This window comes from Mobula hypostoma, chromosome 15, assembly GCF_963921235.1.
Source record: "Mobula hypostoma chromosome 15, sMobHyp1.1, whole genome shotgun sequence".
In the NCBI taxonomy this organism is placed as follows: Eukaryota; Metazoa; Chordata; class Chondrichthyes; order Myliobatiformes; family Myliobatidae; genus Mobula; species Mobula hypostoma.
The window spans coordinates 52,824,682-53,978,114 of record NC_086111.1 but is presented as its reverse complement, the minus strand read 5'-3'; the positions used below and the strand labels follow the sequence as shown (position 1 = coordinate 53,978,114).

The 1,153,433-nt window shown below is 40.3% G+C and overlaps 2 protein-coding genes and 1 long non-coding RNA gene across 7 annotated transcripts; 1 reads left to right on the top strand and 2 right to left on the bottom strand.

Moving 5' to 3' along the window:
• Window positions 1–123,630: 123,630 nt before the first annotated feature.
• Window positions 123,631–158,817, bottom strand: wnt5a (wingless-type MMTV integration site family, member 5a). 3 transcript variants are annotated; one of them, XM_063068073.1, is made up of 5 exons: window positions 157,837–158,817; window positions 148,309–148,439; window positions 146,767–147,014; window positions 143,163–143,455; window positions 123,631–125,933 (listed from the first exon to the last, which is right to left on the bottom strand). In XM_063068073.1, exons 1-5 carry the CDS (start codon window positions 157,840–157,842, stop codon window positions 125,475–125,477), a joined length of 1,137 nt encoding a protein of 378 aa, XP_062924143.1. In that variant the 5' UTR covers window positions 157,843–158,817; the 3' UTR covers window positions 123,631–125,474. The 3 variants fall into 3 exon arrangements, with proteins under 3 accessions (XP_062924143.1, XP_062924144.1, XP_062924142.1); XM_063068074.1 differs by having other exon boundaries at window positions 158,356–158,817; XM_063068072.1 differs by lacking the exon at window positions 157,837–158,817 and adding an exon at window positions 155,968–156,107.
• Window positions 158,818–219,759: 60,942 nt separating this feature from the next.
• On the bottom strand, window positions 219,760–1,097,842 carry LOC134356860 (ERC protein 2). 3 transcript variants are annotated; one of them, XM_063068069.1, is made up of 23 exons: window positions 1,097,574–1,097,842; window positions 1,096,482–1,096,563; window positions 1,083,695–1,083,866; window positions 1,076,300–1,077,135; window positions 1,006,461–1,006,484; window positions 1,004,921–1,005,337; window positions 903,845–903,919; window positions 878,826–878,981; window positions 862,705–862,872; window positions 773,170–773,337; window positions 691,039–691,176; window positions 641,880–642,020; window positions 639,495–639,635; window positions 633,582–633,617; window positions 631,912–631,941; window positions 631,397–631,590; window positions 582,598–582,733; window positions 566,086–566,217; window positions 551,874–552,034; window positions 429,645–429,792; window positions 423,843–423,971; window positions 316,044–316,232; window positions 219,760–222,018 (listed from the first exon to the last, which is right to left on the bottom strand). In XM_063068069.1, exons 4-23 carry the CDS (start codon window positions 1,076,978–1,076,980, stop codon window positions 221,881–221,883), a joined length of 3,402 nt encoding a protein of 1,133 aa, XP_062924139.1. In that variant the 5' UTR covers window positions 1,076,981–1,077,135; window positions 1,083,695–1,083,866; window positions 1,096,482–1,096,563; window positions 1,097,574–1,097,842; the 3' UTR covers window positions 219,760–221,880. The 3 variants fall into 3 exon arrangements, with proteins under 3 accessions (XP_062924139.1, XP_062924141.1, XP_062924140.1); XM_063068071.1 differs by lacking the exon at window positions 566,086–566,217; XM_063068070.1 differs by lacking the exons at window positions 631,912–631,941; window positions 633,582–633,617; window positions 1,006,461–1,006,484.
• On the top strand, window positions 786,664–797,591 carry LOC134357102 (uncharacterized). The gene is made up of 3 exons (XR_010020506.1): window positions 786,664–786,993; window positions 794,448–794,513; window positions 797,489–797,591. It is a non-coding gene; the product is annotated as an uncharacterized LOC134357102 (long non-coding RNA).
• Window positions 1,097,843–1,153,433: the final 55,591 nt, after the last annotated feature.

Genomic DNA, 1,153,433 nt, shown 5'->3' with positions numbered 1-1,153,433 from the left:
TGATCTAACACTGCCACATTTCAACTTTTAAATATGACAACTGACCCCTTTTTTAACTATTATATGAAGAACCTCATTGTAGTTATGCCAAAATCATAGCAGATGATGTACGTTCAGGAAAGATGAACATGATCATTCATAACCTGATACTCGTGAGTTTTTCACCTATGGTAAATAATATAGATGACAATGATCAATCACATCATTTTGGCCTTTGCTAAAGTATTTGGTTGTAAACTGAAGTCCATTGACAAGTGGTATAATTACACATTCCGGTTTTTCACATAATGGGAGCCAAGCTAATGTCAAGCGGGCACTTTTGAAGAGTTTAACAGCCTAAACAATTGAGGTAATTCACACATAGCAGGATTCTGACATTAAAGTGCCTGAGGAAATTTCCTTCAGAACGTGTAGCTGTTCATAAGGTTGTAACCCAAATAATGAGGAAATTCTGGGTCTTTGAACCAGGATAATAGTTCTATGAGTTCTCTATATGTCTGTGGTGCTCTTTTATTTTTATGTTAATGCCATGCAGTCGAATGATAAAGATATTATTGACTTCACCATTTTTACTGGTACGAAGCATAGAAAATTCCACCTCTTGGTAATTAGCATAATTTGTGACTTCTTAATGAGGATAACATAATAAAAGTGCATTAGTCCCCTGTACTAGAAACGTGGTTTGGCTACAGAATGAATTCCCTATGCATTTTAATGAGAAACAGGCTCACGGCCTGCTTTGCCCCCTGCTTGCCCAATCAGTGCCATTAGTACTGACGCACCCAACTGCATAATTGGCCCTGCAATGTAATGTCTTTTGAAATAAATTGATAGGGTTCTTTCCTTTGAGGTTGTTAAGGATGTCAAAAATCTGGAAGCTATTCTTCCTTCACCAACAGTCTAGATCATCTGTCTTTGTCACTCAAGCTGCAAGTTTCTCAAATCTCTCCTGTATGCAATCCCCTAGTTTTCCTTCGAATTTGTAGATGGAGAATTCCATTTGTTCAATAATAAACTCCTGCTTTACATGAACAGAACTCTGGGCCAATAGCTTTCAGATCTTTGGAACTTGCCAAGCCGTGAGAATTTTTAAGTCAGGACACTTCAACTTAACACGTTGCTGCCTTAGAAGTCACAGCCTATAAAGCAGCGTTAGTGTTATTGATAACCACAAGTGTTTTTATTTTACCTTAAGAGCCCGGAGCATTTCAGGAATAACTTCAGGAAGCAAATCAACACCTGGAGGTGGATTAATTCCAGGCAAATGATGAAATATTAAATAGGTGGTGATAAACTAACTAACCGAAGACTGTCATCGTAGTCATGCAAGTCCTCTTATTTCATTTTATTGGAGGCATAGATTGGGAGAGATATTCTAATTCTTTATTGTATTTTGTCCAATATGTTTTAGGTTAGAGCGCCAGCATGACCATCAACAGAAACCGTGCTTATATCAAAGACATGGAAGTCCTGGTGTTAAAATATTTGCGAAAAAAGGAGTTGAAAAATGCAGAATTTCCTCAGTTTAAAATGTCATTAAGTAGAAGTAGGAAGTTTATATGCTTCGTAAATTGTTGCTGAAGCAAACAGGGTGTGACTTGTATGAAAATGAGCAGTTATTAGAACTTTAGAAATAATCAGGCAGTCATTTGGAGGCAATCCATATTTTGTGAAAGTTGTTATTACAAATATGATTGTACACATTGCAAGCTGTCTTGTGGATAAATTAAAATATGACTGAATAATGACAGTGATATTTACCTCATCCAAGAGCCATTCAGCCTTAATTTTCTTTGAAAACAATTCATGTATAATTCCTGTCAGTTTGTTGAAATGTCATTTATACGTGTAATCAATTAAATATGGCAGTTTAGCATCAGGCAATCATTATACTATGTCATTCAAGTTCATATACAATTTATTCCTTATGTTGGCCTACAGGAGTTATTGAAATTTTAAAACTGGCAACATCCATGGATTCTTCAACACACATTTTCTCCTTGAGTTGAACTGGCCTCATGGTGAATAAACAAAATTGCCGGCTTTGTTTTTGGGTTTAGTATCCCCACAAGTTGTAGTCATATTGTTTATACAAAAAAAGTACTGCTATGATAATATGACTAGTTCATTCAAAATATGTACACTTACATTTGTGTTACACTGAGCAAAAACATTCACAATAGTTCCCACATCCTACTTAAGAATTTGTTTCTGGGCCTGTGGAAAGGTATGAATTTCTCTTTTATTCTGCATTGTTATCATGTAAAGTGTGCTGTCCCAGCCCAACAATAAAGGTGCGGCAACCTGATACAAGAAAATTTAAACATTTCACAAAACAATGCCTTTGTGAAAAGTTAGCACACCTGATTTATATCTGCGTCACATTGACATCCACCACAAACTCCACAGTTTCTTACACCATTAAGCAGGCGGGATGGGAATGAAAGATCAATTTAATGCAGGCAAATGCAAATCTTATTGCAAGATTTTCCAGCACACACTGCAACACAAATAACATATCAGTAGTTCGGGAAAATATGATTCATGTGCTTGAAATTATTAAATTAAAGTCAAAAACATTAAAATGGTGCATTCAGAAAAAACAAATGTTGCAGTACACATCCTGCAGTGCTCACTGGCATTGAATAATCCAGACCTTTAGCTAGCAATTCCATTCTACCAATATTCTGCCACAACTTCAGTGGGAGTCCAGCAGAAGTGAAAAGAAACAGTGTAAATAGCCATTATCAGCTGCCAATCCCATTGATATGGAGGCTGTGCCATCTTTCGCCAAATTTATAATAAATTGGGAGATACCCAGCTCAGTTTCATTTCCTTGTTTAAGTAGCCAGTGGTCACACATGTGCATGGATAAAGCAAGCCCTCACAGCAGCCCTGTCCTTATTCTATTGGACAACATGATAAAGCAAGTAATATTGTTGTTTACTGAGCTTTCATTCAAAGTTTCCAGACCATAGTCTGGATTCTGCTGACTGGACCCACCCAACCACTCTCACTCCTCCAGATATATTTGGTTCAGATCTGGAAAATTGAATTGGATTGCCAAGAGGACCAGGCAGTGAGCTCCTGACCATCACTAAAACCTCAGGTCACATAGTTGTGATAATAGATAGGTCAGAAAAAGGACTGCCCACGAAACCTATGAGAAAAATTATAGCTACTAGGTAATGTCATGACCCAGGTTGGAAGCTTGTCAGCCTTTTGCATTACTTTAGACTGCCAATGATTTTCTGGAACTGAAAATTTAAGTGCACAATTTAATGGATAAAATTACTTAATATGCTTTCAAATAATTAAAGCACAAATACAATGTATTTTTTCTTATCCTTATCCACTACTTACTAAGTGCTCCCAACGGTTGCATCTCAAATAGACTCTGACAACCAAGTCCATACTGGCCTTCACGTGTGGCTTATCTACTAAGCATGGTGGAGCCATTTCTACTGACAGGAGAAGGAGCAAAGGCAGGTTACTGGTGCCTTAAAAACACTCGCTTCGACAGATGGGGCTCATCAGACATGGTTGGCAGCTCATCGAGGAGAACTAAAGCTCTAATCTCAAACCGCCGCTACCTTACGGGTGTTCCCACTCATGGGGAAGACTTTGGGAGTAAACCCCAAGGAAAAATCCAGAGCTGGAGTCCCTAAGGCAGCCCTAAGTTGAGTTCAACGCTGACTGGCAACTCCTGAAATGCCACTGATGCCAACGGTATTGGTCTCTGCCATTGCTTTGATTTATCAGCTGCGAGGACAGGGTGAGCCTGTGGCACGGGCAACGGCTTGCTCTCCACAGCGTACTGCTCTGGCTTGCGTATCATGTAGACAGCTGGGACACAACATTCACGGTCAGCCCCAACCAGTGGTGGGGTCTCTATCTTATCCTTATCCTTCTTCCTCACAGTTCAGAAGTATCATTGGAACTGAATGAGCTCGTGCCAAGCTTTGTGATACGAGATCTGTGGGCAGCTGGAATCACAGCATGCTGGAGCGTAAAAAGAGGTTTGACATCCACTATCTATCATGTTCTGCACCTGCTGAGAAGCACATGCATTGAACTTGGAGATACTAAGGGGTGAGTACTAACAGCTAATCAAACAATTGCCTACAATCACTAATAAGTTTTAGGTTAAATTAATTTTTATGAAATCTATTTGTCTATAGAATGAAACAATTTAATTTAACATTATGGTTAGTAGTTTGGAATATGAAAAACTATTGTTGACAGCCTACATTTAAAAATATTTGTTTCAAGATAGAACAACCCTGAGCATGTTTGAAAGCTATGCAGAGAGATTCTAGGAGCTGAACTCCTTTCCTTTCTTGGAGGAACAGAGACTTGGGTCAGTTTTAACTTCCAAGCTGCCAGCCAGTAAAACATTCCAGCGGAAGGGAGACTAAAGCTGTTTTGAGGCCTAAGCCTACAGGCACTTAGCGGTTGTCATGATGAAACTCGCCAAATTCGCGACGCCTAACACTGTACTTAATAGCCAGCAGCAAGGTAAGTCCGTGGGAGGGGGGCGGGGGAGGTGGGGGTGCTGGTGGAGGTGGGTGGTGAAGAATTGTAATAATGGAAAAGGTGGGGAGCCCAGGGCAATCGTGCCTGTATTTAATTTGGGAGGCCAGGAGTGAGTCTCAAAAGTAATTTTATACTTTTTTTTCAGGGCCTACTGCTTGAATCATGCAGCTGCTTCAGCAAGCTGTGGTGGGTCCCTTTAGCAGCAGGCATAAGTGGGAGATAAGTCTATCAAGTATGTAGCAATATCATTGCCAACTAGCTAATATTGATCTCAGCAAATTAAAATCACTTTGGTTAAACACGGACCGTTGCCTCCTTTCCTGGCCCAAGATAAACTTAAGGAGTAAGCTGGAACATTAGACAATCAAATTAAAGCAGAAAACTATCCAGATTTTGAAATAATCAGATATTATGCTTTCACGGCAATGACTGATTTATTAAATTGGAATGATTTGCTGTTATAAAGATAACATTGATGGAAGTTTTGCCATGGGAGGCCTGCGTCAGGCATTTTCATGCCTTACAAGGCGCAGATTGGAAGACTGTGGGGGGCGCCACTCCTCTCACAGACACTAGAGCAATGTGTGGTTAAGTGCCTTGCTCAAGGACACAATCATGCTGCCACAGCTCAGGCTCGAACGAGCAACCTTCAGATCACTAGACGAACGCCTTAACCACCTGGCCACATGCCCAACATCTATGGAAAAGAGTAAACAGAGTTTCGGTCTCAATTGTCAACTGTTTACTCTTTTCTGCAGATGCTGCCTGGCCTGCTGAGTTCCTCCAGCATTTTGTGTGTGTTTCTTTGGATTTCCAACATCGGCAGGTTTGCCCATGTTTGTACCATTGTGGGCATTCCCACACCTCAAAGATTTCAGCAGTTTAACAGGCCAGCTCACCTCCACCTTCTCAAGGACAACGAGGTATAAGCAATTAAGTACTGGCTCAAACTATGAAGCCCACATCTCTTAAATGATTAAAATATATCACTATTTAGGTACCCATGTCTCCTCGGTTTCCTCGCTTCCCTCAGAGACCTGGGAGAAAATAACGTGTGTATCAGCAGGTGTAGTGTATTGCTTACATTTATTGCATCATATTAAAGTCAGTGACACTGGCTATGGCCATCCAAACATTCACTGGGCTTCTGAAATACAAGGGGTAAATGTTGGATTTCCACACCCGAAACATTGACTGTTTTTCTTTCCACAGATGCTACATGACCTATTGAGTGTTTCCAGCATTTTGTTTATAGTTCATATTTTCTACATCTGCATTTTTTTAAAAAAATTCAATTTATCAGGCTTCTTCTACTTGTTACGAAGCAAGTCCAGAAGAAGCCTGTGTATCTGAGCATGAATCTCATAATCTGAAAGGGAAGCTTTGTTTTTACAGAGTTCAGCTGAAATCTAGAATGCACTGCGAGAAAAGATGGTGGAATCCACACAGTTGTTACATTTAAGAAAGCAGTCATAGAAACACTTAAATAGACAAGGTATCAAAGGGCTCAGTCCTAATGCAGACAAATAGGGTCTGCTTAGTTGGCCAAAAGGGATGAGGAGTGCCAAAGGGGCCATTTTGGTGCTGTACAACCATATTTCTTTCTGAACCACATGCACATCATTGCTTTCATGTCAGCCTTAGCAATAAAAAAAAAGCTATGAGAGCATTCATACAGGCCACAAATTGAAAACAAAAATTAAGGAATTTAGAGTGTCAAGTAAAAGATGTACCGAAGAAATTGCTGAGTCTAACCCTCTGTCAGTTCAGTTTAGGTAATTTTAGAATTAATTCTGAAAATTCAGATACGTATTGGAGAGCATTAACAGAAAAGAGTGGGGAAATGATTACCCAGATTGAGTATGTTGACAAATTCAGCTTTTACTAGTGAAGCATTAGTGTTTCATAGGCCCTTTTGTGTGTGATGGGGATTTAATGCTTACTTCAGGGTAGCTTGACTGCATCTATGTAAATAAATGAATAATTGAGATTTGGATGCATTTCAGAGTATAAAGATGAAACCAAAAATTTATTGATGATCTTATTGGCTACCTCACATTTAAAAGAGAAGACTGAAAGTAGTTTTCAGATATGGACCATTGATATTTCACCCTCCTGCCAACCATTGCAAGAACTGCAGCTTTACATTCAAATGCAAAGTTTCTCTACTCCACAGATGTCATGTTGTTATCAAATTTTATTTTAATCATTGTTTAATTGCAGTAATGTAGCTGGTTTCCTGAGAAAGCATTTTTGTGAAACATAATGGAATCAGTTCATTTGAAAAGAAGATTTCCTTGAAAATTTGTCCAATGGAACAGTCAGGTTTCATATTAACTAATTTAACTCCACAACAAAACTCTGCTCTCCAGATCATTCACTAAGTCTGCTTACCTTTTAGCCTTCATTAGAACAATGTCCTGTTTTTATAGTTTACATGGTTTTCAAATATCTCCTCAGCGTTGCGCTTTTCTATCACTGCTTTCTCCTCAAGGCCCAGCAGCCTTCCTGATTATCTTCATTCTTCCAATTCTGGACTCCTGCACATCTCCAATCTAATTACTCCAACAGTTTAATTTGCCAAAGCCCGAAATGTCACAGACCAAGAGTAATATTTGCAAAACCAACTCTTCTGACTTGTCATCTATCAAAGATCTTCCCATGCACAAGGCTTGTTGAGGTCTGTCTGCGTGACCAGAATCATTAACACATGGTCCTTTTGCATGCAGAGGCTTGCAAACTTTGTCTGGCAAATTCAGCCTTCCAGACACAAATCAGGTACAAATAAGATTCGAGTAGCAATTGTGAGCAGCATATTACTTACTTCAAGTTTTATGCCAATATTTCACATCTGAGATCTTCAATCTGAATTCTTTTCATCAGTCTTGATGAAAGATAATCATTGTTAAATGTACTCATTTCCTCTCCCCCCGCCCCCCCGATAGACACTGTCTGAAAATCTGAGTATTTCTATCATTTCTATACAGCCTTGTGGCTGCCCATTAAGGGGATGAATCTCCAGGTTGTATACAGTATACTTATTTTGATAATAAATGTACTTTAAGCTTTGAACTTTGCTTTTCTGTTTTTATTTCAGATTTCCATCATTCACCATATTTGGTTTGGCAAATTAATATTAAGTATTCGCTTTTGGGAGCCAGTAATATTATTTTGACAAACTTAATTTTAGGAGAACTCTTTAACTAAATATTCTGATGAAATTTTAGATACATACATTTGAAATATTTTGAAGGGTCAAACAATGAAACTGAATAGGGCCTTGTGTTTCCATTGTCCCTTATATTTTCTTTCTCTCTATTGTAGCACTTGTTTTTTTGAAAATATCTGACCGGTGCTCTTGGGAACACATCTGGAAATTTGCTCGGACATTTGACATCAGTTTGGGTAAGTAATAAAAATTGGTTCGATATTATGTGGTTTCTTTGATATTTTAATGTCATTTTTCAAAACAGCTAGCTGTGCAATTTTTGTAAACAAGCAATTATGTGGTATTTTCACCCCTCTTTTGTTCCTTAAAAGATAACATTGTCTGGGCTTTGTGGTTGTTATGATGGTAAAACACATTACTGCAAAAAACTGATGAAAACTGACATCCAAATATATGCAAATCAAGATAGAAATCATGAAATTACTGCAACACACATCAAAGTTGCTGGTGAACGCAGCAGGCCAGGCAGCATCTGTAGGAAGAGGTGCAGTCGACGTTTCAGGCCGAGACTCTTCGTCAGGACTAACTGAAGGAAGAGTGAGTAAGGGATTTGAAAGTTGGAGGGGGAGGGGGAGATCCAAAATGATAGGAGAAGACAGGAGGGGGAGGGATAGAGCCAAGAGCTGGACAGGTGATAGGCAAAAGGGGATATGAGAGGACAGGGGACAGGAGGTCCGGGAAGAAAGACAAGGTGGGGGACGCAGAGGATGGGCAAGAGGTATATTCAGAGGGACAGAAGGAGAAAAAGGAGAGTGAGAGAAAGAATGTGTGCATAAAAATAAGTAACAGATGGGGTACGAGGGGGAGGTGGGGCCTTAGCGGAAGTTAGAGAAGTCGATGTTCATGCCATCAGGTTGGAGGCTACCCAGACGGAATATAAGGTGTTGTTCCTCCAACCTGAGTGTGGTTTCATCTTTACAGTAGAGGAGGCCGTGGATAGACATGTCAGAATGGGAATGGGATGTGGATGTGGATGTGGAGTTGGATGTGGCATCTCCCCCATTTCACGTACATCTGCTCTCACTCCATCCTCCCGCCACCCCACTAGGAATAGGGTTCCCCTGGTCCTCACCTACCACCCCACCAGCCTCCGGGTCTAACATATTATTCTCCGTAACTTCCGCCACCTCCAACGGGATCCCACCACTAAGCACATCTTTCCCTCCCCCCCTCTCTCTGCATTCCGCAGGGATCGCTCCCTACGCAACTCCCTTGTTCATTCGTCCCCCCCATCCCTCCCCACTGATCTCCCTCCTGGCACTTATCCGTGTAAGCGGAACAAGTGCTACACATGCCCTTACACTTCCTCCCTTACCACCATTCAGGGCCCCAAACAGTCCTTCCAGGTGAGGCAACACTTCACCTGTGAGTCGACTGGGGTGATATACTGCGTCCGGTGCTCCCGATGTGGCCTTTTATATATTGGCGAGACCCGACACAGACTGGGAGACCGCTTTGCTGGACATCTACGCTCTGTCCGCCAGAGAAAGCAGGATCTCCCAGTGGCCACACATTTTAATTCCACATCCCATTCCCATTCTGACATGTCTATCCACGGCCTCCTCTACTGTAAAGATGAAGCCACACTCAGGTTGGAGGAACAACACCTTATATTCCGTCTGGGTAGCCTTCAACCTGATGGCATGAACATCGACTTCTCTAACTTCCGCTAAGGCCCCACCTCCCCCTCGTACCCCATCTGTTACTTATTTTTATGCACACATTCTTTCTCTCACTCTCCTTTTTCTCCCTCTGTCCCTCTGAATATACCTCTTGCCCATCCTCTGGGTTCCCCCCCCTTGTCTTTCTTCCCGGACCTCCTGTCCCATGATCCTCTCGTATCCCCTTTTGCCTATCACCTGTCCAGCTCTTGGCTCTCTCCCCCCCTCCCCCTCCTGTCTTCTCCTATCATTTTGGATCTCCCCCTCCCCCTCCAACTTTCAAATCCCTTACTCACTCTTCCTTCAGTTAGTCCTGACGAAGAGTCTCGGCCTGAAACGTCGACTGCACCTCTTCCTACAGATGCTGCCTGGCCTGCTGCGTTCACCAGCAACTTTGATGTGTGTTGCTCGAATTTCCAGCATCTGCAGAATTCCTGTTGTTCATGAAGTTACTGTTGGTTTTACAATAATTCCAAATGCAATCAACCTAAACTCAGTGATTTGTTGTCCACTTCAATTATTATACATCATTCTTTCTGTAAAACTTTTTGCAATATTAAACCTTGCTTAGCAAGTTGTAATTGGATTTTTAACTGCATGCGAAGATGTAATTACTGGCAAACAGTTCTCCATCCCTAAATATCTTGAAAATCACTTTGGAAAGTCCAGATCACAGATCCCATGTAATCTTTGCGGTCAGATTTATACATGAACAATAGTGAGAGCTGTCTCTTTGTTGCAAACTGGAAATACATTTGCTTTAAAATATTTTTAAGGCATCAAGAGACCCACAATGTACTTTGTGCATAATAAGCTAAAACAAGTAAATTATTCCCACATTCGTGGTGAGTATATTGAGATGTCATATAGAGTAAACACGTTTGTTTCTCTCCTAGTTGACAAAATAAAGCTAACTTCAAACCACAGTACAAAAAAAGTTTAATAAAACTTACAATCAAAGGTGACTGAAAATTTGAACGTATATAGAACTGTACAGTTTTTAGTTATGTATATTATATTTTAAAAATAAATAGATGATTTCAATATATCTGATTACTAGGACTATTTTATTTTAATTTTGTGATGTGTTGTTTGGGTTTCATGGTCCATTGACTTATGTTTATTTTGAATTTACCCAGATTGCCTGATATACTAAACAACTTTTGGAATATTAACAGGCCCCCATCCTTTCACCTCCCTCACCTCAGTATATCTACCCCACCCAAAATGTTTCAACTATCAAGAAAATAAATTCTAAAGTTGATAATAATGAAAATAAAGACTACTTAAACAGGAGCTCCCAATGTTTTTTATGCCATGGACCCCTACGATTAACCGAAGGGACGGTGAATCCCACGTTGGGAACCCCTGATTTAAACAGTGCCTTTCATACCCTTTGATGCAGAAGTATTTTGCGAGCAGTACTGTTGAAATGCAGTCATCACCGTAACAAGGGAATTACAATAGCCAATTTACAAACATGAAGAAATTATATACACAGTAATATAATAAAAACCATATTATCTATTTTTATGCAATTAATTGAGGAACAAGTAATGGCAAGTAAGCCAGGAATAACTCCAAAGCTCTTCAACGAAATAGTACCATTGGGATCCATATCTACCTGAAGGCAGACAAGACTTTGATTTAATATCTCAATGAAAGTAACATGCTTCATTAAAAGAAGCACAATTTCAGTGCTGCACTGAATTACCAGATGAGATTATTGTCCGTAACTGTCTGTCACATCACTTGAACCAAAAAACTACCAAATTTCGAAGCAAGAATGCCACAAAATGAATCGCAGTAAACAATTATTTAACTTTTGACCTGAATTTAAATGAGCTGATAAGTATGAGTCAGAGTATTAAATCTTGAACATTGATGAAGAAATATAAGTATTGCTCCTACAGCACATTTTACTTCACACCTCCCCCCTTGCTTTTCATTATCCCACAGTTTGTACAATGATGTGACAGAAAAAGTGGGAATGTGGGTTTCAAGTTCTCATCGTTTTATGCGCAGTTTTCCAAAGCCACATTATTGTCCATCTTGAAAATCCTTTCACATAGTAGCACCATCCCCTAGTCAATGGAAGCTCACTAAATTCTATGGACTGAATACTGGGATAAGGACTGTATAACCATCAGCTGGTGTCTTAGTAAACTGAGCCTTTAGCTGACGACATTTTTTCTTTGCAATCCCTCCCTGACAAATTCTTCTACTCCTTTGATAGCTTAAAAAAAATCTTCATTGCGCTGGTTGGGATTTTAACATTAATTTCTTGTCCTACATGTAAGAAAGACTTTGTTCCCTCTTCTCAACTGATCCCTGGGAAATTTAGGTTATCACCTCCTCACTGGTCAGCTCACACAGTATAAGGGGTCCAATATACTTTGCACTGACCCCTCAGCTGTTTGCCAGTCATGGTTGGCACAAGTAACTCCTGTCATTACACTGACCTGTGTCAAAAGTGTAGGGAAAATAGCCACTTAGCTGCAGTGGGGGGTGGGGGAGGACCTGAGGAGCAGCAAACCTTCTGCTGAAGGAAGCCATCAGGTTGAGCAGTACAAGTGGGGGGAGCGGAGCTGTCGGCACTTTGAGTCAAAACCCTGCTTCAGGACTGAGTGGAGAGAGAGAGAGATAGCCAGTACAGAGAGGAAAGGCAGAATGATAACTCAGGGGCCAGAGGGTGATTGGTGGAGCGAGGAAGGGTGATAATGATGGGTAGATCAAACCAGATAAGGGAGGAGTAAAGTTGGGGGATGAGTGGATGATAGATGGAGGCAGACAGAAAAAACAGATGGAAATAGGTAAGGGGAGGGAAGAGTAAAGGTGGAGACAGCTAAGATCATGTGTAGATAAAAAAGACCATGAGTATGCATAACAGGACCCCTGTACTCCCAGGATGTGAAGAGAACCTCTCCCTACCACTCAGAATCTATAGGTATTGGCTTATTTCTCAACCATCATTCTACAAGCCACTTTGATTTATTGGGTTGAGAACCTCAGTTAAATTTCTGCATTTAAATGAAGAATAGTTCTCAAAATGGCTATGCTGCACGATACATACACTTGACAAGCTTACTCACTCTGTGGCTCATATTGCCTGCTAGCTATCTATAGGCATCCAATAGCCAGTTGGACATTAAGTGTAGAAAGCTCATCTGCAGATGCAGTGGAGCTCCATTTTTTGCAGTTAATTTCTATAACTGAGTCCTACAAATATTATCACATTTGATGACATCAGTGTTGCTTATTATTATGTTTTGTAACTCCAAAACATAAACAAAATAAGTACATGCGGCCAGGAATAATATCATGGTTTCATTTTTACTTAAAGTGAGGTGTGCACATGGCGGTGTGATGGTGTGCAACATTTATGTACTATTACATATAACCAGTAATTAATTACTTAAACAAAGAAAGCTTAATCAAACAATATATTTACAATATTACTCAAATATTACTAAATATTAAATACACAACACTCCTCTCTGCTTAACTATAAACTCCAACTCAATATAGAATGCATTTCAGATTGGTTGCCATCCATCTGTCTTGAAGGAAAATGGGTGATGATTATCATCTTCACAAGCCTGGGCAGAAGGTGTGGATACTGGAGATGCCCAGACATCAAGATCCCCCTCTCAGTGTAGTCCAAAGGAAAGCTTATGAAGCAATACATTTGGTATCAGCTTGGCTGCAGGAGCTGCCGGAGGGATGTTCAATGACATCCAGCTGCCTTAGGGGCTCCACTCTGGATTTGCTGTCTGGATTTACTTCTGCAGCCTTCGTCTCTCCCGAGGCTGCCCACAAGTTAGTGGGGCTATTTACCCACAGCTGGGTATCTGGTTCACAAGCACCAGGCCGTGTCCACACACCGGTGGGCCTGCGTGCTATGCGTGCAGGGGCCGGACCTCCTCCCTGTTCCCTATAGTTCAGCCTGAGTCCAAAAGGAGTTCAGTTTCCGTGTGTCACCAGCGAGGAGGCACTACATGAGGCTTGCTGTTGGAGAGGCTATGTACCGGCAGGGAGAGACTTACACATTCAGCCCTCCTTTTCGCAAGACTGCTAGCCAGCGGTGGAAGCTGAAAGTGAGAGCGACAAGCACTATCCACTACACTACCGTACCATTTTGACAAAATATATATATATCTATATACGTATGTGTATATATAAAAGTTGAGATGCATTCTTCACTTGTGTTATTCTTGTTCAGCGATAGCATGACCACAGTAAGTGATCCTTGGTTTAAAGAATTCACATTTATCACATTGTGCTCTGAGCCCATAATCTTCTAATCTTTTTAACACTGTCTTGAGGTTTTGGAGATGTACCTTGTCATCCTTACTGGTAGCAATGATGTCATCCAGGTAACACTGAGCACCTGGGTAGCATTACGGTCCCTGGTTCATAGCTTTCTGCCAGAATGCAGGTGCAGATGCTACTCCAAAAATAAGCCAATTATAGCGATAAAGCCCTTTTGAGTGTTCATAGTAACGCTTTGGACTTTTTTCCCCTCACCATTTGTAGGTAGCCCTCAGTTGAGTACACATTGTAGCATTTTCCTTCAGAAAGATTTACAAAATTTATCCTGGGCTGAGGGTTTTAGTCTATATTCAGTACCTGATTGATGGTGACCTTAAAAATCACCACAGATCCTGACAGACCCATTCTTCTTGGCTACAGGGACCACTGGCGTTGCAACCTCAGAAAGAATTTGTTCAGCCTCCATGCAATCTAGCTTACTGCCTACCTTATCACAGACCAAACAGGCTATGCAAAACCTGGATGTGGTATTTTTCCCTTGATATGTTTCAGTTTTTCAATGCCATCCTTAAACACTGCTGTGGTATCATGCAGCAGCTTTCCAAATTCCCTTTCGGTTGACACTTTTGTAGAGGATATGGCATGCAAATCATGGATGGATTTCCAATCAAGTTGCAGTTGTTTCAACGGATCATGACCACACAATGCTGGCCCTCCTGTTGTATTTCACTGTTACAAGTGTCATTCCCACAGGAGTTATATTTTCTCCAGTATAAGTTCTTAGTTGGATATTTGAAAACTTCAGTTCAGTATCTTTGAAATGTCATTCAAACTTATTGTGTGGAATGACCGAAATAGCTGAGCCAGTGTCCAAATCCATTTTAATTAATTTGCCGTTCACTTCTGGTGTAAGCCGTATTGCTTGTCTATTGTTAGTTCCCACATTTTAAATCTCAAGGCTACTCAGTCCTATATCACTCTCATCATTATCAGATTTTTAATCAACAGTGTGCAGTTTACTGCTCTTTCTGAAACTGCAACTTGACTTTATGTCTTTATCTCTTTCTTTATTCCACTTATTGTTGTCCATGCAACACGCTCTTTGTATGTGTCCTACTTTGTGACCTTTCCTGCAAGTTGCATCTTTAAGTCTAAATTGGGCTGGTGTGTGCAAACCGCTGTCATAAGAGTAATACAATTTGTTTAGCCAGGTACAAGTTCTGTTAAGACAATGCAATCTTGTTCATGCTCACTTTCATTCCTGACTGCAACTCTAGTGTGGCTCTGCCTGCTGTTTCCATTGATACAGCAATTTCAACTGCTCTTTTAAATGTAAGTTGTGCTTCAGTTAGGAGCCATTCTTTGAATGCTTTCTTGTAAGATTCCACAAACTAAACAAGCTTTCAGTGCATCATTAAGCCCAGTCCTGAACTGACAATACTCAGACAACTTCTTCAATTCAGCTACATACGCTGAAATGGACTCCCTTTCCTTTTTACAATCAATATTGGTTTTGGTTTTAAATATTCCTGCATTACTTTTGCGATATCAGCAAAGTACATTTTCGCTGGGTTGATTGGAGCAGTTTATGCTTTTAAACCCAATGCACTCAGCAAAACTGGCACAGGTTTCTCATTGGTTATTTAATTAGCTTCAAAATACCGCTCAATTTGCTCAGTATACATAAAACAATTATCCGTTGTGCAACTGAATGTGTCTGTCTTTCCGATGTAGCCAGTCATTTTTCCTTTATTTTCATTTTATTTATTTATGATTATTATCACACAGTACTCACTCTTTATGAACCCGTGAATTCACTGTAATGTTTCATAACTTCAAATCAGAGATGTGATTGAAATAAGAACACGGAGCTGGAAATAATGTCTTAGTTTTGTTTTTACTTTAAGTGGCGTGCGCATGTATGACATGATGGCATGATGTGGCAACATCGTGCCATAATGAACTACTTTTAAAAAATAAAGAAAGGTTAATCAAACAATATATTTACAACATTACTCAAATATTGCTGAAATATTTTTAATAAAAATAACACATTCTTTTTTAATAAATCATAATGATTCAAAGTCAGTAAAAAAGGATTGGGTTTCTGATTACATTATAGTAATCAATAAATCATATTACTTAATTCTTTTCCGTATTACCAAAGAGTATAAGTTTACTTTAACCCTTGTACAATGCAGAGTCAACAAGATGGTTTTCATCATAATTTTAATTGCATTAAAGCAGTTAATTCACTAAGTTAGTGTACACATTGATCACAGGCTTACTTTATTGTTCTACATTAAAAACATATTAATAAACAGTGGTCAAATTTCTTTACAAGATGACTCTTTATTTCTTCTTGTGCATCACATTTGCTGAAGTGAATAAAGACAACGTGACAGTCACCTCCTGAAGCCGATATGAAGTTCAGCCTTTTCAATTGTTACTTTAATCCCAGTTCTAACATTTTTATTTTGAACAATTTTGGCATATGTTGAGTCTTGGAAATATTTAGCATTACTTAGGGCAAGAATTCTTCAGTGCTGAAACCTGGCAATGATCACTAAAAGAAGTTCATCCTTCGGCCTCAGCAGTGTTACTTTGGTGAAATGCAGCATTCTTAACCTTTGAAATGTATCTCTGAGGCCCAGTCTTATCATCCAATGAAGCAGCCAGAATTTTGCTTCAAATGGAGAGCTAAGATGGATGATTTTTTTAAACGTAACATGCTTTAAGAAGCTATAGACTTCTGAAATATTTTCAAATAGATTAAAAGTAAGTAATAAATGTTTTCAATATTTCTTACTTATTTATTTAATATTATTTTGCCCTTTCTTTGTATTTGCATAATTTGTTGTTCGCACATAGGTCGTTTTTCCATCTGTGCATGCAGCTTTTCCTTGATTCCATTGTGCTTCTTTGTATTTACTATGAATGCCCATAAGGAAATGAATCTCAGGGTGACATATAGGTACTTTGATAATAAATTTACTTTGAACTTTGAAAATATGGATTCTGCATCCATATTTTAACTCAGTTTCAAAAAATTTATTTGAAAATTGGGCTGTAGTTTATAAAATATATATAGCTCGAAGAAATGAGGGACATGAGATTGCGTAAAAATAATTGTAATAACTGGGAGCATGGGATTATGTAGTCAAAACCAGAAGACTTCTTGCTTGGATTGGCAATCTTTTATTGTCAGTGGAATGAACACCACATCCTGAGAATGAAACCCAAGCTCCAATGTATGTGCAGTATTTTAATTTCACCACAAACCAGCGGGGTTTATAAGAAGTCTTTTTTTTTAATTTCTGCCAGCATATCCCGTAAAATTCTTTTTCTGGGTAATAAGTTTTATAACATTTGTTTCTTTTAATACCGATTATCTTACAAACTATGTAAGATTTCCATTCATTATCATTTGCTTCTCTTGATTATAGCTCTCAATATTTGCTGAAGTAATAACTTTTAATAAACTTTTCAAACTGTCAAAAGTCATGAGAAAGTAAATTATAAATTAGGTAGGATGAATCATTATAAGGATCTAGAGTTGAAATAATAATGAGTTAACAATTGATTGAGGTACATTTATTTGTACAGGATCAATTGTATCAATAAACTAAAAAATTAATAAATTAAGGTTCTCATCAAGCAACACCTGTACTGTATTAGTCCCATATATTTCTATTCTTTCCTGTCATGCACCTGTCCAAAATCTTTTTAACTATTTGGACGGGTGTATGCCAATTGTACCTGTATCTGCCTCTATTACATCAACTGGCATCTTATTTCATAAACCCACTACTTTCTGATTGGGTTGAGTTTTTCTCCAATCTTGGCAATTTACCCTATCACCATATGAGGAGACATCATCAGTGCGCTTTTTGTATGGTGATGAAACGTTTGCAAGTAAATTGCCAAGATTGGAGAACAACTCAACCCAACCATCAACCATCTGAGCAAGATATTTTCCAACCACTACTTTCTGTGTGAAAAACTTACCCCTCAGATCTACTTCAAATATTTCCCATCGCTTTAAACTAATGTCCTTTATCAAAGACTATCCACTTCATAATTTTATATATCTTTATAAAGTCGCCACTCGGCTTCCTGGACTCCTCTGAGAACAACTGAGCTTAGCCAATTCTTCCTTTTAGCTAAAGCCAAGCGACATAATGGTGAATCTCTTCTGGAGTTGTCTTGCCAAAGGGCGATGGATACTGGGACAACTCTAAGCTTAAACTAATCAATTTGTATTAATTAAGTGTATTAAGGGATGTGGAATGAGGTTGAGCTCCAGAACATTAATTAATGACAAAAGTATTTTAAGTTTATTGCTATTTCTAAGTGGCTGGATTTCCCTTTTTAAGAAGATGTTTTGATGCAGTGTAAATGTTCCCCATATGGACAATGATTTATGCCAGGAGACATTCATTTTACAACCATTTCTTTGATACAAGGAAACTGACTAAGAGCTTAGCAGATTTCAAAGATCTCTCTGGCATGAGGTATTAAAATCCTGGCCCCTCTCCCCTTTTGTGCAATTCCCTTTATGGTGCAGGTATGACGAGACTGGAATTGTCTAGTTCCCAATCTGCTAAGGTGTTAAAGTGAACTTTTAAAAAAGCAATATTTAGACCTAATGCACAAAGGCAATGAAAATAACAAATCCTTTTCGCAACAGATGTTTACTAGTGAATGTACAAATGAGATTGATTGCATGCAATCAGTTGGATGTACTGTATTAATCATCAGACCAAGAATCATCATAATTGGCTAAAGCATATTTAAATTGCACTGACTTATTCTGTTTGAAATTCCATACAATAGCGAAGTGCACCTACTGTTCAAAACACATTGACAACATTTCAACTCATTTATGGGAACACAAACTGGCAGTACGGAGACATGATCCATTGAAGCTGATCTTGGTACATGAAGACCAAGAAGGGACACCACTTTAACTGGGACACCGCAGACAAAACACAAGGTGCAGGCAAACACGAGGCAGGCACGCAAACTTTTAGAAGTATGGTTCTCTTCTGATAACTCCGTAATCAAACATATTGAAATAGACGTCATCTATAAACACCTAAGAATCAAAGAAACATGGGCCAGTATAATTCAAAGGTCAACTGCAGGGATAGCCAATCAGGACTGTTACGTACCCCGTAACTGGGTTGCCAAACCAGCAGAAATGGATCACTCAGTTGGAGTCTGGAGTACTAGAACTAAGAAAGTTTTATTAAAGAAACAAGCAACACAGTAATCGAAAGGATAATAAATGCAACAATTCAACAATGATAACCACACATGTGCACAGAATTAAGATAACAGCATCAATCAAGCTCTATCGTCGTCTAGGGGTAAATGACCAATTTCAAAATGACTCAAAGTTCAGTTCGCAGTAATCGTTGCCATGGCGATGGACAAGGTGGGGGAAGAGAGACAGAGAGAACAACTCATCATTCAGCACAGCTTCACTCACAGACCAGCAAGATGGCTCACAAACAGCTTTTGGGCAGGTCCTTGGTGATGTCACCTGAGGTCACCGACTGTGACCCCTCCTCCAGATGCGGTCGATCCTCTGCAGTGAACCCGGCACCCAGGCAAGGGCGGACACACACCGGGTTCCCGCTGATCGTACCTTTCCACCCTTGTCGTTGTCTGGGACTTCTCACCCACTCGTGAGAAGCGCACCGCTTCCAGGGTCTCGTTACCTCGGGTGGCGTGTGTGTCTGTCTTAGCGAACCTGTCCCTTTTTTATCCCCCTGCTGGGGTATCGCCTGTCCATCACTTCAAACAGTTCAGGGCTCAAAGGGGGGAGCCGCTCCAGACAGCTCTTCCTCCCACATCCCTTCATTACACATCTCCAGACGCTGCTCCATTGTTCCTTATCTCTCCTTCCCCTGAGGGCAGGTGGCAGACCAACTGCTGATGCCACTGATGCTAGCCCAGGCCAGCAAACATCTTAATTTTATGTGTATTCTCGTAACAGGACCAAGCCAAGTGAACAGGAGGGTTATATAAATGTAAACTCAGAGGACGAGGACTTGTTGGTCATCACTCTGAAAGCATATTTTAATCACATTTAGCTCAAAGGAATATACTACAACAAGCAATATATTCAAATGAGCATGTTTGTTAAAGCTAGTAATTCAGGAGCTTCTGGCCATATGGTTGATATCCTTGCCAATGGAATCAAAGGAACCTAGTGTTGGATCAATCCGGTTCTGCAGAAGTGTAAGTAGTGATTTCTGAGAAATTCAGAGCCTCAAATGATGATAGTGTAACTTCATGAAAAAGTCTGGCTTTCATCTGTGGATACCTCATTGCTGACATTATGATCAATACCCAGGAACTTTGAACCATGCTGTAATCAGAACTACCACCAGCCAGAGAAAAGAGCTCACAATTTACAGCCCATTGCTTTCAGTGAACAATTGAATAATATTTCATTAATTAAAAGTGCTAATTTAGCAATTCTAGCTGATCTCTGCTTTCAAAGTTCTCAGGTGTACATACTGATACAAAAGGTCATTGTCAGTCAAGGGAATGATTATCAGTGTAGTAGACGTGACAGAATTCTATAGTCCTTAAATCAGCTCATTTATAAAATCTATTTAGACCACAAGACCATAAGACATAGGAGCAGAATTCGACCACTCAGCCCATCGAGTCTGCTCTGCCAATCCATCATGGCTGATTTATTGACTCTTTCAACCCCGTTCTCCTGCCTTCTCCCCATAACCCTTGATGCCCTGACTAACCAAGAACATATCAACTGCTGCTTTAAATATATACAACGACTTGACCTCCATGCCATCCATGGAAATGAATTCCAAAGATTCACTACCCTCTGACTAATAAAATTCCTTCTCATCTCTGTTCTAAATGGGCGTCCCTCTACATATTCTGAGGCTGTGCCCTCTGGATCTAGATTGACCCACTACAGAAAACATCTTCTCCACATCCACTCAATCTAGGTCTTTCAATATTAGATAAGTTTCAATGAGAGCTTCCCCACCCCCCACCCCTACCATTCTTCTACACTCCTGTGAGTACAGGCCAGAGCCATCAAACGCTCCTCATAAGTTAACCCTTTCATTCCCATTTTCATGAACCTCCTCTGGACCCTCTCCAATGCCAGCACATCATTTCTTAGATAAGGGGCCTGAAACTGCTCACAGATCTCCAAGTGTGGTCTTCCTGCAAGGATAACTAGCACACAATAGCAAAGAGTCCACTGGCCTGTTACAAGAGAGAAGACAATGATGGATGCTGTAGGCAGGTAGAAAGCTCCAACACTGAAAGATGGTGAAGCTGGAAGTATTGCAACAAGGGGCTTGGTCAGTTTTCTCCTTTCTCTTTACGGCTACTGGCAAACTATTGGACCATAGGTTAGCTGATGATCAGTTTCAACCCTCTAAGACACTGAGGGCTTATCCCCTTTCAGTTCCAGGGGTCTGGCTCATCACTAGCAAGCACCACCTCAGAAACGGCAACCTCAAACATTAAGGAGGCTTCTACTGGTTATTCTCAGGAGAGCAGGGGTAAGCCTGTGAGAAAGTTGTGTAAGTGCACATCAATTGATGAGAGGTAACAGTCCGGCAACGCAGAATGTGGTACAAATCTGCAGTTCCAGGTCAAAAACTGTTTGCTGCCTATTTCTAGCTCACTGAGGAGCCGTTGCACAGTGTTTGACAGAGGGAGCAGCCCACTTCCAAACTGTGCAAAACTGTTGCAAGTGATGCCGAAGTAAAATAGGCATCAATAAACCAGGAATTCAGTTCTGTAAATTATGAATGTTATCTCAGCAACTGACCTTCTGATAGAAATGCAGACTGCAGCTGACCATTCTTTGAACTCCGTTAGCTCCAGCTGATAAGAATGTGTCGTACAAAGGTTCCATATAGCTACTGCCCTCCTGCAGTCTGCTGTCTCACAGATAGGTATGATGATTGAAGCTCAGGCCCACTCAAATGCCTTTCGATGATACGGGAGAGATGATTCTGTTCCTCCTCAGTATCACAGCCGCCTGTTCACCTACCAACCCTACAACCACTGCCCAAGTTCAGACCGGCAAGCCAGCAGGGCTTGATAGTAAATCAGGTGTTGTAGTTTTCTTCCTGTCAACCAGAGCACCTGGATATTTATCTTGCAGAAGTTTGAGAAGTGAATATTCAATTTAGTTACTAGGGGATTACAAGGAGAATGTATTACAAAGAGAAGTTCTTCCGGCCTTCTCATACACACATGCTCCTCAGTTAACAGGAAGTTGGGAAGAATAGGCCATTAGCTATTCATGCAACCTTACCAATTAAGTAGAGAAATGAGGTAATACATGGACAATATATTTCTCAGCAAATGCAAAATTCTTTCAGAAGGCACCTCCATCATTAATTGTAATATTATCTGCAAATGGGAGGAAATATTGTTTTTCATTAAGTTAAGGAACATGACCACAAATTCTCCTAGTATGAGTTTCAGATACATTAACAGGTAATGAGTAAACCAGATAAATGTGTGTGTATGTGTGTGTATATATATATATATATATATATATATATATATATATATATATATATATAAGAAAATACTATTTTCTTGGAAAGGAAGAAAATCATTCCTTTGATCTTCAACTTTGATCAAACTAAACATAACAGTTTTGAACAAAATACTACCTAGTATAAATCTGTTCAGATGTTTGCAATTTTCCTTCAGTGCTGCACTACAACTGTGCAGAAAGGAAAGCATTAACAGCACATGCAACATACAGACTTAAAGGTAATTTTTTTAAAGCTCTCCATAAAACCTGGAGAGAGGCAGAATGCTGCCAATATATATTTTGTCACTAAAGGTCATTGAATTTTGCCTTATTTGCTGGTATGCAATCTCAACAGCCTTTGGCTATTCTGAAGTTCATTACAGGTTTTTGAAGCACTATTTCTATTGTTCTAGCACTAACTTGTGCACAGCAAGATCTCAAAACAACAAAGTAACCAGCATGTTAACATGATTTCTGAAGTTGAATGAAGAAACTCATGCTGACCAAAGCAACAGAGAAATTTACTTAAAAGTGTTACATGGAATATTTTAAGATACTGATGGAGCCTAGATGGATTTCTCTAGCTTGGTGTTGTTATAGACTCAACGGACCTTTTGGCCTCCTTTAATGTTGTAAACTTTCTGTCATTTCGAAGTCTGGTCTTCGTCAGGCTCAGTCTCAACTGCCACATCCACAAAGTGAATTTTGGCAAGCTGTGTGATCATATGTTTATAAAAGATTAAGTACATAAGTATAAATATGGTAGCTGATATTATAATATCATAAAGTATAACTCAAATCTGTAGTTTACTCAAGGTAACTGCGCAAAAATAGGAAATAAAGCTACTGATACAGAGGTATGATGGCTGCATTGGGAAAGGAGAAGGAGAAATCAAGAGGTCCATTAAGGTGGACAAATGGAAGAAAGATGGCTGGAGAACTCTACCAGTTAAACAAAGCTAAAAGAAATTGAAGGAAGCAAGTGGGATGATACAAATTCTGTCAAAGAACATGTACTGGTGTCTTTCATCGAGACTGTCTCCTGTGCTGTTGGCAGATGGAGCCGAACTGCACAGTATCAGGAAGGGAATTGGAAAAATGGGCACAGAGCCATGCAAAAATAACATATGTAAGAAATGTACAGGAGGTGTCTTCTATTCTAGTCATAGCTTTTCAGTGAAAGGGAGGCCCCTATGAAAGGGTTAAACATTTTGCAAACTGAAATTCCAGCGTGAAGCTGGGATTAGATGATCATCTGAAACGTGATGGGTTTGACAGGTCTCAAGCTGCTATTTGTAAAGAAACTCTGTAATACAGTGAAGAAAGTCAATGGCTATGGAATGACAGGTCACAGTATTACAGATGATGCAAGTCATATGGCCATAAGTATCAAAATTATAGATTAAGTACACCAATTATCATGGGAACAAAATTTTTGGTTACTTCACTGTTCTGTTTTTCTAAAATGTTACCACATGTCAAATCATATTGTCATATTATAAATACTATATTCAACTTTATCGCCAGTCTCACAAAAAGGGAATGCCATTTAAAAAGTCCATGTCGTCTTGCAAAAAATTATAACTGAATTCAAAGTATAGGTAATGATCGCAGTTCTTTTATCAAACACTTGAACATAAACAATTAAAATCATGCTAAAAATTTTGGTAAACTTGACAGTTGAATTTTCATCCTATGACACTTTTTAAAATATTAAAAATTAATTGATATCAATATAATTTATGTATATGGGAGCATCACTGACAATTAATATACCGCAAACCAAAAAATCATTAAGATAAGGCTGGCTTGCTGAGAAAATATCCAGCCTAACATCTTTTTTAAGCAACAATTTACATTTACATTTTGTCAAAGAGCATTACAGAACAGTTAACAAAAATAATTTTACAGAGTGCCCTTGAGAAAATTCTCTAAAAGGACCACAAACTTGTCGTGGTTTGGAGGCTTGTGTGCCTCAATGACCCTGAGAGTTATATTGGCTGAAGTGCTTTATGCTGTGGCTCTTGGTTGGTCAAAGAGTAGAGGACAGACTAAGGGTGGCCCACCAGTCCTCCAGCTACGGAGTTTCAGCACAGGGCTAACAATCCTGAATGGTAAAACAAATTTTGTTAACAAAATAGTAATGAAGATTTATCAAAGTTCAACCTTATTCCTGAGTCTCCACCCAGAACCTGCATGACTAACCGTGGTGAAAACTGAGAGGAAGCTACCAACACGATGAATGAAGCCCGGAACACTGCCAGAGGTGGAAGACCTTCATTGCTGCCCTAAACGTCAGTGGTGTAACAGACAGTAAGTAAGTAGTATTTGAAGAAATGATAGATAGCCAGCAGTTTGGTCACAGAAGTAAGTGTCAAGAAAGAACAAGAGGTAATGAAGCAGAGGTTTAAGGAAGTGAACTTCAACGGTGGTGCAAATACAGTTAAAGATGTTCCCGGGATCAGAATTGAAAGATCTTGCAAGCTTGTAGGATTGGAAGAAGGTTAAGCAAATAGGATCTCATCTGGAGAGTTTTGGATGAGCTTAGGTTTATGTAGTTTGGTAGATTTTTAGCTAGGAGGGCATTAGAATAAACAAGTCTTGAGAGAACTATTCATGATTGAAGATATTAAGAAAATGTACTGAATCAAGTGGGGAGACATACACAATCTTAAGTGATATAGCAGATGCTTGATGAGAAAACACTATGGCAAGTGGTCTGCTCTTCTCTCAAACAATTGTAAAGGAGAAGAATTGAGTTTGTGACTAGACAGTGGAGATCCTGACAGGGACTGACTGCATTTGCTTCAGGTTGTCCTCTTTTTAATTGGAGAAACTGTCTTCTTCTCCCATTCTAGATTGGGCAAGAATACTACAATCAGAAAGGAAGAGGAAGGTTATACAGAGTTGGGTATCAACAATGCATAAGTGAAAACTAATGATAATATTATGAAGATAAAGTACTTAGGAAGAGACCAAGGATAGATCCTTGTGGAAGCCAGAGACAATAGCAGCCAAAGGGAACCTTTTGGAGATGAATATCTATTAAAGGACACATAGGAATGGAAGCAAAGACAGATCACTTGAATATCAAAAAACAGAGCTAGAGGAGATTATAGTTTGGACTGCAGAAGCAAAGGCTACAGACAAGCTGAGTAAGATAGGAATCACTAATTTACCAGTCCCACATGCCTCTTTTCATTTCCGTATGCATCATTAAAATGTCATCAGAACTAAAGATGTTTTTAAAACTTCTTATAAAATCCTATTTGTTATTTAAACCAATAAAATTATTGTCTGCTAATAAAAGGAAACATTTTTCAAATTTGTGGAAATCCTGTGTAGGTAAACCATGGACCTTTTCAGGAGATGCCATGAAAAGATATTTTGGCTCCTTTCCATCACTAATACTTTTTCTTCATAAAATAACCAATCATATTCAAAAAATGTCAAAATAAATAAAACATCAAACCTTTCCAAGGAAGAACGTTACCAAATTTACATTAAAACAAGTTAGGTTCTGTTGCATCAGGATACTGAGAAACATACTTAACAAAATAAAATATACAGATGATAAGTAGGAACACAAGCCATGGGCAAAACAAGTTACAATGCACGATTCACCCGGTAGTAATTACAAATGCTTATATCTTCCAGTACTTCAAACACACTATTTTCATTAGCTTGTAGCCTCTTGAAGTACAAAGAGTTTAAGGCATAAACCCTAGGCAGATGGTCCTCTTCTGCCAAGGTGACTCTGCAATCCAAGAACTCTTCTTGCTTTCAGTGAATGAACGTGTTTCCTATTTATTCATTTCTATAATGGTAGTTTGGAGAAATCATAATGGCGAATCCGTAAAACCAAAATTGGAACCAAGTGCAGACATAAGGACATTAGGCATAGCTTAGTTCACAATAAAATCAGAAACCTCTTGGTATCTTTCAAGTGATGCAAAACTTATGCCTCTCAAATGTGCAATTCTGATTCATATGTTCAATTACTAGTACATTTTATTTACAGAATTTATCAATTTAATGTAACCTGTTCAAGAGCAATCTTTTTAGGAGTTAGTTGAGATTTGTTCATCATTCCAGTCTGGTTGGAGGCATAATAAACAATGTAATCAAACTCTCTTAATAAAATATGATTGAAATGCAGTATATTAATAAAGTAATTGACAATTACAAAGTTTAGGTTGAAGAAGTTACAGCAGTTAACTTTATGGAATCATAGTATTGCTCAACACTGTCTCGTCAAGATAGTGCCTGCTCATGAAAGGACTATCTCCATACTCATTTCCAAAGCATTATAAGTTATTAAGAACTAATGGATAACAGGCAAGAATAGAGCACGCAGCTCCCTAAACTGGCTGTGCTATTCAATAAAATGTCCCTTGTCCATTTCCCTGCCTTAATGTGGTTTTCTTTGATTCTGTTGGAAATTAAGAACTGAGCAGCTGTAAAACTCTGGAGTAAAGAATTCCAAGGATATACAACAAAAGATTTTCTTTTATTATCGCAGTTCCAAATAACCAAGCCCTTAGCCCAAAGCTAGATATGCCAGTTCCAGACAGTAGTCCAGCCAGGGGAATCAGCTTCTCAGCAACTGTCAGGTCAACATACATTTCAGGAGCTATGAAGCTATGTTATATCACTTCCAAGGCAAATATATGGACACCAATACTCTATGCAATACTCTAGATATGCTTCCATTAAAGTGCTGTATGCATCCAAGGTGTCCTTACTTTCAACTTCATCTCTGCTTGAAAAGAAAGCAACATGTCACCATTCTTAAAATGCCTCTTGCACTTTCATTTTTAGTTCCTAGGTTTTGTGAACGAACCAACTCAGCAATCTTAATCCATAAACCACACTTCATAATTTAAGAAACATTGGCTTGAACTTTGATGAGTGGAACCATTATTCACACTTGTTGCTTGGTTAAGCTAAAATTCTCTTTTGCTTACCTGGTTTGGATTGAAACATCAGAAGAAGTTGGCAGAGAGCTTCCTGGGGCAAAGATGTGAGTCACTGTATCACTTCAATGTAACTGAGTTATGGAGGGAGCCAGAAAAGTACCAAAGTTCTCAGGAAATCCTTTGGAGAATACAAAGTCATGGCCCAAGCTTTGTCATTTGTCAAAGGTGTCAACTTTTGGAGCGATTCTGAATGTCCAGGCTAGTCAGAGATATTTAAAAAGCTATTAAATAATATTCAAAATTGAATCAATTATTAAAATTATTTAAAACAATGTAAGTTGGTTATTCTTACCCATTTTCTTTCACTATTGACATAAATGAGCCTCTAAATCCCCTGTCAGACCAAACTTATCCATAAATTCACAGACAAGTTTCTTAGAAGATGGGGAATCGCATCAAGAATGGATTCATCATCAAACTTTTGGAGAAGTCCATTGCTGAATCATGCCAATAGATTCACCAGACATATTTTTCTTAAATATGCTACTTGCATGTTTGGATGTGTCAAAGTAGTTTTGCAGTTACAGGGGTAAGTTTCATGCAGTTTTTCCACAGACTTGGCAGGCTTTGGTCCATTCTGTTTTTTTCTGTTCTTCCCTCAAAAGTGAATACCTTCAGATTTTCCTACATAATACTCCATCTGCTACCTTTCTGGCTTGTCTCTTTGCAGACTCATTGGTTCTTTCTCATGGTACACTTCTAGTTAAATTTTGCATCATCCCATATACTCTGTCTTTTAATCTGCCAATATAGATTGGAAGTAACTGACATATAAAGAAAGTCAGATCTTTGTGTAGTCCCATCATTAACAAACTATTAAGTCAAAAGTGCAATATTTATCCTTTCACTCTTTTTTGAGTTTTTAGTCAGTTATCTATCCATGCTAATTTATTACTCCCTACATCATAAATCCTTATTTTATGCAGACAGCTGCTTCTGGCCATATGCTATTTTTTTGAAAATCCATACGCTGATCCTCCCTTATTTACCTTGCTTGCTGCCCTCAAAAAAACTTTTGATCAGTTATTCCACTATCGTATCAGAAAATACATTCATGCTTCAAAGAAAAATTTCCTCATATTCCTCACTGTATATTTTTCACCAATGGATTTAAATCTGCATCCTGTGATTCAAACCACACCTACAAAATTAAAACTGTTTAACATGATGTTTTCATATTACACTGAGTATAAACAGTACGTTCTTTTGTGTCCTGGTCAATATTACCTGCTAAATGTGGCACTGCTGTCTATAGGAGCTTGCTCTGTTTAAAATGCCTACATCAATTCCTACATTTTAATAGTGATTGCTTTCATAATATACTTTATTGGTTGTAAAGTGTTTGGAACCACCTGAGGCTGTGTAATTGCAAGCTCTTTCCTCTTCTTTACATACACAAACTGCAAGAGCAACATAGATTATTTCTGACCATTTATTTTTCTGAATTTGCAGGTCACTCCATCCATACTGAATCATCATGCCGAAAGTATCTTCCAGCTTGCCTTACCTTCAGGCACATACTATTGTGTGCAATGATTGATTCAGCCACAAAAAGGTTATGGTCAGAAAAGAAGAACTTAAATCATATCCCAAGGGTATTCATATGTATTTGGTTCACATAATGCATTAGAAGTTAATCTGGTAAAAGAACTGAGTGAAGATTTTTTTTTGAAAAAGATGGTTTTAATGGTGCAATTCTTTTATGGATTGGTTCCAGTGCAGCTGCAGCCCGTATGAGTGCTAATTATTCTATTGTTGTGTGATGTGGTTTCAGGATGTTTATGCTTTGAACATTCTCTTCAAACAAAATTTCAAAGTTCCAGTAATTGTAATATGATGCATTGATATGTCCATGAAAAATGTAAAAAAGAATGAAAATAGCCCATATCTATAGATGTTTTCCCGCTAAGTGTAGAAGACAAGGAATGACTGTTGTCCAGTCACTTTCCTTTTTCAACATTTCAGATTTGCATTCATCCTCATTTTTCGTTTCCTTCAGCTTTAGTTCCCCTTTTCCCTTTGGTTTCACAATGGCTAGCCCTTTCCTTTCTCAGGTTCAAAACCACTCTAAAAACTGCCAAGTCATTTATTTACGCTGTTAGACGTGAGTTCTGAAGCTGGAGATCCAGTCTGCAGTCCTGCTTTACCAGGACCCACAGTAACAATGGAAAGGTACTGAGGGGTTTGAATGTGTTGTAGAACAGAGAGATGGAGTGGTAGAGCACACATGGGAACACTGGAACTAACAGCTACATACAGTATGTCAGGCGTGAACCTGTTATTGAGATGCTTGCAGGCCTAGTTGGTGCAGGGGCTCAAAAATTAAGTTCACTGATACTTAAAAGTTGCCAGTGTGTTTGGCTAAAGGAAGGTTGGATGACACTCCATCTGGTGCCTCTTTGGAGACACTGGTTCAGTCAATGAAGAAGACAAGGGAAATCCTGCAGCCCTGCAGACAACTCCTCATTATTGTTGGAAGGAGATCATGTTGCAGTAGCCTAGCCATCAGGATTTTGCTGCATTGCCAAATGGTATTTAATGATCTCACCAGAGTTACAAAGTAAAAATCTTACTTCAATTACTTCCTACTTGCATACACTGCCTTCCATCACACAATTCACCCTGTCCTACCTCACCCCACTTGCTTTTAATGACATCATCACTTTCACTTCTATGGTCTCGTACTCAAAGCACCAATGCAACTTACCTTCCTTGAACGTCACATCCAGTACAGAGAATGAGGAGGAGCCTGTGTTTGCATTAAAATAATAATAAGGATTTTTTGATGTGATTGCAATTTTTTTAGGGAATGCAAAAGACTGCTGAAGGCTCAAGTACTTCAAAGGTTGAAATGTGGTGGATTTTACAGTTCTGAACCTGTTACTTGCACAGGAAACATATTAAACAGGGTAGGATATTAAGAAATATGGAATGGCAGGTTGCATTGTTATGTATGATGCAAGTCATATGGTTACAAGCATTAAAGTTACATAGTAAATACATCTATAGTACTGATGGGAAGGCAATTCTCGCTTTGTACCCTACTGTGAATCTAAAATGTTACCATATGTTGAATCATGATGTCATACTTTGAATATTGTTCTCAATTCTCATCATCATTGTCCAACACAGAAAATTCCAGGCATGCACTGCTTGATGTTCAGAGTTTGGGCTACAAAATGCAAATCTTCAACTGAGCAAGCAGTGCCACATGTGTGTAGAAGCTAATGTTGGATGGTGGCACAGCACGTTCCAGCATGTTGGATGGCGAGGTCACATACTACCACTGGTGCATAGGACGCTAATGTTGATTTTTAGGTTAGAGGCCACAGTAAGCACTGTTGGACAAGCCACAGGAAATCTGAGATACAGATGAGAAATAGGTGGCAGCTTTTGAAAATTACCACTGCATTTCTTAAGGAAGGTCAGAACTAGTGTCTCCTTCAGCTAGTCCAAGAGAGAGAAGCTATCAATTACTGCCAAGGTGATAACAGCTCTGAATGTGCTTTGGCATATGGTCTGTATGATAATGTAACGCAGCAATAATTTCAGATAAATTACATTTGGCACATCCACCCCAACTATTCACATCATTCCCTTGACACATTTCTAATTAGGTTGAAATATACTTGTTGTCAAGAACTCATTAAGTTGCTTCTTGACATCCTTGAGTTTCTGCCACAAGGAACCTAAATGTGAACAGGTTTTTGGAAAGAAACAGGACTTAATGTTGATCACATTTTGTTTGTTTATTTAGCAAAACAGTGCAAAGTAGGCCCTTCTGGCCCTTCGAGCCACACCGCTCCCGCAATCCCTGACAAACTTGATGAACCCTAACCTAATCACAGGACAATTTCCAATGATAAATTAACCTACCCGGACTGTGGGAAGAATCCAGAAGACCCAGAGAAAACCCACACACTCCATGGAGAGGACGTAGAAAGACTCCTTACAGAACAGCACTGGAAATAAACTCTGAACTCTGGAACACCCCCCCCACCCCGCTGTAATAGTGCTGCGCCAACTGCTGCGTTACCATGGCATCCATCTTGAACAGATATATACATTTTCGGTGATTTTTCCAAAACAAAGGATTGCAAAGAATGAGTCCTGATGTAGGGTCTCAATCTGAAATGATGGCTTTTTATTCCTCTCCATAGATGCTGCCTGACCTGCTGAGTTCCTCCAAAATTTTGTGATTTTTACATGGAGTGTGCTTGCCTAAAGGGTAGCGGAAGTAACTGAACAGTTGCTAGGATCTATGTATATCTCCAAGGAGTAAGGCAACCCAGTAATTCTTTATATTTCTATTGTAACTAAAGATATTTTAAAAAGATGGACTCACAGTTTCATCCTTTAGGAAGTTTATTTATTTTTCTCAAGCCTGCTGAATGCACCCCTCTGCGATCACAGCCCCTGACAGTGATCAACTACAATAGTGTTTGCTACAAACGGTATGAGCCCCCAATGTATTCTGACCCCTGCTGGCTTTGAGGAGAGCAACTATCAAATATACACATTCAGTTTCTATTGCCCTGACCCTTGGTTCAAGAGTGCACATATCTTTCAACGTCAGAATTCATTTTAGGCCATAGCATGTACCACATGGATAGTCCTGCCATCCAGATAATGTGTCCATACACTCTGCTCTGAATTCAGGGTACAGGTGGACATTAATAGTTACATATTTCTTTGAGCTCTTCTCCCACGATATTCTCATAAACTTGATGCAGTACAGGAAACTTATCTGACCAATGTCTGAGCTCTGCTGTATTAACATACTTAGTGTCCCAATGGCCCCTTATCTGTACTTAGCTCTGTACTCTTTCATCAGCAGTCATCTCTGGCACTAGAAGGCAGCTGGGAGCATCTGAACTTCCATGGTATTTCCTGGCTTTGTAAACAATAGTTCGTTCATTTTCACTCCAAGTCTAAGCTCATCTTTGAATTTGTGGAGAAACCATTTGAGACACTGCCTTCATTTCATGGAACAGGGAGATCAAGGGGCTTGTGTTCTGTGTAAATGGTAAAATGATGCCATAAGTGTAATTATGGAAACATTATGCTCCAAGTATGACTGTAAATGCTGTATTCTTTATCTCGATGAGAACGTAGTTTTTTCTCCTGCTTGCTGTCAGTGTTTGGGACATAAACCTTACTGACTTTATGGAAGTATCTTCAGTTCAGTGGGGTAACAGAAAACCAACATTACAGTGTAATGCACCACAAGATAAGACTAGTTCTCTGTCTCTGGAGTAGAGATCTGGCACATCAGCAGCCTATAGTAATTCCATGGAATGCACAAAAGCCTTTTTCTTGATCTTTACTCCACCTCACTTTATATACTCTCTAACAATTGATGCAATGAGGGCATTGAAACATTTGGCAAAAAAACATCAATAATCCCAGATATATATTCAACTTACTTACATCAGCTGGCAAAAAAAACATTAGTAATAATACCTTTTCTTGAACTGAGTACAGTCTATTAGTATCAACATGATGTCCAAAATACAGTACTTCAGTCACCAATAAAATACTTGTGCCTTTTTATATGTAGCACTGTATAATCTTGTCTGATCAACACATATTCTAGATTTCATTGGTGATGATCTCCTGAGGCTCTTTTAAGCAATCGTGCAAGTATACATTGGCCCCACCACGGTTTTCTTAAAGATAGCAGGTCCTGATAAAACACTGAAAGGTAGTCAGCTGTACTTTAACAACGTCTTCTGTGCGTTCAAAGTCAGATTGCTCTTAGTTCTTCAACCATTCCTCTAAATACATACATGACACATATCCACCAGAGTAAACTGTTGCCTCCAGATAAGTCTTCAAATAAGTCCTCTACTCTGGGAATGGGATACTGTTCTAAGGGTCAATTATAGTCTGCTGGAATCTCCACAAATCTTGACAGACATAGTACATCAAATTCCAACACTGGCACTGTATGGTCCACTCAGAGTTCTGAAGAGATTCAATTTTTTTTCTTTCCGAGAAGCCTGTCAATTCCTGCCTCCAGTTTTCATTTCATTGCATTAGAAATTGACCTTGGCTTGAAGAACTACAGAGAAGAATGGAAATTTTGGCTTGGCGCTTCGTCATGTCTTCATCATACCAGACTCATTCATCACAACATGATGAGTGCTCTCCTCTGATCCATAGGAACTTTGTTCAGCCAACAGGTTTGGTTCACATGACATTAGTATTTCACCGTCATTTCTGCAACTCCAACCACTACAGTACTTCCATCTGCACCAGATTTACTGTATCCTTTCAAGTTCAGGTGTGGAGTTTTCTGAACACCCTGATGCATATTCCTTCTGATTCATCAGTTCAACACTGCACCCAGGGTCAAGCTCAAATGTCATTTCTCTGTCATACACTTTCATTAAGGCAGTTAATGGTTCGTCTTTGATAAGTCGGCTCTTTTTTTCATTAAATACGTTGGCACTTCCTCTGTGTAACAGACTTCACTTCTGATCTTTACTTAATGAGAGGCGTAGCAGCAAAAAGTTTCGAGATAATTCCTTTAATTTTTTGTTTTCAATTTGCTTCCACACATATTCCTAAAACTTCTGGCAATATGACCTTTTAAACAACATATGTGATACTTCTCTTGACTAAACCAGATGGCATATGTTTCCTCTATGGCAGTAATAGCAGTTGTTTATTTTTGAAAGTTTATCTTTATTTACTTTAGAACAGTATTTTGCCTCTTCTCCACAGTGCATTTTATTACATTGGAACAACCAGACTCACTTAAAACACAGAACAGGGAACAGTACATCACAGTTCTGTCCCTTCTGCCCATGATGTTATGCCAATCCTTTAACCTTCTCCAACATCAATCTAACCCATCCCTCCCATATAACCCACCATTTTTCTTTCATCTATGTGCCTATCTAAGAGTCTCTTAAATGTCCTTAATGTATCTGCCTCTACCACCACCCACAGCAGTGCATTCTATGCATTTACTATTCTCTCTCTAAAAAAACCTGTAGTGCATTTAATATTTCAGTAACAGTTAACTAATATTGTAAATATGTTGTTTGCTTAAGTATTCTTTGTTGCTTACATAATTCATTACCAGTTATATGTAAAAGTACGTGATTGATATACATCATTACACCACATCGTATATGGGCGCCTCACTAAAGAAAGGAAAGTAAAAACTTAGTAGACATATTTTCCAGCTTCCATGTATTTCTTTCGATTAGTTTCTGGAGTTACAAAAAATAACAGTGGCGATGATGAAATTTTAAAATGAACCAAGATGATTACCTACCTGCTGAAGTATAGAAAGATATTCCAGTAAAGAAAAAGTGCAGCACATTTCTTTTTCAGAAGGGGATGGCACCGTTCAAGGTTAAAAACAAGGCAGAGAAAGGATGAAATCCGTGGGTTCATAAACAGTGAGTACCAGATGATGATAATAATAATAAATGTGAAAAAAGAAATGGCTGGCTACATTGCAAAGTAGAAGTGTTTGATTGCACAACAGATAACTGCATGATGTATACTGAAAGAATTAAGCCATACTTTGAAGCAAATTATACAACCAATGAAAATTGAGTGCTAGAAGTTTAACTGCTCCAACTAAATCAGCCAAAATTAGCCTTGGTAATATTGTGAATATAACACAGGGACATTTAGAACTGAAACGCTTGTTGATTGTATAGTGTTTTAGGTTTCATAGTGGAATCAAAAGGAAATGTACTCCATCTCTGCTTACGTGACTGAATTGAAGAAATTATCTGAGCATTGATATTTCAATGGTGGGGATAATGATGCATTGAGAGATCATCTTGTTTGTGGAATCTTACAAGAAAGCATTCAAAAACAGCTCCTAACTGAAGCATAACTCAGATTTAAAAGAGCAGTTGAAATCGCTGTATCAATGGAAACAGCAGCAAGAGACCCAATTAAGTTCCAATCAGGAATGAAAGTAAGTGTGAACAAAATTGCAATGTCTAAACAGAAACCTGCCTGGTAAAACATAAGACAATAAGATCTAGGAGAAGAATTAGGCCATTTGGCCCATCGAGTTTGCTTTGGCATTTCATAGTGCCTTATAAAGCCTTAATATTACATCCTTGCTTTTACAGTCTAATCTTCACAAAATGAATGCTAACATTGCATTTGTCTTCCTCACCAACAACTCAACCTGCATGAGGACTCCCAATTGGATTTTTCAATCTTCTCTTCATTTAGAACTAGTCTACACTTTTATTTCTTCTACCAAAAGGCATGACCATACACTTCCTGACACTGTATTCGATCTGCCATTTCTTTGCCCATTCCCCTAATCTGTCCAAGTCTTTCTGCAGCCTCCCTGTTTCCTCAACACTACCTGCTCCTCAACTTATCTTCAATCATCCGCAAATCCGCAGCTCCTCCTGTGGAGGGTCAGACACCCTGAGCCAGTAGACTGGTCCTGGACTTATTTTCTATCTGGCATAGTTTTCATTTTGTTGTTTGATTGTTTGTGGTTTTTGTATTGCTATACTTATGCTTTATTCTTGGTTGGTGCGGCTGTAATGAAACCCAATTTCCCTCGAGATCAATAAAGTATATCTATCTAGCTATCTATCTATCTATCTGACCACTAAGCCATGAATTCAAACATCCAAATCATTGACATATAATGTGAAAAGAAGCAGTCCAAACACAGAACCCTGTGGAACACCACTAGTCACCAGCAGCCAACGAGAAATAGCTCCCTTTATTCCCAATCTTTGCCTCCTGCCAGTCAGCCACTGCTTTATCCATGCTAGCATCTTCCCTGTAATACCATGGGCTCTTAATTTGTTAAGCAGCCTCATGTGCAGCACCTTGTCAAAGGCCTTCTGAAAATCCAAGTACACAACATCCACTGATTCTCCTTTGTTTATCCTGCTTGTTATTTCTTCAAAGAATTAGAACAGATTTGTCAGGCAGGGTTTTCCCTTTAAAAAACCATGCTGACTTCGGCCTATTTTATCATGTGCCTCCAAGTACCCTGAAATCACATCCTTAACAATCGACTCCAAAATCTTCCTAACCACAGAGGTCGGACTAACTGGGCCATAATTTCCTTTCTCCTGCCTCTTTCCATTCTTGAAGGATGGAGTGACATTTGCAATTTTCCATTCCTCCAGAACCATGCCAGAATCTGTTGATTCTTGAAAGATCATTGCTATTGCCTCCACAATCTCATCAGCCACCTCTTTCAGAATCCTGGATTCTAGACCATCTGATTCAGGTGACTTATCTATCTTCAGACCTTTCAGTTTCCCAAGCACTTTCTCCCTAGTAATGGCAACTTCAGTCACTTCTACCTCCGAACTCTTGAACTTCCAGCATACTGCTGCTGTCTTCCACAGTGAAGACTGATGCAAAATACTTATTCAGTTCATCTGCCATTTCCTTATCCCCCAGTCCAGCAGTCTGACATCTACTCTCACCTCTCTTTTCTTTTTTATATATCTGAAGAACCCTTTGGTATGGTATCCTCTGTAGTATTATTGGTTAGCTTACGTTCATATTCCATCTTTTCCCTCATTATCACTTTTTAGTTGCCTTCTGTTGGTTTTTCAAAGCTTCCCAATTCTCTACCTTCCCACTAAATGTTGACTTTGACCTCCCTTGTCAATCACAGTTGCGCCTTCCTGCTTTCAGAATATTTCTTCTTCTTTAGGATGTATCTATCCTGTGACTTCTGAATTGCTCCCAAAAATTCCAGCCATTGCTGTTCCGCCATCATCCCTGCTAGTGTCCTCTTCCAATCAACTTTGGCCAGTTCCCCTCTCATGCCTCTGTAATTCCCTTTTTTCCACAGTAATACTGATTCATCTGATTTTAACTTCTCCCTCTCAGATTGCAGGGTGAATTCTATCATAATATGATCACTCTTACCTAATGGTTCCTTTACCTTAAGCTCCTTAATCAATTCCAGTTCATTACACAACACCCAATCCAGAATAGCTGATCCCTTAGTGGGCTCAACCACAAGCTGCTTTAAGAAGACATCCTGTTGGCATTCTACAAATTCCCCCTCTTGGGATCCTGCACCAACCTGATCTTCCCAATCTCCCTGTATATTGAAATCCCCCTTGACTATGGTAACATTACTTTTTTGACATGCCTTCTCTGTCCTATTGTAAATTGTAGCCCACATCTTTGCTTCTGTTCAGAGTCCCGTATATAACTCCCATCAGGGTCTTTTTACCCTTGCAGTTTTTCAGCTCTACCCACAAGGATTCTACACCCTCTGATCGTATGTCAACTCTCTCTAAGGATTTGATAACAATTTTTAACAGCAGGGTCACCCCACCCCCTCGAAATACACATTTTGATACGTGTATCCTGGGATGTTAAGCTCCCAGCTATAATCTTTCAGCCACAACTCAGAGGTGCTTACAATGTCATACCTGCCAATCTCTAACTGTGCAGCTAGTTCATCTACCTTATTCCATATACTGTGTGCATCCAAGCACTTCTATCCTGTATGTTGTCACATGAACAAAGTCATCGGAGAGAAGCACTGGTAGATCTGAAGTAGTCTCTGTATTCGCAAAATGAGACATACCAGGCTTCATATTGAGACCCCTTTCAGAGGAAAAGCCTGCCTGACCCAAAACTACATGTCATTTTATATGATAAAGATCAAGGGACAATTCCATATTTACAATGCTTCCTTTGAACTACACGCCACCCTCATACCTCCCTCTTCACACCCAGACTACAGACACCCAAATATCAAATCTAAATCAGCATCAACTGGTCTTCCAATTAACAGTGGTTCACAGTTCGAGGAACTCATTGCTCAGAGCTGTATTTTAGAATTAATCTACAGTTCATGGTTGAATCTGAATACTGATTGATGGCTGAAATCAGTTGCTGAAGTTACTATGTGCTAACTCCAAAAAACACTCTAACACTATATCCATAGCCATTTTCAATTTTGTCCCCCTTTTACTTTGTAATTCATCCCGTTAACTGCAATTTCACCCTATTTTCAGCCTGTCCTTGCTGGCAGCTTCACTTCATACTGCCTCCATTTGTAAACTAACTGCCCCATCCTTGGCCTCATTACTCTGGCTCCCATCACCCTGCCAAATTAGTTAAAATTCCCCTGAACAGTTTAAGCATTGGATTACAGTTGGGCAGGGGATCACATAGACCAGTCCAAATTGATTGGAAGTTCATCCATCATTTGCATACCACATCCCATGCAACAGGGTCAAGTGAAAGTGAATTAAGAAAGGCACTAGATGATCCCAAAGATGGCATTGAAAAACTCAAACATATCAAGGGTAAAATGGTGTTAAATGAAACTATCACACCCAAGTTTTACAAAGCCCGTTCAGTTCCTTATACCATCCGTGATAAAGTAGCCAGTGAGCTAATTTGCATGGAAGCTGAAGGAATTATTTCCAAGTTTGACTGGGGTCCATGTACAATGCTAGTTGTTCCAGTAAGAAGGTTGGGTCAGTCAAGGTCTGTCGTGATTTTAAGGTCATCATTAAGTAGACCTAAGATAGGGGATATCTTTGCAAACCTTTCTGGAAGGAACCACTTCAGCAAAGTGGACTTAGCTGTGGTCTACCTACAGATGGAGATGGAAGAAGAGTCGAAAGTGTTTCTTATCATAAACAGTCATAAGGGGTTTTAACACTATAATAGGCATATTTTTGGAGTAGCATCTGCACCTGCACTCTGGCAAAAAGCTATATACCAGGTCCTGCAAGGCTGCCCAGGCTCTCAGTGCTCACTGGAAGACTTCATTGTTACAGGTGAGGATGACAAGGAATATTTTCCAAAATCTTAAAACAGATTATAAGATTATGGGCTCAGAGCACGACACCATTAATGTGAATTCTTTAAACCAAACATCACTTACTGTGGTCATGCCATTGATGCACAAAGATTACATAAATCTGCTGAGAAAATTCAATTTACACAGAGATTTGACACAGAGGCTTTGAGTCTAGTTTGGGGTGTAAAGCATTTCAACCAGTACATGTATAGGAGAGAGTTTACCCTCATTACTGATCATTAACCACGAGTGTCCATTTTCAATCCACGGAAAGGTGTTTCACTAACAGCAGCGGCACAAATGCAGAGATGGGCTCTGTTTCCTGGGGGGCACAATTTTCAGATCAAATTCAAGAAGGCGAATAATCATGGAAATGCTGATAGATTGCCCCGTTTTCCATTGGGAAAGGAAATACCTGAAAAAATTATAAAAGAGGACACTCCTCTTGATTTATTCGCCCTAATGTAAATTGAAAATCTCCCTATTATGGCACAGATGATCCAAAGGGAAACTAGAAAAAGACACCACACTGTCTCAGCTGTACATGGCTACCCAAAATGGCTGGATTGCTCAGCAGAAACTCCAGTTCCCCCATTTTTACCAGCTGCAGGATGAACTTACCCTTGATGAGAATTGAGAGTTGTTGTACCGTCCAAGCTGAGGGCTAAAGTGTTGGAGAAGCTGGATGCCAGTCATCTAGGTATGGTCAAAATGACAATGTTGGCCTGTAGGCCTAGGATAGATAAGCAAATTGAGCAATTTGCTAGGCACTTCTCAGGATGCCAACATGTCCAGAAGATGCCAAGCATAACACTCCTCCATCAATGGGAATTGTGGATTTTTGCCAGAACTTCCAGAGGCACAGATTTTTTGGCAGTAGTGGCTGCAGCTATAAAGTGGCCTAAAATGTTCCCAATAGCCTCTGTTAGAGCCTTGCACAATATTGATCTGTTGGAAAGTGTCTTCGCCAAGGACTGGCGTTCCAGAACACTTAGTCAGTGATGTTAGACCACAGTTTATTGCGGAACGGTTTCCTGAAAATGAATGGAAAATGACATAGTACATCTGCACTGTACCACCAGCTACTCATGGCTTGGTGGAAAGGTTTGTCCAGAATCTAAAGAACACACTGCAAGCAATGTCAGCAGAACACACTGCACTGACACTGAATCAGAAGCTCGCCAATTTCCTCTTTGCATATTCCAACGCAGCACACTCCACAACCAACGACTTTTCTTGGATCGTCCCTTGTGCTCAAGCTCAGATCTCCTCAAACGCGATCACAGAAAGAGTGTGCAAGAAAACAACTGCGACAAATTGAGGGGTTCTCCAACAGGATTTGATGTTTCACTGGCGAGGGACTACAGAGGTGAATAAAAGTGAGTAGTTGACAAGATTAAAAACAGAACTGGACCACTCTACTACAAAGTAGAGATTTTGTCTGATGTCATCTGGAGATGATACATTGATCAGTTGAGGAGAACAGAGTCAATTGTTAGAGAAGAAGGGAGTCCAGAGCTGTCAGAACCTAGAAAGTAAATTCCTTTAACCACCACGGAGAAGGCCCCAGAACCTGAGATTAATTTCACAAACACAAGTCTCACTTGCCAAGCAGAGTGACCTCCCCAATCCCCACCCCTTGTCAGAACCTATCATCCTCTACTTTAAATATACCCAATGATTTTTCAGGAAAGCTGTTATCCAACAAGAGTAAGAAATCTTCCGCAGTGATGAAATCTTCAGGCCGAAATGGGAGAATTAAAATTTTACTATGCTGTGGATACCTATATAGTAGTTGTATTGTACGGTATACCGTGAGGTGAGGGCCTTTGTCGGTCAGAACTGACCATGGTTATTGCGTCCTAGCTGTCTAGATACGCAAGCCTGGACAGTACAAATCAGTGAGCAAGCTGTTGCCCATGTAGCAGGCTCCCCTTCTCCACGCATCTGATGAACCCAAAGGTACGGCAGAGACTGATACTGTTTGGCACCAGCAGCATCACAGGAGTTGCCAGTCAGCATTGAACTCAATGTAGGACCGCTTTAGGGACTCCAGCTCTGGATTTTTCCCTCGGGGTTTACTCCCAAAGCCTTCCCCATGAGTGGGTATGGCCACAAGGCAGCGGAGTTTTGAGATCAGTGTTTTACTTCCCCTAGATGAGCTGCCAACCACAGCTGACAAGCCCTGTCTGCCCAAAGCAACTTGTTTTAAGGTGCCAGTAAACCAACATTTGCCTCTTCTCCTGTCAGTAGAAATGGTTCTGCTGTGCTTAGTAGATAAGCCACATGTGAAGGCCAGGAGCTGGATTTGGCTGTTAGAGGCTATTTGAGGCAAACACCATTATATTTATCTTTCCCCTTACTGGTTTCTCACCTGGAACCTACCAGCCTTCTCCTTCCCACCCTCCCCCCACCTTCTTTATAGAGCCTCTGCCCCTTCCCCCTACAGTCCTGACGAAGGGTTTCAGCCCGAAACGTCAACCGATCGTTTTCCACGGATGCTGCCCGACCTGCTGAGTTCCTCCAGCGTGTTGTGAGTGTTGCTTTGACCCCAGCATCTGCAGATTATTTTGTGTTTTCCATTATAGACCAGTTAGCATGACCTCAGTGGTTGGGACGATGTTGGAGTCGATTGTTAAGGATGAGGTTTCTGGGTACTTTGAGGCACATGATAAAGTAGGCCAAAGACAGCATGGCTTCCTTTCAGGGAGAATCTTGCCTGACAAATCTGTTGGGATTCCTTGAGGAAATAACAAGCAGGATGGACAAAAGAGAAACAGCGAATGTTGTATACTTGGATTTTCAGAAGGCCTTTGACAAGGTGCCACATAAGGCTGCTCAACAAGTTAGAAAGACAAGAAAGCATGGACCATGAGTGATATAGACCATGTGCAGGGAGATTCTAATGGCACACACCATTAGAAGCATTTTATAGATAGTGGGAGCTTGTCGCCATTACCACTCCCAGCTATAACAAACTGGACTATATGTATGTATTAAAGAAGACTCTTTCATGTCCAAGTGAAAATAGATCTCTACAAAGTGATCTAAATTAATTGCAAATATAAAACACAAAATAATTGATTGCACAAGTATTCACCCCCTTCAAGTCAGTATTTAGTTGATGTACCTTTGGCAGCAACTACAGCCTTGAGTCTGTGTGGATAGGTCTCTATCAGCTTTGCACATCTGGACACTGCAATTTTTCCCCATTCTTTTTTACAAAACTGCTCAAGCTCTGTCATGGGGATCGTAAGTGAACAGCCATTTTCAAGTCTGGCCACAAATTCTCAATTGGATTGAGGTCTGAACTCTGACTTTGCCACTCCTGGACATTAACTTTGTTGTTTTTAAATCATTCCTGTGTAACTTTGGCTTTATGCTTCAGGGCATTGTCTTGCTGGAAAACAAATCATCAGGTATTCCTCTAGGATTTCCCTGTATTTTGCTGCATTCATTTTACCTTCTACCTTCTCAAGTCTTCTAGGGCTTGCTGCAGTGAAGTGTTCCCACAGCATGATGCAGCCAGCACCATGCTTCAGAGTAGGGATGATGTGTTTTTGATGATGTGCAGTGTTCTTGGTTTGCACCAAACATAGTGTTTAGTCTGATGGCCAAGAAGCTCAATTTTGGTTTTATCAGACCATAGAACCTTCTTCCAGCTGACTTCAGAGTCTCCCACATGCCTTCTGGCAATCTCTAGCTGAGATTTCATGTGAGTTTTTTTTCCAACAGTGGCTTTCTCTTTGCCACTCTCCCATAAAGCTGCGACCGATGAAGCACCCAGACAACAGTTGTTGTATGCGCTGCCTCTTCCATCTCAGTCACTGAAGCTTGTAACTCCTCCAGAGTTGTCACAGGTCTCTTGGTGGCCTCCCTTCTTGCACAGTCGCTCAGTTTTTGAGGACGGCCTGCTCTAGGCAGATTTACAGCTGTGCCATATTCTTTCCATTTCTTGATGACTGACTTAACTGTCCTCCAAGGGATATTCAGTGACTTGGATATTTTCTTGTATCCACCTTCTGACTTGTGCTTTACAGTAACCTTTTTGCAGAGTTGCTTGGCATGTTCTTTTGTCTTCGTGGTGTACTGTCTGGCAGGATACTGACTCACCAGCAGTTGCACATGTCAGATACAGGTGTACTTATCCTACAGTCAATTGAAACACCTTGGCTGCACATGGTGATCTCTAACTAATTATGTGACTTCTAAAACTAATTAGCTGCATCAGAGATGATTTGGTTTGTCATATTAAAAGGGGTGAATACTTATGCAATCAATTATTTTGTGTTTATATTTGTAATTAATTTAGAGCACTTTGTATTTTCTGTTTTCACTTTGACACAGAAGAGTCTTTTCTGTTCATCAGTGTCAAAAAAGCCAAATTAAATTCACTGTGAATTACCGGGTGAACGAGTCGTCTTTGAGTACTGCAACTCTATGTCTTTATTGATGCTTTGCTGCAGGCTTGAGTGCTTGGTGGGGGCGCCGATGCCTTTTTGCAGGTGGAGGGGGTCATTGCTCTGCTGCTGCTTGTGTGTGGGAGGGGGAGCTGGGGGGCGGGCTTTGGGGTTCTAACATTTAATTGTCATTCATTCTTTGCGACACTCCTCTGTCTGCGAAGAAAATGAATTTCAAGATGTATATCGTATACATTTCTCTGACATTAAATGTACCTATTGAAGTTGGGAGAACGCACAACAGTATTCTCCGAGGGGTCAGCAGTGGAAAGGGAGGGCAGCTTCCAGTTCCTTGGCACCAGTATTTCAGAGGATTGGTCCTGAGCCCAACAATTGATACAATCAGAAATAACTTATAAATATCATATAAATATAACTGCAAAGAAAGCACAACAGCAGCTCTGCTTCCTCAGGAGTCTGTGGAGATTTGGCAAGTCATCAAAAGCCTTGGCAAACCTTGGTGGAAAATGTGTTGACTGGCTGCATTATGGCCTGGTATATGAACACCAATGCCTTTGAGTGGAAAATCCAATGAAATGTAGTGGATTCAGTCCAGTACATCATGGGTAAAGCCCTCCCAACCATTGAGTACATCTACATGAAACACTGCCGTACAAAAGCGGCATCCTTCATCAAAGATCCTCACCACCCAGGCCATGCTCTTTTCTTGCTGCTGCCATCAGGTTCAGGACTCAAACCACCAGGTCCAAGAACAGTTACCACCCCTCAACAATCAGGCTCTTGAACAAAAGGGGATAACCACACCCATTCTATTTCTAGTGTTCCCACAACCAACGGTCTCACTTTAAGGTCTCTTTATCTTGTCATTTCATGCTCTTCCATTTCGTGTTATTTCATACACGATATTTATTGGTATTTATTTATAGTTGCATTTGCAGAGTTTGTTGTTCATTGACCCTGTATACAGTTACTATTCTATAGGTTTGAAGAGTATACCCGCAGGGAAAAAAAAATTTCTGGGTTGTATGTGGTGACATGTATACACTCTGATGATAAATTTTACTTTGAACTTGAAAGGCATTCCAGTGGTTGTGCTTCATTTAGGAGTTTCAGGGAGAGCATTCATGACTGGTTGTGTCACAGCCTGGTATGGAACCTAAAACATACAGGATTGCAAGAGGTTGAAAAGGGTTGTAGACTCAGTCAGTTCCACCACAAGCACAAGCCTCCCCACTCTCAAGGACATCTTCAAAAGGTGGTGTCTCAAGAAGATGCATCCATTATTAAGGACCCTTACCATCTGGGATATGCCCTCTTCTTATTACTAACTTCAGTTAGGAGGTACTTGATCCATTAACCCAAGGACCCTTTTTCCCACTTATTTAGTAATGTATTGTAATTTTAAGTCCTTGCTGCCACAAAACCACAAATTTCATGTCACGTTAGTGATAAACCTGAATCTCATCTGATTCTGATTTGCAGTAAAAAAAAATGTCAGCCGGGTTCGGATATGGCCCAAGTGCAGCGTGACAGACACTGAAGCGGGTCGATTGTTCACAAAATTTCGATGTGAACAGTGTTAAAGGAAAAATAAAACAATAAACACTAGGCCAAACAGAGCTGTTAACTAAAAGTCTCAAACAGGATACGAAGCCTACACTGCGGCTGAAAAGAACATCTAAATATTAAACAAATATCGCTTGTCTTCAGAGTCAGTTGACTCAACGGTCCCATTTCTCAGGCAAGGCTGATGCAAACAGGCAGGAAGTGTTGCTGTGCTTTGTCCAAGTTGCGACAGACACGACGATGATAAGTATGGATTTAAATACTAATTAGCTGACACGTGCAAATTCACAAGCGTAATTGCCGTATGTACTGCACTGCCGAATCTGCGGTTGTGACAGGGCCCCCCTCTATAGGTGCAGACCCTGAGGCGCCACAGACCTGTGTGCACTGGAAGTCCCAGATCAGCGACTTGTCCAAGATGTCCTTCGCCGAGATCCAAGTACGTTCTTCTGGGCCATACCCCTCCCAGTCCACAAGGTACTGGACCTTACCATGTAACTGGCCAGATGCCAGGAGGTGCCACACAGTATCGACAAGGGAACCATCTACCAGGTGGGGAGGAGGGGGAGGTGGGGTGACTGGGGCCAGGGGAGAGGTAGTAACTGGCTTGAGCTGGGATACATGGAATACTGGGTGGATCTTCAGTGATGCTTGTAGACACAATCTACAGGACACTTTGTTGACAACCTTTTTCACTACAAATGGTCCCACATAGCGCGGTGCCAATTTCTGGTTCTCAACTTTCAGGGGAAGATCCCTTGATGCCAACCAGACTTCCTCTCCTGGCTTGAATGGTCTTACCTGTTGATGGAGCCGATCAGCGTGGCAGGAATGCTGTTTCTGGGAACACAGCAGATAAGCCCTGGCTCGTCTCCAGGTGCACTGGATCAGCTGTTCAGCAGCAGGAACTCATACATCGATCTCCTGATAAGGGAAGAGCAGAGGCTGGAATCTCTTCTGGTGTTCAAAGGGAGACATACCGGTGGAGGACGACTGGAGGTTATTGTGGGCGATTCCTGCCCAAACCAATTGGGAGCTCCAGGACGTGGGGTTGGAAGAGGCAAGACAGTGCAGGGTTGTCTCCAACTCCTGGTTCATTCCCTCAGTCTGGCCATTAGATTGGAAGCCAGACGAGAGGCTGGCCGTGGCTCCTACAAGACAGCAGAAAGCCTTCAAAAAGCGGGAAGTGAACTGTGGTCCACGATCAGACACCATGTCTTGAGGAAAGCGATGGAGCCTAAACACATGTTGAAACACGAGTGTGGCAGTCTCACAAGCTAATGGAAGCTTGGGGAGGGCAATGAAGTGGGCAGCTTTGGAAAGTTGATCTACAACAACCAAAATGGTGGTGTTTCCATTAGACAGGGGAAGACCAGTGATGAAGACATAGATGGCCACTGTCACGTAACCGGCAACAAAGAATATAGAATTGAGTCAGGTTTTATAAAAACAATCAAACATTTATTAAACTCTGCTCAATATAAAAAAAATAAACAAACAAAAATCTTAACCGCAAGTAAGCTGCTATTCAGCCATTTAACAAACCGCTACTCAGTACTAGTTCTTAAAGCAGTAAACATGAAAACAGTCTTAAAGTGGTAAATTAGAACACAGTTCTTAGAATGGTAAATTCGAAAGTCCAAGATATTTATACAGTCAATTAGGAGAGACTTTCTTGAAGTAAAGCATTCCTCGAAGACACGATGTCACACCAATCCCAGCCAGATCCTGCCTTGTCCGCAGGATTCACGACGACGGAAATAAAATGGTTTAAAGGCACTGACCTTTCCCTCTGGATACTAGATCCTGCACAGCCTTTTCTGCTGCTTTTTAGCAGAGGCTATCTCATGCAGATCACTCTTTCTTGAACGAATTCAATAATGGTCGATCCTTTCAACCGTCGAATGACTCCTTCAGGTTCCCGTCTTCATTCTCCAATACTACTGAAAAGGTACATCAACAAATCTGGCAGCAATTGATTAAACTGCCGGTCCAGCACTTTTGTACCTTACTATAGAACATAAAACTCTGTTTTAAATTGAAACTGCGTCATAAGGCAAACAGCAGCGGAGCGGAGTCTCTGGCTAACGTTCTAACTGGAAAACCAACTGCGTCACCTCAGGGGTCTCCTTTTATACCCGTGGTGAACATGTCATCACGTGACCTCACATCGGCGGGAAAATTACATCATGTGACCTCCGCAAGAGCATTACATCAACCTCATAAGACAGTCACAAGATATCCATGAGGTATGTAACAGCCACCAAAATTGTCTCCTTACAAACTCCTGAGTCAGTTGAATTCCCGGATGTCCAACCAGATGGGAGGAGTGACCCCATTCCAACACATTGGAATGTACCACAGCAGGGACAAACAGCTGGTTGGGATGTCCCCCATCCGGGCCTGGATCTGATTGTTGGGCGGCTTTCACCTCTGCCTCTATTCCCCAGATCACCGGAGCAGTGATACACGAGCAAGGAAGAATGGGATCTGGATCGGCTTTGTCCTCAGATTCATCGAACTACCGGGAGAGAGCATCCGCCTTTGTAGTCTTGCTGCTGGGACAATAAGTGAGGACGAAATTAAACCGTGTGAAGAAGAGAGCCCATCGGGCTTGACAAGAGTTGAATCTCTTAGCATCCTAAATATAGGAGAGGCTCTTGTGATCTGTCCAGAACAAGAATGCAAGCTCTGCCCCCTCCAACCAGTGCCACCATTCTTCCAGGGCCTCCTTGACAGCCAGAAGCTCCCGGTTTTCAACAGCCAGAGTTATGGGACGAGAAAGAAAGGCACGAGGGTGCAGCCGACTATCTGCAGACGAGTGCTGAGAGAAGACAGTTCCAATGCCTACACTGGATGCATCCACCTCGACGATGAATGGCTAAGATGGGTCTGGGTGTTGCAGCAGCGGGGCAGGGGTGAAACGTCACTTTAGCTCTGAAAATATTTGGTCGGCATCGTCCGTCCAATGGAATCCTGCCAAGGTCTTGGTGATTGCATTAAGCGGAGCCACAGAAGAGCCAAAATTCCGCATGAACGGCGATAAAAGTTCGCAAACCCCATGAAGTGCTGCACTTGTTTGACTGTAGATGGTTTGGGCCAATCTGCAACTGCCTGAACTTTACTAGAGTCCATTTGAACACTGGATGGGTAAGTATGTAGCCCAAAAATGACAGCTGGTCTTTATGGAATTCACATTTTTCAAGCTTAGCGTACAGGTTATTTTCAAGAAGGCGTCTGGGTACTCTCCAGACACGCTGGACGTGCTCCTGATGAGAACAGGAATAGACAAGGATGTTATCTAAATACACAAACACAAACTGGTTCAACGTGTCCCTGAGCACATCGTTAACCAAGGCCTGGAATACAGCCCGGGCATTGGCCAGACCAAAAGGCATCACCAGGTATTCATAGTGGCCATTAGAGGTGCTGAAAGCTGTTTTCCACTCATCCCGTTCTCTTATGCGAATCAGACTGTAGGCATTGCGCAGATCAATTTTGGAAAATATGGTTGCTCCTTGGAGACGTTCAAATGCAGACGCCAGCAAGGGAAGAGGGTAGCCGTTCTTCACAGTGATGTTGTTCGGGGCCGATAATCGATGCAGGGACGGAGCTTGCCACCTTTCTTGCTGACAAAAAAGCCCGCTCCTGCCGGCGAGGTTGACGGACAGATAAACCTCATGCTCAATGCCTCCTTGATGTATTCCTCCACGGCCACCATTTCAGGATGAGAGAGGGAGAAAAAGGCAGCCCCAGGGAGGATTAGTGCCAGGTAGGAGGTCTATGGCACAGTTGCATGGCCGGTGTGGGGCAAGTGGTGGCCTTTCTTTTACTGAAAACCTCAGACAGGTCCCAGACAGACAGCTAGAATCCCAGACAGGTCCACACCAATAGCCGACACAGGAGGGGATTCATAGAATGGAGCTTGGGCTGGACCCAGACAGGTATACAGGCATGCCGGTCCCCACTCTTGGAGTGATTTCAGAGACCAATCGATCCATAGGTTTTGTCAGGATAACCAAGGGAGACCAAGTACCAGTGGCAGTTCAGGTGAATTAACTAGATAGAAAAGTATTTCTTCATGATGGTTGCCTTCGAGCACCAGTTGGAAGGGTTGGGTGGAATAGACAATAGACAATAGGTGCAGGAGTAGGCCATTTGGCCCTTTGAGCCAGCACCGCCATTCACTGTGATCATGGCTGATCATCCACAGTCAGTACCCTTTTCCTGCCTTCTCCGCATAACCTTTGATTCCGCTATCTTTAAAGAGCTCTTTAAAAGGCAGATCTGGCCGGTTCCCAGAGGTCGACTGTCCAGTGCCTTGACGTTGATCTTTTCTCTTAATTCCTGAGTTGGAATTCCCCACTTTTGAGCAAGAGAGATGTCCATAAGATTCCCGGCTGCACCAGAGTCAATAAGCGCCCTAAGATCATGGGTCTGAGACCTCCATAACAAGGAAGCTGAGAGCATTTCAGAATTAGGGGAAGCTGACTGAAGAGAGGACCAACCTGTTAGGATTCCCCTCCCTGCTGACAGGTATTCTCTTTTACTGGACGCTAGGAACATGCAAGCCACAGGTGTCGTGGATCACCACAGTAGAGAAAGGAACCTGTTCTCCGGTGCCCCTCTTATTCCTCCTGAGACAAGCATATGCACCCCACTTGCATAAGCTCCTCCGTGTCCGTGGGCTGGGTGCTGGGTGGTGAGGGAGAGGAAAGACGGTGATCCGGTGGCATGTAGTAAGTTTGAAATATTCTTTCCCTGCGCCACTCAGTCACCCGGTCGTCAACTCGAATAGCCAGATTAATCAGGTCATCCAGACTATCCTGCTCATCCCAGACGGTGATCTCATGCCAGACCCGTGTGTTCAGTCCACACTGGAAGGCAGTGATGAGAGATCTCTCATTCCAACCCGTCTCTACTGCAAGGGTACGGAATTTAATTGCATAGGCTTTCACCGTTCCTCTGCCTTGGCGTAGGTCCAAGAGTCGGCAGGCAGCCTCCTGACACCATACTGGTAGACCAAAAACCCTCCTTAACTCCGCCATGAAATGTTGAAACGACTGGGCTGCGGGGTACCCTTGTTCCCGTAAAGCATTTAACAGACTGAGTGGAGGTCCATCAAGAAGATAGACCACGTACGCCAGTTTTCGCGCATCATCACCAAAACGATCAGGCTGGGCTTTGAATGTCAGCTCGCATTGGGTAATAAAATACCTGCAGCCATAGAGATCACCAGAATATCTGTCTGGTTGTGGAATACTCAGTTCCTGTACAGTCGTGGGAGTCGACTTTGGTCCGGGTGTGGGAGCGGGAGCATTAGTAGCAGAGGTTGTTGGGACAGCAGAAAAGGAGGACCTGTGAGATGCTGGGAGTGGGACTGAGGCGGCCTGAAGCTGCTGAATTGCGTTGGCGAGAATGTTAGTGGCTGTTCGCTGGTGCTGGCTGTTCATGGGTGGCAGCCGTGAGTGCGGAAATCGCAGACACCTGAGTCCGATTGTCTGCGGTGAGCTGTTGAACAGTTGCGGCTAGGGATGACACCTGTTCCTTCAAGTGAGACTGGGCTTGTCGGCACGAGGTTATCTGCCACATTGCCTCCGTAACTTCACTGAGAACAGATTCCATTGCTTGTAGCTTGTCTCCTACCTGACCAATGAATCTTACGGCCAAAGTCAGCTGCTCTCTCTCTGCTGGGTCCACCTTTGTTGGTCAAGACTTGCTGTCAACTGGGTTCGGATATGGCCCAAGTGTGGAGTGAGGGACACTGAAGCAGGTCGATAGTTCGCAAAACTTTAATGCAAACTGTGTTAAAGGGAAAATAAAACAATCTAGTCCAAACAGGGCCGTTAACTAAAACTCTCAAACGGGAAACAAACTCTACACTGTGGCTGAAAAGAACATCTAAGTATTAAACAAATACCGTTAGTCTTCAGAGTCAATTAACTCGACAGTCCAACTTCTCAGGCAAAGCCGATGCAAACAGGCAGGAAGTGTTGCTGTGCTCTGTCCAAGTCTTGACAAGCACTACGACGACAAGTATAGAGTTAAATACTATCACGATTAAATAATAATTAGCTGACACGTGCAAATTCACAAGCACAATTGCCACATCTATTGCGCTGCCAAATCCGTGGTTGTGACAAAATGAGATAGTATCTTATGAAATTTCTTCCACAACTGGGTTTGAGAGTCACATGCTAAATTGAACATATTGTTGTGGCAATTTTTGTTAAAGTATTTGTGTATAGAAAGCAGTTATTAGACTTTCCACTCCTCTTTCTGTTTCAGGTTTGAAAAAGCATTTCCTTTTGGTCTTGCAATTGTCTTTAATTGCTCTTATAGTAATCAGAGGAAGAGAACACTGCATGCTTTCATGTCAGCCATCTCTCTAACTGCATTGACTTGCTCATGTAATTCCACAAGACTGTAAAATGTTACCATCACTCTGCAAAAGAGTCAAGTACGAAGCAACACATCCCTTCGTGAAGCATAGTGATACAGTCATACAATCATACAAAATCACTTGTGTCCTAGAATTTATTAAGCCAAGATCTTCCTGCTTCCAGCATGTTGTTACGTTCAAGGTGCTTGAAGAATAAAAAAGGGCCTAAGCAGTATATTGAAGGCTATGGAAACACGATGGATAGAGGTCGAGAGTGAAGACATATAAGGTCTTTACAAATCATAGCCAACTTATCGATTTTAGTTTCTAAACTTGTTTTTCATTTACAGTGTGATCTTAACATTGCTAAGTAACCAAAGCTGAATTTCTCTCAAAGATGGATATCTTTCAACTAAAAGGAAGCTTTTATTAGTATAAGTATTTAGAATATTACATCTATTCGTTTTAAAATACCATTTAAAATTCTAATCATTATGAAAAGCAAGCAATGCGTGCACTGTATTGAAAACTTGCCAAACAAATCAGGAGACTCAAAAACAATTCAACTGATTTTTGCTAAGTAACTATCCCCTCTGGAATTAATTTTGTTTCAGGCAGTTGATTAAGAACGTAAGAAAGAATTTAATGAATGGCAAAAAAAGCACATTTGGAACATGTCTGCTTTTCCAATTGGGCAAATACAATTTGCAATCCTTTGGGTTCTCTAATTAGTTGAATCTCCAGTGGGAGGTAAATTACTACAGGTAAATGCTTGAAGAAAAAATTAATTTTTGTCTTGAGCCAAATCATCGTCGTAGGTCGCATCTGGAATTTCCAGTTGGCAGACAATTTCCCTCCACGCTGCACTGGCATATTGGGAAATCATGTACGTGGCAGGTTACGCAGTTGTTTGCCTTCGTCTTCTGCCGGGTGAGTTTAAAAAGGACACCACCTCTTGCAGTGGATGACCACGACATCTAAGTGCCTTGTCGTGCTTTTAGCGCTCCACCAACACCTGCTGGCCTGCCTTCTTGACCGTTGGACCATTAATCAGTCTCTCCCACTCAGTCTGCCATGGCCAGACTTCACACGCTGGGATAGGCAGATTCCCTACCTCACCGAGGGTCGAAATAGCACTGGAATAAAATTTCCACAATGGCAATTGAGTGTTACCAGATATATTAATGACAACGGTTTTCACCAAATTATACGCAGGGAGGCTGAATACTCCAAAGTGAATTTGTTCATCTCTGTCTACAACTTTCAAGCTTTTTTCATAATCAGATATCTATCGATATATATTGTAAATCCATTAATAATTATAACATTTACTCAGGGCGGGGGGAGTGTTGATGAGGGAAGGGAAAGTTAGGGGTGTGGAGTGGAGGAGGAAATGCCCAGTTCTACAAATATAATACTCCACAAGGGAAGAAAATATCTGATAATCTCGGGCCTCTGCAGAGTTCTGTTAACTCTATATTTATTTCCTCTAACCTGTGATCAGTGTTTGTTAAACACCTTGCCTTCGTTAAGCTTATCCCTGCCTTCTATTTTAAAGATCGTGTCTCCTCTCATTCGATTGTTGTAGGGAAAATCAACACAATTATTCTGGTAAACTGATGGAATTTAGATCCGAATTTAAATGGTAGAGTGTTAACATTTATACACTTATCCCAAGCCGTTTAAAATAAATAGGTCAACATCCCTGCTCAAAAAGCATGGAAAATAATGTCAGATGAATACTTTAAGCACTTATGGGCTAGCATCTTGCACTGTTACTTCAAGGCTGTGTTGCTTGTCCTGCTTCAGTATCTGTTATAGTTATGAAAGTGGCAGGCAAGGACCAATGTCCTGCAAGGACAACTGAAAAGACACCTAAACTGATCACAAATGGGATCATTTTTCAGGTGCCCCTGACAGCAACACAAAGCAATAACTTTATATCTGAACTTGATTTAAGTCTCATAGAGAAAGTGGAATTGAGGCAAGTGGCTTTCTTCAGTGCTTGACAATATAAAATTAGAAGATTTTATTTAAAAAATCTAAGAATTCTTGAAATGTCACTGCTAATGCCTCCACAATTTCTTCAGCTACCTTTTAGAACGCTGGAGTGTAGACAATTTTGGTCCAGATGGCTTATCTACCTTCAGACCTTCCAGTTTCCCCAAGCACTTTCTCCTCTCTTCTGCCCCCTGACATTCTCAAGTTTCTTGCACACTGCTAGTGTCTTCCACAGGGAAGACTGATGCAAAATTCTTATTCAGTTTGTTCACCATTTCTTTGTCCCCCATTACTACATCTCCAGCATCATTTTCCAGCAGTCTTATATCACTTTTGCCACTCTTTTACTTCTTATATACCTGAAAAATATCCTCTTTTACATTATTGCCTAGCTTACCTTCATATTTCATCTTTTCTCTCCATGTTGTTTTTTAAGTTGTTTTCTGTTGGCTTTAAAATCTTCCATCTTCCTATTTTTTTTTTGCTATATTGTATGCTGTCTCTTTTGGTTTTATGCTGAACTTGACTTTGTTTGTTAGCCATGGTTGCCTCATCTTCCCTGTGAATGCTTCTTCTTCTTCCTAATGAATTATTCCCAGAAACTCCAGCCAGTACCGCTCTACATCATTCCGGCTAGTGTACCCTTCCAATTAACTTTGGTCAGCTCCTCTCTCATGCTTCTGTCATTCCCTTTATTCCACTGTCATACCAATACTTCCAATTTTGGTTTCTCCCTTTCAAACTGCAGGGTGAAATCTATCATATGGCCATCACTGTCTCCTAAAGGTTCCTTTACCTTAAGCTCCCCAATCAAACACGGATCATAGCACAGCATCCAATTCAGAATTGGCTTTTCCCTAGTAGTCTCAACCATAAACTGCTCAAAAAATCTATCTCATAGCCATTCTACAAATTTGTGTACTTTAAAATATAACACCTTTAGTCATGTATTCATCACCATTTTGAATTTTGTCTCCATGTTATTTGAAATTACATATTTACCCCTTTCTATACATTTTCTCTTGCTTTTTATTATTGAGACGTCTATAACCACTCTCCTTTCATTTTACTTTATCCATCCTTTTCCAAGCTGTTGAACCTACCCCCCTGCTGTTTAATTTAAAGCCCTATCCATGGTCTTAGTTATGTGACAGAGCCCATCCAAATCCCTCCTTCCCAAATACTGGTGCCATATACCACAAATTCAAACCCACTTCTCCCACACCAACTTTTGAGCCAAGTATTTAGCTCTCTGTTCTTATCAACCCTGTGCCAATTTGCCTATGGCTTAGGTAACGATCCAAGTTCTGTGTTTTGATTTGGTCCCAAGCTGCTCAGATTTCCTCAGTAGAACCTCCTTCTTTGTTCTTCCGATGTCATTGCTACCCATTTGTACCATGACAAGTGGATCCTTCCCCTCCCATTCCAAGTTCCTCCGCAGGCCAGATGAGATGTCTTAAACTCTGGCACCAGTCAGACAACACAGCCTTTGGGACCCTCAATCCTTGCAACAGAAAATTGTGTCTACTTCTGTGATCATACTATCCCCAATTACAACTATATTCTTATTCCCTCCCGACTTCTTAAATGCCTCCCTAACCACAGTCCATGGTTCAATTGTTCATCCTTTCTTCGCCCCCCCCCCCACTCCCATCCTCACAAGGAACAACAAGCTCAGACACTTAGGGCAAGCTTTAGGGCTAAGACTCCTCCAGCACTACCTCTTGGATCCACCTACCTGTCTCCCTCACCTTCACAACATCTTGTCCCTGGCCACAGACTGAATTTGAAGTAGTTAGTCTAACTGGTGTGACTGCCTCCTGAAACACAATGTCCAGGTAATTCTCCCCCCTCCCCCTGATGCAGCACGGTGTTTGAAGGTCATCAGCCTCGAGACTGAGTTCCTCCAGCAGCCAACACTTGCGCAGATGTGGTCACCAGGAACCACGATGTGGTCCACCAGTTCTCACATCATGCAGCTACAACACAACACTTGATCATCCACCCATATTTTACTTATTTTATTTTATTCCTTGTAATTATGTATCTTTTTAGTTAACTATGATATTAAAAAATCCCTTACCTGTGTTTACCTGCTACTCACCTGTTCCTCCTTGCCAAAGACTCAGATCTTAAGCTCCCCACTGGCCCAGAGAATGACTGATCCAAAATCGCCTCCGTCTCTTCTTGCTGAAGCCTCTTGAGCCAAAGCCTCAGTTCCCCTTTCTAACCCTGTCCACTCCAACTATGGCCACTCCCACAATAGCTGGTCTGCTTAAACTTCACTTCCCTTTAACGGCCCAAATAAACTCAAACGCAACTTGCCTCTTTCAACGATTCACACTCTCTTAAAGATCTCACTCACACTACTCCAAAGTAAGTCTTCCCTGTAAGCCTGCTGCCTGAGAGACACTGAAGGCACTGGCAAATCGAAGTACTGTAGAGAAAAGTCTCATTCTAGGCCAGTTTCAGGCCAGGCCTATCAATTAGACTAGCTATACACTCCAAAACAGGAAACACCCAAAGGTTAACTCATGATATTTTGCGTCTCAACTCACAGTTGCCTGCATTTGCCTCCAAACTTCTTTTGTGACCTAATCATTTCAAAGCTTATGTAATCAAAACCAAAATAATATAACTATTATAATCATACCAATGCATAATAAAGAACAAGACATTTCTAGCTTGCATTCAAAAGATGAAATATGTTTTTCTTTTCTTCATTTAGCTGGCAACAACAGTTTGTAAATAGAAAATAATCAGACCCAGATCTTTGTTGCTTGCTACTTCTATCTGTAAGAGAGATCTAAATAGCTTTAGGGTCTCATGATGGAAGCAACATGAAAGAAGCTGGTGTAAGAGAAGGCAGATACTTCTTTATTCAGCCAGAGCCAAAGACCCTGTACAGTTAATGAATTTCAAATATTGTGAAGAAAAGACCACAGATTTCTCTATTCTGGGTTTTGGATAATATTTGAAAATTAGTATGTTTTCATTCAAATATACTCTCCTGTGATTTCACATTATGTTTTCTTTAGAGCTGCTGTGCAAATCATGACAGAAGAGGGATCTTGCACTATTAATAATATGGTCTTATTTTAAATTGATTTGGTGAGCTATAAATGGGTATTTTAAACCAACTGATTCATCTTATCCCTCTCAACTTTTCCTATCAAAATGTCTTTTAAACTTTGTTCTATGCATGTCTTAGATCTGCAAAATGGATTTCTTCCTGGAAGTGTCTGTACTTTTGGACACCCAATCATGGATCATATATGCTATCGCCAATAGCCCAGCAGTCAGGAAAGAAGCAGTGACCATTTTAATTTTGAGGCTGTTTTCATGACATTGACACAAATTTCATTAGGTTAGAAATATCTCTGATGATTTTTCAGCCATGAACTTGTTTGTACTAAATAATGACAGGCACAACAATGGTAAAGACACCAGTAAGCAAAAGAAGACATTTGACCACTATGCTTTTTGATGGCCAGTTTTTCTTTGCATTGAAGTAACAATCGACAATGGTAAATTTAATCCAAACAGTGTGTTGAAAATAGAATAGTACGCATGCACACTCTTTCAACCAAGAAAAATGACTTGGCGAAGGACAGTCACAAAAAATGGATGTAATGCCAATTTTAAGGACAAACAAAAATTATGGTCTTTAACCAGGTCCTGAAGTTTAAAAAAAAGGAGATAAATAGGTAGTGAGAAATCGCTTGCAAATGAGAAAGAGGACAAATCCTTGAATAAATCAAACTCATCTTCATGGCTTGGGAAGCAAAGCTAAATGGAGATACTTATGGAAGAATAGTCAGATGGATGGGAGGGACCAATCAAAAGGCAGTTTATGAAGGTAGATAATAGAAAAAGTTTTAGAGGATGATGTTATTGTCAATCATGTCAAGTGTTACAGAAATGACTTGAAACATAACAGGTGTCCTAATATACCCAGTTTTAGTTATTCCTGCCTTCTACCCTATTATAATCCTTCCCTCCGCTCTCACCCCCTTCCTTCCTACTTTCACTGCATCTTATAATCTTTGTATGTCTATCCTTGCACAGGTCAGATGCAGGGCAATTGACCCAAAACTACCTCTCTGTTTTTCCCGAGGAATTCTGCAGATGCTGGAAATTCAAGCAACACACATCAAAGTTGCTGGTGAACGCAGCAGGCCAGGCGACATCTCTAGGAAGATGTACAGTCGACATTTCGGGCCGAAGTGCTGCCTGGCCCGCTGCATTCACCAGCAACTTTGATGTGTGTTGCCTCTGCTTTTCCCTTCACATTTGCTGTCTGGACTTTATTGCCAGTAATTTAAATTTTATTTCAGCTATTTAGCATCTGCAGCATTTTTGCTTTAACTTACTCACGCACAGAAATCTTTTTAATTATATAAATATGAATAACAGTCATTTACATGAGGGTACATACTTCCAGTGAAAAAGATTGGCTATTATTCGTAACATATTCCAGCATGGGAAAAGGCTCCTCAGCTCAACTTGTCTCTGCCTACCTTCCCTAAGTTGGTCCCATTTGCCTAGCTTTAGGCTGTAGCCCTCTCAACTTTTCCCATCCATGTACTTATCAAAATGTCTTTTGAACTTCATTACTTGTCTTTAACATTGAAAAAAATAAATATAGTTCACTTTAGAGAAATACATCTTAACTAACTCCATATTTCTTCCTTCTGTGCATCACTAGTTACAGTATATTATTGCAATCCTTCTCAGTATTCATGATGTGAACCTGCATCCCAAAGAACAGTCCAACAACTAGCATTGCCTTTAATTTAAGCACCTTATCATTCATCCTTGACAGCAGCAAAGGGAACCACAAAGTATATGCAATGGAGATTTTTCATATCTCTGAAAGAGAAGATGGAGATGAATGTATCTTACTCCAAGCTTAAAATGAAATCCATTAGACGTGATTGCACTCGTTTGATTAACAATGCATTGTATGTAAAAATACCAATTAAGCCCATGGAATATATATTTTCCCCTATTGCACTGTAATGGAGTAGAATAAAGAGTTTTGCCTTCCTTTCCCCTCTTGACTGTTCCCTCTAGCTAACATATTCTGGTTCTATTCTGCTTGCTGGCATCAAGTTATAAGATGTACTGCAGCTTGCAGTTTGGCACCTACAACATCACTAGAAGCATCAATGGCTAATTATAGGGCAAAGATCCATTATATTTATTAAGCACAAATAACTTTTTCCACAAAATCAACAGTAGCCCCTATACTGATGTAAGTGCCATCCCTTTGAAACTTCCCTGTGGCCCATTTATGTATGCTGTTAGATATGTACAGCATTATAAGAGTGCTATGCTCTGGATCTAGCAATTGTACTGAGTGTCTGAATTAATTTCACATTATAAATTCAACTTTATCTGGAAGTTCCACTGTGGTTTCACCCTGACTGTGATCTTCCCACACTTGTCCATTCTGGCTCTTATTTTTTCTTTAGAGTTTCTCCAATGTGGGCATGCTGCCCAATCTGCCCACTTTTTCCATTTGATTATCACTGCCAGATACACTTGTTTTGGCCCTGCTTTCTGGAACTCTCTCACTTATTACAGTGTATCATTTCAGTTCAACTTTTAGTACTTTGATGTAGTCAACATGAAGAACTTTTCAAAACCTCAGCTGGCCATGCCTTTAGTCACCTTTAGCAATTACTCAAGGCAATCTCAGTTTCCATTTCTGACTCTCAATGAGGCTTCCTGGCATATGTCTCCACATTAAAGAATACCATCAAAATGGAATTTTGTGGTCAATCTTGAACCACTGTTGGTAGATATTACACGCCCTGCACTTACTTGATGTCATATAGGGTAAGATTTTTGCTTCTACAGATTTTTCACTTAACCAATAAATAAATCATACTCCGACCATTAAACAATGACCTCTGTGTTAAAATTTGATTTAATATAAATCCTAAATTTTCATGGTTTTAAAGGCTGCATCGTAGATGAAAATTATCATCAAAACCTAAGCATAAAATGAATTAATTTTTAGTTATTTATTCTATATTTCTTCCTGCCCTGTCACCTGTAAAAATGCCATCTCCTGACGCAGACTGGGAGACCACTTCACTGAGCACCTACGCTCTGTCCGCCAGAAAAAGCGGGATCTCCCGGTGGCTACCCATTTTAATTCCACTTCCCATTCCCATTCCCATTCCGACATGTCAGTCCATGGCCTCCTCTACCGCCACAATGAGGCCACACTCAGCTTGGAGGATCAACAACTTATATTCCATCCAGGTAGTCTCCAAACTGATGCATGAACACTGATTTCTTGAACTTCCATAATTGCCTCCCCTCCCCCTTCTCTCCTTCACCATTCCCAATTCCCATTTCCCTCGCTCATCTTATCTCCTCACCTGCCCTTTGGTGCTCCTCCCCCTTCCCTTTCTTCCATGGCATTCTGTCTTCTCCTATGAGATGCCTCCTTCTCCAGCCCTTTATCTCTTTCACCAAACAACTTCCCAGCTCTTCACTTTACCTCCTCCCCGTCTCTCTGTTTCACCTAGCACCTGCCAGGCCTCAGCCTGAATCGTCGACTCTTTACTCTTTTCCATAGATGCTCTCTAGCCTGCTGAGTTCCTCCAGCATCTTGTGTGTGTTGCCTTGGATCTGCAACATCTGCAGATTTTCTCCCCTTTGCGTTATTTATTTATTTATTAAGATTCAGTGTGGAATTGGTCCTTCTGGCCCTTCGAGCCACAACATCCAGCAACCACTGATGAAACCCTAGCCTAATCATGGGACAATTTACAATCACCAATTAACCTACCAACGTAGTGGGAGGAAACTGGAGCACCCGGAAAAATCCACACGGTCACGGGGAGAATGTACAAACTCCTTACAGGCAGTGGTGGGATTCGAACCCAGGTCACTGGTACTTTGTGCTAACCACTATGCTACCATGCCACCTTTTCGGATGTGTTCCCAGGAGCTCGCTGGAGAAAGGAAAGATGCATTCAGTGGCAAGTCATGCTGCAGAGTGAAATAGATCAGAAGATGGTCTGGAAGGGGTTGTCTAAAAAAAAAATCCCTCATTGGGGGTGGAATGAGAAAGATACGTCAATCAATAAAAGCCAAGGAATATTATCTTTTGGGACAATAAAGGACCAACTCAAATGCGTATCTTAAAACATTACTTGGAGAGCAAAAAAAAACCTTTTGATGCAACCTGACATCATGCCAAACCTTAAATCATGGACAGGGCACTTAAGAATTTATTTGCATGTCTCACTTTTCTCTTTTCTCTCCTTATCATCCAAAACTCAGTATTGCCTTACCTGCATGATGATGTTGTTGGTGCCACATGGTAAGTAAAAGACAAAGGGGTAAGTACATGCAATAAATTAAACAAGCTGTTTAAATCACTAGAAACCATGCTGTGGGATATTGAAACTATACACCTCTGTACCCCTGAATTCTCATTTTCTATTATTTTAATACAGATACTAACTGGTTTATTTTCAACAGCTTTTTGAAAGTAAGGGATGAAATAAATATGAGAAAGTAAATGACAAAATATTTTTTGACAAAATATTTTAAATTAACTCATTAAGGTAGGAGTTAATGCTAATTATATATTTTAATAAATAAGATTGTCATGTGTTTATTTCCAATAATTAAGGAATTAGCTAAAGCATGAAAGAATGCCAGACAAAAAGGAAAAAACTAGGTGTGAACATTTACCTCATCTGGAGACTTGCCGACTAACCAGGCAGTAAGGGTTCAAAGCTATACTCCAACCTCCCTGACAGGATATTATTTAAATAGTCAGCTAGTCAGGACCTTCTGCAAGGTGCCAGAAAACATCCATCAAGGCCTTGCAGTAAGCCTGTCAGCCAAGGTTGTAGGCAGAGAGCCAGGCTGTCAAGTTTTGGGCTGGCAGCCAGTCTGTCATGCTCTCAGGCAAGAAGCCAAGCAGGCACTTTGAAGCTTACAGGGTTAGCCAGCTGGTATGTGAGGGTGACCTGTCAGCTCAGAAATAATATACTCTAAAGGTCACACGTTCTGAGACTAATTTAGCAGACACTGTCCTTATAATGATTTGGATAAGAGCATTTAGCATTCATTGCTGCAATTGCACCAGAGTTTCCTTTGATTATATTTTCAATTACATTCGCTTCTCATAGATGCTCAATTGTTCATGTTGTACATTTGAATTCATACAGGATTATTACCTTAGGTAAACAGTGCACAGTATCTTTATAAAGTATGAAAAGAGAACACGCATTTTAATTACACCTCAAATGAATTACTGTGGCCTCTGCCTTACTTTGCCAGATAGCTGAGATAATAGCATGTCATGTCAAAGCTCCTTTGGCTCATTATCAAAGTAGCCTTATTCAAGTACAAGGCAAAAGAGTTCATTTGTAAGTAGATATTATCCAGTGAAATCTTTGGCCTGTTCAAGTTAAATTGTTGGAATACTAATGTCTGAAAGAAACCCAACTCCTTAATTTTAAATAGGGTGTGATCAGAACATTTTCTTATAATGAAAATCAAGAACAGGTTATTATGCAATCCTTAAAGTTCAACATTGAAAAAAATTGACACACGCTGTTAGAAAAATAATAACAAGTTTATAGTGTCTGCTGTTGTTAGTGTCACCAAAAGAATAGCAATTTGAGACAGGAGAGATATGCATAAATTTTTGAATGATTGCCTACACTTAGCTTTTGCTCTCACAGATAATGGTCCTCTCTATCAGCCTCCCAGTCAGTATGATTTGTGCTGCAAATATGAGTTCTCTTGTCCTAATTATTTAAAACAGATAATTCATGTCACAATTTAGGGGTGATTGATGATCACAACATGCTGGTCAACTCTAGGGCTTATAAAAGAAGCAATGAAAACAGGGAGGTTCAATCCTACATGTGATAAATTGCTCTTGGTGCCATTTTTTAAATAATCTTTATTCAAATTCATGCTTTATGTTGTTGTCCCTCTTAATTTCTTTTTCTTTATTTCTCTTTCTCATCTCTGATAATTATTCATTCTCAATCTATAAAAGGCTTTGAAGAAGATCATTGGACCAGATGGCCATGAGCTTCCAGACACAGTAAAACTCTAATTATCAATTGTTCAAAAATCCTAGTGGTTTTGCATCTGACTCACCGGATGCTGATTCCCACGCTCCTTCGAGCACAATGGGGCCGTGGTTCCCACACTCCCTTTAAGTTCACTGAAATCTTGGTTCCTGTGCTTCTTTTAAATTTTTTGGGGCCCTGTGTCCCATGTTCCCTTTGATTTTACAGCACCTCCAATTCCAGTGCTTGCTCCCTTTATGAAACACACCTGATTCTGTTCTCTGTGTTACCTGAAACTTATTGGGTCCACTGGAAAAATGATCATACTACTATAGTTGTAATGTCGAAATAAAAAGCAAATATAAGGTGCATTGAACTATTAATTGGAAAATATATATATAGTATTTCAGAAATTAAGTGGCAAGTGTGCCAGAATAACTGAGTTCCATTGTATCCCAATGGTACTGTGGCATTGTAATTGACATTTCCAGCAACTTGCTACCTAAGTTTGTAAAATAACAAAGATGCAGTAAAAAACCTAATTCATGGCTCTGATTGCAAAATATACAGCCCAGCATCTTTACCAAATGCTGCATTTAGAATAATTACACTGGATAGTATAAATAGCACAGATGCTGATGACTGACAGTGATGTATACAGTACTCCACCCCCCAAGATGAATGAAATTAAGCAAAGATACACAAACATTCAAAACTGACACAATACAACATTAACAAGTTAAGATTCATTTCTTCAGGACAAACATCTCAATATATGTCAATCCTGAATTAATTTTCAGAAAATTTATTGACTTTGCTGTCCTACTTCTGTTCAATCTGTAAACAATAGAACCAATGAAAGGGACTCGCCATACCATTAATCTTGACGGCAAAATCTCAGCTATGTGGTATGGAAGGCTACTATCCTGTCAATGATGACATATTTTGAATGAGACATTGAATCAAAGCTCCAATTATCTTCTCAGGACAATGTAAAGAATTCCATGGCATAATATCAAAGGAGGGCAGGAGAGCTTTCTGTCATTTCCTGCTGCCTCGATAACTGCAGGTGCTGGGGAGAAGGCATACCTACCTACTCTGTCAGTGCTTAGCAACAGCAGTGCACAGCATTTGCCTCCGTTTCTTGCTGCCAAGACCGCCCTGGCAGAGAGAAGAGAAAAGAAGGGCCTTTGAAAAGGGACAGTGGGGAAGACAGACAATTAGAAAAGGAAAAACAGAAACCAGAAGTTAGGGGAAGCAAGAGAGAACTGGGAAAGGGGAAGTAGAGGGTGAGTAATGGAAGAGTATGAAAGAAAAAGGCTAAGGCAGAGAAGAGACTGAGAGGGCAAGAGAGGTGGAGGAAATGGAGAGCACAATGTAGAATGGGTGTAAGGGGTTTTGGAAAGGAGGCAGGGAGAGTTGGTGGAGCTTTGAAAGGAAAACCAGGAATAGGGGTGGAGGACAGCTGCACCATTGGAAGTGGCATCTTTGAACCCAGGTTCATACTTCCCTTTTGATTAGATATTAAAAAATGCGATTTGCTGTTCCAGGAAAAGCTGAAAACTTTTTTTTTGGTGTCCTGATTTATGTTTATTCATTAATCAATCTTCCTCTGAGAAATTATCTGGTCTTTGTCATATTACTACTTGTCGAGTTATGCCATGCACCGGTTATTACATTGATCTACTATCATTCCAGTTTTACTGTGTCTGTCACCAGCTTCGTGTCATCCGCAAACTTGGAGATGCTGCATTTAATTCCCTCATCCAAGTCATTAATATATATTGTAAACAACTGGGGTCCCAGCACTGAGCCTTGCGGTACCCCACTAGTCACCACCTGCCATTCTGAAAAGGTCCCGTTTATTCCCACTTTTTGCTTCCTGTCTGCTAACCAATTCTCCACCCACACCAATACCTTACCCCCAATACCGTGTGCTTTAAGTTTGCACACTAATCTCCTGTGTGGGACCTTGTCAAAAGCCTTTTGAAAATCCAAATATACCACATCCACTGGTTCTCCCCTATCCACTCTACTAGTTACATCCTCAAAAAATTCTATGAGATTCGTCAGACATGATTTTCCTTTCACAAATCCATGCTGACTTTGTCCAATCATTTCACCGCTTTCCAAATGTGCTGTTATCACATCCTTGATAACTGACTCCAGCAGTTTCCCCACCACCGACGTTAGGCTAACCGGCCTATAATTCCCCGGTTTCTCTCTCCCTCCTTTTTTAAAAAGTGGGGTTACATTAGCCACCCTCCAATCCTCAGGAACTAGTCCAGAATCTAACGAGTTTTGAAAAATTATCACTAATGCATCCACTATTTCTTGGGCTACTTCCTTAAGCACTCTGGGATGCAGACCATCTGGCCCTGGGGATTTATCTGCCTTCAATCCCTTCAATTTACCTAACACCACTTCCCTACTAACATGTATTTCGCTCAGTTCCTCCATCTCACTGGACCCTCTGTCCCTTACTATTACAGGTCCACAAATAGAACAGGCCACTCAGAAAGCAGTCAGTACACAGCACCAGTGTGTCATATGATTGAAGCACACATGAATTTCTAGAATGCACTAGAACAGCAGCTGGACATCAAACATACAGTATGGTTCCAAAGGGCCTTGCAACCTCCTGAAATAATGAAAGGCACTTGACAGAAGAAAGTTAAAAGAAACACAGACATATATAGTATTCATCCATCTGCCAGACAACTAGCTGCTTTGAAAATACCAATTATTCTATAAATCAATAGAATTTTGATAGCCTTTAGAATGACCCTGTTCTTCAACTTTAGCTCATTAGAAGCTACTGATCAAACTGCTTACTATATTTATACTGTTGAACTGAAGTACAAAAATGGCAATCTAAATTGAATTTCAGTTTAGCAATCTGATGTTAAGGACCAATTTAGCCTTGAAAGTGCTTCTAGAGAAACCAACTCACTGCCGATATTTCTTAATGAGCATAATATATCTCTAATATGAAAGTCCATAATCATCCATTTACTATTCCAGTCCATAAATTGCTGGTCATAAGTGCCAGAAAAAATGAAAAGTCAACTAGTCTAATTTATACTTCAGATATAAATTTTTAGTTGAAGTATTTTTCTCTTAAATTTTATTTCATGCACATTGTACTGGAATAAAAATATTAGACTTGAAATACCCCCTTGAGCTTTTTAATCACCATGTATTTTTTAATTTCATAGTCATTAGCTCATTTATGATGGCATGGAGTTCTTTGCATTATCCTGGGAAGACAGTCAGGGCTTTGATCTAATGTCTCATTCAAAAGACAGCATCATTGATTGACAGGGTGTACCATGCTATATACAGTAAGTTTGCCAAGACTTGGTTTTCAAAATTAATAATATAGCTAATTTATTTTATTGATTCTTAACATAATTTAAATAGGTATCAGGAACAGATTAATAAATGTGCCAAAAATGTGCAGAGGAAATTTCAGTTACTTGTTGTCAAGGTTTGGAATATTGGTGTGCCAGTGAGATCCTCTTTTCTTGGATTTAGACAAGAAAACAACTAGCACACATTCTCTGTGCAAAGTACGTTTTACAGGTGTTTGGTGAGGACAGAATTAGATGTGAGTGATATCCCCCATGGCGAATTATCCATGACCCTTACAAACTGTCTGGGCATATTTTGTTAAAGTACAAGTAGTGTAATACTTTTGTTAAAGTGTTACGAGGAATGTTAATACAATTTCTCACAAAATGTCACTTTAGAACACGAGTAAATAAAGTACGAAGTATAGTGCTCATGTATCAATATGGCATTAAATGTACCATTCAAGTAACAGTGGCATTTTGCAATGAGTTTAATTAATTAAACATAATTGTCCTAAAAAGAAAACTTAAAACACCAATTTAGCCACTTGATAGAATTTACTTAATATGTAGGTGATTTTTCAATTCTTTTAATACCTCATCCTAGGTTTCTGTTGGGGCAGATATTCCAGACAGCAGCTAACCTTGGAACACTTGCCTGGTGTGGACCCTGGGTGTCACTTGCTGCTGAGTGTCAGGCAAGTCTTCAACAGCGGGGCCCCTACAGTGCTTGCGCCTAGCACGGATAAATCTTCTTGTATTTTGGTGGAGGGATATAGATGGGAACGGTTGAAGCAAAGCCATTCATGAAACAAATGGGAAAACAGAAAGAACACTGTCAAATTCATCAAGTTTTTTGATGTTTCTGAATTTTTTCAGCAATCAGAAAATTTCAGAAATTCAAGAATGAAGCAATGAAAGTATTTTTTTAATTATAAAATGCAAAACTAAAACACTTAAGAACACAAAAACATGAAACATATACATTGGAAATCATTTAAACTGGTTAGAACTTCTCTGGCTCTCTTACAGGCACCCCACTTGCTCATCCTGTTTCAGGTTTAAGCTGTGTACTTCTAGCATAACATCACACACAAAATGCTGGAGGAACTCAGCAGGCCAGGCGGCATCTATGGAAAAGAGCACAATCGGCACTTCGGGCCAAACCCTTTGGCAGGACTCCCGCTACTTCAGCGTAACATGCTGGAGATTTGTTACATCCTCATTCTGGTACTCATGTTATGTTGGACAACAACCCAACATACTGAGTCAACGTGAGGGAACACATCAACACATCCAGTCCCCCAATAAGCACACACGATTGCACTCACACACTGCTCCATGTCACGTGCCTTTGTCAGTCACCAAACAACAATCTCCATCAAACGTGATCCACCTCACCCAATATTCAAGAGCCCTGTTACCCTTCACATACCCATCATTCATCCTTTATCCTCATCTGGCAAATGGTCCGCTGCGCCAGGCACAAAGCACAGACAGATTCTAACTAAAACAACAGGAATTCTGTAGATGCTGGAAATTCAAGCAACACACATCAAAGTTGCTGGTGAACGCAGCAGGCCAGGCAGCACCTCTAGGAAGAGGTACAGTCGACGTTTCAGGCCGAGACCCTTCGTCAGGACTATCTGAAGGAAGAGTTAATAAGAGATTTAAAAGTGGGAGGGGGAGGGGGAGATCCAAAGTGATAGGAGAAGACAGGAGGGGGAGGGATGGAGCCAAAAGCTGGACAGGTGATTGGCAAAGGGGATATGAGAGGATCATGGGACAGGAGCATGTGCATACCTCACTAAAGGCTTTGTCTTTCTCCCCAGGCCTCCTGTCCCATGATCCTCTCATATCCCCTTTGCCAATCACCTCTCCAGCTCTTGGCTCCATCCCTCCCCCTCCTGTCTTCTCCTATCATTTTGGATCTCCTCCTCCTCCTCCACCTCCCCCTCCCCCTTTCAAATCTCTTACTAACTCTTCCTTCAGTTAGTCCTGACGAAGGGTCTCAGCCTGAAACGTCGACTGTACCTCTTCCTAGAGATGCTGCCTGGCCTGCTGCGTTCACCAGCAACTTTGATGTGTGTTGCCAGATTCTAACTAATGTATTTTCTACCTCACTATTATGTTTTTTAAAGATTAAAGTCTGTCACGAGCCTTGTGGCCCATCAGGCCTGTGCTTATGCCAGTTTCCGTGGCATGAAGCGACTGTGAGTACGAGACTCCCCCAAACCCCACCTCCCCCTGGATAGGACGCCAGTGTATCGCGAGGTTAACCCCCAGCATTTTTGGCGGTACCCATTCTCAGCTGGGTAGACTGGAGCATTGTGTGGTTAAGTGCCTTGCTCAAGGACACAACACACCGCCTCGGCCGAGGCTCGAACCCACGACCTTCAGATCGCTAGTCCAACGCCCTAACCACTTGGCCACGAGCCACATATTGTTACGCTTTGTTACTTTAAAACATAAAAATAACTCAATGAAAACATGAAGAGTAACTTCAAGTTTACTTTTAGTGAGGCATGCACATATCACATGGTAGCATGATGACATATGCAATTCACATATTTACTCAAATAACCCATAATGAATTATTTAAACAAAGAGGAAAGCTTATTCAACATATTATATATATACACACAGGAATACTCAAATATTACTGAAATATTAAATACACAGCACTCACAATCACAAGTAGCAAAGCAGATCAACGGCAATAATACTTTGTTCATGAGTTCAGCAGCCTAGTACCCAGAGCATTGCCCATTACTGTAATCTATTACAACACAAAGATCAGAGATGGATGTGCTCCTATTTAATTCCCTTTATCACATTTCATTTAACCCTCATCTCTCAACCTCTCCTGATTTACAGAATGCAGATGGTGCAAACAGACTTTAATTTTGCACCCTGTATCTCCACTGAGCATCACATTATCCTTGTTAGGATATTGAATGCATAGGAGTGAAAGACATTAATGATTGCACTCATCCAGTAAGTGGAGCATGTTCATCAGTGATGTCCGAGGTGCATCCATCTCGACGACTGGAGAATATTTGCTTCTCCTGTCTTGTTGATTGCCAAAAGTCTTAGTAGGGTCCGAAGTTAATTACCATTCAACAACCAGTCTCCAATTTAACTTCATGGTCTCAGAAATTATGTTCCTTGCAATGTAGAAAGCGAAGCTTTGAAAGCAGCAGCTGTGTCATGGCAACATCACACCTTGTGCAAGATCAGAGAAGGTTACATCTAGTCAGGCCACTGGCACTGAAGTTATCACTTTCTAGGCACTTCAGGCAAGACCGAATGGGAACCCTTCGCATAAACATCAGAGGGGTTTCCACTAGCCTACAGGCACACAAGGGTCTTTACTCTTCTCTATCCTGGGACACTTACCTCCTCTACAACAGCTATAAACTAATGGAACAAGTACTCCTGGAATGGTTGGCTTTAAGTATCAAGGCAGGAGTTGCTAAAGGACAAGTAGGCTTTCAAAGCAAACCCAGTGCTGATATCTACTTCTGTAAAACCACAGGACCAGCTGCAACCTTGCACTGCACAATCTTTTGTATTGCAACACTTTAAACAATTGTTAAAAAAAATGAAATCTGCAGTTTGCAAAAAAATTACAATTGGAAGTGAAATCAAATGTGAAAGAGGTCTGCACATGAGGACTTGCATAAAGTAACGTCCTCGTTAGCCACTAAAAACAATCAAATAACTATGAAATCAACGTAAGATATTTCATCTTGAGTCTATTCCATACTTAGGTTATTAAAACCTAGAGATTTTAGAAAATCAATAACAGGTAGCATTCTCTGCATGGTATTTACTGAATCAGTGTGACCTCAACTACATCCTCTACACCACCCAAATTCAATTCCAACCCAAGTCCTAACGGAAAGACTTACAGACTTCTCCAAATAACAAGAGAATGGTAATGACTTTGAATGCCTGAGACAAAAGAACAGGGTACTAATGCTTGAACTGAATATGATGTGCAGTTGGGCTGCCTTACTGTTCTGCTCCACAAACTATTCTCGACACATCTGGAAGTGTAACCAGTTCAGTGAACAGTTGTTGGTTACCAGAGTTACACTGGCACAGATAATTCTGACAGCCAGAAGTAACAAACACATATCCTAGTCAATTAAGTACCAGGAAAGTGGTGGGAAGGGTTAGAGTGGGTGAACAAACAATTTTTTTTCCCACACATCTTAAGTTGACTTTATTCTATTGTTTTCCTGATCCTCAAAGAAATAAGGTTTTTGTAATGTTCTGCAATAAAGCTTTGACAAGGGTGCAGTGACAAAATGACAATAAGCAACAAATTCCATTTGGAGAAGATTGGGAAATTATATTTTTGGTTTCCAAAATGTATACCTTGTTCTTACACTTGTACATTCATATGCTCCTAATCATAGTACAAGAGATACAAGAGATTACAAGATTGACATTATGTCAGCATGACATGTATTTTTCCACCACTTACATTCTATAAGTTCATCCACAGATTCCAGCGTCTCAACATGCAGTAGTGAGAGGACTTCAGTCCAGTGGTGCACCAAACTTCAGTGCATTTCTCAGTTCCTGAAATGAGAATGCGCCTGAAATGTAACATGCATCAACAGCTCTTTGCACTGGAAGATCAACAAGTTTCAGGAAGTGAATCTAACTGACATTGGAGAGGGTTCAGAGAAGATTCACGAGAATGATTCTTGGAATGAAAGGGTTACCGTATGAGGGACGCCTGGCAGCTCTTGGGCTGTATTCCCTGGAGTTCAGGAGAATGAGGGGGGATCTCATAGAAACATTCCGAATATTAAAAGGCCTGAACAGATTAGAAATGGCAAAGTTATTTCCAATGGCAGGGGATTCTAGAAAAAAAGGCACGACTTCAGTATTGAAGGACATCCTTTTAGAACAGAGATGCGGGGAAATTACTTTAGTCAGAGGGTGGTAAATCTGTGGAATTTGTTGCCACGAGCGGCTGTGGAGGCCAAGTCATTGGGTGCATTTAAGGCAGAGATTGACAGGCTCTTGATTAGCCTGGGCATCAAAGGGTATGGGGTGAAAGCAGAGGAGTGGGGATGACTGGAAGAATTGGATCAGCCAATGATTGAATGGCAGAGCAGACTCGATGGGCTGAATGGCCCACTTCTGCTCCTATATCTTATGGTCTTATCACCAAGGAGGTGAGCAGATGGTCACAAACATGGGAAAATCTGCAGAAACAGGAAATTCAGAGCAACACTCATAAAATGCTGGAGGAACTCAGCAGGCTGGGCAGCATCTATGGAAGAGAATACACAGATGACTGTTTGCTCTTTTCCCACAGATGCTGCTTGGCCTGCTGAGTTCCTCCAGCATTTAGTGTGTGCTGATAGATGATGTTTATTTTGCTGTGGATTTTTTGGTACTGTTCATCGAGCATAAGAGTCTCGTTTTATGTAGCTAATCAGGATAAACATCAACAAAGAGTATTGGCTCACTTTACAGACCTTCTTGGCAAATACACATTTCAAAAGGAGATAGATAATGTCTGATCCCCAGCGCATTCTGCATTCAACGGTAACTGGATTCCATTTGTGCATAAAGGATATTACAGTGGAAGTCCTCATCACCATGAAACGGTTCAGATAATAAGACATTCTACTAAGTATTTTTGAAAGTCAGGAAATGGCCCATCGAAATCCACCATCTCATTTTTTCCGAAGGCTCACCACAACATTCTGGACAGAGCTTTGCCTCATTGACTTGTGATCAAGAGTATTTGTCCGCAGAAACTTTTCTATGAAAGATAGTAAACAGCATGGTCCAATTGTATGGAACAATCTGTGTATTGCAACACTAGGGATAGGTAGAACCTCAGCACAAAGTAGCATGACACGTAGCTTGACACAGCCACATACAAAGCTATCCATCAAAATGGAGGGCCACAATGGAGGTACACTGTTCTTACCTTCCACCAGAAGTTTTTAGATTGCTTCTCTGTGGACTTGATCCCTTTTCAGTCTCGAGGTAAAGTGGAAAATTGCTTGGATGACTGGTGCCACACAGAAGCAGGATATGGGGCCACATTAGTGCCACGTGGAAGAGTGCTGTAAGGATTTTCACCTGATGACAGAAGCTCACTGATCAGCCACTTACTGTCTCACTTGATCTGGTCTGGGATTTGCAACATGACCAAACTGCAGAATAACCTTCCCTTCAATGTCAATGGAAGGCAGAGATCAAGGCAAAGAAACTTTTTATTTAAAGTTTCTGTTTATAAAACTCCAGAAGCATGGAAAATAAGGCCTTCATCAGTTCTATGAGTTTCCTCTATTACCCCATAATTACGACTGGCCTCTTCCTCTAAAGTAATCTCCTAGCTCATTCTTAGTTAAGGAAACAAGCAAACAATGAAATGTTGTTCTTCAACTCTATGTCCATTTCTGGTTTGAGTTCAAATGTTTCTGGTGCTATTCTAAATGTCATATTGACTTTTAATCATATAACCACATAATAGCTACATTTCACCAGGCTAGCTTTTGGTTGTACACCCAGGTACTGTTTGTGCCAATGAAAATGTGGGCAAAATAACAGATGACAAAATTTATTGCGTTCCCATCAAGAAAGGCAAAAAAAAGTCAGGACCAAACTCACCCAACTTATAATATGATTATAGCTTCAAACGAAATTTGAAACTAAAATGTGCATAAATCTTTTCGAGTGCTCAAATACTTGGCAGTGCCCGAAATTTCATGTTAAAATTTGTATGACACCAACAGAGTAATAGAGTTACTTTGATACAGTTAATTATTAGCCAGACAACAGGGATACTTCATAAGAGGTTTACCTATGGAACGTGTAAAAAAATGATGGATTATATGAAATTATTAGCAAAAAAGACTTAGTAAGATGGACAACTTGGATACACCTTTTTAAAATAAACTTATCTCCACTTTAAAAAGAAAAGTCTCTCTGATCTGTAGTCTGATACTGCATATTAAAAAGATAATTAATCAAATTTTATTTTTAACTTGGAAAAAATGGCAACTTGCAATTATAGAGCACTTTCTTCTTAAATTAAGCAAGCAGATATACAGAAATGAACTTGCTTTCCATGCTGTAACCATTTTACCACTAGCCATTAAAGTGGTTAGACCTCTGGAGAGGAATGTTTAATGGGCTTGGTCAGGTCACAAAAAAGGCAGTGACAGTGGTGGGGCAGTGGGCAAAACAATATATCCACTAAATGGAGGCATCCCAGTTCATGTCAATCCAGAATTCAGAGACTGCCCTTAGAGAAGTTTAATCTCCAAATAAAAATTATGTTTTTATGAGGTTCAATCTTCTGATTCAGGAGCAGAAATGCTCCCATTCAAGAAAAAGTACAATCCAGCATTGGGAGTAATTTTAACCTACAATGGCTGGTTAAAAAAATAAGAATTAGACCAGCTTCCCTTTTTGTCTAATTTTAGTTTCTGTATCAGTCTTTACTATAAAATGACCCTCAATCTCAAGTATTTTAAAATGGGAGAAATGAACATTAAATAGAACAGATTAAGTCAAAGGACAGGCTTTATAAAGGCTTTTGAGAGTGGGAAATCTTTCAACAAGGCTGAGTGATGTGTCAGTCAACAACAAATACTGTGAATTGATCTGTGCAAGGATACTGATTAACTTCATGTTTTTATTGATGCAGATAACATACATGTAGGAAAAGTAACTCTCCAACATTTTTCGAGTGCCGGCAATTGTGCTGCAAACTTGTAATGGGACTATTGCTTTCATCCTCCCCATGAAACTTGTCATTATCTCCTTTGGTTCCATTTAGGCTTATTGGAAGTTTAATTCCATACAATTATATATTTTAGACAAATCCCAGGAAATGCCATTGAAGAGTGTTGTTAGTTTTCTTGGTGGGGGGAATAGGGGGTTAGTATAATTCTTTCACAGCGCCACCCAGTGGAATTATTATCGGCAGGAATCAGGGCTGAATGCCGTTCATTGGAACTTGTAGATGTATGCTATCACTAGAAGTCAATATTCAGTACAAAAGTTGAATATATTATTAGGTTGCTGGCACATTGTTCTTAAATAATGCCATAACCCTTTGACTAACCCCGTTGGAAATGTACAGTAGGAGACGATTACTGGACCTTAATTATCAAATATTGCAAACAATATTTGATGTGGCTTGATATAGCATCTGTTATTGGAGTAGAATTGTTTGTAGATATTGAGGCGTATTTACTAAAATATTAAATATGGGTTTTGATTTGTATATAAGATGGATACTCTGCTTGTTCTTGACGCTTAAATAACATTGAGAAACTCACTGAGCAACCCGTGACTGTCGTATGCAAAGGCTTTATCTATTCCATCTGAAAGTGGTGCATCAAAAAGATTGTCTTTTAGGATTGCTTGTTAATTTCTTGGTGTGGTTTCTGAGTTTGCAGCTGCTTTTTGACTTCCACTTTTAAAAGTTAGTTGCTTACTTACAGCCTATTACACCGCTGAAGTTTAGGTCAGCAATGAAAGTCGTCCATCTCTGGAGGTGTTCACGGCTTCCTTCATCATTTCAGTAGTTTCCTCTCGGTTTCCACTACTACTATCAGTCACACAAGACCTGGGTAGAGACTCAGGAATATCATCACACTCAGATGTAGAAGGATTCTTCATTGCTGTTTCCATAACAATTTTTGTTTTACCAATTAGGGTTGTTAGCTCTGAGCTGATTCCCCAAACCTGGAGGACTGGTGGACCATTTTTAGTCTGACCTCTACCCTTTGACCTCTTTGGCATAGGTGACCGCACCAAAAGCCAAGGCATTAAGGCCTGATCCAGCCAACATACCTCTCTGGGCCACTGAGGCAAGCAAGCCTCCAAACCACGACAAGGCTGTGGGCCTCTTGGAAGATTAAAAGTTAAGTGGCCTTCAAAATTTACTATGGTGGTTGTTGGTTTCTTTTAGGGGTTAGGGGAAAAGAAAACGGCTAAAGTGACAGGAGGTGGCAGGACCAGGATTTGTCATCATCTGCTGCAGTGGCAGTTTACATCATGAAGTGAGCTCAGCACATGTGCTCATGCCCATAACTTCAAGTTATGGAAGCTTCTTGGACAACAGTTGTGGTAGGAATAGGTATGGTGTTCCTGCTTGCCCAAAGTCTCTCATACCCCTGAAGTTTATATTTATATTATAGAATTAGTTTAGTTTTAAAATACTCTGGTCATGAAATTACTTACATTATACTCTGCAACATTCCCTCTCTCCCTATGGCTCTTCTGGCTGAACAATCTACACATGCCATCACTTTTTCAGATTTTTTTCCCTGGGTTCCCTGCATCATGATATGACCATATCTCAGATTGAGGTTTTAATACAAATGTATTTATTTTTACAACAAAAGCAGGTTTCATAAATGGTGCAACATTTTGACATACGTAAGTGGATCTGAATTATTGTGTTTTTTTATCATATGCACAGCAGGCAATGTGTAAAGAGAATGCAGGGGAAGGCTGAAGAAAAATGATGTTCAGTGTTTCTGCATGGCTGAAATCTATTATCATGGTATAAGGGCTTAAAGCCCTGGCCTACATATGTTAAGTGCCATCAACAACTTCAAATAAACCTGGCTCGAGATAATATTGGATAGAATCTAGAGATTTTTGCCTGTGAGGGCTTGTTGAAAAGCGACTCTTTCAGCACTTTGAAAGGTTAGAGGAGATGGAGCTAAGGTGGCTGGATAGAGGTAGAGCAGGTATCAGTTATGATTTCACTGACTGATGGAACAACTTCCAGAAGCAGAGTGGTGTGCAGTTATTTTGTTCTTTTTACTGCATATGCTTATTGATGGCAAAGTCAGCATTTAATTCTAACGGAGTTACAAGAAACTGGAGCTGCTGAAATCTGGAGTAAAAAAAATTAACCTGTGGAGGAACTCAGTTTCAGGGTCAGCTATATGGGATGAAGATGCTGCATAGTGACTGGCAAGTGTAGAGGAGAGCTAGCCAGTATGCAGAAGTGAGTGGGAGGGGTGTGACAGCTGGTAGGTAGCAGGTTGAACCAGTTCTGATAGAGGATGAGGGGCAGATGAAGCAAGACTGGCAAAGGGAAGTGGAGTTTAGAGACAGAGTGGTAACAGATGAAAACAGATAAGGAAAAAAAAAGTAGGTAAATGGAGCCAAGTAAGGGGAAGGGAACTAGGGGACATTGCCTCAAGATTCAGGGCAGAAGATTTAGGACAGAGATGAGGAGAAACTGTTTTTCCCAGAGAGTGGTGAATCTGTGGAATTCTCTGCCCAGGGAAGCAGTTGAAGTTTCTTCACTAAATATATTTAAGTTACAATTAGATAGGTTTTTACATAGTAAGGGAATTAAGGGTTATGGGGAAAAGGCAGGTAGATGGAGCTGAGTTTACGGACAGATCAGCCATGATCTGATTGAATGGCGGGGCAGGCTCGATGGGCCGGATGGCCTCCTCCTGCTCCTGTTTCTTATGTTCTTATGTTAAGGGAAAGGAGAAGGTAGAGGCTGATAAGAAAGAAGCAGATAAGGGAGGGATGATGAGCATGTAGAACCAGGTCAGAGAGGGAATAGGAAGCCAAGGCGAATAGGTGTGTAGTGTAGGTAATGGGCAGATGAAACCAGGTGGGGTAGGGTGACACATTTAGGTAATAGAGTGGAAATGAGAGGGAAGGCAAAAGGTGAGCATCCACCTACAGTGAACCCAGGTGGACCGGTGAGAGTGGGACAGGAATTCCGGAGGAAGTGTTGTTCTTACTGGTAATCGATCCTGAGATTCACTGCTGCCATCCTTCAGGCGGAAGCAGTTGGGAAAGAAATCCAAGGATTTGGACCCAGTGATAATGAAGGAAAGGTGAGTGGGCGTGAGGATGTTGATAATGGGCAGCTCCGCAATGGTAATGCCATTGGATGGCTGAAATCCTTCATGTTACAAATGACTATTTCCCGGCTTTTTGTGGCACACAATATCAGTCGCCATTTTTCCAAATCCTGCTGCATGCAGGAGTAAACCACTTCCCTTTCTGCAGAGCTCTAAAACTGAATATTGTGCAATCCTTAGCTGGCATCCCCTGTCAGGAATTATGATGGAAAGGAGGTCATTAATGAAGCAGGTTTAGAGAGTAAAGCCTCGGAACTCATTGCATCAGTGTGAGTGATATTGATAACATGATACATTTTGTAAATTAACAGACTAATTGAGTGGGTGGGATTTGAGCTCAAATCCCACCCACCCATTCCATGAATGGAAGTTCAAATCACTTAAGCATCTTGAATAGTAGGGAATAAAGTTCCAAGAGGTCCTAGAAATATTGAGTATGAAAACTAATTCACTGTCACGGTTTGGTTGACTGAAGCCCTCCGGGGAGGAAACCTGCCAGGTCTGCCTCTGCCCAGACCCACCTATAACGACCTACTTTCAAATGTCCCCTGAAGTTCCCCAGCAAGCCAGCCAAACAGACAGTAGTATTACCAAAAAGAGACTGATAACCTGGCACTGACCTATTTTGGCAGAACCATTTCCAGCTCTGTCCACCTAACAAACATCTGTAAACTGGTGTCTAAATGGGACAGGTATAATACTCCCAAATCATACCTTAAAACATGCCAGATTCCTCCATCACAATCTCTCCGCACGTCCCAGTAACAGTGACAGCACCATGTTTTTCTGGTAGAAGGTATTCCTCAAATTCAACTCCAAAACCCACAGTCTCACGGCATCATGACAAAGAAACCTACCATCCTCCACCAGCAGAAGTTATCCATGACATTACCTATGCTGAACAAAACTTGGAAGCTGAACTGAAAATAGCAAAGGCATAGAATCCACAAGATGCACTGCAGTTACTCGCTAAAGCTACTCTTACAACACCTCCTAAATCTATTTAAAAGGTTAAGGGCAACAGCATCACTATCTGCAGCCTGTGATGCAGACAACACACAAGCCCACCTTGGAAATACGTCAAAGTTCCATTACATTTGTTATCAGAGAACATACGTGTCACCACACATTACCATGAGATTCATTTTCTTGTGGGCATTCACAGTAGATACAAAGACATATAACAGAATCAATGAAAAATCACCCACAAATAAAGATGGACAAACAGCAATGTGCAAAAGAAGGCAAACTGTGTAAATAAAAAAAGCCAAATAATGGTGGTGTGGAACCTAAGGCTCTTTCCCAATGGCAGCAGCGAGAAAAGAGCATGGCCTGGGTGGTGGGGGTCCTTGATGATGGATACTGCTTGCTTGTGACAGCACGCCTTATATATGTGCTCAGTGGTGGGGAGAGTTTTTCCCATGATGGACTGGGTTGCATTCACTACTTTTTGTAGGCTTTTTCGTTCATTAGCGGGTGTTCCCATACCAGAGCATGATGCAACCAGTCAGGGTACTCTCCGCTGAGCATCTATAGAAGTCTGTCAATGTTTTAGATGACATGCCAAATCTGCAGACTTCTAAGAAAGTAAAGGCGCTGCTCTGCCTTCTTTGTAATGTCCCTTACATGGGGGTCCCAGGTCAGGCCCTCTGGAATGATAACACCAAAGAACTTAAAGTTACTGATCCTCTCCACCTCTAGTTCCCTGACGAGGACTGGCTCATGGACCCCTGGTTTCCTCTTCCTGTAGTCAGTATCAGCCCATTGCTGACACTGAGTGAGAATCTGTTGCTGTGGCACCATTCAGCCAAATTTTCAATCTCCCTCCTTCCCGTCAATTCGTCACCAACTTTGATTCGGCCAGCAACAAATGGCAGCCATTACTGCTCTCACTGATGCTATTCAGCAGCCTTTTGCCAGGAGAGTCCCAATCCCAGCATCAGGACCTACCATATCCTCTTCTGTAGTGTCCTCAGCAAACTTACATATGCCATTGGAGATATTCGTAGCCTCACAGTCATAAGTTTAAAGTGAGTAGAGCAGGGGGCTAAAACACACAGTCTGGGGGTGTACCTGTGTTAATGGTGATTATAGAGGAGATGCTGTTGCCAGTCCAAACTGATCAGGACCTGCGAGTGAGGAAATTGAGGATCCCATTGCATAAGGGTGTATTAAGGTCTAATTCTTAAAGCTTATTGATTAGTTCGAAGGGGATGATGGTTTTGAATGCAGAGCTGTAGTCAATGAAGAGCATCTTGATATTTGCACCTTTGCTGTCCTGATGTTCCAATGTTGAGGGAAGAGCTAATGAAATGGCATCTGCTGTTAACCTGTTGTGACGGTAGGCAAATTGAAGTAGATCCAAGTCACTCCTCAGTCAGGAGTTGACACGCTTCATGACCAACCTCACAAAGTATTTCATCACAGTAGATATAATGCTACTGTGAAGAAATGCTTTGAGAGGTTATATCACCATTCCTTCATTGTTGTAGATTAACATCCTGGAATTCCCTTCCCTATGTCACTCTTGGAGTACCTTCACTAGATGGCTCACCATCCCACATTAAGGGCAGTTAGGAATGGGCAATAAATGCTGGTTGTGTCACTAAGACCCAACTCATGGACATGAATTTAAAGAGAAAATATTCTCCACAACAACATGTTCCTTAGTGTGAGATATAACTCCAGCCTTTGTCAGGTTTTCCCTAATTATCTACTGACCCATTTTAAAGAGGCTCCTACAGGCCACGCTGAACAAGTTCTGCCTTGATGTCAAGGTCAATCACTGTCACCTCATCTCTGGAATTCAGCTCTTTGGTCCATGTTTGGATCAGGAGTCCAAAGAGGTCTGGAGCTTAGTATTTCCGGTGAAACAGAAGCTGATCACCTGCAGAGTGTTACTGGTTAGTAAGTGCCGCCTGACGACACTATTGGCTACACTTCCCAACATTCCAGAACAGATTTGATTAAGATAGAATGTGAATAAGACATACTCAGCAGATTTCCACATTGTTGTACAATTGCTGAAGGCAAAAGGCATCAATATTTTTTTAATATTTCAATTCTTCTGTACTACAGCTGGCAAACTTTCTGATCCCACAGACCTCATGGTATCCAGAATTTTCAGCTATTTCTTTATATTGGAGTTAAATGAGTGAGCTGAGCACTTGTTTCTATCATAGTGAGAAATCTCAGGAAGAATCATCCACTTGGCATATCTAAATGAATATGTTTGCAAGGATTTCAATGTTGCCTTTAGATCTCATATGGTGGGCCCTGTCCTCATTGAGGCTGGAAGTGTTCTAGGAGCCCCCTCCTCCTCCTGTTAGCTGATTAATTCTCCACTATGTAATAAGAGCAAATTTGTTAAGTGATCATTTGGTTTTGAAATCACTCAACTCTGGCTAAAATGTTCTGTTTTGCTATTTAGTATGGCTATCGTAGTTTTGCCAAGTTACTTCTCTGTTATATCTAGTGCTGCTTCCAACATGCCCTTCTGAAATGAATCACTTTAAGCCCCTCAGATGATGGACAAGGTGTGCACTGGCAGAGTGTGGTGGAACACCTTCCTGCTGCTTCTCGAGGCTGTCCTGCCTCAAGGATGCTCCATTTTGAGCTGCCTCAAGGATGAGCCTACCTCACTTTACATGGTGGCCGTACCATAGAACATAACAGAGAGTGTCATCATTGTGAAGGTAGAGTCTTTACATCACAACAACTGAGTGTTGCCACTGCACAATTGTAGTATATCAGCTGGGGTGCCCTGCCAGTCAGACAGAAGAATTAGAATTAGAATTTAGAATTGAATTTATTTCTTACATCCTTCACATACAAGAGGAGTAAAAATCTTTACGTTAAGTCTCCGCCTAAATGTGCATTGTGCAATTTATAGTAATTTGTAATAAATATTATGTACAACAGGACAGTCAATATAGCTTAGAAATACAATTGTATCAGCGTGAGATAACCAGTCTGATGGCCTGGTGGAAGAAGCTCTCCGGGAGCCTGTTGGTCCTGACTTTTATGCTGCGGTACCGTTTCCCGGATGGTAGCAGCTGGAACAGTTTGTGGTTGGGGTGACTCAGGTCCCCAATGATCTTTCGGGCCCTTTTTACACATCTGTCTCTGTAAATGTTCTGAACAGTGGGAAGTTCACATGTACAGATGCGCTGGGCTGTCCGCACCACTCTCTGCAGAGACCTGCAATTGAGGGAAGTACAGATCCCGTACCAGGCAGTGATGGGAGTCAGTCAGGATGCTCTCAATTGTGCCCTTGTAGAAAGTCCTTAGGATTTGGGGATCCATACCAAACAGGCTGAAGAGCCTGTAATGTGCTGCAGATTTCTATGTTCGATGTTCTTCAACTACCTGAGGTGAAAGAGTCGCTGCTGGGCCTTCTTCATCCCACAGCTGGTACATACAGACCAGGTGAGGTCTTCAGTGATGTGTATGCCGAGGAACTTATAGCTGCTCATCCTCTCAACCCCAGATCCCTTGATATCAACAAGAGTTAGCCTGTCTCCGTTCCTCCTGTAGACCACAACCAGCTCCTTTGTTTTTGCGACATTGAGGGAGAGGATGTTTCTTGACACCGCTGTGTCAGGGTGATGACTTCCTCTCTGTAGGCTGCCTCGTTATTATTTGAGATGAGGCCAATCAATATGGTGTCGTCAACAAATTAATTACAGATTGGAGCTGTGGGTGGCGACACAGTCATGGGTATACGGAGAGTAAAGGGGGGGGCTTAGGACACAGCCTTGAGGGGCACCTATGTTGAGGGTCAGAGGAGTAGAGGTGAGGGAGCCCACTCTTACCACCTGCTGGCAATGCAGATGCACGTGGCAGGGTGAAGGCCGAGGTCTCGGAGCTTCTTTTCGAGCCTGGAAGGAATAATGGTGTTGAATGCTGACCTGTAGTCCAAAAACAGCATTTTCCCATAAGCATCGTAAGGCACTGATATTGTGATGAAGAAATCTGGCAAATTCATTTTGAGGTACACCTCTATGGGTATTTGAGGCTGACCTGTATATGGACTTCCCTCCCAATTTATGGTCCCAAATGCTTCCAAGGAGGCCATTGCAAGGTTTACAGGGGCTGGACCAGCTTTGATGTAAAAACTCACTGATGTCATGTGATCCATCTGATTTTATTTCAATTCTGATTAACCAGAGCATCCTTTGATACAGATAGCTTTTCAGAGATCAGTTACGAGTCAAACACTGCAGTGGATCTGAAGTGATTCACAGGACGTGGTACAAGCAATGGATTTCTTATCCTGTTGGACATATCACCATTGGGTAACTTAAAGTTTACTGTCAGTGAGTTTATTTTTGTCATTGAATTATTAAGTCGAATTTAAATTTCACAGCTACGAGGATCATTGAACTGTTAGCCCAGATCTTCAGTTTTTAAATGCTGCATCACCTTTCCATTGTTCCTCTCTCAGAAGATTTTCTGCTACCCCGCCCTGGACCTCCCTTACCCCACCTCCACCAGCGTTCTCTTCTTCCCTCCTTTCTTGCATTGTGTTCCAATAGGAATTTGTAGGATTCTGTTAAGCACTGACCTAAGGCCAAGTTGTCTCCTGTCTTCCATCCATCACCCCTCCTTCTGCAGAGAAACCATCCCAACATTCCAAAACCTTCATCCATAAAACCCCAATCAGGGTCGCGACTGGAATTTAACAAGTATCTCTAAGAGATATACTGAGTGATCAGATTCACTGAAAGGGTGGTGTGTGAACTTCCTGCACCAGAGATAAGTCATGATTAATACTTTCATAACCTTTATCTAACTAATAATAGTCCAGCTGTACTTACAGGAACTTCTGTAAATAGGAATATAATGCATATGATTATTAATAGAAACAAAATGCCCACATTAGTGTGATAGCTTTCATAAAATCAAAACACGTCAACCTTCTATGACGTAATGTTAAGTTGTTTTAAAAGGCTGTGAGGTAAAACATTGCAGATCATTTACAAGATGAACAGTTAAATAGACTAAGCTATAAAAATTGCACATTTCTATCATTAATTCTGAACTAGGAAATATATCATTGAACATTATCCACCAGTGGAAATTAGGCTTGTTGGTTATTAAATTTCAACGGTAACATTCAACCTTAAGCTGCTCTTCTGGAGCGGGTGTCAAAGGCATCGGCCAGATGATGGCTTCATCTTTATACAGGAGCTTGAAGTCTGACTGCAATTTTAACAATGACCTGAGTGGGGAACTCTTTCCTGCTGGTTAGGGCGAAGTGAGAAGATGCTTAGAAGCAGTCAAGTCCACTTAGGATAATTGTTTTAATTTAATTCATGGAGCTATGTGTAGCAGAAATTTTCTGGACCCACAAGGGAAGTTTGGGTCTCCAGTTGCCAGGACACCTGGAACATCTGTACCACAAGCACCACCAGCACCTTCCAAGCAAAACCAGGATCTTGCTGGCTGACATCCAGCTGAGTTCCTGCAGTAATTTCTGTCGGGTATGTATTAATGAGCTAAAAGCATTGCAGCCTACTTCTGTCATGAGCATCTAAAAATACCAGTGGAATTGCAATATGAAAACAGCAGTTTTCTGCAAACCCTACAGCAGGTAACATTCAACAAGTAGTGCAAGCATCTGATGTACTGAAATCTGTATGAATTGTATCCGAAGGTGAGCCTTTCGTACCTTGGGGCCATAATCAGGAATATAGCCTTAATGTCATCATTGATCATAACACTCCACAATACTCTGAGGTATCAAAGCATATGTGATAGCTCCATTAATTATCCTGAGAACAGATGAAGGGCAACTTTCCTGGCAAGAGAAAATCTGCAGATGCTGGAAATCCGAGCAACACACACAAGATGCTGGAGGAACTCAGCAGGCCTGAGTTTCAGCCCAAAACATCGACTGTGCTTTTTTTCCATAGATGCTGCCTGGCCCGTTGAGTTCCTCCAGCATTTTGTGTGTGTTGCTCAGCTTTCCTGCGTTGTATCCTGATGAAGAAGTTTGCTCTCCAGTTTAGAGCCTACCCAGATTCTCAATCCATTGAGTTCATAATCTTTTTGCCGCTATCCAAGTAACTAAAGTAAGAAGAAAGTACCAAGAATGTGTCAGGCATAGTTGACGCATTTTGTGTCAGAACAAAAAGTTGAATTAAAGCTTGTAGGATGGTTTCTTCCAATAAAGAAAGCATTTATTTTATCTAAATTTTATTCTGTGTCACATAATTACCTTTGTGCCATGCCTTCACTTGAAGTGTATTCAGGGTCATTAGAGAGGGGGATTGTTATCAGTGGTATGAGGAGTCATGAAAGATGCAAGAACTGTACAGGAGTCCATTGACAACAAGCCTTCTGAATACAATGACACAAAGAGGAATTGGGTTTGAAATACATGTTTGTTGCAAATGTCTTACAAATATGAAAAAGATAAAACAATAATACATTTATCATTGAGAAAATGTGCAACTGTGCACCTGTTTTGTGTTTGTGTCTGGTTAGACAGTGGTCGGCTGAAATGAGCAGAGCCCTCATTTTAATATTGAAATGAGTATAGTCCTTATTTTAATATTGGAATGAGCATACTTATTTTAATATCGGAATGAGCAGACACCCAATTTTAATATTGAAATGAGCAGAGTCCTTATTTTAATATCGGAATGAGCAGGCACCCAATTTTAATATTGAAATGAGTAGAGCCCTTATTTGAATATTGAAATGAGCTGTTTGGTCTATTTCTATAACCAGCTAAAGGTGTTCACAGCTTTCATGGCACAAGCCCTGACATTATTTTCAGTGGCACATTTAAGTCCACTGCCCACTATATTGAGCTTTGTCGTATTACTCTAGAGGAACAATGAGTATTTTGAGCATTTTTATATTCACAGTCCTTCTCACCCACTCCATCATTTATTTTCAACCATTTGTAAGCAATTAGAGGGAACTGTGTACATTCACAGTTTTATAACAGTGGTCACCAAGACAGATTCATCATAATTTCAGCTAAAGCTAGTTGATTCTGTGAAAATAATCAGTTACAGAGAGGTGTCAGCAGAATAGAAGGAAATTGGGTCACACTGTGTATCTGAAAAGGTGGGAGTTGCTGGTTGAAAATTGTTACAGTAAAGTGATTTGCACATTTTTTCCTAACGAGCATGGTTTCTTGATGGGATTCCTGGACCACCCAAAGGTTTAAAACATTTGCCACAGTGTTATCTGGAGAAAGTCTGGCATTTAAATTAATAGCATTTAGAAAAAAAAGCTGCTATTTTCACAAATTGTATTGCTTAAGAAAAATATATGGATTCTTAACCCTTAAGCAATTGCTTCCGAAATATAATCTTGGCTTTGGAACGAATTGTAGAGTATACCACAGAATACCAAGTCAACATTCCACTTCAAACTATTCACAGCAGGACATATTTCATAAATTTACAACTACTGACTGTGAAAATTATTCCCCTATGTTCACCCTGGCAGTTCTTACACAGATTATTTTACTGTCAGTACACTTAATGGTTTCCATCTAGTAACGCTAAGAGTACAATATTCATCATGGGCTGGACAGAACACAGAGTGCACATCTTTTCTTTCAAATATTCCTGTAATTCGAGCACCTTTTATGTTCAAACGTGATGTCTGTAAAAGAAAAAAAATAGTTCCCCAAGGTATTTTGTCTGTTGTTGAAAGTGAATCATGCATGTCTCCTCTGTCAACCTGGCAACTGGGAGGTCAATTAATACTCATACAGATTTGGCTTCTAGATAAGCAAATAAATAAATTACGATGCATGTTTCCTAATACAGCAGAACCTATATTCATATAAAATAGATTCACTACATCTTGAACCATTAACATGCACTTTGAATAGTATAAACGTTGATAAATTTTACTTAGAATAAAAGGATGCTGTTATCCTGAATAACATGACCAAAGAAGTTGATTCTGAATAATAATAGCCATTATTTTTACTTTGTTCATAATAATTACATGAACCAGTATACAGCTATAGGCAAACTGAATCACTTTGGTCACTCACACGTGCAATATCTTTGCTTTGAGATTTCTCTTGAGACTTTTGTTACGTTCAGTAGAAATGCACGTCATTTGTTAAGTAATCCTAAAAACATGAAGACTATTTAAAATCTTCACTAAAAAAAAAATTATTGAAATTTTATGTTTAACAGAAATACCTCCTCAGCCTGACTTAGATTTGCAATGATTTGGCAGCCTTGCATTTACCATTGCTGCACCTCCAGGCTTGGCAGTCAAATATAACAATGTTCAAACATGCTGCCTGGTTGCCAGGTGACAGAATGTACCACCAGTTAGTATTTTGTTTAACTCAGTGATTGGCAAGTTTAGGTGATTGGCAAAAGAACCAGAAGTACAAAATGGAAAATCTTTTATACACAATAATTGGTTAAAATTTAGGGCATACTTCCATGTAGGGTAATTTCACTGGTAACCATCAAAATGTAACTAGATGAATTCCTGAAAGTTGAAAAAAAAATTGCAGGGAGATAGGGAAAGCAAAAGGAATTGAATAAACAGATCCTGCATACCCCTTTTATAGGAAGTACCTCCATATTATTCTGTGACTTTAGAATGTGTGTGATCTCCAAAATATTTTGTATTATTGTTATCTTTGTCACTTACAATTTGCCCAGTATAATAGTTGCTTCATAAATATCTAAGAGAATAAAGAGAAAATGATAAGCAAATGCTCTTCAATAAAGTGCATTATATATTCTGTCATGTTCCTGCTGATAAGTTTCTTTTTGTAGAGCTGAACAGTGTCAGTATTGCCTTTACAAACAATACAAAAACGCAAATCTCTCTCTCCCTCCCCCTCCCTCACTCTCTCCCCCCCCCACTTCTTTCTCTCCCCTTCTCTTTCTATCCATCTCTCTTACTATTTCCTAGAACTGTGTCATTGTTGATTGATAACAAGGCCTGTCTCCCTCAATCTGTTCTTCCTGTACACATCTCAAAAGCAGATTAGCTCTGTGGTCAATCCACTTAAAGCTGGGATTAAAAAACTGGAAGTTCTTGGCAGTAGTGAGCAGACCAAGAAGTATTTCTGGAGGATGACAATATACTTCAGTAAAGTTTAGTACAGTTGTTGCAGAAAATTTCTTTGGGCTTAATATTTTCTATAAAGAGTACAACATGAAACAGGTTGAACCAAGCTGTCGGAGGTCCATTTAAATTTTACCTCTAACACATGCGAAAGTCTTAATCTCAGAATCCTATTGTTTCTAATTTCTCTTTATTTCCTTTCCCTATGTATCTAATTTCTCAACCTGCTCTTTGCTTCATTGACAGTTTCTAATTGTTGCCTCAGGGAATTTCATATCTGTATCAAAAAAAAACTTCTTCTGTTCCTGATTTAGATATTTCATCTTGGATCTATGTTCTCCATATTCCACTGTCAGGAACTCATCTGTGTGTTTCATTTGATGGAGAAGCATCATCAAAATGAGGGTTTAGAATCAGATTTAATCACTGGCACATTATATGTCATGAAATTTGTTGTAGTACATTGCAATATGTAATAATGCAAACTATAGATTACAATAAGGAATATATATATATTCCTATTATACCAGTAATATATAGATAGAGAGAATTAAAATAAATAAGTAGTGCAAAAAGAGAGGTAAGAAAAAAGGTGAGGCAGTGTTCATGGATTCAAGGTAAATTGTTATTGTATCCACGTGATAAGAAAATCAAGTGTAGTCTTAAAGGACAAAACAGAAAGGCAGATGGAGAAGAGAAGGGAGATAGGAAAGTGCTAATCTAATTCTTTGAAGTGGTAGCAATAACCCCTATTCTTCCGGCCATTTTCCCAAGTCTCTTTTTGAAACAGGTGCATCAAAGGTCTTCACTTGGTAGTTCTACCCAGAGATCTATGAAGGACAGCAGGTCACTCTTTCCTTCTGTGGGACCAGTATGGTGGACCAGTAAGCAGGAGCCTTTCTGCTGCTAATTCCCACTGATGTAGCCTCTTCGTTCCTGGAACAAGCTGCTTCCAACGGACACCCAGCTTCTATCCACTGCAAGCCTAAGGTTCTCACCTGAGGGCAGAAGTATTACTATAGAGGAAAGATGGAAATATGCACTGAACTCTAATGGCTTATAGCTACCTCCAGTTTGACTGTGGTGTGTACTGTAGCTTTAGTGGCAGAGCCAATTTACAGATTATGCAACTACTCTCAGAATGCAGAGGAGCACTGACCTTGCTCTCATCATTTTCAAAGCAGATAATATCTTACTTTTTATTCAGTAAATAAAGTGATGAATCAAGAATCCCAAATTATTCAAGGGCAGGTCAAGTTGGATGTTTGCTTTGAGGAAAACGCTCATTGCAAAGTGGTTTCAGGAATGTATCCATGCATAAAAGTCTCTGTGAAAGAGAATCAAATGTTAGTCTTACCACACATAGCGCAAGAACACAGCAGTATGAATTATCATCAACTTGGGCCATCTCAGTTCTGTTTATACTGTCAAAGCATTAAGGAATAGCCACAGGGGAATCAGAACTTTATGTATGCAAGAAGAGTGATAATCACGTCTCTCAGTAAAGGGCTAATTCTGGGGCACCAGCCAAGAGCTACAGTCATATCAAATGTAGGCCAGAGAATTGTGGCTTCAAGATTGCACCATTTTATCTGACCTCCAGTTCCTCCACAAGCTACTTCCTTTTTGGGTGCACGGGATCACAGAATTAGTTTGTGTAACTCCTGTCTTCTTGGCTATGCTTCACAAATGGTAGCTACCAGTCTTAAACCATCAGAGCAGCACAGCTGCAATATGAGCCACCAGCACATATTCATATCCAGTTAATGAGTGAAATTTTCAGCAGCTGGAGGTGTTCCAGTCAGCAGAAAGCCGAAAAACTATTTAGCTTATCGTGCTGACTACTAATTGAAGTGACTGAGACCAGCTTCAAGTTTTAATCCTCTGTGCAAACAAAGCAATTCGATTATTTTAAAGAAGTTATTCTTTTATTAATCATGTGGTCAAAAATAAAGTTGTATTTTATTATAAGGCAGCAAAATCAAATATTCATTATCCAACTATTTGAAAGTCACAACAGTTTTGCATTTGCTGTGCTGCCTTCTGACACGCTGAGCCTCTGGTAGCGTACATCCTTCCCACTCATTGGGGCCCAAATTACCACACTCCTTTCCACTCACTTCCCACTCACTGGGGCCCCAATTCCCATATTCCCTTCCCACTCACTGGGACCCCAATTCCCACCCTTCCCACTCACTGGGCCCTCAGTTCCCATACTCACGGGGCCCCAGTTCCCACACTCTCTTCCCACTCACTGGGCCCTAAGTTCCCACACTCATGGGGCCCCAGTTTCCACACTCCCTTCCCACTCACTGGGCCCCAGTTCCCACACTCCCTTCCCACTCATTGGGCCCTAAGTTCCCACACTCATGGGCCCCAGTTCCCACACTCCCTTCCCACTCACTGGGCCCTCAGTTCCCACACTCATGGGGCCCCAGTTTCCACACCCCCTTCCCACTCACTGGGCCCTCAGTTCCCACACTCATGGGGCCCCAGCTTCCACACTCCCTTCCCACTCACTGGGCCCCAGTTCCCACACTCATGGGGCCCCAGTTTCCACACTCCCTTCCCACTCACTGGGCCCCAGTTCCCACACTCCCTTCCCACTCACTGGGCCCTCAGTTCCCACACTCATGGGGCCCCAGCTTCCACACTCCCTTCCCACTCACTGGGCCCTCAGTTCCCACACTCATGGGGCCCCAGCTTCCACACTAACTGGAGTTGCCATTTCCACACTCCCCTCCCAGGTATTAGCGACTCAGTCCCCACATTCCCTTTCCTACACACTAGGGTAACAGTCCCCATGTTCTCTTTTGACTCACCAATCTCCCATTTCGGGTGCCTGCTTCAGACTCACTGCCTTTTCCCTGCTTCCTTTAAGCTTACCATGTTCACTGGAAAAGTTATTGTAATACGAACAAAATAGGTGAATGAAAATTGTGTGGTGATGTTAACAGGGGAGACATCTAGCAGTCTGGAAGTTCTAGTTAGTGGAGCAGTCTGCTTACCACAATTTGTAATGTCCGAACAAGTGGACTGTCTATGGAGCATGGACTTTGGTAGGAAAGAAAGTACAGCTTTATATTTAAAGGATTAAATATATTACTCGAACAAGTAATTATACGAAGCCAGGCATGGCAGGACAGGCAACGTGTGCAGCTGTAAAATGTGAGGGCTGATTAAAATCATTGTAACCCATGGTGAACACATCCGCTGTAAAAGAGTTTGCAGCTGCAGGAACTTCAGCCCAGAGATGAAAGGATGACGTCTGAGATTCAGATACAGCAGACCATCAGCAAAAAGGAACATGATCTAGGCACTTTATTCGAAAATGGCAGTAGCACACCTTAGATCAGGTACACCAGAACTGGTCAGGCAAGAAGCGTGGGAGTGCATGACTATGAGCGAGGCATTAGGAGTGACGCACTCTGAGAGAGGACTCTGAACGTGGCAGTAGAGGAGTAGCCCAACAGCAATGGCATTCTTGCAGCCAATGTGGAAAAGATCAGGAACTTCAGAGAAGATGACCAAACTGACCGTAACACTATGATATGGGGCTCTCTCCTTCTGATCTGCAAAAACAAATACAGTAGTGATAGATGATGGTATGTGTTGGTGCGTGGCCAAGTGGTTACGGCGTCAGTCTAGTGATCTGAAGGTCACTAGTTCGAGCCTCAGCTGAGGCAGCGTGTTATGTCCTTGAGCAAGGCACTTAACCACACATTGCTCTGCGATGACACTGGTGCCAAGCTGTATCGGCCCTAGTGCCCTTCCCTTGGACAACATCGGTGGCGTGGAGAGGGGAGACTTGCAGCATGGGCAATTGCCGGTCTTCCATACAACCTTGCCCAGGCCTGCACCCTGGAAACTTTACAAGGCGCAAATCCATGGTCTCATGAGACTAACGGATGCCTATAGATAGATGATGGTACAGCATGGTTAGGTTTTTATTGCTCTTTGGAACAGTAAGAATGAGCCCCTAAGACTGTGTTCCCTCTCTGGTACTGGGAGGAAGGATATCCTGAGGGATAGAAAGGAAATTGGACTGTGAGGGATGAGATCAAGTTGCCATGGACAAATTAAGAAAAAGGCTGGTACTACTAGGCAACAATTTGTTACCACAGAGGTAACAGTTTTTAATAAATGAAACACATGCAAGTTGACACCAGGTCAACAAAACTTGACCATGTACCTCAAAGATCAGTATAGGAGAGATGGGCTTCAATCCTTGGGGAGCTGATGCCAGTAATGGGAAAAGGAGGGGCTTCATTGGGAAGGAAGCTCGAATCTTGATGAATGAAAGAACTAGGACTGAAAATAAAGCTTCAAATTAATTAGAAGGTAGGGAGGAGAAATTTAGAAAGTTGAAGAAAAGCAAGGCAATATGCAGGATAAAAAAAAATAATTGATATCCAGGATCTGTTCAGAAGGGACAAAATATACAAATATAACAGTATTTTCCTAACTAGGCTCAGAATATGGGAAAAGGTAAAAATCCAAAAGACTATAATTCTGAATATTAACAGTTATCAAAACAACTTGGATGAATTAGTACATAAAAATAATTAAATGTGTACAATCTAATAGCTATTGAAAAGTGACCGAGAATGGTAAATAAATAGTTGGGAAATGTAACTTCTAGGACGGTTAGGCAATAAAATAAAATTGGCAAGCTTGATAATAAAGGTTGAGATAGATGTAATGGATAGAGAGGAACTTCATATGGAAAGTCAAGTATAATTAGTTTGGGTGTTGCCAGAGAACAGCAAGGAGCAGTAGACTTTATTAAACCCAAAGATAATGGTATTAAGTATTTTGGGTACAGTATAAACCAAATAAAATGGGTTATGTAATAATCATGGGGCCTTAAATCTAGATATAGAATTGGCAAATCAAATTATCAGGAGTAATGTGGAGACCAAATTCACACAGATAGTTTGCAGATCATTACATTGAAAAAGCAGCTAAAGAACCAGGTATTTTAGGTCTAATTTTGTACTTTGAGATATAGGCATCCATTAGTCTCATGAGACCATGGATTTGCGCCTTGGAAGGTTTCCAGGGCACGGGCCTGGGCAAGGCTGTATGGAAGACCAGCAGTTGCCCATGCTGCAAGTCTCCCCTCTCCACACCACCGATGTTGTCCAAGGGAAGGACATTAGGACCCTTACAGCTTGGTACCAGTATCCTCGCAGAGCAATGTGTGGTTAAGTGCCTTGCTCAAGGACACACACGCTGCCTCATCCGAGGCTCACAGCAGCGACCTTCAAATCACTAGACGAATGCCTTAACCACTCGGCCACGTGCCAACTTTGAAATAAGGCTAATTAATAATCCCGTAGTTAATGGAAAGTGGGATCATCAAACTGAGATATGTTGCCATATCATTCACAAGCCCAACAACAGATTCCTGAAGCAAACAATCAGTTCCAAACTCCGCCAGGCAGACAGAGGAAAACAGTCAAGGATGTGGTCAGAGTCATGAAGAAATGTACCATCTCCACTAATTCCTATGAATCTCTGGCCTGACTATGAATCGTGCCCGACGCCGGCCCCCTAGACCTGAGTCGACGTAGTAGTAGTAGTTTGGCCAAAGCTGGTCAAATTGGAAATGGTGCATTCAGGATGGAGGTGCGAATGTTGAGGCCATACAATGGGAGCACACAGAGCATAAGCAGCAAGAAGACCACATTGCATGCTCCCTGCCAGCTCAGCCTATGAGGCATCACCTGCCCCATCTGTGGAAAAGTCTATGGTTCTCACATTGGCATCATTAGCCACCCTAGAATTCACAAAAGCAGTGTGGAAACATGCTCTCCAAAGATCATATGATTGATTTTTGGGTAAATGTTGAAAATTATTTTAATAAATTGGAAAGCAGGGTTTTAAATCTGAAAAAAACTATTATTGTGTGAAATGTGTACTGATGATGGTAGATTTGAGAACCACATTACAAAGTATGTAAGTAAACAAACAGTGGCTAACATTGGAGGATTAAATCATGGTTCACAGCTAGAACGTTTCCTTTGAGGTAAAGAGACAACAGGAAAATACAACTCAGTTGTGGAAAATTGTAGTGAAGATGGCATTAGATCAGGGATTACCAACTTTTTTTAATGCCATGCACCAATACCATTAAGCAAGGGGTCCTTGGACCCCAGGTTGAAAACCCCTGCATCAGATCAATGTTTAAGCCCAAGAATTGGGAAAATTTCAAAATTTAGCTTAAAGGAGGCCAAGAATCCAATGAAGAAAGGGGAAGAAACATACAATTAAATTTTTGATAGATATTTGAAACGGAAAAGAAAAAGCAAAAATTAATGTGAGTCCTGAACAGACTGAGACCCAAGAAATCATACTAGACACTAGACACTAGAATACTACAGCACAGTACAGGCCCTTCGGCCCTCAATGTTGTGCCAACCCATATATTCCTTTAAAAAAAAGTACTAAACCCACTGAGGACTAAGAAAATGGCAAGAAACTTAAACAAATATTTTTGTCTCTCATGCTCTGGTAACTTGTATCACAAGGTTTTGTGAAAAAAAAATGGCAATAGAAGCACTCATGGTCATCTTCCAGCATTTCATATATTCTAACATAGTTCCCACAAACTGGAACTTTGCAAATATAAGCCCACTCTTTAAGAAAGGAGAGGAAGAGAAAAAGCAACTATATACTAGATCATATCATATCAGTACTAGGAATAATCAATGAGTTAGGAAATGACAAAAAGCCACTAAGAAAATAACAATGGGACTTAGCAGGAAATCCTCTTTGACAAATCAGTTAAGAGTTTTTTTGAGGTTTCAACTATCAGAATAGATAAGGAGGACTGATGAGGGTGAACTACAGGATGTGTAGTATTTGCACTTTCAGAAAGCCTTTTATGAGATACTAAACAATACTGGAGCAAATGGGATGAAGGTAATATACTGGCTTGGACTGAGGATTGGTTAATGGCTATAAACATCCAAGAGGAATGAAACACTCCACATGTCAGATGGTGGTGACCAACAGGAACCAATTGTTCTCAATTTTTATCAATGCTTTGGTAAGGGAGGAATGTGTAATACATCCAAGTCTGTTGGATAGTAGTGTGAGTTTTGAGGAAGATGTGGAATAAAGGGAATAAAGATAGGCTAAGTGATTGCATCAAGATATCACAAATGGAATTATAATGCTGAAAAGTGTGAGTTTATCCATCTCAGTAGAACAAAATAGAATAGCAGAGTATTTTATAAACTGTGAGAGCTGAACGGTATTGGCATTCTGAGGAACATGGAGCCTTTGTACAGCAATCATTGAAATATGTGATCACAGCAAGCAATTAAGAAGGCAAATAGTACGTTGGTCTTCATTGCAAGAGGACTTGAGTACAAAAGTAAATGCAACATATTATAGTGCCTGGTGAGACCACACCCTTCTGATCTTCCTAAAAGGAGATGAATGTACTTGAAACCAAGGGGAGTGCAACAATGGATCACCAACTAGATTCCTGAGATGGATGGATTGCCCTATGAGAAGCCAATAAGCAGACTGGCCCGGTGAGCTCTAGTATTTAAAGAACGAGAAACAATCTCATTAAAGCACACAATACTCTCACAGGATTCGACAAGGCTGGCTGAATTATACAGAACCAGAATTTATGAGCTCAAAATAAAAGGATGGCCATCAGACAGAAATGAGAAGAGATAGAAAATCATTGGAATTCTTCACCCAAAGAAAGCTGTCACAACTTAGTTGCTCAGTTTATTCAAGACACAGATCTCAGATTTTTGTACATTAAGGGAATCAAGGGTTACGGGACAGGAGAAGGCATGCCAGCACCTGTAACTCATTAGGATTTTGAAGAGATATGGCATGTCACCAAAGACTCGAGCAAATTTCTACCGATGTGCTATGGAGAGCATTCTAACTGGTTGCATCACTGCCTGGTACGGAGGGGCCACTGCACAGGATCAGGAAAAACTTCCGATGGTTGTAGACTCGGCCAGCTCCCATCATGGGCACAATCCTCTCCGCCATTGAGGACATCTTCAAAGAGTGGTGCATCCATCCATCATTAAGGATCCGCACCATCCAGAGCATGTCCCCTTCTCATTACAACCATCAGGGAGGAGGTTCAGGAACCGGAGACTGCACACTTAATGTTTTAGGAACAGTTTCTCCCCCTCCACCATCAGATTTCTGAACAGTACATGAACCCATAAACACAACCACACTACTTACCTTTCTTTTTGCATTACTTATTTACTCTTTATTTATTTCTTTTTGCAACTTAGTTATTTTTTATGTGCTGCTGCTGCAAAGCAACAGATTTCACAATATACGTCAGTGCTAATAAACCTGATTCTGATTCAGATTCTGGTGAAGTTAGCACAGGTAAAAGATCAGCCCTGGTTTTGATGAATGCTGAAGCAATGTGAGGGTTCAAAGGGCCCATTTCTGCTTCTTATTATGTTTTTATGAAGAAGATACTAATAGACTTTGTGAAGGCAGGAGGAGAAATATAGGGTTATTTACTTTGATAGGATGAATGAGAGGTAAAATCATCTAAATGATGTAATTTTAAAAAGAGCGTTGGAAAAGAGAATTCCAAGATGCATATTTGTAGGCTTTTAAGATAGGTGTACAAATTGAGAAGACTGTTCAAAAAGCATTCAAAGTAGAAAAGACAGAGCATAAAAAACAAGGAAGTTAACCAGATCTTCAAAAATCATTGGTTAGGCCTCAGAAGGAGTATTATGTATAATTCTGAACTCTAGATTTTAGAAAAGGATATAGAGGAGAATTGCAAAGCGTTGTCAGTGATGAAATATATTTAAGACCATATGACATAGAGGCAGAATTAGGCCATTTGGCCCATCAAGTTGGCTCCATCACTGATCCTTTTGTCCCCTCCTCAGCCCCATAACCTTTGATGCCATGGCCAAGAACTTATCAATCTCTGCCTTAAATACATCCAATGACCTGGCCTCCACAGCTGCCTGTGGTAGCAAATTCCACAAATTCACCACCCTCTAGTTAAAGAAATTTCTCTGTATCTCTGTTTTAAATGGACAGCCCTCTATCCTGAGGCTGTGCCCTTTTCTCCTAGACTCCCCCACCATGGGAAACATCCTTTCCACATCCACTCTGTCCAGGCCTTTCAACATTTAAAAGGTTTCAATGAGATTCCCCCGCCATCCTTCTAAATTCCAGTGAGTACAGACCCAGAGCCATCAAACGTTCCTCATATGATAACCCTTCCATTCCTTGAATAATCCTTGTGAACCTCCTCTGAACCCTCTCTAATGCCAGCACATTGTTTTTTGGATAACGAGCCCAAAACTGTTCACAATACTCAAGGTGAGGCCTCACCACTGCCTTATAAAGCCTCAGCATCACATCCCTGCTCTTATATTATAGACCTTTTGAAATGAACGCTAACATTGCATTTGCCTTCCTCACCACTGACTCAACCTGTAAGTTAACCTTTAGGGTGTTCCCAAGTCCCTTTGCATCTCAGATTTTTGGATTTTCTCCCCATTTAGAAAATAGTCTGCACATTTATTTCTACTACCAAAGTGCATGACCATGCATTTTCCAACATTGTATTTCATTTGCCACTTTCTTGCCATTCTCCTACTCTAAGTCCTTCTGCATCCCTCCTGTTTCCTCAACACTACCTGCCCCTCCACCACTCTTCGTATTATCTGCAAATTTGGCAACAGAGACATCTACACCATCATCTAAATCATTGATATACAGCATAAAAAGAAGTGATTCCAACACCAACTTCTGTGGAACACCACTAGTCACTGGCAGCCAACCAGAAAAGGATCATTTTAATCCCACTCGCTGCCTCCTATCAATCAGCCAAAGCTCTAATCGTGCTAGTAACTTCCCTGCAATACCATGGGCTCTTAACTTGGTAAACAGCCCCACGTGTGTCAGCTTGTCAAAGTCCTTTTGACAGTTCAAATATACAACATCCAATACATCCTCTTTACCTATACTACATGTAATCTCCTCAAAGAATTCCAACAGATTCATCAAGCAAGATTTTCCCTGAAGGAAACCATAGTGACTTTGTCCTTTCTTCTCATTTGTCACCAAGTACTTCATAACCTCATCCTTAACAAATGACTCCAACATCTTCCCAATCACCTAGGTCAGGCTAACTGGTTTAAAATTTCCTTTCCGCTGCCTTCCTCCTTTCTTAAAGAATGGAGTAACATTTGCAATTTTCCAGTCCTCTGGCACCATGCCAGGGTCCAATGATTTTTAAAAGAGCATTACTAATGCCTCAACAATCTATACCGCTACCTCTTTCAGAACCCTAGGGTGCAGCTCATCTGGTCTGATGGTTTATGCACCTTTAGGTCTTTCAGCTACTAACGAAACTTGAATTGTTCTCCTGCATGCAGAGAAGGGTAAAAGGAGATTTGGTAGAGGTGTCCAAAAACTAGGTGGTTATGACAGAATAAATTAGCAAAAAAAACTATTTTTCATGGCATAGTGGCTAGTAACTAGGGGCATAGATTTGAGGCAAAAGGGACAGAAGAATTCAAGGTAATGTAAGATAAACAATAATATACAGTGAATTGTTGTGATGTAGAATGTCTTACCTGATAAGGGACTGTAAATGGATTTGGTAATAACTTTCCAGAGGGAAGTAGATAAATAGATGAAAAAGAAGAATTTTCAAGACAATAGAAGTAAGGCAGAGGACTAAATTGGAAGCCCATTCTCAGAGCTCACACCAGCATGATCTCTTATCATATGAAATCAGGTTACCTGCTTTATTAAGTTACCTGTTTCTTTCAGCATTTTGAAGAATTCTCTCTCCCTTGTTAATGATTGAAAAAAAAAGTTCAGATATCCAAACTTTTCTCTCATTTAGCCACTTTTGTAATTCTCCAGCGTTCTCAATCAACAGCTGCATAAGTTAAAATAGTGGATTTTCCTCAAGAGAACATGTCATGATTCAAACATTTGGAACTACAGCCTTGAAGGTCTCCATTAAAGTGTGCTCACAGCAATCACCCCTGCACACTTGAACAAAAGACTTATTACACACATCTGCACTGTGATACAAAATGTCAGCACACCCATTTCTCATTCTGCTAATTGAACAAAGGCCTTGTGAAGTTACATTTTTACCTACCATTACAAGGCACAAATAACAAGATTCTCAGAGTTCCAAATCAAAGAATCAGAAATAAAGTAGTTGCAGGCTTTTGAACAACATGCTTGAATTTCATCAGCTTTAGCAATGCTGTTATAGTACAGCTAAGGCAAAAAAAAGTTACCATTTAGGAACAAACGGAGTTACACATTAGCTTCCTGGAGCATTCATTGAATGTTTATTGGTTGAATTTGAGTGAAAAAGCTGTGTAAAATAATGATTGTCTCCAAAATCCTACCATGTATTGGCAACTTCTATACATTAGCCACGTGACTCTTTAATGTACCTTAAAAATAGCAGGTCATTAGGTGTTAGTTTCTGTTAATTTCTACCAAATCATTTCAAGGCATCTTTTGCCCAGAGCAATATCTGGGCCATCATTCACAGTTAGGGACAGCTGTGATGATTTGACATTTGACCATGTCAGCATGCAGATGCATAACTGATGAAAAGGCCTTTCAAGCCTTTTCTGGGTTATACAAGCCCCTTACTCCTGTGCCTTTCACAGAGTCAGTCATAAAAACAGAAAATACTGCACGCACTAGCTCATGCTTCATTTGTGGAGAGATTACAGAGTTAATTTGTTATTTAATCAGAACAGCAGCAGCCGTCTTTTACTTTTGCATCAATCAGGCCGTGGCCGAGCACCACCACTGATTCTGAACTCCATCACACTCAGAATGAATCAAACTATAAAGTACACTTATTTTCAAAGTATGCATAAATTATACAACCTTGAGATTCATCTGCTCACAGGCAGCCACAAAACAAGAAACCCGAAAGAACCCAGTTGTTAAAAAGACCAACACCCAATGCGCAGAGAGAGAAAAAAAAACAATCATGCTAACAGTAAAGCAGGCATCAGTGTTCAGAATGAAACTGAGTCCATAAACCTGAAGCCCGTAACAGCTGGAGTAGACCAGCAGTCTCTGTCTCAGTTCATCACACAGAGGGGCAAATCACCACAAAGCTCGCAAAACACTAAACCAGGAGCAGCCGTACATAGCATGACACAGCCTCAGCCTCAGCAATGAGGAGAGCAGAGTAAAATGTCGTGGAGCAGAACCAGCCTCCAGTCCCGACACCCGGCCCTTTCAGTCCATCCCGCCCGGCGTTCCAATTGTCTAGGCACCAGATCGTCCCCTGCGCTCGGACCCAGGCCCCGCCGCAGCAATACGCTCTGGGCCACTTCCGGGCCTTACTCGACCTTTCCAAATTGGCACCGCACTTAGCTGGATCAGACCTCCTCCCAGTGGGCTCTGACACAACTCCACTTCAACTTTTCTCCACTCTGCTCGCCTCTGACTCCAACTTCTCCTGGGACATGCCTCAACCTTGCTCCGACTCTGTGTTGCACCCGTCTCGACCCTCGGGTTGGCCTTGCCTTCACTCACCTCTTCATTGTTTGCGGTAATCGTTGATCACAATTTTCTATATAAAAAGTGTTATTAATAGAGTATTTAGCCAAATCTCTTGCTTTGAAACCACTGGTAAGCTGTCAATAGGGTTGCCAACTTTCTCACTCCAAAATAAGGGACAAAAGTAGCAGTCAAATACAGGACACTTGTGTTTACCCCGAGAAAGACTACCATGACCATGAAGCCTTGCGCGGGCACCTGTGTGGACATGCATGACCTGCACATACGTGATGTGCACATGTGTGTATGTGTCGATTTTTTTTCTACAAATCAGTTTTGGCTTAATCTTCCCAATTCTGTTAAGTGAAACTACACTGTGCATACATTATTCCTACTTTATATAGGCTGTGTACTTATCATATCTTTCCTGCTTTTACTATATGTGTTATTTTAGGTTTTATATGTTATTTGGTATGATTTGGTAGGTTATTTTTTGGGTCTGGGAACGCTCAAAAATTTTTCCCATATAAATTAATGGTAATTGCTTCTTCATTTTACGCCATTTTGGCAGGAAAGTTTTCATAGGAACGCTCTACCTTAGCGGGGGAAATACAGGACAAGGGCAGTCCTGTATGGGACAAACCAAGTTAGCCCAATATACGGGATGTTCCGGCTAATATGGGACAGTTGGCAACCCTAGCTGTCACCCACCTGCAGTAGCGCCATCTTAAACCAGAATGAGAAATGAAGAAAAAAGTGCATTACATCATAAAGCCAAGCAAACACAACATTCTCCATACACTCACTGTCCATTTGGATATCATCACGTACATCAGTCTAACACAACACGTGCACTATATAACTCCCGCATCAGGTCTTGATCGTAACGACTGTAACTCACCCATCACGTACAAACAGACCCACAAAACTCCTCCTCCATCCAGCATTTCCCAAGCCAGTGTAACTGTTTGCCCGTTCTCCTAACTGCATCGCCACATAGCTGGCTTGCCCCTGAGAGGAACACCTTCAAAGTGTTGTTTAGGACTTTCATAAGCAGTTACATGGCTGCTTTTAGAACACCAGCTATGGCAGGACCTTCTAACAGGTTGCAGATTGCAGAATAGTAACTAGGTAGGCTCTCGTACTAAGAATAAGAAAGGGGGGGGGAGAGGAAAAAGCTTCATTAATAGCCCTCAGAATCCACATACTGCATGCTGAATTCAGTACGGTAAAACTTTGTTTACCGCCCGTTCCTGCTGAGGTCTAGTTATGTGCCATTCAGAGTGGAACCCTACATGAATCAGTGGCGATGATTGCCTCTCCTTCAAAACACAACAAAAATAGGCAGATAGTAAATGGCAGGAAGAATGTGATTATCTCCCTGCAGCCCCTTAGCATTTAGTTCCCCTTTGGCCTGTAGTTTGTGTAATGGTTTTAGTATTGTTAAATAAAACCATGTGTTACAGTTGGAGGCATTAATAACAAAAACTGAAGAATAATTAAAGGAAAGTGATCATGCGCGTTGTGAATACCTAGAATTCGTAGCATGTTGCTTTTTGATAGAGCCTGATTTCTAAATTTATAGCTATTTATCTGTAAAGAAAGTTAAAATGGTCTTGTGTGATGAAGATTCCCTTATCCCAGATTTGTTCAGAGAAGTTGTTAGTGTATGGGTGTATGCTTCCAATCACTTACCTCACTTCCGTCTCAGATCAAAATCAGTACCAACGCAGTGTTAGTGCCTCTGCATTCTTTGATCTTCAACATTATATAATTCTTACTGCATTCTTGTTTCATTATTCTCACGTTTTCTTGATATGCAACTTTACCTGAAGAGCTCCAAATCTCAGTTAAGGCCACAGGTAACCCTGTGCAGTAACAGGTCTTAACATTGACCCTTCTTGATTTAATTAATCAAAATGCAGCCAGGGGACTAAATTGACACAAAATCCATACGAAAGGCTGTGGTTTAGAAACAGACGGTCACACAGCAAAACACATCAATTCGACTATGCACAAAGTACAAATAAACCACACGTTCATTACTGCTACCAAAAAATTTCCTGGGACATCATAGGGCTTTCTTTCTGTTATTGGAACTTCCTTAAGATCCCTCTTTCTGCAGGAGCTATCTATCATTTATGCTTCCAAGTGGTAGCTGAAATTTCACAAATGCCAGCCACTAATCTTTCAGAACCGTTCACTTTGGGAAGCAGAAATTACTTTCACACCAGAGGATTATTTACTGCTATAGAATTTGACGAAGAATCGATAATGGTTTTGGTCAATAAGATAATAGTTAAGCTGTATCTGCATATCAGGACAACCTTAAATAAAATTTGTTGAACTTGTGCAGCTAACAGAAAACTCACTTGAGGCTTAAATGCCAGTCTGAGATCTCTAACATGAGAGGCACATTTGTACTCTTTTTCTGCTTGTGGATGACTAAAAAACTATTTATATTATATTACGCGACATCTGAAGATCTTGGTGTAAAAAGATTTGCTCTCGGCTAGCAAATTCCTTTTTGCAAAATTGGATCCTACCTTATTATTGTGATAAAGCATTAAATCAAAATTATGTTATAAATAATTATACTGTAGGTGGTCTCAAGAATGTTTTTGTGGATTAGTGTAATTTATCACCTGTGGTTCTGCTGTCTCCTGCTGTGTAAAGTTAACCACACATACATATGGGATGTGCACATTATGCACAATTTCCTGCTATTAATTTATTAAAAGAAAACTTCAATCCAAGTCATGTGAAATAATTGTGGTTTCTTTTCATTCATCACTGCTCAACTCAATTACTTCCTCAATTGTAGCGGCATCGGCTGTGTCTCAATGGTAGCACTCTCACCTCTGAGCCAGAAGGTTACCGGTTCAAACAGTAATTCCAGATACTGAAGCAGATTATACAAGCCAACGTTGATATGATGGATTGTCAGAGGAGCAATCTGTCAGATAACACTTTAAACCAAAGCCTTTCCAGTTGAACCTAAAACATCCCATGGAAACACATAAAGAAGGGCAGGTGAGCCGATCCTCGCTTAATGCCTGAGAGAATATCCAATCATTTATTTAATTGCTTTTTGTCAGAACTTTGCTTTAATTGACTTCCACCCCACTGTGGCGCAAGCTCAAGTTCTTCTTGTGGTTGTGAGAAGTACAAGTCGTAGGTTAAAGTTGTTCAGGACTGAACAGGCCCTTCAGCCCAACACGTCTACACAAACTGCCAAGTCCCAATATATACTAATCCCATTTTATTCTTTGCATATTATCCTCAACTCTCCCTCAATTACCACTCACCTGCATGCTGGGGGAAATTCATAACGGCCATTTAACTTGCCATCCCACAGATCTGCTCTGTGGGGGGTAACCCACGAGGTGACAGAGTTTATAAAGTCCATAGAGTCAGTACTGGACTCCAAGTCAAAATTCAAATTGGGTTATTGGAGCTTTAAGGCAGCAGCTGCACCACTGTGTTCCCTTCATCAAGAAAAAAAAATCTGCCAAGATACTTTAAAGACATACCTATTCCCGGAATAACCACAAAGGCAAAATAAGCTGGCCATTAAAACAATCATGGACTCTGGGACTGGGTGCTCCTCACATACAGATGAAACTATTCATTACAGGCTTTTAACACCTTCCTTTGAAGATATATCATTTATTCGGCTACTTAAACAATAAAAAATGATATGAGGGCCGGCTGGTGGTGCAATGACATCGGCGCTGGACCCGGGAGCAGAGGTTCCCGGGTTCGAATCCAGTTGGGGCCACTCCCGAGTTTGCTTTCCATCCATGCTGGGTTGAGTGTCGAGATCGCAACTCAACCTCGTAAAACAAAAAGGGATAAATAATGCAAAAATGTCTGTGTGGGGAGTGGCGCGCCACACAGTCTCTCTCTCTCTTGCTCTGCGCCTTGTAAAAGCCATGAAAAAGACATCATCATGGACGCACGCACACAGGCACATGCCAAAAAAAAAGAAAAAGATATGAAAATAAACTTTTCCTTCCTTAGACGATTTGGCCAAAAATTCTCAAATCAGTAAAATAAGTAGATATAAAATACGTAGTGCCAAAGTAGAAATAAAAACACTAGTGAACTAGTGTTCATGGGTTCGATGTCTATTCAGAAATCAGATGGCAGAGGGGGAGAAACTGTTCCTGAATCACTGAGTGTGTGCCTTCACGTTTCTGTACCTCCTTCCTGACGGTAGCAATGAGAACAAGGCATGACCTGGGTGACAGGGTCCTTAATGATCGATGCCACCTTTTTGAAGCATCACTCCTTGAAGGTGTCCTGGACACTACGGAGGCTAGTGCCCATGATGGAGCTGACTGAGCTTACGACTCTACTGCAGCTTATTTCGATCCTGTGCAGTAGCCCCCCCCCCACCTCCACCCCACTTCCAGACAGTGGTGCAGCCAGTTAGGATGCTCTCCACAGTATATCTGCAGAAATTTGAGAGTGTCTTTGGTGACATAGACACTCAAGCTCCTAATGTTGTACAATTGTTTAGTCAGTCAGTAAGTATGATATAATTTACATTCTGCATCTTACTGTTTTCCAGAGATTCATTGAAAACTGCAATCAGAATGTATTGTAATTATCAGACAAAAAAGATTGAAGAAACGTAACTGTAAATGTGATACACATGTAATTATGCCATACCTGAATTTCCTCGCTTTTTAAGCATATCAATCAGTCTCTGTCCTGATTACAACTTAGTTCACATAATGGCTCCACCCTTAGGCTAAAAAGCTGTACACATGAATTTCCTGCACAAAGGTTCAAATCAGTTGTAAAATTAAGCCCAGAATGTTAGCTGCAGCAGGAAATAACAATTTTTCTGGTGTTTTATTGCTATTTTGAGATTTTTTTTTAATCCTCACTGAGACCAGCATTGTACTTTCCTTGAATAAATTTTCATGGCACCATTAAAAACTGAAAAGTGTCCACAATTACATATTATTAAACATGTTGACCTAATTTGCAGGAATGATAGCTAGACCACTTAAAATTTCAATTTTCACGCTGGAAAAAATTGGTGTGCTTGGCTTTTTTTTCTCAGGCGCTTAATCAGCTTCCTCATATCCACTTACTTATGCACACTTCCATTTTCCATGATGTGTTGAAGAGATTGTCAGGAAATTTGAGTGGAGATAAATATTGACAAGTACAAATGGGCACAAAGTATATTTTATTAAGCCCACAGGGGTTTGGCCACTAATATTTTGTGTATTTTTTGAAAACAAGTTGAGCAAATATTTTGTTCTTAAGATGGATAACTATTGAATAAATGTTTTATAAATCTAATCATAAAAAATGGACAAATAGCTATATTATGCACCACACTCTAAAATATGAGATACAAAATAAATTACATGGTGTGAAATTATTTTTCTGAAGGTCAAAAATTATGCAATAAACAGGCTTGTGAAATGAATGATCTACTCTTCATTCTATATCACAGAAGTAGCAGTATCTAAATGTTCTGCATAGATTTGTAAATGTAAGATACAGGTAGATTTAAATACTGTATTATTAGCTCTCTATGCACCACACACAAGATATTGGAGGAACTCAGCAGGCCAGGCAGCATCTATGGAAAAGAGTAAACAGTTGACGTTTCAGACCAAAACCCTCAGCAGCCCTCTATATTTATATTATCTCTATATTAACTCTATATTTAGTTTTAAAAGTTCAGGGAACTTTTCTGCTGTAAAGATTTCTTCATTAAAACATTCACCAATTACTTATTTTTAACAGATTTTTATGGTTCAACTATTATTAATCAAAAATAACTGCATACTTTAAAAATTAAAATACCATATTGAAAGAAATGAAAACATCCAATACATTTTTACACAAGAAAAATATCACTGGCTTCCAGCAGCTGCTTCTGAAGAAACAATAAGTCATTCCCTTGTGAAAACAGAAATGAAGCACCAATCAACCCAGCATAATAAAGTCTGGCATTTCAATTAAAAAGCACACAAGGTCACAGTTGGGAGCGGAAGCTGCCGTTTGTAACCCTATGCATACAATATCAGTCATTTACTGATCTTAAATTTCTTCCTGCAATAAAAACTCATCCAGTAATATCCCTTGTCTTAATCACCAGGGAGGGGCTTACTTTCTACTTTAAAACACCTCTGAGCCCTTTTTCTCCAAATCTCACTACAGTGAAATCCCGAAACAACATTTTCTAACTCTATCTATAATGTTTAAATGTAGAAAGCCAGAAAATTGTACCACTGTTGTATATCTGAGCATAAGAAATTGCATTTTCTATTCAACCTAAAAGTCACACAGTACATGATCAACAAAGTAATTCTAGTCAGAAATTAACTATTCAAAGAAGCACTGAAAATAGTTTAGTTCCCAGTAATTTTGACATTGGCTTTCATGTCCCTTTATGACCTATTTATGGTTTTCTCCCTTTTCTTATCTGCATATTATCCTTCATGTGCAATTTCTATATGTACACCAATGACATTAGGTCTTCCTCAATGCAACCACAACCTCTCTTTAATCCTTCACTCTCTAAATTGTCAATTGACTTTCCTGATATCCACAATGAATGAGCAAAATTTACTCCTAGTGTTTGGAAGACAAAAGCCCGTATCCTTGACTACAATCACAAGCTCTGTTCCCTAGTCTTTAGCCATTGTTGTGCCTCTAAATGAACCAGATGGTTTACAACCATGGTAACACATCTGATTCCTAGATGGATTTTGGTCTACCTTATAAGTGCTATTGATAGGACCCTCCCCCCCCCAACTCTTTCTTCCTGCCTTGGATCATCTGTTCCTGAAAAGTATAACCATACTCTTGATCCCTCGAGGTTGCTCCAAATTACTTGGCTGAAGTCATTACAGGAAATGCAATTCTGGAGTGGGTGTTGTGTAATGAACTGGATTTGATTAGGGAGCTTAAGGTGAAAGAACCCTCAGGAGGCAGTACTCATAATATGTTAGAATTCATCCTGCAGTTTGAGAGGGAGAAGATAAAGTTAGATGTATCATTATTACAATGGAGTAAAGGGAGTTACAGAGGCATGAGAGATGAGCTTTCCAAAATTGATTGGAAGGGGACACTAGCAGGGATGATGGCAGAACTGCAATAGCTGGAGTTTCTGGGGGCAATTCAGAAGGTGCAGGATAGATATGTCCCAAAGATGAAGACGTATCTAAAGGGAGGATAACACAACACTGGCTGACAAGGAAAGTCAATGGCAGCATAAAAGGAAAAGAGGGGGAATATAATATAGCAAAAATTAGTGGAAAGTTAGAGGATTGGGAAGCTTTTAAAAACAACAACAGAAGGCAACTAAAAAAGCCATAAAGAGAGAAAGATGAAATATGAAAAAAGCTAGCCAATAATATAAAAGAGGATACCAGAATTATTTTCAGATATATTAAGAGTGAAAGAGAAGCAAGAATGGATAACAGCCTGCTGGAAAATAATGCTGGAGAGGTAGTAATGGGAAAAAGAAATGACAGATGAACTTAGTAAGTACTTTGTGTCAGTCTTCACTGTGGAAGACATTAGTAGTATGTCAGAAATTCAAGAATGTCAGAAGGCAGAATGAGTGTAGTTGGTATTACTAAGGTCCTATGTCTTATAGTCTTGATTTTTTAAATTCTCACACTTGGCCCATAAGACAAAGGAGCAACTTACGCCATTCAGCCCATCAAGTCTGCTCTGCCATCCCATCATGCCTGATTTATTATCCCGTTCTCCTGACTTCTCTCCACAACTTTTGATGCGCTGACTCATTAAGAACCATTCGACCCCTGCTTTAAATATAGCCAATGGCATGGCTTCCACAACCATCTGTGGTAATGAATACCACAGATTCATCACTCTCTGGCTAAAGAAATTCCTCATCTCTGTTCTGAACGGAGGTCCCTCTATTCTGAGGCTGTGCCCCCCGGTCCTATACTCCCCCACTATAGGAAACAAGCTCTTCACTTTTACTCTATCTAGGCCTTTCAATTCAATAGATCTTCCCTCATTCATGGCCATGCACTTCCTTACTCTGGATTCCATCTGCACTTCTTTCTCCACTCTCCCAATCTGTCTAAGTCATTCTGTAGACTCCCTGCTTCCTCAACACAAACTGCTCCTCCACCTATCTTTGTAGTGTCCGCAAACTTGGCCACAAAGTCGTTAATTCCATCATCCAAATCATTAAGACATAATGTGAAAAGCAGCCCTAACACCCATTTCTGTAAAACACTACTAATCACCAACAGCTAACCAGAAAAGGTCCCCTTTATTCCCTCTCTCTGCCTCCTGCCAGTCAGCCAATATTCTGTCCATGCTAGTATCTTTCCTGTAATACCATGGGCTTTAATCTTGTTAAATTGCCTCATGTGCAGCTCTTTGTCAAAGCCCTTCTGAAAATCTAAGTAAACAGTATCCACTGACTCTCCTTTATCTATCCTGTTTGTTATTTTCTCAAAGAATTCCAACAGATTTTTCGGGCAAGATTTCCTCTTAAGGAAACCATACTGACTTTGGCCTATTTTATTATGGTCCTTCTACTAATCCTTAATAATGGACTTCACAATATCTTTCTGACCACAGAAGTCAGGCTAATTGGCCCATCATTTCCATTTTTCTACTTCTTTCCCTTCTTAAAGAGTGAAGTCACATTTGCAATTTTCCAGTCCTCCAGAACCATTCCAGAATCTAGTGATCTTGTAAGATCTTCACTAATGCCTCCACAATCTCTTCAGCCACCTCTGTCAAAACTCTGGGTCCAGGTGACTTACCTACCTTCATACCTTTCAGGTTCCCAAGCACCTTCCCCTTAGTAATAGAACTACACTCACTTCTGTTCCGATACTCTTCAATCTCTGGCATACTGCTCGTGTGCTCCACAGTGAAGACTGAAGCAAAATACTTACTAAGTTCATCTGCATTTGTTTGCGCCCCATTACTGCCTCTCTGGTGTCATTTTCCATTGGCCAAGTATTCTCTCTTGCCTCTCGTTTTACTCTTTATGCATCTGAAAAAAAAATTTGGTATCATCTTTTACATTATTGGCTAGCTTCTCTTCATATTTCATCATTTCTCTCCTTATGGCGTTTTCAGTTGCCTTCTGTTGGGATTTAAAAGCTTCCCAATCGTCTAGCATTCCATTAATTTTTGCTGTATTATATGTCCTTTGTTTTCCTTTTATGCTCTCTTTAACTTCCCTTGTTAGCCATGGTTGAGACATCCTCCCTTCAGAATATAGTGGATTCCATAATTGGGCTTTATTAATTAATTGGGATTCTGTAATTAATTGGGCTTCAGTTAATTGGGACAGCTGCATTTGGGACAACTTTTAAAGAACAAAAACGAATTGAGAAAATAGCTGGGATTTCCTTTGTTTATTTGGGACACAATGCCACTTAACTGGGACAGGGGATTGTTGCTGAATAGTTTGTAATGAGTTTCAGTCGCATGCATTTGTGTGGCCGTTGGACGCTACACCATGCTTCGAGCAGTTATTATATAGTGTCAGTTGTGTGTCCTTGTTTTCAAAAAGCAGTGATTTTTGTCACTGATAGTTGGCAAGAAATAAGCAGTAAGACAATTCAGAATTGCTTTGCTCACTGCAGTTTCAAGCATTCAGGCTTGGAGATGCCAAAAACAGCCGGGAGTGAAAACGAAATGATTTCACCACTTCCCCAAGTTAGGAGCTAGAAGAATTTCAATCTGGTGTGGTGCTTGCAGATGAATGACTGAAGAGCAATATGGGTGATGGAGTACAAGCAGAGATGCAGCCAGATGTTATCACGTTTTGTTGACTGTATTGTGTTATTTCGTTTCCATTCAACAAAATGGGGAATGAAATAACACAAATTAACAACAGCTGCAATATATCTTTCCAAGTGCATTAACAATCACAGTGGGCTAGCTGGAGTCTGGGAAGTCTGTCGTGTTTCATCTTTGCACACATTTCTTTCCTCCAATGGTCCACCAATTTTCTCATTTCTGTTTCTTTTTGTCACCAGATATCCTATGACACCAAGATTGATGATAATCTCAGCAGGGGGCATGTAAAGTGCTGGTAACCACACAGATGTGATACTTCACAGTATGTTCTGAGACATCATAAAATCCAATGGTGGATGTCTATTCTCTGACTCAACTAATTCCAGGCAACAGAAACAGACCCTTCACTTGTGAGGTAACCCATTACTTTAATTTCAACGCAGGAAAGCATTGAACAAGCTCAATGTCCTGTATATTTTCACACTGTGAAGCTAACCCTTTATTTTAGAAAAGCGTCTTCATAATTTTTTTCTGTTCCACTATCAACACAGGTAATCTGTTTTCAGTTTATTCATCCTTTTATTTATTTTAATCATGTAGCTTCCGCCAAATAAATGTTCTCCATTATAGCCTTTTCATAGAGCCATAGTCAAAGAGATACACTGCATGGAAATAATGCCCTTGTCCCAATTTGCCCATTCCAACCTAGGTTCACTCCTGAGCTAGTCCCTTCCTCCTCTAAACCTGTCCTATCCTATCCATGTACTCGTCCAAATGTATTTTCAATATTATGACTGTACCAACCTCCACCAATTCCTCTGGCAGTTATTTCCACCTACTCACCACGCTCTCCGTGAAAACCTTGCCTCTCAGAACCCCTGAAATCTTTCATTGTTCGCCTTAGACTCGTGTCCTTCAGTTTATGACTCGCCCACCCTGAGAAAGGGGCTGTAACCATCCATCTTATCTCAGCCTCTCATGATCTTAGAAGCTTCTATAAGTTTAACCTCTCAACCTTCTTGGCTGCAGGGAAAACAATGTCAGACTGGTCAGTCCCTACTTATAGTAATACTCAAGCTTCTCAGTCTTGGCAACATCAATAATAATCTCTTCTGCACCCTCTCAAGCTTCATCACATAATTCCAATAGTATTGCATCCAAAGATGCACACAATCTTCACGACGTGGTCTCACTAACATCTTGTACAGCTGTAACATGATGCTCCAAATCTTGTACTGAATGCCCTGCCCAATGAAGGAAGATACAAAAATCTCTGACAGGAACCCTGCAATTTCTTCCTTTGTTTCTCATAGTATCTGGGGATCTATGGTTCAGTAACACCTGCCCCCTTCTTTCAAAGTGTTGCTATATTTCAGGACATTATTCTTCTCTGCCCATCACTTTAATAGAGAATACGTTAGCTCTCTCTCCCTATTTCACTCTGAAGAACCTCATGATTCCCAGACACGACTTAAAGATAGATTTAAAGATTAGCATTTGTCACACGTACATCAAACCACTGTGAACTGCGTTGCTTACATCAAATCAAGTCAACAAGCATTCTGCTGGGCAGCCCAGAAGTGACAACATGCTCCCATGTTTAGTGCCACAACTCACTAAATCTAACCCGTACATTTTTGGAATGTGGGAGGAAACCGCAGCACCCAGAAGAAACTCACAGGGCTATGCGGAGAGCGAACTCCTTACAGACAGCGCTGGAATTGAACCCTGATCAATTAAAGCTGGCACTGTAAACTACTGTGGTAACCACTAGCCTTTCCTAATCACCTTTTCAAGTTCCTGCCTAATGTCATTAAAATCAACCTTCCCCCAATTTAGGACTTTAACTTGTGGGACTGTCCTAGCTTTTATAAACATAATAAAATAATAGACACTGGTTTCAAGGTGAGCCCTCACTGACATCCAGCCTCCTTTCCAACAAGACACCCAAGAGTAACACACACAAAATGCTGGAGGGATTCAGCAGGCCAGGTGGCCTCTATGGAAAAGAGTAAACAGTCAATGTTTTGGGCCCAGACCCTTCATCAGGACTGGAAAAGAAAGATGAGAATTTAGAGCAAGAAGGTGGGGGGAGGGGAGGGAGAAGTAAAAGGTGATAGGTGAAACTGGGAGAGTGGGAGAAGGTGAAGTAAAGAGCTAGGAAATTGATTGGTGAAAGGGCTGGAGAAGTGGGAATCTGATGGGAGACGACAGAAGACCATGGAAGAAAGGGAAGGGGAGGAGAACCAGAGGGAGGTGATGGGCAGATAGGGAGATAAGGTGAGAGAGGGAAACAGGAATGGGAATGGTGGGGGGGGGAAGGGTGAAATTACCAGAAGTTCCAGAAATCAATGTTCATGCATCAGGTTGGAGGCTACCCAGACAGAATATAACAAGTTGCTCCTCCAACCTGAGTATGGCCTCATCCTGGCTGTAGAGGAGGCCATGGACTGACATCAGAATGGGAATGGGAACGGGTAGCAGAATTGAAATGGGTAGCCTCCAGGAGATCCCGCTTTTTCCTGTGGACCGAGCCAAGGTGCTCAGTGAAGCAGTCTCCCAGTCGACGTCAGGTCTCACTGATATACAAGAGGCCACACCTTAGCTGGAAGGACTGTTTGTGGCCCTGAATGGCAGTGAGAGAGGAGGTGTAGGGGTAGGTGTGGCATTTGTTTCACTTACAAGGATAAGAACGAGAGGGGAGATCAATGGGGAGGGATGAGTGGACAAGGGAGTCACATAGGGAGCAACCCCTGTGGAAAGCGGAAAGTGGGGCGAGGGAAAGATATGCTTGGCGGTGGGATCCTGTTGGAGATAGTGGAAGTTATGAAGAATTCTGTGCTGGATGTGGAGGCTAGTAGCGTGGTAGGTAAGGACAAGAGGAACCGTATCCTTGGTGTGGCTGCAGAAGGATGGGGCGAGGACAGATCTGCACAAAATGGAAGACATGAAGAATTCTGAAGATGCTGGAATTTCAAGCAACACACATAAAAGTTGCTGGTGAACGCAGCAGGCTAGGCAGCATCTCTAGGAAGAGGTACAGTCAACATTTCAGGCCGAGACCCTTCATCAGGACTAACGAAACATCGACTGTACCTCTTCCTAGAGATGCTGCCTGGCCAAAATGGAAGAGATGTGGATTGAAGGTGGAGGAGGGGAAGCCCCTTTCTTTGGAGGAGTCGTCCTCAGTTGTCCTGCAATGAAAAGCCTCATCCTGAGAGCAGATGCAGTGGAGATAGAGGAACTGAGAGAAGGGGATGGCATTTTTACAAGCGACAGCATAGGAAGAGGTATAATCCTGAAATGTGAGAATCAGTGTGTTTATAAAAGATATCAGTAGATAGAGCATCTCCATCTCTGGAGACAGAGAGATTGAGAGAAGTCCAAGAGGGTGAATGATATCCACTCTATGGAAGGGCCATCTGCACATCACTTGAGAAAGCTTTCCTGGACACATTTAACAACTTTTGCCCCATTCAGGCCCCAATTGAGATAAGGAGATAAGCTCATTTTCAGTAAAAGTATTAAGGCAGAGCGTTTCTTTCCTCTTTTATTGCTCTTATTGTGCCCTCACATCCACACCACATATTACATTATCAGTCATCTGACATAAATGTGTCTCTGGTAGGTACAGCATCTAGAAAAGGATGTAATGATCCTTAGACTGTTATTTGGAAAGTCTTTTTTACTATTTTACCCTGCTTTTGAAGTACCTTTCTTAGGTCCTTCCTTACATTTCAATTTGTTACTTTAGCTCTTATAGGAATTGTGATTTTTTTTTTGTTTCTCCTTAATCATCATAGAATCACTTGCACATTTCAGTGAGGTCACAGCACCATTCACATTAGAAAGAGCACATTGATTGTGGAGGTTTTATTGATCCCTCATACTATGGAATTCCCTGAAACTATGTACTTCTGATATCATTTTTTTTAGATAATTTGTAGAAAGCTGGTATCTTTATCCTGGAGTCAAAATGTCTAATACTACAGAAAAGTGAGAGGGAGTAATTTCAAAGGAAATGCTCAAGGCAAGATTTTTACAGAGAGAGTGGTATGTACCTGGGCCACATTGCCGGGAGAGATGGTGGAGGGAAATATAGAAAAGGTGCTTAAAAAGCTGAACAGAAGATAGGCACATAAATATGCAGAAAATGGAAGGGTATGAACATTCTGTAGTTTAATTAAGTGTCTAATTCATTCAGCACAGCATCGTGTCCCTCTGCTACACTGTTCTATAGTTTTTAAACAGAAAATAAATGATTTATGGCTAACATTCCCTATATTCTTCATCAAAATCTAATGTTGAAATGGGGTGGATGTTTCCACAGGCGTTATCTGTTCCAGTCTAATTTTAACATATGGGTAGAGTTAAAGTTTCTCTCTTCAGTCATTCACTGTTGATGGCCTCATAGAAAGTGTTCCCCAGTATATTTTCTGCTTTTAGAAAGAGTGAACATGTACCTGGTTGTTCTTTGAACACAATTTCATTTTTGTCAAAATCAATTAATCAGTTTCCTTTGCAAGAGTACTCCCTCAGATTAAATGAGTCAGTTTATGCATACAATTATGCCATTTAGGAGCTGGCAACGCAAGCATGCTCCAGAAGATTGTGCTCTCAGCCCCCTATTCCCACTTCTGTTTTAAAAATTAAATGAAACTTCTTCTCTTACTCTTTGATAAGGACTCATGACTCTCTAATAAAGGAATAAAGATTGATTTACCTATGTTTAAATGAGTAACCCCTTAATTTATACAGTAACTTGTAACAATGGGCAGTAAAGACTGCCTCATAGCACCAGAGACCCAAGTTCAGTCCTGATATTGTGGGTACTATCTCTGTGGAGTTTCCACATTTCCCCAGCGACCACATGGATTCCTTTTGGATTGTCTTGAATCTTCCAGCTTTCCAAGTATGTGCAGGTTAGTAGGTTACTTGACACTGTTAAGTACCCTCAGGGTCTAGGTTAGTGATAGAATCTAATGAGAATCAGAATCAGGTTTAATTTTTTTTTTAATAAATGCAATCGTGAACAATAGCCAGATCAGAAATACTGATCAAGTCAACTAGTTCCCAAAGAGAACTCTGTTAGGCCAATCAGGTGGTTCACTGCTGTTCAGCGATAGAACACAAAAAAAATCGTATGTACAATTAAGAAATATTTAAAAATAGTAGAAATACTGGAGTCATGACGATCATGATGAAATTTGCTGGAAAGAGACATTTATACACATGCTGTCCTCCATAATTCAAAGAGATTGAAGGATAAGGATATCACCAGCATGCCATGAAATCTGTTAACTTTGTGGCAGCAGTACAATGCAATACATTAAGTATATATGTATATCAAATAGTTAAATTAAATAAGAAGTGCAAAAAGATAAGTAAAAAAGTAGTGAGGTAGTGTTCGTGGTTTCAATGTCCTTTCAGAAATCAGATGGCAGAGGGAAAGAAGCCATTCCTGAGTCGCTGAGTGTGTGCCTTCAGGCTTCTGTACCTCTTTCCTGATGGTAACAGTGAGAAGGGGGCATGTCCTGGGTGTAGGGGGTCCTTAATGAAGGACGTTGCCTTTTTGAAGCGCCACTCCTTGAGGATATCTTGGATACAACAGAGACTAGTAACCATGATGGTGCTGATAACTCTACAACTCCGTGCAGCTTATCCGGTGCAGTAGACACCCCACCACCACCCCATACTAGATGGTGGTGCAGCCTAGCAAAATGCTCTCCATGGCATATCTGTAGAAATTTTCAAGTTGTTCTTTTTTTTTTAAGGTGAAATTCCAAATCTCCTCAAACTTCGAATGAAGTATAGCCACTGTCTTGCCTTCTTTATAGAGTTGTGGGGAGAAATGTAAGATTAATATAACATTGATGGTTCGTACAGACTCACTATATCTTCCCAATACTCTTGGTGACTTTATGACTCTAAGACCTCTGAAGAAATAACCTCTCCACATGCATCCTATCAAGACTCTTCAGAATCTTATGCTTCAGTCAAGTTCTTCTTATGCAAGTCTAACCTTTCCTCATGAAACAAGTCATCCATTCCATATATTAGACTGGTATAACTTTTGTGAACTGCTTCCAGTGAATTAACAACCTTGCTCAGATAAGGAGATGTAGTTTCCCCAGATCTGATTTTACATTCCGTTATAAATGAGACATCACATCAATACTTTTGTAACTAGTTCTCCTACCAATTAATGCCTACATTCTGCTAGTTTCACTAACTTACTGCTACAGATCATGAACATCTTGATTTCTTTGCATCTCAGAGCACCGACCTCTTAACATCTAAATGAGATATTCCTTTTATCACAGGGTGTCACCATTGTTCAAAAACATAATTGCGAACCATATTACCACAGCTGGTCAGGGGCTAGGTACTCTGTAATGAGTGAGTCATTTCCAGACACCCAAAGCCTCTCCATGATCTATGAGGCACAAATCAGGTGTGTGATGGAAACTCTCCTTTTTCTGGGATGAGTACAAAAAGATTGATAACATCTAGGACAAATCAAGTCACTGGATATGAACCTCATCTACTTCCCCTAAGATTCATTCCCTCCAACATAAATACATGGAGGCTGCATCATGCATCATCTGTAAAATACACTGCATTTACTCACCCAGAATGCTCCAAAAGCATCTCTCAGTCTGTGGCCCCTCTCCCAAGAGGAGAAACAGGTAAATGACAACAAGACTAGTTGCTGTTTTCCCTCCAAGATACACAACATAATTACTTGCAAAGATATTGCCATTCCTTCAATTCTGGCCTTTACTCTGGAACCTCATTTTGGGACAATTTTCACCAGAGGAACCAAAGCAGCTTGACCCACCTTCTCAAGGGCAATTAGCTTTGACAGCACCAAAATTGCTCAGAATAAGACAAAATTAGCGATCTCAAGGTAGCTGATGTATGAATAGAAAAATGGGAGTGGATCTATCAGGCTGGAACTGTGGAGTAGTGACTACTGCAAGAAAACAGAATGGACATTAATCTATACCCAAACCAGAATGGGAGCTCTAGGTGGTAACAAACAGATCTCCAAAAAGGAAACTTCTCTTCTTCTCAACATCAACGTCCCTTATCTTCGTGAGCACAGGACTGAAAACAAAAAGTTAATTTTATTTCATGGAAAATGAGTGTATTTCTTCCAAATCTTCTCTAACTTTGATTGCTCTAAACAATGTTTCCATTGCTTTGTTAGGTTTCAAACTATATCAAAAACTGGCATGATAAAAAAATGTTTTCCTAAATTTATAGGTAGCTTTAAAATTTAACAAAATTAATTTGCTCAAATTTTTTCAAATCTATCCAATCATTTTTAGTTATCATACATACAATATCAAATGAAATAGATCTAAAAAATCTGAGATTTTAAAATTTATCACAGTATTTTCTACACTAATCCTACTAAATGTTTTTAAAACTGCAGCGATTAACAATAGCACCTTAACATCATTCCAAATCCAAATTAACATAACATCATGCTTTTGATCATGGCTGATAACCGCTTCACTATAATACTATGAGAAGTGAAATTAATCAAATCCCAATACAGATTCAGCAGCACAATTGTATAGTGGTTAGCACAAAGCTTTACAATACCAGCGACCCAGGTTCATTTCCCACCGCTGCCTGTAAGGAGTTTGTACATTCTCTCTGTGACTGTGTGGGTTTCCTTCCCAGTGCTACAATTTCCTCCCACAGTCCAAAGACACAGGTTAATTGGTCATTGTTAATTGGTCCTGTGATCAAGTTAGGATTAAATTTGGGGGTTGCTGTGCAGTGCAGCTCAAAGAGTTGGAAGGGCTTATTCTATGCTGCATCTTAATAAATAACTAAATTGTTTCAGGGCCCGGTATTCAGAAGTTCTTGCTTACAATGCTGTTAAATAAAAATGTCACCCACAACCAGATCTAATTTGCATTTTGTTTCAATTGATAGCATGACATTTTAACAGAATTCCATAAATTAGGGATGCAATCTCTCTTCCAAATTAATTTATATTAATAATGCAATTATAGAACTGATGATAGCTATTTTCCAGCACTTGTCATTTGCTCCTGGTACAGCTGGCTCTGTGGTTCTCAGCCCTACAGAAAGTTCTGCATGTCAGTGGAAGTCCTTATGACAAAATTAATTGAAATTGATAACTACTCACTGACAGGAGGGAACTATGGCTGGACCAAACCCAGTTTTTTTTTTTAATTTCTACACTGTATATTTATATTAAATCTAAGTAACAACTCAACTTTGCTGGTTTTCCAAATCAATTGTTTTTCTCTTAAATATGTAGTTCCCATATACTTACTTTTTAGAACAAGCATTTCAATTTTATTGATTGTGCTCATCTGACCTAAACTAATTTTAAGACAATTTTGTTTGTTTAAGTCATTAGCCATTCTGGAGAGATTGTCATCTTTAATCATCAGAATTGTTAAAATGCTCAAACTTGCACTAACCAACCCTGCAGCTGTTACATTGCCTTTTTATCTAGGGATCTAAAATCACTCAAAATATCAGGATTAAGTTGCCAGCAATATTTTTGAAGAACATCTAACCATGAAATGCCAATAAGCTTTCATTCTTTTCACCCTCTATGCCCAACAAGCTTAGAAGTAAATCTAAATTCATTACCATGCTGATGAGATATTAACCCCTCAAAGTTATAATGTTGAAATCCGTAACCATCTATAAAAGAAGCTTTATTCATAGCTACTCTAAGGCAGGGAATCAAGAAACAGACAAAACTCAAGTGATCATAGAACAGTACTAGAAGTGTCCTGACTTGGCCAGAATAAGTGGAGAATAGAACATGTCAGACTATACACAAAGAAAACCAAGAAGGAGCAGCTAATTTGGAACCAAAATAAATGAAAATTCAATGTTAAAGATATGATTGAAGAAATATTAACTGAAGTTTTAGTCTTAAGATAAATTATTGTCCATCAGGATACAGTAAAGGTATATAGCACAAAAACAGCCCTTCTAGTTCATGCCAACCTGATCTTCTGACTGGTCCCATCTACCTACATCCTTCGAACCCTTCCCATCCATCCAAACTTCTTAAATGGTTACAGGGAGATGGCAGGAGAATTGGGTCCTGAGGGATAATAAATCAACCATGATGGCAGAGCAGACTCGATGGGCCAAATGGCCTAATTCTACTCCTATGTCTAATGTACTTATATTGAAAATGACTTAGAAAACAAGAACAAATTTCTATGAGATTATGAATCCAAAGCATGCTCCCTATAGCAACAATCATTTATAAATTCATAAAGGAAAATACATTTTAAAATATTCTGTTTTATTTTTGTTTCATTAAATTGATAACTGACAGTAATTTGCTGGATATTTAACTAGAAGAATTCAGGCAATGTTTCATTTAGTTCTTAAGTACAACGGAATGGAATTAAATGGTTGGATGTAGAAAGCGTTTATATTGAAACACAGTATGTATAGACTTAACTGGAACTGACAACTTTCAGTAAGTATAAAGCACATCTAAGTGAGATTTGTAGCTGGACGACATTGATGGTTTATTTCTCAATCCTCTCCACAACGGTTTCTTAAAACAGAAAATTTCCATTGTTTTGTGAAGTCTGGAACCCTATCAGTAGCCTGTAGAAACTGAAATTTGGCAGACATTTAGCATATACGTTGCTATAATCACCATATCCTGAAACTAAATTTATTTTCCAGAACAAGACAAATGTCCTTGGCAATAGTGATTATATTTCATGGTGACAGATTATCCTAGAGCAGAACTTGGAAAGGTCTTAGCTATATGCATTTCTATAGTTGTGTCTTTGTGGATATTGATTCTTTAAGTTTTGCAACAAATTTTCAATTTTGTAAACATTTGCTTTTTTTAAAAAAAAGGGTCAATGTCTTGTTCTAACAAGTAACTGCTTTTCTCATGAAAGATAAATCCAGTGACAAAAGAATGAAAACTGAAAATTTGGAATTAGGGAAACTAGCCTTCCATTTCCAATGACTAAAGGTCCATTAATGAGATATTTTCTTTTGTACTTCTTCAGAATATTATCATTTAGTGATTAATGTTAAATTAAGATTTAAGAGTAAGATGTACATCTTGTCATTCTTGAAATTGTAACAGAATATTAAATATTCAATGGTAAATAAGCCTATTATTAATTTTGTCTCACTTGTCTTTATTAAATCAATTAGTTGTCAATGCAGCTTCATAGTGAACACATTATACATCTCTTGCAAAAGTCTACATGCAGGTTGTGCTACTGTCAGATGACAGTAACTGACGACCTTGAATGGAAACCTTGTCAATTGCTGGCTCCTTCCAGAGAGCATTGGCTTTGTGTCACATCTTCAAGATACTTCTGGAAGTAACAAACCTTATTTTCCTGATTACTAAACATTGATACTTTAATTCTACTGTAGTTAATTATAGATGCACCTTTTATCGCTTATGTAATTTTATGCAAAAACTAGTGGCAAACTAATGCAAAATCTATAAACACATTTAACAATAAACTCATCTCGGGCTTCCAGCTAGGTGCAGGTATTGATTATAACTGTGGTTTGGATGACAAACTCCATCATCTTCTTCAGCAATAATGCCTGGGCATGTCATCATCCCTGAAGAAGATGGCAGAGTTCGTCATTGAAACATCAGTTATGATTGATACCTGTACCTCGCTGGAAGCCCAAAAAGATTTTATTCATCATATACGCTGGGAAAGCACTAGATCCATTTTTTTTTTTAATTTACTTTTTTTTTAAATCCAAGACATGTCAAACTGATTTCTAAATGGTCAGCAAATAATCCAGTCTGCCTTTGTAAGTGAACAAAGTGAATGTAAAATTTAGAATACAACATTTAAATGCCCCTAAATAAGTTTGCATTGCTTGTTCTGCTATTTGAGAGAACCATCAACTTAATTCCATTCTCCTGGCAGTTGTGAATAATAAATTATCCCATTTGTTTTTAAAGCCACATTAATTCTGACTCTAATTCTGCAAATGACCAATACCCATGTGTTAACTAATTATTCTTTTAGAGATGGTCTTAAATTTCCATTAATTGACCAACCAACCATTTGGAATAATTTCCCTTATTTACCATACATATTTTTGTAACCTGTGCCAATTTTCCCGTTAACTTATTCTGCTCTAATGAAAAGATCCCAAGTTCTCCACCTTTCATACATGGTTATTGCCTGATTCCTGACATCATCTACAAACATTTGTAATTAAATCATTTCTATGCCCGTTCTATACCTTTGATGTAATCTCTAAAGAACACACAAAACTAGATATCCCATTCCAACTACAGGCCAAATATCTCACCAGTTACAGCACTGCATTTTTCTGTGAGTATCATGGCCTGGTTTATATAATCAACTATTGCTTTTCCTTTTGTTATCATTTATTAACTATTACTACTTTTTTTTTAAAGTTTGTTGATGAGTCTCAAAATCTCCCTTCTTTGCTCATTTTAAAGATTTTGTACTTAGTACATGTTCTCTCTTCCCAGGCTTCCCTTAAAGTCTGTCATCTGATGTTTCACATTATTCATTGATATGTAATCCCTAACTTTGTCATTGCAAATGTGAACAATTTCCTTACATTCACCTCCAAATTATTACATTCTAAAATGTTATTCAATACCACGTGTTCATTTTATCAACAAGCTTGCTTGCAGTTTTTTTTTTAAAACACCTTTGTAATTCCATATTCACGTCTTTTACTGCATTTCCTTTTCTGTATATTGTTAACATCCTAAAGAATTCTATAACAATTGAAAAAAAATACAAATTACAATTTGCACCGTGTGCTGGCTGTTTTTAGCCAGCTCATATCTTTATGAGTATTAAAAAGCACACAGAATGGCTGCAGACATTTATCTGCGACCAGTTCCGAAAGTTGGCTCCATAAGTTCTGGATTTTAAAGAGTGTTATATTGGCAATCCTCCAAAGCTCAAAGACAAGCCATTTTCAAGAGTATTTGAAAGATGATGGGTAAAGGCTTTGTTATTCTTACTTTGAATCCCCTAACACTTTAGGATGCTTGTCAAATTAGCAAAGCCTATTTTATCAAATCTGAACTGTTACACTTTGGGATAAACAGTTCTCATCGTTTTCTATTTATAAAGCAGACTCAATAACCCATTATCCCTTCTTAATACAGCATTTGTTTATTAAAATAAACACTTGTATCTTCTTACTTTCAAAGCTGACCCACCTGCTTTGAAGTGTCAAGTGCTAATAGCCAAAGAAAAGTGGTTGTTGTCCTCTTGCCATAGAAGTCTGTGGGGAAAACCCCTTTACTTACCTGTAACACAAATTTTACTGGGAAATGAATCAGGTATGCAATCCCAGAATGGATGTAGGAATTTACATTTCAATTATTTCCTTTCTCAAGCTCGGGAGCCACCGGCTACCACTCCTTCAATCCTAGCTTTAACTAACTTTGTGATACCTCGGCGAATTCAGAGAACTTCCAAACCAGATTTTCCAGGTGTGCCCCCAATGACTTGGTCATTTCAAAAACTGTTAACATGGAATAATCAAAGCGTAGACTTGCCCCCCACCACCACCGTTCCTCAATTTCGGGGTGAAGACGGGGGATGGCAAATAGTTAGCCAACGTACACAGACTTCAGGAAGTGTAACGTGTGAATTCAGCAGCACTTTCACAAAATGGGGTTTTTGCAGAGATGTTAACCGTGTCCAACTACTAGCTACTCCCAACATCTCCACTTATTGCCCGGGAAACCTACCGCCCTTTGCTTACAGGCTGAAAGCATATAAAGAATTCAATTTTTGTGTTTATTTTGTCACTTTATGAACCGCGAAATGCATAATTGTACTAAATGTAGCGAGGTTCTCTGGGTTTAAAAGGCGCCGTTTAAAGGATGTACATGAAGGCGATTAGAAACACAAAGCTATGTTGTTGGCAGTAAAGCAGTAACCCGACCGGTCATCTTAACAGCGAAAAAAAAACTAACACCGTAAAATTTCTCAAAATGAAAGCATTGGTCAATAATCTGGACTAGTGTCTCGTAGGTAAAGAGATAGAAACAGGTTGTTCACTATTAAAGTTACCACTTCACTTTTCTGCACAGGAACCGTTCCTAATGGAGCGGTTATATTTGGAATGGTGCCGACAGCAATCTGTTAAACGTGAAGTTTTCAGAACATGCGTATCGATTATCATCAAATAAATATTTGACAAGTTTGTTTGAAGTGGAAGATTACCTTGTGAATTGCGTAAAAGTGCTTGCTTCCGCGCTTTCCAAGGTACTGGGCAAAGAGAGAATATCCGGCCATCTTTCGAAGGGTTGTCAAAGGAGGTAGGAATTTTAATAATGGATTATTTAAAGGCATATATTGATTAGGATTAAAATGCAAATTGCTGAAAGTTTAGCAAACTGAACGCTTAAGTTTGTCCATCTGTTTGCCCCTCCTCCCCTTTCGTTATCCTACTCTGACGAGAGTGCGTGCCTTGGAAAATACTACAAACCCAAAAATAACTATTGCAAACTGTTTTTTAGAATATCTGGTTTACATTCAAATAGATGCTGATGGATATTTGCAAATCAAATACAACATTTTCCCTCGGAGTGCGGCGACATCAATCTGCTAATAGGATGCAACAAATGAAACTGACAAAGTAAATTGGAAATATTTGAACGAAAAACGAGCTTGGGAAGACTCGGGGAGCTCAGATTTATACCTCAGGGTATTTCTGAGCATATGGGTTTGCTTTTGACTGCCTTACTTTCGGTTACTACCAAATTCCAGTAAGAGACAAGGAGGACCGGTGGGGGGCGTGGAGCGGGGAGCAATATTTTCTCATTTAAAAAGGTTTGGAAACAGATGGATTAAATGGCGAGGGAATCCGCCGCGGCAGCCCCCGAGCTGCTCTGCTTTGGAGCACCGGTACATGAAGATGATTTTAACAAGACTATCTTTCCTTCAATTTATGCCTTCCTGTCTCTAAAACAGTGATGAAGACGACACTCAGACTTTTCTACAGACGACTGGAGAGAGGTTGTGTGCCTCTTAACGTAGCAGAGGCACCATTTTAAAACTCCGGAGTGCCTCTTGGGTTGGCTGAGGCAGAAAACACCAATACTTGGCTCCTACCTTCATTTGGATCTTCCAAAAATAAAAGTAGAAAGACACTTCATTCCCGCGCTGACCTGTCAGATGATGTTGGCGCCCTGGCCTCCAACGTTGGCAATTCAGATCAATAAGGGAATAACAGAGAAAATGGCGGAAATGTTCAGCCGGTCAGGCAGCATTATTGGAAAATGAAGATGCTGGTTCCCTGTTACCGAAATGAAAAATAAATCGCTAATGATTCTCGTTATGGGCTTGAGTATTAACCCAATTAATGTTACTGCTGATGGCGACTATAAATAAATATGATTAGAAGAGTCCACTTCAATTGAAATAAAGTTTTGGAGAGCTCTGCTTTCCTAAAAAATGCCAAATTTAAAAAAATCTCCGGAACCAACACACGTTTTCACTTGCTGATATACAAACAATAACACATTTGAACTATACCAGTTTTATTTTCAACGTTGAAAATAATTCTCCTTATAAATAGCCATTAAACATTACGGGGTGGTATAAGAATTAAGGTTATTCGGTGAATCTCGATCAAGGTACGGTTCAATAATCAGATCATCAAAAGCATACAACACAATATACTAGATTAAAGTTATCCACGGTTAAATTAATTGCGACGACATTTTTACTGGCCTGGGTTATATCTATTATTGCAATATTGAACTGTTATAAAGAGATCCATTTTAAATTGTACATTTAAGACATGTCGAATGCGAAGCGATAATGAAATTGTGCCAGGATCGTGAGGGACACAGACAATGTTTGCCTTATTTAAAAAAAACACCAAGTCTGGGTGCCCTGTTTTCCGGGTAAACATTTTCCGCGCTAACCCGACATAAAATTAAGCAGCCTTTGGGAACAAGCGCAACAGATTATAAACCAAACCTCAAAAAAATGTGTCCCAGACGATTTAATAAATGGGAATGTAGAGTGCACAAGTGCTGACTGTAGCAATTTTACAACTTATGTCAGTACAACATTCCGACGGAGTTGAATGTTCCCAAACTGCTCCCGGGGTTGAAAATGAAACATCCCACAGACAGAAGCAATTCTCACTTCGCGTGACATTTCCAGAGATGTGAAGAACCACTGAAAAGTGTTCGGTGACCATTAATACAGCAAATCCGTTAAAAAAAAACGCTGAAAGGTAGACCACTCTATTCTAAATATAACTTGCAAATAAATACATTTAAACCGCTGATTGTAAACGTATATACAAAGCTGGAATATTAGACACCAAATAAACCTTAGTTTGCCCGTAATATATAGTTACCATCCCAGCAAGTTCTCCCGTTTTCGACCTGCAGTTATATATCTACTATTTTGGAAATTAAAATATTGCAATTAAAGATGTTCAGTAAATTATTGCCTGTTTGTAAGACAGTTCCTCATTATTCGTGACATGTTTGAAATAGAATGTTGAAATGCATAGAAACCGGACAACCACCACAGCAAATATTGTCTGCAAAATAAATACATGACAAGCAATGAAGTAAACTATGCTTTTAAATATTAGAAAGCGACATAAAACTGGACGTTTTCCATCAGATGACAGGAACCCTGTATGTTTAAGTCCCAGACTGGCTAATGAACGACTGTCAGCACAAGTTTTTTTTTTGCATGCTTTAATGCATATTCTGAAATATATCTAATAAATTGTCATTTTTATATTTAAAAATAATCCTTTAATCTGGTTGTTAGCGTGACGTCGTTTTCCTTGAAAGAACAAGTTAGTTATGGGCGTCCAGTTGGCATTGTTTTCACCCTTAGGTCCATCCGCTCAGAATTCGGCCCTTGATCCTTCGAATTCGTCAGTGAACCATTTCATGGGGCCAGTCTGGGCCGTTTTACAGACGGAATTAGCCGCCGCTTCCCCACCTCTCCCCTCTCCCCCTCCCCAATAAAGCGTGGCTGTTATTCCGAGTGTACTCCTTGCCTATTAGGTTCAGCATTGCCCTGCTGGTCTGGACTGATAACCCGCCAGCATGCAGGTGGTGTTGGAAGGTCATTGAACAGCAATGTTATTCACTTCCACTTTGGTCAGACTTTATAAAATGTATGTTTCAGTAGGGATAAAGTCCATGTGCTATTGTGTTTTCTTTGGCTTAGTCAATTAGTTTTTCAATTAGCTCAAGTATAAGATGAACTATTTCAGCTAAGGCAGAGTCCCCTTTGGAGTCTCTAGTTCTGGGGGTCCCTGTGGAGCTCTATTTTTCAGGGGGTGGGGGCTGGGGTTGGAGTGAGTGGTGTTACTTGCAGACGAACTGATCCACTACTTCCGTGCACTTCTTGCACTTGACATAGCAACACCAGTGGAACTTGCAGTGACACCGCTCCGTGCGCATTGTCTTGAACTGGTCGTAGCCACGGCCGCAGCACATGAGCGCACATCCGTCCATCCCCTCCGAGGTCTTGTTGCACAGGCGCCCTTGGGTGCCCAGAGAGCCGGTGCTCTCATTGCGGATGCAGTAATCAGGGCTCTGGTCAACGTAAACCAAGTCCAGGGTGGTGGGCGCGTTGAAGCGGCTGTTGACTTGCACCAGTTTGCCGCGCCCATTCAATTTCATGGCCGTGGCGCTATCGTATTTCTCCTTCAGTGCATCGCCCACTTTCCTGAAATCCGCCAGCTGCAACCAGCAGGTCTTCAGGCTGCAGGAGCCCGACACCCCGTGACATTTACACGCCACGTCCGCCAGGTTGTACACCGTCTGCAGCAAACAGAGAGGGGTCACATTAAAAGAAAATCTTTGGCAAACACGATAAAGTGAAGGCATGAAAAATACTTTTAAAAGACTGCAAATCTGAAATAAAAATCAGAAAATGTTGGTAGTGAAGACTCAGCAGGTCTGGCAACATCTGTGGAATAAAAAAATGTCAATGTTTTGGGTCTGGGGCATTTCATCAGAAGTAGTTTACAGTTAACTTCAGTCCCTTCAGGACAAGGGAGATGACCTAGCTTCCCGAATTTTCAGGCTCAGGGATTTCCCAGCGATCCTCTTCCCCAGCCCTCCAAACTAAATGTGCGGATTCTATCACCACTCTGTTGACGTGTCCACACCCACAAACTACGTTTGCCAATTATATGAGTGTTTTCCAACTGCAAAGGCTAAGTACTCTACCCCCATCTCCTTCAGACTCCTGCCTTTTACTCCTATGGACTCAACCTACAGAGTAGATACCACACCCTGCTGGAAACCAAGCCTTCTCCCCACCCTCCACGAGGGAAGACTTGCAGTAAAATCCCACTGCCAAGATATACACTCCCAATTCTCTCTCATCCCCAGCCAGCAGTGGCTCCCAGTCCAACAGACATCCCCACACCGCCTCAGTCCCGTGAGGCTCTCAGCTCCACTTGTTTAGCAGTTTATGAAAGAAGGCGTCCTTTCAAAACTATTCAAAATCTTTGGATGCAGAGCTGTGCATCTGCATTGCAACCAGCTAATAATCTGCCAAAAATGTGCTGCACAAACACCTGGCTAACTTAAAGTCACTCTAGTCTGCTCAATATTTCAGGGTGGAAAGAAATACACACTGGAAGCAAAATCAAGTACAGACACAGCATTCAACTGGATATAGTGAATGCCAGGCAATGTTTCTACAGCCAATTAAAGGTGGCATTTTTGATTAAGGCGGCATTTTGGTCACTATATTATACCTGGTCACAGGTGTGTGACCTACCCAGAATACTGAAGTGCCAATAAGACTTCACAGTATAATGCCAAAGGAGTCACATTGTCACATTTTATATTTGACTTACACAGGTGATTCTGTTTAAGCAGCACACATAGAGGCATTGAATTACAGATATATTAATAAATTTACCAAATAGATTAAAACTTTGGCATAGGTATTTCAATCTAGGCAAATTAAATTGCATTTTTAAGAGTTAGAAACAATGGATGTGCAGTTAGAAGCAATTATGTACAGTTCTGGTCACCTACCTATAGGAAGGATATCAGTAAGATTGAAAGAGTGCAGAGAAGATTTACTAGGATGTTGCTCAGTCTTCAGGAGTTGAGTTACAGGGAAAGATTGAACTTTATTCCTTGAAGCGTAGAAGAATGAGAGGGGATTTTATTCCTTGAAGCGTAGAAGAATGAGAGGGGATTTTTTTAAAAAAAGGTTTACAAAATTATGAGGGGTATAGACAGTAAATGCAAGTAGGCTCTTTCCACTTAAATTAGGAGAGATAAATACAAGAGGAAATGGCTTTAGGGTGAAAGGGGAAAGGTTTAGGGGGAACTTCTTCACTCAGAGAGTGGTGGGAGTGTGGACCGAGCTGCCATCTGACATGGTAACTGTGGGCTCACTCTTAAGTTTTAAGAATAAATTGGATAGATACATGGATGGGAGAGGTCTGGAGGGTTATGGACTGGGAGCAGGTCAATGGGACTAGCGGAATAAAGTTTCGGCACAGACTAGAAGGGCCAAATGGCCTGTTTTGTGTCCTGTAGTGTTCCATGGTTCTATGGATGCCCAAGATACAAGGCAAATGTGCATGAAATTTTAAAATATGGAGAGTTGCAGAAAATGATCAAAAAGACCATTCGATGATTTTCTAAAGGTCCAGAGTACAAGAGGGCAGAAGGTATTCCGTACTGGTAAAAGTCCCGTTAGATCATACCTGGAATACCCTGGGCAACCCTGTAGAAAGGACATATTGGATTTGGAGAGACCATTGCTGCCAGGATAATATCTAAACTCCAAAGTCAAATTAAAAGCATAAATACCAAACTAATTTGGTATTGTTTGTAATTGAGATGGTTAAAGGGTGATTTGATCAATAATATTAAGGGAAACTGATAGTATATATAGAGAAAAATGATTTTCACTGATTAGAGAATCCAGGCCTACAGGGCAAATATGTAAAGTTAGAGCCAGGCCTTAGTAGTGAATTTACAAAACTTAGAAGTAGAAGTTTGTAACCCTCTTCAGCAAAGGCAATTGATGCCAAGTCGTTTGTCATGGCCCAGAATTTCCTAATAAAATACAGCAGTTACAAATTATGGAGATATTTGGGATGCTCAAACAGTTTGCTTCGTGTTTGAGCAAAAGGGAAAGATAGATCATCTGATCAGCCATCTCTGATCCCAGGCGAAGTGCAGACTTCTCACAGCCCTACCACAGGAATACAAGCATCTGACTATTTTCCACTATTTAGAGAAGGAATTTCCTTTCTCATTATTGAATTCAGTTAATTGTGGTGTTTTTTCATGGTTATGTTTCCTGAATAGTTTTATCTTATTAATTTCTAGTTTTCAAGAAGTTGTGAATGCCTGAAGACATGGCTTAACTGGCCCTCAAGGCAAGTCTGGTGGTGGAATCTGTTATTTTTTGATCAAATATGCTCTGCACTCCCCTTGGGAACTCATGAACCTGATCAGAGACAGCTTCCTATAGAAAACCGCCCAGTAAACTGGTCAAAGTTAAAACAGGCTTTGAAATTATGAATTATCATCTCAGAAAAGTTACAACTTGTTGGTCATAAAAGATCCAAGTCAGTTTGTAAATCTGAGATTCAGTAAGTTTTTTTTTAAACTAAATATATTGAGACATAGGGGAAGATAATGAGTCAATAAAGTAAAGTGAAGGTCATTGCTGACAAAACAAGATCGAGGTACTCCTGTTCCTTTCATCCTACACTCCTAAATTCTAACACTAATCTCCTATCCAATGCCTAATTTCTTATTCATATATAACTATAAACTGATTAAAATTTAAATATATATTTGCTTAATAAGGTAATACTGATTGTGCTTTTATAAATATTTTGATTCATGTGGTCAACTGTTCATCTGGGCATTATAAGCAATTATGACAAGAATTCTGCTCCTGAGCATAGTGATATTTATAACTGATTGATACAATTTTCAAATCTTAAAGTGAAAATTCTTAGTGTTATCAGTCAAAACCTAGATAATCAATACATTCTTTCCACATACTCAGCCCATAAAAACTTAAACCAAGTCCATATTGGATCAATAATTTTGCACAGGGACAGCAATTTAAGTGAGAGGATTCCCTACATCCACTACGTCAACAGCAATTTCAAATATAGATAGATCGGGGTCTGGACAAGAAAGACATACATTCTCAATGACCTTGAAACCAGTCTCAAAACTGTTCATCTATTTGTTTGATTAATTAAAAGCAAGGTATTCCACCATGATTTATCAATTAATATGACGTAGCATAATTGAACCTTGGTTTAGATGCACAGAGCGAGGGTTGTGTTAATCTCAAGATTAACTTTAATAATTTCATTATTTTGTTGTTTTATTCACCTCCTACAGGTTACAAGAAGAGCACTTTGAAAATACAAATACATAACAGAGAAAGCGATACGGAAATGGCATTAAAGTTTTGTTTACAAAGACCTGATTAACTAGACGTAGCAAATTCCTAACAGAGGCGCAAAAACAGTTCATCTACAGATGCACAAATTTTGTGATCAATAAAATACCCATCAGTTAATTGGTTTTGGAAAGGCAGCAAGGAACATATGACTGCCAGAAGACTGAATAATTAAGGCACTCCTGTGTACCTGAGTGAGACACGTTTGCTCCCATAATATAATGCTGGAGCAGAATTAGGTCATTCAACCAATTGAGTCTTCTCCACCATTCCATTATGGCTGACGTATTATCCCTCTCAACCCTATTCTCCCCATAACCGTTGATGTCCTTGCTAATCAAGAACCTACCAACCTCCACTTTAAGCGTACCCAATGACTTGGCCTCCGCAGCTATCTGCGTCAGTGATTTCCACAGATTCACCACCTTTTGGCTAAAGAAATTCTCCTTCATCTACGTTCCACTAGGACATCCTTGTATCCAGCAGTTGTGCCCTCTGATCTTAGACTCTCCCACAATAGGAAACATCCCTCCACCAATGACCCATATAGAATTTTCTCAATCTTTCCTTGCTAATATAGAAAACATTTGCTGTGAAAACAATGATAGTCAAGCAATAAATTTAAACCAATTGAAACCCCACAATTATGAATCTTAATTATAAATACTTTGCAATAGTAACAAGATGTTATCTATGGAAAAAGTTACAGTACTCAGTTTTCTGATCTTACATTTGAGAAGAACATTCTAAAGCTGTTCCGGACAACATTTTATAATGGACACAATCAAAAGGCAACTATTTCCTGATCAAAGAACCTAGATAAGCACAATTGGTTGCCATGTTTAGTACAAATACATTTCCTTCAAGAGTAATTTGGATGAGGGAAATTATACAGTACTGTAGTAAATACCAACTCCTTTCAAAATTGGAAAGAAATACGAATTAACATTTCAGCAAGCAACTCTCTAACAGAAATTGGGGCCAGAAATGCTTTAAGCCAATTAGACTGAAACATTTCATGGCAATAAAATTAGTATTAGTTGCCAATTGCCTTTTCTTGCAAATCATGGTGAGAACATGGTCTGAGAAGCACTATAATACTTTTGGATGGTTAATAAAACAATGATTTACAGTGGAGTTTTAGAAGTGTCACTTTTGCTTTCAACAGATCAACTGAAGCAGTTGAATACAACATTAGAACACAAATTGAGAAAATAGTTCATCTCCATCCTCTGTCGTGTATACTTCTAGGTAAATTCTGTTTAGGTACCACTATATCCAATATACACAATGGAGGAATTCATTGGTATGTCCAGTAGCCAAATGTGCGCATTTGTAAAAATTGTCTCTATTATGTGAATGCAGCTTAAAGTGTCTTTTATCATGAAATGGAAAGTAATATTCTTAAGAACAACAAATAGGTTTATTTTACTCAGTATTTCTTTTGAAAAATACAATACAAAACTGCTAGGAGATATATCAAATAACAAGCAATTCAATCAATGGGGGGGGCAGGTGAAAGTAAACACGAATTATCTTGCTTCGCCATAACACTGGATGATGTTATTAGAAGAACATTGCTTCCAGTTCTTTGTCCAATTTACTAATTACTTGAGTGAACCAAAATATTTCTTTAACAAAATGGCCACATCTCCGCTGTTCTAAATTACAAAGAACAGGAAATGTAGTTTTTCATTTCGTATATAAATGATAAACAAAATAGTAGCAGGTTCGATGCTTATGACACAGGGCTTGATAAGACAACATTATTTTATCTCTGCTGACATCAGTTTGACTGGCATTTGGAAAATCGGTGGGATTACAACTTCTGAGAAAAGTTGGGACTGTAAGAAATCATTTAAATCTATACTGAGAAATCTGACTAACCTCCTCCCTTCATCAGCTCCCAAAAAAACCTACACTTTGATATCCTATTATCAATGCTTTAGAATATAAATAAATTCAACATAAGATTGGCAGTTTCATTTTATGCTTAAACTATATTCAACTCTTGCACCTGATGATTTGGCTAAAAGCAGAAGTGACCCCAGTAGTACATCTTTGCAAATCATTGGTTAGGCCTATAATTCTTTCCCTTACCCAATGTTTAAATGTGGTTCATTTCGAAATGATATATCATTCTCAAAATTGGAAGGGAAAATTACAGGAAAATTAAACTTAGTGAGTGGTCAAACTGCAGAAGATGAATTGCCAATATGGAGTAGTCCACCAGGTCCAAAGGCAGCATAGGAGAATCTCTTTTAAGGAAGTAATGGATTTTCTTTGGAGGAGTAAATGGACTTTGTTCTGCTCTTTACATTAAACATTAGCATGCAAGTATAAAAATGCTTTAAAAAAAATGTCCTTGATCTCTAGAATGCTGGAATGATGAAACAAAGAACTTATGCTTCAACTATCAGATTCTTTAAGTAGTACAGATTTCAGTTTTATCCTCAGGCCACAAGATACATCATGCCATATTTTGCTAGAGTGTTCAAAGCACATTTAGATTTTTAAATCATTTGCCTACAAATTTGTTACATATTGAAAAACAGCACAAGAAGCCAAGGCACCTCAGGTCTTGATAAACAATGGAAGAAACAAAAGATCCTCGTAGCTAAGGAGAAATAAATGGAGGGGGGACTGAAAGGGAGGATGAATAGGGCTGGATGTTTTCACAGGACATACTTTGCTAACCAGATGCCCTTGAACCGTATCCCTGATTCACCCATATACTTACCCTCATGCAATGCAAAGGGTCTACTTTCCTGTCCCTCTGGATGACATTTGCACACCCTGTTACTGGAGTGTCCAAAACTCCAGCAATATGGCCTTTGTGAAGGCAAGGTCTTCAATGGTGCACCAAGGATGCTGCATTTGCAAACCCTCCTCCACACTACCAGCCCCACACCCTCCAAGAGTTTTGACAGCAGCCAGAAGCCTGTCACAAATTTTGTCACCTGAAAAAGCTGACAGTAATTTTTAACAACCATTTTTTGAGTCTCTGAAATTTGGAGATGTTCAAAATCTGTTGAAATTAAACACTTGAACAAATTAAATAGTTTTTGCTTTAAAGTCAGCTAAAATATTGAGAAACACAAATTAAGTACCATTAAACTAAAGCAGCTTTTAAAGTAAATTCACCTCCCCTCAGCTTCCCAAATCTCATTTATACAATTCCTATTGAATGCAATAGGATTTCAGATCTTGTGCCAGTAAAAGAGGCAATATTTCACTGTAAGTGCTCATAATAATAAGTGTATATCAAAACCACTGGCAGAGTTAACTGACAGGTGCAACACTGAATGCATTAAAGTACTGGACATTGCCCAGGAAATGGATAAATAGCAAATGGTTCCATTTGGAATTGGCAAAATAATGCACCCAAATCCAGTCCATCATTTAATCAAGTCCAGAAAGAGAAATAGAACAAGTGAAAGGAAGCATGGATTAAGAGAGGGGAAAGAAAGCAAAAAAAATGTATCAGATATAATTTTTAATTTTGAAATGTCCTAAACAGTGAGACAGCTCCCCTCTCCATATAGTTTACTTTCTTGTGAAAGGAAGTTGATTGGCTTATATTAACAATTGCCATGACATTAGAAAGTACTTGACTATTATTATTCACCAGAATTAACTTTGTGGGAAGTTTATGAGGCAACTGATGTGTAATTGGAGCAAATTCATGGAAATGATATTGGAAGAACCATTCTCTGAAGCTGAGACTGGAGCATCCCTAACCATCTAGCAAGTCATGGAATACCTCCTTTTTGCTACGATTTCCTGCCAGACCTCTACGTATGTTAGTGATAGCTTATGCAACAAAGATAATTTAATGTTGTCAGTAAAATGTGGTTTGAAATTGGCTTTAGAAGGGAAACATCATGGATTCACTAGAATGAAATCAGAGTTTAAACAATGATCTGTGAGGTAGATTTCATCAGCATTTTTGAATTTTCTTGACCGTCGATGGTTGAATCAGGATCTAATTAGTTATTTTTTTTTTAAAAAGAAATAAATTTGATGGGATTGCACAAGTTGCTAAAACTAATTACTTCCTATTTTAGTAATGTAATGAAGAATTGCAAAAGTTAAATTATCCCTTCATGGGCCTCAGACAGATTCTCGTCATGGTATGAAAAGTTTGTTAATTGGTGTGAGATATAATCTTGCTCTTCTGATAACTGAAGGAAATGGTGACCTACGATTCAAAAGTCTTAATTTATGCTACTCAGGACCCCAAAGACAACTTATCAAGTTAATTTTCCAAACTGTAGGCTCAAATTCTATTGCTTACTATGTCCAAATAGGAAGAACAAAATAAAGAAACAGATTAAGAACAACTAAATGTAATCTGTTTTATTTTCTCAATTAAAATTGAGTGTTGTGCTGACGTTACTATGATATACAACAGTTTATTTCATTTGTCTGAAATCCAAATTTCAATAAACCAGCTTTCGGATTCAAGTAGTCAAGTAGGTGAACTTAAAATTCTTTAATAAATAGTTGGCCTCTAAAATCTGGAATGTCTTTAGATTCCATGACAGTTTGAAAGTTAACACTAGAAACTAAAATCTTGCTCAATTTCCATTCTGAACAGGGAATAATTAATTGTAATGCAGTTGTGACTTAATAATTTAATCAAGCTGCATTTTCTTTCCCCTTTTGAACATTTCTAAGCTGTCAGGGTGCCTTTCACACCTCTATAAAACGTCTACAGTCCTCTCTGGGGACACCATGAATGATGTATCATAATCCACTGTGAAAAACTGTTCCTCTGTATAAAAGTGTTACAGAATTTAATAATTTTTCCGATATAAAATGTCCAAACAAAAATCCAGCAGACTTGCCAAATGAGAAGAGCTTATTGTAAATAATGATTTAGGCAAGTGTCAAAATTCGAACAGGTCAGACAGAGTGCTTTGTCTGATGAAAATCAGACAAGTATCTGCTTTTGAAAGTTTAACATAACTATCACAGTTACTAGGTTTGCAAATCTAATTGTTTCCAATGCATACAATCATTCAATAATTCCATATATAGCTTTTGTGCCTCAGTGCTTAGTTAGGGAATGAGAAAGAAGTCCCACTGTTTGATTTATGAACACTGAAGTACAGTCCTGAGAGTATTGTTACTGGAATTTGAAAAAGAACTCAATTGTTTCCATCATAGTGGAGATACTGTGCAAGCACAGCATCCACTTACCATGAAAGTTTCTATTAAATTCACTTTAGCACCCAGATTAATCACATCAGTATGATCAAACTGGAGAATACAACAATTAATATCTGTTAAAAAACAAGTACAATGTTCATGGTGCTGTGTTAATCATTAGAAAATGTAACCAGCAAAATTCCACTTTAACCCAAGGACAGGCTTCTGCAGTCTTTTCGAAATTGTCACAATTGTAAGCACATGCTGGTACCTATAGTCAGGGATTTGGGATTAATGTTGGTATTTGATTACTCATGACGTTACAGTAATGAATTTCCATACTCTAAGTGTATTGTGCAGAGTGGTTTGCAGTCTCAGAATCTCCAGGATGTGATGGGAAGTGTTGCTTAACAAAACAAACCAGCCCCTGGCTTCTTTATTAAGGTGGTATAGTGGCTCAGCTACCTCACATCTCCAGTAACCTGCATTCAGTCCTGACCTACTGCGCAATCCATCTGGAGTCTGCAAGCTCTCCTTATAAACCCCTGGGTTTCCTGCAGGTGCTCCAGTTTCCTCCCAAATTCCAAAAACACGTGGTCTGGCAGGTTGGTTGTCCATTGTAAATTGTCCCTAGTACGTAGCTGACTGGTAAAATCTGGGAGCAATTGATGGGAAAGTGAGGGGAATAAAATGGAATCAGTTTAGGATTATTGTAACTAAGCGCTTGAAAGACCATACATTGTAACACTGTGACTCTAATCATTGTTGGCGAGTACTTTTATCAGCACTGGTGAGAGAAAGCTGGAGGCTGTGTTTCTTCCTGTAGTTGAATTAATAATATTCATGTTTTACAGTGCATGTAGCTGAGTAAGATATTAGAAGTTAGAAGATACACATCTGATTCAACATGTCATTATCTTCAGGAAAGGAGGCAATTAAATCAAATTTAAGAAATTTAGGAGATTAAATTGGACAGCACGAGAAAGCCCTGGGATCAGAACCTGCAAAATGTTCAAACAAACCGCATTCTATTTTGCTTGTATGTTGTCATTATCTCAATGGCAAGACAATATTAACATAGCTTATTTTGCCTTACAGCATCACCACAGAGCCTGATTTGGGAGTATTTCAAGCTAGCTTAAGCTCGAAACACCTCATCTCTTAGAACATCTGCCTTTGAACAAGATGTGGCAGTCATTATTACACGTGGTTTAAATATGGCCCAGTTTAGGCTCCCAGATAGTGGAATGCAATACTGGAAGGTTTGGTGTACAAGCAGAAGAACAGAGGTGCCATCTGCTGCAGAGGACCACAAAACCCCCCAGGTCATGGGAGGAGTCTACAATCAAGATCAACACAAGAAGTAAAACCTCACCAGTATGGACACAAATCTTCTCCATTTATCTCACACATGTACTACGGTCACAATCAGTCCTCATCAATCACCTTTAAACATCACTCAATTCTTCACACCTACGTCGCTCACCTCACTGCAATCCCTGTCCGTAACATTTGAGACTACCCGTTGAGCTGCTGCCCTGCAGGAGTGCTAGTAGACCTGTGGGGGAAGAACTTGCTGACCTCTCTCAGGTGAGCGCTCTTCATCATTCGGTCGCTGGTACTTGTCAGGTGATCCCACTGATGTCCAGGGGGATACTTAGTGTAGGGTGCTCGTGGTGTAAAGGTGCAGGTGGTACTGTGTCCTTTAGAAACATAGCTGCTCCAATTTGTCCTTCAAAGCCATCTGCAATTTCCTCCACAACCACAAACCATGCTACAGCCATTGGAAAGGCAGAACGATAGGAAATCCAGGCTAGATGGTAGGCACTAAGGGCATCGGTAGGTATTTATGTACTTTTGTGACATGGTTGTATTTATGACAATAACTTGTGAAGATTTTCAGATTAGGATACTCAAGATTCATTTGTCACATGTACATCTAGACATACAGAGAGTCATTTGTGTTAACAACCAACGCAACCCGGGGATGCGCTGGGGGCAGCCCACGAATGGCTCCACACATTTCAGCGTCAACTCAGCATACCCACAATGCTCAGCAAAACAACACAGGACGCAACAAACAACAACAGCAAAACCTCAGCCGCACCCCTCCAGTTCCACAATAGGCTTCCAGTGATCAGGCAATTTAGTGATAAACAACCAGAGTAAGGGAAATGAAAACAGTGGTGCACATGAGAACTGGGTTGTGATTGGTTGAAATGACAGCTAATTAATTGGACACAGATAGCTCAGATAGGGTCTTTTTTTTTTCCTCTTTTCTTCTTTCTTCAAATTCCCAGGTTGTCAAACATACAGCTTTCAGCCAAGAGTTTGCAGTCTTGCTTTTCACAATGAAAACACTGCTGGAGTATTTCAGCCACATGATTGACAACACTGGGGTGACAGTCAGCCACCCATTGTAGGCACTTGCTGCTCTTTTGCCTGAATTTTAGTCTGGACTCAGCAGCCAATTTGTGAGACTATAGCTCTTGGCTCCAAGTCGCAACCCTTTGTTCTGGCACGCAGGTTCAATAATACAGACATCCCACCCTGCAAAAACTCATTTCAGGGAGGTAGCACCATCAATTTGCGGGAGACTCCCGGAACTTCCGGAAGAGGTGGGATGTCTGCAATTGAGTAGCTCCTTAGCAGCTAGTCAGCTAGTTTAAATAATGTTAGCTATGCTAATGAATGAATGACACCTGTTAAACTCACCTCAACACATCTTTTATAGTCTTAACCCACCATGGGCAATAGAAAAGTCACTGTTGCAAACAGTGCAGCGAGCAACACTGTCATTATTTTTGACCCCTATTAGGCAGGGGTACACTTTAGGGTAGTCTGGGGTGACGTACGTTTTATATTTTCTTTTTTTGGAACACTCTGCCATGGCATGCGCTCTCTCCCTCACTCTGAAAAAAAAATAGATTTTCCGGGATATTGTATACAATTTTCAGGCATCAGGGAGCCACTATTAATACAGGGCAGACTCCCGGAACTTCCAGGAGAGGTGAGATGTCTGATAATAAGAGTCAAAGCAGACTGTTTCAAAATGCAAGTGCTGTAATTTCTGCTCAGGTATTAGATAGTCTAAATTTGGTAACAAACTAGCTACATACTCAGGGAATGCAAACTTTTCCAGTAACAGAACTTCACAGGACTGATATGTGATGGCCTCATCAGAGCAGTCAAGGATTCCCTGTACAATCAGACGGCCGATAATCCAGGCAAGTCCTTGTTCTCCTGCTGTCAGCAAGAGGCGAGGATATTAATTTGGCTCCCACAAAGCTGGCAATAACTGGTGGATGTGTAACGAAAACCATACAATGGTATTGCTATCTTCTGCATCATCTGGAAGGGCCTAGGGCATAGCTATTGATAGCTACCATGATGTGCACTGCCACTGACACTGCAGTTCTAGGCCTGCTCTGGGCTCTGGTTGAGGCTGCAGTAGAATCTCCTAGGTTAATGCATAACTGCTCCTTAGAAACACACTTGGGGGATTGGGGGTGGGGAAGTATGGAGGTTGACCTGTGGTTTATCTTCCCCTCTCCACTACTCTATTAGTTGCCCGATGCTCCTCACTTTTTCCACCATGCTGCACACTGAAAAGAATGGACACTGAGGCCCGTCTGCCAGATACACATTCTGGGCGAAGCCAGCAAAATGTTCCAATCTGCAGTAGCACTCCATGTAGCCCTCAGAAACTCTGACAGTACTTGCAAACACCAGCAAGTATTTGACACATCAATCACCAAAAGTTCTGCAGATCTTTGATAAACAAATCTGCAGATGCTGGAAAACACACACACACCCCTCCGCTTCCCCCCGCCCCCACCTTTTAAATTCACTCATCAGCTTTTTCTCCCCAGTCCTGCCAAAGGGTCTCGGCCCAAAATGTCGACTGTACTCTTTTCCATAAATGCTGCCTGGCCTGCTGAGTTCTTCCAGCATTTTGTGTGCTTTGCCAATCACTGATGATGCATTTAAACAGAACTGGCCAGAGGCTGTGTCTCCCCTGCTGGCCCGTCTATGCAAGTTGAACACATGACACCACCTGCATCTTGGCAGTCCCGCTTCCAGCATCAGCAATAAATGTAAACAGCATTATGAAAAAGATTTAAAGTGTTCACAATGCTGTGCAGCAACAGGCGTAATTGGGGTGGGGGTGGAGGGCACTAACTAAAATAGTTGATCAGATTAACTGCCTGGGGAAAGAAACTTCTCAGATGCCATGATTTTTTAAAATTTTGTTTTAATAACCCTATAGCACTTTGCAGAAGGGAGCTTTTGGAAAAGGCAGGCGCTGGAAGGGTATTGTCCACAATACCACTATTGTCTGTTTCTGTGTCTGTGCGCGCGCATGATACCGAAAATACAACGCAGAATGGGGCGGGGGAGGGACTACTATGCCCAAACAAATATAAAAGTATGGGAGAGGATTCAATTTATTTAACTGCAGCTCTCAAAGGAAAATTTTTACGGAGCAGGTCGTGCCTCATGATCATGGATTTTATTCATCCTGCTGATACAGCAGAATGCTCAGGAAAATCAACAAGAATGGAATTATCAAAGGTATGGTTGTGTAAGCAAAAAGGTAAGCAAACAGCTATTTTTTTCTACATATCAATGGTTTATGGAAAAATATCTTGTGTCAGGTTATTTCCTGTACACCAAAATCTATTTTTCATATACTTGAGATTACAGACATGTATCAAGTGCAGCCTGATCCACATGAGTTGCTTAAAAGCTACTATTATAACCCACTTCATCTAGTATGGATGAAATTTCTTCTATTCTAGATATAAAATTACAGTTTCAATTCAACTCTGCTGCACACAAAGCTTATACTGAATAGGAAATAAATGGATCTCAGAAAAGTTAAGACGATAATCCAATCAAAAGGTTCAGATAACCTAAAGCATACAAGAAAACAAAGCTATTTTAGTTCTCCAAAGCAATAATAAATCTTAACTCTTACAACACTGTGGTGGAGTTTACTTATTCATACGCTATCAAATAACTAGAGGTGTTGCAATTCACTTATCAGTAACATACCCTCCCCTGTTCTGAATGCCATTTTCATAAAAAGTCAACCTGAGTATACCAATATTGCCACTACACACCCTGGAGAACCCTAGCTGTCAGCTGCATGGAAATTCAGCTCTCAAATGGATTTGCAGTGCCATTATAAACATTGAACAAAAGAATTTTGTACAAACTACTTGCGTAAATATGCCTATATCATATTATGCCATATGTGATTTCCCCCCCAAAGTCTATAAATAATTTTAAAAAAAGCAATAGTATAACTGACTGAATAAAGCAGTTAATATTAGCTGCATTTAATTAGGTATTGGAAATAATTTTTATGTAAAGGCCTTAAACCAGGGATTCCCAACCTTTTTGTGTCATGGACCCTTCTACCATTAACCAAGGGGTCGGTGGACCCCAGGTTAGGAAGCCCTTACTTAGGCAAAGACTAAATCTTCCAGCATCCGAAGTGCCAGCACAGAATCACATACTCTTATCTGAGGAGCAAGGCCACGTTTCAGTTTGTGAACCATGTTGTACATCGGGACTAGTTTTGTAACTGCTCATCTTCGTTCTGAAGATCTGTTAGCATAAAATTTATTAACATGGCCTTAAAAAGTGGTAGAGGCCACTTTTTTTTTCCCGAACCCAGTGTTTTCTGCATGGTGCAAGGATCTGTTGATGCAGTTACACAGCTTGCTAGATCAATTTGGAGGGTAGCTACTTAAAATACAACACATGCTGATATAAAAGTGTTAAGTCACAACCCACACTGAATAAACAACTAATGTGAATCAGCTGGATCTTTACAACACAGTAACCTTGTTTTAATTTTATTGATGCTAGCCTTCTAATGCATTATAAAAGGAGACAATTCAAATAGTGAATCTGTGTATTGAATATTAACTTTGATCCGGGATTAGTCAGGGATTCTGGAACAGTTGTACAATCATAATAAGGATATATCAAAAACACTGGAATAGTGAACTGACAGGTGTAGCACCAAATGCATTAAAGTACTGGACATTGCCAAGTAAATAGCCAATGCTTCCATTTGGAAGTAGCAGCATTATCCAGTTAAATCCAGCCTATGATTTAATCAAGTACTGAAAGAGAAATAAAGCAAGCGAAACCAAGTAAAGACAGGGGGAAGAAAGAGTCAAATATTTATCATTTTATAAACTCTCAAAATAATTTGCAAGTTTAAACAGTAAGATAGCCCTTTTATCATTAACAAAAATACTATAACAAATAACTCATAGGCCTTTATGAGCTTTAGACAATATTGCACTACCAGAGATTACGCCAGTCATTGTAAGGTCCAGACTCAATCATTACGTAGTTGGTTATGCATATTACTGCCTATTCAGACAAACTATAAACTATTTGGCTTGGATGAAAGAGAAATGTAAAAATGACTATAATAGTGAGTTTGAACAACTTCTGTTCCTGCCAAATTCAATTAGATGCTCTCAGTATTTTTGTATAAAGCAATTAAAAACATCTAAAACAACTGCTATCCTCATCCATTTGGTAGTTTTGAAATCAGTGAAGTACAAGACTATTAAAATATTTTATTTGATGAACAGATCACTTATGGTGGGCATATTAAAAAGAGTCAGTATTTTTTTATTATTTTCTTCCACTTTTCACATATTCTTCAATTTCAAAGAAAGAGAATATTACATCTTATGTTAGAATGTAATTGCTACTATGTGAGTAAGTGTGACCACTGAGTTTGTACCAACAAGATGTCACAAGCTGAAAATTGGATGATTAGTCTACTTCTGGCATTGTCAGTTCAGAAAGAAATGTTTCCAAAAAAAAGGGAAATATCTCAATTAATAAGATTTCCAACATCTACCTAACTAAAACAAGTCACCACCTAACATTTCCAAATCTATGGACAGACATTTTCACTACCTCCTATTATTACCTTTTACTAAATATTATTACATTTTACTACCTCCTATATTATTCCCTGCTTCTTCCAGTTAAAATTGCTGAACCTGCCAGACGGAAACAATTCTCTCAAGCGTACTTCAAGTGCTCTCCTTTGAATTCTCTATTACTCAAGTTCCTAATCCTCCAGCCTTTCTGGTTTGCGGTTGTCTGGAATATAACTCTAAACAATACAAATAGAGACTGACATTCATAAACAATGAGCTTCCCCTCTTTTACCTCAGCACTAAGACATGTATAACAAGATTAAATGAACTTTAAATATGGTGGGAGAAATTTGCGCCTGTTTTTATCAGCAGTGTTTACACCCCAAATGTACCATCCTGATAACATACTTAAGACTCCTGTTTAGAATTACTCAATCTGATATCATGGACCATATTTTTGTTACTAATCGTATGTATAATCAGATGAATCACATTCATGGAAATCAAATTTGTGATGTGGCCATGATTGAATTTCCCAGGTCATCTACTCATCTTATGTACAGTCGGCCCTCCTTATCCGCGAGAGATTGGTTCCGGGACCCCCCACGGATACCAAAAAATGTGCATACTTAAGTCCCTTACTCAATCTGTCTCATATGGTGGACCTTAGGACCCAGCGGAACCCCAGACCTCATTTAACCTGTCTCAGTGCAGTGGACATTAGGACCCGGCGGCGGAGCTCTGAATCCACAGAGTTTCTATTCACAAAAATAATCACAATTGAAAATAAAGTGGAAATAATAAAGCGATCGGAAAGAGGTGAAACACCATCTGTCATCGGAAAAGTGTTAGGCTACAGTCGGTCAACGATCGAAAGAATTTTAAAGGATAAAGTGAGAAAGACCTGCCCCAATGAAAGCTACAATTATTACTACGCAACGCAGTGGTTTAATTATTGAAATACATATGTTTCTTAAGTGTTTTATATGCATAGAAAGGTAAAATATATACCATATACTAAGACAAATGTTTGACTAACTGACGCTAAATACCACCAGATGTACCTGTTCTGACTTACTTAGTAAGAGAACTTCTGGGTTTTTTTTCCCCGATCGCGATAACCTACGCACATCCTCCCATATACTTTAAATTATCTCTAGATTACTCATAATACCTAATATAATGTAAATACTATGTAAATAGTTGTTATACTGCATTGCTTAGGGAATAATGACAAGGAAAAAAGTCTGTACATGCTCAAACAACAAGTGCTGGAAGAGCACTTCCGGGTTTTCTTGATTCGCGGTTGGTTGAATTCGCGCATGCGGAACTCACAGATAAGGAGGGCCAACTGTACTTGCATAAAACATTATCCCATTGTTTTCCAAATTAAAAAATATAATATAAAAACTATGAAAATTGCTTAGCAATACATTTTCAATCTACTTCTACAGATGAACTTTGGAAATTTATATCACAAGTGAAAAGAAGTGAAAGGTGATTTACCCTTCTTCCAGCCTCATTGTTATGCAGATTCATAAATGTCCTGGCACTATCATAAGTTCCTTTCTGATAGATCTTCTCTCTTTCCCTGGCATCCACGAACTCCTTTGCAAACCTGTAGCCATACTCTACGTTATCACCGCAGCCACCCCACAGCCAGTCACGTGGTAAATCCTTGGGCCTTGCAGTGCGACTGCAGCCACACGTGGCCAGCTCCCCCTCACGACAAGCCCGGCTGATAGCATGCACCACTCCAGCAGCAGAAATCCCGTAGGTGAAGGCAGTTTCTCGGCTTCCTAATAAAATAATACATAAATGGATTCAATGCAGATGAGTAAATCAATCAGCTGTGTTTAAAAAAAAAAGGCCAATTCAAATCAGTTTAATAACATACTTTCTCTTTATGTCAAAGCTATCTGTGGAGAATCTTGAAGGACTTTTAGTAGTTTCATAAATTAAAAAGTTGTACACTTTACATATTATCCAAAAAGGGAGTATGTGTTTTCCTGCTATAACAGAGCAAAATAACCATCTCCCGCAATTGCTTATAGTACAATTCTGAAGTACAGTTAAGAATATGCTAATTATTTACAGTTTTAATATTTAACATTTGAACCAAAATCTCCACATTAAGTTGAAACAACAAAAGCAAAATAAGCACTTGAGTAATTTGCAACCTTGTCCTGATAGATCTTTTGATCATTTCCAACGGAGGAAAGATCTGCACTGCAGATGTTAACTCAGCCAAGAGTTTTTGCTTTGGACATAATTGACAAACTGGGTATAAATTGTGCTCAGATTTGCCCTGCATACAAGTAGGCTATTTTTGGCTCAAATTTCTGCTCAAGTTCATTTGCATATCATCTACCATGAAACCTTCCACGAAGCAGCCGAATCAGGAAGCAGTCCAAGTAAATTATTGGAAGTTCCTCTGCATAAATTCAAGAACACTAAATGGTGTCTTTTTATTATTACAGCTAAAAATATATTTATACTGCACAAAGTGCAAGCATTTTAATTAGTCTTGTCTTCTCCCTGCAACCCAAGTTTTAACAACTGAGGTGATTGAAATTACCACAGGGCCAGTTACTGGTTACTGGCAAGTACATAGAAGGTTTAAAGCAAAATGTGTTCAAAGTATTTAACATTCGCATGCTAGATTCCTTCCAAATACAAGTCAGGTTCTTTTGGATGCTGCACAGACAGAAGCAATTCCTAAGAAGCTGCAAAATGGGTTACTTCACTGAAGGCATGTGGTCATTGTTATAGGTGAGGCTAGCCTCCAGCATGATGCATTTTCCACTAGCACATTTGAAGTAACTCATTTTCTTACATTAGTTTAGCTGATATAGTGTGAATTCAGCTGAAAGAAATGTGCCTATTCAACCTAGTACTTAAAAACTGAAATTGAACAAAAATTCTGGAAGAGAAAGAACATAAACTTTACTCTCCTTGTGATTGGTACAGAAATATAATGCAATTTTTACTGACAAAATGTTCGAAAAGGTTGCTTGCCATTTGGGAGTAATAAAAGTCCAGATTAACTTTTCACTTGTCATTTTAACCCAAGCAAATAAAATTGAATAAATTATAGCTTTGGTGCAGGCAAGGAGTTTTCCTGTTGGTTGGAGAGGTGCTATAAGAGGCCACATAAGGATCAGATGGAAAAGAAAAGCAAAGAGACTGTGAGGGGTTCCAGATGGAAGAATGCAACTTGAAAGCAAGCTAGTTCCTATGCATTTCAGCTGACCAAAGCTGGAAAGTAATTAGCCCAAGGCATGTTGCCAGTGGTGCTGCAGAATAACTGAGACCAAAGTTAAAAAAAAAGGAAAAGCAATAAACGTTCTATTATACAAAATCAATCTGAAATAAAAGTGAATCTGAGTTATTATACTGAGTTTCAAACAGGACATGAAGGATGGACAATTTTTTTTTGATATTTTACATTAATTTCCAACTGGTCTTCAAAAAAAGGCTAAAAGTTATTATAATTCTCAATACTTCAAAACAGAAAATTTGTTGTGTTACTAGACTCCGGCTAGAAATGGACTTGGGAACTGTAGCTGTGATGATCATAGTCCTGCCCAGGATTAAGTGTGCTTTTAAGTGGTATTGTTTAATGGATTTAAACATATTGTGGATAATTTGGATGAAAATTAGTTTGAATCAATAATGTCATTCCATGACAGCAGTTTGAGATTAGAAGTAATGCTTCACACATATTACAAAAAGACAGCTTGAACTTTTTTTGACTTTAGGTCATTCCTGAGTGTTTTCAGTGAATTAGTGCCTTTGTTTAAAGTTTAGTTATTGAAGTAATGTAGGAAATGTGGCAGCCAAGTTGTTCACAATAAGTTGCCACAAATATTAATGTGATAATGATTGGATAATGATATTTTTAGTGGCATTGATTGGAAGGATAATTGTTCAATTCAATTGCAGAAGCAAGCTGTTAAGCTTGAAGATGGTAAAACTGTATGAATCAAAAAATCCATTTCAAATATACATTTAAATAGCAAAAACTGGAAGATGTCAGAAATACTCAGCAGGTTGGGACACTGCACAAATGCTGAGCATTGGCAGTATTTTCCTTTTGGATTTCCAGCATTTGTAGTTTCAAGTTTAATACCTTCAACTTAAATAACATACCACTCCGACTGGTTCAGTGAAACTCTTTTCCTGAGTATGGCCTTCTCAAAAACTCACTCAAAAACCAGCTGAGGAGTGAACTTTACCATCAATAGCCTTCAACTTCTGCAATTGTTCAGCTCCTAAAAATATCCAAATGCTCTCACCAAGATATGAAAGCCAAGCAGGTACCATAGCTTTGATGAAGGTAATCAGTTTGAAGGGGCTGGGTTTATAACAAAATTAAATTATAAGTACAAGCTTCTTTTTGCTCAAGCTTTTACAGACCTTCATCTTAATTTTCAGTGAAACAAGCATTTCTATCCAGATTCTCTTAACATTAATACTTGAACATCAAGTCTCAGAGCTTTCACAATGGAGACATCGGATGGTAAGGAATCTATAAAGTTTTAGTATAACTTGAGCCTTGCAACTACCAACAGTAATTTATACCTTTTGGTCTCAGAACACAAGGGCAACCTTTCCCTGGTAATCTTTTTCATTAAATTGAGTATTTTGAATTGTTCGACTGATTTTGTTCTACTTTAAATGAAACAAAGCAAGATGGTGAGATTTTATGATGATGGGATATAGTGGAAAAGTAAAGAAGAACTATTCCTGGATGAAATCAGAAGACAAAAATACTTCCCACACCATAAAAGAAAAAAAGTCAAATTAACTGACAAGAGTGGGAAGACTTCTGGCCCAAAACTAAATGGCAATGCTTAAAACAGATTTTAAAAAGGCTGAGGATAACTAGAATGAATACTAGTTTTCATTGGTTTGAACATGTAGGGAGGGAAGCAGGAAAATAATATGACAGACAAAATGTCGACACAATTTTTCCCCCCCAGTTTGCAGAGTTACATGAGCAGGAAAAGCAGCGATCTTCAAAAGTACACATTTAAACAGATACACACACACACACACACACACACAATTCCTAAAGAGACACTGCATATATCTGGAGAAAGTATACCTATCTGCATGACCCTGCCGAAGACAGATGTGTTATCAACTGTGCTGCAGTTCCAGCGCCGGTGTCTGAATTGATGCTGACATTCCTTGATACCAGTTTTTGCACCCTCTCCAATGTACTGCATGTGATCCCGGTACAACTGACAAAGCTTCTTCTGGCCTTGAGAAAGCCCAGCCAGCTGGCTACACAAAGGTTGAGCTCCTATAATGTACACTTCAGGTATCTGAATTGGATTCATGGCTAAAGACCTGGAGTGGCGGGGAGAGAAAAAGTTTAGAAGGTAACATTTCTATTCACAGGCATTGTGACAACTGTAATCTGTAGAAAAATGGCCCATGCATTGGGTTAAGTGCAAGATATATGAAATCTGTGGGGCATTTAAGAGGAGGACATGTGTTGGCAATTTGAAAGATCTGTTACCTGGAGAGTTGAAGTCCTCAGTAAAAGCTAAGATGAATATAGATATTGTGAAATGTTTACACAAACGTCTTGCTATTTGGAAACGATATTTACTTATTAGAAATTACTGATTCATTATTTTTATCCTGCAATTATTCCAGTTTCCATCCATTCCTGGAATACTGCAATTTAAAGTAGAACACATCACCAGATCAGCAAATATTTTTATAGCTCAATTCAATTCCTTAGAATTATTCATCAACTGAAATTTGGTGTTCATGTAATGGTGTATCAGTGTACTGTAAAACGCATTTAACGCTGTGAATGCTGCATCCATGTTTATTTTTAACATAGTAATTTTATGGAAACATTGTTGTGCATCCCCCCCCCCAGATAACAAAGATCTTTTCCCCTTGTAAACAATTATTTCAATGGTGATTTTGAGTTTTTAACATTGTTCCGTTACATGTAACAGAAATAACCTAACCATGCATTCAAATACATCGCCTCTGAGCGACAATACAGCAAGCTGTAATAAAGATATGTGAATATAGCTTGCTTTATATTTATTTTGACAAGCATGGGAGAAATAGAAGATGTCACGAAATTCGAAAGAATGACAACTCCATCGCGGACCGACTCAGACTTTAACAATCAAGGCGAGTTCGATTCCCCAACGTAAAAACATTAAAAACTAACAGGAAGATTCGTCTGTACGAGGAACTATCCTCTTTTTAACATTTCCTTTGAAGTCGTCTGAAACATCATGCTCTGTTTTAGGACATTGCATTAATGGGCAAGTCGCCGCAGGATCACTGGAGCTGCTGCGGTTCTACGGCAAACGAAGCGATTTCCAATTTCTCCATCTCTGAAAGAAGCACTTTGCTGTGGACTTGGACTGTGCAATTAAACCATTTCAAGGACCTAACGTGAAACGAATATTGCTTCCCGTCAAAAGAAAAATTACAGTCATGTACGATAGCTGAGGCACCGAGATAATATCGACATGTATATTTATAACATGGCTGTGTTAAAATAGATTTGCCCGACAATCTAAATACACTAGAGATAAACCCGTACCCAATGACATTGAAAGCTAATTTGTGTTAGAGATAGATTCCTTTTCAGCAAACGTTTACTCACCACCACGAGCTTGCTTCCACCAGGACGTGTTTGCATCCCGATAAGAGAGTGACAGTAACCAACAGGTACCTCCAGGCCATGGTACTTTTCAAAGCTGAGTAAACCGTTCCTTGCACTGTCTCCGTTCCAATCTGCATAACATAAATCACAACGCATGCACATCAAGGAAATCAGAGAGCATAGACAAACGTTCATCAGAATTTTGACTAGCTATAGAATAACGCTAATAAGAACCTCGAGGTGAAAAGGTGGCTTCTTGTGTTCAAGGACCATCTTTAATCTCTTATTGGCTGACCATCAATTACACTGATTCATAGACATCTGGTATAATTTAACAGATGTGTTTGAATCACCGTAATTGGCGGACAATTACAATCCAGTCTTAAAAGACCATTTGTCATAAGGTTTGCTGTTACGCCTCAGTAAAACAAAGGCTAATATCTGACGTAATCACCTACTTGGAATAATATTAGCAGGAATATTTTGATAGCGTGTTCTAAATCACCAGCAAAATCGGGTAATACGGTAACTCTGGAACGTGGAAGTCATTTTCAACATATCAATGAATATTTCGCGCATTTAAAAATTCCCTTGATGTTTGCGGACTGTTTCCAATGATCGTGTACCTATCTGTTTTTGATGGTTTTGAGTTATGGCCACAATAACGAAATCAAAAGGGAGAACTCCCCTAACTATTCTCGTAGGAGGTGATAATTTAACAATAAATACTCGCCAAGAGGCAGGAACTCCTACCCTGAGGTTTGGCGTACAAAATACAAGAATTGATCTATGGAAGGAATTTGACAACATGTTGAGGCGGGATTCTTCAGAACACCAGAATCATTCTAATCTTCTGGAAACGATGCATAATTGGTTATCATCGCGTAACTAATTTCACTCGTATGCCCGCTGGTTGTTATCTTAAATATTAGTCATGACATTGATCGTCACGAGAATAGGTCCAAGTCTATGCGAGTTCATATAAAAGAAAGACGGGACTCGGGCACAAACACTGTACCCAGACTTTTAACAAAAGATCAAATAACTGTGAGAATAAGATTTGCTGACACGGTAAGTATTCATTTCTCCTGGGTAAGAATATACTTCTATTTAGAATTTCAATTACACAAACTCGGGCAATCATTTTAAGGATGCTTTTTTGAAAGGTAAAATACTGAAAAACTTTTAACTCCACTCATTTAGCATTGTCTCAACTGACTGAACGATATTTCCCTCGGGATGAAAGGTGACAATTACTCAGAAAACTTTCAGAATCAGAATCAGGTTTAATATCACCGGCCTATGTCGTGAAATTTGCTGTATTTGCGACAGCAGTACAATGCAATACGCAATAATAGAAACAAAAGCTGTGAAATTTAAACGTTTTCCCGAACTTAATAGAAATAAAAGCAAAGGCCGCCCACCAACATTTTAGGTAGGTCAAAAAAAGACCAGCGGAATGCTATTTCATGCCAAACTGTAGCAATAGAGATCTAAAAACATAATGGTAATAGCAAACAGAGCAAGTAAGTTAATTGACTTTCTTTCACGAGTCAAATCCAAAAGAAGTCTTCGTGAAAATGCATGTCAGTGACCGCACTGTAAACTAAGGGACATTCTAGGGAACATATAATTGTTCAGCCGGATAGCCCTGTAGCTTGGCGCAATATTAAGTCTTCAGCATATTTGCCTCCGCACATTCAATTTTTCAGTCTGTGTACACTTAGTGGGGTTCTGTATTGGGGTAAGAATTATATTTTCTTAAATACAACTTGCCGAGCTTCACAGCTTCCCACAATTCGCCAGGTGAATATAATGGAAATACCCACCACAGTTCAACTAAGGCGATAAATTCCACTGCAGATACCGAGTCCAAAACACAAACTCCATTTGAAGCGCAATTCTCTAAACGACCTTTTATGTTTGGCAGCGCTAAAACGAATTAATTTTATTGACCAAGTACTCACCCCAATACAAGTTCGAACTTAAGCCAACACTTGAAGGGATCTGTATTTTGAATTCATAATTAGTTCATTCCCTGCACTTTGTCGACCCCGGCTTAACTGTCAAAGTATGAAATTTCTAAAGTATTTATTTTCTACAAAGCCATATACATACTTCCGTCACCAATGTTTAATCAAATCCTACCACTGAAACATCTGTTCTCTATGTTACCATGCTGCAGTGTATCTGACTTTTTTTAAAATCCTAAATAGAACTGCACCGCGCCCATAAATTAAAGATCCTTTCAATTTCCAGCCTAGCCGTGTTCCTGTTTCCAATTCTAGACTGCAGTTGCGCAACTCCTTTTGCTGGTTTCCATTTGGGAAGCATGATATCAAATTATTCCAGAGAAGTTTCATCACAATTTACATATTGTAATTATTTCCGCTCGGCCCTTTGATAGTGACATCCTATTCTATTTTTGGCAGGCGATAGAGAAACGACGTTTAAGGATTTTTTTTCTCTCATTGAGGGGCTGCGCAAGAGCAATTATTGTCTGCTAGTCCATTAAAATCTAATCCAACGGATTTGTTTGAAAACCTGAGTGACATTTAAAATGTTTACGTTTCAGCTAGAACAATTCCCCTAATGAGAAGTACAAAAGCACCAGAGAAGAGCGATCCACATGCAACGTAAAACTTTCACATTGTTTGCCAGAATTGTGCATATGGATATGATTGAATAGTTCTACCAGTTGTGCTGTTGGCGTGAAAATGTACAAGAGCTTACTGCCAACGGACTGATGACGCTGAACACTCGTGAAAACGGTCAAACTGCATCAAAAAGGAATCCATAAATTTGAACGAAGACTAAGGTTTAGTTTCTGGTAAATAAAAAGACGAACAAAAAAAACGTTTTACTTCCAAAGACGGGTTTCTATTATCCATTGTATTAACATATAATGGATATGTACACGTTACATTAGCATTTTGTAATGTGTATACTGTAGTTGAACTTATCTCCATCGTTTAAGCATTTTCCTCGTGTCATAGACAACTTTCTTTGCAATTATTCATAAATCGAATCTGCAATTTTCAACAGATTAATCTTATTTTACCAAAAGCTACCTATGGATATTCACATGCTGAAAGATCGAATGTTAAAGTAACAATGTTTCTTCCGCATCCCCTACAAAAAAAAAACGAAATAGCCATCTAATAATCAGCTTTCCCCCAGGCTAAGAAGAAATATGTATAGAAGAAACCTTTGTTTGCAAACGGGAACGCATCAGGGATTGAAGATGATAAGGTTATTTTCGGTTCAGATGGAAAATAAAGTGTCTGAAAGCTAGTTATAGTCAACAGGTACTCTCACTAAATAGAAAGTTATTTAATTATGATGTTATGATACTTTATTATTGCTCTCTACCCTCAACAGACAGACACACACACACACACACACACACACACACACACACACACACACACAAAATCTGCCACCAGCTTTTACAACCAAAGTTTGCCCTATTTGTTCATATGCCAGCATTTAAAATTTAGTTCAAATCTCTATCAGGTATGTTGCAAATTACTTGCCTGTTCTATAATGTATCTGCAAATGTATTTAATCTAGGACATCAAAAAGCTCAGATTTTCTACCAGGATGTACCTGAAGACAATTGGATTCCAAAACTTTAATCATGTTTCAGAAACAGATGAAGATCGGGTTGCTTGCTTGTAAAGGCAAGGTGCTCATGTCATCCTCAGTACACAAATATATTACAAATGAATAATTAAACATTAAAAATCTGTCACTGCATGTTTTTTTAACCATCATAGCCTTCACTTTTTCTCCAGTATGGGTATGGAGTGAAATAAATATGTGAAACTTGAGATGTTATTTATCAATTGCTTCAGAAGGTTAAATATGAAATAGCCTATGTTAAACTGGTTTTAAAATATAACACTAAGTCAAGAATTTAACACTATTACGCGTGAATCCCCCAAAGCAATTTTCAGAGAAACTGACATATCTTAAGATGAGTTTTAACAAAAAGGCATGTTCCTGGGTATTTAATAGTGATTAGAAAGCAAGACGTAACTGATATAATTTGGCATATATATAGATAGGTAGATGCAGAAAGTTAAACAGCTAATCTTAAAGGAATCTTTCTTATGAAGAATGAACTATACATGCATCAATATGTCCACATGCCATAATCTACCGATCTCTACTTCCAAGCTAACTGCATTAGATATTCAAATACCATATGTGTTTCATTATTATAGGGATAATTAAAGTTCTCGAATTCAGTGTTAACTTTAATCGGAACCAATGATAGTCACTGAAAACCTAATTCTGATTAAATCAAAGTATTGAGAATAAATCTGTGTAATCACACAATTGGACTGTTGGTTACAGCGGAATTTAAAGTATACTGCAGTTCAAGATATTCAAATGCATTTTTTAAAAACGAAGCATATACAGTATACCTCTCGGACCAATTTAATCGGGTTAAGCGCTGAAATGGGCCCACAGCTAGGCTGGGATAGCCTTTCAAATTTGCGGGATCTGTGGTACAACTCCGCCATGGACAGTCCCAACCCCGGCTGCGGAGGGAGGATTGAGCATGGGGCTAGCAACCCCATCCCGGGGGGGGGGGGGGACACTGCTACAGAAACGCCAACAGAAACACCAAAAACCTCATCCCTGGGAGAGGGCGGATCTTCGAAGATGGGTTACACCTGGGTATAACTTGAAAGACTAGCCCAGGACAGAGGGCCCTGACGAGCTAATGTCGCGGCCTATGCCCCAGTCAGGGTGATGGGTTTAAGTGGTACCGGATATCAAGTGGTAGCAGAGAAGACTGAAGCGATTTTTTAACAAACAAACCTCGATTTAAGGGGATTAAGGGTTCTATACTTTCTAGGCAAATGGACCCCATGGTTAAAAAGAACAAAATATAAACTCACAGCAGATAAGCATGAGTGGAAATAAAGGTATTTGCCATTGCCTGTACACAGTTACGGTAACGGTAAAAATCCATTTCATCATGCCCTGAGACTTTTTAGTGAGGGTATGGTTCACGTTAATTCCAGTCGTCAGACCGAAAGATAAAATAACATGTTCTGCAGGCTCTGCTTTGCTTTTCATGTTTTATCACTGAAATATTCAGACTGCAATCTGATACACTAACAGATGATAGGATTGTGTGGAGTCAACCGTCCTTCTAAGGCTGTTTGATGATAATCAATGGGAGATAAGCGCACTACCGCTAGTAGTCATAATATTTGTTTACATAAAATGTACTAAGTGCACTTAGCACATGTTAGGCTAGCATCAAAAAGTTATGTAAATATCTTCGCAAGCAGGGGGGAAAAAACTGAAACAGGAAAGAGTGTTAATCATAGAGGCAGAGTGGAGACTGCAGAAAACAGACAATACAGTCCAAAATGCGGCCAAAACCCGACATTTTCAAATTACCGCCAGTGATGGGGGGAGATAAGACTAATGACCGATTGCAAGCCATCGTACGGAAAAACCTTCACATCTATGGGAAGCTCACTGCTATCAGGTTCACTTGGGGGGCTGGAGCTATTCAGTTTTTACTGGAAGCGGACTACAATAGAATTCTAAAACCACCGTTTTGGTTCCAATAGAGCTATAATCTAACACATCTGATCTTTCTGCTATCATTTTACATTCCTCCATTGCAAACGATAAGCATCGAATCTTATTGTGCCCGTCTTTAAAGAGAAGAGCAGAACGAACCAAGCGTCCCTTCGAAGTTAGTCCCTGTCTTATGACCAAACACGAAGCCGCACTGAGCAACTTTGCCTGACATCTGTATCCTAACATTAATCACCAAGGTGTCACAGCCTGTTCATTTATCACTGAGCTTGTCTCTAGGTAAACTTGCTTATCTGAAAATGCCAATGTCCAAAGCCAAATTGAAAAACAACATCAACACCGTCGTCTGTGCAAGGTTCTCACTAAGCAGACGCGTTCAGCGAGAAAGATATACAAGGTAGCCGCAATTCAATGCTTCAGCTAGCGACAACTCCGTGCACCACAGGCGGAAAGCAGAGGATGGATGGAGGAGCGCTTTTAACATATAAACTACATATTTCTTCGGAATAGGGTTAAACAATATCTATCAAAATAAAAGATGGGAATTCAGCTAGAGCCTTTTAGAGGGTTCACAGGACATCTACGGAGATTTTTATTTAGCAATTTCTTTCATTCTTTTCGCAGCTTTGAAACAAATTATTACTTTCATAAGATTTTACTTTCAAACCGAAAAAAGGTGGAGATGTGAAAGTATAATACTGAGTAATCCCACAGGATTTAAATTTGACCGTAAACCCCCGATGTTTTTAATATATTAAACACATGCAGATATTTAGTTTCAAAGTTTCTCCCCTCCCACCCGACTTCCACTCAAAGTGGCAAAAGGCCGCACTTTCAAACCCTGACTGGTTGCTGAGGTTCCAAAGGTCCCGTGTTCAACACTTGGGGGCTCTCTTTCCCCTGTAATAGTTGATATGAAAGAGCGTGATGTTAGAGCCAAAACTCCCCCGAAAACAAATCATCTCAAAGCCAATAATTGAGACGATCAAGGACAATGCTCATTCCCAGTTCTGAGATTCTGGAGTTACCTCCACACTCTCCCACATCGGCACCGGCTGTCTAGAAAGTCATCGCTAAAATAGCGAGTTCATCGCACTTCCGTACAAGCACTTCACATTCATCAGGTTTACACCGCGGAATGGATTCTATTGCTCCTAAAACACGCATCAATCAATTAAAACTACAATACGACTTTACAATCGACTGCACTTTAGTGTATCAATTACACCACATATTTCCTTGAATCTTTTTCTCTTGAAATAATATATCTTCATCACATCGAACAATGATCCAGTTGATCTGTCCCCGCCCCCATTTTAAATGACTTAAGGGCCAACATATTTCTTTCCAAAGTTCTGGACCCTTCATTGCATAGTCAATGATAAGGCTCAAGCAAAATAATGTTTCAAAATTCTTAAAATCCCCATAGTAGTTACTGTGTAACGCCCTCCCCTTTACAAAGCTCAAGTTCCACGATAGCGATCTTTATTAAAACGCATATAGCTATTGTATCTTGGCTAAATTAAAACCAACTGGTAAATTATAAATGTGTACTTTAAAACTACTTTTGGAGGAAATTAGTCTCAAATGTTCGACTTGTACCAAAAGAAAGTGCTGGTTACTTCTGACGGTTCCCTGGCGACCCGGTTGGAGGGAATGAAAAGACCAGATAGACACTAATGCTCCCCCAAATCCCAATAGAGAGCGAATCACGTCCAAGCCTCTTCCAACTGTCACCTCTAATAGTAAACTTCACTGCACCATACGCTCTCCCCCCACCCCCAACTCACTTTGCTCGCCCACTGCCACGCTATTCTCCCCTTCTCTGCGAGGAATTCAGAATCGCAGCCAGATATGGCACGTTATGCTTACTAACATTTTATATTTCTGTAACAGGCTGCCTATTGTCTTCACTGACGTCCATGCATCTCCCTTATAGTGACAAACGCTTCTCATTTCAGGTTCCCGGTCACTACTGTTAACAATACGGTTACCTTTTCCTACCGAACACCCGCAGACCGTCACCCACCCCATCCCAGCCCCAACTCACAACATTATGAGAATTTGGCTGCTTCTGCTGGTACTTACTGCCTCCATTAAAGACTGCCCCCTCTTAACTTCGGCTCTGTAAAATTCTCCGCACAATTACACTCCCTTAAAGGTCAGTCGATAACTTCAGCGATTCAGGAGCATCGCAATTGTATGAAAAAAAAATTCATTAATTGGTTTCAGTCGCTAATATTAAATTCTTGATCTTCCGACTATTTTATTAGAGAAACAGCCACAGAGCTCTGGATTGTTGTGCAATCTACTGTTGCTCTTTTTATACTGTGAATTTTCCATTCACCCCAAACTCTTAGTACCATCAGTTGACCCCGTAGTAGGCGTTTAGACATAATAGGAGTGGTTTTCTGATAAATATGTAATTTGAGCAACTGAATGTCTGTAAACTAAGAAAATATTTAACTTTAAATCAGGCATTTTCTTTCTAGGTTGGTTTTCTTTCGCTTAGCCGTCTGAATATAATTTCGGCTGCAGAATATACGATTTCAAATGCACCAATTTAAATTTTATTTCTTACACTTGAAGTCCGATGGCGCTCGACAATCCGGGTCTTGCGTCTATTAACTTCGCCGAACTTTTTTTTAAAGGGAGAACGTAATATCTGAAGAGATTGGTTTTACTTGTCATCCTTTGGCAACCTCAGACCACATCTTTCAGAAGTCCTTCCTGCCCGGGTCAGCCAGCAGTGGTTGGGGTTAACAAGCCTTCAGCTCACTGGTCATCTGAGACCACTACATAGCACTAGTTTCTTCGACACTTAATTAAAATCGTGAGTTTAACAGGTTGTAAATCAAATCATATTCGTTCTAGTCACGCATTACTGTTTTATTTCGGCAGGAGATTGTACGTTCAAGTTTTACATTGGAAAAACTCAACACAGTTTCTGTAATTACAATTCTCTACGTTCTCGAAGCATCAACTCCCCCCCCCAACACACACACACACACACACACACACACACACACACACACACACACACACACACACACACACACACACTGACAGATACTTAAAAATGATTCTCTGTGCATCATTATGCCTGCTTTGATTTCAGCCTGGAGTAGAATTGGGCGCTAAGAGTTTTGTTTGCAATAATTAGGGTCGGTAGTGGACAACATCGTGGAGTTAGAGCGTTGACAATAATTTTGATTAAATAGTACTTGATCTGAATTTGACTTTTCGGCTTGAGTTATTTGCGTTAAAAATGATTAACGAGTTAAACAAACGCACGAGGGACAACTCCACTAGATGGGGCTACACACCGCTTTGAAATTTGCGGTTATTACCACACGGTTCAATATTATAACATTTAATATATTCTTGATCAGGCGTCCTCTGCGTGTATTTTGTGTTATGTAGAAACAATGTACATCTGATTAAGTAATGTAAGTACAGCAATACCTGCTGTACCTTTTGGCAAAAAGCGCATGTTATCCACGTCAGAACTAGTGTACGTAAGACATTTTGCTACTATTGCATCGTATCGAGCATAACTTCGCATAAATAGGTCTAAGTAGAATAAAAGACGCCGTGTGCTACTTGAAATTGTGTTAATCGGCGATGCAGAGGGTTATCAGATGGGTGCGTTAGTTGGAGACTGCTTGTTAGAAAAGCCATTTTGTACAAGTAAAATGCACTGCAACTTTTATCTTTGCAAGTGTCTCGACTGAAAACGGCAGCAAACAGATGCACTCCCTGGTAAAGCCTAATGTTAGTTCACTATCATGTCGATTTTGGAAGTGGTCACTCTCTGTACAGCTAACTCTTTTACCCAAAAAAGTTTACGCAGAGAATTGTCGCCGAGTGCCTTGCTAATTAAACACTAAACAAAACATACATCTCTACCTAGAAAAAAGAGACACGAGCGATGTTGTATTCTCGTTGCAAACCTACCCCCATATTTCCCTGGCAAAGCGGTCGCCAAGTAATCCAAGATTACAGTATCAAGCAGGTAATTCCTCTGCGGCAATCTGGTGCTTAAAGTCTTGATCCCTACCATCAAAGCATGAAACGGGTTAAGCACGAGATGTCCTTGCAGTAAGGGCTCCTTGGATCAACGCGGTGAAAATCGAACTATTTAAACCCAGATCAATGAATTAATCGTCTCAACCGCATTCCCCTTTTTCACTGATCCAAGCGGAGAGTAACACGACTATTTCTCTTCCAGGCAATGCAGGCTGTTTACAGCAATGTCCATCTGCAATAGAAATAATTAGTGTTCCTAACAAACTGTGGGCGTGATGTGCGGAAACACTTTGGAAGAAATAAAATATTCAGGAACAAAATGCCTTTGGCCAGATCGTCAGCAATAAAGTTCCAAAGCGAAGCCCCCCATCCCCTCCCCCTCTCACACACTTCTGATCTCCGCTGGCACAGGTTTCAAACAGGCAAGCTTCAGGAAAATTTCCTTACTCAAGTCCAAATAAAGTTTCTGCTGGAACTTTGGTTGGGATTTCGCAGTCCTGTTTTCCACAGTCCTCTGAACTTCTAGCAAACCAACCTCGCTGGTAGTAATGCGTCTTGCAAACATGGTTCTAAAATTCTTGCTGACATTCTGAGGCTGTGGTCAGAAGGCTGTGTTTAAGAGCTTGGAGATTTCCCCCTGATTGCAGCCGCTAAGTATTTCCTGCGCTCCACTCTGCGGCTCACCCTTCAGCTCCGCACAAGCAACCCCAAGCCCTTCACGTAGAATCCACTCGCGTCTGCAGCAGCTGCCGGGAAGCACGGCTCAAGCGAAGCTGTGCGAGTCGGAGAGGACCATGATCCACAAGCGCGTTCCTCCTCGTCGCTTCAGTCCCTCGATCTCACCTGTCCGCTCCGATTCTCACTCTAAGTCTTCTCCTAAACTCGAGACTTTGACTCCTCCCGCAGGCAACCGACTCTGCCACTCGCGCATGCGCCACTCGCTCCGTGAGCCAACTTTTCAGCAGATTTGGATTTAATGCTGGGTGTTCTGTTCCCTCCCTCCCACTCCATTAAAAAAAGAGACATCAACATTAATTTTGATTTTACTCCGGATGTTTATTGAAGAATTACAATCCATTATCAATTACTTTGCACTTTCAAATAACTTGAAGCGAACAATAAAAACTGTAACACACTGGATGGTTTTACATACCCACATATTGGAAGAAAACTATCAAAAAAAAGGTAATAGTTTATTCATAGGTTTTGGGCCACGGATAAAATGTGTGTACTTGTTCTATTCTTCTTACCAAAATCACCTAACCACACATCTATAATTTTCTTATAAGGCGGTGGAAGAAAACAAAATCAATCTAGAAGCAACGTGAGAACACTGAAAGGAACCGTGAAAGTGTCCAAATGTTCATCTTGTTACATGAATGTTTAAAGTGGCACGTGCGGATACAGGGAAATTTCGGTTCCACTAGTTTGTACTGTATGTAGGAGAGAGTGATAATGTGATTCAGTATTTATTCAAAGAACGCGAAGGTAAAATCTTTACGCGAATTCATTCTGAATAAATCATAAAACAAGGCAAATGGAAATTGTAAATACAAGTCGGGCTGAGTTGCTTGGCTTGAAGGGCAAGAGTTCGTGGGTTTAGATGACATCTCAAGCAGAACCTGCACCAAGGTTCACAGTTCTTTAGCAGCATTAAGTATTTACCTAAAACGCCGCTAATTCTCGCCGTCCCTACAGCTGGGCTCACTTCAGTTGGAATAGCAGCAGAGAAAAGCCCGCTTGTTTATTATGAGTGTTTCTTTAAAGAATAAAATTGCTCAATTTCACGGGTAACGCCGCAACACCAAACGGAAGTTGCAGTCCTGCAGCCAGCAACTCGATCGATCACCGATTCTTCTTTGCATCCAGCGAGTTTAATATCGAACAAGTGAGATTAAAATGAAATAATCGAAATTAGTCTTCCTCTGCTTTTAGAGAAATGAACCTTGGTTAGTTGTGGAACTGCAAAAGAAAGAAAAAAGTCGACAGTTTCAACACACAACCGCGAGATTGAATTGAGATTAGAAGAGTCTCATATAACCCACTTCAGCATTACAGCCACCGAATGGATGGATCTTTTATCTTTCACTAAGAGAGTCCATGTATCATGCAGTGGTGTCTCTCAGTGTCATTCAGTTCTTAATGCTTCTCCAACGCTGTAATTACCGGCGGTTTTACGTCCGGAAAGGGTGGAAAAGCGAGCGAGAGAGAAAGATCGTTCCGATATCTTGTCTGTTAGAGCCTCTTTTTCGGGGAACAGCAATAAAATGCTGTTCCTACAAGTGGTGGTATTTTACATTAATAAGATTTTCTATTAGACCGAAGATTTTCGTGGCTGTTGGAAGCCATTCCTCTCCTGGAAGACAAAGAAACACTCTGTTCAGCCTACAGTCTATGTCTAAACAGGATGCAAACCCTTGCAATTACTGGTTTTTAAGTTAGAACTCTCGAGACTTTTTGGGAAGGTCCACTGATAGCTGTTCATGTACGCAAAATTCACATAAAATGCGCAGAATGTTTGATAATACAAGTCGCACTATTACAGAAAGTCCTTGTGTTGGTCGTACAAAGGCGCGAATACAATGTCAGGAGTGATCAAGGCATTTCTCGTGTTCAAACTCGTGGGATTGAAATGCACATAATCAGTCAGCACTTCAAGCCATCTTTCTGGGGGACTACGTAAAAAATATCAAATCCTTTACATATTGCTGCACGGTTAACCCTGCCATAATAAGCATCATGTGCATGGAGAGGACTGGCCCTTATAAACACCACCACAAATTGGCATGTAAACCAACAAATTTTGTTTGTCTTCCTCATTTTTAAACAGGTGAAGTTGTGAACCAGGGAAGTTGCCCAACATTTGCGATCTTAATTGCGAATGTTTCAAACGTTTGTTACTCTTTATGAGGGGTAACACTAATATTCTGCCTTCCGTCATGTGGCGCAAACTCATTATGAAGAGATCTATTCATTACTTTATAAAATAGTCACTGGAATTTGTCCGAAGTTGTCATTATTGGGGGGGGGGGGGGGAGGCAGCAATGGCCAATCCACTGATTACCCTGTAACTGGAACATAGGATGGGACAAAGGATCCAGTGATTGTGGCACCAAAGCACAAAACAATATTACCCTACTTAAACTAAGCAATAATAAATATGAAGTCCTAAATAAAAATGTTAAATAAAGATATCTATCTTGGTTTTTACTGGTCAATTTCTATGAAATAGAAATTGTTTTTATCTCTACATTGAGATTATATGAAATCAGTAACTTTAGATGGAAATGTCATAAATTATTACACTGGGCTGTTACTTAATCTAACATTTTCCTTGGCACTTAACAAAGTACCCCCCCCCCCAAACCCATTCTATTTAGAGACAGATTCAAACCATTAAATCTACAATCAATCATAAATCCACTAACTGAAGAAAAACAATCATAACATTCAAATGAACTGCACAGTCAGATTACATGTAATCAGCTTGAGATATCTCCCCATAGAAGCTACCTGCCCTGCAGAGAATTTCCACTGTTATTAATCATCAAAGGTATCCAATCTAATATTTTAATTTAAGACTGCAGGTGAATAATGGGTTGGTGAAAGAACAGAATTCTATTATATCATCAGTTTCAAATTGCTAATTGAGAGGTATTGAAAATGTAATCCCCACCCATTGGTAGTTCAGTATTCTTTTTTTTCTATTGTGTAAACTCTAACATTTCTAATTTTACCTAGATAGCAGCCACTGTCTCTTGTAATGGATGTATAATTGCTACAAATTATTGAATAGAACTGCAATAGGAGCAAGAGTGGTCACTCCTTATACCCGGTCCTCTTCCGCTGTTCTGCAATCTTTCATTTACTTCTGTCAATCCACCATAACTCTAAGACATTCAAAATATTTGCTTAACAACAACTATCAGGCTCCATTTTGAGACTTTGGAGGATTGAAGCTTATCAGATTGTTGAAGAGGCACTTCTATATTTCCAATATTCCTTTAATGCAGGAGTGTTTCCTGGCAATACCGCAGAACAGCCACCCTCCAATCTCAAAGTTATAGACCTTGTTCTAGGCTCACCAACCAGAGGAACCAGTTCCTCCCTGTCTGCCTGATCAAATCCTATAATTTAACTGTATTAGTGAAATCTTGCCTGATCCTTTTATATTCATGAAGGATGTGTCCTCATCCATTTTTACCATGGCATGTTGCTTTTGAATCTAAAGCACATGCTGCCTGCCCCACACTGCAACCCATTCCCCACCTACCCCACAAACATATCCTTCCTGAGGAAGGAACCGAATCCAGTTTTCTATTTGCTTATCCCAATCATGTATAAGTATACTCACTGGCCACTTTATTAGGTACATCCAATACTTAATAAAGTGGCCACTGAGCGTGTGTTCATGGTCTTCTGCTTCTGTAGCTCACCCACTTCAGGGTTTGATAAGTTTTGTATTCAGAGATGGTCTTCAGCACATCAGTTTTGTAAAGTGTGGTTATTTGAGATACTGTCACCTTCCTGTCACCGTGAACCAGTCTGGCCATTCTCTTCTGACCACTCTAATTAACAAGGCATTTTCACCCACAGACCTGCTGCTTGCTAGATGCTTTTTTTTTGTTGTACACACCATTCTCTGTAAACTAGTAACTGTAATGCATAGTAATCCCAGAAGATCAGCAACTTCTGAGATATGCAAGCCACCCCTCTGGCACCAACAATTATTCCACAGTCAAAGTCACTTCGATCACATTTCTTCTCCATTTTGAACAACAACTGAACTTCTTGACCATGTCTGCACACTTTTATGCATTACTTGCTGAATCGTGATTGGCTGATTAGATCTTTATATTAATGAGCTGGGGTACAGGTGTACTTAATAATGTGGCCATTAAGTGTAAAGTGATAAGGTCACTGAGTTGCAATAATGATCTCCCAATTTCAAAAACTGAAATGATGAGAAAGGTATTGGAGGTCATTGCCATTACATCCAACTGTAAAACTGATAGCAACTTTGGGATAGAGTTTAATGTGGAAATCTTGTTTACGTACAGCGATTTATGCTCCCTCGGATGGTAGGCTTTTTATAGGCAACTCTAATAAAGTAGAATCAGCTGAGCTCTAGGTTTCTTTGCACTTTCAAGTATCCTTAATGCATTATATTTTGCTGTTTCAATTCTAAATGAGGTTTCAGTGATATACAAAGCCATAATTATGGACGAACACATTCTGGTCATAATAAATAAGACAATTGCAAGTCCTTCAAAAATTAGAGGCTGTAAAATGAAATCTTTATTTGTTGAAGAGTTTGTTAAATTTAACCTTTGTTCTTATGTGTGTATTCTAATCCCATATGAGGCTCTGGAGACTGAAAACTTTGTTTTTTTCTTGTGGCAATATTTTTATTTACATTTATGGGAGGTAGGGAATGCTGGCAATACCAGGATGTAATGTCTATCCCTAAACATTGCTAAGGAAATGATGGTGAGCTACCTTCTTGCCAGTCTGCAGTACTTCCGTTGGAGATACCATGTGTACTCCAGCTGGGTATGGTTTACACCCAACAGTAATGGTGATCTATCTCCAAGTGTAACTTGGAGATGAACCCATAGGTGGTGATATTCCATGCCTCTGTTTTCTTCACCCCCTTTGGGGCTGGAGGTCACAGATTTTGCAAGTGCCATTTTTTCCCCAGTTCACTCGTAAGGCTGAGCTGCAGAAGTCTAATCAGCTCTCAGTTCTTGCCAAATGTTAGACCTGTGCTCAGTTACTGCATGAATACTCGATGATCAGACTATGAATTTGATAGCAAGGTTCTAAGGATTCTGGATAGGATAAAAATTGTAAAAAAGTGATATTAAAATGTTGTCATGCCTAAAGTAGTTACAGAGCTGGATGGGTTGCATTTTTTGATGCAGTAGAAGTATGAATGAAAATCGTGAGGGTCTAACCTAAAACTTCCAACGTCCTTGGATGGGGTGGGGTTGCAGGTGGAGGTACCAGAAAATTAGTTAATCCTGCAAATGTTTCACCATTTTAAAACAGAAAGAGGGATAAATGTGACAATTAAAGTCCAGTTTTCTGCAAGTCAGCAGTGGAGAGGATATTGGTGACTTTAATCCAAGTCAAAATTAATTGCAAAAAGTAAGTGAAAGTCCATTTATGCTTGTAAAATCAAACTTCTTTTGACTAATTTGATTATGTTCTTTGGTGAAATAAATGTTGATGAAGGTGAAGGAATTGCACAGACACATTTTCAAATTGTCTTTCATAAAACATCATAGATTTACATGCAATATTTAAATCTACAGGGTTAAAGAGACAGTAGTCAAGAGACAAAAAAACTGAACTGTTGCTTTAGACCGGTTGATATGTGCAGGGATGTTTGCACATGAAATTCTGGAAAACAAAGAATTAAACAAAATGTTGGAAATACTGTGTATTCCAGTTCATTGGGCCCTTGGTTAACTGGGCAGCCACTTATTTGGGACAACTCTTAAAGAACAAAAACAAATCAAGAAAATAGCCGAGATTCCCACCATTTATTTGGGATGCAATGCCACTTTAATTGGGACAGCAGACTGTTGCAAAGTTTTTAACTAGCATCAGTCATGAGCTTGATGTGAGACTGTTAGACACAACATTGTGCTTAGAGTGAACAGATTTTAAATAGCGTCAGTTGTGTGTGGTGTGTTCACAAAGCACTGGCAGTTAGCAAGTAATAAGGAGTAAGACAATTTGAAACTGCTTTGCTCACGCAGTTTCAAGCATTCAGGCTAGGAGATGCCAGAAACAGCCAGGGATGAAAATGAAACAATTTCACTATTTCAGGTAAAGGAAATACAAAGAATTTGAAGGTATCAGCAATCATCTTGAATGTTACAATGAAAATGAAGACTTAGATGATGCAATAATCAGAAGCATTGTTTGAAAGATGTCCATTATCTACACTAGGTATCTGCGCTGATTTTGTTCATTTACAGTCAACTAGATGAACACGGCAGTGTACACTGGATGAATTCCTCCATCATTAATAGGAACTAATGTACTGTAGTTGTTCTGGTACTGTACTAATTTTTGTTCTGTATATCATTTAATTACATAATTTGTTAGTTCAATGGTAGTTTGTCTTTTTTAATGCTTTTTTAACTATATCCATGAAAACTTGCAGGAAAACACTCAGATCTCATTACCTTCACTTTTCTAATCTACACTTATTCAGACATGGATCTGTCTTTCTGGTTTTAGAAGCAAGTTTGATAATTTCACATTTATTAATGTAAAACTGTATCTGCCATACAATTGCCTACTTACCTAACTGATCTGAATCACAGTGAAGCCTCTTTGCATCAAACTCACAGCTCACGTACCCTGTCAGCTTCGTGTTGATAAAAAACTTTGCAAAGTTATATATATTTTTCTTATCCAAGTATCATGAATAGCTGGGATCTAAACACTGATCCATATAGCACCTCACTAGTGACTGCCCACCACATGGTTTCTGCTCTTTGGTTTTCTTAGTTCCACTCTCACAGATTGCACATCAGGATTTTCCAAGCCAATGTCCATCTTCCTCATTGCATTGATTGTCTCTTCTCTCCAACTCCTACCCCCTATTTGTCTGCCCGTCTTAAGTATTGATTAACCGTGGGGGCCCAGTTTTAGTTCTTGGACGTACCTGATTCAAAAGATGACTATTTCCAGTGATAGAAGGGCCAAAGACCAAAGGGCATGAAGGCAAGAATGGAGATAAGAAAGCTCATTTCTTTCAGAGCAAGCATTGTAATTTGAGGAAATGGTGGGAAAGGATTCAATAGCAATTTTCAAAAGCAAAGAAAATTAGCAATTTAAAGGAAAAAGCTTTTCAGGGAAATGGAGAAAGAGTACTGTATTAGAGTGGGTCCAACTAGACACAGCGATGTTGAGCTGAACGGCCTTATTTTGTAGGGTTATAAATCCAAGAATTAAGGTAAATGTATAGGCTAGCCATTGAGCACTTATTTACACTAATCCTAACTTCATACAATGTTGTTTCCCCCATATCCCCATCAACTCCACCCAGATTCTACCACTGATTCATTGGCCAATTAATCTAAAACCCATATGTCTTTGGGATTTGGGAGGAAGTGTCACAAAGGGGGGCGTTGGGAATGGACCCAAACGCAAGACACAGACACCGAAGTACATGGAACAGGACTTGACTAGAGTAGGGACGTGACAGGATACAGACAAGGAGCAGGGACAAGAACGCAGACTAGGGCTTGGACCCCGAGCCAGAGACTGGACAAGGACCCAGAACCTGGGCCTTGCCTTGGGCTTGGGCCCCAGAACCAGGCATGGACATGACATGGCTTGCAGGACTGGAGGCTGGGGTCTCGAGGCTTGAGGCTTGGAGACAGACTTAGGGTCTTGGAGTTTTGAGGCTTGAGGCTTGGAGACATGCTTGGGGTCTTGAGGCTTGAGGCTTGGAGACAGGCTTGGGGTCTTGAGGCTTGAGGCTTGGAGACAGGCTTGGGATCTTGAGGCTTGAGGCTTGGAGACAGGCTTGGGATCTTGAGGCTTGAGGCTTGGAGACAGGCTTGGGGTCTTGATCTTGAGGCCTGTAGGCTGGGGTCTTGGTCTTGGGTCTAGGATACTTTGAGGCTTGGGTATGGACTCTGAGCCAGAGACTGGGCAAGGACCCAGAATCTGGGACTTGACTTAGGCTCGGACTCCAGAACTTGGAGAGGACAAGACGAGGCTACAGGACTGGACATGGCTTGGGTATGGAACTCCTGAGTAGGGCGAGACACAAGGACAGGTAAAGGTACATGGACAGACTCGGATAGGACTGGACTAGGCACAGACTGGACGAGGGCCTTCAGGAGCATGGAGCCTTGGACTAGAAGAGACAGGTGCACAGAACACAGAGCTGGGACCCCTCCTTGGGAACAGGACGTAGGGCTGGGACTCATACACAGAACACTGAACATGAAGAGACAGATTCCAACACAAGGTGGCAGCAAACAGCCAGACCCACCTAGCAAAGGCGAGGACACAGAGACAGTTCCCAACACTAGGTAGCAGCAAAAGGTCAGACCCACCCAGCGAAGGCGCAGACACAGAGACAGTTCCCAACACAAGGTAGCAGCAAATTGCCAGACCTACCTAGCGAAGGTGTGGACACAGAGAGACAATTCCACACAATGAAAGACAATTCCTTATCTTGACCTAACAAGGCTCCGGTCTTGTTCCAGCGGTAAGACTTCAGCGATACAGGCAGGGGATACAGGTGGGGTATCCAGGCTAGGTGAGCAGGTAGAGAGTCAGTCGAGGGGAAAAAGCCAGGGAGGGGAACAGGACAGTCCAGCCTCTGGTTTACAGAGGTATTTATATCTCAGCCCCAAAACGAGAAACGTGCCCGCAACAGAAACTGGGGAAAACCAGAAACCCTGGAACAAGGAACCTTGGACCGGACCGTGAACTGGAACACGGACTTCACGGACCGGACTATGACAGGAAGTGAGAGCTTTTGATTAAAACTCATGCCACCACAACGAGAAAGCTCAGACTTCACACCGACAGCAGCTTTACTAGTGATACCATTGTACCACCCACTGCACTAGATTATTCTTTTATTCTAAGATGCTATGATCCATTTGCAACATAAGTATAATTCAAATTGCATTCTCAGATACTGAGTTACTTGTTACCAAGTTCAAATCCTTAATATGATTAATGAAAGCAAGCAGTCTCTGCGGCCACTTCTACATTTCTTACTATGTACTGAATAATCATCTTTTGCTCTCTATTCCGCGATCTATTTTGTTAATGCATTTTTGATGTCCACGCAGCTTTTTGTCTTTATATTCACCTGACCCAACATATGGCAGTATATCAAGGATGATTCTTCTCCACCTCACTTTGCTTCAACAGGCTAAACTGTTTATCATCTCAGTCTGGTGACTCTTTTAAAGTTTCAGTCTCATTACTTTTCTATTAATATTTCTAATTGAAGATTTAAATTCGTGAATCCAGCATTCTTGTTTACAAGTAGTACAGCTGAAATCTGTAGTCATAGGCACTGCAGCAAGTAACAATGTCGCAAGTCATTGACTGGGGCTGAGAGGAATAATCGATCAGCCATGATGAAATGGCGGAGCAGACTTGATGGCCCAAACGGCCTAATTGAGCTCCTATATCAGTCACCCCCTCCTGGTTTTCACCTTTTGTAAAATCTGAGACATCTCCACAGCTGGCTGATCTCCATGTGCAAGTGGCCCATCTCATCTCAAACTGATCACACAACTTCCTTAACTACCTTTGTAAGGCCCCTTTAAGAGGGCTCCATGTTAATGCCTGTTTCTTACTGCTTTGGCTTCTTCTTTTTGCTTTCCATGTATATTCATTACTGTCCTTACTTTCCTTATAACATGCTTCTTTGTTAAATCTATCCATAAATCTCTTTCTCCTGCTTATCAAAGGAATGACAGCCCCAAGCACTTTATTTCTATTTATCATGTATTTAACTTAATTGCCATCTAAAAATGAGTAGACGTCCTCCTGGTAGTTCAATGTTTGATTGCTAATGTGACTTCCTGAACTAATACTTTCATCTCACTTCAACTATCATATTTCCAACCCAATATTTCACTGCTGCAATTTGTAACACATAAGGTTATTCATTTCAGCTACATATCCCTATTCAGCGCAAGGGCAGAGCTGTTGATGTGTTGGGTCATTGCAATGCATTTTCCTCCCCCCACCTCTCCCATATAAGTCAGTGCCAAGGGGGTGGAGAAGAGAGATGAACACGAGCAGTTGGCGGAATTAGCAGGAGAAGTTAATCAGAAATATTGTATTTGACCAAGAGGTCAGGAATAATATCTATATGGGAAAAGATGACCAGATAGGTGAAGGTTAATTGGGTGAGGACCAAATAGATGACACTGGATCTATACCCCTCCCAATTCCATAGTTGGAACATAGAACAGTACAACACTCAGGCTCTGACGCCCACGACGACCATGAAGCCACACATCCTGTCTACATCAGAAAACCCAGAAAGGCCCACTTGATATGTCGCTAACGGAATTAGCCATCCTGAATCATGAATGCAATTGGCTGGCAGTGGCTACATTTAAAGAAGGAAGCTTCAAATAGATGTTAAGCCATCACTTTGCATTGTGGGGAGACTAAAATCTGTTTCAAATACTGGCTCTTGATCCTGCATTTCATTCCTTGGCAATATAGAACCTACATCCCACTCCACCTGCCAACGGGACACCCCAGCATTTGTTTTACAGCGTCATCTTGGGGACAGTGCTAACTAATTAGCAGGACATTTTGTTCATTCAGCTGATGCTCCTCTATCTGGGGATCAAACGGTGTCCCATTTCATTACTTTGAAATAAATCTACCAATGCTTCTTTCCAAACAGAAGGGCAACCCGTCAATTAAAGAAACAGTTCTAGAAGTATTAAAAGGATCCTGTGACCCTCAACTTGATCAAAGTATCTGTGCATATCCAATTAATCTTAATAGTCTTCTGTTACAATTTTACTGTAAACTTCAACATATTGCCCACAAATCTTAATTTATTTGCCTTATTCTGTGGTTTATAACATTTTCCAAGTATGATAGCCATATTCCTTATTAACTTTAATTCAACACAGATGCACTTCATCAGAGTACCATCAGCAATAAAAAATGATTCTTCCTACAGCTGTGAGGACGTGCTTCTCCCTGAATTCATTCATGGCCTTTACTATATGACAATCACAACTGTTGCACATTTATGACTATCTGCTGAACCTCTCTCTTTCTTCCTCTTCTGAGAAATTAGACTTGCAAATCAATCATTTAATCTTCTTGGGAACATGTATTTCTGTCAGGATTAGACAGCATGTGTAAAACCTGGAACCGAAGCAAGGCCAAAAGGAAATGCATGTTCCTATTATTTCTGTGCTGCACCTACTTGCTAGGTCATTATTAAGTGAGACATCTTCCTTGAGAACATTGTCTTTTAAGAGCAAGTTCCAAATGTAACATTAATCAGCTGCAGGCTGGAATGTAGCTCTCTGGAATGATCATATATGAACTTCTGTTTGCTGATTCTAATGTCCACATAGCCTAGGCAGATCACAAGACCCAATACATCTACAGCTACATATTTGGTTTGTCACCTAATAAGACACTTGAAAACTTCTACAGATGTACCATGGAGAGCATTCTGATAGGCTGTATCACTGTCTGGTATGGAGGGGTCGCTGCAAAGGATTGAAAGAAGCAACAGAAAGTTGCAAAGTTAGTCAGCTCCATCTTGGGTACCAGCCTCGGTAGTATCCAAGACGTCTTCAAGGAGCAGTGTCTCAGAAAGGTGGCGTCCATCATTAAGGACCCCCATCACCCAGGACGTGCCCTATTCTTATTGCTATGATCAGGAAGAGGGCTGAAGGCACACACTCAGCGGTTCAGGAACAGCTTCTTCCCCTTTGCCATACAATTTCTAAATAGACATTGAACCCATGAACATCACCTTAATATTTCTGTTTTTTCACTACTTTTAATTTAACTATTTAATATACATATATTAAAGGTCACTAGTTCAAGCCTTGGCTGAGGCAACGTGTTGTGTCCTTGAGCAAGGCACTTAATCACACATTGCTCTGCGACGACACCGGTGCCAAGCTGTATGGGTCCTAATGCCCTTCCCTTGGACAACATCAGTGGCGTGGAGAGGGGAGACTTGCAGCATGGGCAACTCCTGGTCTTCCATACAACCTTGCCCAGGCCTGCGCCCTGGAAACCTTTCAAGGTGCAAATCCATGGTCTCACGAGACTAACGGATGCCTATCTATACTATACTTACTGTAATTGACTGATTAATTGTTAGATTGATTTTTCTGTATTACCTTGTATTGCATTGTACTGCTGCCGCTAAGTTAACAAATTTCACAACATATGCCAGTGATATTAAACCTGATTCTGATGTGCTTCAAGCACAGAAGGGGTAAAACAGAAGCAATATTTTGCTCTGTTCCTTGCTATCAACATTGTGCCAGCAGCTTCACGGTTAAAAAAGAAGTTGCAGTCATACAAGCACCTTTCAAAACCTTTCAACACTCCAGAGCACTTTTCAACCAGTCACATACTTTTAAAATGTGATTATCATTGTAATGCAGGAAAACTAGGATGTTTGAGTTCACCAGGTGGAACACATAAAACAAAACTGAAGTAATCACCAGAATCGCTACCTTGTTGAGGTTAGATAAAGGATTTACACTAGCCAGCATATCTATCATAATCACATAATATGTACCAATTAACACATCAACAAATGGCCATTAATAAAGGAGGCAGTGCAGAACACTTCCTGTGGGCAGATGTTACAAATTGGACAAAACACATTTAATAGAACATGGTGGTGATTTCAACTACCTTGATCAATAAAAGCGTTGCAAAGATATTCTGAAGGTATTATGGAACCTTTGCAAAATACCAAAAGAGAATTAGGAGACAGAAAGTTAACCAAGCTGGTAGAATCATTACTGATTTCCAAAGCAACCTAAAGAGATTTCTTCAAGCAATGAGGAATTTGAAATATTTTTGTTCAATTAATAATAAATTTAATGAGACATCTGTATTAAAAAAATCTGTACAAATGATCACCCACATATATGCTTCCTACCACAGTGACAGCGCCTGACTAGAAGCTTGGGAATAAAATGCAAGACACTAAGCAAAAGGAATAAAAAAACTCAGAAACTTGATTAAGGCCAGATCACTGTGCTTCCTCATTCATCATGGCACTGATGTGGCTTTCTAAAAATTTGCCTATAGTCACATTCAGATAAGCAAATGTGGAGGGAGACCATCTGTAAGGAATAGAATTTAGCTTACAAGCAGCAAAAGAGGAAACTTCAGACTGGAAGTGCAACAAAAGAATATAATGGTTACAGGGGCGAAAAGATCGCCGGCTGGTGGAGTAGTGGTATCAGCGCTGGACTTCGGAGCGAAGGCTCCCGAATTCAAATCCAGCCGGCTCCCTTGCATGCTTTCCATCTGTGATGGGTTGAGCGTCGAGCTAGCAACTCAGCCTCATAAAAATAAGAAAGCCTGCTAAAAAAAACGCTGTCACGACTGCGTCCCGATGAACCCACTCGGAGTTAAGGGCTTTCTTCTTCTTCTTCTTGGGGGGGAAGAGAACTAGAAGAGTCAATCAGCTTCAATGGGCTGGCTACATTGTTCATAGGCTTAACAGCAGAGTGCAGAAACAGACACTCCATTCTGAGATTTTCCTAGAAGGATGTTACTACATGGACAAAGGAAAAGATATTCCCAAACACCTTAAAAAGGTGAAACATCTTCATTGATGTGTAGAAATCCCCTGGCCATGGAATGGGGAAAGAGCGGTCAAATAAGGCATTAACGACCTTGTCCCTTAGTTGGGGGAATATAGAAATTCAGCACTAAAGCTGGAAGAAGAGCACAATGTCTTTAACAACCCACCTTCTCGCCACATGAAGCACCTCCTGCCGCATCTGTGGACAGAGTCTCCATCCACACAACGGAGATGCAATAAGTTGTTCTTGATCCCAAGGTGCTGCATCAGAAGATAATATCACTGAGAGCTGGAACAGATCTGAAGAGCTGACACGTCAGTTCTTTTTCCTATATTTTCATAAAACGTTTGCATTTTTTCACAAACCACGCCTACCCCACCATCGCAAGCTCTTTTTAACACAAACGTTCTGCGTGTCTGTGAACCTTCTTCCATTGCCTGTTTCTGCAAGGTCTTCATCTAAGTCTACTGGATGCAAAGTATTTGTGCATCCACAGCCCCTGGGGCTGCAGTGATGAGTGCTGCCATGAAAATGCAGACCTTTGGAAGCAAGATCAAACCTCGGCATTTTACGCTGTTGGTATCATGGCATTTCCGCAAAATATCATCCAGCAGCTCATTAGAACTAATGAGATTCTCGGCTAACTAACTTAAAAAGGATCCGAGGTGGGCAGCTTTTTTCACACATAGGGTGGTGTGTATATGGAATGAATTACAAGAGGGAGTGGTGGAGATGGATACAATTATAAAATTTTAAAGAATTTTGGAGAGGTTTTAAGAAAGGTTTAGAGTAGGGGTTCCCAACCTTTTTTTATGCCATGGACCAATACCATTAAGCAAGGGGTCCGGAGACCCCAGGTTGGGAACCCCTGGTTTAGAGGAATATGGGCCAAGCACAGACAAATTAACCTACCACTCCAATAATGGCCAGCACTCTCTGCTCTGCATTTTGCTGGCTTTCATGGTGTGTGTCACTTTATCTTATTTAGGGAGATGCAAGTACGTTAAAGAATGTGTTTTGGATATCTCTTGGTGATATGACTATTGCAATCAAAACACTGGAATTCTTGTAAGATATGAGACCTTGGTGCAAGTGTTGGATTTACTTTAATCCAATGAGGATGCAAGGAATATGAGCTGGATATGATGTAGTAGGCAGAGACTGTTCTTAGATAACTGATGAAGATATACAGATCATTAAGCTTTCTCCTGCACTGAACCCAGGTGCATTGCCATTGTACCATTGCATATGTTAGCATCCACCTGCCAGCACAACGTGACACACCTGGAGGTTTCCTGGACTGCTGGATCTGGAGTCTCTGCCTTATATCCAGAGTTGCAAAAGAATTATCTGGTTATCTCCTCTCTTTGATTCTCTGTTTTGCCTTGTCCATCCTACCCATCAATGCTTGGAGGTTAAAAGACATCTTGAATTTGTAAGGTGTACCAGGCTTCAATTTATGATAATAGCTTCATTTGATGCTTATAAGTCCCAGTACTGCACCACATAGGTACTGTATGTAGTAACACCCTAAACAGAGCAAATGCCACTACTGAAAATTCCAATCAGGAAAGGGGATGGGTCCATAAATTGCAAGACCATAAGACGTAGGAACAGAATTAAGCCACTCAACCCATTGAGTCTGCTCTGCCATTTTATCATGGCTGATCTGGGATGCCATTCAACCCCATACACCTTCCCTCTCACCATATCCCTTGATGCCCTGACTAATCAGGAATCTATCAACTTCCATTTTAAATATACCTACGGACTTGGCCTCCACTGCAGTCTGAGCATTCCCCAAATTCACCACTCTTTGGCTAAAAAAAATTCCTCCTTACTTCTGTTCTAAAAGTTCACCCCTCAGTTTTGAGGCTGTGCCCTCTAGTTCTGGATACCCCCACCAGAGGAAAAATCCTCTCCACATCCGCCTTATCTAGCCCTTTCAACATACAGTAGGTTTCAATGAGGTCCCCACACATTCTTCTAAATTCCAGTGAGTACAGGCCCAAAGCTGCCAAATGCTCCTCATATGTTAACCCCTTTCTGCAATCATCCTCGTGAACCTCCGCTAGACTCATTACAATGACAACACATCCTTCCTGAGATAAGAGGCCCAAAACTGTTCAAAATACTCCAAGTACTAGTTGGAACTAGGACTAGTGTCTTATGAAACTTCCGCATTATCTCTTTGTTTTTGTATTCTATTTCCCTTGAAATAAATGCCAACATTGCCTTTGCCTTCTTTACCAAGTAAGTGCAATCTATGTCATCTGTGCCAGTTAAAACTGGTGTATGATTTCCATCCCATGGTTCCAGTGGCACATTCGCCAGTCCTTGGATCCAGCACACACTTTATAGCATAATCCAATTTCTTCCTTCATTTCCTCTGAAGAACCAAAGGAGGATACTTTTCTGGTTTTTAGGCAAGTGTGAGATTAAAATGTAGATAGATAAAATAGCACCTAGCAGAATTATGCATCAGGTTTTGAACACTCATGTCTTCAGTACACCTTAAACACATTATGAAACAGTAAACCTTGATTCTGAAATAATAACACAGGCAACCTGTGCTATGTTGCATGTCTTTAAGAGTTTTCAACTGTGGCAGTAAAACAGGAATAAGATGAAGGTACAGAAAAATAGTGATTCTGTACCTTCATTTATGACCATAAGACATGGGAGCAGAATTAAGCCATTCAGCCCATCGAGTGTGCTCTGCCATTCCATCATGGCTGATTTATCCCTTTTAACCCCATTCTCCTGTTTTCTCCAGGTGAACTTTCACCTCTGATTAATCAAGAACTTATCAACCTCTGCCTTAAATATACCCAATGGCTTGGCCTGCACAACTGTCTGTGGCAATGAATTCCACAGATTCACCACCCTCTTGCTACAGAGATGTTTACTCATCTCTGTTCTAAATGGACATCACTCAATTCTGAGCTGTGCCCATTGGTCCTAGACTCCTCCACTATTGGAAACATCCTCTCTACATCCACTCTGTCTAGGCCTTTCAATATTCAATACATTTCAATGAGATCCCCCCTCATTCTCTAGTCTCCAGCGAGTACAGGCAAACACTGCTCATATGCTAAACCTTCCATTCCTGGGATCATTCTTGTGAACCTCCACTGGACCCTTATCAAAGCCAGCACATTACTTCTTAGATAAGGGGCCCAAAACTGCTCACAATACTCCGTGTGGTCTGACCAATGCATCATAAAGCCTCAACATCACATCCTTGTTCTTATATTCTAGTTCTTTCAGAATGAATGCTTACATGGCATTTGCCTTCCTCAGCACTGACACAAACTGCAAGACAGCCTTTAGGGAATTCTGCACAAGAACTCCCAAGTCCATTTTGAATTTTCTCCCCATTTAGAAAATAGTCCACGCCTTTATTCATTCTGCCAAAATGCATGACCATGCACTTCCCCACACAATATTCTATGTGCCACTTCTTTGCCCATTCTCCCAATCTGTCTAAGTTCTTTTCCAGACATCCTACTTCCTCGACACTACCTGCCCCTCCACCTATTTTTGTATCTGCAAAATTTGGCTACAAAGCTATCAATTCCTTCATTCAAATCATTGATATATAACATAAAGAGAAGCGGTCCCAACACAGACCCCTATGAAACATGACTAATCACCAGCAGCCAACTAGAAAAGGCTCCCTTTATTACCACACTTTTCCTCCTGCCAGTCAGCCAAATCTTCCATCCATGCTAGTACCTCTCCTGCAATAACATGGACTCTTATCTTGTTAAGCAACCTACGTGCAGCACCTTGTCAAAGTCCTTCTGAAAATCCAAACAAACAATATCCATTGACTCTCCTTTGTCTATCTTGCTTGTTATTTCCTCAAAGGATTCCAAACGATCTGTCAGGTAAGATTTTCCCTTTAGAAAACCATGCTGACCTCAGAGAACTTTATTATGTGCCTCCAAGTACCCTAAAACCTCATCCTCAAAAATAGAGTCCAACATCTTTCCAACTAGTGAAATCAGTGTAACTGGCCTATGATTTCCTTTCTTTTGTCTTCTTCCCTTCTTAAAGAGTGAAGTGACATTTGTAATTTTCCAGTCCTCCAGCACCATTCCAGAATCTAATGATTCCTGATAGATCATTACTAATGCTTCCACAATCTCTTCCGCTACCTCTTTCAGAACACTGGGGTGCAGTCCATCTAATCCAGGTGACTTATCCACCTTCAGAATTTTCAGCTTCCCCCGTGCCTTCTCCTAGTAATAGCAACGACACTCAATTCTGCCCCTTGGCACTCTCAAATTTCAGGCATTCTGCTAGCCTCTGTGGCCCAACTCAATCTTTTCCAGCCTTAAAGAACAGATGTCAGTGTTCTCTGTGGAGAACTAATGGGTTTCTCCACTGGACTTCAAAGAAAGAGGCTCATAATTATTTGCAACATGCTGCTGCAAATGCAGTGCGGAGTCTCTGCAGTTATCAACTGTGCTCCAGTGTGAATTAAAATGATTGTCTTTAACTTTTCATTGCTTGCTTGGGGAAGGGGTGGGATTGGATGGTCATACCCAGGGGCAATTGGACAATTTAGATCAGGACAATTAATACCTGAGAACAACATAATTCACGGCTTCCTTATTACACATTGCTGCCCCTATAGGTTTTCTCCACTATTTTGTCAGCATCTGTTAATGACCTTATTCAACACCATTTGGCTCTTTCTTTAACAGCCTCCTGCAGGAAAGGAAATATAACACTAAAAAAGTGAAATTACTTGTATGTCTGCTGTATGGACTAGAGCAATTATAACTTCAGGCAAGGATTGCCATTTTCACAGCAGAAACCCACTGCCATCGCCATTTTGCCAAAACTCCTTTCAGCAGGAGCAAAAGACTTTAAAAATCATTGCTAGGATATCAAGTAAGATATTTTTTTCAGATAAAGGATGTTTTTATTTCAACTTAAAACCTGGCAGGAGATTTGAATTCCTCATAAGTGGAACATAGCGGGGAATGAATTTTGTTTCTGTTCGGGGATTGGTGACACTGCTGGACATTAACTGTTGTATTTGTTTCTGTGTGGCAGTCTTCCAGTCCAGACTCATGGAAGACAGAAGTAAATCATCGAAAATTCAGAACAGCCGCAACAGAATGATTAAAAGAATGAATGAGAGAATGTTTCCTGTCCTATAATCGGTAACTCCATGGAACTACTCAAATGACCCCATCACAAAATTCCAACGTGCAAACCATTTCCTGTTCCATTCTAATCCAACTATAGCAACCGAGATGAATATCCCATCCCATGCTTGCATATTTTTCCATTATCTTTTATTCATGGTCAAATATTTAGCACATTAGACTGTAGATTTTCTAGCCCTGGTTAAGTGGAGCCAGGACTGGTTAGCTGCTATCCCAAGGCTGGCCAAGGTGCTGAGGTCAGCTCATATGAGCGATTATCCAGAGATTCCATCACAGCTTTGGCCTTGTGTTGAAAGCAAGTCTAATGAGAGATATGGAAAAATATGTCTTACATGCTGCCCTAGAAAGGCAGCAACTCAAACTTGAGGGGCTGCAGCTGCTTAAAGGCAAATATCTCCACAAGAAGGCAAATATTGTTTCAATTTTGATAAAGCTTCAAAATGAATCTCAGATATTTGTCAACCTTTGCCAAGTCAGGAAAGGAGCGGGAAAAGTAAAAGGAACGCCGATTCAGAAGCATTAATCAGAGTGTCTGTGGAGGGATGGAGTGGCACAGGATTTGAGGCAATCCCCTGCATGCATATTTATCCATTATCTTTTATTCATGGTCAGATACTTAGCTCATTAGTCTGTAGATTTTCCAGTCCTGGCTAAGTGGAGCCAGGATTGGTTCCAATTGGTGGTTGCTAAGGTAAACATGAGAATGACCTATTGGTGCTCCAGAGAAGACTCCTCAGGGTACAGCAGTATTTTATGCTTGTCAGGAGGTGGCAGCCAGGCTCAAAGTTCTATAGAACATCTGTAACAACTTGAACTAGAACAATGAAGAGATGACACATTTAAAGAACATGACAAGATCCATACCACTTATAAACCCAGGAGACTAAGATATTCGAAGGTCATGGAATCACCAGATCATACCACTGATGATTCAATGCATTCACTGCTTGGACTGGTTTGGCAACTTTTTGCGGAATCTCTTGACTGATGTGATCTGCAGAACAAAAGGCTCCTGCCTGATCTAAGAATGAAGGTCCAAACAAGTGAGGATGAATAGATGTGGAGTGTTGCCCTTCCTGCCTGTATCCCATCATTCATCCTCCATAAACAGGAACTCATCCAAAACTCTACTACTGATAATTTAAGTCTGTTACTTGGAGACACAAGGGACTTCACATGCTGGAATCATACCTGACTTATATATGCAGGTCAACCACGAATCCAGTTCTGATATACTAACTCCTCTGTTCAAGTATTTTCCTTCTCACTATCTGTGTTAACCCATAGTGTTTTCCTTACAAAACATCCAGCATTTCTACAGGGTAGTTCCCTGATGAACACACTGTTAGGAAACTATTCCAGGTTGGAAAAGTCCAGAAGTCAAACACTATGATAGTGGGCAGAAAACTATCTTCCCTACTCATTATACTCTAAATGAATTTTTAAAAACTGTAATTATTTTCCATAGATGCTGCCTGACCTGCTGAGTTCCTCCAGTATTTTGTGAGTGTTGCTTTGGATTTTCAGCATCTGCAGAATCTCTTGTGTTTGTGATTATTTTCAGTCTGAGGTATTTTGCATTGGTAGTGCTGGTTGAAGGCATGTCGGAGCCAATATTCTACCAACTGTACTATTCCCGTTTGTAAACTTAGTTCTTAACTCTATGTCTAACTCTATTTTTATGTGCCCGGATCCTTTGCAATATGAACGTATACACTTTTTACATGGATGGCTGCATAAAGAGTCCTTTGGTTTATATGTATCAGGATGTTTCCATTGTTCTGTAGCAGGGTACTTTTTGTTTGTTTATACTTCTTTTAAAGAACTTTTAGGAAACCACAAGGAAAAGTGAGTGGAAAGATGGAGGGGATGGTCGTAAGCAAGTGTGAGGTGAAGAGAGGAGATGCAGTTTACATCAAAAATGCAAGCTATAGGAAATGAAGAATCTTTGAGATTACTAACTGCATGTACAGAGATGGTTCCACCTGTCCAATTGTACAGTATTATTGACTATAAATATAAGATAACAGTTAGAAAATCAAATAAATTAGGATAAATGTATTTACAGAGAAAATAGTAAGAATGTGATTGTTGACATATAGAATAGTTGAAGCAGAAAGCAGCATTAAATTTACTGGAAGGCCTGTTACCTGTCTAATGGTGAAGGGAATGCAAGGATTGGCCAGCGATGGAAGAGTGTAGAATCGGGGATGTTCGAGGCAGCACCAGGTTCCCCTTACAATGAGTTGCCAACCTGGTGAAGATGCATCAGAGAAGTGGATTGCACTGAACAGAAATAAGCCTGTAGCAGACAGACCCGCTCCATCATCTATCCAGTAGATCAGATCACACTTCTAACTATCACAGACGGTGATGGCTAATTAAATAGCATATGGGAGGAGGAGGAAAATTCAAGAACACATCCATTCTCAAAGAGGCTGGGAGCCACTAACTGATTTCTGAAGCTAAGGATGAAGCAATCGACCTTGTTATGGCCCTTGCACCTTGTTGTCTACCTGTACTGCTCTTTCAGAATCAGATTTTGCATTGGAAACAAAGAGCAGGAATGAGAGTTGAAAATAAGACAAGTGATTTTGTCCGGATTAAGAGGGGAGTCAGACATAGTTGTGTTCTCTTCCCCAACCCATTCAACCGTTCTAATGAGAAGATTCTAAGAGAAATTAGCAGTATTCCAGGCATGAGAATTGGTGGATACAATTGGAACAACCTACAATACACAGGCAACACAGTGCTGACAGCTACTTCTAAAGAGAAGCTCTGAGAAATACTGGATAAAGTTGGCAAAGAAAGTGAAAGACAGGATTGACCATCAACTGCAAGAAGACTAACTGTTTGGTTGTCACAAAGAAGAGAGAAATACAGAAATACAAACTTAAAGTGGGCAACAAAACATGGAAGGTCAATTACTTAGGATCACAATAACATCTGACAGTAGGGCTGATGTTGAAATTAGAAGAAGGACTGGGATTGCTGAATGCATGTTGGAGCCTTTGAGCAAGATACTAAAGAATAACTTAATTTCTCTGGGTATAAAACTTAGAGTGTAGCAGTGCTATGTTCATTCCACACCAACATATGGAAGCAAATTTTGAGCAAAATCAAAGAAAAATGAAGGAAGACTCGAAGCTGCTGAAAAGTGTCTTTTGAGAAGAATGATGAAAATATCGAGGAAGGGCCGGGTAACAAATGAGGAAGTGTTGCGAATTGCCGGAAAAAGAAGAGAGTTGATATCATCAATCAGGAAATGGCAGATGAAATTTCTGGGACATGTACTGAGAAAGAGAAGCTTGAACATCTTGCAATGACAGGAAAAATTGATGGAAGAAAATATCGCAGTCAACAGCGCATGACATTCATGAGTTACATCAAGGGACGGACAGGCAAAAGCTTTGAAGAGTTTATTCTCAGATTAAACACAGATGGACGTGACACATAATGATGATGGCACTTTCTCTGTAACACTTAATTCTTTATTCACTTTGCTCTACCACATTGCACGGTTGTAATGAGTTGATCTTTGTACATGCTATGCAAGGCAAGTTTTTCACTGTAACTTAGTACAAATTACAATAATAAAATGATTTAAACTGATTTACCAATTCACCATGCATTTGCAACTAGACTTAGCCAGAAATGCTAAGGGATAATCCAGCTCAGTTTCCTCAAAATCCCAGCCTGCAGACTGCAGCTAATTCAATTCATTATTGATACAGTACCACGAAACAGCTGAAAGAATTGGACACAGTAAATGCCATGAAGCCAGACAACATTCTGGCAGTGGTGCTGAAGGTCTGCACTCCAAAACTAGCTCTGCCTCTAGCCAAGATGTTATAGTACAGTTACAGCCACCCGGCATCCACCCAACAACACGGACAATTATTCAGGTATGTTCTGTTCACAAAAAAAGGACAAATTGAATCAAGTCAAGTCGAATCAAGTTTGTTGTCACATGCACAAGTACATGCCTGCACAGGGGTAATGATAACTTACTTGCAACAGCATCATGAGCACGTACCGTCAGGTAAGCAGCATTCACAAGAAAAGACACAAATTAAGCAGAAATTATATACAATTCTTACAAGAAAGAGCACAACTAGAACAAAATAAACAAAGTCCATTTTAGTGCAAAGGGATTAAAGTGATCACAGTCTTGCTAAACTGCAGTGATTAAGGTTTTTGCTGTTTGGTTCAAACTCCGAATGGCTGGAGGGAAGTAGCTGTTCTTGAATCTGGCGGTGTAGGATTTCAGGTTGTTCTAGCTCCTGTGTGGCGGTAGCTGTGAAAAGAATGACATGGCCTTGCTGATGGGGATCTACAATAAAAGATATTGCCGTCTTGAGGCAGCACCTCCCACAGATACCACCAGTGATGGGAGGGGATGAGCCCATGATCTATTGGGCAGAGTCTACTACTCCGCTGCTTTATACATCCCTGTGTATTTGAATTGCTCTACCAGACCAGGATGCAACCAGTCAGGAAATTTCCAAACGTACACCTGTAGAAGTTTGTTAGAGTGTTCAGTGACACGCCCAACCTCCTTAATCCCTGAAGAAAATAAAGGCACTGGTGTGCTCCCCAAGAAAGTGTCTCACGTCATTTGCAGGGACCTGATAATGGAACTGAATATTGTGGAATCAACAGTGAACATCACAAGTCCTGCTCTAATGAAAGAAGGGAGCTAAGATAGTTGAGCCTAGGACTCTGCCCTGAGGAGTTCCTGCAGTGAAATCCTAGAATTAGAACGATTGGATAGGTGGTGAAGAAAGCTTTTGGTTTGTTGGCCTTTGTTAATCAGAGCATTGAGTATAGGAGTTGGGATGTAATGTTAAATTTGTATAAGGCATTGGTAAGGCCAAATCTGGAGTATTGTGTCCAGTTCTGGTCACCGAATTATAGGAAAGATGTCAATAAAATTGAGAGAGTACAGAGGAGGTTTACTAAAATGTTGCCTGGGTTTCATCTCCTATTTACAGAGAAAGGTTGAACAGGTTAGGTCTTTATTCTTTGGCGCGTAGAAGGTTGAGGGGAGACTTGATAGAGGTGTTTAAAATTATGAGGAGGATTAATAGAGTTGACGTGGTTAGACTTTTTCCATTGAGAGCGGGGAAGATTCAAACAAGAGGGCATGGGTTGAGAATTAAAGGACAAAAGTTTAGGGGTAACATGAGGGGGAACTTCTTTACTCAGAGAGTGGTAGCTGTGTGGAACGAGCTTCCAGCAGAAGTGGTTGAGGCAGGTTCGATGTTGTCATTTAAAGTTAAATTTGGATAGATATATGCACAGGAATGGTATGGAGGGTTATGGGCTGAGTGCAGGTCAGTGGGAATAGGATAGGGTAAGAGTTTGGCATGGACTAGAAGGACCGAGATGGCCTGTTTCCTTGCTGTAATTGTTATATGGTTATATGGTTATATATGATTGACCTACAGCAACTGCAGCTATTGTCCTTTGTGTAAAATATGGCTCAAACCACTAGTTTTCCCTCATAAAACCCATTATGTTCAGTTTTAGCAGGACCCCTTGATGCCACACTCAATTAAATATAGTCTTGAAATCAAATGGAGTCACTCTCACCTCATTGCTGTGTTTCAGGTCTTGTACCCCTGCTTTGATAAGAATGTGATCAGGCTGGAAGTGGAGTAGGCCTGGTGGAACCTAGGCTCAGCTGTGGTCATTGGTTAGTAAATGATTCTTGATGGAACAAAGAGCAATGTTGTATCACTTTGCTCATGATTGAGAATTGACTAATTAGGTCAGACCTGTTCAGGGCTCAGATGGAATCAGAAGGAGAGCGCACCATTTTCTTTACTTTCTTAGGAGTCACACCAGTATCATTTCTTTCTTAGGCTAATAAGTAACAAATTTGATCCTCGGAAGTGTCAGGGGATTGCCAACTCCAACAATGGATGAAGACCATTTGCAGGTAGACGGAATTAGTTTTGACCATGGTCAGCACAGACACCATGGGCCGAAGGGCCTGTTCCTGTTCCACTTTCAATGGCATCAACATCAACTGAGCCCTTCATTAACATTCTGGTAGAAGTCATTGACCAGAAACTCAAATGTTGGAGATTCGTCATGCTAGAATTCCTGAAGACTTCTTCAGCTGCTTCATGAATGTCCTTTCCTTCAAGTCAGAAGCAAGAACGTTTTTCCTGATGAATGTTTCAGTTCAAGATCACAGTTTCCCAAACAATGAAACAGCCCATGCTTACATTTTTCATCCTCAGCTGGAGCACTGCATACTAACCACTAAATGCACAATAGCTTCTCCACTGAGCTCCCAACTCTGCTTTTCAAGATGGCAGTTCACCATCAACTTCTCAAAGGTATTTAGAGATGGGAACAAATCCTGGTCTTACAGCAACACCCACATTCTATGTGGAAATCATAGAAAAATTATTCCTATGTAGCCTTTAGCCTCTGGAAATAAATCGAATATATATAAATCTAATGGTTTTAGTTGGTGTGCACTGCTTTACCGGCCTGATATTTTGCTTTGAAAGTGATGAGAAATGCAGCAGGGATCCCATGTATTCTACAATGAGTGATACATTGGTTAAAACTGGGCACAGGAGAACAAATGGTTTCACAAGGGATTCAGATTACATATGAGATCTATGGTTGTGAGCAGGAGTAAAATTGTGTGGAATACATGCTGAACAGCAAAAGTAAATTGCTTGTGCATGTGTCAAACAAATTACAATTTGCTTCAAACTAAATCTCCAAGGCAAATTCATCTTAAACATCACTTTATCATAACTGACTCAGATCACAAGGTAGCTTGTCATATGCTTCTTATTAAAAGGATGATTTTCACGACATCCCTTCATTAAACTGGAATGTTGTTTTGCCATGATGAACATCGTGAATGATGTTCTGATGCACCCTAATTTTAGTAGTTTTATAGAAACAGCATCATACAGCATGGAAACGAGGCCCTGTGGACCAACACGTCCATTTCAAACAAGATGTCTGTCTGAGCTGGTCCCAGTTGGCACCATTTCTCTCGAGGCATTTTCTAATCATACACAGAACTGTGCAAAAGTCTTAGGCATATATATATAGCCAGGGTGCGTAAGACTTCTGCACAGCACTCTATTTGTCAACGTGGAGATGAGGGCGAGTTTGTAAATCTGGCGGGAGCAAAGAATGCTGGGAAGGGTGAGGGTGGAGCACTGCGGGAGGGTTGTGGGACAGGACGCAGAGAAGGAATGCCGGAGCGGGGCAGGGATGTCGCAAATGCAGACGCACCCAGCCCTGAGGCACCAGGCAAGGTAGCCTGATTCCAAACAGCTGGTTTACTGATCATTACACAATGTCTCTCTCTGGTGCTTCCCGTTCCCTCCCCTCTCCCAACCATGATTCTCCTCTCCCTGCCTCCTTCCCACTCTCAGAGGGCAGGAAGAAATACAAAGTAACAGGAGATAGGTGAAACCGGGAGAGGGGAGGGAGAAATACAAAGTGACGGGAGATAGGTGAAACCAGGAGAGGGGAGGGAGAAATACAAAGTGACAGGAGATAGGTGAAAACGGGAGGGGGAGGGAGGAATACAAAGTGACGGGAGATAGGTGAAACCGGGAGAGTGGAGGGAGAAATACAAAGTGCTGAGAGATAGGTGAAACCGGGAGAGGGGAGGGAGAAATACAAAGTGACGGGAGATAGGTGAAACCGGGAGAGTGGAGGGAGAAATACAAAGTGACGGGAGATAGGTGAAACCGGGAGAGGGGAGGGAGAAATACAAAGTGACGGGAGATAGGTGAAACCAGGAGAGGGGAGGGAGAAATACAAAGTGACAGGAGATAGGTGAAAACGGGAGAGGGGAGGGAGAAATACAAAGTGATAGCAGGTAGGTGAAACCGGGAGAGGGGAGGGAGAAATACGAAGTGACGGGAGATAGGTGAAACCGGGAGAGTGGAGGGAGAAATACAAAGTGACGGGAGATAGGTGAAACCGGGAGAGTGGAGGGAGAAATACAAAGTGATGGGAGATAGGTGAAACCGGGAGAGGGGAGGGAGAAATACGAATTGACAAGAGATAGGTGAAACTGGGAGAGGGGAGGGGTGAAATAAAGAGCTGGGAAGTTGATTCATGAAAGAGATAAAGGTCTGGAGGCGGGGAATCTGATAGGAGGGGACAGAAGGCCATGGAATAAAGGGAAGGAGGAGAATCACCAGACAGAGTTGACAGGCAAGTAAGGAGATAAGGTGAGAGCGGGAAATGGGAATGGGAATGGTGTAGAGGGGAGGGGTGCATTACCAGAAGTTCAAGAAATTATTGTTCAGGGTTGAGGCTACAAAGATGGATATAAGGTGTTGCTCCTCCAACCTGAGTGTGGCTTCATCAGAGCAGCAGAGCAGACCATGGACTGACATGTCAGAATGGGAATGGGAAGTAGAATTGAAATAGGAGGCCACTGGGAGATCCTGCTTTTTCTGGCAGACAGAGCATAGGTTCTTGGTGAAGCAGTCTCCCAGTCTACATCAGGTCTCACCGATAGACAGGAGGCCACACCAGGAGCACCGGATGCAATAGATGACGCCAACAGGCTCACGGGTGAAGTGTTGCCTCATCTGGAAGAAGTGTTTGGGACCCTGAATGCTAGTGAGGGAGGAGGTGTAGGGACAGGTGTGGCACTTGTTCCACTGTTGGAGGATGCACAACAGGCATTTCGGAGGCGTATAGTGGAGGTTGTGCAATTGGCACGTTGGAGGTTGTGCAATTGGCACGTTGGCGGTTGTGCAATAGTCATTTTGGAGGTTGCGCAAGTCATTTTGGAGTTTGTGCAGTAGTCATTTTGGAGGCTGTGCAATAGTCATTTTGGAGGATGTGCAATAGGCATTTTGGAGGATGTGCAATAGGCATTTTGGAGGATGTGCAATAGGCATTTTGGAGTTTGTGCAATAGGCACTTTGGAGGATGTGCAATAGGCATTTTGGAGGATGTGCAATAGGCATTTTAGAGGATGTGCAATAGGCATCTTGGAGGATGTGCAATAGGCATTTTGGAGGATGTGCAATAGGCATTTTGGAGTTTGTGCAATAGTCATTTTGGAGGATGTGCAATAGGCATTTTGGAGGATGTGCAATAGCCATTTTGGAGTTTGTGCAATAGGCACTTTGGAGGATGTGCAATAGGCATTTTGGAGGATGTGCAATAGGGATTTTGGAGGATGTGCAATAGTCATTTTGGAGGATGTGCAATAGGGATTTTGGAGGATGTGCAATAGGCATTTTGGAGGATGTGCAATAGGCATTTTGGAGTTTGTGCAATAGGCACTTTGGAGGATGCGCAATAGGCATTTTGGAGGATGCGCAATAGGCATTTTGGAGGTTGTGCAATAGGCATTTTGGAGGATGTGCAATAGGCATTTTGGAGTTTGTGCAATAGGCATTTTAGAGGATGTGCAATAGGCATCTTGGAGGATGTGCAATAGGGATTTTGGAGGATGTGCAATAGGGATTTTGGAGGATGTGCAATAGGGATTTTGGAGGATGTGCAATAGGCATTTTGGAGTTTGTGCAATAAGCATTTTGGAGGATGTGCAATAGGCATTTTGGAGTTTGTGCAATAGTCATTTTGGAGGACGTGCAATAGGCATTTTGGAGGTTGTGCAATAGGCATTTTGGAGGATGTGCAATAGGCATTTTGGAGTTTGTGCTATAGTCATTTTGGAGGATGTGCAATAGGCATTTTGGAGGAGGTGCAATAGTCATTTTCGAGGATGTGCAATAGGCATTTTGGAGTTTGTGCAATAGTCATTTTGGAGGATGTACAATAGTCATTTTGGAGGATGTGCAATAGGCATTTTGGAGGATGTGCAATAGGCATTTTGGAGTTTGTGCAATAGGGATTTTGGAGGATGTGCAATAGGCATTTTGGAGGTTGTGCAATAGGCATTTTGGAGGATGTGCAATAGGCACTTTGGAGGATTTGCAATAGGCATTTTGGAGGATGTGCAATAGGGATTTTGGAGGATGTGCAATAGGCATTTTGGAGGATGTGCAATAGGGATTTTGGAGGACGTGCAATAGGCATTTTGGAGGATGTGCAATAGGCATTTTGGAGGTTGTGCAATAGGCATTTTGGAGGATGTGCAATAGTCATTCTGGAGGATGTGCAATAGGCATTTTGGAGGATGTGCAATAGGCATTTTGGAGTTTGTGCTATAGTCATTTTGGAGGATGTGCAATAGGCATTTTGGAGGATGTGCAATAGTCATTTTCGAGGATGTGCAATAGGCATTTTGGAGTTTGTGCAATAGTCATTTTGGAGGATGTACAATAGTCATTTTGGAGGATGTGCAATAGGGATTTTGGAGGATGTGCAATAGGCATTTTGGAGGATGTGCAATAGGGATTTTGGAGGATGTGCAATAGGGATTTTGGAGGATGTGCAATAGGCATTTTGGAGGATGTGCAATAGGCATTTTGGAGGTTGTGCAATAGGCATTTTGGAGGATGTGCAATAGTCATTTTGGAGGATGAGCAATAGGCATTTTGGAGGATGTGCAATAGGCATTTTGGAGTTTGTGCAATAGGCATTTTGGAGGATGTGCAATAGTCATTTTGGAGGATGAGCAATAGTCATTTTGGAGGATGTGCAATAGGCATTTTGGAGGATGTGCAATAGTCATTTTGGAGGATGTGCAATAGGCATTTTGGAGTTTGTGCAATAGTCATTTTGGAGGATGTACAATAGTCATTTTGGAGGATGTGCAATAGGCATTTTGGAGGATGTGCAATAGGCATTTTGGAGGATGTGCAATAGGCATTTTGGAGTTTGTGCAATAGGGATTTTGGAGGATATGCAATAGGCATTTTGGAGGATGTGCAATAGGCATTTTGGAGGATGTGCAATAGTCATTTTGGAGGATGTGCAATAGGCATTTTGGAGGTTGTGCAATAGTCATTTTGGAGGATGTGCAATAGTCATTTTGGAGGATGTGCAATAGGCATTTTGGAGGATGTGCAATAGGCATTTTGGAGGATGTGCAATAGGCATTTTGGAGGATGTGCAATAGGCACTTTGGAGTTTGTGCAATAGGGATTTTGGAGGATGTGCAATAGGCATTTTGGAGGTTGTGCATTAGGCATTTTGGAGGATGTGCAATAGGGATTTTGGAGGATGTGCAATAGGCACTTTGGAGGATGTGCAATAGGCACTTTGGAGGATGTGCAATAGGGATTTTGGAGGATGTGCAATAGGCATTTTGGAGGTTGTGCAATAGGCATTTTGGAGGATGTGCAATAGGCATTTTGGATGTTGTGCAATAGGCATTTTGGAGGATGTGCAATAGGCATTTTGGAGGATGAGCAATAGGGATTTTGGAGGATGTGCAATAGGCATTTTGGAGGATGTGCAATAGGGATTTTGGAGGATGTGCAATAGGCACTTTGGAGGATGTGCAATAGGCATTTTGGAGGATGTGCAATAGGCATTTTGGAGGATGTGCAATAGGCATTTTGGAGTTTGTGCAATAGGGATTTTGGAGGATATGCAATAGGCATTTTGGAGGATGTGCAATAGGCATTTTGGAGTTTGGGCTATAGTCATTTTGGAGGATGTGCAATAGTCATTTTGGAGGATGTGCAATAGGCATTTTGGAGTTTGTGCAATAGTCATTTTGGAGGATGTACAATAGTCATTTTGGAGGATGTGCAATAGGGATTTTGGAGGATGTGCAATAGGCATTTTGGAGGATGTGCAATAGGCACTTTGGAGTTTGTGCAATAGGGATTTTGGAGGATGTGCAATAGGCATTTTGGAGGTTGTGCATTAGGCATTTTGGAGGATGTGCAATAGGCACTTTGGAGGATGTGCAATAGGCACTTTGGAGGATGTGCAATAGGCACTTTGGAGGATGTGCAATAGGGATTTTGGAGGATGTGCAATAGGCATTTTGGAGGTTGTGCAATAGGCATTTTGGAGGATGTGCAATAGGCATTTTGGATGTTGTGCAATAGGCATTTTGGAGGATGTGCAATAGGCATTTTGGAGGATGAGCAATAGGGATTTTGGAGGATGTGCAATAGGCATTTTGGAGGATGTGCAATAGGGATTTTGGAGGATGTGCAATAGGCACTTTGGAGGATGTGCAATAGGCATTTTGGAGGATGTGCAATAGGGATTTTGGAGGTTGTGCAATAGGCATTTTGGAGGATGTGCAATAGTCATTTTGGAGGATGTGCAATAGGCATTTTGGAGGATGTGCAATAGGGATTTTGGAGGATGTGCAATAGTCATTTTGGAGGATGTACAATAGTCATTTTGGAGGATGTGCAATAGGCATTTTGGAGTTTGTGCAATAGTCATTTTGGAGGATGTACAATAGTCATTTTGGAGGATGTGCAATAGGCATTTTGGAGGATGTGCAATAGGCATTTTGGAGGATGTGCAATAGGCACTTTGGAGTTTGTGCAATAGGGATTTTGGAGGATGTGCAATAGGCATTTTGGAGGATGTGCAATAGGCACTTTGGAGTTTGTGCAATAGGGATTTTGGAGGATGTGCAATAGGCATTTTGGAGGTTGTGCATTAGGCATTTTGGAGGATGTGCAATAGGCACTTTGGAGGATGTGCAATAGGCACTTTGGAGGATGTGCAATAGGCACTTTGGAGGATGTGCAATAGGGATTTTGGAGGATGTGCAATAGGCATTTTGGAGGTTGTGCAATAGGCATTTTGGAGGATGTGCAATAGGCATTTTGGATGTTGTGCAATAGGCATTTTGGAGGATGTGCAATAGGCATTTTGGAGGATGAGCAATAGGGATTTTGGAGGATGTGCAATAGGCATTTTGGAGGATGTGCAATAGGGATTTTGGAGGATGTACAATAGGCACTTTGGAGGATGTGCAATAGGCATTTTGGAGGATGTGCAATAGGGATTTTGGAGGTTGTGCAATAGGCATTTTGGAGGATGTGCAATAGTCATTTTGGAGGATGTGCAATAGGCATTTTGGAGGATGTGCAATAGGGATTTTGGAGGATGTGCAATAGTCATTTTGGAGGATGTACAATAGTCATTTTGGAGGATGTGCAATAGGCATTTTGGAGGATGTGCAATAGGCATTTTGGAGTTTGTGCAATAGAGATTTTGGAGGATGTGCAATAGGCACTTTAGAGGTTGCGCAATAGGCACTTTGGAGGTGTTGATTTTGTGTCAAGTTTTCTTCTTCAATTATGATCTAGAAGGCATTAGCACTGCAAAGGAACACAAATAAACAATTTCATCCCCTAAATATCTACTGTAAAGTTCAGCCCTGTACTAAACATTGAAATGCTACTTCTGTGGAATTCAGACTTGGGAAAAGGGCACACTTTAGAGCCCCAGTGTTCAGCTTATTTAGTCCACAATGAGCCAAGCACTAAAACTTAGAGTGTTGTGCCTCTTCCAATCAGAACTCCATTTAGATTACAAAGCTTAACTTTGTGGTGAAATTTAATGGATTGGATATTATCTTTTAAACATCTTGTCATTCTGGTTCGAAGGTAGGTGCTTTACCTCATCTTGAAAGATTTGCGTGTTTTGTTTTCTTCTTTCTTCCACCAGATTCAAACCAGTTACTTTCCCCAAGCAGTAAGGCTGATCAACACCGCCACCCAGTCCTCCACACCCCCAAGCACCTCCACTTTATCATTTCCTGTCAGAGTCACCTTATGTACAGACACTCCTGTGCCTAGCATTACTTTATGGACAAACAATCAATCTATGTAAATAAGCTCAAATGTATTTATATTTATTGTGTTTTTTTCTTATTACAATGTCCTTTATCTTATTGTGTTTTCTTGTGCTGTATCAAATCCAAAGTAATAATTATTGTGTTTTCCTTTACACTTGCATACTGGAAAAGATACTAAACAATCTTAAATCTTGAATCTTAACTTTTGGGATATTCACAAGAATCAGAGCTGACAATTCAAATAGAATTAGTTCTATATTAGATTAAGCAACACACACAAAATGCTGGAGGAACTCAACAGGCCAGGCAGCATCTATGAAAACGAATAGATAGTTGACATTTCAAGCCAAGACCCTTCATCAGGACTGCGAAGGAAGGGGGTAGATGGCAGAATAAAAAGGTGGAGGAAGGGGGAAGAGGTTAGCTGGAAGGTGATAGGTGAAGCCAGAAGGGTGGGAAAGGTCAAGGGCTAGAGAATAATGAAACTGGTAGGAGAGAAGTGGACCATCGGAGAAAGGAAAAAGGAGGGGACCCAGAGGGAACTAATAGCAGGTGAGAAGAAGTAAAAGATCAGAGTGAGGCGTAGAGGAAGAATGTGGGAGAATTTGACTAAACAGCTTTGCCATAGGCAAGGCAGGAGATTGGGATGAATGTTACTATAATGGTCAAAGACACAAGTGTTAACCATGCTATCTTGGAATAGCTGGTCATCCATAGTGCTGAGACATACAATGCTCTTTTGAAAGACTCTTGCTGTATATTTCTCCATAATCTTCAGTGGCCAACGATTATATTTTGTTTTTGAGTTGCTTGGTGTAATTTTATAGTTTTTCTTTTTCCATTAATGACTGAACAAGGAGATGTTGAGTATTGTGCAGAAACTACCCCAAATCTAAATGAAAGGCTATACTAATATATCATTTGATTTGCATCTAACAACTTCATTTTGGGGTACAAATTATTTCCCTTAGACTAGAACATTAGTCAGACTCTATCAACACACATAAAAGTTGCTGGTGAACGCAGCAGGCCAGGCAGCATCTCTAGGAAGAGGTACAGTCGACGTTTCAGGCCGAGACCCTTCGTCAGGACTAACTGAAGGAAGAGTGAGTAAGGGATTTGAAAGCTGGAGGGGGAGGGGGAGATGCAAAATGATAGGAGAAGACAGGAGGGGGAGGGATAGAGCCGAGAGCTGGACAGGTGATAGGAAAAAGGGATATGAGAGGATCATGGGACAGGAGATCCGGGAAGAAAGACGGGGGGGGACCCAGAGGATGGGCAAGGGGTATATTAGAGGGACAGAGGGAGAAAAAGGAGAGTGAGAGAAAGAATGTGTGTATAAAAATAAGTAACAGATGGGGTACGAGGGGGAGGTGGGGCATTAGCGGAAGCTAGAGAAGTCGATGTTCATGCCATCAGGTTGGAGGCTACCCAGACGAAATATAAGGTGTTGTTCCCCCAACCTGAGGGTGGCTTCATTTTTACAGTAGAGGAGGCCGTGGATAGACACGTCAGAATGGGAACGGGATGTGGAATCAAAATGTGTGGCCACTGGGAGATCCTGCCTTCTCTGGCGGACAGGGCGTAGATGTTCAGCAAAGTGATCTCCCAATCTGCGTCGGGTCTCGCCAATATATAAAAGGCCACATCGGGAGCACCGGACACAGTATATCACCCCAGCCGACTCACAGGTGAAGTGTTGCCTCACCTGGAAGGACTGTTTGGGGCCCTGAATGGTGGTAAGGGAGGAAGTGTAAGGGCATGTGTAGCACTTGTTCCGCTTACACGGGTAAGTGCCAGGAGGGAGATCAGTGGGGAGGGATGGGGGGGACGAATGGACAAGGGAGTTGCGTAGGGAGCGATCTCTGTGGAATGCAGGGGGGGGGAGGGAAAGATGTGCTTAGTGGTGGGATCCCGTTGGAGGTGGCGGAAGTTACGGAGAATAATATATTGGACCCGGAGGCTGGTGGGGTGGTAGGTGAGGACCAGGGGAACCCTATTCCTAGTGGTGTGGCGGGAGGATGGAGAGCAGATGTACGTGAAATGGGGGAGATGCGTTTGAGAGCAGAGTTGATAGTGGAGGAAGGGAAGCCCCTTTCTTTAAAAAAAGAAGACATCTCCCTCGTCCTAGAATGAAAAGCCTCATCCTGAGAGCAGATGCGGCGGAGACGGAGGAATTGCGAGAAGGGGATGGCGTTTTTGCAAGAGACAGGGTGAGAAGAGGAATAGTCCAGATAGCTGTGAGAGTCAGTAGGCTTATAGTAGACATCAGTGGATAAGCTGTCTCCAGAGACAGACTCTATATCAGTTTGCTGAATACTTTCTCACTTCATTGGATCAGTGATGCATTTCTGGACCTGAATGGAAGTGTGCTACTCACCCCAGCCACCTTTGCTGCATGTGCCACCATTCAAAAATGAACATTTTTTCTTATTTAATACACCATTTGTTTGTAATAAGCGAGGTCATTCTTACAAGTATGATATGGCGAGTCTGGCCAGCACCATCGTGAAGATGGCAGTGCCGAGCTACGGTGACACTTTGCAAGCAGCAAAAGAAACTACTAACAATCCTACTAGATATACTTTATCGGGACTATGATCACTACAACCTGCAGCCTGTAATTTCCCGCTGGGAGGTGTGCTTTCGAGTTGTCTGTACAACCTGGCATTTTTGTGGTATCCTGAGATACTTGGTGAACTGGATTCTCGAGAATGCAGATACGGCCACGGTGGCCATTGCTGGAGCAGACTTGGGGCTGGACGGAAACTTCAGGCCATATTGAATTGGTGGGGCCCATGCCAATAGCGGATCATAAATCGTCGTTTGGCTGATTTACAGTAAGTGCCAAGACAGATTAAAAAGATTAAGGCATCGAGGCTGAGGGCAAGGGTTGAACTAGCGTTCAGCTTACTACTCTGTAAGGGTTTACTCACCTTTTCACTGAATGAACTCTGCAACTGTGTCCTGCAGCCACCGGCACGTGTCTCCGTGGGAGTGACCTGCAGCCATCAGGCTCCTGGACAGGCTGCAGCGCGGAGCTGGCTCTCTCACTGCGGGCTAACTTTCAGGGACTTCGCAGTTCATGTTCTGTGGACCGTTTGCTTTTTTAAATTGTTTGCATGAATTGTTCTTTCTTTTTCACACATTGGATGCATGGCTCCCTCTGTGGTGTGGGTCTTTTTCATGAATTCTGTTGTGTTTTTTTATGGCTGCCTGCAATAAGATGAATCTTGAGGTTGTATATGGTATACATACTTTGATAATAAATGTACTTTGAACTTTAAACCTATATATTAAATGAGAAGTGTGAACTATGAAGCATGTACATTTCCTGATGAAAGAGAGGGAGATTGTAACCTTTAACTGTTATGTTAGTTTCTTGGCTTCCTGGCTGAATTGTTTCTTTGTGTATGCTCCTCTCTGTACAATTCTAGAATACATTATGATGGACTGTGTAAAGTTATCTTAGACCAGGGGTTCCCAACTTGGGGTTCACCGACCTTTTGGTTAACTGGAGGGGTCCATGGCATAAAAAGGATGGGAACCCCTGTTTTAGACATTACATAGCATCGTATCACTGGGACTAGTGTAACCATTGAACATTGTACTAGATTTGTTGAAGCAAAACAACTTCAAGCTCCCATTATCAGTTCATAGGCAAATACTCTTAAATGACATGACATACACCTCTCCTGTCTTTCAAAACAACGGGAGGCACATCAGACTGCTCCACTGCTGCTTTAAGAAAATACTTACAGTTAGAATTGGAATTTTTCTATTGTGTTTTAAGATTATTTTATCTTCTGCAAAATTTCTACAGAAAATACTAAGTACTTTAGTGTCAAAGCTAAGATAATTTTACACTCTTGTCAACCAGTTCTAAGAGGGATTCAAGGCTGAAAAGATTCTCTTGGCTCATCAAGATTATAATATTTCATCGAATGCAGCTCATTGCAAACTACATGTAATCACTCTCTCACTTGTCACCCATCACTTTGCTATGCTGGGGCACAACTCACAGCATGTAGCTATGGCTGATCACGTGCACAAGATCACAATGTTTCCCTCACCCTGAAGCCTTTCTGACTGAGGTGTAAGAATACATTGGAAAAATTCTAAGTGAGGCCTGATACATTAAAGAGTGAGGCCTGAATATACTATAAGCACGCTGAGGAGTCCAGGTAGGTTTTCAGGTTTACTTACTTTTTATGATAGCTCTCCAGGAACAGCCACCCTCCAACTGCAGCCTCCAGCTGTTTACAGCCAGGACTCATCCCTCCTGATGCCCCAGTCCTTCATCCACTGGCTGGGTGTTCCAACCTTCCCCAGCTTCAGCAAACTTCTCTCTGAGATCCCCCATCCAAGACTCAGTGTCTGAACCCATGAACAGGGCTTTTCTCGTTCATTCTACGGTGATGGAACATGCAAAGAAAAGCCTGTCCTCTCCTGCTTGATGCCACAGGCTTCATATGCTTTAGTATATTGCATAAAAATACTGTCACGTACCTCGTGAAGGGAATAAAGAACCAGCAGAGATGAAAAACACTTTGGAGTCTCGTATTGCTATAAACTAATAATATTTATTAGTAACTACGCAATACAGTAATATAAATGTAAATAAATCAAACAGGTTAGCAATGATTATATATAAAAGTAAGTGTGGAATATATATGTGTGAAAACCAAGCTTCTTTAAGTCTAGGGGTAAAAAGATACAGTCTTATGATGTTGCGTAAAGTTCAGTTCAGTTCAGTTCGTGGTATTTAGTTGAGTAGTGATGGAGGGAGAGAGAGAGAGAGTGAGTTGAGTCTTCAGGTGAGCTGATGCCGTCGATCTTCTCGTCGTCCTCCGAAATCCTTTACAAGTCACCGACTGTGACTTTAACCAGGGGGACCGGTCTTCCGTGGTGGAGCTATCACCCAGGCGAGGGTGGACACATAGACAACTCCCCACCAGTCAAACCCTTCTCCTCAAACTGGAATAGCAATTTGGAATCAATCCGCCTGATCGATCCTCCAAAACCCACTTTCTCTGCGGGCGCAACAATGCTCCTTCAGTGTCCAGATCATGTGTCCTGAGGTCGTATCATTTGACCTCCCATTTATTTCACCAGGCTGAGAATCACCTGTCATTCAAAGAGTCCCTCCCTCCTTTGTGTGTGAAGGAGTGCAAGCAGGCAACAAGTCCTTGGAAGTAACATCAATAACCAGCTGAAAATCATAACATTGAGTGTCCACCGCCTTCGGTCACCATAGCAACCTTCGAGCTGCTCGGTGCTGTCTCCAACTCCAAACTCAGTAAAAATCCAAAGTTACTTCCAATGCCTTAAAGTGACAGTCCAACCATTGATCTTCGTCTCTCTCTCCCTCTCTTTCCAAAAGCAACATGTTGGTGGTAAATAACTCTGTCTCTCTCTCCTTTCCAAACAAACCATCAATGATGAATGTCTCTCTCTGTCTCTCTTCAAACAGTTAATAGGGGCACTCCTGGATCCCCTCACAATACTCATTGGTCTATAATGCACAATCAAATTATCCCTCGAGTCAGGAACGTTCACACCGTGACCCTGTTAATCCGAAAGGAGACCAATCCTGACATTATGCGGCAGACCAAGTGGGTGGTAAAAGGATAAACCGTCAGCCCACTGGAAGTCATGAAAATCGTTAGCCACAACATCGAAGGCTTCAGCCACAGTAAAGCAGAAATCCTGGCAAAATTAAAACTGGACATCTTGTGCATACAAGAAACTCATAGAGTGAACAACCAACCCTATGTGCCAGGAATGCACTTGGCTATTGACACCCTTAGCCAAATTTATGGAAGTGCAATCTTGGTTAAAGATAAATCTATGGTAATGAGCACAGCAAACATCCAAGCTGGCTCAGTGGAACTTCTGAAAGTTGAAACAAAACGCATAAATATCATCTCGGTCTACAAACCTCCTAATGAACCATTCATGTTGCCACCTAACTTAGATCTCCAGGACAAAATGTACCTCATTATTGGTGACTCTAATAGCAATACCACCAACTGGGGATACAAAGATGATGATACAAATGGAGAAGAAGTTGTATCATGGGCTCTAAACAACAGCCGTGTGCTACTATACGAGTCAAAGGACATCCCTACCTTCACAAGTGCCAGATGGAGAAAAGGATACAACCCAGACCTTGCCTTTGTTACCTCGGTAAGCTCCAACCTCTTCACACGAACAGTCCTCCAACATATACCCAAATCCCAACACCGTCCAGTCCAGGTAGAATCCCTTGCAGTTCTGAGACCTGTACCATCAAAATAACTACCAAGATTTAACCTGAGAAAAGCGAATTGGACATCTTTTGCAAAATCCCTTGATCAACTTACCGATACTATACCACCAGAACCTGATCATTATGATGAATATGTCTGACTAATCTGGAAAGTAGCGCAGCAGAACATACCTAGAGGCTGCAGAACCAAATATATTCAAGGATTGACTAGTGATATCAAGCAAAGTTATGATGAGTATGTCAACTTATATGACCAAGATCCGTTTGGTGAAGACACAATTGAAATGGGCGGGTCAGTTCTGTCCCTACTGAGCCAAGAGAGACAACAGCGTTGGCAGTAACTGATAGAAAACACAGACATGACCAAGAACCGTAAGCAGGCATGGGCAACTGTTCGGAAACTCAACTCAGACAATAGACCACCACAGAGAATTGCTACCGTAACACCCAATCAGTTTGCCCACCAGCTAATACTAAATGGTCGACCAAATAACAAGGAACAGAGGCAAAAGAAAAAGCAACATCTCTCAAACAGGAATAACAACTTATAAACACAAAATAATCTGTAGATGCTGTGATCAAACCTACCACCCCACCAGCCTCCAGATCCAGCACATTATCCTCCTCAACTTCCGCCACCTTCAACAGGACCCCACCACTAAACACATCTTTCCCTCTCCACCCCTCTCCGCTTTCCGCAGGGATCGGTCCCTCCGCGACTCCCTTATCCGCACATCCATCCCCACTGATCTCCCACCCGGCACTTAGCCCTGTAAGCGTAAGTGCTACACCTGTCCCTACACCTCATCTCTTGCAACCATTCAGGGCCCCAAACAGTCCTTCCAGGTGAGACAACACTTCACTTGTGAGTCTGTTGGGGTCCTCCATTGCATCCGGTGCTCCTGGTGCGGTCTCCTCTACATCGGTGAAACCCAACGCAGATTGGGGGACCGCTTCGTTGAGCACCTCCACTCCGTCCGCCACAACAGACAGGATCTCCCGGTAGCCACCCACTTCAACTCTGCTTCCCATTCCCATTCAGATATGTCCATACACGGCCTCCTCTCCTGCCATGATGAGGCTAAACTCAGGTTGGAGGAGCAACACCTCATATACCGTCTAGGTAGTCTCCAGCCCCTTGGTATGAACATAGAATTCTCCAACTTCCGGTAATTCCCTCCCCCTCCCTTCCTCTATCCCTATTTCACTCTACCCCTCCCCCAGCTCCCTCATGATTCTGCCTCCTTCTTCTACTACCCACTGTTTTCAGGGCTATGACGTCAATGCTTCCCCTCCCCCACCCCTTTGTCTTTCAAATTACTGGTCTTTCAACTGAAGCTACAAGCAGTCTTCAAATCCTTCCCCATCTTTCATTCTTCAGTCCTGACAAAGGGTTCCGGCCCGAAACGTCGACTCATCGTTTCTAACTGATGCTGCCCGACCTTCTGAGTTCATCCAGCGTACTGAAAGGAATAACAACTTTCCACCTCTCACCCTAGAAGAATTAAAGGATGAAGTATCACAGCTAAAATTCAACAAAGCTGCTGGCATTGATGGGATTCTTAATGAATTCCTTAAACACCTTGGACCTAAAGCACTCCACTGGTTTCTGTCCCTTTTTAACTGTTGCCTAAGATCATTAAAAATACCTAAAAAGTGGAGGAGAGCCAAAGTTGGCACTCTCCTAAAACCCAATAAAGACCCCAACATTCCTAAAAACTACAGACTGATTTCCTTGCTCTGCACCCTCTATAGACTCTACGAGAGACTCATACTGAAAAGAATATCCCCCTTAGTCGAAGATCTTCTAACACCAGACCAAGCCGGGTTCAGGCCAGGCCACTCTTGCTGTGGTCAAGTCCGGAACTTAACCCAGTATATTGAGGATGGCTTTGAAATGCGACAAATTACAGGGGCGGTATTCGTTGACTTAACAGCAGCATATGACACTGTGAATCACAGAGACCTTCTACTGAAATTATCTAAAATCTTAAGGAAGGAAACCACAGTCAAAGTAGTAAGAAGCTTCCTAGAAAATCGCAGATTTTATGTAGAAATGAATGGAATGAAGTGTAGGTGGCCTTCAAAAAAGAACGGACTACCACAGGGATCAGTCCTGGCACCTCTACTATTTAATGTTTACACGAACGACCAACCAACCTTTCCTAACACACGCAGGCTTATCTATGCAGAGCAACATAAGCTAACTCCTTCCAAGAGGTTGAAGTACAACTTACAGCAGTCCTCGAAGCAGTATTATGAAAAATGGTCTCTGAACCCAAATCCGTCAAAAACTCAAGTGTGTGCATTCCACCTGAGGAATCGAGAAGCAGCTTGGAAACTCAAGATCTTCTGGTGTGGGAAGGAGCTCGAACACCATCCGACTCAAATTTACCAGGGCGAGACACTGGATAGGATGCTCTCATTTGCCACCCACATCCAAAAACTCCAAGAGAAAGTTGGCCCTCGCAATTCTCTCTTGAAAAAATTATCAGGCACGTGCATGTAACGAGAGCATCTTGGACCTCCAAGTGGTCCAGAGCAGGGGTGATTGATAAGTTTGTGGCCTAAGGTAGAAGGAGATGAGCTATACAGCTCTCGTTACATGCATGTACAGTTCAACTCTTTGAGTGAAAACGCAGAAAGTTTGAAGTTTCTCCTCATCTCCCTCTACCTCAGGCCACAAACTTATCAATCACCCCTGCTGTGGACCACTTCTGGAGGTCCAAGATACCGACCTCTACAAAGAAGGTCCACGACTGCTGGACTAAGTGTGTAAATGTAGGAAAAATAAATGTGCTAGGTTTTCTAAAATTGACTCCTTTTACCTTAGGCCACAAACTTATCAATCACCCCTCGTATGTTGCTAATCTGAGCTTCCTTTTCTAAAATCACATCCTTGTTCTTAACCATTGCACTTCTGATCATTTTGGCAGGAGCTAAGAGGTACTGACTCCACAGTTGCTCTACTCCAACTTCTCAAAGCATCTCAGACCAACCTATTCCATCCATAGGTTTCTTTGCAATCAACACTAAACTTCAGACTTTAATTAAAGCTCTTTGTTTAAAACCTCAGCAAAAGTGTTGGATTTAGTGCAATGTCTCTGAGGTACAGGGATTTTGTTGTTTGGGTCACAGAGAGTAGAAGGCTGTCTAAAAATTCAATCTGGCTCCTTGTTTTTTCTTTTGAAGAAAAGTCTTGTTAAATACTAAAATGTGTAAAATTAGGCAGATTGTTTTAATAGTGTATTTTAATTTCTCCAAAGAAGCTTGTGCCACTTTAACTTTTGCCTGTTCAGATTTTTCACTTCAGATTTTCAAATTTTTTGTCTTCCGGTTCAAGGCAACAGATGTCAGTAAAGCAAACACTTAAGCTACAAAGCTTCTTATCTCATATTATGGCTGTTCCTGAGTTACTAACTTCTTTAAGGCTCTTGTCGCTTAATGAACAAGTTTCTCAGTTGGTATGTATGACTCAGTGCTTAGCACAGTGGATTTGGTGACTGCCACTCGATTCTGTGAGACGGAGACAACCAGTCTAATTTTTTTAAATTCTTGAACCCAGTTCTACAGGCTGACACAAAACTGGTAACCACCAATTAGCAGTGAAGAGTAGTTAAGTATTTTATGTTGATTATGCTGTTCATAATGGCTGTGGGCTGCCCTCTTGTAAAGGCAGGGACTAATTAGGGATAGTTAACATTACTTTGTGCATGGGAAATCATGAATTTGATTGAGTTTATATGAAGTGGTGGCCAAAAGAATAGGGGACGGCAAGGCAGTAGACGTAGCTTACACTGGTGAGGATTTTGACAGGGTCCTGCATGGTAGGCTGGATCAGAATGTAAGATCACCATGTGATCCAGCGTGAGCTAGTCAACTGGCTACAAAATTAGCTTGGTGGAATTATTCAGAGAGTGGTGGTGGAGGTTTGCTTTTTAGATCGGAGGCTTGTGACAAGTGGTACGCTACAGGTATTGGTGCTGGGTCCTCTGTTATTTGACGTATATGCTAACAATTTGGATGATAATGTTGGTGGCATGATTAGGAAGTTGTGGATGACACCAGAATTGGTGGTGTAGTGGATAGTGAAATTGTGTAATGTTACAACAACATCTAGATCAATTGGGAAAATGGGCAAGTGATTATAAGATGGATTTTAAAGTTCAAAGTAAATTTATTACCAAAGTACATATATGTCACCATATAAAACCCTGAGATTCATTTTCTTGTGGGTGTACTCAATAAATCCACAATAAAATAAAAACCACAATTGAATCAATGAAAGACTGCATCAACTTGATCATTCAATCAGTGTGCAAAAGAAAAAAATGGTGCAAATACATAAATAAATAAGAAAGCAAGCAATAAATATCAAAACATGAGATGAAGAGTCCTTGAAAGTGAGACTATAACTTGTGGGAACAGCTCAATGATGGGGCAAGTAAAGTTGAGTAAAGTTATCCCCTTTGGTTCGAGAGTTTGATGGTTGAGGAGTGATAACTGTTCCTGAACCTGGTGGTGTGAGTCTTTAGACTCCTTTACCTTCTTCTTGATGGCAGCAGTGAGAAGAGAGCATAGCCTGGGTGGTGGAGGTCCCTGACAATGGATGCTGCTCTCCTGCCCAGGGCTCCATGTAGACGTGCTCAATGGTGGGGAGGGCTTTACCTGTGATGGATGGGCCGTATCCACTACCTTTTGTAGGATTTCCCGTTCAAGGGCATTGGTGTTTCCATACCAGGCTGTGATGCAGCCAGTCAATATACTCTCCACTACACATCTACAGAAGTTTGTCAAAGTTTAGATGTCATGCCAAATCAGTGCAAACTCTTATGGAAGTAGAGGCACTGCCGTGCTTTCTTCCTAATTGTATTTACGTGCTAAACTCAGGACAGGTCCTCTCTAATAACGCTGAGGAATTTAAAGTTGCAGACCCTCTCCACCTCTGATCTTCCGATCAGGACATGGACCTCTAGTTTGCTCCTCCTGAGGTCAACAATCAATTTCTTGGCCTTGCTGACATTGAGCCAGATTTTCAATCTCCTTCTTATCTGTCTGCTGATACATCACCACCTTTGATTTGGCCTATGACAGTGGTGTCATCATCAAATCTGAATATGGCATTGGAGATGTACTTGGCCACTCAGTCATAAGGATAAAGCGAGTAGAGCGGGGGACTAAGCACACAGCCTTAAGGTGTACCTATCTTGATGGAGATTGTGGAAGAGATGTTGTTGTCTGCAAGTGAGGAAATCGGGGATCCAATCGCACAATGTGGAACTGAGGCCAAGGTTTTGGAGCTCATTGATTAGTTTTGAGCAGATGACGGTATTGAATACTCAGTGTAGTCAATAAAGAGCATCCTGATGCATGCGTTTTTGCTGAGACATGTGCCAAGTGATGCATTTGTGAAGTTAAGCTAGGGCAGGATATACAAGATGAATGACAGGTCCATTGAGGGCGTTTTAGACCTAGGGGTATAAGTACATAGTTCCTTGGAAGTGGCGACACTGGTAACCATAATGGTGAAGAAAGTAAATGGCATGCTTGTCTTCACTGAACAGGGCACTGAGTATAAGAATTGGGATGTCATGTTTTGGTTATTGAGACTGCATCTGGAATATCGTGAAACATTATGGTCGCCATACTGAAGGAAAGACATGATTAAGCTAGGGGTGTCCTGGCAATATCCTTGTGACAGAAGAACTTGAGTTATAAAGAGAGGCTGGGACTGTTTTCCCTGGAGTAGAGAAGGCTGAGGGGTGATCTTACCAAAGTTTATAAAATCATAAGAGGCGTAGAGGTGGACAGTCACAGTCTTTTCCTAGGATGGAAAGGAAAGGTACGTCACATCCGGAGTTTCTCTGGTTAGCGGATGATTTCCCTCCACGCCTCTCTGACGTAGTGGGGAACCGCGTATGAGGCAAGTTACAGCAGTGGTTTGCCATTGCCTTCTGCCGGCTGAGTTTCCAAACAGATCACCAGCTCGTAACCCAGCACCGATGGAAAGCGTGCCGGGGAGCTGGCTGGATTCAAACTCGGGACCTTCCATCCCAAAGTCCGCCACTGATGCCACTACGCCACTAGCCGAGTCTTTTCCTAGGATAGAGGAGTCTAAAAATAGAGGGTATAGGTTTAAAGTGAGAGGTGAAGAATCTTAATAGCAACCTTTTCACACACAGGGTGGTGGGTATACAGAATGAATCGCCAGAGGAGTTGGTAGAGGTGAGTGCAATTACAGTGTTTAAAGGCAGTTTAACAGGTACACAGATAGGAAAGATTAGAGGAATATGGGTAAAATGCAGACTAATGGTCCAGCTCCAGGAGGCACCATGGTCAGCACAGATGTGATGGGCTGAAGGGCCTGTTTTTGTGCCGCATAACCATTTGAATCTATTTACTGTTTTTGAGTATTTGCTCTGCGAATTTGATTGCATTGTTATTCACACCTGAACACTTGAAAAGTAATTTTGCAGACTCTTTTGCCTGGAAATCAGATTGGTCTGATAAGGCTCAGTTAAAATGTTGTATGTAACGCCAACACCAATTTGTGTCCCACCTGAAAGGAAGTAGCTAAATCAGATGAAAAGGTCTTTGAATGCATGCTGTCATATTCCCTACCTCAAAAGAAGCAGGACACTTTGAGTGAGTGTACCCCACAGATGAAGACAATTGCAATGCCATTGCTGTGCGGGCCACTGGAAAGGCTTGTCACACCTTAAAGGTCCTCAGCTGCCGACCAACTCCAAGTAAGGCTGCTGTGCAAGGGAGGACATGGAGGCATCCCAACCGCAAAACCACATGTTCTGATAGAGACCCGTAGTGTGATGTTCCACCATGTAACGAGGCTATGGATGATCCATGAGAACAAGATTACATTATGTTATCATGAGCTGAATACCATAAAAAGGGTATAATCTTGATTCAAATACTAGTGAGTTTGCAGATCCCTTGTGCGCAGCAAAATGACGCTAGCTGATGAAGTGCTTAATAGATTGATGTTACAATTGAAACCTTTTAATTCACATTTCACCAGTAGGATTTGTTCCTGACTTTTTTTTTCACAGCTGTATGAAAGTCACTTTTTCATCCTGGTGGGTCCAATTTAGAAACATAGAAACATAGAAAAACCTACAGCACAATACAGGCCCTTCGGCCCACAATGCTGTGCCAAACATGGATGTAATTTAGAAATTACCTAGGGTTACCCATAGCCCTCTATTTTTCTAAGCTTCATGTACCTATCCAGGAGTCTCTTAAAAGACCCTATCGTATCCACCTCCACCACCGTCGCAAGCAGCCCATTCCATGCACTCATCATTCTGCGTAAAAAGCTTACCTCTGACATCTTCTCTGTGTCTACTTCCAAGCATCTTAAAACTGTGTCTTCTCGTGTTAGCCACCAGCTTTGGGAAAAAGCCTCTGACTATCCACATGATCAATGGCTCTCATCATCTTATATACCTCTATCAGGTCACCTCTCATCCTCCGTAGCTCCAAGGAGAAAAGGCCAAGTTCACTCAACCCAATCTCATAAGGCATTCTCACCAATCCAGGCAACATCCTTGTAAATCTCCTCTGCACGCATTCAATAGTTTCCACATCGTTCCTGTAGTGAGGTGACCAGAACTGATTCCAGTACTCCAATTGGGCTCTGACCAGGGTCCTATATAGCTGTAACATTACCTCTCAGCTCTCGAACTTAATTCCATGGTTGATGAAGGCCAATACACGGTATGCCCTCTTAACCACACAGTCAACCTGTGCAGCAGCTTTGAGTATCCTATGGATTTGGACCCCAAGATCCATCTGATCCTCCACACTGCCAAGAGTCTTACCATTAATACTATATTCTGCTGTCATATTTGACCTACCAAAATGAACCACCTCACACTTATCTGGGTTGAACTCCATCTGCCACTTCTCACCCCAGTTTTATATCCTATCGATGTCCCGCTGTAACCTCTGACAGCCCTCCACACTATCCACAATACACCCAACCTTTGTATCGTCAGCAAATTTACTAACCCATCCCTCCACTTCCTCATCCAGGCCACTTATAAAAAACACGAAGAGTAAGGGTCCCAGAACAGATCCCTGAGGCACACCACTAGTCACCAATCTCTATGCAGAATATGACCCGTCTACAACCACTCTTTGCCTTCTGTGAGCAAGCCAATTCTGGATCCACAAAGCAAGGTCCCCTTGAATCCCATGCCTCCTTATTTCCTCAATAAGCCTTGCGCGGGTTACCTTATCAAATGCCTTGCTGAAATCCATATACTCTACATCTACTGCTCTACCTTCATCAACATGTTAAGTCACATCCTCAGAAACTTCAATCAGGCTCATAAGGCACCACCTGCCTTTGACAAAGCCATGATGACTATTTCTAATCATATTATGCCTCTCCAAATGTTCTTAAATCCTACCTCTCAGGATCTTTTCCATCAACTTACCAACCACTGAAGTAAGAGTCACTGGTCTATAATTTCCTGAGCTATCTCTACTCCCTTTCTTGAATAAGGGAACAACATCTGCAACACTCCAATCCTCCAGAATCTCTCCCATCCCCATTGATGATGCAAAGATCATTGCCAGAGGCTCGGCAGTCTCCTCCCTTGCTCCCCACAGTAGCCTGGGGTATATCTTGTCTGGTCCTGGTGACTTACCCAACTTGATGCTTTTCAAAAGTTCCAGCACATTTTCTTTCTTAATGTCTATATAATCAAGTTTTTCAGTCCACTGTAAGTCATCCCTACAATCACCAAGGTCCTTTTCCATAGTGAATACTAGAGCAAAGTATTGATTATGTACCTCTGCTACCTCCTCCGGTTCGATCCACACTTTTCCACTGTCACACTTGATTGGTCCTATTCACTCACATCTTATCCTCTTGCTCTTCATATACTTATAGAATGCCTTGGGTTTTCCTTAATCCTGCTCACCAATGCCTTCTCATGGCCTCTTCTGGCTCTCCTAAGTTCATTCTTGAGCTCCTCCCTGCTAGCCTTATAATTTTCTTGATCTCCATCATTACCCAGTTTTTTTAACCTTTTGTAAGCTTTTCTTTTCCTCTTGACTAGATTTTCAACTGCCTTTGTACACCATGGTTCCTGTACTCTACTATCCTTTCCGTCTCGTTGGAACGTACCTATGCAGAACACCACACAAATATCCCCTGAACATTTGCCACATTTCTGCTGTACATTTCCCTGAGAACATATGTTCCCAGTTTATACTTCGAATTATGATCATTATGTCCAAAATGTTCTCCCATTGACACCTGACCAGGTTCATTTCTCAATACCAGATCCTGGTGTCCCACAAGGATCTGTTCTGGGACCTCTACTTCTCGTGATTTTTATTAATGACCTCGATGTGGGGGTAGAAGGGTGATTTGGCAAATTTGCAGATGACACAAAGGTTGGTGGTGTTGTAGATAGTATAGAGGATTGTCAAAGATTGCAGAGACACATTGATAGGATGCAGAAGTGGCCTGAGAAGTGGCAGATGGAGTTCAACCCGGAGAAGTGAGAGGTGGTACACTTTGAAAAGACAAACTCCAAGGCAGAGTACAAAGTAAATGGCAGGATACTTGGTAGTGTGGAGGAGCAGAGGGATCTGGGGGTACATGTCCACAGATCCCTGAAGGTTGTCTCACAGGTAGATAGGGTAGTTAAGAAAGCTTATGGGGTGTTAGCTTTCATAAGTCAAGGGATAGAGTTTAAGAGTCACGAGGTAATGATGCAGCTCTATAAAACTCTGGTTACGCCACACTTGGAGTACTATGTCCAGTTCTGGTCGCCTCACTATAGGAAGGATATGGAAGCACTGGAAAGGGTACAGAGGAGATTTACCAGGATGCTGCCTGGTTTAGAGAGTATGCATTATGATCAGAGATTAAGGGAGCTAGGGCTTTACTCGTTGGAGAGAAGGAGGATGAAAGGAGACATGATAGAGGTATACAAGATATTAAGAGGAATAGATAGAGTGGATAGCCAGCGCCTCTTCCCCAAGGCACCACTGCTCAATACAAGAGGACATGGCTTTAAGGTAAGGGGTGGGAAGTTCAAGGGGGATATTAGAGGAAGGTTTTTTACTCAGAGAGTGGTTGGTGCGTGGAATGCACTGCCTGAGTCAGTGGTGGAGGCAGATACACTAGTGAAGTTTAAGAGACTACTAGAAAGGTATATGGAGGAATTTAAGGTGGGGGGTTATATGGGAGGCAGGGTTTGAGGGTCGGCACAACATTGTGGGCTGAAGGGCCTGTACTGTGCTGTACTATTCTATGTTCTATATTCTACAGCCTCTCCTCTTGTAGGCTTATTTCAGTGGGATAGGGTTAAACAGTAGGGTGTCAAATTTCATTGCACGTTCTCCTGTTGTCACATAAATGTCCAATATGCTGACTGGAAGGGCCTAATAAAATTTTGTTACAGTCATGACTTGGAAATGACTGGTGGCACAATTGACTCCAAGTATGATGGACTTTGCGCACTTATTGCATAAAACAGGGTGATAACTCATTCAATTTCCAAACATATATGTTCTGAGCTAAAGGTGACTTAACATGCAAAATAAAACTCATGCTTTTTTTTGTAGGATTATGCTGGGATACGAGCGATCAATATAGATTAGTAAAGGCTGTGATAGTGGATGAAGGAGCTAAGCAGCAAGGCGGGGCTGAATAGGCTTATATCAAGTTTAAATGGGGGTGTGCGTGAGGCCAGCAAAAGATTGCAGAAGTGATAAGGGACAGGTAAAATTGCTATATCTCTTTCTCTATCAGCATGGAAATCTCATGCTGTGGAGGTATTAAGGAGGTATTTCACATTTTGAAAGTCTGGTGTTGGGCATGTGGACTGTGTGACTTTCCATCGGAGCTGATTGAACGAAGTCTAATTCTCCGAACACTCTTCTCTTTAGTTGGCTGAGCACCATGCTGGTGCACAGTGGTGATTTCTTTTGCTGAAGTTCATCCTCACTGAAGGATCTTTCTTCAGATATGGAAAGTGATGCAAATTATTCAGGGTCTTGTGATAGACTGTAACTGCCAACAGGCTGCATTGTGCAAGGAAAGCACACCATCAGAAGACGATTGTCTTTTGGATGCTTAATATAAGGCAAATCCCATCATTCACTTCAGTGAAGGAATAAGGAATAAACTGGAGCTCAGATTCCATGATGTGCAAGTCACATCTGCCTATTGTAAATTGGTGACTAGTTGGGTCATCTTGCTTCTACAGTCAAGACGAACAGTTACCTTTTCAACTTGTGGTCTAACTCAACTCTGGCAGGAAGTTCATTGGAAATAAGTGTATTATTGCTGTGAGGAGGTTTGAGCTCTATCAAAGGAAAGGGATTTCCAGGAGGCCAGACAAACTGCTTCAGGGAGATTCATGCAGTGCTGTTGATAAAATGTAACATTCATACCAAAAAAGAGGCAAACAGGTGGGAGCTGAACATCTTGCGTCTTTACAGTAGGAAATTCCACATTCGCCTCCTCAGAACCCGAATGGAAACAGGTTATCTTCAATCATAAGGGATTGGCTAAGAGATTTAATGACAGAAGGTCTATGAAAATAGGCAATGTCACACAGATTAAAGTGAGCATTCTGCTGATGGATAGGGTATGGCATTTCAAGTTCAGAATCCAGTTGAACAGAGCAGCAAAATTATTAATGATCTGCTTCAAAGGGTTTGGGTAAGGAAGGATATTTGCAACAAAGGCATAATGGTGATTAAGACACCAGATTCTTGATGCTAAGCAGGGGAAGGTTGCATTTTATTGAGGAAGTAATGTTAAAGGAGAATTATACAAATGATAATAATTTGGATTCTATTGCCAACTTGTAACATTTTACAGAGCACGAGAGTAAATAGTAAATATCCAAGAGATATTTCTAATAAAACTAATTCCTATTTTATGGAATACACCATCAACTCTCCTCCCTCCTCTAATCCCTGCCATGTTTTCACCATTCCCTCCAATCCTCCCTCTCTAATGTAGAATGTTCTGTCATCAGCAAAGGGCCTTACCCACACCTCAGTGAGTTCTGGGCCGTGTCACGATACTGAGTTCTTCTTCTGTTGCCTCTGTCTCCAAGGCTATTTCTTTGCAAAGACTCTCCCACCACACCGATGATCCCTTCTCCCATTTCCAACCCTCCTCCTTGGACACCCTGCTCTTGTTCTCTGCCTGCTTTGGGTCTTTTCATCTCTAATTGCCAATGATACATCAGCTGGCTCAACTTCAGCACTCCTCTCTCTTCCTCGAACCTTACCCCTTCTGAATGCTCTGCTCTCCTGTCCTCTCTCTCCACACCAATCCCAACCTCACCATCAAACCCTCAAAGGGGGTGCTGTTGTAGTGTGGTGAGCTGACCTCAACCTTGCTATGCAGCTGTCTCAGACACCTCCTCTTACCCCTTGAAAAGAACCCCATTCTGGACCATCACTAACCTTATCAACTCTGGAGATCTCCCATTCACTGCCATCAATCTCATAGTTCCCTTACCCCGCACTCCATGCTTCTACCTCCTACCCAAGGTCCACAAACCTGACAGTCTGGGTAGGCTCATTGTCTCTGCCTGCTCCTGGTCCAACTGAACACGTGTCCACATTCCTCATGCCATTCTATCCCCCCTAGGTTCAGACCATTCTCACATACATCTGTGACACTTCACCTGCTCTTGATTTCAACAACTTTCAATTCCCTGACCCTGAGTGGCTCATTTTCACCATGAATGACCAATCCCTATACACTCTTATCCCCCATGAAGAAAGCCTTAAGCTCTCTGCTTCTTTCTTGATAGAAGACCCGACCAGTTCCCCTCCACTGTCTGGTGGAAATAGTCGTCACCCTCATCAATTTCTCCTTCAGCTCCTTCCACTTTCTCCCAATTCAAGGGGGACCTTTGGGCACCTGCATGGGCCCCTGCTATACTGCCTTTTCGTTGACTACGCGGAACAGTAAATGTTCCAAGCCTTTCCTGGTAATGCTTTCCGACTCTTCCTGAGCTACATTGATGACTGCAATAATCTGCTTCATACACTCATGCTGAACTCACTAATTTCATCAACTTTGCCTCCGAATTCCACCCTGTCCTTAAATTCAAGTGGTCCATTTCTGACGCCTCTCTCCCCTTTCTTGATCTCTCTGTCTCCATCTTTGGAGACAAATTGTTTACTGAAATAGCTTTTATAAATCTACCAATTCGAACAGCTATCTTGACTATAACTCTTTCCATCATGTCTCCTGTAAAAATGCTATTCCCTTTTCTCAGTTCCTTCATCTCTGCTGCATTTGTTCCCAGGATGTGGCTTTTCTTTCAAGGTCATCAGAGATGTCTTTTCTTCAGGGAATGATGTTTCCTTTCCTCCACCATTGATGCTGCCTTCACCCACATCTCCTCCATTTCCTGGGCACCTGTGCTCACCCGCCACCTTGACAAAGTTAGAGGTCCTCTACCAGCTCATGAGCTTCTGCATCCAACACATCATTCTCTGCAGCTTCCACCACCTTCAACAGGATCCTACCACCAACCACATCTTTACCTCTCCCCCCACCCCCCACTCTCCACTTTCTGCAGGGATCACTCCCTCCCTGATTCCCTTGTCCATTTGTCCATCCCCACTGATCTCTCTCCAGGTAAGTGGCTGAAGTGCTACACTTGCCCATTCACCCCCATTCAGGGCCCCAAACAGTCCTTCCAGGTGAGGTAACACTTCACCTGTAAATCTCTTGGGGTCGTCAACTGTACCTGGTGGTCCTGATGCAGCCTGGTCTACATTGGTGACATCCGACGTAAATTAGAGGACCTCTTTCTTGAGCACCTCCGCTCAATCTGCAAGAAGTAAAATTTCCCAGTGGCCAACCATTTTAATTCCTGTCCCCATTTCCATTCTGACAAGTTGGCCCATGGCTTCCTCTTCTGCCACAATGAGGCCACTCTCAGGGTGGAGGAGCAACACCTCATATTCTATCTAGGTAGCCTCCAATCTGACGGCATGAGCATTAATTTCTCCTGGTAAGATTTTTTCTTTCCCCTTCCCTCTCTGGTCTCTTACATCTTCTCCTCAATTGCCTATCACCTCCCCCTGCTAACCCCTCCTCCTTCCCTTTCTCCCAATTGTCCACTCTCCTCTCCAATCAGATTCCTTTTCTCTGCCTTTTCCACCAATATCCCAACATTTTATGGCATCCCCTCCCCCACCCACCTGGCTTTGCTGATTACTTTCTATTCTGACCTTCTTCCCCTCCCCCACCTTCCTACTCTGGCATCTTCCCCCTTCCTCTCCAGTCCTGAAGAAAGTTGTCAGTCTGAAATTTCAACTGTTTATTCACATCGATAGCCACTGCCTGACCTGCTGAGATCCCCAGCATTTTGTATGTGTGTTGCTCTGGATTTCCAGCATCTGCAGAATTTCTTGTGTGCCTATTTTATGGTCTAATATTTCACACCTTATCCTGATCTCTCATCTAGCAGTCAATAATTAGCAGTTTCACGTTAAGATAAAGATAATAACAATAAAAATCCAGCATGAAAAAAAATAACTTGTTATGGTAAATATTGTTGACAGTAGAAAAGGATAAAAGATGCTTCAGCACATAAACATCAAATTAGGATGGCATAAAAAAGACATCAGATGAAAAACCCTATATTTCAAAGAAATTCCAATACAACATAGCAATTTGTCAGCCTTTCTCCATTTCTTCTCCATACAGGTACAATTATATTGCAATAGGCTGACACAGTGGCATGCAAAAGTTTGGGCATCCCTGGTCAAAATTTCTGTTACTGTGAATAGATTTGAGTGAGTAGAAGATGAACTGATCTCCAAAAGTCATAAAGTTAAAGATGAATCATTCTTTTCAACATTTTAAGCAAGATTAGTGTATTATTTTTGTTTTGTAAATTTTGGAGTGAAAAAAGGAAGGGAGCACCATGCAGAAGTTTGGGCACCCCAAGAGGTTTGAGCTCTCAGATAACTTTTACCAAGGTCTCAGACCTTAATTAGCTTGTTAGGGCTATGGCTTGTTCACAGCCGTCATTAGGAAAGGGCAGGTGATGCAAATTTCAAAGCTTTATAAATACCCTGACTCCTCAAACCTTGTCCCAACAATCAGAAGCCAAGGGCTCCTCTAAGCAGCTGCTTAGCACTCTGAAAATTAAAATAAATGATGCCCACAAAGCAGGAGAAGGCTGTAAGAAGATAGCAAAGCATTTTCGGGTAGCCGTTTCCTCAGTTCGTAATGTAATTAAGAAATGGCAGTTAACAGGAACGGTGGAAGTCAAGTTGAGGTCTGGAAGACCAAGAAAACTTTCTGAGAGAACTGCTCGTAGGATTGCTAGACAGGAAAAGACCTTCAGGAAGATTTAGCAGACTCTGGAATCGTGGTGCACTGTTCTACTGTGCAGCAACACCTGCATAAATATGACCTTCATGGAAGAATCATCAGAAGAAAACCTTTCCTGGGTCCTCACCACAACATTCAGCGTCAGAAGTTTGCAAAGGAACATCTAAACAAGCCTGATGCATTTTGGAAACAAGTCCTGTGGACTGATGAATTTAAAATAGAACCCTTCGGCCGCAATGAGCAAAGGTATGTTTGGAGAAAAAAGGGTGCAGAATTTCATGAAAAGAACACCCCTCCAACTGTTAAGCATGGGGGTGGATCGATCATGCTTTGGGCTTGTGTTGCAGCCAGTGGAACGGGGAACATTTCACTGGTAGAGGGAAGAATGAATTCAATTAAATACCAGCAAATTCTGGAAGCAAACATCACACCGTCTGTAAAAAAGCTGAAGATGAAAAGAGGGTGGCTTCTACGACAGGATAATGATCCTAAACACACCTCAAAATCCACAATGGACTACCTCAAGAGGCGCAAGCTGAAGGTTTTGCCATGGCCCTCACAGTCCCCCAGACTAAACATCATTGAAAATCTGTGGATAGACCTCAAAAGAGCAATGTATGCAAGACAGCCCAAGAATCTCACAGAACTAGAAGCCTTTTGCAAGGAAGAATGGGTGAAAATCCCCCAGACAAGAATTGAAAGACTCTTAGCTGGCTACAGAAAGCGTTTACAAGCTGTGATACTTGCCAAAAGGGGGTGTTACTAAGTACTGACCATGCAGGGTGCCCAAACTTTTGCTTTGGGCCCTTTTCCTTTTTTGTTATTTCAAAACTGTAAAAGATGGAAATAAAAAAGTAATCTTGCTTAAAATATTAAAGAAATGTGTCATCTTTAACTTTATGCCTTTTGGAAATCAGGTCATCTTTTACTCACTTAGCTATTCACAGCAACAGAAATTTTGAGCAGGGGTGCCCAAATTTTTGCATGCCACTGTATATTGCAATTTGAGTTCCATTATATGCTCTTTTCTCGAATGAACAGTAAATAGTGCATCATATAAATGATTACGGACTGATATGATATTACTTTTCTAAAGAAGTTGTAAAACAATTTTGCCTTATGTTATTTGGGACAAATCTGAAAATCCTAACTTGAATATTAAAAGGTTCCTAACATTTGTACTTAAGAAAGGAGCAAATATTTACTTATTTACTTATTTTTTATTTATTGAGATACAGAATGGAATAGGCCCTTCCGCCCCTTCAAGCCAAACTATCCGAGCAATCCCTTGATGTGATCTTAGCCTAAGCACGGGACAAATTACAACGACCAATTAACCCACCAACCAGTACGTCTTTGGGCTGGGAGGAAACTGGAGCTCCTGGAGGAAGCCTATGCGGTCACGGGGAGAATGTACAAACTCCTGACAGGCAGTGGCAGGGATTGAAGCCTGGTCACCTGTACCGTCAAGTGCTGTGTTAGCCACTACTCTGCCATGCCACCCCACCCCAATATACCAAATACCAATGAATATCAGCAAATGATGATTTTAAACATACATAATAACTTTTAGAAGTTTTGCTTTATAATCCAATTAAATTGAGAATATCACCGCTGAATGCTAAGGAATGGTTACTAAGAAACAATCCTCATGCTCATAAACAGTTCCTCAGAATAAGCTGAAAATCAGCCTAGTTCGACCAGCTCTCATATTAAGAAGTTGTAGAGCAAGATATCAATTACCCTAGACACCAAAAACACTCTTGATCATACTAGCCTATACTCAAATAATTCGACATTTAATTAAAAAAAGATTTATGGTAAAATTCTTAAATTGCTCTATAACTCACACCCTTGAGCCAGGATCTAAGTGGGATCTTTTCCAGTTGCATTTCAGATTTTGTTCTGAATGAATAACAGATACACTGAAAATGTGGATTAATAGATGAAAATCTGACAGTTACTGGATTTTTTCTTCTCTGTTTCAATTAAACTACAAATATTTCTTCTTCCTTTGACCCCTCAATCTAGCTATTGCTTACAGTTCATACCAGTTTTAATCAGTACTAGGTTTATAATGAATATTTTAATCTATTCCAAATGTGATCTCTCTGATGATCTTCACAATTGTATTCTAGAAGTTTCCTCTTCAGCCTACACTAAGGCAGTCTAATTTCATACTCATTTGTACATTTCACAGTGCGACCTATTCAAATGTTCCCAAAGTGAATGTTATAGCAAACAATTAATATTGGTCTTCCTTGTACCGTGGCCTAGTATGGAAGCAACAATGCCCCAGAATGGAAAAGCCTACAAAAAGTGATGGATGCAACGCAGTCTATCACAGGAAAAGCCCTCTTCACCATTGAATACAGTTACAAGAAGTACCACCCCAAAAAAGCAGTTTCTATCATCAAGCACCCACACTATCCAAGCACTGTTCTTCTTGACACTGCCATTGGAATGGAGGTATAGGTGCCTTAGGTCCCAACACTACCAGGTTCGGGAAGTTATTACCCTTCAATCATCAGGCTCCTGAACCAGTGTGGCTAACTCCATCAACCTCAATTCTGAACTGATCACTGAACACTGAACACAACCTATTGACTCACTTTCAAGGGCTATACAACTCATGTTCTTATGTGCGTATGTATGTATGTATGTAATTAGTTATTTGTTATTCCTGCTCGTTTTTTTTTGTATTTGCAAGTTTTGTCTTCTTTTGCACATTGGTTGCTTGTCAGTCTTAGTGTGTAGTTTGTCATTGATTCCACTGTATTCCTGTACCTAATAAAGTGGCCACTGAGTGTATGTTCATGGACTTCTGCTGCTGTAGCCCATCCACTTCAAGGTTTGATATGTTGTGTGTTCACAGATGCTCTTCTGCACACCACAGTTGTAATACATAGTTAGTTGAATTGCTGTCACCTTCCAGTCAGCTTGACCAAGTCTGGCCATTCTCCTCTGAACTACCAGGTTCGGGAAGTTATTACCCTTCAATCATCAGGCTCCTGAACCAGTGTGGCTAACTCCATCAACCTCAATTCTGAACTGATCACTGAACACTGAACACAACCTATTGACTCACTTTCAAGGGCTATACAACTCATGTTCTTATGTGCGTATGTATGTATGTATGTAATTAGTTATTTGTCATTAACAAGGCGTTTTCTCACACAGATCTGCCACTTTTTTTGTGTTTTTTGCACCATTTTCTATAAACCCTATAAGCTGTTGTACATGAAAATCCCATGAGATCATCAGTTTCTAAGGTACTCAAACCACCCCATCTGGCACCAATAATCATTCCACAGTCAAAGTCACTTAGATCTTATTTCTTCCCCATTGTGATGTTTGGTCTGAACAACTAAATCTCTTGACTGTGCCTGCATGCTTTTATGTATTGAGTTGCTGCCTCATGATTGGCTGATTAGATATTTGCATTACCTAGCAGGTATATAGGTGTACTTAATAAAGTGACCACTGAGTGTACATACTTTGATAATACATTTACTTTGAACTTTGAACATTCTAGTAAATTGAAACCAAGGCTAATGTTGCCCTTGCACTTCAATTAGAGAAATTTAATTTAGAAAGTTTAGAAATTCAGTTGCACCTTGAAGTGAGTGTCTGGAATGGACAGGATGGGAGGGAGATGTTGGTGTAGTGATGTCTGCAAATGAGGACTTCTAGGTGCAAAATGAAATTCTCATTCACAGATTTTGAAACAAGCACACAAACAGTATCATTTATTGGCTTTGGTCTTCTTGGAGAACTTTGGTGCTGCAAGCTGGTGGAAAAATAGGACCACTATTATGTTATTTTAAACTCTGTAAGCACCTCTTGAAGAGCAATTTATTCAGACTGGGAATGACAGAGAAAAATAGAGAAAAGAGTACAAGAGCAGAGATTGTTCCCGGGACACTTGATGGATGATTGAAGGTCCTGCCCCAACTGGAGGCAAGAATCCCTGGATGATGGCAAACCTCAGGAGTGGCACAAGTTCCCTAATAATATTGACCAATTAGATGCAAACAACAGGAATTCTGCAGATGCTGGAAATTCAAGCAACACACATAAAAGTTGCTGGTGAACGCAGCAGGCCAGGCAGCATCTCTAGGAAGAGGTGCAGTCCTGACGAAGGGTCTCGGCCTGAAACGTCGACTGCACCTCTTCCTAGAGATGCTGCCTGGCCTGCTGCATTCACCAGCAACTTTTATGTGTGTTGCTTGACCAATTAGATGTCTGTTCTACACCTGCAGAAACTTACTCTACATGATGCAACTTTTAGGGTCATACATAGTCTTGCTTGACATGTTAATACAAATACTAAGTTGCTTCCTTAAATTATTGTTGTGAAGAGAAGTTTGGAGGTTTTATTTTACTTCAGAAATGCATTAAAACATTAACTTTAAAAGTCTTTTCAGGATATATGAAGCTTGCAACATTGCCGAGTTACATTTTTTGCATAAGTTACATCCAGTTGTCCTACAATGCTGATTGGTTTTTTTGAATACCAGTTATAGTAGAGTGGCTTTTAGAGTCGTCACAGTGTAGAACAGAAATCAGTAAATAATTTCATTTTTATGAATTTTGGCAGTATTCATTGTAATTTTTCTGAAACATGCATAAATTGCCAGCTATAATTAGCCTAAGTTAACAATTTGCCAGAGTGGGATTTGAACAGCTGGTGGTGGGATCACTCGCTCAGTAGCAAAACATCTATATTAACATTCTGATTACCAGTGTTCATCAATTGTGTTTAAGATGTTTAACTATAAAAAATAGTTCGAGGGGTTCATGATCAAAATTCAGACATAACGAATTAATTTTAATAATGTATATTTTTTTCTTTATAGATCCAATAAAGTACCATGTTTCAACATTGATCCATAATATTTGCTAAACTGAAGATGACTTAAAACTTTGTTGTTAGATTTCTAATTTAAATTTATAAAAAATATATTTTGATGAAAATCTTAATACAATAATTGTTTATTTTCAAATTATTTTAACTATCTTACCTTGGGTTTATGTAGCGTTCTTAAGTATTCTAGGTAGTATATGTACTTTTTCCTTATTATTGAGATAATAACCAGGGTCTGTTTAGAATATAACTTTGATTTTGTTGTACTTTCATTCTGAAGTCCCTTGATATTTGATTAGCCAATGGTGACACTATGCAAACTATTATGTGCAATGATATCTATATTTCAGATCCTAAATCACAAGAGTTTAGCAGTCAAATGTGTATAAAATAGATAACATACATTTTTCATATTTTAATAATTGGAGCATGCAAAATGAAGTAAGAATAATGGAAGAAGGATATAGAACACACAAAGGTTTTGAGTTTTTTTAAGGATTAAAAAGATTAAAGATTAGCTTTCTTTGTCACATGCACATTGAAAAATCAAAACATACAGTGAGGTGCATCTTTTGCGTCAACAACCAACACAGTCTGGGGATGTGGTGGGTGCAGCCTGCATATACTGCCAAGGCCGATGCCAACATAGCATGCTCACTACTAATCCATCCCATACGTCTTTGGAACGTGGGAGGATCCCAGAGCACCTATTGCAGTCACGGGGAAAGCATTCATGGTTAACAGACAGAAGTGGCAATTGAACTGCTGATCGCTGGCACTACAAAGCATTGTGCTAACCGTGCCACCCTGATCACTTACATCAGTGTGATTTCTATGGAAATAGCAGCAAAACATTCTCAGTAATAGCATTAGCTCTCATTTGACTTCTGTAAATTTTTCAATCAGATAAACGATTATGCAGAAATATTTGCCTTACGATATATATATTGTTGAGGGCACGAACTGAGTGATTGGCCTTAAGGTAGGTCACAAGCTGAGGAACTGGCATTTGTTTTAACCTTGGATCAATCGCTTCAATTTATTGAACTTTTGATAGTTCTGATTGGCAAACTAACGTGATGAAGTTTAATATAAACAAGTAGGAGGTGTTGCACTTTGAGAGGTCAAATGTAAAGAGAAAGAATACAGTAAGGAGCACTGGAGTACAAAGTGGTCTTAGATTACAAGTCCATAGCTCCCTGAAATGGTAACACATGGATAGGGTGGTAAGGAAGACGTATGGCATGCTTGCTTTCCTCCGACCAAGTATTGAGCATAAAGATTGGAAAGTCATGATGAAGCTGAATAAAACTTTGGTTTGGGTCACATTTGGAGTGTTATGTGTAGGTTTGGCTGACACATTATAAGGAGAATAAGGGGGCTTTGGAGAGGGTGCAGAAAAGGTTTATCAGGATATTCCTTGAGATTAGAGAGTATGATCTATAAGGAGAGGTCAGACAATCTTTAGTTTTCTCCGGAGTTTCACAGACTGATGTAAGACCTGAGAGAAGTTCATAAAATTATGAGAGGCATAGATAGTGTAGGTATCCAGGGTCTATTTCCCAGATTGGAAATATCAAGTACTAGAGGTCATAACTTTAAAGTGGTTGAGGAGACTTTAAAGGAGACACATGAAACAAAATTTTGTTTTCCAGAGTGTGGTAGGTGCATGGAATGGATTGCCATGGAGTGTGGTGGAAGCAGATACGATAGTGATATTTAAGAGGCATTTAGCTAGGCACGTGAGCATTCAGGGAACGGAGGGCTATAGATCATGTGGAAGCACAGCAGTTTAGTTTAATTTGGCATCAAGGTCTGCACTAACATCTTGGGCCCATGGGCCTAAACTGTGCATTGCTGTCCTATGTCCTATGTTCTAAGGAGTCATAAATGAAAACCAAGATGCAGGTTCAAGGAGGGAAAATCTGACATATTAAAACTCCAGGCTCTGCCACAAAATCACTGAAATGTACTAATTATCACTCTGGACAAAACTTTCCCAATTAGAAGTGACTAAATGGAAAATATGTCACATAAGAAAGGAGGTAAATAGTGAGTGGAGAAGCTTACATTAATTGTTGATGAGTAACTTAGAGTCTTAAAAAAACTTAAAAGCAGGAATTCCACAAAAAAGTAATTTTCTTTATTAAACAACAACTGTAATATCAGAAAGAAAGTTTTATTTAATGAATATATAAACAAGCTGGGCAACACTAAATATTTCTTGCACATTAATAACAATGTTTTGAACCTTATATACCCCTACATGTCCACGAGATAATGATGCACAGTAACAGTTTTAAAACATGCCCATGGTGATTAACCTTACTCAAGGATTCCTTTTGGTACCATGTCAACATCTTCACTATATATCAACAGCAGAGCCCATGACATGCCACGAACTTGAAAAGAATAGGACAAGAAGGATACTAAAATCTGACAGAACACATATAAGAGGCAACCTGGAGAATTGCTGATATACATATTCCAGCACATCACATTCAAACACCATTCTACACAATTACATTGCAGATAAGCACTGTGTCAATATTTTATGATTTGCTTGTAAAGACTATTAGGAAATTATATTTTTATCCACTTTCAAATAAAAGTCAAACAGAAATTGCGTGCATTTTGATACACAAATCTCAAATACAAAAATTACTGTACAGTAATTGACACAGTATATAATACAGGCGTGATAACGATCAGAACACCAGTCAAGTTATTTATCTGAAAACAAGCGAATGGAAAAGAGAAGTTGCATTAATGATAATCTTTTTTTTTGTTAGGACTCAAAGCAAGATGTTTACCAATGACACAAAACTAAAACGTTACCGTCAGTTTGTCACAGTGTTTATCTTAACCAGTGTTCTATGCCAAAGTATCAAAAGAAATTTCCTTGAAATTCTGTAAAACATGTAACAAGAATTGTTCTTTTCCATTGGTAGAACAGTTTTCTTATCCCCCAAAAGTCTTGTTTTGATACCCTGATTTGAGGTTCACTTTTCCATCAGTATCACTATAATCTGGGGACAATTTAATTTCCCCAACTGTTCCAAAATTGGCACATTACATATAAATAAACTAACAGCTAAACATCACTGTTTTATGCTTTTAACTATGACATTTACTTAAGATTAGGTCCTTGTGGTAAGAATTTCCTACTTCAAGTATTCAGTTGGACTATAGAACATAGAGAACTGCTTGTTAGGGCACTCAAAGGATCACAACCCCAATGTGACAACTGTGTTGCTTACTGCTTCTTGTTGTCTGTGTTCTCTAGGAGTGCAAAATTTGCCAGATGTGCTAAACATTTTCCTAAGAACTTTTCCCCTTTACCAGAGAAAGATCTGTGGTTTGGTTTTATTTAAGCAGTAGAAAGTTTTCTATTGCATTTCCACTCACAACAATGAAGTACCTCTGCTGCTAAGTGTGATAATGCATTAAGAATTCAAATCATATAAATGCACAAGTTTCGATACTTATAAATCAGATGTAAGATACTGTCAAGAATCTTTCATAATGAAGTACAACAGTTACCATCTGAGTACTTCACTACATCAGTAAGAAGGAAGTGCACTTCCTTCTTCCTGAACATATTCTACACATAAAACAATCCTAATCTGATAGGCCAGTTTCAGAACTTTGAGTACTCTTCCATTTCAACACTATTGTAAATCAATCATCGAATCAACATATTCAGATGTACAGTACATTTTGAGAGGCACAGGTTGTTTTTGTTCAGAAGGATAATCCTTGTCAACTGTTTGATAATTCTTTCACCTTAACAATTGAACACCTTTTACTCCTACACAAAAGCTTACTATTTAATGCATAGATGTTAAGAGCTTATAAAAGTTCTCCTCTTTCCTACCCATCTGGAAATTCGGGTGTGAGTGAGAGAATAAGATGACCCGAGGAGTTCCCTAAACCCATTATGACAGCTGAACCTGCAGAAGCTGACAATATTGGGTTGAAGGCTGAAGCTGACAAGAAAGAGCTGCAAGCAATAGGCATCTCAGGGAGGATGCATCTAATCGCGACGTGGGCTTTCAGAGTACCGACTATCTCTTAGTCATTATTGAGAAGCCAATTATATTTGGAATGATACTCGCAATACTATTAAGGTGTTTATAAATTCAGCTGGATGAAGATTGACTTTAGTTGCATAAATGCTGAATTTGGTGGTGGTGGGGCTCGTTTTAACTCACTTCATGATGTCACCATTACCTCACTTTTTACTGTATCAAGCTGCTTCTTCCAGCATTTTGATGACTTGCTCCAGGACATCCGGGCATAGATCTGAAATTCGTTGAAGCAAATTGTCTGTGTACTCCTGCAGTGCCACATTTTCCTTTTCACCTCGCTCCAGCTCCTCTGCTAGCTAGTAAAAACATCAATACACTGTTTAGATTTCACACACAAATGGACATTTAGAACAAGTTGAAGCTTTTCTAATATTAATGAGCAACATGACTGTCATTTGTTCTGTAATTGGAACCTGAAAGGTAAATAACATAGGTTGTTTCAATTCTTTTATCATAAACACTATATGTTAGATTCTACTTTAAATTCCTTAAAGAGTTCAAGGTATAAATTAATGTGTACTAAATTTTACTTTTGTACAATATGTAGAATTTAAATTATTCAAATTATTCAGATATTTCATATAAATATGGCCTTTTCTCCTTGGAGCGACGGAGGATGAAAGGTGACCTGATTGAGGCGTATAAGATGTCGAGAGGCATTGATCTTGTGGATAGTCAGAGGCTTTTCCCCAGGGCTGAAATGGCTAACATGAGAGGGCACAGTTTTAAGCTGCTTGGAAGTAGGTACAGAGGAGATGTCAGGGGTAATTTTTTTTTTACGCAGAGAGTGGTGAGTGCGTGGAATGGGCTCCTGGTGACGGCGGTGGATGCAGATACAATAGGGCCTTTTAAGAGACTCCTGGATAGGTACATAGAGCTTAGAAAAATAGAGGGCTATGAGTAACCCTAGGTAATTTCTAAAGTAAGTACATGTTCAGCACAGCATTGTGAGCCAAAGGGCCTGTATTGTGCTGTAGGTTTTCTATGTTTTCTATAAACAAGGACTGGTCATACAAATAAATGCATTATGTATTCATAACTTAGTTAAACTCTTCAGATGACAAGCCAAGCGGAACGAAGAACGTATTCCAAGTGGAGATAAGGAGAAAAAAAAAGAAAATGGGGTATGAGTCCAGATCAATAAATGTCATTGCTTCATCTACTTTAAGTTGGCAAATTAGATGTCCGTAGTTTTAGAGTCTGGGAAACAGCACATCAAAGCTATGAGATGTCTGGATTTAAGCAGAGTAACTCATGTAGTGAGACAGAATGCTTTGTTAAAAAAAAGTACTCTCTGATAGAAGAATGTTGCAGGAAGTTCATGAAATAAAAGCAGCATCCAAATTAATTTAATGAACTTTGGAATTATTTTTTAAAAAGAGAGAGAAATTGGATTTAGTTCAGAGAAACCAAAAGCTAGGAAAGATGTACACTCATAGATGATAACATTTTCATCAAAGCTATCTAAAGTTATGAGAAAACAGGTAAAGAAAGCCTTTTGCTTGCAGGTGAGTTCCTAAATCCTAATGCTCTTAAAAGAAATGGCTTGTCAAAATTGTGGATTGTCTACGAAACCCTAGGTTAGGTTAGCCAACTGCAAATGTAATTCCTTCTTTGAAAAAGAGGCAGGTGGCCAGGAGAAAAAGAAAATAAAAAGAATCTACAGGTTAGTTAGTTTACCATCTGTCCTGGGGAAGTGTTAGAAGGAATGATTAAGGGTGCTGTTGAAGATGCTACAGCAGAGAAAGATTCAAGGTGATGAGGCAAATTCAACGTAGTTTTATGAAAGGAAATCAGTTCTGACCAGATTATTTGAGTTCTTTGAAGAAGTGACATGTGCAGTGGATGAAAGGGAAGTGGTGGCTGCACTATGCTGTACTTGGAAACATAGAAGCCATTTTGTAGAGTCAAATCAAAGAGTTTATTGTCATATCTTCATGCACAGGTGCATTGAAAAAACTTACCTGCTGTGATTTTGCTGGATCAAGTGCTATTGTAGAATATAAAAGCTCAAAGCATTGTGGAGTGGCACATCGGCATGGATTGAAAATTGGTTGGCTGATAGGAAACATTCATGCATAAAGCTGTCATTCTCTCACTGGCTGAATTTAATGAGTGATGTGTCACAGGAACAAGTGGCAGGGCCTCAATATTTGAAATGAATGCTATTGAGTTAAATGAAGGCACTGAAGATATGGGTGCTAAATTTGCCGATGGCATAAAGGTGAATAGGAAAGTAAATGAGGAGGCTAAAGGTACTTGGGCAAAAATCTGGTGAATGGATTATAATGTGGCAAAATATGAAACTGGATTATATTGGCAGGAAAAATGAAAAAGCATCTTGTCTAAATGGTGAGAGATTGCAGAGTGCAGAGATGTAGTAGAGTGATCTAGGAAGACCTTATGCATGAGTAGCAAAAGGCTAGTTTCAGATACAAGAATTTAAAAAGCTAATAGAATTTTGCCATTTATTACTAGAAAAAAATAAATACAAATGTTGCGGTGATGGTTGCAGGATCAGGGTTATGCTTCGATTATAAAAGGCAGCATAGACCACATCCAGGATACTGTGTATATATTGGCTGCTTTATGAAGGAAGGATGCTAGTGGAGTGGAGTTCAGAGAAGTTTCACTAGATTGGACATTTTAGTTAACATATTGGACAGGCTAAGCTTATATCTGCTGCAGCTTTGAAGAGTGGAGGTCACACAACGAAACATACAAGGTCCCTAAAGATGGATAAGAAGGCGTTTCCTTTTGTGGGAGAACCAAGAACTAGGGGCCACTGTTTGAAAATAAGGAATCTTCTATTTACAATAGAGATGAGGTGATATGTCTTCTCTCAGTTCAAGTTTATTGTCATCTGTCTGTACATATATATAACCAAACAAAACAAACTCCTCCAGACCTCGGTGCACCCACAACGCATATATCACACACAGCACATTAACGAAAATATTACCATAAGTAAGTATGTAAATAAAATATAATTCAAAATACATGTGGTGTGCGGCACAGGTAAAGAGTAAAGCAGCATCGTGGGTCTTTGTAACTCTTCCTCAAATATGCAGTAACTTTCAATATTTCTAAAGTAAAGGTAGACAGAATCCTGATAAGCAAGGAGGTCAAAGATTATTGTAGGTAGGTAAGAAAGTAGAATTGAGAAGACAGTTAGGACAGCCATGATAGATATGGTGGAGCGTGGCCAAGTGGCCATGTGACTTCCTCCTGCTTCTAATTTATAAGACCAATGTACCTTAGATGGAAATTATCTTTGATGGAGCTGGTTTTAGTAACAGTGCAGGCACTGTTTTACAGCACTGGAGATCCAGGTTCAATCCTGAGTTTGGCATTGCCTTTTCGCTCTGACCTCTGTGAACCTTTGGATGTGCTGGTTTCTTCTGCCATCCCAAATTATTGTGGGTTGGCCACTGTAAGTTGCCCCTAATGTGTCAGTGATGTAGAATTTGGAGGGAGCTGATGAGAATGTGGGGAAAATAAAAAAATGGGATTAACGTAAGATTAGTGTAATGGGTAGTTGAAATGTCTGGCACAGACTCTTGTGGCCAAAGTGCCAGTGTCTGCCAAGTATAATTGACTCTGAGAATAGAATCATCAGTAAGCAAAAGATCCCAACTATTGTTGGACTTGTGAAAAATGGAAAATCTGTTTTTTGAAACTTAAAGAAATAGCATTTTCATACAATAATCAAGTGGGTGAAAGTTTAAGGGCAGAGACTCAGTTTTTCTACCTGTGAAAGGGACAAGGTGTGCGAACACTGATGGTCTGAAAATGCAGGAAAATGATGAATGCAAAGCAACAACAATGGATAACAATGAGTAATGAATGCAGCCCACTGGTGACATAAAGATGTTGAGCTGGGCTGAGGACAAAACTCTGATAAAAGTCAAAAGATAGCCCACCAAGTATTGAACAGAAAGAAAACAAAATCTGAGAAGGAAATGAGTATGTACTTACATAGATGTTGTGGTATGCTACTTGTAACAACTGACTTATAAACCTGTGGTGCCAGCTCAGTAAGAAGCTTATCGATGTGCAAAAAAACAATAAATATCTTAGTAGTGCTTGAAGAGTATTTCACTATAAACAGCAAGACTACCAGAGGAAAGTCATATATTGAAACAAGAACACCTCACTCACTGACAATTTAAAAATTAACAATTTTCCTCAAAGTACGCATGTATCGATGGGATAGTAGTTTGCAATGTAAAATGCATCACCATTTGTTCCAGGGAGCAGGATGCATAGATTTGGAGAAAAGATCATTTTTTAAAAAATGTCAAAACACAGAGTTAATTTTGGTGGGGCATAACCTGACAACACAGCCTCCTCTACTGTAAAGATGAAGCCACACTCAGGTTGGAGGAACAACACCTTATATTCCGTCTGGGTAGCTTCCAACCTGATGGCATGAACATCGACTTCTCTAACTTCCGCTAATGCCCCACCTCCCCCTCGTACCCCATCTGTTATTTATTTTTATACAGACATTCTTTCTCTCACTCTCCTTTTTCTCCCTCTGTCCCTCTGACTATACCCCTTGCCCATCCTCTGGGTTCCCCACCCCCTTGTCTTTCTTCCCGGACCTCCTGTCCCATGATCCTCTCGTATCCCCTTTGCCAATCACCTGTCCAGCTCTTGGCTCCATCCCTCCCCCTCCTGTCTTCTCCTATCATTTTGGATCTCCCCCTCCCCCTCCCACTTTCACATCTCTTACTAACTCTTCCTTCAGTTAGTCCTGACGAAGGGTCTCGGCCTGAAACGTCGATTGTACTTCTTCCTACAGATGCTGCCTGGCCTGCTGCGTTCACCAGCAGTTTTGATGTGTGTTGTTAGAAATATATTAGTGGCTGCAGATAAGATCCAGCTGAGTGGTCGCAATCATAATGGAAAAAAAGGAGCAAGGTAAAGGGAGGAGACTCAGTCCAAGCCCATAGAGTAAGAGGTGGAGGAGAAAATGGAATTCAACAAAAAAAAAAATTCCTGTTTTCCTCTTTGGCCAAGCTAGCAACTGAGGCAATGAGTGCTGTATATTTAAACAATGAGAAGCTTCATAAGATATAAACAGCATGAGCCTTTGTAAAACAGTTATGAATTTTCTCTTAGTGAAGTTTTGCTGTTAATTTGTAAATGTAAGAAGAAATAAATTAGATTAGAATTCTCCAGCCTGAGCAAACCATCAGGTATAATTAACAGTGTCTTGCACGAGAACAGCAGAGTAGCAGAGATGATTTAACCAAGATGTAGTGTAAAATATGACGGAAGGAAAAATAGAACTAAAACAGCATCAACTACTTCAATAACAGAGTCCAATGGGATAATAAAAAAGCAGCAGGGTTAGTAACAAAGCTGTAATAATGTTCAAAGACAAATGTGGTTAGCTGATACTTAGGGGTCTGATTTCGGTACTTGCTGATGGTGAGGTGCTGGGTTGCAATGTTTCAGGTAAGAAAATAATGGACCCATTGCATGCAGTTTTCTTATTCACACTCTTGACTGCCCAAGTATTTTGCTCCATACAAGAGTTAAAGGTCTATGTTTTTTTCCCCATTATATGGTAAAGTATAAAGAATGTTACACATTCGAAGAGGAGGATATAAAAAAGTAATCAAGGGCTCAATAATTGATAAAATGAAGAAGGTGAAAAACAATTTAAATTAAGTATTAAAAAAGTCTTCAGGGAACAGAAGTTGTGGTAAATTGCCAAAAAGTAATTAAAGATAACATCTTTTAATTAAAACATAGTATAGGAAAAATATCAGCAATGATTGAAATTACAGATCATAAGCTTAACAAAAAATAATTCATATTGAAAATGTTGTACAGTTTCCTTATAATACCTCTACACAGTGAGGTCATTCTTAAAATTAAATTATAGTGGAGAATCAGTGATGAAGGATTAAATTCTATTTAAAACCCAAACAATGAGAAGTTGTGCAATATGCACTTTGAAGAGGTTTAAATTCATATAGATTACTTAAATCTACCAAGGTATCAAATCTCAGAGTAACTCAGCTCTTTTGTTAATAATATATGTGGCCGAAGCTTTTTTAAGGTAGAATGCAGTGAGATCATCAAACATAAATTAGCTCTAAGTTGCTGACTGTATAAAAATGCACAACCCATTCAGAAGTTATTAAGCACTAGATCATTTCTGTTTAGAAGTTATTTGCACACGCTAATTAGCTTTTCACATACAACAAAAGATAAAAGAACAATGCATTCCCACCTGTGATGGTAATTTTTTTCCACACTAACTTGATATGACCGCCACAAGAAACTGATTTTAAAAATAACATTAGCATTAACCCGCATCCCTTCAAAATTTATTTTGATATGTATGCAGAAACTGTTCATTCAAAAAGACAAGCAGGACGATAAATGTTTGCACACAGCACAAAGTATAAGTTATCCGCATCAGAAAATACTTAAAAGGGTATTAATTAAAGTATTCTCTGCCACATGTGGCATTACTGAACATTTGAGCATTTATTAAATGGAGTAAGCTAATGATCAGTGACCTAAATAACCTACCTGAACTGGAAGGTTAGCAGTACTTGTGATTATTTAATTTCATGACTTCATTAGCAAACAATTTCTCTACCCAATCTGCTGGAGTTAACATTGACATTTAATGAGTCTGTTTTCTTATATTTCATGTTAATATTTTTCAAACAAAAAGTATTGCGTCCCTGCAGAGATAAAGGCCTTGCATACATGTTAACCTACCCCTCTCTAGAGTGTAATTTTTTATAAGTACATCATAGAGAAAGGGCACACTGTTATGATTGCAATTTGAGTCTGTTTTTCTTTGGGGTTCAGCTGCACTATTATGATGTACTGAAGTTACATTTACACTGATACCCAAATAACACCAATATATTGCAAATATTAAATAAAATAATTATATTCAAAACATGCATGGATCCTCAGCAACTATTCCACTCCAAAACTAAAGTCTGCTCATTTATGAAACCAGAAGTGTTGCAGATCTCCTGACAAATCTGAATATGTTTCTTAAAAAAAAAATCTTGCTTGATCATCATAACAATTCATTATTTTGGTGTTTAAAAGTAAAATACAAGTGAAATTAAACTATCTATTTTCTCCAGGGACATTCAATATAAAATATGATACAGTTTAGCACACCTTCATTACCACATACTTCACATTCCGAAAAGTATCTGTTTTGCTGTGACCTCGGATCTGAGGCAAAAACTCCTCCCCTGATACATGTGGCCAACAAATGTTGCTTTGAACATGTGTCCAGATACCACAGCAAAAATCCAGGAATAGCATTTGAAGAAACAGCTTTCTCCATCTCTAACAAGATACACATGGCACCTGAAGGAAAGACTAAATACCAATTGGATAAATTAGCTTAACAAAACAGAAGAGTATTATTTTGTTATTGAAAAGGGAGTTTCCAGCCAAGCTCTGGTATTAAAGTTGTCTCTGGCTAAAAGTCGCAGCAGGCAGTCTGCCTGTATGAATTCCAGAATTAAATGATCATATCATAACTTGTCATCTTAGAAATTCTGCCTCAATGAATTTCTTTTTACCCTGGAGGTTTATTTATTGTCTCTGTGATCAAAGAAAAAAATGTTTTATTCTCAATTACTTATTTTTATAGATGTGATTATGTTATAGTGAAGTAGTAATTCAAAGATATGGTTTCTAACTATTATTCTTTGTGCCACCTTAAGCCAGCTCTATAGTACTAAATTTAATATTGCTATATTCCTAAACTGGGAAGCATAAACAAAGGCGTTGTTTTTTGATGTGGATTTCTATCTGATGCCTTTGTCAGCCATGAATAACAAAAAATTTAGCCAATATGTTTTTCATCACATTCTAATATAATGCAAAGGCAGAGTTAAATTTAGCTTTCAGTAAATTCTGCATATTGAAGGACAAGATGACACAGTAGGTTAATATACTGTCCTTTCACCTCAAGGAAGTGGGTTTGATTCCAACTTGGATAAATAAGATGAATGGAGAGTGTTTAGTTTGAAATTAATTTAAACAATTTTCATCTGGTCCCCAGTGGCATGACTACGGCTTAACCTGTAATAGTTACCTGTTTTAGTGCACATAAAAAAGTAAAACTGATGTGGAACGGGTGTTGGGGAGAAATAGCCTGCAATATAGGGGCAGCCAAGGCCAGGCACAATAAAAAGTAAAAAGTTGAGCTCTCAATTGTTAACTCTAAATTTCCTTGTAGAAACACCAAAGAACACATTTTAAGAATTTAAATAAATTAAATCATTGTTTTTTGAATTATTTTGTAAGCACTATTGTAGTCTCTCTCATTTTCTACATTTAATCACTCCTGCTACAAGTAGCAGAAAATGATCTGTTAATGTTTCAGCTACGTGGGAATTTTGAGGAAAATAATAACTTGGCATTCAACTCGTCCTGCTCTGAAAATGACCCAGTGGAAGTATTTGCCATTTTGAATCAAGGCTTGCATTCTTTTTAATCATTTCCTGAGAACATTAACACAGCATGTACCTTGGGAATCTGCAAAAGTATATAGGGTTTGGTGCTCTCCTCGATATACTAAGTTTTTGAAACATTCTTTATTTCCTGATAAAACATATCGTAATCATCAGTTTCAGATGTAGGCTCCAGGTCCTGTATCTGAAACTGATCACTTCTTAAGATCATCATTGCTGCCAAAACAAGGTCAAATAGATTCTACAGAACACTTACACTTCAGATTATAATCATTTTTTTCCATGGTTCATTGTACAAAAAAAACACTTAAGCATTTTGTTCATGGTGTAGAGTGGAATTTGGTTTCATTCTAGCAGAAAGTTAGAAAGCAAATTCAATCACACCTTTTAATTCAGTCCCATAAATACAAGAGATTCTGGAAATGCTGGAAATCCAGACCAATACACACAAATTGCTGAGAGGAACTCAGCAGGTCAGGCAGCATATATGGAGAGGAATAAACAACCAAGGTTTGAGTCTGGGGTTTCAGTTTATTCTCACCTAGTTAAGATACACAATTTTGCAACAGCAAATGTTGTGTTGTTTTAGAAACCTGAGGGAAAGATAAGCGGCCAGTCAATTGAAATACAACCATCCTGTCAGTGTCTTCTGCATGAACATTCAATTGTCATGTTTTCTTCAATTCAAAAGAAACAGTTAAATTTCCTGCCTCATTGTTAGTTTTTTTTTACAATACTTAGCTCAGCTTGCTCAAAATTGAAGCAGATTTTTTAAGTTATTTGTGGCAGAGAGATAGAAAACATTGACTGGAACAACAAAGTAACAAACCAGAAAGCAAAGGGCAATTTTCAGGCCAAAGACAAAAACAAAATTCACTGTGGGTGCAGGAACAAAATGGTTTCAATATAAGTGAATATTTGACTGTGGCTATTAAAATGCTGATGATGCCCATTCCTTACCGAACCTTAAGACAGTTTTCCAGTTTGTGCTCAGAATGCAATAATTGGAATTTCAACCTAATGCATTGGCAATTTATAGATGTGATCGATTAAGCTTATTTGGTCCTACCTATTAATTGGCAATGTACTGGACTGAAATGCATTCTACTTCTATTCTGGAAGGTAATCAATCTATTATTGAAGAATGATAAATGAACAAATGATATTGCCACTCAGGCAAGGGGCCCATTTTTAATTTATCAATCCCTTGTATTGATATTAACGATTTAGATGTAGGAAGTAAGTGGACATTCTGAATACAAGATAAGTTTGCCTATATGAGAGGTCTACTGTCCTGACTCCAAGAGAAACAAGTTAACTAAAAACCCTGAAATGTAATTCCCAAAATGGTTTCTTCTGCATTTACATTGAGGTTTTTGGCTTTTGACAAGGTCCCACACAGGAGATTAGTGTGCAAACTTAAAGCACACGGTATTGGGGGTAAGGTATTGATGTGGATAGAGAATTGGTTAGCAGACAGGAAGCAAAGTGTGGGAATAAACGGGACCTTTTCAGAATGGCAGGCAGTGACTAGTGGGGTACCGCAAGGCTCAGTGCTGGGACCCCAGTTGTTTACAATATATATTAATGACTTGGATGAGGGAATTAAATGCAGCATCTCCAAGTTTGCAGATGACACGAAGCTGGGCGGCAGTGTTAGCTGTGAGGAGGATGCTAAGAGGATGCAGGGTGACTTGGATAGGTTGGGTGAGTGGGCAAATTCATGGCAGATGCAATTTAATGTGGATAAATGTGAGGTTATCCACTTAGGTGGCAAGAACAGGAAAACAGATTATTATCTGAATGGTGGCTGATTAGGAAAAGGGGAGGTGCAACAAGAGCTCGGTGTCATTATACACCAGTCATTGAAAGTGGGCATGCAGGTACAGCAGGCGGTGAAAAAGGCGAATGGTATGCTGGCATTTATAGCAAGAGGATTCGAGTACAGGAGCAGGGAGGTACTACTGCAGTTGTACAAGGCCTTGGTGAGACCACACCTGGAGTATTGTGTGCAGTTTTGGTCCCCTAATCTGAGGAAAGACATCCTTGCCATAGAGGGAGTACAAAGAAGGTTCACCAGATTGATTCCTGGGATGGCAGGACTTTCATATGAAGAAAGACTGGATGAACTAGGCTTGTACTCGTTGGAATTTAGAAGATTGAGGGGGGATCTGATTGAAACGTATAAACTCCGAAAGCGATTGGACAGGCTAGATGCAGGAAGATTGTTCCCGATGTTGGGGAAGTCCAGAACGAGGGGTCACAGTTTGAAGATAAAGGGGAAGCCTTTTAGGACTGAGATTAGGAAAAACTTCTTCACACAGAGAGTGGTGAATCTGTGGAATTCTCTGCCACAGGAAGCAGTTGAGGCCGGTTCATTGGCTATATTTAAGAGGGAGTTAGATATGGCCCTTGTGGCTATGGGGATCGGGGGTATGGAGGGAAGGCTGGTGCAGGGTTCTGAGTTGGATTATCAGCCATGATCATAATAAATGGCGGTGCAGGCTCGAAGGGCCGAATGGCCTACTCCTGCACCTATTTTCTATGTTTCTATGTTTCTATGTTTTGGATTTGTTTTAATGTTGTTTCCAAAGCTGCCAATAAAATTTGTAGGCAGCAGAATAACATAAATCTATTGTGTAAGTTGGTAATGGGGATATACTGCTGTAACAAATACAGAATATAAAATATGCTTCTTCCTTTTGGTACTCCACAAACTATAAAAAAGTAAGCAGACAACAGGAATTCTGCAGATGCTGGAAATTCAAACAACTGAGTCTTTACGAAGGGTCTCGGCCTGAAACGTCGACTGTACCACTTCCTAGAGATGCTGCCTGGCCTGCTGCGTTCACCAGCAACTTTGATGTGTGTTGCAAAAAGTAAGCAGTTACATCTTTATTCAATTCATTTATGGGATGTAAGCATCAATGGAAGAAGTATTTAATGTGTTACTCATTGCATATCTATTTAAGAGCTTTAATTTTTCAGGTCAGTTGAGGATGACTATTAGGTGGAGAACTTTGACAATTCTGTGCAAGGTTTTGTGAATTACTTTTAGTTATTGTATCTCAATGAATGAAATTACTAATTTGTTTAGTTGCTCCATCCACTACCACAGAAGACAATATTTGCTTTAATACTAACGGGAGCAATGCCACGTAGTTTGCAGCAGAATGGCTACATATTTATTCTGGCTTCTGCCAAAATTCAATCCTGTGACTAGCACTTTCCAGCCTAAAAGTGGTCATTCAAATCCCAATGAAAATAATAAGAATTCCAATAGTGGTTAACCAAATCCCAAGTAAAATAATAGAAATTCCTAAAATGCCTCAGTGGCCTATTAAACAGTTTTAGGTACTTTCAACATCTTGATTAGTTGAATTACAATATTTTAATACTATGATCACAGAATTATTTTATACTAATTATTATAATCCATTTTACTGGATGTGGACTGATAGCATAGTGGTTAGCACAAAGCTTTACAGTGCCAGTAACCCGGGTTCAATCCCCGTCACTGCCTGTAAGAAGTTTGTACGTTCTCCTCACGACTGCTTGGGTGTCCTTAGTGTACTCCGGTTTCCTTCCACAATCTGGATGGTAGGTTAATTGGGCATTGTAAATTGTCCTGTGATTAGGCTGATTAAATCGGGGGATTGCTGGGTGATGAGCCTTGACGGGCTGATTCTGTGCTGTATCACAACAAACAAATGACCATTATTTCCCATCCCTAATGATCTCCGGGAAGGGTGAGCCACCTTCTTGAAACATTGTGGTTCTGCTGGCGATGTTAGTCCTATGATATGATAGGGTTAAAGCAAACTATATAAACAACAAAAGTTCCAATTGAAATCTTTGAAACAATAAGAACACAGCCGGCCAATGATGTAGCGGCATCAGCACTGGCCTTCGAGGCCAATGGTCCCACTTTCCAATCCGGCCGGCTCTTGCACGTTTTCTGTCCATCCTGGGCTAAGTGTCGAGCTAGCAACTTGGCCTCATTAAAAACAGTTAAATTGTACAGAAATGGCAAAATAAAATGCCACGTGATGTGTCATGGAAACAAAATACAAGAAATAGGAACAGGATTAGGACCACAACCTCTCAGGAATGTTCCACCATTCAATATCATAGCTAATTAAGTATGGCCTCAAATCCATATTCCTGTTTGATCCTGATAATCTTCCCAATAGCTCAAAAAAATCTGACAACTCACCCTTGAATACATTCAGTGCTCTGAGGTGGAGAACTAGAAATTAACACATCAAAAAGGCACGTGGACAAGCTGCCAGTGGGTTATTAAAATCAAATGCTAACATAACACTCCAATTTCACAAGGTAGAAGGGAGTATATGGAAAGGAGGGGATCAATTTGCATCAAAAATGTACTCCTTTGAACAAGTGTTCAGAAGAACAGAACTTCCCATTTCTGAAAATGCCCATGGATATAGGATCATATTTCAAAGGAATGTGAGACAGGAGGCTACTGTATATGACTGAGAGATGCTAGGGTTGGATGCATGGGGAAACAGGTTAATTGTACAATAATGATATTCTTGATATTTCTTCTTGGCTATGGTTTCACTCTGAGTATATTTTGAATATTTCTATGGGGGGGGGGTACAAGAAGGATTTTCCTTCTATTTTAGAACTCATAATGTCCTAGATCTTTGTTTAGACTATTGTTAACACATTGTAAGTTTTGCAATTTTTGGTTTCTTCAATCCTTGCTAGTTATTATTGTTTAATGCAGATACATTGAACACTAGCTCACAGCACAATCACATTTACCATCTAGCACTTCATTCATTCAGAATTGTAAAGTAGCATTGTTACTATGTTTCAACTGTATTTGCTACTGTGTCAAAAATCCAGACATTGGTTGCTAGGGACACTAAAGTTCTAACAATGCACACCAAGGCAGACCATCAATCTTCCTAATGCTTAGCTACAGCAAGGAAATGGATCACAATTTTAAATGAGTGATTTTATACAGAGTTTGGGAGAGGAGTTATAAGAGCACTGAGGCTTTGAAAGCAGACCAATCCACCAAGGTGGTCCAGTAAACTGATATTCATAGGGAGGAGTAATGATTAGGCTATGTGGCAAGCCTGAAGTGGAATTTTCTGGTGCATCTTCCACTGGGAGGGCCATGGGAGGCAAGTGTATTCTGAATATTTCATAAGAGGATTATTCACTGCCAAATTTAGTTTTCAGTTAACAGTGAATTATAATTCACTTTAATAGCCTTTCTCCCCCACTATTTCTGTTATTCTTGAATTTGGACACAGTAGCAAAAGGAGAAAATGCAATGAGAATTTAAACTGGTATCGATACAAATCAAAGCATTCAACACCTTCGCATTTTCAAAGATCCGACAATGGGTGGTAAACGTAGAAAATGAAATGCAGAGCAATGCATAATCAGTTTCAGGAATGCTGTTTGTGAAATCGTACAAGTATATTGTGAAATGACTTGTTTTCATAGCGTTAATATGAAAGATTAAATAGTGCTATGAGCAAAACTACATTTGTGAATAAGCAATGTTTTAATTACTTTTGTGCTGAAATTGCCCTAGTACAACAAACAATTCATAAAAAGATCAAGACTCCTTTCATCGTCCCTCATTCACTCCAGAAAAGACAGCAAAATCAAAAGAAACAAAAGCATCTACTGTTTGCTTCCAGAACCCCTGTAGAATAAGCAACCACAGCAAATACCAAAAACAGTATTAAAATCTCTGTCTGCACTCTTCAGATTAATGAGAGCAAACATGCTTAATTTCGTGACTTGACACAATTGATATTTTAATAAGGTTGGGCCATGTGGATGTGAAAAGTCCAGCTTTCATGTAACTGCAGTCCATCAAAATGCACCCCATGTCACCTGAAACTGCTTTTCATAAAAGTTTCACATAAAAAGTTAATCTTTAAGTGTACCAGGAATTATAACCAACCCCCATTCCACCACTCCTTAACTTTCTTTAAACTAGCTAAACACAATGACAAATGTAAAGTTTAAAAAAAATTAAATTACTGATTTGATTTGTCAAGTCAAAGCATAATCTGAAAAAATTAGTAACCGACTTGGTAATAAATAGTTGCCAAGACTTTTTTTTAACGTGGCATGCCATTTACCTTTATTCAAGGGACTAATTAGGAGTCTACAACAACATCAAGGGTTCACAATCTCTGGATTTTAATAACACAGTGTGCCTGTCTGCCATCTGGGAGCAGCCTAGTTTCTCTCTTCAACAGAAGGCACTGCCCTAGGGCAAAAGCAAGTGCAGACAGGAAGCCCAAGATGCGAATTGCGTTGCATTTGTGACCCTATACACAGCCAGCAATGCTCTGCCAAATTTCCAATCAAATGGCAGGAATCTTATTAGGAAGTTGTTATGCTCTATTTGCCCTTGCCTGCGGCTTGTCTACTCAACTCCTGCTGGGCTTTCATGGCTAAAGATGGTCACAATATATAAGCTTCATCTTCAAATGAACTGCCCAGCTCAATGCAGAGCTGCCAAAAGTGTAACTTACCATGACACAGCTTTAACTGCTAAGTGCAAATGAGCATTGCCTTCTCTTTGCTGACATGTTTTAGAGTCTGTGTGGTTGTGAGCACTGAGTGTATTAAAGGAGTAACGCGGTAACGACTACCTCAATGCGTCTCAAACATGTTTAAGTGACTGAACACATGGTGAACAATAGGGTTTTGTAAAAGAATAATCCTACAGCATTATGAAACAGAAAAAAACAGACTACACCATAATGAACCACATCCCTCTCATGTCAAAATGTAAAACTCAACATTTGGTTGTAATAATTAAAAGCTTTTAAATTAAAATATTTCTGTAAAACCCTTCAGGAATGTGGTAAACTGTTACTTGCAATCTTGGCCAAGCACCTTTAATGTGGCAATTAAAATTTTTACAGTTAACTGCCTGAGGAGATACAGTACCATACTTAAAAGTTTCTTGCCTAACCATTTATCTAATAAATTTCAAAAGTCTAAAAATTAGAATCAGTAGCCTTATTAATACAATAGAAAGGTGTTCAGAAACATATTCTCGCTCCCGTATTTTAAGAAAATAATCTTGTATCAATACTTTAAACAGTAAGGATATAAATTTCTAAAACTTAATCCTGTAATCAACTCTGAATGTTAAACATCTGCATCTTTCTTTTCACAAAGAACACTGTTTCCTTTCATAGAGTCATGGAGTAATACAGCAAAGATGCGGGTCCTTATGCCTAATGAGTCCTTGCCAACCGCGGTGTCTGCTCAGCTAGTCCCAATTTTCTGCATTCGGTCCATATCCCTCCAAGCCCTGCCGCTCTATGTACCCATCCAAAGACTTCTTATGTGATACTATTGTCCCTGCTTCAACCACTCCTTCAGGCAGATTGTTCCATATATTCCCCACCCTCTGCATGAAAAAGTTGCTCCTCAAGTCCCTTCTAAATCTTTCCCTTCTCACCCTCAATCTATTCCTCTTAGCTTTGGTCTCTATGCAGAAGGAGAGGAGAAGATGGCGGCGCAACGCAGCGCGCAGCGGCCACTCCGGTGATGAATATCTGTTATCTGTCAAGTAGGGTGCCGTGCACAATCCTGATTTGATGGAGGCAGACGTGACAGCACGGAGGAACATCTGGTGAAACTTCTGAAATGCCTGTTTCGCTGCTGCTGCTACTGTATGATCCAGAATCTCTGGAGGGGAAGGCCCCGAGTCCTCGGCTTTGCCTGTTGCTCGGCGGCTGGGGCAAGGTCGAAGGCTCGGCAGAGATGGTGCTCGGTGCCCGGTGTCAGAGGCTCGAGGTTTTCGGATGGATTCAGAGTCAGCTGTGGTCGGCTGCTGCCAGGGTGCTGCATCGGCAAGTTTGCACCGCTTGAGGTTCATGGCAGGGAGAGTTTCTCCCTTCTGCCATCTGCGTGAGATGATGGGGCTATCGGGATTTTGATACTTTTTTTTACCATGCCCATGGTCTGCTCTTTACCAAATTACAGTATTGCTTTGCACTGTTGTAACTATATGTTATAATTATGTCGTTTTTGTCAGTTTTAGTCACAGTCTGTCCTGTGTTTCTGTGATGTGATATACTGCAGGAACATTGTATCATTTCTTAATGCATGCATTTCTAAATGACAATAAATGAGGACTGAGTGTCCTCATAATCTAATCTAATCTAATCCTATCCTTAGGAAAAGACTGTTACTGCCCACCTTATCTATGCCTTGCATTATTTTAAAAATTTCCAAATGGGGACCTCATTCTCTCATGTTCCAAGGAATACAGACTTAGCATGGCCAATCTCTCCCTATAACTCAGGCCCTCCAGTCCTGGCAACAACCTTGCAATATTTTTCTGCACTCTTTCCAATTTAACCACATCTTTCCAATAACAGGACAAAAAAACTGTACATTAGACTCCAAATGAGGCCTCACCAATGACTAACACACCTGCCACACAGGATCTCATCTCCTATACTCAATACACTTATTGATGAAGATGCCTTTTTCATCACCCTGTCTATTGGTGACACCACTTTCAACAAACCTTGCACTTATACCCGTAGATTCCTCTGTTCCATTATACTCCCTAGTGCCCTACCATTCATAATACAAGTCCTAGGCTGATTTGACTTTCCAGATGCATTTCCTCTCATATATCTGTACTGAAATCCATTTACCACTCCTCAACCCACTCCCTACCTGAACAAGAACCCCTTGTACTCTATGATAACCTTCTTCACTATCAACAACACTTAATCTAATGTCATCCACGTAGTTGCAGAATACACCTTCTGGTACTACCTGGACACGTCTTCAGTGATGAACCCGGGGTCATAGGGTGTTTTGGGTCTTTAATCATCAGACAACCTCGACCGGGCGACCCGGCCAGGGGTGATCAGCCCCCGACTTGTGTCCAAGCCGCGCACTAATCTATGGATCCCCCCTCCGGATCCACAGCCACCACGAGGCCTTTTCAGCAGCCTCCAGAATGCTCTTGGTGGCTCTTCTGCACTGCAGTCCTTTAACTCCAAGGAGTTTTAGGGTCCGCTGTAATGAATGGCCAACAAAGCCCCGGCAGCCAACTTCGACTGGCTCACAGCGAGCTCTCCAGCCATTGCTCCAGCATTCTGCAACAAGATCTGTGTATCTAGCCCTCTTGCGCTCGTTGGCCTCTTCAATCCGGTCTTCCCAGAGGACAATAAGTTCCAGCAGGACCACTTGCTTTGTAGACTCCAATATTAACACCATGTCTGGGCGGAGCAGAGTGGCTGCGATGTTCTCTGGGAACTTGAGCCGCCTCCCTAGGTCGACTTGGAGCTGCCAGTCTTGTGCAGTGGCAAGAAGCCCTCCCGAGGAGCTAGGCCGATGTTCAGCCTTCTCCCCCGCTCTAATAAAGGTGATGAACTGTTTGGGAGCGTGCTGATTTCAAACTTACTGATCAAACCTTGTGCATTTGCATCCAAATCATTTATATAAATGCTAAATAATAAGGGTCCCAACATTGACATTTGTGACACACCACTGGCCTCCATTGTGATAAAACTAAATTCAACTATCATCCTTTGCTTCCTACCTCTGAGCCAATATTGAATCCATTTAATTAGCTCTCCCTGTATTTCATGGGGCCTAACCTTCAAGACCAGCCTTCCGTGCGGGATCTTGTTGAAGGCCTTGCTAAAGTCCAACTACCCTACCCTCATCTTCTTTTCTGGGTGTCTCTTCAAAATACTCTAAAGCGTTTGCCAAAAACAACTTTCTATGCATAAAGCCATGCTCATCAGCCTCTGACTACCCAAATGCTGGTAGATTCAGTCCCTCAAAAATCACTTTGGTAACCTCCTCACTACCGATGTCAGGCTGACCAGTCTGTAGTTCCCTGGCTTGTTCTTGTGAACCTTTCTAACCAATGGAACAACTTTAGCCACCTACTGGTCTTTGGAAACTTCAACAGTGACTAGTGATGGAGCAAATATTACTGTGAGGGCCTCTGCAATTTCCACACAAGCCTCCCACAAATTAAGTCCTAGAATGCATTCGGTCAGACCCTGCTGATTCATCCACTTCAATATGCTGCAAAGCTGAAAATACTTAATATGAATGTTCCCCAAAGCATCTGAACCTGTTTCCCTTATTATGTATAAACATTTTCTGATCAAGTACGTAAAACGACAAAAAGCCATTTTCTTGGATGAATTAACTGAGCTGATGCAAGAGTTTTTAAAAAGTGTATTACTTATTTGTTATGTAAGTGCACAAGCAGCAGATGTTCACAGAAGGAAAATCAATTCCATCCTCGCAATATCTGCAATAACACAACTCAGGATGATCCATCATCCCTGGCACTCCTTTTTGCCTCTTAAATCTTTAGCACCAAGATGACACAATATTTGAGGGTAGTCTGAAAACATGACCCGGACATTCTAATAAGGCTGTGGGATGGTGAGGAGCACACCATTCTGCTTGCCTTAATAGAACATAGAATATAGAATAGTACAGCACAGTACAGGCCCTTCGGCCCAGGATGTTGTGCCAACCCTCAAACCCTGCCTCCCATATAAGCCCCCAACTTAAATTCCTCCATATACCTGTCCAGTAGTCTCTTAAACTTCACTAGTGTATCTGCCTCCACCACTGACTCAGGCAGTGCATTCCACGCACCAACCACTCTCTGAGTAAAAACCCTTCCTCTAATATCCCCCTTGAACTTTCCACCCCTTACCTTAAAGCCATGTCCTCTTGTATTGAGCAGTGGTGCCCTGGGGAAGAGGCGCTGACTATCCACTCTATCTATTCCTCTTATTATCTTGTACACCTCTATCATGTCTCCTCTCGTCCTCCTTCTCTCCAAAGAGTAAAGCCCTAGCTCCCTTAATCTCTGATCATAATGCCTACTCTCTAAACCAGGCAGCATCCTGGTAAATCTCCTCTGTACCCTTTCCAATGCTTCCACATCCTTCCTATAGTGAGGCGACCAGAACTGGACACAGTACTCCAAGTGTGGCATAACCAGAGTTTTAGAGCTGCATCATTACATCTCGACTCTTAAACTCTATCCCTCGACTTACGAAAGCTAACACCCCATAAGCTTTCTTAACTACCCTATCCACCTGTGAGGTAACTTTCAGGGATCTGTGGACATGTACACCCCAGATCCCTCTGCTCCTCCACACTACCAAGTATCCTGCCATTTACTTTGTACTCTGCCTTGGAGTTTGTCCTTCCAAAGTGTACCACCTCACACTTCTCTGGGTTGAACACCATCTGCCACTTCTCAGCTCACTTCTGCATCTTATCAATGTCTCTCTGCAACCTTTAACAATCCTCTACACTATCTACAACACCACCAACCTTTGCGTCATCTACAAACTTGCCAACCCACCCTTCTACCCCCACATCCAGGTCGTTAATAAAAATCACGAAAAGTAGAGGTCCCAGAACAGATCCTTGTGGGACAGCACTAGTCACAATCCTCCAATCTGAATGTACTCCCTCCACCATGACCCTCTGCCTTCTGCAGGCAAGCCAATTCTGAATCCACCTGGCCAAACTTCCCTGGATACCATGCCTTCTGACTTTCTGAGTAAGCCTACCATGTGGAACCTTGTCAAATGCCTTACTAAAATCCATATAGATCACATCCACTGCACTACCCTCAACTATATGCCTGGTCATCTCCTCAAAGAACTCTATCAGGCTTGTTAGACACGATCTGCCCTTCACAAAGCCATGCTGACTGTCCCTGATCAGACCATGATTCTCTAAATGCCCATAGATCCTATCTCTAAGAATCTTTTCCAACAGCTTTCCCACCACAGACGCAAGGCTCACTGGTCTATAATTACCCAGACTATCCCTACTACCTTTTTTGAACAAGGGGACAACATTCGCCTCCCTCCAATCCTCCGGTACCATTCCAGTGGACAACGAGGACATAAAGATCCTAGCCAAAGGCTCAGCAATCTCTTCCCTCACCTCGTGGAGCAGCCTGGGGAATATTTCGTCAGGTGCCGGGGACTTATCCGTCCTAATGTATTTTAACAACTCCAACACCTCCTCTCCCTTAATATCAACATGCTCCAGAACATCTACCTCACTCATATTGTCCTCACCATCATCAAGTTCCCTCTCATTGGTGAATACTGAAGAGAAGTATTCATTAAGGACCTCGCTCACTTCCACAGCCTCCAGGCACATCTTCCCACCTTTATCTCTAATCGGTCCTACCTTCACGCCAGTCATCCTTTTTTTCTTTACATAATTGATGAATGCCTTGGGGTTTTCCTTTACCCTACTCACCAAGGCCTTCTCATGCCCCCTTCTTGCTCTTCTCAGCCCCTTCTTAAGCTCCTTTCTTGCTTCCCTATATTCCTCAATAGACCCATCTGATCCTTGATTCCTAAACCTCATGTATGCTGCCTTCTTCCACCTGACTAGATTTTCCACCTCACTTGTCACCCATGGTTCCTTCACCCTACCATTCTTTATCTTCCTCACCGGGACAAATTTATCCCTAACATCCTGCAAGAAATCGCTAAACATCGACCACATGCCCATAGTACATTTCCCTGCAAAAACATCATCCCAATTCACACCCGGAAGTTCTAGCCTTATAGCCTCTTAATTTGCCCTTCCCCAATTAAAAATTTTCCTGTCCTCTCTGATTCTAGCCTTTTCCATGATAATGCTAAAGGCCAGGGAGCGGTGGTCACTGTCCCCCAGATGCTCACCCGCTGAGCGATCTGTGACCTGACCCGGTTCATTACCTGGTACTGGATCTAGTATGGCATTCCCCCTAGTCAGCCTGTCCACATATTGTCACAGGAATCCGCCCTGGACACACTTAACAAACTCTGCCCCACCTAAACCCTTGGAACTAATCAGGTGCCAATCAATATTAGGGAAGTTAAAGTCACCCATGATAACAACCCTGTTATTTTTGCACCTTTCCAAAATCTGCCTCCCAATCTGCTCCTCTGTATCTCTGCTGCTACCAGGGGTCCTATAGAATACCCCCAATAGAGTAACTGCTCCCTTCCTGTTCCTGACTTCCACCCATACTGACTTAAAAGAGGATCCTGCTACTTTACCCACCCTTTCTGTAGCTGTAATAGCATCCCTGACCAGTAATGCCACCCCTCCTCACCTTTTTCTGCCCTCTCTATCCCTTTTAAAGCACTGAAATCCAGGAATATTGAGAATCCATTCCTGCCCTGGTGCCAGCCAAGTCTCTGTAATGGCCACTACATCATAATTCCATGTATGTATCCAAGCTCTCAGTTCATCACCTTTATTCTTGATACTTCTTGCATTGAGGTACACACATTTCAGCCCTTCTACCTTACGGTCGTTACACCGTTTATTCTGCTTCTCTTTCCTCAAAGCCTCTCTATATGTTAGATCTGGCTTTACTCCATGCACTTCTTCCACTGCTCTATCGCTCTGGGTCCCATCCCCCTTGCAAATTAGTTTAAACCCTCCCGAACCATGCTAGCAACCCAACCCATCCAATCTGTACAGGTCCCACCTTCCCCAGAAGAGATCCCAATGATCCAAAAATCTAAAACCCTGCTCCCTGCACCAACTCCTCAGCCACGCATTCAACTGCCATCTCCTCCAATTCTCACCATCACTGTCACGTAGCACTGGCAGCAATCCTGAGAATGCCACCCTTGAGGTCCTGTTCTTCACCCTTCTGCCTAGTTCTCAAAACTCACACTTCAGGACCTCATCCCTCTTCCTGCCTATGTCGTTGGTCCCAACATGTATCACAACTTAAGGTTGCTTTCCCTCTCGTACCAGGATGTCGTGCACCCGGTCAGAGACATCCCGGACCCTGGCACCCGGGAGGCAACAGACCATGCAGGTGTCCTTCTCACCTTATTCATCACCTTTTATAATATCACCACCTGGTTCATATGAACATAAAAGGAATTCATCTGTGAGGTAAAGAAAGTATTGCGATACATCTTTTTGTATTTGCAAATTTAACACCAGAAAAATACCGTAACATCTGCTGGACTGGCATAGATCTCAAATTTATCCTTTCAAGGTCACTGCCATCCAGTCTAACCAGTGCTTGTCTGGGCTCTAGAACATGATAACTCCCATTGTGCTTTGAAGTGGATAAGTGAGCCAATCAGTTGTAAGATAAGAAGAAATGGGCAAAATAGATGGCTTTTTCTCTGAAAGAAAACTCGCAATAAATTAGTAGCTCCAAAATAACAATTCTTTTTGTTCACAATTTCTACTACATATTGAAGATAATAGATATTATGAAAGAAAGATAGTTTAAAGATTACATGTTCTACAGAACAAAAATAATTGCACAGATACCTAGATCACAAAATCACACAGTGCAGGTTCTTCGGCTCACTCTGATCATGCTGTCCATTAAGTATTTATTGATATTAATCCTCCAACTTCAAGAGTGTGTTACCACAATTCTGCCAGTGTACCTCCCGTCCCACCACAGAACATAGAACAATACAGCACCGGAACATGCCATCTGGTTCACAAATGTGAACCCAAACACTAATTCCTCCTACCTACACCATGTCAAAATCCCTCGATTTTTCTTACATCCATGTACCTAGCCAAACATCTCTTTAAAGCCCCTAATGTATTTGCCTCTACCACCATAAAAGGTAGTACATTCCAGACATTCATGACTCTGAATAAAAAACTCACCTATCACATCCCCCTTGAACCTATCCCCTCTCACCTTCAATGCATGCCCTCTGGTATTAGATATTTTGACCCTAGGAAACAGATACTCACTGTCTACTCTATCCATGCGTCTAATAATCTTGCAAACCTCTGACAGACCTCCCCTCAGTTGCTGGCACTCCAGATAAAACAACCCAAGTTTATTCAGTCTCTTGTGATAGCACATGCCCTCTAAACCAGGCAGCATCCTGGTAAACCTCTTCTGCACCTTCCCCAAAGCCTCAACATCCTTCCTATTGTGGGGAGACCAGAAATATACACAACACTCCAGATGTGGCCTCACCAGAGTCTTATAAAATTGCAACATAACCTCCTGACCTTTGAACTCAATGCCTCGACTAATAAAAGGAAGCATTCCATAAGCCCTCTTAACCGTCTTATTGACCTGTGTAGCCACTTTTATGGAGCTATGAACTTGGATCCCAAGATCTCTCTGCTCAGCAACACTGATAAAGATCTTGCCCTTAGTAGGGTACTGTCTTCTTGCATTCGCCGTACCAAGGTGCAACACCTCACATTTATCCAGGTTAAACTCCAAATGTCATTTATCAGCCCATATCTGCAACTGATCTATGTTGATCAGTTGCAGATATGCCAGACTTCTTTGCCAGTCTTCAGCTGGGTGTTCCACAGGGATTGGTTCTGGGATCCCTCCTCTTTGTGATTTTTATAAATGAACTGGATGAAGAAGTAGGAGGGTAGGTTAGTAAGTTTGCTGATGACACAAAGGTTGGAGGTGTTGTGGATAGTCCGGAGGGTTGTCAGAGGTTACAGCGGGACATTGATAGATGCAGAACTGGGCTGAGAAGTGGCAGATGGACTTCAACCCAGATAAGTGTGAAGTGGTTCACTTTGGTAGGACAAATTTGAAGACAAATATAAATATTAATGGCAAGACTCTTGGCAGTGTGGAGGATTCGAGAGATCTTGGGGTCCATGTCCATAGGACACTCAAAGCTGCTGCACAGGTTGACAGTGTTGTTCAAAAGGCATATGGTGTGTTGGCATTCATCAACCGTGAAACTGAGTTCAAGAGCCGTGAGGTAATGTTACAGCTATACAAGACCTTGATCAGACCCCACTTGTAGTACTGTGTTCAGTTCTGGTCACCTCACTACAGGAAGGATGTGTATACTATGGAGAGAGTGCAGAGGAGATTTACAAGGATGTTGCTTGGATTGGAGGGTGTACCTTCTGAGAATAGTTTGCGTGAACTTGGCCTTTTCTCTTTGGAGCAACAGAAGAAGAGAGGTGACCTGATAGAGGTGTATAAGATGATAAAAGGCATTAATCATATGGATAGTCAGAAGCTTTTTTCCCAGGGCTGAAATGGCTAACACAAGGGGGCATAATTTTAAGGTGCTTGGAAATCGGTACCGAGGGGATGTCAGGGATAAGTTTTTCGCACAGAGAGTGGTGGGTGTGTGGAATGACTGCTGGCGGCAGCGGTGGTAGCAGATGTAATATGGTCTTTTAAGAGACTCTTAGGTACATGGAGCTTAGAAAAATAGAGGGCTATGTGCTAGGGAAATTCTAGGCAGTTTCTAGAGTAGATTGCATGGTCGGAACAACATTGTGGGCTAAAGGGCCTGTAACGTGCTATGTTCTATGTTCTATGTCTTCTGTGCTATCCATAACTCTACCAATTTTGGTATCATCTGCAAATTTACTAATCCACCCATCTACATTTTCTTCCAGGTCATTTATGTACATCGTAAACAGTAGAGGTCTCAGCACAGATCCCTGCGGAATTCCATTAACTATAGACCTCCAGCTCAAATAAGTCCCTTCAATCACTACCCTCTGTCTTCTATGCAGAAGCCAGTTCTGAATCCAAACAGCCAATTCACCATGGATCTCATGCATCTTAATCTTCTGGATTAGCCTCCCATGAGGAACTTCATAAAATGCCTTACTAAAAATCCATGTAGACAACATCCACTACCCTACCTTCATCAATTTCTCTCATCACCTTGTCAAAAAACTCAATCAAGTTGGTAAGGCACGACCTGCCATGCTGGCTCTCCCTAATTAGGCCATGGGTTTCCAAATGCTCATACATCCTATTCCTAAGAATTTTATCCATCAATTTCCCTACAACTGATGTGAGTCTCACCAGTCTAGAGTTCCCAGGATTTTCCCTTGTTCTCTTCTTAAAAAGAGGTACAAAATTAGCCACTTGCCAGTCCTCTGAGGCTTCGCCTGTGGCAGGAGAGGACATAAAGGTACTGGTCAAGGGCCCAGCAAACTCATCTCTTGCCTCTATCAAAAACCTGGAGTAAATCCCATCAGGCCCTGGGGACTTATCCACCTTAATACTCATTAGGAGGCCTAACACTTCCTCCTCTTTGATCTCTAAATGCCTTAATATACTTATACACTCAGCACTGATCTCCTGGTCCACCATATTCTTTTCCTTGGTAAATACTGAAGCAAAGTACTCATTAAATACCTCACTCACAGGGGCCTAAATATCCTCAACCATCATTATACAACCAAAGTTAGCTAACAAGTCATCTCCCAGTCAACAGTTTGGTAAATCAGATGACCAGGCTGTCTTCCTACACCTTGCATACAAACAGATGCTGAAACAAGAGAAAACAGGACAGTAAATAATGAGCATTCGTCTGAAGAAACAGATGAGCTTGTATTTTGAGTCAGTTGAATTTGGACCCAGCGACAGTAAAGGATGGCGATATATTTTAAAGTCAATATCTTATGTGGTTTGGAGGGCAACTTCCAGGTGGTGGTGTATCCATGCTTTCGCTGCCTTTATTCTTCTGATTGGCAGACATAGTGGGTTTGGAAGGTGCCCACTAAGGGCTCTTGGTGAGTTGTTGCAGTGCATCCTATAGATTGTGCAAACTATTATGGCGAGCTGGTGCTGGAGTGATCAACTGCTCATAGGTGGGGTGACTATCAAAAGGGCTGAATGTCTTGTAATGTGCCAAACATCTTGAGTTTTGTTGAAATTGTACTCATCCAGGAAAATGGTTGCGTTGTAATATCCATACCCCCATATTCTATACCCTGACTACTGAAGGCATGAATTTCCCGGATGCACGTTAAAAGTTCTACCGCCTCCAGCACTTTTCAACCATTCCAGACGGCAAAGAGGAGATTAGAAAGAGTATGAAGTTTGAAATTCCAGTAAACCCAAACTCAGTGTATGCCTAACAGCACTGGACACCAAGAGCCTCGTACAAGTTCTGCAATTAGCAGGGTCTTTCTTTGAAACTCAAACCTAATTAATTCCCGGAAACCTTTCAAACAAAGTGCCTTACGCCCACATGTATTGAGCAGGAAAAATATACAGTTCCATTAAGCTATAACACAAATGTAAGTTTCTATAGGAAAAAAAAGTCACAGATCAACTCCCAATTCAACTAGTTGAAAATTAAAGTGATGGAATGTCAAGAAGTGGAAATAAACAGTGAAAACTCAAGAACACAATAAGTTGCTGGAGGTCAGAATGATGAATACGTTCTTGGAACACAATGCTATGGAGACTATTGATAAGCACACAACACGGTGTTTCAGGTCAATTAAAGTAATGCCAGAACCAATACCCAAATGGCAAGTAACAGATAAATTAAACAAATAGAGTAATAGGTGTATTGAAGTCCTACCTTTGACTAGGGTTCTGCCTCCTGGATAAAACATTCAATTAGAGCACTCCATGTGTGTTTATTAAGGTGCCCCACAATGAATATGTTAAAAGGATATAGAAGGGTTTTCAAAGGAGGAATATAAACATATTGTAGACATGTATAAACATAAAAGGTGCTGAGGCAGTATCATAATTATTTTTAGTATTAGCACAGAAAGAATAAGTATTTGAACAAGATATTACTGGAATGGTGCATACAGAAAGTAACTATCACAGAAAAATTGGACAGCTTTCTCAAGCAGGAAGATATCACTAAACACAGTGAGCCAAGCGATTGACAGAAATGATAAGAAGTAAACTGGAATAATTTAATCTAGCTTTAGAAGGAAACAATTAATAATTCAAGTAACAGGAGAACATACGCAAACAGTTACAGCTGACTGGGACTATAGAGAAAACAATTTTGTTCAGAGTATTGAAATAAAATGCAAATATAATAATATTTGCAATCAGAGATGATAGTTTTTGAAAGCTGCAGTTCTATTGCATCAGTGAAAAGAGTATTGATAAGCTACTGCATTTAGAGGTCTATGCAACTAACAATGGTATTGACATAAAAACATAACTGCAAAGATGGAAGGATTGAGTCTGTTAGGAAATAATAAATGCTAGAATAACAAAACTATTGTCGGTTGAAATAACTGATAGGAACAATAGAATGGTAATTGCATAAAATTACTACAGGACAGAAAAAGACCATTTAGACCAACTGACATATGATAATGTTTAAATTTCACACTAATTACAATTTCCCACTCTAATTATGTCTTGCACATATCTTTCTGTTTTCTTCTCCCTCCCATTTGCATCAAGTGCTTTTTTAAACACAGTCTGTTTCAGCCACTCTAAGTGACAGAGAGTTCCACATTTTTATCACTACAGAAATTCATCCATATTTGAGTTTCTAATCATTATTTTGTATTAATGTCAGCTTGTTCTAAACTTAGCCTCCTGTCAAAAGTTTCACCACCTTCTCTGCATTAGACAAGTCCAGCTGTTTCCTGATGTTTAGATCTGATATTTGTTCAAAGTTAGTTATTCCTTCTTGGCCTGGCAATGTTTTCTTTCATGTTTAGATTTTTACCTACCTTTCAAAAAAAAGACAATGTACACACTCAGCATTCCATACTGAATTTTCTGTTTCTTCCTTGCCTGTTTGAGGACACTTGCAATCACCGATGATGAAGATTCTTTAAGTATTGATTTAATATATTATTTTATTTTGCATGCACTTCTTTCTCAGTATTTGGTTGTCTGTAGTATATCTAAATGGTGTAGTCAGCAGATTGGAAATAATAACTCAAGGTACACAGGCACGTAATAAGACCTTTAGTAGTAAGTAAATACATAAAATGATGAAGTTTTAATATCCTACAGAGAAAAGCTGGGCAAAAATAAATGTAATTTCAGAATGATAAATACTATATTTTACCAATTTGCATTGGATTTTACTGTTAATAAGTAGCCAGTGTCAGAGTACTGGGACAGAAAAAAAAAGCTAGTGAAGAGGACATTGTTGGAAATCACAACAATGAATAGTTTGATGACTGAATGTTTGTTTTCCATGGTAGGTTGTATAAATAAGGATTGGAAAGTTGAACCAGAGCAGTTCAGGTGAGGGGTCTTGACCTAAAATGTCAACTGTCCATTTTCCTCCACACACTGCCTGACCTGTTGAGTTCCTTCAGCATCTGCAGTCTTGTTTCTCCACTGATCTTGTAGATTGTCATTCTGGTCAACTGAGGATTGTGAGGAATAACAATAAAGGGTACAAGATGGGAAGAGTAAATGGGGAACTGAGAACGTCTATTGAAATTGTATTTGGAGCAGTAGGTCCATAGCAGTCCAACAATAACAAACCCTCATGTTGACACCTCCCTCACTTCTGCTATTCCTCCTGCTCCTTCACTTCCTGCAGCACAGCTGTAGGAAAGGGCTAAGTCTACATCATTTGACAGTTATTAACCCACAGGTTAACAACTATGCAACGTGCATTAATGAATTCAGAGCACCATTTTACAGCATACTGCAAATTAGTCCAGTATATGAAACACTTGTTTTGGGGCACAGATGGATGGCTCAATGATGCCGCTGGTGGCAGCACTGTGAAACACCCTCTGTTGCAGTCTGTGTGGAGTTTGCATGTTGACCCTGTGGCCTGTGTGGATCTCTCCTGGTAGTCTCACATCCACACACATATGGATTATAAGGTAGACTGGTCACTGCGAACTGTCCCTAGTGTTAGATGAATGGTAGAGTTTGGGAATTGGTGGGAATAAGACAGAACAAAATGAGGTAGGGTAGGATTATTGTAAACATGGCTGCATAATAATCGATCCAGACTTAGTGGGTCACAGGGCCCCTTTCTCTGCTGTACCTCCATGGCTACACATGTCCATTCGTGGGGATTTTGGCAAAGAGCCAGGAGTCTCTATGGTTGGAGAATGCCACCACCCAGAAGCTGCAGCTTGGCCTGTCTCAAGCTGCCGTTTGTTCAAAGATTTTAAGTACATTTATTATCAAAGTATGTATGCAGTATACAACCCTAACATTTGTCTTCCCCACAACAACCACAAAACAAAGGAAACCATGGAATTCGTTCAAAGAAGAAGAACCAAATGCCCCTCTCCCCACCCACTACACAAAAAAGTCACGCAAACAACAACAAAAAATATCAGCAAAAGAACACAGAATATAAAACACAAAATCAAAAGAGCTCAGACATAATTCAGTTATTGATTACAGCTGAGTGATCAATAGTACTCATCAAGCTCCAAAACCTGGGCCTCTGTACCTCCCTCTGCAACTGGATCCTGGATTTCCTCATTGGAAACCACAGCCAGAGGATGAGAGATAACATCTCCTCGCTGACAAACAACACTCGCACACCTCAGTGATACATGCTTAGCCCACTGCCCTACTCTTTCTACACCCATGACTGTGTGATTAGGCACAGTCCAATGTTCATCTATAAATTTGCTGATGACACAACTATTGGCAGAATTTCAAATGGTGATGAGGTGGCGCATGGGAGAGTGACAGATCAGCTGGTTGAGTGGTGTTACAACAGCAACTTTTCACTCAGTGTCAGTAAGACCAAGGAATTGATTATGGGCTTTAGAAAGGGAAAGTTGAGGGAACACACACCATCAGAAGGATCAGCAATGGAAAGGGTGAGGAATTTCAATTTACTGGGTGTCAACATCTCTGAGGATCTATCTATATTGATGCAATAGCAAGCAAGGCATTACAATGGCTACATTTCATTATAGGTTTGAGAAGAGTTGGTATGTCACTAAAGACTCTCGCAAATGTTTACAGATGTACTGTAGAGAGCTTTCTAACTGGCTGCATCACCATCTAGTATGGAATTCACCACACAGGATCAGAAAAAGCTGCAGAAAGTGCAAACTCTACCAGCTCCATCATGGATATTTTGGAGACATTCTCGTTAGTTCTAGATTCATTCAACATTCTCTGAATACTAAAGAACTCTTAGTTACTACCAACAAGCCTAAAAATAATTGCTAATTCCTATAAATAAAGTAGTTGGCAGGCTAATTTTCCAGCTGCTAAACAGACAGTTATCTGCTCAAGTTGAAGACATGATGTTTCCAGGTTACTGACATTCATTTTGACAATAGGAGCAGGACCAGGACCTTCAGCTCTACAAGTCTATTCCGCATTCATTAAAAGCTTAACACTTAGCACCATTCTCCAGCATTATGCACATAGCATTCAATTCCCTGTTCAGGGAAACTGGCTTTGATAAATCTGGCTTCAAATCAGTGGAGTGAACAGATTAAAATTGCAATCTACTTGCAGTTTCTAATGTGTGCATACATCATACACAGAATTTCAGTCATGCTACCAACTGAACTGAAACATTAAGCACTACAGTAACCAACTTTGAAGTATTATCAAGCTGTTGGTCTGAAGGCAGTATATCCTAACTAAGGATTTGTTTACTAATAGTTGGTATATGAAATGTAGTGGCATTCAGAAATCCCTATTTGACTTCAGCTACTCATTAGCTGTACATACACTGTACCAACAAAATTAATGAGGGAACAAGGAATTGTTTATTCAAAGCTGAAGACACTAGATTAGGATAGACTATAAGCAATAGCAGAACAGGAAGTTTCAAAAACACATATCCAAGGTAACTGGGCAAATCTATGGTAGATAAAATACAAATGGATTTTGAGATAGAAAATTCATAACATTTTCTTGATGGTGGGAGTTTAACGACTGTGTGGAGCAAAGAGATTTAGATCTACATATACATATGTCACTAAAATTAATCAAAGAGGTGATCAGAAGGTCAGTTTTTATGTGGCATTAATTTAGTCAATTTAATTGTATTGGTTATTAATCAGTTAAAATCTATCAACATGCACATGAGCCGTGTAATGCAAAGAGATGCAGCAGTACCCAGTACTTCCACAATCACAATGACAGGTAAAAAGAAACGTAACATTTCCTGAATAGAATCTGTTCCTCTAGAAATCAAACTTAGATTCAGTGCTCAGCAAAAAACAGAATAAATTAAGTGTATAGGTTAAACAGTGTTTCAAATTTGATTGTTCTTTGAAATTGGATAGGAAGATGATGGTAAAAGTTAAATTATATTGGCTTTGTACTTGGCTAATAAAGAGCTCTACTTGGAGCCCTTTATCAATTGATAATGTATTTAGAAGTTAAGTGGTTACAAACTACAACATGGATTACCTAAGGGGTTAAATTAGTGCCCTTCTTTTCCACTGATTTTACTGTCACTGTTAACTTGGGTGTTACTGACAGAGTCCAGTGATCAACAAAAGTGCGAGTTTATCAACATCAAAGACTACGCTGTCTTCTTTCCTTTTTATACTCAAATGACATAAAAATGGCTTCTGATCAGCACGGAACTCTGGAATATATATCTCAGAACTAAAATCATCATTGCAATCCTGATGTTTTATTTATTCAGAGTCTGATCACTCCATGGGGTATAATGTAGTGTTGCAGTAGAGCATAACTTTTGCTGACATTTTCGGAATGGCTGATCTACATTTCTCCAATGCGCTGACGTTTACTTGGAGGAGACTGAGAGTTGGAATAGTTTGATTCTGAGATAATTCTTGCAGCTTGTGTACTCTGTTACAGCTGTAAGTTACCAGCGTTAACTCCCTCTGGATCCTATTTTGAACTAATCTTTTCATAACATTCTTCAAACCTTCAGATTTTCACATTCTTTGCATTATTTAAGTATTGTTTTTACAGGCAATGCATAGTGACAGAATGACAAGCTGGCAGTATCAAAAATCACATTTTTAAAATGACAGTATCTGTGCAATTTAGGAGTGAAAGGGAGCTATGTTTGTTTTTCAGATAGAACCAAAGCACCATAAGCTTCAGAAAGGAGAAAAATATTTTTTATCCTTTATTTGATCATTACTAACTTGATCACTTATATCCTTTTCTCTTTGAAACAAGACATTATTCATATCTATCTAAAGTCTCAAAATCAAATCAAGCTGAAACAGTTTTGGTGATTGAGTCAATTATTAATGGAGGAGGGGAGTAAGCTCAGAGTTAAATGAAAAGCATCTCTCAAATAATATGAAAAGATCCCACAACTAATTACATAATTTCCTTCATCTGAGAAAACAGAAGCTGAGAAAATGCAAACAGTACCACACAGAATGATGGGGTGAACTACATGAATGGTAATCACTATCATTACATATGAATTACAATGCAAAACAAATTTCTGTTATATTCCAAAACTTCATAAAGTTTGTTTTCTTGGAGTTACTCCAAAATACAACATTAAGGAAATGTGGTTACTTCAATACAGAATGCCCTTTTACATTCATAGAACAGCAATCTTCAGAATACCATTTTCCATCTTGCATCACACACACACACACACACACACACACACACACACATACTTAGAACAGTAAAATTCCAGGTGAATAGCAATATGATTGTCAAAATCATTTTACAGAACAGACTTACTTATAAGATCATTTTGCTGAAGAACAGGAGAAGCAAGAGAAAACATGCACCAATTTATATTTGCAGTAAAGCCCTTGACATAGAACAACAGGCCTAACAAATGTATGTTTTCGTGTTGCCTGGGGGAGGTAGGGAGTGGAGACGTCATTGAATTGCACATCTGCATTACATCAAATACACTTAACTCAGCAGTGCATCCTTTGTCCTCAAGGAACAAAGGAAGCAGAAACAAATTAAGAGTTAGGAAAATTAAGATTTTCCAATTAAGATTTTGAGAGCTTAATCCATTGCAACCAGGACTATTGTTGGAATTTATGATTAAGAGATTCACTATATGCAGCAAAATCAATCTATGAATTATCATTAACAATTATTTATTTCAGGAATCCATTGAACAAATTTGAATCGCTGCTGAAAACTTCCTGTTTAGTGTCAAGCTTCCATGGGAAACCTAATCAGCAACACCTTGATTCCAATGCTACAGGGTAAGAAAACCATTAAAAATAATTTTAGCTTTCACCAGATTAGATCATACTTTGTGAAATTTCAATCTCACAGCACAATTTGGAGAAAAGATTTGGAATTATAGCTTTCTGAGGATATGTGCATCCAGATTTTTTAGGAAAATGAAATTTAGTATGCTGTCAGTACAGCATTGATATATAACAGTGAGACTTACAAGGTACCAACATCCAATTGACATGAGGTCTGTCAACATCCAGCAACGATAATGATAATATATAAATCACAGCTTTACAGAGTACAGAGTAGGAAACTTGTTACGGATGCAAACATTTCTAAGCCATGTTATTTTTTTCAAGGAGGAAGTCTTGTTTCTTGACTTAAAAGGTCATCGTCAAGATTTGGGGTTGATCCTTCGGGCAGACATTTTAACTATCAAAATTCAGATGTCTCCTAAATTATTTACAATGTCAGTGTACTATTGATTGTTCTTTGAATTCTTGGGAAAAACTTTGAATTATTTCATGCTTTGATGGGTCGATGCTTATTTCCATTAAATCTGAAACCTCTCACCAAAAGGTGCAAAGGCCATTTCAGTTCCTTTCTTTAACCACTGTAGATAATTCATCTCAGTTTTGTCCTGAAATCCCTGTCATCAAAGAAGACAGTCACTTGCTAATTTGACTCACTTTGGGTGATTTCAAGGGGAAGGCACAGGACGAAGTGAAGCACCTAGGAGCAGATATATTCTGGCTGTAGAATTTAAGTCTTGTATTGATCCAACCAATCTATTCCAGTATAATGAAACAGGGGACAGTATTCCACATTGCCTAAGTAAACAATGCGTACAAAAGGGAAAATCCTTGATTTGGATTTATTCTCCATCAGGTAACCGTCGATCATCAGCAAAATGATGGATTGCATTATCAACAGTACTATTTAAAAAGCACCCTACTGCTATTATTTTGCATTTACAATTCCTCTACCTATAGAATAAAAATGAACTGAATTTCAATATCAGTTGTGATGGCCTTCAAACATCATGGCAGCAGCTTGACTAGTGAGGCATGAAGCAATTCAAGTACATCTGAAGTCAACAGATACTAGGGTCAAATACATCTTGAAGTTGCACTGAGGATGGAGGAAAATGCTTGTGACAATTGAAAGCCAATGATCACTACTATGAATTGGCCTGAGCACATTATTGCAGGTGTACTACAGTGCTTCTGTTCAACCAAGATTCTGTTGCTTCATTAAAGACTTCACCCTGCTCACCACTGCCCCCATGGTGGGTCAGAACATAGACATTCATGGCTAACTGTCCAGTATTCAATTCATTCACAGCTCCACATATAATAAAGCAACCCTTGTCTACAACGTGCAAAATCCTGATAATATTCAGACATGGACTGATAACTGGCAAGCACTATCTATCTTTTCAAGTGCCAATCAGTGGTATCTGCAAAAAGGAGTTTAAACCCTTAGCAACACATACAAAATGCTGGAGGAACCCAAGAGGTCAGACAACTCAGGTCCTGAAGAAGAGTCTCGGCCCGAAACAGTGACTATTTATTCCTATCCATAGATACTACCAGATATGCTAAGTTCCTCCAGCATTTTGTACGTGTTGCTTTGGATTTCCAGCATCTGCAGACTGTCTCAAACTTAAACGCCTGCCCTTGATATTCAATGGCATTACCATGGCGAGTCCCATCAATATCCTCTCAATCATCATGAAATAGAAACTTAAACGGAGCTACCACAGTAACACTCCATTTTCAAAAGCAGTTCAGAGGCTGGGTATCTTGCAACTCAATATTTTTTGCCATCTCTACAGAGAAATGAGATGCTGCATTTTTCTCTGACTAGGACAATGCAATCCCCATAATAAAGTAACTTGGCATCACTCAGGATGATACAGCCAAGATTAACTAATAACACACTCACCACTTCAGATATAGTCATAGTCATAGTCATACTTTATTGATCCTGGGGGAAATTGGTTTTCGTTACAGTTGCACCATAATTAATTAAATAGTAATACAACCATAAATAATTAAATAGTAATATGTAAATTATGCCAGAAAATAAGTCCAGGACCAGCCTACTGGCTCAGGGTGTCTGACCCTCCAAGGGAGGAGTTGTAAAGTTTGACGGCCACAGGCAGGAATGACTTCCTATGACGCTCTGTGCTGCATCTCGGTGGAATGAGTCTCTGGCTGAATGTACTCCTGTGCCCAACCAGTACATCATGTAGTGGATGGGAGACATTGTCCAAGATGGCATGCAACTTAGACAGCATCCTCTTTTCAGACACCACTGTCAGAGAGTCCAGTTCCATCCCCACAACATCACTGGTCTTACGAATGAGTTTGTTGATTCTGTTGATGTCTGCTACCTTCAGCCTGCTGCCCCAGCACACAACAGCAAACATGATAGCACTGGCCACCACAGACTCGTAGAACATCCTCAGCATCGTCTGACAGATGTTAAAGGACCTCAGTCTCCTCAGGAAAGAGAGACGGCTCTGACCCTTCTTGTAGACAGCCTCGGTGTTCTTTGACCAGTCCAGTTTATTGTCAATTCGTATCCCCAGGTATTTGTAATCCTCCACCATCTCCATACTGACCCCCTGGATGGAAACAGGGGTCACCAGTACCTTAGCTTTCCTCAGGTCTACCACCAGCTCCTTAGTCTTTTTCACATTAAGCTGCAGATAATTCTGCTCACACCATGTGACGAAGTTTCCTACGGTAGCCCTGTACTCAGCCTCATCTCCCTTGCTGATGCACCCAACTATGGCAGAGTCATCAGAAAACTTCATATTCAGTCCTTGCACCAGCAGAGCACTATAACTGCATTGCATATCAACCACTTTGTTATTGCATAATAACAATTAGCAAAATCGTCTTTAACAGGCTACCTCAGACAAACAATCTCTACTACCTAACAGGCTCCTACAAATGCTCAGCCGTATTCAAGATCACACACCATCTTTATTTGGGCGTACGGGTCAACTTCTTTAGCTGCACTGTGTTGAAATCCCGGAGGTGCAAAGCACGGTGGTATTTCACCACAATCTTCTCAGCAGCAATTAGAGGTGGGTAATAATCACTTGCATTCTGTAAATAAAGTAAAATGGTGAACCTGCAGGAAACCACTGTTAACATAGGCACCTACATTTAACAAATCAACTGGTAAGTTCTCGGACATTGGTTTGAAGAAATTGCATGTAGATGTGTTGTGCAGAAATTACCCTCATACTCATATCATCATCTCAATGGTTCCTCCTGGCATCCAGTTTGCTTGGAAGTAATGTCACAACTAACCACTAGTCTTTCTATCAAACCAGAATGAAACAGTCTCAGCAAACATTGCACATTTTACTTATGTTCTAGCCTCTGGAGGCACAGTTCATTTTGTATGAACATCACTTCCTGTACGTAAGCTGTTTTTTTAATATCATTTCCTGTGCAGGTTCTTTTTATTTGATTTGAAGCATGCAGTGGAAAGACATTCATCTCCATCTTCGCTTTATTTGCCCTTGAAGCAGCAAACTCCTTGTCTTTTATTAATATTGGCAAACATTTGTAGATATATCTTGAAGGAAGTATTATGTTCATCATTTATTGTTATTAAGATATCACTGCGCCAAAGTTTACTCTTGTTTACATAACACAGTTACGAAATATTATATATGTATATTGCCTTGGTTAACACAGACTGTGAAAATAATCAGCAGCATTAGTATATTCAGGTGCACAATGATCTCGTATTGAATTTAATATGTATTTTACTTAACTTTCTGCAGCTTGATAAGATCTTAATAATAACTCTGAAGAAAGCTTCAGTCTCAGATGATTTTTGAAAAGACGTTTTACTCACTGCATAGCCTTGTACGTAAAACGCGGCAAGGGCAATACACTTACAAAATAGGAATACAATTATGTAGCTGTGAGCATAGACACACTGTATAGGACAGTAATTTTGAAACTTTATTTCAAAGACTCTATTACTAAACAGGTAAACAACAGGAATTCTGCAGATGCTGGAAATTCAAGCAACACACATCAAAGTTGCTGGTGAACGCAGCAGGCCAGGCAGCATCTATAGGAAGAGGCGCAGTCGACGTTTACAGTACTAAACAGGTACAAGTTCACAAATGTAATCCCAGTAAGCTGACTAACAATCCCTGCCAGGGTACTCACTCTGCCTCTCTTTTGTCTTTGCTATTTTGGTTAATACTATAAATTGCTGCTTTATATTTGATATCATTAAGGTGTATTCCAATGAGATCATCAATAGGGAATGCTCCAAAAACACAGCTCCTATTTGCAACCCCCAGTTTGTAAAAAGCTGTGCTTGGCAGTAAAAAAAATCCTATCATGACCTTCTGACTCAGAAGTGAGAGCACTATTAACTGAACTAAGCTTCCTGTGTCTATTGAGTTTAATTTGTTTCTTACCCTTTTAAAAGCAAAGGATACAGAGGAAGATGGCAGGCACAAGATTTAAAAGTAATGGGAGAGAGATGATGTGTGTTTTAGGAGCAATTATTGGAGGTCTGGACTTTAATAGCATGGTGGTAGCTGTATTGTACTTGGGATGAAATGGAAGTTTAATTTACAGGAAGATCCCTGGAACTTGGGTAGATGGCAGGAAAGGAAGATGGGTAGGGAGAAGTAATTGGGTCTAAAAACACAAAGAGCACAATTGGATACATTACTTGTCCCAAAGTAGTTAGCAGCAATGTCCTAAAGGTGAAATATTCCTGAACATAAGGTACAGAGGCAGAATTAGGGCATTTAAACTCATCAAGGCTGCACAACCATTCAATCACTGCTGGCTATTTTAACCCCATTCTCTTGTCTTCTCCTGCAAACCTTAAGCCGCTTACCAATCAAGAAGTTACTAATTTCTGACTCAAATATTATACTAATGACTTGGTCTCTACAGTCCTCTGTGGCAATGAATTTCACAAATTCATAAACCTCTAGTTGAAGAAACTGCTCCTCATCTCAATTTTAAAGGGATAGCCATTTATTCTAAGGCTGTGCCCTTGGATCCTAGACACTCCTATTAATAGAAACATCCTCTCCAAGTCCACTTTATCCAGGCCTTTCAGTATCTGGTTGGTTTCAATGAGGAGATCCCTCATCCTTCTGAACTCCATCGAGTACAGGCCCAAAGATATCAACTTCTCCTCATACGTTTCAACCCTGGGATCATTCTTATGAACCCCCTCTGAACCCATTCCAGGGCTAGCACCATATCTTTCTTTAAATATAGGGCCCAAAACTGCTCACGATATTCCAAATGCAGTCTGATTAAAGCCTCAAATCTTGATAGCTTACTGCAGAATGGTCCTAGGGATGTTAGTACTTAGCAAAGAGTAAGAAAGGTTTTATAAACAGATGGCATAATGTTTCATAAATAGTTGAAACAAAGAGGGTGTTTCAAAATGTGCAGGGGAAAAGATTCGCGGGATAAGGAACATTTGGAAATGGTCCTACAATAGAATAAATATATTTCCAATGCATATTATTATGGAAGATGTGTTAACTGTATGTAGGGTCTGAAAACACTTGCAAAGACGCTTTTGATAGTAACTACTACTGCAAGAGGAAACAACAAGATGTAGAGTTAGCAGGGGATTTGGCAGCAATGGAAATCTTGTGGTGTTTGAATGAGAGGCAGGGGATACCAACCTTGGGACCATTTGGAAGGAAATGGTGATGTAGCCTGGAATCACTGACAAAGTGGTATCTTAATTTGTGAGTGGTGAAAATTCTGAATTAGGTGTACAAACCAAGGGATTCTAAGTGTTTGTTAGGATCCGATAATGATCTGAGAACTGTCATTCTTTGGGGAAGAGTTACTGTTATGAGAACATTTGGCTTGTTCACAAATTGAGATAGATTTGTTGACTCAGGCATTTCTTGTATTTTATGCTACAGCTGTATGAGGATCAGCCATACAGTACATATTTATTTGGGGTTATACATGTGTAACTTTAATATCATTCTAACCTGTCCGAGGCACTGAAATGGTGAGGGGAATTTGAACTGCGAAGAGAATAGCTGGTAGAAATAGACAAATTTAACAACAGAGAAAAACAGACATGCAGGCAGAGTCACTGGCTTATAACTTGTAATGTGGATATAAATAACAGCAAGTTAATAGTTTTTGGCAAAATGTGTGCAAATGCAATGTTCCAGACCTGCAGATGGATTCTTACTAGTCACTATCATCTGCATTTGGCTTAATACTTATCAGCCCATGCCTGAACACTGCTTGATGTATTACTTCATGCAGATGTAGATTACTTCATCTGCAAAGAAGTTGCAAGTAAAATTAAACATTGTATAGTCATGAACAAACATTACCACTTCATACATGATGAAAACAGCAAATTTTATGTCACATAAGCGAGTGATAACAAACTTGATTTTGAGAGATACTTTACTGATAAAGCCGTTAAAGATAGCTAAGTCATCTTCCTTTGCACAAGTACATCCCTAACCATTGCCTTTGATGCCCATTGACTTCCAGGGCTCCTCAATGTTACAGTCAGTCAACTACTGCCTTCATATTAACTCTCTTCACCTCTGGAATTCAGCTTTTTGGCTCATATTCAGAACAATTGAGGACCTGAGGGGCATTGCTGAAACCCAAATTCACACTTGTTACATGGGTTACTGTTGAGAAGATGCTTGTTGGTAGCACTGTCAGTGGAAAAATCCCTCACTTAACCAATGATTGATGGCGGGCTGATTGGATTTGTCTTGCTGTCAGTCAGTCATAAAACACTTGGTCCATTGCGCCAGTGCCAAGTATCAAGCGTTCATTTTTGCCATTTTTTCACTTAATCCATTTATATTCTCCTCAAAACCCCACCCCCACTACCTCCCACAAATTTCTTATATTCACTAGGAGTAATTCACTCCAGCCAACAATGAACCTACAAACCAACAAATCTTTGGGATGTGGAAGGAAACTAGAGCATTCAAAAGTAATCCATGTGGTCACAAGGGGAATGCATAAACTCCACACACACAGCACCAGAGGGTCAGGGTTAAACCTAAGACATCGAAGCTGAAAGGCAATAATACCACTAGTCACACAATGACGCCACTCTTGCCCTTGTTTAATGTGTGGACAGATCATACCTGGGCAATTTGCCTCACTACGGATGATACTAATGTTATAACTGTACTGGAATAGCTGGTCAGGCAAGTTCTGGATTGCAGTTCTTTAGTACCACAGGCAATAGTCCCAGCATTCTCAGCTGGTTTTTGATATCAAGTGGAGAGAGTCAAATCAGCTGAAGACACACTTCTTGAAGGGAATAAGGAAAAAGGGACCTATCCAAAAGGCATGGAGTTAGATGTATAAAAAAGATGTGAAGAAAAAATGGCAGAAAAGGGGTAGTGATGTACAGTAAGAGAATGAATGATTGTGGGGTAATATAGAGAGGAGGGCAGACAAAATTCAGTGAGATGGAGAGCACCATACAGACAATAGAAGGAGAATACTTTAGACAAAATAAGATGTTACAGTAATGCATGAAAAAAGTAATAAAGAACAAATTTCTCAACCAACCCATTTAGAATATAAGCAGTTAATCACTTAATTATTAACTGCTACCTCATTTCCACATATTAAGTGCATACTCTGTTGAGATTGAAACATAGTGTTAAGTTACTCTTGGTTAAATACTTCATTTAGAGTTTTGAAGTAAATGCTCTGATTTAGACAGGAAAAAAAAGAGCACAGGATGTTTAGAAAAAGTAAGAGGAAGAAATGGATTTATTTTATTTTATTTTTTATTGAGATACAGCATAGAATAGGCCCTTCGAGCCGCACTGCCCAGCAACCACCCCCCCCCCCACCGATTTAATCCGAGCCTAATCATTGGGCAATTTACAATGACCAATTAACCTAGCAACCTGTTTGGCTTTGGGCTGTGGAAGGAAATCAGAGGACCCAGAGGAAACCCACACGGTCACAGGGAGAACGTACAAACTCCTTACAGATCATCATCATCATCAGGTGCCATGTCCAGTTTGAACTTTGACTGCCATGGCCCACACACTCCTGTTTCGGGTCAAGTGGATCAATTCATTGGTATTCACTTCCAGTTCTCTGGCTGCTGACTCCATCATCATTTGTCTTTGTCTTCCTCTTGCGCTCTTCCCTTCAATCTTGCCCATAATTACCGTGCATTCTAACTCCTCTTTCCTAATCACATGTCCAATGAAGTTACATTGCCTTTTCATGATCTCATACATTATTTCTCTTTTTGTGTTTGCTCTGTTCATGACATCCTCTTTAGATATTTGTTTCGTCCATAATATTCTTCGCATCCTCCTCAAAAACCACATCTCTGCTGCTACAATTCGATTTCTCATGTTACTAGATATTGTCCAACATTCTGAGCCATATAACATAACTGGATAAACATAACATTTCAGTACTCTGAGGCGGGTTATCATGCCTAGTTTAGTATTGGTCAGTATGCTCTTGAGATAGCCTTACAGATAGCGGCAGGAATTGAACTTGGGTCGCTGGTACTGTAAAGCGTTGTGCTAACTACTACACTGCTGTGCTAAGGATTAGAAATCTAGAAGACTAACTATATTAAGGCAGATGTAAAATTTCAGGACATTTTCTTGCAGAATCCAGATGAAAATGCAAGCTTATGTATCAAAGTAGTAAGAAGGAAAATGAACATTGAATGCAGCACACTGCAGTGATTCAGATCACTTACAATCAAGAATGTTGCTTTTATAGAGTAGGCAAATCATCTGCACACAAATAGCAGATGAATGAATGATCAGTTAATTTATTTTGGGAATGTGGGGATACAAATAGTATATGCCAAGAGAATTTGGCAACAGGAACTGTAGATCTGATATAGTTTGCACACAAACCAGCAAGGAAGCCAGTTCAAATATGCTGATTGGCACTGGCCATGTTTGTAAAATCTATGTAATTTTAACCCCAGAACAGATATTGAGGCACAGTAAAAATATGTAAGAATAATGTTGTTTCAAAAGTATTCACTTTCTTGCTGCTGACAGTTATTAAATTCGAAAATGCACAAAAATATTTCTTCAATTAAATGGACACAACGTGTATGCATTGTAAAATTTATTTTATTCTGGAGGAGTTATTCAGTTCCATGAAGTCAGCATTTATACTTTGATTAACTTTAACCTAGCATTCCCTGGCAAACACGTTGCCTGCTTTGTATACCTACATCCAAGCAAAGTAGGTTGACTTATGTGGTACGATGTAATTGAAGCAGACACTTCACAGTACCAAGAGAGCAGTGAACGGATAGGAAATGTTAATCTGAGACTCCATCTATCTGGCCAGATCGAAAAAAAAGGATATCACATCCGTATTACAAAATGAAAATGTTTTCCAGGCCAGCATTCCTCTTTCAACCAATGCTTGGTAAAACATTAATTTACTGTTTGTATCAAACTCTAAAAGTAACCACTCATTGCAATATTATTCAGAATATCTTGAGAATCTAAAAGGCACTGCATTAAGGTTTTGGCTAGAATGGAAAATGAAAGCAAGCAGATGAATATTTTATATTTATTGCCAAGGTAGAGACTTTAACTCTTTATTTTTGGAATAACTTCATAACATTGGAGTGTTTATATAAAACATGTGTTTATTGTCAATATTCGGTGTGTAGAATAAGCAACGGCTCTTATTCTATTACATGTATGCCCAGTGATGTCATAGAGGGCTCCAGGTTTGTTGTTGCCTCTGATATTGTGGCTGCATCCTTGCAGATATGTTGCCAACTATAGACAGTAACATATGGGTGCACTTAATTTATAAAATAACTATTTAAAGAGTTGTAGGTGGCTCCACTGAAATGATCCAAGAATTGTATCCAGACTTTGATGTCACCTTCAATTCCTCTGATGGCTGCAAACAAAAAAACTTTTGCTGTGGATAATACCAAACATCTGTTGAATACCCTGTCAATAGACACAATCTGTAAGTGAAATTAAATTATTTAGGAAAAATCACAAGCTTTTTTTACAAAAAAAATTACATCTTGTAAGCATAGACTAGTAAACCCCATCTAGAAGCTCAGAAGCCATAATTACAACTCTGTAAAAAGTGAACGTTGTTACTACACCGATTTCTTTATTTATGACATAGAAACAATTTCCATTTTTCAATTCTGGCTTTGATACTTACTACAACCACTGAGAATAATCAGCTAAGAAGAACTGGACACCAAATCGATAGTATTTCTATTTGGTAATAATTCACTGTTAACAAGCAATAAATTCTTACAGTTTGTTAACATAGGTAGACTATGAACTTAATTGGTTTATCTCATTTGATCCATGTCACATTAATATTGAGATTACCGTTTTTCTTTCCACTCAAATGTCTTTGAAATCATTGGATTTCCTTGGATCAAAATGAATTCAATGCACCCATATGGGGATGAGATAACAGGAAAGGCTGGTGAAGGGAATGAAATCGATTTCAGCTATCAGAATTTTCAGAAAACATATTACAATGTGTCCAATAGACAACTGGTGAACAAAATTTGAGGCCTTTGGTGTAAAAAAATTATTTGGATTCTTTAGGTAAAAAATATGGCTTTAGAACAGAAAACAGCCATGATAAACAGTTGTTTCCTTAACTAAAGAATGGCAAATCAAGGGTCAGTGCTGGGACCATCACCTTTTCTGAAATATTTTACTGACATTGATGTGCAGAATGGTCCTATCACAGAGGGAAAGGAGACGGGTGATTACCAGTAAGGGCAATGAATGAAAGCAGGTTGTGCAGGAGATACTGTGGTCATTCTCCTCAAAGCATGTAAAACGATTTGGATACTCTTGGGAGGAGGTGGTGGGGAGGATTGCCTCCCAGAGGAACATGGCAGCATTAGCAGCCAGGGCTATGGCATCACAATTGGCTCTGATTCACAACAGCAGAGTTAAAGGTCAAGATGAGCCACCAGATGGAGTGTTCATTAGTGAAGGTGCATCTGTGGCTGAAAATGAGATTCCACAATTGTATGTCACCTCCCTGATGCCAGCATCAGGGTTGATTTGGACTGGTACCGGAAAGGGAGAGGGAGAGCATCTACAGGCCATGGTACATGCTTGTATTAATGACATGGATAGGAGGAGGGATGAAGAGAATTTGTGCTCACGAATACTGGAGAAACTCAGCAGGTTAGGGAGGATCTATGGAACGGAGTAAAGAGCTGACGTTTCGGGTTGAGACCCTTCATCAGGACTGGCAAGGAAGTGAATTTAATTACAATGAGGAATGAGGTAAATCCTGCAAGGTGAATTTAAATGGAATTAGGCAGAAGGTTAAGAATTAGAACCTATAGGGTCATAATCTCTGAATTACTCCCCATGCCACATGCAGATAGCTAAAGGACTGGCGCAGGAAGAAGCACCTGAGGTACTTAGATCATTGGGATCACTTCTGAGGCAGGTGGGACCTGATTAAGTAGCATATGTTCCACTTGAACTGTCAGGGGACCAATATCCTTAAAGGGAGGCTTGCTCATGGTTTAAACTAACCTGACAGGTGGGTGGGAAGCACAGTAGCAGGTGGTGAGTCTAACAAATGTGGAAGATAAATCATACAAGTCCAGTGGGCAGAGCAGACCAAGGCAGGTTAGGCAACGAAGCAAGGGAAGGCTGGGAGGATCAGCTGCATTTATCTTAATGCAAGGAAGCTCACAAGTATGTCATATGAGCTTACAGCATGGATCAGCACTTGTAATTATAATATCATTACAAAGACTGAAATGTGGTGGAGGAAAGGTAGGACTGGCAGCTTACTATCCTGACTTTGTTGAACATTAAAGTCAGATAGAAGTTTCAGACTTGATAGGGGGATACAAAAAAAGCAGGAGAAGCACACAACTCATTAGGGAGAGCATGACAGTAATCCTGAGACAGGATATCCTGGAGGGATCATCTAGTGAAGCCAGATGAGTAAAATTTATGAAAAAAAGAGCCACAATCATTTCTCTGCGGTTAGAGTACAGGCCTGCCAACAGTCAATAGGAATTAAGAGGAATATAAATGCAAGCAAATCACAGAAAGATGCAAGAGCAATAGGGTTATAGTAGTGGGGGATTTTAACTTTCCCACAACTCTCTTTTTACACAATTAAGTATTCCACGAGCAGGGTCCAGTCACCTACCCTCTCTCTGTGTAAAAGAAAATCTGCCTTGGAAATCTGCTTTGAACTTTTTCCTTTTCACTTTAAATCTGTGATCTCTACTATTTGACATTCCTACCCTGGGAAAAAAAGACACTGACTCTCTGCCCTCTTTTCATTTGTGTAGTTCTAACGCATCATCCCTCAGCCTCTGAGTCTCCACAATAAGCAACCCAATTCTGTGCCATTGCCCCTTATTGTTACATTTTCTGTAATCCAGGTTACATCCTAGTGGACCTCTTTTATATCATCTCCAGCGCGTATACATTGTTCCTGTAATGTGGTAATCAGAACCACTGTAATTTTGGTAATGTGGCCAAAGCAAACAGCTGCAACATGACTTCTCAACTAGAAAGAGTGTAGAGGAGATTTACAAGGATGTTGCCTGGATTGCAAGGCATACCTTATGAAAGTAGGTTGAGTGAATGTGGCCTTTTCTCCTTGGAGTGATGGAGAATGAGAGGTGACTTGATAGAGGTGTATAAGATTATGAGAGGCATTGATCGTGTGGATAGCCAGAGGCTTTTTCCCAGGGCTGAAATGACTACCATGAGGGGGCATAGTTTTAAGATGCTTGGACATAGCTACAGAGGGGATGTCAGGGGTAAGTTTTTCACACACCGAGTGGTGGGTGCATGGAATGCACTGCAGATGACGTTGGTGGAGGCGGATGTAATAGAGAATTTTAAGAGACTCTAAGATAGGTACATGGAGCTTAGAAAAATAGAGGGCTATGCGGTATTGAAATTCTAGGCAGTTTCTACGGCACAACATTGGTCGGCACAACATTGTGGACTGAAGGGCCTATAATGTGCTGTAGATACCTATATTCTATATTCAATGTCCTAACTAATGAAGGCAAGTATATTGAATACCTCTTTTACCACACCCTCTACTTGTGTTGCCTTCTTCATAGAGCTGTACCCAGGATCCCTCTGTACATCAATACTGCTGAGGGCTTCATCAGAATAGAGGGACGTGCTTTTAGAACAGAGATGAAGAATAATTACTTTAGCCAGAGGGTGGTGAATTCATTACCACAGATGGCTGTGGTGGCCAAGCCATTGGGTGTATTTAAAGTAGAGGTTGATAGGTTCTTGATTAGTCAGGATGTCAAAGGTTATAGGATGAAATACAAAACTGGGGGGGGGGCGCGATGTCAGCTTCTGGGATCATCAGTTCATTATCATTTCTGATAATGGAAAGCACATCATCTGTAAGGCTATAGCTAAATTGTGGGATAAATTTCAAACAATTGTGCCTGATTTGTAGACAAAGATAAAATTATGGAAAAGTAATATTTACTTTTATGGTATTTTACAAAAGTTAATAGGTTAAGGTATTCTCAAGGGAAAGCAGGTTGAAGTTCAAAAACTTTTAAAAAATGTATAAATGTATATAATATTTTTGGAGTGCTTTACCTTCTCAATTATCATTCTTCTTTCTGATATATCCTTTTGTACGCTACTGTTCACCACTACAGTGGTGGCCAAGGTTAATGGCAGGAAGTCTGGCTGCTGGAATTGGGTAGGCAGATACCAAAGCCAAGGAGAAGCTCAAAGGGAGATCTAAAACTCAGGGGTCAGCAAGTGTGGAGGCCAGAGATGCTGGAAGTGCGAGTGGATCAGACAATTCAATCCATTGCAATGGGGGTCGGTTACTCCAGAATCCACAAGATCACAATTTTATTTGGGCTCTGATCATCAAACAGTTATTTTAATTTGAGCATGAGGTCTTGAGATAAGGAGACATTGGTAGTCTACTATGAATAGAGAAACATGAGGAAAGGTACTTGATGAAACAAAACATTTCATACTGATTGAATTATATTTGTCATTATTAAATGAAATATCATTTTACCTTAAGGAAAGATTTTTAACAGATGCAAGGCAACAATACAATTTTGGTGTTGACTTTACGGTTAATAGGAGGTAATTGTATTTTTATCTTAATACATACATTTGTTCTTGAAATTGAAGTATATTATGCATGTCAATATGAGATTTTCAGTTGCTCAATGTAGAGAATGTTTAAAAGCCATCCTGTATGTAAGTTATTTACCCATTCACAAAAAATCCTTTGTAGACAGTGAGAGTTGCTTTAAAATGTTTTAACTACTGGACAATTCCTATATGACTGTTACATGTAAATGTAATTTTTATTATAAGTTATGTTATATACTTTAGCTTATGTAGGCAATAAAATAAAGAACACTTTCTTCCATTAAAGTTAAAGATTTATGTCCTACAAACCCGCATGAGGGAAACACTATCATTGATCTCACAATACACAATCAGCTGCGTGTGGTTCAGGGTTTTACAATGAAACTATTCTAAAATCTCAAAGACAATAAAGCTTAAGTAGTTGAACAAAGGCTAACCAGTGTTTTGGTGTTCAACCAGATAAAAAGAATTTCACCTGCTTCCTTCTGAAGTGTTGTTATTTGCTAAGATAAGCAGGTGACTTTTCCGCCTAACTTGTTGTTCCATCAATCATAATCTGATCCCTTGGCTTTCTCCACTGGGTTGGTCACAGAAAGCAATATCAATGTGCATCACAAAGAACAAAGAAAGAAATGTGAGGAGATATTAAATGATAATCATAAGGGTATCTAATAAACATGTAAGGAAACCATTCCCCTACCCGCCCCAGCCATCAGCAAGGAGAACTCTTAAAGGGTCATGGTCAAGAAATTGTCAGAGGTTTGGTTAAAGAAAATAAATTAGGTTGATATTCAGCTGTAATTATGTTAGCAAAATCTGGAAAGAGAATGCAAGGAAACTTAGAAATTGTGATAAACTAAGTGGTTAAAATATTTACTACACCCAAGAGGCCCCCTTAATAAGCTGTACATCTGCATCTAGCACCGAGAAATGAATTTAATGAGGGCAAAACAAAACTCATGCTTGTGGAACTGTCTTTGAAGATGCAGAGGGTACAAATACATCACAGTTCATGAAGGTCTTCAAAGAAATCATGTTACCTCATAGTACTGCTTTGAAAAATCTGATTGATGAGCTGAGACATCAATTTTCCTGTGGAGTTTGTATGTCAAATTGTAATTGTAATGTGTCATGCAACTACGGCGCATTGTAATATTGAAGACTGGTAGTGAGTTAGCAGAATTTAATTAAATCATAACCTTAAGCTTGCGGCTAGTCATTTATTACTCTTAACTACAAACTGAAAACATTTATGAAAAAGGAAAACATTCAGACTTTCTAGCTGGTTCATGCTGGGAATATTTAGTATATGAACAGCCACAAAGCAACAACACCAAATTTAACATAGAACAGCAATGGGGATTGAAGGACCAAAAAATCTATTTGCCCCCTGCAGAAATCTAAACTCAAGGAGAATTTAAGTCTGGAATAAGATTTGGCACATGAGGTTCAGATATTTCTTTAAATCTGTTCAATACATATCTGTGATCTGCATCTCACTTAGCAAGGGACTCTCACAGAGCGGAAAGCAACTTGTGATGCCAGTCCAAGCCATGGACCACCAAACCCACATGACCACAGCATGCACCATCTGAAAATGCACTGTATTTACTTGCCTAAGCTACCCCTCTGACACCTGTATCCTCTACCAGCAAGGAGAAGGGCAGAAGGGCAGAGAGAGCAAGCCGCAGAGAGATGTAAAATTAGTCAGTTCCATCATGGGCACTAGCCCTCATGGTATCCAAAACATCTTCAAGGAGTGGCACCTCAAAAAGGTAACGTCCATCATTAAGGGCCCCCATAACCCAGGACAGTTTTTTTCCATGTTATCATGGATTGCATTGTACTATTACAGTTCTGCAAAGTTAACAGACTTCACAACATATGCCAGTGATATTAAACCTGTTTCTGATTCACAACATCATCAACTGCCAATTACCTTCCAAGTCATACACCATCCTGACTTAGAAATATATTGTCAATCCTTCACCACCACTGGTCAGAGTATTGGAAGTCTCTACCCACTGACATGAGGAGAATACCTTCACAATGAGAAATGCAGCAATTCAAGGTGCCGGATAAACATTTTCCAAGTGCAGTGAGGGATCAGCAACAATGCAAACTGCACCATCTGAGACAGTCCCTTGGGATTGTGGGCACGTGCTTCCACTGCAGCTCTAAGTTCTGAGGTGGCCCATAAGGCCTACAGAGTAAATCCCATGCATTTCTGCTTCATTTTGAGCTGCTGTGGATCAAGGCTCAATGGCAGAATATTACTTTTTTTTTCTAGGGAGAAAGACTTGATGAGTCGTCTCCATTCTCGTGGAAATCTCTTGTTTCAGGAGTGTGCAGAAGATGTTGATTTTACAAACAATGTCCACAGCCATAAATACAAAAAAGTAGTTTTTAAATGCCATACAATTAAAATGTTCATTATGAACTTTATTTCCTCTTTTTCTTCATTGTGTGCATGTCACCGAACTGCTCTACAATGATATGTATGGTATTAACATACTGTTGTGATATTTCCAGGCAGGTGGATTGCTGACCACAGATATGTCCACAGCCCACAAAACTGTAACTCAATGCTCGCAGTAGAAGCATTGAAATATGGCCTGTGAGAATTTTTTCTTCCTTCTGACTGTCAGACACCGCATATCTACTTGTCATTGCAGCTGATGCTCCAGTTGACATGAAAACATTTCTGCTTGTGTTCATACTTACGGCACTTATTCAAAAATGTCAAAAATCTTTCTATTTAAACCTGCATTTGAAAGTATTTTGGGGGCCATCATTTCCTGAAAGGTATTCACGGACCTTAAACATTATGCTTGCTTAGCTATCATACACTACACACTGTTACAGGCATGATGCCAGGCTGCAGGAGAGCAGAACATACAAATGGAATGCCCCTCACTAATGCATATTTAAGTTGGGAGCCTTGGCAGAAAAAGTGCCTCTTTGCTTTCCAATTTATTTATTTTTAAAACATAGTAAATGTTCTGCATTAAGTTCAGTAGTTAAATTACTATGTGATTCTATCATTAATGTTTTAGGTGGAGCAGACTACAGACACAAATAGTAAAAGGAAATTCAAGTTGGAGTCAAGGCCATCAACTGATGCATGCGACTTGCTCACAGGTCATAGCTATAAATATCTGGATATGATATCATGTCATTTTTGATTTCTATGTAAAGATATGAATGAAAAGAGAGGCAATATAAATGATAAGTTTCTGTCTCCACTTCCTGATGCCCTGGTAAAGCACCCAACATAATGAAAAACCTCTCTCACTTGGGATCTTCCCTCCTCTTCCCCCACCTATTGAGCAGAAGACACAGAAGCCTAAATGTTCAGATCACCGGGCTCAAGGACAGCTTTTTTCCTGTACTTATAAGACCACTGCATGGGCCTCTTGTATGATAAGACAGGCTCTTGACCTCACAATCTACTTCCTCATGGCTTTCCACTATATTGTCTGCCTGCAAAGCAATCTCTATGTAACACAGGTTTTTGCATTCTTTCACTGCCCTTTCTAGGTACTACTGTGATGCACTGATGTGATGAAACAATCAGATAGTAGCATGAAAAACTATTTTTTTTACTCTACCTTGATACAATTGCAAATTAAAATAGTGAAATTTAGGCCATATAAAACTCTAGGCTCAGATAAATGGTAGGAAAGATTAGATTAGATTCTGAGGACACGCAGTCCTCTTTTATTGTCATTTAGTAATGCATGCATTAAGAAATGATGCAATGTTTTTCCAGAATGATATCACAGAAACACGACAAGCCAACTTAAAAACTGACAAAACCCACATAATTATAACATATAGTTACAACAGTACAAAGCAATACAGTAATTTAATAAGAACAGACCATAGGCACGGTAAAAGTCTCAAAGTCTCTCGAAAGTCCCATCATCTCACGCAGACGGTGAACCTCCAGCGCCGCCAACTTGCCGATGCAGCATACTGGAAGCATCCGACCACAGTCCGACTCCGAGTCTGTCCGAAAACTCCGAGCCTCCGACCAGGTCTCCGACATCGAGCACCGAGCACCATCTCTGGTGAGCGCTTCGACCCCGGTCCCGGCAACAGGCAATAAGCAAAGCCGAGGATTTGGGGCCTTCCCCTCCGGAGATTCTCGATCGCACAGTAGCAGCGGCAGCAAAGGGTGCATTTCAGAAGTTTCTCCAGGTGTTCCTCCATGCTTCTCAAGGCTGTTTCCATCAAATCGGGATTGTGCCCCTAGTTAACACATAATCGATATCATTCCGAATGGCTGCGCACGCTGCATCGTGCCGCCATCTTCTCTTCACTCCTTGATGACAGAAACAGAAATGCAAGTACGGAAAATCTAATCAGAGAAGAACCAAGTGCCAACAGACTTCCAAGAGATCCGATGTGACCCCTATATATGGAAATGGTATAACTAAAGTAATTTCCTGGCTAAAGGCAAATGTACCCTAACAGGTGTTTGTAACAAGAACTATAAAATAATATGCCAAACATTTGTTATTGAGGAAACAATAGAAGTACTCAAGGATTGAATTTTGTTAAAAATTAAAAATTGAGAATGTAATCTGCAGAGATTTTTTAAAAGAGAAGGTTACACTCGACTGATCTTGATTAATTATTTCAAGATATGACAGAAGAAGAGATGAGGATAAAGTTGCAGATGATAATGGGCTAGGCAGTGCTTAATTTAACCACACCCGTACTGCCAGTCCCTGGCGTGCTAACTCCTTGTGATTGCCAGTGACCTCAGGGCTCTGTTGCATGCTTCGATCGGGCTGCAGCTAGTAACCAGGTTTCTGGATGATGCAACCCAAGACCTGGAATAATGCCCTGATGGTGAGATCCTGTCATGTTATGCTTTCAAGGGCCTGATGCACTGTTTTCAGTGTCTCTAACAAATCACTTAAAATTATTTGATGATTTATATGATTAAAACATTGAAAATTTAATTACTTGAACACCATAAACGATACTGAGTCAATAAAAAAAATCAATATTCAGAGAAATAAAGACAAAAAGTATAAAACTTTGCTAAGATTACATCCTTAACTAAGGTTGGCAGCCATCCCCTCAAAAGACTGGGACAGATATGAAATGCATGTTTTGTTGGTCAGCAAATTGTGGAATGTCTTTGGATTCATTGGTATCCATGGATTGATCAAGAGGTCCAATGGCTCTGCATCTACCTGCACCGTATTCAGCTGTTCTGCACTACAGTGCCCAGATCTGCATGTTCAGGATACACTGATGCCCACACTACAGTTAGCCAGTGCTCCGTGTGGAATCCATGACCAGCTGGTGATCCTCTCCTGCCAAATCTATATGAATTTTCAGAAGGACACATTGAAGCCTTGTTCTCAAAGGGTTGACTGCACACTGCCAGGGTTCAGGTAGTAGAGTAGGTAACTTGTTGACTGCCAAATGAACAAGAGACAGCAGTGGTTAAGGCAGTTACTCAGAGCGGCAAATATGGATAATGGTATCTGGGTTGGGAGCGAGGCTGATTAATCAAAGATAAGTTTACTGGCATATGTGCTGCCTCGTACCAATCAGCCGATGCTCTAACCATGCTAGTAACTTTCCTGTAATACCATGGTCTCTTAACCTGGTAAGCAGCCTCGTGTGTGGTACCTTGTCGAAGGCCTTCTGAAAGTCCGAATATACAACATCCACTGCATCCCCTTTATGTATGCTATTTGTAATTTTTTCAAAGAATTCCAACAGGCTCGTCAGGAAAGATTTTCCCTTAAGGAAACCATGCTGACTTTGTCCTGTCTTGTCCTGTGTCACCAAGTACTCCATAAACTCATCATTAACAATTGACCCCAACATCTTCCCAACCAATGAGGTCAAGCTATAACTTCCTTTATGCTGCCTCCCTCCTTTCTTAAAGAGTAAGGACATTATGCAATTTTCAACTCCTCTGGAACCATGCCAGAGTCCAGTGATTCTTGAAAGATCATTACTAATGTCTCCACGAACCCTTCCTCTTTCAGAACCCTAGGGACATCCTCTCCTCTCCACATCCACTCTATCAAGGCCTTTCAACACTCAAAGGGTTTCAATGAGGTCACCCTTCAAATCTTCTGAATTCCGGTGAGTAGCGGCCCAGAGCCATCAAATGCTCCGCTTATGGTAAGCTTTTCAATCCCAGAATCATTTTTGTGAACCTCCGTTGAACCCTCTCCAGTGTTAGCACATCCTTCCTTAGATGAGGGGTCAAAAAGAAGTACTACACAAAATAGAGGAAGAATAAATTAACCTGCAGTGTGGGAATGTATTGACAAGTGAACTTCAGTAGTGATCAGTGCAGGATGGTACACTCCAGCAGGAAGAATACAGATGACACATGTCATTAGAAAAATGTTTCAATTGGGCAAGGGTATAGACTGACTGCAAGGTCCAGTTGCACAGATGACTAAAATTATTGTAGGCTAGATTTTAAAAACAGAATAATTCCATTATACTTAAAGTGTTGTGGATGTTGATGGTCTGCATATATTAATAAAAAAAGCAGAGAACAACTGGCAAGAGTGCAAAAAAGATTAATTGAGATGATATTGGAACTTAGAAATTACACTTGTAAAGATATTTAACAGGCTGGAGGTCTTTTCTCAAGAAGAGAAAGGCTCAAGGGTTTGAAATGAAAGAGAAGACTGGTAGCACAGGTTGGTTTCTTGTTTGTAGGGTTGTTCACCAAGCCTGGAGGTTAGGTCATAAACGTTTCGTCACCAGTTGAAATGACATCATCAGGCACCAATGATATCACCTCGAATGGTGATGAAACATTTGCGATCTAACCTCCAGACGGTGAACAATCCTACAAACAAGACTCTAGGGTAGTCCACTAAAGATTAAGGTGATCAAAGGGTTTATCATAGTGTTATATACAGTCATACAGCACAACAACTGGCTCTTCAGCTCAACTGATCCATACCAAACACTATCCCATTTAAGCCAGTCACATTTACCCATGAGCTAGTAATATCTGCCTACATTTGATAGGGTAACCATAGAGATATTTTCAATGCATGGAGATCAGGCTGTAAATAAAAGATAGTCACTAATAAACCTAACAGACAACCAGGAGTTAATTTTCTCCCCTCGGAGAGTGGTGAGAATGTGGAACTCACACACATACACACTCCTGCCTCTTCATAAGCAGATAGTACTATTCTGCAACTCTGGCTGATAGCTGTGTAAAAACAATCCATCTGCAGATCATGCCTCTGAAATAGGGTTGTCCACTTGTCCAGTTATATTCTATTACATTATTCCATCCCATGATCCCTCCCATTCCAAATCCGTGCATGAGACCTTGTGCAGAACAGAATGTTGAAGGTAAAACTGAATAATGGCATCATCTCCTTTAAAAGGTGAGAATTCTCCTCTCTGTGGACAGGGACCTAAATGCATCCATAATTCATTTTTTGGGATTTAGGAGTTACTGTCTATCCCTAATTGCCCTTGTGAAGTTGGTGCTGAGCCATCTTCTTGAACCATTGCAGTCCTTCAGATGAAAGTGCTTCCACAATACTGTAAGGTAGGGGTTTCCAAGATTCAGACAAAGTGAGATTGAAGGATACATTATATTTCCAAGTCAGGATGGTCTGTGGCTAATAGGGGAAACTACAACTATTGCTGTTTCCATGCATCTGTTGTCCTTGCCCTTTGTTTTATTTTTTCATTTTTAAAAATCTTTTTTATTGATACATAATCTTCTACAGCTTTAAAATGGTGCAAGGTTTCAGCAAATTGAAATATATACAGTTAGTAAAGATGAAAAAAATCTTATCAAAAGAGAATATATGAAAATGAAGAAAAGAGAACCCCAACTACTAAAAGAAAAAACCCCAGTAACTACAAGAGAAAGAAAAAGAAAAAGGAGAGGAAAAAAAAACCATTAGGAACTAACTCCCAGAGCAATACGTCTTATAATCATCTATATATATAAAGAAGAAAAATCATCAACCGCCAATTCACATTTATTTAAAATAAGATTGGAAGGAAACCATATAAATTAATTAAAGTTAAATGATAATATTTGGCAAAAGAGCTCCATTTTCTCTCAATATCGAATCAAGGATCAAAAGTTCTACTTCTAATTTTTTTCAAGCTAAGACATAACATTACTTGAAAAAACTATTGAATTAATGTAGGGACAGAGGTATCTTGCCATTTCAGTAAAATAGCCCTTCTTGCCAACAATGTGGCAAATGCATTAATGGTGCACAGGAGGTAGAGGGAATGAATGTTAAAGGTGATAGATGTCATGGCAATCAAAAAAGCTGCTTTTTTATGGATGGTCAATGCATGATGGTATCCAACATCAAATATCTAAATGGCTCTTCAACAAACTAGGTAAGAATGTACGGTTACTTCATAAATTAAATGTTTTATGAACTAGTTGCAAACTGTTACACTGGATTTATTAGAAATGGACCATATGTTGCTCAGTTTGCACATATTTAGAAAGAAGGCCACAATCAAAGCACAAGATTAACGTCTTTCTCTGTAAGGTGGCAGAGCTGGAAGAGGAAAATGCATTTACTTTGCAACTAAATTTCTTAACCTCACCATTAACTTACTTCTTTAATCATCCTAATTATTCTACGCTCTGTCCGCCAGAGAAAGCAGGATCTCCCAGTGTCCACACATTTTAATTCCACATCCCATTCCGATATGCCTATCCATGGCCTCCTCTACTGTCAAGATGAAACCACACCCAGGTTGGAGGAACAACACCTTATATTCTGTCTGGGTAGCCTCCAACCTGATGGCATGAACATTGACTTCCCTAACTTCCGTTAATGCCCCTCCTCCCGTTCTTACCCCATCCCTTATTTATTTATTTATTCCCCTCCTTTTTTCTCTCTCTCTGTCTCTCTCACAACAACTCCTTGCCTGCTCTCCATCTTCCTCTGGTGGTCCCCTTCCCCTTTCTTTCTCCCTAGGCCTCCCATCCCATGATCCTCTCCCTTCTCCAGCCTTGTATCCCTTTTGCCAATCAACTTTCCAGCTCTTAGCTCCATCCCTCCCGTCCTGTCTTCTCCTATCATTTTGGATCTCCCCCTCCCCCTCCCACTTTCAAATCTCTCACTATCTCCTCTTTCAGTTAGTCCTGACGAAGGGTCTCGGCCCGAAACGTCGACTGTGCTTCTTCCTATGGATGCTGTCTGGCCTGCTGCGTTCCACTAGCATTTTGTGTGTGTTGCTAATCATTCTTTGATTTCTTTCGTTAACAATTACTCTATTCACAAGAAGCTTTTTTTTCAACTGTTAGTTCAGGCTAAGATTAGGATTCTATTGTTTGATTCCCATAAAGAGACCACTATTGATATTCTAAGGGCATATTTATATTGTAAGTCCACAGCAAACAAGTCAAGTCACTTTTTATCGTCATTTCAACCATAACTGTGGTGCAGAACATAGTAAAAACTGAGACAACGTTTTCCAGGACCATGGTGCTACATGAAACAATACAAAAACTACACTGAACTATAGACCTATTCAGGACTGCATAAAGTGCACAAAACAGTGGAGGCACTACAATAAATAATAATAAATAGTAAACAAGACAGTAGGCACAGTAGAGGGTATAGTAGGTTGGTGTCAAGCCAGGCTCTGGCTATTGAGGAGTCTGATGGCTTGGGGGAAGAAACTGTTACATAGTCTGGTCGTGAGAGCCTGAATGCTTTGGTGCCTTTTTTCAGATGGCAGGAGGGAGAAGAGTTTATATGAGGGGTGCATGGGGTCCTTCATAATGCTGTTTGCTTTGTGGATGCAGCGTGTGGTGTAAATGTCTGTGATGGCGGGAAGAGAGACCCCAATGACCTTCTCAGCTGACCTCACTATCCGCTGCAGGGTCTTGCGATCCGAGATGGTACAATTTCCAAACCAGGCCGTGATGCAGCTGCTCAGGGTGCTCTCGATACAACTCTGTAGAATGTGGTGAGGATAGGGGGTGGGAGATGGACTTTTCTCAGCCTTCACAGAAAGTAGAGACGCTGCTGGGCTTTCTTTGCTATGGAGCTGGTGTTCAGGGATCAGGTGAGATTCTCCACCAGGTGAACACCAAGAAATTTGGTGCTCTTAATGATCTCTATGGAGGAGTCGTTCAATGTAAGTCCAAGAGTTAGAATCCAACCTGACTCCCTAGCAAAATAAATTGAGGTTTTCCAGAGGAATTGATCTCACACCTCCAGGGTTAGACATCAAATACACTAATGTGTGAATCCACTGGTGGTCTCAAACCTCGCTGATAAAAGTCAGGGAGAGACTGGTGCTGAACCACTGGGCACTTAGTAAACCAACCTGACCTTAATTTAAATGCATACAGAGGGAGTTATCCATTTTGTTCTCCTCACAGTTACAGTTTTTGCAGAGCTCCCTCTTGGGCAATATGATTTACAGCTCCAGCCAGGTAGGAGCCAACTTGTGTAAATAGGGTAGAGCTTGTATGAAATTTGAACTGCTGCTACTGGTCTTGCACTCCTTTCCGAGCTTAAAAATGAATTGAAACATGTATTTAAACATTTGAGCTGATCCTCAAATATGGTCCCAATTTGACAAAAATAATTGGTGAATCTGAGTCACTTAATTAATATTAGCATGCTTTGCAGTAGTTTTGGTCTTTGAATAGGAAGGAAGCAGTGAACCTATGACTAGCAATTTTCAGGGACACAAAAGTTTTGAACTAAATGCATGATTTGATACTGCTCCATCATCTCTACCTTAATGGTACTAGGGACAATGATGGGCTGCGGCCATTGGCAAGGTGGAAATCAGTTTATAGACAAACCTGAAACCCTCATTGATTTTCATATAAATTATATGAATCTTTGGGGAAAATTTATCTCTTTACTTTAAAAACATTTATTCCATTCTAGTGTGTGTCTTACAAAGATGAAGCATATGCTAAAGCCATTTGATACAAGGACTTGTATGAACTTATGATGGAAACACAAAATTTATGATGCAGATGATGGAAATATGGAGCAATACTCAAAACACTAGAGGAACTCAGCAGGCCAGGCAGCATCTATAGTGAGAAATGGACAATTGATATTTTGGATTCAGACCCTTCATCCTGATTCAGGCCTGAAGTAATTGCCTCATTTAAAATACAACAAACTTAATGTGACTAAAGCTAGTTACTAACGAGTATCTTTGTGGGAAAAATATCCTTGCATTTATAAAACTCCCTTTCATAAAACGTGTCCCTACATGTTTCTTAGACAACGAAGCATTTCTAAAGTATAGTTGCTATTCCAAAATTAGAAACATAACTATTAATTTACACTCAAGCAAATTTGCACTCACAAACAATAAGATGAATTAGCTGGCTAATCTGGTTTAGTGACTTTGATAGAGGATTAAATATTGACCAGGTAAATAGAGAGCCCGCCCACTCCTCTGAGAGTGCCATAGGAGTTTTAACTCCCAACTATAATAGTAGGTAGACTTTGGGTTTACAATTCATTAAAAAAAACTTCTTCAGAGCGAATATGGTAGCAATATATTTTGACACATGCTACAACACTCATAAGGTGTACGGAAAGTATAAAGCCTGACTTATACTTCTGCGTCAGCTCGATGCCGTAACCTATGCAAGTGGCCTACATGCATTGTGAGCATTTATACTTGCGTGTCGGTGTGTCTGCATCGCTCTGCAATTCGCGCATGTCACACATGCGCACACACCTGCCCGCGCAAGGCTTCATGGTCATGATAGTCTTTCTCGGGGTTAACAAGTTTAAAGCAAGCATCTTTTTTCGTAAAAGCAAAATGTCCCCTCCATAATTTCGGAGGTCTGTCAATCTTTATGGAAAGCATTGCAGCCAGAGTTCCTTCCCTGCCCTTCAGTCACCCAATGGGAAGCTATTGCAGCATAGGAGGAAATGTGATGCTACCAAGCGGACCGAGCACATCTGTTGCATTCTGCGTTGCTACGACACATAGTTACATTTTGGGAGAGGTGTGCGTCAGACTCCGGTGTAGGGATATGCGTCGGCTCTGCGTAGGGGTTGCAGCAACACAGTACTTACGGCATCGAGTTGACGCAGAAGTATAAATCAGGCTTAACACCGCTCTTTGCCCATTAATTAAAGAGGACTGACTGAAAGTGGAACCATCACTGAATATGCCAGTGGATATCAAGCACTTCAAGTTTAAAAAGAGAAAGAGTGACTGATGCTGAAATGATTCAACAATGTAGAATTACTAACTGAACAAAAGGAAAATCAACATGAGGATCTATCAAAAAAAACCTAAAATGACAGGGCATTTTCACATTATATAAAGTTGCGACACATACTGATTTCTAGGAATGCAACATCCTTCCGCCACCTCCCCTCCCCCATAACGTAGGGGTCACACGTACTTTCTTTTTGAGATGTGACCTTTATTGTTTCAAAATCACTGCAAAATGCTCATGGACCAGAGTGAAAGAAATTAGTCAATCTGAACTTATCAGCTACTGACCAGGTGATCAATACTGTAAATTTACAATCCCTTTGGTTCACATATATGCACAAGAGCTTCTGTCTGCTGCAGTTTAATGCATGGGTGCCAAAAGGATATGTATATGAAACTTTCTGGCCAGCATGCAGGCAACTTGAAATAAAACCCCAAGTGAATGTGCTAGGCCTCTGTACCATGTCTCCAGCACACCTGGCATCTTGACATTGATCGTCGTTTAACTTGTTAAATGATATGCTTGTTTTTTGCAGCCAGCCAAGGAATGGCATGCACTGCAGGTGGTGGTGAAGGAAATTTGAGTGGAAGCAATATTTGTGTAGTAAGGTTTGAGCAGACTGTCGATAATTATTGAACATTCCAGGTAGAATGTGCAACAAAGCTCTCACCACTGCTCCATTTCTTGACAGATACAAGCCTGACAAGAGCAAAGATGTTCCAGTTTGAATCTATATACAGAGGAGTTCCTGTCTGCATGCAAGCCCTCATGTTAAACCGGCACGTATATAGCTCACATGCCATTTTATCCTGTAAAAAAGTTAAGAGACTTCACCTACGCTAATCATGCACACATACTGCTGTTTCTGTGGGACACTTAACATCTGTCTTTTACAGGAAAAATGCCAATAGTGCTGTTGCTTCAGGACATGCAGAAACATTCATTTTAAAACCTAAAACCAGCTGTGAACCTTGCAGTTTGCGCAATCCGCGCAAGCAAACATTGTTCGAAAGCCAAATACTGTAGGGCACTGAACCAGAACTTTATCTACACTGACAATACGCAAGACTAATTTAATTTTGAGAGATCATTTAATGATGATCAAGATGACCCAGCTCCTGTGTTGAAGTTTGGAAAGCACTGCCAACTGTATCAGAATTAAAATTAAAAATGTACATCAAATAGACTTAAATAAATTTTCAGCTCTATAGTTCCCTTATTTACATTCTACTCTGCAGAAAGCTAAACGAAAGGTACAGATATTGTCCTCAGGAATTTTAACAAAGTACAACCTGTTCCATACAGGTTGAGGGAACCATGTGATCCACAATATTAACTCTAGATTAATAAACATTGTAACAATCATAAATCTAAAGATATTTAAAATGTATATATTATACAAAATGGTATGGCATGTGCCAGTTTTTAAAATGCATTACTTAAATTTCAATATTTAGTATAATAGTAACAATTAGCCCCACATTTTTTCTAAAGTAAAGTTAGTCATAGCCCGACTGTGGTGTACTGGGATCCGCACCAGTCCTAGACGCAAGTGGTGTTAGGTTCAAATCCGGCCGGCTCCTTGCACGCTTTTCATCGTGCTCCATAAAAAAACAGGCAAATGCTAAAGAAACGGCAAGGTTGTCTCCTTATTTGCCACAAGGTAGTGAGGGGAATTCTATTTCATAGTCATGCATCAAAATGAAATTGAAAAACAATACTTCAGATCTAACTGCGAATTTCTCCCACTTTCAAATTCACAGGATACTAACATCCTGTCCTGAATCTATATTTGAAAGTGTGAAAGCATATCTTCTTTGCCCATTAAACGAACTGAACTGATCACCCTAACATGCTGTATGGTACGGAAACTGTACAGCGGAGGACAGGGAGACTGAGGTAGATGAGGTGAAGAGAGATTTGAGGGAGCGAGGTAGAAAGCTAAGAAACAGGTCCTCCAAGGTAGTAATCTCTGGATTGCTGCCTGTGCCACATGCCAGTGAGGGTAAGAATAGAATGATTTGGTAGGTGAATGTATGGCTGAGGAACTGGTGCAGGTGCAGGAGTTCAGATTTATGGATCACTGGGACGTCTTCTGGGGAAGGTATGACCTACACAAAAGGGACAGTTTACACCTGAACCCGAGGGGTCCAATACCCTTATGGGCAGGTTGGCTACAGTTGTTCGGGTGGATTTAAACTAAATTGGCAAGGGGATGGAAACTGGAGTGATAGTGTTGAAGATGAGGTAGCTGGGTTATAAACAGAGGCAATGTGTAATGAGACTCCTAGCAAGAAGAGGCTGATGATAGGGCAAAATTACAGTCAACAGCATGAGTTGCAATGTAAAAGGTAGACAAAACTGAAAAGGGTGATTACAGGACTGAAGGCGCTATATCCAAACGCGCGCAGTATACAGAATAAGGTAGCTGAACTTGTAGCACAGTTACAGATTGGCAAGTATGATGTTGTAGGCATCACTGAATCATGGCTGAAAGAAGATTATAGCTGGGAGCTTAATGTTCAAGGATACACATTGTATCAAAAGTACAGGCGGGAAGGCAGAGGGAGGTAGTTTGGCTCTGTTGGTAAAAAAATGAAATTAAATCATTAGGAGGTGACATAGAGTCAGAAGGTGTAGAATTGTTGTGGATAGAGCCAAGAAAGTGCAAGGGTAAAAAGACCCTGATGGGACTTATAAACAGACCCCCAAACAGTAATAAAGATGTGGTCTACAAGTTACAATGGGAGATAGAAAATGCATGCCAAAAGAGCAATGTTACAATAGTCATGGGGGATTTCAATATGCAGATAAATTAGGAAAATCAGGTTGGTGCAGGATTCCAAGATGGAGATCTTCTAGAATGCCTACGAGATGGCTCTTTAGAGCAGCTCGTGGTTGAACCCACTGGGGGATCAGCTATTCTGGATTGGGTGTTGTGCAATGAACCAAACTTGAATAGAGAGCTTAAGGTAAAAGAATCCTTAGGGACAAGTGATCATAATATGACTGAATTCACACTGAAATTTGAGGAGGAGCTAAAGTCAGAAACATCAGTATTAGAGTGGGGTAAAGGGAAGCATGAAAGAGGAATTAGCTAGAATTGATCAGAAAAGAACACCAGCAGGGATGACAGCAGAATATGTAATGGCTGGAATTTCTGGAAACAATTGGAGCTTAGAAAAATAGAGGGCTATGTGCTAGGAAAATTCTAAGCAGACTCTAGAGTAGGTTACATGGTCAGCACAACATTGTGGGCCAAAGGGCCTGTAATGTGCTATAAATTTCTATGTTCAGTTCGGAAGGCATAGGATATATGCATACCAAAGAGGAAGAAATATTCTGAACGAAAGATGACACAACCATGGCTAACAAGGGAAGTCAAAGCCAACATAAAAGCCAAAGAGTGGGCATATAATAGAGTGAAAGTTAACAGGAAATTAGAGGATTGGGAAGCTTTTAAATACCATCAGAAGGCAACCAAAAAGTGGGGGTGCCAGTGCGCATGCGTATGGATTAGACGTGTTTGGTTGGTGCTCCTCTCCAAGGCCTCGATAAAATTACTATTATACTGTGTTTATTCATTCGTAGGCCAACAGTGTATGTCTAAACTAAGTGTCTGGAAAAGTCTGACAATGCCGAAGGCAAATAAAGCCAAGACCGCAGACTGCCAAACTACTGGAGTTAGTGCTAACAACAGGTCTGTAAAGAACTTCTCCGCGTCTGAGATACCGCCAGATAAAACTTACGCCATATGCAAGGAATTCGGTCAGGAGATTTCTGAGTCAGTTCTGCGCGGCATTAACGACCGCTTTGATGTTTTTGAGACCAAGTTTGAGCCACTCGTGGCCTCACAGGCTGACTTACAGCCCATGTGGCTAATCAAGAACTAACCACCAGTGACCTTGAAACACATGTGCAAGAGCTTGAAGTTTAAGTACTCAGAGCTAATAAGACAAAATAGCCAGCTTGAAGCTAAAGTGCATGACTTAGATGCTCATTCCCAGAGACATAATTTTAAGATTGTAGGGATACAAAAGGGCAAGGAGGATGATAAACCTACTGAATTTGTTTCCAGACTGATTCCCAAGTTGCTCGGGGAAGAGCATTTCCCGTAGCCGGTTAAAGTCGATCGCGCGCATCGCTCTTTCCAGCCAAAGCCGGCTGCCGGCTCTAAACCACGCACCATCTTGGCACATATCCACCACTTTCAAGTGAAAGAACTGATTCTGCACCGCAGCAGACTACAAACCATGGAGTACAAGGGAAATAAGGTCTTGATCTTCCTGGACTATACTAATGAGGTGATGACTCAACGTCATGCCTTTCGTGATGTACTGCAAACTCTGCGCAATGGAGGAATCAAGCACACTCTGCAGTATCCGGCTACGCTCTATATTTATCATCAAGATGGAAGAGCGCCTAAAGTATACGACGACCCGATAGAAGCAGCACAATTCTTGGAAAGGAATAATGCACTGAAAAGGGAGTAGATGTATTGACACAGTTTATTCAGCTTATATTTGTGCCAGTTTCCATGTTGGGATAAAGGGAGGGTCTTGCTTGTTATGTGTAGTTTTGCAACGCTGTACGCCGCACTGGGACTTAATTGCAGAGAATGTTCTAAATATTTTTGTTATTATAAGGGTTAAATTTGAGTTGGTGTCATGAATGTTCAGCTTCAGGTGCAGACATTGGATAACTCTCCCCAGCCCTAATAGCATCTGGTTAACGGTATTATATAATTTGTGTTATAAATTTTCTTAGAGAGGGAGTTTGTGATAATTGTGTAATATTAGTTATCTGCCCAGCAGCTCCTTTTGGGATGGAAATGGGGAACTATGTGTCTGGTTTAGGGAGACACGAAGGTGGGGGGGGGGTGGGTTAGGGTGTGTGTTGTTCCTGTTTATAGCTCAGACACGTTTTTTTTGGTGTATGTTGTATTCTTATGAGGCTGCAAGTTATTTTGCATTGTTTACTATGTTTGTGCTCAACTCTAATAATCTCTTTTTTATTCTCATATGCAGTGGCCTTTCGGTAGAATGCAGCTGGGGGGTAAAAAATATTACAATAGTCTCATGGAATGTTAAGGGCCTTGGTCATGTTGCTAAGAGGGATAAAGTTTTTAGACATCTCAAATCTCTATCTGCAGATGTGATTTTTCTACAGGAAACCCATATCAAAGTAACTGAGCAACGCTGATTGAGATATAGCTGGATATCGCAAGTTTACCAGTCACCATTTACTTCTCATGCCCATGGTGTGGCTATCCTCTTTAGGAAAAATATTCCATTTCAACTCACTTCCATGACCACAGATCTTCTTGGCAGGTTTATTGTGATCTCTGTCACCATTAATTCGTTTCCGCTAACCTTCCTTAATATTTATGGTTCAAACACAGACGAGCCAAATTTTTTTAGGGAAGTTTTTGATTTACTTCCGGATGCCAGTAATTCAAATATAATAATTGGTGGTGACTTGAATTGCTACCTGGATCCATATTTAGATAGATTGTCCTCCCGCCCACCCACAAATATCGTGTCAGTGCAGGCCCTAAATAATTTGATTAGATCTAGGCACTTAGTAGCTATTTGGCAAGTTCAACATCCCACTGACAAGGACTATTCTTATTATTCTCATGTACACAAATCTTATAGTAGAATAAACTATTTTTTGGTTGACTCTCATTTAATATCTCGTGTTACCAATACAAAATATCATAATAGATTAATTTCTGACCATAGCCCCTTGACAATGTCCCTAAATCTCTCCCTTTCCAAATGAATCTATTCCTGGCGTTTCACCCCTCCCTGCTTGCCGATAAGAAATTTATAGAATATATCACCACCAGATTAAAAGATGTTACAGAAATTAACGGTAATGGCAAGGTGTCAGATTCCACACTCTGGGAGACATTAAAAGTTGTAATTTATGGGTATATAATTTCATATGAATCCGCTGCTAAGAGGGAGGGAGAAGGGCGATTATTAGAGATTGAGAATACCCTCAACCCTCGAAGCGACATACCAGGTTTCGAAATCCTCTGAAGATTATAATAAAATAATGAAGCTTAAATATGAGTACAATTTTATCTTGGGTAGTCCAATAAATAACCTCCTCTTAAAATTAAGACAAAAGCATTTCAAAATGGGGGACAAGCCTGAGGGGCTCCTGGTGCGGCAGCTCAGGGACGCCCAGGCCCTAAGGTCAATAAGGTCAATTCATTGCATTAGATCGAGGGCGGGTACCCTGATATCTAACCTCAAGGAGATAAATGATTGTTCTAAAGAATTTTACAGCGAACTCTACACCTCTAAATGCAATGCCACTCAATCTGATTTGAATAACTTGTTTGATTCTTTTGTAATGCTGAAACTTAGTGACGCTGCTAGGCAGAACTTAGATTCTGACTTCACATTGGAAGAAATAACTTCTGCCATTAAATCAATTCGATCCGGCAAGGCTACTGGGCTGGATGGATTTGGCTGTGAATTTTATAAGAACTTCTGTGATATCCTTGCTCCACTTCGCCTCAGAATGATATCTTGCTCTAAGAGAGATAAAGCCTTGCCTAGAACATTGTACAAGGCTAACACTTCCCTCACTTTAAAGAAAGGTAAAGAGGAAACAGACCCGGCCAGCTATAGGCCCATTGCACTTCAGAATTTTGTTAGAAAGGTAATTACTAAAATGCCGGCTAATCGACTAAATAAGTATTTGTCATCTATCATTCATCCTGATCAGACAGGATTTGTCCCGGGTAGGTCCTCTTTCTCCAGTGTCAGATGCCTCCTTAATACTATATATGCTGATCATGGGAAAGCCAATGGGGCAGCAATTTTGTCCCTTGATGCACAGAAGGCTTTTGACCAGACTGAGTAGCCTTACATGATTGAATCACTGTACAGGTTTGGGTTCAGGGAGTCATTTGTATCTTGGGTAAAACTGATATACTCCGGCCCAATGTGTTATAACTGATGGTGACAAGTCAGCTCTGTTTCTCCTACACCATTCAGTCCAGCAGGGGTGCCCTCTCTCGCCGGCCCTTTTTGCCGTCGCGGTAGAGCCCCTTGCCTTAAAAATAAGAAGTCACCCAAATATTCTGGGTTTGAAAGTGGGAGGTATTGAAACACTTATTAGTTTATATGCTGACGATGTGATACTCTACTTACAAAACTCAGAAAAGTCAGTCCCTCTTCTTCTAGATTTAATATTGTTTGGCAACAATAAAGTATAAAGTATAAAGACTATCAGGATACTCAATCAATTGGACAAAAAGTGACTTTGTGCCCCTCTCCAACGACTACACGCGGGGTTTTTTGGAAAGTGTCCCGTTCAAAGTAGTTAAAGATCACTTTACTTATCTTGGCTTGACAATCCCCAAAGATCCTAAATTAATATTCAAATTAAACTTTGCTGTGTTTATTTCAAAACTTAAACAGAACATAGAATGTTGGAAAACCCTACCTCTGTCCATGATTGGTCGTATAAATTCAATTAAAATGGTTTCCCTTCCTAGGTTTCTCTACCTTTGTCAAAATCTCCCCATTTTTCTTACATCAGCTTTCTTTAAAGAATTGGACTCCATAATATTGTCTTATATCTGGAATTATAAGAATCACAGGATTTCAAAAATTCATTTACAAAAGCCCAAGTCTGAAGGAGGGCTGGGATTACCTGTATTTAGGCACTATTATTGGGCTGTCAATGCTAGGGCTCTAATGTTTTGGCAACAGGGGGCTCCGGATAACCTAGCCCCTGGGGCTCCTTTCTGGCTATGTATGGAGTCTAACTCTGTTGTTAATTTCTCCTTGCCAGCCATGCTGTTCTCTAAGTTAGAGAAGCCTGGGACTTCAAAAAGTTTGAGTTTTGTTTTGAAAAATTCCATCAGAATTCTAAATCAGATTAGGAGCGTTCTGAATTTACCAGAGACCTCTGTACAAACACCAATCTGTTTCAATAGCTCCTTTCTACCCTCATGGTCAGATAAAACCTACCATGCTTGGAGGGAGAAGGGTCTAGTTTCTATTGAAGACCTGTACATAGAGGGACGGTTTGCAACATTTAGTCTGCTGAAAGAGAAACTTGAGCTGCCTCATTCGCACTTTTTTCATTACTTACAAATTAGACACTACATTCAATCTAAGATTTGTAATTTTGAAATCCTTCCAGGGAAACATATGTTTTTTGATATTTTAAAGAACCCTCCTGACTCCAGGAGTCTCGTTTCTAAGTTTGTGCGTTTGTTTGATAATTGCACTGTAGCGTCTACTGTGAAGATTAGAGACGCCTGGAGAGAGGAGTTGGGCACTGAATTATCTGAAGCTGCCTGGGATAAGTGTTTGTCTATGATACAGGCTTGCGATGTTAACACCTGGCACCAACTGATCCAGTTTAAAGTTGTCCACCATCTTCATTACTCTAAACTTAGATTGCACAGGATTTACCCTTCTGTCTCGCCAATGTGTGATAGATGTCAAGGGATTGGTCCAAAATATTCGACAGGTACTCAAAGGCCTATAAAAGATCCTTCCCCTTGGAAGCTGGTCTCGCTATATCTGGCTGCTTGCAATCTACTATTTGTTTCCCTGCAGCCATACGACAGTCTCTGATGCTGGGGATGATTGTTGCCAAAAGACTTATCTTGAAGTAATGGAAATCACCTTCTCCCCCTTCCTTTCGGAGATGGATGGCTGATATGATCTCAGTTATACAGATGGAGAAACTTAGGTTCTTGAGAACCAATTCAATTAAAAAATTTTCGGCTATCTGGGATCCATTTCGTGCCTACCTGGACGAAGCCGGGGGTCGGATGAGCAATTCCACCCCCCCCCCCCAGCTGATTTCTCACGGCCCTTATTTGAGATTTAATGTTTAGTATTTTTGAGCACTTTGTACAATAGGCATCCTTTTAATGTTATGTCTTTTTTTTTGCTTATTTCATTTTTATACATGTCTGAGCTGGTATGTTCTTGTTGATTTCTTTCTTTCTTTATGAAAATTTTGAAAATAAAGTATTAAAAAAAAGGCAACCAAAAAGTCATTAAGAAGGTAAAGAATAAATATGAAAGTAAGCTAGCCATGTCCGGAGTGGTGGGGGTCCCTGATGATGGATATTGCGTCCTGTGTTTTATGCTTGGCACTGAACCACAGTCATTTCTGATTTGTTTCAGATACTGGCAATAAAGTGACTCTGATTCTGATGTATAAATGCTATTTTATGTATTTATATTTATTGTGTTTTTTGTGTTGCATCAGATCCGGACTAACAATTACTTTGAACTCCTTTATATGACCATAAGATATAGGAGCTGAAATAGGCCATTCACCCATTGAGTGTGCTCCGCCATTCAATCATGGGCTGATCCAATTCTTCCAGTCATCCCCAACTCCCCTGCTTTCACCCTGCATTGGCTAATCAAGAACCTATCTATCTCTGCCTTAAATACACCCACTTGGCCTCCACAGCGGCTTGTGGCAACAAATTCCACAGATTTACCACCCTCTGAGTAAAAAAATTTCTCTGCATCTCAGTTCTAAAAGGATGTCCTTCAATCCTGAAGTTATGCTGTCTTGTCTTGGACTCCCCTTCCATGGGAAATAACTTTGCCATATCTAATCTGTTCAGGCCTTTTAACGTTCAGAATGATTCTATGAGATTCCCCCTCATTCTCCTGAACTCCAGGGAATACAACCCAAGAGCTGCCTCCTCATACAGTAACCCTTTCATTCCTGGAATCACTCTCATGAATCTTCTCTGAACCCTCTCCAATGTCGATATATCCTTTCTAAACTAAGGCTAAAACTGCACACAATACTCCAAGTGTGGTCTCACAAGTGCCTTATAGAGCCTCAACATCACATCCCTGCTCTTATATTCCATACCTCTAGAAATGAATGCCAACATTGCATTTATACGTGTATACAGGTGTCCCCCGCTTTTCGAACGTTCGTTTTACGAAACCTCACTGTTACAAAAGACCTATATTAGTTCCCTGTTTTTGCTAACAGAAGGTGTTTTTACTGTTACGAGAAAAGGCAGCGCGCAAGGAAAGCAGCGCGCGCCCTGAGCAGCCACTCTGCCCCAGATTCGGAACGACATTCTTGCTGGCATTGCTTAAACACGTGCCTGTGAGCAGCCATTAGTAAGATGAGTCCTAAGGTATCGGAAAAGCCTAAAAGAGCTCATAAGGGTGTTACACTTAGCGTAAAACTAGACATAATTAAGCGTTTCGATCGTGGTGAATGAAGTAAGGACAAAGTGAGTTCGGCTTGTGGAAGTTGACAAAAATGATGTTGAAGAGGTTTTAGCATCCCATGACCAAGAACTGATAGATAAAGAGCTGATGCAGTTGGAAGAGGAAAGAATAACAATCAAAACCGAATGAGTAATGATAAAGTATGACTTTAATTTTGAAAGGGTACGTCGGTTTAGGGCATATTTGCAAGATGGTTTGAGTCCTTACAAAGAACTGTATGATCTAAAAATGCGCGAGGCTCAGCAGTCAGGCAAGCCTTCCACATCAGCCACAGCAGACGACGAACCTCGACCTTCAACATCGAGGCAGGCAGAGATAGAAGAAGATAACCTGCCTGCCCTAATGGAAACAGATGACGATGAGATGACACCCCAGTGTCCCACCACCCCAACCCCCAGGCTGATACCAATTCCCAGAGAATGCAGCAGTAGCCGGGAGGCACACAGTACATCTTTAAGAAAAAAGCCGAAATAAACATGCTAATTAATTAGGTGCTGCCTGGCACGTAAACGTTGGCCCAGATCAGGGGCAATACAATCGCCTCTGATCTGGACTGACAATTACGTGCTGGGCAGCACCTAATTAATTAGCATGTTTATTTCGGCTTTTTTCTTAAGGATGTGCTGGGTGTGTCCTGGCTACCGCTGTACCCCTGCATGCTTCGTGGATCGGTATCGGTTCGCTGCCCGGAGGGTGGGGGCCACTGCACCACCCTAACCTCCGACAACTCAGCCTAACACACCATCGTCAGTGTACTCGATGTCTTCCTGATTCCCGTAAGTGATACTACACTGTACATACATTATTTCTACTTTATATCAGCTGTGTATTTTTACGTGTTATTTGGTATGATTTGGCAGCTTCATAGCTTAAAGGTTACTGGAGAGCGCTTGCGCCGTGTTTTTGCTGACAGCGCTTACGCATGTTTCGGCCAAGAGTGCTTGCGTGAGATTTTCGCTACGGAGAACAGTTCAGGCAATGATTGTGGAAAAGTATTTCTACTTTATATAGGCTGTGTAGTTATCATATCATTCCTGCTTTTACTATATTATACTGCTATTTTAGGTTTTATGTGTTATTTGGCATGATTTGGTGGGTTATTTTTGGGTCTGCGAACGCTCACGAAATTTTCCCATATAAATAAATGGTAACTGCTTCTTCGCTTTACGACATTCCGGCTTACGAACCGTTTCATAGGAACACTCTACCTTCGGATGGCGGGGGAAACCTGTACTGGAAATGACAATAAGCAATCTTGAATCTTGAAAGCACTAACTCATGTTGGGGCAAACCTTTTTAACTTCTCACATCTTTTGTTGAAGGATGATGTGTGAGCTGAAATAACACATATCGGCAAACTGACCTAACATTGGGACCACAATGTAGTTAATGCCATCTTATTTCATGGAGTGTTGTTGAACATGGCAATTCAACAATGTTTTCATTAAGGTACCTTTTTGGTACAATTCAGCTCTACAACTCCAGCATTTGCCTTCATTACTGTTGAGTCAGTCCTCTGGAAGAAAACACCTCATAATTAATTTTAAAAAGTACTAATATTTTCACAGAATAACCAGATATATTGTATATGATCTTCATCAACTTTATCCACATTTTGAAAGCACCCCAAAAACTTAATTGTTGCTCACCATTTTAAACCAACCCAAAGCCCTAACCAACAGTAAATTCAGCCAAGCCCAAGGAATGAATTTAAGATTTAATGGTTTGCATTAAAAACCTACACCAGATGGTAAGCAGGAGAATGGAGGTCATGTTGAATTGAACTGCAAACTCAGCATAGTGTTTGAGAGCAAGCTGTAATTTGGGACTCTTGGGGCATGGTACTCTGCAACTGGTATTGTGCAGTGGGGTGGGCTGAAGATCACGGCTTGACTGAGGTGGAAGTGCAGCAAGTTGTTAATCATAGCAAGAGCTTGCGAGAAGCAGCAATTGACACAAGGGAAGCTGTACTGTGGGTCATTTAATATATATAGGATGACGATAGACAGATTTCTAGACACAAATGGCATCAAAGAGTGAGAAGTAATATCGTATTGATATGGAGATCAACTTTGATTAAACTGAATGATGGAGTACACTCAAAGGGCTGAATGTACAAATTTTATGGCAAGCCATTGTCCTAACATCATAATGATCCAATATCTACTGATGCCCTAATACTGAGCATTGGAGCATGGTCTATCTTTAATCCCCTTCCTCTGCTTCTCTGCCCACCCACAGAAGGTTACGAAAGCCATAGGGCTAGTTGAGGAAATGGTTCTGAAGCACAGCATAAGGGTAGCATGGTGCAGCCCAGTATCTTCAGTCTCTACAATAATCTTCACTCCCTTGTCATTGACCCCATCTTCTTTTTGATAGCTGTTTAATTGTTCAGCCCCTTGCTGCCACATCTGACACCAAGATGATCTTTGGACTATGTATCTATACCTTCTCTAAGATGCCCATTCCCAACTCTGTAATATTTCCCGTCAGCCCAGGCCTCAATTTATGTGCTATTGATCTGAATAGCAGCAATAAGCTGTGAAGTTAATCAGGCCACTAACAGTGAAGAAGCCTCAGGCCTTGTTTATGGATCGCTTTGATTATCTTCCAGCAGAATGTTTTGGATTTTTCAAATAAACTAATTAAAAATAAAAAAAATCAATACATTCATGTAAAACACAGTAAGATGGCATACGAGGGGTGATCGATAAGTTTGTGGCCTAAGGTAGGAGGAGTCAATTTTAGAAAACCTAGCACATTTATTTTTCAACATAGTCCCCTCCTACATTTACACACTTAGTCCAGTGGTCATGGAGTATACAGCTCTTGGACCTCCAGGAAGTGTCCACAGCGGGGGTGATTGAAAAGTTCGTGGCCTAAGGTAGAAGGAGTTGAGTTATTAAATTCAAACTTTCTGCGTAATCACTCAAGGAGTTGACCTGCATGTGCATGTAGTGAAAGCTGTGTAACTCATCTCCTTCTACCTTAGGCCACAAATGTATCAATCACCCCCACCCCACCACGCCCACCCCTTCCCCGCTGTGGACACTTTCTGGAGGTCCAAGATCCGTATACTTCACGACCGCTGGATGTGTGTAAATGTAGGAGGGGTCTATGTTGACAAATAAATATGCTAGGTTTTCTAAAATTGACTTATCAATCACCCCTCATAAATGAGCTAGAATGAGATAAAAGAAACCAAATCACTTCCCTTTTGATTGAATAGGGGTGCAATAACTATACTAATTATACCGCATCCTGCATGTAACTATACCCATTCCTCAAGTTAGGTCATTGTGGGACATCTTTGGACTCAAGTGTCTAGTCCAAGGATAGAGAAGTTGTGTTTATGTCCAACATCCAGTTCAATCTCTACTTCGGCACTGTGTATACATACCCCTCTCAGACTCATGGATTGTTGATTGTATCTGGCCCAAAAGCTTCAGTGTTTCCAATAGTTAGCACTGAATATCAGAAAAGTAATATGACAATTTAAAGATGATAGATAGTTAGTGATGGTGTAGACCTTCAACATAATCCACCAACATAGGTTATGTTTAATATGAGGATAAATGATGTTTATGACAAGCATAACCATGTGATGCAAAATAGGCATCTAAGGATAGATTCTTGGGAGACACGTGAGAAGGGGAACTTTGTCACAATAATATAGAATGTCATTAATGACTTTGGAACAGCTATGTAAGCAGATATCAGAGAGACACTATATAAATAGGGTAATCATACTGGGGCATTTCAAGTTTCCACATATGACTGGGGACTGAGTTAAAAGGTACAGGGGGGTGGAATTTTTGAGATGTGTTCAGGAAAGCTTTTTGACACAGTGGGTAGATAAGACAATGAATGAAGGAGCATTCCTGAACATTACCATGGGAATATCATCAGTCAAGTGGTAGGAGTGTCAATGGGGTGATCATTTTGGAGACAGCCACCATAACTCCATATATTTCAAATAAATGGAAAAAAAATGTTAGGATATACACCATGAATGGTGGAATCATAGAAAGTATCGAGAAAGAAAAGTAACTTTGAGAACAAGACAATAGATCTTGCAAGGTGGCAGCATAGGTACAAAACATGGTCAGGTAGGCATACAGAAAACTAGCCATCATTAACTAGAGCATCAAATACAGAAGTGAGGAAGCTGTGTTTGAAATGCATAAAATCTTAGTCTGACTTCAATTAGAGTACTGCATGCCATTCTGGTGACCATGCTATAAAAAGAATGTGGTAGTGCTGGAGAGGGTGCCGGGGAGATTGAGAAGGACACTTCCTGGGAGGAAGCATTTAATTTAAGAGGAGAGCTTGGAGGTTAGGTCTGTTCTTCCTGGAGTGGAGGATGTTAAGAGGGGTCATGATTGGTATACATAAGATTATGAGAGGTTTAGGCAGGTAGACTGCACATGAATGCTAGATAAAACTAGAGGGCATAGATTCAAGATAAGGAGCAGAGATTTGGATGAGGTGGACCTTCTTCACCTAGAGGATGGTAACTATTTGGAATGTGCTGCCTAATGGAGTAGATGAAGCGGGGTTGTTGACTGCATATAATAAGTTTATAGATGACCACTTGAATCACAGGTCTGTAGGGCAAGTACTGAGAAACTGAATTAATATGGAAGAGTCCCTACTGGTCAGTAAGGATGAATTGAGTTGTAATGTCCGTTTCCAGGTTGTACAATTCTATGACTCTGAAGGGGACTTTGGAACTGTGGCAGGAAATAAATTCAATTAGAAGGGCATGGAGCTTCAGGAAATACAGTATGAATATAACAACTGAAATCGTCTTCATGGCCTATTAATTAACGGAGGTAGAAGATGAGGTTTCTGCTTGTGAGGACAACTAAGTTAAAAAGGAAGTTTAAAGTGAGGAACAGCAGTATCCTGAAAAGTAATTATTATGCAAACCTAATCAAAATAAATTATCTGGCCTTTACTTAATTTGTGTGTGGTACCCCGGTGTGAAAAATCAACTGCCATACATTCTATTGCATTAGTTATTACTTTTCATTCATCATAAAACACATTTGGTATTCCTGGTGTTGTAGAGATCTGATTCTTCCTTTTGTTTGCTTGTTTCAGCCTCAGTGGATTACTAATATGTCGATCTTTGATTCAGCTGGGGGTAAAATTTACTCAACCCTGCACATCAAAACAGTCCGAGGGGTGTACAGAAACCTGTTTTACTCTACACCCAATTCTTCTTCTGGGAAATCAAAACTGGATGCAATGTAAGACCAACTGTAGATTTGGTGACAGCTCCTTCCATGTTCTTGACATGGACTCATTTCATCTCAAGGTCATAGAGTCGAGAAATGGCCTCTTCAGCCCAAGTCCACACTGATTCTTTTGGCCATCTGCATTAAACCCACTTGCCTGCGTTAGATCTGTATCCCTTATCCTTTAAATGTTAGCATTCATTTTAAGAGGACTAGAATATGAAAGCAAGGATGTAATATTGAGGCTTTATAAGGCACTGGTGAGGCCTCACTTGGAGTATTGTGAGCAGTTTTGGGCGCCTTATTTATGAAAGGGTGTGCTGATATTGGAGAGGGTTCAAAGAAGGTTTACCCTTACCACATGAGGAGCATTTGATGGGTCTGGGCCGATACTCACTGGAATTCAGAAGAATAAAGGGGGATTTCACTGCAAACTGTCGAATGGTGAAAGGCCTCGATAAAGTGGATATGCAGAGGTTGTTTCCAATAGTGGTGGAGTATCGGACCGGCTGGTGGCGCAGTGACATCAGCGCCAGACTCCGGAGCGAAGGTTCCCGAGTTTGAATCCAGTCGGGCAGCTCCCGGGCACACTTTCCATCCGTGCCAGATTGAGTGTTGAGCTCGCAACTCGGCCTCGTAAAAAAAAACTTGCGCTGTGAGAAGGACGTGGGGGGCCACTCACAGGATCTTTCCTCCAAGATAACCACTTGAAAAAGTGGTCGCTGAGGCTCTGGCAGAGTATGGCACACACAAAAAATAGGACCAGAAGACACAGCCTCAGGATAGAGGGAAGTCCATTTAGAACCGATGATGGAATTGCTTCAGCCAGAAAGTGGTGAATCTATGGAATCCATTGACCCAGGCAGCTATGTAGTTCACGTCATTGGATATAATTAAGGCAGAGGTTGATAGATTATTGATTAGTCAGGGCTTGAAGAGTTACAGGAAGAAGGGAGGAGATTGGGGCTGAGAGGGAAATGGATTAGCAATGGTGAAATGGCAGAGCACCCGATGGGCCAAATGGCCTAATTCTTCTACTATATCTTATGGTCTTACGGTATGCTTACTTTAGTGCCTACCTAAATACCATTTACACATAGTGATTGTATATGGTTTCACCACATCTCTGGCAGTCAGTTCCAGATATCAACTACTCTTTCACTTTAAGCCTATACCTTTTTGTTTTTGAAACCCTTACCATGGGGGAAATAAAACATCCTGATCACCTACTTTAAATATCTCCCTTATAACTTCATATACTTCTATCTTGTCACCTTTCAGTCTCCTTTGCTCTCGAGAATACAAATCCAGACAATCCAATCTCTGCAGATAGCAAAAAACCTTCAGTACGACTAGATTTCTCTGCAGTTTATCCAAAGCAACCACTTCCTTCCTACAGTGTGGTCGCCAGAATTTTACAGAATACTTCAAGTGTGGTCTAACCAGTAAAGTTGCAACATAGCTCCCAACTTTCATATTCATATCCCTGACTTTTGAAGGCAAGTACACCAAGTGCTTTCTTCACTACCTTATTTACCTGTGTTGCAACTTCCTGAGAACTAAGGACTTAAACTTCAACATTCCTCTGCTTATCAACATTTCTTAGTGCCCTCCCATCCACTGCATATATCCCGCCTTTCTGACCTGCCAAATTGCATCACCTCATACTTGTTAGGACTAAATCTGCCAAAGCTCCACATAGCTTTCCATCTGTTGTATATCCTACTGTAGAATTGGACAATTTTTCTCATTATCCACATCACCATCAATTTTCATGTCTTCCACAAACTTAATGATCCAACCTCTGGTATTCACATCTAAATATTAGTATATACTACAAAGAAAATGAGTTCAAACAATATTCTCTGCAATATACCACTGGTCACCGAATTCCAATCAGAAAAACATCCTTTTGCCTTCTATTAATAAGGCAATTTTGCTTCCAATTAGCCATCTCACCTTGGATCCCATCTGCTTTAAACTACTGGACCATCCTACCATGATGGACCTTGCATGTGGACAAAAGTAATTGTCCTGTCCTTATCACTTTTCTTAGTTATCTCCTCATCAAACTCAATCAAATTAGTTAGACAAGATTTTGCTTGCATAAAATCATGGTGATTATCCCTAATCAGCCATTCCGAATGTACATAAGTCTTATCCCTTAGAATTTTCTCCAAAAATTTCCCAGTCTCTGATGCAAAAAGTGTAGTTACCTCCCTTAATCCTAATGCCCTTAAAGAAAGGAACAACATGAACTATTCTGCAGTTTTCTGAAACCTCATATACTGCTAACAAAGATGCACAAATCTTCTCAGGGACTGAGCTATTCATTGCTTATCTACCCATAACAACCTGGGATAGATCCGTATTCAAGTTTTATGCCAGAAATCCCAGAATGTAATATAGGCTGACATTTTGCAACAGGATCAAGAAAGCAGTGTTATCTTGGGCGAGAAATTAAACAAAACCTTACCCAAACAAATCATTTATCTATCCTCTTAACTGTATATAAAAAAACCCCATGACATTAATCAAACAAAGGCAAGGAAGTGTTCCTGTAGTACCAGCCAACATTTATATCAAGACTAACACAATTGAAACGTACTGTAATTCCTGAACATTTATCCCATTATGAGACGTTGCTCTGTATAATTGGCTCCATTTTCTCTGGTTTACCATGGTCACCACTTCTGAAAGACCATCATTGACTACGAAATAGTTTGAAATATCAGACCATTTTGAAAGATATAGCACTCTTTTTATGTTTAATAAATGTGGTTTACACTAGCTTTATAAATGTATTTTACATGAGCATTTTAGACATCATACTCATACACCTCACTTCCTGCCCAGTCAACTTTGCAAAATCATCTGCAAACTTCTAGGAATGGTGTCTAAATTGGAAGAACTATCCATCAGACTAGTCAAGTAATAGCCTGGCAGTCATACTCAGGGAATCGTATCTTATAAACAACATGCCTGCCTGCTCCATCAGAGCCCCTGAGTACATTCTGTTCTGCCAACAGGACAAACCTCCAGAAGTGGTACTACACGGGTATACAGAAAGGGGGGAGTTGCCCTGTGAGCTCTCAGGTTTAATCCCCGATTTCAAAGCGTCAGGTTAAACATGGGCAAGGAGATATCGTCTTGATTATAACTGAGCATCCTCTCTGAGCTGCTGAATCAGCACTCCATGATGCTGAAAAGCACTTGCAAAAACCCTTAAAGCAGCAAGGTCGCAGAATATTTACTGTTTGGGGGACAGTGAGTATTCTGCACCTTTGCTACTTTAAATATAGCTACAGGTAGCTTAGTAGCACCATAATAGGCGAACTGTCTAAGTTTTGAAGCTGTAGGTCACAGCCTATGACAAGTATTGATCAATCAAAGACATAAGAGATAAAGCTCCTTAACATCATCCTCACTATTTTATCTACTGCAGATCTATCTGTCTATGACAGCATGGTAGAAATGACAAGCACACACCGTCCATACGAAGACAAAAGGGAAGTCTCTACACTGCAGACATTCTCCATTGTGTGGTATTACTACTGCATTAAATGGGACAGACGATGAACAGACCTGGCAGTTCAAACCTGGACATCAACCTCATGACCCGGCATATCTCTCAATCTGCCATTACAAGGAAGCCAGAAGATGAACCGTGGTTCAATAAGGTCTGTACAGGGGCAATCTGTGAGCAACACCAGGGTAACCCAAAAATAAGCTACCACTCGGGTGAGCTGTGATACAGAACCACAAGTGAGTTAAACAACAAAACCAGTGTACAGCAGACTCAGCTGTTTCTGTACTGTACGACTATATTCTGTAGTTCCAGGCACAGGTTCGAGACTAGGCATCCAGAGTTGCAGAATCACTTCTTTTCATCCCAGTCTTTCTACCCCGATACAAGGCATAAATCAGGACTGTGAGGAAATGTTCTCTACTTGCCCGCCTGACTGTACTTCCAACAACATTCAGAACAAAGCAGCTTTCTCTATTAGCACTTTATACACCTGAAATATTAACTTCCGCTATGGCTGCAGTATATTCCATCCAGAAAATGCAACTCGGCTATTCAAGGTGCTCCGATAGCATCTTCCAAAGCCATGGCACAGCACAGAAACAAGTATACCTGTAATACCCCACACGCCTTTCCATATTTCCTTTCCAACCACTGGCCCATGGACACACACCATCCTGACTTGGCAAGATGTAAACATTCTTGTGAGAATACCTTCAGCAGATAGACTGCAATATTTCAGGAAGGTGTTCCATTTTCACCAGGGTAATTAGCAGAAGACAATAAAATTTGACCTTGAATTGATGGGCATTTCCCATTTTTAAAAGTGCATTCATTTCAACTGGCAAAGAAAATTTGAACAACTTATAAACTCTTAAATCCTCATTCAAGAGGAGATCTTAAATGTTTCACTTGGCTTAGTTTGTAGGCTCAGTGCAGAATATTTAATCAGATTTTATTTTTACTTTCAGTAAATAACTTTACAAGCAGGTTAAGCATCAGTATGAAACATGAACACTTCTATACAATCTTCTCCATCAATTAGCACAGACAAACAGGGCATTTAATAACTTGCAGACAATTTCATGCAACAGCATTCCTTCCAGGATACCATGGATAATTTTAAAATTCTATTCAGCAATCCTCAAATTCTCAACTAAGCTTCAATACTTAATTTAATATCTGTTTCACAGTAGAAAAGTGTCAGAAATAATAAGAGTATTGCCTCAAGTGAATTGAAAGAGTGTGCTGAGGGTGTTATAACAAGCATTATTATACACTAGGGGGAACTTGAAACCAAGGGGGAGAAATAATTTCTTTGCCACTGCCAGAAACTAATGCAGTCACTGTTTGAGTATACCCTCAGGCTCAATTACTGGTCAATGCAGGAGAGAAATCTAGTGCGTGGTCATGGACAATCAGCAACCAATATTCCCAGTATATTTATGAATGTTTGCTTTAATGACAGTAGGGGTCTAATGCCTTGGTTCACTGAAAGTATGAGGGCAATAATCCTGCTTTAATAATAGCAAAGACAACACTAGTACAACTGTGGTTCTTTGGACAGGAAAAGAGAAGGATTAAACGGAAACTATTTTGTTTTTCATGACATTCCCCTTTAGGCTAAAAAAAATCAACTTGTCTATGTAATATATTTACCATCTTTACCACTTGTTCAAATGCATCATTCTGGGTCAGATCTTCATTTAAATGCTCAATTTCTTAATATAACTATCCTTTCTTTATGTGGTACCTTATAGCAGAGTACAACAGAAAGGATTTTTTAAAACAGCAATCTCAAGCTTTTATTAGTTATTTTCAATGTTAACTTTCTAATGTTATGGTTCATAGTTTTAAGATTGTAAACAATGGAAACCAATACAGTGGATTCCAGTTAACTGGGACAAATATGTTTTGGCCCAAATAAGCAGCTGTCCCAATTAGCCGTTGCCCCAATTAGCCAATTGGAAATAGTTAAAAAGATATTAAAAAAGACAAACTACTGCTTAACTGAGTAACAAATTATGTACTTAAATGAAATACACAACAAATTAGAACACTGCCAATAATACTACAGTATCTTAAAACTGTGTACTAATTCCTAATACTTATCGACGGAGGAATTCACTCAGTGTACGCAATGAGCAAAATCAGTGCAGACACCTGGTGCAGATAATCGATTGCTTTCATACAAATGCCATTGATGACTGCATCCTCCAAATCCTTACTTTCATTGTAACGTTCAAGATGATAGTCAATACCTTCAAACTCTTTGTAATTCCTAACTTGTTGAAGTAGAGAAATAGTTTCATTTTCACATCTGGCCGTTTCTGGCATCTCTGAGCCTGAATGCTTGAAACTGCATGAGCGAAACCGTTGCTTGTTACTTTTCAACTATCAGTGACGAAAACGACTGCTTTTTGAACACACTATACACAAGTGAGATTATTTAAAAACTGTTCACTCTGAGCATGGTGTAGTGTCTAACAGCCACATAATTGACTGGTAACAGTCTCCTGTCCAAATTAAGTGGCATAGTGAACCAAATAAATGAAGGGAATCCCGGCAATTTTCTCAATCAGTTTTAGTTCATTAAGAGTTGTCCCATATAAATGGCTGCCCCAATTAACCAGAATCCACTGTAGTTCTGAACAGTTGTGGAGTGATTCACTTTGGAAGGTCGAATTTGAAGGCAGAATACAGGATTAATGACATGATTCATAGCATTGTGGATTAACAGGGGGATCTTGGGATCCCTGTCCATAGATCTCTCAAAGTTGTAGCGCAAGTTGATAGGTCTGTTAAGAAGGTGTATGGTGTGTTGGCTTTCATTAGTCGGGGGATTAAGTTTAACAGCCATGATGTAATGTTGCAGCTCTATAAAACCCTGATTAGACCACACGTGGATTACTGTGCTCAGTTCTGGTCGCCTCATTATAGGAAGGATGTGGAAGCTTTAGAGCCGGTGCAAAGGAGATTTACAAGGATGGTGCCTGGTTTAGAGGGCATGCCTTATGGGTGTAGGCTGAGAGAGCTAGAACTCTTCTCTTTGGAAAGAGGATGAGAGGTAACTTGATGGAGTTGTACAAGAAAAGTATAGATTGAGTTGACAGCCAGAAACTTAACTTTTACCCAGAGCGGGAATGGCAAATACAAAGGAGGCATAATTTTGAGGTGACTGAAGGGAAGTATAGGAGGGATGTCAGATATAACTTTTTTTTTTAACGTTGGGTGATGGATGTACTGCCAGGGGTAGTGTTAGCAGCGGACACATTAGGGATATTTAAGAAACTCTTAGGCACATGGATGATAGACAAATAGAGGGCTATGGACGAGGGAAGAGTTATTTTGATCTTGGAGTATGTTCAGCACAACATCGTGGGTTGTAATTATCTATGTTCTAATTAATCTGGAAGGGCATCATAATCAGCAATCACCTCTGATCTGGGCCAACATTTACATGCCGGGTGGCACCTAATTAATTAGCTTGTTTATTATGGCTTTTTTCTTAAAGAAATGCTGGGTGCGTCCTGGCTACCGCTGCGTTCTCCGCGGCAATGTATCGGTCCGCGGCCCGGGGGTTGGGGCGGTGGGACACTGGGGTGTCATCTCATCGTCGTCTGTTTCCATCAGGGCAGGCAGGTTATCTTCCTTTATGTCTGCCTGCCTTGATGTCGAAGGTCGAGGTTCGTCGTCTGCTGTGGCTGATGTGGAAGGCTTGAAAAACGACAGTATGCTTGACTGCTAGCCTCGCGCAGTTTTCTACCATCTCATGCAGTTGCTTCACATTCAGTTCCTGGACGACTTCACTTTCGGTCTGTTCACTACTGCATTCAGTTTTGATTGTTATCCTTTCCTCTTCCAACTGCATCAGCTCTTCATCTATCAGTTCTTGGTCATGGGATGCCAAAACCTCTTCAACATCATCTTTGTCAACTTCCACAAGCCAAACTCACTTTGTCCTTACTTTGTTCACCACGATCGAAACGCTTAAATTATGTCTAGTTTTAAGCTAAATGTAAGACCCTTACGAGCTTTTAGGCTTTTCCGATACCTTAGAACTCATCTTGCTAACGGCTGCTCACAGGCACGTGTTTAAGCAATGCCGGCGAGAATGCAGTTCCGGGAGATGAGCTTGGCTGCTCGGGGCGCGCGCTGCTTTTTTTGCGCACTTTTTTTCGTAACAGTGAAAACACCTTCTGTTCGCGAAAACAGGTAACTAATGTAGGTCTTTCGTAATAGCGAGGTTTCATAAAGCGAACATTCGAAAAGCAGGGGACACCTGTATCAAAGATAACCAGAATACTGTATGTGATATGAGTGCGCATCATTATGTGCAGAAAATTGCCTCATTAAAAAGCATGTTTTGAATGGATAGGCCATCATAACAACACACACAAAATGCTGGAGTAACTCAGCAGGCAAGGCAGCATCTAGGAAAAGAGTAAACAGTCCACGTTTCCCCGGGTCTTGGCTGAAATGTCGACTGTTTGCTCTTTTCCATAGATGCTGCCTGGCCTGCTGAGTTCATTCAGCATTTTGTGAGTGTTGTTATGATTTCCAACATCTGCAGATTTGCTCGTGTTTGTTAGGCCACCGTAACTTTTGATCAAGAAAGGACTGAAGAATAAATTGGATGTAGGCTTTATCAGATTGAAGTCTGTGATACAAAGCCGATATTGACATACTATTAAAGTCTATAACTTAAGATAAAATCAATTAGAAACGCAAAGGTTAATCAAGAAAAAACAATGAATATCTGAGAAAGGCATTTCCATAGGTTTTGAAGGAAGCATGACCATTTAGATAAAAAGTGCAATGGTAGCATAGTGTTGCAACTGACATCCAAATGCCTGGATTACTGATCTGGAGATACAAGTTGAAACCTAATCACAGCAGCAAGAGAACTAAATTTGGAATTAAAAATCTGAAATCATGGTGACCATGAAACCACCAAATTGTTGTAAGAAGCCTCTAACTCATCAGCATCCTTTAGAGATGGAACTCTCCCATCCTTTACCAGTCTGTTTTACATGTATCAATGTGGTTGTGGTTAATTGGCCACTGGAATGGCCAAACAAGTCTCACAGTCAAGAGCAATGATTGAATAGAGTATAAACGATAGCCTTGTTCGCACTTTCCACATCTTGTGATCAAATACATTAAAAAAAGCTCATAGGGTTGTTTTGATTTATCTATACAACACTGTAGTTCAATGTCAAACTCAAGATTTAGAATCGGAATAGCTTTGGGTAGCAAGTCAATGTCATTGCATCCAGAAAAAGCAAGAAAACCCAACGGCAAGCAGAGTTCTGGCTGAATAAATTCAGGTCAATAGCAAAAGAAATAAATGTAACAATGGAAACATAAAATTGGCCCACGGAATGAAACTTTACAGAAGTGCATGTGGCATCACGTTAAGTAGCGTCTGAAGGATGACACCCTAGATTAGTACTTGGCCTACATATGATCTGGACTTAGATGTAAGAAACATGTCTTTGAAACTTTTTGACAGCATACAAATGTTAGTTTTGCTAACCATGACAATAACAGTAATAATGCTTCTGGAAGAAATATGTTCTCAGAGTGACCAAATAATTTGTAAATTCAATATCCATAGATGTGAATTTCCCTCTATTCAGGACATTTACAAAGACTGGTGTGTAAAAAGGGCCCGAGGGATCATTGGGACCCGAGTCACCCCAACCACAAACTGTTCCAGCTGCTCCCACCTGAGAAACAGTACTGCAACATAAAAGCCAGGACCAACAGGCCTTCATCTTCCACCAGGCCTTCAGACTGATTAATACATGCTGATACAATTGTATTTCTTTCAAATATTGACTGTCCTGTTGTACATACTATTTTTTATAAATTACTATAAATTGCACATTTAGACAGAGATGTAATGTAAAGATTTTTACTCATGTATATGAAGAATGTAAGTAATAAAGTCAATTCAATTCAATTCATTATTTTGGGAGTGAAAACAATGTATATGTACTGAGGGATGAATCGGCACAGTAACACAGGGACTACAACGCATAATTACCTGGAAATGATAAATACGAGTAAATATCTTCAGAGAAAAGGGCAAGAGAATTTTATGTTTTTCAGATGAAAGCAACAGTGCATATTGTCATCTATGGCTCAGGTGACAGAATTCTTGCTTCTGAATCAAGATGTTTGGGTCGATGTTTCACTCAAGAATGAAGCACTAATATCTAGACTGAGAGTCAGGTGGAGTACTGCAGGAGTATTGCACTCTTGCACTCTATGAGATGTCGAACAAGGCATCGGATGATCATATAAGATTGCATAGTGGTGGTCTGAAGATTAGTGAGGGAGTTATTTGGTACATTGCTACGTCTACATCTCACACAATATTACCAAGCATGACCACCTGCTTACTACTTACACTATATCATTGGGAACCTGTTACAGGCAAATGGATCTAGCTGTTCCTACAAATGACTTAACTTTAAAAAATATTGCAATAGCTAATAATGTACTTTGTGAGACCTGTAAGGGCTATAAAAGGTGCTGCAGAAACACAAATGTTCCTTCCTTTTTTTAATTTAAATTTTAAAAATCTTTGAATGCTCTATGCAGCTGAATTGTTCCATTAAAGAATGTAGTGGAAAGACTGAGGGTAGATTTAGCAAAACTATACAGAGAAGAAATAAAATTTATATTGCAGCTTATATATGCATTTCTAAATAACAATAAAAGAGGACTGATTGTTCTCATAATCTAACATAGTGACTTTCATATTTTGTTCAAAATGTCTTAATGAATAGTCATTGACTAACTTTTGCATTGTTGTCTTTATGTAAAGTAAGAAATGCTGCCATCAATATTTGTAAAATAAATTCCTGCAAACAGTATCATGATGATCTGTTTTGAAATGTTGACTGAGGGGAAAAATACTGTCAGTGCTACCACTTCTTGCAATAATATCTGGTGATCTTTTACATTTACCTGAGACGGCAGATAAGGCATTAGTTTAATGTCCCAGCTGAGCACTGTCTAGGAGCATCCTCCAGATTTGTGCTCAAGCCTCAGGAATGGGACGAGCCCCAGACACATTGGCTCAAAAGATAAGAATGCTACCAATTGAGACAACGCTGACAGTAAAATAATGAGAAGCAATTTGAAATACAACATAGAAGAGTACAGTGCAGTTAGGCCAGTCAGCCCACAACGTTGCACTAATTTATAGAAAATATACTATTCCTGTATATGACGTATATCCCTCCATTCCCTTCTATCTAAAAGCCTATAAACTTGCCCAAACTACCAGTTTCCACAACTATTGTGGTAACCCATTCCAGGTACCTACCACTGTGTAAAAAAACTTACCTGTCACATCACCTTTAAACCTCCCTGCTCTAATCTTAAAAGCATGTCCTCTATGTGTTTGAGATCTTTACCCTAGGGAAAAGATTATGACTGTATAACCTATTGATGCTTCTCCTAACTTTAAAAATCTTTATCAGGTCTTCCCTCATGCTCCGACACTAGGGAGAACAACCTAATTTGGTCCAATCTTTCTTAATAGTGTCCATAACCTTTTCATGTTGGGACTACCAGAACTGCACACAATACTCCAAGTGTGGTCTGACTGAAGTTTTATAAAGCTGAGCATGATTTTCCTACTCAACAAACCTACTACTGAACCATAGACTTGGACCCTAAGATCCTTCTGTACTTCAGTGCTATTAACGGATCTACCATTAATTGCATCCTTTTATTTGATCTCCCAAAGTGCAACACCTCACACTTGCCCAGATTAAATTTCATCTGCCACTTCTCTTCCCACATCTGTAACTGTTCTATATCTCACTATATACTTTGATAGTCCTTTACACTGTCAACAACTCCACTAATCTTAGTACCATCTGCAAATTTGCTAATCTAATCTACCCATCTGCATTTTCATCCAAATCATTTACATATATCTCAAACAACAGAGGTTATAGAATTTATCTTTGTGCATACCATCAGTTACAGGCCTTCAGCCAGAATTACGGCCTTTCATTCCTATTCTGAACCCAAACTTGTAATTCATGCTGAATCCCATGAATCTTTATCTTCCATATCAGCCTACCATGAAAGTCCTTATACAATGTCTTACTAAAGTTAATGTCAAACAATATCTATTGCTTTACCTTCATCAAGCACTTTTGTCACCTCCTCAGAAAAGTCTATCAAGTTTGTAAAGCATGAGTCGCATCACACAAAGTCATGTTGTTTGTCCCTAGCAGGCCATGCCTTTCCAAATGTGCATACAATCTGTCCCTAAGTATTCTCTCCAGTATCTTCACAATCACAGATGTGTGGATCATTCATCCATAATTCTTTGATTATCCATACTTCCCTTCTTGAAAAAAGGCATGGCATTTGCGATACTCCAGTCCTCCAGGATGGCCAATCAGCCATACAGTGTAAGAAATTAGAAATTAAAAATCAGGGAATGAAAATAGGTGGAGTTTGGGAACTAAGAATAAATGCAAGGTTACAATGCAGAGTTAATGAGAGAGTAGAACGAATGCAATTTAGGAAACGAATGAGCTATATTTTATGGAGACCATAGGACAGGTATAACTTTGGAAAGTCAATGCTGGAGGGATGGATAAAAATTCCAGCAACTTCTATGGATTGCAGATGGCCAATGCAATTTGTTTTTTAGTGCGTGGGTGGGGTGGGGGTTTGATGTTCTTGCTGCCATTTGCGTGATTTGTTTTGTTTTGTGCGTTGGGGAGTTGATGCCTTTCTTTGAATGGTTCCATGGTTTTCTTTGTTTCATGGCTGTCTGGAGAAGATGAATCTCAGAGTTGTATACTGCATACATACTTTGATGATAAATATACCTTGAACCTTGAATAACATATCAACACGAGAGACTTCATTTCTATCTTCTGATGCACAGTAAATGATTAAAAAATTGATTACAATTCTAAAACTAATTTAATTTATTTATCATTTTTCCAGCTGGTCCAGATCCTGCTGCAAGCTTTAATAGCCTTCCTCACTGTCTACTATGCCTCCAATTTTGATGTCATCCACAAATTTGCTGATCCAGCTTACTATATTATTATTCAGCTCATTGATATAGGTATAACTTCCAAATACCTATTATACCTATCCTATGGTCTCCATAAATTATAGCTCATTCGTTTCCTAAATTGCATTCATTCTACGCTCTCATTAACTCTGCATTGTAACCTTGCATTTATTCTTAGTTCCCAAACTCCACCCATTTTCATTCCCTGATTTTTACCTTCTAATTTCTTGCACTGTATGGCTGATTGGCCATCCTGGAGGACTGGAGTATTGCAACAACAGACTCGTGACTGCACCATGCAGCACACCACTAGTCATGGGACTCCAGTCAAAGAGGCAACCATTTACTACCATTCTCTAGCTTCTCCCACGAACCCAATGGTTAATCCAATTTACTACCTTATCCTCAATGCCAAGCAACTGAACCGTCTTGACCAACCTCCCAATGTAGAACTTTGTCAAACAGCTTGATAAAGTGCATGTAGACAACATCCACTGCCTTCCCTTCATCAACTGTCCTGGTAACTTCCTTGAAAAGCTATACAATTGGTTAGACATGACTCACCGCACACAAATTTATGTTGACCATAAGACCATAAGATATTAGGTCATTTGTATCATCGAATCTGCTCTACCATTTCATCATGGCTGATCCATTTTTCCTCTCAGCTCAAATCTCCTGCCTTCTCCCTGTATCCCTTCATGCCTTGACCAATCACATATCAACCTCTACCTTAAATATACCTAAAGACTTGGCTTCCACAGTTGCCTGTGGCAACGATTCTTAAAAGAAACAATCAGTCACAACACAGACCTTCTGTGGAATACCACTAGTCACTGGCAGCCAACTAAAAAGGGCACCCTTTATTCACACTCTTCGCCTCCTGCCAATTAGCCACTGCTTTATCCATGCTAGAATCTTTTCTGTAATACCAAGGGCTTGTAGCTTGTAAAGCAGCCTCATGTGTGGCATCTTGGCAAAGGCCTTCTGAAAATCCAACTATCACAACATCAACAGATTCTCCTTTGTTTATCCTGCTTGTTATTTCCTCAAAGAATTTCAACAGATATGTCAGGCAAGATTTTCCCTTGAGGAAACCATGCTGGCTATGGCCTATTTTATCATGTGCCTCCAGGTATTCGTAAACCACATCCTTAACAATCAACAATATCTTCCCAACCATTGAGGTCAGACTAACAGGCCTATAATTTCCTTTCTTCTGCTTCCCTCCCTTCTTGAAGGGTGGAGTGACATTTGCAATTTTCCAGTTTTCCAGATCCATTCCAGAATCTAGTTATTCTTGAAAGATCATTACTAATGCCACCTCCATCTCTTCAGCCACCTCTTTCAGACCCCTGTGGTGTGTACCACCTGGTTCAGGTGACCTATCTACTTTCAGACCTTTCAGTTTCCCAAGAACTTTCTCCTTTGTAATGGTAACTTCACACACTTCATGATGTCTGACACCTGGAACTGCCACTATACTGATAGTGTCTTCCACAGTGAAGATCGGTGAAAATTCTCACTTGGTTTGTCCGCCATTTCTTTTACCCTTATTACTACCTATTCAGCAGCGTTATCCAGTGGTCTAATATCCACTCTCACCTCTTTTTTACACTTCATGTATCTGAAGAAACTTTTGATATCCCTTTTAATATTATTGGCTAGATTACTTTCGTATTCCATCTTTACCTTTTTAATGACTTCTTAGTTGCCTTCTGTTGATACTTCAAAGCTTCCCAATCCTCTAACTTCCCACTAATCTTGGCTTGGACTTCTCTTGTTAGCCACAGTTGTGTCATCTTGCCTTTAGAATACTTCTACCTCTTTAGGATGTATATATATCCTGTGCTTTCCAAATTGCTTCCAGAAATTCCAGCCATTGCTGCTCTGCCATCATCCCAGCCAGTGTCCTTCTCTAACCAGTTCTGGCCAAATCCTCTCTCGTGCCTCTGTAATTTCCTTTACTCCACTATAATACTGATACATCTGACTTTAGCTTCTGCTTCTCAAATTTCAGGGTGAATTCAATCATATTATGATCACTTACCCCTAAGGTTCTTTTATCTTAAGCTCTCTAATCAATTCTGGTTCATTGCACATAGACTTTTTAACACCCTGCTTCCACCCAGCACACATGTATGCCCTGCTCCTACCCTCCCCACTCCCCATACACTCACCCTGTACTGGTCACTTTTCATCTTTTATTGCTGCTGTTTCAAATATTTATACTACTGCTTGTTTTTCTTTATAATAGTGCCAGTAACATTATACTGTCTTACATAAACATGCACCTCACACTCTATGTCAACTTGTCAATCTGCAGGCCATGCGACTCAGGGACTTGTGCTAATATTATTTTGTGACTCTATGTGCTGGATCGTACTCTATGTGTTGTGTGTGATCATGCATGCTGTGTTTTGCACCTTGGCCCCAGAGGAACCATGTTTCCCTTAGCTGTATACATATGCATGGTTGAATAAGAATCTTGAACTCGAACTTGAGATGAAGCATTTGATCTCTGGCAATGATCTAAAGTAACTAGAGCAAAGATTAGAGAGGGAGGAAGAATCGCAAGACTGGGTGGTGGGAGCTAGAACTCCCTGCCCGAAAGAGTGGCTGAAACACAAACCCAGCTGGTGAATGGATGCACTTGATAAACTGTGACCTGCCCCACAACGTATCAAGAGCTGGAAGGTTAGATCTTCTGGGAAGCTCTTTTTATTTTCAAAGTAGCAGAAATACAGTGGGCGAAAATGTCCTCTTTCCGTACTGTAAATTTTCCATGAAACATTTGTTTTCAACTGAAGATCTGATAGGGAGCTTCTTAATTAATGATTCACTGTTAATAATCTCGGCACAATTCCTGCAATGAGACTGACAGGCTTATTGCTCCTAGATGAGGGAGGAAAGTGACACTGAATCAAGTGCCTGCTCATTTGGGAACTAGAGTGTACAGTTAGACAAAAATAACATTCACAATCACAAACCAGTATTTTGCTTACTGGTAACAATTAAAATCTTAATGGCATATAATTCTTAATAACAAAAAATCCATAATTCTAACTTTTAAAAGGACTAATTCAAAGAAAACTAACAATTTTTTTGTTAACGCAAACACGAGGAAATCTGCAGATGCTGGAAATTCAAGCAACACACATAAAAAATGCTGGTGAACGCAGCAGGCCAGGGAGTATCTATAGGAAGAGGCACAGTCGACGTTTCAGGCCGAGACTCTTCGTCAGGGCAAAATTTTTTGTTAATTTTTACACCAGTATCCACTGCACTTTCTTATGTGACCCGTTTGGCGTTTTAAAATCACATATGATTTACTCACTCCACAGTGCTTATTCCTGTCCTTGTTTTTAGAGTGTTATGATACCTTAAAATAACACATAATAATGTGGTAATATCAACAGCTAGGTCCAGTACTAGTACTCTTCCAAATTCAGTGCTGAGTCAAGCAGTTAACCAAAACAAAAACTTTATTACAACATCATGCTGCTCTCCCAGTGGGCAGCTTTCACCCTCTTCAAGTGATGGGAAGTGCGAAAAGACTTCCCATTGTGAGTGCAGCATACTATAAGAGTAACATTTAATTTCATTTAAACATCTATTCATTTATGAAGTTCGATGAGTGAGCGCTGAGGAGGTTAAAGTTGGACGAGGCCGGACTTACTCTACTGCATGAAGCTTCGAGTCTGCTGAAATTGTAAAAATAACCTTGAAATAGCTGATGGCTACTTTTGCTCTGGCAAGCTGTTCTTTCTTTTAGATCATATCAAGTAAAACAGACACAATTTTGAAGTTATTTACTTCCCAGATTAAATTGGCAATCGTTAGCTCAACAGCATTTCTTGTAACATTGCACATTCTTTTAAGCCTTTGGTACACCAAAATAACTGTATTCATCTTGAGAAGCCTGATAATTTGTGGGTATACAGAAAGTGTTTCCTTTGGCTATCAATATTGGTGTCAGGAGGCAGAAGTATAAATTCTGTTGTATAAGTTCAGCAAGGACTTATCCTGTGAATGTCAGGGGTTAAAACAATGCTATTATTTCTTGTTGACAGATTCAACACGCGATCAATAAGTCGGTTGTTATATAAAATAAATAAATAAATACTTAAGGACATACATCAACTTGCACATGTAATGTCAGGCAGTATGAATCTGGGTAGGATTCTCTCTCTATTATGTTCCTAGAACTACAGAATCATAGAATTTCTGCAATTCTTCGGCCTTGTGTTTGCCATCTCCACCTTATTTGTTCATAAAAACAGACAATGATTTCATCAGGAAACTGTTCACAATGTGTACTTCAAGTCTTGGGCATTTTGTAGAAAATAGTTTTACGGTAGCCCAAGTTTTGCTCTGCAAAGCTGCATTGCGTGGTTGTTACAATGTTATGGTGTACTAGCATAATGCTAGTATACACACCTTCTTGCAGTGCCTGGGAAGGTCTGTATGGGCCAGTGAGCACATTAACAGCTTCACTGTCCTGTATGGGCAGGATAAGCTGCTCAGCTTTGACAGCAGTCAAAGAAAAAAACAAAACTGCTTCCATCTGCAAGCACATGTTATGCTTTTGTTGCCAATAAAGCAAGCACAGAAAACCATACCTTTAGTAATGGATGGGCCATTGCAATGCTGCGCTGTTTACACCACTGGACTGTTGCAGACAACAGATAACTGTGCACAGGGCTCAAATATTGAAGTACATTGTAAAGCTGCACCTTTTAAAAACAAAACTGCTTACATGACATCCTACATTATTTTCATTAAAAATCCAAGCTATTTGCAATTTAACTACAACAGAAGTGGTCTTTCAGTTATCTTTAATATTATCAGCTTTCTAAAATCAGAATGTGTTTGCATTTACTCAGCTGTTCCCATAGTTTCACATTTCATGAGCTGTTGTTACAGTTCGTAGTTTCCCATGTGACTGGATTAAAAGCTACATAATGAGCTATTTAATAGCTCAAAGTTGCTTTTGTGCACCCACTGGTGCATATGTTCAGATTGCTTGACTTTTATTATTGCAAAGCAGCAAAATCTGAAAACCTCTCTTTATTTTCAATGGAGCAGGACTTCAATGAATTCTTTGCGATTTACAGATACCACTCAGCACGGCTTGGGTGAAGAGGTCAAATACCTATATAACAAATTCTTCAGCATCTTCTCATTCTCAGTATTCATTTGTACAATCGGGACACCATTTTCATTATTTTATAGAAAGGACTCTGGTTTGGCATCAGATGTTCCATTTTAGAACAGACACAAATTAATTGTTTATTCACAAGTAAAGTCCTACCTAAATTGAAGGAAACACTTCAAGACATTGAAGCTGAAGTATTGCAACAAATGAAATATTGACTTTCAAATTAATAAATGTGTTTTGCAAATATCATCAAGCATATTTATTTCTAATTACAAAGGAAGAAAATGGGTTTAAGCTCGATCAATGCTTACACTTTTAAAAAACATTTTGTACCTGCTGAGAATGGAGCTGCGTTGATACTGCTGTTCGTCCTCAGCTGTCAGCTACTATACTTCAGCAAGGATCAGGAAGCGAGTACAGGTGTCACTCAGCACTATTGGCCCAGGGACACGGGTGTGAGGTGGGGATTACAGCTTCTTTCCCTCTCATGTCCATTTCGAGGGATGTTCAGCCCAAAACTTACCTTGGTTCAGCCCCAGAAGCAGATCCCACGAGCCTGAGACTGTTCCTCGCCAGAAGGAATGCTGAACTCCTTGCACTTTTGAAGACAAAACCACCAGTTTTCCTGCTAATAGTAAATGACTCCTGACTTGAGGCCAGACAGGCTGTTCAACTCTCTGCACAGACAGAGTGTCAGAATGAGAATGGGTGTGTGCATCTGTGCGTGTGCACAAGTGTGCAAATGTGTGTGCGAAAGAGGGTGTGTGTGTGAGAATGTGCATGATAAAGCAAAGTGTGAGAGAGTAAAAGTGTGTATATGTAAGAGCGAGTGAGTGAGACTGTGTGTGAGAGAATGTGAGATAGAGAGTGTATGAGATGGAGAGTAAGTATGTGAGAGAGTGAGACAGAGCATGTGAGGGAGCATGAGTGCAAGAGAGTGAGTGTGAGGGAGTACGTGAGTGAGTGAGAGAGAGAGAAAGAAAGAGAGAGAGTGTGAGAGGGAGTTAGTGAAGCAATGAATAGGGAAGCAGCTCTAAAAATGACCTAATATAACATAACCTCAATTTCTTCAAAATTGCAATTTAAATAGTGCTTTACTCTGAACCAGCCATTATAAATTGAGATGTTTTAATTTACAGTTATTGTGAAGAGTGAAGAGAATGGTGATCAGCTTTTTTCCGTCCTTGTTTGAAGAAAAGTTGACATTACTACTGGAAGATTACATGTTTTGTGCCTTCCTCCAGCTGTAGGATCTCAAGCAAAACGGCAAAACACGAATCTATCTGTGGAGGATGTAATTAGAATATCTCACCTGTACAGGTGTCAAAGTCTGCAACTGACGTTCCCGGGAAACCTCATCCTCCTCTTCCTCCATGACCGATAATGATGGCAATCCTGCCAAGACTTGCGGATTACGCTCCAGACAAAGTGTAGTCAGGTGATCGATGTACAGTTTTAATTTGATGCGGTGGTTGAATGCCTCCAACAGTGACTGGATCATCTAACAGAAAATGATATTGATTTACACCAGAGAAGTATACGTGGAGGAATGTAGCTCTTTGCTAAAATTCGCAAAAAGAATTTCACTAGCATACAATTTCTGCTCCAAGCTTATAGCATTTCACAAGTATTCATTGTGCAATGGCAGAATAAAGATAGTTCCCATATTTACAATGACATATGCAACCACAAATGTTAGAAATAGACGTCTACGGTTGGGCTAACCTGGAATTCTGTAAAATTGCTTGCATTGACTGCACAGTTAAAAATTAGTGATGGCAAATGAACTGTGATACTTTAGCATGGTGGCAACAATTACTGAACGAAAAGAATTTACAGACCTTTGGAAGCCTGTAATCCTAATTGTGTTCATTTATAAAATGCATCATTTTGCTGTTAAGAGATGCAGTCACAGATAAATTACATTGGAAGTGCTTCAAAGATATTGTAAAACATTTCCATTGGAATTTTCAACAACCTTAGGTCAACAAGATTAATCTTCAATTGCAACACAACAGTAGCTATTGTAAAGCCATATTTCACACAACAAAAGTATCTGAAATGAGGTACAAGGGAAACTTACTAAATGCCTATGACTATTCCCCAATAGAGGAGTTTGCTTACTATCTTACACTGATTAATGAACATTTCAAGGACAAGAATGGATACATCACATCATAAAGTTTTTCTGGATGTCTGACAGCCAGGTAAGAACATAAAAACGAATAATATACGTAGTAATTAGATGGAATATAATAAGGTGAAGCATACATACAGCAACTTTACAAAATTGGAGCGTTATTAGTTTTTATGAAATAAATCTGTGTGCTGTCAATAACTGTCATTATTTAGACAAAATAATGAACATCACTTATTTTGTTCAAACATACTATATTTCAAAATGCTAGGGATTTAAGTGCCAATAGTTTTGAGCATGAAATATAAAAGAAACCATAAAACAAGTATTTTTGACAGATACAATTATGTGCATTTTTTTTTCATTTTGTATCACAGTTGTTTAAAACAATTCTGTTTTACTTTCTTGGAAACAGGAGCTTTATTCGATTCCTTCTAATTATCCCAATGCTTTTTTTTATATTTCCAATATCCAAAACCATCTTGATCACCCTGAGGTAAGCAAACAATGGTTAAGGGAATGGGAGTTCTGATCAAGGGGGCACTAAATTTAATATAAACCAGAACAAACCTCCAAGAGGCCCACAACCTTGTCGTAGGGTTTGGCGACTCACGTGCCTCAGTGGCCCAGAGAGCTATGTCGGCTGAAGTCAGGGCTTCATGTTTTGACACTGGTAGAGTCATGCATGCCAAACAGGTCAAAGGGTAGAGGCCAGACGAAGAGCGGTTCATTGAACCTCCAGGTGTAGGGGTTCAGCTCAGGGCTAACAACCCTGTCTGGTAAAACAAAGCTGTTATGGAAACAGCGATGAAGAATCCTACATCAGAGTATGATGGTATTCTTGAGTCCTCTCTGGGACTTGCATGACTGACAGTACTGAAAACTGAGGGGAAGCTACTGGCATAGTGAATGAAGCTCTGAACACTTTTTATACTACCACGTCTTCCATCCAAAATGATAGCGTAAAACACACGTTGCTGGGTCAAAATTCCAGAACTTACTCCTCAGCTATTTGTGCTATGTGTTGTGTTGTGTCTTGTTGGTCATCTGTTTTGCACCTTGGCTCTAAAGCAACACTATTTTGGTTGGCTATATTCATATATGGTTGAATGATAATTAAACATGAAACTTAAAGCTTTATGAGTATACTTTCACCACAGACTACACATACTAAAGGCGAGAGCTCACTAGCATCTTCACAATGACAAGTTTGGCCAGCCAATAAAAGCTGCTCTTGGCTCTATTACTCAATCCCATGACGGAATAAGCAACTTTCAAACATTCTCCAAGTGAAGGAGATTCAGAAGTGCATTTGTCCTATTAAATACACCAGCACTTTTACACTTGAGCTGAATTTGTTCAAACAGTAGAAGGGTTATGTGCTGATGGAATTATTGTCAGATTATTTTTTCAAGTCTCTATCATTGTCGTCTCTGGATTTGGTTTAATAATGTAAGTGCAAGGAGCTTTTACCACTGTAAACACAGTTCACAGGTACACAACCACGGCCTTTGCTAAAGCAGAATAAATTTAACAATACTTTTAATTGTAAGTCATCATCAAATTCCTGCTGATTTTAAATACCATTTTATATGTGCTCTAATTAATACTAAACCTACAAGGAGGTAGCATTTCTAGATAAAATTGGAAATTTTGGTCAATACAATCTTAGCATGTTTGCGTTTATATGATACCTTTAATGGAGAATACACCCAAAAGCAACATCTCAATCAAATAAAACTGGGCACCACCAAAGAAGACATTAGTTCAGGAGGGATATAAGAGCATGAAAGGATACAGAACTGAGGTGGGGATTATGGAGAGAATGCTTCCGGTGTGGTCTCTTGTATACCAATGGGAGAGACCCAACCTAGATTGGGAGACTGCTTCACCGAACATCTAAACTCTATCCACCAGAAAAAGTGGGATCTCCCAGTCGCCACCCATTTCAATCCTACTCCTGTTCAGACATGTAAATACATGGCCTCCTCTACTGCCACGATGAGGCCACACTCAGGTTGGAGGAGCAACACTTTATATTCCATCTGGGTGGCCTCCAACCAGATGGATTGAACATCAATTTCTTGAACTTCCAGTAATGCCCCCCCACTTCACCATTCCTCATTCCCATTTCCCTCTCTCCCTTATCCCCTTACCTGCCCATCAACTCCCTCGGGTGCTCCTCCTCCTTTTCTTTCTTCCATGGTCTTCTGTCCTCTCCTACCAGATTCTCCCTTCTCCTGCCCTTTACCTATTTTGTCAATCGAATTCCCAGCTCTTTACTTCACCCCTCCCTCCCTCCCCCATCCCCGTTTCACCTATCACCTCTACCTTGTATTTCTTCCTCCCCTCCCCCCACCTTCTTACTCTGACTTCTCATCTTTATCTCCAGTTCTGATGAAGGGTGTCGGCCAGAAACATCGGCTGTTTACTCTTTTCCATAGATGCTACCTGGCCTGCTGAGTTCCTCCAACATTATGTGTGTGTTACTAGCAATGCCTCCTACATTCAAATTCTGATCGTACTCATCTGGTAAGTTTCACTTCTAGAACAGAGTAGAATTCCTTTAATCAGGACTAGCTATTCCCAGTAGTACCAACAATAAATACTCACAGATTGCAAGCTTCAATCTTACTTGAATGATGGCAAATTTGGCAAGGCCGTTCCAGAAAGTATTTGGGACAATTCCTTAGCACATTACCACTTGTTTCAGGTACAAGATAAAGTTCTCAGCGCCGTGCTTTACAGGATGTTGCGAAGGGGCAGGATATGGATGGGAAAGGGGTACAAGGGTAGATTCTTGATATTGGTTTTCACAGAGAGATGGAGGAAGAGAAACTACTGCTAAAGGCATTCAAGATATGTTCTCCCAAAATAGGCAATGGAGGAGAAGTGGATGGTAATCCTGATTGGGTTCAAGGCCACAAGAGCTAAATGATCACAATTTGATAACTTAACCATCTTTGTCTATAGGAATTTTCAAAGCTCAAGTAATTTCCTTCACAATATCTGCCTCTAGTGCAATACGAAAAATATTTTTTGACTTTGAAATTATTTAAATCTTTTTGAAAAAATAGGTGCTGTTGATAAAAGGATTTTTATTTCAATTCCAAAAGGATAAATAATTTTTAAGTAATCAGTGGTGGAGCAAGGTTTCTGAGGCACCCTATTGCACTGGCTCCCAACAAAGCAATCCCAAGAGCTTCATTGCTCCTTCTTCATTAACCTATAACTCCGAAACCTGTTGTCCTTACCAAGTCTCTCCCCATTGACTCTTTAGCCACTTACCTGCATTAAGGGGCAATTTACAGAAGTTAATTAACTACCAGCAAGCCTTCAGCATCTGGAGAAAACTAAATTAAAATATATTATAAGACTGGAAGAAACTGGACTGAAAATAGTGATCGTAACTGAAAAAGGTTTAGCTCCTTGAAGCAACACAGACAAAATGCTGGAGGATTGATGATCCTCCATGAAGGGCCCTAATGAAGGGTCTCGGCCTGAGCCATCGACTATACTCTTTTCCACAGATGCTGCATGGCCTGCTGAGTTCCTCCAGCACTTTGTGTGTATTGCCTGGATTTCCAGTATCTGCAGATATTCTCCTCTGTTCCTTGAAGCAACAGGTTGGTTTTAACAATTAGGATACTGTACTTATCAGGGAATGAAAACTAAGCTACTGAAGACAAATATATGCTAAATATATACAAGTATGTTCAGGTATGGTACATAACACAAAATTGTCATTGTTCACCATACATTTTATCCAACCAAACAATTTTGAAAAATTGGCAATGGTTATGGTATGAACAAAAATAAACAATAAGATTACATAAATTCATATAAAAGTAGCTAAGGATAGTTTAACTTTAAAAGTGTATTCTTAAAGTTCAGTAGTTGAAACTAACAGAAAGCAGAAAACTGGTTAATGCAGCCCACAAGGCAACTTACCCCACTAGGCCCATGCATTTCCTGCAGAACAATCTATCCAGTCCTATTTCCCCAATTTTTTCCCTGCAACCACAATGCCTATCCATTTCCTCAATGAAGGCTCTGATTCACTCTGTTTCCAATACATTTAAAGGCATCCAGTCGAAGATAACAGTTAACAGATAATTCAAAACTAATTAGTTCAGCTGGTAGCTGCAGAGCTCAAATAAATAAGCAATTGCTTTAAGTCGTGATAAGGAAAGACCTAATTTGTCGGTTTGCTTAATATTATAAACAAAGTCAGAACCACTATTGATCTAATGCTGATTGTGACACCAGGGATCCTGTGAAAATCATTTATACCTATATGTTACACATATTAAATGTACATAAATATTGTAATATACACCAATGTTAACTTTAAATAAAATGATTTTAATTATGTTTAAAGTTGAATTTTAATCTTACTGAGATTTAAAGTGCACAAATCAACTACTCAGGTGCTTTAATAATATGAATACTGCTTTTCACCAAACATCCTTCACTATTTACGCAATTGTTTTGAGCAGAGAAATAAATACCACAGTTACTTCCGGCTCTCAGCCCTTAGGTCGGATTCTTGATTCCCATATGAAAACTGCCAATTTGCTGTCAAAAATGATTCTACACAGATCCAAATAATTAACGATGGCTTCCCTTTCAATATTTATCAGTGTTCCATGTGAACTCACAAGGTAGGAGCGGAAGTGTGCTAGCTGACTTCTCAAATCTCTCTGCCCTGCTTGTGGCTGATCCAAATGTAACCTCAACCTCAAGTCGTTTTTCACACCCTTGCTAATCAAAAATCCATGTAACTCTACCTCAAAGGTAGTCAAAGACATGGCTTCAAAACTGCCCAAAACTGAGGAAGAGAATTCCAAAGATTTTGCTCTGAAATAACTAATCCCTTTGCTTGGAGCCAACTGGGGAAGATGTTCTTAGGATCAGATTGACCCCACTCTTGTCCCATCTTTTTGATTTTTAAAAATAATGTCAATTAAATTTTTAAGTAAATTGTTTTTTATAATTGCTTTTCAAACCTTTTAACTCCTTATAAACTATTTTGACATACCTGAGACAATTTATACTGCTTAATAGCAACAAGCTATGAAAAGATTATCAGTGCTTAGGGGCAGAGCCTCAGGGTCCCGTGCCTGAAAGATAACCATTGAGCAAGGATTGCTCCATTTCACAGGGCAGCGAGTCCAGAACTCAATTTCAATTGCGAACTCTCAAAAACAAAATGTGGCATGGGCTGACTAGGGACAACAAGCTAATTGAGTATAATCTGGCCCATTACTTCCTGTAAATTGACCATATATGATCAAAGAAACAGAAATTAATGAAATAAATAAAATCATTTTCATTCTATTTCAGATTCTCTAAATTAAGCTTGTTGAACATGCTGTTTTTCCTAACAAGTCCTATTTTACCACTGTACCATCAAAACACTGCTGGGCAAGTGAATTTTAGAACCAACAATTCCCATTCCGATGTGGTCCCATTTCCTCTGAGGTATAAACTGTCCAGAATTTCTGTTACATGCCTCAATTTTGACATATCTCCCCAATTCATAGTCAAGTCCTTAAAGATGATGCCTATATCTCTATTAATTGATAAAGTTGGATATGTTACCTGAGATCTTAGTTAAACAATTTCAGTCCGGTAGAAATCAAAATTCAGATTATACATTAATATAGGATTTCCTCTTTGAATCAGTATTCACTTTTGGTCAACAGTCACAATTACACTTATGATCTCATGTGGTGCAAAAAGAAACACGTCAACTGTGAATCGTCGTTACTCCATAAAAATTCTGAGTGCTTCAGTCCGGTATAATTTCATATAGTACATAAATATTTTATAACATGACTAAGAAAAGGACCCATATTAATCATCTTCTCTTATCCACAGGAAGATCAAATGTAAAGTTAAAAATACTACATATTCAAATGCGCCTGACAAAATAGCTAGTTCTACTGTATTCTAAAAGCTGCACCGATAGTTTTATGGCAAACCATGATCTTGATTTGACTGAAATTCCAAGCAAAGATTTTTTTTAAGAAGTTTCAGAATTCAGTTGAAGACCAAGAATACAAAACTGCTGCTACCGTCTGGCAAACAGTACCACAGCATTAAGGCTCTGGGACAGCTTCTTTCACCAGGTCATCAGATTTATCAATACACATTGCATGTCTGACAGTACATTGATCTGATTGTGTATCTGACTATACATACATGTATACAAAACAATTATGCATACAATTTTAGTGTTTGGGCAATATCCTCCCACGTTTCTCCTCTTTATTGCTTGTACATTGCGACAGAGACGCAACATAAATATTTTTACTCCCTTGCATGTAAGAAAGAAAGAAATTTTCATAAAAAAGTCACTGTATAGACAGACAGTGTGGATAAGACAAAAAAAGCATTTTAAGAACTGACTTGCATATATTCTTTAAATAAATGTATTTATTAAGTTTGCTTTTTACATTTCTGATATATTGTGTGAATCACAGCTCAATAGTATATTTTGCTAATCTAATTCATTTTAGAAAGCTGCTGCGGTACAACAGTAGTTGAGGACTTTGAAGTTAAATCTGCCTCAAAATGCGAGCTCTCAAGGTTATTGTTGCTCTGGTAATTGGTTCAGTTTTTGACAGGACTACAGGATTATATAATGTTTTCTTCTCATGAGGAGATCGTCTTCCAATGCCATCATCACAAAACAGAATGCGCTGCAGTCAGAATCTGGGTGCAAAGAAACTTCTTTGGCCAGTGGGAGCTTTGTGTTTTGCAGTTTTTAATGACATATCAGAAAATGACTGGAAAGTGTGCAAACTAATGTGTTGTGTTCAAAGAACATCACTCACAGGACAAAAGAAACTGATAATGAAAGATATGGTTTATAAGTCTTGTGTAACACTACCTTGTCTGTACACTGATGAAGTATGTGTACAGGATCACACATTTACTTCACAATCTATCACAATAATCTCTTTAACCCTGTGCACTCAATACTTTCAGTGCTATTGTACCGTTTATTCCCAATTCTGGAGAAGAAAAGAGACTGATGACAGCAACTGGTTAAAATCAAAATTAGTAGTTTTGTTCAATAATTTTCTTAAAACTATAATAAAAATATAAAGCAAAGAATCAACATGTTAGATTTACTTAGCAAAATAATGATTGCTTTTCATTCAAATCTGATTCACTGCTCCATAAAGCAGATTCAATAAGTTTATTCTTTAATTATGATTGACCGCAGATACTTAATCCATGGGATTATCAACTTTTATTCAATCACTCATGATTAAAGGAGAAGAATTTGTAACTATACTAGGCTCCTTGGGTTAAAAAAAATCAGATTTTACACAAATTCCCTCATACATTTTTAAAGCATTTTTCAAGCTAGCAATAATAATAAAATGTTTCTTGGCATTCGTTAATGGATGGATCCAGTATAAATTCCAATAGATTAATGATGGGGGAATGTCAGGGTGATTATTCAATGAAATGAAAGAATTATAGCAAGTGAATGTATAGTTATATGATATGGGTAGCTATAGAAAATAACATTTCTGACTTGAGGAGAAATTAGCTTACAGACAGTTGCCGAGAACAGAACCCTTACATAACCTAAGGACTGCCTATATATCACTTCTATCCAAGCCTATCATTTTTACATGGGGGTAATGGGGGTAGCACTTGATGCTCAGGCCTTTTCCACTAGATTAGGAGGGCAACTGAAAGATCAACCTCACCTTGGATCAACAGCTTCTTCACAGTTCAAAGACAAAGGCCTCAGCAATGGTAAAACCACAGGCTTTGCTTTGAAGGCTTTCTTTCAGGTTCATTCAAAACACTCCGGTTAGTTCTTGCAATTTTCATGTTACAAAATAATGCAATTTACCTTTTTAAGTGTTGCTGTATTTATGATAATATTGCTTTATATTGATGTTAACACCTACATGGCTCAAAAATTTGTATAGCATACCTTAGAGTAGGTATAATCCTCAGTTATAGTTGTCTTTTACATGATGTATTGGTGGTCAATAAGAAAAACTGAAACAGTTAGCAATCATATTATTATAAGCTAAAAGGCTGATAATCTTGATTTTATTGTAAAAGTGAATGAACACTGTATGTCAGAACAGATGTCTGACCTTTTTAAATTTCTTTAGTGTTAACTTACTGTATCCACAAAAATGCAGTCTTCTAGTGACTATCCAGTAATAGGGACATATGAAGCACATGTAAGTGAGATGAGAAGGACACATCTGATCTCCTATTATAATTTCTTATTATTGATGCCTAGATATGTGCCAAATTACTAATAAAGGCTTTATATTTTAATTTCTATCACTTAGAGCATATGAAGAAGACTATCAGTAATTTACCCATGTCCTAAGGTAGACCTCTCAAGTTTCTTTTAATGCAGTGATCCACAAGGGATTGTATGTGTGTGTGTGTTTCCAAGCTAGCAACTATGAGTTCTCAGCCTGTTTGCATTCTGTTACCTTTTTCCAGATTTAAACCCTTGCCAGGAAGCAAACTGGTTATTGAACCACGTGAATGCCCCACCCACCAAATTCAGGCATATCCAGGCCAGGACAGACAATGTACTTAGTGTGTCTGTCAGGTGCTGAGATACTGTAGCATTATCAGGAAAGTAGGCTCCAAAGACTTGCATGTATTTGAAAATATTTTTGCTATTCACTTTCACAATAACCTTACTTTAAAGACATAATAGTTACTTAGCAAATGTAATACTTCAATGACTTAAACTGATCCGGGGATTTGTAACCCTGTTATGTACAGAAATTTCCTCCTAATAACCATTTAATATTTTGAGGAATTATTTGTTAGTTCCTATTATGATTTTACTGAGATGATTGCAGTTGAAAGGGCTGATCAGCTGGTATTTTAAACAATTGTTTTAATAAAAATACCTGCTGAACACTTTGACAAATATGTGAAGGCCAAGGGAAGTAAACATAATTAACAGTATCGTACAGGTAAACTTCTTAAAAAACTATTTAAAAGTTATACAATATGAGTAATAATGACATTGTATTTTCTGTTGGAAGACAAAGCCCTGTAATAGGAACCTTTGATCTTTATCTTCGTGCAAAGTCTATCATCACAAAGCCAAGATTCTATCCAGACATGAGTAAATACCAAACTGATTAAAAAGACATAGAGAAACCGATCTCCTTCCTGTCACCTAGCTTTAACAAATTTCACAAAGAACCGAAGTAGATGGCCTCTTGTAAACAAAATGGGAATGGTCTAATCAACAAGTGCAGCTTGGATAACTCAGCGAAAGCTAAAATCAGTATTTTTTAAACCTTCAATTATAGGTTTATCTCGAGAATACTGCAATCCTTCAAATATGCATCTTTATCAAAAGGATCAAAGGATTAAATATTTTAGACAACCTATTGCATTTAACATCCACATATCCAGTTTCCAGAACAGTGTACTGCCAAGAATATAAGCATTTCTGACCACAATTACAAATGCCAAAAGTTATGTTTCAAAGAATAGTTTGGAGTCAAATAACTAACATGAAGAAAAGGCTGTCATTTTTAGACACTGCTCCCTTTTGTCATTTTTTTTTTGCTCCTGCTGTATACATCAAATTTCAGCTTGATACTGGCTTATATCTCAAGTGATTTTACTTAATGCGCATGACAATTTCAACCTGAAAACTGCAAAAGAATGGTCTTGTTATGGTGATTTTAAGATCAGATGCATCAGAATGAGGAAATTGCACAGAAGTGTGGAAAGCAACATTCAAGTTACAAATTATAATTTCAAAGTATAAAATGATAAAGACTAGAGACCATTTGGCACTAAGTTGCTAAAACTTTAACTCAGTAGAGAAATCTATCAGGCAAAGCAAAATGACAAAACATTTTTATAAGAACATTATATCAAAGAACTTGTTCTCATATGCTTTCATAACAAGAGAGGTAAAGTTATTACCAGATCATATCTGTAATAGACATTTTACTCAACAAAAGGAGGTCAACCGACCCATCATATTCATAACACTTCCTTGGTTACTACTTGAATTTTTTCCTTGCACGTACAGTACTTCACCCAATTCTCTTGTGCAGGGGACTACTGAATCATCTTCCACTATCTTTTAAATCACAATACATTCCAGGTCACAACAGCAGTGTAAAAAAACTATTTCTTCATCTCACCTTTATCCTTATATCAATTACCTTAAACCTACTTCTTCCTGCCAAAGGAGGTCCTTCATGATTTTGCACACAAATAAAACTCATTTTAACCTTCTCTTTTTATGCGGCTGGATTTTCTTTGCACATTCTTCTTTATTCCAAAAATACTACTCACTATTCTGAAACCTTATGTATTACAAGATCCAAAAAATTAAAAAATCCATTTCCATGCATTTTCAATGATTTAGAACTTAAGGTTTAAGGTGACAGATGTCATTCCGAGACAGCTTCTTTAACCCACATGTTTTGGTCATGTCCCTTGTTGGAGAAATATTGGAAAGATATTTTTGATATTATTTCAACGGTCCTAAATATAGACTTACAACCTCATCCAATTACTGCTATCTTTGGACTACCAATGATAGACTTAAATAATTTAACCTCTTCATCACGAAGGATGATTGCATTTCTTACTTTAATAGCTAGAAGGTCCATTTTGTTGAATTGGAAAGAGATTAATCCTCCTACTGTATTTCTTTGGTTTTCACAAACTATGGTGTGTTTGAATTTGGAGAAAATTAGAAGTGCAGTTTATGACCCTTCCATTAAGTTTGAAAAAACTTGGAGGCCATTCATTCAGCATTTTCATTTGATGTAATTTGATCATTTCCAAACTTGTTTTATCTCTCTGTACTGTTGTTGGAGGGGAATGGAGTCGTCGACACTAAGGTTTTCTTCTTTTCCATTTTTAAGTTGTTAGTTTTGCTCAAGTCTTTTAGTTTAGTTGACTAATTTTGTTTTTCTTTGGGGATGGGGTTTGCTTTTTTTTTGTTTTGTTTTTTTTTCTTTTTCATGATTTTTTTTTCCAGTTTTTTTTTGCTTTGTATTATCCGTGGTTAGTTCTACATGTTTGGGAGCTTTGTTAATTTACACTACTTGGTTTTGCAATTACTTTTTTTAAGTGTAACAATATATCTCCTACTATTTGTATTATTGCTATGTTTTGTTTCTGTATTTTGAAATTAATAAAAAGATTGAAAAAGAAAGAATTTAAGGTTAGAATTTATTCGTCAGCCTCGCCAGTCATTTTTTTATCTGGTTGATCTGCATGGAGTTCAATCAATGTGCAGTGCTAATTGTCAGTCTTTCTGTCTACAGATTTCAGTTTTCATGAATCAGAATAAAATATACCTGATACATAATGCTTAAACTGTTAAAATAGCTGGGAATGGAAGCACTTACACATGGACAGCATATCACATTTACAAAGCAAAGATCTTAGAATAACTATCGCATATGTGTCTGCAACATTCCCTCAGCCTTTACAAAACATTCCTGCCCTTTTTGCAAAACATCCCTTGATGTGCACTAAAAAGATGTCAGACAAGAAGCATCTGTTCAAGAGCTAAGCTGCATGAATGAGGACAAGCAAACTTTAAGGTACATCCATGAAATTAAAATAAAATCAAACTAAATATCTATTTGATCATTGCTGAAAACACAAAAAATCTCCAAGTAATCATATCACAAAGTCTTAAAGAATTGGCAACAGTTTGAAAGTTAAAATATAACTCACTAAACATATAAAAATATTACTCATTAAACATTTTATTTTTTAATAGTTCAATAGTTCTATTTCATAATAGAGAATGTATACAATATACAACCTGAAATTCTTGTTCTTTGCAGACATCAGTAGAGTGCCCCAAAAATGAGTGATAGTAAAAAAGTTAGAACCCCAAAGCCCTCCACTCTCCGCAGCATGCACAAGCAGCAGCAAAGCAATGACCCTACCTCTCCAACACATAGTTCAGCAAAAAAAAATCAGCACTCTCCACCCACCAAACAAGCAATAGCAAAGGCTTATATATTCTAGGCTTTTCAAAAAGCTGTCATAATTAAATAACACTTTACATGCTTAATAAATAACATATGTTGACATCATCAAAAAGGACATATTTACATCATCTTTCTTTTGTATGCCATCAACCTTGTCAACATGATGCCAAATAGCTGGGCACACAGATATTTAGCAAACAAAAACCTGTGATATCAATAATTTGATTAAAAAAAACTATTTAACAATCTATCTTTCCAGTCAATCTGCAAGTTCACTTTGTCCATTTTGCTATTGTATAATTCGAGGCCAATTTTCAGTTTTTCTTTAGAGACACTGTAAGCAATCTTATTGAAAATGAATCCCTTTCATCTGATGAATATGTTCAGGCAAATTCTATCCAACTCAGTGTTTAGAATTAAAAACTTATGACAGTTCACAGATCTACAGTTAAATGGGATCCATCAGAATGTTTAAAGCCTGGGAATAATCCAAGAGATTTTGCAGAATTAAACAAAATTCTACAATAACTAAACAGCAAATTATAGGTGTGTATTCTATTCATGTCTTCATCCAAGTTCCAACTTAAACCTAATATAAAACGGCTGTTTTACTTCTCATGAACAAATATAAACATATAAAAGTGCTGAAAAAATTCACATACTTTGCAATTGTATAAAACTGGGCATAGATTTGTTTGTTTGTAAACTGAGCATATTTCCCTCTCATCATAACAGGGGGCCTTAAACAAAGTGCCATATGGCTAGCTAATATGGAAAGTGAGATTGCGTGAGATTCACGGGGAGCAAGCGATGTGGATTCAGAATTGGCTCAATGATAGGAAGCATAGGGTGATGGTTGAGGTCAATTTTCCGACTAGAGGCCTGTGATGAACAGGGTGCCCCAGTAATCAGTGTTACGTAATTCATGTTTTGGATATTTCAACATGGAATGATTAGCAAGTTTGCTGATGATACTAAACTAGGGTGTCTTGTTGATAGTGAAGCAGGTTACAATGAGTTGCCAAGAGATCTTGATCAGTTAGTGAGATGGGCTGAGGAATGGCAAATGGATTTTGATAATGCATTTTGGACAATCGAACCAAGGTAGGATCTATACAGTGAATAGCAGGACACTGAGAAATGTTGTAGAACAGAGGATCCTGGGAGTACAAGTGCATAGTTCGCTGAAAGCAACATGTGGACAGGGTTGTGAAGAAGGCATTCATCATATTGGCCATCAGGGCATTGACTTCAGGAGTAGGGGCATTATGTTGCAGATATGCAAGTTGTTGATGAGGCTACACTTGGAGTATTGTATACAGTTTCAGCCATCCTGTTATTGGAAGGACATTTTCAAGCTGGAGAACATGCAAAAGAAATTTACAGGGTTGCTGCCTGGACTACAGGACCTGAGTTATAGGAAGAGTTTGATCACACAGGAGTTAAAATGCCTGGAGTGCAAGACAATGAAGGGTGACCTCACAGAAGTTTACAAAATCATGAGGGGTATGGGTAAGGAGGATCGCCATAGTCTTTTCTTCAGGGTTAGAAACCAAACGTAGTGGACATAACATAAAAGGGGAGAGATTTAAAAGAGACCCCTGAGATAACGTCTTTACACAAAGTGTAGCGAGAACCTGGAATGAACTGCCAAAGAAAGTGTTTGAGGTGGGTACAATGCCAACATTTAAGAAGCATTTGGTAGGTACACAGAGGGGAAAGGTTTACAGGGTCATGAGTCAAACATGGGATTAGCAAGGAGGATCCTTAATGGACAAGCTGGGCCGAACGGCCTCTTCCTGTGCTGTATTACTTTATGACTCCATAAACATTGTGTGCATACCAACCATTCTAATTATAATGATTAGGAGGACTGCAAAGCATCAAAAGAGAAGAAAACCTGTCTGAGTTACAAATAAAATATGAACATATGGAATTTTAAAAAGTTACTGATTATGTAGGGATCTCAGAGATCATGCATGATTTTACAGGATTTGAGAATGATTTTTAAATTCGGATAACGTAACTATCTGAACTAACTCTGGGTACAATGCAGATGCTTTTGAGCTAATGCTAGGGCAGGAGTTAAGTGAGTAGGCAAGAAAACAGTTTAAAACAAAATTGTTAAAAACAAAGTATCATAGTGACCTAATGGCTGAACTCAAAGTGTAGAGTGGGGAGTGGTGTAGATTCAGCACAAGCCAGGGCAGGTCAGTAGATACCATGATTTGACAAGCATCTGCTCTTTATTCTAGGACAGAAATTTAGAAGCGTGTTTTATAAAACCAAATTTTAGAGACAGCCTGTTCAACTTAAAAGGTATACTTCTGGGAAGCGAATTTCCTGACTCTTTCCTGTTCTGCTATTACAACTTCTTTGAAAGCATGACAGAACCCTCTGTGCAGGTTAATGGAATTTACATTGTACTTCCGGTTAAATAACAAAGAATCTCAGAGGAAATTCACTTCCAATGAATGGAACTTTCAAAGTAAGCATGTTCAGTATGTAACCCTGGAAACCCAAATTTCTATGGATCATCATCGTCGTGCTGCCCCAATGTCAACCCCAACAGAACATCTGGGTAATAGGGATGGCACCTCTTGTGTGTGGGGCTAGTGAGTGCAAAGTCTCTCAAAGAATAACATTGAAATCAGCTCTGTTCCTTGCTTCAGGAGAATAAAATGGCTGCTTCCTCTAGCTAAACCCAAACATATCACCATCGCTTTAATCGAGAAAGTAGTTCTTTGCGGCTTCCGCCTCTGGTCTGCCGTTCGTTTTTTTTCAAGATGTACGATGAAAGCTACTGTAGAAATCACCTGAAATAGTGGGAACTGAAATGAGTTAGGCTCATACTATTCTCTTTGAGGTTTTTATCATCATTTGCTGAAATGACCCCCTGTGGTGTTGAGCTGCAGGGTCTGCTCAGTTCTCACACAAATTCCTAATTAACTTTTAACAGCTCCACTGACATGATCTCACTTCACTTAGAGGACAAAAATTGAAAACAAAAATAACAATAGTTGAACTTTCTAAAGAAAATCCAATTGGATTTGCTTAATGCATTACAAGATCAGTCCCTTGGAATGACAAGTACTTCTCCATGTTTTGGAACTACCCTTCACCAATCTTGCGTGCAGACTATCCAAAAGAACTATTTGTGAATAATTACTGAAAATACTATGGAACTGGATGACATACAGTAAAGTCAACAAAGTAATGGGAGCACTCCAAGGAATCAGTGTTTTCTGAAACGGAAGGTTGATACTCATTTTTATTTCTGCAGAGCCAAATGCAAAGTGAAACTGAGACAAACCAAGCGTAAATCAAAAGTAAACCAGAAGTCCATTATTATAGGTTCTTGAAATCCCATGCAGTGACTTCACCACTCTCCTGTTTATGAGAATACAACAATGCTGATAAACTCAGCAGACCTTGTAGTGCAAGGTCAATACTGACCATTCAATGTGTAGAGGTTTTGGCACCTCTGGAACACGGTCATGGAATGTGAGAATACTCCTTTTTAATTAAAAATCTAAAATTGATTATTGTTTTCTAGTAATGGCCAATTATTAAAAATGCAAGCGAGCTTTTTCCACTGAGATTGGGTGAGACTACAACTGGAGGTTCATGGGTTAAAGGTGAAAGGTGAAATGTTTAAGGGGAACATGAAGAAAAACTTCTTCACTTAGAGGGTGGTGAGAGTGTGGAACAAGCTGTCAGCACAAGAGGAGGATGCAATTTCAATTTCAACTTTCGTGAGAAGTTTGACTAGATATATGGATGGGAGGGTTATGGAGGCCTATGGTCCAGGTACAGGTTGATGGGACTAGGCAGTTTAATTTTTTCAGCATGGATTGCATGAGTCAAAGGGCTTGTTTCTGTGCTGTAGATTTCTATGACTCTATTTTTGTCATAAGGGGGGCATTGGTGGCAGACCCATATGCAAGACACAGACACTGAAGTACTAGGAACAGGACTAGGTTTGACAAGAAAGCAAGGGAAGTGGGGAAGAAAGGATGCCGGACATTGACACAGGCCCTGGACGATACTAGGATGCAGGTCCTGGGCTAGGACATGGACAAGAAACACAGAACCCGGACAAAGAACAAGGAGCTTGGACTAGGGACACAGGACTCCGGAACTAGAACCTGGACAAGAACCCGGAACCTGGGTCTTGGTTAGGACTAGGAACCTGGGTCTTGACTCAGAACCAGAATCCGGGTTTAGGCTAGGACAGGACGTGGCTACAGGACAGGACATGAAACTCCTGGACAGGACGAGGGAACTCCAGCACCGGACGAGGGAACTCCAGCACAGGGCTGGGCGAGGTACTCCTGGGCTGGACGAGGCACGTGGACAGGACGAGAACACGAAGCCTTGACTTGGTCTTGGGAGACAGGAACCTCGGAGCCTTGGACTTGGAACTCTGGAACCTCGGAGCCTTGGACTTAGAACTCAGGAACATGGAACAGAGAGCTGGGACCCCTCCTTGAGAGCAGGACGTAGGGCCCGGACTTGTACGCAGCACACAGAGCCAGGACCCCCTCCTTGGGAACAGGACTAAGGGCCAGGGCTCTTTCTATACACAGTACACTGAACATGAAAAGACAGTTCTCCACTCAGGGTAGTGGCAAATGACCAGACCTATCTAGCGAAGGTGAGGACACAGAGACAGTTTCCAACATAAGGTAGCGGCAAACAGCCAGACCTACCTAGCGAAGGCAAAGACACAGAGACAGTTCCCAACTCAAGGTAGCGGCAAGCGGCCGGACCTACCGAGCGAAGGCGCGGACACAAAGAGACAATTCCAAACAACGACAGACTGTTCCCCATCTTGACACAGCAAGGCCCCAGTCTTGCTCCGGGGGTTGAACTTGACAGCATTACAGGCAAGGACGTAGGCAAAGCTTCAGACGAAGCCTTCAGAAGGAAGGGGAAGAGAAGGGAACAGTTCAGCAAATGAAGCTGAACCCAGGAGCTATTTAAGTAGCCAGCCCAAAATGAGAATCAGGAGCCTCGTATGAGGCACTCAACAGAACAAGGGAGAAAACAGGAAAACCCAGAACAAGGATCGATGGACCAGACCGTGAACCAGAATGCGGACTTCACGGACCGGACCATGACAATTTTATCCTGAAGTTTTACTGGCAAAAAGTACTAATACTGTACCCTGATAGTGAAACAACTCAAATGGAAGGAGACACTTTGAGAACTGGAATATCACCATTTAATAAACACACTAACCAAAGATTTAAATAGAAATACTAAATGTTGAGGATATGCTTGTCAAAATTTCCTTCTCTGATTTTCCATTTTCTTCCCTCAAATCAACTTATACCAATATTTCTTTGAACCATCTCGCTCTCCAGAGAACAGAACTTTAAAACGTATTAACACTTGCGGCCAATGCAGCAAGGGTAGAACAGAATAACATTTTGCAATTTATATAGCACATTTTGGGAGCTCAGTGCATCCCAAAGTACTTTACATCCAATGATTTATGTTTAAAGTATTGTCAACAATCTGATAATAAAAATTGCAAGAAAATGTTTTCTTTTGAAATTTTTTGAGGAAGAAATATAACATTAGGATACTCCATCTTATTCAAAATAGTGCCATAGGCTATTTTATGACCATCCTTGGTTTAGGAGTTTCTTTGAAAGACTGACAACCAGACTATACAGAACCTCAATGTACTACTTGGTACTGCTAATCAAGGTCTGTGTGCAATTCTGACCTGGAAATAAAAGGACAAGTCAAGGTAATAAAGTATACAATTTGTGATTTCTATTAAGGTACTTTCAAATTCATATTAAGGGCAAAAGTCGGGTTAGTCAGGTTTAAGGAAAGCATTTTGGTGAAAGAAGGGTGTGGTAAACCATGTATATAGGTTGTAACTGGGTTACCTGCCTGAACACGCCCCTCTGCTGACAGCTCCTGTGGCTCCTCCCACAGACCCCTGAATAAAGGCGATTGTGCCACTGCTCCTCCCTCAGTCTAGAACAGATATTCAGCATGGATGTGGGTCCATTTTACTGTTAATAAAAGCCTTTCAGTATTTACTCTACTCCCAGTCTTTTGGAGTAATTGATAGTGCCAGCACTGCTCAGTCAGCAAAGGGTAAAGATTTTGGGAGTACCAAGCTTTCAAAATTTGAGAGGAATGGAAGTTTGGAGATAGTATAGAGGTTTATATGTTATCTAATGTAACCAAAATAATGCACATAGAATTTACGGTGAAGAAATGTTAACCTATAAATAAAATATACCAGCAAACAGAATTACAGTACAATACAAAAATCTTAGGCACACGTATATAGCTAGGGTGACTAAGATGTTTGCACAGTACTGTATTTGCCAACGTGGGGCAGAGAGAGAGTTTGTAGATCTGGAGGGAGTAGAGGATGTTAGGAATGGCGAGGGTGGAGCCCTGCGGGAGGGCTGTGGGACAGGTGGCAGAGAAGGAGAGCCGGTGGGGGGGGGGGGGTGGGCGGTGACGCGAGTGCACACACACCCAGCCCTGAGACAATAAACAAGGTCATTTGATTCCAAACAATTGTTTTTTGATCATTACACAATGTCCCTCTGGTGCTTCCTGCTCCATCCCCTCTCCCTTCCCCTTTTCCCAACCATTATTCCCTCTCCCTGCTCCCTTCCAATTTTTAGTCCACAATAGAGACCCATATCAGAATCAGGTTTATCATCATTCACATACGTCATGATATTTATTTTTTATTTGAGGGAGCAGTACAGTGCAATACATAAAATTACTATCATATAGTGCAAAAATCTTAAGATTCCTAGCTATATATATGTGCCTAAGCCTTTTGCAGAGGGCCATATTTCATTTTCACAAGTAGTGCGGTGCATTTTGAAGTATTGAAAATATAAACCAATACATATTTTACGTGATTTAAAAAGCAAGATGTAATCTATTAGGTCGTGCAACTTTGTATAAGAATTCTTTAGAAAGAGCAAATAAAAACATTACAACTACCCACTGTCACTTAGTGAAATGAAGAACTATTGTCTTAACTCAAGTTTGCAGCATACATGGTTGGGAAATTATACCAGAGCCTATGATTAAAGAAAGAGTGATTGAACAGCTCAAAAATTTTCAGATAATTAGAGCCAGGCAAAACATAGCTCAGAGTGAAGCAGATAACATTTTTGATAAAGTAATAAAATGTATTAGATGAGAAAAATCTAATGAAAGATATTTAAATGGATTCCCAGACAGTTTGATAGTTGAAAATCTTTTTTGAGGAATATAGATTTGAAATTTCAGTGAATTCAAAGCAAATTCTTGACTTAGTTAGGAAACCGACTGTAGCAGGAGACGAGGAACGGCTATGAGCATGTACTCCAAGTAGCAAAATGTAATTCATGGTATCTACAATGACCAGTGGTCAATTGGATTTGTTAATAACTTCAATGACTGTACATAAAACTACATCCAAATTGAACCAAGAGGGATAGAAGAGAATACTTTCTAGCAGTGAAAAGCCAGAAGCAGCAGAAATCTTTTGGAATCAATATATGTGGATTATTTAAATATCATTCATTTATAAATTACTAATTTAAAATTAACAGTTGATAAATATTATCAACTTGAGAAATATAAAAAAATGCTGAGTGACCTGTTTCTATTCTTTAATGTTAGAACTTTTTAATAGGCTAGAAGATTTGTTTTTCAATAACAAATGTAATTTTCCATTTTCTAACAGACAGGTGAGGAGATTCTTTCACTGGTGTGAGTAAGCTGCCAATTTAGTAGCGTTGAATCAAAACATGTTTGTGAGGGAAGTATAATTTATAGTTTGAACTTCAAGAACGCATCCAAAAACTTTGTAATGTTCACTTAAGCAACAGATAAAAGGTAGTATTGCGTAAAAGGTGTGGCACTTGTAATCCAAAACAAGAAAGACAACAGAAAAATCTCTGTGAGTAATAACCTCTTAAATAGACTGTCAGCAATGCATGACAGCATCTGATACTTCAAGTGAGAGTGCATAAACCAAGGTCTTCTGTTTTGCAAGCATTTTCTGGGCTGTCCTGATATAAGAATATTACTTCCGTAATCAAAGTTATCACTCTCCAAGATTGTAACAACCATAAACATATTTCACTTATTCATGCACACTCATTTTTAATTATTAAAATTAGAGGCAGCATTACAGTGTGGTGGTTAGCATAATGCTATTACAGCGCCAGACCAGGGTTCATTGACAAATCCTCAGGAAATTAGGTAGCCTAAGCCTACCTACTGCAAGGTTAGATAAAACAGCATAAGCATTGCCTGAAAAGTGGCAACATCTGCACAACAAAAAGGAGTAAGCAATGATGAAGAACAACTCAGAAGGCATTCAAAGTCTTTCCACCAGAGTTATTAGGGCCCATTTCAGTGTTGCATTATTCTACGATATTCATATTATTAATTTTTAATCACTCTAGTGTATCAACTACCTCCTCCTTCTGCACTCCTGCTTTGGAATCACCTTCCATTGAAGGTGAACGTAAAGTATTTTACATCACCAGAGCCTATGATTAAAGAAACAGTGATTGAACAGCTCAAAAATTTTTCAGATGATTAGAGCCAGGCAAGCATAGCCCAGAGTGAAGCAGCGGCCATCGTTGGAGTGGACAGAGTCAGAGTGGTGATCTTGAGCAGGGGTCCCCAACCTTCTTTGCACCGCGGACTGGTTTAATATTGACAATATTCTTGTGGACCAGCCGACCGGGGGGGTGGGGGGGGGGCGTGTTCAAGTAGGGTTAAACTCACCTCAACATGTCTTTTACAGTTAGGGTTGCCAACCTTCTCACTCCCAAATAAGGGACAAAAGTAGCAGTCAAATCCCGGGACACTTTACCCTAGGAAAGACTACCATGACCATGAAGTCTTGCGTGGGCACCTGTGTGCGCATGCGCGTACGTGCCGATTTATTTCCCCCACAAATCAGATTTCCCTTCATCTTCCCGACTATACTGTATATACATTATTTCTACTTTATATAGGCTGTGTATTTATCATATCATTCCCGCTTTTACTATATGTGAGTGTTATTTATTTTCGGTTTTATGTGTTATTTAGTATGATTTGTTAGGTTATTTTTTGGGTCTGGGAATGCTCAAAAGATTTTCCCCATATAAATTAATGGTAATTGCTTCTTCACTTCACGCCATTTTGGCACGAAAGGTTTCATAGGAATGCTCTACCTTAGCGGGAGGAAATACGGAACAAACCAGTTTAGCCCAATATACAGGATGTCCCGGCAAATGCGGGACAGTTGGCAACCCTATGTTCAAGTTCAACAGTGCGTGACAGGGAATGAGGAAAGGTGCAGTTGACTCATATCGTTTCCTTATGGTCCGGTAGCACATGCTTTGTGGCCCAGTGGTTGGGGACCGCTGATCTTGAGGCTTTAGCTCTTCCAAGGCTTCAGCAAATAGAGGCTTCAGTCAGAGAAAGCAAAGGAAAGAAAAGCTCTAGGTTAAGGTTCTTTTTACCCTTCCCTTCTTTATATCTGCTCAGTTAGGACAGTAGAGATGCCAGGCAGGATAGTGGAATGCTCCTCTTGTAGGATGTGGGAAGGCAGGAAAAACCTCAGTGTCCCTGATGACTACAACTGCGAGAAGTGCATCCAGCTTCAGCTTCTAACAGCTGAAGGGGTGATAGATAATACATACAGAGAGGTCTTTACACCCAAGGTGCAGGACACTGGAAACTGGGTGACAGGAAGGGGAAAGGGGTGAAGGAGCCAGTGCAGAGTACCCCTGTGGCCATCCCCCTCAACAACAGTTATCTCACTTTGGATACTGTCGAGGGGCAATGACCTAACAGAGGAAAGTCACAGTGGCTGGGTCTGCCTCTATGACTCAGAAGGGAAGGGTGGGGAAGAGGCATGCTGTGGTGATCATGGATTCGTTAGTTAGGGGAATGGACAGGAGTTTCTGTGGGAGAGAATGAGATTCCCAGATGGTATGTTGCCTCCTGGGTGCCAGCGTCCAGGACATCCTAAGTGGGAGGGTGAACATCTGAGAGTCATGGTCCATGTAGGTACCAATGACATGGGTAAGATGTGTGACAAGGTTCTGCATAGGGAGTTCAGGGGATTAGGTGCTAAGTTAAAGGGTGGGACCTCCAGGGTTGTGATCTCAGTATTGCTACCCGTGCCATGTGCTAGTGAGGCCAGAACTAGGAAGATTATACAGTTTAATACATGGCTAAGGAGTAGGTGTAGAAGGGAGGGCACAAGAATTTTGGATTATTGGGCTCTCTTCTGGGTAAGGTGGAACCTATACAGAAGGGATGATTTGCACCTGATCTGGAGGGGAACTAACATCCTAGCAGGAAGGTTTGTTAATGCTGCATAGTGGGGTTTAAACTAGAGTTGCAGGGGGATTGGAATCAGAGCGCCAGAACAGTTAGAGGAGATGTTGTGGAGACAAATGACTTCAGACAAGGTCAGGAATTGAAAGGTTGAGCATGGTGCAACTAGTGTCCTGAGCTGCGTATACTTCCATGCAAGAAGTATCATAGGAAAGGTGGATGAACTCAGGGATCAACACAATGGCATTTTAGCTATTGGTGAGATGGTCACAGGAGGAGCAGGACTGGCAGCTCAATATTCTGGGGTTCCGCTGTTTTAGACATGACCGAGAGGGAGGGATTAAAGGGGGGGGGTGACGTACTAGTCAGGAAAATGTCATGGCAATGCTCTGTAAGGACAGATTGGAGAATTAGACTAGTCAGGTGTTATGGGTGGAACTAAGAAATAAGAAAGGTATGACCGTGTTAATGGGGCTATATTACAAACCACCCAACACTTCCAGGGATTTAGAAGATCAAATTTGTGAATAGATCACAGACTGTTGCAAGAAACATGAGATTGTTATTACAGGTGATTTTAGCTTTCCACCTATTGGCTGGGAATCGCATCCTGTAAAAGGACTAGATGTAATAGACTTTGTCAAAAATGTTCCAGAAAGTTTCCTTCATCACTACGTAGAAGTTGCAATGAAAGAGCATGCAATACTGGATCTGCTATTAGGAAATAAGACAGGGCAGGTGACAAAAGTTTGTGTAGGGGAACACTTTGCATCCAGTGATCACAATGTCATTAGTTTCAAAGTAAATATGCAAAAAGTTAAGTCTGGTCTGTGGATTGAGATTCTAAATTGGGGAAAGGCTAATTTTGATGTTGTCAGGGATGATCGACAAGTGTGGATTGGGACAGGCTATTTTCTGGCAAAGGTGTACTTGGAAAGTGGGAGGCCTTCAAAAATGAAATTTTGAGAGTGCAAAGCTTGTATGTGCCTGTCAGAATAAAAGGTAAGGATAACAAGTGTAGGGACCCTTGGTTTTCAAGAGGGATTGAGGGTAAAGAGAAAAAAGGAGGTGCATAGCAAATATGTGCAAGTAGGAACAAATGAAGTGCTTATGGAGTAAAAAGAAATGCAAGAGGACACTTAAGGAAGAAATCAGGAAGACTGAAAGAAGGCATGAAATTGCTGTAGCAGATACAGTGAAGGAGAATCCTAAGGGATTCTACGGATATGTTAAGAGTAAAAGGATTGCGAGGGACAAAATTGGTCCTCTGGAAGATCAGAATGGTATTCCATGCATGGAGCCCAAACAGATGGGGGAGATCTTAAAAGCATTCTTTGCATCTCTATTTACTCAGGAAATGGATACAGAGTCTATAGAAGTGAGGCAAAGCGAGATTGAATTCATGAATGCTATACAGATTATAGAGGAGGAGGTACTTGCCACTTTGAGGCAAATCAGGACAGATAAATGCCTAGAGCCCGACAAGGTGTTCCATCAGACCCTACGGGAGACAAGTGCAGAAATTGCCAGGGCCGTAGCAGAGATATTTAAAACATCCTTAGCAACAGGAGAAGTACTTGAGGATTGGAGGATAGCTTACGTTATTCTGCTGTTTAAAAAAGGCTCTAAACAGAAACCAGGAAATTATAGGCTGGTGAGTCTGACAATAGTTGTGGGAAAATTATCAGAAGGTACTCTAAGGGACTGGATATATAAGTATTTGGATAGACATGGACTGATTAAGTATAGTCAGCATTACTTCATGCATGTCTAACAAATCTTAAAGAATTTTCAAGGAAGTTACCAGGAAAGTGGATGAAGACATGGCAATGGATGTTATTTACATTAACTATAGTAAGGCATTTGACAAGGTCCCACGTAGAAGGCTGGTCAAGAAGGTTCAGTTGCTCAGCATTCAGGATAAGGTAGTAAATCACATTAGACCTCGGTTTTGTGGGAGAAGCCAGAGAGTGGTAGTAGAGAGTTGTCTTTTTGAGTGGAGGTCTGTGACTAGTGGTGTGTGCAGGGATCGGTTCTGGGTCCTTTGTTGTTTGACATCTATATTAATGATCTGGCTGATAATGTGGTTAACTGGATCAGCAAATTTGTGGATGACACCAAGATTGGGGATGCAGTGGGCGGTGAGGAAGGCTATCATGGCTTGCAGAGGGATCTGTATCAGCTGGAAAAATAGGCTGAAAAATGGCAGATGCAATTTAATGCAGACAAGTGTGAAGTTTTTGCACTTTGGTAGGACCAACCAGGGTAGATCTTACACAGTGAACGGTAGGGCACTGAGGAGTGCGGTAGAACAAAAGGATCTGGGAATACAGGTAAATAATTCATCGAAAGTGGCATCACAGGTAGATAGGGTCATAGAGAGAGCTTTTGGCACATTGCCCTTCATAAATCAATGTATTAAGTACTGAAGATGGGATGTTATGTTGAAGTTATTTAAGACGATGGTGAGGGTTAATTTGGAGTATTGTGTACAGTTTTGGTCATCTACCTACAGGAAAGATGCAAACAAGGCTGAAAGAGTGCACAGCAAATTTACAAGGATGTTGCCGGGTCTGGAGGACCTGAATTATAAGGAAAGATTGAATAGATAGAGACTGTATTCTTTAGAACGTAGAAGATTGAGAGGAGATTTGATAGAGGTCTACAAAATTATGAGGAGTATAGATAGGGTAAATGCAAGCAGGCTTTTTCCACTGAGGTTAGGTGTGATGACAACTAGAGGTCATGGGTTAAAGGTGAAACGTGAGAAGTTTAAGGGGAACATGAAGGGAAACTTCTTCACTCAAGAGAGTCGTGAGAGTGTGGAATGAGCTGCCAGCACTAGTGGTGCATATCAGCTTGATTTCGATGTTTAAGAGAAGCTTGGATAGGTAGATGCATAGTAAGGATATTGGGGGCAGGGGTGGGGGGGGGGGAGATATGTTCCCAATGCAGGTTTATTAGGAAGTAGGCAGTTTAAGTGGTTTCGGCATGGACTAGTTGGGTTGAAGGGCCTGTTTCTGTGCTGTATTTCTTTATGACTCTATATATCATTCCTCAGCATTCATGTATAATTTCTTTTTTTGCCCTCACTAGGATACTCTCTTTGAAGCAATAATCTTTTGCTAATTAAATTACTAAACAACATTCATGTTTATAGTCAACCTCTCCTCATATGCTGTCTTGGCCTCACTTACCTATCATTTCCCCTCTGAATCCTTTGTAATTAGCTTGGTTTGCATTGGTACTTATAAATTCTCACATGTAGTTTCTTCTGTTTTATTTCCCTCGCTACCTTGGTCATCACCTGGTTAGTTCTATTATTTGTTTGTTCTTCCTTTAATTCTTATGGGAATATGCTTCAACTCGACCCAAACCATCTCTTTCTTTAAAGCTGCCCGTTGTTCTGCTATAATTTTGCCTGTCAATGTCTTATTCTAATTTACCTAGCCAAAATGTATTCTCTCTCCAGTAAAACAAACTTCTTACAATTAATTACCCATATATATGGTTCCTTCTCCTTTTCTATAGTTAACCTGTATCTCAGGATATTATGATTACTATTTGTTAGGTGTTCCCCTATTAGAAGTCAGTGTATTTAACCTACTCCAATTTTCAGAACCAGAAGCAGTATGCCTTTTTCCTTGTTGAACCACAGCCATAGCGCTCAAGAAATTTATCCCAGGCTCATTTTAGAATCTCTTATATCCCTCTGCTCTTAACACGGAATACTATCCCATTATACATTGGGCTAACTTAAGTCCCCACTATAACTAATATGTATGTTTCTGTAATCAGTAACGTAACTTCCTTGCCTAGTTGTTCCTCAACATCTCCCAAGCATTGATGAATAATAAAATATACCCTGTAAAGCAGAGGTTCCCAAGCTTTTTGATGCCTGGACCAGTACCATTAAGCAAGGGGTCCATGGACCTCAGGTTGGGAACCCCTGCTGTAAAGGCATGTACAATTACAATATTTAACACACATTTAGATAGATACATAATAGGAAGGTTGAGAGGGATATGGGCAAAACGCAGGCAATTGAGACTTGTGGACAACTTGGTCAACATGGACGAGTTTGGCTGAAAGGCCTGTTTCCATGTCGTATAACACTCTGACCTATGCAAATTAATGGCTAACTATTTTGGTTAAAAACTTTTCTGTAAAGCAGTGCTAGCTAACTCATGTCAAGTATATTATCATACAAAGATGATGGCAACTTTGTGATAGTTTACTACCAAGTTTTCAAAGTGCATAGAATAATCTAATACAAAAATGCCTTTTAAACAGTACAGTTAACAGAATTCGATGTTTTTCATTTTTCTTTTTGCATTGTCTACTAAAACTACAACCAGTTTTTTTGATTCAGTTCAAAGACTCTTCTGCCTTTTGCAGAATACGTAGCTACAAAAATGTTTTCCGAAGGGAATATTTGATTAAGTACGGAATTACTGCACAGGCTATACACAGCTAAATAATTTTTTAAACATTTCAGATTTTTGGGGTATGGTATCAAAATATACAGTACCACATGCTAAGCCATGACATGCTAGTCTGAAAATTTAAGGCTACTATGTCCCACACAAGAGATTGTCAATCGCAGACAGATTTCCAAAGTGGAAGCCAAATGTTTCCTTAAAGGGAGTAAATTTGCCTACTGTTGTATCATAGCAAACATTTCACACAGATATTACAGCTGCCAACATAACAGCAATGAACAGGGAGACTGGGATTGATATCTTTACTCAAGTTTGTAGTGCCAGAAGCATTAATCTGCTTATTTATGATATGTCCTAAATCTTTCAGATGAGTGGTTACAAAACAAAAGTTGGAGTAGTTTTTTAGGCACAGAAGTTAATGGGGATGGAGGAGGTTTCCAATCTAAGGTGGGACTTGCTGATTTCATCCAGAATGTGCGGAGCAGATCACTATTATTCAATTTATCTGAACTTGCTGGAAATCTGCTGGATGAATAAACCTAAAAAGAGTTAAAAAATTGTCATAGAAGTAGAAATACAAATCACATTTGCTTTGAACTAAGCTTACAATATAATGTAGCATACTGTGGAAAACTAATGTGGAAAATTGGTTAGAGCAGAAAAATGAGCTTTCAATTGCAATATATAAATTATCAACTTACTTTCAGGTGTTTTCATTTCAAATTGTATGGAATGACATATACAGTATCTATAAAAAAGTATTCATCCCACTTAGAATTTTTCATATTTTATTGTTTTACAACATTGAATCATAGTGGATTTAATTTGGCTTTTTTGACACTGATCAACAGAAAAAGACTCCCTGTGTCAAAGTAAAATCAGATCTTCTCAAAGTGATTTAAATTAATTACATATATAAAACAAAAAATAATTCATTGCATAAGTATCCACCCCTCTCCACTTTACTATGTGACTCCAAATCATCACTGGTGCACCCAATTGGCTTTAGAAGTCACATCATTTGTTAAATGGAGATCTGATTTTGGAGACCTGTGTGCAGTCAAGGTATTTCAAAAGATTGTAGTAAAAATACACCAGTATCTGGAAGGTCCTGCTGAAAAACTGGTGCAGTCTGCAAGAGAACTGTGACTTGGAAGCAGATTTGTTTTCCAACAAGACAATGCCCCCAAGCATAAAGCCAAAGTTACACAAGAATGGCTTAAAAGCAACAAAGTTAATTTCCTGGAGTGGCCAAGTCAGAGTCCAAACCTCAATGCAATTGAGAATTTGTGGCTAGACTTGAAAAGGGCTGTTCACTCATGACGCCCATGCAATCTGACAGAGCTTGAACAGTTTTGTAAAGAAGAATGGGGAAAAATTGCAGTGTCCAGATGTGCAAAGCTGATACAAACCTATCCACACAGACTCAAGGCTGTAATTGCTGCCAAAGGGGCATCTACTAAATATTGACTTGAAGGTGGTGAGTAATTATGCAATCAATTATTTTGTGTTTTATATTTGTAATTAATTTGGATCACTTTGTAGAGATCTGTTTTTACTTTAACACAAAATAGTATTTTCCTGTTGATCAGAGTCAAAAAAGCCAGATTAACCATAGAACCATAGAACCATAGAAACTACAGCACAGAAACAGGCCCTTTGGCCCTGCTTGGCTGTGCCGAACAATTTTCTGCCTAGTCCCACTGACCTGCACACGGACCATATCCCTCCATACACCTCCCATCCGTGTATCTGTCCAATTTATTTTTAAATGTTAAAAAAGAACCCGCATTTACCACCTCGTCTGGCAGTTCATTCCATACTCCCACCACTCTCTGTGTGAAGAAGCCCCCACCCCACAAATGTTCCCTTTAAACTTTTCCCCCCTCACCCTTAACCCATGTCCTCTGGTTTTTTTCTCCCCTTGCCTCAGTGGAAAAAGCCTGCTTGCATTCACTCTATCTATACCCATCATAACTTTATATACCTCTATCAAATCTCCCCTCATTCTTCTATGCTCCAGGGAATAAAGTCCTAACCTATTCAACCTTTCTCTGTAACTGAGTTTCTCAAGTCCTGGCAACATCCTTGTAAACCTTCTCTGCACTCTTTCAACCTTATTTATAGCCTTCCCGTAATTTGGTGACCAAAACTGAACACAATACTCCAGATTCGGCCTCACCAATGCCTTATACAACCTCATCATAACATTCCAGCTCTTGTACTCAATACTTCGATTAATAAAGGCCAATGTACCAAAAGCTCTCTTTACAACCCTATCTACCTGTGACGACACTTTTAGGGAATTTTGTATCTGTATTCCCAGATCCCTCTGTTCCACTGCACTCCTCAGTGCCTTACCATTAACCATTAAATCCACTCTGATTCAATGTCGTAAAACAATGAAACATGAAAACTTCCAAATGGGGTACATACTTTTTATAGGCACTGTACATTCAATTGGCTCAAGTTTATTGATGACACTTGACACTTCTGTTCATTATCTACGAGGGGTGATTGATAAGTTCCTGGCCTAAGATAGAAGGAGTCAATTTAAAAAACCTAGCACATTTATTTTTCAACATAGTCCCCTCCTACACTTACACACTTAGTCCAGCGGTCATGGAGCATATGAATCTTGGACCTTCAGAAGGATGTGGGGGTAGAAGGGTGCGTTGGCAAGTTTGCAGATGACACAAAGGTTGGTGGTGTTGTAGATAGTGTAGAGGATTCTCAAAGGTTGCAGAGAGACATTGATAGGATGCAGGAGTGGGCTGAGAAGTGGCAGATGGAGTTCAACCCTGAGAAGTGTGAGGTGGTACACTTTGGAAGGACAAACTCCAAGGTGGAATACAAAGTAAATGGCCCGATACTTGGCAGTGCGGAGGAGCAGAGGGTTCTCGGGGTACATGTCCACAGATCCCTGAAAGTTGCCTCACAGGTGGATAGGGTAGTTAAGAAAGCTTATGGGGTGTTAGCTTTCAGAAGTCGAGGGATAGAGTTTAAGAGTCGTGATGTAATGATGCAGCTCTATAAAACTCTGGTTAGGCCACACTTGGAGTACTGTGTCCATTTCTGGTCACCTCACTATAGGAAGGATGTGGAAGCATTGGAAAGGGTACAGAGGAGACTTACCAGGATGCTGCCTGGTTTAGAGAGTATGCATTATGATCAGAGATTAAGGGAGCTAGGGCTTTACTCTTTGGAGAGAAGGAGGATGAGAGGAGACATGATAGAGGTGTACAAAATAATAAGAGGAATAGATAGAGTTGATAGCCAGTGCCTCTTCCCCAGGGCACCGCTGCTCAATACAAGAGGACATGGCTTTAAGGTAAGGGGCGGGAAGTTCAAGGGGGATATTTGAGGGAGGTTTTTTACTCAGAGAGTGGTTGGTGCGTGGAATGCACTGCCTGAGTCAGTGGTGGAGGCAGATACACTAGTGAAGTTTAAGAGACTACTAGACAGGTATATGGAGGAATTTAAGGTGGGGGCTTATATGGGAGGCAGGGTTTGAGGGTCGGCACAACATTGTGGGCCGAAGGGCATGTACTGTGCTGTACTATTCTATGTTCTATCATCTATGTGTCCACAGCAGGGGTGATTGATAAGTTCATGGCCTAAGTTAGAAGGAGATGAGTTATATAGCTCTCATTACATGCACATGCAGGTCAACTCTTTGAGTGATTATGGAAACAGTTTGAAGTTAATAACTCATCAGGGGTGATTGGTAAGTTCATGGCCTAAGGTAGAAGGAGATGAGTTATTAACTTCAAACTTTCTGCATAATCACTCAAAGAGTTGAACTGCATGTGCATGTAACAAGAGCTGTATAACTCATCTCTTTCTACCTTAGGACACGAACTTATCAATCACCCCTGCTGTGGACACTTTCTGGAGGTCCAAGATCTGTATGCTCCACGACTGCTGGACTAAGTGTGTAAATGTAGGAGGGGACTATGTTGAAAAATAAATGTGTTAGGTTTTCTAAAATTGACTCCTTCTATCTTAGGCCACGAACTTATCAATCACCCCTTGTATGTTCACCATTGCCACTGGATTTAGGCCAATTCAACAGGATGATCTTGCTTGCCTGAAATACCAGGGTTTAGAGGTAGGACCATCAGTGGCCCTGTTCAATACAATGCAGTTCGCCCAGAACAAGTCCTGGCCATGAAAAATACATTTATCTATATACTGTAGGTGCCAACTATTTCAGGAGGACTAAAGTGCTAGGGGAGTACCACTAGTTATATTAAAAAACAGAATCATAAGATAATAATCTCTGCATTACAACCTGAACTGTGCACAAACTGGTGTAGTATTACAAAGTTCACAAAGTTGAATATGTGGCTAAAAGTTTCTTTTTTAAAAAAGGGACTAAATGCCACAACTGAGAAAGTAAAGCGCTTTTCTGGTAAGCCCATGCAAAATCAAAATGAGAACAGTATACTGACAGTTTAAATAAATAGTACTACAGCTGGGGCTTTAAATCATTTGATAGGAAGGAGAAGGTTCAAGTAAGGGAAAATTAGGCAATTAAAAAGAAAGAATAAAGTGATAACACTGGGTAGCAAAATGGATAATGATAAACATTGTGTGACGTTAAGGTTCAGAACATACAAAAGCATTTTGAACTAACCTGCACAACGCTAATCACCACCTCAGTAAAGCACTGGCAATCAGTGCCAATATTACAGTATTGCAAGCAACAGTCATAATTGGATGGATGAATTGTGGAGTCTTACATATGAGGCTGGATGAATCAGAAGAGGCGGTATAAACTAGAGGGTAAAACTTTTTAAAGAATATCAGAAAAGAGAAATTGCATGCATATGTGAATGGTTCATTGAAAGTGGCAGGGTAGTTATGAAAATAATTAGGGTCCTGCACTATATAAACTGAAGAATAGAGCACATATGCAGAGAAGCTGCCTTGAAACCTTAAGGAAACATTTCCTAACTCAAGATTACAAAAACGAGAAGGAATTCTCTGTGTCTAATTAAGGAAGGTAAGGATCGTATTAATTTGCAAGGAAAGGAAAAAAACGTTAGGACAGCTATTACTGAGCCAGAAGATTGGGAAAAGTTTACAAAAAGGCAAAGGATGACTAAAAGAAATGTAGAGCAGTGCAAAGATCCTCATGATCCAGGCCATGCCATTTTCTTGCAATTAGCATCAGGCAGGAGGTACAGAAGCTTGAAGTCTCACACTACCAGGTTCATGATCAGCTTCTTCCCTTCAATCACTCAAATTTTGAAGTAACCTGCACAAACCTAATCACCATCTCAGTAAAGCAACACTATGACTACTTTGCATTGCAAAGGATTTTATTATTTTAATTATGTTCTTCCTTGTATAATTTATGTTGTTAATTTGTTTTTCTTGTGTACATAGGTATAAAATGCTACAGTATGTGCCTGTGATGCTGCTGTAAATAAGTTTCATTGTACCTATGCATTTAATGATAAACTCAACTTTGACTATTGAGATCTACCAAAGTGATCCCAAGAATGAGAGACCTTAGCTTTGTGGACAGACTGAAGAGGGTGGAGATATTCTTTGTACAAAAAAGTTTGAGATGAGACCAGATAATCTGATAAAATCATGAAACATACAGTGACTAGCTGGAGAGAAACTGTTCCCATAATTAGAGGCATCAAGAAACGAGGACGTTGAATGAAAGTGACAGGAAAAGTAACCGAAAATGGCGAGAGGGGAAGACTAGCAAGTGCCTGAGATGCACTCCCGTGAATTGATTATCGATGGAAACTCAATAGTAGCATTCAAAATAGATTTAGATAAATTTCTAAAAGGGAGGAAATTGGAGGGCTATGGGAAGGAGAACAAGCATGATTAGTTCTTATATAGAGTTGGTTTATCCTCTATGGGTCAAATGTCCTGTCTCCCTTCGATAACCAAGATCACATTGACTGATAGGAGACAAGGAATAGCAAAGGCAAAAAGTCACTTTTGTGAATCGTTCATAGGCTACAAATTTGCAAAAGTGTATTTTTAAATATAGACCAAAAATAGAACAGTAATTGGGGTCTGTAAGAAAGGTACTACAATCATGGTAACATTAATTTTCATGTTGATTTGATAAGTTAGCAAAAATAGCCCAGAGGATCAGTTCAAATGTACTTGGGGCAGTTTTATAGAGTAATATATTGTGGAACCTACTAGGGATCAGATGCTGGAGTCAATTATAAAAGATGAAATTATGACACATCTGGATAGTAGTAACAGGATTGGTCCGAGTCAGCATGGATTTACGAAGGGGAAATCGTACTTGACTGATCTTCTGGAATTTTTTGAGGATGTAACTATGAAAATGGACAAGGGAGAGCCAGTGGATGTAGTGTACCTGGACTTTCAGAAAGCCTTTGATAAAGTCCCACATATGAGATTTGTGGGCAAAATTAGGGCACATGGTATTGGGGGCAGAGTACTGACATGGATTGAAAATTGGCTGGCTGACAGAAAACAAAGAGTAGCGATTAACGGGTCCCTTTCGGAATGGCAGGCGGTGACTAGTGGGGTGCCACAGGGTTCAGAGCTGGGACCGCAGCTATTTACAATATATATTAATGATTTAGATGAGGCAATTAAAAGTAACATTAGCAAATTTGCTGATGACACAAAGCTGGGTGGCAGTGTGAGGAGGATGTTATGAGAATGCAGGGTGACTTGGACAGGCTGGGTGAGTGGGCAGATGCATGGCAGATGCAGTTTAATGTGGATAAATGTGAGGTTATCCACTTTGGTGGTAAGAACGGGAAGGCAGATTATTATCTAAATGGAGTCAAGTTAGGAAAAGGGGACGCACAATGAGATCTAGGTGTTCTTGTACATCAGTCACTGAAAACAAGCATGCAAGCCTCCTGTCCCATGATCCTCTCATATCCACTTTGCCAATCACCTGTCCAGCTCTTGGCTCCATCTCTCCCACCCCGTCTTCTCCTATCATTTTGGATCTCCCCCTCCCACTTTCAAATCTCTTACTAACTCTTCCTTCAGTTAGTCCTGACGAAGGGTCTCGGCCTGAAATGTCGACTGTACCTCTTCCTAGAGATGCTGCCTGGCCTGCTGCATTCACCAGCAACTTTGATGTGTGATGCAAGTACAGCAGGCAGTGAAGAATGCTAATGGCATGCTGGCCTTCATAACGAGGGGAACTGAGTATAAGAGCAAAGAGGTCCTTCTGCAGCTGTACAGGGCCTTGGTGAGACCACACCTGGAGTACTGTGTGCAGTTTTGGTCTCCAAATTTGAGGAAGGACATTCTTGCTATTGAGGGAGTGCAGCGTAGGTTCACAAGGTTAATTCCCGGGATGGCGGGACTATCATATGGCGAAAGATTGGAGCGACTGGGCTTGTATACTCTGGAATTTAGAAGGCTGAGAGGGGATCTTACTGAAACATATAGGATTATTAAGGGATTGGACACGCTGGAGGCAGGAAGCATGTTCCCGCTGATGGGTGAGTCCAGAACCAGAGGCTACAGTTTAAGAATTAGGGGTAGGCCATTTCGAACGGAGTTGAGGAAAAACTTTTTTACCCAGAGAGTGGTGGATATATGGAATGCTCTGCCCCAGAAGGCTGTGGAGGCCAAGTCTCTGGATGCTTTCAAAAAAGAGATGGATAGAGCTCTTAAAGATAGCGGAATCAAAGGTTATGGGGATAAGGCAGGAACTGGATACTGATTGTGGATGATCAGCCATGATCACAGTGAATGGCGGTGCTGGCTCGAAGGGCCAAATGGCCTACTCCTGCACCTATTATCTATTGTCCATTATTTTATATATTGTCACATGTAATCAGGATTAAATAATGATCCCACAACAGTGATTATAATATGAGATTATTTTGTATTCAGATTGAGTGAATTTCATATGATGTAAATTGACCTTTTCCGAATCCTTTTTAATAACTTTTTGTTTGTGTATAGAGGAGCGGAGTTAATGACAAATAATGATCTTAACCGATGAACTATGGCAGCCCAGTTTTTGTTTTGTTCTGTTTTGGTTGGTTTTGTTTTTTTTAAATGTAGGGGGTAAAAACTTTTTTTGAATCTTTTTTATGTTCAGTTATTAAGAGATTGGGAGGTTTAAATTAAATATGTTACTCGGAGTCTGTGTCTGTATATGTTGTATTAATATATATTAATGTAATGCTGATCTCTTTGTATCATTATCATTGTTATGTTCATCGATTTGAAACTCAATAAAAAAGAATGAAAAAGGAAGAAGATTAAGAGTGAGAAACGTAGGTTTGAAACTTGTGAGGCCCTCCATTTATCGAGGTTGACCATAGATGTTGCATCCCAGTTGTCTATGTGATACGCAAGCCAGGACAGTACAACATGGAGAGCAAGCTGTTGCTTGTGTGACAGGCCACACCACCCACAACCCCTCCCCCATGCAGCTGATGAATCCAAGGGTACGGCAGAGACCAATACAGTTTGGCACCAGCTGCTTCACAGTAGTTGCCAGTTGGTGTTGAACTCAATGTAGGACTGGCTCAGAGACTTCATCTCTAGATTTAAGGCGCACACATTTCATAGTGCAAAGGCAGTGGGAGTTTATCCTCACTACCTATCCCGCTTATGACAATCTTCAGAAATGTTAAGGTTTGAAACTAGTATCCTAAATAAAGATGATTACAAAGGAATGGTGGCAGAGTGGAAATATAGATTTAAAGTCGGCCAAATGATTGGCTGCGACTATCATTTCGGGAAACATTTCCTAGCTCTTAATAAATTTATATTTCATTGAGAAATCAAGAATACAAAGAGAAACTTAACTCTCTATGTCTAATTATTAAACTTAGGATGGTATCAATTTTCATGGAAAGGAAAACAACGCTAGGATGGTTAGAAAATTGGGAGAAGCTTACACAAAAGTATAGGATGACTAAAGGAAAATAAAGAGGGAGAAAGGGACTATGATGAGTAAACTAAATGTGTTAAAAACAAAGTTTGTACAAATATGTTAAAAAAGGAAGAAAGCAACTAAGGTAAATATTGTTTCCTTAAAAGATGAAACTTGGACATTCAGGAAGATGGGACAGGCGCCTTAGGACTTACAATACCAGGGTTAGGAACTGTTATTAACCCTCAACCGTCAGGCTCTTGAACTAGAGTGGATAACTTCACTCAACTTCACTTGCCCCATCACTGAAATTTTCCCACAACCTATCGTCTCACTTTCAAGGGCTCTTCATCTCATGTTCTTGATATTTATTGCTTATTTATTTCATATTATTATTATTTCCTTTTTTTCTTTTTGTATTAGCACAGTTTGTTGTCTTTTACAAACTGGCTGTTCGTCCTGTTTGGGACGGATTCGCATTGATTCTATTGTGCTTCTTGTATTTACTGAGAATGCCTGCAAGAAAATGAATCTCAGAGTTGGATACGGTTACCTATATGTACTTTGAACTTTGCATCAACATTCAAGGTATAAAACAATGAGAGCATTCCAGCAATAGTAGAAAATCAAAGGTAAAAGAGAGAGAATTTACATAATCACAACACAAGATGTACAAGGCAACACAGAAGAATGACAGGCTACTATCTCCTGTACCTGATGATATTATGATCTTCAAATCAGAAAATAAAATAATATATGGTTGTGTTATTCCAAAATTTCTGATATTTTGGAAATGTCTGTACTTAGGAAAATACAGAAAACCATTTTTAAGAGAGTAGTAGCATGATATTTAAGAAAATGATATTTAATCAAGCAGAAATATGGTCTTATGAATGGGAAATCATGCAAGACAAATTTATGAGAGTTCTTTGATGATGTAACTAACGGTGGATTTCCAGAAGTCATTTCAAAAGGTGCCATATAAGAGCTTAATGCACAAGAGGATAGAACATGGGTTTGGGGTTAATCAATTGGAATAGACTGAGGATTAGCCAGTAACAAAAAACAGAGAATCAGGATAAATGAGTAATTTTTAGATTGGCAAGCTGTATCTTGTGGGGTGTCACAGGATTCAGTCAGTGCTGGGGCCTCAGCTATTTACTATTTATATTAATGATTTGGATGAAGGAGTTTGGTACAGTAAAACTGATAATTTGGCATCCTTTGGACATTGGTGGTACCATAATATTGGATATTACTTCTATTAATACCTCAAAATACTGTTAGTTTTAAGATGTTACATAGTAGTATAATAAATTTTCCTAGGAAACTAAGTAAGTTTAAAGAGAGCTCAGGAAACAGGGTTGGATGACTATAACATGAAAAATGTGGCCCCAGAGAGTTTGAGAGTGTAGGAAACAGAGCCCTAGTGAATTTAACAGCAACACAGGAAATGGGGCTCCAGTGACACCCCAGTTTGAAGAAACATTGTCCTGTTTCTATATACATGATATAGTTATATACGCATGTATATAGTTAAATGACAATAAACATGACTTGACTTTAAAGGAAGTGCAGGAAATTGGGCTCTAGTGAATTTAAAGGGTGCAGGAAATGGTGCTAGAGTGAGCTAGGTGATGAACCATTGGGATTTCTAAGCAGTCAGATATTATAATATCAGAGTTTCACTTCATGCTTCAGTTTGCAGATGGTACAAAGGTATGTGGGTGAGCAAAGGGTGAAGATTTGCAAATGGATATATGTAGGTTCGTGACAGACACAAAATGCTGGAGGAACTCAGCAAGCCAGGCAGCATCTATAGAAAAAAGTACAGTCGACGTTTCAAGCCGAGACCCTTCGGCAGGACAGGAGAAAAAAGATGAGGAGTAGATTTAAAAGGTGGGGGAGGGAACAGGGAAACACAAGGTGATAGGTGAAACCAGGAGGGGGAGGAGAGATGTGAAGAGCTGGGATGTCGATTGGTGAAAGAGATACAGGGCTGCAGAAGGAGGAGTCTGATAGGAGAAGACGGGGGATGGGGAATGGTGAAGGAAGGGGGAGGGGCATTACTGGAAGTTCAAAAAATTGATGTTCATGTCATCAGGTTGGAGGCTACCCAGACGGAATATAAGGTGTTGTCCCTCCAACCAGACTGTGACCTCATCGCGACAGTAGAGAAGGCCATGAATTGATGTATCGGAATGGGATTGGGAGGTGGAATTAAAAGAGTGGCCACTGGGAGATCATCCTTCTTCTGGCGGACAAAGCTCAATGAAGTGGTCTTGGATTTTCAGCATCTGCATTTTCTCTTGTTTAGGTACGTTAGTGGCTGAGCAAATGTCTGGCAAATGGAATATAATGTCAGTAAATAAGATGTTGTATATTTTAATAGGTTGAAATAAAATATTGTTAAAATGGAAAGAGATAATATAAGTTATGGTACAGAGAGATTCAGGTGTACATAAAGCACACAAGGCTAGCAAGTAGGAACAGCAAATAATTAGGTTTACTATTGGATATTAATCTTTATTTCAAAGGAAAGAAATACAAACTTTTAAAAAGTTTACCTGCAATTGTACATGTTACCGTAAAGACTACACCTGAAGCACAGCAAAAGGTTTTGTTCTTCTACCTATGGGAAATATACATGAATTGAAGGTTCTTCAGGAAAAGTTTACAAAGATGATTTCAGGAATGAAAAGTCCAGCAAATGAGGAAATGCTGAGCAGCCCCAAACCATGATGATTTTTTCACCATGATTCACAGTTGGAATGAGGTTTTGGTGTTGGTGTGCAATGTCCTTTTTTCTCCAACCATAGCAGTGTGCATTTCTGCCAAAATGTTCAATTTTTGTCTCATCTGTCCGCAGAACATTGTCCCAGTTGCATTGTGGTCTTTGAGATGTTAAGCAATGTTTTTCTTTGGACAGCAGTGGTTTCCTCTGTGGGTGCCCTTCCATGAATATTATTCTTATTTAGTGTTTTTCTTATAATAGACACATGAATGGAGGCTTCAGCAAGCTCTAGAGATCTCTGCAGGTCTTTTGGTGTTACCTTTGGGTTCTTTTTCACCTCCTTCAGCATTTATTGATTGGAACACCTGACTCCAAATAGCTTTTGTAGAAGGCATTACCCCAGAGGTTCACCTACTTTTTTTGAACCTAGATTGATTGTTTAAATAGTGTACTCTGTGTTGACGAGAAGAAGTACAATTGTTTGTGTGTTATTAGTTTAGGCAGACTGTGTTTGTCTATTGTTGTAACTTAGAATGAAGATCAGACCACATTATATGAAAAACAGGTCATTGCAAAGGGTTTTTTCTTGCCACTGTACTTTCCACAGCTACAAGAGGAGGTCAGGATTGCCTGTCGTGAATGATTCGGTAACTGACACCACAAAGGTCTTGCACCATCTACGATGCACAAGCAAAATGGAATACCTTCCTCTTGCCTGAATCAGTACAGCTACAATAACTCCCAAGAAGCTCAACACCATCCTGGTAAAAAAAAACTACTTTACTGGAACCCCATTAAACTACTTAAATACTTGATTCCCTAAGCTTCACAACAGACTGGCTTTGGAATTATTGATAAAAGGCTCTGTAGTAATTCACCCATACTACTCCATTAGCAGTTCACGACTGCAGGACAAAGGCAGCTGACACTAGGTAACAACATTTCATGCCGAATTTGCTGCAAGTCATACTCCATCCTGATTATTAAAATCTACGCATTGCCAGTCCTCCTGTGCCACAGCGTCAAAGTCCAGAAGGATTACAGAGGTTCAAGGAAGTGACTCAGCAACATCATTTGCTATACGTGATCAGTAATGGAATGGGCAATAAATCCTGATACTCAGAATCAGAAAAGTGAATATACAGAAATAGCTTCTGCTCACTATTGGATTATTGAGTCCGCTGGTGAAAGGCAGACAGGGAACTGCTGGCAGAGCCCAAACGCAAGTATGAATCTTCTGCAAAACTTATTGGCACCGCATTTGGAAATATCAGGAGTTCCACAGAAGTCAGTAAATCCAAGCATATGATTTCAAGAGTGTTTTCTAAAAGTTTGCATTAAAACCTGTCTATTGCACTTGCAAATATCTCTCCCTAAACTGTGTAATTCCATTGGTTTTCCTGCATTATTTCACCATTGTTTGTTTTCTCCTTCTGACTGCACAAACCAAGGTTGCCATCACTGGGTGCCATAAATGTTAACAATGAGCCCAGGTAATAAAATAAGCTATAAACACCAACCAGTTTTAACTTTCTCAGAAGGAAAACTTAGCATCTTGTGGACTGGATTTTCTGATCAAGTTATATTTGAGATTAATTTTTAATGGCATAAATATATATTTAGAACTTTATTGCAGAATATGTATTACCGCCAGATGATACAGAATAACCACAAGCATTGAATAATGTCAAATCCTAAACAAATATCTGTTGTCATGAGGATGACTCTTTTCATGTGGAGATGGTGCAGCTTAGGTAATCAGTTTTCCTTTCATACATGCTGATTCATTCTGCACTTGGATCAACCTACGACTTCCTGGAAACAGAATTTATAGAAAACAAATGACTGCGCATGTATGTTTTAAACTAAAAATCGCTGCTGACGCTGCCAGAATTAATTGCAAGTAACTTCTTACAGTTGGCTATTGTCTGGACAAAACTTGAAGCAAGAAAGATGTGATGTATGCATTATCTTTTATATGTTTACATGGAAGAACTTTGATTTAGTGAAGAAGACTGAGAATTTACAATTTGTAGTTCTACAACAGACCAATGCAACATTTTATATTTTCCCACATCTCAGCCAAGTACTGTACCTCTCAGATTTCTTTGGGTAAAACTGGAAAAGGGGACAGATGCAAAACATATGATCATTCAGAACATAATGCAAGTCCTCTCATTTTCCCATAGATTTTCATTGTTGGTCACAGTTAGCCATAGCTACTTTGTTTTGGGATACAGCACTGTAACAGGCTCTTCTGGCCCAATGGACACATGCTACCCAATTACCCATGTGACCAATTGACCTATTAACCCATACATCTTTGGAACGTGAGAGACCAGACCAGAGGAAACTCAAGCGGTCACAGGGAGGACATACAAATTCCTTTCTGACAGAGGCAGAATTGAACTCAGGTCACTAGCGCTGTAATAGTCTTACTGTGCTATGCTACTGTGCCACTCTACGAGTGCCAAAATCTCAGACTGCTCAGAAGACTAACTAGTAATATACTGAGTAATTATTAATCAATGAGGAAATATAGCATCAACACAAACACGACTGGATTTGGCTAATTATTTGTATCCAAATGCACAATTAGAGTAGCATTTCTATACAAACTTTTATTTTATAATAGAACTCCAATAATTCAGCACCCACATAGAGTCAAAAGATAATAACCGCTGGAATGTTGCAATCTGTGATCTGGCCCACATATTGTCTTTCACACGTGGTGCTTCAAAATCTCAAAAAGTAGATCATGCAAAGCCATTGGTGAAATTACAGTTGATTCAAATTTATAATTTATAAGGGCCCTTACAGGACGTGGACATGGAGAAAAGCTGCTTCAACTGGATGCATTTTATCTTTGCATAATAACACAAAATAAAGAACAGACCACACTTCCCCACATTAGTGAGCCACTTTACTTGTCAAGATCTCTCCTGCACTGCAACCTAATGGATTACTTTGTAGCATTCCATTACAGAAACCTGGCTGCCTGCCTATGCTTGATCTCTAAATATTAATAGCCTCAAAAGTGGTTCAAAGGTAAAATGGGTGTGAAGGATTTTTTTTTGATTGCTCTGACAGTTTAAAGGAAAAATTATTTTTTTGGACAAAATCAATACTGATTTATTGATATCTTAAACACATGCTTCTTTGTCCTCATCAAAGTTCAAAGTAAATTTATTACCAAAATACATATATGTCACAATATACAATCTTAAGATTCATTTTCTTGTAGCCGTTCACAACAAATAGAATGAGCACAAATGAATCAATGAAAGACCACCCCAAACAGGACGAAAACGAATGTGCAAAAGACAACAAACTGTGCAAATACAAAAAGAAATTAAGGAAATGATGATGATGATGATACTAATAATAATAATAATAATGAGAATGAGCAATAAATACAGAGAACATGAGATGAAGAGTCCTTAAAAGTAAGTCCATATGTTGTGGAACAGTTAAGTGATGAAGCAAGTAAAGTTGAGTGATGTTACACCCTCTGGTTCAAGAGCCTGATGGTTGAGGGGTCATAACTGTTCTTGAACCTGGTGGTGTGGGTTCTGAGGCTCCTGTACCTTCTTCCTGATGGCAGCAGTGAGAAGAGAGAATGGCTTGGATGGTGGGGGTTATTGATGATGAATAATGCTGCTTTCCTGTGACAGTGCTGAATGTATATGTGCCCAATGATGGGGAGGACCTTACCCATGATGGACTGGGCCATATCCACTACTAAAATTCTATTCTATAAATCTTAACAGTGGGTGACGTGGCAATACCAGCTGAGAAGTCTCTTTAGCATTTACAAGCTAATATATTAAGGCCATACTTTTGTTTGTATAACTGCAGCTACTGCAGACTTTTCTTCCGATGTCTATAGAGCCCAGCTTCTATGGAGTTCAAAGTAAATTAATTATCAAAGTTCATATACTGTATGTTCCCACATACCACCCTGAAATTCATTTTCTTGTGGGCATTCACAGTAAATACAAAGGAACGCAATAGAATCAATGAAACACCACAAAATCTGCATTTTGGTGAAGAAGTTTTCAGTATTGCAGCTTGATATTGAAATGTTTAGGCTGTGCCTGTTCATCAAGATATAAGTTGCTTTCTAGGATAAAGGAATCTCACCAATTAAACTTGGAATCTCAATTTCCTGTTTATTTTTACCATCTACATCTCCTTGGTCATTTTGCTGTGCCTGCTAACTTCACCACTGATTCATTTAAGGTCACAGACGATGTTACTACAAAGTCAGAACAATGTTGCTGACTCCAAGTGCCTCACTAAAGTGTTCAAACATTAATTGCAGTCCCATGGCAAAGTCTTTTCCATTGTGCCAAACTCAGAACAACCACATAGACTTGTCAAGTAACAGGCGCATGTCAGCACACCGGTACAATCATATCTTCCTGTTGTTGACCTAGACCTTGACAATATCAGCAAAGACAATGAACTCTAAGAAATTTCATGATATTAATTCAAAGATAGCAAGGAAACAACCTTCTGATTCCTACTAAATATTATCACTCAATTGACAAACCAATACCTCTCCATGTCGGAAGAAACAATGAGGGCTTGAGGAGGGCTGGGGGTGGGCTTTTTTGTATGGATATTAGCAAGGCTTTTGACAAGGACTTGCATGGAAGGCTAGATTGCATGAGATCCAGGATAGTGAGTTAAGGAGATTTATTAGTGGTGTGATGGTACGAAGTAGATAGTGATGGTGTAAGGTTTTTCCCAAATTGGAGACCCACACTACTGGAGTACCACAAGGATTGGCGCTGGTCCCATTGTTGTTCATTATTTATATAAATGACTCCGCTGAGAATGCACAAGGCATAGTTAGTTCGTTTGCAGATGACACAAAAATATGCAGTATCATAGAAAGCAAAAGTTGTCAACTTCTACTGGGGACCTTGATTATTTAGGTAAGGTTCCCTTCTTACTTCAGTGGTTGGTAATCTGATGGAGAAGATCCTGAGAGGCAGGAATTATGACTATTTGGAGAGGCATAATATGATTTGGAATAGTCAGCATGGCTTTGTCAAAGACAGGTCGTGCCTTACGAGCTTGATTGAATTTTTTGAGGATGTGACTAAACACATTCATGAAGGTAGAGCAGTAGATGTAGTGTATATGGATTTCAGCAAGGCATTTGACAAGGTATCCCATACAAGGCTTATTGCGAAAGTAAGAAGGCATGGGATCCAAGGGGACATTGCTTTGTGGATCCAGAACTGGCTTGCCAACAGAAGGCAAAGAGTGGTTGTAGATGGGTCACATTATGCGTGGAGGTCGGTGACCCATTTCACCGTGGTGTGCCTCAGGGATCTGTTCTGGGACCCCTACTCTTCGTGATTTTTATAAAATGACTTGGATGAGGAAGTGGAGGGATGGGTTAGTAAATTTGCTGATGACACAAAGGTTGGGGGTGTTGTGGATAGTGTGGAGGGCTGTCAGAGGTTACAGCGGGACATCGACAGGATGCAAAACTGGGCTGAGAAGTGGCAGATGGAGTTCAACCCAAATAAGTGTGAGGTCGTTCATTTTGGTAGGTCAAATATGACGGCAGAATATAGTATTAATGGTAAGACTCTTGGCGGTGTGGAGGATCAGAGGGATCTTGGGGTCCGAGTCCATAGGACTCTCAAAGCTGCTACACAGGTTAACTCTGTGGTTAAGAAGGCATACAGTGCATTGGCCTTCATCAAGCGTGGGATTGGGTTTAAGAGTCGAGAGGTGATGTTGCAGCTATATAGGACCCTGATCAGACCCCACTTGGAGTACTGTGCTCAATTCTGGTCACCTCACTACAGGAAGGACGTGAAAACCGTAGAAAGGGTGCAGAGGAGATTTACAAGGATGTAGCCTGGATTGGGGAGCATGCCTTATGAGTATAGGTTGAATGAACTCGGCCTTTTCTCCTTGGAGTGACGGAGGATGAGAGGTGACCTGATAGTGGTGTACAAGATGATGAGAGGCATTGATCATGTGGATAGTCAGAGGCTTTTCCCCAGGGCTGAAATGGCTAGCACAAGAGGGCATAGATTTAAGGTGCTTGGAAGTAGATACAGAGGAGATGTCAGGGGTAAATTTTTTACCCCTGACAGAGAGTGGTGAGTGTGTGAAATGGGCTGCCAGTGGCGGCGGAAACAATAGGATCTTTTAAGAGACTCCTGGATAGATACATGGAGCTTAGAAAAATAGAGGACTATGGATAAGTCTAGGTAGTTCTAGGGTAAGGACATGTTTGGCACAGCTTTGAGTTGCCGAAGGGCCTGTATTGTGCTGTAGGTTTTCTACGTTTCTATGTAAGTTGGCTGAGGAATAGCAAATGTTCATTTCAGATAGTGCAAGGTGCTGCATTTTGGGAACTCAAACCTGTGTCGGACTTTCACAGCGAACGGTAGGTTCAAGGAATGCTGCAGAACAGAGGGAACTAGGAGTACAAGTACACAGCTCCCTGAAATAGTTGTCATAAGTAGGCATTTGGCATGCCGGCCTCATTAGTCAGGTCACCTAGTACAGGAGCTGGGATGTCACGTTGCAGTTGTGAGCTGCACATGGAGTTTTGCATCAGTTTTAGTTACCCTGTTATAGGGAAAGACAACATTATGCTGGAAACAGTGCTAAGGAAATTTACGAGAATCTTGCCAGAACTTGAGGGATTGAGCTACAGGGAGATATTGGGCAGGTTAGAATGAGAAGTACACTGTTTTTCCCCATGGAATGGGAATCAAAAACTATATTAAAGTTGGGAGGAGAAAGATTTAGAAGGGACCAAGGACAACTTCTTTACATAGAGTGGTGAGCATATACAGTCCTACCAACTGTCAGAACAAATGAAACTGATGGGATAACAGTGGAATAAGGAAGAGTGGTAGAGTTAAGGTACAAGAACCTGACAGCTTTGGGAAGGGAGTGTGAAATAGGTGACTGGTTCAGCAGTAGGGAGGAAGCTGTTCTTAAGTCTAGATATCTGGACTTTCAAGCTCCTGTATTTTCTTTCAGAAGGGAGAAGAGGGAAAAGAGGAATGGTCAGAGAGGCTCAAATCCTTGACAATTCTACTAGCCTTCCTTCACCGTGAGCATGGACTGGATGGAAGGGAGTGTTAAACCCGTGACACGCAGGGCTATGTTTCCCTCTCTCTGTGGGTTCCAATGATCAGAGCAGAGCAGTTGCCATATCAAACTGGAATGCAGCCTATCAGAAAACCTTCTACAATGCATCTTTGGAGTGTTGAGAGAATCCTCACAGACATTCTAAAGCTCTTCAGCTGCCTAAGAAAGTAAATACCCTGATGCACTACCAGTGTGACAACACAAAAGAGCTGGAAGAACTCAGTACCTATGGAAGGAAATGAACAGTCAAAGTTTTGGGTCAAGACCCTTCATCGGCACTGGGAAGAAGAAGGGAGAGAGCCAGTATAAAAAAGGTGAGAGGAAAGGATGGAGCAAGAGCTGCTATGTGAAAGGTGTATCCAGGTGAGGGAGGTGATAGGCAGGCGAGGGAGAGAAGAGTGTGGGAACAATGTAAGAAGCGGGGAGGTGATAGGTGGGAGTGACAATGGGCTGGAGGAGATAGAATCTGATAGGAGAGGATAAAGGGAAGTGGGGGAGGAAACTGGCGGGTGGAATGTCTGGGTGAAAGGCAGACAAAGAGGGTGAGGGAGGGGTAAGAGATAGGGTGCTGGAGACCAGTGGGATCAGAAAAGAAAAGTAGTGTAAAGGGGCAAAGTAAGGTTGTCGGTGAAATGCATGCCAAGGAATTTGAAGTCGTCTCAACAGCAGTTCCTTTCACAAGGAAAGGTTGTGTTCAACCCTCCCCTCTCCCTGCTTCGTTAGGCCAACAACCAACTCTTTCATCTTGCTGGCATTAAGGGCTAATTCATTGTTCTGACACCACAAGACAAGGTTCACAATCCCTTTTCTGCTCTCCATCTCTCGCTGATTCCAATGGTATCCTCAGAGAACTTAAAAGATTGAGTTGGTGCTGTACATGACAACCCAGTTATGGCTATTACAGGGGGGTAAAGCAGGGGATTGAGCGCACAACTCAGGGGAGCACCGTTGCTGAAGGTCAGGGTGGATGAAATGCTATGAGCAATTCTTACCAAACGCAATCCACCACTCACCAATTGTCTTTGTTTCTCTCCACCCACCCAACCCCCCATTTTGTGGACCCTGAACTGGCTCTTGTTCTGGGATAATCTAATCAGAGTAATTGAATGTGGACACAAGGAGCTTCAGGTAATGATCTACTAAACTTGAGTCCATTCTCAGGTGAGTAGCTATTTATTATGTGAAGTGGCAAATTTATACTTTATTGTCGCCAAACAATTGATGCTAGAGCGTACAATCATCACAGCGATATTTGATTCAGAGAAGTGATCTGTAATCTCGTCAGAGTCAGTGTCTGGGTCACCTAGTTTTGACTGGTTTGAACCAGTCAGAGCTGAAAGGAACGAGGCTGGAGGGCAGAAACCACAGAACAATGTTGGGTGTAGCCCTGGACGAGAGCCAGTGTAAAGGTGACCCAGGTAGGTCAGGTGACAATGGGATGGAGTTCCATCAGTTCAGCTGCCGAACAACAGTGGGAGTCAGGAGCACCAAATATGTAAAGGCAATGACTCAATGGGAGGATCACCATCGGGGATGTGAGGAGTCCCACAGACACATGGAGATTTGAAACGGGACTGCGAGAAATGTGTGGCTAGCAGCAAAAACTTCTTTATAACTAGTATTATATTTTTCTGTTGGTGGAAGGTCAGGGAAACAGAGTAGGTTTGCACGCGGGTACTTGGTTGTGTAAGTTCATGTGTCCTTGAGACAATAAAGGTATTCTCTCTGTGGCTCTCTAATCATTGTCACAAGGGGTGACTTTTATAAAAGGCTGAATTGGTATTATGGTGCTAAAGGCTAAGTTGTAATCAATGAATAGAATCCTGTCAACATATTCTTATTGCTGAGGTGATTAAGAGCTGAAGATAATTCAAGAGAGATAGCGTCCTCAAATGCCTATTTTTCTTGTATGCATATTCTAAAAGGCCTACATTGTCTGGAAGACTGACACTGAAGTGGCCCACTGCCAATATTTCAAAGCACTTCAATATAGTTGATATCAAACAGGAAACTTTACTTTACCTGGGTACTGCAATTGTGCTAGACTCTGACTTGTAAAGGATAGGGATGTACTCTTCTCCATATTAATTATTTAATTGTTCACCACCATTCACAAATGGACACGAGGAGCCTGGGGTTTGCTTCAAAGATCAAGTGATAACCTGACTGGAAGTAGAATACAGGACAACAGCAGTACAGGCAAAAGCTGAACTCTGAAGTTAACAGTTCAAAGCCATGGGCCCCAACGAGATTATGGCTGCAGCACTGCAGACTTTCAGGCATTCATAGCAAAAGGATTCGAGTACAGGAGCAGGGAGGTACTACTGCAGTTGTACAAGGCCTTGGTGAGACTACACCTGGAGTATTGTGTGCAGTTTTGGTCCCCTAATCTGATGAAGGACATCCTTGCCATAGAGAGAGTACAAAGGAGGTTCACTAGATTGATTCCTGGGATGGCGGGACGTTCATATGATGAAAGACTGGATCGACTAGGCTTATACTCGTTGGAATTTAGGAGATTGAGGGGGGATCTTATTGAAACGTATAAAATCCTAAAGGGATTGGACAGGCTAGATGCAGGAAGATTGTTCCCGATGTTGGGGAAGTCCAGAACGAGGGGTCACAGTTTGAGGATAAAGGGGAAGCCTTTTAGGACCGAGATTAGGAAAAACTTTTTCACACAGAGAGTGGTGAAACTGTGGAATTCTCTGCCACAGGAAACAGTTGAGGCCAGTTCATTGGCTATATTTAAGAGGGAGTCAGATATGGCCCTTGTGGCTAAAGGGATCGGGGGTATGGAGGGAAGGCTGGTACAAGGTTCTGAGTTGGATGATCAGCCATGATCATACTGAATGGCGGTGCAGGCTCAAAGGGCTAAATGGCCTACTCCTGCACCTATTTTCTATGTTTCTATGTTAACCAAGCCTTTGCAGTAAAGCTACAAAGCAAGCATCCAGTCAGCAAAATGAAAAATCACCTCAGTACAACCTTCACAGAAATTGCAGAACAAATCTAATCAAGCCAAGAACTCCACCAATAACCTAATCATCCCAGCATCTGAACATCACTACAAGATCATTAGGCAGTGCCCCAAATCCACAACAGCTTCAGCAATAATTCTCCTTTCATAATGAAGTTAGAAATGGAGATGTTCACAATGTTCTGCTCTATCTAAAAAACTTCCATTGTTGAAGTCAGAATTGGCTGCACCAGCATGACCTTACCAACATTAAGGATTTGACTGATAAGTGCCAAGTAATAATCATACCACAAAATGCTGACTTGACTACCTTTAAAAGAGGGAGGAAAGTGCAGGAGGCTTGTGTTAAACATTGCAAGGATTTATCAGCAAGATTTGTGGCTGTGGACTCATTTGAGGGACTTTGAGGTTCATGTGTTACTGGATTCTGGTTACTATTTTTATGCTGTTTTGAGAGGTTTGATTATTGAGGGCTGGGACACGTCAATGAGGTCTGGCTCTGCGGCTGGCAGTCGCCTATTTGTGTGGCACTGAACTGAATGCTCCTGGTTTGATGTTTGATAATCTGTGTGTTGTTCGCTCATTTTTTACCTTTTGCACAAGTTATTCTTTTTCACTCGCTTTGTGTTTTCTGGGAATGGCTTTCATGGTGTTCCTTTATTTTGTGGCAGGAGAACAAATCTCAGGGTTGTATTCTGCATACGTATTTCAATAATAAATGTACTTTGAACTTTCCAACTAATTCATCTTAATGTTCAAAGGCCATATTCTACCAAACCCTGAAGTTAGTGGGCTAGGGTCATGAATAACCAAAAGCTGAACATTGTGAGAACCTAGATCTGCAAAATAAATAATGTGGTTACAAAAGGAAATCAGATGCCATATATCCTATAGTGAGCATTTTACAACTTTCCCATGTTTGATGGAATATTCCCCATGCATTACTGTAGCTAAATTTGACGGCTGACCCTATCCAAGCGTAACACTCAGCTATATTGGCTCGTATATGTCTTGGGGAAATCCCGCCCGGCACTGGCCTGAACGCTTTCCGCTGCGTCGGTTGCTGTACCACTGCCACCCAAGTCAATCCCAACCATCAATCATCAGCCAGCACACACAGTACATTTATCAAGTACACTTTATAGATATTACTAAGTCTATGGAATTAATATAAGTTCAATACAGAGAAGGACGTAATGGGGAAAAGAAAGGCGCCAGACTTATCAAAGTCCAAGTTCTTCGTGCACAAGTTGGAGCTCAGAAATTCCTGGCGACCACCCGGGCCCCGCCGACGCCCGGCTCGGGTCCACCCGGACCCCGTCGACTCGCGGCTCAGGACCACCCGGACCCCGTCGACTCGCGGCTCGGGACCACCCAGACTCGGTCGACTCGCGGCTCGGGACCACCCGGACCCGGTCGACTCCCGGCTCGGGACCACCCGGACCCGGTCGACTCCTGGCTCGGGACCGCCCGGACCACGCCGACGCCCGGCTCGGGTCCACCCGGACCCCGTCGACTCGCGGCTCGGGACCACCCGGACCCGGTCGACTCGCGGCTCGGGACCACCCAGACTCGGTCGACTCGCGGCTCGGGACCACCCGGACCCGGTCGACTCCCGGCTCGGGACCACCCGGACCCGGTCGACTCCTGGCTCGGGACCGCCCGGACCACGCCGACTCCCGGCTCGGGACCGCCTGGACCCCGCCGACGCCCGGCTCGGGACCACCCGGGCCCCGCCGACTCCTGGATCGGGACCACCCGGACGCCGCCGACTCGCAGCTCGGGACCACCCAGAGTGACCGACTGGAGCCTTTTCGCCCGTCCACCACCCTCCCCGTCTCTACTCTGATTCCCTCCAAAAACCCCGTCCACCGTCCTCCCGTCTCTCCTCCGACCCCCGCCAAAAACCCACGCACGTCCACCGTCCTCCCCGTCTCTCCTCCGACTCCCTGTCAAAAACCCCCGCACGTCCACCGTCCTCCCCGTCTCTCCTCCGACCCCCCTACCAAAAACCCCGTCCACCGTCCTCCCTGTCTCTCCTCCGACTTCCCCCCAAAACTCCGTCCACCGTCTTCCCCGTCTCTCCTCCGACCCTCGCAAAAACCCCCTGCACGCCGACCGTCTTTCCCATCTCTCCTCCGACCTCCTGTCAAAAACCCCCACATGTCCACTGTCCTCCCTGTCTCTCCTCCGACCCCCGCCAAAAACCCCGTCCACCGTCCTCCCCGTCTCTCCTCCGACTTCCCCCCAAACCCCCGTCCACCATTCTCCCTGTCTCTCCTCCGACTCCCCTCCAAAAACCCCCGTCCGTCGTCCTCCTCATCTCTCCACTGACCCTCCCCAAAAACTCCCGTCCACCGTCCTCCCCGTCTCTCCTCCGACTCCCTCCAAAAAGCCCCGTCCACCGTCCTCCCCGTCTCTCGTCCAACCCCCGTCAAAAACCCCCGTCCACCATCCTCCCCGACTCTCCTCCGACTCCCGCCAAAAACCCCCGCAAGTCCACCGTCCTCCCCGTCTCTCCTCCGACCCCCGCCAAAAACCCCCGCACGTCCACCGTCCTCCCCGTCTCCCCTCTGGCCCCCGCCAAAAAGCCCCGCATGTCCACCGTCCTCCCCGTCTCTCCTCCGACCCCCGCCAAAAACCCCCGCACGTCCATCGTCCTCCCCGTCTCTCCTCCGACCCCCGCACGTCCACCGTCCTCCCCGTCTCTCCTCCGACCCCCGCCAAAAACCCCCGCACGTCCACCGTCCTCCCCGTCTCTCCTCCGACCCCCGCCAAAAACCCCCGCACGTCCACCGTCCTCCCCGTCTCTCCTCTGGCCCCCGCCAAAAAGCCCCGCACGTCCACCGTCCTCCCCGTCTCTCCTCCGACCCCCGCCAAAAACCCCCGCACGTCCACCGTCCTCCCCGTCTCTCCTCCGACCCCCGTCAAAAACCCCCGCACGTCCACCGTCCTCCCCGTCTCTCCTCCGACTTCCCTCCAAAAACCCCGCCCACCGTCCTCCCAGTCTCTCCTCCGACTCCCCCCAAAAACCCCATCCACCATTCTCCGTCTCTCCTCCGACTCCCCTCCAAAAACCCCCGTCCACCGTCCTTCCCGTCTCTCCTCCGACTCCCCCCAAAAACCCCCGTCCACCGTCCTCCCCGTCTCTCCTCCGACCCCCGCCAAAAACCCCCGCACGTCTACCGTCCTCCCCGTCTCTCCTCCGACATCCCCCCAAGAACTCCCATCCACCATCCTCCCCGTCTCTCCTCTGACCCCCGCCAAAAACCCCCGCACGTCCACTGTCCTCCCCGTCTCTCCTCCGACCCCCGCCAAAAACCCCTGCACGTCCACCGTCCTCCCCGTCTCTCCTCCGACCCCTGCCAAAAACCCCCGCACGTCCACCATCCTCCCCGTCTCTCCTCTGGCCCCCACCAAAAGCCCCCGCACGTCCACCGTCCTCCCCGTCTCTCCTCTGACCCCCGCCAAAAACCCCCGCACGTCCACTGTCCTCCCCGGCTCTCCTCCGACCCCCGCCAAAAACCCCATCCACCGTCCTCCCTGTCTCTCCTCCGACTTCCCCCCAAAAACCCCCGTCCGTCGTCCTCCTCGTCTCTCCTCCGACTCCCCTCAAAAACCCCTGTCCACCGTCCTCCCCGTCTCTCCTCCGACCCCCGCCAAAAACCCCCGCACGTCCACCGTCCTCCCCGTCTCTCCTCCGACCCCCGCCCAAAAACCCCGTCCACCGTCCTCCCCGTCTCTCCTCCGACCCCCGCCAAAAACCCCCACACGTCCACCGTCCTCCCCGTCTCTCCTCCGACCCCCGCCAAAAACCCCCGCATGTCCACCGTCCTCCCCGTCTCTCCTCCGACCCCCGCCAAAAACCCCCGCACGTCCACCGCCCTCCCCGTCTCTCCTCCGACCCCCGCCAAAAACCCCTGCACGTCCACCGTCCTCCCCGTCTCTCCTCCGACCCCCGCCAAAAATCCCATCCACCGTCCTCCCCGTCTGTCCTCCGACTCCCCTCCAAAAACCCCATCCGTCGTTCTCCTCATCTCTCCTCTGACCCCCCCAGAAACCCCCATCCACCGTCCTCCCCGTCTCTCCTCCGACCCCCGCCAAAAACCCCCGCATGTCCACCGTCCTCCCCGTCTCTCCTCCGACCCCCGCCAAAAACCCCCGCACGTCCACCGTCCTCCCCGTCTCTCCTCCGACCCCCGCCAAAAACCCCTGCACGTCCACCGTCCTCCCCGTCTCTCCTCCGACCCCCGCCAAAAATCCCCGCATGTCTGCCGTCCTCCCCGTCTGTCCTCCGACTCCCCTCCAAAAACCCCATCCGTCGTTCTCCTCATCTCTCCTCTGACCCCCCCAGAAACCCCCGTCCACCGTCCTCCCCGTCTCTCCTCCAACTCCCCCCAAAAACCCCTGTCCACCGTCCTCCCCGTCTCTCCTCCGACCCCCGCCAAAAACCCCCGCACGTCCACCGTCCTCCCCGTCTCTCCTCCGACCCCCGCCAAAAACCCCTGCACGTCCACCGTCCTCCCCGTCTCTCCTCCGACCCCCGCCAAAAATCCCATCCACCGTCCTCCCCGTCTGTCCTCCGACTCCCCTCCAAAACCCCCATCCACCGTCCTCCCCGTCTCTCCTCTGACCCCCCCAGAAACCCCCGTCCACCGTCCTCCCCGTCTCTCCTCCAACTCCCCCCAAAAACCCCTGTCCACCGTCCTCCCCGTCTCTCCTCCGACCCCCACCAAAAACCCCCGTCCACCGTCCTCCCCGTCTCTCCTCCAACATCTCCCCGTCTCTCCTCCGACCCCTGCCAAAAACCCCTGCATGTCCACCGTTTTCCCCGTCTCTCCTCTGACCCCCGCCAAAAACCCCCGCACGTCCACCGTTTTCCCCGTCTCTCCTCTGACCCCCGCATGTCCACCGTCCTCCCCATCTCTCCTCCGACCCCCGCCAAAAACCCCCGCATGTCCACCGTCCTCCCCGTCTCTCCTCCGACCCCCGCCAAAAACCCCCGCATGTCCACCATCCTCCCCATCTCTCCTCCGACCCCCGCCAAAACCCCCCACACGTCCACCGTCCTCCCCGTCTCTCCTCTGACCCCCGCCAAAAACCCCCGCACGTCCACCGTCCTCCCTGTCTCTCCTCCGACCCCCGCCAAAAACCCCCGCACGTCCACCGTCCTCCCCGTCTCTCCTCTGACCCCTGCCAAAAAACCCTGCATGTCCACCGTCCTCCCCGTCTCTCCTCTGACCCCCGCCAAAAACCCCCGCACGTCCACCGTCCTCCCCGTCTCTCCTCTGACCCCCGCATGTCCACCGTCCTCCCCGTCTCTCCTCCGACCCCCGCCAAAAACCCCCGCATGTCTGCCGTCCTCCCCGTCTCTCCTCCGACTCCCCGCCAAAAACGCCCGTCCACCGTCCTCCCCATCTCTCCTCCGACTCCCCCCAAAAACCCCCGTTCCCAGTCATATGAGACAGAATTATCACCCAAAGAAACGATAACATGAACACCCATTGGCTAATAGCACCCTGCTGTCTGTACTAACCCAAGCAAATGTCTAGCTAGAGACTTCCTCAGCATTTAACATAACATAGAAGCCATTTTAATCCACATACGCAGCAATTTAAAAGATTAACATAACAAAGAAGCCATTTTAAATTTAACATACAAAGAAGAGACCCTGTACACTCTCCCCCCACCAAAGGAATTCATGCCCTCATGACGTTAACAGGGTTCACCAGTGCTCCTTGCAAAACACAAAACCCAACCTAGGTGCATAAAGCAGTGACAGAACTTCCTAGGGCTGTAGAGATCACACCCTGTTCTCCCAGCGCTGTATAAGTCAACCTCTCCGGGGGGTGCCTACTCCTCTGAGACCTCTGTACTTCCTCTGCTGACTCTTTCGGTTCAGACACCCCAGGTGACACCCCGGGCCTATCTGTTGGACCCTCACCCTCACCTTCACGGTAACCCCTCGGGACCTTTGAGCCCTCTGGCTCCACCCTCTCCTCCCCCATCCCAGCTGTATTACAGGCGGCCCTGCAACACCCTCCCTCCTCTCTCCTAACTCAGTGAGGGAAGGGCCAGGAGCCTCTTCTCCCGGCACCGGGGAATCAGCAAATGGAAACAGGTACCACACGTCCGAATCATCGTCTTCCGATGACGTATCCCTTTTCGGGTTGGGGACCGTCCCCGTCTCTTTCGCAGTGGGCTCTTCCCTCACCTCGCGCCCTCGCAGAGTCCTAGTAAACTCCCATTCGGGCTCTTGGTCTACCTGCACCTCTCGACCCAGAGGCAACAGGTGGTTCTGATGGAGTACCTTGACAGGCCCCTGCCCGCCCTCAGGTCTCACCCGGTAAACAGGGAGATTCGGCATCTGACTCTCCACCACATAGGGGGTGGCTACCCAACGATCCGCCAACTTGTGTTTACCAGGTAGTCCTAAATTCCAGATAAGGACTTGGTCTCCCAGCAATAGCTGGGCAAACTTTACTTTCTGATCATACCTCTCCTTATTCCGTTGATTCTGCTTGGTTGCCGCCACCTCAGCCAACTCGTACACCCTTTTCAACTCTCTCCTCATATCGGATACGTACTTCAGATATGGTTTCAAAGGTATTTCACCCGCTTCAGTCCCAAAACACAGATCAATGGGCAACCTCGCTTCCCGTCCGAACATCAGATAATAGGGCGAGTACCCCATAGCGTCATTGCGAGTACAATTGTAATAGTGAACGGAATGGCCGATGTGCTGACTCCACTTACTCTTCTGACTGATCTCCAAAGTGCCGAGCATGTCCAACAGGGTCCGGTTAAACCTCTCGGGCTGAGGATCACCCCCGTACGCAAGAGACAACAGACTCCTTGACTGGCTCCCCATCCTCTACCACAACCAGCCATTTCCTGCACTGTTGGTGGAACTTGGCTAAGGCAGCAGCCAGGTTCAGATTTATTTATCACATGTACATCAGAACATACAGTAGAATGCATCATTTGCATTAACAATCAACACACCAACACACCAGTCACTGAAAGCAAGCACGCAGGTACAGCAGGCAGTGAAGAAAGCTAATGGCATGTTGGCCTTCATAACAAGGGGAATTGAGTGTAGGAGCAAAAAGGTCCTTCTGCAGTTGTACAGGGCCCTGGTGAGATCACACCTGGAGTATTGTGTACAGTTTTGGTCTCCAAATTTGAGGAAGGACATTCTTGCTATTGAGGGAGTGCAGCGGAAGTTCACGAGGTTAATTCCCGGGATGGCAGGACTGTCATATGTTGAAAAATTCGAGCAACTGGGCTTGTATACACTGGAATTTAGAAGGATGAGAGGGGATCTGATTGAAACATATAAGATTATTGAGGGATCGGACATGCTAGAGGCAGGAAACGTTCCCGATGTTGGGGGAGTCCAGAACCAGAGGCCACAATTTGAGAATAAGGGGTAGGCCATTTAGAGTGGAGTTGAGGAAAACCTCTTTCACCCAGAGAGTTGTGGATCTATGGAATGTTCTGCCTCAGAAGGCAGTGGAGGCCAATTCTCTGGATACTTTCACGAAAGAGTTAGATAGAGCTCTTAAAGATAGTGGAATCAAAGGTAATGGGGATAAGGCAGGAACGGGGTACTGATTGTGGATGATCAGCCATGATCACAGTGAATGGCAGTGCTGGCTCGAATGGCCAAATGGCCTACTCCTGTACCTGTTGTCTATTGTCTAATGATGTGCTGGGGAAAGTGTCACCACACATTCTGGCAGCAGCACAGCAATTCCACAATGCTCGGCAGAACAATACAGTACACAAAAAAACTGAATGCAACAAGCAACAAAACAAGACCCTTTCCTCGCTTGGAGGGGGGGCGGTTACATAACTATTTCAGAGTTCAAAAGTTCAAGGTAAATTTTACTATCAAAGTACATACATGTCACCATTTTCAACCCCGATATTCATTTTCCTGTGGGCATACTCAGCAAATCTACAGATTAGTAACTATAAAAGGATCAATGAAAGATCAACTGGAGTGCAAAAGACAACAAACTGTGCAAATGCAAATATGAATACATAGTAATAAATAACAAGAACATGAGATAACAAGATAAAAAGACCTTAAAGTGAGATCAACGGTTGTGGGAATATCTCATGGATGGGCAAATGACTGTAGTTACTTCTTGTTCAAGAGTCTGATGGTTGTGGGGTACTAACTGTTCCTGAACCTGGTGGAGCAAGTCCTGAGGCTCTTGTACCTTCTACCTGATGGCAGCAGCGAGAAAAGAGCATGGAACTTGGGAACTCCAAATCTTCCAAGTTTTGCACGATTCCAACTTTGAAATATATTGTTGTCTCCCACCCCCATCGATAACCCATAACTCTTTGAATGAATGCACTGTGAAAGGACCTTCACCACAGGGATTGTAGTCATCCAAGATGGAGGTACACCACTATCTTCCCAAGGGTACCTACAGGGGTCATCTATACATCCTGCATTGACCAAACTACAACATTTAATTACGATGCAGGGTTGCCCTGGTGAACTAGAATTCTATAGAAAACCACCAAGCAAATAGAATTTTGTGGAAATAAGCTGAAAATAACTTAAAAGGCAACATTTTATTGTCAAAATCATGATTTTTTACTACTTTAAAATACTCAATAGTCGGCATTAAATCAATAGAAGACACATTGATAAACATCACTTTCGACAGAAATGAAATAAATGAACTGAGAAAAACAATTCATTGGTGGATTTTTCTTAAAGATCTGGAACTGCAATAATCAGCATTTTGTGGTATGATTAGGCCATTAGTAAGATGGAGAATAAATGTAAATAAAAATCAATTGAGACAATCTTTTATTAGAGTTTACCAAACAACCTTTTTTCACTTGTTACATAGCTGCTTTTTGTTATGGATACTGCCATTAAAATGGGATTGAATTGAGAAGTATGGACTCCAGACAAAGAACTTTATTTAATTAGTGACTTGTATTCCTGACTGAATGGTAAAACATGCTACTCTAACTAAGGTTCACACTTGATGCCAGTAAAGGTGATAAGTCAGTGACATTCATGACCTACAGGTGTAACAATGCCCAGTGGCCTTACTGACAGGAAACACAGAAAAGCAAACAAGCAGTCACCCCAGGCACAACCCGATTACTTAAAGGTCTCTGTGATTGGCAGTTGTGACATTATGTCAAGGGCTGGCTAGGGAAAGACACTTGTCAGTACTCCACAAAGCACCTAGATAAGAATGGCTTAAACAGCAACATAGAGGAATTGATCTTTTATTTAACTCAGCAAGTTAACATGTAAACAGAGCAATGAATAGCCTTTGAGCCCTCTAGTTTCACATGAGATGACAGCATAAAACCGATCACTTAGGTCTGATCTCAGCACCTGCTTTGGGAGTGTACTTTTTAAATAGTTTCAGTTTGTTAGTTTCACAACATAAAAGGATTCCGGTGCATATTGATATTTACTAATTGTCCAAAATGTGTTTGAATGGTGTTTAGTAAGAGTACAATAAAAGTTAATTATTTAAAAGTAGCAAACATCTGTACTTGGTGTATGTGAAAAAGGTGGAAGTGGGGTAAACATTTTTATATGATAGCAAAGCTCATTTCTGATTCCAACATCCTTAAGAATTATCAACATGCCAATCACAGATTAATGCACTTTAAAATGTAATTATACTTTTTAAAAAATGAACAAGCCAATCTAATTAAGAACTGGAGATATCAACAAGATCAGTAACATAAATTCAAAGGTGGCTAAAATTCCCCACCTTAAGCTGCAAAATTATCAGGTTAAACCAAACTTGTTGTCACTGTTATTATTTTTACTACTTTTGCCCGAGGATGCCTTTGATAGTTGGTAATATCTTGTATTTAGAGTTTGGTTAACTGGTACTAAAGCATAATAAACAAATAAGTGTGTGTAAAAAAAGCTAAAGGGCTTTTGATAAGATCAACAGGAAGAGGCCATTTCCTCTGCTCGGAGAGCCAGTGACAACTGATCATCCATATAAAATTGTCACAATGAAGTGAGAACGTGGGTTTGGAAAAAACTATCAATGCAGCTACTTCGCTTGAAAATGCAGCATCAGAGAAATAGTTCAAGGAGAAATTGTACTTCTTGATGACGTGCAAGGGAAATTAAACATGAATGGGAGAATGGTGGGGTTCATGCTGGTTTTTAATCAGCAAAAGTCATTCACAGGAAGTAAGAACCACTGACTATGTCAACATTATTTCCTATGGAGCAGGTATTTGAAAGTGAACTATTTGTCTGCATTTTGGAATTACATGCAAGTCTAGAAGAGAAAGGGCGTCAGAATCCTTTCTCCGGTGAATATTAATGAACTAAACGGGATTTGTCAATAATTCACCATTGTTGACACAAGATCTCTAATTAATTTATTTAAATTCCGCAGCTACCTACTTATGGTATGAATTTATGTCTCCCTGTCACTGGGTTCTTTTCATATGGTAATCATAGACGATCTCAGCAACTGAAATACAGTATACTTTCTAAACCACTTAAAACTACTCGCAATGAAGAAGTAAGCCTGCATTTGCACTGTCTTCTGCAAATTATTCATTGACTGACTGTTCCCTACACACTGACATAAATTCTCAGAATAAAAGAGATGCAGTTACCACCTTATGGGTGGAGCAAGTGAACAATTAGCCTTAATGGCTCTACTTCCTCTATTAGGTAGTCGCCTGCTTTGACATGAAGAACTCTGTGTTCAAAACTGAAAAGAAAGGCAACCAACCTACAAGAAAATGTCTGCAGATGGGTTTATGTTTCTTGGACTGCTAGTTATTTTCAAAACCAGCAAGTAAATCTGTAACAGAGAACACCCTCAAATTTCCTGGATAATTAATGCTGATTATTCATCATAATTTATCAGAAATTTATCCTTTTTAAATAATGTACAAGGTTAACTCAAGCAACATACAAAAATGCTGGAGGAACTCAGCAGGCCAGGCAGCATCAATGGAAAAGAGTAAACAGTCAATGTTTCAGTCCAAAACCCTTCCAGATGAAGGGTCAGGCATAGATGCTGCCTGGCCTGCTGAGTTCCTCCAGCATTTTGTGTGTGTTGCTTAGGTTTCCAGCGTCTGCAGATTTTCTCATGTTAGATTCACTCAAGTCACTTCGATAAAGTATCATGGAAATTTACCATCACAAATGAGCCTTGAAGTCTCAGCCTAGCCCATGCCCATAATTTTACCCACCCCATAGACTTAAGCAGAATAATTGAAGTTGACGTTCCGTGCATTTCTGAGGTCTGCAAAGACTGAGATACCACCTCTCACATTTGCGTACAACCAAAATGACAAGAGTGCTTACTTGGCCTCTAATCTCACTGGATCCATGCTGAATGCAAATCACTTTCTACAGTATTTTTGTTACATCATATCACTGTATCGAGTGCACTTTGAGAGTACTTCATGTCCTGGATGATCCTGCAATTGTGTAATGCATATTTAAATTAAAGGGCTTCCTTCAAAATAACTGCAAAATTATTAATTGAACTTGGGTAACATCACTTTAACCAGATCATACAGTGTAGGGTGGAGAAAGAAGCCCAGATCAAATGAGGGAAAAGGTAAGCTTTGAGACAAGTAAAGTGATCACCCCAAGAAAGAGTGTACAAATGAGGAAGTGAGAAGGATGACGGATACAATCATGGAGCACACCACAGCAGATTAGTGTGAAAGGAAGTACATCAAGAAATAACTGAGATACTGAATAATGTAAGAATTGATCCACAATCATAGTTAAATAGAATGCAGTCAATGGTCTCTACCATGGGGGTGGGGGAGGGCTTACTGCAAGAGTACACTGAAACGGGTGACTGGAAGGCTGAATAACCAGTGAGGACAATGTGCTGGGGAACCTCAGCGAAGGTAGATTAGAGGTAAGGCAGATGAAAGTAGTGAAAATAGGAAATCTTAAAACGTGAAATGAAGAGAAAGTGTAATGTAAAGGGTGGGACAATGTCATATAGAGACAGAAGGATGTTATTATCTATTCAGCTACGAAGTTTGAAGCCGGGAAGTGAACTGGGACAAGATGGCAAGTGAATTGGCAAGGTAATGAATGCCAGGAGACAAGTAGAGGAATCAGAAAGATGGAATGGAAACTGCAGTATGTAGCAATTAGAGGGCATTATAGTGATGATGGTGTGGAGGGGTATGAGGTCTGTTGCTGGATTTGGGTATGACGAAAGGAACAGGTAGAATCATAGAACTGTACAGCAAGGAAGCAGATAATTTTTTTTTAATTATGAAGACACGCAGTCCTCTTTTATTGTCATTTAGTAATGCATGTATTAAGAAATGATACAATATTTCCTCCGGTGTGATATCACAAAACACAGGACAAATCAAGACTGAAAAAACTAACAAAACCACATAATTATAACATATAGTTACAACAATGAAACAATACCATAACTTGATGAAGAACAGTCCATGGCACAGTAAAAAGTTCAAAGTCTCTCAAATGTCCCACATCTCATGCCGACGGGAGAAGGAAAAAAACTCTCCCTGCCATGCCCGACCACAGACCGACTCTGAGTCATCCGAAAACTTCGAGCCTCCGACCAGCCCTCCAACACCGAGTACTGAGCACCATCTCTATCCGAACGATTCGACTTCAATCTCGGTCGCCAGCAGCAGGCAAAGCCGGGGATTTTGGGGCCTACCCTCCAGAAGATTTCTCGATCATGCAGTAACAACAGCAGCGAACTGGCGTTTCAGAAATTTCTCCAGATGTTCCTCTGTGCTTTCACATCTGGCTCCATCAAATCAGAATTGTCCACGGCCCCTATTTAACGGATACGATATCATTTTTCACCGGAGGGCTGCGCATGCGTTACATCTATGTTGACCACTGCACAGCTTTCCACATTACCTCAGCAGCTGGTCCATAGCCCTCCGTGCCTTAGTGACTCAAGAGCTTATCTGGATATTTCACAACTGCGATCTGTGACCCAGTTTCATCCACTCATTTAAGCAGTACATTCGGGTATTTACTATTCCCTGGATGAAGAAGCACCTTTTCAAACCCCCTCTGAATCTTTCACCACTTGTATTGTCTGCTTTTATCTACCTCTAATATGGGGAAAAGTTTCCTGCAGTCCATCTATCTCACTCACAATAGGATATACCCAATCATGACTCCTCTTAACCTCCTCCACTCCAGGAAGAAAAGACCTAGCTTCTCCAGTCTCTCCTCTTAACTGAACAGCTCCACCCGAGACAACATCCAGGTAAATTTCCTCTGTACCTTCTTCAGAGCTATCATATCTTTCCTATATCTTGGTGACCAGAATTATGTACTGTCCTCCGGTAGAGGGATGACCAAGATTTTATGAAGTTGGAGCGCTATATCTGTATTCAATATCCTTGACTAATGAAGGCCAGTATCCAGTAATGCCTTTTAACCATGTTGTCATTGTTAGAGTGAATTTGTGTTTAGTATATAAATATGAAGCCCACATTGGGCTAGCAGACCTTTCTACCGAAAGCGTCTCCATCTGTAGAAGCCTGCTGTACCTTGCTGTGTCGAATTAAGAAGCTGCTTTGTATCTACCAGTGACTCTGTCTCTCCAGTAATTTCATCCACACTACAACATTTGGTGTCAGGAGTGGGATACTTCGTGACCCGTTGTGTGGCCAACGTTCCTAGCAGTCTAAGTTGGTGAGTATTTTTCTAAAATAACACTCGCACTTGGATCTCTTCGGTCAGTGGTACACAGGACCACGGAGTATCACAAACATGGAGAGCTGAACTGGTAGATATAAAAGTAGTGTGTGCGTGTGCACGTGTGTTTACGTAAGTGAGGAATCTTTGCATGTTAATTTGGTTAACTTGGTGAGCACTGGACCACCAGTTGCGAAAGGTGGTAACCAACAGTGCGGTTCGAGATGCCAAACTAGGGGCGTGTATACTCGTTCGGGAAGTTGCATTTTAGTGTATGTGTTTACAGGTGTGATGCAAGGGAATACAGCAGGTATCATGAGTTCGGGTACTCAAAAGTGGCAGATTGTGGAATACATACTCTGTGGTTTTAACTATATGTTGTTTAACTGGTACCCATCTTTTATATTTTGCATAGTGTGGGAATTAGTGTGGGGATATCTCGGGGAGAGGTTTTACCCAGATAAATCTACCAGAGTGGCACCTATTGAGGTCAGGCAATGTCAGGTTGAGAACCCTGATGATCCGAGCCAGCCCTCGACCTTGATTACGACTATTCATAAGCCCTTCACCCCCCAGGGAGAAACAGAGCTTCTTGTCTGAGTTGCCCTCACTTAAAGTCACCTGTGGGAATTCAGAATTCTGGCGTAAACTTGAGGAAATGGTTGAAATTTACCAGATGCACCCTAAAGATATACACGTGTTAGTGAAAGCGAAGTGCCCGAGGAATATGTGGGACAGAATGGCCCAGGGGATGCGGGATGGTACATGGGCAACTACCAGGAGAACCAGTAATGAAGAAAGATATCACTCTTTTAAAGGGGAAGTGAGGCAGCGGCTGGGGGGAGGCGAGAGTAGCTGGGGAACAATAATGGCAGTGATTCAAAAAGCTGACGAGACAGCCATGGATTATGCAGAATGTAAATATCGAGCATACGAGGAGTATTCCAGGTAGGATAATCCAGGAGGGATGACCAAGTCTTCCTAAACATGCTGAAGGAAGGCCTGAGCTCAGCCCACCAGGACGTTTTAGATTTAGGCATAATGGTAGGGTCCACCTACTCTGCGATAGTTTCATGGGCCAGTGAGATAGACCAAAGAAAAGGCAAGAGAAATCGTAAAGTGGGTATAGTGGATGCAGCTGCTGTGATGTCCCAGAGAGTTTGTTTTGCTTGCCAGCAGCCGGGCACTTAGCAAATGACTGCCGGACCAGGTATAAGACAGAGAAGGAGTTGATATGTTACAGCTGTGGCCTATCGGGACATGGCTGGAGACAGTGTCCAGAAGGGAGGGGGAAAACCCAGGCGAAGGTCACGGCAGACACCCAGTCACTCACTCCATCAGCAACCAGTCTGACTGTTGATCAGATCAAAGAGTTAGTAACAACGTCTCTTAAGGCAGAAAAAGATGTGGCTGCGGGCTCCACTGCCAGTGCTGGTGACCCGCGGATGTACATAACGGCATTGTTAGGGGGACGGCAATGCACTATATTAGTGGACACAGGGGCATCGGTATCGATAACAGACTTACCCTTACCAACAACCGGACAGGCCAGTTATATCAGATTGTAGGAGGGAAAACAGTAAAAGCAGAAAGAAGCGAGAAGCAAATACAAGAAATCAGGGGAGTGTAATTCTGGGTATGTCCAAATAATGAAGGCACGATCCTTGGAATAGATATCCTAAGGGAAGCAGGAGCTGTTATAGATTTGGGAAAGGGAGAAATAGTATGGACATGTCAGGGGCAGTGAACACATACAACCAACAGAATATACAACCTGCCTAGCATAGTCGCAGCTGCCCTGATCATCAGAGACTGCAGCCCGGATGGGGTCTATGGGTTACCTTGTCAGCAGTTTGGGCTAGCCACAAGCAAGATTGTGGGCAAGTAAAGATAGACCCAGTTAAAATAGAGGAGGATCTGTATAAACCCCCTAAGCAGGACCCTATACAAACTGACACACTGACCGCTGTTCAGGGTATAGCCAAGGAACAAAAACACCAGGGCATACTCAGAGAGACTGCGGCCACTCCAGAACATAAAGTTTTCCCAGTTCCTCCGAGAGCAGATATTACTGCGAATAAGGCAGCAGGGGAACAAGAGGCAATTGAAATTGCAAGTGTGCAGGAGGAAACGACAGAAGCCAGTTTAGTAAAATTATATGAAGAGGTAGAGGCAGAAGAGAAGGAAAAATGGAGGAGAAATGAGGCAAAGAAGGGACCAGATGGGTGCTGGACACATGGGGAGGAAAGAGTCGCAGTGGCCCCACCCTGTATTAGACACATACTACTAAAGTTATATCATGGGGCGATGCATCAGGGAAGGCAGAGCATGATCGCAACCCTCCGGCAGGACTGGTGGTGGCCAAGGATGCGCGGGGATGTTGAGAAATTCTGCCGCCGTTATGTCATTTGTGCCTGGCATAACCCTGGTAAGGGCAGAAAGCTACAGCTGGCAAATCAGCCTCGGCCAAGGGGACCCTGGGAAAACATCCAGATGGACTTCACAGGGCCCCTGCCAAAAAGCAGGAGGGAAGGTTACTGCCTAGTAATCACGGATCACTTCACTCGGTGGGTAGAGGCTTTCCCAACAGTGACTGCACCGCCCGCACCGCTGCATGGATCCTAGTTCAGGAAATCGTCCCAAGGTGGGGAACCCCAGTTCAGGTGGATTCAGATCAGGGAGCACATTTCATGGGGAAAGTGATGAAGGAAATGAGCCAACTGCTAGGGATTCGACAACAGTTCCATGTACCCTACCACCCCCAGAGTTTAGGGATGGTAGAAAGGATGAACCAAACAATCAAGAATGCGTTAGCCAAAGCTATAGCTGAGACAGGAAAGACATGGGTGGATGTATTACCAGGAATTTTTTTTTTTAATTTCTTAAATTCAATTTTCAAATTTAATTACATAGAATAATATCTACCCTCCCCTTAACCCTTCTCCCCGTAACATACCCCTGCCTAAAAAAAGAGAAAAAAAAACAGAAAAAGAAAGAAAGAAAGAAAGACTGCCTGGATATTACCAGGAATCTTGATGAGATTGCGCGCAACCCCGAACCGCACTTTGGGTCTCAGCCCCTAAGAATTATTGATGGCGCGAGCAATGCGACTCCCTTATGGGGTAATTATGGGTTGTGGGGAGCCTGGGTCTTCAGGGATAGAAGGACCCAATATGTGAAAGTCCTTTGTAACCAACTTAAAGTATTAAACGACCAAGCAAAACAACAACAGCGAATCGCTGATCAGAAAGAGCCAGAGGGAAAGAGAATAGTTCTTCCACAGCCTGGCGACCAAGTTATGGTGAGGGTGCTGCCAGAAAGGCCAGGGCTTGCCCCTAGGACCACAGACGGTACTCTTAACCAACGATACGTGTGTCTATGTACAGACTCGGCGAGGCAGCCAGTGGAAACACTGGACTCAGGTTAAAGCATACAACTCACCCTCTTGTTGCTCCACAGACAGAGTGAGGAACCAAGTGTACCCAGTAATCATGTAATTACAGAGAACCTAAGAAAGGAACACCAGCCGGCCATGCCAGACCTGGCCACTGCTGATGAAAACATACCGAGAGAAAACGCAAAGACAGAAAATGCCGAGAGCGTGGCAGAAGACACTGAGAATATGTTGGAAAACCATGAATAGCCTGCTAAGGTGTGATGATGATGGTACTCTGTAAAGAAGGCTGGTTGCTGAAGGTAGATGATTAACTTTATATCATAGTATAGAAATTTATTGAGAAATAGACGGGGAGGGATTTTTGAGTTAAAGCAGAGACGGCAAGTTCCACTTCGATGGCATTTCAGACTGCACACGGAATCTGAAAACAGTCACCCCGAGTCTGAGGAGCTGGGCCCTTTCAGCAGTTGAGCCAGTGATCAACCAGATGGTTCGGAAGGGGGTGCCACCGGGGAGAGGTCCTTGTAGACATTTACATAGAGGCCACCCCAACCCCTTTCTGTACATCGATAAGCGAGCCTGTGGGTGCTCCTAGAAGGAGAGTTTCAGCGACCAGAGGATAAAGGGCTGAAGACAAAAGAATGTAATTAAGCTGCAGTCAGCCTGCAAGGAAAAAGCAGGCACACCAAAAGAGTTGCATTCCTAAAGACTTGGAACAGCCTCTTTGCTTAACATTTGGTAGGTAGCAATTAGGTAATGCTAGGATAGATATCGAGGTACATAAAATTGGGGGGGAATTTCGAGACAGGGCATATTTGCGGCCCTATTTGAGCAGATCCTCCTCGGCTGGCCTTTCCTGATGCAAATTTAATTTTGTCCAGGAGGGGAAAGAGGAGGGACTGTTTAGAGTGAATTTTTTGAGTAGATGATTTGTTTACACTTAAATGACTTTGGCCACCAGACTTCTATTTGACAAAGTACTGTGGATTGAGTTCACAACAATGTGCTTCCTAAAAAGGTGTGAATACCAGATACTTCTGGCGCCGTAGTTTGACCAGATGCTGCAGTTTCGAAGACAGTATTATCTATACTTTATAAATATTAATTGTCTTCTATGTTAGCACGGGAAATGCCAAATAAATGTATCGTAGGCTTAACTTACATTCCTAAAGGCTGAGGATACCAACCCATACATTCTGGCATCAGAAGGAAAGGATGGTGTGATATTTTGTATGTGGCTTCAATAGGAAGCATTGTCTATGCATTGTCTATAACTTTTTAAGTAGCGATTGCCTTTGTGTTTAGTATATAAATATGAAGCCCACATTGAGCTATCAGACCTTTCTACAGAAAGCGACTCCGTCCGTAGATGCCTGCTGTACCTTGTTGTGTTGAATAAAGAAGCTGCTTTGTATCTACCAGTGACTTTGTCTCTCCAGTGATTTCATCCATGCTACAACAGTCATTCCTACCTTTATGGAGTTATTATCTTGTACATGGAAGCTCCTCGGTCCCTCAATACTCCTGAAAACCTTACCGTCAATGCTGTATGTCCTAGTCTCATTAGTGTTCCAAAATGCAATCACCTCACATTAGTCCCGATTAAACTCCAGCTGGCATTTTTCAGCTGATTTCACCAAAGCACCAATATCTCACTGTAACCTAAGATTACCTTTCACACTATTAACAAGTCTAGCAATCTTCATGTCATTCACAAACTTATTGATCTTGGACTATCACATCTTCATCCGAGTGATGCACATACATTACAAGCCACATGAGTCCAGTCGCCAATCCTTGGTCACAGACATCCAGCTACATCTATCATCTCCTGCTGTCTCTATTGCCAAGTCAGTTTTGAGTCCATTTTGTCAACTTGCACTGGATTCTATGGGTCTAAACCTTTTGAATCTGTCTCCTCAGTGGAACCTTGTCAAAGACTGAGTCCATACAAGTTACTTTTTATAACCGTACCATTATTAATACACTTTGTTACCTCTGTAAAGAATTTAACCAAATTGGTGAGAGGGGATCTGCCATTTGTAAAGCCATGTTAGTGGTCTCTGATTAGTCTTACCCTTTCCAAATGATCATTAATGTTCTCTCTCAGAACTTTTTCCAGTATCTTCCCTACTAGAGGAGTCTGAAACAACCACACTACTGGTCTTAATTCCTCGACAGCAAAATATACCATTTATTTGATCTCAAGGCAAAGATGGCAGAGGAAGGTCAGATAAGGCAGTTTGTGGAGATTTTTATGCAGTCATAGTAACTTTGTTCTGCATCAGGTAGGTTTCAGCCATTTAAGAATTTAATTTTATCTTACAGTCCCATCACAAACATATCCACTAACAACAAATACATTGTAGATTTGTGTAGTTATAGGAAGTTTAAATGGATTAATCCACTGAAATACATTTATAAACAACCTTAATTCAAAATAATGTTACCATTTCCTCTTTTAAAAGGTAAACATTAAATCATTTATCACTTGTTTTAAACTAATACAACAAAAGTTAAACTAATAGAACAAAAAAAAGCTAATTGAGATCAATTAGAATATTCACAACATTTGGTGGGTAGGTAAAACAAATGTAACTTTATTTTTTAAATATAGCAATTAGTTTTTGATTAAGTTTCAACAACTTTGAAAATCATACATCTCCTGAACATTAAAACTAACTTTTTATACCTTTAATGAGGAGCATGCATAAAAATTTTCACACCTGAATTAATGAAAGGCATTAAGTATTCTCAGTTGTTAATTATATAAAACACAGGTAAGTAATCACAACAGTAAGTGATACTTTGTAGAAAAATAAATGAGAGCTAAATGATGCTTGAAATGGCAAGCAAGACTGTGTTGCTCATAATTATCACTTATTGAAATATAATGTATAATTAAACAACTTTAAATTGGTGAACATTTAATGGCTATTGATCATTATAATGAAATACATTCAGTATTGAGAAGTCTTACTTATGGGTATCTGCACTGCTGCAAAACTGGATACTTGCAAGAGAAAAAAAATCCATACATTTATTCTGTAGATATTCCGACTTTGGAAACGGAACATTAAAATAAAAATCATAAACTAACTCTTTGCTAAGTACTTTAGCAGTGTTTAATGAAACTTGTTCTTCAGAAACATTGCTATGAATACCTGGAAATATAAATTTTTAAAATGCCACATATACATTAAGAAAATGTAATTATGGGGCACTACAGCTGTAATCACATACTATTCATGGAAATATGATACCCTATTAAATCACTTACATCATTGGACAGCTTTAAGTACTAACTACTAGATAATAATAATGACATGAACTATTACCCTCATTTCTTGACTAGATTATGTCTTCAAACTTAAATCCGAAATATATTCTAAATGAACTATTAGTTCCCAATACAGGCTGGCTGTGTTTATCTGATACTAACTCTGCCTTCTTTATACAATCATATTCATTGCAAACGTGCTTAACAATGATATCAAGTGACATTTACCCACCACTAATCTGCTTGCTGATGTTCAGTTTTGAATCCAACTCAGCACTTTATTATAACTTTGACCCAAACATTGTTTTAAAATCTGAAATCCACAGTGAAGTGAACATCCATGATACTAAGGTAACTCTTGACCAATGTAGTGTCAAGTACTGTAGCTATTGTAAAATTGAAATCAATAGAATTAAGGAGAAAATTGTATCTTTGATTATGAAAAGGAAATATACTATAGGTTCTGTTGTAAAAGACCTTATTTCAGCACCTGGTCGTTACTGTAGAACTCTTCAGAGTGTTGTTTTCGATCCACTTACTTACATAAGGAAGACATCAGCAAATTAATGTTCACTGAATGATTATATCCTATAGGCAGTCCCTAGGTTGAATAAGGGTTCCATTCCTGAAAACTATCCATGAATTGATTTCTCCATAAGCTAGAAATGTGTTTTCCATATCCATATCATTTTGCTCTACATATAATTGCTAATAATTCTTTCAGAGAATGGTCACCCTAACACTACCAGGAATTAAGCTAAAGGAATCTATATTGTACCCAGTCATTAATAAATGCTGTGAAACATTTTACTGTTATTAGATTGGAAAATGGTTTAAAAATGTATGGGCGAGTTTGTGTAAAGTTGGATTTCTGCAAGCTGTAGCCTGGAGAGTCCTTGTATTTAGATCTTTTCATTGTATAATGAACTAGTCCTTGTTTGTCTGCAACAAGACTGTATGACCTTCAGGCCAAGCCAAACAGGAGAATGTCTAACCGCATCCTCTTGATGTTCAATGGTAAAAACATCACTAGTCAAATCCTCCAACGTTAACATCTTACTGACAAATGACTATACCAAATCATACAAACAGCGTATCTACAAGCTGAGGGAAAGTGAAAGACTGATAACTCTACTAGCCTTTTCTGTTTGTGACAATATGAGGCAATACTCTCCATTTACTTAGAATTGCTCCAGAACACACGAAACTTCATCTTGGATGAAGCTGTTCACTTGAACAGCATATTTTCTAGCATTTCAAATATTCTCGCCCTCCACAAACAATGTGCCATCCCAGGGGTTCCCAAACTGGGGTCCATGGAGCTCTTGCTTAATTGCATTGGTCCATGGCACAAAAAAGGTTGAGAACCCCTGATCTAGATGATGAATTGCTGAAGGCCAATTAGTGATTCTGACAATAGCAACAAAAAACTTAACTTCATACACCTAGAATGACAAAGGCAGAAGCCACATGGAGATACCACCATGATTTTATAATGTACTGTTGCTTATCATTACGGAATCAAAATCTGGATTTTTTTTTTGACACTGAAAACCACTCTGGGAGCACCTTCACCAAATGGGTTGCACTAGTTCAAACTTGTAGCTCATCCCCACACTTATCTCAAGTACAATTATGGTTGAAAACAAATGTCAGCAAAATCCACATTTAGTGAATGAATAAAAAATTGAATGGATTATATTTCATGTCCAAACAAATTCCATCAAACACCAAGGATGCTTCATTTTAATTCCGCATTATCTTTTACCAACATCCCACCTCATTCTCACTGCTGGCAAATTATTTAGCCTTGCTACTGTCACTCAGTCTTGATTTTGTTTCTCGACATTATTTTTGAACCTCTGTCTTTTGCACCCAACTCCAGCAACTCCAGCTGGGGTTTTGTACCAGTTGCAATTCTTTAAGGCATATGGTGTGTTGGCATTCATCAGCTGTGGGATTGAGCTCAAAAGTCGTGGGGTAATGTTACAGCTATACAAGACCTTGCTCAGACCCCACTTGGAGTACTGTGTTCAGTTCTGGTCACCTCACCACAGGAAGGATGTGCATACTATAGAGAGAGATCAAGAAAATCTACAAGGATGTTTCCTGGATTGCAGAGCATGCCTTATGAGAATAGGTTGAGTGAACTTGGCCTTTTCTCCTTGGAGCGACAGAGGATGAGAGGTGACCTGACAGAGGTATATAAGATGATGAGAGGCATTGATCGTGTGGATAGCCAGAGGCATTTTCCGAGGGCTAAAATTGCTACCACAAGGGGGCATGGTTTTAAGGTGCTCAGAAGTAGGGACAGTAGGGATGTCAAGGGTAAGTTTTTCACACAAAGAGTGGTGGGTGCATGGGGCGATAGTGGTGGAGGCGGATACAATAGGGTCTTTTAAGAGAATCTTGGAGAGGTACCTGGAGCTAAGAAAAATAGAGGGCTATGCAGTAGGGTAAATCTTGGCAGTTTCTAGAGAGGTTACATGGTCGCTAAAACATTGAGGGCCGAAGGGCCTGTAATTGGCTGTAGGTTTCTATGTTCTATGAAACCTCCATGACTCCATTCTATCCTCCACTACAAAATCCTCCAAACTTATATTCCTGCAATATCCCCACACACTCCACAACAGGATTTCTGTCCTTCCTTGTTTTCTTGCAACAAGAACTGGTAACAGAATTTGTAACAGCTTCCGCTTATTTTGTGGGACCCAAAACCACCAGCTAATTTCTTACAAAGCTTGATATCCCTACTTTATCTTTCAATTGGTATTGGATGTTCACTCATTATGTTGGCTGTTCATTTCCCCCCAAGGCCGCTAGCTGCTTCCCAGATTTCCTCCAGTGTTTGCATGCTATTTCAGAAAGTATTTGTAGTAACTTCTACTTTGAAAAAGGCACACTCGACAACTTCATGCCAAAGAAACAACTTTTATCTCGAACATCAAAACCAATATGTATACCATATACAGAGGCTTTCACAACCTGTACGGCATGGCAGGAACACTATATACAAAGCACACCGGAAGTAAAAGAACGGAAGTAGAACCCCGCCCCCCCATTATCCTAATTAGTATTAACTTACTTTTAATAATACTCACATTACAACACTTCTCCCCCTTTAAAATCCAATATTCCCCAAATGTAAAAACGCGGAAATAAAAACAGTGGTGTTATTAACTTGCGTACCCCTGAAAACTTATACTAGTATCTCAGCAACAGTTTATCAATATAAAACATCTGGAAATCATGACAGATTCAACATTCAATCTAACAGCACAAAATAAACTGTCCCATCAAAGATTCAGTCTGTCAGGAGGTTTACGAGTGTGCTGTGATCTGCGCACTACCCCCGGTGACCCAGCAGGCACCGCTGGGGAGGGTGTTTTGGGTGGATCTGACTTTGGGGGCAAGAGAGGGGTCTGAGTGTCTGCGTGTCTGTGTGAGAATGTCCATCCTCCTCAGGGGACCCCGATCCCTCTGCCAGCGCCTCGCCCTCTGGCAAAGTCACTAGTGGACATGCTTCCACCGTAGTCTGTCTCACAAATGGAAACTCCATGGAACTGTCTGCCTCTGAGCCAGTATCATGACGTAGGCACACATGGTCCTGATGTCTGCAGAAAACACACCCATCAGTCAGTTTAACAACATAGGAGACGGGACCACTTTGTTTAAGAATAACCCCAGGCAGCCATTGCTCATTGTTTCTCACAAAGACATTGTCATCTGGTTTTAACTGCCTCTCTCGCGCATGTTGATCATGTCCCTCCTTCTGCTTTTCCTGCTTTCTCTCCACTTTTGCCTTCATGTCCGTGTGCAGCAGGTCCAATCTTGCCTTGGGCCTACGCCCCATCAGCATCTCTGCTGGAATGCGGGCAGTCGTAGTCTGTGGCGTGAGGTGGTATTTAAACAGGACACGTGAAAGCCGAATGCTAAGAGAGTCCCCTGTTATCCGCTTCAGGCCTTCCTTCACTGTCTGAACAGCCCACTCAGCCAAACCATTGGAGGCTGGGTGGAAAGCGGCCATCCAAATGTGATGAATGCCATTCTGCTGCATGAACTCACTGAACAGCTCACTGGTGAACCTCGGGCCATTATCAGTGAGCAGAGTGTCAGGCAACCCGTGGACAGCAAACACTTGCCTGAGTTTGTCTGTGGTTGAGGGGGCTGTGATGTTGCTCATGAAGTGAGCTTTGATCCATTTAGAATGTGCATCTACCATTACAAGAAACATCTGCCCCATAAAAGGGCCAGCAAAGTCCAAATGTAGCCTAGACCAGGGGTGGTCTGGCCACTCCCATGGGTGCAAAGGAGCTGGTGGTGGCACATTCTGATTAGTCTGACATTGCATGCATGATTTTACCTTGTTCTCCAGATCCTGATCCATTCTTGGCCACCAAATGTAGGATCTTGCAAGGATTTTCATTCAAGACACCCCTGGATGAGTCTCATGAATTTCCTCCACAATCTGTGAATGGCCAGGGGAAGGCACGATGACCCTCGCCCCCCAGAAAATGCAGCCACCCTTTAGACTGAGTTCTGTCTTGCGTTTGGCATAAGGCCTCAGTTCCTCTCCTTTCATGACTCTGGGCTAACCTTGTAAAAGAAAAGTTTTGACTTGGGACAAGACTGGGTACCTCTCTGCCCACTGCTTGATCTGGGTCGCCTTTACAGGTGTCTCTGACAGCCTCTCCAATGAAAACACAGTCTGTGGAGGCACATATGTAGTAACAGGTGTCTTAGGTAAAGGTAGTCGACTCAGTGCATCGGCATTTGCATTAACCCCACCCGCTCTGTACACTATAGTATAGCTGTATCCTGGCTGAGGCTAGCGGTGGGATGCATCTAGTCTCACTGAACAGGCTCATCAGTGGTTTATGGTCCGTATAAATTGTAAATACTTGTCCATAAAGGTACTGATGAAAGCGTTTGACTGCAAAAACAATGGCCAGAACTTCTTTGTCTAGCTGTGAATATCCCTTCTCAGCAGCTGACAGGGTACGTGAAGCAAAACCAATAGGCTTCTCTGAGCGGTCCTCCATTACATGTGAGAGAACTGTCCCGACTCCATAGGGCGAGGCATCGCATGCAAGGATGATCTCCTTGTCTGGGTCACAGTGAACAAGCAGCTTCGCTGAGTGGAGGAGTTCTTTCACTTCCTTGAAAGCTTTCTCCTGCTCTTCACCCCACTGCCACTTAGTGTCATTGTGAAGCAGCTTATACAGTGGGGTCAAAACCCTTGAGAGGTCAGGAAGAAACTTGCCATAATAATTCACCATGCCCAAAAGTGATCTGAGTTCCGTGACTGTCTTCGGGCTTGGGGCCTCCTTAACAGCTCTCACTTTGTCCTCCACAGGGCAAAGCCCCTCAGCTGTGTTCCTGTGTCCCAGGTAAGTCACACTCGATGCCAGGAACACACATTTTCCGCATTTCAACCACAGCTCTGCGTCTGAGAGCCTCTTTAGCACCCGTTCTCCATCTCCATAGCCCCTGTGATCAAAATATCATCAAGGTACACTGCTACATGTGGAATCCCCTGCAGCAAAGTGTCCATTGTCCTTTGGAAAATGGCAGGGCTGGACGCCACTCCAAACACCAGGCGATTGTACTTGAATAATCCCTTGTGCGTATTAACTGTGACGTACTCCTTTGAATCCTTGTCGAGCAGCAGTTGTTGGTAGGCGTGGCTCATGTCCGGCTTTGTGAACAGCTTACCCCCTGACAGAGTCACAAACAGGTCATTCACCCATGGCAATGGGTATTTCTCCAGTTTAGAGACCTGATTCACCGTAAGCCTATAATCCCCACATATCCTCACCGTTTTGTCTGCCTTCAAAACTGGAACAATGGGAGCCGTCCATCTTGAAAACTGGACGGGCTCAATAATGCCCAGCCTCCGTAAACGTTCCAGCTCCTCCTCAACTTTGCCTTTCATGGTATAGGGCACCAACTTGGGTTTAAAAAAACGTGGTGTGGCCTCAGGGTCGACATGGAGTTTCACTGTCACGCCCTTCAGTGTGCCCAGCTCGTCCCTGAAAACGTCACTGTACTGCTGCAGAATGTCCTCGTCATGTGTGCATACTTAATTTCATGCCAGTTTAGCTGGATTTTGTGAAGCCAATCGCGACCCAAAAGACTGGAACCCCCAACTCTTAGCTATCACTAGCCTGGCTTCAGCCTTCTGACCCCTGGCTGAAATGTCCACATATAACACCCCTAAATGAGGTATGGGCTGCCCTGTATAGGTCCTGAGTTTGAGCTTTGACGGTCTAATGGGAGGCAGGTTGAACCCCCATGTCCTCCTGTAGGTCTCCTCACTAATGACTGATGCAGTAGCCCCTGAATCAATCTCAATCTTAATGTCCCTTCCCCGACAGTGACTGTGGCATAATATGGTTCAGGTGGTTCCTCATCCGTTTCCACTCCAAATATGTTGTAGGCACACGCCGTCTCTTCATCTGCTTCTTCTAGATGGTGTGTGGCTGCCTGAGCCTGTAGAGCTTTCCCCTGCCCAGGCTTAATCTTACCCTTTGAACTTCTTCACTTTTTAGCTAAATGTCCCTTTTTGCTACAAGCATGGCAGAAGGTGTCTTTGAATTTGCAATCATTTGCATAGTGCGTCCCTCCACACCGGAAACATTCCACCCGCTTTGCCTGTTTACAGTCTCCCTCCTGACTTGGTGCACTGCCGCTGACTGCGACCCCCCATGTGCTTTCTGGATATACTTAACATTATTAGCAGTTATCTCCATGCCTTGGGCAATCTCTAAGGCTACGTCAACACTACGCTGGATAATTTTGGAAACAAAGCTTTTTCTCTTCGTTTTGACTCTCTGTCCACACTAAAATGGCGTTTTCATCCCCCGAAAATGGAGATTTTCAGAAACAGTCTCCAGAGTGAATAAATCTGAAAATGCCTAATATCTGTTGCAGTGTGTATGGGGTAACCGGAACTTTTTAAAAACACTGTCATGACGTGCTGAAACAGATAGCCGCAGCTCAGTATTTCATTGTTTTCTTCTTATTATTATTATTACTACTGTAATTGTTTGTCGCCAAACAATTGACACTAGAGCATACAAACATCACAGTGATATTTGAATCTGCGCTTCACAGAATCTAACAATTTCAGAACAGAAGGCAATGAGACTGAAGCCAGAAGAGTTAGAAATGTACTCACCAAATACTTTGACCCATAGCTTACTGAATAAATAAGTATACTCACTTTGCCCTGTTTTCTGTCCTTGCTTGTATGAAGGTGGTTTACCTATTTATGCAAGTACTTCTCTGACAATAGATGTGCAGCAGCCTAATGTAACATTGTATGGAAATAAGAGATAACACTGATGCAGACATGTTTTATACATTTAACAAGGTGCTTTATTAATGCAACAGAGTTAGTCAGTTTTTCAATGTTCGTCATCAACCGGGTCATACTGTCCGTGAACTCCCTGTCTGTTGCCTCCATACGCTCCAGTATTTGTTTTTTTTTGTTTTAAGTCCTCCTGCAGGAGCGCCAAGAGCAATTCCTTTTAAGTTTTTCTGCTCTGTAACAGGACAAATGCGCACTAAGTATACCGTTTCCTCTTTGCTTGTTTTCTGTGTGTCCTGTGTGTGCCCAGTCGAGGAGATTCACCCAAATATCTGTGTTAGTGTGGACAGAGATATTTTGAAAAACGCTTAGCGTGTACGCCTGTCGTTTTTACTCGAAACCGGCGTTTTCAAAATTATCCGGCGTAGTGTGGATGTAGCCTGAGGCTTTCTTGAAAGTCAACGGTGGGGTTTCCCTTAGCAGGCATGGTTGTATGCTGTCATTATTAATGCCGCATACTAATTTATCATGCAGCATGTCTTTCAACACTACTCCAAAATCACAATGCTCCGACAGCTGCCGAAGCTCGCCCATGAAATTAGCCACTGACTGACCTGGCTTCCTGAAACGGCTGTGAAAATTACACCGTTAGACTATCATAGAAGGTTTTGGATTGCAGTGGTTCCCCAAGAGCTTGACCAGTTCATTATATGGAATGTTCCCCTGTTTCCGCGGAGCGACTAAGTTCCTTTTTAGCTTGTAAGTCTTTGCTCCACTCGCTCTCAGGAGAATAGAGTGCTTCTTAGCCTCCTCAGTAATCCCATTAGCACAGAAAAAGTGTCCCAACCTTTCCTCATACTCCAGCCAGTCCTCCATTACATCCACAAATTTAACGATAGTCCCAAACGTAGCCATCTGAATGTGAAGCCCTTATCGGCGATGTTGCTCCTGTTCGAAAACATGCCGACACGTCCACAAAACCAGTTTACCTCATCGCCAAAAATATATAGTAACTTCTACTTTGAAAAAGGCACACTCGACAACTTCATGCCAAAGAAACAACTTTATCTCGAACGTCAAAACCGCTATGTATATACAGAGGCTTTCACAACCTGTACAGCATGGCAGGATCACTATATACAAAGCACACCGTAAGTAAAAGAATGGAAGTAGAACCCCCCCCCCATTATCCTAATTAGTGTTAACTTACTTTTAATAATTCTCACATTACAACAGTATTCAGTCTCCATTTTCTCTCCATTGTTTCTCTGGATTTTTGTCAATATTGCAATGTTGTACGGTTGCATGGAAGATAAATTAGAATCTCCATGAAACTTGTAATGGAATGACATTGACTTCGAACATCATTTTTGTTTCTCTCTTCTCAGATGCCTCCTGACTTGCTGAGTACCCTAGCATTTTCTGTTCTATTTAACAACTCATTTGCTTTTCAATCTTAACCCATTTAGAAGGGCTTAGACCACCAGCCAAACACTCCTTCACAGGGTAGGATACTGGAGTCACCTTGACTTGTGTTTGGAAGCTATGTTGCAGGATTTACAGAATACTAAGCAGTGTTATGGCTGCGTGTGTGTGGTGTCAATTCAGGAGTATAAAGCAAAATTTAAAGAATTTAGACAATGATATAGTCTATTTCACATAGGTTAGCTTTTTACTTAAAATGTTTAAATTCTCCCCTTAACTAGCTTCATAATTTTGAAAATTTATGTAAACTTAAAATATAACTCAGATATTTTTAATTTCCCAACAATTCAAAAAGATATCAATTTGACATTTCATTATTCAATATTTTGAAGGTTAACCATTGCCAATACATTTAATGTTCTTACTAAAGGGAAAAAAATCAGAACTTTGAAGTATAAAAGATGGTTTAAAATTGACATGCAAACTGTGCTACAAGGATTCTTGTGTATTTGCACACAAAGATAAGAAAATCTTAGATTATCTGCATACTTGCAGTATGGGTAAGAAGGTCTCTTCAAATATTTAGCACCACGTTGTCACTGTTTAAAGCAGAATGTACTTCTGTGTTAATCACCTGCTGGGTGGAGGTAGGCAACCTGTCCTTTGATCAAAGGGACAAGTGATGGTTTTGCTTTACATCCTGTCTCTCTTCAAACTGACCCATTGCTGTAGGGATAAATTTCAGGATTTCTCTTCATACCAAGTATTTCATTACTTATTGCATACCATCACTCAAGGCACCAGGTTATAATCCAAAACACAGTTTGTGGTCCTTTCACAGAAAGGTCATCAAAAGCATCCAAATTAAATAATTTCTGAAGGAATTTAAAAATTGAAGAGGGACCAGCTTCCTTCATAATACAAATCATAAGATCTGTATGTTTACTGATGTAAAAGTTTATGTCATGGGTGACAATTAAAGAGCTTAAACATTAGTTACTGAAGGTTTACACAGAATATAATGTTAAAAACGACACCTGCAGTACACAATGCACATGTATATCATTAAGAGCAAGCACAGCTATCTTTGTGGCTCAATGTCCCTGAAATCTATTATCACCTTTTCATTCAAGGGTACCTTCCAATTTGAATACCATTTTTTTCCACACAGAAGTGTGTCATAACTACTCCTTTTAACTTTAGTCATGAAAGGAACAAACTTAATACTCAAGTTAATGAAACTGAGCACCATGGTTAATAAGAGGATTTACTTGGCTACCAACAGATCTCAATTTATTTATAACAAACATTAATCTTTCTTGATTTGATCTGGAAAATATAATTAATTTTCTGTGGGATACTTTAATTAAAATCTTTCAATTTCTCAACTCATGACTATCATATTCTGAGGAGCTACAATTAGATAATGAAGCATATTCTTGTTACTATTTAGAATCACCTTGCAAAACAATCAGCTGCTTGAAAAAATTAGCAAATATTAAAATCCGTCACTCCTAAATTAAAAGGACCTACATTGAAAAATAAACAAATATCCTGATCAAGAGGTAGGGGCAATGTACCAGTCAAAAAATTTCAGTGCAAATTTAAGCTAACATGGAAATCTTGGCAAATGCCGCACTATTAGAGAAACAAATATTAAAAGGTAAATCCAGGTCCACATTTTCCTAGATAAGTGGATGCGAAAGATACAATGACATGTTTCAAAGTACATCAATTGAATGCTTCTCATGACCAATATGTAAAATTCAAGGAGCTTTATTTAAATATAATATTGGTTATCATTGCATTGCTAATATTTGGAACTGGGTGGCGAGGTGGAGATACATCGCTTCTAAAGGAGGTGAAAGGTGCTTCTTCCTTCCGCTAGCCTGTATGTCACCCTTGGTCAAGGTGTAGCACCTGGTTAGTCCCCAGATCAGGGTCACATGAAGCCATGGGAGCAGGTGGTGGATGTTCATATGAACAGATGGTGCAAACCACAAGTCCTGGTTATGCAACTGCTGACGCCAGGCAGACAATCTCTGAAGAGTATTGATAATGACTTGCAAAGACACTGCCCAGAAGAAGGAAATGGCAAACCACTTCTGTAGAAAAATTTGCCGAGAACAGTCATAGTCATGGAGACTACTGTCACCCACATTATATGATATAGTACATAACAAATGAACAGATATATACAGAAGGGCAGTTAGAGAATAAACCTCTCTGGCCTATTACACCATTCAAAGATGATAACAGCTTTTCTGATTCTTAACTTTTTAATTTCCATTTATAACCAGATTTAGCAAAAAAGTTCATATTTAAAAAGTTACCATCTGTAATTTTTATGACAGACTGTTCCACACCTGTGAGGAAGCAGTTCCAAGCTGTTCTGTTGGAGATATAGTAAACAGTGATCAGGATAGAGATAGATTTCTTGGGAAACACATGGCAGATGAGATTTGATGCAATGAAGTGCAGAGTGATATATTTTGTAAAGAAGAGAGAAAAAATTATTCAATACTGTGCAAAAGTATTAGGCACATGTAAAAATACCGTGAAGCAAAGATGCTCTCAAAAATGACGAAACAAAAAGCTTCTAAATATCAAAACATTTACTATAAAGAACAGTAAACAGTCAAAATAATCTAAATCAATTTGGTGTAACTACCCTTTGCCTTTAATGCTGCATAAATTCTCCTAGGTACAGTTTAATAAGAAAATCAGCTGATAGGTTATTCCGAGTATCTTAGAGAATTTGCCACAGTTCTTCTGCAGACTTTGACTATCTCACTTGCTTCTGTCTCTCTAGGTAATCCCAGACATCCTTGATAATGTTGAGATCAGGGCTCTGTGGAGGCCATACCAACTGAAACCATATAAAACTGTCCAGGGTGCCAGATACTTTTGAAGAGGACTGTACATTTGTACAATTCTAAAGGAATTAGAGGAACAGTAAGATTTAGATGCGTGCGCACCAACACACAGCACAGCAAAAAATTCTGTCGCCTCATGGCTCCTGTGATCCAAGTTCAATAATGACTTTCGTCATTTTTGTTCAAGAATGTCCAAAACTACTGCCATGTCAAGTCTGCTTGTTCACCCTTTGACTGCAAGGGTTTTCTCGGGTGCTTTGGTTTCCTTGTATATTTCAAAGATATGCAGGGTAGCTACTGGAAATTGCCTTTGCATTTAGATGAGTGGTTGATCTGGAGGAAGTTTAGGTTGATCTGGGGGAAGTTTAAGGAAATGAGAAAGGATAAAGTTGAATTAGTATTGATTTAAATGGATGCTGGATGATCCTCATGAACTGGATGGACTAAAAGGCCTATTTCTATGGGTATAATGTTATAAAGTCTTTGAATGAGGCAGAATAGGTTCAGAAAATTATTCAGTAAAACTTACTAGATCTTAAGCTTCATAAACAGAGGCAGACAGTAAAATAGTAAGGTGTGCATTTTACATTGGTCAGGCCATAACTGGAATGTAGCATCGAATTCTGGTTGCAGCATTTTAAGAAGGTTGTGAAGACACGAGAAATAGTGCAAAAAAAGATTTTCTAGAATGAATCAAGGAACACAGGATCTTAGCTTTAAGGATTCCTTGGGAAATCTGGATGTGCTCTCATTGGATCAGAAAAGGTTGAAAAGAGATTTGAAAGAGGTGTGCTGTACAACACTTTGGTTGGTTTGGATAGGTAGGTAGCCATATATGTTCCTACTAAAGGACGGCTCGAGCCAAAAAATACAAATTTTAAGGAACTGACAAAAGATTCATTTTTACTTTTTAAGCACTTATGATCTCGAACTCACTGCTTGAAAGTGTGATGGCTGCAGATTCAATTGCGGCATTCAGGCAAGAACTGCATTCACATTTAAAAGTAAGGAATTTGCATGACTTTGGGACCTGGAAATGATTAAATTGTTGTGTAAGAGAAAGCATAGGATCAAAAGGATTCATTCATGCTGAAATAATTCTATCACTCTAATAGTCTAGCACTGAATTTAGGGTTATATTCTTTTGTCCTCAACTCAACTGACAAAAAATGTAGCTCCATCTCTTCTTGATCAATTTCTTTCAAAACCCTGAAGCCCTCCATCAAATACTCCCTTACTCTGCAACTCTGCTATACTCCAATTGTTTCTTGCATTTTCCACATTGTAATGGCAACCACTTCAAATCTGCTTCATTGACTGTCTGGTCTTTGGGTATCTGAAGATTGTGAAAGGAGAAGTATAAATGCAAATGCCTATTTTTTCCTGATCTCTCATTAAGTTACAGACAAGATTATAACTAACATCGACTTTCTGAATGCTCTTTACTGACTCCGCACAGTCTGCTTCACTAGTTTTAAGGCATCCGTTAGTCTTGTGAGACCATGGATCCGCGCCTGGAAAGTCTTCACTCTCCAGGGTACAGGCCTGGGCAAGGTTGTTTGGAAGACCAGCAGTTCCCCATGCTGCAAGTCTCCCCTCTCCACGACACCAGTGTTGGTCCAAGGGAAGGGCATTAGGACCCATACAGCTTGGCACCAGTGTCGTTGCACAGCAATGTGTGATTAAGTGCTTTGCTCAAGGACACAACACGTTGCTTCGGCTGGGGCTCGAACTCACGACCTTCAGGTCGCTAGTCCAATACCTTAACCACCTGGCCACATGCCCACACTTCACTAGTTTACCAACAAGTTAAATCAAAACTGTTGGCTTTCTTTTAGGTAAATTCCCGTGTTTCCCGTGTCTTCTGTTTGTGGAAATCTTATGTGCACTGAAGAGTCCAACTCACCTATGTTCACTAAAAATGATTGTTACTTAAAAAATCCCCTAGATTTTCTCTTCCACAGAACAACTGTCTCAAGCCTCCATTTTTTTTTACAGCTCAAGAATTTAGAACTTTTCTGGATTAGTTGCTCTGTACTGCCTCTAACATCTAGGAATACTTAATTTAACAGCAGATCAAAACTGCACAGTTTGCTTAATGTAAGTCAAAACAATAGCCTGTTACAGATTCATTATATGTGGCAATTTTTGCTTCTAGCAACTCATCCAAACATTCAGCTACTACAATACATATACTGTCAGTTTATGATTTTCTGAGCAAAGTTCCCAAAAACACAACTCCAGAATTATGGCATACAAAAAAACTCATTTGGCCTGATATTCATAATGTTCATGTGGCTGCATCCCAACTGGTTACACCTTCTCACCATTCTCCTCCATCCTGGCTCCCTCTGCATATGGAACAGTTCTCCATTAAAAAATATGCCAACTAATATTGCGTTCTTAACGATATACGGAAATTTATTCAAAATTTGTTTTATCTTTCAGTGGCTATCATTTATTAATGTCATGTTGTTCTATTTCTCTCAATTGGAAACAGTTTTCCTGAGTCATCCGATTAGGCTCCTCTCCAGAACCAAAATCCAATGTCTTTGCTAGCTTGTCTGATAGCGCATACTTCCAGTCTTGTCAACATCCTTTTAAGTCTCCTCTGCACTCTCTCCAATATTTCACTGTCCTTTTTTTTGTCTGGAAAAAAAAATGGACACACTACTCTCAGCAGAAACCAACCCATGATTCAAATCAGTCACTGAGCTTATATTTCCACGGTATACATTTACTTTTCTTTCATTCACTTCCATATCCACACTAAACGCTAGTCTCCATTTGTTAGACTAATTTATCCCAATCTCTTTGAACTTAGTCACATATATCTAACTACAACTGCATTTCAGCTGCAGTAATTCTTCTTGTCTCAACAGATGCACAGAGGTTGGGACATAGGCAGAGACAATACCTAATAAGCTCATTCTATTGAGAAAAAGATCATATTCAAAGAAATTCAATCAGTTTAATGATAAATTGCCCCCATTATATGAATAAATATTACAAAGAACTCTGGTACTCTGTGATCAGCAAGTCAATTTTGTCAGTTGATACACAAGAAATTGCATTTATTATTCAAACAACCTGGTGTTGCTGGTGTGATTTATAACTGGAGGCTAACTTAGAATATTGGACAAAAAGGTTTTGTGATTTATCAGAAAGGAGATAAAAGCAGTTGCTGATTACCAATGGAATTAGTAGGAAGTATTTATAATCTGGTGCTTTTAGTGGATCAGATGTTCTGCTCTCCAGTAGGATTTGTAAAAGACATTGGGAATCTATGCTGGATAAAACCATCATGTAGCTATTGACATGAAAGAAAGTAGCTGTCTCAGACATGTTGATTAAGAAATATTGAAACTTCAGCTTGAATCTTTTATGCTACATAATTACTACCCAGTGTGCTCCAAAAGATCTGCTCCAGTCTTTCGTGCAAGCTATGATGAACTATGTTATGAAATATCAACTATGTAGGCCGGATACATCAGATTAAAGAAATCCACAGCTGCTGTTAAACTGCAGCTTTCAGCAGATGTATTTGTTGCACATCAAAGTTCCATTCTTGTGCATTACAATATATTTTGCACGATGTCAGAGTCACTACTTTAGTTTAATGAGTTTGTAAATCAGGAAAATCTTAAAGCACCATAAAGGAAATGATATTAGAAACACAAGAGACTGCAAACTGCCAGAAAATCTTCTGCCATAATGAATACTGAAACTTTATTCAGAAATTAAGTAGAATTGCAGCTGAAGTTGTAAAAAATAATTCAGCCACTTCAAATAGAATTAACTATCTATTCAAAATAACACTTTTATTTTTATAGTAAAACTCCAATTGCTCTGAAGTTCCAAGTGGTTCAGCATTTGTCTTATTCATTGGTGCATTAAGTCCTTAGTATCCATGGAACTAGATTCACATACCTCAAGTTCAAGTTTAATTGTCATTCAACCATACATATTTAACAGCTAAATGAAACCTGTTGCTCTGGGGCCAAGGAGCAAGGCACAATACATGCAGTCAGAGACAACACACAACACAAAGCACATATAGATAACACGTACAGTCACAAAAAATAAATAATAATAATATTAATACTATTAGCCCAAGTTACTGAGTGGCAGGCCTGGAGATTGATGTGCAGGGATATTGTCCTGGAACTAACATTCCTGCACGTTCTGCATCACACACCAGTGCAGCTGTACACAATGTAAGCACTGAGCAAACACTGGAGGGTAGCACCGACACGAGGGCCAGCCCCTGACTCAACATGGACTCCAGAGCTCCTGCCACATCTTTGCTCTTTCCCACCCTGCATCCGATGTCTCTTTCACTGGGCGGCTGCAACAAGTAATACCGCGGCACGAGGGCCTGGCCCAAGCAACAACGGTGGCCATGCGGCTCCCCTGCTATTAGTCTTGTCCATGAACCAGTGAACCAGGCTTGCAGTATTCTACATTACCAATGTCCAACAGGGTCTTGCAATCTCAAGAAAAACATCCAAAACAGTCATTTGCGCCATTTGTGGAACCACACACTGCCTCCAACGCCTTCTTCTCTGGATGGCAATGACATGGCACTCAACAAGCCCATGCTACAGAGTTCCATTGCAACACTTAGTGAGGTAGCCTGCAGTACATTGTGTCCTTCGGATCTAGCAGTATCTTGCAATCATAGGAAAGTTGTAAAGGAAGAACAATTGCACCATTGAATGGAACTGGAGAGGCCACAGCGAACAAGCACACCACCATTTTACCTGCGAGATCTGCTGTGTAGTACCAGGAGTAGGGGGAGGGTATGCAGATGGGGGGGAAGAGTCAGAACTGGGAATACCTGAGTCCAGAACATGGAATGAGGTCAAGGTCAGCACTGGGAATATGGGCTGAAGTTCAGAATGTCAGCTTGTCTGCCAAAACTACAAACTGAAACTCATTGGAAGATTTAATATATTTCTATGTAACATGAAAGTAAATAATATAATTTTCAATCTGATACCAAAGGGTGCTGGGTTATTGGAGTATTACTGTACTTAATGAATTCATTTGCTTCAGCACTGATTGAAATGTAATAGATTCGAAGAAATACAAGTGAATCACTCTTTCACCTGGAAGGACTCTAGGTGATAGAAAAGGACAAGGAAAAGCAGCAGATGCAGCAACCCCTTCAGTTCTACATTGCATGTTATCCCTCATAAATCTGTGGAACTACCAGATCACTGTAAAACCTTGCCTGAATTAGCAGTATCTTTCAATGGAGAAATCAGTTGTCCTTAATTAGTTTCACTTGTAACATGCCTCTGGATCCAAAGCAGCATAGTTGACTCACAATCATCTTCTGAAATTGATTAGCAAGTTAGGCAATTTTATCAAACTACTATAAGAGCAAAGGCTCAGACAGGCCACCTTGGCAATGGAAATAAGAAAGTTATCAGTACAATTTCTTTAAAGTCCTCCTCACCAATACTTTAGTACTTAACCAAATTGGGTATTAACTTATGAGGGATAATGTACAAAGTGGAAGTTCATAATATCTTACTTTGAGATGGTGGTTCTTTGAAGTTATGGTAGACAACAGAGATTTTTTTCAATAGCTTCTGACCTTATATAGTCAAACATAACTCTTCATACGTTTTATTTGTTGTCCCTTAAATGGCTCCATGCCGAATGTGAATGATGCCACACTAAATACATAGTTTTACCAACATTTGTGAAACTGAGCCTAGATTATAAATCAGCTAAATTATATAGACTAAATGTCACTAATTTTAATACCACAGTCATTTGCAATCTTACAAAATATACATTATCAACATTATGCATTTTAAATAAAGGTTTAGTGTGTCTCCTGTGTTTAGGGTCTCAAATATGCAGACTGTTGCTACAAAATGCGAATCATGACTGTTTGAAAACCCCTATGCTGCACTGTGCATTAAGTAAATATAACGAGTCAAATAGTGACAAAGCAATGTATTGAATTAGTTATTCAAAGGAAAGTCCCGGGATCAACCAACATCAACTACATCAGTGTAAATTCCCTCTTTCACAGGATCAGAGGTAGGAATGTTTATATCATAGGGAATCAATATGCTAGAACTGCACACCTAATCATTTGGACAGTAATGAATATCTTCACCAGAAAGATCTCATACAAAAAATGAACAATAAGGTTTAATAATCAGTATTTATGAACAATATATCTCCCTTTTGAATTGAGAATTCAGAACTAAATTTGTTGCCATTTGCCTTTGTTCTTAACTTTTATTTGTTTCTTTCTACTTCCAAAGATCTATTTCCATAGTTATCCTTCAATCTTTATTTTATTTTGTTTTAATTTTCTTTTTCCATATGTTGGACTTGAAATAAGTTCCATTACCTCATTCAAACTTCTGGACTGACTTCATCTGCTTTATAATTGGTGCCATTCTCTCAGTCACTATGTTCCTGCTCTTTGTAACTCTCCCTAAGCTACTTTGCCTAGCTGTTTCTCTCTCCTGCTTCAAAGGCTGCTTAAAAGAAATCTCTTCAATCATTCCTACAGTCTTCCTCTTTAAGCTTTCCTATCTCCCACTTAACTTCTTTCCCATTTGTTAAGCAGCCGCAATATCCCTCAATGTAAGGAATGCAATAAACAAAGATGTCAGCAACCCAGTTCCATTTTGGCTTAACTTACTCTTGTGATTTCAAATCGCTTCATTCAACTTGTTTTATTTCAATGCTACATAAGTGATTAGTTTATAGAATGCATATCCTCCACTGTCAATAATGGCAAAGTCACACACAAAATCCAGTATAGATACATAAAAGTGGGCTAGAAGGGAGAAGAAAATCTAAGTTTCAATCATATCACAGTCCACATTGTTAAACATTTCAACATTGTAAACGCTTACTTCTTTACATCTATTCCATCCTATTACAAAAGAAAGATAGTCAGTTCCCTGATTCTATAGTAGAAATGATGGAGCTACACTTCAAGTGACCTCAGATCTATGGCAGAATTAAATTATAGTTCCAAATTTCATGCCTGCACTTCACATGTGAAGATATACAGTATAATCAGGCTTTCTCCACTGAGGTTGGATGAGACTGGGACTAGAGGTTATGGGTTAAGGGTGAAAGGTGAAACATTAGGGAGATTTTCTTCACTCAGAGGGTGGGTAGAGTGTGGAACGAGCTGCCAGTGGAAGTGGTGGATGCGGGTTTGATATCAGAGAAATTTGGATAGGAGGGGTGTGAAGGGGTATGTTCTGACTGCAGATCGATGGGACGAGACAGAATAATAGTTCACCATGGACTAGACGGGCCAAATGGCCTGTTTCTATGCTATAGTGTTCTACAGCTTTACGACTCCATATGTTACCTTTCACTAAAACTGGAATGGCACAGTGGATTAAGTATTTTGGAAACTGTATTTTAACTCAAAATATACTGATGGGAAAAATTACTTCCTTTGTTGACAATAAAAACTTAACAAAAGTTGAGTTTAAATATTAAATAGTGCTTAGTTACAAAGACAATTTTGAACCACGTGCCAATTCCCAGTATCAAACATGTTTACAACTCAGGCATGGAGTCTGACTGCAAGAGGATGTTTGACTACAGTGAAGGGCTGTTTGAAAGTAAGTTGCTGAGACTTATCGAACTTCATTTCAGACACAATCCTCAGACAGTGGAGAAAGGGAACTTCTATGTATTTTCATTCAAATTCAACTATGTGGCAATTCCCTTTCATGAATTTTGTATTATAATATGTTTAAACTATGCAAATTATTAACTATTCAAAAACAAACTAACAATTGAAAGCTTAGTCATGTTTCAAGTTTCAAGAACATCTATATTGAAATCTGTTGATGGGGTACAGTCAAAACATTTTTTTCAACTGACTATCTTGGCTTCTATTTAAATAATAAACAATTCCTGGCAAGGTTGGATATGGCTAAGAATTTTTACGAAACCAGTTATTAAGAGTGACGAACAGAAAATTATTATGTGTTTCTAGAAATAAACAGACCATTATACAGCAGCTTGTGCTGGCAGGTAGTGATGCTGTGTGCAGATTATCCAAAACAAGTGATATTGAACAAAGGGATATTTGAATGAGCTTTAAAGCAAAAATTACTAAATGAGAATATAGGGAATACCACATTAAGAGTTACATGCAAAACAACCAACTTAAAACTAAAATATACATGTTTGTATATTGTATTAACCTAATAGTGTTGGTCAAATGTTTAAGATTATAAATTTACAAAACATTATAATTCAAATGAATTTTTATGTAGCTCATTTGTGCTCTTATTGCATAATTTTTGATTTTCAAATCAGCAAGAGCTCAGTGCTTACTCATACTTGCTTTTTACTACAATCAGATGTGAATATACTGGTTAATACCACCCAGCTGCTGATCCTGAAAGGTTTCATATACTTAGCTCCCTCAGACATTTGATCCCCATCTCAGGTTTGATAATCCTCAACAAAATTAAACAAGAGTTTGTAAGATACCTTAGCATGAAATACCAGATGAACAACTGAACCAAAAAATATTTTAATCTGCACAACCTCTACTAAAGAAATTTTCAAGGACACACAGACACACAGCATCGTGTACTCGAATCCTGGTACAAGTCCAGCAAAAAAATGGTCGTGCAGCAGGAATGCTGCAAGCTGCGGCTATTGACGTTGGAAGTTGGTGAGGCATTGGGGTGTGCTGGAATGGAAAAACTATATTGCCCCAATCTACCAAATCATGCAGGAAATTAGTAAAACCATTTGCTAATTGTGAAAGAGGCATTAAAGGCAAATAACCAATGAAAAAAAATCAATGAGGTCATGGGTACAGGTCAATTGGACTTTTTGTAACATTAGGTATGAGTAGAATGTACATGGATGAGCTGAAGTTTATCAAGAGCAGATATGTGGATACTAGGTAATACAGCACTGGAACAGTTGAGGCTGGATATGGAAGGGGAGCTTCGAGTGATATTGGCATAAGGGTGAGCTAGATTATGCAGCTGGAAGTGGGGCAGATTTTCTGATATGGAGGATACAGTTAGGAAGTTCAACTCAATATCAGTAGCTTCAGAGAGATGAAGGAGAATTAGAAGAAAATGCAAGATGGTCATTATGTCATTTGCAAATTTGGTTGGAACCTTTTCAATGCTATTACACGATACTGATCTGACTAAAGAGACTCCGATTAAAAGTACATTAAAAAGGCACTGACTGGAGAGGAGACAATATCACAACATGTTGGAGAACTTTAAATAGCTGTAGAAAAGCATCGACTGTGTTTTTTTGAGAAGTGAGTTAATAATCAGGTCCTGTAAGGAAACAGAGCATCACCAAAGGAGACAAACCCAGTTACAAGGATGAATCCCAGTTTACTGGAAATTGAATCAAGAAGGAAGATCTCATAAAAAGATGTGAGCATATGAGGAGTTAGGCTAGGGAAAAGAACAGCACAAAAAATCTTGATTCAAAACTAGAGCACAAGAATCTTGCGGGAGGTTTGATCTCATTAAGGGAAACAATGTGATCTTAGTGACAGAGGTCATGGGATTCACACAGGTTTTGGGCAAAACTACAGGGAAAAAGGGCCAGATGTCTGCAATGATAAATAATGGCAAAAGACAGAAGGTTAGGATCTTCTGTGGAAGCAGAAAACAAGATAAGATAGCATTTGATAGCACTAAATCACAATTGCAAACACCTTCATATCACTTACTAATGTTAATGAAAGTAAATATTCATAGTCTGACAGTTTCTATGTCTAATGATGACAATGCACCTCACTCACAGTATCAACTTAGCTTAAAACAGTAAATCAGCAAATTTGAAAAAAAAGAGATTGCAGAACCTGGTACAACTTGGATTCCTAGAAGGATTATATAAATGAATTGGCACGCAAGCTTTAATGTCAATAATCTCTTTAAAATTCTGGCCCCGAAGTAAGTGTGATTAAAGTTCTGAACACTTTTTGCATGGATATTACCCCTCTACTTAAAATGCTAACTGAGCAATAGACCAAATTTTGTGCTTCAACAAAATCGTTTTGTATATCCAGTACAACAAACTGACTGTGGCAAAACATTTCATGATTGCGAATCTGTCCACTAATTCAGGGAGAGGTGCTTTTGCAACTTGAACAGGTTGTTCTTAAAACATTTACCTTCAGAGCTCTCAGATTGCAAAGTAGGTAAACCTAGTTTTATGGGGCTGAGGTATTAGTTTGCAAGAATGAATGGAAGCAACAAGAGGACAATAAATTAGTGGCGAGATAGTAGATGAATTCAAGAGACAGGTTTATGTCCTGATGAAGGGTATCAGCCTGGAATGTTAAATCCTTATTCTTTTCCATAGATGCTGCCTGACCCACCGAGTTCCTCCAGAATTTTGTGTGTGTTACACTGGATTTCCAACATCTGCAGAATCTCTTGTGTTTAAGAAACAGCAGGATGAATTTAAAGCAAATATGCTCTTACTAAGAAAAAGCGAAGGATTCCCAGTCTGGGCCCCCTTGAATGTCAAGGATCACACAGAGTATGACAAGAGAAAAAATGGAATCTTAAGGCAGATGTCTAGGGATCAACTCTGCAGAAAGTTTAGGGGGCAATGTAGAAATGGAAGAATGTTATAGTCCCAAAAGAATGTTTTTTTTTACCTTCAAACAAGAGGAATGATACAAAAACTTCAGTTAAGGAAGAATGGTGTGAAATACTGTAAACAAGGAGGGTGAATATTAAGCAAATCCATGTCCTTAGACCCAGAAAAAAGTGTTAATCCTGGTTTCGCTTTTAAGAAAAACAAGGGAGTGATGGCTCCGATCACTCTCCAATTCTCAGCCTAAAGGTGTAGAGTGAAGGAAAATTGTTAAACTGATATTCTCGTTCTAAAGAAAAAGGATCAGATAAAGTAGTTTCAGGTTGAGCACCCTATTTTGGCAGAGGGCTAAATAAAGTTGAGGTAGCAAAAGTCATTATTTAGAAAGGGCACAGATGAAGCAAGGACAGTCAGCATGGATTTGTAAAAGACTAACTTGATTGAAAATATTGAGGAAGTCATAAAACTGGATGATGAGAGCAGAAAATTTGTTGTAGCTTACACAATTTAGTACCAACAAGATCACAGATGGCATCCAGAGGAAAACGGCAAATTGGAACCACAAATGGCCCTGTGTTCACGTGTTTCCCCAAAGATTATTTGTAGTGGTCTTCTGTAATCCCATGATTTCTGTAGTAAATTTATCAATGATTTGCATATAAATGCAGGAACATTGAAACAAATGATACCAAAATGATACTGTCCTTGCTTCATCTGTGTCTTTTCTAAGCAGTTGATAGAAAGCAAGCTCTATGCTGCAGGAAGATACAGCTAATTGGTCACATGGCAAAATTTGAATTCAATCTAGAGAGACTTATGAACAAGCACAATTAGGCAAACAAGAGAAAAGGAACAGAGAATAAACTTTATAGGCATGTGGGAGTACAGAATAGCCGAAGGGCCTTGAAATGCATGCCCAGGATATCTGAAATTAGATAAAGTGGCTAAGGAGAGATACAGCATATTATGATTGTTGTAAAATCACACGATCTAGGAGGAGGGATGTATAGACCATTTGCTTAGTAAGCTACCGGTAATTTAGGTATATGGTCAGTTAAAGTCACTGCATTATAGACAGGGCAAGATGTGATTGGAGAAAGTGCAAAGCAAATCTATAAGGATTTTATAAAGACTGGTGAACTTCTACGCGGAGAGATTGATTGGCTGTGCTGAAGGAAGCTTAACTGATGTTCAAAGGGTGTAGATTGTGTGAATATTTCCTTCATCAGCAAGGACAATAATTAAGGAACACATTTTTGAGTAATGTTGGGGAGAAACTAAATACACCAAGAGAATGGCAGGGTCTGGAACTGAGTGTCTGAAGGATTGATGTAGTCAGAAACAGGCATTGCATTAAAATATAATTGATGACCATTCAGTATGCCTTAATCAACAGGCTAATAGACAGAGCTGAGCAGTTGAAATGGTCTAAATAGCCCTTTTTTTGGCAGCAAGGCTGAATTACCTCCATCTATGTTGTTGGATCCAACTCTTCAATTGTTATTTTCTTTACAGCTTGGCAATTAATTATCTGCTTGCATTTTATATAATTACTCATATACATGTAACAGTTCAGTATGTTTCCTTTGCATTTTTCAGTGTGTCCCCTAGTGGTTACATTCGTATGATTCTGGAAAGCTCTGGTGCTGAATTATTTGAATAGGGGGTTTCTAATTGGTTAACTCTTATCTGCAAATTGGAATGGATTTTTTCTTACCTATGGAGTATACAAATAGATGACCACAAGGCTGCATCATCTTTTGTCTTTGTCTTTTTCTTTTGATTCTCCCTCTCTTCAATAAGCAGACCTTTTTCGCTGTCCGTTTCAACTCTCTTTGTTCTACTAACACTTAATAAAACAATCATGAAGCAACAAGTTTTGTGCTTCTTTCCAGACTTCTGAAAGAACCTTAGATTAACATCAAAATCCAACAATGCCATATTTTTTTTTTAATTTCTTGCCAGTTTCTTATAGTCATAGAGTTATACAGCAAGGAGCAAGGTCCTTCAATCCAACTTCTTTATGTGAACTAAGCTAGTTCCAGTTGTCTGTCCAAATATATTTTAAAATTTGTAAGTGAACCTGCTTCTACCACTTCACCTGGCAGTACATTCCACCACCATTCCGTGTCATAAAGTTGCCTCTCAGATCTCTTTCGAATCTTTTCCCTCTCACATTAAACCTAGGTTTAGAACCGAACTCTCCCCCACCCCCCCACAAAAGGCTGTGACTATCTACCATATCTACATTTCTCATGATTTTATAAGCCTTTCCATGGGAACCCCTGAGCTTCCTTCGCTCCAGGGAAAACAGCCCCAGCCTATACAGTCTCTCCTTATAATTCAAGCAAAATAATTATTTTTGTATGTTGATTGAGTGTAGGAGTATTTCATAATAAGATCAAAGTGAAGTTGTTCTTTGAAGAATTTAATTTTATGATTATTTCAGCAGAACTCACTTAGCTTTCGAAAAGTATAGGGTTAATAACGTGAAGCTTCTAAGTTGCATATTTCAGACAGGAGATTGAAAATACATTTAAGGAATAAGTTTCTAGAGGTGCACAATCCTTGCCTTTGCAAACCTTCACATTACCTACCTATGACCTCTTGGCTTACAGAAGATGATGGAAATATAATTTTTCTTTCCTTAAAATCATACAAGACAAATGTGCACAATTCAAATGGGAGTAGGAACAGTGTTCATTTACAGGAAAAGTTTGCACAGTTATGCAAATTGTTGATCATTTGTCAACTGTTCAAATATGAAATATAATCTCAAAAATGTTAAACACACCTTAACGATCCCTGGCCTACCATCTAAAACCAGACACAACACAGACTGTATTAAAGCTTTTCCCTCTTGATAAAAAAATCATCTGAAGAAGCGTATTTAAAGCTTAAGTGGCATACAGAATTATGTACAAAAGGAGCACGAGTGGTTCTTTTAGTCCCTCAAGCCTGCCCCACCATTCAAAATAATCATGGCAAATCTGTCCCAAGCCTCAGCTCCTCTTCTATGTCACTTCCATACAGCTTTCAATTCCCTGATCTTTTGGAAAATTGTCAATCTTCTCTTTCAATATTTTAAGTGGTCTAGTCCCCATAACCCTTTAGGGTTGAGAATTCCAGATGTTAACACACTCTACAAGATGAAGTTCCTGCCGAACGGTCTCAGCCTGAAACGTCCACTATACTTTTTTTCCATTGATGCTTCCTGGCCTGCTGAGTTCCTCCAGCATTTTGTGTGTGTTGTTGAGATGGTCCTGTGCAGTTTTAAATAATTGCCCCCTTGTCTTGTAACTATACATCTTCATTCAAAGTTCAAAGTAAATTCATTATCAAAGAACATATACGTCATCATACAACCCTGAGATTCATTTTCTTGCAGGCAATCACAGTAAATACAAGAAACACAGCAGAATCAATGAAAGACCACAACAATGGACAACAACCAGTGTACAAGAAAAACTGAACATTTAAAAAAGATGAAACATAGAAACATAGAAAACATACAGCACAATACAGGCCCTTCGGCCCACAAAGCTGTGTCGAACATGTCTCTACCTTAGAACTACCTAGGCTTTACCCTAGGTAACAATAAAGATAACAATAAATAAATAAACAAACAAACAATAAATATTGAGAACAAGTTGAAGGGTCCTTCAAAAACAGCCCATAGGTTAAGGCCGCTCTTACTCGTAAAAACATCTCAGAATTTACTCTGTCATACTTCCTTTGGAGTTTGTACATTTTGACAATATTACCCCTCATTCTATAGTAACTATATCTAACTTCCTTTTATACATGTATTATAGGGCAATCCACTCATTCCAAGAACTAGCTTAGTGAATATCCTTTGGACTGCCTCGAGTGCCAGTACATCTTTTCTTAAATAAGGGACCAGAACCCTGCACAATACTCCACGTGCTGCCTCACCAACACCCTGTTCAGTTGCAGTTAAACTCCAACCGACAAGCAATAAAGAACAATATGCCATTTCATTCTTTAATTGTTTGCTAAACATTATGCAATTTTTTTTGTGTGAATCATGGACAAGAATACCCATACCCCTCTATACTTCACTCATTTGCAATTTCTCTCCGTTAACAGCTGCTTTTTGATTCTTCCTACTGAAATGCATGACTGCACATTTTTTTACATTAAATTCTATTTGCCAACTTTTCATTCACTCACTCGTTACCTATCACAGTTGCAGAGCCCAAGTATCATTATCACAGCATGCCCTGTACCTATATTCCTGTCATGAACAAACTTTGATACTTTACACACTACTCTTTCCTCCAAGTTATTGATATAGGCAGTAAATAATTGAGGGCCAAGTAGTAATAGTTGGGGCATCTCACTAATCTCTCTAGTCTGGAAAAAAACTCCTATGCTAACTCTCTCCCTTCTGTGTAATAAGCAGTCTTCAGTATATCTCAACATGCCTGGCCACCTCACTAAACTGTAAGCTCTAATTTTGTGTACTAGTGTTTTACACGGCCCCTTATCTAATACCTTCTCATCTGAGTAAAAGTAAACATGAGGGGGAGGCCCTGGAATTTCTTGTGCAGCACCAATGAGCACTCCTGTTCTGGATAGTAGACAATAAAAACGTTACATTCCTGGGACACTGCTGGGCCTAAATTCTCTTCCTAGTAGATTTAACATGAAATGGAAGCCACAAAGACAGGTTGTCAAGAATGTAACTGGGTTCCAAAACATGATTTACATATTGAAAAGAATCCATTCCTGACTTCCAGCAAGCATGTTGTTCACCTAATAAATTAATTCTGAAATCCATGGAAAGGCATGTGAAAAAGGGATCACTCCTGAAGCATTTTAACTGCATCCTCATGTCAGAGAAAAATGTATTACTCTCTAACATTTTCAAGACTTAATTCATCTGAAGAAGAAAATGCAAATATATATCTATACTTAGTCCATAACAACATCATTTTATTATTATGCAGTAAACTTATTTTCCATTGGACATTGATACAAGAAAAAAAAGAACCAAACCCTGTAACTGACACCTCCTGACACAAGAATGGAATTTCACGATCAGATGAGAGCTCAACTATTCGTATAACACCAAGATTAAACACCAATTCAAAATAAGTCTCTACAAGAATCTCTGGTTTCACAGACCATAAAAATCCCTGCACAAGCAACATCAAACTGTCAAAACAAATTTGTATTAAAATTCTTGAGGAGTACAGAGACGGATGTCTGTAGTAACCTTAATACTTTTTCTGTTTTCTTTTATTATGATTCAATTTCCAAAAGAGACAGGAAATTAGAATTAATTTGTGATTTTTGTAATAGTGCAATCTTTATTTTTCATGTGTAGCATTTAAAAATGAACTGTAAGTTATACAACTGCCATATTCCCTGAATGTGGTTCAGTAAAATAACCACTCTACAATTTCAACTTAATTTCCACCTTTTCAAATCAATAGAAAAAACGTTAAGAGATGATGCACATCGATGTTTTTGAATACAGATGCACAAAATTGCTGTAAACATCAACCATGTGTTTAACTGATGGCACATTTAAAAATATAGGTTAACTCAACACATACTTTTAACAGCAAATTTAGGCATAATCATCTTCAGTATCAGGCACTAATTGCTATAGTGGAAAATATACATGCTGTTTTTAATCAAAAACATTTCAATAAAAACTCTCCTGATCAAGAAGGATCAAAGGAGTTGGATACAAATCTATGGGGAAAATAGGTTTTAACTCGATTAGGTGAACAATTTGTACCTGGCAAGGATCTCCTATGTAAAACTGTCAACTAACTTCCCTGGTATTGGCAATTAAACCTAATTTTCCTTCCTATTCTGAATCTGTTTCCTCACACTATTCCTTTCTAGACATCCTATTCTGCCATGCAGAATCATCTTTAGAAAATGCAAGAATTTTGCCACCAGGAAATGCCATACAATAATATATTTGGCTAGCAGTGCACTTCTTCACTGGAATGTATGTCATTTAATTATTGCTTTTCCAATGCCTTAAGTATTACTTTTATTCACACTGCTAGAATTACTATAGTGAATACTTTCTCACCTGCATTGCCACAAAATCAGTTTCAAATTCACATTTCTTTAGAAGCAATGTGGAAAGAGAGAGATGGTGACACAGGAACAACAAAGAGAGAACACACACAAAGAAACATTGCACAAAGAGCAGAGTATTTGAGCATTACAGCATCCAGTGCAATCTGATCTGAGAAGAGAAAATCCAGGCTCTCACCCCTCAGAACAAAACTGTAGCTTTGGTTCATGTGTACTGTTACGCCCATATGCCCTCCTCATCATCCTATTGGCCGATGTGTTTGAGGACATGCATGGCAGCATTGGAATGAAACAAAGAGAGGGTTAGTCAGTTTGACACATTAGGACATTTTTATCTCTGTTGGTTGAAAATGTGAGTTTGTTTAAAATAGACAGCCGGCAGCTTCAGCACAAAGATAAACAAACATACAGATTGTCTACCGAGACAATTTCACCTCTTTGGAACCTACTAAACAGAAGCCAAAGCAAAAACAAGCAGAATCCATTTGACTGAAGTACTTACCCAGTAAAAGAGTTTAGAATTTGAAGGATGTTTCTTGATTGTTTAGTAATCCCTGTATACTCTCTAACAAACAATTGGTATGCTCATAAAATCATATCCCAACAAAGGCAAATATTAAGCAGGCTTAGACTATGACATTTCTTGATATGCAGTTTTAAAAAAAATTGTTCTGACGCAATTCCTCAGAATTTAAACAACAAATTGCAACTCTGAGTTAATTCTAGAAACTCTCATTAAAAGGAAATGATGGGGGGGGTGGGATAAGTTTAATGGATATACAGAATACAGATCATGAATTCACAAAGGTGCAATCATGAATTATTAATCTTCGATTACAGAACACCAACTCTGTTCTAATTCAGTCAACATATGTTTCATCCTGTTTCAATTTGCATTAACTTGTTTTAGGTCCATTTTCAATGTCAGGATTTACCTGCTTGCAAAAATAGATTATCAGACAGCCTAGAAAAGTGTGCAAAAAACAATTAAATATTCTTAGGGATTAGCAGTAACTTGAAAATGCATCCTGCAAAACAAGAGATCCTTCTAATTTCTGTTAAATTAATAATGTCCTTTCTTAATAGCTAACATCAAAATATATTGTTAATATGAAATTCAGCTGAGCCAAAAGAAACTTGCATGTCAAAATAAATAAAATAACTACATCAATCTTATTCACTCCAACAAACACTGTACATTTTGTTTTCATTTAGAAGCTTCAGGCACTTGTGCTCCCATGGCTACCTGGGTCAAAGGTGAATAATATAAGGAAGACACGTAGAAATTTAAATGGATCTTTAGCCATGGATTGGTTAGACCATTGCAACAATGGAGAGATCAATGTGAACACGCAGCTTAACGGATTCGGACTTTCAACAAGCAGCATGTCAAATTATTGCCTTTAGGTGTAGACTGTGAGAACTATAGCTGTTCTAGTATTTCACTAAAAAAATGAAGATAAACACATACAGATTTAATCACAGCAGCATTAGGTGACGGATGACCCAGCTACGAGCTTCTGTGAACTAACTGCAATTACCTTCTTCTGCCACTTAGCAATGGATTGGCAAATTAATCACTTGCTTCTAGTGAAATAAGGAATGCCCATTTCACACTTAAATACCTATCTTGTTACAGCATCAGATCAGTTTGCTTTAATCTCTACTCAGAATGCCACAGATCTACTTTGGGCGTTAGCAATATTGTTCCAAAAGAATATTTTTGCCTTACTTTTGAAAAGTAGAACATTTTTAAAAGAGTGTAAAATAATCTTATTGGGATTTAGTCACTGTGTTGAATATCCTTTCAAAGTAGCCTAGAGAAAAAAGAACTAAAGTTGCAATTATTATGGAGAACTACAAATTCTTTAGCCTGCAACCCATCAACCTGAACACCAGAAGAAATGGTAGGTCCCATGAAAGCTCACAAAGGCTTTCTTTTTATAAAGAAACTGTAATTTTCAGCTCATTCTCTTCCATTTCCAGTTTTGATCAGCACAAACCATTAAATTCTGAAGTAAATTCCACTGAGTAATGCAGCATGGCAAGTTAAAAAAAAACTGAAATTTATAAAAAATTATGGAATTAACAATCAAATGGTCTTTGGTCTGATTTTGTTTTAAAAGATTGATCATTTATTCCCATAGTCTCACTGTCAACTCTTGGAACATTTAAAATCAAACTCTATTTACCCATTTTCCCCAATTTTGTTCAATGCATTCAAAAAAAAATATCAAACTGCTACCTTGAAAATATATGTGACTTACATAAATGAAATCATAAGTTCTTCGGTTCCATCATAGTTTGAACATTAAGAAAACACTTTTCCTCATTTCTCTCAAAGCTACCGGGAATAATTTGCTGTTAAATGTTATTTTTGAATTAGGATCTTCATATTCTTTATGCTGAAGGCCTAGAAATTATGAAGAAATGAAAGCTGGATGTTCAGAATGGGATATCTTTAAAGGGAAGTGCATCTAGATGTAGACATAATCATAAAGGTGTCTGCACTACAATTTTCAGCGAACAGAGCTACATTATAATCCTTATTAACTTTGCATTTGCCTATTGGATGCTTGCAGTATTCTGCTCAGAGGACAGCTAATTTTCTATGTTATTACAGAATTCACTTTATGAAGTTTGATAGAGTGTCTGCAAACTGGGCAATATAAAAATATGGCATTGCATTGGATTGGTGTCATGCTATACTTCATTCAAGTGGTATGATAATAAGAAAAGGTTCCACTCATGATGGTTTAGTGCAACCGGGAATCAGACTGAAATATGACCCCCAACTACACACTGTAATCTTTCTATGTAAGTACCATCTGGAAAGAAATGTGAACGTGATAATGGTAGCTTTCAATATTCTAGTTCTGCTTGTTATCTGAATACAGACCAAGCTGTAGTGGTGGTGTTACAAAATATTAGGAAGGTGTGATGGTCTTCTTGAATTTGTTCAGGAGAATGTTTTGCAACTTGTATGTTATAGTATCATGCAATAAGGCCATATTAGATTAGAAATGAATAATGAGGCAAATTTATTTAACAGTCTACCAATTGTTAACACGAGTGTAGCACAGGGACAACTGGTAGAACTTACAGCATGACACTCAGATTCAATCCCGACCTTGGTTTGCTGCCCACGAAGTTTGCACGTTCTTCCTGTGAGCATGTGAATTTCCTTTGGGTGCTCCAATTTTCTCCTACAGGCAAAAATGTACAGGCTGGTAGGCTAATTGGCCAGTGTAAATTGCTCCCAGTGTGTAGGTGAGTGGTAACATTTGGGCAAATCTGATGAGAACATGGGGACAATAAAAGATGGGATTAATGTTTGTGTAAATAGGCGTTTGATGACCGATATGAACTTGGTGGACCAAAGGGTTGGATTCCATATTGTATCTTTCTTTGACTTTGACCAATAGCAAACATTACATGATCAACGTCAATGCCATTTACAGAAAAGCAAAAAAAAAATTATTGTTTGCTAAGATTTAGGTTGATCTAACTTTAAATATAACAAGACAGGGCTATTCACTAGCTAATTAGTCAATAGATGAGTTTTAAAAAAAAATCTCTGAAAGGTGGTTAAGTAGTCTGAAACTGATCCATTATATTGCACAAGGGAGGAAAGACTCCATTTGCCAAAATAAGTCATTATTAATGAAAGAAATCAAGGAAAAAATGAAACAAAATTTGAAAGGAAAAAAATGCAAAGAGCAAACACAGATTTTGGCAGATGGCAAAGAAAAAAATGAAATAAAAGTGTAAAAGAATATGTATGAACTAGATAATGGAAATATAAATATTAATTTGCATGGGATATCAAAGCCAACAGAGAAAAGATCTTTGCCTATATTAGGGGAAAGAGAGGGTTAGGAACCCCAGGGAGGTCTGCTATCAGTAATTTAAATGAAAATAAGGAAATGATGGACATTTTGCATAATTACTGCATCAGACTAAGCGGACTGGGCTTATGCTCTCTTCATTTAAAAGAATAAGAGGTGATTTCATTCAAATGTACAAAATTTTTATTTGGCTTGAAAGGGTAGTTGCAGATTTGATACAAAATTCCCCCTAGTTGAGGTGTCCAGAACTTCAAGTTATTCTTGCAATGAGTTGGCCACTTGGGGCAAATGAGAATCTCCTACATTCAGTTGATTGAGGATATTTAGAATTGTCTGTCTAAAGAGGGCTGTGGAGACCCAGTTTTTGTGCATTTTCAAGACTGAGACCTTACGACTATGAAACATGCAAGCAGAATTAGGCAATTTGGCCTATTGAGTCTGCTCCACCATTCGACCGTGGCTGATTTATTTTTTCTCTCAACCCCAGTATCCTGCCTTCTCTCTTGAATTTTTGGTCCCCTTACTAATCAAGAACCCATCAAACTCCGCTTTAAATATACCCACTCACTTGACCTCCACAGGTGTCTGTGACAATGAATTCTACAGATTCACTACCTAGTGACTAAAGAAATTCCTCCTCATCACTGTTCTAAATGCACAGTGGGCTGTGCATTCAGGAAAAAGACTCTCCCATTACTGTAGATATCCTCTGCATATCACCTCCACCTTAGCCTCTTAATATTTTATAGGTTTCAATGACATATCCCCTCAATCTTCCAAACTCCACCGAGTACAAATGCTGAGCCATCAAACACTCCTCATACATTAACCCTTTCATTCCCGAGATCATCCTTATCAACCTCTTCTGGATTCTCCCCAATGCCAGCACATCCTTTATTAGATATGGGGCCCAAAACTACTAAGAGTAATCCAAATGTGGTCTGACCAATGCCTTTTAAAACTTCAGCATTACATTACAAACACAAGAGATTCTGCAGACGCTGAAAATCCAGAGTTACACACACAAAATGCTAGAGGAACACAGCAGGTCATGCAGCATCTATGGAAATTAATAGATAATCAACGTTTTGGGCTGAGACCTCTCATCAGGACTGCAGAGGATAAGGCCAGAATAAGAAGGTGGGGGGAGGAGGGTAAGGAGTACAGCTAGATGGTGATAGGTGAAGCCAGGTGGGTGGGGAAGGGAGTAAGAAGCAGAGAAGTGATAGGTGGAAAAGTTAAATAGCTGGAGAAGAAGGAATCTGAAAGGAGAGGACAGGTGGACCTTAGGAGAAAGGGAAGGAGGAAAAGCAGCAGGGGACGGTGAAAGGCAGGTGAAGAAGAGAGGTGAGAGTAAAATGAGATGTTACTCTTTCAACCTGAGAATGACCTCATCATGACAGTAGACCATGGACTGATATGTTGGATTGGGAGTGGGGTTTGGAGTTAAAATGGTTGGCTTGTCAAGCACCTTCACTCTGGTGCTCCTGATACGGCCTCCTCTATATTGAGGACCCGCTTTGTTGAGCACGTTCACTCCATCCGATAAAAGCAGGATTTCCCAGCAGATATATCATTTCCATTGCTGCAACCTGACCTGCTGAGTTCCTCCAGCATTTTGCACAGAATTCATCTTGAGTTGGACACCACGGTAGCTTAACAGTTAGCGCGACGTTATTACAGCTTAGCGCATCAGAGTTCAATCCCGGCTTCCTCTGTAAGGAATTTGGACGTCTTGCCCATGGAATGTGTGGGTTTTCTTTGGGTGGTCCAGTTTCCTCCCACAGTCCAAAGACGTACCGGTTAGTGGGTTAATTGGTCATTGTAAGTTGTTCCGTGATCAGACAAGTGTTAAAATCGAAGGGCCAGAAGGGCCTATTCTGCACGATATCTCTAAGTAAAAGACATATAATCGAATGCCTTCCCTACTACCAACTCAACCTGCAAGTTAACGTTTAGGGAAACCTGTGCATCCTTTGTACCTTTGCACCTCCAATTTCTAAATTCACTTCCCATTTAGAAAATATTGGTAGTAGCTTTTATTCCTACTACCAACATGCATGACCATATACTTCCCTACACCATATTCCATCTGCCACTTTGTTGCCCATTCTCCTAATCTGACCAAGTCCTTCTGCAGGCTTCCTGCTTTTTTAACATAGCTCGCTCCTCCACCTATCTTTGTATCATCTGCAAAATGGGCCACTAAATCTTAAATTCTATCATCCAGATCATTAACATATAAGCTGAAATGTAGCAGACCCAGCACGCACTTCACTAGTCACTGGCAGCCAACCAGAAAAGGCTTCCTTTATTCCCACTCTTTGCCTTCTATCAGTTAGCCAATCTTCTGTCTATGCAAGAGTCTTTCCTGTAATAATACAGGCCCTTATCTTGTTTAGCAGCCTAATATGTCAAAGGCCTTCTGAAGAGAAAACAAGTAAACAACATCAACTGACTCTCCCTTTGTCAATGCTGCCTATTATTTCTTCAAAGAATTCCAACAGATTTGTCAGGGGAGATTTCCCCTCAAGGGAATCATGCTGACTTTGCCGTATTTCATCATAGCCTTCAAGGTATCCCAACATCTCAATCTTAATAATGGACTTTGACATCTTTCCAACCACCAAAAATCAGTCTACAATTTCCTGTCTTTTGCCTCCCTCCAATCTTAAAGAGTGGAGCGACATTTGCAATTTTCCCATTCCTCAGAACCATTTCAGAATCCAGCGATTATTGAAAGATCACCACTGATGCCTTCACAATCGATTCAACTATCTCTTTCAGACCCCTCAGGTTTATTCTATCTAGTAACGGTGACTTATCTACCTTCGGACCTTGTAGCTTCCCATGCACTTTCTCCTGCGTAATAGCAACTGAAACTTTCGAATATCTGGCATACTGTTGGTGTCTTCCACATTGAATCCTGATGCAAAATACATTCAGTCCGTCCACCATTTCTTTATCCCCCATTACTACCTCTCCAGTGTCTTTTTCGACTGGTCCAACATCCACTCTTGCCTCTCTTTTACTCTTTACAGATCTGCAAAAAGTTGATATCCTGTTATATGTTATTGGCTAGCTTACCTTCATATTTCATCTTTTCTCTCATTATTATTTTTTATTTGCCTTCTCTTGGTGTTTAAAAAGCTTCCCACCCTCTTACACTTTTATGATGTCTTTGACTTCCTTGTCAGCCATGGTTGCCTTCTTTTTTAGAATGAACTGATCCTGCATCTTTTGAATTGCTTCTAAAAACTCCAGCCATTGCTCCTCTACTACCATCCTTGTGTGTCCCTTTCAATCAACTTTAGGTACTCTCTCATGCCTCTGTAGTTCCCATTACTCTACTATAATACTGATACATTTGATTTTAGTTTCTCCCTAACAAACTGCAGGATTAATTTTTATCATGCTAGGATCACTGCCTCTGAAGAGTTCCTTTACACTAAACTCTCAAATCAAATCTAGTTCATTACACAACACCCAATTTAGAACTGCTTTTCGCTTGTGGGATCAACCACGTTGCTCTAAAATGCCATCTCATAGGCATCTACAAATTCCTTCTCATGGGATTTTCACAACCTGATTTTCCCAATCTACTTGCATATTAAAATACCCCATGACCATCATAACATTGCCCTTTTTACATGCCTTTTCTACCTACTATCGTAATTTTTACCTGACATTCTGGCTAATCCCTGGAAGCCTGCAAATAAGTCCCATTATGGTCTTTTTACCCTTGCAGTTTCTCAACTCTACCCACAAGGACTCTACTCCTTCTGATCCTACATCACTTCTTTCTTAGGATATGGTTTCATGTTTTGCCAACAAAGCCACCTTACCCCTCTTCCCACCTGCATGTCCTTTTGAAATGATGTGTATCCTTGGATCTTAAGCTCCCAGCTGTGATCTTCTTTCAGTAATGACTCAGTGATGCCCACAATCTCATATCTGCAAATTTCTAAATGCTCTACAAGATTAATACATTATTACATATACTGAGTGCATTCAAATATAACACCTTCAACACTGAATTCATCATCCTTTTCAATTTTGTCTCCATGTTACCTGGAATTAAATCTTATTTTTCAGTCTGGAGACTTTCGTAACCTCTCCTGCACTCTCTATTTCTTTTACTCTTTCCTTGTTTTTCCAAAGCGTTGAACACCCCCCACCCCAGTAAGCCACATCCACAGTCCTAGTTATGCAATGTGCCAGGATCCTGGTCCCAGCATCATTCAGATGGAGTCCATCCCATTGGAATAGCTCCCTCCTTCTCAATACCGGTTTCAATGTTCCATGAATTCCAACCCACTTCTCTTAATCCAATCTCTGAGCCACAAATTTCACACTCTGATTTTATTAACCTGTGCCAATTTGCATATGACTCAGGTAACAAACCAGAGATTATTGTGCTTTTGGTTGTGTGCTTTAATTTTGTTCCTAACTGCTCAAATTCCCTCAGCAGGATCTCTACCAATGCCGTTGGTACCCACATGACCTATGACAACTGGATCATTTCACTCCCACTCCAAATTCCTCTGCGGGTCAGAGGAGGTGTCCTATATTAAGGCACCGGGCAGACAAAACACCCTTTCGGAATCTTGGTCCTTGCCACAGAGAACTGTGTCTACTCCAAAGAGGAATTAAAGGCATTAAGTGAAGTCTGGTCACTACCTTGCCACAATCACTATAAACATTGCACAGAGTCAAAGCACTACAGGGGTTATGCCTTTTCCTATCTTTTTATATTATACCCTATGTTCCCTTGAGAATATAAAGTTTAAACTCATCAGACATCAAGAAATACAAATTGGAAGGGACCTCGTACTTAAAAGAAATACAGCGCAGCAAACTGCAATCCATCTTTATAAATAAGCAAGAACTGCAGGAATATTATGGGTGATGAGTTTTGGAGGGCAAATTTAGGGCAGATGCAAGAAGGATTTTTGAGACCAAGAAATTGGGTTCATCTGGGAAACAAATGGAAGATTGTCAAATTGACATTCTCAAAGGATAAGATCAGACAGACTTGAAAGGTGTTCAAACGAGTTTGACACATGAACTCATGCAACCTATACATTTATTATTCTTCATGCATTGTGTCAACTGAAATATTATCAACGCCTCTGTACTTGTGAGCCAGGGCACATTCTACTGACTACCATAAATATGGTATTGATGTTGCATGATTAAACTTACATTCAAGGCCATTAACTGAAAATATAACTTGAAATCTGAATAATAGTTGAACAACCAAATTGGAATTAAACTAATTTTCTTCATTACCTAGGCAGAAGAAGATAACCTTTTCCTAAATCTTCAGCTACAGGTTACAGGTAACCAATGAAAGAACAGTTCACACAAAAGAAAAGGCAAAGACATTTCCACAATATAATTGAAAACATCAGAATCCTGAAAGGAACACATTTTGAAATACACTGGTTTACCAACAAAATGAATACACGTAGCAGCATATTTCACAGAAGTCCATTTTATCAGCAAATAAAACCATTAAATTAGCTAAATATTGTAAGTGCTAATCCTTTGAGAAACAATTTTAATATTAAAGTACATGTTTACAATTCCAGCATGAGCCATGCATAGTAATTGTTTGAGGGATTAGGAACAAATTGTCACTGTAAGCATCAGTAATAGGAAAGTAAGTAAATCATCTTGACAAGTGAGTGTAAATAACATGCAACACCATATTTACATAATAGGGCAACACTGACAAAGACTAGCCTTTCATTTCCTCAAATGTAGCTGCTGGGACTATCCAGGTGGAAGACAAGTACAGATAGCAAGCACGCAATAAATTTGCCTTGTTGACTGAAATGAAGAGCAATTATGATAATGGTTGAGCATACATTATTTATGGTTGGTCCTAACTTTTCTAACTTGACTTGGAAGTAAAATGGAATTTAACATATAGCTGGTACTCACCTGATCAGGAGAGGGCCTGTGGTTACTGTGCTGTGATCTTGCCGGTGAACGATGGTGGTGGTGGTGATGGTGATGGTGGTGATGATCGTCATCATAATTATCCGCCATGAGTTTCATCCGATTTTGTGTCTAAGGAAAGAAAAAGAATTAATTAAAGTCTAATTTTTCCACAAGTTATAACAGGATACAAGCTAAAATGCCTTTGAAATCGAAATCAATCCAAAGCATAGCCAATTGCTAAAACAAATGAAGTAATGAAAAGAAGCATGCTTAAATTCTGCATAATTTTGTACTTTCATTCTGTAAAAGCTCCACTAAAGAAAGAGAGAGTAAACAGTCCATTAACAGCCAATGCTTGTCCTGCAAATTACGGCAATGCAACTGGTATACAGGTTGTCATGCAAAAACAGTCTTAACAAAAATATATAGTTGTAGGAAAGCAATATCTCAGTCAAAATAGGGAAAGCTTTCATTTAATCACATTCAAAAGCAAATCCTTGAATTAGATCATCTTGCTTTGGCAAGTTGAGGTTAACCTGGTTAATGAAAATTAATCCTAGAAAATATTAGCAAGAAAATAATACTGCATAGTTTATTCATTCAGAAAGCTACAATATACAACAATAGCTTCTACCATAAGCCTGGGGTGTGTATCCAGAGCATCAATCATTTGTATGCTTTCTTCCATCTGGAAACAGGGTACAGCATTAGCACTAGATTCAATGCTGACTACCATTAGAAACAATATGCAGTGACTCTTTAAGCTTTTATTCTTCCTAAATTTTATGTCATCCTAAAAAGACAGATTATCAATTAGAAAATATCTGAAAATAATTTCCTATTATAATTCCATAACTGTAATTTTATTTAGCACATTGGTTCAAGATTAACTCATTCACTTACCAGTTGCAAATCGTTAAGTAAAAACAGAAAATATAGGAAATTCTCAGTGGAGGGAGAAAGGTAGAGTTAACATTTCAGGTCTATGGTCTTTCCTCAGGCAGATCGTGACATGCACACTCTACCCTTCTCCCTCAGAAAAAAGCTCCTTGATCAGTTTTCTGTTTTTATTTCAGATCCCTCAGACATGGCTGTGCTCATTATAATGCAGCAAGATCTCACAGTGAATTATTAGGCCAGTCTCAGGTGAATCTTACATTACGGTCTACAGACTTGAGCATAGATGGTGTTGAAAGCATAATAGAGGAAGCAATTGAGTTTGTATTTGGAGGTGTTTTTCTAGATGAAAGATTAGAGAAGAGGGAATTCTTAGTATCAGGTTTAAGAACAGCTCCCCTTTCCCTGTGATAGAGAATGAAAGGCATGTCAATCCATGGGCTACTCTTGTGCCAAGATGAGGCCACCCTCAGGTTGGAGGAGCAACACCTTATATTCTGTCTGGGTAGCCTCCAACCTGATGGCATGAATATCGGTTTCTCCTCCCAGTAAAATAATTTTACCCTCCCTATCCCCTCTTCTTCTATTCCCTACTCTGACCTCTCACCTCTTCTCACTTGCCTATCACCTCCCCGGGTCTCCTCCTCCTTCTTTTTCTCGTATGATCCACTCTCCTTTCCTATCAGATTCCTTCTTCTCCAGCCCTTCATCTTTCCAATCCACCAGGCTTCACCTATTACCTTCTAGTTATCTTCCTTCCCTTCCCCCTCCCACTTTTTTTATTTTGGCATCTTCATTTTCAGTCCTAAAGAAGGGTTACAGCCCGAAACATTGATGTTTTTCCCTCTCCATAGATGCCGCCTGACCTGCTGAGTTCCTCCAGCATTTTGTGTGTGTTACTTTGGATTTCCAGCATTTGCAGACTTTCTCGTGTTTATGACAGCCATGGAGTTAGGAAAAAGTTGAACTTGTGAATGGTGAGAGAAATGAAGGTTCTGCTGAAAGGAATGGGAAACATAGCAAGGCTGGATAGTAGCTGGATAGTATCCCATACTCAAACCAGACACACTGTACCTGAACTGAAACCGAAAAGGCATCATTTTTACAAGTCAGATTAGGTTACTCAAACTTGACAAAAATTAACTTTATAAGAATGGTTCCAAGGATGAAGGGTTTCAATTGGAAGAATAGCCTTGAGAACCTGAAGTTGTTTTCCAGAGGGCAGTTAAAGTTCAGAGGAATATTGATGGCGAAGTGAAAAACCTTGACAAATTTCGATAGCGTGAAAATAAGACGAACTGCTCACTCTTATTAATAGAAAGGCCATGGTCCAGAAGTTACAGTTTTAGAATGATTCACAAACTATCCAGATGTATCATAAGGAAAAATTATTTTACAATACAAGTGGTTATGATTTGGAGTCCACCGTCCAAAAATATGGAAACTTTAAAAATAACTTTAAGATTCAAATGTGACTTTTAACAGGAAATGGGATAAACATGTTAAGGTTAAAACTGTGAGGTTATGGAGCAAGAGCATTAAGACAGGACTGAATGGATTGCCCACAGACCACTGGTATGGACTCAATAGTTTGGATGGCATCCATCAATGCTGCACCAATTCCATGATTCTACTGATTTCCCATTGTCTCAGCTCATCTTGCACCAATCCAGTGACTGAAAGGTTTGCCTTCAATCTAAGTCAGAACGCTTCGTGTTTGGCATTTGCTTCCACAGTCACCTATATTTCTGGTAATTAGCAGCAGCAAATCTCTGGCATTGACATAATTTGGCATGTACAACCATTTATATTATGCAGGTTCCTTTCCAAGTCTCCATTTCCTCCTCTTTGCCCTTTATCACTGCTTTTCTGTCCCACCTCCTTTCTTCACCTTTTGCTCACATCCAATTTTTGTCTTCCTTTCAACTGCAAGTTTGGAACTTGCTGCACTGCCTCTCACGGACCTGCAAATTCAAAATGATCTTGGATATGAGAGTGAGAGAGTGAGAGAGAAAGAGAGAGAGAGAAAGAGAGAGCGAGCAAGAGAGCAAGAGAGAAAGAAATGGGAATTACAGGGGATGAAGACAAGGAAGAGGAAAGAATGATTAAGCAAATTAAATAGAGAGAATTATCTACGATATAATTATAGATGATGCAAGTATTTTTTCTAAATGGATGTGGGGGGAGACTGTGAAACATGCTAACAATTTGTAATTTGTTGGCAGTGAGTGGAAGGACAAGGATGGATAAGATTTGATCAGTAAGAGACAAATCTGATTTATAAAGCAGCTAACTGTTGTTCTTAATGAAGTGGAGGCAAACATTCTGGTGGACTCTGCGGGATACAAGAGAGATTCCAAAGGTAGCTGTGGGATTATTCAAGAGGATTTCAGGGCTGGGATGCTGCAGAGATGAGCTGAGTTCAGGGAAGTGGAGAGAGACAGGAAGTGTAAATATGAAGTACTGAGGGGAGAAATTAAAGTGCCATACCAAGGTGAAATGAATAGGAGTCTGAAGAGGTGGCAACACAACAGAAGGACGATGGAGAAAAAAAGAAGCACCATTGAATGAAAGTGGGTCTATAATTACAATCAAAATGAATTGTTCTAAGATTCTGAACTCAGCCACCTTCTGCTGCAATCAAATGAACACTGGACTGCACCTCACCAGAGTCAAGGGGACAAAGAAACAGCAGTACAATGTCACAAGTATCAGATAGAACCAAAGGCAGCATAAAGCACTCAATATTGTTGAGCAAGCTTAACATTTGGATATTTACATCATATCTACACTCACTATCAGTGTTCTGACTAGATGGCCAATCTCTAGTGACCTTTTTTCATCTGGGTTCTATGATATGTGGGAATAAATATTTCACAAGAACCCTTAGAATAGTTTTCAGGATTCCATACACTTTAGTTTTGCAAAGTCTCCCTACACCTTGCTGTGTAGAGAAAGCACAGAGCAGACAATACTACACACTTCAACTCTGAGAAAAACAGCAGGAAATAAAGGGCTAAGCTGAATTTTACTGCCAAGGCAGTTCTAAATGTCATTCCCATGAGTTGTCAGATTCTTCAACCACAGCAAAACTGTGTTCACCAAGGCGTACAAAAACTTGTTTGCCTGTGAAACATTAAAAAAAGTTACTGCTAATCTTATGCATGTAACTATAATACTGTTGATCATTAAGAAACAAAGTCATACATTCTAATATAAATAGGAAATGAATTCTGAGACTGAGATTTGTTCTGTGTAGCAACACAGTCACTTCAAGTACTGAAGGTTAAAACTGAACCTCACAATAATGGAATTCTGTCTCGCCTCTGGATAATGTGCAAAGAGACAGCATCAGAGACTGTGATATCAAAACCAGGAATGCACAGAAATGACTGAGTGGATTGTTGATGCTGCTGGAACTTCACAGAATACCAGCAGCATCACTACCAATTCTGTGGATTGTGGTGAAATTGCAGAAAGCATGTAGTGTACTACCAGGTGGAGATCCTCGATAAACTTTTGATCTCTTGGAATGCAATGTCATAGAAAAACTTGAAAATGAAATTGGCTACTCATCGCCTGAACATAAAGTATAAAGCGATAGTTCCAACATCTGCAGTATTTCTCATGCAAGTGATAAGCTCGTTCTGATTTGGATACACCTAAAAGATTAATCAACCTTTTGCATTTGCAGAATGTGTTGTTTTATTTCTAACTAGCCTCAGTATATTACCACTTGGGAAATAATTTTACTTCAGGCTCTTCATAAAAGCTGCAATCAAAAAAAAAATACAATCCATTTTGGAAATAATTCCACATTTCCCCCCAAATCAATAATTTGCTATTAAGATTCAAAACCAAATAAATAAGTGCAGCAACTTTGTAAGAATAAAGTGATACTTAAATGACTTGGAGAGCAATCAAGATATAACCTATTTGAAAGATACTATGTAAAGTGGGGTGTTGCTACAACAAATGTCAACAAGTAGTCTACCCAGGCAATTGGAACCCAATTAAGTAAAACGTGCTCTAAACAGAGTAACATTAAGCACAATAAACCTTTGCACATGAAAGTTATTTTCATGTTTAATATACAGTTTAACTTTTCTTATTTATTAAACTCATCCTCTAACTACAGGTGACATCAGATTGCACGCTTTCCACTGGCCACTTTCACACTTTTAAAATATCTTTTTCTGCAACAAGCATCATTATGCTTACATAAGCTTTGCAATATCCAATTACCTGTGGCTGGTCTCTCAGCAGGTCCCTATACTGGAATCCTCAACTTTAAACAAATTACAAATCTAGTGGGCAACAACAACATTTTTGGATCAAATCCTTTTCTTTCTGGGTCAATTGTGCCTGCATCAAGAAACTGTTCTAAGTAAAAGGAGGCATTATGGGACCTTTATTTTGGCTCACTTGTATCTTTCAGATTCTTTAAAGGTTTGAGGTAAGCCAGCTTGATGTGGAGATCCTGCATGAATGATACACCTTTTCAGATCAGAAAAGAAAGTTAAAATGAACTATTGCAAAATACTATCAATGTTGTTTTTTTCAGTGGAGACTGGGGTTAAAATCTGGACCCAAATATATATGTACAGTAGCACTGAATGGTGACATTTCAGAAATGGAGTGAAAACGTACAACCATCATTACAAGTCCAGTGCAAACAACAGAGGGCAAATTTCTACACTCCAATGCCATTTTATCCTTTCAATATTTGTTTTCAGGCACCTTTAGTATGTGTTAATGTGAATTCAAGTAGTTACTACATTTCACGCATTCCATTTACCTTTCACTAAATAATTTTGACTATAACTCCCACCATACTCAAGGTTCATAGGCTGGAAAAAAAATCTAATGTTAAAAGATGCCCTTTCTAATAAAATAACAACTTGCCTGCTGTTTCAGCTGTTGCACAAGTCTGTCCTTCTCACGTTTAAGAGCAATCACTTCATCTTGTGTCTTTTTCTTTTTGGAGGCAGACAATTCTAATAAGGCAATGTTTGCATCCTTCTCACTGATCGCTGCCAGCAGTGCTTCTTGTCTGCAACAAAAATCAGTTTCGTCAATGCGTTATCATTGTTACCTATCAGTGCTAAAGATAAATCACCTGGTGAGATTTTACTTCAAGTACTTGTATGAAAAGTTCGTATCCTCATTTCTTCAAATAAATCCTTGCCAGAGCACGGTAATCTATCTTCTGATTTCAAGTTTAACATCTCCAAACCCAAGAAAATAACCATTCACACTCAATAAGAATTGGACAGTCACAACAGGTTGCTCCTTATGCACTTGTGGAGCATTTTTTCTAAAGTACAGTAGATTCCAGTGAATTGGACTATTGGCTAGTCGAGGAAGCCACTTAGAGTCATAGAGAAATACAGCAGAAAACAGGCCCTTCGGCCCATCTATTCCATGCCAAACCGTTTAAACTGTCTCCTCCCATTGATCTGCACTGGGATCATAACTCTCTATACCCTATCATCTATGTACCTATCCAAATTTCACTGAAATTGAGCTCACATGCACCAGTTGTGCTGACATCTCATTCCGCACACTCATGACCCTCTGAATGAAGACGTTTCCCTCATGCTCCCATTAAACTTTTCACCTTTCACCCTTAACCCATGACCTCTGGTTGTAGTCCCACCCAACCTCAGTGGAAAAGGCTTGCTTGTATGTATCCTATCTATACCCCTCATACTTATTTGTGACAACTCTTAAAGAACAAAAACTAATCAAGAAAATAGCCAGGATTCACTTCCTTTATTTGGAAACTTACACCTTTTGGTGCAGGACACAGTTGCCAAATAGTTCCTAATGAGCGTCAGTAGCTTGCACCTGTGTGGCCGACAGACACTGTGCTTAGAGCAAACAGTTTTTAAAATAGGGTTGGTCTCATGTGCTTGTGTTCAAAAAGCAGTGTTTTTTTGTCGCTGATAGTTGGCGAGAAATAAGCAAAAGGCAATTCAGAACTGTTTTGCTCACTGCAGTTTCAAGCATTCAGACTTGGAGATACTAGAAACAGCCCGGAGTGAAAATGAAACAATTCAACAAGTTAGGAACTACGAAGAATTTGACAGTATTGACAATCATCTTGAATGTTATAATGAAAATTAAGATTTGGAGGATGCAGTTGTCAAAAGCACTGTTTGAAGGCAGTCCATTATCTACACCAGGTGTCTGCACTGATTTTGTTCATTTATAGTCAATCAAAAGAACACAGCAGTGTACACTGGATGAATTCCTCCACTGATAGCTATTAGGAACTAATGTACAGTTTTATAGTACTGTAGTGGTATTAGTAGTGTTCTAAATTGTTCTGTATTTCACGTAAGTACATAATTTGTTTCTCAGTTAAATGGTAGTTTGTCTTTTTTATACGTTATTAACTATTTCCATGAAACTTTGGCTAATTGGGGCAGCCATTTAACTGGCCCAAAATGTACTGGTCCCGATGTGTCCCAATTAACCAGTATCCACTGCAATTGTATTAATGCATTCAACAGCAGTTTACACATAGTGCTGCGTTGTTGGCCTGTACCCACTGAAATCTTCAGATGAATGCTATGTCAGCAAAATGGAAATAACTTGCAGTGTAAGGCCTGAAGAAGCTGCTGTGTGAAACAATGAAAGTGCCACATTGATATAGTAATAGGTACTCCATTGAGACTGAAAATGAATTAAGAATTGAATTAATCTGTAAGGAGTACAGAATTACTTTTGGTTGTGTAATCTTATCCTGAAAAGTATTTTTGGACCCAAAGTGTCCCAACTAATTCTCTAGTGCTGACATCCCCTACCATGCAATAAATTCAACAATTTCAATTAATCAGTTTTTTGTATTGATTTGTATCAGAATGAGTCTATTCTTATGCAAGGCCATCAATCTTTACTGTTTTTCTCTCACTTCAGATGCTGACTGACCTGCTGAGAATTTCCTGCTTTTCATTTTATTTCCTTTTTCCAATATCTGCAATGTTTTCTCTCTTTCTCCTTCACTCTTTTCATTATTCTTCTTTCAGCATCTCAACCAACTACACTTAAAAAAACCTCTGCCACCCTAACTTGTGTCATTAAATCTTTCTTAGTCATTAAACTGTCACCTTTATCCTCTATATACTTTACAGGCACAAAAACATTTACATTAATGAATCATTTTCTATTAAATTGCAGTGTTTCCGGGTATTTCATTTGAAAATTAATATTTGCCAAATCACAATACTTAGGTAAAAAGTTAAAAGAAATTAAACATACTGCATCATTGTGTATTAATTTTTAGTACATTTTTCTCTCTTTGTTCACAGAACATAGAGACTATTTCAAGTTTAAGATAAGTAGAGTAACATCTAGAGATTTAGAAAGATTATGCTTGCAAATCAGTTGGGCCTCTTTCCAGTGGCCAGCAGATAATATGACCTTGGGGTGCTTTGTCAATTTCTTTTTGAAAACAAAATCTAAAATAAGGAATAGGTCTGCTTCACACCTATCTCACGAGGCACTAAAGCTTTGTTGGGGCCCAAAGTGATTTTTTATTAACTGCTAAAATCAAACCTAATTGACACAATGTTAAGTGCTTTCTAGTCCTTACAATCCACACATCGTATTCTAAATCTTTCCCACATATTTTGCCAGTATTCCTGGGAACTTAAATAAAAAGTGAATTTAAGACTATTAGATTGCTTTGCTTATTATACTTTACAAAAACCAATTCAAAATGACCTGAAAGATTTCAAAGGGGCTATGTAGTACTCGATTTTCTAGAGGATAGACACCAGGTTTATTTATTACAGTACGAATCGGAGATCTGACTGTACTCTACAAGTACCCTTAAAACATGAAAAGAAATATCCAGTTGCTTTGACTGTTCAAGTAAACTCCAGCTATTACCAAAAGAAATTAGAAAACATTAGCTGTGTAACAAATTTGGTGCATGCCATCTTCATCTGAAGTGCCTCTTCAGTTAAAAATACCAGCCATTGAGAACTATTCCTTTAAAAATCAAGGCCAGTTCTTATATTTTAATCCATACTGTAACTTTGAAAGTAAACAACATTACTCTTCTGGAATTCAGCACCACGTCTTTTGGTGCAATTATCTGAAGAAAACATCTGGACCTGGCTAGTATATTCAATTAACTATGTCTAGCACAGAATCCTGGCTCGGATTCTGTGCCTAATCACAACATTAATCATTTCATTCAACTGCCTCAACTTAATATTGCTCTGTCTCCCAATCCTTTCATTCTTAGTTTACTCAAAAAGAATGAACCAGAATAAACAAGCAACTTGAGAGTAGTGGAATATAAATCCAGAAAATATTGTCTGGGGTTACAGAATATGTGCTCAGTTTAAGATGGTTATAAAACAGAAAATAGTATACTCATGTAAAACACAATTCTCGAGACAGCTGGCAAATGATAGGGAAAAGGATTTTTGTTTAATAAAGAAACTTAATACCATTTGAAACATAGATAAGGCAGTGTATTATCAAAGGGCAAAAATCCACAAAATGAAGCTGCTGAATACTGATAAAAACAAATACAGTGCATTATTTTATCAAGCTCTAGTCTAAACAGCTGTCAAAAGATAGTTCTTAAACAAATATGGGGGAAAAGTGAAGATGGTGTATAGAGCACCAACAGCATTTAACACATGTCAAAACTGCAATGCTAGCAGCTGTCAAAAATAATAAAAAGGGAAGGTATAAGGCAACCAAAGGAATATAGTTGCCACCCACTATGGCAAGGAATCACAAAGTATTGTAGAAAGCTGATATAATTAGGAATAGTAAGAAATAATGAAAAAAGATTTGACAATGACACAAAATACTGCACTGCCATCAATAGTTACAACAAAATTATGGCCTTTTTTTCTCTGCTCTTCTGAACACATTACCAGCTTCCAGTTTCTGATTAACAATTACCTATCAGTACTTCATCCACTGTGCCCGTGGAGTTTTGTCATGAACGTCAGCAAGCTTTTCAGCTGCTTGGTTAGGAAAGTGTGAGGGGAGGTCATAGCCATGTCCACTTCTACTTGCTTGTTTTTTCTTTCCTCACCACAAAGGTAGTGGTCAATTATCGTGTTTCCAAAAAGGTCACAACTGGTTGCTGCTAATTTAATATTGATCAGAGAATGAACTTGGGGCCTTTTCCAGTTTTCCTATTCAGGTATGCACCATGAAGCTGATAACGTCACCACAGCAGTCACCACCAATATTTAGTCTGGAACCCTGTTTAGTAAAATTCTTTCTTCTGGTAAATGCGCTGTAATAAAATTAAACAAGATAGAACAAATATCTCACATTGAAACACAATATAATTCAGAAAAGCTTACTTATATCTTATATTAAGGCTTTGATGTACTCAAAAGGAATGACCACGTTTAAATGCTTAGGGTCTGTACCACATTCTTGGGTTTAAAAGTGGTTTGAAAAGAATGACAACTCCTAATAAGAGCAATCTGGTGTTTGAGGGAAAAACAGTCCAGGCACACCAATAAGACACTGTTATATCCTGAAAAAATAGTTCTTCAACTACATCACCGAAACTGGTTTGTGTTAAAACATATTGGACTGCTATTTATTAAAATCATATGTAAGACATGTGAAAGGGAAACAACAGACATCTATTTGACATACAATGGTAATGAAACAGTGAAAGTACAAAATTAATGATATGAAGGCATGCATTTAAATCCACTGAATTCCATCTACTGTTATAGAAACAAAATAACGGTAGAGTGCTCTTCTACATGTAACACGAGTCTTGCTAAGTATTAAATTCAACGATAATTATCAGACCATGCACCATAGTTTTTTTTTCCAAAAACAACAGTTTGGAGGAAAATTCTCTGAAAATCACTGAAGTTATTGTGGAACCTTTGCACCACACATGAGCTTGGTTCAACTTCCTCCCAAGTATCAGTGACCTCTTCTAGGAGATCAGACTGGAAATGAGTTAAGCTACTGTTTGAAATGTAACATCAAAAAAATATGGGCTGAGCAGACTGGGGGAGAAAACATGGATGGCATGACTAACAAAGAACCAGAGAGAACACAGCCAGGGCCTCTTCTGCATTATGAACACAGATGCAAACCCAGGGAAGGTCATGCTTAAAAAGAATATTCTTTTTAAGTTGCACCACAATGATGCTACTTTACCAGCTGTGATGATTTTGTCAGACTGTGGAATTAACATGAAACAGAAATATACATCATCAAACTGTGTTTATTTCTCAGCCTATAACTGCACTAATTTATAAACTATTTTGAACAGAATAATTACAAGAATGATTTGAAGGATTAGTGGGCCGAGTTTCTGAAAATGACAAACATGAGATAACAGGCTATGGGCAGCTGCTCGTACAGCACTTCAAAAGTTGAATGAAAAATGGCTGAAAGGCCATTTTATAAGTATATCTACATAAAGTACCAATCACAGTGCAAACTCCATAGTTACAGTACCATTGTCATTGTCATTAATTATAGAAGAATTAGAGAAGTGGGAGTAAGATGAGGATCTGTTACCCACAGAGCACTATTTCCCCATAAAAGACAGGAATAATAATTCAACTATACAATGTTCAGAATATTCACAAGTTAAATTTTCATTAATATTTCAAATACTGACCATCCCCAAAATGCTGGTTATAAACAATTAGAAGTTGTTTGGCAGCATAATGAATTTAACAATTTTATTTTCTATTTGCTGCTGAGATGCAACTTATTCTTCAACTGCTTCAAACTATTTAAGCAACTCTCACAAATCTCTATCAAAGATCTTAAATTACTCATTATTTAACAATCTTCTTGCTGAGACAACCTATTTGCAGATACTCCAACAACTATCTAAAATGTCCACAGGGACCTCCTGCAGAAATAAATCTCTCAATAATTTAATTAAGAAACATTTACTTAGCCTTTTATGGGAAGTAATTTGAGTCATTTTACAAAAGTTGTATCAAAGTATTCATTATCTCAAGACTCAACATCTCCTTAATGGTCTGTGAAAATTTCAACTCATCCAAAACTCGACTCTGACCAGCACTTCTTAACCAGATCTCACTGACATTCACTGGCTACCATCACCAAAAGCACTAAATTAAGGTGTTTTATCTGTACTTGTAAATCTCTCTGTGGTTTGGCTCATTCAGTTCTTCATATTGATTGTCTGTACCATTATTGTTACTTTATATATAAAATTACTATCATCTGAAAATCACAGTACAGGAACTAACTCTCTTCCTTATGAGATATAAGACCATAAGATACAGAAGCAGAATTAAGCCATTTCATCATGGCTGATCCAACTTTCCTCTCAGCCCCAATCTCCTGCCTTCACCCCATATCCCGTCATGCCCTGACCAATCAAGAATCTATCAACCTCTCCCTTAAATATACATAAAGACTTGGCTTCCACAGCTGCTTGTGGCAAAGAATTCCGCAGATTCACCACTCTTTGGTTAAAGAAATTCCCCCTCATCTCCATTCTAAAAGGACGTCCCTCCATTCTGAGGCTGCGTCCTCTGGTCTTAGACTCTCCCACCATAGAAAACTTCCTCTCTATATCCACTTTATCAAGGCCCTTCACCATTCGATAAGTTTCAATGAGGTCATTCCTCATTCTTCTGTATTCCAGTGAATCCAGGCCCAGATCCATCAGATGTTCTTCATATGACAAGCCACTCTATCCTGGAGTCAATTTTTGTCAACATTGTCAGGCAAGATTTTCTCTTGAGGAAACCATGCTGACTATGGTCTATTTTATCATGTGCCTCCAAGTACCTGGAGACCTCATCCTTAATAATCAACTCCAACATCTTCCCAACCTCTGAAGTCAGACTAACTGGCCTATAGTCTCCTTTCTTCTGCCTCTTTCCCTTCTTGAAGATTGGAGTGACATTTGCAATTTTCCAGTTCTCTGGAACCATTCCAGAATCTAGTGATTCTTGAAAGATCATTGCCAATGCTTCCACGATCTTTTCAGCCATCTCCTTCAGAACTCTGAGGTGTACACCACCTGCTCCAGCTGACTTATCTATCTTAGACCATTCAGTTTCCCAAGAAACTTCTCTTTAGTTATGGTAACTTCCCACACTTCATACTCCCTACACCTGGAACTCCCACCATACCACTAGTGTCTTCCACAGTGAAGACTGATGCAAAATACTTATTCAGTTTGTCTGCCATTTCCTTGTCCCCCATTACTACCTCTCCATCATTGTTTTTCAATGGTCTGTTATTCACTCTCACCTCTCTTTTACACTTCATGTATCTGAAGAAACTTTTGGTATCCTCTTTAATATTATTGGCTAGCTTACTTTCATAATTCACTTTTACCTTCTTAAGGACTTTTTTTAAGTTGCCTTCTGTTGGTTTTTAAAAGTTCCCCAATCTACTAACTTCCCACTAATTTTTGCTCTATTATATGCCCTCTCTTTGGCTTTGACTTTTCTTGTTAGCCACAGTTACATCACCTTTCCTTTAGAATACTTCTTCCTCTTGGGGATGTATGTATTCTGTGCCATTGCTGCTCTGCCGTCTTCCCTGTCAGTGTTCTTTTCCAATCAATTCTGACCAACTCCTCTCTCATACTGCTGTACTTTCCTTTACTCCACAGTAATACTGATACATCTGACTTTACTTTCTGCTTCTCTGTTTTCAGGGTGAATTCAATCATATTATGATCACTTTCCTCTAAGGGTTCTTTTACCTTAAGCTCTCTAATCAATTCTGGTTCACTGCAGAACACCCAATCCAGAACAGCTGATCCTCTAGCGAGCTCAACCACGAACTGCTCTAAAAACCCATCTCTTAGGCACTCTAGAAATTCCCCTTCCTGTAATCCAGCAGCAACCTGATTTTCCCAATCTACCTTGTATATTGAAGTCCCCATCACTATTATAATATTGCCCTTTTGGCATGCATATTCCATCTCCTGTTGTAATTAGTAGGCCACATTGTACTACTGTTTGGGGGGCCTGTATACAACTCCCATCAGGGTCTTTTTACCCTTGCAGTTCCTTAGCTCTATCTACAATGATTCAACACCTTCTGACCCTATGTCACCTCTTTGTAATAATTTGATTTCATTTTTTACCGCCCCCTCTGCCTTCCTGCCTGCCCTTTCGATACAATATACATCCTTTTGATATATTTAAAGATTACGATAATTTGGAGATTGTTAAAATCTAAATGTAAAGTATTAATATTTATGATACCTTAGTTATTATGTATGAATTTATGACAATACAAGTAAAGATGTCCAAATGCTCAAAACCTAGATGAGCAGAGATGCCTCCTCATAATATACAGGGGCTTATATGGTACTGTAAAAGTGAATGTTTATGATGCAGCATTGCCTGAGCAAAGTTGTTGAGAGTGAAGGGAAATTTCCAAGAAACCTAAGGCTGAAGTATACATTATCAAACTACCCATAAGAGCCATTGTGACAGCACACAATAAAATGCTGCACCCCTGCTTCATATGGCTCTTGCTCCATTACTGGACAATCAGTGATAGTGATAATCTCAAAAATGTAGTTGTGAAGATATTACGCAACTGCTGGAACATTATAATAAAGACTACTATTATATTTTCATTTAATAGCGGCATCAAAAAGTATTGAACATAACTGGAGATTAAAAGAAAAATATCGATGTTGAATAGTAAATATAATATCTATATGGAATAATATTATACAATGTCGGCCAGCCGACTGTAGCTTTAAAAACATTCATCATATGCACGCATGCAGAGCTCGTTGACTTTATTAACTTTGCCTCCAACTTTCACCCTGCCCTCAAGGTTACCTGGTCCATTTCCGACACCTACCTCCCCTTTCTAGATCTTTCTGTCTCTGTCTCTGGAGACAGCTTATCCACTGATGTCTACTATAAGCCTACTGACTCTCACAGCTATCTGGACTATTCCTCTTCTCACCCTGTCTCTTGCAAAAACGCCATCCCCTTCTCGCAATTCCTCCGTCTCCGCCGCATCTGCTCTCAGGATGAGGCTTTTCATTCTAGGACGAGGGAGATGTCTTCCTTTTTTAAAGAAAGGGGTTTCTCTTCCTCCACTATCAACTCTGCTCTTAAACGCATCTCCCCCATTTCACGTACATCTGCTCTCACTCCATCCTCCCGCCACCCCACTAGGAATAGGGTTCCCCTGGTCCTCACCTACCACCCCACCAGCCTCCGGGTCCAACATATTATTCTCCGTAACTTCCGCCACTTCCAACGGGATCCCACCACTAGGCACATCTTTCCCTCCCCCCGTCTCTCTGCATTCCGCAGGGTTCGCTCCCTGCGCGACTCCCTTGTCCATTCGTCCCCCCCATCCCTCACTACTGATCTCCCTCCTGGCACTTATCCGTGTAAGCGGAACAAGTGCTACACATGCCCTTACACTTCCTCCCTTACCACCATTCAGGGCCCCAGACAGTCCTTCCAGGTGAGGCGACACCTCACCTGTAAGTCGGCTGGGGTGGTGTGCTGCGTCCAGTGCTCCCGATGTGGCCTTTTGTGTGTTGGCGAGACCCGACGCAGACTGGGAGACCGCTTTGCTGAGCACCTATGCTCTGTCCGCCAGAGAAAGCAGGATCTCCCAGTGGCCACACATTTTAATTCCACATCCCATTCCCATTCTGACATGTCTATCCACGGCCTCCTCTACTGTAAAGATGAAGCCACACTCAGGTTGGAGGAACACCTTATATCCCGTCTGGGTAGCCTCCAACCTGATGGCATGAACATCGACTTCTCTAACTTCCGCTAATGCCCCACCTTCCCCTCGTACCCCATCTGTTACTTATTTTTATACACATGTTCTCTCTCTCACTCTCCTTTTTCTCCCTCTGTCGCTCTGAATATACCCCTTGCCCATCCTCTGGGTCCCCCCCCCCCCACCCTTGTCTTTCTTCCCGGACCTCCTGTCCCATGATCCTCTCGTATCCCTTTTGCCTATCACCTGTCCAGCTCTTGGCTCCATCCCTCCCCCTCCTGTCTTCTCCTATCATTTTGGATCTCCCCCTCCCCCTCCAACTTTCAAATCCCTTACTCACTCTTCCTTCAGTTAGTCCTGACGAAGGGTCTCGGCCTGAAACGCCAACTGTACCTCTTCCTAGAGATGCTGCCTGGCCTGCTGCGTTCACCAGCAACTTTTATGTGTGTTGCTTCATCATATTAAATATTGTTTTCATACTCTTCTTTTCCCTCATCAGCCTTGGCCTTACTGCTTGCTGTCTTTTGTGTCTAATTTTCTTCCTTTGCCTTTAAGTATGTTTCCCTCAGTCTTTCAAGAATTCTCATTTCATTACAATTCTTCTATGGGACTCAGATCCTTTCACTTTTGAAGCATCAAGGGAGTGTTTATTTTATTTTAATTATAGATACAGCATGGAACAGGCCTTTCCGGCCCAACGATCTGCAATTTAATCCTGGCCAAATCATTAGGATAATTTACAAAAAACAATTAACCTACTAACCAGTACATCTTTGGACTGTGGGGGGAAGCCAGAGCATTCTTAGGAAATCCATGCATTCTTGGTGAGGACAGCCTCACTTCCAACCCTCTGACTCTCAATACAGGGGCCCCTCAGGGCTGTGTACTGAGTCCCCTCCTATACACCCTGTATACCCTTGACTGTATCGCCACCCACAGCTCCAATCTGCTAATTAAATTTGCCGACAACACTACATTGATTGGCCTTATCTCAAACAATATCGAGGTGGCCTACAGGGAAGAAGTCATCTCGCTGACACAGTGGTGCCAAGAAAACAACCTCTCCCCCAATGTCGCAAAAACAAAGGAGCTGATTGTGGATTACAGGAGGAATGGAGACAGGCCAACCCCTATTGACATCAATGGATCTGGGGTTGAGAGGGTAAACAGCTTCAAGTTCCTTGGCATCCACATCACCGAGGACTGTGGTCTGTGCACACCAGCTGTGTGGTGAAAAAGGCACAACAGACAGTTGTGGAACTGTCTGTTCTTTCACATCAGACAGTTGAGGAAGTTTGGTATGGGCCCCCAAATCCTAAGAACTTTCTACAAGGCACAATTGAGAGCACCCTGACTGACTCCCATCACTACCTGGTATGGGAACTGTACCTCCCTTAATCGCAGGACTTTGCAGAGAGTGGTGCGGACAGCCCAGCGCATCTGTAGTTGTGAACTTCCCATGATTCAGGACATTTACAAGGACAGGTGTGTAAAAAGGGTCCGTAGGATCACTGGGGACCCGAGTCACCCCAACCACAAACTGTTCCAGCTGCTACCATCCGGGAAGCGGTACCGCAGCATGAAAGCCAGGACCAACAGGCTCTGGGACAGCTTCTTTCACCAGGCCATCAGACTGATGAACTCACACTGATTTGAGTGTATTCTATGTCACATTGATCATACTATTTATTATAAATTATTATGATTGGACATTGCACATTTATATGGAGACATAATATAAAGAGTTTTACTCCTCACTTATGTGAAGGATGTAAGAAATAAAGTCAATTCAATATGAACGTATTAGAGATACAGAAAAATAATAGAAATAGGCAAAGGGAGAGATGAAGAAAGTTAAGTAATAGGATTTAAGAAAAAGATTTGGTGAAGGGTATTTATGAGAGGGTCTAAGAAAAGGGAAAAGTTAAAAGGAAACTGCTGGATCATGGGGGAATCCAAGAAGTGTGAACAAACCCAAAGAGAATAAGAAGAGTTAATGCAGACTATCAATTCAACAGATAAGGTAATAAGAACAGGAAGCAAAAGGAAGTTAAAGAATATTGTTGAAGTTTTCAGATTATGAACTTTCATACTTAGCACAAGAATTTACTAGATTATACAACTCATAAATCTGGCAAGTGAGTCAGTCACCAAAGTATGAATAGCCTATTTTACCCTACTGAGGCACAAATTAAAAAGATAAAGCTTCAAATATTAAAAATACATAATTACTAAAAGTTATGTGCTGTGAACTCATGCCAACTGTAAATTGAAACAATATGGGAGTAAATTTCTCTCTTCTCTGCCCAGAGAAAATAAAACTATCCATCCTATAAAAGCCCCAGCTGGACCTCTTCCTCTTTAACCTGCTTCCTCATCAGGCAGTAAATGGGCCAACTAAACAACAGTGAAATGCTTCTCATGAATGAAGATGTAAGTGAGCTGAACCTGTTGTTTTATCTCTGATCACAGAGGGTTATTCCCTAGCTTTCTTGCCAGCAGGTGAAGTCAGTAAGAGCAGGACAGGGATTAGTGGTGGTCATTTACAGTGTAACATTCCTTCCAAGTTCAGAGCAGAAGTGCTCAGCCTGTTCAAATGACCTGAAGGAAGAATCCTCAGCTGGAGTAGGACAAGTAGTACCAAGTTCCTTGAACACACTGCAGTCCCACCCCAACTTCCTTACAGTGAAGCCCATCCAAAAATTACTTCATAAAACCTCCCTCATTCTCAAGGAGTTTGCTTTGGAGCTGGCAAGCAGTTTTCTGCCATTCTATGTCAAAGATGGCTTTCTATCCATTTTTGACAAGTAACAAAGTGCAATTTTCTAGTCACCAGACACTCACGCTGTCAAGATCAGCCAAGGGTACCACTTGTCCTGCTCCAGCTGAGAATTCTCCCTTCAGATCACTTGAAGTGGCAGATGGGAATGAAGTCAAGCCCAACAAAATTGTTAAAGTACATACAGACTGTAAGAATTTTACTACTTGTGTTCTGGCTTTTAGCATTGCAAAATGCTTTTGCAGATGTTAGAGACTATGTTAAATTTCAGAAACAAGACCTGGTTAACGTACTGAATAGCAGCTACCTTATGAATAGCTGGACCTGAACGTCTCACATAGCTTGTAATGGCCATAAGATAAAGGACTGCAGAGATCAATTTGCAATGCCTTCGATTCAATTATAGGCAAAGTGCTGGTATAAAACACGCCAACATCCCAGTTGTTGTCTGAAGAGAAGAGCTCTGAATGCACATGCTGAAAAGTATTGGAGGAGCTCCATCTGCCTGTGATATAATTTAACATGTTTAGGGAAAGGGATAGGAACATCTATTGTCATGAATGCTAAAATTGGAACATAAATAAAGTTTAAAAGGAGCTCGGCAAATCGAACAAGCCATCTGTGTACCTGCTTAAGTAATGCAAAACAAGAATAATCCTCGGCTGAATGGTTTGAGGCAGTTTGATGGAGGCGTGATCCATCCCCATTTTCCATTATTCTTAAACACAATAATCCATTAAAGTTTTCATGCAATTTGGAAACTTGCATGAAAAGGAAATGAGTATGTTGGTTCGATAGGGTAACTCCCTCTTCAGTCATTGAGTACAGCACCTGAAATCTGGGGAACTGTTCTGCCTTATAAAAATTAAATCAAACCAAGTTAAAAATCAGCACTGATCAACTTAATCACAGACGTAAGCATAAATAAATGAACCACATATTGGACACTGCAGCTGCCCATCTGACAGAGGAATGTAGTAATGGCCTTGCTCATTTTGTAAGTAATGGAGTTTCCAACATTTATTCTTTTTAAAAAATTTGTTATTTGCCTAATTAGAAATAACAGTTATTGAGAACAATGTAATAAGTTATTTAGAAAGCTGTCTCCACTAAAAACAGTAACTTACAGAAATTACAAGATTATTCATTCCTAAAAGACTTTTACAGTGAAACTGTGACAGACCCCTACAAACTCATCAGTTTGTAGGCTGCTAAACTGGAAGTGACAGTGATAGAAACCTAGTGCACCCTGGCTGAATCCTGTGAGATGTTTAGCTCGTTTACAGACTATTTTATGCTTGGATCAGGATTTCTGGAAACCACAGATAAAACAGCCAACTCTCAGAACTTTATTCTAGATGCCATTCATCATCTATTATGTAACTTAATTAAAATAAAGGCAATAAATAAAGCTTAAAATAACATTACACACAAAAGTGATTTTGAATGATTAAAATATTGTTCTTTCCAAATGAAACCTGACAGTAGATCTACCAATCCTCAAAAATGGCAATACATTAATTTAAAAGTACTTAGTGCAATAAGTTGCAACTTAGTACATTGTACTTCAATCTAATCAGCTCTCAGTTATGTTAACTGATGACATCTACCAACATATTTTGAGTCATATGTTTGCTGCACATTTACTGGCAATTCATAGAATTCATTGCTACAAATGGCATTTTATGAAATTATGGTAATTTGTCATTTGACTGTGGAATGTAATTTGCCACAGTTACAGAGACAACAGCGCACAAGATTCAGAATTAAGGATTTCTATAGATTACTCGTCATCCTAATGATACTTATGCCCCTTGTCTATTCTTCCTCCATGCCCCACACAGCACTGTACAAAAGTCTAAGGCACATATATATAGCTAGGGTGCCTAAGATTTTTGCACAGTACTGTATTTGCAACATGGAGCAAGTTTTTAAATCTAGCGGGAGCAAGAATGTTGGGAATAGTGACGGTGAAGTGCCGCAGAAGGGATGTGGGACAAGTGGCAGAAAAGGAGTGCCCTCGGGCGGGGGGGGGCGCGGTGGCACGGGTGCAGACAAACCCAGCTGAGAGAGACTCCAGGCAAGGTAATTTGATTCCAAACAATTGGTTTATTGATTATTGCACAGTGACTCTCTGGTGCTTTCTGCTCCCTCCCATCTCCCTTCCCCATTTCCCAACCATGATTCCTTTCCCGCTGCCCTCACCCCAACCTTCAGTCCACAATAGAGACCCACTTCAGAATCAGGTTCATCATCATTCAAATATGACATGAATTTTTTTTATTTTTGTGCCAGCTGTACAGTGCAATACATAAAATTGCAACAGTACTGTGCAAAAGTCTTAGACTCCCTAGCTATATATACTGTGTATACTTGATTTTTGCACAGTTCTGTATATGTAACACCTCTTAACCATGTAACCATATAACAATTACAGCACGGAAACAGGCCATCTCGGCCCTTCTAGTCTGTGCTGAACGCTTACTCTCACCTAGTCCCACCGACCTGCACTCAGCCCATAATCCTCCATTCCTTTCCTGTCCATATAGCTATCCAATTTAACTTTAAATTACAACATCAAACCTGCCTCAACCACTTCTGCTGGAAGCTCGTTCCACATAGTTACCACTCTCTGAGTAAAGAAGTTTCCCCTCATGTTACCCCTAAACTTTTGCCCTTTAACTCTCAACTCATGTCCTCTTGTATGAATCTCCCCCACTCTCAATGGAAAAAGCCTATCCATGTCAACTCTATCTATCCCCCTCATAATTCTAAATACCTCGATTAAGTACCCCCTCAACCTTCTACTCTCCAAAGAATAAAGACCCCACTTGTTCAACCTTTTTCTGTAACTCAGGTGATGAAACCCAGGTAACATTCTAGTAAATCTTCTCTGTACTCTCTCTATTTTGTTGACATCTTTCCTATAATTCGGTGACCAGAACTGTACACAATACTCCCAAATTTGGCCTCACCAATGCCTTGTACAATTTCAACATTATATCCCAACTCCTATACTCAATGCTCTGATTTATAAAGGCCAGCATACCAAAAGCTTTCTTCACCACCCTATCCACATGAGATTCCACCTTCAGGGAACTATGCACCATTATTCCTAGATCCCTCTGTTCTACTGCATTCTTCAATGCCCTACCATTTACCATATACGTCCTATTTTGATTAGTCCTACCAAAATGTAGCACCTCACATTTATCAGCATTAAACTCCATCTGCCAGCTTTCAGCTCACTCTTCTAACTGGCCTAAACCTCTCTGCAAGCTTTGAAAATCTACTTCGTTATCCACAACTCCACCTATCTTAGTATCATCTGCATACTTACTCATCCAATTTACCACCCCATCATCCAGATCATTAATGTATATGACAAACAACACTGGACCCAACACAGATCCCTGAGGCACACCACTAGTCACCAGCTTCCAGCTACTGCTGAATCCATTTTATTACTTCAATATTAATACCTAATGATTTGAACCTTCCTAACTAACCTTCCATGTGGAACCCTGTCAAAGGCCTTACTGAAGTCCATATAGACAACATCCACTGCTTTACTCTTGTCAATTTTCCTAGTAACCTCTTCAAAAAATTGAATAAGACTTGTCAAACATGACCTTCCACGCACAAATCCACAGTGACTGTTCCTAATCAGACCCTGTCTATCCAGATAATTATATATACCATCTCTAAGAATACTTTCCATCAATTTACCCACCACTGACGTCAAACTCACAGGTCGATAATTGCTAGGTTTACTCTTAGAACCCTTTTTAAACAATGGAATAACATGAACAATACGCCAATCCTCCAGCAGCATCCTCGTTTCTAATGACGTTTGAAATATTTCTGTCAGAGCCCCTGCTATTTCCACACTAACTTCCCTCAAGGTCCTAGGGAATATCCTGTCAGGACCCGGAGACTTATCCACTTTTATATTCTTTAAAAGCGTCAGTACTTCCTCTTCTTTAATCATCATAGTTTCCATAACTTCCCTACCTGTTTCCCTTATCTTACACAATTCAATACTGTATCCTTCTCCTCAGTGAATACCAAAGAAAAGAAATTGTTCAGAATCTCCCCCATCTCTTTTGGCTCCACACATAGCTGTCCACTCTGATTCTCTAAGGGACCAATTTTATCCTTCACTATCCTTTTGCTATTAATATAACTGTAGAAAACCTTTGGATTTATTTCCACCTTACTTACCAAAGCTACCTCATATCTTCCTTTAGCTTGTCTAATTTATTGCTTAAGATTATTTTTACATTCTTTATATTCCTTGAGCACCTCATTTACTCCATGCTGCCTATATACATTGTAGATATCTCTCTTTTTCTGAACCAAGTTTCCAATATCCCTTGAAAACCATGGCTCTCTCAAACTTTTAATCTTTCCTTTCAACCTAACAGGAACATAAAGCTTCTGTACCCTCAAAATTTCACTTTTAAATAACCTCCATTTCTCCATTACATCCTTCCCATAAAACAAATTGTCCCAATCCACTCCTTCTAAACCCTTTCACATCTCCTTAAAGTTAGCCTTTCTCCAATCAAAAATCTCAACCCTGGGTCCAGACCTATCCTTCTCCATAATTAAATTGAAACTAATGGCATTGTGATCACTGAACCTGAAGTGCTCCCCAACACAAACCTCCGTCACCTGACCTATCTCATTCCCTAACAGGAGATCCAACACTGCCCGTTCTTTAGTTGGTACCTTTATGTATTGCTGCAAAAAACTATCCTGCACACATTTTACAAACTCCAAATCATCCAGCCCTTTTACAGAATGGCCTTCCCAGTCTACGTGTGGAAAATTAAAATCTCCCACAATCACAACCTTGTGCTTACTACAAATATCTGCTATCTTCTTACAAATTTGCTCCTCCAATTCTTGCTCCCCATTTGGTGGTCTATAATACACCCCTATAAGTGTTACTACACCTTTCCCATTCCTCAATTCCACCCAATTAGCCTCCCTAGGTGAGCCCTCTAATCTATCCTGCCAGAGTACTGCTGTAATATTTTCTCTGACAAGCAATGCAACACCTCCCCCTCTTGTCCCTCTGATTCTATCACACCTGAAGCAATGAAATCCAAGAATATCTTGCACATTTGGATACTTTAAAACGTTCCACTTTCCTTGACCCAAGTATCACATTTTCTCCCTAGATATCCAATCTCTCTACAATACCATGGCCTGAAGATCCTTTATTTCCTCCTGTAAAAAAAAATCCAATCTCTATGGCTTTCTAAGGCTCTTGGTTGCCAGCCATTTTAATTCCCCTCCCCAGTTCCACACCTGTCCTGGCCTCCGTGACCTCAGTTGTAAGAAAAAATGCAATCTAGAAGAACAACACCTCAGGTTCCACCCAGGCGATCTACAGACAACACAATGGCATTAACACACAATTCTCCAATTTCAGTTAACGTGCTCGCCTTCTGTTTCTTTTCTTCCAATCTATCCAGTGTCCCTACACTCAACTCCCTCCTGACCTATCAACATGTTTCATTTTCCCCTTGTTCCCCTCCTCCACCCACACATCTGTCCATCACCATTTTCACTGGGTTACTCTGCCTCAATGTTCCCATATGCCTACTCCACCTCCCTACATCATTCCATGCTCCACCATCCTTTACCATTAGATCCTATCATCTGCAGTCCTGTTGCCTCCACCTCTCAGCCTCTGTCACTATTTCCTCTCTCCCCTCTGCCATCTGCCTATTATCCCTCCTCACCTGGTTCCACCCCTTCCCCTTATCTCTTTCTACTGGCTTACTCCCCTCTTTCAATCCAGATGAAGGGTCTCAACCCTTAATGTCGACTGCTGTTTCCCTCCATGGGAGAAGCTTAGTTATGCTTAGTTCCTCGGGCAATATTTTTTCCAATCAACCTCCTTCCACCACTAACTTCCTTCATCTGTATAAATTTGTTCTCGATTGAACAATTTCTGCTTTGACTCTGTTCACCTGCTCCAGATCAAATGATTTAGCAGTTGGAGCCCACATGGGTATCTTTGTGGTGTATGTGAAATGGTCTGTATCTCAAACCCTATGCAGGTACCCTCTCTCATCTTTATTTCAGATAGCCTTATTCTTCAATTTAGGATCTGATCATCTCTGATTACCTGTTTTCATGAAATATTATTACAAATAATGTTAACTTACTTTCTCTCTCCAGAAATACATCTAGAACTGCTGAAGTTTTCCAGCTATTTTTCTGTATTGCCAGAACAAGATGTATAAATTGAAGAAATAATGATACAAAAGGTCACGCTATTGGTCCATTGCTTTGCAGTTCAGGATCATTAGAAATTTTCTTTGTCTTTGATTAGCATTTTATTGTACTCTCCCAATAGCCAAAAGATAGAACTGTACAAGAAGACAAATAATTCAAGCTTTTGTTATTTATCAGACAATGGAGGAAGTGTTATTGATTATTTGAAAACTTGTAATCCAAAGACACTCTTAGGGCTTTCAATTGGTATCCTGTGGTCATGAGAACACTTTCCAGCTAGCAGTCTATAAGAGACTCCGATGCATGCAAAGACAGGCCAAACAACATGGCTCTAATCAGACTGCAGGCTTTCTTTTTAGTGAATTCCGTTAATATCTACATCATGAAGTAAAATTTAAAGTTCATAATTTAGTGCAAAAACCTTGAGAAATACAGCAAAAGATAGGAATAAAAAAGAAAAAAAGATTAAAATTTTAAAAACTCCAACAATAATCTTATTCTAAAAGAAATTAAATCTTTTTAAAAAATAAATTTTCCACTGCCCTGCTTAAAACTTATCATCATGACATTTTAAGCATCACATACCTGAATACATCATCCCTAATTTTTGTTTACATGCTTAGTAATTAATGGACAAAGTACAGATTTTTCATGAGCTTCATATCTTGATGCCAAAGTTATCATGTGGTGAACCAGAGGGACAAGAAAATTGGACAGAAACTTCCTAATTTCTGAGCTTGACTGTGCATGTGTGGATTTGGATATTCAACTTATTCCCTTGGTACAGACCATCTTACTAGTATTCCTGAAGCAAAATTCAAGCCAGGGTTTTAAATCAACAAAGTGATATGTTCCACAACCTTCTTTCAGTATTGGTTTTCTTGCCAAATAGAAATACAATGAATCAAGTAGTAAAGCAGACGGCTTGTAAGAACATCTGTGGATCCTGTACTTGTACCTGTTGATTTTTAAATAAACTGTATACATTATAAATACTACTTTTGCTCGCTAAACTGATTATAAACTTCTTGGAAGTAGAAACAGAACTGCTCCAGAACACATACACAAGAAAAGCAATGAGTGATTAACCCATATCATTTTTGACATAAATTCAGGTCATAAGTAAAACCTGCACTCTGACCACACTTAAAGTTCAGCCAATCCCAGCTCTATTGTTTATGGTAATGGAGGGACAGAGAGAGAGAAAAAAGAGAGAAAAAAGAGAGAGAAAGAAAGAGGGGGGGAATAAATAAGGGATGGAGTACGAAGGGGAGGTGGGGCATTAACGGAAGTTAGAGAAGTCAATGTTCATGCCATCAAGTTGGAGGCTACCCAGACAGAATATAAGGTGTTGCTCCTCCAACCTCAGTGTGGCTTCATCTTGACAGCAGAGGAGGCCGTGGATGGACATATCTGAATGGGAATGGGACGTGGAATTAAAATGTGTGGCCACTGGGAGATCCTGCTTTCTCTGGCAGACAGAGCATAGGTGTTCAGCGAAACAGTCTCCCAGTCTGCGTCGGGTCTCATCGAAGGCCGCATCGGGAGCACTGGACGCAGTATACCAACCCAGCTGACTCACAGGTGGTATCACCTCACCTGGACTGTCTGGGGCCCTGAATGGTGGTGAGGGAGGAAGTGTAAGGGCATGTGTAGCACTTGTTCCACTTACAAGGATAAGTGCCGGGAGGGAGATCAGTGAGAAGGGTTGGGGGGGGGGGCGCGCAAATAGACAAGGAAGTTGTGTAGGGAGGGAAAGATGTGCTTGGTGATGGGATCCCATTGGAGGTGGCGGAAGTTACGGATAAGATGAAGCCAAACTCAGGTTGGAGGAACAACACCTTATGTTCCGTCTGGGTGGCCTCCAACCTGATGGCATGAACATTGACTTCTGTAACTTCTGTTAATGCCCCTCCTCCCCTCCTAACCCCATCCCTTATTTATTTATTTATTTATTTATTTATTACTTTTTATTTTTCCCTCTTTCTTTCTCTCTTTTTTCTCCCTCTGTCCCTCTCACTATATCTTCCTCTGGTGCTCCCCTCCCCCTTTTACTCTCCCTAAGCCTCCCATCCCATGATCCTCTCCCTTCTCCAGCCTCATATGCCTTTTACCAATCAGATTTCCAGCTCTTAGCTCCATCACTCCCCGTCTTGTCTTCTCCTATCATTTTGGATCTCACACACCCCCTCCCACTTTCAAATCTCTTACTATCTCTTCTTTCAGTTAGTCCTGGCAAACGGTCTCAGTCCGAAACGTCGGCTATACCTCCTCCTAGAGATGCTGCCTGGCCTGCTGCGTTCCACCAGCATTTTGTGTCTGTTGCTTGAATTTCCAGTATCTGCAGATTTCCTCGTGTTTGCGTTTTTTGGTAACACCCCGGGAAGACCTACAGAACAGGGAGGAGAGTGCGCACTCTCTTCTTCTGGAAGATTTGGCTATAAGGAGATGCCACCTGCCTCCAGGGACCAAGGAATGCACCCAGGCTCATCAGGAAGTAGAAGTGTGAAAAAGTTGCAAATGGCGTCAAAGGGATGAAGCATTGAGAGCATGTATGTAATGTGGTTTATTGGTTCCATTTATGGAGATTGTACATAGTATACAACCTGAAACTCTTACTCTTCGTAGACATGTACAAAACAGAAGAAAACCTCCAAAGAATGAATGACAGAAAAACATTAGAATCCCAAAGACCCTCCTCCCCCTCCCACACACAAGCAACAGCAAAGTATTAACCCTCTCCCCACCTGTCTCAGCAAAAGCATCAGCTCCCCCACCATTTGCCATGCAGATAAAAACAAATCCCCTGAAGAGACCATGATCTGGAGTCCATAAAAAATACACTGTTCATCCCAGAACTTTGACATGTCAGAAAAAGTTTAAAGATTTGATGTTCATAAACCATCTCTCATCAACTCTGTCATTAGATGCTCCACACTACATCTCCATCAATCATCTATCAACCTGCTCTAATGATGCACATGTTGTTACCTAGGATCAAGGGGAAACAAGAGCACAACCTAAAACAGCTATTCATTAGCAACTTCTTGTAACCTCCTCCTCCTTCCTGCTGCAAATCCAGAAAAAAGGGGATGTGTCAGAAAATGGCAGGCTGGTACAGCCACAAGTCAAAGGAAAGTGAGAGGCTTGCAGATATTTGATGGAATTGGCCTTTGAACCAGCCCAGATAATGGTTATTTAACTGTGTTTTATGCTGGAAAAATAATTAGTGGATACCATGCCTGGCCTTGCGGATGACGAACTGTCTAAGTATCACTTGGATTTGTTGGTATCATTGCCGCCTATCCAAGTGTTAAATAAAAAAAAACTCCTTGAGGTCTTGGAATACATAGGACTGCAGGTGTGCCATGGGGAAGTCATGTGCCCCACCTGTCTGGTAATCACTATCCATGGGGAAGTCATGTGCCCTGTCTGTCTGGTAATCAGTATCCATTCAACAAGATATTGTTTCCCCCTCCTCGACTACTGGGTACATTGCTTTTCCTTTATGATGGACATAGTTACCTGGCTGCCTGGAATGTGCAATGTACACCTCCTTGGAGAATCCGCATCTCCAAACTCAGCCACGGAGGACTGTCCTCTTTGCCAGAACCCACTTTAATATTTTATCGTTTAAGCTTGACCTTTGGGTGGCTCCACTGCATCATGGGACAGGCTCAGTGAGGCTGCCACCAAAGCAGCCATTTGTTCCAAAGAAAGAGATGCCCTGAATCCCAGCAATATAATCCCACGCAAATATTCTACCTTCAGAATAACTCTCAGCACAGTTCTTTAAAATCCAATGATTTCCTACTCTGCAGTTAAAACTGAAAGTCAATGAGCACACCTGGTCCTTCAACACCACCTCTTTAGACAAGAAAGCACAGCAGTGTCTTCACTTCCTGAGGAGAGTCAAACTAGTGAGGCTTCCCCTGTCCCATTCTAACTAATTTTTAACTGCAGCACCATTGAGAGCATCCTGACCAGTTGCATCGCCATCTGGTACAGGAATTACAAGGCATCTGACTACAAAACCAACAAAGAATTGCAAAGGCTGTGGAGAGCATCTTCAGGGTCTCTCTTCCACCCATGCATGTTCTGCATACACAGGACCTTAACGTTACCAAGGATCCCTCTTCCCTGTCCCAGAATCTCTTTGATCCCATAACATCAGGCAGAACATACCATTGCATTAGGACAAGGTCTGTTAGGGTGGGAAGCAGCTTCTTCCCCAAATCCATAGGACTAATGAACTCCCTGTCATCACCCAGATCTCATCACTTATAAAGTGCCAATAGCATTATACTGCTAACTTTTTAACTTGGTGTCATAAATGTACCTTACGCTAAATGCCAATCTTCTGGAATAAATTTTATTATTTGTGGTAATACTACTTTATGTGGTGCGTGTGAGTTATTTGTACTGCGTTAGACACCTTGTGTTACCGTTTTCAGATATGGTCTAAGTGCGGAGTGAGAGACACCGAAGCAGGTCGATAGTTCACAGACTTTAATGCAAACAGTGTTAAAGGGGAAATAAAACAATAAATGTTAGGCCAAACAGGGACGTTAATTAAAACTCTCAAATGGAAAACGAAGTCTACACTGCGGCTGAAAAGAACATCTAAACATTAAATGAATACTGCTAGTCTTCAGAGTCAGTTGACTTAAAAGTCCAATTTCTCAGGGAAGGCTGAATGCAAACAGGCAGCGAAGTGTTGCTGTGCCCTGTCCAAGTCTTGACAAGCACTACGATAACAAGTATGGAGTTAAATACTATCATGATTAAATAATAATTAGCTGCTATGTGCAAAGTCACAAGCGCAACTGTCTTATCTACTGCGCTGCTGAATCAGTGGTTGTGACACCTTGGTCGGGAGGAACATTATTTCATTTGGTAGTATGCACGTATATGGCTGACTGACAATGAACTGAACTTGAACAGGTGGGAGGACAATTCGTGCTGCTAAATACCATATCCATAAGGTATGACTACACCTGCTTTTAGCTGGCTAATTCAATCCAAATACAGCAAGGCTGTTGTAAAATCAGCCCTGAATAGTCACTGATATCACCTGCGGCCTGCTCTGTGCTCTTGTAGGATGGTCTTATGATGCTTGCATTACATAACTAGAGGAGTCAAAACCTCTGAGACTGTTCTACAGCTTTAAGCCTGCTTCAAGCATACAAAACCATGAAGTTCAACTTGTCACTAAAGATTCATTTTCTGCATTCCCAGTTAAACTTCTTTCCTGTAAATCTTGGCGCTGTCAGTAATGAGCATGGTGAAAAGTTTCACCAGGACATTGTGGTCATAGAGAACTGGTATCAGGGTACTGGAATCCATCAATGTTGGCTGATTATTGTTGGGACACTTAAGCAAGAAGCCTCAGACAGTGAGTACAAACAAAAATCATCAACAAAACATTTTTAGCTTAGTTGAACTATTGCAAAGTGTCAGCACCATTATGCAATTAAACGCATTATATTCAATAAAAGTTCATTTCTTGTTTCTCTGAATTCCTGAGTGATACAAATAGGCTGAAACTATATTTGTGTTCAGCTTCATAACCACATAACATTTCTGAGGAAGCAACACTTTCAAAAAAATTTGCTGTCCATTGTAACTGACACTGTAATTTAGAATGAGGAATATTGTGGAATTCACCATACAGATGTGTTTGACAGCATTTCGTGCTTAAAGACAATTTCACTCATGATATTGTCTTTAACAGGGTTTCTGATTTACTGACTGTGTGGCTTACAGTACCTTATTTCTGACTCCTTATTTTATACGAAAAATGCAGTTTACTTATTGGTTTAGTGTGAATGAAATATTTCAACCATATCTATTCAAAGGAAAGCAAAGATTCAATCCTGGCAAAATGCTACATCATCCACAGTGACAAAAGGCTACTACAAAACATGAAAATTAAATAGTTGAAATCAAATGATCGACTAACATGATCAGCCTAAGTAACAAGAACAAAGTATACTTTGGAGCTCAGTTTTACTCCTCCATTACATTGAGTTAAATCGGCCAAGCTGAGGCTCCTACACTACAAAAGACAAAATTGTTCATTTCTATTCCCTCAGAAAAAGTCACAAGATAATTTTTGGAAAAAAGTAAACAGTCAATGTTTTGGGAAGGAACTTCTCCCCTTCTTTTCCAGGCCCAATGCAGGGCCTCGGCCTGAAATGCCACTGTTTACTCTCCTCCATGGATGCTGCCTGACCTGCTAAGTTCCTCCAGCATTTTGTATGTGTTGTTTTAGATTTCCACCATCTGCAGACTTCGTGTACAAGATTATTTTTATCTAATGAGCTATTATAATTAATTCCAGTGCTTAAATCAGCTCCTTGAAGCCTAAAGTAAAAATACAAAACATATGCAAGAACCAGACCACTCCAGTTATTTAGATGCAGTAAATTTTTGTGAAGCAATATAGAGATGTCTCATTACTACTGCCATGCACCACACCAAATCTCAGAGGCAATTAGTATTATTATGAAACACAAATCAGTTGAAGAAATCCTTTGTAATGCTAGATTCAATACTTACAGAGTACATTCAGCAAGTTTAAAAATAATACTGTTCATTCTTTTGCACATTCAGCAAAATCATTCATGAAACCACAAACTTGAATTGCTCAGATGAAAAATCAGTTCATCCAAATCATTTGCACGATATAATGGGATCTGTGGAGTTTTGCCAAAATAGATTTTACTATCGATTTTTCAAAATGAAAGGCCAACTAACCAAAACCCAAATCTGCTTGCAAAGGATTGCTGCATAAACCTGGGTGAAATAATGCACATTTCTGTTCTTAGCACGTGGTGAAGATATATTTTGAGATCTATTTTCTGTTCATCAATATATAATACAATCCATCCTCCAATTACACTTACATGAAAGATTTTAGTGATGGATTTTGATTCCTAAAAAGGCCCACATTTGCCATTTAAACACATAATTAATAAATTTTTAGACCTTGCAAACAATGTGACATGCAGTCTATTGTCCTGATTTTTTAAATAAAAATTGCTTGCTAAGTTGCAAACTAAGGGTTTTAAACACTCAAAGAGCGCCATACTTCTAAGTTATGGAAAAAAGCCAATTGGCACAGTCATATGGTGGCCATTCTCCGTGAGTCAGCTATCAGCAACAGTCTCTGGGATATATCCCCAACAGACTGAAAAATACTTAAAATGTTCCTTTTTTGTCAGGAAAACTATGCACAAGTTGGAGTCTAATTTATTAACTGCAGTATATCCATGACACGAAGCATCAAAAAAAAAAGAAAAAATGCAATCTGTAGTGGATATAACTTGACTTATTAGTTGGAAATATTCCAAACATACTTTTTAATCTTCAGCTTCTTCCTATTCAAGAGATTGGCTTGCCATATAGAATTCAACACCATGTACAGAAAACATATAGTGGAAACAGTGCATGGCTAATGTTTATTTTGCAGTATGACACATATGCTAGGAAATGAGACAAATTTGGAATAGTTAACACTGTGCTCATATCATCTTACAAAAGCAAAAGCACGTCTTTAAAATAAAAACTGAAATGAAGAAGCAAATTAACAATGTATGATGCAGATTCAAGCAGCTAAGCACAGATGTGTGAAAACCATTATTAGAGGATGCTGGATTTCAGATTAAAATAGAACTGAGAAAGTAATTCACAATATTGATGCACTGGCATAATTTTATCTGATATGGAAATTAAGTATTACACTAACCTTCATAAAGAATAAATCATATGCCAACCTATGATTTCTTCAAACTCTACAGCTCTTTGAACAAACTCTACAGTGCAATTTTTCCCTATTAGTAGTGATCAAATAAAACCTATAAGATTTAATGAAGCTGCTTCAAAAGGATGACTTAAGACCAAGCAAAATTTTGCTAGTTTGCAGTGTGATGTACAGCATGTGCGTGTGCAAATCTGTATCTCCAGAGAACACATTTGGTTCAACTTTATTTTATTTAGAATATCAACTTTATCCAGAGCAGTCCTTGTGAAAGAGGAAATGAGATTGCTTCTGTAACAAATTAGTAGCTGCAGATAATGAACAGACAGGTAGACAGAAAAAAAAAAATGAGACAATGGGGAAAGGGGGAAAAAACCCAAGATCCTTGGCTATGCCAAGATTTTCATTTAAATATCACAAGACTGCAGTGCTGAAAAACATGTCTATCATACAGATATACAAGTTTAAATTCAAAATGAACCAGAAATGACGGAACTCGACTTGCTGGAGCATGGACAAGCAAAACCTAATCCAGCTGCGGACATTTTGCAAAATCAAAGCCAAACAACTGTTCTGCTCACACATGTACCCTGCCACATAGATCAACCTTCCACTCCCAAAACTCAAAAGAAAAAAAATAGTTTCCTCGCTCTAATTTAATAAAGAATTCTTTTAGAACAAAGCTTATAAAATTAAGCTACAAATAGCAACTAGGAGATTTATTGTGAAAATCAAAATAAGTCTTGAACCTGAAACATTAACACTGTTACTCTTTCCTGTCTTAGCTACTGAGTCCTTCCAGCATTTTCTACCTTTATATAGTGTTCTTAGCACAAATATAACACAAAGTTAATTCGAAAATACATTTGGATGTTAATAAGGCAGAGGGCTAAAATTTGGTCAAATGGGTTTAACCAATGAAAGGATGGGCGGGGGCTGGGGGGGGGGTTAAGTGACACTAAAAGGAGTGAATCAGAGAATGTGAGGTGAAGTGAGTCAGAGAATCAAAATTCAACAGGTATTAGGAGGACCCTGGAGGGGATTTCATAAACACAGAAATTAATTTTTAACCACAGTGTCTTAGGTTAACAAGATTAAGGATGTTCAATAAGTTCGGCTTATTTCAGGGCAGGATATGTGCAGGAGAGGTTTGCAAATTTATAACAGGGCTCATGATCAGATGGAAAGTTATAAAGAACTACCAGCAGTTGAGTCAGTGGATAAGAAAAGCATGCACAATGTTTCAGGAATAATATTTTAGGGACAAGTGAACTGATGATTCTATCCTTTTTAAAAAGATCAATTAATTCTCGTTTCAAAATGTTATAAATTTTAATGTTGTTAAGAACACATTTATTCACAAACATACTAATGCAGCCAAGCAAATAATATACAATTTTATTTCAGGTGTAAAAAATTACAGCAACATATTATTGCAGGTCAGTTAGAGGTTATGAACAGCTCTGAATAAAACTTATATGTTTAGGAATAATTGGAACCATCGTATTATCTTCTTCTTCCTGTTGAACCCACAAGAACTATAATTAGTTTCATCAAAATGTAACAAATACAACCCTCAAGCTACTTAACATTTAGGGATGCGATGCTTAAAATAATGCTGCAAGCATAACATGTCAGAATTAAGCTTTTGAGAATTGTTAAAAGCTATTTGAAGAATTTCTAAGCAACACAAATTTTTGTCATGTTTGGGAAGTCAGGGATAATTACCATGACTTTTTGGAATAGGGAATGGCACAATGCAGGATTTAAGGAATGACTGACTGTGTATATAGACAATAATGCTGTTGCCAGCTTTTTCTTTCTCCTGCTCAAAACACCATTACTAATCCCGGTCTCTTGCTTGCACTTGGCTTCAGAAGTGCTAGACCCCACAAGTTTCTTTTCTTTGTGACCTCTAATATTTGATACACTTTACAGAAAAAAGATACCTTTCAGCCAACTCAGATATCTGCTGTGCAGGCAACCTGCTTTAATTGGGAGAGGCATATTTTCTGTTTTCTCCACAAAGATATTCCATCATCTCTTCATGAGGTAATGACTTTATAATAGTTAATTAAATGTTTTAAAATCAATCCATTAATATAGTAACTTTAAAGAATAAATTGCCCTAAATCATTAGACACTATACTCAGTGGCCACTTTTTCAGGTACACCTGATTGTTAATGCAAATATCTAATCAATCAATTATGTGGCAGCAACTTAATGCACAAAAGCATGCAAATATGGTCAAGAGGTTCGGTTGTTGATCAGAACAGACATCAAAATGGAGAAGAAGTGTGCTCTAAGTGACTTTATCTGTGGAATGATTATTGGTGCCAGATGGGGTGGTTAGAGTATCTCACAAACTACTGAGCTCCGAGGATTTTCATGCACAACAATCTCTAGAGATTACACAGAATAGTGCAATAAACAAAAAACATACAGTGTACGGCAGCTCTGTGGGCAAAAATGGCTCAATGGAGAACGACCAAACTGGTTTAAACGGACAGGAAGGCAACAGTAACTCAAATAACTATGTATTACAACAGTGGTGTGCAGAAGAGTATATCAGAACAAACAATACGTCAAACCTTGATGTAGATGGGCTATAGCAGCGGAAGACCATGAACATACTCAGTGTCCACTTTAATAGGTACAGGAGGTACCTAATAAAGTGGCCACTAAGTGTATAATGGACTGCAAAAAATGGTGGAAGTACATCCAAATCTCCAGTTATATTCAGTTCTGTGTGCTATCCTTCAGGAAAGATATAAAGGTTTTGGACCAGGTCCAATAGCAATTGACCAAAATGATTCTGGGGATGAAGGACTTCCGTTGGAAATACTGGAGAAGCTGGGGTTGTTCTCCTTAGAACAGAGGATTTTGTGAAGGATCTGATAGACATATTTAAAATCATAAAGGGCATAACCAAAAAAAGAGTAGATAAATAAAAGCTAATGTTGGTAAAAGGATCACAAACTAGAGAACCTGGGATGAATGTAATTGGCAAAACTTGGGTGTGGCATTTTCATTTAACACTATTTTACCCTCCAGACTGATGGTATGAACATTGACTTCTCTAACTTCCGCTAATGCCCCGCCTCCCCCTTGTACCCCATCCATTATTTATTTATATACACACATTCTTTCTCTCTCTCTGTCCCTCTGACTATACCCCTTGCCCATCTTCTGGGTTTTCCCCCGCTCCCCCTTTTCCTTCTCCCTGGGCCTCCTGTCCCATGATCTTGCTGTCAGTACTTAAGCCCCATTGTAAGATTTGAGAAAGTAATTTAGACTGACAATTTTAATATTATGAGAATATGGCAATATTTTAGAAATGCAGACTTCTGAACAAGATATTAGATTGAGGCCTTGACCAGCTCTTTTGAATGGAACATTGCATGGCACAATTTTAACCAAGAGAAAGCTGTCTTACTGTCCTGGGCAATATTTCTTCCTCAGCAAACACAAACAAAATAAAACACCAGACTATTTGCCCATTTTTCCATCTTTCATTGAGTCAGTTGTATTTATATGCAATGAGCCTCAATGTTAGTTTCATTATAATTGAGCTTATTTGAAAGTAATTATTCTTTGGAAGCTCTCCAAGATGTCACAAAGAAGTTACTGGTATGCTACTTGAAGGTTGATTGTTCAGTTTTGAGCTTTCATTGTAATTTTGCTGTAATATTTTGTTCATTCATTTCTGGTTGCAGTTATAAAGAGGAGCACCCCAAGACAATTCCACTTCCATAAACAGAGAGCATGAAATTAAATTGAAAAGAGTGATGAACATAGGACTGTAAGTGTTATATTGGAATGCATGCAGTATACAGAATAAAATAGATGATCTTGCAGTACAGTTAAAGACTAGCAGGTATGATGAGGCTGAGTTGTGGCTGAAAGAATATCATAATTGGGAGTGTAACATCCAAAGATACATATTATATTGAAAGTTTGGGCAGAGGGGATGGGATGGGGTTGCTTTATTGGTAAAAAAAAATGAAATCAAATCCTTAGAAATAGCTGACATAGGATCGGAAGATTTAGAATCCTTGTGGGCAGAGTTAAGAAATTGCAAGGATAAGATGACCCTGATGGGAGTTATATTCAGACCTCTGCCGCAAATTACAATGGGTGACAGAAAAGGCATGTTAAAAGAGAAATGTTGTGATAGTCCTGGGGGATTTCAATATGCACAGGTAGATTGGGAAAATCAGGTTGGTGTTGGATCCCAACAGAGGAAATTTGTAGAATGCATACGAGTGGCATTTTAGAGCAGCTTGTGGTTGAGCCCACTAGGGGAACAGCAATTCTGGATAGGATGTTGTATAACGAGCCCGATTTGACTAGGGAGCTTAAGGTAAAGGAGCTCTTAAGGAGGCAGATCATAATATGATAAAATTCACCCTACAGTTGAGAAGGAGAAGGTCAAGTCAGATGTATTAGCACTACAGTGGAGTAAAGGGAATTATAGAGGCATTGGAGAGGAGCTGACCAAAGTTGATTGAAAGGGGACACAAGCAGTATTGATGGCAGAACTGCAACAGCTGGAGTTTCAGGGAGCAATTTGGAAAGCACAGGAAAGATACATCGCAAGGATGGTGAAGTATTCTGTAAGGAGGGATGAGGCAACTGTGGCAGACAAGGAAAGTCTAAGACAGCATAATAGCAAAAGAGTAGGCATTAACTATAGCAAAAACCAGTGGAAAGGTAGTAGAGGATTGGGAAGTTTTAAAATAACCAACAGAAGGCAAGTAAAAGAGGCATAAGGAGAGTAAAGCTGAAATATTAAAGTAAGCTAGCAAGTGATATACAAAAAGGATACAAAAACTTTTTCAGATGTACTGTATAAAGAATAAAAGACACAAAGTGGATATTAGACCACAGGAAAAAGAAATGGCAAGGCAATTTAATATGTATTTTCCATCAGCCTTCACTTTGGAAGACACTAGCAAAATGCCAAAAGTGTGAGAGTGTCAGGAGCAGAAGTGAGTGTCATTGCTATTACTAAGGAGAAGGTGCTTGGAAAGCTGAAAAGTCACCTGGACCAGATTTACTACACCCCAGGGTTCAGAAAGAGGTAGCTGAAGGGATTGTGAAGGCACATGTAATGATCTTACAAGAATCCACTAGATTCTGGAATGGTTCCAGAGGACTGGAAAATTGCAAATGTCACTCCACTCTGTAAGAAAGGAGGGAGGCAGAAGAAAGGAAATTAGAAGCCTGTTAGCCTGACCTCAGTGGTTGGCGTCTACTAATAAGAATGAGATTCAGAATTCCTGGAGGTGCATGACAAAATAGGTCAAAGTCAGTATAGCTTCGTTGAGGGGAAATCTTGCCTGACAAATCTGTTGGGAATTCCTTGAGGAAATGATAGACAGGACAGACAAAGGGTAGTTCGTGGAAGTTTTTAATTTGGATTTTAAGAAGGCCTTTGACAAGGTGCCACACAGGAGGCTGCTTGACAAGCTAAGACCCCATGGTATTACAGGAAAGATACTAGCATGAATAGAAGATTAGCTGACTGGCGGGAGGAAAAGAGTGGGAATAAAGCAGGCTTTTTCTGATTGGTTGCTGGTGACTAGTGGTGTGCCACAATGGTTGGTGTTGGAACCACGTCTTTTCATGATATATCTCAGTGATTTAGATGAATAAATCAATCTCTTTGTGGCCGAGTTTGCGCATGGTACAAAGATAGGTGGAGGGGCAGGCAGTGTTGAGGAGCAGTGCCTGTGCAGAGGGACTTAGCCAGATTGGGAGAATGGGCAAATAAGTGGCTGATGGAATATAGTGTAAGGATGTTCATGGTAATACACTTTGGTGGAAGGAATAAAGGGATTTTGTGAATGGGGAGAAAATTAAAATATCAGAGGTGCAAAGGGACTTGGGAGTCCTTGTGCAGAATTCCCTAAAGGTTAACTTGCAGGTAGAGTCAGAGGTAAAGTAGGCAAATGCAATGATAGCATTCATTTTGAGAGGCCCCTTATTCAAGAAAAGATCCCTGGCATTGGAAAGGATCCAAAGGGGGTTCATGAAACTGATTCCAGGAAAGGAAGGGTTAACATATAAGTAGTCTTTGATGGCGCTGGGCCTGTACTCACTGGGATTTAGAAGAATGAGAAAGTTCTCACTGAAACCTCTTGAATTTTGAAAGATCTAGATAGAGTGGATATGGAGAGGATGTTTCCGATACTGGGTGAGTCTAGGACCAGAGGGCACAGCCTCAGAACAGAGGGACATATATTTAGAAGAGAATAAGGAAAAAATTTATTTAGCCAGACGGTGGTGAATCTGTGGAATTGATTGCCACAGGCGGCTTGTATATTTAAGGTGGAGGTTGATAGGTTCTTAATTAATCAGGACATTAAAGGCTATGCAGTCCTGGGTATGACTCTAAACTGTAACCGGTGATGAGGCTCTGATTGGGGACTTTCAGAGCTTTGGGGAAAGTGGAGTTACCCCTTAGTCATTCATTGCTCCCAGCAGTCAAGCAAGCCTTCCACATCAGCCACAGCAGACGACGGACCTCGACCTTCGACATCGAGGCAGGCAGTCATAGGAGACTTTGGGCTGCCTGCTCTAATGGAAACAGACGACGAGATGACACCCCAGTGTCCCACCACCCCGTGATTCGCGCAGAATGCAGCGGTAGCCAGGAGGCACACAGCACATCTTTAAGAAAAAAGCCGAAATAAACAAGCTAATTAATTAGGTGCCCCCTGACACGTAATTAATTAGCATGTTTATTTCGGCTTTTTTCTTAAAGATGTACTGGATGCCTCCCGGCTGCCGCTGAACCCCTGCATGCTTCACGGTTCGGTATCGGTCGGCGGCCTGGAGGGTGGGGACCACTTCACCACCCAACCTTTGATGACTCAGTCTAACACACCATCATCAGTGTGCTCAGCGCTGAACCAATTCCGGTAAGTGATACTACACTGTACATACATTATTTCTACTTTATATAGGCTGTGTATTTTTACGTGTTATTTGGTATGACTTGGCAGCTTCATAGCTTAAAGGTTACTGGAGAGTGCTTGCGCCGTGTTTTTGCCAACAGCGCTTGCGTGAGATTTTCTGCCGACGGCGCTTGCGCAAGATTTTCCCTATGGAGAATAGTGCAGTAATGATTGTGGAAAAGTATTTCTACTTTATATAGGCTCTGTATTTATCATATCATTCCTGCTTTTACTATATGTTACTGTTATTTTAGATTTTATGTGCTATTTGGCATGATTTGGTAGGTTATTTTTGGGTCTGCGAACGCTCACAAATTTTTCCCATATAAATAAATGGTAATTGCTTCTTCGCTTTACGACATTTCGGCTTACGAACCGTTTCATAGAAATGCTCTACCTTCGAATGGTGGGGGAATCCTGTACCAATGAGTTGATCCACTTGACCCAAAACAGGAGTGTGTGGGCCATGGCAGTCAAAGCTCAAACTGGGCATGGCACCTGATGATGATGATGAAAGGTTATGGGGAAAAGGCAGAAGAATGGGGTTGAAAGGGATTAAGAATCAGCCATGATGGAATGGCAGAGCAGACTCAATGGGCTAAATGGCCCAATTCTGTTCCTGTGTCTCATGATCAAATTAAAACATATCAATAAGAAATTAGCAATCTTTGTTTAAGTCAAAGATCCTATGATCCTCCTAATCTGCAATGCTTTAGTTTTGCAGAACATTGGGCATCTATGTGATTCAATTGATTGAAAAAACTATCAGTCACACCAAAGACTGGGGAAACATGCTAACTGGTATTGTGGATGGCAGTAATACAAATCATTTCTGTAGATGATGTTACTATTATGATGGTATGACATACAATGTGTGATGATATCAAATGTGTTAACTACCCCGGAGATGCTTATATAATATGTATAAGGATTATATTGCTCAGGTAGAACATGCAGATTAATATCTAGCTGCCTACTGCCTGCAACATTCATAGGGAGGAAAGATGTCTAGAAAACACCTCACGTTCCAAATTGTGGCTACCTCACATAGACAAGATTGCTAAAGCTTTCAAAATTCTTACAACACACAACAGTCCGCAAAGGCAGGAGAACTGAGACTAGAAGAGTATTTTTTAATATATACAGCAAAAATGATAAGAATGGAGAGACTGGGAGAGGCTATAGAGAGGAGCATCAATGAAATAAGCAATTGCCCACGGTAAACAGAAATATAAACCAAGGGATTAGCAGCTTTATAGGATTTGACAAGTGAAAGATCATTAGCCTATTTTGCAATTGTGGTTGGAAGTCCTGAAATGCAAGACAAAAGATATGAGTCATTCGGAAAAAAGGAAATACTCCACAGATTGTAGATAAAATGTAACCAATAGCTCAAAAAGTAATAGCATGTTGATCTTGTACAGGAAATTTCACAAATTAGGTTCTATAATGAAATATAAGTCCTCAATCAAGCAATCTGATGGCGTTAACTGTTTCATAAAGTTATGAAAAGCAGATTAAACACGTCAACACGTTTCTTTAACAAACTGTGTAGAAGAATTGGTTTCAGATTTCCAAGGTGTTAAGACATGTCTACACAGGGACAGGCTTTATTTAAGGGATGGCTAATAGATTGTGAGAGGGCACACTCCTTCCACTACTTACATAGGACCCCCAATGCATAACTTCAAGATTCTCAATACTATTCTTTGAGTGGTCATGGATCATTTGTTTCTAGGAGCCAGTGGATATATTGTACTTCTTGAAAGTAGCTTTGAGCACACTCTCAACCAAGGGAAAATCTGCTGATGCTGGAAATCCAAGTCACACACACAAAATGGAGGAAATCAGCAGGCCAGGCAGCATCTGCCCTAACGAAGGGTTTCGGCCCGAAACGTTGACTAGTTACTCTTTCCCATAGATGCTGCCTGTCCTGCTAAGTTCCTCCAGCATTTTGTTTGCGTTGCTTGTGCACATTCTTTTATCTTTATCTCTGTCCACTTGGTAATCTCTTTCTAGAACGAAGTTCAAAACGAGACTCTGTTTGGAGAGTCTGGTATCCGGCCTGTGAACAGTGAGGTCGGTCCCACACTGCTGACTGGGACTAAGTTGGGCCTCAGTTACAAGCAAGTTGGCCTGTGAAAGGAAGCTATTGATTTGCTTATCTTTAGAGTGAATTTGGACAGTTTTAGAGAAACAGCACGAGTGGCATTTTTTCCCATGTATCAAGAGGCCTGGTGTGGATAGTCCAAGTCTCAGAGTCATACAGAAGGCTGTTGTGACCAGAGGACTGGGAGTACCACATGTATGAAGTTGTATGTGGAGAAAGTCCTCTTTTTGAGAGCCCTTTATTTCTTTGTGAAATGAGGGCTTTCTGCTCACTATTCTACAAAAAACGTTTGAACTCACTAATGTAGCAGTGTTAAGGGATTATATATAGTTTTATTGTATGATCCAGTCTAAAGCCTACCAAGCTTTTAAAATGCACATTTCATAACCTTAAGAAATCATGTTGCAATAATTATATAATTGGATATTTTATTGAAATGACATTAACCTGCGAATTACAAATAGATTATCCTTAGAAATTATAATTGGATCACAGACTATTCGCCCTTTTAAAAAATTAACACATCCTGCACAAAAATGTTCTGTCTGCCACAAAATAATTGATAATTACTCACCAAACACATACCTTAAAGCAACAAAAGACCCAGGACTTATTTCCAATCCTTGAAATCACAGTTCAGCAACTTACTGGGTAAGTTAAACAGCCAGATCTATGAGAGTATTAGGTCTGTTTACATTTATGAGGTACCGGTTAAAAAATAAACAACATCAAAGGAAAACATGATTAGTATTTTTGGTTTTATACTCATCCCAAACGTGAGAATCAGTATTTCAAATTTAGGAATAAAACAGATGCAAGGACACATTTCAAAATTATGTTAAGTAAACACTTTTTTGAAAAGATGTTTACTGTTGCATCTATTACTCCAGAGGATGTGAGGAGAAGAGTCTGGGTTTTCAACTGCCTAGAGGCTACAAGTGTGTGTGCCTTTGTTGTTAGTGCCAATTATGGCATGTCTGGTTTATTTGATACCACAGTTCCATGAATGGACGAATTTGCGGCTGTGAAAAACAAAGTAGCAGGAAGGGCTTTGCTTTATAAAATGCTGTATCAATGTTGGTTCTTTTATCCTCAGACATACAAGAGGTAAAAATAACTTTCCCATCCTGTTTTGAACCTTTTGGCAGACTCATTGCCAAAGATTATTTCAGTATCATTACTAAAAGAATCGAATAATCAGAAGGAAATTAAATTTATACCACATCCTGCAAAAGCAAAGCCGACAGAACTTAAGCTTAATTGTTACTCTGAAATTTTATCTTGAATACAGACTGGAAAAGTTTTTTAATATAGAGAATCCAACATCTCGATGAAACAACCTTGAACGTTTTCAAAAAGTTTATTCCCTCTTATAGAAAAACATGTTGTGCATCACCTAATACGACAATGAACCTACAATGAAATTAAATTATTACAGCCCAATATGCTGGAGATCTGGTGTGTAAAATGTTTCAACAATATGCCATGAAATTCTTCTCCACAAAATTCTCTACTCTGTCCATTGCACAGAATTGTGCAAAGCCTTTTGAATCTACTCCACAATTTCTCCATAACTGGTGGTACACCCATATTTCCTGCCCCACATCACTGCACCTCCACAAACCTGTCCATTTTCTCCTCCATTCTAGGCTCTGGGCCCTTCAGATATTCTTGATACAACTGAGCAACCAATCATAGGAGAGAAATAAATAAACATATCACAGAAATGTCAATGAATTGATTATTTGTACAGTTCACATTACTCAGTTTTCATTTAAATCAAAGTGTTAAGTAATAATATGGTCAATATGTAAGAAAACCCTTACATATTTTCTTACTAGGGCACTGGACATCAGAAGACAAGGTAGAGGATAGACTGCAGGAAGGTTACATTTTCTTCTTTCCCAATTCTAATGATAAATGCAACAAACATGAAAGCAGCAGACAATCTTGGATTTCAACATTCGGTCATGCAAACTTTTAACGTTTGGTTTTGCTGTGTTTTTCATTTTCCAATCTATAGAACAATACAGCAAAGTACAGGCCCTTCAGTCCATGATGTGCCAACATTTAACGAAACCCAATTTCCCTCGGGATCAATAAAGTATACCTATCTATCTATTTAACCTACTCCAATATCAATCGAACACTTTGTCCCACATAGTCTTCCTTCTTTCTTCCATCCATGTGCCTATCTAATAATTTCTTGAAAGTCCCTTATGCATCTGCTTCTACCATCACCCAAGCAGCACATCCCACACATCCACCATTCTCTGTGTAAAATATCTACTACTGACATCTCCCCTATACTGTCCTCCAATAACCTTAAAATTATGCCCTCTTGTATTAGCCATTTCCACCCTGGGAAAAAGTTGCTGGCTGTCCACTCTATCTATGCCTCTATTAAGTCACCTATCATCCTCTTTCACGCCAAAGAGAAAAGCCCTAGTTCATACAACATTTCCTCATGAAGCATGCTTTCTAATCCATGTGGTATCCTGGTAAATCTCCACTGCATCCTCGCTAAAGCTCCCACGTCCTTTCTGTAATGAAGTGACCAGAACTGAACACAATACTCCGAGTGTGGTCCAAGCAGAGTTTTATAGAGTTGAAACTTTACGTCACAGCTCTTGAACTCAATCATCTGACTAATGAAGGTCAACACACCACGTGCCTTTTTTGCCATCTTGCACAGCAACCTTGTGGGATCTGTACAGATGGACCCCAAGATCCCTCTGTTCCTCCACAATGGTAAGAATCCTGCCATTAACCCTGAAATCTTCAAGCTCATCCTTCAAGTTTGATCTTCTGCTATAAAGGCTCAATTGATTTATTTGCTCAATTCTTCAAATCCAGAAAGCCTGCACAAATAGATTAATCTAAGGATAGCTACATACTAGAAGACGTACTTATGAGGGAGCTGAAGCACTGAGGTCACTTAGCTTTATTATTCTTCTTGAATTACAATACTGGCATTCCTATCTCTAGATTCTTCAAGAATTGACTACTGGTGAAATTCTGCAAGCCAAGTTATATTTTGCACCTATCATTTGGTAAGGGCAAGAGAACCTGTGGTTTAAAATCTGAGGATTTGTCTTTGCAAGAATGGTAATTTTACAATTCAGCAGGTCAAACCAAGTCATAGTTGTTACCATGGCTCCTGACACCTTCATGTGTTAAGGTAGTGACTCTATTATATGAACCAGTTAGTGGTGATTGATTATTACACAAAATTGTGGTGCTTAAACTGCCCTCAAGCTTTATTCTATTAGTCTTCATATCAACTGACCCCTTGAATGGTGTAACCACAATTCACTTGTACAAAGATAATAGACTTAAACCTTTTCAAAACAGGAGATTTTTGCAGCTGTCATGCTCTGGATGTTGAATAAACAAACACAAGCTTGAGACAAAAAAAGACACTCTTTGACTCGATAAAGTAAAAAAGTTATCCTAAAGGGAATATTCAAGATAATCTATTTAAAAATAAAATGACCAGATTATTACATTTACTGTAAACACTGGAAATCTGAAGTTAGAACAGAAAACGCTGTAAAGGCTCAGCATAAGACCTAAGGCAAGCAGCATCTCCGGAGATAATGTAATAGAGATACCATTTCATATAGGTAGCATTTAATCAGAAAACTCTGATGTATTGTTTATTATCTAAAACATCAACAGTCAGGTTTGAACAGTTTATTAAAGATGCAGATACATCTTAGTTGATGCAGGTCTTAGTTGTGTAACCAATTGAGTTTTTACGTTTGTTGGGTTTGAAGATTTGTATAAATTGGAAGTAATAAGAAAGGGAATAGTGTCATGCAAAAATAGCTAAACATGCTTTAGGGTAGCAATACCCAAATGAGTAATCCTCAATTTTACCCAGTAAGCTTTTCCATTATTAAACATGGACATAGCAAATTTTGATAGCAAATTTGCATTTTCTTTGTGCATTATCATAGTTGAATTTTACCTTCAGAGGATGTTGCCATGGTGAAATAGGTTGCTTCAAAATACTCTCAATATTTTAAGTCGGAACATGCAGTTACACAAGTATTTTTTTGTCTTCCTCTTGCATATTTCGATAATTTACAACTTTTGGCACGCCTTCAAAGGATCTACTAAGTAATCTGCACTTCAAACAGAAGGAGGGGACATCACCCCAGGCTATTCTGCTACACTTCCCAGTATTCTTCTAAATAATGACACTCGGAGATGTTAGCAGCATGTTGTCATCCTCTAGAATTATTATAAAAAGGAATTTTGAGATGAGATTAAATCAAATAAACAAAATAAACATAAGGATCCAAAAAAAGCAAGGTTTAACTCAATATCAGTGACTTCCATTTTTTTAAAGCAGGAACCTATGCCCACAAATCCCTGCTCTCAAATCCCAATCCATCATTTTGAGTCAAACATTAAATTAGTAATTACTCATTCTACATGACGTTAATTATTTAGATACACAAGAACATTGCACAATGCAGAATGTTGAATACCAAGTAAGAAGTGGATGAATTTGAAGCGAGCAGGAAAATAAAGCCATGGTGAAAAAGAAAGACATTTTATTTATTTGCTTATTTAGCAATACAGTACACAGTAGGCCCTTCCGCCCCTTATAGCCACACCACCTTAGCAACCCCAGACAAACTGGATTAACCCTAACCTAATCACAGGACAATTTACAATGATCAATTAACCAACCCAGTACATCTTTAGACTGTGGGAGGAAACCACAGGACCTGCAGAAAACCCACATATTCCACAGGGAAGACATTCAGAGACTCCTTAGAGAACAGTGTTGGAATTGAACTCAAAATGGCTTTAATGATGGCAACAATGGCTTTAAAGCTGATAAGTTTGGGTGGAGCGGCCAAAAGGTATCCTTTACAAGTAGAACAGGTAACAGACAATGGCTTTTTAGCAGGAGTAGACAAAAATGGTTAATCAAAAAAGATGCAAAATTTTCAGTATTTTCAGAATTGAAACACTTTAACTGTGAGACTAAATAAACTCCTTTACAGCAATTATTTGTAGGAACAAAGTATTTTAAATCTAGCATTAATTTCCTAAGGATTCATAATGTTCTTTAAAGCAAAGATTAAGGTCAATTAACAGGAAGTGTTAAGTAAATATAAGCCACATGATCTCCCTTTTAAAAAAACAGATGAGCTATGACTGTGTTTTCTTTGTATGAAGTTATGCAGACACATTAACAGAACAAAACATTATGAAGTATATTTGTATAATATTCCAGCGATAGATATTGGACTTCAATTTATAATTGCAGCTAAATTTCAGGATCTTTTTTTAAATGCATAACATAACTAATCTAGGTCAAACAACAGGAATTCTGCAGATGCTGGAAATTCAAGCAACACACATCAAAGTTGCTGGTGAACGCAGCAGGCCAAGCAGCATCTATAGGAAGAGGCGCAGTCGACGTTTCAGGCCGAGACCCTTCGTCAGGACGAAGGGTCTCGGCCTGAAACGTCGACTGCGCCTCTTCCTATAGATGCTGCTTGGCCTGCTGCGTTCACCAGCAACTTTGATGTGTGTTGCTAATCTAGGTCAAAATTCTTTTCCAATATACAAGTGGAAAAGGGTTTTCTATTTCTATTTATTTATTCAGGTCCTCTTCAATGACCATATTATACAGTAGCTCCTGATTTTCTGCCTTTTAACTTGGCAGATTTTAAGCATGGAAATTCCTTCAAACTCTACATTGATAGGCTTAAAGCCATTACACAGGAATGTTCATAAATTATTCCAAAGTAGTAAACTTTGAAAAGTGATTCTTAAGGCACACAAAAACTGTCAAATATCTTAAGACCAAATGCCATCTTAAAAGTAAAGCAAGTTTTCATCATTTTTGAACATCTCATAATTAATTAAAGCCATGTACTCATAAAACGAAGCAAATAAATGATCCAAGATTGTTTCAGAACCTTCCAATTGCTCATCAATTGACATATTTCAAAATACTATAAACCGATGTGTTGGCATGTGGCCAAGTGGTTAAGGCATTGATCTAGTGATCTGAAGGTCGCTAGTTCGAGCCTCAGCTGAGGCAGCCTGTTGTGTCCTTGAGCAAGGCACTTAACCACACATTACTCTGCAACGACACCGGTGCCAAGCTGTATCGGCCCTAGTGCCCTTCCCTTGGACAACATTAGTGGCGTGGAGAGGGGAGACGCAGCATGGGCAACTACTGGTCTTCCATACAACCTTGCCCAGGCCTGCGCCCTGGAAACCTTCCAAGGCGCAAAATCCATGGTATCACAAGACTAACGGATACCTAAAGTAAATAAACCCATAAAATCAATGCAATGATATAAACCTATAAAATCAATGCACAAGGGAGATTCATGTCACACCTAGTTACAGTAAGTAATGAATCCTTGTTAGGAATGATCCTCAGTTGGAAGGGTACTCCAATCTAATGCAGGCAGATCTTCAGTGACTGATGCCAAGCTACAAGTTGGATGATAAATCTCTCATTGCATGTAAAGACAAGAAAGCCATCCATCAGTTAAAATTGCTGCTCTCTCCAGCAAAACATGTAGAATAAATGTTTGTGCAATGGCACAGAAATTTTAACACTCAAAAAATGTAAAGTCATACTTCCCCTAAATCCATTACCAGAATTCATTAAGTATTCGTGTGTGTGTGTGTGTGTGTGTGTGTGTGTGTGTGTGTGAAGCTCTGAACATCAGTAGTTCATCTACAGTAACTGATGAGGTTCATCCATTAATCAGTGTCACTCTGTTGGATCACTCTGAAGTATTAGCTGGTGTTAGTATTTTACAGTTGAATCGCTTGGAATGGATTCCAGCCAAGTTTACCTTCTTTTTTTGTTCTTAATGCTTCCATAAGTATGCTGAAATTAATTAGACATACTTACATGAGTTTTAGAAGCATTATTGAGAGGTTTCTGTGTATTAAGTAATGGTCAATAGAACAAATAAAGATGAGCTAAGAACTTCATTTTGACAGGCCTGTTTAATGGGCACTTAACACTGGTATTTTAGTGTTTTCTGTTAACTCCATATGTCAAAAAGTGCTATATTTTACTTTGTGTTCCATTGATCCGTTATTTTACCTCAAAGAACAAAGCAAAATGATAGACAACATTGAAAATTATGGCTTCCCTTGATTTGTTAATGCAGATTTAGTTTGCTGCAAGACATCTTGGGTGAAGGCAGATTTATTTTAAGAAAGGCATTGGCAATTAGTGACTTTATGTCTGCATGTGACTCAGTCAGACTTAGGCTGTTGGGTGAAAACAGGTCAACACAATACTTCTCCAACAAAAGTCCTTAAAGAACTTACAAGTGTACAACCCAGCAGAGAGTGATTTATGTGATCACTTAATTTAACATTTAGACAAAGAGTTTACTCTCTATATATGCTGTCTTGTTTGTTTAAATAATTATGGACCAACATGGTGTTCAGATAAATCCATCATCATAGAGAGCTTAGTGACATAGTGTCATGACAACAACCTTTTCCTTAATGTCATCAAAAGAGCTGGTCATTGATTTCAAGGGGTTGGGGGGGGGGATGTACATGCTCCTATCTACATCAATGGGTTGATGCTGAAAGGGTTGAGAGCTTCAAGTTGCAAAGTGTCAACATGACCGATCGCCTGTCTCGGTCCAACCACATCGATGTCGCAACCAAGAAAGATCACTACCTCAGGAAACTAAGAAATTTGACATACCCTGTCAACCCTTACCGATTCTTATCAATGCACCATAGAAAGCATCCTGCCTGCGTGCATAATGGCTTGGTTTGGGACCTGTGGCATGTAACCACAAGAAACCAAGAGAGTTGTGGATGCAGTTAAGCACATCACTGGAACCAGCTTCCCCTCCATTAATTTTCTATTTCTCACTGCCTCAGTAAAGCAGCCTGTATAATCAACATATATCAAAGTTGCTGGTGAACGCAGCAGGCCAAGCAGCATCTATAGGAACAGGTGCAGTCGACGTTTCAGGCCGAGACCCTTCGTCAGGACTAACTGGATGAAGAGGGATTTTGGGTCTCGGCCTGAAACGTCGACTGCACCTCTTCCTATAGATGCTGCTTGGTCTGCTGCGTTCACCAGCAACTTTGATGTATGTTGCTTGAATTTCCAGCATCTGCAGAATTCCTGTTGTTTGTGTATAATCAACGACCACACTCATCCTGGACATTCCGTGTACTCCTCTCATTCATCAGGCTGACAGACTAAAGCCTGAAACCACATACCATCAGGCTTAAGGGCTCTTCTCTCCCACAATTAAGAGACTCTTGAACAGACCTCTCATACAGTAAGATGGAGTCTTGGCCTCAAAATATACCTTATTATTATTTTGCACTTTATCAATTACCTGCATTGCACTTTTTCAGAATCTTTAACACTTTATTCTGCATTGTTATTGTTTCACCTTATTTTAACTCAAGACACTGTATAATGATAAGAGCCATTGAGTCACAGTCATAGAACATTACAGCACAGAAACAGGCCCTTCGGCCCATCTAGTCTGACCATTAATCTGCCGAGTCCCATTGACCTGCACCCGGACCATATCTCTCTTCATACCCCTCCCATCCATGTACCTATCCAAATTTCTCTTAAATGTTGAAATCGACCCCGCATCCATCACTTGCACTGACAGCTCAATCCAAACTGCCACCACCCTCTGAGTGAAGAAGTTCCCCTTTATGACCCCTTAAACATTTCAACTTAACATATGACCTCTAGTTGTAGTCTTACCCAACCTCAGTGGAAAAAGCCTGGTCGCATTTACCCTGTCTATATGCCTCATAATTTTATATACCTCCTACAAATCTCCCCTCATTCTCCAATGCTCCAGGGAATATAGTCCTAATGTGCTCAACCATTCCTGATAACTCAAGTCCTCAAGTCCTAGCAACATCCTTGTCAATTTTCTCTGCACTCTTCCAATCATATTTACATCTTTCCTGTAGGTAGCTGACTAAAACTGCACACAATACTCCAAATTAGGCCTCACCAACATCTTATACAATTTCAAACTAACATCCCAACCCCTGTACTCAATACTTTGACTTATGAAGGCCAATGTACCAAAAGCTTTCTTTATAGCATTCACTGGTTTCCCTGCAAAGCCAATATCTAATCCAATTTACTGCCCCATCTTGAATGCCAAGCGAGTGAACCTTCTTGGCCAACCTCCCATGCAGGACCTTGTCAAAGACCTTGCTAAAGTCCATGTAGACAACATCCACTGCCTTGCCATCATCAACTTTCCTGGTAACTTCCTCAAAAAACTCTGTAAGATTGGTCAGACATGACCTACCACACACAAAACTATGTTGACTATCTCTAACCAGTCCCTGTCTATCCAAATACTTATACATCCAGTCTCTTAGACTATCTTCCAATAACTTTCCCACTACTGATCTCAGGTTTACCAGCCTATAATTTCCTTGCTTATTCATAGAGCCTTTCTTAAACTATAGAACAACATTAGCTACCCTCAATCCTCTGGCACCACACCCTTGGCTAAGGATGTTTAAAATATTTCTGCTAGGGCTTCTGCAATATCTACACTCGCCTCCCAAAGGGTCTGAGGGAACACCTTGTCAGGCCCTGGAGATTTATTCATCCTAATTTGCCTCGTCAGCAAATATCTCCTCCTCTGTAATCTGAACTCACTGCTGCATTGCCTCGTACCTATGGACTCCGTGTTCATCTCCTGAGTAAATACAGATGCAAAAATCCTTTTAAAATCTCCCTCATCTTGTTTGACTCCATACATATATTACCACTCTGATTTTCCAGAGAACCAAATCTGTTCCTTGCTATCTTTTTACTCTTAGCACTGTATATTTGTAGAAGCCCTTGGGATTCTCCTTCATCTTATCTGTAGGGCAACCTCACATCTTCTTTTAGCCCTCCTGATTTTTTTCTTAAGTGCTCTTTTGCATTTCTTATATTCCTCAAGTGCCTCACTGTTCCTGCCCACCTATAACTGCTATGCACCTCCTTCTTTTTCTTAACCAGGGCCTCAATATCTCTCAAAAACAAAGGTTCACTAAATCTGTTATCCTTGGCTTTTATTCTAACAGAGATATACAAACTCTGTACTCTCAAAATTTCACTTTTGAAGGTCTCTCACTTACCAAATACATCTTTGCCAGAAAATAGCCTGTCCCAACTCACACTTGCCAGATCCTTTCTGATACTATCAAAATTGACCTTTCTCCAATTTAGAAACTCAACCTAAGGAGCAGAATGGTTCTTTTCCATATTTAGCTTGAAACTAATGGCATATGATCACTAGATGCAAAGTGTTCCCCTACACAAACTTCTGTCACCTGCCCTGGCTGATTCCCTAATAGGAGATCTAGTATCACATATTCTCTTGTTGGTACTTCTACATACTGATTAAGGAAACTTTCCTGAACACATGTGACAAATTTTATCCCATCTAGTCCTTTTACAGAATGAGAAACCCAGTCAATATGTGGAAAGTGAAAATTACCTACCATCTGAACATGATGTTTCTTGCAACAGTCTGCGATTTCTCTATAAATTTGCTCCTCCAAATTCGGCAGACAGTTGGGTAGTCAATAATATAATTCCATTAGTGTGGTCAAACCCTTCTTATTCTTCAGTTCTACTCATTAGATGAGCTCTCCAGTTTGTCCTGGCCGAACACTCCTGTGAAATGTTCCCTGACTAGTAATGCCAACCCTCCCCCTTTAATCCCTCTCACTAGATCACATCTAAAACAACGGAACCGTGGAACATTGGGCTGTTAGTCCTGCCCCTCTTGCAACCAAGTCTCACTAATGGCTACAATATCATAATTCCACATGCTGATCCATCCCCTAAGCTCATTCACTTCTTGCACTGAAATGTACACAGCACAGAACATTAGAACCACTGTGCTTGACCTTTTGATTCCTGACTTTGTATGTAGGCTTAACAACAAATTTCTCCACAACCACTCCATTGCTCATGCCCAGAAGCAAGTCCTGAACTTACACTCATGTACTTATCAAATAGATTCTAGTAGCAGGGCCAAGTTTTTCCAACATTATGCTGGGGAAATTGCCCATTAATTTCAATGAGGATGAATGGCAGCTATTTATTAATGGCTGTTGTGTGCATTTCAGGGCATAAATGTCATAGTATGTTACTTGAGGGCCTGCCAATCTTATAGCAAAGCTGGGAGGAAGCAGCAGAAAGGCAGTAGAATGAGCTCAGGTAAGTATGGGTACAGGACAATTCGAGATAGCAGGCCTGGTCCAACATGAGTCAGCCCAGTAATTCTGTTGGGCCCAGGAGGAGCCATGGTGTGGCAAAAAATGGCACCTTCAGTCTGCTGTTCCTGTTGTGTATTTAATATTTCAGTAGTATTTGAGTAATATTGTAAATATTGTTTGATTAAGCATTCTTGTTCATTTAAATAACACTTTACAAGTTATATATAAAAATAAGTGAATTGCACACATTGTTACGCTACCGTGTGATAAGTGCACGCCTCGCTGAAAGTAAACACAAATTCTGACTCACATTTCAGACTCCTGTATTTTCCTTTATGTAGTTAAACATTTTGGAGTTACAAAATAGAACAGTGCGATGAGGTATTTTTAAAATGAACCTGAGATGACTACCTACCCGTTGAAGCACAGCATAGCAACACTTTGGAAAAGAAAGACAATTGAGTGAAAAAAAGCAGAAAATAGACAAATTTTCAGATTCTTAAACAGTGAATACCAGGTGATAATAATCATAAATAAAAAAAAGGAGTAGAAATGACTGGCTTCATGTTTGATTCTAACAAGAGATAACTGAATTTTATATACTGAATGGATTGCTGGATTGCAATGGAAAAGAGACTAGAAGCAGCTGAATTATGGTTCTACAGGAGAATGTTAAAAATATCGTGGACCACACACACATCAAATGAAGAAGTTCTCAGAAGAGCCCAAGCAGTTCGATCACTCATACCAACAATAAGAGAAAGACAACTCAGATTCTTAGGACATATCATGCAGAAAGATGAGCTAGAAAAACTCATGCTCTCTGGAAAGATTGAGGGGAGTAAACCTAGAGGAAGACCTCAGCTTATGTACATCAAAAGCATAGCCAGGTAGCTACACATTGAGGAAATGGAAGTCATCCAAAAAACGAAGGTTAGATCTATATGGAAAACCATGGTCACAAGTCCGCAACGGATATGGTACAGAGACAGACAGACAGAATGGATTGAGCAGTATTTAAAGCAAATGGAACAGCCAATGAGAAACAGGTACAAATTTTGCTGAGTACATTGGATTTAAAGGCATACAGTTTGCTTCAAAGTTTAACTGATCCAAACAAACCATCTGGAATTAACTTTGTCCATAATGTGAAAGCAATGCAGGGCCATTTAAAACCGAAACCATTGCTGATTGCAGAATGCTTTAGGTATCTTAAGTGGAATGAAATGGAAGAGGAGTCCATTTCAGCATACATGGCTGAATCGTAGAGATTGTCTGAGCATTGTCAGTTCAGTAATGGACTTAATGATGCACTAAGAGATTGTTTAGATTGTGGAATCTTACAAGAAAACATTCAAAAATGGCTCCTAACTGAAGTACATCTCACATTTAAAAGAGCAGTTGAAATAGCTGTATCAAAGGAAACAGAAGGCAGAGACGCAATTGAGTTGCAGTCAGGAATCGAAGTGAGCAGGAAATTGCAATGTCTAATCAGAGACCTGCTTGGCTGAACAAATTGTGCTACCATTGTGGCAGGGGCTCAAATACTGTACACCAGACCAATGCTGATTTAATGGTGAAACATGCAGAAAATGCCATGAATTAGGTAGCATACAAAGAGTATGTCAGACAGACAGAAATAAATTGACTGCACAAGGAAGAGAAAAAGATAAAAAGTCAAGCTGCAGTTTTGAAAAGAGCACTAATCTGCATGCTATTGATGAAAAATCTGATAATGATGAGAGTGATGCAGGACGAGTAGCCTTGAGATTTACAATGTGATTATTAGCAATAGACAAGTAATATGGCTTACACCAGAAGTAAATGGCAAATGAATCAAAATAGAATTGATCACTGGCTTGGTTGTTTCAGTCATTCCACAAAATGTTATTGAAGGGCAATTCAAAGATATAGAACTGAAGTCTGCAGATATCCAACTAAGAACTTATACTGATGAAAAGATAACTCCTGTGGGAATAACATTCAGAACAGTGAAGTACAACAACCAACAAGCCACATTAGGCTTGTATATGGTAAAAACAGGAGGCCAGCATTGTGGGGCCATGATTGGCTGAGACAACTACAACATGACTGGAGATCCATCCACCATTTGCATGCCACATCCTCTGCAATAGTTAACTGAAAGTGAATTAAGAAAGGTACTGGATGATGCCATTGTTTCCATGCTGGACACTATGAACTGTTGTCCAACAGAGGGCAAACAGGTAATGCTGCCAAACTCTGTGCCTCTGGTTATAAAACAAAACCAAGTCCAAGAAAAGACCATGCTGCTCTGAGAAATCGTAAAAGTGAAAAAAACAGTGGTCCAACTACAAGGGTTTTGTTGGCAACGTCTCTGAGGAAGCTTCTGATATATTAATCAGGCAGTTACTTGTGAAATGTGGCTTGGGTTTAAACCGTAAGAGAGTTCAAGGAACTTCAAGAAAGAGCAAGCATTCAGCTTTTGTTGGTATAAAGAATCAGAATCTTCTCTGATGCATTAAGGTTATTACATGAACTTCAAGTGGAGACAAAAATCTGCTTGTAAAAGTAGATGCAAATATCAAAGCCCAGCTGGATGAATGGTAGGTCAAAAAGAAGGGAGTCAATGGAGATACAAAAACGGATGATTCATCAGATGAGTGGATGTCTGTATATAGTAGCTGTATTATATAGCATACTGTGCATATAGTTGAGATGCATTCTCTATTGAATTGGAATTCACAGCTAAGCAGGGAGCGTTGTGCATTTAATATCTCAGTAGAATTTGAGTAGTATTGTAAATATATTGTTTGATTAAGCAGTCTTGTTCATTTAAACAATTCATTATTTAAATATTTGTTTCCCATGATGGGGGAGTCTAGTACGAGAGGGCATGACTTAAGGATTGAAGGGCGCCCATTCAGAACAGAAATGCGAAGAAATTTTTTTAGTCAGAGGGTGGTGAATCTATGGAATTTGTTGCCACGGGCAGCAGTGGAGGCCAAGTCATTGGGTGTATTTAAGGCAGAGATTGATAGGTATCTGAGTAGCCAGGGCATCAAAGGTTATGGTGAGAAGGCGGGGGAGTGGGACTAAATGGGAGAATGGATCAGCTCATGATAAAATGGCGGAGCAGACTCGATGGGCCGAATGGCTGACCTGCTCCTTTATCTTATGGTCTTATTATGGGTTATATGTAAAAATAAGTGAACTGCACACATCGTGATGGTATGATGTGATAAGTGCGCACTTCACTTAATGTAAAGAACAAAGTAAGACTGGGCTGCCATCTTTTTCATTAAATTAAGTTTACGTTTGGAGTTACAAAACAAAACAGTTACCAAACTTATGTTTCAATTTGGCTTGCTTAAAAGCTCAGAAGAAATAATGCCACTTTGATCCAGGGTTTTGGCTCTGATCTGTATTGAAGTCCAATATGACAATAAATACGTATATGCACAGGTGTAATGTAAAACTTGCAGCAGCAGCACAGACAGACAGCACCATATAAGCAGCACTTACAAGAAGAATTGCTGCTTATATGATGTTACGCATCTGTGACGCTGTTGCAATTTTTTAAAGTGGAATAAAAATAATGTCCATTTTAGTGTAAAGTGATCAAAGTGGTCACAGTGTTGCTAAACTATAGTGATTAAGGTTTTCCCGGTTTGTTTAAGAATCAAATGGTTTCAGGGGAATAGCTGTTCTTGAACTTGGTGGGGAAGGACTTCAGGCTTCTGTACCTCCTCAGGCTTCTGTGGCTGGAAGAGGGACCATATTACTCCTATCCTGGCCTCCCTCCACTGGCTGCCAGTACTGTTCAGTATTGATTTTAAGATTCTCCTGTTTGTTTATAAAGCCTTAAATGGGCTGGCTCCCCCTTATATCACAGACCTTCTAACCCCTAATTCTACTTCCAGGTCCCTCAGGTCGGCTGATTTGGGGCTCCTGGCTGTCCTATGATCTAAACTTAAGCTCAGGGGTGACCGCATTCACCTCCCTATCAGATCTGCCCCCTCCATCGACTCTTAAATCCAGGCTCAAAACTTACTTTTATTCACTAGCATTTGAATCCTCCTGATGTGACTGATTTTTGGCTTGTGCCTAGGCCCTTGTGTTGTTTCTTTTGTGCCTATAAACTGTTTGCCTTGTTGGTTATTGTTCTGATCTGTCCAGCATTTTGGTCAACGTGTGTTTTTAAATGTGCTATATAAATAAATTTGACTTAACTTGACTCCTAACCGAGTGTAGCTATGAGAAGATGACATGGCCAGGTGATGGGAAGCGTTGATGATGGATATTGTCTTCTTGAGGCAGTGACTCCTGTAAATACTACCAGTTGTGGGGAGGATATGCCCATAAAGTACTGGGCCGAATCCACTATTTTCTGAAGCTTCTTACATTCCTGTGCATTTGAATTGCCATGTTAAACCATGATATAACCAGAACATCTTCAGATGTTTGTCTGTGTTTGGCAAGAAGACAAACCCTTTTAACCTCCTAAGAAAGAGAAGATGCTGGTGCACTTTGCAAATGACTGCATCTGTGTACTGGCCCTAGGAGAGGTCATACAATAAACTACTGCCCAGGAATTTATAGCTTCTCACTCTCTCCAATACCAATCTATCAATGTAGACTGGTGCCTGTTTGCCTTCCTTCCCCTTCTAGAAATCAACAATCAGCTCTTTAGTTTTGCTAACCTTGAGCACTGAGTTTATCCAAGTGTCCTACCTCATTCTGGTAAGCTGACTCATTGCCACTCATGATTTGTCCTACAACAGTAATGTTGGCAACAAATTTGGAGGTGCCATTGGAACTGTGCTTAGTCCCACACTCGTGTGTATACAGAGTAGAGCAGTGTTTGAAGCACACAGCTTTGAGGGTGATCAGTGAGATGTTGCTCCCAACACTCACTGATTATGGTCAGCTGATATAAACTGCATCATCTTCAATTTCCACCTCCATATCGGTGAAGCTCTTACCACTCCTTTGTAATCACCAGTTGAGATATGTCAAGAACTACACCCTCTCCCCCGCCTATTTTCAACAAATTGGGAACTTCACCTCATCCAAAAATTTATCTCAAGTATCCTAGCCAACAATGTTCTCTTTTCCTTGCCAGCAAAAACATTCTTTCAATGATGGAGTTTTCTATTTTGAAATATCCTCAGCAATTCCCTAATAGTATTTTTCCTATTCATTTCCTCCTTTTTCAGTTTGCTCAATTTCTATAAACATAATATGTTGCGGCTTTGTGAATATAATCAGCTGAATGAAAAAATTCATTTTCAAAAATAATTCATATATACACACATATTATATATATTATTTACATATTTATATACTCACATATTATATACCATATCATATATACACACACACACACACGTCCTAGGTACATATACCTTGCTAAGGTGCCTAAGACTTCTGCAGAGTACCGTAGTAATTTTATGTATTGCTTTGTACTACTGGTGCGGAAAAAAAAACAAATTTCATGACATATCTAAGTGACGTGATTCTGATATGGTTCTCTATTGTGCACTGAGAATGGAAAGGGGCAGGGAGAGGGGAATCAAGTTTGGGAAAAGGGGAAGGGAGTGGGAAGCACTAGAAAGACATTCTGTAATGATCAGTAAACCAATTGTTTGGAATCAATTGACCTTGCCTGGTGTCTCAGGGCTGGGTGTACCTGCACCCTTATCACCCGCCCACCCTGGCACCTGTCCCACACCCTTCCTGCACTATTCTCAACAGCCTTTGCTCCTGCCAGGTTTATAAACTTGCTCTCTGCTCCACATTGACAAATACAGGACTATGCAAAAGTCTTAGGCACCCTAGCTATATATAAGAATTTAGCACAGTACTGTATATGTGATTATCATGATTCATTTTAAGTATCTACTACATGAGCATTCTAATGTTTTACATCAAGAATTGTGGAGCGTCACACACTGCATGTGATAGAAATGTTAAAATCCACCTTGCCGTTTAACGAAAGAAAGTTCAATATATTTCAAAAGTTGATAAGAATTCAACATTAATTTCGTCACTTCATTACATAAAAATATCATGTCAACCTGGGGAAAATGGAGAAAGAATACTACAGTTTTTTTTCTCCTGTCATACAAGGTAAAGAAATGGGAAATAAAATAAAAAGAAAATGCTGCATCTGTTGAAAGAGAAATGAAGTGAAACAAAGATTCTCCGGTGTTCCCAGCAATTACTTTATTTCAGATTTCCAGTGTTCTCACTTTTTCAACATGATAGAAAAGTGTAATAACAATATGGCAAGTTTTTAATGACCAGAAAAGAAATGCGCTAAACAGTATAAACAGTTTATTAATATCAGAAATTCATTTGCATCTGATTTGAGTACACTTAGCACATAATGAATATTAAGAACATTAAGGAAGCGTGAGAAAAATAGAGTTGTGTAAAATGAAAAATAACACAAGGTTAGAACCAACTACAGCACTGATTATATGTGGATGAACCCTGTATCAATTCTTTTGATTTTTTGTACATAATCACTCAGGCTTTATGCATGCTAACAAAAAGCAAGCCTTTTTCGTCATCAGGGGTGGAACTGTACATTACTCACTTCATGTACGTAAAGTCCAGGCCAAATATAGCATGAAACGATGAAAATAAAGCATTTCATCTGTACAAAAATATCTCATATATACGAGGGGTGATTGATAAGTTCATGGCCTAATGTAGAAGTAATCAATTTCAGAAAACATAGCACATTTATTTTTCAACATTGTCCCCTCTTACATTTACACACTTAGTCCAGCGGTCGTGGAGCATATGGATCTTGGACCTCCAGAAGGTGTCCACAGATGGGTGATTGATAAGTTCGTGCGTGGCCTAAGGTAGAAGGAGATGAGTTATACAGCTCTCGTTACAAGCACATGCAGGTCAACTCTTTGAGTGATTATGCAGAAAGTTTGAAGTTAATAACTCACCTCCTTCCACCTTAGGCCACAAACTTATTAATCACTCCTGATGAATTATTAACATATGTTGGCACGTGGCCAAGTGGTTAAGGCATTCGTTTAGTGATCTGAAGGTCGCTAGTTCGAGCCTTGGCTGAGGCAACGTGTTGTGTCCTTGAGCAAGGCACTTAACCACACATTGCTCTGCGACGACACCAGTGCCATGCTGTATGGATCCTAATGCACTTCCCTTGGACAAAATCGGTGGCGTGGAGAGGGGAGATTTGCAGCGTGGGCAACTGCCGGTCCTCCATACAGCCTTGCCCAGGCCTGCGGGGAAACCTTCCAGGGCGCAAATCCATGGTCTCACGAGACTAACGGATGCCTAAAAGCACACACACACACACACACACACACACACACATACACACAAATACACACACACACACACATATATAGGGAACATATAACTGTCCTAAAGAAGGCTCTTGGCCCAAAATGTCAACTCTTTATTCATTTCCATAGATGCTGCCTCCAGCATTTTGTGTATGTTGGTCTGGATTTCCAGCATCGGCAGAATTTCTTGTGTTTATTATAAAATATCCACTTCTATACCTCTATATGAACTCTATATACAACAGCTGGTTAGAACAATGCTCCTGAAGGCCGTTTTGATGAAAAAATTCAATTTCTGCATCCTATCTTTGGCAACAAACTCTAAATACATGCACCTGCTGTCACAGTGAATATTCCACAGTATCACAGATCCCTTGCTCATCTGGAAACTTCTTTTAATCTGCAATTGTTTGTCATTAACCACGGGAGAAAATACCTTCAAATAAGTAAACTTTGATACTTTCTAGTTCTACCTATTGGAGATGGGGGTGAGTGTAAGGGAGAGGGGGAGGGAGAGGGAGAGGGAGGGGGAGGGGGAGAGGGTGAGGGTGAGGGAGAGTGAGAGGGTGAGGGAGAGTGGGTGAGGGAGAGGGGGTGAGGGAGAGGGGGTGAGGGAGAGTGAGAGGAGGAGGGGGAGAGGAGGAGGGGGAGAGGGTGGGGGTGAGGGAGAGGGAGAGGGTGAGGGAGAGGGAGAGAGAGGGAGAGGGAGAGGGAGAGTGAGAGGGTGAGGGAGAGTGAGAGGGTGAGGGAGAGGGGGTGAGGGAGAGGGAGAGGGCCATGAGTTTACACTGGACAAAAATAATATGGAGATATTATTGTGTTTTCTGGCAAATACCTGTACCTTTTTGTAAATGTTAGCATTTTTCTTTTTGCTATTTTTGCTAATTTCTGTAAGTTTGATCTTTGATGCACCTAATAAACACCCTTGCACAAAAGCGCTAAGCAACTCGAGACATTTTTCCTCTTGTCATAACCCATGTATATAACAAAATCCTAGACCATCTCGTGCTCTATTTTGAAATGTTATGTACAGGTCCACACTAGAAATTCAGAACAGGGGTGGAAAAAATAAAAGTTAAAAATAAGAAAGTTGTGGAAATGGATTAAGAATATAAGCAAAATACCATGGGTCAATGAATTCTGAAATAAAACAAGTGAATGTTGGATAACACTCAACGTGTTGGGCAACATCTGTTGCAAGAGAAACTTAATATTTTAGGATGACAACCTTTCATTGGAACTGATGAAAGGTTATTGACTTCTAACAACTCATTGTCTGTCAACAAAGATGTTGAATATTTTACACATTGTTTAATATTAAGAATTTCAAATTTATGCCTTGACTATGAAGGAAATATGTAACCAGTTTGCTCATTAACATCAAAAAAAATTCAGAATCAGAATTAGGTTTAATATCACTGGCATATGTTGTGAAATTGGATGTTGTTGCAGCAGCAGTACAATGCAATACAAAATAGGGAAAAAGAACTTTAATAAAAAGTAGTGAGGTAGTGTTACAGGTTTAATATCCATTCAGAAACTGGATGGCAGAAAGGAAGAAGTTGTTTCTGAATCGCTGAGTGTGTGCCTTCAGGCTTCTGAACCTCCTTCCTGATAGTAGCAATGAGAACAAGACATGGCCTGGGTGATGGGAGTACTTAATGATGGATACTACCTTCCTGAGGCATTGCTCCTTGAAGATGTCCTGGATACTACAGAGGTTAGTGCCTATGATGGAGTTAACTAAGTTTACAACTCTCTACAGCTTATTTGGATCCTTGTGCCCCCACACCCCAATACCAAATGGTGATGCAGCAAGTTAGAATGCTCTCCATGGTACAGCTGTAGAAATTTGTGAGTGTCTTTGGTAACATACCAAACCTCCTCAAACTCCTAATGAAATATAGTGTTTAATGCTAAGGTAAATATAGTGCTTATAATGGAATTGTGATCTCTCAAAACTAAGGGGAAGAATTCACTGGTAGAATTGTTCATGACAAGAACAAAGTGCATTTTTGGAAGTGAAAAGTTAAAACAACATTTGAACAACAGTGAGGTAAACCATCCACCAAAACCATTTCATTGTGGTGGTGTTTAAAGTTTTAAATCAACCTTTTACATGTTTTCACAAAAATTTAGTTCAGGCATGGATTAAATACTTAAACCAGTATCTGTCCGGTAACATCTGAACAAACAAATAGCATCTGTTATAATCTTGGCTGTTCAATGCAAAGCTGCAAAATGATATTGTACTCAACTCATAAGAAATAGCAGGAGTAAAGTGACATGGGAAAATGGTTATATTGGACAAGAATAGTCGGTAGAATGACAAGAAAACGTTTTCAATCATGAGGTGGAGATAAGTAAACAGATGGATAAGTAAGAGCAAAGTAAGACTCACAATTTCAAAGTATGTCACAAAATACCTGGTATCATAGAACTATTTTCTAACTACATGAAAAGTAACTTTTAAATGTATTTCTGCTCTTTCTGGGGTGGAGAGGTGAATGAAATTGCAATGCAAGTCTTGTAATTAAAGGTCTCCATGTGCTGCTGCTGGGCTCTGGGTTCAGCTTTTCACAGTAAATTTAACTTTGCCTTTACCTTGCAAGTGTAACTATTTCTTGACATGGAATGTCAATATTATTTCAACAATAGTCAACAAAATTCAATGAACAAAAATGTTATGGAGAATTTGGGGAACTGTATAGCATGCATGAACTATGCAGCACAAAATGTACTGTTCAAAATTAAATACTTCTGAGACTTCATTTGCAGTATGAATAAAATGTTGTAAAGTATGCAGTATACTTTTCAATTGATATTTTTAAGCTAATTCTTATTGATAAAAGTAAAGGATGCTAAATATAACATATAAAACATTTTCCTGCATTTACTCAAGGTCTGTTTCACATAAATTAAGGTTCATATTTCAATAAAGAATGAATTTCACAAGATTTCTTTTCAACAACATGTTGTAAATTCACCTCCAGCGATAGGTCAGTACTCGCTTTATGCCTCAAATTATCTATCCTCAAAACCGTATTTTCAACTGAGGCATCATAGCCTAGTGCTACTGGACAAGAGAAACTTGAACAAAATTAAAAATAATGTCTTCAGCAGGGTCACTGAGGTGTAATTTGAAGAGGATCAAACTTATTCTAGGCAATATTGCAGGACAACACACTTAATTACAAGTGGTCAGATTAAAATCAGAACTAGGTTTTAGCTATAGAATTAGTTATTAGATAAGACTTTTGATTTCTCTAATTAACATTAACCATTGCCTGGTATAGAAAGGAAATGTAATTTGTTGATGTGCCATTTACAGGGTCAAATAGACTCACCACTTGTTAATTCAAATGGGGGGGGGGGAGATCACGCATGCTTAATTCATGCTCTGTTCCTAATATGCAATTTCCCCACCATGCTTTCTTATCCTCATTTGCAGAGATGATGCTTAGTAGCCAAATATTGCCTACATACTGTGTCCTTTAATACATCATTCCCTTACATCCAAAGACACAATAAAATGGTTCAAAAAATCTACCTCTAACAAAAGAAAATACCTAGCAAACAGCATCGAATATAGAAAGAAAAGTTTTGAAAAAAATTTGATCTGAGACTCCTCTTTGTACTACCCTTTCTTGTCAAAATTCCTATTTTCACCATTGTTCATCAAATTGATACAGGTCATAACTACATATTCAGCACTGTAGATTGGCACTGTTCAAAATAACTTTATAAGTTAATGGAAACAATATATAAGGTGTTGATTAAAATATAAATCAATATTTCAGATTAAAAGATTAGAACCCCCATTGTCATAATTTGGGCATAAACTGATGGAAATGCTCAAACTAGCTAAAAAAAAAGTCTTGTATTTAAATAGCACATTTCAGGGCCTTAGGGCATCTCAATTTACACCTAATGAAGTCCTTTGATGTCCAGTTATTAATCAAATTCTATATAGCATCCCAATTTGATGGAAGACAGAGTTTTTTTTAAATGTTCACTTTTTACACAATTTACAGAAAATAAAGCTAACAGAATTGGTAAAATGTGGGATGCTGCTTTTGCACACATCACTGCCTCCAAGATATTTGCATCATTTCCTTCTCCTGCTGCTAGATCAGTAGCTACTTTATTCAAGTACTTAATTCACAAAAAAATCTGTTTCACTTTTTTCAATGTATACATATGCATTTTGTGTGATATATATTGCTCCCCTAACAGTGTTCCCTTTTGTAAATGTAATTTCAGCAATGGTAACTGGTAATAACATTAAGGACATTGCCTAGAAAATACAGATGTTGTATTATTATTTGTTTCCTTAATACCATACATGAAATTTTATTAGATTGCTTTAGAAAAAATGTGAATTATTTAATGGATGAATTTTATCAATTTTTTTTTCAAGTTTTATATTCACAAACATGTTATTCTATTGCTTTACACAATGTTTTAACATTTTTCTAAGATTGTTATGAAGGTAGTATTTGTGTGTTTATTTTAACTTAATGTCATACTGCTGTTATCCTTACACAGTCGTTACAATCTAGGGCCCAATTGTAAGAATTGTTTGCATATTTAATTTTACTCAATAGTGGGTGAAAGCTTCAAATAAGCAGAATCATAGAAACATGACTTAAGGCCAGCTTTGCCTCAGGCACATACCTTTCCTTCAAGGATGCTGGGAAAGAGTTTGTTAGACTATTGTTTTGTATTAAAAACTCATGTGTTTGTTCAGCACAACATGGGTCGCTGCAATGAGTGAATGATGTCTTTGACATGGCAAACCCCTAATTGTAACAAGTCCATACTGACTAAGTTTTACCAGATGCTGCAATGGGTTTGATTAACAACCACACTGGATTCCATGTACAATCTGATAATGATGGTTTTACTACTCAATATTAAAAACCTCAGCTTTTATAAAGGGAACATTATGTCAGCAAAATCAGGATTACAATTTTCAGACTAAAGTTCACCTCTCCCCTACATACCACAGAATTGTTTTAAAGGAACAGTATTCTATTTTGCAGGCTCACCCAAAATATTCCACAACAAACACATTTTAAGGTTACCATGCCTTGCTGGATTAGGAAATTGATTAAAATTGAATCCTGTTTTCACTGACTACGCCAAAATACATGTTCAAATACAGATGTTTGATTGTCAAAGGTTCAAATGAAAAGGCATTCAAAAATACACATGCATGTGTGTGCTGTTGAATTATGCAATGAAGGCATTTAAAGTTGATGACACAATTTTGTCCAATTTGTATCTGGTCAAAAAGTCTTTCAAAGCATGGCCAAGTTCTGCAATGGTCTACATTATTCTGAGTAAATGCATTTAATATACAGCACCACAACCTTTACACCAATCTGAAAGGAAAGGTAGATAGGTCAGAACGTAATCTATATAAACTAACAACCTTTCTAAAACATAATCCTCAAAGCAGTGTAGCTGTGCTCCCTAATCTGGTTACCAGAACTCATGAGGTAGTTACTTTTCATTCAATTTGCCAGTTGTACAGCTAATACTGAGTTTTACACAATGGTGTTAATTTTTTGAAGGACTACAATAGCCCAGCAATTTCAAGACCAGGCATTATGACTAAATGAATTCTCCTCAATTATATTAAATAGAAGCCAGATATTAACAAAAAGCAGCTCACTGCTGGTGCACAAGTCAGTACCTGGAATAAATGAATTCATGATCTACATTGTATTGCAAAAGATTGATAAGAAAGATTAAAGAGGTGTAGGAATTGAATAAATGCTTATGTGCACATAATAATCCCCAAAATGGAAACAACGCATACATGTTGATAAAATGCAGAGTGTAAAATATTTTGAATAAGATTCTTCCTTCTTCAAGCAGAATCTGTGGGGGGGGGGCAAGGAATAATCAACATTTCCTAATGCAGCGTATTGACCCAAAGCATCAACCACTCTTTTCTCTGCACGGTTGTTGCCTAATCTGCTGAATTCCTCCGGCAGCTTGTTTTGCTCCAGATTCTAACATCTGCAGTGTCTTCAAGTTCACCCTTTTTCGTGCATAAATATTTGCCACCTGTTTTAATTCCAGTTAGAAATTCGTTATCACAGACACTTTGTTCAGGTAGGCAATTAAGAACCAGTGACATTATTTGTGAAGAACCGTTGTACTTCCTCAAATGTCTTGGCCAACATTTATCTCTTAAACAAATTTTTAAAAAAACAAAAAAAAAACTATGACAAAGCCAAGAGAATAACCAGTCATTTACTCTATTGCAGTTTATAGGAGTAAGATTAGTGGCCACAGTTAGTTACAGGCAATCTTTGTTAGTGCTACAAAATAAATTTTATCAGCTACAACACTTTGGGATGTTCAGGGAAATTCAAAATTATATATAAATTTAATTTCTTGCTGGCTTTCTCTCCTAAACGAAGTTCAGATTCTGTAGAAATTTTGTTTTACAGTAGTGCTTGAGATACTAAAAAAAAATGCAAGGTTCTTTTCAATTAAACTTCTAAATTTTATTCAGTTTAGAGATTTCTGATGACTTTTCCTTCCACTTTTATTCACATATTATCCCAATAGTTTACCTCCAAGTTCACAGCACCCGATAACACACAAACATCGTTACTTTTCTTCCAGATTTTAACATCACTGTATTGCTTAATATGCAAAGTTTACTATATCCCAACAGGAACAAATCACCAAATAATTAATTTTAGGTCAGTGCTTAAGCATCACTGCGGTGTTTTCAAAACTTTTAAGACAATTATTTTTCCCTTGAACTTCATACACTAGCATAATGGGAATCTGTAACCAATTTGTTAATGACATCTGCTCAATAACATCCACCATTTGAAATGAGGCAGGGGCAAGCTTGTCCAAGGGATTTTACTCCATAAAGAGACCAATTTAATGTGTCAAGGTGGCAGCCATTAGCTTGGAAAGGTTATGCAAATACTGAACAGGGATGATAAACTGCAGGCCTCTTTTACCGTGTCAAACATAAATAAACCCCAAAAGAAACCAACAGCTAACATGTTTGTTGTGCATTGTAGACAGGTGAAGAAGCAGCTTCATGTTAAATTAGCCTAGTGATGCCCAGAGGTATAGGAATTCCAGAAAAAAATATGAGCAGTTTTGACTTAAGTGGAAAACAGGAAAGGGTGTGTAGCAAACAGCTGTTTTCCTTCACTCTCAACACAGGTTTAAAGAGCACCGTACAACCTATGAGCTGCCTGTGCAGAGAATTTCAAAGAAGGATTTATACAAAGGCCAGTTCATGTAAACTTCTAACATTAGTCTTTGCATTATTACACTGGACTATTATGCCTTTGATCTGTAACATTTGGTATTGTAATAACCTGTAAAGTGTTACCAATTGATGCTTTGTAACTATGCAATACAACAGCAGATATTAGTGGATGAAAATATCAATTTATCGCATTCCCCTGACACCTCACAACCCAGTTAAGCTTTTCCTCAAGCATTTTGTCAGGCCCCTGCTGTTGCTTTTTCCTTTACAAATAAGCTTCCTTCTGCTTCACCATGAATACAGCTCTGCATTCAGCAGTGCCATCCCCTCAGAACAAAAATCAATAAGCTTCAAGACCTAGCCCCGATACCTCCTTGTGCAACTGGATCCTTGATTTCCTCACTTGCAGACCTCAGTCAGTTTGGATTGGCAAGATCATATCTTCCACATTCACCATCAGCACAGGCAAACCACAAGGCTGTGTACTTAGCTCCTTGCTCTATTCACTTCACACTTATGACTGTGGGGTTAAGTAGAGCTCCAATGCCATATTCAAGCTTGCTGACGACACCACTGTTGTTGGTCAAATCAAAGGTGGTGATGAATCAGCATATAGGAGGGATATTGAAAATCTGGTTGAATGGTGCCACAGCAACAACCTCTCACTCAACATCACCAAAACCTGATTACTGACTATAGGTGGAGGAAACCTGAGGTCCACCAAGTTCAAGTTTAATTGTCATTCAACCATACATGAATACAGCCAAATGAAATAGCATTACTCTGGGGCCAAGTTGTAAAACACAGTACCAACAGTCATACACAAAACAAGGCACCTATAGCACATATAAGACAGCAGTAAAGTGCAGTTTCACTAAAAAATAGTCTAAGTCGCTGAGTCCATGAATATTGCTGTAGTCTTCACTTGAACACAACACAGCTTGCCTTCTACTTAGGGAACACTGGGAGGCAGCACAAATGCCGCCTCACACATTCGCCACGTGACACTACCTCTGGCACTCCAGCGGAGCACATTAACACCAACGCCCCTCTACTGGACGACTGCAAACAGATGGCACCTCGGCTTGAAGCCTAGTCCTCGCTATGACTGAGGCCAGGGGACTGCAGGTGGAGAAGGACAGTAATCTGAAATTCCTTGTTATTATCATTTCACAGTTTCTGTCCTGGGACCACAATGTAAGTGTCATTACAAAGAAGGCACATCAGCACCTCAACTTGCACAGATTTGGCATGCCATCTAAAACTTTGACAAACGTCTATGGACATGCAGTTGGGAGTATCCTGACTGGCTGCGTCATGGAAATACCAATGTCCACGAATGGAAAAGCCTACAAAAAGTAGTGGATACCACCCAATCCATCTTGGGTAAAGCCCTCTCTGCCATTGAGCACAACGGGTGCTGTTGCAGGAAAGCACCACTATCATCAAGGACCCCCACCATCCAGGCCATACTCTCTTCTCGCTCTTCTTGTGAAGGACGTACAGCAGCCTTAGGTCCCACACCACCAGGTTCTGGAACAACTATTACTCTTCAACCATCAAACTCCTGAACCAGCGTGGATAATTTAACTCACCTCAACACTGAACTGTTCCACAACCTATTGACACTCTTTCAAGGGCTGTGTAACTCACGTTCTCAATATTATTTATTTATTATTAATATTTGTTCTTTTATTAATAACTGCACAGTTTGTCTTCTTATGTGCATAGGTTGTCTGCCTGTCTTTGTTTGTGTGTAGTTTTTCATTGACTGTATTGTTTTTTTTATCTACTATGAATGCCTGGAAGAAAATCTTTGTCTTTCTTATATCTTTATAATTATTTCTATGAAAGTTTGGCTAACTGAGGCCAAAATGTACCGGTCCTGATGTGTCCTAATTAACCAGAATCCATATTATATAAAATAAGGAGAAAGCCAATGTATGTGTAGGATTCTTAAAGGTTGAGACAGAATTTCATAACATAAAACATAGATATGTTAAACAGATACTTTGCATCAATCTTCATAGTGGAGGACACTACAAATATCCCAAAGGTAACAGATTGGCTAATTTCAAATAACATGGAACAATTTTCTTTTCATGATTGGGATTGCTACAACTTAATATGGTTAATTGGGACACATCTGGACCAGTACATTTTGGCCTCAGTTAGTCAAACTTTCATAGAAATAGTTATAAAGATATAAGAAAGACAAACTGAGTAACAATTATGTATTTAAATTAAATACAGAACAAACTACAACACTAGCAATACTACTGCAATACTATAAAACTGTGCATTAGATCCTAATGCTTATGGATGGAGGAATTCATCTGTGTTATGCTCTTTAGACTGTAAATGAACAAAATCAGCATAGACACGTAGTGCAGATAATAGACTGTCTCATACAATGCTGTCCACGATTGCATCCTCCAAATCATCATTTTCATTGTAACATTCAAGATGTTTGTAGATACCTTCAAATTATTCATAGTTCCTAACTTCCTGAATTTGGTGAAATAATTTCAGTTTCACTCCTGCCATTTCTGGCAGATCCAAGCCTGAATGCTTGAAACCACAGTGAGCAAAATAGCTCTGAATTGCCTTACGGCTTATTTCTTGCCAGCTCTCAGTGACAAAAAAAGCACTGCTTTTTGAAGGCAAACACACACAACTGACACTATTTATAAACCGTTCGCTCAAGGTACAGTGTTGTGTCTAAAGGCTATGCAAGTACGCGTGACTGATGCTAGTTAGAACCTGTTTGGCAACAGTCTCCTGCCCCAATTAAGTGGCATAGTGTCCCAAATAAAGGAAAGGAATCCCAGCTATGCTCACGATTAGTTTTTGTTTTTAAGAGCAGTCCCAAATAAGTGCCTACCCGGATTAACTGATGGCCCAATTAACATGAATCCACTGTATATCCATAGAAACATTTATTGTTGGTTTTGATTTTACTTGCAAATTTTCATAGTCAATTTTCTTCTATATTTTTAACCTTGAAGTCTTTTGCTGTTGTTTCCTGAAAAAAAATCCTAGTCCATTGATCTTCCACAAGTTCTTGCCAGTTCGTATGTACTAGTTTTTGAATTAACATAATTCTTACTCTGGATTGGCAACCTTTCCTTTTTAATATGGATAAAAGTGTCCTGAAGTAGTTGCTTAAGTATCTGTTCCTGCTGCTCATCCACCAACATATCTCACAGTTTATTTATCTACACTAAATTACTCCACCCTCATACCTTTGTAATTGCCCTCATTTAAGTCAAAGTCACAGGATTTGGACCAGGGTCCAAGCTGCATCTGGAATTCTAGCATATTGTGGTCACTACCTCCTGGGGGTTCTTTAACCACAAGATTTCTTATTATTCCTACCTCATTACACATAACCAAATGTAAAACAGCTTCTTTCTGGGTACATGCTGTTCTCAGAAACAATCTGGACACACTCCACAAGTTCCTCTGTGGCACCCTTACCAGCTAGGTCGGAGGAATGCGCGGATTGACACTCAGCCAGGTGCACTTTCCAGATCTCTGCGCTGTCTGCCTCCCCACACATCACTCACTTTCCCATTGTGGCACAAGCAATTCAGAGAGACCGCACCATCAAGTAATTGTACACAAAGGGTGTGGCTTGGTGAACTGTAACCCCATCACCAATTTAGGAACCATTGTTGAGCTATCTGTAATAATGTTTGGCCAAGCTTGAGATGAGGCATATTTCTGAATTAACCATGCAGTGAATAGCAATTTTAATAGCTTGAAGACTGCTTTACAAGTTTTTTACTAGACTTCAGATACATTAATTATATGGCTACATTCATGTGCAATAATTTTTTAAAGTTTAAAATATTAGTGACCTGTCATCTTCTGGAAATCTTTGGAATCAGAAAGGATATGCAGAAATCAGTAATTGCCATGAAAGCGACACCAAATACTTATGCAGTTCCAATGAGCTAGCTTTTATGTTTCATCAAAAGTGTAAATAACGGATCAGGTCTGACCCACCACCCACACTCACCTCTGCATTTTTCATGCAGCCACACTTACCGTAGCTTCTGCAACTATAGAAGTCTGTTAAAACTGTTTAAAATGCCTCAGATAATCACATAATTTATTATAATCCATTTAACCAAGTAACATTTATAAAAATAATGAATTTAATCAAAAATACTCTAAATCATTTATCAACAAAGATTAAGAAAAATAAGCAGACCATCTGACTCATTCAAGTGAATTGAATTGAGCTATTTAAGAAGCTATGGCTGAATGGGAAATTCATCAGGCCACAGAGCTTAGGACTTTGCAGTTTACCACTGAACTTGACGGCCAAAATAACAACAGCTAGACATTATGGCATGAGAAATCTGTCTTTCTGTCTCTCAATAAATAAGATCTGATCCATGCCTTGCATTTGGCCAGGGCTCTCTATGGAACCATCAGCTAATGATCGGTATGATCTGGGCCAAACCAATCAAGGCAGAAGCTCCTCATTTCTATGTGAACGTTGATGCATTTGTATTATTACAAAAAGGAGATACAATGGAACCAGGAAGGAGGCTAGCAAATTGGCTTGCAAAACATAAAATCTACAAATGCTGGAAATCTCAAATAGAATCAAAGTTCTGGAAATATTCAGTGGGGGGGGGGGGAAGAGAGAGAGAGAGAGAGAGAGAGAGAGACAGAGAGACAGAGAGAGAGAGAGAGAGAATTTAAAACCAATGACCCATCATCATAAATCAAAGCTTTTGACATGAAACATTAACTGTTTTACAGTCCCCATATGCTGTCTGACCTACTGAGTTTTTCCAGCACTTTTAGCTTTAACTTTACTTTTAACTTTTATAACTTCAATCAGGTTGAAGTATTCAATATGTGCGTACAGTAAAAGAAAAGGCATAAAGTTGTAAGACCCAGATAAAGGCTGGATCAAGTATAGCGCTCAAACAGGGAGAGATCTTAATAGATTCAGATTCAATAGACAATAGGTGCAGGAGTAGGCCATTCAGCCCTTCAAGCCAGCACCGCCATTCACTGTGATCATGGCTGATCATCCACAATCAGTATCCAGTTCCTGCCTTATCCCCATTACCTTTGATTCCACTATCTTTAAGAGCTCTATCCATCTCTTTCCTGAAAGCATCCAGAGACTTGGACTCCACAGCCTTCTGGGGCACAGCATTCCATATATCCACCACTCTCTGTGTGAAAAAGTTTTTCCTCAACTTCATTCTAAATGGCCTACCCCTTATTCTTAAACTGTGGCCTCTGGTTCTGGACTCACCCATCAGCGGGAACATGCTTCCTGCCTCCAGCGTGTCCAATCCCTCAATAATCTTATATGTTTCAATAAGATCCCCTCTCAGCCTTCTAAATTCCAGAGTATACAAGCCCAGTCGCTCCAATCTTTTGACATATGACAGTCCCGCCATCCCGGGGATTAACCTTGTGAACCTATGCGGCACTCCCTCAATAGCAAGAATGTCCTTCCTCAAATTTGGAGACCAAAACTGCACACAGTACTCCAGGTGTGGTCTCACCAGGGCCCTGTACAGCTGCAGAAGGACCTCTTTGCTCTTATACTCAATTCCCCTCGTTATGAAGGCCAGCATGCCATTAGCTTTCTTCATATAGTTCACCATAGAAATTTCCTATCTGGCATGATACGGCAACTGCTTTGCCCATGACAGCAAGAAATTATTGACAGTTGTGAATGCAGCTCAGTCAATCATTGAAATCAGCCTCAAATCCATCAACTCTGTCTACATTTCCTGCTGCCCTGGGAAAGCACCCAAAGTAATCAGAGACCCTCCTGCCTCAGGTCATTCTCTCTTCTCCCTCCTCCCATCGGTCAGAGAATACACATCACCCAGTTCAAGGGCAACAGGAGGGCACGGCAGCATAGCGGTTAGCGTTACGCTTTACGTGCCAGCTGTAAGGTATGGATTCAATTCCTGCCACTGCCCGTAAGGAGTTGGTATGTTTTCTCCATAACCACATGGATTTCCTCCATCTGCTCCGGTTTCCTGCCACATTACAAAAATGTACAGGTTAGAGTTATGCCAGAAGCACAGCAACACTTGCAGGCTGCCCACATACACCCTCCAGCTGTGTTGGTCAGTGATGCAAATGACATATCTTATTGTGTTTCAATATTTCAATATACGTATTACAAATAGAGCTAATCTTTAATCTTTATCTATCCTGCTGTTGTAAGACTCTTTGATGGATCTTTAATACAATAAAGATGAACTTTTGATCTCTGAACTTACCTTGTCAAGGCCTTGCACTTTATTTGTTTACCTGTATTGCACTTCCCCTGTAACTCTAACATTATACTCTGCATTTTTTGTACTATCTTAAAGTACATACATATGGAATGGGTGCTTGGGTGGCATACAAACAGAACTTTTCGCAATAACAACCAATTATTGTCACCGATTGATATAATCTATATTATACTGAACTTGTAATGTGCTTTGATCATCTTTGATATGTTAATGTATTTTACAGTCGTTTACTTACAACTCTTCCAGTGTAATATAAATATTCGTAACATTCCCCAATGCTTTCTGCACTGTATTGCCAACTGCTGTAGTGCTACTTCATGCACCCATGCTGAGCTCATCAACTCTGCCTCCAACCTCCATCCCGCTCTTAATTTCACTTGGTTCATTTCTCTCCTCTTTCTTAATCTTTCTGTTTCCATCTCTGCAGACAGACTGTCTACTGATAACTTTTATAAACCAACTGACTTTCACAGTTCTTTTGACTATACCTCTTCCCACTCTGTCACTTGTAAAAATGCCATTCCCTTTTCTCACTCCCTTAGTCTCCACTGCATCTGTTCTCAGGATGAGGCTTTCCTTTCCAGAACATCTGAGATGTCCTTCTTCAAAGAACAGGGTTTCCCTTTCTCCACTATTGACACTGCTCTCACTCATCTCACACCCCACTTTAATAGGGATAGAGTTCTCTTGTCCTCACCTGCCACTCCATGAGCCTCCACGCCCAGTACATCATTGTGCACAGCTTTCGCCAACTTCAATGGGATCCTACTACTACGCTCATCTTTATCCCCTCTCCACTTTCCAGAGGGATCGTTCACTGTGATTGCCTTGTCCATTGATCGCTAAGGCTTTAATAATCAGCCGACAACAATTTGAATGGTCCATATTGAAAGAGGATAGCTCTGGATATATCAGAAGATGCACAAGATAAATCAAACACCAAACACTGATTGTTATGGTGACCAGCCCACTAGTTAAAAATTCCATTAAGCAAAATTCTTTGATAAAAAGTATAGCTCAAATTAAAATTTGGTCCCAATATCTCAGATGGCTCAGTGAAAGAAGGTATTTATTTCTCTAAAAATTACTGTGCATAATTACCATGGTATTTAGCTCAATCTGCATGAAGCCACCTCTCTGCAAAACATTACAAATGGCAGGGGCTGACAAGGGTTTGAAAAATTTGAAATGGCCCCTTTGAGTACCTAACTCTGATTCCCACTACTTGGCAACTGACTCCTCTGACCCCCATCCCTCGAGAATCATTCCTTCTGACCCCTAACTTTTGGTAATTGCCTCCTCTGATCCCTGCCAGAAAGCTGACTTGGTATTCCTGAACCCAGGGAAATGCCATTTGTGATCCACAGAGCCACTGAACTGAAATCTCTGATCACCAGAACCCTGTGAATTTCCATTCCTACTATCACCTAAGAGACACAGCCTCCGAAAGCCAATTGCTTTAACCCTATACCTGCAAAAGATCCCCTTCTCATGTACTTAGTTAATACTATCCTTCTATCAGGGTGCAGAATAGATGACATTTTGGGTTGAGACACACACACACACACACACACACACACACACAACAGACAAGTGGTCTCAATCTGAAATGTTGACTGTACATTTCTCTCCATAGATGCTATACCTGACCCATTGAAGTTCCTCAATACCTTGTTACCTGCCACATAATAAAGCACCTGCAGACTCCCGTGTCTTCTACAACAAATTATGTGATTGTGCAGCTAATAATGACTTTGGGATCTTGTCCTTTTCAAATTGGATGTCTCACTTTCCCTTATCATTAGAGCAAATCAACCTTAAAACTTTTTCACTTTCTACAAAAGCGCTGTTACTTGGAGTTAGCAGAATGCACGACATAAATGCAAGGTGATCTTCTTTTAATTTTGAGGATAATTTGAAGTTACCACTGCATTGTATAGGTCCAATATTTAGTCACTGAGCTATTCCAGTCTCAATCCTTTAGTGTGATTTAAATAGAATTATGAAATTTGCTAATTGCATATTATAATAATTGCAGTTAATTGTTTTAACAGGCCTGAAAATGTGAGATTCCTGTTTAAAATACTAACCAAATGCTTAAAGGTATAGTTTTGCATAACGACTCATTCACTTCCAAGATCATGTAAGGTAAAAATTAAAAAAATTAAGCCTCGAGAATTATAGGCCTTTCTTACCATTGGCTTCCAACATTGTAGCACAAAGTTATTACCTAACAGTACTTCACTTCTTGAAATGTGACAGCTTGAAGGCGATACACTTTTATGGCTAGTTCTGTTTGCTTTGCCATAAAACCTGCTGGCCTGTTTGAGTACATTATTGGACACATACATAGACACACATCTACTCAGTCCATTTGCAGGAGAGAGTAAGAACAAAGAAACATTTCCCAAGTTTGTTCAAAATGCAATGAAGCCTTTTGAACTGAGATGACTCTTCATGGACTCAAATCTGACTCATATGATACAAGTCATAGCCGGTTTAAAAAAGTAGACAGGTTCTAATAAATGGAAGACATGATCACAAAGTTGAATGATCTCTCAGCTTTCAGTGAATATATGGCAACTAAATCATAAAATGGAACTAGTATTACTAAACATACATTATGTTTTATAATATCTTCAATGATAAAGTATAATGGATGATAATAAAGTAGATTTTTAAAAAAGGAAGATGTATTATTCTCTGTCAAAAGTCCATTCAAAGTATTTACTATTTTCTAAAAACTTAAAAATATCATTTTGTACATGCTGTTCCAAATTTACTTTAAGATATACAGTATCTTGTAAAGATATTCAGCCCCCAACTCTTTGTTCACATAAATGAGTATTATAACCATGGATTTTGATCAATTTAACTGAGAATTTTTATTTGTGAGTCACATGCTCCTGTTTTTCACAGTAGAGTCCAAAAAACAAGGAAAATTGTAAAGCAGAAAAACTAAAAATTTAAAACTGACATGTCTGCAGTTCAAAAGTATTCATCCCTCTTTGTTCAGTCTTTAGTGTGACACCTCTCGCAGCTGTTACATTCAGTAGTCTTTTTCTGTAAGTCTCTATTAGCTTTGCACAGCGTGACAGAGCAAGATTAGCCTATTCCTCCTTACAAATTGCTCATGCTGTGCCAGGTTAGTTGGAGAACGGCAGTGCACAGCTATCTTGAGGTCTTGCCAGAGATGTTTGATTGGTTTAAGGTCAGAACTGTGCTGGGCCACTCAAGGACATCAATTTTCTTCACTTGAAGCCACTCCATGGTTGCTTTGGCAGTATGCTTTGGCTCGTTGTCCTGCTGAAAGATGAACTTCCTCCCCCGTTTAAGCTTTCTGGCAGAGGCTACCAGGTTTTCGTCCAGGATCTCTCAGTATTTAGGAGCAATCATTTTCCCATCAATCTTGACCAGCTTAACAGTCACTGCTGCTGAAAAGCATTCCTATAGCATGATGCTACCTCCTCTGTACTTTACCTGGCTGATGCACAGTAATAGATTTACACCACACATACTGCTTAGTGTTGAGGCTAAAAAGTTCTACCTTAGTCTCATCCAACCACAAGATCTTCTTCCACATCTTTATAGTAGCTTCTAAGTAATGCTTTGCAAAGTCCGTATGGGCAAAGATATGCTTATTTTTAGCCGGAGCTTCACTCCTCCATAAATAGCCTTTTTGTGCAAAGTCTTAAAGATTGTGGAGCCATGAACTTCATCTCCAGTTGCAGCCACTGACTTCTGCAGCTCAATCAGAGTGACTTGGCTCCACAGCAGCCTCTCTTACAAGTGTCATTCTTTTCCAGTGACTAAGTTTACAGGGGCAGCCTGACCTAAGCAATGGTTTCATATTTTTCCACTTTTTTGCAATGTACTCCGAGGCCTTATACCCATTGAGATGGTCTTGTACTATTCCCCAGATTTGTTTTTCTCTATTATCATTTCCCTGACTTGTCTTGAATGCTCCTTTGTCTTCATTTTAGTTTGGTCTGTTGAAAATCTACTATACTGTTGGATCTTACAGAGAGAGGGGTATTTATTCCTATGAATTAATTGAAAACAAATGATCCTCCAAATTTCTACATCATACAGTATTGCACTTGAGGGAAGTTAGCATCGTAATTACAAAAGGGATGAATACTTTTTCAGCCTCACAATTTTGGTTTTTAATTTTTAGTAAATTGTTGACAGGTTTTGGAATTTTCCTTTTGATTTGACATGACGCACCATGTTTTGTCGATTAGCTCAAAAAATCCTACTTCAATACATTTTATATTCTGAAAATGAGAGTAAAATGAGAAAATAGTTGTGAGAGACTACCTTCAATCATTTCAATTCTTATGGGAGGAGGATGGTCCTGTCGAAAACAAAGACTTATTTTGTAAAACTTCATGTTGGTCCTCAACGGTTTACTAGTTTGCTTTACAGAAAAGATATAGTTGCCAAAGATATAATTCTAGATATAATGCCAACTCCTAATTAAATCAATCAATCCGTTCTGCATATCAAGAATTCTGAGCATTACCCTGAAATCCTTTGATCTAAAAGAAAATTGCCAGTCATGCTATGTGAAAATCAGACATAAAATTGTTCTCTAAATATGATATTACCCAAGTTACAAGTTATACCTGATATTACCCAGTCTCACCAGCTAACCTTGTGACAGCTTTAATTCTCTGTTTCACTTCGGATGATGTGCTACATTAGTAAAAGGAATAAATATTTCCTCAACTAGGTGTAGTGGAAAGAAAGAAGGACCTACATTTAGCACACTGAACCAGAAATGCAAAATTTAGAATAGATGTTGTGATGGTTAACGTGAGTCTTTGCTTTACAATGCCATGGATAACTGGCTGTATCATCGCCTGATATGGGGGGTGGGGCAACTGCACATGATCAAAAAAAGCTGCAGAAACACAGACAGTTCCATCATGGGCACTAGCTTCCACAGCATCCAGGACATCTTCAAGGAGTGATGCTTCAAAAAAAGTGGCACACATCATTACGGCCACTCATCACCCAGTGCATGCCCTCTTCTCATTGCTACGATCAAGGAGGAGGGACCAGCATCTGAAGGCACACACTCAACGATTCAGCATCAGCTCTTTCCCTCTGCATTCAAATTTCTGAATGAACATTGAACCCATGAACACTACCTCACTACATTTTTTGCACTACTGGCGTAACTATCTTATATATACATATATACAGTACATATACTTACTGTAATTCATAGTTTTATTATTATGTATTGCTGCCGCAAAGCAACAAATTTCACAACATATGCCAGTGATATTAAAGCTGATTCCGATAACTCAGGTTTCCAGTCATGGGCTGTGTCTTCAGAAAGGAAAGAAATACAACTTCTGTTTGAATGACTGCTTAACAGTTTCTCTTTCTCCTTCTCTCTCTTCTGTTCTCTCACATACACACACACCAATCTATATGTGTAACAAACTAGGAGGGTAGCAATTAACAAAGCACTTCCCCAAGTAAACAGCCATTCATCTGGATTCAGTTTGCATTCTAAAGATCAATGGCCGCAACATGAAATAGAACAATTAGTTGTTATGCACTCAAAAAATATGCTGGCTAGATTGCAATGCCTGCTTGGCACAGATAAAAATACATAAATTTTTCTTCCAAACAACTATTTAGCTGTTAGAACTTGGTCTAGTTTGCCAACTGCAAGTCTGCCTCTAAAGTAAAAATATTTTAGATTTATTTTCTGGAGTTGAACTAAATACAGAATGACAGTAGAAATATTCTACGGCATTGCCTAAACTACAAGGGCAACTCAGTAATGACTTGTTTTTCACAATCCCTGTCATAGATGAGAAAACATCTTTAACAGTTATTTCTGGTGCGCGCACACACACACAGACACACACAGACACACACACACACACACACACACACACACGGTAGGTTTTCAAAGAAACAAATCAAATGCTCATACAGCAAATGTGCAAACATAATGAGGAATATGAAATTTGCTTTTATTTCAATATTTGCTGAGGTTAATGTAGAAACATTTAAAAAGGAAAAGTAAGCCAAACTGTTCATTAAGCTTGAATGATGCAATTCAGAAAGGCCATGGCCAAGCTTCCAATTCCTATCCTATTTCCTGATTCCTTAGATCCAAAAATATATCAATCTCCAGTGTGAATATACCCTTCGCTTTACATTCCTAGCCCTCTGAGACAGAATTCCAAAGACTGACCATACTTACGAGTAAAGAAATTTTTCATCTCACTCCTATGTGACCAACTCCTTATGATTATAACCTAATCTACAGTGTGCTCCAGCATAAGGTAGTAGTTTATCAGAATCCATCCCATCATGTCTTATAATGACATCACCACTAATTCATCTAAACTCCACGGAAAAGAGAATATATCATCGGTCAGCAACAAAGAGCATTTATCCAGGTTGTTTCATTGCACATCCCAGAGGCCTGTAGTATGAGACTAAAACTAGCTTACAGGGCTGCAGGTGTGATCTGACCCAAGTCCTACATCAATGCAGTAAGGTTTTTCACTTGATACTCTGAATTCACTGCAATAAAGCTAACGTATCTTTCACATTCCATATTGTTTGCTGTCCAACTTTGTTAACTATCTGCAACTCGTGCATTATAACTGTGTTTTCTCAACTAATTTTTTCCCTAAAGTTGTCATAGCTGGGGGTGGGGCTAGTGAAATTAAGCTCCCATTACCTATTAAATGCTCTTATTGGATACATCTCAAATAGCCTCTGTCAACCAATTCCACCTTCTGGCCTTCAGCTACTAAGCCCTGCAGAATTGTTCTTACTGACAGGAGAAAAGGCAAAGGTGCATTATTGCAGACATCCCACCACTCCCGGAAGTTCCGGGAGTCTCCCGCATATCGATAGTGGCACCCCGACGCCCGGAAATTATATACACTATCTCGGAAAAAGATTTTTTTTGAGAGGGAGAGGGAGAGGGAGAATGAGCATCCTGATTGGTCTCTCTTCATGCTAAGAGTGGTCCCCACCCACCGGGCCTGCGAAGAAGCAATATGATTTGGTGATATGAAACGATATGAGTCAGCTGCACCTTTCCTCATTTCCTGTCATGCCCACTGTTGAACTTGAACGCACGCGAGGTCATCAGTGACCCAAGACGTGCAAAGGAATAGGTCCATGACCCATTTGTGATGTCCCCGGTGAACCATCCACGTCAGCGCAGGAAAATTATCAACTCTTCGAGCTTGCAAATGACGATGGGCTGAAAAGTATGTTTGACTAACATCTCTGCTGGCATTCAGGATCAAAGACAAGGCTGAATATCCCGAGGTAGCGGCGGAAGCACTGAAAACGTTGCTTCCATGTCCAACATATCTCTGTGAAGCGGAGTTTTCTGCAATGAATGCAACGAAAACTAAATTGCGGAATAGACTGGACATAAGGAACCCCCTTCGAGTATCGCTGTCTCCTATCACCCCTCGATGGGTCCGTGTTGTTGCAGGAAAACAAGCCCAGGGCTCCCACTGATTCAGCAATATTGGTGTGTTGCAATGATTTTATATGTTCATACGGGGAAAATATGCGTTGTGTTTATGTAAACGTTACTTAAAATGTTATGATGCAGTTAACTTATCACCTATATTCCGGTTGTGATTAACACCCCCGTCCCCGGTCGGCTGATCCGCAAGAATATTGTCAATATTAAACTGGTCTGTGGTGCAAAAACGATGCGGACCCCTGCTAAATAGACCTATCAGTTTTCTTTGTGGGCCGGCTTTACAGTCGACCTCAAAAATAATGACAGGGCTGCTCGCTGCACTGTTTGCAACAGTGACTTTTTTATTGTCCATGGTAGGTTAAAATATAAAAGACATGTTGAGGTGAATTTAACAGGTGTCATTCGTTCATTAGCATAGCTAATGTTATTTAAACTAGCTGGCTAGCTGCTAAGGAGCTACGCTATTGATGTCCTACTTGATGAGGCCAAACTCCCTGTAGACTTGCTTAAAGTTGTAATAGAATAAACATGATAATATAATATAAGTACATATTTTAATGTCACATCTTCTGCATATACCCAACTTGGTTTACAACTTAGACAAAATTATTGAACAAAGTATTACATACACCCTTGGAGGTCGACCGTGGGGGGGTGGGGATATGGGGTTGCGGGGGGGGGGCGGGGGTGCTACCTCCCTGAAATGAGTTTTTGCAAGGTGGGATGTCTGTTATTGGTGTCTTAAAACCAGTCATTCAGGCAGATAGGGCTCATCAGTGGTGGTCAGCAGTTTATCCAGAAGGAAAATTCTGATCTCAGACCTCCACTGCTTTACAGAAGGGGAAGGCTTTGGGAGTAAACCCTGAGGAAAAATCCGGAGCTGGAGAACCTAAGGCAATCCTACACTGAGTTCAATGCTGACTGGCAGCTCCTGCAATGCCGCTGGTGCCAAACTGTGTCAGTCTCTGCCGTTCCTTTAGCTTCATCAGCTGTATGGAGAGGGGGAGAGTCAGCTGCATGGGCAACAACTTGCTCTCCATATCATACTGCCCTGGCTTGTCTAGGACACAACATCCATAATCAACCCTGAAATTTGTTGTTTCACCGCAGTAGTACAATGCAAGGCATAAAATTACTAGAAGTAACAAAGATAGATAGATAGACTAGGCTAAAGACAAATAATGAAGCAACATTCATGGATCATTCAGAAATCTGATAGCGAAGAGGAAGAAGCTGTTCTTAAAATATTGAGGGTGGGTGTTCAAACTCCTGAACCTTCCTGTTGGTAGTTAATGTATGTGACAAGGGCATGTCCCAGATGGTGAGGATTTCTAATAATCAATGCCAACTTCTTCAGATGTCATCTCTTGAATAATTCATTGATGGCTGCAGGGATGTATCTGTGGTGAAACTGATTAAGCTTGCAACCCTCTACAAACCCTCTTGTGACCTTGTGCATTGGAGGCTCCATACCAGACTGTGATGCAACCAGACACAATGATCTTCTCTGTACATCAGTAGAAATCTGCAGGAGTCTTGGTGAAACACCAAATCCCCTCAGACTCCTGATGAACCTATGGGCTCACTTTCAAGGACTCAACTCATGTTCTTAATAATTTATTGCTTGTTTGCTTGTTTGTTTATTTATTTATTTAAATTTTGTTTGCTTTTGTTTTTGTACTTGCACGGTTTTTGTCCTGGTTGTTTGCCCTTCTTGTAGTTCTCTTGTATGGGGTGTCATGGAGGGGTAGCACCTCTGGTGGGGGAACATGTCGCATCCTTTTCAAGACAGTTAGTCCACCTTTGGTCCCCACCTGGCACTCAGCTCTCACCTGTGGCTCCTCGTAGCTGTTTGCATGCGACAGCGGCCACACCCCGGGCAACAGCTTCGACAAGACAGCTAAACCAGGTGAGGGTAGCCAACGGGTCTCAAACCCTCGGTGAGATACAGAGTTGTCTATTCCAGCATGTGAAGACAGACTCCGGCGGATTGAGCGGACGAGACCAGTGGAAGGTCCAACGGTCAAGAAGGCGGTCTCTGCAAGCGTCGTGGAACGTGTAGAGCAGGACAAGTCACAGAAGGCGTCCTGGTTATCCACTGTATCTAGTCCCATCTCCAGCCGTCTCGACTCTGTCTTGCCACTGGATCCAGGTGGGAACTGGGAAGAGAGAGTGAGGCTGACGCTGCGCAACTCTCCCTCACTTAAATCCAAATCATGCGCTAGTCTCAACACCATCATAATGGTGTAGAGGTCCTCATCGATGTTGACGATAGACAAACACATACAATTTTCTTGTGTTTATTCATTGATTCTATTGTTTATCCTTGTCTTTAATGTAAATGCCCACAAGAAAATGAATCTTAGGTTTGTATATGGCAAAATATGTTCAATTAGTTAATAAATGTACTTTGAACTTTGAAGTACAGCCACTGGTATGCCTCCTTTCAATTGCATAAATGTGTTGGGCCTTGGATAGATCTTCTGAGATTCTGAAACCCAGGAAATTGAAGCTGCTCTCGCTTACTACCACGGACCTTCCAATGAGGAGTGGTGTATGTTCTCCCGACCTCCCCTTACAATCAGTTCCTTGTTCTTATTGCCAATGAATGCGAGGTGGTTGTTGGGCCGGCACTCAACAAGCCATCGATCCCACTTATGAGTGCCTCCTCGTTGCCATCTGAGAATCTGCTAACAAGAGTGGTGGCATTGGTGAATGTATCAATAGTATTCGTCCTGTGCCTAGCCACATGGTCATGACTGTAGAGAGAGTAGAGGAGTGGGCTAGGCACTCATCTTTGAGGTGCACCTGTGTTGACTGTCAGAAAAGAGGAGATGTTGTTACTGTGGTCTCCAGATGAAGAAGTCAAAGATCCAATTACAGAGGGAAGTACAGAGGTACAGGTCTCAAAGCTTATTCATTAATACTGATGGGACAATGGTGTTGAATATTGAACTGTAATCAATAAACAGTAGACCGATGTATCGTATGCTTTGTTGTTGTCTAGGTGCTCCAAATCTGAGTGGACAGCCAGTGAGATTGCATCTGTTGTAGACATGGTGTGGTGACAGGCAAATGGGTCTAGGTCTTTGCTCAGACAGGTGTTAATTCTAACCAGGAGTAACTTCTCAAAGCATTTCTTCGCAGTAGCTGTAAGTGCTACTGGGCAATAGTTATTGAGGTAGCTCACCCTCCTCTTCATGGGCACCAAAGGACAAAAATATTGATGTATTTTGATGCAGGTAGGAACCTCACATTGGAGCAGTGAGACACAAAGATGTTGTCAGTGCTGTCATCTACCTTCATCCTTTTGGGTTTTTTCTGTTTTTCATAGGTGTCTGCGAGTACAAGTATTTCAGATTGCATACTGTTTGCATTCTCTGATACTAAACGGAGCCATTTGTACCTCAGAGGAAAGTGAGAAATTGAGGAAAGGCAAAATTAGATAGAAGCTGGGAAAAGGAGTTTGGAAGCAGTTGTTATTAGCTAGGTCCCCATCCAACACATGTGAGTTTCTTAAAGGCCAGATGCTCAAAATCCAGGACCTTCATATTCATGTCAGGAAAAAAGATAAAGTTGCAAAGTTTGGACACCTTGAATGACAAGAGATACTGCCAAATTTAGTCAAAAAGACCCATGTAAAGAATTAGAAAACTAAGATTGGGCAGGCATTTGAGGAATTAAAAGGGAAGCGGAAGAAGGCTCACAAGGAATCAAAAGGCTAATAGGGTCAAGAAATGTCTTTGGCTAATAGAATTGAACAGACTCCCAAGGCATTTTACACTAATCAGGAAAAGGACAGGACTACTCACTACTAACCTCACACATCATGAAGACCATAGAGAGGCTGGTCCTGGCTCACCTCCGACCCCGGTCAGATCCGCCCTCAGTCCCCTGCAGTTTGCCTACCGGGAGCACACTGGAGTCAACAATGCTGTCATCTACCTGCTGAACAGAGCCTACTTCCATTTGGATAAGCAAGCACTGTGAGGATCATGTTTTTTGATTTCTCAAGTGCCTTCAATACCGTATAGCCCTCTTTGCTGGGGGAAAAGCTGCATTCAATGCAGATTGTCACTTTCATTTTATCCTGGATGACCACAGACCACAGTATGAGCGGCTTCAGAGCTGTGTGTCTGACATGGCTATAAGCAGCACTAGGGCCCCACAGGGGACTATACTGGTTCCCTCCCTGTTTACCCTGTAGACCTCGGACCTTAGGTACAACACTGAGTCATGTTATCTGCAGAAATTCTGTGATGACTCAGCTATAGTTAGCTGTATAAAAGGAGGACGGGAGGAGGAATACAGGGCCTTGGTGGGGGACTTTGTCAAATGATGCAAGCTGAACCATCTGCTGCTCAACGTCAGTAAGACAAAGGAGATGGCGATGGGCTTTAGGAAGACTAAGCCTGCATTGCTCCCTGTTACTATTGATGGTGAGGATGTGGAAATGGTGAAGACCTACAAGTCTTCTGGATGACAGACTTGAGTGGAGCACCAACACAGGAGCTGTGTACAAGAAGAGCCAGAGTTGCCTCTATTTCCTGAGGAGACTGAACTCCTTTGGAGTATGCAGGCCTCTCCTTCACGTATTCTACCAGTCTGTTGTCGCCAGTTAGATCTTCTATGCTTTGTGGTGTGCTGGGGCAATGACATCAACATGGGTGATGCTAACAGGCTCAATAGACTGACTAGAAAGGCTGGCTCTGATATAGGAGTCAAACTGGACATACTAGAGAATATGATAGAACAAAAGACCCTACGGAAAATCCTGGCAATTCTGGACAATGTTTCTCACCCTCTGCATGCCACCTTGGCTGAACAGAGAGGCACTTTTCGTAATAGGCTACGACAATTGCGCTGCTCCAAAGAGCACTCCAAAAAACAAGATGGCGCCATGTATGGAGGCTATGTTGTGAACTCCATTCCAACTTTACAGTATATTGTAGATGGAGAAGATGGCGGCGCAACGCAGCATGCGTAGCCGCTCCAGTGAAATGATATCGTATTTGTAAGTAAGATGCTGTGCACAATTCTGATATGATGGAGACAGCCGTGAGAGCATGGAGGAATATCTGGAGTAACTTCTGAAATGCCTGGTTTGCTGCCACTGCTACTGTGTGATCAAGAATCTCCGGAGGGAAGGCCCCAGAATCCTTGGCTTTGCCTGCTGCTGGCAGCCGGGGCTGGGCTCGAAGTGTTCGGCAGAGATGGTGCTCGGTGCTCGGTGTCGGAGGGCTGGTCGGAGCTCGAAGTTTTCGGACGACTCAGAGTCGGACTGTGGTCGGGTATGGCAAGGAGAGTTTTCTTCCTTCTCCCGTCTGCGTGAGATATGGGACTTTCAAGTGACTTTGAACTTTTTACCGTGCACTGGCCTGTTCTTCATCAAGTTATGGTATTGCTTGCAGTAACTATATGTTATAATTATGTGGTTTTTGTCAGTTTTTCGGTCTTGGTCTGTCCTGTGTTTCTGTGATATCACACGGGAGGAATATTCTATCATTTCTTAATGCATGCATTACTAAATGACAATAAAAGAGGACTGCCTGTCCTCATAATCTAATCTACCTTTGATTTCTGTGATTTCCTTTGCATTTCTTGTTCAAGTAGCTGCTAATCACATCAGGTACGATAGACTGACTCTCCTGAACATTGGGAAGACGGCATTTACCCACTAAGTGCCATCCTTTCTACACTGGGATCCCCTGCTTGCGCAATCAATGGGACACTTACCTATTGCACCACCGCTACCTCGGAAGCGGCGTTGGAGGCGAAGGAAGAGCCGGCGTCCTGGTGAGGCTGAGGTAGCGTGCTAATCGGCCGCCTCTCCCTACCATACTCCTGGCTCACGTTCAGTCCCTGGACAATAAGCTGAGAGCCAGAATCTCCCACCAGCGGGAAACAAAGGAAGGCAATATTTTGTGCTTCGTGGAGATCTGGCTGACAGAGGAGATACCAAATCATGCACTCGAGCCCTCTGGGTTCTCCCTGTTCAGGGCGGACAGGTGTAAAAACCTCTCTGGGAAGAGTAAAGGAGGTGAGGTATGCTTCATAGTCAATACTGCCTGGTGCGACCCCCCGAGCATGCATGACCTTCAAATTCTTTTGTTCCCCAGACCTGGAGTACCTGGTGCTGCTGTGCAGACCTTTCTAGCTGCCTAGGGAGTTCACAGCTGTTATTATCACAGTTGTGCATTTTCTGCCGCAGGCTGATACTGACCTGGCTCTCAAGGAACTGTACGAGACCATCAGTACCCTGAGACTGCACACCCAGAGGCTGCCTTCATCGTTGCCAGTGATTCTAATAGAGCGACGCTAACTAAGGTCTCTCCAAAGTTTTGCCAACACATCCAGGTGAGCACACAGGGAAATAGCATACTCAACCACTGCTACTTGCCCTTCCACAACGCTTGCAAAGTGCTCCTCCACCCCCTGTTTGGAAAATCAGATCACTCCTCCATATTTCTGGTGCAAAGTACAGGCAGAAGCTGAAACAAGAGGTGGCAATAGTTAAAACTGTCCACTGTTTGGCTGACCAATCAGCCTCCAAGCTGCAGGACTGCTTTGATGATGTCGACTGGAATGTCTTCCATGATGAGGATGTCTCCAAGTTCACAGATGGGGTCACGAGCTTCATCCGGAAGTGCATCAAGACGTTGTCCCCCAGAAATCAGTCAGGGCCTTGGAAACCAGAAACCCTGGATCAACCGTTCTGTGCGATCAGCACGTACCGCGCAACACAGAGCTTACATCGCTGGTAACCAACATGAACTCAAGAATTACAGCTACGATCTGCGCAAAGCCATCAAGGCGGCAAAACAATACAGACTCAAGATTCAGACTCAACTTTCCACCAACAACACATGCAGCTTATGGCAATGTCTGCACACTATTGCACGCTTCAAAACTAAACACAGTGGAGTTTCCAACATCGATGCTTCTCTCCCAGACGAGCTAAATTTTTTTTACACTCGATTCAATGTCGCCAATTTTGAGCCCCTGAGGAGACCTGCAGATGTTGCGACCAGCAGCTTGGTCATCTCTGAGGCCGAAGTACGCAGGTGTTTCCAATGGGCAGACAGTTGCAAGGCTGCGGGACCGGATGGCATTCCAGGGCGAGTACCCAGGGCCTGCGCGGCACAACTGGCAGGTGTGTTTACTGACATTTTTAATCTCTCCCTCTCCCAGTGTAGAGTGCCCTCCTGCTTCGATTCATTCGCCATTGCTCCTGTACCTAAAAAGACCAAGGTAACATGTCTGAACGACTAACGTCCTGTCGCACTCACCTCAATAGTAAGCAAACGCTTTGAGATGCTGGTCAAGGACTACATCTGCAGCATGCTGTCACCCACACTGGACCCTCTACAGTTCACCTACTGATACAACCAATTGACAGACGATGCAATAGCCACAGCTCTACACACTGTCCTTACTCATCTAGAGAAGAGGGATGCTTAGGTGAGAATGCTGTTCCTGGACTACCATTCAGCATTCAACACCATAATTCCCTCCAGGCTCAACAAGAAGCTCAGAGACCTCGGCCTTCACCCTGCCTTGTGTAGCTGATCCTGGACTTCCTGTCAGATCGCTGGAAGGTGGTAAGAGTGGGCTCCCTCACCTCTGCCCCTCAACACAGCTGCCCCTCCGGACTGCGTACTAAGCCCCCTCATTTACTCTCTGTACACCCATGACTGTGTCACCACCCACAGCTTCAATCTGCTAATTAAAATTGCTGACGACACTACACTGATTGGCCTAATCTCAAATAGTAATGAGGCAGCCTACAGAGAGGAAGTCATCACCCTGACACAGTGGTGTCAAGAAAACAACCTCTCCCTCAACATCACAGAAACAAAGGAGCTGGTTGTAGACTACAGGAAGAATGGAGACAGGCTAACCCCTATAGACATAAATGGATCTGGGGTTGAGAGGGCGAACAGCTTTAAGTTCCTCGGCATAAACATCACCGAGGATCTCACATGGTCTGTAAATACCAGCTGTGTGGTGAAAAAGGCACAACAGCACCTCTTTCACCTCAGACGGTTGAAGAAATTTGGTATGGCCCCTCAGATTCTAAGAACTTTCTATAGGGGCATGATTGAGAGCATCCTGACTGGCTGCATCACTGCCTGGTATGGGAACTGTACTTCCCTCAGTCACTGGTCTCTGCAGGGAGAGGTGCAGACAGCCCAGCACATCTGTAGATGTGAACTTCTCACTATTCAGGGCATTTACAAAGACAGGTGTGTAAAAGGGGCCCAATGGATCATTGGAGAACTGAGTCACCCCAACCACAAATTGTTCCAGCTGCTACCATCTGGGAAACGGTACCGGAGAATAAAAGCCAGGACCAACAGGCTCCGGGACAGCTTCTTCCACCAGGCCATCAAACTGCTTAATTCATGTTGACGCTACTGTATTTCTATGTTATCTTGACTATCCTGTTGTACGTAATATTTATTATAAATTACTACAATTGCACATTTGAACGGAGATGTAATGTAAATATTTTTACTCCTCATGTATTAGAAGGATGTAAGTAATAAAGTCAATTCAATTCAATGAATTTGCAACACAAGGAAATAGGGTAGTAAAGAAGGCATGTAGCAATTTTGCATTCATCAATAGGGGTGTTGAGTATAAAAGTCGGGAAGTCATGTTGCAACTCTATCAACATTTGATTAGATGACATTTGTACATGTTGTTGCCGAATTACAGGAACAGTGTGGAATCTTTGCAGAGGGTGCAGAAGAGGTTCACCATTATGTTGCCTGGATTAGAGAATATTAGCGATAAGGAAACGTTGAACAAATTTGGATTGTCTTCTCGGGAGCATTGGCAGCTAAGGGAAGATGTAATAGGAGTATATAAAATTATTAGAAGCTTTGACAGGCTGGTTAGTCATTTTCCAAGACTGGAAATGTCATAGGCTAAAAGTTTATGGTGAGAGAGGGAAAGTTTAAAGGATATTTACGTGGCAAGTTTTTTTTTACATAGAGTGTGGTAAGTGCTTGAAACACACTGACAGGAGACGTGGTGGGTGTAAATATGATAGCAATTTTTAAGATGCATTTAGTCAGGCAGATGAACAGACAGGAATGGAGCAATATGTGCAAGCCGATGTGATAAATTAAGTTTAACACCATGGTCACCCAGACATTATGGGTTGAAAGGCCCGTTCTTGTCCTGTGTTGTACTGTTCTATATTCTATAATGTTGAGAGGTCTCACTGTGATAATTATAGGGAATCTTTCTGCTGACTGTAATGACTTCTCCAACAAATGTTTGGCTGAAATGTAGTGAATTTGCAAGCTGACCAGGAAAATGTCAACTTTTAAGGTCTTCGCTATAGAACCAAGAACACGACCTCAGTACAGTATATAAACAATGTTTATGTATGAGTATACTCAATGGTCAAGCTCAAAGTCATTGTTGATGCCTTTATTCAAGTGTATAAGAGTAAACACTAAACATCCAGAAGACATACTGGCTTCTTCCCTCTTCCTTTCAAGTCCTGCTGAAGGGTCTTGGTTCGAGGCGTTGATTGCTTATTCCTCCCCATTGATGCTGCTTGACCTGCTGAGTTCCTCCAGCATTTTGTGTGTGTTGCTCTGGATTTCCAGCATCTGCAGAACCTCTTACATCCGGAAGACTTAGCTCCTCTGCCAGACTATCCTTGTAGAACCAAGTAACAACCTCACCCACATCTCTCCACTTTGCCCCAACAAGCAAGATCCACAATGAAACCCTGAAAAATCGGTCTATTTTCTGTAGCACAAGATCCACCTGTCAGCAAAGGCCTGAACTCACTACCCTCGGAACAGAAAGGAGGAGGAATTTCTTACTCATGAATTGTAAATATTTGGAATTTTCTTCTCTAGAGGAAGTGCTTGTTTCATTGTCAACAATTGTGTACAATTCTGAGCACCCCATTACAGAAAGGATGTAGAGCAGGAGTTCCCAACCTGGGGTTCACAGACACCTTGTTTAATGGTATTGGCCCATGGCATAAAAATAGTGAGTAATCCTTGATGAAGATGGAGACGTTGCAAAAGAGATTTACCAGGATGTTGCTTGGATTAGAGGATATCAGTAATAAGGAGAGCTGGTCAAACTTGGGGTCTCCAGAATGTCAAGGCTAAGGGGAATCTGATAGAAGTTTATTAAATTATGAGGGCCATAAATTGGTTAGAGAGTCAAAAATATTTTTCCAGGGTACAAATGTCAAATATTACAGGACATACAGTCAAGGTGAGAGGGGAAAAGTTTAAGTTTCAAGTTTAAGAGGATGTTTTCTTTTATACACAGAGTGGTAGGTTCTGGAATAGGCTGCCATGCGTAGTGTTGGAAGCAAATTTGAAAGTGACGTTTAAGAAACTTTTCGACGGACATGATCATGCAGGCAATGGAGCGATATAGATCAGGTACCAGCAGAAAAACTTTTATTTAATTTGGCATCGCAACTGACACAGACATCATGGGGCAAAGCATCTGTTCCTGTGCTGTATAGCTTTATGTTAAATACTCTAGGCTGTGAATGACAGAATTTGCATAAAATGGACAAGGCAGTGAAATGGACTTTAGATACAGAAACAGCACAGAATCACCCATGACTTAACTAAGTGGACTTATGGGATTTTATGAGCAACTCTTCTTAGGTCAACAAGAATAGGATGTGTAGAATGTCTCATCCTGTGCTGTAAGTTTCTATAGTTTTACCCCATCAATTAGAAGACAATGCTGCAATCATTCTCAGATATTTATTACTACCTGATTATTTGCACTGCTTGAAGCATTTGCACTACTTTCCCCTTGCTCATTACCATGAATCAAGGGGAGGAGGGGCATTAACTGAAGTTAGAGAAATCAATGTTCATGCCATCAGGTTGGAGGCTACCCAGACGGAATATAAGGTGGTGTTAAGGCCCCTCCTCCCCTTCTTACCCCATTCCTAATTTTTATTTTTTTTCTCTCTTTTCCTCTCACAATAACTCCTTGCCTGTTCTCCATCTTCCTCTGGTGCTCCCCTCCCCCTTTCTTTCTTCCAAGGCCTTCCGTCCTATGATACTCCCCCTCCTACAGCCTTGTATCCCTTTTGCCAATCAATTTCCCAGCTCTTAGCTTCATCCCTCCCCCTCCTGTCTTCACCTATCATTTCAGGTCTCCCCTCCCCCTCCCACTTTCAAATCTCTTACTATCTTTTTTTTTCTTATAGTCCTGACGAAGGGTCTCGGCCTGAAACGTCGACTGTACTTCTTCCTATAGATGTTGCCTGGCCTGCTGCGTTCCACCAGCATTTTGTGCGTGTTGCTTGAATTTCCAGCAGCTGCAGATTTTCTCGTGTTTGTGAAATTATAGGCCAGTTGGCCTGACTTCAGTAGTTAGCAAGGTGTTAGATTTCATGATTAAGGATGAGGTTTCAGGGTACTTGGAGGCACATGATAAATTTGGACAAAGTCAGCATGGTTTCCTTCAGGGGAAATCTTGCCTGACAAAGCTGTTTGAATTATTTGAAGAAATAACAGATAGGGCAGGCAAAGGAGAGTCCGTGAATGTTGTCTTCTTGGATTTTCAGAAGGCCTTTAACAAGGTGTCATCTATGAAGCTGCTAAACAAAATAAGAGCCCACTATATTACAGATAAGATACTAGTATAGAGAGAAGATTGGTTGACTGGCAGAAGACAGAGTGGGAATAAAGGTGTTTTTTTTCTGGTTGGCTGCTGGTATCTAGTGGTGTTCTGCAGGGGGTGGTGATGGATCTGCTACATTTTATATTGTAAGTTAATGATCTGGCTGACACAATTGATGGCTTTCTGGACAAACATGCAGATATACAAAGATAGGCATAGGGGCTACAAATGTTGAGGAAGTAGGGAGTCTGCAAAAGGACATGGACAAATTAGGAGAATGGGCAAAGAAATACCAAACGGAATACAAGCAGCACGCAAAATATGCTGGAGGAACTCCGCAGGCCAGGCAGCAACTATAGAAAAAGGTACAGTCGACGTTTCAGGCCAAGACCCTTCTGCAGGATTGAAGAAAAAAAGATGAGGAGTAGATTTAAAAGGTGGGGGAGGGGAGGGAGAAACACAAGGTGACAGGTGAAACTGGGAGGGGAGGGGTGAAGTTAAAAGCTGGGAAGTTGGTTGGTGAAAGAGATACAGGGCTGGAAAAGGGGGATCTAAGAGGAGAAGACAGAGGCCATGGAAGAAAGAAAGGGGGGAGGAGGAGCACCAGAGTGAAGCAATTGGCAGACACGAAGATAAGGTGAAAGAGGGAAAAGAGTGGGGGAAAGATGAAGGGGGGGAGGGGGGAGACATTACTGGAAGTTCAAGAAACTGATGTTCACATCATCAGGTTGGAGGCTACCCAGACAGAATACAAGTTGTTGCTCCTCCAACTTAAGTGTGATCTCATCATGACAGCAGAGGAGGCTACGGATTGACATATCGGAATGGGATTGGGAAGTGATATTAAAATGGGTGGCCACTAGGAGATCTTGCTTCTTCTGGTGGACGAAGAGTAGGTGCTCAGCGAAGCGGTCTTCCAATCTACGCCGGGTCTCACTAATATACAGGAGACCACACCGGGAGTACTGGACACAGTAAATGACCCCAACAGACTCACAGGTGAAGTGTCGTCTCACCCGGAAGGACTGTTTCTGGCCCTGAATGGTAGTGAGGGAGGTGTTGCTGGGGCAGGTGTAGCGCTTGTTCCACTAGCAAGGATGAGTGCCAGGAGGGAGATCAGTGGGGAGGGACGAATGGACAAGGGAGTTGTGCAGGGAGCAATCCCTGTGGAGAGCAGTAATGGAGGGGAGGGAAATATGTGCTTGGTGGTGGGATGGAATACATCATAGGAAACTGTATGGTCACACACAACATTAGAAGGAATAAAAGCATTAAAAGACTATTTTCTTACTGCAGAGAGAATTCAAAAATTGGATGTGCAAAGAGAGTCCTAATGCAGGATTCCCTAAATGTTAACTTGCAGATTGAGTTAGTATTCAGAAAGGCAAATGCAATGACTGTATTCATTTCGAGAGGACCAGAATATAAACTGAAGGATGTGATCCTGATTCTTTATAAGACATTGGTCAGACCACATTTGGATCATTGTGAGCAGGTTTGGAGTCCGTACCCAAGAGGGGATGTGCTGATATTGGAGAGGGTCCAGGGGAGGTTTACGAGAATGATTCCAGGAATGAAAGGGTATACATAAGAGAAGCGTTTGATGGTTCTGGAATTGTACCTACTGAAAAGGGCCTAGGTAGAGTGGCTGTGGAGAGGATAATTTCAATTGTGGAAGTCTAGGACCAGGGGGGCACAGCCTCAGAATACAAGGGCATCCCTTTAGAAAAAAGACGAGGAACAATTCCTTTAGCCAGAGGGTGGTGAATTTGTGGAATTCGTTGCCACATTTGGCTGTGGAGACCAAGTCACTGGGTATACGTAAAGCAGAGTTTGCTGGGCTCTTGATAAGTATGGCATCTATGGTTACGGGGAGAAGGCAGAATGCAGTTGAGGGAGAAAGTAAATCAACCATGATTGAATAGCAGAGCAGACCTGATGGGGCGAATGGCCTAATTCTGCTCGTGTTTTATGATTCAAACTAGTAAAAGGTAAATTAAGGAAAAGAACTGTATTCAATATTAAACTTAAAATCCTAAACTCAGTTTCCTCTTGAGTGATAACAATTTCCAAATGCTTTAACTAAAATTTAGATTGAGGATTTAATGGTGAAAATTCTTGAAAAACTAATTGAATATATTTTCTCCTTCGAGAAAGAAAGTTTCTACAGAAGTACACCCTTGTATTTTTAGTTGAACAGTTTGATTTTCTCTCTTCAGCAGAAGTCCCAGCAGGGCTGTATACCTTACGCCACAACTATTTTGGTCTAAATCTCTGCAGTTGGATAACTGCCCGAGTGATGTTACAGCCTTCTTATGTAACAAAACAAGATTACTTAATTCCATTCTGAATATGTATTAGAACAAAATTACATGAAAAAGTAAATGACTGTCAAGAAGCCTATCATATGCACATTGAAATAGTTCCAACATAACTTAATTGTAGATTCATACAGACAAGCAATAAAGATGTAAGTGGAATCATATGGTGTAGGATAGGAAAACATACAGTGAACGCAAAGTCTTCCTTGGAGCCAGTTAGTTCCTCTTTCCTAAGCCAATCAGGTGTTACAGTAAAGAATACTAGGAACTTCCTGTATGTCACATTGCTTCAGAATGAAAACATTATATTGCCAGCATTAAGCACAAATTCTTATATCTATTTTTCAATCAAGCAGTTGTCAAGATCATAAAAATGTAATTTCAACTAAAAATCAATTTGAAAATTTAAGAGCTTAAGTTTCTTGGAAAATTGAATGCCTTTGACTCATTTAAAAAAAGAATCTCTGCAGAATTACATCTTTGAATTTACATCTTGAAGGATTAACTTTCTCTTTTTACCAGAAGTCCCACCAGGACTGTATATTTTATGCCACAACTATTTAAGTTTAAATCTCTTTAGCTGGAATTCTGCCTTTATTGAAGTTACAGAGATTTTAACTATAACTAATCAGGATTACATATGAAGTTCGAAATATTGAGCTATACCAGTTATTTCTTAATTTTCATTTGCATAAACACATCTTTTGTTAGTATACATTGAAAATAATTTAAATCATCCAATTAACTATATATATTTTTACTATACTTTCTTTTGTATTTTGACTATTGAAGGTTACATTCCAAAAGCCTGGAATAATTCATTTTCACTTGCACAATTTGATATTTGCAATATTTTAGAGGCTGAACTTCTGATCCTTCCAAAACAGTCAATTCATTTCTCATGGATTAAAGGTATTAGGCCGTTGGATATCAGCATGAAAAATATGGCACGCTATAGGTGGCTCTGCTGTTGGCATGCGGTTCCAATCTAAGCCTGCCTTCCTGCTGCTGAATGTGAAGCCCATTACAGCTCTAGCACTCAATACAGCACGAAGCCCCATAGACTTATATGTAACTCATTTCCCCTTTTCAAGGACCACACAGAATGCTGTATACGTACAGCTGAAAAGGTTACCTGCATTCAAGTAAATGCCTTTAAACAAATACTGAGATCTATATCTTAGGAATGCATTGTAATTAATTTTATATATAATTAGTCAAAATGATTCCTTTTTAATCTATTCATACTCAGTACCTATTAGTTATAACCACAGACATTTCAAAAAAGCCACAAGTCAATAACGCATTAAGCCAGCACAAAATGAGATAGAAGCAACTTTGTTCTTAACAATTCAGACGATCAAAACCACATGACTCAGAGACAGAACCCAAGGGAACACCAAACTCAATCAATCGACTTCATAATTTGTAATTTGCACTTTTAAAACCTTGTGCAATCAAGTGCAATCTATTATGATACTTCAAGGAAATACATTACACTTTAAATTATCCTGTTCTAATTTAAAATCCGCTAAGGTATTTCTATTCTTTTTGGCTACTTATTAAAGTGAGCTTAATAAAATCTCCTATATCTTATGACACCCCAAAATACATGGTCTGGCCTGTTTCCTATGCCTTAAAGAAGTTTCCACAATCTAAAATCTCCAAATAGATAATTCTCTGTCTCTACCAAATTCCCTCTCATCAATGAGCTATCGAGGATTGTCAGGGCAATCCAGGAAGAGGGGTCATCAGGGCACAATCTAGGGCCTACTTGTCTCTCGGACACAGACATTTTTGGCAGACATTATTCAGTTAACAATTATCTTTACAGACACACATTTCAGCTTCATGTGAAATAGGAAGGAAATATATAATATTGCATATATAATATATAATAAGCAGGGAAGTAGTCAATTTCCTATCTGGAATTTCTAAACAAAATTCTGAATACTACTTCTTCCTCAAATGCATACAGCCCGGCTAAGTAAAATATTTCAGTCCTATATTGGATAAATTTTCTAGAAATGACACAGTTCATGTCATATTTAGTAAGATTACACACATTATATCATTATCTAGCAACTTTCTTCTCTTTGCATGTTTTTCTAAATGCAAAGGATTTATCACGTCTACTGACATTTATTAATGGGTGAGCCCGTTTGTTAACCATGCAAATAAAGTGTAGTCATCAAATCTCTTTTCCTTCTTATGGGAAACTATTCTTCCTCATTTGGTTTAGTGAAGAGTTGAAACTGCTGCAGGAAAAGGAACTAGGAGAAGCACAATTTGAATGTCCGACATTCCTTGGCAGGGAAACAGAAATCAGGGTTCCATTGAGGTGATATAATGTACATTCCATCTGGGATTTGGCTAATTTACCAAGAAAACAAACTGCCTGGAAGTGGAAATGATTTGCCAACAGCATTCACTGCTTGGAATATATTATCAGCCAAATATAACTACCCTCCTATTGATATTCTATTTCTCATGCTCACATTATTCTGAACATAATCCTCAACGTTTCATTTTTCAAATGTTGTGCTGTTAAATTTAGTTTCTTTTGGCAGTAGGATTCCATCAGAAAGAACATATTGTAGAGTCACAGAGAAAATTGCTCTCCAGGATAGAGATCATAGAGTTTTATAGTCAGGTAGTTCTTCTCCTGTTCACTACAAAATGCTGTGAAACTGAATATTAAATATAGCACTTGGGTGTGCAAATAATACAACAGTTTGGGGTGGCACAGTAGAGCAGTGGTTAGCCCATCGCCTTACAGTACCAGCGACCCAGGTACAGCTCCCGCCACTGCCTGAAAAGAGTTTGTATGTTCTCTCTGTGACTATCTGGGTTTCCTCTGGGTGCTCCGGTTTCCTCACACAATCCAAAGATGTACCGGTTGGTAGGTAAATTGGGCGTTGTACATCATTCCATGTTTAGGTTAGGGTTAAACTGGGGGATTGCTGGATAGCGCGGCTCAAAGAGCTGGAAGGACCTTTTACGCACTGTATCTCAACAAATAAACAAAATATAATTAGGAATAGTCAGCATGGCTTTGTCAAGTGCAAGCCGTGCCTTATGAGCCTGATTGAACTTTTTGAGGATATAACAAAACACATTGATGAAAGTAGAGCAGTGGATGTAGTGTATATGGATTTCAGTAGGGTATTTGATAAAGATAACCATGCAAGGCTCATTCAGAAAGTGATATGGCATGGGATCCAAGGAGACCTTGCTTTGTGGATCCAGATTTGGCTTGCCCACAGAAGGCAAAGGTTCATATTCTACATGGAGGTTGGTCACCAGTGGTGTTCCACAGGGATCTCTTCTGGGACCTTTCCTCTTTGTGATTTTTATAAATGACCTGGATGAAAAAGTAGGTGGGCTAGTAAGTTTGCTATGACACAAAAGTTGGGGATGTTGTAGATAGTCTGGAGGGTTGTCAGAGGTTACAATGGGACATCGATAGGATGCAGAGCTGGGCTGAGAAGTGGCAGATGGACTTTACCCCAGATAAATGTGAAGTGGTTCATTTTGCTAGGTCAAATTGAAGGCAGAATATAATATTAATGGTAAGACTCTTAGCAGCCTGAGAAATTTTGGGGTCCGTGTCCATAGGACACTCAAAGCTGCTGTGCAGGGTGACAGTGTTGTGAAGAAGGCATACGGCGTGTTGGCATTCACCAACCATGGAACTGAGTTCAAGAGCCGTGAGGTAATGTTACAGCTACTGTGTACAAGACCTTGGTCAGACCCCGCTTAAGAGTACTGTGTTCAGTTCTGGTCACCTCACTACAGGAAGGTTATGGACACTATAGAGAGAGATCAGAGGAGATTTACAAGGATGTTACCTGGATTGGAGGGCTAACCTTATGAGAGTAGATTGAGTGAACTTGGCCTTTTCTCCTTGGAGCAACGGAGAATGACAGGTGGCCTGATAAGAGGTGTATAAGACGGTGAGGGGCATTGACCATGTGGACAGCCAGAGGCTTTTTCCCAAGGCTGAAATGGCTAACACGAGGGGGCATAGTTTTAAGGTGCTTGGAAATAGGTACTGAGGGGATGTCGGGGGTAAGTTTTTCACACAGAGAGTGGTGGGTGTGTGTAATGCACTGCTGGCAGCATTGGTGGAAGAAGATACAATAGGGTCCTTTAAGAACCTCTTAGACAGGTACATGGAGCTTAGGAAAATAGAGGACTATGTGCTAGGGAAATTCTGGGCAGTTTTGATAGTAGGTTACATGGTCAACACAACATTGTGGGCCGAAGGGCCTGTAATGTTCTGTAGATTTCTATGTTCTATGTTCATTGTGACTTTTTCTTTAATGAACAGCAAATACAGCAAATGCTGGAAACCTGAAATAATACAATATATTGGAAATATTCAGCAAGTCAAGCAGCATCTATGGCGATAAAATGGCTCAAACATTTCCAAGTGATTGTTTCTCCAAGAACAGGTAGAGACCAAATTATTGCCCTAAAATATGAATTCTATTCTCGTTGTCTACTAAGTACTTCCAGTTTCTTTGAGGATTCACTGTCTTCTATCTTGTTTCTTATTTTTTTAAATTTCTGGATGATACAAAACTAAATTTCTGAAGATTAAAGATTATCCGTTTTACCTGTTCCCATCAATTTCACCATTGAAGCAAAGGGCGTTTACCCTACAACAAATGCCAGACAGCAAGCAGTGTGGTGGTGCAGCTAGAAGAGTCATTGCCTCACACCACCAGAGACCCAGACTCAAAGTTCCAAGTAAATTTATTATCAAAGTATATACCACCATATAAAACCCTGAGATTAATTTTCCTGTGGGCATACTCAACAAATCTATAAAATAACCATAACAAGATCAACGAGAGTGCAGAAGACAACACACTGCACAAATGTAAATACAAATAATAGTAATAAATAATGAGAACATGAGACAAAGAGATATAGAGTCCTTAAAGTGAGATCATTGGTTATGGGAACATCTCAATGATGGGGCAGGTGAATGTAGTTATCCCCTTTTATTTGAGTGCCCGGTGGCTGAGGGGTAGAAACTGTTCTTGAATCTGATGGTGCGAATCCTGAAGCTTTGAGACCCAATCCTCACCTTGGGTATTCTGAGAAATTCAAACATTCTCCTTGTGACTGAGTGTTACATACCTCGTGGGTATCTTGTGACTGTTTTATGACCATGATGTAATTGAGTATCTTGTGAGCATGATGTAATGGTCTTGTGATGGTGGGGTGATGTAATTTTCCTGCCAGTGTGAGGTCACTTGATGACACGTTCCCAACGGGTATATAAAGGGAAACCCCTGTTGTTACGCAGGTTTAGTTTGTCAGTTACTCCGTTATGCTGCGTATTCGTCTCATGACGCAGTTTCATTTTAAAGTGGAGTTTTACCTTCTATTGCAAGGTAAAATCGTTGAGCCGGCAGTTTCGCCAATCGCTGCCAGTTTTTGTTTGTTGCACCTTTGATTTACCTTTACAGTCTAGTATTACAGAGTGAAGACCTTACCAAAGTATGGGAACCCGAAGGTTTGAGTAAAGTTGGTGTCGTTCGGCGGTTTTATAAAGGATCGACCTTACTGAATCTTTGTTCAGGAATAGTGGCCTATACCTGAGATAACTCCTGCAAGATCAGGAAGGTTTGTGCAGCATTCATCATCCAGGGAAAAGGTCAGTTCTTTTAAGCCGTTTTATTTCCTTCGTCGTGAATCCTTTGGATGGGATCAGCAGTAACGTCACGTCTTTGAAGAAATCCGTTTCCCGAGAAGTCTCTCCTCACTGACTGCATAAGTCACTTGGACTTTCAAATTTACCACTTTAAGACTGTGTTCGAATTTACCACTTTAAAAACTGTTCCAGAGTTACCGTATAGCAGTTAACTTCCGGTTTAAGTTAGTCATTTGAATACTTTTCGCTATTGTTGAGCAGAGTTTAATAAATGTTTGTTTATAAAACCTGACTCAATTCTATATTCATTGTTGCTGGACACATTACACTGGGTGCTTTAGTTTCCTCCCACAGACCAAAAGTATGCAGGTAACTAGGCTAGGTGACTACAGCAAATTGCCTCTAGAGTGCTGGTGAGAAGTTGAATCTGGGGGTGCTGAACAGAACGTGGGGAGAATATAAAATGGGATTAATATTGGATTGGTGAGAAAAAGGGAGTTGATGGACTTAATGGAATGAATTATTAGGGATATGATTACCTGGAAGCACATGACAAGATAGGCCAAAGTCAGCATGGCTTCCTGAAAGGAAAATCCTGCCTGACAAACCTACTACAATTTTTTGAGGAAATTACAAGCAGGGTAGACAAAGGAGATGCAGTAGAAGTGGTGTACTTGGACTTTCAGAAGGCCTTTGACAAGATGCCGCAAATAAGCCCTCTTAGCATGATAAGAGCTCATGGAATTACAGGGAAGTTACTAGCATGGGTGGAGCATTGGCTGACTGGCAGAAAACCGAGCGTGGGGGAAAAAAGGGATCCTATTCTGGCTGGCTGCAGGTTACCAGTGCAGTTCCCCAGTGGTCGGTGTTGGGACCGCTTCTTTTTGCGATATATATCAATGATTTGGACTATGAGATTAATGGATTTGTGGCTAAATTTGCCGATGATACAAAGATAGGTGGAGGTGCGGGAAGTGTTGAGGAAACAGAGAGGCTGCAGAGAGACTTAGATAGTTTAGGGGAATGGGCAAAGAAGTGGCAAATAAAATATAATGTTGGAAAGTGTATAGTCATGCACTTTTGTGAAAGAAATAAACAGGCAGGCTATTATTTAGATGGGGAGAGAATTCAAATGCAGAGACGCAAAGGGACTTGGGAGTTCTTGTGCAGGATACCCTAATGGTCAACCTGCAGGTTGAGTTGGTGGTGAAGAAGGTGAACGCAATGTTAGCATTCATTTCTAGAGGTACAGAATATAAGAGCAGCAATATGATGTTGAGGCTGTATAGGACACTCATGAGAGCACTCTTGGAGTATTGTGTGTAGTTTTGGTCTCCTTATTTTAGAAAAGATATACTGACATTGGAGAGGGTTTAGAGAAGATTCACAAGAATGATTCCAGGAATGAAAGGGTTACTGTATGAGGAAGGTCTGGTAGCTCTTGGGCTGTATTCCCTGGAGTTCAGGAGAATGAGGGGAGATCTCATAGAAACATTCCGAATGTTAAAAGGCCTGAACAGATTAGATATGGCAAAGTTATTTCCCATGGTAGGGGAGTCTAGGACAAGAGGGCATGACTTCAAGATTGAAGGACATTCATTTAGAACAGAGATGCAGAGAAATTGCTTTAGTCAGAGGGTGGTAAATCTGTGGAATTTGTTGCCACAAGCGGCTGTGGAGGCCAAGTCACTGGGGGTATAAAAGGCAGAGATAGATAGGTTCTTGATTAGCCAGGGCATCAAAGGGTCTGGGGAGAAGGAACGGGAGTGGGGATGACTGGAAGAATTGGATTAGCCCATGATTGAGTGGCAGAGCAGACTCGATGGGCTGAATGGCCTACTTCTGCTCCTATATCTTATGGTCAAAGGGCCTGTTTGCATACTGTATCTGTCTGCAACTCTGTGACAATGGCGGAATGAATGATTGCACCGAGCCACTTCTCATTTATTGTAATGTAGCAAACAGCAAGGATCACAGTATTTGGTTTATGTGGTTGGAGAGAGGACCTTTTGACATGGTGGATAGATAGGCAGTGCTAACAAGCCTAGAGGAATGTCGGAGAGAGGATCAAGCTTCTCAAACCAGACCTTGGGGATGGAGAAGGGCATGTTAGGTATTGGATCTACAAAGGAGCTGTGGGGAGTTGGTATCAGTTGGTTGAAAAGAAGATGAGAGCTGCAGTTGGGTGCTTTCAGAGAGCGGACTGAGATAAGGGAGATGGGGTGGAGGAGGTGTGAGAAATCTGTAAGGGAGATATATACCATTGTTTTTTCTGAGGAGCCCACTAGCATTTGATATTCCTTTCCTCTTCAGTTGAAGACCACTGAAGTGTTCAAGGCTTACACCATTTACTGTCCTTATATACACAGTAGAATTTTTCATATGTAGTATCAAACAACTGCTGCAAGTGCATGGAAAGCATTGGCAAAAGATTAATCTTATAGCTATCTGTTCCAAGATAAAAATGACTTTAAAAGGAACTCAAAGATTAAAGATCTGACCACATAACCTTTAATTATATTTAACTGTTGTAGTGAGAGGGTGTTGCACAATTTAAGATTAACCATAAATCCCCCCAGAACACTCCTTGGAAAAGAGAAGTTTGCCTGCTGTAATAATCATACATATGTCACTTTAAACATTCTCAGATTTTAGTGTTGGTGGTGAAAAACTAATCACACTCCATGGAGCTTAAAGGTGCACTACAGACTTAGAGTGAACTGTTAGAACTCATCCAACACACAACAGCAATCTATTTCACAGTGGCACCCTTTACACTGTAAAGCTACAGGGTCCTTCCTTAACCAATCAACCTAGGGAATCCTTCCTGATGTACACAAAAAAATCAAATAATTGCTATTTGGAATATTTGACTCAAATTATGTTCATGAAAGTAAAACAGAGAAAGAACAGAGATAGGACTAAGCCAGAGAGCCAAAGATAACAACAATAATGGTTGCCAACTGACACAACCAGACAAAATGCAGGGAAATGAGGTTTGGAATGGAAGAGAGAGAGAGCGAGAAAGCTCACAATGGTCACTGAGCCAGAGAGGCACAGATTAACAGCAATAAAGGCTGTCAACTTACACAATCAGGCAAAAAAATCAGTGAAATGGGGGATTGGGATGAAGAAGGAGAAACCTCGCGATTGTTCTCAAAAAAATAAGTTTGCACAATATCTGTCAAGGTCCACGCCTGGTCAATGTCAGCGCATTCTCAGCTGTCAGACATCGGAATGCCTTGAGCCAAACCTCAAAACTCTCCTGCACCAATTTCCCGCTAGCTCTTCAAAATCCTCAACAGGCTTGGAATTCTCTCAATTCTTCCCAAATTGTTTGATTATCAGCCCTTTTCTAAATGATCCCACCCTGCAGCATTCCAACTCAGATCCTTTCTTTCTCCAGTTAGTCGATCTTCTTAACTGAGCAATCATCCTGGTGTTCTTTAAACCTCCAACATTAATTGAGATCTGACAGAATCAAATTCCACAGTCCATGTATATTTTCAATGTTAGGAAGTTTTAAGATTTGGCATCGTGTTAGAACTTCACTGATTCTTGGTGAAGTATTTCCTAACTTCTTGTAGTGAGCTTACTGGGCATCTATCTAATGGGTACTAACATCAACTTCACACTGAGATGAAAAGTTATTGTCATTATCTCAGAGAATGCTGCCTTGACCTGTTGGATACTTCCAGATTTTTGTGTTTAAAATTTTGCATATTCTCTCTTTATAACTTTACAACTAATGTCACATTTGTGAAAGAACAAGATTCTGCATTTAACAGTGCATGTGTTATCATTGTATGTTGCTGTTTTATATACTGTTTTAATTATATTCCATATCAAATTATTGTTAAGAACAGAGGGCTCTGTTACACTGTTCTTCCAGCCACCATGTGATTATCTCCAGCTGTCTTGGCCAAGAGGTTAGAATCACTCTTTCCTTTGTCTGATTCGTATTGAATGTATCCATTATAATGAGTTGGCAAAACATAAATATGTGGGAACATAGTATCCAAACCTGAAAGCAACATAACTGTCAGACAGATTGAATGGATAGACATCAGTTGATATGGTCAGAATGAAGGCATCATAAACTAGCATATAAAGTGTACTGCAGAACTGCATCATAATTCAATGACTTCTTGTATTTATGTGTATTGTTGAGATACTGCCTTTTCACATTTTTTGTGACCTCTTCTCCAATTTTTCTAAAACTGAACACGTGGTTGCTGCAATGCCTATAGAACCGTATGCATAATGTAGTGTATGTCAAAATAGTGTGCTTCTGGGCTTTGTGCTCAAGACATGCAAACAGGGTGCAGTGACACGTAACTTAAGAAAGGAATCGTTCCCTTATCCTTAAGCAGGCTACAGGCTCACATATCTTGACACAGCAAATTCCTTACTTCACCTACCCTCCATCGTGTCTGCAACCTTAATGGAAACATTCATACCAATGTAAAGAAAGGGTCAGGGCCGGTACATATACCAAAAAATTATTACTGTGCCAGTTGTTTTTTTTACTCCCTTTGAGGTATTTGAAATTGAAACACTGAGGTGTGCGGATCAATTTTGTTCTATTCTTGTCATGTGTCACTGCTTCAGTCATTCTGGCATGTAATGAGCATAATGTTCCTGACCCAGATACTGAAAGCTCAGGAGGCTATTCAGCACTTGGAAAGAGATACTGGGTGGCCTTAAACCTGAGTCTAACAGCTTGAAAATTATCCTAGGATATATAACTAGGAAAATTACGATCCAGCAAGAAACTCAAACACTTTCTATGCTTTGCAGTTTAGCTGTGAATAGTCATGAATAACTTTATGTAAATGTAAAATATCCTATTGGCACCATATTTTAGAACAGAACAGAGGTTAATCTCAGTATCAGTGCAAATATTCATCCCCAATCAACACCACTACAAAAGGTCATGAATTCATCCCAGTACATCACAGGTAAAACCTTCCAACCATTGAGCACATCTACATGAAATGTTGACATAGAAAAGCAGCATCCATCGTTAAAGATCATCACCACTTTGGCCATGCTCTTTTCTCGCTGCTGCCATCAGGTAGAAGGTACAGGAGCCTCAGGACTCGCACCACCTGGTTCAAGAATAGTTACTACACCTCAACCATCAGGCTCGTGAACAAAAGGGAATAATTAAATTCGTTCTACTTCTGGTGTTCCCACAACTGACGGTCTCACTTTAAGGACTCTTCATTTTGTTATTTCATGCTTGTTATTTATTTATATTTGCATTTGCACAGCTTTTTGTCCATTGATCCTGTTACTGTTCTATAGATTTGCTAAGTATGCCTGCAGAAAAAATATCTCAGGGTTGTATGTGGTAACATGTATATACTCTGGTAATAATTTTTACTTTGAACTAAAACAGATTAGATCACGATCACATTGTACACGGACATTCACAACTGTAACATTTCAAATATTTTTCTGTGAACTAAAATGCTTTGGGACAATTTCAGGACTCATAAGCCACCACATAAGAGCAAACCTTTCTACTTGCAACATCTGCCTATTTTCAGTAAAGACAATAAAAGACAGAAATGTATTTTTCCTTCAAACAGATGTTAGATCACACATCAGATAAAATATTAGTGGAGGTGTTTTCTATGCATTTCAAAGAATTCAGAGGTTAATTTATTACCAATGGATACAACTCTGAGATTTTTCTTCTCCAGATAGCCATGAAACCAAGAAAAAAAAGGTAACAGCAACATGATCACCAACCCCAAAATCCCTCCTCCCTTGCGCAAAAAATGAACAAAAATGGAACGGGAACATTGACTACCAAGTCCCCCTGATCACACAAAAAAAAATGAGAACGATCAGGTGAAAGACACGAGTATATTGAAAAAACCATACCACTGAAAAAAAATCCATAGTCCAAATCCATAACCAAAACGCAGAAAACCTTAGTAACATTCTCTGGGAATAGTGGCAGGCCACACAGTCTTCTCCCTCTGGCAGAAAAATGAACCCACAAGCGATCAAAAGGCAGGCCGCCGCTGCTCACTTTCCTCATTCGTCTCGATGTTTCAATCCCCTTGGCGCTTTAATCAGTGGACAATGGAAACTTTAATTGGCAAAATGGAGTTGAACATCGGCTCGCACCCCCTGCAGCCTTCTCACCTCAAGGCTTGCGCTCACTGCCTCCTGGAATCCTCTCAGAGACAGCAAAGCTCTGGATCACCCAAAAGATCCCCAAACTGCAAATCACAGGCTCCAACAGTTCCAGAAACACATTCAAGGTGAAAAAAAGACATAAGAGACAAGGAAGTGAAATAAGCAGCTTTGTGGTCTATCCAGAAGATGTCGACCATGGGATTATGGTACACAGGTGCCATCTTGGCCAGAAAGATATTTGTCAAAATATTCCATTGGCTTCAAGATAATGGATTGTATAAAATCCCACTTTCTAGCTACATTGCACAGTTTCCAGTTCACCTACCACTTAATCAGTCCATTGATGATGCTATAGCCCTGGCCTTCCACTCCATCCTGTCCCACCTAGAATACGATGCCTCATACACCAGGATGTTGTTTATCGACTTCAGCTTAGCATTTGACATAATCATCCCTCAGAGGCTGGTGGGTTAACTGTCTTCGTTGAGAGTCAACACCCTCTCTGTAACTGGATCTTGGACTTCTTGACAGAAAGACCTCAGTCTGCCTGAGTTGGCAGCAACGTCTCAAGCTCCATCTTGCTGAGCACTTGTGCCACACTCCCCCAAGGCTATTCACGTTGCTGAGTCACGACTGCACTGCCAGAGCCTGCTCAAACCACATTAACTTTGCTGATGAAACAACAGTATAAGGCCTCATCAGCAACAATGATGAGTCACCATACAGAGAGGAGGTAGAGAAGCTTGTCAAATGGCGTGAAGATATTAAATGGCGCAAAATGGCCTGAGTCTCAACATGGACAAGACAAAAGAGATGATTGTGGACTATGGTGGGAGGAGAAGATGGCGACGCGCCTACGTGTGCGCAGCTCTCCGGTGAAAAATGATATCGTATCTGTTAAATAGGGGCCGTGGACAATTCTGATTTGATGGAGAATGGACTTGAAAGCACAGAGGAACATCTGGAGAAATTTCTGAAACGCCCGTTTGCTGCTGTTGTTACTGTGTGGTCGGGAATCTTTCAGAGGGTAGGCCTCAAAATCCCCGGCCTTGCCTGCTTTTGGCGACTGAGAAGGAGGTCGAATCATTCGGACAGTACTCGGTGTCGGAGAGCTGATCAGAGCTCGAAGTTTAGGATAACTCAAGAGTCGGATTGTGGTCGGCATGGCAGGGAGAGTTTTTCTTCCTTCTCCCATCTGCGTGAGATGTGGGACATTTGAGAAACTTTGAACTTTACTGTGCTCACGGACTTCTTCATCAAGTTATAATATTGTTACACTGTTTGTAACTATATGTTATAATTATGTGGTTTTGTCAGTTTTTTCAGTCTTGGTTTGTCCTGTGTTTTGTGATATCACACCGGAGGAAATAATGTATCACTTCTTGATGCATGCATTACCAAATGACAATAAAAGAGGACTACGTGTCTTCATAATCATAGGAAGGCACAGGTCAACCACTCTCCATTGCACATCAATGGCTCTACTGTGGAGAGAATGAAGAGCACAAAGTTCCTTGGTGTGTACATAATGGATGATCTGATCTGGACCCACAGCATCTCCTCATTAGTCAAGAAGGCACAGCAGAATCTACACTTTCTGAGGAAATTTAGATGTGCAAGTTCCCTGTTCCCTTTCTAACAACTTTCTACAGAAGCACCATTGAAAGCATCTGCCTGGCTGCATCATACTATGGTACAGAAGCTACAAAACATCAGACTGCAAGACCTTGCAGAGGATAGTAAAAACTGCAGAGAGGATCACCAATCTCCATCTCCCTGTTTGTGACATTTACCAACAGCATTGTAGACAAAGGGCCCAAAGTGTTGTTGAGGATCCCTATCACCCAGCCCATAATCTCTTTGACACACTACTATCAGGAAGGAGTTCCAGGAGCATCAGGACTAGGATTTCCAAACTGGGTAACAGCTTCTTCCCTCAGGCTGTGAGACTATCACCCTGCCGCCACCGAGGTCTTGTCACTAAGACAGTGAGCTGTTAACTGTACTGTTTATCTGTGCTGTGCACTACATACATTTTAAAATTATATATTGTTTTATGTGCTGTGCCTGATTATGGCTTGTGGATGCACTGTGGTCTGGAGGAACATTGTTTCGTTTGGTTGCATATATGTACAGTCAGATGACAATAAACTTGAAGCTGATGCTTTCAGTTTCATGTATTTGTTGCTCAGATGCATCATTCCAAGTATTCACTTAAGTTTACCAACCTATAGGCATCCGTTAGTCTCGTGAGACCATGGATTTGCGCCTTGGAAGGTTTCAAGGGCGCATGCCTGGGCAAGGTTGTATGGAAGCCCGGCAGTTACCCATGCTGCAAGTCTACCCTCTCCACGCCACCGATGTTGCCCAAGGGAAGGGCACTAGGGCCGATACAGCTTGGCACCGGTGTCATCACAGAGCAATGTGTGGTTAAGTGCCTTGCTCAAGGACACAACACGCTGCCTCAGCTGAGGCTTGAACTAGCGACCTTCAGATCACTAGACAAATGCCTTAACCACCTGGCCACGCGCCAAAACAAGTTTACCAACCAGTGAATTGAAAACATGGACCTTATGATATCTAATTAGGAGGTTTAACAGTGACAGACTTGCTTTGGATAGATGTTCATTTAAGAACATCTCTCTCTCACAAGGATGTGAAGTCACTAATTAGCAGTACTTTTTACAAGGCTGGTCTAATTATCTGATGACACATTCTATCATCTGGCTACTAAAAGAAAATGTTTTCTATTAACAACTTATTCACTATAAGTAGATAGCCTTTTAACTCAACTGTATAATTTAAACTGAAGAGTCTTTTTAAAAAATTGGATCATTTTAACAATTGCTTCAACAATATATATATAAAAATTAACTTATTTCGCAATAGTGATAGTCAATTGCAGTGTATGATTTTCCAATCTGAGTGCTGAAATAACATCAACCAACATTTCTGCTCGTAATCACCGGGAAGAGCAATGGAAGGACATAAGACAATAGATAACTTCACTTAACTGCCATCAGTCTTGCTTTCACAATCTTCAACATAAAATGCTGGGAACATTGATCAACAAACACAAAAGAGTGGAAGAACTAAGCAAGTCTGGTAGCATCTATGGAAGGGAATAAACAGTCAATGTTTCAGGCTGACAGCCTTCATCAAATCTGGAAAGGAAGGTGAATGAAGCCAGAATAAGAAGGAGAAAGGGAAAGGAAAGAATATAGACTGGCCGGTGCCAGGTAAGACCCAGTAAGGGGGAAGTTGGGTGGATGGGGGGGGGGCGGTTGAAGTAAGGAAGTGGGAGGTGGTAGGTGGAAGACAAAGAGGTGAGGGTGGGGGTTAGTGGGCCATGGAAGAAAGGGAAAGAGGGAGGTGAAGAACAGGCAAGGAGAAGGGTTGAGAGGACATCCTGAATGGGAAGTGGAAACTAAAAGAAGGTGTGAGGGGAGAGTAGTTAATGGAAGTTAGAGAAATTGATGTTCAGCTTTCAGAGTTTGCCCATCTATTGCTCACATTCATGCAAGCATATCTGTAGGAATTCCTTTAAATCACTATCGGGGGGATATCACTGCCTAGAGAATAGAAAACCGAGAGGGTCAGAAACAGAATAAACTCAACTACAGTATACTATTGCCTAAAACATGTCATTGGTACAATGAAATTTGAGGTCCAGTAACCTATTCACTGTTACTTATCAATAAACTCCAACATGACCACACTCAACCAAAAAAGTCCCAAGGTAAGCTTAAATTCTCTCCACACACTTCACTAAATTTAATTTTAAGCTGCTCCAACTATTTTTATGTTGCAGCTATTAACCCATTTGTGCAAATTTCTATGAAGAGCAGAGGGTACCACAAGGAAACATTACCAGTTAAAATACTTTGTTAGCTTTTAAATGCAGATACACAGGAAGAAAGAGCAGAGAAGTGTTTCCCAAATAGAAAACTTAAAGTTGCTCCATTTTGAAGCATAGCCTGCCAAATGGTATGTTGGAACCTTGCTGTGAATAAAGTTGTATGCAAGTCTATAAATTCCACTGCTCCCTACTTGTATTAACATTCCCTCAATTTACTGTTATTTGAGGAGAAACCCCCAAGTTTACAGTGCATAACCTATTTTATTTTGAAGAGAACTGTTAAAAGAAAACAAAAAAAGAGTTAAACATTTACAAGATTGCTGAAACTAACAAGCTAATAAATAATCTTATCACTATATTCATGAAAAAATTATTAGATTTTTGAGTATAGAGGGATGCCACTGTTGACAGAAGGCAAGTATCATGCTTTTAAAAATATCACAAACAGCCATTCTAGAGTTTTCAAAGAAGGCTAATACAAGAACAGTTTTAGGATTTTTGTTTAGAAGTAGACTTCACTACACCTCACACGAAAAGACTCATCTCCTTACATCTTACCTAACTAAGGGAGGCAATATAAGCTGTAAGTTGTGCTGGCTGGCTGAAGGTAGGGAGAATTACTCATTGTGTACATGAACTTCATCCAAAAGATATATGGAGAGATTACAGACAATACTTAGGAATAGTATTCAGATAAAATTCTAAGAAGTTGCTGAAGTATGGATGAAATGCAGCCAGGTACGATGTGAGCAAGATCCAAGACTCTAACTCAATTTAAAAATGTTTCAAGTAGAACTAGAAGTGTTTCTTTCAGCATCAATAAGAATACTTCAATTTTTTACTTCCCTGTAAATCTTCCTTAGTGATCATCCATCTGACATACGGTGGTAAAGAGGCAGCCAGTTCCAATCTTACTAGCCCAATGGAATGCAAGAAAGGGAGCTGTAGGGTACCAGCTGCTTGGTTAGGTAATGCCATAATATGCCTAGAACTGCTGAAGGACCAGAGTCAGGCAGCATCTTTGGAGGCAGAGGGGTAGTTGATGTACCAAGTCGTGGCTGTGCAACGGTCCCAAACATTTGACCATTCCTCTGCCTCCACAGATATTGCCCAACTTGCTGAGTTTCCTCAGCAGTTTGCTTATTGTTCCAGATTACAACATCTGCACTGCATCTCCAAAATGAGAAAATTTATTTGTATGTGAACATTGGAGATGTCCTTACATCCAGGGAGTGGTTGCACATGAGTAATAGAAAGGAAGATTATTAATCTGTTCTATATTTTGTTTCTTTTTCCTTTTATATGAGTTCTATGTACTTATGTTGGAATGATCTATCCGGATGATGGGCAAAACAATGCTCTTCAGTGTATCTAAGTACATGTGATAATGATAAATGTATTGACAATTACTATTTACCTGAAATAATAATAAGATCCTAAGAGGAAGGCATAATGGCTAGCATGATTTTGCAATAGTTACTGCAGCTGACTTGCAGCTGCAGACATGAGTGCTGTGTATTTAATATTTCAGTAGTACTTGACCCTAATATTGTAAATATATTGCTTGATTAAGCATTCTTTGCTTAAACAATTCAGCACGGTTTATATATAGAAGTACATGAATAGCATACATCATTACTCCAATACATCATAAGGGCGCGCCTCACTAAAGTAAAGAACAAAGTCAACACATTTTTCGCCAGGCTCCTCTGTTTTTCTCTTGATTAGTTTATGGAATTACAAAACATAACAATAGCAACAAGTAGGATTTAAAATTAACCTGAGATAACTACCTACCTGCTGAAGCTCAGCGCATTTTTTCTTCACAAGGGAAAGAAGAGGTGTTGAGTTTAAAAAAAAGCAAGAAAACAAACAAAATTCAGGGGTTCAAAACAATGAGTATCAGGTGATAATAATAATAATGAATTTTAATAAAGCAGAAATAGCTGGCAACACCGGAAAGGTAGTCGCATTTGATTGCAGAAGATATAACTGGGTGTTGTACACGGAGTAGTACTTTGAAGCAAATGATACAGCCAATGAGAAACAAGTGCCAGTTTTGCTGAGTGCAGTATGTGAAAGAGCATACACTTTGCTTAATAGTTTGACAGCTCCGACCAAACCAGCCAAAGTTAGCTTTGCCAACATCATGAAAGTAATACAAGAATATTTAGAACCAAAACTACTGTTAAGTGCAGAACACTTTAGGTTTCATAAGTGGAATCAAAAGGATGGGGAGCCCATTTTAGTGTACATGGTTGAACTAAAGAAATTGGTTGAGCATTGTCAATTCAGTGATAGACATGATGATGCACTGAAAGATCATTTAGTTTATTAAATCTTAATTTGCACATTCAAAAATGGCTCTTAAGTGAAACACAGCTCACATTTTAAAGAGCAGTTAAAATCACTATGTCAATGGAAACAGCAGACAGAAACACAATTGAGTTGCAGTCAGGAATGAAAGTGAGTTTGAACAAAATTGCAGTGTCAAAACCGAAATCGGCCTGGCTAAATAAATTATGTTACTGTTGGGGCAGGGGCTCACACATACCAGAACAAGCAGGTTTAAAGGTGAAACATACAGAAAATGCAACAAAGTAGAACACATACAGAGAGCGTGTCAGGGCAGACGAAAATAAATGGACTATACAAGGAAGAGAAAAAGATAAAAAGCCAAGCGGCAATTTCAAAAAGAGCACTAATCTGCATGCTGTTGATGATAATGATGAGAGTCACACAGGGGACCGGCAGCCTTGAGATTTATAATCCAAAAACTAACGGAAGACAAGAAATATCGATACACCAAAAGTAAACAACAAATTAATTAAAGTAGAATTAGAAACGGGCTCGATTGTTTCAGTCATTGCACAAAACGAGTTTGAATGGCGTTTCAAAGATACTGAGCTGAAGCTGCAGATACCCAATTAATAACGTATACTGGAGAAAAGATAATTCCTGTGGGAAAGACATTCATAACGATGAAATACAACCAACAAGCCACATTGGGCTTGTACGTGGTACAAATAGGAAGGCCAGCATTGTGGGGCCATGATTGGCTGAGACAACTACAACTTGATTGGAGATCCGTCCACTACTTGCCTCCACATTACATCCCCAGCAATAGTTAACTGAAAGTGAATTAAGAAAGGTACTGGATGATGCTACAACAGTGTTCAAAGATGGTATTGGAAAAGTCAAACATATCAAGGATAAAATAGTGTCAAATGAAAATGCCACACCCAAGTTTTACAAAGCCCATCCGCTTCCTTATATTATCGGTGATAAAGTAGCCAGTGAGCTCATTCGCACGGAAGCTGAAGGAATTCTTTCCTTCAACACCTTCAACACGGACAACACCAGTGCTCCTAGTAGCCAAACTTTCGGTTTAAGATAGGGCTACACTATCAACTTAGCGCTAAATTGTATGACAGCTTACTGATAGTTCAGATGGCGAGAAATATGACTAAAAGCATTGCTAGTAACACCTTATCTGAAGCAAATTGTGGTCAACTATCACTGCAAACAATGAAAAAGCAAGTGGAGGTGAAGCTGATTTGAGGGATGGGCCATGTGGGTACATTATCAAAGAATGTAAAAATTCTTTGCTACAATGCCGAGGAGCAACGTGTTCAGGAAGGGGTCGCAGACGGAGTTTGTATCGCTGTCACTGTTGGAGTAAATAATTTGGAGAGGAGTTGATGCAGAAGTCTCGAAGCCTGTTCACCTAAACCAGGTGCACGGTTGGAATGCTTTAAGTGCCGGGCCAATTAGGTGAGATTGAGAATGGCTTCGGGCCATGCAACACAAGCATGTCGCTGTGCCAGGATCTGGGTCGTGGAGTGAGGCACTACTCGGTGCTCGGACAACTAAAAACGTCGGCCCAGATAGACCGGAAAGCCCGAGTGTTGGGACCGGAGGTGAGGGTTGGACCAATTTCACTTGCTCTCCCACGATGTTCATTCCTCTCTCCAACGGCTGTATACTCTGCCAGTTCATAGCATTTCTGCCCTGCTAATATGATGAACTGAGATGGCTAATATGAGTAGGCTTGGGCCTACTCTGCTCTTGGGAGCAGATCTAAGGACCCAATCTGGCTCGGAATGCTGTCGCTTGCTCCTACTGTTTGCATGATCTGTGTTTTTTTCTTCTTTTATGGACTTCAAAATAAAATTGAGTTCTTCAGGTTTCTTGCTTTGTGGCTGCCTATAAGCAAACCAATCCCAAGATATAGAATTTATACATTCTTTGAAAATAAACGTACTAGAACCTATTAAAAGCTTTCCAGAGAGAAACACTTCAGCAAAGTGGACTTAGCTGAGGCCTGCCTATAGATGGAGTTGGAAGAAGAGTCCGAAATGTTTCTCACCATATACACTCACAGAGGGTTGTATCACTAAATTGGCTTATCTCTGGCAGAAAGCTCTGGAACAGGTGCGGCGAGGCTGCCCAGGCACTCAGTGTTACCTGGATGACATCATTTTTACTGGTGATGACAAGGAACATCTCCAAACTCTCAAGACAAGATTCAAAGAATAGAAGATTACGGGTTCACAGCACAACACGAGAAGTGTGAATTCTTTAAACCAAGCATCACTTACATCATTTAGGTCACACTACAGATGCACAATTATTACACTAGGGTGCTGAGAAAATTCAAGCAGTGGTGGATACTCCAGAGCCAAAGGACGTGACACAGCTGTGGTCCGTTTTACGATTTGTCAATTAATATACAGGTTTCCTCCGCCAGCCGAAGGTAGAACGTTCCTATGAAACGGTTCGTAAGCCAAAATGTTGTAAAGCGAAGAAGCAATTACCATTTATTTATATGGGAAAATTTTGTGAGTGTTCACAGACCCAAAAATAACCTACCAAATCATGCCAAATAACACATAAAACTTAAAATAACAATAACATACAGTAAAAGCAGGAATGATACGATAAATACACAGCCTATATAAAGTAGAAATATTTTTTCACAATCATTGCCGGCACAGATTTCCGTAGCGAAAATCTCACGCAAGCGCCGTCGGCAGAAAATCTCACGCAAGCGCTGTTCGCAAAAACACGGAGCAAGCGCTCTCCAGTAATCTTTAAACTACGAAGCTGCGAAATCATACCAAATAACACATAAAAATACACAGCCTATATAAAGTAGAAATAATGTATGTATAGTGTAGTATTACTTACAGGAATTGGGAAGACAGCGCAGAGCACACTTATGATGGTGTGTTAGACTGAGTCGTCGCAGGCTGGGTGGTGCAGTGGTCCCCACCCTCCGGGCCACCAACCGATACACTGTTGCAAAGCACGCAGGGGTGCAGCGGTAGCTGGGATGCACCCAGCACATCTTTAAGCAAAAAGCCGAAATAAACATGCTAATTAATTACGTGCTGCTCGACAAGTAATTCTCGGCCTAGATCAGTGCCGATTGCATCGCCTCTGATCTGGGCCGACAATTACGTGTGGGGCGGCACCTAATTAATTAGCATGTTTATTTTGGCTTTTTTCTTAAAGATGTGCTGTGTGCCTCCCGGCTACTGCTGCATTCTCCGCGAATCGGTACAGTATCTGTTGGTGGCCTGGGTGTTGGGGTGGTGGGACACTGGGGTGTCATCTCGTCATCTATTTCCATTAGAGCAGGCAGCTCATTTTCTCCTATGACTGCCCGCCTCGATGTCGAAGGTCGAGGTTCGTTGTCTGCTGTGGCTGATGTGGAAGGCTTGCTTGACTGCTGAGCCTCGCACATTTTTCTATCATACAGTTCTTTGTAAGGACTCAAAGAATCTTGCAAATATCCCCTAAACCTACGTACCCTTTCAAAATTAAAGTCATACTTTATCATTACTCATTCGGTTTCGATTGTTATCCTTTCCTCTTCCAATTGCATCAGCTCTTCATCTATCAGTTCTTGGTCATGGGATGCCAAAACCTCTTCAACATCATCTTCGTCAGCTTCCACAAGCCAAACTCACTTTGTCCTTGCTTCGTTCACCACGATCAAAATGCTTAATTATGTCTAGTTTTATGCTAAGTGTAACACCCTTACGAGCTCTTTCAGGCTTTTCCAACACCATAGAACTCATCTTGCAAATGACTGCTCACAGGCACGTGTTTAAGCAATGCTGGAGAGAATGCCGTTCCGAATCCGGGGAGAGCGGCTGCTCGGGGCGCGCGCTGCTTTTTATCGCGCGCTGAATTTTTTAACGCACGCTGAATTTTTTTTGTAACAGTGAGAACACCTTCTGAAAGTGAAAACAGGGTACTAATGTAGGTCTTTCGTAACAGTGAGGTTTCGTAAAGCGAACGTTCGAAAAGCAGGGGACACCTGTAATAGATTCCTACCAACCTGGCTACTGTGCTCCACCCCTTGAATTCAATACTACAGATCGGGAAGAAAACTAAAGATAGGCAAAGCAGTGTGAGGTGCGTTCCAAAAGGTAAAGGAAATGGTGACATCAGACACTGTACTCACACATTATGATCCACATCATCCAATGAAGCTTGCCTGTGATGCCTCACCTAATGTTTTAGGCACAGTCATGTCATGCACTATGAGTGATGGAAGTGAAGGCCCATAGCCTCTGCATCACAATCCCTTACCCCTGCTGAGAAAAATTATGCACAGATTGACAGAGAAGCCTTAAATCTGGTTTGCGGTGTAAAACAATGCAACCAGTACATATAAGGTAGGGAGTTTACCCCCACTACTGATCATCAACTACCAGTCCATTTTCAATCCACTAACAGGAGCAGAATGCAGAGATGGACTCTGTTTCTTGGAGGACTCGAGTACAACATTGCATTTAAGAGAACGACTAATCACAGAAATGCTGGTGTATTGTCCCATTTACCCTTGGAAAAAGAAATACCCGAAAAAATTTATAAAAGAAGACACTCGTCTTGACATATGCTCCCTAATGCAAATCAAAAGTCAACTAAGGCATCGATGATCCAAGAGGAAACTAGAAAAGACCTCACACTGTCTCAGATATATATGGCCACCCAAAATGGCTGGAACATACAGCAAAAATTCTATTTCCCCCATTTTTACCATACTTGCCCTTGATGGGGGGCTGCCTTTTGTAGGGATTGAGAGTTGTTGGATCATTCAAGCTGGGAGCTAAAGTGTTGAGGTCATCTAGGTGTGGTCAAAATGAGTGTGTTGGCTCCAAGCTTTCTGGTGGCCTGGGATATATCAGCAGTTTGAGCAGTTTGTCGTGCCCTTCGGGATGCCAAGATATCCAGAATATGCCAAGAGCAGCAAGCACCTGTGCATCCCAGCAAATAGCATATATTGCCCTGGCCAAGGATTCAGGTGGAATTTGCCAGACCATTCATGGCACAAATTTCTTGGTAGTAGTAAATGCATCTACAAAGTGGCCAGAAATGTTTCCAATAGCCTCCACTACAGCTGCGTACATTGCTGAAGTGTTGAGAAGCTTCTTCTCAAGGATTGCTGTTTCAAACACTTAGTCAGTGACAATGGACTACAGTTTGTTGTGGGACGGTTTCAATCATTTCTGTAAATGAATGGAATAAGACGTTACATCTGTACCATACCACCCAGCTACAAATGGCTTGGTGGAAAGGTTTTTTCAGAGTCTTAAGAACACACTGGGAGCAGAACACACTACACTGAATCAAACCTCGCCAATTTCCTCCTTGCATATCGCAGTGCTGCACACCTCATAACCACCAACTCACCAGCTATGCTGCTCCTGGGTCATCACTTGTGCTTATGCTTGGATCTCCTCAAACCCAATCTCAAACAGAGTACACAGGACAAACAGACGAGTCAAATTGTGAGCTCCTCAGACAAGGAGGTTTTATGGTTCACTTCTGGACAGGCAGTCCTGGCAAGGGACTACAAAGGTTATCAAAAGTGAGCACTCAGAAAGACTAGGGACAGAACTGGACCACTTTCCAGTTGTGGAGATGGAGTTTGATGTTATGTGGAGACGACACATTAATCAGTTGGTGGCAGCGGAGTCAACTGTTAGAGAAGAAAAGTGTCCAGAGCTGTCAGAACCTCTTCCTGCAGTCCCAGAGTCAACTCCTACAACCACCACGGAGGAGACCCCAGAACCTGAGATTGTTTCACAGTCACTTCTCACCTGCCAGGCAGAGTGAACCCCCACCTTGTCAGGGAAGCCGTTATACCACAAGAGTAAGACACCGCCACAGTGATTAAATCTTTGTTTAAATAATTCATTATGGGTTATGTGTGAAGGTACGTAAATGGCATATGTCATTACACCACCACGTCATAAGGGTATGCCTCACTAAAGTAAAGCAGACTCGATGGGCCGAATGGCCTACTTCTGCTCCTTTGTCTTTTCTTGTGAATGAAGATGACACGTTTATCCTCGGGATCCCGTGTTTTTCTTTCAATTAGTTTACAGAGTTACAAGAAATATCACATGGGTTCTACCTATTCTCAGGCACTTTCTGTGCACATCCTCATGTCTGTGAGTGCTCCAGTTTCCTTTTACATTTAAGAAATGTCTGGTAGGCTAAGCAGCTCCTGTAAATAATCACTTAGGAAAGACTAATGACACGAAGAATCAAAGGGCAATTGATGGACATGTGTGGAACAGAAATAGTCGCAGGGCTACAGGGCAACAAGGAGTCGGGAAAAGGGACTAATAGGCTTGCTTCCCCGAAAAGAGACACGGATTGGGTAGGCTGAATGACCTCCTTCTGAATCATTATGATAGGAAGATTGAGAGACTATGTAATGTAGATACTTGTAGAATGTGCTGACTAGGATTCATGATGTGCAGAATTTTCCACATACTTTATTGTCACCAAGTCAAAATTCTTATCTAAAATAACCCCGAGGGACCGCATTCATCAATAAGATGTCATCTCACAGGCAATTGAGAACTGGATACAAATATAGACTTGCCAGCAATGACTACACCATATGCAAGAATGAATAAAATCAAAAATTTAAAGATCTGAAGAATTTCAATAGGAAGACATGTTATGCCACCTCCATGGATACAGTATTTCATGAGAAGAGCTGAGTTAGAAGTCCACAGACTGAATTATTCTTGATCCTGAGAAGGATAACTCAGAGCGTATTGTCCTTAGAAGCAATAAGCTGTACACAATGACACTAGCAATTGCATTTTCCGTTTACTAGCCAGATATTTTTGCAAAACACAGAAAAACTGGGTTTACAGTGCATCTTGTACAAGAATGAATTATAATAGTAGTGTGCTAACATGGAGCTAACTTGCATTAACTGAGTCACGTGCATTTGGTCATGGCTATAGCTTTGTATGTTAACCTTACTGCAGAATACAGAAACAGAATGATCCAAACCAAGTTTTATTTTTCCTTACCTGGTGTAAGTTTGGTTCTGTTTATTGAATTATTCAAGTATATTTAATGCTGAGATAGATATTTGCTCCATATGGGAATCAAACCCCATGGGGGGAAAAAAAACAGCCCGATGGAGACCAACAATCAGCTCAGTCAATAAATGGCAGAGCGGGCACAAGGGGCTGTATAATCTACTCTTGCACTTTTAAGACACATCAGAATTTGTGAGCAAAAGGGACAAAAATCTAGTTCAAATTGTGAGGGTTTGCTGCACAAGAAACTATGGATAGCATAAGTCAAATCCCAAAGAATGGCATCTGAACTCTTTAAAATAATATCACTTAATTTAATAACTCTTCATGACAGATCCCAAATTGTATTCAAAGGATAGGATAAATCTAAGACTACTGAAATCTGTTCAAACTAATTTCTTAAGTATATTAAAAATGGAACAAAATAGTATCTTTCTTAGAACCTTCCGTATCGGGTTAAAAATTTCAGCTTTCTTAAAATAGAAGAACTTTCATTTCCCACAACAGTATTAGTCTAAACAATTTATTTACAAACAGGAATTTATTTTCCTCCATTTTGTATAAACAATAGATTCAAGCTCTATTCGTTAAGTGGGTATAAATCTAAAACTCTACAACATCTGACAAAGCTAATGCCATTTCACAGATAATCTTAATATTATTACATAGTTTAATTGAAGACACTTTGCTTTGAATTATTGCAATAATTCTGTTCCCATTTTGAAATCATCAAAAAAAATCACACTCGTATACTTTGGAAACGTCTTCCAAACATAATAAACAATGTTAGAATGTCATAGCAACCACACTTTTTTTCAAACTTGATTCAAGTTTTTACTGCCAAATAAATGACTGCTATCCTTAGATACATTCTTATTCACAAGAATTTTACTGCTTTCTGCCCATTTGCTAGATCCTTTCACATAAGAATTGCCTCACCTTGCTCCAATATATTTTATCCACACTGTGAAACAAAGCCTTTATTTGGGTTTCCTCTAATCTTTACAATGTTTGCAAGCGTGTGTGAAAAGAACTGGTCAAGGCCTGTTGTCTTACAGGTCTGCTAAGGTGCAAACACTGTCATAGGAGACTTTCTACCAAGTAGGTGGTTTTTTTAAGAACGCCTGCTACAATTCAAATAACTTCCTGTGGAAGTCACAGTTGTATCAACATCCTGCTGTTTTGTGTGTTGTGAAGTATTTAACTGTGGATATGACTTTGTGCTCTCAGCATGAATTCTTGAAAGTAACTACTTGATGGCAATTCCCTTTTTGGGATGGTGTTTGAGATCCAGATGGACGAGGAAAAAGAAGTAATACAAGTAACTGTTAAATAAGATTCAGAAGAATGCAGCAATGCAGTTTTCTTGATGAGATTAGTTCCATGATCATTCATCATTAAATCTTTAAGTAGACTGCACATTATAACTTTGCAGGCTATAAACAGATTTCAGTAATTCCTCATGTTTGGAAGTACTATTTCAATGATGTATGAACACAGAAAGCATATCAAAAATATGTCTGTAAACATTCCTTGTCAATGCAACTAACATTTGAATTCTTCCGTTTTTTTTGTACAAAACTATAATCCAAATATTACCTAAAGTAATAAACAATACTTTAAAGTAACTACCTGTGTAGCTTTAAAATTCTTCTGAAGATGCCATTTACAACTTAGTTGTTTTGCATAACAGACCTCCAATGTCTGCACTAATACTTCTATTGGGTTTTCTAAAAGTGCTGAACATAGACAATCCATACATCATTTGTCCGTATTCATCTGGCTAATGGAAACTCACCTTAAATAACTCACTAATCACACAGGCAAACCTTGTGTTATACTCACTTAGGTAACAGAAATTTATCCTCACAGAATTCACAAATCACAGCCCAAAAATGAGATATGAAGTGAAGTAAATTCTCATAGAACTTGTGAAATAACATTATATAGATAAATCTAAAATTATTCTTATCATGTGTTTCTTGACACATTCATATATGAAACAGCTTTTATATTGTGGAAAATTGTAACGTGGACCGTAACATTGGTGCAGCCTGCATTACAGCTGAGTAGCTACATCATTAAAAATACTCAAAATTTCAAATTAGTTTTATTCTTAGTATTACCTTAGAAAGAATTTATCATTCATATTGCTGCTGTTACAGGTAAGAGGTAGGAAAATATATCTGAAAAAAGCCATCTATTAAGTACACCACCTGCTGGGTCAAGTTAGGACTAACATTCACCATGTCTATCAATTTGTGTGCAGGGCAGTGCAAAACATTTGCATCTGTGGGTTGTCAAGGCACAGTAAATTAACATTTATTGAATGGGATTAGAATGTGAACTGGGAATAGCACAGGATGGAAGAGAGTTTCAAGTATCCTAGTTGTGCCAAAGTCAAACACTCCGAGTAGTTTTGAACTCTAATTTAGATCGCAAAGTACAACTCATCATTCTAAAAGCACTGACGAACACATCCAGTTCCCGGTATGATGCTGTAACTCCCAACTCAGCCAGCAATTCATACGTGGACACAAAAACATAAATGAAAACTTATTTGCACAAGGACAAGTACATATTCCGGTCTGGATCATTACAGTCATAGCTAATGTAAGCACTTGAAAATGCAAAAGTAATCGGTCTGCAGATGGCCTTATAAATGAACTGGCGAAAAAAAAGATGAGATTTTCTATACCACAAAATAGTCTAATTACAAATATTTCTTTTTACAGACTGCATTCATAGCTTTTGATAGTTTACAGGAAAGTACAGAGATGTTTTGCGAACATACAATTACTTGGAAGTGGGTGAGTGTAACGTTCCCTGATCGTCAGACATGATAATAATAGGGTACACCAGAGGTAGTGTGCACAAATGAACAGTTGACTGGGAAGATAGCATTCTCTAAGAATGTAATGTCACTCTAATGAAGTCCTAGGTGTCTATCCATGGCCTCCTCTACTGTAAAGATGAAGCCACACTCAGGTTGGAGGAACAACACCTTATATTCCGTCTGGGTAGCCTCCAACCTGATGGCATGAACATCGACTTCTCTAACTTCCGCTAAGGCCCCACCTCCCCCTCGTACCCCATCTGTTACTTATTTTTATGCACACATTCTTTCTCTCACTCTCCTTTTTCTCCCTCTGTCCCTCTGAATATACCTCTTGCCCATCCTCTGGGCCCCCCCCCTTGTCTTTCTTCCCGGACCTCCTGTCCCATGATCCTCTCGTATCCCCTTTTGCCTATCACCTGTCCAGCTCTTGGCTCCATCCCTCCCCCTCCTGTCTTCTCCTATCATTTTGGATCTCCCCCTCCCCCTCCAACTTTCAAATCCCTTACTCACTCTTCCTTCAGTTAGTCCTGACGAAGGGTCTCAGCCTGAAACGTCGACTGCACCTCTTCCTACAGATGCTGCCTGGCCTGCTGCGTTCACCAGCAACTTTGATGTGTGTTGCTTGAATTTCCAGCATCTGCAGAATTCCTGTTGTTTCCTAGGTGTAAAAGTGTATTGGAAGGAATCTGTTTCCGAGTCCCCTTTTGCCTTTTCAAAATACATCATTAAAGCCCTACCTGAATTGTGAGATGAAGCTCCAAAACTCTAAGTTGCAAACAAAGACAAAATTGTGACATTGTATTTAACTTTGTTAATTGTCTTTTTCTGCAAGCAGAACCACACTCTTCCAGTAAGATGGCAGTCCATTCAGTCGCAGTGGCCTCTCTGGGTCCAAACAATGGTGTAAATTGTTCATCGTTTACATCTGTTTTATGATCACAAAACACTGCTGGATGTTAAGAACATCAGGTACTGCAGATCTACCCCACTAGCAAGTTGCTTGACAGCAGTGGAGTTGGACTTGTTGCGTACCATGATGCCTGCTACAGCTACCCAAGGAGGAAGGCGTCAGAGGTGGTGTGTGGTCCAACAAATGGTGCAAATTATTGCCTTGGACATTTTTCTTGTGATCACAAGGCCCTGTTTGTACATTGATAAAGTAGAATACTGCTCATCCTGTTCAGTCCTTCATTGGCAGGACCGACAGCGGGGGAGCTGCATGGACTTGGTTGTTGCATGGGCCGTGGAGTCACCAATTGCAGTTGCTTAGGGGAGGAGATGCCTGAGGTGGTGTGGTGCAGCTGAGTTGGGGGCCTGACCCCTCCTATTGGTGCTGCTCTCCAGTGTTCGCTCGGTGGAAGCCAAGTTCAATTGTGTTCATCTGCAGCTTCACCAGCGCGTGATGAGGAACTGCTGTGTACTTGTTCTTGCAGAAACATGGCTCCAGGACAACATCCCATGCACCATCAATCTATAGGCCATGACACTCAGGGACTTGAGTTATATATTATTTTATGACTGTATGTTTTATTGCTCTCGTAATTATGTGTGCTATATGTGTCTTGAGTTATGTGTGACTGTTGGCACTGTGTTTTGCGCCCTGGCCCCAGAGGAATGTTGTTTCATTTGGCCTTATTCATGTGTATGATTGAATGACAATTAAACTTGAACTTGAACTCTAAATGCCATTTAAACCACGTCAGTGTAATGCTTTACCATAAAAACTGTCAGTGTTTTTTTCCCCCTCAGAACATGTCACTTCACTCACTGCTCTGATCCAGGGACATTATTGTCTCGATCTACGTGTTCTGGTGCAAAAAGGAACAAGACTGTTAATGTGAGATTGAGTGAGCAGGCTGCAGACCCTGAGAGTTGCTGACTGGATGGCCAAGGACCCTGGCAGCAAGAACAGACAGGATCAATCAGCTTATTGGTAGAACTGCAATATCTCACACAGGCAGGGCCCTATGAATTATATTTAAAATGCATGATTTCAATGTCTACCAGAGAGCTTAATCATTTTTTTCCAATGAGGTAATAACTGGAGAATAAAAGTATTGATTTAACACCAGCTAAGTTAAACAAATGAGTGCTGTTAATTAGACATTTCTAGCACATTGATTTCTTTCACACCTTTATTAGCAAGACTAACTTAAATTGTCTTCTTCTGTTACTTTTGGATCAACAGGGAATTTATTCTCAATCACTCATTCCAACTCGGAATATATTGAAACCAAATTGGGTGTTAAGCCAGATTTTTAAAAATACTCAGACAGTCTATCAACTTTCTGCATACTTTATTAGCTTGCTGCAGAGTCTTTTCAATAATAAGGAAGTCTGGCTACTTCCACCTGTGCTCGCAAAGGAATAAATAAAATTAAAAATTGCTGACTGGGGAGAGAAATTGTGTGCATACATCTGTGACCAATAGTGCAATATAATTTTACCATAAGTATATATTTAACATTTGCATACTAATTTGCCAAAGCAGCCTGGTTACTTTTTTACATTATTAGACTTTCACAGCTATAAAAGACTCATAATTCATTAATAGCTGAAACCAATATAAGGAAGTAAGTTTAATTTATATTGATTTTTACAGCTAACTTGGAATTCGTGACAATGTTAATCTGTTATGCATGTATTACTAACAAATTCTGCAAATCATAAGACCTCAGTAATGAAATTTGTGAAAATTCCATTGACAATTAGTAACAGTTGATCAACTTTAAGAAGCTTGAAACCTTGTTCTACACTCCACAGTGCCCAGACTCTAAGCAGCACGGGGGAATTAGCAAGCACATGATTCTCACCTTGATAACCAAATGATTTAAGATACATCCAGTACAATGACCATCAAAAATCATATGATTCCACTTGACTAAAAGACTGGTTGGTTGACAACACTGGTTGCCAACCAAGTTTCATTCAGCCATTGACTGTCCACGCTGAGTTACCAGAGGAATACTACAACTCAATTTGACCAATATACAGGCGATCCCCAAGAAACACAAGCTGAAAAAAATTATGCTTGTATAATTACTTTTTAATCACATAACATACACAAGACTGAATTTTATTCTGCACCTCAAATTTTCAGATAGTGGTTTGTGAATTCTGTAAGGGCAAAATTCCATTACCCAAATGTGAGGGCCATAATGTGGTGGTGGTGGGGGGGGGAGGGTGAGGGGGGGGGGATGGTGCCTGTAAATAGCTTTTGCTTTTGGTTACATTTGCTTTGCTATTGTAACCAAGTCAGTATGACTACCTCTAATATAAGACCAAGGCAGTTTACTTCACAAACAATTCAGTTACAATACATTACAACTCCACCATCAAGCTAGCGATTACAAGTACTAAGCTGCACTAAATCAAACAACAATCAACTTATTCATTGCCTATATTTGATGCACTCTCTTCATGGCTGTTTTTGCCACAATACCATGAACAGTAATTGCATCTTTTGCAGTGCTTTAAATATTCACTAATCTGCAGTTTGAATCATTTTAACCAATGCACCAAAAACAACTAATAGAAAATTACAATTTGCACTCATAGCACCTTCAGCAACTAATGTCCTAAGGTACTTAAAAGGAATCTCTGGAACAAAATTTTTCACTGAACTAAATAAGGAAACTGTATACAAAAGCTTGTCAAATGGGTAGGTTTAAAAGGTAGTTTTAAAAAGATATGTTTATGACCCAGGAGCTTAAACAATGCCAGTGATGGGATGTTTGTAAAGCTCAGTTAAACAGGGAGTTGTAGCACTGGTGGAAAGTGCAGAGACAGCAACAGACAAGGCCATGAAGGACTTTAAAACAACGATGAGAATATTAAAACTAAGTCATTGTTGTATCAAGAGCCAAAGTAATTTGGTGAGCACCGCATTGATGGGTGAACAGGATGTGTGTCTTGATTAGATGAGACTTATGGTGGGTAGAATGTTGGCCAAGTGCAGAAGCAGTAGAGGCGCAGATGAAAAAAATACAATGATTTCAAGGCTTTCCAATGCTTAGGTCTGCCTAACTAGGATTTGGCCACATTAACATCAGAAGCAGTGATCTGTGCAGAATACTGGGAGTAGAACATAAAGAAAGATTGGACAGGGGACTAAGTAGAACCATACAAAGGATAGGTAACATGAAACATAATCAACAGGAGGGTCGAGTGAAGTGGTAGTGAGATGTAGTAGTGGTACGTCATTTGTGTATGTGAAGAAGAGGAAATGTGCATTTAACTGCTATCTCTTAGGAGCAATTAACAGATGCAAAAAAGGACCAAAGGCAAGTATCTGGATTGCCAAATATTAAGGAAAGGGGAGGGGCAGTAAAACCACCACACAGTTGATCATCCAATTGTTGCATGATATAAAATGGAGCAACCTACCCAGTAAGATAAAGGAGCTGGAAAGACAGAGGAGGATCCTGAGTAGAGGCTTCAAACAACATGGAGTGGAAAATGCTAGAATGATCAACTTGAAACAAATGGCTTACTGCTGTGTGTCCCTCTTTTGTAATCCTGCAACAGCCTGAGATTTAGGAGATAACAGCACATGTAAGGATTTGCAGAGAAAAGGAAGGTCCAAGATTCGTGGGAGTGGGGTGTGTTAGGAGTTTGGAATGGGATTAGTTTGCAAGGATAAAGAGGTCAACAGATTTTTTTTAAAAAAGAGAGGGGTGACGATGCCAGATTTAAAGAGGAGGAAACAGTTTATAGCACCAATTAAATCGGGGGTTGGGAAGAAAGCTTGTGGAAGTCAGCAGTCTGTTGGGAAGTGAATCTCATGTATACAATATCAAGGGAGCTTGATGCAAATATCATGCATAACGTAATGTTCAAAAGGGAATAAAGATAGGAGAGAAATTAGAAAAAAGATGCAAGTGTAAAACAGAAAAGTGCCAAGGCCAGCTGAACAGACTCATAGGTTAAGACTTTCAGTGAGTTCCTAGTGGTATTACTATTAGTTGTTATCAGCAAAATAATATTTCTTCATGCTTAGTAACAATTTCTCAGTTTCACACTTAAAATTGTAAAACATTTTTCACGCAAGATCTATAAAATATTGTAATAAATTTCCAGCAAGTACTTACTTCATCTCTAGCACTTCTTCCAGCTGCTTTCTCCGCTCTATTCTCAGATTGGCAAGGTGTGCCTCCCGCTCGGCCAGAGACTGCTGAGTTGAGGTCAGCCTGACCTTAGTGGAATCTAGTTCCTGCTTGGTCTTCTCCAAAGTTGCCATTAGCTCTTCTAACTGTTAAGCAGAAGCACAGTAAGCCATCAAATAATCTTTCAAATCACACACCAAAATCAGTTTTCTCATCAACATCAAAAGCATTAATGCCTTGACGCTTGTTGATCTGAATGTTTTGACGGTGTTTAATAACAATGGAGCTTGTCTCAACTTCTGTGTGAGAAAGGGAAGCTTTTACTTTTTAAAAAGGGTCTCTTCATTCTATTTAAAATTTTCTGCATTTCAATTTTAGTTAGGAAGAGGATAACAAAAACATCTAGAGTGCTATGATGATGATTTAGGAAAGATACAATAGCAGCAGGCATTGGTGTACCTTCTTCCTGTTCCTTGTTACTGACTGTTGGTCGGAAGATGAACCATTCTATAAGGAGTATTACATGAATTCACATGTATTGGTATACCTGTGCACAGTTTATAGTATCCTTTCAGGCTCCAAGTACCATTGTTTGGAGTAAAAAGGCCAAGCTGACCCTTTTATTTATATAATACAGTGGATTACAGCTAATTGGCCACTGGTTAATAGAGGCAGCTGCTTATTTGGGACAACTGTTAAAGAACAAAAGCTAATCGAGAAAATAGCCAGGATTCCCTTTGATTATTTCAGACACCATGCTGCGTAATTGGGACAGGAAACGGTTGCCGAACAGTTTCTTACTAATATCAGTTGTGTGCACTTGTGTGGCCATTAAACACTTCACCATACTTAGACTGAACAGTTTTTAAATGGCATCAGTTGCATTTGTTTGCGTTCAAAAAGCAGTGTTTTTGTCACTGATAGTTGGTAAGAAATAAGCAGTAAGACATCTTGGAATTGGTTTGCTCACCGTGGTTTCAAGCTGAAATTCAGGCTCAGAGATGCCAGAAATGGCAGGGAGTGAAAATGAAATGATTTTGTTACTTCAACAAGTTAGGCGCTACGAAGAATTTGAAGGTATCAACAATCATCTTGAGTGTTACAATGAAAATGAAAATTTGGAAGATGCAATTGTCAAAAGCATTCTAAGAAGGACCTCCTTTATATGTGCTGATTTTGTTCATTTACAATCAATCAAAAGAATAAGGCAGTGTACACTGGATGAAGTCCTCCATTGATAACTAATAGAGAGTTTTAAGTTACTGTTTTAAAACAATTTCTGAGCAACATTATCACTAGTGGTAACCCCTTGAAAATAAATAAATTCTTAATGCAATATCTATATGGATCTTCAGAGTAAAGAAATTTGAAATGATAATTACTATGCAGGATATTTTGCTGAATCAATCTGATTTCAATTTGCTTCTAGTATGCACTATCTACATTTTATATACAGTATGTACCTATTTTCTATTCATTGGAATTAGGACTATGCAAGCTTACACAATAAAACAGTGTTGCTGAACTTGTGAAAAATCTATATTAATCAGCAAATTAATGGAGAATATTTTATCCTCCAACATAAAAAAAACACATCTGATAAGACATAGAGGAAGCAGTTTTAGTTTCTTAAGAAGTTGCATAATGTCTGGTTGAATGGCTAGCCCAACAGTATCAAGGAAAATAGGAGTCTGGGTACGATTGCGTTTTATGTACCTTTTTACATCATATTAACTCAGCTATCAATTGGATAGGAGAGAGATTCCCCTGATCTCTGGAAAGCCTATGCTTTGATCATAACAGCGGTTAACAGGCTGTCTGGAATATGTAGAGCCACCTGGTTGTTATCAAGGATGGGTGATCTCAGATGGGATACTTAAACTCTGTGAAAAGTGGCTTGATTTTATTCTTTAATTAGATCTTAGTATTCTTCTTAAAATAAACAGATGAAACTTGTTAATTGTTGAAATCACAATATAACCAATAAATAGAAAAGTGAAATCTATAAATCAGCTTGGTTCAACAAATCTACTGTTTTCTATAAATTTTTTTGCATTGTATTTAAATCATGCAAACCTAGCTGTAGCCAGTGAGAAATAAAACCACAATTATAAATCACTATGTTAAGAGCAATATGCAGATTTCATCCAAACCCTTAATGCATGAAAGCACAAAATACTGCAAAGCCATCAGACAAAAATTCCTCGTGTTTGCGAGAGAAAAATGATAATTCTTGAGATGTGTTTCCTGTTGTATTTTGTGTTTGTTGGTCTTAAATAGGATACTAACCACATTGTTCTATGACAAGAAGAGGAAAAAATCACATTATTTTTCACTTGTTAATCAGAGAATCAGCTGCTTGGAAAACACATCTTTCTGCATATTTAGTGCAAAAATAGTATTCGGGTCAACTAAGGAGCTGGTGCTGGACCCGAGGAGAGCTAAGGTACCGGTGACCCCTGTTTCCACCCAGAGGGTCAGTGTGGACATGGTGGAGGATTACAAATACCTGGGGATATGAATTGACAATAAAGTGGACTGGTCAAAGAACACTGAGGCTGTCTACAAGAAGGGTCAGAGCCGTCTCTATTTCCTGAGGAGACTGAGGTCCTTTAACATCTGTTGGACGATGCTGAGGATGTTCTACGAGTCTGTAGTGGCCAGTGCTATCATGTTTGCTGTTGTGTGCTGCGGCAGCAGGCTGAGGGTGACCGACACCAACAGAATCAACAAACTCATTCGTAAGGCCAGTGATGTTGTGGGGATGGAACTGGACTCTCTCACGGTGGTGTCTGAAAAGAGGATGCTGTCCAAGTTGCATGCCATCTTGGTCAATGTCTCCCATCCACTACATAATGTACTGGGTGGGCACAGGAGTACATTCAGCCAGAGACTCATTCCACAGAGATGCAGCACTGAGTGTCGTAGGAAGTCATTCCTGCCTATGGCCATCAAATTTTACATCTCCTCCCTTGGAGGGTCAGACACCCTGAGCCAATAGGCTGGTCCTGGACTTATTTCATAATTTACTGGCATAATTTACATATTACTATTTAACTATTTGTGGTTCTATTACTATTTATTATTTATGGAGCAACTGTAACGAAAACCAGTTTCCCCCGGGATTAATAAAGTATGACTATGACTATGAACTAAGATTGTGCATTTAGTCAACCTGCGTGTCAGCTCAATGATTGGGTTCTCAAAAGATTTACTGATCAAAATGTTTTATGCAGAATACGATTGCTGTATTCCCACCATAATTCCCTTTTTAGAAGATCTTTGCTTTCTATACACAGGTAGGGTGTAGTGGAGGGTGTGGTGGGGATATGCAGTTCCAAAATGTAAGAATGAACTTCTTCCACTTTGTGTTCCCAACAAGTGTTTTGCAATACAAAACCAAATATGCTTTTTAACAAATTAACCCACTTACAGTATCTTTTGTGATGTAATATTGAGCAGAATTTATTACCCAAGTTTTTATTTGGAGTTTTTTTTAGGTAGAAGGGCTCTTAAGATTCAACTGCCATCTATAAAGGATATAAGCAGTTAAGACTTTGAGGCCACGTCTACACTACGCCGGATAATTTTGAAAACGCCGGTTTCGAGTAAAAACGACAGGCGTACACACTAAGCATTTTTCAAAATATCTCTGTCCACACTAACACAGATATTTGGCTGAATCTCCTCTACTGGGCACGTGCAGGACACACAGAAAACAAGCGAAGAGGAAATGGTATACTGTCAGTGCGTGTTTGTCCAGTTACAGAGTAGAAAAATTTAAAAGGAATTGCTCTTGGCTCTCGTGCAGGAGGATTTAAAACTAAAAAAAAACAAATACTGAAGTGTATGGAGGCAACCGACAGGGAGTTCACGGACAGTATGACGCGGCTGACGACGAACATTGAAAAACTGACTAACTCTGTTGCATTAATAAAGCATCTTGTTAAATGTATAAAACTACATCAGTATTTCCATACAATGTTACATTAGGCTGTTACACATCTATTGTCAGAGAAGTACTTGCATAAATAGGTAAACCACCTTCTTTCAAGCAAGGACAGAAAACAGGGCAAAGTGAGTATACTTATTTATTCAGTAAGCTATGGGTCAAAGTATTTGGTGAGTACATTTCTAACTCTTCTGGCTTCAGTCTTGTTGCCGTCTGTTCTGAAATTGTTGGGTTCTGTGAAGTGCAGATTCAAATATCACTGTGATGATTGTACGCTCTGGTATCAATTGTTTGGCGACAATAAAGTAGTAATAATAATAATAATAATAAGAAGAAAACAATGAAATGCCGGGCTGCCGCCATCTGTTCCGGCATGTCATGACAACAGTTTTAAAAAGCTCCAGTTACCCCGTACACACTGCAATGGATATTAGGCGTTTTCAGATTTATTCACTCTGGAGACAATTTCTGAAAATTTCCGTTTTCGGGGGATGAAATCGCCGTTTTAGCGTGGACAGAGAGTCAAAACGAAGAGAAAAAGCTTTGTTTTCAAAATTATCCGGCATAGTGTGGACGTAGCCTGAGTATGAAATTCCTGGAAGTCGTACAATAAAGAAGAAACTCCATTAGCATTTTATGTGGAATGTTTAACAATGCTAATATTCCAACACATGCAAAGTCTGATGGAAGTGGTGATAGTATAACAATCAGAGAAGTAGGTCTGGAAACAAACTTTTCAAAAATATGTAGAGGGCAAATATTTGATTATACCAAATACGCAAATGCTAAATGCTCTGCCACTAGGTGGAGCTGGCGAAGGGAAGACATTTTATGTCACCTCAAGTGGAATGTCAGCCATAGCTTGCAGATTTAGAGCAGGGAAAGAAGAGTTGAACAAAATGTTAGATAAAAATAAAATCAAGCTCTCTCCATTAAGTTTAAATCAAAATATATTTAAACATTATGCAAAAATATTCGGGGCAAGAGAGAATAAACCACACCAAGGACATTCTCTTGGAAATGGCAAATTTTCATACTTATGACTGAACACAGTATCAAAAGCATCCCAAGTCAGATACAGTAAAGCAAAAAAGGCCGAAATTAAAAAAAAAATCAAAACCTCAATATAAACTGCATGTTAACATTTCTATTCCTATTTCTATTGCAGAATCAGACTCAAACAATGCTGAGGAATGACAGCAGATTTGTGCTCTGGAGGTACTTCTACTGGCAAGTGCATTCAGTTCAATGAAACCAAACGAACAAAATAAATAACTTTAAATAACTCAACCTTAAAAGTCTGATAAATTAACAACAAAATACACATATATTTTAAGCAGGGTTTTGAACGTTTCAATTATGCAATAGGAAACCCAGGTTCTTTGTGTGTACTTTTATTTTTCTACTGCACTACCAGTCCAAGAATTTACAAGCTTTTATTGCAAGTTTACTGATTATAAACACCCATTTGCATGGCATTTTTAACCCTGGCAATAAAAGAGATTATCTGAAGCTGTTCTGTGATGCACATCTGTTTATATAAGACTGTGACTGGAATGATCAACTCAGTCCCCACTATATAGAATTTCCTGGATAAGATCACGTAGTAACAAATTCTTCAGATTTTATTCTGACATGGACTTTAATATTGTACGGAAATACTTCATGAGAATTATTAATAAAGTAGACAAATGGCTATTTGCATATGATAACTTGGCTCCATCCTGCCTCTTTGCTTATCAGTTGAGAGTAGCAACAGATTTCCATTTCTTTCCCTGAAAATTTTAGTTTATGTATGAGGCTATCAGAATTGTAAAATTGTCAAATGAAGATATATTTTTGTTGTATAAGTGGAGTCAGTATCAGACGTGTGTGAAGCGACTAAGTTGAACATCCTTCTTTAAAACAAAGGAATGTGAGTATGTGAGTGCCCGAGTGAGGAGCTGGACTGTGCATCATGCAATTAACAGTATTGTCAATCTGATAACTCTGTACAATGTCAGCAACACTAAGTGCAGACTTAAGTAAGGGATGCACCAGTGCTGAGCTGCAGAAAATCTTTCAAATTGAATGCCATTGACAGTTTTAAGCTCTTCTGTGAGAGATCCAAAACTAATCAGGTAACACAAAGACAAATTAAGAAAAATAACAATTGATCAAAACATTCCTTTATTAAATAGCAACACTGCAGCTGCAAGGTATAAACTTTATGTTAAGAGTGAGTTTGGTGCCTTTAGAGCTGCCACTTTTTTATTAAATGAAAGACACCTGGATCCTGCCGCACATAAAAAAATACAGCAATAGGAAATACTCTTTGCTTGTGATTGTGTCATGCTGCCAGAATGCACAGCACAGCTGCATGTCTGAGCTCTTGCCCTAGGCAAAATGATGAATCAACACCTGTGTGTGAGATTACTATATTCTGGTAAATTCCGAGCTCGTTACCCCTCATGCCCTGACTCCCTTCCCATGACATACTGTAGATGTCAAACTAGAAACTTCACAGTAATTCAAAACATCCAATTATCAAGTAATGCAGGGTAGAACCTTTCAGCATTTAGATTAGGTTTTCCACTAATTATTCAGTTATCTCCAGAACGAGAAATCTATATTAGGATTAATTTTCCTCTTATAATGGGTCTTTGCTACAAAATGGGTCTTTGCTACAAAATTAATGGAATATTCATTTTTAAAATGTAATAGCTATGAATATGATTTAATTAAAGTAAAGTAATTAAAACATAACAATCCAATAATGCGTTCCCTCAAGTTAAATATTCACTTAACCGATAGAAACAAAAATGGCTACTTTTAAACAATTATTTGTAGGCAGCTGTTCAGCAAAAAAAATGGGAAAAAACAGATTTTAGCAGTGGCTTTAATAACACACAGAGAATAGCCTGATTTTTCATCAACTCTGACACTGGTAACTTTTACAATCGACCATCATAATCAGATTGGAGGCAAAGGAAAGGCCTAAATACATTGTCTAAATAAAACGTGTGATAATTTAGTACAGTAAGCAAACATGTCATCTACTCAGAAATCCCAGTAGTTATAAATGCTGGGTGACTTGCTGGAAATGCTGGAAAACAGTGTAAAGGTAATTGCATTATATTATACAGACCTTTACAATTCCAACAGTTGAACTACTTCACTTGGACAAATGGCAGAAAATTGAGAGGACGAACTTTCATTTCCTCAGGTTTCCCAAAGCTTTGCTATCAACAAATACGCTCAAAATTAGTATTAACAAAAGGTAGCAGTCAAAGATTGTAACTATGTTCCCTTCCCCTAGTCCTGAAATAATGCACATCTGTAGATTTCATAGTATCTTTCATTCTCCAAATTAATATTGTGTGAAACCAGTCTTCTATGAAAGCTACTTCTCCAGTTGATTCCAATACTGATGATATTGCAAATGTTTGATTTTCCTCAGGTATTACTGTTTACTGAATTTAAAATTTGCTGTCACCATCCTTTTCCTAGCTCAAAATAAAACAACAACTAGTTCCTTGCAAATCATTATCTCCTCTTGATACTCTTTCCCATGCAAAGTCTTTAAAAGCATACACGAGGAATTCTGCAGATGCTGGAAATTGAAGCAACACTCAAATTTGCTGGTGAACACAGCAGGCCAGGCAGCATCTCTAGGAAGAGGTACAGTCGACGTTTCGGGCCGAGACCCTTCGTTAGGACTAACTGAAAGAAGAGCTAGTAAGAGATTTGAAAGTGGGAAGGGGAGGGGGAGATCCAAAATGATAGGAGAAGTCAGAGGGGGAGGGACCATTTACAATATGAGAGACAATTTACTGTGATTATTCTAATAACTGGCACATTCTTGCATATGGGAACAAACCCCTATGGTCATAGGGAGACTGTGTCTACGCTATGCAAAACAACACCCAAGTTCACGAGTGATCCTCAGTTTTGAGAACTTTGTCCGCAGCGCACTATTGCACTGCCCTAAGCACAGTCCAGTACTTCTCATGGTCAGATTTACTAAGACTAGAATTTGTTCCAAATTATTAACTCAATTAAATTCCCAGATCCCACCACAATTCCAAATCTTTTCTTCCTATTCCTGCATTATTACCACTGTAATCATTCCAAGGATCCATCTCGGTCCCTTTTTAAGTTACTGTCTATATGCTTTTGCATTCAATATCATTTACAAACGTAAGAAATTAAAGATGTATACCAATAATACTGGGCATCATCTCATTGCTACATCTCTGCCTCACCCTCCTGTCTCTGACCTATCATTTTTTTCTTGTCTGACATCCTTCATTGGATGAATAGAGACTGAAACAACCATCTTTGAAGGTAGATAAGTCACCTGGACCAGATTGTGTACACCTCAGGGCTCAGAAAGAGGTAGCTGAAGAGATTGTTGAGGCGTTAGTAATGATCTTTCAAGAATCATCAGATTCTGGAATGGTTCCAAAAGATGGGAAAATTGCAAATGTTATTCCACTCTTTAAGGAGGGAGAGAGGCAGAAGAAAGGAAACTAGAGGCCAGTCAGTATGACCTCAATGGTTGGGAAGATGTTGGAATTGATTATTAAGGATGAGGTCCCGGGGTGCTTGGAGGCACATTATAAAATAAGCCATAGTCAGCTTGGTTTCCTCAAGGGGAAATCTTGCCTGATAAATCTGAAATATCAAGCGGGATAGACAAAGGAGAATGGGTTGATGTTGTGTACTTGGATTTTCAGAAGGTCTTTAACAAGGTGCCACACATGAAGCTGCTTAACAAGCTATGAGCGCATAGTATTACTGGAAAGATTCCAACATGGATAGGTGTTGGGGCAGGTAACTTTGAGGAAACAGAGACGCTACAAAAGGACTTAGACAGATTAGGAGAATGAGCAATGAAGAGGAAGATGGAATACAGTGTCAGAATGTGTATGGTCATGCACTTTGGAAGAAGAAATGAAGGGGTTGACTATTTTCTAAATGGAGAGAAGATATAAAAAACTGAGGTGCAAAGGGATTTGGGAGTTCTTGTGCAGGATTCCCTGAAGGTTAATTTGCAGATTGAGTCAGTGGTGAGGAAGGCAAATGCGATGTTAGCATTCATTTCAAGGGGAGTAAAATATAAAACAAGGATGTAATGATGAGAATTTATAAAGTGCTGGTGAGGCCTCATTTGGTGTATTGTGAGCAGTTTTAGGTCCCTTATCTAAGGAAGGATGTGCTGCAACTGGAGAGGATTCAAAGTAGGTTCACAAAAACGATTCCAAGATTGAATGTCTTGTTATATGAAGAGCGTTTGATGGCTTTGGGCCTGTATTCATTGGAACTGAGAAGAATGAGGGGTAACCTCATTGAAACCTATTGAATGGTGAAAGGCCTTGATAGAGTGGATGTGGAGAGAATATTTCCTATGGTGGAAGAGACTAAGACCAAAGGACGCAGCCTCAGATTAGAGGGACGTCCTTTTAGAAAGGAGATATGGATGAACTTCTTTAGCCAGAGAGTGGTGAATCTGTGGAATTCTTTGCCACAGGCATCTGTGGAGGCCAAGTCTTTAAGTATATTTAAGGGACAGATTGATAGATTGTTGATTGGTTAGAGCATGAAGGGATACGGGCAGAAGGCAAGAGATTGGGGCAGAGAGAAAAATTGAATCAGCCGTAATGAAATGGTGGAGCAGATTCAATGGGCCAAATGGCCTAATTCTGCTCCTATATCTTATGGTCTTGTATATCATCAATACAGATCCATGCCCACTATTTTCAGCCTGAGATAAAGCCTGCAGCTGAACCAGACTGCTTACAACTTTGTACTGGGTAGAACAAAGTTTTCACCCATACTTCACTGGTACCTTTACTGTTTCTGTCCTTGACCATACCAAAATTATTCCGGTTCCCCACATGTTGTCTAGTACATATGAATATGCAATCAGCTAAAACTGCTGCCGCTTGTATCTTAACTTGCTCCAAATCTCATTTACCTATCACATCTTGCAATGGCTCCCACTCTGGTACTAGTTACTTTTAAACTTAGCCCTACAGCACCTCTGGATCTGAGCTCCTTAGGTTTTGACTCGCACTTCCTTCATCTCAATCACTCCATCACTGACTGCTATGCTTTCTGTGTCCTTCAGTTCTGTAAATTTCTCCTTAAAACCTCCGACATCTACCTTCTCCTTAAAACTTTACTCTTTGACTAAGCGTTTGGTCATTTAACCCAGTTCTTCTGTGACTTGGTGTCAAATGTTTGCCAAGTTCTTTCAGATGTTTCAATATGGTGGAAGACCTGAAAATTGCAAGTTGTTGCTGGAACTGACTGAAAATTCATAATAGAAATACAAAGGACTTTGGATGGATAAGAAACTGGTTAAAGGAGTGAAAAATCAGTGAATGTTTTTTCCAGACTGAGCAAATGTAAAAAACTGTGCTCCCCATGGTTCAGTACTACAACATCTGCTCATCTTAATAGACATAAATAAAAAATCTAATGATCTGAACGACAGTTTTGAGTATTGGCATGCAGTGGATACAAAACTCGCAATCATATTTAATCATCAAAAAGGAACAGGAAACAACAGGAGATAATAGAGAGAGCATTCCCTTACATTTCAGTTCCTAATATTGAGTACAAATGACCTTGAGTTGATCTGAGGCCAATTGGTTTCATTCAAAAGAAGTTGCATTGCCATTTCTTGAGAACGAAGATTCAGGGTGTCAGAGTTAACAACAAAACGGTTTATGTTTTTTCTCGTCAGAAAAGAACAGGGTATAAATACCCTGAAGATACATTGCACGTGAAACCATTGCATGCGGAATAGAGATGTCAGTTTGCACCCATCCCAATGGTAGCTCCTTAGCATAAGGCAGTAATGTCTCTGAAAGCAATGAGCCAATAGCTATCCCATGAGATCTGATATAGATGTGGAGTATGAAAGATGCATTCAACACAGTTGCTAGCATTTAAAAAAAAATTGAAGACACCAACATTGTTCACTCACTCTTGTTAAGCTACGCAGTTTACCTCGTGTAACCCCTTTCAGAAACTGAAGACCAGGTATCAGAGGCGTGGTGATAGGTACAAATAAATCAGGATTTTTATCAGCCTGCTACTCCATTCCAGACATCCAAAGCTTTAAACCACAGGCTCTAGGGATCCACACCACAGACCAAATTCACTGTAGACTTGGGTGAAATACAATTTGCACCTGCTTTGGATCACATTTGAGTGTAAATCAGATCATAATGGTAGACCTGCATGGGGATATCATCATGGCTATTAAGCGGAACCTCCAGGGTCAAAGGTCAGGTGAAATTTACCTCTCATCCACTGGCCAAATAGGACCTCACTGGCATTGGTGGAATTTTAAACCCTGATTTGGAAATGTAGTTCACAAGCTAAAGGTTTTGGGCTGGATGATGTAATGTCCGTCATCTTCTACTTTCTCTCCAAACTCATTTAATACAGCTCATTAGAAAAGAACTTCCCTTCTCACAAGTATCAACCTTGCACAAATCCAAACCAATTTAAATTACATGCAAAAGTTTAGCTTATCTTGCAAGCAGGTATATCACAAAATGTCATACTGGAACAAGCATTCCTAATAAATAGATCTCCTTAACCAAGAAAACATGTTAGTTTTTTTGATAAATGGTTACTAAACTGAAAATAATCACATGCTCTCTCCCTCCCTCTCGTTGGCACCCACGTTCCTTTCCCTCCCTCCCACATTCTCAACTTCTATTGTTCTCATTCTCTCTCTGCCTCCCACCCTTTCCCTCATTCTCACCCCTCCCCTCTCCCTTTCCTCTCATTCTCACTCCCCCCTCCCATTTTATTTTCTCTCTCATTCTATTTTCTTTCTCACTTTCTCTCATTCTATTTTCTCGCTCACTCTCTAATCTTATTTTTCGCTCTCATTCTATTTTCTCCTTCTGATTCTGTTTTTGTCTCAGATTTTATTTTCTCTCTCATTTTATATTCTTTCTTTCTCATTCTCTCATACACACTGACGCACACACTCAGTTTCCGTAGATGCCATTTAACATGATAAGCATTTGCAGATTTTTGTTATGTTATATTTTGACAAAAATCTGTTCAAAAAGCCAAATGAAAATATTAATATGAATCTCCTAAGTTGTAAAGTGTTCACAATTACCAAATGCAACATTTGTGAGGACAGCATACCTCTTTTGTTGAACTGCATAATGAGCAGATGGTAAGAAAGACTAGTGAATAACTCCAATTAATCCAACAATATTAGTTGAAGTTTATATTGAACATTTGCATGTCAACAGAATGAAATCAGGATGAAATAGACAAAGAGGTTAAGATATCTGGAAGAAATCAAGTTAGTTAGTTAGTTTGTTTGTTTCGTAGTCACTACAGATAATAAAGGGATCAAAAATTTGCTTCTCTGTAAAAGAAGGTAAATAGAAGGAAATTTAAGAGTCAGATAGAAGATACACCTGGAAATCACAAAGAAATTTAAAATCAAGTGGCGGAAAAAAGGGAAATTGTAAATAGATAGGATCAGGGGCAAGAATGCATGATTACATAGAATAATCATGCAGTTGCATTTACAAGAATAACAGTAGATGCCAAATAAAAGCAGAACTATAGGGAAATAAGTTAAAGACAGTGATAAGAGATTCTATGGTTGGTATGTACCACTTAAGTAGTATAACAAGGTACAATTAACATTGCTTCAAAAAATTATTTGCATTCTTCAGCAGGAAGTTTTTTGATTCATCTCAACTGTATACTGTAGAACTCTACATATGAAATTCATTACAGTAATTGCTAATTTAACCTTTTGAGTACACAGCTTTAATGTAATAAAGCAAAAGTGAAATGGATTTACAATATTTATCAATTAAGTTACCATTCTAGCGGTCTAGAAACTGTTACTATATGTATAGTACTTAATAAGGAAGTTATATTTCAATTATTTGTGTAACTGAAACATTTCATTCCAGAACATAAAAGTACATTTTGATCATGGTACTCAAACAGTTAAAATTTAACTAATGATCTTAAACATAACTTACACACTTTGAAATACCACAAAAATGAGGACTGGAAGAAGAATTAGAGAAATAAGTAATAATAGTTACAACTTTTGAGCATTCTCCATAAAATTATTTAATTCTGTATCTATTGGCTCCATACTTGTGAAGCCTGACTGAAAGGTACAGAGAATGAAAAGTACAGGACATGAAAGAACTTTCAGTATTAGGCTTCTGTCAGGGAACAATCACTGGATTTATGATGGATGACAGTGAAGTGGTGGAAAATGCAGACTACATTTCTGTTATCCTAAGCTCAGGATATAACAAAGGAGGATCTACAGAAACAATGAATACTATTTCCATGATTAGCACGGAAGAATATGAAGTTTGTTTTGTTTTGCAACTTTAAAATGCAACAGTTGTCTGACTGAAGGACCAACAGCCCATTTTAATTGGCAATCAAATTAAATCATTCAATGGAGGGTTCAATGAAAGATAAATAGAAGTGACACTTATCAGCCCGAGAAAAGATTGTGTGTTTGACCAGTGAAATATGTTTACTCTCATTCAAGAAGATTTGTCAATCTTTATGACAGATTGTTCCCAACCAAACATTATAAGCCAATTTGCAGCCTCTAACTCTTATCTAGCAAGTTGACATGACTTTGGAACAAAATTAAGAATGACGACTCAGGAAAATATAAATAAATGATTCTTATTGAAAGGAAATTTAGCTCTGCACATTTATTGCTGCTTTTACCATTACAAATTAAAACTGCATGGCTTAAGAAAACATTACAAGTTGCATTACAAAGAGATTGGCAAATCTTTCTGAATGAGAGGGGCTCATATTTCATCACTCACTCACAGAATGCTTTCATGTTTAATAAAGTGCCACTTCTGTTTATCTTCAGTTTAATCCATAAGAAGTCATTAAAATTTACAATACAAGTTGAGTAAAATTAGCTGAAGGTTATTCTGAGTATTCAACAAAACAAGCTAGTTCTTTAACATTTTGCTTGCAAAGGACAAAAGCTAAACAACTGGGCAACATTTGTCCAGATAATTTGTGTTTCAACTGTTGAATCCTTCCTCAGAAATGAAAGAAGCTACAGATTGTCAAAATTAATGAAGGTATTAAAAAAACACACACAAACACAATGAGAAGGAGTGCGGCTAAAATTTTGAAATCCATTTAAAGTCCCCTGACATTATGCCATTGAGAAGAAAGAGTAAAGGCAAGTTCTCTCATGCAGACCTGTTTCTCTGCAGAAGATCTAGAAGCCTCTTCCCGGGCGAGAACCACCTCTCTTTCCGCATTTATCTGTACGCTCTCACGCAGGGCTTCTTCCAATTCCTCAATTCTTTCGTCTTTCTTTTGCACTGATTCCTGAGAAAAAGCAGGAAAACTAGGAATATTATTTCAATGGATACTGTTAATATTTCTCCCAACACGTTTCCGGGTATAACCATCATAGGAGAATAAAATTAAGACAGAAATCACACCCAAAATGATAAAAAAAAAATAGAGGTGAAATATACATGAGTCATTATAACTACCAAAAATGCACTTTGAATAAAAGAAACAGAACACTAATCAATGGTCCTGCCCTGCAATGTTCAACTTTTTGCCATTCGACTATAGATGTAAGATGAGTCGAAAAGTAAACCTGCAATTAGAAAGGTTAAAAGAGAGCCAATTCAGTCCAAAGATCTGGAACTGTTGCTATATAGGCTAGACACTGAAAAATTGTACACACAAGATGAAAGTTAATCAAGTCATGAAATGGTATGGATCTGTGGCTTCTAATTTCTGAAAATGGTTCTTTTCACAACTCTAAGTGAAAACAAAACAAAAACAAATAAAAGATACATTAGCTGTTGTTGGAACTGACTGGTCACACAGGGACACTGTGTGCTGGTTATCCAACATACAAATTGAATTTGACAGCATGGTAGCAATTTGATTCACTAAAATCAACAGCGAATGTGCTACCCACCTCAGTACTGAAGGGGCAATTTTAAATCCATATGTGGAACTTGACAATGGTGCTATTTTCAGAATTTTGTAACATATTGGTGAAAAAATAATGTTTGGAGAGATTACCCTTGAAAGAGATTAAGTGCAGCCAGGAACAGAACAAAGAAGCAAAGATATATACCAAGCATTTGCAAGAATTGTAATTCCTAAGAAGATGCAGCAGAAATAGTTTCTAAGTAAATCTGGGCTATTTTATCAAACAGAAATACTGTATGCATGTTAATCTTTCAAAGTAAATTCTGAATATGGTAAATAAGTTATTGGAAAATTAATGATTTGACTTTTATAGAATAGACCACTCAAACCATTGGACAAAATGTATATTTAAATTTGGTAGTTAAAGAAATTATCATTGATCTATAAACTTCCTTTGAAAAAACAAACATAAAAATGTTTTACCCTTCATTGCTCATCTGCAAAAAGTACATAGTGCAGAATAAAATATTTTGACCATCGTATTTAAACCAATTCCTGATTAGAAAATCTCAAACAAACTTGGTCTGCTTTTATCCATCTTCCTTGACTTTCTAAATTCCTTTATTAATGCCATTGTGGAATCTGACAATGATGACTTTGAATTGATGGCCTCTCTTCAATAAATTCCTAAACAGAACTAGTATTTATTCACTTCATGAAACCAATTATGATTTAAGAATCTCTGTCAAATTTATCTTCTGGTGGATAATAAACTACTGTGTATTCTTTACTCTTAGTTAACATACACAGTGTATTTTCTCAGATGGGATCTCCAAAATGGACACAGGAACCTAATCACCACCTCACACTCTTAGACCTGTACTTTCAAGACACAAAATAATATTAATCTTTAGATGGTTTCATCTATTACAACAGGGGTTTCCAACATGGGGTCCACAGACCCCTTGCTTAATGGTGTTGGTCCATGGCATAAAAAAGGTTGGGAACCCCTGTATTGCAGGCTTTTTAATGGAATTACATATTTGAATTTCTCAGCATCCATTCATCTACATCATTTAGTGACTTTCTGAATGGACAATTACATTTTATTTTACCCTCTCAAAATCAGATTTTGCAGCAGTATTGTATTTTTCAATTATTCACCTATTTCCTCTAATTGCCAAGGTCCTTTCCAATGTTTTCCAAAATTCCCTTCAGTGTCAAAAATATCTAAAGTGAAGTTATTTATGCCCAAAGCAAAATCAACATCCATAGTGACAACTATAGCGGAACCCATTCTAACCCATGGAGATATTGCATCATACATTCATCTTGATTAAAGCCATTAACCTGGCTTTGTGATAGCAAAAAGGCAAAGATGTTAACATTTGTCAATAGTCTGGGAAGAGACACCTAAGCTGCCTTGTAGATTTTTGTGAAAATGCCTTGCCAATATATCAACATCATGACCACAGGGTATTAGAGATTACACCGACCTTATGTTTGTCACCAGCTAATGTCAGAAAATGAGAAATTTTTCTTAGATCTTTTTGGGAAGCATTGATGTCAGCAGTTAATTTCCTTTGCAGCGGACTTTAAGTAAGGTTGATAAGTCTATCTCTTTGTTTCCCGCTCCTCAGTCATACCTTCAAGGTATTAAGTTCCTGTACACCAAATATCTAAATCGTGAATAGCATTAGAAATATTTCACTGACATGTCTGAAAACAAACAGAAACAACTTTTATTGTATTGAATTTTTTAAAAAAGCATGGACCAGAGGCCTGGAGGGTTTAGGAAGAGGAGCCACTTGAATACTTCACGCCAGAGTTCAAAAGTGATGTTGGTGGAAAGCAGGTAAGCTGATTAGTGAATAGCTGGAGAATCTTTTCTACTGTTTAATTTCAAATTTATAAATTCTAAACTCTAAAGATAAAGAACTTCAGAGCACCTTGGCTGAGTGAAATGTTATAGTATTTAAGAAGTAGTGGATACATTCACTGATACAAATGCAGTGTCTCAAGCTGTGGCAGGTTGATCATATAGAACATATACAGCACAGGAACAGGCCCACAATGTTATGCCAAAAATTAAATTAGTAAGCAAATGGCTAAGTAAACAAACTTCAGGTTATCAACCTGGAACAAAGGCTGGATTCACTGTTGTGGACCTGCGCAGCTGAGGATTTTGTGCACAGCATATTCAGAGTGGTGTTCCTATCGCAATTTAAGAATGTGTGAGCAGAGAGCGAATCGGTGATTACCAGGCAAACCAAGGGGACCAGACATTTACTTCACAAGTTCCATTAGATTCAGGAATGCCCTTAAATAGCTATGAAGCACCTTGCAGGGTGAGGTCCCTCGGCATAGGACATGGTCCACACCAGTAGCAATAATAGAGAAATGAGGTCCTGTAGACAGAGCTAGGAAATTTTAAAAAGCAGGAGAGCAAAATAAGGCAGATACATTTGTGCTGTATCATGATCTGCAGATATAGACTTGTCAGTCAGTTTCACATTATAAAGAAAAAATCTTTCATTAAAGTTCTCAAACCATCCTTTGCACAGATTAAAGGACACTTGATTAACTGTGGCTTTTTAAAAACCTTCACTCAAGCTCCTGGCTTTCTTATGACAACTATTTCATTGGCTCTATTGTCGTCCACTGAAGGTTTTAATGGGCTGAGGGGATCTGGACTATATACATGTATATTCTGCGTATTTGTGCCTTACTGGTATTCTATATGTGCTTGTTGTCTTGTATGCACCAGGACTGGGCCTCAAGCTGCAGTGTCGCCCGGGTGTGGGGGGGGGGGTGAGGGAGGAAAGGGGCATCGGGCTGGTGCATTTCACCTTGGACGGCAGGCTAGAGTTGTTGCTACCCTCCACACCCCTACCCCAGTGTTCGAGGTGCGAGTTTTGGACTCTTCTGTTGTGTGATTATGATACCATTTCTGCTTGCTATCTTGCGTGTGCTTTATGCTGTATGAGACTGTTGGTACTGTGTTCTGTACCACTGTTTTGTTTGGCTGCATTCATGAGTATTCATGACAATTAAACTTCAATTGGATTCACTACATTTTGTTCTCTACATGCTTTTAATTCATTAGCTCAACATTTTCATTCATGTTCTGTCACAAACTCGTTACGCTACTTTAGCAATGGTTGAAGCACTTGATGCTATAGGTATCTAAAAATTCATTTCCTTCTCAAGGAAACCTCACCATCAACTTGTTCACCGTAAACAAATAGCCAATGACTGCAGCAGTAATTCCACTCTCTAGTTTGCCCAACACCTTAACCTCCTGCATTGATGTCATCATTTTCTTTTGTCTCTTTAGGTTCATTTCACTAACCAAATTTGTACTCATATTTGTTTCAGGGGGTATAATAATGGTCAGTCACAACGTCTATGATGTATTCATGGTGATAAGAGCAGGTAATGCTAAATGCTGTTAACACTAGTTCTTCTAACACAGCATGGCTATGTATCCCTCATCTGTAACTACCACTAGGTTTCCACTGCAAATTCAAAACACCGCAAAATACCCTTGTATTATACAGAATTATAGTGTCATAGAGCACGGCAGCTTTAACACAGGCCTTTTGGCCCATCTAGTCTGTGTGAACTGTTACTGTGCCATGTTCCACCTGCTCCATACCCCTCCACTCATGTACAGATCCAAACTTCTCTTAAATGTTGCATCTCCACTTCCAATGACAGCTTTTTCTACACTGGCACATCTCATTGAGTGAAAAAGTGCATCCCCAGGTGCCCCTTAAATATTTCATTTTTCACCCTCAGCCTATGTCCTGTAATTCTAGTTTCACCCAATCTCAGAGGGAAAATCCTGCTTGCATTTATCCTATCTATACTCTCATAATTTTGTATACTTCTATCAAATCTCCCCTCATACTCCAACACACCCATGAATGAAGACCTAACCTATTCAAACTTTCCCTATAACTCAGGTCCTCAAGCCCCAGCAACATCTTTATAAATTTTCTCCTTACTCTTTCAATCTAATTGATATCTTTTCTGTAGATTGGTGACCAGACAAAGAGGAATACATTGTAGGGTAGAGCATAGTAAAAATAATGAGGGCTTGTAAGAAAGGCTCCGCAATAATGATGGGAAATTTTAGTTATTATGTAGATTGGACAAATTAAATTAGTAAGGGTGGTCTTGAGAATGAATACAAAGTGTATTCAGAATGGTTTCTTGAGCAATATGTTAGAGCATCAATTGAAGAGCAGGCTACTTCAGATCACAATTAATTAATTATTTCATAGCAAATGATCTCCGAGAAAATTATTATGATGATAGCGTGGCAAAAAATATCATGAAGCCAGTGTCCTCAACTTAAATAATGCCAATTACAATGATTGGAGGACAGAGTTGCCTGAGACAAACTAAGAACATAGATTAATGGGTAAAACTGTAGATCAGCAGTAGCTGACATTTATAGAGATTGCTCATAAATCTTAGCAAAGATGTATTCCAGTGAGTATGGACAAGAATCAAGGATGATTGAGGAATAAAAGGCATACAATATTGCAAAGAATAGTGGTAGACCAGAGGGTTAACAAACTTTGAAAAACCAACAAATAATAATTATAACACAGCTGGTGGAGTGTGGCATCAGCACCGGACTTCGAGGTAAGTGGTCCTGGGTTCGAATCCGGCTGGCTCCTTGCATGCTTTCCATTTGTGCTGGGTTGAGTGTTCAGCTAGCAACTTGGCCTCAGAAAAAAACAGAAAACTGCTAAAGAAACAGCAAGGTTACCGCCCGAGATGGCACAAGGCGTGGAGAGGAGCAACAACAATAATTATATCATGGTAAAGAGGGCGAAGGCAGAATTTGAGAGTAAACTACCAAATAATATAAACATAAATAGTGAGAGCTTCAACAGGCAAACAAAAAGAAATCAGATAAAAATAAACATTGATCCTTTGCAGAATGAGACTGGAGAATTAATAATGGGTAACCGAGAAATGGCAAAGATAGTAAAATGATTTTGGATCAATCCTCAGAGTAGAAGGCACTTCGAGGCACTCCATTAGTTGGGGTTGACCAGGGTTGACCATAGTTATTACATCCCAACTATCTACATGATACTCGAGTCGGTATGCAGCCAGGGCAGTATGATATGGAGAGCAACCTGTTGCCTATGTAGCAGGTTCCCCTCTCCAAGCAGCTGATGAATCCAAAGGAACGGCAGAGACCAACACAGTTTGGCACCAGTGGTGTCACAGGAATTGCCAGTCAGCGTTGAACTCAATGTAGGTCTGCATTAGGGATTCCAGCTCTGGATTTTACCCTAGGGTTTACTCCTGAAGCCTTTGCCATGAGTGGGTATAGCTGGAAGTTTGAGATCAGCGTTTCCTTCTCTTAGGTGAGCTGCTAACAATGGTCAACAAGCCCCAGCTGCACAAAGCGCCAGTACCCACCTTTGCTGTTTCTCCTGTCAGTAGAAATGGTTCTATCAGGTTTAATAGTTAAATCACATATGAAGGCCAGGAGTTGAACTTAGTTGTCAGAGGCTCTTTAAGACACATGCAATTAGAAGCATTTAATAGTGGGTAGGAGCTTATCCCTACTAACCCCTCCCCACCCCCAGCTACGACAACCTTAAGGAACCAGAAGACTCTAATAGGTCAAAATCAAGAGCCTAGTGAATCAAGAAGTGAATCACAATTATTTTGGGGGAAAGTCACCTGTGTCGGATGCCTGAATCCTAGGCTCTTAAAGGAAGTGATTACAGGCATGAAAAATGCATTGGTTATAATGATTCAAGATTCCCTGGATTTGAAAGTGGTTCCACAAGATTGGAAAAGCACAATTGTAATGTCACTATTCAAGAAAGAGATAGACAGAAAACTATAGGCCAGATGGCCCAACTTCTATCACAGGGAAAACGCTTCAATCCAATATAAGAGAAGCAATATTTTAACATTTAGAAAATCATAAAAGTAATCAAGCAGTCAACTCATTCATTAAGTTGGCTTAAAAATGCTGCTGCATAAGATTAGAGTCCTATGTTTGGAAGTAACATACAGACATGGATAAGGAGTGACTAACTAACATAAAATGGTCAAAAGGAAAAGAGAATGTTGAAAGAACTCAGGAGGTCTCGGAGCATTGTGGAGGCAAAATATGTGAGCTAATGTTTCGGCTTGAGATCCTGCATTGGGAGGAAAGTAAAAAGATTGCGAGTAAATGGCAGGAGAAAGTTGATTTGGGGTCGAGGCTGGTACATGATCAATGCAACCAGATGGGGAAGGGATGATGAACAGGTGGAGGAGGGGAGTAGAACAGAGGCTAGCTTACAATGGGTTGAACCAGATGGGAGAGGTGGAATCATTTGGGGGAATAGATATGAGGGATGAACAAAGAGAGAATAAAACTAGGTTAGTATGTACAGGCAGAAAACAGAGTGTGGCTACGTGAAACTGGAAAGTTCAGTATTGATACCATTGGGTTGTATGCTACCCAAAGTAGAAAATGAGATTTTGTTTTTCCAGTTTGGAGAAGGTCAAGAACAGACAGGGGAGTATGGGAGAAGGAAGGCGAGTTAAGATAACATGCGGTCAGAAGCTTAAGATGGTAATTACAGACAAGGTGGAGGTGCTCTGCAAAATGGTTGCCCAATCCGTTTTGTTTTTCTTAACTGAATGATGAAGCAGGTTTAAGGGACATACATGTCAACTCCTCCCCATTTCTTATTTTATTATTGTAGCCCATTCTATGCATTTAGGATCATATTTCAGAATCATATGTGGTTAGCGATTGGATTTGCAGCAATACCAAAATGTCCTTAGGTTTTATCTGCTTCTGATATAGGGTTAAGATTCTTGCATGTATATCCTATCACTAGCCCTCATAATTTTATGCGCCTTAATTGAAATGGTCCATCCTCAGTAATATCTTATGAACCCCCTCTGCACCCTCTTCCAGAACCATTACATCTTTCCTGTCGTAGGGCGATCAGAACAACATACTCCACGAGCTCCATTTGAGGTCTCACCAATGTTTTATGAAGTTGATGCGTAGCCTTTCCACTCTTATATTTGAAGCCCACTGAATAATAGTGCCCCATATTCTTCTTAACACTTTATCTGGTGGGATTGCCACTTTTTTACTTGAATACCAAGGTCCTGCTCTTTCTCAATAGTCCGTTATGAACCTACCATATTTTTCTATATGTTCTAGTCTCATTAGTACTCCCAAAATGCATCTCCTTAGACTGACCTGGATTAAACTTGACCTGCCATTTCTCAGCCCATTGCACGAACACAGCAATATCACTCATTAGTTGAAGACCACCCTCCACATGGTTAACAATTTCACCAATCTCTGTACCATGTGCAAACTTACTGATCATGCCTCCTCCATCCACATATTAAGTCATTCAAATATTACAACCAAGGGACCCAGTACTGATCCTTGGGGAATGCCACTAGTCATAGGTATCCAATCACAAAAGCAAATTCTACCATTACCCTCTTTATCTGAATGCCAAGCCTATTTCGGATTCTTTTTACCAATTTATCCTATGTTTTGGACCAGTCTCCAATGTTGGGGCCTTGTCAAAGGCCTCAATGAAGTCCATATAAAGCACTGTCCTCATCAATAAACTTTGGTACCTCTTTTAAAAAACTTACATCAGATTGGTGAGACAAGATCTGCCCTTGACAAAGGCATGATGACTAGCATTGATTAGACATCTCTCTTTTCAGTTGATCATACTGCTCCCTCCAGAATACTTTCCAATAACTTACTGACATTAGACTCACAAGTTGGTAATTATCAAGTTGTATCCAGCTGCCCTTCTTGAAAAGGAGGACTAAATATGCTATCCTTCAGTTACTTGTATTTCCCAAGGACAGCAAAGAAGTAAAAATCATTTCAGACTTCTGGCAATTCTTTCTCTTGGTCTTGCCTCGCATTTCATTCAGGGATAAATTTTACCCTGCCCTGGGAATGTATTCCCTTTAGGGCTGCTAAGGCATTGAGTAACTCTTCTTTATTCATGGTGACTTGTACGAGAATTTAATTTCCCTTTTACTGAATCTTTCAATTACAATATTGTCTCTTTCTTGAGGGTAAACTGAACATCATTACTGGCATCTAATCCACATTAATATAGCCCAAATAATCTGCAGCTAATCCATGCATAAACAGAGTCGTCAAACTTTATGTATGATAATGTATATAATGTACATATAATAAAATGTATGATAAACTTTAGCATTACTTAAAGGTGACCTGCTTTACCAAGTGCCAAACTGTGATGTCCAGTTCTATCAACCAGCTTCAAGAAGCTCTCACCAAATAAATTCACTTTCTCTGCTCAGCCCCTGAATGGCTCACAACCATCACTTACTGTCCACCAATTCAAATCCCTCTTCACCCTGCATACTTACCAATCTGCCAGCTGCACCCAGTTGGCAATCATCAAACCAATGAACAAATGAATCTGTGATCCACCTCACCTTTACCCTTATCAACTCTCACCATAAAACCTTCTGCAACTGATCCCAGTCATTCTGCCTGAGATTCCGTCCCTCCTCCAATCGCTACACTTACTGGTTTCTCACCTCTGACTGCTTGTAGCAGCTCTTGATCTCACCCTCCTAAGTTCCATTCTCAGTCCTGACATTAACCCACTGCGTTCCTCCACAAAGTAACACCATTCCAACCTTGGATGTACCGAACTACTTACCTCAGCTGGTATGGAGTTAACATGCTTGACTTAATCTCCTTCAGTTTCTAGCCAAACCTATTTCCTCTGGACAACGAAACAATACAAGCAGCTACATTAATGGGGTATGTCATTATCTCTGTCTCTTGCCATCTTTAAATCAGATTCTGATCAGTATTATAATATTTTAAACATTTATTACAACCATCTCAGCCTCTCAAAGCCAATTAATGCCTTGTCAGACTAATCAAACAATAGGAAAGCTAATTGTAGTATAATGTTATCTGAGACTTAAAATAAAAATATCTGTCATACATAATTTCTTAACCAAGCTCCTGGAGCTTCCTAACCAATGGCATCTTGACAGAATTTTAATTTCCAAGACTGGATCTACTGCTCAAGGGAAATAAGAAATGAGGAATTGATGTTGGCAATTCCCATGTCATCCACAACTCATAACTAAATTTTTTAAATATTTTAGCTTACAAGGAACAACTTTCCCATTACATTACAATGATTCATTTCAGTCAAATGTAGCCACCTCTAGCTTTTAAATTATTTAAAAATGTTTTTATGTATGTAACAATATCTAAACTGTGGAACAATATATGCAGTATATGAAGGGTTGCATATTCATGACAGAGAATGGTGTACACTCATGAAATGAAAGGAAAATATTAAAATATCCCAAAAGAACAGTTAAACTATAAAACACAGGATAACTAGTTTAGCATGCATCATCCTCATTTAAGGTAATACTTCTATCTTTCCCCATATCATAAAGATACAGCTAATAACAAATGTACAAATTAAACTGTTCTCACTGTTTGACACCCAACTCAAGCACTCTCTCAAAATTCATATTAACTTAACTTCTCCTATCCTTCATACTTATAGCATAGAATGATTACATGGACTTTGCAGTTAGTTATAAAACAACTACGGCCAATCATTTATTACTGCTACCCTTGCCAAAAGACTTTATATAGGGCTCTGTATTCATCCTTGTTGCAACTGTGAAACCAATTTGATACAATACCCTCTTAGACCCATGGAAAGAAGATATGTATGTATATACCTCAGTGACTGAAGGTTTTTTTTAATTGAACAAAGAGAAAATGGAAATTAGAGACTTTAATTCCATGATACATCAAACAATGAGAGAAAGGGAAGTAGGACTGAATGGAAGAGAAATAGGATAAAGAAAAAGAGAAATAAACTTAAAGAATGAGACTTATATATGAAAGTTAGTTTTCAGTAGGAGAGCTTGTTATATTGCAATTAGACTTTTCATGCTATTAAAAATTTAATTATACTGGAAATCAATGTTCCCTCTAATTATTTCACAGCTGCGTGGACCTACCATTGCTCTGAGCAGAAAATTTTTATATGGCCTGAAAACCCTGTAGTAACAAAGGCTATTTGCGTGAGAGCATTTCAGTTACAGTGTGGCCGTGCACCCACACAGCATGGAGGGAACAGTGCCAAAATTGGAATGTCCTGTATTTCCCCAGTAGTATGGCAAGTCTTGTTAACACAAGGCAGCAAATTCACTACTGAAGTGTTACAATGAACATGATGTAGGTAATGCTGCCCCACTTCCCAAAAGTCATAATTACTCATTGATCTTTCTATTTACAGAAATGTTATTGCAAACTATGGACTTTTATATGCATGCAAAGATCTTGTATAATGTATACATCCCCTGTGTTGCTATGGTACAGTGTATGAAGTGTTCACAATTTCTCTGTTATTATAACTAAAATTATCACAGTTGTTTGAGGCAGATTCTATTATTTGCCATTTGCACACATATCTATGATGGGCTTTTTAGTATTGTAGCTGATGTGCAGGATATTCTCCAAATTCTGCACTAAATAACAGACAACTTTATACCTTAAACCATTTTCCATTTGTAAAATCTAAATTTATGAAGTTACCACTATTTACAAAGGAATAAATTACACTTTGTAGCAGCCTCTGTGGAAGTCAATATTTGTACATTAGTTTGCAGTGCATTGACTTTAATGACCTGTGCAAACTTGGCTTTTATAACCTTCCTGTGTTTTCCCCTCAGCTGCAGACTTCTTCAAATTAAATTCTTTCAACAATGGCACAGTTTTTCTCCTGAACATAGTTTTAAAATATTGGCTGTAGTTCAAAACACATTTCAGCAGCACATATGGAATTTATCCACTACTTAATAGAACCCCCACAGGTCAAGTGAAGACAAATGCATACAAACTCATCCGAGTTAACAATCTTAAAATATATTAATACTTTATTTGGTAGAGTAGATAAAGACCAATTGGTTTCAAAGATTGTGATTGATAGATTTAAAATATGACCACTGAACTTTATCCCTTGGTATATTATTCACTCATAGATGTTAGTCTAATTTTTCCTCATAGGTTTAAAATGTTCTGTTTGGAACTACGTTTACTTCCACAACTTATCACTGTAAAAACAGAAAAAAATACTCCTTCAATAATTTGATTGAAGGGGAAGAATATTGTCTGCAAGAGAGGTTTAGAGACTGCACGTCTGGGGTAGACCTTTACCTTTAACTTTCTATTCTGGTTAGGTTAAGTCCACTTAATTGATTTCTGCCAAACTATCCAGGGGTGCTTATCTAAGAAAAAGACCAACATCGATAATTTCATTGGAAATAACCTCAAAAGATTGCCACGGAAATCAAATAAACTGTGAACTCAAATGACTAAATAGAACAACACTGATTTCGCCAAGACTAGCATTTTAGCAATTTATGAACAGGAGCAGAAATTTCTTTACCAAAAGTCCAGCTATCTTTGGAATTTACCAATCTGTGCATGATCAGATTTGGGAATACATTCTAATCTGTGATCAATACACATGGTCAATAAGGGATCAATGGAAACCAAGAGAATAAATGAAAATGGAGATTGGTCAAGAGCAACCAAGATAGAAAGATGGAGCAGGCACAGGGGACTGTATAGCCTGCACCTGTTCCCATTTATTGTGAAAGCATTTTAAAATTTGTCCTTGTGTAGGTTGCTTGCACAACTTGTCACCCTAGTTTTAAAGCTGTCTGTCTTAGCTGCTAACAACTGTTTAGTAAGGAAACCAAAGCCAATGCAAGCAATGAGAAGTGTGAAATTCAAGAGAGAACGTGGTGTTGAAAGCCTAGGTGTCTGCTCAATGTCCTTTATAACTTTGGAGAAAAATCTGTATCCCCAAGTTCTATCGTGATTGTCAAGCAATTTAATTTAATGCAAGTTAACACAAGCAGACTAATTATGGACAGCAAAAAGAAAGATGTTAATCATATGGTACAAATTATGCAGAGCAGATACAGGCAATGATTTGAAGCAAATAAATCAAGAGTCAAAATTGAAAGTATTAGTTCAGCTACATTTTCAATCCCCATGTTCAATCATTGCTCAGGCATGTACTCAATTCTTTATTGCTAAATAAGGTTATACCAAATAAAAACTACAAATTGACCAAGCAACAACACAAAAGCAATTGTTCTCGAAAGAGCAATGTTCCATACAGGGTTTTCATCCAACGGATTAGGTTGAACCATGTTTCACTTTCGACCACACAGTATGCCAAATCACCTCCAGGATGGCTAAAGTGAGATAGCGTTCTCTGAATCATTCGCTCAACAGACTTTGCTTGTAGTATTTGCACAGAAATTCTCTCTCATACTGACATTTGGGATTACACCTCACTTTTGCTTTAGAAACCAACTTGTAACATCATAATGAAATTACAGTACAGAAATTAGCCAGCTTGGTTAACTGATCTAAAGGACTTTTTCGTGTTGCAGATCTAAATGGAAATCACATAACAGCAGTGAACAGGGAACCCACAATTACAATGGCATTGCAAAGAAAATCATTACAACAGAAGACTACTGGAAAATAGATTCTAATTTACCACTTTTGAATAACCTAATAACTAAGCACAGGCTATCCAACAGCTTTTAAATTAGAGAGCAGCAATGTAGTACTGCAGGTGGTACACTGCCTCACATTTCCAGAAACCAGGGTTTGATTCTTATCTCCAGTCTGACTCTGACATTCCTCCTGGGTTTCCCCAGTTTTCTCCCACCTACCAACAAGATGCTGATATGTGTGAAAGAACAGTTTGCACAGAAGGGTTTTAGGGAATGGTGCTAATAGGATTACACTGATAGCTAGAAATGTCTTGATGGGCCAAATAGCCTTCTTTTATAACTTAAGAAAATATAACATTTTACTTGCTGACACAGGGGAGAAAAAAATCACTCGTCTTGCACTAAACTTCCATGGAATTATCTGTCATTTTTTGAGTTGATTTGCAGCCACCAGTCAGCACTTCCTTCCATTGTCAGGCACTTTCCACAACTAACGAGAGAATACCACATAAGCATATTATGATAGGAGAACCATACCATGCTAGGTAAGTCCTGTAGTGAAAATAAGCCACTAAGGCATTCCAGTAACAAAGTGTGCAATGAAATCAATACGGATTGGTAAAAGTGCCAATGTTAACAGTGCAACAATATCAGCAGGAAATTTAAATTACTTTATCCCTGACCCAATCTTACAGCCTGGCAAAACACAGAGCAAATGTTGATCTTTTCTCCCAAATTTTTAGTTAGAGCATACAAAATTACTTAATCTTCTTCACAATGCTCAACACACATTGAACATTCAAACAATTAGATTGGCTTTATTTTTTCACATGTACATCGAAACATACAGTGAAATATGTAGTTTGCGTCAACGACCAACAGAGTCTGAGGATGTGCTGGAGTTAGCCCACAGGTGTCCCCATGCTTCCAGTGCCAATGTAACATGCCCAAAATTCATTAGCCTAACCCATACAGCTTTGGAAACCAGAGCACCCAAAGGAAACTCACATGGTCGTGGGGAGAACGTACAAAGTCCTTACAGGCAGAGGTAGGAAATGAATCTAGATCCCTGGTGCAATAAAGTGTTAGACTACTGCTAAGCTACCGTACCGCCTTTTTTAAAAATCATATTTTTGCTACATTTTTTAATTAGAATCCTTCAATGAAATGGTTCTGAGGGAATTGCAAATATTTAAGTTTAGTGTCACATACCTGCAAAACATACACGTTCATTACTTTTCCTAGTGCTGTGCCTTCAAAGTACACACATTATTCAAACATCTATGGTATTTAAAAGTTCATTTTGATTTTGTGTATGCGCACATAGGAGCACATGTATTTCATGAAAGTCTGCAGGAGAACGAGTACTTTTAAGCATTAATGTGCGTGGTTGAGCATGTGGATGAGTGAATCTATGTACTTGTGTGCATGTGCATTCATGTGAACACAAAAAGCTCCATCGGGGGAAACCAGCAACATTTGGGCAATTCATCATTTAAAATCTCTTCCGTTAAAAAAGAAAATGCAGATTAGCAACTTCATTCTCCTTCATCACTCCTGTTCTATAATCTTCAATATCTTTGGCAAAGAAAACATTCTATGCATCTCAAATTTAAAATTAATAAATGATTTGGAGCTGTGTCCTCAGAATAACATCTAAAGTTTCACCATCCTTTGCATGAAAAAATATTTCCTAAATTAATTTCACACCTAAAACATTTGTTTATTTTCAGAATACACACCCAATCATCAATTCCTTGACCAGTGGATAGTTTCCCTTCCTTGTATTGTCTTTGACTCTTCATTTAAATCACATGATAACCATCTAAATTCCATGGACTAAACTTACATAACATCTATTGTACTTTAACTCCTGGAGCCTGGATTTCATTCCACATTCCAGTCCCAAGATTAATATATATTTTGTAAAGTGTGAAGTCCATAATGCCAAAATAATAGTCCAGGTGTACCACAAGCTAATATTGCTGTAGCATAACCTCGATTGCATTCCAGATCTCCAACAATAAAAGTGCAAACATCAGCTTTTCTATACACATCCATTACCATTTTACAAGGCGTATGACTTTCCAAGTCTCTTTAGGCATTCAGTGCTTCTTGCTTTTCACCATGTAGAAATTATTCTTCCATACTTTTTAGGTCAAAGATGAATGAGCTTACATCAGACAGCATTTTAATTCATTTGTCGCAGCTTTGCCCATTCGCTTAATCTACATTTCTTTGCAATTTAATGCTTCCATCTACACTACTTATGAAGTCTATTATTGTAAAATATGGAAAAGTAGCTTTCTTCCCTTGTTTGTATGCAAATACCTTGAAGTGTTGTGGCCCCCAGCTAAGATATTTTCATCACCTTTTGCTTATTATGGCTAATTTCTGTTTTCAGTTAGTCAGACAGTTTGCAAGTCAAGTCAATAGTTTACCTTCATTTCAGTAAGATTTTAATCTCAGCTAATGGTCTTCTATGAAGGAGTTAATCAAAGTTCATATAAAATCTGACATCCCCCCCCATCAACTATGATAGACACATCCTCAAAGTTTGTCAGGCATGACCTTTCCTGAATGCATGCAGACTCTTTATAACCAGCTGACAATTTTCAGTTATTTTATGCTTATATACAGATAATAGATAGTGAGATGATTGGTTTGCAATTTCTTGGCTTCCACCTTCACCTTTCTCAATGACATCAGCAATTTTCCAATCTAAAGGAACCTATTAGAAGATTATAATTAGGGCCTTTACAATATTCAAAGTCCTTTAAAACCCGAGGATGGAAACTATCTGGTTCTGGAGATACATCACACTAGGTCACATTATTTTCATCATTATTATTACCTTGCTTAAGTTAATTTTGGCAAGTCTTCATTGCGGATTCACCATTAAGTTCTGTGGGATGTTTTGCACACTAACCTTATCCATCACTGTGCAAACATACAAAGTAATTATTCAGCATGCCTTCCATTTCTTCTTTTTCATTTACAATATCACCATGGTCACCTTCTTAGATCCCATTTTGTTCCTGACCACTTGTAGAAGCAAACTGTGTTAACTTGCAAGGTTGGTTTCTTATTCTGCTTTTGAAAATGTTTTTTTGCATTTTGTCCCTTTGTCATTCATGATATTAGAATCCATGGTAGTTTTTTGCCCTTTCATGTGGAATAACAAATGTCAAAACTAGTCTTACAAAGGAGATACACCAATTGACCCACCTCCATCTGCTGTGAGTTATCAGTCAGGTTGTCTTCACGTTTTCGTGCTTCCTCCAACAACTGTGCATTCTTCTTTTTCTCCATTTGCTCCTTGTGCTTCAGATTGGCCACTTTTTTATTCTGATCCTTTAATTGTCTGAGAATTTCAAAAGGGAATCAGTCAAGTATTAGAAGTTCTTGATAAGACACTGGCATTTTATTTTTAATCTTTTCCACATCAAGTATTTGCTTGAACTTCTCCAGTTGCTGTAACCGTAAGAGCAATGCACTCAGCATCAAACTTGACAATTACCGTAGATACCTAGACATTGCCGAATTTCAAACATATTGGCATACTCATAATCAAAAAGCGATGCATTCTGTTTTAAGCTAAACATTAACTAATAAAATTGTGTCTAAAGTTCTCCAGAAATTGTAACAATTTTAAAACTGTTAATTTACAATACCTACTTTTACAATAATGAACACAATCAGCTTTGCATATGAACGGTATAGCTGAATAACAGTTTTTATTTAAGGTTGATTAGCTGTGACTTATTTCACACTTCAGGCGTTCATATGACTTAAGTTCATTAGTCAAAGTCCTCTTATGTTGTTAATGAAGGAATACTTTCATTTACCTTTATAAGTATTCAACATATAAATTTTCATCCACTTAACATACTTTTTGAATAAAGAGCTGGTTTAACTAAGGTGTCGCGGGCATTTACTCATGAAATTTAAATAAGGATAGCAATAAGTGAGTAAGTACTTATGGAATGGAAAGAAGAGATCTCAGCCAAATATACAAAACTGCAAATCACATTTTCAGACTTGTAACTTCCATTTACATATTTCTGTTGCCTAACTATGAACAAAAAGTTCTCAGTTATTTTTGAACCCATCATGTCAGTAGCAACAAAAGACAATTTTTTTTGGCCTTGCTACTTGGATTAGATAAATTCAAGTAAAATAATTCTCCAGATAGATCCTTGTAAAGATTGATTCAGCAAACACAAACCTAAAATATGAAGCCTTGATGATCACTACATTTCAAAAACCACCATATTTTAAGCAGATTTAGAGTACTGATTGCTAATAAACAAAGTTGTGCTATCTGGTGCATCAGACTGAAGAAATGCTGTACTTAGCTAATAAGTTTAAGTGCTCATAATCAAACTGAAGAATCTACAAACATTTAAGAAGGTTCTTTGTGAGGGAGGGAAGTCATCAAAAATTTAAACTATACATTACACTTGAAGTCTCTTGCCATCCTGAAACTACAAGCTATCTGACATTCTGACTATTAAGGAAACTTTAGGAACTTCTTTTAAAACCAAACAAGCAATAAATAGGAAATACAATAAAAGGTTTGAAACCTGAACCATGCACATGACTCATTTACTTACGTACTTAATTGCTGACATAAATAAAAAGTGGGATCTTTTACTAAAAGGTACAGAAATATAATTACAAAGTATTGCATAATGCTTTGCATGGCTGCAAAATTTCACATTAAATAAGTTGGTGCATGAAACCTTTTCAAAGGGAAGTGTTTTCTCATGAGTTTTTGGTCTATTTAAATGATAGCATCTAAATAAGGCTGAAAAATTATTCCAGTTTTAGATAGAAAACTTCAAAAAGAGTGCTTGTTGTTTTAAGTCAGCTTACTATCTTGCCATCATTGGTGTGTGGTTGACCTGAGGAGAAAGGTTTTCCTTTCACCATGCACTTCAAGACTGTGAAGTATTTCCTGTACATACAGCAAAAAAAAAAGCAATGTTTTTCCTACAAAATTAAGTCCACAGCAAAAGCCATCAACTGAGTTCCCAATGGTTCATTAACCCAGAATTAGATTTCAGCTTAAATTTCAATATATACGATTGTGGTTTCATCATTATCTTTACCAGTCAAGTCTTAAAAGTATAGTGCATAAAGTTGTAGAGATCAATGCTTATTCAAGATACACAAAACCAATAACACTAATTTTAATAAGTGGCTCAAATTATGAATTATTTCTTACACTGTTTGTCCCAATCTGATATATAAAGTAGCATTCCATAGTTTCCAAAGGACAAACTGGACAAAATCCTCTTAAACACACATTGCTAAATGTATGGTCATTATGGTACATGAAAGAGCTATCGATGTTACTAGACCTTTTAAGTATTTAGTTTACTGATGTCTGGAAGAAAATCATAGCTCGATTTTTAAAATAGTCCAGCAAAGCTTTATTATCATTAATGACATAATTATGAAAGGACTGACAACTCAAGGTGGAAATGGACAGCCCTGAATCAGGTGTTATTTCCACTTTACTTGTCTGCTGACTGGTCTGGCACAGAATGCATTCATTCCCTTAATTGTTAACCCAAAAGGAGCGCACATATTCATCATAATTCCAGCAAGTGCCAAGTGCTGACAATAAGCTTCCTGCTCTGAGTAATGTTTTTTAAATCCATCAGATTCACTTCTGTTAAGATAAGCCGTTATAAATAATGAATACAATATGAATACTTAGATCACCATAATGCTGATGTTTGAATGTGTGGAATTTTGCAGACTGCATACCAGCTGCTCAGATACCTGCCAATGAAAAGAGAAAATGTGGGATGCACTCAGCAGGTCAGTTAGTACCTGTGGAAAGTAAGATCTAGTGCACACTTGGCAACTGTTTCACAGAACACCCATGCTCACTCCATCATGGCCGTCCTGAGCTCCCAGTTGCAGTCCAATTCAACTTACCTTCCTATTCCACACTGACCTGTCCATTCTTGGCCTTCTCTACTGCTTGGATGAAGCCCAATGCAAACTGGAGGAGCAACACCTTATATTCTGCTTTAGTAGTCTACAGCCCAAAGTTGCCTATATATTGAGCTTTTCAATTTTAGGTAAACACACTGTTTTCCTTTCTTCCCTTCTCCAGCCTCTTCTGATCCTCCAGTCCTCCCTTTTTGTCCCGTCACACCCTGCATCCAACGCCCCTTCACCCTTACACTGTGTATCTCGCCTCTCCAATTACAGTCCAGATGCAGGGTTTCAACCTGAAACATCGACTATTTCTTCCCCCCCCCCCCCATATTTGCTGTATGACACACAGAGTCTCTCCAGAACTCTGTTCATTGTTCCAGATTCCAACATCTGCAGTTGGTGTCTCCAAATTTTGAAAGACCCCACCAGATCTTCTGCTCATATGAACTGAGATCCAATATCAGAAGTTGTGTAGCTTCTGGAGCCATAGAACACTACTGTGTCAAAACAGGCCAGTCGGCTCATCTAGTTTATGCCAACTTGGTCTTCTGCCTAGTTCCATCTACCTGCACCCAGACCATAGCCCTGCATACCTTTCTTATCCATTTATCTATCAAAACTTCTCTTAAATGTTACAATTAAACTCTCATCTACCACCTCTGCTGGCAACTCGTTCCACACTCACGCCACCTTCTGAGTGAAGTTCCTCCTCAAATTCCTCTTAAATATTTTACCTTTCATTCTAAATCTATACTTCTAGTCATCCACAACCTAAGGGGAAAAAGCCTGTACTTTTTCTATACTATACTTCTCAGAATTGTGTATACCTTTAGAAGATCTCGCCCACATTCTCTTATACTTCAAGGAATAAAGTACTAACCTAGTCAACCTTCCCCTATAATTTAGGTCCCTAAGTCCTGGCACATCCTTGTAAATACTGTCTGCATTCTTTCAAGCTTATTGATATCTCTCCTGTAAGTAGGTGACCAGAACAGTGCACATTTCTCCAAATTCAGCCTCATCAACATCTTATACAACTTCAACAAAACATCCCTTCTCAATGCCCTGATTTCTGAAGGCTAATGTGCTAAAACTTCCCTTTACGACCTTATCTTCCTGTGACACCATTTTCAAGGAATTATGGATCTGTATTCCCAGGTTCCTTTGTTCTACTGCATTCCTCAGTGCACAACCATTCACTGTATGTCCTACCCCGGTTTGTCCTCCCAAAGTGCAACTTCTCAAACTTGTTTGCATTAAATTCCATTTGCCACCTCGCAGCTCTTTTCCCATCTGGTCCAGATCCCGCTGCAAGCTTTGATAGCTTTCCTTGCTGTCCGCTACAAACCCCCAATCTTGGTGTCATCTGCAAATGTGATGATCCAGTTTACCAAACTATCTTCTAAATCATTAATATAGATAGTAAACTTTATTATTGCCCAGCACCAATCTCTGCAGCACACCACTATTCACAGGTCTCCATTCAGAGAGCCTCTGGTATTCTTTCCACCATTTTCTGATTTCATGAGTTGTGAATAGTTGTAGATAACGAAACAGCTGATGGAAGGAGGAGGATCCAATAATTTTCAGTTTCACAGCCTAGTATTTGCATACTAATGGAAAAAGCTGAAATACTTGTAATCATGTATGGGCAGTCGTGCCAAGTAGATGATCAAATTCCTTCCTAAAATCCCCACCATCATAGAAGCCAGCCTTCAGCCAATTTGATTCGCTCTAGATGATATCAAGGAGTGGTTGTCAGCACTGCATACCGTGGGAGTATGGGAGCATGTAATATCCCAGCTTTAATACTGCAGACTGGCTCTTTAGAACTAGCTTCGTGCCTAGCATAGCTGTTTCAACAAAGTTACAATACTGGCTTCTCATTGGCAATGTGGAGTCCTGAAGAAATGTCTCAGCCCAAAACATTGACTGCTTATTCATTTCCATAGATGTTGCCTGACCTGCTGTGTCCCTCCAGCATTTTGTGTGTGTTGATATGGATAATTGTCCAGGTACTCTCCGTTCACAAAAAAATAGGACAAATCCAACTTGGCTAATTTCTGCCTAATCAATTTGCACAGTTAACAGCAAAGAAATTGTATTGACCACTGACAATAGTCACATAGCCCAGTTTGAGTGTCATCAGCACCACTTGGTTCCAGATGCTATCAAGAAGGTTATAACGTGGAATATGGAGTTGAATGCAAGTGGTGCGATGAGAATGTATCGTTGACATCAATTTAGCACTGGACCAAGCAAAACTAAGTGAGAAAAGTGAAAGCAATCCAGTGGTTGGAGTTATACTTTGCATAACTGAAGGTAGTTTTAATGATCAGAAGTAGTCATACCAATCCCAATGCATCACTGCATGAGTTCCTCAAGACAATATCTTTGGCTCATCTTCAGATGTTTCATCAATAACCATCCGCCCTTCATAAGTGGGGATTTTTCTGGTGACCACACATGCTCAGTTCTATTTGCAAATCATCTGCAAATGATTCTTCCATCGACAAAATCCCCACTATCAGTATCGTGGGGAGGTGGGGGGAGGTCAACATTCATCAGCAACTCAGCTGCACTAGCCACAAGATAAAATGAATACAAAAGCAGGTCAGAGTGTCATTACCCTGTGGGAAGTGGTTGACATCTGATCACCCAGTTTCCTTCTGCCATCTGAAGGCAGGTTAGGAGTGGAATGGAATACTCTCTATTTGTCTGGATCAGTAGAGCACCTGCAACTCTCAAGATGACTGACATCATCCAGGACAAAGCAGGCTGTTTGATTGGTATCCCATCAACCACCTTAAACATCTTTTCCTCTGTCATCCTTGCTATTATCAGTGCACAATGGTCACATTGAGCATTTTCACCATAATGATGTGAGGTTATTCAGTCAGATATCTCCCAAACATCCAATCTCAGCACCAAGGACAAGGGCAGAAGATTCATAGGAACACTACCACCTGCATGCTCTCCTCCAAATTATATACTTTCTTGCCTTAGTAATGTATCTCTAGCCTTTCAATATTGTTGGTCTAAAGCCTGAAACTCTCCACCCAACAACATTGTGGAAGCACCTCTACAAGAAGGACTGTAGCTACTCACCACCACCTTGTCAAGTACATCTAGGAATGGACAATAAATGCTTGCCATTGTCAGTGACTCCCAGATGACAAAAATGCATTAAAAATGAACATGTAACATCAATAATATCAACCATATTTTCCTCAATTAATCATCAGCTGACAAAAACAAAATAAGTCCATTGAAAAACCTTTCTAAACGGATAAAAATATGCAGTCTAAAAAGTTAGTTTTCCTGAAATTGAGGGAAATATGCAAAATTTAGGTACGTAACTATGAAAAATAAATCTGAGACAAACCCTCACCTTCATTTCAATATGAAAAAAAAATTGGAATCAATTGGAAATTAAAAGTATGCTCATTGTTCCCAAACATGCTCATAGGTTTGTGGTGGTGCAAAAAAGTTGTCAGGTTAGGGAGCTAGAATAAGCCCAGCCCATGAAATGACTGAAAAATATTAATACGAGGTGGCAAAGATACACACCCTAAACTTTGTAAATTGTTAAAGCTACTCAAGTTTTGAAATGCTTTGAATGCCTCTCATTCAGAAATATTCAAAAAATGAAAGTTTAGGGAATTAAAATAACCTAAATGATAAGAATTGTAAATTATCTTATACTTGCCCATTTCCCTTTCAGCTGTTCCTCCCTTTTGAATAACCATGTTTCACTGTTCTTACATCATTTCTAGCTTAGTCCATGCAGAACCTAACTTCTGACCACAACCAGCAAGGCTGGGACTTCCACACTTACACTAAAGTCTCATACTTTCTGACCACTTAAAAGAGAGTAATGTGAATAACCAGAAAACTTTTGCCAATAAACCTGCTGACAATGAACCTTAACTTCAAATTTTGAACGTGATTTAATGTTCGCTTTTGTAAAATATTTTCTTTAAATATTTTAAATGATTAATAATTTTAAAGTGTTTAATTTTATTCTTAGATATTCCCATTTCAAATCTTACCAGATCATACGCTTGTTTCAAATTAAGATGGAAGAGAAAATATAAACGATTTTGCCAGTGCATTTCTTGTCCTAAACAGAAGCGTAAATGATCTTCGCTTCTCTGCTTTGCTCAAGAGCTGATTGGTGGGAAGAAAACCTCAGCTGTATAAACATTCACACTCAGTAGCCTCTTTATTAGGGACACCAATTATGTGGCAGCAACTCAATGCATTGAGCATGCAGACATGGCCAAGAGGATCAGTTAATGCCGAGACCAAACATCAGAATGGGGAAGAAATGTAATGTAAGTGACTTTGATAGTGGAATGATTGTTGGTGCCAGACGGGGTGGTTTAAGTATCTCAGAAACTGCTGATCTCTTGGGATTCTCACGCACAACAGTCTCTAGAGTTTATGGAGAACGGTGCGAAAAACCAAACACATCCAGTGAGTGGCAGTTCTATGGGCAAAAATACCTTTTTAATAAGCGAGGTCAGAGAAGAATGGCCAGAGTGCTTTAAGATGACAGGAAGGTGACGGTAACTCAATTAACCACGCATTACAACCGTGGTGTGCAGAACAGCATCTCTGAAGACACTACCATCGAAGTTTGAGGGGAATGGACTACGGCAGCGGAACATTGCAAACATACACTCCGTGGCCACTTCATTAGTTATTGGAGGTACCTAATAAAGTGACTACTGAGTGTAGATAATTTATTTATTATACTGAAATAAAAGAATAAGAACAGAAAAGGAGATCAGGGCATTTGCCTGTTCTTTGCATTTTTCTGTTATTTCCTTTTTTTCTGTAATTGCATGTTTTCTGTATATCAACACTTTGAAATGATTACATATCAACTAATTAACTCATATGTTTTGCTGTTAATCCAAAATGAATCTTAATTTGAGAGTAGCTATTTGAATCAGGGCTGTACACAACTAACTTGCAATCATATTTTCTTGTAGTTTTTTTCTAAAAGATAAATTGTTATTATTTCAAGAGTGAAGCAAGAATTGCCCTTGTTCAGACTGATTTCTGACCCAAAACAAATATCAGGACTCAGTGCCACAAGCAAATATATTACAAATCCTTGGGGTACAATTATAATGCCATTGAAGAGTGTGCAGGATGACGTTGCCTAGCACTGACACTGGGGGCACACTTGTTTCCTCTCCTCCAAAGAACAACTTATCTTGAAACACTAGCAGATTCAGTTGCTGACAAACAGAGAGCAAATTGCCATTCAATCACTATGCATGCCTTTTCCCGGATATCTATGAAAAACAACACTCCAGAGAGCAGGCTGACAGCAGTCTGAAACAACACATAACAAGCTTATAATAAATTAAGAGAAGGACTTTAGAAGCAAACATGCAATAATCAATTTTAATAAGAAGAAAAAGTAGTTAAGTAATTCTAAATCAAATTTCAGAGCAGCAAGTCCATAAATGTTATGTATCTACAATGCATTTGACAGATCTCACTTGGAGAACTGCATTCCATTCTGGTCACAAAGCCTGGATTGAAAAACAAGGTCAAAGTTAATGAACTGAAATAAGTGAAAAGACAATATAAAATCACAACATGTTACAACTGCCTTCCTCAAAAAGGCCAAATATCTGCAAAAATTTTCAACATGTATCAAAAAGAAACTATCTGGGTGTAAAAATGCTCTCATTTTCGCACTGACACTTTGCCATGAAATCCCAAAGCTTCCTACTCTGAGCCTGTACTAGGTTAATCTAATACACAGTTGCATTGATTACAATGAAGATTGTAGTGAAGGAGTGTTAAACAATGTTTCAGTTGCATTGGGTTTTCTTTTAACCAATATTAATTGTTTTATTGACTTTAGTGCTTTTTTTAACATTTCATGTTATACTTGTGTTTTTTCTTTTCAGCAGCACAGTGGCATGGTTAGTAGAGATGTTGTCTCACATCTTCAATAACCCAGGTTATAAACCCGCCATCCAGTGAATTTTTTGCATTCTCCCTGTGACTGCACAAGTCACCCTCGTATGCTCTGGTTACCTCTTGCACCCAAAGACACATGGGTCAGAAGATAATTTGCTCACAGCAAATTGCAGTGCATATGTGGATAGTAGAATACAGTGAGAGGAGGGAATAGAGGAAAATGTGGGGAGAATAAAATAGATTAGGGTAGGATTGAGTTAAGATGGGTGCGATATGATCAGTGAGATTAAGGGCCCATTTTCTGTGCTAATTCTCTATGGCTACAGCTGACACAGCTGCCAGTGGGGCTTTATTGGCTGGCAGGGCATTCAGGGACATTTCAGAATCTTGGTAACCTCAGTGTGCCAATGGGCATCTTCCATCTCTCTGGCTACATTCTTTGGGAGTCCAGGAAACTTTAGGCCAGCAAAATAGGCCCTCAATGCTGGAGCAGGGGGCTATGGGCTTGGAGTGACCACCCTGTGTGATTACACCAGGAAAGATTAGGCTGATTCTTGTAAATGTATTTTTTTCGATGGTATTATATATTCCAGAATTCGAAAGAGAGATGTTATTTATCTTTCTAAACAAAATAAGCAGCAAAGAAATGTAGCTGTCATAAATCAAAAAAAGGTAACAACCTTTCTCACTTCTTACGAGATCCCTAAGGATTGATGATTTTCTTCCATACTAGTTCTGTGGATTCCAAAGTAACTGATGAGGCTAACGTGGGTCCTGCATTGCAACAGGTAGAATAGGGACTATGCAAACACAAGGAAATCTGCAGATGCTGGAAATTCAAGCCACACACATCAAAGTTGTTGGTGAACACAGCAGGCCAGGCAGCATCTCTAGGAAGAGGTACAGTCGACGTTTCGGGCCGAGACCCTTCGTCAGGACTAACTGAAAGAACAGCTAGTAAGAGATTTGAAAGTGGGAGGGGGAGGGGGAGATCCAAAATGATAGGAGAAGACAGGAGGGGGAGGGATGGAGCCAAGAGCTGGACAGGTGATTGGCAAAAGGGATATGAGAGGATCATGGGACAGGAGGCCTAGGGAGAAAGAAAAGGGGGAGGGGGGATACCCAAAGGATGAGCAAGGGGTATAGTGAGAGGGACAGAGGGAGAAAAAGGAGAGAGAGAAAAAGAATCTGTGTATATAAATAAATAACGGATGGGGTACGAGGGGGAGGTGGGGCATTAGCGGAAGTTTGAGAAGTCAATGTTCATGCCATCAGGTTGGAGGCTACCCAGACGGAATATAAGGTGTTGTTCCTCCAACCTGAGTATGGCTTCATCTTTACAGTAGAGGAGGCCGTGGATAGACATATCAAAATGGGAATGGGACATGGAATTAAAATGCGTGGCCACTGGGAGATCCTGCTTTCTCTGGCGGACAGAGCATAGGTGTTCAGCGAAACGATCTCCCTGTCTGCGTCGGGTCTCGCCAATATATAAAAGGCCACATTGGGAGCACCGGACGCAGTATATCACCCTAGCCGACTCACAGGTGAAGTGTCGCCTCATCTGGAAGGACTGTCTGAGGCCCTGAATGGTAGTAAGGGAGGAAGTGTAAGGGCATGTGTAGCACTTGTTCCACTTACAAGGATAAGTGCCAGGAGGGAGATCTGTTGGAGGGATGGGGGGGACGAATGGACAAAGGAGTTGCGTAGAGAGTGATCCCTGCGGAAAGCAGGGGGGGAGGGAAAGACGTGCTTAGTGGTGGGATCCCGTTGGAGGTGGCAGAAGTTACGGAGAATAATATGTTGGACCCGGAGGCTGGTGGGGTGGTAGGTGAGGACAAGGGGAACCGGGGTGGCAGGAGGATGGAATGAGAGGAGATGTGCGTGAAATGGGGGAGATGCGTTTGAGAGCAGAGTTGATGGTGGAGGAAGGGAAGCCCCTTTCTTTAAAAAAGGAGGACATCTCCCTCTTCCTAGAATGAAAAGCTTCATCCTGAGAGCAGATGCAGCGGAGACGGAGGAATTGTGAGAAGGGGATGGCATTTTTGCAAGAGACAGGGTGAGAAGAGGAATAGTCCAGATAGCTGTGAGAGTCAGTAGGCTTATAGTAGACATCAGTAGATAAGCTGTCTCCAGAGATAGAGACAGAAAGATCTAGAAAGGGGAGTGAGGTGTCGGAAATGGACCAGGTAAACTTGAGGGCAGGGTGAAAGTTGGAGGCAAAGTTAATGAAGTCAATGAGCTCAGCATGCGTGCAGGAAGCAGCGCCAATGCAGTCGTCAATGTAGCGAAGGAAAAGTGGGGGACAGATACCAGAATAGGCACGGAACATAGATTGTTCCACAAAGCCAACAAAAAGGCAGGCATAGCTAGGACCCATACGGGTGCCCATAGCTACACCTTTAGTTTGGAGGAAGTGGGAGGAGCCAAAGGAGAAATTATTAAGAGACTAATAAGGAACTAATTCCGCTAGACGGAGCAGAGTGGTGGTAGAGGGGAACTGGTTAGGTCTGGAATCCAAAAAGAAGCAGAGAGCTTTGAGACCTTCCTGATGGGTGATGGAGGTATATGGGGACTGGACATCCATGGTGAAAATAAAGCGCTGGGGGCCAGGGAACTTAAAATCATCAAAAAGTTTAAGAGCGTGAGAAGTGTCACGAACATAGGTGGGAAGGGATTGAACAAGGGAGTATAAAACAGTGTCGAGTTATGCAGAAATGAGTTCGGTGGGGCAGGAGCAAGCTACCAGGACATGCAGGTTTGTGGATCTTGGGTGGGAGGTAGAACTTAGGTGTGGGAACTATAAGGTTGGTAGCAGTGGATGGGAGATCCCCTGAGCGGATAAAGTCGGTGATGGGTCTGGTGGTCCTTAGTGGGGTCACGATCGAGGGGTAAATAAGAGGATGTATCCCCGAGTTGTCGCTGTGCCTCAGCAAGGTAAACGTCAGTACGCCAGACTACAACAGCACCCCCCTTATCGGCGGGTTCTTTGAATTTGGTCGTTGGGAGCTGGTACAGTACTACTGCCTTTTGAAATATGCTTTGGGCTTCTGCATGTTCCTGATGCATAGAACAGTGGTTTCATTGTCAAAATGTTTCTTCTCCATTTTGAGTGATCTTGGGATAGGGATTCATATGCCATTGAGGAAACGTTACATCTTATCTCCCATGAACCAATGCATGGATCAGAGGAATCAGACTTTGTCTCTGAACATGTCCACAGGTAAATATCATTTGCAGACAAAAGCTCAGTTACTGAGGTTGGGATAACCTTGGTTCTGATGTGCAGGCAACAATGGCTGAAGAGTTTCTCTCTAATCCAGTGCACTCATTTAACTTCAGTGGGAAAATTATGAGACTTCAGTGTAAAAAATTGAAAAAATATGTTTGAACGATCTTGAAGCTATGCTTTCTAGTGCAAAACTGCCAGGGGACCACTTTGTACTTTCCACAGTCAGATTTGTATCCTTTCTTGAAGTTGGTATGATTATGGTATCCCCGAGAAGGGTTGAAATTCCTAAGAATGCAAGAGCAATAGCTTCTTATAGACAACACCTCACTGAAAACCTCGCATATCCCAGCCAACTAAATTTGCAATGTATCTGGACTTCCCTGAAGTCTATCATATTCTGGTCATTTCAGACAGTCACCCTGGTTCTTTCTGGTAGTGATATCAATAAACCTTTATTGTGAAGGGTTTATTGATGCCACTACCAGAAAGAACCAGGTTGACTGTATGAAATGATCAGACCTACCAGAGAGCTATTTAACCTCATGTACCAAGATGTCCTTGGATTGAAAAATCCACAAAAATTGTCTTCTCAGCATTGAGTCATGGCATGAATTTCATAGTCATGTTTTAAGTTTATGTCTCTTTGAGGCAGGTTTATTGCAATAACCTTCCAATTTCTGCTAAATATACAGAAGTGCCAGAGGATTGGAAAATGACAAATGTGATGGCCTTGTTCAAAAAGGGATGTGAGGACATGTGAGGCAACTACCAGCTTGATCTCTGTTGTGAGGGAATTTAGAGCATGGGAATAAGAAGGAATAGATACTTGGAAAAGTCTGAATTGAGAAAAGGAGATTCAGCATTGATTGGCCTTATTTAAGTAAACCGATTGAGTATTGGGGAATACCCTGGATAAATGCCTAATTGATACAAAACTTTGAAGTGTGTTAAGTAATAAGGAGATTACCTTACCTGACAATCATTACCCTCTATTGTGAAAAAGGAAAACAACAAACCATGTTGTATGGAATAAAGAAATGAATGCCTTATTATCTTGAAGTTTGAAACTCAAAGATAAATAATTTAAAGGGACACTTTGACTACAATCTACCAAACTAAAGTCTCTACTCCAAACATCTCTCACACCATTCCATGCCCAGCAACAATTATTTTATTATCTATGCAATATTTTCCACATATTTTCCCATGAAGCAAGCCGACTGGCCACCTTTTGCCATGCTTCAACAAATTCTGCTATTAGTCAAAGTGCAAATATTTAAGAATGTCTGCTAATTATGAACCACTTGTGCCATAGCTCTATGCTCCAAGCATATTTCATTACTTCTGTTTAAGCTAGATAAATATAAAAATAATACTGGTTTTATAGACACCGATTACATCCAGAGGGAAAAAAGTATACAAGTATTTCTAAATGGTGGAAAGGGAAAAGAGAGGAAAGCTAACTTTGGGTTACAGAAGAATCCTTAAGTGCCTAATCATGACTCACTGCAGAATGTGATCACTCCAGAAATTTTATTTTGACATAAAATTCTTAGGCTCCCCAGACTATGATCATTGACAGAGACAAGAAATAGGGAATGTTTAAAAATGGCAGAGTACTGTGTTTAATGTTGACACTGGCAAGAAATTAAATCCTACAGCATTGGAAAAGTACAATACCAAAAGGAAACGAAAGATTGGGTCAGTTTTTTTTATATTAGATATGGCCAAGTTAGAACATATTGCTTTTACATCAAGAGGCCAATTTCCCCCCAAGATCTAGGAAAGCACTGAGTATTTTTAAAGAGTTCATTAAAGAAAGGTACTGAAGAAGACATGGCACCTAATAACACCAATGGTATAAAGAGAACTGGACCAAATATTTGAAGAGTGACAAAACATTACTTAAGACAACTATAACTAACAATGCTGTCAATCTGTAAAAAAAAATAGATTATTTCATAAAGAAAAATGCATAACATTCTGCTGGATTTGACAGCATATAGTATAATTATAAAAGGAGACAATTAAAATGCAAATGCAAAATATACTAATACAACATTGTGATCCAGAATACTAATTCAATATGGAGTCCAAACTTCGATACGACTTCAGGGAACTTTATATCTCTACATCAATCATTCATCTTTTAGATTTTTTTTTGTTTTCCCTTTTTCTTCCGGAATTGGAGGATATGACTAGCCTAACCAGCAGCATACCTTCCTGCAGTGCATTTGAGAGCACCTACCTCTAATTGCTTATGTTCTCTTTTTAACAGTTCCCGCTAACTCAATGACAAATAACCATGGTCAACTTGGTTTCATTCTATCAGAATCAATTCCCTCCCCACACATATTTCCAGAATTTTCTGTTAGCGATTGGTATGGGTGGTGGGGTGGAGATACGTCTCTACCAAAGGAAGTGTAAGACATTCCTTCCCTCTGCTAGCCTGCAGGTCACCCTTGGGCAAGGTGTAGCACCTGCTTAGCCCCCCCCCCGATCAAAGTCACATGAAGCCATAGGACCAGGTGGTGGATGGCTGTATGAGCAGCTGGTGCCTTTCACAAGCCCTGGTTATGTGATAATGGCTGGGGTCACCCATCTTATAAAGACACTGCCCAGAAGGCAATGGCAAACCACTTCTGTAGAAAAAACTGCCAAGAACAATCATGGTCATAGACTTTGATCACCCACATCATACAACATGCCACAAAATGATGATGATAGAGATTGTTGGCTAGCTCAAGCACAATAGCAGTATCAAGGAAAACAGTTTCTTAACCAAAAGAATCTGAAAACAGGCTTCTTAGATGAAGGAGAAGTACAAATTTAAATGTTTCAGCTTTCCAAATAGATACAATACATGAATAACAAGGTACAATGTTAAAATCAATGCAACTTTAAAACCTACTTTTAAAATAGTCATTTTTAAGCAATTAATAGTTGAATATTGCCTTTTTAAGCAAGTATTGAAGTGTACATTACAAATTCGTTCAATAAGTGAAATAAATATGCTCTCTTTTCACTGCTACATTATAGCTGTAAACATTATCTCTTACAATCTTATTACAAAATGACACTGTAGCGTAAGGGTTAGCACAATGCTTCACAGTACCTGCGACCCAGGTTCATTCCCGTCACTGCCTGTAAGGACTTGGCTCTCTCTGTGATTGCAGAGGTTTCCTCTGGCTGCTCTGATTTCCTCCCACAGTCCAAACATGTACCAGTTGGTAGATTAACTGGTCATTGTAAATTGTCCTGGGATTAGGCTAGCATTAAATAAGGGGTTTGCTGGGCGGCACGGCTTGAAGGGTCAGAAGGGCCTATTCTGCACTGTATCTCAATAAATAAAGCAGGATTTGACATATTTACTTCAGCGTGCAATTTCATTCAGAGGGAACAAGATTATTTCAAAACATAATTTTATAACAAGCTGGCTCTACACAGGAATTTTAATATTTGGAAATAACAAGTTTTCCAAGAAACTCTCATGGACATCCGAGGTAGGTTTCAAATCTGCTCACATATCTGCTATATACTAACAGCAGTACAAAAATCTTCAGGACATTCACATGGTTGGTGCATTCATTACCCTTTTACTCTTACCTTAATTCCACTCAATAATTTCTACAGCAATATGATCATAAATGCATGAAGAACTTCATTATGATGGTGAAATACATTTTTAAATCATGTAGAATTGTATCAAAGGATCAGTTCTCATGCATTAAGTCTCTAGACTGAAAACACTTGGACACCATAAGTTATTTAGTCCAAATACAGCTTTCTCAATTACTTAGTACCATAACTAATTGCACTAAGTAATATCAGAATAATACATAATCCTTTTTTTGTATTTCCTGAAATTCTTAATGAAACCTATAAAAATACGCACACAGAAAAGAGATATTCCCTGATCTCCACAACAGTCTGTGAGGTCACAGAAAGTTCCTGACCTCTAAACATAAATCCTCCTGGGAATGCAAACTAAATGACAGTAATTGGAAAATACAGCCAAAACTTGCTTAAAAGTAACATGAAACTACAATTCTCAGTGGACACCTCACAGTGCAACAACATGCAGTTTTTAATTCCAGTTATCGCTCATGAAGCTTCCCTTAATTGTAGTATTGTTTGTGTTGTTCAGTATGACTGCTAGCAAGATAGATCAATAATTGTTCAGCTTGATATTGGCTAGGGATATGAAAGTGAGATAACTAATTAGTCTTTATTAAAGCAGACTTACTCTCTGAATTGGTGCAAACCTGCAAATTTTAGAACTGTAATGGGCCAATAAGAGGAGCTATCAGAAATGGATGTTAGTGTGAATTAACCCATTCCATTACTCTGATTCCTTTTTGGGATTTTTATAAGAACACACATTGTACTAATTCTAAGGAATGGTCAAACTGCAATCATTCACCTACATACAGTAGATATTGTTTTGCTAAACAAATCTCCAGAAAATGAAGCATTTTTAAATGTGAAGCACTTCAAGTCTTTTCTCTTCTTTCAACGCTCTAAACTTATTAAGAATTTATCTTGAGTTTATAAGTGTAAAACACAATCTCCAGGAGCTAGCAATTGCTGCTGCCATAAGGGAAAAATTGCCACTTCAAGCCTGCACCTGCTAAATCCAGGCTCTATGATACCTTCATTTCATTGGGGATTGTAGGGGTGTGAATTGGGAAGGAAAGCTGAAAAATTCGTACATGCTTTGGTATTTTCTTGTAATATTATTTTAAGATTATTTAAATTAAATTCATATTTTTAAATTATCAGTTGAAAATTAGATACTTGAATTTTCACTGTTTTTTGAATCTTGCTGAATGTGTCTGGCCAACTGTTAAAGATTTCCGTGCTTCATCACTGACTTCAGGATGCTTCTGGCCAGTGAGACCACAGCAATTTTATGCAAAGGGATTTGGTTAGTCCACTTCAATGAGCATTGGAGATTCCTTTCAAATTTTCATCTAGTCTAAACTATCTGGAATTGCAGCATGGGTGTCCTTAACACAAGTCAGTTCATCTACAATATATCTATGCATGCTGAGGTTAGGCAGTAAAAATTGTAAACAGTGTTAAGGATACAGGTTTCTTCCAAACTGCTCTTATCATGACATTGTAAAGTTTGAAAACCTAAGAGTTTGTGTAAATGCTTGCTTTCTTGGCAGGGTTGGGGGGTGGGGGGGAAGATGAAGGAAGAGGTACAGACATTTCTGAGATCCCGTTTGATGTTTCTCCAGACTCTATTGAACAAAACCTAACTGAAGAGGGACCTCCCAGGCCTCCAGTGCCCCTGCCTCCAGACTACCAACACAGTGCTTTATGCGGGTTAATCATTCCAGCCATAACAGTGTATGATTGTTGGAATGGGCCCCATCTAGGGTTACAAGTTCAGACTATGGACCAGCCCTTAAGGAGAGTTAAAGTAATGCTGGTATTTATGCACATTCTTTCACAAGTCCATACTCTCCAAAAGTGACAACACAAGTGGACAGTGTGCAAAGAAGGCATATAGCAGCATGCTTGCATTCATCATTTAGGGCTTTGTGAACAAAACTAGGAAAGCCATGTTGTAGCTACGTAAAACATCAGTTAGGCCATATTTAGACTATTGTCTGCAGCTCTGGACACTGAATTAGGGAAAGATGTAGACACTTTGGAGAGGGTGCACAGGAGTTTCACCAGGATATTGCCTGCAGTGTAGTATTAGAAATAAGGAGAGGTTGGATAAACTTGAATTCTTTTCTCTGGAGTATTAGAGGCTGAGGAGAAACCTGTTGGAAGAATATAAAATGAGAGGCACAAACAGGCTAGATAGTCAGAATCTCCTCCCCACTCCCCCACCCCACCACCCCCCAGATGGAAATGTCAAATACTAAAGAGCATTGGTTTAAGGTGAGAAGGAGGGTAGTTAAATGATGTAGGTGAGCAAGTGTCTAGAAAGTGCTGCCAGGATAGTGGTGGAAACAAATACAATAGCAGCATTTAAGAGACAGGCACATGAACAGATAGGGAATGGTGGAATATAGACCATGCATAGGCAGAATGGGATTAGTTCAATTCAGCATCATAGAGGGCAGAAACATTATGAGCCAAAGGACCTGATCCTGTGCTTCATTGTTCTACCTTCTCTGTTCTCTTGGTCCTACTTCAGACTTGCTTTCCAATATTTGGAAAACAATAGATTCTAAATCACATCCTTGTTCTACCAGTCAGATGTACTGGGAAACAATTTGCAACCTCTGGCAAATGAACACCAACAATACATCTGGTAGCACGGGAATCAGATCTTAAAGTTAGATGGCCTGTTACAAACTATAACATTTGATGATTGGTCATTTGTGGCCTCTCTCTGGAACTTGCACAGAGTTTGATGGCCAATTGGTTTTGGAGACAGTATGCATTTTTAGATAAACAATGCAGAAAGGATTTTACACACATCGACAGAGCTAATTAGTTCTTCTCTACCTATATGTTATTCCAATTCTAAAGATAATAAATAATGCTTGTTTCTTTATCACACCCAAGCAGCAACATTTTTTATTTTGTGACCAGGCTGCAAATGGATTTTGTTTTAAACTGCTAGCAGGGGTACCAACTGGAATACAAATTTCTGCGCAATCTTTCAACACAAAATTTATTTACATTACTAATGATACGTTTTTCAAACAAAATACTTAACCAGAGCATGTTGCATATTCCAGTGAGATAAATATTGTTTGCAATGGCAAGGAAACAATAACCAACTGAAACATGGTTCAGTTCTTCCGTTTTCTTTCAGTATAGCTTGACTTTGCTTACAGTTCATCAGACTCCTGGATAGTATTATTTATTGAAAAAAGCTGTCTACAGGAAGAAATTTAAACATTAACCAGAATACAGATCAAGTCAGAGAATTGTCCACTGATTGCAACATAAAGCAAGGATTCGTAAGTAAATAATCTGAATTATCTGTGTTTTGTCCATGACACTACAATGTAATTACACACTGTTTTATTTACATAATCCTAGGGAGGAGGTAACATTATTCAATCCAAGGGAATAGCAATGCATTGTCACACAAATCATTAATCCTGATCATGTCACCACAAAACACAATAAGCAAAAGAAGGAATAGCGGAACATTAAAGACAGAACATTTTGGAGGTTTTTCAAGATGGCGGCACAGTAAAAAGTCTGCATTGCTGAGCTCAGCACTGCAACACTGATAATTTTGCATATAAAACTAACCATTTCAACTTTTTTAAAAATGTCCGTGTCCGATTTAATAACATGAACATTGATGAGTATTTTTTTGAGCAGCTTCAACATTATGGCATCGAAAGGCACTAAAAAGGCGACCAGGATGGACTGCACAGAGCACTCGCCCGGGGCTGAGGAGCTAGCTGCTGCTAGCTATGCTAACATGTTGGACCCTGCTTTTCGTCAAGTAATTCATGAAGTTACGGAGAACATATCCAAAATGATGGATATCATCAAGGGAAGCTGGGTCCACTCTCTCTGACACTGCAGAACCACACAGTGGAGTTTCAAAACTTTGATACAAGAACAACCAAGGCCGAGGGACGAGTCTCTGCGGTAGAGACTGTAGCTGATCAGGCCCAAAGCCACATCCGGGCGCTGGAAAAGCAAGTTCAAAGTCTGTCTGACCATATCGATGATCTTGAGAATAGAGGTAGGAGAAAGAACATCCGGATCATCGTATGGTGAAGGAACAGAAGGCAGCCAGTCAGCGAAGCTTTTTGAGGGCTGGCTGCCCAATTTCCTTGATTTGGAAACCAAGGCCAGACGCATTAAAGTGGAAAGACCTCATCGTACACTGGCTCCAAAACCGGGCCCAGACCAACGCCCTTGACCTGTCCTCATGCGGTTCCATAATTTCGCTTATAAGCAAAGAGTGATGGAGGCTTCGAGACGTCGCGGGACTGATGCCCAGGCTTTAATATATGAGGGATCCAGGCTTACGTTTTTTCAAGATTTTTTGGCAGCCGTTATTTGGAAGCACAAGGAATTCGACCAGGTGAAGAAGCGGCTGAGAGAATCTGGAATCCAGTACTTTATGCTGTACCCAGTGGCGCTGAAAATCACTTACAACGGGACATTTGATTCTCCTGACAAAGCTAAAACTTTTGTGGACACGTTGGGCTAAAAAATATATATATTGTGTAGCCCTGGTTATGGACGATAACATGCTCGATGGTCGCTTTATTTTACCTTTTCGTTACTCGATGGCAAGTTAGCTTATAAGATGGGTAACATATTTGTTTTGATTAATATAGTTTCATTATTTATTTAAATTCACGATGCTGCTCCAGCCTGAAGGAGCTTAAACATGATGAAAACAAATTGGTGGATTGATAAATTATGTCCTGTTTTCATTTTTGACTATGTTAAATGCCATATTGGCAGTGGGGCAGAATATGGGGTGCTGGAAGGTTCAGATATCCCCTTTAAGTGTGGGGTAAGTCTCCCGTTGGCGCTTTGGTTTTTTTTTTGTTTTTATTCACTTATTGCTGCTCAGCTGATCTTAAGTCAGGTTTCTTCTCCTCCGGAGTCAAATGATTGTTATAAAGGGTTATGACCAGTAATATATTAAAGTTGTGCACTTGGAAGATTAAGGGGAGTCATTCACCAATCAAGAGAAAGAAAATCCTACTAAACCTGTAAAAGGAACGGATGGACATAGCCTTATTGCAGGAGACACATTTAAATGATAAAGAACATCTAAAACTGCAACAAAGTGGATTTGATCAAGTCTATTTTTCATCTTTTAATACCAGGAGTTGGGGGGTGTCTATTTTAATTAGGAAGAACCGACCTTTTAAGTTATTAGACTGCATTAAGGATAAGTATGGGAGATTTGTGATTGTTAAGGCTTCAATATACGGAGAGGAATATGGTATTCTCAATGTTTACTGCCAGCCAGCTCATCCTCTCAAGTTCCTAATAGATACTTTTTCCAAACTTACAAGCTTTTCAAAGCAAAACATTATTGTCGGTGGGGATTTTAATCGTCTCATGGACCCATTGATGGACAGAGTGCCTAGTGGTCCCCCATTGCTCTCCTCACAGTCCAAACAAATCATGGGCTTATGTGGAGAATGAGGATTTGTGGATGTCTGGAGTTTGTTATATCCCTCAGACAAAGGTTTCACATTTTTTTCTGATCCACACAAGTGTTACACCAGAATAGACTTTTTTCTAACCCCCAAAACGCTCCTAGATTTAGTTGTATCCTGCACAATTGGAAATATCGCTATTTCTGACCATGCAGCAGTATATTTAAATATTAAGCCCAGAGATAATTCAGCACGATCTAGACACTGGAGGCTGAATCCTTTTATTCCAAAAGATAATATTTTATAGACTATTTTACTTCCAAATTCAAAACTTTCCTATCTATTAATTCCAAATCAGCTAGTAGTCCATCGATGCTCTGGGACAGTGCTAAGGCCTATGCAAGGGGATTAATTATCTCCTACTCTGCTGGTAAGAAGCGACAAGCTGCGGAACGGCAGCGCATAGTGGAAGCAAGGCTTGCAGCAGCTGAAAAGGATTATACTAATAAGCCTTCTGCAGCCAAGTTAAAGAATATCACAGCCCTACGCTGTACACTAAACTCTTTACTTACACATGCAGCCAAAAGAAAATTGACATTTGCTAAACATCGATTGTTTGAACATGGTTAAAAAACCAGGTAGGTATTTGGCTTATTTAGCTAGAAAGAAAAATGCCTCTCAGACTATTGCTTCAATTAGGGATGGGACAGGAGCCCTCACTAGTAATTCTAAAATGATTAATGTTGTGTTTAAGAATTTTTATTCTAAATTGTATCAACCCGAGCAATGTAATGATGGACAATCTAGGATGGAGTCCTTTTTCAGGAATTTAGATCTCCTAAGCATTTCTTCTGAACAAGAGTCCCTCATCAATGCTCCGTTATCTATACATGAGATACAGGAAGCTGTGAGACAGCTCCAAAGTGGGAAGGCCCCTGGTCCTGATGGACTCACTAGTGAATTCTATAAAGAGTTCACAGGGTTATTATCAGAGCCTATGCTAAACATGTTCAATCATGCATTTAATTGTGGTCTCCTCCCACCATCATTGAGAGAAGCTAATATCTCCCTAATTCTTAAGAAAGGAAAGAGCCCTGAAGATTGTGCCTCCTACAGGCCCATTTCATTGTTAAATGTTGACTTTAAAATCTTATCTAAAACCTTAGCATTGCAATTAGAAACTGTGTTACCTTTTATCATAAAAGAGAATCAAATTTTGTGTTTTGTGATATCACACCGGAGGGAATATTGTATCATTTCTTAATGCATGCATTACTAAATGACAATAAAAGAGGACTACGTGTCTTCATAATCTAAATTGGTTTTGTTAAAGGCCGTAGATCATCTAACAATATCAGAAGATTACTTAATGTGATTCAGGCATGTCAGCAACAGGCAGTGGACGGCTTGGTGGTTTCCTTAGATGCAGAAAAGGCCTTTGATCGTGTTAGAACGATTTGGTTTGGGCAATAATTTTATTAAGTGGGTGAAGGTTCTTTATAATGACCCTTTGGCTGCGATTCTCACTAATGGTATTAGGTCGGATAATTTTAGTATTCTGAGGGGCAGCCGGCAGGGCTGTCCTTTATCACCACTACTTTTCACACTAGTGATCGAGCCATTGGCTGAGGCTATTTGGCAAGACCCCAAAATATCTGTTCCAGACATAGGACTAAAGTCACACAAAATTACATTGTATGCGGATGAGGTTCTAATTCTCTTATCAAACTCTGCTATATCAGTGCACCACCTTATACAATGCATCAACTCATTTAGTGCCTTTGCGGGTGATAACATCAACTTTACTAAATCAGAGGCTACGCATCTGGGGAATCTACAGCAGGTACCTGACACACAGGGTGTTCTCCCCTTTAAATGGTCGCAGACAGGTTTTGTTTACTTTGGCATATTTATCACACCTACATTTGATCAATTGTTCAAAGCTAACTTTACACAGTTATTTGACAAAATCAAACAGGACCTTGAGCGATAGAGTGCTCTTCCCATTTCTTGGCATGGCCGAATATCCTTGCTCAAAATGAACATTCTTCCTAGTCTGCTCTACCCAATACGAATGATTCCAGTCTTTTTACCCAGCAAATACTTAAAAAAAATAAATGGCTGGTTTGTGTCTTTCATCTGGAACAAAAAAAGACCCTGTATTAAAATGTCTAAGTTACAGCTTCCCAGTAGTCTAGGGGGTCTGGGTTTTCCATACATCAAAAAATATCAATTAAGTAGTTCCTTTTTATCTTACGTAGTTGACTGGGTTTGCAGGGACCCCTCCTCAATCTGGCTAGACATTGAAGCTTCACAAGGAAAATGCCCTCTTATTAATTTGCTCTTCCTCAATAAGATGAAACTAGTTAAGGAATATTGTCGCAAACAACAGGAATTCTGCAGATGCTGGAAATTCAACACACATAAAAGTTTATACACACATTGTTTCTCTCACTCTCCTTTTTCTCCCTTTGTCCCTCTGAATATACCCCTTGCCCATCCTCTGGGTCCCCCCCCCACCCTTGTCTTTCTTCCCGGACCTCCTGTCCCATGATCCTCTCTTATCCCTTTTGCCTATCACCTGTCCAGTTCTTGGCTCCATCCTTCCCCCTTCCTGTCTTCACCTATCATTTTGGATCTCCCCCTCCCCCTTCAACTTTCAAATCCCTTACTCACTCTTTCTTCAGTTAGTCCTGACGAAGGGTCTCGGCCTGAAATGTCAACTGCACCTCTTCCAAGAGATGCTGCCTGGCCCGCTGCATTCACCAGCAACTTTTATGTGTGTTGAAGGAATATTGTCGCAATCCAATAACAATTAATATGGTCAGGGCTTGGAGGGCGGTGCGACAAATTGAGGGCAACGCAGCGAAAATATCACCCTTCACTCCAATAACCGGCATTCCAGATTTTCAGCCTGGCATAGTAGATTCTGGATTTAAACATTGGATTTCTAAGGGTATTTTCCATCTAGGAGATTTGTTTGATGGAGGTATGATGATGTCTTTTAGTCAAATAGTACAGAAATTTAACATACCCAACAAGGATCTTTTTCGTTTCTTTCAGATAAGAGATTATGTACAGAAAAAAACATCATTGTTAACTGATTTCTATAGTTCTGACATAGAAAAGAGGTTGTTTTGTTCTAAGGGTGAAGTCTCCATCAGTACTTCTTACAGCATCCTGAGGGAATGTTCTTGTGGAGAGGCTGAGCAGCTGGGAAGGGTCTGGGAGGAAGAGCTGGGAGTAGACGTTACAGCTGAAACATGGAAAGACATCTGGGATAATGCAAAGGAAATTTCAGTTTGTAATAGAACTAAGGCATTGCAACTCAAAATTCTGCCTAGAGCCCATCTGACTCCAGATCGTCTCTCGAAATTTAAGATGGGGGTTTCTCCAATGTGTTCTAAATGTAAAGTAAATACTGGAACTTTCACCCACTGTTTTTGGACTTGTCCCAAACTTCAGGCATAGTGGAGTGATATTTTGGGTGAAATGGAAAAGATTCTGAAGATGGAGCTTGAAATGGACCCAGTGTCTTTTCTCCTAGGCTTACCCAGCAGTTGTGTTATTAATGCACATCAGAAAAAACTTAACATCCTGACTTTTTGTGCGAGGAAGAACATTTTACTTTGTTGGATATCCGATAAGGCCCCTGGACTTTTGGGTTGGCGTAAATTAATCATGGAATACATTTCTTTGGGCTTTTTGACATGTATGGTACACTCAAAAACAAATAGTTTTCATAAAACATGGCAAACTTTTCTGCAGTATGTAGATGTAAACCTGTCTGCTATACTAATAAGGGTTTTGTATAGGACGTTGGGGTGATGTCTATATTTTGATGGAAGTGTTCTGATATCTGTGAGGGGAAGAAATGTAAATGTATCTGTAAATTGAACATTTTGTTATTCTGAGCAAAAAAAAATTTTAAAAAGATAGAACGTTTTGAGATACTGGGTCATCTTGCTAAACAATGTTGCTGCAACAAAGCCAGTGCCCGAAATCCAGGTCAAACAACCTGAGCAAAATAATGGTCTGTTGGGTTTGGAGATGCCCCTTTCACCTTCTCTTTGTATTTTTGCACAAAGTAGATTTTTTTTAAACTGCCTAGCTTGAATAAGCATTCTTTCTGAATAGCAGCATAATAATCAAGGTGATATAGCAACAAAAATACTGAAAGATCAAATTTTGTCGTACCATTTAACTTTGGTGTCAAGTATATGAAGCAGTAGTAAATCAAGGCAACTAGACTTGCTGTGTTGTCTAGAAGACTTTTCACCGCTCATCCAAGAGGCTTCTTCAGTTCTGATCCATGGTGGGTAGTTTTCCGGCTTATAAACTCTGTGAGTTATTTAAAGGTATAGCAATCACGTGAGGGCTGTTAAAAGCTATAGAGGTAATGAGAGGGGAAATGTCTCTCGGATGAGTGGTGAAACATCTTCTAGACAACACAGCAAGTCCAGTTGCCTTGATTACTACTGCTTGATATACAATGACCTGGATGACTGAGAACGTTCATAGACGTTTGCTGTTAAGTATTTTACAATAAAAAAAAAGCTGGCATAAAATCGGACTTATTAATGAAAGCCAAGAATCAAAATAGTAAGGGAAAGGTCGGTTATAATACCAAGTTTCTTAAGAGGATTTCATTCTATTCAAGCAATGCAAACAAATGACTAAAGGAATAGCAGGAATTAAAAACATGTATAAGATGTGAATCCATTGGATCATACCTAAGTAACAACTGGAAAGTAATCAGAAACTTGGAAGGCTGGAAACAGGAGTACCAACAGGATAATTGAAGCTGGCGTTGGATTCCTCAAGACAGGCAGAAATGAGCAGCGTTATTGATGTGGGATGCAAGCTGACAGTATTGAAAGAGAATTCATTTTACGAAAGCGGATCTGCATCTGATGAGGTGATAAGAGGCTGTCCAAGACAGAAATCCATTCAAATTTGGGAGCGTAATCTGCCATTAAAATTTGTCAAAAGGTTCAACAATTACAAGAATTTATGAATGAAACTGGGAGTCTCCTACTGGGAATTTGATGGCTCTAGTACAGTGACTATTAAAAAAAAATTTGGCACAGAGCCTCGTACACAACAAAATAACAAAGGTACAAAAAAGAACTTAAAATTCTCTTACTTTTTTTAAAATTACAGGACTCTCCAAATGTACTTTGACAGACCATACTTTAGTAGCCCAACATACTTACGTTGTTATCAACTGGTAGACATTCAAACTCTATATCAGTATACAGTTCAGGAAACTGTGACAATGTCTAAATCAGAGCCCAATTTTAATCTAATGGATTGCAAAGTGGGACATACTCGTAGTGCCAATATAAGATTCAGCTGGAAAATTAATTAAGTGCTAAACATAAGGAAATTTGGCAAAATGGATCTCTGCCAACTTAGGGATAAATTACGCTCAATATATATCCGTGCATCAGGTGCAAGCAATTCAAAAATCTACATTAATCCCTTGGAAATGCACTTCAGAACACAATTAAACCTATAATTCACTGCTCAGTAATTAAAATTTTGTACAAAAGGTTATATGTCTAAGATACTTTATACAATGCTTATTTAGTATGCACATAATATACAAGGTGCCATATTCATCCATAGGTTATGTACTGTATGTACTGGAATGTAATACAAGCTCATAACAAACCTATTCTAAAGTGGATAGTTGGACTGATATCCTATCCCAGAATTTCAACACATATTCTAAACTGTATTTCAGTCCAATGACAACACCTGCTGCTTCGGGAAAGCAGGCAAGCTAATCAAGTCTCCCTCCTACCTTGGTCATTCTCTCTTTTTTCCCCTCTCCCACTGAGCAGAATATGAATCATCAAACACAAGGACAGTTTCATTCCTGCTGTTATCAGACTCTTAGTCAGACCTCCCTTATGCTAAAAAGTAAACTCTTGACCCCCCCCAGTGTACTTTATCGTCACCCTTGCACTTTGTCTACCTGCACCGCACTTTCCCTTTAAATGTAACCCTGTTTTCTGTATCATCGTTTCCTCTTTACTATCTCAAAGTACTTATGAATGGAACAATCTGTCCGGATGGTACAGCAATCAAAAGCTTTTCGCTCTATCTCAGTAAGTGTGACATTTCAAAATGCATACCAACACCATACTGTTAAATCACAGCTCATTAACTCCAAAATATAAACATCCCTTAGAAATTATTCAAAAGCCATGGAACCACCTAACCAACAAATTGTTTCCAATCAACGCCACAAAGTAATCATAGATTAACTCATTATTATCTCACTGCACTTTGAGCCAGTTACCTAAATACCAATCTACAATATTCTATTACCCAGCATTGAATTAGAGAAAAAAACACATCAATGGCCATAATTTTAAAATAGATAAAGAAAAAACTTTGTGGAATTTCTTTGCAGTACTGTAAAATGTTAGTCTGTCCCTGATGTCAATTTTCATTAAAATATTTAAAATATTCCAACTGTCATTTAAACTAAGCAACATACATAAGCAAAAATTAGAAATTCAAGCAGAAACACTAAATCATTGAATCTGAACCACAACTTTAAATAATAAAATAAATGCATGACTGTCTTTCCTTAAAATACGTATCAATATCACAATCTAGTAAATGAACATCTATCTGCACCATGTGCAGTTTCTCCTGTTCGCAATGTGCAGAGTTGACTTAAAGTTTAAAAAGTAAACTTTCAATATTTGTACATAATTGTACTGTATATTGCTTAACTTTTCTCTGCACTATTGTACTTTGAAAATACTTTGTTTAACCAGTTTACATTTACACAATTTCCCAGTGCTCACCTTCCTATTTAAAAAGCAATCCAACTTCTATGCCTGAAAATTTGAAAACCAATTTAATGGCTGATTGCTACAGAGTCTGTTCTGAAAAATGTATTCTTTCTAAAGAATATATGTACATTTCTGCTACAATTACTTTACTGTCAGGATAATTACTGCAGCAAAAAGGCACACTATTTTTCAATTAGGTATTAAAAATAACAATACAAGTGACACCTACATTACGGTTGTTCATGTAAGAGAAATTTACCCTTATAAATTCACATATCAATACCTAAAATTTTAAATCATGGAATAAAAATTCACTCCCACAGAATTATATAAAAAAACCAAATAATTAAACACAATTTAAAAAAAAGTGTTTCTTAACGCATTCAGATTACATAGCTTTGTGCTATGGAAAATCACAATATGGACAATTTTCTAGGAATGTTACTCCCTGTAATATGGGTATCACCTGAAATAAGATTGCTTCTTAATTCTTTGAACAATCTAAACATTTCTCATTCAGGCCACTGCAAAATTTGCAGGAGTCTAGTCTTTTACAAGAGGCACTAAAAAGTCTTGCAGTGTGGTAGAACACCTCAAGGTACTGACTACGAGTCATGCCTACCAACTGAGATACTGAACGTGAAATCATTCCCTTCCCTTCCACCAACTTATCCACTTCTCACCATGGAATATGAGAATTCTCCTTGAGACAAATGATCTACTTGCGAAACATGGGCTCTGTCTACTTGCTTGGGAAAGAAAATTACACCATTCCTTAATGTTATTCAATAACCGTAGTCAGGGCAAATATCTACAGATCTGGGCATGCAGTAATACCTTTAAGATTTCCAGCATTTTCTCTTGCTTGTGATTGGATACCTTTAAGATTGTAGTTTACTGATGTTATTATGAAATATGAACATAGTTAGCACTGAACTAATGCTGGTACCAGTAGATCCAGACTCCAGCATGTAACTTTAGGTTAGGATAAGCCAGAGGGAAATCAAAAGCTCCAAGTACTGCATTTATAAAAGGCTAGTTCAATCAGACACTCATATTCAGAGACAGTGATTGGTAAGTTTATGCTATGTCAATAAACATTAACTTCAAGGCCTCTCTGCATCCTTGTTTCAACGACGATTTTCAATTTTGAGCTCACATTACAAGGTAGCACCTTTTTTCCTCCAAGGAAATTATCTTCAATCAACACATTCAATCTGCTCTTGAAACTGTCATTTGTTATTGCTACATCTGCTGCAAAGCTAAAATCCACTAAATTCTGTTTAAGGAGCTGAGTTAATGTGAGGCTTTGCAGTCTCTTTTCACCAATCTAAAAATTACATTCCATAAAACTAAGGATGGCTGTGCAGGCAAGTTGAAATCCTGCTACTGTAACTGAGGTTTAACCCCTTCACAGGCAAACACTTGTGTTTTTGACAGTTATTACAATTTTACCCTTAATTTTCTCCCCTTTCTAAGTTTCCTTTCATTTTTAGGGAAGCGAAACATGAATTACAATGTTAATATTCATCGCCTATTTCTAACAGTCCTTCATAAGGTGATAATGTGCCATATTTTTGTATGACTGTAGCCTTTCTTGTGTATGATATTTAGCAGAAATTAGGAAGTAAACTAAAAGCAAGCCGCATTCTCAATAATATAGCAAAATATTAAATTGCATATTATTACACATTAATGCCTGTCTCTTAAAGCGATTAAATGCAAGTCATAGAGAAGCATGGATGGAGGAAGTGATGGCCTATTTGAAAATAGATTTATTAGAAATCCAGTAAAGTGAAGTACTCTCAGTTAGTGTTCCATGGAAAGAACATAGCATGGGTTTTATGTTGATAAGTTTACCAAATTGAAAATGAAAACATTGTCCTGTCTGGTACTGATTGAACAGCATTAAACTATAATTTGTGTTAGCTTTGCAGAAATTTCCATCTTTTTTTCATAAAGACATTGAACATTCAAATTTAAAATGAAATTTCATAAAATCAATATCAAATGTCAATCTATTATACTTCCACAACTTTTGTTTTAGAAACAGTTCCAGAAAATTGATATTTCTTATTATTGCAAATTTATTTCTAATCTTCTGACCGAGATATGTATATAAAGAATATTTTGATGAGAAGAGGTGGATGTGTTTATTTTACAGCAAGTGACAAGAGAACTATGAAAGAAAACCTCTCTATTCATTCTGAAACAGATCAATTTGTGTCTATGACCTAAGGAGTACATGTTCAAAATTAATTGCAAGAATGTCAAATGCTCCTACTACCTATATTTCACATTTGTAATGAAATGGAAAATTTCTGGTCTTATCATAAAACAAATAATGAAACTTCAAGAATGACAGATTTAATATTTTAGCTATCTACCCCCCCTTGTTGGGCGAGTACAAGCCATGCAGGAGTACAATGTGAAGTAATTCTCTAGTGCATAACTCTTGCAACGGTGCAAAGGATATTGAATTAAAACCCTCAGCCTATTCACACAAAAATATTCCACTTTGTTCCCTAGCTGCTGGCTATAATTAAAATCTCTAAGAACAATGACTTAGGCAATGACATGAGAAGTTTTGTATTAAAAGTGAAACTACAAACTGGATAATTTAATACACAGAGATCAACATTTGCAAATAATTACTGCTTAATTAAACTGCAGTGTTATATTTTACCACCAATTTCTTCTACAGTTACACATAATGTGTGCTCTAAATTTGATGAAATACCTGGTAACTAGCATCTAAATTGTCACTTAGTCTTCAAGCATGTTAGTAAATGAGGAATCTAAGAAATATGCTTTAAGGAATTATCAAGTATTAACTAAGACAAGAAATGCACAAATGAAAAGATAGCAGAAGGTACTGACCTGGAAGCCAAGCTGATTGAAGCAAGGGAGACAGGAAGTTGAAGTATAGACAGGAGACAGGAGATACCAGAGAAAATTGAGAATAATGCAGGAAAAGATTAGTTTGGGGTTACTCAACATTGTAACACAAACATACGTAACCAAGTATTTGAATATTCTTAATGACCTCCTGAAATTAATGTCACCAAGTAATTCAGATTAAGGTTTTAAGATCACTTGCTGGAATAGCCTCTAGACTGCTCTAAGTATTTGGTCATTGAAAATATTCAGATACTTAATAACTTATCAGTATTATCCAATATGTTATTCAAATAAAAACATACCAAATTCTATAAATCAAGGAAAATTCTCCACAGATGCCATATTTGTACATTGCTTTTAAAAGACTAAGAAGATAATCAAATTTTCAAAGTCATTTACTCCTGCTTTCAACGATCATTTTCCTAACTTAATGTCAATGGCTAAACAAAACTGGGAATGAAAGATGTTTCAGAAGAGGATGATCAACTCAAGCACACATGGCTTTAAGCTTCTTCAAGCCAAAAATACCTTCCCAATTTCTGTGAACATTTTAATTGCTTTTGGAACGAGTTAACTGCATTGCAAGATCCACCATGGCCATTAAAGGTACTATTCATCACTCATAGCATAGCTCAAGAGGGAGAAGTTGGGTTCAATCAATTCACCCTGTCCATCCCAACATTAAATTCTTTGCTTCTCTGTGATATCATGTTTGTACCCTAATCTGATGCTATTTACAAACTGTTTGCTCTAAGCACGGTGTACTGTCTAACAGTGTGCACGTGACAGACGCTAATTAAAAAATGTTCAGCAGCAGTCTTCTGCCGCAGTTAAGTGCCTAACTGTCCCAAATAAACGAATCCTAGCTACTTTCTTGATCAGTCTTTCGTCCTTAAGAGTTGTCCCAAATAAGCAGCTGCCTTGATTAACCGATGGCCCAATTAATTGGAATCCATTGTACTTCAATAAAAATACATACTTTGAATCTGAAGTTCACTGGGAACAAAACCTTACTGGAATAAGATGACAATAAATACCACCCCGCCCCACCCCACCCCACTCCAACCCTTGGTAACCCCTCCCCCCCCAGCTTGGTTTATTAGAGAAAATCAGTCTTTTTGAGACGTAAAGCATTGTTCTATTCAATGTCTTCTGTACATAAGCTGATATAAAGCTCAACCCGGCTCTTCAAATCGCCAAGTGGAAAGAAGATGACTTTGCCTGGAAAGTTAACCCCAGTTGTTCATTATGAATTCAATGGAGTGATTTTCAGAGGCAGTATATAACTAACTAATTGTCTGTCAGTCTGTCTGTCAGTTACATGCCGTGTCGTATGATGTGGATGATCATGGTCTTTCCATGAGGAACATCTGGCAGCCCTTGGGCTGTGTTCCCTGGAGTTCAGGAGAATGAGGGGGGTTCTCATAGATACATTCCAAATGTTAAAAGGCCTGAACGGATTAGATATGGCAGGTTATTTCCCATGGTAGGGGAGTCTAGGATAAGAGGGCACAAATTCAGAATTGAAGGACGTCCACTGAGAACAAAGATGCAGAGAAATTACTTTAATCAGAAGGTGGTAAATCTGTGGAATTTGTTGCCACAAGCGGCTGTGGAGGCCAAGTCATTGGGTGCACTTAAGGCAGAGATAGATAGGCTTTTGATTAGCCAGGGCATCAAAGGGTATGGGGAGAAGGCAGAGGAGTGGGGATGACTGGAAGAATTGGATCAGCCCATGGTTGAATGGCGAAGCAGACTTGATGGGCCGAATGGCCTATTTCTGCTCCTGTATCTTATGGTCTTATGGCCTAATTGAGAACTTTAATTTCATTTCATTTACAAAGCACAAAGACATACAGCTTCCGAATTGGAACTTCAACATTTTAATGAAATCAAACTGATGCAAATGAAGGATCATTGTTTCCAACTCAAAATATCACAATTAAAAAATTAGAGATGATATGCCCAGGACAGGGTAATGCTACAAATTAAAACTTCACCTCTGGAGTTTGAGCCGAAGATCAGTCTGGAAAGGAATGAGCTGTGCCAAATCCATGTCAGAATTAAATCTACATAGAAAGACTCAAGTCATCTTGTTTCCAAGTGTAGGGCCACAATAATAAACGTGCTACAACTTAAAAATTATTTATAACTTGTGGGACAGCATCTATTGTTATGTGCATTCATGCGAACAGATGCATTTCCAGCAATGTGGCTGATTTGTTGCTCAGTGAAAAAGGAATTTCTCCAGTCAATCTTCTTCCTGTCCTTCTCTAAACCATTAGCTTCCTATATTCTTGCTACAACCCTAAGCATCAAGCTCTTTTGGTAAGAATCTGGTGACTTTCTGTTTCCTTTCAATGCAATCCCTGAAGTACCAAACTAGGTACCCATTGCCTCAATACCTACTCCTTTAAGCTGATTTTGCCATGAAAGCCTAGCATATGTAATCTCCCTACGTTACACATCTGAATGACTGCCAGATTCGCTAGATTTCCTATCATTAGACTGACACTCTTGGCATATCCTGTCAGTATATCTTTTAAATAAAAATATTTTTGTAGCCAAATTTCATTAATATTATGGACACACAAGACACTGCAAATGGTTGCTTGTTCCTCCAGATGAAATCAGAAGCAGCAAACAATCTGCTGGAGGAACTCAGCAGGACAGCAGCATCTGTGGGATGTAGGGTTCTGACCAGAAACATCAACTAGTCCTATTCTTGCACAAATACTGCTTGACCCACTGTGTTCTTCCAGCAGGTTGCTGGTTGCATTGATATCCTTGCTTTGACTGAATCTTGGGTCAAGAGTAGTCACATAAAGCATACAAATTCTTTATGGAAAGATCAGGCACCCTAAAAATGGCTGTATCAAATCACAAATTCATCTCTTGCCCACTTTCCATTGAACGTGCCATCTTGTAGTGCTTCTTTACTCCTGCTCTCTCAATAGAAGACAGTGCCATGTTTGACTATAATCTTATATTCAGAATCAGATTTATCACCGGCATGTGTCATGAAATTTGTTAACTTAGCAGCACAGTTCAATACAATACATAATATAGAAGAAAAAATAAACAACAAAATAATAAATAAGTAAATCAATTACAGTATACATACAGTATATTGAATAGATTAAAAATCATGCAAAAACAGAAATACTATATATTAAAAAAAAGTGAGGTAGAGTCCAAGGGTTCAATGTCCATTCAGGAATCGGATGGTAGAGGGGAAGAAACTGTTCCTGAATCGCTGAGTGTGTGCCTTTGGGCTTCTGTACCTCCTACCTGATGGTAATAGTGAGAAAAGGGCATGCCCTGGGTGCTGGGGGTGCTGGTTCCTTACCTACCCTGTCAAGGCAACATTTATATTTCATTTACCAAAAGTAAAAATAAAACTTCCCTCATCATTTCCTTGCCTGTCATCCTCAATACATCAGGAATTCGTAAACTTCCATCTGGCTAAGACAGAGAACATCCGTTCAACTTGCATCCCACTCTCTGCTTCATGCTAAAACCAAAACTCACACATTATTATGGCACTTATGTAACATGCTTCACCATATTACATCATCTCTAAAATATGAGCAATTATTTCCTTTACCTCCACATCTGAATGTTTTCAATCAACTCGTTATCCCTGCCAATGCACTAAACTGCCCCTAATCAATGTTACAAATGATTGTACAAAAATGATCTGCTTGGCATTCTTACTCAAAAATATTAAAATTTTGTTATAATCTTCACTTGCTTCAGAATCCACAAAATACTGAATCCTCTGACTGCTTTGGGACAAAATTAGTAGGTAAGGCTTTTAAGCAATTAGGCTCCAAGTTCCAAATTACTACTTTACAGTACCTTTTCTCACTCTACCTTGAAACACAAATTAACCTACTATAGTTTCAAGTTAAACTGCTTCACATCTTCCTTAGCTCAATGGCAACTGTAACTGGGTTATGGTTTGATATAATTATATTTATAATCCAAATGCACTAGAACCAATTCACTCTGGGCAGACTGATAATCAATCATGGACTTCCATCTCTAAAACATAACTATCTACCACTTTCACTACTTGAGGTACCAGAATGAATTCCAAAACTTTAAAATTAAAACTATGAACATATTCAATTTATATGCTAATTGCCTTATTTTGGCCCAACTCATATCACAATAGATTTAGCCTTTAAAAAGCAGCTCCTGCCAGTTGGTCGGCACAGGTTTTCAATGACCTACCAGGTACACCATCAGGGCCGAATAACTTCTGAGGGTTCACCCTTATGAAAGATGCTCTGACATCGGTCTCCAATATAGAGATTACAGGGTCACCAGATGCTGCAGGGATTAGCACAAGTGTAGTTTTATTCTCTCTTTCAAAGTATGGATAAAAAGATGTTTGGCTCATCTGAGAGTGAAGTCTCACAGCCATTCATGATGTATTAAGCCTTGAAGGAAGTAATAGCCTGCAACCCTGCCAGAGCTGACGTGCATTTGAGATATTTACTGATTTCATTTCAAATTTCCAGCATCTACTGTTTCTCTGATTTAAAAAAAATCCAACAAGTCCTAGTTTAGACTGCAGTTAATGAGAAGATTCCTTTGATTGATTGGTTGATGCCTCCTCCCTCGATTGTACAATTCCCAGGACTCAGGGGATAAATTTGTAGGATCAGTAAGAAGACAAAGAATGGCAAAGGCTCTTTTAGTTGCTACTCGACATAAACTGGGGGTCTATAAAAATTGTGATATTCCTGGACCTACAAAAATTGCATAGCACATTTCAGGAATCTACCTTTTTAGCTCACTAAGAATGCTATCCATGTAGATTCCTGAAATGTGCAATTACAAAGAATGTAAGAAATATAGGTAGGAGCAGCTATTATGTCACTCACATCTCTTTCCTATTCAAAAAGATTAATGCTGACCTTTACTTGACTGTCACGCTACACACTAACCTTAAATCCCATGATTCTCTTAATTTCTAAGAGTCTAACAATTTTTGTCTTGAATATATTCAGCAACTGAGACTTCATGGCCCTTTTGGGTACATCACTATACTCTAGGGTAAATAATATTCCATGCTTGGTCTTGTAATAAAACCCAACATGCCAATTGTCTTCCAAGCTGTTTTCTTTACCTATAGAATCACAAAACCATGGAATGAATACAACACAGAGATGTATAACTGATGGATATCTGCCTTGATTATCCATCTTCACATCTCACTAGTTCCACCCCCAACCTCTTTACTGTAGCTTTGTAAATTTTTCTCAGTATGTATTTATTCAATTCCTACTTGAAGTCCACAATAAATCTAGCCAAAGTCGTCCCAGAATTTTATACAGGCTCAACATGATTTTCCTGTGTTTATACTGTGGATAGTCATTCTCTGGAATACTCTACCTCAAAGAATTGAGGAGGTTAAATCATTATAAACTGGAGGTACAAACATTTTTGAAAGATTGGGGAATTAAAGGCAATCTAGGGAATCTGGCAGAGAAAAGGTGTTAGTTTTGTGTCAACTGTAAATTTTGAAATTGTGGCTTGCAACCTCAGGTCTAAGTCATTAATGTAAATAAATACAGTACAAGCAAGAAATTCACTATTAATTATTCTCCACTCCAAAAAGCAACTTCACATCCATGCTGTTAATGCCCCTTCAACATTGCTGATACGCCCATTGTGTGAAACCTGGAAGACCTCAGGAAACCCATGTACAATTGATTGGTGGTGTTAGGTTCATCAACTCTATCTGTTATCTCATCTAAAAATGTTATCAAGTTGATTAAAAAAGATATGCCTTCAACAAATAGTGTTGGCTTGTTTGGAAAAGCATACCCATCACTGAGGTGAAACTGAATGTCCAATAGTGACAATAAACTATCTCCTTCCCCATCTGATCATTCCTGCCTTCAGAAGTGAAGCAAGATTTCAATGCTTGATAGTTACACTGGACTTGATTAAGGTCGAAAGAACAATTTAAATCCAGCTTCTTCCTCTCTTCCATCTGATTCTTAAATGGACATTGAACCCATGAACATTTCTTTAACTTATTATTTCTGTTTTTGCACTATTTTTAATTTAACTATTTAATATGTGTAACATCCTGGGAAAGGTTTCACTGCTAACGTAATGGTTTCTCTGTAGCAGCAGTGCTAGGGTTATGACTAGAGATAACAGGGGCTTTGGAATGTGCGGCGTCCAATGAGGGGAGGTTTTTCTTTCTTGTGTGACCGAGAGCAAGGGATTCGCGGACTTTTGTTCGGCAGAAGATGGAGAAAGAAGATGCCAGAACGGACAGGTCAAAGACTACAGGATGGAGTGGACTTGGAATGGGGTCGGGAGTTGACGGCGCCCAGGGGAAATCAAAGGAGGACTAGCGGACAGGAAAATTGTGAGCTCCAACGTGCGCATTAGACTGTTTCCTTAAAATGGACCCTTTTTCTGTTTGTTTTCTTCACTAACCCTACAATCAAATTAAGAATTATAAAGCTCAATTGCTTAATTGCATATGGTGTACTGTTTGTTATTTCGTGGTACTGATTTGTAACGGGGAAAACATCATGCAGCATCCACACAAACGAGGTTTCACCAGTTTGGCGGGAGCGGCAATTGTCTTCCCCTAAACTAATGCAGCCCGCCAAACCTGGGGGTTACATATGTATATATAATAATTGTATTATATATAATAACTGTAATTGATTTACTTATGTTTTCCAATGTTATCATGTAGTACATTGTACTGCTGCCGTTAACAAATTTCATGACATATGCTGGTGATATTAAACTTGATTCTGATTCTAAAACATCATACTATCTGTTTTCAGATATTGAGATATTAATAATGTTATTTTAATTTTAAGGCAGTGATTAGCTATCTTAATTCAGTGGTCTGGTCAATAGTTCAATCTACAGGATTCTACAAAAATTTCATTTGGCTTAATGTCAAAGACAATCAATCAGAATTCAAAAATGCAGTTTGTGTGGGGTTTTAACACTACTATAACTGCTTTATTAGGTTAACTCAGTAAAGGGCCTATATAATATTAAAAACAATTTAAAGATAAGAGAAATTCCCAAACATAGCTTTTGAAAGAATATCTAATAAATTTATGTCTTTTGACCCCAAATGTTTGCTCAATTGCATGTGGTTAACTTATGAATTCTCAAACCACCAACAATGAATAAACAATATATTTTTAAAAAGTGTGTAGATCATCTGCTTGTTTAGTTTTTAATGAAGTTTACAGTTGTTCATTTCTTCTAATGGTTTACTTAAACATCCAAATCCACAAATTTTTCCAACAACCAGACACGTAGCTAAATAATGCACTAAATAGTTTAACGAGTTCCCCCCCACAGTTTACCATTCATCAGGTTAAAATGCCTGTGGGTAAATTGTTACTCAGCTAATTAAAATGGTGACGTCAGCAGAGCAGAATATTTCAAAGCCTGGTGGGGTGTATGTTCAGCATCTGATGAAAATTGCCTCTTTCAGGCGGTGATCTTCCATCAAGGACAACATGGAAATAGTTAGCAGCAGAACTGCAGCAAAAATACATGTGGAACAGATACCCTGCCAAAGTAGTTAGCTGCTCCATTACAGAGAAATGCCTATTTTTGTGAAATAATTTGCACATGATTATTTTCATTTTCCTCAGCTGAAAAGAAAGTTGGACATATCCAAATCCTAATTATTAACTAAATAGAGTCATCAAAATATTGGGAGGCGGTACATGAAACTTATGAAAAAAATTCTTTATCTTCCATCCTATTCATGTTTTGATTCGACTTTGTTCAATGGTTGAACTTTGTCACAAATTTTTTTACCTTAAATTTTGGAGCGAGATATGAACTTCTGCCTTTCCCTGTTAATTCCCCAACAATGCTTTTCATCCAACGTTTATCAATACATAGAGAAGGAGCAGTAGATCACAGTAGACCACTTGGCTCCACCATTCAATAAAATTATGGTTGATCTGACTGTAATGTCAATGCTTAATTTCCACTTTTCTGCAGAAACATACACTCCCTTGCTTATCAAGAGGCTGCCTACTCTGCCTAAAAAAATATTTAAAGCATTTGCTCCCAGCACCCTTTGGGGAAGGGAGTTCCATGTGAAAGGAATACTTTCCCTTTAACTCTGTCTTGAATGGACAAATCCTTTTTTTTAAACAGCGCCAGCAGTTCTAGAATCTTACACATAGAAAACAAACTAGAAAATAAAAGGAAACCATTGAGCCCTCAAGCCTCCCCCATCGTTTAATGTGTCGCTGGGCTCATCTCTTCTTCTATACCAGTTCCCTGTAGCCCTCAATGCCTCCAGTAATCTACTCTCCACAGTTCTCCAGGACAGAGAATTCCAGAGGTTCATCACCATCTGTGAGATGTTCTAACATTTCAATTTTAATATTCTGTTATCTTTGCTAATTACTTGTTGTAAGTATATGCCAACCCTTTTTCTCTCTCATCCCAAAGGTTTGAAATAACATTCCATATTGTTCAGAAGAATGAGGGACGACCTCACTGAAACCTATTGAATGGTCTTATTTGTCTTATATGCACCACACTGTGTGTGGAAAATGATGCACCTCCAGTACCTTTTAAACCTTTCCTCTCTCACTTTAAACCCCATGCCCTTTTGGTTTTGTGTGTGGGAAATTGTGTCTCAGAAATTTGATTGAAGTTTTGAAGACATGATGAAGGCAAATCGGCCTAGGCCTTTGACATGGAATTGCATGTTGGTAGGTCTGGAAGGTCAGATCACATGAGATCCAACACAAGCTAGCCAATTGCATACAAGTAGTTTGAAGTAAGGAGACACAGGGTGACAGTAGAGGGTTGTTTTTTCAGACAGTGGGCCTGTGACCAGTGGTGCGCTGCAGTAATCAATGCTGGGTCTACTATTGTTCATCATTTATATCAATGATATGATGAGAGTGTCAGTGGCATAGTTAGTAAGTTTGCGGATGACACTAGAATTGGTGGTCCAGTGGACAGTGAAGAAGGTTATATGATTACTATCTTAATCAACAGGGCTGAAGGGGTGAGGAATGGCAAATGGAGCTTAATTCAGACAAATGCAAGGTGTTGCATTTTGGTAAGACAAACCAGGGCAAGATTTAATGGGAAGGCAACGAAGAGTATTGCTGGACAGAGATACTTCAGGGTGCAGTCCATTGCTGCAGTGGCACAGGAGAAGGCTGCAGCTGGCATGCTTCCCTTCATCAGTAGGATACTGAGTAGAGGAGCTAGGACATTATGCTTCATTGTACAAGACATTCAGAAGGCCACAAGTGGAGTCCTGCACACAGTTCTTCTTGTCCTGCTATAGAAAAGATACCACTTTTAAAGGCTCCAAAAAGATTTACAAGAATGCTACTGGAACTAGAGCATTTGAGTTATTAAGAGAGGCTAGATAAGCTACAATTTTCTTTTCCTTGGAGTGTAGGAGGCTGAGGAGTGAGCTTCTGTTTATAAAATCCTGAGGGGCATAGATAAAATAAAAAGGCACAGGGTCATCATCATCATGTGCCCTGTCTCTCCCTGGGTAGGGTAGTCTAAACACCTGAGGACATGGGTTCAAAGTGAGAGGGACCTTAGGTGGCAACCTTTTCCACACAGTGGATGCTAGATACTTGGAACAAGCTGCCCAAGGAAGTGGTAAAAGTTTCCATAACTGCAACACTTAAAAAGCAATTTGATACTTTAGTGGATTTGAGACAGTATGTTATGAGTGGTGGTTAGTGTAACACTATTACAGCACCAGTAACTCAAGTTCAATTCCACCGTTGTCTGTAAGAAGCTTGTATGTTCACCCGGTGCCTGTGTGGGTTTCCTCTGGGTGCTCCGGTTTCCACCCACATTTCAAAGATGTATGGGTTAGTAGGTTAACTTATCACATGGGTATAGCTGAGCAGTGTGGGTTCATGGGCCTGTTACTGTGCTGTCTTTCTCAATCAATAGGAAAGGTTTCGAGGGATATAGGCAAAATACAGGCAAACGGGACTAGTTCAGTCAGGCTACTTGGTCAGCACGAATGAGTTGGCTGAAGTTTTCCATGATGTAAAGCACCACAACTCTATTATCAAGTAGTAGAAAGAATTTGCATCTTTAAAGCCTTTAGTACAACAAAAGTGCTTTACAATTAAATTAAAATTTGAAGTGCAGTCACTGTTTATAATGTTGGAAGTGAATGTACTGACTCAATAATCTACCTTAGTGATGTTAACTGAATTTAAATATCAGCCATGATATAAACTCTTCAAAATAATGTCAAGGACATAAAGAAGAACAGTTCAATTTAACATCTCATCTAAAAGAAGGCACCTTCAACAACACAACACTCGCTCAATACAAGATTCTCAGTATCAGCTAGGTGCTTGGCTCAAGTCTCTGAAGTAGGATGTGAATGCACAGTGCTGAGAGACAATTGTGTGCTATGGTTGATATACTTGGTTATCAATAAATGCCAATGATCAGTGAAGAATTCCATGGCCAACAAAAGGCATCTACAGTCCATTACATCCTACCCCAATTGGAGCATTTTATAGCAAAGGTAGTTATGGCAACAAATCTCAGTCTTTGGGCAGTGAATTAGAGAATTTTGATCAAATAATCTGTTTCAGTTTTAAAGACAAATTTAGTACAATCTGATTTTTTAATAGTCATTTGTTGCTAGGGATATGTATTCTGATAAAATCCTCCTGAGAATAGGAATAATCAATCTCCTCACATATTCACTACTGTGTCTGATTGTCTATTATCATTTGAGATCTTAATACAACACAGGTGTCACTTCAATATTCTGAAACTGCATGGAACAGAGAAACTGTTCATCTCTTGATTGTAAATTAATACTTGCTGTAGGCTAACATAAGCAGAACATTACATATTTTTCAAAAATCAAAATTGTATGAAAACCACCCCATATAAATCAGCAGGGCACATGCATGAACAGCAGTGCACTGTGAATATTTGCAATGCATGCTGAGATAGAACACTCAATTTCTCAAGAAATCCCAAATCGACCTCCCTCCCCTCCCCTCCAAAACCCCTATTCTGGCACAGGGCTGAGATTGACGCGCTGCTGATTGGTGATTTAAAAAAAAACATCTAGTGGGGTGGCACATACCAGCGACCCAGGTTCAATTCCAGCCACTGCCTGTAAGAAGTTTGTACATTCTGCCCTTGACCACGTAGATTTCCTCTAGGGGATTCGGTTTGCTCCCACAGTCCAAAGTCGTACTGGTTGGTAGGTTAATTGGTCATTGTAAATTGTCCCGTGAATAGGATAGGGTTAAATCGGAAGTTGCTGGACAGTGTGGCTCGAAGGGCCAGAAGGGCCTACTCCATGATGTACCTCAAGAAAAAAAATCTCAATAACATGTTCTAGATTCTCCAAAATGACATCCTCCCTGCAGCTAAGCAATGTAATGAATATAAACCTAAACACGTTTTGGATTCTTAGCTGCAAACCTATATGGATCTACAGCCTCAGATTTTAGTTGCTATAAATAGCATCTGTTGACAAACAACCTTGAATTGCATTGTGATGGCAAATGACTTAGTAATGCGATTAATCACTCTTGTTACAACTGTATCCAATGTTGCTGAGGCCACACTTGGAGCACTGTAATACAGATAGAATGCTGGATGAATGTAGCAGGTCAGGCAGCATCTATGGAGGGAAATAAACTGTTGACATTTTGGGCCAAAGTGTGATGAAGGTCCTCGGCCCAAAACATCGATGGTTTACTTCTCTCCGTAGATACTGCCTGACTTACTGAGTTCCTCTCGCATTTTGTGTGTGTTCCTCAAGATCTCCAGTACCTTCAGTATCTCTTGTGAATACTGTGTGCATTTCTGCTCAGTAAGCTATTGAAAGGATGTCATTATATTAAGGATAGATGACGAGAGATTCAGAAGGATTGTTACCATGACTGGAGAGCTTGAGTTATATGGAGAGAATGGATAGGCTGGGGCTTCTTTCCCCCCAAAGCATAGCTGGCGGAAATCATGATATAAAATCATGAGTAGCGTGGCCATGATCAATGGTCACAGTCATTATCCCAGGGTAGGGGAGTCTAAAACTACAGGGCATAAGTTTAGAGCAAGAGGGAAAGATTTATATGGAATCTGAGAGGCAACATCTTCCCACAGAGGGTGATGGATGTGTGCATGAAGTGACCATGGGAAGTGTTAGCGAGTACAATTACAACATTGAAAAGATTCTCAGACAGGTACATGGACAGGAAAGATTTAGAGGGATATGGGCAGATGCAGGCAAATGGGGGTAGCTCAGATTGCCATCTCAGTCAGCATAGACAAATTGATCTGAAGAGCCCCTTTCCATGCTGAAAAACTCCATGACATATTGGTGAATATAGTACAAGAACAGAATGCAACGAAGTTCAGAACTGCACTCAATGAGTTTCTTTGTCTTCATTTTTGGAGAAGTCAAAATTTTCATCTGTTAATTTTTTTTTACAGATGGGTTATTCCAGGTCTTGGTCATTCAGTGATTTTGTATTACTTGGTGAAAAGCTTTAAAAGCTTTTGAAGGGTATAACTAGGTATTTTATGATCCATGAATTAGCAGTCAATAAAATAGTAAATGCTAAAAAAAACAACTTGTAGCAATAACATACAATGCACATTTACAATTACGGTTGTAAAAAAGGGTAAGTGTTTTATAATTTGATTACTGACTTAATTTTCTTGCAAATTATGTAAGTCAGCCAGCATTTCTTTCATAATCCAAATCAAGGCAATTATATAATTAATTATGACCAAATAAGTTCTGGAAACATTATTCAAATGAAATCAACACATTTAGCTTCATTGTAATCTTTAGTTACTCTTGCAATACCCCGTACTTCTAAGTGAGAAGTAAAGAAAAAGGAATAGTTTGAACAATTATAATCTTAAATATTTGACAAGAATTTGTTTCTTTCTATCCAGTGAATTTACTTTATAGATCATGGAAATACATGAAATTTTATAATGAGCACATCACATAACTTATCTTCTTATAAATTTTCACTGACATTGCTCTAGCAGCAAATGGTTAGTGGCATGATGAAAAAGGAAGAAATAATTTACAAGCAGTATTGTGCATTTTATGGCGTTCAGTAGTAGCTGGAGCATCCAAACGTCCATATCCAAAGAGCAAAATATGTTTAACGTTGAAACGCTGCTCAAAACTTTATTGGGGTTAATGGATCCTTTAAGAAACAAATATAAAATTTTCAACAGAAATAAAATAATAATACCAAGGTACATATATTAGTTTATCCACCTTCTACATAATAGTGGAACCATTTTGAATAGACCACTAATTCCAAGATTTTCATCCCAATGGTTTCTTTCCTCATGCCACACTAATCGTTCTTGACACCTGAAGGACAAGGGATGAAGTCCTTCATTCACCCACTTCAATGTTTCTTATCTATGTGATGCCCCTCAATGACATCATCTATAAGCAGATCATCTTTTATTTGTATTACAGTGATACCCAATTCTAACTTGCCAATAGTTCCTACAACCTCTGTGCTGGCTTCACATTACAAGCACAAGAAATTTTGCAGGTGCTGGAAATCCAGAGTATACAAAATGCTGCATGCAGGAACTTAGCAGGTTAGGCAGCATCTATGGAAAGGAATAAAGAGTCGAAGTTTTGGGCTAAGACCCTTCACCAGGACTAATGAATTAAACATGGAAAATTTCAAGCACAACATGCACCTTTAAAATAGTAAAAGTTCTTATATAGTATGTCACAGTAAAGTGATCAAAGAAAATTTAATCTCAGTCAAGCATGGGAGACAGCCGTTCATGAGTAAAAGCTTAGCTTGAGGCATAGATTTTAAAAAGAGATTCTAAAGGATCAAACTGGGCATGTCCTGTGAGGCAGTTTCAGAGTTTACAGCTCAGATGGTTAAAGTTATTATTATCAGTACTATCAAAAAAAACCCCCTCTTATCCAACAATTGCATTCCCCCCTTCCTGCATGACCTTTGGTAGAACCACATTGTTACCTCCAAATCCAACAGTTCCAACATAACTATGTTTTACTCTTCACAAACTGAGTTTCACATATATAACTTGGCTGTCTATACCCTATCCTTCAGTGCCCTAACCATCCATCACCATATATTTTCTGATTTATTTTGGCTCCAGGTCTAACCAGGCATCAATTCATAAACATTACAACATTAAAATTCTACTTCAACTTTTTCTTTAACACTCATGTTAACCCAATATTATCTATTCATCCAACTGGGCCCCAGGTCTTCAACTTCTTCCACAAGTCTCAGCCATTCTACTCTTAAGATGCTCCATTAAAACTTCCCTGGGTCAAGTTCTTAAATGTCTCCCCCAAAATATAACTTTTTCACTTGGTCATGTTTTTTAGTCCAGTTTCACACATTAGAATGGCCGTGGGCTATTTCCCCACATTGCATGCAAGTCTTTCTTATTAAAAACAATCAGACACTGTTCCTTTCAAAACCACTCATAAAATTACTTCAGACCAGCTGCTTCAAAAAACAAATCCTGCTAATACTGCTTAACATGGTTAATTAAAGTGGTTTGCTGCATATATTCTGCAGTCTTAGCTGTACCAGAAGAATGGTAAGTGCAATTGCCCAGGCAGTTAGCTGTTGGATCAGGAAGCAAAACAAACAGATAATAGCTTGCAATAAGCACAAGAAGTGACCGGTGAGGACATCAACAGCCTACCTTGTTTGGAAGCAAACAGCAAAGTTCCTAGCAATCACTGAAATTTGATTAATGCCCCAGGGGGTATTGAAGTTCCAGACATAATACAGGTGTCCCAAAAGAGGTGGTGGTGTAAGGCTATTAATTAATTACGAACATCATGGCAGTACTTAGAGATTACATCCTGGAGGGATCATTCAATGAGGCAATATGGGTTGAATTTAGGAATAGGAGAGGGGCAATCACTCTGTGGGGTAATACCCTAGGCTTCCCAAGAGTAAGCAGGAATCAAAGGAATAGATCTGCAAGCAAATCACAGAAAGCTGGAAGAGCAATAACGATATGGTAGTGGGGGATCTTAACATTCCCAATATTGACTGGAATAGCCTTAGTTCAAGTGGCTTAGGTGGGATGGAATTTGCCAAGTGTGCCCAGGGAAGTTTTTTTGAGACAATGCATAGAGTTTTATAAGCAAAAGGGCACTATTCAACCTGGGCACGAGTTGGAAGTGTCATTGGCAGAATAGTTTGTGTCTAGCAACCGTAGTTCTGTAAATTTCAAGGTACTGTGAAAAGGGATAAGCTTGATGCTCAAATTAAGATTCTAAATCGAAAAAAAAACACTAATTTCAAAAGCATATGAGAGAACCAGTTAAACGTGTGTTGGAAACAGATGGTTGCAGGAGTGTTTTAAAAGAAAATACTGGGATAAGGGCCAACGAGTTCTTGTGAGGATGAAAGATACCGATGGCAAGATGGATGACAAAATATGTCTGAAGGTTTGATCAGGAAAAGAAAGGAAGGATATGTCAGATATAGGCAACTGTAATTCAAAGAGTCACTTGAGGAATATAGAGAATGCAGAAGGGCAAAATGGGGCGATGAAATATCCATGGCAATAAAGGTTAAGGAGAATTCCAAGACATTCTATACTAGTAGCAAAGGCATTGACAGGCACAAGTTGATAGTATTAAGGTGGAGGTGTTAAGAGGTTACAGAACGTCTCAGATTTGGTAAATCCACAATGCCAGCTGCGATCAATCTCAGGATGCTATGAGAAGCAAGGGGGAAGGTAGGTGGAGCTCTGATGAAGATTTGGCTTCTTTGTTAACCACAAGTGAGGTACCAGATGACTGGAGGAAAGCTACTGTGTTTCCTTTGTTTAAAGAAGGCAGCAGGAATAAGACAGATAAGTGTCAATGACAGGTCAGTGAGCTTTACAATAGTGATAGGGACATTATCTGAGTAAATTCTAAGGATGGGCTGAGCATAATCTGGAAAGGCAGGGGCTGATCAGGAATGGTCAGCACAGCTTTTTGCAATCGATCGATCATTTGTCAAAGTAATTTGAATGAGTTCAAGACCGATGAAGGCAGGGAAGCAGGCACTATCCATTTAGACTTAGTAGTGTGTTTGACGAGATACCATAAAGGAGGAAAGCTAAAGCACAAGGGACTCAAGGCAGGTTAGATTAATTGGATCCAAAGCTGGCTTTGTGATAAAACGAAGAGGATGGAGGTGGAAAGATTTATTTCTGATTAGAAATCTGTCACCAACAGTGCATGCAGGGACTGGTAGTAGGAAATTCACTGTTTGTCATGTATATGAATGACTAGGATGCAACTGTGGGATGTATGATTGGTAATTTTGTAGATGACACAAAAATGGTGGGATTGTGGATAGTGAGCAAGGTTATCAAGGTAAAAATTAGATGGAAAGTTGGCAGATCACTGGCAGATGGAATTCACTACCACCAAATGTTGCATTTTGTAAATAATATAGGGGTACTGCAAACATAGTAAATGATTGAGAATTAAGTAAGATTACACAGTAGAGGGACTTTGGGGTTTAAGTCCATAGTTCCCTGAAATTGGCAGCACTGCTGAAAAGGGTAATGAAAAAGGCATATTGCATGCTTGCCTTCAGAGGGTAGAGCCCAGAACAGAAAAGCACAGATGTTATGTTCCAAAGTATTGGTTAGACAGCACTTGGATATTGTGTGCAGTTCTGGTCGCCTCTCTATAGGTAGGATGTGGTTGCATTAGAGAAGTTGCAGAGGAAATCGGAATGAAGGGCATAGATTGGGCTGGCATGGTAGTATGGCAGTTAGTGCAACACTTTATAGCACACCAACTGTAAGATTGAGATTCGATTCCTGCCGCTGCCCATAAGGAGTTTGTATGTTCTTCCTGTAACTATGTGGGTTTCCTCCAGGTGCCCTGGTTTCCTCACACATTCTAAAGACGTGCAGTTAGGGTTTTAAGTTGTGAGCATGCTCTACTGGCAGAAGTGTGATGACACGTGGGCTTCCCAGCACAATCCTCCAATCCCCGCTGATGTGATTTGATGCAAATGATGCATTTCACTGTATGTTTCCATGTACATGTGATAAATAAAACTAATCTTTAATCTCTTTAATCTCTAGGTTATGGGGAAGGCATTGATCAGCTACGCAGGTTTTCCAAGCATGAAGGAAGCTGAGGGGGTGACCTGACATTAGTATATAATATTATCATTGATATAAACTGGGTGGATAGTCAGAATAGTTTTCCCTTGTAGTTGTATCAAAAGCAAGAGATTTAAGGTGAGAGCAAAGAGATTTAAATGATCTGAGAGAAATGTTTATTTTTTATGATATTAGTTTATATTTGTAACTTCCATCCAGGGGTTAGTAAAAATAGATAAAATCACTTCACTTAAAGAACACTCAGACAGGCACTTGCATATGCATGGCATAGAAGGATATGCCATGACCTAATGTGGGCAAATGGGATTAGTGGGGAAGCATGTTTCTGTGCTATATAACTTCATTAACTCTATGGCTAATCTACACCATCACTCCAGCGAGACATCCATGAACATAGGATCAATTCTCAAAATGGATATTGGCAACATTCTGTTGGGCCTCATCAATTCATCTAAACCTAAATCTTCTGCATGAACTAAAATATTTCTTAGCTACCACAATCTAACTCCTGGTTACTTATTCTCTCTTTCTCCCTAGCCTCTGAATTAGGTTGAACCAGAATATTCACAAATGTTGTATTCCTCTTATAACTAAGAACAGATCCTAACATAGATATGTTAAATTTCAATTAATAATGCTCCTCTGAAGCACCTGTGGAGGGCTTCCTTTCATTAGTGAAAGCTGACATGCATTCAGAATGCGTTATACTTTATCTTTGTGTAAAAACTCAAAAAAAATTGAATGTTATTGCCATGTTCAAGCTTTGGAAATAGTTCAAAGCAACAGTTGATGGTTTGAAATTTTGGAAGAGTTTTATACAATCATGTCAGTAATGGAATAACCTCTTCCCACAAAGTAGATTCCACAGTTTCTGTTTTACTTAATTCTCTTATCATGTTAAAGAGGAAGTTAACCCTTACCTTTCAAGTTCCGCTATTTTCTTATCTCTGTCATTTTTCTCCGTCTCCACTTCTTTCAGGATTTCTAAGAGTCTATCTACTTCAGCCTGGGATTTATCAGACTCCTCTTTGTAGTAAGCCACATCCTTCTCAAGTTGTCTCAGTTTCTCACACATTTCTGGGTTCAAGCGTGCATCTTCTTCAGCATCATGAGCCTAATTTGTGGATAGGAAAGAAAAATGAAGCTGATATCATCAAAATAAACACCACATTTTAATCTCTGTAATTTGACACCACAGCACAACACTCAAAATACACTGAAACACAAACACACACTTCCAAACATAGCAGAACAAGCCTAACAAACATGCTTTAAAAATGCTGCACAATTTTCCCATTAAAGGATTTCAGTTTTACTGTATAGACAGTGATTGACATACGACACTGTAAGAAAATTTGCAGCCTAAATTTAATACTTGAAACTTCAAGCAAGCACACACAAAATAATGAAATAAGCACCACATTGTTTGGCCTACCCTATTTTCCTCATAATTCCTAATTGGTATCTTGAAAACAAAACCAAGCACATAAAACAAAATAAGGCAATCAAAGATGAGAAAGGAAATTTAACTAAAGTAAATCAAGTTGCAGTATGAAAAAATACAGCATTATTCTGAGGATACTAAAATTCTTTGCAGTGATATTTTGCATCACTAAAATATTTTAGATGCTAAACTGATCAAAACAGGAAGAAAATCTGCTTCTTCCAACACAAGAGAGAAGTTTTTTTTGTGTTTTGAACAGAAACTGCTGGACTTTTTTTCTATACATTTCTAAATGAGAAAGCAAATAGGGCCCTGTTACTAATTATATGCATCGTTTTTCAGTAAACTTTTAATTCTTTGTACTGCCAAACTAAACAACATTCTGTTATATATTATCAATCTGAAGTACTTAAACATATGCCTTTAAAACCAGTGGTTTATTACCTTTAATTTATTAGGTATGTAGCAACAGATTAAGAGTGGGGAGATGAGAACAAATTCCTCATTCATTGCCAATTTAAATACTGCTGAAATAAATCCAAAAAAGACAATGCAAAGTAGTCTTTATGTTGTTGTATACATATCAGCAATAAAACATCTTAATGTCTGATTTCAACATTAAAATGTTTTCCATTTATTGTCATTTATTTATGTTAGAATGGCAGGATGAAGAAAAACAGATTGACCAGCTTTCCAAAATGTAATGAACACAATGAAACAAGCTACTGTTAACAGTATTAATACCATGATCGAAGTCTCAAGAGAGCATAGTTAACATATAATAGTTCATTCAGATGCCAGCAGTCATTGGATACAGTTTAAGAATAGAATCACTTCAGTCTATTCTTCAGTTATGATCTATTCTCAAAAGCTGCTGTATTTTTGTGACAGGACATATGCCCAGAAGTAATGAATCAAAATTTGATTTTACTGTTAGATAAAACAGTGGCATTTGTGTACACTTAAAAACCTAAACATTAAATTCGCAAAAATGCAAGAAATAATATAATGACAATTTTTAAAGATGCAAGATGGCAAACAAAATCAGTCACTAAAATATTAGGAATCTGAATAATTTAGTGAACAAAAATCATTCAGGAATTTAAGTGACTTGAAACAATGCAACTGAAACATGCAAGCTTCGTAATATTTAATTTAATTATAAAAATGTTTAACCCTCTAAGTGCTCCCAGTTCTGCAATGAATTCTTCTGTCTGACAACAGTCTAGGCACAGAACAAAGGGTGTCTGTGTTTCCCATTACCATTCTTCCTGATAATCAAGGATTTTTTGAAAAAGAATTTCTTTTATCTAAACCTTTGCTACAAAACATACCACTGTCACCAACTTGCCAATTATTAAATCCTAACACGTTGAAAATGTTAGAGTATGCCAAATTAGACAGAATTTAGTCTGTGCATAAACTGTCCAAATTTCTGTAGACCTAAAAGTTACATCACAAAAACTAATTTTGTCAGTTTTAATTAATTACCATTTAATCAAAAACAACAAAAACCTTGAAGTCTACAGAGTTGACTTTCAATATGGCTGAAAATTAAGATCTGAAATGTTTGCAGAGGTGCACTTGGGTTAAAGCACAAAACTAGGTCAATGGGCCCTCATGCTTTCATAAGTTACAGTGGTCATTTTAGAACGACTTACTGGTGTGTACATCTGATTGAACAACTGCTCAGCTTGCTACATTGTAAAGTTGGGAAGAAATGAAGCACAGACAGGAAGAAAGAAAGATTTAGGAAAACAGCATTAGCTCAACAAATTCAATGAATTTGCACAGAAAATAATGTGTCTATCAAGTAGAAATTTCAAGTTTACAAAGAATTCACAGTGAAAATGAGAGGCATAAGGAAACATAAATGTTGTTTTTGGCTTATTAAAAATAACTTGAATCAGAACTTTAAGAAGTTTGCTTTACATATTTTATTCACCCTCCCCAAATTAAATAGTCCATGAAACAAAAAAAGTTTCCCACCACTGATGATACATTTAAAGTGTTCTGCTCTAGTGATGGATTACTGACAGGCCTGTTGATTTATTAAGGCTATAATTCATCAAAAGGCATCAAAGTTAGTTGTGATTATAAGATTGATTAAATCAGATTATTAAATGTAAAGTCTTATTCTTCTAATGCCAACATAATTGATTTAACAGATATCAAAGCAAGTGGAATTTTGGAATAATAGCCCATCGATGGCTGTTGCCTTTAACCAACTAACTTTCACATTCATTTACACGTCATTCCTTTTAACTGCTTATTTACTGCCAATATCAGTATGTATTTATTCAATTCTCAAATTTAATTCAACATTCTCAATTCCTCTCAAAAACAAAATGGCATCTTTGGTTACACACTCAAAGATGAGGAAATGAATATGAGACTAGTGCATAACTTTGAAGCAGAAACTTGGGATTATAGCTTGTGGGGGGGCTACTATTCTATTATCTTGTGAAAAAGAGTTGATTTCTCAATAAATGTCATGTATGTTTAACATAGTATAACACCTTGACAGTTTGAATTATTTGGAATTCAATCATTGCATGCATTTTAACAATCATTGTAATATTACTATTCAGAGAAGATCAGCGCATAGACTGCCCGATAAAGCAGCCCCAATGGGATGCAATTCAGAGATTTTCCTTCCACAACTAATAGAAAGCAAAGAAATGCAATGGACGCCCTTAAACAAAAACTTATTAAGTTTTTGTAAATATAAAACACCTGAACTGGTACTTTTAGCTACCTACCAGAGGTACAATTTAAATAAATATTATGCAATTTAAAAGGAACAGACACCAGATTCAGCATCTAAAGATTTCAATATTAATATGATCATAATAATCATTAACACTTGCCATAACAAAAACAGAAAATACTTCACAGGTTTGGTAGCAGTTGTGTAGAGAGTTAACATCTGAGGTTGATGACTTTGCCCCAAATTCTGATGAAAAGAAACTTCATAAAAACTGTCATAGTCAAGTGTGTCCCCAGAACCAGATGCTCAGGATGAACCATAAGATCTGCAATTTGCTGAGGGCCAGATGAGTGGTATTGAAGTCTGGTAATCAAGCAAGATACAAGAGGTCCAGGTACAGTACGATCTCCAGAAAGCCATTTCACTTGCAAAGTGGCAATTCCAGACCGAACTTGAATCACTGAAGGATGCTCGACAGCTGGGGCAGGGATTGAATGTTATTGCTTCTGACAGAGGGAAACAAAGCGACATAAGTGACAACAAGGCTTCACTCCCTTCTATGCTTGCTTTGACCATCAAAACATGGACTCCCATAGCCCCTGATTTCAATCTCTAATGCAAACATGAGAGCATCTCTCATGAGGGAGAATCTGGCCATTACTAAAGAGCTGTGCTGATCAACCTGCTGGAGTGTTCACTAATATCTTTAACCTCTTGCTTTGGCAGTCTGAGGTACCCACTTGTTTTAAGCGGGCTTCAACCATACCGGTGCTTAAGAAGAATGTGGTAACTTGCCTTAATGACTATTGCCCAGTAGCACTTACATCCACTGTGATGAAGTGCTTTGAGAAGTTAGTGATGAAACATATCAACTCCTGCCTGAGAAGTGACATGGATCCACTCCACTTTGCCCACCATCACAACAGGTCCATAGTAGATGCCATCTCATTGGCTCTTCATTCAACCCTGGAACATCTGGACAGTGAAGATGCATACATCAGGATGCTCTTCATCGACTACAACTTGGCATTCAATACTATCAATCCCTCAAAACAAACAATAAGCCTCAGTACCTTGGCCTCAATACTTCTTTGTGCAATTGGACTCACAATTTCCTCCCTTGCGTTGGCTGAGTGGTACCACAACAACCTCTTACTCAATGTCACCAAGACCAATAAGCTGATTATTGACTTCAGGAGAAGAAAATTGAAGGTCCATGAAGCAGTCCTCATTGGGGGAATCAAAGGTGAAGAAAGTCAGCAAATTTAAATTCCTCAATGTTAATAATTCAGAGGATTTGCCCTGGGTCCAGCATGTAAATGCAATTACGAAGAAAGCACAGTAGCACCTCTACTTTCTTAGAAGTTTGCCAAGGTTTGGGGATGACATCTAAAACGTTGATTAATTTTATAGGATGTGTGATGGAGAGTATATTGACTGGTTGCATCACAGCCCCGTATGGAAACACCAATGCCCTTGAATGTTAAAAATAATGGATACGGCCTAGTCCGTCACAGGTAAGGCCCTCCCCATCACTGAGCACATCTACATGGAGTGCTGAAACTAGAAAGTAGCATCCACCATCAAGGACCCACACCATCCAAGCCACACTCTCTTCTCAATGTTGCCATCAGGAAGGTGGTACAGGAGCTTCAGGACTCACTCCACCACCTTTGGGTACTGTTTTTACCCCTCAACCATCAGGCTCTTGAACCAGAGGGGATAACTTCGCTAGCCCCAACACTGAACTGTTCCCACAACCAATGGACTCACTTTCAAGGACTCTTCATCTCATGTTTGACATATTTATTGCTTACTTATATATTATTAAACTTGTTATTTCTTTGGTATTTGCATAGCTTGCTGTCTTTTGTACAATGGTTGTTTGTCCTTCCTATTGAGTATGGCCTTTCATCGATCCTATTGTGTTTCTTGCATTTAGTTCACATGCCCACAAGAGAACGAGTCTCAGGGTTCTATATGATAATGTATATGTACTTTGAAAATAAATTTACTTTGAACATTGAAATGTCATCAACTCAAAATTCTATTTCTCCCTCAACTAATTCTGTCTGGTATGCCAAGTATTTTCAGCATTTTTTTGTTTAAATTTCAGATTTCCAGCACCCATTTTTTTCTTTTTGATTGATATCTTCTTAATCATATTTTTTCCAAATTCTGTAAATTACTTCCAAGAATGATATTCCCCAAAGTGTTGATGAAGGGAGAACTTGTGAAATTGATGTTTATAATTCTAGAAAAGTGGTGCAGAGAGAACGATAAAATGCAATTTTGTGAAATGAAAACGAGTAATATTTTTTAAAATCACACCCTAAGGTTTTAAAACATTCTTTTGACACCTTCTAACTATACCCTCTTTTTTTTGAATAGCAGGAATAGGTTATAAAGGAGAAGAGAGATACTTTGCAGATTATGTGGTGACAGGTATATTAGAACTATTTTAAAAATTAAGAAAAGTTTTATGCCAATGGGATACATTTCAATGAAAGAAATACATTTAAAAACAGATTATTTAAAAACATATTTGGCATTTAAGACTTGTCAAAATCTAATAATTTTAGCATCAAGGAAGTAAACACCAAGTGAGAGGAATATTTAAACACGTTCTCACCAAGTTACTGTACTTTATTTTTTAAAAATTAAATCCAAACATTTCTATATTTTAATGCACATTTTTTGCTCATGCATAATCTGAAGAATGCTTAATGAAAATATGTTAAATAAAATTAATTATCCACTTAAATAAAGATTTCCCTAAAAATTCTCATTACCAAGGAGATGACCAAGAATACGAAAACATCAAACAGCAGACATTTGGATTCTGTCTTCTTAAGTTTAGCCAAAATAAACTAAGTTGCATCACAAAGGGAGCCAGCAAAAATTACAGGGCCAGCAGAATGCTTATCATTACATTATTTTACATTTCTGAGATAATTATCATTTCATTGAAAATCAGCAGCAGTGATTCACACAATAAAAGTTTACTAGTGTTCAGCTTTCCAAAGTTTATTTTAGAATAGATTTGAAAAGTTTGCTTATATTTGTTCTTTGCCTTTATTTAACAAAGAGTGTATGCCAAGTGTTTACGTGAAACTTTACATGTTTCAGTGGTTGCATTGCAAATACTCTACTTTGCCAGTTTTGATAATAATCGGTTTGGATTCCAGCAAGCAAGAAATTGTCAAGTATTGAAGATCTTTCTGTTGTTTACTTGAAACAAAATTGCATGGTCTGAAATTCCTCTTGGAATGAACAATAAAAGAATGCATCGTTCTCTCTGCAATTAATATCCTACCAGAAAAATTGCAGAAATATATGACTTTAGAATACAGTATTTTGCAAAAGCAACTTCTAAGGTTAATTATGACAAAAATATTGATTTTGCCATTTCTCAACAAAAACAAACTTATTCTTGACATGTCAAAGATCCAATTTACATATTGCAAATTACAGAACTGCTTACATTGGGAAATTCCTTCTTTCAACCAGGACATATAATTATTAATGATGGGATCTGGTTAGATACTTTGGAGATCAGATCTCAAAAATTATTTATTTTTTTCCCACTACCTGACACCCATACCCATTCTAACATCACACTCCACATACAATCTCAGAAGTATAAAATCGCCATTGAAATATTGTAACATCATAAAAGAAATTCCACACAGTGAAATTTTGTAGAGTTTGAAATGAGAACTACTTATACTACCTATAATATGTAAAAAAAAATCGATCATCATCTCTCACTGGATGTGATGAACACTTGACCCAGTGATTCTAAGAGCTACATCTAAAATAAAGATTGGATAACTCAGAAAGGTCACTTGATGTGGATAAAGTCAAATACATTATTTCAAAAAACTAACTGCAAGAGAGAAAGTCTAATATACACAGATGGAGATAAAAATGATTTATGTTTTCCTTATCATACTAAACATTTTAACAGTAACAATGTAAATATCCTTCTTGCATTTAAAACTATTGTAAAATTATTAAACAATCAAATTCATCCATTAGACAATCATAAATACAAGAGATTCTGCAGATGCTGGCAATCTTGAGCAATGCACACAAACTGTTGGAGGAACTCAGCAAATCAGGCAATGTCTATGAGGGGAATAAACTGTCAATGCTTCAAGCAGAAACTCTGAAGGGCCATATAAAACAGTATATAAAATGTAAACAATGTCAGTGTAGAAGCATTTTGAAATTGTAGCCCTGATTTTTATTTCTACAAATTAATTGTCTAAATTAGAGGTTAACCGCAAAATAAATTTCAGAAAATCCATCTCCCCTGTATAACCATTGGCTCAGGACTCATGATACAATGGGAGTAATGCCCATCAAAATATATTTTGATACAGAGTGCTTCATGGAGGTTATTTAGGTAACTCAAAGTATACTAAAAACAAACTACAAAAATTGATGCTTTGAGAATAACCATAAACTCACAAACATTTCAGATTACTTGAATTAAGCACTGCAAATCAGAGTAAAATCTGCTTTCTCACTAGCATAAATAAGCACAAGAATCCTGGGGAAGTGTTCCTTTAAGAAGTGAGGAATTTAGAATGAGAGCAGAGTAAAGAATAGCTTGCACTGAACAGGACATATTACACTTCTACCAGGAATTAAAGTACAAGTGAATATCTGGACAGTTCATTCTACACGAAAAAGGAAATCTAAATATGTGCTTCATTCGGGAAATCAAATTTTTTTTTGTAAATATGATTCAGAATGATTGAATGTCATCTTTCTTTAAATCCTAGCAAAACAGATTTCATTTCACCTCTCCGCAAATATGAACAAGAAGTAACTTTACCCAAACTGTAATGTTTACCTTCTTTAACTGTGCTTCCAACTTACTACATTCTTCTTTCTTTTGCTCAATAGCAATTTCTAGAGTTTTTAATTTAGAATCTTTCTTTAAGCCTGTTGAAGCCAAAGAAGATGCATGTTCCTTCAAGTCAATCAAGCTAGACTGAAAGAAAATAAACAATTATCACTTAAGGTAACATATCATTTCTGTAGCTTACAATCTTAAAAATAAATAGAGGTTAATTACACATTTGTGTATATATAAATCACATCCTTTAATTTAGTAATAATGCATTGGTATTGAACTGCAGAGATTTAAGTTCACATAAAAGCTTAACGTGATGGGGATTGAAAGCTGGAGGTTTCATGAGTGCATCATCTTCTGAGTATCAGATGAGTAAAAAAGAGATGTAGGTGTGGGGAGGCAGCAGAGGGTGGAAACATTAAATCTATCCATATAAAATATTATGTATGTTTATATTATACAAAGTGGATTCTGGCTAAACATTGCTGGTCTAAATTTGCATTAGCAATTGATAATTAGTAAAATTGTGCCTTGAACAATGAATATTTATCCACCATCTTCGGCAGTCCCTCACAAACACGGATGATTTGCTTTTACTCCAATTTGTGTTTGGAAGTGGCTAACGAAGCTAATGTAAGAGCTACAGTTTCTGGATCAGGAGGTGGCTGATCAGACAGGTGGGTAGTTTGTGGGTTGAATGCCTCTTTATCTCTCTCTTTTCCTTTTTAAATCTTTTTATTGAGTAAGTATACAAAAAAGGTAAGCCATATAAACATTAATACAATGTTAAAGTATAATAAAATTCCAAAAGATAACAATACCAAAAAGAAAATACTACAAACAATGTAATTTAAGCATAAGAAACCAAGATAACATAATAGTATACTAGATTTTATATATATCAATGGAAAAAAAGAAAAAAAAAACCCAAAAAAAAACCCACCGTGCAACTAACTAAAAGCAAAGCAAAGCAATGGGCTAACTTGAAACCAAACAGAGTTAAACTTAAAATCACGTCCTCAATCCCGACCTCCATTAAAACAGTGAAAAAAAAACAAGAAGGGTAAATATTACATTAAATGAAAATATCGAATAAAAGGTCCCCAAATCTGTTCAAATTTAAATGAAGAATCATAAAGGTTACTTCTAATTTTCTCCAGATTCAAACATAAAATCGTCTGAGAAAACCAAAAAAAGGTAGTTGGAGCATTAAGCTCTTTCCAATGTTGTAAAATACATCTTTTCGCCATTAAAGTAAGAAATGCAATCATTCTACGGGCTGAAGGGGAAAGATTACTAGAAATTTTAGGTAGTCCAAAGATAGCAGTAATAGGGTGAGGAGAGATATCTATATTTAATACCTTAGAAATAATATTGAAAATATCTCTCCAAAAAGTTTCCAAAGTAGGGCAAGACCAAAACATATGAGTTAAAGAGGCTATCTGCCCCGAACATCTATCACAGAAAGGATTAATATGCGAGTAAAAACGCGCTAACTTATCTTTGGACATATGTGCTCTATGCACCACTTTAAATTGAATTAGGGAATGTTTAGCACAAATAGAGGAAGTATTAACTAATTGTAAAATCTGCCCCCAATCATCCACAGAAATGGTAAGCCCCAATTCCTGTTCCCAATCTACCCTAATCTTATCAAATGGAGCTTTCCTGAGTTTCATAATAATATTATAAATCATAGCCGATGCACCTTTCTGACATGGATTAAGGTTAATTATCGAATCTAAAATATATATAGGAGGAAGCATTGGAAAGGAAGGAAGTATAGTACTTAGAAAATTTCTAACTTGTAAATATCTAAAAAAATGTATTCTTGATAGGTTATATTTATTAGATAATTGTTCAAAAGACATAAGGGAACCATCTAAAAATAAATCCAAAAACCGTAAAATACCCTTAGTCTTCCAAGTTTGAAAAGCGCGAATTTATCTCTCTCATGGGACTTCTGTTTGTTTCTAATGCATGGACTCCAGGAGGCCAGTACCTTCCCCACTAGAAGCCCTAATCGGCCAGAGGTTTTCAGGAGTCAGTGGAGATGATGCACTTCTTCAGGTAAGCTTTGAGGACATCCATTACTCTTTCTCTCTGTCCACTTGGTAACCTCCTCCTACAACAGAGATCGTAGTAAAGTGTCTACTTTGGGAGATGGGGTCAAGTGTGTCCAATATAGCCACCTGAGAGTATCCTGAGGATGTTAGCCTGGGAAGATGCAACATTGCTTCACTTATTCTTCCAGTGAATTTGGTGAATTTTGTAGAATCAGCCTTGGTGGCTTTGTCTAAGTGCCTTGAGTTACCTACCTATCTGTAGTGACAGGGTTAGTTATTTTCCTTGCATGCAAGCTGTAATGCCTTCTGTACCAACCTCTTTTTCTGCCAGTTCAGCTTGCAAGTTGTTAATCTTCTCTTTAAGATCTTTATTTTCTTTTTTATATGATTCGACCTCTTCCAATCGCTCACGGTCGTCTCTTTCACGTTGTTCCTTTAGACGTTCTATAATTCTCTCCTATAAGGAGAAAAGTGATTCTGTCAATTAAAGGCAATCTAAGTACTGACAATGAGAAAAACAGCAGACACTGGAAATCTAGAGAAACATACAAAACGCTGAAGGAACTCAGCAGGTCGCAGCATCCATGGAGGAAAATGGACAGTCAATGTTTCAGACCGAGACCTTTATCAGAACTGGTCCCATTTTGTGACAGTGAATGCCTAGATTTTTATTTTATAAAAGAGAATCATAGAAAATCAGCACAGAAACAGGCTCTTTGGCCTCTGAGTTTGCTCTGAACATCAATCATCCTTCTAATTAACTCTCCCCAGATTATCATCAACCACCCCAGACTCTACCACATGTCAACACACTAGGAGCAATTGACAGTGGCCAATTAACCTAACAACCAGTTGGGATATACAGTAGACTTGACATGTAGAAGGAAACCATCGCACAAAGAAGCCGCCCAAGTGAATATAGGAGACAACAGTTAAAACCCAGTCTCTGGCACTGTGAGGCAACAGCTGTAGTGGCCGTGACACCCTGCCACCCAAACAGTAATGCAAGAAATTTTATTAACACATTACAGACAGACGCTGCAAGCTACTGTTAATATGAATCTTACACTTACAGAATGCAATAAAAGTTTTCATAATTTATACATTGTAAGTGCTTCAGTCAATATTTTGAGTGGTTAAAAACATTCGCATGCCATCATATGAAGTTATTACTTCACTACACTGCTGAAATTTTCGGTCAGCACAAACTCATGAACATATTACTATTCTGCCGAAATGTCATCAGTTTACAATATTTCCAGCATTTTCTGTTTTCATGAAAAACATTCTGTCTAATTCTTCCGTTTACCATGTCCAGATTATTTTATTTTCAATAAAAGATTACATCGAGCTATCCATGTTTCCAAGAGATTGAATCTAACAATTGCTAACTTAAAGCAGTATAATAATAACAGCTATTAGCAAAAACACCTCATTTAGAAATAACTGAATCTGGTCATTATAAACTGTACAGACCCCAGAAGTATCAGTTCTAATCATGGAATCATGTAATTGAGTTCTGAAGTCCTCTATTGACTATAATGAAGCTTTCTGAAAAACCTTAGGTGTGGGGGGGGGGGAGTAGAGAGGGAAAAACAAAGTTGAAATAACATTGTATATTATAACAAGGTTCTGCTATAGGCCTTAGCTTCAATAACCAAACCACAAAAATTTATACTTGAAAATGTAATCAGGCAGTTGGGTTTGTGTTGCCAAAGCCCTTGAGTGCTTAAAGAGAAAGCACAGACAGGGCCTGATCCCTGACGCAAGCTTACTCTTTGGCAAACTCAGATAATCTTTACATAAGGGCAACTGAGAGCTGCTTATGGTGAATTTGCTATACCAAGGTACATACTTAGTTAAAGAAGAAAATAAAACATACAAGTTATTGGACATTAGTTCTGGTTCAGATGCGGCCTCCTCTACATTGGTGGGACCGCTTTGTTGAGCACCTTTGTTCCATTCGCAAAAAGCAGGATCTCTCAGTGGCCAACAATTTTATTTTTTCTCCACAAGCCCATTCCGACATATTGGTCCATGGCCTCTTCTACAGCCATGATGTGGCAATACCTCACATTCTGTCAGGGTAGCCTCCAACCAGATGGTATGAAAATCGATTTCTCCAAGTTACAGTAACTTTTTCCCCTTCCACTCTTCTTCAATTCCTAACTCTGCACCGCCTCCCCCAAGTCTTCTCTTCCCCTCACCCTGGTGCCCTTCCTCTTTCCCATTCTCCCATGGCCCATTCTTCTAGTCCTGTTTCTTTCCAGCCTATCACTGCCTAGATTCTTACTTCATCCTCCCCTCAGCCACCCACCTAGCTTTACCTATCACCTTTGAGGATGTACTCCTTCCCCTTCCCCAACGTTCTTATTCTGGTTCCTTCCCCCTCACTTTCCAGTGCTGACGAAGGGTCTCAGCTTGAAATATCAACTGTTCATTCATTTCCACTAATGCTGCCTGACCTGCTGAATTCCTCCAGTATTATGTGTGTGTATGTTGCTCTGGAACATTGCTTACTCATTCCACACATGCTTTGGAATGAAGCATTCATGTACCCCAAGATATTGCAAAGCTCCAGCTACCCCTGTAACAAATTCAGATAAAAATGAAGAAGCATTTGCTCCAAACAGAAAAAGGTTATGTTCACGTAACTATGTGACTTACAGATGCATTTGAAAACCTTGATATTTATATCTCTGGCTACCCAAAGTGAAATAAATATCTATTTTTTTCTGGTCCAACGAAACAGATGTGGGAGAATTGGTAGAATTAGACAGTCCAATTTTTAAGATATTATCATGTCAAATCTGAAAACATAATGCTAGTCAGATTTTGAAAAATTATTGGTACAGGATATGAATCAAGATGGTGTTGTGAGGGTCCACAACTCTGTTGACTGGGGAAAACGCACAGCACAATTTCCAACTTACCCATAATCCAACAAGATGTGATATAGTTAACTTCAAATTGAACAACAAATATGGACAAAGTTGCAATAAATCATCCATAGGACAAGTATCATAGTCAGGGACAGATCTTGGACTCTGCCCAACTTACACATTTTTTTTAAGACCAGGTTACCAGTTACCAGCTATCAATGAAATTGACAATCACTTCATCTTATGTAGTCATACAGCAGGGCGGAGCTAAGATGGTGTTAGACAGTGACTTACTCGAGCTCATCTGCGGGAACAGCTTACTTCTACCTTTAATGTCTCTCTTTTTCCTTTTCAAGGTGGATGGGGCTCTGCTGAAGAACCTGACCTAGAGCTGCACTCAAACTTTTGTTCTTTGCGGCAATGGTTCCTGCTCCCAGGCTTCACTGACCAGCAGATTTTCAATATCCCAGGGGGCGCAGCCGAGAAGATAAGCGCACCTTCAGGGTTCCGAGGCTTCGTGGCCCTGGGGATGACCCGATTCTATGCCAGTGCTGTCGACTGAAGCATCCAAGGAGAAATCAGAATATTGGGAACAGTGGGTCTGATGTCAGGGGCTCTGTACTTGTCTCTCATTGGTGGGGAGATTTGTTGCTGATTCTCGAGTTGGAGAACTCAGAGAAAGTGTGTAGCAGACTTTAACACTGTAAATTAGTGAGTTGCCTTGTCTATGTCTTCCCTCTCGCTGAGAGACACCGCTCTCCCCTTTACTAGGGGAGAGAGAGAGAGAGAGAGAGCCTGTGGTATGTCGAATTGTCAGGTAATTGATTAGTTTTTGTTGTACTGCAGATTATGATCTTTCTTGGGTCTCTGCTATTTTGGCTTGGTGGGTAAACGGTGCTAATGCTTTTTGCTGAAGTGGGGAAGGGGAGGGTTAATGCTTTGCTGTTGCTTGTACGTAGAGGTCAGGGGGCTTTGGGCTTCTAATGTTTTTACTGTCACTTATTCTTTGGGGCACTATTTTCATGGATGTCTGCAAAGAACAAGAATTTCAGGTTGTAATTTGTATTCATTCTTTGATATTTAATGGAACTATTGAACTATTATGGGGTCAAAGGAGCGATGCTAACTGCAGGTATAAATTTGAATTCCTTCTTCAATGGTACCCTATTTGTTTTAATTATATGAAACAGTAAATCACTGTCAGTGAATTTGAAGAACAGTATGTAAAATGTCATACTTTTGCAATTGCACTACTGGCTGAATTGGAGTCCCCAAAATGCAAAATGAAAAATGCAAGTAGTATTAGAAGCAAAGGGGCTGAGAAAATGTCAGATGCAACTATGAGCTATATAACAAATAGTAATTGTTTATTATATTCAAAGAGTTGCATTTATATGCATTTTTAATTCGAAACAAGATTCAACAATTCAGTTAGTTAACAATTAACAATGTCCTCTAATGACTCAAGTTCAATCCGAACCTGCAGTGTTGCCTGTGTGGAGTGCATTTTCTCCCTGCGACTGCATCCTTTAGTCTAGGTGTTCCTGTTCTTCTCATAGACGTACATTTGGGGCCGTCCTCTCTCAGTCATACCTCCCAAAGATGTGCAGGTCAGTAGGGTTGCAGCTTGTGTGAGCAAGTGGCAGAATCTTGGAAGTGCTGATGAGTATATGGTTTGTGTACAATGGGTGTGGATGGATGCACTGTGGCTGGTGTAGACTCAGTGGATCGAAAAGGTCTGAATGACTCACAAGAACACCAGCAAGAATAGGCCCTTTGAGCCTACTCCACCATTTAATAAGATCATGGATGATCCTGGCTGTGGACTCAGCTCCATCTACCAGCTTTTTCCCCAAAAATATTAATTCACCTGCTAAGCAAAAATCTACCTGTGACTTAAATGTAATGAAAGAGGTAACATCTACTGCTTACCTGGGCACAGAATTCTACAGGTCCACCATTCGCTGAGAAAAGCAGTCTCCCATCTATTCCCCCGAATCTTGAGCTATGTCCTCTAGTTTTAATTTCACTCAGCAGCAGGAATAGCTTTACTGCTTCTATCTTATCTATCCCTTTCATCTCCTCTCAATCTTCTGAATTCCAGCGGGAATAGTCCCAGGTGACTGAATGTCTCCTCATAGGTTAACACCCTTCATTTCTGGAATCAACATCGTGAACGTTTTTTACATCACCTCAGAAGCTAGTATGTCCTTCTTTAGTTGCAGCACAACCTCTCTGCTGTTAAATTCAATCGCTCTGTTAGAAGGCCAACGTTCCATTTACCTTCCTGATAACCCGTGGCACCTGCAAACCAACCTTTTGTGATTCATGCACAAGCACTCCCAAGACCCTCTGCACAACAGTATGCTGCAAACTTTCAGCTAAAAAATCATTTGATTTTCTATTTTTCCTTCCAGAGTGAATGACCTCGCATTTATCCAATGTTGTGCTCCATCCGGCTTGAGACATATGGGGTGTCCAGGGAGGGAGAGCATCTCTGGTGAAGGGGCTTGCAATGTCCATTCTGCAATAACCAAGGAAGACTCCAGTTTGTGCAACATGTTTGTACCACTGGAGGTAGAGAGAGTGGCCTGCCCCACTTTAATAACCTTCCTTTTCCACTTTAATAACCGTCCTGCACAGGTCTCCTGTCATGGTCAGATGCAGCGGACAAATACCACTCCACCTGCCATAGCCTTGCTCACTCACTTAACTTATCAATATCTCTCTGCACCCTCTGCACAAATTGCTTTTCTACTCAGTTCGGTGTCATCTGCATTCTTAGATGCACTACAATAAGCACCTTCGTCCAAATCGTTAATGTACATCATCATGAGCATTTGCAAAGCAAGCACTGTTTCTTGGGGCACTCTACTCACCACTGACTGCCAAATAGAGAAACACTCATTTATCCCAACTCTCTGCCTCAACCCTATTGGTGAACCAATCTTCTATCCATGCTATTAACATTACGTACCCCCTTTGTCTTATGGTTAGGTCTTTTCTGCTGCACCTTATCGAACACCCTTTGGAAATCCAAGTAGACATCACCTAGCTGTTCCCCTCCATCCACCGCATTTATGATATCCTCAAACAACTCCAGTAAGTTTGTCAGACAGGAGCTGCCCTTTCTGAATCCGTGTTGCGCCTGCCTAATGGAACCACTTTTATCGAGATGTTTCACTATTTCTTCCTTATTGACAGCTTCAAGCACTTTTCTGACTACAGATGTTCAGCTAACTGGCTTACAGTTACCCATCTTTTGCATACATCCTATTTTAAATAGTGGAGTGCTATTTGCTGTCTTCTAGGGCCCCATGACAAAATCCGGGAATGAAAGGGTTACCGTATGAAGAACGTCTGGCAGCTCTTGGGCTGTATTCCCTGGAGTTCAGGAGAATGAGGGGGGGGGGGATCTCATAGAAACATTCCGAATATTAAAAGGCCTGAACAGATTAGATATGGCAAAGTTATTTCCCATGATAGGGGAGTCGAGGACAAGAGGGCACGACTTCAGGATTGAAGGACATCTATTTAGAACAGAGATGCCATGAAATTACTTTAGTCAGAGGGTGGTAAATCTGTGGAATTTGTTGCCACGAGTGGCTGTGGAGGCTAAGTCATTGGATGCATTTAAGGCAGAGATAGCTAAGTTCTTGATTACCCAGGGCATCAAAGGGTATGAGGAGAAGGCAGGGGAGTGGGGATAACTGGAAGAATTGGATCAGCCCATGACTGAATGGTGGAGAAAACTTGATGGCCTGAATGGTCTACTTCTGCTCCTATATCTTATGGTCTTACGGACAACTGCTGTTCCAGTCTTCCATTCTTCAGATATTTCTTGGTTTATTACATGTGCCACTGCAATGTTATTATTCAGTGGCTTTGAAACAACTCCCACCAGTGATATTTTTCCCCTTTACTATTCTTAATCTCCACCCAGATGGACTTAACATTCTGCTCTTTAAACTTTACATCATCCCTCACCATCACCCTGATCTTATCCTTAATTAAGAGCACTACATGACCTGCTTTACCTTCCTGCCTCTCTTTCCATATTACTGGATACCCTTGTATATTTAATTCCCAATCATTTCCACCCTGCAACTACGTTTCCGTAATGGCCACTAAATCTTATCACTTCATGCCACAAATTCACTTACCTCAAAAGTATAACTTGCTGTACATTCCCAAACCAAAAGCCGTGGATGAACCAGGAGGCACATTATCTGCTGAAGGCTAGATCTGTGGCATTCAAGGCTGGCAACCCAGGTCTGTACCAGAAAACCAGGTATGACTTGCAGAAGGGTATTTCAAAGACGAAGAGAAATTTTAAACGAGGTTCAAGGCGTCATCGGATGTACGATTGCTCTGGTAAGGCTCTGAAAACTTGTGCCAACCAACTGGCAGGAGTATTCAAGGACATTTTCAACCTTTCACTACTAAAGGCGGAAGTTTCCACTTGCTTTAAAAAGGCAACAATTATGCCAGTGCCTAAGACGAATAATGTGAGCTGCCTTAATGACTATCGCCAGGTAGCACCCACATCTACAGTGATGAAATACTTTGAAAGGTTGGTCATGACTAGACTGAACTCCTGCCTCAGCAGGGACCTGGACCCACTGCAATTTGCCTGTCGCCACAATAGGTCAACGACAGATGCAATCTCAATGGCTCGTCACTCGGCCTTAGACCACCTGGACAATGCAAACACCTATGTCAGGATGCTGTTCATTAACCACAGCTCAGCATTTAACACCATCATTCTCACAATCCTTACTGATAAGTTACAAAACCTGAGCCTCTATACCTCCCTCTGCAATTGGATCCTTGACTTCCTGACCAGAAGATCACAATCTGTGTGGATTGGTGATAACATCTCCTCCTCACTGACGATCAACACTGGTGCATGTCAAGGGAGTGTGCTTAGTCCACTGCTCTACTCTCTCTATACCCATGAGTGTGTGGCTAGGCATACCTCAATTACCATCTATAATTTTGCTGATGACACAACCATTGTTGGTAGAATCTCAGATGGAGATGAGAGGACGTACAGGAGCAAGATATACCCACCTAGTGGAGTGGTGTCACAGCAACAATCTTGCATTTAACGTCAGTAAGACATGACAGCTGATTGTAGACTTCAGGAAGGGAAAGATGAAGGAACACATACCATCTTCATAGAGGGATCAAAAGTGGCGAGAGTGAGCAATTTCAAATTCCTGGGTGTCCAAGATCTTTGAGAAGCTAACCTGGTCCTAACATATCGATGCAGCTATAAAAAAGGCAAGACAGTGACTATACTTCATCAGCAGTTTGAAGAGATTTGGTATGTCAACAAATACACTCAAAAACTTCTATAGATGTACCATGGAGAACATTCTGACAGGCTGCATCACTGTCTGGTATGGGGGGGAGGGGGGAGGGGCTACTGCACAGGACAGAAAGAAGCTGCAGAGTGTCGTAAATTTAGTCGGCTCCATCTAGGGTACTAGCCTACAAAGTACCCAAGAGATCTTCAAGGAGCGGTGTCTCAGAAAGGCAGCGTCCATTATTAAGGACCTTCAGCACCCAGGGAAAGCCCTTTTCTCACTGTTACCATCAGGTACGAGGTACAGAAGCCTGAAGGCACACACACAGTGATTCAATAACAGCTTCTTCCCCTCTGCCATCTGTTTCCTAAATGGACATTGAACCCCTGAACACTACCTCACTTTTTAAATATATATTATTTCTGTTTTTGCACAATTTTTAATCTATTCAATATACATACACTATAATTGATTTATTTATTATTTTCTTCTTCTTCTATATTATATACTGCATTGAACTGCTGCTGCTACCTTACCAAATTTCATGACACATGCCAGTGATAATAAACCTGATTCTGTTTCTGATTGATATTCTATTTCTTATGTTTCATAATGTACAAAGACAAAACATTAACATAGCTTTTCTGGGAGACACAGCAGAATTTCATCCCAAGGTAGAAACCACACAGTAAAAGTAGGATGACACAGCCATGGCAAAAGAGGGAAGTCAGAGGGAACATAAAAGTAATAAAGTAGTAATAAAATGCAGATTAGTGGGAAAACAGAGGATTGGGAAACATTTAAAAAACAGAGGACAACTAAAAAAAAGCCATAAGGAAGGAGAAGATGAAATATGAGGGTAAAGCAGCTAATAATAAAAAGGAAGATTGCAGAAGGTATTTTTGGATGCATCTGGGGTGACAGAGAGGCAATAATGGACATCCGACTGCTTGAAAATGACATGGGAGAAGTATAAATGGGGAACAGAGAGATGACGGAGGAAATGAATAGGAGCATTGTATCCACCTTTGCAGTGGAAGTCACAAGCAAAGTGCCAGAAATTCAAGAGAGCTGAGGCAGAGGTGAGTGTAGTGACCATTTCCAAAGAGATGGTGCTGAGGAAGCTGAAAAGCATGAAAGTGGATAAATCAGCTGGACCAGGTGGACTATACACTGAGGTCTGAAAGAAGTAGCTGAAGAGACTGTGGAGGCATTAGTAGTGATCTTTGAAGAATCACTGAGTCAGGGGGGGTCCCAGAGGAATAGAAATCTCAAACATGACCCCTCTGTTTAAGAAGGGAAGGAAGCAAAATATGGGAAATTAAGACTAGTTAGGCTGATATCTGTGGTAGGTAAGATTTTAGTGTCCACTATTAAAGATGAAATTTCAGATAACTTGGAAGTACATGATAAAGATACTAAAGATAAGGAAAAATACTAGCATGGTTAGAAGATTGGCTGACTGGCAGGAGATGAAGAGTGGGAATAAAAGGGGGCCTTTTCTAATTGATTGCCGGTGATTACTTGTGGTCCGCAGGAGTCGGAGTTGGGGATCACTTCATTTACGTTATATGCCAATGATTTGGATGATGGAATTGATGGCTTTGTGGCCAAGTTTGTGGATGATACATAGACTGGTGCAGGGGCAGGTGGCAGGAAGTCTGCAGAGGGACAGATTGGGAGAATAGGCAAAGAAATGGCAGATGGCAATAGTGTAGTGAAGTGTAAGGTCATGAAATTTAGTAGAAGGAATAAAGACGTAAACAACTTTCTAAACAGGGAAAGAATTCAAAAATCAAAAGTTCAAAGAGACTTGTCAGCATCGCAGATTGAATTAGTGGTGAGGAAGGCAATGTTAGCATTCATTGTGAAAGGACTAGAATCCAAGAGTGAGGATGTCATGCTGAGGCTTTACAAGGCATTTGTCAGACTGCACTTAAGAAAATTGTAAGCCGTTTTGGGCCCCATAACTAAGAAAGGATTTGCTGGCATTGGAGAGGGTCTAGAGCAGGTTCACAAGAATGATTCCAGTAATGAAAGGATTAACATATGAAGAGCATTATATGGCTCTGACCCTGTACTCGAAAGAGTTGAGAAAAATAAGGGGTGTGGTGGGGGGGGGGGAGGAATCTCATTAAAACCTATTGAATATTGAAAGGCCGAGATAGAGTGGATGTGGAGAAGATGCTTCCTATAGTGAGTAAGCCTAGAGCCAGAGGGCACATCCTCAGAATAGAGGGACATCTATTTTGAACAAAATTGTGGAAGAATTTCTTTAGTCAGAGGGTATTGAATCTGTGGAATTCATTGCCACGGACAGTTATGGAACCCAAGCCATTTAGTACAGCGGTCCCCAACCACCGGGCCGCAAAGCATGTGCTACCGGGCTGCGACAAAACGATATGGTTTGGCGAGAGGAGTCCGCTGCACCTTTCCTCATTCCCTGTCACGCACTGTCCAGCTTGAACGCACGCGAGGTCATTACGCACGCATCATCCATGTCAGCGTGGGAAGGAGATCAACTCCTCGAGCTTGCAAATGACGACGGGCTGAAAAGTATGTTTGACATAACATCTCTGCCGGCATTCTGGATCAAAGTCAAGGCTAAATATCCTGAGATAGCCACGAAAGCACTGAAAACGTTGCTTCCATTTCCAACATATCTCTGCAATGAATGCAACGAAAACTAAATTGCGGAATAGACTGGACATAAGGAACCCCGTTCCAGTACCGCTGTCTCCCGTCACCCCTCGATGGGACTGTCTCGTTGCAGGAAAACAAGCCCAGGGCTCCCACTGGTTCAGTGATATTGGTGTGTTGCAATGATTTTATATGTTCATATGGGGAAAATATGTGCTGTGTGTTTAATACCCAAATGTTACTTAAAATGTTATGATGCTATTGACTTATATAACCATATAACAATTACAGCACGGAAATAGGTGATCTCTGCCCTTCTAGTCCATGCCGAACGCTACTCTCACCTAGTCCCACCGACCTGCACTCAGCCCATAATCCTCCATTCCTTTCCTGTCCATATACCTATCCAATTTTTCTTTAAATGATAATATCGAACCTGCCTCTCCCACTTCTACTGGAAGTTCGTTCAACACTTACTTCAAGCTCCCCTGATAATTGACAATATTGGTGTGTTGCAATGATTTTATATGTTCATGCGAGGAAAATATGCGCTGTGTGTTTAATATTAAATTCGTTAGATAAACCCTTTTAGAAACGAAATTGAGTGTATTAGCCACTCATCACCTATGTTGCGTTCATGATTAACACACCCCCCAAACAGAATTGCCAAAAACGATTTGTAGAAAAAATGGGCATGTACACGCATGCGCAAATCACACATGCGCACTGGTGCCCGCGCAAGGCTTCATGGCCATTGTAGTCTTTCTCGGGGGTAAACCCAACGTATTTGACTGCTACTCTTGTCCGTTTGCAACTCTACCCCCCCCACCCCCCCACGGTCAGCCAGTCTGCAAGAATATTGTCAATATGAAACCGGTCCGCAGTGCGAAAAAGGTTGGGGACCTCTGATTTAGTATATTTAAAGCAGAGGTTGATAGTTTCTTGATTAGCCAGGGTGTCAAAGGTCATGGGGAGAAGGCAGGAGAAAGGGATTGAGAGGGATAATAAATCATTCATGATCGAATGGCAGCGCAGACTCATTGGGTCAAATGGCCTAGTTCTGTTTTTCTGTCTTATGCTCTTATAAAATAGGGTGATGTCAGCTTGGTTTTTCCAAAGGTAGAACATGAATGAGAAATTATTTGAGGACATAACAAATAGGTTGGGCAAGAGAAACAGTGGATACTATTAGCTTGGATATTCAGAAAGCCCTTAGCAGCTTTATGTGCAGCACCTTGTCAAACAAAATATGAGTCGATGGTGTTACAAGCAAAGTACTAGCATGGATAGCTAACTAACTAGCACGTATTGGCTAACTGACAGAAGGTAGAGAGTTGGGACCACAGGTTTTCATTTCATATATTAATGATCTGTATCAGGGAACGGATGGTATTGTGGCCAAGTTTGCAGACAATAGCAAGATAGGATTGGGACAGGAATAGGATGCAGAGGAAGGAAGTCTATAGAAGGACTTGAACAGGTTGGGACTGTGAGCAAAGAAGTGATAGATGGAAAACAGTGTAGGCAAGTGTGGGGTTATGTACTTTGGTAGGAAGAGTAAAGATAGGAAGAGTAAAGACAACTTGATGGTACACAAGGACTTGGAAATCCTAATTCAGAATTCCTTTAAAGATAACTTACAGATTGCGTCGGTAGTAAGGAAGGTAAATGTAATGTTAGCATTTATTTTAAAAGCAAGAATATAAACTGCTGAGGTTTTAACGTGTTGGTCAGACCAGTTTTGGGCCCCATTTCTATGGAAAGACGTACAGGCCCGAGAGACAGCCCAACAGATATTCACAAAGCTAATCCTGCAAATGAAAGGCTTGACATATGTGGGCATTTGATGGCTTTGGGCCAGCTCTCAATGGAGTTCAGAAGTACAAGGCAATAATGAAGAGGGCATCTTATTGGAACCTACCAAGTACTGGAAGACCTTGATAGAAAGATCTTTTTCATGTCAACTCTATTAGTAGAAGTTGAGGGCATGATAGCAGAGCCTCAGAATAAAGCCTTGACTCTTTAAAAGTGAGATCAGGAAGAATGTCTTCAGCCAAAGAATGGCAATTCCCTAGAATTTATTGCCAGAGGGCTGTGCAGGATAAGTTATTGGATGCATTTAAGGCAGAAATTGATAGGTTCTTGATAGGTAAATTGGGAAAAGGTGGAAGAACGGAATTATATTTTTAAAAGAAATCAGTCATGACCGAACAATGGAGCAGAGCAGAATCAGTGGGCCAATTGGCCTAATTCTGCTCATATATCCTATGGTCTTACTTTTCTTACATGGAGACAAAGTTAGGAAGTAGTGCTACAAAGGCCATGGTGGTCATCCTATCCACAGGTCAAGTTAATAAATGTAGCAAAATGCACTTGTTATCTGAAATGTTATTTGCATTCCCACAAGTCTGTATTTTTGTAAATTATAAACAAAGAAATGCATACTGTAATATGAAAGAAAACAAGCAGAGTTGTTAATGAGCTATAAGCCATCAGTACATCTTGCAAAAGGAACGTGATCTTTATAGTTTTCAATTTTCTCTGGCTTCTACCAGCAACTCTACTTTGGTGGGATAAAATTGAGGAAGTGCATTATAACGAAATAAGTTAAAGCTGAAAAAAAAGCTTGAACGTTGCTCAATTTTACTGGCAGTTCTGCATGGTATTCCTGGAATTTCTAACAAAATGCTGGTAGGTTTCAGGACTCCCACTCAACCATGACAGACCTAAATTCACTGGTCAAACTCCACAAACTATTTACTGGCTCCCCTTGGAGACAGTGGTGAAGCAGATACTTGGAAAGTCTGCTCATGAATCCTTTATCAGATCCAACCTCCAGAAGAACCCATGAACCCATTAATTTTAATGAAATATAGAGCTGCAGACAAATAAGAAAGAATAGAAAATTATTTTTCATTATTACTCAGGCTACTATTTTCATTGTTTCCATATTTTGAACATTCTTCTTTTTCAAGATGTTCGAATGAATAATTTGATTAATTTCAAACAACTGTTTATGAACCTCAGATATTCAGAAATATATAAAAAATAGGATGGCTATAACAGAACAGCAAAGCTGCAGTGGGACATTGCTTGCAGTCAAAAATTTCTACAGGGGTTTCACGGGTTCGAACTTGTTCACATCAGCCAGATTTGTTGTTCAAAGCTCTGTTGTTACTCAGACCCCAGTCACTCAAGTCTGGAACCACTTGGTCTAGTGCAGTGTTTTCCAACCTTTTTTTTAGCCCAACGCCCCTCTAAAGCACTTTCATATTTGCCAACGCTCCCCCCAGAGCACCTTCATACCTGCCAATTCTCCTCTTAGACACAATGTACTTTCCAGCACCCCCATGGGGTAAAAACATGGCTAACATGAGAAAAATGATTCTGATTTAAATTTTTATTTGTCTTTAAACCTAACTTATACAGCAGCTTTGATATTAATGTGATCCTTGAACTTGATGGATTTTAGCAAGAGTTGAAATATCTGATTCCAATTATAACAGCAAAAGCCTTAAGTCCCCACACGTAACAATGTCCAAGCAGTTTCTGTTTTTTTGTGAGTATGTGGTTCACTACACTAAAGCCTCTTTCAACAAGGTAGGGAGATGGAAATGCAATGAAGAGCAGTTTCGCTCTTCTCCAGAGACCAGGAAACTTTGTATGACAATGTAGCCACATACTACAAAAGCCAACATTTTTGAAAGGCATTTTTGCTTCATTGTTCTGAATTTCGATAATTTCTTCTTGCAAGCTCTCTTCCTGTTCTTCTACTTTGCAAAGAAATGGGCTAATTACTCAGTCTGGAATTTCCAGATTGTTCAAATCCTTGAATCAATTCTGAAAATTCTTCTTCTGTGACTGCAGGTGTAAGCAGTACTCTTGCAGATCAACATCCATGGAAGTGCTATACTTTCCATGCAGGAAAACTCTGAGAACGTTCTTCTCCCAATGTTTTGCTTATATATTTCAAATTTTACAATAAAAGTGGACACTGCACTTTTTGACTTGATTCAATTGAAATTCTCACCTTGCAATTTCATAATGTTCATTTTGTTATACAGACTGGCTACGCCACATCGCCACATAGAAGTTCAATCTTGTTTCCCAAGCTCTTGTTGACTTTGTGCAAAAATTCAAACACAGCATCAAGAAGATCAAAGAAACGATTTAAGCAGCAGCCTTTTGACAACCAATGCACTTCAGTGTAAAGAAACAAGTGCTCAAACTCTTCATCATTATCTTGGCATAACTGGTGAAATATTCTGCTATGTAATGGATGAGCTTTAATCTTGTTGATAGCAGATATTACAAGAGTCATGCTTGAAAAAAGTTGCTGGCTAAGATTTTTAGCTGGGGGATGCTGACGATTAATTACACAATAGATTGCAAACAGACTTGGATTTTCTTTTTTCCATAAGTGCCACTAAACCAGGATAGCAACCATCATATATGGTGCTCCAACTCTTGAATAAGAAATCAAGTTCCTAATCAGAATACTTCTATCGTCAATATACATTTTGACCTCATCATAGATTGATTCTCAGCTGATATTTGTTTTTAACTTTTTACAAAAGAGAATCTCTTCATAAACTTTTCCATTTTTGATAAACCATACATATACCATTAGCAAAGCCTTGTTGTCTTACAAAGTTAACTCATCCAGTAGTATCCGGAATTTTGTTTTTTGTAGCTCTGCGCATAGTTGATACTCAACGTCTTCACTCATTTTGTCAATAAAATGACACCACAGAGTTGTTACTCAGAGGAAATGATTTTAGAATACTGGTATCCATTTTGACAACAGTGATGAGTGCTTCTGGTACAGCAGGCATATTAATCTTTCACCAATTGTATGAGATTTTCCACACTTTGCTATCATTTTGGAAATGTTATAAGATGCAATGAGACCATTATCAGAGTCATTTTTAGCTTTCTTAGTAAATGATTTGGGTGTGCAATACATTTCAAATTCTCCTTTCATCTTCTGGAACTGAGTATTACCACAAGTGGTCTTTTCAGGGTAACTTTTACAGAAGTGTTCCTGCGATCTTGATGGCTTCATGGTTTCACCAGTCAGTACAGTATTACAAATAAGACACATCATCTGATGGGAACTGAATAAAACCATAAAACCATATTGCAGATATGTAACATTGCGTTGACACATTTTCTGTAGTTTCTGTTTCTTCGTAGGATTAGAATTCAAGGCTTCACTGCCTTGAGACTCAGAGGTCACGCCGTATGTATTTATCCATCATTAAAAGGGATAAATTAAAATAGGAAATTAACACAAACTGGGTATGCCTATCAGATATTGATGATGTCAGCGCATTGACATGGATGGAACGATGGTAGCAGCACACAGAGGAATGGTGAGGTGAAGATGAAGACAATCACAACAGTGAAAATTAAATTGACAAGGATTCAGATTGGAATCTGACTGTTAGTCAGGATAGAGTTGATTTTTGGCAAGTTACCTTTATACTATTCCAGTTAGCTCGAATGACCAATCACGTGAGGTCTCATAATCCCCAAAGATGGTTCTTGACCTCACATATGAAGCCGAGGTCACTTTAAACACCTCAAGAGGAACCCTCAGGGTCGACAAGTTCGCTGATCAGCTCTGTTTCACCACTTGGTGCCAGCCAATGCTGTATTATTGTGCGAACTGTTTTCTGTAGATCTGCAGAGAAAGTTGAGAGGGTGTACTTGCCTTACCAATTGTTAAATTGCATGAACTCAGTCCGTGCCACGAGTCAAGGGGAAGTGTTGGGTATCATGACTGCTACGTTATGCATCCCCAATAACATCGATTTGATTGGTAAGGTCGAATGGGATTGCTGAATACCAGATACATTGTGACAACGAATGCTCTCTGCCTGCAGAGACATGGTCCTTCCTGTCTTCCAGTGTCTTTTTTTAGGAAGTGTCTGCTCTAATAACGGTCAGTCAAGTCTTGCACCTCAAGTTAGAGTGCAGCTTACCTCCCACCCCCACTCCAAGAATCTTGAACATTCCGACGACTTCTATTTCCTCTAACGTCCCTTGAGGACATATAACCGCCCCCACTGGGAATCATTGGTCTAGTGAGACCAGCTTTCCAGAACCAAAGGCACCAATTCTGGTAAAGAGAAGAATGTAGCAGAGAACACAAATGGCAGGCAACACTCAGTAAAATTTGGACCAAGTACTGTCAATTCTCCACTACATGGAGCACAACAAAACATGCACAATTTAAAGAAATGCAAGGATGATAAACAGGGAAACTAGAACATGGGAACATGAAACAACTTTACAAATAAAACCCACAAATATTCAGATAGGTTTCAGGAGTGGTGGTGATCTGCTGTGCTCTCTGTATCATTCTGCAATAGTCCAAAAAGCTGAAACAGGTCAATCTTTTAATGCTCCAAAACCCAATGGTTTCTACGAAAGAACTGAATAACCATGTTTGCTGATGACACAAAGCTTTGTGGGAAAATGAGAAGGATACAGAGGTGTTAATAAACACATATGGATTCATCATTATTTGAAATATGGCCCACCTTTTCTCTTCCTGCTAGTGGTGGAAGCAAACAACAAATGGCAAGAAGAATAGAATACAGTGGACATTGTTCAGACAGCTAGATGATCCTGACTTTGCTGATGATTTGGCACTACTGTCACACAGCCATGCCCAGATGCAAGAGAAAACAGATCTCCTAGACTCCACATCGTAGAAAATAGGGCTACACACCCATGTAGAGAAAATACTAAAAGTAAATGCAGGAAACAACAGCTATCCTGAGAAATACTCCTCCAGAAGAAGTTGAGTCATTTGTCTATCTGGGAAGTATTGTCAACAAGGAAGGAGGTACAGATGAGGATGTAAAAACCAGGATCCGAAAAGCCAGAGGAGCCTTCATAATACTATGTCCAGTTTGGACGGCAAAAGAAATAAGTCTAAGAACCAAATTCAGAATCTTCAACTCAAATGTCAAATCTGTCCTCCTACATGGCCCTGAAACTTGGAAACTGACATCAGAAGTGATCAGAAAAATCCAGGGCTTCATCAACAAATGCTTGCGTCAGATTTTGGGGCTAACATGGACAGATTATGTGAACAATACAGAATGATGGCAAAGGATCAATCAGACACCAATTGAGGCAGAGATCAAGAGAAGGAAGTGGTGCTGGATGGGACACACGTTGAGGAAGCCCCCAAACAGTATCACCAGACAAGCTGTCACATGGAATCCTCAGGGCAAGCGTAATCGAGGTAGGCCCAAGTCCACATGGAGCAGGGAGTGTTAACCGACGCCAGGAGAATGGGAATGACATGGTCACAGCTGGAAAGATATGCACAAGGCAGGTTGATCTGGAAAGAAGTTGTTGATGGCCTATGCCCACAAGTGAGTTGAAAGGCAGAAGAGAGAGAGAGGGAGAGAGATGGTGGCCAAGTAAGAATGTGGCCTAATATTAAGAAATACTGAATCATAAAACTGTTAAGATACAAAAGGATGCCATTTTAGACCATCAAGTCTATGCTGGCAATAAATGAAAATTAACTTTTCTGGAGATCCTGGAAATCTGAAATAAACACAGTAAATGCTGGTAACACTAACTACTCAGACAAGGTCTGTCAAAAGAGGTTCCAGTTCTGACACAGGGTTTAGAAATATAACTCCTTCATTGTTCCCACGATATGCTATGCAATTTGTGCCCATGTTTTAAAGAGGACCATTTAAAGAATAAGGTACAAAAACATCTGACACATCTTCCTTATAAAATTCATGGTTCACAACAGCAATGATTCAAATTCTGTGTCTCCAAAGTGTAGCATTACCAGGCTTATCAAAGGAAAGAGGAAAGGTTACAATACACTAGATACCACTTTTCACTTCCTCAGTCCAAGGAGAAGCTTGGTGACATAGACATATATAAACCTTTCAAAGTAGCAAAATTGCCTGGGAAACTTGTTAATAGCTCATGTGAAATTTTGGGCTTTATGAGTAGATGTAAGGAATACAAAAGCAAGAAAGTAACCTTTAAAATCATTGATTAACTTACTATTAAAATGCTGCGTGAAATTCTGATCATCAAATTTTAGGGAGGAAGGAAAAGCACTATATGTAATGCAGTTAAGATAGCGTGGGTGATTGTCTTGGATGTTTCTCTTGCAATCACAAAATCTTGTCGGACAATGATGATCTAAGATGCCGCAGACCTGCTCCCTTATTTGGTGGTGAGACAAGTGGCGCAGGAGCTGTGTAGTCTTGGTTGTAGCGAGGGCTAGTCCTCAAGCCGCGGGCTTGCCTGCTGCTGTAGTCCAGGTGAGGACATGCCGGGGGTGGTGCAGTGTGACATCTATGCTTGGCTGGGGGCTGACCTCACCCATCAGTGCTGCCCTCCAGTGTTCGATCAGAGGAATGACAGGCTGGATGGTCAGGAACTTTGCCATCAATTTGGAGGGCATGTCGTTCAGCATCTTGGTCTATATATGTGTTTTTTATCCCCATGGCTATATTTTTTATTGCTTGCTATCTTAAATGTGCTGTGTTTGTTTTGCACCCTGGCCCCAGAGGAATGCTGTTTCGTTTGGCTGTATCCATGTATGGTTGAATGATAATTCAATGGTTTGACTTGATTGTTGATGCTGAGGTCAAGAGGATATTTGACCTCACAATAAAGTTCACAAGGCCCTTATTTCTTTGAATACAGTAGACAGAGAAAATCTATTGCATTGCTAGAGGTCTATAGGACCAGAAAATACATATTTATTACAGCAAATCTTTTATTTAACCTAGCAGTCATAATATGCAACACTGTGTCCAAAATTGTGGTGGATGCTGGCTCAATTGTAGTTTTCCAATATAGTATATTAAACATTTGAAAAGGTAAGACCAGGAGAAGAGAGCAGAGCAATATGGTTGATTGGACTACTCTTGGTCTTACCTTCACAAATTTATCCTTCCCTATTAACACATGTTGGAAAGAAATTATTGTTGATCAACGAGCATAAAGTTAACATAAACGTTAAAATTAATACTCAGTTTGTGAAATGAATCTACTGACTTCACTTCTTATGGTAGGCACAACATGCTTAAGAATTCTTTAAGTAGTAAGCTGTTTCTAAAAGATAATGCAGCAGGTGTCAAATTCATGTTTTGCTTTTATACATTCACGCAGTGGCCACATTATTAGGTACAGGAGTGGAACCCAGTGTGGTGCTGTAGCCCATCCACTTGAAGGTTCTTCTGCACACCACTTTTGTTATGCATGGTTATCTGAGTTACTGTTGCCTTCCTTTCAGCTTGAATCAGCCTGGCTATTCTCCATTGACTTCTCTCATAAACAAGTCATTTTTTGCTTGCAGAACTGCTGCTTCCCGGATATTTTTTTAGGATTTTTTTTTTGCACCATTCTCTGTAGACTATAGCGACTGTTGTGCTTGAAAATCCCAAGAGGTCAGCAGTTCCTGAGATACTCAAACCACCCTGTCTGGCACCAATCATTCCGCAGTCAAAGTCACTTAGATCACATTTCTTCCCCAATTCTGATGTTCGATCTCAATAACAACTGAACCCCTCTGCATGCTTTTATGCATTGAGTTGCTGCCACATGATTGGCTGATTAGATATTTGCTTCAATAAGTAGGTGTATAGGTGTACCTAATAAAGTGATCAGCGAGTGGAGATAGAATGTTTGAAACAGTGTGCTTATAGCTCACTGCCTCTCTCACAATTCTAGGATGGAATGTGTTATTAATTACATTTAAATTCTTCCAACATTTCCAATAAAATCCCTCTATTCATAGTTATGCCATATTGGACAATCTGTTGTTCTTTCATATTTGCGAGGCTTTCATGTATTTACTCTCTTTCCATCTTTACAAAACTTCAAGAGTTTTTCCTGTAGAGATGTTTGTTAATCTCTTTTCATATACCTTCGAAATACTTCTGAACTTTGCTTCACTTGTGTTTGAGTTATTCCACTGGGACGGGCTCCACCTGAAATGTGATGAGACCTGGATCCTGGCGAATGATATAACTGGGGCTGCGGACAGGGTTTTAAATTAAAAAGCGGGGGGTGGATTGAAAAGATTGGAGAAATACAGATAAAGTAAAAGAGAAAAGGGCAGATAAAGATAAAGTAAGAGCAAAAGTTAAAAAACAGAAAAGGTGGAGTGCAGAAGTCAAGTGCAAAAGAAACAAAGATTACTAGATTTTAAAAGCACAATGAGTATAAGGGCACTTTATCTGAATGCCTGTGGTATTCAGAACAAGGTCAGTGAACCTGGGGCACAAAACAGTACAAGGGGGCATGATTTAGTGACCATTACAGAAATATGGTTACAGAGTGGAGAGGAAAGGGAATTAAATATCCAAGGATATCAAGTAATATGGAAGGATAGGTAGGAAAGTAAGGGAGGTGAGGTGGCACTCTTAATTAAAGATGAGATCAGGCAATAGTGAGAGACAACACAAGATCCAATAAGTAGAATGTTAAATCCATCTGGCTAGAGGTTAGGAATTGTAAAGGGAAAAAAATCATTGGTGGAGTTGTCTATAGGCCACCGAATATTGTAATAACATTACAGTGGCACAGGCAATAAACTCGAGAAATATCTGAGGCATGTAAGAATGGAACAGCGGTTATCATGGAGAATTTTGACTTGCACATAGATTGGGTGAATCGAGTTGTTAGAGGCAATCTTGAGAAGGACTTCATAAAATGTATATGTGCTAGCTTTCTTGAACAGCATGTTAATGAACCTACAAGGCAACATGCTATATTGGATCTGGTCTTCTGCAATGAGACAGGTAAAATTAGCAATCTTGTAGTTAGGGATTCTCTTGGACAGAGTGATCACAGAATGATTGAGTTTCTCATACAAATGGAGGGTGCAATAGTTTGATCTAAAATCAGTGTATTATGCCTAAACAAGGGAGACTACAATGGGATGAGGGAAGAGTTGGATAGGGAACACAGGCGGTGGGATGGTAGAAGAACAGTGGAAGACTTTCAAAGGGATTTTTCACCACGCTCAACAAAAGTATATTCCAGTTAAAAGCAAGGACAGTAAGGCTGGGGAGAGCCAGCCATGGATAACTAAGGAAATAAAGGAAGGCATCAAACTGCAAGTTCATGTATACCAAGTCGCCAAGAGTAGTGGGAAACTGGAAGATTGTGAAAACTTTAAAAAGCAATAAAGAACCACTAAGCGAGCAATAAAGAAAGGGAAGATAGATTATGAAATAAATTAGACTGGTAGGTAAAATAAGAATATATAACAAGAATGATTTTTAAAACCATTTAATTTGATACTGTTTATAAAATTTCCAAACGTTTTAATGGTCAAGCCTTAATTTTTCTGAATATGTTAAGTGGGCACTTATTCTCAAAAATACAGTAACCTGATGTCTTTCTAGAAATTTTAGTGTTGATTCTGCAAAATACTAGTTTCTGAAATTGCAGTTTCTGAAGGGCACCCTGGACAGCAACTTCTGTAATTTCATGTTTAAATGTATGTGCTGTTGCCAAAACTTATTGACTGATCTATAGCATGAGAATGTTGAGCATTGTTGGGTTCACCTGTTGATAAAAAAGAATAAAAATTCAACTAAGATGGAAGAATAAGAGCAAGTAAACACCCTAAAACAGAGCTTAATCCATATAACGAACTCACTATACTGTATGTAGCCTGCCACTAATGGTAAAAAGTATAGGCATTGTAAAATGATACATTTGTATTCTTCCAGGCATTCTTCAGTTTATACAAGAGTTGCATTCATGGAAATCATAAAGTGAAGCAGCTGGAAAAAATGCATTTTAGCGCTATCATGGCACTTTACTTTGCAAGAGCAAGAAAGAGGGTTACAAATGAAGGACACGTAGTAAAGAGTCAATAGTGTTTTAATGAAAATCTATAAACAGAACATTCATAAATCTAGGAACACATACTGAATATTACTTGGTGTTGAACAAAGATTTACAAATACTTCTAATGTTTAAAAGAAATCACAATTTTGGCAATAGATCAAATTTACAGTTTTAAAGTCCTTTAGGTTTTAAAGACACAATTTTTGCTGTTTCCCGATTAAACAGTACACATCAGCCTGATGCTTCAGACCATGAGATTGAGGGCCTTCAGATCAGTAGTAATATTGCTCTTAATGCTGGTAACACAAGGGTGTGTAAGACTGGAAGTACAGTATATGTATTTAGCTCAGTTTTACTCCTTGATGCATCAGCAAAAAATTGCTGCACCCTCCTGCTGTATCCAAAATTGGAATTCTGAGATGTAGTTTGATTGCACCAAAATCACCGACAAGACATTACATTCGGAATTGCTTTCTATCAATTCTAATATATTTCAAAGTTGATTTCAAACAATAAGTTTACTTCAATGATAATGGAACTTCAACTTTGGTAGTAGACAGCAAAATAATAAAGGCAAGGGATTAAGCAAGGTCAGAGATTTCAAGAAGATGCTGATACCTTCTTCTGGATGTGACTTAGTCATAACAGTTAAAGTGGGACAGCTCAAAGATTCGGTCAGATGTCACTGATTTTCTACATTTGGTTTATTAGTAAAAAGAGCCAAAAGCAGCACAGGGACTAATCAGAATATAGATGCTGACACAGAAAGGAGAACCAAAGGAAATCGGAAAAAGGTAACATGAGGTGCCTTTGTAAGCATGACAACAATGACATCAAGGAACTGGTGGACTCGTAAGGGTAGACGGACGGTTAACTGTTAATCGCTTATTACTAAAATGGCTTCTCTGAGGTGTTATATCAAAATGGCTTCTCGTACTGTTAACTGCTGAGCAAGGGGTTCTTTGTAACAGCAATGTTTGGGTTATACAATGTGATAATGGAAACTGTATTCATTTGTTAGCCAATGGAAGTCATGTTCTGTTATCTTGTATATATGTGCTGAGTTGAGGAGCGCGGGCTTTTTCAAGAGGCAAGCAGAGAGGACGGACGTGTGAGGAACGGACAGCAGATACCGGACCTCGGGGATTCAGAAGATGGCCAGACGTGGTGGATGGAATCGGAGGCAGGAGCTCCAACGTATTAAAATATTATTTGCACAAGACTGATTAAGTTACTTACGTGGCGACTTTTCTTTTAGTTGTTGCTACTAACCCATCACCAAAAATTTGCTATGAAGTATAATTCTTTACTCGCACGTTGTATATTGTTTCATATTTGTGTCGTGGCTGATCATTGGGCGACTCACACCTTATCCACACCAAAGTATTTGCACTGGTTGGCGGGGTCGACGGCTATTCATCCAAGGCAACGGGAGTCAGTGGGGCAAAGACCGTTACATTTGGGGGCTTGTTCCACGGATTTGAATTCTGTCAGGATAAGGGGTAAATCGCCCGAGTTAAATTAAAAGGGATGGACGCAGATAAGATTGAACTTTGGTGTGAGATCGAGGATGTCCCGGTTAATCATGCCTGCATATTAAGTGGGGTGGATATACGTACCCCCAATGATGTGTTAATTCGATGTTTGAGTACGGTCAGAGCTATCGGTAAGGTTGAGATTGTAAGCAGAAAGATTGGTAAAACGGGGGACTCAGCCTTTGTGCTGATACAGATGGGTGCTGACATCAAGGAATTGGGACTGCCCCCGTCTATTGAGGATGTAGGTGAGGGGGGAGCCATGGGGCGCGCATGCTGTCACGGAGGAAGGGTTTGAAGAGACACCAGAGGAGTTGTCCGAAGCCAGGAGCAGAGGTTTTAGAGAGCAGGCCCAATCGTTTTTGAGGGATGAAGGAAGGGAGTGGTCAGATTTGGAGAATGTAATTAGTTCTCATTCCCCACGGAAGGGGGAGGGCTCTGAGTTGGCCTCCGCCATTAACTCTTTGGTGAACCGGGCGGTGGGTCCGTGACAGAAGTTAAGAATTTTCTCGGGGAGGACCTCCATCCTCGACGGGGAGGATGATTACGAGACCTGGGTAGAACATTCCTCTCAATTGCTAGGTGAGTGGCAGTGTTCTGAGGAGGAGAAGCGGCAAAGATTGGGGGATAGTTTGAGAGGGGCGGCAGCTGAGGTGGTAAAAGGGGTGAGAGTTAACCAGCCCCTGGCTTCTTGGAGGGAGTGTCTAGTTGCCGTAGAGGAGGCATTTGGGCTGACAAGAAGCCCGGTGGAGCTTTTAGGGGGGTTCAGAATCTGCGTCAGGAGAAAGGGGAAAAGCTTTTTGAGTATCTTCTCCGACTTGAGCGTAGGCTAAATTGCTTGAGGTGCCAGGGGGTCATATTGGCAGCTGAGGTGGATTGGATAAGGATCGACCAGGTAGTCAGGGGCGCGCAGAGACATGATGCGATTGCTAAGAGCCTCCAACAGTCTCATAGAGCACGTCCCCCCCATCTTTTGTTCAGTTGCTCAGAGAGGTTAGGGAGGAGGACAAATTGGAAGCGGAAGGAGGCTCTGGTAACAAGGTACAGTTCTCGGTAGTAGCCCCTTGTGGTGAAATGACCGGGGCCAGCTCCATGCGGGAGACACATAAGGGGGTTGTGGCAAGTGGAGTCCCTCCGCAGAAGGGGACTAGTGGAGAAGGCCCCTCCCAGAAGGGACAGACGGCACTGAGGCCAGGCGGAGGCCAGGGTTCAGCGAGGCGAGGCATGTGCTATAACTGCGGAGAAGAGGGGCACTTCAGGCGGGAATGTGAACAGCAGGGAGCCCCTCGGAGGGAGAGTCCCCAGGTGTCCCAGCAGGAAGTGGGGTTGGGAAACTTAGAGGAGACTCAGTGAGGGAACGGACTGGAGTCTCTGGGAAAATACGTTCCCAACAATGTGCCGCTGGACCCTCGAGAGGAAAAGACCCTATCCCAGAAGGATTGGTGGGACCCCGATCCAGCGTGTCGATATGGATAGAGGGGATACATGCAAAAGCCATACTCGACACGGGGTCGCAGGTCACATTACTGTACCGGTCATTCTACAATCAGTATCTGGTACATTTACCCCTGACACCTTTCAGTGCACTGGAGATATGGGGCATCAGTGATGGTGATTACCCGTAAGATGGCTATTTGTCTGTGAAACTGGAGTTCCTGGAAGCTGAGGAGGGAATGTCTGAAGCTCATGAGGCCCCGGTACTGGTGTGCCCAGACACCGGTGAGACTGGGGGTGTGTTAATTGTGGTGCGGACCAACACCCCTATTGTGCGGGGACTCCTGGGAGCCTGCAAGGAGAAGGCGGGTGAAGACTTTTTGGAGACCCTGTCAGTGCACCCAGTGTTCCGAGCTGCTTTTGAGGAAGCGTGGGGTCGCCCTGGGCTGGACGCGATGTGTGAACGAGGCACTGTGTGGTGTGCCCAGTGGAAGCCCAGGGTGGTGTGGCCGGGTGAAGTAGCAAGAGTGATGGGGATCCCTAGATTCCCGGGGGTGCCTGAGGGTGAAGCCCTTTTAGTGGACACCCCGGAAGATCTCGAGGGGGCATTGAGATTCCCTGCTGGGGTGCTGGTGATACCCGAGTTGCAGAAGTCCTCGGTGGTACAGGCACGCAGGCTAGTGGTGATCGTCAGGAACGCTACTGCACGGGAGGTTACCTTAAAGCGAGGAATGCCTCTAGCGCATTTGTTCCCGATGACGGTGATGCATAGCGCCCCCGTGAGGCCAGTTGGGGAAGAGCAGTTGGGTAAAAAGGCCTAAGTTGACTGCTGAAACTTTTAACTTTGGGACATCACCTGTACCGGAGGGTTGGAAGCGAAGGCTGGTGGAGAAGATGTTGACGATGACAGATGTTTTTTCCCTTGACGAGTTTGATGTGGGTTCTTCCAGGAGCACTTGCCACACCATACGGGTGACTGAGGATACCCCGTTTAGAGAACGATCACGGCGACTGGCCCTTGCAGATGTAGAAGACACGCAGCAGCATTTGGGCAAGTTGAAGGAGGCTGGGATCATTACAGAGTCCCGAAGCCCCTGTGCATCTTCTATCGTAGTGGCTTGGAAGAAGAATGGGAAGGTTCTTATGTGTGTTGGACTACAGAAGACTGAACAGGCGCATGGTCGCAGATCAGTATACGGTCCCCCAGGTGGAAGATGCGCTGGCCTGTCTGAGTGGGGCGAGGTGGTTTAGCGTGCTGGATTTGAGGAGTGGGTATTACCAGATCCCGATGAGTGAGGCCGATAAGGAGAAGGCGGCCTTCATTTGCCCTTTGGGCTTTTACCATTTCAAACAGGTGCCCCAGGGCATATCAGGGAACCCTGCCATCTTCCAGAGGGTCATGGAGAAGACAGTGGGGGATATGAACCTGCTCGAAGTGCTAGTATATTTGGATGACCTCATAGTATTTGGATCCACCCTGGAAGAACACGAAGCGAGACTGATGAAGGTACTCAACCGGCTGAAGCAGGAAGGGTTGAAGCTTTCCCTGGACAAGTGCCAGTTCTGCCAGATGTCTGTTAGCTATGTTGGACACATTGTCTTGCGGGATGGTGTAGCGAAACACCCAGCTAAGATCGAAGCAGTGACCACCTGGCCGAGGCCCCAGACCGTGACTGCTCTGCACTCGTTCCTAGGTACTATCAGAGATTCGTGAAGGGCTAAGCCAAGGTGAGTCATCCCTTGAACCAGCTTCTGCGTGGCTACCCTCCCCTGGGACGGAGGGGAAAAGGAGGAAAGGACGGGAGGTGGGAGAATATTTAAACCCGTCAGAGCCCTTCGGACAGAGATGGGATGACAAATGTGAAGGGGCTTTCCAGTCACTGAAGGAGATGTTGACTCAGGCGCCGGTGCTGGCTTTTGCAGACCCCCGATTGCCTTATATGCTACACACTGACGCCAGTCATGAGGGGTTGGGGCCGTTCTATATCAGGATCAGGGCGCTGGCCTGGGGCCTGTAGCGTTTGTCAGCCGGAGTTTGTCACCTTCAGAGAGAAACTACCCACTCACAATTTGGAGTTCCTGGTGCTGAAATGGGCGGTGGTGGATAAGCTGAGTGACTATCTCTATGGGGCCAAGTTTGAGGAGCGGACAGACAACAACGCACTCATTTACATCTTGACCTCGGCGAAACTGGATGTCACAGGCCATCGATGGCTGCCAGCTTTGTCTTCATATGATTTCAGCCCGAGGTACCGGCCGGGGAGCCGGAATGTCAATGCGGGTGCTCTATCCCGACGGGACCATGAGGAGCCGGGGAAGGACGAGGAGTGGGAGAGTGTTCCTGCATCCGGGGTGAAGGCGATGTGCCAGTTTGCTATCACCGTGCAGGCTGAGGAGAAGGAGAGGCCAGATCGAGCAGTGGACTCATTGGGGGCATCCGATGACGCTCTGCCCCTAGTGTACTGTGACATGACTGCTCTGAAGACCACGCAGCTGCCAGGGTTAAGCCCTGGGGAAGTGGCCGCTGCGCAGTGAGATGACCCAGACATAGGCCCGGTCTGGCATGCTGTGGAAGAGGGGGATGTCACACGGGCGGAGAAGGCTAAGTACAGTCCTGTGTCCCTGTTACTGAAAGAATGGCTTCAGTTAAGGTTGAAGAACCAAATGTTATACCGGGTAACGTCACCCCCGGACTGACATCGGTGTTGGCAGCTTGTCCTGCCGGAGAAGTATCGGAAGGTTGTGTTGAAGTCCCTCCATGATGATTCGGGACACTTAGGGGTGGAAAAGACCTATGGATTGTTCAAGGATCGGTTTTACTGGCCCCGAATGAAGACAGAGGTTGAAGAGTACTGCAAGTCCTGCATTCGTTGCATACGACGGAAGACACTGCCCCTTTGTCCCACTTGCAGAGTGCGGGGCCTTTGGACCTGCTGTGTATGGATTTCCTGTCCATAGAACCCGATGCCAGCAACATGGCGAATGTCTTGCTCATCACGGACCACGACACCAGGTACGCTCAGCTTTTCCTACCAAGGATCAGAGGGCAACTACAGTGCCAAAAGTGCCATGGGAGAAGTATTTTGTGCATTATGGTCTCCCTTGGTGGATACATAGTGACCAGGGATGAGACTTTGAGAGCAAACTCATCTATGAGTTACTGGGCATGCTGGGGGTTGAGAAATCGAGGACCACACCCTATCACCCGCAGGGTGATCCCCAGCCGGAAAGGTTCAATCAGACACTACTAGACATGCTCGGGACTCTGGAGATCAGCAAAAAGAATCATTGGAGTCGACATACTGGGCATCTGGTTCACTGTTACAACTGTACACGCAACGAAGCTACTGGTTACTCGCCCTATTATCTGATGTTTGGGCGTGAGGCAAGGTTGCCCATTGACCTTTGTTTCGGGACTGATGCGGGTGAGGTGTCACCGAAGCCTTATTTGAAGTATGTGTCTGATATGAGGCAAGAACTGAAAACAGCTTACGAGCTGGCCGGGGAGGCTGCCCACCCTGCAGAATTGGGGAACTAAGAGGAGGTACGATCAGAAAGTAAAGTCCTCTCAACTCCTGCCAGGAGACCGAGTCCTCATCAGGAATCGGGGATTACCGGGCAAACACAAGCTGGCTGATCACTGGGCAGCCACGCCCTATGTGGTGGAGAGTCAGATGCCAAACCTGCCAGTTTTCCGGGTACGACCTGAGGATGGAAAGGGGCCTGTCAAGATTCTCCATCGGAATCACCTGTTGCCCCAGGGGCAAGATGTGCAGATAAAGCAGGAGCCTGACAAGGTGGCTGCACCCAGTACCAGGACTCTGCATCCCTGCACGGTGGAGGACGTGCCTACCCCGGGAGAGACAGGCCTGGGCCCAGCCACTGTGAGGGATACTGATTCGGAAGATTATGACTGGGATGGTTGGTACATTCTGCCATTCGCTGATGCTCCCGGGATGGAGGAAGAGATTCCTGGCCTTTCCCCCACTGGGTTAGAAGGGGCTAGTGAGGGGCAGTCTGTGGTGCCGCAGGGCGCTGGAGGAGAGGATGTAGGGCCTGAACCAGAGATAGAGGGTTCCGAGGTGCAGAGGGGCTTGGGTGACCGCTCGGGGGAGGGTTCGCCTCATAGTTTCAAAGGGTCCCCTGTAGTGTCCGAGGCAGAAGGGGTAGATGAAGGGGTACGTAGGCCTCAGAGGAGTCGGAAACCCCCAGAGAGGTTGGCCTATGTAGCACCCAGGGAACAAGGTGTGATCTCTACTGTTTTGGGGAGTCAGATCACTGCTTTCTGCACGTGGATTGGGTTGTGTGTTCTGCAGGAAGGGATGGTGAATTATCTGAACGTCATGAGGGCATGACTTATTTCGGTGGGGGGAGAATGTAGGGCTTTCAGTAATACTAGACAGACTGTTAACTGTTAATTGCTTATTACTAAAATGGCTTCTCTGAGGTGTTATATCAAAATGGCTTCTTGTACTGTTAACTGCTGAGCAAGGGGTTCTTTGTAACTGCAATGTCTGGGTTATACAATGTGATAATGGAAACTGTATTCATTTGTTAGCCAATGGAAGTCATGTTCTGTTATCTTGTATATACGTGCTGAGTTGAGGAGCGCGGGCTTTTTCGAGAGGCAAGCAGAGAGGACGGACGTGTGAGGAACGGACAGCGGATACTGGACCTCAGGGGTTCGGAGGGTGGCCAGAGTCTCGGATGGACGTTGTGGATGGAATCGGAGGTGTGAGCTCCAACGTATTAAAATATTATGTGCACAAGACTAATAAGTTACTTACGTGGCACCTTTTCTTTTAGTTGTTGCTACTAACCCATCACCAAAAATTTGCTATAAAGTATAATTCTTTACTCGCACTTTGTATATTGTTTCATATTTGTGTCATGGCTGATCATTGGGCGACTCACACCTTATCCGCACCCAAGCATTTGCACTGGTTGGTGGGGTCGACGGCTATTCACCCTAGGCAACGGGAGTCAGTGGGGCAAAGACCATTACATAAGCAAAAACAGAAAGCATCCGACATCAAACGTTAATTATTTCCCCTTTCACAAATGCTGCCTGGCCTGCTGAATGTCTCCAGCATTTGCCATTTATTTGATTTTTTATAGTGGTGTACTCTTAATTTTTACAGCGCTGTGCAAAAGTCCCGGCACATGTACCTAGCTAGGGTGTCTTTGACTTTTGCACAGTGCTGAAGTAATTTTATGTATTGCACTGTACTGCTGCCACAAAAATAAACACGAATTTCATGACATATGTGAATGATAATAAAACTGGTTCTGATATGGGTCTCTATTGTGGACTGAGAGTAGAAATGGGGCAGGGAGAGCAAAATCATGGTTGAGGAAAGTGGAAGGGAGAGGGAGGAAGCACGACACGCCAGAGAGACATTCTGTAATGATGAATAAGCCAATTGTTTTGAATTAAATTACCTTGCCTGGTGTCTCAGAACTGGATGCATCTCCACCTGTGACATCCCCCTGCCCTCTGGGCACTCCTCTGCCGTCTGTCCCCCACCCCTCCCACAGCGCTCCACATCCATCATTCCCACCATCCTTTGCTCCTGCCAGATTTACTACATATGCATATATGTGTACACACACGTACATACACACTGAAGAGTTTTGCACAGTACTGTATATGTTTGGATATATAAGGGGTACAATCATACCAGTGCCCAAGAAGAGCATGGTGAGCTGCCTCAATGATTATCACCCAGTTGCAGTCACATCTACTGTAATGAAATGCTTTGAGAAATTGGTCACAGCCAGAATCAGCTCTTGCCTGAGCAAGGACCTGGACCTGGATCAATTGACCTACCAGCACGATAGGTCTACAAGCAGTTGCGGTCTTGCTGGCTCTTCACGTGGCCTTGGATCACCTGGACAACAGCAACACTTACATCAGGCTGCTGTTTATTGATTCCAAATAGTGTTCAACACCATCATACGCACAGTACTAATCAACAAGCTCCAAAACCTGTGCCTCTGTGCCTTCCTCTGCAACTTGGATCCTTGACGTTCTCATCGGGAGACCACAGTTAGTGTGAATTGGAGATAACATCTCCTCCTCGCTGACAGTCAACACTGATGCACCTCTAGCCCACTGCTCTACACTGACCGTGTGGCTAGGCACAGCTCAAACGCCATCTCTAAATTTGCTGATGACACAACTACTGTTGTCTGAATTTCAAATGGTGATGAAGTGGTGTACAGGAGTGAGATAGGTCACCTAGTTGAGTGATGTAAAATCTGATTTTAGATTTAGATCTAAAGCAAATTTTAGATTTTCAAACATTAATTTTCCAAAAAATTAAATGTTAGAGGAAGTTTTGTTTTTCGTTAAAGAAAGTAATATATTAAGTAATAGACCACTTTTCAAATTAAAAAAATTGATTGGTTTGTAGGTATATAGCCTAATGCATAATTAAACAAAGATAACAAACAGGTGTGAATGATCAATGACATAATGAGTTGAATGAACTAAACTGATTAACTGAAAGAGAAATGGTTCTGGAAGGAATCAAACTGGGCAAAGGACTACCAAACTAAAAGGTGAGGGTGTGGCAGATGTAACACAGTTTAACGTTTAAATCATCAATTTTTACACCATAGCAAGAGTGAGCATAGTAACAAGACACCAGGTGCATCAGCAATGCCTCTCCCAAGGTGAAATTTTGTGGCAGACAGGAGTTTCAACATAGAACATAGAATAGTACAGCACAGTACAGGATGTAATATCCACGTTCTTCTGAAGAAGCACAAAGAAATGGGCCTGGTTGAGGAGCAGAAACACAGCAGTTGGCTATGGAAACTGACAAGAGATATATCAAATGGAAGCCCCTTCTAAATCACAAGAAATCCGCTAATGCTATCAGTGTGAACTTACAGAAGCTATTGGATCCCAAATACACCCGTCTACAGTCTGGAGAAGTTTTATCAGCAGAGACCTTCATGGAAGGGTTGCTGCCAATAAGGGCCATTCCTCTGAAGTGGAAACAAAGCCAAGAGACTCACCTATGCACAAAAACACACGGTCTGGGGTGCTGAACAATGGCAGCATGTGCTCTGGACTAACGAGTCAAAATTTGAAAGCTTTGGCTCAAACATGAAAGTTTGCCCAATGAAGGTCTCGAGAGCACTACATGGATGAGTGTCTGCAACCACCACTGAAGCATGGCAGAGGCTCCCTACAGGTTTGGGGCTGCATTTCTGCAAATGGAGTTGATAATCTGGTCAGATCTAATGGAATCTTCAATACTGAGAAGTACAAGCAGATTTGTATCTATCACACAGACCATTAGGGAGGTGTCTGATTGATCCCAACTTCATTCTGCAGAAGAACAATGACACAGAACACACAGCCAAGGTCATAAAGAACTATATTCAGTGAAAAGAAAAACAAGGAGTTCTGCAACAGATGGTATGGCCTCCACAGAGCCCTGACCTCAACATCGAGGCTGCCTGGGATTACCTGGAGAAACAGAAGTAAGTGGGACAGCCAAAGTACGCAGAAGAACTGTGACAGGTTCTCCAAGATGCTTGGAACAGCCCCACCAGCCGATTTTCTTGTAAAACTACACAACAGTGTAGCTATTGGTGCAGTTTTAAAGGCAAAGGGAAGTCACTCCAAATATTGATTTGTTTGGATTTTTTTAAACTGCCCTTTATAGTAATTTTTTGACATTTAGAAACTTTTCATTTCATTATTTTTGAAAGTATCTTCACTTTACTGATGTTATTTAAAATGTGCCTAAGACTTTTGCACAATAGATATAGATGTGCTGAATTGGAAGTGAAAGAAAACAGTTGGTAGAGTAGATTCATTGTCAGTTGATTGATCATAAGGTGAAAGAGCAGACTCAGGCCATTTGATCTATTGAGTCTACGTCACCATTTGAACATGGCTGATTTATTTTCCCTCTCAACCCCGTTTTCCTGCCTTCTCCCTGTAATCTTTGATGCACATGCTAATCAAGAATCTTATCAATCTCGACTTTAAAATATTCCCAATGAATTAGCCTCCACAGTGGTCTATGGCAGAGAATTGCACAGATTCACCACCCTCTCGCTAAAGAAATTCCTGCTCTTTTCTGTTCCAGAGGGACACTGTTCTATTCTGAGGCTGTGCATCTTTGTCCTAGACTCTTCATCATTTGAAACATCCTCTGCAGGTCCACTCTATATAGATGTTTCAATATTCAGTAGTTGTCATTGAGATTGCACCCTCTCTCTCATTCTTCTAAACTCCAGCAAGTATTGGCGCTCTTTTATTCTTTTATAACTCTTTTATTTCTAGGTTCATTTCCTGTACACCCTCTTCCACTTCCAGCACATCCCTACATCCCTTCTTAGAAATGGAATCCAAAACTGTTCACAATACTCCAAATGTGGTCTTAACAATGCCTTATAAAGAGTCAGCATTGAATCCTTGCTCTAAACATGTAAAATAACAAAGGCAGCATGTGGAGCTTGCATTTAAAACTTGGTTCTGTTAATTTTAACAGAACCTAATTTTACTACACTATGATGCATTGGGTGTAAATGACTTAAGGCAAATTTCCTGTGGGCTTCCCATTTTACCTACTTACATCCAAGTTGTGAAATCAGACTAACACACATAATAAAGATATATGTCTGAGCTAGGGTGGCTGTCCAAGATACTGTTACATTTGAGGATCTCTGTAGTTCCTAAATAAATGTAGATATTGACCACAGAGATTCCAGCTGAGTGAGGCATGAAACTCAAATCCAGCACGTTCTCAAGACAAAAGAAAAAAAAATAATATTCTCACATACAGTAGAATTTTTTTTGATGTCACATTCTATCAGAAAACCAATGTTTCTTGCTGTCAAGCACCACTTGGGTGGTAGAGTTTCATATGTAGTAACTTAAAATTACCTTTTTCTATAGGCCATGAGCACTTAACCCCTCTCACACAATTAGTATGAAGTCAGCTGGGTTGGAGTGTGGAGAGTCCAGAACCTTCCTCCCATTTGGGACTTTAAATGCTCGTCATATGGTGGAAAAAGAGGATCAAATTCTTAACTGCAACAGCTGGTCCAAAAATAACTTGCATGGCCACAAAGGGGCTATCAAAGTGTTTTTCCTGATCCTTTATTTTTTGTTAAGTATCCAGGGTCTGAGAGGAAAGGGAGGAACTGAATTTAGTAATTCAGGGAAGTATTGGCCCGTCAAGAAGTAGGATCCTGAAATTCCAGTCTTTGGAAGTTTTTCATGTGGAGCTATGTCAAATGTTTCACTGGATAAACACATTGTAGAGAATATATCTGATGCACAAACACCAGAAAATCTCCACAGATGTAGCAAATCATCACATTTGAACCCTATAGAAATCAGATAAAGATTGGACCACCTAAGAAAATGATGACGATTTCAGCTAAAACTATAAAGAACACGTTCAGATCTGATATATTCCATAGTAAACTGACATGTAATACATTAAGGGCTCAAAAATGAACAAGAATGGATGAAGTATCAAAAGGCTTGTTTCCACAGATACTAAAGAATGGGGAATGGGAGAAGGAAGAGTAACTGGGAAAAAGGAGAGAACAATTATCCAATTATCATTTAGTTGATGACTAACAAGTTTGAATAGGTTTAACACTCTGGTATGAGCTGTTGCCTTTCATCCAGAAAGCACAATTTTGCAGTAATCCAATTTACAAATGCAAAATGCATTGATTTCTCCAAGAAAGCCTTTCCAAGTTGTGAAGCTCAACAAGCATTTCGAAATCTAGTTCTCGAAATCATTATCACAGAGTCAAAGAATGACGCAGCAGAGGGGAAGGAAAATAGGAAGCCATAGACACAAGGGATTCTGCAGATGCTGTAAACCATGAGCAACTTTCAAAATGCCTTCCAGGTGCCAGATTCTGGAAAATATCAGATTGAGTCCTCAACACTCTTAAGTGGGAGGGTGAGCAGCCAGAGGTCGCAGCCCATGTGGGTTGCAACCAGTGACAGGTAGGAAGACCGACGAGGTTCTACAAAATTAGTTCAGGGACTGAAGTGCTAAGTTAAAGGACAGGACCTCCAGGGTTGAGACCTCTGGATTGCTACCCATACCACGTGCTGGTGAGGCCAAAAATAGGAAGATCATACAGTTCAACACACAGCTAATGAGTTGGTGTTGGTGATCAGATTTTTGGATCATTGGGCTCTATTCCAGGAAAAGTGGAACCTGTAAAGAAGAGACAGTTTGCACCAGAAATGCAGGAGGACTAATACTGCATGGGGGGAGGGGGAGTTAAACTAGAGTTGCAGGGGGATGGGAACCAGAGTGCCAGAACAGATAGTGGAGAGGTTGTGGAGACAGATGTTGTTACGACTCAGATAAAGCCAGGAATCAAAAGATTGAGCATAGTGTGACTAATTTGCTGAGCTGTGTATATTTCAATGCAGGAGGTGTTGAAGAAAAGGCAGAAGAGCTAAGGGCATGGATCAACACCTGGAATTATGATATTGTAGCCATTAGTGAGATTTAGTTGCAGAAGGGGCAGAACTGACAACTCAATATTCCGAAGTTCCTTTGTTTGAGAAACAACACAATGGGAGGGATTAAAGATGGAGGGATAGCATTAGTCAGGGAAAATGTCATGGCATGCTCAGTCAAGACAGACTGAAGAACTTGTCTATTGAGGTTTTATGCATGGAACTGAGGAATAAGAAAGGTATGACCACTTTAATGGGGCTATATTATACGTTTGTATAATAGGCATAAGTGAGACCACGGATTTGCGCCTTGGAAGGTTTCCAGGGCGCAGGCCTGGGCAGGGTTGTATGGAAGACCGGCAGTTGCCCATGCTGCAAGTCTCCCCTCTCCACGACACCAATGTTATCCAAGGGGAGGGCACTAGGGCCGATACAGCTTGGCACCGGTGTCGTCGCACAGCAATACGTGGTTAAGAGCCTTGCTCAAGGACACAACACACTGCCTCAGCTGAGGCTTGAACTAGCGACCTTCAGATCACTAGACCAATGCCTTAACCACTTGGCCACGTGCCAACATAGTCATATACCACCTAACAGTCTTCAGGATTTAAAGGAAAAAAATCTGCAGGGAGATCATGGGTTGTTGCAAAAAACAAAGTTGTTATAGTAGGCGTTTTTAACTTGCCACATGTTGACTAGGACTCCCATACTGTAAAAGGACTAGATGGGATAGAGTTTGTCAAAAGTGTTCAGGAAAGTTTTCTTAATCAGTTCATAGAAGTCCCAGCAAGAGAGTGAGCGATACTTGATCTGCTTTAATGAATGAGACAGGACAGGTGACAGAAGTTTGTGTAGGGGAACACTTTGCATGTAGTGATCATAATACCACTGATTTCAAAGTAAATATGAAAAAGGATAGGTCTGGTCCATGAGTTGAGATTCTAAATTGCAGAAAGACCAATTTTGATGGTATCAGAAAGGATCTGGCAAGTGCGGATTGGGACAGATTGTTTTCTGGCAAAGGTGTACATTGTAAGTGGGAAGCCTTCATAAAGGAAATTTTGAGAGTACGAAGTTCGTATGTGCCTGCCAGAATAAAAGTCAAGGATAACAGGTTTAGGAAACCTTGGTTTTCAAAAGATATTGATACCCCAATTAAGGGAAAAAAAGGAGGTGCATAGTAGGTCTATACAAAATGCTGGTGGTTAACCTTGCAATAGACTGGCGTCCTATCCAGGGGGGGAGTCTCGTACTCTCAGTCGCTTCACGCCACAGAAACTGGCATAAGCACCGGCCTGATGAACCTATAAGGCTCAGGACAAACTTTAACTTTAACTAACATAGTAGGTCTAGGCAGACAGGAACAAATGAGGTACATATGGTGTATAAGCAATGTAAGAGAACACTTTGGAAAGAAATCAGGAGGGCTAAAAGGAGGCATGAGGTTGCCCTAACAGACAAGGTGAAGGAGAATCCTAAGGGGATCTACAGATCTGTTAAGAGCATAGCTTTGTGCATGGTAGGTTGTGTCTGACCAATCTTACAGAGTTTTGCAAGGAAGTTACCTGGAAAGTTGATGAGGGCAAGGCAGTGGATGTTGGTCAAGAATGTTCAGTTAACACAAAGTAATCTGCAGATGCTGTGATCAAAGCAACACTCACAACACGCTGGAGGAACTCAGCAGGTCGGGCAGCATCCATGGAAACAATGGGTCGACGTTTCGGGCTGGAACCCTTTGTCAGGACTGAAGAGGGAAGGGGCAGAGGCCCTATAAAGAAGGTGGAGGAGGGTTGGAAGTAGAAGGTTGGTAGGTTCAGTTGAAACACCAGTAATTTGAAAGACAAATGGGTGGGGGAGGGGAAGCAGGGAGGTGATAGGCAGGAAAACAATGGGTAGTAGAAGGAGGCGGAACCATGAGGGAGGTGATAGGCAGCTGGGGAGGGGGCACAGTGAAATAGGGATAGAGATCCACTTCAACTCTGTTTCCCATTCCCATTTGTCCATACATGGCCTCCTCTACTGCCATGATGAGGCTAAACTCAGGTTGGAGGAGCAATACCTCATATACCGACTAGGTAGTCTCCTGCCCCTTGATATGAACATAGAATTCCCCAACTTCCGGTAATTCCCTCCTCCTCCCTTCCTCTATCCCTATTTCACATTGCCCCCTCCCCCAGCTGCCTATCACCTCCCTCATGGTTCCATTGCTGACATTGCAGAGTACGATAGAACAAAGCGATCTGGGCATAGAGATCCATAATTCATTGAAAGTTGGTGCACAGGTAGACAGGGCCATAAAGAAAGTTTTTGGCACATTGACCTTCATAAATCAATGTACTGAGTACAGGAGATGGGATGTTATGGTGAAGTTGTATAAGACGTTGCTGAGGCCTAATTTGGAGTATTATGTGTGTGCAGTTTTGGTCACCTACCTTCAGGAAAAATGTAAATAAGATTAAAAGAGTACAGAGAAAATTTACAAGGACATTGCCAGGACTGGAGGACCTGAGTTATACAGAAATATTGAATAGGTTCCGACTTTATCCCTTGGAACATAGAAGGTTGAGGAGATTTGATAGACGTATACAAAATTATGAGGGATTTAAGATTAATGCAAACAAGTTTTTTCCACTGAGATTGGGGGAGGGGGACTACAGCAGGAGGTCATAAGTTAAGGATGAAAGGTGAAAAGTTTAAGGGTAACACAAGGGAAAACTTCACTCAGACGGTCGTGAGAGTGTGAAACTATCTGCCAATGCAAATGGTGCATGCAAGCTCAATTTCAATCTTTAAGATACATTTTAAAAGATACAGGAGTAAAATTAGGCCAATTAGCCCATTGAGTCTGCTTCACCATTTCATCATGGTCAATCCAATTTTCCTCTCAGCGCCAATCTCCTGTCTTCTCTCCATATCTCTTCATGCCCTGACCAAACAAGAATCTATCAATCTCTTCTTTAAATATACATTAAGACTTGGCCTCCACAGCTGCCTGTGGCAAAGAATTCCAGACATTCACCACTCTCTGGCTAAAGAAATTCCTCCATATCTCCGTTATAAAGGGACGCCCCTTTATTCTGAGGCTGTGTCCTCTGGTCTTAGACTGTCCAACTACAGGAAACATCCTCTCCACATTCACTCTATCAAATCTTTCACTATTCGATGTGTTTCAATGAGGTCACCCCTCATTCTTCTGAATTCCAGTGAATACAGGCCCAGAACCATCAAACGCTCTTCATATGACAAGCCATTCAATCCTGGAATAATTTCCGTAAACCTCCTTTGAGCCCTCTCCAGTTTCAGCACATCCTTTCTAAGGGGCCCAAAAATGCTCACAATACTCGAAATGAGGCCTCACCAGTGCTTTATAAAGTCTCAACATTACATTCTTGCTTTTATATTCTAGTCCTCTTGAAATGAATGTTAACATCACATTTGCCTTCCTCACCACAAACATTCCTGCAAATTAACCTTTAAGGAATCCTACACACAGACTCCCAAGTCCCTTTGCGCCTCAGTTTTTTGTATTTTCTCTCCATTTAGAAAATAGACAACCCTTTCAGTTCTTCAACCAAATTGTAGGATGATACACTTCCCAACATTGTATTTCATCTGCCATTTCTTTCCCCAGTCTCTTAATCTAAGTCCTGTAGCCGCTCTACTTTCTCAAAAATACCTGCCCCTCTACCTATCTTCATATCATCTGCAAACTTTGCAACACAGTAATCAATTCCATCATCCAAATCATTGACATATAACATAAAAAGAATCAGTCCCAAGCCAGACCCCTGAGGAACATCGCTAGTCACCAGCAACCAACCAGAAGAGGCTCCCTTTATTCCCACTCTTTGCCTTTTGCCAATCAGCCACTGCTTTATCCATGCTAAAATCTTTTCTGTAATACCATAGGCTCATAGCTTGTTAAGCAGCCTCATGTGTGGCACCTTGTTAAAGGCCTTCTAAAAATCCAAGTACACATCAACTAAATCTCCTTTGTCTGCCCTGCTTGTTATCTCTTCAGAAAATTCCAACAGATTTACCAGGCAAGGTTTTCCCTTGAGGAAGCCTTGCTGACTACAGCCTATTTTATCATGTGCCTCCTTCTTAATAATCAATTCCACAATCTTCCCAATCACTGAGGTCAGACTAATTAGCCTATGGTTTCCTTTCTTCTGTTTCTCTCCTTTCATAAAGACTGGAGTGACATTTGCAATCTCCCAGTCTTCTGGAATCATTTCAGAATCTAGTGATGCTTGAAAGATCATTACTAATGCCTCCACAATCTCTTCAGTCACCTCTTTCAGAACCCTGGGGTGCGCAACATCTTGTCCAGGTGATTTATCTACCTTCAGATCTTTCAGTTTTCTAAGAACCCAATTAAGCATTTGCTCAATTAATCAGAACCCTTTATATTTATCTAAAGCATTAATGTGAGGGACAATTCGAGTTGTGATTGCTTTGGTGCTACAGAATACCATCCACAGTGATCACATTTTTCCAGACCAACTTCTTTCCAACTAGCCTTATTGTGGCATAGTGGCACACCAGGTAGACCAGCAGCCTCACAATTCAAACAATCCACGTTCAAAATTGATCTGAAACAAGAGAAAATTTGCAGATGCTGGAAATCCAAGCAACACACACAAAAATGCTGGAGAAACTCAGAAGGCCAGGCAGCATTTATGGAAAAGACTTACAGTCGGCACTTTGAGCTGAGTCCCTTCAGTAGAACTGGAGGAAAAAAAAGATGAGTAGATTTAAAAGGTGGAGGAGATGAGAGAGATACACAGGTGATAGTTGAAACTGGGAGTGGGAGGGATGAATTAAAGACCTGGTAAATTGATTTGTGAAAGAGATACAGGGCTGGAGAAGGGGGAATCTGATAGGAGAGAGCAGAAGGCCCTGGAAGAAAGAAAAGTGGGGAGGAGCACCAGAGGAATGCAATGGTAAAAGTACCCTTTGGGGAAAGTGATCATAATATGATCAAATTCACCCTGAAATTGAGAAGGAGAAGCTAAACTCAGATGTATCAGTATTACAGTGGAGTAAAGGGAATTACAGAGGCATGAGAGAGGAGTTGGATAGGTTGATTGGAAAAGAACACTGGCAGGGTTGACGGCACATCAGCAATGGCTGGAATTTCTGGAAACAATTCAGAAGGCACAGGATATATACATCCCAAAGAGGAAGTAGTATTGTAAAGGAAAGATAACACAACCATGGCTAGTAATGGGGAACAAGGAAATGCCGGATGAACTGAATAAATATTTTGCATCACTCTGTGGAAGACACTGGCAATATGGTGGAAGTTCCAGATGTCAGGGGTCATGAAATGTGTGAAGAGACGCTAAACTCAGATGTATCAGCATTACAGTGGAGTAAAGTGAATTACAGAGGCTTAAGAGAGGAGCTGGCCAAAGTTGATTGGAAAGAGATCCTAGCAGAGATGATACCAGAGCAGCAATGGCTGGAGTTTCTGCAAGCAATTCTGAAGGTGCAAGATAGATACATCCCAAAGAAGCAGTATTATTCTAAAGGCAGGATGAGGCAACAGTGGCTGATGCAACCGTGGCTGACAAGGGAAGTCAAAGTCAACATAAGTGCAAAAGAGAGGGCATACAATAGAGCAAAAACAAGTGGGAAGTTAGAGGATTGTGAAGCATTTAAAAACCAACACAAGGCAACTAAAAAGTCATTAAAGAAAAGAAGGAATACAGAAGTAAGCTAGCCAATAATATTAAACAGGATACCGAAGTTTCTTCAGATGGCTTTGTGGTCAGGTTTGTGGCTGCAGAAGGACTAAGGCAGATTAGGATAATAGGCAAAGAAGTGGCAAATGGAATACAGTGTCGTGAAGTGTATGGTCATGCTTTTTGGTAGAAGGAATAAAAGCATAGACCATTTTCCAAACAGGAGAAAATTCAAAAATCTGAGGTGCAAAGGGACTTGGCAGTCCTTGTGCAGTATTCCCTAAAGGTTAATTTGCAGTTTGAGTCAGTGATAAGGAAGGCAAATGCAAAGTTATCATTCATTTCAAGCGGACTAGAATATAAAAGAAAGGATGTAATGCTGAGGCGCTGTTGAGACCTTACTTGGAGCAGTTTTGGGCTCCTTATTTCGGAAAGGATGTGCTGACATTGGAGAGGATTCAATGAGATTCACAAGAATGATCCCAGGAATGGAAGACTTATCATATGAGCAGCAATTGATAACTCTGGACCTTGACTCGCTCGAATTTAGAAGAATGATGGGGGATCTCATTAAAACTTATCGAATGCTGAAAGGCCTGGGTAGAGTGGATGTGAACAGGATATTTCTTATGGTGGGGAGGTCTAGGATCAGAGGGCACAACCTCAGAATAGAGGAATGTCCATTTAAAATGGAGATGAATAGGTATTTCTTTAACCAGAGAGTGGTGAATCTGTTGCCACAGGCAGCTGTGGTGGCCTGATCCCTGGGTATATTTAAGGTGGAGGTTAATAGATTCTTGATTAGTCAGGTTGTGAAAGATTATGGGCAGAATGGAACAGAATGAGGTTGAGAGGGAAAAGAGTCAGCCATGGTGAAATGGCGGAGTAGGCTCAATGGGCCAAATGGCCTAATTCTGCTCCTACATCTTACAGTCTAATATTACATCATCTACAAAAATACTGATTGTATATTTATATTCATGTCATCAATGTATAGACTAAGCTGCAAAGGTTCCAACACCAATCTGTGTGGTATACTGCTTGTCACAGGCTTTGAATCATAAATGCAATCCTCCATCATCACCCTTTATCTATTACAGTGCAATTGTTGGATTGAATTTGCCAACTTACCTTGGTTCAATATTTAGAATAATAGTATATACAGATTTTTTTTGCCCTAGCCCACTGGACCAAACTTCCATGGGGATCTTGTCAAAGCTCTTACTGAAGACCATTCAAACCACTCAACAACTGCACAATCCTTATCAAAATATTTAATTACTCTGCACAAACTGGAATGAGTTAGTCATACAAGAGCTCCCACCGAAAAACCTACCCTTGATCAATCCCAACCTTTTGAAATGTCGATTAATGCTGCCCCTCAGAATGTTTCCCAGTAATTTCCCCAACACTAACATTAGACTATCTTTTCCTTGGTGGCCTTCTTGAATATAGATACCGCATATAACAAACACCAAGGATCCCAACACCAGTCTCTGTGCTACATCACTGTCACAGACTTCCAATAAGAAGATTGTAACCTGTCATGGACCACTGATATCACATATCTTAAGAACAATTTGGTTGCTGGTGATCCTGGAGCTGAAAACAAAAAAAAACACATTTTCAATGCCATTATTGATAGGTCCGTGCTGAAGTTCCAATAATTAACCCTCCTTCATCTTGTGCCATCCTTTCTTTAAATCAACCACCACCCCACCCCAGTTCAGAATTTCAAGTTTTGCACTCATTCCTGAAGCTTGTGTGTAAAATTTTAAAAGGGCTCTTATGCTAATTAAAATTATTACAGTCACTTTAGTTCAGCTTTAACTGGTTCATTTACTTCTATATATACTAATTATATTTTTAAGCCAGAGTTAAGTTCAGTGGCCTTAGATCACTGACTCCTAATATAAATGACTTCCCATTGACATTCTCAGAAAAAAACCAAGCAGATATTCAAGAAGCTCAATGATCTTGATTAAGTCTCCCAACGAATGAGGTTTATCACTGACATATAATGTGAAATTTGTTGTTTTGCAGCAGCAGAACAATGAAAAGACATAAAGTCTATGATATACAAAAAATAAATAGTGCAAATGAAATAAGGTAGTGCTCATGTACCATTCAGAAATTTGATGGTAGAGGGGAAGATGTATTCCTAAATCATTGAGTGTTGATCTTCAGTCTCCTGTATATCCTTTCTAATGGAAGTAAGCTGAAGAGGGCATTTCCTGGATGGTGAGGATCCTTAAAGACGGATGCCACTTTCTTCAGGCATCCGCCCCTTGAACATGTACTTGATGGTCGGGAGTGTTGCGCCTGTGATAAAGCTGTGTTTTATGTGCATTGCAGGGCCCATAACAGGCAGTAATGCAACCAGTAAGAATGCTCTCCATTCAGCATCGAGAGAAATCTGTCCACCTTCAATGACATACCACAGTCTCCTTAAATTCCTACTTACGCAGAGTTGCTTTTGTGCCTTCTTCAGCTGTTGGGCCAGGTCAGATCCTCTGAGATACTGACATCCAGAAACTTGAAGCTGCTTACCCTTTTCAGCAAGTTTGTTTATGTGGTGTCTAAGCTGTGCTTGGCCACACATGATAAGTAGAGTACACATCTTTGAGGTGCATCTATGTGGATAGTCAGTGAGGAGGAGATGCTGTTACTGATCCGTACTGAATGCACTATATAGCTAACTCTTTACACCTGTGCACTACCAAAGCTTTGCAACTGTAACAACAGCATTTGAGCAAGATGTGCCCTATGGAAAAAAGAACAATCCTTGGTATAAAAACATACTAAGCAGCATCTTGAAAGGCACAAACTATTTCATTCCACAGAATGAAGAACATCAAACTGCAATTTACAAACATAAATATTAATAATATTATCAAAAAATCTGTCGCATAACTGATTGCACCATGGGAAATATAAAATATTCTTATTGTGTGTGAACCATTAAATACTCACTGACTCAATCAAAAGAATACTTCATTATTCCCTTGGGTTCATCCATCATAATTTGAACATGAAAAAGATTAACTGATTTCTCAAGTAATTCAGGCTAGCTATGGCTCATACAAAACTGAAGAGCAAGATATGAACTGTATCCAGCATTTGGCTCAGAAAGTTGTGGCATGCCCTCAAACTCAATGTCATATCTAAAAGTGGAGTGAAAGGTCAAATGTATCCTCATCTGAAAACCAGCATGCCTTGCATTCTGTGACAGGGACAGTCCTGCATTTCCATACCTTAGAATGCTCTGTACTTCCTCGCCACTGATAGCCCTATACTCCTTCACCACTGATCACACCTGGCAAAGCTCCTCTGCACCCTCTCCAAAGCCTCCACATTGCTCCTACAATGAGGCAACCACAAGTGAATGCCACAGTCACTCCAGGTGCAGCCTAACTATAGTTGTAGCATAACTTTCTCGCTCTTGAACTCAATGCCTTGTCTAATAAAGGCAAGCATGTCACAAGCTTTCTTTACCACTTAATAAATCTGTGCCCCCACATTCAGGGAGCTGTGGACTTGGATCTCAAGATCCTTCTGCACATGTACTGTTAAAGGCTCTCACCATTGCCAGCACATTGGCCTTTTTCATTTGATATCCCATAGTGCAGCATCTCACACTTGGTTGGATAAAACGCCACCTTCTATTTCACCATCAAAATCTGCATCAATATACAGTTGTGTTCCTTAGTAATCTTCTACATGTTGCACAACACCACAAATCTTAGTATGTTTTTCAATAATGATAACCCATCCATCCACATTTCATCCAAGTTAATATATAACTATCTCTGTCTTCTATGGGCAAGCTAATTCTGAATCCAAACAACCAAGTTACCATGGATCCCATGTATCCTAATCTTCTGAATGAGCCTACCATGAGGAACCTTGTCAGACATCTTACTAAAATCCACATCGACAACAACCACAACTCCACCTCCATCAATCACCTTCCTCCTTGAAAAACTCAGTCAAGTAAGACATGACTTCCCCAACCCAGAGCCACGTTGACTGCCTGTTGATTCTTATCTGGAATTCATGAGCGCTTACCTCTTAGCCCTGGAATTCAGCCTTTTAGCTATGTTTGCACCAGGGCTTTGAGAGTTGGAGTCAAGTAGCCCTAGGGAAATCCAAACTAAACACCAGTAAACAGGTCATTGATAAGTACAGATGGAGAGCAGATTTCCAACATGAAAACTTAAAATCAGGGATCAATGTTTGAAAATTAAGGGACAACATTTAAAGCACAGTTAAGGTTTTTTGTTTCTCTTTCAGTAGTCAAGAATATGTGTATTATTTACCTCAAAGGTGCAGAGTCTTTGAATATTTAGGGCAGTTGTAAAGTACTTTTTGATAAACAAGGGTATGAAAAGATTACCAGGATAGACAAAAATGCAGGGGTGAGATTACAGTCAGACCAGCCATGTTGTTATTGAATGATAGAGCAGTCTCCCAGGACTGAGCAGTTGCCTTTGCTCCTAACTTACATGTTTCCAAGATCCAGACATATTTCTCTTCCTCTCAACCACATCAGCAGCACTACAACTCAGCCTGACCTTAAGGCTCAACTTTTCTACATGGCCCAGCTTCCATTTTTATAATCCTATTCTGACAAAATTCCACCCACAATTTGTGGCTCTCACAATTAGTGGCTTTATAACATAATTCTTTTCTCCTGGGACCACCTTGCCCAGGGAAAAAAAATAAACATCCAAGGCTCTTCTGATTTTCTAAGACAAATATTTCATCTGATATGTCATTCACTTTGATCCGCATGCAAATCAATCGAAGTTTCTCATTTAAGCAAGCTCCTCAATCAAACCTCCCACCCCTTCCCAGGGCGGTCTCTACCAAAGGAAGTGTAAGGCATTCCTTCCCTCCACTAGCCTGCAGGTCTCCCTTGGGCAAGGTGTAGCACCTGCTTAGTAACCCCGCCACCCCCCCACCCACCACCACCACCAGGTCACATGAAGCCACGGGAGCAGATGGTGGATGGTTCTATGAGCAGCTGGTGCATATCACAAATCCTGGTTATGTGGCCACTGACACTAGGCATACAATCTTTGAAGAGTATTGATAATGGTTGGGATAACCCATCTTGTAAAGGCACTGCCCAGAAGAAGGCAATAGCAAACCACTTCTGTAGAAAAATTTGCCAAGAACAATCATGATGATAGAAAGACCACAATCGCCTACGTCATACAACACAGCACATAACAAGTAAGCCCCTTCCAAATGTCCTAAACAACATTGCCATCCTGAGACCTTGAATATGAAGCTTAAACCCTTTCATTTATTCCATCACTCTGCAATCTTTGATCAAGTTACCATTTATTCACTCCACTGTCGAACTAAATGGAACTGCTTTTACAGGTTTCCCCCGCCACCCGAAGGTACAGCGTTCCTATGAAACGGTTCGTAAGCCGGAATGTCGTAAAGTGAAGAAGCAATTACCTGGAAAAATTACCTGGAAGCATTTACATGGAAAAAATTTGTGAGCATTTGCAGACCCAAAAATAACCTACCAAATCATGCCAAATAACAAATAACCCCTAAAATAACAGTAACATATAGTAAAAGCAGGAATGATATGATAAGTACACAGCCTATATAAAGTAGAAACACTTTTCTACAATCATTGCCGCACTGTTCTCTGTAGCGAAAATCTCACGTAAGCGCTCTTAGCAGAAACACTCTCTCCAGTAACCTTTAAGCTATGAAGCTGCCAAATCATATCAAATAACACATAAAAATACACAGCCTATATAAAGTAGAAACAATGTACATACAGTGTAGTATCACTTACCGGAATCGGGATGACAGCACCAAGCATACTGATGATGGTGTGTTAGGCTGAGTCATTGGAGGTTGGGGTGGTGCAGTGGTCCCCAACCTCCAGGCTGTGGACCGCGAAGAATGCAGTGGTACAGCAGTAGCCAGGACGCACCCAGCACATCTTTAAGAAAAAAAACCGAAATAAACAAGCTAATTAAATAAACAAGCTAACTAATCAGAGGTGACACAATCGGGGCTGACATTTACGTGCCAGGCGGCACCTAATTAATTAGCTTGTTTACTTCAGCTTTTTTCTTAAAGATATGTTGGTTGTGTCCCGGCTACCACTGCATTCTCCGTGGCCCGGGGGTTGCGGTGGTGGGGCACTGGGGTGTCATCTCATCGTCGTCTGTTTCCATCAGGGCAGGCAGGTCATCTTTTTCTATGTCTGCCAGCCTCGATGTAGAAGGTCGAGGTTTGTCGTCTGCTATGGCTGATGTGGAAAGCTTAAAAAGCGACACTATGCTTGACTGCTTAGCCTCGCGCATTTTTCTATCATACAGTTCTTTGTAAGCACTCAAACCAACTTGCAAATATGCCTTAAACCTATGTACCCTTTCAAAATTAAAGTCGTACTTTTCTGCAATCATTGTTGTCAATTGCAGCAAAAATCTCACGCAGTTGCTGGACAACTTCACTTTCAGTCCGTTTGCTACTGCATTCAGTTTCAATTGTTATCCTTTCCTCTTCCAATTGTATCAGCTCTTCATCTATCAGTTCTTGGTCATGGGATGCCAAAACCTCTTCAACATCATCTTCGCCAACTTCCAGAAGCCAAACTCACTTTGTCCTTACTTGGTTCACCATGATCGAAACATTTAATTATATCTAGTTTTACGCTAAGTGTAACACCCTTACGAGCTCTTTTAGTCTTTTCCGATACCTTAGAACTCATCTTGCTAACGGCTGCTCACAGGCACGTGTTTAAGCAATGCCGGCTAGAATTCAGTTCCAGGGGAGGAGCTTGGCTGCACACGGCGCACACTGCCGTTTTTCGTAACAGTGAGAACACCTTCTGTTAGCGAAAACGGGTAACTAATGTAGGTCTTTCATAACAGTGAGGTTTCGTAAAGCAAGTGTTCGAAAAGCGGGGGACACCTGTACTTGCTTCTGTTCTCAGATATATAATTTTAAACAGAGCATTTTTAACAATCGCATCACCTGATTCTGCAATTCCATCCTTGGGACCTCACGCAACCCCTCTGTCCTCACCTTATTCAAACTTGCATTCTGTATCTGGAAACAAATCTACAAATGTAGCATCAGTTTATAACTATACATTAACAGCTACAATCTACCCCACTGCTTCTAAACTCAGACTACTCGCAGGACATCCATTTTCGGTTTTCTCCAGCTAAACACCAGGTGGAGTAAATCCATTGTGTTTAGTCCCCAGGTGCAACTATATGCGGGCTAACAACACCATCTCCATTTTCAGATCTCCATGCAAATTCACCTGTTCACAAATTCGCTTATTAGCTAGGAAGCAAGAGAAATTTACAATGACTGCATGGCAATTACACACTTAAATCTTGAAAGGAAATAGAAAATGATGGTTAATGGAACTAATCCACTCCAGTCTCAAGCAGTAGAAATGGAAAAGATCTCAATAATACTTCCATTGCTGCCTTGATGAAGAAAAGCCAAAGCAATGGGATGAGCATGCCCCATTAAGCATTTTCCATTTGAAAAGAATATACACATAAAGTACTCCTTCAGAAACATTCATTTTCTTTAATGCACAAATATCATAATATATGCATGAATGATGTTTCACGAACTTAAACATAATTAATTACCTTCTCTGATAAAGCTTCTTCTAGAGTTGCCAGTGCTGTATCTGTATTACTGGAATCTGTCTGCAATGACTTAACTCGGTCTTTCAAGTTATTGAGCTGCTTGTCTTTGTCTTTAAGTTGTTCCTGAAGATTTTCAATCTACACAAGGCAACAAAATAAACTTAGTAATTACAAAAGAAAATATTTTATTAATGTACAAACTAACCTTATTCTCTTCCATTTTACCGTGTATGCACAATAATATCTGCACCCAGAGTCATGAGTTATTTCTACAACAAACTACTTCCATTTTTGGCAACTTTACTAGGTCAAAGGCACTGCTAACTTTTTGAATGTCTGTACTATTACTTCATGCATGATCCACAAATGCAAGAAAATATTGATCACTTTGAAGTTTACTAACATATTGAGATAATCCTTATTTTTTAATATAACAGTCGCAATGTATGAAGCTTAGAGCTACAGCGAAATGAATCAGCAAGAATGTACATAAAAAATTCTAAAACCAGGTTTTAATAAAAATCATGGTTTGTGAGCATGCTCTGGATGTGTACACAACAATAACCAATTCACAGAGAAATAAAGAGTTAATACTTCAGTTGAGTAATCTTTCATTATAAGTGTTCAAATGAATGGTCACTGATCTGAGATTGGAATTCTCTTTCTCCCTCGACAATTGCTGCCTGACCTGCTGGCTGTTGCCACAATTTTTATGAGCTTAAGTTTGTGAACTTCCATGTTATTTTGCTTCTGCATGACAATCAATTCAGTCATGCAAAACAACTGCAATTCAACATTGTTTGACTTCCAAATTTGAAAATATTTCTGATATAGTTAAATTAGAACCTTCATCAACCTTGAAACAAAATACATTTTCGAAACTAGGCACTCTGGTCAGGGAAGGAATCATTGGTGAACACTGCCTTATTTTTGTGATGTCTTTCTGTACATCAATTACACCATTTATCACTTCATTTGAGACTAAAAGAATTAGACTAGTGAAATAACTGAACTTTCTTTGTTGCATGCAAATGTCAGTATTTTGTTAACCCATTTAAAGACCACTGGTAACTTAAGAGATGACTGGCTTCCACTACTGTAGTCATAGATTTAAGTTATAACATTCCCTGATATTCAACTCTTTTTTTCACTTACATATGGTATTTTATCAGTTTGAACCCAGCCTGCCAGCTGCAGTGCTTCACAGAAGCAGAGAGTTGAGGGAGGGGAAGGAAAATCTGTCATATTTTATTTTGCCTGTAGCAAGTATATTTCACAGCTAAAGTAAAAGGATAGTTATGATGAAAGCTAAAGAAGAGTATGTAACCTTTTATCATACCATAAAATGTTAGAAACCTGGGAGATGACATTTCCAAAGGCAAACTGACGAACAAAGAGATATATGACTGAAGAAACCACTGGAAAATTTTCACCTCATCATTCTCATTATAAACAAGGAAAATCTGAGGAAAAGTTTAAAATAACATGAACCCTTTCCTTGGTTGGGGTTGACCATGGATATTGTGCCCTAGCTGTCTATGAGATAACGAGATATGCAAGCCAGGGCAATAAAATATGGGAAGCAAGGTGTTGCAATGCAACAGACTCCCCCTCTCCATGCAGTGAGTGAAGGGCAGAGACTGGCGCAATGTGGCACCAGTGATGTCATAGGTGTTGCCAGTTAGTGTTGAATTCAATATAGAACTGCCTTCGGGACTCCAGCCCCAAATTTTTTCCCATGAGTGAGTATAGCCACAAGGCAGTGGATGATTGAGATCAGAGTTTTCCTTCTCCGGGATGAGCTGCCAACCACAGCTGACGAGCCCCTCTACCTGAAGCGGTTGGTTTTAAGGTGCCAGTAGCCCTCCTTTTCCCCTTTAATTTAAAATTTCACCAACACTGCAAAGTGTTTTAAGTTAAAGAAAGGGCACCTAAATTTATTCTAAATTGTTCAGTTGGGAACTTAAAATCTGCCATCTTGTGGCTTTTTGTCATTCAGCAACATTATTCTTTAATCAAGATTTTGCAATATCAAATGCTAAAAACATTAAATACCATTCAACTGAACCTTCTAACTTGATGTGTGTCTTTCAGAATGCTGCCTCGGGTAAAAAGAACAAAAATATCCAAGTACTGTATTTGTAGAATGATAATGAATTACAGTTGTCACTGAATTTTTATGCTGGCTATGATCCAGAGTCTACAGACTATGCCACACTTGCAGACACAAGCCCAAAACTAACATACATTTCTCTGCTAATCATCATGATATGTACAGGTATGTTTATTTGACTAACTTTTGCAAAAAGCTTCATTCTGTGCCAAAAAGACATGACTGTACAGGTCAAATTACTGGTCCGAGATGCACATATACTGTAAAGGATATATGATATGGAAGGTCTACAAGTTATGAAGTTAAATTGTAAGGACTGGCAAAAAATATCAGGACCTATTTGATAATAGAATTTAATCTATAAACTATTTTCTAACTTCATAAATTAGATTTTTACAGTTGATAATTTTCAGATCTATCATTTCCATTTGCTTCTTATGAACATACAACATTTTTGACATTTGAAAGCACTACAGTTTTATTATGGCACACATATAATGTGTAATATGTGGATATTCAATTTTTCATTGTTATTAAAATAGAATATTGTTTATTGTTAGGGTATTTTTTGGGATTAGGACAAATAGCAAAATATTAACTATTAATTTCAGCAACTAAGTTAATTCACCAATCTTCAGATCTGAATATGGACTGTAGATTCAATTTAAAATGCAGCTCTGGACAATGGGTTGAACTGCAGTTAACTAGAAAACCAGACAATGCTGATTTCACATTCTTTTGAGTGTCTTGGTGTGAGTGTGAGAAGGAGGAGTGAAAGTTATACATAATTCAAAGGAAGCATTGTAGATACATTGTATATATAGAATCACCCTTTGATCTTCAGCATATAAAATGTCATGTAACATTGGGTTGAACAGGCCTCTTCTTCTGAAAGGGCCTTAACATGATGCCTAATGTGTCTACTTTTGTTGAATAAAAGACTACTGCATATCTACCAGCTGTGTCTTTCCAGTGACTTTGTTCACATTACAACATTTTCCATTTGGAGCCTAATAGTGTTTGTACTGAAATCATTTTTCAAATAAACATCACAGATGACCAAGGATGATCTTAAATGGGCAAAACAGTGACTGCTTGTCAAGCTGTCGTGACTTGATAGCCATAAAACACTTCACATTGATTCCGTTATACTGAACACAATATGTAATAGCTTTCAACTTCCTAAATGCTTTATATATTTTGCCTTTGCCTTGAGCATTATAATTTTTTTTTACCAAGATATGCAATGCCAACTTTTAGTACCACGTATTATAAAAATGAGGATAACTGAAAGCATGCTTAATTCTGTCAATAAACTGGAAAGTGTTAATTGTGTTATTTTAGTGAATGCATACTTAATGCTCCTTAAGTAATATGTGTGGATTAAGTTAAATCTTTTTTGTAGACAGGTTATTTTTGTGCAAGCCAAGCTTTTCCCCATTAACCATAATCTACAGATCAAGGTCAGCTAAGCAAACATTAAAAATAGAAGCACAATATTAAGTTCTGAACTTGGAATTTTGTTTCAACTGCTTCTTTAAGAGAACCTGCTTACATAGAACCATTTTTAAAAAGTGTAAGTTTTTCAACATATCCAATGGACACTGTGCTCAGCACACATGATGAAAAATAAGTTTGTTCAAAGCAAGACCCAAATGCCAGATAGCACAAGTTCCTTTTCGGATTCTAGGATGCAGAGAATCAGAATCAGAATTAGGTTTATTATCACCGGCATGTGACATGAAATTTGTTAATTTAGCAGCAGCAGTTCAATGCAATACATAATATAGAAGAGAGAGAGAGAGAGAGAGAGAGAGAGAGAGAGAGAGAGAGAGAGAGAGAGAGAGAGAGAGAGAGAGAGAGAGAGAGAGAGAGAGAGAGAGAGAGAGAGAGAGAGAGAGAGAGAGAGAGAGAGAGAGAGAGAGAGAGAGAGAGAGAGAGAGAGAGAGAGAGAGAGAGAGAGAGAGAGAGAGAGAGAGAGAGAGAGAGAGAGAGAGAGAGAGAGAGAGAGAGAGATAAATAAATAAATAAATAAAGCGAGGCTGTTGGGGATCCTAGGGCATCCAATCCTAAACATAGTCAATGTTGAGTGTTGAACAATAAAATCTATAATGCTTGTCTTGAAATATTACCATCACAGGATAATATACTCTAGTTCATGATTTATATTCCAATAATATCTACAACTAATAATAATTTATATGACTGACAATAATTTCAATACTACTGATGAATAAAAATTGCACATTTGAGTTTTGAGTCATACCACAGAGCAAAAGAGTGATATAATAACTGGCAATATCTACTATGGAATATATAAAAGGATATTCATCGATCTGTCAATAAATCATTAACAAACTAAGAATAGATTAAACCTTATGCAGCTTTCCTTAAACACTAAAATTATCCTAACGGGAAAGCCTGAATGACAGCATTGATTGTTAGAACCAATTATTTTGCACAATTTTTTTAAATAATTGAAATGGTCATGAACTTGCAACAGTAGCTTAAAGTGTGTATTCCAATGACATAGCCCTCCATTGTCAATTACGATCTCAGCAATGGCAGAAGTGAGCAATAAGGAGACTTTGCATTGCACTTAGTTTCTCTGTCCTAGTTAACCATGAATCTGAGTTTATTCATGAAGAAGATGGTCAAAGTTGAAGAGAAAAAGTCTCATGGGTGAAGAAAAATCTGATGGAAAGCTATCAACATGCTAGCCATAACCTAGCATCTAGTTCAAAAATCACATATGTAAGTAGAGGAACAAGCTGTCAACAAATGTTATGATTTTAATCCATAGAAGTTCATTGAGAAGGTTGTAGGCAATCAGGGAAGAATGATGTCTCTACCAACAAGTCATGATTTATTTGGAAGTCACTAAGAAATAAAATTGGATCATGAATATTAAGAAATAATTACTGCAGTTCCTTTCCTAAATCACATTAAGAATTGTATTAAAGGTCAATCTTGGAATTCCAGTTATGCAATACAGGTCAGAATGTAAGCTCCATTTTCTCATTCAGAAATCACGTTCCCAAAATGTAAATAAAACAAGGTAATTATTACTTTGGTCTGAGTCGACGTCATCATCATCGTCATTACTTTTAAAGTCAGACCTTGCTGACAACAGCCCAAATGCCATGCATTTACTCCACATCTGTATTTATCTGGTCTGCCTTTAAATTATCGATCTTGCTGCTTCAATATGTCCTGGATTCCATCAACATAACGTGAACAGCAGCAGCAAGTTCCTCATTGGCATCATAAAGTAGCATCCAAAATGTCCTGGAAGTTCTGACTGCACAAAACCTCCCAGCTCCCCGTAACAAGTGCAACAAAGCTTTAACAATTTTGAAAATTCACTGAAGACCCTTGATTTATATAACTTGTGTATACAAGTAAAATTAAAGTATTTAAAATAATCATCAGTGACATTTTCTAAGTACACATAAACCAAGATATAACAATATTAAAGTGAACTAAAATAATTTGAAGAACCAAATTCACGTTTTCCTTTGTATTATTATCCAGTTCCCTGCAAGTTTCTCGGAAGGCAAAAGGTTCTACTGTCTTGCGCCAAGTCTCAGCAAAGTGAAATTTCATTGTTGGACTCAACAGATTTGGCACTCTCTCTCTGTCAGCAAGTTCAGGACTTCAGTGTTCAACAATGCATTCACTGAGGTCTTGGACTTGCTTATATTTTAACAGGGAAAATAGTCTTTGTAGTTGAACCAGGATCCCTTCCTTGACTAAAAGGATCTGAGTCTGCCACCTGAGATGCTGTTAGGAGTACATTCAATCATTTAACCGATCAGTAGATTGCTTCCTCATTATGTTGTTGGGCTTGCACCACATTACTCTTCAGCTTGACCTACTTTCACCACATTTCTTTACCTTTAGAATTTCCTTCTAACATGAACCACATGCAATTGCATTCTATGTAGACCATGTTTACTTTTCACTATGGTTAAAATATATCAATGTGTGTTTTTTTTTCAACAACATGGACTTCCTTCCAAATTACAGAGCATCCACTGCTACAGCTCAAGCAACTGGTGACATGTGCAATATTTTCCATGCACTCTAGATTCTCATCTCCTTTCTCTCATTGCCAAGCTAACGGAAATTGCCTAAATGATATCTAATTTTCATTACCACTGACAAAAAGTCAGCCGTGCATTGATGAATGTCTTGCCAGAATCTTGGCCTGGAAAGAAACTAAGGCTTGGCCTGAAAAACATTAATGTCATATTAGAATCAGCCAAAATTACAGCCAATCCATAAAACATATGACAACTTGCTAGCTGCTAATAGCAAGTATACAATCAGGACATTGTGCATAACATCGGACACTGTTTACAGCTGAAACTTGCACAAAATAACATTTACAATATGAGCATATACTTCCTGAGCAATCGTCCATTTCTATTTGCTGCCCCTCAGAGCAGAATTTGACTTAATGGAGGCCAATAGCATAACAATTTGATTTTAGATGGAGAAATCAATGCACCATTCCAACAAGGATTTTATGAACAAATTTCAATGAAGGACTGTACATTAAAAAGTCATTACCAGGACATAGATTTTTCTTGCAGCTGTGAGTGCCTTCCATAAATAACCAATTTCATGTACATGCTTTTCTTGGTTATTTACTCTTATCTAGATTTATCAGATCATAGTCAATTAATTCCTTGCTAAATTACACACTAAGATGTATGATTGTCTTCTAACCTATGCCATTTAAAAATGAATGGCACAATATGTCAGATATTACAGCTTTGCTTTTGTTTCATCGGGGCAAATATTGAACTCAGTCTTTAAAACTGGCCGAGTGATGTAGTGAATTTGAAGAGGCATTTATAATAAGATGGCGTAACAGCAAGAATGGGCTACAGAGCCACTCTGCCTTTCAGTAAGATCCTTGTAAATGTATTCTCTCAGCACCACCTTCCTACACTGCCCATAATCCTTTGATTCTCTTAAAATCTAAAAACCTATCAATTTAAGACTTTAAATATATTCAGTGACTTAGCTACCACAGCCATTGTGAGTGAAGAATTCATAAGATTCACTCTTCTTTGCATGTTTGATTCCCTCGTTGACAAGAAGGAAAGAAGTTAAAGGAACACAGCTCTACCCTTCCCACCATTCAGGGACCCAAACAATTCTTCCAAGTGAAGAAGCAAATTCAATTGCACTCCAGTCCAGTGTAATCCATTGGATGCTTGTAATATGGTCTCTCCTGGGAAAAAAAAAACAAACAATTGCAAAATGGGTGACCATTTTACTGAGCACACACAATCAATTCACTGGGGTAAATGAGAGCTTCGTGGTGTCTACCACTTAATACTTCATCCTATTCATATTCCGATGTGTCCATCTGCAGCCTCCTGTACCATAAAATGGCCCAGAGTAAGCCTGAGGAACATTACCACATCTCTTGGCACATTGCAGCCTTCGCTCAATACTGTATTTCACAACTTCAGTTAACTCACTTTTCTCTGTATCCTAACTGGGCAATTGTGCCTGTGATATTGGTTCTGTTTCGTTCCTTCAATTAGTACAGCTTGAACTTCTGTGTATATTCTACAGCCCAACATTGTTTTATGCTCATTTTCTCTCCTTAACTAGCCCCAATTACCCATTTCTCAGATGACCTCTACAACATATTCCTACACCAATTCTGAACTCAGCTTATTGGAATTACAATGGATGCAAGTTAATTGGGTCTTTGGTTAACTGGTGCAGCTGTTTACTTGGGCCAACTCTTAAAGAACAAAATCTAATCAGGAAAATAGCTGGAATTCCCCTTCGTTTATTTGGGACACCACGGTGCTTAATTGGGACAGGAGACTGTTGCTGAAGCAACACATTCCAAACACTGGAGGAACTCAGCACATCAGGCAGCATCTGTGGAAATGAATTATCAGTTGACGTCTCAGGTTGAGACCCTTCTTCAGCACTGGAATGGAAGGGGGAAGATGGCAGAATAAAATTACTGGGAGAGGGGAAGAAGGATAGTTAGAAGGTGACAGGTGAAGCCAAGTGGGTAGGAAAAATAAAGGGCTGAAAAGGGACGAATCTGATAGGAGAGGAGAGTGGACCATAGGAGGAAGTGAAAGAGAAGACCCAGTGAGAGGTGATAGGCAATTGAGAACAGATAAGAGGCCAGTGTGGGGAAATAGAAGAATAGGGGAGGGAGAGAGAATTTTTTTTTAACCAGAAGGAGAAACTTAAATTCACGCCATCAGGTTGGAGGTTACCCAGACGAAATTCAAGGTGTTCCTCCTCCACCCTGAGAGTGACCTCATCTTGGCACAACAAGAGGCCACAGACTGACGTATTGGAATGGGAACTGGAATTAAAATGTTTGGCCACCAGGAAGTTCTGCTTTTGGCACATAGAGCAGAGGTTGTCAATGAAGTAGTCCTCCAACTTACAATGGGCTTCATCGATACAGAGGAGGCTGCATCGGGCGCAGGAGAGACAACAGACAACCCCAGCAGATTTGCGGGTGAAATGTTCCCTCAACTGGAAGGACTGTTTGGGGCCTTGAATGGAGATGAGTGAAGAGGGTAATGAGTAGGTGTAGCACTTTGGCCGCTTTTAGAGATAAGTGCCAGGAAGGGGATTAGTGGGGAGGGATGAATAGAAAAGGGAATCTTGGAGGGGGTGATCCCTGCGAAAGTGGAGAGAGGAGGAGAGGTAAAGACATGTTTCGTGGTAGGATCCCTTTGCAAATGGCAAAAGCTGCAGAGGGTAATGTGTTGGATATGGAGGCTCATGGGGTGATGGGTAAAGACAAGATAAACTCTATCACTAATAATGTGATGGGAAGATCAGGTGAGTGCAGATGCTCGGGAAATGGACGAGAAGTGGGTGAGGAAAATATCAATGGTTGGGGAAGAGAAAGCCCATTCTTTGAAGAAGGAGGATGCCTGTGATGTCCTGGAAGGGAAAGCTGCATCCTGGGAACAGATGCAACGGAACTGAGAAAAGGGAACAGCATTTTCACAGGAGACAGGATGGGAGGATGTACAGTCAAGATAATCATGGGAATTGGTTGGTTTATAAAAGATATCGGTCAACACTTTGTCTCCAGAAATGGAGACAGAGAGATCAAGAAAGGAGAGCGAGGTGTCAGAAATGGACCAAGTGAATTTAAGGACAGGGTGGAAGTTAGAAGCAAAATTTATGAAATTGACGAGCTTAACATGAGTGCTTGGAGCAGCGTCAATACGGTTTTCAATGCAGTGGAGAAAGAGTTGTGGAGTATTACCGGGGAACGTTTAGAACATGAACTGTTCTACATAGTAACTTAATCAATGCCTGCATTGTCTCACTGGAGTCATTTGGGTGCACTAAACACTACACCATACTTAGAACAAACAGTTTTTAAATCCCTTCAGTCGTGTGTGTTTGTGTTCAAAAAGCAGAGATTTTTGTCATGGATAGTTTATGAGAAATAAGCACTAAGTCAATTCAGAACTGCTTTGCTCACTGCTATTTCAAGCATTCAGTCTTGGAGATGTCAGAAATGGTCAGCAGTGAAAATGAAACGATTTCACCACTTCAACAAGTGAGGAACTATGAAGAATTTTAAGGTATCGACAATCAGCTTGAATATTACAATGAAGTATAAGATTTGGAGAATGCAATCATTAAAAGCTTTGTTATAAAGGCAGTCCATTATGTTCATCAGATGTCTGCACTGATTGTGTTCATTTACACACAATAAAAAGAACATGGTATCACACACTAAATTAATTTCTCTGGCATTAACTATTCAGAACAACAGTTTTAAAATATTGTAGTAGTATCATTAATGTTCTCATTTGTTCTGTACTTCATTTAAATACATAATTTGTTACTCAGTTACATGGAAGTTTGTCTGTTTTGAACTTTAACTATTTCCATGAGACTTCCGCTAATTTGGGCAGACGGCTAATTGGGCCAAAATGTACTGCTCCCGATGTGTGTCCCAATTAAATGGAATCCACTGTATTCTCTTTTTCAATCCATCCCCCCCTCCTCTTCCTTCTCTGCAACTCAGAACTAATCCAGTCACCTTCTTTCTCAACACCTTTTGACACTTTGCACTGTATTCTACTTTATTGCAGATCTACAGCATCTGCAGTTTTGATTTCCAGAGACTCTGCGCATAGTCAAATTAATTTTACCAGGAGTTAAGTAGGTAGACATTTGCTGTACTGGCCCCATCACAAGTATGTCCTTCCTTGGATACACAGTAGCCCAGATATGGTCTCATCAGGGGCCTACAGTATATTTGATGTAAAATGGCTCAACACGTATACTTAGAAGGTCTTGCAGTGAAGGTCAACTTTCATACTGTCTTCCTAATTACTTGTTGTATCTGTATGTTTGATTTCAGCCATGTGTACAGGTGCATATGAGACCAAACACCTTTCAGATTCCTACTACTCTAAAAATAGCTTTCTATCTATTATCCCCCAAAGTAGATGGCCTCTCATTTTTGCAATTTATCTCATTTTCATGTATTTTGTCATTCAGTTCATTTGTTTATATCCCCAGAGTCTCTCTGCACCATCTTTGGCCCACATCGCAACCCAGCTTTGTTCCATCAGGAGGCATGGATATATTATCCTTGATTCTCCTCATTCAATTCATTAGATTATAAATAGCTGTGACCAGCATTGATCTCTGTGGCAGTCCAACTGCTAGAAATTATCCACTTATTCTTACTACTTTCTGTCCCTTGACTCATCTTTTAAAAAATTAATGATAACATCAGCTGATGTGTTGGTAGACTAAATTTCCATTGACCATGTTTAAATACATAGCTGGTGCACAATGAAAACAGCTGAAACAGCTGCAAAACAGCAGATCCTGTAAAAACTCTCCAGCTGCATCTGTGGGTAGAGAGTTAAAGTCAAAGACCCGTTCACAGAACTCGGAAGGAGATGAAAAAAGCTTGTTAAGTCATAGGGAGATTGGGGAGGGGCTGCATGATCACTCTAGCTTTCCACTAAGTAAGCTTGCCCACCGAGCACAGACAAGAACAAGATGAAATATTCTCTACTTACTTGGATGAGGACAACTCCAAAAACTTTCAGTAAGCTTGACACCATCCAGGACAAAGTGACCCACTTAACTGGCAACCTATCCATCACCATAAATAATCATTCCACAGTGGCTGCATTGAGTAGGATCTCACAAAATATCCTGAATTATTCTCACAGGCTTCTCTAATAGTCCCTCCCAAATCAACAATCTCTTTCACCAAGAACAAGGTGGATGAGAATGAGAAACACAATCAGTTCCATGTTCCTTCCAAGTTGCTGACCATCCTGACTTAGAGATACAATATATTCACTGCTGACTCTAAATCCCATGATCCTCTCCCAACAGCACTATAGCAATGCCATCAATAGTAAGAACAGCAGTCAATCACAGCCACAGCTCACCAGCACCTACTCAAAAGCAATCATGGAAGAGCAATACGTACTGGATGTCATCAATTTCCAAATCCCCAAATAGTCAATGAGTAACAGGAAACACTTAGTTCTTGCTTAAGCTGCGGAAGGATATGCCAGAAACAACAATGTATGGTATAATTCATTACACTTGTATTAAATTATGTCTAACCACACAGAATATGTTATTGATGCCCTCAAAATACTTGTTCATTTAGGAATAATATGGACAAAATGTGGTTACGGAAAAGCAACAGTTTTGCTTTGCAAGGTAGCTCACCTGTTCATTGGCCTGGATTACAGCAAAACTAAAACTATTGCACCAGAAACAGATAATGAATCATTTCATGTATCCCAACATACAATGAATATTGATTAATTAAAGTACCAGCTTCTTGGTTGGATTTCAGACTATTGCTGCTTTTGAATATAAACTGCATTGAGCTTGTGCAATTTAATCAGTTAACTAAAGTTTAATATAATAATTATAATGAGAGTTAGAATTCTATCTATTCCAAAATGCTGCAGGGTGTGAAAATGATCTGATCCACAACAGGTAACTTGCTAGAGGAAGTTACAAAATTAATTGAAGTGCTATCAGTTCACATACAGTAACACTTCTTCAGCAGATTCAGTGTCAGAAATAATGTAACATGCCTTAATGCAGATTAATATAGGAGGAAAACGATATTTCAAGAAAGCAACTTTTTCATGATGTCTTTATTTGCTAATGGCTTCTGCAATGAGCTGAAGCTGTTTCTATGCTAAGTGCACGAACAAATCTGTAATATGTTATATTTGTTGCATTGCACAAGTAAATTATCTATAATATAATAATTATGGACCCTGTTTCTCTGTGGATAGGTAAAGCACATCATATCAAATTGCTAAGTTAACTGAAACATCAGTTTTCATTTAAAAAATCTATTGAAATTGATTAATTTCTTCTCACTCAAGAAAAGAAAACTTGTTGCAAAAAAAGGTTCATATTTTATGGATAAAAGCCTGCCATCTATATTTCCTGGATCTCCAAATTTACTTTAGTGAAATCCAAGAAGTCAAATAAAAAGGCTACATATTGCACCAGGGCTATAACTGACAAAACAGAGTGACACAGTGAAAAAGCACTGCCACAAGCTTTCTTCTGGAAGTCTTTAACAGCCAACGAAGCACCACTGCCATCTTTGTCAACAGTCAGGGATTTACAAAGGGTTTAGAAACTACTGGAAATGAAATAATACTTACAATTTCAATTTGTTTAAATGAATAGAAATCAAAAAACCTTACATACTAAAGCAGCAAGGAAAAACATTATATACAACTTTTCTTTAAAAAGATATGCCTCACTTTTCCCTTTCTTCCCTGCAATCCCATACTCCTCAGTAAATAAGGTTGAGGAACCAAACTATTGGACCCATTTATTGTGTACCTGATAAACGGATCCAAGAGCAAAGTTCCATCATGGATTATAGGAGTAGTGGAGACAGGTTAGACCTTGTTAACATCAATGCCACTTTAGTTGAAAGGTTGAGTAATTTCAAGTTCCTCGGTATACACATCTCCAAGGATCTCACTTGGACTGTACGTACTGGCTGTTCGGTGAAAAAAGCATAAAGCACCTCTTTCACCTCATACGGTTGAAGATGTTTGGTATGAGCCCTCAAATCCTCAGGACTTTCCACAGGGGCACCATGGAGAGCATCCTGACTGGCTGTGTCATCGCCTGGTATGGGAACTGTACTACCCTCAAACGCAGGGCACTGCAGAGAGTAGTGCGGACAGCTCAGCGAATCTGTGGATGTGAACTTTCCTCTATTCAGGACATTTACAGCAGCAAGTGCGTAAAAAGGGCCCGGAGGAACATCAGGGACTCCAGCCATCCCAACCACAAACTATTTCAGTTGCTACTGGTTGGCAAATGGTACTGCAGCATGAAGGCCAGGACCAACAGGTTCCAGGACAGCTTCTTTCACCAGGCCATCAGATTTATCAATACACAATGATCTGATTGCATATCTGACTGTGGATACATGTATACAAAACAATTATGTATACAATCTTAGTGTTTGGGCAATATCTCCCACATTTCCCCCCTTTATTGTTTGTACATTGTGACAGAGATGCAACATAAAGTTTTTTTACTCCTTTGGATGTAAGAAATGAAAATAAATAAATAAATAATCAGATAGATAATAAATAAATGCTGTGAATCTTAGCAAACTTCATTTTGTCACCAGAGCCAAATGGGACTCCAGAGGTGGAAGGAAGCTAGGAAATAATCATCAGAGCTTGGCCAGTAAGTTCAGCACTTCCTTGCGTATATCAGAGTTCAGAAATTTAGTGACACCGTTGCCGAAAAATGTCAGTAATTCTGTGAAGAACTGAAGCTGGCAAGATATTGGCTAACCTTATTGCACAAGAAAAACATAACAATGTCAATAGAAAAACTAAATAAATTCCCAAAATTCATTGAAAAACCTCTCATAATCTACCCAATATCAAACACTTATAATCCGTATTTTCCAATAAATCCTACTTATTCTGCTTCCAAGTAGATTCAACTGGTCAAGCTGTGAGTGAAAAATGCTTTAGTGGCCATAAACTTCAGAAATAATGCGTAAGTATATTTTCAGTCATTTTTACTTTGTTAGTTGAGTGGAAAAGTAACATTAAGTCATTGGTCACAGAATCGTGTAGTTGTACAGCACAGAAATGGTCCCTTTGGCCAAACTCTCCATATTAATCAGGATGCCAATCTACTCTAATCCCATTTGCACACATTGGGCTGTATCCCTCTATTCTTTTCGTATCAAAGTACCTGTCAAAGCACATTTCATCTGCTGTAATTATATCTTCTTTCTACCAAACTCCTCCAGCAGTTCTTTCTATAAACCCACTATCCTCTGCGTGAAAAAATTGCCCTCAATTCCCATATAAATTTCTCCCCTATAACCTTAAACCCATGCCCACCTGTTTTAGAAAAGATTCTATCCACTCTATCTGCCCTCCTCATCGCTCCAAAGCATATAAAAGATCACAACTCATTCTCATAAATTCCAGTATGAATAAACTCAACCTATCAATTTTCTCCTTTTAAGTAAAGACCTCTATTCCAGGCAAATCCTGGTGAATCTCTTCTGCACACCTTATAGTGCCATCATTTCATTCCTGTAAGGTGGTGACGAGAACTGTACACAATACTCCAAGTGCGGCACAATGAATGATTTACACAGCTGAAACTTGACATCCTAATTCTAACACTCAATCCCTCATTTTATAAAGGTAAGACCTCTCTCCATCTTCTACATCCTTCACCCTGATGAAAACCAATAACTATTCTTTAGGATCCTGCTCCTGTACCCTGGCTCCACACACACATTTCCCTTTTGGTCCTTGAAGGAACCAACTCTTTCTATAATATACTTATCTTCCCCTTAATCCTGCTTGCCTAGACCAGTCAATTTCCTCATTTTTACCGTCCTAATTTCTTTCTTAAGTTCTCCTTTACTTCCCATTAGCCTTCAAAGGACTTACTCAATACCAAATGTTGCCATCTGATTTCTGATTAAGCTTTCAATTTCCTTTGTTAACCAAGATTTTAGCCACTTATCTCTGCAGTGATATGCTGACTCTGACCTCTTACTTATCTCACCTTTAATGCTTCCCACTTATCAGATGCTGTTTTTCCTTCTAGCAGCTGCTTCCAATCTATTTTTGCCAGGTCCTGCCTTGTACTGTTGAAAACAGCCCTTCTACTATTTTGAGACTAACTACAAGAACAATCTTACCTTTTGCTTGATGACCTCAAAACTTACCAAATTTTATTCACTGTTTCTAAAGGGTTTCTCCACAGCAGCTTTCACTACTAGCACATCCACATTCTATCAGTACCTTGCCAAGTAGATCTCTCTCAACACTGCTTTTAAAGGTTTTTTGGATGCATTTTATGAATTCAATCCTATCTAAGCATCTTACAATGACAGGTCAATATTGAGAGCGTTAAAATCCTCCACTACTACAATCTTATAGTTTTGACAAAGTACTGTTATTTGCTTACATGTGTTTTTATCATACTTGTAAAATCACTTGTGGTCATTTTACTACATGCTAGTGAGCGAACTAAGTAATGAAGATGCATTCTTCGTTTGCGTAAGGAACACTGTTTTCATTCTGAGCTGAATTTCCAACAAGTGAATAAGATTATGTCAATGATAAGTATGTCAATATGTGCCTTAATAAGAGTTAAAATAGAAGTTGTGGATAATGAACATAAAAACCTTTTGTAGTTATACTGATGGTGAAATTAATAGTATTCATCATCATTATACTATGAAATCCCATACACCATCAATCTTCAGACCATACCACTCAGGGACAAGTGTTAATATTATTTTTTGTAATTGTATGTGCTATCTTAACTATATGTACTATGTGTGACTGTATGTACTGTGTTGGAGCTTGGTTCCAGAGGAATGCCGTTTCATTTAGCTGTACACATGTGCGCAGTTGAATGATTAAACTTGAACTTGAAATACAGAACTTTCCAGAATTTGCAGGGTATGTTAACATCAAAAAACAAAGCTGAGCCAGGCTGTATTGTTTGCAGTTTTCTCCACTTCAATAAAAAGAAATAATAAATTTGACAAAAATATTACTTATTTTCAACTCACCCTGCAATAAAACACTCACAAAGAAGTTTAAGACAAATGCTTTGGCCCTTAGACTAATTTTGCGGCTTACAATTCACATAATGAACATTTTCAAGTATGGAATAAACATATTTAAAATTTTTGTTTTGTACCTGTGCTTCAAGTTTAATTAAATGACGTAATCTTTATTTGCACCTGTAAAATATTTAAATTACTAGACCGAAATTCTACTTTATCCTTACGCTTTGCTCTAAATTTATTGCTGAATGTGGCTGCCAGCTAATCCAGCTTGATGACAGCTGCTGTGACTCATGGACTGACATCTGAGAGTAACCAGCATCAGTATAGGGGAAGTCCGCACCAAGAAGACTACAAAAGCTTCATGGGCAAGTTTCTTCCATGTCAGTTTCTCCAATGCCACTGTTGCATTGCTGATTAAAAAATCCAGGCCAACACATAAATAGATTACTTTAGCTTGCTATGATTATGCCAAATTCACACCCATTGACAATGATATGAACAAACTCACTCAATGAGTTCATGTTTTGCTCATTAAGCCAAAGATTATGAGGATAATTATAAACATTGAACAATTTTCAGATTTTATTTGATCAATTACACCAATGTATGCTTATTAGTGAGTATTTTACATGCCAAAAGTTGTACACAATTTTTACTCTTAAGTAACTGTACAGTTATTGTTGTTCTAAGCATTTCAAATGATCAATTATCTTGAAAAGCTCATTGAATTTTTCTTTTAATTAACAATCTTAAACGTGTATATTTAATTCTATAAATGAATGATATTAGCATTAGTCGCACTCTCAGATAATGAATATTACAATGTTACCTCAACCTGTGCCGAGAAGTTCAACTGGTGTAATAAATACTTAGACTTTTTTTTAAAAGGAATTACTTATTTTGATGCATCAGTTTACTCGTGTCACCAGGCAGCGCCTGCTGTTGGGCCACATCAGATGCTTACTGTTGCTTTCTACTCCCCCATTCTTTTAGCATAGTAGTAAAAATGGTTTTCAAGAGCTGTCAAACTATTTGGACTTGGAGGGATTAAGAGAAATAATACTTACGCAACAAAGAATTTTCATCACCTCTGCCAAACAAGGGAACTGAAACAGCTGCTACTTTAATTTGTGACCTGAAATTTTCAGAAGTGACTTTTTCTTTACCATCTAATTGCCGGGAAGCAGTAAGAAACTCAGCATTTACACAAACACTACACATAGCCATCAGTTCTTTTACTTACCACGCCAGATTTAAAAAAATAAGTTGACATGGCTGAAATGAAAGTTTGCCAGCTTCAGGCAAGAACATCTTGGAACTAAGACCACAACATAAAAAATCTAATAGAAAAATTTATAAATCATTAAAGAGCTGACTCAGGCTATCAAAAATAATTAGACAACCATTATTGACAGGAAATGCTGAATAAATGGTCATTTGAATTGTCTTTTTTTATCCAGAGTATAATTTTGTCACTGAATTTATCATATATCCTTAGTAATAATACAAATCCAACAAATTTATCAAATAGTACAATCTACATAAAATTGAAGTAATTAAATACACTAGCTTATTAAATACTTTTATGCTCATTTCAAGAGTTTATCAACAAACTTAATTACATGGATGTGGAATCATTACTCTCCTCTATCAAAACTTTGAAAGATAGTTAAGATCAATTTTGAGGTAATCTGCCAGGAGCAAGATGCCATCAAGAAAATGAAAGGAAGATTTTGCCCACCCACCCATTACCACCATCTACACAAGAGTTTGGAACACAGTCAATAATATATAAGATGAATCTCAAAACTCTTCTATAACCTGGTCACATTAGGTTATCAGATCGCCTGATGCTTCAGAATGTTCTACTTATGGTCTTTATATCTGATCTTTAGAACTCAGATGGAAGCCATTAAGATGAAAGACTTAAAAATTTCTATGATCTTCCCAAGTTGTGTTCTTTCTTTGACCTCTGGCTACATATCAGCAAGCCCTTTTGTACACAGTGATCTTATTGTTCTTCAGTATTTTTCGATTTCTCTGAATTGCTGGTTTCTATGGGATACTTTCCTTGAAAAATAATTGAAACACTGCATTTTAAAAGAGTTCCATTGAGTAAATCTCTTTATTTTCTTCAAAGTTAACCAATTGTCATAAATAAAATTTAGTTTTCTGATTTACAAAACTGTTTCAGAACTTTTTTTTTCAGAAAGAGTAACATCCTATGCTACTTTCAAGATAAACTTTTCTTTAAAAAGTGTATTGAAAGTGGATTTAGAACCTGAAAAATAACACCCATTTAATATATAGTGGAATCTAGAATATTTTCAAGTAGTCTATTTTAGGTGATACGATCATAAAAAACTCCATTAGCATAAACATATATAAAATTGCAACAACATCCTAGTTTTTGACAGATGTTCCCAGTACAATTAAATAGTACACCAAGTTTTGCAATATCGCTTTTTGAAGCAAACTAAGTGGTAGAATGCTTACACTTGGATGTAAATTATTTTCCAGGCAGGCAGAAGTGCAGTGGGACACTGGACAACAATGATATGGTCAAGCATGTCAAAGATTGAATACAGTTCAAGAGGGGCAAAAAGGGGTTGTTTTCACATTTTCACAGTGACATAGAATTCCATTTATGACTTCAATAAGGCCAGCATTAGTACTATAGCAGGGGCTTCAAATTTAAAGGGATCAAACACAGGACTTGTAGGAAAAATTCACATGGACCTAGGAGATATCAATGTTTTAAGGACTTTGAGGTAAGAGAGATAGCTTATAAAAATAGGATAGTTTTTTGGATGGGAGACGTCAAGTCTTCTAGTGAATATTTCTGATATCCATTCAACGTCTGTTACATACCCTTTCCATTGTGTTTCATCATATATTAAACTTAATTAGCTTTGAAAAAAAATGGTGTTAGCAAGCACCATGGTAATGATTAACTACTTCCACGAGTCAGAAATTCAAGATTAAGTTTATTGTCATTCACATGTATACCACCAAACAAAGCAATGCTCCTCCGGACCAAGGTGCACAGCACACTTGCTCACAATACACAGAGCTTCCACAGATCAATTAACCAATAATAAAATATATTCCAGAATATTGACATTTATCTTAAGGTGTATTTATGACACAAGTTAAAAAGTAAACAGTATAACACTACCTTTGCTTCATACATGATGAGACCTGGGTGGTGGCAGGGAGTCCATAGTCGCAGCCTAGGGAAAGGAATTGTTTCCCTATCCTAACAGTCCTTTTCCTAATTCTCTGAATATAATCCACCCGGATGGTATTTTGCCTCCCAGGTGCCAGGGACAGGGATGTCTTGGACCGGGTCCACAGCATTCTAAAGGGTGACAGTGAGCAGCAAAAGGTTGTGGTACATATTAGTTGGGAAGAAAGCTGAAAAGCAGGATATCCAGGACAGTTATCTCTGGATTGCTGCCTGAGCCACATGCCAGCGAGGGCAAGAATAGGATGATTTGTCAGGTGAATGGGTGACTGAGGAACGGGTGCAGAGGGCAGGGTTTCAGAATTCTGCACCAGTGGGATCTCTTTTGGGAAAGGTATAATCGGTACAAAAGGACTGGTTACACCGAAGCACGAGGACGAACAATATCCCTGTGGGCAGGTTTGCTAGAGCTGTTGGGCGGGCTTTTAACTAATTTGGCAGGGGAATGGGAACTGCAGTGATAGAGCTGAGGATGGGGCAGTTGATATACAAGTAGATGCAGTGTATAATGAGACTGTGAGAAAGGACAGGCAGATGATAGGACAAAATAGCAGTTAGTGGAATGAGGTGAAATATAACCTGGAGGCGAAGTCAAAAAGGGTGATGAATACAGGACTGAGGGCGTTATATTTGAATGGGCGCACTATGTCAATAAGGTAGATGATCATTGTAGTACAGTTATAGATTTGCAGGTATGACATTGTGGGCATCACAGAGTCATGGCTGAAAGAAGATCATAGATGGGAGCTGAACATCCAAGATACACAATGTATCGAAAGGACAGACAGGAAAATGAAATAAAATCCTTAGAAAGAGGTGCTATAAGAATGGAAGATGTAGAATCTTTGCGGGTAGAGTTAAGAAACTGCAAGAGTAAAAAGACTCTGATGGGAATTATATACACACGTCTGAATAGTAGCCAGAATGTTGGCTACCAGTTACAACAGGAGATAGAAAATGCATCTAAAAAGAGCAATGTTATGACAGTCATGGGGGATTTCAACATGCAAGAAGATTGGGAAAATCAGGTTTGTGCTGGACCCCAAGTTAACTTTTGGAGCAGCTTGTGTTTGAGCCCACTAGGGGAAAGGCAATTCTGTTTTGGGTGTTGTGTAATGAACCAGATTTAATTAGGGAGCTTAAAGTAAAGGAAGCCTTGGGAGGCAATGATTATAGTATAATTCGCCCTGCAGTTTGAGAGGAAGAAAAGAAAATCAGATGTATCAGTATTGCAGTGGAATAAAGGGAATTACAGAGCCATGAGAGCCGCTGGGCAAAGTTGATGGGAAGGGCACACTAGTAGGTATGACTGAAAGAACAGCAACGGTTGGAGCTTCTGGGAGCGATTTGGAAGACGTAGGATAGATATAGTGGCATGCAAAAGTTTGGGCACCCCAGTCAAAATTTCTGTTACTGTGAATAGCTAAGCGAATGAAAGATGACCTGATTTCCGAAAGGCATAAAGTTAAAGATGACACATTTCTTTAATATTTTAAGCAAGATTATTTCTTTATTTCTATCTTTTATAGTTTCAAAATAACAAAAAAGGAAAAGGGTCCAAACCAAAAGTTTGGGCACCCTGCATGGTCAGTACTTAGTAACACCCCCTTTGGCAAGTATCACAGCTTGTAAACAATTTCTGTAGCCAGCTAAGAGTCTTTCAATTCTTGTTTGAGGGATTTTCACCTATTCTTCCTTGCAAAAGGCTTCTAGTTCTGTGAGATTCTTGGGCCAGCTTGCATGCACTGCTCTTTTGAGGTCTATCCACAGATTTTTGATGATGTTTAGGTTGGGGGACTGTGAAGGCCATAGCAAAACCTTCAGCTTGTGCCTCTTGAGGTAGTCCATTGTGAATTTTGAGGTGTGTTTAGGATCATTATCTGTTGTAGAAGCCATCCTCTTTTTATCTTCAGCTTTTTTACAGACGGTGTGATGTTTGCTTCCAGAATTTGCTGGTATTTAATTGAATTCATTCTTCCCCCTACCAGTGAAATGTTCCCCGTGCCACTGGCTGCAACACAAGCCCAAAGCATGATCGATCCAACCCCATGCTTAACAGTTGGAGAGGTGTTCTTTTCATGAAATTCTGCACCCTTTTTTCTCCAAACATACCTTTGCTCATTGCAGCCAAAAAGTTCTATTTTAACTTCATCAGTCCACAGGACTTGTTTCCAAAATGCATCAGCCTTGTTTAGATGTTCCTTTGCAAACTTCTGATGCTGAATTTTGTGGTGGGGACACAGGAAAGGTTCTCTTCTGATGACTCTTCCATGAAGGTCATATATGTGCAGGTGTCGCTGCACAGTAGAACAGTGCACCACCACTCCAGAGTCTGCTAAATCTTCCTGAAGGTCTTTTGCAGTCAAACAGGAGTTTTGATTTGCCTTTCTAACAATCCTACAAGCAGCTATCTCGGAAAGTTTTCTTGGTCTTCCAGACCACAACTTGACCTCCACCGTTCCTGTTAACTGCCATTTCTTAATTACATTACGAACTGAGGAAACGGCTACCTGAAAACACTTTGCTATCTTCTTATAGCCTTCTCCTGCTTTGTGGGCATCATTTATTTTAATTTTCAGAGTGCTAGGCAGCTGCTTAGAGCAGCCCATGGCTGCTGATTGTTACGACAAGGTTTGAGGAGTCAGGATATTTATAAAGCTTTGAAATTTGCATCACCTGGCCTTTCCTAACAATGACTGTGAACAAGCCATAGCCCTAACAAGGTAATTAAGGTCAGAGACCTTGGTAAATTTGAGAGCTCAAATCTCTTGGGGTGCCCAAACTTTTGCATAGTGCTCCTTTCCTTTTTTTTCACTCTAGAATTGTACAAAGCAAAAATAATACACTAATCTTGCTTTGTGTTGGGCATGTGGCCAAGTGGTTAAGGTGTTTGTCTAGTGATCTGAAGGTCGTTAGTTTGAGCCTCAGCTGTGGCAGCGTGTTTGTGTCCTTGAGCAAGGCACTTAACCACACATTGCTCTAGTCTCTATGCGAGAAGTGGCGCCCCACACAGACTTCCAATCTGCGCCTTGAAAATGCTTGACGCAGGCCTCTCATGGTCTGAGTCGACGTTCCCTCCCCCCCTTGCTTAAAATGTTGAAAAGAATGTTTCATCTTTAACTTTATGACTTTTGGAGACCAGTTCATCTTCTACTCACTTAACTATTCACAGTAACAAGAATTTTGACTGGGCTGCCCAAACCTATGCATGCCACTGTACATCCCAAAGAAGAAGTATTCTAATCGTAGGATGAGGCAACCGTAACTCATAAGTTAAAGACAGCATAAAAGCAAAAGAGAGGGCATATACTGTCATATAGCAAAAACTGGTGGGAAGATAAGAGGATTGGGAAGCTTTTAAAAACCAACAGAAGGTAACTACAAAACCCAGAAGGAGAAAAAAGATGAAATATGAAGGTAAGCTAGCCAATAATACAAAAGAGGATACCAAAAGCTTTTTCAGATATGTAAAGAGTAAAAGAAAAGCATGAGTGGATATGGGACCACTGGAAAATGGTGCTGGAGAAGTAGTAATGGGGGACAAAGAAATGGTGGACAAACTTAATGTGTATTTTGCATCAGTCTTCACTGTGGAAGATACCAGCGGTATACCAGGAATTCGAAAGCATCAATGCCAGAAATAAGTGTAGTTGCTATTACTAAAGGGAAGGTCCTTGCGAAGCTGAAAGGTCTGAAGGTAGATATATCACTTGGATCAGATGGACAACACCCATTGGTCTGAAAGAGCCAGCTGAAGAGATGGTGGAGGCATAAGTAATAATATTTCAAGAACCACTAGATTCTGGAATGGTCCTACAGGACTGGAAAATTGTAAATGTCACTCCACTCTTTAAGATGGAAGGAGGCAGAAGAAAATAAATAGAGGGCAGTTAGCCCTACTTCAGTGGTTGGGAAGATGTTAGAGCCAATTGTTAAGGATGAGGTTATGAGGTACTTGAAGGTGCATGATAGAACAGTCCAAAGTCAGCATGGTTTCTTTAAGGAGGAATCTTGCCTGACAAATCTATTGGAATTCTTTGCGGAAATAACAGGCAGGATAGACAAAGGAGGGTCAATGAATGTTGTTTTTTGGATTTTCAAAAGGCAGTTGACAAGGTACCACACGTGAGGTTGTCTGCTGGCGACTCGTGGTGTTCCACAGGGGTGGGTGTTGGGATAGCTTCATTTCACATTATATGTCAATACGATGATACCAAGGGAGGTGGAGGGGCAGGTGTTGTTGAGGAAGCAGGGAGTCTGCAGAAGGACTTGTACAGATTGGAAGAACGGGCAAAGAAATGGCAGATGGAATATTGTGTAAGGAAGAGTATGGTCAAGCACTTGGATAGAAGGAACAAAGGCACAGACTATTTTTTAAACAGAAGAAAATTCAAAAATCAGAGGTGCAAAGGGACTTGGGAGTCCTTGTGCAGGACTCCCGAAAGATCAACTTGCAGGTTGAGTTGGTGGTAAGGAAGGTAAATACAATGTTAGCATTCATTTTGAGAAAACTAGAATACAAGCACAAGGATGTGATGCTGAGGCTTTATAAGGCATTGATCAGACCGTACTTGGAGTATTGTATGCAGTTTTGGGCTTCTTCTCTAAGATCCCACTTGCAGTACTGTGCTCAGTTCTGGTCACCTCACTACAGGAAGGATGTGGAATCCATAGAAAGGCTGTGGAAACCATAGAACGGGTGCAGAGGAGATTTACAAGGATGTTACCCGGTTTGGAGGGCATGCCTTAAGAGATTAGGTTGAGTGAACTCGGCCTTTTCTCCTTGGAGCGACAGAAGATGAGAGGTGACCTGATAGAGGTGTATAAGATGATGAGAGACATTGATCGTGTGGATTGCCAGAAGCTTTTTGCCAGGGCTGAAATGTCTAACATGAGAGGGCACAGTCTTAAGGTGCTTGGAAGTAGGTACAGAGGAGATATCAAGGATAAGTTTTTTTTGCAGAGAGTGGTGAATGCGTGGAATGGACTGCCAGCGATGGTGGTGGAGGTGGAAACGATAGGGTCATTTAAGAGACTTCTGGACAGGTATGTGGAGCTTAGAAAAATAGAGGGCTATGGGTAACCTCAGGTAAATTCTAAGGTAAGGACATGTGTGGCACAGCTTTGTGGGCCAAAGGGTCTGTGTTGTGCTGTAGGCTTTCTATGTTTCTATGTGATGGTATTGGAGAGGGTCCAGAGGAGATTCACAAGAATGAAAGGGTTACATATGAGGAGTGTATGATGGTTCTAGTCCTGCACTCGATGGATTTTATAAGAATGAGACAGAGTCTCATTGAAACATAATAAATATTGAAATGCCCAGATAGAGTGGATGTGGAGAGGATGTTACCTTCAAGTGGGAATGTCTGGGACCAGGGTAAACAGCCTCAGAATAAAGGGACATCCATTTGGAACAGAGGTGAGGAGGAGTTTCTTTAGCCAGAGGGTAGTGAATCTGTGGAATTCATTGCCACAGACAACTATGGAGGCCAAGTCATTAAGTATATTTAAAGTGGAGGTTGATAGGTTCTTGATTAGTCAGGGTGTCAAAGGTTACAGGGAGAAGGCAGGAGAATGGGGATGAGACGAATCAGCCATGATGAAATGGTGGAGCAGACTCGATGGGCTAAATGGCCTAATTCTGCTCCTATGCTTTATGGCCTTATTACTGTACCTCCTGCCTAATGGTAGGGGGTCAAAAGGATTGTTGGATGGGAGGGATCCTTGACAATGCTAAGGATGTGTGGGAGACAGACCCTGATAATCTCTCAGCTTACATGAATGAAATCTGAAAATCAAATCTGGCTGCTTGAAGGAGCATAAACATGACAAGAACACGGTGAAAAGAGTAGGCCAATTTGCCTCATAAGCTTTCACCACTATTCAACATGATCCTGGCAGATTTGCCCATGGCTTCAACTCCTCTTCTGCTTCATTTACCCTAGCTCTGAATTCCCTGATTATTCAAATATTTATCTACCTTCTCCTTAAATAGCTCTCATGAGCTTAAATGTCTCCACAACCTTTCAGGACTGAGTAATTTTATAATAATCTTTAAAGTGAACTTAGATAATCAAACATGCAGATCCTACTCAGAGTTGTTTTGAGAAGCAAGCTACCCATTGTATTTTTACATTATATTAATTACAGCAATACACACAATATTTAATCTATGAAAATCAAACTCCTTCAGATATAGGATTTACTATTCTATGTGGTCATTTAACAAATATGCTTAAATATTTTAAAGAGTAAATTCTGCCAGTAAGGTATTGGTATTTCCAACTGGTAACATCTGGTTGTTGTTCCCTTCAGTAGCCAACTCACCTATACGCAAACACCCTAACCATGCCCACTCCAACCCGCCATTAAAATAGTTCATTTCCATGTGGTAAACTGTCATAAACTGATTTCACAACCATCTTCAATCTTCACCCAATGAAAGGCTGAAAAACTGATGTACTGTATAAAGAGTATGGAAATAAATTAATTTGTAGATCGATCAACTAGTTGAATCTAACTGTGACACACACAAAATGCTGGAGGAACTCAGCAGAGCGGGTTTCATTGCAGTTAGCCTTGTCACAGATTACTGAAGTCTTGACAAACAAGGTTTCTTTTAAAAGCTTTTGAGCATCTCAAAACTTATCCTAATAAGGATTAGAAAACAGGAGGTTGCCCTGATAAACAGTTTCATAGAAGAACCATCACAAATTATATCAGCTGGAATCGCTCCAACATACTAAAACATCTCTGCACACAAATGGACTTGGCAGAGGGAATAAAGTAAAATTCTGTCATTTTTTGTCAAGTTAAATAATTCATTTTTGAAAGACCTACACTTTTAAAAGTACTTGGGGTGACAAAACTATTCTTCATTTTGGAAATGCTTGCGGCTTTCATTTTCTTCATTCTTACCAGTACAGTAAACACTCTTGCAATTATAACTATAAAGAGCAGCTTTAATCTATGAGAAGAAATAAACATATAGAAGTGCACTGTTAATCTTTAAAATTATTAGAAAATATATTTAAGAAACTTTTCAGGTGTTCTTTCTTTGATATCTGTGTGTTTTTTTGTGCGTTTCTTGCCTCCTCTCTATTTTCCTGAGGTCTATACACAACTGATGAACCCCCTCCAATACAGCTTTGAATATCGAACAGTACAGCACAGAAACACATACTTTGGTGCACAATGTTGTGCCGAACTAATTAAATTAAATAAAATCAAATGCCCAACTAAATTAATCTCTTCTGCCTACACATTGTCCATATCCTTCCATTTCCTGTACATTCATGAATAGACCACTGGGGAGCTACAATCAAGGAGGAAGTTCCTCAGTGTGAATGCTCACAACACTGAAAATATACATGCCCTTGGCCACAATCCATATCTGTATACATTAGAGTAATTAATTAAATTCTAAAAGCAGTGCTGAGTTCACAGAAGTCGTTAATGTAAACACTCTAGTGATGAAACTTGAATCCCAGCTTGCACTGGTATTTATCCTGAATGTGTCTTGGAGTTAACTTTGCTACTCTGCGCAAGAACAGAAAAAAAGAAATACATCACCAAGATCATCCCTTTAGTGTTCTACCAAGGTTTAAACTGACAAGCTTGAAGGTATTTTTATGGATTGTACTGTCTCATTCTACTGATTAAGAAGAATGAATGCACATATGTATACACCCATGGATGTGCTAACTTATGTATAAATATAGATTGACTGGAAGGAGAAAATACTTACATTTTTTGTAATGTTCTGGACAATAAAGAGGTATTCAGGACTTGGAAATTTTCTTGTATCTGTCTCCTGATTTGTGCTTTTCAATAACCTTTTCGCGGATTTGTTTGGACGGTTCTTTTATTTTCACGGTGTAGTTTTTGCCAGGATACCAACCCACCACCTGTTGGACCTTCTAGATACAGATGTACCTTTACTACAATCAATTGAACCACCTTGACTGAACACAGGTTTATATATAGCAAGAACACCTTAACTAATTATGTGGCCTCTAAAACTAATTGGCTGCACCAGTGATGATTTGGTGTGTCATATTTAAAAGGGATGAATACTTATGCAATCAATTATTTTGTTTTATATTTGTAATTAATCTAGATCACTTTGTAGAGATCTAGTGATGTTTATTTTTTTCTGTTCTTGTGCAGGAGTAGCAAAGTTAACTCCAAGGCACATTCAGGATAAATACCAGTGCAAGCTGAGATTCAAGTTTCATCACTAGAGACTGGATTGAGAAACAGAAATTTACCACCCTCAGAGAAAATACTTTGCAACTCAGTTTTAAATGACTGGTCCCTTATTTTCTACTTATTTCCTCTTGCTTGTGTCTCAGCCAATTGTAAAACCATCTCAAGATCTACCAAAGGATCTAACAAGTATGAATAAAGACATCCTTCATTCTTCTAATCTCCAAGGAAAAGTGACCCAAACTGCTTAGCCTCTCTTGATATCCTCATATCCCAAGAAACAGACTGGCGAATCTCCTTTGGACTGTCTCCATTGTTAGCATCTCCTTCTTTTTCGGTAAGGGGACCAAATCTGTGCATGATATTCCAATGCCCTGTACAACTATAACATGATCTCCCATTCAATAAAACTAAACTCTTTGCAAAAAGAAGGGCAAATTTGTAGATGACACCAAGATTAGGGATATAATGGACAGCAAGGATCTGAACCAGCTGGAAAAAATGGGCTGAAAAATGGCAGATGGAATTCAATACAGACAAATACAAGGTTGTAGGACCAACACAGTGAACGGTAGGGCACTGAGGAGTGTGGTAGAACAAAGGGATCTGGGAATACGGGTCCACAACTCATGGAAAGTGGTATCACAGGCAGATAGGTCATAAGGAAAGCTTTTGGCATACTGGCCTTCTTAAATCAAAGTATTGAGTACAGGACATGGTGTTGAAGTTGTATAAGACATTGGTGAGGCCTAATTTCTAAATTGGAGTATTGCAGTTTTGGTCACTTACTTACAGGGAAGATGTAAATAAGGTTGAAAGAGTACAGAGAAAATTTACGAGGATGTTCTGGGACCGGAGAACCTGAGTTATAAGGTAAGAGTGAATAGGTTAGGACTTTAATGCCTGGAACATAGAAGATTGAGAGGAGATTTGATAGAGGAATACAAAGCTATGAGGGGTATAGATAGGGTAAATGCAAACAGGCTTTTTCCACTGAGGTTGGGTGGGACTACAACTCAATGTCATGGGTTAGACGTGAAAGGTGAAAAGTTTAAGGGGAACATGAGGGGAAACTTTTTCACTCAGAGGGTCATGAGAGGGTGGAATGAGCTGCCCACATAAGTGGTGCATGCAAGCTTGATTTCAACAGTTTGCATAGGTACATGAATGGTAGAGATATGGAGGGCAATGGTCCTGTTGCAGGTCAATGGGAGAAGGTTGTTTAAATGGTTCTGCACAGACAAGATAGGCCAAAGGGCCTGGCTCTGAGCAGTACTTTTTGACGACTCTATGCGTTTATGGCAATGTGCCATTTACATTCTTAGTAACTCATTTGACCTTCCTAATAACTTCTTGTGATTCGAACCTTATAAAACCTAGATCGCTCACTATTCAGTCTAAATTCTGGAACTCCCACCCACCTTCACCAGAAGGACTGTAGTGAATCAAGGCAGTGTTTTTCAGCAATGTCTGAAGGGCAATCAGAATGAGCATTAATTACAGGCCAGTGACGTGTGCAAACCAAAAAGTGAATATAAAATATTCTTGATAGTATCTTAAATTCAGTTTGGATAGAATTTTATAGTAAAATTATTAAAAATAGAGTTTGAGGACATAAAAGGATTTCTCTATGTATGAGTTAGCATAACAAGAAACTAATTAGCATAACAAGAAACTAACTAGTATAACAAAAGAATGGTTTCCTTCTGAACCAACACTTATCCAATAAAACACTGTGGCAAAAAGAGAAATTACACATGATTCACCATCTTTTCAATTGTCCAGCTCAAGAGAGAGATTATAATTTAATAGATAACATATTATAACATTGAAATAACAGTTTGGATGACCTCATTATTCCAGCAGAGTGACAGATTCATGCACTGCAGCTGTTACACTTGAATGTAAGATTGTGTATCTTGGAAAATACACTGACAAAACAGCAGCTAATCCTAGTTTACCTGCTTTATGCAGTCATCTGTTTCTGCAGAGAACAGGGTGAAACTGTGTACAATTAATATGGGTCACTTACCATGACTGTGAAATTAAGCTTAAAAGTGACAGATTTCAGCAGATTCCAGACGTCAACAGTGGTCTGAACTGTATCGGGCCCAGAAATCAATTGCTTAACAGTCGCACGTAAGCATAGAACTTGCAGCAAATTTGAGCTGCAGATTGTTTGTTTTATTTATATGTAAATTAGGAAAAGATTCAGTCAAGCCATAATTTTTCCTTTGACATGTGGTGTTTAAAATAATATACTTAACATAGATATTATCAGCAAGTAAACTAGATATATCATTAAAGGTAAAATAATGGCTTTATTTTGCCATAATATACTTCTAACTGAGAGCATAATCAGACTAATCAGTAAAGCAAACAATCTGTCAATGTTCCACAGCTGCTCATAACTAGGGTTCAGTAAAAGGTACTGAGCCAATACAGTGCTAGATTTCATAAAAAGCACAACTTGATGCCTTTGGAAGAAAAAAAAATATGATAATTAAAAATGAAAATATTCAGCCTGAAGTGTTGAAAAAGATTGCAAATTTGTTGCAAGATATTTTCTTATAAACCTTCATAGCCCTAATTTCCTCCTTATATAATTCGCAGAAACGAAACCCTGAGATGTACGGTGAATTAACATAATGTCCTTAAACTAACTGAATATGGATTAACATACCATAAAACCGTAAGACCATAAAACATAGGAACAGAAGTAGGACACTTGGCCCATCCAGCCTGTTCCACCATTCAATCATGGCTGATCCTTTTTTCTATCTTCTCCTCAACCCCAGTTCGCAGCCCTCTCCCCGTAACCTTTGATGCCATGTCCAATCAAGAACCTATCAACCTCTGCCTTAAGTACACATTATACAACTGGAACAAATGCTTAATCTCACACAAAACAAAATCAAAATTGCAATGTTTCTGGGAACAGATTTAGGCTACGTCTACACTACGCCGGATAATTTTGAAAACGCCGGTTTCGAGTAAAAACGACAGGCGTCCACACTAAGCGTTTTTCAAAATATATCCGTCCACATTAGGCGGATATTTGGCGAATCTCCTCCTACTGGGCATGCGCAGGACACACAGAAAACAAGCGAAGAGGAAACGATATACTTGGTGCGCATTTGTCCAGTTACAGAGTAGAAAAAACTTCAAAGGAATTGCTCTTGGCTCTCGCGCAGGAGGACTTAAAACTAAAAAAAACAAATACTGGAGGCAACCGACAGGGAGTTCACGGACAATATGACCTGGCTGACGACGAACATTGAAAAACTGACTAACTCTGTTGCATTAATAAAGCACCTTGTTAAATGTATAAAACATGACTGCATCAAAGTTATCTTGTATTTCTATACAATGTCACATTAGGCTGTTACACATCTATTGTCAGAGAAGTACTTGCATGAATAGGTAAACCATCTTCATACAAGCAAGGACCGAAAACGGGGCAAAGTAAGTATACTTATTTATTCAGTAAGCTATAGGTCAAAGTATTTGGTGAGTACATTTCTAACTCTTCTGGCTTCAGTCTCGTTGCCGTCTGTTCTGAAATTGTTAGGTTATGTGGGGCGTTGCGTTCAAGAAAACGGCGAAATGCCACACTGCGGCCATCTGTTCCGGCACGTCATGACAGTGTTTTTAAATAGTCAAAAAAGCTCACTTTACAATTTAACTTTCACGTCGTTCACACCGACTGTGCGTTACAACAGCTGTACGGCAGTGCTTGCGCAGTACCAAGCAGACACAGAAAAAGCATTGTTGTTGTGGTGTTGTCATGACAGCATTTTTAAATCTCTCCGGTTACCCCGTACACACTACAACTGATATTAGGCGTTTTCAAATTTATTCACTCTGGAGATCGTTTCTGAAAATCTCTGTGTTCTGGGGATGAAAATGCCATTTCAGTGTGGACAGAAGGTCAAAACGAAGAGAAAAAGCTTCGTTTTCAAAATTATCCAGCATAGTGTGGACGTACCCTTAGAGTCGCTCAACTTCAGTATTAATTAGAAAGTTTCTACAGAGGTTAACTGCAATGAGAAATTAAAGTCTTCTGATAAGTTCTTGTGGCATTTACTCTGCTGAAAATAAATGATGCAAAATTTAATTTTGTTATATATGCATATATGAAGTGTGTGTAGGTGTGTGTGTGTGTATATATATATATATATATATATATATACACACACACACACACATACACACATACATATATGTATACACACATATTTCACAACTAACGCCAGTGACATTAAACCTGATTCTGAGATACATGACAGTGATCTGGAAGATGCAAAGATTAGTGAGTGATAGTAATGAGGGAGGATATCAAAGGAGCCACTTCAAATAACACCGTAATGGTTGGGGATTTCATTTTTCCTATTTTTAACTGGGGCCATGTAAAGGTGAAAGCCTTCAAGGAAGTAGAACTTGAAAAATATATCCAGGAAAGTTTTTTGATCCAGTACATATTCCCACTAGAGAAGAGACAGTAGTGGGCCTGATCATAGAGAGGGTTTGCAGACATCTGGAATACTAGCAGGCATCTGGAGTGCCAGCAGGACAACATTTTGGGGATAGTGACTAGAAACCTCTAAGTTTCAAGATAATGATAGTAGAGAAGGATAACCTGAAATTGAAGTCGTGAGTTGGGGAAGGCCAATGTCAATGTTATTAAGACAGCACCTGACAAAATTAGTCTGGGAGCAGCTACTTGCGGGTAGGTCAAGAACTGACAAAAAATAATTAAAGTGCAGAGCTAATAAGTTCCTACAAGAGTTAAAGGAAAGGACAGCAAGTCTGAAGAACCCTGGATGTTAAAGGATATTGAGGACTTGATAAAAGGAAGAAAAAGGAAACTCATCACAGATATAGAAAACCAATAACTGAAGAACAATTTAGGAGTGGTGTGTATCTGTGCATCTGGTTGCATTGGTGTATAAAGAATCAGAAAGGCAAAGAGGAGGACTGGTGTCTTACTGTTAGGTAAGATAAATACTTTAATTCCTAATTCCCATTCCAACATGTTAGTCCATGGGCTCCTTTTGTGCCAAGATGAGGCCACCCTCGGTGGAGGAGCAATACCTATATCTGGGTAGCCTCCAATCTGATGGCATGAATATTGATTTCTCCTTTGGGTAAAAAAAATTCCCTCCCCCTCCTCTTTTCCCCATCCTGAACTATACCTCTTCGCACCTTCCTGTTACTTCCCACTGGGTCTCTTCCTCCTTCCCTTCTCCTGTGTTCCACTCTCCACTCCTACCAAATGCAATTTTCTCCAGCCCTTGACCTTTCCCAACCACCTGGCTTCACCTATCACCTTCTAGCTAGTCTTCCTGTCCTCCCACCTTTTTATTGTGGCATCTTCCCCCTTCCTTCTCAGTCCTGAAGGAGGATCTTAGCCCAATATGTTGACTATCTATTCATCTCCATAGATGCTGCCTGTCCTGCTGAGTTCCTCCAGCATTTTGTGTGTGTTGCTTAGGAAAATCCCAAAGCTTTTTTTTAAACAATCTATTAGGAAAAAAAGGTAGCCAGCAAAAAATTAGAACTCACCAAAGTCTACAACTGCAATCAGTTTGTGAAGACAAATTACATGAGTGATGTCTTAACTGAATACACCTCATCTGTACGCACCAAGTGGAGTATCATTGTACCTGCAGAATCCAGGATGGGGAGGATATGGTACTGCTTTTTTAAAAACACAGCTTGGGCCACAGCTGAAATACTCCATGCAGGTTTGATCATTACATTATATGAAGAACATTATACTGGAGACTGCCCTAAAGAGACGCACTGGGAAGTTTCCTTGGATGGCGAACTTCAGTTGTGGATAAAGACTGGGTTTGTTTTCCTTGGAGGAATGGCGACTGAATGAGGGGTGGCATAATTAAAACATACAAAGTTATGAGGTGCATTAACCAGGTTATTATTCAGAAATGTTTCCCATAAGAGATGTCAAAAAAACTAGAGGATACAGGCTTATAGTGAAGGAGAGGTTTAAAGGGGATTTGAATTAAGTGTTTTTCCACCCAAGAATGAATGGAATGTGGAACATGCTGGGTTGTGGAAGTGAATATGTTCACAACATTTATGAAATATGCAGACAAATATTTGGATTGTTACGATACAGAAAATGTGGACTAAATTCTGGTTACTGGGATTAGTATAGATGGGTAATTAAGAGTAGGTACAGTGGATGCAGAGCAGCTCTTTCCTATAGTGTGGGAGTCTAAGGCCAGAGGGCACAGCCTCAGGATAAAGAGATGGCCATCTAGTACAGAGATGAGGAGGAATTTCTTTACACAGAGGGTAGTGAATCTATTGGATTCATTCCCACAGATGACTGTGGAACCCAAGCCGATATGTATATCTAAAGCGGAGGTTGATAGGCTCTTGATAGTCAGAACATTAAAGTCTACCAAGAGAAGGCAGGAGAATAGGGTTGAGAGGGATAATAAATCAGCCATGGTGCAATGGTGGAACAGTCTTGATGGGTTGAATGGCCTAATTCTACTCCTATGTCATGGTCTCACAACTAATAATCAGCAGGTACATAATGGGCAGAAGGGCCTTTTTCTGTGGTACATGACTCGATGATTGTGACATCATCGGTTGACTCTACAAGTGCAATACATCAATTAGCATTTATTTAATACGGTACCTTTAATGTCACTATTTAAAATAAGGGATTGTCCATTCTATAAGATAGAATGTCATTTTTTTTTCTTGAGGTATCACAGATCTTTTAAAGACTTATTCAAAGGATGGTGGAAACACTGACACCGAATACTTTTAAAGCAGAAATTGGCAACTACTTGACAAGCAAGTGGGTGAAATATTACTGAGGGTAGACAGAAATATAGAAATGAGATTACAGTTAGGTCAACCATAACATTTTTAAGCAGCCAGCAGGCTACTGTGATCAAGTAGCTTACTCCTGCTCCTTGTATGTATGTTTGTATATATGAAAATGTCTGAAAGAGATTCACAGAAGTATTATCAGATGAGAAAAATTAAATACATTAAGCACTCATCCATAGATGGGTGAGTAAGTTTATAGTTGATACGAACATCAGTGGTACTGCAGATAGTGTTGAAGACTGGCAAATGATATAGCGGTAAATAGATCAATTGCAGGTACGAGAAATGACAGATGGAGTTTAACACAGCCAAATGTGAAGTGTTGCACCTTGGTAGGCCAAATGTAATGAGATAGTACACTGTAAGTCCAAAGCCCTTAATAGTGTTAACGAGCAGAGGGATCTTAGGGGTCAAAGCTCATTGTTCCCTGAAAGTGGATACACAGGTTCATAGGGTCGTCATGGCGGCATAGGGCACACTTGCCTTTACTTGTCGAGACACTGAGTTCAAAAGTCAGAAAGCTATGGTATATAAAACTCAAGTTAGGCCGCATTTGGAGTACTGCATACAGTTCTGGTTGCCTCATTATAGGAAAGGTGTCGAGGCTTTGGAGAGGGTGCAGACGATCTTTACCAGGGTGTTAGCTAGATTTGAGGGCATGTGCTATAACTAGAGGTTGGACAAACTTGGGTTGTTTTCTCTCAAATGGCAAAGGCTAATAATGGGAGATCTGATAGAGGTTTATAAAATTATGAAAGGCATAGAAAGAGTAGACAGACAGCATCTCTATTCCCCCAAAGGGTTGAAATGTCTAATATGAGAGTGCATGCATTTAAGGTGAGATGGGTAATTTCAAAGATGTGAGGGGCAATGAAGGATTCCACTCACCCTGCTCAGGGATTGTTTGTACCACTCCCACCAGGGAGGAGGTTACACATGCCTGGACCACCAGACCAAAATAGTTACTTTCCTCAAGCAGTAAGACTGATCATCACCTCCATCCACTAACCCACACCTGCCACCATCACTCCTTTTTCATTTCCTGTCAGTCACCTTATGTACAGACACTCCTGTGCCTAGCATCACTTTATGGATATACAATCAATCTATCTATACAGGTTTCCCCTGCCATCCGAAGGTAGAGCGTTCCTATGAAATGGTTCGTAAGCCGGAATGTCGTAAAGCGAAGAAGCAATTACCATTTATTTATATGGCAAAATTTTGTGAACGTTCGCAGACCCAAAAATAACCTACCAAATCATGCCAAATAACACATAAAACCTAAAATAACAGTAACATATAGTAAAAGCAGGAATGATATGATAAATACACAGCCTTGATAAAGTAAGAATACTTCTCTACAACGATTGCCTGCACTGTTCTCCATAGCAAAAACCTCAGGCAAGTGCTCTCGGCAAAAACACGGCACAAGTGCTCTCCAGTAACCTTTAAGCTATGAAACTGCCAAATCATACCAAATAACACATAAAAATACACAGCCGATATAAAGTAGAATGTATACAGCGTAGTATCACTTACGGGAATCGGGAAGACAGCGCAGAGCACACTGATGATGGTGTGTTAGACTGAGTCGTCGGAGTTTGGGTGGTGCAGTGGCCGCCACCCTCCGGGCAGTGACCGATACATTGCCGCGAAGCATGCAGAGGTACAGTGGTAGCCGGGAGGCACACAGCACATCTTCAAGAAAAAAGCCGAAATAAACATGCTAATTAATTAGGTGCTGCCCGGCTGCATTCTCTGCGGATCTGTATCTGTCTGCGGCCCGGGGGTTGGCGTGGTGGGACACTGGGGTGTCATCTCATCGTCGTCTGTTTCCATTAGGGCAGGCAGGTCATCTTCTTCCATCTCTGCTTGCCTCAATGTCGAGGTTCATCGTCTGCTGTGGCTGATGTGGAAGTCTTGACAAATGACAGTATGCTTGACTGCTGAGCCTCGCGCATTTTTCCATCATACAGTTCTTTGTAAGCACTCAAACCATCTTGCAAATATTCCCTAAACCGGCGTACCCTTTCAAAATTACAGTCATACTTCATCATTACTCATTCGGTTTCAATTGTTATCCTTTCCTCTTCCAATTGCATCAGCTCTTCAGCTATCAGTTTTTGGTCATGGGATGCCAAAACCTCTTCAACATCATCTTCGTCAGCTTCCACAAGCCAAACTCACTTTGTCCTTACTTCGTTCACGACAATCAAAACGCTTAATTATGTCTAGTTTTATGCTGAGTGTAACACCCTTATGAGCTCTTTTAGGCTTTTCCGATATCTTAGAACTGATCTTGGAAACAGCTGCTCACAGGCACGTGTTTAAGCAATGCCAGCGAGAATGCCGTTCCGCATCTGGGGGAGAGCAGCTGCTTGGGGCGCGCACTGCTTTTTTCGTAACAGTGAGATTTCGTAAAGCGAACGTTTGAAAAGTGGGGGACACCTGTATAAGCTATCTTATGTATTTATTTTTATTGTTTATTTTGTGCTGCATCGGATCCGGACTAAAAATTATTTCATTCTCCTTTACACTCGGGTACTGAATATGACATTAAACAATCCAGAGTCTTAAATCAGTAGGATGGTGCATGCTTGAACATTTATAAGGCCTTTAATATTGTGCCACACAGATTACTGAACAAAATTACAGCCCATGGTACTGAGGTAGTTTAGTGGCTGGAACTAAGGATGATTAATAGACAAAGCAGAGAGTAGCAATAAATTACTCATTTTGGGGTTGGGAAGTTATGGTTAATGGGACACCACAGGAATCATTACCAAGCATTGGGTTTTCAGAATCCATATGATTTGTTCAAAGGTACTGAGCATAACATCAAAATGGCTGACAATACTATGTTGGACACAGTATTGGAGTGAGAGGGGTGGGGTGATACAGAAAGGTTTTAAGGAATGTAGATTAAGCAACTGAGGCACATATTTAAAATGGACATAGCAGATGGAATATATTATGTAAAGTATGAGGTCATTTACTTTTATAGAGAAAATGAAGTTTTTTCAAATGGTGAGACATTTAAGGTTGGTGTTCAGAGGGACTTGGATATTCTTTTCTGTAATTAAGTGAAAATCCCTCCAATTCCGCCCACCGCCCCCAAACACTCCCTGCTTTACATAGCGATTTCCTTGCCTAATTGTCACTCACTACTAATCTCCCTCCCAGTACCTATCCCTGCAAACGTGGTAGGTGCTACACCTGCTCCCATATTTCCTCCCTCACCACCTGTCGAGATCACAAAGTGTCCTTCCAGGTGAGGGAACACTTCACCTACGGGTCTATTGTGTTCACCTACTATATTTTGTGCTCCTAGTGCGGTATCCTCTACACTGGTGAGACCCAACATAGACTGGGGGGATCACTTTGCCTGAAGACACATGTAACGGGGTTTTGTCTTTTATGTTACTGCGGTGGCTAATTAAAATAGCTTCTTTGTTATGTTATAATCGGGAATGCTTCTTCATTACGTTAAACGCTGAGAAAGCTTTGTGCTAGCAGCTTGTTGTGGGTTAGGAGCTGATAAGGGGATGTTATGAACCAATTGGGATAGTTGTTATGACTTTGGTGTATCTGGAAGTTTTTGTATGTGCGGGTTTCTGGGGGGAGAAGGCGGGAGAGAAAGACAGAGGATAGTCCAGGTGCTGTGAGTCCGTTAACAGGGTCGGACCCCAAGGAAGGTGTTCGTCGAGGGGTGGAGACGGAAATGGACTCGTGTGGAGCGTCTGGTCGACCACTGTTGATGGTCCCAGGCGGCCGGTCGAGGTGGTCCGAGGGGTCGCAGGGTGAAGAAGAAGGTTCTTGAGCTCCAACTGTTTTGTGCACGAAGAGATTGAACTTTGATAAGTGTGGCGCCTTTTATTTTCCTTTTATATTTTATTCTCTATTAATTATATAGTTCCAGTAATATCTATAAACTGTAAATCATTTAATTGTATCTGGTGTATTGTCTGTTATTTGGGCGGGGTGGGGTACATCACACAGCATCCACACAAACTAATTACCCAGTTTGGCGGGGCCGAGGGTTGTTTCCCTAGACGACAGCGAGCTGAGTGACCCTGAGGGTGGCCAGGGGGGCTGCACACACATTCAATACTGTGTGCTACTTGGCACTACCAAATGTGTGCAGCAGCTCACTGGTAGTTCGAAAGGCAAGAAATTCAACTAAAACATTACTAATAACACACTATTTGACATAAGTTGTGGTAAATTATCACCACAAACAATGAAGAAGAGAGGAAAGACAAAGCAAGTTCGAGGTATGAACCATGCTGGTACATTGCAGAATCGATGCAAATGTGGTGAACCATTCAGAGAGCAGAAGCAGAGGCAGCGGACGTCTGATGCCCACACAACTGGGCTGGTTGTGAGGTTGGATCACGCTGGGCACCAAATTGATTTGGAGAGGTTGAGAACGACTTGGGGCTAGGTGCTGAAACCTGGGCCCAGAGCGAGTCAGTGGGCGGTGTTGTCTATGCTCGGTACGTTTCGCTGCACCAGGGTCTGGGTCCCAGTGTCTGGTACGTAACACAGTTTAAACAATCTCAGCGCCGGCCCAGATATGGCGATTAGGCCGTGAAGATTGCTCCAGCTGCTGTGCTCTGTGCCCGCTAATGTGATGAACTGATACTGAGGCTTAGGGCCTACTACGGGCTGCTCTGGCATTCAGATCAAAGTACTCTTTTTGGTTCAGGATGTCGTTGCTCGCTTCCCTTGTTTGCATGATTGTTTTTTTTCTTTCTCTGCACATCAGGTGTTGGTCTTTTTTTTAAAATTGGGTTATTTTGGGTTTCTTGCTTTGTGGCTGCCTGTAAGCAAACAAATCTCAAGGTTGAATAACTTACACATTCTTTGATAATAAACGTACTTTGAAATTTGAAACATTTTAGGAACAGCTTCTTCCCCTCCGCCATCTGATTTCTGAATGGATAATGAACCCATGCACACTACTTCACTCTGGTTTGATCTCTTTTTGGACTACTTATTTGTAATCTATACATTTTTTATTATTATGTATTGCACTGCCTGCTGCCACAAAACAACAAATTTTATGACATAGATCAGTGATATTAAACCTAATTCAGATTTTGTCGAGGACTTTCGCTCCACGGATGTCTGTCCATGGCCTCTTCTACTGCTATCATGAGGCCAAACTCAGCTTGTAGGAGAAACACATACTCTATCTGGGTAGCCTCCAAACATGAATATCAACTATTCCAATTTACGGTAATTTCTCCCCCGCCCCCTTTTCCATTTCCCATTCTGGTTACCCTCTCACCCCTTCCCTTTTCCTCACCTGTTTATCCAAGTCCCCCTCTCCCTTCCCTTTCTTCCATGGTCTTCTGTTCGTTCCTATCAGATTCCTCCTTCTTCACCTTTTACCTCTTTCCATCTATCACCTCCCAGCTCTTTACTTACTTCATCCATCCCACCCACTTACTCCCTCACCTCCTCTCACCTATCACCTTCTCATTCTGACTTCCACCCCCTTCCGTTCCAGTCTTGGTGAAGAGTGTCAGCCTGAAACTTCGACTATTTGTTCTCCTCCATAAATGCAGTCTGACTTGCCGAGGTCCTCCAGTATTTTATATGTGTTGCTCAAGGTTTCTTGCATCTGCAGAATCTCATGTTACTGAAAAGCAACATCTAGATTAGGAAGGCAAATCTCTGCTGCGTGGTGACTTCAGTGTAAGAGCCCTTAAACTGGTTATACAGTGTTCTATGAAACAACATCTGAAAAGCTATGTACAGGGTCTTGTCTCCCTACTTTGGGAAGGATATACTTGTAGTATTGAAAGCGCAACAAAGGCTCACTAGACTGATTCCTGGAATGGCAGGTTTGTTATACGAGAAGAGATTAAACAGAACTGGATTTATACACTCTGGAATTAGAAAATGGGAGGTAATCTCACTGGTATCAAGTTCACAAGTTTATTTGATGCAGTAAATTACCCCTGATGTGTATGTGAACGGTTGAATCAAGCAGAGTTGATTGAAATGTGGTGAAATTAGCAGAGGATTAGATATAAAGTAGTTCTTGATGGCTGGCACATACTCAGTGCCAATCATCTTTCTAATAATGTTTCCCCAAAATAATGGATCAGAAACCGGAAGCCACTGAGCCAAAATAAGTTGGCAGCCATTTGGACTATGATGAGAAGAAATTTCTGCACACAGGGGATAGTGAAACTTGGAATTCTCTACCCATTAGAGGGGTGTCATTGAGTACAATCTAAGATGGATTTTGTCTAGATCAGGGGTTCTCATCTTGGTTAATGGTAGGGGTCTATGGCATAAAAAAAGGTTGGAAACCCTTGGTCCAGCTATTAAGGGAATCAAAGTATGCGAGATAAGAAGAAAGGGATACTATGATAAAAAATTAGCAATGGTCATATCAACCGGCATAGCAGGCACAAGGAGGCAATGGCCTATTCTAGCTCCTCTTGATAGAATACAAGGATTTTATCATGTCAGGAAACTCCGTGTATCGTGATTGATTGCAGTGCCAGCATTTTTCCTGACATTGTGAAAATAATCTCCATTGTGTCTCTGTACGGGCAGAAGACAGTGAGAACTACAGTTTGGCCATATGGAAAAAGCAGCTGAAGAGGACCCTGGGTATTTCTTCCTCTGCGACAGACTATGGCAAATTGTCTCCTTTCTTAAAGCTAGTTATTATTAGTTTCTCAGATGTGCATTGGCATGTCTTTCCTTCTCTGGTATGGGTAACGAGGCTGCAAAGCTATCTGAAGTTCCTCTCTGCCAAGTTCCAAAAGGTTATGTGCCAACTGAAAAACAAGTCTGCCTCAGGAGTAGACAGGGTCTCTGCTAAAAATTTAAAGCTTTACTTCTTGCTAACTTGCTTGGTGGTGTGAAAGATCTGGATAGTGTACTGTTGGAAGGTTTCAAGGGCTTAGAAGAAGAACAGTGCTTTAGTTGAGTTCATGAAACTATCCTTCTAGCCAATAGTCACTGCTTCTCTATTCTCAATAAGCCCTCCTCTCACTTGGCATGACAGGCATCTGCCTATTTAGGCCTCAATGGTGCTGAAGAATTCATGAGATGTTATGACTATCTGAGACCGATGGATCTTCCTTGCTATTTCCACACACTGTAATGTATGTATCTATAGATACTGTACATATTGATCCACAGGACTACAACCAATAAGCAAATTGTTCTTAATGCAGCAGAAAGGAGGAATTAAATCTTTCCACAATGTACTCAGCCAAAGATGTAGAATATTAGGAATGACAAATAACTTGCAGAAATGATCAAATATTTAATATCACTCGTATTTACACAATGGTGCCAAGCAAAATCTATGAGGTTTTAAGACAAAAATGTACTTGGCACCTCTTGTGAAAAAACACATTATATTTTGCACTATTTAATGTCACATTATCAGAAACACTGCAGTGCTGCCACCTACCATTTATGGCACAGTGTCAAAAATGCCAAACTACTGTGATTGAAATATCAAAATCTACTTTGTTAAATAACATTCTGGGATATTTAACTTTACTGGTGGTTTCCATGACACAAAATTTCTGAAGCAATGCCACTCACTACAGAATCTTATGAAATTCCCAACAAAGTTTTCATGATTCCTGTGATGAGAGCTTCTGCTTTCGTAATGCCTGCCTATGTTCAAAGAAATCCCTGGTATCTATCATTAAGCTGACAGGACAATCAATCACATTAATGTAGTCTTTCAGACAACATAACTACAAACAAAAAGTAATTTTTAAAAAAACAAGAGAAAATCTGCAGATGCTGGAAATCCAAGCAACTCACACAAAATGCTGGAGGAACTCAGCAGGCCAGGCAGCATCTATGGCAAAGCCAACATTTCAGGCCAAGACCCTTCAGCAGGACACTTCCTGGCTGTACTCTTTTCCATTGATGCCCGAAACATCGGCTGTACTCTTTCCATAGATGCTGCCTGGCCTGCTGAGTAAAATTTTTAAAATATGTTTTGAAAATATTCATGGTTGGAGATTACAAATGTAATACAAACTATTTTCTTGGTTCCAAATATTCAGTAAGCAATAATTATTGCTTAGTACAACATGAGAACTTCAAACTGAGCTCATGTCACAAAACACAAAATTAATAGGATTATTTATCTGACGATTAAGACTAATAGCATAAAAATTCCATATGAGAAAACTAAACTGGCCATCTCGAGAGAGCACTGAAGTCATACCCCAGATTTTGGGGGCTTTACGTTTGTAGAAATGCAAAATTACATGCTGAATGCAGGGACTGTCTTGTTTCCCTTTCTCTTCACCATTTACACCTCGGACTTCAACTACTGCACGGAGTCTTGTCATCTTCAGAAGTTTTCTGATGACTCTGCCATAGTTGGATACATCAGCAAGGGAGATGAGGCTGAGTACAGGGCTACGGTAGGAAACTTTGTCACATGGTGTGAGCAGAATTATCTGCAGCTTAATGTGAAAAAGGCTAAGGAGCTGGTGGTAGACCTGAGGAGAGCTAAGGTACCAGTGATCCCTGTTTCCATCCAGGGGGTCAGTGTGGACATGGTGGAGGATTACAAATACCTGGGGATACGAATTGACAATAAACTGGACTGGTCAAAGAACACTGAGGCTGTCTACAAGAAGGGTCAGAGCCGTCTCTATTTCCTGAGGAGACTGAGGTCCTTTAACATCCGCCAGACGATGCTGAGGATGTTCTATGAGTCTGTGGTGGCCAGTGCTATCATGTTTGCTATTCTATGCTGGGGCAGCAGGCTGAGGGTAGCAGACACCAACAGAATCAACAAACTCATTCGTAAGGCCAGTGATGTTGTGGGGATGGAACTGGACTCTCTGATGGTGGTGTCTGAAAAGAGGATGCTGTCCAAGTTGCATGCCATCTTGGACAACGTCTCCCATCCACTACCTAATGTACTGGGTGGGCACAGGAGTACCTTCAGCCAGAGACTCATTCCACCGAGATGCCAGAGTATCATAGGAAGTCATTCCTACCTGTGGCCATCAAATTTTACAACTCCTCCCTTGGAGGGTCAGACACCCTGAGCCAATAGGCTGGTCCTGGACTTATTTCCTGGCACAATTTACATATTTACATATTACTATTTAACTATTTATGGTTTTATTACTACTTATTATTTATGGTGCAACTGTAACAAAAACCAATTTCTCCCGGGATCAATAAAGTATGACTATGACTACTATGAATACACAGTTATGAAGTGAATTCCCACAGTTGGTTCATCACTGAAACAAAATCCAGAATTCTAAATTCTATCTACTGTACAGAAATAACTGTAACTAGTTTTGGGTGTCAATAACTCGGAGGATCTACCTTAGGCCCAACACATGATGCAGTCATGAAGAATCTATGCCAGAGGCTCTATTTCATTAGGAGTTTGAAGTTATTTGGTCTGTCACCAAAGACTCTTGTAACTTTCTACAGATATATGGTGGACAGTATTCTGACTGATTGCAACACAGCCTAATATGAAGTCTCCAAAGCACAGGATTGCAAGATTGCAAGAGGCTGCAGAATGCTATATACTCAGCCAGTTCCATCATGGCACAACAACCCCCCCCACTGAGCACATCTTCAAGATACAATGCCCCAAGGCAGTGGCATTCATCATTAAAGACCCTCATCATTTGGGACATGTCCTCTTCACATTACTAAAGTCAGACCATCAGGGAGGAGGTACAGGAGCCTGCAGACCCACACACAACATTGTAGGAACGGTTTCTTCCCCTCTACCATCATATTTCTGAATTGTTCAGGAACTCATTTTTCATTTTTGTAACTTACAGTAATTTTTATAAATGCCCTACACTACTGTCACAAAGCAACACATTTCAGTGATAATAAGCCAGAGTTTGATATACCTTTCCCTATACTTTTAAGTTTTTATCCTTCAACAGATTCAAAAGCCATTGCAAGATGTAGGTAACAGATATCACATATACTGTACTTTTAATATCTACTAGTACTCATTGATACTATCGGCCAGCACTGCAAAATAAGCAGACTGAAAAGTATCCATTAACTACGGCTTCCTGACTTAAAGTTCCCAATAATGTTCAACTTTCTCTTTGCTTTACAGAAAGCGTCTAATGCAGTAAATTATAAACAATGTTATAATCAAGCATATAGATAGCTTCCACTAGTTCCTCAATGTCAATATACTTTTATTCTGCTTTATTAAATTAAGCAGATTTGACTCATGCTTTACAACTCCTGACTGATTGTCTTTAATCAACCCAGGTCTTTCTGTGTGCCAATTAATGAGAAGTTATCCCAAACACTCTGACACTCAAGCCAACTGCCTGGAGGTAATTGCATGGAAATACTGTTCACAGATTGATACCTACATAGACTAACACAAATACATGTAAAATTTCTATTACAAAAGTAAATCTGTCAGTGTTTTTCATCTTTGCAGTCCTTTATCCGCAGTTTTATAATTAATCGCTTTACTACCAGGCAGGGAGAATTTTTCCTGCTGGATTTTATCCTCCATTTTCCATAACGCGAGGACTCATGCAGTGATGCAATTTCATGAGTGTTGACAGCTTTTTGATCATTTTCCAAGCAGTACTTCTTCTTATGTAAGACTAGACATGGAACAACAGTCGGCTATTTGACTTGAACCGAGTTTGATCCAGCTTTTACCTGATGACCACACACAAAGGTCAGTTATTAGTTAAATATTCATCAAGAGTGGTGATTTTTCACCTGCTGCTACCACAAGCACCATTACTGCTATCTATGCATTTGCTAGATCAAACCTTGGACCATACTAGTATTTATGGTTCAATACCACATACATTTTCGGAGAAATTCAGTCTAATGTCTAAGCATATGAATTGCCACATTTTCTAATCCAAGTTTTCGAGATTTGAATAGTCAGATGCAAAACTTCACGGAAATTGGTTTGCTGTATTCTGGGATGTTAAAAGAAATTCATCTTTTCTTGGCCCTGCTGGAAAAATATGATTTTGATTTCTAAGGAGCATTCAACACCCATTGTGCTTTCTGCACCAAATGCCCCTTTTATGGCGACAGGCATGGGTCCCGAGGAATCTGCTGAACTTCATTCAGCTGCTAGCTACTTGCTGCACTTCAATTAGTGTGGGGGGTTCAGCCCAAAAGGCCCACGCCACATGGCAAGAGGACGCAGCAAAACACATCGTACCTGTCTTGGAAAAGACAGAGGAAGCAGCAGAAAGGGACAAAGCTCTATGATTCTGTCAGACAGACTTGGAGATTATGGTGGAACAGATGATCACCAAGAGGGATGGCCTCTGAGCCTGAATCATGGTACTGCTAGAGGAACTGCAAACACAGGGGGCCTCTGTTGGTTGGTCACCAAAACACACTGGTTGGAACCAAAACACATTAATATACTACATTACATTACTACATTGAACAGTGCCAGGTATGCTTTTCTTCACTCGTCTTTCAGAATTGAGGCTTCCACCCACTCTGCAGGCTCTGCGATGAATGCCAAGGCCAATATGAAAACTGCCGAATTTACCACAGGTAGTTCAGATAGGAGAAGCAGCCTAAGACGTACTGACGCCTGGATCGTTGCTGTTACTATGGGATCCTGTACTTGCCATTATGACTTAACCACGACTGAGGGTTAGGTGCAGGACTGCATCAAGGGCCACAAATAGGAAAACAGTGTGGAAGGAGATGCTGGCACACATGCAGGAACATAGTTGGTAATGTTGTTGGAATGCCAAATGACCCAAAGCTGTTACCGAGAAACACCCCAGGCCACGGCTCAGACTGTCTCTGGGTAGGGGATAGAATTCTCAGAATCAGAACCAGGTTGAATATCACAGGCATATGTTGTGAACCCTGTTGCTCTGCAGCTGCAGTACATTGCAATACATAATAATACAAATATAAATTCTGATAAGAAATAGATATGAACAATAAATTTAAATATGTTGTGGAAAAAGAGAGCAAAAGAAGTGAAATAGTGTAATAGATTCATTGTCCATTCAGAAATCTGATGGTGAAAGGGAGGAAGCCATTCCTGAAACACTGAGTATGTGGCTTAAGGCCCCTGTACCTCCTCCTTGATGGTAGCAATGAAAAGAGGTCATGTTCTGGGTTATGGGGGCCCTAATGATGGATGTAGCCTTTTTGAGGCATTGCCTTTTGAAGGAGTCCTCAATGCTAGAGAGGCTAGTCCCCACAATGGGGCTGGCTGAGTTTGCAACTTTCTGCAGCTTATTTTAATCTTGTGCAGTGCCCCTCCATTCCAGATGGTGATGCAACCAGTTAGAGCACTCTCCATTGTACAGCTGTAGAAATTTACTAGAGTCTTTGGCGACATATCAATTCTCGTCAAACTCCTAATGAAATATAGCAACTGTCATGACTTTTTCATAATCAATATGCTGGGTCCCAGACAGATCTTCAGAGACGTTGACACCCAGGAAGTTGAAACTGCTCACCCTTTCCACTCTTGATCCCTCGATGAGGACAGGTGAGTGTTCCCTCAACTTCCCCTTCCTGAACTCCACAATCGGTTCCTCGGGCTAACTAACGTTGAGTTCAAGGTTGTCGTTGCAACACCACTCACCCAGCTGATCTATCTCACTCCTGTATGCCCCCTCGTCACCATCTGAAATTCTGCCAACAATATTTGTGTCACCAGCAAACTTATAAATGGCTGTTGAGCTGTGCCTAGCCACACAGTTTTGGGTGTAGATAGATTAGAGCAGTGGGCTAAGCACACATCCTTGAGGTGCACCAGTGTTGATCATCAGCGAGGAGGAGATGTTATTTCCGATTCGCACTGACTGTGGTCTCCTCACCAGGAAGTCAAAGATCCAATTGCAGAGAGAAGTACAAAAGTCCAGGTTTTGGAGCTTGTTGATTAGAATACAGGGTAAGATTGTGTTGAATGCTGAGCTGTTATTAATAAACAGCAGCCTGTAGTAGGTATTACTATTGTCCAGGTGATCCAAGGCCAAGTCAAGTACCAGTGAGATAGCATCTGCTGTAGACATATTGTGGCAATAGGCAAATTGCAGTGGGTTCAGGTCCTTGCTTAGGCAAAAGTTGATTCTTGCCATGACCAACCTCTCACACCACTTTATCACCACAGATGTGAGTGCAACTGGGCAATAGTTGTTGAGGCAGCTCATTCTACTCTTGGGTACTGGCATGATTCTCACCCCTTTGAAGTAGGTGGGAACCTCTGACTGCAGCAGTGAGAGATTGAAGACATCCTTGAACACTCCTGCCAGTTGGTTGGCACAGCTTTACAGACCCCACCAGGTAGACCATCAGGGCCTGATGCCTTGCAAGGGTTCACCCTCCTGAAAGATGTTCTGACATCAGCCTCCAAGATAGAGATCACAGGATCCTCAGATACCGCAGGGATTCGCACAAGGGTAGTTTTATTCTCCATTTTCAATCATGCATAAAAGGTATTGAACTCATCTGGGAGTGAAGCATCATAGCCAATTGTGATGCTAAGTTCTGCCTTATAGGAAGTAATGGCCCATAGTCCCTGCCAGAGCTGATGTGCATCAGATTCTGTCTTAAACTTCAAATAGGATTGATTTTTCGCTCTTGAAAACAGCCTTTGGTAGGATGTACCTGGACTTCTTATATAGTTCTGAATCACCGATCTTGAATGGCACAGATCAAGCCTTCAACTACAAATCTCCTGGCTCATCCACAACTTTTGGTTTGGGTATGTCCGGTATGTTCTCAAAGACACACATTCATCCGCACAGGTCTTGAAGAAGTCAGTGACAACTGTGGTGCATACATTCAGATTCAAAGATGAATCTCTGAATACTGTCCAGTGCACTGACTCAAAGCAGTCCTGTAAGCATTCCTCTACCTCCCTTGCTCATATCTCCTTGCTTCTCACCAATGGTGCTGCGGACTTCAGTCTCTACCTATATGCTGGGAGTAGAAGTACAGCGAGGTGATCGGACTTTCCAAAGTGTGGACATGGGATGGCAATGGTAAGCGTTTTTGATAGCTATAGAACAGTGGTCAAGTGTGTTGGTTCCTCTCATTCTACAGGTGACACATTAGTGGTAGTTTTTCAGAGACTTCCTGAAGCTGGTTGAAATCCCCTGCAAAGATAGAGAAGGCATCAGGGAGCACTGTTTCGTGATTGCTTATCATGATGCTCAGCTCCTCCACTGCCTGCCTGACATTGGCCAGAAGTGCAATGTACACCACTACCAGGATAATGGCAGAAAACCCCCTCCTCTGATAAAGTGGACACTTGACCGCTAAATGTTCCAGGTTGAGGATTGTAGGATTGAGACAGAACTGCCACATCTGTACAGGTGTCCCCCGCTTTTCGAACGTTCGCTTTACGAAACCTCGCTGTTACGAAAGATCTACATTAGTTACCTGTTTTCGCTAACAGAAGGTGTTTTCACTGTTATGAAAAAAGGCAGCGCGTGGAAAAAGCAGCACGTGAAAAAATTAGCACACGAAAAAAAAAGCAGCGCGCGCCCCAAGCAGCTGCTCTCCCCAGGATTCGGAACGGCATTCTCGCCGGCATTGCTTAAACACGTGCCTGTGAGCAGCCATTAGCAGCCGTTAGCAAGATGAGTTCTAAGGTACCGGAAAAGCCTGAAAGAGCTTGTAAGGGTGTTACATTTAGCGTAAAATTAGACATAATTAAGCGTTTCGATCGTGGTGAACAAAGTAAGGACAAGTAAGGACTTGTGGAAGTTGACGAAGACGATGTTGAAGAGGCTTTGGCATCCCATGACCAAGAACTGATAGATGAAGAGCTGATGCAGTTGGAAGGAAAGGATAACAATTGAAACCGAATGCAGTAGCAAACGGACCGAAAGTGAAGTCGTCCAGGAACTGAACGTGAAGCAACTGCATGAGATTTTCGCTGCAATGATAAAGTACGACTTTAATTTTGAAAGGGTACGTCAGTTTGGGGCATATTTGCAAGATGGTTTGAGTGCTTACAAAGAACTGTATGGTAGAAAAATGCGCGAGACTAAACAGTCAAGCATACTGTCGTTTTTCAAGCCTTCCACATCAGCCACAGCAGACGCTGAACCTCGACCTTCAACATCGAGGCAGGCAGACATAGAAGAAGATGACCACCACCCCAACACCCGGGCCACGGACAGATACCGATTCGCGAAGAATGCAGTGGTAGCCGGGGCGCACCCAGCACATCTTTAAGAAAAAAACCGAAATGAACAAACTAATTAATTAGGTGCCGCCCGGCACGTAATTGTCGGCCCAGATCAGAGCCGATTGCGTCGCCTCTGATCTGGGCCGACATTTACATGCTGGGCAGCACCTAATTAATGTTTAAAATTATGAGAGGCATAGATAAAGTGGACAGTAAATAGTCTTCTCCCCCAGGGTAGGGGAGTACAAAACTAGGGGCATAGATTTAGGGTATGAAGGGAACGATTTAAAAGGGACCTTTTGCGCATTGTGTGGTGAGAATGTGGTTCAAGCAGGCAGAAGAAAAGGTTGAGGCAGGTAGAATAGTTTCAATTAAGAAGCACTTGGATAAGTACATGGTGGGAGGGGGGGAACTAAGCGGGGTGCCGGCGAATGCAGGAAGTTAGAATTAGTTTGGTGGGCATCATAGTCAGCACGGGTTCATTGGGACGAAAGGCCTATATATGTACTGTAGCTATGACTCTAAAAAAACTCATAGTTTTTTCATTCTAAATGAAGGAGGAGCATTCAGATGGAATTGAGAACCTTTGAGTCCATTCACTGGGCACACATGGAACCCTGCTGTAAACTTCGAAAGCAGCACATCATCCAGCAAACACCCTTCCTGCACCTCGTGCCCCATCTATAACAGAGCATAACGTTCCCAAACTGCCCTCATTAGTTTCTTCAATAGCACAGCACCAGAGTGGAAGTCACGCATGTTCCAAAACAAAACTGAAAAGGAAACAACCATTTTAATTACATTAGATTGAGAAAAACTCTTATTTTGAAACTCCATTCTGAAGTTTAGCAATGCATCACACTGATTTTGAAATTTCATCTATGCTGTAATGTGAAGATCCAAGTCGGTAACAGATTATGTGCAGCAATGTATTTTATGTTCAGACATGAAATGAATATGATCTTGGCACTAAAGTCTTACCAGTAGAACTCTAGTTAAAATGGCTTTATGAATGAAAACATAGCATATATAATAGCACAATACAAAATGGCTTTGTGAATGAAAACATAGCACAGTACAGGTTCTTCAGCTCACGATGTTCTGCTGACCTTTTAATCTACTTTAAGATCAATCCAACCCTTCCCTTCTTCAAAATCCTCCATTGCTCTACCTAATGTCCCTAATACATCTGCCCCTGCACCACACACGGCAGCATGTTACATAAGTGTACAGCACCCACTGTGTAAAAAAACTTACCTCTGATATTCATCCCACACTTTCCTCTAATCACCTTAAAACTATGCCTCCTCGCATTAATCATTTCCGCCCTGAGAAAACGTCTCTGGCAGTCCACTCGATCTTTATCTCTTACTGTGCTGTACATCTCTATCGTCACCTTTCATTCACCTTCACTCCAAACAGAAAAGCTCATTTAACCAATCCTCATAAGAAAGAGGAGCTGTATCCTCATAAATCTCCTCTGCACCTTCTCTAAAGCTTCCACGTCCTTCCTATAATGAGGCAACCAGAACTGAACATAATTTTCCAAATGTGATCTAACCAGGGTTTTATACAGCTGCAACATTACTTGAACTTAGTACCCTGGCTAATGAAAGCCAACACACCACATGCCTTCTTAATAATGCTATCAACCTATGTGGCAACTTTGAAGGACCTATGAACATGGACCCCAAGATCCCTCTGTTCCTTCACACTGCTAAAAATCCTAACATTAACCCTGTATTCTGCCTTTATGTTGTCATAGGATGTGCTGTGGAATGTGTAGAAGTTTGTTTTAGGTTACAATGAGACATTAAAACAAACTTCTACACATTCCACAACACATCAACCTTCGTGGTCATCTGCAAACTTACTACCCTACCCTACCATTTACTCATCCAGAGCATTTAGAAGAATCACAATTAGCAGGAATCCCAGATCAGATTCCTGCGGAACACCACTGGTCACCGACCTCCAAGCAGAGTACAACCACCCACTGCCTTCTATGGTCCAGCCAATTCTTAAACAAGGGGGACCATTGCCTTGCTGAGTGAAATATAATTATGACACAATTTAATCAACGTACTTTCAGAATCACGAAATATAGTTTACCATCTAAGTATTATACAACTATATGTAATATGTCATTTACTTTCAGCACCATCTATCATCTGAAGCAGTGGCAAATCTGAAGATTTTTCCATCCTTTGGTTACTAGGCCACAACAGAAATTCATTTAAGTGAATCTAGCACCAATTTGTAAATGATATAGGCTATATCTTCGGAAATGCTTTTAAAATTTAAACAACTGTATTCCATGTTACATAAACATCTTTGAGTTATCATAATGTCTATATCCGATGGGTAAATGTGGAAGACACGAGTGAGACTTGTTCTTTCTCAATAATTCAACTGAGAAATATCCTTCCCTGCATGTTACATTGACATCTCAAGGTCTGAATGGAGTATTCCTATGAGAAGGCAAGGGCTGTGAAGAAAGTATCAGTCTTTGCAGAAGCTCTCTATTACCTTGGGTACAATCTGCCTCTACTCAACATCGTTTCCATACCAAACAGAATTAATAGGAAATTAGAGCCTGAATCATTTCTTGATCACTTTTTTTTGAGGGTGCAAATGAATCCATATCTTTAACTTAATCTCACAACTGAATCTGAGTTTACAAGGATTGCTCCATTGGAGATGAAGCAGTAGCCTTAAAGAATTCAAATATTAAACCCCCCCAAACATTTCAGGATCTAATCCTTCCAGACCATCTCACTGAATATATTTTAATCTATTATTCTCTGCTGTAGCTGCTGATGGATTAGGTGACTCTTTTGATGTAGCTATTTAGTGTGTTGATCAGTGCTGCTGTCTCAAAACCATAACTACCCACGTTTTACCCTGACCCCGAGTGCTGTCTGTGTGGAGTTTGCATACTCCTCCCATGACTGCAGCTGTTTGTTCTGGGCACTCCAGTTTCCACCCACATGCTAGCTAGTTCCTTAATTGGCTACATAAAAGTAACTATTCAATAGGACAGAATGTAGACCAGGAAATGATACAGGCTTGTAGGAAATGCATTGTAATAACCATAGGAAATTTTAATTATCCTACATCCTATAATTTTCTTTAATTATCAAATTATCAAATGTTACTTGATAGTATGTCCAAACACAGATATCCTTATTATTACTACAGGTACATAAAAGAATGGGAGTATCGAAAGCAACTGTTGGCCCCTTACAGACAACGCTGGGGAAACAGTAACAGCAGATAGAAAAATGACAAGAGATTCTAGAATATTAGAATATGGTAGAGGGCACTAACAACCTGCCTATAATAATTCATAAACAAAAAGCCATAAATAGAGACAATTTTAATCTCCTTAGCTTGAGAAAAAAATTGAGAGTTCAACCCAGATAAGTGTGAAGTGGTTCATTTTGGTAGGTCAAATATGATGGCAGAATATAGTATTAATGGTAAGTCTCTTGGCAGTGTGGAGGATCAGAGGGATCTTGGGGTCTGAGTCTATAGAACGCTCAAAGCAGCTGTGCAGGTTGACGCTGTGGTTAAGAAGGCGTACGGTGCATTGGCCTTCATCAATCGTGGGATTGAGTTTAGGAGCCTAGAGGTAATGTTGCAGCTATATAGGACTCTGGTCAGACCCCACTTGGAGTACTGTGCTCAGTTCTGGTCACCTCACCACAGGAAGGATGTGGAAACCATAGAAAGGGTGCAGAGGAGCTTTACAAGGATGTTGCCCGTATTGGGGAGCATGTCTTATGAGAATAGGTTCAGTGAACTCGGACTTTTCTCCTTGGAGTGACAGAGGATGAGAGGTGACCTGATAGAGGTGTATAAGATGATGAGAGGCATTGATCATGTGGATAGTCAGAGGCTTTTTCCCAGGGCTGGAATGGTTGCCACAAGAGGACACAGGTTTAAGGTGCTGCAGAGTAGGTATAGAGGTAAGTGTCAGGGGTAAGTTTTTTACGCAGAGAGTGGTGAGTGCGTGGAATGGGCTGCTGGCAATGGTGGTGGAGGTGGATACGATAGGGTCTTTTAAGAGACTTTTGGATGGGTACATGGAGCTTAGAAAAATTGAGGGCTATAGGTAAGCCTAGTAATTTCTAAGGGAGGGATATGTTCGGCACAACAAGGTGGGCCGAAGGGCCTGTATTGTGCTGTAGGTTTTCTATGTTTTTATGTTTTCTATGAGACTATCTAATGGGTTGAAAGGCCACGATATCTCCTGGAAGTGATGACAGCATTCTCAGGTATTAAAGGAAGTGGCTACCCAATTAGAGAGTCATGAATATTTGTAATTCTTTATCCCAGAAAGCTGGAGAGTCAGAATGAATATGCTCAGTTGAAGATTGATGAACAGTTGAACCACGGAGGAGTTAAAGAACAGAGTGGGGATGGGGGAAGATTGAATCAGCCACAATCTTATTGAAATACATAGCAAGATCAATGGGTGTGAATGGCCTGCTCCTGCTCTTGTTTGGTATATTCTTAAATGAAAGTAGTGGAAGTTGCAGACTCCCTTTTTTGTGACTGCCACTCAAAAGCTATTTTTCAGACCCTGAGGTACATTCTTGTCAGTAATACTGGAAAGTGGCATTGCCTGATGATTGATGGCATTAGACAGTCATCTGAAAATGTAAAAACATCAGATACACCAGCATGAACTCTGATAACTTTGGCTGCAAATTCAATATATTCTGCGTTACATTTATTTTTTCAGCACATTATTCAATTGACAATAAAATTATTATGATCTGTACTTGGCAATAAGATGCAGTTTAAAAAAAAAATCTCTAACTTATGATTAAAAAGGAAGACTGAATTCCTTCAGGAAAAAGTACATTCCTTTCAAAAGCGGGGTCACTTCTTTCTTGTCAGCTGATTCTTATTCTACTGTCAGACCACTTTGTACAAACTCATTCAGGTCAGGCAGGTTGTGCTGACATTCTCCCTGGCAAAGAATTATGGGGAATTATCTTTCTTGCAGTCTTTCACAATTCCACGAATAGAAAATAAGAACTTGAAACTTAGTGTCATTCAAACCCAGCTATTTCAGATAAATCAGAAAAATCTGCTTCAAATTTAGATATTGGAAAGTTTTAAATTCTTACTTCCCAAATCCACCCCCTCCCCAACCCCTGTACAGTAATTTGGGGTCATGCGCATTGCTGGACTCCACCATGAACAGTCTGAATTTGTGGTCACATATGTTGCACAGTAATTTTTTTTTGTGGCTAGGTATCATGAAAACCTCATGTGATCACAAAGATTCTGGGATTTGGATGGTCGTTTGGCTACAGATGAAACATTTCACTTGTTACAATAAATAAAAACAACGTGTGGAGAGGGAATTAAGTGCTTGACATGCCAGGAGTGTTTTAACAGAGTTGAATTTTATTATTCAGCAGGAATGTGATGAGGTGTGAGTTTTAGTGGTGAGTTTTAGGACACCAAAAATATTTTGGTTCTTCTGTAGGATTTTATTGGGGTTTTGTTACATGCAGTGGGAGCATTATTTAGAAGAATTAAGAATGGCATTCCATAGTTATAGATAAAGCAATAATGACAAAAATAGTATCAAAATTCTGCTGTATATATAAATAACCATTCTAGGATCTAAAGAAAACCTCAAAATATATGCAATAATCAGAAAGAAAGAGTGATATTTACCTTTATAAATTAGATACATATTGCTGCTTTTGGATGATGCCCCTGGACAAAACCCATTTCATCCCTCCTTTTCACTCCTATTCTTTCTCAGGCAACTTCTCTTTCTTGTGGTCATTCATGCCTCCTTTCTTGTATACATTGTTCCCTTAAATTCTCACCCTAACTTTCCACTAGTCCTCCAGCTCTCTATTCTCTTGCTGGTGCTTGTGGATGGAATCCTTCCTGGCATAAACCCATTGCTAATATCTGGGGCTCACTTAGCATTTTTGACAGACCCAGAGGCAGCAGTTGTTCGCTCAGTCTTCCTTGTTGACCATCCCAGTCCGCTCAACTTGAACCTCAACTCATCCACTGTTATCTACAGATATTAATAGGCTAATTATTATTCTTTTGTCACTTTAACAACTGAAACCAGATTCCATGCTCACACCATTTGACAGTGTTAATAATTTATGGAAAGGACTAGCAACAAATATGGTTGATCTCACACTGACATCAATAGACCAAACTGAACTTAAGCTTGAATTGCATTCTAAATCTGTATAATTCCCAACTATATGCACTAAGTTTTAAGAAGATGGATAAATTCAGTAGTAATTTATTGCTCTGCTGATCTGGAATACCTGATTATTAAGTGCAGACCTTTTTATCAACCTCGAGAGTTTACATGCATCATTGCTGTCGCAGTTTATGTTCCACCAGATGCTAATGCTGAAGTAGCCATGAAAGACCTCAGTGCCGCTATTAGCAAGCTGCAGACATTGCATCCAGACGGAGCCTTTATTGTCGCTGGGGACTTTAATCATTGTAACCTACGCACTGTGCTTCCAAGATCTTACCAAAATGTATCATGCACCACAAGGGGTAATAAAACCTTAGATCACATCTACACAAACGTGGCTGACGCTTACAAAACCACTACCTTCCCCCACCTGGGACAGTCCAACCACCTTTCATTGTTTCTGCTTCCCAAGTATAGCCCGGTCATTAAACATGTGAAACCCACAATGAAGACTATGACAATCTGGCTGGAGGGTGCTGACTCTGCTCTTCAGCACCAATTCCAGCAGCTGTCCATGCCACCACAGACTCTCAGATTAACATTGACTTATATACCAACTCTGTCCTTGAGCACATCAACAAGTATGTAGATAGAGTGACATCACAAAAACAAATAAAAGATTTCCCCAATTTGAAATCATGGATGAACACAGAAGTTCGTCTCCTGCTCAAAGCCAGAGATTCAGCCTTCAGGTCTGGAGACCAGGAGGCTTACAGCTCAGCCAGGGCCAACCTGAGGAGGGGGATCTCTCAGGCTAAACACATATACAAACAGAGAATCGAGGAGCATTTCAACTCCTCGGACCCCCGGCGCATGTGGCATGTCATACAGGTCATTACAGACTTCAAACCACCTAGTACTGTGCCCCCTTCCAGCTCTGCTTCCTTCCCTAATGGCTCAATTATTCCTACGCTCGCTTTGACCGAGAGAACAAGGAGGTCACCCTCAAAGTGGATCTCCCACCTGGTGAACTGCCTCGCTCACTTTCCACCTCCGATGTCTGCGCCACCCTGAGGAGGGTGAGCGTACGGAAGGCAGCTGGTCCGGATGGAATACCTGGCCATGTGCTCAGAGTCTGTGTAGGGCAGTTGGCCGGGTTCTTCACGGACAGTATTAATCTGTCTCTGGCCCAGGCAGTTGTCCACATAAGCTTCAAGATCGCCACCATCGTGCCAGTGCCAAAGCATTCCACTGCCACGGGCCTGAATGACTTCCGTCCAGTTGCACTCACCCCCATCATTGCAAAGTGCTTTGAGAGACTGGTTCTATCACATCTGTTATCCTGTCTGCCCACTACCCTGGACCCCCATCAATTTGCCTATCGCACCAACAGGTCAACAGAGGATGCCATCTCCACGGCACTTCACTCTGTCCTGACCCACCTGGACAGCCCCAACTCTTACGTCAGAATGTTGTTCATTGACTTTAGTTCGGCATTCAGTACTGTGATTCCCCTCCAAGCTGATCGCCAAACTTCGCCAGCTCATCCCTCTGCAATTGGATCTTGGACTTTCTGACAAACAGACCCCAATCAGTTAAGTTAGACAACCTCTCCTCCTCCACTCTCACCCTGAACACCGGCATGCCTCAAGGCTGTGTGCTGAGCCCTCTTCTGTACTCCCTTTTCACCTAAGACTGCGTTCCTGTACATGGTTCTAATTCCATAATCAAGTTTGCAGACGACACCACAGTGGTTGGCCTGATCAGAGGGGATGACAAGATGGCCTACAGGGACGAGGTCCAGCACCTGACTGCGTGGTGTGCCGACAACAACCTGGCCCTTAACACCCAGAAGACCAAGGAGATCATTGTGGACTTCAGGCATGCTAGGAGCCACACTCACATCCCCATCTATATCAACGGAGCTGTAGTGGAGCGTGTATCAAGCTTCAAATTCCTTGGTGTCCACATTTCTGAGGATCTCACCTGGTCCCTGTACTCCTCCATCCTGATCAAAAAGGACACCCCTGCTGAAATCCGGAGAAAACACACAGAGGATGCAGAGGGGGATCACAAAGCCGAGGAAAGAGGACCGGATCGAGACAACAGAGACTTTTGGAGAAGATGAGTTCAGTGGGTAATACCATTCCGGCTGACCGGAAGTACACCGAGAGCAGTAAGTGTAAAGGAGTTTCCTGCTTACTGATCTGGTTAACAACGGATGGTGCAATCCGGGGCATATTACGATCAAGGAACGTGTTTGCAGACTGAATATTGAACTTTTTACTGTCGGACTTCGGCCACATTCCACCGTGATATAACACTGGCGGCACGGGAGGTCGTTCCTGCCTGTGGCCATCGAACGTGCAGCTCCTCCCGTGGAGGGTCAGACACCCTGAGCCAATAGACTGGTCCTGGACTTATTTTCCATCTGGCATAGTTTTCTTTTTGTTGTTTGATTGTCGGAGTTTTTTGTATTGCTACATTTACGCTCTATTCTTGGTTGGTGCGGCTGTAACGAAACCAAATTTTCCTCCGGATTAATGAAGTATATCTATCTATCTACCTATTTCCTGCGGAGCATCAAGAAAGCTCACCTCTGTCTCAGGATATTGACGGACTTTTACCGCTGTACCATTTTAGAGCATACTCACCAACGGCATCTCGGTCTGGTATGGCAATTGTCTTGTATCAGACCACAAAGCACTCCAGCGTGTGGTGAAAACTGCCCAGCAGATTATCGGCACTCAATTGCCCACCATTGAGAACATCTACCATAAGCACTGCCTGGGCAAGGTGAAAAGCATTATCAAGGATGCATCTCACCCTAACCATGGACTTTTCACACTTCTCCCATCCGGTAGGTGCTACAGGAGCCTCCACTCCTGCACCAGCAGGCACAGGAACAACTTCTTCCTTGAGGCTGTGACCCTGCTGAACCTCACATCACAGCGTTAAGCAGTATTGCACCCATATCATACTGTCTCAGTATTTTTATATTTGTGTGCTGTAGCACTTATTTTTTATTTCCAGTTATTTTGTAAATAACACTATTCTTTGCATTTCTGGTCAGATGCTAACTGCATTTCATTGGCTTTGTATCTGTACTCGACACAATGACAATAAAGTTGAATCTAATCTAATCCAATTTGTAGATGGGAGAAGGAGAACAGGAGGGGATGAAGATTGGAAAGAAAAAAAAGAAAGATGACAACTGAGTTTACAAACAGGAGAAGATGTGCAGATGCTGGAAATCCAAAGCAACACACACAAAATGCTGGAGGAACTCAGCAGGTCAGGCAGCATCTATGGAAAAGAGTAAACAGTTGATGTTTTGGGCAAGACTCTTCATCAGGGCAGCTGCGATTAACCATTTCTTTTTGATAACAAGGAGAATATACATCCATCAAATAGTACCTTAGAGCAACAGGGTAAAATCTAGTATGCTTTTTTTTTAATCAATTCAGAGGTCAACTATAATATAAAAATGGAGTACGGTAAGATGAATATACGACTAATCTTTAATTTAGTGAGACTCTTACCCCGAACCGTGCGATCACTGAAATTCTACCCATTTCTCTGCCCATTAATTTTGGTACGATGGCGGCACACTCGGACACACTACCACACTCAGTTATGCCGTAGTTAGGCTGAGGCCACGAGGTCACTTGTTGCAGCAGACCATGAGAGAAGAGGCCAAGGAGGTGTGGGAGAGCTTCCTCGAGGTGTGCTGGAATCTGCTCTGGGTTAGGGCTGGCTCCCCCATTCAGTGCTGCTATCTGGTGTTCACTCGGTGCTGTCCTCTGGTGTTCGCTTAGTGGAAGAACAAGCTGGACCCGGACAACTTACTATCAGTTCATGCCACACAGGGACTTGCGACATTTTTTTTCTTAGTGACTGTATGTTTTTATTGTAGTCACACGTAGTGTCAAACTAGCAACTCAGTCACATAGGAAACAGAGAGAAATGCTAAAGGAACGACAAGATTGCCGCCCGATCCGCCACGGGGCATGGAAAGGAGCAGCAACAAACTTGTCAAAGTCAAAAAAATCAAATCAAGTTTGATTATCATTCAAACCATACATGGGTACAGCCAAATGAGACACTGCTCCTCTGCAGATAAGGTACAAAAATATACATATGCATTCAAAGTAACAAGAAAGAAAAAAAAAATAACATATTCATGTAAGAAAACAATTTTTAGACCAAGTTCCTGAGTGACAAGTCTCGCAAATTGATGACTCCCAGCAGTCCATCCTGTAGTTCCACCAATCCACCACTGGAGGCCAGCACCAACAGAAGAGACCACCCCCAACCAAGCCCTGACGCCAATCTACAACACAAGCCTGAGGACTGAGGCCTAGTCTTAGCTACAACCGAGGTGACACTGCTGGCTCTCCACCCGTCTCTTCCACCAAACAAGGGAAGCAAGCCTGTGGCAATCAATTTCCAACAGGGTCTTGCAATTGCAAAAGAAATGTCTAAGTTACTCATGGTTTCAGTGCACACCATTTTTGCACCAACTCTGGCGCCTTCAAGTAGCATGGTCTCCACCCAGGTCAGCTCTTCTGAACTCAGTCCGGCTTCTACTGCAGCTTGATGGCCCAGCTTGAATCCCCTGGACTAGCCACCCAACTCAAATCCCCCGGCCAGACTGCCGGGCTTGACTGCCCCCCCTGCCCCCGGTCGAGGGCCCAGTTCGACACCCCCAGTCTGACAGACTGGCTCACATCCACCGGCCCAATGGCCCAATTCAACATCCCCAGCGCAACGAGCCAACTCGCCTTCCCTGAACTGCCAGCGAGCTTTTACGATACCACAGGCGGCTTCCCCGAACAATGAGCAGCTCACTGATGTGATGGACTTGCTGTACAGGCAGTTACTGGAGTAAAGGATAGACTTAATATGTACAAAAACACATTTAGGAAGGAAAAAAGCATCTTCGGTTGGCCCTCTGAGAGGCTGCTGCGTGTATATGTGCTGGCATCTTACCTGAAGGGATGCTGGAAATCCATATGTGCTATTTGCAATGTGCGTTATGGGTAATGTGTTTTGCACCCTGGCCTTGGAGGTATGCTGTATCGTTTGGCTATACAGTATTCACATATGGTTGGTTGACTGATAAGAATGACAATTAAAATTGAACTTGAACTTGTAAAACCTTTCTTTGGAACTGGCATATAATTTTATTTGCACTTAACAAAAAACAAGGAAGTTTAGAAAAAACCCATTAAGAGTTGAGATGCAGGGATATTAATTGGAAAAACATGAGAAAGCATGACAATGTTCCAAGATATATGAAGATCTCAAATGCAATTCCGGCATACTTGAAATACCAATGGAAGCCTTGACACTAGCGACTGAAACAAACTATGGTAATCTGGGAATTAGAGGAAAACACAATAGAAGATTGCCTGAGTGGCCAATTGGAAAGAATAGAAAGAAAGGGGGCCCTTTACTTATTGGTCACTGGTGTCTTGTGGTGTTTCACAGGGGTCGGTGTGAGTCTGCTATGTTTCATGTTATATGTTAATGATCTGCACAATAATATATTTGTAGCTTTGTGGCCAAGTTTGCAGATGATACAAAGATAGGTGGAGGAGCAGATAATGTTGAGGAAGCAGGAAATTTGGAGAAGGATTTGGACAGGTTAGGAGAATGGGGAAAAAAGTAACAGATGGATTAGAGTGCAACTAAGTGTATAGTTATGACACTGGTAGAAGAAGGTGCAGACCAATTTTCTGAATGGGGACAGAATTCACAAATCAGAGGTGCAAAGGGTCTTGGGAGTCCTTGGGATTCCATAAAGGTGAACTTGCAGGTTGAGTCAAAATGCTTCCATTTTCTTAGGACTTGAATATAAAGCAAGGATGTAATGCTGAGGCTCTATAAGGCATTGGTCAGACCACATTTGGAGCATTGTGAGCAAATTTAGGCCCCATATCTATAGAAGTGTGTGCTGATGTTGGAGGTGACCCAGAGGAGGTTCACGAGAATGAAACTGGAGATAAAATGGCTAAGGTGGGGAGTGTTTCACTGCTCTGAGCCTGTACTCACTGGAATTTAGAAGAATCAGGGGGAATCTCATTGAACCTACCAAATATCATAAGGCATGGATAGAGTGAACATGAAGAGGATGTTTCCAATCGTAGCAGAGCCTAGGACCAGAGTGTACAGCCTCAGAATATAACAGTGTTCCTTTACAACAAGGATGTGGAGGAATTTCTTTAGCTAGAGGGTAGTGAATCTGTTGAGTTCATTGCCACTGATGTCTGTGGAGGCCAAGTTGCTGGGTATATTTAAAACAGATGTCGATTGGTACTTGATTAGTAAGGGTTACAGGAAGAAGACAGGAGAATGGGGTTGAAAAAGAACTAGACGCTCATTCCCCAAATGTTTAACATAAGGTTGCCCTTAAAAAGTGCACCTTTAACATCATAAAATGTCCCAAGTGCTTTCCAGGAGCGTTATCAGACAAAATATAATCAATACCAAGACTAAGAAAGAAATTTAAAAAGAGGTGAGCACAGGGATTGGGACGAGGGGCAGCTGCTTCTCCTCCCACCCTACCCTAATTGTTGTTAAGAACTTAAGGAAACACACATCTGCTCAAATGTGTATCAGTTTAACATGTCCCTCCAGAATTGGTCAAATCTAAATTTCTGCACATATTCCCAAGGACAGGTGATCAATAAAATCCTCTTAGATACTCTACCATATTACTCATAAATAACTTAAAAGTGTAGAGTATAGAATAGCTTTCACCACCAGGTGTAAAATTGGTTGAAGCAGATGGACTTCAATGAAAAGGGAGAATGACCAGAGTGTAGAACAGGCAGCCAATTCGCTACTGGCACTTTTTTTTTGCACCTCAGACATTAAAATGAACCCAGGTGTATCCATTATTTGCAACCCTTTTCAAAGGGCCAAGGTACCTTTTTAACTGCGCACAGAAGTTTAATTTAGAAAACAGGCAGCAGCAGTTAACAAAGTCATCAATTATTTTTTGCCAACTGATATGGTACAGTGGTTTTACATTCAATGCCCAAAATAATTTTCTCTCAAATCTTTAAGAGATATTATAACACAGAATCATCATCTCAGAAGGAGGCCATTTCACCTATTTTGCCCATTCTACTTAAAAATAATAGCTATTTAATTCCATTTCCCTGGGCTCTAACACAGAAGACCACAAACCAAGGCTCTCCAACTGCTCACCCAGTACTTTTCAAGTATTAAGAGTGCTTCGACCTTCATAACTGCTTCAGGCAATATACTACAAACCATTTGGGTGACTTTCCCCTGACCCTAATTCTACCATGACTGAACCCTTTGCCATAAAGACCAAGTCCATCTTGTTGTTGCTCTTTATCCACCCGATCAACTTGAATACATCTCCCTTCAGCTTTCTTTGTTCCACAACTAAAAACAAAATTGCCCAGCCAATTTCCCTTTATTAAAATTCTCTAGTTCTGGCAAGGTCTTTAAGAATCACCTGTATACAGTCACATCGTTTCTCTAATATGATGGCCAAAACTGTGCACTTTAATTATGACTTAGCATAGGTTTTACACATTATTAGCCAACAAAGGCAAGCTTTAGTATTAAACCATTTGATTTATCTGTCCAAAGCCAAATTACTGCAGGTGCTTAAAATCAACATAAATTAGAAAATGTTGGAAATAGATTACAAAAAATTAGAAATGCTGCAAGTTAGACAGCAGCACAGAGGGAAAAAAGATGTTCATGTTCTAGTTCTGATGAAAGGCATCAGTCTACAAATCTTGCCTGGTCTGAATACTTCCAGTGTATTGTTTTATCTACTGGTCTGAATATCAGGGGTCTGTGAACATTCATTCCAGGACCTATTTGTTGTTTGTTACTGGTCAGTACCCTACTATTTACTGTACACTCCTCTGCCTTGTTTGCCTTCTCCAAATGTATAGAATTCCCATTGTCACTTTTTTTGTCCATATGAGTGGTCTATTGATGCTTTCATGTGACTCGCCACCAGCCAAACAACCAACTTTGATATCATCCATAAATTTCCTTCATCATATGTGTTACAGTTCAGCTGATATTATTATTATAAACCAAATGTGGAAGACAGGCTGACCCCTACAGAACCCCACTACATTGGGGCTACAAACAATAATACCCCTATAAACGGTTACCCTTTGCTTTTGCCATTGAGGCAATTTCTGATCCAACCTGCTAATTTCCTTTGGATCTTAAAGGCTTTACACATCAGCCTGCCATATGGAACTCTGTCAAATGCTTTATTAACTCAATGCAGACAATATCAAAGTACTACTTTCATTAATCCTGCTCATTACTTACTTTAAAAGATTAGCCAAGCCTGCCCTACAAACCCATGTTGTCTGCTCTCTCAATCATTTTGTAACACTACCCTTGACATTAAGTAGCATTATCATCAACTCAACACAAACATCTCACCCATCCTTACATTCTGTCTTCTCCCCTCTTCCACTGGGCAGAAGGTACAAAAGCCTGAAAGCACATACCAGCAGGCTCAAGGTCAGGTTCTATCCTGTTGTTTTGAGCAACTCCCTAGTATGATAAAATGGACTCTTCACCTTAAAATCTACCTCGTTGAAAGTTTGCACCTTATTATCTGCAATGCATTGCTTACTGTAACTCCAATGTTTCATTCTGCATTCTGCTATTGTTTTACCTTGTACTACCTCAATTCACTGTTGTAATGTATTGATCTGTATGAACAGCATGCAAGACAAGTTCCTTGGAGCATGTGATGATAATACACCAATATATCCTAATGGTCACCAGTGACCAGAAACTGATTGGACCAGTCATATAAATACTAATGCAGGTCAATAGGTCTCTAGCAACTCAAACTATACCGTTCCTCCTTAGAAAACAATGACACCACATTAACAATCTTCCAATCCTCATAATCATGCCTGTAAGCCAAAGGGGTGTGGGAAATAGTCAGAACAGCGAGTTATTACATGAGTAGCAGAGCCACATAAGCAAGTCCTCGACTTACCCCTTTTGTAGGCTGTTAAGTTGTCAATTGCAACAGCTGTACATCATGCAGTAATAGACCCCAGCTTCCTTGGATTATGAAGAAAATTACCAAGGTTCTACTTTATCATTATCCTGTTACTTCAGACAAAAAAATTGTACTTTATGGTATTGAACAAGGGCAAGGTCAAACTCCCTGCTGTGATTTTCTTAGTAAAATAGCCAGTTTCACAAAGAAGTACCACTCATGCAAAACACCACTAGACAGCTGACAGAATGTCTGGAGCAGGTGAGGTCTTTGTTTTGGATTTGATGAGGACCTAACATCTTTAGGAAAGGAGGAGAATTGAGGAAACTTTCTAAGTTGTCATGGTTTCAGGGAGGAATGTAGTAACTAGGTGATTATTATTTAGAAATACACTAAAATAACAACAGTTACAGCATAATCTGGAACATTTGTAGGAGAAAATGCATTTAATAAAAGATCCAAGAAAAAAATCAAAGTGAAAGACAGCAGTTTAATGTCAGGATACTGATAATGCTTCTGATTTTGATATATGTCTTCAATAAAACCCTGATTAACTTATAGCTTGCCATTCAACACTGTACATCTGAATTAAATTAGTGCTTTTTGCAAAGCTACAATTGCTGACCTCTCCTGAGAAAACAGAACCACCCTTGACATCGTTGACTTTAGAACGATGCTCTGTTAGAACCTTCTTAAAATTAGAAAAAGCTAATTTTTAGGTAAAATCCAGTACGTTGTTGGAAACAGAGGGAAAAAAAGATGGAATATGTTCAGTCAGATTCAAAGGATTTTTAAATAAAGTGCAAACTATGTACTCTAAATATATCCTTCCTTGAAAACAACAAAGTTCCAACCATTGGATTGTTTATTTCACTATTCAAATATAAAGATACATTGTGATATAACCATCTGTATATAAAGTAGCTCTGATGTTCTTATCTATGGAATTAAATAGAAGGTAAACCTGGCAGGAATTGTAAGAGGGTTTCTCCTGCTAAGTTCACCACTTTGTTTTCAATATTTATGACATAAAAATGGCCTATGCCAATCACAAAGACATTAAGGAATAGGTCTATAGAACAGAAAAAAAAATCTTTTATATAAATTGCTACCATGTAGAAACACAGATGCATCAGAGAGCATGATCTATAGTTTATGCGGAAACATTGGCCATTAGTGTTATTTTTACTCTGGTTCTGAGTCTGCAAGAGTCCACTTGACTTTACCACATAATCTGTGGCAAACAATGCATTGTTTACAGTTATACACAGTATTACAACTTATAAATTGATTATGGTCAACAATTTTAAATTCTTCGGTGTTATCAGTTTAGAGGACCTGTCATGGGCCCAGCACTTGAGTGCCATTATGAAGAAAGCACAGCAGCACCTCTGTTTTCTTAGAAGTTTGCGAAGTTTTGGCATGTCATCAAAAACTTTGACAAACTTATATAGGCGTGTGGTAGAGAGTGTATTGACTGGTTGTATCATGGACTGGTACCTAAACACAAATGCCCTTGCACAGATAAGTAGTGGATATGGCCCAGTCCATCACAGGTAAACTTCTCCCCACCATTGAGCACATCTACACAGAACGCTGTAGCTGCAAAGCTGCATTTATCATCAAGGTCATCCCCCCCACCATCCTCACCATGCTCTCTTCCAGCTGCTGCCATTGGGAAGCAGGTATAGGAGTCTCAGGACCTACACCAACAGGTTCAGGAACAGTTATTACCCTTCAACCATCAGGCTCTTAAACCAGAGGAGATAACTTCACCCAATACTGAAATATTCCTAATAACTGGACTCACCCTTATATACGCTTCATCTCATGTTATCAATATTTATTGCTTATTTATTTATTATTATATATTTTTTCCTCTTTCTTTTTGTATTTGCACAGTTTAATTTTTTTTTTGCACATTGGTTGTTCTGTTGGGTGTGGTTTTTCATTGATTCTATTGTGTTTCTTGTATTTACTGTGAATGCCCTCAAGAAAACGAATCTCAGGGTTGTATATGGTGACAAATATGTACTTTGAAAATAAATTTGCTGTGAACCTTGGTGAACGAATTAACAATTTAAAGGCCTCGTGGCAAACAATTGTCACTCCCAGGCAAAAATACTTGCACAGAATTCTCAAAATAATCCTGGTTTTCAAATCTCTCTGACGATTGTTCCAGGTGTAGTACACTTTCATGCACAAATCATACAACCTGTACTGGACAGGTTGCACAGATCAGCAGGACCTTATTTTATTTCATCAAGAATACACTGTTGAATGTATTTAGCTAAAGATTAAGGATTAGGGCAAAGCCAAAGGCAAAGGGTCCAAGAACTAACTGTTAGAATGCCAAATTAGCATAGTGTCAAATTCTGCTCTAATGAAGGAATTTACATAAAAATGAAACTGAAAACATAAACTACAATCATGGATAACATTTATTAAGCACTCTGATAGGAGTTAATTTAGTCTACATAATGCTTTGCTACAAAATAGAATATTTAAACAAACGTCACACACTTCAAGCCCATGTGCCACAACAGCCTCTACAACAGCTGCACAGAACAAGGACACAAGTCAACCAGCTCACTCCAGGCAATTCAATGTCTGAATATCACATCTGACTCTACATTAATTCACATTTTTTTCTTTATATGACAATTTATTTATTTGAACTTTTAGTCACTGAGAAATTGTATAAACAGACCACCGCAGAGCTCATGTGAAATGGCATTTGTGCAACATTCTTGAAAGCCAGCATGTTGCGATCTGTTTTGTTCATTGTATTAAAAGTTGTATCATATGGGACGCATCTGGTATCCTCTAAACACCCCCTAAAGCAGAATAATTTCACAGAGTTTCATTGGACTTTTTTTCGACTGCCATCATGTGAGAAGAAACAAGTTCCCAGAGACTTGTTGTGCAACACTGATGCACAAATTACACATAAGAATAGCTATATTAGTAATTTCAGCAGTATTTAATAAGGTCTCGTTAAACCTTCAGAGGTCTGCAGAAATGAAATTAAATGGAATAACTATAATTGTCACCCATGCAGGAAGCCTGGAGACAATGCTAAGTTGTGAGGATAGTTTTTTTTTTGTGTCAGATCCATTTTATTAGTTTAGCTTCAGATGACCTTTTAGCCAGCTGCCTGCCCAAAGTGGACATCAGAAGGTAGCACATAATCAAGCAGCTCAGAAAGACCAGATTAACAGTCAAGTGCATCACAAAATCCAAAACCTTAAGGTGACGGCCCACCCAAGATAGAAGCTGAACTTTTTTTGTGGGTCTCTTACGAGTGCATTTTACATTTTTCTTACAGGGCCGACTGTTGCCTAAAATTAGACAGGCAAACATCCATACGAAATTCTTTTTAAAGTAGCCAATTGAAATGGCATCAGGACCCTAAGATGCAAAAGGTTCAAGTAACACATACTTAAAGAGACTGCTACTTAGAACACCAAGCCATGTCAATGGTGAATTAAATGCAAGTTGGGAAAGTGTATGTGAGATGCATCCAGGTGGGTTTCTTAATACAGAACCAGGAAAGGGGCCATACTAGACCTTGTAGTGGGAAATGAATCACTGTTGTGTGCTATGTCTCCCTGAAATGTGGCTTATACCTGTTTCACCTGACACGCTGTACAATCCCAGGGGTTCTCAGTTCTCTGGATGGAGTGTATGGCACCCTCAGGCAAAAATAAAGGGGTCAGCTACCTAATCAGCATCTCGTGGTGCCGTTAAGATGTTGGCCAGAAGGGACTGCAGTCTACAAATTAGTGGATTTGAATGAATCAAGGATGGGGGAAGCAGACAAAAAAACTACAATCTACAAACTAGTGGATTTGGATGAAGCAAGGACAAGGGAAGCAGACAACCCAATTGTCTTTGTTTCTCCCCATTTTGTGAACTCTGAACCAATTCTTGCTCGAATGTCGACACAAAGCGCTTTAGCTAAAGGTCTGCTAAACACAAGACCATTCTCAGACGAGTAGCTATTTATTATGTAAGGTGGCAGATTTACCAGAGAAGTGATCTGTAATCTCATTAGACTCAGTGTCTGGGTCACCTAGTTTTGACTGGTTTAAACCAGTCAAAGCTGAAAAGAACATGGCTGGGTGGCAGAAACCATAGAACAACGTTGGTTGGAGCCCTGGACTAGAGCCAGTAAGAAGGTGACCCAAGTAGCTCTGGTGACAATGGGATGGACCAGCAGTGACCAAAATACTACCAGCATGTCTCCTGTCCCACCAAGGGGCCAAACTGCCTTGACCATTGTTACATAACCAGGAATTCCTTCCAAGCCACACCCCACCCATGCTTTGGTAAACCAGACCACTAAGCTGTGTGTCATCTCCCTGTATACAAACAGAAGCTAAAACCCAAGGATCTAGTACAGAGAACCTTACAGCACTGGCCTGAGGAAGCAGATGAACTTCTACATGACTGCTAGACTACTCCACCTTCAAAAACTCACCAGCCAGCCGAGGTAAGTGGGTCACCACCATCGTGGACTTTATTAGCATGTGTGTGAAGGATTGTATATCAAAGAGAACAATGCAGGTGTCCCCAAACCAGAAAGCACAAATGAACCAGGAGATCAACTCTCTATAGAAGTCTAGGACTACAGCATTCAAATTACAAGACTCTGATGTTTACAAAAGATAATTAGATATGACCTTTGTGAAGCTATCAGAGATGCCATTAAACAAAACCAACTACCAGACCGTCATTCAGTAGTGGCAGGACTAACATGCTATAAAAGGCTAAAAAAAAGTCAGGCAGCATTGCTGACTGCTGTATGTCACTTCTGGAAGAGCTTAATGCATTCTATACGTGTTTTGAACAGGGAACTGGAATATCACCACTGCAGACACAGGATCAGTCTTCTCGAGAGTAAACCTGCAGAAACATCTGGCCCAGATGGCGTCCCTGGCCGTGTCCTTAAATCCCACACAGATAGGCTGGTAGAAAAACAAAGATATTTTTAACCTCTCCCTGTTTCAATCCGAGGCTCCAACTTGCTTTAAGAAGATCATGAACACCCAGGTGCATAATTTTTTAAAAAAGGTAAAATGCATTAATAACTACTGTCTGATGGCCCTGACGTCCGCGTTCAGGAAGTGCTTTGAGAAGCTGGTCTTGTCAAGCATTAACTCCAGATATCTCAGACATTGTCAGACCTCTCAGGCAATCTCCACCCATTGTAATTTGCCTGCCACCAAAACAGGACTACAGCAGACAGCATCTCCCTGACTCTACACTCATCTCTGAAACACCTGAACAGTAAGCACACCTACCTAGATGTCCTTCAGACTCCTGACCTAGGACTCAACATTTCCTTTGCAAATGGATCCTTGACTTGCTGACTAACAGATTGCAATCAGTAAGGATAGGCACCAACACATCCATCACAATTATTCCCCAAAATGGTGCCCAACAAAGATGTATCCACCCCATCCATTCACGACTGCATGGCCAGATTCTGCTCTAATGCTATCTAAAAGTTTGCAGATAATATTGCCGCAGTGGGCAGCGTCTCAAATAATGATGAATCAGAGTACAGGGAGCAGATAGAGAGCCTAGCAACATGGTGTCATGATAATTACCTTCCCTCAGTGTCAGCAGAACAAAAGAGCTGGTTATTGGCTTTAGGAAGGGAAGCAGTGCATTTGATCCTGTTTACATCAACTGTGCTGAGATCAAGAGAGCAGAGAGCTTCAAACTCTCAGTAATGAACATCATCATTAGACCATAAGACATAGGAGCAGAATTAGGCCATCTGGCCCATTGAGTCTGCTCCGCCATTCAATCATGGCTGATCCTTCTTTCTATCTCCTCCTCAACCCCAGTTCCCAGCCTTCTCCCCATAACCTTTGATGCAATGTAAACAAGAACCTATCAATCTCTGCCTTAAGTACACCCAACGACTTGGCCTCCACAGCTGCATGTGGCACAAATTCTACAAGTTCATCACCCTTTGGCTAAAGGATAGTTTGTCTTGACCTAACCACATAGATCCCACAGCCAAAAAAGCTCTTCTTCCCCAGGAGTCTACAGAAATTTACAGGTCTCCTTTGACCCTTATTATTTTTTATTGACACACCAGAGAAACTGTCCTACCTGGATGCATCATGGTTTGCTATGGCAACTGCTCTGCCCATGAACACAAGTAACTGCAGAGAATTGTGGACACAGCTCAGCATATCACAGAAACTAGTCTCCCTTCCACGAACTGTTTCTAGTTCTTGCTGCCTAGGTAAAGCAGACAGCATAAAAAAAGACACAAACACGAGGAATTCTGCAGATGCTGGAAATTCAAGCAACACACATCAAAGTTGCTGGTGACTTCTTCCAAACTAAAGGTGTAGCTATGGGCACCCGTATGAGTCCTAGCTATGCCTGCCTTTTTGTTGGCTTTGTGGAACAATCTATGTTCCGTGCCTATTCTGGTATCTGTCCCCCATTTTTCCTTCGCTACATCGACGACTGCATTGGCACTGCTTCCTGCACGCATGCTGAGCTCGTTGACTTCATTAACTTTGCCTCCAACTTTCACCCTGCCCTCAAGTTTACCTGGTCCATTTCCGACACCTCCCTCCCCTTTCTAGATCTTTCTGTCTCTATATCTGGAGACAGCTTATCTACTGATGTCTACCATAAGCCTACTGACTCTCACAGCTATCTGGAATATTCCTCTTCTCACTCTGTCTCTTGCAAAAATGCCATCCCCTTCTCGCAATTCCTCCATCTCTGCCGCATCTGCTCTCAGGATGAGGCTTTTCATTCCAGGACGAGGGAGATGTCCTCCTTTTTTAAAGAAAGGGGCTTCCCTTCCTCCACCATCAACTCTGCTCTCAAACGTATCTCCCCCATTTCACGCACATCTGCTCTCACTCCATCCTACCGCCACTCCACTAGGAATAGGGTTCGGCTTGTCCTCACCTACCACCCCACCAGCCTCCGGGTCCAACATATAATTCTCCGTAACTTCCACCACCTCCAACGGGATCCCACCACTAAGCATATTTTTCCCTCTCCCCCCCCTCTGCTTTCCCCAGGGATCGTTCCCTACGCCACTCCCTTGTCCATTCAGCCCCCCCATCCCTCCCCACTGATCTCCCTCCTGGCACTTATCCGTGTAAGCGGAACAAGTGCTACACATGCCCTTACACTTCCTCCCTTACCACCATTCAGGGCCCCAAACAGTCCTTCCAGGTGAGGCGACACTTCACCTATGAGTCAGCTGGGGTGATATTCTGCGTCCGGTGCTCCCGATGTGGCCTTTTATATATTGGCGAGACCCGACGCAGACTGGGAGATCGTTTTGCTGAACACCTACGCTCTGTCCGCTAGAGAAAGCAGGATCTCCCAGTGGCCACACATTTTAATTCCACACCCCATTCCCATTCTGATATGTCTATCCACAGCCTCCTCCACTGTAAAGATGAAGCCACACTCAGGTTGGAGGAACACCACCTTATATTCTGTCTGGGTAGCCTCCAACCTGATGGCGTGAACACTGACTTCTCAAACTTCCGCTAATGCCCCACCTCCCCCTCGTACCCCATCTGTTATTTATTTATATACACACACATTCTTTCTCTCTCTCTCCTTTTTCTCCCTCTGTCCCTCTGACTATACCCCTTGCCCATCCTCTGGGTTCTTCCCGCCCCCCCACTTTTCCTTCTGCCTGGGCCTCCTGTCCCATGATCCTCTCATATCTCTTTTGCCAATCAACTGTCCAGCTCTTGGCTCCATCCCTCCCCCTCCTGTCTTCTCCTATTATTTTGGATTTCCCCCTCCCCCTCCCACTTTCAAATCTCTTACTAGCTCTTCCTTCAGTTAGTCCTGATGAAGGGTCTCGGCCTGAATCGTCGACTGTACCTCTTCCTAGAGATGCTGCCTGGCCTGCTGCGTTCACCAACAACTTTGATGTGCGTAGCATATAAAAAAGAACTCACCCATCCCAGATATTCTCTCTTCTACCTCCTCTCATTGGGCAGAAGCAGACATCCCACCTCTGCCAGAAGATCCGGGAGTCTCCCGCATATCAATAGTGGCTCCCTGATGCCCGGAAATTATATACAATATCCCGGAAATAGATTTTTTTTGAGAGGGAGAAGGAGAGTGAGCACCCTGATTGGTCTCTCTTCGTGCTAAGCGTGGTCCCCAACCATCGGGCTGTGAGCAAACAATATGATTTGGCGATATGAAACGACATGAGTCATTTGCACCTTTCCTCATTCCCTGTCACGCACTGTTGAACTTGAACGTACGCAAGATCATTACGCACGCGTCATCCATGTCAGCGTGGGAAGAAGATCAACTCCTCGAGCTTGTAAATGACGACGGGCTGAAAAATTTGTTTGACATAACATCTCCGCCGGCATTCTGGATCAAAGTCAAGGCTGAATAGCCTGAGATAGCCACGAAAGCACTGAAAACGTTCCTTCCATTTCCAACATCATATCTCTGTGAAGAGGAGTTTTCTGCAATGAATGCAACGAAAACTAAATTGCGGAATAGACTGGACATAAGGAACCCCCTTCGAGTATCACTGTCTCCCATCACCCCTTGATGGGACCGTCTTGTTGCAGGGAAACAAGCCCAGGGCTCGCACTGATTCAGCAGTATCGGTGTGTTGCAATGATTTTATGTGTTCATACGGGGAAAATATGAGCTGTGTGTTTAATATCCAAACGTTACTCAAAATATTATGATGCTATTGACTTATCACCTATATTCCGGACGTGATTAACACCCCCCCACCGCCAGTCGGCTAGTCTGCAAGAATATTGTCAATATTAAACTGGTCTGTGGTGCAAAAAGTGTTGGGGACCCCTGCTAAGTAGACCCATCAGTTTTCTCTGTGGGCGGGCTTTACAGTCGATCTCAAAAATAATGACAGTGTTACTCGCTGCACTGTTTGCAACAGTGACTTTTCTATTGCCCACGGTGGGTTAAAATGTAAAAGACATGTTGAGGTGAGTTTATCAGGTGTCATTACAGCATAGCTAACGTTATTTAAACTAGCTGGCTGGCTGCTAAGGAGCTAGGCTATTGATGTCCTACGTGATGAGGCCAAACTCCCTGTAGACTTGCTTAAGGTTGTAACAGAATAAACATGATAATATAATATAATATAAGCACATATTTTAATGTCACATTTGCTGCATATACCCAACTTGGCTTACAGATTAGACAAAATCACTAAACAAAGTATTACATACACCCTTGGAGGTCGACGGGTGGGGTGGGGAAATGGTGTTGCGGGGGGGTGGGGGTGCTACCTCCCTGAAATGGTGGTGATACCTCCCTGAAATGAGGTTTTGCAGGGTGGGATGTCTGCAGAAGATAGAAAAGTCTAAAAGCAAGTACCACCAGGCCCAAAGACAGCTTTTAATTCACTGTCACAAGACCACTGAAAGGTCCCCTAGTAAAAGAAGACTGACTTGCAATCTTCCTTGTTATGGTCTTGAACCTTATTGTCTATCTGCACTGTACTTTCTCTATAACTGTAATACTTCATTCAGCATTCAGTTTTTTGTATTACTTTAATGCGCTGTCATACTAAATTGATCTGTATTAATTGTATGTAATATATGTTTTTCATGGTACCTTGGTACATATGACAATAATAAACCACTTAAACTTAAACAAATTAAGCTTCATTGGGCATAGTGATCATAATTTCATAGGTTTTCAGATAGTTATGGACAAGCGTCAGAGTAGACCATGGGGAAATTGATAAATCAGGGAAAGGCTAATTACAATGGTATTAGGCAGGAGCTGGGGAGAGTAGATTGGTAGCAGCTGTTACTCAGCAATTCTACAGCTGACATGTGGGAGTCATTTAAAGGTGAGTTGGTCAGAATCCAGGACAACACGCTCCCATGAGGAAGAAAGGCAAGTTTGGCAAAATTTGGGAACTTTGGATAAATGAGAGAGATGCTACAAAATTACTCAAAAAGAAAAAGGAAGCATGGGTAAGGTTTAGGAAGCTGAAATTCAGACTGGGACTTTGGGGAATATAAAGGAGAGAACTCGAATAAGGAATCAGAAGGGCTAAAGGGGTCTTTGATGAACAGGATTAAGGAGAATGCCGTGGTAAAGGGAATCCATAGTCATGAAAAGAAATTCACATTAAAACAAGAGGATAATGATAGAGAGGATAGGACCACTAAAGGACAAAGGAGGCAATACTTTAGAGCAAAAGCAAGTGGGCAAGGTACTAATCAAATACTTTGCATCAGTATTCATCAAGGAAACAGACATGGAGCATAACAAGATGAAGGAGGGGTATGCTGATATTCAAGAAGAACAATAAGGTAGATAAAATTTCCCAACTCATGATGGGATCTATCCAAGTTTATTGAGACAGACAAGGCAGGAAAATGCTGGGGAATTGACAGACAACTTGGTGATCCTCTTTAGCCAAGGAAAGGTCCCAGAAGATCTGGAGAATAGCCAATGGAGACATTCCAGAAAATTAATGGCCAGTTAGCCTTGTATCTATGGTAGGAAAAATACTGGGAAGACGGGTTCTACTCACATCCGGAAAAGCACTGACTTATTAGGGATAATCTGCATGGCTTTGTCATGCCTTACAAATGATGGAGCTTTTTTTTGAGAAGGCAAAGATGGTTGACAAGGGTAGGGCAGTGGACATTGTAAACTTAGCTTTACAACAAGGTCTCTGTTGTAGGCTGAGCCAGAAGGTCAAGGCAAATAGGATCCATGGAAACTTGGCAGTTGAGATTCAAAGCTGACTTTGGTCCATCGCGCCTGCTCCACAATTCATCATGGCTAATCAATTTTTCCTCTTACCCCCAACCCCTGCCTTCTCCCCATATCCCTTCATCCCCTGAGCAATCAAGAATCCATCAACGTCTACGGCCTCCACAGCTACCTGTGGCAATGAATTCCATAGATTCACCATGCTCTGGCCAAAGAAACTCCTCCTCTATTCAGAGGCTGTGTCCTCTGGTTCTAGGCTTTCCCACCATAGGAAACATCATCTCCATATCCACTCTATCAAGGCTTTTCACCATTTGATAGGTTTCAATTAGGTCACCCCTCATTTTCTGAGTTCTAGTGAATATAGACCTAGAGCCATCAAACACTCTTCATATGACATATGGGATACTTGCCTTCATTGGTCAGTATGTTGAGCACAAGCTCCTTTGAACCTTCTCCAATGTCAGCACATCCTTTCTCAGATAAGGGACCAAAGATTGCTCATCATCGTGCAAGTGAGGCCTCACCAGTACTTCATAAAGCCTCAACATTACATTGTTACTTTTATATTCTTGTCTTCTTGAAATAAATGCTAACACCACACTTGCCTTCCTCACCACAGACTCACTCTGCAAATTAACCTTTAAGGAATCCTGCACAAGGATTCCCAAGCCCCTTTGCGTCTTGATTTTTGAATTTTCTCTTCATTTAAAAATAGTCTACACATTTATTTCTTCTGCCAAAGTGCATAACCATGCACTTTCCGATACAGTATTCCATCTGCCACTTCTTTGCCCATTCTCCTAATCTGCCTGTCCTTCTGTAGCCTCTCTTTATCCTCAAAACTACCTGCCCCTCCACCTATTTAATTAAAATGGGATTTTAATTCCCATTCTGTGCCTTCATCACTAAATTAAGCAATTAAGTTTCCTTCTGAATACAGATAGGAACAAAATGTCACTTGCTTGTCTGAACACTTCAGTGAAGCAGTTCATGAGCTTTTGAATGAATAACTATCCTGCAAAGCAGGATTCCAATGCTGTTCAATCTGCAACAAGTAAGATAATTTGATAACTAATATTCACTTTCACATGAAGTATAATATTTGCTGAATTTTGTTCTATTTTTAGAATGGTCATGGCAATCCTAGCACTTGGAAAATAGATTGATGGTTGGGGTAAAAGAGTCAATGTTCCAAAATGAGCCGGAGCAAATTAAGAAGCAAATTATCAAATGACATGCAAATCACAATGAGGTAGAAGAATCCAGGTGGCAAATACTGAAAAAATAGAGTTTTAATGATATTAATTCATGCACATTCATGTTCTTAGTATTTTCAAAGACAAATTCCAAAAAATGCAAAACCCCAAATTCAACCCTCAGTTCAGCAAAATAGACTACTTCAATAACTTCTCATCATATAAAGCACAGCACATCTCAATTCATTGACTTTACATCAAAACCACAGAGAAATCATTTGAAGTAATAATTTACACTTAAAAATTCATAAATGGGGTTTGTTTCATCAATTCAAATGTAAAAAAAAAACATGGGACCAATGGGAAATGTCTATTTCCTAACAAAAAATACTTTGAAGTGATGATGAATTCCAAAATTTATGCACGACACGCAAGTGAGTAGTACCATAAATACAAAGCTAATTAAATATTTGTAACTGTGAAAGTTTTTGGAGCTTCTATTTTGGAATGGGTAACACCAGTGTTTTTGCATCAGTATTAATTTTAAATAACTCACTCATGACTAATGAAGTAAACAGTGAAATAAATTTAGATACATGTAATATACTGCTTTATATTTGGGATAGAGCAGGAAGGAAATAATTAAACTAAACATTTTGTGCTATGAAATCACAGGAAATGGTATTTAGCTGGAACAACTATCATGCAAAGAACAGATTTATGTCATCAGGAACAAAAGATCACATTGTACAAACATGGATAAGGTCACATAGATAGCAACAGAACCACAGGTGCTCAGAAACCATCATTACATATCCTAAATTGGAAACAGATAGTTATTTCTTGTGCTTTTTTTTCAGCTGTCTCATCCAGTGCATATGACTAATTAGATATCAAAGTAATGGAAAATTAGTCTAATTAAATGTTTGACAACACATATTCCTGATTTAATTTTGATCAATGAGAAAAATAGGAAACATGTTCCTCACTATAACACAAGTGTTCTCCATAGACTTTAACACCATATTTCTGGTTTATAATTTTGCTTTATAATGAGGGTATGACTAGCTTTATATGATGCAAGTGAAGCAAGGATAAAGTAGTTCCATTATTTTATATTAATATTCCATCTTGGAATCAAAAATAATCAATCTAGAATGAGAAATGGCACAGAGGCACAGCCAGTAGAGCAGCTGCCCCACAGCTCCAGTATCAATCCTATCCTCATGGTTATCTGGGTGGAGTTTGCATATCCTCCCTGTGATCATGTATGTTTTTTTCTGAGTGCATTGTTTTCCTCCCACATCCCAAGTCTATGCAGGGTAATTTGCCGTTACGAATTGTTCCAAGTGCATAGGTAAATCATAGAATCAGGTGGCGCTGTTGAGGGAGATATGGGAAAATGTGAGATGGCGTACATCAGCATTTTGCATGCAAGCTTGATTTCCCTTGTTCCTTCTATGTCTGCCTAACCTGTGCCCCTAAATGTCTAAACCTTTCCTAACAAACATCTACTCTCCCTTCCCTCCTTAGTTTTCTTAAATCACTCCATATTCTCATTTGCTTTGTTTCATCATTTCCATATATTTTTCTTCCAAAGTCCAAGCAGTATCTTTATTCATTCTAAAAAGTAACCACTTCATTATTTAATTATGCAATCCATTCAGCATGCCTACTTACAGTATGTTATCAATGCTGTTGTGCTGCATTTCTTTCCTTTTATAGGTTGTGTATCCCCATTTGGTATCAACTACAAACTTCGACACTATATCTTCAATTTCTGTATCCAATTCTTTTACTGGACCAGATTGAGCTCATTCTTCAAATCATCCAAGCCATAAAATTGTAACTACATAGCCCTTCATATCTCTGAAGAATGGTTGGAAGAAACAACTCAAAAGTTGATTAATTCTGACATTTTAAATTACATTCATAGTCTCTAGGCATTTTGAGTGAAGATGCCACTGACTTTCTAATCACTGCCCTTACAGCAACTGATCTCCAATTCTCTGGATTACTTCCATCTCCTTTTATGGGAAAAAGAAACATACTCTTTTCCATTCATTTGATGTATTCTTTCTGTTTGAATGTTTTAATGTGGATAAGAGAGCTTTCAAAAAAAGGCTCTTCTGCATGTATTTGATTATTTTGGCTGTTAACTCTAATCTATACACTTTAATAGATGTGTATCCTATCTGATTTATATCCTGCTTTTATTTTCTCTTTAGCTTCTTAAAAATATACTGAGTCAATGTATCTATTCAATACCCTTGCCTTTTCAGTATTATCTCTTGTTAATTTATGTTAACACATCCTTTGATTCCCTCTCCCCACCTTGTTATTTATGTGCTTATGGAATATTTTACCATTTTTATATTCATTGGTATTTTCATGTTCCCAGTTTGCCTTTCTAACTGTTTGTTTAACTTCAGGGCAAAGCTCATCATGTTCCCTCATGTCGTCCTCGCCTTTATTATTTATGTTCTTTATGTTGGCCTTTTCTTTAGAATCTTTAATCCCTTCAGAATAACTAGAGGAGTTCAGAAAATGGGAGCTTTCCAGAAACTATTTTACTGTTGTGTGGAGTTTAAAAATACTTCCAAATCGGTAACCAAACTACACAAGGACAAGGGAGATAAATTACAAACAGTGGTTCCTGCATAGTTAATCTGAGCTGCATTAATCGGAAACGTTATTGTGGGACTTGGCTCTTGTTTCACAAAATCACGGCGAGAGAAAGGTGATTGATCATAAGAATCATATGCTCTGAGAGACTAAGGAATGTGAAAAATTTATAGTTGATCTATTTCCAATAATTGACCTAGCAGGAGAGTATACAGATGACATTAGCAATGATAACAGTTTCATCATAAACAGCAAGCTGATAAAATGATAGTAGGAGGAGGAACCAAGGGCCAGGGAGTACATCACATTAAAGAGATTGGACAAAAGATAGGAGGTTTCAGAGCAGGATAATAAGAAAAATGTTGTTCAGCAAGAGAAGGATTGTGAAAAGTGAAAGAAAATTAGTAAGACACAGGGTAAGCTGTGACAAAGAAATGAAATTCAATATAGGAAGAAAATTAATGCACTTGAAGACAGGTAAATCAATGCACAATAAGCAGACAGGTATTTTCATTACAAAAATAAAAGATCGTAGTAATTTGTTTAGATATTTAATCTATTTTAGGTCTCAACAAATCCAAATATTTATTATAAATTGACAAATTTAATTAATTTACTTTATAACTTTACTCTATTACTTCAACTTTATAATTTCATATAATTCTTCCACACAACAACCTAGATAGGCACAGTCCATAAAATAAGTCAAAGTTTGGATAAAACTCTATATATGGAGAGTTTAATTGACTTGCCCTTTTTGAATTACTTTTGATTTCTTACTCAACTAGTTCTCCCTGCATTGATCAAACAGCACACCTCTCTAAGTTTGTTAGAACACAGAACAAATTCTTGCAGTATTGTGTTCAGTTCTCACTGTCTTATTATAGGAAGGATGTGGAAGCTTTAGAGAGTGTGCAGAGGAGATTTACCAGAGCATTGCCTGGATCAGAGAACATGCCTTTTGAGGAAAGATCGGACCTTTTTCTTTGGAAAGATATTGGATAAAAGACAAATTGATAGATGTGTATAAAGTTAGATAAGAAGCATAAACAGGGTGGACAGCCAGCTCCTTTTCCCAGGACAGTAATGGACAATGCCAGATGATATCCATTTAAGGTAAGTGGAGGAAAGTTTAGGGGAAATGTCAGAAGTAAGTGTTTGTTTTTTTTAAGCACAGAGAGTGGTGGGTGCCTGGAATGCACTACCAAGGATGGTGGTAGAGGTGGACAAAACTGGGATATTTAAAAGATTCTTAGATAGGCACAAGACTGTAAGTGAAATGGAAGGTTAGATTGATTGTGGAGTAGGTTTTTTATTGGTTGACAAATTTTGGGCCAAAGGACCCTTACTGGCCTGTACTGATCCATGTGTAATGTTATTAGTGATGCAAAAATATGTAGAACACATGGAAGAGTGATCATCCAGGTGGTAATTAGACAAAGAAGTGCTGTTGTAAAATTTGGAATTGAATTAAAGTTACTTAAGACTGGTTAATATAGCACAGACATTCTTAACTAAGACATTCTGTGATTCTCAGAAAATAGAGAAAAATAAGTGAGTAACAAACTGATGTTTACTGAACAGAATAATACATAACTAATAGACTACTTTAGACGAAACTAAAATGATGCGAGAAAAGATTGACTACAAGAAAGTAGCATGTTTTTATTAGTTAGAGAGTATGCCCCATAATTAAAATCTAAACAAATATTGCTCATTATCAAACAGATAAATAGGCTCTTCATAGTCAAATGGAATAATCACAAAAGTACTACCAAAGAAATCAGATATAAGCACACTAAAAAGGATCAGAATTAACATTAGCTGAAGTACAATTAGATGCACAATATGAGAAATACAGAAATACAACAATTTTGTATAATGACTGACCTGAAGGTTGCCCTACTGCAAGCTGTTAATCCATTATAGAATTAAAGCAACAGATCATTTTATTATGATCCATACTAAGGATGATGAAATCTAATTATTTTTGTATAATTTTAGAAAGTAGTTAAAATATCATCCATTACATAGCTATGGAACTCAGACTACTGGGTACATATGATTGCAATCAGAATTTGTATGCTAAAGCCTAAGTTCCTTTAGTAGTAAAAAGAAACTCCAAGTATCATACAGCAAGATGTTCTACATGGCAAATTAGAAATAAATCAACAGTTCCAACTCCAGTACTGCCTTAAAATGTTTTTTTTCTTTCTCTCTCTCTCTCTCTCTCTCACACACACACACACACACACACACACACACACACACAAAAGCCACCATGTTAGTGCAGGAGATGCATCTTGCAAGTGACATATTTAGAACTGATGACAGAATTGCCTGTTGACTGAATAGCCGTACAAGAATGACTGCACTTGGGAATCTTTGGTCACTGTAAAAAGCAGCTTTGATGAGCTGATTACTTCTCATTTTAGATCCTTTGAACATTCTTCATGCTGGTACTGTAAGGCCATTTCCCTAGCCAAACTAGAAAATCTATGTACAACGTGCAGCCCAGGTAGCCAATATTCAACCTGAGAAATGAAAGAAACCATTTATTTCCTGTGTGTTTATTTTCAAGGCCTACCTTTTTCTGGAGGACATTGATCTTTCTCTCTTTCACTTCTAGCATATCTTTCATGTCACGTATTTCTCCCGCAAGCGTTCCTTTTTCCTCTGTAAGATCTTGAAGCTGTTTTGTCTTTTTGTTAAGGAAACTTTCCTTTTCCTCAAGTCGCAGCCTTAATGCATCCACCTGGCAAAAAATACATGCATCAAGTTCAGACATAATCCTGTCTATTAAATTCATGGTGGTCTTGCAAGCAAGTTTATTGTTCTGGCAAAAGACACCAATTGCTTATAATTTAGTTGTACTAAGAATTTTATCCTGCTTTTATCAAAGGATGAATGCAGTTACAATAACCTCAGATTATACTTTGATTGAGTTACAAAGATTAAATAGAAATTGCAAATGTAGAAGCACGTTTGTGGTTCAGGGTTTTTAATCCTCATTACATTGAGTGCTACTATTTGACATTCTGACAGACCGCAACACTGTCTGGTATGGGGCGGGGGGTGGTGGTGGTGTTGCTACTGCAAAGGATCAAAGAAAACTACAGAAATTTGCAAAATTAGTTTGCTCCATCACGGGTACTAGCCTTCGTAGCATCCAAGACATCTTCAAGGAGCAGTGCCTCAGAAAGGCAGCATCCATTATTAAGGACACCCGTCACCCAGGAAATGCGCTCAAATAGGGATGACTAATTTCAAGCACATTAATGCTCAGAACTGATTCTATGAGACAAGGTCGCTTAAATATTCACTGTGTAGTCCCTCAAAGTTATACCGACAAGGCTACCCGAACATATCCTTGACCGAGTACGCCTTGCAGGAGGCACATCCTTAAAAGAAACTTAACTGCTTTAGATTGCCATATTCAACCAGTCACCTACTGGAAATCAAATGATGCCATTCATAAAATATCAATAGATCTGATTCAGGCCAGTTGTTTCAAAGAGATTTCAGAAAGCAAAGGCAACTGTAACTTAAACATAAAGAAAACATGGTCAAAGTAAAAAAAAGAAACATTCCCCTCAGTTTTGTCATCTGGCTTCTGATTGGTATAAGCAATAACTTACAGTGAAAACATGTCATTTACTGGTGGAAGTACTGAGAAATCATAACCATAATCATATAGTTTTCCAATTTGTTGAAAATTCTCTTTGAAATTATCACAAACTTTTGGAAATAACAAAATACTGAAATATACCGCCATCTTTTTCAGCTCTTTTCCATTACTTAGTAATCACCAATATTGCACTTTATTTGTGCAAATATATTTCTCAGACTAGATTAAAATAAAAAGTATCAGTTCATATTTATACTAGAATAACAAATTTCACATCACATGCCAGTGATAATAAACCTGATTCTGATTCTGAATCTGTTTCAGTGCTTCAGCTTACAATATAAAATCTTACAGTTCTGCCATATTTAGAACCCAGCCTTGTCTGCAAGTAATTTCTGTATCTTGGGTATTTGGGCATTCCAAAAGAAACACTATCATTTAAATAACACACATAAAAGTTGCTGGTGAACGCAGCAGGCCAGGCAGCATCTCTAAGAAGAGGTGCAGTCGACGTTTCAGGCCGAGACCCTTCGTCAGGACTAACTGAAGGAAGAGTGAGTAAGGGATTTGAAAGTTGGAGGGGGAGGGGGAGATCCAAAATGATAGGAGAAGACGGGGGGGTGGGGGGAGGGATGGAGCCAAGAGCTGGACAGGTGATAGGCAAAAGGGATAAGAGAGGATTATGGGACAGGAGGTCTGGGAAGAAAGACAAGGGTGGGGAGGGGGGGACCCAGAGGATGGGCAGGGGGTATATTCAGAGGGACAGAGGGAGAAAAAGGAGAGTGAGAGAGAGAATGTGTGTATAAAAATAAGTAACAGATGGGGTACGAGGGGGAGGTGGGGCATTAGCGGAAGTTTGAGAAGTCAGTGTTCACGCCATCAGGTTGGAGGCTACCCAGACGGAATATAAGGTGGTGTTCCTCCAACCTGAGTGTGGCTTCATCTTTACAGTGGAGGAGGCCGTGGATAGACATATCAGAATGGGAATGGGGTGTGGAATTAAAATGTGTGGCCACTGGGAGATCCTGCTTTCTCTGGCGGACAGAGCGTAGATGTACAGCAAAGCGGTCTCCCAGTCTGCGTCGGGTCTCGCCAATATATAAAAGGCCACATCGGGAGCACCGGACGCAGTATATCACCCCAGCCGACTCACAGGTGAAGTGTTGCCTCACCTGGAAGGACTGTTTGGGGCCCTGAATGGTGGTAACGGAGGAAGTGTAAGGGCATGTGTAGCACTTGTTCCGCTTACGCGGATAAGTGCCAGGAGGGAGATCAGTGGGGAGGGATGGGGGGGACGAATGGACAAGGGAGTTGCGTAGGGAGCGATCCCTGCGGAATGCAGAGGGGGGGGGAGGGAAAGATGTGCTTAGTGGTGGGATCCCGTTGGAGGTGGCGGAAGTTACGGAGAATAATATGTTGGACCCGGAGGCTGGTGGGGTGGTAGGTGAGGACCAAGGGAACCCTATTCCTAGTGGGGTGGTGGGAGGATGGAGTGAGAGCAGATGTACGTGAAATGGGGGAGATGCGTTTAAGAGCAGAGTTGATAGTGGAGGAAGGGAAGCCCCTTTCTTTAAAAAAGGAAGACATCTCCCTCATCCTAGAATGAAAAGCCTCATCCTGAGAGCAGATGCGGTGGAGATGGAAGAATTGCGAGAAGGGGATGGCGTTTTTGCAAGAGACAGGGTGAGAAGAGGAATAGTCCAGATAGCTGTGAGGGTCAGTAGGCTTATAGTAGACATCAGTGGATAAGCTGTCTCCAGAGACAGAGACAGAAAGATCTAGAAAGGGGAGGGAGGTGTCGGAAATGGACCAGTTAAACTTGAGGGCAGGGTGAAAGTTGGAGGCAAAGTTAATAAAGTCAACGAGCTCTGCATGCGTGCAGGAAGCAGCGCCAATGCAGTCGTCGATGTAGCGAAGGAAAAGTGGGGGACAGATACCAGAATAGGCACGGAACATAGATTGTTCCACAAAGCCAACAAAAAGGCAAGCATAGCTAGGACCCATACGGGTGCCCATAGCTACACCTTTAGTTTGGAGGAAGTGGGAGGAGCTAAAGGAGAAATTATTAAGAGTAAGGACTAATTCCGCTAGATGGAGCAGAGTGGTGGTAGAGGGGAACTGATTAGGTCTGGAATCCAAAAAGAAGCGTAGAGCTTTGAGACCTTCCTGATGGGGGATGGAAGTATATAAGGACTGGACATCCATGGTGAAAATAAAGCGGTGGGGGCCAGGGAACTTAAAATCATTGAAAAGGTTAAGAGCGTAAGAAGTGTCACGAACATAGGTCGGAAGGGATTGAACAAGGGGGGATAAAACCGTGTCGAGGTATGCAGAAACGAGTTCGGTGGGGCAGGAGCAAGCTGAGACAATAGGTCGGCCAGGACAGGCAGGTTTGTGGATCTTGGGTAGGAGGTAGAAACAGGAAGTGCGAGGTGTGGGAACTATAAGGTTGGTAGCAGTGGATGGGAGATCCCCTGAGCGGATAAAGTTGGTGATGGTGTGGGAGACAATGGCCTGGAGCTCCTTAGTGGGGTCACGATCGAGGGGTAAATAAGAAGAGGTATCCGCGAGTTGTCGCTGTGCCTCGGCAAGGTAGAGGTCAGTACGCCAGACTACAACAGCAGCCCCGTTATCGGCGGGTTTAATAATAAGGTTAGGATTAGTGCGGAGGGAGTGGAGAGCAGAGCGTTCCGAAGGAGTGAGGTTGGAATGGGGACAAGGTGCGGTGAAGTCGAGACGGTTGACGTCCCGTCGGCAGTTAGCGATAAAGAGATCCAGAGCAGGCAGAAGACCAGAGCGGGGTGTCCATGAAGAAGAGGAGGGTTGAAGATGGGAGAAGGGGTCATCGGTGGGGGTGGAAGAGTCCTTGCCGAAGAAGTAGGCTCGGAGACGGAGACGGCGGAAGAAAAGTTTCGCATCATGGCGAACACGGAACTCGCTGAGGTGTGGGCGAAGGGGGATAAAGGTGAGGCCCTTACTGAGGACAGAGCGTTCTGCCTCCGACAGTTGAAGGTCGGAGGGGATGGTAAAGACCCGGCACGGATGAGAGCTGGGATCAGAGGGGGGAGGAGGGAGGGTTGGGGTGTCAATGGAGAGGAGAGGGTTAGGGTGAGAGGAAGATGGAGCCTCTGAGGGCCCAGGAGCTGATGGTGGGATTTGAGGGAGACGGGATTGCAGAGTATTGGTGGGGGAAGGGGAGACAGGAGTCACAATAGCAGCACAGAAAGACCCGGCCTGGAGTTCAAGGCTGGAATCTTGAGAGCTGGGATCAGAGGCGGGAGGGGGGAGGGTTGGGGTGTCAGTGGAGAGGGGAGGATTGGGGTGAGAGGAAGATGGAGCCTCTGAGGGCCCAGGAGTTGACGGTGGGATCTGAGGGAGACGGGATTGCAGAGTATTGGTGGGGGAAGGGGAGACGGGAGTCACAATAGCAGCACATAAAGACCCGGCCTGGAGTTCAAGGCTGGAATCTTGAGAGCTGGGATCAGAGGCGGGAGGGGGGAGGGTTGGGGTGTCAGTGGAGAGGGGAGGGTTGGGGTGAGAGGAAGATGGAGCCTCTGAGGGCCCAGGAGCTGACGGTGGGATCTGAGGGAGACGGGGTTGCAGAGTGGTGGTGGGGGAAGGGGAGACGGGAGTCACAATAGCAGCACATAAAGACCCGGCCTGGAGTTCAAGGCTGGATTCGCAGTTGGTGGTTGCGCAATCGCTTTGAATGTCTCCATGGTCGTTGCTGGAGTCCGGGTTTCATTTAAATACTCACTACAAAGGACAGATGGAGCAGCTCTTTAAAGAAATGCTATAAGTAACAGCTTGGAGTAGATGAAGTTATTTTACCTCACTAAATCTCAGAAGTTACTTATTTGGTAGTCTACAAGCATTCTACGCTGAATTGAACAAACATCATTTCCAATGAAACAATCAACCAACATCCATCAGTAAAAAGTTACAGTAATAACATACTGCCATCCTCAGACTTAAATGTCGATTCAAATCAAGGTACTTGAAAAGCTGCCAAGCTGACACTCAAGTTGCTCCAATACTTGCACAGTGTCATCCCTAATACTAATCTCTTTCCTTCCATTCATTTTCTCCAGTGACCTCACTTACAATATACAGAAATTCAATACTGTTGTACAACACAGCCGAGTCCATACAAAGGGTCATGGGTATACATACTTAAATGTGGAACAATTTACTTGAAATAATCAATCATTTGCTTTTACCATTAAGATTGCTTGAGGTAACTATCACAGCAAGTGTCAAAGTGTGATGTGATAGTGCATTTAAAACAGATACTTTCTCATTATGTCTGAACTATTTGGAAAAAAAATCTATTTTTTTTTGGTTTGGAAAAGCCTTCTGATGAGAGCAAAAACCAGAAGAAAATAGAAGCAGCAGTCAGCCACTTAGTCCAAAATAGATGCAGGTCTGACGAACGTCACAATTGGGAGATAACTTCAATAAAAACTCTCACTTTTTCCCCAAGCGCCAAACAAATATCAATTTCATACAGCTATGGTACAGCCTACCGCACACAGCATACCTGATAATTGCAACCTTATCAAGTTTCCTAGCAGGTAAGAATTTATCTCATGTGAAGCAAACAATTTTCTTCAATCTTTGTTTATCTACTGAATTTTGACTTTCTATTGAGGAACTAATAACTGATATATTTCCAATTTAAAATGTAAAAAAAATGATATCCACACCCCTCTCCTCTATTCATTCGTTCTTTCCACTGCTTAATTTGTTTGTCAAATCCTGTTCTATGAATTTCAACCATTGGTTTGATATACTAATTTAAAATAATGAAGCGGTTCAACACACCATTATAAGAGTAATATTCATATCATCATAAAGCGCCCTTCACAACTTCCACTAAATTAATAATTTATTCCCAGCAATATATTAAGACCATAGACCATAAGACAGAGGAGCAGAGTTAGGCCAATCAGTTCATCAGGTCTGCTCTGTCACTGCATCTTGGCTGATTTACTATCCCTCTCAACCCTATTCTCCTGTCTTCTCCCCATAACTTTCAGCACCCTTACTAACCAAGAGCCTATCAATCTCCACTTTAAACATATCCAATGACTGGCCTCCACAGCCATTTGTGCCAATGAATTCCACAGATTTACCACCTTCTTCCTAAAGAAATTTCTGCTCATGTCTGTTCTAATGATACAATCCTCTATTCTGAGGCTGTGTCCTCTTGTACTACACTCCCCCAAGATAGGAAACATCCACTCCATGTCCAATTTTGCAGGGGCATAGTGGCCAATTGCTACCTTCATTTCATGATTGTATGCTCAAAGTTTGCATACATATTAATCATGACAACTTAAATCAGTTGAAACTGGTATCACTATAGATCAAGAGTTCTCAGTAATACATTCAAGGGAAACTATTGATACAAAATAATTATATAATTTCTGTGTTCTAAAATTTTGCTTTATAGCATATGAATAGTTAATATTGAAAATGTTATAAATTTGAACCATGAGACTAAGCTTGGTGCCTTTCTTTCCAACCCCAAACAAGGAGAAACCATCTGACAGGAGTCAGGCAGTAAAATCATTCATGTTATCTCAAATCAATATTTGAGCTAAACTCGTTGCATTAGGGCACAGTTCTACAATCACAAGTTACCTTCAGATCCTTAGCAATGTGTACATGGGATGGCTGGCCCAACATTCTCCCCCCCAAAATGTCAATGCACTGTGGTAATTATTGGCAATTTTCTCCTACTTAATCCAGGAGGTGGGGCATGTGACAGTAGATGAATGCCAAACAAACTAGAAGAAAGCAAATCAGAACTTTCCGGGGAAAAAAAATCATGGGATGAACATAGAACATAGAATAGTACAGCACAGTACAGGCCCTTCGGCCCACAATGTTGTGCTGACCCTCAAACCCTGCCTCCCATATAAGCCCCCACCTTAGATTCCTCCATATACCTGTCCAGTAGTCTCTTAAACTTCACTAGTGTATCTGCCTCCACCACTGACTCAGGCAGTGCATTCCACGCACCAACCACTCTCTGAGTAAAAAACCTTCCTCTAATATCCCCCTTGAACTTCCCACCCCTTACCTTAAAGCCATGTCCTCTTGTATTGAGCAGTGGTGCCCTGGGGAAGAGGTGCTGGCTATCCACTCTATCTATTCCTCTTATTATCTTGTACACCTCTATCATGTCTCCTCTCATCCTCCTTCTCTCCAAAGAGTAAAGCCCTAGCTCCCTTAATCTCTGATCATAATGCATACTTTATAAACCAGGCAGCATCCTGGTAAATATCCTCTGTAACCTTTCCAATGCTTCCACATCATTCCTATAGTGAGGTGACACAATACTCCAAGTGTGGCCTAACCAGAGTTTTATAGAGCTGCATCATTACATCGCGACTCTTAAACTCTATCCCTCGACTTATGAAAGCTAACACCCCATAAGCTTTCTTAACTACCCTATCCACCTGTGAGGCAACTTTCAGGGATCTGTGGACATGTACCCCGAGATCCCTCTGCTCCTCCACACTACCAAGTATCCTGCCATTTACTTTGTACTCTGCCTTGGAGTTTGTCCTTCCAAAGTGTACTACCTCACACTTCTCCGGGTTGAACTCCATCTGCCACTTTTCAGCCCACAGTGGGATGGGATCCACAGTGACTTAATAACTTGGATACAAAATTGGCTTGGTCATAGAAGACAGAGGTAGAGAAAAAAGGGGTCTTTCTCTGCTTGGATCTCTGCTGGTTCAAAAGGAGGGATGCTGAGAACTGTGTTGCTTGCGATGTACAGTACTGTGCAAAAGTCTTAGGCACATATATACACTGTAGCTAGGGTGCCTAAGACTTTTGCACAGTACTGTAGTAAGTTTATGTATTGCACTGAAAATTATAGGTGGTTTTAATAGCAAATTTACATATGACATGGAATTTGGTGGAATTGTAGTTAGCGAAGTTTGACAAATGTTGCAGCAGTTGAAAATTTGGGCAGAGAAACAGAGAAGCAGTAGATAGAGTTCAATCGAGACAAGTGTAAGTTTTTGCATTTTGGGAGATCAAATGCAAGAGGAAAATACTCAGTAAATGGCAGAATCTTTAGAGAGCATTGATCTATAGCAGAGAACTTGAGATGCAAGTTCATAACTTCTTGAAATGGCAACACAAGTAGATAAGGTGGTTAATGTGTACAAATGGTTTGCCTTCATCTGTCAGGGCATTGAGTATACAAGTCAGGAAGCCATGTTGCAGTTGCAAAAACTTCAGTTAGGCCGTTTTAGGGTATTGTGTGCAACTCTGGTCCGTGAGACATAGGAGCAGTACCAGATCGTTCAGCCCATTGAGTCTGTATCACCAGTCCATTATGGCTGATTTATTATCCCTCTCAACCATTCTCCTGCCATCTCTCTGTACCCTTTGACATCCTTACTAATCAAGAATGTATCAAACTCTGTTTTAAACATACCCAGTCAGTTGGCCTTCATAGCCATCTGCAGAAATGAATACCACAAATTCATCACCCAGTGGCTAAAGAAACTCCCCCTCATCTCTGTTCTAAAGAGACATCCTTCTATTCTAAGGCTGTGCCCTCCGGTCCTAGACTTCCCTCTGCAGAAAATATTCTCTTCATGGCCACTCTATCTAGTCCTTTCAGTACTTAATAGGTTTCAATGATGGTCACATCAAGAAACAAGGCTTTGGACAGGGTGCAGACAAGGTTTATCAGGATGCTGTCTGAGAGATGAGCTATAAGGTGAGGTTGGACAAACTTGAATTATTTTCTCTGGAGCTTCAGAGGCTGAGGGGGCAACAAGGAGTCTTTGTCTCAAGGTAGAAAGGTCAAATACTATGGGACATGGGTTTAAAGTGACGGCAGGATAGTTAAGGAGAGCTATTTTTTGACACAGAATATGGTAGGGGCCTGGAACACACCGTCAGGGAGGTGGTAGAGGCAGCTACAAAAGTGATATTTAAGAGTCATTTAAATAGACACATGAAAAGGCATAGGATAGAGCAATGCAGGCAAAGATAAGGTGGGCCAAAGGGCCTGTTTCTGTACTCTGCTGAGGTATATCCCATATTCTTAGTCAGTGAAAAAAGAAAGCAAACAGAAGCAAAAACCACTATGGTTGGAGAATGTGCCAGCCGCAGCTGATGCAAGTGCTACACTTAAAATATGAGATATAAATATAAAACTTAAAATACTCTGCACTTCCAAAAATAAATCATATCATTGTGCTTTTGCTCCCTTTCATCTTGAAAATCAAATTTCACTGTATACTGTCAAACAGATGCTTTGTCAAATTCTCTGGTAACACAATGCAGAGTAGTCATCTGGTGTTTATATCTCAATGACAGACGACATATAATGTGTACATGAATTGCAAACATGAGATATTAGACATTTGTTCCTGAGTGACACACTATTATGTTCAACCTCTTCAATTTCTCCTCTAAACTTGATCCAAACCTGCCAATATTATTTTTTTAAACAAAAGATTACATCCTCAGTTCTCCCACATTTCCTTTCTAATAGGCCTTAGGGAACCAATGATCCTGGTTAAATTCTGACCTCATGTGCTAACTGTGTGGTGTTCTGCTGTTCTACCTAAGAGAACGGACATTGCCTCTGCCTGCTCCAGTTTCCTCCCACATCTCAAAAGAGGTGTGGATTGGTTGGTTATTTGTCACTGTAAATTGCCCCTCTTGTTTAGGTCAGTGGTAGATTCTGGGGAAAATTATCAGTGTTTGGGGAGAAGTTTTTTTTTAAAGTTCAATGTCAACTTATTATCAAACTACATACAGCGGTATGCAAAAGTTTGGGCACCCCTGGTCAAAATTTCTGTTATTGTGAATAGCTAAGCAAGTAAAAGATGAACTCATTTCCAAAAGGCATAAAGTTAAAGACGACACATTTCTTTAATATTTTAAGCAAGAAAACATTTTTTTATTTCCATCTTTTACAGTTTCAAAATAACAAAAAAGGAAAAGGGCCTGAAGCAAAAGTTTGGGCACCCTGCACGGCAGTACTTGTTGTTTAAAAAAGGATCGAAAAGTAATCCGGGATATTATAGGCCGGTAAGTTTAACGTCGGTAGTAGGTAAGTTATTGGAGGGAGTACTAAGAGACAGAATCTACAAGCATTTGGATAGACAGGGACTTATTAGGGAGAGTCAACATGGCTTTGTGCATGGTAGGTCATGTTTGACCAATCTATTGGAGTTTTTCAAGGAGGTTACCAGGAAAGTGGATGAAGGGAAGGCAGTGGATATTGTCTACATGAACTTCAGTAAGGCCTTTGACAAGGTCCCGCATGGGAGGTTAGTGAGGAAAATTCAGTCGCTAGGTATACATGGAGAGGTGGTAGATTGGGTTAGACATTGGCTCAATGGAAGAAGCCAAAGAGTGGTAGTAGAAAATTGCTTCTCTGAGTGGAGGCCTGTGACTAGTGGTGTGCCACAGGGATCATTGCTGGGTCCATTGTTATTTGTCATCTATATCAATGATCTGGATGATAATGTGGTAAATTGGATCAGCAAATTTGCTGATGATACAAAGATTGGAGGTGTAGTAGACAGTGAGGAAGGTTTTCAAAGCTTGCAGAGGGACTTGGACCAGCTGGAAAAATGGGTTGAAAAATGGCAGATGGAGTTTAATACAGACAAGTGTGAGGTATTGTACATTGGAAGGACAAACCAAGGTAGAACATACAGAGTTAATGGTAAGGCATTGAGGAGTGCAGTAGAACAGAGGGATCTGGGAATACAGATACAAAATTCCCTAAAAGTGGCGTCACAGGTAGATAGGGTTGTAAAGAGAGCTTTTGGTACATTGGCCTTTATTAATCAAAGTATTGAGTATAAGAGCTGGAATGTTATGATGAGGTTGTATAAGGCATTGGTGAGGCCGAATCTGGAGTATTGTGTTCAGTTTTGGTCACCAAATTACAGGAAGGATATAAATAAGGTTGAAAGAGTGCAGAGAAGGTTTACAAGGATGTTGCCGGAACTTGAGAAACTCAGTTACAGAGAAAGGTTGAATAGGTTAGGACTTTATTCCCTGCAGCGTAGAAGAATGAGGGGAGATTTGATAGAGGTATATAAAATTATGATGGGTATAGACAGAGTGAATGCAAGCATGCTTTTTCCACTGAGGCAAGGGGAGAAAAAAACCAGAGGACATGGGTTTAGGGTGAGGGGGCAAAAGTTTAAAGGGAACATTAGGGGGGGCTTCTTCACACAGAGAGTGGTGGGAGTATGGAATGAGCTGCCAGACGAGGTGGTAAATGCGGGTTCTTTTTTAACATTTAAGAATAAATTGGACAGATACATGGATGGGAGGTGTATGGAGGGATATGGTCCATGTGCAGGTCAGTGGGACTAGGCAGAAAATGGTTCGGCACAGCCAAGAAGGGCCAAAGGGCCTGTTTCTGTGCTGTAGTGTTTCTATGGTTTCTACTTAGTAACACCCCCTTTGGCAAGTATCACAGCTTGTAAACACTTTTTGTAGCCAGCTAAGAGTCTTTCAATTCTTGTTTGGGGGATTTTCGCCCATTCTTCCTTGCAAAAGGCTTCCAGTTCTGTGAGATTTTTGGTCCGTTTTGCATGTACTGCTCTTTTGAAGTCTATCCACAGATTTTCGATGATGTTTAGATTAGGGGACTGTGAGGGCCATGGCAAAACCTTCAGCTTGTGCCTCTTGAGGTAGTCCATTATGGATTTTGAGGTGTATTTAGATACATTATCCTGTTGTAGAAGCCATCCTCTTTTCATCTTCAGCTTTTTTTTTACGGACGGTGTGATGTTTGCTTCCAGAATTTGCTGGTATTTAATTGAATTCATTCTTCCCTCTACCAGTAAATGTTCCCTGTGTCACTGGCAGCAATACAAGCCCAAAGCAAAATCGATCCACCCCCATGCTTAACAGTTGGAGAGGGGTTCTTTTCATGAAATTCTGCACCCTTTTTTCTCCAAACATGCCTTTGCTCATTGCAGCCAAAAAGTTCTATTTTAATTTCATCAGTCCACAGGACTTGTTTCCAAATGCATAAGGCTTGATTAGATGTTCCTTTGAACCTTTTGAATAGAACTTCTGAATAACACTTGTGAATCTGATGTCTTACAAAATTAACAAATTCATTGACACAGACTGCTATGAGGTTGAGACTTCTGGCAAAATGTTGAAATCTGCCAAGCAAGCCACATCACAGTCAAAGGAAAGTTTGCAAAAGAAATAGAAAAGCTATTTGCGTTAGCATTTAGCTATTAGCATTGAGACTGCCAACAAAATACTCAACAAGGAATATATATATGTATGTGTGTGTGTGTGTGTGTGTGTGTGTGTGTGTGTGTGTGTGTGTGTGCCTGTGTGTGTGTGTATAAATAGTTTCAATATGTGATCAAATAAATTGTTGTGTTCTTTCATAATCAAATGTCCTGTATACATACACCCTTGGAGGTCGACTGGGTGGGGGGGGAGAGATATGGGGTTGCGGGGGGCAGGGGTGGTGGTGCTACCTCCCTGAAGTGAGTTTTTGCAGGGTGAGATGTCTGTTAATATTATCTTTACACTGAAATTACATTTAATAACAAACCTAAAAGAAAATCGTTCAAGCCACAAGCTGCTAATCTTACCATCATGAACATCAATAGGTCTCAAGTCTAAAATGGTTACAAACAGAAATTTCTTCCTGTTCTCATTAACACTCACTGAACATTTCACCCTGCTAACCCCAGAAATCTTTGTAATCAACACTTAAGTGCATAGTATGTACAAAAAAATGTCTCATGCAGAGTACAAAGTGTAAAGTCACAACACTTCCATTGTAAGTGGTGCCAATTTTTCAATCCTTAATTGATGTTGGTTGCAAAAATTGTTTCGTGATTTCAAAATTATGGCCCAACTCCCCCAAAGAAACATAGCTTCAAAATTCAAAATGCAATTTATACGGTTATGTAATCCTTCCCCCAATAAAAGTTGTCCTTTGGAGCCATTTATCATCATTATTCAAACTGAATAGCAGAGTAAACAAACCTTGTTCCCAGTATATGGAGATTAGTTATTTTTAATCATCTGTCAATCTGAAAAATTCTCTGCTTCTTATACCTTCAATGCTACTTGAAATATTTAAACAAAATTTTGTTTTAATGGAACTAACAGCGACAGTTTAGCATGTTAGTTTAACAGAAGTCTACAGATGCCTTGAATGTTTACAGTTCTTTTGTCAGTTAATGTAACCCATTTAGAAACAGGAGATAAAGCATGTTTTATGGTTTGATATGGCTTTAATTCCATAAGTATTACTGGCTCTACTCATCAAATGAACATGAGCCAAACTGTAAAATGTACAGCATTCCATTAAGTAAGGGTTTTGTAAAAAGAACCAGACTGCAAACTTTCATCCATAACCAGCCCAGTTTTTAAATAAGTTATTATCCACTTCTATCTGATCTGTATTGAAAACGTCATTGAGCAGCAGAGCAATGGACATGCAGCCTCAGGCAATTGATCCAACTATGTTAATGATTTTGTGAGTGGCAGTAAGGTACATCCAGCTCTCCGGCAAAGCAAAGTTTGTTCTTTTACTGCAAACTAGAGAATGTACTGTTTACTAGAGGCTAAGGCCTGGATTTTGTGGTAGGAATGCCATGTTCAAAGCAAGTTTACTGTGAAATAGAAAACAACCTTGGTCCTTCAAAACAGAGATCGATATATTTCTGAATATTTGAGAAGTCTGAGGATAAGGCGAGAAAATGATGTTTGGGACAAAACATTCACTACTATCAGGTGAGTAGTGAAGAACAATTCAGGGAACAAACGGCCCACCCCGTTCCTAATTCTTATGTTCTACATCTGTTAAGCTGAGAATCCTGATGGTGATGTCATGATATTTCACAGCCAGCACTGCTTGGGGGTCTGCTCATCTGCAATCAAGAGAAATCACTTGAACTAACTTGCATACAAAATACCATAGAAAGTGTACACATCAAAATACGTGGTCTGAGTTTTCAAAATGGTGCACTATGCCATAATTACTGCTTACTAAATTATCTGCCTACCAAATTATTTGACCTAAAAAAAACTAACAATCTGTGTACAGATCACTTGAGTTAAGTAGGATGTTCTCCTAATGGGTTGTCCATCAGTGGGTCTTGAGTGGCCGTATAAGTGATCTGGAATCCACATATTCTGGTGCAGTGTGGGCAAAGAGCAAGTGCTGGCTATGGTTAGTGGTTGAGTTTTTTGGTCTCTCCTTTCACAGCTACGGCTTGTTCTCTGTGGCACAGCAGAGGTCATTCTCATGTAGCACAGATCCCTCCTGAACAGATTTCTTCCAGGTTTATCTACTGAGTGCAATGTCTTTGCAGTTTTTAGATACAATGTTGAATTTCTTCAGGTTAATTTTGATGTTATCTTTGAAACGTTTCCAGGAGCTCGCTGACCTTCCTTCATATGGCAGTAAAGGATCTATTTGGGAAGATGCTGTTCATGTTGGCTTCCTCCAACTGATCCTCAAAATCTTCTATAAGCATCTTTGTCAGTATTGTTCTAGGGCTTTCAGGTGCCTATTGTACAATGACAGCTCTGTAGACTAAAAGTTTTGTTTGGACCCATGGGTCACTGTCTTCAAAGTCTCTTTTCCTTAATCTTGTGTAGGTTTCACAAGTACAACTCAGTAACTGGTTAATCTCCAAGTCAATGTCTACTTTTGAGGAAAGAATGCTACTAAGGTTGGGAAAGTGACCTACATTTTCAGGGGCAATATTGTTGACTTTTAGGGAGGACTGGATAAGTGGCTGGTTGGGCAGTAGCTGATATAGGATTTGTGTCTTTTTGATATTCAGAACAAAATCCAGGGCCCTAAATACCTTGCAAAGGCATTCAGGATACGTTGTTGGTCTTTTTCAGAGTGTGTTGCAATGACATTGTCATCCGTATACTGAAACTCCATGATAGTGTTAGTGCTGACCTTGTTCTTGGTCTTGAACCGATTGAGATTTAAAAGTCCGTCGTCCATTCCATACACGATTAGGATTCCCTGTGGCAGGTCTTGGCAAGGAGGTGAAGGATGGCAGATAGGGTGGGTGCAGTGATCCAGCCCTGTTTGACTCCTGTCCTGACAGTGAAGGGTTCTGATTCAGTGCCACTATTGCTGAGTACTGTGGCTGACATGCCATAATGCAGTAGTGTCAGTATTCATAAGTATTTGTCAAGGCAGCCATGTCTTGTTAGTATATGCCATAGAGTTTGGTGGTCTACTGTATCAAATGCCTTTGTCAAATCTATGAAAGCCATGTACAAGAGTTGCCTTTATTTACAGAATTTTTTCCAGCAGAGATCCCTCAAGGAAGGTGGACTAGCACTCCTGCACCACATACACGCTCTGCTCCTGAACATCTGGGAAAGGTATAAATGTCCTCAGAGCTCAGAGTGCTCTAATAGTGACCATATTCATGAAGGGAGATAAGGCAGATTGTGACATTTACAGAGGCATTTCCCTCCCGTCAACAATAGGCTCAGTGCTTGCATGTATCCTTGGATACAAAAATCCTCCCCCACCTTTCATTCTTCAGTCCTGACGAAAGGTTCCGGCCTGAAATGTCGACTCATCATTTCTAATTGATGCTGCCAGACCTGCGGAGTTCATCCAGCGTACTGAAAGTGTTGCTTTGATCATAGCATCTGCAGATTATTTTGTGTTTGCATGTATCATTGTCAACTGATTCCTTCCTCTGTCTGAAGAGTCTCTCCTTGAATTGCAGTGTGCTTTCCACCCATCGAGAGGTACCACAGACATGATCTTCACAGCATGCTAATCACAGGAAAAATGAAGTGAACAAAGGCAATCCTTGTACTTAGATTTCACAAAGGCATTCATCTTCATATATGAAGCAACAAATCTGCTGGATGAAAAGTGGACCCAGCAGCATCCACAGGAGGAAAAGAAACTGTCAATGATCTGTATATATGGCTCCATAATATCACTGCTCCAGAACAGAAAGGACCTTCTTTAAACTTTAACATGATACTTCAAGTTCTACCTGAATCATACGTGTATCACCCAACTATTATTGATTGTTCAGTATCACGCTTCGTCATCTAATCTAATCTGATCTTGTATTTGCTTCCAAGATCATTGTCAGAATTCTTTGATGAGATTTGCTGGTCTGACATTATGATGGCACCAAGGATCTGGACAAATTGACGCTTGACAGCAGCAGACTGCCGGATCTTTTTTGGGAGTTTGCCTCATGGATGGGGAAAAGGTTCCATTGCTCCAGTACAAACTCAATTTCTGGATCATAGCAGGAAAAGGCATCTATCAATCTAAATCCAAAGGAAAACATTGCAATTTATGTGTAGAGAATTGATTTTTCTACAAAGTGGTTCATATGTTCATCAAACAATTAATTACATTAAAATGTGGTTACTCAAAACTATGCAAACTGCCAATCTCTGGTAACCAGCATTGTAATAAATGGGTCAACACAGAGCAAAAAACGAGAGAATGTACACTTCAGTGATGAGGAAATGATGAATGAAGGGCAGTGGTGTAGGAACTGCTGAGGCAAGAGAGTTCAAAATTCAAAGTAAAATGTATTATCCGAGTACATACATGTCACCACGTACAACCTTGAGATTCTTTTACAGCAGACATACCTAGCAAATCTTTAAAACAGTAACTGGAAACAAGATCAATCGACAACACTGTAGATATAAATAAATAGCAATAAATAACAAGATAAAAGAGTCCTTAAGTGAGTGTAGTTATCCCCTTTGTTCGAGAGCCTGATGATGGAAGGGTAGTAATTGTTCTGGAACCTGGTGGTGAGAGGGACAGCAGCAGCCAGGAAGAGGAGGGGCTGACAGAGAGAGGTAGTGTCAAGAGCAGCTAGACCAAGGCTTGATTACCAGTTAAGTTTGATCTACAAAAATTTGCCAAGTCCCGCCCCAACCAATAAACATTTTCTTTTAAAACAAGAAGTCTAATGTGATAGCCAATATTCATCTGAAAACATGTCAAAATTCAGAAGTCACTTAAGGCCTACAAAGCAAGGCTTCCTATCTTTCATAAGTTTTGAAAAGGACATCACGATAGCATAGAGGACAGCAATGTAGCATAACGATAAGTATAACGCCTTACAGCACCAGCTGTAAGATCAGCGTTCAATTCCCACCACTGTTGGTAAGGAACCTGCACATTCTGCTTACGATCGCATGGGTTTCCACCAGGTGCTCCAGTTTCTTCCACCTTCCAAAGATGTACGAGTTAAGAGTTAGACTGCTGTGGGCAAGTGATATTGGTGCTGGAAACATGGCAAAACTTATAGGCTGCCCCAGTACATTTCGGGCTGTGTTGGTAGTTGATATTAATGATCCATTTCACTGTATGTTTCAATGGAGATGAGACAAATAAGCTAATATTTATCATTCTTTATCTTCTCATGGGTAATTCTAAGTAAGATGTAGCTGGATTCCCTTTTCTGGGATTCCCATTCATTCAATACTAGGTGAATTTCAAATTTGGATTTGGAACTTGCTTACCCATAGAGTACAGAGTGTCAGGGCATAAAGCTGTTATTTTGGCTACAGGCCTGTGATCAGTGATTTTCCACCAGGATTGGTGTTGGAACCTCTGCTGGCTATGATATATATGAATGACTTGGATGAAAATGGACACAGGTAGATTAGTAAGCTTGTGATGATAGTGACTTGTGAAGTAGTGAACAGTTTAAAGGACCATCAAACCATATAGTAAGATATATATCAGTTACAGATACGGGCACAGAAGTGACAGATGGTGTTTGACCTAGGCAAGTGGGAGTTGTTGCATATTGGGAGGCCAAATAAAAGGAGAAGGTATACAGTTAACAGTAAGTGCTTTAATAGTACTGAAGTACAGAGAAATCTTGGGATCCAAGAACATATCACTGAAACTGGCTACACAATTGGATAAGGTGGTAAAGAAGAGAAATGGCATGCTTGTCTTCAGTAGTTGCGATGTTGAAATTGAGTAAGGAAGTTGTGCTGCAGCTATATAAAACTTTGATCAGAAGCACTTTGCATACAGTTCTAGTTCCTCATTATAGGAAGGATGTGGCGACTATGGAGAGGGTGCAGAAGAGGTTACTGAATTACTAATTGCATTAGAAGGTATGACCAAAAAGGAGAGATTGGACAAACTTGGATTGTTATCCCTGGAGCATAAAAGGCTGATAAGAAACTTGATAGAGGTTTTATTTTTAAATTATGAGACTCATAGATAAGCTGGACAGTCAAAATCTTTTCTCTAAGGTAGAAATATCAACTAACAGAGGATATGTTTTAAGGTGGGGGGGTCAATATAAGGGGCAACTATTTTTTATGCAAAGAGTGATAGGTGCATAGAGTGGATTACCACGGGTAGTTTTGGAAGCAGGCAGTTTGGTGGAATTTAAGAATCATTCTAATAGTTACGTAAGTATGAAAGGATTGGAAGAATATAGATGATACACATTAAGAGGACATTTAATATAAACTGGCATCAAGATCGACACAACATCATGGGTCAGATGGCCTATCGAGTGCTGCACCATTTCTAAGTTCTATGCTTAAGTGGCAAATCAATTATTTTGGATAAAGATATGGTGAAGCAAATGGAACAGTGGGCAGATTCATCATATCCTGTCCCTGACACACATTTGATGAAGCACTCTCTCTGAAGGAGGTATTCTTTTTGAGAAGGTTTACAAATCTCAATCTGTTTATGCACTTCCAGCTACCCTCAAAATAAAGAAGGTATCTATAGAAAAAACTTGTTAGTGATCAGGGTTATCCACTGCAGTATTTAAACAGAAGAAGATTATGATTGACAAACAAGATTAGAGTTAGTTGAGGGAAGAACAAGATTTCTGATACTTAAAACCACATCTCATTGACTTTTGCATTTGGCTGGGATATTTCCAATGGCAGAGGAAGGATAACAAATGCTTTTATCGTCATAACAGCAATTTAAAGAATTTGCTATGATATTTTTACAGCTCAGCCTCCAAGTACAGCAACATAAAAATCTCACTTCACAGCAACGGGCTGACAATTTTGGATATTCTAATCTAAAGCAATATTTGCAACAAGCTGCATACTTGAGTGAAATGGGTAACATTGCAGGATGAACGATTGCACTTACTGAACAACTTTAACAACCTCAAGATATCTATCCTAAAGCATTTCACAGACTATCAATATATTTTAAACAGCAGCACACAAGTTCCCATAAAGAGAAATAAGGTAATAATAAATATCTGTATTTGATACTAGTGTGCTTATAACCAGTGAATGACTGGTCTGGCTCCTATCAACTGCTGTTGCAGGTTTAAGATGAAACATGTGCTTTAGGGATGCCCAATTCTAAAAGAGAAAGCTTTAACAGAAATGAAATGAACTAAACCACTGTTGATTTATAACCATTGTCTAGCCTTGAGAAAACACTGAGCAAAAGTCTCAAATAATGTCAAATCGTTCAATTAGTATATTTATTTGATATTAAACAATACAGAAAAAATAGTATGGTATTTCAAATTAGATCTTGAAACAACAAGAAACCAAAATGAGGAACATAAGCCACGGTCAGTTCTATGACCAGAACGGTTGAAGAGGCAGAGTGAAGCAGAACCAATTTGCAGTGTACTGAATACAGGTGTCCCCCGCTTTTCGAACGTTCGCTTTACGAAAACTCACTGTTACGAAAGACCTACATTAGTACCCTGTTCTTGCTTTCAGAAGGTGTTTTCACTGTTACGAAAAAAAATCAGCGAGCGATAAAAGGCAGCATGCACCCCGAGCAGCTGCTCTCCCCGGATTCGGAACTGCATTCTCGCCAGCATTGCTTAATCACGTGCCTGTGAGCAGCCGTTTGCAAGATGAGTTCTATGGTATCGAAAAAGCCTAAAAGAGCTCGTAAGGGTGTTACGCTTAGTATAAAACTAGTAATAATTAAGCATTTCGATTGTGGTGAACGAAGCAAGGACAAAGTGAGTTTGGCTTGTGGAAGCTGATGAACATGATGTTGAAGAGGTTTTGGCATCCCATGACCAACATCTGATAGATGAAGAGCTGATGCAATTAGAAGAAAAAAGGATAACAATCGAAACCGAAGGCAGTAGCAAACTGAACATGAAGCAACAGCGTGAGATTTTTGCTGCAATGATAAAGTACGACTTTAATTTTGAAAGGGCATGTAGGTTTAGGGGATATTTGCAAGATGGTTTGAGTCCTTACAAAGAACTCTGTGATAGAAAAATGCACGAGGCTCAGCAGTCAAGCAAGCCGTCCACATCAACCACAGCAGACGACGAACCTCAACCTTCAACATCGAGGCGGGCAGAGATAGAAGATCACCTGCCTGCCCTAATGGAAACAGACGATGACAAGATGACACCCCAGTGTCCCACCACCCCAAAACCCAGGCCACGGACAGATACCGATCCGTGGAGAATGCAGCAGTAGCCGGGAGGCACACAGCACATCTTTAAGAAAAAAGCCGAAATAAACATGCTAATTAATTAGGTGCCGCCCAACACGTAATTGTCAGCCCAGATCAGAGACAACGCAATCGGAAATCGGCACTGATCTGGGCCGACAATTACGTGCTGGGCGGCACCTAATTAATTAGCACGTTTGTTTCGGCTTTTTTCTTAAAGATGTGCTGTGCACCTCCCAGCAACCGCTGCACCCCTGCATGCTTCGCGGATCGGTATCGGTTGGTGGCCCGGAGGGTGGGGGCCGCTGCACCACCCAAACCTGCGACGACTCAGACTAACACACCATCATCAGTGTGCTCGGCGCTGAACCAATTCCGGTAAGTGATACTACATTGTACATACATTATTTCTACTTTATATAGGCTGTGTATTTTTACGTGTTATTTGGTATGATTTGGCAGCTTCATAGCTTAAAGGTTACTGGAGCGCGCTTGTGCCATGTTTTTGCCAACAGCGCTTGCGTGAGATTTTCTGCCGACGGCACTTGCGTGAGATTTTCGCTACGGAAAACAGTGCAGTGATGATTGTGAAAAAGTATTTCTACTTTATATAGGCTGTGTATTTATCATATCATTCCTGCTTTTACTATATGTTACTGTGGTTTTAGGTTTTATGTGTTATTTGGCATGATTTGGTAGGTTATTTTTGGGTCTGTGAACGCTCACAAAATTTTCCCATATAAATAAATGGTAATCACTTCTTCGCTTTATGACATTTCAGCTTACGAACCGTTTCATAGGAACGCCCTACCTTCGGATGGCAGGGGAAACCTGTAACCCAGCTCAGGTGTGTTCAATTTTGATGATTTGTACTGATCAATATTACAATGGCTTGAAATCCCTGCTCCTTGGAACTCAGCAACATTGTCAGCTATAGTGGAAGTACCTTATTGATGCAGTTCTTTTCTTCAGCAAAGGATTCAATAGAGTAGATGCACAGTCTTTTGGAAGGAGAAAATGTAGAGGACAGAGTCTTAAATTTCGAGTCAAGCCCAGCCAAGCAAGCAATTCAGCTCCATGAAAGGGCTATGCTTACCTTCAATCAGGCCTCTTCTATTAGCTGAAATTAAATTTGTCATGAAAATGCATTTTAAGACTAAGAATAAGGTTGCAGGAACATATCATCTGATGAAATCCTGATGTCATTTTCTAGCCATTTCCATTCTGACACACGACAGAAAATGCAGTTGGGATCACAGCAACAGTTTCTTTCCCACATCAGAATAACGAAGTTCTTTTGCTAACATATACACTCAAGTTCAAAAGGTGAACTCATTTTTCTACTGTGCATAATGAAGTTTTTCATCATTATCCTGCATCAATAGCAAAAATAATTTTAACAAATCGCTCCTGATGTGATCACACTTATCAGCTCATTCAAATTCAGAAATGGTTTATTCATGCACAGATTGCTTTCTTGCCAGGAAGAACAAATATTTAGAGTAAAGCCCCTCAGCAATTGATTACTTCCAGTGAATTTTGGGGGAAATAATTTACTGTCAAGCAGCACTAAAACCAGAGAAAACTACTGACAGAAATTGAGGAAGAGAGCACCAATAATCCAACATGCAAATAGAGCCAGTGACCATGGGTAAATAACTCCTTAATGGCTTAATGTCTGCTAATTAATTTCCATAAATTACAGTATATATTTCTGTATGTCAAAAGAACTTAATTAAAACTATACAACAGAATATTTTAATAGATTTAAATTGATAAAAAAAGATGTCAAGGTTTCATAGTAGTATGATATTTGTTTTGCAACTAAATAAGAATGCTAGGTGAGAGAGATGTTTTGCTCCACTTCCATCATAGTGAATAGCTATGAAGATCTCCAAGTTCAAGACAACTGTTCTTTATTTATTTTACAACTGTTGAAATTTTGAGAGAAATCTACCATAGCTTATATTTTGAAGTGAGGAGAGAGGGAAGAATCCATTACAACTTACTTTTTCTATCACATTTAGTATTATCAGTTACTGGGTTCTCATTTTCTGCACACAGAAGAGCACAATGTTAATGCTACAGGCAAATGAAAGCATGTTTTTGGCACAGCTATTTTAATAAAAAAGGATAAGCTACTTCCTCATCCACTTCTCCCGTCCCAACTGCTGTATAACATTCTACTTTACATCTCTATTCAGCAAGTTACTGATCCAAGCAAGTTACTTTCATTCTTGACCACTCCATTGCTTCTGATGTAAACTGAACTGTTATGCATCTGACCTACCTTCAAAATGGCATATCCCTTTTCTCATACCACATATTTTCATTCAAAATTTTCACAATATTAATTTCATATGGCTTCATTATTATACCCTCATATCAGAGGAGGGTCTTTTGATATCCTCCATACCTGTGCAGCAGTATAATTGAAAGAAACTCCCTTGTCCAATGGTGTCTTATTTCTGGTTTATCATATATCCAAAACTGTCATAACTTCTCTACTTTCCAGTAACACTTAATATTTTAAGTTTCTGTCTAAACTGAATATACGACATCCTACAAACTCTTTCTCCTCCCTGCATTCTCCTATTCCAACAGATAGTACGTGATTCTCTAAATCTCACTCTCTCAGGGCAGAAACAGAATCAACTCCTGCCAAAGCAAGGACCTGGACCTACTGTAAATTGCCTATCACCTCAATAGGTCCACAGTGAATTCAATCTCACTGGCTCTCCAGTCAACCTTGGGTCACCTGAACAATAGTAACACCTACGTCAGGCTACTGTTTATTGAATATAGATCAGTGTTCAACACCATCAAACCCTCAGTGCCGATCAACAACCTCCAAAACCTGGGCCTCTGTACCTCTCTCTGCAAACAGAATATTGACTTCCTGATGGGAAACCGCAGTCAGTGCAGATCTGAAATAACATCTCCTTCTCATTGACATTCAACATGGGTACACCTCAAGGAAGCGTGCTTAGCCCGCTACTCTACTCTCTACACCCATTCCTGTGTTGCTAGACACAGCTCAAAGGACATCTATAAGTTTGCCAGTGACATGACTAGTGCTGGCAGAATTTCAGATAGTGATGAGGAGGTCCAGGTCTGAGATAGATCAGCTAATTGAGTGGTGTTGCAACAAAGACCTGGTACTCAACATCACTAAGATTGTGAACTTTAGGAAGAGAAAATCGCAGGAGCTCACACCAATCCTCATCGAAGGATCAGCAATGGAAAGGTTAGACTGTTTTTAGCTCCTGGGTGTCAACATCTCTGAAGATCTATTCTGGGCCCAACATACTGATGCAATTATAAAGAGGGCATGACAAGTGGCTATATTTTATTAGGATTTTGAGGAGACTATCACAAATTTCTACAGATGTACCATGGAGAGCGTTCTAACTGGTTGCATCCTTGCCTGTTATGCAGAGGACACTGCACAGGATCAGAAAAAGCTGCAGAAAGTTGCAAACTCAGTCAGCTCCATCATGGGCGCTAGCCTCTCCAGCATCGAGGATATCTTCAAAAGGTGATGACTCAAGAAGGCTGCAGCCATCATTAAAGAAACCCATCACCCAGGACATGCCCTCTTCCCTTTGCTTCCATCAAGGCGAAGTTACTGGAGCCTGAAGAGACACACTCAACATTTTAGGAACAGCTTCTTAGCCCCACCATCAAATTTCTGAATGGACAATGAACCCATGTACACTACCTCACAATTTTTTTCTTTTTTGCTCATGTTTGTTTAACTATGTAACTCACACACACATTTATATTCTTATTGTAATTTGTTTCTTTTATTATTATGTATAGCACCATACAGATGCCGCAAAGCAGCATATTTCAAAGCATACAGAGAGGAGGTGCAGCAGTTAACGGACTGGTGCAGAGCCAACAACCTGTCTCTGAATGTGAACAAAACAAAAGAGATGGTTGTTGACTTCAGGAGGACACGGAGCGACCACTCTCCGCTGAACATTGACAACTCCTATGTAGAGATCGTTAAGAGCACCAAAGTTCTTGGTGCTCACCTGGTGGAGCATCTCACCTGGTCCCTCAACACCAGCTCCATAGCAAAGAAAGCCCAGCAGCATTTCTACTTTCTGCGAAAGCTGAGAGAAGTCTATCTCCCACCCTCCATCCTCACCACATTCTACAGAGGTTGTATTGAGAGCACCCTGAGCAGCTGCATCACTGCCTGGTTCGGAAATTGCACGATCTCAGATCGCAAGACCCTGCAGTGGATAGTGAGGTCAGCTGAGAAGATCATCGGGGTCTCTCTTCCCGCCATTAAAGACATTTACACCACACACTGCATCCGTAAAGCAAACAGCATTATGAAGGACCCCATGCACCCCTCATACAAACTCTTCTCCCTCCTGCCATCTGGCAAAAGGCATTGAAGCATTCGGGCTCTCACAACCAGACTACATAACAGTTTCTTCCCCCAAGCCATCAGACTCCTCAATACCCAGAGCCCGGACTGACACCAACCTACTGCCCTCCACTGTGCCTATTGTCTTGTTTATTATTTATTGTAATGCCTGCACTGTTTTGTGCATTTTATGCAGTCCTGGGTAGGTCTGTAGTCTAGTGTAGTTTTTGTGTTGTTTTTACGTAGTTCAGTGTAGTTGTTGTATTGTTTCATGTAACACCATGGTCCTGAAAAATGTTGTCTTCGTTTTTACAGTGTACTGTACCAGCAGTTATGGTCGAAATGACAATAAAAAGTGACTTGACTTGACATGCCAGTGATATTAAACCTGATTCTGAAGTACATAAAATGAAGTACTTTGAAATAAAGTGACCAATCAAAAGAAGTTCAATGACTATTTGAACAAAAGGATCCCACAACAGCAACCAGACATTTTACTGGTTTTTATGTTGTAGTTAACACTGACAACCTAACTCACTTAAATTGTACTGGCCTCTTTCTCACTAGTCAGTTGTATCAACCCGTAATAGCTTCCTTTCATCTTTTATGACACAAACAGGTATTAAAAACATTGTGCGCCAGGTACAATTATCATCAGATTTACAGTCGGAGAGATACAGGCCCTTCATCTACAACTGCTGTGTACATACATCTATTGATGCTTCTGGACACATCTTCAGTGATGTTCCTGGAATCATTGGGTGTTTCGGGTCTTTCAACATCATACAACCTCCTCCAGGTGACCCAGCCGGGGCAGATCAGACCCCAGCTTGTGTCCAGGTGGCTAGCTACTTATGACTCCATGGCTCCCCTCTTTTGAGCCACAGCCATCTTGAGGCCCTCTCTGCCGCATCGGTGGTACTGCGGATGGCTCTCCTCTTCCTCTCTCCCTCGATGCCCAAGATGCTGAAGGCTCTAACTAAAGAACGGGCTACGAATCCCCTACAACCAACCATACTGGGAGACACCTCGCTCTCCATCCAGCCTGCTGACAGTTGCTGACCAGTCCTGTGTACTTGGAGAGCTTCCTTTCAAAGGCCTCCTCCAAGCTATCTTCCCATGGGACTGTCAGCTCCAGCAGCACCACTTGCTTAGTAGACTCAGACACTAGGACAATGTCTGGTCACAGGGTGGTGGCTGTGATATGGTTGGGGAACTTCAGCTGCCCTTCGAGGTCCACCAACAGCTGCCAGTCCCTTGCAGAGGTCAGAATGCCTGCAGATGTTCTTTTGGCAGGTATTGGCTGCTCCCCAGCTCTGACAAAGGCAATGGTCTGCTTGGAGGGTCGGGAGCGCTTTGCCCACTCAACTCCTGCACTGACGGCTTCAGCGATGGTCTTCAGGACCTGATCATGCCTCCACCTGTACTGTCCCTCACCAAGTGCCCTTGCACAGCCGCTGAGGAAAGTATATGCTAAATTGTAGACATAACAATACTGATCACATTTAAAAAATAATTTATGGACCTTACAATGGAGTGGCTTGATGAAATGTTCTACAATGAAGACATTTAAGTTCTTTTTTGGCTGGGAAAAGTAAATCTGGTATTTAGAAGTGTAGCTTCCTGCCTTGCTTCAAAAGTACCCTGGCTGACCCTCTGAATTTCACAGAAGAGGTATAAATAAACGTCAGTTTAACATTCATCCAAAGAGTACCAATTGTGACAATGCAGCATCTCAAGTCCCCAAGGCGACATGGGGACTCCCACAATCCAAAGACAGACGGGTTAGTAGGTTAACTGATCACAGGTTGTAATTGGCTGCTCAGGCTTGTTGGACCAGAAGGGACTGTTACTGTGGTGTATCTCTAAATAAATATTTAAAGTCTAAGAGATGCTCTCCCCACGTTGGCACTGAGTTAGGTAAAGGTTGCAGAATTCTGATCAATCGCAATCATTTCCTTATTCCTGTGATTGATAATTTTAGGAAGCATTCTAAATATACCGAAACAACAAAATAGGAGATCCAATCTAAGTACAAATAAAAACTAGTAAGTTAGACATGTAAAAGAAAAATGCCTGAGGGCCTGGGTTCCTGCTTTCACAAGTGCAAGACATTACCGAATATCAAGCATAAGTCACATCAAGTTTGTACTAGTAGTTCAAAAATAATATTGCCTGCAGCAATCCACCCAGTACTTTGGTCATGTCCCCGGGTTAGAGATTGTTGCCAAGTCTCCACCTATTTTGTCTATTTGTGAAGGGCTTTCAAATTGAGTTCATTTCCTTAAGTGCTCAAGCACAAGCTGGCACAGTTAAATCTCTTACATATTAAAAAAATATTTACTAAGAAACTTATAAGCATATACCCATAAAACCAGCAAATGGTCCCCCCTGATAATTTTTCCTTAATTTTCAGTGATTTAAAAACAAGTCATCTACAGCAGAACCAGGCATTTACCTGAGCTGCATGTACAAGGTTATCATTTAAAAACTTAGATGAATATTTTTAATGCAAAGAAAATTGTTAACTGCATCTGTTAGACTGACTGATTACTCCGTTCATGAAAGTTTTTATTTAGCAATTATGCAATGCATTTCAGCAGAAACCAAACACCACTATTCTGACCAAATTTTCCAATTACAAAAAGGAAACCCTACCAAAATACTCAATATCTGAACACTATATTAGATCTCAAAATATTTCATGCAATACTGTAATTGATTTTATTTTCAGGGCAAATAATAAAAAAAATGGTGAACTATCAAGGGGATCAAATACTGCCAAACTCAAAAGTAGTTTTTATAACGCACCCAAATAGACTATAGTTTGTAATGAACATCTGCTCTAAATCTCAGTGGCATAGAGAGGAAATGCCATCTGCCTGGCTCAGCTAGATACAACACAGAAGAAAACATACACAGATAATGCCTCTCGTTACACAGCAGCAGTCAACCATGTTTCTGTTTCACAATCTATTGTGAAGTTTATACCACGTGAAGTAAACTTTTGCCTTCCCTCCACTGGAGCTCACTCAGACCTCCATGTTCAGAGCTTCAAATGGCAGTATGAGAGGAGCATAATGTTCGGCAAACTGCTTCACCGTGTTCACAAGAAGAGCTTCTAGCAATTGAATATAAAACGATACAGCTGGGTAGAGCATCAAATACTAAGCCCACAACCAAGTTGCCAAGGAATTTCTATATCAACAACTTCCACACATCTTACTCATGACAAACAGCTACGTTTTATTCTTTTCCAGGATTAGGGCATCATCATTAACTATTTCTTGCCCTTTCCCAATTGCTCTCAAGTACCTCCCTAAACCAGTCCGTCTATCTGTTAAAGGCACACCAATGGAAAGAGAGCTTCAAGGATTTAGAACAAGATGCCTTTTGGGAAGTGTACAGTTTTGAAGGGGTATTTGCAGATGGTGATATTGCCATTTACATGATACATGAAACATGATTCTGGTAGTAGAGGACATAGGTTTAGGAGACATTGTCAAACTCAGGTTTTTCTGGCAAATTTTGTGGATGGCATAAGCCACAGAGGAGCAAGTAAATGTTTAGAGCTATGAACAGAGGATCAGTCAAGGGAATTGTTTTGTCCAGATGGTGCACATTAGGAGTTATTAGGCACAGGATATTCACAGGAGCAATGGAACAGGGGGATCAGCTAGTTCAATCAAATGAGAACCTGTCTTCAAAACAAAACCTGTTGACAGTATAACATTCCATTGACACTTTAAAACTATCAAAACATGCCATTGGATGTGGGATATTCTGATTGCGCCATTTTAACTACACAGGGCAATATGATTTGGGGTACCAAGGTAGTGCAGTGGTTAGTGCAATGCTATTATAGCTGGGGGCATCGGGCTACAGAGTTCACTTCCAGCCCTGTCTGTAAGCAGTTTGTATGTACTTCCCTTGAGCACATGGCTTTCCTCCTGCTGCTCCAGTTTCCTCCCACAGTCCAAAGACATACTGGTTTGTGGATTAATCAGTCATTGCAAATTGTCCTGTGATTAGGTTAGGGTTAAATACACGACTTGCTGGGCAGTGCAGCTCGATGGGCTGGAAGGGCCTGTTTCACGCTGTATCTCATATAAACATATAACAATTACAGCACGGAAACAGGCCATCTCAGCCCTTCTAGTCCATGCCGAACGCTTACTCTCACCTAGTCCCACCGACCTGCACTCAGCCCATAACCCTCCATTCCCTTCCTGTCCATATACCTATCCAATTTTTCTTTAAATGACAATATTGAACCTGCCTCTACCACTTCTACTGGAAGCTCGTTCCACACAGCCACCACTCTCTGAGTAAAGAAGTTCCCCCTCATGTTACCCCTAAACTTTTGCCCCCTAACTCTCAACTCATGTCTTCTTGTTTGAATCTCCCCTACTCTCAATGGAAAAAGCCTATCCACGTCAACTCTATCTATCCCCCTCATAATTTTAAATACCTCTATCAAGACCCCCCCTCAACCTTCTATGCTCCAAAGATCAAAAACCCAACTTGTTCAACCTTTCTCTGTAACTCAGGTGTTGAAACCCATTTAACATTCTAGTAAATCTTCTCTGTACTCTCTCTATTTTGTTGACATCTTTCCTGTAATTTGGTGACCAGAACTGTACACAATACTCCAAATTTGGCCTTACCAATGCCCTATACAATTTCAACATTACATCCCAACTCCTATACTCAATGCTCTGATTTATAAAGGCCAGCATACCAAAAGCTTTCTTCACCACCCTATCCACATGAGATTCCACCTTCAGAAACTATGCACCGTTATTCGTAGATCACTCTGTTCTACTGCATTCTTCAATGCCCTACCATTACCATGTATGTCCTATTTTGATTAGTCCTACCAAAATGTAGCACCTCACATTCATCAGCATTAAATTCCATCTGCCATCTTGCAGCCCACTCTTCTAACTGGCCTAAATCTCTCTGCAAGCTTTGAAAACCTCCTTCATTATCCACAACGCCACCCATCTGAGTATCATTTACATACTTACTAATCCAATTTACCACCCCATCATCCAGATCATTAATGTATATGACAAATAACATTGGACCCAGTACAGATCCCTGAGGTACACCACTAGTCACCGGCCTCCAACCTGACGAACAGTTATCCACCACTACTCTCTGGCATCTGCCATCTAGCCACTGTTGAATCCATTTTACTACTTCAATATTAATACCTAACGATTGAACCTTCCTAACTAACCTTCCGTATGGAACCTTGTCAAAGGCCTTACTGAAGTCCATATAAACAACATCCACCGCTTTACCCTCATCAACTTTCCTAGTAACCTCTTCAAAAAATTCAATAAGGTTTGTCAAACATGACATTCCACGCACAAATCCATGTTGACTGTTCCTAATCAGACCCTGTCTATCCAGATAATTATATATACCATCTCTAAGAACACTTTCCATTAATTTACCCACCACTGACATCAAACTTACAGGCCGATAATTGCTAGGTTTACTCTTAGAACCCTTTTTAAACAATGGAACAACATGAGCAATACGCCAATCCTCCAGCACCAATCTCCGTTTCTAATGACATTTGAAATATTTCTGTCAGAGCCCCTGTTATTTCTACACTAACTTCTCTCAAGGTCCTAGGGAATATCCTGTCAGGACCCAGAGATTTAACCACTTTCATATTCCGTAAAAGCACCAGTACTTCCTCTTCTTTAATCATCATAGTTTCCATAACATCCCTACTTGTTTCCCTCACCTTACACAATTCAATATCCTTCTCCTTAGTGAATACCGAAGAAAAGAAATTGTTCAAAATCTCCCCCATCTCTTTTGGCTCCACACATAGCTGTCCACTCTGATTCTCTAAGGGACCAATTTTATCCCTCACTATCCTTTTGCTATTAATATAACTGTAGAAACCCTTCGGATTTATTTTCACCTTACTTGCCGAAGCAACCTCGTATCTTCTTTTAGCTCTTCTAAAAGATTTAATCAATTAATTATATTCATGGTAATTGGCTCTCATTGAAACCATCAGGATGAGATCAGGAAAGCCATTAGGTGACCATTTCCTGTATTAACCTGTCATTAAAGACATCATATCCTGGCACTTAATGTACAGTTCAGCACACGTCGGTTTTATCAATTCATATTTTGTCTTTTGGTATATCCAGAAAATAGTCCCGGCACCCACAGCAAGTATCTTTTAATTGCTTGCTGCTTTGTGCTCAGAACTCCTCCAGCCAGCCACTGGGTTCCGTTGTGTTACCAACGTTAATATGTAAATTTGCAAAGTTAAATTTACATTGAGTGTAGAGAAGCAAGTAATCAATTAACCACTGTAACTGAAATTAATCCTTGTTACATTTGTGTTTAAAACGTACAAAACATTGCTGCACTGTTGAGTGTCAGGAGAGAAGTAGAGTATCCAGATGACCTGTTTGTATTGAATAAAGATTTCTTGCCTCTACCAACTTCAGTTTCAGCAGATTAATCACAGTCACAATAGCTTCTTGAATGCCAGAAGGTAAAAATAATCAGGTTTACTTTCACTGATGTATGTTGTGAAATTCGTTGTTTTGCCACAGCAAAACTGTACAAGACATAAAAATTATTATAAGTTACAAATAACTGGAAGACTGAAGAAATCCGAGAGGCAAGTCATCTGCTGCATAATACCCATCTGCTAACAGCAACATATGAATGTTCAATCAGGTCTCATGAATTTCTGTTGTTACTAACCACTCCATTCCTGCAAGTTGTCTCCACCTTGCTTTATATGGGCAAAGACTGAAGAACAATTTTTGAACAGTTCCAAATGAAAATGAATATAATGCAATCAACATATATTCCTCCTTCTGGCCTTCTCCCTTTGAGATGATGTAATTGAAGTTGGTTGGGCCTCACATACTGCCCTGAGGTAGCACTGCAATGATGCCCTGGGGTTGGAAAGATTGGTCAAGTATCACTGCCATCTTCTTTTGTGCAAGGGATGACTCCAAACAGTTTCATCGAGGTTTCTCAATGTCACACTGAGTCAATTGCAGCTCTGAACTCATACACAGATATTCTCAGATCTCCTGGGGAATTCATTCAATTTCTACATATTTGGGCCTAAGAGACCTGAACAGAATGTACCTGGATAATTTTCCTTACTGTCTGCTGAATGTCAAGGTTATAACTGTACCAGAGCAGCTCGGTTTCTTGCATAACTCAACAAAGCTTCACTATTGTACATACTATTTATTACAAATTACTATAATTTGCACATTGCACATTTAGATGGAGACATAACGTAAAGATTCTTACTCCTCATGTAAGTAATAAAGTCAATTCAATTCAATATTATCTGTGCATCACGAGTTTCCACCATTTCAAGTTATCACAGGAAATTAACTGAACTACCTGAAGACAGGCATCACCATTGACGAAGTCAACTTCAGCTCTAAAGATCCCAAGCGGATTCAGACCGCAGATCCCATCGTCACCAAATCCTGTTCCAATGACCCTTGACCTTTCAAACCCAAATTAATTGGTCTCTAGCTTAAGCTCAGACCTTGGGTGCTAGCACCTCCAGGTCAAGATCTTCTTCTCTGCTGCTGGGCCCCGAGGCTCCCCTTCCCCCACCACCTCTCCCCTACCCGGGGTCTCTCAGGGTCCCCTGTTACCTCTTGGGTCCTGTGAGCCTCAAAATTTCTCCCACCCTACCTTCCCTACCTCTGCCTGCTCTGGATCATTTCATCTCTAATTGCCAATGTGACATCAACCGGCTCAACTTCAACATTTCTCACTTCTCCTTGCCTTATCCCCCCGTAACGCACTCTCTCCTCACCAATCCCCACTTTACCATCAAACCCGCAGACAAACAGGGTGTTATTGTAGTGTGGTAGACTGACCCCTACCTTGCTGAGGTCAGGCAGCAACTCTCGGAAACTTCCTCTTACTTACCTCTTGCAAAGGACCACATTCTGGACCATCAGAAAATTGTCTTTTACACCATCAGTATCTCATGAGCTCTGGAGAACTCCCATCTTCTGCCATCAAACTCACAGTTTCCTTACTCTGCACTTCTACCTCCTACCCAATATCCACAAACCTGACTGTCTGGGTAGACCCATTGTCTCCACCTACCCCTGCCCCACGGAACGTGTGTCCGCATACCTCAACTCTGTTCTATCCCCCTTGGTTCAGTCTCTTCCCACCTACATCCGTGACATTTCACATGCCCTCGATCTCCTCAACAACTTACAATTCCCCAGCCCTGACCACCTCATTTTCACCATGGATGTCCAATCCCTGTACACTTCTATCCCCCATCAAGAAGGCCTTAAGTTCTCTGCTTCTTTTTCAACAATCCCAACCAGTTTCCCTCCACAGTCACTCTCCTCCATCTGGCAGAATAGTCCTCACCCTCTGCAACTTCACCTTCAGCTCCTCCTACTTTCTCCAGACTCAAAGAGATTGCCATGGGTAACCACATGAGCCATAGCTATGCCTGCCTTCTTGTTGGCAATGCAGAACAGTACATATTCCAAGCCTTTCCTAGTAATGCTCCCCAGTTCTGCCTCTGTTACATTGACAACTGAATTGGTGAAGCTTCGTGCACTCATGCTGAGCTCATTATTTTCATCAACTTTGTCTCCAACTTCCAGCCTCCCCTTAAATTCACCTGGTCCATTTCTGACACCTCTCCCCCATTTTTCGATCTCTGCCTTTATCTCTGGAAACAAACTGTCTACCAACATCTTTTATAAACTTACTGATTTCATGGCTATTTTGACAATACCTATTCCAACACTGTCTCTTGTAAAAATGCTATTCCCTTTTATCAGTTCCTTTGTCTTTGCCACAACTTTTCCCAGGATGAGGCTTTCCTTTCCAGGACAACAGAAATGTACTCTTTCTTCCAAGAACAGGGTTTCTCTTCCTCCACTATTGATGCTGTCCTCCCCCTCAATGCCTCCATTTCCAGGACATCCATACTCACCCACATCTTCCAGTCACCTTAACAGTAATAAGAGTCCCTCTTGCCCTCACTTATCACCCAATAAGCCTCCACATTCAACACATAATTTCTCCACAACTTCTGCCATCTTCAACAGGATTCCACCACCAAATGCATCTTTACCTACCCCATTCTGCCCCCCCCCCAATTCTTCACTTTCAGCAGGGATTGCTCTGTCTCTGATTCCTTTGTCCATTCATTCCTCCCCACTAATCTCCCTCCTGGCACATACCCCTGCAAGTGACCAAAATGCTACACCAGCCCATTTACCTCCTCCCTCACGTCCATTCAGGACCCCAAACTGTCCTTCCAGGTGAGGCAACATTTCATCTATGAATCTGCTTGGGCTGTCTGTTGTATCCAGTGCTCCTGATGTGGCCTTCTCTATATTGGTGAAACCCAACGTAAATTGGGGGACCACTCTGTCGAGTACCTCTGCTCCATCCACCAAGAGCAGAATTTCTGGGTGGCCAACCATTTTAATTCCTATCCCCATTCCAACATGTTGGTCCGTGGCCTCAATGAGGCCACTCTCAAGGTGGAGGAGTAACACCTCATATTACATCTAGGTAACCTCCAACCTGATGGCATGAACATCAATTTCTCCTTCTGATAAAAATGTTTCCCCTCGCCTTCTTGTATTCCTCACTCTGGCCACTTACCTCTTCTCCACACCTGCCTATTATCTCCCTTGGTGCCCCTCCTTCTTCCCTTGCTCCCATGGTCCATTCTCCTCTCCTATCAGAGTCCTTCTTCTCCAGCCCTTTAACTTTCCCAGCTATGTGGTTGCACCTATCATCTTCTAGATAGCACTCCTTCCCCTGCCCCATCTTTTTATTCTGGCATCATCCCCCTTCTTCTCCAGTCCTGATGAAGGGGCTCAGCCTGAAATGTAGATGAGTAAGATGAGTAAGATGGTGCCGATAACTGACGACTTTGCACATGCTCTCCCGAGCAAACTGCCCTGTCCACTATCCTATACCCAAGAAACCCTTCTAGACCTTCAATCTGCTACATCTAACAAGATCAACAACACCCTGGCGAAGCTACTGACCCAGCTGGAGACCACCGCGCCAGAATTGCTTCTTAAACTCCGGACCGCACCTGGACCAAACCAGCGAGGCCCACCACATTCCCAGAGACTCACAGTCTGCTACCGTGCCGGAGTGCTTGGAGACACGGTCCATTCCGACCAGCACCTCTCCATGCAGACGACCACAAAGAAGTGACGGCGGGGACCTCAAGGTGCCCCAGACACTTCCCCGGAGTGACCACCGTAAAGCCCTGGTGGTGGCCATCCACAACTGCCGGAAGTGAGGCCTCCACTGCCCACCTCGGAAATCAAGCCCAAGGCTCGGCTGGAGCGGAGGCCTCCGCAACCGTGACTCGGTTTACGGACTTGTTTCAGCCAGGAGCCTGGCCATCCAGGATTAACAGTCGGCTTCGGGGCCCGACCCAATCGACAGCCCAGGCCCCCGGCAGCTGGAAGTGGCAGTGGAGTCTCCCCGGTCACTCGGCCCGACCAGGAGCACCCAACGTGACCTGCCAATCAATCCCCGCAGGATGCATCCACCAACCTCAAAGAGCTGATAACACCACACTACATCGATGGAAACCTGGAAAGATGCACTATTTACCGAGGAAGCGTGGGAAAAGAGCTGGCTGCTGGTCAGATTGAAGCTGAGGGGCTTCAGGGTCCCTGTGCCCACTATCCTACTAATTAATATGCAAGCCATAGAGAACAAGGTGGATGATCTTAAAGGAAGATTCACCTACTGCAGGGAGATGGAGAACTGCTGTGTATTCTGCTTCACCGAGACTTGGCTCTCCCCTGCCACCCCCGACTGTGCCATCCAAACCTGAGGGATTCTCGATCCATCGGATGGACCGCACGGCCTCTTCAGGCAAGACGAGGGGAGGTGGTGTCTGCCTACTGATCAACACTGCGTGGTGCTCAGACACAGTGGCACTGACAAGCTCCTGCAGCCCGGACCTGGAACACCTGTCAGTGAAGTATCGTCCCCACTATCTGCCACGGGAATTCACCTCAGTCATACTGACAGCGGTCTACATTCCACCCACCCAGGCAGACATGGAGTGTACTCTGAACATACTGTATGCCAACATCAGTGAACTTGAGACCCGGTATCTGGAGGCTTTGCTCATTACAGCCGGGGACTTTAACCAGGCCAACCTTAGAAAGGCGCTGCCAAAGTTATACCAACATGTCTCCTGCCCCACTAGAGGCCCGAATATACTTGACCACTGCTACACAGCAGTCAAGGATGCCTACCGTTCCGTTCCACGACCTCACTTCGGAAAATCGGACCATCAGGCCGTACTTCTCCTCCCGGCTTACAAACAGAAACTGAAGCGGGAGGTCACGGTGTCAAAAGTAGTGTCGCGTTGGACAGAGGAAACAGATGAGGTCCTCCGTGACTGCTTTGAATCGGTGGACTGGTTAGTATTCAAGGACTTGGCAGCTAACCTCGATGAGTATGCCTCAGCTGTCACGGATTTTATTTGGAAATGCACAGAGGACTGTGTGTCTCGCAAGACGATCCAGGTATTCCCTAACCGGAAACCTTGGATGAATTATGAGGTCAAGTCCCTTTTAAAGGCTAGGGCTGTGGCTTTTAGGTCTGGGATACCAGTTGCTACACGGAATCCAGGTGTGAACTCTGGAAAGCCATTAAAGGCGCCAAGAGGCAATATCGAGCCAAGTTGGAAGCTCAGGCTAACCAGAGGGATGCCAGTAGACTATGGCAGGGTCTAAATGAGATCACTGGGCGCAAAGAAAAGGCTGGGAATATCAATAACTGTGGCGCTTCTCTTCCTGACGATCTTAACATATTCTACGCAAGATTCAAACAGAAGAGGAGCGTTCCGCTCCCTCTGGATGAACTAGACCTGGTGGCATCGAGATTCATCATCACCGAGGAGGACGTTAGAAGGGCCTTCCTGAAGATAAACCCAAGGAAGGCAACGGGCCCAGATGGCGTCCCGGGACAGGTTCTCCGGGCCTGTGCAAGTGAGCTAGCTGAAGCATTTGCTGACATCTTTAACTGCTCCTTGCTTCAGTCTAAGATCCCCTCATGTTTTAAGAAGGCAACGATACCCCAGTGCCGAAGAGCAAGGTGGCATGCCTGAATGACTATTGACCTGTGACTCTGACATCAATTGCTATGAAGTGCTTCGAGAGATTGGTTATGGCACACATCAACCACAGCCTACCGGTCAACCTCGACGCTTTGCAATTCGCCTATCGGAGCAACAGGTCAACAGCAGATGCCATCTCTCTGGCCCTACATTCCTTCTTAGAACACCTGGAGAATAAAGACGCATATGTAAGGCTCCATTTCATTGACTACAGCTCTGCCTTTAATACCATCATTCCAAATAAACTGATTCCTAAGCTCCAGAACCTGGGCCTTAGCACTCAGATCTGCAGCTGGATCTTCAGCTTCCTCACAGACAGGACCCAGGCTGTAAAAATAGGGGACAAGCTCTCCTCTACAATCACTCTGAGCACCAGTGCCCCACAAGGCTGTGTACTCAGCCCCCTGCTGTACTCACTGTACACCCATGATTGTGTAGCCAAGTTTCCATTAAACTCAATATACAGGTTTGCTGATGACACAACAATTGTAGGCCGTATCTCGGGTAATGATGAGTTTGAGTACAGAGAGGAAATTAAGAACCTGGTGGCATGGTGCGAAGCCAGTAACAGGTCCCTCAGCATCAGCAAGACTAAGGAATTGGTTGTTGACTTCAGAAGGAGTAGCGGACCGTACGACCCAATTTACATCGGTGGTGAGCAAGTGGAACAGGTAAAAAGCTTTAAGTTCCTCGGGGTCAATATCACAAATGACCTGATTTGGTCCAGCCAAGCAGAGTTCACTGCCAAGAAGGCCCACCAGCACCTTTACTTCCTGAGAAAACTAAAGAAATTTGGCCTGTCCCCTAAAACCCTCACTAATTTTTATAGATGCACCGTAGAAAGCATTCTTCTAGGGTGCATCACAACCTGGTATGGAATTGTCCTGTCCAAGACTGAATGAAGCTGCAGAAGATCGTGAACACGGCGCAGCACATCACACAAACCAATCTTCCGTCCTTGGACTCAGTTTACATCGCACACTGTCGGAGCAGTGCTGCCAGAATAATCAGGGACACGACCCACCCAGCCAACACACTTTTCGTCCCTCTTCCCTCCGGAGCTTGAAGACTCGTACAGCCAGATTTGGGAACAGCTTCTTTCCAACTGTGATAAGACTGCTGAACGGATCCTGACCCGGATCTGGGCCGTACCCTCCAAATATCCGGACCTGCCTCTCTGTTTTTTTGCACTACCTTACTTTCCATTTTTCTATTTTCTATTTATGATTTATAATTAAAATTTTTAATATTTACTAATTTTTACTATTTTTAATATTTTTAATGTTTAATATTTGTAATCCAGGGAGCGGAAAGCACAGAATCAAATATCGCTGTGATGACTGTACATTCTAGTATCAATTGTTTGGCGACAATAAAGTATAAAGATAACTTCTTTCCATAGACGCTGCCTGACCTGCTAAGTTCCTCCAGCATTTTGTGTGTGTGTGTGTGTGTTGCTCTGGATTTCCAGCATCTGCAGAATCTCCTGTGTTTACCATTGATGAAGACCTGAACAGAAAGCCAAAACTGATTATCAGTCAGCTCTTCTAACTCGATATACTTACTGACACTTCAAGTTGTCTTTGGTTAGACAACTGCCTCGCTGGCTAGACCCCAACTTCAATGAAGTTAAGATATATTCCTGAGACTCCTGCCTCTTACTAGATACTTAACTGCCCTTTTTTTTGGGTACAATACGTCAACCCCTACAATAAAAAATGTGGCCTAAGAACGTGATATATTTCTCAGTAACGTACAAAGTGGGGAAAATACAGATGCAGAATTCTTTGATGTGGGCCACAGAAAAATCTAAGCCACATGAATTCCACAATATCCACTTGCTATAGTTTCTCATTGTTCATTCCTAATAGACTGCTCTCAAAGTGATTAGTATTTTACCAACTATGTATGTAAGCACTATAACGTTCACTTTGCAAGCTCTAAAGAGGATAAACTTCTATATCAAGTAAAATCCACAAAGTGAAGAAGCTGTGTAGTTTGTTTTCCACTTCAGCTGGCAATTCTAGATAGAATCACAAATTAGCAATTTTTTTTTTACATGAAGTAATCCTAACCTCTATGCCACAGCATACGGAGCATTACCATAAAACTCAGTGGAGATCTGCTGCTGACGCATTGGACCTCTCAAGTTTGCTGCTAGATTTGTCAGAGTCCAGGGGAAAGCACGGATTATGTTTTTTTGTAAAGCACTTTTTTTTAAACAAAATAAACTATATTCATAATAAAAATTATTTACAGGAATAAACTGTGCAATGTCTTTCATTCTTTACATTGATAGTCGGTCCTTTCAATACTGCTCTGTTACATTCCTACACATCAATAGCACTGCTGCCACTCATGTGGTCCTCTGTGGTGGTAAAACTACAGGTTGAAGACTCCTTATCCCAAATTCCAGAATCGAAACACTTCCAAAATCTAATTTTCTTTTTCTGAGCATCACAGACAGTTCTCAGAAGCGACTTCATATATGCAATGAACAGAAGTTAATGAAAAATAGAAGAGCACTGCACAAAGCAAAAAAATTAAGATCTTAATCGTGTATTGAAAGAATGAATTTGTCACTGTTGGAGTGAACACGTGTCATTTAATGGGGTTGGTCATGAAACAAGCAAAGATCCTAACAAAGTGAAAATTTAAGGCAATTGTGAATATTCAGCAACTGGTTGCAGAAATTTAAGAAAAGGCATGGCATTAAATTTTCAAAGATTTTGAGAAATTTAAGGATAAAGCTTCTGCTGATAAATTTGTGAAGATTGTCGCTGATAAAAATCTAATACCACAACAACTCTACAATGCTTATTGCTTTTATTCCTTATTGTAAACCTAAACAAATACAAATTCATCGTACTGTAACCTTTTAAATCAAAGCACAGCATTGTAGGTGGAGATGGAAAGCCTGCCATTGCTGGTTGTTCAGCTCAACAGCTGATTCAGGTATTCTCCCAATGCTGCTGTGGTGCTTTACTAACCCTGCACACATTATATTAATGGTATGTAATAAATTTTACTGTTAAGTACATACTGTATGTGTGATGAACAGGTGCAAGACAGACTGCTTACCAGTAGCACATAAACTCAGAGTCAGAAATGATGGTGATCCCAAGTTATCTCATTATGTATTCCAAAATTCGAAACACTTCTGGCCCCAAACATTTCAGATAAGGGATACTCAATTAGTAGTACTTTAATAGAGGGGCTTCTTCACCCAACCCAGCCCCTCCCTCTCCAGTAGCAGAAGAATCCTATGATGTTGTTCTTCTTCACAATGCACAGTGAAGACTGACTGGAAACACTTTGAATTCAGTGCTTTAGCTCTCACCAGTTAATACTGGTAAATGTAGCACAGCTCCTTTCATTTGAGTGGGGATGCAGACATGATCAGAAAGGTAATTCACAGTAAATAATTTGATTTTTTTCATTTAAAAATATATCAATAGTTTTAATTAACATCAATTGTGCTAAAAAAATTAAAAATTGCATAGTTATATAAATCTATTTCAACAGTTTTAAAGACTTTCATTGTCAGTGGCCATCAGCCAAGTCAGGAAGCAGTGACAAAGCCTTTGACACTATTCTTGAACCACCTCCGATTTTGAGATGGCTGCAGTAATGGGGCCTCCAACTTAACACAGACTAGCGGATCCATGCAAAAGCTAATTCAGCCAAAGAGCTGGAGGCATATATATAAGGTGCAGGCCAGGCAGAGTGAGATCCGGTCCAAAAACTTCACAGAAAGATTTATTATCACTAGTAGGATAAAATATTGGTATCAGCTGTTCTCATATTTGATGCAAAATGCAATAGTTTAAGCATTTCCTTCAGGTCATAAAAAGCAGATTCTACTTTTTGCATTTTAATAGAAGTTTTATTAAAATAGCAACCTAAAATTTCCTTTACAATTATTCACATGAACAGAATGAGAAAAATGTTACAAAGCATATAGGAATTGGAATGGAATTTCCAAGTAAGCAGAGGATCAATAACCATTATTACCTCATCCAAAAATAAAGCAAAAAGTCATAACCAGCAATCAATTTGCCAGGGATCCAGACAGGCAAACTGAACAAAACTGAGAGTTGCACTCAAATTCAAACTTTTCATCATTTTAAAAGACCACATTTTGAAATAAAAACTGCAATGGTGTTTTTAACTCAGATCAACATGTTTATAAAATTAGAAAATGAAATGTTGTTGCTGTTTGAATTCAAAACGTGGTTCTGGAAAAATACTTTTTTCTGCAAAGGTGAGATTTCTTGTTTAGTACATAAAAGTACAATAATTTACTTCTGTTTTCAAAAAACCTCGGATCTAAGGAAAATATCTATAAAACTGTTGATTGATTCACAAAAATGCTCAGACTATGTCAGTTTTGAAATCTGCAAATAGTCTTTCTCCACTTGAAAGCTTAAATTAAACGTTATTAGTTATTTTGACCAAGCTTCACCACACAAGTATCAATGGAATTCTTTGACAGACTTTTATAACACACTGTGATAGTTCATTTCACTTTTGGGGAAGTCCTGAATGACATATATCTCACACAACTATACCTTTCATGGCAAGGAGTGTACCTCTGATTTAATTCCCCCCTGAAGCAAAAGAAAATGGTAAAATTGTTAACACATGTCAACAAACACTGATGCACATTGGGTTCAGTTCATTCTCTTGAAGCCTTGGGCAACAGAAATAAATCCCTGCCATGGCCCACCATGGCAAAGCAGTCCCACACAGCCGAGTTACACCAGGATATGCATTGACTTTGTGCATAATGAAAGTCTTGTTAAAAGGTCTCATTTTAAACATCTGAAGTCAAAAATCTGCTGTTTCAACTTCAAAGAGTACAAGATCCAAACTTCTTTTTAGCAAGTTTACAACTAGAGATGTCTCTCCGCATCTTCAAAGGAATGTTGGTATCAGACAAGTTCTACAAAAAAGATCCATGTGATTTTGTGCTCATTCACCAAAGAAAATAAAGATAATTTCACAAAATTACAATGACTTCAAACTTCCGTTTTTTTCCCCAGAAGTTAAAGAACAGTGTTCTTCAACTCATTAACTCATTCTATTAAATGTTAATTAAACCACCTGAGGACTTAACATTTCTTTAAAGTTACAGAACATTGCAGAATTTAACCATTGTATTTCTGAACTATTTGCTACATTTAGCAGGATTCAACAGCAGCACTATAAAATGCTGTTTCCTGCAAGTCAAGCAGCACCTGCAGAAAGAGAAACACAGCCTAAACCTGTGGGCTCAATTTCTCTTTTCATTGACGTTACCTTGCCTGCTGTGCTGTTTCTAGTATTTTTTGTTCTACTTCAGTAAATTGTACCTAATTCTTTAATTCAGAAACATTTCATTGGTAATAAAATATTATTGCTCAAGTGCCAGACTGTATTAATATTCTGACAATTTATTAACAGACAAAGGTGTTTTTTGGAGCCTGGATTAGGTCAATATTTAACTCCAAAAAGCACCAAGCTGATTCTGCAGTTTACATCCAGACTTCTGGCCAATCTCACTAATTTCCATATAACTGAGTTATTTTCTGTTGCCTTAATTCATCAAGGAATACAATAAGATCTAATCTCCCGCAATCTTCCGTATCAGAAACACAACAAAAAGAAAATGTGAGTGTTTTCTGACTAACATATTGATCAACCAGAATAGAATACAAATTTTAGGCATATGATAATGTTGCACTATTTAGAGAACTTTCTTTCCTGGGTGTGCAACAGCTAAAAGTGGGCTTACTAATAACTTCAAATCTGCATAGGAACTGCACAATCTCACCTCGGACCTAAGCTTCAAACCTCCAAACACTTCAACATTCACCACTAACAGCTTGGGTTTGACAAACACGTCTTTGAAATTCATCAACTATTATTGGAAATTGAATTGAAATACTTAGCTAGTAATCCAAGCAATATTCTGATGTCATCTTGAAATATCTGAGCTGTGTGGGTAGATATTATTCAGTAAAAACAGCTTTCCATTCATTAACTTGCACAGACATCACTTTATACACCAATCCATAAATGGGTTTTCCAATTCACTGTTATATTCTTGGATTTAATGAATTTAACTGAAGGAGGATTTGTAAGCAAAATATTTGGGGTGTGACCTACAAATTGTATAGCTATCAAATCAATACAAAGCTATAATTACTAGTTGATTTCTGAAATGAATGAGCTATTTAATAATGAGCAAATGAGTGGAATGTACTTAAATTCACTAAAGTGTAGAGGGAATATCATTGTAATAGATAAAATTCTTGGGTGCTTATTAAGAGGTTACTCTAGTGAGAAGATGCGGTACCTGAGACCATGGTTTTGGACAAAAAGTCGGCCACTTGGCACTGAGAAATTTCATCGAGAGGAATGTGATAATAGAACATTAAACAGTGCAGTACAAGAACAGGCCATTCAGCCTACAATGTTGCAATGAACCAATTAAATTAGTATTCAAATGGCCAACTAAATTAATCTCTTATGCCTGCACAATGACCATATCCTTCCATTTTCCTCATATTCATGCACTTGTCTAAACATCCCCTGATATATCTGCTTCTACTACCACCCCAGGCAGCACACTCCAGGCATCTACCGCCTTCCGTGCCAAAAACCTCGCCACTCACATCACGTTTGAAATTACCCCCTCTCACTATAAATGTATGCTCTCTGGTATTAGACATTTCAATCCTGTGGAAAATATACTGTCTGTTTACACTATCTATGCCTCTCATAATTGTATGAACCTCTATCCGACATCCCCTCAGCCTCCACCAGGCCAGAGAAAACAATCAAAGTTTGTCCAGCCTCTCATTATATATAACACATGCCCTCTAATCCATGCAATATCCTGATAAACCTCTTTTGCACCCTCTCCAAAGCCTTGGCATCCTTTCTATATGAGGCGCCCCATAATGTGATGACCAGAAATGTATGTAATACTCCAGATGCAGCCTAACTAGAGTTTTATAAAGCCACAACACAACTTGCTGACTTTTGAACTCAGTGTCTTGACTAATAAAGGCAAGCATGCCATAGGCCTTTTTAACCACCCGATCAACATGTGTAGCCACTTGCAAGGAGCTATGAACTTGGACTACCACACAATTCCTCTGCTCATTAACAATGTGAAGTGTCTTGTCTTTTACATTTGAGCACCTAAAGAGCAACACTTCATATTTAGACGGGTAAAATGCCATCTGCCATCTCCCTGCTCATATCTTCAAATGATCTATATCCCATTGTATTCTTTTCCAGTTTCCTACATTATCTACAATATCATCGATCTTCAAATGGCTTACTAAAATGCACATAAACAACATCCATAGTTTACCATCATCACTCACTCTCACAACCTTGTAAAAAAAATTCAATCTAGTTAGTAAGACACAACTTGCCCTGCACAAAGCCATGCTGTCTCATCCTAATTAAGCCATGGTTTTCCAAATGCTCATACATCCTATTGCTAAGAACTCTCTCCAATAACTTTCCTACCACTCACTAGTCTATAGATCAAAGTAAATTTATTATCAAAGTATTTATACAACACCATATATAACCCTGAGATTAATTTCCTTGCAGGTATACTCAATAAATCCATAGAATAATTATGCGTACTTGATGTTGCACTCCAAAAAGCACACGATACTTCACAAATCAAGCAACTGATTCCAATGGCATGGAAACCACGACGATTGGAGCTGATGGATTTGTTGTAGCCTTCATCCACCTTCACAGCCGTTGAGTTCGAAGTAACTTCATCTGCCTGTTCCACCGTTGAGGTCTTGGTTGGATTGACCTTTGTCAGGGACCTCACCCTCGACCTTACCACCATGGGTGACCCTACCAGAAGCATAGCTCCAGATGGCATCGCTCTCGGGATCTCAGGACCACACAAGCTCCTCCACCATGAAAAGGTTACAATCCACGGAGAAGCGTTAAACAAATACATGCACAGGCATCTTCCCTCTGTGGGCCACTTCTTTAAGTCTTTTGGCGATCGGGGGAGGGCAATGGAAACAGGCAATGTGTTGGCAGGAAGCTCCTAATCAAGAAGTGTCACGAAAGCGGTGAATACTTGATTCAGTCGCTCAACTTTTGGATAGAAGCAGGAAAGTTGTTCAGCAGCAGTATTCACATCTGAGCAGCCCTATTTAGGATCCACTCCTAAAGGGAAGGGGCTAGAAAAGGTGCCCTAAAAATAGTCTGCTTTACCCCATCCTGTCTGGAAAGCCGCGTCCAGAGGGATCACCATCATGCGGTCGAAAAACATTGAGGTGAAATTATGAAATTTGGAACCTGGAATATATGAACTCTGATGGATAACCCAAACTCAGACTGACCAGAGGGGAGAACTGCCTTTGTTGCCCAGGAACTCCAAAAATTCAACTTTGACATTGTTGCTCTGGCTGAGACCCGCAGAGCTGGAGAAGGGCAACTAAAGGAAGAGCAAGGTCAATACACCTTTTTCTGGAAAGGACTTGATCCTGAACAACCGAGGATCCATGGAGTAGGTTTTGCCATCTGAAACAGCCTACTTCAGAAGCTGACAGAGCAACCAATGGGAATCAATGAACGCCTCATGACTCTGCGAATCCAACTTGTCAAGAACCAACACACCACCATCACTAGCGCCTATGCTCCAACTCTGGACGCTGAAGATGAAGTAAAGATGAACTTCTACACCCAACTTGACCACTCCTTTCCTCTGTTCCCAACAACGACAGGATCATTCTCTTGGGAGACTTCAATGCCAGAGTTGGGAAAGATCATAGGCTCTGGACTGGAATAATAAGCAAGGAAGGAGTTGGCAAGGTCAACGCCAATGGAACACTCCTCCTCACCAAATGTGCTGAACCTGATAATTACAAAAACCCTATTTCACCAGAAAAACAGGCACAAAGTCTCCTGGCAGCATCCACGCTCCAAACACTGGCACCTCATCAACTACATCATTGTACGATCTCGGGACCAACAAGATATAAACATATAACAATTACAGCACAGAAACAGGCCATCTCGGCCCTTCTAGTCCATGCCGAACTCTTACTCTCACCTAGTCTCACCAACCTGCACTTAGCCCATAACCCTCCATTCCTTTCCTGTCCAAATAGCTGTCCAAATTTAACTTTAAACAACAACATCAAACCTGCCTCAACCACTTCTGCTGGAAGCTCGTTCCACACAGCTACCACTCTCTGAGTAAAGAAGTTCTCCCTCATGCTACCCCTAAACTTTTGCCCTTTAACTCTCAACTCATGTCCTCTTGTTTGAATCTCCCCCACTCTCAATGGAAATAGCCTATCCACGTCAACTCAATCACCCTCATAATATTAAATACCTCTATCAAGTACCCCCTCATCCTTTTACATCCCAAAGAATAAAGGCCCACTTGTTCAACCTTTCTCTGTAACTTAGGTGATGGAACCCAGGTAACATTCTAAGTAAATCTTCTCTGTAACTCTCTCTATTTTGTTGACATCTTTCCTATAACTTGGTGACCAATACTGTACACAATACTCCAAATTTGGCCTCACCAATGCCTTGTACAATTTCAACATTACATCCCAACTCCTATCCTCATATACTTTATATTCCTCGAGCGCCTCATTTACTCCATGCAGCCTACATTTATTGTAGATATCTCTCTTTTTCCAAACCAAGTTTCCAATATCCCTTGAACACCACGGCTCTCTCAAACTTTTAACTTTTCCTTTCAACCTAACAGGAACATAAAGATTCTGTATTCTCAAAATTTCACCTTTAAATGACCTCCATTTCCCTATTACATTCTTCCCATAAAACAAATTGTCCCAATCCACTCCTCCTAAATCCTTTCGCATCTCCTCAAAGTTAGCCCTTCTCCAATCAAAAATCTCAACCCTGGGTCCATACCTATCCTTCTCTATAATTATATTGAAACTAATAGCATTGTGATCACTGGACCCGAAGTGCTCCCCAACACAAACCTCCGTCACCTGATCTATCTCATTCCCTAACAGGAGATCCAACACTGCCCCTTCTCTAGTAGGTACCTCTATGTATTGCTGCAAAAAACTATCCTGCACACATTTTTCAAACAAGATGTACTGATAACCAGAGCTGTTACTGGTGCTGACGAGTGCTGGACAGACGATCGACTCATCTCGTCCACCATGAGAATGAAGATTCGGCCCAAAAGGATACACCAAAATCAGACCGCTATTAAGAAATTTAATGTTGATGTCCTTCAAGACATCAGCCATGTACAGAAGTTCCAACAAAATCTTCAAGAACAACTTCCTCAACAAATCCCACCATCTGTAGAAGAACACTGGAATCAGTTGAAGAATGCTATCATCACCTCCTGCAAAGAAACAATTGGGTTCAAGACGAAAAAACATCAGGATTGGTTCGATGATAATGACAAACTACTCCAACAACTCATCGACGAAAAGGGAAAAGCTTTCACTACTTTACAAAATGACCAACAATCGGCTACCAAAAGGAAATGCTATCAGGAATGCAAGGCTGCAGTCCAGAAGAGCACCCAAAACCTGAAAAACCAATGGTGGAGGAAGAAAGCTCAGGAAATCCAACAAATGACAATGACACTCAAGGCTTTTTCAACGCAACTAAAGCTATTTTTTGGCCCATCCACTCACAGTCAAGCCCCTCTCAAAAGCAAAGATGATTCAACCATCCTGAAGAGCAATGCTGACATCAGTTCTAGATGGAGGGAGCACTTTGAAGATCTTCTAAATCAAACAGTCTCATTTGACAGGAAAGTGATAAACAACATTCCAAAACAGCCTGTTGACGACTCCCTAAGCAAAATACCAACACTTGAAGAAGTCAAGGAAGCCATCAAACCCCTGAAAAACAACAAGGCCGCTGGCCTCGATGGAATACCAGCCAAGGTCTACAAAATTGGAGGTAACCTGCTTCATTATCAACTGCATCAACTTCTCATCAAGATCTGGATAAATGAAGACGTACCAGCAGACTTTAGAGACTCAGCAATCGTTACCATCTACAAAAGGAAAGGCGATCGATCCGAATGAGGAAACTATCGTGGAATTTCCCTATTAGCAACAGCAGGAAAGATCCTCACCTGCATCATGAACAACCGGCTCAAGCCTTTAGCTGAGAAGATCCTTCCGGAAACACAAGCCGGTTTTAGACCATCACGTGGAGCAATCGACATAATCTTCACAATGCGACAACTACAAGAAAAATGTCGTGAACAACTTCAACCTTTGTACATGACATTCATCGACCTCACCAAAGCCTTTGACTCGGTATCAAGGGAACTCCTATAGGATGTCCTATCCACCTAGGGATGCCCTGGAAAGTACATTCGAATCCTGAGACGACTCCACGATGGCATGCTTGCCACAGTCATGGTCAGCAACAGTAACTGTGAGCCTTTTCAAGTTAGATCAGGAGTAAAACAGGGATGCGTGATCGCCCCAACTTTGTTCACCATCTTCATTGCGACAATCACCCACATCATCAAGGACGACCTACCCCCAGGAATCGAAATTGTCTACAGAACAGATGGCAGACTTTTCAATCTTGCCCGTCTCAAGTCCAGAATGAAGATATCCATGAGTTCCCTCATCAAGTTCCAAAATGCAGGTGACAACAGTGTTGCAGCTCTTTCAGAAAACCACCTACAACAGATTCTGAGTGCCTTCAATCGTGCATACACGAAACTTGGACTTACCATCAATTCCAAGAAGACTCAGATCATCTATCAACCATCACCAATTGAGGTAAATCGGATAGAACCATCAATTCAACTTGGCAAAACAACCTTGGAAAACTTGGACCACTTTCCGTATCTTGGAAGTCACCTCTCTTCCAATGTCGACCTTAATGACGAGATCCAACATCGTTTTAAATGCGCTGGAACAGCTTTTGGACGTCTCCGAACAAGAGTCTTCAAGATCGTGACATCCAAACAGACACCAAAATGTTAGTGTACAAAGCAGTAGTAATCCCAACACTCCTATATGCATCAGGAACCTGGACAACATACTGATGACATATGAAGGCACTTGCAAAAGTTTCATCAACACTGTCTTCAAAACATCTTAAATATCAGCCAGGAAGATAGAAGAACCAACATCAGTGTGCTAAATGAAGCAAAAACAACAAGTACTGAAGCCTAAGCCATCAAGAACCAACTAAGCTGGAGCGATCATGTTGTTCGGATGAAAGACGAACGTCTGCCGAAACAAATCTTCTGCTCCCAGCTTAAAGAAGGCAAACGTAAAAGAGGCAGACAACAGAAGAGATTCAAAGAAGTCTTAAAAGCCAACATGAAGAAATGTAACATCGACATCAACAATTGGGAAACCAATGCCAAGGACGGGAAACTCTAGCAAGCCATCATCTGAGAAGGAACAGCAACTTTTGAAGCCAACATATGTGCAGAATTAGAAGAAAAGAGAAGAAAATGGAAAGAGAGGCAGCAACAACCAAAGCCTGATCTGCCATCTGGAACTACCTGTTCTGAATGTGGAAGAACTTTCAAAGCCAAGGTTGGACTCATAAGCCACTTGAGAGCCCTTAAGCAGATCAACAGAATGAAGACCATCATCCTTGACCTCGAGGGATAGCCACGACGACGAGCATAATAATCATAACAGAATTAAAGACCGCACCAACTTGGGCATTCAAACAGTGTGCAAAAGACAACAACAAACTGTGCAACTATAAAAAGAAAGAAATAATAATAATAATAATAAAAAATAAGCAATATTTTGTCTTGTGCGCTTTTTGTTTTGCCGGTGGGGGGGATGGGGGGGATGGGGGGATTGTTGCTCACCGCTGCTTACGCGCGGGAGGGGGTGGACTTTGGGGTTCTCACGTTTAACTATCGTTCATTCTTTGGGGCACTTCTCTGTTTTCATGGATGTTATGTGAAGAAAAAGCATTTCAAGATGTATATTGTACACGTTTTTCTGACATTAAATTGAACCTTAAATAAATATTGAGAACATTAGATGAAATGGAGAGTCCTTGAAAGTGAGCCCATAGGTTGTGGAAACATTTCAATGGTTGGGCAAGTGAAATTGAGTGCAGTTATCCCCTTTGGTTCAAGAGCATGATGGGTGAGGGGTAGTAACTGCTTCAGAACCCGGTGGTAGGTCCTGAGGTTCCTGTACCTTCTTCATGATGCCAGCTGTGAGAAGAAAACATGTCCTGGGTGGTGGAAGTCTCTGATGAGGCATAGTGCTCTCTTGTGACAGTGTATCATATGGTCATGCTCAATGGTGGGGAGGGCTTTTCCTGTGATGAACTGTGCTGTATCCACTGCTTTTTGTAGGATTTTCCATTCAATGGCACTGGTGTTTCCATATCAGGCTGTGATATAGCCAATGTACTCTCCACTGCACACCTATAAAAGTTTGTCAAAGTTTTAGATGTCATGTCGAATCTTTGCAAACTCCTAAGGAAGTAGAGGTGCTGCCGTGCTTTCCACATAATTGCACTTGCGTACTAGGCCCAGGATATATCCTCTGAAATAACAACACTGAGGAATTTAAAGTTGCTGACCCATTCCAACTCTGATCCTCCAATGAGGATCGGCTCATGAACCTCTGGTTTCCTTCTCCTGAAGTCAATAATCAGCTCTTTGGTCTTGCTGACATTAAATAAGGGGTTGTTGTTATGACACCACTCAGCCAGATTTTCAATAGTTTCCAGGATTATACCTGCTCCCCTTCTTCAATAATGGAACAACATTAGTTCCTCCAGGACTTTGCCTGTGGCTAGAGAGGACACAAAGATACTGGTCAAGGTCCCAGCAACCCTTTCTCTTGCCCCTCTCAATAATCTGTGGTATATTCCATCAGGCCCTGGGGACTTATCTAACTAATGCTCTTTAAGAGACCCAACACTACCTCTTCCTTTTTCTTGAAATGCCCTAGCAAATCAGTACGCTCAGCACTGATCTCCCCATCCTCGACGTCCTTCTCCTTGGTAAGTATTGATGTTAAGAGCTCATTAAGGATCTCACCTTTATCCTCCACATGCATGCAAATGTTCCTCCCTTTATGCTTGAGTAGTCCTAGTTACCCTCATGCTCTTGATGTATGTATAGAATGCCTTGGAATTCTCTTGAATTCAACTTGCTAAGGACTTTTCATGGCCCCTTCTGAGTTTCCTAATTTGCTTCTTGAGGTCTTTTCTGGCTCTTTATAACCCTCAAAGCTCTGTTTGATTCTAGCATGCTAAGCATTACATACTTTTCCATTTTCTTCCTGCCTAAATTTATCACCTCTCTCAACACCCAAGGTTCTCTTACCTTGCCATCCTTATCTTTTCTTCTAACCGAATATACCTGTCTTGTACGATGTGTAATTGATCTTTTAACACCATCCACAGGTTGGATGCAGACTTGATCAAAAACAGCTATTCCCAATTAACTCTCACTATATCCTGCCTAGTGAGTTTGTAATTTAATCTGCTCCAATTTAATACTCTCCCACAAGGCCCAAACTTATCCTTGTCTATATTAAAACTTAAGGAGTTGTGGTTATTGTTCCCGAACTGCTCACCCACTGAAAAGTCGGTCACCTGGTCAGACTCATTAGCCGATATCAGATCCAATACAGCTCTTCCTCTTGTTGGACAATCTACAAATTGATTTAAGAAACCCTCCTGGATGCAGCTAACAATTTCCAACAATAATTAGTAATATTGTAAATATATTCTTTGATTAGCATTCTGCACTGTTTATACAATTCATCACAGGCTATATGTAAAGGTACGTGAATAGCATGCCACCATGGCGTAAGTGTGTGGTTCTCAAAAGTAAAGTAATAACAAAACTAGAGTACACAACTTATTCCCAGCTCCGTGTTTTTCTTTCAACTACTTTTGTGTTTTGGAATTACAAAAAGATAACAGTGAGGACAAGTTTTAAAACAAACCTGAGAAAACTACCTACCTGTTGGAGGGTAGCAGTTTGTTTGAGTTTAAAAAAGCACAGTGAAACAGAGTTTTTTTAAAAAAATGCAGCACTCTTTTTTCTTTGCAAGGGGACAGAGATGGTTGAATTATAAAAGATGGGAGAAAACAGACAAAATTCATGGGTTCATGAACAGTGAGTGCCAGGTGATGATAATAGTAAATAAATAAAATGCAGAAATGGCTGGTTATATCAAATTTGATTGCTCAACCGATAACTGGCTCATGTATACTGAAAAATTTGAGTAGTATTTTAAAGCTAATGAAATAACCAATGAGAAACAAGTACTAGTTTGACTGAGTGTAATAGGTGGGAGAGTATCCAGTTTATTTAAAAGTTTGACTTCTCCAACCAAACCAGACTAAATGAACTTTGCAGATATTGTGAAAGTAATGCAGGAATATTTAGAACTGAAACTACTGTTAATTGCAGAATGCCCCAGGTTTCATGAGTGAAACCGAAAGTAAACGAAATCTATTTCAGCTGAGATTGCTGAATTGCAGTTCAGTAATGATGCACTGAGAGGTTTCTTAATTTGTGGAATCTACAAGAAAGCATTCAGAAATGGCCCCCATCTGAAGTACAGCACACATTTAAAGGAGCAGTTGAAATGGCTATTTCAATGGAAATAGCAGATAAATATGCAATTGAATCGTAGTCAGGAATGAAAGTAACTGTAAACAAAATTGAAATATCTGAAAAAAAATCAGCCTGTCCGAACGAATTATGTTACTGTTGTGCCAGGGGCTCAAATACACCAGACCAATGCAGCTTTAAAGGCAAAACTTGTAGAAAATGCAACAAAGTGGAACACAGACAAAGAGTAAACACAAAATAATCTGCAGATGCTGGGGTCAAAGCAACACTCACAACACGCTGGAGGAACTCAGCAGGTCGGGCAGCACCTGTGGAAACGATGAGTAGACGTTTCGGGCCGGAACCCTTCATCAGGACAGAGCCCTGACAGATGCTGCCTGACCTGCTGAGTTCCTCCAGCGTATTGTGAGTGGTACACATACAAAGAGCATGCCAGGCAGTCAAAAATAATTGGACTGCACAGGGAGGAAAAGACAAATTGCAGATTCAAAAAGAGCACTAATCTGCATGCTGTTAATAAAAAAACCTGATAATGATGAGAGTGACACAGGACTGGGTAGCCTTGAGCTTTACAAAGCGCATCCTAACAGGAGATAAACAATATCGCTTACACCAGGAGTGAACATCAAATTAATTAAAATAGATTGGACACTGGCTTGGTTGTTTCAGACACTCCACAAAATTAATCTGAACGGCATTTCAAAGATACTGAAATGAAGCCTTCATATATCCAATTTATACAGGAGAAAAGATAACTCCTGTGGGAATGACATTTGTAACAGTGAAATACCTAAATTAACTAGCCACATTGGCTTGTTTGTGGTAAAAACAGGAGGGCCAGCAATACGCTGGCCTTGTTGCTGAGACAACTACAACCTAATTGAAGATCCATGCCACATTCCCTGTTACAGGATGGCATTGGAAAACTCAATCATGTCAAGAGTAAAATAGTGTTAAATGAAAATGCCACACCCAAGTTTTACAAAGTCCATCCAGATGCTTATACTATCCATGATAAAGTAGCCAATGAGCTATATCACATGGAGGCTGAAGGAATTCTTCCCAAGGTTACGTGAAGCCCATGGACAAGGCCCGTGGTCCATCTCAGTAGCCAAGAAGAACAGATCTGCCAGGTTTGTAGTGATCATTAACCCAGTACTGGAAGTAGATCAATAACCTCTCCTCAGGATAGAAGATATCTTTCCAAACTTCTCTGGAAGGACACACTTCAGCCAAGTGGACTTTGCTGAGGCCTACTTACAGACGGAGATGGAAGAAGAGTCTGAAGTGTTTCTCACTATAAACACTCAGAAAGGGCTTCATCACTATAATAAGCTTATTTTTAAATTAGCGTTTGCACCTGCACCTGGCAGAAAACTATAGACCAAGTGCTGCAAGGTTGCCTAGGCACTCAGTGTTACCTTAACAACAACATTGTGACCAGTAAGGATAACAAGGAACATCTTCAAAATCTCAAGATAGTGTTAACAAGATTAGAAGATTATGGGGTCAGAGCATGACGTGACAAGTGTGAAGTCTTTTAACTAAGAATCATTTACTGTGATCACACCATGGATGAACAAGAATTACACAAGCGTGCTGAGAAAATTCAAGCAGTAGTGTATGCTCCAAGATGAAAGGACATGTCACAGTTGTGGTCTTTTTTTTTAGGATCTGTCCATGTTACAACCAGCTCCTGCTAAACCTGGCTACTGTACTCCATCCCTTGAACTTATTACAACAGATCAGGAAGAAATGGTAATGGACAAAGGAATGTGAGGTGGCATTCGAAAAGGTAAACAAAATGTGATGGCCCACACTGTACTCACACATTATGATCCACACCACCCACTGAAACTTGCCTTTGATGCTTCAGCTTATGGTATAGGTGCAGTCATGTCACATGTTATGAGTGATGGAAGTGAATGCCCCATAGCCTTTGCACCACATTCCCTTAATGCTGCAGAGAAAAATTATGTACAGATTGACAGAGAGACCTTTGGTCTTGTTTGGGGTGTAAACAATTTCAACCAGTATTTGTATGGGAAAGAGTTTACCTTCATTACTGATCAGCAACCTCTAGTGTCTATTTTCATCCCACAGAAGGGTGTTCGACTAACAGCAGGAATGTGAATGCAGAGATAGGCTGTTTCTTAGAGGGCAGGCTTACAAGATTAATTTCAAGAGGATGACTAGTCATGGAAATGCTAATGGATTGTCCCACTTATCCTTGGAAAAGGAAATACCTGAAAAAAATTACGAAAGAGGACACTCCTCTTAATGTGTTCTCCCCAATGCAATTCAAAGTCACTATAGCAGAGATGATCCAAAGGGAAACCAGAAAAGACATCACACTGTTTCAAGTATGCATGGCCCCCCCCAAATGTCTGGAATATGCAGCAGAAACTCCAGTTCTCCCATTTTTACTGGCGTTAGGATGAACTCGCCCTTGATGTCAGTTGCCTTATGAGGGGATTGAGAGTCGCCGTACCATCCAAGCAAAGAGCATAAATGCTTTAAGAGCTATAAGCCAGTCATCTAGGCATGGACAAAATGAAAGCACTAGCTCGCAGTTTTGTGTGGTGGCTGGAATAGATCAGCAGATCGAGCAGCTCACCATGCTCTGTTCAAGATGCAAACACGTCCAAAAGAAAGTGTCCAGAGCTGTCAGAACCACTTGCTGCAGTCAGTCCCAGAGTCAACTCTTAGAACCACCATGGAGGAGGCGCCAGAACCTGAGATTGTTTCACAGCCACAAGTCTAACCTGCCAAGCAGATTGACCACCCTTGTCAGGAAAGACATTATCCCACGTGTGTACGAAATCCTCTACAATGATTAAATCTTCAGGGCTGAATGGGACAATTTAAAATTTACTTTGCTGTGGATGTCTATGTGATAGTTGTATTATATGGTTTACTGTATATAGGTTGAGTTGCATTCTATATTGAGCTGAAGTTTATAGATAAGCAGGGAGGAGGGTTCCGTTTTTAATACTTGAGTAATATTAAGTATATTGTTTGCTTAAGCATTCTTTGTTGTTTACATAATTCATTAAGGTTATATGCAAAAGTACATGAATGGCATACATCATCATGCCACCACATCATAAGTGCACACTTCACAAAAGTTAAGTAAAATGAAACTAGAGTATATACTTTATTCCCAGTTTTTTCCCCAGTTAGTTTTTTATGTTAGAGTTACAGAACATAAAACCTTCCCTGTTGCCTAACCATGTAAGTGCCTTATAACCAATTTGGTTTTTACACCTTTCATTAATCTGACTCCATTTCTGTTCCTCAATATGCATGCACAATTCCTGTAAAGCAAAATAATGAAGTACAGAGAAAAAAAATTGGCATTTCTGACTATTTTAACATAATCTGAGGCATGATCTGCAACATTCCAAGGAAAAGCACAATTATTCTATAATTATCATGATTGTAGACCAGTTATTTTAAGAAATATATTTTGTCTAACTCAAGTAAATAAAGCCCAAAAATTCCAAGTGAAAACATAATAAAAGTGCAGAATTGGTGCAAAGGTATTAGAAGGCATAAAATATATGAAAATATGTCATGAGTATTAAAACCATGTAATAAATATTAAATTTCCAATAAACATTTGTACCAAGTGTTACTATCCTCTTCAGGCAAGTAAACACATTTTACTCTAATAACTAAAGTATTTCAGTAAGTTATCCATAAATTATCATATTCAAATACAGCCTGGAGCAAGCAGTTGAAAGATTTTTGTTTAACCACAAGAGCTTGGAGGAAAAGATGCGTTTTACTTCAGTAACTCTTCAGTGCCATCATTACTTGTTCAGTTAATTTTCAAATCATTAATTTTTAAAAATTTTAATCCGATTTTTAAAAATTAGCCTTGGTATATATGAGCCTAGTTAAAGCTTGCTTCTATGATTTTTATGTAAACCATGTAAATGCTTCATAACCAATCCATTACTTTAAAAATGTACTGACAAGCAGACTGAAATGCGTAGTTCTTATTTTGTGACATTCAGAACAATTACATTTTAAACACACAGAAGATGGTTCTTTTTTTGCCATTAAGTGATCCAGATGCATAGAAGGTCAATGCATGGATATAAATATTGACCTTCGGATTCTACAGTGCAAACATAAAGTGAAAAATACAATATATTGAAATAAAAAATGAAAACCTGCGACACAATGCACAGATTGCCTTCAGAGATCAAGAACCTATAAAGCCAATTGCATCACAATGCATTTTATAAATACAGATATTGCAAAGGGTTTCTGATAGAAAATAATCTAAAAGCTATTCACTAATCATACTCTTTTCAATAAACAACAAACAGTCTGCTGGAAGAACTCGGCAAGTCAAGTGCATCTGTGATAGAAATGGAAATGTTGACATTTCTGTTGAAATGCTGCATCAGGACTAAGCTTGCGAGATGGCCAGTATAAAGAAGAGAACAAGAGTGGCAAATGGTAGCCTAATATAGTAGTCTTCATGCAGAGTTTTGACCCAAAATGCCAGCAATTCCTTCCCTCCCACAGATGCTGCTCAATCCGCTGAGTTCTTCCAGCAGATTGTTTGTTGCTCTAGATTCAAACATCTGCAGGCTCATTTCAATGGCAGCTTAATTTACTAACAGGATCCAGCACTTCCGGCTTTTAATTCATTTCTAGCATTTGCAGTATTTTACTTTTTACTTATATATACATAGAGCTGCTGATGAAGCTATATGTTGCACAAATGATTTGTTATAATGACAACAGTAATTCTCTGCCAAGTTTTTGCATTAAAAAGGTCATAGGTTCCAAAATACTTTCAAAAGTTTTGGCTGAAAGACAAACAGACTGAATAGTCAATAGGTATTTAACGGTAATATAACTGCTCTAAAGATGCAAATTTTGTAAGTGTTAATGGCCATTGTTATTTTGCCCATGCAGAGAAGGAAAGAAAGCCAATATTGTAAACAATATATTCATATTTTCATAACTCAATCTGGACACTAAAAATATTTCAAGTCACTATTTAAGCTTGAAATGTATGGCATTGCACTCTTAACTCTAAAACCACAAGTCAAGTTAAAAGCCATCTTTGTCAGACTAAAAAGCTAAGTTTCCCGCTCTGCATAAACCTCAATTTATTGAATATATTGCAACTTCAATGCACACCAGCAAACAGGAATAAAATATCACAGTAGTGTGCTGTGTTCCAGTTGGCTTTTCAATATGGTGTAATGGCCTGTCCGACTCAGCTGAACAATGCAGTGGCCTCAAAAGGAACGAAGTAATCATCATTGTTAACAAGTTGTGAAGTATTATTCAAAATTATTTTAACAATAGATGTCAGGACTTTGAATGGTTGTCATAATTGCTACAATTACACAGCTAAGCACCTGCATGGTTGCTGCTATAAACTTTGGTTATTATAATCTTTGCTGCCTTACTAATATGTGGGAAGCAATATTATTCACTGTTCTCCTTCACTGGCTTACAATCGGAATGATGTAAAACTTCTAGTGATTTACAACAATGTGCAGACTACACAGAAAAACAGTAAAATATTATTTGGAATTTTTTCGTTATCTGAGACTTTTAGAGTTAGTGACACACACAAAATGCTGGAGGAACTCGACCCAAAGGACCTCGGCCAGAAACGTTGGCTGGTTACTTTCTTCTATAGATGCTGCCTAGCCTGCTGAGTTCCTCCAACACTTTGTGTATGTCACTTTGGATTTCCAGTATTTGTAGATTTTCTTCTATCAAGTTAGTAGCTGTTTCCTGCTGAAGACCACATTACAAGTTTAAATGTGGAATATAATTAGGAGAGCCGTCTAAATTTTTGGGAAATTTCAGAACCACTACAAATGGCATTGCAGTCATTTTTTCTTTATCTTGAAAGTGAATAATACTGGACAATTTCAAGTATCTAGTGAGGCAGCCTGGATGCACCTTTAACAAATATTTGAGTTGGACTTGATCCCAATTAACCTCCAGATATTTAAATTTTAAAATGACACAGAATGTCTTAAACAGAGAATCAAAAGACAAATAAGATTGGGAAAAAAGTGTGATTTTAAAATAATCAAAATAGGGACAAATATTTTCTGTTGAATAAAAATAGTTGCTGTTGATTTTGTGGGGCCTAGCTCTGTGAATTGCAAAGCATTAATGGTTAATGTGGGTGTTGCTCTGCTGATGAAGAATGACAGTTAATTAATAATGAATGTATTGGAATCTGGAGTAAAAACTGGAGTATTTCAGTAGGTCAGGCAGCATCTGTGGAGGGAAATGGACAACTGACATTTCAGGTCAAGACAGTCTACTTTAAGGGTCTTGACCAGAAACATCAATTATCCATTTCACTCCAGCAATGTTGCCTGACTCACTAAACTCCTCCAGCAGCTTATTAATTAGTAATTAATCATGAGTTCATTGCAAAGGCAACATCAACAATGAATCGCATAAATTAGACCAGTACAAAAAAGATGGTCGTGAAAGGCCAATAAACTCAGCTCCAGAGGTTCCTCTGAAAAATGCCCCAAGACCAAACACCTTTAGCATGTTCATCTAAGAATCTTCCCCCACCATCATGGATCATAATAGTCAAAGAGAAGTGGTCTGACCGGTGAAATAAGCAGATAAATACCAACAGTAACAAAGCTGCAAAATGCACTAACTTTTGTTCTGGTTGGAAATGGAAAAGCGTTAAAATAAATTAGAGACACAATTCTAGAAGGGGAATAAGAAGTGAAATTCACATTAATCAGGCATTTGTACCAGATTTGAAATCGGTTAATAAAGCATATCTGGTCTGATACAAAAGCAAGTTTGTCATCATCAATGTTTACAAAATTTTAAAAAACTACCTTGACCACTTATAGAGTAATGCGTCCAGTTTTGAGTGCCATACTTTTATTAGAGATGTGAAAGCTTTGGTGAAGAAACAGAAGAGATTTACAAAAAATATTCCAGAGATGATGGACTTAAGTTATGTGAATAGACTTGAGAAAATGGTGCTGCTCACCCTGGGCTAAACAAGTTGTAATGAATCTTAAAAGAGGTATTTACATTCTTGAAGGAAATGTAAACTATTTCTACCGGCAGATGGGTAAAAAACTAGGAGACAAAGAATATAAGTGACTGCAAAAGTATCAAAGGTAACACAAGGAAAAATATATTGCACAGTGAGTCGTTTGGGTGTGGATTGCTCATATTAGGGTGGTAATGGAGGATTGAATTGATGCATTCAAAAGGAGGTGAGATAAGCATCAGGCAGAAAATAATTTGCAGGGCTATGGGTAGGAGGCAAGGAGTGGGACCAGCTGGATTGTTTTAACATAAAGTCACTATGAGCTGAATAGGCTGAATGAAGTCCTTCCATATAGGAACAATTCTGTAATTCTATCAGTTCAGACGTTTGCTGAAGATAGCCCAGTGTTTAATTCTATTCACAATTCCTCAGATTCCATTAGTTGCTATATAACATTCAATCTATGTTGATATGTGGCAAAATGCATTCACAGAATGCCAAAGACCAATTCTGACCATTTGTCCTTTGTGTTCAATGACATTACCATCACTGAGTCACCTACCTTTGACATTTCGTTGGAGGAGGGAGAGAGAGTCACCCTCCAACAGAGACTCAACTAATCTAGCCCCATAAATACCATGGCTTCAAGAACTGGTCTAAAAGCAAATAGTCTGCAGCTCTTCATTGTGTATACTAACACCTCACTTCCCAAAGAATTTCTGTAATATATGAGGTTGATGTCGGGTGTGCAGCTGAATACTCTCCAAATGGATGGAACAGTAATATCCGAGGAACTCAACAACATCCAAGGCAGAGCTACCGTCTTCTGTAGCACTTCATCCACCAGCTTACAATTTTCTTCCACCATCGTTTGTGCAACGTGGCTGCAGTGCAATTTTTCTCCAAGATAAGTTATGGGAACTCACCAAGACATTTTCAGCAACAGTTCCCACATCTCCAGCATCTTAAATAAAAAGCAAACGAGGACAAAGATCTCCCACCACCCTGATAAGCAAATGTCAGTCCTTCAGCCAAGATAACCAAAACACTAAAATTCCCCACCTAACACAACTTGTTAACATTACTTGCTAACACTACTTCCAGTCAAGATGATACTGAACTGCTGTCTCTAGCAAGGTCATGGCTCAGAGTTAGCTTTCTTTCTAGTTTGTGGGGTTGGTTTTGAAAACAGAGAGGGGTCAGGTTAGGGTTTAGAGACAGGGATGTAGAGGTCAGGCCAGTCTAGGCCTCCACTCCATGCTCGAAGACCGGCGATGTGAACGGGTGATGAAAGACAACCGGACTCCAGGCTTCCACTCCACAGTCAAAGGCTAATGACACGGATCAATGACAAAGGACATCTGTGGATGTTGGGCTGACCCAGGTCGGCGAGTCCAGGGATTGAATGTCCTTGCAAGCAGAAGGCATGAGGAAGCACAAGGGCCAGGAGCTTTGGGTCCTGTCATCGGCTAGTCTGGGGGTCGATACCGAAGATCAAAGCTCAAAAATTGGAAGTCTAAAGTCAAACCATGAAGGCCTACGAGAGACCGGAGGTCTGTTCTGTCTTGGTGTTGGAGAACTACCCTGTGTATGTGGGTGGATGGGAGGGAGGAAAAGGGCTTGTTTTGCTGTTGTTGTTTTGTTGCTTTGTGTTCTGTGTTGCTCTGCTGAGCATTGTGGGCATGCTATGTTGCCCCCGGAATGAGTGGCAACATTTATGGGCTGCCTCACACATCCTTGTGTGCATTGGTTGTTAACATTTCAGCATATGTTTCAATGTACATGTGATAAATAAATTATTCTAAATGTGAACACTACAGTGTCCCTTTACCAAACAAGCTACAGTAGTTCAAGATACAACACTCCAATCTACTGCAGGGAAATTAGCTATGAGCCTTGCCAGCAGAATTTGAATAATTTTAAAAGATCATTGGCAAAACAAAACTCTAGGGATAAATTCATATTGTTAGAACTTACTACAGTACATACGGCAACAGAACAAAAATAGCAGTGTCAATAATTAAAGTACAAAATTGTTGTCATGTCACTGAGACTTGAAATGTATTCATTATTAATGCTTACATACTGGACCAAGGGGCTACAACAAGCAGGAATGTGAGTTATGCAGCTGAATCACTTGTGGTCCAAATCCCAATGGATAACATCAGAAGATAAAGTAACAGAAATGCCACAAACTAAACATGAAATGAATGCACTGATGGGCTAGCACCTCAGTTGCAATTATGGGGATTATAATCATCCCAGCAGAGAATGGAACTTCTCTGTTCCATCCCATACATGTACAAATTTGATGTTGCTGTGTTCGCTGAGCTTGGCAATTAGCTTGCAGATGTTATCACCAGTTGAGGTGACATCCTCAGTGCATAGTTGTTAGTTTTTCTCTTTAGGAGGACTCGTGTTTATACAGGTTCCTGTTTGCTTGCCTCTGTCCTGACTGCCTACCCCTTCAGTTCACCTTTGAATTCTATTGGCTCGCACCTCTTTGGCTCTTAGGTGTTCATAGATGGTGCCTATTTCAATATGTTTGTTTACGGAGTAAACAACCACAATCACAAAAGAACAACGTCTCTAAAAATTCTCGTGCCTCCTTCGTGCTTGCCTGTGCCAGAACCTCCATGGTGTCCCAGTTCAAGAATGAGTGTTTACTGAATTGTTTATTGTTGTAACTAAACAACATCATAAGGGAAAAGTTGAATGCTTGAGGCTGGAATTAAACAAGGATCTAGGGTCTGATAATATTCAGTCAAGGAAACCAGTTAAGTTGGCTGAGAAGATTGTGTGTAACGTAGGAAAATATTCAGCAGATCGAGTGGGATTTATGGAAAGAGAGCCATGTAATGTTTTAAATCCTGGACCTTCAGTAGAACTGATGTTCTGAGGTAAAATCATCATCCTGAAACATTAATTTTTTTGTTGTCCATTGATACTACTCACCCGCTTCATATTTCTTTTTTTTATCTGCAAGGGTAAGAGCTGAATTTAAAGATCTAGAAACTTTAGTTAATTTAATTTTGCATAAAAAGCTAAGTTTTGAGGAAATATCTGATTAGGGTTATTCAGCAACATTCAAGAGGGGATTACTCATGTCTGGCCAGCTAACTAAACCTCTGTGAAGTTATACGGATTTTAGAAAGGTATTTAATAGAACTTTTATATCTCCACTCTGCATGGGGTACAGTGACTGTTACTCCTTATCCCTTACTGTTCCCGAGATTCCAGTGATGATTTTTGAACCTCTGTACACCATGTACGGAAAGTAATCCTGCAATGTAGTTACATAGCCAATTCCAGGACATCAGTCCAGTGATAAAGAAGGAATGACAGTATATTTCCAAACAGGAAATGCAAGACTATGAGGGGAAATTGTAAATGGCAGTACAACCAACAGGCCTGGCTCCCTTTACTGTGAAAGTTACAGGTTTAGGTGATTAATATCAATCAACACAGGACAAGCTGTCATGGAGTATCTTGTCAAGTTCTCAGCTGCTAAAACCCAAAACTCCACATCTTATTAAAATGTTCATCCTATTACCACATTTCCCTTCTTTGAGACATTAATTAAATCTGATGTGAAACCATTCAGCCATCTGCTAAAGTATCGCTTTACAAGTCTTACTGCCACATTTTCATTAAAAATTGTTCCCAAGTACCTTTTTTACCTTGCTGCTATATTAAAAAGGTGTTAAATAAACAGAAGTTGTCTTTCTATCATCACCACAAATTTAAAGATGTGGAAAGAGATACTGGTTCAGTGGGCAGTCGTACGGGAGTTTGAATTATGCTGGCGCTATAGTATAATGATCTAGGAAAGAGTGAAGTATCTCATCACATATCTGGCTTGTGCCAAACTGATGGTGGAAAAAATCTGGTGAATCATTAATTAAAGGATACTAATTGGAGACCCATGCTAGCATTAAATGTTCCACAGGAGCCTATTTCATAATCCATTGTTTTTTTTCAATCTATTACTAACCCCTATTGATATCAATGGATTTGGGGTTGAGAGGGTAAACGGTTTTAAGTTCTTCGGCATCCACATCACCGAGGACCTCACGTGGTCTGTACACACCAGCCGTGCAGTGAAAAAGGCACAACAGCGCCTTTTTCACCTCAGACGGTTGAGGAAGTTTGGTATGGGCCCCCAGATCCTAAGAACTTTCTACAGGGGCACAATTGAGAGCATCCTGACTGGCAGCATCACTCCCAGTGGCCACAGATTTTAATTCCACATCCCATTCCCATTCTGATATGTCTATCCACGGCCTCCTCTACTGTAAAGATGAAGCCACACTCAGGTTGGAGGAACAACACCTTATATTCCGTCTGGGTAGCCTCCAACCTGAAGGCATGAACATTGACTTCTCAAACTTCCGCTAATGCCCCACCTCCCCCTCGTACCCCATCCATTATTTATTAATATACGCACATTCTTTTTCTCTCTCTCCTTTTTCTCCCTCTGTCCCTCTCACTATACCCCTTGCCCATCCTCTGGGCTTCCCCCCTCCCCCTTTCTTTCTCCCTAGGCCTCCTGTCCCACAATCCTCTCATATCCCTTTTGTAAATCAACTGTCCAGCTCTTGGTACCATCCCTCCCCCTCCTGTCTTCTCCTATCATTTTGGATCTCCCCCTCCCACTTTCAAATCTCTTACTAGCTCTTCTTTCAGTTAGTCCTGATGAAGGGTCTCGGCCTGAAACATCAACTGTACCTCTTCCTAGAGACGCTGCCTGGCCTGCTGCATTCACCAGCAACTTTGATGTGTGTTGGCTGCATCACTGCCTGGTATGGGAACTGTACCTCCCTGAATCGCAGGATTCTACAGAGCGTGATGCGGACAGTCCAGTGCATCTGTGGTTGTGGACATTTACAAAGACAGGTGTGAGAAAAAGGGCCTGAAGGATCAGCAGGGACCCGAGTCACCCCAACCACGATTTATTCCAGCTGCTACCATCCAGAAACAGTACCACAGTTTAAAAACCAGGACCAACAGGCTCTGGGACAGCTTCTTCCACCAGGCCATCAGACTGATTAACTCACGCTGATTTGAGTGTATTCTATGTTACATTGACTGTTCTATTTATTATAAATTACTATGAATGCATATTGCATATTTAGACGGAAATATAATGTAAAGATTTTTACTTCTCATGTATGTGAAGGATGTAAGAAATGAAGTCAAATCAATTCAATTTAACCCTTATTGGAGCAGACTAAGCAGAAGGCAATTTGCCCCTTTGAGCTCGATTCAGCACACATCAAAATCACTTATCCGCATCAACACATTGGCTGCAATTCCCTCGTCTACAAGAACACCTGCAGCATTTGAGTACCAACATTTCCCAATCTCTTAGCATTTAAAAGATACTTTGTTTTTGTGAATCAAAGTGGATAATTTCACATTTTCCCATAGAATATTGATTCTCTATTGCCTAATAGTTATGCATCCTGTTATGTTGGCTGCAGAATAAATATTACCCTCGACACTGCAAACAATCTTCTTGGCACTCCTTGGAACACTTGACAGAGCAGTTGAGGTCTGAATTTAATGTTGCATGGATGAGAAAGCATTTACAACAATTCCACATTCCAGATTCTGGGGAAGGCTTACAAAGTTTCTATAATTCTCAACCATCAGATTAAGAGGCAACACGAACAAAATTTCAGCTGGTAATAATAAATACATGTTTTCAATCCATTATACCTAAAATTAGACAAAATAATTGATATTGTATTACATGGACAATTTGAAATCCAAGTGGTTTTTTTGAAAAATGGTTAATGTCTGTCCAATATAATAATTTTATCGAGTATTTCAACTGTTAAATGTTATGAGTAAGAAGAAATCCCTTCCTATTGGGAAATGAATCAAAGAATTAGTTAATGATAGAGTACCTTCCTAATGGAATTTTGAAAATAAGTTTATAATATTTAAATCTGCAATAATAAAAAAAAATTAAAACAACGGTGATGCATTTAAACACAAAATAATTATTAAAGAAATGGTGGCAGAGTTGTAACAAATATTTCAAAATCTTAAGTAGAACATACAGCAGAAAAACAGGCCCCTTGACCCATCTACTTCATGCCAAGCCATTAATTTGCCTACTCCCATCAACCTGTACCCAGACCATAGCCCTCCAAACCCCTCCCCTCCATGTACCCATCCACACTATCAACATCCTCTGAATGAGGTTCCCTCATTTTCCCCTCAATCTTCTACATTCAATGGAATAAAGATCTAACCTATTCGATTTTCCCAGACGCATATCTTCCAGACCCAGTAACATCCTTGTAAGTTTTCTCCACACTCTTCCAATCTTATTTACATTTTTCCTGTAGGTAAGTAACCAAACTGGACACAATATTCCAAATTAGGCCTCATCAAAATCTTACACAATTTCAATATAACATCCCAACTCTTGTACTCAGTACTTTGATTTATGAATGCCAATGTGCTAAAAGCTTTCTTTACTACCCTATATACCTGTGATGTCACTTTCAATGAATTATGGATCTGTCTTCCCAGATCCCTTTGTTCTACCGCACTACTCACTGTGTAAGACCTACCCTGGTTGGTCCTACCAAAGTGCAACACTTTATACCGGTCTGCATTAAATTCCATCTTCCATTTTTCAGCTCATTTCACCAGCAGATCCAGATTCCAGACATCCCACCTCTCCCGGAAGTTCCAGGAGTCTCCCGCATATTAATAGTGGCTCCCTGATGCCTGCAAATTATATACAATATCCCAGAAATCAATTTTTTTTTTGCAAGCGAGCGAAAGCAAGAGTGAGAGGGAAAGCAAGACAGCAAGCGCGAGAACGACTGTGAGAGAGCAAGCGCGAGAGAGAGAGAGAGAGCACGAAAGAGACAGAGACAGAGAGAGAGAGAGAGAGAGAGAGAGAGTGCGAGCGAGAGCGTGCCATGGCAGAGTGTTCCAAAAAAAGAAAGTATAATACGTACGTCACCCCAGACTACAGTAAAGTGTACCCCTGCCTAATAGGGTCAAAAATAATGACAGTGTTGCTCGCTGCACTGTTTGCAACAGTGACTTTTCTATTGCCCATGGTGGGTTAAGACTGTAAAAGTCATGTTGAGGTGAGTTTAACAGGTGTCATTCGTTCATTAGCATAGCTAACATTATTTAAACCAGCTGGCTAGCTGCTAAGGAGCTACTCTATTGCAGACATCCCACCTCTCCTGGAAGTTCCGGGAGTCTCCCGCAAATTGATGGTGCTACCTCCCTGAAATGAGTTTTTGCAGGGTGGGATATCTGAGATTCTGCTACAAGCTTTGATGGTCTTCCTCACTATCCACTACACCCTGCAAACCTACATATCCAGTGCACCACAATATCATCCAGATCTTTGACATAGATGACAAACAACATTGGCCAAGCACCAATCCCTGCAGCAGACCACCAGTCACAGGCCTCCAGTCAGAGAAGCAACCATCTTCAACCATCCTCTGGCTCCTTCCATAAAGCTCATGTCTAATCCAATTTACTATCTCATCTTGAATGTCAAGCAAATGAACGTTTTTGACCAACCTCCCATGTGGGGCCTTGTCAAAGGCCTTGCTAAAGTCAATGTAGGTGAATCCACTTCCTTGCCTTCATCAACTTTCCTAGTAATTTCTTCAAAACAAAACTCTATAGGATAGGTTAGACGTGACTTACCATGCACAAAACCATGTCAAGTATCTCTAATCAGTCCCTGTCTATCTAAATACTTATACATCCGGTCCCTTAGAATACCTTCCAATAACTTTCCTACGACTGAAGTCAAACTCATTGACCAATAATATCTAGCTTCCTCTTAGAGCCTTCCTTAAACAATGGTGCAACATTCGCTATCCTCCAATCTTCCAGCACTTCACCTGTGGCTAAGAATGTTTTAAGTAGCTCTGTACTAGCTTTCCACAGGGTCCAAGGGAACACACCATCAGTCCTGGGAATTTATCAATCTTAATTTGCCTCAATATCAATTTCCTCTATAACCTGTATTGGGTCCATGACCTCGCTGCTGCATTGCTTCACATCTATACGTTGTGTTCATCTCCTGAGTAAATACATATGCAAAAAAATCTATTTAAGCCCTCCCCGTCTCTTTTGGCTCCATGCACAGATTACCATTCTGATCTTCCAGAGAGGCAAATTTTTCTCTCAATGTATCTGTAGAAGTCCTTAGCATTCCCCTTCACCTTGTCTGCTAGAGTAACCTCATATCTTCTTTAAGGCCTCCTCATTTCCTTATTTCTTTTACTCCTCAAATACCTCATTTGTTCCTACCTCCCTATATCTGCTATGCACCACCTCCTATTTCTTAACCAGGTCCTCAATCTCTCTCAAAAACCATGGTTATCCTTGCCTATTATTCGGACAGGAATATACAAACTCTGTACTCTCAAAATTTCACTTTTGAAGGCTTCCCACTTACTAAGTACACATCTGCCAGAAAACAACCTGCCCCAAGCACACTTACCAGCTCCTTTCCAAAACCATCAAAATTGACCTTTCTCCAATTTAGAATCACAACCAGAGGACCAGACCTACCCTTTTCCACAATTACCTTGAAACTAATGGCTTTACGATCTTAGATCTAACATGTTCCCCTACACAAACTTCTGTCTCCTGCCCGATCACCATTCCCTCATAGAGATTTAGTACTGTATTGAGCTCTCTTTCGTTAGGACTTCTATGCACTGATCAAATGAAACATTTGATAAAAGAAATAGATGGGTAGAGATTAAGTATGGGGGTCCCAGTCAATAGGTGGAAAGTTAAAATCCTCTACTATTGCAACCTTGTTTCTTGTCACAGTCTGCAATGTCTCTACAATTTGCTCCTCTAAATCCCGCGGACTCTTGGGTGGTCCCAACATGTACTTGGATAATATATAACACACGAGGATTCTGGCAGAACGGATAATCCTAAAATTTGTGGTGTTCAGAGATGCTGAGCAATTCCTCTGACTTCTCAAATAATTCTCAATCAACCCTTAACGATGCAAAGAAAGATAGTTTAAAAACTGAAGTTTATTTATTTTTATGCATGTAATTTTTTCAAAGAAAATTAATTACTAAATTAAAAAATAAACTCAAACCTTGTAGACTTTAAACAAAGTGTATCTGTTCAACAAAAGATGATATGAAGACAGACCTGCCCCCAATGTTTTAGCTAATTTGTGCGTTGTACAGCTGAGCCATAAAAACAAGGAAGTTCTGAGTTTGATTCCTAATCTGCTGAGTTTACTAATCTCAGCCAGGTGGTGACAGGAGCACCAAATTGGCCTGTTTGTCCTAATCACCATTTAATGGCTCCTATTAAAACTGCATGTGCATGAATGTCAGATAAAGGTTTCAGGGTTTGTTAACATGGCCTCTTACAATGAATATCCTGGCAACACTGAAAAGCCTCAAATATTATGCAAATCCAGTTGAGCACCATAGAACAATGGGTGCCCTAGGAATCAAGTTGAGGCAGCTGCCAATCTTTTTAATTGAAAATAGATATTGGTGAGAAAATAGTGAGTAAAATACTACTTGGATTCTAAATATTTCACCATATCCTTTTTATTATTGGCAAGTAGTATAAGAACTGTGAAAAGATCATCCCCTGTTTCTTTCTCAACCAGAAAATTTAGTTCAGTCTTTCCAGTCTTGGCTCAGTTATTTATTGCAGGAATTGTAAATCCTACAGCTGATACTTGGACCCCATTTAAATTTGTGTTACACTACTTACTCTCCAACAAAACTGAATCCCTTTCCATCTAAAACTGGAACTAAAATTTACAATAATTTTACTTGATGCCAGTACATCCTAAGCAGCAATTCACTGTCACCACAAAAAGCCTTCTCAGAGAACTAACTTTTCATATTCCTGCAATGCCCTAAAGAAGAATTGGCCCAGGTACATGCAAGGGTGAAATTGAAACATCCACTTAAACATGAAGCTTGACTCATAGTTAGGGTGACCCAGCACATGTAGTACAAAAAAATAGCCATAATCATTCTGCTTGTTAAAAGCTATATCCTTTCAAGGCATTCTAACTCGAGATAAAGGAAAGAGAGTAGCTGGTAAGGATTCTATCACTGCAAAAAAAAATCAAACCTAATGTTCAGTAGTGAGCAAAGAAAAAGAACACACCAACTACAAAGACACTAATACCAAAGGCTTGAACAGAATTGCTGAAGGAGAAAAATTATGGTGGTCATTTTCCCCAAATCAGACAAACTAGTAAGATCAGTCAAAAATGAAAACTAAGGTATAATACTGATGAATGAAACACTTTTGTTTTACCAAGGCCTTTAGGATAAAACACTGCTTCACTGAAACACAAATACAATTTTGGATACAGTATACTTTGATAAAAACAAAGAAATTATCAGAGGATAAAAACAAAAGTTGCTGAAATACTTATTCTGTGATTCTGTGTATTGGTAACTGTGGGTGGGGGTGAGATTGGAGGTTAGGGGTTAATAAGCATTCAGCCGCAGCATAGGATCATCTTAAAGCTCATAATTGTAACCGGTACTAAAGCACATCTAATGTTACCCCATTTCCCGTTGAAACCACAGCATACTCACGTACATTAATGTTTTATAAATACTTCTTTCACAGATGGTAATCATTTTGTCAGTTCGTTTACATTTTTGACACCCTGATTTATTGGCACTCCACTAAACAGCCCTATTAACTAGGTTACTTGAAATTTTTAGATCTCTTTTTGTAGCATGCAGCCAAAAAGTCACGGTGGTCGCTCAAAGATACAATCGGTGATGTCAAAATACCTTTTTTCCTAACTTTCCAATCCCAACAAATGTATGGAATTTACAGTTATCAAAACGTTTCTCAGTGAAGCTCAGTGCACATCAAAACTTCATACTGTATAATGTTCACTCACCTGCAAGTATACATAAATCTTCAACCTAACTGAATACACCTGGATATTGCACAGAAGCAGTATAGCAGTACTAGCTAAAATTACTTCAGACCTTATAGAAGATCTCTAAATTTCCAAAACTTTTCAGTCCTTCATGTTGGTTACAAGATCATAAGGTATTCAAGCACTAAGTATTTAGTTGATCTGTGTCATGTTCTGCAGCTTTGGTACTTACAGTGGGAAGTTATTAACTTTATTTAAACAAGGGAAATAGAGGTAATGAAAAGTTGTAACACAGTACATGCTACTGGATCTTTACACAACACAATCAAATTTGAAGGGGCACAATTCCTTCACATAGTGAATAGTCTGCTGCCAAAATTATCTTGAAATTTTTAACAATATTAATAGTCAATGAAGAGAATGGAAAATTTAACCAAAAAATTTAATGTCAACTTTGATTGCATTTCCATGGAATTGGTGCTTATTTATTGGTGGAAGAATTAGCATTTAAGATTTCTAAAACATGGACAAGGAAAGAATTTAATACTGATAAAAATCAGCGATTGAGATTTACTAACTATTTAGTCTGGAAAAGCAGCAATAAAATAGAAAAATATTTTCAAATAATGATGAAGCTTTTTTTCCCCACTTACAAAGGGAGGATGAGAACTACAAACAGACCAAGAAATGCATTTGAAAACAAAACAGCAATTTATGGGGCAGTATAGTTTTATACGGTAACCCATACCCAACAGCTGCAAAACATTGAAACGTTCATTGTATCTCCTTTCATCCTTTTCAAACAACATCTTTGTAGAGTCACTGCAATTTTAAAACGTTAGTCAGTTCTGGTAATCTGACCTAAACTCATTTTTATCTGACCCCAATGTTTTCACATCATTAATAAAGAAAGAATCTAAACAGAGACTACATATATTGCTACAAGAAAAGTTTACATAGTTCATTTAACCCTCTGAAATCTGATGAAACAATTTGCTACACTTCAAGCACCCAGTAAAATGCATGGATTTAGAGTAATACACATTTTCTCACTGAGGGTCACAGGTCATTGGCACAATCATAAACCACCAATACCACTTTCAACCAAATTCTGCCTTAAGAATTTAAAGCAAAAAAGAAGGCTGGTTTCTTATTAAAGATGACTTGCTATTTGACCCATGCCAAAAGAAAATACATTTGGTGTATCAGCAATATGTATTAAGCTCCCTGCACATCATTGTTTAACAAAACACAGATTTATTCATCAAGAGAAAGTTCTCATGCATTTAATTAATTCCTAAATAATTTGTATGCCATCTTAGCAAATGGGCAATTCCACAAACAAATTAGCCACCTTAAAACCAGGTGCAAAAAGTTCATGTAAAATCATTAATTCATCATTTACTTGTTAACAAAGAACAATACGCAAGTTGGCAAGGAGTTAATGTACTTTTATTATGATTAACTTTGACTCAGATCTTCTACTTCATCAGATGATAGTTTATAATAATATTTTCTAAACTTTATTTCTAATGGACTTAAGACTTCAACAATTGGCCTGTCCCACTTGGTCCCACAATGTACCCCATTAACTATTTTAAAGACACCCAGCTTTCAACCTGCTGATAGAAAAGCATTCAACACTTCAGTGAGAAAATAACCTGACCTTACTGAAAAGCAGTTACCATTTGGCAGGTGAATTTTTTTGCAGCATGAATCTATTGAGACAAAATAATTTTATTTGTTGTGCTGTGTTGTTGTACCTTAGCAAAATACGTAAGAATAATTTGATCTTCTCAACAATATAAAAATGTTCATGGGCAATCCACCTCCTTTCTTCCCCCACCCTCCAATTTTACTCATCCAATCCTAGAGTCCTAGATTACAACGAAAAAAAATAAAGATTCATCAATAGTGAGTCTAAGTTATATTTTGTCATCTAAAATAACTTTTTACAGCCCATCTTAACTAACCTTATAGCAAAATATGAAATAGCAGTTGGTTTGGCATTGAATTGAGATTCAGAAAATCAGTCCTCTCAGTCTGCATTGATTATTTTCTGGTGTTATTAACATGTTTTTCTTTATTACCAACATTCTCATTTTTCATTTTTCATCCTCCATCCCCATTTCTAGCTAGCATATCAGGGACTCTTCAATCTTCTTTTTAGTGAAAAGAACCTCTTGCAGTATCTAAGTTGTTGGTATATTCCTGAATTAAACTATTTCGTTCAAATGGATGATGCATATGAACATACTGTAATAGTTTTACTAATTTTAGAAGCCCTAAATCAAATTTCCTTCATGTCTACATTTTCCAAACTAATGGCTCTTAAAATAGTTAGGGACTAAAATTAGGGGGCTGGATAGGAGACTCCAAGGTCTGAGGCAATTTTTTTTTTTGCAAAGAACCTCAAGTTCTGTGGACCCCTTGGATTATGAGGCAAATTCCCAAGGTACCGAGGCAGCCCTAACCTTCCAGTTCATTTCTGTGCAGGTGATGCAAACAGCATTGTACATAGTTTGACATAAATGCAACCTAAACACATTGGTTGCAACATGCACCATAATTCTTCGGCTGTAATTTCAGCTTTGATCAGAAGCTAAAATGCCAAACATGAAAGTTTTTTAATAGTGCCCTAAATATTCATGCATTTGGCTATCTTGGGTGCATGGCCCTGTAATGTGTATACTTTTGAAGGAATATTTTAATACATTTATCTATATTAAAGTAAAATATGCACCCAACTTTGCTTGCTATTCATTTAGAACATAAAAGCATAGAACCCTTTGGTCCATGATGTTGTGGCAACTTTTGAACCTACTTCAAGATCAATCTAACCCTTCCCTCCCACATAGCCCTACATCCATGTGCTTATCTAACAGTCTCTTAAATTTCCCTAACGTATCTGCCTCTACCACCACTCCAGCAATGCATTCCATGTACCCACCACTCTCTGTATGGAAAAAAAACCTACATCTAACATTCCCTCTATACTTTCCTCCAATTACCTTAAAATTATGCTTCCTTATATTAGCCATTTTCACACTGAGAAAAAGTCTCTGGTCGTCCATTCTATCTAAGCCTCTTATCATCTTATACACCTCTAGCAAATCACCTCTTATCTTCCTTCACTTCAAAGTGAAAGGCACTTGCTCGGTCAACTTATCCACATAAGACGCACTCTCTAATCCAGGCAGCATCACAGTAAATCTCCCCGGCACCCTCTCTAAACTTCCTCATCCTATAATGAGGCAACCAGAAATTACCAGAATACCCCAAGTGTGCTCTAACCAGAGTTCTCCCAGTGTCAGCTTCAAATATGAAGATGTGTCCCCAAAGGCTATACTCAGAATGACGCCAAAGACTGTACAGTCCACTTGTGATTAATTTATAAATGTAACTAATGACTCCTTTAATAATATAATAATTTCTTTTTCCAATCTGCACATTTGACTTTATTTAATAAACTTGTGACATTGAATGGATTTTAACATACCGTACTTCTGTTTTGTTTCTCCTTGCCTAGTCCATTTCCAACAACATCTGGGACACATCACATGCTCTCCAACGTTTTAAAAACTTCCATTTCCTTGAAGCCCATCTTCTTTTGGGTGATCAATCCCTATCCATCTCAATTCCCCATCAGGACATTAGAGGGAAACATATATCAAGCTAGTTCCCTTCTACTAACACCATCCTCTACAGGGCAAAACTTGTTCTTATCCTGAACAACTTCTCTTTTCATTCCTCGCTTAGTACACATCAAAGGGTAGTCATGGACACTTGCTATGCCTGCCTTTTGTTAGCTATGTGGAGTAGTCCTTGTCCCAAACCTACTCTGGCACCATTCCCCAACTCTTTCTCTGTCATGTTAACAACTGTGTTGACCCGCTGAATTTGATCAATTTCACAACTAATTTCCACCCCACACTCAAACTCACTTGGGCAATTTCCAACATCCATCTCTCTTGTCTGGATCTCTGTCTCCATCACCAGAGACAAACTGTCCACTGGCATTTGCACTAACGTTTACTGATTCCCACAGCGACCTAGATCACACCTCCTCCCACTTTGTCTCTTGTAAGGATGCTACTTCTTTCTCCTACTTTTTAAGGACATCATCTTTCTTTCAGTTTCTTTGTCTCTATCTCAACTGCTCTTGAGATGAGGCCTTCCACTGTATGACATCCAAGATATCCTCTTTCTTTTTTACAGGAAATGTAGCTTCCCTTCTACTGTGGTTGAAGGAAACCTCAACACAACGTCCCCATTTCCCACACTTCTGCTCTCATCCTATCTCCAACCCTTCACCACCCTCCTCTCCTAGACAGAACAAAGATGGTGCTTGCTACAGATTCTAGCATCTGAAGTCTCCAGCATCTCTTCTTGACACACAATTAAATGTAAACCTAAGCTGCATGTCTGATAATATAAAAATGGAGAAACTCATATCACAGAGGGAGATGATTCAGTTCAGTGTCAATCCCAGTTGAAAAGGAACTTAAACTAATCTCACTTTCCAGGTTTCAAACTTTAATGTCATAAAGATTCAAGATTGTTTAATGTCATTTCCAGCACACAAGTGTAAAGGAGAATGAAACTATTATTACTCCAGATCCAATGCATCACAAATATAACTCAATAAGATATAGAACTCAATAATAATTTTAAAAAAATAAATACATAAGATAGCTTATATACATTGATTGATTTTATGTCCATAAAGTGACATCAGTCACTCAGTCACAGGAGTGTCTGTACCCAAGGTGACTCTGACAGGAAATGATAAAGTAGTGGTAGTGGGGTATGTGGTGGAGTAGGGTTAGTGGGTGTATGTGTTGATCATCCTTACTGCTTGGGGACAGTAACTGTTTTTGAGTTTGGTGGTCCTGGAATGGATGCTACGTAGCCTCCTCCCTGATGGAGTGGGACATACAGTCCATGAGCAGGGTAGGTGGGATCCTTCATGAGATTGCTGGCCTTTTTCCTGCACCTTTCTGTATAAGTGTCCTCGTTGGCAGGTAGGCTTTATAGCTCTACCTATCCTTCAGAGGTCTGAGGGCCCATTCTACAGTCCAGCTGTTCCACTAAATCATCAGGATTCACACACCTATTAAGTATTCATTTGCATTTTGCCCTCCTCAATTATATTAACTTATACTTCTCTGCATGGAATGTGAGTTACCACTTTCTGCCATCCCTTAATTATCTGGATGACTTTTCAGATGACTAAGACCACACACATGCCCAGATATTGATGCACTAATGCCCATGGGCCCACACCCTTCCCATAGACCCCAGAATTCAGATCAGGTAAAAAAAAAACAGGGGGCGGGGGTGGAGGGGTATTCATTTTCAATTGTGACAGTTATTGTCCAACCTTAGTTTAATTTGACCATTACTTACCGCTTACAAGCCCAGTGTTCCACGTTGTATGGGTTTTTACTGCAAGCTGGCACCAGGAGTTTCATTATAACGTACACTGAGAATGGGCCCGAGCACATCATGAACAGAAACATACCTCCCCACGTTGAGTTCCTTTAATTCAAGAGTTGAGACTGGCTGGATCAGGGCACTGTTCTTCTAGTATAATATCCTTATGTCATCTTCACGTCATCACTGAAGATCAACTCCACTCTCACACTGGCTCCTTCCAAAACTCTGCTGATAGTTTGGACTTTCCTTTAAGATGGTGGTGTGCTCAGATACAGCAGCTTACAGGGTCAACTAAAGATGTTATTGCATTTTTTAAATTGTATTTTTTATGATCGCAAAATCCTTCTGGACATTAGCAACTTAAATTACTGCAGGTCTACCCCGTCAGCTAGATGCTCGTTGGGTGGAGAGGCTGAAGGACTTGGTGTGGACCGTGATGCTGCCTGCGACAGAGAGGCAGTCAGTGAAAGTGTGCAGTCTAACAGTGAGTGATTGTCTTAGTCGCTTTTTGTGGTGTTAACAAGACCCTCTTGGACTTGGGTGGTGTGGAACACTGCAAGTCCAATTCACTGGTGAAGAGCAGGGTGGACAGTGAGGGAGCTGCACGACCTAGGTCGCAGCGAGGACTCAGCCTCAGAGCGTGGTGTCACCTGTTTGCAGTTGCCCAGGGGAGGCGTTGAAGGCAGATGCACTGCCGGAGTTCCAGTGCTGGACTCAGTGCTGCCCTGCCACCCCCATGTTCATTCAGCTGAAGACAAGCTGGATTGTGTTTGACAGCAGACTGCTGCAACATTCGTGGACTCAGGGACTTGAACTACATTTTTTTGTGACTATACTTTACCGCTATTTATGTGCTACATGTGCCTTGTGCTGTGTAAGTTTGTTGGTACTGTAGTTTGCACCTTGGCTCTGGAGTAACACTGTTTTGCTTGGCTGTATTCAGGGGATTAATGTATGGTTGAATGACAATTAAACTTGAACTCAGATTACGCCTGCTCTTTTGCGGACTGGACATACAAAAGCAACCTTCTATAAGATCACTAACTGTTCTCCTCATGGTGCTTTTAATGCTGGAACATAACTTTGACACTACACAAAGCATGTAGTTTGATCTATAGCATTTCCTGCTTTCAGATGTTTCTTGACATAACATAGAGTAATGATAAGGAACTCATGAGGATGCTAAAATGGATCACCAAAATGACATAGTTGGCTGAGAATGCATGCAAAGTTTCATCTTTGTTTCTTATACTCATTCTCAGGGTTCCTTCACCACTGGCGATGGGTAATATACATGCTGATGACTTCTGCTTAATTGCCCAGCAAGATTCAAAGGATTTGCAGAGTTCTGATCTTATTTATTGGCATGTATCACTTACTCTGACTACAGCATGCATATTCATTAAATTGGACACCTCAACCGTGAGATATTGAGGGACACGCTAAACCTCGGAGGTTACAGATACTGCTATATTAAAATCCCAGTACTACGTATAGTATGAAATGCCAGAGGAAATGTTTGAAGCAGCTACATTAACATCATTTACAAGATACTTGGACTGGTACATGGATAGGAAAGGTGTAGAGGGATACAGGCCAAACACTGGCAATTGGGATAAGTTAGATGGGCACTTAGCTTGGTCAGCATGGACCATGGACCAAAGAGTCTATTTCCATGCTCTATGATGGCCATGCATATCAGTTTTAAGTTGTGTGAGATCTGCTTTGAATTTCTCAGTAAGCAGAGCACAATGGAGGATTTCCGAAGTACAAAGGCAGAAATTTAACCTGCCAATAATGTCAGGGACAGTTGCACCTGAGAGAATGTAGTCAATTACACAAGCTCATGATCTGCCAGTTACTGGATTCAGCTAAGTGGGGCAGTAGAGGTGCTACCAGGCCATACTTTATGTTGGTCCTTAGGAGTTCCCACACAGATAACACAGTGCACTTACAATCCTCAATGCTTCTACATGGTTTCAAGAGAAGGGTACTGGTGTATAAGCCTTTGACATGACATAGAAAGCAGGAGCTTTCCTTGCCAATGTTTGTCATGCCATGAATTTCTTGGGATCTGCAGTCAATTTACCATTCTCCTGTGGTACACAGATTGAGATCCCCTTATCCAAAATGCTTGGGGCTGAAAGTATTTCAGAATTTGGAGTTTTTTTGGATTTTGGAATGTATAATGAGATAGCTTGGGATTGCCTTTATTTCTAATTCTGAATTTATGCACTACTGGTAAGCAATCTTTGTCTTACACTTATTCATCGCTTATATGTACTGATGTAGCAATTCAATATATTAGACTTTCATCAGCGATGATCTTGGCAAACTCATCAATTAATTTCTCTGCTACTTCATGTCAACAAAAAACTTTAAAACTTTAATGCCCTGCCATTTCTTAAATTTCTGCAATCAGCCTGCTGAATAATCATAATTACCTTCAATTTTTAGTTTGTCATGATAGAACTTTCCTAGTTTCAAGATCACCATACCATTAAGTGCATATGTTCACTCTGACGCTGATGAATCCACTCTTTCAATAACATATTCAACATCTTTATCTTTCACTGTGTTTTTCTATTTTTCATTAACTTCTGTTCATTACACATGTGAAGTCACTTTTTGGAGCTGTCTGTAGTGCACAGAGATCTGTGCATCGCCTGAGAAACTTCCCAGAATTTTGTGGAATTGTCCATCCATGACCTCATGTCAGCATTCAAAAAAATTTCGAATTTTGGAATTTCAGATAATTGGTACATGAACCTATACCACCTCCTGTCTGTTTATCATTGTGTCTCTGTCTCTGGTAGATTTGGCCTACTGGTGGTATGGGATAGCAATGCAATTATGATTTGGTATTTTTTGATTTTATGATTTTTTTAAATAAGCATCCTTCCAAATAGAGCTTGACTCATCTGTGGGACTCCTCTTTCATTTTTGGCACCAGTTCATAGATACTAACAAGAACTCTGTCAGGCTAATTTAGCAAGATGATTCTTTGGCTTTGTCAAATCTGCTGCTTACATCAATGACGGGTGTTCTATCAACAATTCTATTTGTACTACAGAATCAGTCTAACTAGCAGCAGCTAAATGTTTCAGCTTCTTATCCTCAGCCGCTGAAAATTATGTGCCAATAAATAATTGATTTAAGAACGGAAAGGAAGTCTAAATTACTGGGGTGAATTCACTACCAAAGCAGGTACAGAAAGAAAAATTAAAGGAAAAAAGTTTAGCTTTAATGAGGAAGAAAAATATTACAAGTTAAACTTAGCTCTCCTACAAAAATCAGTATCTGGAGGAACATAACTCTCCAATTTGTAAGAATTAATTCCAAGAGGCAGTGTGCGCTGTAACTCTAAGTAAATACGAACATGCTAAAAATGGCAACATTTCACTTTTTGTAGTAAGTTTAATATTGAATGTACCATTCAAATATAGCAACTTTATAAATGTAACGAAACACCACTTCTGAGAACCCAACAACAGCACCCTGTAGGTTCTGGATGTTACTCCTAATCTGTATTTAACTTATGATAAAGTTACTGTTCCATTTACACGCAAGTTAAAAGTACACATCATTAAATCACTACTAATTTGACTGAAAAACTTGGCCTAATAACCTCACCAAATAGAATAGTCTGATTAAACTTGCTGAAGTCATCTGCCATCTATGTACATCCATCTCGATAGGCTTTTTATTATTGGTGGCATTGATTTGTATGGTCAAGTTGAAATTAGTAATATACCAGATAATGTTATCAATTGAGACAAGTATTACCAGCAAAGTATGAATGCCATGATACAACAAATTCATTACTGAATGGAAGAAACCAAATCAGAATACATTTACTGCTTTCAGTTTCTCAGATCTTTCAAACATAGTCTTAAGATGAATGTGGAAATTTGTCAAATTTTGCACAAGTTGTACATCCTCAAACATTTCCTAGCCCTTATTGTGATAAGAAATCCCTGACTTTTGTAAAATTATTTTCCCTGCTATGGAAGCAGAACTTCAAAGCTCATGTTGGGAAGATGCAAGGATTATTAGAATGTGACAAAGCAATTTCAAGTTAGGGGTCCAAACTTTCTTCTCAGACCATGATCTCTTCCCCAGCACATGATTACTCAGAGATTATGTAGAGGTTATGTATAGCTAGAAAGAAGCTAAAAATAATAAGTTTTATTTTTAATTTTATTTTCATAAATTTTCTTTGAATTCAACAAACCTACAGAGTTTCTCAGAGCGGCATTAGAAATAGCCAAAATGTTTTCTTTTTTTTTCAAGCATTTCACTATCTTGCAAAATTTGTGTATAAAGGAAAATGCCAAAAACCTGACAGATTCAGAATTTACAAAATATTGAAACTAGTTCTAGATGCACAAACACAGTATTGTTGTGTATTTATATCAACACATGTCAAACATGTCATTCTGTAGGTATATTATGCGATAATCTAATAATGAAGTCAGATTTAGACCACCTTACTAACACAAATAAATCTTCTTTCATAATTTATGCTGAAATATGGGCACCATATATCTGTAGATTAGACTAAATTATTAACCCATTAGGTTTCACAAGTCTCCCATTTCCAGAAAACATCCAGCTAACAGCTTTGAATGTGACGTGTTTTGCTTTCCTGCTAAAATACTTTGCACATGGAGAGACAATTACACCTAATTTTTCCCCCAAAATTGTTTCCTGCAATGATCAGTGAACATTAACTTTCTTTCTCCATTTATACCACAAAGGGACCATAAGTAACCTTTGCCATTCAATGGGGTTCAAAGAAATTGTTAATACAGTTCTCACAAAGTAAAAGAAAAACATTTTCATTTGAAATTTGCATATTTACCTATTTCTAAGTATTACCAATTCCTTCTATTACTAAATTTGAAAACTTTGACTTTAGATTTTATCTGTTTGGTGCTGTTATTTTACAGCATTAAAAGAATTCATTAAGGATCGAAGGAGGAGATGCATATATGTTTAAAACAAAAACACAGCATGAAATTGAAATTAAATAAACCTTCAATATTTTTCACTGATTTGCTACATTTGATTAAGAGCAAAACCCAACCATACCAAAAATATTCATCATTTAGAGATCACTAGAGTTGCACTAATCATTGTGTGAAGATATGAAGACTCTTGATAAGAAATCCTTAATCTTTGTGTATATCCAAAATGATTTGAAGTACGGTATTATGAAGACATAATGGAAAAACTTTTTTTTAAAAAGACTGTACAGTTAAATATCCACCTAGAAACATTCTTTCAAAAACAGTGTGTGTAAATCATACAATGATAATAATATGAATCAATGCAACTTAGAGGCAAAAGCAAACAGGTTAGCCCCAGAAGTAAATGTTTAAGAGAGGGTTCTCTATCCATCAAACTAGAAAAATATAAGCACAGATGTAGTCCTTCATACTGATGTCACTACGCTTGCCTATAGGATTACATTCCTGCTATACAGAAAAACGTGCAATTATTTTTTGTGAATTTAGCTAATTTCCTCAGTGTACCGAACAGACTTCCACAAACTTCTCATGCATGAATAACTGTGAGTAAAAGAACAAAGCTTATTCCTCTCCATTACAATTCCTGCATTGATTTTAAGTTTTCCCTTTCACCAATTATTTCAAATAACTTTCATATCATCCTCACTCTGTACAAACTATACAGACTTTATTGACTAGCCAGGTTTTTTTTCCCCCCTCTAACCAACATTTTCCAAAAAGAATCACTGACATCTTCATTTAATCACAGTCCTCAACCTTCTGTACTTCTTCAAAATTATTCTTTATTTTTTAGAGTCTGGGCTACACTTCCAGATACAAGTTGTTAAATTAGGAAATGTTTAACAATCATATTTTTCTTTCTGTCCCTGAAATCATTGTCTTTATCTTTAACAGCATTAAAATTCAACTGCATCAGCTTCATAAATTTGAAATAAAATTAAATATACTTCATTGGCATTCTTTCATAATTAGAAGTGCTATATTTTGCCATTCAGGTACAATAAAACTTTGACAAATCTCTGATTATAGTACCACATTATCCTATACTTAACTACATTTTTTTTAAACCAGGGAGGAATGTTAAGTGTTTATAACATCTGATTTCAGATAACTAGACCACTAACGACACAAACAGATGCAGATTAACACCCAAACAAGAGAAAATCTGCAGATGCTGGAAATCCAAGCAACACACACAAAATGCTGGAGGAGCTCAGCAGGGTTTCGGCCTGAAACGTCGACTGTGCTTTTTTCCATAGATGCTACCTGGCCTGCTGAGTTCCTCCAGCATTTTGTGTGTGTTACACAGATTTACACCCAACTCTTTGTTATCCATCCTTAAATGTACCCAGCATTTTTTTTCAATATTCCATATTGGTTTTCCTGCAGCTTCCCTAATAAATTCAGATTAAAGGCAGTTTTGTGCTTTAGACGTTAGCATGATTCACAATTAATTCTGGCTCTCAGAAGGGAAATGCAAGTGCATTTAATCCAATGTACCATGGTGCTTCCCTCAACCTACCACCTATTCCTTTCTATTGCCATTAGCAGATTTTCTCACCAAAGTGATCTTAACCAATCAACTTTTATCTGTTTAATTCCTTTCATATTTTCAGTGAATTAGTTCAACATGACAGGCTGAGGGCCCTCCTTCAGGGTTTTAATATTCATTAAATATCGAACATGCTGCAAATCTTTTTATAGTGTTGTTATTTGTAACCACTGGGAACCTCTCATTTCCTCTCAAATTTAACTACCAGACTTTTCTGTGGATTTTATATAGATCTTTATAAATCTGCTTCCCTTAATCATTCTGCCAACTTACTTTGCAAGAAGAGAGCCAAAATAGTACAAAAATATTATCTTGAATAATTTACAGGTCCACTAATTTATTGATTATCGAGCTTGTGAAATGTTTAGATAATCTTTAAATAATATTTAAGTAATCTTGTAATAAACTCCCAAACAGCACTTGCAGTTCTACATTATTCTTCAAGAACCCAAGAGAGATGTCAAACCAGCAAAACAGAAGAAAACTCAGCCCCAGAAGTGACTCAATCATGGTGAAAAGCTTAAAGTTCAAATTTAAATTTTACATTTAAACATTTGTAAAATGTTCTACATTTTACACTTTACAAAAGGTGAATGGTTTCATTTTGCATTATTAAACATAATGTGTATTCTAAAATCACACCAAAAAATTTCAGCAAGCACATTAACAAGTAATAATTGGATGCTGTCTTAGGGGCTAAGTTGAGTCTTTCAGATATATTAATCCATATACAGTTTTCATGGTGTAAAAACTGTCATAAGCCCCCCTGAAAAGGACAATAAATATCAAATGGCAACGTGTAGATTACTATGACAGGGGAAAAAAACTTAAGTGCTGCAAACCTGAGTCTCAATTTTCATACTCTGAACGTCACTTTACAAAATATTCAAAGCCTTGTCCTTTAAGGAATCTTACAGATTTTCAATTTTGTCATTTACATATTGAATTAATTTCACAACAAAGCAAAAAATATCTACATTGACACTGACATGATTGTCAGCATGGATGTGGTGGGCCAAAGGACCAGTTTGCATGCCATATCTCTCTATAACACTGTCTTTACATGAAAAAAATATACAAAATTATCATAAAGCTGGTTTTTCTTTTTTCCAAGCCACCTTTGTTTTCACTAAGTATTTATGGATGGAATGAAAAAATAGTTATTCTCAAAATTTTCTTTTTCTGCATGATTGGTGACTACCAGAAACTTTCTGGTCTAACTGGGCTTTCGAATTTTAAAACAGAATTATATGCAGCATGACAAATGAATTCACAATTCATAAACTCAGCAAAAGAATTACATCATCTCCCTTTGGAAGTTGGAGTGTCTTTACAAGAATTAGTTGTAAGATTTACAACTTACCATGAAGATAAAAAAAAGTAACCAATGGAATTTACCTATACAAGTTAAATGGAAGTACAGTGGATTCCGGTGAATTGGGCCATCCGTTAATCGGGACAACTCAAAGAACAAAAACTAATTGAGAAAATAGATGGGATTTCCTTCATTTATTTGGGACACCATGTTGCTTAATTGAGACAGGAGACTGTTGCCAAATACTATCTCACTAGCATCAGTCATGCGTACTTGAGTGGCCGTTAAACACTACACAGTGATTCAAGAAAAACAGTTTTTAAAATAGCATCAGTGGCATGCCTTTGTGTTCAAAAAGCAACAACTTTGTCACTGATAGTTGACAAGAAATAAGCAGTAAGACAATTTAGAACTGTTTTGCTCATTGTGGTTTAAGCATTCAGGCATGGCGATGCCAGAAACAGCCAGGAATGAAAATGAAACGATTTCACTACTTCAAGTTAGAAACTACGAAGAATTTGAAGGTATCAACAATCATCTTGAATGTTAGAGTGAAAATAAAGATTTGGAGGATGCAACTGTTGATAGCATTGCTTGAAGGTAGTCCATTGTCTACACTGATTTTGTTCATTTACACTCAAAAGAATGTGATGCGGATTAATTCCTCTATTGATAAGTACTAGAAATTAATACACATTTTTACTGTACTGTAGTAGTATTGGGGTAGTGTTCTAATTTGTTTTGTATTTCACTTAAATGTATAATCTGTTAATTAGTTTGTCTTTTTTTTAAATATACCTTTTAAACTAATTCCATGAAACTTCAGCAAATTGGGCTGCTCAATTAAGCAGCTGCTTAGTTATATCAAAATGTACTGGCCCAATGTGTCCCAATTAACCAGGGGCGGCGCTACGGTGGTGCTAGCTGGTGCTATAGCCCCAGCAGAAATTGCAATAGTACCAGCGTAGCACCACCAAGAAATTAACTGAAATTTCACATACAAATTGCAGCTGCTTTGCTTTCTCTGTATAGTTTTGAATACAGCTTGTTTCTCCAGTTGATTTAGTGAAACAGCGCCCCCAATTACCATAGCACCCACGCAGCAATGAAGTTATAATCTCTGTCAGATCCACTCTACACTTTGTTCGTTGTCAATGTCTTGCCGTTGCTGTCCTGAGATCAGTTAAGCTATCTAAGATCATTTAAGGTGGTGATGTCACTCACTCTCACTCACGCAAGGCATTGATAGTATACATCCAGGCACAGATCCATGGTCTCGCGGGACTAACGGATGCCCCCCACACACACATTGTGCTTTTACAAGCTGGCATGGGCCTGGCACGTGCATTATTTTGGCAGCATGAAAAATGGATCAATTTTTAGTGAGAAAACGACCTCTTCCAGAGGAATCTCAGCCTGTGGTGTCTCAGCCTGAGCCTGTCTTAATGGAAAGTGACATGCAGAAAGAAGTAAGTGGGGATGAGGATGACAGCAGTTCATCGAAGGAGTGTGAGGGCGAAGTAGAGGAACAAGAAATAGAGCGGGATTCGGAAGAGAACATGCATGAAGCTGCTCTTAGTGCTAGCGGGAATACTGTTAGCGATGTTAGCCAGCGCAGCAGCCTGAAGAAGGACCCCATCGGCCAGCATTGAAAAAGTACCCTTCGCTGCTCGCAACATTTTGGCAATCAGCAAAGGAGATTTATTCGTGGCTGGTTTGACTGACTGGAATATTCGATCACGAAAGATACTACGTTCTGCTTCGCATGCAGGTATTTCCTGTGTGGAGGACATGGGTTCCATTCTGAGTCTACCTTCACTGTTACTGGTTACCGCAATTGGCGGAAAGCTACAACAGCTTTTAAACCCTCCATGTAAGTGCAGCTCATAAGTTTGCTATGGAGGCACAGGCCGAATTCAGATTGAGAAAACTAGACAGCTCAAGATTGGGAAATATGCTTGACAAAGGACATGCAAAGATTGTCCAAGAAAATCGTGAGTATATGAGAGCAGTGGTTGAGTCTCTAGCAAGGACAGACAGTGAATGACACAGTGGAATTCCTAGCTCCGATGAGACCCTACGGCGATGCATTTATAGATTTATACAAACTAACCTGCATATCACTGACTCTACCTGTGACATCTGCCTCATGCAAACGGAGTTTCTCTTGCCTCAGACGCCTCAAAAACTATCTACGGAATAGCAGCGGTGATGCTCGGAACAGCAACTTGGCCCTGTTGGCCATAAACAACCGGAGGACCAAAGCACTTGACATGTAGAAAATCATAGATGCTTTCACCACCAATCACAATAACAGATGGATTGTGCTTCTCTGAAAACATCAATGGTGAGTGCAGTTGATTTTTTAAAATTTGGGCCAAGACTAATGCTGATTATTATTATTATTTTGTGGTGGATGCCCCACAGTCCTTACGTTTCCTGCAAATCCTAAACTATTACATTTACTGCTATTAAGCCTACTGGTTTTGCTTAGACTTCCAAGCGGTGATTCTGTTGATTTTTGTTTTAAATTCAGTAGCCGAATTAATTGAGGTATTGCATGGTCAGACTATGATTTGTTCTACTCCTGGTAAAGCTTTGCATCTGTTGTTTGCCTTATTTAACTTTAATAACTCTGTATCTTTTGGCATTTTCTGTCTATGTAATGCGAATAGCAGTGGACATTCTGGTGTTCGTGTTTTTCAGTTGAAAAGCACGCGTTTGACGCTGATTGCTGGATTGGGGCGTGATTCACATTGTGTGCTGAGGGTCGGATGCTCTGTTGGTTTGTTTGTTTATGCTCTGTGCAGCCCAGGTTGTTGCCGATGCTGGTAACACTGTCACAGTTCACTTCTATATTATATTTATCAATTGCTGTTGCTTGTGAATCAACAGAGGCAATTATAGTGGGTACAGAATGCTTGAAACTGACTTTTAAACGCCACGCGTCTGGCCTTGCGAAAACATATTACCATAGGGTGCATCCCTCAGCACCAGCACTGAATAATTCAGCCCCACTGTAGCACCAGCAAGAAAAACCTCTGGTGCCACCATTGCAATTAACCAGAATCCACTAGTTTTATTAGAAGTAAAAATGGAGAGATACAGCAACAAGGCCTTCAACCTACTGGGTGTCTGCCAATTAACAAGCACCATTATTGTTACACTAATCCAAACCAAACACATTACATTCAATCCATAATCCCATCTTCTACCCCGTCATTTACACACTAGAAGCAATTTACAGTGACCAGTTAACTGAAAAACACTCATGTATCTCGGGATGCGAGAGGAAGTTAGAACATTTGGAGCAATTCCACATTGACACATAAAAACATGCAAGATCCACGTTCTCGAGAGGTGAGGATTGAATCCAGGTCACAGGACATGTGAGACATCACCTTTATTAGCCACATCACTATGTTACTCTGAAGTTCATGTCACCCCGTTTTGTCTTTCAAACTTCCTGATTTCTGGTTCTGTTACCTTCTTAATAAGATTGACGCTCCGTCAACTCTTTGCTCTTTTCCCATTACAAAATATTATCTGGCCAGACATAAACTTGTATCTTTTGTAATAAAAATAAAATGTTTCCATGTTCAATTCCTATTTCCCCATTAATAATTTCTTGATCTACATTTCTTTCAACAAGTTTTGCCTCAATTTCCCCTGTGAATTATCATGAATCATAGAAAAGTACAGCACAGAAACAGGCCCTTTGGCCTACTCATCCATGCCAAAACCAGTCAAACTGTCTACTCCCAACAACCTGTACTGGGACCATAACACACGGTCCAAACTTCTCTTAGAAGGTTGAAGTCAAGCCTGCATCAACCACTTTTGCTGGCAGCTCGTTCCACACTCTCAGGAGCTTCTGAGCGAAGATTTTTTTTTAATTAAATGCAATCGTGAACAATAGCCAGATCAGAAATGCTGATCAAGTCAACTAGTTCCCAAAGAGAACTCTGATAGGCCAATCAGATGGTTCACTGCTGCTCAGAGATAGAACACAAAAAAGCCTTATGTACAATTCAAAAATAGTAGAAATACTGGAGTCATGATGATCAAGATGAAGTCTGCTGGAGAGAGACATTTACACACATGCTGTCCTCCGTAATTCAAAGAGATTGAAGGATAAGGTTGCAGGGTGACAAAACGTGGCAGGAGCACTTGGAACTAAAAACTAATCCCTACCGGGAGAAAACAGCACCAGTTCTTTCCGCACTGTTCTCCAGCAGTTTAAGGACTAAGTCCAGCTGGAACATAGCTCACAATTGCTCTTGAAAGTCAGGTATTAACCCTACCTACCAACAACCAAGCATTGCCATCCTGGTCCCCTTCATGATAGCTTATGAAGAAGCATGTGACTTCCCTCCCAGAGATGATAGGTGTTTGTGCACTCGACTCTTGAAGGCTTGGACCCCATCATCGCAGATGTTTCCAACCACAGCATCTGGAAGGCTGTTCCAAATTCTGATAGCACAGTGAAGGAAGCTTCTATCCAAGGTGTAGGTTCATGCATCAGGCATAGAAACAGCACGTTCAGGCACAGGTAAACTTGATCGTGTGCTGCGCCGTCTCTCATAAGATGAAGGCAGCATGGCGCGAAGGTCTGCAGGGCTGTGGCTGGTGTGCATTTTGTATAGCACAGTAGCTGCAGCAATCTGTCCTCTATGGTGCAAGCTACTGATAGCTAGCTTCTCACGAGCTGTGGCTTCATCTACACCTATAATCCTGACAGCCTTTCTTTGAATGAAATCAAGCTGGCTGAGGATACTCAGTAAGGCATTCATCCATGATGAGCAGGCATACTCCGTAATACTTCGTACCTCGGCTTTGTTTCCTCTCATGTTCCCCTTAAACTTCTCAGCTTTCACCCTTAACGCATGACCTCTGGTTGTAGTCCTCCAACCTCAGTGGAAAAAGCCTGCTTGCATTTACCCTATCTATATCCCTCATAGTTTTGTATACCTCTATCAAATCATTCCTCAATCCACTATGTTCTAAAGAATACAGTTCTAACCTATTCAATCTTTCCTTATAACCCAGGTCCTCCAGCCCTGGCAACGTCCTTGTAAATTTTCTCTGTACTCTTTCAGCCTTATTTACGTCTTCCCTGTAGGTCGGTGGCCAAAACTGCACCCAATTCTCCAAATTAGGCCTCACCAATGTCTTATGGAACTTCAGAATAACATCACATCTCCTGTACTCAATACATTCATTTATGAAGAGTAATGTGCCAAACGTTTTTACAACCCTACCTACCTATGATGCCACTTTCAATTAATTATTACCACATTATTATCCAGATCATTGATATAGATGACAAACGACAAAGGGCACAGCACCGATCCCTGCAGCACACCATCAGTCACAGGCCTCCAGTCAGAGAGCCAACCCTCTACTACCACGTTCTGGCTTCTCCAACAAAGCCAATGTCTAATCCAATTTACTAACACATCCTGAACACTAAGCAATTGAACTTTCTTGAGCAGGCTCCCATGTGGGACCTTGTCAAATGCCGCACTAAAGTCCGCGTAAATCAACTGCTAAAAAAGATTATTAACTTACTGTTTTAATCAAGCTATACGACATTCTACAATCAATGTTAAGTTTACCTCCGTTTGAAGTATGGCAGCCCTCTGTTCTTTGGCAGTAAGTGATTCTTTGAGAACCTCAATATGTTGCTTACAATCAGAATTTTGATTATTCAGCGTCTCCAGCTTGGTTTGTAAGGCTAGAAGTTCAGATTCCTTCTTAGACAAATCCTGTTTTAACTGATCAATCTGTAATTAAAAAAAAAGATGTATTCAAATTTGACGTTTGAACCAAACCGAGATACAATGGTATCTTATTAGTAGAGGAATAGTATCTGAAAGGTGTTAACTTGGTCTTAAAAAATTACTGTTCCACATGTACAAAAGTAGGATAAATAGACAAATTGATACAAACAGCAACTTCATCACATAAATAGTAAACACCTTTACTTAAAACACAGGAAAATGATTAGCAGTAGAACTTCATGCCCCACAATTCTGGAAGCAGCATGAATATAAAGTACTCGACATATTAATTTTGAGAAGATGCTACCTCGGGCACATGGTCACAACTGATTTCAGTATTTGTTCAGTGGTCTTCCCTGTGCTACAAGTATCATTATATGAACATTAGTGTTTTAAGCAGTTTGAAAAGTGATCACAGGCTCCTAATGAACCATGGCAAATCTGCTCAATTTAAACCAATGGATCTGTAAAGTATTTAGCAGGTTCTATAAAGTATTTAGTAGGTTCTGTAAAAATGCAGGAAAGGAAACACTTCCATTGCAATCTTTGACCAAAATCAGAAAGGCATTTCCAAATTCTCAACGTCCATGCATTTCTCTTGATCATCCAGATTGTACACAACCAAAGCTTCTAACAGAAGGATGAAAATAAAACAATCTATTTATTTCAGGGCCTGAGGGAAAGTAAGTAGACACAAAAAATCTATGAAGCCGAATAATAATGTTGCATTCATAATTCAGTTACATCTAAAATCGTTATGTCAATTCAATCAATGCTTAGAATGGTGGGTTAGGAATATATTCATCCCGTAACTCTGCTTCTGGGCAATACAGAAAATTCTACCTAAATTTATATCTACTGCCTTTAAACTTTATTCTGCTTTAAATCTTAAATCAGAATCTTGTAGTTAATATTTTTGTCATGCTTCTGTTTACATTTCCCACTATTTACCACAGAGTCACATTTATCTTTCAGATTTTCATCAGGTTTGTTATTACTTTTTATTGACAATAGCAACTGAAACACCCCAATAACCTCTTCAAACAAAAGGATTCACAATTGTGGAATGTTCTGAGATTTAAAACAATATAAACACACTTTAAAAATGATCTCAGAACAACCTGATGTTTATCAACTGAGTTGTTTGAGTCTTTCAAATCACGCACTTATGTTTCCAGTGTGGTCTAGTATACCGCAAATCCACTGGCTCTATTACACCTGGGGTCCAAAACTGTCCTTTTGTGGAGGAAACCTGTATCTATTGTAAAAGAGTCAAAAACTACTAGGGATTGGAAATTTTAAAAAATGCTGGAATTACTCAGGAGGTTAGGCAGCATCTGTGGCAAAGGAGCAGAATTAATGATTAAGGGCACTTAACTTCTTGTTCTGATGAAAAGGTATCAACTTGAAATGTTTACACGAGGAATTCTGCAGATGCTGGAAATTCAAGCAACACACATCAAAGTTGCTGGTGAACGCAGCAGCCCAGGCAGCATCTCTAGGAAGAGGTACAGTCGACATTTTGGGCCGAGACCCTTCGTCAGGACTAACTGAAAGAAGAGCTAGTAAGAGATTTGAAAGTGGGGGGGGAGGGGGAGATCCAAAATAATAGGAGAAGACAGGAGGGGCAGGGATGGAGCCAAGAGATGTCCCTCTCACTATACCCCTTGCCCATCCTCTGGGGTTTTCCCCCCTCCCACTTTTCTTTCTCCCTGGGCCTCCTGTCCCATGATCCTCTTATATCCCTTTTGCCAATCAACTGTCCAGCTCTTGGCTCCATCCTTCCCCCTCCTGTCTTCTCCTATCATTTCGGATCTCCCCCTCCCACTTTCAAATCTCTTACTAGCTCTTCTTTCAGTTAGTCCTGACGAAGGATCTCAGGCCGAAACGTCGACTGTACCTCTTCCTAGAGATGCTGCCTGACCTACTGCATTCACCAGCAGCTTTGATGTGTGTAACTTGAAATGTTTAACTCTTTCTCCCTGCAGATACTACCTAAGCCTCTTTATAGGCTAGGTTTACTGTTAAATTTCTACTATCTAAGATAAATTAGCTTATCTTTCACCTTCTCTTTTGAAGCATTTTTTTGAGTATGTAAACTGCTCTATTAAAGGCCAAGGCTTGATGGCTTTCACAGAATGAAAGGAGTTGTGTTCGTAATCCCCGGAGAACTCTATAAGAAGAACAATCACAAGCTCAATCTCAGAATACCATTGGATGAAAATACATTATTTAGTTCACATGGATGAGTGGAAATGATAAAGAACATTAAGGATCTCCAACTGAAATATCAGCTGTTTCTACTTCCACAGATTTCTCTGACCTGCCGAGTATTTCCAGCATTTTCTGTTTAAATTTCACATTTCCAGGATCTGCTCATTTTCTTTAAATATTTAATGATATATAACTCTTGCAAGTTCAAAACACAGCTATGACCTCCAGATTCCAGGCCATTGTTCTCTAGTATCACATCTGGGCACAACTTTGAACTTGCACTAAATGCTCAGGTGTACAGTGCTGCTGTGAAGCAGAAATCACACTATAATAATGACACTGACATATAAAAACATCTAAAGAAAAATAACAAAAAAGTAATAAAGTAAATGGATTGTGATTTTCTCCATCAACAGCTTTAATTTTCCTGTCTATTAAAATTAAAAGCCAGAAAAAAAATAATAGGTTTGTGAATGAATGAATAAATGAATAGAAAATTCCAATCATACTTTAAAGGATACTGCCAAAAACTGAAGGCAAAATGCCAAGTGAACCATGCAAAAGCAAACTTGAACAGCAAATTTTAATGAAAGGTCATCTAACCTAAATATTTAATCTATTTCTCATTACAGACACTGCCTGCCCTATTGAGTATTTTAAATATTTTTAATTTTTAAATTAAGATGACATGATAGCAATGCTCCTCTTTCAAACACCAAGAAAGACATTAAATGCCTTTGGCCTCATCTCCGAATATGTGATCCTTTATAGTATAACCAGAGTTGTTACTTCAAATACTTAAATGGTCACATGTGGCTCTGCTGAATTACAAAAAGTAGGTAATCAGAATTTTATTTTTCTCCTTGTGTACACAGTTTCCTATTTTATTGTACAAAGAATGCAATATTAAGTAAATTAACTTCATGTACTTCTGGAAGATGAACCAAACAAAAAAATATTTAAAATAAGTGATTGAACATTTACGCTACATCCTGGAAAACCACAATTTAGTTTGGTACAAAAGTTTTAGTTCAAAAGAAACTACTTGTAAGATGTTGGGTTATTCAAATAAAAACTACATTGTCATTATTAAAAAAAAGATAAAAATCACTGATACATTTTTATACATTATGAATTTTAAATTTTAATTGCAAGAGATTTCAGCTGCTAAGAAAAATAAATGTGGCTAAGGTGAAAATGTTGAGAATTTTGCAAACTCACACTGCCAAACCATGCAAAATAAAACATTTACACTAGTGTCTGTCATTAGATGCCTGTGATTATATATCTGTAAATACAAATGCAGAATGGAAGTTTGATATGAATAATGAGCAGCAGAGAGGAACTACAAAAGTTCAAGATTTTTAATACATAAATGATGATAAAAATTAGACATGCATATTACAATATCATTATTTAGTCTTTTGCAGAAAACTGTTTTCAACATTATTTTCTATTTAATGTAAACATAATTTCAGCCTTGACATTTTTATTGTTATTCCAGACGTACATGTTGGAAACAGTACCTACGACAGCCATATTGTTCAGCAGTGGTACAACTTCTTCAGAGTGAGGACTGGGTACCAAGAAAGGTGACAGCTTTGACTTTCGTGACAATTTTTGAATGTGCATCCCATTACACTCCACTTTTCTTGTAGTTGTTAGAAAGGCTTTAGAGGAAGCAAGTGGTAAAATCACGTCATAAAATATCCAGCTACTGACATAACTTTGAACTCTCAGACATTTTCCGATCAATCATGTCTCCCCGGATGTTAATGGCAGGGTTGCTTGGCAATTACCTGTAACTTTAAGTAGTGCTTGTGCTACCTAGTACTTATATGCTTGTTGTCCAGGTCATGATACATACAGGTACAGATTGTTACATTATTTGAGAAATTACACAGTTCAGTGCATCACTTAACTTCTTCATCTCTGATCTCATGATAATCATTAAAGATAGCTTGGCTGATTACACAATCTTGAAGAACTACCTCACTGATGTCCCAGTCTAAGAAACATGACTTCCAATAAGCAAAATCATCTTTCTTTGCACTAGATATGACTTCAGTTGTAGAGAGCTTCCCCACCGACTCTAATTGACTCAGTCTACTAGACGCCAGACAACGGAAAATGCTGTCTTGATGGCAAGGACGGTTCACTCACCTGAGATTTGGAGCTCAGCTTTAATCCACTTTGGACAGTCTATAATTGAGGTCTGGGGACAACCTGACTGGGCAGAACCCAAACTGAGCATCAGTGCAAACAACAGGAATTCTGCAGATGCTGGAAATTCAAGCAACATACATCAAAGTTGCTGGTGAACGCAGCAGGCCAGGCAGCATCTTCCTATAGATGCTGCCTGAGCATCAGTGAGTAGTTTGTTTGACTGTGATGAAGAAGAAATTGGATCTGTCCTTATTTTATGGATAGGAAATACTTAGCAAAACTTCTCATGCCATCTGGCAGACATGAGTATTGTAATAATTTAGTTGATGTTCATATTACTGTAGCACAAATTCTCAGCATTAACCTACAAAGTTGTTGAAAACTACAGTTTTTGGTTTACATATTGCCTTCGACCATTCCTTATTACCAGAAGTGATTTAACATATTAACATTTTATTTACAAGAACAGTTGTTTACAACTCCTTAGGACTAAAATCCATTCTGGGGATATCATTGACTGTTAACCAGAGATTGTTTTTATTTTGTATTAATGGATTTGTGCAAAACCATGTGAATGCAATTTGCCCCAGTTCAAATGTTGAGGGGCTAAACAGCTTCTTCTTGTTTCTTTGTTCACAAGTTCAAAGTGAACAGATTGAAACCTCAAGCAATGATCAATTCCTCAAAAAGCCAAGAAGAATCATCCAGCTGAAAATATTGGCTAAAAAAAAAATCACTCATGCCATTCTTTTCATTCATAACTGAATTCTGTCATTCCTGAGAAAAGGATATTCACAGAGCTTCTTCCTGTCATAATTCATTCATCTAGAAGCCCTTGGTTACTGCATCTTTCCTGACTTCCATATACTCACCCACTTCTTGCACATGCTCCCAGTCAAATTCCAGTCCCCAGATTAAAAGGGCCACATTCCCCAGTTCCACTCACACACCTAATTATAGTCCAGACTGTGGGCTCCAACAGGAAGTACTGTGAAATAACCTCTTTTCAAATTGAAATGTCAACAGAAATTTGTTTCCATCTTAAACTTACTCCCTGACAGCATACAAATTGTGAAATTAATTAATAGGTCTATAACAGAACCAGCCTCAATGAAATCTGGCCTCAGACCAGACTGCATTATCAATCCAAAGAGAAAGAACTAGCTAGATCAGCCTTTCCTCATAAAATATGCCCTTTAATTGAGGGAGTATCCTGTTAAGTCTCCTCTCATAGCTTCCACAATCTTCCTAAAATGTGGTGACCAAAACTGAACACAAAATTCCACCCTAGCCATAATGCATGGTTTGACAAGAGTTTTATACGGCGTCTTCGGGCAAGACGAGGGGTGGTGGTGTCTGCCTACTGATCAACACTGCGTGGTGCTCGGACACAGTGGCTCTGACAAGCTCCTGCAGCCCGGACCTGGAACACCTGTCGGTGAAGTGTCGTCCCTACTATCTGCCACGGGAATTCACCTCGGTCATACTGACAGCGGTCTACATTCCCCCCCAGGCAGACATGGAATGTGCTCTGGACATACTGTATGCCAACATCAGTGAACTTGAGACCAGGTATCCGGAGGCTTTACTCATTACATTCGGGGACTTTAACCAGGCCAACCTCAGAAAGGCGCTGCCAAAGTTATACCAACATGTCTCCTGCCCCACTAGAGGCCGGAATATACTTGGCCACTGCTACACAGCAGTCAAGGATGCCTACTGTTCCGTCCCACGACCTCACCGGAAAATCCGACCATCAGGCCGTACTCCTCCTCCCAGCTTACAAACAGAAACTGAAGTGGGAGGTCACGGTGTCAAAAGTAGTGTCGCGTTGGACGGAGGAAACGGATGAGGGCCTCCGTGACTGCTTTGAATCGGTGGACTGGTTAGTATTCAAGGACTTGGCAGCTAACCTCGATGAGTATGCTTCAGCTGTCACAGACTTTATTTGGAAATGCACAGAGGACTGTGCGTCTCGCAAGACGATCCAAGTATTCCGTAACCAGAAACCTTGGATGAATTATGAGGTCAAGTCCCTTTTAAAGGCTAGAGCTGCGGCTTTTAGGTCTGGGGATACCAGTCGCCACACGGAATCCAGGCATGAACTCCGGAAAGCCATTAAGGGCGCCAAGAGGCAATATCGAGCCAAGTTGGAAGCCCAGGCTAACCAGAGGGATGCCAGTAGACTATGGCAGGGTCTAAATGAGATCACTGGGCACAAAGAAAAGGCTGGGAATATCAATAGCTGTGGCGCTTCTCTTCCTGACGAACTAAACATCTTCTAGGCAAGATTGGAAAAGAAGAAGAGCGTCCTGCTCCCTCCGGATGAACCGGACCTGGTGGCATCGAGATTCATTGTCACCGAGGAGGACATTAGAAGGGCCTTCCTGAAGATAAATCCAAGGAAGGTGACGGGCCAAGATGGCGTCCTGGGACGGGTTCTCCAGGCCTGTGCAAGCGAGCTAGCTGGAGTGTTTGCTGACATCTTCGACTGCTCCTTGCTTCAGTCTAAGATCCCCTCGTGTTTTAAGAAGGCAACAATAATCCCAGTGCCGAAGAAGAGCAAGGTGGCATGTCTGAATGACTATCGACCTGTGGCTCTGACATCAATTGCTATGAAGTGCTTCGAGAGATTGGTTATGGCACACATCAACCACAGCCTACCGGTCAACCTCGACACTTTGCAATTCACCTACTGGAGCAACAGGTCAACGGCAGATGCCATCTCTTTGGCCCTACATTCCTCCTTAGAACACCTGGAGAATAAAGACACACACGTAAGGCTCCATTTCATTGACTACAGCTCTGCCTTTAATACCATCATTCCAAATAAACTGATTCCTAAGCTCCAGAACCTGGGCCTTAGCACTCAGATCTGCAGCTGGATCTTCAACTTCCTCACAGACAAGACCCAGGCTGTAAAAATAGGGGACAAGCTCTCCTGTACAATCACTCTGAGCACTGGTGCCCCACAAGGCTGTGTACTCAGACCCCTGCTGTACTCACTGTACACCCATGATTGTGTAGCCAAGTTTCCACCGAACTCAATATATAAGTTTACTGATGACACAACAATTGTAGGCCATATCTCGGTTAATGATGAGTTTGAGTACAGAGAGGAAATTAAGAACCTGGTGGCATGGTGCAAAGACAATAACCTATTCCTCAACATCAGCAAGATGAAGGAATTGGTTGCTGACTTCAGAAGGAGTAGCGGACCACACGACCCAATTTACATCGGTGGTGAGCAAGTGGAACAGGTCAAAAGCTTTAAGTTCCTCGGAGTCACTATCACAAATGACCTGACTTGGTCCAACCAAGCAGAGTTCACTGCCAAGAAGGCCCACCAGCGTCTTTACTTCCTGAGAAATTTGGCCTGTCCCCTAAAACCTTCACTAATTTTTATAGATGCACCTTAGAAAGCATTCTTCTAGGGTGCATCACAACCTGGTATGGAATGTGTCCTGTTCAAGACAGAAAGCAGCTGCAGAAGATCGTGAACACAGCGCAGCACATCACACAAACCAATCTTCCGTCCTTGGACTCACTTTACACCGCACGCTGTCGGTGCAGTGCTGCCAGGATAATCAAGGACACGACCCACCCAGCCAACACACTTTTCGTCCCTCTTCCCTCCGGGAGAAGGCTCAGGAGCTTGAAGACTCGTACAGCCAGATTTGGGAACAGCTTCTTTCCAACTGTGATAAGACTGCTGAACGGATGCTGACCCGGATCTGGGCCGTACCCTCCAAATATCCGGACCTGCCTCTCGGTTTTTTTGCACTACCTTACTTTCCATTTTTCTATTTTCTATTTATGATTTATAATTTAAATTTTAATAATTACTAATTTTTACTATTTTTAATATTTAATATTTGTAATCCAGGGAGCGGAAAGCGCAGAATCAAATATCGCTGTGATGACTGTATGTTCTAGTACCAATTGTTTGGCGACAATGAAGTATACAACCAAAACTTTACCAAGTGGCTCCTTTACTTAATTTCCTGACTAATGAAGGTCAACACACCATATGTCTTCTTAACCACCCAATAAACTTGCAAGGCAACGTGGAGGGATCTATGGACATGGTCCAAAAGATCTCTTTTCCTCCACATTGCTAATATTCCTGCCATTAACATTGTACTCTGCCTTCAAGTTCATCCTTCCAAAATATGTCACTTCACACTTCTCTAGACTGAACTCATTAGTCCTCTTCTAAGCCCAGATCTGCATCCTATCAATGTCCTTTTGTAACCTACGACAATCTTCTACACTATCCACAACACCATCAACCTTCATTTCACCTAGAAACACACAAATCCACCCTTCCACTTCCTCAGCCAGGTCATTTATAGAAGTCACAAAGAGCAGGGCTCCCAGAATAGATCTCTGTGGAACACCGCTGGTCATGGATATCCAGGCAGAATAGTTTCATCTACAACCACTCTCTGCCTTCTGTAGGAAGTCAATTCCAAATTCTCACAGTCAAGTTTCCCTGGATCCCGTGCTTCCTGACATTCCGGATGAGCCCACCATGAAGAACCTTGTCAAACACCTTACTAAAAGCTATAAATCCAAAATTCACCATTCTGCTTGTATCAAGCTGTTTCACCACTTCCTCAAAGAAGCCTATCAGGTTGACGAAGCATGACCTGTCCCTCACAAAGCCATAATCACTATCCCTAATCAGACTATGTTTCTCCAAATGTTCGTAAATCCTGTCTCCAAGAATCATTTCCAAAAGTTTGCCCACCATTCATGTAAAACTCACTGGTTAATAATTCCAAGGATTATCCCTTTTTCCTTTCTTAAACAAAGGAATAACATTTTCCACACCCCCATCTACTCGTATTACTCCTGTGGCCAGTGAGGACACAAAGACAATAGCCAGAAGTGCAAGAATCTCTTCACTTGCTTCCTGTAGCAACCTGCGGTATATCCCGTCCATTCCTGGAGACTTATCTATCCTAATGTTTATCAAAATTTCCAGCACATCCTCTTTCTTAACCTTAACATATTCTAGCACCTTAGATTCTTCTACATTGACCTCACATTTGTCAAGGTCCCTCTCACTGGTGATTCTGAATCAATGTATTCACTAAGGACCTCCCTTACCTCCTCAGGTTCCTGGCATTTTTCCTCTTTTATCTCTGGTCAGTCCCACCTTCACTCTAGTCATTCTCCTGCTCTTCAAGTACGTGTAGAACACTTCAGGATTTCCCTTAATCCTACTCGCCAACGTCTTTCCATGTCCCCTTCTACCTCTCTTAAGTCTCTTTTTAAGCGCCTTCCTGGCTGCAATGCAACTCCCTGTCTGATCCTTGTTTCCTTCTTCCTTTTCACTAGATGTTCCAGTTCTTTTGTCAACCATGGTTCCTGCACCCAACCATCCTTTCCCTACCTCAATGGGACAAATCTATACAGAACCCCATGCAAGTGCTCCCTAAATAACCTCCACATTTCCCTTAGAGAATCTGTTCCCAATTTAAGCTTTCAAGTTCCTGCCTAATAGTACCATAATTCACATTCCCTCAATTGAATACTTTCCTATACCAGTCTGCTCTTGTCCCTGTCCAAGCTGTGCTAAAGGTTAGGGAATTATGGTCACTGTTTCCAAAGTGCTCATGCACAGAGATCTGATGCCTAACCTGGTACATAGACTAGCAGAAAATCCAGTATGGCCTCTGCTCTGGTTGGCATGTCTATATGTTGTGTCAGAAATCCTTCTCGGATAGACCAAACTAATTTTACCCCATCTAAACCTTTTGCTCTAAGTATGCGCCAATCAATATTAGGGAAGTGGAAGTCACCCATGACAGCAACCCCTATTTGGCACCTTTCCTCCATGATATACTCCCTTTTTGTAGTTGTGATACTATCCCTGATTGGCAATACCAATCCCCAACCTCTTTTACCTCCTTCGCAGTCCTTTTTGAAACATTTTTAAAAAATATACAGTATTTCTGTTTTTGCATGTTTTTTTAAATCTATTCAATATACATAATTGATTTACTTGTTTATTTTTTTTCTCTCTGCTAAATTATGCATTACATTGAACTGCTGCTGCTAAGTTAACAAATTTCACGTCACATGCTGGTGATAATAAACCTGATTCTGATATCTAAAGTTCGAAACATCTAGCAGCCATTCCTGCCATTGTGACAACCAAGACTCTAATGGCCATAACATCATAGTTCCATGCTCAAGTTCGTCATCCTTGTTTCTGATACTTCTGTCACGTGACCCCAGCAACAATGAATATAGAATTCATCCAGGGGGTCAGTGTGGACATGGTGGAGGATTACAAATACGAATTGACAATAAACTGGACTGGTCAAAGAGTGAGGCTGTCTACAAGAAGGGTCAGAGTCGTCTCTATTTCCTGAGGAGACTGAGGTCCTTTAACATCTGCCGGATGATGCTGAGGATGTTCTACAAGTCTGTGGTGGCCAGTGCGATCATGTTTGCTGTTGTGTGCTGGGGCAGCAGGCTGAGGGTAGCAGACACCAACAGAATCAACAAACTCATTCGTAAGGCCAGTGATGTTGTGGGAATGGAACCGGACTCTCTGACGGTGGTGTCTGAAAAGAGGATGCTGTCCAAGTTGCATGCCATCTTGGTCCAATGTCTCCCATCCGCTCACATGACCATTACCTCATGCTCTTAAGATACTCAATTACATCATGGTCATAAGACAGTCACAAGATATCCATGAGGTATGTAACATTTCTCACATTAAACACACTTCAGCCCACCTGACCGATTGCATTTATGCCCTATCCACTCCCTATCCTTCCTCTCCAAATCTCTACACCTTTACACCAAATGCTCCATTATCTAACCTATCACACTGGCTACCACTCCCCTGCCAACCTCGTTTAAATCCACCACAAAAGCTCTAGCAAGCTTTCCCACAAGGACATTGGCTGCCCTCGAGTTCAGGCGTAACTTGCCGCTTTTGTACAGGGTAAAGTTTTCCCAGAAGAGATCCCAATGATCTACAAATTTGAAACCCTGCGCCCTGCATCAATTCCTCAGCCACACAATCACCTGCCATATTATCCTATTCTTACCCTCATTGGCATGTGGCACAGGTAGCAATCCAGAGATTACTGCCCTTGAGGTCCTGTTGTTTAGCTTCTTACCTAGCTCCCTACACTCACCTTTTAGGACCTCATCCTTTTTCCTACCCATGTTAATGGTATCAGAATGTAACATGACTTCTGGCTGCTCATCCTCCCCCTTAAGAATGCTGTGGACCTGATACAAGATGTCCCATATACCATCCCAGAGTCTCTTTCATGACTACAGAATCTCTCGTCTGTTCTCTTAGCTATTGCATCCCCTAACAACTTCTTCTCTCCCCTTCAGATACAGACGCAATGCCCCAGACCTGCTTTCTATGGCTTTTCCCTGACAGGCCTTTTTCACCCTCCACAACAATACCCCGGGGCTAGTATGCAGAACAGTTTCCCTAGATCTGTCCTTACAAGTTTTTCTTTCATTTTATCAAATTACAGCCTGAGAATCCATAACAATGAACTCCTTCCAAACAACAGCTCAAGTCCCTTTAGAATCAATCACTGTCCCTTTCTCCACCTCCTGTACATAGTATTCTTGGGCAACATGGTGTAGTTTTAAATTTCCGTGCCAAGGCAGCACCCCATTCTCAGCCAGCTCCCTTAACACACCACCCATCTGAGTTGTCAGCTTGCTCATTTCATTTCCAGTACTGGATAAACTGATAACTCATTTTATTAAAAACTAGTAACAAAGAAAACAAGCACAAGCTAACCTTTGCCGCTGAGTCACCGCAAGCTCCGTATCCTATATTATGACCAGATTTAATAAAGGCCGATCGTTTTTAAAATTCAACCATATTCCATTGATTAACTGTATCATTTTGAATTGCCATTTCAATCCCCATTTCTAAAGATAAACCCAGATCTATATATTCTCTCTATACCCATGACTGTGCGGCTAAACACATCTCAAACCTCACTTATAAATTCAATGGCATTATTGTTGTTAGAAGGCTCTCAGTGTAAAGGGGTGCTTCAGCAAGACCAAGTAACTGATTGTGGATTTCATGAAAGTTGGGAAAGCACACACAAATCCTCAGTGAGGGGTCAGTGCTGGGAAGGGTAAGTAGCCTCAAGTTCCTGGGGGTCAGCATCTCAGCAGATCTATCCTGGACCCAGCACATTGATGCAGTCTCGAAAAAGGCACATCAACTCTGCTTTGTTCGCAGTTTGCAGAGATTTGGTACGTCACCAAAGACTCTTACAAGTCTCCATGGTGTAGAGTATTCTGACTGGTTGGGTCACAGCTATATATGGAGACTTCAATGCACAGGTTAACAGGAGGCTGAGTGGGTTCTAAACTCAGTCAGCTCCCTCTATCGGGGGCGCAGCTGTCCACATTATTGACAATATTTCAAAGAGACGGTGCCTCAAGAAGGTGCCATCCATTATTAAGGACCCTCACCACCCAGGACATGCCCTCTCCTCATTACTACCATCAGGAAGGAGGTACAGGAGCCTGAAAACCTACGTTCAATATTTTCCCCTCTTGCCATCAGATTTCTGAACAATCCACGATCTCATAAACACTATCTCATTAATCTTTTTTGGACTATTATTGTAATTAATAGATTTTTATTCAATCAAAAGTGCCTTTGATTATCCTGTACACCTTTTTTTTTTAAATGAGCACAGTTCACTGGCAGATACCAAGAACATCAAGTGCTGCAGGACTATCCCATCCGTGAGTTGCTCGACAGCGATGGAGCTGGACTTACTGTGTACCCCTGTTGCGTTGTCACCTGGACTTGTTGTATACCATTGGATGGTGCATGATCCAAAAATGGTGTGAGTGATTGTCTTGGACATTTTTGTTATGATCACAAGACCCTGTTGGACATTGGTAACATAGAACACTGCAAACCCAGTTCACTGGTTCATTGGCAAGGCCGACGGCAGGGGAGTTGCTTTGCCTCAGTTGTAGCGAGGGGTACGCCTGGGTCGCAGAGCCATCCGTTTCCGTCACCCAGGAGGGATACAACTAGGTGGTGCGAGAAAGGCCTCGAGGCATGCTGGATTGGGGCTAGCATCCCATTGGTGCTGCTTTCCAGTGTTCGCTCAGTCGACACTCAAACTTGGGCTATTTTTGTTTTCTTCTTTGTGACTATATGTTTTTATGAAATCATAACCATTGTGCTATATGCTCTTGACGTGAGTTGGCAACAGCACATGATGAACGTCGAGCTCTATAACAACCTACCGATGCTCACCACTAAAATCGAGACGAGAAGACTGCAACTAGCAGGGCACTGTCTACGCCACCCCGAGCTACCTGCCAGCCTAGTCATCATATGGGAGCCCAAGCACGGGAGGATGAACCCTGGGCACCCCCCCAAGACTATGGTCAACACGCTCCTAGAAGACAGTGGCGCGGCTAATGTAGATGAACTGAACACACTGATGAGGGAGAGGGAGAAGTGGAGAGTCCGTCATTGTGCCCGACGCCGGCCCCCTAGGCCTGAGTCGACATAGTAGTAGTAGTATATGCAGTGTTCAGTGTTTTGCACCCTGACCCTGAAGCAACACCATTACATTTGACTATTTATGTATGGTTAAATGATAATTAAAATTGAACTTGAACATAATTTTTTTATTCTTAATTTTTAGTTATATTGTCAGCTCTGACTGAAAAAGCTGCTTATACAAGACTTATATTTTATGGTAACCTGCACACATAAGTACTGATAACTCAGTAGAGACTTTATATTGTAAGATTTAAGCAGGAACAGAATTATCTAGAAATATCTTCAACAAAATATAATTTTGATTGAATTTAACATTGTTGTACTACAGTTACTAAATTGATTTTAAAACAAACAGTAACGTAAGCATCGTCTTGAAAGTAAAGATACTTACAGCAACATCTGAAAGAAAAGAGGGCTGGACAAAATCATTTGGCTGATCTTGTGCCTCAAAAGGCTGGCCTGAGAATTATCATCAGTAATAGGTGGCATGTAAAATTGTCTCAATGGAACAGAAAACAGATGACCATTGCTTGATTTGAAGTGGGTTTTTTTGTAAATATATTAATTAATTTTTTGGATCTTTGTGTCACTGACAAGTCAGCATTCAGTGCCCAACCTTAATTGCCCTCAAGTTGGTGGTGGTGAGTCAGCTTCTCAGGCTACAGTTCTTTTGCTGAAGGTACTCCCAACTATCACTCTTAAAAAAAACATCCTGTCCACCATCCGTACCAGAGTGCACCAACAGCAAAATATACTGCAGTTACTTGCATAAGCCTGTGGAGCAACTTTCAAATCCAAGACATCTATATTGAGGAAGAGCAAAAGATGCGTGAGAATGACAACTTTTCCGATGCATATCCAAGGATTTTCAGGCAGTTCCAGAATTTAGACCGGGGGTTCCCAACCTGGGGTGCACTGATCCCTCAGTTAATGGTAGGGATCCATGGCATAAAAAAGGTTGGGAACCCCTGATTTAGACCATGCAATGATGAACAGGTTTCTGGCCGGAAAGAACTACAGACTACAGATCAGTGAATTCAGTGGAATCAAGGACAGTAGAAGCAGACAGACCAATTGTGATTCGAGTTGGTTATGGGACAGAGCAAAGAGCCATAGACTACCAGTTGTCAGTTGCTAGGAAGAGGGCAATAAGTGGATGCTGGCTTCCAGCAGAACCAATAAGAAGGTGATAATGGTCAGTTACATGATCTGTAGCCAATGACACTGAGATGCAACATTTGAATTAGTAAGGAATTAAAAGCCGAAATTTTCAGATACAAGATAGTGATGAGTCTCTCTGGAGACCCACCACTGTGGATGTGAAATGTCCCAATGACATGGAGATTCAAAACGGGACTACAAAGAACACATGGCCAGCAGAGACTCTTTTTTACTGGTATTACCTTTTCTATTCTTTGACTGTTCATTGAGGGTCAGAAAAACTTAGTAGGTGTGCACACAAGTATTCAGTTGTATAGGTTCTTGTGTTCTTCCATTGAGACAATAAAGGTACTAGTTGATAACTACTGATTATCCCTGATCCTTATTACTAACAGAGAGATCGCTGTAACAAGATAAAGGAAAAATAACATTAATGATGCTATAAATCTGGAATAATTAAGGCAAATGCTGGGAAACAGATAGTTCGGCATCATCTGTAAAAAGAAGGAATAAGTTAACATTTCAGGTCAAAGAACCTTTGCAAGAATGGAATATTCGTCAATGGATTAAGATGGAGAAAGCAGCGTTCCTATGTACCTGTACCCTTCTCTTTCCTCATGGTAGAGGTCTCCCGAGAGTAGCCTCAGAAGACAACTGCAGTGTATTTTGCCAGTGGTATATCCCACAGTCACTGTGTGACTGTAGCCAAGGTAAATTCTTAAAACAATAGCTGGGACAGTGTTGCATTTCATACATTCAAGTTACTTCCATCAGTTCTTAATGATAACTACAGGAAACAACAGTGAAGTTTATTAGGGCATTGCACATCATTAGATGCATAAAACCTACTTCATCATAAAGGAATTACCTTATTTTTCATGAACTTTGAATGACTCTTGTAAACTTCCATTTGCTTAAGCTCCTCTTCACGGTCTTCAGTACTTAATGCTCCGTTTGTCTTCAACATTTGGATTTCATCTTCTAGATCTCTGATATTTCTCTCCAATGAAGCTATCTTTGTATCCTATTAAAAGGTAAACCAAAAACGAAACTTTGTGAACTATTAACACTACTCCTTTAGTTAAAGCATCCAATAATGACGATTAAACTGAAAAAGCCTGTGACAATAACATCCATATTACAAAATGCTATGTCATTGAGGACTGTAATACTATGATTTCCAGGACTTTCCCAATTTACCATTTGGGTTTTCCAGAGAATTGTTTTCTAAATTAATCAATTAAGGTGCTAGCATTTATATCTTCGGGCCCCATTGTACTTAACCCAGCAAACACTATAGGGAAGAAAGAACACTCAGATTCTAGGCCATCACAGAACCAGTTATGGGCTTGTACCATGTGCTCCAAGTGTACTAATCTTGAGCAGCTAATGTGACAAGAGTTTATTTTTGATTCCAACCTACTCAGCAGACTAGACCTTTCATCAAACCTAATCCACCCATAATATTATTAATGAGAGTGAGCTAGGTGGCGTGGCAACCCCAAATCAGCAACCCTTCAATTCAACAGATAATCAAAAATGACTAGTGTTGTTACATTCTTGCAGTTGTGGCTTTCTCCTCCCTTCAACCTTCACTCCTTTATCTTCACTCCCTTCAATTTGCTCTATAGTGGGCTACTATAATTTTAATGCCTATACAGAGGTTGCTAGAATGTTTAACCTTTCATATACACAGAGTAAAATCCCAATAATCTGTATTCAATTTTTAAGAAATCCCAAAAGTTCAGCATCTGCTTCAAATAATTCTGTTTCCTGCACTCCCTTTAAACTCACAAGCAGCTGATTACTTCTCTACTGTTAAAATCACTCTTTTCTATACTTTCTGTAAACTCAGCAGGGCACCATTTCCCTTTAAACTTACCTGGTTCACTGGAAAATTATAATGTTGTGTAACATCTTTTTTAAAAAGTGAATTAACTGTGTAGGTGTATGACTATCAATATGATCCTTCAATCCAGTTAAAAATATTGATGCCGAGCACTGAAGTCTGATAATGGAAATGTTACTGTGTCAGTAAATTTGTCAAGGTGCCTGCAATGCCATCATTGGGCAACTTCCATCAAGAGTCAACGCACTGGAATAAAATTAAATCTGTTAACAAGTCTGCTGAGAGCAAAATGCAATGCAGACATGAAATTACATTTTGCAATCAATTCTAGTTGACATCCATCTCCACTCATACCTTTGCATCTACACTCGAGTACCAATGGTAGCTTATTTTCAGGGAAAACTTGAACCTAAAACACTGTCATTTGTTTGAATCCCATGGGATGTCATCTTACTATTGCAGACATCCCACCTCTCCCGGAACTTCCAGGAGTCTCCCGCATGTTAATAGTGGCTCCCTGATGTCCGCAAATTATATACAATATCACGGAAATCAATTTTTTTGACAGCGAGCGAGCGAGAGAAAGCAAGAGAGAGCGTGAGAGCGACCATGAGAGAGAGCGTGCGCGAGAAAGCGAGAGAGAGCGTGCGCGAGAAAGCAAGCGAGAGCGCACGAGCGAGTGCGAAGGCAAGCGAGTGCGTGAGAGCGAAAGAGCGAAAGCAAGTGAGAGCGCTTGAGAGCGCGCAAGTGACGTATGAGAGAGGGAGAGGGGGGTGGAGAGAGGGAGAGGGGGAGAGGGAGAGAGGGAGGGGGGAGAGAGGGGGGAGAGAGGGAGAGAGGGGGAGAGAGGGAGAGAAGGGGGAGAGAGGGAGAGAAGGGGGGAGAGGGAGAGAGAAGGGGGAGAGGGAGAGAGGGGGGGAGAGAGGGAGGGGGGAGAGAGGGGGGGGGGGGGAGAGAGGGGGGGGGAGAGAGGGAGGGGGGAGAGAGGGAGGGGGGAGAGAGGGAGGGGGGAGAGAGGGAGGGGGAGAGAGGGAGGGGGGAGAGAGGGAGGGGGAGAGAGGGAGGGGGGAGAGAGGGGGAGAGAGGGAGAGAAGGGGAGAGAGGGAGAGAGGGAGAGAGGGAGAGAGGGAGGGGGGGAGAGAGGGAGGGGGAGAGAGGGGGAGAGGGGGAGAGAGGGGAGAGAGGAGAGGGGGAGAGGAGGAGAGGGGGAGAGGAGGAGAGGGGGAGAGGAGGAGAGGGGGAGAGGAGGAGAGGGGGGAGAGAGGGAGGGGGGAGAGAGGGAGAGGGGGGAGAGGAGGGGGGAGAGGGGGGAGAGAGGGAGGGGGAGAGAGGGGGAGAGAGGGGGAGAGAGGGGGAGAGAGGGGGGGAGAGGGAGAGGGGGAGAGGGAGAGAGGGGGAAGAGGGAGAGAGGGGAGAGGGAGAGAGGGGAGAGGGAGAGAGGGGAGAGGGAGAGGGGAGAGGGAGAGAGGGGGGAGAGGGGGGGAGAGGGAGAGGAGGGGAGAGGGAGAGGGGGGGAGAGAGAGAGAGAGAGAGAGAGAGAGCGTGAGCGTGCGCGCGCCATGGCAGAGTGTTCCAAAAAAAATATAAAACGTACTTCACCCCAGACTACACTAAAGTGTACCCCTGCCTAATAGGGGTCAAAATAATGACAGTGTTTCTCGTTGCACTGTTTGCAACACTGACTTTTCTATTGCCCATGGTGGGTTAAGACTGTAAAAGACATGTTGAGGTGAGTTTAACAGATGTTATTCGTTCACTAGCATAGCTAACGTTATTTAAACTAGCTGGCCAGCTGCTAAGTAGCTACTCTACTGCAGACATCCCACCTCTCCTGGGAGTCTCCGGCAAATTGATGGTGCTACCTCCCTGAAATCAGTTTTTGCAGGGTGGGATGTCTGCTATTGTGCATTTAAATCTTCAATCATTTTCTTTATGCAAACAAAATACTCAGTGAAGTGTCTGGATGTGTCTACGCATAGAAAGAAAATCAATTTAAACATTTATGGTATATTTTCCAATCATGTGAAGCACATCCCAACAAACAGCAAATTCTGGAAAAGCAATGACCACTTTAATAACTTAGTAAATTGTCCCTGCAATCATCTCCCCTGCAATCTGGAAATGTAGGCTTTTACTTTCAATTTATTCTGGGAATTCTCAAAACAGATTCTCAGGTTTAATTCTGAAAGATTCTCCAAGGTAGTGAGGTATTTATCTATAGTGCAAAAGGTTATGTACAGATTCCAACATACACCTGATGTCTCATATTCAGTACTTAATTGAAATCAGTTAATGTGTCAAAAGGAAATTTAAAGTTGTGGGACCAGTTTGCTCCTTTGGTTGATGGCCAAGAACATTTCCAATGCGTTAATCAAACACCTGGTATGAAACCCAATTATCTCATACTTCTCCAGGAAAACTTCACATTACCTTCATCTGATCCCCAGAGTATCCTTCTTAAATATCTTTGAATAAGACACAACTATAATTAAAATATTTATTTAACCTCCAGAAGAATGGAATATTTAAATAATTACTTTCCCTGAAGTAATAAAAGCCCATTACGTTTTCTTTCTGTTTTTGTACATTAAATATATTTCTTCACTTGTGTAATCTGTTTGAAACATGTGGATCCACGGACAATTCTTTACAAAAGGACAAAAGTCTATTAGAATTCAGAAGAAATACAGGGGTCTGGTTACTTATCAGAGCAGGAATTAATAATTATTTATACTTTTCATTGTTTTTATACTGTTAAATATTTTTCAAACATTTCAGTTTATAAATAAAAATAATGTAAAAATATAATCAATAATGTATTTCAATATATTGAACTTTAACAGAATTTTAACACTTTAACCTAGAACAAGGAAAGAGGTATTTAAAATAAAATACCACTTACTGTACTAGGATCAGAACAGAACCTTGTTCAATCATTTCTGTCATCTTCGCCTTTTAAATAATTTAATTGTACATATTAAACTGAAGCTTGTAACTATTCAAATGGTTCCAGAGTGTTATATTAGAGCCAAAAGAATTTTGACATTAATGTGAAGAATTCTATCCTAATAATCCATTATTTCTGGCATAAAAATGGATAAACTAGAGAAAATATAACTAGGGATAATCTGTGAATTTATTTCTGGTCTTTAAAATACACAAGTGCATCAAAAGATATTGAATAGCGCTCAATCGAGAAAGGCTGACACAATCTTTTCATGAAAACTGAAGGCCCTGTTTCCATGGTGGCTGACAAGATCATATTGATCTATTCAAGAACATGGCCTTGCATTAGATAGTTACTCCTTTTATTTGTAAATAGGATTAAAAATTAAAAATTTAATAGATTTTTAAAAATTCTTCCATGGTATGTATACATTGAAGGCAGCTCTGCATTCACTGTCCACCTTACTGGGGCAGCAGCTAAATATCAGGCAAATTGCTGGATCAGGAATCATACACAAGACCAGACAATGATAATAAATTTTCTTCCCAAACAGATACTGGTAAACAAGTTGGATTTTATAATAATCAATGAGTTTCATGGTCACCATTGCTGATCATAGCTTTATATCCCAGAATTTTGACTTTCAGGTTTTTTGGGGGTACATGCACATTGCCGAATTGGCCAACTTTTACAATACATCCAAAGTCCTACAGAAAAAGGTGAGCCACCTCTCTGAACTGACTTAGGGCTTCTCATGAAGATAAGAAATTCCAAGATTTGACTTAGTAACAATACAGAAATGGCAATACTATATAGAGTTTAAAATCAGGGTGGTATGCAGCCTACATGGGCAGCTGTAGACAGTGATATTCCCATGCATCAGCTAACCTTGTCTGTCTTGGTGTTAACATCATGAATTTGGAAGCTCTATCAGAGTAGCCTATTTGGAGGCATTACATTTTGTAGTTGGAAACACTGCAGCCATCCTGTAATGGTGATGGGCAGAACAACATTCAGTCAGACACACTCCCAGCTCCTGCTTGAAAATGGTGGGAAAGCTCTGGTGCTTTGGGGGCAAGTCACAAACCAGGCTTTCATAACCATTATATCAATGTGATTGGTCCAACTTGTCAAGAATGTTGATGTAACGCCAATGAATGGCAAAGACATGTCAATCTTGCTCTTGAAGATAGTCAAGAAGTGCCTGGCACTTCTAAGGCACAAATGTTGGTGCCACTTACGAACACACACTTGAGTATCATCTGGGTTTTATTTCTTGTAGACATGCTTCAGTTGCTGAGGCATTTCAAACGTAGTTATGTGCAATCATCAGTGAACAATGCCACTTTGACATTGTAACGAAGCAAATTAAGTTGGTTAGCCCATGACACTGCTTTCAGCAACTATTACAACTATTCTAGCTGGGGCTAGAAAGATTGACCTCCAACAATCAGAGCCATCATCCTTTTGTGAGGTAAAACTCCAACCAACATGGCCTATTGGCATCAGTTCTACCAGGGGCCCTCTTGAGGATGTGCTTCCTCAAATGGACGCTTGATGGCAATGGCAGAACTTTCATCTTACCTAATCTTCTTTTTTGTCCTTGTTTGGACTATGGTATGATGAGATCTACAATCAAACAACCCTGACAAAAACCAAACGGAGAATGCATGAGCAAGTTACTGACTACGTGCTGCTTATAAGTGCTCTCAACAACACCCCCAATTACTTTACTGATGATTGATTAAATTGTAATTACCCAGATGGTATTTACCATGGTTACCAGTGTTGCAACCATATGTATCTAACAGCTTGACTAGAGACCCAGCTGCTTCTGCAGCAGAAGTATTTAGCACTGCAGACAGGATATTGTCTGGTCCCATTGGATTTACCGTAACCAATTTTAATTCCCCAGCTGCGACGGAGGGATTCCAACTCTGGCTCAATAGTCCAGACTTCTTGCTGGTAGTCTAGAATTCTTACCACCCTACTCCTCTACAGCTAATGTAAACTATGCAGTGGCTAAATAGCCTAATTCAAATATTATGAAGAATAAAGTTGCATTGGAATGTAAAGTATAATCAATGCCATTCTCTGATCTTGATTAATACATTCAACCAGAAAAGAAACTGCCATACCCTTACAGAAGAAGTGGGAGTCAGGCTTGGTCTACATTAACGGCTGGGCATCATTAACATGCTGTTTGTTCACATTCCACCCAGAGGATATAGAGTTGGTGGGAGGCATCACCAGCTTTTTAAAATAAATCAGCGTGAAGCTGTCTGCTGAAGACATGCGGGAAAGCTTCCAGGCACAAGGCAACACTCCAGGAGGGGGGATTCCCTATTAACGGACAGAGAGAATCAGGATTTTCTTCTGGGATCAGATGTTTAGCTTGAGGGGAAGCCATCCTATCCACACAAGGCCAAGGTTAAAACAGCAGATTAAATCATAATAAAGTCAGAACCCAATCTGCACATTTAAAGAGCAGTTTGTTGACCCAGGCAGGGATTCTTACCACCTTAGCAAGAAATGGAAGAAGAAAGTCTCCCATTCTATTTCAATTGCCACTTCGATGACCATTTATCTATGCAGTCTTAGAATAAATTCCATTACGTACATGGGAAAGAAAATGTTTGCAACAGAATAGTGGAATTATATATTTTTTTAAAATTATTATTATTATTATTTATTTTTTTTTATGTTGATTAGTGATGGAGAATTAGAAATCATTGACTTATTTTTTTCCATCAACATCCCATGTTGCTGAATGACAAAACTTTGATAGACTTTACACATGGTCAAAATTACTATGTCCAACTCAGTTAGGCAGATCATTGTTCAGATAAAGTGTATTCCAGATACTTAAAGCGGCTTCTGGTTGTAATCTTCTACTGTTTGAAAAACTGTTCTGCACCTTGCTGAATCTGGGGAAGTTCTGCAATTAAAAGGGGTGTGCAAAAACAGATCCTCGATATATTGAAAATAATTTCATCAAAAAGGTTAAGTATGAAGTTCAATTCTTGATTTGTGTTGGGTTCTCCTATTATTAACAACAGGCAGAGAAGACATGTTGGATAAAATCCAATAGAGAGAAAAGGAGTTATGTTTAGCATCCTGTAGTAGCTGTGAATGGGAAAGCGCGCAGAACAGAAAAGAGACAAGCATGCTGCAAAGCTTGAGTGCCTATAAGGGGAAATTTAAAATTTCACGCAGGTCAGCAAACTAGCTCATGTATATAAATTCACAAATAAATTCAGCATCATGTTCTGCACCAACATTGCCCAAGAACAACAAAGCTTAATAACAATGATCATAATATAATTAACTCCATGCAGTATTTGACAAATGGAAACAACCACCAAAATATTAATTCGGCCAAGTTCCATATAATGAGACAGGACTGTCCAAGGCAAACTGGCTATAACTACTAAAAAGTAAAATAAAAGATCAAAAGAAAGATTTTAGAACATAGAACTACAACACAGTACAGGCCCATCAATTCACAATGTTGGGCTAACCGTTGGGCTAACCTATAGAAAACCCACTCCATCGTCAATCTAACCCTACACAGCCCATACTCTCTATTTGTCTTGCATCCATGTGCCTATCTAAGGATCTTTTAAATGACACCCCTGCAGAGCATTCCAGCTGTATGCCACTCTGTGCATAACAACAATCCTACCCCTGATATTTCCCCCAAGCTTTCCTCCGCTCAACTTAAATGGAGGTCCTCTGGTATAGGTCACTACCAAACCTGGGGAAAAAGGTGATGGCTATCTACTCTATCCCCTTCATAATCTTGTACTGTAGATGTCTATCAAATCACCTCTCATCTTTCACTCCAAAGACGAAGAAAGCCCTGGCTTGCTCATCTTCCCTTTCGTAGTATGTATCCCACAAGAGCCACAGTTCTAGTTGTCAAAAACAAGAGAAACAGCAAAACTCTACTTGAAAAAGTCGCTGTGTATGGTAACATTAAAATAACAGAGAAAAAAAAATAGAAATCGAAGCAGCTGAGACAGATTCTCATGACTGGGAAAATACAAAAAAATGACAAAACTTATTAAGAGTGGCAAAAAAACATACACCTAGAACAGCCATCAAAACTAGCAGTTTTTTGCTTCACATATTGGAAAAGGGATACTCCCAAGAATAATGCAGGATGTTAGTATACTGATATTAGTGGCACTGCATATTAAAATAAGAAAATAGTCTCAGTGACCATAACATGCCAGGGTTTTCCATGGAAACTTCTGTTGAATTGAGGATGGGCATTCACCAAAATTGATGAAAACAACAACAATACAAAAAAAAGGAAATAAGGAGTGAATAGTTTCCAGGACAAAATGACTTCTACCCTAGGATTTTAAATGAACAGGTGAAAACATTGCACATCTCCAAACCATCTTATAAAGTTCCTTGACTTCCATAACCATTTGATTATGTTTGAAAATTGTGCATGCTACACTATTTGTTATAAAAGATAGAGAAATTGGAGATTACATCTATTGTCAGGATCTAGCAAGGATGTACAAAGAGTACGTCACGCTCAATCAACCTAATTTCACCATGGCAGTTTAACAATCAGCATAGCGCTTTACAGCACGAGCTGAAAGATCAGAGTTCAATTTCCACCACTGTCTATGGGAGTTTGTTTGTTCTCCCTGTGAGCATGTGGCTTTCCTCCAGGTGCTCTGATTCCCTTCCACATTCCAAAAAGATGTATGAGACAGGGTTTGTAAATTGTCAGCATACCACTTTAGTGCTGGAAGCGTAGTGACACTTGCGGGCTGCCCCCAGCACAGCCTTGGACAGTGTTGGCCGTTGACACATAACATATTGCACTGTATGTTCAGTGTACTTGTGACAAATAAAACTAACCTTTTTGTTTTAACTTAATTAAAGACTGAAGGTTTGGATGGGATTAACAATGATTGTTATTAAACACAAATTATTGATCTGATTAGGAAATCATCTTACTGGTAAGAAAGAGATAAATCATAATAATGATGGGCAAAGCAAACCAGTAGGATTTAACTTGTGGAATTCTAAAAGATCTCTGGTGGGACTACAACCTTGCACTTTGTAAATGAATTAAACAGTAAAAGAAAGCCACACATTTAACTTTGACAATTCTGAAGTTAATTGCTCCATATTAGCAGCAACAAAATTGACTACCAAGTCCTTTAAGTCCCGAATTCCCTTCCTAAACTATCAAGGGCTCTTCAAAATCACCCTCTTTGCATAAACTTTTGATCAATTACCCCAACATTTCCTTTTGCTGATTCTTAACATTCCTGTGAACCACCTTGCTTTTTGAAAGTTGTAAAATTAGTCAGCTCCATCATGAGTAGTATCCAAGACATCTTCAAGGAGTGATGCCTCAGAAAGGCAGCATCTATTACTGAGGACCCTCATCACCCAGGACGTACCCTCTTCTCATTGTTACCATCAGCAAGGGAGCCTGAAGGCACACATTCAATGATTCAGGAACAGCTTCTTCCCCCCGCCATTTCCAAATGAACATTTAACCCATAAGCACTATCTCATTTTTTAAATTATTTTTGTTTCCACACTAGTATTTTTTATTTAACTGTTTAATAAACATATATACACACACACACACTTTAATTCCTTTACTTATTTTGTATATTTATCATGTATTGTATTGTACTGCTGTGATAAGTTAATAAATTTCAGGACATATGCTGGTGATAACAATTAATGCTGTTAATTCTAATTCAAGGACTAACATAATTGAACATAATGAATGTAGTTGTACACAGTGCAGATTAGAGTATTAAATTATAATGTAATATTAATGGATTAAGTGAATAGGCAAAAGAATTCTTACAATGTAAGAACTGGGATCATTTGCTATAACATCTCAATATAAGAATTGAGATCAAGTATCCTCATCACTTAGAATACTTCTTAAAAATTAATTTAGCATCTTCATACATTGTTCATGAAAAACAGCAATGTACAGTTCAACGGTAATGTACCTAATTGGAAATGCTTACATAATGCTGACCCTTCTATATAGAAGACCAGGGTTTAGAAGTTGGAATCATGGTCACCGAGCCCTAGAAAGTAAATTAAAGCTCAATAGGATGGGGTGAACCTTGGAAAGATGAATTGGTATAGGAGGAAAATGCAGATTTAACAGAATGGATTAAAATACAAATTTAGAAGATTAAATATAAATAGAAGGCAATCAGAACAAATGGAACTTCAAGCTAGAAGTAACTAATGGAACGTCCCACACATCAGATGTTGGCCCTCAATTATTTACCATCTATATTAATGATGTGGCCGAGATGATAGAGTGCAAGGCATTCCAGTTTGTTAAATACAAGAAAAGAGATGGGAGGACATGTTGCAATGAGGATGTTTGGATACTTGCACAGGTAATTAAGTGAATAGACAAGTTAATGTGGGAAACTGTGAGGTTGTACACTTCTGACAAGAGAGATTGCAAATGAGTGGAATACAGAGTAATACAGCTGTCCTTATGTATGAATCACAGAAGATAACACACAGGTGCAGCAGCATCTAGTTTGTAAGGAAAATGGAATATCGGCCTTTTAGCAAGGGACCTGGAGTTTAACAATGGAGTATTGCTACAATTGTGCAAGATATTGGTGAGGCTGCAGCTACAAATTATGCATTATCTGTGTTCCCTGATTTAACGAAGCTTTATTATCATTAAAGGCAGCCCAGAGGAGATTCATGTGGCTAATTCCTGAGGTGAGAAGGTTGTCCATTCATGAATGATAAAATAGTAAGACCTGCATTCAGAGTTTAGCTCAATGAAGAGTGGTCCTATTTGGAGACTATGAAGAGTAAATGTAGAGATGTTTCCACTTGTGGTATAATCTAACATGAGGGGACAAATCTATGTAAGAAGCTATCAGATGAAACGGGTTCATTGGGAATCCTTCTCCCAGTGGGTAGTGAACCCCTGAAATTCTCCAACCCAAGAGGGCTGGGAGGCTAGATCATAGGAGGTAAATACATTTTTGAAAGGTCAGTAAGTTAAGGGCATTGTGATTCTGGTACAGAAGAAGATTTGAGAACTGAGATAGACCAGCCCTGACCTTCTTAATGGCAGGGTTGAGGGATCAGGTGGTCTACTCCTTCTCCTATTATCTTCTGTACTTGTGATTTGTTTGAAGGTGAACTGACAAGAGTTTAAAAGAAACTTCAAGATTTCCAGGACTGGATCCAAGAGCAATTGGTGTAAAGAAAAAAATGTGTAAAGATTTGCTTTTCATAAATAGTTAGAAAGTTAGCCTGGTAAAGGTCTGTCAGTCAATTCTGTTGCAGAGTAAAAAAAATTAAAGTACAATTTTTATAGAAATAAATGGATAATAACTCTTTTGACATGGTCATGCTGAACACATTCCAGGTTTCACAGCTATTTAAATTGTGGAAGAAGAATCGTCTTATTTCGTTATCAGAGATTCCCAACCAGGAGCCAACCAGGAGTGCACAGACCCCTTGGTTAATGGTAGAGGTCTATGGCATGAAGAAGATTGGGAACCCCTGCCATTGACCATTAGACATAGGAGCAGAACCAAGCCATTCAGCCCATCAAGTCTGCACCGCCACTCCATCATGGCAGATTTACTAGCATGTGTGAAGGGTAGTAGAAATTTGGAGCATGTGATAATGTAATTCATGGTAATTCATGTGAGGTCTATTGTTTTAAATCTGAAATCAATAGATTTTATATCACCACTAAGACTGAGGGATATAGGATGGGGGACGGGTGCACACAGCTGGATAGCACATCCACCATAATTTTTCTAGATGGTGCTATGGGCTCAAAGGGTTAAATGACCTATTAGTCATCATAAACTCATGTCGTAAGAAAAGGTCACCTGGCTGAAACTCCATCTATCTGAATAGATGCTGCCTCAACTGATAAGCATTTCTGATATTTTCTAATTTTAGTTCAGATTTCCAAAGGCTTCAATACTTTTCTTTTGAATCAGTTCCAAATGATTTTGCAACACTGAGGTAAAAGTAAAGTACTGTTTCTTTTGCAGTTAAGGAAACAGTGGAGATCTTTATGTGTCAAGGAGGTTATTAAGCCCGTGATGTGTACTGGCAGCAAAACATTATATTCTCTTCCAGATAAATAGACTCTTGACTTGTAAATACATTTGCATCTTCCTGTATTTTAAGTAGCGAGCGAGAGGGAGCCATTTGAAAAGAACAAGTCTCACCAGGAGCGAGTTTTATTTGAGCCAGTAAAAAGTAGGGATGTGTAAGTGGATCAAACATTGTTGGAGTGGGCCAGTGGTAGAGTCGGGGGCTTTGGCTCCAAAGGTATCAGCAAGAACAGGCTTGGCAAATATGGTAGGAGTAAGTTTCTAGTAAGTTTTTTTTCCCTCTTTCTTTGTCCATTAGCACATAGCTAGTGTGCTGAGAATGGATCCAGAGTTGCTGGTATGTTCTCTGTGTAAGATATGGGAACCCTGGAGACCTCCAGTGTCCCTGATAACTGCATCTGCATGAGGTGCATCGAGCTGCAGCTCCTTGGAGACTGTGTTAAGGAGCTGGAACTGTAGCTCGATGACCTTTGGCTCAACTGTTACAGGAGCTATAGGGAGGAAGTAACCCCTAAGTTATATAAGGAAGGTACCTGGGTGACTATTAGGAGAGTAAAGGGAATAGGCAATCAGTACAAAGAACCCCTATGGTTATTCCCTCAACAATAAGTATACCACCTTGGATGACGTTGGGGGTGGGGGGAGAGACGCAGTAACTGGGCCTCCCATACTGAGGCTCTGGCTCAGAAGGGAAGGAGAAGGGAGAAGAGGAGGAGTGCAGCAGTGACAAGGAATTCCATTGTTGGAGCAGCAGACAGGATATACAGTGGGTGTGAAAGAGACACCCAATTGGTATGTAGCCTCACTAGTGTCAGGGTCAGGGATGTCTTGGACTGGGTCCAAAGCATTCTAAATGGAAAGGTTTAGCAGCCAGAAGTCATGGTACAGATTGGAACCTATGAGATAGGTAGAAAAAGGGTGAAGTCCTGAAGAGAGAATATCAGGAGTTAGGTAGAAAGCTGGAAAGTAGGACTTGCGGGGTAGTTCTCTGTATTGCAGCATGTGCCATTCACTACAGATGGTTAGAGTAGGATGATTTGGCAGATGATTGCGAGGCTGAGGAATTGGTACAGGGGGCAGGGATTCAGATGTCTGGTTCATTTGTGGGGAGGGAAAGATTCTCACAGGATGAGGCTTTTCATTCTAGAACAAGTGTCCTCTTTTTTCAAAGAAAGCGGCTTCCCTTCCTCCACCATCAAAGCTGCCCTCAACTACATCCCTTCCATTTCACACATGTCTGTTCTTAACCTATCCCCCATCGCCCTACCAGGGATAGGATTCCTCTTGTCCTCACCTACCTCCATGTCCAGCACGTAATTCTCCGAAACTTCCACCACCTCCAACTGGATCCCACCACCAAACTCATCTTTCCCTCCCCCCCCCGTTTTCTGCTTTCCACAGGGATCACTCCCTATGTGACTCCCTTATCCATTCGTCCCTCCCCACTGATCTCCCTCCTGGCACTTATCCTTGCAAGCGGAACAAGTGTTACACCTCCCCCTACACCTCCTCCCTTACAACCATTCAGGGCCCCAAACAGTCCTTCCAGGTGAGACTTCACCTGTCAGTCTGTTGGGGTCATTTACTGTGTTTGGTGCTCCCAGTGTGACCTCTTGTATATCAGTGAGACCCAACATAGATTGGGAGACCACTTTGCCCAGCACCTATGCTCCATCTACCAGAACAATCGTGATCTCCCAGTGGCCACCCATATTAATTCCACCCCACTCCCATTCTTATATGTCCATCCATGGCCTCCTCCACTGTTGTGATACAGCCACTCTTGGGTTGGAGGAACAACACCTTATATTTCATTTGCATAGCCTCCAACCTGATGGCATGAACATTGATCTCTCGAACTTCCAGTAATGCCCCCCCTCACCATTTCCCATCCACTTTTCCCCCCTCTTTGCTCGTCCATCGCCTCCCTCTGGTGCTCCTTCCCACCCCCTCCCCTTTTCTCTTTCTTCAATAGCCTTCTGTCTCTTTCAGCAATCAACTTCCTAGCTCTTTGCTTCATCCCTCCCCATCCAAGTTTCACCTTTCGCCTGGTGTTTCTCTCTCCCCTCCCCCTACCTTTCAAATCTATCCCTCAGCTTTTCTCCAGTCCTGCCAAAGGGTTTCGGCCCGATACGTCGACTGTGCTTTTTTTCCCAATAGATGCTGCCTGACCTGCTGAGTTCCTCCATCATTCTTTTGTGTTTATAGGCCAGTTAGCCTGACTTCAGTGCTTGAGAAGATGTTGGAGTACATTATTAAAGATAAGGCGTCAGGGGTATTTGGAGGCTTATGATAAAATAGGCCAAAGTCAGTATGGTTTCCTTAAGAGAAAAATCTTGCCTGACAAATCTGTTGGAATTCTTTGAGGAAATAGCAGGCAGGATAGGCAAAAGAGCAGCAGTGGATGTTGTGTACTTAGATTTTCAGAAGGCCTTTGACATGGTGCCACACATTAGGTAGTTTAACAAAATAAGAGCTAATGGTATTACAGGAAAGATCCTAGGATGGAAACAAGATTAGATGACTGGCAGGAGGCAAAGAATGAGAATAAAAGCAGAGTTTTCTGATTGGCTACCTGTGACTAGAGGTATTCCACAGGGGTTGGTGTTGGGACCACTTCTTTTCACATTATATGTCAATGATTTGGATGATGGAATTGATGGCTTTGTGGCCAAGTTTGCAGATGATACACAGATATTGGAGGAGCATGTAGTTTTGAGGAAGGATATAGATTGGGAAATGGGAAAAGCTGGAAATGAATATAGAGTAAGGAGGTGTATGGTCATGCACTTTGAAAGAAGAAATAAAGATGTAGACCATTTGCTAGATGAGGAGAAAATTTAAAAACAAATCAGAGGTGTAAAGGGACTTGGGAGTCCTTATGCAGGATTCTCTAAAGGTTAACTTGCAGCTTTAGTCGGTGATAAGGAAGGGAAATGCAATGTTAGCATTCATTTTGAGAGGACTAGAATTAAGAGCAAGGATGTCATGCTAAGGTTTCATAAGGCATTGGTCAGACCATACTTGGGAGTATAGTGAGCAGTTTTGGGCCCCTTATCTAAGAAAAGATGTGCTGGCCATTGGAGAGAGTCCAAAGGAAGTTCAGAAGAACAATTATGGAAATGAAAGGGTTATCATATGAGGAGTGTTTGATGACTCTGGGCCTTTACTCACTGGAGTTTAGAAGAATGGGGAGGGTGGGGGAAATCTCATTGAAACTTATTGAATATTGAAAGGTCTAGATAGAGTGATGTAGTTGTTTCCTATTGTGGGTGAGACTAGGACCAGGGAGCTCAGCCTCAGAATAGAGGGATGTCTATTTAGAACAAGATGAGGAGCAATTCCTTTAGCCACAGTGTGGTGAATATGTGGAATTCATTGCCATAGATGGCCATGGAGGCCAAGTCAATTTAAAGCGGAGGTTGATAGGTTCTTCATTGGTCAGGATGTCAAACATTGTGGGGAGAATGCAGCAGTATGGGGTTGAGAGGGATAATAAATAACGATGGAATGGCAGACTAAACCTGATGGGCCAAATGGCCTGATTCTACTCCTATGTCTTATGGCCTCATAACCTTATTCCACATCTCTCATCTTTAATCTGGCCAAACACTCCAATTAGTAGGATGTAATACTCCGATATCAGTATTCCCATCTACAGTACTCCTCGAATTCAGTCCACTTAATGCCTTTAATTACAAGGCTGAACTTTTCTAAATGCCTCTGAATTTTTTCCTCACAATGATCCCCAAACCTGTTCTATTTTCTCCTCAAAAATACAGAAAGAGGGGCTCAAGGGCAGGATACAAGGAAGAAGAAAGAGACACAAGGGAGGATATACAAGTGAGATTTGTAAGCAAGTTGGTTGGGCAGTAAAATGTGCTACTTTGAAACAGGGTGGGAAAATGTAACATCAAAGGGTGACGAATGAGTGATTGAGAAAAAGGTCACCCAAGAGTTAGGAGGACTAGGAGAGAAATCATTTCAGCTGTTGGCTAAATAGGATAAATGGTTGTATCATCTTCAGTTAAAATGATTGTATCCTTTCTAATGACATGTTCAGTCTAATGGGTAGAGCAGAACGGGGCATGTAATGAACATGGGAGGATTGGAAGTTTAAGTTGCATCTATTTCTGTGCAAGGAGTCCAACTGGTATGGCAGAAGTTATAGCATTGATCAGAACATGGGAATATGACATCGTTACAATCACAGAAACATGGTTAAAGGAGCAGGGCAGGTGATTCAGCATTCAAGGAATGATATGCAGATAGTAAAAGAGGAAGCAGCATTGCAACATTGATCAAGAACATCAGGACAACAAAGGAGGGCGGATGTCAGAGAGGCTCTTCAATTAAGACAATATGAGCAGAACTTAGAAATAAAAAATAGGTGACACTGAGGTTAATGAAATCCCCTACTACTATAACCCTACTGCTCTTGTACCCTCTGTAAATATGTTGGGAAATCACAGAGAGGGCATAAGTGAGTTTTGTGGCTGCCTGCAAGAAGCCAAACCTCAGAGTTGTATTCTGTATATGTACTTTGATAATAAATGTACTTCAATTCAAAATGGATATATTAGTAAGGGATTTCAATCTTCCAGTATTAACTGACATTGTCACAGTGTGAAATAGCTAGAGGGAGTAGATTATTTTGACAAGTACATCCAGGAGCGTATGTGGATAGTCCAACTGGAGAAAAGTCAGCACTGGGCATAGTCACACATGTATTGAAGTGTCATGGTCACTGTCATCCATAACCAAGACTCTAAGTTTCAAGGTAGTAGTGCAAAGGGATCAGGATGCTCCTGAAATTAAAATCTGCCTTAACTGAATTCAGGACCTTCATTTCACAAGATCTCACAAAAGTAAACTGGGAACAACTACTTATGAGCAAATTCACATCTGCCAAGTTGGAGTCTTTTAAAAGTGTAGTTGGCAATGAACTTCCACAACATGTGCTTGTAAAGCAGAAAGGTAAGGAAGACAAGTCCAGGACCTGTGGATTTCATGGGGTTTTTAAGGTTTGATTAAAAAAGCCCCAGGCAGATATAGTGTACTGAAAATTGATGCCATTTAGAAGTACAGAATTTCAGGGGTACATAATAGAAAAGGGGGCAAAAAGTGGCCACAACATATCACTGGCAGACAAGATGAAACAAATTTTGAAGTAATTTTTAAAAGTATATTAAGGGCAAGAGGGTACCCAGCGGAAAAGTAAGGCTTCTTAGAGAAATCTGAACTTTCAGCAAGAGGACATGGGTGAGATCTTAAATGAATACTTCCCATCTATGTTCCCATCTATGGGCCCCGAAATCCTAAGAAATTTTTACAGGGGCACTTTTGAGAGCATCCTGACTGGCTACATCACTGCCAGGTATGGGAGCTGTAGCTCCCTTAGTCGCAGAATTCTGCAGAGTGTGGTGTGGACAGTCCATCACATCTGTAGTTGTGAACTTCCCATGATTCAGGATATTTACAAAGACAAATGTGAAAAAAGGGTCTGAAGGATCATTGGGGACCTGAGTCACCCCAACCACGATCTATTCCAGCTGCTACCATCCGGGAAACGGTACCACAGCATAAAAGCCAGGACCAACAGGCTCCAGAACAGTTTCTTCCACCAAGCCATCAGACTGATAAACTCACGCTGATTTGAGTGTATTTCTATGTTATATTGACTGTTCAATTTATCATAAATTATTATAAATTACTATGATTGCAGATTGCACATTTAGATAGAGATGTACCATAAAGATTTTTTCTCCTCGTATATGAAGGATGTAAGAAATAAAGTCAATTCAATACTATGGAGAAAGCCATTGTAATGGAACATTTCAGCAGGGTGAGTGGGTGGCACAAAAGGATATTTTAGATTTTTCATTAAAAAGACAGATGTATTCAATGTCTTAACAGGTTTAACAGTGGATAAATCTCCAGGGCCTGACAAAATTCATCAGCAGGTGCTACAGGAGGCAAGAGGGGAGGCTGTTGGAGCATGGACGGAGGTTTTCTCTGACCACAGGGAGAGCCATAGATGTGAGTTAGGTGATTACAAGCTAGTGAGGTTGTGTCCGTGGCAGGGGGAACGTCTAGGCGAACGTCGACTCAGACCATGAGAGGCCTGCATCGGGCATTTTCATGCCTTACAAGGGGCAGATTGGAAGTCTGTGTGGGGTGCCACTCCTCGCACAGACACTAGAGCAATGTGTGATTAAGTGCCTTGCACAAGGACACAAACAAGCTGCCACAGCTGAGGCTCGAACTAGTGACCTTCAAATCACTAGACGAACGCCTTAACCACTTGGCCACGTGCCCAACACGTGGGTAGGCAAGGTACTAAAATAAACTCTTAGAGACAAAATTTGCATTTGGAAAGAGAGTGATTATCAGGGATAGTCAACGTAAATCTATTGACAGATTATTCTATCTAATTTGACTAAGTTTTTTTTGGAAGAAGTAACCTATATTCAGAAGGTTGCGTGATTGATGTACTAAGATCTTAGACTTGATCCCACATAGAAGACTGGTTTAAAAGATTTAGAGCCCATGGAATGTAAAGCAAACAGGCAAAATGGATCCAAATTTAGCTTGTTGATAGAGAGAGGATGGTGGTGAAGCTTTGCTTTTGTGTTTGGGAGCCAGATGTACACCATAAGCACCTATATTTGTCACATAGCTCAGCAATTGGGATTTAATACATGATTGCTAAATTCTGAAGATGTCATGAAAATTAATGGTGCTGTTAATAAGGAAGATGATCTTTGGTTACAGAATAATATTTATCAGATTGTACCTTAGGTAGAGTAATGTCAGATAGAATTTCATCCTGATCAGTCTGATGTAATGCACTTTGGGAGGGCTAATAAGGGACATTCACTGTTAATGTTAGGCTACTGAGGGGCATTGAGGAATAGAGGGGCTTTGGTGTATATAGATCCCTACAACTGGCAAACTTGATAGGTAACAAAGACATACTATTATGTCTGTCCTGAGATGTACACAGAATTTGACTTCCATAAGCCACGGCACAAAATACAAGAACATGGAGGTCAAGATGCTCTAGGCACAACTTTGAAAAATTTGGATAGGCTATGGCAGGAGTGCTGTCTACATTTCTGGTCATCACACTATAAGGGTGCGACTACACTTGACAAAATGCATCAGAGATTTACCAGGAAGTTGCCTGGAATCAAACATTTCAGCAATGAGAAAATACAGGATAAGCTGGATATGTTTTCTTGGGAGTGAAGGAGGCTGATTTATAGACCTGGCAGAGGCATAAAATTTATGAGCAGCATAGATAGGGTGGATGGTGAACAACTTCACTCCATAGTGCAGACATCTAAAACATAGGTTCTAGGTGAGGTGTAAGGCAATTAGAGATGATTGTAGTGAAGGGCCTCTTCAACCAACTGTCTGAACATTTTGCCTGAGGCAACTACTGCCACAACATTTAAAGATATTTGGATCATCATCTGCATGGACTTAGTGTTGGTAAATTGGATCAACACAAATGCTCAACATAGACACAGCTGGCACAAAGGGCTGTTTCTGTGCTCCGTAACTCTGACTCCACAAACTCATCCAGTGGGAGGCAAAAAGCAGAGCTAGTTGCTGAGGATTCACATTTTCAAAAGCTGTCAGCCAATTTGTAGGAGAGTTATATGTTGGCTCGAAAGTTCAGATATATCATTTATTATTTCCTATAAGAACGTTAAAGCAGTTGGATTTTTTTTTAAAGCTTCATTGTTAACCTTTATTTAAACAGATTGTGGTTTTGGCTCAGTAGCACTACTGTATTATGTTTTCCAGGAAAATCACACTGCATTCCTCCAATTCACACTTCATGCAACTGTCATCCCTTGTGCCTTAACCTCTGAACCCCAGGATCTACAATTCCATCTCTTTAGGTTCCCCTTAAAACCAATGATTTTTTAAACGTTTTTAGTTATTCCTTCGAGAAATAGTAGATTTTTCAATGTAATTTCTCACAGAACACATTAAAGATATTCCATTGTTGATAGATGGTTACTTAAGGTTCAAGCCATCATCAGTGCAGACAACTCAAGACACTCTCACCGTTGGCATGCACCACACACATTGTAATAAGTAATTTTTCCAAATATAATTCTGCTGGCTTTCATCAATTTAAATGCTCAGCTTAAACGCAGAACAAATTCACAATCATCCATCTCTTCAGGGTGCTGGGAAAGACAGTTCTATTCAAAACTAAAATCCTGCCTGTAAGGAAGGATTGCCACAATAGAAATATTGCAGGTTTGATATTAACACTGATCTGGATTACAGCATTGCATTTATGCTGGATTTGATTAGAAATATTGGCTAGTAATTTTTTTTAAAAGAAAAACAATTTGGAACAAAAGATGGAAAAGTGCCTGATAATGAATAAATCATGACAACTAACTTGAACAAATTTATTAACAATGGTAGTATAGTACAGCAACACAATGTCATTATTGTGGCAATACTTACTTTTCTCTACAAAGAATTGGGTATTCCTTGACAAAAGAAAGTGGAACACACTCACATGCACACTGGACTGGAAATTCAAGTGAACATACCTGCCATATCTTATCAGGCCCAAAGTCATATGATGATGAACGCTGAAATAAGTATACCATTAGAAATGTTGCAATATTGTATTCAATTTCTATTCATTGACGGAAGTAGGGGAGGGGGTTTAAATATTTTAGTTCTAAATATTTAAGTTTAAATTTTAAAGCTTACAGTTCTAACCATCCAGAGGCTCAATTTCTGAGTTTCAATATGGAATAAAGTTAAAAGCAAAAACTATACATTTCAAAGAAATCAATTACCTCCCACATGAAACTACATTATCAAAGTCACTATGTTATTAACTTATTCAAAGTAAAAAATGTCCTTTAATGAAAAGTCATAAGAATACAAGAGAGGATATGCAAAAGAAAAATGAAAACAGAAAAAAAAACATTGAAAGAAAGTTCAGACTGAAAATAAGAAATGATTAGGGGGTCTGGGGATAAAAAGTTCAACATTCAAGGAGGAGGCAGATACAAAACTAACTTTCAGAAATAGTTGTCAAAGGATGTGACAAAAAGAATTCAGAAAATTAAACTAACCAACTGTCTGCTGAAGAAAGACGAAGAATGTGCAAATCAGTCAAATACATAAAATCTGGAAGCTCCAAAATGAAACAAAGATATAAGGCAGCATTCCTTGCACAGAGCAGATCAGAACACCAACTGAATGTGGAGGAACAGATTTAGTTCAATGAGAAGGAAGTCAGCCAAGAAAAAGCTGAAAGGGAAAGCAAGTACTTTCAAGCATTCAGGCTGCTCGTACTGCTAGCTTGATCAACAAAATGTTCATGTACAAACAGGATGGCAATTAAGGACAAAAAAAATGGCAAAATAGATTTTTGTGGATTATTGAATTACTTCCAAAATAATCAAGAATTTGATCGAGCATCAAGATTTGTGTAGGACGCTTGCATTATTTAGTGGTGACAGCCTACGATATTATCTTAAATTATGAAATGAAGGTTGATTATGGATAGCAGTTTCAAATGATCTGAGCATTTGGTTGCATGATCAGGACTGCAAGACTCTTAAATTTGTAGATCATTTTCAAATTCAAGTGCTAGAGAACAAGAGAAAGGAAAGAAAGTCATATTGTTCAAGCTGACTTTTCGGCAGGCTACATCAGTTAAATGCTTGCACCAAAACAAGGCGCTGAAGGGGGCACCGACAGTCATCTCATTGTAACTTTTGATCCATCTAATAAAAACTTCCATGTCAGTTGTCTGTTCACTAAAAATACCAGGACAGATACTTGGGTACAAAAATTGGTGCCTTCGACCAGTAGGCAGTGTCTTGAATGGGAGTTTCAGATGTGAAACTGCCTTATCACCTGTCCTCAGAACACTCTGCTGGGGAGCACACATATGAAAAGAAATGTCCAGGTGCAACAGTTTCTCATTCCCTGGGAAGAAATGTATAGAAATGCAAGACCAGTTTGCACCCCAGTGTGAAATTCAGCCAATTTCATATTATTCCAGAAGTTTTGAGTTGCAGATCTCCACCATGGACAGTTCCCAAGCCTGGATGAGAAAAAGAGGGTCGAACTGAGCTAGCAACCCCATCCCATAAACATCCAGAGCTACAGAAATGCCAACAGAAGCTCCAAAGACCTCATCCTTGGGAGAGGAAGGATCTTTGCCTTGAAGACTTATGAGATCATGTGGTGAGAGTCAAAACAATGAGGTTGATCAGCCTTTGGTCCAGGCAGAGGACTCTGGCACGCTGCTGTGGGCAGCCTATGGCCCAGTAGGGATAATAGGCTTAAGAAGAAGAAGAGTTTCAGAAGGGCACCCACTCTTATTTCAAAAAAATGAAGCCACTCCATCAGCTTAAGTTCAAGCTAGCACAAAGTGGCTTCAATGCAACAAATAAATAATAAAAAAACAACCATTACTGGTTTTAAGAGTCTGCAGTGCTTTATCAGTAACCAAGTGCAGCCATTGTTATTACAGTTCTTACATTGTATTAAGCTATTATAGCTCAGGGTGTTAGAGTTCAGAGTTCAATTCTGACATCATCTGTAAGGAGTCTGTACATCCTCCCTGTGGAAGACGTGGGTTTTCTCCGGGCGCTCAGTTTCCTCCCACAGTCCAAAGACGTACCAGTTAGTAGGTTAATTGGTCATTGAAAATTGTCCCGTGATTAAAATGGGGATTGCTGGGTGGTATGGGTTGAAGGGCCTATTCTGTGCTGTATCTTAATAAATAAATAAATTGCACAAGAGAGTTCTGCATTTGGACATAGATTAATCAATCTGATCACAACCAGTGTTGTTCCTTGTGGTTGTATGTAGCTGATGCTTTTAACACTTGTGAAAATAACATCAGTTGTGGAGACATCAGTAAATAAAATCTGTATATGCAAAAGGTACCAGAGGTAAGTTTAGCTTACATAACCAATATCAAAATGAACGAAAGCAGCATATTTTCAGCACCTAAAGCTATAACACTGAAAGCTTTCAAAGGAACAACGAATGTGCTATATTCAGGCTAGGAATAGAAAATATAGCACAAGTGGGCCCTGGATAAGTACTCATGTCTCATTTTGCTTGATATGAGCGAGGACTCTGGGCTTTACTTACCTGAAAAAAGAGTTGGGGCCAGCAGGGTCTGCAAGAATGTTAAAGGAAGTAATAGAAAATCTAATACAAAACTTCTTTGGGAACAGACTTCCCATGACACCATGGGTGACAATTGTCTTCTTGTTCAGGGGATACAGAAGTTATCAGCAATGTTGGCACCTGATGTCGACCCCGACTTGTCCAAGCACTCAGGAAGTAGTCAAGAAGCAATGGTAATGAGTTTAGAGTCACATAAAGGACGGGCTGGCAAATGAAGACAGATTCTCTGCCTGAGAGAGGACTTTAGTGATCCAGGAGGATCTGACATTCCAGTGGTTTCAGGATTACTTTTACAGAAATTTGATTTGCATTGCTGAATTAATTTCATTATTTCAATGTGAATTTCTCAGCTGCCATGATAGGATTTGAATTCATACAGATGCCTGCAAATCCAATAGCTTAACAATTATACTACTGTAACTTCTAGGGCAATAGAATGAGATTTAAGGTGTGTTATAGTGAGCCAGGATTCAGAACATTATAGAGCAAGACCTCACTATCTTTATTTACATATTCTGGAAAATAAGCAAGCAGAGATCCTTTTACAGAAGTGATTGCTGACACTGGGGCAAGCAAATCCAGCAAGTTTCCAGAAAACACTTATTAATCACTCTAATGGAATTTTCTTTCAATTCTTTTTGCGTCTGGGTCTGTTCAGTATTTGATGAATGAATTTGTTTTTGATAATTTATACTTCTTTTCTATTATTTTGTAAAAAAAAAAGTTGTTTCATGTTCAGTCATGATTCCAAGTTAAATACTTTGCTAATTCAAAGTAAGTAGCATCACAGCAATCAACTCATGATTAATTCAGTTGATAATGACAATAATTAGGCCAAATGAGTGATATAACTGAAAGACTAAACAAGTATATCTTCTGGGAATACTGTATATATTCGTGTTAAAACAAAACTGCAGTGAAACCTACAAGAAGGCAGTAAATGATGTTTCAAAAACTTGAAACTTTAAATTCTGAAGCATAAACCAACAGGCTATGCATCTGTGAATTAAAAGGCTCCTCGGGTTTGTGGAAAATAAACTTCAATGAACCAAAAAAAAGAATTGCCAACCTGCCAATTAGTTCCTAAAAATGTGCACATATTGATAACCATAAATTAAATATCTGACAGAATCCCAAATTGAAACTAACATTTTAAACTAACATTTTAAACAGTAGGTTATATAGAACAGGGACATATTTCCACCGCCACCCCGCCCCCCCCCCCGACCAGTTATATTGCAAAGTTTCATGGATATTAATATGCCTTGCATCCGATAAAAGGATTGTCAGTGCATTTGCCTTCTACATCATTTCAGCCTGAGCTTCATCATTTTTTATGTTCTGACACATCAAGTATTTGTATTATTAGGCTCTATTTCTTATTGCATACAATTCACCTTTGATGGGTTTTAATGATGTCAAAATAATTATTTTTAGAGATAAGTTAAGAAATTAATATTTTAAATTCCCAGTTTTCCCATTTAGTAAATAGAGAATATCTCAATAATAACACAATTCAACTGTTAGGAAGAGAACAAACAGCTAAATTATCAGAATATTAAACATTGCCTGAACCCTTTGGAAAATATCCACATTGCTTACTTGCAAGCTTTATTATGTAATATGTCAATTTGTCTTTAAAAGCAAAATATTAATTTCATAATTGGTTTTAAGAATGCAAAGATCTTGGTAGGACTGATATCCAAGTTTTAAATTACTTAAAGCATCACAGAACAGTAGCTTGTTAGGTATCCAAATAGCCTTACCTTCATTTCAATTACAGTTTGTAGAGCCTTTGTCTTTGCGGACTCTGGCTGAAGTGGGGTTCTCCTGTGCAGTTCCTGTGGAGGTACACGATAAAAGGAAACTTGTTGGCTCATTATTCCATTACATAAAGTGGAACACACTTTACACACTCTACCAATGTAAACCAGTGAAAATGGCCTAAACTCCACAGGTCCAGCCCTTGTTAACCTGCTCAGTACAACTATAGTTTCTAGCTTATGTTACGTTCATTGCCATCAGCGCATGTGCTAGTCAACTTTCATCAATAATTAATATCATCTGTGACAATGACAACAAACAAATGCTCAGTCCATTTAATCTAACACCTATTCTCCCTTGTCATACTTCAATGCATTCGTAACAGATAAACGTGCCAATGTTTCCACTGCAGATCTAGAATGATTTACCTATATTAATCTCAGAAAAATAACTAGCGTTGGCAAAAATCTTGCAATTTAAAATCATTTGGGTGATATCAAATCAGCACACTCACAAATTATTGGCATTAAGATTAACTAGTTATTCAATATATAACATCTAGTAATCAGAAATGTTTCCATTTAGTATTTTAAACAGGAAAACGAATAAAGCAGAATTAAAAACATAATTTCTTCTAATGTACTCTTTCTGTTGATATTCCTCAGCTAAAACCTGTTCAAACGTGTATATGCTGGCAATATATACTTGTGCAATTGTAAATGGTATGATTACAGCTTTACAATTTTATTTATTATGTTGATCACTAAAGTTCAGAAGCTTAAAAGCAGTTTTCAAAGTGGATGTGACAGTATATACCAACCTTTTACTTTGTCTCACATTACAACACTTTTGACAGCATTAATTTTCTTTAAATCATCCCTTTCATGTAACCACCACCTGTCCTTCAACTGGCAACTGCACAGGTACATTTAATGGGAAGCTGGTTTTGCACATCAAGGGGAAAGGAATGGAATAGAATTGGATAAAATAGATTGAAAGGAGACTTATATATATATTAACATAGCCAATTTTGATCACATGGAGACTCTGATGCATATTTTATATGGTTCTGTAACTAAAAGCTATTTTTAATAAAACTTAACTAATCATATATATTTTTATTCAAAGAAATATAGTAACAAAGTGAGTTTTCTGAACTTTCAGGCATTGCACGATGATACCTGTAATTAGTGGATTCTGGTTAATTGGGACACCTCGGGACCAGTATATTTTGGCCCAATTAAGCGGCTGCCCCCAATTAACCAAAGTTTAATGGAAATAGTTAAAAGGTATAAAAAAGTCCACTAGCATTTAACTGGGTAACAAATTACGTACTTAAGTGAAATACAGAATAAATCAGAACATAAACATAGTACCAATGTTACTATAGTACTATAAAACTGTGCATTGGTTCTTAATAGTTATCTACTGAGGAATTCATCCAGTGTACAATGCTGTGTATGATGTGTCTAGGGAGGGGTAGCACCTCTGGAGAAGGGGCTTTTCATGTCCATTCTAGGGTAGCTCATTCACCTTTGGTCCCCACCAGGCACTCAGTCCTCACCTGTGGCTCCAAACAGATGTTCACATGTGACAGCGGCCACACCCCAATGCACTATTTCAACAAGCGTGCTAAATCAGGTGAGGGTAGCTGGTGGGCTTAAACCCAGTGAAAGAGGGACATGCTTGTCCTAGCATGCGATGCTACTTCCAGCAGACTGAGTGGATGAGGTCAACAGTGAGATCCAACGGCCAAGAAGCTGGTTTTTCAACGCTTTGTGGAGAGCGAAGGACATGATACACTACAGCAAAAGTCATGGTTATCTACTGCAACCAAGGAAGACCCCAGTTCATGATGACCACTTGTACCACTAGACTCAGATTTCCGAGGTCAAGAGAGTGGGGCTGGCCCAGTGTAACGGTTTTCCCCCTTAAAAACCCTCCCGCACAGATTTCACCATCATCGTTGGATACGAAGGACAATGAACATGCTGCCATGTTCTTTTGATTGACTAAATGAAGAAAATTAGCGCAGACACCTAATGCAGATAATGGACTGCCTTCATACAATGCTTTTGATGATTGCATCATCTAAATCTTCATTTTCATTGTAACATTTAAGATTATTGTTGATACCTTCAAATTCTTTGTTGTTCCTAACATTTCATTTTCTCTCCTGGCTGTTTCTGGCATCTCCAAGCCTGAGTGCTTGAAACCACAATGAGTAAAACAACTCAAAATTGCCTTACTGCTTATTTTGCACCAACTATCAGTGACAAAGATCACAGCTTTTTGAATACAAGCAAATGCTATTTAAAAACTGTTTGCTCTGAGCATGGTATTGTGTCTAACAGCTACACAAGTTCACACAACTGACATCAGTTAGAAACTGTTTGGCAACAATCTCCTGCCCCAATTAAGAGGCTTAATATCCCACATAAACCAAGGGAATTCTGGTTATTTTTTCCCAATAATTTTAAGAGTTGTTCCAAATAAGTCACTGCCCTAACTAACTGATGGACTAACTAAGTGGAATCCAATGTATTTAAAAAATTATCACCCATAATTTTAATAGTTTTTAATAATTCATACATTCAAGTGAAAGCACATTGCAATTTTAAAATGTTCACATTATTCAGCAATTATTTTGCTAGCTTAAATTAAAAAGACAGAAGATCTAGATGAGTTTATTGTCCTCAAAGTGTCATATCAATATTAGCTCAGCTAATTCAAATTCAGACAAATACATCTAGCTAAAAACTGCTCAAGTTCAGTTCTTGTTACAGTATTGGCAATAGCACACTTTACCTGGAAAACTTGGCATGGACTTGCAATGTCATTTGTTCTTGAATGTTCCATGGAGTGAGATCATCACAAAACTACACAGTAGTATGACTACCTCTTTCAGTGAAGGAGCACAAAGCAGTTATCAAATTTTCCCGACTGGGAAATGTTGATGGATTTTCCAAGTAGAATTAAAACAGTAAAGCCAGCGGCAACGCTTGAGAAGCTGTTCTATCTCTGCAATGCTGCTTTTCTAATAAAACTGGTTAAAAAATGACAATGACTCATGGCTATACTTCACTGATTTAGGAACAATAATTCAGCCTGCAGTTTTCATATGGTTTGCTATCTAAATTTGCAAAACGAAGTTCCTGAACTGCAAACAAAAGCAGAACTTTCAAAGAACAATGGACCAATAAGCATCTGTGGAGACCAATACATAGGGCCAAGGCCCTGCATCAGGAGAGAGGGGGAAGAGAAATGATTGCCAGTACAAGACTGGTGGATGATAGATGAAACCAGATGGGAAAGGCATGATGAGCAGAAATAACCAGGTAGGGAGGAAGGGGATATGATAGGGCAACAATGGGAGAAGAAAACTGGGTGGACAGCTGAGCATGTATGGGAGGAGAAAACATAGAAACATAGAAAATAGGTGCAGGAGTAGGCCATTCGGCCCTTCAAGCCTGCACCGCCATTCAGTATGATCATGGCTGATCATCCAACTCAGAACCCTGTACCTGCCTTCTCTCCATACCCCCTGACCCCTTTAGCCACAAGGGCCATATCTAACTCCCTCTTAAATATAACCAATGAACTGGCCTCAACCGTTTCCTGTGGCAGAGAATTCCACAGATTCACCACTCTCTGTGTGAAGAAGTTTTTCCTCATCTTGGTCCTAAAAGGCTTCCCCTTTATCCTCAAACTGTGACCCCGCGTTCTGGACTTCCCCAACATCGGGAACAATCTTCCTGCATCTAGCCTGTCCAATCCCTTTAGAATTTTATACGTTTCAATAAGATCTCCCCTCAATCTTCTAAGTTCCAACGAGTATAAACCTAGCCAATCCAGTCTTTCATCATATGAAAGTCCTGCCATCCCAGGAATCAATCTGGTGAACCTTCTTTGTACTCCCTCTATGGCAAGAACATCTTTCCTCAGATTAGGGGACCAAAACTGCACACAATACTCCAGGTGTGGTTTCACCAAGGCATTGCACAACTGCAGTAGTACCTCCCTGCTCCTGTACTCGAATCCTCTTGCTATGAATGCCAGCATACCATTCGCCTTTCTCACCGCCTGCTGTACCTGCATGCCCCTTTCAATGAATGGTGTATAATGACACCCAGGTCTCGTTGCACCTCCCCTTTTCCTAATCGGCCACCATTCAGATAACAATCTGTTTTCCTGTTCTTGCCACCAAAGTGGATAACCTCACATTTATCCACATTAAATTGCCTCTGCCATGAATTTGCCCACTCACCTAACCTATCCAAGTCACCCTGCATCCTCTTAGCATCCTCCTCACGGCTAACACTGCCGCCCAGCTTCGTGTCATCCGCAAACTTGGAGATGCTGCATTTAATTCCCTCGTCTAAGTCATTAATATATATTGTAAGCAACTGGGGTCCCAGCACTGAACCTTGCGGTACCCCACTAGTCACTGCCTGCCATCCTGAAAAGGTCCGGTTTATTCCTATTCTTTGCTTCCTGTCTGCCAACCAATCCTCTATCCACATCAATACCATACCCCCAATACCGTGTGCTTTAAGGTTGCACACTAATCTCCTGTGTGGGACCTTGTCAAAAGCCTTTTGAAAATCCAAAAATACCACATCCACTGGTTCTCCCCTATCCACTCTACTAGTTACATCCTCAAAAGATTCTATGAGATGTGGGCTTGATAAGACCATAAGATATAGGAGCAGAAGTAGGCCATTCAGCCCATCGAGTCCGCTCTGCCATTCAATCATGGACTGATCCAATTCTTCCAGTCATCCCCACTCCCCTGCCTTCTTCCCATACCCTTTAATGTCCTGGCTAATCAAGAACCTATCTATCTCTGCCTTAAATACACCCAATAACTTGGCCTCCACAGCCGCTCGTGGCAACAAATTCCACAGATTTACCAACCTCTGACAAAAGTAATTTCTCCACATCTCAGTTCTAAATGGACGTCCTTCAATCCTGAAGTTGTGCCCTCTTGTACTAGAATCCCCTACCGTGGGAAATAACTTTGCCATATCTAGTTTGTTCAGGTCTTTTAACATTCGGAATGCTTCTGTAAGATCCCCCCTCATTCTCCTGAACTTCAGGGAATACAGCCCAAGAGCTGCCAGATGTTCCTCATACAGTAACCCTTTCATTCCTGGAATTATTCTTGTGAATCTTCTCTGAAACCTCTCCAATGTCCAGTATATCCTTTCTAAAATAAGGAACTCAAAACTGCAACACAATACTCCAAGTGTGAGCTCACAAGTGCCTATAGAGGCTCAACATCACATCCCTGCTCTTATATTCTATTCCATTGAGTTGTGAGCTAACAGTGGAAGAGGTGCAGTTGAACATTCATCTCATCTGGAACAGCTTCTGAAATGTCCTCTTCCTTCTGGGAACATTACATCCCCGTTGCCTGAGCAAGCATATCCCTAATGCCTACTCTCAGTCCCCTACCCCTCACCAGACAGAACAGAAATAGGAATTCCCTCGGTTCTCACCTTTCACCACCCTTCCTTAGCGTCCACATTCAACACATCACTCTCTACTGCTTTTGCCAACTCCACCACCAGCATTTTCCCTTCTCCCCACTCTCTTCTTGCAGAGTCCATTCTCTTTGTGGCTCCTTGATCCATTCATCATCTCCCCATTCTCTGGCACTTCCACCTGCAACAGGGGTAGATGCAAGACCTGTCCCGTAACTTCCTCCCTCACCACCATCCAGCACCGTGTACCTCTCCCAACCTCATCACCTGCACAGTGCTCAGAATGGAGAAGACAAGTTTTGACAAAGTGACCATTTTACAGAGCACCTACAACCACCATCTTGTGCTTCTGGCTGCATGCCTGCTCCCCACGCCCACATCAACCCCTCCACACTCAGCCTTCACTGTTGCTATGCAGAGACCAAACACAAACTGGAAAAACAATATTTCACCCAGCCGGGGCTGATCAGACCCCAGCTTGTGTCCAGATGGCTAGCGACTTATGACTCCATGGCTCCCCTCTTTTGAGCCACAGCCATCTTGAGGCCCTCTCTGCCGCATTGGTGGTACTGTGGATGGCTCTCCTCTTCCTCTCTCCCTCGATGCCCAAAATGCTGAAGGCTCTAACTAAAGAATGGGTTACCAATCCTCTACAACCAACCTCCACTGGGAGACACCTTGCTCTCCATCCAGCCTGCTGACAGTTGCTGACCAGTCCTGCGTACTTGGAGAGTACCTACCAACCCACTAGGCTCCGGATCCAACATATCATTCTCCGTAACTTCCGCCACCTCCAACGGGATCCAACCACTAAGCACATCTTTCCCTCCCTCGCCCCCCGCTTTCCGCAGGGATCGCTCCCTACGTGACTCCCTTATCCATTCGTCCCCGCCATCCCTCCCCACTGATCTCCCTCCTGGCACTTACCCTTGTAAGTGGAACAAGTGCTACACATGCCCTTACATTTCCTCCCTTACTACCATTCAGGGCCCCAGACAGTCCTTCCAGGTGAGGCGACACTTCACCTGTGAGTCGGCTGGGGTGGTATACTGCGTCCGGTGCTCCCAATGTGGCCTTCTATATATTGGCGAGACCCGACGCAGACTGGGAGGCCGCTTTGCTGCACACCTACGCTCTTTCCGCTAGAGAAAGCAGGATCTCCCAGTGGCCACACATTTTAATTCCACATCCCATTCTCATTCTGACATGTCTATCCACGGCCTCCTCTACTGTAAAGATGAAGCCACACTCAAGCTGGAGGAACAACACCTTATATTCCATCTGGGTAGCCTCCAACCTGATGGCATGAACATTGACTTCTCTAACTTCCGCTATTGCCCCACCTCCCCCTCGTACCCCATCCGTTATTTATTTTTATACACACATTCTTTCTCTCACTTTCCTTTTTCTCCCTCTGTCCCTCTGACTATACCCATAGAAACCATAGAAACTACAGCACAGAAACAGGCCCTTTGGCCCTTCTTGGCTGTGCCGAACCATTTTCTGCCTAGTCCCACTGACCTGCACACGGACCATATCCCTCCATACACCTCCCATCCATGTATCTGTCCAATTTATTCTTAAATGTTAAAAAAGAACCCGCATTTACCACTTCGTCTGGCAGCTCATTCCACACTCCCACCACTCTCTGTGTGAAGAAGCCCCCACCCCCCCAAATGTTCCCTTTAAACTTTTCCCCCCTCACCCTTAACCCATGTCCTCTGGTTTTTTTCTCCCCTTGCCTCAGTGGAAAAAGCCTGCTTGCATTCACTCTATCTATACCCATCATAATTTTATATACCTCTATCAAATCTCCCCTCATTCTTCTACGCTCCAGGGAATAAAGTCCTAACCTATTCAACCTTTCTCTGTAACTGAGTTTCTCAAGTCCCGGCAACATCCTTGTAAACCTTCTCTGCACTCTTTCAACCTTATTTATATCCTTCCTGTAATTTGGTGACCAAAACTGAACACAATACTCCAGATTCGGCCTCACCAATGCCTTATACAACCTCATCATAACATTCCAGCTCTTATACTCAATACTTCGATTAATAAAGGCCAATGTACCAAAAGCTCTCTTTACGACCCTATCTACCTGTGACGACACTTTTAGGGAATTTTGTATCTGTATTCCCAGATCCCTCTGTTCCACTGCACTCCTCAGTGCCTTACCATTAACCCTGTATGTTCTACGTTGGTTTGTCCTTCCAACGTGCAATACCTCACACTTGTCAGTATTAAACTCCATCTGCCATTTTTCAGCCCATTTTTCCAGCGGGTCCAAGTCCCTCTGCAGGCTCTGAAAACCTTCCTCACTGTCTACTACACCTCCAATCTTTGTATCATCAGCAAACTTGCTGATCCAATTTACCACATTATCATCCAGATCATAGATATAGATGACAAATAACAATGGACCCAGCACTGATCCCTGTGGCACACCACTAATCACAGGCCTCCACTCAGAGAAGCAATTCTCTACCACCACTCTCTGGCTTCTTCCATCGAGCCAATGTCTAATCCAATTTACCACCTCTCCATGTATACCTAGCGACTGAATTTTCCTGACTAACCTCCCATGCGGGACCTTGTCAAAGGCCTTACTGAAGTCCATGTAGACAATATCCACTGCCTTCCCTTCATCCACTTTCCTGGTAACCTCCTTGAAAAACTACAACAGATTGGTCAAACATGACCTACCACGCACAAAGCCATGTTGACTCTCCCTAATAAGCCCCTGTCTATCCAAATGCTTGTAGATTCTGTCTCTTAGTACACCCTCCAATAACTTACCTACTACTGACGTTAAACTCACCGGCCTATAATTTCCCAGATTACTTTTCGATCCTTTTTTAAACAACGGAACAACATAAGCCACTCTCCAATCCTCCGGCACTTCACCCGTAGACAACGACATTTTAAATATTTCTGCCAGGGCCCCCGCAATTTCAACACTAGTCTCCTTCAAGGTCCAAGGGAACAACCTGTCAGGTCCCAGGGATTTATCCACTTTAATTTTCCTCATGACAGCAAACATCTCCTCCTTTTCAATCTGTACAGTTTCCATGGTCTCACTACTTGATTCCCTCAATTCCATAGATTTCATGCCAGCTTCCTTAGTAAATACAGACGCAAAAAACCTATTTAAGATCTTCCCCATTTCCTTTGGTTCCGCACAAAGCCGACCACGCTGATCTTCAAGAGGACCAATTTTATCCCTTACAATCCTTTTGCTCTTAATATAACTGTAAAAGCTCTTTGGATTATCCTTCACTTTGACTGCCAAGGCAACCTCATGTCTTCTTTTTGCCCTCCTGATTTCTTTCTTAAGTATTTTCTTGCACTTCTTATATTCCTCAAGCACCTGATTTACCCCCCGTTTCCTATACATTTCATACAACTCCCTCTTCTTCTTTATCAGAGTTGCAATATCCCTTGAGAACCAAGGTTCCTTATTCCTATTTAATTTGCCTTTAATCCTGACAGGAACATACAAACTCTGCACTCTCAAAATTTCCCCTTTGAAGGTTTCCCACCTACCAATCACATCTTGCCCATCCTCTGGGTTCCCCCCCCCCCGTGTTTCTCCCTGGGCCTCCTGTCCCATGATCCGCTCATATTCCCTTTGCCAATCACCTGTCCAGCTCTTGGCTCCATCCCTCCCCCTTCTGTCTTCTCCTATCATTTTGGATCTCCCCCTCCCCCTCCCACTTTCAAATCTCTTACTAGTTCTTCCTTCAGTTAGTCCTGACGAAGGGTCTCGGCCTGAAACGTCGACCTGTACCTCTTCCTAGAGATGCTGCCTGGCCTGCTGCATTCACCAGCAACTTTGATGTATGTTGCCTTCTAGCATTGTTTTTTTTGTTCCAGATACCAGCATTTACCATCTCTATGGTCTTCCTTTAACAGCACATTAAACTGGTAAAGGGAGAAGGTGAGGTAAACAGGGAATGGGTGGGTATTAGTGCAGTAAGCAGAAGGGAGAAGGTGGGGAAGGCAGTTATCATACGCAGAGGCGGTGCTGAGACGTTTAATTGGAAGCCTCTGTAGTTCGGCAAGCACAGAGCAGTGGTGGGTGCACAATTTAGTGAGAGTAAGGACAGAATCTGTTAAGTTTAAAATGATTGTGGGCTTCACCTAGTAGATCAAAGCCAGCTGTGGTAGACTGGAATAGTGAGGTCATAAGGGAGAAAAAACAAAGACATAGCAGATAGTTTCAACAGTGATGACTGAAGTGGGATTCTGTCATGCTGTGAATGGGCTGCCTTTGTGATAGGGTGTGTATGTAGTTAGAAATCTATTGCAGTGTCAAGCACTATACACCATCAAGCCAAAAACAGTCTGGTTTTATTTGTGGCCGAGATTAAGGACATAAATGAAGTCAGTACCTTGGAAAGAAGTTTATAACAAAAAAAAACTAAGACAAACACTGTGCTCCTTCCTATAGTTAAGAAAAAACAGGGCAAATGGTAAATGTAACAACACAAAGCAGAATTGGCATTTCATTGCTCCAATTTGTTCCTGTGCCATCTCCAGTTTTGCCTTCAGCCAAGACATGAACGCAATACTCCCCAACAGATCAACTCAATGTGCAGAATGCTCTCCAAAAGGAAATGCTATTAGGTATGGATCTCAACTATTTCTTCTTTTCAGGGAGAATAAACAGCCCTAAATCCATTTTGGACACAAGGATATTGTCTTGTGCACAATTAGTGTAATTTCTTTCCACCAGTCCACTATTTAAGTGAACAATGAAGAGCAAGCAGACAATACTTACATGGACCTATCATATAGATTACACAGCGTGAAAGGTCTGGCTTTTTCCAAACAATGCAAAATTACCAATGCCCACACAGCTCTGCAGAAAATCTCATAAGAAATGTGCTAAATGGACCTAGCAGGAAAGTGTTCCAACTCCAGTTTAAGAGGTAGAAAACATGATTTTAAACTATTTTTATCTATTATACTTAGACAATGTTAAAGAATTACTGAAACATACTGTACATTTGAACCCTGCTTCTTATTTCAGACACTGCAGAAAATTTTAATAACTGAGGAAATAAATTGCATGCAAATTGGCCATATGCATGCTATTCACTATATGCTAATATTTGATTTTAAAATGTTTTCAATGAAGTCTGGCATTTGAAAAATTACATTACTTTATACAGTAACAGTTTACTTCAGAAGCTATTACAGAGGCTTCCACATATCAGTAGATGATAATTTTTTTACTATCAACTACAGCCACATTTAATACTGAAAATAATTTTGCAGTTCTATTTAGTTGCAGAGTTACACAATGCCTACCTGACAGTGCAGACAAGTCAGCATTTGTCATTAGGCTGACAATCCAACAAAGACAAACCATAGGATGCTTTGTTACTGAGAAACCCAACCCTCAGTTGGAAGATGCTCTTGTCCATTAACAGCTTATCATTGTTCATCAGGATAAGATCATCTAATGCCCCCTCATTTACTTAATTAAAGTGTCAAGATATGCCACAAAGATCCAAATGCAACAGACAGTAACTGTATACTGAAAGGTTTATGAATATCTGTCTCTAAAGCCTTAGTAAAACCAGAGTAAAACAAAACTGCTTTGTATTGCTCTTCAGTTCCTGACCTTTGGTTCAAGGGTTAGTTTAACTGTCCATAACCCCACTGATATAGTTAGAGTAACTCCCACGTCATTGTGCTCTTAAGGACTAAGTAGTTACGTTACTCAACAGTTATGTCTAGCACTCAACTTTTCAGAGGGCATTTTAACTATCTCAAGTGAAATGTAATATTCAGTGAAGCTCTGTTACATTAAACATGTACCATATCACAAAAGTTTTTTTAAAAAGCCAAATAAGTGCATCTGAAAAGCCAGTGACAAAGATACCATTGAAACCACCAACACAAGAGTTAAAAAGACTTGCACTAAGGTTTATTTCTTTTAATATAAACCAAAGCATATTTTCAATAAAATGCTGTTCAGTTTGACATACTATAAAAGAGATTATTGAATAGAGGATACTAAAGACTTACAAGGATAACCCCAAAAATGCTAATTTTAACATCCATTATAGCTGGGCCTCTTTGCCAAGGTTAGCTTAATAGAACTTGTTTTATTATGTAAGGTTTTAATAGAATAGAGGGGCCAATAATGTGCTTAAATCATTCTACTTAGTTTAAATTACACTGATCTGTGACAACATTCATGGTCTGGGAAAAATAACGTTAACTAAAACAATACTGGAAAACAAAAAGAAACATCCAGACTTCATACCTTACCAAATGCATTGAGGCAGCTTACCAAATGTAGCCATGTTGTTCATGGTCATTCAGCCAGTGAGAGCATATAACATTGTTGATGATCAGCCAATGAGACAAGAGAATGTCACAACCCCTTTTAGAGTTGATTCAACTGTATACATATTCCTAGGAACATAGCCCAAGTGCTCAGTGAAGTATTGGAGTAGTAGAGCAAACAAATAAAAATCAAACTGGGAAGATAGATGAGGATATAAGAAGAAAGGGGACAGGCTTATGTTAAAAAAACAAGGCAGTAAACAGCTCAAGTTGAGCAAAATCATAAGCATAGGTGAGGTTGGGGGGGGGGGGGTTGAGTGTCCCAAATTGTATTTAATAAAGCAGGAAAGGAAAATAAAAAGATATTATTAGATGAAGCAGGATGATAGAATGGAATACCTACTTCACTGTTTCAAATCATATGCAATACTATGCAAGGTAAAGAATGGCGAAGAGAAGCAAACACAAGAGAAATAACATTTAATGTTCTATCAATAACCGAAAGAAAAATTGCATTGGCCATATTTTTCAGGGAAATCCAGTCATTTTCCCACATTTCCACATGTAACTGTCAGTAGTTTGAGTATTTTTTTTCTTCTTATGGAGTCCACCAAAATAATTGTGACAGTTTCTCATCACTTTTGATGAGGAATCCACAAATAACCCACAGCAAACACTGACACTGCTTGCTGTAAGACAGTTTCCTCAGTAGCTTCAATGGAGGGGGAAAGTTTACAGTCAATTTAGATTTTTATCTTGATTCATGTTTTTTCCCCATTGGAATAAACTTGGAACAATCTTAAGTTTTTAAATGTCAGAAATATTGAAGCTTTTGACACTTAGGTGCGGTTTTTCAGCTTGTGTGTTGGACAGAATTGAAATTGGCCCGCTCATGCAATCTCACTATAACTGCAGGGCACCCCATCACTTTGGGACATCAAATTTAGTATCTCTGGCATCTGTTGTGAAATTCGTTGTTTTGTAGCAGCAGTATATTGCAATACATAAAAGCTACAAATTACAGTAAGTACTGTAAATACACACAGATACACAATATATATACATTTATCTCGTCTATTTATGGTTTGTTCTGGTTGGCATGTACTGGCCAACTAACCAGACATAGTAATAATGGACAAGTACAAAAGAAAACAATCGTCATAGATGTGGAAATCCTGAATAACAGCAACATCAGGAAGAAAGAATACGAGAAGCTGGATAAATACCACGGCTTGAAAGAGCAGATAGAACGGATGTGGAAGGTTAAAGGCAGAGTAACTCCAGTGGTGATAGGAACACTTGCAGCTGTGAGATCTGGACTGGGAGAGTGGCTCCAACAAATCCCGGGAACAACATCTGAGATCTCAGTCCAGAAAAATGCACTACTAGGAACAGCAAGGATACTGTGCCAAACCCACAATATCCCATGCCTATGGTAAAGGACCCAAGACTGAGGGAAAAATATACATACACACCACTCAAAAGGGGTGAGAAAAATAAATATACAAATATAATATATTTATATAAAATTAAATAAATAGTGAAGAAAGAGAGGGGAAAGTACTGAGGTAGTGTTCATGGGTTCATTGTCCCAAATCTCAAGGCAGAGGTAAAGAAGCTGTACCTGAAATGTTGAGCATGTACCTTCAGGTTCCTGTACCACCTCCTTGATGGTAGCAATGAGAAGAGTTCATGTCCTGGTTGATGGAGATCCTGAATAATGGATGCCGGCTCTTTGAAGGTGTCCATGAAGCTGGGGAGGCTAGTGCCCATGATGGAACTGGCTGAGTTCACAACTTCCAGAGCCATTTCCAATCCCGTGCAGTGGCCCCTCTATATCAGATGGTGATGCAGCCAGCTAGAATGCTCCCCACAGTACATCTGTAGAAATCTGCCAGTGCCTTTGGTGACATAACAATTCTCCTCAAACTCCTAAAGAAACATAGCTATGGTCGTGCCTGCTTTGTAATTGCATCAACATATTGGGCCCAGAATAGATAGAAACATAGAAAACTTACAGCACAATACAGGCCCTTTGGCCCACAAAGCCGTGCCGAACATGTCCTTACCTTAGAAATTACCTAGGGTTATCCATATCCCTCTATTTTTCTGAGCTCCATGTACCTGTCCAGGAGTCTCTTAAAAGACCCTGTCGTATCTGCCTCCACCACTGTCGCTGGCAGCCCATTCCACGCACTCACCACTCTCTGTGTAAAAAACTTACCCCTGACATCTCCTCTGTACCTACTTGTACCTACTTCCAAGCACCTTAAAGCTGTGCCCTCTCGTGCTAGCCATTCCAGCCCCGGGAAGAAGCCTCTGACTATCCACACGATCAATGTCTCTCATCATCTTATACACATCTATCAGGTCACCTCTCATCCTCCATCACTCCAAGGATAAAAGGCCGAGTTCACTCAACCTATTCTCATAAGGCATGCTGCCCAAAATCTTCAGAGGTGTTAGCACCCAGGAATTTGAAAATGCTTATCCCTGCCACTTTTGATCCTTTGATGAGGACTGGTGTGTGTTCCCTCAACTTCCCCTTCCTGAAGTCCTTGGTCTTACTGATGTTGAGTACAAGTTTTTGTTGCAATGCCACTTAACCAGATGATCTATCTCGATCCTGTACGCCTCCTCATTACCATCAAAAATTCTGCTAGCGATAGTTGTGTCATCAGCAAATTTATAGATGGCATTTGAGCTGTGCCTAGTAACACAATCGTGGGTGTAGAGAGAGTGAAACAATGGACTAAGCACACATCCTTGAGTTGAATTGTTGTTATGTACAAAAAACAATTTCCAACACTCAATAACTAAAATTTCAGACTATTAATATTGCCTTTTCTCATTTTTTAACAGGTTTACTTCATTGCCATCACCTAAAACAATTTAACGTGCAGTGCACAGAGATGGAAAAGGATAGAAAGGAAGTGAAGTTTTAAACCTTGTCCAATATGGGAAATACTCCAAAGTGGAAAACTGCTAGGTGCATCGACAACTGATATACTAAGTAACTGGATATATAAGTATTTGGATAGACGTGGATTGATTAAAGGTAGTCAGCATGGCTTTATGCGTGGTAGGTCATGTCTAACCAATCTTACAGAGTTTTTCAAGGAAGTTACCAGAAAAGTGGATGAAGGCAAGATAGTAGATGTTGTCTACCTGGACTTTAGCAAGGCATTTGGCAAGGTCACACATGGGAGTTTGGTCAAGAAATTTCTGTCGCTTAGCATTCAAGTTAGATGGTAAATTAGATTAGACATTGGTTCTGTGGGAGAAGCCAGAGAGTGATTGCCTCTCTGATTGAAGGCTTGTGGAGGACTGGAGGTGTGTCGCAGGAATCAGTGTGATCCCTTTTGTTGTTTGTCATCCTTATCAATGATCTAAAATTTATGATAATGTGGTTAACTGGATCAGCAAATTTGTGGATGACACCAAGACTGAAGGTGTAGCGGACAGCGAGAAAGGCTATTATGGCTTGCAGGGGGATCTACATCAGCTGGAAATGTGGATTGAAAAATGGCAGATGGAATTTAATGCAGACAAATGCAAGGTGCTGCACTTTGGTGGGACTAACCAGAGTACGTCTGACACAGTAAACAGTAAGGTGGTGAGCAGTGTGGTAGTACAAAGAGGTCTAGAAATACAGGTCCATAATTGAAAAAGGTGTCACATGGAGATAGGGTTGTAAAGAAATATTTTGGCATATTGGCCTTCATAAATCAAAGTATTGTGTACAGGAGATGGGATGTTATGTTGAAGTTGTACAAGACATTGTTGAGGCCCAATTTGGAGTACTGTGTGCAATTTTGGTCACCTACCTATAGGAAAGATGTAAATAAGGTTGAAAGAGTACAGAGAAAATTTACACAGATGTTGCTGGATCTGGAGGACCTGAGTTATATGGAAAGATTGAATAGGATAGGACTTTATTCCTTAGAACGTAGAAGATAGAGGGGAGATTTGATAGAGGTGTACAAAATTATGAAGGGTACAGATAAAGTAAATACAAGCAGGCTTTTATCCCTACTGAGGTTGGATGGGACTATAACCAGAGTTCATCAGTTAAGGGTGAAAGGTAAAAGGTTTAAGGGGAACATGAGGGGTAACTTCTTCACTCAGAGGGTCGTGAGAGTTTAGAATGAGCTGCCAGTACAAGTGGTGAATGCAAGCTCAGTTTCAACATTTAAGGGAAATTTGGATAGATACAGAGATATTAAAGGTATGGAGGACTATGGTACCAGTGAAGTCAATGGGAGTAGACAGTTTAAATGGTTTTGGCATGAATTCGATGGGCCGAAGGGCCTGTTTATGTACTACACTGCTCTATGACTCATGAACTTGAACACGAAGAACTTTTATTGACAAAATGAGAAGTGTATGAAAATCTAAAAAGTAACCACACAAAACATTTGATAGTTTCAGTCACATTATTCAGCACAATAAAGTTCCTGAATATGCAATTGAAAAAGGTAAGGATGGGATGTGGTAATTGAGGAAACCAAAAGCAACTAATTAGCATTTGAAGGAACAAAGATTGGGAATTAAAGAGGATGAACACAATTTAACATCATTTCAAAAAGAAACAAAATGGGAGAGACAAAAAGGGAAGTTTTATTTTATGAAAGTTAATTTTAAAATTATCCAGAAAACATGAAATGAGATGCCACAAAAAAGATAAATTGTCAGGACACAAGAGACTGCAGATGCAGGAATCTGGAGCAATAAACAATCTGCTGAAGGAACTCAGCAGGTGGAGTAGAGTCTGTGGGAGGACTGCAGGATTTTGACCCAAAACATGACAATTCTTTTCCTCCCACAGATGACGCTTGACCCACTGTGCTCCTCCAGCAGATTTTTGCTGCTCCAGTTATTAATAATTGCAAGATAATTAACAGTGTACCAATCTCAAATGTATCCACTTTACACACTTCATAATATTCAATGCAATGTCAATAGCAAATTAAGCCAATGAAAAGTCCACAAGAACATAAGACATAGGAACAGAACCAAGCCATTCAGCCCATTGAGTCTGCTCTGCTCTCCCATCATGGCTGATCCCGCATCCCACTCAACTCCATACACCAGCCTTCTCGCCATATCCTTTGATGCCCTGACCAATCAAGAAACTATCAACTTCCACTTTAAGTACAGGTGTCCCCCGCTTTTCGAACGTTCGCTTTACGAAACCTTGCTGTTACGAAAGACCTACATTAGTTACCTGTTTTCGCTAACAGAAAGTGTTTTCACTGTTACGAAAAAAGACAGTGCGTGCTCTGAGCAGCCAAACTCCTCCTCCGGAACTGCATTCTAACTGGCATTGCTAAAATATGTGCCTGTGAGCATCTGTGCTTTATGTCGATTTATTTTGAGCATCCGTTAGCAAGATGAGCTCTAAGGTATCAGAAAAGCCTAAAAGAGCCTGTAAGGGTATTACACTTAGCATAAACTAGACATAATTAAGCATTTCAATCGTGGTGAACGAAGTAAGAACAAAGTGAGTTTGACTTGTGGAAGTTGACGAAGATGATGTTGAAGAGGTTTTGGCATCCCATGAACAACAACTGATAGATGAAGAGCTGATGCAATTGGAAGAGGAAAGGATTACAATCGAAACCGAACACAGTAGCGAATGGACCAAAAGTGAAGTTGTCCAGGAACTGAACGTGAAGCAACTGCGTGAGATTTTTGCTGCAATGATTGCAGAAAAGTATGACTTTAATTTTGAAAGGGTATGTAGGTTTAGGGCATATTTGCAGGATGGTTTGAGTGCTTACAAAGAACTGTATGATAGAAAAATGCGCGAGGCTAAGCAGTCAAGCATACTGTCGTTTTTCAAGCCTTCCACATCAGCCACAGCAGACGACGAACCTCAACCTTCGACATCGAGGCAGGCAGACATAGAAGAAGATGACCTGCCTGCCCTGATAGAAACAGACGACGATGAGATGACACCCCAGTGTCACACCACCCCAGTGGTCCCAACCTCCGGGCCGCGGACCAATACATTGCCACGAACAATGCAGCTGTGCAGCGGTAGTCGGAATGCACGCAGCACATCTTTAAGAAAAAAGCCAAAATAAACAAGCTAATTAATTAGGTGCCGCCCAGCACCTGATTAATTAGCTTGTTTATTTTGGCTTTTTTCTTAAAGATGTGCTGGGTGCGTCCCGACTACCGCTGCACCACTGCATGTTTCACGGATCGGTATCAGTCGGCGGCCTGGAGGTTGAGGACCACTGCACTAACCCAACCTCCGACGACTCAGCCTAACACACCATCATCAGTGTGCTCGGTGCTGTCTTCCCAATTCCCGTAAGTGATACTACACTGTACATACATTATTTCTACTCTATATAGGCTGTGTATTTTTATGTGTTACTTGGTATGATTTAGCAGCTTCATAGCTTAAGGGTTACTAGAGGGAGTATTTCTGCTGGGAGCGCTTGCGTGAGATTTTCACGACGGTGGACAATGCGGCAATGATTGTAGAAAAGTATTTCTACTTTATATAGGCTGTGTATTTATCATATCATTCCTGCTTTTACTATATGTTACTGTTATTTTAGGTTTTATGTGTTATTTGGCATGATTTGGTATGTTATTTCTTGGGTCTGCGAATGCTTACAAATTCTTCCCATATAAATAAATGGTAATTGCTTCTTCACTTTATGACATTTATTGATGCACTATCAATTACTCCAAAAGACTGGAAGTAGAGTAAATACTGAAAGGCTTTTATTAACAGTAAATGCTCCAACGTCCATGCTGAGTGTCTGTTCTGGACTGAGGGAGGAGCAGTGGCACAATCGCCTTTATTCAGGGGTCTGTGGGAGGAGCCACAGGAGCTGTCAGTAAACGGGCGTGTCCAGGCATTTCCAGACAGGTAACCCAGTTACAACATATATATATGGTTTACCACATTTACCCCTCCTTTTTAAAAAGAGTCCCGTGGGGTGAAGAGACTGACAATATTTAAAACAAGTATATTTACAGGTTAAGTCTATCAGGCGGTCGAGTCCGTCGCTGTGATCTACGTAGCACCGGCGACGGTGGTTGTGCTGGCTCTGGCCTGACTTGAGGTGTCAGCACGTTAGGCGTCGGTAATCCCTCGTGTGTGTGCGTTGCGCCCGGTATGGGAGTGTCATGTGGTGTCTGTGTAAGGCTTGGAGTGTGCAGTGTCCCGTGGGTATATATATCAGTGGGTACGGGGTCAATAGTCACCACGGAGTGTTCAGGGTAGGGGCCCGGTGCTCCTGCGGGCGCCAGGTCACGGATGGAGACCGTGTCCTCCCGCCCATCAGAAAAAACCACGTAGGCATACTGGGGGTTCGTATGAAGTAAGTGAACCCTCTTGACCATCGTGGAGTATTTATTGCTCCTCGCATGTTTCCGGAGCAGCACTGGCCCCGGGGACATCAGCCAAGTTGCTAGGGTGGTCCCAGTGGTCGACCTTCTGGGAAAAGAAAAGAGTCGCTCATGAGGGGTAGCATCAGTGGACGTGCATAACAGGGAGCGGATGGAGTGGAGTACCTCGGGAAGGACCTCCTGCCAGCGGGAGACCGGCAGTCCCTTTGACCTGAGGGCTAAGAGCGTGGCTTTCCACACTGTGGCATTCTCCTTCTCCGCCTGTCCATTCCCCTGGGGATTATAGCTCGTGGTCCTACTAGTTGCAATACCCCTAGCCAGCAGGTATTGGTGCAGCTCGTCACTCATAAACAAGGACCCTCTGTCACTGTGGATATAGCATGAGTATCCGAACAGAGTGAAAAGCTTGCGCAGGGCTTTTATAACTGACGTGGTAGTGGTGTCGGGGCAGGGGATGGCGAAGGGGAACCGCAAGTACTCGTCGATAGCGTTAAGAAAGTATACATTGCGGTCGGTGGAGGGAAGGGGGCCCTTAAAGTCAACACTCAGTCGCTCAAAGGGGCAGGTGGTCTTGATTAGTTGTGCCTTTTCAGGTTGGTAGAAGTGCGGTTTGCACTCTGCGCAGACTTGGCAGTCCCTGGTCATCGTCCTGATCTCCTCAAGGAAGTAAGGCAGGTTCCAGGCTTTAACGAAGTGGAAAAGCCAGGTGACCTCCAGGTGGCAAAGTTCTACATGTAGGGCATATAGCCAGTCGATCTGCGCGCTGGCGCATGTTCCCCGGGATAGGGCATCAGAGGGCTCATTGAGCTTCCCAGGCCTGTACATGATGTCATAGTTGTAGGTGGAGAGTTCGATTCTCCACCTCAGAATTTTATCATTTTTGATTTTGCCCCGCTGTTGGTTACTAAACATGAATGCGACTGAGCGCTGGTCAGTCAGCAGGGTGAACTTTTTGCCGGCGAGATAGTGCCTCCAGTGCCTAATAGCTTCCACTATGGCCTGGGCCTCTTTCTCTACCGCAGAGTGCCGAATTTCAGGGCCTTGAAGGGTACAGGAGAAGAATGCCACTGGTCTTCCCGCCTGGTTGAGGGCAGCAGCCAGCGCAAAGTCGGAGGCGTCACTCTCTACTTGGAAGGGAATGGCCTCATCCACCACATGCATTGCTGCTTTGGCAATGTCCCCTTTAATGCAGCTGAAGGCTGCGCGGGCCTAGGCTGAGGGGGGAAATGTGGTGGACTTGACCAGGGGGCGGCCTTGTCTGTGTAGTTAGAGACCCATTGGGCGTAATATGAAAAGAAGCCCAGGCACCTTTTGAGGGCTCTGAGGGTGTTGGGAAGAGGGAGTTCCAACAGTGGGTGCATACGGTCGGGGTCAGGGCCAATGACTCCATTCTCCTTGACACACCCAAGGATAGCAAGTCGGGTGGTTCCAAACACACACGTCCTTGTTATGAGGTTGAAAACTTTGGCCGCTTGGAAAAATTTTTGGAGGTTGTTGTCGTGATCCTGCCGGTTGTGACCGCAGATGGTGATGTTATCCAGATATGGGAACGTGGCGTTCAGTTGGCACTGGTCCACCATCCGGTTCATTGCCCTCTGGAAGACAGATAAACCATTCGTAACACTGAAGGGGACGCGTAGGAATTGATAAAGCCTGCCGTCCGCCTCGAAGGCAGTGTAAGGGCGGTCCTCCCAGCGGATGGGGTGCTGATGGTAAGTGGATTTTAGGTCTATGGTCGAGTACACCTTGTACTGTGCTATCTGATTGACCATATCCGCAATGCGGGGTAGAGGGTACACGTCGAGCTGCGTGAACCTATTGATGGTCTGGCTATAGTCCACAACCATCCTATTCTTCTTCCCGTTCCGAACAACGACCACCTGTGCCCTCCAAGGACTTGTGCTTGCCTCAATGACCCCCTCCCTGAGCAGCCGCTGCACCTCCGACTTAATGAAAGTTCTGTCCCCCGCGCTGTACCTCCTGCTTTTAGTTGCCACAGGTTTACAGTCGGGGGTCAGGTTGGCGAACAGCGGTGGGGGAGGGTTCTTGAGGGTGGAGATGCCGCAAGTGGTGTCCATAGTGCGGCTGTTGGCACGGTGTTGGGTGGGATTTGCGGGTCGGTGTGTGTGTGTGGTCAGTAGTGGGGTATGTGACGTATTCCTACTAAACTGAGGATTTCCGACAGTGATTGGTGGGAGGGGCCCATCATACTCCATTGTCACGCTTTTCAGGTGACTCTGGAAGTCGAGTCCCAATAGCACAGGGGCACACAGTTGAGGCATGACCAGTAATGTAAAGTCTCGATATTCTGTGCCCTGCACCACTAGCATCACTACACAACCCCCCCACCGGATGTCTGTTGTATGCAACCCAGAAGCCATGGCAACCCTCTGACTTACCGCCCGTATCGCGAGTCCGCAATGCTGCACCGTGTCTGGGTGGATAAAACTCTCCATGCTGCCCGTGTCAAACAGGCAGCTTGTCTTGCGCCCCTCCACCAGGATGTCCATCATTGACCTTGCGAGCTGGTGGGGAGCGCTTTGGTCGAGGGTCACGGAGGCCAGAGTTGAGTCGCTGTCTTGGTCCGGCGCAGTGGGTTGCCTTGTGAGCACCCATGGGTCGTAGGCGCTGCGAGGTGGCGTTGACCAAGATGGCCGCCCCATGTCTCGCACATGGTGGCGGCGTGCAGGCAAGATGGCGACAGCCAAGATGACGACCCCCATGCCTCGCACGCAGCGCTGCTCGATCCCGCTCGCAGTTTGGACTTATAGGCCTTGGCGAAGTGGCCCTTCTTTCCGCAGCTGGAGCAGGTAGCTTCTCGGGCCGGGCAGCATTTCTGAGGGTGCTTCTTGAGTCCGCAGAAGTAGCACTTCGCGGACTCGCGACTGGCAGCAGCTGTGGTCGATTCGCCGGCGGGTTGCGGGATCTGCGGTGTCCACAAGGCCATCGGGAGATCACGTGCCTGGAGAGCGTCAGAGTTGTGCACAGCAGCCTCCAGCATGCCAGCCAGCTGAATCACCGAACATAAGGCAAGATCGGCGTGTTCCAGCAGCCGCTGACGCACATACACTGACCTGGTCCCCGTGACGAAGGCGTCTCTTACTAGGAGCTCCGCATGCTCTTCAGCCGTCAGTCCCCGGCAATCGCAGGGCCGCACGAGTGTCTGTAGGGCCCGGACGAACTCAGCGCTCAACTCTCCGGGCCACTGCTGCCGCGTCGCTAAGCGATGTCGCGCATAGACGGTGTTTACTGGCCGCAAGTATTGTCTTCTGAGGGCGCTCATCGTGCCGTCGTAGCTCGGCTGGTCTCTGACCATCGAGTAGACCCATGGACTGACCCTGGAGTGGAGAACTCTGCGCTTCGCGGCGGACTCGGTCACTTCAATCTCCTCTGGGTATGATTCGAAGCCGGCCAGCCAGAGTTCGAAAGCGTTTCCGGCTTCAGGTGTTTGCAGATCGAGGTCTAACTTGTCGGGTCTCAGGACGTGTTCCATGCTTTAAAGTTACTGTTAATAAAGTTGATGCACTATCAAATACTCCAAAAGACTGGAAGTAGAGTAAATACTGAAAGGCTTTTATTAACAGTAAATGGTCCAACGTCCATGCTGAGTATCTGCCCTGGATTGAGGGAGAAGCAGTGGCGCAATCGCCTTTACTCAGGGAACTGTGGGAGGAGCCACAGGAGCAGTCAGCAGAGGGGCGTGTCCGGGCATGTCCAGACAGGTAACCCAGTTACAACATATATATATGGTTTACCACATTTAGCTAATAGCCCACACCATTGTTCCTTTTACCAAAATACATTATCATACATTTCCCAACACTGTATTTCATCTGCCACTATTTTGCACATTCTTCCTATTTGTACAAGTCCTGCCACAATTGCATTGCTTCCTCAGCACAACCTACCCCTCTACCTATTTCTGTATCATCCGCAAACTTTGCCTCAAAGCCATCAATTCCATTATCTAAATTATTGACAAAATATGTGAAAAATAGGAGTCCCAATAGTGACTGCTGAGGAACACCACTAGTAACTGGCAGCAACCAGAAAAGGCCCCCTTTATTCCCACTCGCTACATCTTGCCTGTCAGCCATTCCTCTATCCATGCCAGTATCTTTCCTGTAACGCCATAGAATTTTATCTTGTTAATTAGCCTCATGTGTGGCACCTTATCAAATGCATTCTGAAAATCCAAGTAAACCTAACAACAAATCAATTCAGTTGAAGTACTTAATCTTACTATTATTTTGTCATATATTCTGGCCCAATATTATAGCTTTGAAATAATTACACTGCCCAAAATAACAGCTATATGTATTAGTTGAAAAACTGAGGGAGGAGAGGATAACAAAATGTAATTAACAATGTATGATTAAGGAGATTCAGGAAAAATATGATATATAATGTTGAATCTGACAATACATACCTCATGCTTCTGAGGTTAAAAACATCATACTTTAGGAATCAAACTTTCCAAAAATATCTTGTCATATTCATTTGCTACTGTAAGCTTTCAATGAATCATATTTCCAAATGAAATGAATCAATCTAAGTCTTAAGATCACAAGACCTTGGGAAGTATTCATAAAACAATACTCAATTTAGGATCATATATTTTTGACTTTTGCACATGAATTTCCTCTGAACCCAAAGCAAGTAAAATTGGGCAAAGCAAGACTCAGTTTAAATTATTAGGTGAAATACGCAGGCAATTAATTTGAATGCACAAAACTTGTATTTTGCCCATGGTTGAATAGTAGTGAACAAATAACAGTAGCATACTGTCTTGTTTACTAAACAAAGTAACTATCCTTCATCTTGATTTAAGTTTCTGGCAGATGTCATTCCTTTCAGTCTCCTGCCTTTATTAAGCTTCAGACAGCCTTTCACTTAATTTCAGAATATTCCCCCAAGAGAGAAGTGAAAAGACCCCCTAATTATTCTGCAAATTTTTGTCAAAGCAAGCCAATAAGCTTAACATCAGGACTTCATTGCTTAAGCTCCCGAGGACATGTTCTACAACCAACTATCATCAGCAGCTTCATTGTTGACCTTGATAATTGCTGGAGTAATGTTCTGTCCCTTAAATAATGGAACAGTCAGTATCCAGATGCTAATAGATGCAGCAACTTTCAGACGTGGGTCATGTTTTATGTACCAATATAAGTTACAGGCAATGTTGATCTCCAACAAAAAAGTCTAATTACATTGTTTTGATATTAAAATAATATTAGCATCTCTAAATTAGCCACCATCATCGCCTTGATAGGAGGCTATCAAAACTGACTAGTAACTAAAATGGACAATAACACGGCACGTGCAGCAAACTACTGGTTGTTGATTCAGATCCTGACTTCTCCATTATCCAAGCTTCAGCATCACCTACGAACACCTACAGCAATGCAATGGAATATTCTCCGCTCCGTGATGGGTGTTACTGGAATAACATTTAATTAGCTCAGCACCATCCGGAATAAGGAGTCTGCATGTCAAACAGCCATCCACCATACAAAATATCCACTCTTTGCTCACTGGTGAGCAGGCTACTGGATGCAAAACAATCAATCACCAGGTCTTACTTGGTAGCATGGAGGCATAACTGCAATTTTTGGAGGAAATATAGAATCTTGGGTGGGATCAGTGGGGTGGGGACAGTGCAAGTTGACCGAAATATTGACAGAAAAATTGATATTAGTGTGGAATTTGTGCAAAATTAATGTTTGATGGTCTATGTGTAATATTGGTCTTCTTACATGCTGGATGACTGAATTTACATCAAGGTGAGATATTAATTATTCATCAAGATCTCTGGCATTTGCTAAATGACTCTACATTTTAAGCTTCATAGTCTTTTTTTTAAAACCTCAACATACTTGTGCAAATGATAATAAGCTTAACTTAATTTGATGTGAAGACTTAACTATTGGGGACTACATTAAATGAACTGTTAAAGTTCATATTCTACAACTTATATTATATATATATCATGAACTATTTTTATTTCTAGTGTTGTTTCCATTTATGTACGTTATTCTTGAACCAAAAAAAGCAATGTTATCAGAATGAATGGAAGAGAAATGTTAGGAAGCATTCAGGATGATCAGGCAAAGTATTTATGCTTTACTTCATGATAGCGCCAGTAACTGTTAATCCAGCACAGTTAGAACACTAGTGGTGCCAGACTGAGACTTTCCTGGACAACTGGTTGTTATTTGTATTAGTATCTTAATACAGTTTACATTTACTTTCTTTTTAAAAACATGTGACAAAGTGATGTAATTTTTTTCCAGAAGGTGCAAGCTATTGAGATGTGGTGTGTTTCAAATGAGTCGAGGAAATGTGGACTAGGTGAGTTTCAAAGGAATACAGCAAAAATCACCCAGTGAGACAAATGTCAAAGCATAATGATTTCCAACTAATTGGATTACGGATGATAAGATTTTCACAGTAGTCTCAGGTATTTAAGTATTTCCTCTTTCATATGGATAACCTACAGTAGAAATGGTAATTAAAACAACCAAAAAAGTTACTACAGAGTCTCGATGGAAGTGGATGGTCATCATAATTCAAAACTAGTCCTTTGCAACAAGCCCATTTTATATCGTTTCATCTTATTCACTCTGGAACAGCACAATTTGACATCTCTAATCAATAAATCACTTTGGAGGGCCAACTGTAACAGATTTTTACAATGTATATTTGACTCAACAATCTTTCATTTGCCTCACCCCAACTCCAGATCTTAAATCACTGAAAATTTTAACCAAACAAAAATTTCTATGCAAACAAATTCAATGAGAAACCCCAAATTAAAAAGTTGTTCTCTTTTGCAATGCCGATAGGTGGCGATGTAATTGTGCTCCGTTTAAAATAGTCTGCAACAGTCCACTGTACCAAAGGTTCTGGTAACTTGTACGCATGGCAATATTCTGTATTTTAAGAATAATGCTTTATGTTAAATTTAAGATATTTTTAAAATGTTCTTTTCCCTTCTCTGTACTGGTTTCACCTGTTTGCATTTGAGTGCCCCACCCTGCTGGTTTCATTTGGTTGACTGGCAATCAAGATCATTTTTTTTCTGACAATGCAGGGAGAAAAATTTCCAACTCATTCCCACCACCACTGTCCATTATTATTTTGACAATTACTTCATCACAATCCTGATTAGTACAATGCAGCATCTTGTGGCCTAAACTGACCATACAACAGTCCTTCATGCACATTTCTCCATAATTCAGAAAATGCTCTCAGTATGCTTCTCATCCTCTAAACCCATCATCTGAAATCTCAGCACTCAAAAAAAAGCCATTAAATGGAGCAATACAGCCTCCTGCTGGCTAATCCTCCAGCTGCCCAATCCTACTGTACAGTTGCCCCATTTGCACTTATCCCTGTTCAATCAACCTACACATCCCCAGCTAATCCAAAATTTGGAGAGTCATTACTGACAACTACCGTATGATTCCCGGTCTCCTAAATACACGTTAAAGTTATGTTATATTTTAGTACAAATTGAAGACATCAGGTGTAAATAGAAAATTTGGAATTATAAGTAATCAGGAAATTTCAAGCAAAAATAATACAGTAGGTGAATATACAACTATTCACAAATTAATTGCTAAAAAAACTTTAGTAAATCAATGTACTGTACTTCTGAAAGTACTTTTAAAAGGATCTGGAATCCAGGTCCATAGTTCACTGAAAGTGACTGCACAAGTGGATAAGGTAGTGAGGAAAGCACAGGCATGCTTGCCTTCATTGGAAGTGTTGTTGAGTATGAGAGTTAGGAGATCATGATGCGGTGATGTAAAACATTAGTCAGACCACGCTTGGAGTATTGCATGCAGTTCTGTTTGCCCTATAACAAGAAAGATGTGACAAATGTGGAGAGGGTGCGGAAGTGACTTACCAGGATGCTATAAGATTGGACAAACTTAGGTTGTTCTTCCTTCTTGGAGGCTGAAGGGACACCTGATTCAGGTTTTCAACATTTTGAGAGGTATAGAAAGGATAATCCAGTCCCTCTTTTCTCCAGGGTAGAAATGTCAAACACCGTAGGACATGCTATTAAAAGTTTAGAGCACTGAGGTTTACAGGAGATATGAGGGGCAAGTTTTTTTTTAAATGCAGAATGTGATAGGTGCCTGGAATGTGTTACCAGAGATAATAGTGGAAGCAGACACTTTGGTGAAGTTTAAGAGACGCATGGATATGAAGGGAATGGAGAGGTAGGGATGATACACAGGAGGACAACAATGCCGTATAAACTGGCATCGAGATTGGCACAATACGGTGGATCAAATGACCCACCCAGTGCTATATTGCTCTAAGCTAAGCATCAGCCTCATGTTAAATTAATTAGCATTTACAAGTAGATTTTAATATCTATTGTCATTGAGTTTATTTCACATCCTTGATGTAACAAGATCTTCTCAAGTTATCACATAATGCCCTAGTTTATTCTTAATTATGCTTTTATTAAAAGTTAACGTAGGCTCAAAATCTTGCTGCAGTGTTGTCCACTATACAGCACTGCCATGTTGGCTCGTTTGAATAAGACACATACTACCCACAAGTAAAATTATGTCATAATGGCCATTCATTCATAACTTTCTGCAGTCCAATTATTCCCTGATGTTGCATTTCCAACAAACAGGATGAATCAGGAGCTCTGAAAGGACAAGATTTTTTTTCTCCCCTTTCTAGACAGTGAAACATGCCTTTTTCCAATTATCATAGCTAAACAAAACCACTAACATTCCCTTTAGCAATACATAAAACTGAGGCAACTCAGATACTGGGTAAAAAGATGGGAGGATAATTAGAAACAGTCCACTAATAACTATGCAGAAAAAAAGAACTTTTGCAAAATTTTAATCCCTACAGTGTTTTCCTGTAACTAGCTGTGTAAATTGAGGAAGAAATTCAGACACACAGTGATGTTAATCAATTCAATTTGCTTCAGAAATCTGACTGCATACAAGGCTTCAGGGAAAAATGTGTTTCCAGTATAGTTCAATATTCTCTGCTTCAGGTCTCAAGAAAACAAAGACCAAGAGTTTGCAATGCCCCAATTCATGTAAACCCCAGATGTACTATCAAAAATAACATTTAAAATAATTGCTGTCTGAATTTTCTGTAAATTGCTACACTTGAAGAATGGATTTCCCATCTCCTTAGTTAGCCTTTAAATAGTTCAGTCATTAAAACCACCTATGGGATAAATTTGTTAAGCAGATTAGCTGGACAGAAAGAAAGCGCGTTATTACAAATTTTATATGCTAGGGAACACATGACAAATTTCTACAGAACACTAGTGGATTGCCCATGGCATTACACATGTTTAAGTTTGGGACTTGGTGCAATGTTTGATGCTTACCACACTAACAAGCACCCCATCTCTGGCAACAAAGCACATGAAATGAAATAATAATCACATGGATGTTATTACAAAGCCTATATATAATAAAACCTGCTGCTGCTCATCTTATTGTGTTTTTTGTGCTACATCGGATCCAAAGTAACACTCCTTTACACTTGTGTACTGAAAATGACATTAAATGGTCTTGAATCTTGAAACAGCATACTCAGAAACTTTGCTAGTCCTTCACAAACAACAAACAACCGAGAATCTAGCATTGTTCTTTTAGTGCAAAAAAAGTTTGATTTGCTGAACTAGTCAGAGAGGTTTGGATTTTTTTAAATCCCATTTTTAAGCTAGTTTCCCTCCACTCCAAACTCCTATTTCCCAGAAACAGTGCCAATCCAAAATGTGTTTTCTAACCACCAAATCAGCGCCTTCAATAGAATGTTTCTAATGTGCAAAGTATTCAAAGATGCTTTCCACATCACAAATACTTCTTACTTTAACCGACATAAGTGAAAATCCTATCACATTCCTCAAGTACCCTGCAGGTAATAGAGAACCAGACATAGAATCACTGTCTGCGGAATACATGAAATTTAGGCTAGAGTGCTTGTGTGACTAGTTCACTTAATTTTCTCATCAGTGGTTAACGGTGGGGAATTCAGCATCAGCAATGCTGTTGAAAGTCAAAGGAAGGTTATTAGAAGTTCTTACTGAAGATGCTCATTGACTGGCACTTGTGTATACACTGTCATCTTCTAAACTGCAAACGGGGTTAAGCATAGTAAAATCTTTTGTGATCATTTCTGATTTTCAGACCCAGACCACTGACGATGTAGCTGAAGGTGAAGGACCAGGGCCCGGGCCTTTGGAATGCTCAGAATGGAGATGAAAAGCCTCTGGAGCCAGAATTACTTTCCTTACCGTGGGCAAGAGTTATACCTGGCGTTTCTCCCTGATCCGTAATGATTACAACCTCCTGAAGCTCCTTGATGCCACAATGAATAATATGGCATCTCACATCAACTATCTCAGAAAGTTGGCTTCTTCAACCATGCTGGTTCTCACCTCAAAGGCCACGGTAATAACAAGGTTATTTCAAGTTCAGGTTCAAGTTTGTTGTCATCTGACTGTAACTATATACAACCAAATGAAACAACATTCCCCCAGAGCATAGCGCACCCACAAAATATATATCACACAGCACATAAACCAAAAATATTACCATAAATAAACAAAAGCTAATTCATAATGTATGTAGTGCATAGCTCAGGTAAACAGTAAATCATATAATAAAGTGGAAACAGCTCACTGATACCACAAAATGCTATAGCCAGATAGGACACTATTAATGGTGCTCCTGTAGAAATTTGTTTGAACGGAGACGGGGAGTCTTGCATGGCTAAATCTCCTCAAAATACAGTCGCTGCTGTGTCTTGTTGACCAGTGAGGAGGCATTGTGGGTCCTGGTTAGATTGTGTATGTGCACACCAAGGAACTTTGTGTTCTTCATTCTCTCCACGGCAGAGACATTGATGTGCAATGGAGGGTGGTCAACCTGTGCCTTAATAAAGTCCACAATCATCTCTTCTGTCTTGTCCACATCGATACTCAGGTTTTAGTCCTCACACCATTTGGCAAAACTCTTTACCTCCTCTCTATATACTGACTCATCCTTCTTACTGATGAGGCCAACCACTGCAGCATCATCAGTGAACTTGATGACGTGGTTTGAGTTGGATCTGGCAGAGCAGTCGTGAGTCATGAGTCAGCTGCACGTGAAGGGAGGAGGAGCTTAGGAGGACGATGGCGCCTAACGGCAACTCCTTTGCTTGCATCTTCGGAAACAGCTCTACTTCCATCTTTAATATCTCTGTTTTTCTTTTACAAGGTTCTTTTGAAGACCCTGACCTGGAGTTACACACTGACTTTGGCTCTTTGCAGGAATGGCACCCGCTCTCGGGGTTTCAGATTGGCCGTTATTTGACATGCCAAGGACATGGCCTAAGAGCTCAGTTCACCTTTGGAGGGCCGAGATCTAGTGGCTCTGGAGACAGGCAGATCTAAGGTCGGTGTCCCGGCAGATCAGTGTGTCATGGGAGTCAGAAGATCTTTGGCTAGAGACCTAAGATCTTTGGGTACAGAGCTTGGAAAAAGCAACGCAACGAACTTTTAACATCATAAACCAGCAAACTGTTCATAATGTCTCCCCTCTCGCTGTGAAACGGAGACACCGCTTTCTCCCTTATTAGAGAGAGAGAGCCTGTGGTATGTCAAATAGTCGTTGGGGTACTGCAAGTCCGTGTCTTTGCTGTTGCTTTGCTGCATGCTTGAGTGCTCGGCGGTGGGTGCTGATGCTTTGCTTTGCCAGTGGGGGAGAGGGGTGATCGTTGCTTGCTGCCACTCACACGCAGGACGGAGGGGAGCTGGGGGGGGGGACTTTGGGGTTCTAATATTTAATTGTCATTCATTCTTTGGGGGCACTCCTCTGTTTTCGTGGATGGTTGCAAATTAAAAGAATTTCAGGATGTGTATTGTATACATTTCTCTGACATTAAATGTACCTTTGAAACCTTTGAACAGCAGCTGACTGAGCACACAGCTCTGGGGTGGGGGATACCAGTGTTTAGCTTGATGGAGTTTGAGATGTTGCTGCCAACTCTGAATGGCTGGGGTCTTTCCATCAAGAAGTCCAAGATCCATTTACAGAGAGGGGTGTTGAGTCCCAACAAAGACAGTTTACCCACCAGCCTCTGAGGGAAGATCGTGTTAAACCCCAAGATGAAGTCAATGAACAACATCCTGGCAGATGACACATTGATTCTGGGTGGGAAAGGATGGAGTGGAATGCTGAGGCTATGGCATCATCAATAGACCGGTTTGAGAACTGGAAAGTATACAGTGTAGCTGGAAGGTGGGACTTTATATAACCCATTACCAGCCACTCAAAGCATTTCAGTACCACTGGACAATAATTGTTTAGGCCAGTTATTGTCATATTCTTGGGCACTGGAATAATAGTGGCTGCCTTAACGGCTGCAGGAACAGTGAACTGTTTCAAAGAGATATTAAAGATGTCTGTTAAGACCTCTGTTAGCTGGGCCACACAGTCTCCCAGCACCTGACCAGGACATTTTCTGGCCCCGCAGCTTTGCATGGGCTTATCCCGGCTAGGATACTCCTCACCTCAGGTACAGCCAGACAGAGACCATATTCCTCAGGGGAGAGGGCGTCTTCTTCGATGTCACATCATTCAATGCGTCAAATCATGAAGAGAAGGCAATCAGCCTATACGGGAGGGAGGTTCTGCTGTTTGATGCACAGGGTGCTATGGTTTGTATACCCTGTCACATGCGCTGCATGTCCCTGGTGTCACAAAGCATTTCTGAAAGTTCTGTGCATACTCTCACTTCGCCTTCCTGATTGCACAGAGGAGCGTGGCTCTTGCTGACCTTAGAGATGCCCGTACCCCAATCTGAAACCAGTGTCCCGATCCCTAAGCAGTGCACAAACCTCTGCAGTCAGCCATGCTTTCGAGTTTACCCTGGCAGTGTAGTGTTTAATCAAGGTAACGTAGTCAATGCATTTCCCCACGTAGCCAGTCACTGGTCCCACATGTTCATCAATGATGTGATAATCGGAGGTAGCCATCTCCCTAAATATACCCTGTCCATATTTACAAAGCATTTCTACAGCGTTGAAGTGGCCAGGTCCTGACCTGCCCGTAAACTGATCTGACTCATTTAACCAGTGGTCTGCGTGCAGGGATTAGTAAACTGGATACAAAGTCTGAGTATCCAAGATGAGGGCGGGTGCTGGCCTTGTAGGCTCCACAACTGTTGTTATAAACCAGGTTTACAATATTCTCTCCTCTGGTTGCGAAGTTGCCATGCTGGTAGAACTTTGGCAGGACTGTTTTTAATTTGTCATGATTGAAGTCTTTGCAACAATGAAGGCACCATTGGGGTGAGTGGCTTCGAGGTTGCAGATTGCACCATGCAGCTCTTCCCCAGAACTAGCACGAGGGGTGGGGGGATTGGAGGGGATGTAAACAGTATAAGTCAACAATGGCAATGAACTTCTTCAGTAAGTAAAAGGGCCTGCACTTCACCATTGAAACTGTCAGTGGTGAGCTTAGGCCATCATTACCAAGACATATATACACTAGTGCTTACTGGCATAGACACACAGACCACCTCCTCAGGTTTTAAGAACTTAAAGCAGAATTAGGCCATTCAGCCCATCAAGTCTGCTCTACTATTCCATCATGGCTGATCCCAGATCCCACTCAACCCCTTCTCACCATACCCCTCAATGCCCTGACCAATCAGGAAACTATCAACTTCCGCCGTCTGTGGCAGCGCATTCCATAGATCCACTACTCTCTGGCTAAAAAATTCCTCCTTACCCCTGTTCTAAAGGGTCAATCCTCAATTTTGAGGCTGTATCCTCTAGTTCTGGATACCCCCACAATAGGAAACATCCTCTCCATATCCACCCTATCTAGTCCTTTCAACATTTGGTAGGTTTCAATGAGATCCCCACACATTCTTCTAAATTCCATTAAGTACAGTCCCACAGCTGCCACACGCTCCTCATATGTTGACCCCTTCATTCCTGGAATCATCCTCGTGAACCTCCTCTGGACCCTCTCCAATGACAACACGTCCTTTCTGAGATACTTGGCCCAAAATTCTTGACGATGCTTCAACTGTGGCCTGACTTGTGTCTTCTAAAGCATCAGCATTATCTCCTTGCTTTCATATTCTATTCCCCTTGAAATAAATGCCAACATTGCATTTGCTTTCTTTACCACAGACTCAACTTGTAAATTAACCTTCTGGGAGTCTTGCACGAGACTCCCAAATCCTTCAGCACTTCTGATGTTTGAACTTTCTGTCCATTTAGCTAATAGCCCACACTATTGTTCCTTTATCAAAATGCATTATCATACATTTCGCTACACTATTCTGCCACTTTTTTTGCACATTCTCCAATTTGTCTGTCCTGCTACGATCGCATTGCTTCCTCAGCACTACCCACCCCTCCACTTACCTTCATATCATCCGCAATCTTTGCCACAAAGCCATCAATTCCCCTATCCATTTCACCGACAAACAATGTGAAAAGCAGCAGACCCAATACTGACCCCTGAAGAATACCACCAGTCACTGGTATATTCCCTCTCACTGCCTCCTGCCTGTCAGCCATTCCTCTATCTGTACCAGTATCTCTCCTGCAACGCCATAGGATTTTATCCTGTTAAGCAGCCTCATGTGTGGCACCTTATCATGATTTTGTTGGAAGTCACAGCATTTCTGTCTGCCCAAAAGGAATTAGGCCTTCCAGCTGTATGGACAAGCCTGGAGCCACATTCCCATTAGGATGAGTGTGGAACAGTTCTTCATCTCCCGCTGGTTCAGACTGAGACATGGCTAATCCAACTTATTTTCTAGTGATCAAACATTAGACAGTAGAACCATTGGGAGTGTGGACCTGCAGGGATCTGCTTTAAGCTTTGTTCAAATACCAGCTCGCCTACCACATTTGTTTGTTCATGTGCACTACTTCTAATTTCCACTTCCCTAAGTAGCCATAGCAGACCACAAAGAAGAGTGAGGGCCCACACCCTGCATTAGTCTGTAACTGCACAGCACCTTCATTAATCTGCTCGCTAGCAAGGCAGACTTGCAGGTTTAATATTCTTTGTGATCCACAGCGTTGTTCCAGTCATAGAAAGGATGAACAAGACAAGAAACTTCATCGTTGATTGGAACCAGAGAGGCTGCTGCGACCGTGCGCACCGCCATCTCGTGACGTAATTTACAAGTAAACGATCCTCTGCAGAACAGATGATATCATCAGTGGGAAGATAAGGCCAAAGCCTGAATTTCAATTATGTTGGAAACATAAGATCATGCATAAAATATTGAATAGTGGGACAGACTTAAGAGGCCTACTCCTGCTCCTATTTTGTGTGTTCTTATGTGAGTGTGCATAGGCAGTCTATTTGTCAAAATTACCTAATTCAGCCACTGAGTTAACATATTTCCAGATTGCCTGACAAATTCGGATGAATGGGTGTACCTTCCACACCTTATTTTCAGCCTCACTCTTTAAAAGGCACATCACAAACATGGATTGAATTAATGCAGAAATTGCACACACAATACAATCAAAATTCTGCAAATACACCACGATTGATCCAAGGTTCAGCAACCCCTGACTAGGTATCATAATGTGGCCCCCAAGGTAATCATGCCCCCCTTCTACTTCCCCATCATTTCAAATATCATTACGGAAAGTAAAAGTTCATGCTATGCAGGAAGTAATAATTTGCCCTGGATTGCAGACTACCTGACAATCAGGAAACCATGTAGGCACAACTAGGCTGCTTACCAGAGGTACACCACCACAATAGTCATTACTGCAGTGCAACAGCTCAAACTAACAGCACAATGGATCAGAGGAGAAAGGCTTTTATTGGGTCAACTACCATTTTAGACAGATGAATCAGTATCTTTTCTCTCTGAGAATCATGAGCCCAAACCACAAACAATTGAGGAAGCAAAGTAGAAGCATAGAAATATAGAAAACCTACTCCAGAATACAGGCCTTTCGGCCCACAAAGCTGTGCCGAACATGTCCTTACCTTAGAAATTACCTAGGGTCACCCGTAGCCCTCTATTTTTCTGAGCTCCATGTACCAGTCCAGGAGTCTCTTAAAAGACCCTATCGTATCCGCCTCCACCACTGTCGCCGGCAACCCATTCCAAGCACTCACCACTCTGCGTAAAAAACTTATCTCTGACATCTCCTCTGTACCTACTTCCAAGCACCTTAAAACTGCGCCCTCTCGTGCCAGCCATTTCAGCCCTGGGAAAAAGCCTCTGACTATCCACACGCTCAATGCCTCTCATCATGTTTTACACCTCAATCAGGTCACCTCTCATTCTTCGCTGCTCCAAGGAAAAAAGGCCCGAGTTTACTCAACCTATTCTCATAAGGCATGCTCCCCAATCCAGGCAACATCCTTGTAAATCTCCTCTGCATCCTTTCCATGGTTTCCATATCCTTCCTAAAGTGAGGCGACCAGAACTGAGCACAGTACTCCAAGTGGGGTCTGACCAGGGTCCTATATAGTTGCAACATTACCTCTCGGCTCCTAAACTCAATCCCACAATTGATGAAAGCCAATGCACCGTATGCTTTCTTAACCACAGAGTCAACCTGCGCAGCAGCTTTGATTTATTTTTAAGTCTTTGATTTCTTTTTAAGGAAAAGGTGGACAGATCCATAATAAGGAAGAAGTGTAAAGTTACCACAGTCAGGTAGGAATTCAGAGATTGAGGCTAATACAAGGTCAACCATGACCTCATTAAAGAAATAGAACAGGCTCAAAGGGTTGAGTGGCTCACTGTGTTTTGAATCTGCCCTTGGATTGTACGGAAGCAATATAATGCCCTCTTAAGATCAGGGAACTGACCACAGAGACGTTTTCACCCATATTGACACACGTGCACACAAGCCAATCTTGATCAAGTTGACTCCAGCACAGTATTTCTCACACCAACTCATGGATCAAGGATGGGAAAGGTTAAAGTGGGCAGAAGCCAAATCAGAGACCATGGGATTAGCTTGGATGGACATCTTGGTTGGCATGAACAAAACAGAAAGACCTGTTTCTGTGCTGTATTACTCTCTGACTCTAACACCCCTCTGGTATACCAATCCCAATCACCGACTTTTCATCATCTCTCTATCATCATGTACCCCTCTCTGTGTCATCTCTTTCAGCTGCCCCTTAAGAGTTGATGATGCCTTGCTTTTACCACAATCCCACAGGTTCAGAATCTTTAAAAAAAACCCTTGTCAGGTGGGCATGTGGTGCTTACTGGGAAGTGAGTGGGTTGTTTGCATTGTTGTATACTTCATCCACTGCTCGTGCCGGGCCTCCATATGCTCCCATCATAAATAAGCAAGATACTCAGTGATGCCAGATGCCCCTTCTCAATTTAGATTTGTCATAGATTGTGCCATCCTGTTATATTCTTGCCATCACCTATAAAACTATTTCTCATATTATTGGATATCTTTCATCTTTGTTTAGCTCAGAAAAGAATGCTTCTGAAGAGAAACTGTCTGCAGACACACTGACAATGTAGCCTGGCATCAGAACTGGTTGAGCTTGATCACGACCTCAATGTAGAGAATAACGAAGTGGGAGATTACATTGAATATATCTTTTATCATTCTGTTGGTGAATTTATATGATTTTGCAGAGACAGCATTGGTAGCACTTCAGCACTTTGCGGTGCCAACTGTACTTTGTCGCTAAAGCGTGCAAGAGGGTGGGCATCACTTCTGCTCACAGACACAGCTCAATGCCAGGTTTGAGGTCTTGATCATCAAACTAGCTTTTCCTTAGTCAGCAAAAATGTTGCAGATTGCAACCAAGTATATAGATAAAGAAGTTTTGGTGTACACTGTCAATCAGGGACTGGAGTTAAAACAATGTTGGCTTTGGAGTGAAAGCATTTAAGTTTGAAGTACTGTAAATTATTGACCGAGTTTGGGATTATTTTGAGTTTGGAGGGCAAGGGTTGAAGTCTGTAGAGTTTACCATTCATGTTGTAGATTAGTTACACCAAAAGGAGACAAGATGCAGTACTGCAGTGAAGACAAATGAACTGGCATTAATAATAGCTTGCCAGGACATACCAATGCTATCATTCATCGGCTTCTTCTTCCCAAGCTTGCAGAAGAAAACACAAAAGATCAGAGAAGAAGAGAAATCAAACTTGTCTATCAGCCTTCTTTCAATTCACATCTGCAGAGCCCCCTTTAGATAACCAGCAAAGTGTGATTATGGTTACGATCAGATGCAGGGAAATGGGAACCAGGTGACAGAATTCACTTCTATCCAACTACACACAAGCAAAAGGTACTGAAGTGTACTTGATGGCAGCAAAAAGTGACAAATAAGAATATGCATAACGACTACATTGTTACTTTCACAGCTTTAGTCACATAATGCCCTCGTGCAACCCACAGGATATGCAGTGATAGGATGGCGACGACTATTCCTCCCCTGTGAAAGCTACTTATACTGGAATGTACACCATCTTAAGGATTTATGACGACCACGCACAGGGATGCATACTCACTGGATCCAGTAAGAAAGCTTTTTAAACTAGTTTAAAGTGAATAAAAGCAGATGGTGAAGCAAACCCAGCAATGGAATATCTGCGTCAGAGGGCATGCGATGCTAAAGGCTCCTCTCAGAAATTGTAACCCAAACATCATCAATGAATAGCATATTTCCAACACAAAAATTCACCATGTTGCTGCAAGCATCCCAGCCATAGTGTGCAGGCTTACAGAGTATTGAGGAAACAATGGTTTTAAAAGGCACAGATTATTGCAATCAGATTTTTCTTAGTCGATAGAGTGACTACTTCTGTGCAGTATCAAACCTGGTAATCAGTGGTCAGTAAGGGTGAGCATTTTGACAAAACAAGTGATGCTAATCTTTGATCTGCAGTGAAGCTCGTTGCTACCAGGAAAACACAAAAAAGGTCAAGAGAGTGATAATAGTGCCAAAGGACATGCGAGTGGTAACTTCTCATTTTCAGCTTTTGAAAATATGCTTGGCAGTTCATCACATGGTGCCTCATATCCCAAAGTCTGCTTTACACAGAGCTGAAGAGGTGTCGGCTCTTAAAGGTGTGTCTGTTAAAGTTTCCTTTTTATCTTTTTTTCCCCTCTCTTACTGTACCATTTAAATGGCTGTGGTGTGCTCCTCGTGCCAGATGGTGGAGTCTTGGGAGACCCAGAGTCGCCCGGGGAACTACATCTGCATTAAGTGCATCTGGCCGTTGCTCCTTGAAGACTGTGTTAGGGATCTGAAGCTTGTACAGGAGAGCGAAGACATAGTTGATCAAAGTTACAGGGAAGTAGTCAGCCCAAAGTCACAGGAGGCGAGTAGCTGGGTGACTGTCAGGAGAATGGAAATAGGCAGTTAAAGCAGAGCACCCCTGTGGCCATTTCCCTCAAAAACAAGTGTACCGCTTTGGATACTTTTGTGGTGGATGACCTCCCAGGAGAATTGCACGGCAACCAGGTTACAGGTACTGAGCTTGGATCTGTGGTGCAGAAGGGAAAGAGAGAGAAGAAGGGAGCAGTGGTGATAGGGGACTCGATAGTGAGGGGAACAGACAGGAGACTCTATGGACATGAACGGGACACCCAGATGGTATGTTGCCTCCCAGGTTCTGGGTCAGGGATGTCTCAGATCAAGTCCATAACATGTTGGAGAGGGAGGGGGAACAGCCAGATGTCTTGGTACATATTGGTATTAACGACATAGGAAAGAAAAGCAATGAGATCCTGAAAAGAGAATTGAGAGAGCTAGGTAGAAAGCTGAGAAGCAGGACCTCCTGGGTAGTAATTTCTGGATGGCTGCCTGTGCCACATGCCAATGAGGGTAGAAACAGGATGATTTGGCAGATAAATACGTGGCTGAGAAGCTGGTGCAGGGAACAGGGCTTCAGGTTCTTAGATAACTGGGATCTCTTCTGGGGGAGGTATGACCTGGTCAAAAGTGATGGGGTTGCACCAGAACTCAACGGGGACCAATATTCTCATGGGCAGGTTTGTTAGAGCTGTTGGGGAGGGTTTAAATTAACTTGGCAGGGGGTTGGGAACCAGAGTGATGGGACTCAGGACAGGACAGATGGTAAAAAAGTAAAGATAGCGTGCAGTCAGATTCTCAGGAAAGGTAGGCAAGTGATGGGACTTAGTTGCAGCCCGCAAGCTGAGTGTCAAATCATTACGGATGCAGAATCAGAAAGGATAGCAAATACGGTACTCAAGGTGTTGTATCTAAATGTGTATAGTATAAGAAATAAGGTGGATGATCTTGTTGCAGAGTTACAGATTGCCAGATATGATGTCGTGGCCATCAATGAATCGTGGCTGAAGGATGGTTGTAGTTGGGAGCTGAATGTCCAAAGTTACACATTATATTGGAGAGATAGGAAGGTATGCAGAAGGGTGGTGTGGCTCTATTGGTAAAGAATGGCATCAAATCAGTAGAAAGGTATAACATAGGATAGGAAGATGTTGAATCCTTGTGAGTTGAGTTAAGAAACTGAAAGGGTAAAAGGACATTGATGGCAGTTATATACAGTGACTGGGAGCTGGACCACAGGTTACAGAAGGAAATAGAAAAGGTAAGACAAAAGGGCAATGTTATGGTAGTCATGGGAGATTTTAACACGCAGGTCGATTGGGAAAATCAGGTTGGTAATGGATCTCAAGAGAGTGAGTTTGTTGAATGCCTAAGAGATAGCTTTTTAGAGCAGTTTGTCATTAAGCCTACAAGGGGATCAGACATACTGAATTGGGTGTTATGTAATGAACGGGAGGCAATTAGGGAGCTTAAGGTAAAAGGAGCCTTAGGATCCAGTGATCACAATATTGAAATTTGATAGGGAGAAAGTAAAGTCTGATGTAGCAGTATTTCAGTGGAGTAAGGGAAATTACAGTGGTATGAGAGAGGAGTTGGCCAAAGTAAATTGAAAGAGCTGCTGGCAGGGTTGTCAGCAGAGCAGCAATGGCATGCATTTTTGGGAAAACTGAGGAAGGTGCAGGACATGTGTATTCCAAAAATGAAGAAATACTCAAATGGTAAAACAGTACAACCATGGCTGACAGGGTAAGTCAAAGCTATTGTAAAAGCAAAAAAAAACGGCATACAACAAAGCGAAAATTAGTGGGAAGACAGAGGATTGGAAAGTTTTTTAAAACCTACAGAGCAACTAAAAAAATCATTAGAAGGGAAAAGATGATCTAGGAAAGCAAGCTAGCAAATAATATCAAGTGGATAGTAAACGTTTTTTCAAGTATGTTAAAAACAAAAGAGAAATGAGAGTGGATATAGTACTGCTAGAAAATGAGGCAGGAGAAAATATAACGGGGAACAAGGAAACATGAGGAAATCTGCAGATGCTGGAATTTCAATCAACACACATAAAAGTTGCCTTGGCCTGCTGCGTTCACCAGCAACTTTTATGTGTGTTGACGGGGAACAAGGAGATGGCTGATGAACTAAATGAGTATTTTGCATCAGTCTTCACTGTGGAAGACACTAGCAGTATGCTTGATGTTGTAGTGCGTGAGGGAAGAGAAGTGGTTGCAGTTACTGTTACAAGAGAGAAGGTGCTCAAAAAGCTGAAAGACCTAAAAGTACACAAGTCACCCGGACAAGAGGAACTGCACCCTTGGGTTCTGAAAGAGGTAGCGTTAGAGAATGTGGTGGCATTAGAAATGATCTTTCAGAAATCACTGAACTCATGGTGCCAGAGGACTGGAAAATTGCAAATATTACTGCACTCTTTAAGAAAGGAGGAAGGCAGCAGAAAGGAAATTATAGACCGGTTAGCCTGACCTCAGTGGTTGGGAAGATATTAGAGTCAATTGTTAAGGATGAGGTGATGGGAGTACTTGGTGACACTGGAGAAGATAGTACAAAGTCAGCATGGTTTCCTTCAGGGAAAATCCTGCCTGGCAAATCCTTTGGAATTCTTTGAGGAGATTACAAGTCAGATAGATAAAGGGGATGCAGTGGATGTTGTATATTTAGACTTTCAGAAGGCCTTTGACAAGGTGCCACACATGAGGCTGCTTACAAAGTTAAGAGCCCATGGTATTGTAAGAAAGTTACTAACATGGTTAGAGCATTGGCTGATTGATAGGAGGCAGCGAGTGGAAATAAAAGGATCCTTTACTGGTTGGCTACCAGTGACTAGTGGTGTTCTGCAGAGGTCAGTGTTAGGACTACTTCTTTTTATGCTGTATATAAATGATTTAGATCAGTGGTCCCCAACCACCGGGCCGTAAAGATGTGCTACTGGGCCGCGAGGAAACAATATGATTTGGCAATATGAAATGATATGAGTCAGCTGCACCTTTCCTCGTTCCCTGTTGAACTTGAACATCCCCCCCCCCACCCCCGTCGGCCAGTTCGTAAGAATAATGTCAATATTAAACCGGTCCGCAGTGCAAAAAAGGTTGGGGACCCCTGATTTAGATGATGGAATAGATGGCCTTGTTGCCAAGTTTGCAGATGATACGAAGATTGGTGGATGGGCACGTAGTGTTGAGCAAACAGGTAGGATGCAGAAGGACTTAGACAGATTAGGAGAATGGGCAAGGAGGTGAAAATAAAATACAATGCTAGAAAATGCATGGTCATGCACTTTGGTAGTAGAAATAAATGGGCGGACTTTTTTCTAAACGGGGAGAAAATCCAAGAATCTGAGATGCAGATGGACTTGGGAGTCCTTGTGCAGAACACCCTGAAGGTCAACTTGCAGGGTGAATCACAGTGAGGGAGGCAAATGCCATGTTAGCATTCATTCCAAGAGGTCTAGAATACAAGAGTAAGGATATGATGCAGAGGCTTTATAAGGCACTGGTGAGGACTCACCTTGAGAATTGTGAACAGTTTTGGGCCCCTCATCTTAGAAAAGATGTGGTGGCATTGGAGAGGGTCCAGAGGAGGTTCACAAGGATAATTCCAGGAATGAAAGAGTTATCATATGAGGAACGTTTGATGGCTCTGGGTCTGTACTCGCTGGAATTTGGAAGTATGAGTGGGGATCTCATTGAAACCTCTTGAATGTTGAAAGGCCTAGACAGAGTAGATGTGGAAAGGATGTTTCCCATGGTGGGAGAGTCTCAGACAAGAGGGCACAGCCTCAGGATAGAGGGGTGCCCTTTCAAAACAGAGATGCAGTGAAATTTCTTTAGCCAAAGGGTGGCGAATTTGTGGAATTTGTTGCCACATGCAGATGTGGAGGCCAGATCATTGGGTGTATTTAAGGCAGAGATTGATAGGTTCTTGATTAGATGTGGCATCAAAGATTATGGGGAGAAGGCCAGGAGCTGGGGTTGAGGAGGAGATTAAAAAAAAAGGATCAACCATGATTGAATGGCAGAGCAGACTCGATGGGCCAAATGGTCTAATTCTGCTCCTCTATCTTATGGTCTGAAAGATGCCCTCTGGAGATGCATGTGCAGCACTAGAAACAGGAAACTGTCAGGCACTGAAATTCATTGGTGGCCAAAATCATCTCAGCTGTCTGCACAATTATCCAAATATTACTTAAGCTAGATTATCTGTATCACATAAGACTTGAAAAAGGAAGCACCAAATTAAACAAAATTCAAGATTTGTAGCTGTAACAGACTATGCTCTCAGCTGTTTTGCATATTATACAAAGTGTTAAAAACATCCATGAACAACATTCTCGGACCAAAATGTTTATGGTTGTTGAAAGTCAAATGACCCATTAAATTGTTTAGTACACTAAAAACACTGGATTGATGCCAGAAATGGATGACAAATAAGACATAGATGGCTGTGTTCTGGACTAATTTGCATTGGTAAAAATCCAAGTGTGGGTAACGAGGAGATGCACAGGAAAGATGGAAAGTATTGGTGGATTTCTAGAGATTAAGCAGCTTGAGTCCAAATGAACAATTCCTCTTTTCTTTCTGGCATCACATTTCCTTTTTTAAGAAAAGAGATGTACGACTCTCTCTGCTTATGCCTCTTGGCTTTGCTTCAATGTTGTATTGTACAGAGTGCATCAGTTTGTATGGATTGGGCATCCTTACCACATCAGCATATCCTTGATGAGCTTGATGAAATTTGTCATTGACAGAAGCACTTGGTTTTCCCCAAGGAGGATCTAATTGCCTATGTTGCACACAGATAATGTCATCCATCTTATGAGTTTACTGATAACTGCAAGTAGCTGATCAGTAAGATAAATATGGAAGTGGGAAACCATCAACAAGGCTATATCATGCAAATAGCCAGAAATCTTGCACACACTTGGAAGAAGATCTTCTTGCAGTTCCTGAAAAACTGTATATTGTCAGAATGGAAGCCCATCTGGTCCCCATCAGTGGGCACGCCAGAAATTGAAAAATGAACAGCAGAGTTCACAAAGTTACCGCAAATTATGTCAAAACTTTCTCAAAGGTTTCCTAAACAAATTTCTAAAACAACTCATACAATGAAAATCATTCACAGTCAATTAAGAAAGCACATGGGAGGCTGGAATATTTAGTGCTGAATTTGCCTACAATTCTTCAGTCTTGAATGATTAAATATGCATACATGGAGAGTTGGTGAGCCTCTGCACTCATTGAATAAGGGCACAGTACCGAGCAAGAACAGACCATTCGGTCCAAAATTTGACACAGAACACGATGCTTAATTAAATAATTTTTTTCTGCCTGCACATGATCCATATCCCTCCATTTCCTGCATATTCATGTGTCTATCCACCAGCCTCTTAAACACCATTATTATATCCGCTTTCACTACTAATCCTGGCAGCCCTATCACTCATAAGAAATTAGAGCTCTAAAACCAAGCCCTCCGTAATTCACAAACACAAGAGATTTTGCAGAGCAGTTTAAACCACTTCAATTCTCACCAGTCATAATGTTGATTTAATTGAAAACGTGCATGATGCATTTTTGCATGGTTGATAGAAACTGAAGTTAAGTCTGTAAAGGATTTCATGTAGCCTCATCTAGGTAGAACAAGCTGAAAATGGTGCTTCAAATACCTCTCACCAGGTGAAGTACCAAAGAACCTCCAAGCATGTCAAGGAAACTTGGAGAAGATCAGATGACAATCTCTTCATTTTTTGATTAAATTCTACAATATCTGCAGGGCAAGCCAAAAGTGAGGCACATATTCACTGGGGAGCTTCTTTTCACAAACTTCTTTTCTTCAAGGATTAACTTTATTCGCAATAAATATTTAAATCTATCAGGAATTTGTTGTGGTGTGTTGGTCAGGGTATGACATGACCATTTTTCTTCTTAGGCAGTCCCTTGAACCGAGGATAATTTGGTTCTGCACTAGTTCTCAGGGTTCTAAAGGGCCTAATGAGGCCAAAGTTGAAACCACGTGCATGCACAGCTGAGGCAAGAGTTGTCTGATGAGGTGGGTGGCTGAGTAATTTCTGAGGTGCTGGGCAGTTGTGAAGAGCAGACATGGGTCAGAAGTTCTCAAGAATCAGAAGGGATGTTGCTGTTCACCTTACTGAGAAGTTGCAGAACCTGAGCCTCTGTACCTCCCTCTGCAAATGGATCCTCAACTTCCTAACCGGAAGACCACAATCTGTGCAGATTGTTAATAACATATCCTCCTCGCTGACGATCAACACTGGCGCATCTCAGGGGTGCGTGCTTAGCCCACTGCTCTACTCTCTGTATACACATGACTGTGTGGCTAGGCACAGCTCAAATACCATCTGTAAATTTTTTGACGATACAACCATTGTTGGTAGAATCTCAGGTGGTGACAAGGCGGCATACAGGGGTGAGATATGCCAACTAGTGGAATGGTGCCACAGCAACAACCTGGCACTCAATGTCAGTAAGACGAAAGAGCTAATTGTGGACATCAGGAAGGGTAAGATGAAGGAACACATACCAATCCTCAAAGAGGGATCAGAAGTGGGGAGTGTTTGGCTTTTATTTCTCTTATAGCTAGGAGGGTGCTCTTGCTTAAATGGAAGGATGCTGTTCCGCCTAGTGATGCTCAACGGTCACGCGATGTTAGGTCATGCTTAAATTTAGAGAAGGTCCGTTGTTCAGTTTTTGAATCTAGCCAAGACTTTTATACATTGTGGGGACCATTTCTGAGTTATTTTCAAAACCTTTGATTCATTGTAAAAGTACAGCTGGTGGCTAATAATATATTTTATTATATGTTAAGGGTTTTCCCCTGTTTTTTCTTGCTTTTCCTAACAACTCTGACTTTGGTAGTGGGTTTAGATTTTTTTTTTCAGTATAACAAAATTATTATATTTCAATATTACGATTTAATTTAATTTTTATGAATACAGGGTTTTATGATTGTAACTGTATTTTTAATACAATGTATTCAGTACTATTTTATTTTTTCCTTTTGTCTTATATATCTTCTTGTACTCTGTATTCTTCTATGTAGAAACTAAGAAAAATATTGAAAGAGAATTGAAGAGTGTGAGCAGTTTCAAGTTCCTGGGTGACAAGATCTCTGAGGCTCTAACCTGATCCCAACATATAGATGTAGTTATAAAGAAAGCAAGACAGCAGCTATACTTCATTAGGAGCTTGAAGAGATTTGGCATGTCAACAAATACACTCAAAAACTTCTGTATTTGTACCGTGGAGAGCATTCTAACAGGCTGGATCACTGTCTGGTTATGGAGGGGCTACTGCACAGGACTGAAAGAAGCTGCAGAGGGTTGTAAATTTAGTCACCTCCATTTTGGGTACTAGCCTACAAAGCGCCCAGGACATCTTCAGGGAGAGGTGTCTCAGAAAGGCAGCATCCATTATTAAGGACCTCTAGCACGCAGGGCATGCCCTTTTCTCACTGTTACCATCAGGTAGGAGGTACAGAAGCCTGAAGGCACACACTCAGCGATTCAGGAACAGCTTCTTCCCCTCTGCCATCCAATTCCTAAATGGACATTGAACCCTTGGACACTACCTCACTTTTTTTTAAATATACAGTATTTCTGATTTTTGCATGTTTTTAATCTATTCAATATACGTACACTGTGATTCACTTATTTCAGTATGTTCTTAAATGGTTTTCTCCATCCATTTAATCATCTCCTCCCATAAAAGACGACTGGATAGAGTATCTGTTTAGGGCTAGTGAACAAGATGGCCAGCACAATGTAGTCAACTGAAAATAACTAGGACTTCAGTGTTGTAGGTATTGGCTTGGAAAAGTACACAGGGTCTGATTTGCTTATCCAGACAATGAATTCATAGTGAAATCATTTCAGTGCCTCAATATGCCTCCTGTAGATAGTCAAGGTCCCAGAAGAATACAGGAAAATTACTGGCTGGTAGACAGGCTTTGTGCCTAATCCGAGGTCTTGATTTTCAAATACCCGTTTCCTCAACTCTTCTGACACATAGAAGGCGGTGGTAAATTTTATCATTAATGTGTACCCCCACCAAGAGGCAGCTCCCGAGATACAGCAAGTTTCCAAAGAAATTTTATGATCTTGTTTTCCGATGAGCAACTGTCCATTGGTGAGTGAAGGGTCCAATGGCTAAGAGAAAGGCTCAGTTCATGTCCCAAATGAGGCAAAGTCTTTGATAGGATAAGACTATTTTCTTAGCATGTCAGGCAGCAACTTTGGAGGGGAACAAACAGTCAATATTTTGGGCCAAGACCCTTCATCAGAAACATCAACTGTTTATTCCCTTCCATAGGTGCTGAGTTCTGCTAGCATAGGGGCTTCCAACCTTTTTTATGTCACTGATCCCTACTGAGGGGTCTGTGGAACCCAGGTTGGAAAACCCTACTCCAGCATTTTGTGTGTTGCTCAAGATCATCAGCACTTGCAGAATCTGTTGTGTTTAAGACCAATTTCTTCCTGAACCTGTCATTTCACCTTTTCCCCTTCCCACCATCTGGGCATCCAAACAGTCTTTCCAGATGAAATAGTGATTCAATGGCACTATTTCCAATCTATTGTATTGCATTCGATATTCACAGTGTAGTCACATCTGCATCAAAGAAACCAAATGCAGGTTGACAACTTCTTTGTTGAACATTAGCATTCAATCCATCGGGGATTCCTGGTGCCTGCCACTTTATTTCTTCATCTCACTCCTACTGTGACCCATTGGCTTCTTGAACTGTTACAATGAGTTGCAACATTAATAGTGTCTTATCTTCGGTTTGGGCACTATGCAGGTTTCTGTATTTTAGAACAAATTCTTCAACTTCAGCAAGTTGCTTTCGCTTTCTGTATCAATTCCCCATCTTTGATACAGAGCAGAAAATGCTGGAAATATTCAGAAAGACAGTTTGCTCCACTTCTCTTCCTACAGAAGTATTTCCAAAGTTTTCTGTTTTTATTTTAATCTAGAGAGCACAGATTTAAGGTAAGTGGAAAGAGGCAAAGAAAACCTGAGGTGCAAATTTTTCCAGATGGTGTTGGGTATGTGGAATGAGATGCCAAAAGAGGAGGTTCATCTGGACGCAATTACAACATTTAAAAGCCACTCAGACGGGTGCATTGACAGGAGTGATTTAGAAGGAGAAGGGCCAAACACAGGTAAATTGGACAGGCTTAGGTCGATATCTTGGTTGGCAATGATAAGCTGGGCCAAAGATCCTGCTTCTATGCTGTATAACTATGACTTTTGGTGAAATACAGCTGCCACAGCCACTTTGGTGAGAGTTAGTTTCTTTACCACTTGCAGTCAGCAGAGCCTGGTTTGTCTGAATTTAACAATTTGTCCCCATGCACAGTATAACTCATGTCTTTCCATCATGCTTTTTAAATTCCATTGAACAAGGAATTGAGACTGTAGATTTATCAGATAGGAAAGGCCTGCAGGTGCCAGTTGGCAAGTCTCCTTGCTTACGCTTAAGCTGATGCAATGTGTCTTTGCAGTGTCCTGAGTTAATGGACATTAAACTTTGGACAGGATTTACCTTTGGGTTACTTACTTGTAACTCCGCCATGGATGGCCCCATGCCAGGCTTTGAAAGGAGAAGGGCTGAGCATGAGACTAGCAAGCCCATCCCAAAAAAACCCAGAGCTACAAAAGTGCTAACAAAAGTTCCAGAGATCTTATTCCTGTGAGAGGAAGGACCTCTGCCCAGAAAACATGAATTTGCCTGGTGAAAGCAGAAGCTACAGGGCCAATCAACCTTGGGCCCATGACAGACACCTTTGGCAAGCTGCCCTTGGCAGCCTATGCCCCAGTAGGAATGATAGGCTTACGTAAAAAGCAAGTAAGTTACTTGTGCAGGAACAGCATTACCTAATTATGATAATGTCAGCAGACTACTGCCTGCTTAATCTGAGGGATACATCTTCCATGTCAGGCATGTCCTCAGTTGTAGAAAGCTATGCAGGACTGAACTGCGTTTGTGCTTGCTGAGGCTTAACCCGATACAGCAAAAGCAAAAATATTTAAAATTAAGAAGTGCTGGAAATACTCAACCACATTGCTGTAAGTGTTTGCGGTGACATAAACATCAGATCTCTGAAGGCACACAGGTTACCTTCTCTAAAGGAAAATCGTCGAAGCAACTATTTAATTTTTTAAATGACAATAGATTGTAATCACTATTATTATTAATAGCTTCTCCCAATGCAGATTATTTAATGAAGGGAATTTAAAGAACACCACATCATAAAATATTAACAAATCTTCTTACAATTTATCCTCCTCGGCTTTCAAGGTTGTTGCCTTTATTAACATGAATTATATTACTACTTATATTATTAAAATAATCTCTAGGATCATTTGAAAACACCTTTTGTAAAAATTCAAAAAGGGTCAATGAAACAATGGTGAAAATTCTCCTCAGATGATATCATAGAAGAGTTACCTTGAACAAAAAAGTTCTCCCTCCTCTATTCTTTCAGTCCAGATGAAGGATCTTAACCAAAAACATCAACTTTCCATTTCCCTCCAGGTAAGTCAGATTTCAGCGTCTGCATTCTCTTGGGTCTCTCACAAAAAATAACTTAAATTGGCAAGAGCACCATCACATTTATCCATACGAATCAACTTAAATGTTTTTAGTTCTGTCCTGTTTTATTACTTCCTTGTTTTTTTAAGTCAGAATAAAAGGCACTTGAGAGACAAACCAAGAATTTCTCAGTGAAATCTCCAGACTGAGGCTTGAACCAATAATGTTCAAGGAGCCAAGGCCAAGAATGGGAACAACCAAAGGATAGGAAAGATTTAGGAGGGAAAATAGGAAATGTTGATGGAGGTTTGGGCCAAAAGTAGGCAAATGCAACTAGTTCAATTAGGCAACTTGGTCAATATTGACAAGTTGGGACAAAGCAGCCATTTTTCATGCTACAGCACTCTATGGTCACTTGAAATCTCAGCATGAGGAAGGGGCAGATTTGGAACACAGGAGCAGTGGAGTTAAAAGTTATACGGTGACACTGTGAAAAGTTGAAAGTTATGAGCTACAAGTCACATGTTCCTCCAAACATGGCATTGCCCAAGAGGCAGCATTCAACTCTAGGCACTGCTTGAGGAACATTAATATGTAATGCAAACCAGTATTAAGTTTTTTTAAATTATATAATAGAAAAATGAGTCTATTACTTGGGCTAATAAAACAAGTACTGTTGAGCCAAATTAATAACCTGCAATAACATTTGTTAACACTAAAGATTGTATACACACATTTAGCCACTCTAACCAGAGAGAAATCTTGCAAGCATTATCAAATGATGGCAAAGGTTTTTTTGACATTATTACATTGGGATCATGAATTAATATCCAAATGGCTTCCACTCAAGTTGGTGCTGATATTTTAGAACCCTTCCAGTTTTACCTGTTTTCTATACCATATCAATTAATCTCACCAGAAACAGATTTACTATCACTGACATATGTCATGAGATTTGTTGTGGAAGACATAATTGAATTACTATAAGTTACAATAAGAAAAAGAGAAAAAGATGACTAGTGAGGTTCACGGGTTCATGGACCATTCAGAAATCTGATGGCAGAGGGGAAGAAGTTGTTCCTGAGTGTGTCTTCCTTCCTGATGGCAATAATGAGAAAAGGGCATGCCCCAGATGATGAGGATCCTTAATATTGATTACCACCTTCATGAGACACCACCTTTTGAAACTGTCCTTGAACGTTTTATTAATTTTATTTATTTTTATTTTGCTCCAATGATCCACACTACCTAGCAACCCAGCCATTTAAGCCTAGCCTTATAACAGCATAATTTACAATGACCAATTAACCTACTAACTGTTATATCCTTGGAAATCGGAAGAAAACCAGTGTGGAGGCTTGTGCCCATGATGGAGCTGGCTGAGTCTACAACCTTCTAAAATCCTGTACATATGAGCCTCCAGACCAGTATGTTCCAACCAGTCCAAATCCGACCATGGGTCAGCTGTAAAAATATACTAGTCTTTGATGACACATCACATCTCCTCAAACTGCTAATTATATATAGCTGCTGGTGTGCTTTCTTCATGATTGCATTAGTATTTTGGGCCCAGGATAGATCCTCTGAGATAGTGATGCCTAGGAACTTGAAGCCACTCACCCTCTCCACTTTGATCCCTCAATGAGGACTGATGTATGTTCTCCTGACTTTCCCTTCCTGAAGTGCACAATCCATTGCAATTACACAGTATACACCAAGATGGGAAATAAGTAAATGTGATCTTGGTACCCCAACCCTTCCATGTTCTTCTCAAAGTTGCACTACCATTTCAATTTGGTCATGTTTTGCTGTGCATCCTTTCTGGGTTAATTCCATGAACTTCATCAAACAGCACTCTAGAGAGGGTTTCACCCTGCTGGTAGCAATGATTCAAGAAAATCACAGTGACGTCTACTTTTGAGCTATCTAGACAGAACAATAAACATTAGCCTTGAAAAAAAAACACTTGAGTGACAAAAGTGAGAGAAAATTACCAACTAATCTGATTACCAACTGCTTTGTCTAAAATTAGTCTGATGTTCCATCAAAGAATGAAAACTAGTAAATCTCAACGTAATTCATATTAAGTAAACACAGAGAGATTTGTTTTACAATGGTATTTCTTTTATCTAATAAATCATCTCAAAGCAGGGTCCAGATTTGTCTGCGAACGAAGCCAAAATAATGCTGATACTAAAATGCTATATACGGAATATGCTGGGCATTCTCAACAAGGGATTCATTATCTGTAGAGAAAGAGCTAAATTTTTCAGGTCAATGGCCTTTCATTAGAACTGGTTAAATTTCAAAATAAGATTTAAGAGGCAGAGCAGAGCAAGGAGAAAAGAAAGAGAAGAGGAAAAGTACCTAATATGGGTGGAGATCAGCAGAGAATGAGTGACTTAAATTGCAGAGATCCTTGCTGAAAGAGGCCAGTAAAGTCTTGTTATTAACAAGATAAAACAAAATCTGAAATTACTAGAAGGGAGAGGCAAAAGAAACAAAATGCTAGATATGTATCATCCAACACGAAGTCCAGAAAAATGTACCATGATAACTCGGGCTGTTTTACCTCAAGCTTATATTAAGCTTTCAGGGAGTAATGAAATCAAAGACAGGAGTTAGAATGGAAACATGATAGAACATTAAATAGACAGGCCACATGCATCTAGAGGGATGTTCAATAAACCAACCGGCATTTAATTCACACAACTGAAGCATAGGCACCAAATAGAGTAAATCAAATCCCACAGTAGAAGTAAATCACTGCTAAACATGGAAAACATAATTCAGTCTTGGCTGGAAGAGGGGAAAGTGGGGGGTGTTCTACTCTCAACAGTTGCAGATAATGGTATCCGAAGATAAGCAGGAGATAGGGATTGCGTACTGGGAGAAGAATAAACCAGTACTCCAGAGTGAACGGCCACATCGGCATTCTGAAAGTGAACAGGAAGATCTATGACTTTGGTTATGTGAGAAACTATGGAAAATGTGCAGATTGGTGGGGTGGAAGATTAGAGGTAGAGCAAGTATTATGATAACCATAGAAATATGTGGGCTTAAATAGATACTCACCGCAAATCTTCCCCCCCCCCCCATAGAGGAAGGGAAGAGTTAGAGGACTGTACATGTGAAAATGACATTAGAATGGAAATTGGCAGCAGGTATGATGAAACTTTTGAATTCTGTACCCAAGTAATACCAGTAAGTAGTACCATGAATTAGGTAGTGAATTGATGAAAAGGGTGAAGGAGGGCCCCTGGATGAGATTGAAACAAAGGAAGATCAATGCCTCTCAAATAAGAAGCAGGTATAGTTTGAACCTAGATGGGTTCCTGTAAGTACAGCGGAACAAGTGCCACACCTCCCCCTACACCTCTTCCCTCACTACCATTTAGGGCCCCAAACAGTCCCTCCAGGCGAGGCAACAATTCACCAGGCAGTCTGGTGGGGTCATCTACTGTATCTGGTGGTCCCGTTGTGGTCTCCTGTATATCGGTGAGACCCAACGTAGATTGGGATACCGCTTCACTGAGCACCCGCACTCCATCCACCAGAAAAAGTGGGTTCTCCCGGTGGCAATTCATTTCAATTCTACTTACCATTCCCATTCCAACATGTCAGTCCATGGCCTCCTCTACTGAAGTGATGAGGCCACACACAAGATGAAGGACCCTCCAACCTGATGGCATGAACATCGATTTCTCACACTTCCAGTAAAGAACCTCTCCCCCACCTCTTCTTCACCAACCCCCACTCTCATTTTCCTCTCTCACCTTATCTCCTTACCTGCCCATCACCTCGCTCTGATGCTCCTCCCCCTTCCCTTTCTTCCATAGCCTTCTGTCCTCTCCTATCGGATTGCATCTTCTCCAATCTCTTTCACCAATCTCTTTCACCAATTGACCTCACTGAGGCCAAACGGCAGCTCTCTGACACCTCCTCTTACTTACCCCTGGAACACAGACCCCACCAAAAACATCAAACCATTGTCTCCCGTACTATCACCGCCCTTATCAACTCTGGAGACCTTCCATCCTCAGCCACAAAACTCATGATTCCTACACTCTGCACTGCTCGGTTTTACCTCTTCCCCAAGATCCACAAGCCTGACTGTCCCGGTAGACCCATAGTTTCTGCCTGCTCCTGCCCCACCAAACTTATATCCTCCTACCTGGACTCCCATTTTGTCACCCATAGTTCAGTCCCTCCCCACCTACATCCGGGATATATCCCATGCCGTCCACCTCTTCAATAACTTCCAGTTCCCCAATCCCGACCACTTCATTTTCACTATGGATGTCCTATCCTTATACACTTCCATTCCCCATGAAGACGGCCTCAAAGCCCTCCGCTACTTTCTGGACAATAGACTTCACCAGTTCCCCACCACCACCACTCTCCTCCGGTTGGCAGGACTGGTACTCATACTTAAGAACCTCTCTTTCGGCTCTTCCCACTTGCTTCAGACCAAGGGTGTAGCTATGGGCACTCACATGGGCCATGGCTATGCCTGCTTCTTCGTTGGGTATGTGGAACAGTCTGTGCTCCAAACCTATACTGGTACCGCTCCCTAATTTTTCCTTTGCTACATTGACGACTACATTGGTGCTGCTTCCTGCACCCATGCTGAGCTCGTCAATTTCATTGACTTTGCTTCTAACTTCCACCCAGCCCTCAAATTCATTTGATCCATCTCGGACACTTCTCTCCCCTTTCTCGATCTCTCAGTCTCCATCCCTGGAGACAGACTGTCCACTGACATTTTCTATAAGCCCACTGACTCTCATAACTACCTCGACTATACCTCTTCCCACCCCGCCACATGCAAAAATGCTACTCCCTATTCCCAGTTCCTCCGTCTCCGCCGCATCTGCTCCCAGGATGAGGCTTTCCGTTCCAGGACATCTCAAATGTCCTCTTTTTTTAAAGATCGTGGTTTCCCTTCTGCCATCATCAATGATGCCCTCACCCACATCTCCTCAATTTCCCGCACTTCCGCCCTCACCCCATCCTCCCACCACAACAGGGACAGAGTTCCCCTTGTCCTCACCTACTACCCCATCAGCCTCCAGATCCAGCACATTATCCTCCGCAATTTCCGCCACCTTCAACAGGACCCCACTACTAAGCACACCTTTCCCTCTCTACCCTTCTCCGCTTTCCGCAAGGATCGTTCCCTCCGCGACTCCCTGGTCCACACGTCCCTCCCCACGGATCTCCCACCCAGCACTTATCCCTGCAAGCGTAAGTGCTACACCTGTCCCTACACCTCTCTCACCAGCATTCAGGGCCCCAAACAGTCCTTCCAGGTGAGGCAACACTTCACTTGTGAGTCTGTTGAGGTCATCTATTGCATCCGGTGTGGCCTCCTCTACATCAGTGAAACCCGACACAGATTGGGGGACTGCTTCGTCAAGCACCTTTGCTCCATCTGCCACAACAGACAGGATCTCCTGGTTGCCACCCACTTCAACTCTGTTTCACATTCCCATTTGGATATGTCCATACTTGGCCTCCTCTACTACCATGATGAGGCCAAACTCAGGTTGGAGGAGCAACACCTCATATACCGTCCGGGTAGTCTCCAGCCCCTTGGCATGAACACTGAACTCTCCAACTTCCAGTAATTCCCTCCCCCTCCCTTCCCCCATCCCATTTTCACTCTGCCCCCTCCTCCAGCTGCCTATCACCTCCCTCATGGTTCAGCCTTCTACTACCCATTGTGCTTTCCCCTATTCCTTCTTCACCTTTCCTGCCTATCCCCTCACAACTTCCCCTCCCCCTCCCCTTTATCTTTCCCCTTACTGGTTTTTCACCTGGAACCTACCAGCCTTCTCCTTCCCACCCTCCTCCACCTTCGTTATAGGGCCCCTGTTCCCTCTCTCTTCAGTCCTGATGAAGGGTCTCGGCCCGAAACGTTGACTGTTCCTCCAGCGTGTTGTGCGTATCACCAATTGACTTCCGATCTCTTTACTTCACCCCTCTTATGGTTTCTCCTATCACCTACTCCCCTCCCACAACCTTCTTACTCTGACTTCTCGTCTGTATTTTCCAGTCCTGATGAAGGGTCTCGGCACGAAACGTCAGCTGTTTACCCTTTTCCATAGATGCCGCCTGGTTTGCTGAGTTCCTCCAGCAATTTTTTTTTTCACATTGATTTCCAGCATCTGCAGATTTTCTCTTGTCCTGTAACTACAATTGTTCTTTCTTTCTGTATTCATCCAGTCTCTTCCCACCTGCCTCTAATTTTTCTGCTATCCTCCACCACTTTAATTGCTGGAGCGTTCTGTCACTACAACCAGTTCAATGATAATTATTCATTAGTGAGTGATCATTATTCATTAGTCCTCAATATGCCTGTAAATGGACTCACTACTTATTGAAATGCAGTATATATAAATTAAAACAATAACTTCCTAATGACTATTGATTCTCATAGATTCACAAGCCATCCTTTTATAATTACCCTGTTTTATTCTCCCTACATTCCCATGGACACTTCAAGAGTTTCTGCCATGTACATACAAGGAGTAAATCTTTGGGATATGGGTGGAAAGCAAAGCAAATGGAGGAAGACCAGACAAGCAGATGGAGAGATTGTGCAAACTCTAAAATTTATCAGAGGCCAGGATTAAACCCAAGTCACTGAAGCTGTGAGGGCACAGCTCCACTAACTGCGCCACTGTGCTCCCACCATCCCCTGGTTACAAATTGCTAATCTTTCTAATTCTCTCAGTCCTGATGCAGGATATTGAACCAAATGTCAACTTATACTGACCCCACGAATGCTGATTGAGCCACTGAGTTTTTCCAGTATTTTGATTTTTTTTAAAAAACTTCCTGATGAATAGTCAGTTGGTTCTTCCTATAATACAACTATGAATCTTCCAAAATTGTCAGTTTCTTATTAAATGTGGATCAATTCCTGAGGCAACAAATACTTTAGGTTTAGATGATCAAAAGGATTTTTTTTCACCACGGAGGTATATAAATGCAAAGAACAAAATAATATTGCAGTGCCTAGATTGCTATTCCCAAAAACAAATAAGGCCTAACTACCAAAAAAAAGTTACCCACGTTTCCATTAAAAGTTTTCTTGGTAGTTCCTTCCATGGGTACTCCATGATATTTAATTTCCTTACTTCTGCATCTGGAAACATAAGATATCACAAATTCCCTGTGTGCAAAATTAAAAAGGCCATCAATGTAACCTTCCATACCACAAGAGAATATTGGTTACTGCATCATTTCTGGCAAACAAAAGGGTAACTGAAATTGACAGCATTTGACTAGACATATCGCACTCAATGTAACTAATAATTTGTTAAGTTCTCTTGTTACTAGTTTGGACTTATTACTAATAGGCTTATTAATAGAATCCTTCAACAATGATCATAGATTCCAGAATGAACTCACAGAACATTTGTTATGATTGAGACATTACAGTAAATTACATGCACTTAAAACTTACTGCTTCATGAAAAGTGTTAACAGCATTTCATGTGATATCAAAACTTTTCTACACACAGGGCTATTCAGCCCACATTGCCTCTGCTGATTTTTTTTTCAATGAGTCACGACTTGCAACATCTGTAGCTACATCTGAAGAGTTTTTGAATTTAAGTTTCCACTAACTCTGCTTTGCGTAATTCCCTAATGGCTGCCACTTCAATCTTTTACCTGAACCTAACATTATCTCTGAAAGATAAGCATGAATTTTGCATTCTCGTGTAGTTCAGTAGGTTTAAAAGTGTCACATTAACCATTTCATCAAAACTGATGAGTATTCCATTTGAACTCAAGAATTCATAAGACTTACAAATTCCATTTCTTGGAAAAATGCCTTACTGCTAATACTGGTTCCCAGAACTAGATTAGTAACTTGCAGACCCTCATTATGGGTAAACCACATTTGCTATTGTTTCCAGATCTTAGTTCTCAAAACCCAATGATTTCAAATACTATAATAGCCTCCTGTTTCTATTTAGACTAACAGATTACCATTCTTTCATTTTATCTTCCTCCTTAAAAACTGTGGTTGCATCACCAACTTAGCTATGTCTGCAGGGCTTTATAGCTCTATCATAATGCAGAGTGCTTTCATAAGTCAAGGCAATAATTCATTGTGTAGGAGACTAAAACCACAGGTAGGCCATTAAGGTAAGCAATGGAAAGCAAAATGAATGGTGGCATGTATTCTTCACTGCTGCAGAAAAGGGAATAATGAACTAAAAAAAAGATGGGTGCAGGCCCAAACCACTGGTTCCAAGCTTCATACTAGGCTTCAATGAGTCATTTATCAAGTGAACTTATTTATATAATTTACATGTACCATAACTTGAAGTTTGGCAGTTCCATCCTAGCCATTGGTGCTGAAATGTTAAAGATATTTATTCTACCAAATGTTATTATTTTGGAATGTTTCTGTACTATATAGAGAAAGCTCCTTCAGTGAACATTTGTTCTTGCACGTAACCCCCACGGCTCCTGAAGGCTGGGCTCGGTGTTCATGTTATGCAACATCCAAATCTTCCAACTTTGATCAAACTGAATTAACCACAAAATATACTGATTAGTCTGGATGTTGCTCGTAAATAGTTGCAGCTCCCAAAGGACTCTGGCATGGAGATTAATTTTGATCAATTCCTCAGCAATTACTTCAATGCAGCTGCAGACAAGAAAGCAAAGGAGAAGTTGTCTTCTTTTTATTTTTAATTTAAAGTATTAAACAAAACCCAGGTAATCTAGTATTTAGAAACATAGAAAACCTACAGCACAATACAGGCCCTTCGACCCATGATGCTGTGCTGAACATGTACTTACTTTAGAAATTACCCAGGGTTACCCATAGCCCTCGATACGATGGGGTCTTTTAAGAGACTCCTGGATAGGTACATGGAGCTTAGAAAAATAGGGGGCTATTAACATCTCCCCTGTACCTGCTTCCAAGCACCTTAAAACTGTGCCCTCTCGTGTTAGCCATTTCAGCCCTGGGAAAAAGCCTCTGACTATCCACACAATCAATGCCTCTCATCATCTTATACACCTCTATCAGGTCACCTTTCATCCTCCGTCGCTCCAAGGAGAAAAGGCCAAGTTCACTCCACCTATTCTCATAAGGCATGGTCCCCAATCCAGGCAACATCCTTGTAAATCTCTGCACCCTTTCTATAGTTTCCACATCCTTCCTGTAGTGAGGTGACCAGTACTGAGCACAGTACTCCAGCTGAGGTCTGACCAAGGTCCTATAAAGCTGTAACATTACCTGTCAGGATCTGAGGATTTTTTACATACATAGTGGATTCCAGTTAATTGGGCTATCTGTTAATTGGGCAGCCGCTTATTTGGGACATCTCTTAAAGATCAAAAACTAATTGAGAAAATAGCTGGGATTCCCTTCATTTATTTGGGATACTATCCACTTAACTGGGGCAGGAGACAGTTGCCAAGAAGTTTCTAACTAGCATCAGTCGCATGAACTTGTGTGGCTGTTAGACACTACACTGTGCTTAGAGCGAACAGTTTTTAAAATAGCATCAATTGCAGGTATTTCTCTTCAAAAAGCAGTTATTTTTGTCACTGATAGCTGACAAAAAAATTAGCAGTAAGTCAATTCAGAGCTGTTTTGCTCACTGCAGTTTCAAACATTCAGGCTTGGAGATGCCAGATATGATCAGATGTGAAAATGAAATTATTTCGCTACTTCAACAGGTTAGAAACTATGAAGAATTTGAAGGTATCAATAATAATCTTGAATATTACAATGAAAATGAAGATGTGGAGAATTCAATCAGTGAGTGCATTTTACTAAGACAGTCCACTTATTATCTGTACTAAGTGTGCTGATTTTGTTCATTTACAGTCAATAAAGAATGGAGTGGCATACATTGGATGAATTCCTCCGTCAATAACTACTAGAAACTAATACATTTCTATAGTGCTGTTGTAGCATTGGTAGTGTTCTAATTAGTTCTGTACTTCATTTAAATACATAACTTGTTATTCAGTTTTTTTTTATAGCTTTTTAACTATTTCCATGAAACTTGAGCTAATTGGGGTAGCTGCTTAATTGTGACAAGGTACACTGGTCCCAAAGTGTCCTGGAATCCACTGTATTTTTTTTCATGACTTGCAACCATTTCACAGTACTATTTATTTAATTTCAATAGGGTATAAATGTTTCTAAATTTTGAAGTCCTTCAGACATTTAAATGTAAAACAGGTGTCCCCGCTTTTCAAACGTTCGCTTTACGAAACCTCGCTGTTAGAAAAGACCTACATTAGTTACCTGTTTTTGCTAACAGAAGGTGTTTTCACTGTTACGAAAAAAGACAGTGCGTGCTCTGAGCAGCCAAACTCCTCCTCCAGAACTGCATTCTAGCCGGCATTGCTTAAACACGTGCCTGTGAGCATCTATGCTTTATGTCGATTTATTTTGAGCATCCGTTAGCAAGATGTGTTCTAAGGTATCGGAAAAGCCTAAAGGAGCTCGTAAAGGTGTTACACTTAGCGTAAAACTAGACATAATTAAGCGTTTCGATCTTAGTGAACGAAGTAAGCAGAAAGTGAGTTTGGCTTGTGGAAGTTGACAAAGATGATGTTGAAGAGGTTTTGCCAGCCCATGACCAAGAACTGATAGATGACGAGCTGATGCAATTGGAAGAGGAAAGTATAACAATCGAATCTGAATGCAGTAGCGAATGGACTGAAAGTGAAGTCATCCATGAAATGAACGTGAAGCAACTGCATGAGATTTTCGCTGCAATGATTGCAGAAAAGTACGACTTTAATTTTGAAAGGGTACGTAGATTTAGGGCATATTTGCAGGATGGTTTGAGTGCTTACAAAGAACTGTATGATAGAAAAATGCGCGAGGCTAAGCAGTTAAGCATACTGTCGTTTTTCAAGCCTTCCACATCAGCCACAGCAGACGACGAACCTCGACTTTCGACATTGAGGCAGGCAGACATAGAAGAAGATGACCTGCCTGCCCTGATGGAAATAGACGACGATGAGATGACACCCCAGTGTCCCACCACCCCAGTGGTCCCAACCTCCAGGCCGTGGGCCGATACCGATCCGCGAAGCATGCAGTGGTGCAGCGGTAGCCGGGACACACCCAGCACATCTTTAAGAAAAAAGCCAAAATAAACAAGCTAATTAATTAGGTGTCGCCCGACACGTAAATGTCGGCCCAGATCAGAGGTGATGTGTCCCGGCTACTGCTACATCCCTGCATGCTTCGTGGATCGGTATCGGTCGGCGGCCTGGAGGGTGGGGACCACTGCACCACCCCAACCTCTGACGACTCAGCCTAACACACTATCATCAGTGTACTCAGCACTGTCTTCCCGATTCCGGTAAGTGATACTACACTATACATACATTCTACTTTATATAGGCTGTGTATTTTTATGTGTTATTTGGTATGATTTGGCAGCTTCATAGCTTAAAGGTTACTGGAGAGAGTGTTTCTGCCAAGAGCGCTTGCGCCGTGTTTCTGCCGAGAGTGCTTTTGTGAGATTTTCACTACGGTGGACAATGCGGCAATGATTGTAGAAAAGTATTTCTACTTTATATAGGCTGTGTATTTATCATATCATTCCTACTTTTACTATATGTTACTGTTATTTTATTTTATGTGTTATTTGGCATGATTTGGTAGGCTATTTTTTGAGTCTGCGAACGCTCACAAATTTTTCCCGTATAAATAAATGGTAATTGCTTCTTCATTTTACAACATTCCAGCTCATGAACTGTTTCATAGGAACGCTCTACCTTTGGATGGCGGGGGAAACCTGTAAATGGTACTTCTGGGTCTACTGAAACTTTCAGGTACAGGATTTTTTTCACTCTTGTTAATACTCATATCTCACAAACATGGATCTGGCAAGTAGAGGCACAAAAGCTGTAAGTAGTGATTATGGGCATTGGGTGCTACCCAGTAAGAATCAACCTACATCAAAGTTGCTGGTGAACGCAGCAGGCCAAGCAGCATCTATAGGAAGAGGCGCAGTCGACGTTTCAGGCCGAGACCCTTCGTCAGGACTAACTGAAGGAAGAGTGAGTAAGGGATTTGAAAGCTGGAGGGGGAGGGGGAGATGCAAAATGATAGGAGAAGACAGGAGGGGGAGGGATAGAGCCGAGAGCTGGACAGGTGATAGGCAAAAGGGGATACAAGAGGATCATGGGACAGGAGGTCCGGGAAGAAAGACGGGGGGGGGGTGACCCAGAGGATGGGCAAGGGGTATATTCAGAGGGACAGAGGGAGAAAAAGGAGAGTGAGAGAAAGAATGGGTGCATAAAAATGAGTAACAGATGGGGTACGAGGGGGAGGTGGGGCCTCGTGGAAGTTAGAGAAGTCAATGTTCATGCCATCAGGTTGGAGGCTACCCAGACGGAATATAAGGTGTTGTTCCTCCAACCTAAGTGTGGCTTCATCTTTACAGTAGAGGAGGCCGTGGATAGACATGTCAGAATGGGCATGGGATGTGGAATTAAAATGTGTGGCCACTGGGAGATCCTGCTTTCTCTGGCGGACAGAGCGTAGATGTTCAGCAAAGCGGTCTCCCAGTCTGCGTCGGGTCTCACCAATATATAAAAGGCCACATCGGGAGCACCGGACGCAGTATATCACCCCAGTCGACTCACAGGTGAAGTGATGCCTCACCTGGAAGGACTGTTTGGGGCCCTGAATGGTGGTAAGGGAGGAAGTGTAAGGGCATGTGTAGCACTTGTTACGCTTACACGGATAAGTGCCAGGAGGGAGATCAGTGGGGAGGGATGGGGGGGAAGAATGGACAAGGGAGTTGAGTAGGGAGCAATCCCTGCGGAATGCAGAGAGAGGCGGGGAGGGAAAGATGTGCTTAGTGGTGGGATCCCGTTGGAGGTGGCGGAAGTTACGGAGAATAATATGTTGGACCCGGAGGCTGGTGGGGTGGTAGGTGAGGACCAGGGGAACCCTATTCCTAGTGGGGTGGTGGGAGGATGGAGTGGGAGCAGATGTACGTGAAATGGGGGAGATGCGTTTAAGAGCAAAGTTGATAGTGGAGGAAGGGAAGCCCCTTTCTTTAAAAAATGAAGACATCTCCCTCGTCCTAGAATGAAAAGCCTCATCCTGAGAGCAGATGCGGCGGAGACGGAGGAATTGCGAGAAGGGGATGGCGTTTTTGCAAGAGACAGGGTGAGAAGAGGAATAGTCCAGATAGCTGTGAGAGTCAGTAGGCTTATAGTAGACATCAGTGGATAAGCTGTCTCCAGAGACAGAGACAGAATCAACCTGTAGTCTTTTAAAAGGGAAGGAAAAACCAATGACAATTAACGTTGCATGCTATAATTTTCTTTCAGCGTCAATAAGCAAAAACACATGACTCCTTGTGATCCATTGAACTATTTATTAAGTAGGTTTTTACCTCCAGCACTTCTTTAACTCATACCAAAGAGGAATTACTTTCTTAGAAGACTACTTGTTAATGTAAACATTTGACATGTGCTTGCAAAAACAGAAGCATCCAACACAGAGTCTCAATCTCCAATAATCCTTTTCTAAATAGTTTGGTGATTTATCAATTAGTTACAATTGATCTTCCACTGAAGTTTGGGTAAGAATATTAAATCAGATCCTTTCTAATCTAATGTTATGATCCACCATGGGAGTAAGACGAGAAGAAACAAAAGCAATAAAATTATCCAATATGGTCCAGGAACGAGAAAGACTTTCTTCTAGAACATCTCAAAAGACCTTTCTAAAGTCTTAAGAAATCTGACAAATCCAGAACGGAAATGTTCAGAAAAATCTCTTTGAAGAGAAATCATAAATACGTGTTTACAATAAATTTTTCCACATGCATGCATTAAACTTACACTTGTTAATGAACCAGAATGTGGAAAAATCAAAAATATGTGCACTGGATTTGAACTTTGAGATATCAATATTATAGCTTTGCTTTGTTGAAATACATCAACCAAGTGAATTTTTTTAAAAAACACGATGAAAATAATTGGAAACATATTTTAAAAACCATTTCAAAGCTGCTTGCTGATCCATGGTTTGAGTAGTATTGCCAACTTCAATGTTAAAAAAAATGTGGTTGTTACAGTACCACACCCAGTTGCATATCAATTTGAAGGATATGAGTCAGCTTTTAAATTGTATGTCTCCTGCCTATACCAGGATCTTTGGGCATGCTACAGGCCTCAAGAGATCACAATCATTTGTCTCTACTAGAGAGCCCTCCTTACGTGAAGCTGCAGCAGGCATCTCTCGCACAGAAACACATCCAGTTAACAGACATGAAGTCTGACCTTTCAGTTATCCTTTTTTCCCCTCAAAATTCCACTAGAATATCCAGGCCTACTATAGTGCCAAGCAAAGGAAACAAGGAGGTCAGCACTTCCCCAAATGGTGATTTATGCAAAATGCAAAGGAAGCTCTCTGATTTAGATCTCGATGCAGTGGCAAAGACAAGTTAAAAAATATACAGGCAATAAATAAGACTTTTTGGGGTTAAGTATGGCAATTACAGAATTAACTCTGGACAAGCTGAATTGTGTATTTTTAATAAAAGAAAGATGTATTGCTAAGACGATTATTTAACACTTAAACTGTAATGTAAGTCAAGTGCAACGACAAAAATTCATTCCAGGCAACATATTCATGCCGGTTCTCAACACCAAAATTAAGAACAGTTAAATCCAGAATTCAGGGAATTAATCCACATCCATTTACTCAAACACATCTGGCAGAATTTATATTAAACACTGCCATCTAGTGAAGAAACACAATTTAAATACTGGGCTGACTACAACTCCACATCTACTTCACCTTGATTCAAATTCCTATTTTGGACTTTTTTAACTTTTCCTTTTCAAAAATTAAGAAAATTATCAATAAAAATCTTTACCACCAAATGCAAAAATACCATATTTAATCATATAATGTAAACTCTCAATTGTACATAGAGCTTAAAAAAATCTGGGAAACTTGTTTTTTAAAACTTTTGAGGTCCAAGTAAAATATGCTAGAGGCCTCAAGCCACTTTTCACACAAACGTGTAGGCTAAATGACGCACTTTGTCATCTACCTCTTGCTCGACAGCTGCTTGTAATCAACAGTTTCCCTTCAAAGCAGGTGCAAAAACTCAGCCCACTTTTAACATTCACAATCAAACCATTTTGTGTAAAGAAAGTTAACTCCTAAATACTGCTTAAAGGCAAGATAATTTAGATGTACAGTAAATAGACACCACTATTTCTGCAGCTTAATAGTCTAGTGACTGATAACCACAAATGCATCAAACATGTGGTACTCACACGCCCCTAGCACCCAACTAGACAATTTAAAAATCAACTTCCAGAACCTGCATTTTAAAAAAACACATTTGTAACAGCTGCTGTTGCCATCTTAAAAATTCACAATTTCAGGAAGTGATTTCAGCCATCAACTTGTGGAAGTCTAAATACCTTTCAACTTGGAGTGCCAGACTCTTAATCATCTACAGCCAAATGTCATGATGGTCAAACCTGCATCATCAAAATATATAGCTTAGATGCAACAAGAATTTTTCAGGTGGCCATCATACAAACTGCTTTTCATTTAGCATTAAGATGACCTTCCAACAACTTCAAAAGGCTCCAAGAACATTCAAACATAATTTTAAGACATATTAAGTTATAGACTGTAAGCTTACCTAAACCTTATCTTACCAAAGGTGTTTCACTAACTTCAAATATCTTAAGCTGTGAGAAAGTTTTAAGCAGAATATAAAAGTCACAAAATCTTTACAGAACTATAAAAATTCAAGTTTGAATACAGACAAAATTAATTGCAAGCTATTTTACACCAAAGTTATGAGGCATAAAATAGTCTGTAATTCAGTTGTTAAGCTCAACCATATTCATTTTTAAGAATTTGCAACATTTCCATTTGGGCAATGTTGTATTATAATAGATCTGTGTACCCACAATTAAATGAAATTCCAGGAATACCAAAACATTAGTAATCGATTTTATATGCAAATAAGATGTTTTTGACAGAAGCATATAAAACTATAAAAAGCAACCAGAAAAGTTATTGATAAATGAAACTTGGATTTTCAAAGATCACTATGCTGCTTATTAGAAGTCTAAGATCTCTTTTGGAACAATAGCGATACTGTGACAAGCGGCTACAACAGTTGTAAAAGCCTGAAATACTTGGTTCAAAAGATTAACTTTGAACTTCTACTGGTCTCTGCATACTTCTTGTTTCATTGCAGTACAACTATAACTTTCAAGTGATACATTAGTTCATGCAGTTATGAATACAATTTCACCAACAGTACATAAATGAATGCAAACAGTGCCTGCTTTGTTACTGAGCACTCATAGATGTGGTTGAAAAGGTACACCTAGCATTCCATGTTGTTCAAAAACAAAACAATAAACTCATAAGTAAAGTAATTATATGAGAGAACAACAAAGCAACTGACTCCTTAACTGGGCTACTCCTCCATTTTAAAATGCAAAATTGTTTATATAACCTGTTCCTCAATTCAAAAATGGGAAATAGGTGACCAGAAGCAACCAACTTTCAACCAAATTACCACAGGAGCAATTTCATGTCTTCACATCCTTACAGAAAACTCAATCTGACTACAAGTCAAAAAAAAATCATATACATCAGTCACAACCAAAAAAAAATCTGCAGATGTTGGAAATCCAATCAACACACACACACACACACACACACACACAAAAAGTCCTGCCAAAGGGTCTCAGCCTGAAACCTCGACTGCTTTTATTTTCCATAGATGCTGCCTGGCCTGCTATGTTCTTCCAGTATATTTTAAGTGTGTTGCATATACATCAGTCCCTATTTTAATGCTTATAACCAAGGGATACATTGACTACTGGAAAAAGAATTAAAGAAAATAGATGAAAAGCTGATAAATTGTAATATCAACATTTCTAAGCAGAGATCTGATTTCATAGTAGTGATACAAGCTTGTATATCTCCAAAATATTTCTAACAGAAGAAAACCATTTACGTAAAGTTGATTCACTGGTATCAAAAATGCATGCGAACTATAACCAACTGATTGCTAAGAAAATAGAAATGGCTGAAATTCACAATCATATAAAAGATCAGAATTAAACTCCTTATTCAAGCTTGAGATTCATAGCATTAGCTAAAACCAAGTGAAAGAAATCACTTTCCCTGATGGAAAACTAAAGGCAAACAGCAACATTCAAGGTAATTAAAGCAATTTTCCCTTCCTTCCGTTTCAGACAGACAATTGCTGGTCACAATATCACATGTGAGATAGAGAACGTGAAAGTCAATTTTTAATCGTGAATATCACCCAGTTATAATGTGGGTTGGGAGTCATACATGTCAGTTCTTCAAAAGGTGCACTATATACATGTTTAAAATATATATATGGACTAACTCAGACTTTCCTCCACTTCCTTTAAACTTGTATCCATTGACCGCTATCCCAGTGCAAACTAAAGGAGCAAACATTATAGCAAAGCAAACTGAAGCATCGTCAGAAGAGGTACCATGGCTTTCTAGAATGTTTCCTTCTATCAAACAAACAATCTCAAACTGTGCTACAGTGAAAACCACCAAGATAACTGCACGCCAGTATAGGTAGAAAACTGGTAGCAGCATCACTGCTTCTTTGCAGCTGTTGAGATGTCACACAGAGAAACACATGAGAACTATCTGCATCCATCTACCCATCCATCATCACTCGTCATACCTTTTTAAAGCAGAATATGTGGCTTTGGTGAAATTAGTAACTGGGTAAAGGAGGTTCTACCAAATGGAGAGAGCCAACACAAAAAAAAATACTGCTGAAATTTTAAAGAAAAGTTTCAGTCTCTTGCAAATGCCACTGTAGAAAAGTAATGTTTCCTGCATGCATTAACAGCTTTTTTGAAAGTGCAATACTGGAGTTTGCCTAATCTTATCCATGGCTTACAAGTCGAACTTCCTTCCCCCTTCAATGGCCTCCAGTTCACTCTTGTACGATCTGCAGATAATTTATCCCATTTGCAATACTTACGTTACCTTGGCCTACACAAACCCAGACATAACACACAACTAAACGTTTTACAGTGAAGTGCAGAAACAGGCCAGTGTCTCCAGATGTCTCACCATCATAAATGGTAACATTAAAAACTGTTAAAGCTGCCTGTCACAGTACAGTTTCTAGATGACTGATGTAGCCTCAAGCTGTGTCCTTGAAATCCTCAAACTATGCATTACAATCCATAACAGGTTTTCATACTGCTACAGTAGAAGGCCCTTCAGTAGGAAACATCAGTGCTAACATTTTTCAGTATTACCAAAACTAGCAGCAGGAAAGGCTTTGGAGGTTTTGTTACTGCCCAACATTTCCAGTTATTTATACAAGGAAGAACTAAAGCCAATGGGAAGCATTTGACTTTTGAAATTAATTTATTTAATATCATCAGGTAAATATGAAACACAAACTTATTTGCCTGTTTAAGAATATTACTTTTCCCAAGAATTTTCTATTGCACTCTCTTAATCTCAATAACAAAGAAAAAACATCAAAGCTCAATATTTATAAAATTTGAATAACATCAGGTTTAGAAATTACTCTGAAATACAGCTATGGCAACTACACCAATGTGAAAGAAAAGGCAAAAACAAAAGGGATGCAATTCCTCAAAATAAAAGGAGAGTATTTCCAGAAGATAAAGAACCCAGTATTTAATTAATATATTTTGAACTGGCTGATAGATTTTGTCATCCTTGCAAGGATTTTCACACCTCTTCCCACTTCTCAACATGACTTGCACCCTTCCATCCCATATCAGACATAAAACATACAAAAAAAATCTGAGCAACACACATCAAAGTTGCTGGTGAACACAGCAGGCCAGGCAGCATCTCTAGGAAGAGGTACAGTCAACGTTTCGGGCCGAGACCCTTCGTCAGGGAGCAGGGTCTCAGTCCGAAACGTCGACTGTACCTCTTCGTAGAGATGCTGCCTGGCCTGCTGCGTTCACCAGCAACTTTGATGTGTGTTGCTTGAATTTCCAGCATCTGCAGAATTCGAGTTTGCGTTTTTAAAAAAAATCTGAAGTTAGCACCCAACAGGCTTCTTGAATCAATTTGTCATTCAACCACTTTGTAAATCTGTATATGCTTGTCATCTACCTGCCTGGTTCCTTAACAAAAATGGCCATACAAACAAAAATCCATAGGTCTCAGTTCTGTCATCTTTAACCTGATCTTGCTAGGTCGAATCAGTGTGGGCAAGCTTAAGGATTGGGAAATAAATATTCAAGAACTATCAATATTACTCTGCTTCATTAGCATTTTTGTCATCAGTATTAAACACTTCTCATATATTTGCTTTGGAGTCTTGCGTAAAAAGAGCTTCTCCTTTGACCTATCAAATCAATTTATCGTCAATATCTCAGAAACAGATGCATGTCATGAAATTTGTTGTTTTTAGGCAGCAGTACAATGCAAGATATTAAAAATCAATATCGGTTACAAAAAAATAAACAAATAGTGCAAAAGATGGAGAGGTAGTGGCCATGGGCCACACAGAGATCCAGTGGCAGACGGGAAGAAGCTGTTCCTAAAATGTTGAGTGTGGGTCTTCAGGCTTCTGTACTGCCTCCCTGATAGTAGCAATGAGAAGGGGGCATGTCCCAGATGATGATTCACACATGAATACATTGGCAGAATGGGGAGGTGGTGTTTCATGCCGGGAGATGAAAAGTGAAACATTTCCACAAACAAGTGGAGCCAGGCAATATAGACTAAATACCATAGCTAAAGGGTCATTTATGATAAGTGGAACTGGTTTGTTTATGTGCATAAATCCTTGAAAGTGGCATGTTGATGGCACAGAGAGAAAAGCAAATGAGTACTGGGATTTACCATTTTATTTTTGCATTTATAGCTTACAAAACAGCATCTTCTTCATTGTACTAAGTAAATTAGGAAGCCAAATCAGATAAAACTGGTAAACTGCACATAACACAATAAATATTAATCTTAACCACATGTAAAGTACAGATTTCAATTCCATCTGAAGAAAAATGGAGCATAGTGCTTGATTAATGTGTCCTCTGCAGAGACCTAACCTTTGTACCCTGTACTCTTTGGCAAGGAGTTCCCTCTCACTATTGATGAACCATTCTGACATCCCAACACTCCCCCCTCCTCAGGGCTTTTACCTTAGTTTGTCCTTTTCATTTCTATTTACCACTGTGGCATTGTCCATTGACTTCTCCATTCCCCTCACCCACTCCAACCTCACCTCGTCTGAATAACCTGCTGCATGTCAATAACAACCTAGTTATCAAAGTAATGCAGGAGGATGATGCCATTGTAGCCTGGCAATTGACCTCCAAGTTTCAGAAGTCAGACAGCAGCTCAGATATCTCCGAATACTTACCCCTGGACCCTGACCCCCATCAACACACTCATGCCACTGTCTCTCACACTGTCACACAACTCATTACATCAGGGGATCTCCCCTCCACAACCTCCAATCTGATAGTGCCCTATCTCCGCCCTTCCTGCTTCTAACTCGTACCCAAAATACACAAACAGGTCTATCCTGGGTGGTCCATTATTTCTGCCTGTACTTGCCCCAAATTTTAATGCCGCCTATCTTTACTCCAGAAGTCTGCCCTTGTCCAGTCTTTCAACCTACACCCAAGATATCCTGTATACACATTACCATTCTGACAAATTCCGATTCCCTAGCTGCTCCTGCTTCATTCTCAATATAAATTCCCAGCTTTTGTAAACTCCACTCAGCATTAGAAAGTTCTTGAAACCCTCGGCTGCTTTCCTTAATCAGTTCTTCTACACCAACACTCTTTATCAATCTAGTTAAACTTCTTGTTATTCTGAATAACTTCTCTCACTTCCTACAAATCAGTGATGTAACCATAGGCACATATATGACTCTAGATATGCAGTCTTTTCATTATGTAGAACAATAATTTTTCTAAACCGTCTCTGGTACCACTTCACAATTCTTTCTCCATTGCACTGATGTCTGCATGACTGCACCTGTACAGAACTGAACTTGTCAGTTTTAATCACCTTCTCTAAACTCTCAAATTCACTTGGATTACTTATCATGTTTTCCTAAATCTGTCTCCATCCTAGCAGATGAACTATGCAACAGACATTTATTATAAATGCACCAATTACCACAGCTACCTAAACTATATCTCCTCCCATCATGTATCTTCTAAGAATACTGTCACTTTCTTCAACTTTCTCCATCTCTGCTGCATCTGCAATCAAGCTGTGGGTTTCCATTCCAGGATACTTGAAATGTTCTGTTTTGTTTTTTCAGGATACGTGGTTTTTCCTTCTAGTGTGTTGACAGAGTCCTCTCTTACACTTCCTTAGTTTCTTCAGCATCTTCTAAAGGGAAGAAGGGGAGTTAAAAGAATAGAGGAAGAGTACCCTAGTTTAGAATTTTTAACCAAGAGGGAAATAAATCAAAATTTTTTTAAAAATCAAATGAAATAAGGCCAAATCCTGTGAGTTGAGAGGTAGATTTGGAAACAAAGATTGGTAGGTAAGCAGATCTATAAGGAAGCAATAATTCATGAAGAGAACAAGTGACCATAGAATATATTCTGTGTCAGCCTTTTTTACATCATTGATCGATAGCAAGGAGTCCATGGCCCGAAGCTGGGAACCCCTGTTCTAGGTTAATGACTGAAGGGAGAAATAGCATGGTCACAAGGTATCAACCTCCAGGTACCAAGATAAACGTAATTCTGTATATCTTTTGGAAATAGGGTTGGACTGTATATGTGGATTTTCAAAATATCTTCGGCAATGCATCACGTGAAAGCACCATTGATGCAAAACAAAAAAAAAATTAGAAACAAAGAAGTGGTTAATAGCTGTTTTCATGAGTGTTTGATAATAACTGTGACCCCGTTTGATACCAATGTCAATGTTCTTTATTTGAACTTAATTCAGGTCCAATGAGTCCCTGTCTGAAGGTTTCACAGTGGCATAGAGTTTGGAGATGTAAACAGTGAAGCAGATTTAAAGAAGATGCAATCTTACAAAATGCATGGATAGAGCGAAGTAACATAAGATATTAAAGATATGAAGATATTTACATGTAAGCAACACTAAGTTATACAATGATGTAATGTTAAAGCAAATGGAGAAAGTTAACTGTGTTTATTCACAAGGCTTTGAAGATGCTGAGATGACAATCAGTGGAGGAAGCAAAGACTTCATAAACAGACAGAACAGAAACGAATTAACACAATTTATTTTAAAGAATACCAGCTATAATAATAGCAAAAGGAAATAATGAAAATAGCAGGCCAAGCTGTATCTGAGAGTTAACATTTCAGGTAATGACATCAAATCCTGGATTAACGATTTAGTTACAATAAATTCTAGATGTACTTTATCTCAGCTTGGGAAAAATGATGATGCCTTGGAATGTATGAAGCAAACTTATCAGAACTAAATAAATAAATAAAGGTATCCGTCAGTCTTGCGAGACCATGGAAAGTCTTCACTCTCCAGGGCGCAGGCTTGGGCGAGGTTGTATGGAAGACCATGCTGCAAGTCCCCCCTCTCCACAACACCAATGTTGTCCAAGGGAAGGGCCTTAGGACCCATACAGCTTGGCACCAGTGTCGTCGTAGAGCAATGTGTGATTAAGTGCCTTGCTGAAGGACACAACACGTTGCCTCGGCTGGGGCTCGAACTCACAACCTTCAGGTCGTTAGTCCAATGCCACGTGCCCACACTTATCAGAACTATACCAGGACTAAACACTTGTGGAGAGAAACCTGAAAATTGTTCACCTTAGACCAAAAGAAGATTAAGGGCAGAGCAGTGGACAAGCAGCTTCCACAAGTAGGCAGACAACAGAGTTAAAATAATTCTCTGAAGGACTAAGAAAAAATAATGAAGTATTATTAAGGAGTGACTTGTGGTGGTAGTGGTTGTCCATCGTGTTGGACAATGACAGGAAATCTGTGTGGGAGAGTTTTTAAAGTGGAAAAGACATTGCATTGGGGCAATTCCACTCTCTCGAACTCAGAAGTCTGGGTCCAGTGGTATGAACAAGTGTCACAAACTGGGGTTTTCCTTGGTCACAGTGGATGACCATGATGTTTTCCGTTCCTTGACATGCCCAACACTCACTACAGAGCACTGCAGTACCACCTCCCTGGCCAATGTATCTCATTGTAGATCACTGGAGGCCATTAAAGGAAATATATTTTTTAAAAAGCTTAAAATAAAAATCAGCTGGAGATTCTTAAACAATGTAGAATAAATACATACATCACTACTAGAAAATATCACTGACATAGATGAGCGAGTGAATCCTTTGCCAAGCTGAATCTGGAGCTGGATCTGTGAGCTGCTTCTCCAGTTTAAATGCTGAAGAATCTCACCAAGTTCACGTTTGTCACTGAGTGCAGCACAAACAAGTTTGAGATGTACACATTCAGATAACAAGCCCTGAAACCGATATTGAACTGCCACTATTTGCAAATGAGGTTCGGTACGTCTCTTGGAAAATTAAAGAAAAACACTGGTCCATTTATGATGACAAAAAGTAATCTGATATTTCAAAGCATAACAAAAATAACTAAATCCAACAATTTTAAGCATACAAAGGTTGACAATACTGTCAGAAAAATTACTTTAACAGTCAGTTACAAGTTGTCTGCCATTATTAGAGAAAGAGAAACTAAACCTTGGTTCCCAAGAGAGAATCTTGACATGTCTTAGAAGAAAACAATGTTCCTTCCATACTTCTGTAATTTTCACTCACTGGTCCACTACTATTTTTACTCTCTCTACTCAGGGGATATGGAATGTTGAGTACAGTTTCGCAATATATATCAGCAAGTATTAAGGAAGGCAATGAAGTGTTGGTATGGTTCAAAAGGTTTCTCGTGAGTAATTGAATAAATAAGCCAGAAAAGTTCTAGTGTTTATACTCTGCGTTTCTTGAAATAGATTGTCTAAAGGGACTCACAAGAAAGGAGTCAAATTTGTTCTCTACATTAAACTAAAAAAGGTTAAAAAAAAGACATGTTAGGCTGTGTGTGGAGCATTTTGGTCTTGGCAATCCTAGTAAGAATAAAGAGGAGCTGAGTTACAGAGGAGCAGCTATTGTGAGAATGGCTGCTGTTGGTATTGGTATGCTGAGCTTGAGGTGCAAGTGCTGAGGCTTTGTCTCAAGAGAGTTTGGCAAGAGGATGAGCAGTGGTGAGTGAGGTAAGGCAAGATCTTTGACATTTTTCTATCGTCTTGATGGTCTTGAGATGGCAATGCAGGCAGTTGTTGCTACTCCTGCAGAACGTGGGAGGTCAGGGAAACTGCCGGTGTCCCGAGTAAATGTGCCTGGGTGAAGTGCGTCCAGCTGCAGTGCATGGCTGATCACAATGAGCAGCTGGAACTGGAAAAGAACTTAAGAAGATCTGTAATGCTGAGAGCAACGCTGTCAGGAGACTTAGTGAGGTGGATGGCTAATATGCAGGCAGGCTACTAGAAAAGGGAGAGAGGGTAGACAGAATTCCCTGTGACCATTCTCCATTCCTCTCACTAACAAGCATATTGTTTTGATAGAGGGGGAGGGGGGGTGGTGACACTATAGAAGAGAGCATCTGGTTTGTGGCACAACGACCAACTCTGATGCATAATTAGGGAGTGAGAGTCAAAGAGCCACAGTGAAAGAAGGCTCAGTTTTTAGGGGAAACCAACAGGAGATTCTGTGGCCAAAACAAGACTCCAGGATGTTATGCTGCCTTCTGAGGGTCAGGGTCAAGGATGTCTCAGAGTGATTGCAGAACATTTTCAAAGGAAGGTGACCAGCCAAAGTTGCACACATTGGTGTCTGCCCTCCCTCTACGGACTATATATACTTCTCACTGCCTCAGTAGAGCAGCCAATATAATCAAAAACCCTACCCATCTCAGCATTCTCTTCTCCTCTCTCTCATCAGGCAGAAGATACAGAAGTCAGAAAGGACGTACTAACAGGTTCAAGGACTAATCAGACTCCTGAATGGATCACTTGTATGATAAGAGGGACTCTTGGCTCAATTTTCCACATTATGATTTTGCATTTTATCATATTCCTGCACTGCAATTTTCTGATAGCTTTTTATTTTTATTCTGCATTGTTATTGTTTTCTTATTCTAGTTTAATGCAGTGTGTAATGACTAGATCGGTATGAACAGTAGGCAAAACAAGCTTTTTACTGTATCTTGGTATATGTGACAATATAAAATAAAACATAAGCTAAAGGGATGAAGTGCTGCAGAGTAAATATCGGGAGTTAGGTAGAAGGTTAAAAAGTAGGATTTCAATTATTGTAATCTCTGGATTACTCCCTATGCCATGCACTGATAGGAGGATAGGGCACAAGAACGGCTGGCTGAGGAGCTGGTACAGGATGGAGGGATTCAGGTTCTTAGACCATTGTAATCTCTTGTACAGGTCACCTCTAACTCAGAAGAGTCAGAATCAGATTTATTATCAAGAGAGCTGCATTACATCTGAACTGGGACAGAGTGTTGGTGGATGGGGAGGAGGGAACCAGAGCAATAGTGTGATAGGTCATAAAGGTAAGGCAAATATGGAAGTTATAGTAAACAAGTCCAGTAAGCTGGACAGGCAGAGGAAGGAGACAGAGCAAGGAACGTCTGATAGACTTAACTGTATTTATTTTAACTCAAGAAGCCTGACAGGTATGGCAGCTAACCTCAAGGACACAGACAGGCACATGGGACTGGGTTACTGTATAATGCCTTGAAAAAAATATTCAGCCACCCCAACTATTTTCACATTTTACGGTCTCATTTTCTAGATTCAAAATATATTGAAATAGGATTTGAACTAATCTAAAAAAACATTGAGTATCATGTCAAATCAAAAGAAAAATTCCAAAATCTGTCAACTTAAAAACCAAAATTGTGAGGCTGAAAAAATACTCATCCCCTTTGTAATTACTATGTCAGCTTTCATCAGGTGCAAAACTGTATATTACCTTACCAATTGAAGGATCACTTGTTTTCAATGAATTCATAAGAATAAATAACCCTGCTCTCTGTTAGGTCCAACTGTATGGTAGATTTTCAACAGACCAAACCAAATAAAGACAAAGGAGCATTCAAGACTAGTCAGAGAAATGATAAAAGAGAAGCACAAATCTGGGGAAGAGTACAGGACCATCTCAAAGGCACAGAACATGCATTGTGAAAAAGTGGAAAAATATGAAACCACAGCCACACTGCCTAGGTCAGCCTGATCCTTTAAACTTAGTTACCAGAGAAGAACTGCACTTGTAAGAGAGGCTACTGTGATACCAACAGTCATTCTGAGTGAGATGCAGAATTCAGTGGCTGCAACTGGAGAATGAAGTTCATGGCTCCCCAAACTCACAGGCCTTGCATAAAAGAGGGCATTTATAGAATAGTGGCAGGAAGAAGCCCTGGCTAAAATAAAAGCATATCCTTACCCATAAAGATTTTGCAAAGCATCTCTTAGAAGATACCATAAAGATGTGGAAAAATGTTTTGTGGTCAGGTAACACTAAAGTGGAACTATTTGGCCTCAGCGTTCATGTGAGGGGTATAGATAGGGCAAATGCAAGCAGGTTTTTTCCCCTGAGATTGGGTGGAACTAAAACCAGAGGTCATGGACTAAAGATGAAAAGTTTAAGGGGAACAAGAGCAAACATCCCACCCTGCAAAACTCATTTCAGGGAGGTAGCACCATCAATTAGCGGGAGACTCCCGGAACTTCCGGGAGAGGTGGGATGTCTGCAATAGAGTAGCTCCTTAGCAGCTAGCCAGCTAGTTTAAATAATGTTAGCTATGCTAATGAACGAATGACACCTGTTGAACTCACCTCAACATGTCTTTTACAGTCTTACCCCACCATGGGCCATAGAAAAGTCACTGTTGCAAACAGTGCAGTGAGCAACACTGTCATTATTTGTGACCCCTATTAGGCAGGTGTACACTTTAGGGTAGTCTGGGGTGACATACGTTCTTTTTTTGGAACACTCTGCCATGGCGCACGCGCGTTCTCATTCGTGTTCTCCTTCTCCGCCTCCCTCTCTCTCTCTCTCTCTCTCTCTCTCTCTCTCTCACACACATGGTCTCTCTCGCTCTCTCTTGCTTTCTCTCTCTCACTCTCGCTCGTGCTCTCTCTCTCTCTCGCTCTCAAAAAAATTGATTTCCGGGATATTGTATATAATTTGCGGGCATCAGGGAGTCACTATTAATATGCAGGAGACTCCCGAAACTTCCGGGAGAGGTGGGATGTCTGCAACAAGGGAAACTTCTTCACTCAGAGGGTCGTAAGAGTGTAGAATGAGCTGAGAGCACAAATGGGGGATGAGAGTTCAAATTTTAATGTTTAAACAAAGTTTGGATAGGTACACGGATAGTAGGGGTATGGAGGGCTATGGTCCCAGTGCAGGTTGATGGAAGTAGGCAGTTTAAATGGTTCGGCATGGACTAGATGGGATGCAGGGCCTGTTTCTATGCTGTACTTCTCTATGACTCTACAACCAAGCAGTACAGGTGGTGTAAAATCTAATATTGTGCATCAGCCAGGTAACACCATCCCTGCTGTAAAGCATGGTGGAGGTAGTATCATGCTATGTGGATGCTTTTTAGCAGCAGGGACTGGAAATTTAGTTGGATTAATGGGAAGATGAATGCTGCTAAATGCAGAGAGATTCCGGATAAAAACCTGCTAGCCTCTGCCAGAAAGCTTAAATTTGGGAGGAAGTTCGTCTTTCAGCAGGACGATGACCCAAAGCACACTGCCAGAGCAATCATGGAGTGGTTGCAAATGTAGAAAGTTGATGTCCTTAAATCACCTAGTCAGAGTCCTGACTTAAACCTGATCGAACATCTCCGGCAAGATGTCAAGATTGTTGTCCACCACCACTCCCCAACTAACCTAACACAGCCTGAGCAATTTAATCAAAGAGGAATAGGCAAACCTTGCTCTATCGCTTTGAGCAAAGTTGATACTTATCCAAAAAGTCTGACTGTTGCATCTGCAAGATGTAATTCAACTGAATACTAAGCAAAGGAGGATGAGTACTTTTGAATTGCTGACATCGCAGTTTTTGAATCTTTAGTTTTTCATGCTTTACAATTTTCCCTGTTTTTGGGACTCTACTATGGAAAAAAGGAGCATGTGATTCACAAATTCTCAGTTAAATTGATCAAAATCCGTGGTTGTAATACTCACTTACGTGAACAAAGGATTGGGGACTTTCCAGGCACGGTAACTATTACAAACACATGTTTGAGGGAAAGGCAGGACTGAAACTTCATTGTTCCAAGGTATAGGTGCAGCAGAATTGGAAGTAAGAGAAGAATGTAAATTGCATTTTTGGTTAGGGACAACATCACAGTAGTAACTAAAGAGGATTCTACTGGGAACCGGGCAGTGAGGCTATATGGGTAAAAGTCAGAAATAAGTACTGGGTGATAACTTTCATTGGATGCAGCACGGGCCACAACAGTCAGCAGGAATCAAAGAAGCAAATTGTATGGAGTTTTAAGATAGCTGTGGGATTAATGGGGTAGATGATTTTAAATGCCTAATAGTGACTGACTGCAATAGTGCCAAGACATGGATGGATTGGAATTTTAAAGCATGTCAAGGAATGTGTTTTTGTGAAATATGTAGAACACCCAACCAGAGAGTTTGCAATGCTCGACCTCCTATTGGGAAATGCAGCAAAGAAAATGATAATAATTCTATTAGTTTGTAGATACAGAAGATTAAGCTGGTCCACAAGTCAAAAATCCTAAACTGGGGCAAGACTGTTTTTGCAAGTGTTGTTTGGGACAGGCAGTTTGCAGGTAGAGCACCATTTGACAAATAGAAGGCTTTTACAAGAAAGATAGGAAGAGTTCAGGGCCAGCACATTCCTGACAAGAGTGAGAGACAAGGCTGGCAGGATTAAAGAGCCCTGGTTGATGACAGAATATCGAGGGGTTGGTCAGAAAAAAAAAGGAGGGATATGTCAAGTATAAACTGCTGGCATTAAACTAGCTCCTTCAGCACTGTAAGACTTACAAAGATACAGGACAAATGTAGGCAAATAGGACTAGATCATGCAGGCAAACTGGAAGGTATGAAGAGTTGGGCTGCAGGCCTGTTTCTGTACTATATAACTCTCTGAAGCTGAGTACCCACTTCTCATCTCTGCCCATAAAGCCCTAATCAAAAGGTAAGTGTGAAGAACCAAGTATGAATAGGGTGGTGCTCCTCTTTAAAACCCCAGGGATAACAAACAGTAAATTATGTATGAATTAAATAGCTTCCCTCAATTAAAACACTACTGTAAAATATTTCACAGGCACATTATCAAATAATCTTTGATATCAATACTGCCTACTGACTAGAGGTGAGAAGGCCTCTTTAATACTGTGAAACCAAACTCAAAAAGGATAGAAAATGAAAAGGACTTTAATCAAAATCGATTTTCTTTTCATATTGTACCGAGCATCTCAGCAAGTAAACATTTACCCAGCACACTGAAGGTGTTGGAAGAGAATGTACAGATTTAGTAGAAACTTCTACAGTGCTACTTATTTAAAATCAGTCACAAATGTTGAGATTAAATTGCACTGCACTCAATAATAGAGATACATATGATCTCAACCAGACTGCAGACAGAACTCAACTCGCATATAACCTGGCGAACATGAAACAGCATGAGAAACGCCACCCCGAGACAGAGATGCGGTTCTGATTAACAGAAATTTGGAGCTATTCAAGGGCAAAAGTTAAAAACTACCAAATTCTAAACCTTATGCTTTAATGAATACATGCACACCCTTGCAGCAGTTATTAAAATATTATCATTTCACAATAGCTTCAAGGAGTAATGACACAATTGGCCTAAACTTTAAATGACCTATTTCTGTATTTTTTTCAAAGTTTTATTTAAAACCCTTCAGGGACAGATCAAGTAATGTTATAGATTGCTTTGAGAATATGAGCTTATTCGGGAGATAGTACATGTGACCTAATATAAATCACATAAGAGCTTTTATGACAGAGCAAAGCCTCAAGAAAACTATACAGACCCCTGGTAACACAGGCGACATCTCCCATTGTTAGTTTTGAGTATGACAGTGCCCAAAGCTGAATGAAAGGTTCTTGAGTGTTGACCACTTCTCAGTGCATTATTCACTCTATTATCTTCCAATTTGTATGGGATCTAACATTCTGCTTTGGGTAGGAATTTATGGAAACAAGCTAATCTTCTCCACAGCACCACTGCTGGAAATCAGTGTGTTTCACTACTGTTTCTGAGCATGACCGATTCAGGACAAATCGAGATCTGGAATTTTAATAACCTCTTAGAAAACAGTACTATCTGGAATGGAAGTGAATTAGAAGTATCACAGATTGGGTTGGGTAATATGATGAAGGCAAAAGCAGAGAACCCCAGTTTGATTTGTGAATTAAGAGAGGAAATAAAAAGAGAAAACTGGAGATGAAGGAAGGGAAGGACAGAATGTGTGCTGAAGAAAAAAAACAAACACAGCAAGAGAAGCAAGAATGTGAATCCATCATTGGGAGGTAGAAACAAAAGCAGCCCAAATCGTAACTGTCTTAGCGGTCAGCGAGTTCTGTCACTGCTAACCGATGACCAAATATGCCACTTCAAACCAAGGATCAGGTATGGTTTTGACATTTGTTACTCTGAACCTTGATTGTACTATGTATACAGTATAAGGTATATTATGTTAAAATAAAATCTTTAAAATTTTGCTAAAAATTTTATTATTGATAAGATTATTGATGGTGATTCAGTTGAATCAGTTTTTACTGCTGAGCAAAATGAGAAACATCATGGAAACATTAAAAATAATTGTATTTCATATAATCTAATATACTCTTAAGTCTTCATTGTGTTTGATCAAATTTACAATTTTTCACATCTCTATAAAGCAGCAATATTTTTAACCAGGAGTTAATAAAACAGTAAGAAAAGACATTCTTGCGAATAGGTATTTGGCAGGTGTTGTAACACTAAATGCCATGTGATGCTTAATCACATAAGCACTCTCAAATTAATAAACCCCCAATTCATATCTTAACCAACTTAGCATTCTAAAATTTACAATTGCTAATTTAGACTAGAAGCAGGAAGAAAATCACTATCATATTAACAAAACCGTTGATACTGTCAGAATATCGAATGCAAAGTCATCAGCTTTAAATGTCAACTCCACTTCTTCCCCCATAGTTACTGCCTGGTCAAGGACTTCCAAAGTCTTGTTGCATTTCAGGTTCCAGCATTTGAAAATTTGCTTTTGAATTTCACAGGGAGTGATTCTGTTAACTTTTTTAGCTGTTAGGATTTCAGCAGTATTGATGAATAATCAATGACCACCATTGTTAACTGCTTCTTTCTCCACAGATGCTCCTGGCCTCCTAAGTGCTTCCAGGTACGCTGCCTAATCAAATACCTACCCTACCCTGGACATTGTTTCTTCTCCTCCTACCCATTGGGCAGAAGATTCAAAAGCCTAAAAGCCTGAAAGCCAGCAGACTCGAGGACAGCTTCTACCCACCGTCCTTGAAAGGTTCAAAGTCAGATTCAGAATCAGAATCTGGTTTATTATCACCGGCATGTGTCGTGAAATTTGTTAACTTAACAGCAGCAGTTCAATGCAATACATAATATAAAAGAAGAAAAATAATTTTAAAAATAACAATAAATAAGTAAATCAATTACAATATATGTATACTGAATGGATTAAAAATCGTACAAAAAATGGAAATAATATATATTAAAAAAGTGAGGTAGTGTCCAAGGGTTCAATGTCCATTTAGGAATTGGATGGCAGAGGGGGAAGAAATTGTTCCTGAATCACTGAGTGTGTGCCTTCAGGCTTCTGTACCTCCTCCCTGATGGTAACAGTGAGAAAAGGGCATGCACTGGGTGCTAGAGGTCCTTAATAATGGACACTGCCTTTCTGAGACATTGCTCCTTGAAGATGTCCTGGGTACTTTGAAGGCTTTTACCCAAGATGGAGCCGACTAAATTTACAACCCTCTGCAGCTTCTTTCAGTCCTGTGCAGCAGCATTCCACCCCCCCATACCAGACAGTGATGCAGCCTGTCAGAATGCTCTCCACAGTACATCTATAGAAGTTTTTGAGTGTATTTATTGACATACCAAATCTCTTCAAACTCTTACTCCTGTACGCCCCCTCGTCTCCATCTGAGATTCTACCAACAATGGTTGTATCATCAACAAATTTATAGATGGTATTTGAACTATGCCTAGCCACACAGTCATGGGTATAGAGAGAGTAGAGCAGTGGGCTAAGCACACAGTTCTGAGGTGCACCAGTGTTGATCGTCAGCAAGGAGGAGATGTTATGAACAATCCACACAGATTGTGGTCTTCCGGTTAGGAAGTTGAGGATCCAATTGCAGAGGGAGGTATAAAGTACATCTATTATCAAAGGATGTATAAATTATACAACGTTGCGATTGTTTGTTTACAGGTAGTCACACAGCAAGGAACCCGATAGAACCCAATAAAAGAAAATAAAAGACCAACACCCGATGCACAAAAGAAAGAAAAATATAAATCATGCAAACAATTACTGCAAACAATTACAGCAAACAACGTTTTGAACCAAACTGAGTCCTCAGATCTGAACACTGGAGTAGGCCCAAAGCCTTGCTTACCAGTTCGTCATATTATGGGCCTGGACCACAGCGGCCGGAGTGTCTACGTAGCCTCAGTCCTTAGACTATCGAATGGTTCCCTAGTATGATAAGATGGACTCTTGAACTCACGAACTGCCTCATTATTGTCTTGCACTTTATTACCTGCCTGTCTGACTTTCACTCTAACTAAAACTTTTTTCTGCATTTTGTTATTTTCCCTTGTACTATTTCAATTCATTGATGTGCTAAAATAATCTGTAAGGTTGGCATGAAAATCTGCTTTTTGCTGAACCTCAGTATACCAGACAATACCAAACCAATTTACCACATGCAAATTTTGGTTTTGCTCGTCAACTGTACGATCAAACTGATTATCCCTTTTCAGATTAATCAGAAATGCTAATGGTTTGGCATCTGGCTCATCAGCTGATGATTCCAGCACTATGATCCACTCACTGGGGCAAACGTTGTATGCTCACTTTAAACTTAACTGGTTCAATTTTACCAGGGCCTTGTTTCCCACGCTCCCTTTAAACATACCATGTACACTTGAAAAATTATTATTCTACTATGTGATAGCCAAGTATTAAAGTGTTAATAGAATAACATCTGGTAGTTCAGAAAATTTGCTGATTCAGCACCAAGGTCGGAAATGTGCTGGATTAACAGAATTTTACTAAAATCTCTTTTTCAGGTTAATGGAATTGAAAAACCTGAATTCATGATACCCTTCAGAACATTTGCTTAGATTGGAAAGGAGGGGCCAGTAATAGGAAGGACTTGTGAGAGTGTGACGTTCAGGCAGAGCATGTAAAAGAAATGGAATGCCAAAAGAAATATATTAATATTCATACAGAGGGTGATCAAGTTAATTCACTTTGGACTTGTTAAGCACTGACAAAAGCTTTGAACTATCTGTAACTGAGAGTGGCAAAATGGAGAGAATTATCAAGGATAATGTGTAATGATGAATGAAGGCAGTAACAGTTACTTTTAAATTAGTATCAATGAAAATAGACCATGAAAAATTAGAAATTTTAAAAGGCTTGGCCTTTTCAAAAAATATATTTATACCATGGAAAAAAAGTTTAGTAAATTTAATCTATAGATTGCATAGTACACTTCAGCATTACAGAATTACAACTGGATTTCATCACAGGAAGTTTAAACAATTTACTTTAAATGTAATTAATGTCCGTCACAAATATAAAGTTGACATATATTAATTATACACAGTCCTCCTTAGTGGAACATTGAATTATGCATTTTTGTACAAGACGAATTCCAAACAAGTCAAATATCAAAATAATCATTTTTGTAAAGGAAAGGTTTTGCAAAAGTAGTTTTTTTGGCTTTGATTGTTTGAAGTAAAAAGTTCCTGTAATCCTCTATTGCCTTAATATTTGGAATTTTGAAGACAAATTGAGAAGATCCATTAATAAGTTAAATAAGTATGTGCCAGAAGCTGAAATACTGCTTCAATCTCAAAGCATTCACTGGCAAAATTAACCAAGAATGTACCATTCATAAAGTTCTTAAAAAAATCCACAGCGGTGATAACCCCTTGTACTGCTATGATAAGTGAACTTGAAAACTGAATTCAAGGCAGGACAAGAATCTAAATAGTAAATGCAAAATGAAAAATCTGGTGTAAAAATTTCCATGAAGAACAGACATCAGGTCAGGCAACTCCTTTCCTAGAAAATGGTCTGTACTGCAATTTTCTGTGATGTGGTTCCCTTTACCCATCAAATCCCAAGTCATAATTGGAGATATATCCCTGGGCGCTGTTTTCTCTCATTGTCATCTGCACTACAAGGATTACTAAGTGACCCACCACTGTTATTTAACAGCTGAGGTGAACATTGGACTCAGAAGCCAGGCGAAGCACATACAAAAAAAAACTACAGATTTAGTCAGTTTTTATTTTTAGTCACTCAATGCTGTGTGGCGGTCCAATTGGTTTATACCATTATGGTAGCAGTTACAGTTGAGTCCTTCCTTTGCTTAACCCCCTCCAGTCCATGCACATATGAATGAATATCTCAGAGTAAGGGACTACCACATGTTTCACCTGAGAGGAATCTTTTCTGACACGCAAAGTTTGTGGATTAGGAAAGGAATCAGGAAGTGGGAATATAGTACTACAAAACCATAAGACATAGGAGCAGAATTAGGTCGTTCACCCCATCAAGTCTGCTCTGCCATTCAATCACAGTTGATTTTTTATCCCTCTCAATTCCATTCTCCTGTTTTCTCCCCATAAACTTTGACTCCAAAATAATCAAGAACCTATCACCCTCTAGATTAAATATATCCAATGACTTGGCCTCCACAGCTGTCCATGGCAATGAATTCCTCAGATTAAACACCCTCTGGCTTTTTAATTTAAGCAGAGGATAGCTGAAGCACTCATGTCCATAAGACCATAAGACATAGGAGGAGAATCAGGTCTGCTCTGCCATATATCTTGGCTGATTTATTATCCCTCTCAACCACTTTCTCTTACCTTCTCCCCATAACATTTGACACCCGACTAATCAAGAACATATCAAACTCTGCATTAAATATACTGAATCACCTGGCCTCCACAACTGTCCATCACAATGAATTACACAAGATATAGGAGCAGAATTAGGCCATTTGGCCCATCGAGTCTGCTCTGGCATTTCATCATGGCTGATCCAATTTTCCTTCCAGCTGCAATCTCCTACCTTCTCCCTGTATCCCTTCAAGCCCTAACCAATCAAGAATCTATCAACCTTTGCCTTAAATTTACAGAAAGAGCTGGCCTCCACAGCTGCCTGTGGCAAAGATTTCTACAGATTCGCCACTCTGGCTAAAGAATTTCCTCCTCATCTTCATTCTAAAGGATGCCCCTCTATTCTGTGTCCTCTGGTCTTAGACTCTTCCACCACAGGAAACATCCTCTCCACATCCAATCTATCAAGGCCTTTCACCATTCAATAGGTTTCAATCAGGTCACCTCTCATTCTTCTGAATTCTAGTGAATACAGGACCCAAACCATCAAACACTCTTCATATGATAAGCCATTTTCTCACAATTTAGAAAACAGTCAACATCACCACTTCTTCTACCAAAGTGCATGACCATATACTTCATGACACTCTATTTCATCTGCCATTTCCTTAGCTATTCTCCTAATCTGTCTAAGTCCTTCTGTAGCTTCAACACTACCTCCTCTCCACCTATCTTCACATTGTCTGCAAACTTTGCAACAAAGCCATTAATTTCATCATCCAAATCTTTGACATATAACATAAAAAGAATCAGTCCCAACACAGACCCCTGAGGAAAACCACTAGTCATCATCAGCCAACCAAAAAAGGCTCCACTTATTCCCACTCTCTGCCTCTTGGCAATCAGCCACTGATTTATCCATGCTAGAATCTTTCCTGTAATACCATGAGCTCACAGTCTGTTAAGCAGCCTCATGTGTTGCACTTTGTCAAAGTCCTTCTGAAAATCTAAGTAAACAACGTCAACCAATTCTCCTTTGTCTATCCTGCTTGTTACTTCTTCAAAGAATTCCAGCAGATTTATCAGCAAGATTTTCCCCTGAGGAAACCATGCTGACTATGGCTTATTTTATCATGTGCCTCCAAGTACCCTGAGACCTCATCCTTAATAATCGATTCCAAGATCTTCCCAACCATTAAGATCAGACTAACTGGCCTATAATTTCCTTTATTCTGCCTCTCTCCCTTCTTGAGGAGTGAAGTGACATTTGCAATTTTCCAGTCTTGCAGAACCATTCGAGTTTCTAGTGATTCTTTACTAGATCAATACTAATGTCTCCACAATCACCTCAGCCACCTCTTTCAGTACCCTGGGGTGTACCCCATCTTATCCAGGTGACTTCATACCTTTCAGTTTTCCAAGAACCTTCTCTCTAGTAATGTTAACTTCAGACACTTCATGACTGCTGACACCTGGAACTTCCACCATATTGCTAGTGTCTTCCACAGTGACGCAAAATACTAATGCACATACAGATGCAAAATACTAATTCAGTTCGTCCCCCATTACTACCTCCCCAGCAGTCCGTTATCCACTCTCACCTCTCTTTTACACTTTATGTACCTGAAGAAAATTTTGGTGTCCTCTTTAATATTATTGGCTAGCTTAATTTTGTATTCCATCTTTATCTTCTTAATATCTTTTTTTGTTGCCTTTTGTTGGTTTTTAGAAGTTTCCCAATCATTAACTTTCCACTAATGTTTGCTCTATTATATGCCCTCTCTTTGCCTTTGACTTCTCTTGTTAGTCACGGTTGTGTTATTCTTTCCTTTTGTATATACTGAAACATCTGACTTTAGCTTCTTCGTCTCAAATTTCAGGGTGAATTCAATCATACTATGATCACTTGTCCCCACGGGTTCTTTTCACTTAAGCTCAATTTCAACTGATTTCACAACACCAAATCCAGAATAGTTGATCCCTTAGTGGGTTCAACCATGAGTTGCTCTAAAAAGCCATATGGTAGGCACTCTAGAAATTCTCCCTCCTGGAATCCAGCACCAACCTGATTTTCCCAGTCTACCTGTATATTGAAATCCCCCACGGCTATTTAATATTGCTCTTTTGACATATATTTTCTATCTCCTGTTGTAATTTGTAGGCCACATCCTAACTACTGTTCGGGGGTCTATATACAACTCCCAGCAGAGTCTTTTTACCCCTGCAGTTTCTTTGATTCAACACCTTCTGACCCTTCCACCCTCACCACAACCACCTTATCTAGACCTTTCAATATTTGATAGGATATCTGGGAAACAGATGGGATTCAAGGATTAGGCTTCATGGGAGAAAGCTAGTGGTGGGGGAGTTTGGTGCGGGTTGGGCTATGGGTTAAAGCACAGGGGAGTTAGTTAAAGTGGAGTAAAGACCAAGGGATTACGTTAAGGAGCAGGTCATTGATATTGCAGCTCCCCATCATGCATCTTTTTGTCCATTGCACTGAGTGCTTAAAAACAACTGAGAAAATGTGTTCATTTATTTCCCCATTCCACCCCCTACTCTACACGTGCAGAGTAAATTTAATTCTCTATTTCATATTTCTGGATGGTGATTTGAGAATTGCCTCAGAGAGAATTTCCATAATCTGAATGGTCATAACAGAATTACTATTTGCTGAAATAAAAATGAACAAATCTCCCAAATGGATGAAGAACAAGAGCATGAGAAGAAAGCAGGAATGAATCGCTTTCATTTGACGCATTCAGGGACGACAGCAAAAGAAATGAGAACCTAGTCAAGAAAATTAAATGCAAGATTTTCAGGGGAATTTAACTGGGTGGAGACTCATATGGAGCACGTACGCTGACACACAACAGATGTGTTGATGACCCTTGGACCTGTGCTTAAGGGCAAACGTAAATACTTTGTACAGTGCAAGGCCCAACATCACAGGGAGAATATTTTGATTTTTTAAGAAATATGCAAGATAACACCTATCTTCATAAACTATAATCCAAGGCTGGTGCAGCACAGGGATAACTTCAACATGAAATTTTTGTTCAGGTACAAATGCCATCAAGTTGAATCCTGCTCGATGTATTTTTGAACATTCTTTTCTTTCAAACTATCCATTTAATTTTGGATCCTTGTATAAATCATTGTGGAAAAGAACTCCATGCTCACTCGATAAAAAAAAGTTTCTGCTAGTATCTTTATGACCATCTTAAACTTGTGCCTTCCCATCCATTCTCACTAATGAAAAAAGTATCATTATTATAATTTTTGATTATTTTTCAGAATGCAGTAAGTTATTTAATCTTTCCAACACACAGTAGAGTTAATTGTAAAATATGGTGATTAATCAAAAGAAATGAACCAGACTATGCTTGATTTAGTCCATAATATGGCTACAGTTAATGTGTATGGCTTCATTAATCTGATCTTCCCAAGGCCATCAGCAAAGCAGACCAATCCCAAATTGTATCTGAAATTCAGGCCACAGATCCTGATGACTTTTTGATATTCCATTCTTATCAAAGACCTTATATCTGCTTTTAAATCTCTATAATTGAAGACAAATGCATTTTACAAGGCTATAAAAATAACTTTATGTGCTTTTAACTCGATGGAAAAAATAAGTGAAAGATAAAATCATATTAATTACTTCCTCCCTCAGTGGATGAATCATTGCTCTTCCACATTGAATAATATTCAGCAGGAAGAAAGAGGCGAACACAAAAAAATGTACTTTGCATTGGGAACCTCAATGTCCTTCACAGAAAGTGACATAGTAGCCAAAAACAGCTGAATCCTGAGAGACATATCTGCCATAAAACCATGACCAAGAGACATAGTGGCAGATGTAGGCCTTTGGATCATCAGAACAGCTACACTGTTACTCATAGCTGATTCTTTCCCCCCTTAACGCCATTCTCCAGCCTTTTCCTTGTAACTCATATCCCTTATCAATCAAGGCCCTCTCATTCAAGTTCAGGTTTAATGTCATCTGTCTATATATACAACAAAACAAAACAGCATGGATCTGGAACACAGTGCACTCATAAAACGTATGGTATATAGCACATGAACCAAAATATTACCATAAATAAATATAATTCACTATGAATGCAGTATGCAGCACAGGTAACCAGTAAACAGCTCACTGTCCAAGTGAGGAGACCTCAATGGTTGCAGGGTGCTCATTCATCTCACAGCCTGAGGGAAGAAACTGCTAACTAGTCTAGCAGTCCTGGTGCTGGTGCTTCTGTAACTCCTTCCTGACAGTAGTGGGTCAAATAGATTGTATGGTAGGGATCCTCAACAATGCTTCAGGCACTTCAACTGCAATGTGTCCAATAAACTTCACAAATAGGAGGGAGAGAGAGACCTTAATGATCCTCTCAGAGGTTTTTACTATCCTCTGCAGGGTTTTACAATACAATGTCTTGCAGCTTCCATACCATGCAATGATGCAGACAGACAGGATACTCTCCGTGGTGCTTCTGTAGAGAGTTCTTAGAGTCGGGTCGGGGAGCCTAGCACGCCTCAAACTCCTCAGAAAGTACAGACACTGCTGTGCCTTCCTGACTAGTGAGGAGGTATTCTGAGTCCAGGTTAAATCATCCATTATGTGCACACCAAGGAACTTCGTACTCTTCACTCTCTCTCTACAGCACGAAGACAGGCATTGCTGTCATTGACATGCAAGGTGGACTTGTAATCGGTTATGGTTTGCATACTTTGTCACTTGTACCACATGTCCCTGGTGTTACAAAAGGCGTCTGTGGATTTTCTGTGTGTTCTCACACCTTGCCTTCCTGATGGTGTGGGAGAGCCCATCTCTTGCTAACATTAATGGCCGCCCTGTCCCCTAATCTGAAGGCAGGTTCCCGATCCTTAAGCAGTGCATGAACCTCTGCAGTCAGCCTTGGTTTCTGGTTTGCTGTGGCAGTGCAGTGATTAATCACGGTAACTTCCCCAATGCATTTTCCTATGTAGCCAATCACCAGTCCCGCATATTCATCAATGATATGATGATTGTAATTAGCCACCTCCCTTAATATGTTCCATTCCGTGCTTTTGAAGCCGTTCTGTGGCGCTGAGGTGTTATCTTCTGGCCAGGTCCTGATCTCCCCATGAAACGGTTTGACTCATATAACCAGCACTCTGTATGCAGGGATTAGTAAACTGGATATGCAGTCTGAGTATCCGAGGTGAGGGCAGGGGATGGTCTTGTAGGCTCCACAAATGCTGTAATAAACCAGGTTTAATATCTTCTCTCCTCTGGTTGTGAACTTGCCATGCTGGTAGAACTTTGGCAGGACTGTTGTTAAGCTGGCATGATTGAAGTCACTAGCAGTAATGAGGACCGCACTGGGGTGAGTGGCTTCGAGGTAGTAGTTTCATCGGTTACAACGGCCAACCCCCCGAGTAGATGTAGTAGACTGCAGCACAGAGCGAAGGCCCACTTCCCGCATTAGTCCTTTGTTATTCCACTCGCTAGCAATGTGGACTTGCAAATGTTAGAGTTTTTTATGATCAGCAGAGTTTCTGGCCATACAAAAGACAAACAGGACCAGAAGTTTCACTGTTGACTGGAGCCAGAGTAGCCGCTGTGATCATGTGCATCACCATCTTGTGATGTTCTCTGCCTTAAGTACCTTCAATGACTTGGCTTCCTAAATCACCCATGGTAACGAATTCCACAGATTCACCACCCTCTGGCTGAAGAAATTCCTCCTCACTCTGGTTTTAAAGGCAAGTCCCATCATTCTGACATTGTGATCGAATGGCAGAACAGACCTGATGGACAAAATGGTCTAATTCTGTTCCTAGACCACAAGACATCCTGTGTCTTATGGTCTTGTATTCTAGTCCTGGCCAGACGGAGCCTGCAGCAGGCCGAGTAGGCGTAGACAAATAATATACCTCATCAATCCACCTACAGCAGATGCATCACCTTTTGTTAGATTTGTTAGAACTGTCAACTTTATAGACCTTTTGAAGAGGGAGTCCCACCTTCACAGCAGAAATACCTCCATTATGGCATTAAAACCTGGTAATTAATACAATGCCAGAACAGATCCAGCGGTTCAGCATCCACAATATGCAGCAGACCATCAGCCACAGGGGAAGCGCATCTACCAATGTCATCACATTGCTCAGTTCAGCTATCTCTCATCTGTGATTACCATCAATCCAAGTGATCAACCTGGGTTCAATGAAGAGTGCAGAAGGTATACCAGGTATAATGAGGTCCCAGCCAAGAGAAGTTGCAACACTTGGAAAACAATGGACACCATTTCACAGATCAAACTAAGCTGGCATCATCATAAAAATGATCAGATCAAAGCTTGGCAGTCCTATCACATTCATTTATGAATAGAGATGATCAATTAAGCAACTCACAGAAAGAGCATGTTCCAATTTACCTCCATCTTCAATGATGGCAAGGCCCAGCAATTGAATTAGCAAGGTGATGGAGCTATCAGGGACAATGTTATCATATACAGTAGGTATTCACCAATAACCTACTCACACATCCTCACTTGGGGTTCACCAGGACCATTCTGCCGCACACCCTTGTTTCAAATAAAGAGCTGAATTCCGGAGGTGAAGTGAGATGGACCGATCTTCACATCATAGCAACATTAGGCTAAGTAGGACATCAAGACAATGAGACCATTGAGTTAATGAGCAACAAAAAAAGTAGTCCCATTGTTGGGGCCATACTTCACTCAAAGAAGATAGTTGTGGTTGCCAGAGGTCATTCATGCCAATGGAAGGACATGATTGCAAAAGTTTCTCAGGGCAGTTTCCACAGCTCAACCATCTTCAGCTGCTTCAATGATCTCCTTACAACCATCCAGAAATGGGAAAGCTTGCTGAGATTTCACAACACTGAGTTCCATTTGCAACATATTGCCCATACCTCTTTGCAGCAAGACCTACACAACATTTAGCATGGGCTAATAAGTTACAAGTAACATTCACATCATGAAAGTGCCAGGCAATGATTATCTTCCCTCAGGAGAATCTAACCTCCTACTCTTGACAATAAGTGGCATTTCCATCACAAATAGTCATAGTCATACTTTATTGATCCTGAGGGAAATTGGGTTTCGTTACAGTTGCACCAACCAAGAATAGAGTATAAATATAGCAATATAAAACCATAAATAATTAAATAATAATATATAAATTTTGCCAGATGAAAATAAGTCCAGGACCAGCCTATTGGCTCAGGGTGTCTGACCCTCCAAGGGAGGAGTTGTAAAGTTTGATGGCCACAGGCAGGAATGACTTCCTATGATGCTCAGTGTTGCATAAAGTCACCCATTACGCTTTCTGGGTATTCACTGTTGACCAGAAGCTCAATCAGACCAGTGAACAATTCACCTCCTTGCACCCAAAACCCTTCAACCATCTACATGCAAAAAAAAAATCAGGAATTTTAAGGTATATTCCCTGAATGCAGCATGAAGAACTCTCAAGGTCAAAATAATAGAAGATAGAGCACTCCACTTAACAAATATCCCATTCCCCAGACTAAACATCATTCCCTCAAACACTAGCACATTGTGTTTGAAGTGGGAATCATCTACAAAATGCATTTCATTCAATTGCCAAAGTTACTCCAAAACCATCTGCCAAACCCATAACCTCAATTACCAAGATGCACAAGCACAGCAGGCACATGTGAACACTACCATCTGCAAGCTTCCCTCCAAGTCATGCACCATCCTGACATGTAGATATTTTACCCTGTCCTTCATCATTGCTGGTCGGAGGGCAGGTGAGATCAGGGGCTAACGTCCCACCCACCCAGGGAAAGTGAATGGGCAATACATCACCTCTCCTTTCCCGGTGTAGTGATCGCCACGTGGTCACTGTCTGGCCTGCTAGGCAGGAAGCTACTGCAAATGGCCTCTCCTACATCACTGCATCCATAGTAACACCTTCTTGCCGGTGACCCCCGTTTCCACCGAGTGTATAACTGGATGGGTAGGCTGGGCTCGTTAGCCTTGGTTGGCAGCCTGACTAAGAGAAGGACAACTCTGAATCCAAACCCAGGCAGGTGGGGCTCGTTGGCCTTGTCAGGCCACCCACCTAGGAGAAGGACACTCCGACGTAACTCCTACGACCCGAGGACCTTGCTGTCACCGTCCCAGCTTGCTAGGCTATGGCAGATGAACCCTGGGTGTAAAGGGTGGGGCCAGTACCGTGCACACCGCACTCCACCTAAAATACCATTGCGCAGGCCAAAGGAGACGCCCACATCTATGACCATCCTCCCCGGCCATTCATCAAGCCCTGCAGCGATGGGAAAGGGGCGAAAACGGCAGGTGGAAGATGACACTGGAAGCCGCAGTTCCGATCCTGCATGCAGGCGGTTCAGGTGTATGGGTCGTCTGATGTTGACCCCGGAGACGACGATATCATTCGGCAGCATCCTGAATGACCAAGCAGCCTTCTCTAGGGACAGCACTGCTTGCCCCACATGGAGATGGGCCTAGAAAAGGTGGCCTAACCAAAGCTCGTTTCCATTTCCCTCAGTTGGCTAGCCGCGGTTAACAGGCATCCTCAAATGTGGTTGAACAACAACAAAAAAGAAAAGGTACACACCTGCCTCACAAGGAGTGCAAGGACTAAAGCTCGCATGCTGGAACATCAGAACCATGCTCAATACAGCAGAATGACAATCAGCTCTAATTGTGCATGAACTTTCAAGACTGAATGTCAACATTGCTGCTCTCAGTGAAGTCCGCTTCCCAGAGGAAGGCAACCTTCAAGAACATGGCACCGGCTACACCCTCCACTGGTCAGGCAAGCCAGACACTGAGAGACGCCTTTCTGGCATTGGCCTTATGGTCAGGAACTCCATTGCCTCCAAACTTGAAAAATTGCCAACGAGTCACTCCATCCACATCATCTCCATGCACCTCCCACTTTGAACCAAGCAGTATGCCTGCCACACTCTTCAAGCAGATCCTGCAGAAAAGGACAAGTTTTACACTGATCTGCACAACCTCGTATGGAACGCCCCTGCAGACGTCAAGGTTTTCATCCTTGGCGACTTCAATGCCAGAGTAGGCCAAGATTCAGAAGCCTGGAAAGGAATACTTGGCAAACATGGTGTTGGAAACTGCAACGACAATGGGTGCCATTGTTAAAGTTTTGCGCGGAGCAGCAACCCACCATCACTAACAATATTTTCCAGCAGAAAGACAGTCTGAAGACAACCTGGATGCATCCTCGGTCCAAGCATTGGCACCTCATTGACTACATCTTGGTGTGCCAGAGAGACCTTCGGGACGTCTTACTCACCCGAGTGATGCCCAGCGTAGAGTGTCATATGGACCATCGTCTTGTCCGCTGCAAACTCAGTCTCCATTTCAAACCAAGCCAAAGAGAGGAGGCACTCCAAGGAAGAAGTTTCAGGTTGGCAACCTCCAGTCAGCTGAAGTGAAAGCTGACTTTCAGACGAATCTTCAGTCGAGGCTTTAGGATCCCGGTTTCCCTACAGACTCCTCTCCAGAAGTGCTTTGGGACCACCTAAAAACCACCATCCTGTAAATCTCTGAAGAAGTCCTAGGGTATTCCACAAAGAAGAACAAGGACAGGTTCGATGAAAACAACCAGGAGATCCAAGAATTGCTGGCGAAGAAGAGATCCGCCCACCAGGTGCACCTTGCTCAGCCTTGTCCTAATAAGAAAGCAGCCTTCTGCCTTGTATGCAGCAACCTCCAGCGCAAGTTTCGAGAGATTCAAAACGTGTGCTGGCCATCTTGTTCACTAACCCTAAACAGATATTCTATCCAGTGGTCTTTTACGGGAGGAGATGATTAGATGGATGGAGAAAACCATTTAAGAACATAGTTACGTAAATAAGTAAATCAATCACAGTATACGTATATTGAATAGATTAAAAACGTGCAAAAATCAGAAATATTATATATTTAAAAAAAAGTGAAGTAGTGTCCAAGGGTTCAATGTCCATTTAGGAATTGGATGGCAGAGGGGAAGAAACTGTTCCTGAATCGCTGAGTGTGTGCTTTCAGGCTTCTGTACCTCCTACCTAATGGTAACAGTGAGAGAAGGGCATGCCCTGGGTGCTGGAGGTCCTTGATAATGGACGCTGCCTTTCTGAGACACCTCTCCCTGAAGATGTCCTGCGTACTTTGTAGGGTAGTACCTAAGGTGACCATTCCTGCCTATACCCTCCCCCACCCCTTGATCATTCCCCTTACAGGTTTTTCACCTGGCACCTACCAGCCTTCTTCTTCCCACTCTCCCCCCACCTTCTTTTTAGGGCCCCTGTTCCCTCCCTCTTCAGTCCTGACGGAGGGTCTCAGCCCAAAACGTTGACTGATCATTTCCACGGATGCTGCCCAACCTGCTGAGTTCCTCCAGCATGTTGTGCATGTTGCTTTGACCCCAGCATCTGCAGAGTATTCTCCTCAAACTCCATCTGTTTTCAGATGATACCACAGTAGTAGGCCATACCTCAAATAATGATGAATCAGAGTACAGAAAGGAGCTAAAGAGCTTAAAAACATGGTGTCATGACAACATCCATTCGCAATGCCAGCAAAACATTTGATCATTGACCTCAGGAAGTGACCTCAGAACATGATCCTGTCTGCATCAATGGAGTTGAGGTTGAGAGTTTCAAGTTCCTAGGAGTGAACATCACAAATAACCTGTCCCGATCCAACCACGTAGATGCTATGCTTCTACTTTCTCAAGAGGCTAAAGAACCTTGGCATGTCTCCGCTAACCTTTACCAACTTTTACTGATGCATCATAGAAAACATCCTATCTGGGTACATAACGGCTTGGTACGGCAACTAGTCTGCACATGAACAGAACTGCATTGGTCTGTGGACACAGCTTAGCACATCATGAAAACTGACCTCCTTTCAAAGAACTGTCTCTTCTCGCTGCCTCAGTACAGCATCCAGCACAATCAAAGACTCCACACACCCTGAACATTCTTGCTTCTTCCCTTCTCCATCATGTAGAATATGCAAAAGCAGGAAAGCATGTACCACCAAACTCGAGTAGCTTCTACCTGGCAGTTGTAAGACTATTAAATATTGTAGCTCCTTAGTACGATAAAGGACTTTTGATCGCACAATCTACCTTGTTATGATTTTGCACCTTATTGTTTATATGCACTCCCTGCAGCTGTTGAACTATTTCCTAGTTATAGTTTTAATACCTTCTTCTCAATGCATTGTGTAATGATCGGATCTTTATGTAAAACAAGCTTTTCACCATCTCAGTACATGTGACAATAATAAACCAATTCTAACCTCCTTCTCACAAGAGCAATTTGGGATGGAAATAAACGCTAGCACTGGTGACATCCAGATACAGAAAATGAATATACTTACACAAGGAGAAAGGATAAACAGATTAACTTGATATCCTGAGATTAGATCTAATCAATTGTTTTTAACAATTAATATAAGCATAATGCAATTAATTCTACATCAATTTGTACATTGAAGTTTACACAACAAAACAGTATGGAATATGACAAATTTACTTTCACTATTTTGGTTGTTCCTATTTCTTCAAAATGGAGGCATTAAGCATAATTCTGTATCTAGCTAAAGTGAATAAACTGCAATGAATATTACCAATCCTATGGTTTTGTAAATCACATTTCCCAAATGAATGATTCATGCTCGACTGCGGTCACAATGATTTCATTGTTTTTTTTAAGATCTTGATGAAAGGAAAGTCAGTAATTCATTGAGCACATAGTCGGGTATTTTCTTTTTTGAGATCATCTGGTATCTTTGTGACACATAGAGGGCCTAATCTGGATGCTGCTTAGTTTCTGCTACACGTTGGCAAGAGCCATTTAAAGATTAATGTTTAGCTTTAGTTCTCAGATGTATATCAAAACACGCAGTGAAAAATCCTTCATCTCTGTCAACGACCAATACAGTCCTAGTACGTAATGGGTGCAGCCCGCAAGCGTCACCATGCATCCAGCGACAAGATAGCATGCCCACAACTAACTGATCCACAAGTCTTTGGAATGTGGGAGGAAACCAAAGCACCTGCAGAAAAGCCATGAGGTCATTGGGAGAACATACAAACTACTTAACAGACGGCAGCAGGCATTGAACCCCAGTTACTGGTGGTGTAACACAATACACTAACCGCTACATTTCAGTTCTAGGTGAAGACAGTTCATAATTGTGGAACAGTCATCCTTTAGCTTTACTCCTCACCTTATAAAGACAGGAACAATGAAGGGAAGAAGGTGGAAAACAAGGTTATTAATGAAAAAAAAAGACAGTAGGTTCACATGATTTCCTCAGGATGTGCTGCAGTGGCACCTTGTGGCTGGAATGACTGGCACACAAGAACCCGATTAAATCAACTTGTGTCAGTTATGACTCCACTCTTGTGAAGATTTACTCTTAACCCTCACTGACCCTGTTCCGAAATCAGTCAAATGTTACCTTAATACTAAGCACAGTTGCTTTAAGTCTTCTTTTGCATTTACTTATTCGTGATTACAGGTACAAGACACGCAAAAGGGAAATGGCATTTGAAAGCGTAGAACTGAAATACAGATTTCTTTAAAACCCTAATTCAAATAGCTAACAGAAATCCTTAAAAAAAAATCAGAAACCCTTACAAAGAAAAATATAGTGACATTTGAAAAGCTATAAACATATTCAATTTGCAAACAAAGAAATTTTGTACTTTGAAATCTTTAGAATGCAGGGATAAATACGAACATAAGTGCCATCTAGTGTCTCTGTACAAACTTTAACAAAAACTTGCTTTAATCAGAACTACTTTAATGCATACAAGTTGCAAGTTCCCATAATACAATTTAAAATTTCGCACATTAGAAAAGTCTCAATAAAATTTTCTTGTTCCCATCCGCTGAACCACTTTGAAGTAGATATTTACAAAGGAAAGCATGACAAGAAAAAACTTTCCATCGATTGGCAGCTAACCAGCATCTGAGGACGCACCTACTTCAGTGCCTTTGTTTACTCAAACACAAACTATCTACAATTTCAAGGTACAAATGGGTGAACCACTCTTTTGGTTTCAATAGAATAAGGTAAATATAAGCAAACTGAATGAAATTCTTAGACTTCCAGCAGTCACATGAAATCAACCACAAGAAATCACATACTCTAGATGCACAAAGCTATGGCACATTTATAATCCCCTGTGTCCCATCTATCTCACTGCAAAGTACTGAAGATTTTATTGATGCTTATTTCCCAGTATATGTTCCATCATGTTGTGCCTGCACCTCAGCAGTGCTTTCCAGATTCTAAAAGCACACTGGGTGGGAAAAAAAAGTCCTCAAATCTCCTTTAAATTTCTCATTCCATACCCTAAACCTAGATCTTCTGGTTTCAAACTTTTCTGCTATGAAGGGAAGTTCTTTTTCTACCTTATCTATACCTCCTCAACCTCCTCCTTTCCAAGGAAAACAAGTTAGTTTTTAAATGGTAATAGCAGAAAATACTAGAAATACTTTGCATAGTTATACTATATATCTGTAAGCACGAGAAATTAAGTTACGGTTTCAGGACAAAGACAAAATTCTAACAAAGGGTCTTCAACCTGATAAGCAATTCAATTCTATTTCTCTTCCTGCAAATGCAGTCTGAGCTGCTGAGAATTTTTAACATTTTCTGTTTTATTTCAGATTTACAGCATCTGCTGCTTGTATTTGAGCTTAAAAATTTTACAGACTTGTAGCAAATGCTCTGTTTGCAAATGTCATACCCCAGCTAAAAAAAAAATGCTATACACTTTCATCATCTCTTTCAGGGATCTTTGGACTTGCACACCAAGATCCCTCTATTCCTTAACATTCCCTAGGAAATTATTTCATATAATTTACCTTTATTAATTCACTCAAAGTGCATCACCTCAGATTTATCAGGATTAAATTCCGTCTGTCATTTCTTTGCCCATCTTAACAATTGATAGTATCAGTCTAAAACTATCTCCTTCACTATCAACAAAACCACCAATACCCATATCATCTGTGAACTTTCCAATCATATATTTTGCATTCATATCTAAATTTTATTTAACAATCAGAAAAATTGCCAACACCAAACCCTGTGGTACACCAATGGCCACCATCTTACAATCACAAAATCAATCCCAGACCATCACCTTATGCACCCCATTACCAAATTAATTTCAATTCTATTTGCTAAGCAGCCTTGAATACCATAGGCTCCAACATCTTGCACCAATTTCTCACGTGATACACTTCATTGATAAGTACATCAAAAGCACTTCCCTCATGAATACATTGGGTACTCTTCAAAAAATTCAATCAAATTAGTCTGACAGGATCTCCCTCTAATAACTTACCTGCAAATTTCTACACCCAGTCTACTTTGGCCAGATCCCACCTTCTCCAATTCAGGACCTTAATTTCTAGATCACCTCTAACTGTCTTGAAACCCACAAAGTTATCGTCACCATCACCAAAATGTTCTTCCAATTATACTTCACCATTTGTCCATTTATATTCTATAAGATTAGACTCAGTACACCCCCTTCTCCAACAGATTATCTACACACTGGCTCTACAGGCTCTCCAGGATAAACATTAAAATTCTACCACTTTTAAGAATATCACACCAAGGTAATCCCTGTTAATATCACAGAAGCTGACATCCACACCTAGTTCACCATGCAACTCTTGTATTTCTCGCTCTGTGATTTGACTACATACCTGATCCTCTAGCTCATGCTAACAGGATTGGAATTGGTTTATTATTGTCACATCTACCAAGATGCAGCAGCGAAAAGCTAGCCTTGCATACTGTTCACACAGATCAAATCAATACATATAGTTTTACCTTGCACTGCCTCAATGCACTAACAATGCAGGATAAAGTTGAAAAGCTACAGAATAAAGTGCAGTGCTGGTAAACAAAGTGTAAGATCATAACGGGGTAAATTGTGAGGTCAAGAATCTATCTTATCATACAGAGCAGAGTAATTGAGCACCTGACCCATCATTAAGTGTGGGTTAGCAGTGTCTTATGGTACAAAATCTCCCCCACCCATCTTTTTGAAGCATTCTGACTTTAAACAGAAAGCAGGAAACCAGCTTCAGTTTATTTCACTTCCAGTTGTTTAAAGTTGAATTGACACCTCAGCTAAAAATTGCACATTATTTTAGTAGAAAGAGAATACTACTTTGCAAAGTAAGCAACAGAAAAAGTAAAAAAAAAAGCATCACACTAACCATTAGTACTTAAAATGTGAAATAAACAGGAACATGGTGCACTCATGTACTGGTTTATGGTCTAGAAATTCATAACTTCTATAAACTGTCCTGTGCATTTTTGCTCTAGTACCTCCAAGATGTTTAAAGTTTTAGTATTATCAGGGAATGCATGTCAAGATGTAGTCAATATAATGATCTTGCAATATACACAAAATAAATTCATAATCCCATACTGTTTCATCCATTTTAAAGACATGTAGGTAATATAATGAAGAGCAATTAGAGAAACTTGTAGTGTGCACATCTTGTTTGGAGATTCTAATCTAATGTGCTTGACTTACAATTACTTTGAACAATTAATTGCACATTAAACTCTTGTAATTGGGAGACTTTTACCTAGTCCCCATAGGTGAAAGGTCTGTTTTGAGCTCTGAGGTCTATCCAATTTTTTCTAATTATTACTAGTATTTTTAAATATTATAGAAAGGACATCAGTAATTACAAAAATATTTAGCTTTGGTATTCTGACTGATCTTATTCTGATCAAGTTACTAGCACAGAAACCAAGAACGTAGGAAGCACTATCAAGTTTAGAAGTATCAGTGGAGAGGGAGTAAAATTACTTTCATGTCAAAGGAATAGTCACCCACCCACCTACCAGACTCCAGATTCAGTGGTTCATCATCCCAATTCCTGCCAACTCCAACAAGATTCCACCACTGGAAACACCCTGCACGGTCTTCACTTTCAGTATTCCTTCTGTAACTTCTTCCCATGTCCAACAGACAAGCACTATCTCATGCAACTGTTGTGGAGATCCTGGACCTGCCCTCTTACCTCTCCCATTTCAAATGTTAAGGACCCAAACAGTCCTTCCAGGTGAAAAAGTATTTCGCACTTTTTTTGGGGAAAAAAACACTTCAGTGCATTGCATTGGTGACCAACTCTATGTAAACTAGCACAGGTTGGATGATCACTTTACAGAACTTCTCCAATTCATCTGCACAGACAGCCCGGGGGTTTCAGTTGCCTGTCACTATAAGTCAATGCTCTACTCACATTCTGAGTTGCTTTTTGGCCTCCTTCATTGCCCCAACAATACCCAGCTTAACTAATAGTACCTCATCTTCACTGAAATCTATGGGACTTAATATCAGATAGTCGCTCTTTCCCCTGCTGTCTATGCTTGTACTTGTACCCGTTTCAACATTTTTTTGAGATTCTATCTCTAACTTACCATTACAACATTGGTCTCCGGACTAATCACAATTTTTTTTTCTCTTTTCTCCCTTTCAGCAATCAAACAAACCCTCATTTTTCGTTTTCTGATGAAATTGCCCTTAATCTAAAAAGTTGATTCTTTTTCTCTCCCTAATGTTGTTATAGCAATTACTTCTTGTGTGTCGATTTGCTTTAGGATTTGTACTACTTACAGTTTTTTTGCTCCAGTTATTGGTATAAGCAATTAGCTTACAAGATTATATAAAGTAACAAATCAATGCTTTAGTAGAAAAAAATAATTATTTAATAAAACAAATTATCATACCTCTCTAAGCTGAATATTTTCTTTCTCTTTTTGGTCCAGTAGTACCTCCAGATGATTAACCTGAGATTCTGCCTCAGATATTCTCCGACTTTTCTCATGTTCCTCTTCCATAGATTTGGAGGGCAATCCCTTGTTCTGCAGCATTTCTAGCAGTTTCTTAATTGACTCATCTCTTGCATTCAACGTCTGCTTCTGTGTTTCAATCCTCAGCTCCATTTCTTCCAGAGTCTTTCTCAAAAGAAATAGCTCTTTGGCTTGACGTTCATGCTCTGCCTGCAACCTACGGAAGTTCTCCTCCGTGAGCTCAATGGTATAGTGCTCGGCACCTCTGTTAACATTCTCCTGCTGAAGAAGATGATTAAGATCTCTCTGTGTTCGAAGTTCATCTTGCAATGCTTGAATGGTTAATTGTAGATGCTATAGAAAATACAAAATAAATGTATCAGTTTTTTTTTACAAAATTCTTAAACAGTCTAGAAACTAAATATAAACTAAGTTTAAATCTAGTTTATAAGCTACTTACAAAGATGATATTTCAATTTAAAGAATCCATAAATCTATAAGATTTTTATTTAACATTTCCTTACAATTTGGGAGAACAGATAACAATATTTCAACAAAATACCTCAGGAAATATGAATTCCATAAAATAATTTATACCACAAAATCTTATTTCACATTTGCATTTTCCACACTTGAAAAAATGTTATAGTTGGAATTGAAAAGAATTTATCATTAAATTTGTATTTATGACATATTTTGTATGCTGTCAGATGTATTAAATATTGTTTTTATAGCAGGTGGAAATAGGCAGTTACATTTTCTATATTTAGAAAACAACTTTAATTTCCATAAGAATTTCCCTTCACTGGAAAGTTAACACTATTAATCCTCTGGGCCAGTTTGTAAAAGTATTAGCACGTCAAATAGAATCATTCAAAATACATGAATATTCCTCACATTTCCATTAAACTATTTCCATAGACATATTCTCAACTAAAGTACCATATTCGATGGCAAATACTCATTCCAATTTCATAATGAATGTTTCTTTGCTTCTGAAAATGAGTTGGAAATTGAGTTGATTATTTTTGTTTTAACAGCATCATATTATAACATTTGATTCAGGTTCCAGTATAATTTATTGCCTTTGAATATGGTACTAAAAATACAGAAATGATGCAATGTTAGATTACACCTAAATATTCTTATTCAAATATTCCAAATTTTAAAGAAGGGATTTTTTTTGGGATCAATTATGTTGTTATAGATCTCCTCAATAACCAATTATGCAGATAGTAAATATAAAAATTACTGGTACTGCATTCAAGTGGAAGGTCTTTTGTACTGGGGACTCATCACTGAAAGGCGTAATCTAATACACTTACCAATTAAAACAATTAAAGCATCAACATTTATTCTTGTATAAAGCAAAATACAAATTAATCACAAAGCACCACACATCACCAAAAACAAGAAAAAAAGCAAACTGCATTATTTTATGTTGTGCAAACAAACCTGTTGCAAACATAACACAAACCTTTGATCTTCTTGCATCCAAAGGCTGAACAGCATGATAAATAAAAAAAGAATGTAGCAAATCAACAAACGGATACAAAGAATGCAAGCAGAAATACTGCAAGCCAACAACATGAAAGCTAAAGGAGCTCAGCAAAAAGATCAGTCAACAGCAAACAATTGATTATAAGCAAGATTCAAAGTTAAACTCGGCAAATGGGTCAATCACAAAATGTTTTGCCAGACTCGGCAAGATCCAGATTTTTTGGTAGTTCTATCACTGAAAATGATAAGATTATTTTAGTTCTGGAAAAATGGCAGACTTCACGAGATGTCTTCATTTTTAATTCAGAAAATTATTTATAGTTTTAAGTAAAGATAACCAGGAAATTTTAGATTAAACAAATGGATTTATGCATATCGTATTGCCAAACAAGACCCTCTCATATAAAACTGGAGTGCAATAATAAAGTGCACAAAGCAGGGACTATAAATGAAAATTGTGATGCACTTTTTATTATTATTATTATTATTATTATTATTATTGTGGGTCAATCAGATAAGAGTTATGTCTCAGACTCCCCCATTAAACAAAATTCTAACTTGCTTCAGATATCCAGCAAGACAAGAGGAAAGATTGAAAATACATAGAAATCAACACACAAGGGAGAAAGGGATTTAAGGTCAGAATAAGAGCCAATATTTCCAGCAGGATATGGGAGGATCTAAAATTACATTTCATGTAAAAGATAAAGAGTGAATAGATTGCCCAATCACCATTATTTCTATGTCATTTGCTAAAACTCTGCATCACAATAACGGTTCTGATTCAATTCTTCTTTGGACATTTCCTACAGGCTGTAAAGAAATATACATTCCTATAACCAATGAAATATGTAGCAATATTCTTGGTCATTTATGGTTTAGCTCATGCCATTTTTCATCTAAATCATCTTGATAATAGCAGACAAGAAAAAAAATCCAACACATAAAAATGACAAAATAATACAAGTCAAGCCCGTAAAATTTCAATTGAAAACCTTATCTTTGGGGGGAAATCTTTTTAACATTACGGATTTTAATTATCTAAAGGCAACACCTTGAAGAAAGACAGAACCTATTTCACATCAATGTTTTCATCGAAATTGTCAGATTCAATGATTGCTTTCTGATTCAATCAACTTACTCAACCCTCTCCACACTGTAAATGAATTGTTTTATAATTCAATTCAAAAATATTTTTGGTATGAGCATACATCAATCTAAAATGAGACAGCTACACTCATTAAACAATCTTGAATCTCACAAATTAAGTTTAATTAAACACTAATTTCACTGGGAAACTTCAGCCAAACTAATAAATGAGCATTTAAAGAGGAAAACAATAAAAATAACTCATCCATGGATCAAGGAAAGCTATCTTGCATGACTAGTTTCAATCTGTGATTTAAGATTTCAAGTAAAATGGGTTTTCCTGCCCAAAGACGGACAGAAAATTATAATGTTACAGTGTCCACAAGGAAAATTACAAACAAATGGGGACCATTGGCATTTCAAATTACAGTACATAAGAATAAAGTATGGTAGTAGGTCATTCAGCTCATCCTGTCTTCTTTATGATTCAATAAGATGGCACTATAGAGTTGCACAGTATTTCATACTCATATACCTTCAAAGTCATTTACTTTAACTCACTGGAAAATGAGGGATTTTAAGTGCATTGAATTTTTGATTCAATATTTCAATAATTCAATTCAGCCAATTTTAGTAATTTAACCTAAAATGCTTTTTGAATGTCTCCTCGTGAAGGAGACATGAGCACTTACTGTGTCGTTATTGATTTTGTTTTGGAGAGGTGGATAGTGTATGGTCAGTTTAATTCTTATCAAAGTACCACTGCTGTCACTTGGGAGTATACAAAGGCATCTTAAAAAAAAGCAATCTGTGGGCATTTCTCCTTATAACAGAGCTTTGGGCCTCTGCTTAGCAAACACTAGAACAGATCAGAATGTTTTCTGCCATCAGTTCCAGACTGGTACTCGGGACCAAATGAAGTTCAATTTGCAAAAACAAAAGCAGATGCAGAGCAATTAAAAACAGTGCTGTACTGCAGTAAATGAACACAAAATACCAAGCAGCAGACAATATTTTCAAGGCAATCATTATATGTGTAAGATTAGAGCACATCAATAGGGAGTAATACTCTTTAAAAAGCCTGGAATACAGAGAATAATGTTCCTGGTTTGATCACTGGAGCAAGAAACAATGAATCGACAAGAATGAGGTGGCAAGTTGAGAGAACATCTGTATGAGTTTAGGGAAGTTAATCAGGGTCCAGCAGAAATACAAATTGTACCGTATAGCCTACAGTATAATAAGGGACTACTTTATGTAACACGTCATTGAATGCGCTATTAGGCGCATATTGAGCATGCGCTATTAGGCGCATATTGATCTGTATGTGTGTGCCAAGGTCGGTTTCTGACGGTAAAGAACCATGAACCTCAGCTCCTGTCTCCAGCGTTTTTATTAATAGCATTGGTGTGTAACTAGGCCACATACACAACACAAATGAATAGCAGAAATGTGGGGAGGGGAGATTTTCCATGTTATAGGAGGGACAAGGTTAGTATGCTAAATAAAATTCCATTAATCCAGCACACTTGGGTGGTGTCACACTGACAGACATTCTGTACTGTTGCATATTATTCAAATTAATATTTTGAACACTTTTTTAATAGAGTCTTTTAGGTATTTCACAATATCATATGTTTTCCAGAGAACCCATTGAGTTTAAAGGGAACAACAGTGTTTTGAGGCAGCATGATTCTGTTAGGCTGTAGCATTTTGTGAAAAGTGGTGGCATCAGCAACGAGTGCTGAACTGTCAGAATTGCTGAACAACCACGAGCAGATGAATCAAAGTTTTACTAACATTTTAAGAAAAATATTAATTTAGGCTGGTTACACACAATCAATGCCAATAGAGTTTTACACAGCAAAATGAAAATTTAATGCAGTCTTGGAGAAGTGACAGAAGTATCAACTTACTCTCCTTTAGCACTACATGAATGACATTTTTTAAACCAAAAGATGATAAACAAGGCAATCCACTGCTTCAATTGTACTCCAAAAGCACTCCACAGACAAAAGGCCTTTGTGTTGTTGATACAAACTTTGTGTTGTGTTGTACAATATCAATACAGATTTCTCAAACCTTTCTCTTGTCTACTTATTTTGTTTTGGATAGAGGTGTCAACACAGAAACTTATCCCAATTAGGATCCTTGTAGAACAGTTGGGATGCACTTCCATGCAGAGGTTTGGCCAACTGTCAAAATTATCACAACGTTGATGCACATTGCAGATTCATGTCCCATACTTTCAGCAACAACAGGGGTATCCTGTTGATAGTGGAGCAAGTTACAATGAATTATTAAGAAATCTTTGTCATTTAGGAAAATGAGATGAAGAATAACAAATGGTTTTCAATTTCAATAAGTGTTAGGTGATACATATTGGACAGTCAAAACAGGGAAGAACCTATACAGTGAACATCAGGATACTGATGAGTGTTGTGGAACAGAAGAACCTCAGAGAACAAATGAAAAGTTTGCTGAAAGTGGCTATGCATGTGCAAACGGTGGTAAAGAGAGCATTTGGCGTGCTGGCCTTTATCAGTCAGAGTACTGAGTTTAGGAGTAGGACATTATGTTGCAGTTAAACCATTTTAGTCAGCCTGTTATTGAAAAGACTTTGTCAAGCTGGAGAGGGTGCTGAAGAGATTTACAAGGATGCTACCTGAGGGCCTAAGTTATCGAGAGAAGTGGGCTATGCTGGTTCTTCAATCCTTGGAGCACAGGAGAATAAGTGCTAAAAATCAATGAAAGTTATAAAATTACGAGGGGTATAGACAAGGTGGACATTTATACTCTTTTTCTTTCCAAGGTTGGTGAACCCAAAATATAGGGAAGAGATTCAAGATAATAGGAGAGAGATTTAAGAGAGAATTAACAGGCAAGTTCTTCACACCGAAGGTACTGAGTAACTGGAATGAGCTGCCAGACGAAGTGATCAGAGTGGGTACAAATGCAACATGTAAGAGTCATTTGGAAAGAGCAATGGATGGAAAGGGCTTGGAGGATTGCCAAATGCAGGCAACTAGGACGAGCAGGGATTAGGCTGTAATCAGCGAGGACCAAAAGGCCTGTTTCCATGTTGTGGTACTCTATGACCATGACATTGAAACAATCCATTTCCACAGGATCCTTTACATCACAGGTTCCCAACCTGGAATCCATGGACCCCTTCCTTAATGGAATTGGTCTGTGGCATAAAAAAGGTTGGGAATCCTTGCTTTACACAAATCCACCGAAACTAACAGGGTCTGGAGTTTAATGTGTCATCTAAAAATCAGATCTGATAACAAAGCACTCCCTCAGTACTCTATTGGAGTGTGTCAGCTGAAATGTTGCGCTTTAATTTCTTTGACTGGCACTCAGGTCTATAATCTTCCTTTTGGAATATTAAGTCACAGTTAGTACACCAAAACAATCTTTAACCTACACCAATGGTTCTAGGCAGTTTTCCAGATGAGCTGCTGAATAAAAATTTAAATGACAAGCATTGTAAATCTCAAGTGAGGGAATGATGGATTTCTAGTACTTTGTGAACAGTACAGAAAAGACACCTTACAATGAGTGTTTGTAAATTGGTCCAACTTTTCTAATGTGGGTATCATTTCCCAACTTAGAATGCAAGTCAAACAGAGCAATGTAACATATACATTCTTAGAGCAGAATGTGGTTGAACCCATTAGGGAAAAGGCAAGTCCACACTGAGTGTTATGTAATGAACCAGATTTGATTAGGGAGCTTAAAGTGAAGGAATCCTAAGGAGGTAGTGATCATAATATCATAGAATTCACCCTGCAGCTTCAGAGGGAGAAGCTAAAGTCAGAAGTGTCAATATTACAGTGGAGTAAAGACAGGAGAAGATGGTTGAGAGGGATAATAAATTAGCCATGATAGAATGGCGAAGCAGACCTGATAGGCCGAATAGACTAATTCTGTTTCTCTGCTTTATGGTCTGTTATGGTCCCCTCATCTCATTAAATATAATCTTGTCTTCTAGATAATTTCTAACTTTTCTTTCTAGATTAATTCCAAAATGTTAGAGCTGTCCTTGGACACAATAATCTTGAATGGTCCTGTACTCTGATATTTAGAAAGCAAAGGTAACCTCATGGAAACAAAAGCCTGAAGATACAAGACAGATTGGATGTCGAAAGTTGCTTACCTTAAATAGAGTCTGAAACCAAGTGGCATAGACTCGGTTTAAAAAGCTGAACATTTAGAACTGAGGTCAAGTGAAATTTATCCATTTGATAGCCAAGCAACTTTTTCAGGGCTCCAAATGTTCAGTCTTTGAGAATGCTCAAGGTTGTTACACCTCTGGAATCCTGTGAAAGCTGGCTTGGAATTGGGCAAGAAAGTAGGATTGAAGTGGAAGATTATCCGTGAATATGTTGAATGCAGAGCAGGATTAATATTTAAATCTTATTCCTGTATTAACCAAACCACCAAAAAAAATTGACTTACAGAATTATGGAGAAATTGAAATAGTGCAGAAGGAATTGGGGAAGAGAGTGGCTGGTCAGGGACAGAGGATGGAGAAAGAAAGTGGAAGTCTTTAGTTACATGGATAGCATAATGAGTATTAAAAATTATACTGAAATTGCCAATTATGTTCATGCTAAAACATATTACACCAACATAATGTTTAAAATAAATTGAATGCTAAAGCAATACTTTATACTTTATTGTCGCCAAACAATTGATACTAGAATGTACAATCATCACAGCGACATTTGATTCTGCGCTTCCCATTCACTGGATTACAAATATTAAATAGTTCAAATATTAATACTAAAAATTAGCAAATATTAAAATTTTAAATTATAAATCATAAATAGAAAATAGAAAAATGGAAAGTAAGGTAGTGCAAAAAAACCGAGAGGCAGGTCCAGATATTTGGAGGTTACGGCCCAGATCCGGGTCAGGATCTGTTCAGCAGTCTTATTACAGTTGGAAAGAAGTTGTTCCCAAATCTGGCCGTATGAGTCTTCAAGCTCCTGAGCCTTCTCCCGGAGGGAAGAGGGACGAAAAGTGTATTGGCTGGGTGGGTCATGTCATTGATTATCCTAACAGCACTGCTCCGACAGCGTGCGGTGTAAAGTGAGTCCAAGGACGGAAGATTGGTTTGTGTGATGTGCTGCGCCGTGTTCACGATCTTCTGCAGCTTCTTTTGGTCTTGGACAGGACAACTTCCATACCAGGTTGTGATGCACCCTAGAAGAATGCTTTCTACGGTGCATCTATAAAAATTAGTGAGGGTTTTAAGGGACAGGCCAAATTTCTTTAGTTTTCTCAGGAAGTAAAGGTGCTAGTGGGCCTTCTTGGCAGTGAACTCTGCTTGGTTGGACCAAGTCAGGTCATTTGTGATATTGACCCCGAGGAACTTAAAGCTTTTGACCTGTTCCACTTGCGCACCACCAATATAAATTGGGTCGTGTGGTCTGCTACTCCTTCTGAAGTCAACAACCAATTCCTTAACTTCCACATAACCCTATATTATTTTTATTAGGTGACATTGAAGGGATAAAACCGAAACTTAAATTGAATAAGTACAAGAATTTATAAAAATCGCACTGGCAGTAGCCAAGAAGGCTTTAGCAGTTACTTGGAAATCAGATTCGTATTTAAGTATGGATCGTTGGAATAATGAAATTTTTAGCTGTATTCCACTTGAAAAATTTACTTATAATTTAAGAGATAAATATGATACATTTTTGAATATTTGGCGCCCTTATTTACAAAAGATAGGTTGGCATATCTAGCTGCTCCGATGATAAAGATCTTGGTCCTTTGGGGAAAGTAATAAATAAATATATTAAATTTATTTTGAATTCCATGGAGCATGTGGAGACCTTCCAATATCCAGGCAGTCTTTCTTTCTTTCTTTTTTTCCTTTTCTTTTCTTTCTTTTAGGTAGGGGTATATATCGGGGGGAAGGGTTAAGGGGAGGGGGGAGGGTAGATATTAGTATTTCATGTAATCAAGTTTGAAAACTCAATAAAAATTATATTTAAAATAAAAACAACCAATTCCTTCGTCTTGCTGAAGTTGAGAGATAGGTTATTGTCTTTGCACTATGCCACCAGGTTCTTAATTCCCTCTCTGTACTCAAACTCATCATTACCCGAGATACGGCCTACAATTGTTGTGTCATCAGCAAACTTATATATTGAGTTTGATGGGAACTTGGCTACACAATCATGGGTGTACAGTGAGTACAGCAGGGGGCTGAGTACACAGCCTTGTGGGGCACCGGTGCTCAGAGTGATTGTACAGGAGAGCTTGTCCCCTATTATTACAGCCTGGGTCCTGTCTGTGAGGAAGTTGAAGATCCAGCTGCAGATCTAAGTGCTAAGGACAAGGTTCCGGAGCTTAGGAATCTGTTTATTTGGAATGATGGTACTAAAGGCAGAGCTGTAGTCAATGAAAAGGAGCCTTACGTATGCATCTTTATTCTCCAGGTGTTCTAAGGAAGAATGTAGGGCCAGAGAGATGGCATCTGCCGTTGACCTGTTGCTCCGGTAGGCGAAGTGCAAAGCATCGAGGTTGACCGGTAGGCTGTGGTTGATGTGTGCCATAACCAATCACTCGAAGCACTTCATAGCAATTGATGTCAGAGCCACAGGTCGATAGTCATTCAGGCATGCCACCTTGCTCTTCGGCACTGGGGTATCGTTGCCTTCTTAAAATACGAGGGGATCTTAGACTGAAGCAAGGAGCAGTTGAAGATGTCAGCAAACACTCTCGCTAGCTCGCTTGCACAGGCCCGGAGAAACCATCCCAGAATGCCATCTGGGCCCGTCGCCTTCCTTGGATTTATCTTCAGGGAGGCCCTTCTAACGTCCTCCTCGGTGACGATGAATCTCGATGCTACCAGGTCCGGTTCATCCGGAGGGAGCGGGACGCTCCTCTTCTGTTCGAATCTTGCGTAGAATATGTTAAGATCGTCAGGAAGAGAAGCGCCACAGTTATTGATATTCCCAGCCTTATCTTTGCGCCCAGTGATCTCATTTAGACCCTGCCATAGTCTACTTGCGTCCCTCTGGTTAGCCTGGGCTTCCAACTTGGCTCGATATTGCCTCTTGGTGCCCTTAATGGCTTTCTGGAGTTCACGCCTGGATTCCGTGTAGCAACTGGTATCCCCAGACCTAAAAGCCGCAGCTCTAGCCTTTAAAAGGGACTTGACCTCATAATTCATCCAAGGTTTCCAGTTAGGGAATACCCGAATCATCTTGCAAGACACACAGTCCTCCGTGCATTTCCAAATAACGTCCGTGACAGCTGAGGCATACTCATCGAGGTTAGCTGCCGAGTCCTTGAATACTAACCAGTCCACCGATTCAAAGCAGTCACGGAGGACCTCATCCGTTTCTTCCATCTAACGCGACACTACTTTTGACACCGTGACCTCCCGCTTCAGTTTCTGTTTGTAAGCCGGGAGGAGGAGTACGGCCTGATGGTCCGATTTTCCGAAGTGAGGTCGTGGGACGGAACGGTAGGCATCCTTAACTGCTGTGTAGCAGTGGTCAAGTACAGTCGGGCCTCTAGTGGGGCAGGAGACATGTTGGTATAACTCTGGCAGCGCCTTTCTGAGGTTGGCCTGGTTAAAGTCCCCGGCTGTAATGAACAAAGCCTCCAGATACCTGGTCTCAAGTTGACTGATGTTGGCATACAGTACGTTCAGAGCACACTCCATGTCCGCCTGGGGGGAATGTAGACCACTGGCAGTATGACCGAGGTGAATTCCCGTGGCAGATAGTAGGGACGACACTTCACCGACAGATGTTCCAGGTCCGGGCTGCAGGAGCTTGTCAGTGCCACTGTGTCCGAGCACCACGCAGTGTTGATCAGTAGGCAGACACCACCTCCCCTCGTCTTGCCCAAAGAGGCCGTGCGGTCCATCCGATGGATCGAAAATCCCTCCGGTTGGATGGCACAGTCGGGGGTGGCAGGGGAGAGCCAAGTCTCAGTGAAACAGAATACACAGCAGTTCTGCATCACCCTGCAGTAGGTGAGTCTCCCTTTAAGATCATCCACCTTGTTCTGTATGGCTTGCACATTAGCTAGTAGGATGGTAGGCACAGGGACCCTGAAGCCCCTCAGCTTCAATCTGACCAGCAGCCCAACTCTTTTCCCACACTTCCTCGGTCAATAGTGCATCTTTCCAGGTTTCCATCGATGCAGTGTGTTGTTTTCAGCTCTTTGAGGTTGGTGGACGCATCCCGCAGGGATCGATCGGCGGATCACGTCGTCGGTCACTCCGGGTCGGGCCGAGTAACGGGGAAGGCTCTGCTGCCACTTCCAGCTGCCAGGGGCCCAGGCTGTCAATTGGGTCAGGCCCCGAAGCCGACACGTAATCCTGGAGGGCCGGGCTCCTGGCTGAAACAAGTCCGTAAACTGAGTCACGGTTGCGGAGGCCTCCGCTCCAGCCGAGCCTTGGGCTCGATTTTCGAGGTGGGCGGCGGAGACCTCACTTCTGGCAGCTGTGGATGGCCACCAACGGGGCTTTACGGTGGTCGCTCCGGGGAATCGTCTGGGGTACCTTGAGGTCTCCACCGTCACTTCTGTGTGGTTGTCTGCTCCAGAGAGGTGCTGGTCATAATGGGCCGTGTCTCCAAGCGCTCCGGCACGGTAGCAGACCGCGGATCTCCCAGAACGTGGTGGGCCTCATTGGTCGGGTCCAGGTGTGGTCCGGAGTTTAAGAAGCTTCACCAGGGTGTTGTTGTTCTTGCTAGATGTAGCAGATTGGAGGTTTAGAAGGGTTTCTCGGGTATAGGATAGTGGAGAGGGCAGTTTGCTCAGGAGAGCACACGCAAAGTCGCCAGTTTACCGGCGCCATCTTATATCTTAATACTACCCTAGTACTTACCAGAAACTAAAAATTAAATCATGTAGGATTATGGACTTCAAACAGAGACATCATGAACTAAAACTCAGTATACTACTGCTTGAGCCAACAACCAACATGGTAATATTTACAATAGATAGTTTAAAAAATTCAATTTCTTCTTCACCTTCTGTGCGCAATATCAACTCAGACTTCATAATATCTCAGCCACGGGGAGAATGAGAATTTTACTTTTAAGAACTGATATGACTAAACTGCTTCTGAATAATTTTTCTAGGTACTTGTCATATTAATCAAGGTACCAAGAAGACTTAACAGAATATTCACCATCTGGCATAAGACCACAAGACATAGGAGCAGAATTAGTCCATTTGCGCATCGAGTCTGCTCCGTCATTTCATCATGGCTGATCCATTTTCTTCTCAATCCCCATTCTCCTGGCTTCTCTCCGTAACCTTTTACACCCTGACTTATTAAAAATCTATCAACCTCTGCCTTAAATACACCCAATAACCTGGCCTCCACAGTTGCCTGTGGCAAACAGTTCCACAGATTCACCACCCTCTGGCTAAAGAAGTTTATCCTCATCTCTGTTTTAAATGGAGATCCTTCTATTGAGGTTGTACCCTCTGGTCCTAGACTCCTCCACAATAGGAAACATCCTCTCCACATCCACTCTATAAAAGCCTTTCAACATTAGGTAGGTTTCAATGAAATCCCTCCTCATTCTTCTAAATTCCAGTACAGGTCCAGAGCCATCAAATGCTCCTCATGTGATAAGCCTTTTATTCCCAAAATCATTTGTGAACTCCTTTGAACCCTCCCTAAAGTGAGCATATTCTTTCTTACATAAGGGGCCTAAAATTGTTCACAATATTCCGAGGGAGGCCTCACATGTGTCTTATAAAGCCTCAACATTACATCCTTGACTCAACCTGCAAATTAACCTTTTGGAAACCCTACATAAGGACTCCCAAATTCCTCTGAACCTCAGATGTTTGAATTCGCTCCATTTAGAAAAAAGTCTATGCTTTTATTTCTTCTACCATACACCAAATTCCATCTGCCACTTTTTTGCCCACTCTCCTAATCCAAGTCCTTCTGCAGACTCCCTGCTTCCCCAGCACCTCAACCCATCTTCGTATTGTCCACAAACTTGGCAACAACCCCATCAATTCTGTCATCTACATCACTGTCATGTAATGCAAAAAGCAATCCCAACACTGACCCCTATAGAACACCACTAGTCACCGGCAGCCAATCAGAAAAGCCTACCATTATTCGCACTCTATGCTTCCTGCTATCCATGATGGTATCTCTCCTCTATTCCATGGGCACTTTGTCAAAGGTCTCCTGAAAATCCAATTACACAACATCAATCAATTCTCCTTTGTCTATCCTGCTTGTTATTTCTTCAAAGAATTCCAACAAACTTGTCAGGCAAGATTTTCCCTTGAGGAAACCATACTGACTACAGCCTATTTTATCATGAGCTTCCAAGTACCCCAAAACCACATCCTTAACAACTGACTCCAACATCTTCCCAACTGCCCGCAGTTTCAAGAAATTCTGCAGATGCTGGAAATCCAAAGCAACACACACAAAATGCTGGAGGAACTCAGCAGGTGAGGTGGCATCTCTGGAAACTAATAAACAGTCAACATTTTGAGCCAATACCCTTCATCAGGAATAGAAAGGAAGAGGGAAGACACCAGAATAAAAAGATGGGGGTAGGGGAAGGAGGATAGCTAGAATGTGATAGGTGAAGCCTATAATTTCCTCTCTTCTACCTCCTTTCCTTCTTAAAGAGTGGAGTGACATTTGCAATTTTCCAGTCCTCCGAAACCATGCCAGAATCTAGTGATTCTTGAAAGATCATTACCAATACCTCCACAGTCTCTTCAGCTGACTCTTTCAAAACCCTCGGGTATAGTCCATCTAGTCCAGGTGACCTATCTACCTTCTGACCTTTGAGCTTCCCAGGCACCTTCTCCCTACTAATAGCAACGCATTCACTTCTGCCCCCTGATACTTTCGAACTTTCGGCATACTGCTAGTGTCTTCCACAGTGAAGAATAATGCAAAATCCTTATTCACCTTGTCTGGCAATAACTATTCCCCTACTACTCTCCCTCCAGCATCATTTTCCAGCGGACCAATATCTATTCTTGCCTCTCTTTTACTCTATGTATCTGAAAAAACTTTTGGCATCCTCTTTTATATTATTGGACAGCTTACCTTCATATTTCATCTTTTCCCTCATAATAGCTTTTTCAGTTGCCTTCTGCTGGTTTTTTAAAGCTTCCTAATCCTCTAACTTCCCCCTAATTTTTGATCTATTATATGCCCTCTCTTTAGCTTTTATGCTGACTTCCCTTGTCAGCCATGGTTGAGTCATCCTGCCTTTAGAATACTACTACTCCTTCAGGGTGTATCTATCCTGCGCCTTCTGAATTGCTCCCAGAAACTCACTGGGAGTTTCCGAAGAAGGGCTAAGTGTTTCCATCATCAATTAGCCCTGTTTCCCTCTTTAGTCAAATAATCAATTATTCATATTTGAAATGAGATCAGTGGTATCTAGACATCATTAAGTTGAGGTGTTACGAAAGCAGACAGTTAAAATCTCCATGCAGTTTTATTTTAGTTAGTGATACAGCCTGGATACGCCACCCCCAATTAATCCGATTAACCCGAACCTAATCAGGGGACAATTTATAATGACCAGTTCACCTACCTGATACATCTTTGACTGTGGGAGGAAACCAGAGCACCCAGGGGAAACCCACGCATTCCACCTGCAGGACGTACACAGACTCCTGACAGAACAGGGCCAGAATTGAACTATGAACTCAGGAACACCCCCAGTTGTAATAGCACTGCACTAACTGCTATGCTACAATGGCATTAATGCAATAATGCCTCCTCCTGACATTATGTGGATTTAACACCCACATTGTATTTCACTACACCAGCACAAGAAGCCCCTTTTTGTCATACAAAACACATGCAATGTTTATCAAGTATGAAATTCTTACATTTTCAAAAAACAGTTTAAGAAATGCATTAGGAAACGCATACTTAAAATATACCCAATATAATTCTTCAAATTCAGTTTTTTTCTTAATAAGGAACAAAAACTTAAATTGTGATTTATATTACATCCAGGTTATGAGAACATTAGCAGCACATTTTATTCTAAAAAAAAGTATTATTTATATATATATACACACACACACACACACACACACAAGATATAAATAAAATGAGGGAAAACATACAGCTGATCTATTGGCTCAGTTCTTCATAGTGCATGAGCACTTACTCTATTCCCACCAACTTATTTCACCATTTAGGCAAAAGATCTTCCTCTCAGTCACCAAAGCTGAATACAAAATAATTATACAACGTATTTGATTCCCCATGATGGCAAATCCTGTTTCTGACTAAGCATTTATTGGCTCACCACCACATTTTTCAAAGCAGCAGGATGAAGACAATTTCCTTCTGAATATATATTTATTGCATATCTAAGCATGCTTCTATTTTGCTTTCAAACTCATGTTCCAGTTATATGTTCATGGTCCAGGTTAATTAATCTGTTTTAAACACATCATCCATTCTTCCCAGAATATTAAAATACTAGATGCCTCATCTAAATTTATTTCTCTTATAAGCAGTTACATTCCAAGATCCCACTTCATAATTCAATCCAATTAGAACAGAATGGTTATTGGATCAGAGCAGTTACAGTGCAGACTCTCACCAAAATTGTTTTCCCATGATCATACAAAAAGCAGCTTCCATAAGCAGACTTGCTTTTTCTAGCAGCAGGTAGCTTAATGCACATCTTGAATAAACGAATTTTCAACAGGACCAAGAGCTGGCTTTTTTAAAATCACTTTGAGGCACAGGAAAACACATCCTGCCTGCCTTTAAAAGAGATGTTAGCACATTGCAGATACAAGCTAAAACTACTTTTCACTACAAGTTAAACAGAACAACATAAATATTTGGAAATGAAAAGTGCTGACTCCACTTTAGAATGAATGGCATTTTTGAATTGAATCTCTGATAAAATATTCTTCAGACAATAGGTACTTTAATAGTCCAATGAAAACCTTTGAGTGACTATTACAGAATCAGAATCAGAATCGGGTTTATTATCACCAGTATGTGACGTGAAATTTGTTAACTTAGCAGCAGTAGTTCAATGCAATACATAATCTGGCAGAGAGAAAAAAATAATAAACAAAATAAAAATAATAATAATAAACAAATAAATCAATTACATATATTGAATAGATCTTAAAAAGTGCAAAAAGAGAAATACTGTATATTAAAAAAGTGAGGTAGCGTCCAAAGATTCAATGTTCATTTAGGAATTGGATGGCAGAGGGGAGGAAGCTGTTCCTGAATTGCTGAATGTGTGTCTTCAGGCTCCTAGAAATAATCAAAATCCAGGAGTGAAAATTTAGGGGGGGGGGCAAAGCTGAATCCCCAAGATAAATATCCACCTAAGGCTCTGATGAAAACACATTGACTTGAAATATTTATTGTTTCTTTCCTCTTCGATGCTTCCTGACTTACTGAGAATTTCTAGCATTTTCCATCTGCATTTTAGGTTTTACAGCCTCTGCAATATATTTGCCTGTATGTCAATTCTACATGATTTAATATATTGCATTTCCTCAACTATTGACATTTACACAGTACCTTTGACTGGGAATCATCTCGCAGTGATTCTCAAGAGCAATTTCTGATGAGAAATGGCACCGAGCCAAGCAGCTGTCTCTCATTTCAAGCAAAATAAGCAATGAATTTCAGAATACACATGACTAATCAAATGAATGAGAGGAAGTCCTGCTTAGGATATTTCAGAAGTTGGGAGCCAAGCTAACAAAAATCAAAGAGGCCCTTTGGAGGGGTTGGGCAAGTGTGAGCAGACTTCTCCGCAAAAAGATTCATGTCTTTGTTGAAAAAAGAAGGTGGCAAGAAAACTGGTAAGGAGTGAAGGAAGATCAACTAGGTGTGAAATGAGCTTAAATATAAACTGTGTCAGAAAGCTGAACATAGGACTATTCAAACTGACATAAATAATCATGTAATAAAGATTCCCAAAACAACTGGATAATAGATGCATTGAAATGGAGAGGAACTCATTAAAATACTTAAAGGATCCTATTAAAGAACAGTTAAACTGTCCATACAGCTACACCCAGCTCATGATAAAATGTAAATTCAGCAATAAATAATAGCTGATTCGAGGGGCGGAGCAGTGATGATGGCACTAAACAGCAACTCCTTTGCTTGCATCTTCAGAAACAGCTCTATTTCTATCTTTGATATCCCCCTTTCAAGGTTCCTGATCTGGAGTTACATTCTGACTTCGGTTCTTTGCAGGAATACCTGCTTTCAGGGCCTCAAAACTGGCCATTTTTGATATCCCAAGGAAGTGGCCTGGAAGATGAGCATGCCTTCAGGTTGCCGGATTTTTGTGGCTCTGGAGACAGACTGATTCAAGGCCGGTGCCCCTGACTGAGGCATCGTGGGAGAACATGGAACATCCAGAGCAGCGGGTAGCTGCATGTCCAGAGACCTGAGTTCTTTGAGTGCAGAGCTCAGAAAAAGTGACGCAACAGACTGCTAACATCATAAATCAGCGAGTTGTTTGTTCTGCCTCCCCTCTCGCTGTGAAAAAGAGACACCCTTTCTCCCTTATTAGGGAGAGAGAGAGCACCAGTGGTATGTCGAATACTGGGTGAATGAGTAACTTTTGGGGTACTGCAAGTCTGTGTCTTTATTGATGCTTTGCTGCATGCTTGAGTGCTCGGTGGAGGACGGCGATGCTTTTTTGCTGGTGGGGGGTGGGGGTCGTTGCTTTGCTGCTGCTTATGCTGGGGAAGGGGGAGCTGGGAGGAGCTTTGGATTTCTAACGTTCAACTGTCATTCATTCTTTAGGGTATTCCTCTGTTTTTGTGGATGTTTGTGAAGAAAAAGAATTTCAGGATGTATATTGTATACATTTATCTGACATTAAATGTACCAATTGAAACTTAACCAGCAAAAAACTAGATGTGACTGGATTCTAGCGAGACCAAAAATTGATTCTTGAATTCAGAAAAGGATACTATTGGAACAATTACATGAAGCAAAGGTTTCCCTGCCATGTAATAATGAGAGATAAAAGTAGTAGGCAACAGATTAGAACGAAGACTATAATAGCACAGGAACAGGTGCTTTAACCCAAAAGATTTTGCTAAAATAATTAAGATAGCACTGATTAATTTAACTAATTAACACAGCATGTGAAACCTTAACACACACACACACACTTACACTCAGTGGCCATATCATTGGGTACACCTTTATCTGCTTGTTAATGCAACTATCTAATCAGCCAATCATATAGCAGCAACTCAATGTATAAAAGCATGCATACATACTCAAAGGCTTCAGTGGTTGTTCAGACCAAATATCAGAATGGGGGAAAGAAATGTGATCAAAGTGACTTTGACTATAGAATGATTGTTGGTGCCAGACTGGGTGGTTAAAGTATCTCAGAAACTGCTGATCTCCTGGGATTTTCACACACAACAGTCTCCAAAGTTTATGGAGAATGGTACAAGAAACAAAAAGCATCCAGTGTGCGGCATTCTGTGGATGAAAATGCTTTGTTGATGAGAAAGATCGCAAGAAAATGGCCAGACTAGTTCAAGCTGAAAGGAAGATGACAGTAACTCAAATAACCATGTGTTGCAACAGTGTGTTGTGCAGAGGAGCATCTCTGAACAATATGTCAACCCTCGAAGTGGATGGGCTACAGCAGCAGAGGATCCCACTTGGTTCCATTCCTGTACCTAGTAAAGTGGCCACTTGGTGTATATATCACAAATAGCAGAGGCCCCAGTACAGATATCTGCAAAGCACCACTAATCACAGACCACTAGCCAGAATAAGACCAATAGGCCTCTGCTCTCCGTATTCTATGGGCAAACTAATTCAGAATCCAAATCATCCTGTGGATCCCTTGCTTAATTTTTTGAAAGAGGCTATGAAAAGCAACTATGTCAAATACCTTACCAAAATCAATGTAGGCAGCATAAACTGCTCTACCATCATCGATCACCTTCATCACCTCTTTGAAGTATCAATCAAGTGAGTACAACATGACGCATCTTGCACAAAGCCATGCTGACTGTCCTTAAATAAACCATGCTTTTCCAAACGTTCATAAACCCTATCGCCAAGAATTCTCTACCATAGCTTTCCTACTATTGACAAGAGACTCACCAGTCAATGGTTTGCAGGATTAACCTTATAACCTTTCTTGAACAAAGGAATAACATTAACTTCTTTCCAAGCCTCTGGTTCGATCGTACATGAAAATCGTGGTCAAGGCCCCAGCAATCTCTTGACTCTTTCAATAACCTGGGTTATATGCATAGCAGAAGTAGCAGAACTATTTGTTGCTACTTTACTTATCAGAAAAATTGATTAAAATTACTTGGATTTACAATATATATTAAAAAAATCAATTCACTGATGATAAACCTCCCAATATGGACAGGTGGTGTCTGAATATTTTAGAGGATAGGTAGAAAGAGGCAGGGAAGACACTAATCCAAGTATTAACTGTTCAGATTTTGCTCAGTTCTGCTGACAATTCCACACACATCTGCTCACATTTCTCAGTGCAAGTGCTGGCAAGTTTCACAAGTCTTGTGCATATATAAAATCTACAAAGTTACTAGAAAGCCCTAGCGGCAGTTTCCTGGCTACACCGTGTCAGTGGAATGTCCCACAGAGTAAAGCTCGACATGCACTATTGGAATGTTATAATACTGTTCATAATGATATCTAAGCATCGGGATGTTTTTTATGGAAAGAACTGAAAAGTAGAAAAACTGTTCTGAACTTGCATTAACTATTTATAATTCAAAGAATGGGGAAGTGTGGACGGTGGACACAACTCAAAACATATTGGAGGACTAATTTTGCTGGAAACAGTTGTAATGCCAGAGGACTGACAAACAACAAGCTTAATACTTGATAACGACAAAACAGATCTGAAACACAACAGAACGATCAGCACATTAGGGATAGAAGTAAATGATTTCTATCAAAAGAAAATAAGTGTGTTGGATCCAACTGTTTAATTCTTAGACTGTTTAATTGATACTTTCTTTGCATTTAACAATTAATTATCTGCTTGTATTTTATATAACTACTTACATACAAGTAACTGCTTACCGTACTTCCCAGAGGTTGTAATATACACGCAATTTGAATATAGTCGTAGTCATACTTTATTGATCCCGGGGGAAATTGGTTTTCGTTACAGTTGCACCATAAATAATAAATAGTAATAGAACCATAAACAGTTAGATAGTAATATGTAAATTATGCCAGTCAATTATGAAATAAGTCCAGGACCAGCCTATTGGCTCACGGTATATGACTCTCCAAGGGAGGAGTTGTAAAGTTTGATAGCCACAGGCAGGAATGACTTCCTATGACGCTCTGTGTTGCATCTCGGTGGAATGAGTCTCTGGCCAAATGTACTCTTGTGCCCACCCAGTACATTATGTAGTGGATGGGAGCCATTGACCAAGATGTCATGCATCTTAGACAGCAACGCACATAAAAGTTGCTGGTGAACGCAGCAGGCCAGGCAGCATCTCTAGGAAGAGGTGCGGTCGACATTTCAGACCGAGATCCTTCGTCAGGACTAACTGAAGGAAGAGTGAGTAAGGGATTTGAAAGTTGGACGGGTAGGGGGAGATCCAAAATGATAGGAGAAGACAGGAGGGGGAAGGATGGAGCCAAGAGCTGGACAGGTGATAGGCAAAAGGGATACGAGAGGATCATGGGACAGAAGGTCCGGGAAGAAAGACAAGGTGGGGGGGGGCACCCAGAGGATAGGCAAGGGGTACATTCAGAGGGACAGAGGGAGAAAAAGGAGAGTGAGAGAAAGAATGTGTGTATAAAAATAAGTAACAGATGGGGTACGAGGGGGAGGTGGGGCATTAGCGGAAGTTAGAGAAGTCGATGTTCATGCCATCAGGTTGGAGGCTACCCAGATGGTACATAAGGTGTTGTTCCTCCAACCTGAGTGTGGCTTCATCTTTACAGTAGAGGAGGCCGTGGATAGACATGTCAGAATGGGAATGGGATGTGGAATTAAAATATGTGGCCACTGGGAGATCCTGCTTTCTCTGGCGGACAGAGCGTAGGTGTTCAGCAAAGCGGTGTCCCAGTCTGCGTCGGGTCTCACCAATATACAAAAGGCCACATCGGGAGCACCGGACGCAGTATATCACACCAGCCGACTCACAGGTGAAGTGTTGCCTCACCTGGAAGGACTGTTTGGGGCCCTGAATGGTGGTAAGGGAGGAAGTGTAAGGGCATGTGTAGCACTTGTTCCATTTACCTGTGAGTCGGCTGGTGTGATATACTGCGTCCGGTGCTCCCGATGTGGCCTTTTATATATTGGCGAGACCCTACGCAGACTGGGAGACCGCTTTGCTGAACACCTACGCTCTGTCCGCCAGAGAAAGCAGGATCTCCCAGTGGCCACACATTTTAATTCCACATCCCATTCCCATTCTGACATGTCTATCCACGGCCTCCTCTACTGTAAAGATGAAGCCACACTCAGGTTGGAGGAACAACACCTTATATTCCGTCTGGGTAGCCTCCACCTGATGGCATGAACATCGACTTCTCGAACTTCCGCTAATGCCCCACCTCCCGCTCGTACCCCATCTGTTACTTATTTTTATACACACATTCTTTCTCTTACTCTCCTTTTTCTCCCTCTGTCCCTCTGAATACACCCCTTGCCCATCCTCTGGGTCCCCCCCCACCCTTGTCTTTCTTCCCGGACCTCCTGTCCCATGATCCTCTCGTATCCCTTTTGCCTATCACCTGTCCAGCTCTTGGCTCCATCCCTCCCCCTCCTGTCTTCTCCTATCATTTTGGATCTCCCCCTCCCCCTCCAACTTTCAAATCCCTTACTCACTCTTCCCTCAGTTAGTCCTGACGAAGGGTCTCGGCCTGAAACGTCAACTGCACCTCTTCCTAGAGATGCTGCCTGGCCTGCTGCGTTCACCAGCAACTTTTATGTGTGTTGCTTGAATTTCCAGCATCTGCAGACTTCCTGTTGTTTGCGAACTTAGACAGCATCCTCTTTTCAGACACCACCGTCAGAGAGTCCAGTTCCATCCCCACAAAATCACTGGCCTTACGAATGAGTTTGTTGATTCTGTTGGTGTCTGCTACCCTCAGCCTGCTGCCCCAGCACACGACAGCAAACATGATAGCACTGGCCACCACAGACTCGTAGAACATCCTCAGCATCGTCCAGCAGATGTTAAAGGACCTCAGTCTCCTCAGGAAATAGAGACGGCTCTGACCCTTCTTGTAGACAGCCTCAGTGTTCTTTGACCAGTCCAGTTTATTGTCAATTCGTATCCCCGGTATTTGTAATCCTCCACCATGTTCACACTGACCCCCTGGATGGAAACAGGGGTCACCAGTGCCTTAGCTCTCCTCAGGTCTACCACCAGCTCCTTAGTCTTTTTCATATTAAGCTGCAGATAATTCTGCTCACACCATGTGACAAAGTTTCCTACCGTAGCCCTGTACTCAGCCTCATCTCCCTTGCTGATGCATCCAACTATGGCAGAGTCATCAGAAAACTTCTGAAGATGACAAGACTCTGTGCAGTAGTTGAACTCCGAGGTGTAAATGGTGAAGAGAAAGGGAGACAAGACAGTTCCCTGTGGAGCCCCAGTGCTGCTGATCACTCTGTCGGACACACAGCGTTGCAAGCACACGTACTGTGGTCTGCCAGTCAGATAGTCAAGAATCCATGATACCAGTGAAGCATCCACCTGCATCGCTGTCAGCGTCTCCCCCAGCAGAGCAGGGCAGATGGTGTTGAACGCACTGGAGAAGTCAAAAAACATGACCCTCACAGTGCTTGCTGGCTTGTCCAGGTGGGCGTAGACACGGTTCAACAGGTAGGCTGGTAGGCGAACTGGAGGGGATCTAAGTGTGGCCTGACCATAGGCCGGAGCAGCTCCAGAACAAGTCTCTCCAGGGTCTTCATGATGTGGGAGGTCAATGCCACCGGTCTGTAGTCATTGAGGCCGCTGGGGCGCGGTGTCTTCGGCACAGGGACGAGGCAGGACGTCTTCCACAGTACAGGAACCCTCCGGAGCCTCAGGCTCAGGTTGACTACATGGGGAAGTACTCCACATAGCTGAGGGGCACAGGCTTTGAGCACCCTGGTACTGACACCATCCGGTCCTGCAGCCTTGCTTGGGTTGAGACATTTCAGCTGTCTTCTCACCTGTTCAGCTGTGAAGCCCATCGTGGTGGTTTCGTGTGGGGAAGGGGTATAGTCATGAGAGCAGGGTGGGGGACTGTGAGGAGGGGTAGGAGGGGAGAGTGGAATATGTGTTGGTTGGGGGCTGACAACAGATGGCTCATGTGGGGGATGGGCAGGGGCCACAATGTCAAATCTGTTGAAGAACAGGTTAAGTTCATTGGCCCTGTCCACACTGCCCTCAGCTCCTCTGTTGCTAGTTTGCTGGAACCCAGTGATGGTCCTCATCCCCCTCCAGAGCTCTCCCATGTTGTTCTGCTGGAGTTTCCACTCAAGCTTCCTCCTGTACCTGTCTTTAGCCTCCCAGATCCTGGCTTTCAGGTCCCTCTGTATTGCCCTCAGCTCCTCCCTATTTCCATCTCTAAACACCCTCTTTTTAGCGTTCAGGATGTCCTTAATGTCCTTTGTCACCCATAGCTTGTTATTTGAATAACAAAGGACAGTTCTTGTCGTAACATTGTAGTCCACACAGAAGTTGATGTAATCGGTGATGCACTCTGTGAGCCCATCAATATCCTCTCCATGTGGCTCACAGAGTGCCTGCCAGTTTGTCACCTCAAAACAACCCCGGAGCGCCTCATAAGCCTCCTCTGACCATTTTCTCACTGTCCTCGAGGTTGCAGGTTTACTCTTCACCAGAGGCACGTAGCAGGGTTTTAGATGCACCAGGTTGTGATCTGACCTTCCCAGTGGCGGGAGGGGAGAGGAGCTGTTTGCATCCTTAACGTTAGCATACTTCAAATCCAGAGTCCTCTCCCCTCTGGTTGTACAGCTCACATACTGCGTGAAGTTGGGCAGTGTTCTAGCCATGGTAACCTGGTTGAAGTCACCCGAGATGGTAATGAGGGCACTCAGATGCTGGGTTTGTAATCTGGCTATAATGGTGTAAATGATGTTACACACTGACGTCGGGTTGCCAGAGGGAGAGATGTACACAACAACCACAATTACATGAGAAATTTCTCTTGGCAAATAATATGGCCAGAGTCCAACAGCAAAAAGTTCAATATCCAGACTACAGACACGTCCCTTGATCGTAATATGCCCAGGATTGCACCATCTGTTGTTTACCAGAACAGCAAGCCCCCCTCCTTTACGCTTACCGCACTCAGTGCAATTACGGTCAGCTCGCACGGTCTGGAAGCCCTCTATGGAAACGCTTTGATCGGGTATGTCCTCGTGCAGCCACGTCTCAGTAAAACACATGACACTGCTCTCCCGAAATGTTCTCTGACTCCTGACAAGCGCCGTCAGTTTGTCGATTTTATTCCACAGCGATCTCACATTTCCCATGATAAGAGAGGGGAGACACGGCTTATAACTTCTCTTCTCCATAAGCCTCTGTTGTCTCGACCCGGTCCTCTTCCCTCGCCTTTCTGATCCCCCTCTGCATCCTCTGTGTGTTTTCCTCCAGATTTCAGCTGGTATGCCCGCTGCTCTCTTCGCTAAACCGGCGGGCATGAGCGCCATCAGTTGGTCCCTGGAATAAACAAGGCAGCCATCCTGCTGTCACGTTAACGAGACATGTCCGAATGTAACTATTTCCAGCGCTAAAAAAACAAGTAAAACTCTCTCCACCAGCATGTTAGAGAGGGTGCAGCTTCAACGTGTTACCATGAGAAAAAAAATACAACAAATAACTAAGTTAAAAAGTTTAAAAGTAAGAAACTGCAGAGCAACTGTAACAGACTGCATGCACGACCAGCGCATGCACACATAATATGCCTCTAGTAATTATACAAAGTATAATCCTGGAAAGTCCTGAAAGCTTCTTTGTACTGCATTATTTTAAGAATGACTTCTAATTCATTAACTCTTATCTATATATTTGAATGGAATTTACCTTATCTGCAGGTATAAAAATAGCTGTTCTATGCTCGGTGCCATCTTAGTTCCTTTTTCTCCCTCTGTTTGCTTCATAGATCTCTATCACCTTCTGTTCAACTCTCCTTTGTTCTATCAACTTAATAAAATTATCATAAAGCAACAATTTATGTGCCTCTTTCCTGACATCTAAAAGAACCCTGGATAAGAACATCAGAATCCAGCAGTGCCTCTAGAAATAAAATATGTAATGAATAGGCATTATGGATTTCAGAAGCAGAAATTTTGCATTTTCAACTTCAATAAATTTTGAAGTGGCAATAAAGGGAAAAAATATAGCTAATGTAGCAAATGTAATTTATGCATCACATTAAAATAAGAATTAGAACATAGAGTTAGGGAACATAGAATTCAAAGCTAGGTAGCTACATGAAAGATCAGGCAAAGGGTATTTATACAGAACAGCATAATACAGTATCAAGATAGATAACTGGCAAAGTGACAGAAAACAGTGGAAGCCAATGGTTGTTTTTCCAGACTGAAGTGTAGAGTGGAGATCCCCAGGGACAGTACAAGGATCCCTTCCTTTCTTAATGTCTATTCATGATTTTGGCAGAGCTTAAATTTCCAAAAAGAGAACATAGAATGCTGAGCTTTATTTTGAGGAAAACCACTGCGGTTTCTCTAATCTATCCAAGTAGATGAAGTCCCTCATCACTAGAACCATCTTTGTATTTCTCTTCTGGACCTTCTCCAAAGTCTTCATACTATTAAAAAAAAAGTCTTTTTTCTACAATTGAAAAACCTCACCTTTCTCTATCAGTGGATAAAGACTGGTCTCTCTGTACTTGAAGAAAGTCAGCTGAATGGCAAGTTAATACAAATCTTTAAAATGTTATTCAGGCTTTGATAATTAGGCACAGCAAGGGTTGTGGAAAAAGAACGAGACTTTTAATATCAGAAACTCATCAAATTTGACTTCTTACTAAGTTTCCTATCAAGTCCGAAGATAAATGAACCAGATAAAACACCAAATAGTTAGGACACACACTAAAGGTACATTTAAAAGGAGGTCAGGTAGGCAACAGAAGAGAGAAGAAATTGGAAGGTGTCGTTATGATTTGACTGTGGCAACAGATGGCTTTGCAGCCAAGGTATTGAATATTGAAATTCATGCACTCAAAAGAGGAAGCTTGCGCAAGGATAAGGAAAGGAACAAAGTGAGAGCAAATTGAACAGGTTTTTTAAAAAGACGCAAAAGTGCTGATTGACAGTCTCCTGTAGTAAATCAGTTTCAAATACGCACTTACAACACGTTAGGTTCTACTTTTAAATCTACTTAAGTATCCCTTTTTTCTACCCCACACTTATCACAGTTTTAAACACCAAGCACCCCTATTATTTGGCTATGTTTCCCTTTCTACACCTATGCAATGAACCATGAAAAATAATGACAATGTTCCTTGAAATTACTTGCAATGAACTTAAAACAAAGCTTTTCTAGTGTTCATGACTGCTGATAGGGCATCACAGAACACGTTTGGAGAGGGTGAAGAAATTGACTATGGCTGTCAGGATGATGCAGAGCTCTATCTCAGACTGGAACCTTTTACCATTTCAGAACAAGTCAATACCAGACTCAAGAGTTGAAAGCCTGTCTGACTAATATGAAATAAAACTGGATAGAACATCCTGCTTCTCCATCAGCATCGGCTTAAATTTGGCATTCGTTTTGGCACTGATTCACATTTTAAGTGTTAGACCGCAAAACTGATTGCTGAACTAACCAACACAAAAGGCATCAATCACTGGTCCTAACACCAGGTAGAATATTGAAATCCAGCTTGGATGTATTTAAATTTTTTTTTTAAATGGTGGTGTTTCTTTTCATGGAGAGAGCAACCTCCTGATCCACACACCAGTTTTCCAACAGATGGCAGCAATGAACTCTGCAGCTGCACAATGCAAAATACATCACAGGAAATAAAAAAATGACACCTTTGGCAGATCAACTGATTCATCAGAACATGGAGTCTTTTAATTTTCTTTGGTGACAATTCTAAAGGCAGATATCTATCAAGTTTTGATGCTAAACTAGTGACTGCATTGTGCTTTAGGCCTCTGCACACAGAGCTACAGAACAATGCTACCTAGGTTTAGTTTACGTCAGCTAGCCAAGTTTTCAACAATGTATATTTAATCTCAGGCTCATTTAGCATTAAGTTTAAGAGTCCACATGGTTATCCTAATATACTTTGGAAGAAGATTGTCAAAAATATGCACAATTTAACCTTATTCGATGTACTTTTCAAGTCTGAAGATTGGAAAGCCCCTTAATTTGACATAATTTCATGTTATAGAAAGCTTTCCAAAGAATACCAGTTATTGGATTAATTCTGTAAAGAAAAATGTTTGAAATCCCTATGATATGAGCCAAAAGGATAGAACCCAAGATGGAAAAAGGTAATTAGAGTTCTAAGTAATAGATGACAATGAATAAACTATGGAGTTAAAAATGTTCAAAACAAAATAAACATTGGAGTCAGAAAAACCTAGAAATTTGTGCATTTTATAAATATACTGAGTTTTGCTCTCTTGCATTGGGCACCTTGAAATGAAATCTCCTTGTTGAGAGTCAAGTGCTTTTATCACAGCTATCAAAAGACAAAACATCTTCTGATTTTGGAAGTCAAGTATAAACAGAATGCTCCACATTCTGCAGAGCAAGCACAGAACCATAGAACACTACAGCACAGAAAACAGGCTATTCGGCCCTTCTAATCTGTGCCGAAACATTATTCCGCTAGTCCCATTGACCTGCATCCAGTCTGTAACCCTTTAGTCCTCTCCCATCCATGTACTTATCCAATTTATTCTTAAAACGTAAGAGTGAGCCCGCATTTACCACGTCAGGTAGCAGCTCGTTCCACACTCCCACCACTCTCTGACTGAAGTTCCCCCCAAACTTTTCCCTTTTCATCCTAAAGCCATGTCCTCTCATATTTATCTCTCCTAATCTAAGTGGAAAGAGCCTATTCACATTTACTGTATCTATACCCCTCATAATTTTGTAAACCTCTATCAAGTTCCCCCTTCATTCTTCTATGCTCCAAGGAATAAAGTCCTAACCTGTTCAATCTTTCCCTGTAACTCAACTCCTGAAGACCCGGCAACATCTTAGTAAATCTTCTCTGCACTCCTTCAATCTTACTGATATCCTTCCTATAATTAGGTGACCAGAACTGCACACAATACTCCAAATTTGGCCTCACATGTCTTATACAACCTCCCCATAACATCTCAACTCCTATACTCAATACTTTGATTTATGAATGCCAGGATGCCAAAAGCCTTCTTTACAACCCTGTCTACCTGTGACGCCACTTTCAGGGAATTATGTATCTGAACTCCCACATCTCTTTGTTCCTCCACACTCCTCAGGGCCCTACCATTTACTGTGTATGTCCTACCTTGATTTGTCCTTCCAAAATGCAACACTTGTCTGCATTAAATTCTATCTGCCATTTTCTGGCCCATTTTTCCAGTTGGTCCAGATCCCTCTGCAAGCTTTGAAAGCCTTAGTCGCTGTCCACGACACCTCCAATCTTAGTGTCATCAGCAAACTTCCTGATCCAAGGCAGGGCAAAGTTTCTCAGTTGATGATCTTTTGTAAGTTATGAAAGATCAAAAGATCGAGGACCTGAAATGTCAACTGCTTCTCAGGCTACGTCCACACTACACCGGATAATTTTGAAAACGCCGGTTTTGAGTAAAAATGATAGGTCTTCACACTAAGCGTTTTTCAAAATATCTCTGTCCACATTAGACGGATATTTGGGTGAATCTCCTCGACTGGGCACACGCAGGACACACAGAAAACAAGCGGAGAGGAAACGATATACTTGGTGCGCGTTTGTCCAGTTACAGAGTAGAAAAACTTAAAAGGAATTGGTCTTGGCTCTCGCGCAGGAGGACTTAAAACTAAAAAAAACAAATACTGGAGCGTATGGGGGCAACCGACAGGGAGTTCACGGACAATATGACCCAGCTGATGACAAACATTGAAAAACTGACTAACTCTGTTGCATTAATAAAGCACCTTGTTAAATGTATAAAATATGTCTGCATCAGTGTTATCTTGTATTTCCATACAATGTTACATTAGGCTGTTACACATCTATTGTCAGAGAAGTATTTGCATAAATAGGTAAACCACCTTCACACAAGCAAGGACAGAAAACAGGGCAAAGTGAGTATACTTATTTATTCAGTAAGTTATGGGTCAAAGTATTTGGTGAGTACATTTCTAACTCTTCTGGCTTCAGTCTCGTTGCTGTCTGTTCTGAAATTGTTACATTCTGCGAAGCACAGAATCAAATATCGCTGTGATGATTGTACGCTCTAGTATCAATTGTTTGGCGACAATAAAGTAGTAATAATAAGAAGAAGAATAAGAAGAAGAAAACAAGAAATGTCACGCTGTCTCCATCTGTTCCGGCACGGATGACAGTGGTTTTAAAAAGCTCCGGTTACCCTGTACACACTGCAACGGATATTAGACGTTTTCAGACTTATTCACTCTGGAGATTGTTTCTGAAAATCTCCGTTTTCGGGGGCTGAAAACACCATTTCAGTGTGGACAGAAGGTCAAAACGAAGAGAAAAGGCTTCGTTTTCAAAATTATCTGGCGTAGTGTGGACGTAGCCCCAATCACAATTGCTGCCTGATCTGCTAATTATATATTGCATCTGTTACTTATTTTTCGCCCTCATTCCACATTCAAAGCAGAGCACTTGAATATGTTAATACTCAGTAGTGGTGAGGAGAAAGTACAAAATAACAACCTAATTTTGAAAGCTACATTACTAGGTACAAGGTCTAGAAATCCTTATAGTAATTCTTTTGTATCCTTCTGAATAAGACATAAAATAGACTTTACATTTGGTGATCTACAATGGAAGTTTACAAAGACACTGGAAAGATGTCCCTGCTCTTCAAGTAATACAACGAGATGGCTGGGTGGGGAGATCAAAGGAGCTCTTTGTTTTCTGACCAAGTTAAATGATGGATCACCAGACGTTATGGAACTGAAATCACCACAATAAAATATCAGCCCAATACAACTGTTCCCGTATTCCAGTACTATACACCTAGGGATATTCATAACGTAGCTGGGGATTTTAATGCCACAGTTATGGGCATGGGTCAGAAGGAAAAGGGTGGAGGAGAGGAGATGCCAAATGAAGATGTGATTAATAGCCGGGCGGTAAAAGAAAAAGATAGATTAAATGATCTAACTCACTAAACAATGAACAGGACCAGTTAAGACAACTCTGGCCCAGATTATTTCATCAGATTTTTCAGTCAGGTTTATATCCATTATCACTTACTTCAAGAAAGGTACTGATGTGCCATCTAGTAAAAACAAGATTGAAAACAACACATTTTAAATGAGATAGCCAAGTCCAAAAAAGACAAATACTTGCAATCTTCTTTGAAAATGTTCAGAATTGTAATTATGTCAAAGAAATATTCTCTCCTATTATAACAGCCAAGTTTCTTCATTGCGGCCACAAAATTCTAATGGAAGTGAATAAAATGTTTCCTGTTCTCAAAATGTTCTTGCTAACCAGCCACATAACTTTCCTTCAGTGCCAGAGCGTTACTCCGAATGTTCTCTGTCATCAGATGGGAATCACTATTGCACTACTACAAACATAGTAAGTTGCCCATTGGAAAACAATAACCATATTCCCAGGATTTCAGCTGCTATTCAGAGTCAAAGAAAGCATACATCTAGTCACTTTCAAGAACACAAGAGTACGCAACATACCCACTCAACAGTCTATTTGAAAGCCAATCATCTCCTCCTGTTCCATATTCTGATACAATAAAAGATAATAAAGATAAGGATTACAAAGATTAGCTTTGTTAGTCACATGTATATTGAAACATACACTGAAATGCATTGTTTGTGTGAAATCAAATCACTGAGGATTGTGCTCGCTTCAAATGTTGCCACGCTTTCAGGGCCAGCAAAGCATGCCCACAGCTCACTCACCCTAACCATACGTCTTTGGAATGTGGGAGGAAACCGGAGCACCCACACGGTCATGAGCGAACATATAAACTCATTACAGACAGAAGCGAGAATCCAACATCCATCTTACAGTTGGCACTGTACCTGTTATGCTACCATACCAAACTCCAAGTTTACTTAAGACACGAGAATATGAACACTGAACACTGCTCTCTGGGGAAGAGTTCCAAAGTTCTCACCTTAGTTCTACCTTGGCTTTGGGATTCTAATGTTTAATTATCATTCATTCCTTGGGGCACTCCTCTGTTTTCTTGGATGTTTGCGAAGAAAACTAATTTCAGGATGTATATTTTATATATTACTCTGACAATAAATATACCTATTGAACCTATAGAAATTACTGACCTTTTACCTTAAGGCTAAGACACACTTTGTAAATATCCTTTAAACTTTCTGCTTTCAAATTCTCTGCTATGCACTCAATCATTTGAAGTTTCCACCATGGGGGAAAAAACAGTTAATATCATTGACATATGTCATGAAATTTGTTGTTTTTCAGCAGGAGTATAGTGCAAGACAAAAAAGTTACCATAAGTTACAAAAAGAAATGTAAATGTGAGAAAAGAGAGCAAAAGGTGAAGTAGTGTTCATGGTTCATTCAAAAATCTGATGGTGGAGGGAAAGAAGCTATTCTTAAAAGATTGAGTGTGTGTCTTCAGGCTCCTGCACCTCCTTCCTAATGTTAGTAGTGACAAGGGGCCATGTCCTGGATAGGGAGGATCCTTAATGATGGATGTTGCCTTCTTGAGGCATTGCCAACTTAAGATGTCCTCGACAGTGGGGAGGCTACTGCCTATGAAGGACATGGCTGAGTTTCCAATCCTCTGCAGCATTTTCAGATCTTGTTTATTGGCACTTCCATACTAGATGGTGATGCAACCAGTCAGAATGCTCTCTCCATAGTACATCTGTAGAAATTTGCTAGAGTATGGTGTGACGTACAAAATCTCCTCAAACTCCCAATGAAATATATTCACTGGCATGCCTATCTACCCTTATAGTTGTCACACCTCAGCCTCCAATACTCTGGAGAAATCAGTCCAAGTTTGTCCAATCCCTTTTGTATGGTTAATTGTCCAACTCAAAAGGCTAAAAGCTGTTCTTTCAACTGCGTATTCTTAAAGTAGAACTGAAGTGTCCCTTGCAATCATAGCAGTCAGTCTATAAAAATTGTCATATAATCATTGTGTCAGCTGAGAGACATCATCCTGTTGCTCTCAAGGGTTTTCATGCATGGATAAATTTCAATCTGTGCTACCAGCAGTATTCATCAGCAAGACCTACTAATGACAGGAAGCAGCTAACTCACTGCAGCAAATGAAAAACAAAGATACAGAGGCAAAGAAAGAGTATCTGCCAGAACACAGTGGGAAGATGGAGTGTGAAATTGCAAGCATCTGATTTACAAGGGACTGAACTGGAAACACAGAACAACACTACAAAACAGGACTGGGTATACTACATATTGTGAAGTATCTTAATTACCAAACAGCTAATCAAGTTATCCAGCACACTATTGCCAAGTTCAATTTTTACAGCTCCTTTATCATAACTACAAAAATTTTGTTAAGTAGCATTCATGTAACCACATCAATCTTCACTGATATTTAATTCACTTAAGTAAATAACTTATCATTCAAAAATTGCTTCTACCTCCGAAATGGAAAAGTACCAAGGTGAAAAAAACAAGTATGCATCATCTTTGTGGAAACATAATCAAACCTTCAATCTTCCTCACTCTGCCAACTGCTATTTATCTTAAGAAATAGAAAGGACTAGGTAATACATCTCTTGTAGCTACTCTGCCATTTAACAGAGTTTTATCTCTTACTTTGTCCACTTCAGTTACCATGTCCCTCATCCAAAAATATATGAATTCAGCCTCAAACATATTCAATCAATGACTATCAACTGCCCTTAGGATTAGAAAATTCAAAACTTTCATAACCTTCAGAGTAAAGAAATTTCTCACCTCATTAATAAATGGCCAATTCACTATCCTCAGTGAATGTCCCCAGAGGTTCAATTCTCCGGCCTGAGGGAAAAGCCTCTCAGTATGTATCCTTTTAATTCCTAACAGAACCTCATTTGTTGCAATGAAATCACACATCAGCCTTCTGAGACCCAGTGAAAATAATAATGTAAAAGCAAAGTACTCACAAAAATGTTAAATAAAAACAAAAAAAACTGGAAATATTCAGGCAGGTCAGGAAACATCTGTGGAAAAAAAATCAGAATTCATGTTTCAGATTTACCTTAGAGAACAGGCCCTTCTGGCTCGACAAGTCGTACTGCCCAGCATCCCTCTATTTAAGCCAAGCCTAATCACCAGACAATTTACAACAAGCAGTTAACCTGCTCACCGGAGCATCTTTGGACTGTGGGAGGAAACCCCCAAAGTCACAGAGGGAATATACAAACCCCTTACAGAAGGTGCCAAAATCGAACTCCAATGCCCCAAGTAATAATAACATTCCACTAACTGCTAACACTACTTATAAAAGACAATTGACTGTTTTTTCTCTCTACAGGTGCTGCCCAGCCTGTTTTCTTTTTATTCCAGTGAAAACAGGCCAACCTCACTCTTCATTATTCAAAGCACAACCCTTTGGTCAGAAGAACAAAGATGGCTACCACTGATCTCATAACCACATGGAACAGAGACAGACTTTTAGTTTACTGAATCTGCACCAACCATCAAAATCTCATTTCATTCTCTCCAGATTCCTGTCGGCTTTCCCCAAACACTACATTTCACCCACACAATTAATGCACTGTACAGTTACCAATTAACCTGACAACAAACAACTCGTGAAGGCATGATGCAGGTGGCGAGGATCTTCATTGACGTAAGCTGTCTTCTTGAGGCACTAACTCTTGACGATGTCCTTGATGGTGGCAAGAGCTGTGCCCGTGATGGAATTGTCTGAGTCAGGTTGCATGGCCAGCTAGTGAGCTTGTATCTGCCATAGACCTGCTGTGGTGGTAGGCAAATTGCAATGGGTCCATGTCCCTGCTCAGGCAGTAGTTAATACCAGCCATGACCAACCTCTCAAAGCACTTCTTCACAGTAGATGTGATTGCTAACAGGTGAGCACTCACGCTGCTCTTCATGGACTCTGGTTTGATTGATGTCCTTTTGAAGCATGTGGGAAAGTCCATACTCAGCAGTGAGAGGTTGAAGAGGTCCTTGAACACTCCAGCCAGACAGTCAGCACAGATTTTCAGCACCCTGCCAGGTAAACTATCTGGGCATGACATCTTATGAGAGTTCACTCTCTTGAAGGATGTTCTGACGTCAGCCTCCGAGACAGATATCACAGGGTCACCAGATACTGTGGAGGATTTGCTCTGTCAGTGTTGTTTTGCCTTTCAATGCACTTACAAAAGGCATTGAGATCATTGTGTGTGGTGGGGGGGGGGGGAATGAAGTGAAGCATCACTGCTATTTCTGCCATTAGGTTTTGCCTTGTGGGAAATAATGACATGTAAACCCTGCCCCAGCTTTCCCGCAACCGATTGTGTCTCTAACTTCACAGAGTTGCCTTTTCACTCTCATGATGATGGTAGCTCGTACCTGGACTTCTTGTAGAGCTTTGGGTCACTGGTCTTGAGCTCCGTAGACCTAGCCCTCAGCAGACTCACCCAGGGATTCTCGCTCGGGAGACTCTGTATGTTTTCAGAAGCACACACTCATCCATAGAGGTCTTTGATTCATAATGCAACAGTGTTACTACCAGCTCCATACAGATTCTGGGTGCAATTCTGGGTACACTTTGATATGGTGACAAGCTTTAGATGATGATACAGGTGCAACAATCCAAGTAATGGAAAATACCTTCCATCAGACTTGCATCTGCATTTTAAGGAGGCTTTGAATGGGAGCTATATATTTCAGGTGTCCATTTCTCTGAACATACTTTTTTGCTAACCTGACTCATGCAACAAATGCCCTATTCTGAAGTCTATCACTGAATGAGACTGTTGAGTCAGACAGAAGAGTCATCCATTAGGGACTCGGCAAGGTCATAGTGGGCCAATCTTTTCTAATTGTATTTACCTGCACTTAGTTCATAGCCTTGTGTGTGTGTTGAAGAATCAAGTGCTTGTCTAGATGCTTTTAAAAGTCATGAGAGTACCTGCCTTTACTACTCCTTACCACCTTGGGAGAAAAACTTCTTCCTCAGTTCATCTTTAAATCCATCCTTTGCAGTATAGTCTCTGCTAGTAGACAGCGTAAACAAAGTTCAAAGTAATTTTACTATCAAAGTCCATACTAGTCACCATTAGCAACCCTGAGGTTCACTTACTTGTGGGGATTCACAGTAAAGACAAGAAACATAATGGAATCAATGAAAGACCTGCACCCAACAGGGTGGACAAACAACCGATGTTCAAAAGACAACAAACTGCAAATACAAAAAGATGAAGAAAAGAAAGAAATAATAGCAACAATAAGCAATAAATATCGCAAACATGAGATGAAGAGTCCTTGAAAGTGAGTCCATAGGTTGTGGGAGCAGTTCCTTAATGGGGTGAATGAGGTTATTCCCTGTGGTCAAGAGTCTGATGGTTGAGGGGTAATAACTGTTCCTCAGCCTGATAACATGGGTCCTGAGGGTCCTGTACTTTCTTCCTGATGGCAGCAGTGAGAAGAGAGCATGGCCTGGTTGGTAGGGGTCCTTGATGATGGATGCTGCTTTCCTGTGACAGCACTCCATTTAGATGTACCCAACAGTGAAGAGGGCTTCACCCATGACAGACTGGGCTGTGTCCACTACTCTTTGTAGGATTTTCTGTTCAAGGGCATTGATGTTTCTATACCAGGTTCAGATTCAACCAGTCAATATACTCTCCATCACACTCTATCCACTATGTCTTTGGAGGATAACCATTCAAGGTGCCTCCAAGTACCTCAAGCCAAGCATCAGAAGTATACAGAAGCCCAGCATAAACAATGGAAACATCACTAACAAACTACTCATGTTCCCATCAGGCATCTCATGTACCATCATATTCCACATCTGTCATCTCAGAACCCATGGAACTGGAGTGGAAGCATTGAGTCCAAGTAACTGACTAGGAAGACACTAAAGGCATGGCCACTCTGGTTAAGATGATTATATTTAATTGGTTATGAACAGAATCCGCTTATGCCAATAAATTCAAATATCATCCCTATGACTACTAAAAGAATCATTCAGAAAAGCAAGTAAAATGTTAAATGTCAAGTATTGTTTTAACATAAATTTTCCTCAGCTCCAATTAAGGATTTGTGGGATGGGAAGATTTAATGTAGAGGAATGAACAAAATGAATGCCAGTAAAAAAGACAAAAATGTCTTCCTTTATCCTAGATCTGGATATCTTAAATGTTTGCCAAAATGCCTTTCCTGAGTAACAAGAAAACTTTCAAAAGTTTCCTCTGCACTGTAGGAGCTTTGAAGAGGAATTCTTTATACGTCAAACCTCATGAAGTCCCCTTGTCTCACAGCATAACAGACAGAATAAAAGTTCCCCATTCCATTTATTTTTTTGGTGTTATACACTATCAATCTGATTATTTAGGGTGGTCAAGTGCCGCTGCAGGTGTGCAGTCATCTCAATCCTCCTGCAACCTGGGTTCAATTCAATAGATGCTGTCTACATGGAACAAGCACCTTCTCCTTGCAATCATTCCAATTTCCTCCCACGTGCCAAAGTAGTGCAGCTTAACTTGTTATTTTCAAACTTACCACATGCATGCATGGCTAGTGACAGAATCTGGTTATAGAGGAAAGAACATAAAACAGTACAGAATAGGGCTGAAATGGCTAGCACGGGAGGGTATAGTTTTAAGGTGCTTGGAAGCAGGTACAGAGGAGATGTCACGGGTAAGTTTTTTTTAAAACACAGAGAGTGGTGAGTGCATGGAATGGGCTGCCGGCGGCGGCAGTGGAGACAGAAACAATAGGGTCTTTTAAGAGACTCCTGGATAGGTACACGGAGCTTAGAAAAATAGAGAGCTATGGGTAAGCCTAGGAAGTACTAAGGTAAGGACATGTTCGGCACAGTCTTGTGGGCCAAAGATCCTGTATTGTGCTGTAGATTTTCTATGTTTCTAATAGAAACAGGCCTTTCAGCACAAAACATTGCAATTAAATGCGTAAGTAAACTAATCCTTTCTGTATACACAAAGTAAGATATCCCCCCCCCACACCACCACCATTCTCTGCACATTCATATGCGTACTTAAGAATCTTAATTGCCTATTCTATTTGCCTCCACTGCCGCCCCCAACAGTGCATTCCAGGCACCCAGAAATGCGCAACAAAAAAATACCTGTCTTGCACATTTCCTTTGGACTCACCACCATCCTTACCTTAAATGCATACCCTCTAATATTAGACATTTCATCCTCAGGATAGAAATACTGGCTGTCTACTCCATCTATCCCTTCAACAAATTTCAATCATGTTTTCTTCAACCTTTGCTGTTCTAAATAAAAAACCAAGACGACAGATCATTTAGCTGTACTCCTGCTACCTGCATACAGACAGAACCTAAAGAGCAGAGATCAAGACAACCTAGAGATGGTTGTGGAAGTGTGGGAGGCCGAGGAATGATTACAGGATTGCCTTGAGTCAGTGGACTGGGCTGTGTCCAAGAACTCATCTGAGGACCTGATTGACTACACCAGGGTCATTACAGACTTTATTAAACAGCTGTGGATGAGTGTGTCCCCATGAAATTGTTCAGTGTTTTCCCCCAATAAGAAACCCTGGATGAACTGTGAAATCCAAAACCTGCTGACAGCCAGGTCAGAGGCATTCAAGTCAGGAGATCACTAATGCCACAAAAGGTGTTCATGCTCGCTGTTTATTTAAATCTGCACTTGCACAATTTGTTTACAATTAACAATTCCTGGTGTTTACAATTTACAGTTAATGTTCTATAGATTTACTAAGTATGCCCGCAGAAAAAGAATCTCAGGGTTGTATGTGGTGACATGTACACTATTTACTCTGATAATAAATTTTACTTTGAACTCTGAACAACCTAAGCTCTTTAATTTTGGCAGAATCCTGATAAAACTCTTTTGCACCCTCTTTTAAAATAGGCTGTAGTGTGCATAGTTTCCTCAAAGGAAAAATCTTGCCCGACAAATCTGTTGGAATTCTTTGAAGAAATAGCAAGCAGGATAGACAAAGGAGAATCGGAAGATGTTGTGAACTTGGATTTTCAGAAGGCCTTTGACAAGGTGCCACACATGAGGCTGCTTAATAAGCTACGAGCCCATGGTATTACAGGAAAGCTTCTAGCATGGATAAAGCAGTGGCTGATTGGCAGGAGGCAAAGTTTGGAAATAAAGGGAGTCTTTTCTGACTGGCTGGCAGTGACTAGTGGTGTTCCACAGGGGTATGTGTTGGGACTGATTCTCTTTACGTTATATGTCAATGATTTGGATGATGGAATTGATGGCTTTGTTGCTAAATTTGCAGATGATATGAAGTTAGGTGGGGCGTCAAGTAGCTTTGGGGAAGTAGAGAGGCTACAGAAGGACTTAAGACAGATTAGGAGTATGGACAAAGAAATGGCAGATGGAATACAGTGTTGGAAAGTGTATGGTCATGCACTTCGGTAAAAGAAATGAAAGAGCTGACTATTTTCTAAGTGAAAAGAAAATACAAAAAACCTGAGGTACAAAACAACTTGGGAATCCTTCTGCAGGACTCCCTGAAGGTTACCTTGCAGGTTGAGTCTGTGGTGAGGAAGGCAAATGCAATGTTAGCGTTCATTTCAAGCACACTAGAATATAAAAGCAAAGATGTAATGTTGAGACTTCATAAAGCACTGGTGAGGGCTCCCTTAGAGTATTGTGAGTAGTTTTGAGCCTTTTATCTTAGAAAAGATGTGCTGAAACTGGAGAGGGTACAAAGGAGATTCACGAAAATGATTCCAGGATTGAAGGGCTTGTCATATGAAGAGCACTTGATGTCTTTGGGCCTGTATTTGCTGGAATTCAGAAGAATGAGAGGTGACCACATTGAAACCTATTGAATGGTGATAGTGGTTGTGGAGAGGATGTTTCCTATGGTGGGAGAGTCTGAGACCAGAGGAGACAGCCTCAGAATGGAGCGCTGTCCTTTTGGAACAGAGATAAGAAGGAATTTCTTTAGCCAGAGAGTGGTGAATCTGTAGAATTCATTGCCACAGACAGCTGCGAAGGCCAAATCTTTATGCATATTTAAGGAACAGGTTGATAGATTCTTGATTGGTCAGGGCATGAAGGGATACAGAGAGAAAGCAGGAGATTAGGACTGAGAAGAAAATTGGATCGGCCATGATGAAATGGCAGAGCAGACTCACTGGGCAAATGACCTAGTTCTACTCCTATGTCTATGTTCTTATCTGTAACTGTTTGTGGCTTTTCATTAATTGCATTGTATTTCTTTGTCCACTATGAATGCCTGCAAGAAAATAAACCTTAAGGTAGTATATGGTGACATATACGTACTTAAGATAATAAATTTACTCTGAACTTTTAATCCATATCTTGTTCTATTCTTTGATAATTCTTTAAGTGGATGAGGTAGCAGTAGAGGTTGTGATGGTGCAGAGAGGTTTCAAGAGGAAATAGGTCAGGCAAAAGCAGTAGAATATGGGGACACGTGTGAAGGTATCCATTTTCTTGGTTCAGCCCAGCAGTTGCTGAAATCAGCCTGGAGGCAAGCAAGCATTTCCTCAATCATGAGTATTTCCTCTCCCAACACCTTAACTCCACATTCTGCAGTCTAAAAATAACGTTAGATAACCACCCAAGTCCAACAATCTAGAAATGCCAACCTAAGTCTGACCGTCTCTTTCTGTCCCTGTATATCCAATCCTTTTTAAAGCTAATTACTATGACCTAGCTTTTGGCCACCTGTGGGCCTTTTGTTCATGGCATTTGGAATCTTTCAAAAAGATCGTGCAAGGCTCTGGCTGCGTAAAAAATTTCCTTGTGAAATTTTATTCATACAACTTAAATGGTTACAGAAACATTAATGAGATGTTGGGTTCCCTGCAGCAGAAATTAAATATTTTAGTCTTTTCTTCTTCAAGAAAATGAAGGACTGAAATTTGAAATTTTATTCATAGGACTTAAAACAGAAATGCATTTAAAATTTTGATCAAATGACTTGAAGGCTAGATTACATTTGACAGTAAATTTTTAATTGTTCCTTAAACATGTTTAAAATATCAGTATTTTGCTTTCAGACCGTGAGGGTTGTCAGAGAAAAAAAATGTTAAATTTATTGATTTTTCCAAATTGCCTTTTAATTTTTTTTTAAACAATATATTTTGAAATGCACCCTTTCAAAATCTTTACATTATGGAGGAAGCTGATATAGAATTATATAGAGAAATGCAATCTGTTCGCTATTGTTACAAAGTATTTTAAAAATATTAGTTCAAAGATACTTATTAATTTACAAATGATTTAATACTGAGCATTCCACTGAAAACCTGCCAGTATTTTGAGGCAGTTTATGAATAGTAAAGAGAAGGGAGCAGTGAAGAACAGGTTCTTGCTTAAACGAAAATATCATTAGAATTTCTTCAGAATGTAACTTCTAATATGTTCCTTCTGCCTTGAAATTGTTGACCTAGGGTTACAGAAACATTAATGAGATGTTGGGTTCCCTGCAGCAGAAATCAAATATTTCAGTCTTTTATTTTTCATGAAAATGAAGAACTGAAATTTGAAATTAAATAACAACAGTGAATCAAATCAGATGTCCTTACAACATAGAAGGAGACTATTTGGCCCATCATATCTATGTGACTCTGAGAGAAATCATACAAGGAGGAACTATTTTATCATGTGCCTCCAAGTACCCTGAGACCTCACCCTTAATAGTCAACTCCAACATCTTCCCAACCACTGAGGTCAAACTAACTGGCCTATAGTTTCCTTTCTTCTGCCTCTCTCCCTTCTTGAAGAGTGGAGTGACATTTGCAATTTTCTAGTCTTCCGGAACCATTCCAGAATCTAGTGATTCTTGAAAGATCATTACTAATGCCTCCACAATCACTTCAGCCACCATTTTCGGAACTCTGGAGTGTACACCATCTGGTCCAGGTGACATATCAACCTTCAGGCATTTCAGTTTCCCAAGAAACTGCTCTCGTTTTGGTAACTTCACACACTTCATGACTCCTGACTCGTGGAACTTCTACCATACTGCTTGTGTCTTCCACAGTGAAGACTGATGTAAAGTACTTATTCAGTTCATCCACCATTTCATTGTCCCCCATTACTACCTACCCAGCTTTGTTTTCTAATGGTCCGATATCCACTCTCACCTCTCTTTTACACTTCATATATCTGAAGAAACCTTTGGTATCTTCTGTAACATTTTATTAGCTAGCTTACTTTTGTATTCCATCTTTACCTTCTTAATGACTTTTTTTTAGTTGTCTTCTGTTGGTATTTGAAAGCTTCCCAATCTTCTAACTTCCCACTAATTTTTCCTCTATTATATGGCCCTTCTTTGGCTTTTATGTTAGCTTTGACTTCCCTGGTAGCCCCTGTTGTGTCATTCTTTCCTTTAGAATATTTCTTCCTATTTGCGATGTACATATCCTGTGCCTTCCAAATTGTTTCCAGAAATTCCAGCTATTGCTGCTGTGTCATCATCCCTGCCAGTGTTCTTTTCCAATCAATTCTGGCCAACTCCTCTCTCATGTCTCTGTAATTCCCTTTACTCCATTGTAATTGATACAATAATAACAGGGAGATTTGTCACGATGGGAGATTTTAATTTCCCCAATATTGATTATTGCATTTCCCTAGAGCAAGGGGTTTAGATGGGGTGGTGTTTGTTAAGTGTGTTCAGGAAGGTTTCCTGACACAACATGTAGATAAACTACAAGAGGAGAGGTTGTACTTGATCTGGTATTGGGAAATGGACCTGGTCAGGTCTCTCAGTAGGCCAGCATTTGGAGATAGTGATCAACAATTCTATCTCCTTTACCATAGCATTGGAGAGGGATAGGAACAAACAAGTTAGGAAAATGTTTAATTGGAGCAAGGGGAAATATGAAGCAATCAGGCAGGAACTTGAAAGCATAAATTGCAAGCAAATGTTCTCAGGGAAATGTACAGCAGAAATGTGGCAAATGTTCAGGGGATATTTGCATGGCGTTCTGCACAGCTACATTCCAACGAGACAAGGAAAGGATGGTAGGGTACAGGAATCATGGTGAACAAAGGTTGTTGAAAATCTAGTCAAGGAGAAAAGAAAAGCTTACGAAAGGTTCAAAAAACTAGGTAGTGATAGAGATCCAGAAAATTATAAGACTGGCAGGAAGGAGCTTAAAAATGAAATTAGGAGAGCCAGAAGGGGCCATGAGAAGGCCTTGGATAGCAGGATTAAGGAAAACCCCAAGGTATTCTACAAGTATGTGAACAGCAAGAGAATAAGACACGAGAGAATAGGACCAGTCAAGTGTGACAGTGGGAAAGTGTGTATGGAACCGGAGGAAATAGCGGTGGTACTTAATGTTTTGCTTCAGTATTCCCTACAGAAAAATGACCTTGGCAATTGTAGGGATGACTTACAGTGGACTGAAAAGCTTGAGCACATAGACATTAAGAAAGAGGATGTGTTGAAGCTTTGGGAAAGCATCAAGTTGGTTAAGTCACCGGGTCCGGACGAGATATACCCCAGGCTACTGTGGGAGGCAAGGGAGGAGATTGCTGAGCCTCTGGCAATGATCTTTGCATCATCCATGGGGACGTGAGAGGTTCTGGAGGATTGGAGGGTTGTGGATGTTGTTCCCTTATTCAAGAAAGGGAGTAGAGATAGCCCTGGAAATAATAGACCAGTGAGTCTTACTTCAGTGGTTGGTAAGTTGATGGAGAATATCCTGAGAGGCAGGATTTACAAACATTTGGAGAGGCATAATATGATTAGGAATAGTCAGCATGGCTTTGTCAAAGGCAGGTCGTGCCTTACGAGGCTGATTACATTTTTTGAGGATGTGACTAAACACGTTGATGAAGGTAGAGCAGTAGATTAGATTATGAGAACACTCAGTCCTTGTTTATTGTCATTTAGAAATGCATTACATGCATTAAGAAATGATACAATGTTCCTCCAGAGTGATATCACAGAAAATAGGACAAACCAAAGACTAACACTGACAGAACCACATAATTATAACAACTAGTTACAGCAGTGCAAAACAATACCATAATTTGATAAAGAACAGACCATTTTGGTAGGTCAAATATGACGGCAGAATATAGAATTAATGGTAAGATTCTTGGCAGTGTGGAGGATTTGAGTGATCTTGGGGTCTGTGTCCATAGAACACTCAAAGCTGCTGCACAGGTTGACTGTGTGGTTAAGGCAGCATACGGTCAGCGTATTGGCCTTCATCAATCATGGGATTAAGTTCAAGAGCCAAGAGGTAATGTTACAGTTATATAGGACCCTGGTCAAACCCCACCTGGAGTACTGTGCTCAATTCTGGTCACCTTCTACAAGAAGGATGTGAAAAGGGTGCAGAGGAGATTTACAAGGATGTTGCCTGGATTGGGGAGCATGCCTTATGAGAATAGGTTGACTGAAATTGGCCTTTTCTCCTTGGAACAATGGAGGACGAGAGGTGACCTGATAGAGGTGAATAAGACCATGAGAGGCATTGAGCGTGTGGATAGTCAGAGGCTTTTTCCCAGGGCTGAAATGGCTGCCACAAGAGGGCACAGTTTTAAGGTGCTTGGAAAGGTACAGAGGAGATGTCAGGGGTAAGTTTTTTTTGTTCTTTTTAAAACAAGCGAGTGGCGAGTGTGTGCGACAGTGATGGATGCGGATACAATAGGGTCTTTTAAGAGACTCTTGGATAGGTACATGGAGCTTAGAAAAATAGTGGGCTATGGGTAACCCTAGGTGATTTCTAAAGTAAGTGCATGTTCGGCACAGCATTGTGGGCCAAAGGGCCTGTATTGTGCTGTAGGTTTTCTATGCTTCTCTGTTTCTATGTAATTCTGATACATCTGATGCTAGCTTCTCTTTCTCAAATTTCAGTGAATTTGATCATGTTATGATCACTTGCCCCCAAGGGTTTTTTTAAATCTTAAACTCTCTAATCAATTCTGGTTCATTGCACAGCATCCAATCCAGAATAGCTGATCCTCTAGTGGGCTCAAGCCGAGCTGCTCTAAAAAGCCATCTCGTAGGCACTCTCGAAGTTCCACCTCCTAGAAACCCACAACAACCTGATTTTCCCAGTCTACCTGCATTTTGAAGTCCCCATGACTATTATAACATTTCCCTATTGGCATGCATTTTTTGTCTCCTGTTGTAATTTGCAGGCCACATCCTTACTACTGTTTAGGGGTCTGTATACAATTCCTATCAGGGCTTTTTTAACTCTTGCAGTTCCTTAGCTCTATCCACAACAATTCAACACCTTCCAACCCTATGTCACCTCTCTCTAATGATTTCATTTCATTTTTTTACCAACAGAGCAACACTGTCCCCTCTGCCTTCCTGCCTGTCTTTTCCATACAATACGTATCCTTGGACATTAAGCTCCCAGCTATAATTTTCTTTTGGCACAATTCAGTGATGCCTACAACATCATACCAACCAATCTGCAACTGTGCTGCAAGTTCATCTACCTTATTGCATATACTGTGCACATTCAAATACAACACCTCCAGTCCTGTATTCACCCCTTTTGATTTTATCTGGCGTTTACATTTCAACTCATCCTGTTGCCTGCAATTTTGCCCTGTCAATAGCCTCTTCTCACTACAGATTGCCTCTGTTTGTAAACCAGCTACCTCATCTTCAGCACTATTATCTGCCTTTCCCACAATACTCTTGCATTGAAATACAAACCCCATTTCCAGAAAAGTTGGGGTATTTTCCAAAATGCAATAAAAACAGAAATCTGTGATATGTTAATTCACGTGAACCTTTATTTAACGGAAAAAGTACAAAGAAAAGATTTCTAATAGTTTCACTGACCAACTTAATTGTACTTTGTAAATATACACAAATTTAGAATTTGATACTACAACACAATCAACAAAAGTTGGGACAGAGTTAAAATAAGATTGAAAAGTGCACAGAATATTCAAGTAACACTGGTTTGGAAGACTCCACATTAAGCAGGCTAATTGGTAGCAGGTGAAGTATCATGACTCGGTATAAAAGTAGCATCCATCAAAGGCTCAGTCTTTGCAAGCAAGGATGGGTTGTGGCTCACCCCTTTGTGCCAAAATTCATTAGAGAATTGTTAGTCAGTTCAAAAGGAACATTTCTCAACACAAGATTGTAGAGAATTTAGGTATTTCAACATCTACAGTACATAATATTGTGAAAAGATTCAGAGAATTCAGAGACATCTCAGTGCGTAAAGGGCAAGGTCGGAAACCACTGTTGAATGTGCATGATCTTCGAGCCCTCAGGCGGCACTGCCTAAGAAACCGTCATGCTACTATGACAATTACAGCCACCTAGGCTCGGGAGTACTTCAGAAAACCATTGTCATTCAACACAGTCCGTCGCTGCATCCAGAAATGCAATTTGAAACTGTATTACGCAAGGAGGAAGCCATACATCAACTCTATGCAGAAATGCCGGCAAGTTCTCTGGGCCCGAGCTCATCTCAGATCGACCGAAGGACTGTGGAGCCGTGTACTGTGGTCAGATGAGTCCACATTCCAGCTAGTTTTCGGAAAAAAACGGGCGTCGAGTTCTTTGTGCCAAAGATGAAAACGACCATCCAGATTGTTATCAGCGAAAGGTGCAAAAGCCAGCATCTGTGATGGTATGGGGGTGTATTAGTGCCCACGGCATGGATGAGTTGCATGTATGTGAAGGTACCATAGACTCTGAGGCGTATATTAGGATTTTAGAGAGACATATGTTGCCATCAAGGCGACGTCTCTTCCTGGGACGTCAATACTTATTTCAGCAGGCCAATGCCAGACCACATTCTGCACGGGCTACAATAGCGTGGCTTTGTAGACACAGAGTGCGTGTGCTTGGCCGGCCTGCTGCCAGTCCAGATCTGTCTCCTATTGAAAATGTATGGCGCATCATGAAGAGGAGAATCAGACAACAGAGACCACGGACTGTTGAGCAGCTGAAGTCTTATATCAAGCAAGAATGGACAAAATTTCCAATTGCAAATCTACTACAATTAGTATCCTCAGTTCCAAAACGATTAAAAAGTGTTTATAAAAGGAAAGGTGATGTAACACAATGGTAAACATGCCTCTGTCCCAACTTTTGTTGAGTGTGTTGCAGTCATCAAATTCTAAATTTGTGTATGTTTACAAAATACAATTAAGTTGGTCAGTAAAACTATTGAAAATCTTTTCTCTGTACTTTTGTCAGTTAAATAAAGGTTCACGTGAATTAACATATCACAGACTTTTGTTTTTATTGCATTTTGGAAAATATCCCAACTTTTCTGGAAATGGGGTTTGTATAGGCAGCTCAGGACACTAGCTGCTCCATGCTCAACCTTTTGATTCCTAACTTTGTCTGAGGTCTTACCAATGTCTGCCTCCACAACCTCCCCACTAACTGTTCTGGCGCTCTGGTTCCCATCCCCGAACTCTAGTTTAAATCCCACCGTGCAACATTACCAAACCTTCTCACTAGGATATTAGTCCCCCTCCAGTTCAGGTGGAAGTAGTCCCTTCTGTACAGGTCCCACCTTCCCTGGAGCAGAGCCAGTGATCCACAAATCTTATGCTCTCCCTCCTAACACTAACTCCTTAGCCACGTATTAAACTGTATGATCTTCCTAGTTCTGGCCTCACTAGCTTATGGCATGGGTCGCAGTCCTGAGATTACAACCCTGGAGGTCCTGCACTTTAACTTGGCACATAACTCCCTGAGCTCCCTATGCAGAACCTTGACACTCATCCTACCCATGGCATTGGTACCGACATGGACTACAACTTCTGGCTGTTCACCCTCCCACTTAAGAATGCGAGGACTCGATCTGAGATATCCTGGACCCTGACATCTGAGAGGCAACATACCATCTGGGAATCTCGTTCTCGCCCACAGAACCTCTTGTCCATTCCCCTAACTAATGAATCCCCTATCACCACAGTGTGCCTCTTCTTCCCCCCCCCCCACCTTCCCTTCTGAGGAACAAAGGCAGGCTCAGTGCCAGTGACTCGCCCACTGTGACTTTCCTCTATTAGGTCATCACCCCCTCCCCACCCCTGACGGCATCCAAAGTGATATACCTGTTTTTGAGGGAGATGGACACAGATACTCTGCACTAGCTCCTTAATCCCTTTCCCTTTCCTAACCAACACCCAGTTTACTGTGTCCTACACCTTGGGCAGAGAAGTGGCAGTCAGGCTTTAATCCAGCTAAGTGTGAGGTGTTGCATAGAGGGATCTTGGGGCAGAGGTCTATAGGTCACTGGAAATGACTACACAAGTGGATAAGGTGGAAAAGTAGAACTGCAGCACACTTGCCTTTATTGATAAGGGTGTTGAGTATGAGATTAAGGAAGTCATACTGCAGCTATATGAAAACTTCACCTTGGAGTATGGCATGCAATTCTGGTGTCCCTTCATAGGGAGGATGTGGAGATTATGGGGGGATGTGTAAGAGGTTTGTCAGGAACGCTGCCCGGATTAGCAAGTATGAGCTCTAAAGGAAAGGTCGGATAAATTGAGTTGCTCTCCCTAGCATGTCACGGCTGAGAGGAACCTGATAGAGGTTTTAAAAATGATGGGAAGGCATAGATAGGGTAGACAGTCAGAATCTTTTTCCCTGGATAGGAATGTCACACACCAGAGAGCATGTTTTTAAGGCTGGGGTAGGAGAGGAGTTTAAAATGTGACATGAGAGACAAATTTTTCTTTAAAAAAGCAGAGTGTCTCAAATAGGTGTCAAGGGTAGGCAGTTGGGTGCATTTTTAGAAGCTTTTAGATAGGTTCACGAGTATGAAGAGAATGGAGGGATACAGATGATATGCTGAAGGAAACATTTAGTATAAACTGGCATCAAAATTAGCACAATGTCATGGGCTGATTGCCCTGTCTAGTATTGTACTGTTCCATGTTCATTATAGGAATTGTAGATGTTTTGTGTCTAAATTAGGCATCAGGATGATGTGGAGTTCTGACCGAAATCATCACAAAATGCTCCTCAAACCCTGCTCCTCTCACCACCACCGCACCCCCCCCCCCCGCCGTCAGATGCTACTTGAGTGTCACAAGATTGTTTGTTGCTCCAAATTCAAGCATCTGCAGTGTCTTGTCTCTCTTTGGAAAAATTATATTTTGTTTCCTAATCAAAATTGCTATAAAAACCTTGCAAATCATTCAACCTCAAGCATTGGTCCCTTGTGGTAGCTGAGTAATTACAGCCTTTCAACTTGAGAAAACTTATTTATTCCTATTTTGTTTTTCCTTTGTTAACCAGCTCTCCATTGTGCATCTAATTCCACCTGCATCAAGCTTGTTCAGCAGACTGTGTGGAAACTCAGTAAGCCTTCTGAAAGCCCAATATACCTTCCCTTCCTTCCATGGCCCCCTCCTCCTTCCTTTTCTTCCATGAACCTCCTCTCAGTGCTCTTCTTCCCTTTCTTCCATGGCTTACTGTCCTCTCCTATCAGATTCCTCCTTCTTCAACCCTTTACTTCTTCTATCACCTCCCTACTTCATACCCCTCCTCAACCCACCCTGTGAGTGCAGCAAACTGTTTATATGGAACAGAAATGCAGCTGGAGAAAGTAATTCAACTGCTTGGGCTTGCTCCACCATACAACTTCATACCTGATCTGGACTTTTTGCATTTTCCTGCTTAATCCTCATGGCCTATGACACCGCCCAGTCCGAAAAAAAATATTCTCAGCCTTGAATATAATTATACTTAGCATCCAGAGACCTCTAGGACACAAATTTCTATTTTTTTTCCCTTTTTTAAATAAATAATTTAATAAATAACTTTGAAGGATTCTAAACCGAATTCCCTCCACATTTCAGTCATAAATGAGCAGCTCTCAATCCTGAGACTATGGCCCCAAATTTTCTCCAATAAAGCATCTCATAGCATCTAACTTATCAAGCCTTCTCAGAATAAGGCAACACAATAATCTTTCCCCTCAAATCATCTAATTTTATTTCATCTGCTCATAGGTTTCTCATCAGACAACTCTTAATTACCAGAAACCATTCTGAAGAAACTTCCCTGCATTACCTCTAACAAGTAGTGTTCTGGGTTAGAGCTTGTCTAATCCCTGCCACAATTACAGCAATACTTTCTTTCTTTTATTATTTCCTTATCCCAAGGAGAAATTGTTATTTTTTAGTAATATGCAGTAAAGACCTTCTTCATAATTTACAACCTCTTAGCAGGTAAGGCAGCATTAAGTTCAAATTCTGCACTTTTTGAAATTTGTCTTCGGATCATCAGTGCCAAACATGACCGTACATAACAACATTCAGTTTTCATATACAATATACTGCAAGGAAACAACTAGAAGTAGATGAAAAACCAAGTCAAAGGATGAAAAAAGATTTTGTTGCCAAAGAAAGGTCAAATAACTTTTCAAAATGGTAATCAATTAAAATTCAATGGATTTTAAGTGAGGATATCACAATGTCAGGGCACGCATGATAAACAGTTGTTTAACTGCAAAATTATCAATACTGTTGTAGATATCTTGCCAAGCAACCATCTGTTTAAAGTAGATTTGATACCCTCAAGGAACATAACTATTTGTGTAATGTAAAACTAACATTTGCAAAAATAAAATCAAATATAACTCAAATTACTAGCATGGATTAAAAACTTAACTGAATCAACCACTTCTCATTATTGACAATCATGTACCCCAATTAATTCTCTTGTACAGTCTTTAACTACTCAAAACAAGGTTCACCTATTTCATTAATATTTTTCCCCACTGTTAGACTAATAAGGTGCAGTAACTATATCCCACAAGTAAACATTCAACTTTATTTTTCCATTCATTAATAGTGAAATATTTATAATTCTACTACTTCTGTAAAATTTGTAAAATCATTAAGTAATTCACACAGATTTATAATTAAATAGAAGAATAAAAATAAAACTTGAAATAACATGCCAGATAATAACTGTGGAGAGAAATATTTTAGCTGGATGATGGTTCTGATGCGAGCTATCAATAGACATTAACAATTTTTCCACTTCAGTTAAGTTTCCAACCTGAGCTTTTCAAGCATATTTATTCGTATTTTATAATTTTCCACCTCCCACCATATTTTACTTCATATGGCAAATTAGATTCTCTTTGCACAAATATTGCATTTGCTTCTTTAAGGAGTTGCATAAGGGCAGGAGAAAAAAATGTCAGAAAATATACCCATGTTAATATCAGCCCAGTTTAACCCCAGATAATAGTTTACACAAACCATAGTTATTTGGAAGTTAGAGCTCTCTCAGCACTGCAACAAAGAAAAACTATTGAACATAGTAGCTTTCTCAAAACAAATTCTACAAGGTTTACAAAGCAGCTTTTAAAATGAAAGAAATATTGGCTATATATAAGCAATTACATGATTTAATTAAGTAAAATGGTCATCTTCAAACAAATCCATTAAATATAAATACTGATTTTTGTAAAGTACTCAAAAATTCAGTTTCTCCCAAATATTGATTCACTTATTTAGAAAATGTGATTAAAGTTTATGGTGAAGAGAAAACATCAAAGAAAAATGCATAAACTTATTTAAAGACAATTCTCACATCTCAAGATTTCTTATGCTTCACCATATAACAAACATGTTTCAGAAACATTTGGTGGAAAACAAACTGTTTTGAATAGGTTCCATCACATCACTATCGAAGATTATTAACCATAAACATTCACCAGAAAACATCCTTCCTTGAAACAACACCTTTGCCTGTATCTGCAGTTCATTATTATCAAGATTCAAGTGACTGCAGATACAGGTTTCCCCCACCATCTGAAGGTAGAGCATTCCTATGAAATGGTTCATAACCCGAAATGTCGAAAAGCGAAGAAGCAATTACCATTTATTTATATGGGGAAAATTTGTGAGCATTCGCAGACCCAAAAATAACCTACCAAATCATGCCAAATAACACACAAAACCTAAAATAACAGTAATATATAGTAAAAGCAGGAATGATATGATAAATACACAGCCTATATAAGGTAGAAATACTTTTCCACAATCATTACTGAACTGTTCTCCGTTCTCCGTAGTGAAAATCTCGCGCAAGTGCTCTTGGCAGAAAATCTCATGCAAGCGCTGTTGGCAAAATCACGGCGCAAGCGCTCTCCAGTAACCTTTAAGCTATGAAGCTGCCAAATCATACCAAATAACACGTAACAATACACAGCTGATATAAAGTAGAAATAATGTATGTACAGTGTAGTATCACTTACCGGAATTGGTTCAGCGCCGAGCACACTGATGATGGTGTGTAAGACTGAGTTGTCGCAGGTTGGGTGATGCAGTGGCCCCCACCCTCCAGGCCGCTGACAGATACTGAACCGTGAAGCATGCAGGGGTCCAGCGGTAGCCGGGAGGCATCCAGCACATCTTTAAGAAAAAAGTCGAAATAAACATGCTAATTAACTACATCTTGGGCGGCACCTAATTAATTAGCATGTTTATTTCCACTTTTTTCTTAAAGATGTGCTGTGTGCCTCCCGGCTACTGCTGCATTCTCCGTGAATCGGTACAGTATCTGTCCGCGGCCTGGGTGTTGGGGTGGTGGGACACTGGGGTGTCATCTCGTCATCAGTTTCCATTAGAGCAGACAGCTCATCTTCTCCTATGACTGCCTGCCTCAATGTCGAAGGTCGAGGTTCGTCATCTGCTGTGGAAGGCTTGCATGACCGCTGAGCCTTGCGCATTTTTCTATCATACAGTTCTTTATAAGGACTCAAACCATCCTGAAAATATCCCCTAAACCTACGTACCCTTTCAAAATTAAAGTCGTACTTTATCATTGCAGCGAAAATCTCACACAGCTGCTTTACGTTCAGTTCCTGGATGACTTCACTTTCGGTCCGTTTGTTACTGTATTCAGTTTCAATTGTTATTCTTTCCTCTTCCAATTGTATCAGCTCTTCATCTATCAGTTCTTGATCATGGGATGCCAAAACCTCTTCAATATCATGTTTGTCAGCTTCCACAAGCCAAACTCACTTAGTCCTTACTTCGTTCACCACGCTCAAAATGCTTAATTATGTCTAGTTTTACGCTAAGTGTAACAGCCTTACGAGCTCTTTTAGGCTTTTCCAATACCTTAGAACTTATCTTGCAAATGGCTGCTCACAGGCACATGTTTAAGCAATGCCGGCAAGAATGCAGTTCCGAATCCGAGGGAGAGCGGCTGCTCGAGGCGCGTGGCGCACTGCCTTTTATCGCGCGCTGATTTTCCCCGCGCGCTGCTCTTTTCTCGTAACAGTGAAAACACCTTCTGAAAGCGAAAACGGGGTACTAATGTAGGTCTTTCGTAACAGTGAGGTTTCGTGAAACGAACGTTCGAAAAGCGGGGGACACCTGTCCTGGAATTTGGAGCAATAACCCAACTGCTGGAAGAACTCAGCAAGTCATCTTTCTCAAATTGTGATATTCAGTACAGTATATTTTCAAAAGTGCTGTGCGTTAGAAAGTATTAGCTGCTCATAAAATATAATTAGGACATTAGAAAGTTTTTGACAAAAACAGGCCACGTGGCCCAACAAAGCTTGCCAAATTCCCGATGACAGATAAGGTCCACAAACATATATGGAAACCCTACAGCTCCACACCGTAAATAAATCTCCACATAACAAGCAATAAACCATTTATCAGATATAATTCACTTATAACCACTCTTCCCTCTATTTTGACACAGGTGAAGGTGTGCTTTAAATGCCACAATCTTTACAAGGTGTCCATATATCCCTTTCAAAGATCTTGCTTAAAAACGTAATAATGCAGTAAGTTTATTACTTAATCATATTAATTGTATTTTACTGCAGTGGTCCCCAACCACCGGGCCGCAAAGCATGTGCTACCGGGCCGTGAAGAAACGATATGATTTAGCGATATGAAACGATACGAGTCAGCTGCACCTTTCCTCATTCCTTGTCATGCCCTCTGTTGAACTTTAACGCACGCGAGGTCATCAGTGACCCAAGTCGTGCAAAGGAATGGGTCCGTGACCCATTTGTGAATGTCCCCGGTGAATCATCCATGTCAGTGCGGGAAAAAGATCAACTCCTCGAGCTTCCAAATGACGGTGGGCTGAAAAGTATGTTTGACATAACATCTCTGCCGGCATTCTGGATCAAAGTCAAGGCTGAATATCCTGAGATAGCCACGAAAGCACTGAAAACATTGCTTCCATTTCCAACATCATATCGCTGCGAAGCGGAGTTTTCTGCAATTAATGCAACCAAAACTAAATTGCGGAATAGAATGGACATAAGGAAACCCCTTCGAGTATCGCTGTCTCCCATCACCCCTCGATGGGACCGTCTTGTTGCAGGAAAACAAGCCCAGGGCTCCCACTGATTCAGCGATATTGGTGTGTTGCAATGATTTTATACGTTCATACGAGGAAAAAATGCGCTATATTTATGCGAAAATATCCAAACGTTACTTAAAATGTTATGATGCTATTGACTTATAAGTGACTTATAACTACAATTGCCAATTGCGTCACCTCTGATCTAGGCCGACATTTATGTGCCATGCTTGTTTATTTCGGCTTTTCTCTTAAAGGTGTGCTGTGTGCGTTCCGACTACCGCTGCATTCTTCGCGGCAATGTATTGGTCCACGGCTCGGAGGTTTGGGGCCACTGTTATAATTGACATCACTATATTCATGCGAGGAAAAGATGCGCTGTGTGTTTAATATTAAATTCATTAGATAAACCCCTTTAGAAATGAAATTGAGTGTATTAGCCACTTATAAGTGACTTATAGTTGACTTAATATCTATATTCTGGTCGTGATTAACACCCACCCCCTGCTGACCGGTCCGCAATATTGTCAATATAAAACCAGTCTGTGGAGCAAAAAAGGTTGGGGACCCCTGTTTTACTGGATGTTTCCAAGTATCAGAGACATTCAGAAATATCTGAAAATGTTAACCAAGTTGCAAACAGCTATCAAAATTGTCAAGGGATTGATAATATTGAAGCTTTGGGAAGTGGGGGTGGATTGTGCTTCTTCAAAGCATCACTTCCATCCTGTTGCCATTTTAGCAGACCAGTATACCATGGCTAGCTAAAAACAAACTGCTGTCTACATCCTTAAGTTCAAGTTGTGATATTTGTAGGTGATGACAGACAAGTACAGTACTGAAAAAAAATGGCTCTAAACCGTTAATTTTTGGAAGTAACATTAAGCTATCCCCAACCACTCCCTTGGACTGAAATGATGTTCTCAAGGCATCATTCAAAAAATTTGAGATTCTGCATTTCCTAGTCACCATTATCCCTCAACCAACATCAGGAAAATTTTCTGTTGATGAAATGTTGTCCATAAATTGACTTCTGCATTTCCCCAAAATTAAATTGGTGGCCAACCTAAAACACTCCATTGCTGAGGTAAATACAATAGAGGTCTTTAAGAGGCTCTTAGATAAGTACATGAATGTGCAGAGAAGAAAGGAATATAGACATTGTGTAGGAAAAAAAGGTAATTCCTGGAAGCAATGATAGGCACTATATAAAACATGGCTATCCCTTTTAGTGAACACCAATCCAGCTATTCCTTCCCCAATGTTAATTGTTTTATTAATTGTTCAAAATATAAAGTTGCTTTAACAAAATTTCTGTTACATCATGAATAACAGAAGAATACAGCACAGTTTCAAGCCCTTCAGCCCACAATGGTGTGCTAAACTAACTAAACTAGTAATTAAATGCTTAACTATATTTTTTCCCAAACAATGTTTATATCCCTTCATTCTCTGCATATTCGTGCACCAATTTAAGATGCCCCCAAAGCCTCCATAGTAGGGTGGTGAATTTGTGGGATTTGTTGCCACATACAGCTGTGGAGGCCAGGTCATTGGGTGTACTTAAGGCAAAGACTGATAGGTTTTTTATTGGACATGGCATCAAAGATGAGAAAAAGATGAGGAAAGGGGAGAAGGCCTGGAAATGGGGTTGAGGAGGTGGGAAAAAAAAGGATCAGCCACGATTGAATAGCAGAGCAGACTCGATGAGCCAAATGGCCCAATTCTGCTCCTTTGTCTTATGGTCATGCATTTTGAGGCTAAAATGCTTGCCTGCACTTCTCCTTACTCACTCTCACCTTAAATACAAGCCTTCTAGTATTAGACATTCTGACCACAGGACAAACGATATAGGCTGTCTACTTTATTTACACCCTCATAACCTTATAAAATTCTATCAGGTCTCCCTTCAGCCCCTGCCACTCAGACAGAACATCCCAAGTTTGTCTAACCTCTGTTTATAGCACATAACCTCTAATCTAGGCAGTATCCTGGTAAACTGCTTCTGCACCTTCTCCAAAGCATCCACATTCTTCCTATACAATGGCACGAGAATTGAATGTAATACTCCAGATGCTATGGGCCAAATGCAGCCAGATGGGAATAGCTTGAGGACAACACAATCAAGGACAAATTGGGCCGAAGTGCATGTTTCTGTGCTCAATGTTTCAACGATATGCAACTGAACATAACTTCCTGACTCTTGGATTTAATGTCTCGACTAATCAAGGCAAGCATGCCACATGCAACCTTTACCACCGTATCAACTTGTGCAACAACATTCAGGGAGACAAGGACGTAGGCCCAAACCTAAACTCTCTCTGCACATCAACAATGTCAAAGGTCTTACTGTTAACTCTGTACCTTCCCTTTACATTTAATCTCCTGAGTGCAACACCTCATATTTGGCCAGGTTATAGTTTGGGTGGTGGAGTGGAAATATGCCTTTACCAAAGGAGGTGTAGGTGCTCCTTCTCTCCACTAGCCTATAGGTCACCCTTGGGCAAGGTGTAGTACCATGATCAGGGCCATGGCAGCAGGTGGTGGATGGCTGTATGAGCAGCTGGTGCATATCACAAGTCCTGGTGATGCGACCACTGACGCCAGGCAGATAATCTCTGAAGGACATTGATAATGGCTGGGGCCATTCATCTTGTAAAGACACTGCCCAAAAGAAGGCAATGGTAAACCATTTCTGTAGAAAAATTTGCCAAGAACAATCACGGTCATGGAAAGACCATGATTGCCCATGTCATACGACATAGCTATTGGTGGTACGGAGTAAGAGGTAGCTGCTGTGTCCTTGTCTGTCTGGTGTCAGGCTGTTACCACCTCTCCTCTCTGCCCGAGAGTGGGCACTGCCGGTGACCCAGAGCAGATTCAGGTATTCCATTGATTGATTTGCAAGGGGAGAAAGATTACTAGCTGCAGTCTCAGAGCAAATGGATGGTATCATTGCAGATTCCTTCTTCTCTAGCCCTTTACCTTTCCCACCTACCTGCCTTCCCCCATCACTTTCTAGCTATTCCTCCTTCCCCTCCCCCTAACGTTTTATTCTGTCAACTTCCTCTTTCCTTTCCAGTCTTGAAGAAGGGTCTCAGCCCAAAACAGCAATAGTTTATTAGCTTCCTTAAATGCTATCTGACCTGCTGAGTTTCTCCAGCATTTTGTGTGTGTTGCTCTGGATTTCCAGCATCTGCAGAATCACTTGTGTTGACACTCCATCCAGCCATTTCTCCACCATGTCTGTCTGGTGTCAGGCTGTTACCACCTCTCCTCTCTGCCCGAGAGTGGGCACTGCCGGTGACCCAGAGCAGATTCAGGTATTCCATTGATTGATTTGCAAGGGGAGAAAGATTACTAGCTGCAGTCTCAGAGCAAATGGATGGTATCATTGCAGATTCCTTCTTCTCTAGCCCTTTACCTTTCCCACCTACCTGCCTTCCCCCATCACTTTCTAGCTATTCCTCCTTCCCCTCCCCCTAACGTTTTATTCTGTCAACTTCCTCTTTCCTTTCCAGTCTTGAAGAAGGGTCTCAGCCCAAAACAGCAATAGTTTATTAGCTTCCTTAAATGCTATCTGACCTGCTGAGTTTCTCCAGCATTTTGTGTGTGTTGCTCTGGATTTCCAGCATCTGCAGAATCACTTGTGTTGACACTCCATCCAGCCATTTCTCCACCATATCTGCAACTAACAAACCAGCCATGATTGAATGGCGACTCAGACATGATGGATTGAAAAGCCTAATTCTGCTCATGTGTGTATCTGTGCACGTGCATGTGTATGTGTATGTGTGTGTGTGTGTATATATACATACATACACACACACACAGTCTATAAAAAGTATTCATCACCCCCCCTTAGAAATTTTCATGTGATGTTGTTTTACAACATTGAATCACAGTGGATTTAATTTAGCTTTTTTTGACACTGATCAACAGAAACAGACTCTTTCATGTCAAAGTGAAAACTGATCTCTACAAAGTGATCTAAATCAATTACAAATAGAAAACACAAAATAATTGACTGCACAAGTATTCACCCTCTTTAATATGACACACCAAATCATCATTGGTGCAGCTAATTGGCTTCAAAAGTTACATAATTAGTTCAATGGAGATCACCAGCATACGGTCAAGGTGTTTCAGTTGATTGCAGTAAAAATACACCTGTATCTGGAAGGTCCAACTGCTGGTGAGTCAATATCCTGGCAAAAATTACACCGTGAGGACAAAAGAATACTGCAAGCAACTCTGTGAAAAGATTATTGAAAAGCACAAATCAGGAGACGGATACAAGAAAATTTCCAAGTCACTGAATAGTCCTTGGAGTACTGTTAAGTCAATCATCAAGAAATGAAAAGAACATGGCAGAGCTGTAAATCTGCCTAGAGCAGGCAGTCCTCAAAAACTGAGCGACCGTGCAAAAGGAGATTAATGAGGGAGGCCACCAAGAGATACATGACAGAAAACCATTAGCTACTTGCCAGTGCTCCAGGATCTCACCTGTGGCTAAAGGAGACACAAAGGTCCTGGTCAAGGCCTCACATAAATAATCGCATACAACTTTCCTTGAATATTTGTGAATTCCTGTTGTACAATTCATTCAATACTGTGGAAAGTACATGCACTCAAAATAAATTCTGTTACACCAATTTAAACAAGCTTTAGTAATTAAAATATTTCTGAACTGAGTCACCCAAAATACTAACAATTTAAAAACGTTGCTTGCTCCATTCAATTAAGTCCAGATGACCTTGCTGATGTTCATTCAGAAATCCTGTTAGGCTCCCTCACTGCTAATAAAAGCCACAGCATCCTAATATTAAACCAATATTGATTTTGTGGGACATGCTTACAATGCTGTTAGCCAGAAGGGAAATGATCATTTCTAGGAAATAAAGATGCTATAGTAAAGATTACATGGAAATAGAAAACTCAAAAGTATGAGAAAAAAGCTGAATCAGAAAAACAGTGCAATACTTGTCCACATTATATACATGTCTTATTTTGTGAATGAGCTCTGGCTAGGTGTTCAAACAGCCCAATCTAAATCCTCCCAGTATTTTGATTCTTAATGTCTGCATGCCACTACTGGCTGCTACTTGTTTCACTGACCATTCTTCAATTGTCCCAACTTCGTCTCTGAATAAATATCAACAAAGAACTATTCTAAATCATCCCTTCTTATCCAATTTAAATGTTTCCCCATTTCTATTTTTCTCATTCTCTACTTGTTTCATATATTATACAGAGACTCATTAAAAATGCACTTAGCAAAGTTTTTTTTTTAATCCAATTACTGCACTACCTACAATTTCCCTTCAAGAGTGTAGATAACTGGCCACGGATGTACTTGTTCACTTCTCTGCAACAAAGTTCATCACTGCACATTAGTTTGCAGCCAATGCGTAAAAACAATCATCCTCGTTTTGGTCCACTTTTACGCTATTTGCCAAACACATGAAGCCACACATGTCACTGTACAAAATGAATATGTTCATGTCATTTAAAGGGTGGAAATTAAGATTCCCAAATTCCTCAAACAGCAAATCTCCTTAGATTCAAGAGTGCCTCCCAAAGACCAGGAAATTATGCACAAGAAGGCTTCTTCTCTATATCCACTCCATATTTCTTTGAGACATCACCTGTTGCAGCTGAATACTCAGGCTCACTAATATCACCATACCTCAAGGAACAGACAGGGGGCTGGAGACCTTGCATCAATCATCACATGGTCAGATGTCCAAACATCACATGACCAAACCAAGAATGTTCCAAACTCAACTAAATAAAAATCTTCACTAACAGCTGATACTACTTTATTTAAGAAATCAGAAATCTATTAACCCCAATTATGGACAAAGATCCTGTGTGACTGAGAAGGAAACTAATTCTGCTAACATAATCAAACTTTTGGAGCTTTTTGACAAAGGTAAAATTGCTTAAAGGTGCTCTAGCTAATGATCTAAAAATCAGTGTAGGTCGGAGAGCTTATAACCATATAACAATTACAGCACGGAAACAGGCCATCTCGGCCCTTCTAGTCCGTGCCCAACTCTTACTCTCACCTAGTCCCACCGACCTGCACTCAGCCCATAACCCTCCATTCCTTTCCTATCCATATATCTATCCAATTTAACTTTAAACGACAACGTCGAACCTGCCTTAACCACTTCTGCTGGAAGCTCGTTCCACACAGCTACCACTCTCTTGAGTAAAGAAGTTCCCCTCATGTTACCCCTAAACTTTTGCCTTTTAACTCTCAACTCATGACCTCTTGTTTGAATCTCCCCCACTCTCAATGGAAAAAGCCTATCCACGTCAACTCTATCTATCCCCCTCATAATTTTAAATACCTCTATCAAGTTCCCCCTCAACCTTCTATGCTCCAAAGAATAAAGACCTAACTTGTTCAACCTTCCTCTGTAACTTAGGAGATGAAACCCAGGCAACATTCTAGTAAATCTCCTCTGTACTCTCTCAATTTTATTGACATCTTCCCTATAATTCGGTGACCAGAACTGTATACAATACTCCAAATTTGGCCTTACCAATGCTTTATACAATTTCAGCATTACATCCCAACTCCTATACTCAATGCTCTGATTTACAAAGGCCAGCATACTGAAAGCTTTCTTCACCACCCTATCCACATGAGATTCCACCTTCAGGGAACTATGCACCATTATTCCTACATCCCTCTGTTCTACAGCATTCTTCAATGCCCTACCATTTACCATGGATGTCCTAATTTGATTAGTCCTACCAAAATGTAGCACCTCACATTTATCAGCATTAAACTCCATCTGTCATCTTTCAGCCCACTCTCCTAATTGGTCTAAATCTCTCTGCAAGCTTTGAAAACCTACTTCATTATCCACAACTCCACCTATCTTAGTATCATCTGCATACTTACTAATCCAATTTACCACCCCATCATCCAGATCATTAACATATATGACAAATAACATTGGACCCAGTACAGATCCCTGAGGCACACTGCTAGACACCATCCTCCAATCTGACACACAGTTATCCACCACTACTCTCGGCATCTCCCATTCAGCCACTGCTGAATCCATTTTACTACTTCGATATTAATGCCTAACAATTGAACCTTCCTAACTAACCTTCCATGTGGAACCTTGTCAAAGGCCTTACTGAAGTCCACATAGACAACATCCACCGCTTTACCCTCGTCAACTTTCCTAGTAACCTCATCAAAAAATTTAATAAGATTCGTCAAACAAGACCTTCCACACAGAAATCCATGTTGACTGTTCCTAATCGGACCCTGTCTATCCAGATAATTATATATACCATCTCTGAGAATACTTTCCATCAATTTACCCACCACTGACATCAAACTCACAGGCCAATAATTGCTAGGTTTACTCTTAGAAGCCTTTTTAAACAATGGAACAACATGAGCAATACACCAATCCTCCAGCAGCATCCCCGTTTCTAATGACATTTGAAATATTTCTGTCAGACCCCCTGCTATTTCCACACTAACTTCCCTCAAGGTCCTAGGGAATATCCTGTCCAGACCCGGAGACTTATCCACTTCTATATTCCTTAAAAGCGCCAGCACTTCCTCTTCTTTAATCATACTTTCCATAACTACCCTTCTTGTTTCCTTTACCCTACACAACTCAATATCCTTCTCCTTAGTGAATACCGAAGAAAAGAAATTGTTCAAAATCTCCCCCATCTCTTTTGGCTCCGCACATAACCGTCCACTCTGATTCTCTAGGGACCAATTTTATCCCTCACTATCCTTTTGCTATTAATATAACTGTAGAAACCCTTCGGATTTAATTTCACCTTACTTGCCAAAGCAGCCTCTCATCTTCTTTCAGCTTTTCTAATTTCTTTCTTAAGATTCTTTTTACATTCTTTATATTCCTCAAGCACCTGATTTACTCCAAGCTGCCTATATTTATTGTAGATCCCTCTCCTTTTCCAAACCAAGTTTCTAATATCCCTTGAAAACCATGGCTCTCTCAAACTTTTAACCTTTCCTTTCAACCTAACAGGAACATAAAGATCCTGCACGCTCAAAATTTCACCTTTAAATGACCTCCATTTCTCTATTACATCCTTCCCATAAACCAAATTGTCCCAATCCACTCCTAAATCCTTTCGCATCTCCTCAAAGTTAGCCTTTCTCCAATCAAAAATCTCAACCCTGGGTCTAGTCCTATCCTTCTCCATAATTATATTGAAACTAATGGCATTGTGATCACTGGACCTGAAGTGCTCCCCAACACATACCTCAGTCACCTGCCCTATCTCATTCCCTAACAGGAGATCCAACACTGACCTTCTCTAGTTGGTACCTCTATGTATTGCTGCAAAAAACTATCTTGCACACATTTTACAAACTCCAAACCAACCAGCCCTTTTACAGAATGGGCTGTCAATGTGTGGAAAATTAAAATCTCCTACAACCTTGTGCTTACTACAAATATCTGCTATCTCCTTACAAATTTGCTCCTCCAATTCTCGCTTCCCATTTGGTGGTCTATAATACACCCCTATAAGCATCACTACACCTTTCCCATTCCTCAATTCCACCCAAATAGCCTCCCTAGATGAATCCTCGAATCTATCCTGCCAGAGCACCACTGTTATATTTTCTCTGACAAGCAATGCAACACCTCCCCCCTTGCCCCTCCGATTCTATCACACCTGAAGCAACGAAATCCAGGAATATTTAGTTGCCAATCACACCCCTCCTGCAACCATGTCTCACTAATAGCTACAACATCATATTTCCAGGTATCAATCCATGCTCTAAGCTCATCCACCTTTCTTACAATGCTCCTAGCATTAAAATAGATGCATTTAAGAATCTCTCCACCTCTTACTCTCTGTTTATCCCGAATGGAGCAAACAACTTTATCATCTTTTTCTTCCTTCTCCCCTACATCTTCGGTCTGAGTGCTCCCATTCTCTGTCCCCTGCCTATCCTCCCTCACACACCGTCTACTAGCTTTCTCTATTTGTGAACTAACCTCCTCTCTCCTAGTCTCTTCAATTTGATTCCCACCCCCCAACCATTCTAGTTTAAAGTCTCCTCAGTAGCCTTCGCAAATCTCCCCGCCAGGATATTGGTCCCCCTAGGATTCAAGTGCAACCCGTCCTTTTTGTACAGGTCACACCTGCGCCAAAAGAGGTCCCAATGATCCAAAAACTTGAATCCCTGCCCCCTGCTCCAATCCCTCAGCCACGCATTTATCCTCCACCTCATTCCATTCCTACTCTAACTGTCGCGTGGCACAGGCAGTAATCCCGAGATTACTACCTTTGCGGTCCTTCTTCTCAACTCCCTTCCTAACTCCCTATATTCTCCTTTCAGGACCTCTTCCCTTTTCCTACCTATGTCATTGGTACCTATATGTACCACGACCTCTGGCTCCTCACCCTCCCACTTCAGCATATCTTGGACGCCATCAGAAACATCCCGGACCTTGGCACCAGGGAGGCAAACTACCATCCGGGTCTCCTGACTGCGTCCACAGAATCGCCTATCTGACCCCCTAACTATCGAGTCCCCTATTACAACTGCCCTCCTCTTCCTTTCCCTACCCTTCTGAACTACAGGGCCGTACTCTGTGCCAGAGGCACAGCCACTGTTGTTTCCCCCAGGTAAGCTGTCCCCCCCAACAGTACTCAAACAGGAGTACTTATTTTCAAGGGGCACAGCCACTGGGGTACTCTCTAGTACATGACTCTTCCCCTTCCCCCTCCTAACCGTGACCCACTTGTCTACCTCCCGTGGCCCTGGTATGACCACCTGCCTGTAACTCTTCTCTATCAACTCCTCACTTTCCATGACCAGACGAAGGTTATCGAGCTGCAGCTCCAGTTCCCTAACGCGGTCCCTTAGGAGCTGCATCTCAGCGTACCTTGCACAGCTGTGGATGTCCAGGAGGCTGGGAGACTCCAGGACCTCCCACATCCAACACCGAGAACAACAAGCTGCCCTCACACTCATACCTCCCCCTTCCCTCAAATAACAGGAAAAATTGAAAACCAAACCTTCTTCGCCTCGCCTGTTTCCGCCAAAGCCCGATGAGCCAAAGCCCTTAAGCCTTCACTCTGCTCCCTGCTCACTCCACCGTCTGCAAACGAGGCTGCCCGCTGTATAAGGCTGTGTTCCTTTTAAATTTTCCGTGCTTCACTGCCCGACGTCACACGCCTGAGCAGTCCTGCCTCTCTGAACGCCAATGAAAAAAAACCGAAAAATTCGAAACAGCTTCCATGGCACTCCCGCTCTGATGCTCAGACTTCCTTCTCCGAATTAAACCAGAATCAGGATTCCTGACCTTTTGAGGGAATGATTCATTTCCTTGTAGACAGAAATTATATTATTCAGTGACAGAATACTATAACTACAATCTCATGTTCACTTGATTTGGCTGAAAAAGAGTTCAAGTAACAACTTGATAAATACAGGTTTCCCCTGCCATCCGAAGGTAGAGCGTTCCTATGAAATGGTTCGCAAGCCGAAATGTCGTAAAGCGAAGAAGCAATTACCATTTATTTATATGGGAAAATTTTGTGAGCGTTGGCAGACCCAAAAATAACCTACCAAATCATGCCAAATAACACATAAAACATAAAATAACAGTAACATATAGTAAAAGCAGGAATGATATGATAAATACACAGCCTATATAAAGTAGATATACTTTTCCACAATCATTGCCAGCACTGTTCTCTGTAGCAAAAATCTCACGCAAGCGCTGCTGGCAGAAACACTCTCTCCAGTAACCTTTAAGCTATGAAGCTGCAAAATCATACCAAATAACACGTAAAAATACACAGCCTATATAAGGTAGAAATAATATATGTGCAGTGTAGTATCACTTACGGGAATCAGGAAGACAGCTTGCCAAGCACACTGATGATGGTGTGTTAGACTGAGTCGTCAGAGTTTGGGGTGGTGCAGTGGCCCCCACCCTCTGGGCCACCGACCAATACTGATCCGCAAAGCATGCAGGGGTGCAGCAGTAGCCGGGAGGCACACAGCACATCTTTAAGAAAAAAGCCGAAATAAACAAGCTAATTAATTAGGTGCCGCCCGGCACGTAAATGTCGGCACAGATCAGAGCCGACGCAATCAGCAATCACCTCTGATCTGGGCTGACAATTACGTGCCGGGCGGCACCTAATTAATTAGCAAATTTATTTTGACTTTTTTCTTAAAGATGTGCTGGATGCCTCCCGGCTACCACTGCATTCTCCGCAGATTGGAATCTGTCTGCGGACCGGGTTTTGGGGTGGTGGGACACTGGGGTGTCATCTCGTCGTTTGTTTCCATGAGGGCAGGCAGATCATCTTCTCCGATGACAGCCTGCCTTGATGTCGAAGGTTGAGGTTCGCCGTCTGCTGTGGCTGATGTGGAAGGCTTGCTTGACTGCTGAGCCTCGCGTATTTTTCTATCATACAGTTCTTTGTGAGCACTCAAACCATCTTGCAAATACTGTATGCCCTAAACCAACGTACCCTTTCAAAATTAACGTCGTACTTTATCTTTGCAGCGAAAATCTCACGCAGTTGCTTCACATTCAGTTCCTGGACGACTTCACTTTAGCTACTGAATTCGGTTTTGATTGTTATCTTTTCCTCTTCCAATTGCATCAGCACTTCATCTATCAGTTCTTGGTCATGGGATGCCAAAACCTCTTCAACATCATCTTCCTCAGCTTCCACAAGCCAAACTCACTTTTCCTTACTTCGTTCACCACGATCGAAACGCTTAATTATGTCTAGTTTTACGCTAAGTGTAACACCCTTACGAGCTCTTTTAGGCTTTTCCAATACCTTAGAACTCATCTTGCTAATGGCTGCTCACAGGCACGTGTTTAAGCAATGCCGGCTAGAATGCCGTTCCGAATCCAGGGGAGAGCGGCTGCTCAGGTGTGCGCTGCCTTTCTTCGTAATAGTGAAAACACCTGTTAGCGAAAACAGGTAACTAATGTAGGTTTTTTGTAACAGTGAAGTTTCGTAAAGCAAACGTTCGAAAAGCGGGGGACACCTGTAGAATTAAATGTATCTTTACAAGCGAGAAAAGGTGTTTCAAAACTAAGAAGCACAAACAGAGAGCACAGACTACTTCCTTTCTAATCTTGCAATATCTATTGTATGGATATTAATATCAGATGTTCTTTAATAAGGAATTGTTAACTTTCATAGCAACAATGCAACGTAACTATTTTAATTAGAGACCTATAGCTCAGTTACCTTTCCACAAGCCACATCCCACAATTTTACAAGGCAAATCTAAGAAATAAGATCTATTAATTTTAACATTAACTTTAGCAATTCATGGCAAATATGCAGCACAAATCCAACTGCACCACTGCCTGGCAATGCAAATAACACACTACCCAGAAATGTTTCAAAAATCATTTGGATCAATGTTTGCATTATTCATTAGCAATAATATTACAATTCAATAGCTCCCTCGGTGTATCAGAAAGACGAGAAAGATAAAGTGGGATGGAAATAGAAAGAGTCTATTCTATAAATAAAAGTCAGAAAGCAAAAACTAGGGAGTCATCTCACATCGGGAAATGGAGCTACAGTTCTTGTGAACTTTAGTTATCCACTCATTGACTGGAACAGGATGTAAACAAAAAGAAATGGAATTAGTAAAATATATGCAGGTTGTTTATGAGCTAATAAAAGAAAAAAAATGTGAAATCCACCTTCAAGCAATCAAGCAGATCAGGTACCCAAATTAACCATGGGATTTCTAGTTGAGATGAGCAATTGAACAGTGCTTCAACGGTAAGAAAAAGTACAAATAATTGGAAGAGTGTAGAACCCAAAAATGTGCACTTTCTTCATGATTATATCAATATGTTGAGACAAGGATACAGTGTCTCGTAGAAGTATTCAGACGCCAACCCTTTGTTCACATGAATGAGTATTACAGTTAGGGATTTTGATCAACTTTTATTTGTGAATCACATGCTCTTTTCACAGTAGAGCCCACAAAAAAGGGAAAATTGTAAAGCATGAAAAACTGAAAGGTTGAAAACCTGAAATGTCAGCAGTTCAAAAGTAGTCATCCCCCTTTCCTCAGTGCTTAGTTGAACCATCTTTCGCACCTATCACAGCCTGTGGTCTTTTTGCACAAGTCTCTATTGGCTTTGCACAACGTGATGGAGCAAAATTTGCCCACTCCTCCATGCATAATTACTCAAGCTGTGCCAGATTAGTTAGGGAGTGGTGGTGGACAACAATGTTGATGTCTTGTCAGATGTTTGATCAGGTTAAGGTCAGGACTATGACTGGACATCAATTTTCCTTTATGGTTGCTCTGGCAGTGTGCTTTGGGTCATTATCCTGCTGAAAGATGAACATCCCCCCCAATTTAAGCCTTCTGGCAAAGGCCAGCAGGTTTTTAATCCAAGATCTCTCTGTATTTAGCAGCCTTCATCTTCCCATAAATCCTGACCAGATTTACAGTCCCTGCTGCTGAAAAGCATCCCCATAGCACGATGCTACCTCCTCTATGCTTTATAGTAGGGATGGTGTTACCTGGCTGAGGCGTAATATTAGATGTATGCCACACATACCACTTAGCATTGAGGCCAAAAGGTCCACTTTAGTTTCATCCGACAAGAAGATCTTCTTCCACATCTTTACAGCATCTTCTAAGTGACACTTTGCAAAGTCTTTACAAACAAGGATATGCCTTTTTTTTAAAAAAAAAGCAGGGCTTCTTCTTTGTCACTCTTCCATAAATATCCTTTTTGTACAAGGCCTTAGAGATTGTATGGCCATGAACTTCATCTCCAGTTGCAGCCTTTGACTTCGGCAGCTCACTCAATGACAACTGGCATCACAGTAGCCTCTCTTACAAGTATCGTTCTTCTCTGGTGACTAAGTTTAAAGGGGCAGACTGACCAATGCAGTGTAGCTGTGGTTTCATACTTCTTCCACTTTTCCACAATGGACTGCACCGAGCTTCGAGGTATGTTCAGTGCCTTCGAGATGGTTTTGCACCCTTCCCCCAGATCTATTATCATTTCCTTGGCTTGTCTTGAATGTTCTTTTGTCTTCGTTCTAGTTTGGTCTGTTGAAAATCTACCATACTGTTGGACCTTACAGAGAGGTGGTATTTATTCTTATGAATTCAATGAAAACAGGTGATCCTACAACTTTCAACATCAACAACTTGGGTGAGTTGGTATATTGCACCTGAGGAAAGTTAGCGTAGTGATTACAAAGGGGGTGAATACTTCTTCAGCCTCACAGCTTTGTTTTTATTTCTTCTTTTTAGTAAATTGTTGACGAGTTTGGAATTTTTCTCTTGATTTGACATGATGCACAGTATTTTGTAGATTCGCTCAAAAAAATTCTACTTCAATATATTTTAAATTTAGAAAGTGAGACAGTAAAATGTGACAATAGTTGTGGGGGGCTGAATACTTTTTTCAAGATGCTGCATATCCACAGAGATACTGACACTCAGGTACTTGAAGCTTCTCACCCTTTCCACTGCTGACTCTACAATGAGGAACTGGTGTGTGCTTCCTGAAGTCGGCAATCAATTCATTGGTTGCACTGACTGAGTGCAAGGTTGTTGCTGCAATAGCAACCAACTTATCTCACTCCTGTATGCCTCCTCGTCTGCCAGCAGTGTCATGGCGAATTTATAGATGGTGTTTGAACTGTGCCTAGCCACGCAGTAATAAATGTAGAGAGAATCGAGCAGTGGGCTAAGCACACATCCCTGATTGTCAGCAAGAAGAAGTAGTTTTATGTATCCACACTGATTGGGGTCTCCTGGCGAAATCCAGGATCCAGATGCAGAGGGAGGTACTGGACTCAGGATCTAAAGGTTGTCGATTGGTATTGAGGAGATGATTGATTTTGAACACCGGGCTGTAATTGATAAACAATAGCCTGATTTATGCCCGTATTGCTGTTGAACAAGTGCTCAAAGCTGAGTGGAGAGCCAGTGAGATTGCATGTGGACCTGTTGTAGTGGTATACAAGTTGCAGCGGATCAAGGTTCTTCCTCGTGCAGGAGTTGATTCCAGCCATTAACGACCTCTCAAAGCACTTAATTACAGTAGATGTGAGTGCTACCAGGCAATTTTTGGAATACTGATACAGGTTGAAATCTAACATTCTCACCAGTGTCCTGAACAGTGGTGAAAATAGTAAGAGAACAGAATAGATCTGAACATGTAAAACAAAAGCATCAGATGACTTGATATCATAAAATTTAATAAATCTATTTTTTCACATCAGTTAGAATGGCTTGTTGACTTGATTTTCTAGGTATTTTAATATGCTTTTGAGTTGCCCCTTTCTCCTTATGAGCCCAGCCCAGATTAGATGTGCAGACTGCTAAAGCGAAAAAAAAACACAGGCTATACTGGCTGTCAGATGCTGATATTTCGCTCATGTGCACTACTGTATTGCAATGTTTTTTCCATTTGAACAATGCTCCATGTAAGTAGGAAGACACTGCAATCAAGTTTTTTCTGGCTGTAATCTGCTGTAGTCAGATTATTTCTGTTGTAGTGGTCCTTGTTTATCAGCTGTGCTGTTGCCTATGCGGGACTCATGCAGTTTATTCAAAACACACAAGTGTTAGATGCCAGTAACACAGACCTTGCACAGTAGTTACCTCCAAGGTGAGCAGAAACCCAACTGTAGAGAATGTGTACCCAGTTACATAATCCTTTGTTCAATTCTTAAATTTCATTTTATTCCACGCTGAAACACACATACTAAAATTGAACAATTTGAATTAAATAATTGAACCTTAAAGATCTACAATTTTCTGTTTTCCCCCCCATTTTGATTGTAATTAATCTTTTTTTCCTGAAGTTTTTTTTTAATTTTTTTCCTTTAAAAGAAAACTGCTAAATATAAATATGTTCAGACTTCTTTATCATCAGAGAACACCTAATAAAATTTTAGCAAACGTAGCAAGGCTGTTGAATTTTAATTCCTAGTGATGTGTATGTACAAAAATTGATTTTGAACAAAATTTAAAATATACGTTATTTCAAATATTTTCATATGAACTGTTAAAATATGACTATCTTAATTAATGAAAACCTTCCCCCCCCCAAAAAAAAACAACAAAATGTGCATGGAGAAAATCAACATCTTTTGCCAGCAATGATTCAGTAGCTCCACTACTGACTAAATCTTGAAGGACATGACTGCCAAATTGATTTTTATACCACCTGCCACAGGCTCAGTGTGAGGGTTAAACTTGCATGTCTTCATCCTCATCCTTCCTGCTGCCACTGCATCCTTCCACAACAGAACTGACAAAATTTAATTCCAGATTGTCCTCCTGTAGATTAAATCCCCTCCTCATAATTAAAACACAAATCATCCTGTGAGGTACTTCTGACAGATTCAGATAAATCATAGTAGTCACTTTATCTTATGCTGCCACCAACAGGTAATGGTCAGTCCAACACAATTTATAGTCCAGACATAGTCATCTCTCCATTATTAATGTCTAGACAGGGGACCAACTTACTTAGGGGCAGTTTAGGAGAGCACGCCAAAAAAACACACCACTTTACCCAAACTATACTCAAAATAAGCAACAAACAGGTGAAGCTAGACAACATGGATGATAATCATGATGAATACGCCATGGAATATTGTTGGAAACATTGGCAAGTTCATTGCCAATGTTTCCAACAGTAATGGATGATAAAACAACTCATTAGGGAAGTCTTTTAGAAACCCAGCAAATGAGCACAAAAAGCAGAAGAATTTGTCCCTCACTATCAAGTAGATAACCTAACTTTGTCCACACTTTCACAGAAGCCAAGCTTCAGCCAAAATAATTCACTTCATAAAATAACATCAAAAAAATGCCAAGTGCACCAAAGGTCAATGGGTCCTGATAACAATTCTCCTGCAATGAAGACTTGTACTTAGCTGTTCATCAAGGCCTTCTGTTGAAGTAGCTCTACAGCTTTGACACCAGCCCAAGAAGCTGGACGGTTGCCAAGTGTTGCAAGGTCCACAAACAGTAGGACATGTACACTTCAGCTAATTCCCAGTAATCATCCAACAAAGCAATAGAAGCAATTGTCAATAATATGATTAACTTAGCAGTTAATGCCCATTTTGACTCTGCCTGAATTACTGAGCAAATTTAGAAGATTGATTCCAACATAAATAAACTAGCTAAGCTCTAGAGGCAAGATAAAAGTGACAACAGTGAAGCACCGAAGAAGCCCAAGTAAAATTGAAATCCACTTGAAATTAAAAAAAGGAGCATTCCAAAAGCTCAGTATCAAGCTCAATAAAACAGCCAAAATTTCTGCAGACCAATCATGTCACCACTCTCAGCCTCTTGCGTCCCACTCAACTTCCCCACCCTTACCACACAGATTTTGTTGTACAAGTTCTACACTACCTAGATTCACTTCAATGACCTTCACTTCCCATGGTCAGGGAGGTGGATCATCATTCAGGGTTAGGTTAATACATTGCAAGTTAAATTCACATGACGCAAATGTTAGACCAGGACGATCTTAAACATAGTGGTTTAACAATCAGCACCAGCAGTGGTTTTCATATACTGGGTATCTCCAGCCTTTGAATCCAATTAAAGAGACTCCACTGGAAAAGTCGACTGTCCATTTCCTTCCATAGATACTGCTCAAGCCCTGAGTTCCTCTTGTACTTTATTTGCTGCTCCAGATTCTAGTATCTGTAATCCCTTGCATGCCTCTCACACACACACACACATACACACACATACACACACACACACACACACACACACAAAAGTGTGTGACTAAGTTAGAACAAGTAACAGGGAGATCTCAGGCAGTGGGAAATAACATTCTGGTGGGTGGGGTCCAGTGCTTCCTATGATCTATCTCACCAAGTAGATTGGTAATAATGTTGCTGTCACAGAGACTGTGGACCTCTGTTTCTAGTAGTTTATTTGCATTTTAATAATTTTAGGCTTGGCAAAAATCTCTAATCTATTATCTAAATGTTTTAAGAAAATAAAAAACGGATTATGAAAACAATTGTACCTGACTTTCCTCGTGAGACACTCTCATCTGTTCTTTCAAGACTGACATTCTGGCGGCTTCTTCTTTCCTCAACACTCGTTCTTTCTTCAGCTCAGGGCTCCAGAAGGTTTTGATGCTGTTCATTGATGATCCAAGCTTGGTGTCTTTGATTTCCAGTTCCTTCCGGAGTGCCTCGTTCTCCCTCTGCAGCTCTTTGAGCTGAGCCTGCAGATCAACCATGGTGTTATCACGGACCTGCCTCAAGGCGGAGGGCACTTGGTGGTGATGGTGGTGGTGGTGAGAGGATGGAGTGATCATGGCACTGTGCTGCTGTTGGTGATGATCGCTGAACGAGAGGGCATCTCCTCCGGGAGGAAGCCCTGCGGAGGCGATGTTTGGACTGCTGCCCATGGCCGTGACACGGCCTCCGTAGGTTGCCCGGTTAGTCGCTCGGCCCAGAGTCATGGTTCCCTTGGGAAAACTGGTGGAGGCGACTCCCTCGTGATCACTCAGGTACATGGGTCCAGAGGTGGCGTAGGCAGCGTTAAGAGACTGGATGTTTTCCATTGACAACGTTTTCCCTGCCCCTCCTGTTCCACTGCTGTTTGTTCGCCGGTGGCCCAGCCGAGGAGACCGCGGAAGTCGGGGGGACCTCGAAGGGCTGCCTTCCACATGGCCCACTGCCCTGGAGCTTCCGTACATGGCGAGTTTGGCTGTATCAAAAAGCAAATGTAAATAGAGAGCAGACGCAGGAATCGCCGTAAGAAGGTGCAGTCAGTCGACACCTGCTGCCTGTCGGAGCCGGTTACTGCATTGCCACTGGTGGCAGGAGACAAGGGCTCACCCTATTCTCTGATCTGGAACACGAAAACAAAAGGGGAAAACAGAAGAGAATGTTAATCATATTTGTGGCAAAATAAAACTTAGATTAACACGTGCTGATGATAAACATAAAAAGTATCCGACTGGTACAAAATATCATTGTTTAATCTGTAAATTATATTGGATTCACGAAGGATCGTTAACAGGTTCTAATCAAACCTGTGAGCGAGAAGTCTATGAAATTGAAGTAACAAACGTATCTATTATGCCTTACAAAATTAGTTAATGCAATGAAATCTAAGTTGTAAGGCTCTGGTCTGGAGGTGATCGTTACATCAATTGATATCCTTATTTATGTAAATATTTGCCCATCACTCTGTACTTGCTATTCTTTTTTGGCTTCTAATTAATTAACCTAAAATTTCAGAAGCTGGAGTAAACCACAGATCTCTTCGAGCCTGTTCTATTTTGATCAAAGCAATTTTGGTCTCAATTCCTGTTTTCCAGCTTTGCATTTCCCAACAGGTGAATAATTTTTCAGCCTTGAAAATACTTAAGTGCCCAGGCAACCACAACTGAAAAGAACAGAGAACTTCAAAGATACACAATGCACGAAAAATTAATTTTAATGCTGGTTGCTTTCCTGGGACCACTTCCTCAAACTGTTCCCTCTTCAATATAAACAATAGCCTCACAGCACCTATCCTTCCACCCCCACCTCCTCCCCGCCCTGCAGATTTCTTTTCTCTGTTTTGAGATGCTTTATTCTTCAGATTGGCTCAATCTTTCCTCACAGGCAACTTCCTCACACAAACGTCAATTTAGTGAATCCTTGGGCATGACCCCCAATATTAGAATACCCCTCCTCAAATGAAAGACAAAACTGTATTGAGTACTCACCACACAAAACGCCAAGGCAGCAAGGCTTTCTCATTGTACATGGCACAAGAATACTCCTATTTCTCTTATGAGCAATTTGAAATAGTCCCATCTATAAATAATAACACTGTTGCATCTTTCATATTTCTTCTCATGACACTCCAATTACCATTACTGATCCCAGAGGCACCCAGCGTCACTTCATGCCACCCTGAACCTAACTTAATTCGTTTCTACTGTTACATTCTGTCTGTTAACCAATCCTCCATCCATATTATCTTCAAACTGTAAGCATTCCTGACACGTGGTGTGATGTCACATCCAAATACTCAGCATCTACACTGCACCTCCGGTCAGCTCACCTACTGGCTTTCCTTTGTCTATCCTATTAATTATATCTGTAGAGAACAAATACATTTTGTTAAACATGGTTTTCCTTTCATAAAAGCAACTGTGATATCAGAGTATTTTTGTTATGACCTGGGTTCAGTATCGATCTCCAGTGCATGTTCTTGTTGTGCATGCATGGGCTCCTACTGGGTGCTCTGGCTTCCTTCCACATCCCAAAGATGTTCTGGTATTAGATTAGTTGGCTACTGCAGAGTACCGCTTACCTATGGTTAGTTGGGAAAATCAGAAGCTTGCAAGAGAGAATGGGTTATAGAAAAATGTGGGTAAAGTTGGATTGTTTTCAGAGTTGAAATAGACTTGATAAGACAAATGGCCTCCTCCCATAGCATAATTATTTCATAATGACATTTCAAAATGTTATCACTTTTTAATAATTCCAGCTTCTTATGTTTAGCTGTGATCTAGCAATCCCTGTTCCTTTTTTCCACTCTTCATTTCTTGAATAGCAATATTGAGTTTATCGCATCCTTATTGATGAAATAGCAACTTAAAATTGTCTCTTTAAAATCCTATATAAAATTTCCAGAATCTCAGCCTCAATTCTGATTCAGAATCAGCCTCAACACTGACACATGTTGTGAAATTTATTGTTTTGCAGCAGCGCATTACATAAAAAATTACTGTAAGTTACAATAAAAAATAATAGTGCAAAAAGAGAGCAAAAAATGAGGCAGTGTTCATGGGTTCATAGTCCATTCAAAAATTTCAAGATGTTACTAAAACATTGAGCGTGTATTTTTAGGCTCATGTACCTCCTCCATTTTGGTAGCAGTGAAGAGAGAGCGTGTTGGTTGTAAGGGGCATTATGATGGATACCACCTTCTTGAGGCAACTTGGAGATGTCCTTGATGGTGGGGTAGTTAGTGCCCATGATGGAGCTGGCTGAGTTTTACAACTCTCTGCAGCTTCTTCCTTTCCTGTGCATTGCTGCCTCCATACCAGACAGTGAAGCAATCAGTCAGAATTCTCTCCAAAGTACACCTATAGAAATTTGCTGGAGTCTTTGGTGACATACCAAATTTCCTCGAATTCCTAATGAAATATAGCCACTGGCTTGCTTTCTTCATAATCTCATTAATATGTTGGGCCCAGGATAGATCTTCTGAGATGTTGACACCCAGGAACTCGAAGCCGCCCACCCTTTCCACACCCTCGATACGGACTAGTACATGTTCTCCTGACTTCCCCTTCATGAAGTCTACAATCAATTCCTTGGTCTTACTGACACTGAGTGCAAGATTGTGTTGTTGTGACCCACTCAACCAGCAAATCTATCCCACACCTTTACACCTCATCACCATCTGAGATTCTACCAACACCTGCTGTGTCATTGGCAAAATTATAGATGGGGTTTGAGTTGTGCTTACCACAGCGTTGTGAGAGTAGAGAGAGTAGAGCAGTGAGTTAAGCATGCAACCACAACGATTCTCCTAGCATATGACCCACAGAGAAATCTGCAAGCTTTTGTTTGGCCTTTTGCTTATTCCCACATCTAAAGCAGTGCACCATTGATATATGTACCCTCAATTGCAAAGGCAAAGAATTTCCTCCTTGAATTTTTGTACCTCACCTCCCTCTCAGCTTTCAAGACTCACCTTAAACCCTAGTTCTGTGACAAAGGTTTTCAGCATCTGCCCTGATTTCTCCTCAACTGTCTGTGTAAAAAAAATTGTTTAATAACACTTCCAGTATTTGTAAGTGCCTTGGGAAATGTTCCTACATTAATGGTTCTATATAATACAATATTATGACTAATGAGCAGGTCTAATTAAGTAACTTGAGTTGGTTAATTAAATCTGGCCTTGTACTCTCAACAGCTCGAACTGTAATCCTTGGAGAAATAATCACCTTATGCCTCACCTCTTCTTTCTTAGCCAATCATGCTTTCTATTTAACCTCTCATTTTTGTGAGTACAGTCGTCCCTCCTTCTCCGCGGGTTCCGCATGCGTGGATTCAACCAACCGCGGATCGGGAAAACTCGGAAGTTCTCTCTCCAGCACTCGTTGTATTAGCATTTTTTCTTGTCATTATTCCCTAAACAATACAGTGCAACAACTATTTACATAGCATTTACATTGTATTGGGTATTATAAGTAATCTAGAGATTATTTAAAGTATACGGAAGGATGTGTGTAGGTTATATGCAAGTAGTACGCCATTTTATATAATGGACTTGAGCATCATGTTTTTTGGTATCTGCGGGGGGTCCCGGAACCAATCCCCCAATATAAGGAGGGTCGACTGTATATATCCAAATCAAAACAGGCCACAACTTTTACACTCCAGTATTAAAATTGAAATATCCCATCCTAATTGTTGATGAAATCGATCTGTATCCTGTTATACATTTCTGCCTAATTGATCCCTTTAGCACTATCACAAAATACCACCATTAATAAAAATGTTCATCTTTGGAAGGACCTGGGGAAAAAGAAAAACCCTTTGGTGAGGGTAATAGGAATTCTAATTCCACGAGAGGGCCATAGAAAGGTAAAAAGTACTGCTATGAACACAGCAAAGTGACATGCAGCTATTGACCTTAACATTACTTCCCATCTCTGGTTAAGATCTGAGAGGGGAGGGAAAAAAGGTTATTGAGAGGATATTACCTGCCAGTTCTTTACTGGGTGAAATTCAATAACATAATCTCAATTCATTATCATACTGGAGCAGACATTATCTTGGTTGGCAGTTTATTGTGTTCATTAGTGATGCTAACCTGCTTATCAATGGTACATCAATGAGGTGCACATCCAAAGATAAGATTTCAAAAGAAAAGAGTCTCTTTAACTCAAAGATCATTCCAGCCAGTCTGCTATTTTCTGGACAAAGGGACATGATGCTCCTTAACTTCTGTCACTGATTGCAAATCCCCCAAGGTTTTTAATTTTTGTTTTCCCTTCAATTTTTAAACAATGCAGTGTTATTAGAAAACTTATTTAGCAAATCTTGCACTTTCAAATACAGTAAGGGATATATATCTGAATTACAAAGTCTGATTTATTAATGTACCAAAAGACATTCTGTTCTCCCATTGTGCAGCATGCTTCTGCAGTCAGAGTTGTCCAAGATATTTTATGACAATCAATCTACCAATACACCTCTTTTCTGGTTGGTTGCCAGTGACTAGTGGTGTGCCACAGGGATTGGTGTTGGGACCACTTCTTTTCACTTTATAGCTCAATGATTTGGATGATGGAATTGATGGCTTTGTGGCCAAGTTAGGAGATTATATGAAGATAGGTGGAGGGACAGGTAGTGTTGAGGAAGCAAGGCATCTTCAGAAAGACTTAGATAGGTTAGGAGAAAGGGCAAAGAAGTGGCAGATGGAATATAGTGTAGGGAAGTGCATGATCATGCACTTTGGTAAAAGAATAAAGGTGTTGCCTATTTTCTAAATGGGGAGAAAATTCAAAAGTTAGAGGCGCAAAGGGACTTGTGAGTCCTCGTGCAGGATTCCCTAAAGGTGAATTTGCAGGTTGACTCGGTGGTAAGGAAGGCTAATGCAATGTTAGCATTAATTTCAAGAGGACTAGAATATCAAAGCAAGGATGTAATACTGTGGCTTTATAAAGGCATTAATCAGACCACACTTGGGAGTATTGTGAGCAGTTTTGGGCCCCGAATCCAAGAATGTATACACTGGCATTGGAGAGGGTCCAAAGGAGGTTCACGAGAGTGATCCCAGGAACGAAAAGGTTAACATAAAAGGAGTGTTTGATGGCTCTGGTCCTGTAGTCACTGTTGTTTAGAAGAATAGATGGGGAGGGGGGAGAATCTCATTGAAACTTATCTAATATTAAGTGGCCTAGTTAGAGTGGCTGTAGAGAGGATGTTTCAAATAGTGGGGAAGTCTAGGGCCAGAGGCCACAGCCTCACAATTAAGGGACGTCCATTTAGAACAGCGAAGAGAAAATATGTATTATGGAATGGCCTAATTCTACGCCTATGGCTTATGGCTTTTGGGAAAAAAAATATTTTACTGAAAATTTGACTCAAAACTTGACTCATGATGTTAACAAGTTTAATGTCCAAATTCAAATGTTATTTATTGTAGTCAAGATGAGAAATTATGCTGTTTATGCAACAAATTGCCAGTGCATGTGCTGTGTACTTGCAATTGGCATGTCCGTATTTTGCTATTATATGAATCGTTTTGCATTCCATTTTATTTTTCTAGCATTCAAGTTAATGCAAAAGGAAGTCCAGTCCAAATTTTAGACAGTTGTTCTTATGCCTAGAGCTACTGAAAGAATTTTTCACTGTGCATAGACTGACTACTTACACTAAAGCTACAGACAATATTAACATACCACAGACACTGTTACAGGATGGAGCCTGTCCAAGTTATTAGTCAGTTATTTAGACTTTTCAACAAACAGAACTTTTATTTCTTGACTTGTATTGGAGTTCAAATTCTGAAATCCAAATATAAAAATCTGAAGCAAAGAATGCTTGGACATGCATAAAATATATTGTTTATTCAGATAGATTCTAACAGGAACCACTCCATCTATCACTCAAAATATGATTTTCCAAAGCTCTATTCCGCCATCCCCCATGTCCCATAATTCTGCTGTGATGCTTTGTGATTTTAAAGGCACTGGACAAATTCAATGTTGTTTCTTATCCAAGTAGGAAAAATGGAGTTATCAAAATCTATATTATGCCATTCCGAGTGTTCAAAGCAGACTACTAAAACAACCATGCGGTTAGTATTTTGAAAAGTGATGGATGGTAGCTCTATTTTCTAAAATATTAAACTTAGAGAAAGTTACAAACCTTCAAATGATCTCCTTTCAGCCTCATTCAATTGATTAAAGGGCAAGTGGGGAAAAGAATCAGGACAAACTGTTTCAACAATTTTTTATATATATCTGAGGAAGTTAAATTGAAAAAAAACTAATAAAAGTAAAACAGTGAATATAACTTACAGGAACTTAGTAAAATATCCTAAATTGTATAAAGTAACAAATCCACAGGGAGCAAAGTTGAAAGGAGAAAGGCAAAACTTTGTGCTAAATGGGGAAATGATTAGAGTGCATAACAATTCTGAGTACAGGTGGACACAGTTTTAAGTTTGGCATTTCTATTGTTCATTTTTACTGAATGACTTACAGAGCAATACAGTGCTAATTGAGTAGTACAGTCAGTACAGTGATGTGGCAAACAAAAGATGAAGAATAGGCTCAGTTAGAGAAGGGAAACTTGGCAGAAAAAGTGCAATATTGTGTGTAAGGGAAGCAAAAAGAAAGATAATGTGAATAAACTGCTGAAATTTATTATTAAAAGAAATCACTTACCAATTAGATAAAATGATCTGCAGTTATGTCTTGCCCCAGTGAGGCTGATCCTAGAGGCAAAGCATCCAAAAATCTCAATTTATTTTACTGGAGAATGCTGAATTGCAGTTGAAAATGCAGGTTCAATGCCAAAAACAAGCAGCCCAAATTGTACGTCCTGTATCTTTATTTTCTGGAAAACAAAAACAAACAGCTCATTGATAAAGCTTCTCAATATTTTTATAATTATGAAAAATATTTTTTCCATTCAAATCCCAAAAACAATAATACACTGGAAAGCAAGTAAAACTACATTTGCTGGAATCTGAACCAACAACAGAAATACTAGAGGAACTGAGCAGCATCTGTGGAAAGAGAAAATTGTTAATGCTTCAGTTCAAAACCCCTTGACCAGAACTGAGGACGTGCAATTTCTTTCTTCCTCCGTTCTGATGAAGATGGGAAGTGTTTACCTCTAGATAGGGAGAAAGGCATGCATAGGTATTCTCAACATGGTCTCAGAGTACAATATTACTGAAAAAAGAAGTTTACTCTTGCACTGAAATCCTCTTGCAATAAAGGCCAACATACTCTTTGCTTTTCTGATTGCTTGCTGAGCTTGTATATTAATTTTCAGCAATCTGTGTACAAGGTCTTTTTGAACACCATTGCTTTTCACACTCCTAAAATAGATGTGTAAGGCAGCATCCATCATCAGGATCTCTCACCACCCAGGTCATGCTCTCTTCTCATTGGAGTCATTTTGAAGGTGGTAATGAGCCTCAGAGATAACACCGCTGGGTTCAGGAACAGTTATTACTCCTCAGCCATCAGGATCCTGAACTAGAGGGGACAGCTTCACTCAACTTCACTTGCAGCGACACTGAACTGTTCACAGAACCCAAGTACTTTCTTTCAAGTGCTCTTCATCTCCGGTTTTCAATATTTATTGCTTATCATTATTTCTTTATTTTCTTTTTGATATCTGCCATTTGTTGTATTTTGCACACTGGTTGGTGAAGTCTTTCATTGATTCTATTATGGTTATTGGATTTATTGTGTATGCCCAACAAGAAAATGAATCTCAGCATTGTATATGGTAATATATGTGTGCTTTGACAATGTTTACTTTGAACTTTTCATACATTTCCTCACATAACTTAACATTTACTATATCATTACTTATTCACAAAGCCTCTCTGCATTTCTCTCAACACTCAATTTCTCTCACAATTTGTATCAGCGGCAAATTTGGAGATATCCCACTCAATGCAAGTCAATGATTAAAACTAAACAGCTTGGGCCAACAACAGTCCCCATATTATCTGATCACAGCTCCCCAACCCAGAAGTGACTCATTTATTCCTACACTGCTTTATGTCCATTAACCAACCCTTAATCCAAACCAGCATGTTATCCACAATACAATACACTCCAATTTACTTAAAGAATAAAAAAGTCTTCTGAATAAATTCCAAATACATCACATCAACTGGTTCATTCTCAATTATTTATACTGTTAGAGCCGTAAAAAATTCCAGATTTGTCAACATGATTTTTCTTTCATAAATTCATGCCCAATCCCATTCATCTCCAAGTGTCCCATTACCACATCATTAACGAATGCCAGCATAGTTATAAATAAAATTCAACACCCATTGTGTGAAATTTAACATTTTAATTTGAATAATAAGACAGAAAATAAATTGGAGGACCCAATCTTAAACTATTTACAAGAAAAGAAGGATTTAAGGGTACAAGTTCAAATATCTTGAAACTGAAAGCCATGTTGAGAAAGTGATACGAAAAAAAAATCCTGCATTGGATCTGGGGATTTCAAAATATAGACAATAAAAGATAAGAGCATGGCTGTCATGATGAAATTTCATATCACATCGACTTTTGAATCTGGATTTTTGAACTTTTCAAGCCAGCATATTTTGCACCTCCTTAAACACCCCTTTTAAAAAAAAGCAAAGATACTCCCACAATTAAAAACATTGTGGAAGGGCAATAAATACTGCCATTTGCTGTGGTCCTTGTATCCTTTTCTAAAATTAGGATGGTATGCCACATGCAGTCAGTGCTGTTTGCAGGGACCCATTGCTTTTATTATTGCTAGATAGTAGAACATGTACCATAAGTTTGGGGAAGCATTGCCGAGGAGGCTGTATAGCATCTTGTAAACAGCCAAGTACCTACAAGTATTAACGTGGCAGGTGCAGTGCCGATTAAATGGCTGCTTTGTGCCAAGATTCAAGCGCTGTTTGAACAGCAGCTATCCGACAAACTGAAGAATATTTTATAATAGTCCTGATTTGTGCATTGCAGATGGTAGAAAGGCTTTCAGCCGACCTGCTATTATAGTATTATTATGTAATTGACTCAGTAATGTTTCCAGTTAGTGATATCAAGGATGTAGATGGTGAGAAGATTCAACAATGGTGGTGTCACTGGATGTCAAAGGGAAATGATTCTTTCTTGCTCTAATTTTAATTAACTGGCACTTAATCAGAGGAGAGAAAATGTCTAGCATTAGAGCTACTCCATGTTGGAATCTTAATTCAAGAATAAGAATTTTTAAAATTGAGTTGCTGAAGGGAAAAATCAAGATTCCGAAAGGCAAATGCACTATGCGTTCATCCACTAAATAACTCAATCTCGATCATTTGATGTTTTACTCGAGCCTTTCAATGTAGGAGAGTGTAACTTTGAAAGGTGACAATGCACAGAAATATCAAAAATTAAAATGAGAATGTGTGTGAAAGAAGTAGCTACCAATCTGACAGATTTTTAGCATTAGTCCTATTTTGACAGAACTTAGTGGATCACTACATAAACTTCCTAACCAATTTGTTTTATCTACTACTTAAAAGACCTCTATTTTATAGACAGACATTCCAGAAAAAAAGAGGAAAATCATAAATATTTAATCGCAAAAACGAACTAAAAGATAAGCAGAAACTGTCATAAGGAATTAAAATTTCTGATACTGGCATTATAAATATTTGATTTGTCATTGAAGACATCAAAAGGCAATACCTCAAGAAGGCAGCAACCATCAATATCGAGGACATAGCCTCTTCAAGTTACTTCCATCAGGTAAGTGGTGCACAAGCCTGTGGACCCACACTCACTGATTCAGAAAGAACTTCTTCCCTTCTGCCATCAGATTTCTGATTGGTCCATAAACAGAGGGGAGGAAATAACAGAGGTGGTGTGGGAGAGAACAGAGGTGCAGTGGGCGTGCTGGAATCCATACTGGGTTGGGGGCTGACCACTCCAATTGGTGCTGCTCTTCAGTGTTTGCTCCTTGGAGGATTAGCTAGATTGCCTGTGACTGACAAACTGATTTGCTTTCGTCTGCTGAACCAGTGTGAGATGAGGAACTGCTGCATACTTGCTCTTGCGGAAACATGGCTCCAGGACAACATCCCATGCACCATCAATCTTCAGGCCATGCTACTCAGGGACTTGTGCTAATATTTTTTTGTGACTACATGTGCTATTGTAACTCTGTGCTGTAGCAGTGTATGTACTGTACTTTGCACCTTGATCCCAGAAGAACCCTGTTTCATACAGCTATGTACATGTGTATGGTTGAATGGCAATTAAACTTGTTGAACCTCATTTTTCCCTTCTTTTTTAAAAACACTAATTTTGTAATTTAGTCATTTTATGTCTTTGCTCTGTACTGCTGCAGCAAAACAACAAATTTCACATCATATAACAGTGGTAATAAAATAAAACCCGATGCTGCTGCAGTAATAATAAAATTGATTTTGAAAGGAATTCGCATTCATATTTGATTTCAAGAGAAGCTAAGGAGCTAAAACAGACAAAAAACATTAAGCCAAATCTTTTCAAGCAAGTGACTGGAAATTTTATTTTCAAAATATTAATAGTTAACATTTTAGGTTTAAGAATGAACCAACAGGTTATTATGCTTGTTTAGCAAAATGTGGACTGCATTTCTACTTAAAATCTAAAATTCTGACCTTATTTCAGCAAAGTACTGAAGCTTGTTTCACTCTACAATTGAAACAGTCCTTGGCAGATTCCATCTATGTTCAACTATTTAGCTTGACTTAAACATCTCCTAGTCTGCCACATTGACACTTACAGGATGTATAGCCAATTATAAATCACCTCACTGCTGAGTCGCTGTTTAGACCATATCCACATTATAAGAATGGTGTTTCCCTTAAAAAAAGGAATATCACAATGAACTTGCCTACAAACAAAAGGCAACAAAAAAATTCACCTTGACTTTATTTAATTATTTTTCTATCATTAATGCACTGGGTGAATTTTATACCAAATCAAATTTTTCACACACTAGTTTGCAAATTCTGTGAAGGCGATATTCCATTAGCTGTATAGCCATAATACGAGGGTTATCTCTATTTAAAATATTTTAAATGAGCAAGAGGGCGAGCAGTAGAAACAAGTCAATTGAGAAATAGTGTAGTATTAGCTATCTTATGACTATATGAAAGCTTTTTATAAAGTTGGAGTTTACCAAAAGAATTCAAATATTATTGGATTTTACAATGGTTTAAAACTATACATATTATAGATATCACAGACCAGTGAAAGGGCTGTTCAATTCAATACAAGAAAATGTTGAAAGGTCACCAATTATAAAATGCCTTGGTGAGACTACACCTGAAATACTATGAAAACATTGGTCTTCTCACCAAAAAGCATGTTCTTGCCATAAAGGAATCGCAGCAAAATGCATCAGGCAAGTTACTGGGATGACAAGGACTGTTTCATGATTAGGTCAAGAATACCAATCCTCTATTCCCGTAAGTTCAAGAGGAATGAAAGGTAACCCTGTCAAAATAAAGTATTATTAAAAGTGCTCAGTAGCATTGACTCTGGTGAAGAAATTTTGCCGACCAAAGGTTTAGAACAAGAAGCTCAAAATAAGATGTAAAAACTGAAAGGAGAAAGAACTACTTCAATAAAAGGGCGGTGAATTTTTTGTAATTCTTTTTCACAGCAGGCTGTGGAAGCACAGCCATTGATTACTTGTTAAGCAATTTATTTTGAGACTAAAATATATGGATATTAGAAGAAACAAGAATAGAGCAGGAAAAAATAAGAGCACTCTACAGAGGTAGAATAGCCATGATCTTGTTGAATGGCAGAGCTACCTCAAATGGCCAAATTTCTTTTTCTGCCTTCAATTTCTTTTTTTAAAATAAGAATCAAATCAACATTGTATTGAAACGGCAATTAAACAACTAAACTCTCGATTCTTTTTCTTCTGTACAGGTGCAGGATAATTCAACTCCTACATCGCACACATAAGCAAATTACAATTAAGAGTATACACATGTGCTTAAACATCTGTCCTCGTCCTATTTAACCTTTGCCACCTTTCACTGAAAATGCAAATGCTGTTCCACGGAATAGCAGAGTTGTTTGAAAGTAATTAAATTAATCATTTTTTTTAAAAAGCATTTGTATTTCCATGAGGAGTTTCAAAGTTAGAGTAATACAAATTTTGTCTTAGCCATACAACTTATTATCATTCATTAGTAACCAATTTTGGTTACTGACTTTCATAAAAACACTTTTCAAATTCTTAACGCTGGTTGTGAAAATCCATTAACCAGATGAAGAAAAAAATTCCAGTAGCACCTCTTCAGATCAGGTTCCAAACCATTTAGAAGCCATGTCTAACACATGGACAAAAGCCAAAAAGAGACTTGATATCATTCCTTAAATTTCACTCAAGATTTGATTATCTCTGCAACCAAAAACTAGAATTCATGCATAATTAGCCATGGAAGATCCCTAATCACATCAGTTTTTGTGAAGATCATAGAGAGACATACAAGTAAAAAATGAACTGTAATTTGTTTTCAAAATTGTCAATAATCACCAAAGCTATTGTCACTGCTGAAACCACTGTTCACTCCATCGGCATGACACCAAGGTTAAGTTTTAAATATTTCAGCAATTTAAAAAAAACTTCTCCTGCTGTATTCAATATTTTTGCAGATATCTACATCAATAATTAGTTCTTTTATTTAAAAACCTCACCCTTGCATTTTTTCCCCTTTAATTCAATTCCCTTGAACAAAATTACTATTGAAACTGTACCCCCCAACTCGTCAGACAGCGTTTCATGACCTCAACACTTGCTAAGAGATTTTCCATATGTCATTTGTGTTTATTTTTGCAAATCAGTTTAAATCTGTACCTGTTGGCCATAAACTCTTCAGCCAATAAGAAACAGCAAGTCAAAATCCTCTGAACCATTCATCATTTTTAAACAACCCTGTCAAATCTCCTTTTTGCTTTTCTTTCCCCCTGCAAGGAGAGAAAATCCTCAGCTTCTCCATTTTAGCTACATATCAGAAATCTCTTTACTCTGGAACTACTGCAGTAGATGCTCCTTCCCCCTCAAGAAAAAAAAACGTGCTCATGTGCTGATGAGACCAAGAAATGAACATAAAACTCCTAAAATAATTTCATTCTCCTATTTTCTGACTCCAGATATCTGTATCTGTTCTTTAGAGATGCTTTCCCCAAAAACATCTTATCCACCTCTGTCAAATTTCTAAAGGGACCATTCCCTGATTCACTTTTTCAGTTTTATCAACACCCATTTCCTTTCTGGCACAACTATAGAAGATGCAAAAGTTGCTCCTCTCACCACTACAGAGGCCTTCTATTAAGTGCTGAACAATTCCTTTGCAATTCCTCTACATCAGGAAACCTCAAGCATGCTGCTTGATAGTTCTGCAGAACATCTCCATTCAGTCCTCAAGGATGACAATGAGCTTCTAGATGCTTGTCACTTCCATTCTCCATCCCACGTTGACCTCTCTGTCTTTGCCCTTCTCACTGCTCAGTCATAGCATAACATGCTTGAAAAGCAACAATGGTCCAACATTGTCTGATTTCGGATAGTCAACATGACTTTGAGGGTAGGTCATACCTCACAAGCTTGATTGAATTCTTTGAAGATGTGACAAAGCATAGTGATGAAAGTAGAGCAGTGGGTGTGGTGGATATGGATTTTGATGAGGCACTTTATATGTTTCCGCATGTGTAGATTCAGAACTGGATTGCCCAGAGAAAGCAGAGGGTATAGATCGAGTGTATTCTACCTAAAAGTCAGTGGTTAGTGGTATTCCACAGGGATCTGCTCTAGGACCCCTCGCTCATTGTGATTTTTAGAAATTTAAATGAGGAAGTGCAAGGGTGGGTCAGTAAATTTGCAGATACACAAAGGTTGGGAGAGTTGTGGATAGTACAGCTAATTACAGCCCTCAGAGCTCAATGAATTCAGCAAGTTCAAATAACCTGCCTTTCAAGTTAATGTCAGAAACAGTCAGTTTTGCCTAATCATCAACCTGTAATATTAACTCAGGTTTTTTTAACGTTTTTAATCTCAGTTTCAGTTTTATTTTTGTTTTCTCTCCTCATTAATCTCCTATTTACATCCTCTCCAGAGAGATCAACAGCAATTAGCAAGTCTTCACCACCCACTCCTGGTCCGCACATAACACTACAATCTCCACCACGTCACAGACTTTATCACTCCACCTCTCTCCCTTCTCTGCAATGTAAAACACACTTGTTTTATGACATGCTGCTGATAGGTCAGTGACCTAAAATGATAACTGAAAAATGATCTAGTGCTTTCCCAGCGTACGTGACGAATAAACTCTTCTCGGGCTTCCAGACGGGTACAGGTATCGATTATAACCTTTGTTTCCATTGGGGACGATGCTCAGGCAAATCGCAGCTTACACGTTCAAAGATGACCTGGGACTCAGGTCGGCTGGAGTTTACAGGATTCCCTGTGAATGCGAAGCAGTGCATATCAGCCAGAAAGGACACACGGTGGAAACCTGCATCAAGGTACCCAGGAATTGCATCCATTCGGGTTACCTAGAGAAATAAGCAGTAGCAGAACATTGCATTCACAATGGCCATAGGATTGACTTCGACAGCACAAAACTATTGTGCTGTGTAGATGGGTTTTGGGACCACATGGTAAAGGAAGCCATTGAAATAAAACTAGAAGAAAAGAATCTGAACAAGGTCTCACTCTAGAAATTGGAATTCAATTGTAAACAAGGTGGGAAAGCAGAAACCTGATTGGATAAGAACTAACCAATCAGGAGGGATGGATGACAGGGGTTTAAATACCACCGTACTAGACATGCCTGGGCATCATCCCTGAAGAAGATGGTGGAGTTTGTCACCATAATGTTAGTTATAGTCAACTACCTGTACCCAGCTGGAAGCCCAAGGAGAGTTTATTCGTAAAATGATAACTTCCTCTCTTCCCCCCCATGATTCTGGTTGATCTACTGAATATTTTCACATTTTATATTTTTTCTTTCAGTGTTTTATATTAGTTTGCTTTTTGTATTCTATACCTTCCCAGAATGATTGACCTTTGTTTCTACAAGTTTTTTTCTTGTTACTATCACTTGACTTCATATCTGCTACTTTAATAGCAACCATAAACTATTTTTCTGCTCTAACTCAATCTATGTGTTTGCAGATGATACCACCATAGTGGGCTGCATCAAAAACAACAATGAGTCAGAGTACAGGGAGGAGATAGGGAGCTTAGAAACATGGTGTCGTGATAACAACCTTTCCCTATTTGTCAGCAAACACAAAAACTGGTCATTAACTTCAGGAAGCTGGGGGTGGGGAAAGCAGTGCAAATGCTCCTCCCTTCATCATTGCTGCTGAAGTTGAGAGTTGCAAGTTCCTAGAAGTGAGCATCACCATTGCCTGTATTGGTCATTTACACAAGACACTATGACCATGAAGATGGTGCCAGCGAACAACACGACCAGGGGCAACATCCTCCAGGCGTTTCATGAAACTCTTTCTTTCACACCTTTTTCTTTCAAATGCGGTTCTGCTACTGTAGGAGCCTGTGATTCACATTTTGGTGGTTTGTCTTTGATGTCTCCAGGGTGTTTTGAGCAAAGCGTGCGGCCAAGAAGCCTGGAGATGGGGCTTAAGCCCATGCTCAACTCCATTTCTCACCAATCTCAGCACTGAGGAAGATTGAAATCACTGTGGCAACTGCGGAAAGAGAATGAGCGTTCAAAGCCGTCCACGAGCCTCTTAGTTGCTGCTGCCAGAGAAAGGTGTCTGCGTACGACAGTCAATCACTCGCTGCACCCAAAGAAAGGTTCCTGCATTCGAATGGCTTCTCTCTCCCCCCTCAATGCTGTTCGAGGATGGTGCCAGATTCCTGGGTCTTGGACAAGGTTTAATCGATGCAGTATTTGGATTGGACTCTGTAGATCACGTTATGATGCCTTTCTGGTGGCTCTTTTTTTTTTAAGGTTGCTACTTTGGGTATTTTGAATCAGGACAGCCTGCTGATGACGAGCACTGAGCTGAACTGAATATGCCTGGACTTTTTCGAATTTGTGTTTTACATTCCGAGATTTTCGCTTTTTTTCATGCTGTGTGCACAACTTGTTTTTTTTTGTGCGCGGGGATGTTTGATGTTCATTCTTTGAGCTGCTTCCATAGTCTAAAAACGCAAACACGAGGAAATCTGCAGATGCTGGAAATTCAAGCAATACACACAAAATGCTGGTGGAACGCAGCAGGCCAAACAGCATCCATAGGAAGAAGCACAGTCGACGTTTCAGGCCGAGACCCTTCGTCAGGACTAGACCTTGGTCGTGTTCCCCTATAGCACAAAACTTCCAGGAGAGGTAGGATGTCTGTCATTTGCAGTGGATTAGAATCAAAGACATTTAAGGATAGTGTTGTAGTTACTCCAAATTTGGCCTTACCAATGCCTTGTACAATTTTAACATTACATCCCAACTCCTACACTCAATCCTCTCATTTATAAAGGCCAGCATACCAAAAGCTTTCTTCACCACCCCATCCACATGAGATTCCACCTTCAGGCAATTATGCACCATTATTCCTAGATCCCTCTATTCTACTGCATTCTTCAATGCCCTACCATTTACCATGTATGTCCTATTTTGATTAGTCCTACCAAAATGTAGCATCTCACATTTATCAGCACTAAACTCCATCTGTCATCTTTCAGCCCACTCTTCTAACTGGCCTAAATCTCTCTGAAAGCTTTGAAAACCTACTTCTTTAAGATGTCCTCAAAAGATAGGTAATGTTGCACCCATGATGGAGCTGACTGGGTCTTATAACCCTCTACAGCCTCTTGCGATGCTGTGCATTGGAGCCTCCACACCAGGCTGTAATGCAACCAATCAGAATGCTCTCCATTGACATCTGCAAGATCCTCTGGTGATGTGCTTTGGCGATCAACCACTATTCATGGTCTATTTTGACTTTACAAAAGTCTTTGTGTTAAGCAAGATTTACTTTAGAGAAACTTTCTTAACATTGGCTGCCCTTGAGAAATTTGTCGCTATTGTATGATGACATGCAAGCCACAATCTAACTAGCTGGCCCATAATAGAGCCAATCCAACTACAAAATGGAAGGAAGCAAGACTGTATCATCACTTCAATGATTTTCTTAATCATTCCTATTGCATTACTGCATCTCATCCCCAATAATTTTCCTGCTACAGCAGAGGATAAAACGGGAAACTGTTAACCCATATTACTTTCTCTCTAGAAATGAGGTTGATTCAAAATCGGATATGGAATTGTAAAACAAAGATAATACCTATAAAATAAAGATCACCTCTCGGTTTGCCCCTATGCAGAACACCACCTCCATCATTGAAAAAATAACTTCTCCATATTTCATATTTCTCACTGTGAAAGGAGACACTGATGAAATTTATCATCATTTCATTCATTGGTACAGCCTTTGCCCATCTGAGCGGAACAAAGTTTATAAGTTCAAGAACTGAAACCTATCCGAAAGCTCATAGTCCACAACGTAGCAGTGAGGCCCACCTTCCGACATACTGTTAAAAGATGTACTACCTACAGCAGCATCTCAAAACTCTGGAAAAGTACCATTATTTCTCATTCTGCCAAATTTTCTGGCTGGGTAAGAAAGCCAACCTCCGTGTACTCTCCTAGACCAACATCCTCAAATTACAGGTTTAATTACATTGGACTGCCTCCAAAAGATAGACCACATCATTGGAATGCCTTACACCAGACTCCCAATATAAGCATTAACCCTAAACTACATTACAGGTAGAACGAACTAGAACAGATTAAATGATTCAAGGAGATTCACAATGCTTCATTGAAATAAGATTCAACACCACCAGCAATGCATGAAAATTCCTGGCCCTTCACAGCTTGAAAATAAAGGAACAAGCATAGGAAATGATACTAAGAAAGTAGTTTCTTTGTCAGAAGCACAAGTAAAACCAATAGAAACAGCAAAGGGAATGTACCACTTCCTGAACTACTCATCCAGCCACCCCATCAAGCATCTAATGTGGCAAATTCTGTGATCCCACATTAGCCTCATCCCACCACATAACCCACAGAAGTGGAGTGAAAAGTATTCATTCACAACCTCAAGTAACTGTCTTCAAAAAGAACACAGCTGAGATTAATCAAATTTGCACAGGGAATCCACGATGAACCCTAGAGCTTTACCTTCATGGCTTAGTATAAAATTAGTTTGAGCTTTTACTTAACAAGCAATCCAGGAAATCTTGCTTTTTTTAAATACATGCTCATCTGAATGAGATGAGTGTTGGGAAGTTGACTAGTAGAAGGTGGGTTTAAAAAATAAAAGTCGGGAAATAACTCACTGACACGATAACTCATGTTAAAAATATAAAACGCAAACCAATCCTAATGAAGTACATTATGGGTTCCTATTTAGGTTTGTGACTTTGTCTGTTCTTTCTTATCACTCTTATAAGTGCCCTTCCAATACGCATTATTTCCCCAAGAGAAGGAAACAGAATCTCCTCAGCTTTCATCGATACCACTTTGTAATCAGCAAAGGATGAATCACCTTTAAGGATCTTTCCTTATGCTTTGTTAATTGCATTTAGCTTTCTTTCAGCATCTCATGGACAACACACGCCAATTCACTTGGCAGTGGTAATAAAAAAACTCGCAAGTACAAATCTACATGATTCAGTGTGATAAACACCATCTGTATTCATCCGCAACTATTTAGCAATTTTATGTGGGTAACATAACTAAATCTATCATGTGATAAATCTTTACAGTTGTAATTATTACTGTTTTTATGAGTTAGAACGAGTCAAAAATAATATTACCTTTCAGGGTTGTTTCCTCTAACTTTCTTGAAATATACTATTTTCCCTTTGTTGCATTTAGATTGAAAATAAAACAGAAGGTTGAGAACTCACCATTACAATTTTCAGGAACAATATACTAGGTTGTGAAGGAAGTACACACAATGTTGCCTTGGTTACAGATATACAAGGAACTGCTACTGAATTTTACGCAAATATTTCCAAGTTCATTTTGAGCTTGTCAAGATTTAGAATAGCATTGGTAAGATGTTTGATGTTTTCCACTTCTTCACTTGCTATCTGGTTAAAGATAAAATTTCCCAGACACACAATACAGAATCCTCGACCCCACTACCTAATAGCAGATCCTTCCAATTCTGCCATTCCAGTATCTTAAATTCTAAGCTGGGCTGACAATTGTCACAAACTTGTAGTGATGTTTATAATTTGGGCTTCAAATCATGAATTTGAAAAGGAATTACTCAGTCTCACATTTGAACTCCAAGATCTATTTTTAAAAAAGGATTCTTTAATCCTCTCATCCAGAACAGATTCACACCCGATGGGAAATATAAACAACTAATTTAAAAAAATCACACAATATAAATAACTTACAGATATTTTGGGTATCAATCAGCACTTGATTGCTTGTTGAATGTTGATGGCAGGGGCTTCTCAAATCCACAATGTATCAGACCTTATGGGAGAAACATATTATTATGAATCAGTACCAGGAGGTTATTTAAAAATTTAAAATAAATTTGTCAGAATTATTTGTGTATGATCAATATGGGAGATTCTCATGAATAATGTAATGCTCATGGCTCCCGATGACTGCCAGCCATTCTTGTGGTATCACAAGATATTCACATGCCCGGAAACTAATAATAGAATTTACTGTATTGAAATTATTATTCACAACAAAAATGTCAAACCACAACTGTTTCGTAAAAAACCGAAGATCCATATGTTTTGCTTTATCACTCCATAAACGCAAAGGTACATTAAAAACGATGTGTTTTTCATCGATTACCCAATATGTAAATGACAGTTCATAATTGATACTAAAAAGCCTTGAACAGGTTAACGTCAATGTGTACGGCTTTTTAATATAAAAAAAAGGAGTTTGGGAATGGGGGGATATTCGCCCAAAACCGAAATTGCTGCCAAACTTGACATCGACCGACCCCCAGCCTCGCCGACTGGTCAACATAAACTAGAATTGTGAATGTTTAAATTGCTGGATGGACTGTGAAACGTCAATCGAAACATATTCCACCATCTCCGGTACTAGGTTAGGTGGAGGCAGCAGATTCCGCGCACCCATCAAACACCATGGCAGATGGGAAGGGCTGTGCCCAGGAAACCGCCTAGCAATCAATACGTTGATTAAACCTTGCAGATACTTTAAACAACGCTCGATTTTGCTTCAAAAATCAAAATAAAACAGTGACATCGATCCCCAATACATGTTAAACCACTGTCATTTCAAACCATTTATTCTGTCAATGAGCGTTTGCTGTATGACTAGGATGACCAATCCACAGTATATCACATATAAAATACATTCTGAGGCCTTCGGTTGAAGAAAATTACGCACTTAATCGTACTATATATGACAGACTAGCAAAATATCACGTTCCCGTAGCTTTGATTTACAGACGGCGTCTCGCTTCCGAGCTGCAATAATTAAAGCCGGTCGCTCACCTCCAATCATTACATCTCTCTCTTCACACACTACATGCCAAATTACAAATGTGAAACCCTTTAGTTCGTCTCTGTCACAGCACCACTCTGCTGCTGGTTAATCGAAACCCGGCAGCAGCCGCAATGATCTCTTTATGCAGATGATCCTTTCCGAAAGGAGGAAGGATGGAAGGGAAAGGGCTTTTTAAAAAAGGCATAAAATAAGAGCCGGTTCTTCAGAGATTTTTTTTACCTCTGGAATCCCTCCTCAGCCTTTCACCATTCAGCTTATCCCAGCCAGGCTTGATTTAACATTCCCAGCATTCCCAGCATTCTACACCTTCCCTACAATTGGCTAGAACCATAGCATCCAGCCTGGAAATTTAAAGCGACATTCACATTCCCATTTCCATGCTTGCATTCTGACCTCGTTCTTTTTTCAAAATTGTTTTTACTTAATCAGTTCACTTCTGTGTCTTTGCTGAATGCGTTTTTGGATGGCTATTTATTTCACTCAATGTAATATAACAATAACATGGGATAAGGCAGCACAGTTTCCGATTATTTTTATATCACTACCTTCTCGAGCTTGCAGCCCGCTCTTATTCCTCCAGGTTGAAGTTTTCACACAGTTAGAGGGCGTGGGCTAGAAGAGATTCCGATTTAAAGACATTTCATCTGCATTAAAACGCCAAATGGAAAATAAAATAAACGTTACTTCAATGTTACCACGTTACAATTTTTAGCATTCTCTCGTTGCCTTTCTTTATGCGCTCTGTCCTATTGCATATTTACAGGATATCTTTAAAGAACGATACTCTCCGTTCAATTAATTTTGATACAGTGCCCTTCATTGATCTTAGGCCGATAAGGGAGGGAATAAATTGATAATACTTTTCTCAAGGCTGCTCATGCCAGAATCTATGTGTGGAGCCAAAAGCGATGGAGAGAATCTTAAATGGATTTCTTTTTTGCATCCGTATTTACTCGAAAGAAGGACACTGAATCTATAGAAGTGAGACAAAGTAGCAGTGAGATCATGGACCCTATTCAGATTACAGAAGAGATGTTTCCTGCCTTGAGGCAAATTAAGGTGGATAAATCCCCAGGGACTGACAAGGTGTTCCCTCGGACCCTACGGGAGCCAAGTGCAAAAATTGCAGGGGCCCTAACAGAGATAGTTAAACCAACCTTAGCGACAGGTGAGGTACCGGGGATTGGAGGATCGCCAACTTTGTTCCGCTGTCTAAGAAAGGCTCTAAAAATAAACCAGGAAGTTATTGGCAGGTGAGCCTGACATCAGTAGCGGGAAAATTATTGGATAGTTTTCTAAGGGACTGGATATATGAGTATTCGAATAGACGTAGACTGATTTGGAAAAGTCAGCACAGCTGTGTGCATGGTAGGTCATGTCGAACAAATCTAACAGAGTCTTTCAAGGAAGTTACCAGGAAAGATGATGAAGGCAGTGGATGTTGTCTACATGGACTTCAGCATGACATTTGACAAGGTCCTGCATGACAGTGGTAGTAGATGGTTGCCTGTGACTAGCGGAGTGCCACAGGAACTGATGCTGGTTTCATTGTTGTTCGTCATCTATATCAATGATCTGGATGGTAATGTGGTTAACTGGAGCATCAAATTTGTGGATGACACCAAGAGTGGGGGTGTAGTGGACAGCGAGGAAGACTATCAGAGCTTGCAGTGGGATTTGGACCAAGTGGAAAAATGAGCTGAAAAATGGCAGATGGAATTTAATGCAGAAAAGTGATGTGTTGCTGTTTGGTAGGACTAACCAGTTAGGTCTCATGAAGTGAACGGTAGGACACTGAGGAGTACAGTAGAACAAAGGGATCTAGGAATACAGGTCCATAATTCTTTGAAAGAGGTGGCACAGCAAGATAAGGTCATAAAGAAAGCTTTTAGAACAATGGCCTTCATAAATCAAAGTATTGAGTACAGTTGGGATATTATATTGAAGTTGAGTAAGACATTGGTGAGGCCTAATTTGGAGTATTATGTGTAATTTTGGACACCTACCTACAGGAAAGATGTAAATAAGGTTGAAAAAGTACAAAGAAAATTTACAAGGATGTTGCCAGACTGGAGGACCTGTGGTATAAGGAAAGGTTGAATAGGTTAGGACTTTATTCCTTGGAACATAGAAGATTGAGAGGAGATTTGATAGAGCTATACAAAATTATGAGGGTTATTGATAGGGTAAATGTAAACAGGGTTTTTCCATTGAGGTTGAGTGAGACTAGAACTTGCAGCCATGGGTTAGGGGTGAAAAGTGAAAAGTTTAAGGGGAACATGAGAGGAAACTTCTTCACTGAGGGTCGTGAGAGTGTGGAATGAGCTGCCAGTGCAAGTGATGCATGCAAGCTCGATTTCAACAATTAAGAGAAGTTTGGGTAGGTACGGTACATGGATGGTAGGGGTATGGATGGCTATAGTCTGGGTGAAGGTTGAAGGGAGTAGGCAGTTTAAATGGTTCTGCACATACCAGATGGGCTGATTGCCCTTTTTCTGTGCCAAACTTTTCTATGACTGTAATGGCATAATCAAAACAGAACACATAATTTGATAAATCAATAAAATAGGGTATCTAGTTATCTTTCATTAAATAATTTGTTTGATCATGTGCATGTATGACAGATAGGGAACACCAGTTGAAGAATTTGAGAATGATAGCACATGGGAATGCAAAAACACCCAAAAGTGTGAATATATTTGTCTCAGTTGATAGTCACTCAATTCCAAGACCAGGAAGAAACAAGTTTACAGCATACTCCAGGGCATAAATATTAAATGCACGTTGAAATTGCAAGAGTATGGAAGTGTTGCACCATTGGAGATACCATATTTCAAGTTAGTGATAAAGTTCCCAAAGCACATTCAAAAACAAAGGTCCGATAGTGTATCGGCAGCTAACAACATCAAAAATATTTCCAATTGTTATTCATTTCCACTTTGCTTGTGGTATTTGGTTGCATTACAGTCTTCATCAAATTAAGTATCCGCACCAAAATTAATTAGATGAGAAGCAATATGTAAGATTTTGAGAAACCTCGTAATAATTGCACACTCTTTCTTGTGTTCCTTCCCGGCAGAGATAATTTCAATATCCAGTTGACCTCTGATATTTCCTGACTCACATCCAAGTTGTTCTGAATTTATATGTAGCACCTCACCAGACTTCTCAAATATCTAAATCACAGAAGCCATACTTTCCGGATTGGAAACTTCCATCTGTGGGGCACCATTTCACTTCACAAGATCCTGATGTCAGACAAAGTTTTAAAATTCTGGTAAACTGAGTCTGCAACCACAAGAAACTACTGAATTTATGGACATCATGGAAACTTGTCTGCTCTCCATTGATTTGTCTATATTTCTTGTTGCTTCAGTAAAGCCGCCAGCATAATCAAAGACCCCACTCCCCAAATATTCTTCCTTCTCCCCTCTCACAGTGGGCACAAGATACAAAAGCCTGAAAGAGCATATCACCAGCCTCAAGGACACCTTCCACCCTGGCTGGTAAGGAGGCTCCAATGCGCAGGGTCAAAAGAGACTGCTGAGAGTTGTAGGCTTGGTTGGCTCCATCGCAGGCTCAGCCCTCTTCACATTTTCAAGAAGCCATGCCTCAAGAAGGAGCACCCACCACTAAGAGAACCTTCAACATCTGGACATGCCCTCTTCCCATTACTACCATCGGGGAGGAGGTACAGGAACCTAAAGACCCATACTCTGTTTAGTAACAGCTTGTTCCCCTCTTCCATCAGATTTCTGAACAGTCCATGAATATTTCCTTGCTATTGCTCTTTCGTACTGTTATTCATTTATTAACTGATTATATTTTTGTATATTTGCACTGTACTGCTGCCACAAAACGACAAGTACAAACCTGTTTCTAATTCAGCTGTTATAAGACAATAGAATGGTTCCCTAATATGACATGATGGACTCTTGACCTTGCAGTCTAACTCCTCATCACCTTGCACCCTATGTCCACCAGCACTGATCTTCCCTGTAGCTGTTACACTTTATTCTCCATTCTATTATTGTTTTATCTTATATGAAGAGTAGCCGTACGCAAGTCAAAGTTTTCACTGTATCTCAGGACATATGACAATAACAAATCAATTCCAATTCCATCAAAGACTAACACCCCACTCCCCCCACCCCCAATCCAATGCTCTCTTCTTGTTATTACCATTGGGCAGGAGGTACAGAAGCTTTAGGTCCCATATCACCTGTTTCAGGAATAGTTATTACCCTACACCCATCAGACAACTGAACCAGCGTGGAAACTTCACTGACCAACCACATCTCCAAAATGATACAACAACGTACAGACTCACTTTCAATTTCAAGGGCTTTTACTACTCACGTTCTCAGTATTTTTTAATATATTTTCACAGTTTGTCACCTTTTGCACATTGGTTGTTTTTGTGTATGGCTTGTCGTAGATTCCATTGTATTTCTTTATTTTTCTTGCAAATGCCTGTAAGAAAATGAATCTCAGGGCAGAATATGGTAACATATACTCAGTGGCCACTTTATTAGGTACCTCCTGTACAAGAACCAACAATATTATACAAGAATCTTCTGCTTCTGTAGCACAACCACTTCAAAGTTTGATGTGTTGTGTGTTCAAAGATGATCTTCTGCACACCACTGTTGTAACGCACTGTTATTTGAGTTATTGTCACCTTCCTGGCAGCTTGAACTAAATTTCCGATTCTCCTCTGACCTCCCTCATCAACCAGGTGTTTTCACCCTCAGACCTGCCACTCACTGGATGCCAATTGTTTTTTTAGCAGCATTCTCTGTAAATGCCAGAGCAGGCGTTCCCAACCTGGGGTCCGTGGACCTCTTGCTTCATGGTACTGGTCCATGGCATCAAAAAGGTTGAGAGCCCCTGCTCTAGAGATAATTGTGTGTTAAAATCCCAGGAGGTCAACATTTTATGAGGATACTCAAACCAGCCCATCAGGCATCAACAATCATTCCACGGTCAAAGTCACTTAGATCGTATTTCTGCCCCATTCTGATGTTTGGTCTGATCAACAACTGAACCTCTTGACCATGTCTGCACGTTTTTATGCATTGAGTTGCTACCACATGATTGGCTGATTAGATATTTGTACTTATGAGCAAATGTACAGGTGTACCTAATAAAGTGGCCACTGAGTGTATATGTACTTTGATAATATATTTCCTTTGACTTTTTGACTTTGACTCGATTTCCAAATTCCTAACAATGATAAGGACCCCTCACTATTTGGTATGGGTGGGATGGGGTCAAATGTCCTAACAAAACATTTGGAAAGGTCAATCTCCTGGAGAGTGAACCTACAGAAAGCATCCAGCCCGGATGGAACCAACAGACCACGATCAGTAAGGATAGGCAGCAAGACCTCCACTACAATCATCCTCGACACTAGTACTCCACAAGTGTGTGTATGTCTTCAGGCCCCTATCTTACTTCCGATACACTCACAGCTGCGTAGCCAAATTCTATGCTAACTCTATCTACGTTTGCAGAAGACGCCACCATAAGGGGCCAAATCTCAAATAATGATGAGTCAGAGTAGAGAGTGGTGATTAAGACCCTTGTGGCATAGTACCTTGCCAACAACGGTCAGGTCCATAGAAGCACTGAGATAAAGAGGGATCTTGGGGTGTCCAGGTGCACATTTTACTGAAAGTGGCTATGTAAGTGGATCAGGCGGTTTAAAAAAAAGGCATGTGGAATGCTTGCCTTCATTGATAGGAGCATTTAGAACAAGATGAAGGATGTCATGCTACAGCTATCAAAAACTTCAATCAGACTTGAAGTTTTGCATGCAGTTTCGATTGCCCCATTAAAAGGATGTGAAAATTATGGAAAATGTTTAGTAGTTTGGCGGCACAGTGGCATAGCAATTAGTGTAACACTTTACAGCAACAGCTTTAAGATCAGGTTTCAATTCCTGCTGCTGTCTGTAATAAGTTTGTACGTTCTCCCATGACCACATGGGTTTCCTACCACATTCTAAAGATATACAAGTTAGGGTGACAGCGAGTTATGGGCGTGTTATTTTGGAGCTGGAAGCTTGGCTACATTTGCAGGCTGCCCCAGCACATACTCAAACTGTGTTGGTTGTTGACTCAAACAATGTATTTCACTGTGTTTCTATATACATCGGACAAATAAAGCTAATCTTTAAATATGTCCTTACAAGGATACTGTCTACATTGGAGGGTATGAGCTACACAACAGGTTGGACAAAATTGGATAGCTCTCCTTAGAGCATTGAAAGCTGAGGCAAACCTGATAGAGTTTTTTGAAATTATGAGAGGTATATATCAGGGAGACAATCAGAATCTGTTCCCCGGGGTAGAAATGGAAAACACCAGAAGACATGCTTTTAAGCTAGATGTGTTGGATCTACATTTAATTTATGATCCTTAGGGTTCTTCTGGGAGTTAAGAATGGAGAGCAGTCTTTAGAGTACAAACATACAAATACTAAGCAAACTAAATAAAGAGATGAGAAACGATGCCAAGAGCAAATAATGCTAAGGGATGGAAGACAACAGAATAAAAAGAAGAACCCAAGATGCTGCTTCTGAAAAATCTATCATTTTTATAGAAAAGATTCCTTAGTTAGAGATGAATTAGTTAATAGGCTACATAGTTAAAAACAATTACATCACGTGGGGAATGTGCTAATACATTGCAATGAAAAATGAGAAAGGTGATAAACCGTTAGTTTAGCTGCTATATCACTTTCTGCCTGTGTGTGAAAAATACATGAGTTTGTTAAAAAGTACAGGTTTTATTTTTTAAAAAACACACTGGTTTCCTACAGAGGTGACATGAGAGGCAGGTTTTTACAGTGAATGTTAGGTGCCTGGAATGTATTACCAGGGTAGTAGTGGAATTGATGGTGTTTAAGAGGCTCTTCGATAGATACATGAATATGAAGGGCGTAGGAACCATGTACACTGCCTCTTTTCGTCTGTCTGTATTGTATTTTGTAATTTGTCACCCATAATTTGGGGTGTGGTGGAAGTGAAGAACATGGGTATTAGTTCAGTTTTAGTCTGGTTAGAACAGGGGGTAGGTCAGGGAAGTTATATATTTTTTGACTGCTAATGTTTAAATACACTCAACACTAACACTTAAGTACTTTTGAATATGCTTAGACTGTTTATTTCTTTACATTATTAGTTTTAGTTTCATTTTTCTTATTGTTACAAAATTGTTCATCTTTGCGGTTTCTTAATAAAGGATCGAACGTATTTCTTTCAGCTTAGAACTTCATTATTGTAGAGCACATCATACGCTGTCAACCCCCCCACCCGTGCTTAGTCTCTGAGCAGTTTTGGTTTGTTTCAAAGTAACTGCTACAAATTGCATGAGAGAGAGATTGTAGGTTCACCTGAAGGTGCAGGTGGGTTCACCGTTGTAATGGACTGGATTAATCAGACACAACCATTCGAGCGACCAGATGTTGCAATAAGTATATGAGCACAAAAAAATAACTCAAGCTTAATTTATTATCATAAAATAGATCGCTGAAATAAACCACACAAGGTACTAAGATTTCTGCAAGTCACAAACATTACTGGGTTCATTAATTCTTAGTCACCATTTGATTGCTGTTGCTGTTGGGAAAAGTCCGATTTTCAACTCGCTCATGGAACCACTCTTTGTTCCCCAGGCACCAATTTCAATCCCAGACCCAGCTGAAGTCCAAAGAAAATTCAAAAAACAGCCCAATATATTCACAAGATTCATAAGCACAGAGTAATCACGAGACAGACAAACGCTTTGATCTTTTGTTTTCATGTCATCAACACTGCCCACCCCTTTCTTGAAACACAGCATGTGTCCTCCACACAGTCCTCACAAGTCAATTAGATACTCCAATGGCCACTCATTGTTATCTCATTCAGTCATGTTCGGACACACATTTCCATGGCTTTCAAACTACTGTACATTAAATTCTACACATAAACAATAAGCCCGAATCCAGTAATCAGACCACTTGACAAACATTCTCAGTTTACCCTACAGTCCTCACATGCTACAAGCTCAGAAGGGGTTAAATGGTCATTGACCTGATGGACAGGTGTTGTAACAGGCCCCCCCCCCCGACTCCTCTATGGCTGACTCCTGACAGCCCTGGCTGCTCAGAGAGACGTTGATTGTAGTCATGGATGAGAGCCACCTGGGACCTCTCCTCTGGTCCGAATCCTTCCCAGTCCACAAGATATTGCCAAACACCTTGAAAGACCAAAGAAGTTCATGAGTCCAAAGTTCTTCTCACAGTGAAAACCTGCTAACGGGTTCATGTTCACAGATTTTTACTTGGAAACATGGAAAGTGCGATTGTTCTTGAGGGTCTTGGGGAGCTGCAAGGTGCAGGCCACCGGGTTTACTTTCCTGAGAATTCTGAAGGGTCCAATGAACTGGGAGACCAATTCCTGGACTCCGCTCGGTAAGGCAAATCATTAGGCGACAGCCAGACCTGTAGGCCAGGCTGAAAAACTGCCCCGTCTTCTCTTGCAGTTAGCCTTTACTTCAGCCTTCCAGGTAGAAGCTAACAAAATCTCCCTTGCCCTAGTCCAACTCTTCTTGCAGCGTCAGTAACTCCAACCTCTGGATTGAAGAATACCCAAATTGACACTCTAGAGGAGACATACCGTGTACTGAATGTTGTAAAGTGTTGTGGGTGCCCTCTGCCCACATCGAGTGGTCTCTCCACTTGTTCGGTCTTTCAGAGGCCAGGCACCTGATGGTACATTTCATACCTCGGTTCACCCGCTCCATCTGGCTGTGGGCTGTAGGTGAAACCCAGAGGAAAGACTCACTGTTGCCCCAATCAGTTTGCAAAACCCCCTCCAGAAACACGATGCGAATGCTGGACCACAATCCGACACAATATCCACCAGAAAACCATGGATCCTGAAGACCTGCTGCTGGACAATCCTGGCCATGCTTGCCGCATATGGATGTCTGTCCAAGGTGATGAATTTGCAGGCCTGCAAAAAACGATCCACAATTACCATGATAACGATCTTCCCCATGGAAGGAAGAAGACCGGCGAGAAAGTACTTGGAGGTGTGACCCTGTGGCCTTTCCGGAACAGGCAGGGGGAGAAGCAGCCCTTGAGGTAGAGTGCAGGACTGCTTGTTCCGGGTGTACATCTCACATGGCAGTACGTATTGAAGGACCTCCTTCATCATTCTGGGTCACTATCTTCTCTTAATGAACTCGAGGGTCCTGACAATCCTTGGCTGAGATTTCAATCTTAATGCACGTCCCCATTGAAGAACCTGTGACTGGACATGACTAGGATCAAACACTCGACCCAGTGGGTCATTCTGAGGAATCTCCCCTTGCACCTGGGTCCTGCGAACAAGTGTGTCAATCCCCCAAAGAATAGGCACTTTCACCTTGGCTTGGGGCAAAATGGTGGTAGGCTGCTTTTCTCGTTCAGGTTCATTGAACTGACGGGACAAGGCATCTGGCTTCTGGTTCTTAGATCCCAGTTGATAGGTCAGAATGAAATTAAAATGCTTAAAGAAAAGAGACCACCTGGCCTGCCTGGAATTGAGTTCTAGGCCTCCTGAATATAAGCCAGGCTCTTGTGGTCCATGCATACAATAAAATTGTTCTTGTCCACCTCGAGCCAGTGACACCATTCCTCCACAGCCGTTTGACCGCGAGTAACTCTTTATTCCCAATGTCATAGTTCACCTCTGCTGGGGATAGACGCCTGGAAACTAACGCACATGGGTGCAGTTCATTGTCTGAAAGTGTCCGATGAGACAAAACTGCACCCACTCTGATGTCTTTGGTGTCCACTTCCACGATGAGGGGAAGGTCCAGGTTAGGTGCAACCAAACTGGGAGCTGTTGTGAACCACTGTTTGTGCTCTGCCGAAGCAGCCTCCACTTCGGTAGTTCACACAAAAGGACCGGTGGATCCTTTGGTTAGTGCCATCAGCGGAGGCACCACTGAGCTGAAGTTCCTGATAAACTTTTGATAAAAGTTAGCAAATCCCAGGAATCATTGGACCTTCTTCACACTGGATGGTGGTGTCCAATGTCTGACAGCCTGTGTCTTACTAGGGTCCATCTTGAGAATGGCATTAGAGATGGTGAAGCCCGAGAAAGAAATAGTGGTTACGTAAAAATCAGACTTCTCCGGGTTTACATAAACTCCATGATCAAGAAGCCTCTTTAGGATGTCTCTGACGTGAGCAATATATTCCTCCATGGACTTTGAGAGAATTAGGATGTCATCCAAGTAGATGAGGGCATACTTATGGAGAGTATCCTGGAGCACATTATTTATAAAGGCCTGGAAAACTGCTGGTGTGCTCACAAAGCCAAGGGGCATGACCAGATACTCATAGTGTTCTGTCAGTGTGTTGAATGCTGACTTCCACTCATCATCCTCTTTTATGTGAACCAGGTTGCCGTATTGCGATTCAGCCCTCTATAATCAATGCAAGGTCACAGACTCCCATCCTTCTACTGTGTGAAGAAGAAAACAGCACCAGCTGGAGAGGTGGTGGGCCAAATGAATCCCAGGGCAAGAGCATCCTCGATATAACCCTACATTGTGCGTCTCCCCGGGCCTGAGAGTGCGTATAATCAACCCCGCAGAGGACACGTACATGGCAGTAGATCTGTTGCACAGTCTTAAGGTCTGTGTGGTGGAAGAGTCGAGGCTTTTCCCTTACTGAAGACCCCTTTCAAATCTTTGTGGATGGAAGGGATTTCTACTGGCTTTGGTGCTGCAATTACCACCGAACCTTCCTCCAAGTATGACTCCTGAGACTCCGTGGGTAGCGAGGCCGCTTCTGCAAACCCTAAAGTCTCCCCATGGGTCCACAAGAGTCTTTACTGAAAAGGGAAGCCAAATCACAGTCCAAATCCTCATCCATCTCCTCAGACGTCAGCAGCAAGGTGCGACAAATGGACCTTGGGCTCCTGGAACTAAGTTCCAAGGATCTCCGTCTTGGAGACTTCCCCGTAGATGGGACCTGGCAACTGGAGCCCTTTGGCCTAGCTGCTAGAGCATACTGCTTAGGCATCTCCTAGGTTTGCTCCTGAACTGGAGATCTCGTCCCAGCGCACCCTTGACTGGACTGGGTCATGTCTTGCACTGGCTTGTTGGCTAGAGCCAGCTTGTCTTCCCTTGAAGGTAGGACGGGGTTCCCTGAAGGCTCCAGGTTATCCTGAGCAGAAGACTGTCCCCTCGTTTGCTGCTGGTCTCGGGAGAATCTGGGCTTCGGAACACCAAGCCGAAAACCCGCTAACAATGGCTGGACCAAGCAGTAATTCTCCCCTCCCTCTGGTCCATGGATGGGTTATGCTGAGGCAGCCAAGAGTATTCAAGGATCAGGGGTATGAGTGGAGAGTCAATAATGTAGAAACTAATGTCTTCCACATGATCCTCCACTGTCTGGTGCTGTATCTGCCCGGAACCTAGCAGGCAGCCATCCAAGACAGTTGCGGGCAAGGACTGACTCAACTCACGCAGTGGTATGTTGAGTTGATTGGCAGTCCCCAAGTCCAGAGAATTTCCCGATGCTGCAAAATCCAAAAAAGCATTCACCTCTCGTCGGTTCATACCCAGGAGATCTCTGCCCTTAGCGTGACACCAAAATCTATGAGGTTGGGGGTGGTGGCTGCTACCATCACAGTCCTCCTGACACTGGACTATCTGAACAGTCCTCCCAACACGTGCAGCTTTGGATATTCAGCGCGTAGGTGGCCTGCTTCCCCGCAGTAATGGCAGCAACCTCGACTCCAACACTGGAACCTCTCGTAGGCAGAGCTTCTTATGTGTCTGCTTTGCATGGGCTCAACAGGAGCCTGAGCAGGAGATGGCCTGATCATTGTCCAAGATCAAGGGGTGCATCCACCATGCATTGAGTCCAGGCTCAGGTTAGCCCTCTTCGACCTTTTGATGTAGTCCCACTTATGCTCTGCCAGATGATTATTGAGACGAATGGATTGGTCGGCCAGATTCTCTAAGTCCTTGGCTGGTTCTTCCAAGCCGAGGGCATCCTTCAGTTTATCTTGGAGTCCGTGGTGCTATAGCACCGTCAGGGTCTCCCTGTTCCAGTCACCTTCTTGGACCAAGGTCTGAAATTCAAACATGTAGTCAGCTGCTGACCTTCCACCCTGTTGAGGAACGCTATCCTCATGGCGACCTCAAATTCCCCTGAATCCAAACATATCTCCAACCTGCATTCCCAATGCACGGTGGCCCAGGCCAGGGTTCTTCCCGCCAGAAGAGGGTTAATGAAAGCCACCTCTCAACACTCTGTAGGGATCTGGGGTGGCTGGAGTTCAAACACTAATGATCACTGTATGAGGAAGCTACAGCAAGAACTCGGGTCACCACTGAACCTCTCCAGCATCAGAAGATGGGCTGGCTCTGCAGAGTGATCAACAGCCTCACCCGAGTTACTTTGGCTTCCTCCCCGCAATAGTTGGGACACGGCAACCTGGAGGTTGTGTATCTCCAGACACCATCTTGAAAGTTTCTCACTGTGGCTGGCCACAGCTGAGGAAAGGCTGTACTACCCCACTGGGTCCATGTTGGCTCAATTGTACTGTGACAAGAGTCCTTGATGAAGATGGCATGCAACCAAATGCTGGAGTATCTGAGGCAAGGACCGAGACATGGTATCAAAGAGTATCTGAGCACAAAATAAACACGAGACTAAATAATGAGTAGGCTTACGATTGAGCATCGAACCACAGTTCAGGTGCTCCTTAAGTGCTCAATCCTTGGAGCCCAAAACATGATTGCTAATTAGTGGGACGGTCCTGAATCTTTAAAGCGGCTGCGCCAGCTATCCATTCTCTAGAGAGTTAGAGCATCTAAACTTCAGAAGCTGGCAGGAATGGGTGCGTGTCATAACAAATGGGAGCAAACCCAGATGATCACTGGGAGAATGCACAAACTCTTGCAGACAGTGATGGGAATTGAACCCTGATCGTTGCTTGCTCTCCGGTGTTGTAAAGCGATGCGTTAACCACTACGATACTGAGCTGCACAGGAGTCTTCAACAACTGCCATGGTGGGAGTTGACCTCACGTTTCTGAATTGCCAGTCCAGGCCTCTGGGTCTCTAGCTTGGTAACTTCGCCACTGTGCCATTCATTCAGGTGATTAAGGACAGATACACCAATATTAAAAAAAAAAGATTCAGATCTTTGAAAACATTTCCCTCATTCTGATAAGTCAGTGAAGTCACTTTAGTATAAATGCAACTGAAAGTTGGCTGAAGAAGTTAACTTTTTCTTAACTCTGCTCAGCTAACTCCTGTGATTAATTGCACTGCAAAGAAACCATATGGGAACAATGATGAGGAGCTACTCTTGAAGTATGCTTGTTTTCAATATTGAAAAACGAGATTACGAGATTACCAGTTTGCACACAAAATGAACCACAAACAGTAAAAGAAACATCCTGCATTTATACAGGTATAACTCCTTACATAAATGGCACTGGAACAGGCCATATAGTGTAACCTGTCCATATCAGAACATACACTTAACCTTCCTCCCATGCTTCCCATCAATGTAGCCTTCTGTTCTCTTCTCTCTCATATGCTTGTACAGCTTTTTAAGTGCATCTTAATAAACACTTCAACCACTTCCAAATTCTACATTGCACTCTCTTTTTGTGTCAAATAGTTCCTCATTGGATTTCTTAGTAACCATCTTAAACTGATGTTCTCTAATCATGCCCTTCTCCACAAGTGATAATATTCTCTTGTTATCCATCCTGTCAAAACATTTCAACATTTTAAAGATCACTGTTAAATTACTCCACTGTCTTATTTTCTGAAAAGTGACTCATTGACATAGCAAAATATTCAAGAGTGTTTCAATGGTGTGTAATTAGACTCTTAACCAAAATAGGAAATATTACAACTGAACAAATTCTTTGTCAAAGTAGCAGTTTAAGGAACAAAAGAAGCAATGGAGAAGTTTGGGGAGATAAATTTGAAGTTAATCTCTACTTTTTGAACAATAAATATTGACAAAAACAGAGACATGCTAGACTATACATGCCAGATCCTTAACCCTGAAGCTTAATTACCCTACTGGACACCAACAGCAAAATTGCATGCAAATAAGTTAAGTTTCTTTGAGACAGTATAGGCTTCTCCAGTAGCAAAATGCAGTTGTCTTCCAGGCTCACCACCTCAACCATATTATTTGCCCTGTAAGTTCTGTGCAGTGAATCTTGAATGCTGTTTTCATTACTGGAATAAACATTCTGGAAGAATATAATCTTTTTAAGGTGAATATAGTGAGTTAATTTCCCTTTCAAAGTAACAAATGTACAGTACTATTATATTACTATTTTCCAAAGTGCGAATGTTAATCTTAGAGTTCTTTGAGTCTATAACTCTGGTCTTCACTGATGGTAAAGAATAAAATAGTGATGTAATCTACCTGCAACATTATATTACAGTTGGACGATGTGGATGGTACCAATATACGTGGTGTTGTAGGCTGTGTAGAAGGTTATGACAAACTACAGAGGGATCTTGATCAGTTGGGTATACGAGCTGAAGACCACATGCAAATAAATCTGCATTCCATTTTGACATCAAACCAGGATAGGACATATGTAATGAATGGTAGTGCTGTGGAGAATGTTGTAGAACAGAGGAACCCAAGCATGCAAGGCAAGAGTACATTGAAAGAGGCTTCACAGGTATATTGGGTGGTGAAAAAGGCATTTGGCACACTGACCTTTATCAATCACAGCACTGAGTAGAGGAGTTGGGAAGTTATGTTGATATATAAGACATTAGTGAGGCTGCAATTGGAGCATTGTGTACGGTTTTGGTGATCCTATTTTGGAAAGATGCTATTAAACTAGAAATAGTGCAGAAATGACATACAAGATGTTTCATAGGCTTGGCGGCCCAAGTTACAAGAAGAGGTTGCATAGACTATGACTTTATTCACCAGAACATAGGAGATTGAGGAGTGACTTGACAGAATGTACAAGGTCATGAGGAGGATAGTCAGGGAGAAAGCACATAGTCTTTTTCCCAAAGAAGAATGCTAAAAACAAGAGTGCACAGCTTTAATATCGGATGTGAGAGGTTTAAAATCAGCATCATCTTCTTCACAAAAAAACTGGTGTGTATTTGGAAGTGACCTGCCTAAAAGGATGGTTGAGGCAGCCACATTAGCAATACTTCAAAGTCATCTAGATTAGTACATGAATAGAAGAGATTTAGAGGACTATGGGCCAAGCACGGGCAGATGCTACTAGTTCATTGGGCAAAACAATTGGCATGGACAAATTGGGCCAAAAGCCCTGTTTCTACACTGTGTGACTCTATGAGTCTAATCCAAAATCCCTTTTATGACCATTATCTTCAAATATTAACAAATGGCACTACAATTTATTGCATTTTGAAACTAAGCAACAAAAATTGATGAATTGATGAATGCACTTTTTTGTTTCTTATACTTCTATCATCTGTTTCTCTGACTCCAGCACAAATGTAATAATGCAACAAATTGTTCAGGAAACACTTCATGCCAGACTTCCAGTATTTCCACAAAATCTGCTACTGTTTTTTGGCAATAGAAATTAACCTAGTTATATCCTTAGACAATTTCAAACCTGTAGCAAAAATCTGTTTGTGAAAGATTTGCCATTCATCCTGATGATGCTTAAAAAAGGCTTATCTACCTCTCCCTCAATGATAAATCATTGGGATTTGCATTGCTGTTGGATGACTGCCATGTTATTGTTGGAGTCACAGGTCAAGCCATCTCTTTTGGTGCAGCCATTGCTTCTGGAAGAACCCCAACCAGCTTGTTGGCTTGCTGCCAAACCTGTGGCTGATGTTGGCAGAAAACCAAACAGATAAATTGTTTAGTTTAGAGAAATTGATCTGGAGTGTCAATTAGATCATTGCAATCAAAAATAAATTTAAACTTCTGATCAGCAATCAAAAATACAGCAGTAACTATTAATATTGCAGATTGACATTGAACCACTCTTCCAGGGAAAACTCTTTTATTAAAATATTATGAAGACAAATTGTTTCCTGTAGCACCATACGATAGCATAAAATGCGTACCTTCCAGGCCACGTCTCACACCTAACTCATGCCACGATGTCCTCAATGTTTTTAGTTACTATCTAAAAACAAACAACCCAATTTAAAGTGTGAAAAGTGGGATCTTTGTATCCATCAGTCCATCTCTACAAAATCAGTCAAAACCAGGCAAAGCATTTGTTGCAATTATAGCCTTCTTGACCACTTACTTCCTCTGGCAGCTTATTCCAGGTACTCACTGTCCTCTGTGCAAAGAGGTTACCTCTTAAATCTCTTCCCTCTTATCCTGTATCTGTGCCCTCCTGTTTTGGACTCCCCAACACTGGGGAAAAGACTACAACCCTACACCTTATCCAGTTCCTTCATCATTTTATAAATATCAATTAGTTCACTCCTCATTCTCCTGCACACCAGAGAATAAAGATCCAGAGTAGCCAACCACTCCCTATATCTCAGGGCTCTCTAGTCATTTCATTCCTCATGATTCTCCTCAGCACTCTCTCCAGCTTGCCAACGTTTTCTTTCTATAATAGGCAGCCCAGAACTATACACAGAATTCCTGTTTCAGCCTCACCAACTACTTTTATAACTGCAAAATAATGTCTCTATTCTTAAAATTGATGCCCTAACAGATGAAGGCCATCATGCTAAATACCTTTTTTACCACACTGTCTACTTACGAGGCTGCTTTCAGCAAAATGTGCACTTGATCTCCTAAGTCCCTCTGTTCCACGACACTCACCAATGCCATGCCAGTCACTATACAAGACCTGGCCTGGTTTGAATATCCAAAGTGTATCACCTGACACTTATCTATATTGATTAGGTTATCCATTTGCTATTCCTCAGCCCATCTTCCTAATTGATCAAGATCTCTTTGCAATCTATTTTAACCTACTTCACTATTGACAAGATCCCTCAGTGGATATAGGTAGGTCACTGTTTGCGGATGATGGGGCCTTGTGGAAAAGAGGCAGGAACATGGACCATATAATCAGAAAACTACAAGAAGCAATTGATGAAGTGGTGGAGTGGAGTTATGATTAGGGATGTAGATTTTCAGTAGATAAAACGCAAACTGTATTTTTTACCAGGAAAAGGGTTGAGGTAGGGAAGAAGTTAAGGATGTATGGGGTTGAATTAGAAAGGGTTGCATCATTTAAATTTCTGGGAGTTATATTTGATTCACGATTAACATGGGCAGACCATATCAGGAAAGTTGAGGAGAAATGTAAAAAAGTAATAAATGTGATGAGATGTTTGACTGGTAGGGAATGGGGAGCAAGTTGTTCAGCTTTGAAGAGAATGTATGTGGCTTTAGTAAGATCTGTATTGGATTATGGAAATATAGTATATGGATCAGCAGCTAGGTCTCTTATAAGGAAACTGGATGTGATTCAGGCTCAGGCCTTGAGAGCGTGCAGTGGGGCTTTTAAAATGTCACCAGTGTCAGCCCTACAGGTAGAAATGGGAGTAATGCCTTTGGAACTAAGAAGGATGCAACTGATGGCAAACTACTGGGCTAACTTGCAGGGGCACAATGATTCTCACCCTACTAAAGGAGTGTTGCAGGAGTGCTGGGAAAATGGGAGGTTTCAGAGGGATACCTTTAGTCGGGTAGGGAATGATATCACGAAAGAATGTGGAGTATTTGATCTGAGGATAAGTCCTTCAGTAGTTTATCCGGTTGTAGCCCCATGGAAGCTTGAATGGCCTGACATAGACTGGCATTTGTTAGAGGTAAAAAGGAAAGAAAGATATAAAACAGATTTGGTAAATGCATTTAACTGTCATGTGATGGAAAAGTATAGTGATTATACTCACATTTATATGGATGGTGCGAAGGAACCTGAAACAGGAGTGACAGGGTTTGTGGTGGTAATACCAAAAAAGAAATTGGAATCAGCAGAAGAACATCTAATAAGTTAGGAGTGTTTACAGTGGAGATGCTGGCAGTGTTGGTTGCGTTGCAATGGGTGCAGAAAGCCAGACAAGCCAAAGCATTGATATGTTCAGACTCATCCTCAGTTCTAGCAAGTTTAAGGTCTTGTCACACAAACAGTCGGCAAGATGTACTTTATGAAGTCCTTCAGTTAGTTACAAGAATTGCAAATCAGGGAGGTCAGGTAAAATTTCTATGGGTTCCAGCACATGTAGGGGTGAAGGGGAATGAGAGGGTGGATGAGTTGGCAAAGAGGGCGTTAAAGAAAGAAAATGTGGAAATGCACATTAGTATCAGTAAAGCAGAGGTTAAGTGTGTAATCTGGGAAAAAGTCAACCGAATGTGGCAAAAAAGATGGGACAGGGAGGGGAAAGGGAGGCATCTATATCAAATACAAAAGAGTGTTGCAGTTACTAGGGTAGGTAATGGAAACAGAAGAAAGGAAATTGTGTGGACTAGGTTAAGGCTGGGGCATTGTGCATTAAACAAAACATTGAAAATGATAGGGAAACACCAGACAGGATTGTGTGAGGAATGTCAGGAAGAGGAGTCAGTAGAACATGTAGTTTTGTGTTGCAGGAAGTATGGGATACAGAGAGAGATGATGAGAAATAAATTAAGGGAGTTGGGAATGCAGGAATTCACATTAAAAGGGTTGCTGGGCATGGGTGAGAGAGCACAAGTCCGGGTATTTTTAGCGTTTTTAAGGGGTACAGGGGTTTTTTATAGAATATGACGAATAAACAGGAATAGGATACTAGGATGGTCAAAGATGGGAGGGTGAAGTGTAGGTTTGTGTGTATATATATATATATATATATATGTGTGTGTGTGTGTGTGTGTGTGTATGATTGAGTGAAGGGATTTAGAATGTATGTCCAGTGCACATTCCGGAGCAGAGGGTGGCGGTAATGCACCATTAAGCTGGATGCCAACTGCCGTAAAACAAGATACAGACAGACAGACAAGATCCCTCTGTTTCATATCAACAGCAAACTTGCTAATCATTCCATGTACATTCATATCCAAATCATTTACATAAATAATGAATCACAGAGGTCCCATCACTGACCCTTGAGGCACGCCATGGGTCATAGGCCTCCAGTCAGAGAATCAACCTTAACTATCACCCTCTGCTTCCTATATCAACCCAATTCCGAATCCACCTTGCTAGCTTATCCTGAAGCCCATGAGACCTAATCTTCCAGATCAGCCTGCCATGCAGGACCTGGTCAAAGGCCTTACATATAAGGACCTGGTCAATATAATGAATGTTACTCCCTCCCCTACCTTCATCTATTCCCTTAGTCGCCCCTTTAAAAACTCTAAAGGACGCTCAATGTTATGTTGACTATTCCTGATCCAACCATGACTTGGTAGATCTTGTCCCTCTGTATTCCTCCCAGTAACTTATCTACAACTGAAGTCAGACCCTCATCAGCCTGTAATTCCCTAGTCTGTACTTGCTATCCTTCCTTCACAAATGAATAATGTTAGATACCCTCCAGTCTTTTGGAACTTGCTTATGGCTATGAACCAAGCAAATATTTCTACAAGGGCCTCCACAATTTCTTCCATGACCTCCCAGAAGCTCTGGGGGTGCATCTAGTCATGCTGTAGATACTTGCCCACCTTAATGCGCTTCAATATCACAAATATCTCCCTCATCATTATATTCATATTTTCCAAGACCTCATTACTTATTACCCTTATTTCTTTGGCATCCATGATATTCTCCTTAGTAAACACTGAGGATAACTATACATTTAAAACCTTGGCCAACTCCTGCAGCTCCACACCTAGGCAGCCCTGATGGTTTTTAAGGGGACCTAGTCTCTCCATAGAGTAGTCATCCACTTACTGAAGAACCCCTGGGATTATCGTTAAACCCTGCTTGCCAAAGCATCTCATACTCCTTTTTTGCCCTCCTGATTTCCCTCTTAAACCTGGTTTCAAACTTTTTCTATTCATTGAGCAATTCATTCATAACCAGCTGCATACACATCATGTTCTTCCTACTTTTGGCTTACCAGAGCCTCAATACCTCTCATCAGCCAGGGTTTGCCAAACTTGATTTGTGTACCCTCCACCTAACAAGAGCATGCTGCAACTAGGCTCTTGATATGGACTTTTTAAAAGCATCCCACTTGACAACTGTTCCTTTGCCTTTAGCCGCCTAACTGACCACAGCTAAATTCGATCTAATGCCCTCAAAAGTTGGCTCTACTCCAGTTCAGCACTTTAACTCGTGGACTTGTTCTATCTTTTTCCATAACAATTTAAAATCTAATAGAATAACATTAACAGGTGTTCCCAATCTGCCACTTCAATAATGTGGCCCGCCTTGTTCCGTAAGAGGATGTTTAGTCATGCTTCTTCCTGAGTAGATTCCTCTATATAACACATGATGAAACCTGTCTTGGATGCTTCACACAATTCCAGGTACTTAGCACTCTGAGTGGCCCAGACAATACCTGGAAAAATGAAATCTCCCACTATAATTACCTACTATTCTTACAACTACATGCAATTTCTCGACAACCATTCCTATTGACTATTAAGTCCTACCAAGGTGACTATCTCCTTATTATTTTTAAGTTCTACCCAAATGGCCTCATTAGATGATCCATCAAGATTATCCACTCTAAGCACTGTTGTTGTTCTCCCTTATTAAAAAGGCAAGACCTCCTCCACTCTTGTTTATCATTATCCCAGAACATCGAGCTGCCAATCCTGTTATCTCAGCCACATTTCTGTTATAGCCACAATATCTCAGTCCTTAGAGGTAATGCACACCCTCAAGTTCATGCACCTTATCTGTTATGCTATGTATTGTACATTTAAAGCAGTGATCCTATCTGCCTTTTTACTGTAAACATGGATCTCCTGATTGCTAGGCTCACACTGTCTGGTTGCTGTATGTTCCCCAATCCTCTCACTGACTTTGCTCTCTGGAGTACCCCACCACACTACCAATCTAGCTTAAACCCTCCCTAGTGGCAACAGCATATTTCCCTGTATGATGCTGGTTCCCTCTGCTTCAAGTGCAACCCATCCATGTTGTGTTGGTCTCCTCTACCCCAGAAGAGATCCCAATGGTTCAAGAACCTGAATCGCTGCCTCTTGCACCAGCTCTTCAGCCACACATCCATCTGGCCTATCTTTCTATTCCTGGATTCACCAGCACATTGCACCGGTAGTAATTTGGAAATCATTACACTTGAGGTCCTGCAATTTAATTTCTTACCTAACTCCCTTTATTCATTCTAAAGGACCTCATCCCATGTTCTACCTTTGTCACTTGTATCAATGTGTACAATGATCATTGGATGTTCTCCCTCCCCTCGAGAACTTTCTGCAGCTGCTCAGCGATATCCTTGTCCCTGACACCTGGGAGGCAATGCACAATCCTGGTGTCTTTTCTACAGCTACAGAACCTACTGTCCATCACTAAATGCCGCAGTTCCACAGACCTGACTGCTGTTGTTCACCCCTGAAAGAACATCACCCCCACAACAGTATCCAAAGGGGTATCCAGTTAAAGAGGGGAATAGCCACAGGGAAACCCTGAATTGACTGGGTAAACCCGTTACTTTTCCTAGTGGTGTCCTATCTATCTGAAACCTGTAGCTAGGGTTTGATCACCTCAGTATGTGTCTCATGTATAAAGCCGTCAGCTTTCAAGATGATCCTGGTGTTGCTTAAAATAATTTTGACACCAAATTTGCAGCACTGGGGCTCAGAAATTTCTAGAAAGGGTAAAAAATGGTCATATCTGCAATCAGCTGGATATACATTACATTGTAGTGTAGACATATCAACAATTATAAAAACATTTTTGAACCAATAAAATATTATTTTAGGTAATTTATGCACTTATGCTCATTGTTGAAATGGTAGGGTATGCTTAGGATGGGGCAAGAATGGTTGCTCCTCAAACTCCGAAAGTAAATAATAATCATTAAACATATTTCAGAAGTTGGTGGAAAAAAACATACAACATACCTGTTTGAAGTGCTCCTAAAACAGTGGTAAAATCTGAATTCCTGACCACGTGCCTCAACCTAATTAAGGATCTTTGAAAAACAATTAACCAGATAACAATCCTCACATGGTGCAGCAAGAGCTACGACCTTATAATTCAACAATCCTGGTTCAATACTCACATCTGCTTCTGAGTTTGTATATTCTCCCTGTTATTGCATGGTTTCCTCTGGGTGCTTCAGCTTCCTCCCGTGTTCCGAAGACGTGTGATTGATAGGTTACCTGACAAATGTAGCCCTTCTGTATAGTTAAATGGTAGATTGCTGGGGAAATTGATGGGAATATAAGGAAACAAAATGGAATGAGAATAGGATTAGTAGAAATGGGTGCTTGACTGTCCATTTTTTCTTGGAAATCAGCACAGGAGGTCATGCATTGGTGACGCAACATGAAGTTTATAAAGAGCTTGGGTGCTTTCGGCTTTTTTCTTGGTGGGCGCCAGTGAAAATAAAGGAGGAATAAGCATAGCAGCCATTATGGGAGTGGGACATTGGTAGAGTGGTCTGGCTTTGACTCAACAGGCTTGGGCAAGGCAGAGCTTCTAAGTAAGTAAGTAAGAAAGTTTCTAGTAAGTTCATTTTCCATTAGTACATAGTTAGTGTGCTGAAAATGGACCTGGAGGTAGTGGTATGTTCCTTGTGCCAGGTGTGGAAATTTGGGACACTGATAACTATATCTACATGAGGTGAATCGAGCTCTGGCTCCCTAGAGTTCGTGTTAAGGAACTGGAGATGCACCCTGAAGGCCTTCAGCTCATAAGGGAGAATGAGGAGGTGACAGGAACTCAAGGAGGTAGTCACCCCTAAGCTGCAGGAGGAAAGTCTCTGGGTGACTGTCAGGAGAGAGAAAGGGAATAGGTATCCCATGCAGAGAACTCCTATGGCTGTTTCTCCCAATAATAAGTATACTGCTTTGGATACTGTTGGGTGGGGGGCAGAAACGACCTACAGGAGGAATCTGCAGCGACCAGTTCTCTGGTACAGAGTCTGACTCTGTGGCTCAGGAGTGAAGGGGGAGAAAAGGAGAGAAAAGGAGTGCAGTAGTGATAGGGTATTCCATAACCAGAGGTCCAGAAAGCAGATTCTGTGAATATATAAAGACACCTGGATGGTATGTTGCTTCCCAGTTGCCAGGGTTAGGGATATCTCAGATCGGGTCCATGGCATTCTAAAGGGGGAGGTTGACCAGCCAGAATTCATGGTATATGTTGCTACCAACAAAGGTAGGAAATGGGAGGAGGTCCTAAAGACAGAAAGGCAAAAAGCTGAAAAGCAGGACCTTTAAGGCAGTAATCTCTGGATTGTTGCCTGTGCCACACACCAATGAGTGTAAAATTAGGATGATTTGGCAAATGAATGCATGGCTGAAGGATTGATGCAGGGGGCTTTGTTTTAGACTTCTGGATCATTGGGATCTCTTCTAGGGAAGGAATGACCTGTACAAAAAGGATGAGTTACAGCTGAAACTGAGGAAAACCAGCATCCTTGAGTGGAGCTTTGCTAGAGCTGTTGAGGAGAGTTTAAACTAATTTGGAAGGGGTATAGGAACTGGAATGACCAGGCTGAGGATGCAGCAGTTGGTATACAAGTAGATGCAGTATGTGGTGAGACTGTGAGGAGAGACAGGCAGAAGAAAGGGCAAAATTGCAGTCAGTGGAATGGAGTGAAGTGTAATATGGGGGCAAAATCAAAATGGGTGACTCTTACAGTATGAAACTGTTATATTTGAAGGTATGCAGTATACAGAATAAGGTAGACGATCTTGTAACACAGTTAGAGATTGGCAGGTATCATGTTGTGGTCATCTCCAAGCCATGGTTGAAAGAGGATCATAGTTGCGGCCTAGGAGATTAGCTCACCTTTGGAGCCCTGGGATCTTGTGGTTCTGTAGACGGGCAGACCAAAGGTCAGTGTCCCAGCAGGAAATTGGTGTATCGTGGGAGACGGAAGATCTCTGGTTAATGTGCTCAGAGACCTAAGATCTTTTGGCACAGAGCTCGGAAAAAGCAACGCAACGGACTTTTAACGTCATAATCAGCGAGTTGTTTGTTATGTCTCCCCTCGCACTGCGAAACAGAGATAGCCCTTTCTCCCTTATTAGGGAGAGAGAGAGAGAGCCAGTGGTATGTCGAATACCGAGTGAACGAGTAGTTTTTGAGGTACTGCAAGTCTGCGTCTTTGCTGTTGCTTTGCTGCATGCATGAGTGCCCAGTGGTGGATGCCAATACTTTTTTTTGCTGGTAGGGGAGAGGGATCATTGCTTTGCTGCTGCTTATGCATGGGAGGGGGGAGCTGGAGGGGTCTATGGGTTTCTAACATTTAATTGTCATTAATTCATTGGTAGCGAAGATAAAGCGTTTCAGGATGTATATTGTATACATTTCTCTGACATTAAAAGTACCTTTGAAACCTTTGATAGTTGGGAGCTTAAAATCAAAGGATACACATTATATCAAAAGGACATTTAGGTAGGCAGAGGGGGGAGGGTGGCTCTGTTGGTAAAAAAAATGAAATCAAATTCTTAGAAAGAGGTGACATAGGATCTGAAGATGCAGAAACCTTGTGAGTAGAGTTCAGAAATTGCAATAAGACCCTGATGGAAGTTATAAAGAGGCCCCCAAACAGTAGCCAGGATGTGGGCTACAAATTACAATGGGAGATACAAAAGGCATGTAAAAGGGGAAATATTGAGATAATTGTGGAGGATTTCAATATGCAGGTATATTGAGAAAATTCAGTTGGTACTGGATCCCAAGAGTGGGAATTTGTTGATTGCCTACAAGATGGATTTTTAGAACAGCTTATAGTTGAGCCCACTAGGGGAATGACAATACTGAATTGGGTATTATGCAATAACCCAGATTTGATTCAGAAACTTAAGGTGAAGGAACTCTCAGGAAGTAGTGATCCTAATAATATAGAACTCACCCTGCAGTTTAAGAAGGAGAAACTAAAATTGTATATATCAGTATTACAGTGGAGTAAAGAGAATTACAGAGACATGAGAGAGGAGCTGGCCAAAGTTGATTGCAAGGGGATACTAGCAGGGATAATGGCAGAACATCAATTGCAGGTGTTTTGTGGGAAAATCGAAAGGCACAGGAAAGATATATCCCAAAAATGAAGAAGTATTCTAAAAGGAGAATTAAGCAACCATAGCTGAGAAGGAAAGTGAAAGACAGTATAAAAGTGAAACAGAGCGCACGTAATATAGCAAATATTAATGGGAAGGTAAAGGATTGAGAAGCTTTTAAAAACCAACAGAAGGCAATCAAAAAAAGCCAAAAAGAGAGAAAAGATGAAATATGAGGGTAAGCTAGCTAATTATATAAAAGAGGATACAACATTTTTTCAGATAAATAAGGAGTAAAAGAGAGATGAGAATGGATATTGGACCACTGGAAAATGATGCTAGAGAGGTAGTAATGGAGGGAGGGCAAAAAAATTGGTGGAGGAACCTAATAAGTATTTTGCATCAGTCTTCACTGTGGAAGACACTAGCAGAATGCCAGAAATGTGAGAATATAAGACGGCAGAAATGAGTGTAGTTGCTATTACTAAAGAGAAGGTGCTTGGGAAGCTGAAAACTCTGAAGGTGGATAAGTCACCTGGACCTGATGGACTACACCCCAGGGTTCTGAAAGAGGTAGCTGAAGAGATTGAGAAGGCAGTAATAAAGATCTATCAAGAATCACTTGATTGTGGATGGTTCTGGAGGACTGGAAAATTGCAAGTGTCACTCCACTCTTTAAGAAGGGAGGAAAGCAGACATAAGGAAATTATATGCCATTTAGCCTGATTGGAAAGATGATGGAGTCTATTATGAAGGATGAGGTTTCAGTATTCATGGAGGCACATGATAAAGAAGGCCGAGAGTCAGCATGGTTTCTAAAGGGGAAATCTTGCCTGACAAATCTGTTGGAACTCCGCGAGGAAAGAACAGGCAGAAAAGACAGTGTATGTTGGTTATTTGGATATCTTGAAGGCTTTTGACAAGGTGCCACACAAGGCTGCTTAACAAAATAAGAGTCCATGGTATTACGGGAAAGGTACTAGAATGGATAGAAAAGTGGCTGACTGGCAGGAGGAAAAGGGTGGGAATAAAGAGGACCTCTTCTGGATGGCTTCCAGTGACAAGCAGTGTGCCACAGGGGTCGATATTGGGACCGCTTCTTTTCACATTATTTGTCAGTGAGTTGGAAGAAGGAATTGATGGCTTTGTGGCCAAGTTTGTGGACACTATGAAGATAGGTGGAAGGGCAGGTAGTGTTGAGGAATTAGAGTGTCTGCAGAAAGAATCTGAGAGATAGGAAGAATGGGCAAAGAAGTGGCAGATGGAATATAGTGTAGAGAAATATATGGTCATGCTCTTTGGTAGAAGGAATAAAGGCATGGACTATTTTCTAAATGGAGAGAAGATTCAAAAATCAGAGGTTAAGAGGGACATGGAATACTCATGCAGGATTCCTTAAAGGTTAACTTACAGGTTGAGTCAGTGTAAGGAAGGCAAAAGCACTGTCAGCATTTATTTTGAGAGAACTAGGATATAAAAGCAAGGATGTAATGCTGAGGATTTATCAGGCATTGGTCAGACTGCACTTGTAGTATCGTGGGCAGTTTTGGGCCCCAAATCTAAGAAAGGATGTTGTGGTATTGGAGAGAATCTAGAGGATGTTCACAAGAATGATCACAGGAATGAAAGGGTTAATATATAAGGAGTGTTTGATAGCTCATGGTTGTACTCACTGGTGTTTAGAAGAATGGGGGGGCGGGATCTTATTCTAAACCTATCCAATATTGAAAGGACAGATACAGTAGACGTGGAGAGGATGTTTCCTATAGTGGAGAAGTCTAGGACCAAAGGGCACAGCCTCTGAGTTGAGGGACATCCATTTAGAACAGAGATAAAGAAAATATTCTTTGTCCAGAGGGTGGTGAATCTGTTGAATTATTTGCCACCGATGGCTGTGCAGCCAAGCCATTGGATATTTTAAGGCAGAGGTTGACAGGCTCTTGAATAACCAGGGTATCAAAGGTTACGGGAAGAAGGTCAGAAAATGAGGTTGTGAGGGATAATAAATCAGCCATGATGGAAAGGCAGAGCAGCCACAATAGGCCGAATGACCTAATTCTGCTCCTAGGTCTTATGGTCTTATTTACTATTTTAAAAGTTTAAATTGCCACTTCTGTCTGTTTCAATTAAAAATGTAGAGTCCTGTAACTATTTTATTTTGTAATTTTGATTTTTTTCAGACTGAACAATTGATTTCTGCAATAACTACAATAGGCACAATGACCTGAAGGAAGAGAAGTTGAACTGGCTGTGAAGAAATAAGGAGCCAATTCCCTGAAAAATTATTCTCTTTCTGGTTGATATATGACTCAGATCAGACTCCTGAGAAACAAGAGTCAGAAAAAATGTTCAAAGTAAATGTATTGTCAAAGTACATGTTACCATATACTACCTTGAAATTCATTTTCTTGCAGGCATTTACAGGAAATATAAAGTACAAAAGAACCATACAGAAATAAAGAATGTCAAACAACCAAGGTGCTAAAAGAGACAAACTTGTCCAAATGAAAAATCATATGAAGAATTCTGCCTGCTCTAACTTATTACTACTTTGTTTATTTAGTCTTATGTCTTATTTTAAAAGAAAAGGACTGTTGAACAAAATGTGAATATGACATTGCTGCCTAAGATGATGTTCTGGTAACATTTCAATAAGACATGTTGGTGGTTAATATTGAAGGTTTACGGGGAGACCTTCTCCACGCTGTCCTTGATTCTGTCATGACACTCATCATGATTATTGCAGAAGTTAATTATTTAGTGTACAAAAACCAAAGTTATAAAAAGCTAGCTGTGCGGCCATTTCCCTTGTAACTGAAACAGACAAAAAAAATAATAATTTATACTTTTCTCATAAATAGAAGAGGAGCTTAGGAGGATTAATGGCAACTCCTTTGCTTGCATCTTCAGAAACAGCGCTATTTCCATCTTTAATATCTCTATTTCCCTTTCAGGTTTATTTTGAAGAACCTGACCCAGAGTTACACGCTGACTACAGTTCTTTGCGGGAATGGGACGTGCTCTTGGAGTTTCATGACTGGCCGTTATTCGGCACGCCAAGGGCTCAGCCTAAGAGCTCAGCTCGCCTTTGGAGAGCTGAGATCTTGTGGGTCTGGAGACGGGTGGATTGAAGGTTGGTGTCCAGGCAGATTGGTGTGTCGTGGGAGATGGAAGATCTAAGGCTGTACGCCCAGAGATCCAAGATCTTTGGGCACAGAGCTTGGAAAAAGCGACGCAATGAACTTTTAACATTGTAATCGAGTGAGTTGTTTGTTATGTCTCCCTTCTTGCTGTGAAATGAAGACACCTCTTTCTCCCTTACTAGGGAGAGGGAGAGCCTGTGGTATGTCAAATACCGGGTGAAGAAGTAGTCTTTGGGGTACTACAAGTCTGTGTCTTTGCTGTTGCTTTGTTCACACTTGAGTGCTTGGCGGCAGGTGCCAATGCTTTTTTTTTGCCAGTGGGAGGAGGGGGGGATCGTTGCTTGCTGCCACTTACACGTGCGAGGGAGGGGAGCTAGCGGGTGACTTCGGGGTTCTAACGTTTAACTGTCATTCTTTCTTTGGGGGTACTCCTCTGTTTTCATGGATGGTTGCGAAGAAATAGCATTTCAGGATGTGTATTGTATACATTTCTCTGATAATAAATATACCTTTGAAACCTTTGGATTTGCAAATATAACATTTGATTCTATATAATGATTCCTATATCCCGAGTACAGATACTTAATAAAGCTTACATAATCAATATGCGTAACTATTTTAAAGCTGGGTTCTAAGGAAATTCCTAGGAAAACATTAAGTTTGTATAATTAAGGGCTTCTCTTATGTCAGACTGCACTGTAATTATAAACCAGCAGATTGTACTCTACACTTGTGATTAAGAAACATGTTTATTTGCAGAAGTCTCAGGATATTCGCTTCATGTAATGATGAGGAAAGGTTATTTAGAGGACACCCAATAACCTTATCTTTTCAAGTCAGACAAAAGGAATCGAAAATACTTGAGAGAACAGTTACAATAACATACAGTACTTAGAGAATTTTCACATTTTGTTAAACGTAAGGCTTTTCAAATTAGTAAAAGAAAGCAATGTTTTAAATATGAAACTAAAGAAATAATTTGGTATAATTGCCTTTAGCACAAAAGCAGCAGTCCTTATTATGGAATGGAATGGTCACAAAGAAGAGAGATTGCTCTTTCACTTTTACTTTCAATTAGGTTTTGCAGAGACAAATTAAAATATTTACTTTTCAAGCTACATTTACACGATTTCCTTTGTATTGAACTATGAGATGCTAACATAATGTGATAGCTTTCAAAGCAATGGTAACAGTGAGCATATTTATATTTATAGAAAAATTACAAGGGACAAATTTACAATGGCTCCATATATGTTGTCATTATTCAAAACATTTTTGTCAGTCCTGCACAGCCTCTTTAACTACAATAGAATCATTGAAAGATACAGCTCACTATCTTCAAGATATTGAATTCAAAGCAAAATTCCTGATGAAGCAATCAAATTTGGCTCCTGATTGTCATTTTACACAGGAACTAGTTGGCATTACCTCAATTCGCATGCCAGTCAATTCTATAGGAAATCAAGGAGAGGAGGTCCACCATAGATAATTACATTGTCATAATGTGAACAAAGTCACTGGAGAGGCACTGAAGCTAGTGGATACAGAAGTGTTTTATTCAACGAAGTGAGACACACTTGGAGGAAGAGGCCTGTTTGACCCAATATTACATGACATTTTATATGCTACAGATCAAAGGTAACAACTGGACAATTCTATAGTTACATAGAAACATAGAAAATAGGTGCAGGAGTAGGCCATTCGGCCCTTCGATGTAGTTACAATGTACCTACATGCTTCCTTTGACTGATAAATAATTTTCAAACCTCCTTCTTCGCACCCACACTCCAGACACCCAAAATAAATGTTAATCACCATTGTCTGGTTTTCAATCAACTTTAAATTTAATCTACAATCCACGTTCAGGTCAAGATTGGTTGCTGAAGTTAATATTTTGAAGTATACCTTAACTCCAGAATACTCCCCAACAACTTTATGAAACTCCAGATGAGAACGAATTAGATGAAGTCAGCAGCCAGAAGAAAAAAGTTAAAAAATTATAAGAGAAGACAGAAACACCCAAGTTGGTGCTGAAAAATTGAAATGAAAGTAGAAAAAGGAGGAAATCGTTAACAGCTCAGGTAATTTGTCTTGGATCATTTCTTGTACAGTGCAAAGTGAAAGAGGGTAGAGAATAAATAAGCAATCGGTTATCCAAAAGGAGGTGTAAATGAGAGACTGGAATCATATTTCGCAATTTATAAAAATAAAAAAATACATTCAAGGAAACAGAAAACAGAAAATGGTGAGTAGCAGAGGAGAGCTAGTCTTTTAGAATAGCTCAGCTCAGTAATGTAATCCAGATGTCAGAAGAATCGAAAAGGACTATGGCAGTAAAGATCAAGTACAGGCAGGGCAGCAGGGAATGTCCTTGCAGAGGCCTTTTTTTATACTTGTTGCATAGACTAATTGATAATTTCCCCCTATATGGTGATCTTAAGCTGTGTAAATTACAAAGAAAAAAGTGTTAAGTTAGTCACTGTAGCTGGAGACACAGAGAAAGAAACCTCAATGAGGAATCTGCAGCACGAGAACCATTTTAGTCACAATTTATACTTGGATCACGGGGTCTCTCTTCCCATCATTACAGACATTTACACCACACACTGTATCCGCAAAGCTAACAGCATTGTGAAGGATCCCATGCACCCCTCATACAAATTCTTTCTCCCACCTCTCATCTGGCAAAAGGTACCGAAGCATTCGGGCTCTCATGACCAGACTGTCTAACAGTTTCTTCCGCCAAGCCATTACACTCAATTCCCAGAGTCTAGTCTGATGCCAACCTACACACACACACACACACACACACACACACACACTGAACTGAACATCACTCCACTCCCTTTGCAATTTTTGCTCATTTCTTTCTCAATTCCTGCTATAATATTGTTCACATTGTTTACATGTACATTGTAATTATATTGTAATTTGTCCTCTACTGTGCCTATTGTTTTGTTTATTAATTATTGTACTGTCTTGCACTGTTTTGTGCACTTTATGTAGTCCCGTGTAGGTCTGAAGTCTAATGTAGTTTTGTGGTGTTTCACATAGTCTAGTGTAGTTTTGAGTTGTTTCATGTAGTCTAGTGTAGCCTTGTGTCGTCTCACTTAGTCTAGTGTAGTTTTGTGTTGTTTCATGTAGCACCATGGTCCTGGAGGAACATTGCTTCATTTTTACTGTGTACTGTACCAGCAGTTATGGTTGAAATGACAATAAAAGCAACGACTTGACTTGGATTTTCACATAGTGTTTAATAAAGGCCACAGAAAGATAACAAAGGCATAAAGGTGGAAAGTAGAGATCAGAAATAAATATTTTTAATATATTGGCAATAAGTGGGTACTTGTATGTTCCTCCAAGCCCACTGCCAACATCGAGAGTGCCAACTTACCATAGGGATTGAAACATCAAGTCCTAGTAGCTCTGCTATCTACTCTACTGGCTTCTGCTCTTATACCACCTTTGTATATTACATTTACAGTAAATTTGTTGGCATAGGTCTAAGGAGTGATATCAAAATTCACTGACAGTGCTAAGTTGGATTTGTTTATTTTTAGTATTTTATTTAGTACTAAAAAACAACTCTTCTGCTCAATGTCCAACTGCTTATTTGAGAAATACCTATTTATAAACAATATAACTTGCTTATTGGTTGGAATCATCTGTGAAGTTGTGAACCTTAGAAACTGCTAAGCAGTGGTACAGTTCAATTTCCACAACAGAATTATTGACTCTGTCTTTTTGTTCCCAAAGATAACATGTTCCATCTTTGGTTTAATTCTGACAATATTTATTTTAGACATCAGACTCACTGAACATTTTATCTAAGGTCTCTCCCATTGTCAAACCCAATACAATACGATTACATTATCCTTAAGAACCAGTCCTTAGAAGTACATCAAATTGAAAACAACCTGTATTTCCAAACTTCAGACTCTAGTATAAGACAGCCAATCTAAATACCAGCCCAATCATCAAATAATTTCTTTTGCCGATGTCAATTGAAAGAGGACTATTATCCAAAGTACCTTCAGAATTCCCTACTAATATAAAAAAATAGAATATTTATGTATATTTGAGTGACAAGATCACCAAGGTTAGCTACTGTGAAGGACAACGCCGCTAACAATGGAGCATTCCTACATTGTTACACTGAAATGCTTCTTCCATCAGAATTGTGAATGAAACAAAAACAATCATTCCCACAGTCAAGTGTCAAATTGAATCAAGGTGATATTTGGATGGCTACATATAAAAGCTGTAGCAGCTATTAAATGAGACAAAAAGTATTAAAATATGTAAATAGAATGTCAAATACCTCCTGTTACCCCAGATCACTCAAAAGCAAATACAATCGCATTCATATTGCATTCCATAGAAATTCCAAAAAAGACATTTGCCTGAGGTAACATTGGCAGAAGGTTACTTTGCTATGAATAGTCTAAATATGCTTCTACATTAAATTATATTTTGAAATTCATATGGTCTTAGCACTATGTCTGGTCATTAAATGGAAATACAGATCAGTGTTTGCTTGGCTAACTTGCAAGAGAGCAAGGCTTCCCAAATGGGCAGAGATTGGTATAATAGCTGTTAGCATCATGAAGGTTGATCCCACCAAGTTTCAAGTGTGGGATTTATGACTACTAACATGAGACTGAAGCATATTGCAATCAAAATAAGTGCTGTCTCATCTATTCTTTTATTTGGAGAAATACCAAGCAATCTAAAGATTTCCTAATGGAATTAGTCTCCAATACGATCTCCCAACACACTCAGTGAACAGGAAAGGCAAAAAGTGCAGCTCACACAGTCACTAGCCACCTTGGTCTCTTTAATCACAAGGGCAGCGTGTTGCTACAGCTAATATAGATGTTGCCCCACATTGCTTGATACCCGTGTTCAATCCTGACTCCAGATGTCCTGTGGAACTTGTATGATTCATTCTGATCCGGGGGTGGGGGGGATCCTCCAAGTGCTTTGATTGCCCCCCCAAATCCCAAAAATGTACAGGTGTATGGGTTAAATGGCCCCTGTAAATTAACTCTACTGTGGCAAAATCTGGGGAAGTTAATGAGACTGTGGAGGAGATAAAAATGGGATTATTGTAGGATGAGTGTAAATGGATGGCTGTTGGTCAGCGCAGACTCAGTTGACTAAGGTACCTGCTTCTATGCCATATCTCTCTATGATTCCAGGTTTAGCCATCTGTCAGAAATCAAGTCCAAATAAACACAACCCCTCGTCTTGAATTGTTTTAACCACAAGTACGATCATACTTCCCACAATTACCTGGCTCTCAAATATGCATGGTTATAGAATTTCAAAATTTATGACAAATGTTGAAACCAAAATACACAGTTAGCCAAAAGTTCAGTTGGCTATTCAAAATTTTAAAAGCAATTTAACTTTCACATTCTCCTGATGAGTAAAAATTTGACTTGCAGGTTAAGCTGCAGCCTATAAGAATAAACAAGTTAATACTTGAATGGCATTAGTGTAAGCTTCCCTAATTATGTTCTAACAACTAAAATCTGAATCTGCAGTTTACTAGAATGTTTAAGATTCACCACAGGAACAATGATTTACATGAGGTGATTATCCAGGTATTTGACCCTTAAAGGAGTAGACTTTCTTGCTAATGTAACCAAATACACATGACTTCATCATGAATTAACTTCTCCACAAATCATTTCAACTTCATTTACTTAAAACAATAAGATCATAAGACACAGGAGCAGAATTAGGCCATATTGCCCATCGAGTCTGCTTGGCTGTTAAATGATAGCTGATTTATATTCCCTCTTGACTCCACTCTCCTGCCTTCGCACCATACCCTTTGATGCCCTTACCAACCTATCAATCTCCTCTTTAAATATACCCAATGACTTGGCTTCCCAGCCTTCTGTGACAATGAATTTGCTGCACTCTGGCTAAAGAAATTCCTCCTCATCTCTTTTTCTTTGATTCTAAAGTTGTGTCTTCTACTCTTACTCTCCCAATATTCAGAACATCATCTCCATATCTACTCCATTCAGGCCTTTCGATATTCAGTAGGTTTCAATGAGATTCCCCCTCATGCTTTTAAACTCCAGTGAGTACAGCCCCAGAGCCATCAAATTGCTCCTCAAATGTTAACCCTTTCATTTCTGGAATTATTCATGTAAACCTCCTCTGGGCCTTCTCCAATATCAGCACATCCTTCATTAGATATGAGGCCCAACTCTGCTCAAAGTAATCCAGATGTGGTCTGAAAAACACCTTATAAAGCCTCAGCGCTATTTCCCAGCTTTTATGTTCAAGTATTTCCAGTCAAGATGACGCCGAATTGCTGTCTCATGGAGATCATAGAAACATAGAAACATAGAAAATAGGTGCAGGAGTAGGCCATTCGGCCCTTCGAGCCTGCACCGCCATTCAGTACGATCATGGCTGATCATCCAACTCAGAACCCTGTACCTGCCTTCTCTCCATACTCCCCGATCTCTTTAGCCACAAGGGCCATATTCATGTTCTGACTCAATTGTTTTTAAAGTTTGCAAGGATGGTTTGGGGGACAGAGAGGGTAGCTAGGGATCAGGTTAGGGTTTAGGAATTATGACGTAGGGGTGTAAAAGGACAGATTCAAGTTTAGAATTAGGGATATGGAGGAGTTAGAGGTCAGGCTCCCACTCTGCACTCAAAGTCCAGCAACATAGATGGGAGATAAAGCCCATCCAAATTCTAGGCCTCCACTCTGCACTATACGTTCAAAGGCCAGTAACATGGACAGATGGTAATATAAATTAGGAGGCAATTTCAACTGAGAACCACAATCCACACAGTAATTAACAAATCTAACTGTGAAAAATAAAAATTACTAGCCTTTGATGCCATATTTATAACATTCCACTTCTTATTCTTTGTTACCTGATATTGTTCTCTTCTTAGGTATGGCCCTCCTGTCCTTCAAATCTATCCTCCAATTAAAAATAAAACAAAACTTGATTCCATCACTAAATTCCCTGTTCTTAAAGATGTTGTAGCCTCTTAAGTCTATACTACTCTTACCTGGAACTTCTTGTTTAAATACCTCCAATCAAGTCTTCATCCTTTTCAAACAACTCAGATGGCTCAATGAAGCCATCTTGATTACGTCAAAAATTATCTATTGGTCCTCTGCTTCTCGATCTATCTGCAACTCAACCCTATCTCTTGTCTGCATACCTCCCCTCTGCAACATCATATGAGAAAAAACAGTAGCAATTTTAAAAGGTACAATATGCTGGCAATATCCAGCATATCTCATCACACCTCTCTTGACCCACTGTCTCTAACTGTCAGGCTGATTGGCTGAATTCCCGTACAGGGCAAGTAGACAATTCCTCTATCTAAATATTGTGAAGGCCAAATCTGCTGTCTTCATTTTCTATCATAAGCACTTTTTTCTATTCATTAACTTTATTGCTCTCCCTGGCAATTATCCTAAGTCCCACTAGATTGTTGTTCACAGGCATCTATCATTTTGACCCAAGAGCAATATTGTAGTTTCTCTGAAATACACAGGTCTAAGGGAGGAAACTTATCTTACAATATACAGCTAAGTGTAAGGAGAAATTCTTTGTAACTCCATCATTCATCTTCCAGCCTGTTGCTCACCTGGTCACCTTTAAAAAGCAAAAGGATTTTTGGATATCATTAAGACTGCCAGTAGTGTTTTCGTGCAGTGTGTTGAAACTCTGACTAAACACTAAGTTAAACCGGAGCCAATGAAGACAGAGTCGTAGTAAGGTTAACCATTTACTGTTCACTCTTCCACGTTAATATCGTATGGTGAAAACTGTTGATAAAAAAAATACAAACATATACAGTGTCTGTTTCATTCTGGAGACCACCCGTGCTCTCTTCTTTTAGCGAGTGTCTCCAGCCACCCCGAGTAGCGGGCGAGGGGGGTCGCGTCAAACCGCCATTGGGCTTGAGCCCACCCCGCGCTTGAAATTGAAAACCCGGCACGCGCGCCGCCCCAACCACCGCTTCCTTAACAGAAACCGCGTTAATATTTTTACTTCAAATACATTCTTATGAACATACGGCGTTGCTTCTATAACGTTTCTTTATGGGTAAAAACGGAGCTCTTCATGATCATGCTGCACGCAAGGCACCCACCTTCACACCTTCTCGACCCGGAAGTTACCCATAAGACGCAGCAAAACCGTAGGTGACATCATCACATGCCGCGATATACCATAGACAATGAATTTACCTTTGTTATACTGTAACTTAATTATCAACCTTTAACTTTAACTAGAAAATAGTCACAAACAAATCATTTAAAACGTAGGCCCAACAAAGTCAAATAAGTGCCTTAAGGGCAACACACTGCCCATTTCCTCCTGCAAAAATTCTCAATTGTGCCCCTTTCAATTTATCCACTGTTGAAACACTTGCCCATCTCTTTTATACCTCTAGATTTGACTCTTAATTCTTCAATGTTCAGGGATATTCAATATTCAGGAGGGATAGACATGAAGGAAGGGGAGGTGGGGTGGCATTGCTGGTTAAAGAAGAGATTAACGCAATAGAAAGGAAGGACATAAGCCGGGAAGATGTGGAATCGATATGGGTAGAGCTGCGTAACACTAAGGGGCAGAAGACGCTGGTGGGAGTTGTGTACAGGCCACCTAACAGTAGTAGTGAGGTCGGAGATGGTATTAAACAGGAAATTAGAAATGTGTGCAATAAAGGAACAGCAGTTATAATGGGTGACTTCAATCTACATGTAGGTTGGGTGAACCAAATTGGTAAAGGTGCTGAGGAAGAGGATTTCTTGGAATGTATGCGGGATGGTTTTTTGAACCAACATGTAGAGGAACCAACTAGAGAGCAGGCTATTCTGGACTGGGTTTTGAGCAATGAGGAAGGGTTAATTAGCGATCTTGTCGTGAGAGGCCCCTTGGGTAAGAGTGACCATAATATGGTGGAATTCTTCATTAAGATGGAGAGTGACATAGTTAATTCAGAAACAAAGGTTCTGAACTTAAAGAGGGGTAACTTTGAAGGTATGAGATGTGAATTAGCTAAGATAGACTGGCAAATGACACTTAAAGGATTGACGGTGGATATGCAATGGCAAGCATTTAAAGGTTGCATGGATGAACTACAACAATTGTTCATCCCAGTTTGGCAAAAGAATAAATCAAGGAAGGTAGTGCACCCGTGGCTGACAAGAGAAATTAGGGATAGTATCAATTCCAAAGAAGAAGCATACAAATTAGCCAGAGAAAGTGGCTCACCTGAGGACTGGGAGAAATTCAGAGTTCAGCAGAGGAGGACAAAGGGCTTAATTAGGAAGGGGAAAAAAGATTATGAGAGAAAACTGGCAGGGAACATAAAAACGGACTGTAAAAGCTTTTATAGATATGTAAAAAGGAAAAGACTGGTAAAGACAAATGTAGGTCCCCTGCAGACAGAAACAGGTGAATTGATTATGGGGAGCAAGGACATGGCAGACCAATTGAATAATTACTTTGGTTCTGTCTTCACTAAGGAGGACATAAATAATCTTCCAGAAATAGTAGGGGACAGAGGGTCCAGTGAGATGGAGGAACTGAGCGAAATACATGTTAGTAGGGAAGTGGTGTTAGGTAAATTGAAGGGATTGAAGGCAGATAAATCCCCAGGGCCAGATGGTCTGCATCCTAGAGTGCTTAAGGAAGTAGCCCAAGAAATAGTGGATGCATTAGTGATAATTTTTCAAAACTCGTTAGATTCTGGACTAGTTCCTGAGGATTGGAGGGTGGCTAATGTAACTCCACTTTTTAAAAAAGGAGGGAGAGAGAAACCGGGGAATTATAGACCGGTTAGCCTAACGTCGGTGGTGGGGAAACTGCTGGAGTCAGTTATCAAGGATGTGATAACAGCACATTTGGAAAGCGGTGAAATGATCGGACAAAGTCAGCATGGATTTGTGAAAGGAAAATCATGTCTGACGAATCTCATAGAATTTTTTGAGGATGTAACTAGTAGAGTGGATAGGGGAGAACCAGTGGATGTGGTATATTTGGATTTTCAAAAGGCTTTTGACAAGGTCCCACACAGGAGATTAGTGTGCAAACTTAAAGCACACGGTATTGGGGGTAAGGTATTGGTGTGGGTGGAGAATTGGTTAGCAGACAGGAAGCAAAGAGTGGGAATAAACGGGACCTTTTCAGAATGGCAGGCGGTGACTAGTGGGGTACCGCAGGGCTCAGTGCTGGGACCCCAGTTGTTTACAATATATATTAATGACTTGGATGAGGGAATTAAATGCAGCATCTCCAAGTTTGCGGATGACACGAAGCTGGGTGGCAGTGTTAGCTGTGAGAAGGATGCTAAGAGGATGCAGGGTGACTTGGATAGGTTGGGTGAGTGGGCAAATTCATGGCAGATGCAATTTAATGTGGATAAATGTGAAGTTATCCACTTTGGTGGCAAAAATAGGAAAACAGATTATTATCTGAATGGTGGCCGATCAGGAAAAGGGGAGGTGCAACGAGACCTGGGTGTCATTATACACCAGTCATTGAAAGTGGGCATGCAGGTACAGCAGGCGGTGAAAAAGGCAAATGGTATGCTGGCATTTATAGCGAGAGGATTTGAGTACAGGAGCAGGGAGGTACTACTGCAGATGTACAAGGCCTTGGTGAGACCACACCTGGAGTATTGTGTGCAGTTTTGGTCCCCTAATCTGAGGAAAGACATCCTTGCCATAGAGGGAGTACAAAGAAGGTTCACCAGATTGATTCCTGGGATGGCAGGACTTTCATATGAAGAAAGACTGGATGAACAGGGCTTGTACTCGTTGGAATTTAGAAGATTGAGGGGGGATCTGATTGAAACGTATAAGATCCTAAAGGGATTGGACAGGCTAGATGCAGGAAGATTGTTCCCAATGTTGGGGAAGTCCAGAATGAGGGGCCACAGTTTGAGGATAGAGGGGAAGCCTTTTAGGACCGAGATTAGGAAAAACTTCTTCACGCAGAGAGTGGTGAATCTGTGGAATTCTCTGCCACAGGAAACAGTTGAGGCCAGTTCATTGGCTATATTTAAGAGGGAGTTAGATATGGCCCTTGTGGCTACGGGGGTCAGGGGGTATGGAGGGAAGGCTGGGGCGGGGTTCTGAGTTGGATGATCAGCCATGATCATAATAAATGGCGGTGCAGGCTCGAAGGGCCGAATGGCCTACTCCTGCACCTATTTTCTATGTTTCTATGTTTCTATATCCTTAGTGAGAAACTAACTCAGAAAATGGTGCAACCTTTCTGCAGGTAAGGCTGCATCTGTGGAACAGTATGTGTGAAAGGGTGGCATGATAGCGTAGTGATTAAAGTCATGCTTTACAGCACCAGCAATCTGAAGATCGGGGATCAAATTTGTATGTTCTCCCAGTGACCGTGTGAGTTTCCTCTGGGTGTTCCAAAAAACCCAAAGCTTGGAGTTGAAAATTGTGGGCATACTATGGTGGTGCGGAAAGCATGACGACATTTGTGGGCTGCCCACAGTATATCCCTGGATTATTTTGGTTGTTGGCACAAACAACGCATTTTACTGTAGGTTTTATGTATGTGTAACAAATAAACCTAATCTTTATCTTTCAGAAAGAAAAACAATGAAGATTTCAGGTTGAAACAATACATTGGAACTAAAAATGTAAGAATACAAGTTCAAATTGCAGAGTGTGAGAGAGGGATAGATAGATCTGTCAAATTGAATGCATCTTCCTGTCACTAAACCCAGGGCTATCCAAAATTCTGCTTCCCATGTCCTAACACACACAAAATCACATTCATAAATCATAAGTCCCATAAATCCCATTCATGATGAACAGATTTCTGGATATTAATGGAATCAAGGGATATGGAGTTAGTGCAGGAAGTGGCACTGAGTTAAAAGTCAGCCACGATGCTATTGACTGGCAGAGCAGACATAAGAGGATGAAGCAAGATGATGATAATACGGCTGTGTGTTCGATCACAGCAGCTGCTACAGAGTCAATCAAAGGTATTATCCTTCTATTTAAGCATATTTTTTATGATCACAAGAGCCTCCTGGACATTAGGAACTTAAAGTACTACAGGTCTACCCCATCAGCGAGTTGCACGTTAGTGGAGAAAGTGAAGGAGCTGGACTTGGTGCAGATTGTGCTGCTGCCTGCATCAGAGAGGCATAGGAGGAGTTGGTGCGCGAAGGCAGTGTGCAGTCTAAGAGCAAGTGATCATCTTAGTCAGTGTTGGACATTGCTCGTGTGGAACGCTGCAGGCCCAGTTCACTGATTTATTGGTCGACAGTAGGGGAGCTGCATGGCCTCAGTTATAGCGAGGACTAGGTCCCCAGCTGCGGTGTCACCTGTTTACAGCCACTCATAGTCAGTCTGTTCCACCGGAGGCAATGTGGCACGGCATCCATGCTTTCAATTATGTAATGTCTCTGATATTGCAAAACATCCTTGGACACAGCAAAAAGCATTATCAAACAAGTCACATCAGTAGACATTAGTGTACTTTACTAAAAGGTTAATCAAAATATTTTAAGAGCCTCGAAATCAAATAAGAGGCAGAGAGGTAGAGAAGTAGGGAGGGAATGCTACTTTTAATGCTAAATGCAGATGAAGAAATTGTTGCCAATGGTGGAGTGATTAAATTTGGGAATGTTCAAGAGGCCAGAAACAAAGGAGATTAGATACTTTGGGTGTTATGTGGAATGATGAATATAAAAACAGGTGAGAAGATATTGGAGTCCATTATTAAGGGTAAGGTTTTTAGAGTACTTGGAGGAGCATAATAAAAAAAGACCGAAGTCGGTATGGTTTCCTTAGGGGAAAATATTACCTGATAAATCTGTTGGAATTCTTTGAGGAAATAATGGGCAGGGTAGACAAAGGAGAGTCAGTGCATGTTGTTTATATGGATTTTCAGAAGGCCTTTGACAAGGTGCAACACATAAGGCTGCTTAACAAGATAAGAGCCTATGGTTTTTCAGGAAAGATACTCGCATGGATAGGAGATTGACTGACTGGCAAAAGGCAAAGAGTGAGAATAAAGAGGTTTTTTCTGGTTGGCTACCAGTGACTAGTGGTATTCTGCAGGGGTCAGTGTTGGGACTACTTCTTTTCACATTATATGTCAATGATTTGGATGATGGAATTGATGGCCTCGTGGACATGTTAGCAGATGATATGAAGATAGGTGGAAGGGCAAGTAGTGTTGAAGAGGCAGGGAGTTTGTAGAAGGATGTAGACTGATTGGGAGAATGGGCAAAGAAGTGGAAGATGGAATATACTGTAGGGAAGTGTATGGTCATGGACTTTGGTAGAAGGAATAAAAGTGTGGACTATTTTCTAAATGAGGCGAAAATTTAAAAATCAGTGTTGCGAAGGGACTTGGGAATCCTTGTGCAGGATTCCCTCAAGGTTAACTTGCAGGCTGAGTCAGTGGTCCGGAAGGCAAACGCAATGTTAGCATTCATTTCAAGAGACTACAATATCAGAGCAAAGATGTAATGCTCAAGCTTTATTAGGCATTGGTCAGAGTGTACTTGAAGATACGGTGAGCAGTTTTAGGCCACTTATCTAAGAAAAGATGTCCTGAGAGGTTCCAGAGGAGGTTAAAGGCATAGAAAACTACAGCACAGCAACAAGCCCTTCAGCCCATCTAGTCTCTGCCAAACCATTTAAACTGCCTGGTCTCATTGATCTACACCCAGTCCATAGCCCTCCACATCCCTCCTTTAATCTAACGATCCAAAGTTCTCTTAAATGTTGAAATCAAAATTGCATCCACCACTTGGCAGCTCATATTGTTGTGAATTTGCAACTACATATTAATTAAATAAAACAACGCATGCGGGAGATGGCTTTAACTGATGCATTCACATTTGCAGTGAGAGAGAGAGAGAGAGAGAGAGACAGAGAAAGGACAAAGTGCATACGTAGACAATAGATCATACATTGTGCTGAGGGGAGTCATGCTCAAAAAGAAATAAATCCACACATTACACTTCCTCCCCCTTTAGATTAATGTAATATAAAACTGTATATATACAAAACATTCAATTTCCTTTCCACAAACCATATTCAAATAAACATGCTTTCACAATAACAGTCCATAACTAACATCAATTGTTCTAAAGACTCAATCCTTTGGGTGGCGCCTTCAGGATAGAACCTCTGGACCTGTGGAGTGGCATCAGGTTCGGTGTCTCGTCTAAGACAATGTTCTCAGTTGCCAGCATCATGTTAGTGACATGATCATCACTGAAAGGTAAGTTTGGTGGCTGTAATGTGTCCATCTTGTTGGATGCAATCGACTCGGGTGACGACTCCATATATGATCTCTAACATCCACTGTATACGTCAGTGGCTCAATTTTTGTAGCTATCCTACTGGGTGTCCACTTGTCCTCCCCGTAATCTCACACTAGCACTTCCTGTCCAACCTTAGAGCTCCTTGCTGATTCACTTGGCAACGGCTTGAACAGGTTATTCTGCACTTCCCTGTGTAGCTCTGGTTTCAGGAAGTCTGAATTGAATTGACTTTATTACCTACATCCTTCATATACATGAGGGTAAAAATATTTACATAACGTCTCCACCTAAATGTGCAATGTATAATTTATAGTAATTTGTAATAATTGGTATGTACAACAGGACAGTCAATATAACATAGAAATACAATTGTATCAGCATGAATTAATCAGTCTGATGGCCTGGTGGAAGAAGCTGCTCCAGAGCCTGTTGGTCCCGGTTTTTATGCAGTACTGTTTCCCGGATGGTAGAACATAAGAAGAGTACAACACAGGAACAGGCCATTCTGCCCACAACATTGTGCCAAACTAACTAAAGAGCAAATTAAAAATGATCAAACACTAATCCCTCCTACCTACACTATGTCTATATCCCTCCATCTTCCTTACATCCATGTGCCTATCCAAGCGTCTCTTAGGAACCTCCGATGTATTTGCCTCTACCACCGTACCAGGTAGCGCATTCCAGGCATCCACAACTCTGAGTAAAAAAACTTACCCCTCACATCCCTCTTGAACCTGTTGCCTCTCACCTTCAATGCATGCCCTGTGGTATTAGATATTTCAGCCCTGGGAAACAGATATTCTCTGTCCACTCTATCTATGCAACTGGAACAGTTTGTGGTTGGGGTGACTTGGGTCCCCAATGATCCTTAGGGCCTTTTTCATACACCTGTCTTTGTAAATGTCCTGAATAGTGAGAGGTTCACATCTACACATGAGCTGGGCTGTCTGCACCACTCTCTGCAGAGTCCTGCGACTGAAGGAAGTACAGTTCCCATACCAGGCAGTGATGCCAGTTAATCAGTCAGGGTACTCTCAGTTGTGCCCCTGTAGAAAGTTCTTAGTTTCTGGAGGCCCATACCAAACTTCTTCAACTGTCTGAGGTGAAAGAGGCACTGTTGTGCTTTTTTCACCACAGAGCCGGTACATAGAGACCACGTGAGATCTCAATGATGTGTATGCCAAGGAACTTAAAGCTGCTCACCCTCTCAACCCCAGATCCATTGATGTCAATAGGGGTTAGCCTGCTTCCTTTCCTCCTGTAGTCCACAACCAGCTCCTTTGTTTTTGCGACATTAAGGGAGAGGTTGTTTTCTTGACTCCACTGTGTCAGGGCGATGACTTCTTCTCTGTAGGTTGCCTCATTATTATTTGAGATTAGGCCAATCAATGTAGTATTGTCAGCAAATTTAATTAGCAGATTGGAGCTGTGGGTGGTGACACAGTCAAAGGAGGGGGCTTAGGACACAGCCCTGAGGAGCACCTGTGTTGAGGGTCAGAGGGGCAGAGATGAGGGAGCCCACTCTTACCAGCTGCCGGCGATCTGACAGGAAGTCCAGGATCCAGCTACGCAAGGCAGGGTAAAGGACAAGGCAGGGTAAAGGTTTATGCAAGATCTCAAATTCCTGCTCATGAACAGCATTGCAGGTGTTTGATTTGTCATAGCATGAACAGAGTTCCGATACACAAAAAGGAAATTGTCCATCGTATGCTGTAGAAAAATGTTTTCCTTGTCCATCACTTTAATGGACTTCTTGAAGGTTTGGATAAACCTTTCAGCTAACCCATTCATTGCTGGGTGGTGTTGAGCTGACTTGAAATGTCTGATGCCATTTTTCTTCATGAACAGTTGCTAATCTTCTGACATGTATTGTGGTCCGTTGTCACTCACAATTTGTTCTGGTAAGCCATTTCTGGCCTAGATAGTCCTCAGAGCAGAGGCACTCCTTGCTGAGGTGGTTGACTTCTTTAGTATAACTTCTAGCTACTTTGAATGAGAATCGACAGCAATCAGGAACATGGAGTCCATGAATGGCCTAGCAAAGTCAACATGTACCCTTTGCCATGGTGATGATGGCCACTCCCACGGGTGTAATGGTGCCTGTGGGGTGCATTGTGAACTTTTTGGCATCCCGAAAAGCTTTTGGCCAAGTTCTCAATCATGGCAACCACATATAGCTCAGAGGAAGACTCTTATTCTTGACTGTACCCAAGTGTCCTTCATGCAGATTTTCTAACACTCTGGTGCACACTTTAGAGGAAACCCAACACAAGATCCACACATCATCATTCTTTGACATACTAACAGTTGGTCTTGTCTCACTGAGGACTCTGGAAACACAGGGTTACCACGAGCTGGCCATCCTTGCATGGTGATGTCATAGATTTTGACAATGTCGTGTCATTCCTTGTTTCCCTTTGTATTTCAGAATTTGTTACCAGCAACTGGTCCACCGATGTACTGTGGAACACTTCTGCTGGGTCACAGCATGAAGACTTCTCTGCTTCAGTTACCACTAGTGGAAGACATGACAAGCCAACAAGCCATCAGCGTTGCTGGTTGTTTAGTACCCTTGAGCTCTATGTCATGAGGGTGGGCTCCTAAGAATAGTGCCCAACATTGTAACTGGGTAGCAGTCATCACTGGAATTCTCTTCCTGGGATTTAAAGTGGACACAAGAAGCTGGTAGTCTGCCACTAAAGTAAACCTTTGTCTGTAGTGGTGGAACTTCTTTATTCCCCATACTATACTCAGGGCCTTTCAGTCATCTATGCGTAGTTGCGTTCTGCGCTCGGCAATGATCTTGAAACAAATGCAATCAGACATTCAGAGCCATCTGTCATAATGTGTGACAAAACAGCTCCAATGCCATAAGGGGATGCATCACACGCCAGTCTGAAGGGCAGCGATGGATCATAATGAGTAAACAGTTCATCAGATGTTATTAGTCCCTGTTTCCTTGAATGCTGTTTCACATCTTTCTGACAGTTACCACTTTGCTCCTGTCTGTAAGAGTGCGTTCAATGGATGCAGCACTGTAGCAATGTTTGGGAGAAACTGGTGGTAGTAGTTTACAAGGCTCAAATACGACTTGAGTTATGACACATTTTCCAGTTTGGGTACCTTTAGCCCTGCTTCAGTCTTGTCTTTTGACTTAGGTAAGCCATGCCTGTCAATGACATGTCTACAATATGAGATTTTATTCTTAAAAAACTCACATTTCTCTCTCTTTGTGTGTAGACCATACTCATTCAGCCTGGTGCAAACACAAGGAATTCTGCAGATGCTGGAAATTCAAGCAACACACATTAAAGTTGCTGGTGAATGCAGCAGGCCAGGCAGCATCTCTAGGAAGAGGTACAGTCGACGTTTCGGGCCAAGACCCTTCGTAAGGACTAACTGAAAAAAGAGTTAGTAAGAGATTTGAAACTGGGAGGGTGAGGGGGAGATCCAAAATGATAGGAGAAGACAGGAGGGGGAGGGATGGAGCCAAGAGCTGGTCAGTTGATTATATCATCCTCTCATATCCCTTTTGCCAATCAACTGACCAGCTCTTGGCTCCATCCCTCCCCCTCCTGTCTTCTCCTATCATTTTGGATCTCCCCCCCACTCCCCCTCCCACTTCAAATCTCTTACTAGCTCTTCTTTCAGTTAGTCCTGACGAAAGGTCTCGGCCCGAAATGTCGACTGTACCTCTTCCTAGAGATGCTGCCTGGCCTGCTGCGTTCACCAGCAACTTTTATGTCATTCAGCCTGGTCAGCACTTTACCAAGGTTCTGGAGGTGCTCTTCATCATTCTTGCCAGTCACAATGATGTCATCAAGGTGATATTGTATTCCTGGGATATTCCATACTCCTTGCCAAATTGCTGGAGCTGATGCAATGCCAAAGATGAGATAATTATACTGGATCAGCCTCTTGTGAATGTTGATTGTGAGGAACTCCCTGCTTGACTCCTCAATCTCCATTTGCAGATAGGCTTGTGACAAGTCAATCTATTAAAACCTCTCCCCAATGCAAATATGCCTTCTTTCATGGCAGGGGATACTGCACAGTATGCAGCACCGGGTTGATGCTCACTTTGAAATCCCCATATATGCAAATGGCTCCAGCCTTCCCTTTCTTGATCACCAGGATAATAGGCCTGGTCCAATTACTCCACTCAGCCTTGAAGAGAATTCCAGATGCCTCCAAGCTCTGCATTTCAGCAACCACTTTAGGACATACTGCATAAGGCACTGGACACACTTTATACATTGGTGTTGCTGTTTCATCCAGTGCAATTCTGGCCTTCATGCCTTTGAGTTTACCAATTCCCTTCTCAAACACCTTCTCATTAGCGTTAAGCAGCTGTGCCAATCTCTGCTTAGTGCTACAATTTGGGCTGCAGTTGCCTGTTGATGTCACACTGAGTGCTTTGATTAAGTGCAGAAGTAGATGGATTTTTCTCAACCATTCATGGCTGAAAAGTGTTGGCCCTCCACTTTTCAATACATGAAGCTCTAACTGTTGTGTTTGGTCTCCATATGTCACATTTACTTTCAGTTTGCCTTTGGGAGACACTTTTTCACCTGTGTAAGTCTTAAGCTTCACTGAGGTCTTCTCTAATGGTATCTTAGAAAGCAGTCTTTTGTAGTCAGCCTCTGGAATTATGGAACAAGCTGACCCTGTATCGGCTCCATTTTCAGTTTTACACCGAAAGCATCTATTGTGAACAAGTGATTTTGTGATCTGCTTCAGTTATACTATGCAGTTCTTGGAATGAAAGTTCACCTTTGTCAGACTTTATGTTGTCTGATTCTGTTTTACATTCGGTAACTTTATACATTTGCTTAGTTTTGCGTTTGAGACTTTTCACTTGGTTGTGCTTTTTTGTCTGCCTTGCACATTCTCTCTGTGTGACCTTGTCTGTGACACTTTCTGCAAATTTTTTCTTTGAACCAACAGTCATTTGCATCATGGGAGGATTTGCCGCATTGATAACATCTTTGGATTGAAATTATTTACGTAAATCTTACATTCATCCCACAATGTGAGGGAGTAAAAATATTTGCGTTATGACTCCATTGCAATGTACATACATGTGTATTTATAAGTCTAATGGCTTGTAGAAAGAAGCTGTCCCGCAGCCTATTGCTCCTGGCTTTAATGCTGCAGTATCATTTGCCAGGGCTTCTTTATGCACCTGCCACTGTAAATGTCCTCAGTGGAGGGAAGTTCACATCCACAGATGCACTGGGCTGTCTGTACCACCTTCTACAGTGCCCAGTGATCAAGGTTGGTGCTGTTCCTGTGCCAGTCAGGGTGCTCTCCATGGTGCCCCTGTCGAGGGTCTTGAGGATTTGGGGGCTCATGCTGAACTTCTTCAGTTGTCTGAGGTGGAAGAGACACTACTCTGCTTTTTTTGCCACACAGCCAATGTGTATATTCCAGGTGAGATCAGTGGTAATGTGTATACCGAGGAACTTGAAACTACCCACACTCTCAACTGCATTTCCATTGATGTTGATCGGGGTGAGCCTGTCTCCGTTCCACCTGTAATCCACAATCAGTTCTTTTGCTTTTTAAACATTGAGGGAGTGATTGATAGCATTGATAAAATCTTTGGCTTTTTGAACCATTCATTCAAAAGTTTGCGCAGTTCTTCAATGTATTCAGAAATATTTTCATCCTTTGACTGGCTCCTTTTGTAAAATCTAAATCTCTCAGCTATTACCAGCTGTATAGACTCCATGATATTGCTGCTGTTGTGCCTCACTTCTATAGACCCTGTGTCCATCTCCCAAGTAAATACAGATGCAAATAGTCTATTTAAGAACTCCCCTAACTCTTTTGACTCTATGCATATATTATTACCATTCTGATCTTTTAGAGGACCAATTTTGTCCCTTGCAATCCTTTTGCTTTTAACATATCTGTAGAAGTCCTTAGGATTCTCCTTCACCTTATCTGTTAGAACAACCACATGCCTCCTTTTAGCCCTCCTGATTTATTTCTTAAGAGTTCTCTAGCATTTCTTATACTCCTCAAGTACCTCATTTGTTCCTACCTGCCTATACCTGCTATGCAACTCCTTTTTTCCCCTTAACCTGGGCCTCAACATCTCTCAAAAACCTATGGTCCCTGAGCCTGTTATCCTTGTCGTTTATTCTGACAGACACATCCAAGCTTTGTATTGTCAAAATTTCACTTTTGTAAGCCTTACCAAGTACAGTTTTGCCAAAAAAAAAATTGCCTGTCCCAATCCACATGCCAGTTCCTTTCTGATATCATCAAAATTGGCCTTTCTCCAATTTAGAATCTCAACCTGAGCACCAGTCCCTTCCTTTTCCATAATTACCTCGAAACTAATGGCATTAGTTTCTTCTTGCGAAGAAAAAGAATTTCAGGATGTTTATTGTATACATTTCTCTGACATTAAATGTACCTATTGAAACCTATTATGATCATTAGATGCAAAGTGTTCCCCTACACAAACTTCTGTCACTTACCCTGTCTCATTCCCTAATAGCAGATCAAGTATTGCACACTCACTCGTTGGGACTTCTACATACTGATTAAGGAAATTTTCCTGAACAAATTTGACAACCTCTATCCAATCTCTATCCCATTTCTATTCCATGGCGAGAAACCAGATGGAATATAGTGCTGGGAAATGTCTGATAATGCATTTGGTAAAAAGAACAATAGTGCAAATTATTATCTAAATGGGGAGAAGGTTCAAACATCAGAGGTGCAGAGGGACTTAGGAGTCCTCGTGCAAGACTCCCAGGTTAATTTACAGGTTGAATCTGTGGTAAAGAAGGTAAATGCAATGTTGGCATTTATTTCAAGGGGAATAGAATATAAAAGCAAGGAGATAATGCTAAGCCTTTATAAGATACTAGTCAGGCTGCACTTGGAGTATGTCAACAGTTCTGGGCCACATATCTCAGGATGTATTGTCTTTGGAGAGAGCCCACAGTTGGTTGAGAAGGATGATTCTGGGAATGAAGGGGTTATCATGGGATCAGCCATGATGGAATGGCAGAACAGACTTGATGGGCTGAATGGGCCAATTCTACTCCCATGTCTTATGGTCTTATCTTGTACTTTTATAGTATGGGTGTCCCAGTCAATAAATGGAAAGTTAAAATCCGCTACTATAACAACCTTATGTTTCTTGCAACAGTCTGTGATCGCCCTACAAATTTGTTCCTCTAAATCCCACAGACTGTTGCGTCTACATATAATATAGCCTCATTAACATGGTCACGACTTTCTTATTCCTCAGTTCCACCCATAAAGCCTCACCAGACGGATCCTCCAGTCTGTTCTGACTGATAATTGCCATGACAGTTTCCCTAACGAGTAATGCACCCCTCACCAAAGTCTCATTAATGGCTACAATATCATAATTCCATGCATTGATCCATGCCCTGGGCTCATCTGCCTTTCCTACAATACTTCTTGCATTGAAATATATACAACTCAGAACATAAGTCCTACTATGCTTAACCTTTTGCTTCCTGACTTCATCTGAGGTCTTAACAACATGCCTCCACAATCTCTCCACTATCTGTTCTAGGACTCTGGTTCCCATCCCTCTTCAGGTTTACTGGAATAATTCCAGGAATGAAAGGACTAACGTATCAAGCCGAGCCTGTACTCACTGAAATTTATAAGAATGAGGTGGGGTCTCATTGAGTATTGAAATGCCTTAATAGAGTGGATGTGGAGAGGGTGTTTCCTATAATGAGTGAGTCTAGGACCAGAAGACACAGTCTTAGAATAGAGGCACGCCTATCTAGAACAGCAATGAGGAGGAATTTCTTTAGCCATAGGGTAGTGAATCTGTGGAATTTATTGCCACAGTTGGCCTTGGAGGCCAAGTAATTGAGATTGACAGGTTCTTGATTAATCAGGGCATCTAAAGTTACTGGGAGAAGGCAAGAGAATGTGGTTAAGAGGGCCAATAAATCAGCTTTGATGGAATGACAGAGGTGACTCAATAAGCTGAATTGCCCAGTTCTGCTCCTATGTCTTATGGTCTTAATATTTTGGGTTGTTGAGCAATTTTTCAAAGAGGAAGACTTTTTGCTCATCAACATGCTTACTTCTGCAACAGATGGGGCACCATCAATGTTACAGTGCCATCCTGGGGTCATTACTTTCTTGAAAAAAGCCATACCCAACATATTTACCATTCACAACATCTTGTCACAAAAACCTAAGTGATTAGATGCACAAATCACTCAATATTAATATCACAGCAGGAAATAAAATCAAGTCCCATGCTCTCAATTCTTGACTACTTTGAAAGCTTTGTACTGAGAATGATGAATGGTTTGAATGCTTGCTGTTGCACACAGAAGTCAGGTTGCTCTCAAAAGGAAACTGCCTGAGATGCTTTTAGGCACTTTGTGATAAAATTCTTTGAAGACTCAAATGCTTCATTCAGTAATCAATTCAAGAATACTAGGCATGATATTGCTTATTTGTCAGAATTATTCACAAAGTTTAATGAATCAATCTTCAATTGCAAGGAAATTATTTGAAACTTATTAAAGTCAAATCAGTCATCTCCACATTTCAGTCCATGTTAACTTTATTAAAGGTCATCGTGACCTTTTCCAAATTCTGAGCTTCTCTGAGTTGAAAGAGAAAGAAAGAATACCAGATGATGATCTTCAAGTATACTGTAACCACTTGGGTGAGCTGCATAAAAACATGTCAGAGAGATTTCAGGATCTTCTCTCGATCCGAATTCCATTCCTGAACACTTGTAATGAGGAATTAACATGAAGGATGGAGGAAGAACTGATCTTGCTACAAAATGACTTTGAGCTGAAGCCAAAATTCTAAAAAATCCTATCAGACTTTAGATTGTAGAAAGAAAACTCCAAACGCTATCCCGTACTGTGGAAAAAGGTCTAGGTCTTCTTTGTTGTCTTTCCAACATCATATTTAGCGGAGCATAGTTTCAATGCACTTGCCCAACTCCTTTCAAAGCAATAAAACAGACTGCAAATTACTGAACATGGGGATCTGAGATTCCTTCTGAGTAACATTTAGCCTGTTTTTGAGAAGCTGATATCACTGCACCAAGCCCATCCATCTCATTGAAATGTAAAAAAGCAACGAAGTAGTGAATAGTTGGAATACTAATGTACACTCTAAAGTTGTTGACGAAAATTATTTTTACTGTGCGTAATTTAAAAAATGATTTGTCGCTTTAAATAGATTTGAATAATGTTTGCAATTATTTGTCACTGCTTAGAATCTAAAGTTCCTATTTTCTTTCACTGTGCTTCATAAATCAGAACTGCTTATAGTTTTAATGTAATGGCTGGAAAAAGAGAGGGGCTGCTGGGGATATGGTCTGAGAGCAAAAGGGAAGGGAACCCAAAGAAGAACCATCGTTCTAGACCATTTATAAAAAGTGGCCATTGCATTTTTTTACCAGCTGTGAAATGGTGGAAAATTTTTAAGGGATGCAAACAATTCATTGAGTTCATAATCACTGAAAACTACAATGTTGGCATGATTACTCCAAGTAAGTTCCTGGTCAATTGTAATTTCATGTCTTTGATTGGAAAGTCAGCAATTATGCCATTGATTAGAAGATGAAGAGCCAGCTATGTCAGCTCAAAGTTGTCTACCTTATTCTCTGAGATGGAGACAGAAATGGGGAAGCTAAGGAAGGATCAGAGGTGAAGTCTGTGAAAGTGGGACCAGGTGAAAACTGGGGCATTGTTTTAATATTTTCTGTCTTTGTCTTATATATTTACAGAATCTTCATGTTTAGTTTCTCAATTCCTGGCCTGTCTAAAGTAACACAAATGTTTTCTCTCTACAGATGCTATCTGACCTACTGGGCTTTCATACCATTTTCCTCTATTTCAGATTTTCAGCAGCCTGTGTTCTATCTTCAGCCTCTACTTCCTCAGGAGTCTGCAGAAATTCATTACATCATCAAAAACCTTGGCAAACTTCTACTGATGTATGTGGAAAGTGTGCTGACTGGCTGCATTATGGGAACACCAATGCCTTTGAGCAGAAAATCCTACAAGAGATAATGGATTCAGCCAAGTACATCATGGGTAAAGCCCTTCCAACCATTGAGTTCTGCTACATGAAACATTGCATTGAAAAACTGCATCCATCGACAAAGATCATCACCACCCAGGCCATGCTCTTCTCTTGCTGCTGTCATCAGGTAGAAGGTACAAATGCCTCAGGACTCACACCACCAGGTTCAATAACAGTAACTACCCCTCAACCATCAGGCTCTTGAACATGAGTGGATAACTACACTCATTCTACTAATGGTGTTCGCACAACCAATGGTCTCACTTTATGGGTTCTTTATCTTGTTATTTCATGCTCTCGTTATTTATTGCTATTTATTTATATTTGCATTTGCACAGTTTGTTGTTCATTGATCCTGTTTACAGTTATTGTTCTATAGATATGCTAAGTATACCTGCAGGAAAAACAATCGCTGGGTTGTACGTGGTGACATTTATGTACTCTGATAATAAATTTTACTTTTATTTTTACTATGGGTTTGTTTTCTTTCCTCCAACTGTTTAAGCCTCCTCTTTATTGACTGCCATTAATAAGTCTTTGCCACCCTCTCCTGGTCAACATCAAACCAGTATCATCAATCTTCTCTTGGCTTTCACTCTGTTACAGACATTCTGGTAGTTCTCTGCACCTCTTCTTCATGGTCTGCAAGTTTCTGTTACAAACTTTGCTAACTTTTAAGAAAGGCCATTGATCTGATATGTCTCTCTTTACAGATATTGTGTGGCCTGCTGTATTCCCGTTTTTTGCTTCCATTATTTCAAATGAAGTGGGCATTGTCAAAACAACCAATGATGAATGAGCCAAGGATGCTTCCCTAAGTCATTTCTGCATAATAATCTGAAACTATGTTAATTAGCTTTTAATGACAATTAATATTTTCCTCAAAGACGTGAGTTTTGCTTGGATTCCATATTTCATTGAATGTTGTCTCGCTGTCACAAACAGCTACTCTCCTCTTCTTTAAGAACTCAGATCTCACACCCTGATCTGAATTTAAACAATAAGTTCTCAAGCTGAATGCTTCCAACAGGGACTCAAAATGAATATCAAAAAGCAGTTTGTTATGAGGAAGTGCTGCTTAATGGCACAGTTCACAAATACTTCCATTATTGTACTAAATGGTAGAAGACTGATAAGGTTATAATTGGCAAGGTTAGATTTATTCCTTTATTATGAAATGCTTTAATAATTTGCACTAATACAGGAAAGCACTACGGTCAGAAACTGCCAACTTTCTGCTCCACTGGGGTTTTATTTATTTCTCTGTTTTGTCTCTTTCTGACTAATATATATTAGGCATACTGAATGAGTGCAAATCATTAGCATTGATCTTTTTGAGTTGTCAATAAAACATAGTCAAGATAATTAGTTAGCTTCAATAGTGTTTAACACTGTCTCCCACCTGGAGAGTAATCCAAAAGGACTTTCCTTGATGCAGACTGACAGGATCAAGTCAGTATTTCTATAATACCTATTTTTTATATAGAATCCATAAATAACAAAGCTCATGTGAGTTCTAGAAGGTACTTGGATGACTGTAAGGTGCTCTAATTAACAAGGTGAATTGGGGTAGCGAGGTAGCGTAGGAGTTAGCACAACCTTTACAGTACAGGCAAGCCAGGTTCAGTTCCTGCCGCTACCTGTAAGGAGTTTGTACGTTCTCCTTGTGACCGCATGGGTTTCCTCTGGGTGCTCTGGTTTCTTCCCACAGTCCAAAGACATACTGGTTGGTATGTCAATTGGTCATTATAAGTTGCCCCATGATTAGGCTAGGGTTAAATTGGGATTTGCTGGGTCGAAGGTCCGGAAGGTCCTATTCCATGCTGTATCTCAATAAATAAATGGTTTGCAGTGACATTCAATGTGGATTTAGTGCAAGTATGTCACACAGCACTGGTTCCTGTAATACCTGTTTTACATCTGAATTTGGAGGTCTAGATATTTCCAAGATATTTCTTCATCATTTCAGATTCCAATTAGCTTAGTGAATAAATGCACTATGTTGTATTCACTGTTGTACAGAACAGGCAATTCTGCTTGTAGCTGGGAGTGATAATTATCCTTTCTCTCACTATGTCATTCTTACACTTGGAGTTTACTAATTCATATTTCCATCTTTCCTTTATATTTAATTTATTTCAGTTACTCTCCTTTCCTTTCCATTACACTTGGGGCCCTTTATACATTATTCTGACATATAATATTTAAATATCAGGAAATTCACCTATTGTTGATTTATTTACATGAGAATACAGTCAGGACACATAGGCTAAAGGACAGCTTCTATCCCACTATTATCAGACTTATGAAAGGACCCTCTCATATATTAAAAGATGAGCTCTTGATCTCCCAATACACCTTATCAGAATCAGAATCAGGTTTAATACCACTGGCATATGTCATGAAATTTGTTGTTTTGCAGCAGCAGTAACAATAATTTTTAAAAAACTATAAATTACCATAACAAACATATATAAATTAAATTAAGTAGTGCAAAAAAAGAGGAAAAAAAGTGAGGTAGTGTTCATTGTCCATTCAAAAGTTTTATGGCGTAGGGTTAAAAGCTGTTCCTGATATGTTGAGTATGTGTCTTCAGCCTCCTGTACCTCCTGCTTGATAGCAGCAATGAAGAGAGAGCATGTCCTGTGTGATGGGGATCCTTAATGATAGATGCAACATTTTTGAGGCATCGCACTCTGAAGGTGTCTTTGATGCTGGGGAGGCTAGTGCGCATGATGGAGTTGGCAGAATTTACAACTTTCTGTGACTTTTTTCTGATCCTGTGAAGAGATCCCTCCATACCCATCGGTGATGCAACCAGTAGAATGCTCTCCACAGTATATCTGTAGAAATTTGCAAGAGTCTTTGCTGTCATACCATTTCTCTTTAAACTTCTAATAAAATATAGCCACTCTGATGCCTTCTTTATAATTGCATCAATATATTGGACCCAGGATAGACCTTCCAATGTTGAAAGGCTTCCACTTGAAAATGCTCACCCTTTCCACTGCTGATCCCTCAATGAGGACTGGTACGCATTCCCTCCACTTCCCTTTCCATAAGTTCACAATCATTTCCTTGGTTTTACTTATGTTGAATGCAAGGTTGTTGTTGAGACACCACTCAACCAGCTGATCTATCTTGCTCCTGCAGGCCACCAAA

Bases quoted from the DNA above. Each gene is read 5' to 3' on its own strand.
- wnt5a (XM_063068072.1), bottom strand. The intron at 143,456-146,766 runs GTATACTTTCTC...TTATTTTATTAG, and splicing joins CGGCAGGGTCATGCAGATAG to GAAGCCGAGAAACTGCCTTC. The intron at 125,934-143,162 runs GTAAATCACCTT...TGTTTGCTGCAG, and splicing joins ACAATGAGGCTGGAAGAAGG to ACGGTGTACAACCTGGCGGA.
- LOC134356860 (XM_063068069.1), bottom strand. From the start codon at position 1,076,980: ATGTACGGAAGCTCCAGGGCAGTGGGCCATGTGGAAGGCAGCCCTTCG. The intron at 691,177-773,169 runs GTAGGCCTTGAA...TGCCTTGTGTAG, and splicing joins TCAATGTCCTCCAGAAAAAG to ATTGAAAATCTTCAGGAACA. The intron at 316,233-423,842 runs GTGAGTACCAGC...ATTTTCTGTTAG, and splicing joins ACAGGCCCTCTCCTGATCAG to ATGATCCAGTCACTGTTGGA.